The sequence below is a fragment of the Triturus cristatus genome, chromosome 3_2, assembly GCF_964204655.1.
Source record: "Triturus cristatus chromosome 3_2, aTriCri1.1, whole genome shotgun sequence".
In the NCBI taxonomy this organism is placed as follows: Eukaryota; Metazoa; Chordata; class Amphibia; order Caudata; family Salamandridae; genus Triturus; species Triturus cristatus.
Genome location: NC_140584.1, coordinates 338,341,380 through 339,494,812, shown reverse-complemented (window position 1 = coordinate 339,494,812; position 1,153,433 = coordinate 338,341,380).

Below are 1,153,433 nucleotides of genomic sequence, written 5' to 3'. Positions count from 1 at the left end.
TCCACATGCTGCTGATGGCCCCCAGATAGATCCACTCCAAGGCAAGACAGACCGTCCCCCTGGTCCAGGACACCAGCCGGCTCAAATACAGCACCGGCCTCTACAGAGGACAACAGCAAACATGCAGGAGAACTTATCCACATCCAGGGTGCATCCGCACACCTCATCTGCAACATCCCCCGCCCCAGCCACATCACCGTCCACCTGAGATAGGTACAATGGCTCACTGTGTGCTGCAGGATCACTTTCAGACTCCTCAACCACACTCAGGAGGCAGTCCACAACCCCTGACCCAAACCGACCTTGGACGTGTGTCATCCAACACCCCGTTGGCCCTACTCCATGCAGCCCACCTTGCCCTGGCCACCATTCATCACATCCACATGACCTCTGCATGCAGGAGATAGTTCTCCCACCTCGCAAAACAGACCTGGTACTCCCTCCCCGGGCACATCAACATGACCCATGACCTCTACACCTTCATGTAACTCTACCAAATTTGTCTGTCAGAGCAATATAGCAAGCCGCCCCTCAGCAGCTTGAGGTCATCACGGGTGAGTGTTCGGCTCCATGTCTGCATTTGGTGATACATTGTGAGCCATGTGTGTCCTCGACCCGACTCAGATCCAAGTGTATGGATGGCTGGAGTTAGTTCCACACACAGGCATACTTTAACATATCCCCACACGTAGGTTGTGGACTCATGCTAAATGACTGCAACATGACATTTCAATGATTAAATATTTAATTTTGGACTCTGGTGCGTGATTTGTGCACAGAAAAAGGGGAAATGCAGGGATCATAGAATCCAAAGTTCACAGGGGGAGATGGGATCCTTGGCATTTGAAGTCATCAGAGTCCAGCCCACAGTGTTTGGCATCATTGGTCAGACTGTGACCAGCAAGTCCATGTGGCAGATGATGTCAGTCAATGGGGTGATGCGGTAGCACATGAAGGCCAGGTGCCTGGACAGGTGACCTGGGAGATGTGGATGGTCCGCTGCCTCTCACGGTCTTGTCCGTGGACGACCCACCTTCCTCCGGGGACCCTCAGATGCAGGCCTTGATGATGCTTGGGACGCTCCGTCGGACGAATCCTCCTCCTCCTCCCTCCCTGTGGCTGGTGGTGGTCTTCGCCTGGTGGCACAGGGAGGGTTGCCCATGTTGTCGGCGATCCGACGGAGTGAATGGCTTATGTCCCTTTGCACCGCCAGGAGCTCAGCCAGTCTTGCCTCCATCCGTCCTTGGTGTTGGTGTTGACTGGCGTGTTGCTCGGTCACCACTACCTGGCTGATCTCCCTGGTGTCACGCCGGTATGCCTCCATGATGTTGCGGATGTGTGACATACCGGTCCCTTCAGCTGGCTGGTCAGGTTCTCGCCTCCGCCTGCCTCCACTCCCGCCACCCCTGCCCACACGAGCCGGGCCTGCCGTTGTGGGCACATCGGGTCGACGGGACCCCTGAGGGATGGCAGTGGCGGTGTTGTCTGCCTCCTCCTGGGTGCCCGCCGCACCTTGTCCCTCCTGGTCAGACTGGCTCTGTTCACTGCGGGCAGGGCTCCTGGGTGTCTCCTGTGATGTGGCAGGAATGGGGGTGGTGGTTGGCACAGATGTTCCTGAAGCAGGTGCTGCAGGGGCTTGGACACCAGAGGGTCCAGGTCGGTCGGGGTCATCCGCGGAGTGTTGAGAGGCGTCGCTGCTGGTGGGATCCGGTTCCTCCCGAGCCTGTGACTGTGATTCTTTCCCCCCATTGTTGGGGGGATGTTCATCACGTTGCCCTGTGTGTGAGAGAGAGACAATGTTAAAGCTGTTTAATGCAACATGCATGTTTCATACACATTCAAGTTGGCACAGTTCCTCCAGGTAGTTGTATGTGCCTATCATTCTCCTCAATGTTCACTTGTGTATGGGTATGTTGCGGGGGACAGATTGATATGTTCGCCTGATTCTTTGATATGTCCATTTGTGGCTTGGATGCTTCTTCGGCTAGGTATTGGTGTTGTTGTGTTACATGTCCATTGTGGCAGTGGGTAAATCCATTGCCTGTCCTGGTGGTGTGTGCTTGTGTAAGGGGTGTGTGTGACAGGATAGGACTTGCCTCATACACCAATCTTAGTTTTAAGCCCAGGGAACATTCGATACTTTCTACTCGACGTGCTGGCTATTGCACAATTTGTTGCCTATTAGCCGTTTTTGCTGAAAGTCAGTCGCTACGGAGTTCTAATGTCTCTGGCTATGAAGATGCCTGAAAACTAAGTGAATTTGACAAAAAGTTCCCCAGGAAACCTATGAATCCCCCCACCACTATGTGTGAGGAGAAAAAGGAAAAGCAGGGAGAAGAGAAAACAACAGTCTCACAATCAACAGCACCATCAAAAATTGATGTCCGTTCCAATGCCTCAAAGAAAAAAGTGCAGAAAAAATGAGGACGGCAGTGCCTCACGGACGTAACCCCCACGAGGTGTAAGCAGACAGGTACTCGTCCGTTACCTCACCTTCTCATCATCGGCAACTACCGTCCGAAGTGAAAATAAAAAGTGACACAACAGGTCTAGTATCTGTTCTAATACCTATTGTGAAGTGAACTAATGGTCTAAACTGTGTCTGTGTACAGGGAAAGAAAGGAAAGAAATGGGTGTCGACCCTAAGACTAGGGAGAATGAGTCTGATCAGGACCCAAAGTGCTCCCAGTTAAAACCGGGCAGTCCCACACTAGCTATATGAGACTTTTTATTCAATGCTGTGTGGCTGTCCCCTAAAAACCAACATGTTTCGTTGCCTGTATGGATTGGCGGCAACTTCTTCAGGGCTAGGGTCGACTAGCCTCTCTGCTTTGCTTGTTCTGATCAGTGTGATATCTGTCAGGACCTAGGGAAAACATAAAATAGACACATACAAATTCAGCTGAACACCCCAATTACTCACGTGCGGGGAAGACATACATTCAATCAGGCAATTTAGCAGTTTGCATTGATTCATTGCACTTGACATAATGCCTGCATCACTTCAACCACTTCAACCCTTGAGTTTCGCGGGGTCAGGTATGCTGTAAGTGAGCAACCTCTACGGTAAATATGACTGGTTGAAGTGATGCAGGCATTATGTCAAGTGCAATGAATCAATGCAAACTGCTAAATTGCCTGATTGAATGTTTCCAGTCCAGGGAGGACCTGGCTTGGCAGTTCGGGCTGGACTGTTCCCATGGGGCACAGGGTCAAGACTGATTTGCATATGGCTGGGTTCAAACTGGAATGGCATGGTGAGCAAAAAAACGTTGGATTTAGGCCCAGATCTCTGTACTGGGGTGAATGTATGACATTGTTCTGCATTCTGTCCATCAATTGTTGTTTTTGCATTTGTCACCCCGAGTGGGAAGGGTATGCTCAGACGTGAGTCCCTTGCTCTCCATGCCACTGGAATCAAGCTATCCTGGCTGACGAGGGCTGAAAGCCCGAAACCGGTCCTAGGATGCTTGTTTCCAGTCCAGGGAGGACCTGGCTTGGCAGTTCGGGCTGGACTGTTCCCATCGGGCACAGGGTCAAGACTGATTTGCATATGGCTGGGTTCAAACTGGAATGGCATGGTGAGCAAAAAAACGATGGATTTAGGCCCAGATCTCTGTACTGGGGTGAATGTATGACATTGTTCTGCATTCTGTCCATCAATTGTTGTTTTTGCATTTGTCACCCCGAGTGGGAAGGGTATGCTCAGACGTGAGTCCCTTGCTCTCCATGCCACTGGAATCAAGCTATCCTGGCTGACGAGGGCTGAAAGCCCGAAACCGGTCCTAGGATGCTTGTTTCCAGTCCAGGGAGGACCTGGCTTGGCAGTTCGGGCTGGACTGTTCCCATGGGGCACAGGGTCAAGACTGATTTGCATATGGCTGGGTTCAAACTGGAATGGCATGGTGAGCAAAAAAACGATGGATTTAGGCCCAGATCTCTGTACTGGGGTGAATGTATGACATTGTTCTGCATTCTGTCCATCAATTGTTGTTTTTGCATTTGTCACCCCGAGTGGGAAGGGTATGCTCAGACGTGAGTCCCTTGCTCTCCATGCCACTGGAATCAAGCTATCCTGGCTGACGAGGGCTGAAAGCCCGAAACCGGTCCTAGGATGCTTGTTTCCAGTCCAGGGAGGACCTGGCTTGGCAGTTCGGGCTGGACTGTTCCCATGGGGCACAGGGTCAAGACTGATTTGCATATGGCTGGGTTCAAACTGGAATGGCATGGTGAGCAAAAAAAGATGGATTTAGGCCCAGATCTCTGTACTGGGGTGAATGTATGACATTGTTCTGCATTCTGTCCATCAATTGTTGTTTTTGCATTTGTCACCCCGAGTGGGAAGGGTATGCTCAGACGTGAGTCCCTTGCTCTCCATGCCACTGGAATCAAGCTATCCTGGCTGACGAGGGCTGAAAGCCCGAAACCGGTCCTAGGATGCTTGTTTCCAGTCCAGGGAGGACCTGGCTTGGCAGTTCGGGCTGGACTGTTCCCATGGGGCACAGGGTCAAGACTGATTTGCATATGGCTGGGTTCAAACTGGAATGGCATGGTGAGCAAAAAAACGATGGATTTAGGCCCAGATCTCTGTACTGGGGTGAATGTATGACATTGTTCTGCATTCTGTCCATCAATTGTTGTTTTTGCATTTGCTTTCTCAATGGGGCATACACATGTTATTGGCATTTGCGTTGTTTGTGACTGTGGTTCTGGCGGGTGAGGGCTTGGGGGTAGTTGCGTGCATTAGGTGTAGTTGGGGTGTGGATGCCATTACCCCCATGTTATGTAAGTGGATTGTGTACTCACCAGGCTCTGGAAGTCCTTGGAGTCCATGTACTCCCACCGGCGGAAGCATGGCCATCACCTTCTCCTCCCAGGGATGGTAATGTACTGGTCTGCGGGGCGCGCCACCTTCAGTGATGTTAGTCTGGGCGTGCTCTTCATTCATTTTTCTCTTGACCGCCCTCCGCAGATCGTACCACCTGGCTTGGCATTCATTCCTGGTCCTTCTGATGGGTGCGACAGCAGTCACCCTCTCGACGATCCTCTGCCACAGGCGTTATTTTTCAGCTATGCTAGGCTGTCTGACCAATGTTCCAAAGAGCTGTGGCTCGACTCTGATGACTTCATTGACAAGGATGTCCAGCTCCTTCCTTGTGAACTTTGGATTCTTGTCGGTGGGCATGGTGTGGGGTGAGGGTGTGGATGGTTGTGGGTGTGTGGGTCTGAATGTGACGGTGTGTGTGAAGGTGTAGAGGGGGTATGTGTGAAGGGGTGTGTGTGTAGGTGTATATGTTTAGGTGGATGGGTGCAGTGGTTTGTGTGTGCTCTGTAGCAGTGGTGAGTCTGTTGCAATGGCTCATGGTTTGTGTGTGTGGGCCCTTTTTATTGGTCCAACTGTGGGTGGGGCTCAGTTTGAATTTTTGGTGGGTGTGTTATAAGGGGTGGTTGTGAGGTTGCCCCTCTGTTTCCCTGTTTGAATGTGTCCAGGTCAGTCCTTTTCCTTTTTTGTGCAGTGTCGACGTGTTTTGTGGTGTTGTGCGAGTCGTATAGGCCCTCCTTGTGATGTTTTACAGTGTCCGTGGTTGAGTACGGTACTGGGGTACGAGTCGTACAGCCACACACCCCCATGCGTTGTGTATGTACGGCGCGTACACAGACATTGCTATGTACGGTGTGTACACCCCATTGCTTCTGTACGGTGTGGGTGCGTAGACTGCCAGCGCGTATGTACGGTGCGTACCCCTAGCACGTAGGTATGCACCATACCCCCATAGCAAATGTACGGTGCATACCCGCAACATCGCGTACCCGCATCATCCACTGTACATACGCGATGTTGGGGGTACGCACCGTACATTCGCTATGGGGGTACGGTGCGTACATACGCGCTGGGGGTACGGTGCGTACCTACGTGCTGGGGGTATGCACCGTACATTCGCTCTGGGGGTATGGTGTGTACCTACGCACTGGGGGTACGCACCGTACATTCACACTGGGGGTACGGTGCATACAAACTTTGCTTCATAGCGGGAAAAGTCATTCCCCATGTACGGGACGTTTTCCGTACGAATCGTAGATTGTAACGCCGCTCCAGATCGTACTAGTACGGTCGGACTTCATTTTTACGATTTGTACGGAGAAGTGTCCGGGTCCGTCTCGTACTAATTTTCCCGCTACGATTCGTACGCATCTGGCCGATCCGTATGTACTTTTTCCCGTACGGATCGTACTTCACGGGTGGGACGTGACTTGTACGATTCGTACGGAAAAAAATACGGATACGAGTCGTACGGGAAAAAAATATACAGGATCGGAATCGGCCCCTTAGTTGTTAATCATGGTGGAAGAAATCATAAGAGTAGAGCCACAATTGTTGGGAGCCCAAGTCCAGCATACACCTCTCAGTAGGAGAAGGGAAATGTGGAACAGGATAGTGGACAGAGTAAATGCAGTGGGTATCACCCTGCACACAAAGGAGGAAATAAAGAAGAGGAGGAATGATCTGAGGAGGAAGGTGCATTCCCTGGGATCCAAGAAACACCTGGAGGCCCAGAAGACGTGCGGTGGTCCTTCCAGTGCCCCATTACAACTGTTTCCCTGGGAGGAGAATATCTTGTCCATCCTTCATTTTGAGTGCTTGACAGGAATACCTGGGGGAGTGGAGCACAGCAAAAGATATTAATGGCCATAAAAGCAGAGACTATAGATTGAAAAGCCAGGTCTTAAGGTTCCTCCTAAAGACTAACAGGGAAGAGCTAGTCTTTACATTGAGGGGTAGAGCATTCCATCATTTGTTTGTGCAGTATATGAAGCCTTTGCCCCCCCACAGCGATCTTCTGACCTTAGGCACTGTGGGGTTACCTGCTTAGGACGATCAAAGTGTTCTGGCAGTGGTGTATCTAGTTAGTTTATCTTTGAAATAAGCAGGGCCATTGCCGTGAAGAGCCTTTTGGTGATACACAGCACCTTGAAGTGTATCCTCTTATTAACTGGCAGCCAATGAAGCTCTGTCAAAGCCTTTTCCACTGAGCTGTGCCTAGGTATCCTTAGTAATATATGAGCTGCCGAATTATTTAAGATTTGCAGTTTACAAAGTAGTCGTTTCTGTATATTAATGTACAAACCATTACAATAATCTAGAGTAAGGACAGTTACCACAAGTTTCTTCAATTCCAAAGGAACATATGGTAAAACCTTTCTTAAAATTTTTAACGTAAGAAAGTCACGGAAGGTAATGGCTTTGACCTGTTTGTCAAACGACAGATGGTTGTAAAAAATTACTCCCAGATTTTTTACCTTAGCCAACGGTATTGGAAGAGAGCCCAGCTCCACCAGCCACCAATCTGGTGACCTAAACTAGGTATTATTTGCCAGCAATGCCACCTCTGTTTTATCTGAGTTCTGCTTCAGACAATTGCATGACATCCAGTCATTAACTTGTTGCATGCAATTTCTGAAGGCGTCCGCCGACTCTTTGTGGTTGCCCGTAACACAGACAATAATTTGTGTGTCATCAGCATAGCAAACAACTGAGAACCCAAGTTTCTTATCAGTGTAGCCAATGGGTCCACATAAAGATTAAACAGGGTTGGGCTCAACGATGAGCCCTGCTGAACCCCACGGCAGAGAGGATAGTAGTCTGAGCAGCATCCCCCAATCGAAACTGACTGCAATCTGCTTGTGAGAAAGGAGGGCAGTAGTGATAAAGCTGGGCCACAAATCCCGAAAGCTTCAACACCCTTGATCAAAATCTCATGATTCACTGTGTCGAACGCCGCCGACAGGTGAAGATGGATAAGCACTGCCGGGTTCCCCCCATCCAGCGAGGTCCTTAGTTCCTCTGTGGCAGTGATTAGGGCCAGTTCCGTACTATGGGGCTCATTAGGATGGTGGACGGACTTGAGTCCGTGCGCCATCCTGGTGTAAACAGGGACCTTCTGCCATGCATGCGGTGGTCCTGCACACCTGATCATGATGCAACCGCCACCATGGCGGTCGGATCTTGATAATTAACTTGGGCAGGTGCTGCTGAGAGCAGCACCTGCCGTGATGTCAATATGCCATGTTGTGCATTTCACAGCACTACGTGGCAGGCACCACACGGTGCCTGCCACGTAGTGCTGTGAAATGTCGGGGGTACCATGGGTACCACCCAAGTGCACCCTCACCTCCCCCAACACAAGGGGGACCGGCAACGGGCCCCGTCACTAATCCCCACTAGCCTTTCTATGGTGGCATAGCCACCATAGAAATGCCAGCTGTAGCCAGCATCATGATTAGGTGGACGGTGCGTGCAATGGGGACCGTCCGCCAGACAGTCTGAAAGATTGCGTTTGGCGGACTCCTGGCGGACGGTCTTTGCTTCCGCCACGGTCCGAGCGCCATTCCCTCCACCATCGTAATGTGGCAGGGGGAAAATCGCGGTACGATTGCAGAAGGACCGCCATTGCATGTCTGGCGGTGACGGGCCTTCCGCAATTGTAATAGGCCCCTATGTTGGGAGTGAAACCCATACTGTGAATGATCCAAAAGATCATTCAATTCCAGTTTTTTGCTGCCTTAATATTAAAATAGAAATAGGCAGATTTTTCCCTCAGAATCTGAGCCTTGTATTCTGCAATTTTTTTGCTAAATGATCTGACCATGTCAATGGTACAGCTTCTAAAAAGAAAAATGTGGGATTATCCATAAAAATTCCATCCAGATTATGACCCGCTGAAAGGAAGGCAGCCGTTGCCTTTTGACCTAGGCCCAGACTGCTCATCATATCTATCAGCTTGCAGGTTTCCCTATCTATGGAATTTCTAAATGAAAATTAAAGTCACCAAGTATTGTAAAATCATCAAACGCAAGCTCTTATTAGTGGTTTTCTTCATATCACCTGTTTTTAAAGCCTTCTTAGTTGCTTTCATCCTTTGTGCTTCAATGGAGAAGTCACAGTCATTACAAGACCATTCATTTTCCAAGACCAATAGGACTTTTTCCACCTTACATTTAACCTTACCCTCTTGATTCCAGGCCATGAGTACTTCTCATGAATACCTAGACCCCTAGACCTGGGGGCAGCAGGGTCTGCGCTGAGAACGGCTCGAGCACGGACGGGAGCAGATGGGCTTGCCACTGGCATGCACGCTGCACACCCGTGGCCTCATCCGTTTAAATACCCGAGGTGAAGTGATGTAGGAGGAGCGGCAAACCAGCGCCCTATCTCCTGCTCCTAAGAGTGAAAGGGGAAGAGAGGATGTTATGTCTGTCAACCTCCGCTCAAACTGGAACACCTGTGGCGGACAAGGAAGACATAGCAGTTCCAAAGTAAGTTCCCTTTCCCCCTTATTTCTCTAGTTCAACCGATAGTAAGTTAAAAATTAGGATTCACTAAATTCATTAAAAAGAAAATCTAAAATTGGGATCAATAAAACCACAATTCTGCCTTGAAATCCAACCGTTCAAAACGCTCGGTTTCAGGTAAGCTTATACTATCTGATGAAGTTAACCATTTGTCAAGTGTTGGGAAACAGAGATTGAAATGACTACAACTACCATAAGATCCTGTTTCTGCAACAGAAAACAAGATACAATAGTTATTTTGCCCATTCTCACTTGAATGACATGTTACAACTGATGTTCACTTCTTATGGACTTAACAATCTACATACAATGCTCTACTCAGAGACATTTCTGCGTACTTAGCTTAATGTTGTCCTGGTCTCCTCAACTGAAACTATTGATGGAATGAGTGACACCATACCAAGTGTGTACCTCAAATATATGTAATGCTTGAAGGTAACTCAGCTCATTAGAAATGGTAGGTGACCCATTTACTCTGCACTGCTCACATGATGAATAATGCTAAATACAAATTGTGTGTTTGCCTGTTTTGTACATACCTATGCCTTCGAGTTGTCAACTACACATATTACTTTTCCACTGTGTTGCCTTTAATATTTGGTAAATGTCTTGTTCCTTCTTTAATCCAAAATGCAACATAGCAGCACATCTAATGAGCTGCTCAATTCTAGTACATGCATTGAATGTCTCCAAATGCCTTGTTAACAAGTTCAATACCACAAAAATGTATCACAATAGTAATTTCTACCTATTTTGTTTTTCCTAGGTCTCTACTTACTGTGACACAAAACATTTGCATTTATATACCACATTTCCACCAATAACAATGTTCTCTATTTCACAACGGGTCAATCTGGCACAGCACCTCAGCAGAGCTTAAACACTGAACAGACTCCCACTCCACCCCTGGATAAAGCCCTCAGTGATGACAACACTCCTGGATATGTGGATGTGGATGATGGTCCTGGCAAATCTGGTCAGCCTGGGCGGACAGCAACAGTGAGTTTCACTGTGCCCACGTCAACATCTCCCACCCCAGCTGCAACCCCTGTGCCCCAACCTGTGTACCTAACATAGTCACTACCATCTTGTGCCCCCCAGTCCTGGATTCTGAGATGAGAATCCCCAGCCCAGTCACAGAGGAACCAGGACCCAGTGGGAGAGGACACACTGGGCCATGGGCACAGCCCATGGGGGTAGGGGCCGTAGGAGAGGCCACTGTGGTCATTCACAACCCAGACCACCATGGACCACATCTTCGGAGCCTATCTGGACTCCCAAAACGTGATCAGCCAGGTATTGAGGGAAATCCTGGCCCATTCTATTAGTTTGGCTGTGGCAGTGTCAATATTGAACTCAAAATAGTCTGCAGTGGCTTTACCCAGGGATGCACAGAAGGGCAGGTCATCAAGCGCTGTGGGTTGCAGTCGCCATGTGAGTATCGCAGGTAATGTATCACCCCATTGCTGCTGTAGGTTTTGTGGTATGAATGCGTACAGTCTAAATTATCCATGTGTTGAATAGTGGGGAGTGGATTGGCGTAACCAATAAAGCGGTCAATTCTAACATGTAGTTGTGTGGAGAGGAACAGAAAGAGTATACACATGTGTTTGTGTTGCGAACTCACCATATGTTAGCAAGCTGCCAGTGTAAAAGCCAGCCTGTGAGGTCCTGTGCATTAGATGTGGCTAGCATGTGCAACAGGGGAGGAAAGGAGCAATCCAGAGCTGCCAGAGGATCCCACTCCAACAGGATAACCTATTAGACAGAGTATGTAGGAATGAGGTCTGATCAGTATTAGGGGCATATGTTGCCCCTAAGAAGAAGCTTTGTCCATCTAAGCATCCGTGTAGTAGCACAAACGAGCTATTCAGATCTACTATAATGCCATCTGCCTTGAAGGGGAACCCTACAGTGTCTGTTCATACTCTATGCCAAGTGCGGTACACCCTGTGGGGACCATGTTGTTGTTACATGCAATGCAATGGAGGTTACCACATACATAAGTGATATAATGGGAGAATAAAAGAAGTAGCAGCAAGGCAGGTTGACTTGTATGCACATCAACAACAGTAATTCATATAAGGTCATCTGCAGTCTGAGGGGTGACCGCGGGGACATCGAGTCAGCACCATAGTGCCATGTGGTGGAGAAATCATTGTCGCTGAAGGACTTCACAGAAGTTGCATCTGGATTCCAGACGCTGTTCATGGTCACGTCTCATGGATGCCATATGCAGCACTTGCCGTTGTTCTAGGATCACCTGTTACAGATTTGGAGCAGAGCCAGGCTCAATCGAGGGGTTTTCCTTTCATCGGTGTCCATACTGATGACGTACCGCCGCACCACTAGGCTGCTCCATCGGACAGGGAATGGAAAGTGTTGCTATGAGGCCTGTGGACTACAGTTAGTCGCATACTTCTTCAGCGGAGTTGGAAAAATGCATGGATCCCTCTGCCGTTACACGGAGTTGTGCAGGTCACAGAAGCTAATAGCGTATTTTTAACTCTCGGAGGTGCCACTTAACAGCAAGAAAGGAGCTTCTCTGCCACTGCACCGCCATGGTGTAATCAGGAAAGATCATAATAGAAGCATTGTTCATTCTGTAGTTTACGTGCTGCACGCAAGATGGAGTCACAGTCCCTGTAGTTGAGTAGAAGAAATAAGAAAGGCCTGGCAGTGACCCCAGGCAATGGGAGACGGGCCGGCACACAATGAGCTTGCTTGATGGTAAAAACAAAACGGAGAGAGCTTCTGGAAGTAAGGTGCAGATTCATTTCTCAGTCTAAGCCACTACATCAAGGCCCTCCGCGCCCTCCGGTACACCCAAAAAGCATCTGTTATTTCATCTGGATCTGCCCTCAGAAATCCCCTACCCTGTTCTCCAGTGCGTGAACACGATCTAGCAGGCTCTGCAGGTGCAATGTTGAGTCATGCATTGTCGGTTAGAGATCAGCTATTGTGTGTTTATCATCACAGACTTTGTCTGTCAATTTGCAGTGATCTGCATGCAGTAAGGTGAAGTCTGTTGTGGCCTTCTCAAAGATACTTTCAAGTGATGAACGTATCTGTTTGTGGGTTGCTCCAATCTTCTCCACTGCCTGCAAAACAACATCTAGTTTAGTTCCCAAGGACATCTTCGATTCCGGAGGGACAGTTGGTGCTGGATCTCTTTGAAGCCGCTCCATAGTGGATGATTGTTTTGGCATCACTGGTTGCATGCCGGAACAGAGGCAACCCATGACCACTCAGTTTGTCTCACAGGGCGGTGGGAGCTCAGAGCAGTCCATGATCCCGCAGAAGTCCCTCGCCATGCCCACACATGAACCACAGAGCCGGCCGGTGGGAGTGCCGCTCCTGGAGACACCAGCAACCAGGAGAGTATAGGGGCGGCCCCAGCAAAATCGATTAGGGTCCATGTGCATGTGTTTGGGTGTGTTATGGAGCATTGCAGTATGAGCGATCCAGTGTGGCCTGAGGGCAGCGTGCCTAGCCGCAGCACATGGAAGGGGTTGTTGTTACCAGGGTCCATTTGCTTGCACCCATTGAGGCTATGGTGCCGCAGCACGAGTAGCCTCATACACTTGGATTTCAATGCCTATGGTGTGCAGAGTTGGAGTCCTCTCATGGCACTAGGTGTCCACTCCCCAGGCGCTGTGTTGCTTTTAGGGTTATGCTTGCTGACACCTTCCTAATCCTCACAGTGCCACAGCATGATAGCCCCAATGTCATGAGGATTCCTCAGCATATGGCAGCGAAAGGAGGGGCAGATAATGATGCCTCCTATGGCGTGTGGAGGCAGGTGGGCCCCAGCAGCTGGCGTTTCAATGATGATGTCTCCAGACCTCATGACAGATCGAGGAGCACTGCTAGAAAAAAGCAAGGGGGCACTTTGCAGCCAGGCCACAGATTCAGTGAGGGCTGCAGACTCAGCCACCTCACAAGGTCTCCAGCAGGCCGCAGCATAGAAGGCACTGGCCACCCGGGCAATCCACAGCAGCGCTCATGGCCCATGAGCATCCCTTTTCTAACGTTAACCCACCTCCAGGCCACAAGCAAACCTCCAGTTGTGGTGCAGACTCCAGAGGGAAGAGTCAATTCACACAGGTGTGGGAAGTCCAAGGCCCAATCCGGCAGCAGTCCCACAGTGTGGCTGCACCAATTCCCACTGCCAGCGCCCGGGTCGTGTCTCCTTAAGCTGTCTGTGGGGGGACGCAGGATCATCCTGAGATTTTATCCCCCTTCTAGGCCTACCTCAATGGTTTCTGAGCCCAGTCAGGCCGCAGATGGCCTCCTCATGCCTGGAGGCCCCACTGGCAGGAAGTCATGTAGGAAGTCAGGAAGGCGTGGGTCCTTCCTTGGTGGTAGAGGGCAGTGGCTGGGAGTGATGCAGGAAGGAGGGTGGACCAATAATGTCCCATACTGTGGCCCAACAAACCCCGCACAGTAGCAGGAAAAACCATTCAGTTCACCAGGGCTCCACAGCACTCCTACTCACCACCTCCCTGTCCCATGCAGTGGGCAACTCCCCTGGCAGCTACAGCTCTGGCTCCCCTCGTTGTCTCAGGTTGCCCTGTTGCAGCGGCAGCCACAGTATCATTCCTGCGTGACAAGGGGCATCAGTCAGGTCTTGATGGGATTCCAATTGCTGGCTCCAATCTGCTCAGCAGGGTCACCAGCGGATACAGGGCAACCCTAGGATTACAATAGTGTGCGTAATGACTATAAGTTAGATGTTATGTCCAGGATAAATGCCAGATAAAGGGGTGGCAGCGCGGAACTTCTCTAGGTTACATCCACCATCTTGACCCAGTTGGCCACGTCCCTCCCAAGTATCACATACCATGGTGGAATGTTTATGACAGTACCACAGTAAAACTGGCAAAATCCAACAATGCAGTTGAAGGGTGAGACAATTCCTTCCAAGGAACTCTAAGTCAGAGCCACCATACACTGTACCAATTTTTTAAAAAAAATTAAAGCAAGAACAAAGCTCCAGAGAATTAAGAATGGAACAATAACTAACCTAACTAAACCGAAAGTCTAAAAAAAAAATGCACATGTTAAAAAACAAAGTCCAACTCTTTGTCAACAATAAAGGCATAACCATACCTAAACTCCATAGCAATCCAAAAAACACCACCTAACGCTACCCTAAAGAATTCTGTAAACAACCAAACATTTTTTACTATTTATTAAGATTATATAAATAATTGTACTATTTAATCTTCTTTTCAAAAATAGGCATAACAAATGAATCAATATGATGAAATAGTTAAAATATACTCCAAATATAATTCACAATAAATAACATAACACAAAAAGTTCAATTACCTGTAAAAATGTAAACATGCGTTACTTAGGGCCTTATTATGAATTTCGTGGTCTCGGATCCGGCCGCCATTTCACCGCCCTGCTCTGAGACCACCAAAGCCATCAAAAAATGCTCACCAGAGTTTGACTTCTAAAGTCTCTGGCAGACAATTCTTTGATGGTCCCACTTCGGTGCCTTTGAAAACGGCACCACATTGGGAGCATCAAAGGCAGTTTCTGCAGAGTATGGGCTGGTAAGTCCATGCCCTGCAGCAACTAGGGGTGCATGCAGACAGAGAGGCACAACGTGTGCCCCCCATGGTGCAGAGGTATAAGGGGACCCTGTAGGATCCCGTTTGTTTTCTCACCGCAACACTTTTCATGGCCATTGCACCGCCAAGAAAAGTGAGGCAGTGAGGAAGCTCGTAATCTGCTTGCCAGGGCAGCAGCGCCCTCCGCCAAGCATAAAGCGACCTCAGGGCCGACACGCCACCACCAAGTATCTCTGATCCCTGGCAGTTAGGGTGGTCCCAGGGCTGGCCAACTGCTCTGGTCATAATAGGGCGGTTGGAAGACCGCCTCCACCGCGGCCCGTGAGTCTGTTGATTCGTGGGCCACCAGACTCATAATGAGGCCCTTACACTTTTGCAGCTGAAGAGATGAAACTCCAAGATAATCCAAAAGGCAAAAAAGAATCCATAATTAAAAAATAAAAAGCCCAACAGAAATGAAAAAATATTGAACAGAAAATTCCAAAGAAGGGATAACAATTCATTGAAACCATCTAAAACCCAAAAATTGAAATACCAAAAAAACTCCTGTAAAACCCAAAAAATTAAAGATATTAAAAATAACATTGGGTACAAAACAGTAACCAAAAGTATTTCCTTTTTAAAAAATGATCCAAAAAACAGTCTCCCCCTAATGAAAAACTGTGTAAGAAATTCAAACCCACCCACACAACAAATAAATCCCATAAACATAACAATTCAAAATACAATATGATCAAACACATCGAATCAATACATAATTAAGAAATACTAGAAACACTAGAAACCTAAAACTGCAATACAGTGAGGCCTTCCACACTTGATTGACAAAACAACAACACAACTCTAACACTAACCACACAAATTATCAAAAACCACCAACAAGAGCTAACTAAACTAATCCTACAACCGCTCCCCAAAACACAAATACCCGAAAATAATAAAAAAATAATCTTACCTGACCCAGAGAACAGGAACAAGGAGATACAACTGAAGGGAATGAGGAGGAACCTAAAATGACAAAGATAGCCTACAAAATTCATGAAGTGCAAAAAGGTCACTAAATAAACATAATAAAGACTCAAATCCCATAAGGAGCAATTTAAAATAAAAATACATAATTGTTTTGTGGTTTTGTTATAGAAAAATATAGTATTAGTTAAAAAATAAAAATGTTAAAAAATGAAATGTTCCAAAAATGCTAAAATATATTAAAAAGAACTTCAAAAACTAACAATAACTTACAGTACCATTTAATTGAATACAACTTTTATATCAAATATATTATATGCAATATATTGTACCTATAAAGGAAAGATGTATTATATGTGTAAAATTATTTTTGAACAATTTTATGTATTTAAAAAATAATAAAAATTTAAAATGTTCAACATATATTAGAAATGTATGAAATAATGAAAAAACTCCAAAAGAAATGTATATGTAAAAATGTTCATGTGAATAGAAGATGTATGATGAAAATGATCTGCAAATGTATATTACAATGCACATGAATATAAAATGTATAGAAAAAATATAATAATCCCGTGACCAAGGTCAAAGTAGTCTGACCGAAATGCGTAGGGCATGGCAAATAATGAATAAAACCGCCTGAATTACTTCGTAATACAAGTGAGTGCGTCTTTACTTCACTTTTAGGCGACAACCGATTAAAAAAATATAATAAGTACACAATTGTATATGTTACTAAAGTTAGTGCATATAAAAAATAAAACTTATTGAAAAAAACAGTGTGTTTTTATTGATTTTTTATTTGCTAGCCTAAAATATATGGAAAAACATATTATTGGAAAATGTACATTTACATGTAGGCACTCCCTTCTTTCACTTATAAAACTACAAACAGAAAAAATGAACAATGATTTAAAAAATATATATATATTTATCCCTAACTAAAGTTAAACACAGAAAATCAAGTGTTTAGTATTCCCACTCTATTTGAATCCACATTGACAAAAGCACTGGACTTTGAGGTGGGGGTAGCTTTACTATTCCCACTCCAATCAAACCCACATTGGGGAACCCATTTGACTTTGAGGGGGCTAGATATAATGATTCCACTTCAATCTAAGCCACGTTGGAGAAAAGATTGGACTATGAGTGCACATAGATTTACTATTAACACTCCAATCGCAGCCACATTGGGGAAAGTGTGGGATTTACTATTGCAACAACCCACTTAAGCCACATTTGTGAGAAGGTTGAACTTTGAGGTCACGATTTGTAATTCCCACTTCAATCTAAGCCACACTGGGGAAAGTGTTGGGCTGTGAGGGGGGTAGATTTCTTATTCCCACTCCCATCTAAGCCAGATTGGAGAACGTGTTGGACATTGCAAGGGGTATATTTACTACTCCCACTCCAATCTAAGATACATTGGAGAAAAGGTTGGACTTTGAAGGGGAACATTCACTACACCCATTCCAATCTCAACAACAAATATAAGATACTTAAAATGTATGAAATGTGTAAAAAGAAATCCATTTATTACAAAACATATTAATAAAAATACTCCACTAGAAAGAACCCAAAACATTAAAAAAGTACAATACTTAAACAAATGAGGATTTAATAGAAAACCATTTATAAATGCAACATTTTAGAGCAAATAAAGTATTTACACAAATAAATCAAATGTTTTTGTCAACTTACAAAACATAAAATACAAAATTTAATTAAAATATTCACTTTTCAAAATAAAACAAATGCAAAAATTACTAAACCATTTAATTTTAATGGAAGAAACAATAATTAACATTTCCTAAGATAAATACATAAGCAAATAATACAAACTATTAAACAGAAATATAAATACAAAAATAATACATCTTAAAATATTAATTAACAAATTCTTTAAGTATATAATGAAAAAATAAACAATAAGTAAAAAATATTGAAATCAAAAATTTTAACAATGTTTTAAAACATAGTCATTTGAAAACAAAGAATACATTGCGCTAAAACATTGTTTAAATACTCTCCAATTAATTCTCCAATAAACCAAACATTCCATTCCCAAAACACTTCAAAATTGACAACAATCTACAAAAAATATAACAATAAATACAAAATACATAAAAGATTAAAACATACATCACAAACAAATTACATAATTAAAAACACATTAGAAACAAAAACAGTAATCACCACACTATTCCCCTTTAACTCAAATATCCTGCTCCTAAAATGAAAAAACAATTTTTTGTTTACACAAAAGAAATAATATTTTTTTTGCATAAAGCATCAATACTCAATGCATTGACATTTTTAACAAAAATATTAAATAAGCACTTAAAAAATATATTATCATCTGCGATATTAAAGTTGGTGATATTTTTGACATTACAATATTATTGCAACAATATTCCTGTCCCATAGTATTGTTTATTCAATATTTTGGCAGAATGCCCTGAAAGTTAAAGGGGGGACATTTCAAGACTTTATTGCACCAATTGTAATTGTGACTCCGGTGCCAAAAGGTGTTCCGGCAGGGGCCACAATTTAAGGAGATACTGTTAGTCGAGGTCTATAAATTTTGTGACCTCAGTAGCCAACTCCACATGTTGTCAAGATCTCCCACCTGGAGCTACGTTTAATATCTTTAAAAATGTTGTGGTTTTTTTTCATGGCTAACAACCTGGGGGGTGGATTTTGGATGCATCATTGAAGGAAGGACACGTAGACCAGTTGCCACATAGATCAAAATACCGTTCATCATAATTCAATCTTGTTTCAGTTCCCGTACAGATGTTAGAGTGCTTTTCAGTATCAGTGCAAGGACATTCCATGAACACCATGCTGGAGAGTAAACAAAGGGCCCCTGCACCTCCTCTGCATGTGAATGCACACAAGGTGGCACTACATATGCTCCCGTGTGCATGCACACCAGTTCCTGCACAACATGGACTTTTCAGGCCGTGCAGGAACTGTTTTTGGCGTTCCCATTGCGGTGCCCATTTTCTGAGGCACCGCCCTGGGAATACCAAAAACCTTCTCACCAGAGAGGAGAAAACTGCAAATCTGGCGGATGGTCTGACCACAACTTTGGCAGGACGGAGCAGGTGCTGCACTGCCAAAGTCATAATCAAACCATAGTGGGGTTGTTCAGATGCCTAGAAATGGGCATTTCCTGTGTTATCTATATCAGTTCTTGTACTCAGTTGCTTGCTGAAGTTCAACTCAGTGTTTCACAGTATTCATGTAGCCTTTGTGATCTCTAGAGGCCCCAATTCTATTTCCCTAGTCGCTGTTGCATTCGGCGTGATGTCGTTTGGTTTACTTATTGAAGGGTGCCTAGAGAACCCTTTATTTGTGCCACGAAAGATAGCCTGGTGCTCCCTAATACTGCTGAAAAAAGCAACAATTTTTTGTGTAGAATCCCTGTTCTAGTCTCCATCAATGGATATTCCTCTGGGACGGAGTTTAGACCATCATTCGTTGGCTCACTGTGCCATGGCAAACAGTAGACCAACCATATGTGTATCATCCTAGGTCCTGCTTCAATAGGGACAGTCCATCTAGAATTGCTAGGTCATATCCTTCCAGCACCAGCATGGAAGCCAGATTGCCCCTGCCTGTGGCCCTTAAGAAACCTTTCCTCAGTGTCAGACACCCCTTCAATGAGTTTCTCCTTCTCTGTATGCAACAGGCGAACACAGAGATTTGTTGTGTATGGTCAATCAGTTTCGGAAGGCAAGGTGGTTAGGGGTTTCTTTGGGTTATTGGGTGGTGGGAGGGTGAAGAAATTGATAGTTGGATGGTGTGACTGCATGGGTTTTGTGAATGTTGGGTAAAAGATGTTTTGTCCCAGGGCATACAAACTTTAACAGACAATGAAACCCCATCACATAGGTGGACGTTTTGGAGGAGGAGCTGGACTTCCCTAGGAAAGTGTTACTTGTCACCTGATTACGGATGTGCCTGTGATGGCACTGGCATAAGTAGGTCCTGTTATCCTGTGTGAGGTAAATATAGAGTTACTGATATGCGTGTTCTTTGTATGATTAATTATTAGTTACTACACAACATGTTAGGAGTGTTGGTGCCGGAGGGAGTGGTTGAATTAATGTAGCTTTAGTGGGAAAAAAAATCAGATAGTCACGTGGTACGAGAATGCTCTTGCAAGAGAAGATTTTGCTGAAAAATTCTGTAACAATATTTTTTACTGGAATTTTCATACGCAGTCTAGTTTTTGCAAAAGTGACAAGATTTGCAAATTCGTGAAGTTCCGATCTTTGTCAGCTTCACAAAACTCCACCAGTAAAATTATATGCTCTAAACATCTCACTTCATATTCAATTCCGTTCTGATCCTGCCCCGTCCATAATCACCCCGCCTTGCCTTGCAAATCATAATGCCTGGCCTTCTCAATGTTTCAACACTTCATCGCCATATCTGATCCTACCCCCTCCCCAAGTGTTCCACTAAGTTTGGATTCAGATAATTTTCTTTTCATGAAATTCTTTACCTAAGAACAGTTTAAAGAATTCTTCAAGACAGCCTTCAAGTAACTCCCTGCACACTGGTGTCACCCTTTGAGACATGCAGTCACCTGTCAGAAGAATACTGGTCTGCTCCGTTCCCACCATCCAATTGGCAGATATTGTATGAATATATTATTTTGTTCCCTTCGACACAAATCATCATGACCGTATGCCATTTTGGATTAACCTGATTGAATTTAATGAATTTACTATGTGCCCTTTTTATCTTAGCCATGCTATATTGCTTCATGCTGATGCTCAGTAAATAAATAACTGCAAATGTTAAAATATGTGATTCAGTCAAACAAATTCTTCCTTACTTCCAAAGCCTTTATTCTCCATTAACTTTATTTTACTAAATATTATTTTACGAAAACTGCAAGCAATAGAAATAGTCATATGCAGATGTGATTTGGCTGGAAAACAATCATTATAAAAGGAAAATTACCAAAAATAGAAGACATGGACGAACAAAGCTATTTCACTCTAACTTGTGCCGAATTTTCTAATTTTAAGTACAATGCAGATTGTGTTATTCTTTCTGGGTGACAGATTGCTGCGGCACTATCTTATATCGAGATATTATCAATTATTTATTAATTTTTTATTATTCATTTATTAACTGGGAATTTCAGCAATCAAAAAGCACTCCCGGACATTTTCTAATAAAAGCATTTTAAATTTTGTGCATCGCCAATCTACAATTGTCTCTCGGTCTAAATACATTAATGCCCCATTATGATATGATAAGATACGACGGGTTACGGCTCATTTGTATTGAAATCTATGGGGATTCGGAAAGTCCTATAAATAGACCCATGCCTTTTGTATTACTGTTAATGAGATCATTAAGAAAGGAGGGATCAGGGTCGCGAAAAAATATATTTTGCTTTTTGAAATCCCCAAAGGCTGCCGTACAATGGATGCCATTCACTCGCAGCCATTAACAGTTTGGAATTGTTTATTATAGGATATCGAAAGAAAGCAAAGACATGCATTTGAAACCACAACATCCTCTATAAATGGAACTAGCGCGCGCAGCTTCCCCCGTGCAGCCCTGCTGATGCACTTTATTGCTCAACAGCCGACTATCTATTGAGTTAATTGTCAGACTACAGAATGAGGCCTAACACGTTCTTGAGATCAAAAGGTGAGTTAAGACGTGACGTTAAAAGACCTGCACGTCTGGTGAAATTAAAATGCATTATTGGTTACATCACTAAGTAGCTCATTAAACCTCATTAGGATGTAGTGGTCCTGTCAGAAGTCTGCCAGCATATGAAAATAAAATCATTCTTTCCATAAAGCAGAAACAAAATGATGCATATCCAAAAATACCAGCGCTGGGATCATCTTACTGTTTCCTATAACACATTTTTCTGAGCACAGCTACTCGTCCAGTTCAATTCATTTTTCATTTCTAATTTACAGTTGCCATTAAATGTAATTTTAAGTAGACTATTGCTCATACAAAGCTCACTGGTGTCCTTTTTAATTCGTATGCCCTGCTGGATCAAAGGTTCCTTTTTTCGTATTATACATTTAGAAAGAAATGTTTGGAACTGAAAATAAATGGTAAATGATTAAAATGTTCACTGATTCATTACAACAGCATCAATAAAACAATTATTTGTCAGGATTCGAGTCAGGAAATTATTGGACTATCTGAGGTCATGAGAGCCTTATTTTGTTTACTCCATGGTATAATAAATACTTGAAATAACAGGTGAATAATTTCCTTGAAATAAGGCACACTTTAATATATTTTGGTAAATGTGAACATCTAGAAATATTTGTCACGAAATGATAATTTAAATGTGTAATGTAAATGAGCGTTTTGTGCTTATGGATTTTATAGCTTGAATGAATGGAAAAGTTATTAAAAAAACTTTCAATAAATAAAGATAAATTGGAAAATCCCTGTAAACCATGTTGGTGCAAGAAACATGGTATATGTGGCCCGCTGACCCACTTTCCTTCGCCTCTACGCAGCTGGTTATTTTAGTCTGCGTGAATTTGTACACTATTTCTTGATAAAGGGATAACGTGTTTGAACAATGCAACTTGTTCGTTGGACGTAAATAGTTAAATTTGCCTGTGCATTGTTCTGGTTATCCTTTTTTCATAGTGCATGCACGTGCCAACCCCCACTCTATAGTCACACAGTACAGGGTTTGTTGAGTGGGTTGTGATATCTAGACAGGTTTAGGACCTTGTGCCACCACCTGGCATCAGTGTTCTCAAACCAAAACGGAAATGGTAAAGGTAGGCATGCTGCAACAGCAGCAACGACCGTCCTATGCCATGTGGCGCTATTTTCTGCTGCATCTCATATGCACACAGTGAGGAGTGAGAGGGCACCCAGCTTTTCAAGAGGCTTCAGTTCAACAGGACAAGGGCAGAAGAAGATGAGAAACAGTCCAGAAGAACCAAAGACGCAAAGGGAGACACGAAGAACAGAAGACTCAAATAGAGTGAGAAAGGGAAGCAAAAGAGGACAGAGGTAAATAAAAAGGGCTCATGAGAGCTAAAAAGAGGCAATGTTAGCATAAGACTGGGTGCAGAGCCGCAGTCACTCATTTGACCAGTGAGTGCCAAAGATCCAGACTAGAGTCCTGAGAATAATTTGCACATTACAATCAGTCTTTGGGGGATTGATTCTGCTTCTGGGATTCCTGATCAGCTCTTTTGTGGACAGGTGCTCTGAAGGCACTTACAGTCAGGGTTTTTTATTCACATTGCATATTTGAATCATCCCAGGGCTTTCTGAAAGCTGTCAGCTTTTTACGGTCACCTCATTGGCCTGGTATCACCGGGGGTGGGCAATATTTTCTTAGGTTCTAAGGCATCTTGATCTAGTATCTTGCTTTGCTGATTGAATGCACAGCTGTTTCCTGCATGAGGAACCATGGTGAATATCCTTGTGTGAGGCAATACAGAAGACTGACGAGCAGCAAAGACGCTGGTTGGGCACATGACGGGATGATACAGAGATGGTAAAGGGAGCTGGGAGGGAGCATGTTTGCTGCAGAACCATCACAATAGTGTTGGTTCATGATAAACAAGCTAGAACACACTGCTAGACCACTTGTATGATCTGGAGGGTTTGATCCCTGTGGGGCTGTCACCAGAAAGACCATGTCTAAACAATTGTATACACATAACACTAGATCACCAATTGCACCCATGATCCTGTGTGGCTGTCACTGTCAATTTCTATATTAAACATTTATGTAGGAATCTCATTAGACCACTCGGAGCAACCAGAGGTCATGGTCATTCTGTAGTACTCACCTCGATGTTGGGGCAGCACATTTAAATATAAATCATACTTTTACCACCAGTGGCAAAAAGAGGGCTAGGCGGACACTCTTGTACCTATCTGAACACATGGGTTTCGCAACTCAAGATGGCAATGCCATTGCACCACTGTGTAGCCAGCCACACATGGATCTCAGGGTCCGAAGTGGAAGTGACCTGTTCAGAAGGCTTTCTAGTCTGATATCCGTCTCCTGGCAATGACCTGTGTTATAGAGGCTCTCTTCTGCTCCCACTTTGGCCCACATTTACCATAGACTGTGCATGCTTTCATCCAAAACAACCAATTTAATGCTTCACATTCAGGCCTTTACAATGGTGAGTAAATTAATGAGGCTTATTCAACTAGTAGCTCGTGAGCTACTGGTAGCTCTCCAGCTACTTGGAAGTAGTTCTCTTGTGTGCACCCCAGCCTACTAAATTAGAAGCTTTTGCTTGGCTGAATTAATATATATATATCTATATCTCTCTCTCTCTCTCTATATATATATATATATATTCACAACAAAGCACCCTCGATTTGGACGTGCACTCGAAGCCAGATTAGTAAAGGCAAACAGGCATCCCAACCACGGAAAATCTTCTCCTTGTTCACAGGCATATCCTAGATAGGAATGCTCCGCAATTGTGCCATCTGGTTTCACCTCGGAGACTTGAGCAGTTCCGTGTCTCCATGGCCCCCTTTCCACAGTTCAAAGGGCAGTGCAAGTCCACGGCTGGATAGCCGAATGTATTTTCACAACAAAGCACCCTCGATTTGGACGTGCACTCGAAGCCAGATTAGTTAAGGCAAAGAGGCATCCCAACCATGGAAAATCTTCTCTGCCTTACGCGTTTCGGAGTCACACTCTCCTTGTTCACAGGCATATCAGTACGGGCGCAGTCGCATTTAAAAAGGCGCCATTACCAGCATGTTATTTGTTGCATTCCTTAATTGGCAACAGGTAAGTTCAATGAATATTGCATGCTGGGAACTGTAGTGTAAGTACATAACAGTTTTCCTTTAGTAAGTTATTCGGTGCCCTTTAAAATTATTCCCTTAGTAGGTACTGCGAAACATACACATTATGATATTAATTCCGGCCTCAGTGGGCCTCCTAGATAGGAATGCTCCGCAATTGTGCCATCTGGTTTCACCTCGGAGACTTGAGCAGTTCCGTGTCTCCATGGCCCCCTTTCCACAGTTCAAAGGGCGGTGCAAGTCCACGGCTGGATAGCCGAATGTATTTTCACAACAAAGCACCCTCGATTTGGACGTGCACTCGAAGCCAGATTAGATAAGGCAAAGAGGTATCCCAACCATGGAAAATCTTCTCTGCCTTACGCGTTTCGGAGTCACACTCTCCTTGTTCACAGGCATATCAGTACGGGCGCAGTCGCATTTAAAAAGGCGCCATTACCAGCATGTTATTTATTGCATTCCTTAATTGGCAACAGGTAAGTTCAATGAATATTGCATGCTGGCAACTGTAGTGTAAGTACATAACAGTTTTCCTTTAGTAAGTTATTCGGTGCCCTTTAAAATTATTCCCTTAGTAGGTGCTGCGCAACATACACATTATGATATTTAATTCCGGCCTCAGTGGGCCTCCTAGATATATATATATATTCTCCAACAAAACGCCCACAGCTTTGGAAGCGCACTCGGCAACAGGCGAACCATCCGGTTTTCACATCGTGCTCTCTTCCGCCTTCCAAAATAAGGTTTCACCGCCTGACGCGTTTCAATGCGTTCCAGCATCTTAATCATAGGCGCTTTAAATTACAACAGTCAGAGCTCATTGAGCATGCCATTTATATTTATTTAATTGCCCATAGTGGGCGTGACTCATTGGTTGGCATGCTGGGACATGTAGTCATGTTTCGAGCATTATTTCCCCTTAGTGGGTTGCTGTTCGTAATTTTTCATTAAAAGCATGTTTCTTCCTTGGTAGGATTCTGGTTGGCATAGAGAGTTCATCTGTTCTCGCCATGTTGCGCCGTGTTAGTCTCGGAATTGGTTTCCGAATCTCAGCCTCTCTGTTAATTCTCTAGAGATGGTGTGTCTTCCCACGGCAGGGCAGCCGTGCGATATTTTCTCCAACAAAACGCCCACAGCTTTGGAAGCGCACTCGGCAACAGGCGAACCATCCGGTTTTCACATCGTGCTCTCTTCCGCGTTCCAAAATAAGGTTTCACTGCCTGGCACGTTTCGATGCATTCCAGCATCTTAATCATAGGTGCTTTAAATTACAACAGTCAGAGCTCATTGCGCATGCCATTTATATTTATTTAATTGCCCATAGTGGGCGTGACTCATTGATTGGCATGCTGGGACATGTAGTCATGTTTCGAGCATTATTTCCCCTTAGTGGGTTGCTGTTCGTAATTTATCATTAAAAGCATGTTTCTTCCTTGGTAGGATTCTGGTTGGCATAGAGAGTTCATCTGTTCTCGCCATGTTGCGCCGTGTTAGTCTCGGAATTGGTTTCCGAATCTCAGCCTCTCTGTTAATTCTCTAGAGATGGTGCGTCTTCCCATGGCAGGGCAGTAGAGCGATATTTTCTCCAACAAAACGCCCACAGCTTTGGAAGCGCACTCGGCAACAGGCGAACCATCCGTTTTTCACATCGTGCTCTCTTCCGCCTTCCAAAATAAGGTTTCACCGCCTGACGCGTTTCGATGCATTCCAGCATCTTAATCATAGGCGCTTTAAATTACAACAGTCAGAGCTCATTGCGCATGCCATTTATATTTATTTAATTGCCCATAGTGGGCGTGACTCATTGGTTGGCATGCTGGGACATGTAGTCATGTTTCGAGCATTATTTCCCCTTAGTGGGTTGCTACATATTTGTCCACAGCGGTTCAAAAGTTCCGGTATTCTTGATGCTCAAAGGCAAAGGTGTTACCCTCGCGGTTGAACGAAACTGCTAAAATCTGCCACAATTTCTCCGCAACGAAGAAAATTAGGGTCGCACTCCAGCGATTGTCAATCAATATTTAATTTATTCTCCAGTCATTCTCGGTCCACAGACAAGGACCCAACCTTGTCCTTGTTTGTGGACCGAGAATGACTGGAGAATAAATTAAGTATTGATTGACAATCGCTGGAGTGCGACCCTAATTTTCTTCGTTGCGGAGAAATTGTGGTATATATATGTACCTATATATATATATCTATCTATCTATCTATCTTTATATATATATATATATATTCACTGAAAAAACCATAGGTTTCACACATGTTATAGTTAGCTGGAAATTTTACTGGTAAAAAACCAATGAAATTCCCCCGTTATAGTTACTGTAGGCAACTATAACTCACGCGACCGTAATCCTCTGCTGATGCTAATACTGTATTTAGACACTTATTTGCCCATGTCTTCTTCCATTAAATTTTAGCTATACATATATTGCAAATTTTTTTTTTTCATAAAGACACATATGTCATCAGCAGAGGATTACGGTCGCGTGAGTTATAGTTGCCTACAGTAACTATAACGGGGGAATTTCATTGGTTTTTTATCAGTAAAATTTCCAGCTAACTATAACATGTGTGAAACCTATGGTTTTTTCAGTGAATTAGCAAGGTTTTTTAAATGCTAATTCCTAACTATAACGTGTGTGAAACCTATGGTTTTTTCAGTGAATTTGTACGTTTTTTTAAATGCTAAGTTACTTTACGCCATTCGTGGCGTGCGCACCCACTTAACGCAGTTCGTTCCGTGCGCGCACGGTGCGCTTCGCGCACCGTGCGCGCACAGTGAGCACGAGGTGCGCTTCGCGCACCGCGCACCCACTTTACGCAGTTAGTGCCGTACACGCAAGGTGGGCACGTTACGCACCGTGCGCACATGGAGGACATATTATGCGCTTCCTTGTGATAGGTAATCTGTTAAATTTAATTTGTAAGTGATGACAATAATATGCCATGCACAGAGAGTGTGTTTTTTTTTAAAAATATTTTTTAGCGTAAGCGCACGGTACGCGTACGGTAAGCGTAATCGGCGAAATTTTCAAAAAATAAAAATTTACCATTTTTGGCCTTGGGGGATCTTTGAGGACTCAACTAACATGGCTATGTGCATGGGCGCTGTCTAAATAGCCCCTTTATATGTTTTTTGCCTTTGTTTACAGCCCCTCCCTCACAGTGCGAGAGAGAAAATGGCGGCCGCCGCTTCCTGGTTTCGACCGATTCGAATGTTTACTTAGATGTAACAGCCAATCAGAATCGCGCTCGCGCACGTCACCGTACGCGTACGGTAAGCGTACCGTAAGCGCACCGTAAGCTGGCTCAGATATATATATTGATTTAAAGGCTATTTTCTCAGAATCTACTGAACAGATTTACACCAAACCAACAAAAGGCACTTCCTTGACCTGAGGACTACCTCTCTGCCAAATTTCAAGTAATTCTGTTCAGCCGTTCGGGCTGTAGCTGTGTCTAAAGGTCCTATGGAAAAATGCATGGGAAAAACGTGTTTTGGGACCCCCCTTTTATCTCAGCCCCCGCTTGACGAATCCCCCCGAGACTTTCAGGGTAGGAGCGGAGCGTAGCGCCCCACCTATTTTTAAAAATTTGCGAGGATTCGTCCACCGGCGCCAAAGTTATTCAAAATAGAATGTTGAGGATTTCCTATGGAAACGTGGTCCTAACTATAACTACCTACTGGCGACCGCCAGTAGGTAATATATATATATATATATATATATATATTATCTACTGGCGGTCGCCAGTAGATAGTTATAGTTAGGACCGTGTTTCCATAGGAAATCCGCAATATTCTATTTGGAATAACTTTGGCGCCAGTTGACGAATCCTCGCAAAATTTTCAACATAGGTGGGGCGCTCTGCTCCGCTCCTACCCTGAAAGTCTCAGGGTGATTCGTCAAGCGGGGGCCGAGAAAAAAGGGGGGTCCCATGCATTTTTCCATAGGACCTTTAGTCGAAGGTACAGCCCGAACGGCTGAACAGAATTACTTGAAATTTGGCAGAGAGGTAGTTCTCAGGTCAGGGAAGTGCCTTTTGCAGGTCTGGTGTCAATCTGTTCAGTAGTTCCTGAGAAAATCAAAAGTAAAATCATATATATATGTGGGCGGAGCCTAACCACACATCTCATCCTGAGATCTGATTGGCTGTCAGCACTTCATCCAAGAAGTGTTGGCAGCCATCTTGGGACCAATATACATGATACCACCTCATTAAAAAGCATTGCAGTTAATAGAAGGTTTTAAGACTTTAGTTACATTATAAATCATTTGTTGATGGTACCATACTCATTTTAGGAATTGTGGTATGTTCTAAGGTGATTTCACCATGTGAATAAGCCTTCTGCTGGGATATCATGATTGAGAGAAAACTATTTTCTCATGCTTTTCCCACAGAGGTTTGGAATGTGATCTATAAGCTAAACGGAGAGCTTATTTTCTGTAAATTCACATTATCTTTCTCAGTCATGTGAGAATGAAGTCTGACATTCTCAGTAAAACATGTACATCCAACAAGGGCAGAGACTGTCAGTTGATTCCTTTGTGTTCTACTGCAGCTTCCCAGAGTGTTCCAAAGAACAACTAGAGCGCTAACAGTCCTACTTATGATAAACGTATGGCACACCTGAAGCCATCTTGCTTGGATTAAAGTGGTAACTCTTAAAACATTTAATTTAAAAAGGAACAAAATGAGGGGTTCATTTTTCCATAAAAAGTATGATTAGTGCTGCAGAAAGAAAAATTAGGGCACAATTTGAGTGACTTCTCAAATCCTCTTCTATTTCATAAAATAATTCTGACATGCAGACTGAAACATGCACTTTCAATACCAGCAGCAGTTTTCCCTGGTGAACAGTAGCTTTACTACAGTGATTTTATGAGCAAAAAGAGTGCTAACATTCTGAATTTATGGCAAATGTGTGACACATCTGAATGCCTTCTTGATGGAATCAAAGTACAAAAAATTAAAAGTATTTCCTACTGAGGAGACTGCAATAAATGAGGAAATTAGGAAACTTCATAACAAATAAGTCTCCCAAGATGGCCACCAGAGACAAAAGAGCCCAAATGTAGCCCAAATATCACCCAGATGTAGCCCAAGTATAGCCCAATGACAGAATGTCCCAGAGTGTTCTTAAAAACAACTAGAGCGCTTACTGTCTTCATTATGACAAAAATATGGCACACCTGAAGCCATCTTGATTGGAATAAACTGGTAACACTTAAAACATTTAATTTAAAAAGGAACACAATGAGGGGGTTCATTTTGCCATAGAAATTATGATTAATGCTGATGAAAGAAAATGAGGGCACATTTTGAGTGACTTCTCAAATCCTCTTCTATTTCATTAAAAAATTCTGACATGCAGACTGAAACATGCACTTTTAATACCAGGAGCAGACTTCCATGGTGAACAGTAGTTTTACTACAGTGATCTAATGAGCAACTAGAGTGCTAACATTCAGAATGTATGGCAAATGTGTGACATATCTGAATACCTTCATGATGGAATCAAAGTAAAAAACTGAAAGCATTTCCTACTGAGGAGACTGCAGTACATGAGGAAATTAGGAAACTTCATAACAAATAAATCTCCCAAGATGGCCACCGGAGACAAAAGAGCCCAAAATCACCCAGATGTAGCCCAAATATAGCCCAATGACAGAAGTGTGCAAAACACTTATTATTTTGTGTTTTTGCAGTGTTATATAGTGCAGACTTGTCAGGTATTGGAGTGCTTTACATGAGCATTGGTTACATTACACAAGAACAAATTCGTTTTGGTTGTAGACATGGGGAGACTAAGTGATTTGACCAGAATCACAGAATGTCGAGCTGAAGCAGAAACTCCAACCTGGTTCCCCAGTTGCAAAGTCTGCAGTTCTGGAAGTAACACCACATCCTCTCCCCTAAGTGCAACATTTAATCAAGTGGTCAACTGGATAAAAAAACATAAAGATAACAAATAATTTAAAAGTGCTTTGTCGCTATTTGAAAACTCAGAAAATATGTCCTTATTTTAGTCTTTTAGAGACCTAACCATAATTTTGATGCCAATAAGACGCTCTCATATATGTAATTTCTAAAAGAAATGCTCTAGGTATTACAGTTTTGATTACATCAAGATGACGTCAGGCGTTCCACACTTTTGTAATAAATATAGAATGTTAGCAATCTAGTTGTTCATTAGGATACTGTTGAGAGGCAGAGGCCAGGGGCACGGACTCTGAAAATTGAAGGCAGGTAGGAGGGTGCAAAGGCAACAATTTAACCACACTGAGCAGGCAGGAAGGGCCGTGGCAGCACAACTGACTGTGGAGGGCAGTGGAAAGGGGGGCAGGGGCAACAAACCAACAATACAGGACTTGCAAGAGAGGCTGTGGCAATGTAATAGACCATTGTGGGCAGAAGGAAGAGGCAATGGTAGTACAACCATACATGCCAACAGACCCGATTCAGCCAGGAAACGTCCAATGTTTTTAAGCTCAAATTGGCTTTATTTGATCTGTCTCCTGTCTACAATCTCCTCTTTTTCAATGTAACTCAAAGGGGAAAATCAATACCCCAGTTTTTTTTCAAAATCTCCTTCTTACCAAGTTCAAAATGTTCGCAAGTATGGTACATTGGATCATGGAAGGAAATGGGGTAGGGACATGGACTTGGATAACAGAGGACAGGAGGGACATGGAGAGGTGCACCAAACTGACCCTGCAGGGCAGGCATCAGGGTTTGCAGCAGCACAATACACCACACAGGGCATGCGGGACGGGAGTGCAGCACAACAATCCATAGAAAGCAAGAGGGAGGGGACAGGACCATGCACATGGACAACAGAGAACAGAGGGGCAAGAGGCAATGGTAGCTAGCTGACCATAATGGACAGACAGGAGAGAAAGCTGCAGCATAACAGACCATAAAGGGCAGGAGGGACGGATCAGGGGCATTACAATGGAACAGACAAGCCAGGAGGGAGGGAGTAGGGGTCTGCACATGTAAACAGAGGGCTGGGGGCAAGGGGGCAGGGCAGGAGCAGCAAGATAGCCATGGAGGTCAGGCAGGATGGGCACTAGAAGCAAGACACAGCATGAAGAGCAACAGTGAGACTGTGATGGAATACACACAGACCATGGAGGGAAGGTGGGAGGGGGTCAGGGGCAGCTAACTGACCACACAGGGAAGGTGGGAGGGGCTATGGCAGCACAGAAGACCATGCATGGAAAGTGGGAGGGTTAGTGGCAGCACAATGGTTATGATGGGCAAGAAGGAGGGTGCAGGGGCATGCACAAAGGACCATGGAGGATAGAAGGGAGGGTCAGGACCTGTGCACAGACAAGAAAGTTCAGGGGAAGGGGCCTCACAACAGATCGCACGGGGCAGGCAGGAGGAGCAGTTGCAGCACAACAGACCAGGGAGGGCAGAAGGGTGTGGCAGTACAATGGACCATGTAGGACAGGAGGAAGAGGATAGGGGCATGGCATGTGGACAGGCAGGGTGGAGGTGGCAGGGACAGGTTACAGTCATCTGACAATGCTAGGCAGCTGGGAGGGGAGTGGCAGCTCAACAGAACACTCAGAGTAGATAGGAGTGGCAGGTCCATGGAACATGGTGGGCAAAAAGGATGGAGCAGGGGCATGCACAAAGATATCGGAGGGCAGGGGGAAGGAGAATAGGGGCAGCAAGCTAAGCACAGAGTTTAAGCAGGAGGTCAATGATGGGGCATAGAATTGGGCAATGGAGGGCAGGAGGAGTGGACTGGTACATCATACTAAATTAAGGGCAGTGGCAGCACATCAGACCATGCATGGCAGGAGGGAGGAGGCTAGTCCATGGATTCACACAACAGAGGATAGGGAGGAGGGGGATGGGGCAGCAAGCTAACTGTTCAGAGAAGGCGGGTATTAGGAACCTTATTGTTTTTAAAACGTGTGTCTGTGCGAACTACTTAAAATATGATCAAGTATGCAGCATAATCTCACTTTTATTCAGGAAGAAGAGGACGTTTGTGACTGTGACTCCAGGCTCACTTGGCAGAAACACCCCCTGACCCTCCACCCCCTATCGCAAAATGTAATGCCCGTGAAAAGGGTAGGTGAACACAGTGTTATATAGAACCTAGTCCTGAGAGCACGATTGAAAATGAAAACTAGATATAGTGTATGGTTTAAACTATGCACCAAAAAGTGTGATATAAGATGAACCGGGCGTGAAATATAATATGCAATACATTGTGCGCAATGACAGATTCATTGGAGAGCGCGAGATAGCACAGGCACTAGCGCGTGCTATGCGATATGCGCCTTGGAGTGTAATATGCACAGGGCAGTGTTGTGTAACCTAACTAGTCTCTAAAGTTGTAATATAAAATATGTGCTGGGGAGTGTAACGTTGCATATGCACTGTGACAAAGATATGGATCCCAGATTGTAATATGTCTGGCATAGCACTGTGCGTTATAACATAGGCTTAGAGGAAGGCACGTTAGATGGGGCAATATAACCCGTGCGAAGACAAGTGTGGCATGACATATTCACGGGGTGGTGTTACAGTGAACATGGGCTAGAGAGTGTCATAGCATATGCACTAGCTGGTGGAATACAACACAGAGGTGTGTGGCACTCAGCAGGCAATGGTGGGTGTAACACAGCATTGGGCTCTGCCAGGAGCGCGCTGTGACTCTCAAGTGATGTTTGTCCCCTTTCCAGAGAGTAAAATAAAAAGTATTACACATCCGGCAGTGGATGTGTGTTTTATTAACCGTGAGGGGGGTTTCTTGCATAGCTTTGGTCGAATTTTTGTCGAATCCCCTTTGAATGGCTTGGTGTGCATGTGTATTAAATGTGCCCGTCAATAGTTACCCATGTTTGTATAAATAAACGACAAGGGTGTCTACCGGGATTAGGCACGGTAGGGCATCAGACATGTCAGAGCTTCACTAGTGGTGTAAATACATTCCACGTGGATTCATTGTATGCATAGTCGCCTTTTAATGAATATCACGCAAATCGTCATGGTGATAGGTACGTACGGTTTGTCCAGCATGTCCTAGGTGTGTCTATAAATATAGATTTTTTTAAAATAATAAAAAACAGTGGCCGGCCCTGTGGATTGGGGTCAAAAAAATATAATTAGGAGACAGGCCCTGGGGGATGGGGTCATCAGGGCCAATAAATTAGAATAAGAAGGGAAACCACACAGCCCCCCTTCTTAAAAAATTAAAATAAATAAAAGACTGGCATCGTGCCGGAGGCCACGCCCCCTCCTTGCAGCACTCTGCAAACGCGCCCCCTGGCGAGTTGTAAGTTGGGGAATTAATTCCTCTTCAATACTGAGGGTCCCTGAGGGCCAACTAGCCCAACAGGCATCTCCAGTATGCGCCAGGGAGCTGCGCTGCAGACAGGTGTTCTGAGGCCAAGCCCCTTTTTACACCTCTCTGCAACGCAGCTCTGTGGCGCTTACTGGAGGTACCTAGTGGTCTAGTTTGACCCTAGGGACCCTTAGGATTCAAGGGGACTTAATCTCTCAACTTAGAACAGCCACAGGGCGCGTTTACACAGTGGTGAAGGGAGGGGACGGGGCCTGAGGCACTATGGCACGTTTTAAATTGGGGATATAATTTCCCTTCAATACTGAGGGCCCCTGGGGGCTAACTAGCCCACCAAGTGCTTCCAGTAAGCGCCACTGAGCTGCATTGCAGAGAGGTGGTCCAGGCCGTGCCACTTGTTACACCTCTCTGCAACGCAGCTCTGTGGCACTTACTGGAGGTACCTAGTGGGCTAGTTGGACCCTAGGGACCCTCGGGATTCAAATGAACCTAATCTCCCAACTAAAAACGGACACAGGGCGTGTTTACACAGTGGTGAAGGGAGGGGACGGGGCCTGAGTTAACGTGTGCAAAAACACCCTGTGGCCTGTTTTAAGAGGTAGTTTTAATGCCCCTGACCTATTATATACTAGGGGCTTACGGAGGAGGTCATGCTAATCACAGGGGGACCCCAACGCATAATGTTCCCTAGTGTATGTAGGTGTTTTCACTGTATTCTAAGTGTCTTTTAACATAGCACTGGCTCTAGGACTGGTTAGTTAGACTCAGTTACCACCAGTATCCGTCTGAAAAAGTTGAGGGTACAGGATGATTTTGCAACAAGGCTTCTTTCTGCTCTTCTTTTTGTTCTTTCTGCACGTTATCCTTCTTCCTCCACTTTTCTTCGTCTTTGAGGACTTCTGTTGCTTCTTTCTGCACTTTTTTTTCTTTCTGTGCATTTTTTCTTCTTTCTTCACATGTCCTATCTCTGTAGGCATAGTTAGAAATTAGCATTTAAAAACCTTTGAAATTCACAGAAAAAACCATAGGTTTCAGGCACGTTATAGTTAGGAATTAGCATTTAAAAAACCTCAGAAATTCACTGAAAAAACATAGGTTTCAGGGGTGTTATAGTTAGCTGGACTTTTCACTTGTACAAAACCATTGAAATTCCCCCGTTATAGTTAGTTCAGCTAACTATAACTTGCGCGCCCGCAATACACTGCAGATGACGTCACATATTACATCACTCATGACATGGTCAGTGACATCACTCATGACATCACTGATGACATCTCAAATGACATCACTGATGACATCACTCATGACATCATCCTTGTGATAGAGTGGCAGACCTCCTCTCACCCTAATATAACCTTTGATACACACATTCAAAAATAGAGACTAAAATTTTCAAAACAATGGACATACCAATACCAGTTACAACAACCTCTTCAGTAATTCTAAGATCCACATACACATCCACTCATTCACCAACAGTCCTATACAGTCACTCATACATGTACTCACTCATCATATGTACTCATACACCTATACATCCTGTTACACAATGCCACTCATCCATAGAGTCACTCACACACATAGTCACTCATGCTAATAAAGAATCTAACATACGTTTACTTGCATATACAGTTATACACACACCACCACACTTACTTCTACGGAAACATACACATACTTAGTCTTTTAAACAATCACTTATAGAAACACATACTTATTCATACAGGAACTCTTTCAATCTCTCACTCTCACATATACTCACTTATGTACACCAATAGTCACATATACTAGTTTAAAACATATGTAGTTACTCATAAAGACACTATTGAGACAGTCATTCACTCACTAACACACCCATACACACACTCATCCACCCATACAGTCCTGCACACATGCTGTCTTCAACACATACAAACAGTGTGTCACTCATTCATGCACCTATGCACTACGTAATACCCCCCACTGAACCATGCAGACACTCAGACTGACTCAAAAAACCAACTAATAACCTATATAGACACCCATGTAGCTACTCACCAACCCATGCAGCCACTTATACACAAAGTGAGAGATTGATACAGATATTTACATATTTAAACATTACTCACTAAGCCATGTATTCACTATGATACACTTAGTCAGTTACACAATCAATTTTTCAAAAACAAATCATCCATTTAGACACTTATATACCCATTTATTCTTCCATCGACCTTGAGATATACATATATAAAACATATTTAATTTTCAGAAAAACACACATTCACTGGATGATGTCATCAGTGATGTCATCAGTGATGTCATTTGAGATGTCATCAGTGATGTCATGAGTGATGTCACTGACCATGGCATGAGTGATGTAATATGTGACGTCATCAGCAGTGCATTGCGGGCGCGCGAGTTATAGTTAGCTGAACTAACTATAACGGGGGAATTTCAATGGTTTTGTACAAGTGAAAAGTCCAGCTAACTATAACACCCCTGAAACCTATGGTTTTTTCTGTGAATATATATATATTCAATGAAAAAACCAAAGGTTTCACACATGTTATAGTTAGCTGGACATTTCACTCGTAAAAAACCAATGAAATTCCCCCGTTATAGTTAGTTCAGCTAACTATAACTCGCGCGCCCGCAATGCACTGCTGATGACGTCACATATTACATCACTCATGACATGGTCAGTGACATCACTCATGACATCACTGATGACATCTCAAATGACATCACTGATGACATCATCCAGTGAATGTGTGTGTTTCTGAAAATTAAATATGTTTTATATATGTATATCTCAAGGTCGATGGAAGAATAAATGGGTATATAAGTGTCTAAATGGATGATTTGTTTTTGAAAAATTGATTGTGTAACTGACTGATTAAGTGTATCATAGTGAATACATGGCTTAGTGAGTAATGTTTAAATATGTAAATATCTGTATCAGTCTCTCACTTTGTGTATAAGTGGCTGCATGGGTTGGTGAGTAGCTACATGAGTGTTTATATAGATTATTAGTTGGTTTTTTGAGTATCAGTATGAGTGTCTGAGTGTCTGTATGGTTCGGTGGGGGGTATTACGTAGTGCATAGGTGCATGAATGAATGACTCACTCTTTGTATGTGTTGAAGACAGCATGTGTGCAGGACTCTATGGGTGGATGAGTGAGTGTATGGGTGTGTTAGTGAGTGAATGACTGTCTCAATAGTGTCTTTATGAGTAACTACATATGTTTTAAACTAGTATATGTGACTATTGGTGTATATAAGCGAGTATATGTGAGAGTGAGAGATTGAAAGAGTTCCTGTATGAATAAGTATGTGTTTCTATAAGTGATTGTTTAAAAGACTAAGTATGTGTAAGTTTCCGTAGAAGTAAGTGTGGTGGTGTGTGTATAACTGTATATGCAAGTAAATGTATGTTTGATTCTTTTTTAGCATGAGTGACTATGTGTGTGAGTACCTCTATGGATGAGTGGCATTGTGTTACAGGATGTATAGGTGTATGAGTACATATGATGAGTGAGTACATTTATGAGTCACTGTATAGGACTGTTGGTGAATGAGTGGATGTGTATGTGGATCTTAGAATTACTGTATAGGTTGTTGTAACTGGTATTGGTATGTCCATTGTTTTTAAAATTTTAATTTCTATTTTTGAATGTGTGTATCAAAGGTTATATTAGGGGAAGAGGAGGTCTGCCACTGGATGTATGACGTTACAACGCACACTATTACAACGCATGCACTTACAACGCATTTTTTACAACGCATAATCCATTACAACGCTTGACATTACAACGCATGACATTACAACGCATTTTTAAAAAATACCTTTACAACGCATTGCCATTACAACGCATACTACCTTTACAACGCATACCATTACAACGCATTATATTAAATTACATTTAAGGTAAGTATTAGATAGTATAGGGGTAAAAATTACTATTCTAACTCCAGGGGGTGCAACAGTAGGGTAAGTGTTGGATAGTATAGGGGTAAAAATTACTATTCTAACTCCAGGGGGTGCAACAGTAGGGTAAGTGTTGGATAGTATAGGGGTAAAAATTACTATTCTAACTCCAGGGGGTGCAACAGTAGGGTAAGTGTTGGATAGTATAGGGGTAAAAATTACTATTCTAACTCCAGGGGGTGCAACAGTAGGGTAAGTGTTGGATAGTATAGGGGTAAAAATTACTATTCTAACTCCAGGGGGTGCAACAGTAGGGTAAGTGTTGGATAGTGTAGGGGTAAAAATTACTATTCTAACTCCAGGGGGTGCATCAGTAGGGTAAGTGTTGGATAGTATAGGGGTAAAAATTACTATTCTAACTCCAGGGGGTGCAACAGTAGGGTAAGTGTTGGATAGTATAGGGGTAAAAATTACTATTCTAACTCCAGGGGGTGCAACAGTAGGGTAAGTGTTGGATAGTATAGGGGTACAAATTACTATTCTAACTCCAGGGGGTGCATCAGTAGGGTAAGTGTTGGATAGTATAGGGGTAAAAATTACTATTCTAACTCCAGGGGGTGCATCAGTAGGGTAAGTGTTGGATAGTATAGGGGTAAAAATTACTATTCTAACTCCAGGGGGTGCATCAGTAGGGTAAGTGTTGGATAGTATAGGGGTAAAAATTACTATTCTAACTCCAGGGGGTGCAACAGTAGGGTAAGTGTTGGATAGTATAGGGGTAAAAATTACTATTCTAACTCCAGGGGGTGCAACAGTAGGGTAAGTGTTGGATAGTATAGGGGTAAAAATTACTATTCTAACTCCAGGGGGTGCATCAGTAGGGTAAGTGTTGGATAGTATAGGGGTAAAAATTACTATTCTAACTCCAGGGGGTGCAACAGTAGGGTAAGTGTTGGATACTGTAGTGTAATATAATGCGTTGTAATGGTATGCGTTGTAATGGTAGTATGCGTTGTAATGGAATGCGTTGTAAAGGTAGTTTTTAAAAATGCGTTGTAGTGTCATGCGTTGTAATGTCATGCGTTGTAATGGATTATGCGTTGTAAAAAATGCGTTGTAAAGGTAGTGCGTTGTAAAAGTTGCGTTGTAAAGGTTGTTCCCCCTGCCACTCTATCACAAGGATGATGTCATCAGTGATGTCATCAGTGATGTCATTTGAGATGTCATCAGTGATGTCATGAGTGATGTCACTGACCATGTCATGAGTGATGTAATATGTGACGTCATCAGCAGTGCATTGCGGGCGCGCGAGTTATAGTTAGCTGAACTAACTATAACGGGGGAATTTCATTGGTTTTTTACGAGTGAAATGTCCAGCTAACTATAACATGTGTGAAACCTTTGGTTTTTTCATTGAATTTCTAAGGTTTTTTAAATGCTAATTCCTAACTATAACGTGTGTGAAACCCATGGTTTTTTCAGTGAATTTGCAAGGTTTTTTAAATGCTAATTCCTAACTATAACGTGTGTGAAACCCATGGTTTTTTCAGTGAATTTGCAAGGTTTTTTAAATGCTAATTTTTTTTTTTTCTTCTATTTTTTTAAACATATTTTTATTTTCATTTTCTATCCTTTTTTAAAGACTATGGTTACATTTTTAAAATTCTATAATATGTTTTTTTTAATATATTTTATAAAATAAACAGGTAAAATTTATTAGCAATACATTTTTTCCTTTTTTTTTTATTTTTTTTTTAGTACGCGTGCCGTAAGCTTACGGTAAGCGTACGGTTTACGCAATGTCCGTAATTTATCTATGCTGTTTGCGTATAGTTACACAATTTGCGTAGCCGCGCGTACTCCGCGTGGGACGCGTACGCGTGTACGCTACACGCGCACGTTACGCGGAAGTGTCGGGGAGTGACTGTTATGCGCATGCGCGCAAGCGCGTGTCTTTTTTACGCGCATGCGTACTTTTGCCGTAAGCGTACCGTAAGCGTACGGTAGGTCATGTGATCATGAAACACAACTTTTGATTGGTTGAAACTACTTTCAGTTCTAGAACTCTCCTACACCACACCCATTCCCCTCATTTCTGCTTGTGATCCCTTAGGAGAAGGAGCTGGGTTGTCTTTGTGATACGATGGCAGAACAGCAGAGCCCTTCTGAGAGTGAGGCTAGCACTAGCAGCACTACCTTGAGGCAGAGAGCGAGGAAACAAAAGACCTCTTATGTATGGGATTATTTTACTTTTCCTGAAGGCCAGCAAAAGGTAAATGCACCCTTAGTAACTTGTAAGCTGTGTAAGCGTGTACTTTCAAGAGGTAATCCTGACAGGAAGTATTCCTTTGGGAATCATACCATGATGAGACACCTCAAGGATGTACACAGAAGGACACATGCTCGACTTACTGGAGGTAACCCTTCAGAAAGTCAACCAAGCACATCCACAGCAGCTCAGCCTGGACCATCATCTGCAGGGCCGAGTCCTTCTTCTGCAGGTCAGGTGAGCCCTTCATCTGTGGGGGGAGCATCTCCTTTTGCTGGCCCTCTGGAAATTAACCCTCGATTTCTGAGGGTTGATATTCGATGCGCCTCTTGTCATGATCTAATTTGTCATAGGGAGACCAGTGTTTCCCTAGTGAACAACAAAATAGATCAGCACACTTGTCGCAGAGACTAATTTTCCCAATCTTTCTTTCCTCTGTCCCTGCATGAACACAACGGCTCTTTTAAGAGCCAACCTTATCTTTCATCTTTTTTTTATATATGTTTTTAAAAACTTTTTTTATTTTATTTTTTACCGTACGCGTACGGTGCGCGTAATTTTTTTTTTTTTTTTTAAAAAACACTAAAAATCAATTATCACATTACAAGGTCCTTGAGAGACTACAATTAAAAACTGAAAATGTGATTGTGGAGAAGTGGAAAAAAGGGACCATGATATTTTTGACTTACCATACCCACTCAAAAAAATATTTATTCATTTAAATTTTTTTTTAATTGCATTAAAAATGGTTCTAGTTTTCGAAAATTATCTATCTCAATCATGACATCTCTGCCTGTAATTCCTATATGCACACAGAGTCATGTTTTCACATTAGTCACAAAACGAAATTTCTTTGCCAATTTGAAAGCACACTTACTGCTCTTTTTTTTTGGCAAGTGATAATCACTTTTACAGACTGACACATTATGAATCCACTTTTCAGATTTTTTAAAAAGCCCATGTCCAGACTGCTTTTTCAGACCACCACCATGTGTATCCTGGGTGACTGCCTACACTCCAGCAAGGGCAACCAGCCTTAGTGATGCTGAATGTATTTGCATTACAGACTGAAACCTCAAACCCCACTCGCTTGTAAATACTGTGCATGATTCTACATGGAAAGCAGCTGGGTGTGTGCTAAGAGTCTGCTTCTGCACCAAAAAATGGCTCCCCCTTTTTGCTACTAATGCAACTGTGAAATCACCAGAGCAAAACGCAATAAATCTCTGCCTGTAATTCCTATTTGCACACAGAGTCATGTTTTCACATTAGTCACAAAACGAAATTTCTTTGCCAATTTGAAAGCACACTTACTGCTCTTTTTTTTTGGCAAGTGATAATCACTTTTACAGACTGACACATTATGAATCCACTTTTCAGATTTTTTAAAAAGCCCATGTCCAGACTGCTTTTTCAGACCACCACCATGTGTATCCTGGGTGACTGCCTACATACCAGCAAGGGCAACCAGCCTTAGTGATGCTGAATGTATTTGCATTACAGACTGAAACCTCAAACCCCACTCGCTTGTGAATACTGTGCATGATTCCACATGGTAAGCAGCTGGGTGTGTGCTAAGAGTCTGCTTCTGCACCAAAAAATCGCTCCCCCTTTTTCCTACTAATGCAACTGTGAAATCACCAGAGCAAAACGCAATAAATCTCTGCCTGTAATTCCTATTTGCACACAGAGTCATGTTTTCACATTAGTCACAAAACGAAATTTCTTTGCCAATTTGAAAGCACACTTACTGCTCTTTTTTTTTGGCAAGTGATAATCACTTTTACAGACTGACACATTATGAATCCACTTTTCAGATTTTTTAAAAAGCCCATGTCCAGACTGCTTTTTCAGACCACCACCATGTGTAACCTGGGTGACTGCCTACATACCAGCAAGGGCAACCAGCCTTAGTGATGCTGAATGTATTTGCATTACAGACTGAAACCTCAAACCCCACTCGCTTGTGAATACTGTGCATGATTCTACATGGAAAGCAGCTGGGTGTGTGCTAAGAGTCTGCTTCTGCACCAAAAAATCGCTCCCCCTTTTTCCTACTAATGCAACTGTGAAATCACCAGAGCAAAACGCAATAAATCTCTGCCTGTAATTCCTATTTGCACACAGAATCATGTTTTCACATTAGTCACAAAACGTAATTTCTTTGCCAATTTGAAAGCACACTTACTGCTCTTTTTTTTTGGCAAGTGATAATCACTTTTACAGACTGACACATTATGAATCCACTTTTCAGATTTTTTAAAAAGCCCCTGTCCAGACTGCTTTTTCAGACCACCACCATGTGCATCCTGGGTGACTGCCTACACTCCAGCAAGGGCAACCAGCCTTAGTGATGCTGAATGTATTTGCATTACAGACTGAAACCTCAAACCCCACTCGCTTGTAAATACTGTGCATGATTCCACATAGTAAGCAGCTGGGTGTGTGCTAAGAGTCTGCTTCTGCACCAAAAAATCGCTCCCCCTATTTCCTACTAATGCAACTGTGAAATCACCAGAGCAAAACGCAATAAATCTCTGCCTGTAATTCCTATTTGCACACAGAGTCATGTTTTCACAATAGTCACAAAACGAAATTTCTTTGCCAATTTGAAAGCACACTTACTGCTCCTTTTTTTTGGCAAGTGATAATCACTTTTACAGACTGACACATTATGAATCCACTTTTCAGATTTTTTAAAAAGCCCATGTCCAGACTGCTTTTTCAGACCACCACCATGTGTAACCTGGGTGACTGCCTACATACCAGCAAGGGCAACCAGCCTTAGTGATGCTGAATGTATTTGCATTACAGACTGAAACCTCAAACCCCACTCGCTTGTGAATACTGTGCATGATTCTACATGGAAAGCAGCTGGGTGTGTGCTAAGAGTCTGCTTCTGCACCAAAAAATCGCTCCCCCTTTTTCCTACTAATGCAACTGTGAAATCACCAGAGCAAAACGCAATAAATCTCTGCCTGTAATTCCTATTTGCACACAGAGTCATGTTTTCACATTAGTCACAAAACGAAATTTCTTTGCCAATTTGAAAGCACACTTACTACTCTTTTTTTTGGCAAGTGATAAACACTTTTACAGTCTGTCACATTTCTAATCCACTTTTCAGATTCTTAAAAAAGCCCATGTCCAAACTGCTTTTTCAGACCAGCATCATTTGTAACCTGGGTGTCTGCCTACACTCCAGCAAGGGCAACCAGCCTTAGTGATGCTGAATGTATTTGCATTACTGAGTCCAACCTCAAACCCTTAAACTATTCTTTTTTTATACCAATACACCTTAATTTATCGTGAAAACATAGTCCATATTATTTTACATGTTCCTCACATTTAAATTTCTCCCAAAACAGAAAATAATAAACACAACTTCAACAAAAAGAATTACATTTCTATTACTCATTTCTTAATTTACCATATACATCTCCTCTCAAACTCTAAACTCACCTTTAAAATTAGTTAGTTGTGAAAGAAATGTGGCACTCAAACAGCAGATTATCAGAGCCAGGATCTCTGTTCTCTACACCTCTCTCCTCTCAGCAGAACCAGATAATGGCAAAGTTTCCCTCTATTTTTCCACACATATACATGTAAGTTTCAAATCTCAGTGCTTCCCCCTTTTTTCAAATGTAATCACACATTTCTATTGGTTGAAAACCCAACCCTTTTCCAAAAGTACCCTTCCCCCAACTTGACTTCTGCCTAGTACCCTTCCCCCAACTTGACTTCTGCCTGCTACCATAGCAACAGCTCATGGAACACTGCTGTGTGGAGTTAGGTCAGAAGTTCGCCAAACAATGTTTCAATTCCACAGAGCAAGAGTGCTTGACTTTTCAAACCTTACAGCAAATCCATAGTACTGTTCTTTGGTAACACATTTTTCTGTACCAATACAAAACATGCTTCTATAAATTTACACATACAGCCTAGTTTTTAGTGTAGAATGGTATGAAACAGCCAATCAGTTCTTTTTTTTATGAAAAAAATATGTATGCCTCCATTTCCAAACTGTCTTTCATTTCTTGTTACCATTCTACTGAATTACACCTCCTGAGTTCATCCAGTTCTCCTTTGAAGATGTTCACAGTGTGGATTGTAGGGCACAGCTATGTCTTCTGGAGTGAAAAGTTTGCAGAGAAAACAGGTATTGTGAGAGACCTTGCTTTGCCAAATGTAGACATTAAATGGATTGGTCAGAGAGGGTTAAAGTGGCACCAATTGATGCCATTGGTGAAATCCTTCATGCAAATCCAACACCCTGACCTCAAAATAGTGCACTGTGGTGGCAATGACCTAGGCACTTTGACTGGGGTAGGTCTGGAAATGCTTATGAAGGACACCTTTGCACAACTGTTTTCACTTTTCCCTAAAACTGCCTTTGTGTTTTCCAACATATGCCAAAGGCAAAAATGGAACTGGTCCAATCATTTCTGTCCGCAGATTGACAAAGCAAGAAAGCACGTCAACAAATCTGTTTCTGCTTTCCTCCGTGACTATGGTATGGGTTCCATTTACCACAACAACTTGCGTTATGACATGCAAGACATTTATAGAGGAGATGGTGTGCACTTCAATGATGAAGGGAACAGAGTCTTCCTCTTGAACCTTAGACTCTGCATCGGTACTTACTTGTAGGTACCACTAAAAAATAACTTCATAAACACAACGGCTCTTTTTAGAGGCCCCTAATATCTAAACTCTTAAATCTGCATTTCATTTCTTTTTTTTTTTTTTTTTGTTACCGTACGCTTACCGTACGCGTACCCCGTGATTTTTTTTAAAATCAATAAATGTTTTCTTTGTACTTTTCTGTCCTTCTTTGACCCCCTCACAAATGTAAGGGGGTCTGTAACTCTCCTCCTTGCCCCCTTTTCTTGTTATCACTCTTTTTTTTCTGAGTGAAACACACGAAATGGCGGCCGCCGCTTCCTGGTTTCGGCCGATTCTAATGTTTACTAAGATCTAAGAGCCAATCAGAATCGCGCTCGCGCACGCCACCGTACGCGTACGGTAAGCGTACCGTAAGCGTACCGTAAGCTGGCTCAGATATATATATTGATTTAAAGGCTATTTTCTCAGAATCTACTGAACAGATTTACACCAAACCTACAAAAGGCACTTCCTTGACCTGAGGACTACCTCTCTGCCAAATTTCTAGTAATTCTGTTCAGCCGTTCGGGCTGTAGCCCTGTCTAAAGGTCCTATGGAAAAATGCATGGGAAAAACGCGTTTTGGGACCCCCCTTTTATCTCAGCTCCCGCTTGACGAATCCCCCCGAGACTTTCAGGATAGGAGCGGAGCGTAGCGCCCCACCTATTTTGAGAAATTCGCGAGGATTCGTCGACTGGCGCCAAAGTTATTCAAAATAGAATGTTGCGGATTTCCTATGGAAACGTGGTCCTAACTATAACTACCTACTGGCGACCGCCAGTAGGTAATATATATAGATATATATACCAAAATTGAAAAAGGTGTATACAGAACAAAAATATGTGCATTTTCAGAACTCATAACCTGATGTTTGGAGAACAATGGTTGAAATTCTCAAAAATATATCAAGCTACTATTCGATTAATAAATCATATGGCATTGGGGAAAATTCTTACTAATATTATTACTGGTGCAGAGGCAATGCAGCTGTGGCTGTTATTATCCACGTAGAGGCTTTATATGTGGGCAAAGCATTACTGGCAAACGTGCTTGATGCACTGAGGCGACCACTGCTTGAAGAAGCCTGGTATAAGTGGATTTGAGGGTACATTCGGCCATGATAAACAGGAGGATTTGTGAACTAAGAAAAGGAAGTAAATAGGTAGAAAATATGTTGGAAGGAGACAAGAGAGATTTTTGGACCATCCTGATTGAGAAAGTGGGAGGACTGTCACACAGTGAAGGTCACTCTAGAAGAGTCAGAGAAAATGAGAGACTGAGGATTAATCTGATCAGACAGTGAGAGAAAAAGATGAAGAGAAAAGAACACTGGCTGCCAGGGAGGGCAAAAAGAGAAGATAATAAGGGGAAAGGAAGTAGAGAAGATCGAAGCCTGATGGCGTGTTGTGTGGGCAGAGGACATGGGAGGTAGGTTTAGAGCTCTGTTGCTACCTCCCACACCTCTGCTTCCAGTCAAAAATGTTGGTAGCCAATATCAGAGAACCAACACAATGCATTAGTGTGGTCGCATCAAGGATGTGTGAGGATTCGCCCTTTTCAGTGCGCATGCACTTCCTGTGCATAAAATCCATTACCCACCAAAACTGGGGAATTTGTATTTAGCTCCTACCTTAAGAAAAAGAGCTGCTCTGTTCAGCCTGGAAAATAGGACGCTTTACACCCTGGCTTGGTTGTTATGCTTTATATATATTGCTCAACATCCCCCTTGCTCACCCGCTCCTAGGGCTGCCACCTTTCCAAGAGAAAAATACTGGCCATTTGCTGTTGTTTTAAGAGTCTGTAAAGACCCTGATACGATACTAAGTAGGACTTTAAACACAATTGCATATATTCTTTCATAAAATGACTTTTCTGCCGCTGTTCACTTTAATTATTAGTGAAATGTGGTTAACACAGCTCTAGAAGACATTTAAAACGACTTTATATTTATATTTGCTGTTTGAAGTACGTAGTGATAAGGGCCAAAGATACCGGCATGAGGAGATTTTGCTTATTTTTCTACCGACGGGGACATTAAAAAGCTGGTGGTGCGGGTAGCAAACCGGCCAGAGAGCAGTCACACGGACAGTAGCTTTCTACAATATACTTCATCTGCCTTCCCTACTCCTCAAAGTAGAGTCATACAGCTCTAAAACCTCTCATTTTGGTTTCCCAGAACCCATTCCCAGGCCAGCAACTTCCACTGAATGCCTTCTGCGGTGATGAAAGATTTGGACTCTGAAGTTTTCTGGCCGAAGAGCTGCGTGAAATGTCTGGGCCATCACTGCTCTCCGTGAGCGTGCACCATACATTTTGAATGGTTTTTGCTTCCTCATTTTCTCCACTCCGGGTTCTTCTTATCAGACTTGCAGAAGTAGTAATCCATTAATTGCTAAAAGCTAAGCAGGAGCTTACAGCTAAAATGGACCAAAAACCAAGACCACTGAGATAAATTATGGATGTCAGCCATGCGGCCTTTTAACCAATGTAACCTAAAGTAAAACAATGCATTAACCCCTAAGCCCACAAGTATTTAAATGTTCCGGCAGGCTTGTCCACTTCCTGTTGTGAGGTACCCTGTGAATGACGTAAACATGGTCTGTAAATTTTCAACCCTGTGGGCCTCATTTGAATTGGCGTAAGGCAGAGCTGCAAGTCTTTTTGCTGCGCTGACCTACGCCACTTTGAAAGGGCTGGAATGCACCGTATTTACGAGATACAAGATTCAGTGGCAGAACAATAGCCCTCGCAGCCCCTGCGTTGCGGGGCCCAAGCTCAAGGGGGCCCCCTTCAGGACTGTGCATGGGCCCCTGGCCCGAGAGATCCTTACTGTGTCGGGAGTGTGGGGGCCCTCTCTATATAGCTTGAAGGGGGGCACCCTCAAGATTACAAGATTCCTGTCCTTTTTGCCAGCGGCAGCACACAATTTGGTTTGTAGCGCCAACTCGGGCACCGTTGCACCATGGTGCAAGGGTGGTTGTGTTGCTGGCAGGATTGCTTTTGTGCAGGAAGGGACACCTTCCTGCACAAAAACAATCCATGGAGGCATTTTCCTCTTTCTGTGTGTGCTGCAGACAGCAGCACAGATAGAAAACGAGGAGAAATAAAGATATTTCTCCTTGTTAGTGTACAGTTGTGGCATATTCCAAGATGTACAGATCCTTGTAAGTCTGGGAATGTGTCAAACCTCATGGGTGTTGTGTGGTAAAACACACCTCAATGCCCATGGAACGCCCCCTGATGCAGCATAAGGCAACACAGCGACTTGCACTGCATTGCCATATACCATATCAGTGAGGCCATGGAAAGCCATGCAAAAGATATGGGTCTGCACTCTGCGCCGCTGGAGCGCCATAAAAAGGGATGCACCGGCAGTGCAAATGGCTTGTAAATAAGCCCCTACATGCGGAACTGGTGCACTGAACTCTACATGTATCAAATTGCACCACTTATTTTCCCCCAGTACATTTCAGCAGTTTTAACCCAGCAAAATCTGTTAGAATGAAATTGCAGGATGAGGTGTTTACTGCAAATCTCAGAAATACCAATCCCTAAACAAATAGTTGTTTGCACATGGATCAGGATGTATACCCCTTTTTTCCCCTTCCTCCACACACAGCCCTGTAATCATGACCACCGGCTCTCACTTAAAGTCATGTTAAATGTGCAGCAAGTGGTCTACAGCACATTTAGCATCAATTTGCCCAATAGAAAAACAGTGCAATTACCTCATAGAAATGCAGTACCATCAATTTACCATATGGAAAAGCCATGCCCCTTAGCATTAGGAAAAAGTTGATTGTAACTCTGCAGCTTTAAATATGGAAAAACAGTCAAAACAATGTTTCCACGTGTTTTTCATTATTTAAAGCTAGATTTGTGGTAATACCGTAGTCACCGATTTGTGGGTTTACTGCAAATTTTCCAAAGGTCTCTAAATGAGGCTAATATTAGAAAGGATTCTCTTTATCCGACTCAATCATTATCACAGGACTTTCTGCTCCAGAAACAGTAAGCTGGGATCCTGCCATGCAAAGTGTTGTGCTAGTCACAGTTGTGCAACATTTGTTTTACGTAAATGTTTTTGGAAAGCGCAGTCCGAAAGTAATTCACTAAAATGATAAAGCTCCTTATTCGCAAGACTCTGAAAGCACTGTTCAACCTGCAGTGGCACTAACGAGCCCAAGAATTCAAAAACAAACAACTAAAGAGAGAGAGAAACAAGGAGGCAAGAGAAACTAACAAACTAAAGTATATAAGCTTTGGTTCAAAGATTTCCAACAAAATGGGAATTTCCTGTGAAAGTTTGTTCCATACCTTGTCTGCAATGTCTTAGAAGTGACATTCTCCGTTAGAGCTCAAACAAGAGGAACATATTACAGGCATTGAGAAGTACTCCTATGCCCATATTTAAGATCAGGTGCACTGTTCTTCTTTGCACCAAGGCACACCTTTAAATAAGTGCACCGGGCGCAAACTGGGACAGTGCTCCCTATTAAAATTAATGTGCTGCCCTCAGGGCTGCAGCGAACCCGTGCCTGCACTTTGGGCAGTTCATTCAGTGAAATACAAATTTTGCTCACAAGTCGCTCAAGGTTTCACAGTGCCGCCTTCCATTTTAAAGAGAGGAGAGACATCCCATAGTAGGCTGGTGCAGTAAGTGACTGCATCAGCCTGCAGCAGAATCTCTGGGGTGTGAATGGGACCCCCTTTCACCTCCCCAAAGTGCTGCCCAGAAGGGGCGCATGGACCGTGAGACACCTTTTTGTGACGCGCTGTCAGTGCACCTCCTAAGTGCATGTTTGCCTCTGTGCCTGCATCCATAATACGGTGTGGGCACAGAGGCAAAGCGATTCCCTCATTTGCATCAGGCCACGCCCCCATGCCAATGAAGAAACGCCCTCTGACGATAATGCTGGTGCTGCATGTGCACCCACACTGTCGGAGCTGCATAAGCATCTCTGACCCCTTTTGTAATGCCACAGTACCCCGGGGGCAATACATCCCGTGAAGGTATGACATGGCCAATAGAGTTGGAAGTAAATTGCAAGGGAACACACACAGCAGTCAATCAGAGAATGGTGGAAGGAGGTCTGCATGCCATTGGCAGAGATGTCCGCCTGCCTGGCGAAGACCTCTAAAGCTTTCGGTGCAGCCTCCAGTGTGGCAATTTCACTAGAGGCGGAGAACTTTTCCTAGCAAGTTTCAAGTTTGTTTTGTCTGGTCTGCAAAGATTTTTGTATTTCAATAACAAACTTTTCCGGCGTGTGGGGTTCTTTTCTCTGCATTTTATTTTGTTCGGGATTGCCAGACTTTTCGTTGCAGACAATATTTATTTTGGAGGGCCATCAAAAATGGGGCAGGCCTGTGGCAGAATGGATGTCAGTCCAAGATTTCTGACAGTAGAGGCAACTAGCCTCCCCCGGACTTAATATCAGCACCGAGTGTCACAAACCATTGATCTGCAGAGAGTAATGCACACATATTTTGAAGTTTCTTGACTTGAAAAGAAAATCTTGGCAATGGCTTTCACTTACAAGGCGATTTCCACATCAATAATCCACCCATGTTTTTGAGTTTGATAAACATTTGGAAAAATTCTCTAAGGGGACATGAGGCGGGAGGGTCTTCATTCAATGAAAAATTATTCTTTACATTTTGGTCTTGTTTAGCTGAAGATAATTGATGTGCATCCAGACCTGGGTCATTAGCAGGCAGTCTTGTAGACTGCATGCCAATTTCATTTGTACTTTCAATATACATTTTTGTGTCTTTGGTGACGGAGTATGTACTTGCCCTCACCCTGCTTAGACATACAAAAAGGATGTTTACAGGGAACCTTGTGTGTCCCAGTGTCAGTCGTGGTCTGCCCAAAGGAATAGAGGCTTGATTTCACCTGTTGGTGACACTTGAACAGTCAGGTTGGCACTGTAGAGCTAGCTGGTCTAACAGCTGACATATCCTGTGGGGGTGTCCGGAAGCGGTTGGGACACCAAGCCCCACATTGGGTGCCATGTTGTGTAGTTCCTAGGAATCCCCAGGACCTGCATGTTTTGGATGACCTAAACTGAGGGCTTGTTGTCCCAACCGCTTCCGGAAACCCCACAGGATATGTCAGCCATCAGACCAACCAGCTCTACAGTGCCACTACCACCCCCCTGTATTCTACAGTGGCGTAGGTAGTTTCTGGCAACCACTGAACATGACAACCCTGATTCCTCAGGGATTGTAGAAAACAGTACAGTATTTTTTGCTCAGTCACTCGTGCCTACTTAGTCTAAAAAAAGTACATAAGAGTGCAATCAGGACCTCTTCAACAAGTATTTATTGGTCCAGCGTTAGTCTTTTGTAAAACATATTTGCTGAGACAATCAAGAGACAGAAACATACAAAAGAGATTGCAAGTACCAATATAGTAAATAGTAGATACATTTCTACCATAGTGCTAATAAGATGAACATAAGCAGTTCAGATAAAAACGGTAGCACTTGCATATTCCTGAAGTGAGCCACTGTATCAAATGCTCAAATGCTACCAAATGTGCACCAACCAGCAACAGAGATGAATGCCCCCTAGTCGACCAATCCAGAGTGTCGCTCCAGAGACTCATCAGTGCTGTCTCTGCCCCTTGATTTGCAAAAAAAACTGACTGAAAGAGGGATAGACCATAGTGTTACTCCAGGACGCGCAAAGTCACACAAAGCTAGCTTTTCCATGATTTGGATCAGAACTGGTAGCACATGGACAGGTACCATTGATCTGGATCAAATGGACAAAGCAGCTAGCTTGCTCTTTTAAAAGCCAAACTGAAAGGGGTTCAACCAGCAAGATGGCTAGGTTACATTTTCGTCATTGGGCATGATTACCAAGTGGCACCAATTTACAAGAAAGATTTGCAAAGTGGGCATTTTATTAGAATGCAGGGAGTGGATAAATAATGTTTTGCCTAGAGCTCCAAACATCCTTGCACCATTCCTGTACCAGATTAGATACTGTACAATTATGGTAAGGTGATGAAACCTGCAGACAATTACCCCCTAACGGGCTACAGATAGACTGGGAGAAACCCCAAATGACATATACACAGACTACCAACAATGAACAGGAAGTTCAGACGGTCAAAGGGGGAGCAGAAGAAGATCATGAAGGAGATTTTGCATTTTTACATAATGATCTTTGTGTCTTTGTACATTGAATTTAGGTACTCATACAATTTAGAAACTAGGCCCTGTGGCCTTAGAAAACTCTCATTAAATGAAGTTGTCAAATATAACATCATTCTACCGATTGATGACTCTACGTATATCTTTTCCTATTACGTCCTACTTCTGGTTAAGTAGTTCAGTGGTTAATTTGTTAAAAAATAAGTGCCGGGCCCTCCTTAGGAGGCTACTGCAGTTTGCACCTAACATTGACACTGGACTTATGCAATTACTAACCATCACACTGTGACAAGTGTGGCAAATGAGACTGTTCAAGTCCACCAAGGCTTTAAGAATGGCTTGAGTGGCAGGTATTAGTTGTTTTTAATGTATATTGAATTAGTAAACAACAGTTTTTCTGCTCACCTTTAAATTACACAAACAGTGCCACCATGTGGCAGGTGTCATAAGTTCAGGTTCCGGCAATTAAGTGCTGGTGCTGGCAATTAACTGCCAGTACCGATCACTGGAAACCACAGGCACAAATTAAGCACAGATGTAGTTCCATTCAAAATCCTAAACCTTCTGATCAAAGTAATGTAATCCACTCAAAGCACTGCTTTACTAATAATGACATAGCTATACATCCTATCACAGGGTTTCGCTTTAATTGAATATTCCAAAGGTAAACAAAAGCACAGAAAAGTGCTACACATTAAATAAAAAATCACTCTACAGCTGTAGGCTTATTGTGTTCCAATAAACTGTGCGCCTACCCTTACCACGTGCCAGCAGTCTGAGGGTGAGACAGAAGTACTATGCTCGTCGGATGCAGCCATTATGCTTCCCCACTGTCACCCAGGGGCATGCCAGGTCATGTCAGAAACTTTTGTGGGGGCCAGGGCCAAAACATTTGCGGGGCCCAAGGTTTTAAGTAATACAAGACAAATGGACTGAGGGAAGTCTTTCAAAGGTGTTTGTGCTTAGAAGCATAACTAAGAATCATTTTCACGAGACATTGACTGTGTAATTAAGGGAGGTGGCTTAAAGCAGAGTACCCCCCGACGAGCCGTTTGGTGCCACTCTGCAAGCCTTCCATTATTGTACCCAGACATACCACACAGTAGCAGAAAAGTCCCTAAAACAAGCCAAACCTATTGGCTTTACCAATGCTTGTTAGCAGTATCAGATAAATGAGTCACACCAATAATTTTGTTGCGAATAATTAGAATTGAAAATGTTTAAATTCTGAACGTATTAGACTGTGAATTAAACATTACTAAGGCCAGTGCAGGGTCTGCGGTCCTCAAAGTCTCTTGTCACGCACCTTTTCACACCGCTTACCTCTACAGTCATTCTGTTACACACTATGTTCTACTTCTCACCACGTCTTTCTGAAATCTTCTATCCGCAATACTGCCACCTCATCTCTTTCCTGCTCAGTAGCCTCGTTTCACTCTTTTCTGTGTGGACTTTCTGCATCTCTTTCACTTTACCACCCCCACACACAGACACACACACACACACAACACACACAATCACCAGTAAGCACTGCATTTTCTTTCACTTTTGCCCTGCCAATATTTCCACAGCTGTGTACCTCCATCACACACTTTCGTATATACTCACAACCACAAGTGGCACATGTCAGCATTGTTCTGTGCACTCTTCAGAGGAGCTATGGGTTAATCTAATCACCATTATAACCCATTGTGAGGCACTGTGAGAAACTCACACTGCTTTCACCCTCAGCTCCAGGTTTCTCAAACACCCACACAAAACTTGACTTCACACTGACAGCTAGAGAAGACTCAGTTCACAGTACACACCATACAAGATGAATATACTGCACACAAAAAACAGAAACACAACATCCTGAGAAAAGCAAACGCTCTTAGGGAATGAAAGTTTAAGTAAAATATTTGAAATGTAATCAGGAATTTCAGTGCTGACATTAATTAACGTAATGGTTTTTACAGTTATTGCTCCGAAATTGATCAGTGTTTTTGCCAGCAAAGTTAGGAATACAAGGCCCAATATGGCACGATTCAAAGTCAGTTTTAATTACTGCCAAATCTGAGACCCGGGGGAGCCACTCCACATTAAGCGCCGATGGGGCTTCACTTTGGTTTTGTATTCAAGAAGTAGCTCGTAATCAAGAAAACATATGCTTAGATCAGAGAGAAAAGATAGGGCCCGATTCACAAAGGCAAAGTAAGAAGAAAGTCTAAATGTAGGACTTTTGGTATTCACAAAGGGTATTTACTACTCGTAAATGTCCTTTGTGAATTCCAAAAGTGGAACTTTACGACTTTCGGTATTCACAAAGGGCATTTACGAGTCTCACTTTACCTTTGTGAATAGGGCGCATAGTATTTGCACCACCGATTGGTGTTGCAACATTAGTTCCATCAAGGAGCAGCTTAGGCCTTCTGTTTAATTATTCAAAAAGATGTTGTAAAAGGAAAAGCAGGCCCTAAGAAGCATGTTGAGTGGAGTAAGGTGCCCTGGCTGTCCTCCTCTTGTGACGGGCGAGCTCAGCAGGAGGAAACACAGAACTCTGCAGCGCATGTGATGCAAGGGGGGCCCCCAGCCCTCCAAGGGGGCCCCAACCATTCAAGAGGACCCCATTCAGTCCAATGTCAATAAATATCTGTGAGATATGGGAGACTCTGGGTGCCCTCATCACAATCTGCAGGGGGGAGCATAATTTTGCATCACACCACTACTGCAAAAGGTTCAAATCTCTAACCCGCACAGGGAATAACAATTTGCTGTAGCTATCTCACAGGATATCTGACTGCAGAGAATGTAAAACTTGGCCCTGAGAGAAGTCAGAAAGCGTTGCCCACCTGCTAAGTTAAAAAATTGCCTATACCTCCTACAGATCCAAATATTATCTTACCACACCACCCAACTTTCATTTCTATAGCTTTGGCCCCATTTGCAATTTCAAACCATACTTGCCTTTTAAACCTTTAGAAAAATACCAACGTCTGTGCCTGTACACATATCTAAGGTGTATGGTTTTGTTTGGTAAGCGCCTTGAAGATTATATGCTTTGTTTCTATTTGTGCTGCATGCATGAAGTACATTTAGGCCCAGTTTATGATCTAAAGGCGTTTGAATCGGCCACAAATAGCACAAAAAAAATCCCACATGCAAAAACAAAATCAATGTAAAGGCAACATTTTTTAAATGATTGTAGCGCAGAGCGCAGCACTGCAATCAGTTGCCTAGAAAGGTTCTATGTGCCCTAATCCAAGCAAGACAAAATTGAGCATCCATTTGCGAGTTTCATAGTAAACAAGCGTTGGCAAACCAATAAGTCTGACTTTAGTGGCAAGAATTTTGGCTTTGTCAATGCTTGTTTTTGTTTGTCATGGTTTTTGCAAAACGTTATTGTTGAGGCGCTTGTGAGCCTTCATCCATCTAAAAGAATAACCTAAAAGCAAAAAAAAAAATTTCTTCTCAACAAGCAGACATTGACATTGAAATGGCGCTAAAGAGAAGTACTTTGTGGATGTTCTCCTCGTGAAAGGACAGAATTATGGTACTTATGATGACGTTAGCCAATGGCTGAAGTGGGTTGACCCACTGCCCCATGTTGTATGCTGTAGTTGGTGGAAGTAAACTTTAAATCACACAAAACCAGACCAGTGGATGAAGGTGGCTGACTAAAAGCCCTATAAATACGTAGCTTATGCATGTCATTTTAGTAAAATCAAAAGGTCATGGCTAACGCTGGAACAAAAACCTCAATACCTGGGGTTCTGTGGGCCCCGGTACCACTGCACCTACTGCACTATTGATAGCTACTCCCCTGACTGCACTGCTTTTAGTAGAAACCTTGCTTGAGCTAATGTTCCTCAGTGGAAGTGCTGCAGCCACGGGCTCTGCCTTCACAAGATTCCGTCTGCTGCGTCCTCGTGCCGCCAGCCATCTGGCTGCTGCGACCTTCATTCCATATGCGTCTCCCATTGGGTTTGGTCTTTCCCATGAAAGTGCCATTTTGACACCATTATTCCCAGTGGCCGCCTCTCTCGGAGTAGCCTGCCACTTGCACATCTGCTCATGTGCATGGATTTTTCAGTATATGATAGATGAATCTAAGGTAATTCGTAGGCTTTTAATTTGACTCTACGCGAGATAGGGAGGAGTAATGACACCATAGCACCACCCTTCAAGCTACATGAGCACTTAATATTCTTTTTTTTTTTTTTAACGTGAGTGGACTCAAATGCTACTCCAAACATGTTGATTTAGATTTGTGTAGGTTTGCTATTTTTTTTATTTTTTTGGGTGGGAGGACTGCTGCACCACACCACGTCTTTTTTTCTTAGCGATACCGCATTGGAACTCCAGAAATTTTAATTGATAGAAATGTAAGAGAAGAAATCTGAAGTACAATGACATTCCATATGTCTTTGTCTATAAATATAGGTATTTATACTTGGAAATACATTCATATTTTTATCTAGGTATCCTTAATAATAAAAGGTTCAATGGGCAATACAATTACACTTGGGACAGACTGCTACTCCTTAAACTGAAAGTCTAATAAGAACTCAGAGGCAGCATCTAGGGTTTAAGAAAGTAATAGTAGCTTGTGCTGCGCAAACACCTTAACTCACTTTGAATAATGCATTATGTCAGGTTGTGCATCATGTCAATGATAAATCAGAGTGAGATCTGATTTTCATTTAGCTCTATGTTGTGATTTTTTTTAAAGCCACTCCGAATTATTTTTTTTCAGTGGTAGTGTGCCTTTATTTTTAAATACCGTAGTCTGCATCAATTTTAATCTTAATTCTTAATGTAGTAAATGGGTTGGAGCATCTTTCTTCTCTCAAACCACCACCCAATGGTCTATCATGCAGTGCTTAATTTGTAAAACAATAAGTTCCATGGCCCATTGCCCCTGGCAGTGCTGCCAATGACAGTACCAACCCAACTTCTAACAATCACACTCCTACAAGTGTGACAGTTCATACTCTTCCAGGCCCCAAAGCCATAGGAATAGCTTGAGCGCAATGCAGTAGTCATCTGTAATATATTTTGAATTAATTAACAACAGTTGTTGGGCTCATCTCTAAATCAGACAACAGCGCCACCGTGTGGCAGACAGCCGTAAGTGCAGTTGTTGACAATTAAGTGATGGTGCTGGGCACCGGAAACCACAAGCACAATGTAAGCACTGCTATTGCGTAATTTATGGAAACGCAGCAGGACACAAGTCCTAAAAAAAGAAGTGGAGGTACTAACCAAGTTAGGCAGTAGGCAAGTGACATCATGGCCCGTGACATCACAATGCATGACGTCACAGCGTGTGACATCGCACATGGCATCACAGCAAGTGACCTCACTGGAAGTGACATCACAAACAAGGGACATTAGATATTAAGACCTCACACATATGTTTAGCAGGTCTATCATGAGTACAATTAAGCGCATTATGAGATTTCACAAATGAGATTTTGCGTCAGGCTGTACCAAAAAGTGGCAGAATTCTGATGCAAAATCTGTGCCTCAACTAATATATATATATTTTTAAACTCTGCCACAAGAAATTGGCAACATGGAAAAACATGACAGTATATATTTTCTACTTAATCGGTTGCAAAGTCTGCATTTTAAAATATCTTATTGGGTTAAGGCATCGGTTGCAAAGTCTGCATTTTAAAATATCTTATGGGGTTAAGGCACCTGCTGCAGAGATGTTTGTCTGCTGAGTAAATCTCAGGGAATAATAGTAATTGTAAGGTAACTCTGGAGGTTAGCACATTTGGTGAAGAGTCTATGTTTTGTCTAATCCCAGAATTGAATCAAAGTAGCATAGAGGGTTAATGTGTTTCCTGCAAAGCACATTGTGTGACATGCAGATGTCAGGTTTTTAATTTAAGTAGATAGGTAAGTACGTTACTGCTTTTAACACAGGGATCCTTTTGTTACTTGTAGTTCATAAATTGTAATCCTTTTAATATAGCACAGTGAGCTAGAAGAACATGGCTCACCTACACCTTGGAACACATTTTATACACTGATTTCCACACTTAAATGATTAGTTGGCAATTTATAATGCATCTGTTATGTAAAGCGGTCTGACACCATGCATTAGGATAAGTAGCACTATAAAAGAAATAAAATAATGGTATTTAAATTGTTATTTGCGCAAATACCGTGACAGACCAACACATCTGACATTCTTGCAGTGCAGGCATATCTCTTATATACAAGGGCTGAACAAAGTCAAAAGATTGCCTCTCTTAAGGACCTGTGAAGTGATAAAAAGCTGTTGCCTTTATTTTCCCTCCATTACATTTGCATCTGAGTGTGAGGCTCCAGACCACGCCAAGACAGCATCTGAGGTCAAGTAATCCAGATCCAAGTCCGAGAAATAATAATCCACATAGAGTTTAATGTGCAGTTACAAGTATTAAGTAAGAAGCTGCAAGAATGCCCCGGAGGCCTAGTTCAACTGGCGAACACTTTAATTACTAACAATATACTTTCTAATAAAAAATATCAGGTAAGACAATGAGAAATAGGTATATAAACTTACTGCCATGGCATAAATATATATATATGTTGAAAAGGCAATAATTATTTTCTTAATAATGTTGGTGTCTTTTGACAAACCTGCACAAAACGTTTCAAAAGAAAAGTTCATACATTTGAGTTCTGCATAACAAGCTCCATGTAGGTCTAGCATGGAGGTGGGGGCAAATATGTGGGTGTCCCAAAGGTAACTTTTCACATTTTAATTCCCATAGGAAACTTTACTCTCTGCCACGGAAAAAACACTGAACCGATTACTCTAAACTAGGCATGAAGTAGATATTTGAGCAAGGATGTGCTTTTGGTAGGTTTGGCGCAAATCCATTCAGTAGTTTAGTGGAAAGTAGCATTTTAGAAACTTTTCAGGTGAGTTTAAAAGTGTTAAAAAGTAAGAGATATCTGGATCGTTAGTCTCCAGATTGTTCACAAACCCAACTCATTTTGAAAAGTGTTGAGTCTTGTTTGCCCGAGATAGCTTCCTTTTTTTGTGTCTATTTCTGGTCTGCAAACCCAAAGCCATATCACTGAACCCAAGGATGTCTGGTTGCCATAAGAGAGCAAAGTTGCAGTAGCCATTACATGACCTTGATCTCGGATCACTTGTCCTGAAAAAAATAAATGAACGTGTCGGTGGTGGGAGATGGAAATCATTCTCTCACCCCTTTGCTTAGGTGGTGGAACACAAGGGGCCCTACTTTAGGTTAAAATAAAAAAAATTGTTGTGGTGTTCATGAACCCAGGGGTGGCTTCTCTGTAATGGCAGAGGAGCATCACCCCACTGCCCAGAGCCAGCAGATATAAATAAACTGACAATACCACAATGTTATTATCATTTTATTTATCACCGACTGAGCTGCGTAGTGAGTATGGGGCTGGTCAGGGCCTGGAATGGCAGAGAGTAGGCGCAGTGTGCACTTATAAGTGCGCATGCCAGTTTGGCTAGCTGTCTTTGGCCGTCCAAACAGAAATGTGCACTTATTTTTCTCCAACCCAGCTGTGTTGCACAGCCGGGTTGGAGAAAAAGCACAGGCTCCCAGGCACTGTCTGAGTGGTAAATGAGGATGCTCAGACCAACAGGTACGCCGCTCTCATACTAGGTATAGCATGAGAGCCGCATCTGGATTGGGTGGGGAGCCTGTGCTTTGAGGCCCATCCACTTCTGGGCATAATGAGAGGAGCAAAGAGGCTGCTGGCAGCATCAGTGGGAGCAGAGCGTCAGAAAAGTCTTTTTTATTTTATTTTATTTTATTCTCCAATCCCTCCCCCTCCCCTCCCCGCCCACACCCTACCACTTTAGATAGGTAGCAGCCACCACTGCATGGACCTACAGGAAAGGTTTGTGGACCCCATGGGCTCCTAGACCTCCTGCGGGGGGACATGGACCAAGTACTGAGCTCAAAGACCTGCAAGAGATCCAATAAGGCCTCGCAAACCTTGAACCAAAACAGTGGTCCGAAAACCCCCAAAAATACCCAAAAAAGTCAGGGTTTAGGCGCAAGATCGAATTGAAAGCTCCAGATGTCATTCCCGTATGGGGGCACATAGAGTATTTTGAAATGGACATCAAGTACAAAACCAAGACGATTCATGGGAAAGTGTATGTTCCTATGAAAGGGGGCAGTGTGATGAGCTGGCGGCATCAGAGGGATTTAGATGTTATATTGGGCCCCAACTCTCCAACACCTGTAATGCGTAGGGAACTGTATCTAAAGAAACTACGATTGTGTGCAGTTCAAGAGCTTGATATTGAGAGTGGTGGAGTGGACAATTGTATTGTCAAGTTTGTAGTGGAATTTTTGGAAGTGTTCAATGACAAGCTGGGGTTCCTGAAAGGGTATGTGCATGAAATCAATCTCAGGAAAGAGAGTATGCCTGTGGCTGCTAGGGTGCTTTCCATGCCTATCTCAATGAGGGAGTCTGTTGAGACTGAGATAAAGAGATTATGTGAAGAGGGAATAATAGAGGCAGTCGAAAGCTCAGAGTGGGTTGCCACTGATTGTAATGGCTTGCAAACATTAAGGAGATATCAAACTATGTGTTGGCCTGAGAGCCCTCAAAAAGTGTGCCATCAGTGGTCATTTCCCAAATATCATGGAGATGGTTTCTTTATTGCATGGAGCAAAATATTTTACCACTCTAGATCTAACGGTGGCTTATCATCAGATAAGATTGGATCAAGATTCCAAGGATCTTACTACCTTCATCACTCCATTTGGAATCTATATGCCTTTCGGTTTGGTGTCTCTAGCTGCTGTTTTTCTGTGTGTCATGTATCATCTGTTTAGAACTGTTCAGGGAGTCAAATGCTTCCAAGATGACATTTTATTCTACGGTGATTCCAGGGAAGTTCATGACGATAGAGTGAGGCAAGTGTTGAGCATATTGAAAGAGAGTGGATTCACTTTTAAGTTGAGTAAATGTGCGCTCGGGAAGACGGAAAATGAATATTTGGGACATGGTGTCAATGTAGAAGGAGTTTACCCAAAGAAAGAGTGGGTCATGAATGTGTTGAATTTGAATAGTACAGAAAACTGGATGAATTGTTGTCTTTCTTAGGCATGTTAGAGTTCCATGCAAAATGTATTCCCAATTTGGCTGCTAAGACACTAAATATGAGGTTGTTACTTAAGAAAGGAGCAGAATTCATCTGGAATAAGGAGTGTAAAAGGGAATTTCAAAATGTCAAAAAGAAACTAGGAAGCTCTGACAATTTGAGCTATTTTGAGCCTTCCAAAGAGTGTTTCATCATGACGGATGCTAGTATCAGGGGTCTTGGTGCAGCTCTTATCCAAAAGAAGTTTGGAGGAGATGAGTTGAGGCTGATTGCGTATATATCCAGGTCGTTAAGGGGTTCAGAAATGATATATTCGAACCACTAAAAGAGAGGCTCTGGGTGTATATTGGTTGGTCAGGAAGTTGAAGAATTTTGTGTGGAGTAAACAGTTTACTGTCTCTACTGACCACAAACCATTGGTAGAGGTTTTGATCATGAAAGGACTGGACAGGATATTGATGAGAATTTGTAAGTAGAGAGTTGGATTGCAGGACTTCAGCTATGAAGTGTGCTATTTTCCAGGTCCAAGGAACAAGGTTGAAGGCTTTCTTTCCAGATGGAGCTCTGTGGTTGAGGAAGCAAGTCAGAATTATGGGGAAGAAGTGAAAGTTTGCAGTGTCACAGGGGGAAGTATATCTCAGGAAGAATGGGTTGGGGTTGTTGCTGCTGATCCTATTTTGCAGCAGGTGTCAGATGCTATGCGTAATAGTTGGAGCTCTGATTTGAGGAAGAGTGCTGAGCTAAGAAGCTACTGGAAGATAATCAGGAAATTATCTGTGGAAGCAGATGCTATTTTGTGTGGCATGAGGCTTGTAGTGCCTGCACTATTGGAGAGAGAGGATCCTGAGTTTGGGTCATGAAGGAGACCACGGGATAAGTTAGATCAAGGCGAGAGCACAATTAAATTACTCGTGGCCTGGAATGGATTTAATGATAGAGAGGAAAATTAGAGAATGTCCATATTGTATGCAGAGTAACTAGGTGTACAAAATTAGGAATCCCCCAATGAGTTGTAGGGATTTTCCATCTAAACCATGGGAAGTGGCTACAGTTGATATTGTTGGACCTCTGCACTCGAGTGGGAATTCCCATTTTCTGCTGGTCTTGATTGATCAGTTTTCTTGTTGGGCAGAAATTGGTATTGTCAATAGTATTGAGGCCAAAAGAATTACAGATTTTTTTAGTGAAATCTTTAGTCATGAGAGTTTGCCTAACGAGGGTTTGCCTAATGCCAGTTTAACTGATGATGGTCCCCAATTTGTGTCAGCCGAAATGCAGGAATTCTTACAAAAAAAGGTATTAAACACAGGAAGTGTTCACTGTATCATCCGGAAGGGAATGGCACTATGGAAAAATTCAACAGAGCAATAAAAGAATGTGCACAGTTGTAAGTGAGTGCGGGAAGGAATTGGAAGGAAGGATTCAAGAAGTTCCTATATAAATACCAGTTTTATCCACATTCCTCTACAGGAGAAGTTCCTTTTGGATTGTTCAGAGCAAGAAATGGTAATACTGAGTTATCTGCTGGGTGGCTACACTGGGGGAAGAGTGGAAGTGTGTTGTGGGAATCACTTAAAAATGGAAGACGGAAGAAGTTGGGATCTTAATAGAGTGGTACTATACAAAGGATGGAGCAGGTTTGATGGGCTTAATGAAGAGTATTTGTAATTAGTTAGTTTCCTTTTATACATTTTTGTGTATAGGTAGGGATTTCTTTTTTTTTAGTTTGTATTGTTTTGTTGTAAGGAGGGAGGTGTGTGGTATTTAAGTATTAGATTTGCATATAAGGAAATTGGACTTTAAGGGCATTCTAGCCAAGCTATGACATATTGTATGTTCCATGGTCAGAGGCAGTTACAAATGGACTGGAGCTGCAGCCTGACCTATGGATGAGATGCTCCTCAAATAAAGAACCTACTTTCACCTTAAATGATCTATTTGCATTATTACAAAGACTCTTTGTGTATCAGTTACTTATAGAACAAATTATTGCTGCAACAGGTGCAACGGTCCTTTAATAGTACAAGCATAGATGTATCAAAGGTGGCAAAAACTTTTTTTTACATACAGCCTTCAAGACAGCGCAGGCACTGTTGGTTGCAAGACAGATTGTGGGCTTACCAAAAGCATGCAGGGACTTGGAGCATGCTCATTGCTTATCATTGGTTGGCTTTCCTGTCACTTTCATTTGTTTGCTTCTTGTTCAATGAGTTGCCTTGTCCAGCTTGTGTCTGTCCTTCCCCTGGGGCAATGCCCCTTTACTTGTGTTCTTACACTGCTCACTTTTAGACGCTTAGGGGTCCATTACGATGGTGTCTGCCCGCCACCGTAACGGTAAACGGGATGGCCCGCCAGAGGTGCGGCAGTCCCGCTGTGCCCATTAGGATGCGACCGCCACCCTGGCGGTCGCATCCTGCATATTTAACATTGTGGCGGGCGGTGCTTTGTGCAGCACCCGCCACAATGTCAAATTTGCATGTTGTGCATTGGCCTGCACAACGTGACAGGCACCGTGAGGGCCACCTTGTGCATGCCAATGAAGGGGGGCACGATAGGTACCCCCCAAGTGCAGCCCCCCACCCCCTGGGGGCCCGTAACGGGCCCCAACAGTGAATTCCCGCATGCCTTTCCATGGTGGAGTCTCCGCCATGGAAAGGCATCCAACTGCAGCCATTGTGTCCCGGAATCCGACCGGCGGAAAAGTGGCAGACGGTCTTTCCATCCACCACGGTGCCCCCGCCATAACATTATGGCGGGGGGGTGAACCAGGGACATTTGTCGGGCGGATCGCCAGCGCGGGCCAGCGGCGATCCGCCTGATATACTAATGACCCCCTTACTTTTTATTGGGTTAAGCACTCCACAAGAGTGCATGCGATTTCTAGCTGTCATCCTCGAGTACTTCTCTTGAGCTTCCCTTTACATGCTGTGTCGCGCTCTATCACTTTGTACTTCTCTCTGCCCCACCGTCATGATGGGCTTGCCATCGTATGCTTCTCCCCAAGTTATTTTCTCACTTATGTACTTCTTTCCCGCTCACTATGCATTTCCCTGTTCTGTCTGTTTGCTCCCCCACGCTCCACATTTCCCTCTATTGCTTGTTACTTCTCCTCCCCACCCTTGCCCTCTGTGTTGCTTCCGAACCTGCTTCACCACCAACACCAAACTCGAAGTTGCTTCCCCCACTTGTGCTCTCCTTTTCTCTCATACGTTGCTTCCAAATCCTCTGCCCCTTGCTGTTTTGCTTCCCCCCAACACGGCCCTCCATGTTATTTTCCCTCAACCGGCGTTTCAATAAAAGAATTGACTACATAATTTTGTAAGCGCGAACATGCATAGTGCATGTGCCTACAAAATAATGCGACCTCCACATTATAGTGCTTTTTTAAAGTTTATTATCTTTATCCATGCTGCACAGCATCTGGGATGCTGAACAGCATGGCAAAAATCACTGAAAAGGCCAATAGGTTCCAAAGGCAAGATGTATTGGATTTACCAGTGCTTGTTTTTTTTGTTTGTTTTTTTAAAAGGGCATGGTACACAGCCTCAGGTTTTGAATCAACGCTATTGTTAAATTTTCTTCCAAATGTATTGAAGAGATTCATCAACCACGTTGCTGTATACAGGCTATTGAAGAGATTTTTCATTAAATGTCAAAGTATGGTCAGATAACCGTAGTGAAATGGAATGTTTGAAATGCGGTGTCGACTTGTAAATAACGGTCAGAGACTTTAGTCCATATGGTGAGGTAAGGAAGCAGCAATTACGCCCCTGCTTGCAGTGGAATGAAGGCGCAGCCGGCACAGGTAAGAGAGGTGGGGTGTTGTGGGGGTGACAAGTCAACAGACGACGAGATGGATAAAAAAAAAACACTTACCTTGAGCGGGCGAGCGCAAGGTAGGTGGTTTTATTTATTTTTGTATTTAATTTTACCTATCCTGTCATCTGTCGACTTGTACCCCCACCCTGCCGCGCCACCGCCCCTCTGCCACACCGCTCTTACCTGTGCCAGCTGCGCTGGGTGGAATGGAATTACTGCTGTAGGCCAACATATTTGCCTGTTCCGGTGGGTTTGGGACTGCTCCAGAAGGCAGAAATCTTCCTACCATGGAGCACCTCGTTTTTGTTACTGTCAGACTCTGATATAGATAGGCAGATGAATTTCAGGCTTTTAAAGCTTGTTTTTATATGACAAACAATGGAAACATAATATAGAACAAAATAGTTATGAGGCGGATGGAGGGTAGTGACTGACAAAAAGATGGCAAAACAGTAAGTACAAGATGGGGAGGCGGTGAAAAGAGAGAAAACGAGAAATGGGGAGACACTTGGGGAACTGATGAAGAGACATATAGAAATGGATAAGAAAATAGATTTGGCGAGATGGCAAGCTGGCGAGACATAGAGACAAATGAAGAGACATTGAGACAGAGATGAAGAGACATTCATACCAGTAGTGGCCTGTAATATGTATTTGGGGTATGGCAGGCAAGCACACACACACACACTCTTTCACACGTGCACATACATACTCACACCCAACACACACACACACATGCACACATCCATTCACAGCATGCGCACAAGCACAAATACACAAACATTTAAACATACACACACGAATGGACCCACAATTAAATAAAAAAACGTACCTGGCTGCACTAGTGAACTCGGGTGACAGGAGGGATACCTCAGTGGATCCTGGAAGATTGGAACTGATGCATTCTCTCATTGGCTTACCTTGTTATGGATCAGCCAATGAGAGGAGGTGGCAGTCCCTTACTCATCACAGCGTGGGACTGGGTCAGAGAGACTGCTGACCTCACCCCACTCTGTGACAAAAATCACTGATGGACACTTGGCCTGGGCACTTCCGGGTTTAAAACTGTAGCTCCCAGGTCCGAGTCTGCCAGCGACAGTTCCCCTCATCATGAGTTGGAGGTTCATAGGATACTTTGCTGGGTTGCGGAGGTCACGCCCACTGCGCTGTGAAATCTTCAGCCCAGCAAAGTCTGTCTCAGGCCGCCTGACACCAGCCCATTTACCTCATTTACAGCACCTGGCTGCCTGACTCAACCATAAAGAGTGTCTGTCAGGCTAACCTCTACTCAGCCTGACAGACACTGTTCCTGCTTAGGAAAAGTTGGAGGGATGGGGCCCTTTTGCCCTTAACGACAGGCTGCTGCTGATATAGACAAAGACAAAGGCAGACAGAAAGATCGGGCAACAGAAAACCAGTGAGATAAACAGAAAGAGCAACACACCCACAATTTGTTCTGCCTATGTTCTTATGCCATAGCATTCAAAATTGTTAATTACATTTATACTGCCAACAGGAATCATTTCAAGACCAATATATGTTTACACAAATTGCATAACTTATTTAAAAAATGTCCAATAGCAAACAAAGGATTCAAACTTCTATTAAAAAGTCAGACAGTTTTTGGTATAAAATATATGGGGCCAGATGTATAAAGCTTTTTACTGCTCGCATATGTCCGATTCGCAGAATCAGGCCATTTATGACCAGAAAAAAGCATTTTCTGATGTACCAAACCGTATTTGCGATACGGTAACCTATTACTGAATCACAAATAGGGTTTGTGATTCGTATTAGGAAGGGGCGGGTTTAGGGCGTCCCTTCCTAAAACTGAATCACAGTGGCATGTAAGAATATTTTGCGTCGCATATGCAGTTGCAAAACATTCGCATTTTACCACCAAGTTCAAGTTGGTAGTAACCCTTTCCAAATGAGAAGGTGTCCCCAAGGAACCTCATCCTCTTTGTAAATGTTAGTACAAATTTTTTTTCAGAGTAGGCTGTGGTCCCAAGGACCACTGCCTACTCTTCATAAATGAAAACCTTTCATTTTTATTTTTGAATCACAGACGATTTTCATTTTTTTTAAAAAATTGCTTAATTGCAAAGCAATCACAGTCATTTTGGTTCTGCTGACCACAGCAGGCCATCATCTTGTGTTGTTAGCGATTCCCACTGGGGCAAAAATTGTGACCTACCTCATGAATATTAATGAGATAGGTCTATTGCGACCCCATTAGGAATTTCTAAATGTGTGACACACATTTGTGCATCGCCGTTTGCAATTTCCTAATTGTGAATCACTATATTTCGCAATTAGAAGCTCGCAAACAGGATTCTACATACATCTGGCCCATGCTGATTTTCTTCCAGGGTGAAGACAGAGTGTGATACATAGGCTGGAACACAGGCCTTTCCTGCAGCCCACAACTTGCCCTTCATGCCACAACCAGAAGAAGTCAAACACCAATTAATGTTCGGATACGTGTGGCCAGCCCAAGTGATGTAGAGCTGCTTATTTCTTTTTCCATTTTACATCATCTGTGGTTTTATGTTTTTCCAGCCCAGCTCTGGTCAGTGGTTTTGGGGGCATCAAGGTTCACTATTGTGGGTAACTTGCACTATTAGTTGTTGATGTAATTAACTTCGCTTTTTTTCAGCCTTGCCTGCGCTGAGACACAGAAAGCTGAGTACCAGACTGCTAATACAGGAACTTAATTTGTGAAACACAGATGGACTCATCTCACCTCTCAAAAATATTATTTTTGCATGGTAAATTTATATCTGCAAATTATTACTGTAATATATTCATATCAAGAACGACAGAAGACACTGTGCAAAAATGTTTATTGTGTTCTACTTAAGGAATCAATCAACTTGTATGTTGTTATATGTAGATCTGCTTAAAAACCCTAATAATATGTAAGCCATATGCAAATGCATATATCATTTTTTTGTCTGCCTTGGTACTCCACCAGATCTCACTTTCTGTTTGCATGTCATCCTGCCTGTCTGTCTGTCTGCTTGCCATCTGTCTATCCCTATGCATGCAAGCGAGTAAACCCTTTGGATCAATAGGGTAATTTGTGTTAGTCCCATGAAAAGAGTATAGCTAATAGGAAACTAGTTGCATTAAAACATTGATGGCACGAAAATTTGTCTTCACACAGAGTGATAAAGAAAAGCGTTCCAAGTCGTGTTGTAGGATTTGAATTTATGAGTTTTCATTTTACAAATTCAGGTGAATATTAATAAAGAAATGGTGCAGCTCGGCCCTGCAAGCAATTTAGCTGTGCTGAGCTGCGTCATTTAGAAAATGCAGGGATGTGCCGTATTAACAAGAATACAGTGCACCCCTGTTCTCTTCCCCGCGCTGGCGCTAAAAAAGCTGGTATTGCTGGTATAGGGGTACAGTGTGGGGAGTAAATTAATTTTACTTACTTAATAATTAGTTGTTAAATACTATTAGTTTTTTAATTGAAAATAAGTTTTAATTTTGCAATAAATAGTTTTACAGTATAATTTTAACTGTGGGTTGTGGGGTTATAGGGGTAAAGTGGTGGGAAGATAAATACATTTTATTGAGTTTTAATTTGTTTTTTAATTAATAATATTTCTTTAATTGGGCTAATTAAGGAAGTACATTTTTTAAAATTTAGATGTAGGTTGGAATTGAGTGGTGTTATAGGGTATGAAATAAATAAGTAAATTTATGTAATAATGAATGGGTTTTTTTCTAAATAATTTCTAATTAAACATTTATTTGTTTGGAAATTATTTTTTATTTTACTTAATCAAATATTTGTAGGTATTTTTCATATGTATTTCACGTTATAATATGTTATTTTTTTACATATTTATATATTTTTCAATGTATTTTGTTTTTTAAATATTTTTGTTGTTGTTAATATTTTGTTTTTTTTTAATTTTGAACTGACTGGAGTGAGAATATTAATTGTTACTCCTCTGCAATCCAACACTTTCCCTACTGTTGCACTCACTGGAGTGGGAATAGTAATTCTTACCACTCTGCTATCCAACACTTTCCCTACTGTTGCACTCACTGGAGTGGGAATAGTAATTTTTACCCCTCTGCTATCCAACATTTTCCCTACTGTTGCACTCACTGGAGTGGGAATTGCAATTTTTACACCTCCGCTATCCAACACTTTCTCTACTGTTGCACTCACTGGAGTGGGAAATTTAAGTTTGAAGATTTTTAAACAGTTTAATGTTTTAATTTATAATAGAATGGTTTTTTTTTTAACTAGATTTTATGGTATTGGTACATATATATACATACATTTATACATTTTTATATATTTAAAAAATTATAAAACAAAGTAAAATTAATTGATTTTTAAATGTTTCAAAGTAAACATATATATGAATTATTATGTATGTGTGTTTAACTTTTTTATGTTTATTTATTATACTTTTTTAAAATTTATATCAAATCTACTTTTTTATACTAATTTTATTATTTAACATATTTAATATTTATTATTTTATTTTATATACATATATAACATTTGATATTTTGTACAACTATAGTTTTTTACATCGATATTTCCCCCCCAATATTTTTGTACTTACCTGTTTAAGTATAGGGAGTCGATATTTTTTAATTCTATATTTTTTCATCAATATTCTTTACTTCTATATTTTTTACATCAATATTTTGTCAGTGAACCCTTTAGATGACATCCCTCCTTCAGCATCTAGGCAAAAGGTTCTAAAAGAAGAAAGGTGTCAGCAATGAAGTCTTCCTAAGAAGTCTCTTCACCATTAGATGGGTCAAGCAGCATAAAGCTACAGCAAAAATAGTAGGCCACCAGTCAGGGGCTCTCTGTCTGGAGGACAGAAGGGAATGGGGTAACTGTCCCACTCCTCTGTGCTTTTCTCTCCTGCTCACGTGAGTTACAACACACTTCATTTATAACATTTTCCACTGCAGTGAAGTTGTCCACGGGCTTCTCCATACATGCGCTTGGCAACAATTCCTGCTTGGTTCCTTCGCCTTTGCCCAAGTGAACGATGTCCTTCTCCACCATATCGGTTCCCACCAAGCCCTCTGTATATTCTTCCTTCCTTAACTCAAGAGAACAATAACCCTAGTCTTTTCCTACAGAAACCCCATCCACCTCCAAAGTAAAACATGAGAAAGAAACAACATTCTGCAAACTCATATTATTTAAACAATAGTTTAAAATGACAATTTCCACATGCTGCGAATTCAGGCCTATTACTTAGTTTAACATAACAATGCACCTTGTTATTTGTTATGATTCTTACATGATTGCTTAGCATGAGACCATGTTAACACGCCTAGTTTAACCACTTTATTTTCACATAAACACGTAAATGTGCATGAGATATCACATTACTATGAATGCTAGGTTAATATGAGTTACTCTGGTTTGTACATCTTCTCTACATTCTAGAAACAAACATTGGGCTTTACATTGAATCTGTTAATATTTCAGGCACTTACACCAACTGGGTACATTTATCCTAATCACCACAGTTAATGAATAATATTCAGGTGCCGACTACAATGATTATGCTGCACCCCTAACTGGTACCCAGATATGATACGAAACTTCATCTCTATCAGTCCCCCTACTGATGACGTTGAGTCATCACAACAATCATTTTATCCCAACGGATAAGCCTTTCAGTTGATTATCAGGATCTTCTACTGTAGTGGACTGATCTACAGATGTAGTTGCCATTCGTCTATGCCTAAACACCTCTATTCACTTCAGGTTATTGTAGTAGTTGTCCTGCAACTGCTCAGTTTTCCTGTCTCTTTCCCTCTGAGCACTTTCCCTTTCCCTCGCCTGGTTCCATCGATATGCCTTCACCATTCCAATCAAAACAATGATGCAAACGAAAACAATCAGTATTGGACATATAACCAAACAATCCACTCCCCACATTTTCAAACCACCTTCCAACTGTGCCAAATCCTTGTCCTATCTTGTCCCATACACCCTCAGAAGCTAGGTCCTTCAACTCATGATGTGACTCTGTAATGTTGCTAATATATCCCCGCTAATCCTTACTCCTGTCAGGTATATAGGTATCACACTATTGAACCTTCAGCATCCGACAGACTGTGAGTAAAACATTGGCTAAGGCTCTTATTGAGACCATCTTCTCATCTATAAGTAACAAAGATCTAGCATTGCTAATCGACAGCTTATCAACTATTGTTGACAGCCTTCTAATCTTGATTCCATTCAGCACCACACCTAAACCAAAGATATCCACTACAATCTCTCCGGTAGTCAATTCAGGGTTCTCTCTGCTCTTCAATACTTCCCCACACTCTTCTAAGTCTTCCACATGGAATATTTTCGGGAACACCACTACCAAGTAACAAGTACCATACCATTTGCTAGGCAATTGCACATACGCATTCTTTCAACACACAAACTACACACCTGGTATCATACGTGCAGATTCACGTGGAAACATTTTCCAAGGACCATGAACCAGAAATGTGTGATCACATTCACTCTCCCCCACAGCCAGGGAATTTTAACTACTCTCATCCTGAGTTATACAGAGCCTCGCTCGATGTTGCCAATGCAAGGTTATTGGTCCTGAACTCCCTTTAGAATTTTGATTTAACTCTTCCATAGTCCAATCAGGGTCCTTATTTTCTTTACTGTCTTTGCTAACTAGTATTCTATGCCTACCTTCTACCTGATCAATAAATTTCATCTCAACGTCAGTTAATGTACAAGTCAAATTGTGTCTGTGAGCGTAAGCAGTATCTAACATTGCGGTTGGTACAAAATAGTTCCCTATAATTTCTATCTTCTTTTGAGTATCATATTTATTCAGGTGCTTATATACGGGTATCTTTGAAAGTACTACATCATAATTGGAAAAGTAATACTCATAATGACCTTTCACATAAAACATACCAAGGAATAAACTACAACTAATGCCATAGGTCAAAGGGAGATGGTAATAGGTGACGCCTTCTTCTACTGACACTGGTAATTGCAAGCAAACATAGAAATCTCTAGCTTCCATGGTATCTAAATACTCATATAAAAGCTTAGCATTCTACTTTAGCTACTAATTATTTTTCTGATCCTAGAGTACCTTTTTTGAGACATCAGATGCAGATGTAATTTCTTCATGTGCACTAAGTCTGTGTACTTGCCTCAAAACTGACTCTATGGTTAGTACCACTAGAGACTTCTAACACTACGGTTATAAGTGTACCTATGATGCACTTGAGTCTATGATTTGGATTTCCGGAATCCATTCTAACTCAATTCAGACCTGATTCGAGTAGTGAAATAGCAGCCACAGAGTCTCTTTTCTCCTGCAGTCTCCACTCGTGCAAAGCAGCAAGGCGTAAAGTCTTTAAGCATGCTTGTAATAGTGTCCTTTTCTTCTTTAGCTTTCTTTACATTGTTTACAATTACTGTAGGACTGCCCTAGCCCTCTTTATTTTCTTCTAAATGTAATCTCTACATTTATTTTTCATCCCCTCAGGCCTAGGCAATCTTCTTCTTAGCTTAGCACAGTTCATAGACTTCCTTCGACATCCCTAATGAGATCTGAACCAAGTTCATGTATCACACGTTGTAATGAATCACCTTTGAGTGCAGCAAATTCAGCTGGAGATGGTTCTATACCAAAGTTCGGGAACACGAAGTCCTCTAGTATTAGAGTTCGCAGACCACTCAGCCTTGGCGGGAATGAAACAGCCAATGAAAGAAGAGCATTTACATTCATCCACAGAACCCACACCAGAACTTCAATTATCAGCAATGTGTTCTCGGTTCTTGATGCCCCAGGCATTTGCAGCCAAATTGGTCCACTCAGGAGACGAATACCTCCGACAGGTTAGTCTAACCCCCTTAGACCTCCTCGAGCTACGATCTTCAGATTCAGCTATACTTTGCTCAGATTCAGATGTTTCGCTTATTGGTGCGTGCTCTGTCTCTAATTTAATCCTTTTGTTCTTTCATAGTTCCACCTTGGTTGCCTTCCTGGAGCTGAGAGAATGCTTGTGTAGTGCTCCAGCCTTAGGAATGCCGGATTATAACAAAGTGTTTTCGCTCTTTTGCCATGGGAGAGAGGGTTGTGCACTTTGAGTACTCACCCAGTTAAACGACAGTGCCCGTAGATCAGTGGCCTATTTTTCTGCTCCATTAGATCCTTTAGTGTCTGCATTGCCCGGATGTCTCAAATCTGTTGCTGCAATAACACACTCGGGCAAATTTATTAAGTTTTTGACACAATGCACTCTGAGCTGCATTGTGTGAAAGGAGAGAGCATAACAGCCCCATATACACTAAGATATGGCACTATTTCTGTCTCACCCTGTACTGGAGCACTTTAGGCTGCATTGCACCATTGCATGATGGCAAATATAGATTTTGCAGTGTAAGGTTATTCTTCCAATATGCATATAGTACAGTGCAGCACACATGCAAAGTTAGAAATGTTTCGAGAAGATAAAACATGTCTTAAACCTTACACCTGCTTCGTGGAAGTGTTGCAATAGTTAGTCATGACCACCTTTTTCATTCAATAAGACTTTGCATCACAATCCTTGGGTGGCGACATGCGAACGTCCACATACCACCCATGGAATGCCACCTTGGCGCAGAGTAGCTAAAGGAGTAATTAACCAGTTTCCATCACTTTTGTGGCACAAACCCGGCACACAGTGTTAGAAATCTACCCCTTAGCTCCAAATGCATGCTGACTATGCCCGGACCTACATCTGTCTGAAGACCAGCACAGAGCATCAAGCGCACGTTGACATATTTAGTATAACTGTGCCTTCTGTTCTTTCTTGTGTTTTTTCATGAAACTACTTTAGGTGGATTTTTACATGAAAGATAACAGTAAATAAGTCCCAATTATGTTGTTCTCCTTGCTACCTACAATGGGAAGTCAGCCTGAACTTGCTATTTAAATTGATTTGTTAGCTATCCAACTGTCAACAAAGCGAGAAGAAGTCATGATTTGTGCACTTGGGAGATTGAATTCCTGTATCGCTGTCAGCTACATTAACCTACTTCCTGGATCTCAACTCCATTAATCCACTGCTCCCTGGCGTTATTAAATCAATATGGCTGCCATGTTGAGATACTTGAAATGTATTTCATTTTATCTGCCTGTTCAGGGTCTGTTGTAAATGTACAAGCTTGTTTTTGGAACTGTTTAGAAAACAATACAGCCATGGTGAAGGCATATTATTCTTTCTCTGGTAATATCCTTGAAAGATTACATACTGTATTCATCATCTTCAGAGAAAAGATTCTCACAATGTGATGTCTCACAATTGAATAAAATCTAACTGAAGATAGTGGCGATTGCTAATTTGAATAGACATGTAATCAATCACCTGAAACCACCCACTTAACAGATTTAAAATATAATTCTAAAAGTGAGGGCAGTGAAACATAGACTAATTTGGTGTTCCCAGTCTTTACATAATCTGTTTATGGCTATTTAGTTTTCGATAGTTCTTTAACAGACGTGTCATTGTTCACTGTAAAGCATTTTAAGCCTGATATTCAGAAGCATTTGCTCCTGCTTGTGCCCAGACGACATATGCAGTAAGTGGTGAAGTATCTGAAAATCCCAAACTTCTTTTAAATCTGGACTTTAGAAAATCTTTTGGTGAGCGGAATGTGAAATCTCTGAATCTCTTCTGGGATTTTTAAATGTTTTACTGTTTATTGCGAACAAAGTGGAACTCCTCAAATTCAGTAAAGCAGCCAGTGTGTCATAGGCCATAGTGCAAGAAAGGCTCTGGACTGCCTGGCTGCTGTTTGAATGATAAAATACAGCAATAATCAGGGTTCAGTAAAGGTGGGCGTGGCTTGAGCGACCAACATGGCGGACGTGCTTGGAGTGAGCTCTGCTGTAGCCACTGCCTATCTGCCTATTTTCCTGATGAGAGTTTGCAATCGCTGCACAATAACCTATCTCTCCCCTTCCCTACCTCCCCCACTGTCATGACAAGGACTTTGTGGCCGCTGAGGGGAAGCGGCGGTGGGCGGCATTGCGGCGTCTGTTGGTGCAGTGGTGGTCCGGGAAAGCTGTGAGGGACTGTGCCTACCCTGCGCTTGACTGACTGAATGCTGCGCTTGGGGTGGCCCTGGTTAAAGGTACCCTGCTGTGGCTCTGAGCCCCTGCCATCAGAATAACCCGGTGAGCCTGCGGCATGCCTGCACTATTACCAGGGGAGGATCGAGGTCTGGAAGGCTCGTAGCCCGCTGCGAGGGACTTTCCCCACCTTTGACTAAAAGGGAGGGGGCGACTGACTGTACCGGTGTTGCTGGAGGCCCGCACCGCTGCTCCTCTGATCTCCTGCGCTGGCCTTAAGCCCAGCTGCTGACTCACCTGAGCATCTTGCGGTGGGAAGAACTTGCATTGGTGACCGGAGTGCCACTACGGCTGCCTCCGACATGTGAGTCCACCCTCTCCAGACTTTGTTACCCCTTGTACTGAGTTATTGGGCCTGGATGCAACGGGTAGAAGGGGTGACACGTGACAGCAGGCATATGGTCTGTATGACTGTGCATAATATTCACATGAGCCAGCAGTGATCGCTCAACTTCACGGTGGTTTGGGGTGGCCTTCATCATGCATCCCACTGCTCACTAACCTGCTCTTCTCTGAGTGTCCTGAGACTGCCTGCCTGCTACTGGACCTGTGAGACTACTAGTGTTGCCATGCTTTTATGACCCGGTTGGCACTGGTAAGTGGGTAACATACCAGACTACCAACTTCCTATCTACTGTGCCATGGCTGTGGCCCTCACTGGACATTAGCTTTGTGGCAGCATCTGTGGGGGGCCCTCCCCGACTTTCACCGCTGCTGGTCCTGCTCCTCTCTGGTGAACTGCATTATTACTGACCTACTCCTGGGCATCTAGGCTGTTTGTGCTGCCACAATCCTGTTGTTCACCGGGCATTGACAAGCTGGCCCAAAGCAAGATCATCGTGGCTCATCACCATGGACCTCTGGAAGGGTCTACCATGGGCAACCTATGCACCACCACACAGGGTATGTCTTTGCGGCCCTCTGCTGTCTCTGATCACCCTCTTAGTGGCTATGACCCCAAAGGTGATTCCACTCCTTATGGATAATTTGGGGATAAGCTCGACTCAGTCCTGGTGGCAGTTGAGTGGATTGGGACCACTCTTCATTGGAAAGCAAAAAAGACAATATGACCACAGACCTCACGCTGCTTCATGTGGGTCGATGCAAGCTGATGGATAAGGTTCACTCCACTGAACAAACCCTCACGGACCTCCAGCTAAAACCTCAGAAGCTGGACTCGGCGATGCGCACAATAGCAGGGCGGGTGGAACTCCTGGAATGCTGCACTGAGGATGTGGTGGGCCGCTCGTGGCAGAATAATGTAAGAATGGTGGGCCTTCCGGAGGGAACAGAGGGGTCGGATGCTATTACTTATGTTGAACTCTGGAAGAGGAGGTTACTGCCACTGGAGGCATTTTCACAATTCTTCTCTGTGGAGCATGCTCATCGAGTACCTGCGAGATGTCTTCTCCTGGCCATTCCTGTTTGGGGTGGCCTTCATCATGCATTCCACTGCTCACTAACCTGCTCTTCTCTGAGTGTCCTGAGACTGCCTGCCTGCTACTGGACCTGTGAGACTACTAGTGTTGCCATGCTTTTATGACCCGGTTGGCACTGGTAAGTGGGTAACATACCAGACTACCAACTTCCTATCTACTGTGCCATGGCTGTGGCCCTCACTGGACATTAGCTTTGTGGCAGCAGCTGTGGGGGTCCCTGCCCGACTTTCATCGCTGCTGGTCCTGCTCCTCTCTGGTGAACTGCATTTTTACTGACCTACTCCTGGGCATCTAGGCTGTTTGTGCTGCCAGAATCCTGTTGTTCACCGGGCATTGACAAGCTGGCCCAAAGCAAGATCATCGTGGCTCATCACCATGGACCTCTGGAAGGGTCTACCATGGGCAACCTATGCACCACCACACAGGGTATGTCTTTGCGGCCCTCTGCTGTCTCTGATCACCCTCTTAGTGGCTATGACCCCAAAGGCGATTCCACTCCTTATGGATAATTTGGGGATAAGCTCGACTCAGTCCTGGTGGCAGTTGAGTGGATTGGGACCACTCTTCATTGGAAAGCAAAAAAGACAATATGACCACAGACCTCACGCTGCTTCATGTGGGTCGATGCAAGCTGATGGATAAGGTTCACTCCACTGAACAAACCCTCACGGACCTCCAGCTAAAACCTCAGAAGCTGGACTCGGCGATGCGCACAATAGCAGGGCGGGTGGAACTCCTGGAATGCTGCACTGAGGATGTGGAGGGCCGCTCGTGGCAGAATAATGTAAGAATGGTGGGCCTTCCGGAGGGAACAGAGGGGTCGGATGCTATTACTTATGTTGAACTCTGGAAGAGGAGGTTACTGCCACTGGAGGCATTTTCACAATTCTTCTCTATGGAGCATGCTCTTCGAGAACCTGCGAGACGTCTTCTCCTGTCTATTCCTGTTTTGTCTACTCCACTATTGGGACAGAGACTCCATTTTGAGTGAGACACGTAACTCCAAGAGATCACAGTTGACAATGCAAAAATCATGTTCTGCCCAGACTATACGGTGGTTGTGCAGAAACAGAGGAACTTCTTCTTGGCAGTCAAATGTCCCCTTAGGAAATTTTGGTATCTGTAATGCACTCCTGTTTCCGGTGCACCTTCGGGGTTTTGGGGGGCAAAATGTACTTTTTTGATTCCCCTGAAGATCCTTGGGACTGTCTGGAATCTGCGGGTCTTTCAACTGCAGACCGATCTGAATGACCCCCAGCACTGTCCCACACAATAGAAACACCTAGGCGATGTGGCCACTAGTCCCGCTCACAGCAGACCTCTGGTCCCAGGACTGCACCTGACTTGGAACAAGTCATTGAGGAGAGGGGCCGAGCACTGCAGATTGCTGCTGAGATTTATGAGGCTACACAGGGTTTGGACCCCGAAGATGACTCAGCCAAATCTATTAGTGATGATGCCCTTGCACGTGGCCCTCCAGGGCGGATTCAACTGTCCCGCCCCATGTGACACCGCAGACAGCTGAAGACATAATTTGATATTGGCATTGTCTAATTAACAATGCCCAATACTTTTCAATGCAGATGATTGCCACAGTTTGAAATTCCATCCCTTGTTCCATCTCTCCCATTTTTTTCATTGTGCTTGCATTGCAGATGTGTTGATTTTATTCTGCGGATACGCCGATTGGCTGGGTCTGCTTGGGATGCGACAACATCCTTCCTGTTTTAGTGGCGCACAGTTCTATGAGGTATTATCTGGTGGAGCTCTCACATGTTCATCCTTTAAACATGTAGGCATTCCCTCTCTGGCCCCCAAGACCCCTCTGCTGGTTTCCCAACTGATTAACTTTTGCCGATTTTGATTTTTCGGCTGTTTGGGGGAAAACATGTTGTCCCTCTGCTCTACCGGCATTTACAGTTCTTTGGTAATGTTTTTTTTTGTTATAGTCCACGTTTATTCCCAACCAGACCCTCCACCATATGCCCTGCTATCCACGCAAAATTCTATCCGCACTAACAGGCGTGTGCCAGATGACTGCTGGACACCCTTTTCCTCCATATATGACACAATATAACATACTCACATGGAAAGTGCGTGGTATGCATACTCCTTCATGCCATTAGTCCATCCATTCTTATTTAAACCGCCGTTCCACGCACATTGCATTGTTACAAGAGACTCATTAAACACAAGCCAAAGCCATTACACTGCAGAGATGTTGGTGCCGTCAGGTGTTCACCCCTGATTATTCCTCCTATGCTAGTGGCGTGCTGCTTTAAGTTAAGCCTGGAACCCCTTCTGTAGTTAAAGACAATATTTTGGATGCAGGGTGCTGCTAATTGGTGGTGAAGGGCCCCTTGATGACCGGTACATCCATATAGGTTCAATATATGCCCCCAACTCTGAGCAAACCACGTTTCTGTACACTCTATCAAATGCGCATGCTCGATGGAGTGGGATGCCATGGCTTATAGGGGGAGACTTTGACAGCGTTCTAAACACTACCCTTGATCGCTCCTTCCCCCACTGCTGCATACCGCTGCCACCTCTAACTCACAGGCCTTACATGACTGACTTCGACATTGGCAGCTTGTTGACATATGGGGTGTCCGCCACCCAGACACAAGGGTATATTCTATTTACTCCTATCTGCACCCACCATTTGCATGTCCGCATAGATAGGCTGGCTGACTCATCCTCCTTACTCCCTTATATTTTACACATAGATTACTTTAGTCACACACATTCCGATCACAACCCTCAGCATTCACAACTGCTGTGGTCAGCTAATCCACCTCCCATACCTACATGGCGTCTGCAGCTTGTGCTACTGGAGGATCCACCCTTCTCAGCCTCACTTGGTTCAGCAAATTACATAATATTTTGAACACAATGACAACACAGCAATCACTAAATTATTAGAATGGGATCCATTCAAAGTAGCGACACAGGACCCTGCCTGGGTACACAATGGAATATGCGACAGGTGCTCAATAGGAACATTTCTCGAATCAAGACTACGATACCTGACCAGGAAACCCGAGTGGTGCATAGCCCCAGCGCCACCCATTGATTGGCAGGCACAGCGTGAACACGCTTTGTTATTAGAAAGACAGCGTTGTTTTAATTATGCTGCCCATTCAGCCCTCACACATGCAGCGGCCAATAGATCTGCCTGACTCCTGGCATGGCTCATTCATCAGGACCAGCCTCAACATCCCATAGCAGCACTTCACTCTACCACAGGCATCCTCCGCTATACTCAATGCTACATATACGATGAGCTGACACATCACTATATAGGTCTATACCAGTCAGTCAGACAACTTTGACTCTTTTTTTCTCCACGCTATCGTTACACTGCATTATCCTAGACCAGCGAGCTGTGCTCAATAGTACTATCACATTAATTGAAATTCAAGGTGCAAATAGAACGCTAGCAACCGGCAAATCCAGAGGGTCCCAATAGATTACCTGTGAAGTCATACAAAACGTAGGCACCCAAGTAGGCCCCCATCTACTGCCAATGTTTGAGGCAGCCCTTTCCATATGAGGCCTCTCTGACTCCCTGTGTGAGGCCATTCACATCTCTCTTCCCAAGCCAGACAAAGAACCCTCCTTGCTGGGCTCATACAGACCACAGGAACTGCTAAATATAGATTATAAGGTACTAGCCAACATTCTTGCGGACCGTTTAGCACCCTTTGTTCCAGACATGGTTCACTCAGACCAGAATGGGTTTAACCCTGATCACAACACTTCGTTTGAGAATTCATCTGGCATTCGTCCAGATGTAGGGTGGCCCTGGTGAAACTCTGCTTACCTATAGACCAGAGCAGACTTGCAGTGCCGCATTACAAGCAGTACTAGGTAGCCTCTCAAAACCAATGAGTAGTTAAATGGCTGATGGGCCTGCTTTTGTCAGCCACATCCCTACTGGCCTGGGATTTGTCTACTGTTCTTTATCTGTTCCATTCCTGCACACGAACATGGCCACCCAACTCCTTGCCACTGGGAGTGGCCTATAGTTGCTATCACAGATGTCTCTGCCTCACAATCCCCTACACACCAGGGTTGGTTCTACTGGGGATGCCAAGGAGTGGCAGATACACCACAAATGAATTCAGCAAACAGGTGGGATGAAGGAAAATGTTTGGAGGAATGCCGCACCAAGAATGTCAGGTGTAACACTGAGGTAAACTAGTTTACAATATCTAGTCCAATCAGAAGGCTCTCCTCCAGTCTTTGCTGAATATCCTTGGGTAGCTTTATGAGGCCTTTCACATCTTTGAAGTATGAAAGGATCTTCTCGACCAGTGATCGAAGGAATTGGTCACTAAATTTGGATAGTGTTTCTAGAATAGTTTATTCCAGACACTATGGCTCATCGGGGTACTGGTGTCCTGTTATTGTGTATTTTTGGTCCAGTGTAAAATGCTGGAGTGATAGGATTATCTGCCGCTAAAAGTTCCTCTTCTAATTTGGATTTCCATTTGTTGGTCTCAGCTTCCTCAATTAGGTTATCGATCTCACCTCTCAGGGACTCTCCTTGGTTCTGGTCCATTCATTTTCATGTAGTTGCGTGGATCATTCAAGAGATGGAGGCATTCTACTCTATTGTCAGTTTGCTCTGTATGACTACAGCCCCACCTTTGACTGCTGGTTTACCATTTCTTCATAATTTTCAAGTGAACTGTTGGCTTCCTTTTCCTTTAAACTCATGTTTTGAAATGTACATATTTGTGAGATCTCTATGACCTGTAGGTCATTAATAAATGTCTGTTCAAAGGTCAGTAACTCTACAGGCACTGTGTGTCTAGATGGGTTGAAAGTGGATTTCTTCCTCAGGCCCTCTTGTTCTCTTTCTTGTCTGTAAAAAAGGGTTGTAGTTTCAGTTTGTGAAGAAACTTAGCAAGTTCCCATCGGATCTTGAACTTGTCAAATTTTCATACAAATGTGAACTTTTTTTGCAGTTTATAGCTCACATCATTGAGTGAAAACTTTTAAACGAGAGACACTAACTAAAATGGCGTATGACAATGACAACCGAAATAGTGGAATTGTCAGTGTGACCAGGCAAGACATAGGTGCATCTTTGGTGAACCTGTGCTCACTGTGCCACAGAACACATGCGATATGTAACTAATGAGGTCTAGGTAAGTTGGAACAGGTCTGGGGTTGCTTCTGTTCCTGGCCAGAAAGGACCTAGCTCGGTAGTTTGGACTGTACTGTTGCAATTGGAGCAGGATGTAGGCTGATTTGCATAAGGATGCTCTCTATCTGATCTCTGGTGTGGCATGGTGGGTGAACAATTAGGAACTGGAATGCGTACCAATAGATTGCCAGCGGCTGACACAAAACTGCAAGCATTCTACTCATCACCTTCGCATTTTCCTCAATTTCTCTCTTATCGATCTGCCAGGGACATATTCATGCCTACTCGATCGGAGAGAAAGAATCTATAACTCAATTCCCAGTAAAGTCAACCTATTGACCATGAAAATAAATGGAGAAGTATCTCCAGGAGGTATACTGCTTTGCCCGATTGTAACTGGCCTGGTGTTCCGAAACCTCAATTTTTCAGGTGCAAGAACACTGGGCCAGGTTTTACCATGTGCAAAATACAGTGGGCAAAATCGCATGAAGTTTGAACTGCTGAATCTATTATGCTATTCCGCATTCCTTTATGCCTTAATGCCTTTATGCATTGGGAACGCCGTCATTAGAACGAACGCGGCTTTAGCATGCATTCATTCATCACGCAAGTCGTCATAACGACTTGCCTCAGTGGGGTGCTGGATTTTAGAGTAGTTTAATTTACTATTCCAACTCCAGTCTGCGCAACAGCAGGGAAGGTATTGGACTTTAATTCCAACACTATTCCACCAATCTGCCCCCATAAAGCAAGTCGTGTAACGACTTGCGTGCAGAACGAATGCGTTCTAAAGACGCGTTCGTTCTGTTGCCGACACTGTGAAGGCCCTGCGTTTTTGGGGCATGGTCCTAAAGGATGTTTCCTGAGCTTCTAGTACAGCCCAGCTCTGGGTCTTCGTTCTTCTACTAACAGTTCCTTGCTACATGGAGGGACCACAGAATGCCTCCCCTAAAGCTGATATCGACCCAGCAAAGCCCACTCACCCCACATTTGCCAACTCATTTGACTGCAGAATAAAGGAGGTGCAAATAATGTGGTTATTGGAAGCATTAATCCCCACAGAAACGGTGAATACCATGCAGAATCTGACTTCAAAAACTGTATGCAAAAGTTTTTTCTCCATTCCATGGGGATTAAATTGCAATCTTATGGTATTAGTTGAGTTTTATCACATGGTACTTGTGTTTATGGGAGCAAACTTTACTCTCTGCCAATACTGTGCTGCTCATAATTTAGGCCATTATCTCTTCCAGCAGAAACAAAATCAACACATTATTTTTCAAGACCTGGAGACAATCTATTCTTACATTTCATGTAAGTGAATTTAGTAAGTCTCCTTGACTAAATTCCAAATTGGAATCGAATAACAATCTTTTCCACTTTACATGAGGCAAACATTTGACTGTAATTTCCTGGTATCAGACAGCGGCAGCTGCTGGCAATCTAATGTGAGGGGGTAGCGCGAAGAAATAAAAAAAAAAGACTTACCTTTTGCTGCTGACCACTGCAATCTTCTGCTCCCGTGCCACGCTTCACTGCTTATCAGCTCCCGCCACTGCAGTCCCCATGACCACAGGCTTCCAGACTCCCCACACAACCCCTGAGTTTCTTTCATGCTATTACTCCCAGCATGAGAGAAGTGCTGGGATTGGGTGGAGCGTGCCAGTTCACCTGTGTCACTGAGCACTGCTGATATCTCCAGGAAACAGCCTGGAGATATCCAAGTGCGCATGTCGGTTTGGCCGTTCTAAAATGGCCGGCGAAACTGGCATGTACACTTTCAGTGCCTATCACACCTCCTCCTCCTGCTGATGCTGCCTCATGGCTCCACACCACCCTAGACTACACATCTCTGGAAGTGAAAAATAAAATGGCAAAAAAATAATGTTATTGTCATTTTATTTTTCTTCTCTCTACTGTATTTCAGCAGTGGGGCGACGATCCTCCGCCATAGCGGAGGAGCCGCCCCGGTTCGCAGACATCCAGATTTGACTCCCTAAGCAGTGTGGCTATTGCATCTTGTTTTACGGCCAACAACACTGTGCCAAAAAATAACAGGTTAGTAGCAATTTAAATGTCTTCAAGTAAAGTAGCAAGGTTTGACTCTATTCTAAACTCTAAATGGGTCTAGAATATCGAATTTTACAATTTAATAAAAGTTATCAGTAGGGCAATTAAAAGCATCAGGGTGAATTGCACTATAGCAACTGATGTAGATTGACAGGACTACAACAAGGTGACCTCTGTGAATCACTAACAGACTGCAGAATTTCCTTGAGTTTCTAGTAAAAATGGATGCCTTTCAGCGATCTAACACGAAATACTGAGTTCCTCCAGCTTTAAGGGGGAGACTTTGCACTTCAACTTGCGTAGGTCCCCATGAAATCTATCCATGTTACACTGTTCCTTATTTTCCTCCAATGATTGGTTTGGTTGGAACAAAACCAACATGAAGCGAATGTACCCTTTACTACTCAGACTTTACTCCACATGGCACTTTCTTTACAACCCAGGTAAGTACCAGGCAGGTAAGAGATTCCATATGGGTTTTTACCTTTACCACGTATCTTTTACCATGCAGTACTTTACTCTGAAGGCAAAGGCGCAAGTAGAGGTAAAGGGGAAAGGTCGGGTTATTAAAGGGTTAGGGTAATTTTAAGATTTGACAGTGGGTATAGGTATAGGGGATACGGGTAAAAGGCATATGGGTTACTTTAGGGTTAAGGGGTGAGCTATGGTAAAAGGACATTAGGGTGATTTAGGGTTTAGGGGTGATGTCGTATTAAAGGGGTTATGGGTGAATTTAGGTCTAATGAGGTGGGTAGAGTTAAAAGGGCGATTTTACGGTTATGGAGTGAGCAGAGGTAAAGGGGTAAGGGTATTTTTGGAATTTTGTGGTAAGTAGAGGTTGAGGATGTATTAGGGTTATGGGGTGGGTAGAGATAAAGGGGTAAGGAAGGAATTACAATAAAGGACTGAGTAGAGGTAAAGGTGGTAAAGGATTTGTTACAGTTTGGGGCAGATAGAGGATTAAGGAGGGCCTAAAAGGGGCTGGGGCTACCTCAAAACAGATCCCCCAAAATAGGTGGCTTGTCAGACCTATACCACAATACAGCATGGGGTAAAGGCATGCATTGTTTAGTCTTGTGGGATATTGCAATACATTGTATAGATCAATGTCTTATAAAGTCCATGGATTTAAGCACGGTCCTCCAAAGTCGGTCCCGGAGGGCCGAGTCCATGCTATATTTTTTAATATCCCCATTTAGATAAATGTATTTATCTTAGAATCTGACATGGATCCGGCCCCTAGGACCAGCTTTGGAGAACACTAGAATAAAGGTATGCAGAGTAAAGATCTATGTTGTAATGTCTGATATTCATATGAAGATTACCTGCATCACTCGCATAGCCATTCAACTCCCACAACTCTCATAACTCCACGACTCACTTTCCATTTCTGGGGTTTCACTTGGGGAAGTCTCACATCCCACTGGGCATTCTCATGATGGGAAACAGAAAAAAAAATCTCAAGCAATCTGCAGTTTGGCCTTTAAAACAAAGAACTACCTGAGGATGCACTACTTGCATCTTCACCTCTCTCCTTTTTCCTTCCTCCAGAAGTTGAAGAATCTCCTATTTATCCCCAGGCTCCATCTATTCTCAAAGCATAATTAATCATACTGTTACGTATCCTTCCTTTGTATGCATAGGACTTCTTTACTCACATGGCTTAATCTACATTGGGGCAGAAGTCGGGGGTACATGCAGGAAGATGGCTTCCACCCACTACTTTCCCTGGGTGGGTGTTGTTCACCCTGCCAAGAAGTTGAGCCCCACTAAAATATCCCGAATTTGTCCTGGTGTTGATTTCAGACACTGAGACCCTTTCAGCAGCACATGCACTTTGTCTGCTTTCGTTCCAAGCAGCAATGAGCAGGTAGGGAGGGGGCTTTCTTATTTAAACTTTTAGCTCGCCTAGAACAAAGGGGGACGTTAAGGGGCCAGCAGGTGTCCTTTTGTTCTGGAAGCTATCATGGGAGCTATCTGGAGCCTCACACCTACATTTAATGGAGAGGAAACAAAGGCACACAACTTCACAGGTACTTAAGACAGGTATGGTTTTGATTTTGTTCAGTCCCTATATATAAGAGATGTGCGTGCACCGTAAGACTGTCAGATGTGTTGGCCTGCCCCAATATTTACACAAATGACAATTTAAATACCATTATTTTCTTTTATTTCTTATATAGCACTACTCATCCCAGTGTAGGGTGTCAGAGTGCTTTACATCACATGTAAATATTATACATTGAGTCACAAGTCCTTCATAGCTCACTGGACTGTATTAGGAGGATTACTATTTATGAACTGCAAGTAACAAAAGGATCATTGTGTACATAAAAGAAAAATGTACCATCTGCATGTTACATGATGTGCTTTGCAGGGAACATATTAGCCCTCTATGCTACTTGGATTCAAAACTGGGACTAGACAAAACACAGATCTCTCCAGCAAATGCGTTAACCTCCAGAGTTATCTTTCCATTAATATTATTTTATGATATTTACTAGCCACACAAAGATCTCTGCAGCAGGTGCCGTAACCCTGTAAGATTTTTTTTAAATGCAGACTTTGCAACCAATTAAGCAGAACAGATTTACTTCAGCATTTTTCCTTGCTGCCAATTAGTTTTTGGCAGTGTATTACATTGAGGTTGCGTCACTTTTTTGGCACTGCTCGACCCAAAATTTTACTTGTTAAATCTTGTAATGCGCTTAAATATACTTATGATAAAAACGCTAACCATATGTCTGAGGTGTTAAGATATGATATCACTTCTTGTGATTTCACTTCCTGTGAGGTCACGGGTTGTGGTGCCACTTCCTGAGATGTCACTTCCTGTGATGCCATGCACAATGTCACGCTCTGTGATGTCATGCTCCATAACATCAATTGCATACCGCCTAACTTGGTGTGTCCCATCACTTTTTTAGAACTTGTGCCCTGATCTTCATTATTCAAATCCTGGTAAAAGTTAACTAAATACACATACACAGTTGATGGCCACACACTCATAGTTTGTAGTCCTGATGAAGCAGATGTTGCAATCTATCTCTGCAGTATCCTATCCAATCCAAATAACAGACTCATATGTCCACCACTCAAATTAACTCATATTTCCTTATACTAATCCACCCCTAATTCTTTTTGGATTCGGGAGTAGAATGCTACTCGACGAAAGGTGCTTCGTCGCCTCATCAGGGGTAGTAAGCACTATACAAATACATTTAAAATTACAAGGTACGTAATTCGCATGCATTCAAATCAACATGCTCCCTGGTGTTTGGTTCACTGTCCCAAATGCCTCAATTATAATCTCACCCTATTCCTCCTGCGCGACCTCCCCAGCATTCCTGCCTTAATAGATGGAGAGACACATTTTTGATTCCCTCACAGACAAGGGCACTGACCTCCCAGCTGACAATCCCATCACAACTCCTTCGTGCTCCGTTAATGTTATGGATTCTTTCATTCCACCGAACTCAGAACAGATCTCGCATGTAATTAGATCAACAATATCCGGAGCACCCTCAGACCCATGCCCTCCTAAATTATTTCATCTTGCATCCGATAGCATTAGCATCAGCATACTCTTTAAAGAGATTATCAGCTCAGGCATCTTCCCAGATGCGTGGAAAAAGGTCTTAATTCTTCCTCTACTAAAAAAAACAATCTAGATCCCCGTGACCACAGCAACTATAGACCTCTCACAAGGATTCCTTTCCCAGCTAAGGTCTTGGAAAAAATTCTAAACTCCCAACTCACTGCCTTTGTGTCCTTAGAAGACCTGTTGGATTCCTCACAATATGGTTTCTGACAAGGGCACAGCACGGAGACTGCTTTGGTTATGGCAGCAGAGGAGCTCTGGACAATATTGGACACGGGTGCCAGGGCCGCCCTGATCCTTTTGGCTCTATCGGCGAATTTTGACACCGTGAACCATAACATTCTTATCAGAAGGCTCCTAGAGGTAGGAGTCAAGAATTCTGCTCTAAATTTGATCAAATCTTATCTGAAAAATAGGTCTCAATATGTTCAGATTGGTGACTCTTGCTCAGAGCAGTTCACACTTGCATGTGGGGTGCCGCAGGGCTCCTGACTGAGTCCCACCTTCTTCAATTTATATGTGACCCCCTTAGCTGACATCATCAGGCAATTTGGCTTCTCATTGGTTTCCTACGCTGACGACACTCAAATAGTGGTGTCCATCTCAAGTAACTCGGATGAAACCGCTGATCGTTTTAGCCAATGTGTGTCCTATGTAGACAAATGAATGCGTGCAAACTGCCTAAAGCTCAATGGAAGTAAAATAGAGGTTCTCCTGCTGGGATCTGACACCTCTTTTTGGTCACAGAACTGGTGGCCTCTGGGTATTGGAGCTCCTCCAGCCCCAGTTTATAAGGTAAAGAATCTGGGCATCATCTTTCATGACAGACTAACTTTCCAACATCCGATCAACAAGGTTGCCTCTCTGGTCTTTCTAACACTAAAGTAAATCCGGAAGGTGTGCGTCTTTATTAACCCTGAAGCAGTAAAAACACTGGTGATGACTTTAGCAATGGCCAGACTGGATTACGGAAATGCCCTATAGCTGGGCCTTCAGAAACAGCACATGCTCAAACTCCAGCGGGTGCAGAACGCAGCCGCCAGAATGTTGCTGGATATCCCCAAATTCCAGTCCATTTCCCAAGGATTAAAAAACCTCCACTGGCTTCCAGTAAAAAAGGAGGATAGAATTTAAATATTCATGTCTAGCGTACAAAGCTTTGCATGGAACAGGACCTGCGTTCCTGACACAACACTTCACCTGGTATCATCCATGCAGTAAACTCCGTTCAGCTCAGAGCAAACTCCTCCAGACACCCAAATTTAAGAAAGCTCGCTGGGGAGGAAGCAGCTTTATCCTGAACACAGTGAAAATGTGGAACACGCTTACATTAGATATTGAAAACTGCCCAACGCTACTTTCCTTTAGAAAATCAAGAAAAACGTGGCTATTCTCAAACTAGTTCTCACCTTTTTCCACTGAAATCTTGACAGATACCTCCGCGCAGCGCCTAGACGCCCTTGGGCATTGGAACGCTATATAAATGTCACAATCAAATCAAATCAAATCAGAGAGGCCGTGCTCAGCCCCTATTTATTTACCTTTTCTACTGGTCTACTTCATGATGCCCATCTGACCTGCCCACTTGATTGTTCCGAAGAGCACCGCGGACCATTATGGTACCTCCTTGTTGCTGCCCTGACCCTCTCTACCTAGTTGCCATGCCAACCCATGCATTCCTTCCGCGTGCAGCCCTGAACCCTAGCTATGACTTCCTTCCACAATAGGACTTGCTTGACACAGGATGACAGCATTTCTGCCGCGTCGCACTGACCAGCTTTGAATATAAGGTGTAACCGGCCGACCAGGGACAGAACACGTCAGCAGTAAGCACATGCAGCCACGCGCGCAAGCATGGGGCAGGGAAAAAGGAAGGAAAGATTTATAAACCTGTTAAAAACTTAAGAAGCAATTGAAAAGGGGCGTGGCGTACCGTTATCTGCCATCGCCGAGGACTTTTCAATACTCACAATTCGATGTGATATTTATTTCAGTTTATTACTCAAATGTCCTCCATTAGAAAGCATTTATGGGCGTTGTGCCCTACAATATTTTACCCAAGTTCATTTGCTGTCTTTACTCAGTATAATATATTTTATTGATCAGGGTGCATCTGTTTTCTAACTGTAGATTCGGTAACTAACTGTCATCGATTTCAATAGCACCGATCCATCGCTCTCTTTAGAACTGGAAGCCTTCAAAACATTAGTCAACGTATTTATCAATCTGGCTTTACAGATAATAAAACGGGCACCTTGCAAAATTTAGTATTCAACTCTTAAAGGTCTTAAAAGCATTTTTCACTTAGGGAAACCCTTAAGGGAGTCATTCTCTCTACATCAAGGGATGGATAAAGATGGAAAAATAATAGCATATCAATATTCTTGCAACTAAGCAGTATGAATCTTTTAAGAGTTAAAGTTGTTTGTGCTCTGCAACAAAAACAGGTCTGTGTTTCGTGGGACTGGTCCGTGGAAAGGGTTGCAAATATAAATATCGCTCATGACTTTCCGTGAAAAAAACACTCTTTCAGAAAGTTTGAAATATCTAGCACATGGATCCTCCAAAATGTATATGTTTTCTGATTTGTTAGCGCAAATGGCACATTTGTTCACTTTGCATAAACTCTGCTAATTGAATTAAAGATTATTGTGAAGATTATTCTGCTTGGTCGCACATACTACAGCCTGGCCGCTTTTTAATGTATTTGTTTACAAAGAAGAAAAGAACAGAGCTACATGGGAAACGCAATTTAAAACCCTCCATATATTTGATTTATTTATTTATTTTTAATTGTGATTTTGTATGGTGCGAATAAGGCCCAAACGGGCGTCAGAGCGCTTTACAGCACTGGCGCCTATGCGAGTTGCAAGATTTTCTTCCTTTTTCTGTCTGACATAACAGAAAAACACTTGGGTGCAAACAAAGACGACTAGTGAAAGGGAAAAAGGCACAGAGGAGCAGGGCTTTAAGTGGGCCGGGTCTGTCCGGGTCTGAGCACCGGCAGTTTTTTTGGGGGGCCCTCGAAACGGGTCTCTATCGGGCTCTATTTTCGTGGCTACTAAAGGTAGTCCGTTCTTTATTTTTTTTTTTTCGGACCCGTTTTGAGGGCCCAAAAAAAAAATGCCGGTGCTCAGACTCTGCCCACTGTTGCTGCACTGTTAGGTAACCTGCCCCGTCTCCCTTCGCCATCCTCCACTTTGCTGAACTTGTTGGGAACCTATCAGCTCAGTGGTCACGGCCTGACGTCACTACAGAAGGCCCCTCGGCGTGCACCTAGCTGCCTTGAATGAGTCTCCCCTCCTGCAACACAGATAAACACACGAGGCTCCGACTCTCCGAGGTGCCTTGCACGAGTGCCTTCCCCCGCACTTAAATGCCGTGGTGCAAGAAGGTTGGTATGAGGAACGTGTTTCGGAACCTAATTTCAATGTGCTGTGGTGCGTCTCGGTCCCGAAGGGTCTTGCACTGGAGCGAAGGTTGCACAGTGTGAACCTCTCTCGTGCATGCTGCTGCCAAGGTACATTCTTCCGCCCGGTTCTTAAACTCTTTTAAAAGTAGGCGCACCGCCACCAGGCGAGTAGGAGCCTGGCACTGTCATGGTTGGCATTCCATGCCCACGTTACTGTACGAGTCTCGCACACGGCCCCTCGTGGCTTGCAGCTTTCAGCTCATAGTTCCATGAAAACAACACGCTTCTAGATTGCTTTTCTTCGCCCTACCTGTAATGTTCGGCCCTGGGCTAAAACCCGTCCGTAGTCTTCCGTACACCCCCCTCGCCCCAGGGGCAGCCTCGAGGGTGGCCACCCTCCCCCATTGGCGCATCCTCCTTAAACTTCTGAAGTCAAAAGGAGGCTTGAACGAGCACATTTTTTGTAGGTCGGTTGGTAACTTGTACGTTTAATGGGATACAGGACGTTAAAGTGACAAGCGTTGTTAGCAACGTTTTCAAAGAATAACAGCCAGAAGTAGCCCCCTCGAGATGGTTTTCTCTTACTTACCTGCTACCATTTAAGGGAGAGTGTCTTTTGGCTATTCATTAATTAATATATGCGTGTTAATTTACAGTATACAGTGTATATAACATGTATCCGCAGAGTAAAGTACAAATAGCCTGCCGGGGTCCGAGGAACCTCGTATTTGCGCAAGACGTATACCGGCTGCGAAAGAGGCTTTGGGTAAGAATAAAAAAACATTAGCGGTACAACTTGGTCGAGAGAAACGCGACCGTAACGGTGGAGTTTATTTCTCCGACTTTTGAAAAATATACACATTTAGTCAAATGCAGTCGAAGTAGCGAATGGACAGACTTCCGGTCTCGGGGGGGGTTTGGAACAGCGACGCGGCGGCTTTTACAGTTTCAGTTGGGCCCTGCTGTGCCCGGGATGCGTTTTGGAAAAGGGAATGGGCGTGACGTCATTACAATGACTGGAACTATCATACCCCGTGCTAATAAAATATATATATATTTCTTACTATCATTATTATTATTTTAATGTATTTTTCTGGGGTTTTTTTCAAAACGTTGCATCGCGCATAATATACAGTGGGCGATAAAACACAAAATATGCGCAGGCCGCGGTGATTCTCGCCAGCTCTTCCTTGTTGGAAAATCCTAGATTCTTAGAGTTGGGCACCATGTGTGCAAACATTAAAAGGCCAGCGAGGTCAAAGCTACTCTTGGGTGTTTTTGTTTATGGTTTTTATGTGGGGCTGGTGAAAGCAACACCCCAACGCGTGTTTTTTAAAGTGTTTGGTATTTTTATGGGTTATACTTAATAAATATACCTTTTTGCCTATTTTATTATCCTTTGCTGGATGCGACTTCATGATTTTCTTAAGCACACAGTGCTAGTTATTTTGATTTAGACCACGCCCCTACTCGGATAGGCCACACCCCTTCAAGACATTAACCACGCCCCTTTTAGAGCACCCCCAGTTTTTTTTTCCCACTTAAAGCACTGCAGAGGAGAAAACCAAGGGGTACAGAAGGTGGCGAAGAGCTACACCAAAATAAAGGAACATCACCCCTAAAGAAACATAGGGCCATATTAGCAAAAAACTGCAAATTATTTTATCGCCAGCTATCACTGGAATATATCAGCGCCCTAACGCTGTATTAGCAACAATTAGCGCTATGGTGATATATATTCCAGCGATAGCGGGAGGGAAGGGCGAACATCGTGACGAAACCAGAGATGTTGCATGGGGAAGGGGGAAAACCTTGCTGATACGACCCTGTGGTTGTATTAGCATAATCCACCACCCATGTTAGGTATGGTTAAGTCAGGAAAATAGCAGGTGTTAAAAAAAACGGCGATGACCCCGGTTAGCGCGACTTTTCACGTCCCTAACCGGGGCCAGGGCCTCCTTGCTAATAGGAAATAGGCCTGCTAGCTGCTGTTTACCAGGTCTGTTGGTCGGGAACGCCTACTTTGCATGTCATTAGTGATAAATATCGCTGACATGCAAAGCGGCACCCAAACCGGTCGCTTTTGTCAGAAAGCTGTCTCTAACTGCTGTTAGCGACAGCTTGCTGATAGGGTGAAAGAATTATCGCCGCTTTAGCAGGAAAAGGTCCCGCTAAAGCGGCAATATTGCCCTTGCTAATATGCCCCATAGTATACTCATTTTTTTCATATCACTTCATAACATCTTCCCATCCCTTACAAAGTTCTTCAGTGTACCAGTCACCAGCGCAGGCGATGGGATGCTAGTACCATGGATTCATGAACTCAGCGTCACTGTTCTCGAGACAGCAACATGTTTATACCTTAAAATGTGAACTGCCATTTAATTCCAAGCCTTTTTCGATTATTTTTATTTTGTTTTTATGACACTCACAATCAAATAACTCTAAAGTACAATCAGAACATGCTCATGAAAAATCACAGAGGAGGATTTGAAAAGAAAGACAGTATGTGCAAGAGAGTGCAGAACTGGGCAAGACTTTCTCTTTTGTGTGGCTCTACCTTGCCTAAATGAGGTATGCAGCTAGGACATATTGAGCTCTCAGCTTTCTTAACTGAGTTTTCCTAACACCACCTAAGAGCTTCAGTGTTGAAGGCTTTAAAATAGAATAATTTTAAATCTAATTTCCGCTTTGCCTAAAAGACATGCATCAGACAAACTATCTGCCTCAGTTAAATTAAGTATTAGAATGGCATGGTCTTGGAATTGACATGCTTTGGCAGTATGTCATCATCAGTTTTATTTACCACTGATGATACAAAATGGCAAGAGTAGAAAACATCATTAGCTGATTTTTCCAGGGTTATGCCTAACTGGTGCATCAAGCAGTGATAGAAGGTTATGCTTTGTATTTGATGAAATGCAGATTACTGCCAGAGGTGAGCTGGTGGCGGTGGTGATTATCTATATCACATTACGTAACTGGAATGGATAGACGCCAAGTGCCTTGAACAGTACATGGGAGTGCCGAAACATTGGTAGTGGTTTAAGGGAGACTTTAAAAATATCGAATAATTTAAGTTTCAGACTAAGATCAGGACGGTTTATTTTAGAAAACTGATTACACATTGGGCTATATTTATTTAAATGACCGATATGTGTCTGAAGTTCTCATTTTCCATTTTAACATCTGAGTTTCGAAAGCATAGCCGATATATCTATTGTCTTTAACATACGCAGGTGTTGAGTACGAGTGCCCCAGTATTGGTGGGTTATATGTCTCGCCTGACAAATAATGATACGCTGGGTATCGTTATTTAATGGATGCAATAAATAACTCATAAAATATTTCGTTCCACAATAATGTTAAAAAAATTTTAAATTTGACTTTGAACCTTTGTAAATAAAAATACATATTTATGGATACAACCAATAAACAAATATTTTAGGGATTTTTGCTCTCTAATTACTCTCCACCCAATTGATGAATCACCACAAAACTTTCCTTTTTTTTTTTTTTTTAAATATTTTATTAGAGACTAACATGACACTGGTATCATCCATCAAAATAAAATATCATAAAGAAAGAAGAGATACAAGAACATGTATCATCTATATCATCAGTATCATGACTCTGTATTTTACAATTTTCAAACCCATACCCCCCCACAAGGCCCACCCAGCCACCCCAGAGAGGCTGTGAATTGGAGATAGATATGAAAAATCAATTAAACATTGAACCAATTTTCCCGATAGATTAATATCTGCAGAGCACAATATATACAATATATACAAGAAATATACACCAGTATCAATGTAGACTTAATTCAAACATCATGATTTGCACCATCCAGCCAATTCATTAAAGGTGCCCAAACTGATTCCCCATTTCTGCGGGCCCTTGGGCCTCTCTTTCTATAAACCAAAAGCTCCCATTTCCCAACATTTATAAATTTACTGAACCACTCATGTTCTGACGGAGGTGTGGGATCTAGCCAGACAGTTGCTAAACATAATCTGAGTGTAGCCATAGAGATAAAAAATAATTTCTGCTCTGACAACGTCATGTTCACATCGACTACTCCCAATATAATGACCTGAGATGATAATTGAAACGTACGATGAAACAATATCTCTAGCCGTTGTTTAACTTTGTTTAGCAGAGGAGTTAAAATAGGACAAGAGGAAAACATATGAATAATATCAACGGCGAACTCCCCACATCTGGGACAGTTAACTCCGGAGATCCCACCCCATTGATGTATACGCTGTGGAGTTATATACAAATTATGCCAGGTTTTAAAACATTGGACCTGGAGATTTGACGATAAAGTAGCAATATAACTAAGCCGTAATGACTCTTCGCAGACCTCCTGTCCGGCATGCCATCCAATATACCATCGACCAAAATGTTTATGTAAATCATCTTTTCTTTTTTCATTAATTATTTTATAGATTGAGGATATAGTAGAGTGCCCACCTATAAGAGCCTCCAATAATGGGAAAGAGATCCAACTAACAGTTTTCTGAGAAAAAAAGTCCCGGATCTGTAAAAACTTAAAAAAATGTTTATTATTAAGCTTAAATTTCTGTTTTAAATAGTCAAATGTCTTTACCCTCCACAAAACTTTCCAGACCTAAAGCATCTTCTAGATTTTATGATGATGGACTTTTTTGTGGTAAATTGTTAAGGAAGTGCAAAGATAAAAGTGGAGGGAGAGGGGGGGGGGGGGGCCAAAACACGTTTTTCCACCAATGCATTTTCCATATACTATTGTATTTGATGTAGTGAAAAACGGCTGAATTAATTTACATTAAATTTGGCATGATTATTCATATTATACAATATGGTATGCAGATGATCCTCTTGTGGGTACTGCAGGTATGTAGGGTGAGTAATAGTTAGTGTTAGTATTAGTTAGTGTTATCTGGTTGGCAAGCTGAAATGAGAGTGTAATGAGGTGTGCTACTTATAATAATTTGAAGGTGGTGGATAAATTGTAAATGAAAGGTAAAACAATAACTTTATAATTTTTAAAGTTTGTGTAGTTTAAGTTTGGTTTGTTTAGGAAATATAAAAAGGTTTTCTAACTATAACTAAGCTTTAACCTCTAACTGAAAATAATATATATATATTACCTTCTGACGACTAGTTAGGATGTAGTTTTCATAGGAAGAACGTTTTTTCATTTGCCAATAACTTTGTTTGACGAATCTTCGCAAAATGTTCAAAACTAGTTTGACTCTTACTTCAGCTGCTGTCTTGAAAATTTCGGGGTGATCCGTCAAGTTGGGGCCAACAATAAAGGGGGGTCCTTAAATGCTTTTTCTCCATCTTAATTTCCATAAGAAACATTAGACACGGCTACAGCCCGAACTGCTGAGAAATTTAAAGATTTTTCAGATATACAACTGAGGCCGCGGTGGATCCATGACCCCTCCCGATCTCATGCATGAGATCTGATTGCCTACCAACACTTCAAACCAGGTAGTGTTGGCAGCCATTTTTTGACTCAGTTGAACCGAGTCACAAGAAAAAAGATTAAAACAAAAGAAAAGGGGGCAGGGTAGAAACACCCTGACCCATAATGCCACAGGGACCCCCAAGACTAAAAAATAAATTAAAAAATGATAATTTCAGCGGGAGTCATGCTGGATCTGTGACTCCCACCGAAATGAAAAAAAAAGTGCAGGCTTTCGTGCTTAGTTAATTATAGGTCAGGTCTCAGGGGCATTTGAAAATATAGGAGAGGGGTGCAAGGGCCTCCCTCCTTGGACTGTTCAAAGCTCCAAGGCCCGCCACCTCCCCGGGGCAGTCACATAATTATATGCAGGGAGCCTCGAGGCTGCCCCGGGACTATCACCTCCCTGTGGCAGAGATTAAATAAAAAACTAATGTGGGGGAGGCCAGAGACCCCCCCAGCAGACCCGGGGACTGCCACCTCCCTGAGGGCACATACATTTGTTAAAAAAGAAATGTGGGGGAGGCCCTATGGCCTCCCCCGTTGCCCGGTGGACCGCCACCTCCCCTTGGTACAACAACACAACAATGAAGGGGCTCTGTTGCAGACACCCAGCCCCGGGAACCACCACTTCCCCGGGGCTTATTTAACATTGCTCTTGTTTGCTGAAAGCAGACTATGTCTGTTTCCCTGTCCGCTGTCAAGCAAGCAGGGAAACAGACATTGCTTTGGGATGCAGGGAGCTGCGTGTTAACAACTCCCTGGATCCCAAAGCAGTGCCAGCTCCTGCAGGAGGCAGGGAGCCGACAGAGACCGTGAGGGGCCTTTAGGCTCCCACCACAGTCCCCAAAGGAGAGGCCAGACCCCGGGGGATGGGGTTCCCAGGGTAGAAGTTGGCAGCTTGGCCTCCCTACCCATTTTTAAAGAAATAGATGTAAATGCCTGGCCGCCGGGGGTGGGGTCCCTGGGGCCGAAATTGTTTGTGTTGCCCCGCATTAAAAAATATATCAAAAAAAGAGCAGGCCCCAGGGGATGGTCTCCCCGGTGCCAAAGTTGGCCTTGAAGGGGGGGCCACACAACCCCATCCCTTTAAAAAAGAATATTAAAAAAAAGAAAGGCCAGGCCCCAGGGGATGGGCTCCCCAAGGCTTAAATCGGCCCAGGAGTGGGGCCACGGGCCCCCTCCTGTGTTTTTTTTTTTTTAATGGAGGCATGCCCCGGGGGATGGGGTCCCTGGGGCTGAAAATGACCCAGAAAAGGAGGACCACGCGGCCCCCCTTAAGTTATTAAAAAAAAAAAATTAAATGAAAAAATGAAAGGCCAGGTCCCTGGGGATGGGGTTACCAGGGTAGAAGTTGGCAGCTTGGCCTCCCTACCCATTTTTAAAGAAATAGATGTAAAGGCCTGGCCGCCGGGGGTGGGGTCCCTGGGGCCGAAATTGTTTGTGTTGCCCCCCATTAAAAAATATATCAAAAAAAGAGCAGGCCCCAGGGGATGGTCTCCCCGGTGCCAAAGTTGGCCTTGAAGGGGGGGCCACACAACCCCATCCCTTTAAAAAAGAATATTAAAAAAAAGAAAGGCCAGGCCCCAGGCGATGGGCTCCCCAAGGCTTAAATCGGCCCAGGAGTGGGGCCACGGGCCCCCTCCTGTGTTTTTTTTTTTTTTAATGGAGGCATGCCCTGGGGGATGGGGTCCCTGGGGCTGAAAATGACCCAGAAAAGGAGGACCACGCGGCCCCCCTTAAGTTATTAAAAAAAAAAAATTAAATGAAAAAATGAAAGGCCAGGTCCCTGGGGATGGGGTGCCCAGGGCCAAAATTGGGAGCACGACCCCCACCCCGTTTAAAAAAAAAAGATAAGAAGAAAATAATTAAAAAAGAAAAGTCAGGGACCGGGGGATGCGGTCCCCGGGCTTAACTCGACCCAGGAGGGGGGCACGCGGCCACCCTCCCTTTTTTTTCCAAAGTGGCAGGCCCCAAGGAATGGGGTCACCGGGCCCTATAAAAAATTCATGAAAAAATGATAGGCCGGGCCCTGGAGGATGGGGTTCCTGGGGCCCAAAAAAAAATTCATGAAAAAGTAATAGGCCGGGCGATGGATGGTGGGGTCCCTGGTGCCAAAATTGGCCCAGGAGGGGGGGCGCGTGGCACCCATCCCTTTAAAAAAAAAAAGAATTTAAAAACAGGACAGGCCCCGGGGAATGGGGTCCCTAGGGCCCAAAACTGGCCAGGGAAGAGGGGCCACAATACCCCCCTTCCTAAATACTAGAAGAAAATTCATTTTTTTTCCAAAGGGGCAGGCCCTGAGGAATGGGGCCACCGGGCCCCAAAAACATTTCATGAAAAAATGGTAAGCCGGGCCCTGGAGGATGGGGTCCCGGGGGCCAAAATTGGCCCAGGAGGGGGGCCGTGTTGCAAACCTCCATTTAAAAAAAAAAAAAAGAATTTAAAAACAGGACATGCCCCGGGGATGGGGTACCTAGGGCACAAAACTGATGAGGGAAGAGGGGCCACAAGACCCCCTTCCTAAAAAAAAAAGAAAAAAAACAGCAATTCCCCCTCACTGGTGAGGGTCCTTAGGGGCCAAAAAGGTCTTCTGTTATCTCCAGTAAGCCAACTGTGTGATTGCTGAAAGGTGGTTGGAGGTCATGCCCTCTTTCTCCACCACTCTTTAAACATGCCTCTCAGTGCACTGCTGGTGTGGGGGTGAGATCCCCTTGCCTCCTGAGGACCTCAGGACTAAAGTGAACTTCTTCCCCCAGCCAGGAGTGCACCAGGAGGCTCAGTTGCAGAGTGGTGGAGAAAGGGGGAGTGGCCTCTGACGATGTCTCAGCAATCCAGCTGTGTGGTTCTCACTGGAGGAAACAGGAGGGCCCCAAAGGATCCTCAAGAGCCAAGGGAACTTCAAACACCAACTAGTAGAGCACCAGGAGGTGCTTTTGCAGAGTGATGGAGAAAGGGGGGTGTGTCCACTACAAACCTCTTAGCAAACCTACCGTGTGGGACTTGCAGAAGGTCACAGGAGGGGTAGTTGATGCCCGAAGACCCTCAATAGCCAAACAGACTTCATTCCCCTACTAGTAGTGCTCATTTGCAGATTGGTGGAGAAAGGAGGTGTGGTGTCCTACCAGGTCTCAGCAATCCCACTGTGTGGGACTTACTGGCGGTAACAGGAGGGGTTAGTTGGCCTCCAAGGATGTCCTTAGCGGCCATCTACCTCTCCTGTTATCTCAAGTAAGTCCCACACAGTGGGATGGCTAAGAGGTCTTTGAAAGCCAAGCCCCTTTCTCTACTACTCTGTAAGTGAAGTCCACTTTACTCCTGAGGGACCTTGGGGGCCAAGAAACCCTCCTGGTACCTCCTTTAAGTGTTACACAGCAGGATTCCTGAAAGCTAGTTGGAGGCACAGCCCCCTTTCTCCACCACTCTGCTAATGTGGCTAGTAGTTAAAAAGTCATAGAAATTCTCTTAAAACACAAAGGTTACAGGGACGTTATAGTTAGGAATTAGCATTTAAAAAAACTCAGAAATTCACAGAAAAAAACAAAGGTTACAGGGATGTAATAGTTAGCAAATAGAATTAAAAAAGCCTTAGAAATTCATTGAAAAATCCAAAGGTTACACAGACGTTATATTTAGGGTCAGATTTCACTCGTACAAAGCCAATGAAATTCATCAGCTATAGTTACCTGAGCCAACTATAACTTACACCACCTCAATGCACTGCTTATGACCTCACTTTTTACATCACTCATGACATGGTTAGTGACATCACTAATAACATCACTGATGTAAGTATTTTAGTAAAACATTTCAGCTACCTCCGTAGCCTTTTTCGAGCTCAAAGTGACTGCCTCAGATCGACAACTTGAGGGAAGCACTACAATAGACATGAAAAACATACTACAAGCACAACCATGATTGCGTGCACCAAATATCCCTTCACAGAACTACATACATAACATAGTGTGATGTACTCATTGTGGTTCCAAAATTCATATATTTACATGCACAAAATGAATTAGAATAATATTTGATGATTAGGCATGCAAATAAAAAATAATGGACATGACAGTTTTGCCTAAATCATAGACATGAATAGCAGGTTACACATCTTTTCACATTTAACACTATAACAGTATTCAGAAATTATACATCATCTTACATTATTCTAGTGGTAAATATAAATTCATTTATAATACCGTACTGGAAAGATCAGGATGATGATGTCATCTCAAAGGAGCACTTGTGTAAAAAAATCTCAAACACACCTAATAACTAGCAGGCTAAAAAAGTTGCATTATTATATTTCAGTACCACACGTGTACTGTATATTTTATCAACCATATACACATCACCACAGCCTCACAATTATATACTAGTTTGTTTAACCAATGCTTCCAACCGTATACCTCAGTGGCAGTAACAGATACTCTGCAAACCATAGTGTGATACATAAATCAATCATAAACTTAAAAGAGAACACCCCAGTAGTGTCAGTAACAGTTTACTATACATAATTATAATTATACCCCATTAGACCTAAAATCGATCATTGCATTTCCACATGGATTAAATAAGTCCATATTGATGAAATGAACAATGAATCATATTTAATGAGAATTAGAATTTAAATCAATCAGTATAGATATCATGGCAAGTGCCTTAAAGTATCATGCTTATTACATCTTCCAATACATGCACTAAGGGCCTAAGTGGTGAAAGTGTAAATCTGTACCAGTACCTATGGTGAGTGTTTAAGCAAATACATATGTGAAAGTGAAATGTGTATTAAGATCAACCTTATTAGAAGCCTGATGAAAAGAATGACTTACATAGGATGAAGGAGAATCATGCCTGATCTCAGGCCATGGACCTAAATGACAATAAAACACATCTGTCCTATCTATCCTATGTGTACCACTAGTTCCTTGTCCCTATTTAATCCATAGGGATGTTTGCTATTCAGCTGTAGTATGTATATGGATTCTAAGATACTAAGTTGTTTTTCCCAATCTCCTCCTCATATTCTTTTTTAATCCTATCTATTCCAAAGTATATAAACAATTTAGGATTAATCTCATGTTTCACATAGAAGTGACGGGCAACTTTATACACATGATCATTATTCAAAATGGACCTCAGATGTTCGAGGACCCTCTTTTTCATGGGCATTTTAGTACTGCCTATGTATCTGAGGCCACAAGGGCACTCCAGTACATAGACCACATACTCCGTGGTACATGTGATGAACTTTCTGATCTTGTTTGTCTTATCTCCTGGGAGTTCATACTCATCTTTGTTTTTGCTAGTTTTATGGGCCTTGCAAGCTCCACAGTTATGGAAGCCTTTAGACGCTACCAAGGTGAATTTGTTAAGCTGCGTATAACTAGGTATAATGCTATTTCTAATAGCTTGTGGTTTCCTGTATGTAAGGGTCAGACGATCAGCTATTCCTTTGCCTATTATGCAATCTGCCATAAGTAGATCCCATTGTTTTGTCATTACCGCCCTGATCTTTCTCGATTTTTTATAAAAGGTCATGATGAACTTGGGAATACAGTCATCCATGCATTCTATCTTAGTTTTTTCTTGTCTACTTCACAACAGGACCTCCTTATGCTTTGGTCCCATGACTCTTTTTTGCGCTTGTTGCAGGATTCTATTAGGATTTCCTCATTTTTTAAATCTCTCTAGGATTATGTATAGTTCTTTTATATAATCCTGATCTTGGCTACAATTCCTATGGGCCTTTAGGAGCTCCCCATAGGGAATACGCCACTTAAGGTATCTAGGATGATGGCTTTGTGCATTTAGCACCACATTGCCAGCTGTAGGTAGCTTTTCTATGTAGTGTGGTCTTTAGTTTTATATCTTCTACATGTACTGAAATATCTAGGTAGTCTGCATATGTGTCACTGATGTTATAAGTAAATTGTAGGTTCAGAATATTGTACCCCAATTTGGTAAGGAATTCAACCACTAGTGATTTATCACCATCACATATCAGGAATAAATCGTCAATGTAACAAATCCATAATGGTATGTGTTGGGTGTACCTGTCATTCTTCTTCCCCCAAACCACCTAATCCTCCCACAAGCCAAAGAATAAATTTGCAAAGCTGGGGGCGTATCCGGTGCCCATCTGGAACAGCGATGAGCACCTGCTTAGCCCCCAGCTGTGCAATTGTTTTTCCTCCAATGCATTTTCCATAGACTTTTTAAACAGACATAGTGGCAAAATGGCTGAACCTATTTACATGTAATTTGGCAGGAATATAGATTATGGTGTGGAGAGGGTGCTTTTTGTTATTTGATATGAATTTGTTTAGTTGTTTCTAAGTAATAAGGGACAAAAACTTAGTGATATATTTTGCCGCCGTAGAGACGAAACACAACATTATTGGTTAATCAAAGTCCTTGCAAACTAAAAAGGCAGCCATATTGTTTAGACCACACTTTGTCTTTGTTATGTGTTTTAAAGTGAAATATAGTTAATTACACTTTTTTAATATATAGGCAGAAATGAGGCAGCTTAGCAAACTCTGTAGAATTAGGGAGAAAAAGTTTTATTGATTTATGTTTTTTTTTAAGTTTACAAAGTACTGTGGTACTCTCTTGAAAGTATCTATAAGGAGAGGAGCTGGCCTAACGGCTAGGTCGGTCGACCTCGAATCTGGGGAACCGGGTTCGAGTCTCGGCAATGACGCTGAACATCCTGTGATTCTGGGCAAATCACTTAATCTCCCCGTGCCTAACAAAAAAACCAAAAAAAGTGTCCTCATGTAACGTAACTGGTGCTATGTAAAGCGCTCTGATACCTGATTGGATTTGGGTCAAGTTCGCGCTATATAAAACTCTGCAAAAAAAAAAATAATAATCTAGAAAATACAGCAGTACTTATTAGAATGTAAAATTAACATTTATGATAACAGAAAATTAGACATATTATAGGGTGGTTCATAAAAGAGCCTTTGTTTTCTTTTTTATTAAAGATATACATATATATTTGTCAAGCCGGGTTTGAAGGCTTGAAATTAAAATATGGTTACAGCACATTGAAAAATGTACACCGTCAGGACAATATAGTGCTGTATTGCCAAATTTGACATTCCCTTGTTCACAGGTCTTTGAGTCTTTTGAAGCTTAGCAGCATTTGCAGTAGGCCACTTCCACGTTTGTCTCTGACAAATATTTGAGAACACAAAATGCATATTCGGAAACACAGACATTAAAATGGAAAATGTCTCCTTCCTCTCAATTTCCATCTAGATCTAATTAAGCGTCCAATATCGTCATTCCCCCCACAGTAGATAACCATAAAGTGCGGATGGTCACAATTACTAACAGAGGAAAGTAGAGGGAGTTACTGATTCCAATTCAAACCTCTTTCATCAATCCATGTTAGTTAAACTCCATTCAAACCTAAATCATTTTCAATACGTACTTTCTTTGCATGGTGTCTGACCCAAAAAAATGAAACTGTGCCCAACCAACCAAACCCTAACTACCTTGCACATACACTTGCATACAAGATTAAGAAACAGAGAGGCCAACAAACAAATATATAAAGAGTTGGATGACTGGACATTAGGAAACTATATCATACAATCATCTTGATTTTGAAAGCATGAGAATTGTTGCCTTAAATGCAATTTTGGCTACTAATGTAGCACGATACTACCAAAAAACAAAATTAGGTATGAAAATAAGCTAGTTTGAGGCAAGGGTATTTAACAAGCATTGGAAGCATTAGAAAGCCATTTTAAACACACATTTCTGGTCACATATAATGAAAACGAATAGAAAACGAGATAAAAATTTCAATTTAGAAGTAAAGCATTATGTTTTTGGTTAATAACACAGGTGGACTATAAACACAGACCAATACTTCTAAATACCACCAACAACCTTAGAGACTCTGTTGACTGTTGGAAAGATATAGAGGTCTAGTTCTTCTTCAGAGACATAACAGAGAAATTGAAAATTATACCTCATCACCTCCATTGCTATATTTCTACATAAAACAGGTAAATATCTATATGGATCTGTATGGCTGTTCTAGCATATAGTACTTATAAGTTGTAGTTAGATAATTCAGGAGATGTCATAAATGTGGCCTAGAATGGGTGATACCATTTGCAAAAATCTGCTTTAAGTATTGTCGTCTTCTATGCTTTCACACATATCAAATGACTTAGTTAAATATATTAACAATTAGACATGCACAACATCTATGTAAGCCTGGGCGGAGTTTGCGGAGTTCCAGTGCAAACAAAACTCTGCCGCAATACGCAGAGATCCGCAAGCAGCGGAGTGCGTTTTGAAAAATGACGTTTGTGGTGATTTTCAGTGCCAGGTGCTTGTCCGCACTGTGCAAACATCGCAAACGGCACCATGCACAGCGCAAGCGTGCGCTGCTTCATTTCTGCTGCTCGAGTAGATTTTTACTCGAGCAGCAGCTTTCTCAATGCGAACACATACACGACCACTCGCAATGAGAAATCTGACTTCCCACGTTGAGAAATCTCGCTGGGAGGTTGATCTTCCACGCTCACGCACGCCAACTTGATGGTGACGATCGCGAACTAGGAAAAATCTCACCGGGAAGTGGATTTTCCTCGCTCACGCTTGCCAACTTAACGTTGATTAACGCGAGCGAGGAAAAAACATCTGCTCCGAGCGGAGTTTTTCAGAACACCGTGTAGCGCAGACGTTGGAAAACTCTGCAAACTCCGCGAGAGGAGCGTAGTTCACTGCCCAGACTTACATCTATGGGGCATTTTCACAATACAATTGATTTGTTTTTCCACTAGTGTTACATGATGACTTCTTCTATGTGATCATCCTGAGCTATAAATGTTCTGAATGATGTCATAGTGTAACAGAAATTATAGTTTTGCCTGAAAACGCATAAAAGTGAAAACAATGATGGATTGACTTGGTATTATGTTTATTAAATACAATCAGATATCACTGTAGTAGTCTATTAACTTACCATCTATTAATAACCCACCATAAGGCACATATTTAACTTACCTTCCACTTACCATTTAGCTCTATATTAAATGTAATTCATTATTTCTGATACCTGAAAGCAATATGGTTAATATTAATGGAAGCTCTTTATCTTTTGAAACATTTTGCTAGTTATAAGAAGTAATTTATTTTCTTTTTTTATACTGGAATATTTTTTTTTAACAAGGTCAATGCAACCAAATAAAGCAATAGTCTCAACAGGAAAGAGGCAGACAACAATAAATAAATACATAAATAAGGCTATTTGGGTGGTAGGGAGGAAACTGGCAAGCTATGAAAAGATCAGGATAGATGATCATATTTCTCTCTCCTACAACAATAACAGTATGACAGAGGAGACAGTATGTTGCTGTACTGCTACATTGCGCTATTATATTGCAATTCTGCCTGAAAAAATGTATTGGCACCATGGTTCAAGGACCATTAAAGATAATGGGGTAAACCTTGTGTCCCTCAGAAGCTGGGTATGAGCAATATAATCTACAGTGAGTTCTGTTGAGTGGGAACAAATGCTTAGCAGAACTATTTACTAATGAACAGTATTTGTCCAAGATAACACTAGATGTCAAAGAACGGTCTAGTCATTATTCTAGACCGAATTAAAGATCAAAACATAGATCAATACACACCAGATGCAAAAGATCAGTCAGTTTCAAAAGTTGTATGTATTATTTAGTTCGTATATGGCTGCAACATACACAAATGGTAAAACAAACATAAAAAAAGAACGTGACTCTGGTGAAACAAATGACATAAAGTGCATAAGTGCTTATGAAAGATAACCAAAATATACATAAATTATATATATATGTATACATAAAGTAGGACCGTCCCTCTTCAGGTACATAAAGTTCTATCAATGCCATATGGACTGCCTTCTTCTTTGTAAAAGGGGTTAGGAGACTAGGGACATGAGCAAACAGAAGAAGCATTGACGTTTTGGCCCAGAAGGTATGCGTAATTAAATAAACGTCACAGAGCGTCTTCCTCAGGGCTTGAGTATGAAATGTGGACAGTGTATATAAAGAAGAAGGTAATTAAGAATGAGTGGGGTGTGTTAAGACTGATCTAAGACTTAAAAGGGAAAAGGAGAAATTAAGGAGACTCACCTATTCAAAATGACTCCTGCAAGTCTGGATGGAGTACGAGACCATGTGAGAGTGAAACATATCTCATGCAGAGAATATATCTCACTTAGCGGAGCCAGAATTACTGACATACAATTAGCAATTTGAGATGGCTACAATGAGCAAGGGAAAAGAAAATATGTAACAATGTAAGGCATGGGTTTGATTTAAATTAAATGAATTAGATTAAACACTCTCAATCACAGTCGTAAGGTGATGTACTTATGGGGCAATTTGATATTTAAGAGCTGGAATTACTTGACAACCAATTCGATCAATGATAGATCTAAAATGAGGATGAGAGAGAAACGGCTAATATTCTTGAAGGAGTAAAAATGAATAGTTCATAATTTTTAATAATGTAGGCCACCCTGTTGAGAGCCTGAAATGGTGGATACTGGAAAAGATATCCCACCATCCCAGGAGCGGTGACATTTCATCCATACTAAACAGGAGAAAGTGTAGGTGGATGCACATTCTTGACACAGTGGAACAGGGCCTTAATTAATTTGAGGAGATGAACAGACAAATGGGTCTGATTAACTATGCATAGGAGAATACGTTGATGTGTGTCTTACCTTCGATGTACTCATTGAAATAACGTCCATGGCAACATAGGTTATATAATGCTAGCTCCTGCACCTATATACAGCTTATATTTAGATTGCGTGCTGTTCCCTACAATGCCGAATTTGTCCCCTATCCTGATACAATTGTTCATTATTTAATACATGTAAGACACTTGGTCTACTGGATTTGATTCACCATCCATAATATGTAGCTTCCCTACCCAGTTGTTCTCTGTTCTCTCTCCATCATTAGGTACCACATCAGTTGTCACTTTGAATGTGCCTATTGGTCTAATGATATGCTGTTCCTGCATACTTAAGTGAAAGTAATATTGTTCGCCTCACTAAGTTTAAAATATTGTAATGTAATAAATATGGGCTTTTTCATTTATGTAATGCAATATGAGTGCGTTATTGAAATGTTATTGAAATAACGTTTATCGAAAGGTACTGTATTTAACATTTTGATTCATTGTTGATCCGTTTATACAATTTAGCATTCTTTGTTGTTTGTTTTTGCCCCATTTAACTTTATAACTGAATCGTTCCACACATAGCTGTTTCACTTTCTACATAAGGTTTTTGTTTCTATTATGATGAATTATTCAGGGCAAAAAAGAATATAGTGGACTTTAACACAATCACTTTAAATAAAAAACTTGATAAATTGGCGAAAGACATCTGAGCGTACAATAAGAAAGTGACTTATCCGTATCTATCAGAAGAATACTACTGACAAGACAACCAAGGTTACTACACCAATAGAGGCAGACCGGGATAGAGAATATGCGACACTGATAGGCCTACCACCAACACCAACAGCCGTTCATACAAACCCGCTCCAAGATTTCAAGATACAAATAGTGGTTCACCTTTTTTAGTGAACAACTCATGGATGCCACCGAGAGGTGGGGGTCAGGATCAGGGACCCAGAGGCTTGAACAGAGGAAGGAATACTCAGAGAGGGAATACGAGAGTCAGATTTTACCCACAGGAGAACCACTGAGAAATAAAGATCCGTATACAAACCTACTGGTGGTAGGCAGAAATCTGTCTATTACTCCTATTGAAAACCATGCACAGGGATCAGAGAATCAACTTTCTCGATCCCTCTAACACTCGGACCCCATAATAAAGATCTCGGATTACATGCTCAGTGAAGCCGAGAATAACATCTTGTCCAAGGGCCTCTCTTTTATCCCCAACACATTCAATGCAAAATTGGAATTACAACAGTTTTTTTAGGAAAATTCAACCCATCTCCTAACTCACATCAGGCTGCTACCAACTTTAGGCCAGCATCCACTTTCACTCCAGCTTTACATTTAGTGACTCATAAAATCCTGGCGTACGAACAAATTGTACTCAATGAAATTAGGGATCTACTAAATAACAGTAAATACATTAAATACAACATCACCAAGTTGGAAAGACAAGGTCTGGAATCATAAAAAAACAGCCATTGTAATCAAGGCAGCGGACACAGGGGTTGCAGTAGTTTCACAAAACACCCTTGATTATGTTGCTGAGATCAAAAAACAACTCGGAGCTGAGGAAAGTTACTTGAAGATCAACAGAAATCCTACTCAGGACATAGTCAATCTCTTTCAGAAACTGACACATAAAGGGTTAATGAAGGTTTTTTAAGTGAACCAGAGTATAATTTCCTGAATAAGAAGAATCCTAGAATACCTATAACCTGCACACTCCCCAGGAAGACCAATAGTTGCTGGTTGTGGTTCTATTTTGGAGCCTTTGAGTAAATTCATTGATACTTTTTTACAACTGTGGATGGTTGATACTAAATCATATGTGAGATACACCATGGACATTATCCAAATGGTTGAGGGTCAGCCCTTTGATTCCAAGACACAAATTTTAGTAACCCTTGATGTTCTGTCTCTCTATACCAGTATCCCACAAGATCAGGCACTTCAGGTAGTACTGGAATGCTTAGATAAAAAAACAAGTCCCGGTTGGGTCCCGACTGAATTCCTAGTAGAATTATTGGGGATTGCTTTGACAAAAAACGACTTTGTCTTTCAAAATGAATACTTCGAACAATGCAAAGGAGTCGCTATGGGAGCTGGGTTTGCTCCTAGTCTGGCTATTCTGTTCATGGATAAATACGAGGACAAGTACAAATATAATCTTGACAACCCTTTCCTAGACAACATCAAGATGTGGAATCGCTACATCGATGATGTTTTAATGATTTGGACCGGGAGTGAACTGAACCTGATCGATTTCATCTTCTTGTTGAATGGTAGGTCCCCAGATATAACATTCACTATGACCTATGACAAAGATACCATTTGTTTCCTGGATCTTTCCTTGAAGATAGAGGACTCTAAGATTTATACCACTCTCTTTAAACCCACAGAGCGCAACGTCTTACTCAGATACAACTCCCACCATCCTAGGAATTTACGAGATAATCTCCTGCATGGCCAGTTCCTAAGACTACGCTGCAATTGCTCACATAGACCAGATTTCTTTAACAAAACTGACACACTCATTTTGAGACTGAGAGAAAGAGGTTATCCGAAAAGTTTGTCGCATAGAGCAAAAAAAAAGAGCTTGGTATTGCTCATGAGAGACCCTATTGGAGGTGAAACCCAAGGAGAACACAATGAACAAATTGGTTTACGTAACCACATTTAACATCAGAAGTCACAACATTAAGAAAGTCACTACAAAATACTGAAACCTGGTTGCGTCTGAAATTGATATGACCGAAAAACCTCTGTTCACATACAAGAGGGGCAAAAATGTAAAGGACTACGTGGTCAGTTCCTTCTTTGAAACTCCTCGCGCTCCTGATATTAGAGTTCAATTGAGTCTCCCACCACTAGTGGGTCAGTTCAAATGTAGTCATTATAAAGTTTGTAAGCACACAATTGAAGGAAGTGTATTCACACATCTCGGACGCACCCACACACCACACCACACGAATTGCAATAGTTCTGAGGTGATCTATGTGATTAGCTGTCCATGTGATAAGGTATATGTTGGACAGACGAAACAGAAAGTGAAAACCAGGATTTTGCAACATTGCAGCAGGATTCGCTGCAAAGTACAGGGTGCCCCCTTGGTTGAACATTTTCATAATGCAGGCCACCCTGTTGAGAGTCTTAAGTGGTGGGTACTAGAGAAGATATCCCACCATCCCAGGGGCAGTGACATTTCATCCATACTAAACAGGAGAAAGTGTAGGTGGATGCACATTCTTGACACAGTGGAACATGGCCTTAATGAATTTGAGGAGACCAACCGACAAATGGGTCTGATTACCTATCCATAGGACACTACATTGATGTATGTCTTACCATCGCTGTAAGCATTAAAATAACATCCATGGCTAAATAGGTTATATAATGCTAGCTCTTGCAGCTATATAACATAACATAACATATTTAGATGGCTTGCTGTTCCCTACAATGCCGAATTTGTTCCCTATCACGATGCAATTGTTAATTCTTTAATACATGTAAGACACTTGGGGGTCTATTATGATGTTGGGCGGATCGCCACCGCTTGCATGGCAGTGGCGATCTGCCCGACATCATCCCCCGTCAGCCTCCCATTTCCCCCCCCCCGCCATGTTATGATGGCGGGGGGGTACCGCGGCGGACGGGAAGACCGTTGAATATGGCAGCGGTATCTGCTAGACACCGCCATCCATATTACCATGGGAGCGGGAAGCAGCCTTTCCACTGCGGCGTTGCCGCCAGGGAAAGGCATGCGGAGTTTGCAGTTGGGGGCCAGTTAGGGCCCCCAGGATGCAGGGGTTTGGGGGGGCAAATTGGGGGTACCTATGGTACCCCCCTGCAATGGCACAGACAAAGTGGCAGGCACCGCGCAGTGCCTGTCACCTTGTGCATTCCCCGCATTGTGGCGGGCGGTGCTGTGAGCACCGCCTGCCACGATGCTGGGAATAGAGGATGCAACCGCCACAGTGATGGTGGCATCCTAATTGCCGGTGCAGAACCGCCGTACCACTGGCAGCCGGTCCCAGCAACGCTAGGGTCCGCCTGCCATCCTAATAGGCCCCTTGGTCTATTGGATTTGATTCACCATCCATAATATGTAGCTTCCCTACCCGGTTGTTTGCTGTTCTCTCTCCATCATAAGGAACCACATCAGTTGTCACTTTGAATGTGCCTATTGTTCTAATGATATGCTGTTCCTGCATACTTTCGCAAAAGATATATCGTTGGCCTCACTAAGTTTACAATTTTGTAATGTAGTAAATATGGGACTTTTTTGTTTATGTAATGCAATACAAGGGTGTTAATGAAATGCTATTGCAATAACTTTTCTCGAAATGCACTGTATTTAATATTTTGATTAATCGTTGACCCCATTATGCAATTTACCATTCTTTGTTGTTTTTGCCCCATTTAACTTTATAACTGAATCGTTTCATAACTGAATCGTTTCACACATAGCTGTTTCTACAAAAGGTTTTTGTTTCTATTCTGATGTATTATTCAGTCACATATGCAAAAGCAATACTTGTCCAAGAATTGGTTCAGGCGATAGAAGTTTCCCATCTACAATATGTGTCATATGCACTAAGGCCTGGGACTGTCCATGGTAAAACCAAGACCGAAGGCCTGTTCTGTGACCTAGAGAGGTGCACCAAGCGTGCTCTCTTTGATTACATGGGGCCCCGGTCCATTTCCTCAGTTGTTGACATAGAGTGGTGATGGGTAGAATACCAACTTTTTAAGATTAATAGTCCAGAGTAGATATTTGTCCGGTTCTAGGATGGTGTGGCCTCATGCAAATAGTTCATACATATAAATCCAGGGCTGGTTAACGGCGTTACATGGCATGGGGCCAACGGCAAAAATACAATTATACCAACAAAAACAAAATACATAACTTAGCATTTAAAAACCATACAAATTCACTGAAAAAACCATAGGTTTCACACACGTTATAGTTAGGAATTAGCATTTAAAACACCTTGCAAATTCACTTAAAAAACCATAGGTTTCACACATGTTATAGTTAGCTGGACATTTCACTCGTGAAAAACCATTGAAATTCCCCTGTTATTGTTAGTGCAGGCAACTCTAACTCACGCGACCGCAATCCTCTGCTGATGACGTCAGATATTACATCACTGTATTTAGACACTTATTTACCCATGTCTTCTTCCATTAATTTTTAGCTATACATATATTACAAATATTTTTTTTTCAGAAAGACACATATGTCATCAGTGATGTAATATCTGACGTCATCAGCAGAGGATTGCGGTCGCGTGAGTTATAGTTGCCTGCACTAACTATAACGGGGGAATTTGAATGGTTTTTCACGAGTGAAATGTCCAGCTAACTATAACATGTGTGAAACCTATGGTTTTTTAAGTGAATTTGCAAGGTTTTTTAAATGCTAATTCCAAACTATAACGTGTGTGAAACCTATGGTTTTTTCAGTGAATTTGTACGTTTTTTTAAATGCTAAGTTATGTTTTTTTTTTTTTAAGGTTTTTCACCGTGCGCGTACCGTACGCGCACGGTGCGCTTCGCGCACCACGCGCCCACGTTACGCAGTTCGCGGAATTTTTCCGTTTCTACCGTACGCGCACGCTACGCGTACTCCGCGATTTTTCGCAAAAAAATTAAAGGAAATTTTGGCCCTTGGGGGTCCTTCTGGGACCCCCTGACAAAGGCTAGGGGGTCAGGAACTGTCCACCCTGCCCCCTTTTCACATTCTTCACCTTTGTTTTTCACCCCCTCAGACTGCGAGAGACAAAATGGCGGCCGACACTTCCTGGTTTCGACCGATTCGAATGTTTACTAAGATCTAACAACCAATCAGAATCGCGCTCGCGCACGGCAGCGTGCGCGTACGGTAAGTTTTACCGTACGCGCACGGTGCGCGCTTATAGATATATATATGCGTTTAAATGCTATTTTCTCAGGAAATACTGAACAGATTTACACCAGACCTGCAAAAGGCACATCCCTGACCTGAGGACTACCTCTCTGCCAAATTTCAAGTAATTCTGTTCAGCCGTTCGGGCTGTAGCTTGGACTAAAGGTCCTATGGAAAAATGCATGGGGAAAACGCGTTTTGGGACCCCCCCTTTTTCTCAGCCCCCGCTTGACAAATCCCCCCGAGACTTTCAGGGAAGGAGCGGAGCGCCCCACCTATTTTGAAAATTTTGCGAGGATTCGTCAATCGGCGCCAAAGTTATTCCAAATAGAATGTTGCGACCGCCAATAGATAATATATATATATATATATATGCCAGCAATGTGATCCTTAACCTTCCATGCGCTCCAAGGAACGGGTGCTCTGCGTAGGGGCCGGATCCTGGCCCAATTTCTTTTCAATTTTGCAACAAAGGACGCGGCACTCAAGACTTGACATTTAATCTTGTATCAACAGCTCAGCCCGACGTGTTTCAGCCTCTACTTGGCTTTTTTCACGGTAAGTGAGACATCATTCATTTCCACTATTTATCCCATTTTTTGCCTGAATATGGCATTCTGGGAATTGTAGTGTTCAAATTTATATTTGCAAAACAATTTAACGGCTAATCTTGCCCATTTGCCACTACTTTCAAAAACCATATATCATTGACATTCTACGTTCAGGAATATATTTCACGTAATTTCAACTTTCTCTGATTTTATGGTATAGTACCAATTAGTTACGCTTTTCTTTGTCCGTTACGTGTTTTTCTTGAACCAGAAAGCGCAAAACGTCCTCAAATAAAGCAAAACATAGATTGAGTCTACATTCACTGCATGTGCGGGTTGATCATAGAGCTTATGTTTAACTACATAAAACATTTAATGGGTATAGTACCCCTATCGATATCATTTATATCACTGTTTAAGCAATAGAAATCTTATGCGAAGCGACACTACTAATCAATATATGGATGTAAATTTCCTTAATCCAAATGTACAAAAAGTTCTTCATCAAAATTCATCTCTCTTGGGTTTTTTGTTTTTAATCGTATGATTAGCCGGGATTCTGTTTGCCGCAATTTTTTCATTCTGTTTCCTCCTCGTTCATCCGGAAGTATCATCCGTATCCCATAGTAGCTCATGGCTTTCCAGTTGCTGTTTTGGCAGGATGCCATATGTTTGGCTGTTGCACATGCCATGTCCTTATTTTTGACAGCTGTTATATGTTCCAATATCCGCTTTTTTAGCATGCACACTGTACTTCCAAAGTATTGCATGCCGCATTTACATTCAATCACATAAACCATATGGGTTGATGTGTATAGAATTCTTTGTTCAATTTGGATGATTGATCCATTTGGATCATTGATGTTGTTTTTGTTTACTCCAATCTTGCAGGCTTTGCAAACATTGCATTTTTTAAAACCTTTTTGTTGGATGTTTAGCCAATTTTTTCTTCCTTCTTCCGGCATTCTGAAATGACTAGAAACAAGTGTATCCTTAAGACAGTTGGTTCTTCTGTAGGTTATCAGTGGGCGTTCTCCCAACATCTTTCCAATCTCTGGATCGCTGGAGATTAGGTGCCAATACTTTTGAATTTTGGTTGCTAGTATGCCACTTTCCCTGCTATATGTTGTTATAAATCGTGGAGGCTCATTTTCTGTTTTCTTTTTGGAGTCTTTTGGTGTTAAGATTTCAGTTCTTGTTATTTTGTCAATTCTTTTTTTGCTTTTCTGTAGAATTCTTTCATTGTATCCTCTAGTTCTCAGTCTGGATATCGATTCCTGAATCTTATCCTCCGCGTCTGATTGTTTCGAGCAGTTGCGTTTCATCCGCGTGAATTCCCCATAGGGGATACTAGCCAGCAATGTTTTTGGGTGGAAACTTGTCCCATGTAGTATACTGTTCGTTGATGTTTTTTTACGAAATAGGGTTGAGTGAATTTGATTCTGTTCGATGTAGACCTTAGTGTCTAAGAAATCTATTTCTTGCTTGCTTATGCTGCATATGAATTCTAAACCAATATTGTTATTACACAATTTTAGGTAGTATTGATTGAATTCCTGTGTTGTGCCGTTCCAAATCAGGAAAAGGTCGTCGATGTAGCGTACCCATAGTATTATCTTCTCTAGATCTTCTTGGTTCACCACATCCCATGCTATGGTTTTTTCCCACCAGCCCATGGTGATATTCGCATAGTTTGGCGAAAAAGAAATTCCCATGGCTGTACCACAGCACTGTTTGAAAAGTTGCTGATTAAAGAGAAAAACATTGTTTGTCAGGCACATTTCAATCATGTGTAAGAGCATTCGGGTGTGTTGTAGCTCATTGATATTTCGTTGTTTTAAAAAATGTTCACATGCTTCAAGCCCTATTTCATGTCTAATTGAAGTATACAATGATACCACATCGATGGTGATCATTAGATATTCCTCATTCCAAGATATTCCATTAAGCATACGTAGAAAGTCACCAGTGTCTTTAATGTATGAGCTCATGTTCCTTGCTATGGGCGCCAGAAATTGATCCACATAACGTGAGACATTCTCATATAATGAGTCGCATGACGAGACTATTGGTCTCCCAGGTGGGTTGACTAAGGTTTTATGAATTTTGGGAAGGAAATAAATCGTAGGTGTTACAGGAAAATCCTTTGAGAGAAATTTGAGTTCATCCGCATTTAGTAAACCTTTCTTGTGCCAGTCTTGTAGCTTACTATCCAAATCCATCACCATTTTGTTCATTGGATTTTTCTCAATCCTGCAATAATTTGTAGTGTTGTTCAATTGTCGTAGTGCTTCACTGACATAGTTTTCAAGATCCATTATAACAATGTTACCCCCTTTGTCAGCGGGTTTTATTATTATTTTCTTGTCATTTAGTAGTGTACTGATTGCGTTTCTCTCTTTTGTTGTGAGATTTTCTCTATGATGCGTATTCCTTGTCTTTTGGATTTTCTCAAGTTCTTCAACAATTGCTTCAGAGAATAGATCAAATTTATTGCCGGGTGACAGTGTAGGGCAGAACTTGGATTTCTTTTTTAATCCACTGTCTATTCTTTTGTCAGTACTCAGATACATTTGTTCCAATAGTTGTGTTTCCGTTATTTCTATTCCAGGTTGGTTATACATGAGATCAAACATGTTTTGAAGATCAGAAAGTTCATCAATCTTCCACTCTGATTGATTTGTCGCAGGCTCTGCCGCTACTTCTGATGGCTTTGCGATGGATTTGCTAGCATGTATTTTGGCTAACTTAAGTTTACGTACATATTTGTATAGATCAATCCTGACTTGAGTCAGTTGAATTAAAAAAATATATATATATACACACCTTATTTGAGTTAAGGACAGCTGAGACTCTCCTCGATTACAATGCAGAATTGAATATTGAAACAAGTAAGGGAGTGTTCCATAGAGTACTCAAATCACTGCTGAAAGACCAGGGTTGGTGTCTGCATGACAACCAATCGCCCAGAGGTGAGGAGTACCACCACAAATCTGCCCAACTTGACAGAGAAGCTGAAGGTCTGCTTAGCACCTAGGAGCCTGCTGAGAGAGTGAAGGAATGTGCCTGTCTCTGCAAGTGGGGAGGTTGTCCAATAGGAGAAGTCCAGCCTTGTTCCTGGTGTGTGGAACACCCATGAGAAGCTGACTTCTATCTGGAGTTCAAACAGCACCGTCTGCGACTTATGTGGTCACACGATTTCCTGGTACAGTTTGTGTGGCGAACTGCATGAAGAGTACTTCCAGCTCAAGAACACTTTGTACTATCTTACGCATCTGCAATGTATCTTACTGCTGCTCACTAAATAACGTGCCAAAGAAAGTCACCATCATTGCTAAAGACAGAAGATGACTCCCTCACCCCAGAGGCTGCAACTAGTGGTACCACTGCTCACTGTGCAAAGAGGATCACTGCACCACTGTAGCAGGGAGCCTATCTCTTTGGCCCAGAGGCCACAAATGCCCATGACACAGCACCAACAACCAGGCCAGCGACGCTCTGCACCTAGTGGCCCCAGTGAGCAGTGAAGCCACTATCCGTGGTTCTGTGCCACTTCCGGGCACACAAGCGAGCTGACCAGAGTTGGCACAGACATAGCCAGTGCAAACAATTAATACAGGTCTGAAACAAAGTGACTGAGATTATTGTATATTGAACTGTAAAGTCTCACCTGCTTTCGAGGCATAGCAATACTGTTGGAACTTTTGGCCAAAGTTCCCTAAACCTTTTCCCTTCCCCCTAGACCTTTTTTCTGATATGGTGTTGCTAACTTAGGGGCCGATTCCGATACCGGCGGCAAAACGAACCGGCCGACACGGACCCGGACCGAATACCGACCGACATGGACCAGCGCCGTACGACCCGTGCAGTACGATGCAACGCGAGTGAATTACAACCGACGCGTACGGAATACAAGCCGTACGACCGAGCCGTCGGGAAAATAGTGATCCGGCCGGAAAACCGACACGAATTTTACCGACCGACACGGACCCGGAATGAACCTGACCGACCCATTCCTGCGATGTCCGATCCACGCAGTACGATGCAATGCGTGTAAAACCAGACCGACTCGCACGTAGACCAAGCCGCATGACCGGCATGCACAGAAAACCGGGCACACAAGCAATAGAGACCTTCGCGACCGACGCGTTTCAAACACAGAAGATAGGCAGCGTGAACGCGGCGGAGAAGCCCGCACGAGACAACATTAGTGTCGGTTTCCGGCACATGAACGTCTCCTTCATGCCTACAAAACCCAAAGGAAAAAAGACAAAAAATGGACCAAACAAGCAATGACAAAGCCAATAAATACCAAATAAAAAAACATGGGACAAAGACACACCCACAACTCCAACTATATAAAGGACTACAATCCCTACCATCATCCCTTGCAAACAGGAGACACAGCCAGCAGCAAACACCATTACACAGCAACCACAGACACACTCACAACTCACACATCACACAACCCACACACCATCAGCACCTCATCCAAAAGCACACAGACATACAGCCAGCAAAACCAACACCAAGCCACCCTCACTTGCACCCTCACACACACATCCCTCACCACCACCACCCATCACCATGCCCCCAAAGAAGAATCCAAAGTTCACAGATAGTGAGTTAGAAGTGCTGGTAGACGAGATCATCAGAGTAGAGCCACATTTGTTTGGTACATTGGTCCAAAGGACCCCCATGCCACAGAAAACAAAGATGTGGGCAAGGATTGTGGACGAGGTGAACGCTCAAGCACCAGCAAGGCGATAAAAAAGGACGATATCCAGAACAGGCCGTATGACGTGTGCAGGAGGGTCAAGAAACTCATCGAAAAAGATCATGCCCTGAGTCAGTGCACCGGCGGTGGCCCTCCTGCCAAACCAGTCTACTTCAGGACCTGGGAGGAGAAGGTGCGGGACATGCTACCACTAGAGAGCATCCATGGGCTAACAGACATGCCAGAGCCTGGTGAAAACACAAACAACATACCCAAGATTGTGTGGCAAGGGGACAGTGAAACCATACACCACAAGCAAAGCTACAGTAACCAATAGACAATCATCCCAAGATGTGTATGCCAGTCAGACAAACACAATACCTGCCATCTCATAGTGACTTGGAACTGTGTCATGACATGCACCAACCTTCAAACCAATAGAGCAAGCCAGTGGCACAAAGCTAAATAGACACTGCCAGACAGTTTGCCACCACAAACACACTACCTCACAGTGCAGCTGACTGACAGGAAGGAATTGTGGGGATGCAGGTGAAGTGAGTGTATGCAAAAGCATGATGGGGCCTGTAGTCACAGAGAATGCTCCCCCTCCTGATTGGCCCATCAAGACCTCACTGAAACATGCCCACATCACAGGGAGTGGAAAATGACTGACAAAATGGCTGACACTGGGTCCTGCTGTGGGAGCACAAGGCCCTGCTAGGGGTTGTGTGCAAATCAGAAGCAGGACACCACTGACTGACATCCTGAAAGACAACTTGCACGCCCTACAATGGAAGCACGTTTCATGATGGGAAGGAGGACTGACAGCCCTGACCATACTTACCAGCATGTGGAGACACACCCCACCTCAACACAAACTCCACACAACTCACTGGGTAGAATGCATTGACACACACCTCATTGAAATATCAGCAAAAGATACCCCATACTGGATGCTGCTGTGTGAAGCACAAGGGCTCTCTTTGGACTTGTAGCCAAATAAACACCAGGATTTCACAGTCAACCATCTTGCCATTGCTGTCACACCCCCTCACAGGGAAGCAGAGTCAAGAGGAAGGAATATGTGCATGCTGGGAAGGGGGGTGTAGCCAAGAGTATGATGGGAGTCAAACTCACAGACAATCTACACCCACCCACATGGCCCAGCAAGCTCACACTGAACCATACCCGCCTCACAGGGAGTGGGAAGGGACTGACAAGATGTCTGACAGACACTGGGCTCTGTTGTGTGAAGCACAAGGCCATGCTGGGAAATGGCCAACCACAAACACCAGGACTGCACAGTCAGCCATCTTACCATTGCTGTCACACCCCCTCACAGGGAAGCAGAGTCAAGAGGAAGGAAGTATGGGCATGCTGGGAAGGGGGGTGTAGCCAAGAGTATGTTGGGAGTCGCAGTCACAGACAATCTACACCCACCCACATGGCCCAGCCAGCTCACACTGAACCATGCTCACCTCACAGGGAGTGGGAATGGACTGACTAGATGTCTGACACTGGGATCTGTTGTGGGGAGCACAAGGCCATGCTGGGAACCGAGCACCAACAAACACCAGGACTGCACAGTCAGCCATCTTGCCATTGCTGTCACACCCCCTCACAGGGAAGCAGAGTCAAGAGGAAGGAAGTTGGGGCATGCTGGGAAGGGGGTTGTAGCCAAGAGTATGATGGGAGTCGCAGTCACAGACAATCTACACCCACCCACATGGCCCAGCAAGCTCACACTGAACCATACTCGCCTCACAGGGAGTGGGAAGGGACTGACAAGATGTTTGACACTGGGCTCTGTTGTGGGGAGCACAAGGTCATGCTGGGAAATGGCCAACAACACTATCAAACTCTGTCCGTGACAAGCTGGGAAAAAGCAGTGTACAGGCAGGCATCTGTTCGAAAAGTAGAAAATGTCATGTTTGTGAACCATCAATGCATGTAGAAACATAACTCACATCGTGTGTCTCTTCCAAACACAGGTGGTGCTGGGCACCCAGCACCAAATGATGAGGATTCCCCGGCCCAGACTCTGGCGGACACTGAGCTCTCTGGTCTGACTCTCTCTCTGTCCTCTTCGGATGATGACGACCAACCTGGCACCTCCGATGTGAGCCATCATGCAGCATATGCAGCATCAACATCTGCACCCCCTGTACCCACGCCTCCAGCATCTGGACACCAACAGGGCACCCCTGCCAACACGGACAGACCAAGGCCAATTAACACCCACAGCACAGGGACACAGGACCCCCAGGAAGCTACAGCAAACACCACCAGCAACACCACCCAAGGGGTCCCATTGTCACCTGTGCTTTCCGCCGCTGGTCCTGCCAGTGTGGATAGGGGTGCTAGGAGGGGTGGGAGGCAGAGGGCCTGCCTTGAAGAGGGGTCTGGATTGCATGATGACCCACACCTGGCAGGCATCATAGATGCGTACCAGGATAGCACTAGAGGATTTGGCCAGGTAGTGGGGATCCTCAAGGACATGCAACATGAGCAGGTCGCCCACCATGCCCGCATGGAGGCCAAGTGGGATGCCCTTACTGCGGTGCATCGGGACATACTCCAATGCCTCCGCCAGATCAACACCAACCTGTCCACACCTTCCTGTGTGGCCACAACATCTGTCGCAACACCATCTGCCAGTGCCACAGGGAGGGAGGAGGACTCTGGCGGAGAGTCCCCTGCACCGCAGAGGCCTGCACATGAGGATCCCCCCCGGAAGAAGAGGGGTCGTCCAAAGAAGGACATGTGAGAGGCAGATGTCCCAGCACATACCGCAGGGACTCTAAACCTGCTCTGGACAATGTTCTTCGTGCGCAACCCATTCACCTTGTCCAATCGCACACAACTCGCCCACATGACATGGAGGGTTCATGTTGGGCCAATGTAGCAGATGACTGTGGACTTTACTCTGGACACTTCATCTACCAGCACTTCCAACTCTAATGTGAACTTTGGATTCCAAAAACAATGTACAGCACCCAGCATCCTGTGCACTTCCCTCACACATGTTTGAAATTAAACTCACCAGTACACCATACTTGCCTCTGTTGTGATTCCAACTTGTCATGTTCAGGAAGATGTCGATCTGCTACACAACACAGTGCATGCCAAATACTGCAACAATGTGACCAACGTAAGGTGAGTCATGGTGATGTGACACATGTGAGGGAGACACACCACTATGGCACCACAACACATACTCACCATGGCCATGTTACTCATCCCACACAATGATGTTGACATGAAACACATTGGCATGCACAGACACAACACCAACCCCATTCAGTGGTAACAAGTCCACAGGTGAGGTAAGCAGATGTCACTCAGATGTGGGAAGACAGACAACGCACATAACAAAGTGTAGCACAGGTTCATTACATATCAGCAACACATTTATTCCACAATAGTTGCACGGTAATACTACGTAACAGTGGACACACGCTCACAAAGTGTTGGAGAATTGAAGTCCAGGGATGTGTGGTACATCAGTTGATGGCAATTGACAACTTCCACACTGGTGTTGGCTTCAGGGTGTTGGGGGTCAGTGTTGACCAAACAACAGGCAAAGTACCCTGGGAAGTACAGACATAAGACACAGTCAGAAGCACAGCAGAACAGGAGAGAAATGCAATACACAGGCACAAAACATGTCTCAAGAAACCTACACAAAAACAAGTTAGCAGTACTACCCAATTGTGAAGTACACACCACCTGAATGGACACATCACTGCACACATCCAGTCAAGTGGCACACAGTCACACTCAGACAGCAACAGAGCTGCCACAACACATTCCAGGCTACCTCCATACATTCAGATAACAACACTTGAAACTCACATTCAGCTGAAGAAGTTGTTGATGAGCTGTGAGCGGACGTCACCCTCATCCTCATCATCACTGGCATCTTGGCCCAGCCCGGGATCCTCCACAGGTGCCGGCGGTTGGTCATCGTCATCCTGGATGAGAGGCACCTCCTTCCGCACTGCCATGTTGTGTAGCATGCAGCATACAAGGTTTATTTGCACACCTTTTCAGGCTCATATGGGAGGGCCCCTCCGGTCTTGTCCAGGCAGCGAAAGCGGCTTTTAAGTAGGCCAAATGTCCGCTCAATCACCCTCCTGCTCTGACCACGTGCCTCATTGTAGCGCAGTTTGGCTGGTGTCACAGGGTTCCTGAGGGGTGTCAGCAACCACGGCATGTTGGGGTATCTGGAGTCACCTACACACACAAAAATGTACAAGTAGCTGAGTTTTGTAGGAGTGCGGAATACAACATTGACAAACACACACAATGAGAAACAGTCAGTACATACCGACAAGTCAGGCATCCTGAGCTGTCATCTGTGACATCAGAGTTGCAATGCGACTACTCCTTATAATGTAGGCATCGTGCGCAGAACCAGGGAACCGTGCACACGCATATGTGATAGACATGTCAACAAGACATACCACCAGAGCATTGATGGAGTGGTAGTGCTTCCTGTTCTGGTATGCCTGCTCATGTGCCTGTGGTGGTATCAGGACCACATGTGTCCCATCAATAGATCCAATGACGTTCGGCATCCTCCCCAGTGTATAAAAGGCATCCTTTATCTCCGGGAGTTCAGCTGGGCTAGGGAACTTGATGTAAAGGTCTAGGAAATGTAACATCCCCTCCAAGACATTGCGTAGCACTCGACTAAACATCGTTTGCGACATACCACCAGCAGTAGCCACAGTGTACTGGAAGGTACCAGTAGCAAAGAAGTGCAGGGCTGCCATCACCTTCACCTCTGGGGTCAGAGCTGAAGGGTATGTCCGGCCAGGAAGCAGATGTGGCGCCAACTGCTACGCCATCTCCTCAATCAGTGGCCTGGTGAAGTGGTACCGTCTGATGCAGTCGCGTTCCTACATGGTTGCAAGGTCTGGGAACGGTTGATGGACAGCTGGTGCCATGCAGTACAGAGATGCACAAAGGAAGATTGTCAGTTCATCCACCCATGTGGCCATGACCAGGCTCAATCGCACATGATAGATCATGACATTATACAATGTACTGAGGTGTGTGCTGTTATGCATGGACACATATGTCACCTACATGACCACCACCTCACATCTCAATTCCACATGTCCACATGAGTCCCATGTAGTGCAATGGCCAATCATCTGGCTGTGTCACCCAACTTATGTACTGCTGCAACGTTCCAAACACACACCACAGTGACTAGTGAGGCCTGATGTCTCCCAGGCATCACAGATCTTTGCCATGCAGAAACCCAGGGTCCCTGTATTGCCACATCGACACTGGCATGGACATAGCGTATCACGTACACACCACAAGGCAAGCGTAAGTCCCACAGGTAGTGGCCACTGTTGTTCCTGCCGGCCCTACATGTATGTCTCTTAGACACACACACACCATCAAGGTTGATGCATATACCACATGGATGTGGAGACTGGCACCCATTGGGCACATTTGATCAGACACATCTGATACACAACATGCACACAGACTGTGGGTGCACATCGGTATTGTGGCTACAGGTCTCACTGTGACATACATGCCATCACCCCCTGGACTCAGGGTGTATGTGACTCATGCCCATTACTGTACAATTGCACATCACAGTGGTAATGCGCACAACACACAAAGGATTCTGCCCCCATGTACATGTGCACAGCCTGGGAGTGGCTGCACCACCCAACAAACCATATGTGGCCCCCCTCAAACACCCAGGGAATGCAGCCTTACATGCCATGGGACACTGTGTGGCCAATGCTGTAGTGTGGTAGGTGTGCACAGGTGTCCCTGGCCAGTAAATGTGTGTTGCATCCGTAGAATAGTCACACCAATGAGGTCCGACGCGGGAGACAATGCGTACGCATTGCACGGTTCATGACCGAGCCGTGCGTACGCTTTGTCATTGAATGCAATGAGGTCCGACACGGGTGACAATGCATACGCATTGCACGGTTCAGGACCGAGCCGTGCGTATGCTTTGTTATTGAATGCAATGAGGTCCGACGCGGGTGACTATCATGCATACGCGTCGGGCAGGCATGGTCCGAGACAGGCGTACGCCTTGGCCATTGAATCATATGGAGACGGGTGCATGTGTATTTCCAAAATACACGTTGTACAGTCAGTTGGACGAGCCGGGCACACCCATTGGCTCCGGACTGTCATGGAGACGGATGCGGATTCAAAACTTGTACGAGTTGTGCACTGGAAAATCAGTCGGATGCCTACAACAATGTTGCAATTTCAAGTGTTTCATGAAGGTGAAGATTTGAACGATGCGGAAGGCGTGTACGTGTCTTACATTTAAATGGATTGGCCAGATTCATAGAATGCAACCGTGTTGGACCTATCACTTTAGACACATGGCACATATTCTGCCTCTGCAGCACAGATATAAGGCAAGGCTGGCTCCCAGGGAGCTCACTTGCCTGCACTACATGCTACTGGACCACATCCCTGCTACCACTGCTGCTGTCTCTGCATCCTCTGGCTCCTGCTATGGCACGTACTCTGGAGAGGGCCCCAGCCTTCACTGAGTAGGAGAACCAGGCCCTGCTGGACGGGCTCCTTCCACAGTACAGCAAGCTCTATGGGAAACCAGGGGAGCAGGTGAGTGTGCAGTCCATTGCCTTCCTAATTATGCATGTTGTCTGACTAGTAGTGTGTACACCAGTGGCAAGCATTCTCACTGACTACTTTCATGACCCAAAGTGTGTAGGTACATGTAATGAACAGGTGTCGTGCTGCTAAAGTGCATTGGTGCAAGCTTAAACTATCCAGGCATTGTTAACATGTCAGACATGCAGGTGATTTTTCCTTCCCCATGGTTGCACTACCTGTGTAACTCATTTCCCTTTGTGATGATGACATGTATATCCAAATGTTTGCTGCACAAATCTGGGGCATGTGTGTTAATGTACTTTTCACTTTGTCATCCTCACAGGTTGATGCCCACCAGAAGCAGGAGATCTGGCTGACCATCGCCCGGGCTGTTCGTTCGGTGGGGGTCTACAAGCACCGGATCCGCAACTGCCAGAAGAGATGGCAGGACCTTCAGGCGGGACCCGGAAGATAGCTAGAGTCCAGCTGAAGCTGTCACCTCTGCGCAGGAGGGGTAGACACCGGACCCTGACCCCCCACATGCTCCGGATACTGGTGGTGGTCTTCCCGCACCTGGATAGGCAGCTGAAGTCCAGACAGCAGCAGGAAGGGGGTAAGTTCATGCCTAATCTGTGTACTATGTCTGACATGCCAATTGCAGTCTTTTGGACTGGTCATACTTCCACATTACGTAGGTCTTGTAGTCCAAAACTTAGGTCCCTCAATTGTGTGATGCACCCTCCTCATCTGTTCCACAGGTGTGGCCTCTACAGTCTGTTGCTTGTGTCACGAGGGCACTGTGTCCCTGGAGTCAGCTATGCTTCATCTACCGGACAGCATCTGTTCCTGTGACTCTGGTGTGTGTTTCATGGGTGGGTCAATTGTTTACCCAATGCCTGAGATCTGACATGTGATCTGTGTGTGCCCTTGAGATGTGTTCCAATTGCTGGTCTGACTCACCACATGTGGCTGGGGTATTACAAACAAACCCATGCAGCAGGAGACCCCAATTTTGGGGCCTCAGGAGTATGTATATCAAGTATGTCACACTTGCTTAGCCACCTGACTACTGTCCAGGGCCAAACACTGTTTCATGTAGACCTGGCCAGTCATGGCTACTCAAGGGCATTTAGAAACACTCTGTAATCCCACTCCTGTGTATCAAATAACAGGTTGTGCTTAGTGACATGTGTCCTCAGGTGTCTGCCTCTGTGTCATTAGGGTGTGGCTTGTTATTACGTACAACTGGGGTGTCCATGATTCAGAGGGTCAGCATGACATCTGAGATGTGACTGTGAGAGACAAGACCTGTGTGACATATAGGTGTGTGATCATCTGACAGCGCACAATGGTGCATGCGACTGTGTCCTTCATGCAGCTGGGTTACATGCATGGCAGACTGTGATGTGTTAATTTACAGGGAGTTGTGTTTGCAAAGACTCATATGTCTGATTTGCATGACGTGGGGTCTTCTGGGTCCTGTATATGCTATTTGCAGGGGCTGGGCAAGTGCGCCGGTCATCTGCAGAGTTAGCTTTACCCCTGCACTAGGATTGTGAGTCAGTGCATATTGTTGTTGTCTGGATGCCCTGCCCCTGTGACAGGAGACAGTGTTGACTGACTTTCTGAGCATCCCAGTGCCATGGCGTTTAACTTGCTATGAGTGATCCTGCATTGTGTTCAAGTGTGCACCATGCATCCGATTGTGGCATTGCCCATCAGGTCATGAGAACATCATAGTGTTGCTGGCATGCATCACAAGCATGTGAAATGAGTCTCTGCCCATCCCTTCATCCGGACACCTGTACTGAGTCAGTAGCAAGAGATGTGCTGTGTGTATAGTGACATACTCCTACATGTTCACTTGCATGTCCAAATGAGGTGTGGGTGGTGCATGCCGGCACATTGGGGTGTTAGCATCCAACATGCAACAGACATATGTGTGAAAGTCAAGGAGAGATATGTGTGCCATGGTTGAGGTTGAGAAGGACAATTGGCTTATTCTAAACAGTGTTGGCACTTTGAGCTGTGATCAGCTGATGATGCCAGGACTTGCCCTGTGGTGTGTGCAGTCGGTGCAGGTGACTGATGTTGTTCTCTTACTTCCTATTCCTATCCAGATACATCCACGGCCACAGGAGTGAACAGCTCCACGGACCAGGAGGAGCCACAGAGCCTGACAGGGACAGAAGGAGAGGAGTCGGGGGACCCAGTGGCACGGAGGGCGAGTGGAGCCACACAGAGGAGTCTTCAGCACCATCACCCCTAGCTGAGGGCCACAGCAGCTCTGAGGATGACTCCCTTGTGGAGGCGAGTGTCAGCAGCCACCAAACCCCAGCTACTAAGGCTGTCCCCATCACCACCACCACCACCACCCTCCCATTGGCTCCCATCCCAGAGGTCCCTGTAGGCTCCTGTGTTCGTGAGCATGTCTCCTTTGTGACAGGCACCGCACACCCTGCCCCTGTGTCCCCTGCTGCCCTGAGTGAGGAGTCTGTGGACTTACTTAGAAAGATCCATGTAGGGAAGACGTCGATGCTGAAGGTCCTCCATGCGCACACAAGTCTGTTGACAAAACTGGTGTGGTTCATGGAGGGCATTTCCTCGGGCATGTCTGCTCTACAGTGGACCAATTAGTCCATGGCCTCCTCCCTGACGGCAGCAGTGTCCCTCCTCCAACAGTCCCGCACCCCTCCTACCCCTGCACCACCCACGATTCCTAGCAGCCTACCTGTCCCAAGCACACAAACACCCAAACCAAGGTCTAGACGTGCACCGAGGCAAGCGCAGGGGACTGATACCACACTCACAGGGGCTGGTTTGCAGACACACACACAGTCATCCACAACCACTCCGCAGTCCTCCGAGACCTCTCCCTCCCAGCCCCCTTCCCTTGCATCACCTGCAACCCCATCTCCCCAGAAGCTCTTCCTCTGTGACCTTGGCCTCTTCCCCACGACTCAGCAGATCCTGATTACTAGCGGAAGAGGAAGTCCCCACATACAGAGGGGAGTGCCCCTCACACCCGGACACCCTCCCCCAGGCACAGTCAGACTGAGACGCCCACCCGCAAGTCCCCCTAGAGCAGAAAGAGCAAGCCCCCCCACCACCACGCAGCTCCAAGGCAAAGTCTCTGTACCCCATCGCCCAGGCCACCACTCCAGAGGTTCCCCCGGCACTCCCTGCCTCTGGCTCCCCCACCCACAGATACACCATCCCCAAAATGCTAAGGCCATGCCCCCTACCACTTGCTCCTCCACACCTGGTCAGACGGTTAGTGCCACTGATGTGGGGACCGTGTCCCCCCCTGTCCTGCCGACCTCACCTGCCCCCATTCCGCTCCCATCGATGTAGGCACTGCAGTGGAGTCCACGACCACCCCGTCTGACTTGGGCACTGCAGTGGGGACCCAATCCACTCCATCTGACCTGCCCACTGGAGTTGTGCCGGCACCCACCCCATCTGACTTGTGCCCCACACTTGTGACAGCACCCACCACTTCAGTCAGCTCCACTGCAGTTGCAAGTGTCTCACCTGCATCCACCACCTCTTCACTGCCTCCTTCTGCTGTGCCCTGATCCTCTCCCTGCGGTGCCTGGCCTGCCCCCATGTATGCCCCTCCGAGGGGATGACCCCGGTCCTTAGCAGTGCAAGCAAGCAACGTGTGACAGTTGTCACTCTAATTGACTCCTTGGCATTTGGACATGGACTGGCGATTGGCCTTTTGTTTGAACGGACGTTTAACTTTTAATAAAGCTTTTTTCTTTATTTCTTTATTTATTTATTTAAACTTCTAATGCGCACAGCTACCCGCAGTGGGTTTCCCGGCGCTCAAGGAGCAGACTGAAGAGGGAAAAAATAGCACGCTGATTTTACTAGGCTATAAATTACTGCTGAAAAAGCCAAGTTTTAAGTCCCTTGCGAAAAAGAAAGAGGTTGGTTTCTGTCTTTAGGGTCACAGGAAGAGCATTCCAATACTTAGGACCCAAATAGGCAAAAGAACGACCTCCCATTTTTGCCAGCCTAAATCTGGGAACAGAAAAATCACCGTATACTGATGATCTAAGAGTTCGACTGGGTTTGTAGGCCTGGATAAGGCCCTGAAGATATTTTGGGGCTGAGCCGTGTTTGATTTTAAAGACGTGACACAGGGCTTTAAATTTAATTCCGTTTGGGATTTTTAGCCAATGAAGGTCGCGAAGTGCTGTGGAAGCAGATGTTCTCCTAGGAACATTGCAGAGCAGTCGGGCAGCAGCGTTCTGCACAACCTGAAGTTTTTTTATGGTTGTTAGGTCGGCTCCAAGATATAGGACGTTACCATAGTCCAGGCGGGAAACAACCAACGCCTGGACTACCGTTCTTCGGGTGGAAGGAAGTAACATCCACAAAATCTTCTGAAGCCATCGCAGGGTGGCAAAACAAATGGAGGCCACCTTTACAGCCTGCTGTCTCATTGTAAGTTTCTCATCAATGAGAAACCCGAGATTGCGAACTGCAGTTACAGGTTGCGGGGTAGGTCCCATATCATTAGACCAGTGGTGGGGACCCAAGAGATCCTTGTTCTTGCCTAGTATCACAACCTCGGTTTTGTCACCGTTAAGTTTAAAAAAGTTACTCTTCAGCCATTTTGAAACACGGGTCAGACCTTCTTTCAGAGCAGAGGTGTTGTTGCACTCTTTGTTAGAGAGAGAAAAAATGATCTGTGAGTCGTCGGCGTAGGAGTACAGTGTAAGACCGGCTTCTTCCACAATAGTAGCTAAGGGTCTTACATAAATGTTAAATAATAAGGGACTGAGTATCGATCCTTGGGGAACACCATACGCCGAGGGATAAGTTGTAGAAGAAGCAGAAGCAGAGAACACCTAGAAAGTGCGATCTTTTAAAAAAGAGGCTATCCAGCCTAGAGCTGCACCCTCTACTCCCAGGGACCGAAGAGTCGCAAGAAGGATGGGATGAGACACAGTGTCGAAAGCCGCACTAAGATCAAGAAGGATCAAGGCTGATGTTTCTCTGCGATCGACACGGTGTCGCAGACTCTCGGTAACTCCTAGGAGTGTGGTTTCAGTCGAATGATGCGCTCTAAAGCCTGATTGGGACGGATGTAAAAAGCCCGAGCTCTCCACAAGGTGTGTCAACTGTGTATTAATGTGCCTTTCCAGGATCTTTGATAGAATAGGGAGCAATGAAATTGGTCTGAAGTTGGACAGATTGGTGATAACCGCTCCAGCCTTTTTTAATAAAGGAATTATCATTGCATGCTTCCACTCCTGTGGAACATATGACTCAAGTAATGAAGAGTTGAGAAGTTGCAATAACACTTGACGTGGACTAAGTTCAAGTAGTTTTAAAATCTTGGCGGGTACCGGATCCCGTGGGGAACCAGATTTAATGCTATTTAGGCAATGGGAAAAAGAAGCCTCATCAAAGGGTAACCAGTTTGCAAGTTTCATCTTTGTAAGGAGTGAAACATCTGGAGTCAGGGTAGGTTCTGGCAGAGATGTATCATTAGATGTCGAAGGACTTAATGAGTCATAGATACGCTCTACTTTAGATATGAAAAAATTTGCTATAGAATTGCATTGAGCCTCTTCCAGTGCGGGAGGGGCTGGTACCATGTCTGCTCCAGTTAGATTCTTCACAACCGAAAAGAGAGTGCGAGGACAATTTTGGGCATTGATTACTGTGTTCGAAACATAGGCAGCTCTGGCCATTTTGCAATGATGATGGTAGTCCCTAAGGGCTTCCTTATAGGCTGTTTTACGGAATGCAGAGTAAGAACGTCAACATTTCCTCTCAAAAGTCTTACAGCTAGATTTCATACGTTTTAAATCATCAGAAAACCAAGGTGCAGGAGGTCGATGGGATGAAGAGTTTTTGAGTGTTAAGGGAAGAACTTCATCAATGGCAGAATTCAGCCATTTGAATACTTCGGAGTTTAATACAGATGTGGATGTGTTGGTATTAGGAAGAGTATTCAATAAACGTGCGTTAAGATCAATGATATTAAGTTTATGCCAATGACGTATAAGCACATCCTTATTGCTGGTGTTATTGTTTTGAAGTTCTGTCTGAGATAAGGCAAAGTGTACAGCATAATGGTCTGACCATTCCAAAGGACGGGCAGGAAAAGAACATTCAAAAGAAAGATTTGAAAGGACAGGGTCCAATAAGTGCCCAGCAGAATGTGTAGGCCCAGAATTGCATAATAGGATGTTTAAGGCTTCCAATTCGGATAAAAACAATTTGCTGACATTACATTGACCATCTTCCAGATGGAGATTCAGGTCGCCAAGAATGGAAAAATTGGCCGCTTTCAGAGAAAGAGGGGCAATAGTGTCTGCAAAGGAAGTTATCCGGGTGTTAGTGTTGCTGGGGGGACGATAAATCAGGAGACCAGACAGAGTGAACTGAGGGCTAATAGCAAGCTTGAAAAGTCCGGCTTCGCATCCAAACATAGGAAAAGCATCAAGAGTACATGAATAATTTGACTTGAAAATTATCGCAATGCCACCTCCTTTACCAGTGTCTCTGTCTTTTTTTACCAGTTTATAACCGTTGGGAATCGCTATGGCAATATCAGGCCCTGAACTAACCTGAAGCCAGGTTTCTGTGAGGAACAAGGCATCCGGATTTTCGTCTACTATAAAGTCATAAATGTTAATCTTATGTTTTGGAAGGGATCTACAGTTCACACTCCAAAAATGCAGTTTTGTAAGGGAGGAGGGAGTTTTAGCAGCCCTTGTTCTACCCCTCGGTTTACCCCGTTTATGTAATGCTTTCAGTTGATTACACCTTGACATTCGGCCCGTGATGAAGCCGCAGTGGGTGCATTTAAAATTATGAACTGGTAATACACAAGTAGTGCACTGTACGGGGGGGGGGGTGGTGGTTAAGCCGCTTTAACTCCTCACCTGTGTAGATGTTACTAGTACCATGATGGACAGGGATTGCAGGAAGCGGAACCGGGTCCAATGTCCCTAGGCCCGTCCTGGCGTGGACGGGCGTAGACGGGCCTGACTCTGGCGCGACTCCGGCGCGAGTCAGGCGCGCCCGCTGTGCGCGTTCGCTGCGCGAAGACATGGACGTCCCCTTTTATGCGCAACTAGAGCGCTGTCAATCCCACCCACACCCAAGATGGCCGCCGCTGTTCCGTGCCCAGGACCGGCTCCACAGCGTCAATGCTCGGCTGGGAGTGGCCCAGGGCAACGGGGAAGAGGTGGAGCGAAGTGGGCGATTAAAGCTTGAAAATCAAGCTAGATTGCAACCGAGTTGGAGTGAAGTAAATAAAGCGCTGATTTGGCAGTTTAAAAGCAGGTAAAAATCAGAGCAATGCCAAGCAACACAGCCTCCCGGCTTCCGCCTCAGGAGGTGCTCAAACAGTCATACATCCTGTGTATATGAACTTGATTTAGCTGTACATTATGTTGATGATGTTTAACATGCCCTTGCACCTGTAATGCTTGGTTTCCAATGTTGAATACTGATGTGTTGCTACGAGGTACTCCATGTGGTCCATGAGATATGTATCCTATTCTGGTGGGTATCCATGTCATCCTTTGCAGCTACCTGGGTGTGTCATGATCAACTATTTGTGGAAATCTCTGTGAACATTTCATTTTCATGGTCACATCTCTGGCTTGCACCCATGCACATATGATGTGCTTCCCATTGTCCAATTTGTCAATTCCACAAACTTTGTGATCATCACCACTGGACCTACAGGTGTGGGCATCATTGGTATAGGAGCAACTGGGTCCTCTGTGCAACTTGCTAGACATATGTTTTGAGTATGTGCAGATGACTTAGGGGAGACTCACGTACCCAGGCTGTTGTGACCAGAGCCTTCATTGTGTGGTAACTGATGGCTGACTGACCAAGTGTTCTGCAGACATGAGTGAGAGGTGCTGTGAATATGTTTGGCACAGTTGGACTTCCACAGGAGTTGGGTCCCCTCAAGTAAGTGTGTTGTCACGTGACATAGCCTGGGCCCATTGTGTGTTTTGTATCAGCATGTGTGTGTGTCCACATCCCTGATCAAACACAGGCAGTGTTCCCTTGATATGTTCCTGTTGTTGATGCTTGCTGAGTGGGACTGGGTTCATCCCACTACTTTGCCATGGGCTACCAGATGTGTGGGTGCATGACACACTACTGTTAATTGGTTTATCATCATTGGGATTTGTCAGTTCTGAGTGGTGATGATGTTGTCAGACACAGATGGGACACAGGCAGGGTTCCCCAAGGCACTTGTTTTTTTTTGCAAAATCATGTAGTTGTCCCTAGGTGGTACCTTTCAGGGATTGACACATTTGTATGTGTGTGTGACTGCTCCCACTTGTCTGGTTCATGGCTGCAATGTTGGCAGGTGTCAGCATGTGTGCCTTGTGGTTCTCCTTGGCTTCTGCATTGTCCTGGGACTGTGGCAGGGATTCTGAAGGTTAAGTGAGCTTTGAAGTCCTGGCCATGTACCGCATACTGTGCAGTATGCCGGTCATTCTCCAGGGTTGTAAACTGTCCTTGTGTGATGTGTCTGTGCACCTTAGTTCCTCCCAACATTCATGTGTTTGTCATGGGTGCATGTGCAATGTCATCTGTCCATGTGGGCTTCACAGATGCACATTGTTGCAGTTCAGGGTGTGTGGTGTTGAGGCTGGACTGATGTAAATGTTTGCATGGATGGTCCCCTATCTCCCGTTTGTCCATGGATGAGGGGCCATGCTGAGTGATTTGTGTTTGTGTATGTGTGATGTACATTTGTGGAACAGGACACATGTCTGGGTTTCCCAGTTTGTACGACATCTGCCTTTGTCATCACAGTGGAGTTGTCATGCATGCTTGTGTCACCCCAATGTCTGGTCCCTGGGGGTAGTGCTGTTGTGTGTCAGTCTCTTGCTCTGTTAGTTGGTGTTCATTCCAGCTTGTGTCACATGTGTCTTTTGTGCTCCCTCTCATCTCACAATGCCTGATTGCTCACTAAGGGTGTCCCAATGATGGTTTACTTTTGTATGGCACTGTGTCTACATCTGTGTCACTGTCGTTCAGCCCCCCTCATGTGTTGTGTAGTTGCCTGGGGATACTGTGACACACACACACACACATGCTGTGTCAGATGTGCAGTGTGAGGTTGCCTGTTTCTGTTTGTGCATCTGCATCAGTGCATTGGTATTGCTGTTGTGGGCCTCTGTCTGGATGCTGTTTCTGTGATTTTCCCTGCTGTCCCTGTGAGTCATATCACGTCATTGTGCACATTCATGCTGGTTGTTAGGTGCAATTGCTGGCATGGAATTTGAGTTTGTGAGCTGACACCTACAGTCTACACAGGTTGTTTTGATTAGTGGGTCTATTTTCGAGATGTGTGTATGCTTGGTGATGGTCACTTCTGCTCTTGTGTCATTGTACACTGTATGCATTGTCAGCCCCCATGTGTGGTGCTTGTCTGCACATGGCCGAGTGTGTTAGGTTTTCACTACACTGTTAGCCTCACCACTTCTCTGTGGGAATGGGACACAACTACTAGTTTGCCACAGAAGTGTTTAATGTGTTGGGAGCAGGGAACATACATTCGATTTGTTATTTGCAGCTTTGACCATGATGACACTTACCTTTTAGTCACTGTGATGAGGGGGAGTTTAGACCCCATCACCACAATGCTCAACATCTGCTGCAGTTTGGAAGACCACACTTAACTTCTGTTCTACTCAGTGAGGGGGTGTTCTTTTTGCATTGCCACAGTGCTATGGTGATGCTTGCCTTGTGCAGGGCACACTCATTTGTTGGTCACACATGTGCTGTTAGTTACATTGTATGTTCGAAGTCATAATCACTGTTGTGGGCATTTGTCACAGACCACACACTGTTGTCATGATGTTAGGGGGGATGTATTTTGCTGACATACCTAATGTTGGAGTATGATGGATGTGTGGCGCATCACCCATCCTATGAGTGGGGGTGGCAGGGGTGATGGGCAACAGGTCCCCTATGAGTGGGGGTGGCAGTAGTGATGGGCAACAGGTCCCCTATGAGTGGGGGTGGAAATAGTGATGGGCAACAGGTCCCCTATGAGTGGGGGTGGCAGTAGTGATGGGCAACAGGTCCTCTATGAGTGGGGGTGGCAGTAGTGATAGGAAACAGGTCCCCTATGAATGGGGTGGCAGTAGTGATGGGCAACAGGTTCCTTATGAGTGGGGTTGGCAGGGGTGATGGGCAACAGGTCCCCTATGAGTGGGGGTGGCAGTAGTGATGGGCAACAGGTCCCCTATGAGTGGGGGTGGCAGGGGTGATGGGCAACATTAGCCTTATGGCTGGGGGGGCAGGAGTGATGGGCAACAGGTCCCCTATGAGTGGGGGTGGCAGGGGTGATGGGCAACAGGTCCCGTAGGGGTGGGGGTGGTGGTAGTGCTGATCAACAGGTCCCCTAGGGGTGGGGTGGCAGTAGTGCTGGGCAACAGGTCCCCTATGAGTGGGGGTGGCAGTAGTGATGGGCAACAGGTCCCCTATGGATGGGGGTGGCAGGGGTGCTGAGGAACATAAGCCCTATGGGTGGGAGTGGTAGTGGTGCTGGCAATGCAACCCCTATGGTGGCCTGTTGTTAGTGGCCAGGATGTGGATCCCCTGTGTGTGTGTGCCATTTTGTAGGTATGTGTTGTTTGTTTATGTGGTAGGTGTCTGGCTTACCGCCTGCGCCGTCAGCGTCGGTTCCTGATCCGGTCATAGATGTAGAGTACTGGTATGACCTGCGCGATGGGATTCATGATGTGTTCGTGTCGTACACGCTGCTTGTTGCTCTGTCTCGTACCCGCTGTAAGCTGGTCTGTCTCGTAGCCGTGGCTTGAGTTGTGGTGCGAATCGTAGCTGATATTAACCCTGGGCGCGACACTACGCTTCGCACACGTAGTGTACGGAGAGCTGCCTGCTTCGCAGTTTTCGAAGTAGGCGAAGCAGGCAGCGCCTATGCACACGCGAGGGCGAAGCGTAGCTGCCTGCCGCCCACCACCCGCCTCCCGCCCGCCCTCCTTTTAAAAGATAACATACATTTATAATAAAGCAAATTAAAAGACACTTACCTGAAGCGCGGCATCTCCGGGGCTCCCTCTTCCTGGTTTCCAACTTTTCTGACAAATGCGCATGCGCGGACGCCCGCGCATGCACATCTCTCGCAAGAAATGCACATGCGCGGGCGTCCGCGCATGCGCATTTGTCAGAAAAGTTGGAAACCAGGAAGAGGGAGCCCCGGAGACGCCGCGCTTGAGGTAAGTGCCTTTTAATTTACTTTATTATAAATTTATGTTATCTTTTAAAAGGAGGGCGGGCGGGAGGCGGGTGGCGCGTAGTGGGGCTACGCGAAGCTCGTAGTGTGCGTAGATTTGGGCACACTACGTGCTGCTTCACGTAGCCCCACTACGCCCACTACGCCCACCCTTAGCTGATATGCTTGTTTTCTGGATGCTGTTACGTCCCGTACGTGGCGACCCGTCCGGCGCGTAGGAAGTACATATCGTACTTGTCAGGGCGGAAACGGCTATGGATACTGCTTCTGGGCGACTCGGTTCAGCGTTAGGAGTTACGGCTCGGAGGGAGAATGGAGCTTGAATCACAGCCTACGTGTCGGTCGTGTTTTTGGCAGTTATGCGCATCGTACTTCCTCTGCAGGAAGGACCGGCTACGGGTACGTGTCCGTCACATGGTACGGCTACGGACAGCTCGCCGAAAGCTGTCCGACCCGGTATCGGAATCGACCCCTTAGATGCAAAAATTAACCCAGGGAATGGCATTGCTTGTTTATTGCTTACACTTGTGCAATTGTTGCCTACTCACTACCCTCCCCTATCATAGACCTGGGGAACCGCATGGGTTGGGGAAGCTTGCACTATAGGTGGTGAGGGATTACCTCTGTTTGGGAGACTGAACCCTGTATTTACCGTTTTGACTTAGGTAGTGTTTCATTTTGCAGTGCCTTTATTGTATTTCTTCTTTTTCAAAGGCAAGTACAGGGCTAGACAGAGAACTAAGATGTCTTTTAGTTGCTTATGGAGTTCTGAGTACCTCCGCCCCTTCCCCCCACACACATTACGTCTCTGAGAAACATTTGTTGGCTTGCCCTCAATACCCGAGAGTCAAGTGTGGAAGGTATGCACTTTCACCACTTCACAAAGTCATAGGGCCTGATTCTGATGCGGTTAGGAAAGCATTCCCACCTAGGGCCTGATTCTGATGCGGTTAGGAAGGCCTCCTAATGGTATTTGCTCTTTCCAAATCAGATCGGGAACGTGTCTTACCGACCGAGGGCGCAATTATGATGTGGTTAGGAACATATGCTCCCATTGAAGTCAATGGGAGTCCAACCAAATCGTATCTGGAAGCATCAGGATGCATTGTGCTCCGCCGTTCGGACTCTCCCGATCTGAGTGGGTCGGAAACTATTTCCCAACCGATTTGGTCGAGAAGCTTTTCCAACTCGCATCAGAATCGGGCCCATAGTAGAACAGAATCAAAGACACCAGAGTAAACCCACCCCATCACCACACCACAGTTTTGCCCAGTAGCCTCAGTCTGCCAGGTGGCTCCCTGAACGGGGTGAGACAGGCTGTCTTTAAAAGTAAGTGTGAGGAGTACAGCGGGGTGTGGGTGGCAGTAGGTGGTAATGGGTAAGGCAGAAAACCAGGCATGCAAATGAAAATGTGGTGTGGTGAACACAGGCGGGCATGTGGGATCATTTTATCAAGGAAAAGACAGAGAGAGCAGGGATTGCAGTAGAGTGGAGCCCATCTGTCTCTCTGCTCACAGCAGTCCATGCTTGACACTCATTAATTCAAGTTGATTATGAAGGAAAATCTATAAGAGATTTTAACTCTCACTTAAATGAAACCTATACAAATATCCGGCATTGCATTGCATCTCCAAATACAGTTTTATACTCTATACAAGTTAACCTGATTACTGATGAGTAAGAGTTGTTTGATGAACTGTAGAGAGCTCAGGTAACAAGCGAAGACACTAATTGTCACATCCGCAGTCCTCTAATGCAGTTAACAGCAACAGTATCTCCTTTTCTAACATCCATCGGGCATATGAAAAGCTATATCTTAGTACAAATACATATCTGTAGATCACACACTTTTATGACGTGGAGTTAGTTTTGAGACAGATTATTTAAGTTCTTAGCAGCGAGGACCTAGGAGGCCTGTGAGGGCGATTCACAGAATTAAAACAAAAAGCAGACACTGTTAAACATGCACGTCTGTAATAATGATTGTACTTAATGCACTGCGCAGCGTACACAATCTCAATATTAGAAAATAGGGATTCTATGTTAATCCTGCATTACTATTTAATTCCATTTTCAATTTCAATTTTCAATTAAAAAAAAGTATTTATTGCGATTATTCATCTTAAAAGACAAAACAGTCAGTATATTAAAATTAGCTACAACCACATATATACCATACCAAGACCTAAAACTGGTTTACAAGTTTCTCAGTAAGGTTTAAAAAAAAAAATACCTATATTTACATATTAAAACAGTTCCTAATACAAGATTAAATATATCCCACGCACAAGACTTTGAACACATCATAATAAAACCATAAAAATACATAATTCCACGTGGTTCATTCGATACCTCAAGGGAAAATATCTTAGCTATTAGGGCCCCCCATTTTTCATCCGCAACACCCATGCCCAACTCAGGAACTTAGCTACTCCTATTACTGCGATCTCGTTGTGGCCAGATTTCAGCAGCCTCTTAGCGGCCATCGCAGAGCTAGTAACTAAGGACCGACATGCTGGTTTTAGCCACAAGCTACGAGGTTTGTGATAGACCGGACATACGAATAGGAGATGGTCAATATCTTCAGTATGATCCGGGCAAAATCGGCACTTATCACCAATTCCTGGTTGCCACTTACATGTATTTAATTCAATAAAACAATCTTCCAGTGACTGTCCTTTCTTTTAAAACCGCCTTGTGACAAACGCTACATTTGTGTGCACTTCTGAGCAACTTGTACATGGGCCATTCACTTGGGTAGGTAGAGGAAGGATATTTGAGATTGCCTACTTATTGACAACTGTGCGGGTATTCACGTCAGCAGCATTGTATCTCCCCAGTCACTCAACAGGCAACACCAGCTAGTTCTATTTATCGTTGAACTACAAATATGCAGATTTTAGTTCAAATGGACGATAATGTAGACAAGCTTAAGATCGTGGACTATAATTTCCTTCTAGATGAAGGTGGAGTCTATTTTAAACTATTTGACTTTATGAGTGTGTACATAACAGGTATTTACCTGATTTTTCAACACTAGAAAAAATGTAAAGCCCCATATTAAACCTTTGTAAGCAAAGAGTCCTGAGCATGCCCTGTGCGGGGACCAGAGGTAAATTTACTGAAGTTGTGCATGGTGGCTTTCCTGCTGAGTGGTGGCCATCATGGATGTTGGCCAGGTGAAGGTACACGGAGCATTGCATATCTATTTCGTAATGAGTCGTTAATTATTAATAGCAAATGCAGTGATAAGATAATTGTTTTGTGAAGAATTGTCACATTTTATGGCAATAACGACGATCAGAATAAGTTGATGAACACGCCGATCTGTTCAGTCAATTGAATGCTTAGAAAGCAGTCACTAATTCATAGTAAGTTCCCGTATTCCAAACTCAGTCTGAACCGAAGGTTTCAATGTTCTCTTATCTTAGCATCCCCCTAAATGCTAGAGGAGACATATTCCTTCTGACTCCCAACAAAGGCACTGATGCGTTTCCCTCTGTTTCCTCAATTAAGAGCGTTGCAGACCAGCAGGAGCATCTCACGCCAACATGCCCAGCTCCTGCTCCAACGGCCATTCATTGAGGGGCATAGAATATGCTCTTTGGGTTCACAGGTAAACTCATTAGGCCCCACAGAGCCTGTACGAATAATTTAAATGTCTAGCTCGGCAGTCATTATAGCACAATTGCATTTCCAACTCCTAAAGTTCGTCACCTTTGGCACCGGAACCCGAACAGGTATATTACGATAATGTCTGCAGTGTCGTCTGGAATGACAGAATGATTCACAAAAATGATATGTCCAATACAAATAATAAAGAACTATGGTGCTCATTACACAAAGGGCTGTATTGTTAATCGGTTGCTCTGCAACTCATTTCCAAAGTGTTAAATGTAGCCCAATGGCCATATCTGTTGTACCAGGATAAATCTAGCCTTATTATAACCTCGCGGTAAACTCATTACCGCTACTGAATAGGTTGTATTTGTTTCAATTCATTAAAATTGTTTCAAAGTTGTGCGCATTATAGCCTTATTCTTAGTTAATTACATTACTATATTTTATTCAAATAACAGAAACATTCCCATCTAAAAATGGTGGTAATCACCACCAAAAATCAAAAGAAGAGAGCATAGGATATTAAAACAGTGCCATCTCTAGAAGCGAATTTTAGGAGGCACCACAAATTAGACCACATATAAACTTGTGAGGCCGACTACAAAGGTCAATCGTGAATAGTGTGTATGTCAAATAAGGATGCCACCTGGAGACAAGCAGGCACCTGCCGACGTCTGTTCATATGTCAAGGGGAAAGCTGTACCCCCATAATCATCCACCAAAAAACAGTTAATGGCCTTGGTTATTTAAAAATAACCTCAATTACTAGAAATGTTCTATTCAGGTATGAACTGACTGATTTTTGATGGATATATATTGTTAGAACTGGGAATCTCTAGTTGGCACAGGTATGCACTGGCGACAAGCAGGGACTCTCAATTCTAAGTCAGAGTAAGGGGATCACCCTTTCAAATAACCCCTGCTCACCCTTTAGGTAGTGTGGCGCAAGCAGTCAAGACTATTCTCAGGGCGTAATAGGTTAAGCATTTGTGAACACATACAGTAATGCAATGACACACCACAAATGGACACCAGTCAAGGTATAAAAATAGGTTTCTTTATATAAGGCTTAGCACAAGACCAAAGTAACGAATAAAAATGACCACAGTATTATTTTAAAGTTCAATGTTCTTGTAAAAAGGCTTAAAATGCAAAAATAGGCTTCTTTTAGTCAATTCTGCTTCTTTTCAGGCTCTGTACGGTTCGTACCTGGATGTGTGACTCGTAGGCATCAAAAACAAGGAAAGTACGAGTCAAACAATCGTGGCGGACTCCGGGGTGCGTGACGTGCACGCTGCGGTGCGAACAGAACAAAGTACCTTAAGTTCGTGGGGTCCGCGACGGACAGTGCGAGACAAGTTGATGGGTCCGGGTCGTAGTTCGGCAGCGTATTCAGATGCTGGTTGGGTCGCGGCGTCGGGACGCGGCGTTGGTACGGGACCTTCAGGGATACGTGCGGATGGCCCGGATCAGCTTGCAGAGTCCGTGGTGTTCGGCGTTCGAGCCGTACCTTCGGTGCGGATAGGCGGCGACACTTCTCGGCACCGTACAGCGTACGGGGAGGATCAGCGTGATGCGGCTTCTCGGCTCTGAGTACGGCAGGGTGCAGTACGTTAGCAGCGTACGGACCGTACCTGTGGGACAGCGAAGCTTGGGTCCGGCGTACAGGGTTCGGCAGCCAGGGCTGTATAACTCGAATCAGCAGGGAAGGTTAGGTGCGATGCGGCCGGGAGGGATACGGTGCGTACTAATGCTTTTGGATCAGCGTAGACACACGGTGCCGGGCGGCAAAGACACGGCTTCGCGGCGGATGGGGTACGAGTCGTACTGGGGCCAAATCCAGCAGGAAACAAGCAAAAATTGTCCAGGCAACTCAATTTTGAAAGGCAGATGAGTCCAATGGTCCTGGGACTCAGTTCAGGGGGCAAGCTCTTCTTCCAAGCCCTTGGAGATTGTTGAAAAACAAAGTGCAAAGTCTCTTTCAGTCTTTTCCTCTCCTTTCTCAGCAAGGCACCAACTGCAGGCCAATCCCCCAGGTCAGGGAAAGTTACTCCTCCTTCAGCTTCTTCCAGGTCCTTCTAGTCAGGCAGAGTTTCTTCGTGGTTCAATCAGGATCTAAGCGCTCACCAGGCGCTAGAAACAAAGTCCTTGATAGATCAAGAAAACCGCAAAAATGCCCCACAAAGTCCATCAGGCATCCAGGGGCAGGGCCCAGGGAGGCAAGCCTTCCTCCTGGGCCCCAGCAGCAGCACGCCCCTGGTAGATTCGAGTCAGCGCAAGAACATTTTCATGGGGTCACAGCCCCTCTTTTATACACCAAATACTTTGTTCTCAAAGGTGCAGGGAAGGGGCGAACCAGATACAACTGGTTCCTGAGCACTTTGTTTTGCTCAGCCCCTCTCCCTATTCACAGAACAGGCCAGGGTCATCAGTCGCAACACAGGGGGCGGAGCCAGCATTGTGTGGGGAAAGCCCAGCCCTATTTATGTCCCAGGTGTACTCCTCCCACTCATCAACATGCAGCTCTCTCCACCCACCAAAGGGGCGGACCCACCCTGACTCCTGGAGCCAGGCACACCAGCTAATCACACGCCAGCCAGTCACTGCACATTTATGCCAGTGTCTAGAAGTGGCGCTTCTATACTAGCTACAGTAACGCCGCACACATCATTGCGCAGCATTCACTCTCACGAGTTTGCACATATTAAACTCGACCCTGCACTCCCCATGCATCACGAACTAGCACGGTCACTCAGATCCCCCATGCATTCCTATGGGAGGGCAGGTCAGTCTCATTCAACCACACAGAGCGCACGCGCTTTCCACTGGAACACAGTGTGAAAGCGCCTAGAGGCCTAAAACCACTAGTACAACACAGGAAAAAGGCTAGGATACTGCAAAAAGTTCTAGGGGTGAACTTGCCAGAAGGGCCAAGTCCAACACAACCCCCTTCCAGCCAAAATGCAGGGCAGACCAATCACCACCGTGATGGTCTTCCCTGCTTGGGGCGATAGAACACGGACGCAGGCCCGCACTGCAGGGACACTCTCCAGTTCTACGCCATTCTGAATCAACGTGGTTCCATCTGAAAAAAAAATAACCGAAGAAAAAACTCAGGCCCAACTAGGCTACCCCACTGGTACTACCTAGTGGTCCACGGCCAGGACCAGGCCCTAGGCCACCCAGATACCACTGGTCCTTGCCAAACCCAGAGTGGGGGGTAGTAACCCCTGGCATACAAGCCATTCTCCACTCTCCCTCTCAGTGTAGTTCCCAACTACCACTGATCCTTCAACCTAGGGTCCGCACCCTCAGGCTGACCAGAGGTCACGGACAAGAATGCCCCACCCTACCTCTACTTCTGGGGTTCCGCACCCTCCCAGGGAAGCACCCACCAGAACACAACTCTCCCACCAGTTCAGGACCTCTCTCTACCAACTGGTCTACCACCTGGGATCCACGGGGTCAGAGGCGAGGACTCCCTCCCTCTGCACCCCCTTCCACTGTAGAGCAGGGTCTCTTCACCTAAGATGAGCCTCCCCTGCCCTCAGGACTACAGCTGCCCTTACGTCCAGATCCGGAAACACTGACTACTGGCTCCCCAACCGAGGGACGTACCCTTTGGTCAGATGCCTGGCGAACCAGGACTTAACGAGGGTGACACATAACTAATGGGTCATGTGACAGTCTGCCTGGCGCTGATCTCACGACCTCCTGTCCATCTGACAGGGCGTGCAGACCCCCCAGGACAGAAGTGGCGACACCACGGTCACTCAGTTGCGACTCAGCCCTCCCGGCTAGTCCCTGACCTACTGGTTCCCACTGGGGAATCCCTCCCCCTCTCACCCTTCCCTCTGGACTTCCGCACCCTCCCAACTGGAGCGGTACCGCCAGGCACCAGGACTACTGGAGCTCTGATTACAGACACTCCACGTCCTCTAGACACTGGGAGATCCTCCTCAAATGACCTATTGGTACAGCCTAGGCCCCCGAACTGATGTTCCCTAAAGAAACCATCCAGGCCCTGAGGCTGGGTTTCGGGCACCTGGAGACACGCAGTCCCACCCACCCCTTCTCCGCAGAGACAGGACGTGAGCCCCTACACCGAGACCTAGCTGGGCTACTCTGAACCTTTTCCCCACGCTGGGCTGGAAGACACCTCAGCCACTCCTTTTGGAATCACTCCCCAATGCAAGCTCCCTATCCCAGAAAACTCACACCCAATCAACCAGCAAGCTCCTTATTTCAGAGAACTCACACCAAAGTATTCAGCAAGCTCCTTATTCAGAGAACTCACACCATTCATCCACACACACACCCCCAGACTGGTAAGACAGTTTCTACCGCCCCTGATTTCTCAACCTGACCACCACGTGACACAGGTACCATTACTCCGGGAACTAGGAATGGGACGTTCACATTCATCCAGCGCATTACACATTCATCCCCACCCCTCCCAAGACTGGTAAGACAGTTTCTACCGCCCCTGATTTCTCAACCTGACCACCACGTGACACAGGTACCATTACCCCGGGAACTGGGAATGGGAATACATGCACTGGACACACATCTGCTGCCACCACTGGATCCCACCCTTACTGGTGAATCCAGAAACACATTTCCATTTGAAGCTTTGCCATCTCCACTTCATGTACTCTTGCAGCAATCCTGTCGGCCATCTCCTCTGGCGACAGGCCTCTGCCAGGCACAGAAGCACCTTCTGGGGGTATCACCTCCAGCACATTCTCTGGGATCTTGGATTCATACCAGGCCTTTGTATACTGCTCCTTGTTTTTCAATCCAGTTTGGTTAATTCTGTACTTGGAGAGGTATCCTTTCAAGACTTCACTTGTGCACCTCATCAGTGCCTTCTCCTCCCAATCTATGTCATCAACCTCAGAGAATATAGAGGACGCCCTGCCTCCATTGACTGAGCTAGGCATGGTTTCTTAAAGTGGAGATTCTTCAGCGAAACAAAAATCAATACTGTGTTGCTGCGTTATCGGTCTGAACTCACTACGTGGTGTTCACTCAATCACTGTACATGAATCACAAATGCAAACTCAAATCCTCACCGCTGACCACCAATGTTAGAATTGGGAATCTCTAGTTGGCACAGGTATGCACTTGCGACAAGCAGGGACTCCCAATTCTAAGTCAGAGTAAGGGGATCACCCTTTCAAATAACTCCTGCTCACCCTTTAGGTAGTGTGGCACAAGCAGTCAAGACTATTCTCAGGGCGTCATAGGTTAAGCATTTGTGAACACATACAGTAATGCAATGACACACCACAAATGGACACCAGTCAAGGTTGTATAAAAATAGGTTTCTTTATATAAGGCTTAGCACAAGACCAGAGTAACGAATAAAAATGACCACAGTATTATTCTAAAGTTCAATGTTCTTGTAAAAAGGCTTAAAATGCAAAAATAGGCTTCTTTCAGTCAATTCTGCTTCTTTTCAGGCTCTGTACGGTTCGTACCTGGATGTGCGACTCGTTGGCATCAAAAACAAGGAAAGTACGAGTCAAACAATCGTGGCGGACTCCGGGGTCCATGACGTGCACGCTTCGGTACGAACAGAACAAAGTACCTTAAGTTCGTGGGGTCCGCGACGGACAGTGCGGGACAAGTTGATGGGTCCGGGTCGTAGTTCGGCAGCGTATTCAGATGCTGGTCGGGTCGCGGCGTCGGGATGCGGCGTTGGTACGAGACCTTCAGGGATACGTGCGGATGGCCCGGATCAGCTTGCAGAGTCCGTGGCGTTCGGCGTTCGAGCCGTACCTTCGGTGCGGATAGGCGGCGACACTTCTTGGTGCCGTACAGCGTACGGGGAGGATCAGCGTGATGCGGCTTCTCGGCTCTGAGTACGGCACGGTGCAGTATGTTAGCAGCGTACGGACCGTACCTGCGGGACAGCGAAGCTTGGGTCCAGCGTACAGGGTTCGGCAGCCAGGGCTGTACGACTCGAATCGGCGGGGAAGGTTAGGTGCGATGCGGCCGGGAGGGATACGGTGCGTACTAACGCTTTTGGATCAGCGTAGACACACGGTGCCGGGCGGCAAAGACACTGCTTCGCGGCGGATGGGGTACGAGTCGTACTGGGGCCAAATCCAGCGGGAAACAAGCAAAAATTGTCCAGGCAACTCAATTGTGGAAGGCAGATGAGTACAATGGTCCTGGGACTCAGTTCAGGGGGCAAGCTCTTCTTCCAAGCCCTTGGAGATTTTTGAAAAACAAAGTGCAAAGTCTCTTTCAGTCTTTTCCTCTCCTTTCTCAGCAAGGCACCAACTGCAGGCCAATCCCCCAGGTCAGGGAAAGTTACTCCTCCTTCAGTTTCTTCCAGGTCCTTCTAGTCAGGCAGAGTTTCTTCGTGGTTCAATCAGGATCTAAGCGCTCACCAGGCGCTAGAAACAAAGTCCTTGATAGATCAAGAAAACAGCAAAAAGGCCCCACAAAGTCCATCAGGCATCCAGGGGCTGGGCAGGGCCCAGGGAGGCAAGCCTCCCCTTGGGCCCCAGCAGCAGCACTCCCCTGGTAGATTCGAGTCAGCGCAAGAACATTTTCATGGGGTCACAGCCCCTCTTTTATACACCAAATCCTTTGTTCTCAAAGGTGCAGGGAAGGGGAGAACCAGATACAACTGGTTCCTGAGCACTTTGTTTTGCTCAGCCCCTCTCCCTATTCACAGAACAGGCCAGGGTCATCAGTTGCACCACAGGGGGCTGCGCCAGCATTGTGTGGGGAAAGCCCAGCCCTATTCATGTCCCAGGTGTACTCTTCCCACTCATCAACATGCAGCTCTCTCCACCCACCACTGGGGCAGACCCACCCTGACTCCTGGAGCCAGGCACACCAGCCAATCACACGCCAGACAGTCACTGCACATTTATGCCAGTGTCTAGAAGTGGCACTTCTATACTAGCTACAGTAACGCCGCACACATTATTGCGCAGCATTCACTCTCACGAGTTTGCAGATATCAAACTCGACCCTGCACTTCCCACGCATCACGAACTAGCACGGTCACTCAGATCCCCCATGCATTCCTATGGGAGGGCAGGTCAGTCTCATTCAACCACACAGAGCGCATGCGCTTTCCACTGGGACACAGTGTGAAAGCGCCTAGAGGCCTAAAACCACTAGTACAACACAGGAAAAAGGCTAGGATACTGCAAAAATTTCTAGGGGTGAACTTGCCAGAAGGGCCAAGTCCAACATATATACTGAAAGAAACAAAGGTTACAGGGACGTTATGGTTAGGCTCAGGTTTCACCTGTTCAAAACCAGTGAAATTCAGCTCGTGTCACCCACAATGCACTGCTTATGACCTCACATATTACTCATGGCATGGTCAGTGACATCACTGATGACATCTCAAATGGTATTTTCAGCGAATTTCTAAGTTTTTTTAAATTCCCTCTCCTAACTATAAGGTCCTGTAACCTTTGGTATTTCCAGTGCAAAAACAAATATGTTCCATGTCTATGACTGCACTTTTTTGCACTTTGAACTTTGCACCTGTCACTTTAAAAACAGCAAACTAAAGCTGCAGCGCTTGTCAAGTGATCAAGGCTTGCAAGAGCCGAAATGCGTAATGGCTGCACTCTAAATAAACAACTTTTTGCACTGATTTGGTGGTCCGTGCCCGTTTTGTAGGAGAAACTCGACTGGAAGCAACAGATAAAAAAATAAATTATATATATATATATATATATATATATATATATATATATATATATATATATATATATATATATATATATATATATTTATATATTAATATATACATATATATATATCCCGCTCCAGTTTCACCATAGCTTTCACACTCACAAGCGGGTGCTTGGTCGTGCGAGAGTGCACTTGTCTATGTATCACGCTCCAAATAGAACTTTGACAAGCACTCACAGGAGAAGAATATCCTTTTATTGGATTATTTATGTACACAAAACAGACGCGTTTCAGCAATGCGCCTTTATCAACATTGGCGGCCACCATTTTTTCTTTTTTTATGTTATTATACTCGATTACGTCATACTGACGAAATTAAAGATAGTCTTCATGTATATAGACAAACATCAGCATCATCGTGTAGCATAAAACATCATACCTTCTCCATATGTATGAAATGCTTCTTGTAATTTATGTCAACATTCTTAATTATTATTATTTCTTTTAATGTTCATCATTCAGTATTTCCATAATATAACCATTATTAGTCCCCCCTCACTGCTATCATGCTCACAGATAGGCAATATTTGGAAATTCGACCTGCTATCTTTCATCTTGTCCTGTATGGGCTTCTGTTCAAATATATATCCTAATTGATCTCACAGATATATTATCCTCTTTACTCAGGGCCTCAATACCTTACTATCTTTCCAACAGATGGGCATTTGCTACATGTTACATGTATGCAGTGACCTTCATCTATTTGATTTTCAAGGTGACTTCAGTCTTATATCAGCTTTCATAAGTGAACCTCACGTTCTTCGCTGCTATTCAAACCTATGGGTGTTTTTTTTTGTAAATCGATTATGCCTCTTGATTTCAATTTACAAAGCTTCAATTCCCTGTCTCCACCTCTCACTTCATGAGGTACGTGGTCAAGACAAAAGAATTTGAGCAGATTCCTATTGCATTGATGGTAAGTTTCAAAGTGTTTCGTCGGGTGAATGGTGCTCCCTACATATTTCAGTTGGCTAAAATTAATCTCTTCAAGTGCTTAAGGAAATTAAAACTCTACAAATACTTCAAATTGAAGGGTCCAGGAAAATTGAGAACGACACTGAGACAGGAACGGACACATATCGATAGCCTAACGGGAAACGATTTGGAAATCTAGCATTATTGGAAGAACTACAATCAAGTAATGGGTGCATGAGTGACTGTATGGATGAGTGAGTGGATGGGTATGTAGGTCTATGAATCGGTGAGTGGGTGTGAAAGTACTGGTCTGGGTGTGTGAGTGGTTGTGTGTGGTGAGTGAGTGTATGAAAGGTTTGGGTGTGAGTGGGTGCATCAGTGATTCTGTGGATGATGTCATCAGTGATGTCATTTGAGATGTAATCAGTGATGTCATCAGTGATGTTACTGACCATGTCACAAGTGATGTAATATGTGAGATCATAAGCAGTGCATTGCGGGGGTGCAAGTTATAGTTAGCTCAGCTTACTATAACTGCGGACTCTCACTGGTTTTGTATGAGTCAAACCTGAGCCCAACTATAACATCCCTATAACCTTTGGATTTTTCAATGAATTCCTAAGTTTAAAAAAAAATCAATTTCCTATTTATAACGTGCCTGTAAACTTTTTAGGTGAATTTCTATGGTTCTCCTAAGCATTAATGGCACTTGCAGAGTGGTGGAGAAAGGGGGCATGGCCTCTGAACTGTTCGCAGGAATCCAGCTTTGTAGGACTAACAAAAAGTACCTGGAGGGCTTCTTGGCCCCCAAGGTCTCTCAGCAGTCAAGAGGACTTCATTTCCCAACCAGAAGGTGCACCAGGAGACATGTTTACAGAGTGGTGGAGAAAGAGGACCGTGGCCTCTGAAGACCTCTTAGCAATCCAGCTGTGTGGACTTACTGAAAGTAACAGGAGAGGTTGTTCGCCCCCAAGGACCCTCAGCAGCCAAGCCACAGTGGGATTGCAGAGGGGTCTTTGGAGGCCATGCCCCCTTTTTCCACCACTCTGCAAACGCACCTCCTGGCACACTGCTGGCTAGGGGATGAAGTCCCCTTGGCTCCAGAAGGTCCTTGGGGGCCAACAAGCCCTCCTGTTGCCTCCAGTAAGGCCCACACAGCAGGATTGCTGAGAGGTCTTCGGAAGCTATTCCCCCTTTTTCCACCACTCTGCAAATGCACCTCCTGGCACACCGCTAGCTGTAGGATGAAGTCCCCTTGGCTCCAGAGGGTCCTTGGGGGCCAACAAGCCCTCGTGTTGCCTCCAGTAAGGCCACACAGCGGGACTGCTGAGAGGTCTTTGAAGGCCACACCCCCTTTTTCCACCATCTGGCTACACTACTGGCTGCCTAGGGCACCCAGTTTCACACATTGGGGACCGTAGGGGGAGCATGAAGGCCCCCACAGTCCCTGCCAGCTTCCTGCGTCCTGCAGGAGCCGGCATTGCTTTGGGACAGAGGGCGCTGCTAATATGCAGCGCCCTCAGTGAAAAAGCAATTCTGCTCTGCTTTCAACAAGCAAGAGCATTTTTAATGGTCTTACTTGTTGAAAGCGGAGCAGAGTTTGCTTTGGCTTGCTCCCGCCAAGCCATAGCAAACTGCAATGTCCCGGGGTGGGCACCCTGGGGCATTGCTGGAGCCATCCCTGGAGGCTTGCGTTGCCCGGGGTCATGTTGACTCCAGGAGGGGGCCAGCGCGGCCCCCCTCCATTACAGCATGCAGCCCTAGAAAGGTGGTGGTTCCAGGGGCTCCGGTGGGCCATACGCCCCCCCCCACTGTAATTGTACACATTTGCCCTGGGGAGATGGTGGTCCCTGGTGCGTGGGGACTGCCATGGGGCTCCCCGCATAATATAATTTAAAAATCCTGGGGAGGTGGTTTTCCCCGGGGTTAACTTAAACTCTAGGAGGGGGGCCCCATGCGCCCCTCTCCTTTATTTCTAACACGCCCCTGGGATTTGGCCCACCTGGGGGCTGCTTTCAAAAGATGAACAGGAGTCCGTACATATCTTTTTTTTTTGTAAGTTGCTGCAGATTCGAGGATCCTCCCGCGATCGCTGCAAATTTGGATTTTTTTAAATGAAGTGAAGTGCTCTTACAATAACAAAAATGAATATATGACGTTACAACGCATACCATTACAACGCATGCTTTTACATCACAGTTTTTACGCTGCAAATACCATTATAATATAGAAAAACAAAAATTAACACAGCCGACTGGTAGTGCGCACATCAATATCAAAGTCCCATATTAGTATGTATCCTGTGCCAAGCAACTCCGAGACCTGCTGTGTTTGGATCCCACTGGACAACCAGAGAAGATAGATGAGAAGAAGTGGAGGTGGCACCAGGTAACAGTCACGTGAGAAAGGATAAGTTCACTGGGTTACTTTATTCTCCTTCATGTAACATATAAAAACAGCCAACGCGTTTCGTTCCGTTTAAAGGAACTTCATCAGGGCTGTAACCAATACAAAACAACATATAAATAACAACATAAATATGAACATGGACATTTGATAATGACAGACATTCTAATTATAACACACATAGCACTAAATATTTAAAACATCATGCATTATGTGCATGGCCATATATAAAATCACATAATCCATGTAAACATAACTCATGAGCCACACAACATGGATGATTGTATCAATACACCGTTAAAAAAGGAATACGTTACAAAAATACATACTATTTATAATCATATGTAGGCATCATATCTTATGAATTTCAAGGAGAGCAAAAGGGGAAAAAAGGGGAGGGGGGAGTGGGAGAAAAAATGTGAAGCGGGAAGAGCAAAAACGGAAGTAGCGATGAAGAAAGAAGAGAGAGAGAAAAGGAATCTGGCCCTGAAAGGGTGGTATCAATTGTTATTAGCATAAATGCAAGAGGCACTCCCCAAATACGGTACACAAATATTGGGGATGATGAGGTAATATGTAATTTCTCAAAAAGCATGTATGAATAAAATGAATAGTATATATTTAAAGGTCAAATCTCACCAGAAAGTAATTCTGAAAGAAGCGTTCTGTGTCAGTATTCTCTGTAAATCTCCAAAGAAGTAGAAATAAAGGTTGTTTTCAGTCAATCTAAAACAAAAGTGGATAATGGTAAAAGGCCGAAATCTGACCATAAGACAATGTCACATGTTGTTAACGTAAAAGCACTGGGTATATGCGGTACACGATTTCATGTGAGAACAAAAAAGAGATAGTCTGTAGTTTCCTAATTGATAAAGTACATCAAGGAGCATGTATGTATAGATGTGATCTCACCAGAAATGTAATTCCGAAAAGACCCCTCTATGCGAACTTTCTCTGTACGATATCCAAAACAGTAAACATCAAGGTTGATGAAGTCAATCTAAAATAAAAGTTGATAATACCCATTATATAGAGGCCAGATGAGTTTGTGAAAAATACAACAATAATGATTATAAAGGAGAAACGCAAAAACGAGTCCATAGATTGGAGACCGATCAAGTATCAACACAATGTATGGCCTAGTACTGCAGACGATCCCTATCATTTGATGGCACGATAAGTGTCTGCATTAACTTCAAATTCAAATGGATAAATAGATTGTTACAAAGGGTTACTATCTATCGAAGTTAGAGTACCAGTTTGACATCTCGTTAGCAGATAAGCTCACAAAGAATATCAGTGCCAATAATAGTAACCGATATTATAGTTACCTACAATCCAATAGGCCGATAAGCCAAGGATGCCACAAACAAAAAAATATATATAAGAATAATCAAAGTGATTTTTCCTCAGAATTATGGCAATGAATATATAAAAACGGAGAATAACACTTCATTAGGTGTTTCTATTTCTATCGTCCCTATTGATATAAAATGACATTGGTTGAAAGGTTGCCGGTTCCTACCAGTACGAATACATAAGGAGATGTAAATCTTTAACAAAACCTCCGTGTTAAGGCATAATGAGAGACTTTCATTTTAGACTATGAGTCGTTTGAGTAACACAGTAGTGTGCGTATACAACTGCGACAACTCAACAAAAGGCACCGATGTTGTAAGATATCCATAAATATTGCCCAAAAAAAGTCATAAAGTTTAAAAAACGGTGACATGATAATCGGGGTTATAACATTGGAGACATGGAGCCCACTCGCGAGGATTCACTTACATATTGGCGGCGTTACGATAGACGCCTCACAATCCAAGATTCGGCACTCACAATCCAAGGAGGAAGCAACCGGAAATGTGTCCCAACTCGGTATTTATGCAAATTGCATAAATCAAAGAACCGTTTGACATGTGATGTCGGTTGAGTGATCAAACGGGGTTTCCAAGACTAAAATGAATGGCGTGTGACGTCAAAGGAAAAACACAGGTATATTGGAAGTATATAGACACGCTCACCGCCATCTTTGAATATATTTAAACTCGTGTTAAGGCAATTCGGACTATATTAAACAATTACAAAGAATAATGGTCGTTATTTTTTAAAAAGTCGAAAAACAATAAATAAATCCCCCACTTGAAAACGCATGTAATATTATGCACTATATGGGAAAACAGAAGATTTCATCATATAGTCAGTGTATTTGACAACATCGGCGGAGATATACGGCATACATCTATAATGCTGGTATCTCCTAAAAAGTTGTGTTTGAAAGGAGGCTATTTAAGATAAAGAATTCACAAATCCTAACCAATTAAAAGGTATAGTTAATCGAATTGAGTCAGACTGATATATCGAAAAGGATATCATGAGAGTGGTAACCAGCGCCATATTTCAGTGAACCAAAGGACCTATTGAGTTGAAGGCAAAATATTCCTTCCAAAGGAATATTATCGTTTCGAGATGTGATTCGTAAAGTCGAGGGGAACACTAACAATAATGGCCATGAAACGTTATTATAAGATATAAACAATAGTACGTTATTACTAACAGACATCAGAGTTTAAAATTGCACATGTATATATATCATGTCAACCTGGAAAACGGTCGTACGGCCCAAAAAATTTTTTCTTGGTGACAAAAACATTTCTATAGATTCAATAAATACCGGAAAGCGTCTTCCCATATGTATATGAGTTGACAGTCACCCGGTAAATGACAAATGACCAATGTGACATTATTCTTCCGTTTCCAAAGAAAAACAGTTGTCTCATATTTCTCAAGGGGAACACAATGGATTAATAGGGTTGGTTAGCACCCAGAAACTAACAGTTGATCTGTGTCATATTATTCTTCCAATTCCAAAGGATAGTTATCTCATATCCTACAGTATAGAACCGATGTCATTCCAAATCCAAAGAAAGGGGCTTCACATTTTTTCTCCCACTCCCCCCTCCCCTTTTGTTCCCCTTTTGCTCTCCTTGAAATTCATAAGATATGATGCCTACATATGATTATAAATAGTATGTATTTTTGTAACGTATTCCTTTTTTAACGGTGTATTGATACAATCATCCATGTTGTGTGGCTCATGAGTTATGTTTACATGGATTATGTGATTTTATATATGGCCATGCACATAATGCATGATGTTTTAAATGTTTAGTGCTATGTGTGTTATAATTAGAATGTCTGTCATTATCAAATGTCCATGTTCATATTTATGTTGTTATTTATATGTTGTTTTGTATTGGTTACAGCCCTGATGAAGTTCCTTTAAACGGAACGAAACGCGTTGGCTGTTTTTATATGTTACATGAAGGAGAATAAAGTAACCCAGTGAACTTATCCTTTCTCACGTGACTGTTGACTTCATACCTGGTGCCACCTCCACTTCTTCTCAAATACCATTATAATGCATGTTTTTACACCGCAAGCCATTACAACGCAAATTCATAGAGTTGTAATAAAAGTACCGTTATATCGCAAACCATTACCACGTATACTAATACAATGAATACCATTACAGCGCACAATGAGTCTGCAATATAAACTTTAAAAAATGTGGATAAATGTTTTTTCTCCATCCATACTCTTGAACAGAATGCAAGGGAAACAGGGGTTTTGGTTTGGGGAGTACATTAATACCCAGGTATTAATTGTAGTACTCGAGTATTAATTCAAATACCGAAATATTCAAATACATAGGCATTAATAATTTTTGTAATTTTCCAAAAATTGGTTTGACATTTTTTTTAAATAAAAAAAAGAATTTAAAGCATATATACAAACACCTTTTTAAAAGATACACTCTATAGTTTGTGTCATAAACAGAATGTACATACAAAACACAGAAATCAAAGATAAAGGGTGTCCTTCAACTATTTTCATTACAGCACTTGACCCATCATTTACTCAAAATGGCTGACATTCTGAAACGGAACATATAAACAGACATTTCACGCTACACATAATAAATATACATTCTGTCAAGTTCTGATTCACGAGAACAAATCTTTCCAAAACATATTTTCTTTAAAATTCTCATGTACCCCTAAAAAACGTATAAAAGAAGCCGTCCGCCATTTTGTGCTCATTGGTGCACTGACTTCCATGGTGACCACATGCAGCAGAAGTAGGACTAGACTTGACGAGACTTTCAAGTCGTACACTGCCATCTAATGACGGAAGTAAGTGCACATTTAACATAAAACACCTTCAGGATGAAAAAAAATATATGAAGTACCTAAATAATTTAAAAAAAATATTTACAGCACTTTAAAATTCAGCCCCAAGTCGAGTACACACATTCCAGAATCTATATTTCTGTTTAAAAGTAAGTGAATATCAAACAACGTTTTTTAGTTACGAAAGAAGCCCAAAAACGAAAATGAGAATATGATACATTTTTTATTGTTTAAATTACTACAAAAATTGAAGAAACACCAACAACAATTACAAATCAAAGAAATCAATCAATTGGCAAATCAGCTGTAAGAAAAACTTTATACATTTTCAAAATAAAATGGCAAGTAATAGTCTGTTGAAGAGGGCAACATTTTAAAGCAAAATCCACCAGGTTTTTGCCGTACGGAAAGTGCTGGTCAGTGGTGGGGAGCAAAATTAGTATCCTAACTCCACCAGGTGATTGACTCAGGGAAGGTGCTGGACAGTGGTGGGGGGCAAAATTACTATTCTAACTACGCCAAGAGAATGCCTCAGGGAAGGTGCTGGACAGTGGTGGGGGCCTAAATTACTATTCTAACTCCACTAGGTGATTGACTCAGGTACGGCGCTGGACAGTGGTGGGGAGCAAAATTACTATTCTAACTTCAGCAAGTCATTGCCTCTGGGGAGGTGCTGGACAGAGGTGGGGGGCGATATTGCTATTCTAACTCTACCAAGGGATTGCCTCAGGGAAGGTGCTGGACAGTGGTGGGGGCTAAATTGCTATTTTACCTCCACTAGGTGATTGACTCAGAGAAGGTGTGGGACAGTGGTGGGGGGGCAAAATTACTATTCTAACTCCGCCAAGTGATTGCCTCAGGGTAGGTGCTGGACAGTGGTGGGGGCTAAATTAGTATTCTAATGCCACCAAATGATTAACTCAGGGAAAGTGCTGGACAGTGGTGGGGGGCAAAATTACTATTCAAACTCCGCCAAGTGACTGCCTCAGGGAAGTAGCTGGACAGTGGTGTGGGGTAAAATTGCTATTCTAACTCTGCCAGGTGATTGCCTCAGGGAAGGTGCTGGACAGTAGTGGGGGCAAAATTACTATTTGAACTCCACCATGTGATTGTCTCAGGTAAGGTGCTGGACAGTGGTGGGGGGCTAAATTGCTATTCTAACTCCACCAAGTGATTGCCTCAGAGAAGATGCTGGGTAGTGGTGGGGGGATAAATTACTATTCTAACTCCACGAGGTGGTTGACTCAAGGAAGGTACTGGGCAGTGGTGGGGGGGGCAAAATTACTATTCTAACTCCGCTAAGTGATTGCCTCAGGGAAGGTGCTGGACAGTGGTAGTGGGCAAAATTAGTTTCTAACTCCACCAGGTTTTTGTCGTACGGAAAGTGCTGGTCAGTGGTGGGGAGCAAAATTACTATTCTAACTCCACCAGGTGATTGACTCAAGGAAAGTGCTGGTCAGTGGTGGAGGGGCAAAATAACTATTCTAACTCCGCCAAGTGATTGCCTCAGGGAAGGTGCTGGACAGTGGTGGGGGGCAAAATTACTATTCTAACTACGCCAAGAGAATGCCCCAGGGAAGGTGCTGGACAGTGGTGGGGGCCTAAATTACTATTCTAACACCACTAGGTGATTGACTCAGGTACGGTGCTGGACAGTGGTGGGGAGAAAAATTACTATTCTAACTTCAGCAAGTGATTGCCTCAGGGAAGGTGCTGTACAGTGGTGGGGGGCAAATTTACTATTTAAACTCTGCCAAGTGATTGCCTCTGGGAAGGTGCTGGACAGAGGTGGGGGGCGATATATCTATTCTAACTCTACCAAGTGATTTCCTCAGGGAAGGTGCTGGACAGTGGTGGGGGGCTAAATTGCTATTTTACCTCCACTAGGTGATTGACTCAGGGAAGGTGTGGGACAGTGGTGGGGGGGCAAAATTACTATTCTAACTCTGCCAAGTGATTGCCTCAGGGTAGGTGCTGGACAGTGGTGGGGGCTAAATTAGTATTCTAATGCCACCAAATGATTAACTCAGGGAAAGTGCTGGACAGTGGTGGGGGCAAAATTACTATTCAAACTCCGCCAAGTGATTGCCTCAGGGAAGTAGCTGGACAGTGGTGTGTGGTAAAATTGCTATTCTAACTCTGCCAGGTGATTGCCTCAGGGAAGGTGCTGGACAGTAGTGGGGGCAAAATTACTATTTAAACTCCACCATGTGATTGTCTCAGGTAAGATGCTGGATAGTGGTGGGGGGATAAATTACTATTCTAACTCCACGAGGTGGTTGACTCAAGGAAGGTACTGGACAGTGGTGGGGGTGGGGCAAAATTACTATTCTAACTCCGCTAAGTGATTGCCTCAGGGAAGGTGCTGGACAGTGGTGGGGGTGCAAAATTACTATTCTAACATGTAAAGTTGCTTGACCCTTGGAAAGTGTTGAAAGGTGATGATGTACAAAATGCAAGTAAACAAGAAATAACTTTAAAAGGTGCGTAAAATTACAAAAAAGACAATAAAAGCCTAATATTCTTTTTGCAGGTTTTGTTTTACAGCACTCAACTACAAAACACAACCACAAAACATAGAATGCATAATAAACAGCATGTTATTTCAAAATTCAATAGGCAATCAATAAACAATTAACCTACAATTTTTATTTCAGAGGATGCACTCAATAAAAAAATGTAAAAATTCTAAACCTTTTTAAAAATATTTTTGTTTTCAGACAAAAATCAAGATGGCAACTGGAAGACAAGCAACATACCTGAAATCCTGCAGAGGCAATAGGTTATTAAAGTACAGTGGCTATGTTTATTGTAAGGAGAGATTAACTGATCCCAGGTGTCATTGGAGGTGTGTGTAATATTACTCATCCCATTGCACAGGCAGAACGGATACTCTTGGTGACTCTGTTGAAAGGACCACGTAGCATAACCACTCTGCCTCTGCAATAAAGATTGAGGTGAGAGAAAACATAAATCAAATGAAAGAACTTGCATCCACCTCCAATGAACCCTGTGACTTAGTTTTGAGGGAGGTATCCCAAAACATTCCTATGTATGTAGCAAGTTGTATGCCCACAATCCCAAACTTAAGCAGAATTATACAGCGTAAAAAACAGGCAAGTAACCCCCTACATGTGACATCCCAAACATACTCTGATAGTACCATTCCTCTTGAACTAACTGTCACTGTTACTATTGAAACCTTTCTTTTGCATAATAACAAAACCCCTCAGAAAAGAATACTAATATTTAGCACAACCTGTAACCTCGTGAAATTAGAGACTAGTGATATTTGGATGATGGGTGACACTTTTAAATCTACTCACCATCCATTCACCCAAATATACACTGTTCATGCCTACATTAATAACATAGTAGTACCTTTAGTGTATAGTTTACGCCCTGATAAGCAAACCTCAATATACACTGAATTACGATCTTGATCGCGACGTTCCACTAACTTCAGTGGTAAAAGCTAAGGCCCATGCTTTGTTCCTCCAGATTGTGTAGATGAATACTACACATCTATTACTGAATCTGAATATTTTACTACAAACAATGAAAAATTGGCACCCCTTCTAAATTATTTTGAGGACACATGGATTGGCCACTTAAGCAGGTCAGGCCGCAGAAGGAAGCTACGATTTCATGTGGGGTGGTGGAACTGGTACAAACAATGCCATAGAGGGATGGCATAACTCCTTCAAAAAATTTATTGGAAAACCTCACTCAAACTTGTATAATGTTTGGGAAATTTTGAAGAAGGAGCAAAGTTTCCAAGACATGAGAATAGCGCAATCATTGACTGGTAGTCTAAACCCATGAATTTCAAAAAGAACAAAAGAAATGTCCGAGTGACTATTGGGTCAAATTCAACAATTTGCATTGATGGTCACTTCAGACTACCTAGACAATATTCCACACATCCTGCATTGCTAATCTACACTAACCCCTATTCAACCGTACTGGCCTGTTTTGAAAATCATTTTTACAAATTCATTTGGCATTTTTCAAAAATACATTTTCAATGTAAAATAAAAGTTGGGTTTCCTACCTCAAGTTGTTTTCTTTCTTTGGCTCTTGGAATCTCACATTTCACCAAGAGTCTTGTGCAGTCTGTAAATCCAGAGAAAGTAATCCAGAATCCATGTTGAAATCCAATACCCAAGTCAAACTTTTGAAAAAAGACCACATTTTGGCATAGCCATATTGTACAGCTAAATTAAAGCTGCAAACAACACTGTGTCCACCTAAACATAAACGCATCCCAAACAACAAATCCTGATAAAATAAAGTTTTGTGGCAAACTTTGCAACAAGAAATCCATTGATGCAATCCCCTATCCACAGTAATCTACCATATCACAAAAATCCATTCAGCAAATCTTTTCAAATGTTCCAAAGAATGATTCTGCCATCCATGCCATCTATCTAGATGAAAAAACGTGACTGTGCGATACTTTTTTTTTTAAACCCGATGCCTTAAAAATATTTTTCAATATTGCTTTCTTAACACTTTGGGGCCGATTCCGAACCGGGTCGGAAGGGCACCGAACGCTATCCGGCTGGAAAAACTACGAGCCGTACGCGTGTTTTCAGCTGTACGAGCGAGCAAGTACGATGCGAGCTATGTGAAATTCACCGACCGAGTCGTTTCCGGGTCCGAACCGCTCCGTACGTCTCGGTCGTAAGCTAACCGTGGCGTGCAATGGATGCGATTTACAACCGAGCCAGTACGATGCACGGAGTGTCCGGCTCGCAAAAAGTCCAGGTGGTTGCATTTGGGGGTCTGCGTCGGACCCCTGACACCCGCAGCCCTACGACTCGGACACAGGGGGAGACCCAAGGGTCCCCCCAACACAGGCATGTACGATGCAGATGGCACTGACGTGTACCCACTGTAGGGGGCGCCCTTAGCGAGATGTACCCTTTCAGTCAATGGGAGCCAATGTACGCGTCGTACAACCGGCTCCCATTGACTTCTATGGGAGTCGAACCAAACTGAGTCCAGCAGCATACGGCCGCATCGTACTCGCTTAGTCGGACTGCAGGACTCCGGCTCGGTCAGAAAACACTCCGGATCCGGCTCGGTCGGAGTGCTTTCCGACCCGGATCGGAATCGGCACCTTTGTTTTAAAAAAAAAAATAAAGCCTTCTTTAAAAGAAATTCTTAAACCAAAAGTGTCAAGAATGCAATCAACCTGACGTTGGCCTACAACTGCTACCTGCGTAGGAATGAAAATGTTGGTTAAAACATTCAAAGCATACAAAAAACTACTATCCTAGTTCTAACTACCTCCTTCCTCTCTCGTTACAATAAACTAAGCCACATACAAACAATTTTTTAACATTTTTAAATTGCCTTACCTGAGTGCAGCTCTTCCTTCCATACGATCTTGATCGCGACGCTCCACTAACTGTAGAAAGTTACGTACACCTGACGTCATCTGTATTAGTAAAAATGAAAAAAGGAATATTTCTCCCATTGATTTCAATATGAAACTGTGGGAATACCTACAATAAAAATGTAACTAAACATTTTAGAGTACAGTACAGTTGCAATGTGGATTTGTTTTTAAATATTAAAATTTGAAATGTATTTTTATATTTTTTTAACATTTAAATTTACTGTCTTATTTTTTTTAAAGAAATAAACTTTTTAAAAATGCATTTTGAGTTGCCTTTATTATTTAATATCTATATTTTATATTTGTAATAATCTTAAATGTATATCTACATTTAAGCTGACTTAAGCATGTTTGCATATTAATAAACATTTTATTAACTATTTTATTGCTTTTAATTCTTTAAATGTTATATTAAAATGTATTATAAATTAATTACAATGAATACCTGGGTATTAATACACTCCCCCACACATAATCCCTGATTCCCTTGCATCCCATCCCAGGGGATGAGTGTCAATCCCTTCTATTTTTTAATTAGTATTTATAATGTATTATTTTAGAAATTACTTTAAAAATTAATAATCAGGTATTAGTATAAACATCTGGGTATTAATACACTACCCCACCCAAAATCCATGTTTCCCTTGCATCTCGTGCCAGGGGTTAGTTGTCAAACCAACTTGAAAAATAATAAAAATATTTTCTTTAAAAAAATTAATTGTGTTATTTAATACACTTGCATTAAATTGAATACCTGGGTATTAATACACTCTCCCACCCATATCCCCTAGTACCCAAGCATCCAATCCAAGGGGATAAGTGTCAAACCCTTGTTTTTTTTTTTTTAATTTGTAAAAAAATACTAAATACTTTAAAACACATCTATTTTCAGTAAAATGTAATACTCAAGTATTAAAAGTAATACCTGAGTATTAATACACTAACCCATCCAAACTCCTCTTTCCCTAGCATCCCATCCCAGGGGATGGGTGTCAATCCCAATTATTTTTAATATTAAATGTAAAAAAAATTATAAAGTAGAAATTATTTTAAAAAGTTCTAATATTATTAATAATGTATACATAATTATTAAATGTAATACCTAGATATTAAAACTCTACCTCACATAAAACCCCTGTTACCCCAGCATCCCATCCTAGGGGATGAGTGTCAATCCCTCTTAAAAATAAATTAAAATATTTAAAAAAATAAATATACTTTGTTTTTAAACTCAACTACTTTTAAAGATTAATACCGAAGTATTCAAATTATTGCTTGGGTATTAAAACATCACCTAAACAAAAAATTAAATACTTCCAAAAAATATTTATGCAAATAAAAAACATACCTTAAAAATGCTTTGTAATGGCATGCGGTGTAAAGGCATGCGTTGTAATGGCACTTACAATGTGATGCCTGCGTTGCAAAGTCATTGCGATGTAATGCCTGCGTTGAATTGGATGTTTGCCTAAAAAACTGACTCATGATGGAAATGGGTCAGTTGATAATCAGCAAATGAAATTTGATCCTTTTGAGGCGAAAAGAGGGTATTTTCATATTCTAATCCAAAGACTGTATAACATCGAGTGCAGTGACAATGAAGGACATAATACACAGTTGAAAAGCATTATGGATATTGTGGTCCCTGAGTTATTAATTATATGAAAAATAAGTTCAGATAATGACTATTTGGATTCAAAGTTTTACAAATTTGAACTGATTTAAGAGAGTATCAAATTGTTTTTAAATTCACTGACTCTCATTAACTAAGTTCAACTGAACTATCAACTGACCCATTTCCATAATGAGTCTGGTTTTTACTGTGAGAGCACTTCATTTGCTAATATGGTCACTTCTTTACTGTTTATTTGTGCATATAAGAACAAGCAATTGATCATACTGTGACTGTATATGATTAAGATTCATGAGGAGTCGAAACACGTCATGCTGAACCTACTGCCATAATCAAAAGTCTGATCGGTTGGTGGTTGATAATGGTTATGGGATAAACAACTGAAAATGTTTGAAATTTCTCAGCACTGAGCTGAAAGTATAAAGACCACATCTCCCATAATGCCTGTTACCACATATAAGCAAGGAAGTTGATACTACTATAGACCACACCCAATTGAATAAAACAGAGGTCGAAACATGTTGTGGGGTTCTATCTGGAATGATGTTGATCAAATAAATTGATGTTGCCAAAGCCCCTAGGAGCACAGCGTCTTCTTTTGTGAAATAATATATACATAGCACTTATTTTCTTACAGTTGAAAACTATATATCTATATATATGTTACTGGCAGTCGCCAGTAGGTACTTATTGTCAGGATCTAGTTTCCATGGGAAAAGTGTTTTTTGACTTGTCTATATCTTTGGCTCTGTTCGACAAATCTTCATTCATTTTTTCCCCAAAAATATTCAAGGGGGGGTCTTGTTATGCATGCAAAGTTTTGGGATGATCTGTCAAGCTGGGGTCCAGACAAAGGGGGTCAAAAAAAGTATGTTTCACATGTTATTTCTCATAGGGATTTTAGACATGATTAAATCCCGAACCACTGGATGGAATTACACCAAATTTGGAAGAAAGCTAGCTTTTGGTCCAGAAATTGTGTTTTTTGTTATTTGGTTAAATAAATCTAGTAGTTTTAGACTTGTTAAAATAAATCCAAATTTGTATATATAGGGACTGGAAGGCTCCCTGAACCCGCCTGATCTCCAGCTGGTATCTGACTGGCTGCCAACACTTCAACCAGTGTTGAACTTCTACCTCCTGTTCCTCCTCTAGCATTCTTTTCCAGAGATGATTCACTTCTCATCTCGAAAACACCAAAGGGGCTCCAGCTCCTGATTCATAAATTTTTAGATTTCTGTACATCCAGGAGCTTGCAACTTAATGCTAATAAAACCAAGTACATGGCGTTTGGAATGGGTGCCACCAACAAATCTGTTATTAGAGCTGGTAGTGCAGTACTAGAGCGAGTTCATAACTTTGACTACTTGGGGTCAAATTGACAAATAAGTTTAGATGGGTAGCTCAAATCATGAAGAGCATGCTATTAATTGAACACAGATCTGGTGCCATTCAAAGGTTGTACAAAAAGATGAGCTCTCACCCGATATTGCCGGCACTGGTGGTTTACCACGTTAAAATGCAAAGTACTGCACTCTTTGGTGCTGAGATATGGGGTTTCACTGATACTCACCAATTGACTACCACAGAGAACAACTTCGCATGTCAGCTGGTCTTTTTGCACTTTTGTTTGACCTAGGCCCATAAAGAATCGCTGACTTGACTTCTTTGAAGCCTTTAATATACTGGGTCTGTCTTTGGTCCACACTTGAGCTTATTGATTATAGAGATTCCCTCAGGGAGCTAGTAAATATCACTAACGCTAAAGAGGCACCCTGGATAAAATGTGTTTGTGACTGGTTTCATAAACTGGGCTTGCTGAGATTGTGGGATGAGTCAAACTCCATTCGCAAAGCTTAGCTTGGCAGTTTGAAGCCTCACTATTGGGTGTACATTCACGAGCAATATGCAAACACTGGGGCTAAGAGTCATCTGACAAATTTGGAACTTAGGATTGTCCCCTGTTTTGAGCCATTCATGGATACAATTTCTCCGCCCTTAGCAAAAGCTCATATGTACACTTTTAGCTAGGTATTCTCCCGCTGACATCTTTCACAAGCAAATGGGAAAAATAATTGGCTCTTAGCTTGTTTCCAGCTTGTGGGTTGGATCTCGAGACTGAACTGCATGTTATGTTCATTTGTCAGGCGTATTTGGGTTCTCATAGTAAGTGGATACAACCAATTTGTTTGAACCTGGGGGTTCCCAGATGCTTAGTAGCACAGAGAATTCTGAAATGTTACACATCTCCATTAATTGTGTTTGCAGTCAATCCCTTTTAGGCTAAAGTTTGGCACAAGCTTAGCAAGATTTTATTACAAGCTGCTTCATAAATACTATTGTGCTTGTGTAAGATGTTTGACTCTTTGTAATACTTTTCACCAATGCAGTACTCTCTAGAACGAAGAAAGTGTTATTTATGTATGCGTTATGTATGCCTTTTTGTTGTATTCTTGTATCATGTTTTTTAATGTATGCAGGACTGGCACAATCGGATAAGGTGCTCTTAGATTGTAATTATAACAGATTTTATTATAATATGATGCATTTATTATTGGAGAGGTCGACACACCTACATAAGTTTTGTGATTGGGCAACATTTTCCTAAATCATGAGGTGTAATTGTTTCATTTTTATCTCATAAATGTATTTTATTGTTGTTTTTTATGTATACTTTGATGGTTTCTGGATAATCGCATTAGTGGTTTGTATATATATATGTGTGTGTGTGTGTGTTTTATGTGTGCAATATAAATATATATATATACTTATATACACACACACACACACACATATTATCTACTGGCGGTCGCCAGTAGATAGTTATAGTTAGGACTGTGTTTCCATAGGAAATCCGCAACATTCTATTTGGAATAACTTTGGCGCCGGTTGACGAATCCTCGCAAAATTTTCAAAATAGGTGGGGCGCTCCGCTCCGCTCCTACCCTGAAAGTCTCGGGGTGATTCGTCAAGCGGGGGCCGAGAAAAAAGGGGGGTCCCAAAACGCATTTTCCCCATGCATTTTTCCATAGGGACCTTTAGTCCAAGGTACAGCCCGAACGGCTGAACAGAATTACTTGAAATTTGGCAGAGAGGTAGTCCTCAGGTCAGGGAAGTGCCTTTTGCAGGTCTGGTGTCAATCTGTTCAGTAATTCCTGAGAAAATCAAAAGTAAAATCATATATATATGTGGGCGGAGCCTAACCACACATCTCATCCTGAGATCTGATTGGCTGTCAGCACTTCATCCAAGAAGTGTTGGCAGCCATCTTGGGACCAATATACATGATAGCACCTCATTAAAAAGCATTGCAGTTAATAGAAGGTTTTAAGACTTTAGTTACATTATAAATCATTTGTTGATGGTACCATACTCATTTTAGGAATTGTGGTATGTTCTAAGGTGATTTCACCATGTGAAAAAGCCTTCTGCTGGGATATCATGATTGAGAGAAAAATATTTTCTCATGCTTTTCCCACAGAGGTTTGGAAGGTGATCTATAAGCTAAACTGAGAGCATATTTTCTGTAAATTCACATTATCTTTCTCAGTCATGTGAGAATGAAGTCTGACATTCTCAGTAAAACATGTACATCCAACAAGGGCAGAGACTGTCAGTTGATTCCTTTGTGTTCTACTGCAGCTTCCCAGAGTGTTCCAAAGAACAACTAGAGCGCTAACAGTCCTACTTATGATAAACGTATGGCACACCTGAAGCCATCTTGCTTGGATTAAAGTGGTAACTCTTAAAACATTTAATTTAAAAAGGAACAAAATGAGGGGGTTCATTTTTCCATAAAAAGTATGATTAGTGCTGCAGAAAGAAAAATTAGGGCACATTTTGAGTGACTTCTCAAATCCTCTTCTATTTCATTAAAAAATTCTGACATGCAGACTGAAACATGCACTTTTAATACCAGCAGCAGTTTTCCCTGGTGAGCAGTAGCTTTACTACAGTGATCTAATGAGCAAAAAGAGTGCTAACATTCTTAATTTATGGCAAATGTGTGACACATCCGAATGCTTTCTTGATGGAATCAAAGTAAAAAACTGAAAGTATTTCCTACTGAGGAGACTGCAGTAAATGAGGAAATTAGGAAATTTCATAACAAATAAGTCTCCCAAGATGGCCACCAGAGACAAAAGAGCCCAAATGTAGCCCAAATATCACCCAGATGTAGCCCAAGTATAGCCCAATGACAGAATGTCCCAGAGTGTTCTTAAAAACAACTAGAGCGCTTACTGTCTTCATTATGACAAAAGTATGGCACACCTGAAGCCATCTTGATTGGAATAAACTGGTAACACTTAAAACATTTAATTTAAAAAGGAACACAATGAGGGGGTTCATTTTGCCATAGAAATTATGATTAATGCTGAAGAAAGAAAATGAGGGCACATTTTGAGTGACTTCTCAAATCCTCTTCTATTTCATTAAAAAATTCTGACATGCAGACTGAAACATGCACTTTTAATACCAGGAGCAGACTTCCATGGTGAACAGTAGTTTTACTACAGTGATCTAATGAGCAACTAGAGTGCTAACATTCAGAATTTATGGCAAATGTGTGACATATCTGAATACCTTCATGATGGAATCAAAGTAAAAAACTGAAAGCATTTCCTACTGAGGAGACTGCAGTACATGAGGAAATTAGGAAACTTCATAACAAATAAATCTCCCAAAATGGCCACCGGAGACAAAAGAGCCCAAAATCACCAAGATGTAGCCCAAATATAGCCCAATGACAGAAGTGTGCAAAACACTTATTATGTTGTGTTTTTTCAGTGTTATATAGTGCAGACTTATCAGGTATTGGAGTGCTTTACATGAGCATTGGTTACATCACACAAGAACAAATTCATTTTGGTTGTAGACATGGGGAGACTAAGTGATTTGACCAGAATCACAGAATGTCGAGCTGAAGCAGAAACTCCAACCTGGTCCCCAGTTGCAAAGTCTGCAGTTCTGGAAGTAACACCACATCCTCTCCCCTAAGTGCATTATTTAATCAAGTGGTCAACTGGATAAAAAAACATAAAGATAACAAATAATTTAAAAGTGCTTTGTCGCTATTTGAAAACTCAGAAAATATGTCCTTATTTTAGTCTTTTAGAGCACTAACCATAATTTTGATGCCAATACGACCCTCTCATATATGTAGTTTCTAAAGGAAATGCTCTAGGTATTACAGTTTTGATTACATCAAGATGACGTCAGGCGTTCCACACTTTTGTAATAAATATAGAATGTTAGCAATCTAGTTGTTCATTAGGATACTGTTGAGAGGCAGAGGCCAGGGGCACGGACTCTGAAAATTTAAGGCAGGTAGGAGGAAGCAAAGGCAACAATTTAACCACACTGAGCAGGCAGGAAGGGCCGTGGCAGCACAACAGACTATGGAGGGCAGTGGAAAGGGGGGCAGGGGCAACAAACCAACAATACAGGACTTGCAAGAGAGGCTGTGGCAATGTAATAGACCATTGTGGGCAGAAGGAAGAGGCAATGGTAGTACAACCACACATGCCAACAGACCCGATTCAGCCAGGAAACGTCCAATGTTTTTAAGCTCAAATGGGCTTTATTTGATCTGTCTCCTGTCTACAATCTCCTCTTTTTCAATGTAACTCAAAGGGGAAAATCAAAACCCCAGTTTTTTTTCAAAATCTCCCTCTTACCAAGTTCAAAATGTTCGCAAGTATGGTACATTGGATCATGGAGGGAAATGGGGTAGGGACATGGACTTGGATAACAGAAGACAGGAGGGACATGGAGAGGTGCACCAAACTGACCCTGCAGGGCAGGCATCAGGGTTTGCAGCAGCACAATACACCACACAGGGCATGCGAGACGGGAGTGCAGCACAACAATCCATAGAAAGCAAGAGGGAGGGGACAGGACCATGCACATGGACAACAGAGAACAGAGGGGCAAGAGGCAATGGTAGCTAGCTGACCATAATGGACAGACAGGAGAGAAAGCTGCAGCATAATAGACCATAAAGGGCAGGAGGGACGGATCAGGAGCATTACAATGGAACAGACAAGCCAGGAGGGAGGGAGTAGGGGTCTGCACATGTAAACAGAGGGCTGGGGGCAAGGAGGCAGGGCAGGAGCAGCAAGATAGCCATGGAGGTCAGGCAGGATGGGCACTAGAAGCAAGACACACCATGAAGAGCAACAGTGAGACTGTGATGGCATACACACAGACCATGGAGGGAAGGTGGGAGGGGGTCAGGGGCAGCTAACTGACCACACAGGGAAGGTGGGAGGGGCCATGGCAGCACAGAAGACCATGCATGGCAAGTGGGAGGGTTAGTGGCAGCACAATGGCTATGATGGGCAAGAAGGAGGGTGCAGGGGCATGCACAAAGGACCATGGAAGATAGAAGAAAGGGTCAGGACCTGGGCACAGACAAGAAAGTTCAGGGGAAGGGGCCTCACAACAGACCGCACGGGGCAGGCAGGAGGAGCAGTTGCAGCACAACAGACCAGGGAGGGCAGAAGGGTGTGGCAGTACAATGGACCATGTGGACAGGAGGAAGAGGATAGGGGCATGGCATGTGGACAGGCAGGGTGGAGGTGGCAGGGACAGGTTACAGTCATCTGACAATACTAGGCAGGTGGGAGGGGAGTGGCAGCTCAACAGAACACTCAGAGTAGATAGGAGTGGCAGGTCCATAGAACTTGGTGGACAAAAAGGATGGAGCAGGGGCATGCACAAAGACATCGGAGGGCAGGGGGAAGGAGAATAGGGGCAGCAAGCTAAGCACAGAGTTTAAGCAGGTGGTCAATGATGGGACATAGAATTGGGCAATGGAGGGCAGGAGGAGTGGACTGGTACATCATACTAAATTGAGGGCAGTGGCAGCACATCAGACCATGCATGGCAGGAGGGAGGAGGCTAGTCCATGGATTCACACAACAGAGGATAGGGAGGAGGGGGATGGGGCAGCAAGCTAACTGTTCAAAGAAGGCGGGTATTAGGAATTTTATTGTTTTTAAAACGTGTGTCTGTGCGAACTACTTAAAATATGAACAAGTATGCAGCATAATCTCACTTTTATTCAGGAAGAACAGGACGTTTGTGACTGTGACTACGGGCTCACGTGGCAGAAACACCCCCTGACCCTCCACCCCCTATCGCAAAATGTAATGCCCGTGAAAAGGGTAGGTGAACACAGTGTTATATAGAACATAGTCCTGAGAGCACGATTGAAAATGAAATCTAGATATAGTGTATGGTATAAACTATGCACCAAAAAGTGTGATATAAGATGAACCGGGCGTAAAATATAATATGCAATACATTGTGCGCAATGACAGATTCATTGGAGAGCGCGAGATAGCACAGGCACTAGCGCGTGCTATGCGATATGCGCCTTGGAGTGTAATATGCACAGGGCAGTGTTGTGTAACCTAACTAGTCTCTAAAGTTGTAATATAAAATATGTGCTGGGGAGTGTAACGTTGCATATGCACTGTGACAAAGATATGGATCCCAGATTGTAATATGTATGGCATAGCACTGTGCGTTATAACATAGGCATCGAGGAAGGCACGTTAGATGGGGCAATATAACCCGTGCAAAGACAAGTGTGGCATGACATATTCACGGGGTGGTGTTACAGTGCACATGGGCTAGAGAGTGTCATAGCATATGCACTAGCTAGTGGAATACAACACAGAGGTGTGTGGCACTCAGCAGGCAATGGTGGGTGTAACACAGCATTGGGCTCTGCCAGGAGCGCGCTGTGACTCTCAAGTGATGTTCGTCCCCTTTCCAGAGAGTAAAATAAAAAGTATTACACATCCGGCAGTGGATGTGTGTTTTATTAATCGTGAGGGGGGTTTCTTGCATAGTTTTGGTCGAATTTTTGTCGAATCCCCTTTGAATGGCTTGGTGTGCATGTGTATTAAATGTGCCCGTCAATAGCTACCCATGTTTGTATAAATAAACGACAAGGGTGTCTACCGGGATTAGGCACGGTAGGGCATCAGACATGTCAGAGCTTCACTAGTGGTGTAAATACATTCCACGTGGATTAATTGTATGCATAGTCGCCTTTTAATGAATATTACGCAAATCGTCATGGTGATAGGTACGTATGGTTTGTCCAGCATGTCCTAGGTGTGTCTATAAATATATATTTTTTAAAAATAATAAAAAACAGTGGCCGGCCCTGGGGATTGGGGTCAAAAAAATATAATTAGGAGACAGGCCCTGGGGGATGGGGTCATCAGGGCCAATAAATTAGAATGAGAAGGGGAACCACACAGCCCCCCTTCTTAAAAAATTAAAAATAAATAAAATACTGGCATCGTGCCGGAGGCGACGCCCCCTCCTTGCAGCACTTTGCAAACGCGCCCCCTGGTGAGTTGTAAGTTGGGGAATTAATTCCTCTTCAATACTGAGGGACCCTGAGGGCCAACTAGCCCAACAGGCATCTCCAGTATGCGCCAGGGAGCTGCGCTGCAGACAGGTGTTCTGAGGCAAAGCCCCTTTTTACACCTCTCTGCAACGCAGCTCTGTCGCGCTTACTGGAGGTACCTAGTGGTCTAGTTTGACCCTAGGGAGCCTTAGGATTCAAGGGGACTTAATCTCTCAACTTAGAACAGCCACAGGTCGCGTTTACACAGTGGTGAAGGGAGGGGACGGGGCCTGAGGTGACGTGTGCAAACACGCACTATGGCACGTTTTAAATTGGGGATATAATTTCCCTTCAATACTGAGGGCCCCTGGGGGCTAACTAGCCCACCAAGTGCTTCCAGTAAGCGCCACTGAGCTGCATTGCAGAGAGGTGGTCCAGGCCGTGCCACTTTTTACACCTCTCTGCAACGCAGCTCTGTGGCACTTACTGGAGATACCTAGTGGGCTAGTTGGACCCTAGGGACCCTCAGTATTCAAATGAACTTAATCTCCCAACTATAAACGGACACAGGGTGTGAAGGGAGGGGACGGGGCCTGAGTTAACGTGTGCAAAAACACCCTGTGGCCTGTTTTAAGAGGTAGTTTTAACCCCCTACCCTATTATATACTAGGGGCTTACAGAGGAGGTCATGCTAATCACAGGGGGACCCCAACGCATAATGTTCCCTAGTGTATGTAGGTGTTTTCACTGTATTCTAAGTGTCTTTTAACATAGCACTGGCTCTAGGACTGGTTAGTCAGACTCAGTTACCACCAGTATCTGTCTGAAAAAGTTGAGGGTACAGGATGATTTTGCAACAAGGCTTCTTTCTGCTCTTCTTTTTGTTTTTCTGCACGTTATCCTTCTTCCTGCACTTTTCTTCGTCTTTGAGGACTTCTGCTGCTTTTTTCTGCACTTCTTTTTTTTCTTTCTGTGTATTTTTTCTTCTTCACATGATCTATCTCTGTAGGCATAGTTAGAAATTAGCATTTAAAAAACCTTTGAAATTCACAGAAAAAACCATAGGTTCCAGGCACGTTATAGTTAGGAATTAGCATTTAAAAAACCTCAGAAATTCACTGAAAAAACCATAGGTTTCAGTGGTGTTATAGTTAGCTGGACTTTTCACTTGTACAAAACCATTGAAATTCCCCCGTTATAGTTAGTTCAGCTAACTATAACTCGCGCGCCCGCAGTGCACTGCTGATGACGTCACATATTACATCACTCATGACATGGTCAGTGACATCACTCATGACATCACTGATGACATCTCAAATGACATCACTGATGACATCACTGATGACATCATCCTTGTGATAGAGTGGCAGACCTCCTCTCACCCTAATATAACCTTTGATACACACATTCAAAAATAGAGACTACAATTTTCAAAACAATGGACATACCAATACCAGTTACAACAACCTCTTCAGTAATTCTAAGATCCACATACACATCCACTCATTCACCAACAGTCCTATACAGTCACTCATACATGTACTCACTCATCATATGTACTCATACACCTATACATCCTGTTACACAATGCCACTCATCCATAGAGTTACTCACACACATAGTCACTCATGCTAATAAAGAATCAAACATCCATTTACTTGCATATACAGTTATACACACACCACCACACTTACTTTTACGGAAACTTACACATACTTAGTCTTTTAAACAATCACTTATAGAAACACATATTTATTCATACAGGAACTCTTTCAATCTCTCACTCTCACATATACTCACTTATATACACCAATAGTCACATATACTAGTTTAAAACATATGTAGTTACTCATAAAGACACTATTGAGACAGTCATTCACTCACTAACACACCCATACACACACTCATCCACCCATACAGTCCTGCACACATGCTGTCTTCAACACATACAAACAGTGAGTCACTCATTCATGCAACTATGCACTACGTAATACCCCCCACCGAACCATGCAGACACCCAGACTGATACTCAAAAAACCAACTAATAACCTATATAGACACCCATGTAGCTACTCACCAACCCATGCAGCCACTTATACACAAAGTGAGAGACTGATACAGATATTTACATATTTAAACATTACTCACTAAGCCATGTATTCACTATGATACACTTAATCAGTCAGTTACACAATCAATTTTTCCAAAACAAATCATCCATTTAGACACTTATATACCCATTTATTCTTCCATCGACCTTGAGATATACATATATAAAACATATTTAATTTTCAGAAAAACACACATTCACTGGATGATGTCATCAGTGATGTCATCAGTGATGTCATTTGAGATGTCATCAGTGATGTCATGAGTGATGTCACTGACCATGTCATGAGTGATGTAATATGTGACGTCATCAGCAGTGCACTGCGGGCGCGCGAGTTATAGTTAGCTGAACTAACTATAACGGGGGAATTTCAATGGTTTTGTACAAGTGAAAAGTCCAGCTAACTATAACACCCCTGAAACCTATGGTTTTTTCAGTGAATTTCTGAGGTTTTTTTAAATGCTAATTCCTAACTATAACGTACCTGGAACCTATGTTTTTTTCTGTGAATATATATATATATATATATATACACACATATATACATACAACTAATGAAGATAGGAGCCAAGGCACACTACAAGGTTCTGATGTCAATTACTTACGGGACCTGTCTCTTGAGGAAACGGAGTCAGCTTCTACGATAGGTAATACACAACTTTTGGACATGGCACATGCCACATTGACGAAGGTAGTAACACCCAATTTAGAGCAAAATCTAAGTTGTCCCTCCTACTGTACACAATGGCATAGACGTATTTTCTGATTGTATGTTTTCTGATTTGATTGCCTATATGGTCTCCCCCGCAGTTCCGGGGACTGCCAACACCATACTGCTTTAAGCATTATTGAAAGCAGAGGGGGGTGCATGGACCCCGCTCACCGCAGCCCCAAGAACCTCCCTCTCCTCTGGGCATTCATTAGAATTCATTTACTAAAATGTATCCTGGGGTTGACCTGTTCAACCCCTATGCCCGGGGACAGCCACCTCCATAGGGCAGATGTATGAATGCGGGGGGGCCGCCACCTCCCCGGGGCTAAATGTAAAATTATTGTGGGAGGCTCTGCCCCCGCAGTCCTGGGAACTGCCAACTCCCCGGGACTACAGTGAAAAAAATGCGGGGCCAATTGGGCACCCCTCAGTCTGTTGGACCCCCACCTCCCTGGGGCAAATGTAAACAATCAAATACAAGGACCGCAACCCCCCACACTGCAGCCCTAGGAGCCACCACCTCCCCAGGGCTGTGTCCAGCAAAGGAGGGGGGCCGCTTGGCTCCCCATCCTGGAGCCATAGATGGGCCAGCTCCCGCAATGCCCCAGGGTGCCACACTCCTGGGACATTGCAGTGTGCTATGGCTTGACGGGAGCATTACCACTTCAGCCAATTCATAGAAAACTTTGCTCCGCTTTCAGCAAGCGAGAGCATTGAAAATGCTTTTGCTTGCTGAAAGCAGAGCAGAATTGCTTTCGGACAGAGGGAGCTGCATGTTCAGCTGATCCCTCTGTCCAAAAGCAATGCCTGCTCCTGCCGGAAGCAGGGAGCCGACAGGAACCTCGAAGGCTTGAGGCTCCCCCCGTGGTCCCCAACTGTAGAAAGTGGGTGCCCTGGGTTGGACCAGTACACCAACACTACAGGCTGGGCCACGGGGGATGGGGTCCCTGGGGCCCAAATTGACCCAGGGAAGGTGGGCCATGCACCCCCTTCAAAACACCAGTGACTCTCCAGAGGCCCCACCCCCGTTCTCCAGTACTCTGCAAATGCACTTCCTGATGAGCTGCTGGTTGAATGATGAAGTACCCTTGTCTCCAGAGGGTTCTTGGGATCCAACAAGCCCTTCTGTTATCTCCAGTAAGTCCCACACAGTGGGATTGCTGAGAGGTAGTTGGAGGCCATGCCCCCTTTTCCCACCACTCTGCAAACACATCTTCTGGTGCACTGCTAGTTGGGGGATGAAGTCCCCTTAAATACTGAGGGTCCTTGGGTGCCAATAATCCCTCCTTTTACCTCTAGTAAGGCCCAAATAGCGGGATTGCTGAGCGGGCTTTTGAGTCCATGTCTCCTTTCTCTACCACTCTGCAAAAGCACCTCCTAGCGCACTGCTGGTTGGGGAATGAAGTTCCCTTGACTGCTGAGGGTCCTTGGGGTCAACTACCCATCCTGTTACCTCCAGTAACTCCCACACAGCAGGATTGCTGAGAGGTTGCTGGAGGGCACGCCCCCTTTTTCCACCACTCTGCAAACCCATCTCCTGACTCACTGCTGGTTAGGGAATACACTCCCTTTGGATGTTGAGGGTCCTTGGGGCCAGCAACCCTTCTGTTACTTCAAGTAAGTCCCAGACAGCGGGATTGCAGAAAGCTGGTGGAGCCCCGCCCCTTTTTTCCACCACACTTCAAACACGACTACTAGTTAAAAAACATTTAAATTCACTGAAAAACCAAAGGTTACTGAGATGTTATAGTTTGGAATAAGCATTTATAAAAAAACCTTTGAAATTCATTGAAAAAGCCAAAGGTTACAGGGACGTTATATTTAGGCCAGGTTTCTCTAGTACAAAACCACTGAAATTCAGCAGTTACAGTTAGCTGAGCTAACTCACGCCCATGCAGTGCACTCCTTATGATCTTGCATATTACATTACTCATGACATAGCCAGTGACATCACTGATGACACCTCAAATGACATCACTGATGAGTGGCTGGGCACCAATGGTCTCCCCGGGTCACTCCCGGGGTTTACTCTCATTCCTGGGGAGTTTTGTTGGCATTTATTCTAAGGTAATTGCTCTTCATCCACTTACCAAAAGCAAGCATTCCTTTTTGAAAATTGCTATATCTTGCGTTGTGTTCTCGGAGAGGGAAAGAATCAGCTGGGTATCATAGGCATACCATACCAGCGCAATCCCAAATGATTTTTCCAACCTGAGCAAGTGGTTGGACGTAGATATTTAATAAGGTCTGGCTTAGGGAAGAGCCCTGGGGGACTCCATAGTGCAGGGATTGCTGGAGGCACACAAAAGGGGGAGAGTTAACTTGAAAAAAGTGCTAGCTCAGAAAGGAAGAAAACCAAGTCAGAGCTGACCCCCATGTTCCGATGTTATGTAAGTACTGTAGAAGTGTTTTATGTGATACTGTGTCAAATGCTGCTCTTAAGTCTAACAGAATTAAGGCTGTTGACCTGCACTCATCCAGAGAACTGTGGAGAGCCTCTATTACTGCTAATAGGGTGGATTTGTTGCTGTGGGCAGGTCAAAAGCAGTTTTGAGAGATGTTCAAGATTTGATGTTTTTCCAGAAACCCTGACAGGATGCTGTTGACATGTTTCTCCATTGCCTTGGCCAGAAAAGGTAGAAGGGACAGTAGTTTTTGGGTTTAGTGGGATCTCTGTGAGTATGGCACTGAGGTGGATGAAAGTGAAAGATTTATAGGGGGAAGGTTAGGAATAAGAAATTCTGAGGTTTTAATATGAGCTTGGTCTGCTGGGGTCATCCGGTGAGCCAGACAACACTTGGCTACAAAGGGCTTGTATAGAGGGCAAACCGAGGGGAGTAAGAGCACTCAGTGTTGCCTTAAGATTGATGTTCTCTGAAGTAACAGTGCGGTCTGACAGAGTGGACATGATATTAGTGGAGAAATTAGAGCAAATTTCCTCAATGTTGCTCATAAAATAGTCAGCTATATTGTTGCAGTGTTTGTTTGAGGCTTCCATAGGTTCAGCCGAGAGAGCTGGCAAGATTGTTGCTATTGCTGATTTTATTATAGAGGAATGGAGCCCCAGTCTTCATAATCAGTTTCTGGTAAGCTTTCACAGCTGACCTATACTGTGCTTTTGCGGTGGGATCGTACATTTTCCTCCAGGCTCACTCCAGGAGTTTTTTTGTAGTCATGAGGGACTTATTAAACCACAGGGCAGAATGTTCCCTTCATGTCTTAGGCCAGGAGGCCAAAACTCGTAGGTTGCATAGATTAGAAAGGCTGAGAACAAGAAGTTTGCATCTATGACTAGTGGGTATAGTTGCATGGCTGAAAGGTCAACCAGAAAGTCGTTAATTTCCCTCTCGTGAATCGCATCAAAGTAGATGTTAGGTTCACCAATGATATTAAAATTTGAATATTTAAGACTAGCGGGGATATAACGTTTATAAGTGTGTCTCCGAACAATTTAGAAGGACCTGGGGTGGTGTGTGGAGGTAGATAAGCAGCCCAGAGAAGGTGAAGTTGCTATTGAGCGATATATTAAACAGAGCGCTTTCACAATCTAGAATAGTGCACTGGGTTAGGCTGCAGCCTAGTGTGGCTTTATAAACTATGGCTATGCCGCCTCCCCTGCCGCTGACTCTATTACCGTGCTTAAGGCTATAAACAGGGGGGAGTGATAGAGCTGGTTCTGCTACCGTAAAGGGCCCGAGCCACGTTTCCATAAACAAAAATATCTCAGGGGAGGGGTCCTGAATAAAGTCTAAGATGTCAGCATGATAACAAACCAAAGATGCAACTGATGCTGAATATCTTACACATGGTGGAGCATGGTTGAGAGTAAGTGGTGACTGTAGTGGTAGCTCCAGGTGTGTTGGGTTTAAACCCACAGGACTTACTTTCAAAGGAGAACTCTACTGGTTTACACTGGTGCAGACAACTATTCTATTTGGCACGATTTAGACAATCTAGTTAGAGTGAGGAGTAAACAAGCCTGTTTGAGGATGGAGGGACTGTCTGGGCACGGATGGGCGCAGATTGGCTTTCCTTTGGCATGCCTTCAGTGCACCAGCGACACATCCGTGCATCGGAGCTCATTATATGGCTAGTGCCTAGATTGCAATTAGTAGAGTGGCATCAAGTAGACTGCTAACTCTAGCTGCTGTAGTGTCCTTAATTAGATGACCTACCGTGCTTACAGCCGATAGTGCACAGTGCAGTGAATTCAAGACCAGTTGATTAACTTTTAAATGTGTCATGTTAAAACAGTTGGAACATGCCCAGTCCACCCTCTCGATTTCCCAAGTCAGCTAAACAAAGTGACAGAAAACAGTATAAATTCAGTACAAATTCAACTAGCAGCATTTTAGTTAAGAAAGGTTTGATCTGTTTTGATGTCTATTCGATCTGTCAGTTGTGTAGAGGAGAATATTTCAAAGTACAGTGGCGTGGAGTATTGCAGGGTAGAGTATAGTAGTGCAGTGGCACAGAAATGCAGTTGTGCAGAGTAGAGTGGTGGCCGTGTTGATTGCATTGGCATAGAGTGGAGTTTTGCAGGGTAGAGTGAAGTGGTTCAGGTAAAGTGCAGTGGTATAGAGCATTGGCATAGAGTAGTGGCATAGAGTGAAGTGTTGAAGAGTGGAGCAGCATAGAGTGGAGAGGCACAGAGTGGAGTAGAGTGGCATAAAGTGCAGTGGTTTAGAGTATATTGTTAAAAAGTAGAGCAAAGTGGCGTAGAGTGGAGTTGTGCAAGGCAGAGTGGAGTGGTGCAGTGAAGAGTAGAGTGGTATAGAGTAGTAGCATAGAGGACATTGGCGTAGAGTGCAGTGTTGCAGAGTTGAGTGGGCAAGAGTGGAGTTGCACAGAGTGGAGTAGCCTAGATTGGAGAGGTTTAAAGTGCAGGGGCAAAGAGTGCAGTGGTGCATAGTAGAGTGGGGTAGAGTGCACTGGCATAGAGCACAATGGTGCAGAGTAGAGAGACAAAGAGTGAAGTAGTATAGAGTAGGGGTGGGCGGAATTTGCGAAATCCACTTTCGCAAATTATCGCGAAAATGTTAAAAATGATCGCAAACACGCCGAAATATCGCGAAGATGCGGAAGTTTTTTTCCTGCATGTTCGCGAGATTTTCTGCATGGTTACGGCTCGCCAACTTACCCTTTACGGTTGCTCGCGGGCGCGGACATCTTGTTTTCAGTTGTCTCGCGGTGCATGATCGCGAGAAGAAAGACATGATCGCGCGACGCATGACGTCACTGCGGGGGCGCGAACTGTCGCGAGACAGCGCAAATGGCTAAAAACAATACAACATCTCATGGAGAACGCGACCGGATCAAGAAGACTTGTCGGCGAACGCAGGGATTCAGGTAAGGCGATCGCGCGCGCGCGAATGTATTATTTTACAGCGCGAGTAAGAACCAAATTATCGCAAAGCTGCGGAATGTGGAAATTTTGACATTTTCGCACTTTCCGCGGAACTCGAAAATGTCAAATTATCACAATTTCCGTGAACGGAACGAAATTTTAGCCCAGGCCTAGTATAGAGTACAGTATCACAGAGTGCAGTAGTGCCCAGTAGATTAGAGTGGCATAGAGTGCCTTGGCATGGAGTACATTGGCTTACAGTGCAGTAGAGAGGCATAGAGTGATGCAGAGTAGAGTGCAGTGGCATAGAGTAAAGTGGCGCAGAGCAGAGTGACATAGAGTAGATCGGCATATAGTTCAGTGGCAGAGAGTGCAGTGCTGCAGAGTAGAGTGTTGTAGAGTGCATTGGCATAGAGTAGAGTGGTGCAGAGTAGAATACAATGGCGTACAGTCCAGTAGAGTGCCGGCAGAGTTCGCAGAGTTTTGTAACTCTGCTCTCCGCTTGGAGCACGGAGTTCAGCAAAAACTCTGCAATTCGCTGCATGCCAGAGTTTACCAGTGTACTCACCCCTTGACATAGGGTGAGGTCAAAGTTCAACCTCTTAGAATAGTACCCTCGTTCAGATCTGGAGAACGCACTGATTGTTCGACATGTCCTTGAAATATTACGTGGTTTGCTGTGCTCCATCTGATTAGGTATGCATTTTGCAATGTTAGTCTTATGATTGATTGTGCGAATTAAAATATCCTCCTATTGGAGTGTGAGTTGTCCATACACAAGAGACAGACACCACTTCATCACGGGTGGTTGAGAAATTTCAAATAGGACGAAAAGTCGCACTACGCCTGTATTGAGTAGTTTAGTTTCAGTCAGAGATTGAGAGCCATGCAACTCAACACATTCAATGCCCTAGAACACAGTAAGCATAGCCTTCTCTGACTTTTATGTCACCTCTTTGTCTTTGGATATGCTGCAGCCAATAGAGGCCAGGTGCCAAGCCCAAAGACATTTAGTATTGGTTAGTTATTGTTCAGTGGGCGGGTGGTATGTTCCACACCGCTCTGTAGTAGCTAGCTAGCTGGATGCTGCTGCCAGCAGTGGGTGTTCTGCTTGCCCCCCTCGGTGAGGTCTACATGCCTACCCTGTGAGGTGATGTGGTGCAGAGCCCTAGGGCCCTAGTACTGTATGTATTCTGGCCTGTGGGCGTTGTCCAACAGGAGACTCCATGGCCCGAACTGCAGCTGTGAGTGGGGTCTCCTTCGATGGAGGCTGGTGTGCCTAGAGCACCGGGTGGCCCGGTGAGCAGCCCTGGAAAAGAGCAAGGAGAGGAGATAAGCTGGTGCCTACTTTCCTCCCTGCAGGAGCTGCTGGTACTTACAGAGAGGAGCTGCAGCAGCAGTACTGGCTGGAAGACTTGGACAGGCTGGCCACAGTGGGTAAGTCAGGAAGGTCACTCCACCCTTATATTTCGCTTTGTTTGAAACAAACTAGAATTCTGTTCCACTAGTTCTGACAAAATGACTTTTTGACATTTCATTGTGCATTGCAAATGTGGCTTTACGAACTTTGAAAACTGGTCTGGGCTCTGAGCAGTGCAACACCTGCTGTGGAAATGCACTATTTGCAATGGGCGAGGCATGGGCTATTCAATCTAAAGCGAAGAAACCAATGTCTAATGTGTACCACAGTCGGCGGACCGGAATTCCGCTGTACGTGGAACTCTGTGGAATCTTGCTGAGTTTTTAAGTAATGCCGCAGAATTCCACAGAGTAAAACTCAGCGAGTTCCACCCACCCTTAGTGCAGAGTAGAGTGTGGTTGTATAGAGTGCAGTCATGCATTGTAGGGTATCACAGTGTTGTGTCGTAGAGTGTAGTGGCATAGCGTGCAGTGGTGTAGAGTGCAGTGGAGTACAGTGCAGTGGAGTAGAGTGCAGTGGCATAGAGAGGAGTAGCATAAAGTGCACTGTTGTAGAGTGAACTATCAAAGAGTTCAGTGGCATAGAGGACAGAGCAGCAGAGTGCACTTGTGTATAGTGGTGCAGAATAGAGTGGTGCAGAGAGCAGTGACGTAGATTACAGTGGTACAGAGTAGAATAGAGTGCTGTAAAGTGCAGTGCTGTAGAATGCAATGGTGTAGAGTGACGTAGCGTGCACTGACGTAGAGCGCAATGGCACAGAGTAGAATGTTGCACAGTATATTGGCACACAGTGACGTGGTGTAAAGTAGTTGCCTTAGGTGCAGTGGTGTAGGTTTTGAGTAAAGTGGTGTAGAGTGAATTGGCATAGAGTGCAGTGGCATAGAGTGGATTGACACAGATTGGAGTAGAGTGGTGTAGAGTGCAGTTTCATAGTAGAGTGAAGTGGCGTAGAGTGAAATGGTGTAGGTTAGAGTGGAGTGGTATAGGGCAGTGGCATAAGAGTGTTTTGCTGTAGACGGCGGTTTTGCAGAGTGGAGTGCCATAGAGTGGACTGGTGCAGAGCAGAGTGGCCTAGGCTGGAGTAGTGTAGAGTGCAGTGGCAGAGAACAGAGTGGCAAAGAGTGCAGTGGCGAAGAATGCAGTAGTAAAGAGTGCAGTTGTGCAGAGTAGAGTAGGGTGGAGTACACTGACATGGAGTAGAGTGGTGCAGAGCAGAGAGGCATAGAGTGAAGTAGTATAGAGTGCAGTGTCAGAGTGCATTGGTGAACAGTAGGTTAGAGTGGTGTAGTGTCATAGAGTGCAGTAAAGTGGCATAGAGTGGTGCAAAGTAGAGTGCAGTGGCATAAAGTAAAGTTATGCCGAGTAAAGTGGCATAGAGTACTGTGGCATTGAGTACAGTGGCATAGAGTTAAATGGCATAGAATTAAGTGACATAGAGTTCAGTGACAGAGAGTGCAGTGCTGCAGAGTAGAGTGTCATACAGTGGTGTAGAGTAGAGTGGTATAGAGTGCATTGGGGTAGAGTGCTGTGGCATAAAGTGGTGCCGAGTAAAGTGACATAGAGTGCGATGGTGTACAGTAGAGTGGCATAGAGTGCAGTGGCGTCTAGTGCAGTCTAGTGGTATAGAGTGCAGTGGAGTAGAGTGTATTGGTTTTGAGTAAAGCTGTGTAGTGCTCATTGGTGTAGAGTGCAGTGGCGTAGAGTGCAGCAATGTAGCATAGAGTGTGGCTTAGTGTGGAGTGGCATAGAGTGGAGTAGCACAGAGTGGAATAGAGTGGCATAAACTGCAGTGTTGTTTCAGGGTGGAGTGGAGTGATATAGAGTAGAGAGTCAAGAGAGCAGTAGTGCAAAGCAGATTAGAGTGTATTGGGAGTAGATTGCAGTGGCGTAAAGTGGAGCGATGCAGAGTATAGTGGTGTAGAATTCAGTAGCATAGAGTGGCATAAAGTAGAGTGGCAGAGAGTGCAGTGTTGCCGAGTATGCTGTCGTAGAGTGCAGTGGTGTATAGTAGAGTGGCGTGGAGTGCATTGGCGTAGAGTGCAGTGGCGCAGAGTAGAGTGGCGTAGAGAGCAAAGGCAAGGAGTACAGTGACGCAGAGTAGAACAGGGTGGTGCAGAGTGCAGTGACACAATGGAGTGGAGTGCAGTGGCATAGAGTATAGTGGCATAGAGTGCAGTGGTGCAGAGTAGATTAGTGTGGAGTGCTTTGGTTTTAAGTAAAGTGGTGTAGAGTGTATTGGTATTGAGTGCAGTGGTGTAGAGTGGTGCAGAACAGAGTTGAGTGGCCCTGAGTACAGTGGAACTAAGTGCAGTGGCATTGATTAGATTGTTTCAGAGTAGAGTGCAGTGTTGCAGTATAGATGTGAGAGGCATAGAGGGGATTGGCATAGACTGTACTGGCATAGAGTGGAGTGCTACAGAGTAGAGTGCACTGGCGTAGAATGCAGTGGCATAGAGTGAAGTGTTGCAAAGTAGGTTGACATAGAATGAAGTGGTGTGGAGTGGTGTATCACCACGATATATGGATAAATAATCCTACACACCTATCCTTAGAATGCAAAATACTACCTTCTGCGGGCTATATAGGTTACGGTTCCTTCACCTCTTTCTCACGGCCCCCAAAGTCGCTTTCCGGCAGCCTTTTTGTGTCAGACAGCCTACTCGGAAAGGCTGTTGGAAATCAACATCGTAATCGGTGGTCTGAAATACTGTTCATCGAGGTGCAAAATGAGGTTCCGACCTCCACGAATACTCCGAGAGCAAGTCGGAACCGATTCAGAATGACCGACCGGTTTATGTTCTGACCTCAAACATCGTAATCAGTGGGTCGGAATGTAAACCGATCAAGTCAGCTGGAAGGGTTCCAACACGGTGGAGGAGATTTCCGACTGTCGGGGGGACGCTTTCCGCCCCACATCATACTCGGCCCCTTAGTAACTATTAGGTACTATAAACTCTGACCCACTTGTATTTGCAACCGCGGCACTTGAAATCGAGACCTGCACTTTTACAGCGAATGCTTTGTCTCAGTTTGCAGCATCATTGCCTTCCTTAACTCTTACAGCAAAGATGGAAAGTAAAACCGAAAGCTGAAAGATGCTAAAAGAATCGTGAAAAGAACAAAAGCAAACAAAGACTGATGCAAAAGCAAAATACCAACAACTGGTAAAACTCGTACAAGACAGAAAACAACAGTCTGCCCTTGAAAACAAATATTGTTCAGAGCATAATCCTGCACATGGCATCTCTGAAGATGACATAAGTCACATGAAGGCGCTCATTCAGTTTTGGCCATGTGCCAAAAAGCTTATGCATCAAAGTGTTAGCGCACATACCTCCAGCTTGCAATACCACAAATCTCCAGACCTGTACAGACAAAGGCTGTTGTAGCTCAACATTGTTCATCAGAACATGTTGTTTAAATTCGCAATTTATTTATACTGCTGTTGTTAGCCGCAGAAGACATTGTTCCTTCTTCAATGAAAGTTAGACATGTTCCCATTTATTTCAGACATGACCTTTGATTTCTAGGGAAGAGTGTAAATTACATGTCGCCAGCATAAAATATTAAATTCAATTTATACTTAATTATTGATGTTATTATGTATTCTGTAATAATGGCATCAGAAAATCAACATCCCCATTAAATAGCTTGGCTGCATTAGATGCTGCTTGAGGTTAGAGATGAGCCTTTGTTGCTGTTTCGCTGGTGATTGATGGCCAAGGTAAGTCCACAAATAGTCTTCCAGAAATATTCAGTGTCTTTCTGTACCCATAAACCAAACACAAGATGCATTGAAGGCAACAGCTCATCGAGGGGGCAGGGAGCTACATGAGCAATGAGCAGCCTCTGCACTGAGGTCGGTTGATTAACATCACAACGAGCAAAAACCCAATGAATGTTAACAACAACTGAGTTGGTTTTGGGAGCACCGCAGTGGTTTTGTCCGCAATTGCAACAACAGCCTTGGTAATATTTATTTAATGTACTTCCTTTCATTTTTTTGGAGGGCTATTCTACTATGAAACATACACAATCGCACAGCTTCGTTGTCAAAATAGTATTATTAAATATCACTTATTAATTTTATATGCACTGGTGTTATTAACCTAAAACGCAATCGTGTTTGGGTACATGCAAACACCTGTTGGCTTGAATAATAGATCACAGAGTTGTTCATGTTTATAAACAATATAAGATTTGCTTTGGTGACCTGTAAGCACTTCAACTACATATTAAAATAGATATTGTATTGCATTGTATTGTAATTGTATTTATATAGCGCTTACTACCCCTGACGAGGCGTCGAAGCGCTTTTTTGGCTAGTAGCACGCTACCCCGGAACCCATAAAGGATTAGTGCTGACTTAGTATAGTGATATAGATATATAGTATATAGATATAGTTAAATTGGCACAATTGTGATCTGTGATACTAAGTCAGGGCTTTAATCAAAGTTCCAGAAAACACAACGGGCACAGCCAAGAACAGAATTCTATAAACCAGGATAAAAGAAAGCAGTGGCAAGGTAAGACACTTCTGCCATCGCTATATTCTTAAAATGTGTTTTGCTTATTCCTCTCCCGGATTATTCTGTAAATTCGGATAAAGTTTGAACATATCGGCGCAGTTAAGATGCCTCTCATCTGCGCCAATTTAACTATTTGTTTATTTTTTAGGTCTGGCTTAACAGAGCAGCGGTCTGCAAGATCCATTGAAACAATTATTAAACAAATACCTGTGGCTAGAACCCACAGAAGTATTAGTCCGCATCTCAACTCCCAAGTTATGGTTTTCGGTTTTTAGTGCACCATTCCACCTTATATTGACTTTTTGCATTGCAATGAAAGAGGGATTCATTTATATCTCAAATATACAATGAATCATTACATGGTAAATATAAGCCCAATTCGTTCACAAATAAATACATAGATAAATGGCAAAAGAATGAAAATTAAATACTCCTTTCTGTTACTAGCCAACCATAAGCATTAAATGAGACAATATAAAATGTTTAAAGCATTAAAATAAATACTTTGAATAACAACCGACTACACCTATCACAGACAAATAAGTGGAAGGGTATAGGATATATTAATTTACAAATCAAATAAATCCTCTCAACAATTGACTGCACCCAGAGTTTAAAAAATAGGCGCCAAGAAAACAAACATGTGCTAATACAAATGATGGTAAGAGACAGTATGTACGTTAATCTACTCTTCACGAGCCCTGCTCATACAAATAAAAGAAAGCAAAGAAATATTCCCTGCCCCAACAAATATATAAAATCCGTATTTGCATTGAGTTTAATTGAATGATCAAGAATCTAACCAATGATTCCACCCCAAAGATACATAAAGAAAAGGATTACAATAATAAAATAAAAATAATTAAATCAGCGAAGAAATATTTTATTATCAAATTACAATAAACACCACTGGCAGCAGTCTACAGATTTCTTCCAGGGAAAAACAGAAAGATAATAAAATCAATAACCCAAAGAATTGTTTACCTCCTAAACCAAAATATGAACACATGTAATAACGCATTTGCATAAAAATAAACCGATCATCCAATACAATGTAATTAACGAACTATATGTAAATAAAAATAAAAAAATTGTCTCAGTGTGTCAGAATGTAAAGCTTTGTAACTCTGGGATTCTGCACATTGTGGTGTAATATGGCAGATGTATTTGCTGTGTGGCAAACTGTGTCAGACTTGGAGCTGCTCTAAGGCTCTGTCTCTGTGTGGCACACTCGGTGTGTCAGATTCTGTGTTTATTTACTAGGTTATGTTGATAATTTTTTGAGAAATAAAACGTTTGTCATTTTATTTTGACAGCATATTAGTGTTCAATAAAGGACAAGGTGCTTTTCAGCGAACACTAATAGTCTACCTCCCAAAAGCTCACTGCGCATGTGTGGGGACTCTGTAGGTCACAGCCTTGTTCAGCCCTCCCTATTCCCGCAGAAGTGCTGTAGGACCATGGCTGAAAATGTTGGTCTTGCTTGTGGCATGCGTCTATGGAAGGAGATGAGGCTATCGTCTTTGCTGTGCCGCCACCTTTTGCCACCTTGTCAGAGGCTTGCGTGTAGTCAGTGCAGGCACTGAGTTGGCTGACCCGTCGACTGTCGGAGATAAAGTGGGAAAAAAACAGTCAGGAGAGGCATGGCGTGGAAACTTGTGCATTCAGAGGATGAGATTCTCCAGTCCCTCATATAGTTCTCTGCCCTCAGCAAGTTGGCAGATCTTCTCTGATTTCTGCAACGGAGGAATACAATAACATGATGGGTGGAATGCTTAATTTAATCTCAGCCACTTGTTATTACTCAGGGCCACACCCATGTCCATTGTGTTTTTTACCCATCGTGCCACCTCAGACAGGACCACCCATATACAAATCAGCCTTAGTCCTGCTCCAATAGGAACAGTCTAGGTTTAACTGCCAGGCCAGGTACCCCCTGAACAAGAACACACAGCGATGGCCCCTCCATTAGGGCGGAGGAGCGACGCAAAAACCACCACCCTCAAATAAAATGATTTTTCAACCCGTTTTATTATTGTTTTCGTTTAATCCCCCTGGACCCACCCCCAGGACTCTGACGAGTCTTGGGGCAGGTCCAAGGGGAAGACACTGCTGGTGGAGGAGTGGCGGGCACTGTTACAGTGCGCATGACGGTCTGGCTGGCTGTCTCAGGCCAGCCAAACCCTCATGCGCACTAAAGCTCTCTCCAGCCCCAGCTGTTGCTGGGGCTGGAGAGAGCAGGCACAGGCTCCCAGTCTGCCTGGGAGCGCAAGTTGACAGCGCTCAGTCCAATCCTTATGCTGCTTTCATGCAGCATCAGGATTGGCCACAGTGCTGTCCAGGAACCTGTGCCCAGAAGAAGACTGGAAAAGCGCAATACGGAAGCCCGGCGGCGTTCAGGTAAGTTATTTTATTTTATTTGAATTTTTTTGTTCCCAAACCCCCCCTCCCCACCTCCCTCCTCCGGCCTGCCCTGCCACTTTGGCAGGGGACTGGCCACTACTGCGAACACAAGTAACCCCACACCAGTTTTGCCCTGTTTGTGCCTCTTCAGTAGGGGCAGGTTAGTTCCAGTGGCACAGTGAGCAAAGGACCCATGTCCCGGCATACTTGTTACACTGAGAAATACAAAAATGTAATGGGTGACATGTTTGAATTAACCTCCGTCACTGGTAATTACTCAGGGCTGCCTCCCTGTCTATCTTTTTTTGCCCACCATGACTCCTCAAACAGGAACAAGCCTTATGCAAATCAACTTTGATCCAGTCCGAACTGCACAGGCCAGGTCCCCTCTGAACCAGAACACAAGGAACCCAAGACCAGTGGATGAGATTATTGACTGAGATTAATTCAATCATTCCATCCATTACATTGTTGTTTGTTGCCTTTGATACCCAAAGTGCAATCCGCATGTCCAGACGTGTGCTCCCTGCTCACTGTGCCATAGGGCTCAAGCTACGTGCTGCGAGTCATGCCAAGATATGACAAAAGCAATCTTTGGTTGCTTGTCGCCTCTTCTGGAGGAGTCCTCGTCTGGCAGTTTGGGATGGGCTGTTCCCAGGAAACATTGTATGGAGCCAGTGCCGCGTGATGTAGGTTTGATGCAGGTAATTAAATATCAGGCAGGCATTCCAAGGGATGTGTTTCACCTGTTCCAGCCATTCCCCATTGTTTGGCCATCAAATCCACCCCCAGGCATGACTCCCACAGGGGCTTCCTGTGCAATGTGCGGGCTGGGTCAGCAGCTTGCAGTGCCGTGCAGAGCACCATGATCTCTTGTCTGCCCATCCTGTGTGTGAGAATGGACTGTAACCCATGATGAAGCTGTGGTTCCTCCTGTCCTACCTTCCAGGTATTCCATACCACCAGGACCAATGCATGATATGCCATAAAAGATCGGACCCCAGGTCATAGAGGTCTTGTAGGTCCTGGAAAGAGTGTAAGGAACCCTCATCGTACAAGTCACCGTTTTGGGACATCCCCGCTTCTCGCCCGCAGAGTTGAATCAAGTGCCGACAGTAAGGCTTTCATCTCAGGCACACTCCACAGTCGCAGTTGCAGAGCATAAGGCATTGGCCCACACCCAGGTGGATGTATCATTCCAGCAAAACAGGTCGCCCAGCTCTACCCTAATAGCTCTACCCTCTGCCAGCAGATTTCCAGCCACTGCCTGGGCCACTGTAACTGCGCCACCGCAAAATAAAGCTTGAGGTCAGATGCCCCCAAGCCACCCTCTAATAGCAGCCTCTGAAGCAAGTGAATGGACACCCTTTTCTGACCGCCTCTCCATATCAGATATCAATCCCCTCAGCTCTCCAAAGAAGGATTTAGCAGGTAACACTGGTATTGCTGCAAAGAAGTGTACCAAATGCAGTAGAATGATCATCTTGGACGCCGGGTCCCAGCCCATTAGCCTTGTTCTGACCCATATGACGGATCGCCGCATGTATCTCCTCTATTTCGAGAGGTAGCTCCAGCTCCAGTACCTGGAGGTGTGTCGGGCAATGAAGGGTAACCTCCCGGATATCATCTTGAATGTGACCAGAAGGAAACCCTGTGGGGGGCGTACAACATATCATAATATTTGACAAAGACCTTTTTGATCTCTGCTTGGACATTTATAGTATGACCAGCAGTGCTGCGGATTGATCCTATGAGAGTTCTATGGATTGCTGATCTCAGTAACCATGCCAAGGTATGCCCTGGCTTGTCCCCATCAGCATGTTAGTGAGCCAGGGAAGCCTATAGTCTATATTATTCTGTTGTCTCTACTCATCGTGGTGTTGACGACAGAACTTCATCAACCGTGCCTAATTCACCATCACTGCAATCCTTAAGAGGGCCTCCAGATCTGATACACTGCAGAGTGGGGATAATCTTGCCCCCATGACCACCTTCATAGCGTCCTATTCTGTGTGCCCTAGCCCCGCAGAGCCCTTGTTCTCCTTGAAGTAATGAGTTAACTGTGTGCTGATGATATCCCTATAGACCGTGTCTAGAAGGGCTCTGTCTGTCCAAACCAAAGTGCGCTGCATCGTTCCCCAGTGAAGTTGCTCTGCGCCGTCTGCCCCTCGCGTCGCCGTCCAGGTCCGCACTGCCTGGAAAAAGGGTCCACTTCTCCAGCCCCAATCGATCTCCTCAGCGGCCAGCAGTATGATACTCACCCCCAGAAGGGGGGGTATCAGCAGTCCATGTCCTGTTCACAAGGCCGGCTCGGGTGTAGGCCAGGCATTGCGGTGGGGCCAGCAGGGTAAACGTTTGCTGCGTCAATTGTCTCTCCAGGGGCCAGTGGGAAACCCCAAAGCTGGCCTGCAGCTACAGGGGAGGGTCCCCTACCACGCTTGTGGAATTCATCCTCTTAGTCACTGGACAGCTATTAATTGGTCGAGACAAAAGTGGAGCCTTACAGAAAGCCGACTGCTCCGGGGGCCATCTTGGCCATGCCCCAGAAGCATATCTCTCGATGCGGACCCATTCTGTGGTGAACGCTCAAGCAGGACGCTATTAGGGGAAAAATACGTAGAGATGAGTTGGCTGATGCTCTAGTGAGGCTTATCTCAGGTACTAGCTATGAAATTCCCGGGTACATATTGACCATCTCTGTGCCAATCAAAATGCGGCATTTTGATTGTTTACATCTATTTGATTTAAAATATTTAGTAACAGTTTCTAGATATTTTGTGCCTCATTTAGAGTGTGGTGGATGAGTGACATCCACCAAAAAGTAATGGACGTCAGGCTCACCTTATCAAGAGAGTACTGATATGCATGGTACTCTAAATACTACAAACGGAGCATCTGCCATTTTTTGGTAGCTGTCCCACTCCACCAAACTCAAAATAACGCCATTCGCCATATAGCAACCAATGGTCTGTTCCATTAATGCCTGCTTTTTGCATAGCAAGTCTCACGCTTCTCAGATAAATCCCTCAGCTTGTATTTCTCCCACAACTTTCATAGACAGCATTAGTGTGCATGGATTCGTGCACAGTCTCTTAGAAAATTAGAGCTACTCACACGATTGTAGGAGAGAAACATTGTGTAAGCATTTTGCCAAGTATGCAGAGACGTTTTAAGGCATGGGCTAAGTGGGCTCTGGCCAAGGGCCCCAACCTTTCAGGGGTTCCCCTGATGCAGCCACCTCTGCAAAGAGTCTTGCCCTGTTGATCTTGAATAATTCTCAACAGATTGTTTTAAATACCTTTTCCTTTAATGCATTTTGAATGTGAGGGATGGGCGAGAGTCTAATACAGACATTCTGCAAACAAATGTGTTTATGTTTTATGCAACATACATAAAACGTTTCTTTGAAATCAAAAGAGGACCTCACTAATGAGTAGTAGGAGGGTGTCACAGATTATTTGCAGTAATATCAGTGAGCTGCTGCTGTGTTACAGTATTGAAAACACAAATCACTATTCCTCAATATTAATCACATCTAGAATTTAGACTACTGTGTCTGTGCACTACCAGTGACCTGTCCAAAGAAGGCATGAAAGAGCTGAAATTAGATCATAAATCCAAAGCTGTTCTGAAGAGGGGCCCCCAAAAATACGTTTGGCTCATGGCCCCCAAAATCCTTAAGATGTCCCTGCAAGCATGTCTGATTAAATGTGTGGTTTTCGAGGAAATGTAAAATACCAATATTCCTTTTAATTCATGAGGCAGAAAAAAATTAATTAAGTATGCTAAGAAAAATGCTGGACTCTGTATATTTCTATTTTTTTCAAGTCTTTACTCTGTAAAATAAAAAAATGTTTTTCACCAAGGATAGGAATGAAATTGAAATGATAACTATACTGTGGTCATTTATAGATACGTTTATGAATTTAGAAAAAGGATCGGTTATTTGGGGCCGGGCTTGTCAATCTACCAAATATTAACATCTGGTCAAGTTTTCTGGGTAGCAAAGAACAATTACAGTAATAACCTCTGATGGACTTCCTTATATGCGAATCTTCGTCACACATATTCATTTTGAATATCCTGCAACCACGTCTTAGATTTTACTGTTTGGTGACCCGAGTTCTATTTTATCTCGTGTCTCTTGAATGTGTTTTCCCTCTAAGTAATTGTGCTTTAAGCTTCCTGATGTAGCGTGAGATCTGTATGGGAGATATGGGCTGCCACTGACAATAGCCTAAACACTGCGTCATTCTATATGTTACAAATATTGTAAATGACTGAATATGACATGTCTGTTCCCTTGTGCACAGTGCGCCGTATAAGTTGTGACAAGCTGTCCCTTGGGTACAGTTACACATTAGGAGTTGTAAAATAAAGGGAGATATGACAGGGACATAATACATGGTGGACAGGAGGCCTCTGACGTTTTTTCCAGATGTCAGCCAGATACAATTTCGAAGAGAAAATTTGATTTTAAGCAACAAATTAAAACTTACGAGGTGAACGCACTTTTTTATGGTAACGTTTCGACTTTCCCCTGCAGGAACTAGTTATTGATTCCAAACTAGGCGTGTTCATTTTTTTCAATTCCTTATGTTCTCTGATAGTTTAAAAAAAAGGAGGAATACAGAAAATACTTTATTTCGCATTTAGATAAATTACATAGAAATACATAGATAAAAACAATTCATTACATAGAGAAGGCAGTTTTTAAAAGTACATTTGCAGTGCAAGTGAAAATGTAAAAGAGATGTTAAACTTCATATTAAAATAAAATCTCAAATGGTGCAGAACATAAGCGGCCTCAAAAGTAGTCAGTGATATCAGGAGGAAATATTTACAGATTTTAAAACATTACTAAGAACACCGATATTTAAAAAGCAAAGCGCAGCATGATCGTACTCAGAGAAGGCAGAATGACTGTGTTACATATGTGCAGGTACCATTGCATCTGTTTTTATGAACTTGCAATTAAATATATTAATAGCAAAAGAGATCAAGGGGCATATCAACAACAACCGGCGATAATTATCGCTGAGCGCACTTAGCGCTCGGATAATTATCGCCGGCTAGCGCCGATTTTTATCGCTGAGATAGCGTGCTATTAGCAACGCTTATCTCATCGGCAATAAAAATCCTAGCGCTAACTGGCTAACGTGAGATTATCGCTGGAAACCTAGCGATAATCTCACGTTAGCTAGTTGATAGGGACTCACAAACTTAGCCATGATATCCACCTTCCATAGGATATCATGGCTAAGTCAGTCCTGAAGCAGGTGTTAGGAAAGTAGCGATAACAGGTGTTATCGCTACTTTTCCTGACGCTATGCTTCATAGCGTGGGGCTTGATGATAGGAGAAATGTCGCTTAGCGACATTTCTCCTATCATGTCAGGTCAGGAACGCCCACTTTGCATCTCATTAGAGATGCAAAGCTAGGCATTAGAAATCCCCACACTAAAGCAAGGTTTCACGCATTAGCGTGACCTTGCTAATAAAGCGATAAAATTATCGCCGCTTTTCGGCCAAAAACGGCCGCGAAAGCGGCGATAATGTTTTATCGCCTCGTTGTAAATATGCCCCCAAGTAAGTTATGGGTTCCTATATATAGCAATACAAGGTCCAGACGATATACACGTTATCACAAAGTTCATTTATAGGTTCATAATCTACTAGCCAAACAGAGTCGGAGTACTAGCATGAGGTAAATTCCTTAAATTAGGGCTTGTGTCGCACTAGAAACCTTGCGGATTTTTTCAGCAGCCAACAGGAAAGAAGCCAATGCATAACATACATACGGGGTTTCTAGTTGGTATAGCATAAATAAAGCTAGCGCTGGGGAATGCAAGCTAAATTTTTTCAGAAGTGGAATAATATAATTTTTCCCCTCTGTTGCATAAAAAGGATCAAAATGTGCAAGATCGATTGATTCGACTTAACATCGCATGGGCAAAGGGGAAGGTGACGAGTTGAAAATAAATTCTTTGGATACCTCAACATTAATGGGATATAGTTTAATCAAAATCTAGTCAGAATCTATCGGTGCTGTGTATTCTCTACAACTGAGAGGTAAGAGCAGGCACCTTGGATTAACTTGGGTATCCCTTGATATCATTACAGATTTTTACCTTCTGCATCTTTCTCACCTGTCTGAAGCCCCTTTCTTATTAAAAATATCTTTTAATCTTGGTTTAGGAAAGCGTTCACAGAGGGTTGGTGTATCATAAAGATATGCTAGCCCTATTGATGTGAGCGTATGTCGGACGTAGGATATCCAGGGAATTTTATAAGCATAATCTGAATTCATGATGTCTTTTAAAATCCTTTGACTCAGATCTACAGTGCTCCTTTTCCACACTGACAGCCATAGCGATAACGGGGCCAGTTTGATAACATCACTAATGTAGGGCAAGCATGCTTCCTTATGTGCGTTGAATTTACTACATGCTAGCGGGACAGACAGTAGTCTTTTAACAAATTTGTCTTCTATGACTTGGAGTACCTCCACGTCCGTTGTCCCTCAAATTGCTGCCCTGTAAGTGGCAATAGATGTTGTTTTAGCCAGATATATTTTAATGATTTCATGTATTGGCTTACAGCCCAATTTTTTAGAGAATCTACAGATTGCGGCGATGCTTTTACCCATGTGATTTACTCTATTCTGTACCATCTCCTTCCCACTTAGTTTAAAGTCAAAAACAACGGCTAGGTAATTAAAACATTGAACTTGTTCTATTTTTTCCCCGGATAGATGACTGCCATAATAAAAGTTTTCTTTTTGTTTACATGGAGGTCCAAATCGATCATGAAGGTCGAGTATTCTACAATAAGATTTTGGCGGGCCATAGGAGTTCTTGCTAGCAAGACTGCATCATCTGCATATAGCAGGATTGGGAGGGGAGTCGACTGTACTCGAGGGGTATCTTTTGTTTTGTTAATCAATGCCTTGTTCAATTTATTCATATAGAGGGCGAACAAGAACAGGGCTAAGACACGCCTCTGTCTAACGCCCCTTTCAATTTGGAATGAGTTAGTACATTCGCCTTGCATCCCATAATGAACCATAGCAGTAGCACAGTATATAGCTCTCTTATAAAAATGATTATCGCGACCTCCACTCCCATTTCCTCCATGATGTTCCACAATTTTCTGTGTACCAAACAGTCGAAGGCCTTGGGCAAATCCATGAAGGCCATGTATAATTTACCATTTTTTACCATAGAATATGTTGCCGCTATTAATGTCAGGTTAAGGCGCTGATCTATAGTGCCACTGCCCTGCCTAAACCCGTACTGTAATTCGGCGAGAATCTTCTTGCCCGCTACCCATATTTCAAGCTTGTTTAGCAATAGTCTGCCCATGAAATTTAGCAGTACTATCTAGTAATTAAATGGGGCGATAGTTGGCTGGATTTAAGGCATCCCCTTTTTAATAAATTTGAATTATCACAGATTTATTACAAGAGGATAGGTGTCCAGAGTTGACTTTCAAATTAAAAACAACAGTTAATAAGGGGGACCATAATGGACTATTTGTATGAAAAATATCCATAGAGATCCATCAGGCTCTGCTGCTTTCAAGGTTGATGACTGAGACAGGGTGAACTGTATTTCCTCAAGGTCAAAAGAGAGGTAAGTTTTGACCTTGATATGAGGACGGACATCCGATGAGTGTGATTCAACTGACTTTTGGAAGATATCCTGGAAGTACCTTATCCATGATTCTTCATCTATGTGTACATCCAGCGAGGGCCCGGCCTTATCAGAAAGGATGAATTAATCACCTTCCAAAATGCTTTACTATCATGGAGAGAAGATCCTTTTTTTTCTTTCTTTTTTTAAAATTTGCAACAACCTTTATTGAGATCTTGCACGATACAGCGTAATAGACATCACTTCGTAATATGGAGAGAAGATGCTTGCTTTAAACTTTCCCACGCCTCGGATTTTAGCTGCTTCAGCCTATTTTCTCTAGCTAATTTGTAGAGGTTCCTCAAGGTGTGAACTTGATCTTTGTCTCTGTGTGGAGTCTTCTCAATGGTAGAATGTAAGGCTTGTTGCTAGGATGGAATGTTGCTCTTTAAAGTAAGAGTAGTTGATGCTGTGAAGCTGGAAGAGTAAGCTGGAGGTACTTGTACCTGAATACTAGCAATAAAGACAACCATCTTTACTTCTGTGTTGGAGTGGATCTTTACACTCTGGTTAAGGTTTTTAGAGTTTTTCAGAGGTTTGAGGAGTCTACTGAGCAGTTCTTATAAAGCCAGCGATGCTGGGGGGTATCTTTTACATGTATCGAACAAGTTAGTTGTACTCTAATATTTGTTAGGATGTTGCCAAATGCTTTGATAACCTGAATATTATTTGGCTGTGGATCTAAACACAGAAGAATGTCCTCATAGTTTGTCATTATCAGATTTGTGAGAAGCTTGGTCTCATCTTAAAATGAAGCCATTTTTTCTTGCTAAAATCGGTTTTGGTGCCATTTCTTTTTCTAGGTTCATTCCAGGATAAAGTGCATGAGAGTATGGCGTAATCACTAAATTCTGTGAATTTAACCTTCGTCTTTTTGATACTAGTTTAAAGGAAATCAGAGGTGATTATATAGTCGATCGTAGAACTACGTTCTTTACTTTGAAAGGTGGAAAATAATTGACCAGTATCTGGATCGACTTCATTACAGAGCTCAAGTTGCCATGTCATAAATAAGCTATTTAAGGCATTTCCCCGAGTGTTATGATTGAAGTGGGTGTTAGGATCTCCCTTATAGTCTACTATCCCACATATATTCTCTGCACTTCTTGGGCTTGCATTTGAATTAAAATCTCCAACCCAGATAAGTTGTAAAGGGTTTGGGTGATGCACAGCTAGGTCCTCTAAAGCGTTTACTAGATGCTCAACTACCACATCAGGGTTTATAAAATTATTGTTATAATAATTTATTAACATTAAGTCCCAAGTATCATAGCCTTTAATAACTAGGATGTGGAAGTAAGGAGAATTGTTTAGAAAATTGATAATTTTAAATGACACCTTGTTGGATATCAATGTGAGTGGGCCCTCCTTCGCCCTACCCCCTTTAAACGGTAATGCCAGTGTTTGAAAAGACCGATAGCCGTTTACATGAATTGTAATGATCTCCCAGTTTACTTGGGCACAGATAATCTGAAATTCTATCATAACTTTATGCCACACTTCATTGTTCTGTTTGCTATTATAGCCGGCTAAGTTCCATGAAAGTAAGGAATAGTTTAAGTTATTTTCACCGGAGATGGATTCCCTTGCATCATTATAGAGTAAGCCAGAAGGGTGTGTACCATTACGCCATCTATGCCCTGCCTCCCCATTTTTCCCTCTTAGTTAGGGGTGGGCGGAATTTGCGTAACCGCGTTACGCAAATCTCCGCAAAACGGAAAAAAATCTCCGCGAACACGCAGAAATTCCGCGAACACGCGGAATTGCTTGTTCGCAATACTTTTTTCCTGTTCGCGATCGCTGTTTGCGTGCTCGGGGTGAAAAATCTCGCGAACACGCATATTGAGAACGCGAACAAGCAAAAAATTTCGCGAAGTCGTGGAACGCAGATTTTTGGGCAATTTCGCGTTCTCCGCGGAACGCGAAATTGCCCAAATTCCGCAAATTCCGCGAACGGAACGGAATTTACCGCCCAGGCCTACTCTTAGTGCACTGTTTTCCTCACTCCCATTACACTCTTGCTGAGTTATTGACTGGCATCTCTGGGTGTCATTCTCGAGTCAACGCAAGCCTCCAGATTTGAACCTATTCAAAGTGAGAAGACCCACAGTTTCATTCATCAATGTCCTGCTACCGCCTGTGGGTGATTCCATAACATTGTTTTGTGCCTTGTCTCCTCGGGAACTATGCGGTTTATAGAAGAAACCCAACGGTATGGGAAAGATCTGGGTCACTACTGTTTGTGCTGCTGGTGGGTAGAATAGTAAGTCACACACGATCCGGGGGCTATCTGAGTTTAACACAATACAATCGCCCTCGTAAGCCTTTGAAGTTGGTCCTACCCAAGGGGTTCTCCTAGCCATGATGAGATGGTTCTGGTCTAGGTGCCCTGATCTAGTATGGTGAGTGAGCCAATGACTTGATTTGTCCATGAGCTCAATGGAGGATTCTGTTTGTGTTGTTCTTAATGTTGGAGCGTTTACCAACATTAGAACACAAGGGCAGGCGACAGGCAGGAAGTTGAGGGTTATATGGTTAGTTTCCTACTAATGCTGTGTGGTTTATCTCTGTAATTGATTGGAGGCAACTTTGTTTGTATCCCTTGGGGGGGGTCTAGATTTTACACTCCTGACCAAAGATCTTCTGGGAGCGGGTCTAACCTCATGCATGCCAGGGGATAAAGGACCTATAGCTACTTCTGCTAGGGGCCTTTCTAGTAGATCAGAGCCTCACCCGCGTGGCTGAGCCGTGTGGGTAGGATGTGTCTTTTCAAGATCTAGCCCTGTTGTGCACCCTTTATTTCCCCTGCCTTCCTGAGAATCTAAGGTTAGAAGCGTGGGAGGGCTATTTTGAGAATGTTTTAGTTGGGTATTGACAACTGTGTTTGACGGTGAGGATGACCCATTTTTTAATAGCTCTTGAATCTTGAGTTCTAAGTAATCCAACTGTAACAATATCCGATGTAGCAAAGAAGTTATCTTGTCAAAAAGATCCTCCGTGATGGAGATTGTCCACAATGTCTCAGAGGTATCTTTTTCAAAGTCTGTGTTAGACTGCGTTGGAGTAGACCTTCTTGGTTTCTTTGTTTTTGTAAGGACAGGTTCTTTTAAAGGACCTCTTTTCCTTTTGCCAGATGTAAGCATAGTATAGGGAATCTTGGTTTTGACGATTGAGAGGGGGCAGATGTATCAGGGGAAGGTGCCAATTGGAACAGGGTGTGAGCTAATGTCCTCTGGCAACCCCTGAATTGCTGGTTCAACATTTGCCCCATTAATAAGCGGCATCATTACATTACATGTGCAGCCCACCTCCCCCTAAGAAAGTCACCTTTCTGACAAAGCGATCTACTTTGAAATGACATTAGTGGCTTTGACTAGGAAAGAATCTAGAGTAGATATAGTTACCCCTGTTAAGTCTCAAGGGTTTGTCTTCTTTTTTCTCATGATGATCTTGGATCCGGTGTAGTCTTTCTTCAAGCTATCTGGTGCCAGGTGTTGGAGGGAGTGCTCAGACTCCTCCGGGCTCAAGCAGGCTTGGATGGGTGTGCCCTGGGAGCGTCCCACTCGCATCCCGTGCCGCGGGGCTGCGTCGCACTTTTAAGCACGGATGAGGGCCAAGAGGATCCTGGGACTGGTAGTCCCCAGCAGTGCAGCGATGACCAGCACTGCTCCCTCTTCCCAACAGCAACCCATGCGATGGCGGCTACTTCGGCCATGGGGCTGCATCGCGCTTTTAAGCGCATATGCGGGCCAAGAGGATCCTGGGACTGGTAGTCCCCAGTGGTGCAGCGATGACCAGCATGGCTCCCTCTTCCCAACAGTGACAGATGCGATGGCGGATAGGATGCGAGGAGGAATACATTGAATAGATCAAAATGTTCCAAATCCAAATTAAAGGTCCTATTCACAAAATAGTTTTCACACACAAATGTATTTTTCACTAAAGAAGTGTATAAATTAAACACATGCAAAATATCTGTACAGTAAACTTGTGCAGCACCAGAGTCCATGTGCAGAACCTATGCATGTGCAAACTGCTAGTGTGAAGTAAGTCCAACCAGTCAAATAACCTCTTCTATGTATGTAAAATGGGTATGTACAAAGTGTAAGTATTACATAGTGGTTTTCTGCCTGAGTCACAAAACGGAGCAAATGAATTACGCCTGCTTCCCTAGCCAGGAGGTGTCTTTATCTCAACACAAAGATGGAGTAAGTCAAAATTGAGATACAGAAAATGAAATAAACTAAGCTGCATACTTCTCTTTTTTTCCAACAGAGGATCTCACATCACACTCTGGGACATATTTACTAGGAAGTGGTGGATCGTGGCATTAGCCACCTTGGCTTAGTGCCGCGCTGATTATGTGCTGCCCCCAGGGCAGCCGCAAAGTGGCGCTGCTCTGGAAGCAGGTCACTAGTGAAAGGCAGAGCAACTGTTTGAAGCAGCCACTCCAACTTTCACTGTGTAGGTGAAAGAAGAATAGCTATCCCCCTGCAGGTAGGTGCAGTGAGTGACTTCACCCCCTGTGGGGGTCTATCTAGGGGATCCATGGGCCCTCTTTCCCTACTTGCAGGGGTCGCCCATGGGGTAGCACTGACTGAGGGTGGGACGCTTGCTAGGCTGGCTTGGGGTGATGGAGACCTAGCAATAGATTGCGGCTGGCTAGTTTGACATGAATGCATGATCATTTTCAGTTTTTTATGACACTGACACATCCTCCCATTTCCAATAATTAATGGAGTCTCAAAAGAACTCCGTGTGTCAGGCTTTGGTGAGAAAAAGGGCTTATGTTACACCTTATTATGTTGTTGTATGTTAGGTAGTGTTCTACGCTAGTTTATCGTGGTTTATATACCAAAAATATATCACAAATAACTGTGTAATATGGTCCAGTATTGCCATTGAAGTGTTTTGGTAACATCAAAAACTACGAAGTCGAAGGCTGAGTGATATATAAATGTCATCAGAATTATGAGATAATGATTTAGGATCATAATACAAATGTTGCCTGCTATGCAGTATTTATATTACATGTTTATTTTGGGGTAGTTAGCTTAAAATGTGGTATTTCACATAAGGAAATCTTTATTTAAAGCGGTAACTGAAATGCTTGAATATAGTGGTTGGCTAACTGCAGTAAGTAGCTCAGATTGTTGGATTTTTCAAAAACAATTACCCATTACACTCTTAAATGACACATTCTGTCTTTAGAGGCAAGAGATTGTTGAAGCTGTTCTCTTCAAGATGCAGCTAACAATGGGTAATGGTTGTAATTAGAATGTTTAGGTTTGCTTACCTTTCATGAATAGATTATAGATAAAACAATGGATAATGGTGAGGGCCAGTTGAATTATGCAATGTTGTGGCTGTGGCACTGACATTATAATTGTGCATTTACTGCACTTGCCACATAATTTGCAGCATAATTTGCAGATATCAACAAACCTGTTATTTCTAGCGCACATATAAATAATAATCTCAGAGATTATCCCAGAGATATGTGCCACATATTGCTGCTCAATTTGCTTTTTCTTGCTGCATAATTTAGAAACCCTGGCACATTTTAAGTCGTCCATTGCCACATAATCCTAGAGGTCCTGACAATGGTAAAGCTATATAAAGAGATTTGAGAGGCTGTCATATGATTATGAATTCCATATTTTACTGCAACCCATAAAATATTTTCACGGCTCACTATGAAGTACCAGTGTTTAATAATTCCATGTTGTGCACTAGAAACACTCAAACATGTAATCTTATGCTTTCCATTGATTTGCGGTTTATAAATTGTGTTGTTTTTCTGTTTCACATTTTTATGATGGTTCTCAGGTTGTGTTTTACGTTGTGTTCTCTTCCCTGTTGCATGAGGTGTGTGGAGAGGAGGGAACCCATTTCGGAGACATTTCATACATTCCTTAGGATGTTTCAGGGTGCAGTGTACATCGATACCAGTGTAACCGCCCTGAAGTGTGAACGTGTTTGCATCTCAACACAAGGCTGATAATTCCCAGAGTATAAATCATGTGCCAAACAGTGTATTCTGCAAATTGGAAATAATGGACAGTCTAAACTCTATCCAACAGAGTGTGTTATATGAGCTGTGACAAGCTGTTCAGATCCTATGGGAACATTTACCCAATTCGTGTAGTATACAGCCAAGAGAGCTATGCCAGAGATATAATGCGGCGCTGACAGCTGCCTCAAGGACTACTCGACAACAGAGCGCTGGAGTCTATCAGACTCTGATCAATAATGCAAAAAGTACTTTAAGGACCCATTTAGTCATGAAGCGGCAATTTGTCGTCGCCATCAGAAACCAGTCGAGGGAGCAGCTTTACATCTACCAGTTAACGAGTGAGTAGTGTGGCGTCACATGAGTATTGTCAGCTTCCAATCATCATTATCAATCACCCCTCCTCAGTAATAAACAGTGTCTAGAGCGGTTGCTACATTCATGAAATGTTACTTTAATGGGATCATTCCATTTTCAGACAATGGGGATGTTTTGTTTAATGCATGCCACTTTCAGCAAGAGTGCAGAAATATATTAAGAACTCTTGATATTTTATAACCTTAAATAAAGAAGACACCCCCTTCCTGCTTTCATTTTTTACTGCACGTCAGCCACATAAATACTTTCAGGTTTTGTTCGGGCAGTGAGAGGTATTTGGTGTTTTGGAAAGATTTGCGTGATTTGAATTATTTAAAGAATGCAAGAGGAATGAGAATTCAAAGTACAGGAGAACTATTTTGGATTATCTTGACTCCGGGCTCTTTTAAACTCTGTCTGCTATTTGAGAGCTTGCTCAGTAAGATCCTTGTTTCAAGACCATATTGTCATGATAATTTAGAGGTTTACTTTCTCTTAAGTTTTCAACTAGGCGCAAAGGATGTTATGGTAGTTTTCTAATCATGTCAGCGTCTGTGATTTTAAAAAATGGACTGTTGTACATTTGAATGGTTTTAAAGCTGTGGTTTGAGGGGACTTTTGGTGAGAAGGCAGACAACCTCTCCATGTGTGATAGTGATTGCATGGTTGCATATGAGCTGCTGTGCCCGGATGTGACTATGCGCATGTAGAGTCGTCCATCTGCTGGTGGTGGATCCTGCTTGGAATGCGAATTGCTCTGATGTTGACCAGATTGCTTTCAAAATACCATTTTGGGGTATATAGTAAGCCTGGGCATGAAATGCCACTCTGCTCATGGAGTTTGCAAAGTGTTTCCCACTCGGCGCTCCACGTAGTGTGCAGAGTTAAAAAAAACTCTGCAGGGCAGAGTTTTTTCCTCGGTTGTGCCTGCCAACATTAGGTTGGCGAGCTCAAGTGAGTAAAATCATACTCCAGACCACCCCAATGCAGGCGGTCGCAGATGACCGCTATTGCTCATGTTGAGAAACCTTCAGTTTGCATTGAAGAAGCAGCCGCTCAAGTCGACCATCTACTCGAGCCACAGAAAGAGGCAGCGTCCTCATGCGCTGTGTGTGGTGCAGTTCGTGCTGATTTTCCAGCACTCGACAAACACCCGGCGCTAAAAGTCAGCACAAACAGCGCAACCTAATGCACTCCACTGCTTATGGAACACCGCGTAGCACAGTGTAAATTTTTGGTCACTTGTGCTCGACAATGTTAAGATGGTGAGGAGAAGAAGGAGAATCTTACTCCAGACCGCCTCCTGGCGAGATTTTTCAAAGTAGTAGGTCGCGGAAGGCCGCTACTGCTCGCATTGAGAAACCTTCCGTTCACGTTGAGGAAGCTGCCGCTCGAGTAGATCTTCTTGAGCCACAGAAAGACGCATTGCGCTCTTGCGTTGCGCATGGTGCAGTTCGCACTGATTTTTCATGAACTCCTCCCAGGCCTTGTACACAAAATATAATAAATAAAATATTTTGATAATATCAATAACATGCTGGCAGTTTTAGGTCTTTAGAGAATGATTGACTACCCTACACCAATCAGCATTGAGGACAAACTTTGACAGATTGTAGCAATGTTGGTCCAAGGTTTGTTCTGTTAAAGCCACTGTAGAGTCAGGAGCTAGATTTAATTTTACACATTTTAAGCATCAGTGACAAGGGATATGGAAAAGGCGTTCACCAACATGAGCAAATGCAGACACTGCAGATCACTGAAGAGTACTGATGAGAAAAATGTTCATCTGATGCATTCAACCAATAACTCAAAATGTGCCTGAATTTCTCATGCACGGAGAATGTCAACAAACAATTCAATCTCTCATTGTACAAATACTTGTTCTACATCATGATCTCTAGGTCTAAGCAGTAATGTCAACATTTCTTTGCGATTTCTGCTAAACTTTATGATCGCGGAACCCCCAATTCTTTTCTTTGTTTTACCACAGACACTATGTAACTCCTCAACAAAAACAAACACTGGACCTTTTCCTTTGCTCAATGCAGTAAAACTATATAACTGGCAACTTGTCCAAACAAGTTATGCAGATTCCCGACATTCAAATTTCTGCCAGGGCCTCCCTATATTATACATCACAATCCCATTTCAGTATACCACGCAGTTCATTTCCATAATATCTGCTCTGTGGCCTGCTCTGTCGAAGTGATCACAACATAGAAACGAAGACCGCTTCCATGTAGATTCTTTGTGTTCAATTTTTGTGATGGCCCATGATGTATGGGCCTGGAAATATTGCTTGAATAGGAGACTATTACTACTCCTTGCAGTGTAGAACCCACCTTTATCATGTTTCTTCTCTGGAGTATGTACAAATTCAAGATCGTCGCAGACAGGATCAGGAATGATGCAGCGAGTGAGAGGAGCACAACATCAGTGGTGGAAGTCCTGGTTGGACATGGGCTGGTTCTGTCAATGCGCTTATGTAAAGTTCTGCTTTGACATTCAAAGAGACCGGAGTAAGACAAAAATGTGGGAATAGCCGAGTTAGCGTATGTTTTACCCCAGAACTCCAGTACAAGTGATGCACAAACTTTGCATCACTGCGCTGAGCTTGGAGCACTTGTTACCACAAATTAGAAGCTGCTTGTAAGAAAGTGAGAAAAAAAGACTTGGAGTAACAATTATGTTGCAGGTTATTCCTCCTTTTATCCATTCTAACCCTATATTTGAATATAATAATGTGATTACCACTTATGGCTATTGTGCCCAGGTTCTGCTGGGAACTCAGAATACGTTCCTCACTTCTTTTTCGAAAATTTGTAAGGAAAAGATAATCTCAAGTTTCAAAGAGTTCTGAATTTTTATATTTCATGGTTGTTACTGCTGGTGGGTTGGATTAGCCCAAGAGCATTGGGTCATAAATGCATTTGTTTGCACACAGGAGCAGGTGGGAAGACTGGACTAGCTGTTGGGTTTTCCCATATCATAGTGTCCAACAAATTTGGGAGTCCCTCGTTGATGCTCACTTAGGAAGTACGTGCTATAAACATGCGAGAATAGCACTAGCAAGTAACGTTTGTTCGCGTATCGTTCGATTGCGGCGGTTTACATATGGAATAACGGCATCATGCTTTAAGGTACGATACGGGACGAATAATTATTAGTGACAGATCAGGTTATTTTCCTCAATTCCTTAGTTGAATTCTGAACTGGCATTTGTATTTTTTATGTTTCAGGCTCTGGCGTTTAATCACTAACTAGCAAGGTAAGACACTTGAGTTTCTTTTACCATTGGAGCACGGTCGCTACGTTTAATTTCTGGTATATAACGACAGGCCTTTAAATCAAACGGTTTCTTTTTGCAGATATAATGACAGGTTGAAAGTGAAAGGTAAGGTTTGATGAGTAACCCTACGGTTGTGTGTTGTCTTTGAATTAAATTGTACGAACAGTTGTGTTTGGTCTCCTCATTAGTGATATTGATTACTGGTCTATTTCAGATCACTTGAAGAAATATATATATACGCAACCTAGAGCAAGGTATGATATTACCACACACAACTATACAATTACCTAAACACATTGGGTGCCATACATATAAAGGGTACGAACAGCACAGGTCAGCATGAGACCTCATATAACTTTATAAAATAAATAGGTAACCTTGAGTTCCCCCCGGTCATTCATTTAATTTGTTTATCCTATGTTTTTATTTACAGACTGACCCCTGAAGAAGGAACAGTGTTTGTTCCGAAATGCATTGGGCATAAGCATTAAACAAAGCATGATTTTGTACAAATATTGATGTTGTAATTAAGAAATGTACACAATGTGGGTTAATGCAAATAATTGACATTGTAAATATGTGCATTATACATTGTTTAAAAAAAAATTTTGATTCTGAAAAACTTCATCAGATTAAATGGAGGAATAGAACTCCAATGATAGTGAACTGAAAGTGTTTACAATTGTGGTATTATTACCAAGTGAACAGTGCGCAGCACAACCTAGTCTCAGATTGTTAAGATAACCACATTTATCTAAATATGCCAAAAATCTGGCATGGATGTGGCATTCCAGGACTGGAATTTGAGAACCCTGCTCTATGCCAACACAATGAAGGAGGGTATACCAGGATATCATGGTTATGCAGAAAGTGTGAAATCAAAGCAAGAAGGGATGGCATCAGTTGAGCAATTAGAGGTCAGTCTTGCATTTGAAACAGGAGGAATGTGTGATCACCACACAATTATCACCAATAGTACAGCAAAGGGAGTAAGGTAAAAAGAGAGAGAAAACCAATGACATAGAACTTCACACTCTTGGCTCCATAGAACAGAGGAAGGCATATTTGGTTTTGAGTGAAATGTTGGCAAAAAAGACTACTATCTTTTGGACAGACCGCTGTGCACGTAATGAACAGATAACAGCCATGCATCCAAACTGAAACGTTTGTCCAAAGCTGTAAGATTTATATTACCGATGCCTTATTGTGTTTCAAAGTGTATGTTTGTAGTAAACTGGGATTAGCAGTGCTTGATTTGAGCCGATGGTTGCCGATGGAGTTCTTCAGAACTCCGTGAGCTCTGTGGAGAGCGGTGGAGTGCGAAAAACTCTGCAAACTCCGCAAACGGAGTGGAGTTCACCGCCAAGGCTTAGCTGGTTCCTGCTATGTCCTGGTGTGCCCAACCATGGGACATAGCTGTTTGCTGCGGTTTGACCGGAGCTTTGCAGATCCCTCAAAGCCACAGCAAACGTCCTGCTTCCAGCAAGCGAGAGCTTCAAAAATGCTCTTGTTTGCTGGAAGTGGAGCAGAATTGCTTTCACACAGAGGGAGCTGCCTTTCCAGCAGCTCACTGTGTGTGAAAGCAATGCAGGCTCCTGCAGGAGGCGGGGAGCCATCAGGGATCACGAGGGCCTTCAGGCTACCCCCATGGTCCACAACAAAAGTCACTGGGTGCCCTGGGTGGGACCAGGGTACCCAGAATGGAGGCCTGGCCCCAAGGGATGGGGTCCCCGGGAAAAAAACAGCCCGGGACGGGGGCCAAATGACCCCTCCCATACTCTAAAAAAAATATATGTATAAAATGGCTGGGCCCCGGGGGATGGGTTTCCTGGTGCTGAAATCAGCCAAGGGAAGCCACACGGTCCTCCTTCCCTAATAAAACCAAAAAAGTAAAAAAGCCGGCCCAGGCCCTTCCCCCTTTCATCACTACTCTGCTAATGTGCCTCCTGGAGCACTTCTAGATGGGGGATGAAGTCCTGCTGACTACCTCTCCTGTTACCTCAAGTAAGTCCCACATAGTGAGATTGCTGACAGGTCATCGTAGGCCTAGCCCCTTTCTCCACCACTTTGCAAACATGACTTCTGGTGCACTACTGGTTCGGGGATGAAGTCCCCTTGGCTGCTGAGGGTCCTTGGGACCATAAACCCCTCTTGTTATCTCCAGTTAGTCCCACACAGTGGGATTACCGAGAGGTCTTCAGAGGCCACGTCGCCTTTCTCCACCACTCTGCAAAAACGCCTCTTGGCGCACTAGTGTTTGGAGGATGAAGTCCCCTTGGTTGCAGTGATATCACTGATGACATCTCAAATGACATGACTGATGACATCACTGATGACATGCACAGAACCACTCCCACTCCCACTCACACCCCCATACAACTTCTTGTATGCCCACTCACACACCCACACAACCACCTACATACCCATTCAGAGACCCATACCAGTGCTCACACACCCATTCACTCCTCCATAGAGTCACTCTCACACCAACTCACTCATACAGCTACTCACACAACCGCTCACTCACCTGGACACCCAGTCACAGAGGCACACACTCACCCATACAGCTACTCAAATACAGCTAAAAAGTATCCTAATGAACAAGTTCTTGCCTTAAATGAGCATAGACCGTCTACTTTCTCAAAGATCCTTACATCCCTCCTTTTGGCCTAACAGCTGTAAAGCGCAGGGTTGTATGTTATACCCTCTCAAGCATTGTTTGTTCTCTTCCGGGTACATTGTTATCATTTGATTTTGTTATTCTCTGTAACCCCCTCGTAATCTCCCCTCATTATATGTTCTTCCCTTCCATGATGTGAAGTGCTCTGATACCTTTCGAGGTTATGTTCGCGCTATACAAAATGTTATAAATAAATAAAAAATAAAATAAAAACTCACATACCCACTCATTTACCTACACAGTTACTCGCACACCCACTCACTCATACAGTCTCTCAACACAGCCACTCACTTAACCATACCAGTACTCACTCACACACCTACACAACCACTTACATACCCATTCACACATCCATACAGATACTTCTACATCCGCTCACTCACCTATACAGCCATTTACACAGACACTTACTCTCCAATACAGCCACTCACACACCAACTCACTCAACCAAACACCCACTCAAAAAGCCACTCATCCACCCATACAGGCACTTACACAGCCAGCCACTCAAAAAGCCACTCACACTGGCACTCACTCACTCATCCAGCCACTAACACACCCACTCACTCACCAATACAGCCACTCACACAGCATCTCACTCATCCACACAGCTACTCACACACCCACTTATACCACTATACAGCCACTCACCCACCCATACACACAAGGATACATGCAGTCACACAGCCACACACATAATATATGTTCAAAGTAATATCACTCAATAGTAGTGCACCTAGTATATTAATTTAACTTTTGTAGTAGGTGAGTATATATGTTTAACACCCATATAATATATGTTCAAAGTAGTATCGCTCAATATTAGTGCAACTAGTATATTAATTCAACTTTTGTAGTAGTTAAGTTTATATGTTTAACACCCTTAAACTCTTTAAAAAACGTGCACTCTTGTGCAAGTTTACAATTTTTTGATATTCACAAAGTAAGAGTTAATAGTAAGTTTGCAACTGTGATGACTCTGCAGCCGAGGCAGAGAATTCCCATATAAAAAGATAGGCCTATCCTATCTTTTTATGTGAAGTAGAACACACCCATCTTTATTATTGAAAATGTCTGACAGGGCCCGGTGATGGAATATCAGGGGGTCTGCCTGTCTTTATTAAGGAGTTCTGCTGGAGCTCTGTGTGGTTTACAGTTCTAAACTTCTCAAGATAGAATTACATTGGCCGTGCTGTGTTTAGGTGTCAGTAAGGGAATCTAATTGGTAGGTGTAAATCAATACGGATTTGTTTGTTGAGTCTCTGCACTGGAACAGCAGTAGATGATGTAGACCAGACTTGGGGTGGATTGGAAGAACTAGGTTTAAGCCCCAGTGGTAGAAGACAGGGCTGTCTATTGTTCTCACTGCTTGAATGACAGGAGATGCTGAAGGGCAGCATAGATCTGCAATGAGCGAACCGTTTGTGTGGTCCAGTACTGGAATAGCAAGGGGTTTTATCTGAGTTTGATACACTTGTATTGCTGGAGCTGTGTTTGGCTGTTAGGTCTAAAATAGATGGGAGTGTTTGTTGAGTCCTGACAGAGATAAAACTGTCTGGTCCTCTGTGCATGTCAACCTGTTGTGCAGTTGGAGGGTCTGTGTCTCCTTGTCACATGCCTGTTTATCCTTTCCCTTGAGTCAATGTCACTGTTGCTTCGCCATGTCTTCTAGTCAGAGTGATGGTATTTCCTTTCATCTCCCTGTCCTTCATCTGAAGAGTGGATCACCATGCATCAATCTCCACATCTCCTTGTCCTGGTGTTCTGTCTGCCTAATGGTGCACCCCTGTGCTGTTTTCCTCTTTATCAGCTATCCAATGTCAATGTCACTCTATGTTTGTGTCTGGCCGAGCCAGTGTTTACTCGTTTCCTTGTATCTCCTTGTTCTCTGCTGAAAAAATATCCTCTTCGTCCACCAATCTCTATATCACCCTCTTCCGTTTCCTACTGTAGCCTAGTCTCCATTGTCCATGTCTCTCTCTGGCAATGTCAACCCTGTCAGCATGTCTCCCCATGTTAATTGTTGCTCCATGACCCTGTCTCTTGGGTTACAGGTAGGGGTGGGCGAAGAATTAAGCTCTGCCTGCGAAGTTTGTGGACTTTTGCCCACTTTGCGCTCCGTGCGGACTTCCACAAAACTCCACAAAGTGATGCGGAGCAGAGTTTTTTCTCTTGTGCGGCTCGCAAGTGATAGTAAGCAAGCACTCACAAGGCAAAAATCCTGCTGGACCTCCTCTCGGTGGGATTTCTCAATGCAGGCAGTCACGGCAGGTTGCGACCACTCACTCTGAGAAATCTTCCACTTGCGATGAAACTGCCGCTCGAGTAGAATGTCCACTCAAGCAGCTGAAAGCAGCAGGCTTTAGGGTGTGATGCTGAGTGTCGTTTGTGCTGATTTTACAGCACGGGAAAAACTCCCGGCACTTAAAATCAGTGCGAGCAGCGCAACCTAACATACTCTGCCGCTTTCAAAACCCCGCAGAGCTTTTCTGTCACTTCGCAGAATTCTGCGGAGTAAAACTCCACGAACTCCACCCAGGCCTAGTTACAGGGCCAGCTCTAGGGCGGTGCGATCGGTGCCATTGCACTGGGCATTGACTTGGGGTGGGGGCGCCATGTTAAGTGTTCTAAAAACACCTGATACCACGTTCCTAGTCCCAGCAATAAAAATGTCTAGATAACTCATTTGATTAATGTTCTTCCTGGAGAGAAACCGGAGCTTTGTCTAAGAAATTTTGACTCATTGTGCAGAGGGTTAATATGCCTGCTGCAAAGAACGTGTCCCATTCATATCACAAAGTGCATATAATAAAAATTGGTCAATGGGTTACCGCTTTTGTCAGAGAGATCTTTTTGTTACTTGCAGTTTATAAGTTAAAATCTGAGTATATTAACTGTCATCAAAGAGCTGCATGCAAACTGCAAGGAATGTATTAGAGCTATGTGTTTTTTTGCCCAGTCTTTTGTTATCCTAATATTGCAAAAAGGGTTCATTTAGGTAGAAATAAACTCTTATTATTAAAGAAAACCCCTAACAATGGTGTTACATTTTTAATTCTGAATTTGCGTTTTTCCAGACTAAGAACTCAAAGTGTACTGCCTACCAGAATGGATGACATGTCACTCCTACACCTTGTAGGCCTTTGTCTTGTGTACCATTTCCTATACACTCATTTACAGATGTATGATTGTCTCTGTGCAATGTGTGTGGGATGTAAAATGTTCTGACATCATAAACTGGTATGAGTTGCGCTATAAAACTAAATTAATCTAAGAGACAGTGGTTATGGAGACTTGAGGGGCACTGTCAAATGGTGGTAGTGATGGAATCTGTGGTGGAGGTGGTCATTGGGGGGGCGCCAACAAACATTGTTGCACCGGGCGCCACAAGCGCTAAAGCCAGCCCTGCCTAGTTACATGTTTCCTTGGGACCTTATCTTCTTGTGTGTTTTGGTGTCAATGTGACCCGGAGTCAATATCTTCCCTTGTCCAGGTCTCTGTGTGTCAGTGTTTTCATTTTACCATGTTACCTGTTTCAGTATCTTCCAGTGTGCATGTCGCTTCATGTCAATCTCTCCTCATACATTTACCCTATACCCACATTCCTATGCGGGGAGGGGAGAGAGATGTTCAATGTGCATAGAGGATTTGCAGGATACTGTCTCCATATCCCATTTGTTGAACATTTAGATATCCTGCCACACTTATAATCGGGCCTGAGATCATTTCAGTGCCTTTTCCTCCTGGAAAAAGAACAAACTAAGAAGGTCCATATTTATGTTTTCTTCTTTCTGAGGAATATGTTCTGAACTGAGCTTAGGCTTGGTCATTAGGGTGGTAGGATACCTAAGTGTTCAACAAATCTCTCCTCATGACCATGTCTCTCTGTGACCTAGGACTCTCCATGTCAATATCTCCCGGTTACAATGTCTTCCCCTGCCCATGTCTCTGTGTCAGTTTCTCTCCCAAGCATTTTTCCCTATGTCCATGTCTCCCTGGTGGAGCTTTGCCTCTCAGTGTTAGAATAGGAGCTAGATTGGGTGCTGCCACCCAGAGTGAGATGCATAGGTAAAACTGTGTTTGAATCCTACTGCTTGGAGAGGTGATATGGGTCATGATTGGGGTGTCTTGGCAGAGCTGTATTTAAACTATTGTGTGCAAATAGGAGGGGGTAATGCAAACCATGATTGAGCTGAATTGGAAAAGTCATACACATGCGGGTGTGAGAACAGGAAGAGCGGGCTATGTGGAATTTCAATATTGAGTTGCATTGATCAAACTAGGAGCTGGTCTTGTATTGGTTTTATGAAGGGATCCGCAGGTTGTGCTGAATTTCAGAGCAGAGGTTCTTGAGACAGCTGTGTGTTGGCATCTGACTGGACTGAGATGTATTGTCTTATTAGTGGTTATCTCATTTTACAGCTCTTGTCATTGAGCAGGATATGTGACAGGGTCAGGAATGCCAGGCGGGTTCTCCTTGAAACCTCGCATTCAGGGCTCTTGTCACTTTGGGCTTCTGTAGTACCCAATTATCTGAGCACCCTTTAACCTTTTCTGCTTAGGACGACCAGGGCCCTCCTTCAGGTGATGTTGGAGAGTGAGCAGCCATATGTGGACTTAGCTTTGCCCATTTTGTGCATGCAAATTATCAGATCAGATTATTTGGTGAATGTGCAATCCCAGAGCAGAATGTGATTTGTATGCACATACCAGATCAGTACATTTTTCACATTAAAAAACGTACGTTTTGGGCCCTTGCCTGCCACAGATGCTTGGCCCAACCACACAAGTGAGGTACCATTTTTATCAGGAGACCTGAGGAAACATTGAGTGGTAGGAAATTAGTGTCAGCCCGGTGATTCCACAACTTACCCACACAGAAATGTGAGAAAAAAAGGATTATTTTAGCTAAATTTGAGGTTTGCAGGGGATTTTGGGTAGGAAAACGTTGAGGGATCTACACAAGTCACACCTCCCTAGACTCCTACGGGTGTCTAGATTTCAGAAATGTGTGGGTTTGGCAGGTTTCCCTAGACGGCCGCCGAGCCCGGGGCCAAAAACGTAGGTGACTCCCTTGCAAAACCAGGTCATTTTGAGATAGATAATTTTGATTTCTCCACAATACGTTTTGGGCCCTTCCCTACCATGGGTACTTGGCCCATCCAAACAAGTGAGGTACCATTTTTATCAGGAGATCTGGGGGAACACTGGGTAGTAGGAAAATTGCGTCAGCCTGGTGATCTCACAACTTTCCAACCCAGAAATGTGGGAAAAGTGTGATTTTTGGAGCTAAATTTGAGGTTAGCAGGCGATTCTGGGTAGGAAAACGTTGGAGTATCAACACAAGTCACACCTCTCTGACTCCCCTGGGTCTCTAGTTTTGAGAAATGTCTGGGTTTGGTAGGTTTTCCTAGATGGTTGCCGAGCCCAGGACCAAAAAAGCAGATGTCCCCTATCTATCACAAAATGACCTGGTTTTGAAAGGGGGCATCTCCGGTTTAGGTACAGGGTTCAGCGGCCATCTAGGGAAACCTACCAATCCCAGACATTTCTGAAAACTGGGATATACATGGGCATTTCCATGCACCACCCATGGTTTTTTATGCAAAACCCTATCTACTAACAACAGTAGACAGGGCTTTGCACCCTGTTGGACCGGGCCCTTTCTGCAGGGTCAACCTCAAATATTTTGCCTTCCTTCTCCCCTTTTTAGCTGAATTTATTTTGCTGGCTTTAGGACTCTAGACACTTTACCACTGCTAACCAGTGCTAAAGTGCTTTTGCTCTCTGCTTTAAATATAGTAAAATTGGTTTATCCAAAACTGGCATATTTATTTTACTTATAAGTCCCTATTTAAGTGCACTACATGTGCCCAGGGCCTGTAAATTAAGTGCTACTACTGCAGCACTGATGTGCCACCCACTTAAATACCCCTTTAAACGTGCCCCAGGCCTGCTACTGCATGGCCTGTGTGTACAGTTTTAAACTGCCATGTTGACCTGGCAAGTTAACCCTCTTGCGAGGCCCAAACCTTCCTTTTTAATACATATAAGTCACCCCTAAGGTAGGCCCTGGACAGCCCAATGGCAGGGTGAAGTTTATTTAAAAAGTAGGACATGCACTTTTAAGTTTTACATGTCCTGGTAGTTCTACTACTACAAGGCCTATCTCTCCTACAGGTTAACATTGCTATTAACTTATTACATCTTATAAGTGTAATTTCCAATTGGAAAGAGATGGGACCCCAAGTTGGGTGTCTCTAGAATCACAATTTAAAATCCTAACTTTAGGTGAAGTTAGATTTTAAATTGTAATTCTGAAAATGCCACTTTTAGAAAGTTGGCTTTTTCTTACTTTAGCCATTTGGTGCCTTCTGCCTGTGTCTGAGGTGTGTGACACCTGGGCTTTGTGTGTTACCTCCAGACAGCCACACTCAAATGGAGATTAACTGTGATTGATGGGCCATCCAAGTCCTGATGGGCCATCCAGGGCAGGATGGGGGAGGAGCTGACACTTTCACCTGAAAGGTCTGTGTCCTGTCCCCGCACAAAGGGATCCTTAACTCCCTGTAGTAAGTATGGAACCAGGGCTGGAAAGGAAGTCCCTATGTGCACTTCAAACCCCCTCTTTGAAGTCTCCTCTACTTCAAAGTCACAACTGGCTATAAAAACTTGACTTTTGACCCTACCAACTGAGTACATTTCTGGCCCTGTAGATACTCTACCACGAAGAAGGAACACTGTGCTGCTGAAGGACTGCCACTCTGCTGGACTGCTGATCTGGAAAAATTGTTTTTCTGCTGTGCTGACCTGCCTGGTGCCCTCCTTGCCTGGCTGAAACGGACTGGACCTACACGACTTGAGCCCAAAGGGACTACAAGGGCTTGTCTGCTTGCCTCCTTTTCTAAGTCTCAGAGACATCAAAGACTTCTCTTCCACCTACAGCAACATCTGTACCTTGCCTGCTGCCATTCTTACCCTGCCAAGTGGTGCCAATCCTGTCCTTGGCCCTTAGAAGTGGGTATAAAGTGCTGCAAGTACCAAAATCCACGCATCGATGATGTTGCTCCGGCTGTAACTGACACAACTGCCTCGATGCAACTCAGCTACTGCAAGACTGGGGAAATCACATCGCGTCTGGGCGCCTCATTGCCGCCAGCTCTCCACACGTCACCTACAGTCTACAGCTCAATGACAATGCATCCCCAAGTTGCGCGGCTCAACAATGACAAATCACCTATGAATCCTCTACTTTGATACCGACACATTGCCTCCTGATCCATGCATCTTGGCTCCATCAAGGGCCCAACCAGTGTACTTTTCGGTGGGACCAACGACGTTCCTGTATCCGACCTGTGCTCCATCGTGGTTGGCTTGAACTTTCAGATTTGACTCGGTCAAGAGCGACCAGATAGCCCTGGTTGGAGCTTTATACTTCTAAACACTATATTTCAAGATATTCTTTAAAAATTAATAACTCTGGTTCTACTAATTGCATTTTTGTCGTTTTGGTCTGGTTTTGCTCATTAATCAAGCTCTTTAGTTTCTAAATGGGTGTGGTATCTTTTTGCTTGGTGTTTTCACTGCTTTATGTCTTAAGTATTGTACAAATACTTTACACATTGCCTCTTCAGTTAACCCTGACTGCTCTGTACCAAGCTACCAGGGGGTAAGCACAGTTTAATTTAGGGTGTGTATCTGAATTACCCTGACTAGGATTGGGGTTCCTGCTTGGACAGGGTGCATACCCCTACCAAAAGACACACAATTGATGGACGGAATGCAGAACAAATCAAAACATTCTCCCCCAGTCTAGAGGTCTGGGTTATTTCCATCATTCTTTTGCTCACCATGCTACCCGGGTTTAGACCTGGCCATATGCAAATCAGTCTTGATCCTGTGCCTCATGGGAACAGTTCAGCCCAAACTGCCAAGCCAGGTCCTCCCTGGACCGGAAACAAGCATCCTAGGACCGGTTTTGGGGTTTCACCCCTCTTCAGCCAGGATAGCTTGGATCTAGTGGCACAGTGAGCAACCAGAAACCCAATTTCTAACATTGGTGTTCAGAGGTGAGAATAGGACTTGTGTTTGTTCAGTACCTTACAGTAATTTGGTGTACATTACCGATCCACACCTAAGACCAATTCAAATCAATTCTCATTGATTAGCAAATTATTTTTTTCTATTCTGCCTGATTACCATTTTTTCTTTTCCCCATGATTGCCATTTTAATTTTTTCTTAAAATCATGTCTCTAACTGGATGTTCTACATCTGCACATTCTACATCTCCTACACCTGCAAAATGGACTTTGAGCTGGCCAACCTGGAAGGTTACACTGTGGATCAGCTCAAGGAAAAGGAGTTGGGCTCCCTATAAAGAGCTCCTCCAGGAGGTTGGTGCTGCCAAAGTTGCTGAGGGCCTGGGCAGAAGCTTGTGCTGCTTTGGATGCAGGACCAGAGGAGGATGAGGAGCTGGATGAGGAGGAAGACTTGGACCAAGACTCACAGGAGAGTCTGAAACTGTCACCTGTGGAGTAGATTAACACATCAGAAGTGATGGTTCCATCCCAGGCAGGGAGCAGTGTGTCATCCAGAGGCCTGTCCCCAGAGGAGCTGGAGGGCAGGAGAGAAAGCTTAAGTTATAGCTTACTTAGCGTGAGAAGAAAGGAGGCTGGTCATGTAGGAAAAGCAAATGGCCCATGAGCTGAGCCTCAGGCAGCTGGACATTAACACTATGCAAGTGAAGCCCAGCAATAATGGTGGCAGCGTACCTGCAGTGTCCACTAGAGAAGGAAAGGTCTGCATCTCAAAGGATTTAGTACCCAGTTATGTGGTGGGGGAGGACATTGATAATTGGTTCTCAGCCTATGAGGTGGCTCTAAGGGTGTACACAGTGCCTGAGGAGTATTGGACGGGGTAGCCTGTTGAGGCACATGCCCACAGAGAGGGAGCGACATACTCCTAACATTAGAGTTAGATGCAATACACTCCCATTAAGGTCATACATATCCATACTTTTTGGTTGATCCCTGAGAGGTATAGACAGGTTTAGGCGCAGCCACACACTTTCCACACCGTCCTGGGTGAACTTCCTAGATTATTCCAGCAAGGCACTGAAGGGCTGGGTGAGGGACAGCAAGGTAGATGACACTGGGCTTTACAATCTAATTTTGAGGGAGCACATCTTTGATATGTTTTACAGAGCTGCGCCCATCCCTGGTAGATAGGAAGCTGACTGACCCCAGGAAGCTTGCTGAGGAGGCAGCCTTTTGGTTCAGCAGCAGAGTGTACAACAAGATACCTGAGAATATCCCCAAGAAGATTGGTTCAGGTTCCCTCCAGCAAAGTGAGGGGGAGGTCAACGGAGACCCAGCAACTAGTTTTTCCAAAACTGCCAGTCATTGCTTACCGCAGAGCTCCCAATTAATGATCTCTTATTGTGAGAGCAGAACTCAAGCAAGCTGTAACAAATGCAGGGGTTCATTGCTGTGACTCTAAAAGGTGCATCACTTGTGAATACCATTTACAAATATCATCAGTAACTAGTTCTGTTACGAGAATCACCTATGGAATAACACATCATCTTAAATGTCTCTCAACATGCATTTCTTATGTGATTCAGTGCCAACGTCAAAGCTATAAAAAACAATATGTATGCTGAACAGCGAATGACCGCCGCACATGATTCAGGAACCACAAATCAGCAATAATTAATAGGAAACTTGACCATCCTGTAGCCAATTATTTTAACCTTGTGTATCATTTACTATCAAATTTGAAGATTTTCCCTATGGAACATGTCTTAAAGGAAGAACTACTGGACTCCAGAGAAAACTTCAGGATGTACCATTTAAAATCACTGCATCCAAATGGACTTAACATCCCTGATAATACCACCTGATTACTGTATATCTCAAGAGATCTCAGGACTGCATTGAATCCAAATTCCAAATGGAATCTTCCCTCAAGATGCTTTTTGAAAAATACAGCAGTGACAACTGTGCAGCCACTGAGCAAACCATATTGTACTACCTAAGGAAGGCAGAAACCGAAACATTGAAGTGGAAATATATTTTTGTTCTTTGATTAGTCCATCTCAATTAATCAATCAATTCAAACTTTTTTCCAATACCAGAGATACCCATGAAAGGACAGGCATATACAATGAAATAAATAAAATAAAATAAGATAAGTAAAAACAATAAAACAGTTAAAACTTTGATTCCCCGGTGACCACATTCAAAGCGGTACTCCAATAATTACAACAGATCTAATTAGTGTTCATGATACCACAAGCTCTGACCGCCGCTCTCAGAAAAGCACCTACATGAACTAACACGTCATTATCCATTAGTTGAAAAAGAACATTTGAATCTTGTCTGAGATTATTAATGCATTGTTTCCTCATAAGGGGAATCAGAAAATGCCTAATATAAATTACATAAAATCCACAAAACAAATTTAAATGCCACATTGCTTAACCAGAATTCCCATCACAGGGGCATGGCAAGAGATCAAGATTAGAATTAAAACCCAATGGAAAAAATTATAAATATTTAATTGTGCCAGCTCAATAACGGAACAATGGGCTCTGTCCCAGTGCCCTGTTGTCCTGGTCATATATCTAACTATCTGGCCAAGTTATATAGATTCTATGTAAGCAGCAACACTTACTTTTTGTCTCTCAGTGACCTTCCTTTCTGTGGTGGCTAAATCGTACAAGGCCTGCTCTAACTGTCTTTTGGTGATGCTAAGATGCCTCTTGGGGTCAGAGAAGGACTGTTGCAAATTTACTGAGTGCAGACCAGAATTCAAGCTGGCAAGCCAGGGGATCTTAAGATCATTGTCACAGCTAAGGTAGTCTGTAATAATGTCTCTGGTAAGAGTCGCCTCCTTGTTTTTCCAGACGGCCAACCATAATAACGGTGGGCGAGCTCTAATGTGGTCTTCTATATATGGAATGCCCAATTCCCTGTTAGTATTTAAATGTAAGGATGAAATGGGTGCCTTTAAAGCTTTCTACAGAAACAGTTTTTTCAGTCTGAATAGTAATTCCATCTGTTTAAATCACTTCTTTCTTGGATGTTTAATTTTTCTGTGACTCATTTTATATGTATAGAAGATGAACAATGAGTCACATGAAACATCCAAGAAAGAAGTGCAAGTGTGGGTGATGTCATCAGTGATGTAATTTAAAATGTCATCAGTGATATCATCAGCAATGTCCCTGACCATGGCGTGAGTGATGTAATATGTGAGGTCATAGCTGTGAAAGTTATAGATAGCTCAGCTAACTATAACTGTTGAATGTCACTAGTTTTGTACGAATGAAATCCGAGCTTTACTATGATGTCCCTGTAACCTTTGATTTTTTCTGTGAATTTCTAAAACTTTTTAAATGCTAATTCCTAACTTTAATATCCCTGTAACCTTTGGTTTTTTTCAGTCAATTTCTATGTTTTTTTAAGCAGTACTCACGTTTGCAGTGTGGTGGAGAAAAGGGACTGGACATCCAACCAGCTCTCAGGAATCCCACTGTGTAGGATTTACATAAGGTACCAGGAGGGCTTCTTGGCCACCAAGGTCTCCCAGGAGTAAAGTGGACTTCATCCCCCAGCTAATAGTTTGTCAGGAGTAGCTTTTTCAGAGTGGTTGACAAAGGGAGGCATGACCTCCGAAGACCTCAGCAATCCTGCTGTGTGGGTCTTACTGGGGGTAACAGAAGGGCTAGTTGGCCCCCAAGGACATCCTCAGCAGCCAAGGGGACTTCATCCTGCAACTAGTACTGCTCCAGGAGGCATATTTTCATAGTGGTAGAGAAAGGGGGCGGGTCCACGAAGACCCCTCCGCAACCTCGCAGTGTGGGACTTACTGAAGGTAACAGGAGGGGCAGTTGGCCCACAACGACGTCCTTGGGGACCAACAACTCCTCCTGTTACATCCAGTAAGTACCACACAGCGCAATTTATTACAGGTGTTCAGAAGGCCACACCCCCTTTTTCCATCTCTTTGCAAATGGTTGGGAGATAAGGTCCCCTTGGCTCCAGATGGTCCTTGGGGGACAACAAGCCTTCCTGTTACCTCCACTGAGGCCCACAAAGCAGGATTGCTGAGACGTCTTCGGAGGCCATGGCCTCTTTCTACACCACTCTGCAAACGTGTCTCCTGGCGCCCTGCTGGTTGGGGGATGGAGTCACCTTGGCTCCAGAGGGTCCTTGGGGTCCAACAAGCCCTCCTGTTACCTCCAGCAAGGCCTACACATAGGATTGCTGATATATCTTCAAAGGCAACGCCCCCTTTCTCACCCACCCTGAAAACCTGTCTCTTAGTGCACTGCTGGTTGGAGGATGAAGTCACCTTGGCTCCAGAGGGTCCTTGGGGGCCAACAAGCCCTCCTGTTACCTCCAGTAAGACCCACAAAGATAGATTGCTGAGAGGTAGTCAGAGGCCAAGCCCCCTTTCTCCACCACTCTGCAAACATGCCTGCTGGCACATTGGTGGTGGGGGAAGAAGTCCACTTTAGTCCTAAGGCCCTCAAGAGCCAAGGGGGCTTAATCCCACAACCAGCAGTGCCCCATGAGGTACATTTGCAGAGTGGTGGAGATAGGGGATGTGTCCTGGCCTCCAGCAAGTTACCAGGCTTTTTCTTTTTTTGCTCCCCACCTCCTGCAAGAGCTGGCATTGCTTTCACACACAGGGAGCTGCTAAACATTCAGCTCCCAGTGTGAGAAAGCAATTCTTCTGTTTTCATGCTCGCTTGACAGAGGGCATGAAAACAGAAGAATGCTCCAGTTCCAGCAAGCAGGAGAATTTTCACTGCTCTCGTTTGCTGAAAGTGGAGAGTTTGCTGTGACTTGGCAGGAGCGGCTAAAGCTCCTGCCAAGCCCCAGCAAACATTTATGTCGCCGGCCCTGGGTGGTGGTGGTCCCCAGGGCCATCTATAGCTCCAGTAGGGGGGCCGTGCCAACCCCCCTCCTTTGATTTAGTAGGGCCTGCCACGAGGAGGTGGTGGTCCCTGGGGCCCGGAGAGAGGGGTTCGTGAGGCCCCCAATAACAAACAAATTAGCCCTGGGGAGGTGGTGATCCCAGTTCCATGGGGGTCCGCGAGGCCCCATGTTTCTTTTCAATTAGCCCCTGGGGCACAAGGTAGGGGGCACCTGCACACCCTCCTTACATTTCATTTGTGGCCGCACGCCCCTGGGACGTGGCCCACCCTTGCGCTAAGCAATAGAGAAGTGTGGGAGCCCGTGCGTTGCAGTCGTGGCTCCCGCTAAAATTGTTTTTAAAACAAAATGTTTTTTTGCCCTTGCCGGGACCCCCCAAGAGGTCCAGGGGATGAGGGTACTCTTACCCTGTCTCCTTCTCATATATATATATACACAAAACACCTTCGAAATAGAGAGCCTCCGACCCTGCAGGGCGGCTCCTGGCGTTGACAGGCACGGAGCATCTTCTACATAAATAATCACAGAAGAAGAACTGCCGAAGCCCAGTTCCTTGGAAAACATTACATTTATTTTCAGAAGGCATCCTGCTCTCATTCTCCTAACGCTTCAGCTCCACAATAAGCCTTCCTCACAGGTGAGGCAGTTTGTCATAAAGTGGCTCTGTGCTTCCTTTAAAAGCATGCCATCACGTGACTCCCCTGATGTATCAGCCTACATGTCCCATAGTGCACCACTGATGTTAAATCCATTTTCAATAACTGTGACATAGATTTTAATATGCCATAATTGGGTCTCCACTTACGCAGTTGTGGGATGTAAATTTCTTTGCTTCGCAGTGCACTGGTGCAATAAAAATTCACCTACTAGGAACACATTCACGTAAAATTACACCACAGTCTAACATGATAGACCGTAATACTTTAGGCACAGCCTTAGACAAAGTTGTCAAATTGTATCTTCAATAGCGCATTGTATCGCCAGTAGGTAGTTATAGTTAGGACCTAGTTTCCATAGGAAAAGCATTTTTTTAAGTACTTATAACTTTGGTGTCGTTTGACGAATCTTTATGAAATTTTCCCCAAAAATTCTTTTTTCAGATCAGCTCCTTTCTTGAAAGTTTGGGGGTGATCTGTCAAGGGGGGGCTGAGAAAAAACGGGGTCCCAAAATGTGTTTTCTCCATGCAATTTCCATAGAAAACTTTAGACAAGGCTACAGGTCAAACTGCAGAATGGAATTATGCCAAATTTGGCAGGGAGAAAGGTCTTGGTCCAGAAAGCATGCATTTTTTTAAATGGGGTAAATCCGTTCAGTACTTTTTGAGAAATATCAAATTTTGCAGATACCGCTATTTGAGAATTCTGACATCTGATTGGCTAAGGCGTTACGAGCACGAGCTTGCGGGTCATTGGCTGTGAACGGTTGAAACTAGGAAGTGTTGGTAGTCATTTTGTCTCTCAGTTGAAAGGAGTAGGGAAAAAAAGAGAAAACTTGTATAAGAGGGTATAGTAGGAACACTGTGGACTTAGTTTAAGCAGTCTGTACGGTGCAGAGGCAGGGAGTTTGAATGTTTCGTAAGCTGTGGAAATCACGTCCGCAGAACAACGGTGCATGGTATTGTGGCAAGGTTGCGTAGGCTCTGGAAAGCCTGTTGGGGAAACAATGCGCCGTATTACGGCAAGCAGTGTGTAGGGTGCACACACAGGTAGTGTGAATGTTGCGTAGGCCGTGGAAATCACGTCCGCAAAAAAACAATGCGCCGTATTGCGGCAATGTTCAGTAACCTGTGGAAATCATATCGGGAAAACAACAATGTGCCATATTGTGCCCTTCCTTTAATTTAATGCGCAGTAATGTTTACTTATAATGCGGTGTTCACTTTTATCACGGATAACGTCACTTTGTTTGAGGAAATGTAATATTATGTGGAAGGGCGTGTTCTGTCCCTGTGCGCGGAACAAAATTAACATTTAATTGGCTAAGGTGTTCCAACAACGAGCTTAATGTTCATTGGCTGCGAACCACTGAAAGTAGAAGTGTTGCCAGCCATTCCCTCCCCCTCTGCGGAGTAGCAAGGACATCTGATTGGCTCACATGTTCCAAGCAGGACCTTCCAGAGCTTAATGTTCATTGGCTGCGAACCAGTGAAAGTAGAAGTGCTGCCAGCCATTCCCTCCCCCTCTGCGGAGTAGCAGGGACATCTGATTGGCTGACGTGTTCCAAGTAGGACCTTCCCAAGCTTAATGTCCATTGGCTGTGAAGCATTAAAAGTAGAAGTGTTGGCAGCCATTCCCTCCCCCTCTGCGGAACACCATGGACATTTTATTGACTAAAGTGTTTCGAGTACAAGTTTGCTCCTTATTGGCTGGGAACGGTTCCCTGTTGTCAGCCATTTTGTGACGCACTTCAAAGGAGTACGGAAAAAAAAGTAGCAGAGGGGAGGGTAGGAACACTATTAACTCTGTACAGTGGTCACAAGTTGGTGGACAGGCACTGTGAAGGTAAAAATGTTTTTTTTATATATTTTAAGGGCCATTTATATAATTTGCGTGGGGCCTACAAATCACGGCGGGAAAATAACAGAGTGTGTTGTGGTCTTCTTTTTATTAAGTCAGCGGGTGGGATTCTTCCCAGGAGCACTATTTACTTATAATGTGGTGTTAACTTTTCTGACGGAGAGTGCTACATCTTTGGAGCAAATATTATAATATGGAGGAGGGGGTTGCAAAAACAAAGCGCACTGTTGCGGTCTTCATTTAACCCCTTCGCTGCGGCGGGAATTCCGCCGCAGCGCTGGGGAGGGTTTGGGGGCAGCGCGGTGGCGCTGTGCTCATGACGGAGCCACTCCGTCATGAGCCACGGTTGAGCTGTGCTCATGACGGAGTGGTTCCGTCATGACTCCGCCCACTGCGCTAATCGCCCGCACAGGCGGGGAATTAGCGCCGCGTGGGCGGAGCGGCCGCCAACGGCCGCGGCATGACGGAACCACTCCGTCATGAGCACACGGCGACCGTGGTTCATGACGGAGTGGTTCCGTCATGAGCAGGGGCGGGGTTAAATAAGGTTCTGAGTAGGCTACTTCTCAGGAGCAATGTTTACTTATAATGTATAGTTATAGTGCGGTGCTTACTTCTGTTGTGGGGAGTGCTACTTCCTTGCAGCAAAATAGTAGGTGTGGTTGTGCTGCAAAAATTTTCGTCTAGGTTTGAAACAGTTTTTATCAAGCAATCACAAATATACTTTCTTAGGAAAGTGTAGCTGTAAATATCAGAGGGGTGACAAATAAAAACGCGATTCATAAAATATCCTTTAAGCTTGGCCACACCCTCCCTTTTTTATCACCTATAGTTTGTAAAAGTGTTGCCCCACATTCTTGTTAATATAAGAGGGCATCAGTTACTTTTAGATAAAGTAGAAAAGAAGTGCTACAAGAAACACTCCCGCACTACATCATCTCAGGTCACAACAACAATAACAAGTAAAAAACAGGTAAACACAAATGACGTCATATTACATAGAAATGTACGCTTCATCAAAACATTAAATGAAGCACTATGTATACAATTTCTTTTTAGGAACTACTATTTTATAAAACATTAGCAGTGTTACAAACTGTGAGATAGTAAGTTATCAACGGAAATAACTGTAGTATATGATGTTAATTTCTCACACAGATAGATCTCCAACCCCTTTGAACTACTATAAAGTCACAGTATTAAAATATACAGGGTGAGGTTATAGTATTCCACAGGAGAACAAGAATAAGGACCACAACAAAAAAATCAAAATTTTGTACATCTTCTATTCTGTAGAACTCGGGATAGCTCTGTCGTAGTGCTTAGAGGTCGCTCACTGCTATGCTAACAGATCACGCACTCCTTTAAGAACATATAGGATAGTAGTATAATATACACTACTATTCCTATATATTCTATAGGAAGAAGGAGAATAGGAACCACAACAGAGAAAAAGAGAACTACCAAAATCTCATTCAGAAATGTAGGATTTATCAAAGGCTTTCACTAAGAAAGTATCTATGCAAACAATCTTTTTTTAAACTGCAATTTCGAAAAATATTCTCACTGTAAAAATATCTACTCCTGGCGCCGACAAATCTCCAACTCCTGCTGTCTGAAAATATGACACTGTACTACAATATAAAGAGTGTCACTGATGACAGACAAAAGGAAAAGGAAAATAAGTCATGAACACAAAACAAGATCAATACCGAAATATTTTCCAGTGGTGAATATGTTCAAAGCTTCTTTTCTCTGGAACTTCAAAATCTTTCGCCTTCGCGCCGATGGGTCATAAACTCCTCTGAGATCATAATGACTGTGAATATTACAATATACATACTCACACTATATGATCCCAGGGGGGAAACAGAGTAAGAACCAGAAGCTGCTGATGTTACTTATAAATCTTTAGTCTTCACGCCCACGGGTCACCAACACCTCTGAGGTCAAGTATAGTGCCAATATTATAATATACAAAGTCACACTATATGAGCTCAAAGGAGCCAGAAAAAGAACAGTGTTTGCTCTATTCTGTTTCTGAATACAAGCTGCTGATGTTACATATAAATGGCAAAAACAACCAATAACACTTTTTTCTAAATACAAATCTTTAAATATTCACAAATAGCTACGTATTATAAATATCTATCCTGTCTGTGAGCAAGGGCGGATGCCCGAAACACGTATGATTGGTGAAACTCTGCTTTAAATAAAGTAACAACAACTGTGCCTTACTTGGATCTGCGTGGTTTCCTTTTTTCGTGGATACGGATTCTTTGGAGACTACAAGTGTGGGATTATAAATATCTACTATGCCATAATCAAACAATTAACTCCATAATATCTTTTGTTTTTGCAAAAGAAGAATCCGACGCTAGAAAACGAAACCTGCATCACAGAATGGACACGCGTAAATAACTCGAAAAAACAAAACTAATGGATCAATGGGTGTGGTTTATATAATTTTTGGTTATTAAGTAGTCTATGGAAGGAACATGCGGCTCTGCCCATTTAGATCTCACGATTTACAGTTGGCATGTGCTCACGTTTTCACTGTTTAACTTGTGCACGTATTGGGGAAAGTTACAAAATGTGAAGTGGTAAAGGTTTCGATTTCGATCCTCATACGTATAAGCTCCTTAATATGTACATACGTTGGAGAGCTTAAAAACTGTTACCCGGCAAACCGTGTCATTTCCATTCTCGTGACTAAAATCATCTATTAATTGCCGTAATTCTAAATAGAAGACATAAAAAAATATCGTTCAGAACAGAAAAAAAAATATGTGCTAATATTTCTCATCACTATTGTTTTAGATTAAAAAAAATGCCAGCATTTGTAAAGCGTACAGCTACATCCAGAGAGGTGTCCCGGCACTGGGGGCGTCGGGGAGATTAAGCAAGGTATTGCCCACAGTGACATAGTGGTGGTCTAACGTGCAGCCAGAGCCGGGAATTGAACTGGGAACGCTGTTGTTCGAAGTCAGGTGTCATAGCTGCTGCGTCACACTTTTTCCAACCTTATACGTTAATTAGGGCTAATTAAGTTTTAAACATTGTTAAATTCGAACTTATAACAGACTACTGTTACAGTTAGATTTTCACTACAAAAAGTATGCACGTCTTTTTCAAATTTACTTAAAAACAATATAGGTTTCAGGGAAATTGCAGTTACAAATTAGCATTTATAAAACCTTTGAAATTCACTGAAAAAACCATAAGTTTTAAAATCGTTATAGTTAGAAATTAACATTCACTGAAAAAAACATAGGTTTCAGGGACGTTATAGTTAGTTTGACATTTCACTCATATAAAACCCGTTATAGTTAGTTGAGCCAAGTATAACTTGCTCGGCCGCAATGCACTGCTGATGACGTCACATATTACATCACTCATGACATACTCAGTGACATTCCTTAAGAACCATGAGGAGTATTTCTGTAATCTTGCAAAACTGGACACAATACCTGATTTATTGAAACTTGAGATGGTTTTGCTCTTTGTACAGCTTTCTCGATGGTGGCCATCAGTGTTTCCACCATGCCAGTAGCTTGTGGCCATATTGGTGTAATTCTGCTATGACGTATTCCTAAATAGTTCCTGAATTTTTATCCACCAGGTTGAAAAACTGTCTTCAAGGATAGGAAACACAGCTGACATTGAAGTTGATGATACTACTTTTAGAATCAGGAACGGAGAATACTCATCAATCAATGCTATCAAATAGAGCCCTGAATCTAGTGGTCCATAAAACTCTGCTGCCACACTAGACCACACAGCATCAGGTAATTTGGGTGTGTGTAATTCTTCTGTTACTCTTTGTTTTGTAGTGCATTGACATAAATTACATATTCCTACAATTTCCTCTACTTGACTATCCAGTCATGGAAATCAATTTTTTCCTCTCAATATGTTCTTTGTCGCTGATATACCTCTGTGGCTTTCATGTGCCAGATCAATTACTTGTCTTTGTTAGCTTCATGGAATTTTCAATCTATTCCTACTTAGAAGCACTCCAGAAGATGCTATTGATAGCTCTGAATATATAATCATAAATGCCAGGCTAATTTTTCTTTGCATTTGCTTAATACTGTGATGCAGCATTTATTAATCTTCCTTTGTTTTCAAATATCGTTTTTTTAAACTTCTTTGAGTGTTTAATCTTTCTAAATCATTTTAACTAGCTCTTTTTCTGTTATAATGCTTGGCACTCTAGACCTGATAATAAAACATACGTATTTGTCTGCCTCCGATTGATCTTTTATCTCTATTTCAATGGGATGCCTAGACAAATAATCTGCTGGATTAAATTCTTTTTTCAGCTTGTTAATGATCTTGAAATCATAATCCATCAGTCACATCCCCCATCTTTCAATACTTGGTGTCATTTACATTTTTGGGTTTCCATAAATAGAAGCAAGTGATTGATGATCTGTTATCATAACAAATGGCTTGCCATATACAAAATCATGATAATGTTCACAAGCCCAAACTACTGCAAGACTTTCTTTTCATAGTTGGGAGTATCTCCATTCAACATCTGAAAAGCTTTTACTGGCATGTGAATTCCCATACCGAGGAGTTTCCCTGCCAGATTTATGATGCACCAACATTGCATCAAGTTCCACAGGACTGGCATCCACCACTACCTCAGTGCACAAATGTGGATCAAAATACTTAAAATTGCCTACAAATAATATGTCATCTTTTATTTGTTTAAAAGCATTCTCACAGGCTTCATCCCAAATGAATTTTTGACCTTTCTTTGTTAATTCTCTGAGCTGTGTACTTAAAGTGCATTCTCTTTTATGTACCGCAAGCAGTAACTGGCCATTCCCAAAAAATGAACGCAGTTCAGACACATCTTTTGGAATAGCTATTGAATTTAAAGACAATATCATTCTTGGATCAGGTCTGATTCCATTTTGAGAGAATATATGACCATAAAATGTTAAGTCAGATTTGTTTATTTCACACTTTTCTAAGTAGAGGGTTAGACCTGGTCACACAAGTTGCCGGCATAAATAATTTAACACTTGATCATGTTCCACCTGCGTCTTTCCAAATATCAAAATATCATCACTATAGTTCATAAAATTCGTTACAGGTTTTATTATATTCATTATAGGTTCCTGAAAGATTTCAGCAGCTGAGCATATGCCAATATTCAATTTGTCCCTAAATAATCCTAAATGTGTCAAACATTTTGTTATATACTGAGACTGATCATCAATTTCTAACTGATGATATCCCTTATAGAGATCCAATTTCAAAAAGATAATCGCACCACTAATGCTACTTATCGAGTCATTTAAATGTGGTCCTAGATGCCTCTCTCTTTCAGTCGCTGCATTGGGCACTCACATATAGACACAAACTCTGATATCCTCTGTATCTTTTTTCAGAACTACCATAATTGGAGACAATCATGGTGTTGGCCCATAAACTGGCTCAATAATGTCTTGCTGAAGAAGCAAGTTTATCTCTTTTTCTACTTTTGTCTGTAAATGTATTAGAACTCTTCTGTGAATTTGCGCCACAGGTTTCACAGCCTCATTAATATGCATGAGAATTACTTTATCTTTCAGCTTTGCTAGTCCTGTAAAACATTGTGGATACTGCTTTAGAACAGGACGCTCTGTTGTGACATTACAAGTCATTGCTAGTAGAGCCATAACTTGAGCTATGACGTTGCTTAACAGACATGGGCCAGAAACTTCACCTTCCAACACATGTATCTCTTCTTTGATGGATTTTTCTCCATACTGCAGAATTCCCTCAAATTGTCTTAAACAGAAAACTGGACGTTTTGCTCCCCATTGTAAAACACTGACATGTGATGAACTTAGCGATGGGCGTTTTTCCATGTTCTGCTATTTAGTGACACACATTATAATGTACGTTGCTCCACTATTCAGCACAAAAGGAACTTTTGAGAGCTAATCATGATATCCACAGACGTTGTCTTTTTAATTTGATCTCTTCTCATCATGTTAATTTGTTTGAATTCACTGTCTTCAGAAACCTTTCTGATTGTTCAACCTCTTCATCCTCATAATCATGTTTAACACTTTATATTTGCCATAGATATTTAACATTACCTACTTTCTTTTTAGTCTCAGACATATTTTGTTTGTTACAGTTTTCCTTTTTACTCCCAGTTTATTTTTTATCTCTCTTGAACCTGCAGACACTTGTAATATGATTAAACCTTCCACATTCTCAGCACTGTTGACCTAGTGCCGGAGAAACTTTTATACATGGAAAATGCAATTCAACTCTATAATATGACCTCTTTTCTTTAATTTGCTCATCTGCTTTTTCTGTATTAATACCTTTTCTTGACATTTGTCACACTTGTTCTACAGTTTTCACTCTGCCTTCCTCCATATTGGTAGCATGCTTTGTGTTTGTGTCTCTGTTCGAGCCATGCATAAGATCAAATGTAAGTCATATGTTTTTTCTAATAACTTCTTCCTGAATTTTACAGAACAGCATCCTTGAATTGTCTTTAGCCTTATTGCTTCTTCAGTTAAACTTCTCAAATTTACAAAATGTGACCAGCTTCCTTATCCTTGGTACGTATTTGTTCATGGACTCATTTTGAAAATCTACACTAAAATGATTCCCTTCAAAATCCAAATTCCTTTACAGGTCAAACCTGTCATTCAGACATTTAATTAGCCCAATGTACATATTCTTCTCTTGTTCAGGAAACGTCACTATCAAATATTCTACATCATCACCTACCAAGAGTGCAGCTGGCAGGGAATGGGGTTTGCGTGACGGAGGGGTTGTGGCAAAAAAAATCAAAACTACCATTTGCCGGCTGCCGTCTTTCCTCAGCTTCGGTCCACACGCCCTCTTCTCAGCTTCGGCGGGAGCACGAAGCACAGAGGCTCCCTCCCCTAACCCAATCACAACGCTGCAATGCAGCATTGTGATTGGTCTGAACGCATTGGTTCGGTGCTCAGACGGGGACAGGGAGCCAAGGCATGTTTCCCACCAAACTGTGTAATGCAGCCTGGTGGGGAACATGCAAAGTGCCTATGACTGTTATTGCCGGCCCAAGATGGCCAACCAAGCAGTCATGTGCACCTAGAGTGTGCCACCACTCCTCCTCCTGCGACTCCAGCTCACCCTGCCCTAACCTAGCCCCATAGTGAAAAATAAAATGATAATAGCGTGGTTATTATCATTTTATTATTTTCTCCTTTTTCTCTTGCTCTGAGAGCAACACTCCTCAGCCTTAGCAGAGGATCCGCCCCTGCCTACCAAGTTGAGCAGCAGATCTTTTGCTCGCTCATCTGTGTGCTTGATGCAAGTAGCCGTTAAAAAATGCTCAAATCCTTCTTTGGCCTGGCGAGAGTAGGGTTGGGGGGGAAGGGGACGGTTTTCGTAAGATGTCAGCTGCCATGTTGGGAGTGGGGCAGCGCACGTTTTCGCGAAGTGTTTATGGGGGGGCGACAGGCACTCTGCATGTTGGGGGAGGCGGGCGGTTTTAGTCCCGCTTTGCAGGGAAGCAGGGAGGGAGGGGTAGTTTATTGGATTGAGTTGGTTGGGGGGTTGTTATTCACTGTTTTTTTGCAGCAGTCCTACTCAGTAACTTTTGTCAATGCATGGCACGGACTATTCACCTACTGATCCTTGGTCTCCTCTCCGTCGTCTGCAGGAAGGGCGGGGTGCGGAGGGTATTGTCACTAAGGGTGCTGGCTATGGGACCCCTATACAATGGTCACCCAGACCATTCCAACACGTTGCTATCGAGATCTAATGGCTATGGCTCAGAGACTTAGCCTAATGACCTGGAACGTTAATGGACTGGGCGATAAAATTAAACGGAGCATAGTGCAACACTACATACACCAACATCGTCTAAATGTGGTGCTGCTCCAAGAAACACATCTCATAGGCAACTCCTGTCAGGCCCTAGACCAGAAGGGGTATCGTATGATTGCGCACTCGGGCTTTACCTCGGGATCCAGAGGGGTGGGGATCCTCCTGAGAAAGGGCTGCCCCATGTGATTCACACAACTCACACTGAGCCTCAGGGTCGATACGTTGTTTGCTCAGGTAGTTGGGAAGGGAGGGCCCTAACCTTGCTCTCGGTATATGCGCCGCCGGGCCTTCAGCACCAGACTCTGGCGGACGTAGGGACAATCCTACTGACCCTTCCGAAGGGTGCGGTGGTTATGGGCGGCGATTTTAACCACAATGGACCGCACTCCACCCCGAGGGAACGATCCGCGGGGCTCACAACTGAGTAATTTCGCGGACGCATTAGGCTTGGTGGACATTTGGAGATGGTTGCACCCCCGCTTTACACTTTTCAATCTGGGTGCACGGCAGTCACTCACGGCTTGATTATTTACAAGCGCAATATATTCAATACTTCACTGATTCCTTGAGCTTAGCAAGGGGGATTTCCGATCACTCCCTGGTAAGATCTTTCTTTGGTGCCAGTACAATGCGACAACCTGGTCCCATTCGGATTCAGCCGTGGTTGCTGAAAATACCGCACATTAGAGACTCCTTGCGACAAGATACTGATTACTATTTTGATGAAAATACGGGGTCGGTGGCTTCGGCGGTAACGTTATGGGGCGCTTACGGGGCGGTCATCAAGGGAAGGGCGTTGTCCCTGATGGTGGGACACAAAACTGAACGTAGGTGACGGGTTTGCGAGCTGGAGGCGGAGATACTTCATCTCGAGCAGGGGACTTCACACACCCCTGCCAAAGAGGCTCAACACCTACTTGAAGTTAAGAGACGGGACTATAAACAATTGCTTGGTGAGGAGGCCAGTCGACGGTCCCTCGCCACCCGACACTGAATTTATGAGCTGGGAGAACGCACTGGTAAATTGTTGGCATGGCTGGAGCGGAAAGAATTGACTGCGCGCTGGGTGGGAGCGGTCAAAGGACCGGATGGGGTGTTGATCGCGGACCCTCAAAACATCGCCGAAGCGTTTGCGAAGTATTATGTACAAATATATACCCCGCCACAGAACTCACAGGCACGTTGGGCGGCAGACCTCCTGGCTACCATAGACATGCGGTGTCTCTCCCAGCAAGAACAAGAGACTCTGGAGTCAGATATCTCGCTAGAGGAAATTCAGACAGCCATCCGGTATATCCGCTCCGGAAAGGCCATGGGTCCCAACGGGATCCTGATCGAATTCATGAAGTCTATGGCTCTGACACTGGCACCCCACCTGCTAAACTTGTACAAGGAGTGCTATGAGACCGGCACCCTCCCGGCCGAAATCCGCGCTGCCACCATAGTGGTTATCCGCAAACCCGGCAAACCTGCGGATGAATGTGCATCGTACAGGCCCATCTCCCTGATCGCAGTGGAGGCCAAAATCCTGGCTAAGCTGCTGGCCAACCGACTGCTTCCATATCTCGCGGCCTTGATCCACCCGGACCAGTCGAGCTTCATGCCGGGCCGTAATACCGCACGTAATTTGCGTCGTGTTCACGGGGCCCTGGGTCGGGCGGCAACACTCCAAGAGGAAGCACTATTGCTTGCGCTCGATGCTAAGATGGCGTTCGATACGGTGGCATGGGAATATCTCTTCGCTGTGCTGGCCCGTGTGGGGTTGGGTCCTCGGTTGATTGGATGGATTCGACTACTATATACCTTGCCCACGGCTCATGTATCAGTCAATAACCACCGTTCGACCTCCTTCTCCCTCGGCCGTGGCACGAGACAGGGCTGTCCTCTGTCGCCGCTCCTTTTTGCCTTGGCACTTGAGCCACTTGCGGTCTGGATCCGGAATGACCCAGAAATCAGGAGCCTTAAATGGACAACAGATCATGAAGACCGCATCTCTCTATATGCAAATGATATTTTGTTGTATCTGGCCTCCCCTGCGCGTTCGATCCGTCGGGTACTACACATTTTTCATAAATTTGGGGCCCACTCTGGGTACCAGATCAACTGGTCCAAATCCCAGATGTATCCCCTCTGGGGTGACCCGCCGCTTAGCCCTAGGAGATGTAATATGCCGGCGGCGCTACAGGGTTTCCAATATCTGGCCATTTTCATAACATTGGACTCAGCATTATTCTACGAGCGAAACCTTGGGGGCCCCTTACAGCGGTTCAAATCCGACGTGATCCATTGGAACACACTGCCCCTTACACTCCTGGGCCGGGCAGCCCTTTTTAAGATGCTAGCCCTTCCCCGTTTTCTATATGCCCTTCAAAACATGCCTATCCCGATCCCAGAAGCCTATTTCTTAAAGATTGTTGTGGGGTACAGGGCCGCCGCGCATTGCAATACAAAAGGTGACTATGGGCTGGTATGACAGTGGGATTGGACTGCCGGACTTACGCCTTTATTACCAGGCAACACAACTGATCGCGGTCAACCAGTGGGTGTTCGGGTCTCATGATGACCCTAGCTTCCGAATGGACCGTTGGCTCATGGGGAAGGGAAGATATAACAGGGCATTGTACTCAAACCCGAAGAAACTAGGCTTGACTGGCCCCACGGCCAGAACGGTGGAAATTTGGCACCTGCTCCAGAGGCGAATGGGGGGGCGTGGGAGGTTGACTAAGGCCACTCCACTCTGGGAACCGGATTGTTTGGGACGGCTAAGCACCTGCGCGGGATTCGATAAGTGGGATCTTATTGCAATCTCTACGGTGGGGGACGTCTGGGTTAAAGGCAGGAAGGCGTCCTTCACAGAGCTTCAACTTAAGTACCAGCTTGCACCCTCTGAGCACTATCGCTATCTACAAATAAGCCATGCTATCGACTGCGCCCTGCCCGCTGAGACTCCTCTTCCAGACTATTCGCCTTTGGGAGACAGATTGTTACTAGATCCAATGGACCGCAGGGCTATTTCCTTAACGTACAAAAAGTTAATTAATAATCGCGCTGACATAATGCGGAAAGTACGGGCCAGGTGGGAAACGGAGGTGGGCGAAATGTCTGACGAGGACTGGGGGGAGGCGCTAGCCTCCCCTAGGGAGGTGGCGATACCGATGCGGCTCCTCCTGGTTCAGCTCAAAGTCCTGCACCGTGTGTATTTTGATGCAACCCTGTTGTGTAAATTAGGTAGGCGTCCAGATGAGCTCTGCCTTTGGAACTGTCATCATGTAGGTACATTTACACACATTTTGTGGGCCTGCCCCCCTATACAGCACTATTGGACAGAAGTCACTCGTCAGATGGCGCGGGCCGTCGGTGAGTCGGTTGCCCCCTCCCCTCAGCTATGCCTCCTAAATGTGTGGGATGATACGGACCTCACCCAAGCGGAGCAGGAGTGGGCGGCGTTCGGTTGGGTCATAGCTAAAAGGAATATTGCTCAGAAATGGGGAGTAGCCGCCGTGCCATCGCTGCGCGCATGGGCCAAGGATATGGCTTTATCGATGGTAGCGGAGAAAACGGTCTATAAGTGTCGAGGCTGCCCTAAAAAATGGGACCACAAATGGGGACGATGGAATAAATATCGGGGGGACATCTGCATTTCTCCCACAATTGAACTCCGACGAGAGAGACAGGCCATACTGGACAACTTGGGAGTAAGTGCGCTGACCTGAACTCTTGGAGAAACCTAGCCTAAATTGTATGTGTTGTGGCCTCTCTGGTCCTAAACTGTTCCGGGAACCACCTCGATAATGTTTCACTGCTTGTTTTGTTTCTGTGCCAAGTGCCCTTGATGTGGAGCTTGTCGTCTCCCATACCCTAACATGTATTTGGTCTAAGTCGGTGCTACATGAGTGTCTTGATTGCTGTACCTGCTGCGGTGTTTGCTGTTAATAAAATGTTACTTTAAAAAAAAAATGCTCACATCTTCTTTTCCATTTCTCCCACCTTTGTGCAATTTTTTCCTGATCAGATAAGAGAAATTGTAACGGCCTTCAGGAAATGATGCTTGAAACATTTCCTATACTTCCTTCATCATTATAAGTCGCTGTCTCTGTATTTATTGTAACTTCACTGTTTGTTTCTTCACTTCACCTTGTATTTGAGGAAACCCCCCCAAAAAAACAATGTGCGCTTTAAAATGTTAAACTCGACTCATTCTAACTTTAAAACAGATTTGTTGGGGATTAATGTTATGTTTGCATGTAGCTGACATTAAGATGAAGTTTTGTTGTTATTCAGGCTCAAACTAGATCTGCCTGCCTTTAAAATGGCCGTCGTGCCTTATTCCAATGATGACCTTTAACACCAAACGTGTTTCCAGTGCCGGTTGCGCTTGTATCAACAACACACAAATGTTGTTTCAGTTTATCATGCATACGTGTGCTGCAAGGGTAGCGTCTTTCAACAAAAGCAGGGTGCATGCGCACCACAAACTGTGTCCTGCTCGTAAATTTACTTGCGCTTTTTTGAAAACACAATGCCAATTACTCACTGCAGAGTAGAAGCAATTACTCACTGCGCCTCATCACCGCTCATCGGTCAGATTTCAGCCAGATTAAGCCTCAGCTCACAATTAGTAGTGCAGACACCAAAACTTAAAAAGTGCATGCAGCATGGATGTTTTACGCTAGTCTCCAGTGTGGTAACTAGAATGAAGGAGTCAAGACAGACGGCATGGCCTCTTCAGAAGTTCATTCAGGACAGCAGACACAGTGCTTGTCCCTCCAGCCTTATATCAAACTGCCCTGTATGCATTCCCTTTTCCACAACCTTTTAATAACCCTGGGTGGTAAAATCCGCTCCGCTCGTGGAATTTGTGGATTTTTGGCAATTCCGCGGAGAATGCGGAATTTCCGAAAATTCCGCGATCCGTGGTGTAGCGGAATTATTTCCTTGTTCGCGCATTAAAAATGCGTTTTCCCATGCACAATAGCGACTTACCGGGATCCCTGCATTCGCCGACGAGTTTTCCTATCCATTCGTGTGCGCCACAAGATTTTGGTAGCCGGCCGCGCTATCATATGAGAGTGTGCAATCGCAAACAAGCCATTTGCCGCGCCAACAGACACCGCAAGAGTGTGTGATCGTGAACACGTCATTCGGATGCGCCATTGGACATCCGGCAGCAGTTTGGTGAAGCTTGTGATGCTGAACACGCAAAATTTGCAATCTGTAGAAGAAAAATATCTCGAGCAGCATAAAACCTTCCCTAAAATGATGATTTGGATGAAAAAAAAAAACTCAGATTGACCTTTAGCTGTACTTTTTTGTGCAAGGAGTCCTTTATTTTTAAAACTTTTTTGGGGAGAGGAAGGAAGTGCCACAGATTCTCCAACTTCCTGTTCCTGCCCAGCAGGTTCCTCCCAGTGCTTTGTCCATCTCCTGTTCATTTTTCATTTGGAGTGGGAGCTGGAAGGATCAGTCTTTGTGTCTGCTGCATCATATATTGTTGGATTTGAGGACTTTTGGATTTGAGATTTTACAAGTAAGCTGGTGTTGTTGTTTGTTTGATTGGGGCATTGAAGTTGCTGCAACTACAGTTTTGGTACTTTTCAATCATCATTTAAAAAAAAAAAAAATGATTGTTGGTAGCCAGTAGGCCAAGAGCTAGTCATGGTGGGTGCATGATGAAACAACTGTTCCTTTGGTGTGTGTTGAATTTATTTTAAACATCATTTAGGGCATGGATGGCATTGGATTGAATTGAAAAATATGTTTTTTGGGGTATTTCACTCTTTTGGTGTGTGTTAAATAAATGCCTTTGTTGTGTGTGGTGTGTTGTGTTGTGTACCTTGCACACCTTGTTTAGCTCTGTGGATTTTCGTTTTTGCATTTTTGCATTAAAGCTGTGTTGTTTAGCATACCTCCTTTGCCTGGCTATTACAGGCCTGTTTCAGTTCATTGTTTTCCAGGCCTCCTGCTTGTTGCTTGTGACTGTGAGTGTCCATGTGGCTGGTGGCCATTTTGTGGTGGTAGTTATAAGTGTGTTGCTTTTGCCATATAGGGCCTAGGCCTGCATGTGTTTCCTTCCTAGGATTTCTTGTTGTTGTGGGCCTGGCCATGTGGCTGGCAGTCATTTTGAAGCCAGGCAGTGTGCTTTTGCCATAGGCCTGCATTGTCTGTCTTCGCTTTCTTGCTGTTGTTGTGGGCCTGTCCATGTGGCTGGTGGCCATTTTGAAGCCAGGCAGTGTGCTTTTGCCATAGGCCTGCAAGCTTGTGGCCTAGTCTGCCAACAGGCCTTTCATCCAGTAGGCTCAGAGGTAGTCATGGGTGTATGAAACAACTTTTTCTGTGTGTTCTGTTGAATTTATTTTAAACATCATTTAGGGCATGGATGGCTTTCGATTGAATTGCAAAATGTTTTTTTGGGGATAATTCCGTTTTTTGGTGTGTGTTAAATAAATGCCTTTGTTGTGTGCGGTGTGTTTGTTGTGTAACTTGCACACCTTGTTTAGCCCTGTGGATTTTTGTTTTTGCATTTTATTGCTTTAAAGCTGTCTTGTTTAACATGCCTCCTTTGCCTGGCTATTATAGGCCTGTTTCAGTTTATTGTTTTCCAGGCCTCCTACTTGTGACTGTGAGAGTGTCCTTGTGACTGGCGGCCATTTTGTGGTGGTACTTGAGTAGTGTGCTGCTTTTGCCATGTATACCTGCATGTCTTTCCTATGTTCCTCTTGGCTTACTGCTTCCATCCATCCCCTTTGCCAGCTGCAGCTTTTCGTTTTGTCCAAAAACTTTTTCGGCCTAGTGCAGGGCTTTAGTACGCGCTTGCACAGTAGCATTTTCACTCCTGTTAAGCACTTTTCCGCATTTGTTTTTCACTGCATACTGTTAATATTTGTTACTGAAGGTTCAATTAAGCACTTTACCGCATTCGTTTTTCACTGCACACTGTTAATATTTGTTGCTGAGAGTTCGATTCAAGCAGGTTTTATTTTGCGGAAACCAGTTTAAGGGAGATAAGGTAGTGAATATCTTTAAAAGCTCGGGACAAAGCACCCCAGGATAGCATCATGCAAACCACAGATGAATCAGGAAGAAGAGATTTTAATGCAACTTGGAATCATATTCTACGCATTGCATGAGTCTGAGTGCAGTAAGCAAATGGTGTCCATCAACTTCTCAGAATTATTGAACCTCTTCACACTCCAGGATGACATGTTCCTAGCCAGTAGTCTTTTTCGTCTTCTCCATTTAATCAAAAATGCCTACACATAGATGATGTATCCCAGATGTTTGAACGGTACCAGTTTCAGCCGGTACCAGGTTCAGCCTGATTTGATACTTGAGTAACCAGCATGTATGCTGGATACACAGAGCTTGAATAGCCTTCTGTTTCTCTGGCATTTCCTCAGTATGATGTGGGCTTAGTGGCGGCTATCAGAGCAGTAGGGACTACCTCTAGTGTTTCCTTCCTTTCTCTTCCCTCGTGAGGGTTCTCGTGAGAGTTCCCACGATGGAAGCCTAGAATCTTAGCGATGTAATAATAGGTTTTCCTTTGAATGTTCGTAAATGCTGCCGAGTCAGTTGGCAGTTGTACCTGTCCCTGGAGGCTCGCTGTTCCCTGTCTGGTCGAAGTTCTCCAATAAACTTTACGTTTATACTTGGTGTAGTCCGGATCTTCAACTATGCCCCATTGGCCCCATTCTGGCAAATGTCCACCTGCGGTATAGGGCTGTATTAGACATGTTCAGCAAGGAGAGCGAGAGAGAGAGAGAGAGAGAATGAGAATGAGAGAAAGTGCATGAGAGAGTGGGAGAGAGGGCAAGAGGGAGTGAGCGAAAGAGAAAAAGAGAGAGAAAGTTAGGTACAGAGAGAGAGCGAGAAAGAGAGAGAAAAAGAGAGGGGGTAGAGCCAGAGAGAGAGAGAGACAATAAGAGAGATAGAGAGAAAAAGAGAAAGAGAGAGAGTGAGGGATAGAGAGAGAGAGAGGGAGAGGTTGAGAGAAACAGAGAGCATGAGAGAAAAAGAGAGTGAGAGAGAGAGAGAGAGAAAGAGAGATGGACAAAGAAAGAGAGAGAGAGTAAGAGGGACAGCACGAGAGAGGGGAGGGTGTGAGCGATCGTGAGAGAGTGTGTGTGTGTGTGTGTTTTCCACCATGTAGCACTCAAGTCAGCCACATTACCACGTGTGCCTATGCCCCAGCTCACCTCACCCCACCCTACCTAGAAAAAAATCGAGCTGGGTGCAGCTTGAGACACTGGGCGAAGCACCAGAAACTCAGCCCTTCTTGCGTTAGGACTACTTTAATTAGGTCAGCATTGGAGGCTGAGGTCTTTAGCAATCATGAGGTAGTCATGTGGAGAGGTTAAGTTCTCCCGTGATAGAAGCATATGAGTTTGTGTAGAGTTTCTTTGTTGTAAAGAACTAAAAGATGATTACTAATGGAACCTGTTGTATAGGTGATTATATGGAATTTAAACAAGAGGGCAAAGCAGGAAGAATACAGAGGTCGACACAAAGTGCTATCAAGGGACATGCGAGGGAGGTGGTTGGAGATATGGGAATGCCTTTAGGATGAGCCAGCAAAGTAGCCGGCATTGTAGATGAGATTAGACTGTTTGCATGTGATACATTTGGTCTACAGTACAAGATAATATTTGACTAATGTAACTTCAACTGGAAGTGCGGCTGCCCATTGATACTGTACTACGTATTGAGTAGAGATTCTGCTAAGCTGCTCTAATGCTTTGGTACCTATATATGTTTTCAATACATTACTGTCATCTGTGATATGCACACGTACGTTTTATAGCATTGGATATTGTGACTCTTGTGATAGACACACATAAAGTGCACGCCATTGCTTAATGATTCCCGTCCGACTCCATGTGATATGTACACATGAGTATTATATGCCATTGGACTTCACCACCTTCTGTGATATGCACACATAAGGAATGCATAAGGATTGCATAATCAGGACTAGGAATCTTTTTAGATAGCCATTTGCTCTACAACTCACGCAAATAAATAAATAAATGAATTTAGAATGTGATATTCAGAAATGTAAGCAATTTAATGACTGATTCTAATGTTGCCTAAGATACTGATTTAGAGTGGTATTGTTTCTGATTAACGGATTTGAGTAATTTAAGAAAATGCCATTTGAACTGCCACCCACATTTCTTCAGTACACCTATATCTTTGTCAAGGTGGGAAGAGAAATGTATTTCGGAAAGAAAAATTATGGAAGCAGATAAGATGCCCATTAATCGACAGAATAACATGTTTCCTCACTGTTTGGGCTATTAGGGGTAAGTTGTGTTTAGGACTTTACCAAAAACGTTTCCCTAAGAAGGGCAAAAGGATATCAACAAATTTGATGAGGTTCTCATGAGTGTTGAAGGAAGATTTAAACCCATTGCAACCATTGCCTTGGATAGATGAACATTTTATAGATGGTGCCAAAGGCTAGAGGTATTCTTTGATGAGGTCTTGACAGCAATAGAGTCAGAGTCTGGGTGTGTTACACTTAAATTAGTGGAATCCTTTTAGAGACTGGAAGGACCATGTGCAGGAAAATATTGGGTTTATTGCATGGCACCAACAGCACCACTGACAAGGAGATGAATGTGTGTGTTCCTGTTTTTGGAGTGAGTGACTATGTCTGGAAATTGAAACTTTGTATAATTCATAAAACAGATTCCATGCCTCACATTTAGAAAGATGTCACGGAACGATGCACAGCACCCACAGTTGCTGTGCTGATTTGCTTGACAGGGCGACAGCAGGAAATCACCACATCTACAGAGATATGGCACTTTCCTGCTTTCTCCCTAGGATTGGCGCAGAATTATTGTAATTGTAATTATATTCATATATATGCTGCCTAATGGCAAACTGTGTGAGTCTAGCATAGGTTTTGTACTGAAAGGGTGCTCTTCCAGTACCTAATACTATGCGTAACCCTTCCAGTACATAATACTATGCTTAGACTAGCTTTCAAATATTTTATACTTTGGATGTGTGCTGTACACTGCAGCAAACATGCAAAGTGGGAAATGTTCGGAGAAATAAAATAATTTCTCCTTTTAACTCCTGCTTCAAAGTTGCCTTTTTTTTTATAGCTGTGTTAGAAATTGGGTTTCTGGTTCGCACAGGTATGCACCCGGTCCAAGCAGGAACGACAATAATAATCAGGGTAAGTCAGATGCACACCTGGTAGCTTGACACAGCATCTTTGTCTTGATCAAATGGTAGAGGGAAAAATAATGTTGACTAGTTCACTTCCCCTAGTAAATATGGTAAGTATCAATAGGAACTAGCTAATTTGTGGAATCTAGGCGTCCATGTTTGGAAGAAAACCCTTTTGTTTTTTATGAAGACCCTCACCCACCAACCACCAACCTAGTTGGTGGCATGCTTCATCATTGAGTCCCACCCAAGGAGCCAAGTGCACCCTGGGTGTGCTACGATGCCTGATTACAGCAGAACTGGTTTTGTGTAGTGAGAGTGAAGTGATGTGAATGAGTGAGAATTAAAAACTGTCCAATGGGTCCCTTGTGATTAACGGGTTTTAATGATGGGCCTTTGGCAGTGTTAAAAACAACATGGCGGATAGATGAGGAGGTAAAATTATGTCTACAATATCCTGATTTTAAAAGGTCAGGTCTACATGTTTCAGCCCGCTGCTATGCTTGCTGGCTTTCGTCAGGACCTATGTGTGAAGTGGATTAGTGATGGTCAGGTGTGTTTTCCTAGACCATAAGTTGTCCTGCACACGCTAACGTACTTTTAATGAAGGAGGATTTGTTCCTCAGATTACTCAAAATAATGAGAATTTCATTGTGAGCAACATGAATCCCGTGAGGGGGCTGGACCTGTAGTCACACATTCGTCGAGGTCACTGGCCCGCTCCTCCTGCCTGCTATGGCCTGCTACCGGGATTCCATCAGATGCACACCTGGTAGCTTGACACAGCACTCTGGCTTAACTTAAGAGGCAATGTGTAAAGTATTTGTGCCACACTTAATACAGTAAAGCAGTGAAAACACCACATAAAGAGATATCACACCTGGTTAGAAAAATAGAGCTTAATTTAATGAGCAAAACTTGACCAAAATGAGAAAAATCCAATAAGAACTGAAGTTATGAATTTGTTAAGAATATCTTGAAATTTTAATATCTCGAAATATAGTGCTTAAAAGCATAAAGCACCAACCGGGGATATCTGGACGTGCTTGACCAGGTCAAATGTGAAAGGTCAAACTGACTGTGATGGAGAGTGGGTCGCATACAGGCACCAAGTTTGTACTGTTGAAATGTTGGTTGCACCCACAATGGAGTGGAGATGCATGGTGCAGGAGATGATGCATCGGCAATGAAGTACAGGATTCATAGGCGATGAGTCACTGGCGAGCCATGCAACTCTGGATACATCGTCCTCGAGTTGCAGACTGTAGGCAATGCGTTGAGAGCTGTAGGCAACGAGCCACGCAGATGGCAGTGTGATGTTCTCAGTCATTGCGGTAGCGGCAATGTGTTGGCGTTGAGGGAGTCGGGTCGATTCCGACAGGTGCAACGCCGCTGATGTGTGGATTTTGGTAGATACAGCACTTCATACCCACTTCCAAGTGCCCAGGACCACCAGAGAGACTCCAAGGGATAGTATCTTGTAATCCAGCACCTGGTCTCTGCTACTGTGAGTTCTACCCTCCCAAGTGCTGCTACCCCAGTCCTGGACTCTTGGGAGTGGGACTGAAGGAGCTCTGCCAGCCCATCTGTGGAAACAACAGAACCGATGCATCTTCTCTGCTACACCGCCCAACCCTGAACAGAACTGATGCACTGTCTCTACTGCGTGGACTTTCCTGTCGCAATGACCTTCCATCACATGTTGATGCATGTTTTGGTCTTTTGCCAACCATTTACAATACCTTCATTAGAAAAAGAATAACATAATAAAACATACTTTTTAAACAATATACAGACTCCCTATTTTTTCAGGGAGTTACAAACGACACTCAAACATCCTTGAATGTACTTTCTCATGCAGAGTTTAGTATTTTATAAACATGTCATGTTAAATTAAGAATACTGCTTATCACAGTCTTGACCAGATACTGACTACTTCTCTATGAAATATTTTGTGCTAAAATAGACTCTGTCCATCAGAAACAATCCTTAATGTTACTTTGCTACCTGTTACAATATATGCAGACAGACTCAAGCTCACTTGGCAGTCATAACCTTGTCAGGTATGTTTCTAATCCTAAAAGTCAATCTAGGGCAGGGATTTTTTAGTTCTTTCACTATTACTTCCTGGATCTTAACGCCTTACAGCTTTTCCACTATAAGATGTAATTCACCTTTTCATTAGGAAGCGTGTGTCTTGTCATCAAATGATGAGGTGATGCCAGCAGTAACAGTTAAAGAATCCTAAAATCCCCGCAGTAATTTGTCTTCTATGACTAGAAAATATCTAACTAGGCTGTGTCCATGCAGTGAGATAGAGGATGCATGTGTACATTATAATAGCAAGAGAAGTGACTCAATAATTTATCCTGATGGAGATGTTGACCGTAAAATGATCTCAAAAATATCATTATTCTTTAACATCATTGCAAAAATATTGCAATGTCCCGAAACTCATAGGATATAATTTCACAGGCAAGAATATTGTTTTTTTTTATTTTCTTGATACTATCTGAATATTTAATCTTGTTTCATTTAATATTCTTGTATAAAATATCATATTGTGTTTTTTAAATGTTTTATTAGTTTGAGCTGTACCAGTTATTAATATTTTATTGCTCATTACTTTTAATCATTTGTTATATAGTTTAGTGATTATTTGGCATGATGGCATATTGAAAGAGTTATACATAGGTGCCAATTCGGATCCTGGAAAAATTTTCCCTGTACGACTCGTATCCGGTCTTTTTACCGTACAAATCGTACAAGTAGCGTACAAACTGCCAAGTACGATTCGTATGGGAAAAAGTCCATACGAATCGCATTGGGAAAATTTCCCCACATGTCCTCGGGTCGGAAAAAGTGTCCGAAACATCCTCGGACGATTTACCCGACGAATCGGAAACATGAAGTCCGACCACGCAAGTACGATCCGTCCCGTCCGTCCAATTTTACAACCATATGGAAAATACACCGTACGGACCAAACTGCAATAGCAACCATGGAGACATGTGCCCGCATACGCGCCGAACCCCCCCCAGACCCCGTGTATGTACGAGTTGAACCCCCACCCGTGTATGTACACCCGTGTATGTACGAGTCGAACCCCCACCCGTGTATGTACACCCGTGTATGTACGAGTCGAACCCCCACCCGTGTATGTACACCCGTGTATGTACGAGTCGAACCCCCACCCGTGTATGTACACCCGTGTATGTACGAGTCGTACCCCCACCCGTCAAACCCCCACCCGTGTATGTACACCCGTGTATGTACGAGTCGAACCCCCACCTGTGTATGTACACCCGTGTATGTACAAGTCGTACCCCCACCCGTGTATGTACGGTGCGTACCCCCATACATGGGTGGGGGTTCGACTCGTACATACACGGGTGTACATACACGGGTGGGGGTTCGACTCGTACATACACGGGTGTACATACACGGGTGGGGGTTCGACTCGTACATACACGGGTGTACATACACAAGTGGGGGTTTGACTCGTACATACACGGGTGTACATACACGGGTGGGGGTTCGACTCGTACATACACGGGTGTACATACACGGGTGGGGGTTTGACTCGTACATACACGGGTGTACATACACAGGTGGGGGTTCGACTCGTACATACACGGGTGTACATACATGGGTGGGGGTTCGACTCGTACATACACGGGTGTACATACACGGGTGGGGGTTCGACTCGTACATACATGGGTGTACATACACGGGTGGGGGTTCGACTCGTACATACACGGGTGTACATACACGGGTGGGGGTTCGGCGGGTGGCAGTTCGACTCGTACATACACGGGTGTACATACACAGGTGGGGGTTCGACTCGTACATACATGGGTGTACATACACGGGTGGGGGTTCGACTGTATATACACGGGTGTACATACACAGGTGGGGGTTTGACTCGTACATACACGGCTGTACATACACGGGTGGGGGTACGGCACGTACAACCGCGGGGTCTGGGGGGGGATCGGCGCGTACCGGGCCCCCAATTCCGCTCGCATCGCGCCGTACTTCGCTTTCCCGGCACTTTTTGGGTGCCGTAAAAATATTGCCGTCCAGACTGGTGTCGGTTCGAATCATACTTCCTTGTTCGTGAAACGGAGCCTGACTGCGTCCCGACGTCACGTCGGCGCTTTCCCGGATCACATTTGTATGTATATTTTCGTCGGTCGGTGTTTTTTACCATTCGTACGGAAATGGTGTTTCCGTGCGAATCGTACTTCCATGTTTGTAATGTTTTTTTACCGGGTACGAGTCGGACGGAGAAAACCCTCCGACCGACGGTTTGTACCCGGTATTTCCAGGATCGGAATCGGCACCAAAATGTTGTAGAATTATTGGTATGTTTTTTAATTTGTGGGTTAGTAGAGTGGGAAGTGTAGTATCATGTTGTTGTTTAATATTTAGTATATTGTTAATCGTTTCTTTAATTGGTTAATTGGGTTATTAACTATGTAAATTTATTAAGTCAATGGATAGTTCAAATTTTATTTTTGTGTATTTGTAATGTTTGTAACAAGTAAGGTAAATATAAATGGTTATTGCATAGTTTACATAAAAAAGCAATCCAACACAATACAGAACAGCAGCCAAATAGACACTACTGGTTGTAAAATGCAATCATGATCAATCATTGGAAAAAGTTCATGAAAAAAACGTTATAATATAACGTGAACGGGGTAATTAATTTCTGTTGGTCCCTAAGATGCAACCCATCAAAGAAAGAAATGTGGTTGTACACCCAATTAAATTATTACTGCTCCCAGCGAAACAATACATTGTTCCTACTTTGAGTGTTCTAATGCCCGCTTCTCGAAAAGAGGTTTCAGGTACTTGTTTCTCAAGTCCTGTAGAGAAGGACATGGACAGAGGATGCGGTCTATGGAGATGGAGGATCAGTTTCAAAAGTGGCTTTGTCTATTTTTATGCCCATACTTGTTCCATGAACCCTTAAACTGCAGCAGTGGGACACAAAGCATACAAATAAAACTTTTTTACCCACTGATTTAAGTTGGAACCAAGATACAGTTGCCTCCTGTTTGAGAATTTCCCATTGGTATAATGAGATGTCTTATTACAGCAGTGAAATTGCTCTCATATAATACAGTTCTCATGTTCCTTTCAATAAACAACGTTCTGGCCGTTTTAGTAATCTCTGCTAAAGTTTTTATTGTGGGCAATAATGAATTCCTAATAAGAGCTCCCACTTGGTTTCCTTGGTCACCACTTGGATGCTCTTCGATGTATTTCCAAATCTTCTCTGATGAGACCCTTTAAACTGGACAGTGGTAAGTTCTGACAATCACGAAAATAAAGTATTATTGTTATATAAGTTAAAACAGCTAGCTGAGTAAGACCAAATTCTAGTTTCATTAAGGCATGCAGTGTTGAAGATCTTAAATTAAACGTTTTCTGAATAATTTTAATAAATATGGAATTTAAGGCCTCCATCATTTGTTTGTTAAATGTTATTGCCCTGCATAAAAAACTGAACAATTTTTGACCGTTAACACTGTGTTTTTTGGCTTGTTAATAAATTGAAAAAGTTTTACTTAATTTTTAGATTTGTTGGTAAATTTTTGAACTTATAGAGGAGTAGAGTGGAAAGTGTATTATTTTATATTTTTTATGAATTTGCATTTTTTTGTCTGTAATATTTGTGTATTTTTTATATGGTATAAATGAATACTCTTAGGGCATATTCACAAGAACGTGTGCTAAAACACCACCAAAAAATGTTAACGCAACTTTACACATCGCAGCCTATCGCGGGAAAATAACCCAGTGTCAACGTAGAATTCACAACAAGGCGGCCCCATGCGATAGTTTGCCGAAACCGCCGCCAATGCCTGCGTTACAGCCACCTCGACGGAGATAAAAACACAAACTCCAACACGAAAAAACCTGCGATGGGCCAAAGCGCGATTAGGAAATCAGCGATAAGCAGCGCCAGGCCTGCAACACACACCTGGTAGGCGGGATAAATCACCATAAAAGTAGAAAAAACATCCAAATACAAACTGACCAACACCCAAGCACCATGGAGGCAGCCGGTGCAGTCGCAGAGGATGAGCGCAACCCCATAGGCACCCAGGGCGACCAGCCGGTGACCTCGGGGACAGGGAAGGGCAAGGACAAGAAGAAGAGGAAGACAAAGTTCAGTCCAAAGGCGAACAGGATCAGAGTCACGGAGGTGATGGAACATCATCAACAACTGTTCGTCACTACCAACGTGTCATTGGGCACCAAAAATGGAATATGGCGGGACACTGTGGACAAGGTGAATGCCATCGGAGAGCACAAGAAGACAATGGACGAGGTCAAGAGGCGATGGAATGACATGAAGTGAAAGACCAAGGAGAAACTCGCAGCCAACCAGAAGGCAGCAATGCAGACTGGAGGTGGGGGCACAACGTCACAGCTCGTACTGGATGACATGGAGGAGCTGGTGTTGACAGTCATCAGTGTGGATACTGTGGCCGCAGTCGGGGGACCGGACACTGTTCGACAGGACACACAACACAACCCCAACAGGGTGAGGGACCACCAGGTACTGTGGGGACGGGTGGAGATGGCACACATGCACAATCAAGCAGAGCACAGTGCACACCCTCAATGACTCTGGGTCATCGCCCAGATCTATAGACTGTCACAATGTACAATGCCATGCTGTCTGAACGTCAACATGTACCATGCGGCTACATACATGTGGACACTTTGCAATACACCATCTCCCCTTCACATTGCAGGGCCACCATCAACACCCCCTGCAGAGCAGTCCCAGGCACTCTTCACTGATGACAAGGAGGACAACTCCAGCATTGACACACAAGCCCTTCTAGACATCATTGACATCATCCGCGACTCACCTCCAGGATCAGTGCTGCCCAGCTGCATCGAGGAGACCCCACCCACCACCCAAACCACCCAGCAGGAGGCACCCACGGCCCCGGCAGTCTACCAAGACCCCCAGGAACAACACACGGCCTCCCAATGCCGTGTGCTGGAGGGCCATAGGGAGACGGCTGAGCAGGTGCGGGTGGGGTTCGACCTCATGGCTGCCAAACTGTACGCCATCCATGGGTGTCTAGGCCGGCTCCATGGTCTCCAACGAGCCCTGACTGACATCTCTGGAGTCATGACGCGGAGAGAAGAACACCTGTCTGCTCAGAGGGGCTCCAGTGATACCAGCATGAGCTGGCACACATGCGGAGGCTCATGGAGGAAATGGTGCAGATGTAGGGGAAAGGATGGCAGCCTCTGCTGCAGACCAGCGAAATGTAGCTGGGATCTACCATGCCCTGCAGATCCTCATCATGGCATTGCTGCCACAAGGCGTGGTGATGATGAATGCTGCTGCCTCCACACCATCCACATCTCCGCCCCCTAGTGTGCCATTGCCTCACAGTGCGGCAGACGTATCCACTCCGGCACCTGATGTGTCAGTGGCACACAGTGCCTCAGCTAGTACTGCAACACCCACAGGTGGGGCAGAGCACACATCCGGGGACAAGGATGTGGATGGGTTTGTGACCAGGAGGCACTAGCATTCATTTCCGCCACCTGACCTGTTTCTGCTTGGTGCCGCACATGGCCCCATGACCTTCCACTGACCCCCGAGACACTCCGATGCACTCACCTTGGACAGTGACATGGACTACCATATCCTGTTTGATGACCAATGACATGGCAACCAGACTGTGGACTGTACCCATCCTCTTCTGTAGTACTATTCATCCCCGGATGGACTCTGGCTGGCCCCCACGGGCCCATATTGTGTAGTGTGCATGGCATTTCCCTGTACTGCTCCAGCTGCAATTCTGCATTGGGTGTGCAATAAACATCCAGTAATGCACTGCTGTATTATGTCTTTCATCATTCATGTATGAATGTGTGGATAAATGTAGGGACAGTGATTTCCCTTGCGTCAATGATGCTCATCCTGTGGGATGCAAGTCAGAGGGTGCTACATTGCATATTATGTACCGGGTGCCGTGGACACTACAACAGCGACACACGCATCAGTCACTTCCATGTCCGGACATGGACTGAACCACGCCCAGAGCCCACGAGTCATTGTTGCAAGCCCTGCGCTGGTCAGGCAATGTGACTCTGCCAACATAAGTGGCCGACGACTTCACATTTCCCCCTGCCGGTGGTGACTGGATGACGGACGCTCCACGGTTCTCAATCATAAAGGGCCCCTGAGTTGTTGTAAATGTAAATGTAAATTGATACTTGTATAGCGCACTACTCACCCGCAAGCGTCTCAAGGCGCTTGTACGAATACCGCTGTGGAACCCATCCTGGCTTTCCCTGTGAGGCGTCCACTCCTGGGCACCCCCAAGGTGGAGGCCAGGCATCCTTAGTGTTGTGGGGGCCGTTGTGGAGATTAAGCAAGCTATTGCCCAGAGTTGCAGAGTGGGACTCCATGATTGGAATGGCACCGAGGCGAGAATTATCAGGTCCGTGGAATTTTTGAGCCCAAGACCCGCCGAGGCAGGGAATTGAACCCTGGTCCCGGGCTAGACCTCTGCATCAGGGTCTGCCGCTCTAATCATTGAGCCACACTTCGCACAGGGTTAGTGGCACCGAGGCCTTGCGGCCCTCACGGGCCTACCACCACGTGGCACTGACTGGGGTTGCACAGGGTTTGTGTCACCCAAAGCTTTGCGGCCGGCACAGGCACCCCGCCACGGGATGGTGACTTTGGGTGCACTGAGGTAGGGGCACCTTAAGTGCTGAGCGGGTGTGGAGCCTGCGATGTTTCCCCGCCCCAGCAGTCCGGACAGCTCAGGTTTTGTGTGCCCTGCTGGACCGTAGTGTAGGCCAGAGCCAGCGGGCAGCGCGTGCCTACCGCCACGTGGCGTCGCTTCAGGGATCACAGAGTTAGTGGCACCTATTGGGCTGAGTGGGTGTGCAGTCTGCAATTAGGCCGGGTGCACTGGTATGTCCTCTGCCATGGAGTAATCAAGACCCAGCACCAAACGTGAGACCTGGTGGCCTGCGGAGCGGGGCTGCATGATGTGGAGGGTGCTAAGTCTGCGGGCCCCGGGCTTGTGGCCTGCAGCGCACGTGGTGGAACCTCTTGTCTGCACGCCGGTGACGGAGGGTGAGCAGTGAGGCCTGGGTGTGCATGGGCGGGCATGCTTCGATGGGCGGCGGGAGGGGCTGGGATGCCTCAGCCTGGGTGTGCATGGGTGGGCATGCTCTGATGGGCGGTGGGAGGGGCTGGGATGCCTCTGCCTGGGTGTGCATGGGCGGGCAGGCAATGCTGTCTTGTTCAAATGTGTGTACTGTGCCAATCATGTATCTGGACTCTATTTCAGATAACGGGTCTGTCTCAGATGACTGACCTGGTGAACTGCAATACATACCGACAAGTGGTTGGAGACACACCGGTGGCAGCAGGTGAGCAGTGTGGCCTGGGTGCGCAGGGGCGGCACTCTCTCTCTCTCTCTCTCTCACCCTCTCTTCTTCTCTCTCTCTCCCACTCTCTTCTTCTCTCTCTCTCTCTCTCTCTCTCCCTCTCTCCCCCTCTCTTCTCTCTTTCTCTCCCCTCTCTTCTTCTCTCTCTCTCTCCTCCTCTCTTCTTCTCTCTCTCTCCCCCTCTTCTTCTCTCTCTCTCACACCCTCTCTTCTTCTCTCTCTCTCCCCCTCTCTTCTTATCTCTCTCTCTCCATTTCTTCCTCTCTCTCTCCTTCGCTCTCTGTCTGTCCTTTGATGTGCGCAGGACACACCTTCTCATCATGATTTTTGTCTTGCAGGCTGTGACCTACGGATTGTCCCGAGGGGAGCCGGCATGTGTCTTCATTTCATTTCAGTGTTCATTTTAATAAAGTTTCATTTGCTGCTTCGAAAGTGAATGTGTGATGCTCATTTTTGTGATGACACATGCATGTAACCAGTTGTCTTTGTGCGTCATCATGCGGATTATTTGTACATGTTTAGGCGTAGCTGATGTGGCATGTCTTTGGTCGGGGGGTGCCGGGGATGGGGGTTTTGGGGGTGGTGGCGGCGAGTGTTGTTGCCCTTTCGGCCCTCCGGGCTGCATGTTCAGTTGCCTGGGTGCATCTGTTTTTCTTCAGGTCTGGCTCTGGGCTTGGCTCCCTCTTGTGGTGCAGGCTGTGGTCCGACTTTGCACCAGCTCAGAGCAGGTGTTATTTTCCTGCTGCTAACGTGCCTTATCGCCTGTTTTGTGTTCTTATCGCAGTTCTGGCTGGTCGTTGTGAATGTTGTGGAGTGCTGTTGTCGCGGCTTTTGGCACGGGAACGCCAATTCTGCATCTCATTAGCGATAGTTGCGGGGGTCATCTGTTGCGATGTTTTTTGCGGCTGCTATCGTTGGTAAACTGGTGCTGTGGGATGTTAACACCAGCTTGTGATTGGGGCGATAAGTTTATCGCTACTTTGGCTGCGATAAAGTGCTGTTGATTCGGCGATAGATCCTTGTGAATATGCCCCTTAAGTTTTTGGGGGAGGGTTGAATTTGTATTTTTATATTTAGTGAGTTTGCACATTGCTTATGACTGAGATTTGTGAAAGTGAAATTTCTACAGTCCTAAAGTTTTTGAACTGCTGGTCAGGTTGGACTTGGAATAGAAAGAATCCCCCCTGCAAAGTTCAACACTTTCTTTACTGTTGCTCAGTTTGGAGTAGGAATATCAATTCAATGGCTTTATTCCATTATAAAAGCACAACCATAAAAGCACAAACACCTAAGATACATAAAATAGTCAAAACATATGGGTTTAAAAACTTGCAAGCATCAGTTACATAAAAAAGAAGCAAAACATGGAGATTATAAACCATCCATGAAAGTGCAGAGTGCAAAATACCAAGTAAGTGGTCAAGACCACACAGAACATGAACCAAACCATTGTTGATGCCAACCAACCCCCGTTGGTATCAACAATAAATAGCACATCAGCGGCTCAACAATGCAAGAATACAGTATATTGATAGAGAGGCTGAGTGCAGCAAACAGTCTAGCAATGCCTACATCAGTTAAAGGTCAAAGAACACATTCAAATCTTACAAAAATTGGAAAGGTTTAGCGGAGATTAATGGTCAACTAAAACAGTAATGAATGTCTGAGCCGTAGCGCATGCTTGTGAAAGGTGGTCACACTTGTGCAAACCTTGGGTGTAGGGAGCGACTTTAAGAATGAAAGCGAAGGGATAGGAGAGAGTGCGGTCCCCCTGAGGAGTGGAATTTATAACCTTATGTTTTAACAACAGTAAAACTCACAAAACAATACAATGTGTGCCAGAGTTTGCAAGGAGCGCTCGCTGCAAGGACAGACCAAGAATCTCTTCGGATCATACTGTCCTAAGGGGAAAGAAAGACGGCACCTAATCTGGCTCAACCTGAATCTGGTTAGGAGTACTTTATCCCAGACTTTAATGACCATTACTAAGTAGGGATCCATCCCGGGGGTGTTTTGTACCAACCGGCACTCTTCATTAGCGGGCTTCCTCAGATCAATCAAATCTCTTTCCTGGCTTCAGAATTCCTGAAAGGTAGATTTGAGCCAGTTTTCATCCCTGATGGTGATATCATCAGGCAGGGTAAAGAGATTAGGTTGTCCAAACTTATGGCTAATGTCCTTGATGCAACTGAGCCAGGGGATGCGAAGGCCCTTGTCATATGTGGTTTACAGAAAAATATCGATGTTAAAAATATCGAAGTAAAAAATATTGATGCAAAAATATATACAATGCAAAAACATACACTCCCCATACTTAAACAGGTAAGAACAAAAATTGCAAAAAAAGATATTGATGTAAAAAATATAGCTGTACAAAATATCGAATTTTATATATATAGATATCAAATAAAATAATAAATATTAAATATGTTAAATAATTAAATAATTAAAAAAAATAAAGTAGATTTAATATAAATTAAAAAATATATAAAAAATAAACTTAATATAAAAAGTTAAACACACATACATAATAATTCATATATATTTACTTTAAAACTATTAATAAACTATTATTTTTAATTTATTTTATCATTTTTTAATTATATAAAAATTTACAAATATATATATAAAATATAATTAAAAACATTCTATTATAAATTAAAACATTAAACTATTTAAAAATCTTTAAACTTAAATTTCCCATTCCAGTGAGTGCAACAGGAGGGAAAGTGTTGGATAGCGGAGTGGTAAAAATTACTATTCCCACTCCAGTGAGTGCAACAGTAGAGAAAGTGTTGAATAGCGGAGGGGTAAAAATTACTATTCCCACTCTAGTAAGTGAAACAGTAGAGAAAGTGTTGGATAGAGGCGGAATAAAATGTACTATTCCCACTCCAATAATTGTAAAAGTAGGGAAAGTGTTGGATAGCGGAGGGGTAAAAATTACTATTCCCACTCCAGTGAGTGTGGCAGCAGGGAAAGTGTTGGATTGCAGAGGTGTAACAATTAATATCTCACTCCAGTCAGTTCAAAATGAAAAAACAAATACAATTGTAACAACAATAAAAATATTTAAAACATAAACTAAATACAAAAACATATAAATATGTTAAAAATTCAAACCCAAATATATTTAATATTACATTTTTCAAACAAACATATTATAATGTTAAATAAATATAACAAATAACTACAAATAGTGTATTAAATAAAATAAAAAATAATTTCCAAACAAAAATATTTTTAATTAAAAATTATTTAGAAATAAAAACATTAATTATTTCATAAATTAACTTTTTTATTTCCTACCCTATAATACCACACAATTCACAACCCATAGCCAAATAAAAATAAAAATGTATTAAAATTAATTACACAATTAAAACGTATTTTCAATTAAAAAACTAATAGTATTTAACCACTAATTATAAAGTAAGTAAAATTAATTTACTCCCCACACTGTACCCCTACAACAATAGAACACACACGCAAAAAAATATAAACAAATACCCTAATTAAATATAAATTAATGAATATTAATGATCAATTAATTTTATTTAATTAAACAAAAATTACTTCCCACCCTTTTATTTATTTATTTATTTATTGCACTTGTAAAGCGCGCATCTACCCAACAGAATTTCCCGGCGCTGAGAGCATGTGGAGGCAAACAACCAAATTTAGGCAACAGGCAGAAAAGGAGCACACAGAGATCAAGCTGAGTCACTAAACAGAAACGTCTTTAAACCTCTACGAAAAGGTAACAAGGATTGGCAGTTCCTAAGCGCAATTGGAAGGGAATTCCAGAGCTTGAGGCCAAAACAGGCAAATGAGCGACCTCTCATATGGGCAAGTCGGAATCTTGGAACTGAAAACAGTGAGAGGCTGGAAGATCTCAACTGTCGAGATGGAACATAGGGTGTAACCAAACTTTGAATATAAGAACGGGCAAGGCCACATTTAGCACAAAACATATAACATAGGGCCTTGAAATCAATACGCTTGTTAACACCAAGCCAGTGAAGTTGATGGAGCGGAGGGGACGCAGAAGCATATCTATGCAGATGGAAAAGAAGGCGAGCAGTAGCATTTTGAATGACCTGTAAGCGATATATAGAGGCTTTGTCAGCCCCCAGGTACAGCACATTGCCGCAGTCTAGTCTGGACATTACCAAAGCCTGCAGGACCGTTCTCTGATCTGGGAGTGGAATTAGCCAGAGGATTTTTTGATGCACCTAAGAGTAGCAAAGAAAGATGCCACAACCCTGGAGACCTGAGGCTTGAGGGAGAGCTTTTTATCAATGATAAAACCCAGTTTTTTAACTTTGGGGACAGAGGCAGATAGCGGGCCCAAATTAACAGGCCAATGTTTAATTCCCCAAAGCTCCGGGTTATTACCCAGAATGAGCACCTCAGTTTTGGTGCTACTAAGCTTGAGAGCATTACTAGACAGCCACAAAGAGACATTCCTCAAGCAAGCTGCAACAAGGAAGGATCTTGGTGCTGGGTAGCAGAAAGGGAGAAAACAATCTGGGTATCGACGGCATATGAAAAAATAGTCAAACCCGACTTCTCAGCAATGTTGGCCAGAGGGCGAACATATATGTTGAAAAGTAATGGGCTCAAGATGGAACCTTTACCCCTATAAACCCCACAGCCCACACCTAAAATTAATTACACAAATTCCATATTTAATTTTCAATAAATTAATTAATATGAATTAAAAACGAATTAATAATTATTAAAACATAAATGACTTCCCACCCTTTACCCCTATAAACCCCACATCCCGCACCTAAAATTAATTACACAATTTCCTAAATTAATTTTCTATCAATTAATTAATATAAATTAAGAACTAATTGTTAATTAAATAACATTAAATTACTTCCCACCCTTTACCCCATCAACCCCATAACCCACACCTAAAAAAAATCACGGAATAACCATAATTAATTATCAATGAATTAGTTAATATGAATTAACAACTAATTATTAATTAATTAAACATAAATTACTTCCCACCCTTTACCCCTATGAACCCCAAAACCCACGCCTAGAATTAATAAAACAATTTCCAGAATTAATTGTCGATCAATTAATTAATATAAATTCACAAGTAATTATCAATTAATCAAAAATAAATTACTTCCCACCTATTACCCCTCTAAACCCGACAACCCACACCTATTTTTTTACACAATTACCATAATTAATTATTTATTAATTAATTAATATTAATTAACAACCAATAATAACAAATACATTACTTCCCACAATTAACACTATAAAATCTAAATTAAATAAATTAAATAAATTATTTATTATAATTAAATTACTTCCCGTCCAATTCCCCTATAAACCTGCAACCCGCTAAGTAAAATGCAAATTTAATTAAAATAAAATGTATAACTACTAAAAATTTAACGCATATATTAAAAAATATAAACAATACTTTTACAAAAAAACATACATCACATACATTTAAAATATATACTAAAATACATAACACTAATTAAAAAATCAATATTTTACACATCTATATTTTTGCAAACGATATTAATTACTTACCTTAAATTTGATATTCTTGACCTCGATATTCTTGCTGTCGATATTTCTAAATCACGATATTTCCAACTCAATATTTGTGTAAGTCAATATTTCCAACTTGATATTGTCTTAGCACCGTCATATGTGAGGCAGAACCTGATAACCACCTTATTCAGGTAGACCTCAGGGTTTCGCCAGATGGAACACCACAGCATCAGAGGGGCCAGGTTGACCTCATGGGCCACATGCGGTAGACTGAGTTCCTCGTGATTGGAGAAGGTGGGTGACCTAGGCAACCCACCAAGAATGCACCTCCATACTCTGTTTTCTCATTCTGAAGGTGTTTGACCATTTTATTTCCCCACAGTCCAAAGCCATAGATAAGGATGGGCCTGCACTTACTTTTATATATCTCAATGAGGGGAGCAACAGGTTTATTGTCTATTTTGGAAGCCAGGCTAAAAAGATATCCAATGGAATTACAAAACTGCAGGCGTTTCTGTTTCAGGCAATGAACCCAAGACCCTCCTAAGCCAAAAGTAATCCCCGAATATGGGAATTCATGAATTCTTCCTATGGGTGTACCCCGTAGTGCAAAACAGCGCGATATCGAGTTCTTTGGACCGCACAGCATGACAAACACTTTGGCAAGATTTGTGTTCAAACCCAGGCCCACCATGAAGTCAACAAACTAATCCAACATAAGCAAAAGGCTGTTGGGTGTTCTAGACATTAAGACAGCACCGTCAGTTTACAAGAAGACGGGAACACACTGGCTGTTCATAGTCGACAAGTCTCATCCCCTAGTGATTATGGCCATGCTCAGGTCCTTGATATACAAAAGAAGTAGGATTTGGGCCAAGACACAGCCCTGCCAAACACCTCAACCCAAGCCAAAGCTCTCAGTACTTTCACAATTTGACCCATATCGGACTGGGGCAATAAGGTCAAAATGGAGAGCACACAAGAATGACGCCAAACCAGGATTGAGCCCTAAGGACACCAACATTTCTGATAGTTTGAATTTGACCACTTTATCGAAAGCGCAGACCAGATCGTAAATCCAAGATAAAAGGGACCCCCTTTGGCCAAAGTGTATTTATTAATTAACAAATATAGATTTTGTCACTGCTCTTGAGTGCCCAAAACATGTCTGATACCACATTGGATGTCAGAAATGATATGGTTATCAGTGACCCACAAATTAATTCTGTTGAGAATAACCATGCCAAAGACTTTCACAGATGAATCCAAAAGGGATAGGGGCCTGTAACAGCAGCAAGAGGGAGCCCTACTCCCTTTTGTGAAGATGGGGACTATTATTGCTGAGTGCCATGACTTGGGCAAGCCAAATCTGAAGTCTGAATTAGCATAGTTAGTAAGGAAGGGTGCCCACAAATCCACCTCGAGTTTGTATAGATCCATAGGCACCCCACTTGGCTCATGGGCCTTGTGCACAGGGCTAGCACAAAATGCTTCAGCTTCTTCCTCTACTGAATATTCAATATCCAGTGAGAAGAAGTCCATGCAAACATCTATCTCCCGGCTAGCTGGATCAGGCGCTTGATAAACTTGTTTAAAGAGGCCCACCCAGGATTCAGCACTGATGTTGGCACATATGAGAATGGAATCAGTTTGTAATATTAATTCTAACTTCTCCAAAGCCCAACACTTTCCCAAGTGTTGCTCTTGGTGCAGTGGAAATAGTAAATCCGACCCCTCCAAAGTCCAACAGTTTACCTAGTGCCTGCCACCTAGTGCATGCAAATGTCGGGGGTATTATGGGTACCCCACAAGTGTAGCCACCCACCCCCACAAACCCCTGGGGGCCCGCAACGGGTCCCCAATGGTATTCTCTGCATGCCTTTCCATGGCGGAGTCTCCGCCATGGAAAGGCATGAGACCGCCATCATCGTAATATGGATTGCGGTGCCTGGAAGGCATCGCCACCATATTGCAGGTCTTTCCGCCCGGGAGGTAATCGGGTGGATTGACTACAGATGGAAAACTGGCGGAAGGTCTTTCCGTCTGCCTGGGTCCCCAACGCCATCGTAATATGGCAGGGGAAATGTTAGGCGGGCGGACGGGAATGGCGGGCGGGTCGCCACCACCATACGGGCGGTGGCGATACGCCTGCTATCCTAATAGACCCCATAGTGCTTTTATAAACTATAAATTATTGTTCTTTATTTTCCATTTAATTATTATATTTTCATTTAATAGGTCTATTTATGTTTATACTAATTTTGGTACATTTTTATTTTTTGTTCACATTCAATTTAAAGTCACATATTTTTATATTATTTTTAAGTTATTAAATGTATCTTTACTTTTTGTTTATTTTATTTATTTTTAAGTATAATATTCTTTAAAATGAGTTTATATTTTTGACTTGAGTCATGATTGTAAATACTTTTCAATATATATTTTTACCTATGTTATGTTGATATTTTTGTCCACTATATTTTTTACTAATGCTTTTGCACTTTACATAGTAAGAATGTAAGGTTAATATTTTGGCCGATATATTTCTGTCGCAATATTTTCGTTACACAATATTTTTAACCTCAATATTTTGACATAGAAGCCTGATGAATTGAGTCCATATGAGCACAAGTCATTTAATGAAGAGATAGTCGATGTCTGGCCCCAACTATAATATAAAGTGCTCTCATTTTAACATGAAGTGGTACATTGATGAAAACAATAACATAACACATCCAGAAAACAAAGTTGCTACCTCGCGAGCCCTAAGGGGTGATAGCATTGCAAATCCATATCTACTAAGATATGATGCTGCTGCTCTCTTGCCCACAACTGGCTCACAAACAGGCTGCCCGGTGCCACACACACAGCTTTACACTACGGAACGATTATGGTTGATTTAGGACCCAGTTGTTGCAGGTCAATTTCAGATCCAGTGCACGAGCTAGTATATTTTCAGTTTTCCTGCAATATTCCAGTCTTCGTGGTATATTAGCATGAAAGACAATTCAGGGAACACTAAGAAATCTGTGAAAGCGTGGGAAGTGAGCAATATTTTTAAGTGCGATTTATCTATTGTTTTCGAGAACTAAAAGTAGTACAAAATGTTGCAGCAAGTCACATTTGAGGAGTTGAAAACATCCCGAATAGAAACACTGAGCCATCAGGCAGTGCAGTGAGCCACGAATTCCGACCAATAAAATCAATTTCTTCAGAAACAGGCATGAGCTCTGTTACCTTTTCAGTTTGAACTCACTAACACTACATAACTCCTGTCATCTCATGAGCTCCGTGTATGTTTTCAGTATTTACCATGCTAATTTCCCTCTATCGTATTTTAGTAGATTCTTTTCTGTACTATTCTTATTGATCGTGAGTTCTCGCGTATAGGGTAGCCTCAAAGAAGTGGTCACCTTTCTTTTTCACAAAACCCACATCACTCCCCATTCACCGTGGTCTAGCTGTTGATGCATCTGACAAGCATGTGACAACAGTAGCGGTCCTTGGAGGGAGTTCGGTGGGGCAGTGAGGCGGGGCGGGGAAATGTAAACACCGGAATATGGATGAACGGAGGTAAGTACACATTTAAATAAATAAAACGAATTCCTTTGCGCGCGCTGCATCACAAAATGCGATGCAGCGCGCGCAACGAAATTCGTTTTATTAATTTAAATGTGTACCTACCTCCGTTCATCCATATTCCGGTGTTTACATTTCCCCACCCTGCCCCTCCCCCGCCCCGCCTCACTGCCCCACGGAACTCCCTCCATGGACCGCTACTGTTTAGCAGTATCCCATTCTATCTAATCCTTGGCCTATAACTCTTATGGGAAGGTTCCTGCATGCCAAAAACTCGGAACTCCATGCCGTGCAGGAACCGATGTGCATGCACACAGGGGGCACATGTTATGCCCCCTGTGTGCATCCACATATGCCTGAGGCACAGGGTGGCCCTGTAGGGCTCCTTTTGTTTCCTCTCCGCCAGGCTTTTCATGGCGGTGGAACCGCCATTAAAAGCCTGGCAGAGAGGAAGCTCGTAATATGCTTGGCAGGACTGTGGCGCGCCCGTAAAGCATATTGTGGCCTCTTACCACCATTCATACGTCAGGGAACAACAGTTACCTGGCAAGGCCGGCAGTCCTAGAGCGGTCCGACTGCCCAAGTCGTAATCGGGCAGTCGAACTTCCAGCATGGCTAGATCCGCCACCGCCTTGCCACCAAGAGTCTGGCGGTCTGTGGACTGCCAGACTCATAATAGGGCCCTAAGTGTAGTCATATACACTGCTTAACCACCACTGCACCCAAATATTGCAAATATCTTCCTCATTTTCTTCCTCTTTTGTTCCAGAAGAACTCTAAGAAAACACTGTGGTAGGGTTTGAGTAGGCAGTTCATCCACAAGCAGATAAAATGTGTTTATCAATCCTCTCCCAAAAAAGACTGCATGCAGGGCACATGGAGAATGTCTGCATTGTACTCCTTCCAGCTTGGACAAGACGAAGACATTTTGGCATAGATCTTACTTAGCTTTTGAAGTATTAAGCTGGTCCCGTGGAGGCTATTAAACTGTACTGATTAAAATCTAGGATTGCTCATTATGTTTTTGTAATTTGATCAGAGGTATTTCGACATATCATGCATCTCCGGCAATCAATCATCCATCTATTTTGTCTGACCTGTTTATTGGCTGAATTAAGATTTGTAGCGAATCTATTGACTTGCACTATTTCTAATATTTGAACAATTATCTGTGTGGGTTTCAGAGCTACAGCGAACTTCCCACATATCTCTCTGGAATAGACCAAGAGTTTCCTGGGCAAAAGCTCCAGCAGAAGTTCTAAAATGGTCATTTAGGTGGAGCTATCCACTGGGGTCTCACCCACCATCTCTCCATCTTTCGATTGACCTGGAAGACTATGCGTTATCAGCTTAAGCGGGGGTGCCACTGCAAAAGACTGAGGGGTATATTCACAAGAACGTGTGATAACTACTGCAAGAGTAGCCTAACGCAACTCTCAATATCGCAGTCTATCGCGGGAAGATTTCGCCATGCCAACCAAGTATTCACAACGCGGCGGTAGCATGCGATAGTCACCAGATAACGCATCAACTGTCAGCATAAAAATCAACGCCACGCCGCAAAAATGCAAAATGCAAACGCAAAAAATAATGCAATGAGGCCAATTGCGGTACAAAAAGTAGCGAAAACCTGCCACAGGCTTGCAAATCCCACGCGTCTGGTGGGAGAATGCACCATATAAACCACAGAAACAACACTCCAGAAACAAGCCAAAGCACGTAGCAACATAGATGCACCCTGACCCAGTGCAGAGGCCAACGCAAACCCCACAACCCCCACAGACCACCAGCAAGGAACAATGGGGATGGGGACGGCCGAGGAGAAGAGGAAGAGGAAGACGGGGTGCAGGCCGCAGTAAAACCAGATCAGCGTCACGGAGGAGACAGAACACTACCAGCAACTGACCCACAAGTCGACCACCTGGAATGCAGTTGGAGTGCCGAGGAGGCCAATCGAGGAGGCCAAGAGACGCTGCCATGATGTGACAACCTAAACCAGGCACAAACCTGCTGCCAACAGGAAGGCTGCAACGGCGACAGGAGGTGGCAGTCCTGCGCCACAGGAGGAGCTGGGGGAAACCGAGGCCACAGTCATCAGTGTGGATATGGTGCAAGGAGTAGGGAGTATGGACACAGCTCGAGAGGACCTGACACAACATCAACAGGGTGAGTAACAACCAGAGACTGGGGGGACAGGGGGAGATGGGCACAATGGCGCACATGCATAACGAGGTGTAACTACCCTGGATCATGTCCCTCATCTTCTTGGCACACTGCAGCACACACACATAGCAAGAACAGCACACCCACATTAACGACAACGTGGTACAATGCGCAAAGCCGACACAAATGGCTCCGCACATGCACAGAAACATGCCTCCTACATCTGACAGAGCAGGAAACCGTGAAATGGAAATGTACGCATACGACCTCACATCCGTCATGTAGTCCAAATGTACACTGTCCCGCAGCAGCAGTCAGCACCTCCCAAACAGTCACAATGGACATTGTCATATAGTCTGCATGTAACCCAGAACAATGCGCTAACATACATGTCAACACAATGTCAACATGCACCTCCCCTTCACATTCCAGAGGGGCACACAACACCTCCAGCAGAGCACAGAAGACAACACATCTGTGATGCCGGAGAGGACCACCACACCTTCGACACCGATGCCCTACAACAGCCCATGGACATCCCTCGCAACCCACCATCAGGACCCGGGCAGCCAAGCTATTTAGATGAGAACACAGAGCCTGCAACAGACTGCACAGCAGGAAGCACCCGCAAGCACAGCTGGCTCACGACACTTCACCCACCCACACATGGCACCCCAATGCCATGTGTCAGCACATCAAAAGGATGTGGCCCAACAGGTGTGGGTGGGGTCCGAACCCATGGAAGGCGAACTAGATCACATACGTTGGTGTCAATTACCCTTCAGGGACCACCTACACCCCACAAAGGTGACCCACACTGCCATGCAGGCTGCTATTGCGGGTAAACTGGTGCTGTGGGCTGTTAACACCAGCTTGTGAATGGAGCGGTCGATTTATCACAACTTTGGCTGCGATAAAGTGCCGTTAACTCGGAATTCGCTCCGTGTGAATATCCCCCTGAATTGTTTCCTGGTATTTCTCAACTTAATCTATGTCTCCCAGGTAGGGCAAGACTGAAGCAGATATTATTGAAAACTGCAAAATTAAAGTACAATGCCACAGCAATGGAGTGGGGGCAACGGTTGCTACAGAAGAAAACAATGATGGCAGAAAGAAAGACACATTATACAAATGACAAAGATCAAATTATTGTCGAGACAAATGAAGTGAGAGAGCGCAACCGAAGGACCTCAGACAGAATCCAAATAAGGAAATAAACAAAGAAAAAGGCAGCACGATGGACGGGAGGTACAAAGGCAATACGTAAAAAGGAAAGGAAAATAAAGGTATGAAGAAACGAGAAAGAAAGGAAAGTAAAACGAAGGATGTAAAGAAGGGCAGCAAGAAAATGAAGGAAGGACCCAAACCATTTTTAGCATGATCAGGATGGACAGAAGACAACAAGGAAAACGGAATTAAATGATGGAAAGCAAAAAGAGAAAGAATGAACGGAATGAATACAATAGAAGCAAGGATAGAAAGAAAGGGGAGGCAGGACAAGAGAGTTATAAAAAGAAAGGGAGGAACACGCAAACATTGTAAGAATGGGAACACAAAATAAAAGCAGGGAAAAAGGAAAAAGGAATATGAAGGACAGAAAACTAAAACGAAAGAGTTGAAATCAAAGATGACTGGACATTAGACAAGAAAGAAGGGATGAAAGGAGAATGGAAAGAAATAAAAAAGGAATAATGGAAAGAAAGCAGCACACAAATAAAAGAAGGATAAAGGAAAGAAAGTGAACATAAGAAAGAAAATTAATAAGCAATAATGCTAATTGTGTAATTTTTGGCCAATTTCTTTTAAAGTCATGCTGTGCAAAGCACCTTTTTGCACCATTCTTTGCAAATTTTCCGTGGAGGATATATTCTCACTGACCTTCACCGGAAAGGTCAGAATTGATTGCTGTGCTTAGTGATTTGGTGCCATACGGCTAAATGAGGGTTGCATTTATTTTCTGGCAAGTCATGAGTCTGAAGCCCGGCAAAGCCGACAAGGTCTTTCTCTTTCCTAGGTTGGTAAATTGAGCACTATAAGGTTGGTGAATAGTAACACCGGTTACCTACAGCACTTAGAAGTTTGGTACAAAACTTTATTGTCCCATCACTTTATCACTTATATTTATGTCGACCAGCACAAATATTGATTCCAGGGTATCAATTATCACTTTTCTATTCTACACATTGACATCCGTTTATTTTATATACATTATTAAGATATGTTGATGTGTCATTAAAAATAGCAAATCTATATTGTGCCAAAAGTTAAATTCTGTCGCATGCGTGGCCGGTCCTTTTCTTATTTAGGACCAACCCTGTGGAACCCTCTACCTGTCTTACTATGCAAGGAAGCCGTGTATGGTGTATTCCGAAAAAGATGGAAGACTTGGGTGCACATGCATCAACAAATCCAATAGCGATTCCTTAATAGCGATAAATAAGGAAACGTTATTAAGGAATCGCTTTTCAGGATGCATCAACAGATTCGGCAAAAATTAGCGATTCCTTAAAAATCGCTAATATTTACCGAATCAACAAAAGCGACTACAGCAAACACCGAAGTAGCTATTTGTGATATCGGTATTTCCGAAATCGCTAATACCGATTCCGGTAATAGCGAATTCGGTAATAGCGAAATCGGTAATTGCGATTTCGCAAAAAACGGGTCGCTCTGGGAACGGTCAAATGACATCACAACCAGGAAGTACAGCAGCCCCACCCTCATTCACTCGGCAGAGGAGCAAACAGGAGCAGGAACTGGAGACAGCCTGAGCCCAGTGATACACCACTGACAGGACTACCACCCTAACCAACCAGGATGGAGAAAGATGCACCAGCCAGCGCTGAATCTGCAAGAAAGAGAAAGAGCAAGTTCTCCGACCGGGAACTGGAACACCTGATCGAGGGGGTGAGCACCAAACACGATCGGCTGTTCGGGAAGCTGTCCCTAAAGGTGCCAGAGGCTGAAAAGCGTTGCATATGGCTGCGCATCAGAGAGAGGGTCAATGCGGTGGGTGTGACGCCCCGCAGCATCGACGATTTAAAAAAGAGGTGGTACGACCTCAGGAAGCGGGCAAAGGAGAGGATCGCTGAAAGGCTCCGGGAGGCTGCTAGATCAGGAGGGGGACCATCTACAGTGCCAGAAAACACTGTCCTGGAGGAGCTGGTAGAAGGGACCATCGAGCCAGAGGCCGTCGTGGGAGTCACACAGATGGACACCTCCGGCGCAGCCACAAGTGCCCAAGGTAAGATGCATGTCTGTGCCCATACTCAGCATTGCGTACAACCATTCCCAAGCCCCCAGCACGATCACAGTGTGCATGCAGAATTGCCCCACACATCTTCACTCATAACAATAGTGCATCATGGGAGTCGTAGTCATGTCATGCCGGTGTGCATGTACAGGGAGAAAAAATATACCTTAGTCAAGACATCTGTAGAAGCTAGTAATAGACTTTAATTCAGTGAATCATAGTAGGACATGTATGTAGTAAAATACACCTTAGTAGTAACAATCACACTAACCATGCACTGTTTCACACACAGATGCATCTCCTGGCGACTCCGACGACAGCGGCCGGCTTATCATATCAGAGACACCAGCCGATTCGGACGTCGATACTCCGGCAGAGCCGCATTCACCACCTCCACCGCCACCACCACCACCACCACCTGCTGATGCGCCAACTGCAACGAGACAGCGGAGATGCAGGTCACAAGTCCCACCCATGCGGGTGATGGATGCATGTCAGACACCTGCCACACCATCGGGCCAAAGTCCAGCATTCGTCCCACCGCCTGCAGCACCATCTGCACGTGTCCGACTCCCACTGCGCCGCAGGTCTCTGCACAGTACACCATATGTAGGCGAAGATGCAAGCTCCCCAAATGGTGGCATTGAAGAACAGATGCTGCGGGTCCAGCGCCTACAGGGGAGGCACATGACTACCATCAGCAGTCACATAGCGCGCCTAGCAAAAGAAATGCGCACCCTGACTGCGGCAGTGAGAGACATGACCACTGTGGTGGCAGAAGGTAATGGGAACCTGAGGGAGGACATACAGGAACTCACCCGTGCCATGAGAGCAGGGCATGACAGCGAGAGAATGAGGCACCGGCAGAACTTGCTCCGGTCCGCAGCCTCTACAAAGGCCATCACTAGGCTGTGCAACAGCACAGCTGTTTTGTCACGCCGCTCGGTGTCACTGCAGGTGGACCTAGGCCATTATTGTGGTGATGTTGCCAAGGCCCTAGGCCAGGTGACCGCTGCAGTGGAACACCTGCAGAGCGGCACTTTCAGTGCTAGCGCATTGGGAGGGGAGGACGGCAGTGAGGCTGCCTCAAGTGTGAGCAGTGTTTCCGTGGCAGAGGCCAGCACCAGAAGGCGCAGTTCGCGCTGCTCCACAGCCACAGGGACAGGCCGTGGTGAGGTAGAGGAGACACCTGAAAGGAGGCTGGGCGTTCGTGGCAAGCGCCACTAGACTGACTGAAGGCGATCCATGACCATGGTGGGGTAACCAGGGTCCTCTCCTATTTGACACTTGCACACCCGTGACTACAACGGGCATGTTTTGTTACACTTGTTTTGGGGAGCTCTTATTTTGTATCATGTCTGCCCGCACATGCCTCAGTGCTCCGGTGCATTAAACAGTAGCACCACAAATGCAATCGTCATGGTACATTCTTACCTGGATCAGAAATGATGTTGCGTGATGTATGTCTGCCTCCTTTGCCCCTCAGCTGTGTTAGGGACGTGTGCCTGTCGGTGTTGTGCGGGTGGTTGGTCATCCCGGTAGACGTCATTCCTGTCCACCTCTATGGGTATCCCCCTTCTGGTAGCGATGTTGTGCAGCATGGCACATACAGCTACAATCCTGCAGCAGGTGTCAGGTTTGTATTGCATGGCACCGCCAGTCTTGTGTAAGATTCTAAAGCGACTCTTCAGAACCCCAAAGGTCCTCTCTATTACATTCCTGGTGCTTATGTGGGCCGCGTTGTATCGTTGCTCCTGTGATGTTGCTGGATTGATGTAGGGGGTGAGTATATATTCCCGCAGGGCGTATGCACTGTCACCTAAAAGATGGAAGCAAAGGCTTAGCAACGTTGTTGTATATACATGTGTGGTGCTCATGTTTGGGAGAGATATGTATACGTACCAAGCAGAAGTCCCTCTCCAAATTCTCCGTTGAGTAGGCGCCTGTGGATGCCACTGTGACGGAATATGTAGGAGTCGTGTGTGCTCCCCGGAAATTGGGCCACTAGGTCCGTGATTATGTGCCTGGCATCGCACACAACCTGCACGTTGATTGAGTGGTATGACTTCCGGTTCCGGAATATGTACTCATTGGCAGAGGGTGGACAGATGGGGACATGCGTGCAGTCGATGCATCCAAGGACATGGGGGAAATGGGCCACCTGGTAGAATGCCTGTTTGTTGCGGTCCAACTGCCGTGGGGTTGTGGGGAAGCTGATGTGAGTGTGTATCATTGTCAGCATGGCATCTATGAATTTGTGGAAGAAGCGTGAGAGTGCGCTTTGCGATACGCCTCCGGCTACGGCGATGACCCCCTGGAAACTTCCTGAGGCCAGTAGGTGCAGGCTGCATAGGACCTGGACGTGCGCAGGAATTGCATTTGTCCGATGGGTCTGGTGCTGCAGTAGTGGTTCGAGGTCTGCAATTAGGCGCATGATCATGGCACGATTCAGTCGGTACTTGTCGTACACCTCATCCTCATTCTGTCCTAGCAATGTGATACGCACTCTGAAGACTCTCTCCTGGATCCTTCTCCTGCGCTGTCCTTCTGCATTGATTCGCATCCTCCTTGGTAGCACGTAGAGGGCTGCCATTTTGTGCAAGCCAACAGGGTCTCCAGGGCCACTTTTAAGGGCTCACTGATTGGTACCATCCGTGGCACATGTATATTTTTTTTACACATTTTTTTTTTTTGTTACTTTAACTCCAGGTTCTGATTCCCCTTAATCTGCTCATGCTAAAATAGCGATTTTTGGGATTTTCGCTATTTGCGATTTTTGATGCATTGAGTAGCGATTCGTTATTAGCCATTGGCACTTGCCGGTAGCTAATAGTGATTTCGGTGATAGCGAGTTCGGTATTTAGCGATTCTTTATTAGGCAGGTTGGTTATTAGCGATTCTTTGTTTTGCGGGTTGGTTATTAGCGATTCTTTATTTTTCCGGGTTCTTATTTTGTGATTCCTTATTTTATCCCGATTCGTGTTGATGCATTGGGATTCGGTTTTTGACACTCGCTAACGGCTGATTTTACCGATTCGGTATTTTACCGACTGGATTTTTGCTTGATGCATGTGCCAGTTGGTTGTTTAATCTCCAATTCCTTTTCTTTCGTTCATTACCTTTTCATTCCTACCAGGACGGCGCTGGGAAACCCCTTGGGGTAGCTATGCGCCCTACAAATTCAATTTAATAATTTAATTATTGATAATACCTACATATACTAACCTTAATGCTATTGTTGTAGTCTATATTCTAGAGTCGATATTTTTGTAGGCCAATATAAAAAACATCATATTTTAACACACGATTAAACCTTTAATTAAAAATGTTATTATGATATATATAAACAATATGCTGAAAGCGTTAGAATATTGTGCATTAAAATATTAACCCTCCCTGACACGTCTGAGAGCCATCTTTGGTGAAATGTGTAGCCACTAATGTGTGGTGCACTGTGTAATGATAGGAGTGTAGATTATAAGGTAGTCTTCAAATTAGTACAACGTAGCAGTATAAAGAATTACAAGAAATAATGCCTTTGTATTAGCATTACTACATCATTAGTATCAAATACCGGAGGGCCATAATGGTCGTTAATTGCCCCTTCCTCCATAATTAAGGCTTATCTTTGACTCAGACCCACAATTGTAGGGATACGGTTAGCAGCTTTTGTGGGCCATGGTGCTCATATATTATATCTGTAGGAATTGTTTGAACAGAAGGCAGGAGCACAGAGCACTGCATGATGCAAAGCCCCGAGGTTTGTGTGTGTTTTCAAATCATTTTCTTGCACCAAAAACCGACGTAGATGCTCTATTCACGTACTTGCCCCTCGGCTGATCTGCGCAGCCAGATACACTCTTTGGTATTTTTCAGAAGAATGCCACATTGATCAGGCCTTAAAAGTATCCGTCAGACAGGCCGGCACTCAGGGACGTAAAAGGCATTGAAACCGCAGGCCTGCGAATAAGCAATCAGGCGCATTACTGTTTATGGGATGGAGTCTGCTTTGTTCACTTAAAGCACTTTCCAGTTGTGACACTCGTGCCCATGACTCAGCCTGACCATTAATGCGCCGGCCTATAGACCAGATGTTTACTTTCTTAAATTCACAACAACACAGCGCTTAGTTGACCTGCTCTGTAAACTACACATTGCAGCGCAATTATGGGATTCTGTGGATGCTGGGTTTTCGACATAAAGTATCATTTTCTACATAATTTGAAAATTTAAAACAAAAATCATGTTCTCAAATAAATCAAAAGTTACTAAAAACACGGGAGGCAGAGTGTAAAAGTTAAGCAGTTACCTTCAGCTTGTTAACTGCTATTCTAAGGAACTAAGGAGGAACTGAAGAGGAATCAATCGCACCGAAATGGTACAACTGAGGAACTGAAAGTAAGGCTTTTGCCTTCAACCGGATACAAAGACTGTACATTTGAACATGGGTGAGAGAGGGTGTGGCTTAACGGCTAGAGCGGCTGACCTTGAAGCTGGGGATCCAGGCTCGAGTCTGGTGGGAGGCTCAAACATCCTGTGATTCTGGGCAAATCACTTAGGGCCTGATTACGATGTCGGTAGGAAAGCATCCGACCGCTATTTGGAGGGTTTCCAACCGACATGGAAGGTTTAAAGTCCGACAGCCGTATTTCAATGATGGCGGTCGGAGTTTAAACCGGCCGGGGGATGCGACACGGTTCCGAGCCCATCGGCCAGTCGGAATGGCCTCATAATCCCTTAAGGACGGCGTTTCTGCCATCAGGATTATGATGTTGGTTTCTGACAGCCTTCCCATAGCAGGTCCCTCTTCCCACCTGGTCCTCCGTATGAGGCACATGGTGCAGGGATTTTCAAAAACTCCCATTTCTCAATGGGAGCGTGTGCGTCGGGTGTCAAAGGGTGCTTGTGCTGCGGTCGCATCGTAATCAGGTGTGCGGAACCGCCAAACTATGGTTGGGTGATTCCCTCACTGAAACGGTGGTGGTCAACTCCGACTGACATCGAAATCAAGCCCTTAATCCCCCCCTCCTAGAAAATAAAAATGAATGCCTCCATCTGTAAAGCAACTGGTGCTCATGTAAAGCGCTCTGATACCTTCAAGTCAAGTTCGTGCAAAGTGTGATGCCGTATTTGTCAGGATGTTTTGTTTTGCTATTTATGCCAAAAAGATATTCACTGGACAGTGTTTTCAAGGCACCAGTTATTTAAAGCGAGACCTTTTTTTATCAGAAAACATATGTGGTCTGCAATGGCGTAATGTAAAAGGATGGCACCCATCCTGCAGAATGTAGAGAGGGGCCCCCTGAGAGTCCAATATCTGACAGAAATGCATAGGCCTTAGGCTAAATGGCGGACTCCTGAAGGATGTGGGTGCTCCTGTACTCCAAGGGCTGCAGTGGCCAATATTCCACTCCTAGTGGGCTGGCTATTAAACTGCCCAATTAGGAGCCTGGTGACCTTATTTTTAATTATCGGTCTGTCACTTGATTGAAAATCATGTAGTTCAGGAAAAATCTCTTAATTTCCCTTTCCCTAAAATTCTAATTTTGGATTGATTACATTGAAGGCAATTTCGTGCATAATGTGATGGTATATGTTAGAAAGTAGATTATTAGCAGTGGTAAATTTACATATACCACTGGCAATAATACCACTAACACAATAAAGGGCTAAAAATTGGTCTTAGAAAATTATTCCCATGCTCAACCCTTGGTAGCTTGACTGCGAGCAGGCAGGCTTAACTTTACAAACAGGTATGTAAAGCATTTAAAAACACCAATTCAGCACCTAATTAAGACACAACTCACAATAAAAATCCTACACCAATTATAAAAATAGTAAATATTTATATCTTTAAAATGACACCAAAATGAAAAACATTCAAAGTAGGGAACCAGAGATACGAATTTTTAAAGATTTTGCACTAAGTGGCACAGAGAAACCTATAGCGCCTATTGGAACATCTGGTTGCGCTAGACTGGGAAAAAGTAAAGGTTTCAGTCCGACCGCAATGGAGCCCTGCACAGCTTGCACTTGCAGTAGGTCTCAATCAAAGATGTTGCCTTCTGATTTAGAAACTTTACTGAAGCTTTTCTTCCCGGGGTCCCTCGAAGGTCTCAGTCAGTCTGGATTCGGTGAGGATTCGTCGGCTTACCTTGCAACAAGCTCCCCGTCAAATCTATGAAAGTCAGACCTCTGGGGCTTTCCTGAGGAATGAACCAGAGATCCAGGTCGGCTCACGGTTGAAGGTGGGCAGCTCACGGTTGGTCCCGGTCACCTTTTCTACATTGGGATGGAGATTTTCTTCCAAGGTTTCTTGATGCTCTTCACCAGGCCGTATTCAGTGAGTGTTCACCGGCTTGGGTTTCATCCAGCTCCTGGTCAAACTCTGGAAGTCGGACCTCCAGAGCTTTTCACCGGGACGAACCTGAAGGGCAGGCCGGCTCGCATTTGAGGGTCGGTGTATTGGATGGCCGGGTCAAATCGGTCCACTTGTGAAGCTTTTTTCCAAAGTTGCTCCAAACTTCATCAAACTTCGGGAACTTTTTATGAAGTTCCCTTGAGGGTCCCAAAGTCTGCATAACATACTCCAAGGGTCTGGATGCTCCAAGATGGTCCTTGAAAGTTTGGGACTTCAATTCCCACAATCCACTTGGACAAAACTCGTACAAATACACTGGTAGCACTCCAAGCTGGGGATTGTTGGTGGTGATAGTCCAGGTGAGCTCTGTTAACATGTAGCATGCAGGGAGTCCACTCTTTAGTCCTTATGAACAGGTTTGATACACAGGGCTGTAGTTCCAGATTGTGAAGCAGGCGCTGTCAGTCAGAGTGCAGGTGCAGGACCTGGTTGGGGCAAATCAAACTTCCAGCATGGACCCTTCTTCTTCTGTAGTTTCAAGCAGCAGATCTGAGAGGCACTGCCCCTTTCAGATACTTATTCAATGTTCTCTGGGGTCACACAGGAGGGAACTTCTGTCCAGTGAAGTGCAGGACAACACCCCAGAGCATTACCATTTCCTCCAATGTGTGGCACAATGGTCTCCCAGAAAGCACTATTTCTCCAAAATTCAATATGTCTTAAGTCCCAGAAGAGATACAAGAGCTAACTATGCTGGAGCAGAGTTTTCTGTTGAAAATCTATTGGGGTTTTAACCCCTTCCATGCTCATGACGGAACGATTCCGTCATGAGCATCGGTTGAGCTGTGCTCATGACGGAACCGTTCCGTCATGGCCCCGCCCGCGCTCAAACCCTTCAGCACCGCGGGGGAATCCGCGCAGCGCTGAAGGGGTTAAGCTCCGGTTTGTCTATGTGTCAAAAATTAAAAATATTAATCTGTAACGTTAATCATTTGTTTTGTGTAAGTGTTTTTACTAACCAATACGTATTAACAAGAGAAAACTATACGTGGGAAGCGTTCATGTGGCTAATTAATAATGTGCATGTTTTATTAAATAAATGTTGCTGGGTGCTGTTTATTTTAAAGCACAAAACGCTTTTGAATTGTCATGTATTAATGCTTTTCTGTGTTGCAAAGGCTAGATAATTACATACACATAAGGGTATTAGTGGGGTTAACACTGTTTAATCACTATGCTGTGGTAACGTTGTTTTTGTCTCTTTTAATTAAGATGGTACGTTTTGGCCTATTATAAAATGGCTGCCGTTTGCAGCCTGGGCTCGAGTAATAATTTGTGATGAGAAGGCCTTGCTGAACATGGTCGAGAGTCATCTGACCACAGTCTTCGCCTGGTTCGAAATTTTCCGTGAGGACCGCAGTTCTGGGCGAACATCCAGAACATCCGAGTAACCTTGGAGGACAAAGGAGCCATAATGAATGAACTGAATGGACTCTGAGATCATAATGTTGGTGCAGAGGAAATATGAACATGAGGGGATACTTTTGAAAGTTTAGTTCCGCCTTCCGTCTTTTTATTTTTGTGATTTTTCTGAGCGGAGATTTTCCAAATGTAGCGATGTTACATCCTTTCCTGCTCGCTCTGCTCAGCGGTTCAGCGGATATCTAAAACATTTTATGTTGCTTTCTTTTGTTAGAATTATTATAAATATTGTTAGCCTAGAGAGGGTTTTTGCCACTTTGCCACTTCTTCCCAAACCTGCGTTGGTGAGGATCTATGCTGTGAGGACGGCGACTCGGGAGACTTCTACTGAGAGACCTGTCCTGACTCATTCTGACATTTAGCTAGAATAGGTAATTATGAGAGAAATGATTTACTCTGATTGATTTTCTTTGACTAATTTTAGATAAAGTACCATAATTTTAATTACAGTGTCGGTGGTTATTTCTTGTCAATTATTGAGTACTCTATTTTGATTATTGTTGTATAGATTGTTTAGATCATGACTCAGGACAGTCACAATTAGGTCTTATCGACCTCAGTGTAGATGCAGGGTGTTTAGGAGTTTTTCTTTCCACAGGTTCAGTGATGGTAGAGTATTTGAGCGTATGTTAGTGAAATGGGCCCAAGCGTATGATGTGTGTGTGTGCGTGTATCTGTGAAATTACTCTATCCGTGGAAGTAGGGAGAATTTGTACACCCCAATCTGCACCAATTTCCTGGTAGCAGAGGATGGTTATTGATGATTGTCTTGATCTGATTAGATTGCTTGTACATTGGCTTATTGATTATTGATTATTAATTGATGTTGGTATATGTACTAATACTATATGTTGGAGTCCTCGTGTTGAGTTATATGTAGTGCTTCTGGAACTTGGGAGCTAGTAGCAGTTCCGTAGTAGGGCAGAGGGAAGTATATACTGCTCTCGGGAAAGACGGGATTGTAGGAAAAACGTGTGACAATTGTAGTTGCGCGTCACATTGTCTGGGTTCGGAATCAGTGACATTGTCGTATGTTACTATTAGATATATTTCTGGTATAAAAGGAGTGCGTATGATAGCGAAGGTTATCTGTGAAACTCTGGTCTTAAGTCCCAGGGATCCGTAAGGTTTACCGTTAAAGCTTATCGCGGGAGAAGTAATAGGTATTCTCTGAGCTTGTTTGAAGGACTGGGCAGAGGTAAGCTGCTTAGTTAACGTGTGTTATAATTCTGTAGTAGAGCAGATCATATGCTGTTCTCGGGAAAGGCAGGATTCTGTGTGTATGTACTAGATTTTCTTGTATGAATGTGCGTGAAGCATTTAGTTGATTGTAAAACTCTTTTGGATAAGTCCTAGAGGAAGCAGTTAATGAATGCATGATAGAAGGGCAGAGTAGAGGGATGTGCTACTGTGTCAACGGGATTCTTGTGAAATAGATTTTCTTTACTATTCTATGGTTAGCGAAGCAGACGATGGAGATGTTTATATGTTGTAACTAATAGATTTTGTAGAAATTTGACACGAAGTCTACTGAGAAATTTTGTAAAGGAGGGGTAGACGAGTGACAGGTGACAGGAGACAGAAGCGACTGCAGCGGCTGCTGACGTCATAGAGACCGCGCTCTGATTGGGTAGTGGATCAGGACAGTGCTCGCGCTAGGATTGGTGCGTTGGTGTGAGCCGCGCAAGGATTGGAAGAGGTATTCTAGTGACGTAGGCGCTCCAGGATTGGTGCGTTAGTGTGAGTTGCGCTGTTATTGGTTGAAAAATCGTATTGTGCAGTTGTAATACGGAAGGGATTAGAAAGTTTTGGTAAACGCTAAAATGTATTACCAAGAAGAGAAGAAGAAAAAATCTTTGTTCGGAAAGATAAAGCGCTGGTTTGACAAAGATAAAGATGTTAAAACAAGAGAGGGTGAATTGTTACCTCCAGCGAAAACACCTGCATCCTTCATGGCTGCGAGATATGGGTATCATACCTGTATATGGTTGGAGAATTGGGTTAGGTATACTAAGGAAGATGGTGTCCTAGCATTTCCGGAACATGGTTCATTTAATCTGGCCGTGTTGAGAAATTTACGGGAAAAGATGTTAGGTCTTGACCCAAGACCAAGGCCGACACAGTTTGAGGCTTTAGTGGAATGGGAAGAAGAAGTACATGAGCGAGAAAAACAGAGGTCTGGAGGAAATTACAGACACATGTTTGGAAGGAGACATGATCGTGAAACTCATAATGATCGAATGAAAAGATGGCGAGATGCTAGCATGTCAGAGGGATTATATCCTATGAGAACAGTTGAAGAGAGAGAAGAAAGGAAGGGAGCAGAAAGGGTTCCTGAGGCAGAAGTGAGAAGGTATGGAGTTAATGAGTATGAGGATGAGGTCTTGAATGACATGATTTACAAGAGACCACCTCCATATAGACCAGAACCAGAAGAAAGCACACCAGTTGTTTCTCCGATAAGAGATACATTGTGTATTATTGAGGCAGAAAATGTGACACCTGAGTCAAGAAGTGGTAATCCTTTCAGAGAGAGAGAGAATCGATGTGGTGACGAGAATACAAGAGAATTAGCCAGAACTACATCAGAGTTGACTGAAAAGATTAGAGAGCTAACAAAGAATCTGGAAGCTGTTACAGTACCTGTAACTATAGGTCCAGTTATGCCTGTTTTTGATAAGCAGAGGACAGGTGAAAATGGTTTGGTGATTCCATATGTTGGAAATAAGATAACAAGTTTTGGTGGTCCTTCAGGAGATTCAGGAACAAGGACAGAAAATAGTGATCTGAGACAATCCAGACATGACACATGTAGTGAGGGATTAGAGGTACAGTCTAATTCAAGAATGGATGCTAGTGAAGCTAGTTGTTCAGGGATGCCGATTTTAGAACCGCAGAAGAAAGTGGTTCCAGTGAGAAAAACTACTGAAATTACAGCTGAAGATTTGAATGATTGGATGAAAGTTCTTCAAAAGAGGGATAAAGATTCACAGGCAATTGATGTGGCTAGGTTACGTGTAGAATTAGAAGAGCTTGTTGCAGGGACAGTTCCTACAGAAATTCTAAAAAATCATCATGAAGGTGAGCTGTTGTTTATGTGTAAAAATATCACCTGGAGAGCAAGAAATACACATGACAGATTAAGAGCAGTAGCGAATGAACAGGGAATTGATATTGATAAAGTGAAAGCTTTGCAGAAGTCTTACAGGATGGATTTCACGGATAAAGACATTGAAAATCTGAATGGTGCTGGTAGAACAGGACAGATTAAAGAAATGGTCGCATTATTGCGAAAATGGTGTGATGTAGAGAAGTGGAAGGATAGGTGGTATAAGAAAAGAGAAGAATCAGGAGATGGAACTTATTCAGCATTTCCTGTGAGAGAAAAAGAGAAAGCATCCACTGTTGCTTATCCTATGAGAGAAATACCTGGAGGAGGATATGTACATGTTCCATGGACCAGACAGGATATTCTATCATTTACGAATGATTTCCCTCGACTGAGAGAAAAGCCCGTCGAGTGGTATAGGCAGGTAGACAGGTTTGTGAAATTGTCAAAAGTGCTGTGGATTGACCTGAATAGTCTGTTTGATATAATTGTTCCAGCAGACTTGTGGACTGAGTGTAAAATAGTTGTGAGTTGGCCTACTGAGGAATATCCAAGAGATCAGAGAACAGGAGCACCAGATCCAGAGGTAATGAGAAAGTATGAACAGGTGATGGTATACCTGAAGAGTAAGGTACCTCCAAAAGAGACAGACTGGGTTAAAATAGATCGAACACAACAGGAAGCAAAAGAAGCAGTTCATGCTTTTTACGAGAGGCTGATACTGGCTTTTAAACAATTCAGTGGAGATGAACACCTGGGTGACAAAGATTTGAGTCATTTTGTATACAGATTTGTATATGGCCTGAGACCTGAGATTAGTGAGAGAATTCGTGAACATACAGTGGACTGGCAGAGTAAGAAAATAGATGAGATTCTGAGACATGCGAAATATTTCAGTGATGAAATTGAAGCAAAACAGAGAAAGCTGAAAGAGAAAGCAATGTGGGCACAAGTGAAAGTTGCGGAAAGACAAGAAGCACAGTTGGTGGAACAGGCGAATAGTGCAGGAAATAATGCAGGGAATAGGCCCAGGTATGCAGGGAAAGGAAAGGGGAATCTTGAGGAAGCAAAAAAGAAATTCACATGTCACAACTGTGGCCAACTGGGACATTGGAGATCTGAATGTACCAATCCACCATTAGCGAATAATGAAGGTAAACCCTTGAATCAACAGGTGCAGAACGAAGGGAGTAATCGACAGCAGCAACAATCTTCTGTTGTGAGACAGCAGAGTCAAGAGCCAAAACCGCCCTTGCCGCAGAATAGAGGGTCACAAAAGTACAATCAGGATTCAGGATTCTACAATGATGAGCAGGTAAACAAACCAAGGCGTTCTAACCAGGTACAACAGTACTTGTTAAAGAATGAAGGGAGTGAGTCTGAAGGTGATTATTGACGGTGCCGAAGAGAGGAGGAAGAGTGCATACTTGGTGCAACTCTAGAAATAGACCAGGCAGGACCATTTGTAGATGGGAAAATAAATGAAGAAAGTGTTACTTTTCTAGTAGACACAGGTGCGACAAGATCAACTGTCAGGTCAACAGATATCAGAAATCTTCCTCTCTCGGATGAAGCAATCCAAGTAGTTGGTGTAGCCAATACACAAATCAGGACACGTCTTACTGAACCAGTAAGAGTACAAATAGGGAAATTTTCAGACATGCACAGGTTTATTGTATGTGACACTAGTCCAGTGAACTTGTTAGGTAGGGACTTGTTATGTAAAATGAACTGTACAATTTTTTGTACACCGGATGGAATAGCTTTTGAAACACCAGATGAGGATGTTTTGTACCGAATGACTCTAGGAAATAGAGAGAGTGAAATGGTTGGTGCATTTGCTGTATTTAATCCGGAGGATTTGCCTCAAGAGCTGAGAGATACAGTGAAAAGGACAGTTTGGGATTTTACTGGAGAGGATGTGGGATTGATGAATAATGTAGATCCTGTGAAAATTTCAGTGAAAGAGGGAATTACTTATCCTAACATTCCTCAGTACAAAATGACACCAGAAATAATTGAAGGAATAACTCCTATAATTGAGAAAATGATTCAGCAGGGAGTTCTGAGAGAACTACTGAGTAGCCCGTGTAACTCACCGATAATGGGGCTAAAGAAACCTAATGGGAAGTTCAGGATTGTACAAGATTTGAGAAAAGTTAACCAAATTGTAGTGGCATGTTGTCCTATTGTGCCAAATCCGTCGGTGATTTTGTATCAGATTCCACATGATGCTGAGTGGTACACAGTGATTGATTTGTGTCATGCTTTCTTTTCAATTCCATTGCATCATGACAGCCAGCCGATTTTTGCATTTAGATTTGGCCAGCGTATTTTAGCATGGTGTCGTATCCCACAGGGGTATACAGAGAGTCCTTCGATATTCAATCAGTTATTGAAAAAATCATTGGAGAGCTTGATTATGCCTGAAAACTCAGTACTAGTGCAGTATATTGATGACCTACTTGTGGCATCAAAGACACGTGAAGCTTGTGAAGTAGATACCAGAGCTTTACTGAATAATCTGGCAGATGGAGGGTTAAAGGTATCTCCAGCTAAATTGCAATTTTGCAAGAAAGAGGTGCATTATCTTGGACACAATATTGAGAAAGGTCTGAGAAAGGTGACTGATGACAGGATCAAAATCATCAGGGGAATGAAGGCCCCAAAGACCCAGAGGGAAGTGAGAATGTTCCTGGGTATGGTGGGTTATTGTCGTCAGTGGATAATTAATTTTTCTCTGATAGCAAAGCCACTGATTAAGCTGACAAAAAGTGAGATGACAGACCCATTGGAACTAGATGGAGAACAAATGGCAGCATTTGAGGAGCTGAAAAACAGAATGTGTGAAGCCCCTGCTTTGGGTATGCCAGACTATGAAAAAGAGTTTGAGTTGTACTGCAGTGAGAGAAATGGATGTGCACTTTCAGTGTGAATTCAGAAGCATGGATTACTGAGAAGGCCTATTGCGTACTTCTCATCGACACTTGACCCTGTAGCTGTAGGTTTACCAGGTTGTTTGAAATCTGTGGCTGCAACATGCAGAAGCCTGGAACAAAGTGAAGGAATCATAATGGGGTATCCTGTAAGGGTATTCGTACCTCATAATGTGGCAATTCTTTTGACAAGAAGCAGAACCCAGTACATGTCACATAGTCGGCTGACTAAATATGAGAAAGTCATTCTGGGAGCATCAAATGTGACTCTTGAAAGATGTGTGAATGTGAATCCAGCGACATTGTTGCCGGATATTGAAAATGTGGGTGTGAAGACAGAAGATGATCACAATTGTTTGGATGTGCTTGATTACTGTACAAAACCGAGACCAGACATAAGGGATCTTCCCTTGCTTGAGAGTGATCATGTGCTGTTTGTGGATGGTTCATGTCTAAGGAATGATGAGGGTGTGCTGTGTGCAGCATATGCAGTGTGCAAGGTTTCAGAGGTTATGGAAGCATCACCATTGAAAGGAGTGAAATCTGCACAGGTTGCTGAATTGGTGGCATTGACAAAAGCTTGCAAAATTGGAGAGAATCTGAGAGTGACTGTGATAACTGATAGTCAGTATGGATTTGGAGTTGTGCATGATTTTGGCCAGCTTTGGCTGCAGAGAAGTTTCTTGACGTCGAGTGGGACTCCAATAAAGAATGCTGAAGTGATTGGGAAATTACTTGAGGTGATACAGCTGCCTAAAGAATTAGCAGTTGTGAAATGTGCTGCTCATGGACAAGGAGATGATTTTGTGAAAGTTGGCAATAGATACGCAAATGACATCGCACAGTATTGTGCAAAGAATAGCCAATCAATTAATCGGGAACGAGAAGGTGAAATGTCTTTTTGTTCTGTGATGTTTACTAATGTCCTAGAGACGTGGGATGAAGTGAAACAGTTGCAGGATGAGGCAGGAAAGGAAGAAAAGGAAGACTGGATCAAGGCAGGTTGTGCCCCAAGAGAGACAGACCATGTTTGGGTCTATAGAGATGGCAGACCAGTCATGCCAAACTCTATGTTGTCGACAATGGCAAGGATGTATCATGGCCAGGGACATTTGGGAAGGGATGCGATGATCAGGTCTTTTAAACAGACTTGGTACAATGCAAAGTTCAGGACAATTGCAGAGAGCATCTGTCAAAGATGTTTGATTTGTCAGCAATTTAACACTGGGAAAAAGACAGTGGTGAGTCTGGGAACGATAGGCAGAGAAGGTGGTCCTTTCACGAGAATGCAGATTGATTTCATTGAAATGCCCCAGGTGAACAGACTGAGGTATGTTCTAGTGGTAGTCTGCTTGTTTTCAAGATGGGTGGAGGCCTATCCAACTAGGAGAAATGATGGAATAACAGTGGCAAAGTTACTGTTAAGAGAGTTGATTCCTAGGTACGGGTTTCCAGTAACGATTGAGTCTGATAGAGGTGGACACTTCTATAATGAGCTCATGAGTTTGATTTGTGAAGCATTAAGCATACAGCAGAAGCTACATTGTGCATACAGACCAGAGGCTTCTGGTGTTGTTGAGCAGATAAATGGCACAATCAAGAATAGGATTGGTAAGATGTGTTTAGCCACTGGAATGAAATGGCCTGATGTCTTGCCTCTAGTGCTAATGACTATTAGACCTACTCCAGATAGAACTACTGGTTTAAGTCCGCATGAAATCTTAATGGGACGTGCAATGCGACATGCATATGTGCCTGCAAATAAGTTGATGACAATAACTGATGACATGATTTTGGATTACTGTAAAGGCCTGGCTGACGCAGTTCATTCTGTGTTTCACCAGGTTGGAGAAGAAGCTACCACACTTGAGAAGAAGCAAGCTCATGATCTGAGTCCAGGGGACTGGGTGAGGATTAAAGTACACAGAAGAAGAAATTGCTTAGTTCCAAGGTGGGGAAGGCCGAGACAAGTTATTCTGACTACGACAACTGCAGTAAAGTGTGCTGGTGTGAAAAACTGGGTACATGCGAGTCATATTCTGAGAGTTCCAAACCCAAAAGATGGGACTGGTAAGGAGTATTTTGAAGAGTCAGATTCCAGTGATGATGAAGAAACGGAACCAGTAAAAGAGTCAGAGAAGACTTCAAGAGAACCATTGAAAGTCTTGGGAAAAAGATCAGATTCTGCAAAAGAGCCTGAAGTTCCGAAAAGCAGTGAAGGAAAAAGAAGAGAAAAGAGCAATTCCACAGAGACTACTCCTGAATCAGAAGAAGAGATTGAAGAACCACTTGAGATTGTACCTGAAGAAGCAGGGTCAGAAGAAGATAGAGAGGGACAGATTGCGGAAGACCCCCGAGGAGGTGTAGGGAATATTCCTAATAAGCTAGGTGAAGGGACAAGTAGACAGCAAGAAGATTGCGTGTCGGAGACCCGAGGAGGGAAAGAGTTAGGGAAGTCTCAAACAGTGGTGAAAAAGACTGTGGAGCGAAAGAAAACTGCTGAAGAACAAGAGGCATTTGAAACAGAATCGGATGAAAGTGAGAATGAGAAATCAGAGGGTCGAGTTCTGAGAAAGAGAACTTGGATTGGAGAGAGAAATAATACAGAAACAAGACCGAAGAAGGTTGTAAGAGTAGATCTTTGGCCTAACAATAGAATAAAGAGGCTGAGATATAGACTGATACGAGCGAATACCTCGAAAGCTGAACAAGTGAATGAGGTATCGAGTCAGAATCCAGTAAAAGGTGAAAAGAGAAAAGAGTCAAAAGAACAAGAACCAGAGGGGATCAAAAGAATCAGAAAACCTAAATAGAAGTATAGGTCGCCGGAATGGACGTATGTGGCACTGTCTGAAGGTGAAGAGGCAGAAAGTCAAGGAAATCCAGAGGAGACCGTACGAGAAGTGGTTGAGGAAGATACAGGTGAAATCCTGAAAGTAATCTTGACTGACATTGATGAAAAGTCGGATACTGAAGATATTGTTGGAGATCTACTACAATTTGATGTCGAAGAAGTTGAAGTGAAGAATGATGAGTATCCAAACTGAGTGAACAGAAGAAATCACTTGGAGAAAAGTGAAAAGAAGAAAACCTGAAAATTAATTGTTTGAAATAACTTAGAGTTCCAGAAACTCAAGTAGTGGAGTAGTAGAGGCTAAGCCAAAAGACACGGTCAAAGTAGTAAAATGGCTAACATAGAGAATAATCAAAGTAGATGTGCCTTCTTAAGAAGATGGTGTAAAATGTGCTGCTGCTGTACTGGATTATTAATGCTATTATGGGGTGTTTTAGCTTTATTAGTTACCTTTAGGGTTACATTAGACACTTTAGGAATACACACTGAGAATGTGACTATTGCAAAGAAAAGTTCACAAAAAGTAGTTCCGAGTAGAATTAGTAACACTTACGTACATAAAGATAGGTCAATTAATGATTTTTCTAGTAATGTTTTTTCAAAGCTGTTATACGAATATGTGAAGACAATGGAAGTTAGGGATTGCTACGCTTGTATGCAATTACCTGCATCCGTTTCAGAGGGTGTTACTTATCACCATTTACCAGCTACGTATGGAATTTCTTGTAGTGTATTAAGTAGTGTGTTTTATTTGTTAGAGAAAATAGATTATGAGATGTCTAACAAAGATAACATTTTTGGGCAATTGCCAATGAACAAAAAGCTGAATCCAGCTAAAGATGCTAATATTTTTGGTGAGATTTTTATTGAGAAAGAAGAATTAACATTAGATTACATTTTTAAGAACAATTTAACTTGCAGTCTGAAAGAAGAGGAGAAAGCTTTTCTAAACATGGTAGAGGAAAGGAGATTGAGCATGGATGAAAAGGCAGGGAAATATAAAGTGAGTGAGACAATTTGGGACATTGAGATGGGAAAAGAATTGAGAAATGGGGCTAGTCCAACTTGTCAACGTGTCATGATACATACTTCATTGCGACAGGATGGGGTTTCAAAGGTGGAGAAGATCAAATTTTCCCAGGAGTGTATTATGTTTGTGGGAACAAGGCTTATTATAGGTTGCCTGACCATTGGTATGGCACGTGTTATGTGGGCCTGGTCTTTCCAAAGATCTTTCATATAGATAGAATAGAAGATGTAGAACATATTAATTTACTAACGCGTTTTAAGAGAGAAACTTGGTCTGAAATAGTGGGTGACATTTTTGGAGCTTTAATTCCTGCAGTGGGAATTTCTTTGAATGCTTATGGAATTGGGAAACTGTCAACAGTGGTTGATCGCTTATCGACAAATACCGCTGGAGGGTTTCTTTTGGTGAATACGGAATTGATTGCCGTACGTGCCATGTCAATGCAAAATCGACTTGCCCTTGATATTCTATTAGCCAAGGAGGGTGGAGTCTGTGGAATGATGAAAGTTCAACATTGTTGCACTTACATTCCAGACGAAAGCAAAGACCTGAAGGTCTATACCAAAAATATTACTGATTTGCATGAAGAATTAGTACCACTTGAAGCTGAGAGTATTTGGACTAAATTAGCTAATAAAATAGTTGCTGTTAAGAGTTTTATTGCAAAAATAGGTAGTACTATTATAGGTAAGATATTGTTTCCTTTGACTTGTATAATTGTTGCTTTATTGATATTAAGATTGGTGTGTTTGTGTTGTAAAAACAGGGGAGGGAAAAAGAAATTAATCAAAAGAAATAATGAAAAGAGAAATAAAAGGTTGAAAAGAGAACCACAAGAAATAGAATTAGAAGAATTGAGGGAGAGTGTTTACTTGGAGACAAAGAGGGATGATGAAAGGGTGTCTGGTGTGTAGTGTTGTGTAAGGAGAAAAAGACATTTCCAAATTTCTCCTAAAATGGGACTAAATTTTTACTAATTTTTTTTTTGGGTTGTTTATTTGGTGATAAAATCACCAAAGGGGGGATTGCTGGAGCAGAGTTTTCTGTTGAAAATCTATTGGGGTTTTAAGCTCCGGTTTGTCTATGTGTCAAAAATTAAAAATATTAATCTGTAACGTTAATCATTTGTTTTGTGTAAGTGTTTTTACTAACCAATACGTATTAACAAGAGAAAACTATACGTGGGAAGCGTTCATGTGGCTAATTAATAATGTGCATGTTTTATTAAATAAATGTTGCTGGGTGCTGTTTATTTTAAAGCACAAAACGCTTTTGAATTGTCATGTATTAATGCTTTTCTGTGTTGCAAAGGCTAGATAATTACATACACATAAGGGTATTAGTGGGGTTAACACTGTTTAATCACTATGCTGTGGTAACGTTGTTTTTGTCTCTTTTAATTAAGATGGTACGTTTTGGCCTATTATAAAATGGCTGCCGTTTGCAGCCTGGGCTCGAGTAATAATTTGTGATGAGAAGGCCTTGCTGAACATGGTCGAGAGTCATCTGACCACAGTCTTCGCCTGGTTCGAAATTTTCCGTGAGGACAGCAGTTCTGGGCGAACATCCAGAACATCCGAGTAACCTTGGAGGACAAAGGAGCCATAATGAATGAACTTAATGGACTCTGAGATCATAATGTTGGTGCAGAGGAAATATGAACATGAGGGGATACTTTTGAAAGTTTAGTTCCGCCTTCCGTCTTTTTATTTTTGTGATTTTTCTGAGCGGAGATTTTCCAAATGTAGCGATGTTACATCCTTTCCTGCTCGCTCTGCTCAGCGGTTCAGCGGATATCTAAAACATTTTATGTTGCTTTCTTTTGTTAGAATTATTATAAATATTGTTAGCCTAGAGAGGGTTTTTGCCACTTTGCCACTTCTTCCCAAACCTGCGTTGGTGAGGATCTATGCTGTGAGGACGGCGACTCGGGAGACTTCTACTGAGAGACCTGTCCTGACTCATTCTGACATTTAGCTAGAATAGGTAATTATGAGAGAAATGATTTACTCTGATTGATTTTCTTTGACTAATTTTAGATAAAGTACCATAATTTTAATTACAGTGTCGGTGGTTATTTCTTGTCAATTATTGAGTACTCTATTTTGATTATTGTTGTATAGTATGTTAGTGAAATGGGCCCAAGCGTATGATGTGTGTGTGTGCGTGTATCTGTGAAATTACTCTATCCGTGGAAGTAGGGAGAATTTGTACACCCCAATCTGCACCAACTAAACCACCCTCCAGGATGGCTCTTCTCCACATTCTCTCTCCCCCTGGGGTCTGCAAATTCCTTCCTTAAGCCTGCCATCTGGCTGGGTTCAAAGAGCAGGAGTGCAAATGAAAATGGTTTCTCCTGTCTGTCTCCTCCTTCTATTTAAGATTATTTTTTACCACTCCTCCCCCTGGCTTTGGCATTCTTATGTAGCAGAACCTTCCTCCTCCTAGAAGGACTCCTACGCCTCAGGGCTACTTATCATCTCATGAAAGCAGCCTGGCTAATCCACTTAACTCTGACCAATCAGGACAGAACACTGGAAGGCTGAATTTTGGCCTCCAGACAAGAAAGTCTTATAACTTCTTGTCTGTACATTTTAGTATAAATTCAACAATGGTACATTGTTTGATTTATCAATCCCATTCTAGTAAGTCCTTGAATGATATTTTGTGATTCTCCTGGTTAGAATTATTAGTTAATAACTTCTTGCCATGTTAACCTATTTGGCTGGGGATCTGCAATGGGGAAAATTAACTAGGCAATTTCTCCAATATCATGGCTTTTAAAACATATTTTATAAGGACCTTGCCTGTATCTACAGAGCCCCTCATCTCTGGAAACCTGAGGGGAGACTTTAGGGGTTCTGAATATGCAAAAATATTGTAGATTCTCACTTCACAGTGCTCCTAGCACAAATTCGATTTTGGGGAGCACTTTACTACAATGTGGAAAGTGAAATGTGCAAATTCACTAAACCCAGGGCATATAAAACTTAATTTATAAAGGTCACCTTATAAATACTGACCCCCCCCCCCCACGCCACTGGGACACCATGGGGATACCCTCCGGGTAAATAATATGCCAAAATATTGTAGGTTATTAAGTTGTAAGTGCCCCAACCCCCAAAGTCGAGCTTGAGCACAATCTACATGTTAAAAGCACTCCTGAAACTCATGGCTGCTTTTAAACTGATCTCAGCCCTCAGCATTGTACACATGCCCTATTATAAACTAGGGACTTAAAGATAGTTTTAATACCCATGCCCTATTATGTACTAGGCCCTTATAGAGGAGGTCATGCCAATAAAAGTGGTACCCTAACTCATAGTGTACCCTAATGTATGTAGGTGTTTTCGCTGTATTCTATGTGTCTTCAGCATAGCACTGACCCTGGGCCTGGTTAAGCAGACCCCAAGGACAGTCAGAGTCAATTACCACCAGTACTAGTCAGCAAAAATAGGGGTGCCCTGGGCACAAGGATGACTTTGCAACAGTGTAACTGAAATGTATACAAGCCTAATTGATGTACACATCATTGTATTTTCTCTCAACACGCTCAATAATGTGCAGCACACTGGCCCTCCTTGGTTGCATTTGAGCTAATTAAATATCAATACATATATGTGTTATGTCTTTCCTGCTATAGTACTTAAAATCAAAATACCCTGTTGTTTGAACCCCTTTATTGGAATACTGGTCCCGCAGACCTCTCCTTGAGATGGCATTTAAAAACCCTAAAGAATTCTGCGAAACTGTTTCCAGATTCTTCAACAACAAACTAAGAGCAACATAGTTCTCCCTAGACCCAACTACCAACAGCCACGCAGAAGCTCAACTAATCAACAAATCTCCTTTAAAATGGTATACTTTCAAAGAAGTAACATAAGCTGATGCCATCTCAGTCATTTCCGCCCTCCACCGATACAACCACTTCTCTTACTCCATTCCATCAAAAATCATCAAAAGCATCACCAATGCCTACACTCCCCGCCTGATCAAAATGATAAATGACATGCTCACTCAAGGTATAGCCCCTGACAATCTTAAAATAGACCAAGTAACACCTCTGCTGAAAGAAATACCATGCTGACCCAGAAGACAACAATTTCTGACCCAGATCCAACCTGCCATTCATGCCAAAAGTTCTGGAAAGCTGCATGGAAAACACCTGAAAACCTGCATAGAAGAAAATAACCTACTTGACACCCACTAATCAGGATTCAGATCCAGATGCAGCATAGAACCTGCTACGCTGCAGATAATAAACAACGCGCTCACCATCTTAGACAAGGCGACTTATGCCTGTTGTTCCTACTAGATCTATCAGCGGAATTCAACCGTCAACCATACATCACATACAAATAACTAACGACTTATCAACATCCTTACCACTCACCCAAGGAGTTCCACAAGGTTCCAAACTTTCACACTCCCTCTTTAACCTTTACACAAATCCTCTAACCATTGTTTTGCAAAATGCATAAACATACCATTCCACTTGTATGCAGATGATATCCAGCTATACCTGAAGATCTCCTCCCAACAAGACAATAATAAGATGGGTGGTTCTGTACTAAAAGACCTGCAATCTTGAACAACCAAACACTACCCCAAATTCAACCGATAGAAAACAGAATTCCTCTTCATCTCTGCTCCCCAAAGCAACCCGAAAGTGAATCTTCAGATCCACATTAATAACTTAGCAAAGGGTAACCAGCATCAGATCAGTCTCCTTCTAACTGTTAAACCCTGCATCTCGAGGGAGGACTTAAAGACCATAGTCCAATCCCTAGTACTCTGTAAACTTGTCTATGGAAAGACCCTCTAAACTCCCAAAACTCACCTAACGCCACTAAGAGCTACATTGAACTGTACAGTGTGTCTAGCATCAGGAGCCAATAGGGGAGACGACATCACTACCCTTCTGGCCAACCTCAACTGGCTCCCAATCGAAGCCAGACACTTACTCAAACTAAACACAAGGAGATGATGGACGGAGAGCTGAAACTTTTCAGACACTCACCCCCAGTCACAGATCTGGGTTGAATCCTTCATAGTTCTTTTGCTCACTTCGCCACCCCACTTCAGACACAGCTATAGGCAAATCAGTCTTGACCCTGTGCCTCATGGGAACAGTCCAGCCTGAACTGCCAAACCATGTCTTCACTGGACCGGAAACAAGCATCCTGAGACCAGTTTCGGGCTAACAGCCCTCACCAACCAGGCTAGCTTGAATCCAGTGGCAAAGTGAGCAAGGGACCCACGTCTGGGCATACCCTACCAACTTAGGGCGAACAAAGAAAACACAAGGAAATAATAGACAGAGCGCTGAAACTTTTCAGACACTCACCCCCAGTCATAGACCTGGGTTGACGCCATCATCGTTCTTTATTTCACTTCGCCACCCCACTTCAGACACAGCTATATGCAAATCAGTCTTGACCCTGTGCCTCATGGGAACAGTCCATCCTGAACTGCAAAGCCAGGGCTTCCCTGGACCGGAAACAAGCATCCTGGGACCGGTTTCTGGGTAACACTCTTCATCAGCCAGGCTAGCTTGAATCCAGTGGCAAAGTGAGCAAGGGACCCACGTCTAGGCATACCCTGCCAACTTAGGGCATACAAAGCAAACACAAGGAGATGATGGACGGAGCGCTGAAACTTTTCAGACACTCACCCCAGTCATAGACCTGGGTTGAATCCATCATCGTTTTTTAGCTCACTTTGCCACCTCAGTTCAGACCCAGCTATATGCAAATCAGTCTTGACCCTGTGCCTCATGGGAACAGTCCAGTCCGAACTACCAAGCCATGTCTTCCCTGGACCGGAAACAAGCATCATGAGACCGGTTTCTGGGTAAAACCCTTCCTCAGCCACGCTAGCTTGAATCCGTGGCACATGTGACATATGTAATACTAGTCCCATTTGTTTACCTAGTGCCAAGGGGCCTTTTGCCTCATGACCTGTTGGACTTGGCCCTTTTTTCAGGGTCATCCATGAACTTTTTGCCTTCCTCCTAGCCTTTTTCTGACATGGTGTTGGTGGCTTTAGGACTCTGGGCACTTTAGCACTGCTGTCCAGTGTAAAGTGCATGTGCTCTCTATGGTAAAACGTGGTAAGATTGGTCTACACCGGTTTGGCATATTTAATTTACCTTTCAGTCCCCAGTAAAGTGTTATCTAATATACCCGAGCCAGTAAATTAAATTCAACTGGTGGGCTTGCTGCGCTGCTTGCGCCACCCACCAAAGTAGCCTTTCAAACCTATCTCAGGCCTCTGCCATTGCAGGGCATTTGCGCGCATTTTTCCTGCCGCTGTGACGTGGCACCTAAAGTGTGTGCCATGTCTGTGACCCCCCTTTTACTGCAACCCCTAAGGTAGACCCTAGCTAGCCCAATGGGCAGGGTGCATTGTAGGTAAAAGGTAGACCATGTACCTTAAGTGTGTGACATGTCCTGGTAGTGACAAACAGCCTTTTTGGTTTCTCACTGCTGTGAGGCTGCCCTCGCATTGGAATGCATTGAGGATTCCCTGATAAGTGATTCAGTGGTAATTCCTGATATGAGAGATGCAGCGTGGTCAAGTTTGGTATGTTTGGAATATTAATAAAAAAATGCTGCGCAATGGTGTGCGCAGATTTATTATCACTATTTTAGAAATCCCACTTTTAGAAGATAGCATTTCTGTGTGCTATGTACCTGCCTGCCTGATGTGTATTGCATGTCTGGCTCTGGAGTGACAGGGGCTGGTGAGGTGTGTGGCTCCAGGGAGGGCAGGGTGAGTCAGCACTAGGCTGAATAGGAGATCTGCATTTGGAGTAGAGGGAGGAGGAGTTCCCTGAATCTGTGCCTGCCTAGGTGAATGCTGGCTCCGCCCCCCTGCAGTGTGTCTGAGGACCGAGCCTTATCTGACAAAGGAGGGTGGAAGCCTGGTAAACAGAGTGATTCAACACCCCCACAACCAGTTGAGGCTGGTTCCCCCAAGCCCTGTGCCAGGGCAGACAAAGGGAAAAGGTTGTATAAATAATGGGGCTGTGACCCCATGTAAAGTGTGCTTCCTTGTGATTTGGAACTTGCTGCTGCTGGGCCCCAGGAAGAACCACCACGAGGGACTGCCTCCCTGCTGGATGGCCCTGTGAGCTGGCCTGCCTGAGCCCAGCCTTTCCCCTGGACCTTTGGAATTCAAGCGCCTCGTGAGCGCTTCACTGTCTGTCTGCTGCCCCAGGACGAGGGGAGCATTGGTGCACTGCAGCGCTAGACCGGCTGGAAGCTGCTGGGGTCGCCAGTACCAGGGTGGAGCAGTGCTGCCAGTTGTCTGGTGGTATCTGCTGGGGTGAGACCGGTCGATCACGGTTGGCTCTGTTTCTTGCCCTGGATGTGGGTTCATGGGCACCAGCGCATGCTGAGCGCTTCGCTTTTCATGGACCTAAGGCCGAAGTGGAAGCGTGTAGTGGGCGTTGTTCCCACGGTCCTTCGTAGTGCCAGCAAAGAGGGGCCCGGACGGAGACTTCGCTCCGTGATATCCTAAGCACAGGAAGTCAGGCTGAGACTTAGCCTGACTGTGGGCGGGTCTCCCGGAGTGGTGTGGAGAGCCTCGCGCGCTGCGGCAAGGCTGAGAATGGTGGCCTCCAACTTTGTCTGCAGAGTGTGTGGCGAGCACTCCAGCGTTTCATTTTCCTTTTATTCCTGAGCCCAGGTGGAAGGGCTCCCGCTCCGCTCATTCCGAGTGCGCCGGCTGGAAGTCAGGTGAAGAGAGCCTGGCCTGGGGCGTGGCCGGAGACAGGAAAATAGTGTGGAGGCTGGAGCACAAGTCAGGCAACCTTGTGCCTAGTTCCAGGCGGGGCTCCCGTTGTGACGAGGAAAGCCCCGCGTATGGCAGCCGGTTGTCCCACGTTGGAGGAGACCGAAGGAGCCGACAAAGAGCCCCGGTGTGTGGGGCTCACATTGGTCTTTTTGGTGCCACTGACTAATTCCAAAGCTGCACCGCAGGAGCGTGGGCAGCTGCACGTAGGGGCAATTTCGTTGTAGGAGTCCCGGAGTGGGGCTCTGAAGGCACTGTGGTGCCAAGCCTAATTTTACCTCAGCTGCACCACGACAGCATGGGTAGCTGCACTGTGGGGTCATTTCTTTTAGGTGACAAGGAAGGAGTGAGATACACACCCCACACGCCCCATTGCTTTAGCTGCCAAGGCAGCCAGAGGGCCCGTGAAATGTCCTAGCATTACGTCCTGACATTTGGGACAGAGGGCATTGGGCCCCAGAGGAAGGCCAGTTAGCCTTGGGTCATATTTGGTCATTTTTGTATTCTGGTGGGAGCGTAAAGAGGATGAATGCACTGTGTTAGGGTTACTGTGGTGCATTACTAATGTGAGATTGCATAATGTGTTTATGCTTATGATGTTTATGCATAATGTGTTTTATGCCTAATGTGATGCAGACATAAATCGTTTATGTTGCTAGTACTAATGCTGAGTACAGTATTCTGCCAGTAGTTACTGGTGGTGTTTTATATTTGCTACCTGTCCTTTGTGATGGTTCTGACAGTGGCCTGATAGGCCCTGTCATGTATATAATCCCCTGTAAATGATGACCTGGTGCCAGTTGGCACAGTGTATATGTGTGATTATATTTCTAATGTGTTTTGGATAATACAAAGGCTATTTTTTTTATATACGCAAAAACTAACAGGAGATGCAGAGTCTAAAAGAATAGCAAGCTACTAACTGCTGAGTAAGAAATACAGAAAAGTACAAAAAAAGTCCTTAGAGAAATCAGGATAACACCGGGCGGGAGTTAAGAGTTCATCAGCCCACCCTTACTGGCGGAGCATCGTCATCTGAAACTCTGTGGAATAAAGAGCTAAGTTCACAGTGGCAGGCCCGAAGGTACTGCTCAGTGCTCAGCCTGATTATTCCTACAAGAAAAATACTCCTGCCAGGGGTTATACTCAGAAGCTAAAGGGTGTAGTGCAGTGCTCAAATGTGAATGTGAATTTAAAAATGAATACTAAGGCAAAAAATATGTTTATTCAGGATTACCTAAGTTTCATATTTAAAAAAAACATAGTCTTAAGCAAAGATAGACTATTTCCTGGCTTGATTATAGTTTCAGATGACGATGCTCCGCCAGTAAGGGTGGGCTGATGAACTCTTAACTCCCGCCCGGTGTTATCCTGATTTCTCTAAGGACTTTTTTTGTACTTTTCTGTATTTCTTACGCAGCAGTTAGTAGCTTGCTATTCTTTTAGACTCTGCATCTCCTGTTAGTTTTTGCGCTTTTGATCTGAGGGTTTTGGAGTTGTAGGAGTCTTTAAACTTAATGTCCCTCTTGACCCCCTCTCAAATTGTTTTCTTTTATTTTTTTTATATAACCTTGTGTGGAGTTTCTTTTGTGGTGTGCCTATTGTGTTGCTGCTGTGTGTGTGTGTTGCTCAAACGCTTTACACATTGCCTCTGGGATAGGCCTGACTGCTCGTGCCAAGCTACCAAGGGGGTGAGCAGAAGTTATCTTCAGCGTGTAACACCCTTGCCCTGACTAGAGTGGTGGTTTCTGCCTGGCTTAGGCGCAAGCCCTAGCCAACCAGAAATCCCATTTCTTACATTAACTGTTCTGGGTGGACACCTTCTATAGTCACACTCTGATAGGTTTGTTAAGTCAGTTTTAACACAGAAAGGAGGGGAACAAAGAAATTAAAGAGAAAATAAGTAAGTAAATATGATGTCCCAAAGTTTGTGCTAAATGTACTTAAAGGACCTCCTCAAATTCTCACAGATCGTCGCAGCGTCTTCTACTCATCGTAAGTACTGAATCCTTTTTACATTGCATCAACTTTATGCCACCTTCTTCATTAAGGTAGAGCGCCCGCAACGATCCTACTGTGACCAAAAGAACAGCCACCTCGTAACATGGGCGCGGTATCTATGCTTTCTCATATTTAAAGAGAACCAGGCTACAAATAGTAACCAATCAGACTTGCCCACCCATTTCCGGCTTCGTTGTTTGTAACGCGTCCCACCTGGGACTGGGTGAGACAACAAAGGAATAGATTTTACTACAAGCAAATGATGACACAGTGTTCCGTCCCTGTCCATAATAGGACACAGGACTCCATAATCCGGAACACCCCGTCACACTCATTGTTCCATTGTTTAGGATTCGAGTGTGATGCAGAGGCCAAGAGACGTGGCAGCATAATTGAGGCATACTGCGGGCCAGGCATCATGGGGAATGTCATTTATTTCCTGGGATTTCAGTTGGAAGAGGCAAGGTGGCCAATGAAGGAGTCCTGTGCTTGCGGGGAATCATGGGGGCTGTTGTAGCCCTTGGTGAGGGCAGCTTTCTATATATACTCCCTCCTATTAAAGAGAGCCTGTGTGAATTGGAAACAGTTCTCATTAAATACGGAGTGGTGCTAGTCATTATTGCAAGGTTAAGCAGCCATTGGTAAGGTCCCTGCTGAGGGCCAAAAGGTGATCACCATATTTTATGAGCTCTGCAGACTGGGTGAGAATGTGGAGAGCACTTGTTGCTCAATAGGTAGAGAGTATACTTAGTCTAATTACCCAGGGCCCCCCATGGGATATCATCATTCAGTCCTATGGTGTCAGTCTGTAAGAGAAACACCCAGCGCTGTTCAAACTTCAACAGTGCCTTACTCATGTCTGCATATCTGCAATACAATTCATTTATCCCATACTTTTCATCAGCATTTTGTTGGTATTCAATAAGGTGTTTAGTCTGCTTTGTGTTGTCTCTCTTACACCTTATTGTGTTCCTGCGTTCTGTTATGAAAACACATACCTTCTTAGTAGTCATACCAATAAATAGGAGCTTTCAAGGACATATCAAGACAGATATGACATGAATGGAATTACATTTCTTCGTAAACTGACATATCCCACATTCACCCCATGGTGGATTGCCCATAGGGTTGGGGGTATTCCATAGTGTAATTTGGATCTCTGCCACTATTTTTGGGGGACGTGTGTGCACTGGTGCATCACGTAAATTCTGGCTCCTTTTAAAGGAGAACATAGGTTGTGCAATTTTCAAATTGCCAGAATTTGGGTATCACAATGTTTCTTAACCAGTTTTGTGAATGAACTTGAGATGGGAGTAAATGTCGTTACGCATATGGGTCTTGTTTCCCATGGTTTTTTGTAGGTGCCCAGCAGGGCATCCCTATCATTGTTAATGGCTCTTTTTCTTGCCCTTTTGATGGTTCTCACTGGGTAATTTTTCTCTCTAAGTTTTTTGCTTAGTATTTCAGCGTGTTCTCTGTACTTCCCAATTTCTGTACAGTTCCATCTGAGTATTAAGAATTGACCTATTGATAAGCCTTCTCTCAGTCCCAAGGGGTGGAATCCCTCAAAGCATAGAAGCCAGTTTTTATCCGTAGTTTTATAATACATCTCAGTCTTCAGGATCCCCCTATCATGGTATATTCGTAGATCCAAAAATGGTAATTCTACATCGCTCATGCTCATTGTGAATGTCAAAAAAGGGTCCAAACTGTTGACCCATTCATTAAACTCAATTGCTTCCTCTCTGGTGCCTCTCCGGATCAACAGGATATTGTTGATACGTCTTTTCAACAGTCTCATCTGCCTCAAGTATGGGTTCTCATCATAGTAGATATATTCGGTTTCAAAGTTATGCACATTTAAACATGCAAAACTGGGTGTACAGGTGCTCCCCATAAACGTTCCGTGCGTTTGTAAGAAGAAATCACCTTCATATTGAAAGCGTTCCAAGTGAGGATCACGTGTACAGAGTCATGGATAAACTCAGCAGGTGTCATTTTGTTTGCCACTCTAGAAGTCCGTAGATGCTCTATAACATCTAGTGTGGATTCTTGAGGACCATTTGTGTACAATGATTCCACATCCAGGATCAGTACAAGTTCCTTGTCTGATTCAAAAGTCATGCCATTTAGTTTGCTTAGTATGTCCTTAGTATCTTTCAGATACGAAGGCATCTGGGTTACTTCAGTTTTCAGAAAGAAATCACAAAATTGGGATAGTGGTTCTAGGGAGGAACCTAACCCTGATATGATTGGGCATTCGGGGGAGGGGTTGTTATTATAGACTTTAGGCAAAATATAGAAGTAACCCGAGTTCTTTCTCAGTGAGGTAAGACGCCTCCTTCTCAGTCACCTAGCCTTTTTTATAGGGCTCCTTTGATCATAACAGAGTTCTCATCCATAATGTCTGGGGTAGGGTCTCAATTCAATTTCTTATAATGTAGAGTAGTCCCTAGTGGTCTCAGGCAATCGGTGTGGTACATGTCTTTAGGCAACAAAACTATCCCACCCTCTTTATCTGCTGGTTTTATAATCACTGTGGTATCCTCTCTTAGTTTCCTCAAGGCCTTTTTTCCTGCCTTGCTGAAATTTTGAAAGATATCCTGCTTGTCTTGTTTTAACGAGTCTAGACCTACATTGATTGCTTGTTCAAAGGCTGACTTTCAGTAGTAACTGTTGAATGGTAGGTATAAAGGAGGATTTTTTTTATGGAGGTTGGTGTTGGTTTCCATATCTCTGCCATTGCCTAATGAAAATGAAATGAAAAAGGTATTTAGTAAAGCGCACTGCGACCAAGCGGCTTCCTGGCGCTAAATGCCGCTAGTGTAGAGAAAAAGACCTGTAACCTGATCTTTCGGAAGGATTCAGTCAATTCTATTTTTAGTTTGAAGGGATCGTTTTTCGGTGTAGGTACAAAACCTAAGCCCTTTTTAAGTACTTGTATTTGGGTCTCAGTCAATATCGTAGGGTTAGGTTGATAATGTTATCCGTTAGCTCCTGCGGGTCCCCGATTGGGGTTCTTTGGTATTTGTTTGTCTTTTTTCTGTCTCCGGCTCTTTCCAGGACACCCTGCAGTCCCTGTTTCTCCATCTTCCCTTCCTTCAGCCTCTTTCTAAAAAAGACAGAGGGTAAGGTGTTGGTTGCCACAGGAAGCCTTGTTGAGGTAGTGGAAACCCATATTGTGGCCATCCCCATTGTGGTGCATAAAAGTCCCCAGTGTTGTAGGCCCTCTTGGATCTAGGGGTTTGTCTATAGTTCCTCCTTACCCAGCCTCTTTTGATGGTATTATCCGAGGATCTATGTGAGGACCTATCTGACACTAATGAATTTCTACTCTTTTCTGATGTGAAGGAAGAGTCACTTTCTCTTCTGACGTATTCTTCTCTTGAAAACGCATATATTTTCTCATGTGAGAATTTGTCCAGGTCTTTTAAGAATGTATTTACCTTTGATTGTGTAAGATAGTCTTTAAATTCTGTTAGTCCCTTATTCACTTATTCCAGTTTCTTTTTGTAAACTGTGATGGAAAGCTGAGTTTTAAGTTTAAGTGCATTTTGTTGTGTTTTTATTTGGGTTACCAGGGCATCAAACAGTCTCTTGGCTGCTTTGATGATCAGACCTAGCCAGTCCTTGGTACACTTCCAGGCTATCAAGGACCAGTGTTTCCTGAATTCTTTGTCCTCAAAATAAATCCTAGGTTCATTTGTGACAATGAGGCCTCTTGCAGTGGCGTAATGAAACTTGAGGGGGCCCCCTGCAAGGTACATAGAGGGGCCCCTGCTTCAGATTTAATCCGAAGCTGTCTGGCCAGAGTACTGTGCTGAGGAGGCCCCCTGCAGCTCGGGCCCCCAGCACCGCGGGGACTGCAGGGACCTGTGTTACACCACTTGCCTCTTGGGACAGTGTTGTCTCTCAGGTACTGTCATTATCACTCCGTGGAACATAGCTTTGACTTGAGATTTCTTTAGTTCCAATAGTGAGTTTCAGTTATTCATTTTTGGCAAAGTTTGTGCCAGTGTTGGTTACCTCATAGGGGAGGGTGCTGCTAAAATTGATAAGATATCATCATCATCGAAGGTAAGGCCTTCTATTTATTATCTGGTCACTGGGGATTAAATGACTTAATAACCAATATTTTGAACGTGATTTCTCACAGCCGGCAGCTGTACAGAATACTATAAATACCAAAGGGAAAGAAAAGGCTAAACAACAATCCCACTCCAGCCTCTTGGTAAACACTCAAAACACAGAAATGGCGTGATGCCTTTTTGACATCCATAGGGAGTTGTCTCTCTAGCACTAGTTGTGTTTTCCTACCTACCTACCTACTGCTAGTATCCCTACAGTGAAAAAGGGCAATTCCAAGAATTGGACAAGCTAGGCTCACTCAGGGATTTTTTGACATGCTTCATCATTGGCCACCTCGTCCCACCCTGGCGAGATCGTACTACCAGGGCGGACTCAAACTCACAGGGGCTGAACTGAGGGAGTTCTTAGAAATTAATTTTTTTCTCTGGATAAAATACTTGGATCCAGTTTATGTCTAAAAAAAACTTAGGATATACCACAAATTATCCTTTATTCAGGTGGTACCCTAAGCTTAAATAAAAATGGCGTAAGGTAGTCTCAGACGATGTACATCGTTAGTTACTATGACCCTTACATACCTCTGGGTTGTTGTGCCAACATGTTTCTGCCCTTTTAATGGAGTCTAAAAGAGGTCTCAGGCATTAATCAGGGCTGAAGGTATGTATCCCTAGACTTTAATACTAATAGTGAATAATATACTGGCAAATATTAAGAGGACCTACCTCTCTTCAATCAATCCCCAGGGTTTAGTACCTATTCAAGGGAAGAAAGACAACACACATAGCAGTAGTGGTAGAGACAAAAATATAAACTTAGTTTATTGGTACACACAACAGTCTAATCGTATATTGCAGTGCGATATCATATAATGCAAATTGTCATTCTTATGCACATTAAAACAACATTAAAAACAATTGTGGCACGTGTGACATAAAACACGCTCACTCACTGCACACATGCAGAGGTGATGAAGACATGTGTGGGAGAAAGTACCATAGGTAAAACCAGTGATGATCAATATTCATTTGTTTACTTAGTGCCAGGGGGCCTTTTGCCACAGGTCTGTTCTGGGTGGGCACCTCCTATAGTCACTCTCTGATAGGTGTGTTAAGTCAGATTTAACAAAGGAAGGAGGGGAAGAAGAATATAAGGAGAAAATAAGTAAGTAAATATGATGTCCCGAAAGATGTGCTAAATGCACTTACAGGAATTATCAAATTCTCACAGATAGTCCCAGCATCTTCTACCCATCGTAGGTATTGCTTCCTTTTTACATTGCATCAACTTTATGCCACTTACATTGTCATGATAGAGCGCCCGCAACGATCCTACCGTGCCCAAAGGAACAGCCGTCTGGTAGCATCGGGTGGCAAGAATGTCAATGTGCATTTTACTATATCGCACTGCAATATAAGTTGATACTCTTGTGTGTCCTGATAAAGTAAGTGTACTTTTTTGTCCCTACCTCTATTGCTATGTGTTTGTCTTTCTTCCCTCGACTAGGTACTAGACCCTGGTGATTGATTGAAGAGAGGTAGGTCCTCTCAGTATTTATCACTGTACCCTTCGCTATAAACAATAAAGTCTAAGGATACATACCTTCAGCCTAATGAATGCCCGAGACCACTTTCAGGCTCTATTAGAAGGGCAGAAACATGTTGGCACAAAACTTCAGAGGTAAGTAAAGGTCATAGTAACCACGTACATCCTCTGAGACTACCTTATGGTATTTGTATTTAAGCTTAGGGTACCACCTGAATACAGGATGCTTTGTGGCGTACCCTAAACACATAAGCTGGATCCAAATAGTTTATCCACAGAAAAAAAACATTTCTAACAACTCCCTCCGGTCAGTCCCCCTGAGGTTGAATCATCCCGGCTAGTACAATCTCACTAGGGTGGGATGAGGTGGCAATGATGTAGCATGTCTCATTACATGAGTGAGCCCACCTCGCCCAATTCTTGGAATTGTCCTCTTTCCTGTAGAAATACTAGCACTAGGTAGATATGAAAACTCAACGATTGGTCTATATAAAACCATAAATAATTACATAAATAAATAAATCCCAGTTACACCAGCGGGCCAGGATGCAGTCCCAGCTTCCTCTCCATGGTATTAGATTCTCACCCAAAATAAGAGCGTATCCAGTGCTGCTCATCAGTCATTCAATGTCCCACCATTCATTGCAGCTGGACTGTGCACTGTAACCTGTGTCATTGGATGAGGCCTACAGGCTCACTCATTCAAAGTTCCGCTGCTGTGTATTTAACTCACTCCTTGGCCTACATCGATTTGGTATGGAGTACTGCGCAGCACATGAGTGGTGTCCCTGCCCTGCGTGTATGTATTTCTGGGAAGGGTGCAATACATGGATAATGCAGTACTGTGCGTGTGTGCATGTTAAATGCTTCTGCTGGGTGTATATGTACCTGTGAGTGGTACAATACATGAAGGATGTAGTACTGTGCAGTGCATGCGCTTTAAATCCATGTACTGGGTGTATGTGTGTCTCTGAGTGGTACAGTACATGAAGGATACAGTGCTGTGTAGTGTGTGTATGTAAAATGCATGTGCTGGGTGTATGTGTGGGTGTATGTGTGCCTGTAAGGGGTACAATACATAAAGGATTCTAGGTTCCATTTTGGGAGATGCATGGCTGCATAGAGAACAATGAGGAGAGGAAGTAGAGGAATGCGCTCAGACAGATTTGTGCATTGCTGCATTCCTGTAAGCTGGGCGGGACACACTGGAGAAGAGAGAGCCAGGCTCCCCCAGTATGCTTCAAAGGGTGCGCTTTGATTCAGAAGGGGCGTGGATACATGTCAGGAAGGAGTTGCAGGTGATAAGAAAACCATAAAAAGTGCGGCTGCGGCCCTGGTCTGTGTCTGACAGCCAAGTGTGAACTCTAGTCACTCCCATGGCCTGTGTTGTCTGGATATTGGCCTTGGAGTCACTCCTACTGTGACAGACTGCTTTCTAGAGGAAAAGCGGGTGGAGGAGTGGGCACTTCAAGAGGAAGAAGACCCCCAACATAAATTTCAATGGCTCGGACTCTAAATCACATTTGATACTTACAAATGGACTATATGAAGGGAGCTTGAGACCCCAAAATAGTAAACTGTCAAGCAGCCAGCCGGGAAGTGCAAGTAGAAGAAGCTGTGCAAGACTTCTGTCTGTGACCAAGAGTAGGGGACAAGGCCTGCTAGTCTCCTATCTGGGTGAGGGGACATCTCCCAGGGAATCCAAGACCACCTGTCATGGAGCCTGGAGCACCAGCACTTGCCTGGCTGCCATGACCAGTGTGGCCTGTAAGGAAGAGGAGAACATTGGTGGGAGCGAGGTCCAGTGGGGAATCCGATTGAGTGGACTCCCTTTGTGAGGCGTAAGCAGACGCCAGCTGCCGTGAAGTGAAATGTGCCTTTCTTCCTGGAGCCTAAGTGCAATGAGGGATTGGCGAATCTGTATGCCAGGAGGGGCTGCCATGGGCAGATTGCCGGGCTCAGTGGGCTGTAGAGTTTGCACCATGAAAATTGCCAGAGACCCTGTATGTCAGGAGGAGATTAGTGAAGAAATCTCCTGTGCTGATAGGGTCAAAGCTCATGTAGAGATATGGCGACCCTGTGACCCGGGGGGGGGGGGGGTGGGGGTCACTGGGCCCAGCAAAAAGTGTGATCTGAGCAGGATCGTCGCTGGAGTAGTGAGGCCGCTACGGAGAACCCTATGCACTGACATAGGACGAGGTGTCAGAATCCTTGCACTACTTCTCCCCCACCATTGGATGGAACAAAAATGTACCCAGCCATAAGGAGCTGCGAGGAGTCTCCAGTCACTGCATTTGCATGACTGCATTTGAGGAAATTGGAGACTGCTGAGCGCAGCCTACCTGGGCTACGTGCAGTGAACTCACTTAAACTAGCTGCTGCATGACCCTACAGGTGTGGGTAAAATTTATTTTGGGCCAGTCAGCCCTGGGGGGAATTGCTTGCTTGCTTACTAGGTTGCTCCTTGGAGCTATACATTTGGGACTTAAATGCAGATTTGGAGTGGACTCTTGAGACTTAGATTACTAGTGGGGCTTACGCTGGATGCTGCCTATATTGAATGGGAAATATCCACTATCACTTGCAAGAGGAAGTAGTGGGGCACAGGGAAATGCACACAAAACACTAGAACCCCGACCTCAGGGGTGTAGAGCGGCAGGCCTCGGCCTCAGTTAATTAGGGACAACTAATTAAAGGACACAGGAAACTGGTATGCGTTACTGGGCCGCTCAAAAGACCACGTGCGGTCTTGCCCACGTTTATTTATCCCCTCGGGACGAGCCCGCCCTGAGGGGTGTGTGGATGCGTGAATTAGCGCAACATAGTATAAGAGAGCCCGGGTGGCTCTCAACATCCCTTTCTTCTTTTAGTTAACTGTCCCCTCACACACCCCATCATGGGGAAGTATATACATAGTCTTTTAGTGTCTGACTGGGTGCAGGATTAGGGCGTAGTCCATATCGTTGACTCCTGGTGGAGAGGTCGGGGGACCTGTCCGGCGGGGTAACCCCAGAAGCCCCTGCACCGGGACCCCAATCAGTTAGTCTCTGATGGTCTCCTCCACCGGGGGCCGCCGGCTGTCTGCCTGGCAGAGGTGACACCCCCCCACCGGGAGACGCCGGTGCACTACTCTCCGACACAACCTCTGGTGACTCGAGCCCTTCGCCATCCGTGACGGCTTCTGGCACCACCTTGAAGCTTGACACATTTCTGGTGACGGTCTGGTGTCCTTTCCGTGTTGTGACCATGGTCCCTCGCACCTCAGTCACCATCCATACTTCAGGCTCGTAGGGAGTTCGGAACTTCCATCCGGGGTGCCGATCTTTGATGACCACTTGGTCCCCAATTCGGACCACGATGTCCTGGGCCCTACGGGCCTCGCTTGCCTTCCTGTTCGTGGCCTCCCTCCGCGCCTGAATGGCCACCCCGTCTCTTGCCACCGGGGCCCAGCCTGGATCCGCCGGAATGCTGTCTCGTGGGGCTCGCTTGAACAGGACGTGAGCAGGAGCACACTTGGTGGTGCTGTGGGGGGTCTGACGGTACACTCCTAGGAATTGATCTAGAGCTGCTTCCGGATCTTCCTCGTTGTCCACGGCGATCCGCAGCGCTCGATTGAGCGTTCTCATCAGCCGCTCCACTTCCCCATTGGCTTGAGGCCAGAGGGGGGTGATTTTCCAGTGTCGGTTCGCCAAAAGGGCCAGGTACTCCTGGAACTCCCGCCCCTGGAATGGGGGCCCGTTGTCCGACTTGACTTCTTCGGGCAACCCCATCATTGCGAATGTTCGGTCCAAAACCTTCCTGACATGCGGGAATGCAGTGGACGGTATCACCTCCACTATAGAGAACTTCGAGAAGGAATCGACCATGACCAGCATGTGCCTGCCATCCGGGAAGCTCCCGAAGTCGATGCTGAGATGGGTCCATGGCGTCTGACTCGCTTCTTCTGTGATCACTGGAGCTGCAGCCGGATCCCCTCCGGTGATCGTGCAAGCGTGGCACTGTCGGACCATTTCGTCCACTTGTGCATCCATCCCCGGGAACCACACATTGTCCCGCAGCCGGGCCTTAGTCTTGGCCATTCCTTGGTGGCCCACATGCGCAAGCGCCAAGATTTTCTGCTGGAGGCTTTCTGGGACTACAATGAGCCGTCCCCTCAGCACGACTCCTTCTCCCCCTATGCTGAGTTCACTCCTGACCTGCCACAGTTGCTGTCGAGCGTGACTGACCTCTGGGCGCAAGGCTCGAACCCCGTCTAGGAAACGGGCCCATCCATTGCTGTCTAGCGCCCGGCGGACGCGGGTGAGGGTAGGGTCTTCACGAGTGGCTTGACCGATCTCCTCCAGGGTCATGGCTTTCGGGCAGGATCCTTGCGATATCATGCTGACGAAGGCCTCTGTGTTGCACGTGTCTTCCGGTGTGGCAGCTGAGAGGGTTGATCGCGGATGCTGGGACAAGTAGTCCGCAGGATTGTGAGCCCCTGGCCGATAGATCACCTTGAACTTGTACGCCTGGAGCTGCACGGCCCAGCGTTCGATCCACGGTGGTGCCAGCCTCGACAACCCCATGAACAGGGGAAGTAACGGCTTGTGATCCGTCATGACGCTGAAGTCCTGTCCGCACAGGTACAGGTGGAAGTGCTGGCAGGCCCATTTGATGGCCAGCGCTTCTCTCTCTATATGGGCGTACCTCGTCTCAGTGTCGGTAAGCGCCTTGCTGGCGTACGCAACTGGCTTCCATACTTCGTGCCCATGTTCCTGCAGGAGAACAGCACCGAGGCCCCCCGGGCTGGCATCCACCACCAACTCTGTCTTCCTCCGGGGGTGGAAGTAGGCCATGATTGTCTTGTCGAGGAGCCCCTCTTTGATCTCTTGGAACGCCTTGTTGGCCTCCGGGGTCCACTCCCACGGGTGATCGTGGCGCGTGAGGGCACGTAGTGGTTCAGACATCGCAGCTAGCCTGGGGATGAACCGCCCACAATATGTAGCCATCCCAAGAAAGCTTCTTACCTCCGTGGGACTGCACGGGGTGGGTGCCGCTCGGATGGCCTCCGCCTTTCTCGGATCTACCAGCTACCCCTCTCGAGTGAACGTGTATCCAAAGAAGTCCACACTGTCTTGGTAGAACGAGCACTTCGCTTTGTGTAGCGTCAGCCCACACTCGGTCAGTCTCCGGAGTGTGGCCCACAGGTGTGCGTGATGCTCCTCCAGAGTGTTGGAGTAGACTAAAATGTCGTCGCTGAGGTTGATTACGCCCTGTAGACCGGACAAAGTCTCTCGGATGGCATTCTGGAACACCTCTGCCGCGGAGGACACACCAAAACTCAGCCACTTGTACCTCCGGAGGCCGACATGGGTCGAGAACGTGGTGATGTATCGACTGCTGGGATCTAGTTCTAGCTGGTGATAACCAGCGTTTAGGTCCAGCTTCGAAAACCATTTGGCCCTGTTGAGGTCCACCACAATGTCGTCCATCGTGGGGGTGATGTGCCGCTCCCTCTTCACTGCTGTGTTGGGCAGCCACATGTCCACACAGAGTCTGATGGCCCCTGGTTGCTTGGGCGCCACGACCAGCGGGGACACCCAGGGAGTGGGGCCGGAGACTTTCTCAATGACATCCAGCTCTTCGAGCTTCCGCAACTCCTCTTCCACTTGCGGGCGCAGGTTGAACGGCACCCTCCGATGTCTTAGGGCTACCGGTCGTACAGACGTGTCTATGTGCAGCTTGAACTTCTTGCCCTTCAGCTTTCCCAGGCCGGTGAAGAGCGTTGGGAACTCCTTGAGTATGTCCTCAGCATGGGAGTCGTGCACCTGGTTCGCAAAGAACACTAGCCCAAGGTCCTCCGCAGTATGACAGCTGAACAGTGTACCTTTCTTGCCTTCCGTGACATGGAACTGTGTCTGGGTCGAGTATCCCCCGCTGGCGATGGTGGCATTGATGACGCCATGGAGGGGAAGAGGGTCCGTCCCTCCGTATGTATAAATCCGCGCCTTGGACGGCGTCAAAGGGGGTCTCGGAGACAGACGGTCGTATTGGTCGGAGTCCATCACATTGACGGACGCCCCTCTGTCGATGAGTGCCTGGACTTCGGTGCCTCCTACTGAGACTGAGCACATGGGCGGCGGCCTCCGCCGGGAGCCTGTCCTGCTGACATATGAAACCACGAATACCTCGTCGTCCTCGTACATCGGGCTCGCGACTGTGGCTGACGATCCCCGCTTGGCAGCGGGTCTTCCTGCGAGATCTGGCGCACTTGCTATGGCGCGAACCTGGGTCTCAACGCCGGTTGTCGGAACCGCCCACCCCGGCATACTCTGGCGTAGTGATTCATTCTTCCACAACGGGAGCATGCCTTGCCTTTGGCCCCGCAGACTGCCGTCGCCGGGTGGTCGTCCCTGCAGTACCCACACGAACCCCCAGTCACAGGTGTGGGCGCTGGGCGAGGTGCGGCCGGCCGCCGTTGTATCGCCTCCACCTTTTCTTCTTTGATGGGGGTGCTCTTGACCTCCGGCCCTGCAGCCACGGGCGCGTGGAGGGCCACTTCCATTTCCTCTGACCGGGCATCGGATAGCTCGTGGGACCGTGCTAGTACTAGGATTTCATCTAGCGAGATCCCTGGCTGCCAGAGAATCAGCTTTCGTAAGAGTTTGGAGCGACAGCCCAATATGATCTGATCCCGTATCTCCACTCTCTGGTCTGTGAAGGGGCACGTGCTGGCCAGCCGGCGCAGCCGCACGTAAAACATGTTGACGGATTCGGCGTCGGTCTGCCACACCCTCCGGAACTTAAACTTTTCGAAATCCGGGTTCAGTTGAGGATCAAAATGTCTATTCAGCGCAGCCACCGCTGCGTCATAATCATCGTCGTTCCCAGTGTTGGGAAGCGTGTCAAACAAGTCATAGATTTCAGCCCCTCCATAATATATAAGTAGTGACTGCTTCACTGTCCCATCGGTTTCTCGGGTCCCTCTGAAGTAGTGGTTTAATCGCCCCACCCATGCCTTCCATCGCGGGGCGGCAGTAGCTGGGTCAGCGGTTTCGCTAAACGGTGGTAGGGGCGCCACTGTGTTGTGTGTGACCACCGGTGGCGGTGGTGGGTTGTTGCCGGCCCCTGCGTTGGACCCGCCAGCTTGAGGTGCACCAGCGCCTGCCGCCTGCCCAGAGGACATCTTGCGATTGTATTGTTGGGGCCTATGGGTTTTTGTTTTATTTCTTCCAGAGCTTGTTGACCCCGTGCGGTCACTTTCACTTGTTGCTGAGGCTTTGCCAAGGCTGTTTACGAAACTGCTGTGGGTATTGTGTTTGCCAACTTCCACTTGTTTTTGATGCTCTGCCAATGCTTGTTTATAACACCGCTGTGGGCATTGGATTTGCCAATGCTTGTTGCTCCTGGCTTCCTCCCCCTGCTCTTGGCTTTATATTTCCTCCTCCGGGCCTCAGTAGCTGCCCTACGCAGCAACGTGCACAGTTCAGGCAGGCAGGAGAGAGGGCAGCCATGTCGAGGCCCCCTCACACGGTCGGCCGAAGCACTCAAGGCCAGCACGAGGGATTCCCCCAGAGAGTCACAAGGTGGGGCCGGAGCAGAGCACCGATGAGGCGCCGGGGCAGCCACTCACCCCTGAAGAGCGCGCACAGCGCTGGGAGCTTCCGGAGCACGGAGCAGCATGCGGGTGGGCTCCGCGAACAGCAGGTCTCATCGGGAGGCGGTCCGCCTCGACCACCTCGCGGGTGGGCTCCGCAGTCGCCGGGATGAAAGCAGGTGAGCAGGGGGGCCGTCAGCAATGCGGGTGGGCTCCGCACGATCCCCGCGCTGGCTGACTGAAAACAGCACGCAAGGCACGACCGGCCTCGTCGCCAGTGTAGAGCGGCAGGCCTCAGCCTCAGTTAATTAGGGACAACTAATTAAAGGACACGGGAAACTGGTATGCGTTACTGGGCCGCTCAAAAGACCACGTGCGGTCTTGCCCACGTTTATTTATCCCCTCGGGACGAGCCCGCCCCGAGGGGTGTGTGGATGCGTGTATTAGCGCAACATAGTATAAGTGAGCCCGGGTGGCTCTCTACATCGGGGACTGGGTAGTGTTATTTGAATGTCCTATTAATTGTGTTAATAGCTGTAAAAGAAAATACTTCTTTGAATATTTGGCTGGACAATAATTTATTGCTGCTACTGTGCGTATTTTCGGTTGTGAGCCTGTGCTTACCACTTGTGTCCACCTATTCCCCCCCTCCCCTTCTCAAGGGAGCCTTGGACTGCTCAGACCATGCTATTCCTGAGAGTGAAGTGCTGAATGGGTGCTTGGCCCAGCTGTTCGGGATCCATAGAAGGTCGAGCTCCGAACATCAATGGTAAAAGGTGTCAGACCACACGGCTGGACCCAGTACCTACTGCTTTGTTCCGTTGCCCTCTGACATGAATACACTTGCATGTTTAGTAGATCCTGGAAAATGTCTTACCCTGAATAGAGTTTGCTGTACAAATAAGTCGAACACCTTCAAAGTATAATTCAGAAACATGTGCATGAATGCACAACACTCTTCTTGACACTTACTCCCCGGTGGTTAAGTTAAAGTGGTGCAAAAGTGAATAAAAGTGTAAGAATATGCCGGCTTCTCACAGGATATGTGCAGGATGCGTTTGGAGGAGCGTCCCAAGCTCAATAAAATATATACAGAGAGAAAAAAATAGAGCACAACAACTAACAACTTGTCTTCCCCTCCGAAATGCAGATATAACACACTAGAAGAGTTATGAAAACAGGCATAATTCAGTCTTACCTAGATATTATTCCTGGTTATGATGCTTTTATGGGCATATCTTTGGACAGGTGTAAATTTTGTGTGTAAAGAAAGAGAACATACATGACGATCCATAAAAGAAGTAAAGTGCTCACATACGTAGAAAAAAACAAGACGTGATAGTGACCATGGGGACCATTTTTATGAAAAGGTGGTGCAGTGCAGCGCAGTGCAGTGCAGCAAGTCACTCTGCTGCATCACTGGGAAAGGGCAGGATTGTGCCATATTTTAGGCTACACAGCACATTCCTGTCCTTTCCCCTGCACTGGCGCACATTGGGCCTAGCTCCAACGCAGACACCCTTGCGTTGAATGCAGGATTGCTTTTGTGCAGGCAGGACCACCTTCCTGCACAAAAACAATCCTGAGAGGGTTTTTTTCTCTTTCTGTGTGCGCTTCAGAATACAGCACACATAGAAAGAGGAAAAATGGAGGAGAAATAAAGATATTTCTCCTTGCTACTCCTCTCCTCAGGAGGTATATCTTTTTGGCGCATCCCTGGGTTTACAAGTTCTTTAACTCTGGGAATACATCAAAATCCTTGGACGTTATGTGGAAACGCCGACGGAACCCCCATGGAAATGCCTCCCTGGCGCAGAGTAGCAATGCAACGATTTGCAATGCGTTACATTACTCGAGATTTATGAAGCCACGCAGGGCCACGCAAGGTGGTCTGTCGGAAGAGCGACGCAAAGGGGCATCATAAATATGCGCTTCCGCGATCACCCACAGCTCCTGCTCCGGCTTCCAGGATAGTAGCCCATGCACTGCAGCTCCTTACCGGCCTTTGATTTATCAGCCTAGCAGGGTCAACCACACACTTCGCCGTGACCTTTGGCCCGGCGAGTCTGTACCAATGAACGGTTTCATTCATCACTCACCTCACTAATACATCTCAGGCCACGAATACCGGTTGAAATTAGCGGTCGCCATTGCTTGGGTTCTCTTGAAATCCTTTTCAAACCTCACAGTCGTCTCTGACTACAACCTTATTAACCTTCCCCTTTTGGCCCGGGTAATGGAACGGGCTGTGGTTCACCAGCTACGTTCGTGCAGTTCTGTTAGCAACCAGTATTTACAATTTGGTCTCAGACCACAGCAGAGTGCAGAAAATAAGCCAATAAGCATTAGAAATGACTCTTCCAGTGCTGAGCATCAACCAGGTGGAACTCTGCCTTCCTTTTTTCAAGTCACCGCAGCATCCTGCGGTAGGAACTCGTCCATAGCAATTGTGATGCCTAGGTGTGGAAAGTATTATGACGCCTTTATTGTTAAATGCAAATTAAGGTCCTAAAACATTGCCAGTCGTACAATGGCATCAATGGACCATCTGCGGGGCTCCATAATGCAGGAGGCAGCTTGCACTAGCTCATGTCTGCTGTGAGCACCGCCTAAAACAGAACCAACGACTAACCAGGAAAGCGAGGATAAGTGGTGGCATAATGGAAAGAGCTACTGACTTCTGAGCTGGCTCGAGCCTCAGGGTCTGATCAACATCCTGTGATTCTGGGCAAATAACTTAATCTCCCCGTGCATAAGTGAATGTGTCTCATGAAAAGCGCCAGTGTTGATTAAGTGCCGGCTCAAATTAAGCACTGCTATTGTGTGATAACTTCAAGACATCAGGCCATAAGTTCTTTAACTAAGACAGAGAAACGAAAGACGAGGCTGAGCGAAGAAGAAAGGTGCTGGGGGAGTCGAGAGATGAATGAAGCAGAGAGATATACATTGGGTTTTGAACTAATGACGTCTTTATTTGTGCAATGTGGAAACTGGCAGTGTTAATGGCGCAATGCATCTTTGCCCTCGTTATGTGAACATGAATGTAGAAAGACCCCACAGTTTCCTCAAGTTTTGGCCAAGGCTACTGGTCCTATGTCAGAAGGCGCCAGTTACCACTATGTTTTCCCCTGGTTTTTTTTTTTAGGGAAACCCCCTAAATCACTACAGTCGTAACAGGTTTAGATCAATGTTAATAGACTCAAATGCACTATTTACTACGCATGCCTTATGGTGTGGCCTGAATTTTTAAAATGGCATTGGGGAGATCCCCCAAGTTCCATGTACATTGGTCTTTAAATCCTATATTGTTTTACTGGTCAAATATAGGTTCACAAACTATTATATGTCAACCACTAACATTTAAGAGCAACAGTATGACGCAGTGAGTACGGCCTCTGTGCCACAGCCCAACAGGTCCATCTAGGATGGGATGAGCTGGACGTCCACATTGACAGGATGGAGTGGTGACGCTGGCTTGTCTAAGGCCTTTTTTATTTTAGCAATGATAAATGGAAACATATATTTATGACGTGATACGTAGCCCGCGTACTTACTGGGTAAATCTCTTGTTTGTATGATATTTGGCCGCCACAAAGGTCCTTGAATGAACACTTACCGTCAACACTCACCCCACGCTGAGTCTCTGCCTGCTCATCTCATGCACATCTGGCAAACCCCAGGCAGCCAGAGGTTCCCTAACTTCTCGGCAGGGTCGACCTGGCTTGTAGCCCAACCAGGCAGTGTCCAATGAGCTCCGTCATATTTGTAAATCAGGAGCACTGTGTTCCTAGCAGAGCCTGCGCTGTGTTCTGATTGGCCACAGCAGAGCGTACCACGTCGTCCTATCACCATGCAGCCTGTTGATGAGAGTCAGGTGTCTGTCCGGGCAATCCAGTCAAACCTTTGAGCTCTGCCTGGCTTGTTGTTCTCCGGCACCACCTGCATCAGCGTTTCAGGATAATACTCATCATCCTCTGCTCATCTCGTTTTTCTTTATGTGCATCACCAATGGGACTATATGAGGGTCCTGTTTTGTATATATATTTATATACATACAACAATATGTAAGGTATAGGAATACAATTTTCTTCCTATTGCCCTTCCTTTCCCGAGACGAAACGTGTCCTAAAGGATTATATAAACCTTTTTTGGATAATTTGCTTGCCTTCTAATTAGCCCTGACGAAGTTCCCGCTTGGAACGAAACGCGTTGGCTGTGTGCTGTTCGTGTTAAAACCATCGAAATAAAGAGAAAAACATTACGTTTTCTGCACTACTTGATCTTGTGTTTAATTTCAATGAGTGCACCTTCCACCTTTGGATTGACGTTTTGATTTGCTTTGCACCTTTGGACGACGGATGCAGGAAGTGTTTTTGCACCAATTTGTTGACTGTTAATAATACATGTGTTTTGGTTGAGCAGGACCTTGGTTCTGTTTTTTTTGTTTCTTAATCCAATGAGCTGGTCTGACGGATCAATGCGTGGGCTGTTTTTTTAAGCAATTCGTGAGCCTATTGTATGGCCAGGTGGGCCGGTTTTTACTGTTGATTTCCCTGATATTACAATAAACATTGCCTTCAGGAAACGTATATGCATGCAGTCTCCCATACCTTGCAAACTACCCATACAGCGTGTCTTTACAAGTTTAAAACAGGGCTAAATTGCAAATGTGGGCTACTTTTCTAGCTATTTGGTTCGCTAATGGAAGGCACTTTTATTTTGTGTCCTGGCCCATTTTTTGTCCCAGTCCGACAATGCTTTTCAAGTGCACTGTTTTTTTGGTTAGTGGCAGGCACAAAATGATGGGGCCCCCTTGCAGAATGTGATAAGGGCTCTCCACTCCAATATTTCAAAATTATACATAGACTATGGGCTGAAAAGAGGCCCAATAAAGGGTTGGGCGCCGCCTTAGGCGTTCGCCACCACCCTGCACTGCAAGGGCTGCAGCGGCCTGTGTTTCACCTGTGCCGTTTGTTGACAGTCGCGTGCCTCATTCTCACAGTGGCTCAGCGCAGTGTGCGAAGCCCTTTGAAGACATTCATTTTTCGCATAATATGTTGAAGCAAATAATTTTACTAAAATTAAAAAGTATAGATGTCCCAGGAATCATTTGCTAACGTGGAAAAAAGGTTACTCCATCCTAACACAAGCTGTAAAAATCTTGCTTGTATGCAACTCAAGGTAGAGTACTCTTAGTTTTTAACGAGGTAGCAACGGTTGAAAGGGAAGTTACTACACCAAATAATTTATAATAAAAAAGCCTCTGCTACATCTTTAGATATGCACTCATTCAATCCTGTTTTCTATCATATAAAACAGCGGTTGTATGACAGAAATAGCAAACTGCGAAAACCACAAAACGCAAAGTCAAAATGTAACATTCCATGCTCATCACAGGTGCTGAATCGCTAGCTCAGAGCACATATGAATTGGGGATCCCTTACTCATAACATATTGTTAATACAGTTGGCACCCAGGTGAAAAAAGCGCAAAATCTCTAAAGATTAAAAATAAGTGTAAATATACTTATTTCAATCAGGGTGTCAGCAACACGTGACACTTTGTCACCACTTTAGAGAGCTTCACAAACAGCCGTGCATAGTTGTGAGGATACTTGTGGGGCAATTTAAGATGTCAAGTGGGCTTAATATGGTTTATACACGTTTTAAGTACAGCTGGAAAGGCTGTTCAGATGGCCGAGTCAGAAGCTCTAAACCCTGGGTTTGCATTACTACTAACACGGGCCCTGTTAGCCCAGGGCCATGGAAGCTGCAACCGGGACAGGAAGTAAACGGCACTCCAAGGCCCAAATGTCATCATTTTTCATGGAAGGCTGCAACCAAATTTCGGCGTCCCCTCTGGACAAGGATCGTACTGAGTCTCAGAGACGTTTTAATGCGTGGGCAAAGTCAACAACTGGCCATGGCCCCACCTTCCTTGAGCCCCCCTAAAAAAGTAACCTTTCTCTCTAGCTCTCTTCTGTATATTTTCGTATCTCAACTTTTAATGTACAATTCTATATTGTTAGGCAACATAGGGCTTGAATTAGCAAAAATGGGTAATACAATTCAAAGTTGTCCCTAGTGAGAGCCCCCAAAATATTTCTTGCCCGGGCCCCCCTAAATCCTTAAGATGACACTGCTGAGTCACCATGAAAAGATATTGTGTGTGGTTATTATCCTGAGCGTGGGGCACAGTTGAGGTTACTAGGACCGAGACCCCGAGATGTGTTGAACTTGGCGTGACAGCCTCTCAGAGGTCAGAGACCCCAGCTCCTAATGGTGCTCTCCAGAGCAGGATGCGCAGGGTGCCATGGAGGACCATTAATCTCCTGCAGGTAGTTTCCTCTAAAATGACCACAAAGCCCAACTGCATAGGATAATGCTGTCTTGCCCTTCATAACTATTTAAGGAAGCCGATGAATATTTTATAAGGACAGCAAAATGAATAAACGCCTCCGAGAAGGATCAATGTGTTCCCTGCTCGCCCAGGGATGACGTGCTTTGTTAAATCTCCCACGGAGAATGTCTCCAAATATGAAAGATTTTTGCTGTGTTGTCCTTTTTGGTGCATTCTCCAGAATCACGTTTGTAGGATAATTCCTCATTTTAGGTTCATGAGAAAAACCATACTTATCTGTGGTGTACAACAGTTAAACCATGTGAAATCTAGGTAGGAGTAAGAACCAAATGCTGCTTGGGAGGAGGGGAGGCGTCTGGAGGAAGGGGTGACAGAGGTGACACTTCATGTGCTAATAGCATTATTGACCGCTCAGCTGGTCAATAACGCTAATCGCTGTTTCTTCCCCTCTTTGTGAACCTCTCTCTGCAGTTTTGGCCCATAGGTCAGACATGAGTCACTGTCACGCACCATCTTCATCTGCCCTCTGCTGCAGCTTGTAACCTAAAGACTGCTGTAAGGCTAGCGTTATAGACCTGCTCGGTGGATATGTTTGTTGTAATCCTCTCAGCCGTGCTCACTGAGTCCTCACACTAGACGTGTGTTCAGTTGCTGTTGTGTAGTCTGATACTGCCCACTATTGCTGGGTCTTCATTGCCGCCTGCAAGCTTCTGTAAAGGTCTCGCTCCATCTATCTTGACATATTAAATATATCATCTCACAGTGTCTCTATAGCAAACGTTTTTGCCATATGCAAATCTCTTAACAATGGGTAGTAAAATAGGGTCTTTCTACACAGCTTCTTGGCTGAGCTTAACAGATTTCAGTCGCTTGCTTATGTTATTTTTATGCTACGTTGTTTCAGCTTATAAAGTTCAGCATTCACCTATAAGAATCCTGGAACTAGGCGGGTCATATAAACAGCCATTTTACATCTCAAGTGAGAGTGAGTGCCTCCACGGATTTAATTTGCAGATAGGTCAGTGTTTTAGAATGTTCTAATGGGCGGGTGTTGTATTGTGTGATGCCTTCAGGGATTTATGCTCAGGTGGAAAGGTGCAACACAGAGGAAGAACTGACCACGCTTCGAGATTTTTGGAACATAGCAGCCTCCAGAAGCAGCACGTCAGAGACAACAAGGAATAGCTAGGGCCGATGATCATCAATTTTCTGATTGAGAAAGACTGGCCACTATTACATAAGACTAAGTAGAACTATGCAACTAATTTTAAACCTAGTCCTTCGCCTTAAAGGCAACAATTAAGACACCAACCATCTGTTGTCACATCATCCCTAAATGCAAGAAGCAACTGGGGACAAGCAGCAGAGGTGCATAGTCTCTGAGAGCATCCTATTCAGTAGCCTGGCTGGCCGACACATTTATATTGGAAAGCAGAAGTGCCACAGTGGCCCCCACTTCTAGGACATCAGACAGCTAATGAAACAGTTTCCTCAAAGACTGAAGATGGAAATCAGTGCATCTTATCAAAGATGGCTCCCAGATTACCGGTTGATCAGTCTAATTTGGGCACTGGGCTAGATGGATCAGCTGGCCAAGAGGCAGAGCCACAAAGGGGAGTTTCATTGCCCAGCACAAGCACCAGTGTTTTTTTAATCAAACTTGTTCTGAGTCTCCTTGCTCTCTTTATTGCTGACTTGCATCGCCTCCCTTAATTCATTACCTCCATCTGCTCCTTTTGTGAACAGATTAACAGATGTGTGCATGTCACCCACATACGCCGGCAGTTTACAACACTGGATCAATGGGATCAGCGGGCTCCAGTAAACATTAAAGTAGACTGCTGTCAATGCCCACCCTTGAGAGACATCACACGCTGGAGAACTCAAAGGAGATCTAGAACCTATAAGATCAACAACTGAAGACTAGCCTGAAAGAAAGGGATGGCAGAATGTCACTGGTCTTCCTCCAACTCTAACCTCTGCTTGAGGTTTGTTAAATACTGAAGGGCTATTCGTGGTGAATGCTGCAAAGAGATCCAAAAGCAGCATGGAGATGGTAGGGTCATTTAACAAAATGAACTCCCACAAATGTTGATGAAATTTGTTTCATTTAGGTAAATTACACAGTTGACAATGACATAAAAAATATAAGCAGCGCAAATGTCACCACCATGACCAGACCCATTCGTTTGGAATGAGCCATCAACAAGATAAAATACCTCAAAATAAGTGAGCAAAAATATTACCTGAGCTTTTTGTACGACAGAGTAGAGGAAGATCCACACAGGAAGGTAATTATTTAGACGACGAAAATGTACCTAGTTTATTTTGCCTTAAACATGCAAATGGCATTCATATGTATTCACCTAAATGAAAACTCAATTAAAAAAGGATACATTTGAATACTTTTGCCTGATGGTTGAAAGTTATATTTTCTCCATATTGTGAAGGTTTGTTCATCATATCTTTAAAAAAAATACTTTAGTTCCAGATTTGCTTCCATTAAAGAGTACATGGTTGAAGCATAGAAACAATATACAAACAAACTCTTTGAAAATGTTTCTAAAAATGAGCAAAGTGCTCCACAGTTACACTCTCTTGCCTAATATATGATTTACAGAGAATTGGTGATTAAGGGCGAGATATAAAAAAACATTTTACAGTAACAAATTATGTGATTCACAGGGCTTGAGAACACAAAAGGGCTTATAATAATGCACAAAAGCCCTTTTAAAAGTCAGAAAAAAATTGTTATGATTCAGAGAAAGGCTTTTTCAGCCCTTCATGAATGTAGTGCACCCCTAAAGTTCGTTCACTTCATAGGCATGCCTATGGGTGGGGTGATTGGGGATGGTGTTAAATCGTAAATGCATTAAGCATTGTGTCCCAAGATAGGAAACAAAGCAGCATATGAAAAATGTACAGTTAAGGACAGAATCAATAAATTAGTTTCAGGGCAGAATTAGAAATATGTAAAAATTTAAAACAAAAATAAAAAAAGTGCAATACAAAAATTAAGTGTTACTTCAAAGTCAGTGCCATGAAGGCTCTCAGTAATAGGACAATACAGGATAATAGGCCAAATAAAAATAAGTCTATATCCCAAATTTTCAACAAAATCAGTTAGAAATTAGACAGCATTCCTAGTAGCATTTTAAGGTCTCTGGCTCCCCCCAAAATCGTGGGTTTATCTAGGCAATTTCCCCATAGACAAGCATGGAATTTGCAGGTCCATCATGGTGAGCAAAAGAAATACATTTTCAACTAATCAGAAATACGACTTAGAACTGGCATACAGCTTTTCCACCTAAGCACTAACCACCACATGAATATTGTGAATGAATGCAATACCGCATGCTGGCAGAAGAGCCCTGGAGAAATGTTACAATACTGAGCCCATGCTAGATAGTCTTCATGGAGAACAGTGTCAATCAGAAATAAACAAACACAACTGAATCAGATCCTAAACCAACAGTAGCTTACAAAGGGTCATCAGAGCAAGGAAGGACTCACCACCCAGCAAGTAAGATCAGCCAAACTAACCCAATCAATCACCAAACGGATTTTAGATATTACAGCCAGATTTCTCGCATAGCCACCGAAAGTTGGATAACAAAAAGTGCACAATGGCCAGGAGGATCGACTATCTCTGGAGTGTTGTAAGCTATATGTTGCAATTTGATGTGTTGTTGTGATATGTTCTTTGATGTATTGCCTGTTGTTCAGAGGTCTTGTATAATGTTATGTTTGTTGTCTGATGTTGGGCTTATGCTATGTTGTGTGATATGGTGTTGCACAGTGCGTTGTCATGTGATGTTGTATTATGTGATGAGATGTTATGTGACATGGCATGCCATGCTTCATGGTGTGAAAGTGATATAAAATATGGGTATCATCAATACATATAAAAAAATTGAACTTGTGCAATCTCTGCAGAGAAGAGGGCGTGAATAGGAAGTGAAAGGTGGAACTCACACCCATTGGGAGCTGTTTGTAAGGAAGATTATCAACCACTTAAGGACCAAGTCCTACATTCCCATATTCACCAGACAGTGGCTCAAGATAGTGTGGTCAACAGTATTAAACGTTGACAAAAGGAAAAATTAATATGACAGCCCCTGCTTTATTACCATTAAGGGACTGTCTCAGCTCGTCAATGAGGGCAAGCAGAACAATCAGGATTGGCACATTTACTGCGATCATATTGTAGCCTACTTGAAATGGAAAAGGCAAATTGCTTAATATGGGAATGACTTCGGGTGACAGGTCACAATTATTCCTGGGTATTAGCACAGCAGGGAAGGTTGGAAACAAAGGGGTCAGAAGGGACAAAGAGGTCCAGAGAGTCCTTTTTCAAAAGAGTTGCAACAGACCTTCTGAAATCCATGAATACTTTTCTTTACAATAAAGGATTTTTAAGGAGGTGGTTGCAAGAAATTGTGTTATTAGTTGCAAGGAGTGGTAGCCCCACTCAATTAATAAACACAATCCTTGTCAAGGTGAACCACAAAGATCACTAAATAAATCTGTTAACCCTCTGGTGCCTTGGCACAAAGCAGTCAGGGTTAAGGTAGAGGCAATGCGTAAAGTATTGATGCAGCACTAAAACAGTAATACAGCGAAAACACATTAAAAAAAATAGCAATCCAATTGAGAAAAATAGAGCAAAATCATATAAATAAAATTACACAAAAACAAAAGAAAACCGATCAGTAGAACCGGAGTTATAAATATGAATTTTTAAATTTTCAGGTGAAGAGAGCACAAAAAGCACAAAACACCACTCAAGGTTATCTGATTGTGCCGGACTAGGAGAAAGTCAAGTTCTAGCTGACCTCAATGGAGCACGAGTCAGATAAAGGGATCAGGTCCGTCCAGGTGGAGGGTTTACTTTCTTAAAGTTCAATTCATGTGAGGAGCTCAGCTGGAGCTTCGCGTTGACGGGGGGCCACAAGTAGATCGTTGTCGCTGTGAAGGACAGGCTGTGGACAGGCTGTGATGGACAGCCTGAGTGGCGTAAAGTGGAGTATGTAACTAAAAGGAAAGGTACTGTAAAATTATGTGAAACATGTAAACGTTATATCTGAAAAATATGACATTTATTAACTAAATGTTAAATTTCTAGATGTATATATAAATAGTGTAAGTAATTGTAAGCTAATACATTTATAAAACGTATTTATACATTGCGCTGTGGTATATCACGCATGGTTCATGGTATACCATAGTACATGGGGCTTAGAACTGGTGATGTGATTGGTTAATGATTGTATTTACCAAAAGTAGAAATCGGCCACGTAGTTTTTATGACAATTTTGCATTATTGAACGATCAGCATTTCGCTAATTTCCCGGCTTAGGGTGATACATATCGTTAATTAGTAGGTTTTATTATTGTTAGCAAGCTATTACCACTTTTATGAAGTAGTAATAGGTTAAGGTTTTTGTTTCAAAAATTCTATATATCATAGACCTATGGATTTTTAAAAATATTATTCCTTAATACCTTTAAAAAAAATCTTGTTATTAATGAAGAAAAACAAAATACTCGTAATGAATAATAAAATAAAACAGTGGATGGAGAATATACAATCTTTTCGTGCTTACAGACCAACATATTCCGCATCTTGCCGCTTTTATAATTATATTTGTGACCACACGGCGTCAAGGTAGCCATCACTCTAGTAGAGGGGGAGGCCCTTTCAATGGTGCACACAACATCCCTCTGGCCCCCCAAGATCTTTATCCATTTTTGAGGGCACCCTCTCGCCTCATATATTACCCTCTCCATCTGAATGCACCAGTCAATATCAGTCACCCAATCCCGGAATTTGGGCGCCGTAGCTCCCTTCCAAGTTCTCGCAATATTACGTTTAGCTACCACATTTTCTAAGGTGACGCACGATCTTTCTTTTGCCGTCAAATCAGTGGCCTCCCATATGTTAAGAAGACAAAACCTGGGCGTGACTTCCATCGATTTCCCACAAATCTCCCACATTTTGGATGTCGCCTTCCCCCAATATAAGTGTACTTTCGGGTACTTTCGGGTAGTCCCACCACTGGTGTAGATACATCCCTTCCTGTTCCACAGCCTCTAGGGCATAAAGGGGAGTTCAATGCACCCATTTTGACCAACCTCACACTGGTATAATATACTCAATGCAGAATTTTAAGCTGTATTAATTTGAACCTGGACCAAATAGCCACCTCCCGAGGGGATGCCAGTGCCTCCTGCCATTCATCATCTTCTAAGTCACTCACATCCTCTGCCCAATTGTCTCAGGTTTTCTCCAGCGCATCTGGGGTATAATATCTTCCTGTAAATCAAGGATATTGCTTTGCCTTTGAGATAGTCATCAAGGAGTAGATCCTCCAATGTAAATGTAAATGTACAGATATTTATATAGCGCAAATCACCAACCGGTCTCTAAGCGCTTGCTTATGGAACCCGTCCTGGTATTCCCCTGTGAGATACCCCAGCAGGGCATCCACAAGGTGAAAGCCAGGCATCCCGCCGCGAGGAGCCATTGTGGAGATTAAGCAAGCTATTGCCCAGAGTCGCAGAGTGTGAACCCATGAATCGAGTATGCACTGGAGCGAGAATTATCGAGTCCATGGACAATATATGGACTCAAGACCCAGCCGAGCCGGGAATTGAACCCTGGTCCCGGGCTGACCTCTGCTTCCAGGTCTGCCTACTCTAACCAGTGAGCCACACTTCTCCACAATGACTAGGAGGCTGGTAGGTCTGTATCCTTGGGAATAGCCCTGTGTAGGCCATTCCTGACCTGTAGATATCTAAAGGTTTCCCCCACACTCAACTCATAATCTCTTTGGAGGGTACTAAAGGGGAATACCTTACCCCCCGCCCAGACGTCTCCAACCCTTGAGAGCCCAATCAAGTCCTATAAATCCAGCACATTATGCCAAAAGCCCCAGTTGACCCGTCTCCAGAAGGGGAGTGGCCTGCGTAATCTTGTTTTTCCATCCCAATTAGATATGGCTGCCTGCCAGAGTGTGACTGTAGTCGCCGTTGGAATATACTTTGGTCTATGTGTCTTTCCTCCATATAATGCCCCTTGATATGACCCTGATGTCATGTTATATCCATCCTATATGCAGGATCAGTTACCGGCCAGTGTACCCAATGATTGGTTACCACCAGCTGAGAGGCCCAGTAATAACTTTTGAGTGCAGAGAGGACAATTCCCCCATCAAACCAGCTCTTCGTAAGTTTTGGCAATGAGATACGAGGAGGGCCATTATTCCAAAGAAGGGACCGGACTTCTGACTCCACCGCCTGAAAGTATTGATTTGGGACAAGGTACAGTGTATTCTGTTGGGCATAAACGAATCTGAGCAGGGCCATCATTTTATATAGTGCGGCTCTTCCCAGCAACGTCAGTGGCAAGGTTTTCCAATGCTTCACATTGTCTGGTAGGTGACAGGGCGGAGGAGCCAAGTTGTGGTCATAAAATGCTACCGGGTCAGGCGTGACAAAAATTCCCAAGTATCGAAAGCCGTCAGTGACCACACTGGCTTCACAATTTGTGGGCGTAACAAAACCTCTTCTCGCGAGTATATATATGAGTGATTTATCCCAATTTATGGAGTATCCCAAATATTTTTGGAAAAGGGCAAATATATGTAGAATTCTATAGATAGAGTGGCGGGGTTTGGCCAATAGAGTAAAATATTCCTTAACAACTTTGCTCCCATTTGAGGAATGTCTGCACATTTTAGCAGAGTTCTTCCACCAGCTTAATTGTGGGAGTGGTAAAGGTTTTACTGGGCTGGCTGAAGAGTGTGTAAAGAAAAAAGGGGTGTCCCAAAACATGCCTAAATTGAGGTAACTTAATGTACATATTTAAAATGTGTGTTGCACGAAAAGCGGGGACATACTTTGTTTATACTTAGCAAGATTACAAAATATGGTGTGCACATGTTTATTTTTTGTAATGCAAGTACATTTTAAAGTATTAACAATTAGAAATATTTATTATTGCAGTATTTTTACAAAATGCTGCAGAATTTCACGGTAGTCCCACAGTACATAGTTGTTGCAAGTCATTAGCTGATCAGGTAATCATTGGCTTTACAAAAGTTAAAGGCAGACGTGTTGTTTTTGGGTACACTTTCCCGTTGTTGAACTTTACGCCTTCTGATGTAGATAAGTATTAGGTTTTTTTTTTGCTCCAACTAACACCCCTTTAGTAAAGTGGCAATAGGTAGAGCAAAATATTTGTATCTTTCCAAATTTAAAAAAAAAACTACAGAGTGTCGCTGGAGCACTGCGCTACTCCAAAAAATTGTTCCAAGATAAACATTTCTGTCTCTACAGTTTCGACATTTTCATACCACTGAACGGTAAAGTAGCGCATAAATTTCTAGTAATTACTGCACTGCTCTGCACACTTGTATGTGCATATTTAAATATGTAAAAAATTGAAAAAAACACTTTGGCACACTTTAGCACATTATATTATTAAAATACAGTGTCTTATACTGTATTGCCAATTTTATTTTTTGGTACCTCAGTACTCCCAATTTTTTTAAAGATATATATAAACATATAAATATTTTTCCCTACCTATTACCACTTTACTAACGGTAATAGGTATTGGAAAAATACCAAACCCATACTTACCTACATTGAATGGCGTAACACAGAACACAGGGAAACTCCAGCTGAAAATAAGATGACTGACATTTACTTTTTTAAAGGCAGACATTAGCGAGTCATCTAATGACTTGTCTTCACTATATACCTCAGAAGTACTGTTATACTACAGCAGCCGCAGATATAGTTAGATTAAAAACACTTAAAACAGCTAAAATGTCTTACCCTACTTACCTGCAGTACCCCAAAGAATCATCTGTGCACCATAATATATAATCTTTCCAAATTTCGTAAAAATCTTACTGACGGTTTACACGCTTCTCCAAATACAAACGTCTATGTAAAATGCATTGGATTTTACACCCATTTGGGATCCCCGTTTTTCTTGGCATCCCTATAACAAAACGCTGCAAAACTTTCAGGACTCCAGAAATGAAACAATGGGGGCAGAAGGTCTGCACATTTTTCAGACATTCGTCAAACGGGTGCACAGTTAATAAGGGACAAAAATCCACAAAATTCCTATCTCGGGTCACCCTAACTACAACTGTAGAGTGGCTACTGTGATAGACATTCTTTCAAAGGAAAAAAAGGAAAAAGAGAAGTGAACGCTTCAAAAGACGCTGAATCCCAACATAAAACTTCAAAAACTCAGACCATAAATAACATTTTGATGTCTGGAAATGGATTATAAGAAGGGGGTGTTGAGACCCCAAATGTTGTCATCTGTCAAGAAGCCAGAGTGGCTGTGTGGGAAGGGAAAGCTCTGTAAGACTTCTGCATGTAACCAGGACTGGGGGCCAAGGCCTGCTAATCTCTCTGCTGGGTGAAGTGACATCACCCAGAGAAACCAAGATTACCTGCCCTGTAGCACTAATGTCTGCATGTTAGCCAAGACCAGTGTGCCCTGAGAGGAAGAGGAAAACATTGGATGGAGAAAAGTCCAATGAGGAGCCCTACCGAGCGAACTTCCTGAGCAAGGTGTAAAGAGACCAGTGGTGTACCAATCGGGTCATTGCCTATGTGGAGGAACGGTCCGTCGACCCCCGTATGCCAGGAGAGGGCCGCCATGATCTAAGACCTGTGTGAAGCGCCATGCAAGAAGTTCCCGGCCCACACTGCTGCACCACGGTGACCCCATATGCCACTAACTTACTTACTTACTAAACTTACTGGACTAGGAGCATGCCCTTTGAGATCAACACCCTCATATGGAGGGGCCAACGTAGTGAAGGCTTTTGCAACAGAAGAGTCTGTGGCCAATTATTAGTAACGCAGCAACTTCATCTGAAATGAGGGGCTGCCGGCACCACTATTGCCACACGTTCAGAACGTAGCCCAGACAAGAGGATTACTGTCATGACCAGCAGGTCCAGTCAGCTAACTGAAACCTGACTGATTCCCTGAGGTTTACTAGGACACAGCCGAAGATGTCATACCTTTGCTGAAGCTCTAGTCTGGAGACAGAGAATCCCCCTCTCTTTTTAGGGGAGGAGTGACTTAAATCGTGTTTGCCGAGCAGGAGCAGCTTTGATCCCTGGACTAACTGGCAGCGCTGCTTGGAAGAGACAACGTGCGTCTGGTGGGTACTGCTGCATTAACTGCGTGCGGCCCATCTTTGGCGAACAGGATCTGGACTCTGCAGCACCCACGGAGAAGGCACTCGTTGCACCATTGAACACTCTCACACTGCTGAGCGGGTGAGACTGGAACTGAGCCTGTGGGGCCCTAGGGGACTCGGTGCTAATGGTGCTGCTGCATTATAGACACTTTTGACTAACAATTAAGGAATCAGAGGGAAAGTCTTGAGTACGGCCTACTAGTATGCAATTCCTGGATGAAACCACCAATCAATAGGGAATTACCCCGAACTCATTACATGGAAGAGGGTGGGGCAGGGATTTGCCTGATAATTACTAGAACCCCGACATCAAGGGGAGTGTGTTATTGCAGATGAGTATTGTTATTCCTTTGGATGTATAGAGTTCGAAATTAAATACTTTTTCTTATAAAAGTAAGTATTGGACTGGACACTGATATATTGTTCATGATGTGTGCACTTTGAGTTAGGAGTCATGTTCATTTATCTGTATCTACACTCCCTGCCCCTGAGGGAGCCTTTGACTACTCATCCACAGCTACCACTGACAGTCAAGTGCAGAAGGGGTACTTGGCCTAGTTGCTTAGCATCCATAGTAGGACAGGCCCCAGGACATCAGGAGTAAATGGCCTCAAAAATCAAAGTTGGGCCCAGTATCCCCATCTTGCCCCATGGCCCTCTGAAAGGGCTTATAACACTCTGTAAGCATCTTCATTTTCAGGTCCAACTCTTTTAGACTTACTTTATGGGCCAACATATGTTTCTTTTCCTCCAGAGTTAGCTTTCTCTCCTGCAAGGCCCTATTCTGTGCTAGAGCTCTCTCTGCCTCAGCCTTCCTCTCTGCTATGGCTCGCTCTGCCTCATTCCTTTTTTCTTCTCCAGGTAGTTCTAGCTGGGCCAGTTGCAGTTTAAACTCTCTTTCTGCTTTCCTGTCCTCAAACTCCTCAGAGTACAGGTTGTGGGAGGACATACTGCTCCCTTCCCTGGATCCAGCAGGGGACCTCACTCCTCTGGGTCTTCCTCTATCCTCTGGATCTGGGACCAGAGACAAGAGGTTCTCCTCTTCTTCTAGCTCTAGGACTGCTGCCAAGTTATCCCCCTCTTCCATTTCATTTCATCCTCCTCATCATAATCATCCTGCTCATGTGCTGCAGCTTGCAGCATGCGTCCTGCCGCAAAGGCTTGGAACGCTATCTGGGACCCAAACTTTGGTTAGCCCTTGGGCAGCATCAGTCCCCTATCCCTGCACAACTTCTTCAGCTCTACATACTGCAGCTGTCAAGGTTGTGAGATCGCACTGCATGCTTGCAAAGTCTTACAGGTGCACAAATGTGAGTCAGGGGTTACATTTAAAAAAAGGAAAAAATACTCAATCAAGGAGAATTTAAAAAGGGGGCAGAGCCAACCACCATGGCCTGGGGTTACTGACAGCTTCAGCTCTCCACCGCCCGCAATCCCCTGGCCACTTCTGTTCATCACGTCTGATCCCGCAGACACAGGAATGCTTCATAAGGATGTTTGACAGCTCTTGGGTGCCTCAGGTAGTGAGTCTGGGGCTGAGGATGGAGTTCCATGAGATGGACGGTCCCCCACTCCTGGAGACTCTTTCAGCTCACAAGATGGCGGTCCCTCTAATTCCTGCCGGCGGCTTTGTTGGGAGATCCCTGCCTCCTACCAGCAGTACCTGGGTGACCCCAGCTTTTCTGAATTGCCAGGATCGGCAGCTGAGACAAGATATGTGGGGACAAGGATAGACTCTTAACACACCCAAGATGGCGGCCCGGCTCTGATCGTGGCAACTGGCCCTTTCGTCTTGTGGGCATGGATTGACACTTTCCCACTATCACTGGCCAGGGGGGAACTGCTCGACGGAACGTGGTGGTCCAGTAGGGTTAGAATTCCTGCTTCAACTTGTGTCGTGGCTCCTGGGATTAATTTGGCGTTTTGCCTCTGTGTCCCACCTTGCCTCGAAGTGTTCTGTTGTTGGTTTTTGGTCCTGATTGACTTGGCAGCCATGCACGGATCGCGAGGCCACACTTCCAGTCTTGGGCATGATCTGTTGGTGCCTGGGAGGGAATTATGTGTATAACTGTGCTGTCCCTGATGGACCGGGACACGGGAGGAGTGCCTTACATTGCAGCTGGTGACTTGCTTCATGTCATACTGTGAGGAATATACTACTTGAAGGGGTTACTGGACCTGACCTCGACAGGATGTGTTTATGCCTTTCTACTTTGGAGGGCTAAAGGGACTGCCGTGCGACTCAGCCTGCCTCCCTTTTGGTCCCCATGGAAACATTTATGCTTTTGGTGTTTATAGGGGCCCCTAGTGATCATTGCTGGGGTAATCACTACTTTCCATTCTGTAGTTGGGCTGGCCTGGGGATCTATTTCTTTCTCTCCATACCTACGCCGTAGGTGGGTTTGAGGGCTGAACTGCTTCTGGGTCCTGCCGGTCGGTGCGCTGCCCCCAAACTGTTTTCTGAATTGTCTTGTGACTTTGGGCATGATTACACTCAGAGGGGTGCTCCTCCTGCTTTGCCTGGACCGTCATGAGGTGCATGCAAAGCTCCAAATAGTATGCGGCCACCTGTGCCCCCCAGAAGGGGATTTATTGATGCAAGTTCGAGGCACTCTTGGCTGCCATTGAATCTTCTGGTGAGCAATTGTAAGGCAAAACTGATTTGTTATCAGTGGAACTGGATCTCATCTGTGAATACTCGTAGAAACTGTTGGGAGGGTCCCTTTTCTGGAGAGCACCGTGCAGTCTCTGGCCCCAACTGTCCAATCTGCGAAGCAGTGCATCACAACTCTCGAGGCATAGACTCTGTGCCTGGCTGCGCAGCTGGAGAATCAGGAGGGTCGTGTGCATTGGAATAATGTTCGTATTGTTGGGCTGCATGAGAGGGTTGAGGAGGACTAGCTGCTGGCGTATGTAGAGGATTGCAGGAGGTGGTGGCCCTAGTGGGCCTATCCAAATTCTTTGCCTTAGAGCAATTAAATCATTCTCCAATGATGAAACGGCTCAAGCAATTAGGGCTCTACACTCGGGGAAGGCCCTGGGCCCCAATGGCATACCCATCGAGCTCTACAAGCTCAGACCCAATAAGATTGCCCCATACCTCTGCTAAATGTTTATGGATAGTAGGGAAAAGGGAATGCTCCCGGATGATCAAAGAGTAGCAACCATTGTAGTTATTCACAAGGAAAGAAAACCAAGAACCAGCTGTGCCTCTTATAGGCCGATATCCCTCCTCAACGCGGAACCCAAGATCCTCGCAAAACTTCTTGCAAATCGGTTAGTGAAAGTAATAGACAGCCTAGTACATCCTGATCAGTCAGGCTTTATGCCACATCGGAACACTGCCTTGAATCTGTGTAGGGTGCACGGGGTGTTGGGAAGAGCGGCCACTATCCAAGAGCCTGAAATACTGGTTTCCTTGGAGCCCACCATGGCGTTCGACATGATGGAATGGCCATATTTGTTTGCAGTACACGTCAAGATGGGATTTGGGCCTAACTTTATAGGTTGGGTCTGGCTATTATATTCAAAACCGATGGCTCAGGTGGTGGTGAACAATAGAAGTCAGCAGTATTTCAACTAAGCCGAGGGACACGCCAGGGGTGTCCCTTGTCCCTGCTCCTGTTAGCTCTAGCCCTGGAGCCCCTAGCTGCGTGGTTCCATAAAGACCTGGTCATTCATGGTCTGCGCTGGTCCCCTGACTGGTTAGGATTTCCCTATATGCAGACAACATTCTGTTATATCTGGCCTCCCTGAAAGCTTCCTTAGTGTGCGCATTGGATATCCTGGCAGTGTTTGGCAGGTACTCAGGTTTCACGATAAATTAAACCAAGTCCATCATTTATGTCCTTAATGGGGAGCCACCCGTCCCGCTGCAGAACTGCCCAATACAAACAACAGTAGAGGGCTTTAGATACCTTGGTATTTTCATCTCGCTGAATCAGTCACTCTGTTTTACCCGGAATCTCCTGCCACCAATACAAAGATTGAAACGCGACATAGGGAGCTGGAAGTCTTTGCCACTCTCATTGCTAGGCAAAGCTACTCTCTTTAAAATGATGGTGCTTCCCCGCTTCCTGTACGCCCTTCAGAACTCATTAGACCCAGATCCCAAATCATACTTCCAGGAAATCGAGAGCCTCCAGAGAGACCTATTGTGGGATAGGAAGCCCAGAATCGCTCTGACTAAACTCACCCTAAATTGGTACGACGGGGGCATCAGCCTCCCGGATATCAAAAAATACTATTGGGCGACCGAGCTAGCAGCCATAAACCAGGGGACCTATGGTCGTCTTGACGACCCGGGGTACGCCATGGATAGATGTTATTTTCCGGGAGGGGACTACAGTACAGCACTCTACACCCGACCTCGGAAATACTCCTTGACAGGACCAACCAATCACTCGGTTCAGATATGGCATGTTGTGAACAAGCATCTGGGCTGGGTCCGCAGGCTCACACTGGCAACTCACTTATGGAATTTTGAAAAACTGGGGAACTTGTGGAAGACGCAGGGATTTGATAAGTGGGATCGTATCGGGATCTCACAGATCAAGGATCTTTGGGTCAAAGATGAGATTATATCGTTTGCCTGCATCCACAGCAATATAGTTTGGCAGATACGGAATGCTTTAGATATCTCCAGATTCGCCATGCCCTCCAAATCCATCTCCTAAAGGGGTCTTCCCTCCCAGACGCCTCTCCCTTAGAAGATAGAGGATTAGACGGCCCTCTGCCTGAAAAGACCATCTCCCTGATCTATAGAAAACTAATCAATAGCATGGAAGACCCACTCCAGTCCCTTAAAGAGAAATGGATAAGTGATGGACTTGAGCTTGATGAGGAGGATTGGCAGGAGGTGGTTTCCTCCCTGAGGGAGGTGGCGATTCAGGCTATTTACATAATGGGACCGTGTCTAGTTCGTATGGGTACAGCAGAAATTGGGGAGTGTAGACATAAATGTGGGAAAGACGGCACCTTCATACATATCATATGGGAGTGTGACCAAATACAAACTTACTGGCGTGCTATACACCGCATCCTTAGTGAGGTACTTACACTTGAATTGTGTCCGGAGGCGCGCAGGTGCCTCCTAAATATATGGGAACCTACAGACCTCACTTTTTACACAAAACTCTGGGCAATACTGGCTATAATGGTAGCGAATAGAAATATCGCACAACACTGGGGGGCCCTTCAAACACCCGGAGTAGAATCATGGAAGGAAGATCTAGACTGGTGCATGTTCAGGGAAAAGTCAGTCTACATAGCCGGAGGGTGTCCCGGGAAATGGAACTGGGTTTGGGAGCCTTGGAACTCCTACCGAGGTGATATATGTACCCTGCCGACACACATGAGTGAAGATGAAGACATCCCGCCCCCCTAATTGGTCCACACTGTGTCCTATGGTTTGCAACTATGTAATCTGGAAACTAAAAAATACTCGAAATGTACTATGTCTCCTTAGCACGCTATGTGTGGTATGTTATGTCGACGATACTTTAATAAAAAGAATGATATAAAAAAAAATAGTGTCTTGTTATCCTTCTATTGGGGCACATCGTGACAACGAGTGGTGCTTTGGGAATTACACTTGCCGGTGCTGGAGGGTGGTTTGGTGGCCCCCGATTTGGAATTCTATTATCTAGCAGGCCAGCTGCAATGGGTTGCTTACTGGCAGACCTACTTATGGAATGCTGTAGGTACTCAAGAGAGTGGTTCCCAAAATTGGGAAATACTGACCAGGATAACGTTGAGGCCACTCCATGTGCATACTCTAAACTTGCTCATTAGAATAGCTCGCTATGTTTGTGCATGGGACCTTAGGAGACACATACCATGACACCTTATATATACACGAGCTCCCACTCCTGGTGGCTCAATGTTGAGAGCAATGAGGGGGTTGGTCTGGTGCCCATCGCTGGATGGAAGCCGGGTCGTGGTGCTGGGTGATATTTTTGTGGGGGGTGAATACTGTCCCTTCTTAACCCTCCAGGAGTCTTACGACCGCCCAGCAGTGCGTTTCACGTTGCTTGCTGATGTGTAGGATGCGTGAGTGGGGGAAACTCGGGAGCGGCAGAAGCACCGGAACATTATTGTCTTCACCTTCTTTTCCTCGTCACGGGGTGGAAAAAAATGGTCACTCCGTTGTATAGGCCCCTCCTGCTGGGGACCCTGTTAGAACTTGCGTTAGAACTTTTGGAGCTCCAGGTGCACTGGGACTAGGATTTTGGAACACTGCTGACTGAGCGTGGAGAAGCGTAGTGGAGTGCACCTCAAGGGTGTCCCACAATGCACGCTTCAAGCTTATTCAGTATTATTTTTTGCATCAGGCTTACCTTACCTCTTGGCGCCTACACACCATATTTCCTTTGGCCATGTCTGTGCGCCTGCATTGTGCTGTTGAGGATGCCGGCTTTCTGCATATGGGGTACATTTGCCCCTTGTTGTCGCCATCTTGGACATTGGTCCTTCAGGTGGTTCATCGGGCTACTGATCGGATATTCGCCCTTAGTCTCCAGCTGTGTCTCCTGCGTATTCAGGAGAGCGCTACAGCTCAGAAGGTTACAGATAGAATTCTAGACCCTGCCCTGATTCTTGCTCTTAGGAAGATAATGATGAGTTGGGGATCAGCTCGGGGTCTGGACATATATCGATGGGGGTTAGAGCTGGCGAAATGGGCGGACTATGAAAGGGAGGTCCTTTACCGGGAAGAGGCGAGAGGAATGTGGGAGTGCTGTGTTTCAATTTAGATGTCCATATATAGGTTTTCCTAAATCATGTCCTTATATAGGCACAATTTGCATTGCCCTTATTTAGGCATAGAATCCCAGTCCTTATATAGGCATTAGCCATGCTATCCAAATACAGGCATGGTCACCTACATCCGTCCATCCCAACGTCACAACGAGTTCTTAGAAACCAGACCCTTAAGCCTTTGGGACTTTCCCTAGCTAGGATTATTGATTTCTCCAAGAACTCATCTATTATGCATGAACTACTATTTCTTAGGGGTTCATTCATGACGTCTTCCTCTGCCCGACTTTACGTCAATGCTAACATTCCTAAGCCCTTTCCAGGTATAAATATACCTTCCCTTACCATGGCAAACCACGGCTCGGCTGCACAGCTCGATACGGCTCGCCAGGGCAAGTTCGGAAGGAATTCAAGTCCCGCCTGACGCACTGACCAGACGCTGTCATCCCTGCTCACAGAGAATCCAGCTTCCAGTGTTGTGACTCGCGGGGTGTTAGTGTTTGAGACCCGGAAAGAGATTCCCACCTCTCTCATTCTAAGGTATGGAGCTGACTAGAACCTAGAGGGACTCTTGGCATATGCAAAACTATAGCTTACCATACTATAGAATACAGCACCTACTTCTTACCTTGTACTACACTTAGGTCAGGTACACTGGGGTAGAACTATTTAGAAGCATCAGATGAGTATCCACTTTTTTAACCTATGTTATTTATGTATGTGTATATGAATATATGTCATAGCTAGAAGACAATGCTAGTGCAGTATTATTTCTTCTTACTGCTTACGCTGTACGTATTATATCTCGCATACAGTCTTGCGATTGTATCAGCTCATATCTCTTACACGAGAAACAAGACTGTTCAATAAATCCTTTTTATTGAAACGCCCGTTTATCTATTTCTGTGTAACTCTGAAGAAACTAAGCATGCACGATTGACTGAGTGAAACTGTTATCTGTTGTTTCCACGATTCTGAGACATGTTCCGATTCTAAAGGGAAACAAAGTTGTCATGTTTATGCGGTTGCCAGAAACTACTCCCTTCTTGTTTATTCAAGGAGTTTCTAGTGGCCTCTGAGTTAGCTGGCACACAAAGTAATTAAGTTTAATGTACTTGATAGAGGCATACTGACCTCTGTCCGATGCCACAACTATAGTGTATATTATTCCAATGCACAGAGCCTATAAGGGAGGTGGCGATTTTTCTTTCATGGTGCACAATAATGATGGCTTGGCCTTGGGTGAGTCATGAGGGGCATATTGTTGTGGATGATTTAGAATCTGTAGGTTCTTGACATGCTATGGATATGTTGGTCACTGTGCAGACTCGGGTCGATAACTGAGGTGGGGTGGCGCCTCTGTGGCAGGGTTTGACATGGACTGTGTGGGCATGTTGCAGTGCATTGCAGAGTAGATGGGCGTTCAGATGACTGTCAGATAGGGGGTGCATGGGCTTTGCAAAGGGGCTGGAACCTCCTATGGGCTTGTGTTCTTCTCTCTTGGAGGTTTGAGCTCCAGTTCTACTGGCCTTCAATTTATTAATGATATTGTCTCCCTGTGTACTGCCTACTGATTTTATTGAATTGTTTCCTTCTTTCTTTTTATTCTGTATGGTTTTGTCATATTGCAAAATTAATAAAAACAGCTTTAAAAAAAGGAGAATTGAAAAAGAAGTTAAATCTGACGGCAGATTATAATTACAGGTTTTTAGTTTTGCACAAATCACTGAATGGTACCGGAATGCAACATTGACAATCAATGTAAGAAATTGGATTATTAGTTGAGAGGGTAGAGGCCCCACTCAAATAATAAACACCATCCTTGCCAGGGTGAACCACAGCAGTCACTAAATTAACCTGTGCTTAGCATAATAGCAGTCAGGCTGAAAGTAGAGGCAATGTGTAAAGCATTTATGCAGCGCACATTAATAAATTAAAAACACAACGCAAGAAAAATGCCAAAAAAGATTTGAAAACTAGAAAAGTAATTTTCAATAAATAAAATGACGCCAAAATGATCAAACTCCACTCAGTAGAACTAGAGACATTTGGTTGTTTTACGTTTTAGGTGAAAATAGCAGCAAGAACCCCAAAGCATCACTCGCGGTTATCTGGTCATGCTAGATCAGGGGAAAGTCACAAGTTCAGGCCGATTGCAATGTGTATGGGATGGATACAGTGACCAGGTTAGTCCTGCCAAAGAATTGCCTTCTCAAGTCCTGAGAAAAGTGTGCCGTTCGCGTTGGCGGGGGATGTGAGGAGGAAGCTGTCTAGGCGAAGAGCAGATCGAGTGTCACTGACAGTAGTTGCTGTAGTACAAAGAGATGGACATTGCTGAAGCTTTGCTTTGGCTGATTGTTGTGCATAGTCAATGTTGGCATGAAGTGCAGGCCTCACTTTGCCGGTCACTGCAGAAGGTTGCTGTGGGTGCAAAGAGCAGGACTCTTTGGAGCTTCGTGTTGGTAGTGGGTGCGGTGGTATATTTTCCTTCTGAAGAGGTCACTTTGCGGTCATGCAGAGCCCTAAATTATTTTAGTTTCACCTTTTCCTTAGGAGAAGTACACACTGGTGCCAGCCAAGGATCCAGGACCTGTGGTCCTCTTGGGGATTAGGACTCACTCCAGCAGAGGCCAGCAGCATGGTTCAGACAAGTCCTGTTGGTGCTGCTCAGCTGGCCATTTACAGGGAGTCCTCCGGAAGCTTGTTGTGTCCCTGTAGCTCACACATGAGGTCAGGCAACTGACCCTTGGAGTCACACTGGGTAGCCTGGGTGCAAGGCCAGCAGGTCAAATCATTTCCTCAATCAGCAGGACAGTCCCTCTTCCTCAGAGTAGTTCTTCTTCTGATTCTTCCACAGGACCAGCAGTGTTCTCATGAAGAGTTCCAAATGTCCCACTTTTATAACTGGTGCCATCATTTGTGTGGGGTAATTCCCTGATCTACGCCCAAAACACAGTTTAGTCAATTCTTCGTCTTCCCCTAGTCCTCACTTCAAACTATTTAGGGTGACAAAAGCAATGGCGGGCCAGGTGTCAGGCTCTTTCGTTGTACTGTAGGCAGGGCCCTTTGAAGTGTAATCAGAGCAGGGTACAGCACATCCCCAGACATCCTGTCAGAAAGGACATCTCCCCTCACACCTAGGCTTATTCTGTCTCACTGTCTGGAAGCAATACACTACCCACAACAGCAGAGTCTTTCACAGTTATGAGACCCAGGACACTGGCAGAAAGGCACAGTTGGTTGTGACAAAAAAATGACAACTTTCCAAAAGTGGCATTTTCAAAACTCCAACTTAAAAATCGACTTTATCATTAAAAAGGATTACAATTCATTTGAGTGTAAACATAATTTCTCTATCTGCACATAATGTGAAATTAGTACTTATTAAATGTAGTAAGGCAACCAAGTGTTAGTCTATGGGAGAGGTAGTCTTACAGAAGTGAAAACGACTTTTCACTAATTGGACATGTAAAACTTAAACCCACATGGCCTACTTTTTAAATACCATGAACCCTGTCCTATGAACCTTTAGGGCCTACCTTAAGGGTGACTCAAAAATATTAAAAAGGAAGGTTTAGGCCTGGCAAAAGGTTGAACGTGACAGGTTAAAATGGCAGTTTAAAAGTAAACGACAGGCTGCAGTTGCAGGCCTGATTGGTTTTACAGAGCTGCTCTAGTGGGTGGGACAATGAGTGCTTGCAGCTCACTTGTAGCCTTTAATTTACAGGCCCTGATGCATGTAGTACCATTTGCCAGAGGCGTATAAGTAAATTAAATATCATGTGTAGGCCAATTTTACCATGTTTACTAAATCCCAAGCACTTTACCACTGGTTAGCAGGGAAAAAGTGAACGGAGTCCTAAAAGCCAACAAAACGGGTTTGGCAAAGGAAAGCAGAGGAAGGCAAACATCCGGGGTGACTCTGCAGAGAGTCCCAGATCCAACACCTGGGACTCCTCTGTACCAAAAGACTTTACGAGCTCTGGAGGTTCTCCCTAAAGCTCCTCCAAGCACAACAAGCTTAGAACATAAAACCGCAATCAGCGGTTTTCCCTTTCCAGCTCTCCAAGGGTGCATGATGGGAAGCTCACCTTCATGGTGTGTTCTTTGACCCCCATTACTACTGCAAACTAGGGATGCTGGAGCGTGGCTCCAGGGAACATTTCTAATCCCCTTCAGACTCCTGCCTCACGTGTTGGGGAAGCCCCGCTTCGATCTGACTTCCAGTTGGTCTCTCCTCTTTGTTTGTGCTGCTTTGATTCAACCTGCGACAGCCACTGAACCTGACCACGATCAATCCTGGCTGCAGCACGCCCTCTCAGCATGACCACTGAGGTGTGCATGGAAACAGGGAGGGCCAGGGAGAGCCACAAGAAAATATATTGTGGCCACAATGGTGCAGCTTCAAGCTGATCCACATCACAGTGGTTGCAAAGCAAAAGCTTTCAAGAGACTTAGGCATGGGCAGGTTTAGTAAGAGCCTGATTCCAACCTCACTAGTCTGATATTCACCAACATGGGCTGATCATTGAAAAAATATATGGCGAGAGTTCTAGGTCAAGGGCGATATTGAGAACACACTGTGAACATTGCCTGCTGTTTCAAAGGTAGCAGGCAGCACTACCATATTCCTCTTTGTTGTACTAGCTTGTGATTAAAGAATAAAGTAGTTTTACTTTAACTAAGATAAAGCACTTAATGAACACTGATTTATTAAGCATTAGTCTGTGTTGTATTGCGTTTTAGTCTCTAGCACACATCACATGCAGAAATAATGCTTTGACCACTCTACCTAGCTGAGGTTCAACTTCTAAATGGGTGTGCTGGTGCTCGGTATTGAGTATAATAGAAGGTAGGGCCGGCGACAGTAGACATAAATGGACTTGAATGATGCACAATGGCCCCTGAACTGGTTCCCACACACACATGAATGGGTATGTTTGAAGGAACTAATGAGCATCAAACAGTCTGAGCAATGCCAGGCATTTTGAAAAGACGCAATATTTGTATGCTGGATTTATGATTTTATATAGAAGGTAACCAGATTCACTGAGTTTTTTGCACACTCAAGTTTTTCACTTAAATGTCTAAAAATATCACCTGGAACCACAAATGACACATCCAGATTCATAAAATCAGGACTAGAGAGCATTTTTGGCCATCCTACAAACTGAACCCCAGGCTGCGTATTCTTCCATCCACTTCATGCCTCTTTTATCTCACTGTTGCAGGTTCCTGCTCTCTCCCTTTGTGGCGGTTTTCCATGTTTCTCCTCCTCCTTCGCTCTACTTTGCGGGATTTTCTCTCTAGAGAAATGTCCAAACAGGAAAAATAAGTGACAGTCCACAAGAATAAGTGCCAGTGGCCCTCACCGGCAACCACCAGCTCAAATTAAGCACTGAAAATTTCATTAAACATGCATGATTTTCAGTGGTTGCTCCTCCGGTGAAGAAGCGTCGCCCCACTGCTTTTCAGCAGTGTAAGGACAAACAAAATGATAATAACTCAATGTTATTATCATTTTATTTTTTCCTGTTACAGGTGCTGCATCTTTGCCACGCAGGGTGGGGCTGCTCTGCTAATGGAGCAGGGGAGGGGAGGAGAAGTTTTCACTAAGCCTGGGCGGAGTTCTGATACGCGAACTCCACGAAGTGCAAAATAAATTCTGTCATGCTATGCGGAGCTCCGCAAGTGGCGGAGTGCGTTGGATAAATGTTGTTTGCGGTGATTTTCAGTACCAGGTGCTTGTCTGCACTGTGCAATCGTCGCAAACGGCACCATGCACAGTGCAAGCGGGTGCTACTTCCTTTCTGCCACTTGAGTAGATTTTTACTCGAGCGGCAGCTTTCTCAACGCGAGTGGACAGTTTCTCAACGCGAGCAGTCATGAGCATACGCGAGCTCTCGCAATGAGAAATATGACCGCATGCATTGAGAAACACCACCGGGATATTGATTTTCCACGCTTGCATGATGTTGCCGATCATGAACAAGGGACAATGTCGCCGGGAGGTGGATTTTCCTTGCTTGCGCTCGCCAACTTGACATTGACGAACGAGAGAGAGGAAAAAATCTCTGCTCCGCTATGCGGAGCAGAGTTTTTCGGAACTCTGCAAGCTCTGCATAATGTGGAGTGCAGAAATCTCCGCAAACTCCGTGAGTGGAGTGGAGTTCACCGCCCAGACTTTGTTTTCACTTCCTAAGTGCGCATGAATGTGTGGCCGGCCGTCTCGGGCCCACTAAACATTAATGCGCACTGAGTATTTTCTCCACCCGTACTGCACTATAGCCGGGGTGGAAAATATGCCCAGACTCCCAGTCCCCATCTGGGCGCCGAACCCTGGCGCTCAACTCAATCACAACGCTGCATTGTGATTGGCTCAGACGAGCCTGGGAGCTTCCTGTTCCGTGTTCCGGCCGGAGGGTCGAGGAGAAGAGATCCGACCAGGAAGATGCGGCGAGGAGGACGTGGTGAGGAGGTAAGTTTAATTTTATTTTTTATTTAAATGGGAAGAGGGCAATATGTCTGCAAATCTGCAATTCTCAAATATGTCCAGGAGCACTCCAGCAGATTAAAGTAAATCCCCCAAAATTAATATATTTATTTAAAAAATCATAGGTGTGAGGCTATGGTCTGCAGTCACACTTGGTTTCTTTAAATTCTGGCCTGCAGAAAGTTTCTGGCAAACTCTTTTATGGATACCCAAAGTATCTGCTAAGGTTGGGTCCAGCAAGCGGTGAAGGACGTCTTGAAGCCTTTGCCTCATCCTTCATTAGTTCCCTCCTTTTCTACTTCAAAGTTTATACAAGGGAGGGCAACTTATTTTCTACTTTATAGTTTATGCAAGGGAGGGCAACAGTCTGGCAATTTTGTGCTTCAGAAAGAATTATGAAGTTCCCCAAATATGCCGAATTGAAGGAGTTACATTTCAATCCCTGCAACCGGATGTCCCAACTCGCATGAACAGGACATCAGGCGGCAGTCAGGTGCCAGCGGATAAACACAACTGAAGCAGTTTGGTCACGTCTTCGGCCTGTCCGTGACCCGGAAGTCTTTCCGTGGTGTTCGGAGAAATGCACCTGCTGAAGAGAAGGCAATGGCTGCCACTACAAGCATGGCAACAGAAAGTTTCAGCTGCATCACAAGGCTAAGTTCCAGCCTTTTTTTCAACTAAACTTCATACTTAGCACAGCTGGAAGGCTATTTTTAATTTTTTTTAAAAAGCTGCGGAAGGTGCGAGCTGACAGGCTCTGCAACTTCGCACAGCCCTAGTTTAAATCCAACTGTGTACTTTTCAGTTTAAACCAGACACACACTGTGGAACCTTAGCGCTCCCTTTCACTAAAGAGACAGGACACTATAAAAGCGAGCCCCCATTTGTCATGCGTTCAGTTTAAAAAATAAACATTTATAAATGGATTCTTGAATAGACGCACCGTCGGGCTAGTGCTATCAATAAACAAGTTATTCTATTGCAGGCTCTTTCGGTGGAGAAATGTTACATAATGTGATAAAAGTGAAAGATATTGCATTATGACTGCGACTGTAGATGGAGCCACCCGGTATGAGTTGCCCTGGCGCTTGGCCAGAAGGCTGTTTATTGCTTTCACTGGAGTATTTCCCCTGCTTGTAACATGACAGACTGTGTTGCTTCCCTGCTAATGACCGAGACTACAAACTCCTACACGATTTTAACACATCTTTTATCTTAAGTGAAATTTTAGTGTATTAATGAAGTGATCAGAACAGATCCATTGGTACATATTTCCTTTCCAACATTCTCATTTCAGAAGAAGACATTATTTCGGCTCCCGGAGGGTCTGGCTAAAAGGCTGTTCTGTCTGCCAGGCCAGCTCAATTTGCTTTTATGAATGAACTGTAAGTAGATAATCAATGCATGTGTCAGTCAGGTCAAGTAAACAAATGCACTTGATTCTATGAACTTTACTTACACGACGCGGCCTCTATCAAGAGGGTGTTTTCCGAGAATAGGCTTCAAGAAATCCTATCTTCTAAACAATTTTTTTTAGGCCTTGCCTAACAAGTTTTTCAATTTGATACTTTAATACTGATGAGATGTCAGTCTGTTTCACATCATATGAGAAAAATGTATCTCAATATTTTCAATTGTTCACTACATTTTGGTTTGATCACATAATCCTTCGTTGCACATCACCCATACTTCAGGAAGATGTGTGTGATTCAACATATAGTATAGTACAGTTATTCATTTGTAAAGAGCCATCGTTGCCAGTTTCTGGGTACTAGAAAATACCCTTTGGAAAAAGTTCAACATTTAAAGATTAACAGTTTAAGTGGAGATGTTAGCAGGCAGAGTTTTTGCTAGTGGTACGATTTCCACTTCTACCTACAGCACTGGTAGCCTTCAGTGAACTGACTGCACCATTCTGTTGAACTGATATGGAGAGACTGTTGTCAATAAACAATGTGTCATAAGTATCACTCCAAAAAAGAAGGATCATTGTGTTTCCTTCAATAAGCCAATGCCAGCTGCCTCACATCCAGGTAAGTGTGTGACTTACGCATGCTGTGATCTATGAGCTTTGGAAGATTTACAAAGCAAAGATTAATAAAGAGATATTAGACACTAGAATATGATCTTGAAACAATTTGCATACTTAATAAACAGGATGGGATATGGAGAGGATCTGAAGAGCTAAAAACTAATTTCCATCCTTTCAGAGAAGAACACTCCTCCATCTGAGCCAGTATCTTCTCTATGAAAAGGACATGAATATGGAAGTCAGAGCTGCGCCCATTACCCCCTGTTAGATTTGGCACCCTTGGCGTGGTTTCCCCTGACTTTTTGCCTCTGCCGTCTGAATTTTTTGACTATGTGATGAGTTTCGTTTTTGCCGTCTTAGATGCTTTGAACACTTTGCCACTGCTGATCAGTGTCAAAGTGCAGTGTTCCCCTGTGTAAACTGTAAATATGATTGGTTATCCATAAATGGCATATTTGATTTACTGGTAATTCCCTATTAAAGTGCACTGCGTGTGCCGGGCATGTAAATCAATTGCTACAAGTGGCCTGCAACACTGCTTGTGCCACCCACATGAGTAGCCCTGGAAATCTCTCTCAGACCTACCACTGTAGTGTCTGCACACACAGTTTGTAACTGCCACGGTGACCTGACAATTGCACCCACTTGCCAGCCCCCTACCCTTCCCTTTTCTTACATGGAAAGCACCCCTCAGGTAGGCCCAAGTTACCCCCCATGGGCAGGGTGCAGTGTACGTGAAAGGTAGGACATATGCTGGTGTGGTTTCCATGTCCTGATATTGAAATACTGCCAAGTTCGTCTTTCACTATTGAAAGGCTATCTGCCCCATAGGCTAACATGAGAGTTACTTTGTAACATCTGACAAGAATAACTTTCCATTGGTAGAAGATAGAGAAATGGAGTTTAGACTCTCTGAACTCAGAATTTAAAAACATATATTTTGGTAAAAATGTTTTTTAAATTGTGCATTTGAAAATGCCACTTTTAGAAAGTAGTAGTATAAGTAACAAGGGAACCCGGTAGAGGTAGCTAAGGACCACGGGTACAAACTTATTTTAGTTAACAAAAGTCCCTAGCTTAATTTAGTTAGGAAAAAAACAATTCTACATAGACTTCAATGAGACCTATGTGAGTTCCTCCTGTGTCCAGCCGGACCGAGGAGCATTTAATCTTAAATTTTCAAAGAATGTAAGTTAGAATAGTCAAGACTGATGAAACAAGGGCACAGTCCTGTACCGAGTTTTCAACAGAAGGAGGGAAGGAAGGTCAAGAAAAGGGAGGCAATTACAAATTAATAACAGGCAAACAAACTTTGGAGCGATCATGGGGGCTTACAATACATTAATCAACTTCAAGTAAGCTCTAGCCAATAGTATCCACGGTACATTTACGCAATAGATATAATGTGGAACTATTATAGTAAGTCGACGTGACGTTTCGATCCCCAGCTCCTAGTATAACGGGATCATCATCAGGACTAAAGAATTTGTCAAAAGAATGCCTTGTTAGATTATAACGCCTAAGGGAAGGGGGTTCGCGGTTCTAAGTATGCGCGACTTCAAGCTGGGGGTCGCGTAACTAGTTAGCATGGAGGAGTCTCGTTCGTTATCGGAATTAACCAGACAAATCGCTCCACCAACTAAGAACGGCCATGCACCACCACCCACAGAATCGAGAAAGAGCTATCAATCTGTCAATCCTTTCCGTGTCCGGGCCGGGTGAGGTTTCCCGTGTAGTTACGCGACCCCCAGCTTGAAGTCGCGCATACTTAGAACCGCGAACCCCCTTCCCTTAGGCGTTATAATCTAACAAGGCATTCTTTTGACAAATTCTTTAGTCCTGATGATGATCCCGTTATACTAGGAGCTAGGGATCGAAACGTCACGTCGACTTACTATAATAGTTCCACATTATATCTATTGCGTAAATGTACCGTGGATACTATTGGCTAGAGCTTACTTGAAGTTGATTAATGTATTGTAAGCCCCCATGATCGCTCCAAAGATTGTTTGCCTGTTATTAATTTGTAATTGCCTCCCTTTTCTTGACCTTCCTTCCCTCCTTCTGTTGAAAACTCGGTACAGGACTGTGCCCTTGTTTCATCAGTCTTGACTATTCTAACTTACATTCTTTGAAAATTTAAGATTAAATGCTCCTCGGTCCGGCTGGACACAGGAGGAACTCACATAGGTCTCATTGAAGTCTATGTAGAATTGTTTTTTTCCTAACTAAATTAAGCTAGGGACTTTTGTTAACTAAAATAATACTTTTAGAAAGTATGCATTAAAAAAAAAGAAAATATAGAGATTTATATCGCGCTAACTAGACCCGAATCAGGTATCAGAGCGCTTTACATGAGCACCAGTTTTGTTACAGAAGGACACATTCATTTCGGCTAGGCAGTGGGAGATAAAGTGATTTGCCCAAAATCACAGGATGTTGAGCGTCATTGCCGTAACTCAAACCCGGTTCCCCAGCTTTGAGGTCGACCGCTCTAGCCATAAGGCTACATCCTCTACCCAACATTTTCTAGTTCAATCGTTCTATGTGCCTCTGCCTGTTGTGTATTCACTGTCTGGTTTTGGAGTGACAGGGGCTGGGGGTGTGAATTTACTCTGGACTGTCCCAAAGGGAGGTGGAAGTGTGTCCTGCCTTCCTGGGTGACTCATAGTGGGCAGGATAGACCTGGGTGCATTTAGAGTAGTGGGAGGAGTTTCATTAGCACCTGAATAGGCTGTGTCTCTTTTGCACAATTCTGTCCCCTCCTCCTGTAGTGAAGCTGGGCTAAAGAGGGCAGAACTGGTTTGGATGGGGTGCAGAAACCCTTGCCACAAAGAGAAAATGTGATATAAATATTGGACCTTAAACCCCAGAGATTCGTATCACTTCTGGAGTCAAGAGGAATCAAGAGGAACCTCTGTCAAGGACAAGAGTTGTAAGGAGGAGTACTGCTCCTTTACTGTGTGTTGCTTTGCTGGGTTGAGCTGCAATTTGTGCTTCTGCCAAGGACAAGACTGGAGTTTGCTGTGAGCCTCCTTGAGAAGAATCTCCAAGGGCTTGTGTGTGCTGGCCTCCTGTTCTGAAGTCTCAGGGACACAAAGACTTCACCACCAACTTCCCTGAACTCTATTGCTGGGAGTTCTGACTTGCCAGGGGGTGCCTGTTCCAGTTCTGGGCCTCTGGAGGTTGTTTCTGCTACAAGAAGCTGTACCAACTTGACGAACCCTACAAAATCAATGCTGGGCTCTTCTAGCAGCCATTTCTCCGATGCAGCACCACCAAATGGAAATTCCCCACTCTGCTGCCATGTGGCCGAAAATCACACACAGCTCCTGCTCCAAGAAAATCGAGGCACGCATAGTCCTATGAACTGACTCCCCTGCAGGCCCTGTTGAACAGCTAATAGATTCAATGCACCACCGGTCAGCGGCTCCGAAAATTGACGCAACACCCATAGTGGCTGGATTTTCTCCTGTGTCGCACCTGAGTGGCAAGTTTTTCCGATGCAACACCTGCAGACCAGAATGGCCTGGGAAATTGATGCCTCACTTCCCCCTACAGTCTGGGCTAGATTAACAACTTCTCCTGTGTGCAGCAGAACTGTCGCATTGCCTCCCCAAGGACTCAGGAAGAGACGCATTGCTTCCCTCCTTCACTGCTCTTTGGACCTTGGAATTTTGACCCATGTGAGGTGCTTTGTGTAAGAGTTGCAGAAACATTTGAAAAGTCATACTTTGAGTTATGTATGTTGGATTTTTGTCTTGTTTGATTTAGATAAAGATACTTTATTTTTCTAAACTGGTGTGGTGTTTTTACTGTGTTACTGTGTGCTTGGGTACAAATACTTTGCACATTGACTGTGGGATAAGCCTGTCCGCTCGTGCCAAGCTACCAAGGGGGTGAGCTGGGGTTAACTAAAGTGTGTAATCCCCTTACCCTGACTGGAAAGAAGGGACCCTACTTGGACAAAAGTGCATGCCTATGCCAATTAGATACCCCCATTTCTAACACCCCTATTTGATCTTCTTGTTGTTTAAGCCATAGGGTCAAACATCAAAGTCTCAGCAGAATTAGAGCACCAACTTAGCTTTCATCCAATATGGGGAGCAGCTTCTCATTGACATCCCTGATGGTTCTTATCAGATCCTGACATGGCAAAACCAGATTGCTGATTTCTTAAGAGACTGTGTATTAAGGGTGTGCTGTTAAATTGGGAGAAGGAGAATAGTTATGTTACAGAGCGATAACTGGAATGCATCCTTCACTCAGTTTTGTTATAGAGCAATAGTTGAAAGGCATTTGCCACTCATTAATTGTACAGAGTAATAGTTAAAAGGCTCTCCTCATGCAGTTATTGTATAAAGCTATAGTTGAAAGGCTTTAGTCACTAAGTAATGGTAGAGGGCGATAGTTGAAAGGCATTCATCCCTCACTTATGGTATAGAGCAATAGCTGAAAGGTATTCCACACTATGTTATGATAGAGAGCGGTAGTTGAAAGAGATACCTCACTCAACAACGATATAAAGAGATGGCCGAACGGGATTCCTCACTCATTTATGGTAACAGAAATAGCTGAAAGGCATTTCTCACTCAATTATGGTATAAAGCAATAGTTGAAAGTCATTCCTCTCTCAGTTATGGTATAAGGCGAAAGTTGAAAGGCATTATTCGCTCCGTTATGGTACAGAGCAATAGTTGAACAGGATTTCTTCCTGAGATATGGTATAGAGCAACAGTTGAAAGGCATTCCTCACTCACTTATGGAAAAAAGCGATAGTTGAAAAGTATTGCATCCTGTTTTGATATAGAGCGATGGTTGAAAGTCATCGCTCACTCAGTTATGGTATAGAGCGATAGTTGAAAGGCATTCCTCAATCAGTTATGATATAGATCATTGCTTGAAAGGGATTACTCACTCAGTTATGGTATAGAGGGATAGATGAAAGGCATTCCTCACTCACTTATGTTAAGAGCGATAGTTGAAAGGCATTCCTCACTCAGTTATGATATAGATCATTGGTTGAAAGGGATTACTCACTCAGTAATGGTATAGAGTGATAGTTGAAAGACATTCCTCAGTCAGTTATGGAGGGTATAGAAAGATAGTTGAAAGGCATTTCTGAGACAGTTTTGGTATGGAACGATGGTTGAAAGGGATTCCTCACTCTATTGTGATATAGAATAGTTTAAAGGGATTTTTCCAATTAGCCACGGCTTTTAGACAGCGAAGTAATTATCAAGCTAAGCAAGTGAAACTAATTTCTTGAAAAAAATTATTGTTGCTAATGGTATGATACTGAAATATCGTCTGACAAAAATATAGTGTCCTAATTTTTTTTTACAAAGACATTACCCCCTTTGGAGATGGTAATAGAAAATCTACGCTGAATGGGATGATATTTTTGTAAATAATATTTAGGACACAATATTGGGGCCTATTCACAATGAAGTGGCAGAGTGTGACATTAGCCTTGTTGACTTAACGCTGTGCTCTGCCAGCCCTGTATTTCTCCCTGCGCTTGTGCTAATTGCAGCTGCCTTGCGCCAATGCAGGCGCTCTTGCACCATTGTGCAAGGGTGCCTGCGTTGCAGTGAAAGATTGTTTATGTGCAGGAAGGTGTCCCTTCCTGCATATCAGCAATCACCAATGGCGTTTTGTAACTTCTATGTGTGCTGCAGAATGCAGCGCACATAGAAGTTGCAACACGTTATTTTTTTAAAAGATTGTGTGCAGGAAGGGACACCTTCCTGCACATAAATAACAATCAATGGCATTTTGCTGTTTCTATGTGTGCTGCACAATGCAGCACAGATAGAAACAGCAAAAACGAGGAGAATTAAAGCCTTTCTCCTCGTTTCGCCAGGGAAGACCAGGTTTTTTTTTGGTCTTAATTTTGACGCTGCCCTATATTTACACCACCCTTGAAAATATGGGCCAGCGTCAAAATCAATGGGTGTTGCGGTGGAACACCCACAGGAACACCCTTTGCCCTCCCCGTTCACGCTAAATATAGCGTGAAAGTGTGCCATAGTTACAAGGCTGCGTTGAGACACATTAAGTGGCTTAATGCTGTCTTGTAAATAAGACGAATCCCGAATCGCCACCACCACGTCACTAAAAGTGATGTTTCTGTGGCGATAGGGGCTTGTAAATATGCCCCATTGGGTCATAACACTTTTGCTTACTATATCCTGACTTTCAGATCATATCAATTATTAATGAGCAACTCTATGAAAGTAGCAAACCCGCTTTTGAATACCCTCGCAGGCATATCTCAAAACAAATGCAATGCGCCTCCATTGTTAGGCTGTTCTCATGATTGTAAATACAACTGTGATGTAAGAATGGGTAAAAAGTCTATGGATTGATAACTTCCTTCTTACAGTGATGAAGAAGAATCGTGGAGATCAGCTATCACCGATTTCCTTTGCTGCGCTTCTTTAGGACTCACTGTGAATCATATTCTGCCTGCTCTACCAAAGGGCCCCTCGAAACACCGAGGGCCCATTACATGGTTCCAGGATTCTTGATTTTGAAGGTAACAGGAGTTACCAGATGAACTGGGATTAGACGATCCAAGGAAATTCTGTTGATCAGGAACAAAGTGCAGTTGGAGTCTCTAAGTGAAATGTATTCTGTGGGTAATGAGGAATAACCATGGGCATAGAGACTGGAATTGCCGATTCCCATGGCAATTCCTTATTTCTTAGGAGATCCTCAGGATCCAACTTTCAATCTGTGGTAATTCCCTCCCCAGGAATTGTGGGTACCCTGGGTATAGGTAACTCCAGGTGGAATTACCAGTTCAATTTTTGCAGGGACTTCCTAATGAGGCAGTGAGTGGTGTCACCAGTCATAATCTCCTGCTTCAGCAACTGTATGATGATTACACATGAGTCTGTGTTTTGTGTTTCTTAAATCAATGTGGGAAAGCTGTGACCCTATATAATTAGCTTGCTGAAGTGGTTAACTGGGCCAGAGTGTACTGTTTAATGTCAATTTCAGCACTTTAACATATCAACTGATTGACAGAATGTCAAGGCAGGAGCCTCAGAATCGATTGCTGGAGGCATCGATGATTAATCTACTTAACACTGATCTTGCCCAGTTTGTCCGCACCTCCTCGACGATGTGCTCCAAAAGCACTTAAAATCCCGGGTCAACCACGCTGTTAAAACCAGGAGCAGGGCTGGTGGGCAGATGTTCATGAGACAATGTGTGTATTTCTCCGTCTAACGTGGCCTGTGACGACAAAGGAAAACATGAATGAAAAAATGCATCTGTGCTGCGGAAGATGTTCGATCGTTTCGTATTCAATTATTTAATTTAAAGAAAAGAGTTTTTTGTATAGCGCTGCGTGCATTCTCCTAGTTGCTTTACTGCGCACCTTGCACCAATTCGTTGGGAGGAGATGTAGCTAGATTCATGGTGGCATGAAAAATGCTTTGATGAAGCAATAAAGTTATGATTAAAACACAATTAAGAATCTTCAAAACGGGAAATTTAGGGAAACGGAAAAGTTGACGTCTGATGAGTAAATAACCCATTAAAACTAATCCGAGTATGCAGAATTCCAGTGTGAAGAAATGCATTTCAACCTCCACCATCAATATTAACCCTATCTCCAATTCTATTTATTAACAGAACACTTTATTTCACACTAACCCTTTCCCACACAATACCGAATCCTTCCCTAACCCCTTCAGTCATAGATAGTTTTCTTTTACACCTTGGCCCCTTTATTTTTATTCAATACTACAATTAGAGGCACTTTGTTACTTTATCAAAGATAATATTTATTTTTTACATTCCTATGTAATGAAAGTTTAAAGTTCAACCTGTTGTCTTTTCTAGAACCCATCTTGCCAAAGCAACTTTCCAGCATCTGTTTTCCGACTTTTTTAATTATTCAAATTGTTTCATTAAAGCAAACACTATGCATATTATGTTATAGCTGCACCTTTTCAAATATATATCTCATCCACTTTGCGGTTGAAAAGGGAAAAGACAAAAAATTGAGAAATAATTTAAAGAAAAGAGAAAGAAACAACAGTAGGAAAAATCTATTAGTAACTTGCAAATAGTGGGACAATAATGTTATTACAATTCTTTACTCACAATAACATTATCAATCCCTTTTCCCAACTATAGTTTTCTCACAGAGCACGTTGGCTGCAAAATTCATGATTCAACAAGGTATTTCTGTTCACTGTTCATTATATTTTGGTCTTTTCAATACATTAAGAAAAATGAAATTCATTTTAATTACTTGTGGGTACTTAATATAAATCTATAAATAGCAGTTAAAGTATAAAGGCAAGGGTGCACCTTTTCACCATGTTGCATAATTTGAGACCCGTATTGCATTTTAGGAGAAGAAAAATCTTTTCAATAGGTTTTGGGGCTAGATGTACAAAGCCATTTTGCACATGCAAACCCTGCGATCTGCAAAATCATAGGGTTTTCATCCCCAAAATGACTTTTATGTATGTATTAAATTCACTTTTCAAGTCTTCTGACATGCGAAATGGATTTCGTGACCCATTTGAATCACTTTTAGGAAGCGGCATGAGAGGTGTGTCCCCACCTAACTGTGAATCGGTAAAGCATGTATCAATGGTTTGTGACTGCGAACTATTGATCAATTACTGAATCCTCAAAGGAGGTTGTAAGTGATTCACAAAGGGAAAGGTGTCCCTTGGAACACCTTTCCATCTCTGAATGGTGAAAGTTACCTCATGGGAGTGGGCAGTGAACCAATGGACCACTGCCTCCATGCCGCGCCCCCCCGGGGTTTTCCCACACTGAATTTTTTAAAGGAGCACAGGCCGCTTTTAAAAAATGTTTCAAGTTTTGGCTTGCAAACACATGATGGTGGTGTGCTGTTCCTTGCCAGCCTGTGTTTATAACCGATTACATGGGGTCACAGATAGAGACCTGCTTAAAAAATGTTCATTAGGCAGGTCATTTTGTGAACCCCTGTGACCTTAGATTTTGCAATGCAACACTAAAGTTCAGTGAGCAATTTGAGAGCACATCTCATGACCTGTCTCTTTAAACATCTGCCCCTTAGGGGGATATTCACAAGGTTCTATCGCCGAGTTAACGGCACTTTATCGCAGCCAAAGTTGTGATAAACTTATCGCCCCATTCACAAGTTGGTGTCAACAGCCCACAGCACCAGTTTACCCAAGATAGCAGCCGCAAAAAACATTGCCACAGATGACCCCCGCAACTATCGCTAATGAGATGCAGAGTAGGCGTTCCCGTGCAAAATGCTGCATCAACACCACTCCACAACTTTCACAAAGGTAAGCCAGAACTGCGATAAGAACACAAAACAGGCGATAAGGCGCGTTAGCAGCAGGAAAATAACACCTGCTCTGACCTTGTGCAAAGTCGGACCACAGCCTGCACCACAAAAGGGAGCACATCCCACAGCCACATCGGAAGGGCAACAGATGCCACGGAGCCACTGGTCATGCGGCCCGGACACCCAAGAGGGCCACAACACCCACCGCCACCACCCCAGGACCCCAACACCCACCCAGAACCCCCCCAGACCCCCACAGAGGCTGCGCAGACAAAGACAGCGGACCCCCAGGATAAGCACCAGCCTCACAGATCCAATACCTGACAATGTCATTGCCCACTACAGGCTCAAAAGGACAACCATCCTACGCATCCTGAACATCATCGCCCAACAGGCCGAGCACATGAGCCATCAATGACATGGCACCTCAGCCACACACTAGCCCAATGTGGGGAGAGGTGGGAACCAGGCATGTGTGAAGGAGGCAGGAGAACCATGATTGGGAAAGTACAAAATGCCAAGAGAGGCGGAGATGTGCAGGACAGACCACAGTATGCCGAACACACCCATATCCATGGCGACATACACCTCTGGTGTATGGAGTGTAGTGGACAGTGGACGCAACCATGTCACCCCAGCCAGCGGGGGAGTTTGCAGAAATGTTGCCTGTTACATCCCCCCCATAAGCGTGAGCGGAGTGGGATGGCCCGGCGGACGTTAGGCCAGCGTAGGGATGTGAATAAAAAGCACGTAGCCCTGGACGTGGTCCTCTTCCAGAAAGCCCAATGTCACTGCCAGGGTGGCGCCTCTCACCACACCACAAGGCTGACACCGTCCTTGTGAGCAGAGTTGCCTGCGATCTCAGACAATCACGGCCTCCACGACACAGACCCGCTTTACTCCTTTCTCGTTGACTTACTCTACTGCCAACTCTGGCCTACACCACGGTCAAGTAGGTCACACATTTGGAACTGAGTCTTGATTACACCATGGCAGTGAACATTATTTAAGGCAGAGTTCATTTCACGTTACTCCCTTCGATGTGGTGCCACCAAGTCTGTGCATAACATTGCAACCACACGTGTCTGTGGGCCTACGCGGACTACTGCCCTCGACCAACGCTGCACAAGAGTAGGTCACAGAATTGGAACTGAACATCGATTATTCAAAGGCAGAATACATATCATCGCACGTAAGACAAGGCGTAAGAGGATGATTTGTTGCAGTCCGGAGGGAATAGGATAATCGTTACGGAGGTGATCGAACACTACCGACAACTGCCCTGGTGTCACTAACTCTGTGCATCGCGAGCCAACGACAGGTGGGTGTGGGCCACTGTTGACCGCTGCCTCTGGCCTGCACTGCGGTCCAGTAGGTCACAGAGTCTTGATTTAGCGATGGCGGAGTTCGAATCAGTGTACAGGCATCATCGCAGACTGCATCCCCTCTCAGCACCGGTGCCACTAAGTCTGTTCCCCGACATTCATGGACACTCTCTGGTCGTATCTGGGTGCAGTCTGAGTCTATGGACTAGGGGCTAGTTTTCATCCTCATGTAGCTGGTACCGAATTGGTTGTGAAACCGAGGCTGTTGCTTTCCACTCCACCATTTGCTGCTTCCGGATAACATCATACCTTCTACATCATGCCCTGGAGGACACCTTCCTGTGTCCCCCTCAAGACTCAGCCACATTCCCCTTCGACATCGATGAGGACCCGCACACTGCACGTGGACCTACCTCAGTGCACCAAAGTCACTGTCCCGTGGCAGGGTGCCTGTGCCAGCCGCTGTGCATCCGGGGCACTAACTCTGTGCTGGTCAGGTCCGGGACCCCTTCTTCTGAGGTATTGGATGGCCTCTGAGGCAATGGCCTTCGGGTCATCAACACCATGTGTCTCTGGCCCTGCGCTGTCCGCTGCCCCTGGCCTCAACTGCGGTCCACCAGTGCTCACACACCAAATCGAGTCCTGATCGGCCCAGACGTCGCATCACCGCAGGAGGCACACACCACCACCGCCAGGACCACCTCCAACCGCCATCTGCCATAGTCGAAACGGTGGTCCTGACAGACTTACGGAGTTGCTCACACCTGTCGTGGATGCCATCATTAGACTGATACCCTGCTAGGCACTCCAGCTGCCACTGACCCAGTGCAACGCAAGCCATCGTTACTGATTGAGTTTTGTGCTGTGGAGAGGTTGCGCAGCAATGTCACCTCGAGCAGTGTGGGAGATCTGGGACATTGATGAGGGAAGATGATGCAGGTCTCAGACTCACACACCCCACTGCATCTGCATCAGGAATATCTTGAAGGGACACAATCCGAGACTTTTTCTTCACATGGGCGCGCTCAGCTGTAGTGCCCAGCCCTCAGTGCGCTGCAACTCACGGATACTTCTGTTTGCTCATTGTGTGCCCTCTGGACTTGCTGAGGCTACCTCCATGATGCTCCGCAGTTGTCCCTGTGATGCTGGTGTTGTCTGTTTACCTATTCATTGGGTTATCTGTTGTATTTGTTACCAGCACCAACAACTCCCTGAGGGCTGGCTTGCACACACCCCACACACATCCAACACAGGTGTCACTGTACATGTGGCCCTGCCATTAAAGGGGCTGGGCGCACATGCCCGTAGCCAGTTCAACATAATGGGGCCGATACCAATCCTGAAAAAAGGCTGTACAAATCGTTGTATGGAGCGTTTTTCCCGTACAACTCGTACCCGGTAAACTTTTCTTACAACCTAGGAAGTACGATTCGTACAGAAAGCCTCTTTCCATACAAATCGTACAAAAGACCATACAGCTAAAATAAACCAACGATTCTGATCCGGAACAGCTTGCACGCGACGTCTGTATGTATTTAAGCAGCGGTTTCCAGCCCAGCAAGTACGATTCGTCCCTACGGCACTCCATACGGCTCTTTTCTTACGGGAGCCAAAAACAGCTGTAAAAGCAGAGTCCCCAGGGGTACGAGTCGTACAGACATACACCCCAGTGCGTTGTGTATGTACGGTGCGTACCCCAACATCGCGTATGTACTGTCCGTACCCCAACATCGCGTACCCCAACATCGCTTACCCCAACATCGTGTATGTACTGTGCATACCCCCAACATCGCGTACCCCAACATCGCGTGCCCCATCGCATACCCCAACATCGTGTATGTACTGTGCATACCCCCAACATCGCGTACCCCAACATCGCATACCCCAACATCGCATACCCCAACATCGTGTATGTACTGTGCGTACCCCAAACATCGCATACCCCAACATCGTGTATGTACTGTGTGTACCCCCAACATCGCGTACCCCAACATCGCATACCCCAACATCGCATACCCCAACATCGTGTATGTACGCACCGTACATATGCGATGTTGGGGTACGCGGTGTTGGCGTATGCGATGTTGGGGTACGCGATGTTGGGGTACGCGATGTTGGGGGTACGCACAGTACATACGCGATGTTGGGGTACGCACCGTACATACACAACGCACAGGGGTGTTGAAGAAATTCGATTTTCAATCACAATCGAATTGAGCCCCCATTTTGTGTTGCCCTCACTCAGGCAGCACGACGAACGAAGTCTTTTCTGCTTTTCCTGCAATATCGTGTCAAAATAGCCTTGTGCCTCCGTTTACAAAGCTGGTGTTAGAGACTGGCCGAGTACACTAATCCCTGTCTGGTTTTTCTAATCCCTGTCTTAACTATCTGTTGGTTCACACTATTCTCTTCTGACTTTATCTTATCTTCTGGCCTTCGCTGTCCTCTGCTCGTATTCTCTCGTTTCACAACTGTCCTCCAAAACACACAAACGTATCTCGCCACCTGCAAGTCAGTTGCGGACACGTTAATACCTTAACCTGTGGGAGGGATGGCAAACACAGTTGGAGGAGAGGCTTCTTCGGGTTACTCGATACTTTTGTTTTCCACTTCTTTCTATTGGCTCTGACTTACTTCCAGACTATTCTTATTGATTTTTCATGTATTTCTTAGGTGTGTTCTTGGTTAATGTATATGTCACCTATGTACTATAAAAGATTGTGCGCCACGGAGTGAAGTGGCAGTCTCCTGAGAACATACCGTGTGTACTTCTAGGACAACTGTACTAACTGCAGCTAATAAAATCTGATCTTTTACGCCGACAGAGTGTCCCCGTGTCTCTGTTAGCTGAAGCAGGTGAACCCAGGAGATTAAGGCGTACCCTGCGCCGCCAGGCCCATAAAGTTTCTGGTTCTTCAGATGGCGCCCAACGTTGGGCGGCTTCAGAGGTAGTGGTTCTGCCTGAAGGTTGTGAGAAACCCCGCAAAAAAATTCTGGAGGAATCGCGAACCACGTCAAGCGACCCCTGTATGTCGAAACTGGTTCGAAGGTCTTTTGCAGCGTGGTTACTCCTTCCTGATGGCTACTGACGACTGCTGCCCTGACTGCTGCCCTGCCTTGGCCCTCTTTTTGGTGATGTATGGTAAAGCAAGATGATAGACGGGCCTCTGTTGGTGTAAGAAGACATCTTAGTTAAGTATTGGTGGGTCGCTCCCACATTTGGTTCTTTGGTTCTTTGGTTCTTTGGTTCTTTGGTTCTTAGGTTCTTTGGGTCTTTGATTCGGGTATTGCAATAACCGAAGCCGAGGGGTAAGTACATTTGTGCTGTGTTAATTGAGTTAACCCCCTTGATGTTTGTGAACAGTCCAGTGAAATAACGATGCCTGGTCTGACTAAGTTTAAGAAACTTTGTTGCTTTGGTTGTAATAGGGATTCCCGGCTGGAGGACTCTTGTCTGATTCCTTCGGTTGGAACTCCCACTTATGAGCTCTATTCTAAACATGGTGTTGGCCCCATTGCCTTTAACGAGACATGGATTCGATACACGAAGAATGATGGTGTTTTAAAATGGCCAGAAAATGGTAGTTTTGAGCCTGACATACTAGATAATTTGGAAACTATTTCATTAAAAAGAAAAGCCCGGCCGGCAATGTTTGACTCTTTCCGCCTTTGGCGTAAGGAAGCCAAACAGAGAAAAATTAAGCAAGAAAAACGAGATAGGAAAGCACAGGGTATGACAATTATACAGGCTGCCCAGCAATTTAAAGATGATGAAGTTAACAATACGATGGAAATTTCAGAGAGACAGCATCATATGGCGATAGATAAATGCTATCCGATGTTGCCAGCTTCCCCTTCTGATAGAAGAAAGGATTTAGAGGAAGATCTCTTGATGTCTCACCTATTGAGATTGCTTCCGCCCTATGTACAAGGTGCTAATGTACCCCCGTTGTTACAGCCTGTTCAGCCGCCAGTTGCGCCTCCGCTTGCTCCGGCTCTTCCACATTTGCCCCCTCAAGTATTGCCGCCTCTGCCAGCTTTGCCTTCGACTCCTTTTCCTTCATCTTCTTTGCCCTCTGTACCCCCGGTAATTACTGATTCCTCTTTAGTTAGTTCGCCTAATACCTTGTCCCCTATCCTTATGTCAAATTCTCCGTCTATGCGTAAACGACTCACAGATACGGTCTCTGGTCTTTTATCTCCTTTCTTTGAGGCGTTAAATGTGTCTCCGGCATTTTCTCGAAGACAGTCTCGTAGTCAGTTCCCAGCTTCCGAAGGACGAGAAAGTTTGGACTCTCTCGCTCGCAAATGGATTGAGAAGGGTCCTCAGTATAGTGTACCTGACATTATGCCTACCTTCTCACAGTGGAATGCACCTACGCAGAGATATGTTTTCAATGTTATGTGTGATACTCTCATTAAAAGTTGGGAGGATATGGACTTGGGTTCGGTTCCTCAGGGCCTGTTAGATATTCAGGCTAATTTTGATAAGGGACTCATTGTGGGTTCTAAGGTTGAGGATGCTGTAAAGACACTTGTTACCTTTAGAACTTTATTTACCTCACAGACTTTTCTTGACTCCAATCCCTCAGTTAGGTTGACACTGAAAAATTACCCAATGAGAGAGGTTCTTCCGTTATGGAGAGAAGAAGTTCCTGCAGCAGGTGCTAATCAAGCTATTCCTGCTCACTTCCAGCGAATATGGGTACATGTCCTCTGGAAAAGATCTGAAGTCTTGGCTCTTAAACAGTTTCTACCGGATCCCCGTAAGAACCCTGCAGGTTATTATAAAGAATTGTCACAGACTGTTGATACCTGTATTATGAATATAGCCGATATTGATATGTTGATGAGGAATGTAGTCCCACGAGCATTATGGGCTAGGATTCGTAAGGAGAATCATGCCCAAGAATTAGGTGGAGACTGGGAAGCTATAATTGCCGCAGATAGAGCCCAAGTGGGTGGTGCGAAGCCTGATGCTTTGATTTCAGAACTCCCTGGTAGGATTATTACATTAATGAAAACGATGATGCCTGCCTTGAGAGTTAACTGGGATAAACTAGCCGCGTGTAAACAGAAGAAAGATGAGAGTGTCTCCGATTTCTTCACTCGTTTTGAGGAGACATTCATTGATCACAGTGGTCAGGACATGACTACAGAGGGTGGACAGCGATTATTTGTAGATAAGTTCGTATTTAATTTGCTACCTGAGCTATCGCATAAGTTGAAAGACTCTGAAAGTTCATGGGCTGTTTCCTCTTCAGCCCAGATATTGGCTACTGCTCAATATTATGAAAATAGAGATAAAGAAGAAAGAGATAAGCAAGAGAAAAAGACTAAAGAATTGAAAACTAAGGTTCTCTTGCAACAGGCTTATACACCTCGTTATGCTCAGCCCCAGTTCCAACAGCCTCCACAGTTTCAGAGGGTTTATCAAAAGCCTGAGCCATATACTCCACGACCTTTGTTAGGTCCTAATCAATGTGCCTATTGTAGAGAGGAATGCCATTTTAAGAATAGTTGTCCGGTTTTATTACAGCGTAATGGGACACTATCTGCTCCACGAGGTCGTGGTGGCCTCCAGTCAGCAAACAGAGGTAGAGGTCGAGGTATGTTGACCCAAGAACAGCGTTCCCTTCCTCCTTCTAATTCCGTGAACTACTTTGATCAGCAAAACGTTCGGTCTACACAGTATTACAATGAGGATTGTTATGTTGATGGCGAGAATGAAAGTCTTCATGTTAACTAGGACAGCCATGGACAAAGTGAGGGAGTTGTGTCGATTCCAGTAGATCAGAATGGACCTTATGTTAATGTCACTACAATGGGTGTTTCAGAGCCATTTCTTTTAGATACTGGTGCGATGAGAAGTTCTATCATTCATTCAAAACTCCCTGGGGCACCTTTGTCTGGCTTAACGAATGTATCTGTAGGTTTTTCTGGCGCCCCAGTTCGTAATGCGATTTCTTGCCCTTTGCCTATTTCAATTGGCCCTTATGATTTAGAAGTTCCGCTTCTCTTAACGAATGGTTGCAGAAACTATTGGGCTTGGATCTCTTGAAAAGATTGCATGCAACGATATATTGTTCTCCTTCTGGTATATATCTTACTTTAGGACAGAAACTGACTTCTCCAATGTATTTGTCAAAAGATAAATTTCCACCTGAATTGCTCTCTCTTCCTACAACGCTTTGGGCCACGGGTCCAAATGATGTTGGTTGTCTTGAAATTCCACCTTATGTTGTTACTCTCAAACCCAATGCTGAATTGCCACGCGTTCCTCAATATAGAATTTACACTGAAGGTGAAAGAGCGCTTTTGGAAACCATTCATGATTTGATTCAGAAGGATGTGGTTGAGGAAACGAGAGGTAACATATGTAATAGCCCTATTCTTCCTGTTCTTAAACGCACTGATCCTTCTCAGTCTCCTGTTTATCGCTTTGTAATTGATCTTCGGGAGGTAAACAAAATTGTTGTACCACAGTTTCCTGTTGTCCCAGATATCACTGCGTTGTTGACGAAGATACCTTCTACAGCGGTTTAGTTTTCTGTTATCGATCTGAAAAATGCTTTCTTTAGTATTCCCATTGCCGAAGAGAGTAGGGATATTTTTGGCTTCTCTCTTGGAGGCCGAAGCTTCCGGTTCAAACGCGCACCTCAAGGCTATTGTGAAAGTCCCTCTATTTATAGTCAAGCTCTGAAATGTCATCTTGATGCTTTTTCCTTGCCGTCTGGTGCTGCTCTCATTCAGTACATGGACGACTTGTTAATCGCTGCTGATTCGGAGGATATATGTAAGAATGTGACGGTTGTATTGTTGCGACACTTATCCAATCTTAATCATAAGGTTTCACCTTCTAAGCTGCAATATGTTCACCGAGAGGTTACCTACTTGGGTCATCTCTTATCAAAAGAGGGAAGACGATTAACCCCAGAACGTATCCAAGCAATTGCGCAAATGTCTGTGCCATCCACACAAAGAGAGGTACGTGCCTTTCTGGGCATTACTTCCTATTGTAGGCAGTGGATCCCTAACTTCTCTCTGTTGGCCAAACCTTTGTTGGCACTCACCTTGAAAGATACGCCTCAGCCCCTTCCATGGACTGACGAATGTCAGAGGAGTTTTACTGACTTACGTGCTGCTCTGTGTTCCGCTCCTGTGCTAGGTACTCCTGATTACAGTAAGCCGTTTACGCTCTATGTTCATGAAAGAGAGGGTTGTGCGTTGTCAGTCTTAACACAGCGATTTGGAGATAAACAACGACCATGTGCCTATTTTTCGGCTACGTTAGATCCAGTAGCTAAAGCATTGCCTAGTTGTCTTAAAGCGACAGCAGCAGCAGCAATTTCTATTCGACAGTCTGCTGGAATGGTGCTAGATAACACTCTTATTGTTATGGTGCCACATGCAGTGGATACTTTGCTAAACAGAACAAAAACACAGCATCTTACGAGTGCTCGTTTGTCTGGATATGAGCTGACGCTCTTGGCTAGTCACGTGCATATCAAACGATGTAATACTTTAAATCCAGCTACTTTGTTGCCTCTTCCAGAAGAGAAAGGTGTTCAAGAACAACATGATTGTTTCTTCCGTACTGAGGAAGAGACAAAGGGTAGAATTGACTTAACAGATACGCCATTAGTGAATGCGGATGGAACGCTATGGGTAGATGGTTCTTGTTTTAGGCTTCCTAATGGAGAGACAACTTCAGCCTATGCTGTTGCTACCTTGCATACATTCGTGGAAACAGCACGCATCAGACATAATTCAGCTCAGGCAGCTGAACTGATAGCCTTAACCAGAGCGTGTGTGTTATCCAAAGGAAAAAGAGTGAACGTGTATACCGATAGCCAGTATGCTTTTGGTATGACATTCAATTTTGGACATTTGTGGAAAGAAAGGGGATTCCTTACTTCCCACGGCACTAAGATACAACATGGTCAGTTGGTGACTGACCTTCTTGAATCACTTGCTTTGCCTACCCAGATAGCAATTGTGAAGTGTAGCGCACATAAGAAGATTACTGACGATGTTGGTCGCGGGAATGCATTTGCGGATGAGGTAGCGAAAAAGACAGCCAGAGATGCTACAAGTCGCATTTAGGCCCTGCAAATTGGGTCAGAGAAAAAGGAATGTGTGAAGACACAACAGAAAGTGTGAAGTCAATTCAAGAAGAGGCTACAGAGAAAGAATTGAGAAAGTGGAAAGAAAGTACAGGAATGTTAGACGAGATGGGATGTTGGGTGGAATTGTCCGAGCACCAACGTTGGCTGTTACCAGACGCTTATGTACTACCTGTAGTTACTATGGCGCATGGTCCAGCCCACCTAAGTGTAAAAGGAATATGCAAGCTTCTGGCTCCGGTGTGGCAAAACGAAGGAATCCCAAAGTGTGCAGAAAATGTAGTGAAACATTGCATTATTTGTTTAATGTGCAATCCGGGAAAGGGAACCCCAACTCCAGCAGGTCATTTTGCTCCTCCGACCTATCCATTTGAGGTGTCGCAAATCGATTACATTCACATGGAACGATGCAACAATCTCAAATATGTTCTAGTGGTGGTATGTGCCTTTACCAGATGGATAGAGGCTTACCCCCTGAAAGACAATACTGCTTTATCTACAGCCAAAGTACTTCTATAGGAGTTTTCCCCTAGATTTGGTTTGCCGCACATTGTCTGGAGTGACAATGGGAGCGAATTTGTGGGCCAAGTCATGCAAAAAGTTTGTGCAGGTCTTGGTATAAAACAGAAGTTCCATGCGGCAAACCATCCACAGTCAGCGGGTCTAGTGGAATGCTACAATGGTACTTTAAAGCTTAAGCTTGCGAAAGTGCAGGCTAGTACAGGCCTTAGTTGGCCCGATGCCCTACCTTTGGCTCTTCTATCTACCAGAACGGCTGTGCATTCTCGTTTGGGACTTAGCCCTTATGAGATAGTTTTCGGACGCCCAGCTAATGTATGGGGAGTCCCTCGCCCTAAAAAGTACTCTGATATACCATACCCGATGTTGATAGATTATTTACACGACCTCACAACTAAATTATGTGTTCTCCGTCAACAGGTTCAGAGCGCTTTGCCAGAGGCCTCCACAGACTCAGGTCATTCCATCCAACCAGGTGACTGGGTTTGTGTGAAGAACTTCCAAAGGACGAAGAACTTGGAGCCTCGCTGGAGAGAACCCCGTCAGGTTCTCCTAACTACTCGTACAGCAGTAAAGGTTGAAGGAAAGAAGAACTGGATTCACGGCGTGCACTGCAAGAAGGTTCCTTTGCCTTTGCCCTTTGATCAGTGGGTCCGTAAGGGTATAAGTGACTCTGAAAGCGAGAAGGTTCCCCGATTAATACCTTTTAGTGATGCACGCTTGAATGGAACACTGTCAGAAAAAGAAAACGACGACATTCTCCAAGAAGCTGTACCACCACATTTTCGTCTGAATACCACAAATCCACGAACATTGTTTCAGGATCAGACTGTACCTGATAAGGCTCATTACGATTTAAGACCTAGATTGAAGAAGAAAACTTGAGATTCTTTCTTCCATGTAGTTTCTATCCCGGTTGCAGGGTCAAGGTAGGAGTCTTGGTTGTGACCTGAGTAGTGGCAATAGGCCTGCAGGACTTGCAGTGTCATAGGACGGCAGACAATCGTGACCAAGTGATTAAGGAAGATTGCCGTGAGCATCCATTTAGAAGATGGAGACTACATTAGGCGAAAGAAAGAGAAAGAACAAAATGAAAGACAATTATTGTAAAATAATATACAGTCGTTGTGGTATAACTTTATGTGTTTTTATAATTTAATTCATTTATCCAGTTATTACACCAACACCAATTAGTAATTAATACAGCCGATTGTTGGGTGTGTGGACTAATGCCTCATACCACAGAAAAAGGGATGCCATATTTAGTCCTTCCGTTCTCTTATGAAGGTTCTGCTTGGGCTTATTTTGTATTTTCTCTAACGCTTATCAAAGCCGATTTAAACAACCTGTCAGTTCTTATATTGGTGGATCAGATTTCAGTCATAGTTCATTAATAAAGGGAATGGTAGCTATGGCTAAAATCATGGAAAACAGTAAAATTTCTGTTGATGAGAGAAAAGCATATACTAATTGGAACGTCACTCATTATATCACTAGCCTTAGTGATAAGGTTAAACAGGGAAAATATCCACCAATTTGGACTGTACCTCATCAAGGCAATTTTTGTTTGCAAATAAATGGCCAGACTACTGACACCCAACAGAGAAAAAGCTTTTGTTCCCATACGTACATCCACTCATCTCAGAATTCGCCGCCATTAGTTCCATCTCAGGGCACGTATTTTATCTGTCACGATAGAACCTATACGTGGTTGCCAACTGATTTTTCTGGAACTTGCTATATAGCTTTTCTTCTTCCCCCTACATACACTGCTTCTTCAAATTTTCATAGAAACAGATATGGCAGAGGAATTATTGATTCCAAAGACACAGCAGGACAAGAGGGAGGAGACTTCCTAAAAGGATTTCTTCCTTTTTGGGGTCCTATGGCAAACAGCAGGAATATGAGACAACTGGTTCGTGTTGTAGAAACTACCATAGACATCACTGTAGGAGCTTTGAGTAATATTACAGCGGAACTACAGGCAGATCGTCTTATGACTTTGCAGAACCGAGTTGCCTTAGATGTTATTCTTGCAGATCGTGGTGGAGTCTGTAAATTGATCAAATCAAGTTGCTGTATTTATATACCTGATGATGCTCCGACAGTATACCAGGCCATCTCTAAATTACATATAATCTCCGAGTCGATTCATCAGGACGAAGGAGATCGTTATTGGGATGGTTTTGGGGACTACTGTCCAAATGGGGTTGGAAAGTGCTAACATTCCTTGGTATGGTTTTAGCCATCGTTTTCTCTTGTTGTCTTTGTATGCACTGTGGTCCCGCCATCTGCGACTCTTGTGCTACTGTGTACATCCCAAAACCCAAGACACAAAGAACAGAGAATATTAGAATGATGTTACAGCAACAGCTCGATGACCTCATGGCTATCGACATTGACTCAGATTAACGTGAGTCTATGTAGCTCGCCTGAGTTCTGGCAAAAGGAGGGTCTGAGGAAATTCGATTTTCAATCACGATCGAATTGAGCCCCCATTTTGTGCTCCGCCGCCATTTTGTGTTGCCCTCACTCAGGCAGCACGACGAACGAAGTCTTTTCTGCTTTTCCTGCAATATCGTGTCAAAATAGCCTTCTGCCTCTGTTTACAAAGCTGGTGTTAGACACTGGCCGAGTACTCTAATCCCTGTCTGGTTTTTCTAATCCCTCTCTTAACTATCTGTTGGTTCACACTATTCTCTTCTGACTTTATCTTATCTTCTGGCCTTCGCTGTCCTCTGCTCATATTCTCTCATTTCACAACTGTCCTCCAAAACACACAAACGTATCTCGCCACCTGCAAGTCAGTTGCGGACACGTTAATACCTTAACCTGTGGGAGGGATGGCAAACACAGTTGGAGGAGAGGCTTCTTCAGGTTACTCGATACTTTTGTTTTCCACTTCTTTCTATTGGCTCTGACTTACTTCCACACTATTCTTATTGGTTTTTCATGTATGTCTTAAGTGTGTTCTTGGTTAATGTATATGTCACCTATGTACTATAAAAGATTGTGCGCCACGGAGTGAAGTGGCAGTCTCCTGAGAACATACCATGTGTACTTCTAGGACAACTGTACTAGCTGCAGCTAATAAAATCTGATCTTTTACGCCAACAGAGTGTCCCCGTGTCTCTGTTAGCTGAAGCAGGTGAACCCAGGAGATTAAGGCGTACCCTGCGCCGCCAGGCCCATAAGGTTTCTGGTTCTTCACTCTATGCCTGTACGACTCGTACCCCTGTACGACTCGCACCCAGGGAACAACTTTTCCTGGGATACGAGTCATACAAAGTTCGCTTCGTAGCGGGTGATGGCATTCCCCATGTACGGGACGTTTTCTGTACAAATCGTAAATCGGAAAGCCGGTCCGGATCGTACTAGTATGGTTGGACTGCATTTTTACAATTTGTACGGAAAAGTGTCCGGGTCTGTCTGGTACAACTTTTCCCGATCCTTACAACATGTCGACGTTCGAATTTATGGTTCAGATAGCGGACCGTGTCAATGCAGTACAAGGATATTTGGCTGCCATATATTAATTTACACCAAGGATACCTAATATTTGACTTCAATAATTACCATACGTGAAGGAGCTTGTCTACACCTCTCTTAACCCCTTCGATGCTCATGACGGAATGGTTCCGTCATGAGCATCGGTGCCCCTGTGCTCATGACGGAACCATTCTGTCATGAGGCCAGGGGCACGAAATCCCTCTGCTGCAGACAGCAGAGGGATTTCTATTTATTGCCTTTGACCTTGGGAGCTGGGGAAGAGCTTCCCCAGCTCCCGAGGCCCCCTCCCTGGTTTCTGTGCAATGAAGATCAGCGCGCACGTCGCGCTGTCTTCATTGCATAGAAACCGAAACTGAAATGAGCCTTTGGGCTCATTTCAGTTCCACTTTGAATGTGCTCAGGGGGCTTTCTCAGCCCCCTGGGCACATAGAAAGACGGGAGAGGTATCATTGGAAAGTGGAGAATCTCCCCTTTCCAATGGTACCCCTCCCCAGTGGATCCCTGCTTGGGGATTGCCCCAGGAGGGCGATCCCCAAGCAGGGATCCACCCACTAGACACCAGGGAGGGGGGAGCGGCCCCTTAGGCAAGGGCTTTTGCTCCCCCAAAATATTTTTTCTGCCATTTAGTCTTTTTGCCCCCCCTGGGTGGCAGATGGGGGCAGTAGCCCCCAATCTGCCCCCGGGGGGGGCAAAAAGCCCACTAGACACCAGGGATTTATTTTTTGTTGTAAATTGGGGTGGGGGCTGCCCAATATGGGCATGCCCCCACCCACCCTCCGCAAAAATGACAGCCTTTCTGCCCCCCCTGGGGGGCAGATGGGGGCATTAGCCCCAAATCTGCCCCCCCGGGGGGCAGAAAGCCCACTATACGCCAGGGATTTATTCTTTCTTGTAAATTGGGGTGGGGGCTGCCCAATATGGGCATGCCCATGCCCCGACCCACCCTCCGCAAAAATGGCAGCCTTTCTGCCCCCAGATGGGGGCATTAGCCCCAAATCTGCCCCCCCCGGGGGGGGGAAAAAAGCCCAGTAGACACCAGAGATTTTTTAGGCAAATTTTAATTAGGGTGGGGACTTTCTGCCCCCCCCCTGGGGCAGGAGTGGGCTTTAGCTGCCAATCTGCCCCACCAGGGGGGCAAAAAGCCCACTAGATGCCAGGGATTTTTTTGGAGCAAATTTGTATTAGGGTGGAGGGTCCCAAAAAGGGCATGCCCATGCCCCTACCAAAATTACAGCCTTCCAGCCCCCCTGGGGAGCAGATGGGAAAGTAGCCCCCAGTCTACCACCCTGGGGGGCAAAACACCCACTAGACGCCAGGGATTTTTTGGGGCAAATTTTAATTAGGGTGGGGGCATTGGCATACCCGTTTCGGGCAGCCCCCACCCTAATTAAAATTTACCCCAAAAACTCCCTGGCGTCTAGTGGACTTTCTGCCTCCCCTGGGGGGCAGATAAGGGCGTCAGTCCCCAATCTGCCCTGTCAGGGGGGCAAAAAGCCCACTAGATGCCAGGGATTATTTTGGGGCAAATTTGAATTAGGGTGGGGGTTGCCTAAAATGGAAATGCTCAGGCCCCCACCCCCTCCCTGCAAAAATTACAGCCTTACTGCCCCCGTGGGGGACAGATGGGGCAGTAGCCCCCAATCTGCCCCCCCGGGTGGCAAAAAGCCCATTAGATGCCAGTGCAGTGATTTTTTTGGGCAAAATCTTATTAGGGTGGGGGCATTGGCATGCCCATTTTGGGTAGCCCCCACCCTAATTAAAATTTGCCCCAAAAACTCCCTGGCGTCTAGTGGATTTTCTACCTCCCCTGGGGGGCAGATTGGGGCATCAGCCCCCAATCTGCCCTGTTGGGGGGGGGGTAAAAAGCCCACTAGATGCCAGGGATTATTTTGGGACAAATTTTAATTAGGTTGGGGGTTGCCCAAAACTGACATACCCATGCCCCCACCCCCTCCCTGCAAAAGTTACAGCCTTCCTGCCCCCCGTGGGGGACAGATGGGGCAGTAGCCCCCAATCTGCCCCCCCTGGGGGGCAAAAAGCCCACTAGACGCCAGGGATTTTTCGGGGCAAATTTTAATTAGGGTGGGGGCATTGGCATGCCCGTTTTGGGCAACCCCCACCCTAATTAAAATGTACCCAAAAAACTCTCTGGTGCCTAGTGGACTTTCTGCCTCCCCTGGGGGGATGATGGGGGCATTAGCCCCCAATCTTTCCCACCGGGGGGCGGGGGGCAAAAAGCCCACTAGACGCCAGGGAGTGTTTTGGGGAAAATTTGAATTAGGGTGGGGGTTGCCCAAAACTGGCATGCCCATGCCCCCACCCCCTCCCCGAAAAAATTACAGCCTTCCTGCCCCCCCGGGTGACAGATGCGGCAGTAGTCCCCTATCTGCCCCTCCGGGGGGCAAACAGCCCACTAGACACCAGGGATTTCTTTAGGCAAATTTAAATTAGGGTGGGGGCATTGGCTTGCCCGTTTTGAACAGCCCCCAACCTAAGAAAAATTTGCCCAAAAACCTCCCTGGCATCTAATGGACTTTCTACCCCCCCCCCCCGGGCAGAAGTGGGCTTTAGCCGCCAATCTGCCCCACCGGGGGGGCAAAAAGCCCACTAGATGCCAGGGATTTTTTTGGGGCAAATTTGGATTAGGGTGGAGGGTCCCAAAAAGGGCATTCCCATGCCCCTACCAAAATTACAGCCTTCCTGTCCCCCTGGGGGGCAGATCAGACAGTAGCCCCCAGTCTACCACCCCGGGGGGCAAAACACCCACTAGACGCCAGGGATTTTTTGGGGCAAATTTTAATTAGGGTGGGGGCATTGGCATACCCGTTTCGGGCAGCCCCCACCCTAATTAAAATTTGCCCCAAGAACTCCCTGGCGTCTAGTGGACTATCTGCCTCCCAAGGCGGGGCAGATGGGGGCGTCAGCCCCCAATCTACCCTGCCAGTGGGGCAAAAAGCCCACTAGATGCCAGGGATTATTTTGGGGCAAATTTGAATTAGGGTGGGGGTTGCCTAAAACGGACATGCTCAGGCCCCCACCCCCTCCCTGCAAAAATTACAGCCTTTCTGCCCCCCGTGGGGGACAGATGGGGCAGTAGCCCCCAATCTGCCCCCCGGGGTGGCAAAAAGCCCATTAGATGCCAGGGATTATTTTGGGCAAAATTTAATTAGGGTGGGGGCATTGGCATGCCCGTTTTGAACAGCCCACACCCTAATTAAAATTTGCCCCAAAAACTCCCTGGCGTCTAGTGGATTTTCTACCTCCCCTGGGGGGCAGATTGGGGCATCAGCCCCCAATCTGCCCTGTTGGGGGGGTAAAAAGCCCACTAGACGCCAGGGATTATTTTGGGACAAATTTTAATTAGGTTGGGGGTTGCCCAAAACTGACATGCCCATGCCCCCACCCTCTACCTGCAAAAGTTACAGCCTTCCTGCCCCCCGTGGGGGACAGATGGGGCAGTAGCCCCCAATCTGCCCCCGGGGGCAAAAAGCCCACTAGACGCCAGGGATTTTTCGGGGCAAATTTTAATTAGGGTGGGAGCATTGGCATGCCCGTTTTGGGCAACCCCCACCCTAATTGAAATTTACCCAAAAAACTCTCTGGTGCCTAGTGGACTTTCTGCCTCCCCTGGGGGGCAGATGGGGGCATTAGCCCCCAATCTGCCCCACCGGGGGGGGCAAAAAGCCCACTAGACGCCAGGGAGTGTTTTGGGGAAAATTTGAATTAGGGTGGGGGTTGCCCAAAACTGGCATGCCCATGCCCCCACCCCCTCCCCGAAAAAATTACAGCCTTCCTGCCCCCCCGGGTGACAGATGGGGCAGTAGTCCCCTATCTGCCCCTCCGGGGGGCAAAAAGCCCACTAGACACCAGGGATTTCTTTAGGCAAATTTTAATTAGGGTGGGGGCATTGGCATGCCCGTTTTGAACAGCCCACACCCTAAATAAATTTGCCCCAAAAACTCCCTGGCGTCTAGTGGATTTTCTACCTCCCCTGGGGGGCAGATTGGGGCATCAGCCCCCAATCTGCCCTGTTGGGGGGGTAAAAAGCCCACTAGACGCCAGGGATTATTTTGGGACAAATTTTAATTAGGTTGGGGGTTGCCCAAAACTGACATGCCCATGCCCCCACCCCTCCCTGCAAAAGTTACAGCCTTCCTGCCCTCCGTGGGGGACAGATGGGGCAGTAGCCCCCAATCTGCCCCCCCTGGGGGGCAAAAAGCCCACTAGACGTCAGGGATTTTTCGGGGCAAATTTTAATTAGGGTGGGGGCATTGGCATGCCCGTTTTGGGCAACCCCCACCCTAATTAAAAGTTACCCAAAAAACTCTCTGGTGCCTAGTGGACTTTCTGCCTCCCCTGGGGGGCAGATGGGGCATTAGCCCCCAATCTGCCCCACCGGGGGGGGGCAAAAAGCCCACTAGACGCCAGGGAGTGTTTTGGGGAAAATTTGAATTAGGGTGGGGGTTGCCCAAAACTGGCATGCCCATGCCCCCACCCCCTCCCCGAAAAAATTACAGCCTTCCTGCCCCCCCGGGTGACAGATAGGGCAGTAGTCCCCTATCTGCCCCTCCGGGGGGCAAAAAGCCCACTAGACACCAGGGATTTCTTTAGGCAAATTTTAATTAGGGTGGGGGCATTGGCATGCCCGTTTTGAACAGCCCACACCCTAATTAAAATTTGCCCCAAAAACTCCCTGGCGTCTAGTGGATTTTCTACCTCCCCTTGGGGGCAGATTGGGGCATCAGCCCCCAATCTGCCCTGTTGGGGGGGTAAAAAGCCCACTAAACGCCAGGGATTATTTTGGGACAAATTTTAATTAGGTTGGGGGTTGCCCAAAACTGACATGCCCATGCCCCCACCCCCTCCCTGCAAAAGTTACAGCCTTCCTGCCCCCCGTGGAGGACAGATGGGGCAGTAGCCCCCAATCTGCCCCCCCTGGGGGGCAAAAAGCCCACTAGATGCCAGGGATTTTTCGGGGCAAATTTTAATTAGGGTGGGGGCATTGGCATGCCCGTTTTGGGCAACCCCCACCCTAATTAAAATTTACCCAAAAGACTCTCTGGTGCCTAGTGGACGTTCTGCCTCCCCTGGGGGGCAGATGGGGGCATTAGCCCCCAATCTGCCCCACCGGGGGGGGCAAAAAGCCCACTAGACGCCAGGGAGTGTTTTGGGGAAAATTTGAATTAGGGTGGGGGTTGCCCAAAACTGGCTACCCATGCCCCCACCCCCTCCCCGAAAAAATTACAGCCTTCCTGCCCCCCCCGGGTGACAGATGGGGCAGTAGTCCCCTATCTGCCCCTCCGGGGGGCAAAATGCCCACTAGACACCAGGGATTTCTTTAGGCAAATTTTAATTAGGGTGGGGGCATTGGCATGCCCGTTTTGAACAGCCCACACCCTAATTAAAATTTGCCCAAAAAAAACCCTGGCATCTAGTGGACCTTCTGCCCCCCGGGGGGGCTGATGGGGCAGTAGCCCTCAATCTGACCCCCTTGGGGGGCAAAAAGCCCACTAGACGCCAATGATTACGCTGGCTTTTTTATGTGTGGGGGTGGGGGCTGCCCAGAATGGGCATAACAATGCCCCCACCCCCCAAAAAATAGCCACTGTGTTTCTGCCCCCCTTGGGGGCATATCGGGGCAACACCATCCCCCCCGATGCCCCCCCGGGTGGCAGAAAGCCAACTGGGCACAGAGTTGTTTTTAGCAATATGCCTATCTGTGGATTTTGGGCCCTAGCGCAGCCGGCACATAGGGAAACCTACCAAACCCACACATTTCTGAAAACTAGACACCCGGGGGCTTCCAGGGAGGTATGGCTTGTGTGGATCCCCCAACATTTCCTTACCCAGAATCCCCTGCAAACCTCACTTTTAGCTGAAAAAATCACTTTTTTCACACATTTTGGTGTGGGAAAGTTGTGGCATCACCGGGCTCACACAAATTTTGCACCACCCAGCGTTCCCCCAGGTCTCCCGGTAAAAATAGTGCCTCACTTGTGTGGGAGGCCCAAGTACCCGCGGCAGGCAAGGGCCCAAAACGTAGTGAGGCGACATCAAAATGGCCTATCGCAAAACCACCTGGTTTTGCGATAGGGGGGTCATTTGGGTTTTTGGCCCGGTGCTCGGCGGTCATCTAGGGAAACCTACCAAACCCATACATTTCTGAAAACTAGACACCTGGCGGCTTCCAGGGAGGTATGGCTTGTGTGGATCCCCCATCGTTTCCTTACCCAGAATCCCCTGCAAACCTCAATTTTAGCTGAAAAAATCACTTTTTTCACACATTTTTGTGTGGGAAAGTTGTGGCATCACCGGGCTTACACAAATTTTGCACCACCCAGCGTTCCCCCAGGTCTCCCAGTAAAAATGGTGCCTCACTTGTGCGGGAGGCCCAAGTACCCGCGGCAGGCAAGGGCCCAAAACGTAGTGAGGCGACATCAAAATGGCCTATCGCAAAACCACATGGTTTTGCAAGGGGGGTCACTTGGGTTTTTGGCCCGTTGCTCGGTGGCCATCTAGGGAAACCTACCAAACCCATACATTTCTGAAAACTAGACACCCGGCGGCTTCCAGGGAGGTATGGCTTGTGTGGATCCCTCAACGTTTCCTTACCCAGAATCCTCTGCAAACCTCAATTTTAGGTGAAAAAATCACTTTTTTCACACATTTTTGTGTGGCAAAGTTGTGGCATCACCGGGCTTACACAAATTTTCCACCACTCAGCGTTCCCCCAGCTCTCCCGGTAAAAATGGTGCCTCAATTGTGTGGGAGGCCCAAGTACCCGCGGCAGGCAAGGGCCCAAAACATAGTGAGGCGACATCAAAATGGCCTATCGCAAAACCACCTGGTTTTGCAAGGGGGGTCACTTGGGTTTGTGGCCCGGTGCTCGGCGGCCATCTAGGGAAACCTACCAAACCCATACATTTCTGAAAACTAGACACCCGGCGGCTTCCAGGGAGGTATGGCTTGCGTGGATCCCCAACGTTTCCTTACCCAGAATCCCCTGCAAACCTCAATTTTAGCTGAAAAAATCTCTTTCTTCACACATTTTGGTGGGGGAAAGTTGTGGCATCATCGGGCTCACACAAATTTTGCACCACCCAGCATTCCCCCAGGTCTCCCGGTAAAAATGGTGCCTCACTTGTGTGGGAGGCCCAAGTACCCGCAGCAGGCAAGGGTACAAAACATAGTGAAGCGACATCAAAATGGCCTATCACAAAACCACCTGGTTTTGCAAGGGGGGTCACTTGGGTTTGTGGCCCGGTGCTCGGCGGCCAGCTAGGGAAACCTACCAAACCCATACATTTCTGAAAACTAGACACCCGGCGGCTTCCAGGGAGGTATGGCTTGTGTGGATCCCCCAACGTTTCCTTACCCAGAATCCCCTGCAAACCTCAATTTTAGCTGAAAAAATCTCTTTTTTCACACATTTTGGTGTGGGCAAGTTGTAGCATCACCGGGCTGACACAATTTTCCTACCACCCAGCGTTCCCCCGGGTCTCCCGATAAAAATGGTGCCTCACTCGTGTGGGAGGCCCAAGTACCCGCGACAGGCAAGGGTCCAAAACGTAGTGCGCCTCAACAGGCAAGGGTCCTAAACGTAGTGCGCCTCACCACGTTTTGGGCCCTTGCCTGTCGCGGGTACTTGGGCCTCCCACACGAGTGAGGCACCATTTTTATCGGCAGACCCGGGAGAATGCTGGGTGGTAGGAAATTTGTGTCAGCCCACTGATGCCACAACTTTCCCACACAAAAATGTGTGAAAAAGGTGAATTTTTTAGCTAAATTTGAGGTTTACAGGGCATTCTGGGTAAGGAAACGTTGGGGGATCCACGCAAGCCATACCTCCTTGGAAGCCGCCGGGTGTCTAGTTGTCAGAAATGTATGGGTTTGGTAGGTTTCCCTAGATGGCCGCCGAGCACCGGGCCAAAAACCCAAGTGACCGCCCTTGCAAAGCCAGGTGGTTTTGCGATAGGCCATTTTGATGTCGCCTCACTACGTTTTGGACCCTTGCCTACCACGGGTACTTGGGTCTCCCACACGAGTGAGGCACCATTTTTATCGGGAGACCCGGGGGAACGCTGGGTGGTAGGAAATTTGTGTCAGCCCTCTGATGCCACAACTTTCCCACACAAAATGTGTGAAAAAGGTGAATTTTTTAGCTAAATTTGAGGTTTGCAGGGCATTCTGGGTAAGGAAACGTTGGGGGATCCACGCAAGCCATACCTCCCTGGAAGCCGCCGGGTGTCTAGTTTTCAGAAATGTATGAGTTGGATAGGTTTCCCTAGATGGCCGCCGCGCACCGGGCCAAAAACCCAAGTGACCCCCCTTGCAAAACCAGGTGGTTTTGCGATAGGCCATTTTGATGTCGCCTCACTACGTTTTGGGCCCTTGCCTGCCGTGGGTACTTGGGCCTCCCACACAAGTGAGGCACCATTTTTACCGGGAGAGCTGGGGGAACGCTGGGTGGTGGTAAATTTGTGTGAGCCCGGTGATGTCACAACTTTCCCACACCAAAATATGTGAAAAAAGTGATTTTTTCAGCAAAAATTGAGGTTTGTAGGGGATTCTGGGTAAGGAAATGTTGAGGGATCCACGCAAGCCATACCTCCCTGGAAGCCGCCGGGTGTCTAGTTTTCAGAAATGCATGGGTTTGGTAGGTTTCCCTAGATGGCCGCCGAGCACCGGGCCAAAAATCCAAGTGACCCCCCTTGCAAAATCAGGTGGTTTTGCGATAGGCCATTTTGATGTCCTCTCACAATGTTTTGGGCCCTTGCCTGCCGCGGGTACTTGGGCCTCCCACACAAGTGAGGCACTATTTTTACTGGGAGACCTGGGGGAATGCTGGGTGGTGGTAAATTTGTGTGAGCCCAGTGATGCCACAACTTTCCCACACCAAAATGTGTGAAAAAAGTGATTTTTTCAGCTAAAATTGAGGTTTGCAGGGGATTCTGGATAAGGAAACGTTGGGGGATCCACGCAAGCCATACCTCCCTGGAAGACGCCGGGTGTCTAGTTTTCAGAAATGCATGGGTTTGGTAGGTTTCCCTGGATGGCCGCCGAGCACCGGGCCAAAAACCCAAGTGACCCCCCCTTGCAAAACCAGGTGGTTTTGTGATAGGCCATTTTGATGTCGCCTCACTACGTTTTGGGCCCTTGCCTGCCTTGGGTACTTGGGCCTCCCACACAAGTGAGGCACCATTTTTACCGGGGGAGCTGGAGGAACGCTGGGTGGTGGTAAATTTGTGTGAGCCCGGTGATGCCACAACTTTCCCTCACCAAAATGTGTGAAAAAAGTGATTTTTTCAGCTAAAATTGAGGTTTGCAGGGGATTCTGGGTAAGGAAACCTTGGGGGATCCATGCAAGCCATACCTCCCTGGAAGCCGCCGGGTGTCTAGGTTTCAGAAATGTGTGGGTTTGGTAGGTTTCCCTATGTGCCGGCAGAACTAGGGTTCAAAAACTACAGCTAGTCACTTTGCCAAAAAAGGGTCATTTTTCACTGCAAAATTGAGGTGTGGCCACGTTGCGTTTTGCGCCGTTTCCTGTCGCGGGCACTAGGCCGACCCGCACAAGTGAGGTACCATTTTTCTCGTAGGACTTTGGGGGACGCGGGGTGGGTGGAAATGTGTGGATCCACGCAGATTCCAGAACTTTCCATCACAGAAATGTGGGGAAAATGTGTTTTTTTTGTCAATTTTGTACGTTTGCAAGGGATTCTGGGTAACAGACCATGGTGGGAGGCACTCAAGTCACCCCATCCTGGATTCCCCTGGGTGTCTAGTTTTCAAAAATGTATAGGTTTGCTAGGTTTCCCTAGGTGCCGGCAGGGCTAGGGTTAAAAAACTACAGCTAGTCACTTTGCCAAAAAAGGGTCATTTTTCACTGCAAAATAGAGGTGTGACCACGTTGCGTTTTGCGCCGTTTCCTGTTGCGGGCACTAGGCCGACCCGCACAAGTGAGGTACCATTTTTCTTGTAGGACTTTGGAGAACGCGGGGTGGGTGTAAATTTGTGGATCCACGCAGATTCCGGAACTTTCCATCACAGAAATGTGGGGAAAATGTGTTTTTTTTGTCAATTTTTAACGTTTGCAAGGGATTCTGGGTAACAGACCATGGTGGGAGGCACTCAAGTCACCCCATCCTGGATTCCCCTGGGTGTCTAGGTTTCAGAAATGTATAGGTTTGCTAGGTTTCCCTAGGTGCCGGCAGGGCTAGGGTTCAAAAACTACAGCTAGTCACTTTGCCAAAAAAGGGTCATTTTTCACTGCAAAATTGAGGTGTGACCACGTTGCGTTTTGCGCCATTTCCTGCCGCGGGCACTAGTCCGACCGGCATAAGTGAGGTACCATTTGTCTTGTAGGACTTTGGGGAATGCGGGTTGGGTGGAAATTTGTGGATCCACGCAGATTCCAGAACTTTCCATCACAGAAATGTGGGGAAAATGTGTTTTTTGTGTCCATTTTTTTTGTTTGCAAGGGATTCTGGGTAACAGACCATGGTGGGAAGCACTCAAGTCACCCCATCCTGGATTCCCCTGGGTGTCTAGTTTTCAAAAATGTATAGGTTTGCTAGGTTTTCCCATGTGCCGGCAGGGCTAGGGTTAAAAAACTACAGCTAGTCACTTTGCCAAAAAAGGGTCATTTTTCACTGCAAAATTGAGGTGTGACCACGTTGCATTTTTGCGCCGTTTCCTGTCGCGGGCACTACGCCGAACTGCACAAGTGAGGTACAATTTTTCTCGTAGGACTTTGGGGAACGCGGGGTGGGTGGAAATTTGTGGCTCCACGCAGATTCCGGAACTTTCCATCATAGAAATGTGGGGAATATGTTTTTTTTGTCAATTATTTACGTTTGCAAGGGATTCTGGGTAACAAACCTTGGTGGGAGGCACTCAAGTCACCCCATCCTGGATTCTCCTGGGTGTCTAGTTTTCAAAAATGTATAGGTTTGCTAGGTTTCCCTAGGTGCCGGTAGGGCTAGGGTTAAAAAACTACAGCTAGTCACTTTGCCAAAAAAGGGTCATTTTTCACTGCAAAATTGAGGTGTGACCACGTTGCATTTTGAGCCGTTTCCTGTAGCGGGCACTAGGCCGACCCGCACAAGTGAGGTACCATTTTTCTAGTAGGACTTTGGGGAACGTGGGGTGGGTGGAAATTTGTGGATCCACGCAGATTCCAGAACTTTCCATCACAGAAATGTGGGGAAAATGTGTTTTTTTTGTCAATTTTTTACGTTTGCAAGGGATTCTGGGTAACAGACCATGGTAGGAGGCACTCAAGACACCCCATCCTGGATTCCCCTGGGTGTCTAGTTTCCAAAAATGTATAGGTTTGCTAGGTTTCCCTAGGTGCCGGCAGGGCTAGGGTTAAAAAACTACAGCTAGTCACTTTGCCAAAAAAGGGTCATTTTTCACTGCAAAATTGAGGTGTGACCACGTTGCGTTTTGCACCGTTTCCTGTCGCGGGCACTAGGCCGACCCGCACAATTGAGGTACCATTTTTCTCGTAGGACTTTGGGGAACGCGTTGTGGGTGGAAATTTGTGGATCCACGCAGATTCCGGAACTTTCCATCACAGGAATGTGGGGAAAATGTGTTTTTTTTTGTCAATTTTTTACGTTTGCAAGGGATTCTGGGTAACAGACTTTGGTGGGAGGCACTCAAGTCACCCCATCCTGGATTCCCCTGGGTGTCTAGTTTTCAAAAATGTATAGGTTTGCTAGGTTTCCCTAGGTGCCGGCAGGGCTAGGGTTAAAAAACTACAGCTAGTCACTTTGCCAAAAAAGGGTCATTTTTCACTGTAAAATTGAGGTGTGACCACGTTGCGTTTTGCGCCGTTTCCTGTCGCGGGCACTAGGTCGACCCGCACAAGTGAGGTACCATTTTTCTCGTAGGACTTTGGGGAACGCGGGGTGGGTGTAAATTTGTGGATCCACGCAGATTCCAGAACGTTCCATCACAGAAATGTGGGGAAAATGTGGTTTTTTTGTCAATTTGTTACGTTTGCAAGCGATTCTGGGTAACAGACCATGGTGGGAGGCACTCAATCACCCCATCCTGGATTCCCCTGGGCGTCTAGTTTTCAAAAATGTATAGGTTTGCTAGGTTTCCCTAGGTGCCGGCAGAGCTAGGGTTCAAAAACTACAGCTAGACTCTTCGCAAAAAATGTGTAAATTTTCAGTGTGAAAATGTGGTGTGTTCACCTTAGGTTTTGAGCCACTTCCTGTCGTGGGCACTATGCCTACCCACACAAGTGAGGTACCATTTTTATCGGGAGACTTAGGGTAGTTCAGATTTGTAAAGCAACTGTTATTACCAATTGATTTTTGATGCATTTCTCCCTTCCAAATGAAAGACATTGTGTAAAAAAAAAGTCATTTTGAAAAATGACCAATAATTGTCATGCAAGTATGAGTATTCCCAATTTCGAAAATGTGCAAATATGCACTGTTTCTAAACTCTGTAATTTGTTCCCATTTCAGAAATACATAGGTGTCTTTCATACCAATTTTTCCATGTATACATTTTCACACTATAATTGCTACATACCCGGAACTAAAAAAAAAACATTACAAAATGCTGCTCAGTTTTTTACTCTGGGTTCGTTGGACTCTTGGTGAACCTACAAGTCCTATATATCCCCACAACCAGGAAGGTCCAGCGGATGTAACGGTACATTGCTTTCTAAGAGATGTCATAATTAGAAGAAGTTACAGGTGAAAACGTTGACACAAAAGGCTGCTTTTTTCAACTAATTTTTTATTTTTCCTATATTTAACTGTTAGTTTCTATAAAGAAACCTTGATGGATCTACACAAATGACCCCTTGCTGAATTCAGAATTTTGTCTACGTTTCAAAAATGTATAGCTTTCCAAGATCCATTATTGCCTTTCTACCCATTTCTACCATTATCTGGAAGGAGGTTGAAAGCACAAAAAATTGCAAAAATAGGGTATGTCCCAGAAAAATGTCAAAACTGTGTAAAAAAAAGTTGGATTTCTGACAAAAATCTGTCATTCCCTAAAATCTGGAGAAATGGTGATTTCAGCCCCACAAACCCTTTTTTGATATCATTTGCAGAGAAAAACCCAGACGCTTTCATTTGCAGCCACTTTTCCCCATTTTTCACAAAAAAAACATAATTTTGCTGTATTTTGACTAAATTCTGGGAACCCTCTAGGAGAATCCACAAACCTTGGGTACCTTTAGAATCCGCATGATGTTGGAAGAAAAGGACGCAAATTTGGCGTGGATACCTAATGTGGTCAAAAAGTTACAGGGGCCTAAGCGCGCACTACCCCAAATAGCCCAAAAAAGGCTTAGCACAGGAGGGGAAAAGGCCTAGCAGCGAAGGGGTTAAGGACATTGAAGACTGTACCTTTTTATCGGCTACGATTTTAGTATTTGGCCCTGATGAAGTCCTGGGCGGATAGCCTTGAGGACGAAACACATGTTGGCTTGGCTTGATGGCATTAGCATGAAGAACTTGTACAGGAATAAGAGAAACATATGTACAAGAGTGAATTAAAGAAGAAGAAACGAATATAGAACGGACATTTTGGCTTTTACTTGTTTCACTGATATAAGAGCTGTCTTTGCTCGGTTTACCTCTTGTTAATAACGGTTTAGTGGGCTTTGCTCATACATTATGACGTAGGGTGATCGTCGTATGGTTGACCTTGAAGCAACAGTTCTAATAGAATACTTTATTGCTACCACGAATATCACCACTCTGCGCAAAGACTCCCAATCACCTTTTCTTTGTTTTTTTGGGACTTGTACGATTTGTATGGAAAAATTTACCGGTACGAGTCGGACGGGAAAAGAAAATACAGGATCGGAATCGGCCCCTATATGTATATATTTAATGTATTTATAAATTATATATATATTATGTATAATTTTTTTACATTTTCAACTATGTTTATTTTAATTATATGTATTATTTACTTTATTTTACATTATTTTTTTAACTGAAAAAAAAGATATTTTTAACAATGATATTTTTGACATTTTTTTTCTCCATATTTTTGTACTTACCATAATGGAGATAGGATATAGATATTCTTGACTTTGATATTCTTGCTGCGATATTGTTGTAGTTCAATATTCTGACCTTCGATATTCTGTCAGTGATCCACAGCGGATGCAGGCATGTCACCGCAAGCATCGGTTTTGAGCTTGGACATGTAGCTTTGTCATCACCCACTCAATTCGTAAGAGGAGTGGCCTGGGCCGTAGTACGCAGAGCCAACGTGGGTGTGTGACTGATATGTGTGTGCCCCTGGGCGTGACTGTGTACTGTGAATCTGCATCTGCATGTGTCTCTATTGCAGTGTGGGTCTCCTTTGTGGGGTGTAGGTGGTCCCTGAAGGGTAATAGACACCAATGTATGTGATCTAGATTGCATTCCATGGGTTCGGAGCCCACCCACACCTGTTGGGCCACCTCCTTTTGGCATGCTGACACATGGCATTGGGGTGCCACGTGTGGGTGGGTGAAGTGTTGTGAGCCAGCTGTGCTTGCGGGTGCTTCCTGCTGTGTGGTCAGTTGCAGGCTCTGTGTTCTCCTCTAAGTAGCTTGGCTGCCCGGGTCCTGGTGATGGGTTGCGTGGGATATCCATGGGCTGTTGTAGGGCGTCGGTGTCGAAGGTGTGGTGGTCCTCTCCGGCCTCACAGACGTGTTGTCTTCTGTGCTCTGCTGGAGGTGTTGTGTTCCCCTCTGCAATGTGAAGGGGAGATGCATGTTGACATTGTGCTGACATGTATGTTGGCGCATTGTACTGGTTTACATGTAGACTGTATGACAACATACATTGTGACTGTTTGGGAGGTGCTGGATTCTTCTGCGGGACAGTGTACATTTGGACTACATGATGAATGTGAGGTCGTACGCGTACTTTTCCATTTCCCAGTTTCCAGCTCTGTCAGATGTAGTAGGCATGTTTCTGTGCATGTGCGGAGGCAGTTGTGTCCTCTGTTCTGTGGTGTCGGCTTTGCGCATTGTACCACGTAGTCGTCAATGTGGGTGTGCTGTTCTTGCTATGTGTGTGTGCTGCAGTGTGCAAAGGGGATCATGGACATGATTCTGGGTGATTGTGGGTGTGCAGTTTGCTACACCTTGTTGTGCATGTGTGTCCTTGTGCCTTTCTCCCCCGTGCCCCCAGTCCCTGGTCGTTACTCACCATGTTGATGTTGTGTGAGGTCCTCTCGAGCTGTGTCCGTACTTCCTGCTCCTTGCACTGTCTCCACAATGGTGACTGTGGCCTGGGTTTCCTCCAGCTCCTCCTGTGGCGCAGGACTGCCACCTTCTGTCGCCTTTGCAGCCTTCCTGTTGGCAGTGGGTTTATGCCTGGTGTAGGTTGTCACATCATGCCAGCACCTCTTGGCCTTCTCGATTGGCCTCCTCGGCACTCCAACTGCATTCCAGGTGGTCTACTTGTGGGTCAGTTGATGGTAGTGTTCTATCACCTCCGTGACGCTGATCTTGTTTTGCTGCGGACTGCACCCTGTCTTTCTCTCCCTCTTCTCCTCTGCCGTCCCAGTCCCCGTTGTTGGTTGCTGGTGGTCTGTGGGGGTTGTGGAGTTCGCGTTGGCCTCTGCACTGGGTCAGGGTGCATCCATGTTGCTATGTGCAGTGGCTTTTTTCTGGTGTGTTGTTTCTGTGGTTTTTATGGTGCATTTTCCCGCCAGATGCATGGGATTTGCAGGCCTGTGGCTGGTTTTCGCTACTTTTTGTACCACGATTGGCCAGAACTGAGTGAACTATGAGTTGTGCTATAAAAAAATGAACGTCAGAGACAAGGGGCTATGGAGAGATGATGGGCACTGTTGGAGGGTGGTAGTGAGGGAATTCATGGTTTAAGAGGCCATTGGAGGACACCAAAAATATTTTTGCACCGGGCACCACCAGTGCTAAAGCTGGCCCAGCATCCGGAGGCTGAGGTAAGCAGGAGCTAGCCACCCAGGCTCAGGTGTGCTCTGTCACTTCCCTCAGCAATGACAGGAGTGTCAGCCATGGCTCTGTGTGGCCATGCCCATGTTATTTGGCGGGGGAGGGATAGCCCATTTCGGTGGATACATGGGACAAAAGGGGAATTGACATACCCCTTGCCTACAGGTAACCCCCAAATGAAAGAGGATTTACTTGCACAAAATACCTAGCTTAGAATAATGTCTCTCCTCCATGCCTCTGTGCCACTAATTTGAATAAAAAGCATAAACCAGCCGAAAAATTAGAACGAAGAATAATATTTACCGTTTAATATCAAAATTAACAGAAAGTAACCAGCAGTAGTGATTTAACTGAACAATGGATGACACGGGGTTTCCGTGAAACAGATAATGCTTTTCATTCTGATTGTGCTAGGTATAGTTAACAAACAAATGTTCCTTCACTTGAAGATACTCTTGACTCAATTTTTGTCAAATTCTTTTTTTAGGCCTTTTACCAATGCAATATGACGTGACAGGTGAATGACAACATAACATGTTTATCAGAATTGACAATGACATACGGCAACATGAGCACATCAATCCGGGGGTGAGTCAGCAGTGGAGGCGCGCAGGGTGGGGGCTAAGCCATATACATGCCACCGCTGGAAGAGGAAGAAATATATTCTTGACTTCATTGAGCACAATGTAACTCTCCCCACGTACATATCTTAAATATTCTTAATTAATTGTATATGGTTTAGGGGCGTTTAGATCAATAATTTGGTAGGCCAACATCATTTAATCTTCCAGTTGACTATGCGGTAGGGATGAGCAATACCTCTGGCAGGCAAAGCAGCTCCATTGAGCCGAATGCAGTAGTGATGTGGGGGATTAATAACTTTAATAACTTTAAGAAAATATTATTAATTTCCATTCTCTTTTACGGAGGTAGGTGCCCTTCTGGCAGCGGTAGGCACCTGGGTGTCAGTAATGGGGGAGCTAATGGCATGATTTTTAGAGGAAACTGTGCTTACCTTGGTGAGGATGAGCGACAAGATAAAGAGCCAATACTTCACCCAGCCTGGAACAGTCTCTTGTTCCTTTGCTCCTCACAGGCACGGCACCCGGGCCACCAGAGGCCCGTAATTTGTTTTCTCCAAACACTGGACGTATTATCTCTGGAGAAGACGGTTGGTTACCAAGAAGTATTTAGAGAAAGGGGTACAAGTAAGTCCGCTTCTCTGCAACAACTACACTAAATATAAGAAATAAAAAATATAGAGCTATTTTTTAAATACTTAAACTGTCGACAGGTGAACACAGTGTGGTTGCGGTAGCAATTTCGTGCACACCTGATCGTTCCTTTCACTATACACACGGTGCTAAGAGTATACATCGCTCAAGATACTACCTTCGTAGAGTAAGATTAATTTTTACAACAGGATGCCCAGTCTCTTGCAACGACATTCCAAAATTACCGATACCACCCCATGCATTCAAAATAATGTTTTAACGCGGATGTATTAGATTGCCCTGTCTAGAGCAAACAGGGAAACAATTTACTCTAGGGACACGAAATATTAATTCAAAATTTTGTTACCGTGTGGGTGTTACCACGTGGATGTTACCGCGTGGGTGTTACCATGTGGGTGTTACCGCGTGGGTGTTACCACGTGCGTGTTTATCGCGTTTTTGATGCTTACCGCATTGGTGTTTTACGGTGGGGGTGCTACCGCGTGGATGTTACCGCGTGACTGTTACTGGGTGTTGCCAAGTAGGTGTGACCGTGTAAGGATTAACACTTAAGTGTTCACAAGTGGTTGTTACTGTGTGATTGTTACCGTGTAGAGGCTGTTACCGCATGGAGGTGGTTGCAGTGATGTTACCACATGGGCGTTATTGGGTAGTACCACGTAGTTTTTACCGCATGGTTGACTGGGGGTGGTTACTACATATTATCTTGTCTATCGGTGTTACCACATGGGTGTTAACACGTGTTTCAGCGTGTGAGTTACCGTGGGGTGGTTACTACATATTATCATGTCTATCGGTGTTACCGCATGGGTGTTAACACGGGTTACAGCGTGTGTGTTACCGTGGGGTGGTTGCTACATATGATCATGTCTATCGTAGCACGACTGCATCGCATGATACGCTGGAGTAAGGCAGGAGGTCACTTAATCTCCCTGTGCCTAACAAATATGAATGTGTCCTCATATAATGCGATAGGGCTATGTTAAGTGCTCCCAACATTGGGGTCGATTCCGATCCTGTATTTTTTTTTTCCGTACGACTCGTATCCGTAATTTTTTCTGTACGAATCATACAAGTCTCGTCCGACCCGTGAAGTACGATTCGTACAGGAAAAATACATACGGATCGGCCTGATCCGTACGAATTGGATCGGGAAAAGTTGTACGAGACAGACCCGGACACTTTTCCGTACGAATCCTAAAAATACAGTCCGACCGTACAAGTGCGATCCGGACCGGCTTTCCGATTTACGAATCGTACGGAAAACGTCCCGTACACAGGGAATGACTTTACCCGCTACGAAGCGAACTTTGTACGACTCGTATCCCGTGACAAGCTGTTCCCGGGGTGCGAGTCGTACAGGGGTACGAGTCGTACAGGCCCCCCCATGCATATGAACGCACCTTACAACATTGCGTATGTACGGTGCGCACCCCAACATCGCGTATGTACGCACCTTACAAAACATCGCGTATGTACGGTGCGTACGCCAACATCGCGTATGTACGCACCTTACAACAACATCGCGCATGTACAGTGCGTACGCCAACATCGCGTATGTACTCATCTTACAACAACATCGCGTATGTATGGTGCGTACCCCAACATCGCGTATGTACGCACCTTACAACAACATCGCGTATGTACGGTGCGTACACCAACATCGCGTATGTATGCACCTTACAACAACATCGTGCATTTACGGTGCGTACGCCAACATCGCGTATGTACGCACCTTACAACAACATCGCGTATGTACGGTGCGTACCCCAATATCGCGTATGTACGCACCTTACAACAACATCGCGTATGTATGGTGCGTACCCCAACAGCGCGAATGTACACACTTTACAACAACATCGCGTATGTATGCACTGTATATAGGCAATGTAAAACAGCACAAGGAGGGTCTATTCGACTCGCACAACACCACAAAACACGTCTACAGTGCACAAAACATGGAAATTACTGACCTGGCCACATCCAAACAGGCAAACAGAGGGGCAAACTCACAACCACCCCTTATAACACACCCACCAAAAATTCAAACTGAGGCCCACCCACAAATGGACCAATAAAAAGGGCCCATACACACAAACCATGAGCCTTTGCAACAGACTCACTGCAGCTAGAGAGCACACACCAACAACTGCACCCATCCACCTTAACATATACACCTTCACAAAACCTCCTTCACACATACCCCCTCTTAACATTCAGACCCACAACTTCACATTCAGACCCACACACCCACAACCATCTACACCCTCACCCCACACCATGCCCACAGACAAGAATCCAAAGTTCACAAGGGAGGAGCTGGAGATCCTTGTCAATGAAGTCATCAGAGTCGAGCCACAGCTGTTTGGAACATTGGTCAGGCAGACCAGCATAGCCGAAAAATCACAGCTGTAGCAGAGGATCGTCGATAGGGTGAATGCTGTTGCACCCATCAGAATTGAATGCCAAGCCAGGTGGTATGATCTGCGGAGGTCAGTCAAGCGAAAAATGAATGACGACTACGCCCAGAGCAACATCACTAGAGGTGGTGGGCCCCGCAGACCAGTACATTTCCGTCCCTGGGAGGAGAAGGTGATGGCACTGCTTCCGCCGGTGGGAGTACATGGACTTCAAGGACTTCCAGAGCCTGGTGAGTACACAAACAACTTATGTAACATGGGGGTAATGGCATCCACACCCCAACTACACAAAATGCACGCAACTACCCCCAAACACTCACTGGCCAGAACCACAGTCAAAAACAACGCTAATGCTACTAACATGTGTATGCCCCGTTGAGAAAGCAAGGCCACGCTATGTCCCATGCTACACGAAGCACTAACCCAAGAAGGGATGTCCGGTATGCTGGGAGGGTGGGTGTCACAAAACGCATTGTTGAACTCCAAATCAGACACAATTGCCCCCATCCCATATGGCCCAGGTACATACCCACGCACCATGCTCAATGCACAGGGACTGTGAAAGTACTGACAAGATAGCTGACACTGGGCCCTGGTGTAGGCAGCACAAGGCCCTCCTGTGACCAGTGCAAACACAAACACCAAGACAACAAGGTCAGATGTCTAGGACAGGAACTCACACTCACTGTCATGGCAGCATGCTCCATGAGGGACAGCTACATCACCTGGGAGCCCCAGTGCCAAATCACACTACACCCACCAGCAGGCCCTGTCACACACACCCCTTACACAAGCAGACACCCCCGGGACAGGCAATGGATTTACCCACTGTCACAATGGACATGTAACACAACAAGACCAATACATAGCCGAAGAAGCATCCAAGCCAAAAATCAACAAGTCAAAGACTCAGGAACACATATCAATCTGTCCCCCGCAACATACCCATCCACAAGTGAACATTGAGGAGAATGCTAGGCACATACAACTACCTGGAGGAACAGTGCCAAATAGAATGTGTATGAAACATGGATGTTGCATGAAACAGCATTAACATTGTCTGTCTCTCACACACAGGGCAACGTGATGAATCTCCCCCCAACAATGGGGGTGAAGAATCACAGTCCCAGGCTCGGTAGGAACCTGATCCCACCGGCAGCGACGCCTCTCAACACTCCGAGGATGACCCCGACCGACCTGGACCCTCTGCTGTCCAAGCCCCTGCAGCACCTGGTTCAGGAACATCTGTGCCAACCACCACCCCCATTCCTGCCACATCCCAGGAGACACAGAGGAGCCCTGCCCGCAGTGAACAACTGAGCCAGTCTGACCAGGAGGGACACGCTCCGCCGGGCAACCAGGAGGAGGCAGACAACACCACCACTGCCATCCCTCAGGGGTCCCGTAGACCCGATGTGCCCACAACGGCAGGCCAGGATCGTCTGGGCAGGGGTTGTGGGAGTGGAGGCAGGCGGAGGCGAGAACCTAACCAGCCAGCTGAAGGGACCGGTATGTCACACATACACAACATCATGGAGGCATACCGGCATGACACCAGGGAGATCAGCCAAGTAGTGGGGACACTCACAGAGATAAAGGGGACCATCACAGAGATGAAGAACCAGCAGGCCGAGCAACACGCCAGTCAACAAGAACACCAAGGACGGATGGAGGCAAGACTGGCTGAGCTCCTAGCGGTGCAAAGGGACATAAGCCATTCACTCCGTCGGATCGCCGACAACATGGGTAACCCTGCCTTTGCCACCAGGCGAAGACCACCACCAGCCACATGGAGGGAGGAGGAGGAGGATTTGTCCAATGGAGTGTTCCAAGCATCGTCAAGGCCTGCATCTGAGGGTCCCCCGAGGAAGGTGGGTCGTCCACGGAAAAGACCGTGAGAGGCAGCGGGCCATCCACATCTCCCAGGTCACCTGGCCTGGCACCTGGCCTTCATTTGCAACAGCAACAGCATCACATTGACTGACATTCTCTGCCACATGGACTTGCTGGTCACAGTCTGACCAATGATGCCAAACACTGTGGTCTGGACTCTGCTGCTTTCAAATGCCAAGGATCCCAATTCCCCCTGGGAACTTTGGATTCTATGGTTCCTGTATTGCACCTTTTCTTTTGCACAAATCACACCCCAGACCTATAATAAAAAAAAAAATTAAATTTGATGTTGCAGTCATTTAGCATGAGTCCACAACATACGTGTGGGGATATGTCAAAGTATGCCTGAGTGTGGAACTAACTCCAGCCATCCATACACTGGGATCTGAGTCCGGTCGAGGACACACATGGGTCACAATGTATCATCAAATACAGACATGGAGCCCAATACTCACCCGTGATGCCTCAAGCTGCTGAGGGGGGGGGCTTTCAATACTACTTGGACAGACCAATTTGGAAGAGTATCATGAAGGCGTAGAGGTCATGGGTCATGTGGAGGTGCCCGGGGAGGGAGTCCCAGGTCTGTTTGGTGAGGTGGGAGAACTATCTCCTGCATGCAGTTGTTCTGTGGATGTGATGAATGGTGGCCAGGGCAAGGTTGGCTGCACGGAGTTGGGCCAACGGGGTGTTGGATGACAGACGTCCAAGGTCGGTTTTGGGTCTGGGATTGTGGATTGCCTCCTGAGTGTGGGTGAGGAGTCTGAAGGTGATCCTGTAGCAGACAGTGAGCCATTGTAGCTATCTCAGGTGGACGGTGATGTGGCTGGGGCGGGGGATGTTGAAGATGAGGTGTGCGGATGCACCATGGATGTGGACAAGTTCTCCTGGAGTTTGGCTGTTGTTCCTCCGTAGAGGGCGGTGCTGTAGTTGACCCGGCTGGTGTTGTGGACCTGGGGGACGGTCTGTCTTGCCTTGGAGTGGATCTACCTGTGGATCATTTGCAGCATGCGGAGGGTGTTGCAGCATGAGGTACAGATGGTGTTGAGTTGCATGGTGATTGTGAGCGATGAGTCCATGATGAACACCAGCTTGCGTGCATGGCCACTGGGTGCTGGTGCGGTGCCCAGCCGGTGGGACACAAGGAGTTGACCCAGCCGTAAGGGGACAATCCTCAGATGATGGCCTCAGTCCTGTCCAAATCCAGCCTCAGGTGGCTGATGTTCAGCCATTCGTCAACGGACCTCATGCCTTCTTGAAGGTTGGATCTGGCAATGGCTGGGTCTTTGGTGAGGGTGAGGAGCAGCTGGGTGTCAATGGCATACGAGATGATGATGAGGTTGTGTGCGCATGTGATGGTGGAGAGGGGGGTCATGGAGACATTGAAGATCGTCACGCTGAGAGATGAGCCCTGGGGCATGGGCCAGATGACCCGAATGTACTACATGCTGAAGGGTGGAGGCCGACTCCCTGGGCCTTGCTGGTGAGATACTTGGTGATTTAATCCTGGGCCCTCCTCTGGATACCAGTGTTGGAGATGTTTGAGCTGACAGTGTGGTAGCACATGGTGTAGAATGCCGTTGAGAGGTCAAGGGAGGTGGTCTCACCATTGTTGAGCAGGGCAAAGTTGTCGTTGGTGGTGACAATGATGACGGTTGCAGTGGTGTGATTACTGTGGAAGATGGTCTGGTGCCGGTTGCCTGGAGCTGTTTGCGTGGAGGAAGTTTGTCAGTTGCTCGTTGAGTGTCTTCTTGATGACATTTGCTGGGTAGGGAAGCAGGGTGATGTTCCAGGAGATCCTGCGGTATTGCCGTCCGTTGTTCAAGAAGGGCCTGGGTCTCTGCATGCCTCCAGCTCCCATGGAATGTGGCAAACTCAAAGGAGACATTCATGACGTGCTGGACGTGGGCTTCAAGGAAATCAGACTCAATTGCCCCCATCCCATATGGCCCAGGTACATACCCACGCACCATGCTCAATGCACAGGGACTGTGAAAGTACTGACAAGATAGCTGACACTGGGCCCTGGTGTAGGCAGCACAAGGCCTTCCTGTGACCAGTGCAAACACAAACACCAAGACAACAAGGTCAGATGTCTAGGACAGGAACTCACACTCACTGTCATGGCAGCATGCTCCATGGGGGACAGCTACATCTCCTGGGAGCCCCAGTGTCAAATCACACTACACCCACCAGCAGGCCCTGTCACACACACCCCTTACACAAGCTGACACCCCCGGGACAGGCAATGGATTTACCCACTGTCACAATGGACATGTAACACAACAAGACCAATACATAGCCGAAGAAGCATCCAAGCCAAAAATCAACAAGTCAAAGACTCAGGAAAACATATCAATCTGTCTCCCGCAACATACCCATCCACAAGTGAACATTGAGGAGAATGCTAGGCACATACAACTACCTGGAGGAACAGTGCCAAATAGAATGTGTATGAAACATGGATGTTGCATGAAACAGCATTAACATTGTCTGTCTCTCACACACAGGGCAACGTGATGAATCTCCCCCCAACAATGGGGGTGAAGAATCACAGTCCCAGGCTCGGTAGGAACCTGATCCCACCGGCAGCGACGCCTCTCAACACTCCGAGGATGACCCCGACCGACCTGGACCCTCTGCTGTCCAAGCCCCTGCAGCACCTGGTTCGGGAACATCTGTGCCAACCACCACCCCCATTCCTGCCACATCCCAGGAGACACCGAGGAGCCCTGCCCGCAGTGAACAACTGAGCCAGTCTGACCAGGAGGGACACGCTCCGCCGGGCAACCAGGAGGAGGCAGACAACACCACCACTGCCATCCCTCAGGGGTCCCGTAGACCCGATGTGCCCACAACGGCAGGCCAGGATCGTCTGGGCAGGGGTTGTGGGAGTGGAGGCAGGCGGAGGCGAGAACCTAACCAGCCAGCTGAAGGGACCGGTATGTCACACATACACAACATCATGGAGGCATACCGGCATGACACCAGGGAGATCAGCCAGGTAGTGGGGACACTCACAGAGATAAAGGGGACCATCACAGAGATGAAGAACCAGCAGGCCGAGCAACACGCCAGTCAACAAGAACACCAAGGACGGATGGAGGCAAGACTGGCTGAGCTCCTAGCGGTGCAAAGGGACATAAGCCATTCACTCCGTCGGATCGCCGACAACATGGGTAACCCTGCCTTTGCCACCAGGCGAAGACCACCACCAGCCACATGGAGGGAGGAGGAGGAGGATTTGTCCAATGGAGTGTTCCAAGCATCGTCAAGGCCTGCATCTGAGGGTCCCCCGAGGAAGGTGGGTCGTCCACGGAAAAGACCGTGAGAGGCAGCGGGCCATCCACATCTCCCAGGTCACCTGGCCTGGCACCTGGCCTTCATTTGCAACAGCAACAGCATCACATTGACTGACATTCTCTGCCACATGGACTTGCTGGTCACAGTCTGACCAATGATGCCAAACACTGTGGTCTGGACTCTGCTGCTTTCAAATGCCAAGGATCCCAATACCCCCTGGGAACTTTGGATTCTATGGTTCCTGTATTGCACCTTTTCTTTTGCACAAATCACACCCCAGACCTATAATAAAAAAAAAAATTAAATTTGATATTGCAGTCATTTAGCATGAGTCCACAACATACGTGTGGGGATATGTCAAAGTATGCCTGAGTGTGGAACTAACTCCAGCCATCCATACACTGGGATCTGAGTCCGGTCGAGGACACACATGGGTCTCAATGTATCATCAAATACAGACATGGAGCCCAATACTCACCCGTGATGCCTCAAGCTGCTGAGGGGGGGGCTTGCAATACTACTTGGACAGACCAATTTGGAAGAGTATCATGAAGGCATAGAGGTCATGGGTCATGTGGAGGTGCCCGGGGAGGGAGTCCCAGGTCTGTTTGGTGAGGTGGGAGAACTATCTCCTGCATGCAGTTGTTCTGTGGATGTGATGAATGGTGGCCAGGGCAAGGTTGGCTGCACGGAGTTGGGCCAACGGGGAGTTGGATGACAGACGTCCAAGGTCGGTTTTGGGTCTGGGATTGTGGACTGCCTCCTGAGTGTGGGTGAGGAGTCTGAAGGTGATCCTGTAGCAGACAGTGAGCCATTGTAGCTATCTCAGGTGGACGGTGATGTGGCTGGGGCGGGGGATGTTGAAGATGAGGTGTGCGGATGCACCATGGATGTGGACAAGTTCTCCTGGAGTTTGGCTGTTGTTCCTCCGTAGAGGGCGGTGCTGTAGTTGACCCGGCTGGTGTTGTGGACCTGGGGGACGGTCTGTCTTGCCTTGGAGTGGATCTACCTGTGGATCATTTGCAGCATGCGGAGGGTGTTGCAGCATGAGGTACAGATGGTGTTGAGTTGCATGGTGATTGTGAGCGATGAGTCCATGATGAACACCAGCTTGCGTGCATGGCCACTGGGTGCTGGTGCGGTGCCCAGCCGGTGGGACACAAGGAGTTGACCCAGCCGTAAGGGGACAATCCTCAGATGATGGCCTCAGTCCTGTCCAAATCCAGCCTCAGGTGGCTGATGTTCAGCCATTCGTCAACGGACCTCATGCCTTCTTGAAGGTTGGATCTGGCAATGGCTGGGTCTTTGGTGAGGGTGAGGAGCAGCTGGGTGTCAATGGCATACGAGATGATGATGAGGTTGTGTGCGCATGTGATGGTGGAGAGGGGGGTCATGGAGACATTGAAGATCGTCACGCTGAGAGATGAGCCCTGGGGCATGGGCCAGATGACCCGAATGTACTACATGCTGAAGGGTGGAGGCCGACTCCCTGGGCCTTGCTGGTGAGATACTTGGTGATTTAATCCTGGGCCCTCCTCTGGATACCAGTGTTGGAGATGTTTGAGCTGACAGTGTGGTAGCACATGGTGTAGAATGCCGTTGAGAGGTCAAGGGAGGTGGTCTCACCATTGTTGAGCAGGGCAAAGTTGTCGTTGGTGGTGACAATGATGACGGTTGCAGTGGTGTGATTACTGTGGAAGATGGTCTGGTGCCGGTTGCCTGGAGCTGTTTGCGTGGAGGAAGTTTGTCAGTTGCTCGTTGAGTGTCTTCTTGATGACATTTGCTGGGTAGGGAAGCAGGGTGATGTTCCAGGAGATCCTGCGGTACTGCCGTCCGTTGTTCAAGAAGGGCCTGGGTCTCTGCATGCCTCCAGCTCCCATGGAATGTGGCAAACTCAAAGGAGACATTCATGACGTGCTGGACGTGGGCTTCAAGGAAATCAGACACAATTGCCCCCATCCCATATGGCCCAGGTACATACCCACGCACCATGCTCAATGCACAGGGACTGTGAAAGTGCTGACAAGATAGCTGACACTGGGCCCTGGTGTAGGCAGCACAAGGCCTTCCTGTGACCAGTGCAAACACAAACACCAAGACAACAAGGTCAGATGTCTAGGACAGGAACTCACACTCACTGTCATGGCAGCATGCTCCATGGGGGACAGCTACATCTCCTGGGAGCCCCAGTGTCAAATCACACTACACCCACCAGCAGGCCCTGTCACACACACCCCTTACACAAGCAGACACCCCCGGGACAGGCAATGGATTTACCCACTGTCACAATGGACATGTAACACAACAAGACCAATACATAGCCGAAGAAGCATCCAAGCCAAAAATCAACAAGTCAAAGACTCAGGAAAACATATCAATCTGTCTCCCGCAACATACCCATCCACAAGTGAACATTGAGGAGAATGCTAGGCACATACAACTACCTGGAGGAACAGTGCCAAATAGAATGTGTATGAAACATGGATGTTGCATGAAACAGCATTAACATTGTCTGTCTCTCACACACAGGGCAACGTGATGAATCTCCCCCCAACAATGGGGGTGAAGAATCACAGTCCCAGGCTCGGTAGGAACCTGATCCCACCGGCAGCGACGCCTCTCAACACTTCGAGGATGACCCCGACCGACCTGGACCCTCTGCTGTCCAAGCCCCTGCAGCACCTGGTTCGGGAACATCTGTGCCAACCACCACCCCCATTCCTGCCACATCCCAGGAGACACCGAGGAGCCCTGCCCGCAGTGAACAACTGAGCCAGTCTGACCAGGAGGGACACGCTCCGCCGGGCAACCAGGAGGAGGCAGACAACACCACCACTGCCATCCCTCAGGGGTCCCGTAGACCCGATGTGCCCACAACGGCAGGCCAGGATCGTCTGGGCAGGGGTTGTGGGAGTGGAGGCAGGCGGAGGCGAGAACCTAACCAGCCAGCTGAAGGGACCGGTATGTCACACATACACAACATCATGGAGGCATACCGGCATGACACCAGGGAGATCAGCCAGGTAGTGGGGACACTCACAGAGATAAAGGGGACCATCACAGAGATGAAGAACCAGCAGGCCGAGCAACACGCCAGTCAACAAGAACACCAAGGACGGATGGAGGCAAGACTGGCTGAGCTCCTAGCGGTGCAAAGGGACATAAGCCATTCACTCCGTCGGATCGCCGACAACATGGGTAACCCTGCCTTTGCCACCAGGCGAAGACCACCACCAGCCACATGGAGGGAGGAGGAGGAGGATTTGTCCAATGGAGTGTTCCAAGCATCGTCAAGGCCTGCATCTGAGGGTCCCCCGAGGAAGGTGGGTCGTCCACGGAAAAGACCGTGAGAGGCAGCGGGCCATCCACATCTCCCAGGTCACCTGGCCTGGCACCTGGCCTTCATTTTCAACAGCAACAGCATCGCATTGACTGACATTCTCTGCCACATGGACTTGCTGGTCACAGTCTGACCAATGATGCCAAACACTGTGGTCTGGACTCTGCTGCTTTCAAATGCCAAGGATCCCAATTCCCCCTGGGAACTTTGGATTCTATGGTTCCTGTATTGCACCTTTTCTTTTGCACAAATCACACCCCAGACCTATAATAAAAAAAAAAAAAAAAATTTGATGTTGCAGTCATTTAGCATGAGTCCACAACATACGTGTGGGGATATGTCAAAGTATGCCTGAGTGTGGAACTAACTCCAGCCATCCATACACTGGGATCTGAGTCCGGTCGAGGACACACATGGGTCTCAATGTATCATCAAATACAGACATGGAGCCCAATACTCACCCGTGATGCCTCAAGCTGCTGAGGGGGGGGCTTGCAATACTACTTGGACAGACCAATTTGGAAGAGTATCATGAAGGCATAGAGGTCATGGGTCATGTGGAGGTGCCCGGGGAGGGAGTCCCAGGTCTGTTTGGTGAGGTGGGAGAACTATCTCCTGCATGCAGTTGTTCTGTGGATGTGATGAATGGTGGCCAGGGCAAGGTTGGCTGCACGGAGTTGGGCCAACGGGGAGTTGGATGACAGACGTCCAAGGTCGGTTTTGGGTCTGGGATTGTGGACTGCCTCCTGAGTGTGGGTGAGGAGTCTGAAGGTGATCCTGTAGCAGACAGTGAGCCATTGTAGCTATCTCAGGTGGACGGTGATGTGGCTGGGGCGGGGGATGTTGAAGATGAGGTGTGCGGATGCACCATGGATGTGGACAAGTTCTCCTGGAGTTTGGCTGTTGTTCCTCCGTAGAGGGCGGTGCTGTAGTTGACCCGGCTGGTGTTGTGGACCTGGGGGACGGTCTGTCTTGCCTTGGAGTGGATCTACCTGTGGATCATTTGCAGCATGCGGAGGGTGTTGCATCATGAGGTCCAGATGGTGTTGAGTTGCATGGTGATTGTGAGCGATGAGTCCATGATGAACACCAGCTTGCGTGCATGGCCACTGGGTGCTGGTGCGGTGCCCAGCCGGTGGGACACAAGGAGTTGACCCAGCCGTAAGGGGACAATCCTCAGATGATGGCCTCAGTCCTGTCCAAATCCAGCCTCAGGTGGCTGATGTTCAGCCATTCGTCAACGGACCTCATGCCTTCTTGAAGGTTGGATCTTTGGTGAGGGTGAGGAGCAGCTGGGTGTCAATGGCATACGAGATGATGATGAGGTCGTGTGCGCATGTGATGGTGGAGAGGGGGGTCATGGAGACATTGAAAATCGTCACGCTGAGAGATGAGCCCTGGCGCATGGGCCAGATGACCCGAATGTACTACATGCTGAAGGGTGGAGGCCGACTCCCTGGGCCTTGCTGGTGAGATACTTGGTGATTTAATCCTGGGCCCTCCTCTGGATACCAGTGTTGGAGATGTTTGAGCTGACAGTGTGGTAGCACATGGTGTAGAATGCCGTTGAGAGGTCAAGGGGGGTGGTCTCACCATTGTTGAGCAGGGCAAAGTTGTCGTTGGTGGTGACAATGATGACGGTTGCAGTGGTGTGATTATTGTGGAAGATGGTCTGGTGCCGGTTGCCTGGAGCTGTTTGCGTGGAGGAAGTTTGTCAGTTGCTCGTTGAGTGTCTTCTTGATGACATTTGCTGGGTAGGGAAGCAGGGTGATGTTCCAGGAGATCCTGCGGTACTGCCGTCCATTGTTTAAGAAGGGCCTGGGTCTCTGCATGCCTCCAGCTCCCATGGAATGTGGCAAACTCAAAGGAGACATTCATGACGTGCTGGACGTGGGCTTCAAGGATGGGGAATGATGTGGTTGAGATGTTGTGTGGGAAGGGGCCTGATGGAGAGCCAGAGTGGATGGTGTACATGAGCCAGATTGTGTCTTTGCTGCTGACGGAAGTCCAGAACCTGAGGGGGCTTTGTCCCACAGATAATAGTGCTGTCTGCCTCTGTGTGCCAAGGCTGTCGTGTATGTCCATGAGCTTGCAGTGGTAGAAAGTTGCAAGGGATTTGCTCTGCCTTGCAAGGGTGGGGTGTCTTTTGGATGGAGAGCTGCTGTCAGTTCACTCACAATGCTGATGAGCTCCTTGATGTCGTGTGTTTTGGTACCTCGGCCCTATCTGAAGGATCTCCACTTTTCCTTGCAGATGATATGGTGATGGCTGTGTGTGGCGTTTTCCAGGGCTGTAAGGTAACTAATGGTTCTTTCTGTTGCAAGGTTTGCACAAGAGTCCGGCTAGATCTGTATGAGTCCAGTAGGTCTGCCTTGTCCCAGGTGGCTTAACTGTTGTTGTGCTTCACAGGAAAGTCCGTCAATGTGGCAAGATTGTTGGATCAGTTGCTGATCCAGTGTGTGAGGTTGCAGGGTATGGCGGTGGTGTTGGTTTGAGTGTCCCACACAGCTTGTCTGTGGTGACTTACATCAAGCATCATTGGGGGATCGGTAGCGGGGTGTAGGGCAGTGTGTTGCTTGTCGGAGACGTGGATGCAAATGTTGATGGACCAGTGATGGATGGTGGTGTGGTTCTCCTCCAGCCAGAAGTAACTGGCCCCCAGTTACATGTAGCCTGTGGAGGTCAAGGCATGCGTGCAGATGTACGTGTTGATGGCTTAACGGAATTGTGGATGTAGGCATGGAGATCTGTAGATGAGTGTTACTCTGAGTGTTGCCAGGGGGTTGGTGCGAAACCGGATTTGTGACTCTGAGGATGTACTTGTGAATAAATTGCAATTCACCCTCTGGGATTGTTGATGCCGTCCCTGCGGGTGATCTTGTATCCGTCTGAGATTGGAAGGAAGAAGTTGTGTGCTGAGGATGCTTTTATCCAGGTTACTGTCATGAAGGTGATGTGTGGGGCTGTTGTGTTGAGGAGGTAACAGAGTCCAATGGCGTGCTGGTGGACGGAGCGGGTGTGGAGTAGGAGGCACATGACCTGGTTGTTCTGACAGGGTCTGGTAGGCGGGGCAGCGCTGTGTAGGCAGTTGGAGTTGCACACTCAGCATGCGAAGGTGTCATGTGTGCACTTAGGGGTTGCCTGATAGCAGGCGGTTGATTGTCTGGTGGACATTGCTTGGAGGGTGGCTGCAGCATGAGCCTGTTGTGTGACGTGGGTCATGCAAGGACCAGAGGGTCGTGCACTGTGCATGTTGCAGGCGCTGACGCATCTTGGAGGCGTGTGGGTTGCAGAATCAGGGCACTCGGTGGGGTGGTGCCGCAAGGGAGGCAGCAGCAGGTGGAAGGGGTGAGAAACTAGGCAAAAAGTAGCACACAAAGACAAGGAGGTCAGAAAGGCACAGTGCAACAGGTGTATGTAAAGGAAGGAGTGTCAGGTTACTCATGGGTCCCTCCGAGAAAATGGATAAACAATCACCAAAAATGACGGCCACAGGATCAGGCAACAAAATGCCGAGCTGCGCACAGGAGACACACTGTCAGCAGGCATTGATGTCCCGTTGTGGGGAGTAACCTGCACAAATACATACACAGCCAGGTACTTCATGCACAATAGAGATTATTAGCCATGAAGAACTGCATGCATGTTGCCGAAGTACACATACACTCATATGCTCAATCTTTGACAATTATGCCATAGATGACGCATGCAAAGTGGCAAGAGATCTGCAGTGACAGAGATGAGGCACTTTGGATTGTGTTGAACACCTTTATTACACAAACTCACACAAAGGGAAATGTATCCATATGAACAGACTCACAGGTCAGTTGACATAACATGTGGGACATACGCTGGCCCCCCCCTTCACAACACGGATGTTGTACATCCCAATGAACTGGCACACAAGTTAAGGGGATGAGACAAACACATCCTGCTGCACACGGAGAGGCTGCAATTCCGCAAAGAGCCTGTTGTTGTGATGTCCCACACTATGTTCACCCGTAGCATCCGCAATGTTTCAGAGGCAAGGTTTACACACATTGATGCCTTCATCAGACTCCACAGTCTACTACAGATGACTGTCAAGAAGGGTGACTATCATGTCATGGGAGTGATGCTACATGTTATATGCTCCATGGTGAGAAGACATGTATGCATGGTACCTCAACATGCACAGAAGCAGTCCCCACACATTCTCAACCCGTACCACCACCAAAAAGCCTTGCTGCAATCCTTACCCAAACTGACATTTCCACATGTCCGTGCATGGAACGCTGATTCAGCACACGTTGCACTCCTCATGAGGAATAGCAGGAGGACAAAGATGACACGAGCAGACAACAGGCGCCTGTCTTGTCAAGGCACCGGAGTCGGATCTTCAGGAGGCCAAACGTCCTCTCAATCACTCACCTGGTCTGCCCGTGTGCATTGTTGTACCGGTGATCTGCAGCTGTTCTTGGGTTGCAGAGAGGTGTCAGTAGCCATGGCATGTTGGGATATCCAGAGTCCCCTACATGGAAACATCATGTAAATAAGTGGGTCAGGAGATGCCGTAAGAGCCAAAGATACTGCAACACACAGGACAAACAGAGTATACCAACCAACAAGACATGCTTGTTCGTTGTGCAGCAGCAGCATCATTTGTGGCACCCTGCTACGCCTCATGATGTAGGCATTGTGTGCTGATCCTGGAAAAAAGTGCACAGACATGGGAAATCAGCATGTTAGCAAGACACACCACAAGGGCATTTATTGAGTGGTAATGTTTTCGTTTGCGATAGCCTTGCTCCTGTGCCTGTGGTGGTATCAAAGCCACATGTGTCCCATCAATAGACCCAATGACATGGGGCATCCCTCCCAGGGCATAGAAATCACCCTTGACATCTGTTAACTCCCCAGGAGTAGGAAATTTGATGAATTCATCAAGGTGCTCCAACATGGCTGCCAAAACATCACACAGGACATGGCTGAACATTGTCTGTGACATCTCACCAACATCAACTATGGTCAATTGAAACGTACCTGTGGCAAAAAAAGTAGGGCTACCATCGCCTTCATCTTGGGGGTCAGCGCAGTAGGATACCTGTGACGCGGTTGGAGGTGTGGTGCCAGCTTGTTCGTCAAGTCCTCAATCAACTGTCGAGTGAATCTGTGACGTCGGATGCAGGCACGTTCCCTCATGGCAGCCAAGTCTGGAATTGGTCTTGGGACAGGCGGTGCCCTGCAGGACATTGTTTGGAATAATGAAGATTGAGAGTCTGCCAACATCAATGTCAATGAATATAGCACATGCTAAACTGCTACTAAACATCAGGTAACTATGGAGTCTGGTCTGTACAATACATCTAGGACACATATGCAAGCTTGCTGGCACTCCTATGAAAAGCCAGATACACCTGTTGATTGTCAAGTCTACATGACATGTCCTGAAATGAGCTGGGTGCCAGTCTGAGGGAACAGCCAGAGATATCACCGGAGTGACACACATCCACATAGCTGCATTGGAAGGATGTCATCTCATCCAGACAGCTGACTGCAAGGCACATGCACAGGTCACATGGAATGTCAAATGGACATATGAAACACATTGCGATGAAGGGGTACACGTGACAAAAAAAAAAAACAGCCATTGAGACGACGCAGACATGTATGCCCGGGAAAATATGATGTCCGATGCACACAGACCCTGAAGCCTTGGAAATCCACATGTGGCATGGTGTGCATAGATGTGTGCCATGCCCATCTCCACACGGACCCATGTTGGATGCACCAACAGCAGATGTAGTGTACGGAACACTAACAGCAAGCTCATGGGAACACATGACACACACCTGACATTGTCATATAGGGGCACGCTGATCGTGACATGTCATTTGATAGAGTGTCCCTGTCCCTGGCATCAGGAGACAGGTGCGGGTGGTGATGACTGTGCCATCCCACTGCTGCTGTGCATGACACAGTTGGACTACAGACACACATGTGGCAAGTGGCAAGGTGATGTGTGCCACATAGTGCCCCATCACACAAGACATGTGTACACAGGTCATCACACATCAATTGTGCAACTAGATGAGATGAACTGTGCAATATCACTGGCTGACACACCTAGGGCCTGCACATGAAAGTATGCAATGACAAGTACTTGACGGACATCCTTGTGCGACTCGTAGCCCTCCATTCCTGGCGTGTGTACGCCTCGTATCACTATTGTACTGGTGCTGTTGGGGTATGTGTGAAACGCACTGTACCCCACATTCATTGCGTGTGAATGCATCGTATCACTATTCTACTGGTGCCGTAGGGGTACGTGTGAAACGCACCATACCCACGCATTTATTGCGTGTGTACGGTCCGTATCACTGTTCTACTGGTGCCGTACGGGTACATGTGAAACGCACCGTACCCACGCATTCATTGCGTATGTACGGTCCGTATCACTATTCTACTGGTGCCGTACGGGTACGTGTGAAACGCACCGTACCCACGCATTCATTGCGTGTGTATGCATCGTATCACTGTTCTACTGGTGCCGTACGGGTACGTGTGAAATGCACCGTACCCACGCATTCATTGCGTGTGTACTGTCCGTATCACTATTCTACTGGTGCTGTACAGGTACGTGTGAAACGCACCATACCCACGCATTCATTGCGTGTGTACACATCGTATCACTGTTCTACTGGTGCCATACTGGTACATGTGAAACGCACCGTACCCACGCATTCATTGCGTGTGTACGGTCCGTATCACTATTCTACTGGTGCCGTAGGGGTACGTGTGCAACGCACCGTACACGTCCACTTCCGTTGTTGCGATACGCAGTGGTTGCTGGACACGCCCCCCCAAGTGACCAGACCCTGGTGGTAATGTATGGGCTCCATATTATAGGTTTGGATTTGGGTATGGGGTATGTTTCCTGCACCTCACCCCCACCCTGGCCCCTGGGTGTTGTTCTCACCTTCTGCGGCGTGTGCGTAGGGTCCGGTGTACCAGGTCGTAGGCTAAGAGGACCGGGATGACACGTACGATGGGGTTCATGGCGTGTACGATGTGTACCGGGGCTCCGTTGCGTAGCGGTTCGCGTAGGACTCTGCTTTTCCGGCTGTGTTTGGCTCCCGTAAGAAAAGAGCCGTACGGAGTGCCGTAGGGACGAATCGTACTTGCTGGGCCGGAAACCGCTGCTTAAATACGTCCAGACGTCGCGTACAAGCTGTTCCGGATCGGAATCGTTGTTTTTTTTTTACCCGTACGGTCTTTTGTACGATTCGTATGGAAAAAGGCTTTCTGTACGAATCGTACTTCCTAGGTTGTAAGAAAAGTTTACCGGGTACGAGTCGTACGGAGAAAACGCTCCGTACAACGATTCGTACAGCCTTTTTCCAGGATCGGAATCGGCCCCATAATGTCTTATTTCAACTATGCTAATTTTTCAAAAACGCTCCTAGTTCCTCAGTTTCGGGTAAGCCAGCCCTTGAAATGAGCCGACACACTCTTATACTATTCGTAACGCCGAGAGTAACTAATAACAAAAATATGGAAATTAGAATTTCACCCGGCTGGACGGCTGTTATAAATCACTGGTTATAATGCATAGCATACTGAGGTTCCAATATATGAGATGCCATTTCGTGGCCAAGTGTCTGAATGTGATTTAATGAGGATATGTTTGCTGGTCAAATAATAAGGTACAAGGTAGCAGTCAGAAGGCACACTGTGCGATTCGACGCAGATCTTGTGATCTGGCCCCAGTTTGCATTGGGCGCGAGTGGACTTCAGCCTGTCATTTGCCAGATTTCAATGTTCAGCAGCTAACACAACTGGTGCTACGCTAAGCGCTCTCATTTGAAACTCTGATTTCAATGTTCCGCAGGTAATGCAACTGGTACTATGCTAAGTGCTCTCATTTGAAAGTGCGATGACAATGTTCCTCATGTAATGAAACTGGTACTTTGCTTAGAGCTCTCAAAGTCTCTCTGAAAATCTGATTTCAATGTTCTTTATAATACAACTGGATATGCTAGGCGCTCTTAATTGGTTTGATTTCAATGTTCCTCACTTAATGGAACTGGTGCGATGCAAGGGGCTCTCATTGATAGTCTGATTTCACTGTTCCTCAGGTAAATGCAATTGCTGCTATGCTAGGCGCTCGTAATTGGTAATATGATTTTCAGTGTTCCTCACTTAATACAAATGGTGCTATGCCATGCGCTCTCATTGAAAGTCACATGCAATGTTCCTTATGTAATGGAACTGAGGCTATGCTAAGCGGTCAGAATTGAAAGTCTGATTTCAATTTTCCTCAGGTAAATCCAACTGGTGCTATGCTAGGCGCTCTTAATTGGTAATATGATTTTCAATGTTCCTCACTTAAATGCAGACGGCGCTATGCTAGGCGCTCTCATTGAAAGTCACATGCAATGTTCCCTATGCAGGCTATGCTAAGCGGTCAGAATTGAAAATCTGATTTCAATGTTCCTCAGGTAAATGCAACTGGTGCTATGCTAGGCTCTCTTAATTGGTAATATGATTTTCAATGTTCTTCACTTAATGCAAATGGCACGATGCTAGGCGCTCTCATTGAAAGTCACATGCAATGTTCCTTATGTAATGGAACTGAGGCTATGCTAAGCGGTCAGAATTGAAAGTCTGATTTCAATTTTCCTCGGGTAAATGCAACTGGTGCTATGCTAGGCGCTCTTAATTGGTAATATGATTTTCAATGTTCCTCACTTAATGCAAATGGCTGTATGCTATGCTAGAGCAAAACGCGCCACCGCAATGTCATAATAACCCCGGATATCACTGCCGGCGGCCCGTAATTACACCAACCCCTTAAGGGTTCACCTCGCGCTGCTGAGCCTCATGAACCAAGGTATTGTCAAACAAGGAAGGGGAAATCCCATATCGCCGGGGGTGATATCCGGGGTTATTATGAAATTGCTGTGGTGCGTTTTGCTCAGTCGCCTCGACCGCAGAGAGCACACATACGGGGCTCTGTGTCAGCTCTCCTCGGTGCACTTATCTGTGTGCCGATTCGCACTGTGCCTTTGTACGCCAACCCGCTATGCATGTACCCATCTTGTTACAGCCCTTCCCTATACCCCATACAAAGGGACAAACCACTCCCCTACTTGAACACCCTTGATTGACAAGGCCACACTGAATCTCGGGCTATTGCAACAGGTGGAGCATTAATATTTTCCCTGCTGTGACGCCTGTTTGTGTTACATTTTAACTCTCCTTTCTTCTACCCCCCACCTCGTACCCACAGGGAACTAATCTTTACAGTGTCTACACCTGCTGGAATACGTAGATGAGACAGTATGACTCTAATGGAGTGAGTTGTCAATTTACTACTACTCGATGTGTTTTACACCATTGCCACACATGTCTGTCACAGCACCTCAACATGAAGCATGCTTTCTTCACTGGTCAAGTGCTGCACAGGCTTGTTTTTTTTAACCACATGAGTAGTACATTATTGATGCTGTTACTTCTCTTTGTTTTTATTACAGGTTGTCCTTCTAGAGTGACAGGTACTATTTTTAGGGTACTGTTTGTGGTCTCACACTGACACATTTGACCACTCTTGATAGTCTAGAATAACTTGATATTGGTCCTGAAGAATTGCCGTCCAATATACAGTTGGCAAGAAACATGTTGACCTTTTGAACGCGGTACCCTGTGATTAAATGATAATAATGTTCAATTAATGCTTTTTGCTGCTTTTGTGGGCGGGCGGGTGGGCGGGGCTGCTCTGCTTTCGGAGCAGGGCAGGGTAGGAGTGGGTTGCCCACTCCTAAGTGCCCAATGACTGTTTGGTCAGCCCTCTTGGGCTTCCCAAACCACTCATGCGCACTTTCCCCGTTCTCCATGCAGCGCATTACAGCCTGCATTGAGAGCAAGCCCAGGGTCCCATTCCCTGGTTGAGCGTCCAACCAGGACACTCAAAACCCATCACAACGCTGCATTGCAGCATTCTGATTGGTCAGGGGAGCCTGGGTGCCTACCAATTGATTGGTCAGTTGGGCCTAACTGTGCTCCCGTCCGAGACGGAGAAGAGCAGGAACAGAGATGCAGGACCCGGCGCAAAGGTACGTTTATTTTATTTTTTTGACATTTAAAAAAATATATATAAGTGCAACCCCTGTGTGACCTCCCCACACACACACGACCCGCGACCTGCCCGCCCCACCACCAGCGAGCAAGGCTGGCTGCAGCTGCTACTACCCCGAGTGCCCACCCACCGGCCTATCCGCGGGTGTAGTAGCAGTAACTAAAAACATGACCACTCACTTTGCCGCTCTATTTTGAAGCCACATAGTCATTGCTTTTGTTTGAAACTTGCCATGGCTCAACGCATTCTCTTTTCCCCCTCCGTCTGTCCGCACAGTGCATGAGGGCGCAGAGAAACGTTATGTGTGTGTCACCAACTCGGTCCTGGACAAAGCAATCTAAGACCTGCATGTTTTTTATTTAGCTAGCAATGAGTTATCTGCCTAATTACTGGAAAGCATCGTGTTTTGCAATGATTTACTCTTCTTTTCCCTTCGCTGTTGCTTTCTTTGGACAAAGTCCATGTCAATATTTCTGAACTCTCTCATCATAGTGTCAAGCTGCATAAAAAGTAAGCTTAAATACTGTTCCACTTTAATACTGTTCCACTTTTGCACGTGGACGTCAGTGTTCACATTTTACATAAAGTGTTTCATGATGCATCCATTCGCTGGTGATACATTTCTTGAAGGATTACATTTTTAACAGGCTAGTGTTTGTTTTGTCTGTGGGCTTTAGGGTTTGTTTTTATCATAATATGAGTAATAAGGAAAATAAAAAGTGGAACAAACATTGAAGGACTTAGGGTCTCAGTTCAATTTGGGAAATGGTTACCCCTTCATCCCCGTCAAGCAGCCTTACGTTTGTCAGGCTTCCACACTTTGCTTGCTTGCTGAATTTCAGAACCATTTTGAAATGTCACCAGCCACCCCTGTACAGATGCCTCCAAATACATTTTGGATTTCCGTGTCCGACCTTCATAAAGGTTCAGTGCTGAAGGACCCAAGGGTTACTGACGGTTGTATGACTTTACAACGCATTCCGTTGTAACGCATGCCTTTACCACGCATGCGTTACAACGCGAATGCCATCACCACGCATATCCTTTACCATGAAAATGCCTTTTACACGCACACTTTTACAATGATTTTCGTTGTTAAATTATGCATGTTAATGGCATTTTCATGTTAAAGGATATCACACTAAAAATGTACCCTTTAAATTCACCCCTGTGCGACACCACACTCTCATTCCCCCTTACCTCTCCTCTCCTCGATCTTCCTTGGTGACTTACACGTCGTTAAGAGGAAGCGGAAGTGTCCTTCCGTTTCTCCTAACGACGCCGATTGCCTCCACATCTCTTTCTTTAAATGACGGAAACAGGTGCGGGTTTTTTTATATTTTATTTTGGGGGGTGCCCCCAAAGCCCCCTTTTTTAATCCCATGCTTCTTTTTGGAGGGGGGAGACCCCCCAATCCCCCCCCCTTTTTTTTCTTTTAACTTTAGCACACATGCCTTTACTACGAATCTCGTAGTAAAGGTATAAGTGGTAAAGGCTTTCGTTGTAACCACGCATGCATTGTAATGCATGCTTGGTTATGGTCATGTGTGGAAACGGCCGCGTTGTAGTGGCCTTTTCCCGTTACTGACACGTTAGGCAAGGAGCATGTGGATATTGATGCTGCAGTTGTGTGGAGCATAGTCTGGCTAGGAATAAGAAACCCATAAATGTTTTACAGATAAGAGTAGTCCAATGGCCAATGGCAATGCTGAGGTTACCCACACCCAATAACAGCAATATTAACAATGTGCTACAGAAACGTCTGGATCTGGCAACTGCACAGCACGTGGGAGATGGGTTGGTGAAGCAGTTTCACACACACCATAAAGTTTAGTAAGTTAGGTCCTAACATTTGTGAAATTGGCAAACATGAAGTTTCACAACTTTATACACCTCTAGTGACTACATAATTCATCAGATTCCTACCATCCTTTATCCACTCCTATCTGGCTTCCATCCATCTCCACCTCTTCAGCGGGGGAAAAGAGTCAAAGTCAACCAGCACTTGCTTCCCAATCTTCAAAATGTTCTTGCCACCTTTCTTGGTTAAGTCTTGATCGATATTTCCTCGCCCCCCCCCCCCTTCTCTCTCTCAGAGTCTGGTAAAAACTCTCTGCACTTGTTTTCACACTCCTGGTCATTTCCAAATAACAGAAGTGGGTGCAGATACGTTTGTGACCCTTTCCATAATATCCAATGTTCAGGTGTACATTGTGCGAAGTGAATGGAGCATTACCAAATTTGCTAATGTGCATGGGTAGAGAGGGCTTCTGTTGATGCAATAACATCCCGCCCCTACAATGTCTCTAAAGAGGGGGCAACAAGCATGCCTTTCCCCCTCAAAACTCCAGATTTGCCTGCTGTGACAGACATGTAAGTGGGTTATTGCTCCAGCACTACCTTCAGGGCATTCAATTGTCTCACAGAGTTAGCAAATGCTCTGCAATAAGTGATTTATTATGTTGCCAGGTCCAGATCTCAGTCTGCTCTAGGTACACCCATTGAGACTGGGCACCAGTGCAATCCTAAATCTTGTCTCCAGTTACAAAACACAGCCTCTGGTCTCATGTGATTACATGTCATGGTTTGTGAAGATAGGGCCCGCTGCCAAGAAGGAACTCTGTTTCACTTCATTACTAACCCCAACCCTCGATGTTCCTATTTCCCAAGAGGTATTGCATTTATGTTCTTTGAGTACAGCCTTTACCCTAGGCCATTTTTTAGGTAAATTGTTGCACTATGGCATCCTTTTGTAGGAATGTGTATTCGTTTCGGAGGGCTGCTCCCTGAAGTAGCCTTGGTATAGCACTAATCATTTTGCCGAATTGGCTATGTGTGACTCGGTCTAGAAAAGTAGGTATCAGATGAACAAGCATTCAGACATTAACGATGCAAAGGAGACAGACAGAATGAATGTAGATGATTCTCTGAGTTTGATGCTGGAAAACTCTGTAATAAAAAAGGGAATGGGAGCAAATACAAATGTACGACATAACCCCAAATGGAACTGAAAGAGCCTAAACCTGTGCTTTCTTTACTAATGGAAACCCTGCCTTTGCTTCAGAAATAAAGAACTACATTTGAAAGGTGACACACACATTTCTGTGCCACAGAGTGAAAACATGAGCTCTTGAAATTCACAGACTTCAGCCAGACACTTTAATTGAGCAATTTATGTAACCCATGTGCAAGTAATTCATAGTTTGATTTAAATGTGTTTAGTTAGATGTTGTTCTCACTATGAAAATGTGACTCTAACTTGTGAAAATTGTTAAATATGCATTAATAGAAAATAACTTGCATTTGAATTAGCACAACATTTTATAATGTAGAAAACAGAACCAGCTGTGATTTAGCTTGGTCTGTTAGTTTCTGTCACCTTAAAGATAAGCAAAGGAATGTTTTTCTCTGGGTGGGAAGAGAACAGTGGCATGATTTACAGCTGTGACCTTGGTCTGAGCTTTATCTCTGTAGTTGCTGGAAATGTTGTACAAAGCCTCATTTAATTCTTTGCTTTAGTGAGAACAGAAAATCACCTATTTCAAAAGTGCATTTCCAAGTTTAATGTTTCTTGCTTAGTTAAAAAAAGGTTCTATTGCAGTTCATGTTATGTGTGTAGTTAGAAATAAAATGTCTCTTTTAAAAGGAAGGTTAGATGAAATTGCATTAAATAAGATTCAGAATGTACCATGGGAAGGATCTTTGCCTGTCTGGGAGATGACGTATGAAATCTGCAGATGGGTGGAGGCATCCTTTTGGAGAATGCTGGATTACAGTTGGAGGAAGAGAAAGTCACACCACATCCTTTGTAACATTATTATTTTATAAGCGCATTCCTAGTTAGGAGTTTGAGAGAGCAGAGGGGGAGAGAGCTGAGAGAAGAAGAGGAGACAGGACGCCTTCCGGAACACAGGCAGGAAGACTTTTAGAGCCCTTTGAGAGAGACAGACAGACAGAGATTTAGAGACGCAAAGCTGCAGAGGAGTTTCAGACTCCGACGCAGAAATGAAGGATAGGGCAGAAGTGATTTATAGATGCAGTGAAGGAGAGGGCAGACCTTTGATGGAGAGCAGAACGTAGGCAGACGTAGGCAGATTAGATGTAGGTTTAGTTCCATTCTGAATTTTGCTTTGACTCATTGGCTTTGCCAAGGCTTATTTGCTCTATTCTTTGTTTCCCTTCATGGGAGATTCTGCAAATGTTAATTATTGATTGGCTTATGCTAACTCACTCTTGCTTCTGGAACTTTTCAGGAGTTCTGACTGACATCTTTTGAGCCCCATTGTCTTAGAATAGGGATTATTTCCTTTATGGAACGCGCTGTTTGCAAATTATGATGCTTTGTGCTAACCTAATTTTTCTGTTATCAATTCTGTAAACTGATTGATACCTGACTACTGAATGAGGAGTTGAGATTCTTAAATTTTGATTGGAAAATAAATCCCTTTAAAACTGCTCATAAATTTCATTATTGGCTAAAATGTTTATTTGCATTTTATGAATTGCTCATGTTTATGTAGAAGCTCCCTGGTCATAAACGGTGGCAAAGATCCATTTAGCGGCAATCAGGGTAACGGTAATCAGAGGTAATGGTGTCACATTTCCTAGATTTTCCAAAGCGAGATTACCGTGGAATTACCGCTGCAACAGAATTTAGGAAATGGTAGTTCATTTGTATTGAATTGGGAAGCCACTTCTAGGAATGGCAGCACCTTCATGAGGCATGGAATGGAATAAACCCAATAACTAAAATGATCAAGGCATAATTTACCAAATTTGTGGCTACCAAATTTCAACTTGCCCCACACGAAGGGCAATATTTCTTCGCAAATCGTTGCCATGTGCCCTTCTGGAGAAAAATGATCTGTGGCTGCAGGATCGCCATGCAATGCTGGCATGGCAGACCTATCATTACTTATGATATGGCTAAGTAAACACACCCATAGGGTCCATCTTGAGAAAGAACGTTACTAATAACTCCACTTGCCACAATTTTTCTTCCAGCACATAGGGAACATTTTAGGAGTTTCCCCGGCCGGTGCCACCTGCATTTCCTGCATAGTACCCTAAATTAGCAGGGTCCTTCCATGCCATTTCTGCCAGTGGTGTGTCTGCAGAGAAGGTGTTCTGCACTAGACCCATTATCTACCCCTGCACTCTGAAAGAAGGGGGGGCGGCAGAAGTTGATGTTTTGAAGATTTTTTTTGTGGTTGTTTTGTTCCTACCAAACTCTAAATGAGAAAATATATTTTTTGATAGAGATCCTTGAAATGGAAACATATCTATTCAACATCACCTCTAGAAAAATGGAAAAGATATGACCACGGCTCTCCCAAGAATACAGGGAATCAGGAAAACGAGTCAAAGAAGAGAGGAGTAGAGAGATGACATAGAGCAAGAACTAGGGGCTGCTTTAATAGTTAGTGAATGGAGTAATCTCTGCTGGCCTGGCGGAGGACTTAAAGTCTGCTAGGCCAAAGCTATTTTACCAGCCAAATTTAGAAATGACTGCCAAGCTTTGGCAGGAAAAGCCGACATGGCAGTTCCTATCAATGCTGTTTACAGTTTGGTGTAGGGCATCGTCATCATGCCAGAGCCCTGCACCAAATTGTTTCATTTTAAAAAGAAAATCCCAAAGTGGGATTTTCTTTTTCAAAATATGAAAGAAAATGCTCCCCAGGGGAGGGGAAGGCCTCCCAAGATGGCCACCAGGAAGTAGCTTTCAGTGCTTCCATCCTGGCCCATCTAAATCCTGCAGCATCTTTCAATGCAGTTGCTCCTGGGGCCGCAAAATTGGCCAATGTTGCTGCGGGGACCCTGGCGGATGACCTACTGGATGGTGGGGAGGCGTGAATGCCCAGCGTCTGTGGGGACCACCTGCGGCCTTGCGGTGGCAAATTCGGGCTCGGCAACAAGACACTATCTGATCAGCCCAAGCTGTGCCAGAGTGCCCTGCGGCCATGACTCCTCACAGTGAAGGTGTGGCCAGCTACTGGAGCACCACGGAGGGGAGCAGCAGCTACTTCTGGAGGTAAGGAGTAGGAGAGGCATGGCGGTGATACAAGGCACGGCCCAGAGGTTGGAGGCGGCATTCCTGATGCAGCCTGAGCCTTGGGGAGCGACAGTAACTGAAGTACCTGAGGGGTGCAGCCGGCATCTGTGTGGGCCCTAACGGCTGGCCTGCTGTGAAGTGGGGCAGACAGCAACCTGAGTCCCCCTCTGTTGAGCTCCGGCAGAGAGTCTGTTGAAGTTGAGCCGGACAAGGCCTGTCCCTCCTGTGCCTCTCCCCGCAAGTAAATTGACTGGAGAATACCGGGAAACAAAGTGCCTTGAAGCGGCATGGCAGTGGTGGTCAAGTGGGGGGAGCTTCCCGCTCCCTCCCGGACATTGGCTGTGGCAGGCACTAATGGGGCCTGCTGGGTTACAACACCTGACTATATAGAGCACTGCAGTATGGTAACCCGACAAGGTCAAGAGACTTCCGGGAGAATGGTACATTGTGCCTTTCACTCTAACGCCTTCCAGGGGTTAGTCTGATCTATAACCGATCCCCCCGCTGGCGACCAGGAGTTTGACTAAGGGTGTCAACTGCCTGTGCCTGACACGTGGAAGGAGGCCAGTATGAGAATGCCAACAGGTAGTGCCATGCTGAGAAGCCCTGAGAATCACCCATGAGGAACTAGCGGGGGTGGTTTCTAGACTAGCAGAGTGGGGTTCACATTGTTGGGTCCTGGCTGCACCCCTCTGGGTGAGGAGGAGCTGATGGGAAAAGATAGACCACAGCGCGGTACCCAGCAGATCAAGATGGACCAGTTCACGGCCCCAGGAGTGGGTTGGGGGGCTCACCAACAGATTGGGGAGCCTGCAGGGCTCACCAACAGATTGGGGAGCCTGCAGGAGCCTCGGGCCTCATCAGTGCTCAGATATTAGCCGCTATTTAGGCTGTAGCACTGGATGTCAACCGACCGGATATGGGTCGACCTCTGTAAGATTGAGGAGCAGTCGCTGGCTACTGAGCAAGATGTGAGTAATCTTCAGGAGTTAGTTGCTGCCTTACGGGTTGAACTGACCTCTCAGCCTGGACCGTCGCACTGGAGAGCAAGGCAGAGGATGCGGAGGGAGGATCCAGGTTCTGTAACCTCCAGTTTATTGTGTGGATGGAAAGACCCCAGATCTTTTTCTTGAGCGCTGAGTTACATTGACGATCCTGTCTGCTAAGCTGTCCTCCCGTTTTGTGATAGAGAGGGCACATTGCACCCTGGATCCAAGGGCGCCTGCGGGGGGTGCCTCCAAGCATAATTATTGCAAAAATCCTCAACTACAGGGACAGAGATGCCATCCTGCAGGCGGTCTGACAGGCTGGGGATCCTGCCTTCGAGAATCATGTGATTCGCATTTTTCCAGAGTACACACAACAGATGCAGCAAATGTGACTGACATTTGTGGGAGTAAAGCTAAAGCTGAAAGCAATGGGACTGTGTTACATGCCACTCTACCTGGCAACATTGAAAATAACCCATGGTGACTGCACACATTTCTTCCCTGCACCAGAGGCATTATGGGATTGGCTGGGGATATCAGGTGATGGCCGGATCCCAATGTGGGTCCTCCATAGCACGACCCTGGACCACACTGCATGCTGCTCAGGACTGATGGGTAGATGCAGGTAGCGGGGCAGGTGGTCTTTAGGTCCTCCCCTCGGTGGTGGTCTGTCAGGATGGCATGTTGGATCTGGAGAGACAGCAGTTAGAGAGAGAGTAGGCGAGGGTGCTGGTGGAAGCGGTGACCACCATCTACTGTGATGAGAGTAGAGCCAATGTGGTAGGGTAGGCCCCAGTACAGGGGGAGCCCAGACATAGAGATGACTCGGGGGACAATGGTATCCTTCTGCACTGGTTGAACACTGTGTTGACATTTCCTGAGTGGTCAGCCTCCTAAATTGTACTTGTGGGAGCAGAGCCTGGAGGTCTGCTGGGAGCCCATCTTGCATTGGTTGGTGGATTCGCTAGTGTGTTCTGTGCGAAGTATCACAGTGGTTGTGTAGCCAAGCAGCATGCACTGAGTAGATGGGCAGGGCAGGGCCACTCTCTCGGCTGGTTTGTGTGACTGTTTTTTGGGTGTGTACCAAGGGGTGGGTTCAAGTTTTGGTGCTATGGGACCATGGGACATTGTTTGGGTAGTGCGTGTGTGTGTTGAGTGTGCTGGCTGGCATAGGCTTGGGGTTCGCTGCGCTATGAGACTGCTGCTTCTGTGGCTAGCATTGGGAAAAGCTCCCCCTATAGAAGTCCAAAGATCGCGACCTGGGTACAAGCTCAGGACTGTGCCAGACCTTTTTTATGGCATGTAGGAGTGAGGATTTGTTAAAGGGGTGGGAATGTTTGGGGGGGTACGAGTTGTTTCTTCATGTGTTTACCTGGAGGGTGGGGTGGGCTGCTATGTTAAAGTTTGGTGTACATCAGCAGCACTGTGACCATTGTTATCGTGACAGTCTGGGGCTATGCGGGTTGGGTGGGGACGGGAGGTGAGTTTTGGGGGGATCGGTTGCGGATGGACTGAGGCATCATGGTTGCACACATTAGACTGGTGACTTGGAATGTTCGTGAACTCAACTCATACGTTAAACAATACAGAATACAGACATATCTTCGTAGGCAGGGCATACACATCACTATGCTGCAAGAGACGCATTTGATGGAGGGTGAGGTACAGAAAGTACATAGGAAGTTGAGAGGGCAACTGTACTCCGTCACACAATCTAACTATGCTCGGGGAAAATTTGATCTGAGTTGCCCCGCAGGTCCCCTTCCAGGTCCGTGGCTTTAAGTCTAACATTGAAGGGAGGTACCTCTTACTGTATGGCCTTTTGGATGGTGCGTAAGATTGTCTTTTGAATGTGTGCGCGCCTAACATCGAAGATGGGGGGCTTTTATCTCGAGCTAGATGGAGAGCTGCTGCCTTATGTTGGGATCCCACTCCTATGGGCTGGCAATTTTAATTGTCTTCTAAATGGGCGGCTGGATAGACATCCTCCTTGGACCCACACAAAGCCGGATATGTCGGCTGCACTGATGGCCAAAATTGAGCAAGTGTAATGTATGGTTATCTGGCTCAAGACACATGCGAGAGTTTGGGAGTTTACCTGCTATGCACTGACACATGAAGCACATAGCCACCTTAATAGGTTTCCGGTGTCAGGGAGCTGACTGACATGGTGTCAGATGTTCATATTCTGGGTAGATTCCTCTCAGACCATGCACTGCTGCTTCTGGAGTGGGGAGTGTGTGGAACCTGGCCTATGGTACCCTTGTGGCGCCTGCACCCAGAGATACTGGGAGACATCTGGTTTCACAAGGCTGCATTGCCTGGTCTGGTGTGAATGCTGCCAATGGTTGCACAAGGAGGGGGATGAATCTGGGAGACTACTTGCTTGGCTGCTTAAGAAAGAACACCCACCCCCCCTTGATTCTGTCACTGAGACACAGGTATCGAACCGTTTCCAGGATGCAGATGTGCATTAACTCTCTCTTAGGGAAACATCTGGTGATGGTGTACAGTGACAAGGCGCGTCACTGGCTGGCAGATGCTGGACATTTCCTAGATGGTCTGGTGCCTCTCAGTCTTATGTTGGTGCAGGAGAGGGAGCTGTAGGAGAAGCTCTGCGTGGAGGAACTGAAGGGGCAGTTTAAGATATGGTGCGTTGCAGGTTGCTGGGCCCAGACAGTGGAATATTACCAAGCATTTTATGAACTATTGATTCCCCTCCATTTGGAAACTCTCCAGGTGGCAAAATAGTGAGGTGTGCTGCTACAGTCCATGAGGGAGGCCCTGATTGTCATGTTCCCTAAGCCAGATAGGGACTCGACAGACCCTGGTTACTACAGACATCTGTGTTGGGGTTGACACAAAGATCCTAGCAAAAGTTCTTGTGATTAGATTGCGGGAGTGGTGTTCCACCTGGTCCATGAGGATCAGTGTGGTTTTATGCCTGGCAGGGGGATGCAGAGGAACCTGAGAAGACTGCCCCATGTACTACACCTTGTGGCTGATACGTACCTGGAGGCCACATTAGTAGCATTGGACATTGAAAAAGCATTTGACATGCTCAACTGGAACTATCACTGGGAGGTGCTGAGGAGGATGTGACTGGAGACAGTATTTCTGTCCTGGGGGCAGCTGCTCTGTACCCAACCTGTTGCTCGTGTTTGAAATTGGACATGGTCTCTGATTGCCTGACCATAGAGAGAGGTAAGAGAAAGGGATGCCCTCTATCACCACTCTTCTTCGCCCTGGCAATGAATCCCTTAGCGATTAGGCTGCACTGGGATATGGCGGAGTGGGATATTGAGGTCGGGTGGAAACACTCATGTTGTCTCATTTTATGCAGATGACATGCTGGTCTCGGTCACTCGCCCGGAGAGGTCAGTGAGAGCGTTGTTGAAGATCATGGCTGAATTTGGTGGGGTGTTGGGCTTACATGTCAACAAGCAGAAAACAGTGCTTTTCCCACTCATAGCGTTGGTGAGTAAGGACCCTGCCGATCTCCCGGTGACAGAGCTCCAGTGGGAGTGGGATAAGTTCTGATATCTGGAGATACAGGTGCCACATTCTTTGGGGATCTGCTACCGTCTTAATATGGGTAGGATGCTTGAGAACCTCAAAGCATCTATCTGCTTCTGGAAACTATTGCCAGTGTTTGTGATCGACACGGTGGCCTTGAGCAAAATGGTGATGTTGTCTTGATGCTTGTACCTCCTGCAAAACTCCCTATGTATCATTCAGAGATCCATGTTCCCAAATTGAATAGTCTCCTAGTGTCCCTAGTGCGGGCTGGCAAGAGGAGCAGAGTGAAACTGGAGGTACTGAAGTTGGAGGATTGGGACTACCGGACCTGCAAATTTATTATCTTGCCAAATTGCTTCAATGCGCAGCGCAGTGGTGCGTGGATGGGCTAAATGGGGGAAAAACCTTCGATGGTTGTGGTTAGTGTGCACTGATGAGCAGGCAGAACGAGACCTGGAGCTATGGGGAGCCATGCTGGGAAGTCTGGCTTCTATGGAGCCACTGGGATGATGCACCCACTGTCACCCCAGACCTGGATATGGGTGTCCTCGATTTTGGTAAGATAGTCAGGAGGGCCTCTGGCACAGGATAGGATGGTACATGTAGTTGAGGGGCCTGGGGGAGGACATTGACACGCAGACGCAGGGCGGGAGTGCTGCTGAGCGGCCGTCCCTTTTCCAGGTGGGGGGACAACCACGAGCGTGGGTGTATGTAGCTGATTGTGTTAGGTGTTGTCGGCTGGGCCCTCCTCCACCTACCTGGGGCAGCCTGGGGGCTTGAGAAAATCGCACTGTCACAGATTGTCCACTATTGCTGCTTAGAAATATAGAATTTGCATGGTTAGTTTTGGCAACCGTAGGGGAGGGGATGTGGTCCGTCGGCTAGACTGCCGACTTTGGTGCTGGAAACCAGGGTTTGAGCCTCGGGGTCGCGTCCACATCGTGTGATTCTGGGCAAATCACTTAATCTCCCTGTGCCTGAATGTGTAATGTAATTGCAGTGCTCATCTAAAGCGCTCCAATACCTTCGGGTCGAGTTCGCGCTATATAAATATGCCAAAAAAAAAAAAAAACTCAGTTGATGTCAGAGCAGATGCGATTGAAGACTCGGTCGATACTGAGCTGAATGCTAAGGAGACAGTAGGATGAAGCTTGACAGCAGTAACAGGAGAAGGGAAGATGTCGGTCCCCTGTGGTTGATGAGGAGCAGTATCCTCCCCTGTAAGGGGTGTCCCTCGCCTGTTAACATTGTATGGGTCAATGTTGGTTAAGCTATGAACTGTCTATTATACTGTAAGAAATCTCAATAATGACGTTTAACAAAACAAAATCCTCCCCACCATGGGAGTCCTCTCCCATGGCAAAAGGAAAATGTTTTAGTTTTCACTGACCCTTACTGCCAGGGTTTTCCTGGTGGTGACGGGCAATGAAAACTGACCTCTAATTCCATCCATCTAATTTAGATTGGCTGAATTTGAGGTCTCCCTCCGAGGCCCTTACTTCACTCTCTATCGGAGGGATTAAATCACGGTGGACACAGTGAAATCTCCACCGTGAATAATCCTAAGGCCCTCCTGACTCTAAATTTGGTGGGGGGACCATTATCTTGGCGGTACACATACATTGTCACCTTTGCAATGGAGCATCTATGCCTCCAACATATAAATCGGGCCCTAAGTCAATAAAACCTATAACTCATTTGTGTTCTCATGTATGATAATAACTAATTGAATAATCAATTATATATATAGTAAATAGGACATGTAATAGATTATTGGATTTAACCTACAATGATCAAATGATTTGTTTGCCTTTGATCTTTTCAAAACATGTTCACGAAAACACTTCTGTGAGGTTCTTTTTTTTTTTACTTATTTCACAAATGGTTCAACTTCACAGCTGACAAGGACCAAGCCCCACCCCCTTTTTATAAAATTTTTGCTACCAGAGAATAATAACTGGCTCCTAAATCTAACCATAAATAGATACTGAAAGTAAGCTGATCCTCAGTGCAGCAGAAAACATAAGAGCATTGCAGATCAACAGAGAATAGCTACAGAGCAGAATAAAAGAACTGCAGCAGAGACTCGAGTAGATACCCAAGAAGAAGTTGTAATCAAAAGCTAGTATCTGGGCAAGCTCTGGTGTCAAACAAAAAGCTCTTTATTTATTAGTTATATGAATCCTGAGGACAGAGGTGCCCAACGAGGAGCAGAACAGTGTCCATACTCATCCTTATCGACTGGCTTTCTCACACTCAGGGATACCAACCAGCAATATTTCTTGTGACATTATCTCACATAGATGAAGGCGGCTCAAATGGAAACACATACAGATGAGTGCTATCACATCTTGCAGTTCCATAAGGTCAAGCGATGAAACAGGCTCCTTTCATTCTGGAAAACAAAAAAAGTGAGGAAAAACCAATCCCTTTATGGCGATGACCACTTGGATGTGCCAGACCAGACCAAACCAGAGATCACAAATATCACAAGAGGTACAGGTCACAACTATATATTCCTGTACAGTGAACCACCCATGGACACAATAATCCTCTTAGACCACAATCACAGAACCATGAGCCACTCAGTTCACACGGAGAACGATCACCAAAGTCCATACTCAACCGAATTGTGCTGGGCATCTCCTGCACATGTAGAAAGGGTCTGTCTTAAAAAACAAATATTACTCTCCATTGAGGCTATCCCCTATAGCGTAAATGAAATATTTTCCCACAGCCCAGATTCAACGCATCTCTTAATTCCCTTAACCTTTCAATCCACACGTAACCATCTTCCTTGGTATGACAGGTAAATCAATGAAATGGTATCTCACACTCAATACGTCTCCCAAGATATTATGTGAAATAAAAAAAATGGTAACTAACAAACTACCTATGACGCAAGGAATGTATGATGACAATTGAAAAGCAATGGGTCAGCACTGAATCTTGAAAGCAAGCACAATACATTGTCATGTCCAACATTGAAATCATCAGTAAATCCATGAAGTATGTTATGATTTGGCCCAATATTGTATGTTCTGTGCATTAGAATGCATTGATGCAAGACAAGTGATGTACCTGTGGGCTGCCTCCCCTGGGTGTGTCTAGCCTCTAAGGTTGTAGGCTCATCCATAGAGACAAGGAGAAGTCAGTTGTTAGACCTGAAATCACTGGTGTGCTTTTCCCCCAAACCTTCTGCCTTCTCTTCTCCTCTTTTGATTACATTTAATTTTTTCTGTTAACCTTAGGACTCTGTACACTTTACCACTGCTAACCAGTGTTAAAGTTTGTGCTCAGTCCTCTAAACATGGTAAAACTGGCCTACACCCAATTGGAACATATCATTTACTTGTAAGACCCTAGTAAAGTGGTAACACGTGTCCAAAGCCTGTAAATTAAATGCTACTATAAGGCCTGCAGCGCTTATTGTGCCACCCACTTAAGTATCCTTTTTAAACATCTCTCAGGCCTGCCATTGCAGTCAGTGTGCAGTTTTAAACTGTCATTTCATCCTGGTGAAATAAACTTTTTGCGAGGCCTAAACCTTCAATTTTCTATACGTATAATTTGTCCCTGCAGTAGGCCCTTAACAGCCCGGATGGCAGGGGCAATTGTATTTAAAATGTTGTTCATGTACTTTTAGATTTTACATGTCCTGTTAGAGAAAAAATGTATTTGTTTTTCCCTGCTGTGAGGCATACCTCTCATATAGGATAACACTGGGTTGCCATATTCGATTTAAGAAGTGCTAACCTTTGATTGGGAACAGGTAGAAAAGTCAAATGTGTCTAAAAAGAATTGCGATTTAAATTCCTCTTTAATGGTAAAGTCAGATTTTAAATCACAATTCTGAAAATTCCACTTTTAGAAAGTTCTGTCACAACGGGGTGTGATCCTGTTATGGGCGTAGGGGGCTGGGATCAATTATTATTATTGAAAATACGGGTACGCCCTATACCATTGATCCTAGGATTCTTCAACAGAGATACGCCATTCAATTGTATCTCTTATTGTCAGTAATGACCTCTATGCATTTTTACACTTTGTCCTTGAGCATTCAGCTACTGCATGTCTATTGTTAGAGTCAATTTGTTCACCCAGTGTATAACTCAGAGTAAAGAGGAGACAAGTCATTTAAAAGATGTGTTTATCATTTCATGTCATTATTTTTACTTCAAAACATCAGCCATATTACTTCTAATTGTATGCTGCAGACAAATAATATACACTTTCTATTAATCCTTATAGAGACAAAAAACACATGAAAAACATATATTCACAAACCATAAAATTATTACACAAACACATTACATTTATATGCGTTTTCCACATCTCGTCACAACATATGTGTGTTTGTGAAGAAAGTGTCCTACAGTATAACCTTATGTGGGTTACATGTTCTAGATCTGTGGGGACATATTTTGACCCTCAATTAGGATACAAACCGACATGTGACTTCATGTGCATGCCCCAGCTATGTTTTTAGAACTGGTCTTCCGTTTAGGTATTACTCCATGGCCATGTTATGGAGCTCGTGAAGCACCTCTTTCATTTATGAAGCACTCTTGAAGAACACTATTTCAAATTACAAATGTATTATTGAGGTGTCTCGCTGGGTAAGAGGCACTTTAATACTCAAAATATCAGGCATTAAAAAGAAAAAGGAAGTGTTTGACATTATTTTAAACTCTATTTGCCCCTTTGAAATGACTGCTGTTTTGAGAACAATTTCTGTGGTATAACATGAATTTGCATGAATAATCAAGCTGTTGGGACGGGAATGTCCCAAGCATGGTAGCTGGCCTTGACATCATCCTAATTTCAGCATGTACTGAGGGCTAGGTTGACCCTTGTTAAGAGAGGTCATGGACTTGTCCTGTGATTTGGAAGGGTGCACCAAGCATGTTTTAATTGGGGATAGGGAACTACTGTTCCTTTCATGGGTTTCGTATAGAACATGGTGGCAGCATACTGTGTTTTAGTCTCATTAGTTTGACTGGACCTTTTTATCTGGGTCACTGGAGTGGAGACATACTGCTCCATATCTATGCACTTGCTCAGTTCCTTGCGCTAACATTCAGAGTGTGTGTTCAGTGTGTTGTGTGTGTGGCTAGTGGGGAACATACATGGCATCTGTGAGTGAACCAGAGAAATGGAGGCCAGTAGATTCATTGTAGATTCCCTTGACCATGCACAAGGCGGACGGTGAGGACTGTGCACCCAGACAGTGCATTTCATACAAACCTGCAGCTGAAGTGAGGTGACCTAGACACTGAAGTGTGGGAAGTAGAGACAGGGCTCCTTTAGGTACTCCATGAGGCCTTTTGGATAGCAAGGAGCTGCTGAGTCTTCCTCAACACTGCCATTTAGTGGATGTGAGGGGTGAGTCGTGAGACTGCAGTCTCTATTGGGAAAGGTAAGGAAGTCTTTAGGTGGGCCTGCCCTTTTGTCTTTCTCTGATTACTCCTGCAGTCAGGTGCAAAAACCTCACCCTCTGTGAGTCTGCGGTGGGTGTTGCAGGATGAGACTAACCTGCTGTGAGTAGCATTAGGCAGTGTCTAGAGATTACCCTGTAAAAGACATTTGATAGAAGAACAACCACAGATTCTTTCTATAGTTTGAGACAGTGGATCCACATCTCTGTTGTGAAAGTTACAGTAGCAGCAGCTACCAATTGGCACAGGGGCGGGTGAAAATGAAAAAAAAGGAACACTAACCTGGGACGGTCGGCCGCTGCCTCTCTGTCTTCTTCTTTCTGTCTCTGCCGGCAGCAAGAAGCAACATGAAGCATCCGGGTTCCTAGGCTCCCCATAGTCAATCACAATGCTGCAGTGCAGCTTTGAGATTGGTCTGAGCGCTGAACCACTGAGCTCAGACGGGGACTGGGAGGCTTTGAATGTTCCTCACCAGGCTGTGTAAAGCAAGCCTGGTGGGGAAGATGCAAAGTGTACTAGACTGTTTGGCCGGCCTGAGAGGGCCAAGAGGGCCGACCAAGCAGTCATGCAAACTTAAGGAGTGAAAACCACTTCTCTCCCTCCTCTGGCCAGCCCTGCCCAACCCTGAGAGCCACTGACTTCAATAGGAAAAATAAAGTGATAATAACAATACATTATTATAATTTAATTTTTCCTTTTTAGCAGTGGGTCGATGATCCTCTGCCTTGGTGGAGGAGCCACCACTGGGAAGTTATGTACAAAAGTGGGACTAAAACCATTACACTTTGTTCCTGTTCGAAGTCCTCTATGACCAAAGAAGGGAGTATACCATGGAATATTCACATGGCTGTTGTGAAACCAGGATTGGCGTCTGCCTGACAGCCATTCTCCCAGAGGTGAGGTCTGGATCTCTTGCTGGAGGAACTGTGCAGCCTGCCTGCTAAGAGAAGGAAGGTGGCTGTCTGGCCCTACAGGCAGAGATACTGTCCAGGAAGGAGTAACATACAGCCCATCCCAGGTGGATGTGGTGTGCACACAGGAAGCAGAAGCACACCAAACAAGAGTTACCCCAGATGATCCTGCTGTGTGAGCCCATACCTCCACCAAGATTCTCCCTTTTATTCCTGGGGGGAACTGCAACCCTGTGATTGCGTGGTTGCTGGAAGACCAGTTGCGGTTGTAATTACGTGACCAATAGAGGCCTGTGCGGGGCCTCATCTTTCAAATTGCTGGAGGGACAAGCGGGGGGGATGCATCTGCTAATGTGTTGAAGGCCCATGCAGGCGACATCTACTGAAGGCTCAGTCAGGGGCTCCTCCTGCTGAACAGTCTGCCCAGACGTAGGCCCAAACAGCTGATTGCAGAGGGAACCCCAGGACAGCACCTACCTAATGCCTGGTCAGGATCACATTTTCAGGACTGTCAATTGTCTGGTGAATGTCTGCACTGGTCACAGAGTAGCCACTCCATCCAGGTAGCCGTAACTGTAAAAGAAAGGCTGGATGGGCACGCAGCCCTGCATCCAGCATGGAGGAATTTTGCCAAGATTGTGCGCCATGCTTACTTGAATATTTACTGGAGTATTTCACCAAAGTTCACAAGCTCATCAGTTCAATGGCTCAAGGGAGCATTTACCATAATGCTAAGGGACGAACTGTGCTGTGAGGTGAAGCAGTGTGCTCCTACCCCTTTCTGTTTGAAAAGGCTCCCTTGAGCCATTGCGCTAACGAGTTTGTGGAGATGCACCTGTGCGCCTGTGAGAGGTACTGAGACCTGAAAGAATTGAGGTAGCTTGCACAGCAACCCTCGTTAAATGTGTTTTTATCTCTACTGATGACGGATGATATCCAGAAACACTTGTCTAGAGATTTACAGCACTAACCTGCACCAACTTTGGTGAAATACTACAGTAAATATTCAAGTGAGCATGTACCATGAACTACATTTACCATATTGCTAAGGGGCGACCTGTGCTGGGAGGTGAAGCAGTGTGCTCCCACTCCTTTCTATTTACTTTATTTAGTCTGTTGATTGGTTGCTGAAATCTGAGCTCAAGCACTCCCATATTACCTCCATGAGAAGACTATGGCTCCTCTCACAGACCATTCTAAGAATGAAGTGTAGAAGGGATTGTATTTGACCCAGTTTGCAGAGTCATAATAGGATGGACCCCGAAACATCAGTGGCAAATGACCTCAAACCCCTTCTGTTGAGGGTTAGTAACCCTTGACTGCCTCGTTGCCCCAGTAACATGGTCTGTCACAATCAAAACATGTTCATGACAACAAATCTATCAGTGTTTCCTTCTAGTTTCAATTCCATTCAAATATGTCAGAATTTTCTTTAATGCTATAGACAATCAATCAATCAATCAGAGTACTTGTAAAGGGCGCTACTTACCCGTGAGGGTCCCAAGGCGCTGAGGGGTGGGGGGGCGTCGGGATTGCCGCTACTGCTCGAAGAGCCAGGTCTTGAGGAGTCTTCTGAAGGCGAGTAGTTCTTGGGTCTGTCGTAGGTGGGTTGGGAGGGTGTTCCAGGTTTTGGCGGCGAGGTAAGAGAAGGATCTGCCGCCGGCGGTCATACGTTGGATGCGGGGGACATCTGCGAGGGCGAGGTTGGCGGAGCGGAGCTGGCGGGTGGGGGTGTAGAAGCTGAGTCTGCTGTTCAGGTAGGCTGGTCCGGCGTTGTGGAGTGCTTTGTGTGCGTGGGTGAGGAGCTTGAAGGTGATCCTCTTGTCGATGGAGAGCCAGTGCAGGTCTCTCAGGACGGGGGTGATGTGGCTGCGGCTGGGGCGTTGACGATCAGTCGGGCGGAGGCGTTTTGGATGCGTTGTAGCCGCCATTGGTGTTTGGCTGGGATTTCTGCGTAGAGTGCGTTGCCGTAGTCCAGTCTGCTGCTGACGAGGGCCTGTGTCACTGTTCTTCTTGTTTCGGTCGGGATCCATTTGTAGAACCGGCGGAGCATGTGTAGAGTGTTGTAGCAGGAGGAGGAGACGGCGTTGACTTACTTGGACATGGAGAGGGAGGAGTCGAGGATGAATCCTAGGTTGCGTGCGTGGTCGGTTGGTATCGGTGCTGTCCCCAGGGCGGTCGGCCACCAGGAGTCGTCCCAGGCTGAGGGGGTGGGTCCGAGGATGAGGACCTCCGTCTTGTCCGAGTTCAGTTTCAGATGGCTGCTCCTCATCCAGTCGGCGATGGCCTTCATGCCCTCGAGAATGTTGGTTTTGGCGGTGTGAGGGTCCTTGGTGAGGGAGAGGATGAGCTGGGTGTCGTCGGCGTAGGAGATGATGTTGAGGTTGTGGTTGCGGGCCACTTGTGCGAGGGGGGCCATGTAGATGTTGAACAGCGTCGGGCTGAGGGATGAGCCCTGGCGGACGCCGCAGATGATGTCGGTGGCTTCTGACCGGAAAGGTGGGAGGAGGACGCTCTGTGTTCTGCCGGAGAGGAAGGACGTGGTCCAGTCAAGGGCCTTCTCTTGGATTCCGGCTTCTTGGAGGCGTCTGTAGGGTGCGGTGGCAGACCATGTCGAATGCGGATGACAGGTCCAGGAGGATGAGGTCTGATGTTTCGCCGTTGTCCAGTTGGCGTCTGATGTCGTCTGTGGCGGCGATGAGGGCTGTCTCGGTGCTGTGGTTACGTCTCAATCCGGATTGGGACGGGTCCAGGATGTTGTTATCTTCGAGGTGGCGGGTCAGTTGAATGTTGACGATTTTCTCGATGACCTTTGCAGGGAACGGGAGCAGGGAGATGGGTCGGAAGTTCTTGAGGTCCGTGGGGTCCGCCTTCGGCTTTTTGAGGAGGGCGTTGATTTCAGCGTGCTTCCAGCTTTCCGGAAATGTCTCTTTTTCAAAGGAGATGTTGATGACCTTCCGTAGTTGGGGTGCGATGGCCGCGTCTGCTTTGTTGAATACGTGGTGTGGGCATGGGTCTGACGGAGATCCTGAGTGGATGGAGTTCATGATCTTGCGTGTCTCGTCGTCGTTAGTGTTGGCCCAGGAGGTCAGGCGGTTGGCGTTGTTGGTAATCGCGGGGCGGGAGGAGTCGTGCATCGTTGGTGCGGTCGTGGAGTTGAAGCTGTCATGGATGTGAGCGATCTTGCGGTGGAAGAAGATGGCCAGTGAGTCGCACAGTTCTTGTGAGGGCGGGATGTCGTTGGCGCTGGCGTTGGGATTGGAGAGTTCTTTCACGATGCGGAAGAGCTCTTTGCTGTCGTGTGCGTTGTTATCCAGGCGGACTTTGAAGGAGGATCTCTTGGCAAGTCTGATGAGGTGGTGATGTCGGCGGGTGGCGTCCTTGTGGGCTGCGTGGTTTTCTGGCGTTCGTTTGTGGAGCCATTTCTTCTCCAGCTTACGGCAGGTGCGTTTGGAGGTCAGGAGCTCGTCGGTGAACCAGGTGGCTCTCCTGCTGGCGTGGCTGTTGGATAGTCTCTTGAGTGGGGCGAGGGTGTTGGCGCAGTTGTCGATCCACTGTCTGAGGTTGCGGGCTGCGGCGTCGGGGCAGGTGGGGTTGATAGGTGGGTTCTGGGCGAGGGTGGTGGTCAGTTGGTCTTCGGTGACTTTGTTCCAGCAGCGACGCGGCAGCTGTTGGGTGCGATGGTGCGTGGTTGGTTTTTTGAAGGTGAAGTGGATGCAGCAGTGGTCGGTCCAGTGGGGTTCGGAGGTGTGGTCGAAGGCGAAGTGGGTGCTTGTGGAGAAGACGGCATCCAGCGTGTGGCCTGCGGCGTGGGTGGGTGCGGTGACGAGTTGTCTGAGGCCGAGGTTGGCGAGGTTTTCGTTCAGAGTGGCAGAGTTGGCGTCGTTGTTGTTCTCGAGGTGGAAATTCAGGTCCCCGAGGAGGATGTAGTCTGTGGAGGCGAGTGCGTGGGTGCTGGCGAGGTCGGCGATGGTGTCGCTGAACTGTGCTCGTGGTCCGGGGGGTGTGTAGATGAGGGTTCCTCTGAGGGTGGTTTTGGGATCGGTGTGGATCCAGAAGTGCAGGTGTTCGGCGGTGTTGAGGGTGTCGTCTGTGTGGGTGGTGACCTTGAGGGTGGACTTGTAGACAATGGCTATTCCTCCTCCGATTCCATTGGCGCGGTCCCTGCGGGTGATCTTGTAGCCGTCCGGGATGGCTATGGCGATGTCGGGTGCCGAGGAGTCGTTCCACCAGGTCTCGGTGAGGAAGGCCACGTCTGGGGCGAAGGTGTCAAGCAGGTCCCAGAGCTCGACGGCGTGTTTGCATGCGGAGCGGGTGTTGAGTAGAATGCAGCGGAGGTGGTTGGGTCCAGTTCTTGGAGGTTTGGTGGGTCTGTCGCAGGTGAAGCTGCAGGTGCGGCAGGAGAAGGGTCCGTGGGTCCGTTTCGGGGCGGCCTGGAAGCAGGTGTTGTGTCGGCTGGCGTTGAGTGCGTGGAGGGAGTCGGCGTCGTATCTGAGTCTGGCGTCGTGGCGAGCGTGGGGTCCAGGGGTTCTGGCGCTGGGCGTGGTCCAGGCGCGGACGGGCGAACCAGAGCGGCACTCAGGGGGGCAGCACAGTGGCTGGGGAGCGACCTAGCAGGGCAAGGTACGCTCTCCTCACCGCCGCGCGGCCTCCATAAGAGGGGCTGAGGGAGGGAGGGGCAGCTGGGAGGCGGGAGCGGGGTGGCGAATGGGATGCTCAGGGGCGGGGCCGCAGGAGAGCAGCGGCGGGAACCAGGCAGCGAGGGAAGGGGGGCGGGGAAAAAAAAACAGCGAGAATCGGCGGGAATCGGCGATCGGGCGAGCAGGGAGTGGGAGTCAGGATCAGGTAGCGGGCAAACCAGAGCGGCACTCAGGGGGGCAGCGCAGTGGCTGGGGAGCGACCTAGCAGGGCAAATGCCATTCCCCGATCCATCAAGTACAGGAAATAAACCAGCTAATTAATACCAGAATAAAAAATCAAATAACTGGAAAAAGGCCAGTTATTCTCTGTAATGTGTTGAACCACATGCAGTATATTTTAAAAAGATTTTGATCTGTTTTAGCTCGGAAGTCGAAACACATTTTTGGTTAAAATCTGAAAACTATGCAGCAGAGAGTGGACGATGTGCGAAGTTAATATTTTTTAGTTGAAAAACGCCATGGCCTTACATTTAACATTTTCCAGTGGCCATTGTACACTTTCATACAATTCGTACCTGTATCGTCTGTCTTCTATGTGCACTCTACCTGCTGGGCACATGAGAGTCACAGATTAACTCAATACGCTATGCGGAAGTATTGTAAATGCCATTAAAACTATTAAGTCACTGAACATATCATCTTAATAACAATAAAAGACTTACATTATTTGCTTGTCATTTCTTTTTTTTCTTTGAATAAAAAAAAATACATTTATTTGATCATAAGTAAGAAACAAAATCCTCAAGATCATTTTATGCACCTGACAATAAAAATCTATGTCTATTTTTTTCGCTGCTGGTGTGAAGATTATTTAATTTTCCTCATTTAATATATTATTACTTGATTAACAACAATTCTTGGACATTATATTTATTCTGGGTCATATATGTGCTATTATTACCAGCCCATACCACCCTTTAAGAGTACTGTTCGTTCGATCTTGCTACCACCAGTATGCCCAAGGTTAAAATGCAGGTACATTGGCAATTCAGTGAACTCGTATTGGCGCCTTGTTCCCTGTTCCAAAGACATTGGCAGTACCTTCTAGGACACCTAAATGCCTTTGAGTCACCAGGCCCTGTAGAATCAGTCAGCAAAATGCAAAAATCGAAATTGTGGAACTATTGCAAATTCATGTAACACACATTTTGCATAGTAATAACTTTTATAAATCAATGTACATGTGCAATTGAGATTTTAACAAATAAATCTTAATCCAATAATAATCTTTCTTAAAAAATAATTTCTTTACAAAAAAAATGAAGTGACACATATAAAAGTGAAGAAAGTGTATTCTCTTTTGTTATTCTTAAAAATACGGCAAAAATAGGGCCATATGAGCTCAGTCAATGGTTTTCTCCATTCTCTATCACACAACTGAAAACAAATTGCAAATGGATTTGTTCATTTTTATTTGCACCAGTTTTATATTTGTGTATTATACTCCCAGTAGTTTTGATGCATGCATAGGGACCAATAAAATAACAAGTTATTATACAACAAGCCAACAATCACAGTAATGCAAAGCCTTGTACAAGTTCTCAAGAAACAGCAAATCCATGTCAAATGGGGAACAACATGTGTTCTTTGTTCTAAGGCAGACATGGCACAAACTGATTTCACACTACATTTCCTGTTTATATATTAAAATTAAATGTTATCCACTTTTCAACTGAGAAAGATTGGGCAATGTTTGAGGCAAATTCAGCTTGTTTCATTTTTCAAAACATAATTGCCCAAAAACAGACCATATTATGATGCTTTAAAAATGTTTGATCATAAACTAAGTTATATTTATTAAAATCCCTGTTTCATGCTAAAAAAATGTATAAGCCATTTTTTCTATACATTTGGGAATGGTCCACAATTTATTTACTCAAAAGGACCTGTTGTGAATAGTTTTCTGTAGTATGTATTATGCACAATTTAATTTCTACCGTACACTAGGAGCAAAACGGTGCACAATTGTTCTGTCATGTTTTTGTAGTTGATTTTCACTACCCATATTGCTACTACTTCACTTGTTTAACTGTCAACCAAAGGTGTAGTGTGTAGACTTTTCTTTTGAGACAGAAGACCAAGATGTTCATACCTTGGATGGAAAGGCGAACTCGTTGAAGGACGGGGAAATATTATAGGCCCTATTCTTCAAGCCAATTGCTTATTTAAATTGAAATTAGGTAGGTAAACAACCCACATTCAAAAATGTGCATTTACACTCTTATATACCCACAGATAAAGCTACACCATGCTGGTGTAATTTTATGCTGGAGTAAAATTCCCTCATGAATGATGATGAAGAATGATGTCCATTTCAGTTCGAGGATGCTTTGAAACGTAGGAGAACACCTACAGCCTTGTTAAATTCTGGGTATTTGTAAACTTTTGCAAAGCACATTGCCACCGTGGATATGGTAAAAATCCTTATCCCTGGTTGAAATGGTGATGGGACATACCAAAAGGTTTTGTGTGTCTCCATGAAGGGAGTTTTTTAATATATATTTTCAACATGGAGGAAAAAAGAAAAATGTTCAAGTGCAAATGCACTTTTTAAAATGAATTTACACATGTGTAAGAGAACTCATTCTACTACTAGTTTGCAGAAATGCCTACTCAAGCGCATAATCTCGGAAAGCTGTGGCTGTTGCAACTTCACTGAAATATTTATGAAATTTAACATGAGTTCTAACAAAATAATAATTTCACTCTAAAAATGTAGAACTACAGGTGTAAATGTACCATTTATTTGTATTTTTTGTTTTTACAATTGGGCTTTATAGGCATGATTACAAGTGGGCTGTTAAATTTCTATTCCTGAGCAAGCACGTGTTTCCGCAGGGACTAACTACCCTTATGATGTTTATCACTAGGCGAGATAAAGTTTGCATCCTCTTACGTTTCTGGAATTAAAAGATCTGGTTATGCAGATTTTGGTGCGGTAACCCCCAACATCTGTATGTTAATCCTCAAATGCTGAAATAAGTGATAATTTTCTCACCTGAGTGTCGGGAATAAAATAATATCGCAGCCAACTTATAATCAGCCCTATATATTTAGCACTTCTGAAAAAATATGGACTGAACCTCTGCCGAATCCAAAGGTATTTGGAAATAACCAGTTGGCGCAATTTACAATTTCACCACGTGCACACACTGATTTTCTGCATGCTAGGCTTGCTGAATATTTAATGTGCAGCAATTAAAGTGTGTTTTCAAAGTATAGGGTAACTGGAGAGGCTAAAACAAGGGTTACAATAAAGCAATAATTGGACTGAAAAGGCAAACATTGCGGCAACTAAAATGCCTATTTTTGGTCACACTATACTTTCCCCTTTCAGTAAAACCTGTGCTGCATCTGGAGAAGCAGTAAATCACGTGACCGTTTCCTCGCGCGGAGGCATATGGAGCACACTTTGCATGTCTGAGGCTGTTTGAATGGAAATATGTTGTAACCCGAGTCTCGGGCATTAGGAATCGAAATGTTGAAAAGCGGTCCCACTGCACGCCGTGTTTTGTCATCAGTTATCCATTAGTGTCACTCTTTAGAAGGATTCCATCAATATTTGAAATACGCCGCCCCAGTGACCTATTGGGGGGCTAATCATTATTGCATGTCATGTTACTGCTTCACACTTAAACAGGCTATGTTCGAAGAATGTCTGCTCTTAGAATAATGCATGCTAGGCTAAATAAAGCGGATCTCTCTCTGTGCATCTAACTTCCTGCACTGCAGGGGGCCTATTTACCAAGGTATTTTGGAGACTGTAACATAGTACTCCAGTAGAACTCTTTTACATGCTCTTAAATACCTATGCGAGTTGGCCCTAAAACATCTGAATTGGGAATAGAATGAAAATATTCAGAGAATATTCATATACAATTATTGCACTTTGCTCATTAATAGGGAGCTGTATGTTTCAGGGTTGATTCACAAAGCCACTTAAGGGCACATAAAATAGTACTCATGTATTCCTAATTGAAATTCTTATAAATGTCTTTGTAAATTGACCCCCAGGTATTTTGTGAAATGAACCACCTCAGCAGTGGCGCCACTGCCAAACTAAAGTAGTAGGCCGGTGCGGGAGGGGTGTTGGGGAATAAAAGTGAAATAAAATGGCATACTTGCCACTCCCGCTGATGCTGCCAGCCACATCGTTGCTTCTCTTGTCCTGGCAGTCGATGGGCCATAATGCACAGGCTCCCCACCCAATCAAGATGCTGCTCTCATGCTATACCTAGCATGAGAGAAGCGACGGGATTGGCCTAAGCAGACCGGTCTGGCGCTCGCTCAGACACAGGGAGCCTGTGCCTTTTTTTTTCCACCTGACTGTGCAACACAGCTGGGATGGAGAAACATAAGTACACATGTCGGTGTGGCAGCCCTAAGACAGCCAGCCAAACCGACATGCACAGTTAAAGTGCCCACCAGTCCTCCTCCCTGCCATGCCAGACCCCGCCTCACCCTAGACTCCATCGGCTTTGCAGCTCAGACAGTGCTAAAATTATAATAACATTGTTTTATTATCATTTTATTTATCATCTGCTGGCTCTAAGCAGTGGGGCGATGCTCCTCCGCCATTTCTGAGGAGCCGCCCTTGTATCTCAGGGCATCCTGTAAATGGATTTCCTGAAGCAGAAAACAAAGTTGAATTAGTTGTGAAGTATAGTGCAGTTAATTGCAGGCCAGTAGCCAGGGGCAGATGTTTTGGAGGGTCTGGCCGAAAAGGAAAACTACAGCATAAAGGGGCCTCAGGGTGGACAGTGGTGTGACCCCCACCCCAGCAGCAGCGGCCAGTCCATTGGGGCTGAGGAGCCACCCCCCGACCTTTTGCCCCTCACGAACAGTGTCTGTGAGGCTGAACAAAGGTGAGCCTGACATATACTGTTCTTTTTCAGGTCAAACAGCCAGGAGCCAGACATACGCTAAATGCACAGGCTCCTAGCTGCCTGAGCTGAACTTTGCTGGGCTGGAGAAGTCACAGCTCCTGTGGGCGTGACCTCCTCAGCTCAGCAAAGGTTCCTGAGGCCCTCCCCTCAGTGACGAGGGGTGGCGTCACTGATTGCCTCGCACCTGGCACTTCAGTTTTAAGCCCTGAAGCTCCCAGTGGCGAGTGTGAATCCGTGACACTTCATCACAGAGTGGGGTGGGTTACGGTCAGCAGTCTCACTGACTCCATCCCATTCTTTGATGATGTTGGGACTGCTGCCTTCCCTCATTGGCTGACCTCAAGCTCAGCCAATGAGGGAAGGCAGCAGTCCCAAGCCTCCTGGGACCTCCAAGGCAGAGCTGCAGGTAAATGAGTGTGGTTTTTTTAATGTTTGGTGTGTGCATCCATGCGTGCAGGTATGTATGAATGTTTGGTAATGAGTGTTGTGAATGGATGTGTTTGTGCGTGTGTGTGCATGCATGTGAATGCAAGGCTGTGAGTGAGTATGTGTGTGTGTGTGTGTGTGTGTGTGTCTCATCTGCCCCCCTCCCTCCTAAACTTACAGGCCGCCACTGGGCATACAGGTGATAAACATGGAGAACTTTGTAAAGTTGGCCCTAGAGGGAATAGCTAATAAACTTGCCCATCTCAAAACAGTCATAACTAATGCTTTGCAGCTTTTAGGGAGGCAGTCTCTTATCTCATGTGTACATACGCAAAGTCTTGGTGAAGTTGCGACGGAAATTACAAATGTTTTGGCAATGGTGACTCTGTAGGAGCTAATACAACGAAAGTACAACAGAGACCTAATCAGCCAGAGACTTGGTCTAAGCAAGGATATTCATCTGGAGGAAGTAATCGAAGTACAACAAAGAGTGAAGCATTTAGTAAAACCTCCCTCCCACTTTTATTGGCAGAGGAGGCAATAGTAAAATCGATCACATTCTTGCCTCAGCAAATTATAGGACCTTACCTTCTAATTTTAAACAGGGGGAAAATTGTGTCAGTGATCATAACCCGATAGCCATTACTTTACATATAAGTCTTAAATCATCAAAAGAGATGTGCAGAATATTGAATTTTGCACCAGTAGGGCAGAATGGCACTAAAATTCAGTGGACTGGAGTTGACCCTTTTAGGTTCACTACAGATGTAATTACTAACAGTAAGAGTTTATGTTTTACCTGCCTTGATTTCGAGGCTGAATATGAGCAGAATATAAAGGCACATGAATGATCACATTTTAACTCTACTAGTCAACTATGTATTAGGCAAACTAAATGTAAAGGACAATGAAAGAAGTGTTGGTTTAATCAAACATGCACTTGTGGTGACCTCTCCAAGTCACTCCATCGTTACCCCAGGGATGTTTCTGCTATCCAGGGATGTAGAACTAGGTATAAAAAGGATGTATCTCCTAGGAAAAAAGAGCTACAAGAGGAGGCTTGGGCTAATCTAATCCAGGCCTCAGAGACTAAGGATAAAATCATATTTTGGAAAACAATGAATGCCCCCTTTCTCAATAATAACTCTGCTCCAAATCTTAATTGCTCCATCCCGGCAGTTGTATGGGTGGATCATTGTACTTCAATGTTTACCTCATCAGAAATGTTAGATGTCGAAGCTGAGGCACCTTTGTTCTACCTTTAGCCCCTATTGGTTTTACCTTAGAGGAGGTAACTAGAGCACGGGATAAACATCCAATGGGAAAGGCTCCTGGCCCTGATGGTGTCCCCATGAACACTTACAAGTGCCTTCCCTCTTCATGGGTGCCTTTGTTAACCAAGGTCAGAATCAATATTTATTCCAATCTGTTAGAAGGGTTAAAAAAATTACCCAAAGTGTTATCTACCAATATCATTGATCAATTCCTCAGCAAAAATACTAGGAGTGGTTATTCTAGAGAGAACGAAACAGGGGGCTGTAGATAATAATATTCTGACCAGTGCACATTTTGGACTTTGGAGAGGGTTGAAAACCGTAGAAGTAATCCAACCTGAATCTCCTGGCGGGGAAGTACAAAAGGTCAAAGGAAAGAAGCCTGTATAAGTGTTTCATGGATCTCAGCTGCCCTTTTGACTTTGTAAACAATTACAAACTGTGGAAGTGCATGGATCTATTGGGTGCACCTGAGGACATAATCTACCTTTCAACTCATATGTATAATACATTATCGTCTAGGGTTCGTTTCGGGCCACTAGGGGAACTAACTCATTCATTTAGGATTGGAAGAGGGGTGAGGCAGGGATGCGTCCTTGTACTATTTCTCTTCTCTCTTTATATAAATGGTACAGATGTAAAATTGCAATCATTTGATATCGATACTCCCAGAGTTGACCAAAGGCCTGTACCGATACTTTTGGATGCAGACAATGCAGTCTTATTATCTCTAACTCCTATAGGCTTGCAAAGTCTTATGAATACCTTTCCAGAGTATACAGAGAAGTTAGACATAAGGATTAATAAATACATTTAAATTACTATGAGTTGTGGTAAATGTAGATTAAAGACCCGTCCCTTATATATTATGGGGGCAGGATCAATAGTACCCAGAGCTTCATCTATTTAGGTCTGCACCTTTTCTGCAATGATAGCTGGAATCATGAAAAGGAAATCTGTTGCAATACCAGGCTGAGAAACAATGAAGGGATATTTAGGTTTGCAGCCAAATTAGGTACTAAGCCCATTTAAGAAATGCTGACTGTCTATGGTGCAATAGCAGTCGCCGCAGTAATGTACGGTGCAGGTATATGGGGTGGGGGAGAACAACGCATCATTACAAAGGCAAGAGAATACATTTTTGCGACTTCTTGCAGTCCCACATTCAATCACAGAGACTGTTATTCACATGGAATTAGGACTCCCTTTCTTAAACGATATATTATATACAAAACCTCTGCTACTCTGGTATTGAATTTAGTCCAAAACTAAGACGCAGTTTACTAAAGCAGTTCTTAAAGATTGCTTAGTGATGGATAATGTGCTTAAAATACCTTGGAAAGCACATATTACAGATATTTTAAAGGGATTGATAATCCAGATGGGGACCTTTGGAAGACTCCGGGAAAAATTGTATAGTTCTCAAAATGTAAATTAAAATATTTCTCCAATGGTTTGAGTAGACACAAAAGTTATTTTAGAGACCATAATAAAATTACTTAAGTGAGCTATTTGTCAACTTACAAGTACTTAGATACACAACCTTATTTGAGTCTGGTCTCTAATGTGCACCATAGGTATATTTTAACTTGATTCTATCTAGGTATTATCCACTATTTGGTTGCATTCCCTAAAACGGGTTGTTGGGGTCTCAAAGAGTTCATATGCCCCTGTGACAAGAGATCCACTCAGTCAGCATTGCACTTAGCACTTTTCTGAAAATGTTAATCTGTTTATAGAAAACAATTTTTAATAACAATATTTTTAAAAGAGAAGTTGTTGTATTGATAGGCATTTTTGTATCTGATATATTTAAATGATGTGAATGTATGCAATGCTGTTGTCAGGTTTTCATCTATGCTATATAGTTGAAAACAAAAGCATGACACATTTGGAATTGGGATGTTTTAGGGAGTAGTAACCCCTGTATTTTTTTCTGTGATGAAATGCTGCTTTACAGGTGTTTAGCTTGGATAACTTCATTCTTCTTGTATGTATATATGATATGAATGGCAGTTTATTTGTGATGTAATGCGGCTTTAGATGAATTCAAAGCTGGATCATTTTATTTTGCTTTTATGTATATATGATATTGTACTTTTATGGTTTATCATGCTTTTAAACAGAATGAAGATGAAAGTGACTGGTGGCCTTGAACATCTGGGCAGCACCCTATCCTCCGCCTTAGAACCCTCCATGAGCTTGGTCTCCTTGACATATTCATTTGCCCAAATTTTTTTGGGGGGGACTCACCAGGAGGTGACCACCTAGTGTGTCTGTACACCGATATAGGGCAGTTTTATCTCACTCTCATTTTCCCATCTAGCCTCATCCTTGATCCGACCATCCTCACCCGTCTTTCTTTCAACCTGCGGTGCATTCTTTCCTTCTCTGGGGTCCCTGTCAATAACCCCTTCATACTCTCCTTCACACCCCTTCCCAACGGTCTTACATCTCTTAATCATGCCAATGCCTGTCTTTATCTGTCCCCATAGCTGCTTCTTTCGTCTGTTCTTCCATTGAGTCAACTCTGGGGCAAAAATCTGTCCCACTATTGCGACCATAATCTCTGCATGTCTAAAAATCTCCTCTCAGTCAAACATTCTGCAGTCATTCCCCCAGCCACACTCACACCTCTGTGGCCCCCTCTCTGTAGACTGGCTGTACCCCAAGGCTTCTCACCAATCCCCCTAAACTCACGTTCCAGTCCCCCCCCAACTCCTTCTCTGGCTATCTGGTCACCTGGGCCGTTTGTGACTGTCCATCTCCCAGTTTCCATTCTTCCAGTTGTCACTTTCCCCTGGATACTTTTTGTTCATCTCCTCCTGTGACCTTGTCACCAGCATATTTCCATCCGGTTGAGTCTGCCCTGTGCTGCCTCCTGTAGATATGCTTCATGTCACTTACATCATCTGGTGTCCTCTGGCATCCGGCGCCCTATCCTTGGCATTGTCACTGTCCGAGCTTCCCACCTCTTCAGGGTCTGACTCCCTCTTATCCTTTTCACTACCCTTGTAGATCTTTCCCTTGCCGACCCACTGTGGTCTGTGAACCGCCGACACTATCAAATTGGGAACAGCCATGGGCTCCACTGGCCTGTCAGCCTTCCCACGATTGTCACTCTCGTTCCCAGGGTCCCATATTTCTTTTCCTGTGCTTTCACCTTCCCCTTCCTCCATTAAACTGTTTCTGACCACTGCATCTTCTGGCAACTTCCGGGTTGCCACTCTCTGCCAGCATGCCTCTGGTCCGTGGTCGGGGACAGTCACACCAGAAGGTCTACCCCCAAAGGATTGAGATGCTGGATGGAAGCCCACGCCTCACTGATCCCTGAACATCTTGTTTCACTATTGCAGCCAGTCCAGACTGTAGCCACGACTGGGAGAGTCCCCCTGCACCTGCAGGTCTTTGCTCCATCCCTCTGTTCCTGCCAGTATCCTCTGCCCATGGAACAATGCAGCCCCCCGTCGCTTCCCTGCACTCTTCCACCCTCACTCTCGTTGGTCTTATAGTAACCTGCCTTCACTGCTGCGTCCTGCTGGTGCACCCTTGGCACATCTGCTGCCCTCCCATCTGTGGATGCCTTCGGACCTTCCATTAGGGACATGTTGTTTGGGGGGTGGGGCAACCTAGCCTCTTTCATTGCCCACCTGGCAAACCTCCGCCATGCACAATGGGAGATGCTCCCTACAGTTGGGTCACCTGAACTTCTGCCTGTCTCCGAGTATACTTCAGCTACCGCTACCTGCTCTGGATGCCTTGATGGTGTTTCTCTTGGTGGCCTGAACTGGCCTGTTGTCCGTCCTGTCGTTGAAACCTTCTCTTGTGATGGCCCCTTCTCAACCTGTGCCCTATCATGCTGTGTGGGTCTGCGCCCGGTCTCAAGGATTGCTCTGCTATTGTTCATGGCTCCAAGGCTCCCACCCCTCTTTAGGAGGGAGCCACAAGCAATAACTGCTGCCCCCCAGTCCGACTAATGCAGCCCTCTGTGGCCTGCCCATTGCATGACCGCTGGTACGTTGGATTTAAGGCAGAGGACAACCTGCCAGCTGCTCTGAGCAGCTCAGTTTGCGTGCTCCACATCCTCCCAGGATGGAGCTCTTTCCTCCGACATGTTTCACTTGCGGCACCGCAGGGAAAAAAGCTCCTGCAAGCTCTTGCAGCATGATGACGTCCTACACCGGGCTTGTTTGCACCTGCGGAATTGTGTTTCTCCCCCGCCCCCCCCCCCCTAATTCTCTTAGGCGTTGAGGGCACGACCTGCCTCTCCCCCGTGACCCGCCTTAGTGTACTTATGTCCACGTTTGAAAACATCTGTGAGAGTTCCTAGCACCCTGGAGTTGGAGATCATTTGGATTTAAAGGAAAAGGAGGGAATATTTTGAAACTAAGTGCCCTGCACATGCTGGCAGACAGTATAGCGTCTCAAACCGCCAGTCACAGCTATGATAGCCACCTGTGACTCAGGCTTATAGCTCAGAGAGAGGAGCTTTAACAACTAGTATGGCCCTTCGAAGAGGGCCCTACCAGTAGAGTGTCAGAGGGCCACAACTAGCTGTAATAAATCATCTGCCCCCAAAATGCCTGTCGTTCATTTTTTTTCAGTTAGATGTAGAATATTTTGCTCCCAATGCGTAGAATGTTCTAAAACATTATTACTCCTCTGCTCCAAGATATACTGGTCATCAAGCAACCCCCCCCCCCCCCACCCCTTGTTCTTGTTCCTCTCCTGCGATGTGGCTTTAATGAACTATATAGGCCTTGGCAATGGGCTATATTGTTATATTCATTTTACCCTGTATGAAGATGTTGGAAAATTCCCAGCTGCTTCCAAAACCATATCTCTTTATCTGTGATGCAGATTTTAGGCGTCACTGTATCTACTTTAAACATATTTTAATCTCTAAGATCCGGGATGTTCTAAGTTAAATATAAATTACAGGTATTCTCATGCTTACCATTCATGCAGTGAGCACTTTAAAACAAAACCTCAGATGGAAATATCTGGCAAAGTTTTAATCCTCCGTACTTAGTCATGGTTGTATGTCAGAATGCATTAGTCAAAATATCATCTAACAAAAAGTGGTTCCTAAATATAATTTACAACAAAAAATATCATATCACTGAGTAAGCAAATTGTTTCGAAGTACATCATTTTATTCCAGGCAAGAACAGAGTTTGTACTCTCATTGTTAAATATTTTATCGTTCAATGGTACATTCTATAGATCTGTGGGTCCTGTGTCTGGCCAGAGCGTAGCCACTGCTCAACACTCTATTGGCTTGCACACCACATGCAAAATTACTAACAACATATTCTAAGAAACAGGCTTGGCATTTGGTTCTGTGCTTCCTGTGGTGGCACTGCCCCTGCAAACCCGACCACATGATTGTCTGAAAGTTCAAAAGTTGTATTAATAAGTCCAATGGACCAATATGTTTGTAAATTATTTTTTGGACGCAAATTTTGTCAGATGATATTCTGGTACTATACCATTAGAACTCAAAGACAAAATTCAGTATGCTTTGCTCCTCAAAAGGAATGTATTTGTCAGTGAGCATTAAAGCAAAAAGATAAAATGAGAAACTTTGTGGGGCCCACAGTCTTTATACAGCTGAGAAAGTTGTGTAGCTCTGCCCTGTCCCATGAACAGTGGAGGCTGGTAATTAGAGCATAGGAGGACGGGGTGCCACTCACACACATTCACACTCATTCACGCCTATGCATTCAAATGCACACACACCCATTCACATCACGCAGCCGCATACACTCATACATTTCTACATACACACACACACATGCACGCAAGTATCAAACATTAAATAATAATGTAACACTTACCTCCTGCAGTGTCTCATGGAAGGAAGCCTTTGTGTTTCCAGGAAGGTTTGGACTGCTGCATCCTCTCATTGGCTGACCTTAGGCAATGAGAGGAGGCGGCGTCTCTACCTCGTCAGAAAGTGAGATGTGGTCAGTTAGATTGTTGACCCCACCCCACTTTGTGGTGATCTGTCACTGATAGACACTCGGCCCTGGGCCCTTCAGTGCCTAAAACTGAAGCACCCAAGTCCGAGACTATCTCTGATGCTCCTCCTTGTCTTGAAGGTGAGGACTTCAAGGCACTTTGCTGGGCTGAGGAGGTCACACCCACTAGGCTGTGACATCTTCAGTCCGTAAGCTCAGCTCAGGCAGCAATGTGCCTGCACATTTAGCACATCTCTAGCTCCTGGCTGCCAGACCTAAAAAAAGTGTCTGTCAGGCTGACCTTTCTTCAGCCTGACAGATACTCTTCACATTAGGGTAAAAAACTTGGGGGTAGGCCCCGCTGCCCTTAAAGAGGGGCACTGCTGCCATTGAATGGTTGATAAAGTTATGCCACTCTGTCCTGGTTTGATGTTTTTAGCTTGCCCTGTGTTTATTCACCAGTTAACACAACAATCTGATTCCAGAAGAGGTGCTCCATAATATATGATGATGTTTGCCAGCACAGCACAAATCATTCATGGGCACATAGTGCACCAATAGCACACCCAAACCATAGTCAATTGCATCCACAACCTCCACCTAGCAAGACATGGACGACTGATGGATGGGAGAATCTGAAACTAGAGCCTTTTATACCTGCGCCACTAATGAGGAAATTACATAAAACTTCTCCACCGCAAAATGCATACAGTCCCCCCAACTGAGGTCTTTACTTCCCATCCTTAATATGTTTGCATTGGAATATTTGTGGCGTGTTACAAGAGTGTTGTGTGCCTGGGATACTAAATGCAGGGTGAATGGTACCCTATGGAGGACACACTGGGTGTCCCCCCTTCATGTTTTTTCTTCTTTCTTGTGGATCTGACCTGAAAGCTGTCATACCTGGAGCTTGCCTACAGGGACACTGTAGAGGTCTGGCCAGCTGGAGGAATATGAATACAGATACTGGTAGGCATCACCCCCCACCCCACCTTTAAGCACATCAGCCCCTCCTCCTACATTGTGCTGTGGCTAAAACCTGGGACACTGACTGGCTGTGTTCTTTTGCATTGTGTCTACACATGTACAATGACAATTGAAGGTAAGTATGCTCTTGGAAAGCTCTCTGTTTAAGTAACTGCACGTGCTGTGTATAAATAGAGGTATATGCAAGTACATATGAAGCACCCAACCAAATTCTATGATATTGCTAAGGTCAGCCATCTGGTCTGGCTGGTTCAATAACAAGGAACACTTACGAAAGAGCTCCAACAGGTTGTGGTACCAGAATATTGCTGTCAGTTTATTGTCTGACATAAATACTGTCTCTTAGGTATTGTCCTCAAAAGTATTACCATATTGGTATTAAATATGTAAAATGTACACCTATTGGGATGATACTTTTGTAAATCTCAACTCAACTCAGACAAGACCGAAGTCCTTATCCTGGGGCCCAACACCTTCACTTGGGAAGATTCCTAGTGGTCCGCTGCGCTAGGAACACCCCCCACACCCACAGACCACGCAAGAAACCTAACCATCATACTGGACTCCTCATTCACTATGAACCACCAGATCAATGCCGTCTCATCATCATGCTTCCAAACTCTTTGCCTACTTCGAAAGACCTTCAGATGGATCCCCACTGAGGCCAGAAAGACGGTCGCCCACGCACTCATCAGCACCAGACTCGACTACGGCAATTCACTCTACTAAGGCGTCACCCAGAAACTCATCAGGAAACTACAGAATGTTCAAAACGCCACAGCCAGACTGTTCTTCCCATCCCCCACCGCAGCCACCTCTTCAAACACCTGCAAGAACTCCACTGGCCCCCAGTCAACAAAAGAGTCACCTTCAAGCTCCTCACACATGCCTACAAAGCCCTCCACAGTGCCGTGCAAGCATACCTGAACCACCTCTTCTCATTCAACATACACACCAGACACCTCTGCTCTGATCAACTGGCCCGTGCCATCACCCCTCAGATCTGTGAGACCAGAACTTGAGGAACATCCTTTTCCTACCTCCCCGCCAAAACCTGGAACACCCTGACTCTCCATCGCAGGCTATCCCCGTCGCTCACCCAATTCAGGAAGAACCTCCAGACCTGGCTCTTCAGCTGAACCTCAGCACCCAGTCGGATCTGCAGCCCCCCCATCGCCCTGAGACTCTCACGGGTGAGTAGTCCTGCTTAACAAATACTGATTGATTGATTGATTGATTGATTGATTGATTGATTGATTGATTGTAAAGGATATTTAGGACACAATACTTATGTCAGACTATATTTCTGTAGATCATACTCTGACACACAAACCATCTGATAGGGTTTGGTACGAATAGACACTAATATGTGCAAAGTGCCACTCATGTGACTGGAGACAACAGTGTTTATTTAGTCGATGCTAATCCACATAGCTAGACCTATGGGCACCAACATTTCCAGAAATCCGGAGAGAACGCTAAAACCCTAAGAAATACACATGTTCCTGATCAGAAAACTGTTGACAAGTTTAAAGAAAACTTTGGTTTTGATTGGTTCTAGTTTCCTGTCAGTGCCCCTTAAGCAAGATACTTACTTTTTTCATGACTCCAGTAATTGTACCTCACCTGGATCTCAGAAGAAGACTCCATGCACAAGCCCAGAAGGACATTTAGGAGCAACAGGACTCTCTAGCATCCAATAATTTGTAGCACATTTTCTTGAATTTCTTTTAGACCCTAACTCTTAATTTCAGACCTCTAAGTGTTGAGCTTGTAGTCCAGTATGTGTTCACAGTTCTATCTGTACTCTGAATATTTGAAATGTTTATCATTGCCTGATAGTTTTGAGATGGAAATCCTTGACATTTTGACACAAGTTGGCTACTTTGGGCTTCAGGACCTGGGCCATCTCTGGCCCCAGCAGTCACACTTTGTAGAACTCAACTATTGTCCACCAAATCTGTGTCCACATTGTGAATAACGAACAATAAATTACATCGATTCCCTTTAACTCAACACCAAGATTTTGTGAACTGGTGCAATGACACCCTCAAAACACCACCATTGACTTATTTATAATTTTAAAAAATTTGGGGAAACCCCGGACTACCCTAATTTTTAATTAGCTTTACCATCCTAACCTATACCCTTACCCACCCCTAAACCCTAAAAACACCCTTACCATCCAGTTCCCCTATCCATCCCTAATCCCTAAAAACACCTTTACCACCCTTTGCCCCCTAAACCCTAAAAATAAAATACCCTTACCACCTAATACCCCTACCCACTTCTAAAGCCTAAAAACTCCATTACCACCCAATACCCTACCCAACTCTAAACCCTAAATATATAAATAAATATCTATCTATCTATCTATAGACATAAATATATATATATATATATATATATATATATATATAAAAATATATCTGTATATATATATATATTTCCACTAAAACAGCAAAGGTTAAAATAACGCTATAGTTAGGTGTGATAAAAAGATCTGTTTCTGTTTAAATTAAAAATGTAGAAATTCACTGGAAATAAACAAAGGTTAAAGCAAAATTATTGTATAAATATGTCAGTGACAACATTAACGTTTTGAACACAGAAATTCACCCGGCATAGTTAACAGAGCTAACTGCTACTTGCAGCCCCGCTTCTGACCTCACATATTTTATCATTCATAACATGTTCTATCTCATAAATTATGAAATCACTGATGACATCTCAAATGACATCATTGATGATATCACTGATGACATCATCCAATTAGAGTGTTAGTTTGTTTTATAGTTTACATAGTGGCAGGTAACTACGGGGTCGATTCACAGAGCTAATCTGAGACAAAATCCTAAACTTTCAACTTTTGGTATTCACAGAAGGCATTTAGTAGTAGCAAAGTTAGGATTTTCTCTTAAGTTTGACTTAAGTTTGACTTAAGACAGACTTAAGACAGACTTAAGACAGACTTAAGACAAACTTAAGACAAATTTAGGACAGGCTTAAGAGAGGCTTAAGACAGACTTAAGACAGACTTAAGACCGACAAGACAAAATCCTAACTTTACTACTACTAAATGCCTTCTGTGAATACCAAAAGTAGTAAGTTTAGGATTTTGTCTCCGATTACTTCTGTGAATCGGGCCCTACCATATTACTTTTGTACCTAATTTTGAACAGCGTTTGTCCAGCTAATGGATGTAAGTGTTTACAAAACGCATGTGCTCCTAATGCATCATAGATATCTGGAGGTATTGTACACTTTATACCTTTTTGTATTGAAGAGCAACTGCGTGCAGATGACAGTTGACGGCTTGTGTTAAGTATGTTTCACACAAGTTTTTTGTCCTCCAGAAAAAGTTTCTAACAGGGCAAATATGCTATGTAGTAGATACAAAGGGCTCTATTCACACAGGTAAAATGAGACCAAAAGTCTACGTTAAGGCCAAAAGTCTAACTTTACTTCCATCGGTATTCACAAAGGTAAGTTACGAGTAGTATCTTTATAACTGCAGAGGTTCCGTACTTGGCAAATCATGTTAACTTATGCTACAGGCACAAACTGGTATGAAAATATGACCAGAGGGGGTCCCATTAACTATATTATGATCAACAACCCATAGATAGTTCACATAAAATCCATCAATAGTCTCACAGCTATTTATGCAGCTTCCTCCGAGCAGAAGCAATATCTTGTTCTGTTTCGGGCAGGGAGACAGATCTCAAGTCTGCTCAAGATGGAAGGAGCATTTTTAAAGTATCTTCCCCCCCCCCCCTCCTCCGCACTGGCAGCAAACTTTGTGTTTGCCCCTGTTTGGCAGGAGATTTAAAAATACTCCTGCCAGGCGATAGCAAACACAAGTTTTCCTGCCCACATCAGCACCATCAAGTGAGTTTTCCTTCCTGCCCCAGCAAGTGAGTCCCCAGGCCATTAAAAGCTCAGGGAGGAGGGCAGCTTGGCCCCCTCTCCCATTGAATTTAAATTACAGCACTCGGGTATGGGGTCCCAGGGCCTTTTAAAGGTTTGCGAAGAGGGGCCTTGTGGCCCTCCTACCATTAAAAAATACATTGAGCCCCCGGGGATGGGGTCCCCTGGGTCAAAAACAGCGCAGGGTGGTGGACTGAGCACTTGCCTTCCCATAACAATTAAGTTGGGCCCCAGAGGATGGGGTCCCTGTGGCCAAACACAGCTCAGGAAGGGGGGCTGCGCAGCCCCCCTCCTCTTAAATAATAAACCCAGCCCCGGGGGGATCGCCCTACTCATGCACCCTTCACGTATAGTTAAGAAAAATGGTGGATGCCTATATTTGTTGTTGTTTTTGCTGCGATCGTATGGGTGTCCAGACGGGATGCAGGGCGCGCAACAATTTTTTTTTTCCGGTACTTACCTGAAATCGGCCGTATGCCGCATTTTACAACCCCCCACCCTGCCCCTCCCCCGCCCTACGTCACCGCCCCGGTAGCATGCCCTACACGGGCCGTGCCTGGAATTACACCAACTTTAGCAGAAACGTAGACTTGGTTATGCTGATCATGCTTTCAGTTATTTGGTGTAAAATCCATTCACTAGTTTGTGAGAAATTAAAGGACATCCACATTTTTCTAATCTATGATTGTGGCTGATTTGTGAATAATAAAGATCTTGTGCAGAGATCTGCAGATCTCTGATTGGCTGCCAACACGGCAGTGTCTGCAGCCATCTTGGGACTCGGGTTCACCCAAGTCCCACAAAAAAACACAAAAAAAAGTCAAGGGGGCTGGGTAGGGATACCCTGACCCCCCTAAAGTGGGTAACCCCACCAGGTCATTAAAGCATTTAAAAATATATATTTGTAGCAAAATCTTGAAATTCGCAGCAAAATAAAAAAAAGTGAGGGCTCCCACTCTTGTTTTGAAAGGGGCTCCCAGGTGAGCCAGGTTCCAGGGGCATTTTAATAAAAAAGTTGGGGGACCAAAACCTCCCTGGTGCTTTATTTAAAATAATGGAGGTGGGCCGCGCGACCCCCTCCATGGGCTCGAATGAACCACGGGGATCACCAACTCCCTGGGGCTTTATTAAATGAATGGAGAGGGCAATCCCCCCTCCTGGGTCATTTCAAGCTCCGGGGACCACCACCTCCCTGGGGCTAATACAATATTGCAATAATAATGTGGGGGCTGCATAGACACCCCGTGCCCCGGGGGACACCACCTCCCTGGGGCTAAAATGATTAAATAATATAGGGGCATCCACCTGGACCCACCCATGCCACTGAGACCACCACCTCCCTGGGGCTAATGTAACAACAGTGCGGAGGCCTCATGCACACCCGGCGCCCCAGAGACCACCACATCCCCTGGGCCAAAAACAGATTTTGAAGTGGGATGGGGTTCTCACGACCACCCTATCCCGGAGCCATGTATGGCCCTGGGGACTGCCACCCCCAAAAGAAGGCTCCTGCTATGTCATGGGGTGCCCACCCCCGGGACATAGCTGTTTGCTTTTATATGGCGGGAGCTAACAGTTCTCATTAAGCAAAAGCAAACACTTCAGTTCAAGCTGGCAGGAGTGGTCGAAGTGCTCCAGCTCACTGGAAGCGGAGGTTTCATCTCTTTCCCTGCCCACAGACATGTGGGCAGGGAAAGTGATGAAATTGTTGCTCCTGTATGCAGGGAGCTGCATTTCCAGCAGTTCCCTGCGAGCAGCAGCAATGCTGGCTCCTGCAGGAGGCAGGGAGCTGGCTGGGGCCTGGGGGCCTTGAGGCTCCCCCGTGGTCCACATCATGCAAACTGGGTGCCCTGGCTGGGACCAGGGAATCCTGAGACACATGGCCAGGCCCCAGGGGATGAGGTCCCTTGGACCAAAATCGACCCAGGGAGGAGGGCCATATGCCCCCCCTCCCCCATTGAATAATGACCGGGCCCTTCGGGATGGTATCACTGGGCTAAAATCGTCCTGTTGAGGGGGGCTGCGCACTCCCCTCCCCCATTATATTTGTGCCGGACCCTGGGGGACAGGGTCCCCAAGGCTGAAATCGGCCCGGGGAGGGGGGGCATGCATCCTGTCCTCCCCCATTTGTTCAGCAATAAACATAAACTCAGACTAAACTTTGCCACAAAGCTATTTTAACATACCCATCTCAAGGAAACTTCAAAAGTAGAAAAGGAAACATATTCCTGTGTCGAGAGAGAACCTGCACTGAGCAGTTTTGACTGAAGGCTGTAGCAATTACTCCACCACTCATCCAATGTAGCTCCTAGATCATCTAACTGACCTTTCAGTTTGACTCTCCTATAATCCTGCACAGTTCTACCTTTGTTGGTAGTTAGTATCCTATTCTTTGGTATGAGTAATGTCAATACTACACATGAAGTGTAAGGAGATTTCCTCGGATTTCATTTGTCTGCTCGAAAAGGAAAATCAGGGTGTGGTTAGACAGACGGATCCATATGTTATTTCTTTTTTTACTTTTAAGTTGGGGTCTTGTTGAAAGGGATTGTAGAGTCGATCACAGACATAGAAATCTGATGCTAACACCTGCTGCGCTTTTGGGACACTTTAGTTAAACAGCCATCAGTGTACTAATACGCCCACTAACAGAATCACTCGGACACTCTCACAGCCACTCACAGCCCCATTCAGATGCTCATGCACTCACTCACTGACCCAATCAGATATGTACACCTACTCACAGACCCACTCAGACACTCATGCACCCACTTACAGAATCACTGAGACTCTCTAACACCTACTCACAGACCTACTCAGAGACTCACACACTGACTCACAGACTCACACACCCACTCACAGACCCACTCACAGATGCAAACACCCACTCAGACACTCATGCACTCACTCGCAAACTGACTCTCACACACACGGAGCCACTCGCAAATCCATTCAGACACTCTCACACCCACTCACAGACCCACTCAGATACACACTCAGACACTCATGCCCCAACTCACAGACCCACTCACACACTCACTCACACCCCACTGAGACACTCATGTACTCACTCACACACTCACTCTCAAAGGTTACAGGTTACGGTTAGGAAAAAAAAACCTTCAAAATTCACTTAAAAAACCAAAGGTTTAAGGGATTTTATAGTTAGAATGGAATTTTAAAAACCCATAGAAATTCACTGAAACAAAAGGTTACAGGGACGTTATAGTTAAGAAATATAATTTAAAAAACCTTAGAAATTCCCTGAAAAAAACACAGGTTACAGGGACATTAAAGTTAGGGTTAGGTTTCACTCATACAAAACCAGTGGATTTCAACAGTTATACTTAGTTGAGCTGACTATAACTTACTCCTCACAATGCACTGCATGTGACCTAACATAATACATCACTCATGACATGGTCAGTGGCATCACTGATTACATCACTGATGACATCTCAAATGACATCACTGATGTTTCCTGACAATTTTGGTGGCAGGTTCTTGATGCAGCGGAATATGAGGACATCTCCAGCAAACAAAGAAACACTTACTTCATTTAGTTAAGAGGAAAGACCTTTGTTTGTTGGAGATTTACCTCTTTGTAGTCTTGTTGTCTTCTCTATAAGAGGATTCACGCTGCCACTTATTCCTGGATAAAGATGCACCTGGAACAATCACATTGCCAAAACGCACGCAAGTTCACTGGTGATATTTCCTCGTGCTCAATTATGCAGCTGTAGTGCAGAATACGTACTGGACATTTACCCAAAGAGGTAGCACGTAGTAATTAACCAGTAGAAAGTACTCCACTTTGGTTGATATTATGTGCAAAACTGTGGACTCTTGTTGGATACAAGGGCAGGTGAGGTTCCTTTGAAGCTGAGTCACTTACATAGCTACTGACACACCCACACAGATACTTAGATATCTAATTACTCACACAGCCACTCACAGACCCACTCAGAGACACACACACTCACTCACAGACCCACTCAGAGACCAATGCAACCACTCACAAACCCACTCAGTCACTCATGCCCTCACTCACAGAATGACTCTCACAATCATGGAGGCACTTGCAAACCCACTCCGACACTCTCAAACCCACTCTCAGACCCACTGAGATACTCATTTAGACACTCATGCACCCACTCACACACCCACTCACACACTCACGTGCCCACTCACAGGCCCACTCAAACACTCACTCACCCATTGAGACAATCACACACTCACTTGCATACCCAATGAGATACTCATGCACTCACTCACACACTCACTCTCAATGGTTACAGGTTACGGTTAAGAAATAAAACAAAAGATCCTTAGAAATTCACTTAAAAAACAAAGGTTACAGGGACGTTATAGATAGGAAACAACATTTTAAAAAAAACCTTAGAAATTCATCGAAAAAACTAAGATTACAGGGACATTAAAGTTAGGCTCATATTTCACTCATACAACACCACAGAAATTCAGCAGTTATAGTTACCTGAGCTAACTATAACTTACACTCCCGCAATGCACTGCTTATGACCTCACATATTTCATCACTCATGACATGGTCAGTGATATCACTGATGACATCTCAAATGATATCAGTGATGACATCATCCAGAGAACCACTCACACACCCACTCACACCCCACACACCCTTTCAAGCAACCACTGACCTACCCATAAACCACTCACAGACCCACTTACTCATCCAAAAAGCAACTCACACACCCACTCTCCCACACAAAGCCCCTTACACAGCCACTCACTTACCAATACACCTACTCACACAGTGACCCGCTCTTTCATACACTCACTCACACAGCCACTCACTACCCTATACAGCTACTCCCACACCCACATATTCACCCATGCAGCCACTCACACAACCACTTACATATTCGTTCACACATCCATACAAGTACTCACATTCCTACTCACTAACCTATACGGCCACTAATACAGACACTGACTGTGCAATACAGCTACTCACATACCCACTCACTTACCCACACACCAACTGAAACTGCCATTCACTCACCCATACACCCACTTGCACACTTAGTCACTCACCCATAGATCCACTCACACAGCTAATGAGTACTGATACAGCCACTCACACACCCACTCACAGGCCAATATAGCCACTCACATACCACTCGCCCACCTATACAGGTTCTCACACACCCATTCACTCACCAATACAACCACTCACACTGGCACTCACTCACTCACTCACTTATGCAGCCACTCACACACCCACTTATTCACCCATACAGCCACTCACACACCCATTCACCCACTGATATACCCACTCACTCAACAATACAGCCACTCAGTCACCCATACAGCAACTCACACTCACCTATTCACCCATATGGTTACTCATACAGCCACTTATTAAACCATACAGCCACTCACACACCCACTTATCGACCAATACAGGCACTCAGCCACTCACTCACCCATACACCCACTTACACACCCAGTCACTCACCCATAGAGTCACTCACACAGTCACTGAGTCACTGATACAGCCACTTACACACCCACACACAGACCCATACAGCCACTCATGCACCCATTCACCCACTGATATACCCACTCACACACCCACTTACTCACCAATACAGCCACTCACACAGCCACTCAGTCACCCATACAGCCCCTCATATTCACTTATTCACCCATACGGTTACTCACACAGCCACGTATTCTACAATTCAGCTACTCACACACCCACATATTGACCAATACAGGCACTAAAACACCCACTCGCATACCCATACAGCCACTCATACATGCATACAGTCACACAGTCATTCACATAATATATGTTAGAAATAGTATCACTCATTAGTAGTACACAAACTATACTAATTTGACTTTAGTGGTACCTTGGTATATATTTTTTTAAGCTCGTTAACTTTTAAAAAAGCACTTTCAATCACTGGATGATTGAGAGTGTTTGTTCAGAAGTTCCATGTTATTTATTATTTTGTAGTGCCTTACCTATAATGCCCTGTTGTTGTGTTTCAGTTTTGTCACAGCCACAGAGGATGCTAGTCGTTTTCTTCCTTTCTTTTTGCTTCCTTATTTGAACTATTGTGATTTACTTTTTCTAAATATAAAGATTGAATATTTATAAAGTTCTAACTGGATATGTAAATTATTAATTGTAATTACTTGTGTCATGCAGCAGTTGAGTACCAACCCTCTACCACATCCTATAGGGAGGAAGCATCCATAGGAGGCCTTGTGATTAGTACCTTTCTGGGTGGAATATCACCTGCTACTTAAAACATGTATAAAAGGAATAGAAAGGACAGCATTGAAGTATGTTTATTTGCAGCTCTCTTTAAGTGCATTCCAGTAGAACAGGAATGTATTTTCAATTTACCGAGCACTCTAAACCAGAAAGCCAGCTTTGAGATCGACTTCAACTACATGATTAGCAGAAGGTGCAATCAATTTACACACTATGAGTGTTTTTTTTCATAGAGCGCAACACATATTTATTCTGCATAGTCTATATGTTTCTCAGAACGAGTAAAAGCCAAGGATATATTTGTCAGCTGAGACAAGAGCAATGTACAACCATAAGGAATGGTAAAGCATCAGAATGTTGAGAGCTGCATTGAAATCAATGGAGTGGCAGATGCCCTTCTGGTCCCACATTCCAATGTCGGGAGTGACCCACCGAGGGCCAATAATGTCTGATAAAGACCTTCTGTGGCCTTATTTTAATCTTTGTTTACCAGTCTATCACTGGTCTATCATTTTAGAAAATGGTATCCCTATTTGGTGGAATGTTGTAATGAATCGTAGCCTTTATGCCTCGGGCTATATCAGTCCTTCTTCCTTCGCCTGCAGCTTAGTCATATAACTCAGCAGAAGACTTTTAACAACTGTTATAGCCCTCGGCAGCAGAAATCATTCTATAGAACACCCCAAAAGTACAGTGAAACGATTTTTTAACCGTCCACCTAATTTCTCTATTCGGTCGCAGAACACTTTGATGATTTACAATTTCATTATAAGGTAGGGAAGAAATAATGCTTCCCCATGTGCAATATCTTCTCTGTAAATATTTCTTAAAATATAAACTATAGTGCAGAACACCTAGCACTTTTCAACATGTTCATAATGTAGCAGTCAAATGAAAGCCCTTAGTTTAATGAATATCGTTTACAAAATGCATATAAAACTAGGCACCATGATGCCAAAATCTGAAAGACACTGGCGATGGAAGTGATATGTTAACATAAACGGTGGCTGCAGACAATCGTGTGGTCGTGTTTGCAGGGGCAGTGCCACCACAGGAAGCACAGAACCAAATGCCAAGCCAGCTGTTTCTAAGAATATGTTGTTTGTAATGTTGCATGTGGTCTGCAGGCCAGTAAATGAGTCTTGAGCAGTGGCTACGCTCTGGCCAGACCCAGGACCCACAGATCTATAGAATGCAGCATTGGACGATTAAATATTTGACCATGAACGCACAAACTCTGTTCTTGCCTGGAATAAAGTGATGCGCTTTAGAGCAATAAATTCACATAATGGCCTGACCAATGTCGCTCCAGGTCACATATTGATTATTTAAGCAACCAGAAATGATGTCTGCGTACGCAAGTCGATACAAAAATATTTAAAGCTACAGAAAACCAGAAACTCTGAAAGAGTTGAATGCTCTCTCTATTGTTTCAGCAATTTTTCAATGAATCTAGATTTGTTACTGTTTACTTTAATAAGCATTCTAGGGGTCATTCTGATAACTCCCGGTCCCCCAAGTTAAGCATCTTGAGCCAAATGCGCGGGTCGACAGCAAGGAGGAAGTGTAATTACCTCAGTTATAGCGCCTTCTAGAATATTCATTAATACCATTATTGCAAAAGCCCTGTGAGCGGCTGCAGTTTTGAAAACACCTTTAAAAATGTGATTGGAAAAAAGAGCTGTATAAGCACAACTGGAAAGCAACAGACATTCATTTGTTACATCATGAGTGCCTTAAGAAGAACTGAAGAAAAGCAGCAGCTTAAAAATGGCGGGACTCACATTTTAATTGGCTGGTGGAACATTGTGACAAGACATGCATCAGAGTTGTGGAAAGCACACCTGTTTTTACACGATCCGGCGAAAGTTCAATTACGCTGGCGTGATTTATGGGAAATTACGCCATTGCAGCTCATTGCAAAATTACACTGCCTTCATAGAAAAATTATAACAGTGGAGTGAGGGAACCAATTAAAAGACTGTAAAGCTAGCGGTTATCATTCGAAGTACTTGTGTTTTTGCCACTATTTTATACCCAGTGGCATAACAAAAGTTGAGGGGGACTCCCTGCAAAATACATGGAGGGGTCCCTCCACGATCCAAGCCCAGTTTGGAGCTCTCTGGCCAGGGACTTGCCCGGGACACTGGAGTTCATGGCCACCCGCACCGCGGGGGCTACTGTTGCGCCTCTGTTTTGACCATGAAATGCATTCAAGCGAGGACGCATTCAACGCTAAAATATAGCTCTAAATGCCTCACTTGTGAATTGCACAATTACATGAAAGCTAATTGTGATAACTTCACACACCTGCATTTGTTACCAGGTACAACCTTCACTATGAACTTTCTGGATTGCTACTCCACAGAGACAGTGTTATTATATATGTTAGGCAACTGCAAGTCGTATTGTGAAGTGAATGAATTATATTTCCCCATCCCTGCTTCAGTCATTTGTTTAGTATAATCCGAAAGGCAACACACAGCACTCTAACTAAATTTGTTTTTGGGAATCTCCTTTTGTAATACTACTTTTCTTCCCATGTTTATAGGGTTTTCTAACTTTCTGGGTTTCTGGATAGGTAACAATGCTCAAGAAATGCTTAGCCTTGAAGTAGAAGAGGTTAGCAGAGCTCAGGCTGCAATATGCCCATTCAAACAATCAATCAACCATGGCTTATATAGCGCAGCTACTCACTCGTGAGGGTCTCAAGGCGCTAAGGGAGGGGGCTGCTGATCCGTCTGGGCACTGGGGTTCAGTCGAAGAGCCAGGCCTTGAGATCCTTTCTGTACTGGGTCAGCAACAGGGCTTGCCTAAGGTGGCGAGGCAGGGTGTTACAGGTTTTGGCAGTGGGGTAGGAGAAGGATCTTCCTCCGGTCCTGATCTTGAGGATCCGTGGGACGGTGGCTAGGGCCAGTTGGGCGGAGCAGAGGTGTCTGGAGGGTATGTGGAATGTAAGGTGGTGGTTCAGATATGCTGATCCTGCACCGTGGAGGGCTTTGTAGGTGTGTGTGAGGAGCTTGAAAGTGACTCTTTTGTTGACTGGGAGCCAGTGGAGTTCTCGTAGGTGTTCAGTCATGTGGTTGCAGATGGGGATGTTGAGGACTATTGTAGACAGCACCACAAACTGCCTAAAGAGGCCACCAAATACAACAAATTGCCTCGAAAATGACCCTGATGCCAGGTTAAAAGAAAAAACCCAAGTGGCATAACATAATTTTTGGGATTCAAAAAATGCATGTACCAGAGCTCCAAGCCAGGTATGCACACTAATGCCCATGACTTGGTAAACTGAGAGACGCTCTGGTCAATTATCCCCTTAAAAGAGATGTCCATACTCTGTTATAGGTGTATCCCAGTAATCTGGTGATGTATGAGCAGTCCCTCATATATCTGTTTCAACAGTCAGTTCAATGCAAACCAGACATGCACTACAAAAAAGACTGGAAGTACACCCCCCAAAAAATACGAGGTTTCAGTTCTAGTAGCAGCGATCACACATAGGCCATGGCCAGCAAACTCATATCGGCAGTGGTGAGGTCAAATCCAGACATAACTACATCTGGTGTTGCATGGATGGAAATGGATCTGTCAAGTTCTGCGGCCACACCACCACCATTTTCACATAGTCTGTTGACAAGAGTTATTTCAGCACAAGTGCCGGGCCTCTCATATGCCACAGTTCCTCAACCGATAAATCAGAATGTTGGGGAGACCATGTTGAAAGCTGACAACAGATTGAGGACAACCCAAATACAAGTTCCACCTGGATCCAGAATGCCTTGGATATCGTGTAGCTCAGGGACAATCACCAATTCCATTCCATAAGCTGGCCAGAATTCGAACTGAAGGGAATCAAGTTACTCTGAGTGCTGGACATTTACTGTATCATCTGTGATTTTTCATGGAAATGGTAAAAGGGAGATGGGTCTGATCATTAGATCCACTGATGGTTTCTTCAGCAAAGACTTAGCTAATGCTTTTTTAAGACACAAGGAAATAAGGCCTCTGCTGCCAGTGAATGCAAAGTGCAGAAGAAAGTGAAGTAATAGACTATGCCACAAGCGTTTTAGTTTCATTGGACTAGGTTCAAGTGGGAGCTCAGATTTAGTGAAGGTAATTTAAAAAAAAATGTAAAATCAGGGCTTAAGGGGTGAAAATCAGTCAATGATGGGAAGGCTCAAAGGACTCAGAAGATACTAGGGCAGAATTCATATTAGTATGGTTGAAAGAGGCTTGGATATTTTACATTTCATTATAGACGAACAGCGAAAGATCTTCACCCAAATGTTCAGATCTAGCAATATTGATGATGCCAATGTCGACACTATGAAGTTAGAAAGTTTGTTGGACATTTTAAATTATAAATATATAAATGTTTCAAGCAGTCATTTTGTGAGTTGAAAAGGATAATTTATGCCCAAACTGTTTGTATTCGTTCTGTTTCAAACTGGGGGAGTTAGGATGGGAGAAATGTATGAGAAATGCAATATGATTAAAGGCATCAGATACCTAGCTACAGAAACCCCCCTTGTCAGGTGATAATTGCATGGTCTATTCAAGGTATTAGAATCCTGGTTGGACTAGAAGAGATATGACAACAGAAGATAATTGAGCAATAGTATGCTATGTGCAAGGAGGTGGCCTGGTTATCTCCTGATTCCTATGGCTGCGCATGGCTCTGGAGGGTTCTTAACATAAGGCATTAAACATATCTTTACAAAGAATAGTTAGCTAGGAGGGAAATATATTAGTTTCATCAAGAGTACTAAAAAGTAACCAGATTTTTTTGTTGTTGTTACAACATACACATGCAATGTAAAATAAATAAAAACAATTGTCCTGAAGCAATCAACAGCATTTCAGTTGGAGAAATCTGTATGCCCTCTATAAAGAAAGAACCAAAAATTCATGCATGATAGCAACAACATTAAGAACTTCAGGCAGAGTATGGGTCAAGTGAGCAGCTCTCCAAATCCTTGAGATGGTAGATGCTCAGACTCCAGCACCACTTGGGCTGTCTGTCTGCATTATTTTGGGATTCCTGTAAGTCTGGAGGGTATTTGTTTTCAGCAGTGTGCTGATCAATATGGCAGGAGCACTTTCAGCAAAAAGTAATGCGACTGGGCTGTCATGTCTTAATGGCCCAATTAATGTTGATTTTGTTTTTCAGAAACAATCATCCAAACCAGGGATCAGTTTTCTAATAAAAAAGTTTTGAAATGCCCTGAGGCTCAGGTAGTTTTTCCCAGTGCTTGGGGGTCACTGCATGTTCTTCATGTGCAGTAACACCATGCCTATCATGGTGATTGCCAACTAGACAAAGCAGTTTCTGATGGCACTACCCTAAATATGGTTGGCTTTCCAACACTGAGGTATTGAAGTCCTTTCATGTTCCTCTGGAGACAGGTAATCAACAGCAGTGGCAGCTGTGACTCAGTGGTGGAAAACCAATCAATTCTCCCACACCTAAATAAAGCGAGAAAACCAAGAGTGTGGTAAAACAGGAAATCTACCAATTTGTAGAAGAAATCCCGTTCCACAATACTCCCAATGGCCCTGTCAGTAACAAAAACTCTTCATCCAGGGTTCATTAGCCCACAGTGGGAATGTCACAAATTGTGATAAAGCGAAATTGGAATTATTTCATATTAATGTACAAAACAATTACAATTAAAACATAACATACATTGCCCTGAGCAGAGTTCTAACACTGCTCCTATAGAATGTAGGCATTAAATACATCAAGTTCATTTTGATGTAGTAGATGCTGTGAAATTTCCACCAAGAGCTGGAGGATATCAAAAATTATTATGTCAACTAGTAGCTTAGTGAGTGATCACACTTAACATAGGCATCACTAGAATGTTCAATGCCTTTATAGACCTGACCTGATTCATTTCAGACCCGCCATCTTAAAAAGTTTACTCAATGAAATCATACATTTACCTTCTTTATGTACTGATTGTCCAACTTTTATGCTTAGCTCTAAATTCTTCATTAAGTCTGGTTTATAGATTTATGATTAACCCTTTGGTGCAATTTAGCCTTTAGTTCTGTTTGTTTCTTGAAATTTTAAAAAGCATACATTGTAACAGAGGCTTGCACATGCATCCGAAATAAAGCTGAATTATTAACTTTGTCATACTTGACTTATTTGAGAATCTTACAAGTTATCTGATCTTTCACAGCTTTTTCTACTATGTAAGTTTGTATTCTGGGATGTAGGATTTGACATCACAATCACTAAAAGGAATGTTGGGCCTGAAGACCAGTCGTCATCTGTTACAAGACGTTTCATGAAATGTAAGGTATTTTTGCATAAAATTTATTTTCAAGGCAAGAAATTGTGAAATTTCCATCTAAAGGTGGACGCCCTGAAAAATGTACTGGAAAAGTGTGAGGGTTTTTGGGTGGGGAACCGTGGCACTACTACTGCTAGTGAACTCAATGAATTTCAGGCAAGTACTGTTTCACATGAGACTCTTGTTCTACTTTTTTTAATAAGCGTTCATTTATGTTGTTATGTAATCATTATGTTTTCACATATTTTTTCACATATTCCATTTAGTTCTGTATTCATTTTTCATAATGGTTTGCTTAATGTATCTATGCTTATGATTTGGTCCAATACGGCTCTTAGCTCTGATGGAGTTATTTTTCATGTTAAATGTTTTGCATTTTATTGATACTAACACGTAGACACAAAACTGTATCAACTATGTATTATTCACGATTAGATTGATCATAGCTAATGTACTCCTGTGTTTGAAAATGGCTTGCATCTGGTTGCCATCTTGTTTCAAATCAGAAATGCAGATAATGCCAGAACAAGTGAAGGAAATGTTATTCCCAGAAGCGATCAAAGTATAAAACAGCCAACACGTGTTTCGCCCCCTACATTGGCCTGTTTGGCCTGGGGCTTCCTCAGGGCGTGGCGTGTTCCTGTTCTTAATCGAGTTATCGAGTCCTAGAGAATCCTCTCAGTTTATAAATCGTACTTGTGCAAGAAAGAGTGTGGTCAATTTAGTTTGCTAAGGTCTTCTCCAATGTATGGGGCAAAACACATGTTGGCGTTTTTTTTACTTTGGTCGCTTCTGGGATCTTTGACCCATCTCTGTTCTGTGTGACTCTAAACCTTAACAGATCCAAGCTTTGAAACCAAACTACTGAAGGAATAAAACAAAATTATTTCCATGATCAAAAAATAAAATTTCTTTCAATTGTCTGGCATTATCTGAATTTCTGTACCAGTAATGGGGAAGAGGTGTCCCATTTCCAAGGACAAGTGACTCATAAATGATTTGTTCTATTACCGCAGGATTGCTAAAGATCCGTATCATTTACCCCCTTCTACTCTGATCATTGTTTCATATCAGGTGTGTACCTTTAATTTCTAGGAGAAGCTGAATCCACATGTACATATGTGATATGCCTTTGTTTTCTTTCTCATGTGAAGTGATTTTGATTCACGTAATAACTGCACAATGTGTTAAATAGTTCTTACGGTGCACCAGCAGAGTACAGACAGGTCCAATGTATATTGTTATGTTGCAGATAATTGTAAGTTTGAAGGTCGCTTTGAGAAGCTTCATTGTGTAGGAGCTTGAGAAAATAATTTGCTTAGATTATTTCTGTGTACCTATAACTGATTGAAGTGTTTTAGGAGAACCATGTGTAGGTGGATCAAATGTCACAAATGTGTGATTTAAGCTAACACAACATATACTCAGAATTTTTCAAACCCTTTCCCAAAACGAGTAAATGTTATACTAATTTGCCCTTTCCTTATCACTTTGATTGATATGAACTTCATAATTACTAAATGCATTAATTTATTGATTATGATTGATACTAATTTCATGATTTGGGATTTGCAAACCTTTTAATCTTCAATAAATCTTTATAGTTTTGAAAACTTTACCACTCTCTGTTTTCCTTGTGGAGCCTAATGTGCTTCATGTATTTAAATGTAGTGGTTTTAGACTTGCCTTAGTAGTAGATTTTGATTCATTGGATAGCACTAAATGGCTACCCATTTGCACTAAGAAAAGTGCTACATTCACTCTATTTGCTTGTTTCTTGAGATCTTTAGCAATGCATGAGGTAACGGGAGTCATATATGCTGAACTTAAAGCTGAGTAATTGACATTAAAATATATTGGCAATACTCTAATTACTTTGAGATAATTATGATTTGTCTGGTACCCCGCATTTGTTTGTTCAATCAAAAGTAGGTATTTTGATATGTAGATCACGAAATGCAAAATACCAAGTAGCATAATGCACAAAAGGAAGTAACTATTTTGAAGTGAGGACTTTTGTGACAACTAAGTTTCATGACAAGTTTTGAATGCCTTATCAATCAGCCCTTTACAATTGTGCTACTTTAATTATAATAATTTAGATTATTATTGTAAATATTTTAGTTTTAAAATTACTCAACCTCTGAAATTGTTTTCAAATTTCCCAGTATTTTCAAAATAAGGCACGACATATGTAAATTTATAGAGAAATGGAGAAAGTAAATCTAAAATTTAAAAATGGATGTTTTCTTCCAATTTTTTTTTCCTTAAAAAAATACATCAGATTTGTAAAACCTATGTCTTTCTCTTATGGACCTCAAAGCAAGATGTTGTCCTTGTGTAAAAGTTGTACTGGCCAGAGGTGTATTTTTCTATTTGTTCTGATAGTTGACACAAACAATATTATGGTAACAGAATATCAAGGACAGATTATTATAGCACAACATATCTAAAGGTAAGTGCATATAGGGAAGTGTAGATTTATTTTTCTAACTCCAAATCTATGTACTTTGAAGATATAAGTACCACAAAGGTAAATACATGTGGAGTTAAATATAGAAAATCTAGACTTACTTACCTGTTGATATTTTGTTTATATATGTTTTCCTCAATATTCAGTCCCACCGATATTGTGGGTTTGATATTCACGGGGTATACCGTTTTTTCTCTTTTACTACTGGATTTCCATTACTCAAACACTTTGCTCCTGAACTTGACAATAATAGCTATCTCGAAATGCATTGAGGCATGAATAATCATTTTTAGAAGTCTACGCTATTTCGAGAAATCGTCAACCTTACAGAAATACTCCACCACCATTCTACAAGGTATTTATGATGACCTGTCACTTTAAGGAGACATTTTTTTTTAACAGTGTATTATTTATTCCTAGTGAACGCAATATAGAACTTGTATACTTGACACTTTTAAAAATAAAAACACGCTTTTTTGACTAGTATTAGAAATAGTGTTAAATAACTCCAAATTAAAATACTATATTTTCCTATATAATGTTCTTGCAATGTTTTTCGCAGTCTATCTTTGTGTCACATGTCAGCATCTTTGCTGGTGATGCGGGTAAACAACGATCTAATTGGCTGCCACTCGAATCTGGATTGAACTTTGCTTTCCTACATCTCCTAAAGATACAAAAAGCCGAGTTATCTCTGAGTCATCATCTATGCCCTTTCAGCCACAAATAATTGTGAAAGTCTGTAGCAACTTCTTTCAGATTTCAAACATTATTAAAATATTTCCTCCCTCTGCACATTACTACTGAGCAGCCGGAGCGAGTAATGCATTTTCTCTTTTTTTAATTTACCTGAATTCCTGTTGGACTGACTCCAACTTGTTCAATCCTCTGTGGTCACCTAGTGTGTGGAATGGAAATCTTGCCCATATGTCACTGGACATTAAGACCTTTCATTGGTTCACAAAATTGCCTGTTTCAATGATTTCTTGTTTGAAGGATTTGTCATCATAAAAGTGCTCAAAAGCGCGAACACGTCGTTTTTCACCCTTCCTATGAGCTCATCCCGCGGGAGAAGATACACTTCTTAGCCCAGACAACACTGGAGCACACTTCTCTTCGAGTTCTTTCTTACTACATGTGTGCCTATGTTTGATTGCATGCTTCAAGCACATTTGTTTTAAGTTATTGTGTTTTTAAGTCATCATGCCAAGAGACAGAAGCGGCTGAGAATGCTCGTTAGGTATAATCAGTAGGCCAATAAGATAATGATAAGTAGATGCTTCCTCAGTCTAAGATGATGCCCTTATTCAAGAACAATCAGTCTGAAGCAACTACTGGTCATTTGCTCCAAAGTCATCTTCAGCAACTTCTGCTACATCACAGTCAGCATAATACTAAAAACCCATGGGAGTCGAAGAGAAACTAGATTGGGAAGAGCCACACCATCCGGGGCCTCCTTAGTCTATTGGTGCATGCTATACTGTCAGGATCCTCAGAAAAATAGTTTCTAGTTCCCTTGTGTCTCGACAGAACCTGCTGGAGTGACAATGGTTTCACCTGCCCATACAAAGTATCTTGGGGCATATTATCAAGAACGGCGTTACAAATTATCGCCGGTTTAGCGGCAGAAAATGGCTTTTATTGGAATTCCCCACGGCATATTAGCGAGCCCATGAAAGCAGCGATAATTTTAACGCGGTGCTTGATAATATACCCCCTTCTTTGTTCACACTCGCAAGCGTAGCAAAAACAGGTGGAATCTTGGGGGAGAAGGCGAATTGTCTCTGGGAAATTATGTAGGCACTGACAGAGGTGCCAGGAGTCGCCAAGGTGACGGGCATGCCATGCTCAGCCTCCTACTGCACCACATTGCTGTGAGCCTCTTGAGGCTTGTAGTGGTCCCGTATGGTTCCATCATAGCTATATGGTGCTGCATAAGTCAAACATCATCATATTCCTTGATTCAATTAAAACGAGTTAACCATAAAGGAAGCAAACATAACAAAAACAAATATAGAAAACAAAGACACTCTATAAAAATATAAAATGATTGCACCAGTTAAAGACAATAATAAAATCAGTCACCCAAGGAACGCCTCAATTTAACAGCACTGATTAAAAAGCAAGCAACTATGTAGCTAGAAAATTCATCACATAGCAATTGTAAAAACAACAAGGCAGGGCGAACTTGAAAAAAGCCCCGTCCCTTTAAAAGCAGAATGATAAAATATTTCCTGAGTTTATCATAATACCCACAGAACACGACAAAGTGCAAAATGTGTTTCGGAAATTCATGGTTGCAGCCTCAGGGATCTAAATTTTGAGCATCTTCACACACTTTTAGGAATATTAAACACCAGTGGAATAAATGTAACCTAAATCGTGCAAGCGAAAAACGATGGTTATTATTGGTTACAAACGTGAGATATGATTCCATTCTTGGGGCAGTTTTTAACATGGCATACCCCCGAAATGTGGTTTTAACACTTCCATCCCTTCCCTGTCAGATATTTTCTGCGTTCAGTGTTTTTTTAACCCAGGTCAAGTCATGTTTACCAAATGCCCCTGGGTTATCAAACAGGTGACGCCTCCCCAAATGGACAAAAGACACTTTGACATACTTTGTCCAAGGATTGCGCTGTGCTTTATCAAGGGAGAGACGATCCAACAAGATCTCACTGCTGAGTTGTGTTTCTGCCCTAAACCACACTGGTACACACCGCAGGAGAGGGCAAAGAGCAACAACATCAGAGGTAACTAGCACCCAGCATAGCATGCGCTATCTGTAGGATAGACCACAGCGCGATACACTTAAAAAGGGACTAAAAAATTGGCTCACAATGATCTGCAGTTGTGCAACACCGCTTTATCCCCAAATATCACTGCTGTGGGTAACTTTAGATACATTTTCAATAATGCAAAACGTTTCCTCCCCAACCTAGATGCCAAGCCTATGACTCCTGTAATTGCCATCAATAGTACATTACTTTTTACACTTCCAATTCATACCAGGGTCAAACAGGATTCCCAAATAGGAAAAAGCACAGTAGCGGCTCGTGGAGGGAGTGCTGCGGGGCGGTGGAGAGGGGCGGGGGAGGGGCATGGTGGGGGGTAGTAAACTCCGGCTCACGGCCGACCGGAGTAATGTAAGTAATTAAATAAATAAATCAAACGAATTTCATTGCATGCGCTGAAACGCATTTGCCGTTTCAGCACGCGTAATGAAATTCGTTTTATTTATTTATTTACTTACATCTTATCATATGCTGACGATACTCTGCTTATGGTTACACTATCTCAAAGCCCAGAACACACTGCTCACCAATTCTCCCAATGCATGGAGGAGGTAACAGCATGGATGGCAGATCACTGCCTAAAACCCAATGGCAGTAAAACAGAGGTGATGATAGTGGGAGGGGCACCATCTATTTGGACATCTGCATGGTGGCCTGAGATTCTTGGCCAACTCCAAACCCCTAAAGCAGAAGTCAAAAACCTTGGAGTATGGCTTGACTCCAACCTGAATTATGAGATTCAAATCCGAAAAGTAACAGGTAAATGCTTTGGAACGCTGAAAATCTTGAGGAAGGTCCTTGACCTGCTACCAGTCAATGTCAGAAAAACCATGGTACATGCAGTGGTCATTTCTCAGATTGACTACGCCAATATTCTTTACTTAGGTGCATCTAAAAAAAAGCTAATGAAGATGAAATCAATTCAAAACGCAGCTGCCTGCCTAGTGCTGAATCTCCCAAAAAGATCATCTACTACAAAGGCTTTAGCCAACCTGCACTGGCTACCTGTGGAAAAAAGGATATTGTTCAAGGCAGTGTTCTTTAGTCACTATCCTGGCAAATAAAGGTCCAAGATACCTACAAACCATGATAACATCCTACACACCCAGCAGGAACCTAAGATCCGAAGGAAAGGCACTAGTAAATGTACCTAGAATAAGGAAGGCCATGATGGGTGGCAGATCGCTTAGATACCTATCTGCGAAACACTGGAACTCATTACCGGTTGATATAAGAACAGAGCCATGTGAAGCTGCCTTTAGGAAAAGGCCGAAAACATGGCTTTTCCCACCAGTAAATTAGAATAGACACCTGAGACATGCTAGCTGTGTCATACCTACTTATCTCTTGTCATCTGAGAATCTGCTATCAGCGCTGGGACACACCGGCGGTGTAACCATGCGCTCTATAAATGGAAAAATAAGTAAGGTTTGACTTCCATAGACATAAGTATACGGCATAATTTGGAACGGTGGACTCTGTTGAAGGCAATCAAACATAACAGTGTCAAGCAATAATGCTTAATCACAAATATACTTTTCCTCAGATGAGGCTTTAGTGCATGATGTAGAGTTCTGAAGCTTCATCGCAGAAACATTTTTTTTGGAGCATCTAAGACTCAGACCCAAGAATATTTAGTAAGAATTGCAGAATCTCAGCCCCATTAATAATAAAAGGGCAGAATATTTCTGTCTTTAATTCCTACTAAATGCCTGTGATGCAGGAATGGAGGCCTGCGAGGGATGGAAAGCCTCCTTCCCTGCATTTGCAGTCACAAAATGCCAACATACCAGGCCCGCCTTCTACAAGGATAGGTGCTAAAATATTTAAAAAAGCTTTGCATCATCGAGATAGATATTGGAGGCACATGCAGTGGAACCCATAACTACTGTCTGCTTTCCACTATGTCGACATGTCACATTCGCAAAGGGTAAGATGTCCATCACTAACAACTTCTACTTTGTGAATGTTTGACACTTCCTCTGAAGTATCCATGCCATTTTCAAGGAAGGGTAATGCCCCTTTCACAACCTCTGTCCTTGCAAACTGCAAGGAGCCACTCTGTGTACATTGTGAGTAACATATTCATTAGTGACTTCTAATGTAATTTTAGTACAGTACAAATGTGTCCAAAAGCCTGCAACTTGGACTACTGAAGTACAATAATACATCAGGCCTAGAGTCTTTTTGTGTGAATGTTCTGTTTAAGTGATAGCACATCAGGCTAGGAGTCTTTTTGTGTGAAGATTCAGTTACAGTGATGATGGAATGTCCACCAGTCATTTAGCACTACATCAAAATAGCCTAAACATCAATCCATATGGGAGAAGACTACTTTCAAGTTTTTTGAGTGGTTTAGGCCATCCTGCACTTGAGAGACTTACCTTGAGAATTAATACTAACTCAATCAGTATCCACAAGTGTCACCTTTGATGGGTGTGGACCTGTCAGTGAGGACATAGGTTGTAAAATCACTTGCAGGCCATTTGATCCCACGCCCGGTATCATATATGGTTCTCAAACATTTCCCAATCCTCTCTCACTCTCAGTCTGCATACAAGCCTCTGTTTGCATATCAGAATATCAAACACAGCCATAATATCGATGACAGAAATATTGTGCTACAAAAATATAATAGCAAAAATAAAAAGACCAACATAACAATAAGGTATGTATAAATAGGTAGACATAGGTAGATATAGATTTTCTACTCTTAACTCCACATCTATATACCTTCATGATACATATATCATATAATATATATATTATATATATAATTACTTCATTGATATGGGGTATTTTGAGTTTGTTCGACTTTATTTTTTCTACACTATTTTTATAGCATAATATTGAAATTCAAGACTGTTGCACTGACCAAAGGCTTGTTAAAGCAACCTTCCTTTCCCTTTTGTTCCCTTCTCTCCTCTGCCTTCTCTCTTCTGTTCATCCTTAGTGCTTGGAAGCAGCTTTGGAGTAGCAACTAGTTAGATCTAACATCATGGATCCATCTTTAGTTCCCTTTTGTAGCCTCCTCCCTTCATTTGTCCACTCCTTCTAGTTCGTATATCCTTTGTGCTTTGAAGGAGCTTCAGAGTAGGATTGGCGCTATCCAATCATTGAACATGACATGACTTCTGATAAGACTTGAAAAATAAATATCCCGATGTTCAAAAATTAAGGAAAATTGGTACACCCGTCAACAAGCCATTAAGTCTAAAACGACATGTATTATATTTCAGATTAATCGATAAAAACTGTGGATAAAGACAATTGGAAGTCAATCATGCAACGAATGGCAATGTGAATGCATGACATCACAATTCAAATTATGGCAGCATCTTCTCCCAAGCTGAGTTATTGCTATCTGGCCTTTCTTCAGAGAGGAAGACTTGAGTTTAGATAGAGGTGGGCGAGCCAACAAATTAACAGGTAGAGCTGAACCAGAGCTGAGCCAAGGGTCTGACTTGGCTCTTAGAGCCCATGCATGAGCCAAGCCCAGAAATTGTTTGCCATGTCAATCATACAACAAACATCATGCAAAATATGATAATGTCTCTTCTTTTTTTTTTTAAATCTCTTTATTGTCAGTTTCATTTAATGCAAGCAGGGAACAGCGATTGTATAACTAAAGCAAAAAAAACAGAACACATAATATATTAACACAATATACATGATTGTTAACGAAAATAAAAGGCGTCCAGGCACATGATAGATAAATAAACATCTTAATTCGTAATTTCATTAATCCAGTTCTCTAAAGGCGCCCAGAGTTGTACACCCATCATTCTCCTTTTCCTGCCTTTAGCCCTGTATATAGCCCTTTCCAAATTATATTTAGCTAGTAAGCGTGCTCTCCAAGAAGAAAAAGAGGGAGGGTCTGGGTTCACCCAAGCTTGAGTAATGCATGCCCTCCAAGTTGCCATAGAAATAAAGAGAAAGTTAGTCTGACCTTCGGATAGATCGAGAGACGATACGCCTATTAGCACTAGTTCTCCTGACAAAACAATTGTTTGACCTATCAATATTTTAAGAAAAGTTTGAATTTCAGACAGTACAGAGGACAGTCGAGGGCACGCAAAAAAACATGTGAAGTGCATCTGCTGCAAAAAGTCCGCATCTGTTACATGAGGTACCAACAGTAGTACCCCATTTACTAATTTTGGAGGGTGAATAATATAAATCAAATAAAGCCATATAATGCTGTGTACGGGCTCTCCCAGTTATTAATATAGTGTTGGCCAAAACTATGGATTCATGAATTTTAATATTAGCAATGCCCAATTTTTCATTCCATCTGTTTTGATATAACAGAATATCATCTGGGAGTGAGGCCAAGAGTAAATTATAGTATGAACCAATCTTTTTTTTGGTAAAAAGACTATCAATAAGTGGGATCCTCCTTAACCGAGATCGATCTTGCGGATGAAGAGTATTAAAAAAGCTATGTATCTGGACATATTTAAAATAATCATTGCGGTTTAAGTTATATTTGCTCACTAATGAAGAAAAGGGAATTAGGTGACCATCCTGCCAAAGATCGTCTATGCAACTAATGCCTAAGTTACGCCACCGAGTCATTACTACATCCTGAAAAGTTGCTGGGAAAATACTAGATGATTTAAATGGAGTATACACCAAGAATTTATCAATGCCCATTTGTCTTTTAATTAAGCGCCAAGCACCAAACGCAGCGCTCAAAATCTTAAACTTGGTTTTTTTGAAGTAGCTACACTCTATAATTCTCAAAAAGCTTCCTTGGCATTCTGTACCCATTGCAAATTCGTAGATTGATGTTGAATGACTAGCTGGAATGCGTATTCTGGGCCCAATTATCAGTGGTGAGATAAACTGTAAGACTGCAGCCAAGTAATAGTAAAGAAAATGAGGGATTCCCCAGCCTCCTCTTGATTTAAGAAGAATCTTTTTTGAATGACCTACAATGCCCTCTATACCCCCAAAGAAATCTAGCAGACATTCTTTCCAGCTGTTGAAAAAAAGTCGAGGGGAACGCTAATGGCATTGCCCTAAAGATGTATAAAAATTTAGGTAGGATCATCATTTTTAGAACGCTGCATCTACCAAATAGAGATAAATGAAGATGATCAATGCGTTCTAGAGATGAGTTCACTTTTTTCAGTACTGGAGTCAGGTTAAGTTCTGGAATAGCAGCAACTGGTGATGTAATTTTTATGCCCAAATAAGTGGCCACTGGAACTATATTTAGTTGTGATGGAGGATTCAGACCGACAAACAAAATTTGTGTTTTTTGTATATTTAGCCTATAGCCAGAAAAGTTGCCAAATTGGGATGCAAGATCTTGAATTATTGGTATTGCCCCCTTAATATCCGTTGTCAGTACTACTATGTTGTCTGCATAGGCTAAAGCTCTATATGTCGTAGCAGCCACTTGAACTGGTTTTATATCCTCTGCGTTATTCAATCTATTTAAAAAAATATCAATATATAAAGCAAAAAGAAGAGGTGAGGCGGGGCAACCCTGTCGAGTCCCACGATGGATGTTAAAGGGAAGAGATTTCTTCCCACCAATGCTAATACAGGAAAAAGGGGCAACGTAAAGTGCTTTTAAAGCCGTAACCATTTTAGGACCAAAGCCCTTGCGGGTAAGAAGATCCCAGAGATATGGCCATGCCACCCTGTCGAATGCCTTTTCGGCATCCAACAGGGTGATTCCCAAATCTGTGTTTGAACCATGGGCCCAGTCCATTAAGGCAATCACTCGTCTGACATGGTCAGTAGTATCTCGGTTAGGAATGAACCCATGCTGCAGATGCGAAACAATTGTAGTGATAACCCCAGAGAGGCGGGAGGATAATATTTTTGAGTAAATTTTACTGTCTGCATTTAAAAGAGATATGGGCCTGTATGAGGCCGGTTGTAGAGGTGGTTTCTCCTTTTTAAGGAAGGCCATGATAATTGATTCACTCCAAGAAGGGGGGGTTGTCCCTTTCTGTGCTTCCAAGCATATGAAAAGTAACGCCTGTTTTAAAACATGCTGAAAAGTTCTGTAGAACTCAAGAGGAATTCTATCTGGTCCCATGGCCTTACCCGCTGGTAGAGAAAGAATGGCTGTTTCTATCTCATCCCAAGTGATATCTTTGTCTAGTAAGACCGTCTGTATGGATGATAACCTAAGGATGTTATTATTAGCAGTAAAGTTTAAGAACGAGTCCGATGTATACGATATCGCCTCCTCCTTATATAAATTCTGGTAGAACAGACGAAAAACTTCCAAAATTTTATCAGGGTGATCATGGACTTGGCCGAATTCATCCTGTATTTTATTTATAGTGTTAAGGATTTCTTTTTGCCGGATTTGTTTTGCCAGAATATGTCCTGACCTCTCACCCAGCTCATATACCTGTGCCCTGAAAGCAGCAAGTTGTTCTGCAAGTTTGGAAGCAAAATTCTCATATAGCCTAGACTTGAATATGGCTAAAGCAGCTTTGATCTTCTCAGTACCTAAAGAATTCTTAATGGCTACAGCTAGTTTTGTCTCACATTCTAGTACTGCGTTATAATAAGTCGTTAATTTGCGCTGGTACTTTCTTTGCTTATTGATTGAAAAAGAGAGAGTCTCCCCTCTCACCCCTGAATTAAAAGCATCCCATACCATCTGAATGGACGTTGATCCCATATTGAGCTCAAAAAAATCCTTAATCCATTTTTCCATATGCTCAATATAAAATGGATATGCTAAAAGCCTCCATTCAAATGTCCATGTCGTTACTTTACCCAGCAATCCAGAACCTATTTTAATCTCTATTACAATAGGATTATGATCCGAGATTATTTTTGGAAAAATCTCATACTTACAATCAGATATTAAAATAGAAGATATGAGAAAATAATCCAAACGAACAAATTTTTGGTGGGGTGCTGAGAAGAAAGTGTAGCCTGAAAGAAAATTTCTTTTTACAAAGCCTAAATCCTGAAGGCCCAATTCAGAGACCAAGCTACATAATGCCTTAAACATCTTTTGTTTATACCCTGTATACGACAAATCATGAAGAATATCAAAGTCTGCCTCCAAATGAATATTTAAATCGCCGCAGAGGATAAGGGTGGATGGCCAGTCTGCAAGTTCTACACTTAAAAAATTAAGCAAGTCAGGATCATCTGTATTTGAGCCATAGATAGAACAAAGAGTCCACGAGGTACAATCTATTAAGATTTTGGCTATTGCCCACCGACCATACTGATCGGTCTTGATCCGTTTCAGGATAGCCTGATTTCTTCTGCTAAGAATAGCCACCCCCTTAGTAGTGGTACCTTGATTAGTGCAGCCAATTACATGCATACCCAAATCAGCCAACCAAGCTCTGTTATTCAATTTAAGGTGGGTTTCCTGTATGCAAAGAAAATCTAACCTCATACTCTGAATTATTTGTGCACATATTCCCCTTTTCTTTTTATTATTAAGGCCACAGACGTTCCAGGAACATACTCTGATGCTAGACATCACAACAAGTTAATCCATGTCTGAACAATAGATCACATACTGTCATATAATGTAAATTAAATGTTAGAAATACTGAGCAGTGAAAAAATAAAAATAAATACAAATGTCCTTCATAGTCATAATGTCTCTTCAAGGCTCAAAAAAGTGTATTTCTTTAACATGTGGAAGCTTTGACTTTAATATGTTACAGTAAAGCACTGTACGGAGATGTACATATTTAAAGTAATCGTTTTAAAGTCATTTCTGCCCCCAGCTTTGCAACAGTGGCATTACATTGTATATGGCCCAGATTCTTAGAGATATAGCAACATTGTGGTCTATTAAATCAAGCTAAATAGGCTTTTTGTACAGCTGGTGTCCTGAATAGAGGTATTTGTAAGTGCTTTCTTGTGCCATAATGAAGAAAAAGGAGAAACAGTGGATTAAAATCTTTCCCTGAGAGCACAGTTTGGTTAAGCGGGCTAGCAACAATTAATCCAGGTTTTCTGGTTTCACTTTGTACAAATCAGCCACTAAATGGGTATCTATGTGTCTCTCCTTTTTACCACACATGGTACTGCCTTATTTTTACCTCTTTGTGCTGGAGGATAGAGCAACGGCGGCAGGCATGAAACCTGGCTTGTTATGCACTCTAGGTGCCAACTGGACCCCGAGCTGAGCCAGAGCCGGCTTCAGGCTCGAACTTGGCTCGAGCTGTCCATGGCTTGCCCACCTTAAAGTTTAGAGGTCATCTTCAATGTTTTAAATGGTTGAATGGACACTTGGAGAATAATCTAGTCGAGTAGATTCTCACATTTCTAACATGCAGCACTACAAAAATGAAATGATACCAAACGACAATGCTACCTTCCTTGCATTTGGAGCAGCAACTTGCTGCTTTTAAGAACAAGCATCTCAGGAATCTCATGGTTCGTACTCTGGTAATTTTATTATTTTCTGGGGGTTTAATTCATTTGCTTCATCCTTTTCAATGCTTGTGGGTCTCTGCAGATGTCCTGCAAAAAATCATAATACTGGCAAAGAATAAAAACGAACGTTCTAATGCAGGTTGCCATGTGTCAGCTCAGGAAATGGTGTGTGTAATCTATACTGGCGACGCCGTACAGAGAACTCAACACACGGTTATTAGGAGCAGAAGGAGGCTTTCATCTACAGCCAACTCATGTCTGTTCCACTTCCTACTGTATACTATAAAAAAAGAACTCGCTCCTATCTGGGTATAATTTGTGTGGGGCTCATCAGCTGCTGGAATGTTTTTATTGTTTATTTTGCTGCATTTGAGTAGGGTGAATGTAAGAAATAGGGTTATTGGTTGTGCAGGATGTGAGCCCTGCTCAAGTAATAGGTTCACAACTGTCTTCTTACTGGGAAACAAGCACCCCATTGCACTTGACTCTCTCAGGGTAGCAAGGGAGAGCAGTCCAAGATCTACTCAGGGAAGGTGGTGTGGGCTAGTAATCTACATTCACTGGTATTCAATAACACTCAATAAATTATTGTCAAGTCAGTGCTTTTTCTTTGGAAAAGTAAAAGTACATTTATCACGCGTGCACACACACACATACACACACACACACTACTAAACACTACGCAATAAATTACAAACATATACATCAATATCTTTGGTGATATTCTGAAATCCCATTTGACCCCTATTGGGTCATGACCTCCAATTTCACAATGATCCCCCCATCTATACCAGAAAGAACATCACAATATAATGGGGTGCCTTGTTAGATAAAGCAGGCTTATTGACTTTGTCAAGGAGGTCACTGCATCAATATATATGCGAAGACAATTGGCTTTGTCAAGGGGTCACCACATCAAGATATACAGCAAGCCTATTGGTTTTGTAAAGGGTTCACCACATTATAAGAATAATAATCACCAGTTAGGATTCAGCATTAAAACCAACCGAACCCCAAAGCACATTCAAAGGTATTCATTATTACTAAAAGTCATTGCAATGCTCACCAACACTCATTGTCAGCAAACTATTTTGAATTAAGAATTTCAAATCAAAATGACATGGCTCTGAGTTTTTCTTTTACTATACTCAGGCCACATAAGATGCAGCTGTAGGACCAACCGCTGGGTTTTCATGCACCCCTGGGCGGAAGAGCAAAACCTCCAGCAGTGGGAGTGCTTAAAATATGTTGAAAATTCTCTTCCGGACATGCTTCCTGTAACCTGGAAGACACAAGATTACATCCTTAAATGAATCATAGGGGAATGCTGCACTTCCTGCTACACCACAATGTTATAAAAGTACATTGGGGGTACCCCTGCCCATCTTGGGGCACTATAAACCAGGAATCTATTCAAATTAGCTTCTCTCAAGTGATTATGGGACACTCAAGGTGGGAGTGTGAATATTTTATTAGCAGCTTGAGCTTCTCTGTGTGGTTCATTTTTGCTTTTTTTTTGCTAGGGTACCCCTGTCCCCCCAGGGGTACCTGCACCATCAATTAATGGTGGGAGAAAACGAGGGAGTGGCAAGGCTCCTGCACCCCTACTGGGCAATAGTATTCCTGCTTCCCCACCCGCGCTGGTCTCCTGAGGTCAGGGTAGCACAAGGCTCCTTCTGCCCCCAAGCACGCAAGCAGCACAGCTGAGCAGCTGTGTAGTGTGGTGGCTCCTGGTTCCCTACGCCCTTCAGTTTCTACCTCGTGAGTCAGGTGTTCCAGGGATGAGGTCCTGGGACCCAGTATTACCACACCCGGCCTGGAGGATGAAGTGCCCAGGCCGATAAGGAGTCTGGGGAGGGAGCCCCACATACCCCCCTTGTTAAGCAAAGTAAATAATTAAACCTGCGCTTACCCCAGGGCACTGGCCCACCCCAGGAGTAAATTAGAGAGTAACGTCGGAGCCAAATGCACTCAATTTTTAGTTTAGGTACGTCTAAAAGGGCAATTTTCAAGGGTGCATTTCTCCTTTCCCCTTGGGCCTATTTCCTTGATCTTGGGATTATTTTGCTCCTGGTGGCAAGCTCTAGGCTCCTGTGGCATTTCCAACAGGCTGCCTGTCCTCAAAAGGGGAACACTTTGAGGGGAGCTGGTTTCACTGACTCCCTACGTCATCCTACTCCTCTCCTGCTCTCCCCAGGTACCATAGCCTACTGACCATCTTGTAGGGCACCCAGGGTGGTAGTGGAGTCCAGGTCTTCCCCCAATTGGTCCTCAGGGAACATAAGAGGGCTAGTACCACTGGCCCTAGACACACCCAGCTAGTCCTGTGGGTCAGCTGAAGACAGAGTCCTTACTCCATCAGGGATTTAAGTGACTTGTGCTTCCAGATGTCCATGATTCTTGTGTCTTTACCATCAAGGGTCCTGCTCTCAGTCTCTTAGGATGCCACTTCATCCCTCCACCCCTGTCCCAAATCTCCTGCACAGCATTCCCGGAAATCAAATAGGGATCAAATAGGGCAGAACCCTTCTTCCCCTGGTCAGAGTTCCTGTTCCCATCCAGTGGTATGGCTATGATAATGGTCAAAGCCCTCCTTGCGGTCACTTCAAACCAGTTCTGGGAAGCTTCACCCTCCCAATGATTTTGAGGCGAGTGGTTTAGGAAGACAGAAGAAAGCCAGGCCTATGTGTAAACTACATCTGTCAGTAACAGGGGAGGCATCCTTTGAAGCTCAGGAAGGGGCTGGGCACAGCCCACAGGCTATCCTGCTTAAGGAAGAAAAACACTTCTTCAAACCCAAGCCCTTTGTTCGCTCACTGGGAGAAACCCACAACTCACCACTTTTTGAAAGTATATGTTGCTTTATACTTAGACAAAGTTTGATTTTGCCATTAAATTGGATTTGGATAATTATAAAAGTGAGTCCTTCAATTACTTCCCTAGCTGTTACCAATCCAATGTTAGCATTTATTAAATGTAGCAAAGTAGCCCAATGTTTCCCTATGGAAACAACCAGCCTTGCTACAGTGAAAATAGCTTTTGGGGATATTTCACTGCAAGGTGGTTAGACCTGGCCCTTTTTACAGATCTATCCCCAAACTTTCTGCCTTCCTCCTCCTATTTTCCGGACTTCTTTTTGTTGGCTTTAGGACTTTTGGCACTTTAATACTGCTAACCAGTTCTAATATGCATGTGCTCTCTCCTCTAAACATTGTATGATTGGTTTACACCTATTTGGCATATTTGATTTACTTGCAAGTCTCTTGTACAGTGGTATACCATATACCCAGGGTCTGTAAGTGTAATGCTACTAGTGGCCCTACAGTACTGGTTGTGCCACCCATAGACGCAGCCATTCAAACTTGTCTCAGGTCTGCCACTGCAGGGCCTGCATGTGCAGTTCATTACCACTTTGACTTGACATTTTAAAATTCTTGCCAAGCTCTCCTTTTATTACACATAGGTCACCCTTAAGGTAGGCCATAGGCATCCCTATGGGCAGGGTACTGTGTAATTAAAAGATAGGGCATGTACCTTTGTTGTGTAGCATGTCCTGGTAGTGAAAAAGAGTCTATTTTATTTCTCTCTGCTGCAAAGCCTACTTCTCTCATAGACTAGCATTGGGAATTCCCTTATATATATTTAATTGGTAATTCCTGATCTGACAGGAGTGGTGTTGTCATGTTTGGTATATTTATTTTCGAAATGCCACTTTTAGAAAATGAGCATTTCTCTTTGCTTATGACTGTGCTTTGCAGTCTGAATCCAATCCACATCTAGGCCCTCTGGGACCGACCAAACCAGTCATTTGCACTCTGCCCTTCTACATGCAGGCTACAATGCAGCATACATGGAGAACATGGCTGACCCATTAGCCCCTGGCTGAGCGGCATCCCAACCAATCACAGCGTTGTGATTGGCTTAGGGGTGGGACTGGGAGACTGGCTGCCTACTTCCTGTTCCTGCCAGAGGCAGGAGAGCAGGAGAGAAGCAGAGAAAACACGGGACCCGGCCCGCGGATAGATAAGTTGAATTTTTCTCATTTATTAAATTCTCCCCCCCACGTGAACCCCGCGTGAAATCCCTGTGTGACCAACTGCCCCCCACCCGCAAGTCATGCCAGACGCGACTGGATTTCATCTGCATTCATCTGCATACTAATGGTCTTCCTGGGCTGGGAGAAGGAGAGGGTGTTCACACTTTACATTTGTATAGTTTGTGTCCTGCCCTCACACAAAGGCTGATTTACCTTCTACTGATGTCTGAAGTAAGGACTGGGTTGAAAGGGATTCCTGTGCACTTCTAAGGTTTCTTGTGAAGTCACCTCCTACATCAAAGACATTTAGGAGGAAGTACATGGGCTCTGACCCCATGTTCGGTGAAGCACTTTGGGTTCTGAAACTGAACCTCTGTCAGAAGGACTGCTGGGCTGCATAAAGGAATCAACTTGACAGCTTTTCTGCTTGTTGCCCTGCTGCCTACTGCTCCCTGACTCTGGTCCAATAAGACACTGTGTGGACTTGTAACCAGATGCTGCTGGCTCTATAATTTCCCCATTGCCAAGAGGGCTGTTGTGCCGCTAGGAAAACCGCCATTTGGGCTGTCCTGCCGCTTGCCTAACATGCATTACATTAATGTTTTAAAGTTAAAGTTTTTACTTTAAAACAATAATGTAATATATGTTGGCAATTTAATGTAATCTTGCACCGCGTGTATGCCCCCACCACCCATTTACTGGCCACTACTGTTGGTAGGTAGCAGCCGCCCCTGATAGTGGCCCCCGCACAGCACACAGTTTAAAATTAACACTGATGAATGAAGTGAACAAGCCTAATCTATGCGTCACTGCCAATAAAAGGGTGTGATGGAGCGGGTAGTACAACATTTTGTATACCCCCCCATTCTGCATGTTCATACTAATTAGAATAATCTATTAATTATAATACTAATAATGGGTTTGTGTGAAGTTTAACCAACATTACTAATGTACGAAACATACGTGGGATTTGAATTTTGCATAGCTAAAATAATTTGTAATTAACATATGTACGCATACTAATACTAGAAAAATAAAATATTGCATGATATATGTTGCTTATGTGACGTTATCGTATGTTGCACCAGATGACATCAATGGGTGAATATGAACGCTTTAAATGTCGCCATATGCTAGATAATTACAAGCACATAGGGGAATTAGTGAGGGTTTAACATTTTATTAGTTATTTCTATGTTTTAATTACTTTTTGTGTTTGTTTCGTTTAAGTTGTCCTTTGGGCCTAAAAATCAAGACGGCCGCCTGACATGCTCGACGAGATGGCCACCATTCCACGAGGTTTCAGACAAAGTGCGCCTGGGCCAACCCCATGTACCAGTGGCCTCGACATGACCCTAGACTTGATGTGCTCAAGCAAGGTCACGACGGGATGCCTGCCAAGTGTTTCGACAAAAGACTTTTATATAAACCGGATGGAACATTTAGGATGACCTAACCTCCCGAATTGTGTGAAACCTCACCAGACAATCCCAAACAACCAATGGGATGAGCCCAAATTCTCTAAATTGTATCCATTAGACCTTATTTCTATTATAAAAAGAGACGTTAGACTTAGAGGACAAGTTGTTGTTGTGTTTTTTTGCGTTGATTGCGTGTTTCCTTTGCTGACGGAGACGACGGTGACTCTACGTGACAGCTGCGTTCCTGAATCTTTGACAGACTGAATTGCTGCCCTAATTCTTGATGATCTAAAGACTTCCAAAAATCTATGGGCACTGATAGATACTTGCACGTCTCTGGTCCTTGACCCGATCTTTGGGACCGTAGCGTGCTGACGACTAAATTTGATGACTTAGAGGACGACCGATAGCCAGAATAGGTAAATATGGTGTTCTGTGATTTGCGTAATGATTAATAAATTTACTAGATGGAACTAAAATTCTTGCATTATTTAGATAAACAAAAATATTGATTAACATGAAAATGTGTTTGGTCATTTATTGAAAGGGAGTAGATCAGGATCTTTGATTATGCTTTAGCTGGACTAAATCATCAAAATCAAATCAACTAATTGATCCATTGATCACGTGGGAGGAGTATCTTAATGTTTAGGTTTATGATGTGTAGTGATAAAGGTATTAGTGTATAGAAGTGTAAATAATGTTCTCTCTATAGGTTATAAGGTATTCCTTTCATGTCAGCGCTTGGAACACTCATCTCTCCTGTAAGTGCAGACCAGTGAGAAGCGAGGTGTGAATGTTGGTGTTATGGGCCCCACCAATGATTGTAGGAGTAAATGTGTTACTGTGATATTTGGTCTGTGACGAAGGGAGTATGTTAGGTACGGGGTTTTGTCCTGATTCCCGTTACCCAGGTTTCCGCGCTGCATCAGTTGCCTTGTTTAATCAAAGTACAGTGATTAGGAGGCTTTCTACTGTTACTTAGTGAATATCCATCTATTCAGGGCTTTCCGCTGTAGGCCCGCACTGCCACATGAGCGACCAAAAAGAATATTATTCCCGCTGGAACTCGTCATGCTTTTGAACCATGCAGTCGCCTATGTGTCTGGTCACTGCTTTAGAATGAGCAGTGAACCCAGTTGTGGCTGATTCTTTAGCACCAAATTGAATTTGAGACATATTTGTTGCGGTAAACAGCCCTTACAACGAATCCGTCATCCCGCATGTTGTTACAACGCGGTCGTTACAATGACCGCATTGTAACACAGCATACCATTACCCTGCAAGGCGTTACAACGACTTACGGAGGGGAAGAAGGTGTTGGATTTAAAATCCAACACCTTCCCTACTGTCCGCACAGACTGGATTTGGAATTGTAAATTATACTATCCTAACATCCAGCGCCCCCCTCCGCAAGTCGTTGTTACGACTTGTGGGGTAATGGTGTGCGTTGTTACAATGCGGTCGTTGTAACAACCTCGTTGTAACAGCATGCGGGGTGACGGCAAGCAGAATTGTTGCACACGTACTTTCAGGGTCTTAAATTCCTGCAAGAATCTCTGTATGGAATTCTCAACTAGACCTGTGTGAACATTGTGTTAAACCAATGCAATCTCATCTTACTCCCAAAATGTTGTGTTATGAAAAGCGGGAGACAGTTTTAATACTGCACTTGATGTTTTTGCATGCAGGAAATGGTCAAAGTAGAAAATGTCTTGCTGAGAAACATTTTCTCCTCAAACAAGACAATTTCTCCCCAAACCACTCCACTGCAGATATCCTATGTGATTTTTCAGTGCAAGGTATTTCCTCATGAAGGAAAGTGTTTTGCAGCGCCAGCAAAATATATACTTCGCACAGTATGCAGAACTTTATTAAAGTCATGCACGTTTAAAAAACAAATTTACATTTAATACGGCACGTAATTGAACCCTTGCAGCAATGTTTTAACCATTTAAGCATATCTTCTAAGATCTAAATAATAATTAAGAAATGTATTTATTGGGAAATAATTATGAAAAACCCATTAAGAAAAGGTATTTTACAATGCACCGACGAATATGAAGAAACTATTACGAAGAATATCAGTATTTAAAAAAATCCTCAACAATTATCCTAACTCTAACCTTACACTTACTTAAACCCTATTGCAAACATATCATTGGCACACTTTCAGGGAGGGCAAAGAATGGTGGGTGTTAATCAGCATACCATCTTTCTAAGCTGACATGACCTCTCATTGATGGAACCCATGGCTGTTTAGTCTACTTTAAAGGAATGTCTGCCTCACCATGCAACATGCAATTTACCAACAGTGCTTCAGAAAGCAGTCATTAGCCCAAATCACTCCATGAAAGACCTGCAAATTGAAAACACCCCATTCCCCCGCATCTTCTTTTGAAGAATTCCCCCCAGTTTATTTGCCTCTGGGTTCAATCTATTTTTTCTTTAATCTTTCTGGGTACACTAAGGGTCCGATTACGAGTCTGGTGGTCCAAGGGCCGACAGACCCATGGTGGCACAGCGTGGCGGTTTTGTGACCACCAGTTTACGACCCTAGCGATTGTGCTGCATTGGGACCACCGACTCCGCCACAGAACCACCATTCCCTGGTGGTGGTGCGGTGGTCCAGAGTCATCTATAAGCATATTACAACTTTTATCACTGCCACTGATTTCATGGAGGTCTTTCCTCAGTGGCGGTGAAGAAAAAAAGGGGGATCTACAGGGTCCCCTTCTGCCTCACGACTTGTGTATGCACACAGGAGGGCACAACATGTGCCCCCATGTGTGCATGCACAGAATTTCCAGCATGACATAGACTTTCCAGTCCATGCCATGCTGGAACTTCCTTTGATGTTTCCTTTGTGGTGCCTAATTTACAGGCACCACCGTGGGAACGGCAAAGGAAATACCCGTCAATGATAAAAAAAAGTGATTATATGGCAGGCGGTCCTCACGCAGGTTTGTTGGAGCAGTGGCCTGGCGGTTCCGCCGCCGCACCGTCAAGCTCGTAATCGAACCCAAAAGTAACTTGTGGGAGGATGGTAAGGAAGATTTTGGCATCTGGGCAGCTTTTACCCTTTAATCTGGACACACTGTCAACATCTGCATGTGTAATGTTGGTCGAATTGGTCAGAAAAGTGAGACACTCTGCTGAGTTTCCTGGACATCCGTAAAAGCATTAATTGGCTTTTTTGATATGATTCATTATATTCCTATTATATATGTGTTTGCATGTGATATGTTTTCTAGCAAATCACCAGGCGTTTATCTGACTAGCTGGGCGATTCTCTGATTTCTAGCATTGCTTCATAACCAGTCTTGAAACATCTTTCAAAGTATGACCTACTTTAAGCATGTCAGGAGGGATGCTCTGTTATGACGACACCCAGGGCAACGCGGCAGGGTGGACAGCCGACCCCATGTCACCTGGAGCACCTTTAATAGTCCTATTTGTTAGGACTTGCAGGTCCATATTCATTTGAAAAACAGGACTATGTTATAATTACTACAATGACTGTGAACCGCACTGGTAGCACATTAGATGAATCCTCAGGCTATTGAGAGTCGAACTTTGACCTCAATCATTTCCCTCAGGCCTGCATGCCTAAAGTTACTTAAAATAGGGCATTCATGGAAGTAATGCACTACAGCCCCGCTATTGGCATGCTGATGCTTGAGCGCACCTGGGCCAATGCGCATGCTCACTGAGAGAGAGAGAGAGAGAGAGAGGGAGAGACAGACAGACAGGCAGACACAAAATCCTACTCCAGGCAACCCAAAGTGCCTCCCATATAACATGAAATCATTAAAATGATTTATTCATTAGATTTGTGTTTCAGGCTTAAAAAATACTACGTGTGGAAAAAGTAAAGTCGGAGGCGACTGCCCTGCACAGATCTCCGTGTAAACCACTTCTGTCACTGACTACATCAATAGATAAAGGAAAGGCCATTTAGCATAATTGGGACTGCATGATAAAGAGCATAATTTAATAAAATTAGGATCGCTGTTTTAGGGTTGGACCATTTAGATGAAACCCAAAGCCTGCGCTGCAGTAATTTAGCAGCAGGTTAATTGATTTTATCCATTCCCTCTTTCTCATTTTCAATAGAATAACAAGTTAACCAGGTTAATTTCTGTTAAGCACATTACTCAGGTACTTTTCCTCTCCACCCAAATGATTATGTGTCTGAACTGAAGGATTGTAATTGCTGCAGAGGAAGACATGCATTATGCTTCAGGATTTAAAGAGGTATTGCCCAAAGAAAATATTCATATTTCCTGGAGCCTCAGACATGTGTTCTTACTGTCTGTATAATCAGGTATCCCACAACAAGAAGTCCTGGGACTCAAAAGGCGCTTTCTATTCATACTTTTAATTTGATTATTTTCAAATACTTGATAAAACGCATGGCTTTGTTTAAAGAAATACTCAAAGGTTTATTTATGTGTGCAAGAGAGGATGCACTTGTGTTTAGATAGGGCTGTTTGGAGTTATCCACTGAGGCGAAAGATCATTTCAGTTGTACTTTTAAAAACTCTTTGGTATCTATGGCCATGAAATCCGTGAGTGGCAAAATAAATATTATCTCTCCTTAGATCTCCTAAAGTTGACAAACATATCCATGATGGATGCCCTTCATAGAGTTAGCAAAAGACACACAATTGATGGAAGGAATGCAGAACAAATTAAAACATTCACCCCCAGTCAAGAGATCTGGGTTAAATCCAGAATTCTTTTGCTCACCATGACACCCCAGTTTAGATCTGGCCATATGCAAATCAGTCTTGACCCTGTGCCTCATGGGAACAGTCCAGCCCGAACTGCCAAGCCAGGTCCTCCCTGGATGGGAAACAAGCAGCCTAGGACTGGTTTCAGGATTTGAGCCCTTATCAGCCAGGATAGCTTGAATCCAGTGGCACAGTGAGCCCGGGACCCATGTCTGGGCATACCTGGCGCACTTAGGGCGAGAAAGCAAAAGACACACAATTGATGTTAGAGTGAGCATCTGCACAATCCTGCCTCATCCCGTCCACACCTTCATACAAAACAAGGCCTGGACAAGGGAAAAAGATGGTGGTAAGGCTGTCACGTCATAGGGGATAGGGGATAGGGATCAAGTTGGACACGAACCCAGAAGATATAGATACGGGTGCCGCATGTGGAGATATGGGCACAGGGAGGCGCAGGAAGAGGGTAGGACACATACACCAGCGATATGCTGAGAAGACACCGGGGAGACAAAGAAACTGTGAGACAACGAAAGAAAAGGGTGAGTATTTGATCCAAGCAACCACTATTAACTGTGGAAAGTGCCTCATGAACAGGGGTGGCCCCTCCACGTGGGCGAAGGAGCATGCAGCCTACATAGAGAAAATGGCCTTCCCATAGATGCCTGTGGGGTCGGCATCATAGCCAATCACAACATTGCCTTTACAGCGTTGTGATTGGCTTAGGGGAGGGGAGGAAGGCTGCCTGAGAGAGGAGGGAGGAGAAGCGACGCAGGACCACAGGAGATGGTAAGTTTAATTTTTTTTAAATTAAATTAAACCCTCCCCCTCTCGGCACGAACCCCTCCCTGCGCGACCACTTCCCTGTGCGACCACCTCCCCCACCCGCTAATCATGCCCGCCGCAACTGTACATGAATGTTATAATCATTAATTCATACACACACTAGGAAACATTGGAGGGCATAGGGGGATTCAGATTCTGGGAGACACATAGTAGATGACAGTCAGACAAGAACATGATCAGACGCAGGAAGATATCGACACGGGGAGGCGGTGGTTAAAATGGGGATGAGATGGCCACTCCAACTGAGGAAGAAAAGGACATGGAATCAAACCAGAGCATCTTTGATATTTAAGAAACCTTGCATCCAGGTACAATAGCACACCCCAGAAAGTCTACACCGATATAATACCATTGCAATGATGTGGGAGTTCACTATACAAATGCAAAATAACCCAAAGTGATAGTTTCATATTTTTGTGGCATCTATGGGCCAGATGTAGGTGGCTAAATACCGGTCGGTAAGGCCGAAATTCGGTAAATTTCAGCGTTACCGACCGGTATTTAGCCATTCCCAATGTAGGTAAGGAATCGATAAATAAGGAATCGGTAAATAAGGAATCGGTAAATACCGATTCCTTGTTGCTCTTGCATTTAAGGAATCGGTAATACTGATTCCTTAAATGCAATGTAGGAAGCACATTAAAGAGTGCTTTTGAGCCTCAAGAAATCGGTAATTACCACCAACTACAAGTTGGTGGTAATTACCGATTTTCTTTAAAAAATCACTTTTTTGTTCTTTGTTAAGTGCCATGTGGCACACATTCATGCCCTTAGTATATGCGCCACACGTGCACACATGCACATTTCAGGGGTGCAACAGTATGTCCTTTGGACACCCTGGCACCCTTGAAAGTGCTCCCGCTATTAGCGATTCGGTAATACCGAATCGCTAATAGTGAATGTCTTCACATTTATTCCTATGGGCCTCCAAGCCCTTAGAAATGAATGGGTAGGTATTCCTTATTACCGAATCTCTTTTACCAATTCGGTAATAAGGAATATTAAGGATTCAGTATTTTTTACCGAATCTTTACCTACATAGGAAATACCGATTTCTTAATAGCGAATCGGTAAAATTTGCTATTAAGAAATCGGAATTTAAGATTTACCTACACCTGGCCCTATATTCTCAGTGTCATGTAATTTTTATAACATTTCACACTGTGAATGAATTTTCCAGCTTTTAGTTACCACACCCTTTATATGTATAATTAGTGTCATTATTGAACCATTTGATCATGTCAAACTTTCTCCACTTATTAAGAATACATTTGTTCTACCCCACCCTAGCGGCCTACCAGAGAAACACCCGGTGCCCGCTATGGCCGGGGGCTTCAGTCAGGCCTTTCAGTTTCCGCATACTGTACTGCTATGATAGGAATGTCATCCTGTGACACACCTTGCGCCCAGGACACCCTGATTTACCAGACTGCACCAAGATAGTGCAGCAGCAACGCAAATCATTCATGGAAGTGAAGAGGAAATTACAAGACCTTCACATCTGCCACATACTACTGTATCCTGCCAAACCTAAGATTATATACCAAGCCCAAACTTTCTTCTTCGACTCTCCGAGGTAGCCTTTTAGTGGACTGATGAGAGGAACTCCATGGAGCTGTGTACACCATCCACGCTGCTTGCAAACTCGCCACTGGGGAAGCAGACTCAGATTTCCCTGTGGCGATTTTGAAACCCCGGTCAAACTAGGAGACGTTCACACTCCCCGTGGAGAAACTGATGGGGCAACACTGGCGCGCTGCATGAGAATGCAAACCATGCAGTAGTTACCTCGAAACCGTGGACGGAGGAGATTGACAACAAACTACCACAGACTTCAGTAACATGATTCCCTTGTGGAAACAGAGCAGCAGGATGTGGAACTGCTTTCTCCCGAACTTTAACTACGGACTACCTAGAAGTGGTAATGGAGGTGGATGGCGGTGAAGCCATGAGAGGACCACTTCAACCCCCCTCCCGCGCCCTGCGCCGCTTCGCACCTTGATGGCATTGTTTCCCCCGCTGGAGGTCTATTGCTGGTCCTGAACAGTTAGGATGGGATCCAGTTGGAGCAGGGTGGTGGTGTCGTCCGGTTGGCTCAGGCATTATCCTACCCCCTGACAGATGCTTCACAACACAAAGTCGGGGGGAAGCAATTTCGTCTTTGCTCCCCACAAAGGAGGTCAAGAAATTGTGAAGCAATGTTGCCAGCAGGGGTGATCAGCAGCAGTTTGAGCTTGAGTTGGGAATTTTGTGTCGAGCTGCTTGCTCCCCATTGGCCATATCCTTCAGGCATAGTCTCCCCTGCACTTGTGACCAGATGAGATTGAGCTCTAAAGAGGGACAAATGTGGACAAACTTTGTGAAATCATAGCTCTGCTCATGTGAGGAAGGAGGGAGGCAGTGTCAGATGCTTCTGATGTCACTGATGACTAGTGTTCATCTGACATCCTCCTGTTCGGCAGTCAGACCACAGTTTTACTTTCGTGGAATTCAGCAAACTCAGGGGTTACAATAGAATAGCATACAAACAATCTACTAGAGAAACATGTGGGAAGGAGAGTAATGAAGTGCACAAGGCAACTGGGTTGTCAACACAGATTTATTCAAGTATAAGGTAAATAGGGGATCATCATTGAACAGCAGCAACCAGCAACCGTTTACCAGCCCAACAACGTAGGAGGGTGAGAGGAGCAAGCAATAACACGGATAAGCAAGAATGAAGGTTGGGAGGGGGCAAGCAACAATGGAGGCAGGCAACAGAGGGATAAGCTACAATGGAATAAGCAACAACATGCAACAGGAGCGTGGGAGGAGGCAAGCAACAACGCAGGACAGGAGGGAACAAGTAAATAAAGTGGGGCAGAGGGGCAGAGGACAAGGAACACCATGGGAGGGAGGGATGGAGACAGTTTGAAAACAAATGAACTCTTATGGAGTGCTGCTGCTAAAAGAAAAAAGTAACTCCGGAAGCACGAGCAGTGGAAGGACATTTTGCAAAGAAGCAGTACTTGGGCCACGCTACGGGGAGATCAACCACACAATATCGTGGTAAACAATATCACTGACAAAAACATTCTGTCAAAAATATCTTTTAGCACAATTTCATGCTCCTATACCTAAAATGGTAAGTACAAAAATTTTGGAAAAAATATACTTGACACTAATATTGTCCAGAAACAGAGACAAACATTGATTTTTCAATATAAATAGAGTTTAAAGTGGTAATGTTAAATATTTATTATATACATTTAATATAATGTAAATTAAATATACTATACTAATATTGAATACTATATATATAAATAAATACTTATATAAACACACAAACACAAATATGTGTTCATATATATTTTTTATATATATAAAGTATAGTGTAACATAAGTAATAAAAACATTTCTTTCACATTATATTAATTTTACATTTATTACTATGAAAATATATAAAATATAATTAACACAAATATTTATTTTACATTATATTAATTTTTTATTATTGTTTATTTATTAATGTGAAAATATATGTATAGAAATCCGTAGTAATACATTTAAAATATGAATACAGTTACTATAACGTAAAACATGTTTTATTAATTATATTATATATATATATATTATATATATATATATATATATATATATATATATATATATATATATGTATATATATATATATATATATATATATATATATATATATATATATATATATATATATATATATATATTTACACATACACAATAAAACCCTAAAAATATAAATAACTCAATAAGTAAAAATATATTAATTAATGTAGACAAAATATCAAATATTGCAAAATCAAAAACGCATTTACAAAAAATACTATAAACATTAAAATAAATGAAAAATAAAAACAAATAATATAAAATATCAAAAAAACAATTAATGCACTAAAATGTAATCAACCATTATTATAAAAACTAGTAGAGTCTATTAATATTAAAGATATATGATTCCCACTCATGCAACAGTAATTTCGAAGGGGTTAGATTTAGAATTCCCACTCCAAACAACACAACAGTAGGGAAAGTGTTAAACTTCGGAGGTGGTACATTTACTTTTCTCACGCCAAACAGGGCAACAGTAGGGAAAGCAATGGATTTCAGAGAAGTAAAAGTTACTATTCCTACTCCAGTCAGTGCAACAGTAGGGAAGGTGTTGGAAAATGGATACATATAATGAAAATAAATCAGAATAACATAAATTATATAATAAATATCAATCATATAATTAAATCACATTTATTAAATAATTCTTAATTATTTGTTACCTAATTAACCTCCCACCCTATTCCATATAAACCCATCAACACCCGATGGTACTATAAATTGCTATTAAAGATGAATAAAACATTTAAATCACTTGAAGTTACAAGTTATATTTTAAAAACAATATAATTTACATAAACTATAGTAACACATACAATTCATATATCAACTAAAACACATTAATAGAATCAAAATATGAATATTTTCAGCTCTATGTTATTGAAAACAATATATAAAAAACAACATTTACAATGATATTACTTACCTCAAAAAAATGATATGTCAACGATATGTGTGCATTACGATATTAGTGTGTCACAACATTTAATTTCCGATGTCTTCTAATATTTTTAAAATTATATTTTGTCCAAACACCCTCCAAGGAAGGGACAGACACACCAGGAGGAATTGAAGCCTGCATGAGCTGACCAAAGAGAAGCAACGAAATGAGAGTGACAATGAAGCCAACCAATGGTATGCAATGGGCGGGCATTAAGCCCCCTATAACTGAACAAAGGGGCAGATTTACAAGAACTGACACATCTCTGCATATTAGCAGAGATGCGTCAGTTAATTTGCGTCACGTAAAAAAACCATGCACCACCATGTATGCGTCGCATTTACAATGCGGTGCACTGTGCCGCAAGGATGGACAGATGCATGACGCATCTATTGACGTAAAGGCAACGCATTGCTGGAGTTGTGTCGCAAGCACGACACAACTCCAGCAATGCTTCAGACTGCCTATTTCCATTATGCTGCGTCACTTCTTACGCCTGCTTCAAGCAGGCGTAAGGTTTTGATGCCGTGGCATCGTAAAAGTGACTCAGTGAAATCTTGTAGATTTCACGGCGTCACTTTTATGAGGCTTTCTTGCATCGGAACGCCCACCCTGCATACAATATACCTAACACAGGTATAATGTGACGCAGGGCTTTACAACGTGACGCATCTCCATAGATGCGTCATGTTGTAAATGTGGCGCAATGTGGCGCAATGTTTACGACACTGCTGCGTCAAAAAAGTGACACACCAGCAGCGTAAAAGTGTCGCAAGGGGCTTGTAAATCTGTCCCAAAATGTCCCACAAGGGACAGCGCATGCTCTTTCTCAGGCTAGACCTACACATTCTCAAAAATTAATAAATAGGCATAAGTTATGTTATACCTAATTTATATAGCGCACGTACACCGGATTGGTTTCTTGGTGCTGCTCGGGAGGTGCAGGGTGATATGTTATTCAAGTGTTTACTCGTATGCCTGTTTAAAGAGCCATGTTTTTTGGAGTTTGCGGAAGGTCATGAGATCTGTGCAGGATCTAATCTCTAGGGGCATAGAGTTCCAGTATCTTGGGCCCAGTGTGGAGAACCTGGTTCCGCCAAAGCGTTTTTGTTTAAAGGACGGTGTTGTAAGGAGGTGCATGTGGGCGGATCTCAGGTTACGGGTTGGATTATATCTGTTAATCAAGCTGTTGATGAATTTGGGGTTTATGCCATTCAAAGATTTAAAGATGATGCATCCCATCTTGAAGGCGCCTCTCTGAGATATAGGGAGCCAGTGTAGTTTCTTCAGGAGGGGGAGGCGTGTTGGCATCTGTTTTCCTGCAGAATCAGCCTGGCCGATGGTTCCGTATCAATTGGAGACGGTGGATGAGATAGGCCGGGATGCCAAAGTATAAGGAGTTAGCATAGCCAATATGTGAGATCACCATGGCGAGGACTGCCTGCAGTTTTGCTTCCTGAGTTAGGAACCTGCTGATTTTCTTTATTTTCCTTAATTTGAAGGAGCAGGTAGAAATTACAGATCCTATTTGGGTTTTCATGGTGAGGTCGTTATTGACTATGACTCCCAGGGTTCTGGCGTGTTTGGATGGAGTCGGGGGTTGTCCCAGTTCTTTAGGCCAAAATTGGGAGCTCCAGGGGTTAAGTAGGCCTCCCGTGAGGATCAGTTCTGTTTTATCTGGGTTTAGTTTCAGTTGGTTGCTGTTCATCCAATCACGGATGAATAGCATTGTCAACTGGCATTCGTGGATGGAGGCCGGGAAGTCATTGATAGGGAGTACCAATTGGAAATCATCCGCATAGTTGAAGGTTTGAATGTTCCTTTCTTTTAGTGCGTGGATCAGGGGGAGGAGGTATAGGTTGAATAAGTGAGGGGAAAGTGAGGATCCCTGGGGGACTCCACAGGTAGTTTTAATCATAGGAGTCGTGAAGCCGCCAAGGTGGACTGCCTGAGATCGGTTTGTTAGGAAGGATCTGGTCCATTCGAGGGCTGTTCCTTGGATACCCGCATCCCTGACACGGTCGATCAAGATGTTATGGTCGACCATGTCAAAGGCAGAGGAGAGATCCAATAGCACCAGGGCTTGGTGGAGGCCTTTGTCTGCCTTTTCTCTCAGAGTATCCAATACTGATAATATCACTGATTCTGTTGAGTAAGCTGGGCGGAAACCTGCTTGATGTGCATCCAGGTATTCAGATTGCTCCAAAAAGGCGGATAGGCTTTTGGCTACATGGGCTTTGAGCAGTTTGGCCAGATAGGGGAGCAGTGAGATCGGTCGGTAGTTTGTTAGGGTTTTTGGGTCTGCTCCTGGCTTTTTTAGGAGGGGGATGATAATGGCCTCCTTAAAGGATTCCGGTACGTTTTCCTGGAACATTGACTCATTTAGAAGGGTCACGGCTGGGCTAGGGCAAGCGGTGAATGCTTCACTTAGGATCCAGGGGGGACAACGGTCCCTAGGAGATCCAGATTTAACTTTTTCCAGAAGGTCTGAAAGTATTTCTTGATTTATTATTGGAAATTGTTCCAACCTGTGTGAGTTCTTAGGTTGTATGGGACATGCACATGCAGGACTCGGACAGCTGGGGATACTTGTTTTAATGGTTTTGATTTTTTCAATGAAGAAATTATTTAAGGAGTCGCATAAGGGTTGAGAGGGGATGGATTTTAATGTTACTCTATCAGGGTTGGATAGTTCATTAATGCTTGAAAAAAAATCTTTTGAGCGGTTTGTGGAGTTGATGATTTTGGACGAGAAGTATTCGGCTTTGGTAGCCAATATTGCCTTTTTATAAGTTCCAAGTACTTCTAGGTAAGGGCTTTTGTCATCAGGTAAGTATTTATTTCTCCACTTCCTTTCTGCTTGATGCAGTGCAAGTTTTAATTTCTTTAACTCAGGAGAAAACCATCTCTGGGCTTCGTGGCGGCGTGCTCGGTGTAATTTCTTGAGGGGGGCATGTTTATTGCTCGCTGTCATCAGCCAGTCTAAAATGTCTTTCTCGCTTTGATCAATAGAGGGTAGGATAATGGGAATAGTATTGGTTAGTGACTCCAGAAATTGACCTTTATCGATAGTGTTCCAGCTCCTGCGTGATCCAAGATCATATGGTACTGTTTTAAAATGGATAGCGATATTTATATAGAATTTAATAAAATAGTGGTCAGACCATATACAGGGGGTGACTTCTAGATTGGTTAAAGTCAGGTTACTAGACCATACCTGGTCATGTGTGTGCCCTTTAGTGTGCCCTTTAATGTGTGTAGCAGTGGAGATATGCTGACTGAGGTTGAGCCCTATCAGTAGGTCCGTTAGTTCGACTGAGTCAGGTCCACCTGCTGAGTCGTTGGCCCAGTAGTTGAAGTCACCGACCATCAGTACTTTAGCATGATTTGTTACAAGGTGTGTCATTTGTTCGCTCAGGGATTTTGGGAACTGTGGCATGTTCTGTGGTGGTCTGTAGAGTAGCACACAGACCAGAGGGGTGAGATCAGATTCTAATGTAAGTACTAGGTTGTCTACTTGAGGTATGTCTAGGGGAGTGAGTGCCGTAAATTTGAGATTTGGTGGACGGTTGGCTTGAAGGATGTAAAACTCGTTAGGTAGTGCTGCTAGGATGAGGGGGCGGAGTCCTGTGTTAACCAGGTCTCAGTTAATAATAAAATATCTGATTTCTCTGACATCAGCAGGTTGTGTATGTCTAGTTGGTGTTTGGTCAGGGAGCGGGTGTTTAAATAGACAATCGAGAAAGCCTTTTCCTTGTTCGTAGCCTGAAGATCAGTATGTTTCATAGGGCCCGATGTAGGTGGCCCAAATACCAGTCGGTAATACCGAAATTCGGTAGATTTCTGCCTTACCGACCTGTATATAGCTATTCCCAATGTAGGAAAGGAATCGGTAATAAGGAATCGGTAAATACCGATTCCTTATTACCAATTTCTAATTTACCGATTCGGATTTACCGAACACCCAAAAAAACGAATCAGTAAATAAGAAACTGTAAAAACGGTAAAAGAAATGTAGAGAAATTCGGTAATACAGATTTTCCTAAAATTCGGTATTTAGGAGTCCGTAATTACCACTGATTGTAAGCAGGTGGTAATCAGCTGCTGTATTTAAACAGTCCAAAAATGCAACAGTGTGATCACTATGGCGTCCCTCTATGTGATAGCAAGGCAGCTACAGCTACAGGCAGCAGGAGTGAGGATCTGGAGACGGGAGGTGCGCGTTTACAGACAGCGCATCACACTCTTCCAACTGACTTAGGCAGAGATCCATGAAAGGTACAGGCTACACCCCCAAACCATCCTAGACCTGATAAGGGACCTGCACCCACTCCTGGTGCATCTAACACCAAGGGCACACACTATACTACCACATGTGCAGGTGCTCTGTAGTCTACACCTACTTGCATCTGGCAGTTACCAGGGGGTGATAGCTGCGGTAGGTGGGGTGTCACAGAGTTGCCTGTCCTGTTTCTTTAACAATTTTCTGGATGCCATGATGCAGAGAATGCATCACTACAATGTGGCGCACAAATCAACACGCAAAGTTGTGGAGCGCACGTTTGAACTATTGAAAAGCAGGTTCCGCTGCCTCCACAAAAGCAGAGGTGCACGTCAGTACACACCCATCATCTGCTGCAAGATCATCGCAACTTGTGCTATGCTGCATAACCTTGCCACTAAGAAAGGTATAGAAGTTGAATTAACTGACTCTGAGGACGATGATGATGATTTTGCACAGCCAGAGCCCAACGCAGCAGGAGTGGCGCCAGCACCAGATGGGAGACAAAGTCGGGTTGAGATCACACGCAACTATTTCTGAGTAAGTAAGGAGACACAGCCAGTTGTTGCATTTGAATGACCTAGTTTAATATATTGGCACTACGCCACTACACAAAGGGCTCAACATGGCAGTCCTATTTGTAACCACCCTACGAGGATGTCTTGGGTTAAGTCACCCAGTTAAGTAGACAAAGTGTGGCTTGCATTAACGCCTGCAGCCACGCACCACACTGCTGGATTCCCTTAGCAGACTGTTGTCACTGGGAATCGATCCAGTGCCAGCCCCATGACGTCTGCTGCTCCTCCTGGTCTCAGTTGCAGGGGGCGTTATACTGCTGCGACTTGTCCTCTCCATACTGTCCCCCATATCACCTGCACCAGTATTGGAGCCTGAGTAGTTAGGAGCACTTAAAGTGAAGTTGTAACTTCAACAAGCCCCCTTGAAACATCACAGCTGCAGTGTGCCAGCCCTTCCTGCATGGCCACGGAGTGCCTGCAGAGCAGAGAAGTGGCTGTTGAGAGGCAGTTCACCATCTTTGTATGATTCTCCATCTTCTGCCTCTCCCTGCGCCGTGCCATCCTGTCCTCATCAAGCTTGCTGCACAGCAGCATCACTGACTGGGACATGTCCCTCATGCCCTCTGCCATTTCCTTCATGCCCTCAGCCAGCGTCTTGTTCATTGAGCAGATGCCCTTCTCTATGTTCTGCATGTTTGCATTCACTTGTCTCATCTGCCGCTGTACTGATAGGATTGCTTTCTCTTGCAGGGACTGAACCTTTACCATGTTCGCCTCCAGCCCTGCAAACACACCATGCTCCTCACCCTCCAAAGGTGGACTGGGTTCCCTAGCCCTGTGGCGTCTGGCACCTGTGTGTGATCGCTCTGTGGCGAACTGCAATCCTGCATTATTGCCATCCACTGGCACTGTTGACTGTGCGCCACCTCTGCTATCTTCCAAGGACAACTCCATCTCTTGGAATCTGGCAACTGCATGCCTCCTGAGTCTTGTTACTGCCGGTGGTGACGCTGCTGCTGGCAGTGGTGTTGGTGCTGGCAGTGGTGGTGATGCTGTCTGTGGTGGTGGTGCTGGCAGTGGTGGTGATGCTGGCAGTGGTGGTGATGCCAGGGGTGGTGATGCCAGTGGTGGTGGTGTGGTGTGCCCTGCAGTTGCAATGGCCTCCTCCGATCTTTCCCTCCGGGGTGCCCTTCCTGCCTTGTCAGGTGCAGACCTGCACGATGTCTCGCCTGTAGACACAAGTAGTACATCAGCTCACTAGTCTGGCAGGAATACTTACAAATAATACATTTTCATTTCTGCCAATCTATCTTTCTGTCCTCTGCTTGCTTATCACTGATGTGTGTCACATGCCTTTGTGTTCAGTGGGATGACTGTCATGATAGGTGTTACACTGACTACATCTCCCATTATGCATTGCTGGTGTTTAGTAAAACCTGTACTGGAGTGGGATTCACACTGCCTCATTGGGGAATGGGGTTAGGGAGTGGGGGGCGCAGCTTGGTGTGCATGCTTCTTACCTTGTTTGTTGGCAGCTCTGGCTGAGCTGTCTGCATCCCCGATTCCGCTGATGCTGTCAGGCTCAATGGTGGACTCCACCAGCTGTTCCAGTGCAGTCAGTGCAGGTGCCCTGTTTCTTCCTCCTCCTGTCAGGCTGGCTTGTTTTTTGCTCGCAGCCATCTTCTTCTTTGTGAGACTCCTGACAACGTACCACCTTTTTTTTAGTTCGTCAATTTCACGGGGGGTCACTCCTACCGCATTCACCTGTGCATGGATTCCAAGCCATATTTTCCACTTCTCTGATTCTGGCACTTGCAAGGACTGTTTCCCAAACAGCTTTGTGTGATGTTTAACCACCTCCTCAATCAGGATCTGCAGCTCCCTTTCGCTAAATTTTACCTTTCTTTTACTTTCTGCACCTTCATCTCCTTGTTGGTCATTATGCAGTGTTTTTAAGGGAAAGTTCCTACTGTTGCTCCTGTGTTCTCCTCTGCACTCCCTGCCTCTCCAGAAGGTTCTGATTCAATGCACCTGCATGGGTGTGGCCACTTCCTGGTTGGGAGGTGGGGTGGATGCACATGATTGGCTGATTCCTCAATTGCTGCTATTTTGAAATACCGATTCGGTATTTACCGAATCGGTAATACAGATTCGGTAATACCGATCGGTATTAAGGATTCGGTATTGTTTTTTCCGAATTTTACCGATTCGGTAAAAAATACCGATCTTTTACCTACATCAGAAATACCGAATTCTTAATACCGATTCGGTAAAATTCAGTATTAAGAATTCGGTATTTCACTTTTACCTACATATGGCCCTAAGTGTATGTGGAATGGTTGAATTCGGGGTAGGAAGATCTTATTTCCATTATCCCGTTCCTGCTTAACCTAGCATGCGTGAGGCGATTGACCGCTAGCTCATTGGAGTGGAGCATTTTTAGTTCAGCCGTAGAGTAAGTTGTAATTTGGGCATAATGACTTGCCCCCTGCCCCGGACGGCCGCGGACGGGTGCAGACGGACTTGCCTTTGGCGTGCCTTAGGCGCCCCATCGGCGCGCCCGCTGCGCTCGTCCGCTGCACTCCCACGCTGCTACCCACATTAGTAGCCGTAGTCAGCCTTGGCTTCTCCCCCCTCTTCTCTGATTGGCGCTCAGTAGTGGCGTGTCTACCAGGAAGTGAGTCAGGCCTGTGTTGCGGTAAGATTTAGCGCTGCGATTCAATTTGTTAAAGCAATTTTAAAAAGTGCATCAGTTGTTCAATTAGTGTTCAATTCAGTACAATTTTTAAAAGCAAACAGCAGCGCAAGTGGCGGTTATCACAGGCAGCGGCACCTTTCCCAAGTGATTGCTCCCTCACTGTTACTAGCATTAGTAGCTGTAGTCAGCCTTGGCTCCACCCCCCTCTTCTATGATTGGCGCTCAGTAGTGGCGTGTCTACCAGGAAGTGAGTCGGGCCAGTGTTGCGGTAAGATTTAGCACTGTCATTCAATTTGTGAAAACAATTTTAAAAAGTGCAGCAGTTGTTCAATTAGTGCTCAATTCAGTACAATTTTAAAAGCAAACAGCAGTGTAAGTGGCGGTTATCACAGGCAGCGGCACCTTTCCCAAGTAAAGTAAAGAGATGTCTCATCCGCTGCACTGGACCTGGGTCCGGAAGCACAGCTGCATACAGGAAGGCACCATTCAGTTGACCTGTAACTGAAGCTGACATAGTGGTAAGACGCAAACCAGAAGCCAAAGGTAGCAGGTTGACATCAAAGCACAGAAGCAAGGCATAGTTTAGAAGGTCTGGAGCGAACCGCAGGGAAACCTTTGTGCTGGGGAAAAGAAACAGAATGGTAAATTCTGCTAGGAGAATTTAGCAAGGTGCACATTCAAACAGTGACTGTTGAGTATTCAATTGTTCTAAATCCCCTTTTTTGCAAGTAAAACTGCACTTCATAAGGACGCGTTATTCAAACCCTATGAAAATTGGGTGACCAACCTCTGATCAAAATCGCACTCTACACCCTATTATACTTTTTCATTTAAAAGGAAAATGCCTCTTTCCATGCTTTCGAATAATAATACATTTATCAATCTGTGGGTGTGAAGGTAATGCCAGTGACATATGTGTTCTGTATGAGGGAAGAATGACGTTTACCAAACTAACAACAAGTTTTTCAAATCCAATATTTTCTCCCATATTCTTTGCAGTGCGATCAACGAACCGCAATGCGTCAGTTCCACTTACAGGGCCTTCCCAATGAAAAATATCAACAATCTTTTATTCCTGATTAAATCATTCTGGTTTTACTCAGACACAATTATATCAAAGCAACTCTAGACATTCTTTCTGCTACCAGTCATAATTTATGTAGGAAGCCGCATGGGATGTGTTTCATGCTGCCTGCACGAGACTAATCCGAAAATTGTGCCACAGGTTAATGGGAAAGATCCTCGTTCATCTCATTTAAACCAGATCTGGTTCCAGGTTTACACATTTCACTTAAAAAATAATCTACTGTTGAATTAGGTACCAAACACTGGGGCATATTATCAAGACAGGCGATAAAATTATCGCCGCTTTAGCGGCAGAAAACTGCCGCTAGAACGGCAATAATGGGCTTGATAATATGCTCTATGGAATTCCAATTGAAGCCCATGTTAGATGTGTAGGAGATCTAACCTGAGCTTCAATTGGAATTCCATAGAGCATATTATCAAGCCCATTATCGCCGTTCTAGCGGCAGTTTTCTGCCGCTAAAGCGGCGATAATTTTATCGCCTGTCTTGATAATATGCCCCATTGTACCTCAGATAGGTATGTCAGTGTTTTTAAAAAAAAAATCTGATAGCCGTTTGTTGAGTGGACCCACCTGTCCAATCTGTGAAGGTTCTGTGGCATAGACACATGCATGCTTTAGACAGTGATATGAACTATTGGGCCATCAAAGATATTGAAGGCGCACAAAACCTATTAAATCCTGCCCCAACACGAGTCTTGATGGATCAGGAGCGGTGTAGTACCTAGACAGACTTTGGTGCTCCCCGTTGGACTCGTCTCTATTCACCACATTCAAAGGTGGCAGCTTCAATTAACAGAAATATAAAACAAGTCAGGTCCTACAATAATGACAGAATGTGAAGTCTCAAGCTCAAAGGCTATACTTTAGAATTTTCCGCTTGCAGAATCAAAGCAGTCAAATTAAATTAGTCTATATATATCAGAGCGTAATGTACAGAACCAATCAAGAACCCAGTAAAGTTCAGCTCATCAAATGCAGATTATAAAATGAAAAATAAATACAGCATAGATGAACCGTCTAAGATAAGGGAAAGGGGCTCTCTTCACGTCAATAAATCTCACGTTTATAGGGTTGTATACAAAGGATTGCATACATTCAGTGCAGCAGTGCATGGTGCACAGCCTCTGAAACAATCAGAATATAGTAAAAGAGAAGAAACATTACAACTAAATAATTTTGACAGTTTTCTCACAATGAAGTTTCTCACGATCAATTGTCTACACATGGAACAGAAATGTTACATTATATGATTCTCCCTGGGACAGCTAGGTTTAACCTACAATGTGTATACTTTATTCAGAACAGTCTGCGAAGGTCTTCGCCCTTCACTGTGGGGCACGTTTAATTTCCTATTCCAGTGAGCCATGACATTGCAAGTCTATTCACTTAGTACAATGAAACGTCACAGTCAAATATGACTTCTAGGCAAAAAAGACAAACATGACAGTGCAAAACAAATATCACTTTCAAGCGAAACTCACATGTAAACAAAGACCATCTCTTCTCTTCCCCACTCCCTTTATAAGGATCATTGCTGCTCTTTCGGAGGACCCGGTGGGGTGATGGGAGGGAGGGGGGAGAGGAGAATAAGAACTTCAAAATGGCCTCCTGTCCTACACGCATACCAGGCCAGGGGAGCTGCTGCCAGGTTGCCCATAAACTGACACGGTTTTGCCACACCCAGGTGTTATGACAGAAAAAGGGGGTTGAGGGGGAAAGGTCTGAGGAAGCAGTTGATTTGTTTATTTTTGTCCCTAGGGTGCTGCCTTTGCTACCTTTTAAACTAAGGTTGGAGACTTGCAACCTGTATGTCTATATACATGTCCATGAGCCTTTGCAATCAAGTGGCATTATATTGTGTTCACATTCTTGAACAGCTGTGCATCTCAGCCTTAATGAGGGGGAATCATAAGGTCTGGGTGATCTAGTTTTGCCTAAACAGCTAATTTTCTGAACTCATGCTCATGAGTTTAGTGAACTATTTAACGACATGTTTTCCTATTGATATTTTACACTGACCAGGATTCACCGTTTCTTCAAAGATAATAATATTCAAGGTTTGTGAAGAAAAACCACAGGAACAATGATCCTTTGTGCAGAGCTTTATTGGTTAAGATAATAAAAATATTACAACTATTTTCTGCAGAAAGCAGTTGTTCTGAGCACAGTCGTGGTCAAGGTTTTTTTGTCGAACTAGGCACAGGGAGGTAGTGTAAGCCCTCCCCTCGCTCTTATAGTTGATGCCATCCAAGGAGAACCCACAACTTTCCTTGCACAATAAATGACCGAGATTACAACTATTTAGAGTTTAATTGATGAAAGGTATCTGCCAAAAAAAGGCGATGTCCTGTCTGCACAATACCTTTTGGATGATGTCCGGAACTACCAATTTTCAAAAAACCCTCTTTGGCTATTTTATGTTATGTCCCACAGGGATATGAAGATTTTATTACGTGCAAATTATGGAATTAAATAGGCAGGGACATATTAAGGCATGGGCAAAGGGGCAATTTCCAGGACCCCTGCCTTCCAAGCGGCCAGAAAGGGAAATTGATTTGTCTCTTTAGATCGCCTCTATTTATCTTCATCAACCTCTTCCCTTCGGCCAACCTCTACTGAAGACTCTGCTCCTCTACCCGGTGTCTAAAGGATTTCGGTCCCCAGCCAAAACATTATTTAGCTATTTTTGTGGGACACCATTTCTGATAATTTAAAGTCTAATTCAATATTATTTGATGTCTTGCAGACTTGAATAACCGGAAAATGTGTTATGTTATGTCATGTTATGTTATTTCTGCTTGGTATAGCGCAACAATCATACCCAGAGGTATATTTTGGTTTTGAGACAACACAGAAACATCACAACAGCTAGAACAACAAACTCTTCAAATTTGTTTTAAACTTGGCAAAGTCTGAACAGCAGCGCAGATGGTACAGAAGTTGGTTCCAGGTTGAAGGGGCGAGAAAGGGGAAAGCTCTACCATCCAATCTAGTGCCGCGACATCAAGGAACATCGCTTGATCTAAGTGTTCTCGCAGGGTGGTATTAAATCCGTTTGTTCTTTAGATAGGAGGGGGCACCACCCATCAAAGACTTGTGGTTAAGGCAGTTAGGAAAAGACACACAATTGATGGACAGAATGCAGAACAAATCAAAACATTCACCCCCAGTCAAGAGATCTGGGTTAAATCCATTATTCTTTTGCTCACCATGTCACCCCAGTTTAGACCTGGCCATATGCAAATCAGTCTTGACCCTGTGCCTCATGGGAACAGTCCAGCCCGAACTGCTGAGCCAGGTCCTCCCTGGACAGGAAACAAGCATCTTAGGACCTGTTTCAGGGTTTCACTCCTCTTCAGCCGGGATAGCTTGATTCCAGTGGCACAGTGAGCCCAGGACCCACGTCTGGGCATACCTGGCACACTTAGGGCGAGAAAGCAAAAGACACACAATTGATGGACGGAATGCAGAACAAATCAAAACATTCACCCCCAGTGAAGAGATCTGGGTTAAATCCATCATTCTTTTGCTCACCATGCCACTCCAGTTTAGACCTGGCCATATGCAAATCAGTCTTGACCCTGTGCCTCATGGGAACAGTCAAGCCCGAACTGGCAAGCCAGGTCCTCCCTGGACCGTAAACAAGCATCCTAGGACCAGTTTCGGGGTTTCACCCCTCTTCAGCCAGGATAGCTTGATTCCAGTGGCACAGTGAGCTCAGAACCCACGTCTGGGCATAAATAGCGCACTTAGGGCGAGATAGCAAAAGACACACAATTGATGGACGGAATGCAGAACAAATCAAAACATTCACCCCCAGTCAAGGGATCTGGGTTAAATCCATCATTCACAGGGTCAAGACTGATTTGCATATGGCTGGGTTCAAACTGGAACGGCATGGTGAGCAAAAAAACGATGGATTTAGGCCCTGATCTCTGTACTGGGGTGAATGTATGACATTGTTCTGCATTCTGTCCATCACTGTTGTTTTTGCATTTAACACCCCGAGTGGGAAGGATATGCCCAGACGTGGGTCCTGTGCTCTCCATGCCACTGGAATCAAGCTATCCTGGCTGAAGAGGGGTGAAACCCCGAAACCGGTCATAGGATGCTAGTTTCCAGTCCAGGGAGGACCTGGCTTGGCAGTTCGGGCTGGACTGTACCCATGAGGCACAGGGTCAAGACTGATTTGCATATGGCTGGGTTCAAACTGGAACGGCATGGTGAGCAAAAATATTATGGATTTAGGCCCAGGTCTCTGTACTGTGGTGAATGTATGACATTGTTCTGCATTCTGTCCATCACTGTTGTTTTTGCATTTGTCACCCGAGTGGGAAGGGTATGCCCAGACGTGGGTCGCCTGCTCTTCATGCGACTGGAATCTAGCTATCCTGGCTGAAGAGGGGTTTAACCCCGAAACCGGCCATAGGATGCTTGTATCCAGTCCAGGGAGGACCTGGCTTGGCAGTTCGGGCTGGACTGTGCCCATGAGGCATAGGGTCAAGACTGATTTGCATATGGCTGAGTTCAAACTGGAACGGTATGGTGAGAAAAAAACGATGGATTTAGGCCCAGATCTCTGTACTGGGTGAATGTATGACATTGTTCTGCATTCTGTCCATCACTGTTGTTTTTGCATTTGTCACCCCGAGTGGGAAGGGTATGCCCAGACGTGGTTCCCGTGCTCTCCATGCCACTGGAATCAAGCTATCCTGGTCGAAGGGGGTGAAACCCCGAAACTGGTCCTAGGAAGCTTGTTTCCAGTCCAAGGAGGACCTGGCTTGGCAGTTCGGACCGGACTGTACCCATGAGGCACAGGGTCAAGACGGATTTGCATATGGTTTGGTCCAAACAGGAACGGCATGTTGAGCAAAAAAACAATGGATTTAGGCCCAGATCTCTGCACTGGGGTGAATATATGACATCGTTTTGCATTCTGTCCATCACTGTTGTTTTTGCATTTGTCACCCCAAGTGGGAAGGGTATGCCCAGACGTGGGTCCCGTACTCTCCATGCCACTGGAATCAATCTATTCTGGCTGAAGAGGGGTGAAACCCTGAAACCGGTCCTAGGATGCTTGTTTCCATTCCAGGGAGCACCTGGCATGGCAATTCGGGCTGGACTGTACCCATGAGGCACAGGGTGAAGTCTGATTTGCATATGGCTGGGTTCAAACTATAACGGCATGGTGAGCAAAAAAACGATGGATTTAGGCCCAGATCTCTGTACTGGGGTGAATGTATGACATTGTCCTGCATTCTGTCCATCACTGTTGTTTTTGTGTGAAGACAATAAGGGCCAGATGTACGACCCTAGTAAATTGCGACCCGCAATTTTCGCTCAATTGCGAGTCGTAAATTGCGAGTCGCAATTTATTATGTACACAGTGTCAGAGACACTGATTGCGATTCCCAATGGGATTGCAAAATGCAAGGCTCATTAATAATAATGAGGCACTCGCATTTTGCGACCCCATTGGGAATGGCTGGTCCTCCAAGGGATGGTGGCCTGCTGGGCTCAGCAGACCACCATGTCTGGGACTGCTTTTAAATAAAGCAGCTTTTTTTTTTTTTTAAATGGAGCCTGTTTTCCTTAAAGAAAAACAGGATGCATTTAAAAAAATAAAAATGAAACTTTATTGTTTCATTTTTTTAAGGGCAGGCAGTGGTCCCTTCATTCATACATGGCTCATGAGTTGTTATTAGGAAGGGAACGCCCCTTTCTAATAGCGAGTCGCAAAACCTATTTTGCGAGTCGCAAATTATTTAGCGACTTGCAAATTAGGTTTTGTACATGGGCCCAAGGTTTTTAGCGTGAGCAAACAGGTCTAAAACTCATTTGCGCACGCTAAAAACCATCTTACATCTGGACCTAGGTCTTGAAAACGATGCACATTTTGATCGGAAGCCAAGGATCTCAGATAGGGACATACCGGAACCTGTTGGCAGACTGCGGACCAGGAGAGCGGCCGTATTCTGCACTACCTGGAGTTTGGCCAAAAAGGTGTCATTAGTGGCCATAAGCAAAGTGTTACCATAGTCAAGACGACTTATAACCAGGACCTGGACCAAGATTTTCCTTGCAGCAGCTGGTATCCAGGCAAAGACTTTCCGTGATTGCCGGAATATAAGGAATTGAACTGAACTGAATGGGCACCACTTGTTTGCATGATTGAGATTGACCCTTACCCTCAACGCCGTGCTTGTGCCCAGGCACACCTGTCAGACGCTGCATAGCAGGAGTAGAAAGGGAGTCAGGGGGAGGTTCTGCCCCACTGCTTGAATGCGGCATGTAGGAAGAAGAAGAAAAAGACCCGACAATATGGGATACATGCCAGTCAGCTGGTCTGTCCAATTTCCATGCTGGTCACGCTTGAATGATCTTCATTTCTCTCCCATCGCAAACTGACAGTAACCGCTTTGTATCAATGCTACCGACTCACCTTATCCGTTTCCATTCCCTCTCAACTCCTGCTAGCCATCACTCTGCCCAGCATGCTCGTGGAGGTGAGCTTGTTCGAGTATACCATAGGGCAGCAGAGGAGAGGTGTTGCGGAGCTGCGGAGCAACAGTGAGAGTTGAGCTGTCCTGAGCTGCACTGTCCTTGTCTTGTGCTTTTGTGCTTTCGCACCTCGGAGGCTGAGGCTGTTAAGGCTGCAAACTGCTGTGCCACCATACCAATCAATCATCACACCAACGCACCATCGTACTTTCGTACCATCATGTCTTCTGTGTGGGGGGAGGAGGTAAGTGGTATTGCTGGAAGACAAAGTCGTGTACCCACACTGTGGTATTGCTGTGTTGCACTCCTGTTCTACTTCATGTCTTCTAATCTCTCACATATGACGTACTAACCTGTTGCTGCATTTATTGTCTGCTTGGCTATTATTGTTATCTTAAAGCCCCTCGGTCCTCTGCTAGACTGCTTCAGCTTAACCAGACTGGGATAGACTATATCCTCAGTGTACCATTGTGTTAGGCTGGTGGCTGTATGGGCAGCACTATATGGGCAGTGCTCTGTTGTCCCTGATTAAAAACTAAATAAATCACAAAACAAGTCGGTAGTTCCTCCTGCAACTCTCCTAGAAATGCAACTGGTAGTGTGCGGTGTGTTGATGACAATGAAAACACGGAAGTCTGCCCACTCCACTGAAGTCTGCTCACTACTCACCCATTTGGCACGAGACATGGGTAAGAAAAAGGGGGCCAGTCGAAGGGACTGTACCACTAATAAACCACGAAGTGGCACCACCGTGGACTCTTTCCTGGTATGGGCAGTGAGTGTTGAGGCTAAGGATATCAATGTGGCATAAAGGTGATTATCTCTTGGTCTAGAGTGGGGTGCAGTCACTGGTGGTGCCCTCGCAAGGAACTGCGCGGACTGTCTATTTCCATCTACGTCTGTTTCCCCGCTGGTCAAATAAAGGGCACTGCAGATGGAGGGGCATGAGGTCAGTAACACAGGCGAACCAGTTATAACAGAAGGGTCTTCATCCCTGGAGGATAACGTGACAAAATCAACTAGTGAGGTCGGGGTTAGAAGGAAGAGGAAAGCAAGACTAGGGCCAATAACTGGCCACTCCAAAAAGCAGAGGACCACCGTTCATCCATTTACTCGCAGCAGCAAACTAACAGGTCCAAGCTCGATGCAGGTTGAGTCAGCACCAGCTCCTGTTGCTAGCAGGAAAGAAAGGGAAACAATCCCGGGCTGGGATAGTGTCCTGGATCAAGTAAAATCTGTGGTGAGATCTGCCATTGCCCCTCTTCTGGATAAGCTCCATGCTATGCAAGGGTCACTGAGGGACTCGTCATCCAAAATTTAGTCTGTTAGCACTCCCAGCTCTCCAAGACCACATGGGCAAGTGTGGCCCATTGCCGTAAATAGTGAAAACTCAGTCACCAACACCGTCACCAATCAAGCAGATCAGATTTCCCAGCTGTCCCAGTTGCCTGTTGCTCCACCTGTTCCAAATGTAAATCCATTTTCATCAACCACAATGCCTGAGTTCCCATTTGTAATTTGCAGGGGCCCTGATGGTAGAGAGAAACCGGCCCAAGAAGAGGCTAATAGAGGCGGCTGGCAGTTTCCACAGGACTGGGTGACACACTTCCACCAGTGTCGGTCTCTGCCTAAACTTGATCCATCCCCAGATTGCTGCCCTTACGTAGCAGTTTTTGTCAGGGCACCATCGCTCTCCAGGATAGAGAGGAGACTCACTGGGAACTGAAGAACAGAGTGTGCCACTGGCTAACGCGGAATACCAAATTTGTCATTTCAGAGTATGATGATATCCTATTAGTAAGGAGAGTTGGATGGATCGGTCATTCCTCAAAAACCATTGAAGGCCATTGACTGTGTGATAATAAACTCCAGATATCCAGGCTTGATTAAAACTGGATGCAGACTGGGTGAATCAGATGTTGTAATCAGTACTGTTTCGCACAGGGTTCCAGTAAGTTGAGTAGAGCAAGTTTAGTGAGGCTACAACCCAGCGCTGCAGGAGATTATGCTATCCCAGCTAGTAACAGATTTACACTGCAATGTGGTTTGGACAATAATGATTGACTCTCTTCTAAAACTGTAAGAGATATGGCTAGGGGCTCAGCAGATGTTACAGAAGTAAGAGTATGCCCTGATGCCCATAAAGGAAATGATGGTGCCATTTCTACAGGAGTTATCCAAAGCAACCAAAGTACCAAAGTTACTGGTCCATATACAACAGGTACTATAGAACCTACTGTGCCCCCCCTCACTCTCCCTTATCTTCATCACTTGTTGATTTAGCCAGGGCTGTCCCCAAAGAGATTATTCCATCAATAAGGCTCATATCTTGGAATGTAGCTGGACTGACATCTATATTAGAACTGAAAAAGCACAATCCCTATACTCTGACACAATGGTACCACACTTAAGACTCTAACACACATCAATGTAAAAAGACATTACATTTTCATGGCATTTATTAAAAAAGTATACATATAATTCATAAAATCAATACTAACATTACATATGCTTAAAAACACCAGACATAACAAATACACATTATTATATGATCCACAGAACTGTTATGAGCCCGCATAACAGAAAAAGATTGTGAAGACAATACACTTTGTCATTGATTACGCATCCTATCGGGTCATGTAACTACTGTGGTTGGTGATATATATGCACCCTTATATCTACTCGCAGTCAACCACAGTTCTCCCTTGGATTGCGTTATTTTAGATGCGTCGACGCGTTTCGATGGTTCTTCTTGTTAATCCATCTTTATCAAGACTTGTAATAGGCTTTGGGTCTTCCTCAATTTTACGGGGACTGACTGCGTATTGTTTAAATTCGTCCTGATATTGGTACTTATTTTCGAAGCCGTAGGTACATGGCATATCCCATTCAATACTTCTCGCCTCTTAATGGAGTCGTCAATTTCAACCAAGGTGACGGAGGTCCAAGTTACTCCTCCTATGTTCTCGTCACCTCTTAATGGAGTCGTCAATTTCAACCAAGGTGACGGAGGTCCAAGTTACTCCTCCTATGTTCTCGTCACCTTGGGGAATCAAACCGTCGGCTTCGTACGTGGAAGTGTTACTCAATTCTGACATCTATCTGTCAATATCTGACATCTATATTAGTCATTCCGGAGTGGTGTGATTTTATTGACCAGTATGATGTTTGTCTTTTCTAAGAGACTTGGCCTCTGCAGCGTCTCTACCGAAGAGGATATGTGAATTATTACAAGGCAGCCGTATCCAAAAGTGTCAGGCAGGCTTTCGGGAGGTCTAACTCAATGGGTGAAAACCACCATCTCAGGTTGGAGAAGGATATAGTGGACTCCCCCAACATCACATGCATTAGCCGTGCTGCTCCCTTCTATGTGACATTCTATATATGTGTGTGTATATATTGCGCCGCCCACATGGGCGGGACTTGTAATTGAATAAAATAGATGTTCCATACTCACCTGCTTCGTCATTCATTGTGCCAGTGATCAAGAGCTTCCTTACAGCTCGAAACACGTATGGCAGTGCTGAAAGGCTTGAAGACATGCTGATACCCTTCCACCTGTGGGATCGAGTGCAGTAACCCCTGCGTGAGTGGCAAATCCTAAAGGGCAACTTTTGTGGAGAGAATTAATGCGGCCAGTCCGGTCGCGGATTTGCCCCGCCGCTGATCTAGCGGATCTGGAGTGCTCTTGCTTGCGAACATTCTCAAGAACGCGGGGGCCTGAGCCACGGAGAGATTGGGGGAGTAATCAGTGATGCCTTCGAGACCTTCCACCCAACCGGGTTCATATTTTCAAACTTTGTTTGTGGAAGCAGCGCACTTGCGTTAAGGAATTTTTCAAGTCTGTGGGCATACGAGGGAAACTACAGTATCCAGAATGCCCGATTGCGACGCCCACATGAATATATATATTGCATACCGCTGACCCATCAGGAATAAGCTGGAATCTACTGTTGTAGATTGTCTGAATGAGCATTTAGCCTTACTTCCAGCTTCAGGAAGGAAAATAGTAGGGGGCAATTTTAAGTGCCAGTTCAAGCCAATAAGGTGGGAAAGCCTTCCTCTGACAGCACAAATGGAGACGCTATCTGGTCTATACCGGAATTCAAAATTCCCTCCATCAAGAAATGGTCACCTTTAGAAGTCCAAATAAATCTCCTTACACTAAACCAGGGGCTTTGTGCTTGTAACTGCAGGTCAGTCTCAAATAATACAGGCAACCACACATTTAATAGGGTGAACCAGACCAGCCTAAATGATTATATAATGTTGGACGTCAAGCCACGGTAGTCATATTACGATGGGACAGTGACCACAATGCCCTGACCGGCATGCTAACTTTGCCCATTACTATACAACATAACACCCCAGGGGAGCCCTTCAATAGGGGGCTGATAGTCACTAGTAATAGTCACAGAGTCAAATGGAGTACATTAAAACGTTCTCAGGAGTCTATTAGTGAGATCTATAGGAGGGTTGCCTCAGGTATGGAGGGCATGTTAACACTGATTTGTGTGGGGAGTGCCCCTGATTCACATGGGGCGATAATTGAGACCCAGAGACGTTTGGACATGAATCTGAGAAGCTTTTTCTAGTCAAAACAGGGTGCTTTTTTTAAAGGAAGCAACCTAAATCCTGGTTTAAAAAAGTGTGTAGGAAAATAAGTCGGCTCTGATCCTTGCGATCAGGCTGAGTAACAGACCATTGATTCAGGCCACCAGACGGTGTTATAAGTTAGCAGTATTGAGGGATACAAATGAATGGGAGCAGGGAATATGGGAGGCCCTCCTAGATGCTGCCAAAAAGAAAGACCACTGTTCGTTCTGGAACTTGGTGGCAACAGGTAGCAGGGATGGGTGCAGCACTATTGAAAATAATATTGCATCAAGAGATTATGTGACACACTTCTCTAGTTTGTAAATGCAGAAGGGAGATCAGCAAGATAATACGGGGAGACAGTTGGGTCTTGGGGAAATCTGCTACTCGCAAATCACCCGAGGTAAGATGGTGACGAATGCAAAGATGTCTCCCCAGGGTCTATCATCTATGCACAAGAAGAGGTTTCCAAGGATATTTCAGTGGAAGAAATAATCTTGGCAATTAGGGGTGTAGTTCCCAATACAGCCCCAGGGCCAGACAAAATCCTTGGTGACTTATTCCTGAGTGAGGAAACTCTTTGGAGTGCTTACTTTGCAGTGTTGTTTTCAGCAATTCTGAAGGGGGCACCTATTCCACACACTTGGGCAGGGCCAAAATAATCTCCATTTTTAAAAAGGGCTCATGCGACCTGCCTGCGAACTATCGACGAGTAAGTCTTATAGAAAGTACAAAAAAACTTTTAAGCAAGGTGATCCTGTGTAGATTACATAATTGGCTAGCTGACAATGAGATTTTGACACACCTGCAACCAGGCTTTAGAGAGTCCACAAGTATAATTGATCAAGTGTTTCGTTTGCAAATGTTGAACTGGAAGACAGTACAATGGAAGTGGGGGTGACTTTACATGTTGTTCGCTCTGCTATTGATTTGGTTCCAAAATCTTTGCTTAGCAGGTTCTCTCTGAGATGGGGGGTCCAAGATATTTGTTAGACATCATAGTTAGGCTGCACTATAACAACTCTGTGCAGGCTACACAAAGTAGTGCACGTGACTGACCCCTTCCCCATAACCAGCGGAGTCAGACAGGGGTGCGTGTTGGCCCCCGCGCTGTTTACACTCTATATCAATGGCCTTGTCAAATTCCTGAATCAGTGTAATAACCATGTGCCCCTGCCCTCATGTTTGCTGATGACATTTAACTGGTCTCTAAAACCCCCATGGGACTCCAGAAGCTGTTGGACTAGTTTGATTGTTTCCTGCAAATTAGGGGACTGAAGATCAATGTGAGTAAAACGAAGTACATGGTCCTGAATCCTAGGCACTTGACCAGGACTCATCTCACTCTAGCAGGGGCTCCACTGGAACGCGTGCATACATTTGGGAATCTAGGTTTCACTCTGACTGAACACCTGAGGGGGCAAGCTCACATAATACAGTGACGATTAAAAAACGGTGGAAGTAGTGGGTGGTATCTTATAGAGGACGCACAGCTCACAGTTTTGACGCATCCTGCCAGCAATATGGATCTATAAACGTAAGGCTTTTGGAACAGATGCCTATGTTGCTGCACTACAGGGGCATCTGGGCGCAACCTCATTGGCAATGGTGGAAAATCGCTTCATGCATCAGCTGATGGGTGTACCTGTAAGCACTCCTCTGCTTCCACTTAGGGTTGGACTTTGGGGTTAGAGACCTTTTGACAAACTTGCATTGCGCCTTTTACTTTACTGGAAGATGATCTGTGCTAACCCGGAGTTGCCAGCCTATCGACAAGGGCTAAAGGAAATAGTTTTACAAGTGGACTCTTGTAGAATTCCATGGCTTAAGCATGTGAGTGGTACACTGTCAGAGATTGGTCTCAGTGGTCTATGGAGTGCCGCAGGTCACGCTGGGGCCATTTTCGAATCATTTATCAAGACTACATATTGGCAACATAGAGATAATCGCTCACACATATAGTCGAGTAATGGATCTTTAACAAATGCCTTTTTTACAGTTTAGGACTCCTTCAACATGACGGATGGTAGAAAAGAAGCGCCACATATCGCAGAGATATGATACTTCATGGAAAATGCCTGATCAAATTTGAGTCCTAGATTTTTGGCAGTCAGTTTGGGGAAGGGGCTGCCCCAAGTTCAGGAGGCCACCACTCAGGTGACCAAAGATCCTAGGCTTTGCAATAAAATTGAAAGCTGTCTGAACAGGGTGCACCAAAAAGGGTTCTACTTCGGGCCCCAGACATCTTTAACCTGACACTGGAAATAGAGAGGAGACATACCAGGCTTTTCATTTCCAGTGTACTCCATGACCTGTTGAAATAAGGTTTTCATTTTTGGCTAAATCAGTTTATCAGTAAAGTAGGGATGGGCAAATTTGAGAAACTTTACCTAGTCGAAGTTCGTAAAGATTTTTCAAAAACAAATAAAATCAGTCATCTTCACACAGTTGCCAACATATTTTATTTTAATGAAGTAAGTTACAAAATCTGCTATCAGAGTCCAAATCGTTTTTCAGCCATTCTGTCAACTTATAAGTATAGCGCAGTAGTTGAACAAGAAGTTGATGTACGATAGATATTTATCCTGCCATTTATCTATGTTGTGACTTTATATTTATGCATCATGAGTTAGACTCCAACGGGTGTCAGAGTGCTTTACTAAGGAATGGATTCAATACAAAAGCAGTATTAGATTTGTTACATTACCCTATCTTAAGTTCAGGCAGACACTCAAACAAGAAAGGCAGATTCCTCTCTCAGGATCTGATAGCCAATCAAAGCCAATAACCGGCCTAAAGTTGGCGTCCTGACATGTAGTCGACCCCTTTGTTAGGAGGAAACAGGCCATCGCCTTGAAATCTCAGCCAATCTTCCACAAGCTCACTTGCTGTCTATGTAGTCAGGGTTGAGAAAATTCATGCAGAGGTTCCAACAAAGTTGTATCCTGGTAGCATAAGAGTTCCACGCCAATATATGGCATATACTTTCTGCTTCCATTGCTGGTCAAGGAATTGGAAGGAGCCAAAAAAGACTCTAAGGAGAGGCAAAAATCTTTATAGGATCATGCTGAACAGAGGAAAGAGTGGTGTATATGCTGGAGTTGAAAAACTGAACTAATAAGCAGCCATTTATCCCTCTGAAATGACCGCTGTATTTTAGAGCATTCCTCATCTGAGTGTGCCTTCTTATCATCTAGCACTGCTTATCTCATTCTTAGCCCAGGCCACTTAGATTCAAGTTTTAAGTTACAGGCAAGTTATGACACTAAGGCCCTAATCACAATGCTGGGCATACTCAAGTATGCCACACACCGTTGCGGAATGGGAACCGACTGACCTCAGGTCGGCAGATCCAACTGCAACCACACAGAGTGTGGTCAGAAATATCCATTTGTCTATGGGAGCTTGTGCGGCAGGCAGTAAACGCCCGCAGCATAAGTTCCCTTAGAAAAATTTATGTTTCCAAACATCCCTGCATTGTGTGGCAGGCACCATGGGGTTCCTGGCAAAAGGTGCAAGAATGTTTATGGGGGTGCTATAGGTGCCCGCCATGGCCAAATGCAGAGTGCCAGGGGGCAACAGGCCCTGCTAGGGGCCCCCAAAGTCAGTTTCCGACAGCCATTCCATGTCGGAATGGACGACATGGATTGGCTGATGGAAACCAACATCATAATCCTGCCGGCAGAAACCTCATCCTGAATGGATTATGGGGCTTTTCTGACTGGCCAATAGGCTCCTTGAACCCATCAGAACTGTGTCGGATTCCCCAGCTGGTTCAAACTCCGACCACGTCATCATAATACGGTGACAGTTGGATTTTAAACCTAAAATGTCGTTCAGAAGCACAGAGCACATGATAAATGGGAGTGTTAAACCCCTCGGAATAGGGAATAGCGTATTGAATTTCACATGGGAGCTACAGATCTATGGTTATTCCCCATTCTGAGCAGTCTAACTCGCAATAGGTGGAATTCTATGTAGAGATACAGCAGATATTGATAATTGCAGCCGCTGGGAATCTCCACATGCAATTCTGCCTAACTCATAATCAGGGCCTTAGGGGCTTATTTACAAACCCCTTGTGCTGCAGGTGCGTCACTTTTAATATGGGAAAAAGTTACGTACTCTTGGTGCAATGGGCTTGTAAATAAGCCCCTCAGTGTTTAAGCAGGAATGTAATAGATTTAAGATTAGCCGTGACTCCCCAATGTCTCTGGTGTTCATTTACGCTCTACAAATTGGCAAATACAAAATACTAAAATGGCAAGGATACTAAAATGCAACTTTTGACCAACAAAGACATCAAAGGCTTGATTCCCCCCACCCCGCCTTTAGGTCCTCAAAGGCCTCCTATTATTCATGGCTGTAGGACAAAGGGAATGGAGTGTACATCAGAGAGAGTAACCATGTCTCTCAGAGCCCTGTTCATGATCTGCTTTTGCTGCTATGTTTATCAACCCGGAGATCAGGGATAGAGGGTGAAAGCCGCTGCTACCCCTGGCGACCCCTCATTGAAGTCCATGGGCAGGGCTAGAAGCACATCATTCTGCTAGCTTTTTTTGCTCTTAAAGTGAAAGGACGACTCTTCCTTTTACAACTGATTTCCCCTCACCATATTATGTGGAGACATTGGAGCATGACAAAGAGCTGCTAATTTGTCCCACATCATGTGAGACCCCGTCAATGAGTCCTAGCTTTTTATCTAATAGCACTTTGCATCCGTGGGCATGTGATCTTTTTACATTTTAGGCGCGTTCCTCTAAATTCCTGTACATACAGTGATGTTGGTTCAAAAGGCTGCAGGGGTTACTTAAGGCATGGGAACACAGAGCAGCCATGCCTGTGGTCCCAATAACACTTGATACGGTGGTAACCTTCCCTTTATTTGAAGATTAAAACTCCTGCTACACCTACGTAGTACAGATCCCAATAATGTTGTCCAGGAGCACTATTCATCAATAGAAAAAAAAAATACAAAAATACACACAATGTAACTCAAAAATACAGAATAGATAATAAAAAAATACACAAAAGTAACACAACCTAACAAAAAATAGACAGCAACGGATCGAGGATTATACATGTTGCGTTTTTTTATGTTCACAGACTCTTACTGATGAAGAATTCAGTTTTGGGCCAGATGGCATATCAGTAGTGTGATCCAACAGTTTATCCTCCATCCAACACAGAGCTTCCTGTACAGTGAAGCCAAACCCTTGTGTAGACTTTGGTAAACCTGCCTAGATGAAGTTTCCAAAAATCAGCCCTGGATGAAACCAAGTCTTCGAACACCGAGCTCGAAGTCTTAGCAAGGAGCGAAGGGTTTCATTGAACCTATTAAGCAGGGTGAACATTGATACCACAAAGTACATGTACAAGTAGTTTCATAGAACGTTCTGGATCCGAAAAGTGCAAGACGTTTTCAGAAGTAGCTAGAGGAGATATATCACCTCGGCAGACAGTTCTTTCATTCATGGTTCCTACGCAAACATCTTTGTGCATTTTACTTTGACTGAGTGTCTCAGTTTTTTCAACAGAGGAAAAATGCCAGAGGTGTAGCCAAAGGCCTCCTTGTCAACAGAGCTCAAGTTTCCATTGAGAGGAAATTAGAGGTATGCAGAGAAAAGCTGCTTCTTAGACTCTTGACTGGGGCTGCGTCATTGGCACAGAGTATTGACAGCCAGCCTTGGAGTCCTGGACACTAACTTCTCTGTAAGATTAGACATCAGTTAAAAGGTCAGTGCATCTACAGGGTGGCTGTCCGGTGTTCCTTTGTGGCCGGACAGTCTTGAAATATAGCTCTTGCCCTGTAAAGGGAAGCTTGTTTGTGTTTATGAAGGAGACTAAGAAAAGAGAGCGCACTATGTAGCAGTTTATGGGAGAATTGGGCCCTGGCATTTGTGCACGCATTGAACACCCACTCTCGTGATACAGCCACCGACATCCAATGGGTCCAAATCTGTGGGCCAGGAAAGGAAGATCAGGGAATATTTAACAAAATGGGGACCCACTAATTCATTTGGCAACTTGCAGATATATTTCTTTTTTTGGCAGACAAATACAGGTTTGAATTGGATTTTCTGTGTAAGTGAAGAATAAAGAATCTCCCAGCGAGGAGTAGTTCACTACTGTTCAGAGAGCTCACCTCGCAGTGCAATTGTCCAGATGCTCTTATTAAATACATCGAGGTTGTTGTGAGTCTGAGGCAATCTCGACTTATCCAAGGTTCAACCAATAACTATCCTTGGAAAGACGATGGGCTGTATGTATTTTGGCTGTTCACCTCCATTCAGCTTTTCCCCAGGGGACTTGGGTTTTACTGGATTCGCCTCGATCCAGTTAATGAGAGCTCCTTTACTCCTCCCAACTGAAGAAGGATATGAGTACTCATGGAGTTTAGTAAGTCAACCCCATCAGCGGCACAAAAAGGGCACACCTAAAACTTGTTGGAAATCATTAATGACACACAATTGATGGACGGAATGCAGAACAAATCAAAACATTCACCCCCAGTCAAGAGATCTGGGTTAAATCCATAATTATTTTGCTCACCATGCCACCCCAGTTTAGACCTGGCCATATGCAAATATGTCTTGACCCTGTGCCTCGTGGGAACAGTCCAGCCCGAACTGCCAAGCCAGGTCCTTCCTGGACTGGAAACAAGCTTCCTAGGACTGGTTTTGGGGTTTCACCCCTCTTCAGACAGAATAGCTTGATTCCAGTGGCACAGTGAGCCCGGGACCCACGTCTGGGCATACCTGGCGCGCTTAGGGCGAGAAAGCAAAAGACACACAATTGGCATGGGGAGCAAAAAAACGATGTACTGGGGTGAATGTATGACATTGTTCTGCATTCTGTCCATCAACTGTTCTTTTTGGAAACAATTAATGAGGCGCTAGTATGACAGAAGAAGGGAAACCAGACATCTGGAGCAAATGTGATGGCTGCCACCAGTCAAAGTCTTGTCAAGATCAAGGATGCTCTTACACAATGGAGGCAGCAGTTCTCCAGTCACGATTCCTGGTAACATCATCTCAGCTAAACTCCTGGGGATTTTTTTTTAAAGAAGCTCCAAGGACAGGTGAAACAAATATGTATTCCCATCTCTATTAGAGCTCAACACTCTCTCCTCTTATTTTATTTGTTATCATAGAAGATTGACCCTCGCTCTCTCTGGCAGTTGTTGCAATTGAATTAAGAATAAAGATTTCATGTCCACCTGCAGGTTTACCTCTGTTCCCCTTTAAAGAACAGGCGGGGTGCTGCCTGCAGTACTAAAGACAGAGTGGCTGTTAAACAGCCGCTCCACCTTTCACCAACGCGCTACCCCCAAGCCGCAAGTTCGTGTCTACTTTGGGGTCACCCCGAACCCGTTCCCAGGATGTTTGTTTCCAGTCCAGGGAAGCCCTGGCTTGGCAGTTCAGGCTGGACTTTTGAGGCACAGGGTTAAGACTGATTTGCATATATCTGGGCCTGAACTGGGGTGGCGAAGTGAGCTAAAGAACGATGATGGATTCAACCCAGATCTGTGACTGGGGGTGAGTGTCTGAAAAGTTTTAGCTTTCCGTTCATCATCTCCTTGTGTTTGCTTACTTTGGGGTCACAGCATCTATTGTAATATGGCTCTCTGTTCCTGCTTGTGCATGGTCAACCTGTTGAAGGTGCACCAAGGTGCAAACAATGAGAGTGCACATTATCTGAAATACAGCCCCCACTGTTCATGGGACAAATCAGCATCAAGATAAAACCAAGATTGCAAATCACTTCATCGACACCGAACAATAGCCTGGTATGTCTGGCATGGCAGATGGCTGCAGCTTGAGCACATCATTTCTGGTATTCAAGAGCTCAGTTTTCGCAGGGTTCAACTTCAAGAAATTGGTGGCTATCCACAGACATACCACTGTAAAAGCATGCCCTACTATGGAATACGGAGGAATGTAAGCAGTAGCAGATTGCCTTCGTTTTTACGATTTGATAAGGAGCTGAGTATCATCACCATACATGTGGAATTACTTGTCAAGCTTGTATAACAAAGATGCAAGTGGAGCCATATAGATGTTAAATAAAAGAGGTGATGATATAGACCCTGTGGAACTCCACAAGACACCAACCTCAGCTCTAATGCATAAGGAGTGCTGCGGCAACAAATGATGGATAGAATGCTGAATGAATCAACCATTCACCCCCAGTCAAGAGATCTTGGTTACATCCATTGTTCTTTTGCTCACTACGCCACCCCAGTTTGGACCCAGCCATATGCAAATCAGTCGACCCAGATCCTCATGGGAACAGCCCGAACTGCCAAGCTAGGTCCTCAATGGACCGAAAACAAACATCCTGGGACTGGTCTCGGGGTAACACCCCTCAGCAGCCAGACTAGCTTGAGTCCAGTAGCACAGCAAGCAAGAAAACATGTCTGGGAATACCCATCCCACTTAGGGTAAAAAGTGCTGTGGCAACTAATGCATAAGGAGGCAAGGAAACAGGGCCAGATGTATAAAGCAGGTCTTGAATCAAAAACTCTCCGATTCGGAGTTTGTGACTAAAAGGTTTCTTTTAGAAATGTACTAAATCCATTTTAAGGAATCCATAACTTTTTACTGTCTCCTAAAATGAGTATAAAATGGATAATAAATCACTATTTGAAAGGGGCATGTTGTAGGTCCCTTCCAAATAGGAATCCTATTCATGTGCATCAGTAGATTAGGACTGGAATAGAGGTTGTAAACCATTTAAAAGTTGCAGACCCATACTTGGGGTGGTAAACCATTCGTAAAAGAGAAGGGATTCCTTGGGGACTGTTAAAAAAAAAGTTTGTTTGGCAGTAGGTAGTGGTCCACGGGCCGCTGCACACTGTAAAACAAACAAACAAAATGTATTTTTCTTTTTAAACACACAACCCACTGTCCTTTAATGAAAACAGGCAGTTTTTTTCAGAAAAATTGTTTACTTTATTGAAATGCAATCACAAACATGGTGATCTGCGGAATCCAGCAAGTCACCATCCCTGTGATTGCATTTGACCATACTGAGTTTCAATTTGCAACCTACCACATCAATATTCAAGAAGTAGGTCGGATTCAAACTCACTGTGATTTGAATTTTAAGAACCCACCTATTAGTCCATAGATTAGTTTGCGACCAGTATTTTGTGGCCAGATTATTATTATGATTGTTATTATTATTATTATTATGAAGGGATTTTCTAAATGTCAGGAGGTCATCAAGCGCAATTCTATAGGTAGAGAGTTCCACAACTGTGCAGACCGCACTGAAAAACTACAGCTGCCTAGTCACAATCTCTTCGCTTGATGCACAATAAGTAAGTTAGCATTGGCAGAGCATATTGGACGGGAACGTCTTTAACGATGGAATCTTGGTTGTAAAAAATGAGGACCAGACCATTGTAAAGCTCTGCGTACTATATACAAAGCATTAAATGTAATCCTTTTGCAGACAGAAAGCCAATGCAATTTATCCAGTGCTGCCTAAAGAAGAGTGACTACGGACCAAAGCAAGCTTGGCAGCAGCCATTTGGATCCGACTCATTCGCTTGACGAGACAGTCAGGCGCTTCTAACATTAAATTATCATTATTATTATTATCAGCACTTATATACTACAACTAACACCCTACAGGTACCCTGGCGTTGTGATACGAATGCATTACAGTAGTTCAGATGACTCACAATAAGATACTTGACCACCTGCGGTTGATGGTTAAAGGGGAGAAATGGTAAGAATTTGGGTAGCGTTCTTAACAGATAAAGACACATGCAAGAGAGTTTGTTCACTTAAGTCGAAAGGGACACATCGGCATCCACATAAACACCCAGGCAATGAACCACTGGGGAGGAAACCAGAGTAGAGTTGGTAGGTAGATGCCACAAACTGGCCTGTAAAGGAAGCAGTGGATTCCAAATGGAGACGTAGAGAATTTCGGGGCATATTAACAAGGGCCAGCCATAATTATCGCTGGCCCCACATAGCGGTAGAAATATTATCTCCGCCTATCGCTGAAAATGATCACCATGATAACGCTATATTAACAATACACAGCGCTATGGCGATAATATTTCAGCGATAGAGGTGTTTACCATGGAACATCGCTGGTTTTCCAGTGATGTTCCATGGAAAACAGCGATAACATTACTGATACAACGCTGTGGTCGTATCAGCATAATCCACCTACCATTATTAGTATGCCTTAGTCTGGAACTTAACAGACGTTAAAATCCAGCGTTAAGGTAGCGTGATTTTTTTTATCGCTGCACCTCCTTGTTAATATCACGAAGCTGCCTTCGCGATATTTTCATGTGTTGTTTTCACAGCCACGCCTTCTTTGCATCTCATTAGCGATGCGAGGCGAGGCTGTGAAAAAAAGGGCTCTACATCAAAGAAACACGCGCTAGCGTGTCCTTGATGATATTGCGATATAATTATCGCCGCTTATCGCCCGAAAATGGACGCTAAAGCGGCGATAATTATATCGCCAGCCCTTGCTAATATGCCCCTTCCATTTTATCCTCATTGAATTTAAGTGAATTTAGACCTAGCCAGCAGGACATGTCCCTAAGAAAGTTATGAAAGTAGACGAGCGGCAAACAACAGGATTGATCTACTGATCTACTGACAAAATAATTTGAATGTCATTGGAGTAACTGAACTATATTACGGCACAATCGATTAATCCAAATGCTTTTAAGAAAATCAACAAAGAGCCCTCTTTCTTAATTAATTTTGTCTTTTTGAAAGGCACTTGTAAATATCTACAGACATTTTACATGGGGAGTTTTACATTCATTTACCAGACATTACGTCTAAGAACAATTTAGTTTAGGACAAGACATGTATAGACAAAAAACATTACATGACGTAATTAATTATACATTTGAAAAGGAATTAAAGAAGAAACATACAGGAAGAAAGATACACAGTTATGTGTCCAGTGTCCTACACTGTCAGATTTATGGGGCATTTATCACTGTAGCCCTCATGCTTGTAGTCTGCAACAGTACTACTTGGCCCCATTCTATTGGTGGTCAGAGCTTAGACTTGTGTTCGGATGGGATCTTTCATTTTGTGAACTTTGATGCACAATTTAATGAGCAGATGTTGCACTTAATGATCACCCTTGGCCCTGTTTATAATTGCGCCGACGCGTTTCGACCTTCAAGGTGGGCCTATGATGTATTTCAGGAAAGGTTTTCTTCATGAACTGTCGGCCAGGCACGAGAACGCGTAGGAAATCTGACTCCCACTTGAGGAATTGAATACAACAAACTAAGGTAAATGGTTATACCGAGATTTACCCAATACGTTTCCACATGCATGCAAAAACTGCTCGGGCTCCCCGTGGGACTTTAGATTTCCAAGAACGTAGTCCGATAACTGTACCGTAAGATAAATGCTTCAATAACCATAGACGCGTACACGATTGAATGGTTGCATGATACATGAACAGCTAACATAAAAACAAGGTACGAAGATAAATGTCATAGCCACAAAAGTTTGCATGCATGCTTGCACTAATGACGAGGACTTCATCATTGCACAGGAGCATGGGCTCATGCCCTTAAACACAAGTATGTTAGAAATTTACTTAGAGCGCATAGATGCTCATGCACAGAAGTCTCTTATGTCCCGCGGCTACTTTTATACCGAATGCAGATATAAAAACTGTTTTTTTAAATGCACATTGCATGATGGGGTTTCCACAAGGTACGTACTAAGTACACAAAGTGAACACAGTGCCGATGTTGGTGTTTATGGGATTCACACACCATTCACATGTACCCATTTCAGAGTTAATAAGGTGTTCTTGTTATTCACAACAGGACCCCGATTGAATTCACCGCCAAATAAATGTGTAACCACTACACAAGCTAGACATGAAGGCATCCTTGGGACCCTTAGCAGGACAATCCCAAGAATCCTACAGAAGTTTTCCATTTACGAATAAACCTGAAGGTATGCTCACTCCCCCGCTCCCATAAAAATGTTTTTAGAACTCAGTCAGCACTCTCTCTCTGAATTAAAATAAACAATCATACTTCATGTGAACCCCCCTCAGGGCCACACGACGAAATAGGAGGTGTTCTCCAAGGAGTCTGACATACCCTTTGACAAAGCTGACAGGAATCAGTTACCTTCACGGTACGTCTCCCACTTTTGACTTGAATTGAAATGTGGAATCTCTTCCACACATGGTTGCGATTGGGGAACATACGGACCATATTTAATTAGTAATTGTTTGGTTTTTAATATTTACACAGTCTCCACAAAGTTCACAGCCCTGAAGAAGACCTTCCCTGAAATACATCATAGGGCCACCTTGAAGGTCAAAATGCGTTGGCGCACTTATAAATGGGCCAAGTGCGATCATTGAGTGCAACATCTGCTCATTAAATTGTGCATCACGGTTAACGAAATGAAAGATCCCATCCGTTAAATTAATGTAAAACTCCCCATGTAAAATGTCTGTAAATGTTTACAAGTATCCTTTTTAAAAAAACAAAATGAATTAAGAAAGAGACTCTTTGTTGATTTTCTTAAAAGCATTTGGATTAGTCGATTGTAGCGTAATACAGTTCAGTGTACACGATTGCACAACTCATTAAGTAAAAACTTGATGAATCATGGATGCTTGAAGAAACAATAATTCAGTTTCTTCAACAGAGAAATTATTTGATTGATGGTCTTGGAGGTATCTCTTTATGACAAAATTTGTACTGATCCCAGCTGCCAAAGTCCCCAACTTTATCACTTCCCTTTACGATACATGAGCCAAACGAAAGCCACACTGTGCCGAATGACGTAGATTATGATCTTTGACAAAACTTAAAAGAAGCTCGTTGATGTGCTTTTTTAAACTTTACCCTAGAAAGGAGGCAATGAAATAGGTCAAAATGGCTAAAGACTGAGGGGTCAGCTAAAGGATTTTTCAAAAGAGGATCCACCATCACTTCTTCCAGTCAGATGGCACTACACCAGTAAATAGTAAAAGATTACAAACATATTGTTGGGGAGGCATTAGGTTATTTGATTCCAGTTTCCAAAAGTTGAGGGACAGAGGATCTAAGGGTGAGACTGAGGATAAAGAATTGGCCAGGCTAAAAAACTTGTTTGCATTCAGAGCAGCCGCGGCCCGTGGAGGGAGTTCCGTGGGGCGGTAAGGCGGGGCGGGGGAGGGGCAGGGTGGGTTGTTCTAAAAACCGGAATATGGATAATTACAGGTAAGTAAACAATTAAATAAATTAAACGAATTTCGTAGCGCACGCTGCATCGCAAATGTCCATCTCAATTCTCTGTTGAATGGGGTCAGACTTTAAAATCTAAATTAACTTGATTAACATGGACGGTGAGACTCATAACTTTATTTGCAACTTTTTCCTCAAAATAAAGTGTGAGTGAGTCACACCACTGTTCGCAATGTTCAACTGTAATGGAGGTGCAAAATGGTTTTGCTAGAGACTGGAGTACAGAAAAAAGTTGCTTAGAGATGTCCAATGCATTGAGTATTGTACAAGTAATGCAGCACTACTTTTAAAAATAAAAGTCAATGCAAAGTGGACTTTAGTGGTAGGGGCACTTAAAAAGTGATAATCTACCATATTTTGTATATTCAGATGTCCCAAGCTCTCTCCTTGGTGTCCCAGGGTGGGAGGGGGGTCATTTAATTAAAAGGAGGGCACTTATTAAAGATGTTTTATACATTTCGCTTTCCCCATTGTAGTGCCTCCCAAAATGACTTTGGTTCTATGAGCACAGTGAAGTGTGGATCTACATTAGTTTTGCATATTCAGAACCTCCACGGTATCTCCTAGGAGTCCCAGGGCTGAGGGCTCATGCAACTATAAGCCGGTTCCTAATAAAAAATGTTTTATGTGCCTTGGTGTTTGAGAAATTGCACATTTCATTTTCCCCATTGTAGATCACCAGCCACATAGGATAACATTGCAATAGGTTATGAATTCATAAATATTGCTATGATTTAAAGAAATATTATTCAAGGATTTAGGAGAATAATATTGATAAATCCAACAATATGCTATTGTTGAATTTATCCTAAAATATACAGAAAAGAAGTTATAAGACTTTCTTGTATGTAAGGCAAAATTCAGCCTTCCTGTGGTCTTCCTTGATTGGTCAGAGTTAACAGGATTAGTCAGGCTGCATTCATGAAGTGATAAGTCACCCAACCAGGGAGAGGCTATCTGGTTGAGAGAGCTCTGCTACATAGGAATGCCAGAGCAGGGGGGAAGGGTTATAAAGCATTAAGCTTCAAAGGGGAATAAGAAAAGCAGGGAATGCCAGGTCCATCTACCCCTATCCCCACTGACCCAGCCAGATGGGAGGCTTAAAGATGGAATTTGCAGATGTAAGGGGCTGGAAAGCTATGGAAATGAGCCATACTGAGAGTTGGTTTAGTTAGCTCGTCATGATCTGCTGAGATTTCAGCCATGTTGAAGTTTGGAGGAAGTGGTTATGCTCTGGGGTGTTGCCTTGCACCTCATTGGACAGGAGTGCTCACCTGCTTGACCTCAGAGAACACTGAATAAATATGTGAGAGGTGCAGAGCCTCTCAGATCTGCTGCTTGAAACTAAGAGAAGAAGAAGGATTGTCAAGCTGGAAACTTGATGTGCACCATCAGGCCCTGCATTCTGTCTGACTGTGCCTGCTGTATTATCTGGAACTACAGCCCTGCAGACATATCTTGCTTCAAAAGGATTAAAGAGTGGACTCCCTGCAAGCTACAGGTTAACAAAGCTCACCTAGACCATCACCACCAAGAATCCCCTTTCTGGAGTGTGTCCAGTCAATTTCTAAGGGTGTTGTCCATGTGCATTGTGGGAATTGTCACCTCAACCTTTCAAGGATCATCTTGGTGCGTCCAGACCCTTGGATTGTGTCTTGGACACTTTGGACCCTCAAGAGGAACTTCAGGGAGAACTTTGGAAAATAGCTCCATAAGGGGACCGACTCAACCGAGAGATCCAAGCCGGCCACCTTCAACTACAAGGCGGTCTGGCTGGCTGGTTCGTACCGCTGAAAAGCTCTGGAGGTCCGACTTCCAGAGTTTGACTGGGAGCTCCCTAAAACGCAAGCCGCCGAACCCTCACCGTATCAGGACTGTTGAAGAGCATCGAGGGACCCCGGTGGAAAATACCCCAGAAAAGTTTATAAGTCTGAAGGTAAAATGTTGATTAGATTTTCCCACTCAGTGTGTCCGTGCAGGGCTCCATCGCGGTCGACCTGAAAGTTTAATTTGTTCCAGTAATGCGCAACCAGATGTCTCAGATTGGCACTATAGTTTTCTAAGTGCTAGAAAGTGTTATATCTTTAATAATTCAAATCTCTGTTTCCCTACATTGGATGTTTGTCACTTCATTATAATTTTAAAGATAAAAATATTTCCTAGTTTTATAAATTAGTTTTGGATTTTTATTGGGTGTTGTGCCTTAATCATTTACTGAATTGGTGTTTTTAAACGCTTTACATACATGTCTCCTAAGTTAAGCCTGCCTGCTTGCAGTCAAGCTACCCGGAGTTTAACATGGGAATAATTTACTGAGACCTGTACTGACCCTTAGACTGTGTTAGTTGTATTATTGCCATTGGCAGATGCATATTTACTGCTACTAATAACCCACTTTCCAACACTAGCCCGTCAGCTCTATGAGATTGAGAAGGGAAGTGCACATTTTTTAATCCTAACGGACAAGAGCAGAGTCATTAGAGGTCCAGGTTTCTGCTATAAAAAGCAAGTCAGGCATTTCAGAGTTGAGCATATCATGGATCTCTGTGACGTTCTTGACCAAGGATCTATCATTTATTAAGGCACTCAAATTGTAATGGAGGAAAGCCCATGTTATGCATCCCATTGTGGATGGAGAGAGGGCAAGCCTTAATATTATGTAAAGTATCTGTTGACATTTCCTCATGGGAATAGTCAAATTGGCCTCATTACACACTAACAGAGAAATGACTGTACAGTGGCGGGACCCAAACACTACAACCCAACACATATTAATTCTGCTGATTAATACCTTATAAGTCACTAGGAAGAAGAGCTGTTTAGCAGGGAGGAATAGGCAGCCAAACAGGCAGCATGACTGGTGCTGTGCACAGCTGGTCGAACCCGGGCGCAGCCAGGCTTGCCCTCAGTGCCGCACAACTGGTCTCCTTAAATAATGAGGCTAAAGTTGTGTCATAAGACTAGAGTGCCGACCAAAATGGTGGTTAAAATTGTGCTAGTCTAAGGCAAAAAGGGCGTTGAAAAGGTCAAAACTAATTAGATGGCAGAAAGCACAAGCTGCACTAAAGTGCAAGAGCAAAAAGGTTGAAAACTAATACTGCAAATTCTAAAAAAGCAAATATTTTTTAAAAACGGTTCACAGTTCTACAAATACAATTGCAAATTCAATTTCATCAAAATTCCCCACCAACAGTGTCCGAATCCTATTTGAATTCAAAACAGCGACACTGATGGTCTCCATAAATAGTGAGACTGAAGCTGTGTCATAGAGACTAGAACTTCAACAAAAATGGCGGTATAATATGTGCTAGACCATGAAAAATGACGTAGAAAAAGTAAAACTATTTAGATGGCAGAAAGCACAAGCAGCACTAAGGTGCAAGTGCAAAAAGGGTAAAAACTGATACTGCAAAGACTAAAAAACAATGCTGAAAGTACAATTTCAAATGCAATTTCATCAAATTTCAAGAAAGTCCCACACCAACACTGTCTGAATGCTATTATGAATGCAGATACTTGTACATCTGGCCCTCAAGTTTATAACAACACAGAAAGGAAAAATTCAAACCAATGAACTTTCAGCAAATCACAGTGTGTTCCTTTATCTCTTCAGCACTATAGAATGGTGCATGGGATCGAACACTGTGGAGATAGTTTAATGGGACTGTGTCATCCACATCTCATCTATCCACTCGGCACCTTAAATCACAGAGAACAGAGAGCATCACCAACTCTGTGCATGGCCAGGTATTTAGCTATTTGTCATTATTAAAATTAAATAAAATAATAATCCATGAAAACAGCCCTGTACCTCAGTTCATTGTACTGCCAGAGGCACAATTAAAAAAAAAGTTAAAACAGTGATGTGTGGCATTAGTCATCATAAGTCCAAACCTTACATATGCATATGATGTTACTTCATTGTGAGGTTCCGTGTGAATGGTGTTCGGCTTTGGCACCATCTTTAAAGTAACCTTGTTTAAAGATTAACTAAATCACAGGCTTAAACATCGTGTAACCGAAAGGGTGCCATATTGTAGTAGTGACATCGTAATTCCTAGTAATCAGACACAGTATAATGTATACTCAGTTACTACAATCAACATCTTAATATTTTGAATACAGTCCACAGCACTCGTACTTAGAATTATCAGAGAATACCCATCCATAAAAACATCCCTATACCTCATTTCACCACGCTGTTGAAAACACCAAAACTTGAATATATTACTATGTAACAGACAACATCATAATTCCAGAATCTTAACATATGTATATGGAAATCGCAGAAAATGACCAATACTCATATAACTGCAGATATCCTCACATCAATCCTATACTACTTACACATAAGACACATAAGTAAATTTAGGCTTGAGGGAGAAGGTTAATAGCCCAGTTATTGCATCACTCACATTAAAAGCTACTTTAATTTAAGTTCATAGTCAATATTTAAACCACTTTCTACTGCCCCAATCTCAAAATCCACATGGCCTCTATGCAGTGTAATTGAAGTGCTCTTATGCCACTTATAGGATCAACTCAACTACATGCCATAGAAGTTGAAATCAACATGTTGTTTCTTTTTATCACAAGCCAAAATATGTGCTGAAATTGGGTAACTCATATCACCCTGTTTTATGGCTCTCGGATGTTCAGAGATTCTTTCACGTGATGCTCTCATTGTACAGCCTACATATATGTTATCACAAGCACAAACTAACAGCTATACCGCCTATTTCGATTGACAATATTATTTGTCTTTATGTTATACTTAGGACTGTCACTCTAAGAATAGTTCTTAATCATATTCAATGCATATGTGCACATATTTCATCATTCACATTTATGAAAAAAAATCATTATTAGCCATCTTCCAGAAATTAAGGTACTAGGTCAAGTCTTGGATAGCTTGGGCTTATAATGTTCTAAATTGTTTTCTCTCTCCTGTATGCAATGCTTGGGTGTTTTGATGTGTATTTCTTAATCGCCTCATCATTCCTAAGAATCAACCAATGTTTATTGAGTACTCAAACCACTACCGTAAGTGATAATGACCTGATTACTCTTTGAAGTTTGTTAGACTCTGTTCTCTTTAAGTGTACCTTAAGAAATTGGTGGCTATCCACAGACATACCGCTGTAAAAGCATGACCTACTATGGAATACGGAGGAATGTAAGCAGTAGCAGATTGCCTTCGTTTTTACGATTTGATAAGGAGCTGAGTATCATCACCATACATGTGGAATTACTTGTCAAGCTTGTATAACAAAGATGCAAGTGGAGCCATATAGATGTTAAATAAAAGAGGTGATGATATAGACCCTGTGGAACTCCACAAGACACCAACCTCAGCTCTAATGCATAAGGAGTGCTGCGGCAACAAATGATGGATAGAATGCTGAATGAATCAACCATTCACCCCCAGTCAAGAGATCTTGGTTACATCCATTGTTCTTTTGCTCACTACGCCACCCCAGTTTGGACCCAGCCATATGCAAATCAGTCGACCCAGATCCTCATGGGAACAGCCCGAACTGCCAAGCTAGGTCCTCAATGGACCGAAAACAAACATCCTGGGACTGGTCTCGGGGTAACACCCCTCAGCAGCCAGACTAGCTTGAGTCCAGTAGCACAGCAAGCAAGAAAACATGTCTGGGAATACCCATCCCACTTAGGGTAAAAAGTGCTGTGGCAACTAATGCATAAGGAGGCAAGGAAACAGGGCCAGATGTATAAAGCAGGTCTTGAATCAAAAACTCTCCGATTCGGAGTTTGTGACTAAAAGGTTTCTTTTAGAAATGTACTAAATCCATTTTAAGGAATCCATAACTTTTTACTGTCTCCTAAAATGAGTATAAAATGGATAATAAATCACTATTTGAAAGGGGCATGTTGTAGGTCCCTTCCAAATAGGAATCCTATTCATGTGCATCAGTAGATTAGGACTGGAATAGAGGTTGTAAACCATTTAAAAGTTGCAGACCCATACTTGGGGTGGTAAACCATTCGTAAAAGAGAAGGGATTCCTTGGGGACTGTTAAAAAAAAAGTTTGTTTGGCAGTAGGTAGTGGTCCACGGGCCGCTGCACACTGTAAAACAAACAAACAAAATGTATTTTTCTTTTTAAACACACAACCCACTGTCCTTTAATGAAAACAGGCAGTTTTTTTCAGAAAAATTGTTTACTTTATTGAAATGCAATCACAAACATGGTGATCTGCGGAATCCAGCAAGTCACCATCCCTGTGATTGCATTTGACCATACTGAGTTTCAATTTGCAACCTACCACATCAATATTCAAGAAGTAGGTCGGATTCAAACTCACTGTGATTTGAATTTTAAGAACCCACCTATTAGTCCATAGATTAGTTTGCGACCAGTATTTTGTGGCCAGATTATTATTATGATTGTTATTATTATTATTATTATGAAGGGATTTTCTAAATGTCAGGAGGTCATCAAGCGCAATTCTATAGGTAGAGAGTTCCACAACTGTGCAGACCGCACTGAAAAACTACAGCTGCCTAGTCACAATCTCTTCACTTGATGCACAATAAGTAAGTTAGCATTGGCAGAGCATATTGGACGGGAACGTCTTTAACGATGGAATCTTGGTTGTAAAAAATGAGGACCAGACCATTGTAAAGCTCTGCGTACTATATACAAAGCATTAAATGTAATCCTTTTGCAGACAGAAAGCCAATGCAATTTATCCAGTGCTGCCTAAAGAAGAGTGACTACGGACCAAAGCAAGCTTGGCAGCAGCCATTTGGATCCGACTCATTCGCTTGACGAGACAGTCAGGCGCTTCTAACATTAAATTATCATTATTATTATTATCAGCACTTATATACTACAACTAACACCCTACAGGTACCCTGGCGTTGTGATACGAATGCATTACAGTAGTTCAGATGACTCACAATAAGATACTTGACCACCTGCGGTTGATGGTTAAAGGGGAGAAATGGTAAGAATTTGGGTAGCGTTCTTAACAGATAAAGACACATGCAAGAGAGTTTGTTCACTTAAGTCGAAAGGGACACATCGGCATCCACATAAACACCCAGGCAATGAACCACTGGGGAGGAAACCAGAGTAGAGTTGGTAGGTAGATGCCACAAACTGGCCTGTAAAGGAAGCAGTGGATTCCAAATGGAGACGTAGAGAATTTCGGGGCATATTAACAAGGGCCAGCCATAATTATCGCTGGCCCCACATAGCGGTAGAAATATTATCTCCGCCTATCGCTGAAAATGATCACCATGATAACGCTATATTAACAATACACAGCGCTATGGCGATAATATTTCAGCGATAGAGGTGTTTACCATGGAACATCGCTGGTTTTCCAGTGATGTTCCATGGAAAACAGCGATAACATTACTGATACGACGCTGTGGTCGTATCAGCATAATCCACCTACCATTATTAGTATGCCTTAGTCTGGAACTTAACAGACGTTAAAATCCAGCGTTAAGGTAGCGTGATTTTTTTTATCGCTGCACCTCCTTGTTAATATCACGAAGCTGCCTTCGCGATATTTTCATGTGTTGTTTTCACAGCCACGCCTTCTTTGCATCTCATTAGCGATGCGAGGCGAGGCTGTGAAAAAAAGGGCTCTACATCAAAGAAACACGCGCTAGCGTGTCCTTGATGATATTGCGATATAATTATCGCCGCTTATCGCCCGAAAATGGACGCTAAAGCGGCGATAATTATATCGCCAGCCCTTGCTAATATGCCCCTTCCATTTTATCCCCATTGAATTTAAGTGAATTTAGACCTAGCCAGCAGGACATGTCCCTAAGAAAGTTATGAAAGTAGACGAGCGGCAAACAACAGGATTGATCTACTGATCTACTGACAAAATAATTTGAATGTCATTGGAGTAACTGAACTATATTACGGCACAATCGATTAATCCAAATGCTTTTAAGAAAATCAACAAAGAGCCCTCTTTCTTAATTAATTTTGTCTTTTTGAAAGGCACTTGTAAATATCTACAGACATTTTACATGGGGAGTTTTACATTCATTTACCAGACATTACGTCTAAGAACAATTTAGTTTAGGACAAGACATGTATAGACAAAAAACATTACATGACATAATTAATTATACATTTGAAAAGGAATTAAAGAAGAAACATACAGGAAGAAAGATACACAGTTATGTGTCCAGTGTCCTACACTGTCAGATTTATGGGGCATTTATCACTGTAGCCCTCATGCTTGTAGTCTGCAACAGTACTACTTGGCCCCATTCTATTGGTGGTCAGAGCTTAGACTTGTGTTCGGATGGGATCTTTCATTTTGTGAACTTTGATGCACAATTTAATGAGCAGATGTTGCACTTAATGATCACCCTTGGCCCTGTTTATAATTGCGCCGACGCGTTTCGACCTTCAAGGTGGGCCTATGATGTATTTCAGGAAAGGTTTTCTTCATGAACTGTCGGCCAGGCACGAGAACGCGTAGGAAATCTGACTCCCACTTGAGGAATTGAATACAACAAACTAAGGTAAATGGTTATACCGAGATTTACCCAATACGTTTCCACATGCATGCAAAAACTGCTCGGGCTCCCCGTGGGACTTTAGATTTCCAAGAACGTAGTCCGATAACTGTACCGTAAGATAAATGCTTCAATAACCATAGACGCGTACACGATTGAATGGTTGCATGATACATGAACAGCTAACATAAAAACAAGGTACGAAGATAAATGTCATAGCCACAAAAGTTTGCATGCATGCTTGCACTAATGACGAGGACTTCATCATTGCACAGGAGCATGGGCTCATGCCCTTAAACACAAGTATGTTAGAAATTTACTTAGAGCGCATAGATGCTCATGCACAGAAGTCTCTTATGTCCCGCGGCTACTTTTATACCGAATGCAGATATAAAAACTGTTTTTTTAAATGCACATTGCATGATGGGGTTTCCACAAGGTACGTACTAAGTACACAAAGTGAACACAGTGCCGATGTTGGTGTTTATGGGATTCACACACCATTCACATGTACCCATTTCAGAGTTAATAAGGTGTTCTTGTTATTCACAACAGGACCCCGATTGAACTCACCGCCAAATAAATGTGTAACCACTACACAAGCTAGACATGAAGGCATCCTTGGGACCCTTAGCAGGACAATCCCAAGAATCCTACAGAAGTTTTCCATTTACGAATAAACCTGAAGGTATGCTCACTCCCCCGCTCCCATAAAAATGTTTTTAGAACTCAGTCAGCACTCTCTCTCTGAATTAAAATAAACAATCATACTTCATGTGAACCCCCCTCAGGGCCACACGACGAAATAGGAGGTGTTCTCCAAGGAGTCTGACATACCCTTTGACAAAACTGACAGGAATCAGTTACCTTCACGGTACGTCTCCCACTTTTGACTTGAATTGAAATGTGGAATCTCTTCCACACATGGTTGCGATTGGGGAACATACGGACCATATTTAATTAGTAATTGTTTGGTTTTTAATATTTACACAGTCTCCACAAAGTTCACAGCCCTGAAGAAGACCTTCCCTGAAATACATCATAGGGCCACCTTGAAGGTCAAAATGCGTTGGCGCACTTATAAATGGGCCAAGTGCGATCATTGAGTGCAACATCTGCTCATTAAATTGTGCATCACGGTTAACGAAATGAAAGATCCCATCCGTTAAATTAATGTAAAACTCCCCATGTAAAATGTCTGTAAATGTTTACAAGTATCCTTTTTAAAAAAACAAAATGAATTAAGAAAGAGACTCTTTGTTGATTTTCTTAAAAGCATTTGGATTAGTCGATTGTAGCGTAATACAGTTCAGTGTACACGATTGCACAACTCATTAAGTAAAAACTTGATGAATCATGGATGCTTGAAGAAACAATAATTCAGTTTCTTCAACAGAGAAATTATTTGATTGATGGTCTTGGAGGTATCTCTTTATGACAAAATTTGTACTGATCCCAGCTGCCAAAGTCCCCAACTTTATCACTTCCCTTTACGATACATGAGCCAAACGAAAGCCACACTGTGCCGAATGACGTAGATTATGATCTTTGACAAAACTTAAAAGAAGCTCGTTGATGTGCTTTTTTAAACTTTACCCTAGAAAGGAGGCAATGAAATAGGTCAAAATGGCTAAAGACTGAGGGGTTAGCTAAAGGATTTTTCAAAAGAGGATCCACCATCACTTCTTCCAGTCAGATGGCACTACACCAGTAAATAGTAAAAGATTACAAACATATTGTTGGGGAGGCATTAGGTTATTTGATTCCAGTTTCCAAAAGTTGAGGGACAGAGGATCTAAGGGTGAGACTGAGGATAAAGAATTGGCCAGGCTAAAAAACTTGTTTGCATTCAGAGCAGCCGCGGCCCGTGGAGGGAGTTCCGTGGGGCGGTAAGGCGGGGCGGGGGAGGGGCAGGGTGGGTTGTTCTAAAAACCGGAATATGGATAATTACAGGTAAGTAAACAATTAAATAAATTAAACGAATTTCGTAGCGCACGCTGCATCGCAAATGTCCATCTCAATTCTCTGTTGAATGGGGTCAGACTTTAAAATCTAAATTAACTTGATTAACATGGACGGTGAGACTCATAACTTTATTTGCAACTTTTTCCTCAAAATAAAGTGTGAGTGAGTCACACCACTGTTCGCAATGTTCAACTGTAATGGAGGTGCAAAATGGTTTTGCTAGAGACTGGAGTACAGAAAAAAGTTGCTTAGAGATGTCCAATGCATTGAGTATTGTACAAGTAATGCAGCACTACTTTTAAAAATAAAAGTCAATGCAAAGTGGACTTTAGTGGTAGGGGCACTTAAAAAGTGATAATCTACCATATTTTGCATATTCAGATGTCCCAAGCTCTCTCCTTGGTGTCCCAGGGTGGGAGGGGGGTCATTTAATTAAAAGGAGGGCACTTATTAAAGATGTTTTATACATTTCGCTTTCCCCATTGTAGTGCCTCCCAAAATGACTTTGGTTCTATGAGCACAGTGAAGTGTGGATCTACATTAGTTTTGCATATTCAGAACCTCCACGGTATCTCCTAGGAGTCCCAGGGCTGAGGGCTCATGCAACTATAAGCCGGTTCCTAATAAAAAAGGTTTTATGTGCCTTGGTGTTTGAGAAATTGCACATTTCATTTTCCCCATTGTAGATCACCAGCCACATAGGATAACATTGCAATAGGTTATGAATTCATAAATATTGCTATGATTTAAAGAAATATTATTCAAGGATTTAGGAGAATAATATTGATAAATCCAACAATATGCTATTGTTGAATTTATCCTAAAATATACAGAAAAGAAGTTATAAGACTTTCTTGTATGTAAGGCAAAATTCAGCCTTCCTGTGGTCTTCCTTGATTGGTCAGAGTTAACAGGATTAGTCAGGCTGCATTCATGAAGTGATAAGTCACCCAACCAGGGAGAGGCTATCTGGTTGAGAGAGCTCTGCTACATAGGAATGCCAGAGCAGGGGGGAAGGGTTATAAAGCATTAAGCTTCAAAGGGGAATAAGAAAAGCAGGGAATGCCAGGTCCATCTACCCCCATCCCCACTGACCCAGCCAGATGGGAGGCTTAAAGATGGAATTTGCAAATGTAAGGGGCTGGAGAGCTATGGAAATGAGCCATACTGAGAGTTGGTTTAGTTAGCTCGTCATGATCTGCTGAGATTTCAGCCATGTTGAAGTTTGGAGAAAGTGGTTATGCTCTGGGGTGTTGCCTTGCACCTCATTGGACAGGAGTGCTCACCTGCTTGACCTCAGAGAACACTGAATAAATATGTGAGAGGTGCAGAGCCTCTCAGATCTGCTGCTTGAAACTAAGAGAAGAAGAAGGATTGTCAAGCTGGAAACTTGATGTGCACCATCAGGCCCTGCATTCTGTCTGACTGTGCCTGCTGTATTATCTGGAACTACAGCCCTGCAGACATATCTTGCTTCAAAAGGATTAAAGAGTGGACTCCCTGCAAGCTACAGGTTAACAAAGCTCACCTAGACCATCACCACCAAGAATCCCCTTTCTGGAGTGTGTCCAGTCAATTTCTAAGGGTGTTGTCCATGTGCATTGTGGGAATTGTCACCTCAACCTTTCAAGGATCATCTTGGCGCGTCCAGACCCTTGGATTGTGTCTTGGACACTTTGGACCCTCAAGAGGAACTTCAGGGAGAACTTTGGAAAATAGCTCCATAAGGGGACCGACTCAACCGAGAGATCCAAGCCGGCCACCTTCAACTACAAGGCGGTCTGGCTGGCTGGTTCGTACCGCTGAAAAGCTCTGGAGGTCCGACTTCCAGAGTTTGACTGGGAGCTCCCTAAAACGCAAGCCGGCGAACCCTCACCGTATCAGGACTGTTGAAGAGCATCGAGGGACCCCGGTGGAAAATACCCCAGAAAAGTTTATAAGTCTGAAGGTAAAATGTTGATTAGATTTTCCCACTCAGTGTGTCCGTGCAGGGCTCCATCGCGGTCGACCTGAAAGTTTAATTTGTTCCAGTAATGCGCAACCAGATGTCTCAGATTGGCACTATAGTTTTCTAAGTGCTAGAAAGTGTTATATCTTTAATAATTCAAATCTCTGTTTCCCTACATTGGATATTTGTCAATTCATTATAATTTTAAAGATAAAAATATTTCCTAGTTTTATAAATTAGTTTTGGATTTTTATTGGGTGTTGTGCCTTAATCATTTACTGAATTGGTGTTTTTAAACGCTTTACATACATGTCTCCTAAGTTAAGCCTGCCTGCTTGCAGTCAAGCTACCCGGAGTTTAACATGGGAATAATTTACTGAGACCTGTACTGACCCTTAGACTGTGTTAGTTGTATTATTGCCATTGGCAGATGCATATTTACTGCTACTAATAACCCACTTTCCAACACTAGCCCGTCAGCTCTATGAGATTGAGAAGGGAAGTGCACATTTTTTAATCCTAACGGACAAGAGCAGAGTCATTAGAGGTCCAGGTTTCTGCTATAAAAATCAAGTCAGGCATTTCAGAGTTGAGCATATCATGGATCTCTGTGACGTTCTTGACCAAGGATCTATCATTTATTAAGGCACTCAAATTGTAATGGAGGAAAGCCCATGTTATGCATCCCATTGTGGATGGAGAGAGGGCAAGCCTTAATATTATGTAAAGTATCTGTTGACATTTCCTCATGGGAATAGTCAAATTGGCCTCATTACACACTAACAGAGAAATGACTGTACAGTGGCGGGACCCAAACACTACAACCCAACACATATTAATTCTGCTGATTAATACCTTATAAGTCACTAGGAAGAAGAGCTGTTTAGCAGGGAGGAATAGGCAGCCAAACAGGCAGCATGACTGGTGCTGTGCACAGCTGGTCGAACCCGGGCGCAGCCAGGCTTGCCCTCAGTGCCGCACAACTGGTCTCCTTAAATAATGAGGCTAAAGTTGTGTCATAAGACTAGAGTGCCGACCAAAATGGTGGTTAAAATTGTGCTAGTCTAAGGCAAAAAGGGCGTTGAAAAGGTCAAAACTAATTAGATGGCAGAAAGCACAAGCTGCACTAAAGTGCAAGAGCAAAAAGGTTGAAAACTAATACTGCAAATTCTAAAAAAGCAAATCTTTTTTAAAAACGGTTCACAGTTCTACAAATACAATTGCAAATTAAATTTCATCAAAATTCCCCACCAACAGTGTCCGAATCCTATTTGAATTCAAAACAGCGACACTGATGGTCTCCATAAATAGTGAGACTGAAGCTGTGTCATAGAGACTAGAACTTCAACAAAAATGGCGGTATAATATGTGCTAGACCATGAAAAATGCCGTAGAAAAAGTAAAACTATTTAGATGGCAGAAAGCACAAGCAGCACTAAGGTGCAAGTGCAAAAAGGGTAAAAACTGATACTGCAAAGACTAAAAAACAATGCTGAAAGTACAATTTCAAATGCAATTTCATCAAATTTCAAGAAAGTCCCACACCAACACTGTCTGAATGCTATTATGAATGCAGATACTTGTACATCTGGCCCTCAAGTTTATAACAACACAGAAAGGAAAAATTCAAACCAATGAACTTTCAGCAAATCACAGTGTGTTCCTTTATCTCTTCAGCACTATAGAATGGTGCATGGGATCGAACACTGTGGAGATAGTTTAATGGGACTGTGTCATCCACATCTCATCTATCCACTCTGCACCTTAAATCACAGAGAACAGAGAGCATCACCAACTCTGTGCATGGCCAGGTATTTAGCTATTTGTCATTATTAAAATTAAATAAAATAATAATCCATGAAAACAGCCCTGTACCTCAGTTCATTGTACTGCCAGAGGCACAATTAAAAAAAAAGTTAAAACAGTGATGTGTGGCATTAGTCATCATAAGTCCAAACCTTACATATGCATATGATGTTACTTCATTGTGAGGTTCCGTGTGAATGGTGTTCGGCTTTGGCACCATCTTTAAAGTAACCTTGTTTAAAGATTAACTAAATCACAGGCTTAAACATCGTGTAACCGAAAGGGTGCCATATTGTAGTAGTGACATCGTAATTCCTAGTAATCAGACACAGTATAATGTATACTCAGTTACTACAATCAACATCTTAATATTTTGAATACAGTCCACAGCACTCGTACTTAGAATTATCAGAGAATACCCATCCATAAAAACATCCCTATACCTCATTTCATCACGCTGTTGAAAACACCAAAACTTGAATATATTACTATGTAACAGACAACATCATAATTCCAGAATCTTAACATATGTATATGGAAATCGCAGAAAATGACCAATACTCATATAACTGCAGATATCCTCACATCGATCCTATACTACTTACACATAAGACACATAAGTAAATTTAGGCTTGAGGGAGAAGGTTAATAGCCCAGTTATTGCATCACTCACATTAAAAGCTACTTTAATTTAAGTTCATAGTCAATATTTAAACCACTTTCTACTGCCCCAATCTCAAAATCCACATGGCCTCTATGCAGTGTAATTGAAGTGCTCTTATGCCACTTATAGGATCAACTCAACTACATGCCATAGAAGTTGAAATCAACATGTTGTTTCTTTTTATCACAAGCCAAAATATGTGCTGAAATTGGGTAACTCATATCACCCTGTTTTATGGCTCTCGGATGTTCAGAGATTCTTTCACGTGATGCTCTCATTGTACAGCCTACATATATGTTATCACAAGCACAAACTAACAGCTATACCGCCTATTTCGATTGACAATATTATTTGTCTTTATGTTATACTTAGGACTGTCACTCTAAGAATAGTTCTTAATCATATTCAATGCATATGTGCACATATTTCATCATTCACATTTATGAAAAAAAATCATTATTAGCCATCTTCCAGAAATTAAGGTACAGGTCAAGTCTTGGATAGCTTGGGCTTATAATGTTCTAAATTGTTTTCTCTCTCCTGTATGCAATGCTTGGGTGTTTTGATGTGTATTTCTTAATCGCCTCATCATTCCTAAGAATCAACCAATGTTTATTGAGTACTCAAACCACTACCGTAAGTGATAATGACCTGATTACTCTTTGAAGTTTGTTAGACTCTGTTCTCTTTAAGTGTACCTTAATAATTCAGAAGCCAAAATCATTTGCTAGCTTTTTCAAGAGTCTGCTAGTTATAGCCTCTATTCTGAAACCACTGCTTAATGTCCTGTAAGTTGGCTAAGAATTCACTACCTGAACTACAGTTTTGTCCAGCTCTAATCATTTCTCCAAAGAGGATTGCCCTAATTTGAGAATATGGATGCAAGCGAATCACATGTAGAATTGAATTGCAAGATGTCTTCTTTTGATACATCTTACTCTGCATTATACCTTTCTCAATCCGTAGTTCGATATATCCAAATATGTTGTTTTCTCATTGTATGACATTGTAGACAACATATTTTTGTCATTACTATTGAGGTAAGTAAAGATATCTGGTAGTTGATTTTAATTGTCAGTCCAAATCATTATGACATAATCTATAAATCTACCCCAATAGTGAATCTTGTCATTCCAAGGTCTGCCACCTGAACCTCGGATTTTATCCTTCTCATACCTACCCATAATGAGGTTTGCATACGAGGGAGCAAATCTGGAGCCCATTGCAGTTCTTGTGTCTGTCTGTACCAATGACTATTAAACAAAAATACATCGTTTTTCAATATGATTTTTAGCATATCGGTTAGCATTCCTGTATGTTCAAAGTCGTCAGCTGGTCTCCTGTTCAGAAACAAAGTCAATACTTCTGCTAATGTTGATAGATTCAGTGATGGCATTGGTATAGTTCTTTGCTGTGGTTGATGTTATGAGTTGTGCTGAGTGTTGCATAGATGGACTTAAGTAGCGTGAGGTTATTAAGTATTCGGTTTTTCTTCCATTTTCTCTCCTTTCTGTGAATAAAACATTTAGAGTACAGGGTGCAGAAAGTTTCAGTTTGCACTTGTGTATTTAAGTTGCAGGGTGCATGTGAACATGGTTTATAGGACAATCATTGAGCTCATTTAGAAGGATATTGACATTCGACGTGGAGTTGGCAAAGTGAGAGATGGTTCAGACTTCTTAAGTTTATTAATACTGAAGTCATTGAAGAATATGCAGTTCTGTATTGCTCCTGATTTCTTAGTTGAATGCAAGGTGGTGGGTCCAGTCCGGGCTATAAGTGGTTTGCAATAAATTGTTGGTGATGCTGAGTAAATACAATGGAGGATATGCCCTTTGGAGCGTTTTGGTTGGAAAATGTGCTGTGCAATGTTGTGTTTTTTAATGAGGTTGCATGGGGTGCATCATGTTTAGTTTTAGCCTGCATTCTCTGGCAACTTGAAATACCTCTTCTCCTTTCCCCCACAGTTCTCTGTATTGCTAGCTCACTCTACTTCTCAACCTAACTTTAAAACATTACTAATCTCTCTACCTTTCTTTTTCTACCAAACTAATGCTGCCTTTCTTGACAAGTCTATCTATATCTCTATTGTCCATCTATTTTACCTCCCTCACTACACCATTTTCTGTACTTCTCTTTCCTTTGCCGGTTTCCCATCCCCTTCTTTTTCTTCTACCCAGCAAATTCGAAGGTCAGGACACTGTCTAGCCAGAGATGTATACACAAAGGCCCTGATTTCAAAGGTACCAGTAATGGGTGAAGTATATACTGCAGATGGTAAATACCAAACTGTGGAGTGTGGTATTTACTCAGTATGGTACATACTTACAATTCCAGGTTTTGCACTGTTAAATTTGAAATCTTATGCAGAATTTGGTGCTGTCTTCACCAAATTCCATAGGTATTAGAATATACCACATTGTTTTCACCCATTAAATACCGGTATGTTAGACCTGTTGAAAAAACAAGGGAACAATGGTTGGGGTGTGGTAATTAACACGTTACTTGGAATGCCAATCCCTATGAAAACAGGAATTTTTGCTGATCCACTTAGAATCGGGAAAGTAGAAGGAGGAGAAGAAGGACAAGGCAGATGGAGATAATTAAAGAGGATAAGGATTAGGGGTGGGTGGAATTTGCGGAATTGCCTTCCGCAAAATTCCGCGAAATGGCAAGAAATCTCCGCGAACATGCGGAATTTCGCGTGCTCACGGAGATTTTGCTGCACCGTATGTGAAATTACTAAACACAAGTTTACACAACCATAACAAACATTTTAGCCAGACCTAGAAGTGTAGAGTCACCAGGATCTATGAACATCTGGATCTATGATCACCCATTGTGTGTATTTAGTAGTTTTGCGGATGTTTTTTTTGTTTTTATCACCGAAGTCCAATAGAAGGAGAGGCAGACCTGTAAAGGGCACCAAATTAATTTAGGACCCAGGATGAGAAGAACTGTATAGTTGACAGGCTGGGTTAGAAAGATTTACAAATATGAGCAAACTGAATTTTTCACCGCATCGAAAGTCCCCGCAGTCTCTTGAGTAAGCTGTCCATCATAGTGGGGAAATGGCGGAAAGAGGTTGCATACCGCTAGTGTGTGTGGGGTGGGGCCGAATGGGCGGGCTTCTTTGAGAGTTCACATGCCTCTTGAAAGCACTGGACAGTGTAGACTGCCAGCAGAGCTCTGTGCTTGCCTCCTCCTGGGTACCAGCCTCTTCCCTGATGGAGTGAGTGCTGGCTCTTCCACCATCCCTCCGAGCTGCACATGGAGCCCCCAGTAACCCCCTGACTCTGCACTCCCCTTCCGGCCCCACAGCTGCACAGCTCCAGCCAACCCCTCGGACCCCTGCCTGGACGGATTCACCTATCCCACCTCCCCTGCCTGGTCCTGCCTTTGCTCAGCCGGGTTGCCTGGATCGAGGAGAAACCTCGCCCTCTGCCTGCAGTGGATGCAAGATGAAGGTAAGGCTGGGGGTCCTCCCCCCGGCAGAGGTAGCGTTGCATCGAGAAATCGCCATGGAGACGGTGTGATGAGGGGGAGGGCACCGCCGGGGCTGAACCTTGCTGCTTCCCGACAGTGTCAATGGGTGTTCGTGTTTTACACGCTGCCTCCTTTCAGGGCCCTGGTCTATATGTGCAGCCTCGTTTATTGCAGGTGGAAGTGAAAAGAGCAGCTGCGCTCTGTGCACGAGGATCGTTCCAGGTTTCTGAGATGGGAACATCCCTGCAGAGGGCTGATTGCCTATAGCTAGGCCAACTTCCTTGGCGTGCTCCTGTCACTCCAACACTGGCACCAGGAACTGCAGGGAGCTCACTGTAGGGAATTTTGGAGTACTGACTCTGGGACCATTAGGAAAGAGAGGTGTGCAGGCTCTTGCTGGTAACTTCGGGCTTCATACACTCAAGTGTTAGGAGGAGGGCGTGGTGACTGTGTTTATGTACATCCAGGAGTCTCTAGGCCAGCAGAACACAACTGTGCCAGTTCTGGGCTTTACCTTTCCAACGTGGTGCATTCTGGGACTCAATGGTAGTCTTTCTTTGCTTCCTGTTGATGTTTAATTTAATTTTTGTGACAGGAGCATCGTGCCAGAATTAATCCTGCCCTGATATTTATTTCGCAAGAAGATGCCACAGTTTTGTGCCATACCTGTACTCAACTGGAGTACTTTCTACTGCCCTCATGCCCCCGAATTCCGTTCCGCTGCGGATCGCGGAGGTTTCGACATTTTCGCGTTCCACGCGGAAATGCCTAATTTCGCAAGTTCCGCAAGCGGAACGGAATTTGCCGCTCACCCCTAATAAGGATAACTTATCAGATTTCACCTGAATGAAATGATGAAATTCAGGTGTATGCGAAATTTCCATTAGACATTGCATAAAATTTGTGGAATTGCACAAGATTTCAAGCGTTCAAACCTTTGCACAACAATTCCTTGAAGCTACTGCTAGAACAGAAAATTTGTAGTGGAGCAGATAATGTCTTGTGGTAGGTATTTTTTCTCTGGCATAACTTTTAAACTTGAAGCATACCATCTTAAGTTTTTAAACAAGGCGTCACCAAGTTAACTATTGCATAAGCTTGTGTAATTTCGCAAAAAGTCACAAATGGTCCTAAAAATATCACGACATTTACCATTTTGCACACTCTTGGTTAAAATCATCACAGCAAGAATGCCAGTTGTGAAGGGAGATTTATTTTCATATACAGATAAGACAAATAAAGACACAATTTCAAGTGATACTTGACATTGTTTGATTTGAATCTTAAGCACGAGTTTACTAAACATGTACCGTGACTTTCCTAAAAGGAAAAAAACATGATACATATTGACTGATGAGATGGTATTGACTCCAAAACATCATATGACCATAATTTTATGGACAAAATATTATGACTACAAAAATGTTCAGAAGCAAATATTAAGGCTACGGATATTGATTTTTTTAAAATGATAATATTGATATTTTAACAGTGGCATTAATATGTCACAGAGAAGTGTAAATGTGATTAATGTTTTCATAATAGTATAATTTTGCATACATTTGTTTTTGGTTGAAGTTTGCTGGGGGTTTGCTCAATTTAAAATGTATGTAATTTAATATTACTTGATCATGTTTAAATGCTATTTAATTTATTGCAAATTTATGTTTGATTATTTTTTAATTATCTTTTGAATTTGGCTTCATTTGTTTGGGTTGTGAGGTGTCCTGGGGAATTTAGTTGGTAGTGTTATTACTGACATATTGATTGTTCTTAAGTGATGTTTTTATTATTTATAATAGTTTTTTTAAAGTTATTATGTGTTGACTTGTTTCATTATTTTGAAATTATGTTACATATTTATTTTTTATTTCATTTAAACTTTTGTGGTTTATTAGGGGCTTGGAGTGCTGTGTGTTGAATTAAATCTATATCTAATTGATAATTATGGATGATTATATTATTTATGTGTTTTGTTCATTATATTCCATTTGTAAAGTTGTTAAATATTTTTTATACTTATTTTGTAATGATTTTGGGGTAGATCGTATTCCATAAAAGGCATGTTAATAAATATTAAATGTTTAATTATAATTGGATTTTTTTAATATGAATTGATTGATGTATGTATATTTTAAACAATAAATACAAATTGAGGTTCAATAATTATTTATAAGAAATATCTACAAATAAGTTGTTTACCTTTGTAGATAATTTTGAGATTAGATTATTATTTATTATATTTTGTAGGTAAATCATGTTTAGCTGTATGATTAACATTACAATATTAATATGTACATTTCTAAAAATAAAAATAAAAAATAATACTGAGATTCATGGTTAGAAAATTATATTTGTTAATTGTTCATTTGTATGCCTCCCCCAAATGTAAGCAATTTTCACAGTTTTTGTGGGATTGGTATTAGAAAAGGAAATCCGCTGCCCTGCCCACCCCCATTCCCCAAAAACATTCATTTTCACCAATGTTTCTGAGACTGGAATTTGACCTTCCTCAATATCTGCACTTTGCACAGTGAAGTTTGCAGTGAAATTTCAATTGTAAATCTCCCCTCCCCTCAAAATAAATTATACACACTTTGCTCAATGTTTATGGGACTGGAGTTAGCATAGCAAATTGGCCTTAGCACAAAATAAATGCACTTTTCCCAATGTTGGTAGGTTTGGTCTTAGAATAGCAAATCAGCCCCCCCCCCCCACCTCCGCCACATCAAAATATATACACATCCACCAATGTTTGTGGGGTGGAGTTATGCATGTTCTCCCACATCAAATTAGAAGTGAGTTTTAAGTTTGCAGAGTTGTAATTAGTAAAAAATCTTTAGATTTGTTAGTTTTATTTCACATAGCTTCTTGTAGTTCTTTGATGTTTTAACTTTTTGCATACTTTAGTAATTTATTACATAAAGTAATAAATTAAATTATATACGGATATATGTGTGTATGTATATATATATATATATATATATATATATATATATATACATATATATCCAAAATCCAAGGAGGGTCTTACTGAGATCAGTCCCTTGGTCAGGTGGCACGTGGTGGTGCCGGTAAACCCAAACTGGCCGTCAATATCCAAATCGAAAAGTCAGTAAATCATGCACTCTCAGGGGTCCAAATATCGATACCATAAGTTTATGGTTTCGATATTTGGACCCCTGAGAGTGCGTGATTACTGACTTTTCGATTTCTACATATATATACATAGATATATAGATATCTATCTATCTATCTATCTATCTATCTATCTATCTATCTATCTATATTTATATATATATATATATATGTGTGTGTGTGTGTGCCAAAAGTTGATCCCTCTCACAGCGTGCTCACGACCAATGCTCTGGAAAACAATTAGCAGACAAGTGCTCGCATGCAAAAAAATCATAGAGCGCTTCAAAAGTATCCACTTTGCTACCCTTCACCCCAAAGGGCATAACCCGGTATTGGTAGTGCCCCTCTGGTGTGGGGAAAGCTGACCTTTCTTTGGCCCCATCAGTTAAGGTGATCTGCCAGTATCCAGACGTCAAATCAAACGTGCTGAGGTACCGTGCAGCCCCCAACCGATCAATGAGCTCATCAGCTCTGGGAATGGGGTGCGTGTCAGTCCTGGTGACTGAATTGAGCCCTCGGTAGTCCACACAGAACCGAAGTTCGGGTGTGGCACCAGGCGCGGCAGCCTTTGGGACCAAGACCACTGGGCTGGCCCAAGGACTGTTAGATGACTCAGTCCACTCAGTGACACCAGGAACCATGGAAAACAAATAGGAGAATTGTCCCAACAGTTGGCGACAATCTTACTGCTGATCAGGGGTCAGTATGGTAGAGAGGCTGACACCATCCACTGACCCATCTTGCTCAGTTACAGACAGGAGGTCTGGAAGAGGCTCGGTCTCCTCCTCCATTCCATCATCTGTCGCTAGGAGTATGCCCACTTTGGACCTTTCTAAGTGGGGCTTCAGGCGGTTAACATGCAGGACCCGCAAGGGGTTCCTTGGAGACCGCAAGTTCACCAGGTATGTGACATCACTTTTGACTTCTGTGGCACCTCACGGTAACCAAAATGAAGGTATGGCTAGAGGAAGTCCCACTTACACCTCATAGGTTCCTCAAGACCCATAAACATACCTTTGAGGGTCCGGATGAATCTCTCAACCAGCCCATTACCTTGGGGGTGGTAAGGAGTGGTGAACTTGTATGTAACACCTCACTCCAGTGACTTCATATAATGAGATATGAAGTTTGTGTCACGGTCTGACACCACCTCTCTGGGGAACCCCACATGGGAGAAAATCCACATCAGTGCACGTCCCACCACGGGGGCCGTCACTGTCTTGAGCGTGATGGCTTCCGGGTACCGGGTAGCATGGTCCAACACGACTAGGATAAACCTGTTGCCCATGGCTGTCTTGGAGTCCAGTGGCCCCACAATGTCAATGCCCACCCGTTCAAAGGGGGTACTGACTACAGGGAAAGGTTGGAGTGGGGCATTTTGCTTCCTTCCACTTTTCCCACTTCCCTGGCAAGTTTAACATGTCCTCCAATGAGTGTCTGAACTCGTCCACATCTGGGGCCAATAAAAGTGGGTGACAAGCCTTTCAAAGGTCTTGTCCTGCTCCAGATGTCCAGCTAAAGGCACATCATGAGCCAACCCCAGTAGGAAGGCTCTCAAGTGCTGGGGTACCACCAGCGCATGGGCTAACTCAGGCTCAGCAACCTTAGGCTCGCTATACAGGAAGTCGTTCTCCCAGTAGATCCAATGTGATCCAGACTGATCACCTGCTGCCTGGTTTGTGGCATGTTGCCGCAAACCCTTAAGAGAAGGGCAATTCCTCTGCTCCGCACAAAATTCCTCCCTGGAGGGTCCTCCTTCTTGCTGCCAATGGGTCAGCTCAGGCAGGCCCCCCAGTTCAGCAACTTGCTCCCCTGTAGGTTCCAGGGCATCCCCCTCAAGGTATGCCTCCTCCTGGACGGTGGGAACAATGGGGGCTGGATTCCTGCCCCCCTACCTCTTCTCTTTAAAGCAGGTTCCTGGGCCATACTTTCAGGCTCCAGGATCTCCTGAACACCCTTACTGGCTGCCATAGACCGAGTGGTCACACACACCCACTCAGGCAGACCCAACATCTCCAAATCAGACTTCTTCTCCACCTTAGCCCAAGGGGAGCTCTCTAAATCATTGCCCAACAGACAATCCACAGGCATGGCTGGCCTCACAGCAACTTGGAGAGTACCTGAGACCCCCCCACTCAAAGGGAACTTGAGCCACCTCACACTGGCTCTGCAAGTTGAGAATGCATGAGGGATAACCTGCTCCTTGGACACCAACCGGCAATTGACAGCTGTCACACTAGCCCCGGTGTCCCTCAGATACTCCACCCTATGGCCATTGATGGTCATCCACTGCCTGTATTTCTTAGTGTTCTCAAAGTCTCCTAAAGAGACAAGGGACATTTCTGCTGGACCCCACCCACCTTGGGCACCCATCTCCTCCCGTCCCAGGGCTACACTCGCCATCCTACGGGGTGGTGCACGTGGTGGTGCTTTGAAATCCTTCATGGGACACTGTGCATCATACCAACGGTGGCCCACTTGACCACACGTGAAGCACTTGTAGGGGCCCCTCTGAACAGGTTTACCTGTCGGGTCCTCTTGCTTCTTCTCAGGGAAAGGCTGGGAACCCTTTCCTTGGTTCCCTTGGGAATAACTTTGGGCCCTTTCTGAAACTCCCTCAGTTTACCCCTGTCCCCCCACTCTTCTGCTGGGGACCCTGCCCACCTATGGCGGAGTTTCGCACATGACCCTTGTGGACCCTGTTACTGACCCAGCGGTCCGCCTCCTCAGCAAGCTTCCTAGGGTAAGTTAACTTGCTAACAATAAGGTGCTGACGTAGCTCTTGGAAACAATTAGCAGACAAGTGCTCGCATGCAAACAAATCATAGAGCGCTTCAAAAGTATCCACTTTGCTACCCTTCACCCCAAAGGGCATAACCCGGTATTGGTAGTGCCCCTCTGGTGTGGGGAATGCTGACCTTTATTTGGCCCCATCAGTTAAGGTGATCTGCCAGTATCCAGACGTCAAATCAAACGTGCTGAGGTACCGTGCAGCCCCCAACCGATCAATGAGCTCATCAGCTCTGGGAATGGGGTGTGTGTCAGTCCTGGTGACTGAATCGAGCCCTCGGTAGTCCACACAGAACCGAAGTTCGGGTGTGGCACCAGGCGCGGCAGCCTTTGGGACCAAGACCACTGGGCTGGCCCACGGACTGTTAGAGGACTCAGTCCACTCAGTGACACCAGGAACCATGGAAAACAAATAAGAGAATTGTCCCAACAGTTGGCGACAATCTTACTGCTGATCAGGGGTCAGTATGGTAGAGAGGCTGACACCATCCACTGACCCATCTTGCTCAGTTACAGACAGGAGGTCTGGAAGAGGCTCGGTCTCCTCCTCCATTCCATCATCTGTCGCTAGGAGCATGCCCACTTCGGACCTTTCTAAGTGGGGCTTCAGGCGGTTAACATGCAGGACCCGCAAGGGGTTCCTTGGAGACCGCAAGTTCACCAGGTAGGTGACATCACTTTTGCGCTCCACCACCTCAAATGGTCCGGTCCAACTGTCCTGGAGCGCACAATGCTCCACAGGGGCCATGACCTAAACTTTCTGTCCAGGTTGAAGCTCAATCAGAGTGGCATTCTGATCATACCACCACTTCATTTCCTCCTGGCTGGCTTCCAGATTCGCTTGAGAGAGCTGTCTGAATTGCTGACTCTGGTTCATGAGAGATTGCTCCCAGCCTTCCTTGACCAGACTCAAAGGTCCTCTTACTGGGTGTCCATACAGCAGTTCAAAGGGACTGAACCCTAGGGACTTCTGTGGCACCTCACGGTAACCAAAATGAAGGTATGGCTAGAGGAAGTCCCACTTACGCCTCATAGGTTCCTCAAGACCCATAAACATGCCTTTGAGGGTCCGGTTGAATCTCTCAACCAGCCCATTACCTTGGGGGTGGTATGGAGTGGTGAACTTGTATGTAACACGGCACTCCTGCCACAGTGACTTCATATAATTAGATATGAAGTTTGTGTCACGGTCTGACACCACCTCTCTGGGGAATCCCACACAGGAGAAAATCCACATCAGTGCACGTCCCACCACGGGGGCCGTCACTGTCCTGAGCGTGATGGCTTCCGGATACCGGGTAGCATGGTCCACCACGACTAGGATAAACCTATTGCCCATGGCTGTCTTGGAGTCCAGTGGCCCCACAATGTCAATGCCCACCCGTTCAAAGGGGGTACTGACTACACGGAAAGGTTGGAGAGGAGCATTTTGCTTCCTTCCACTTTTCCCACTTGCCTGGAAAGTTTAACATGTCCTCCAATGAGTGTCTGAACTCGTCCGCATCTGGGGCCAATAAAAGTGGGTGACAAGCCTTTCAAAGGTCTTGTCCTGCCCCAGATGTCCAGCTAAAGGCACATCATGAGCCAACCCCAGTAGGAAGGCTCTCAAGTGCTGGGGTACCACCAGCGCATGGGCTGACCCAGGCTCAGGAACCTTAAGCTCGCTATACAGGAAGTCGTTCTCCCAGTAGATCCAATGTGATCCAGACTGATCACCTGCTGCCTGGTTTGTGGCATGTTGCCGCAAACCCTTAAAAGAAGGGCAATTCCTCTGCTCCGCACAAAATTCCTCCCTGGAGGGTCCTCCTTCTTGCTGCCAATGGGTCAGCTGAGGCAGGCCCCCCAGTTCAGCAACTTGCTCCCCTGTAGGTTCCAGGCCTTCCCCCTCAAGGTATGCTTCCTCCTGGACGGTGGGAACAATGGGGGCTGGATTCCTGCCCCCCTACCTCTTCTCTTTAAAGCAGGTTCCTGGGCCATACTTTCAGGCTCCAGGATCTCCTGAACACCCTTACTGGCTGCCATAGACCGAGTGGTCACACACACCCACTCAGGCAGACCCAACATCTCCAAATGAGACTTCTTCTCCACCTTAGCCCAAGGGGAGCTCTCTAAATCATTGCCCAACAGACAATCCACAGGCATGGCTGGCCTCACTGCAACTTGGAGAGTACCTGAGACCCCCCCCACTCAAAGTGAACTTGAGCCACCTCACACTGGCTCTTCAAGTTGAGAATGCATGAGGGATAACCTGCTCCTTGGACACCAACCGGCAATTGACAGCTGTCACACTAGCCCCGGTGTCCCTCAGATACTCCACCCTATGGCCATTGATGGTCATCCACTGCCTGTATTTCTTAGTGTTCTCAAAGTCTCCTAAAGAGACAAGGGACATTTCTGCTGGACCCCCCCCCCCACCTTGGGCACCCATCTCCTCCTGTCCCAGGGCTACACTCGCCATCCTACGGGGTGGTGCACGTGGTGGTGCTTTGAAATCCTTCATGGGACACTGTGCATCATACCAACGGTGGCCCACTTGACCACACGTGAAGCACTTGTAGGGGCCCCTCTGAACAGGTTTACCTGTCGGGTCCTCTTGCTTCTTCTCAGGGAAAGGCTGGGAACCCTTTCCTTGGTTCCCTTGGGAATAACTTTGGGCCCTTTCTGAAACTCCCTCAGTTTACCCCTGTCCCCCCACTCTTCTGCTGGGGACCCTGCCCACCTATGGCAGAGTTTCCCACATGCCTCTTGTGGACCCTGTTACTGTCCCAGCGGTCCGCCTCCTCAGCAAGCTTCCTAGGGTAAGTTAACTTGCTAACAATAAGGTGCTGACGTAGCTCTTGGAAACAATTAGCAGACAAGTGCTCCCATGCAAACAAATCATAGAGTGCTTCAAAAGTATCCACTTTGCTACCCTTCAATCAACCATCCATAGCTCTGCAAAAGAAAGATACATATTCTACCCAAGTGGTTGCCTCCAGCTTCTTACAATTCCTGAATCTCTGTCTATAGAGCTCTGGGCTCCCACCTATACCTTGTCATCAGGGCTTCCTTCATGTGGGCATAAGACATCCTCACTGGGTAAGTCTAGCAAAGTATCCCTCCCTTCACTCACAAAGCAGCCCCACAACCCAGCTCCCCAATCCTTCTCAGGGACCCAGTGGGTCAACATTGCTATCTCATAGGCTGCAAACCACTGCCCAATATCTTCATGCTTATGGAAATCTTTGATGACATCCTTGGGGATGTATACCCTGCCTTCTGAAGGCACAGATGGTGCGCTGCCACCAAAGGGGTTGATCTCTAAGCCCATTGCCTTGATCTCTAACTCCCTCAACATCCTGTCATGCTCCATTCTCATTCTCTCTCCAAGTACAACCTGTTATTCTCCATTTCCCTTTGACCCTCCAACTTGAGCTTGGCCATCTCCAGTTTGTGCACCCTGTTTCTCTTCCTGTCTACCAGCTCTCTGGGGGACAGGTCTTTGGAAGAGATGCTACTGCCAGGTGGGGACGGTACTCCTCCCCTGCCTGGAAACACTGGTCTATCAAGTTGCACATCTGCATCCCCAGCTGCCTCCACCACCAGCTATGGGGTATTTATTGCTTCTACCCAGGCCCATAGCACCTTTTGGTAGTCATCCTTTTTGGAAATGCCTGGGGTAGCAACTTTCAATTTTCTGCAGAGTTGTTTGAGCTGTTTCAAATTGCAGGTTTCCAACCTCTCTTCCTCAAAATCTAGATCCATAGATGCAACAGATGCTGGTCTACTCATGGCAGTAAGAGTTGGCAGTTCTCAGGGAAAATAACAGTCCAAGGAAAAGAAATTCTTCCAAAAAGTATGTGGTCGCTTTTGGTCTGCACTCACTAGTAGTGTACACCAATCACTGTATATGAGTAACAAATGCAAGTCCAAATCCTCACCGCTGACCACCAATGTTAGAACTGGGGGTCTCTAGTTGGCAGAGGTAGGTACCATTGACCAAATAGAGGGCCTTGCTTCTAAGTCAGGGAAAGGGGATTACACTACTGGATAATCCCTGCTCACCCCCTTGGTAGCTTGGCACGAGCAGACAGGCTTTTCTCAGAGGCAGTGTGTAAAGCATTTGTGGACACATACAGTAATACAGTGAAAACACTACAAATGGACACTACACAGGTTGTATAAAAATAAGCATTCTTTATATAGACTTAACACAAGACTACAAACGACAAAAATCCACAATACTGTTCTCAAAATAGACTTAAAGATGGTAGAAGTCACTTAGTTCAAGTTGATTATAAATGCGACACAGTTCTCACAAAAGTACCTGGATGCGTAACGCAAAACAAAAAAAAGTTTGCAGGGATGGAGATGCGTTGGTTCCTTACTTCGGGGGAGACGATGCGTCGCGCCTCAACGCTTGCGCAGAGTAGGGCATACATCTTGGTCTTTACCGGAGAGGAGGTGATGCGTTGATTCTCGTTCTGCGTTCCGGTTACAATGCTACAAGAAGGCGCCTTGATGCGATGCGACAATCCGGTGTGATGCGATAAGATGGTGCCCTTGATGCGATGAGGTGAAGACGATGCGTGCATGCCCGGCAGCCGTGCGCCAAACTCTGTAATTTTGGAGCCACGACAGGCCCTGCGACACGCTTCTCCGGTGATGCAACGGTGAACTCTGCGACGGCAACACGCTTCTCCGGTTATGCGTCGAGTAACAGCTTTGACGAAGGCGCGCTTCTCTGGTGATGCGGCACGACCTCTGTGGCGGCAACACGGTTCCCTAGCGATACAACGGCAACAGCTGCGACTGCTACACACTTCTTCTCATTGAGTCGTGCTTCCAGCTCCCAGTGACATGCAGGCTTCTGCAGACAGAATTCCCAGCAACGAAATTCAGAGGGGAGCTGGTGGTGAAGTCTTTTGTCCCTGAGACTTCACCAGGAGGCAAGCATAAGTTCAAGCCCTTGGAGTAATATTCTGCAAGATGATGAAAGTTCTTTGAAAGTTCCTTCTCCTCTCCTTGGCACTGAAGACACCACTGGTAGGCCAACCCAGCAACACAGCACACTGGCAGGGGGGCAGTCCAACTCCTACAGCTTCCTTGGTTCTTCTCCTTGGCAGAGGTTTGTCTTGTTGTTCCAGAAGTGATCTAAAGTCTTGGGGTCTGGGTCCCCATATTTATACTACTAAATCCTTTCTCCTCTGAAGCCAGAGGGGCTTGTACCTAGTCCAAACCAGTTATGTGCAGTCCTGGAGCACTTTGTTTACAGGACTCCTTCTTTCCTTTGGCAGGGTGGGCCAGGGACATCAGACGCACCTCAGGAGGTGGAGCCAGCTTTGTGGAAGGCAGGCATAGCCCCATTCAGACCCAGGTGCGACTCCTCCCACCACTCTACATGCAAATAAGTCTATTCAGCTCTGTGCTGACTCACCCTGTCTCCTGGAATCCCCCAGCCCCTGTCACTCACAAAACCAGACACACAATACACAAGCTAGCAGAGGCAGGTTGGATGGTTAGGTAAGAAAATACCTACTTTCCAGAAGTGGCATTTTCAAACACAGAATGTTAAAACCAACTTCACTAAAATATGTATTTTATCATTCTGAGTTCAGGCATACTAAACTTGAATTTCTACCATTTTCCCTGGGTCAGTTAGGATTATAAGGTGTTATGATCAAACTACCCATTCTGGCCTATGGGGACTGTTAGCTTTGCAATAGTAAAAAAACGAAAATGGCTGTAATTCACTATTAGGACATGCCACACACACCAGGGCATGTCCTACCTTATACTTGCAATGCACCCTGCCCCTGGGCCTACCTTAGGGTGTCTGATATGAAGAAAAGGGAAGGTTTAGGGACTGGTGAGTGGGTGCACTTACCAAGTCAGTATGGCAGTACTACACTGCACACAGGCTCTGCAATGGCAGGTCTGAGACACACTTTGCAGGCTGCTTTTGTGGGTGGGACAATCAGTGCTGAAAGCCCACCAGCAGCATTTGATTTACAGCCCTGGGCACACATGGTGCACTGTACTAGGGTCTGACAAGTAAATCAAATAACCCAATCATGGAGTCACCAATCAATACATCAAGTTAACATAGGGAGCACTTGCACTGTGGCACTGAATAGCAGTGGCACAGTGCCCAAAGCATCTAGATCAGCAAAACATATCAAAAACAGAGGAGGCAATCAGAAAAAATGGAAGGGAGACTCACGCCAATGGTACCAGGTCTAACTCGTGTCCCCTCCAGCTGAAATGTGGGGAGAACTACCCTTCCCCTTGGGAGTTCTCTTCACCAAGGCAGAAAAATCTGGACAGACCAACAGCATTTGTGTGTTCTGTACCAGGGCGGTGTTCCACCGTAAAGTCCATTCCCTATAGAGAAATGGACCACCTCAACAACTTTGGGATCTCACCCATCACCTGCATCAACCATCTGAGTGGCATGTGGTCTGTCTGAGCCCGGAAATGAGTCCCAAACAGGTATGGTCTCAACTTCTTCAGTGTCGAGTCCACATCAGATGCCTCACGCTCAATTGCACTCCAACTCTGTTCCCGTAGAAGTAACCTTCTACTGATTAAGGCTACACGTTAGTCTAGGCCCTACTCATTAATCTGTGATAGAACAGCCCCCACACCACGCTCTGAAGCTTCTGAACAATGAATTCCTTTGAGAAGTTGGGCGCCTGAAGCACGGGTGCTGTGCACATGGCAGACTTCAGGGCGTCAAAAGCCTTCTGACTGGTGTCAGTCCAGTTCACTTTCTTGGGCTGCTTCCCGGAAGTCAGCTCAGTCAAGGGTGCAACAATGTTGCCATACCCCTTGACAAACCTCCTGTAGTACCCCATGATTCCTAAAAAGGATCTCACCTGTGCCTGAGTCTTTGGGGGTTCTCATGCCAGGATGGTATCAATCTTCAGTTGTAGGGGCGCCACCTGGCCCCTCCCTACCTGGTGCACCAAGTACACCACGGAACCCTGCACGATCTGGCACTTACTCACCTTGATCATGAGGCCCGCCTTTCGCAGTGCCATCAACACTTCCCAGAGGTAGCGCAGATGTTCTTCCCAATTGGCACTGAACACTGCGATGTCATCCAGGTAGGCGGCACTGAAATCCTCCAGTCCAGCCAACACCTGGTTGACCAACCTCAGAAAGGTGGCAGGGGCATTCTTCATCCCAAAGGGCATAACCCAGAATTGGTAGTGCCCATCTGGTGTGGGAAATGCTGACCTCTCTTTGGCCCCATCAGTTAAGGTGATCTGCCAGTATCCAGACGTCAAATCAAACGTGCTGAGGTACCGTGCAGCCTCTAACCGATCAATAAGCTCATCAGCTCTGGGAATGGGGTGCACATCAGTCCTGGTGACTGAATTGAGCCCTCGGTAGTCCGCACAGAACCGAAGATCGGGTGTGGCACCTGGCGCGGCAGCCTTTGGGACCAAGACCACTGGGCTGGCCCAAGGACTGTTAGAGGACTCAATCACCCGTAAGGCAAACATCTTGGAGACTTCCTCCTTGATGTAAGCTCTAACCCTGTCAAATACTCTGTAAGCTTTGTGCTTCACAGGAGGACTGTCACCAGTGTCCACATCAGTGACACCAGGAACCAGGGAAAACAAATCAGCAAATTGTCGCAACAGTTGGCAGCAATCTTACTGCTGATCAGGGGTCAGTGTGGCAGAGAGGCTGACACCATCCACTGACCCATCTTGCTCGACTGCAGACGGGAGGTCAGGAAGAGGCTCGGTCTCCTCCTCCATTCCATCATCTGTCGCTAGGAGCATGCCCACTTCGGATCATTCTAAGTGGGGCTTCAGGCGGTTAACAGGCAGGACCCGCAAGGGGTTCCTTGGAGACCGCAAGTTCACCAGGTAGGTGACATCACTTTTGCGCTCCACCACCTCAAATGGTCTGGTCCACCTGTCCTGGAGCGCACAAGTCTCTACAGGGGCCATGACCTAAACTTTCAGTCCAGGTTAAAGCTCAATCAGAGTGGCATTCTGATCGTACCACCACTTCATTTCCTCCTGGCTGGCTTCCAGATTCGCCTGAAAGAGCTGTCTGAATTGCTGACTCTGGTTCCTGAAGGCCAGCATGTATCTGTATACATCCTGGGGAGGTTTCCTGAGAGATTGCTCCCAGCCTTCCTTGACCAGACTCAAAGGTCCTCTTACCTGGTGTCCATACAGCAGTTCAAAGGGACTGAGCACTAGGGACTTCTGTAGCACCTCACAGTACACAAATTGAAGGCATGGCAAGAGGACGTCCCACTTACGCCTCATAGGTTATTCAAGACCCATAATCATGCATTTGAGGGTCCGGTTGAATCTCTCAACCAGGCCATTACCTTGGGTGTGGCAAGGAGTGGTGAACTTGAATGTAACACCGCTCTCCTGCCACAGGGACTTCATAGCATTAGAAATGAAGTTTGTATCACGGTCTGACACCACCTCTCTGGGCAACCCCACATGGGAGAAAATCCCAATCAGTGCACGTCCCACCACGGGGGCCATCACTGTCCTGAGCGGGATGGCTTCCAGGTACCGGGTAGCGTGGTCCACCGTGACCAGGATAAACCTGTTGCCCATGGCTGTCTTGGGGTCCAGTGGCCCCACAATGTCAATGCCCACCCGTTCAAAGGGGGTACTGACAACAGGCAAAGGTTGGAGAGGAGCATTTTGCTTCCTTCTACTTTTCCCACTTACCTGGCAAGTTTGACATGTCCTCCAATGAGTGTCTGAACTCGTCCGCATCTAGGGCCAATAAAAGTGGGTGAAAAGCCTTTCAAAGGTCTTGTCCTGCCCCAGATGTCCAGCTAAAGGCACACCATGAGACAACCCCAGTAGGAAGGCTCTCAAATGCTGGGGTACCATCAGTGCATTGGCTCACCCAGGCTCAACAGACCTTAGGCTCGCTCTTACAGGAGGTCGTTCTCCCAGTAGATTGTTGGACCCGGCCTCGTGGCGTGTCGCATTCAGACCCGTAGCGACACCAGGCTACCCCCTACACCCCACACTACACTGACTAGCGTAGCCTCCCCGACCCAGAACCCGGGGTTACCCCTGTCCTCCCCTCTATCTTCCCGAAACCAGGCACCCTTCCCATTCCCTCAGCCTCGCGGCCTCCAGTACCCGGCCCAGCACCCCCGATGGCCGCCTTGACCCAAGCGCAACCCCGGCCTAGTCGCGCCATGCCGGCTGGGGGGAGAGAGAGCTCCTGGTGAGCAGGAGAGGGAGGAGTAGTTTTCATTCACACCTGGCCTCCTCCCAAGAGATGGTTTCGATCGCCCTCCGGCCACCCTGAGGGCTGGCTCCACGCCTGCTGCGTGTCTGGGATCCCTCCCGACCCCGCTTTGAAAGGATCAAAGGGCCGCGTGGCAGGAACCCCCAACAAGCGACCCCCAGGCGCTCAGACCCCTGCCCGTGAGGACTCCGGACATCAAAGAGGAGTCGACCTATAACAAGGGGCGCCCTGGGACCCTCGGCAGTTGAATCCTGGAACGAACGAGCCCTGCTGATGTGGTCGCGGCTGAAGAACATCCCCACAACATCCTATGGAACTCTTGGAACCTTGGTGAACCCTGCAGATAGCGTCGCGGCTCTACCTGCCAGAGACGGACTTCTGCCTAACGACACCCGAGCCCTGCTGACGTGGTCGCGGCTCACCTTGCACCCTAGAGAACTCTGAGCCCTGCTGAGTGACTCGCGGCTCCTGGAAGATTGTCCGACCTCAGACACCCGGACTTGAGTCCTGCAGAGCGGACACACACTCAAGAGACATTCCGGTCCGGCTGGACCCCAAAGATCATCTCGTATCCCCCGGCTCAAGGATTGAGAGCTGTGCGCCGGATACGATTCCGCATTGACCCAGATCCTAAGACTGTCCCGCTACCCCTACCCCAACCGAGACTTTGTGAGCCCTTGCTCTACTTGTACATATTCCTGCGGATCATAAAGATCCTGATATAGCTAGATAAAGCATACGTATTCCAGAATCTACGGTGTGGTGTCTCTGTATTGCCTGGTGCTGAAGCAGCGTGTACGATCCTGAGTGTGAGACCCAGTCCTGAAGGGGGTCTCCGACCAGTGCTCGGCTATTTCTTCCAGAAGGGTGGGCGCAGGGTGGTCAAGCACACATTCTGTCCTCCCCTGGGGCTAGCCCTTCGAACACTGGTGGCAAGCGACGGGATCCGAGCCTGCAATCTAGAGTTCGTAACGAACGGCTGACGCACTACCGTGCAAAGACGACAGAAGAAGCCACCATGAGCACCACAGAAACCGACGCGAGCGCTACGTTTTGTGTACATCGGTTAGAAGAATATACACACAAGGAGCTGAAACAATTTTGCAAACAATGGAAGATCGCTACTACTGGTCTAAACACCAAGGAAGACATGCAACAAGCCCTGAAAGCCTGGGTGGAGTCCGGGGCCTCCCTTCCCCGACTGGACGAACTCGGTGAGGAGACAGAGCGGCCGGACGAGCGCAGAAGCTTCCCGGGAACAAGCAATAACCCCCAAGCGCAAGGCAACGCAGCGGGTGGGGGCTGGTCCCCGGAAGACGCCACAGACAGAGAACGGGACCGAAATGGCCAAACTGAAAATAGAGGGTGAGATAAGGCTAGCCGAAAAAAAGCTAGAACAACTTCGAGTACAAGGAGAGCTAGAGGAAAAGAAGTTACAACAGGAACACGAGGAAAAGAAACTTCGGCTGGAGCACGAGCGCAGCTTGAAGGAAATAGAGTTCAGAGCACGGAGCGAGGGAGCTCGATCCTCGGGGGGCCAAGAACCCGCACCCCTGGGGGAACCGAAAGTCCACATCCCTAAGGATGTGGTCAAAGAGTACTATCGGAATGATGACCTTCAGCAGTGGTTCAAAGCCTACGAGGTAGCTATGACCTCCCACCGCGTTCCACAGAAAGACTGGGGGGCCTGGTTGTGGGAGCGATTCCTTAGCGAAGGGCGAGACACCCTCCTCGACCTGCCGGCCTCTATGCAAACATCCTACAGCCACATGAAGGAGGCCCTCCTCACGAAGTACGGCCTCACCCCCGAAATGTATCGGCAGCGGTTCCGGGACTGCCGAAAGATCCCAGGCACCACCTGGGTGGAATACGTAAACTTTTACAGCCGAGCGCTGGAAGGGTGGATCAAGGGCAGCAAGGTCACCACCTTCGAAGAATTGACCGACCTCATTGCCTGGGAACACTTGTCCACCAACTGTTTCATAGAACTACGCCAGCACCTGCTGGACAGCAAACTCACCCACCCGAGGAAGCTGGCCGTCGAAGCAGATCACTGGGTGAACACCCGGGTCCCCCGGAACCCCGTAGGTGACTACACCCGCAGCCAGCAAGGACCTCCCCATCAGAGAGGGGGGGGGAATCAAGGGCGACCGAGGGAGTTCCCATCCGGGCCCCCGCGTAGCCCCCCGAGGAACCCACCCCCGGGGGTCCCAGCTCCTCCGCCAGGCAGTGCCACCACACCAGGCCGACAAGGGCCCCGGGTGAATATCACATGTTTCCGCTGTCAATGACTAGGGCATTACGCCAGCGACCCTCAGTGCCCCATGACCCAGAAACCCCCCACGGCAACTCCCCCAGCCCGACACATGGCCACCGTGACCCTAGGGGAGGAGTTTGAGTACCCCGAGGGATGGGAACCTGCATCCATGGCCCTAGTCTCTCTAGGAGATCGAGATATGATTCCCGGGGCCCCCCTACCCGCAAACACCAAGAAGTACCGCCAGATTGTAAAGGTGCACGGCCACCCGGTGGAGGCCCTTCGCGACACCGGGGCGAGCATCACTGGTGTCCTCAGCCACTTAGTCCAAGCGGACCAGATCATCCCCAATGTCTTTTGCCCTGTGATAGCTTCCGACAACACTGAGAGTCTGTGTAAGGTGGCCCTGGTACCATTCGAATGGGGGGGAGTAACCGGAACCTTGCGGGTGGCTGTCCGAACCGCACAACCCGTGGACTGCCTCCTAGGAAATGACCTGGAAAGTTCCCCCTGGAGACAGGTCGAGCGCAAGACCCACCTCGGGATGATGGGTCTACCAGAATGGGTGTGCGCAACCACCCGATCCATGACGGCCCAACTACCCCCCCGCGGGGGAGTCGAGGACGAAGCCCCCAGCACCCCCTCCGTGGCCCAACCCGGAGATGATCCTGTTGAACCTCACACCCTATCCCCAGGAGACGAGCCCCCCACCGACGACGGGTCCGTTCAGCCCGACCACGCACTGATCACGGAGTTAGGTGATCTGCCCGAGTTGGCCCAGTGGCGCCACGATGGGGGCCCCTCCCGAGAGGAGTTCTGGCGAGAACAAGCAACCTGTCCTTCCCTGGTCGGACCCCGGCAGCAGGCCGCCGCCCAAGCCGCGGGCGAGCAAATGGGAACCCACTTATTGTATTGGGAGAATGACCTCCTGTATAGCGAACAGCGGGCTGCCGAGCTAGGGTCAGCCTGGGTCCTGGTGGTACCCCTACGCTTCCGAGACTTCCTCCTGGGCTTGGCCCATGATGTACCCCTGGCCGGCCACTTGGGCCACGACAAGACCTACCATCGCCTAGTAACGCACTTTTATTGGCCAAAAATGCGAGCCCACATACAGGCCCACTGCAAGTCCTGCCCCACGTGCCAAGCCAGTGGTAAAAGTGGAGTTAAGCGCAAGGCCCCCCTCCAACCCTTCCCAGTCGTCAGTACCCCCTTTGAGCGGGTCGGAATTTACATCGTGGGGCCCCTGGACCCCAAGACCGCCCAGGGTCACCGCTTTATCTTCGTCCTAGTGGACCATGCCACACGATACCCGGAGGCCATCCCCCTCCGCACCGTCACTGCCCCCGTGGTGGGCCGGGCCTTAATGGGGATCTTCTCCCGGGTAGGGTTCCCCCGAGAGGTCGTGAGTGTAGGAGAGTAGGGTCTGCAATCCTATGATCACCCAGATTTTTGCTTTTGCTTCATTGGTTTACGACTTTCTCCGGCTGTGGGCCTGCCAATCAGACCCACAGCCTAGCTGTTCTCTCTCGAAATTAACACACATGTACATTAGGTGCATCCACTAATTGGAACTGGGCCGCCTTGTCAGTCCCTGTCTTAGCATACCACAGGTATCCAGGGCATCGGTGTACCCAGGGCCTACCAGGGGCTGAAGCATGTATTATGCCACCCCCGGAATGGCCGCCCAAATCTGACACAACTGGCTGCACGACAGCTGGGGCCACGTGGTGTAATCACCCGTTGCTGTAGGTGTAGTATTCCTACACCTAAACCCTAAAATGGACACATGGATTCCTATCAGTCACTCCTATAGCAGGCCTTAACAATCCTGAAGGCAGAGTGCAGGGAATCATGTGGGACGGTGCTCTGGCGCGAGCTGAGCCCGTCGACGGCTTGCGGAACCAAGTCCTAATAGCCGTTCCATGGTGACGCGGGCCAACTACTTTTAATGCATTATAATCCTTGCGGTTATTTGCTAACTTTGGCATCGCATCACCTATACATGTCGAGTAAGGTGTCATACGAATGGGAATACGAACCCCTCGCCAGTCCTGGTGACGGGGTTAGCATTCCCCCCTTTTAGAGGGACACGACATGGAAGTAACCTTGAACCCCGGTTAAAGTTGACTCAAGCCTCAGCATCACAAAATGGATGCTGCCACCAGACACAAGTCTGACCTCCTGCTGCTGGGAGACCTTCCAGCGAAGGGAGCTTGGACAAAGGGTTTCCTGTCGAGGGCGGTGTTAGCGCCATCCCAGACAGGGTTTGTGTATCCCAGGTAGGCAGGGCTGAAAGGAAGGTGATTGCCAGTGGCACCCCGGTGCTCACTGTGCATAGCCCGGCTCAAACCAGTTTCGGGGGCACACCAGCCCCTGAGCTGGCGCGAAGCCGGACAAAGGATAGGGGTGTAACCACCCCCCTCCTGGCTCCACCCATAGGTAGAACCTAGTCACGGGCCAGCCCTTTTTCTTAGAATAAAGGTAGGAGCGAGTCCCCTTCCCAATTTGGATAATCAGATAATCGGATAACTCCGAATCACGAACTACTTTCCACGAAAGGAACTCTTGACTATTTCTGAAGACTCTCCCTTGTGGCTAAGGAGTAGCCACCCTGCACCAGCAGGCACCATCTAAGCGCTTGCGGTTTGCTGTAAGTCTCTCCTACGGATCAAGACTGCCCAGCTCGACGAGACCCGAGTTCCCTGCCATCTCTGACCTTTTACCTCCCTCATCAGCTCAGCTGAGAGTCGTAGGTGTGACGAGACCTGCGGGACCGGCTATCTTCAGAACCTGCACGACGCTTATCTAGCACGCCCACCGAGGGACCCTCGAGTGAGTGCACCTAGGGTTGAGAAGCCCTAACCCTGAGCAGCTCCAGCATCGAAGTCTGCCTCCCCAGCATCCCCGAGATCTGCGTGGGGGCCCTTCCGCTCCTTGTTGTTCACCGCGTTGTTCGACCACTTGCCGACCGGCTTGTGGCCCTCTTCACGACGCACCACGATTGTTTCATCACTAGTCTGGTTGCTCCAGACTGGCTCTTGCTCCCCTTCAACAGAGGAGTACCACGGACCCTCCTGGTCCACTCCCGACGCCATCTTGACTCCCCCGCTTGGGTTGCCACTGCCAAGATCCGCTGCCCCTGCCTGGGCCCAGCATCATCGACAGCAGACACCTTCGTGGGACAGCTCGCCCTCCATCCTGGTCGCCGCCGCGCCTCCTGGTCCGAGGAACAGCCGAGTCCGACGTCACCCACTCACCTGGTCGAGGTGACTTCAGCCGGTACCCTCCTGGTACCCACACGATCGCTAGCTAGCGGTTGAGAACTGAGTCCCCTCTGCTTTCAGGTTTTCCTTCACCACCGATCCAGGCTTGGATCGCTCTGAACATCGTCACTGGTCGCCTGCCAGCAACTTCTTCTTTCAGGCTCCTGAGACTACACGAGGACTCCCGACATCTTGCCGAACTTCACGCAGCCGCAGCCTCCGGGCTAGGTAACTCGAGCATCTCGGTGCTCCATCGCAGGTTCGCTCTACAAGTGTCCAGTTCCTTTTTCGTTTAGTCCCACTGATCGGATCACTCCGGAATCAGTACCTCCAGACTCTAACCATTCGCATTTCACTGTTAGTGTAGATGGTTTCTCGTGCCCCTCGGGCATTTGTGTAAATTGTGCAACTGAAGTATTTTCCTAAGAGTTTTGTAGTGTGCTTAGCTCCCTGACTCATAAAGAGCCAGGGTAGTCTTGTTATAAATAAATATCCTTTTATTTTCATGACAACTTGTGTGGTGTCCTTTCACTTGGTGTTCAAGGGGTATATGTGATGGTAAACAGCTGGCTTAACACGCCCTCTAGAGTTTAGCCTAAGACTGCTCGTATCCACGCTACTAGGATAGCTGGTCTAAAAGGTTGACTTACAACCAATCATCAATAAGGGTCGTTTGGAATGATACACAGTGATCACTAGAATAGTGAGCACTACATATCAGGCCAACTTCTCACATTGGTGAGCAGCGGTTGAGATTTGAGCTTGCTGTTGTTTTACCACACACGTATCCTAAGAATATCGCAGTGAAAGATCACATAAGTACCCAGGTACATATAACTTAACTTAGAATACTCCAAGTTCTACTGAACCGGCTGTTGTAGTGTAACAGGGCTTAGCACACCCTGACTACAACTCCTAGCGAGGGATCAGTAGGTAAACCCATAGTGTAGGTAGGTGCAACACTTACACCTCACTAGAAAAGCATGTCGATCCACGGAGAGTCTTCGCAGACTCCCTTAGTGGTCAGTGACCCTCCACAGGTCGTGTCACGATATGCAACTCTTAGCTTCAAGGAGATGCGACAACTGTGTGCCTCCAGGAAGCTAAACCAGGGTTCTAACCCTACCATCGCAATACTGATAGGTCTCTTAGAGGCGTACGATGCTAGGAGGTCCTCTAACCCAGGTCCCCCCAGTGCAGATGGGAACATGCCTCCCTTAGAGGGAACCCTCGGTGACCCAGACCTCGACCTCCACACAGAGGAGGAGGACGAGGACGAGTTATCGGGAGACGAGGCAGACAAAGGTCCAGTGGTAGTCGGCAGGCTTACAAGGACCAACTTAAGCAGGCATGAGAATGGAACTGGGGGAGCCCCGGGCCCACGCTCAAGCAGGCTTAACCTTGGGAACGGACGAGCTAGGTCTCTCTCCAGAGGCTCTGGCAGATCGGTTCATACACATGTCTCTCAGGCACCTTCTCAGAGAGGAATGACTTCCCCTCAGAGGAGGGAGCATGAAGCGAAGATGCGGGAGGTCAATCTGAGGATCGAGCGGGAAGAACTTGCCCTCGCCAAAGAAAGACTTGCCTTAGCCCGAGAGCAGAAATTAAGTGGGTTAGATCCCACTGGTGGCAGCATTCTCAATAGAGAGAAAGACAGGGGTATAGACACTAGACACCTGAGTAAAATAGTGCCCCCCTTTAAACAAGGGGACGACATCCACAAGTGGATAACTGCCTTGGAGAGGGCCTGCACTGTCCAGTGCGTCCCCCCAAGTCAGTGGGCAGCTATACTGTGGCTTTCCTTTGAAGGTAAAGGAAGGGACAAGCTCCTCACTACAAGAGCTGAGGATGCTAACAACTACCAAGTCCTGAAGAACACACTGATTGATGGGTTCGGCTTAACCACGGAACAGTACCGGGTGCTGTTCCGGGACACCCAGAAAATTCAGTCTCAGGATTGGGCTGACTTTGTCGATTGTGCCACTAAGGCTTTGGAAGGCTGGTTGCTGGGTAGCAAGGTTACTGATTACACAGGATTGTACAATCTTATCATGCGAGAACAGATTTTAAACAACTGTCAGAACCAATTGTTGCATCAGCACCTTGTCGACTCGGATCTGACCTCTCCCCAAGAATTGGGAAAGAAGGCAGACAGATGGGTCAGAACAAGGGTCAAGCAGAACCAGAATCAGAACCAGGGTGGTCAGAAGAAAGCAGACCAAAAGGGTAACAAGAACGAACAAAATGACCAGAAGTCTTCGACAGGTCCCCAACAAACCAAAGAGGGTGGGGGTCAGGCTTCACAGAAGAAGAAGACTCAAGAAGGCCAGTCAAAAAGGTGGTGCCAATACTGTAAAAGTAAGACTCACTGGTTTAGTGAGTGCACCAAGAAAGGAGGGCAAACTCCTACCACTGCAGCCCCTAAGGCACCTGCGCCCCCTAGTACAGTCAGCAGTGGTAGTGCGCCTCCCAAGGCATTAGTTGGGTTAACCTTGGGAACCGAGGGGAGTGACGACTTAGTCGGCACGCTCACTCAGGCCGTCCTTGTCTGTACAGGGGATATGGATATGTCCCCTGATGCCAGTCCCAATACTTTGGGCAAATACAGGCAGACACCTTTGATAAATGGAAAAGTGGCTCAGGCCTACAGGGACACGTGTGCCAGTGTCACCATGGTGACGCCTAACTTCGTGGACCCTGGACAGATCATGCTAGGTACCAGTTACCTAGTGACCAATGCCAGCAACGTCACTACCAATCACAGTATGGCAGTTGTTGATTTCTCCTGGGGAGGGGTAAGTGGCCCGAAAAAGGTTGTGGTTAGTTCAGACCTCCCCGTAGAATGTCTGTTGGGCAATGATTTGGAAACGTCACAATGGTCAGAAGTGGAGCAGAGGACTCACATGGAAATGTTAGGTTTGCCAGCACATGTCCTTGCTGTGACCAGGTCACAGGCCAAAAGATGCCCCACTGAACAGGTGCTGGATCCTGGAAGAACGGACCAGACACCTTCCAAGAAAAGGAGCAGTAAGGGTAAGGCTTCGCCTTCCCCCTTGCCCCAGGTCGTGGATCAAGTCTCCGAGGAGGCTGACCTTAAAGAACTGAGGGAAACTGAGCTGCAAGAGCTTGAACCTGGTCAGGTTGAGTTTCTGGGCTCAGGGGGACCCTCCAGGGAAGACCTGGGGAAGGCACAGTTAGACTGCCCCTCACTTGAACCCCTCAGACAGCAGGCCGCTGCTGAGGCTGCAGGGAACGCCACAGGTACCCACAAAGTGTACTGGGACGATGGACTCCTGTACTCTGAGGCAAGAGACCCCAAACCTGGTGCGACCAGGAGGCTGGTCATCCCCTTGTCTCTGAGAGGTTTCCTTCTCACCTTGGCCCACGAGATTCCCCTTGCAGGTCACTTAGGCCAGAATAAGACTTGGGACAGAATTGTTCCACACTTTCACTGGCCCCACATGTCCGAAGATACGAAGGAGTTTTGCCGCTCCTGTGTCACTTGCCAAGCCAGTGGTAAGTCAGGTGGCACGACAAAGGCCCCCCTCATACCACTACCAGTGGTGGGGGTACCCTTTGAACGAGTGGGGATCGACATTGTCGGACCAATGGAACCCCAGACAGCATCAGGGCACAAGTTTATACTGGTGGTGGTGGACCACGCCACCAGGTATCCTGAAGCTATTCCCCTTAGGACCACTACAGCACCTGTGGTGGCACGGGCCCTACTTGGAGTGTTCTCCAGAGTGGGCTTTCCTAAGGAGGTCGTCTCAGACAGAGGTGCGAACTTCATGTCGGGATATCTGACTGCTATGTGGAAGGAATGTGGTGTCAACTACAAGTTCACCACACCCTATCACCCACAATGCAATGGGCTGGTTGAGCGATTCAACCGGACCCTAAAAGGGATGATTCACGGACTACCTGAAAAGCTTCGGCGGAGATGGGATGTCCTGATACCCTGCCTCTTGTTCGCCTACAGAGAGGTCCCACAGAAGGGGGTTGGCTACAGCCCTTTTGAGCTTCTGTTCGGACATCCTGTAAGGGGACCCCTTTGTTTGGTAAAGGAAGGATGGGAGAGACCTCTCAGAAAGCCGGCATCAAACATTGTGGACTATGTGCTCGGTCTCCGCTCGCGGATGGCGGAGTACATGGAAAAGGCGTCTAAAAACCTTGAGGCGAGCCAAGAATTACAGAAAGCGTGGCACGACCAAAAGGCTGTCCTAACTGTGTATCAGCCTGGACAGAAGGTGTGGGTGCTGGAGCCAGTGGCCCCAGCAGCACTCAAAGACAAATGGTCTGGGCCCCACACGATCATTGAGCAAAAGGGAGAGGTCACCTACCTGGTAGACCTGGGAACTCCCCGGAGCCCCCACAGGGTGCTCCATGTAAACAGGCTCAAGGCATATGTCGACAGGGAGGGCATGGGCTTGCTCATGGCCACAGATGAGGGACAGGAGGAGGAGAGTGACCCTCTCCCAGACCTGCTCTCTCAGAACCCTGACGATGGATCAGTAGATGGTGTTGTCTTTTGTGGCAGCCTCTCTGGACATCAACAAGAGGATTGTAAACAGGTTCTTCAATCCTTTCGACATATGTTCTCTCTGACACCCAGTCAGACCAAGTGGTGTACCCACGAGGTCGACACTGGGGACAGTCTGCCCGTAAAGAGTAAAATCTATCGGCAACCTGATCATGTCAGAGACTGCATCAAGACAGAGGTGCAGAAAATGTTGGAGCTGGGAGTCATTGAACCCTCGGACAGCCCCTGGGCTAGTCCCGTAGTGCTCGTGCCGAAACCTCACACCCAGGGCGGTAAGAAAGAGATGAGGTTTTGCGTGGACTACAGAGGTCTCAATGCGGTCACTAAGACCGACGCCCACCCGATACCAAGAGCAGACGAACTTATCGACCGGTTGGCCTCGGCCAACTACTTAAGTACGTTTGACCTGACAGCTGGGTATTGGCAAATCAGGTTAGCTGAGGAGGCCAAGCCCAAAACAGCATTTTCTACCCCGGGTGGGCATTATCAGTTCGTGGTAATGCCCTTTGGTTTGAAAAATGCACCTGCCACCTTCCAAAGGCTGGTGAATCGAGTTCTCACTGGGTTGGACGACTTCTGTGCGGCGTATCTGGACGATATCGCTGTCTTTAGCTCCACCTGGGAGGATCACCTGGTCCACCTGAGGAAAGTGTTAGAGGCCCTGCAGAAGGCAGGCCTCACTATCAAGGCCACCAAGTGCCAGATAGGGCAGACACAGGTTGTATACCTGGGCCACCTTGTAGGTGGAGGCCAGGTTCAACCATTGGAGAGCAAAATACAGGCCATCCAGGACTGGGCTCCTCCAACCACCCAGACTCAGGTTCGAGCTTTCTTGGGCCTGACTGGTTATTACCGGAAATTTGTCAGAAATTATGGATCCATTGTGACCCCGCTAAACGACCTGACAAGTAAAAAGATGCCAAAAAAAGATCAGTGGACAGCAAGCTGTCAGAAGGCATTCGATGACCTAAAGCGGGCCATGTGCACAGCACCTATCCTAAAGAGTCCAGACTACTCCAAACCATTCATTGTCCAAACAGACGCTTCGGAGCTGGGTGTGGGAGCTGTTCTATCGCAGCTGAATTTTGATGGTCATGACCAGCCCATAGCTTTTATTAGCAGGAGGCTGACCCCCAGAGAGAAGAATTGGTCAGCTATTGAGAGGGAGGCCTTTGCTGTGGTTTGGGCCCTGAAGAAGTTGAGGCCATACTTGTTTGGCACTCACTTCAAGATTCAGACCGACCATAAGCCCCTCTTGTGGCTAAATCAAATGAAGGGTGAAAACCCCAAACTACTTAGGTGGTCCATTTCCCTACAGGGGATGGACTTCACAGTGGAGCATAGACCTGGCACTGATCATGGCAATGCAGATGGGCTCTCCAGGTATTTCCACTTAGAGCAAGAAGACTCACCTGGTCAAGGTTAGCTTATTGTCCCAAAGTTTGGGGGGGGGTCATGTAGGAGAGTAGGGTCTGCAATCCTATGATCACCCAGATTTTTGCTTTTGCTTCATTGGTTTACGACTTTCTCCGGCTGTGGGCCTGCCAATCAGACCCACAGCCTAGCTGTTCTCTCTCGAAATTAACACACATGTACATTAGGTGCATCCACTAATTGGAACTGGGCCGCCTTGTCAGTCCCTGTCTTAGCATACCACAGGTATCCAGGGCATCGGTGTACCCAGGGCCTACCAGGGGCTGAAGCATGTATTATGCCACCCCCGGAATGGCCGCCCAAATCTGACACAACTGGCTGCACGACAGCTGGGGCCACGTGGTGTAATCACCCGTTGCTGTAGGTGTAGTATTCCTACACCTAAACCCTAAAATGGACACATGGATTCCTATCAGTCACTCCTATAGCAGGCCTTAACAATCCTGAAGGCAGAGTGCAGGGAATCATGTGGGACGGTGCTCTGGCGCGAGCTGAGCCCGTCGACGGCTTGCGGAACCAAGTCCTAATAGCCGTTCCATGGTGACGCGGGCCAACTACTTTTAATGCATTATAATCCTTGCGGTTATTTGCTAACTTTGGCATCGCATCACCTATACATGTCGAGTAAGGTGTCATACGAATGGGAATACGAACCCCTCGCCAGTCCTGGTGACGGGGTTAGCATTCCCCCCTTTTAGAGGGACACGACATGGAAGTAACCTTGAACCCCCGGTTAAAGTTGACTCAAGCCTCAGCATCACAAAATGGATGCTGCCACCAGACACAAGTCTGACCTCCTGCTGCTGGGAGACCTTCCAGCGAAGGGAGCTTGGACAAAGGGTTTCCTGTCGAGGGCGGTGTTAGCGCCATCCCAGACAGGGTTTGTGTATCCCAGGTAGGCAGGGCTGAAAGGAAGGTGATTGCCAGTGGCACCCCGGTGCTCACTGTGCATAGCCCGGCTCAAACCAGTTTCGGGGGCACACCAGCCCCTGAGCTGGCGCGAAGCCGGACAAAGGATAGGGGTGTAACCACCCCCCTCCTGGCTCCACCCATAGGTAGAACCTAGTCACGGGCCAGCCCTTTTTCTTAGAATAAAGGTAGGAGCGAGTCCCCTTCCCAATTTGGATAATCAGATAATCGGATAACTCCGAATCACGAACTACTTTCCACGAAAGGAACTCTTGACTATTTCTGAAGACTCTCCCTTGTGGCTAAGGAGTAGCCACCCTGCACCAGCAGGCACCATCTAAGCGCTTGCGGTTTGCTGTAAGTCTCTCCTACGGATCAAGACTGCCCAGCTCGACGAGACCCGAGTTCCCTGCCATCTCTGACCTTTTACCTCCCTCATCAGCTCAGCTGAGAGTCGTAGGTGTGACGAGACCTGCGGGACCGGCTATCTTCAGAACCTGCACGACGCTTATCTAGCACGCCCACCGAGGGACCCTCGAGTGAGTGCACCTAGGGTTGAGAAGCCCTAACCCTGAGCAGCTCCAGCATCGAAGTCTGCCTCCCCAGCATCCCCGAGATCTGCGTGGGGGCCCTTCCGCTCCTTGTTGTTCACCGCGTTGTTCGACCACTTGCCGACCGGCTTGTGGCCCTCTTCACGACGCACCACGATTGTTTCATCACTAGTCTGGTTGCTCCAGACTGGCTCTTGCTCCCCTTCAACAGAGGAGTACCACGGACCCTCCTGGTCCACTCCCGACGCCATCTTGACTCCCCCGCTTGGGTTGCCACTGCCAAGATCCGCTGCCCCTGCCTGGGCCCAGCATCATCGACAGCAGACACCTTCGTGGGACAGCTCGCCCTCCATCCTGGTCGCCGCCGCGCCTCCTGGTCCGAGGAACAGCCGAGTCCGATGTCACCCACTCACCTGGTCGAGGTGACTTCAGCCGGTACCCTCCTGGTACCCACACGATCGCTGGCTAGCGGTTGAGAACTGAGTCCCCTCTGCTTTCAGGTTTTCCTTCACCACCGATCCAGGCTTGGATCGCTCTGAACATCGTCACTGGTCGCCTGCCAGCAACTTCTTCTTTCAGGCTCCTGAGACTACACGAGGACTCCCGACATCTTGCCGAACTTCACGCAGCCGCAGCCTCCGGGCTAGGTAACTCGAGCATCTCGGTGCTCCATCGCAGGTTCGCTCTACAAGTGTCCAGTTCCTTTTTCGTTTAGTCCCACTGATCGGATCACTCCGGAATCAGTACCTCCAGACTCTAACCATTCGCATTTCACTGTTAGTGTAGATGGTTTCTCGTGCCCCTCGGGCATTTGTGTAAATTGTGCAACTGAAGTATTTTCCTAAGAGTTTTGTAGTGTGCTTAGCTCCCTGACTCATAAAGAGCCAGGGTAGTCTTGTTATAAATAAATATCCTTTTATTTTCATGACAACTTGTGTGGTGTCCTTTCACTTGGTGTTCAAGGGGTATATGTGATGGTAAACAGCTGGCTTAACACGCCCTCTAGAGTTTAGCCTAAGACTGCTCGTATCCACGCTACTAGGATAGCTGGTCTAAAAGGTTGACTTACAACCAATCATCAATAAGGGTCGTTTGGAATGATACACAGTGATCACTAGAATAGTGAGCACTACATATCAGGCCAACTTCTCACAGTGAGCGACCGAGGTACCAATTTTATCTCCAAATATATGAGATCCCTGTGGCAACAGTGTGGAGTCTCGTATAAATTCACGGCCCCTTACCATCCCCAAGGCAATGGTCTAGTGGAGCGGTTTAACAGGACTCTGAAGGGAATGATCATGGGACTCGAGGAGCCCCTGCGGCGTAAGTGGGACGTCCTCCTCCCCTGCCTCCTGTTCGCCTACCGGGAAGTCCCCCAGAAGTCCTTGGGGTTCAGCCCATTTGAGCTGCTGTATGGGCACCCAGTCCGAGGCCCCCTTCGCTTGGTCAAAGAGGGATGGGAGACGGCACCCTGGAACCCCCCACAGGACGTGTTCCGGTACCTGTTGACCGTCAGGAACCAAACTCGGAAGTTCCGCGAACTGGCCGAGGCCAACCTCGAGGCGAGCCAGGAAGAAATGAAGCGCTGGTACGACCAGAACGCCACGCTGGTCGAGTTCCAGCCCGGGCAGCAGGTCTGGGTGATGGCCCCCGTGAAGCCGTGCGCCCTCCAAGACAAATGGACCGGGCCCTTCAAGGTGATCGAACGAAAAAGTCAGGTGACCTACGTGGTGGACGTCCAGTCCCCTCGGAACCCCCTTCGGGTCCTCCACGTGAACCGCCTCAAGCCTCACTTCGTGCGGACGGAGTTGAGCTTGCTCCTGGCCACAGACGACGGGGTGGAAGAGGAAACAGAGCCTCTTCCTGACCTCCTGCGGGCCAAGGAAAAAGACGGCTCCGTAGAAGGAGTGATCCTCGCCCCCTCCTTCTCACCCCGACAACGCGAGTACTGCCGCCGGCTCTTGGGCCAGTTCTCCGACCTGTTCTCCCTCGTCCCCAAGGTCACCGACTGGTGCGTCCACGACGTGGACACAGGAAACAGCCCACCGGTACGGCACCGAGCCTACCGCGTCCCCGACCGAGTCCGGGCCTGCATCCAGGCGGAAGTATCGAAGATGCTATCTCTCGGGGTGATCGAGCCCACAGACAGTCCTTGGGCCAACCCCGTGGTACTGGTCCCGAAAGCAGCTGCCCCTGGTGTTGCCCCTGAACTACGGTTCTGCGTGGACTACCAGGGGCTCAATGCGGTCACCCGCACAGACGCTCACCCTCTCCCCCGCGCAGATGAGCTCATTGACCGCCTTGGGTCTGCTCAGTTTCTCAGCACCTTCGATTTGACCTGCGGATACTGGCAGATTGCACTCACGGAGGGCGCCAAGGAGCGGTCCGCCTTCTCCACCCCGGATGGGCACTATCACTTCCGAGTGATGCCATTCGGGATGAAAAATGCCCCGGCCACCTTTCAGCGACTGGTGAATAGGGTCCTGGCCGTGCTGGAAGAATTCAGCGCCGCCTATCTGGACGATATTGCGGTATTCAGTTCCGAATGGGGTGAGCACCTCCAGCACCTCCGGAGGGTCTTGGGGGCCCTGCGCCAAGCCGGCCTCACAGTGAAGGCCAGCAAATGCCAGATTGGGCAAGGATCGGTGGTCTACCTGGGGCACCAGGTCGGCAGCGGGCAGGTCGCCCCTCTCCAACCTAAGATTGACGCCATCCTGGCCTGGGAGCCACCAACCACCCAAACCGAAGTCCGAGCCTTCCTGGGCCTCACTGGTTACTACCGGAGGTTCATTCAAGGTTACGGCAGCCTCGTAGGACCTCTCACAGAGCTCCCGTCCAAAAGACAACCTAAAAAGTTACAGTGGACCCCTGCCTGCCAGGAGGCGTTTGACGCCCTGAAACTCGCCATGTGTACAGCCCCTGTGCTCCAAGCCCCCGATTACTCCAAAGAGTTCGTGGTCCAAACGGATGCTTCCGAACATGGCATCGGAGCCGTCCTCTCCCAGCTAAATGAGAAGGTCGTAGATCAGCCCGTGGCCTTCATTAGCCGAAGGTTACTGCCCCAAGAGCAACGATGGAGCACCATTGAACGCGAGGCGTTCGCCGTAGTCTGGGCCCTAAAGAAACTGCGACCCTACCTCTTCGGAACCCTCTTCCGAGTCCAGACGGATCATCGACCCTTGCGGTGGCTCATGCAAATGAGGGGGGAGAACCCTAAATTGCTACGATGGTCCATCTCCCTCCAGGGGATGGACTTCACAGTTGAGCATCGCCCTGGCAACGTCCACGCCAACGCTGACGGCCTCTCCAGGTTCTTCCGCCTCAGCGAAGAGAACCCCCAAGAAGATGGGTAGTTCTCTCTGGCCTTCAGCTGGGGGACACGTGTTGGACCCAGCCTCGTGGCGTGGCCCATTCAGGCCCGTAGCGACACCAGGCTACCCCTTACACCCCACACTACACTGACTAGCGTAGCCTCCCCGACCCAGAACCCGGGGTTACCCCTGTCCTCCCCTCCATCTTCCCGACACCAGGCACCCTTTCCAATCCCTCGGCCTCGCGGCCTCCAGTACCCGGCCCAGCACCCCCGATGGCCGCCTTGATCCAAGCGCAACCCCGGCCTAGTTGCGCCATGCCGGCTGGGGGGAGAGAGAGCTCCTGGTGAGCAGGAGAGGGAGGAGTAGTTTTCATTCACACCTGGCCTCCTCCCAAGAGATGGTTTCGATCGCCCTCCGGCCACCCTGAGGGCTGGCTCCACGCCTGCTGCGTGTCTGGGATCCCTCCTGACCCCGCTTTGAAAGGATCAAAGGGCCGCGTGGCAGGAACCCCCAACAAGTGACCCCCAGGCGCTCAGACCCCTGCCCGTGAGGACTCCGGACATCAAAGAGGAGTCGACCTATAACAAGGGGCGCCCTGGTACCCTCGGCAGTTGAATCCTGGAACGAACGAGCCCTGCTGACGTGGTCGAGGCTGAAGAACATCCCCACAACATCCTACAGAACTCTTGGAACCTTGGTGAGCCCTGCAGACAGCGTCGCGGCTCTACCTGGCAGAGACTGACTTCTGCCTAACGACAACCGAGCCCTGCTGACGTGGTCGCGGCTCACCTTGCACCCTAGAAAACTCTGAGCCCTGCTGAGTGACTCGCGGCTCCTGGAAAATTGTCCAACCTCCGACACCCGGACCGAGTCCTGCAGAGCGGACACACACTCAAGAGACATTCCGGTCGGGCTGGACCCCAAAGATCATCTCGTATCCCCCGGCTCGAGGATTGAGAGCTGTGCGCCGGATACGCTTCCGCATTGACCCAGATCCTAAGACTGTCCCGCTACCCTACCCCAAACGAGACTTTGTGAGCCCTTGCTCTACTTGTACATATTCCTGCGGATCATAAAGATCCTGATAATGCTAGATAAAGCATACGTATTCCAGAATCTACGGTGTGGTGTCTCTGTGTTGCCTGGTGCTGAAGCAGCGTGTACGATCCTGAGTGTGAGACCCAGTCCTGAAGGGGGTCTCCGACCAGTGCTCGGCTATTTCTCCCGGAAGGGTGGGCGCAGGGTGGTCAAGCACACATTCTGTCCTCCCCTGGGGCTAGCCCTTCCAACATAGATCCAATGTGATCCAGACTGATCACCTGCTTCCTGGTTTGTGGCATGTCGCCGCAAACCCTTAAGAGAAGGGCAATTCCTCTGCTCCGCACAAAATTCCTCCCTGGAGGGTCCTACTTCTTGCTGCCAATGTGTCAGCTCAGGCAGACCCCCCAGTTCAGCAACTTGCTCCCCTGTAGGTTCCAGGGCATCCCCCTCAAGGTCTGCCTCCTCCTGGACGGTGGGAGCAATGGGGGCTGGTTTTCTGCCCACCTACCTCTTCTCTTTAAAGCAGGTTCCTGGGCCATACTTTCAGGCTCCAGGGTCTCCTGAACACCCTTACTGGCTGCCATAGATCGACGGTCACACACGCCCACTCAGACAGACCCAACATCCCCAAATGAGACTTCTTCTCCACCTTAACCCAAGGGGAGCTCTCTAAATCATTGCCCAGCAGACAATCCACAGGCATGGCTGGCCTCACAGCAACCTGGAGAGTATCTGAGACCCCTCCCCACTCAAAGAGAACTTGAGCCACCTCACACTGGCTCTGCGAGTTGTCCACGGCAACTACAGGGAGGAATGCATGAGGGATAACCTGCTCCTTGGACACCAACCGGCAATTGACAACTGTCACACTAGCCCCGGTGTCCCTTAGAGCCTCCACCCTATGGCCATTGATGGTCACCCACTGCCTGTATTTCTTAGTGTTATCAGGCAGCTAGTTCTTAGGGGCCATCTCAAAGTCTCCTAGAGAGACAAGGGACATTTCTGCTGGACCCCACCCACCTTGGGCACCCATCTCCATCCCTCCCAGGGCTACACTCACCATCTGACTGGGTGGTACACGTGGGGGGCTTTGGAATCCTTCATGGGACACCGTGCATCATACCAACGGTGGCCCACTTGACCACATGTGAAGCACTTGTAGGGGCCCCTCTGAACAGGTTTACCTGTCGGGCCTCTTGCTTCTTCTCAGTGAAAGGCTGGGAACCCTTCCCTTGGTTCCCTTGGGAATACCTTTAGGGCCCTTTCTGAAACTCCCTCTGTTTACCCTTGTCCCCCCCCACTCTTCTGCTGGGGACCCTGCCCACCTATGGCGGAGTCTCCCACATGACCCTTGTGGACCCTGGTACTGACCCAGCGGTCCGCCTCCTCAGCAATCTTCCTAGGGTAAGTTAACTTGCTAACAATAAGGTGCTGGTGTAGCTCTGGAAACAATTAATAGACAAGTGCTCTCATGTAAACAAATCAAAGAGCGCTTCAAAAGTATCCACTTTGCTACCCTTCACTCAACCATCCATAGCTCTGCAAAAGAAAGATACATATTCTACCCAAGTGGTTGCCTCCAGCTTCTTACAATTCCTGAATCTCTGTCTATACAGTTCTGGGGTCAAACCATACCTTGTCATCAGGGCTTCCTTCATGTGAGCATAAGACATCCTATTGTCACTGGGTAGGTCTAGCAAAGTATCCCTCCCTTCACTCACAAAGCGGCCCCACAACCCAGCTGCCCAATCCTTCTCAGGGACCCGGTGGGCCAACATTGCTATCTCATAGGCTGCAAACCACTGCCCAATATCTTCATGCTTATGGAAATATTTGATGACATCCTTGGGGATATATACCCTGCCTTCTGAAGGCACAGATGGTGTGCTGGCACCAGAGGGGTGGATCTCTAAGCCCTTTGCCTTGATCTCTAACTCCCTCAACATCCTGTCATGCTCCATTCTCATTCTCTCTCCAAGGACAACCTGTTATTCTCTTTTTCCCTTTGACCCTCCATCTTGAGCTTGGCCATCTCCAGCTTGTGCACCCTGTTTCTCTTCCTGTCTTCCATCTCTCTGAGGGACAGGTCTTTGGAAGAGACGCTACTGCCAGGTGGGGACGGTACACTTCTCCTGGCTGGAAACACTTGCCTATCCAGTTGCCCATCTGCATCCCCAGCTGGCTCCACCACCAGCTCAGGGGCATTTCTTGCTTCTACCCAGGCCCTCAGCGCCTTTTGGTAGTCATCATTTTTGGAAATGCCTGGGGTAGCAACTTTCAATTTTCTGCAGAGTTGTTTGAGCTGTTTCAAATTGTAGACTTCCAACCTCTCTTCCTCAAAATCTAGATCCATAGATGCAACAGATACTGGTCTGCTCATGGCAGTAAGAGTTGGCAGTTCTCAGGGAAAATAACAGTCCAAGGAAAAGAAATTCTACAAAAAAGTATGTGGTCGCGTTTGGTGTGCACTCACTAGTAGTGTACACCAATCACTGTATATGAGTCACAAATGCAAGTCCAAATCCTCACCGTTGACCACCAATGTTAGAACTGGGGGTCTCTAGTTGGCTGGGGTAGGTACCTTTGACAAAATAGAGACCCTTGCTTCTAAGTCAGGGAAAGGGGATAACACTACTGGATAATCCCTGCTCACCCCCTTGGTAGCTTGGCACAAGTAGACAGGCTTTTCTCAGAGGCAGCGTGTAAAGCATTTGTGAACACATAGAGTAATACAGTGAAAACACTACAAATGGACACTACACAGGGTGTATAAAAATAAGTGTTAGAAATGGGATTTCTGGCTGGCTAAGGTGTGCGCCAAAGCCAGGCAGAAACCACCACGGAGGCAAGCCTTCGCCTGGGCCCCAGCAGCAGCACGCCCCTGGTAGTTTCAAGTCCAAAAACAAGAACATTTTCATGGGGTCACAGGGGAGAACCAGATACAACTGGTTCAGGAGCACTTTGTTTTGCTCAGCTCCCCTCTCTATTCACAGGATAGGCCAGGGACATCAGACGCTCCACAGGAGGTGAAGCCAGCATTGTGAGGGGAAGGCCCAGCCCCATTCAGGTCCCAGGTGCAACTCCTCCCTCCCATCTACATGCAGATCTCTCCATTCACCACCGGGCAGATTCACCCTGGCTCCTGGAATTCCCTAGCCCTCTCAGCTCCTGTCAATCACAAGCTAGACAGGCAATTCACATCACACGGCACACCGACATGCCAACTTCTAGAAGTGGCACTTCTCCACCAGTCACAATAAATCTGTGCACACCATTGCGCAGCATTTATTCTCACGAGTTCGCACATACCAAACTCGCCCCTGCACTCCTCTCACATCAGGAACTACCATGGACACACATATCCCCCATGCATTCCTATGGGAGGGCAGGCCAGTCTCACTAAATGTAACACAGAGCGCACGCACTTTACACTGAGGCCTAAAACTACTAACACTACATAGAGAAAAAGGCCAGGATAAATGCAAAAAATTTAGGGGTGAACCTGCCAAAAGGGCCAGGTCCAACAATAAGCATTCTTTATATAGACTTAACACAAGACCACAAACGACAAAAATCCACAATACTGTACTCAAAATAGACTTAAAGATGGTAGAAGTCACTTTGTTCAAGTTGATGATAAATGCGACACAGTTCTCACAAAAGTACCTGGATGCGTCACGCAAAACAAACAAAAGGTTCGCAGGGACGGAGATGCGTCAGGTCCTTACTTCGGAGGAGACGATGCGTCGCGCCTCAATGCTTGCGCAGTGTAGGGCATGCGTCTTTGTCCTTACCGGAGGAGGTGATGTGTTGATTCTCGTTCTGCATTCCGGTTACGATGCGACAAGATGGCGCCTCGATGCAATGCGACAATCCGTTGTGATGCGATAAGATGGCGCCCTTGGTGCTACGAGGTCAAGACGATGCGTGCACGCCCGGAGGCCGTGCGCCAAACTCTGTAACTTTTGAGCCGTAACAGTCCCTGCGACACGCTTCTCCGGTGATGCAACGGCAACCTCTGCGGCGGCAACACGCTTCTCCGGTGATGCGTCGAGTAACAGCTTTGACGAAGGCACGCTTCTCTGGTGATGCGGCGGCGACCTCTGCGGCTGTGACACGGTTCCCTGGCGATGCGACGGCAACAGCTGCGACTGCAACACACTTCTTCTCGTTGAGTCGCGCTCCCAGCGACACACAGGCTTCTGCAGACAGAATTCCCAGCAAGGAAATTCAGAGGGGAGCTGGTGGTGAAGTCTTTTGTCCCTGAGACTTCAGCAGGAGGCAAGCACAAGTTCAAACCCTTGTAGTAATATTCTGCAAGATGATGAAAGTTCTTTCTCCTCTCCTTGGCACTGAAGACACCACTGTAGGCCAACCCAGCAACACAGCACACTGGCAGGGGGGCAGTCCAACTCCTACAGCTTCCTTGGTTCTTCTCCTTGGCAGTGGTTTGTCTTGTTGTCCCAGAAATGATCTTAAGTCTTGGGGTCTGGGTCCCCATATTTATACTACTAAATCCTTGGGCCTACCTTAGGGGTGTCTGATATGAAGAAAAGGGAAGGTTTAGGGACTAAAGTTTCCCAACTAAAAAAAACAGTGAGCTGCAATGTGGAGATGTGAGATGACAATGGTTCGAGGTGGACTGCTTCCATGAGGAGCAGGGTCAGTACTGATTTGCATTAGGTGGGCCTGTCTCTAGAGTAACACGGTGAGTAAAAACAATGGGTTTGAATGCTACTGGTTAGGCTATTTGGAAGCATTCATTCCATCGCCGTTTGGGTATTTGATTGCCAGTACTGGGCCAGGAAACCTTAAACTGGCACATCTTTCCAAGCCTACTTCTGCCTATTTTTGTGAACTTCAAAAACTAGTAAATTTGCACCCATTCAAGAAATACTTCTATGGGTGTAGATACATATTTAGAGGTATGCCAGTCACTATATATTTAAATTTGCATTCCAAAAAATGAACAAATTAAATGATCTTAGTGAAATGAAAAGACAAGAAAAATTGACACAGACATAGGAGACCTGACTCAGATAAACAATCTCAACTACCAAGCCAAGAATGCATAGCTGGATGTCACACCCCAACCTGCCCCCTGAAGCTACGGACCTGGACCTGGTAGTTCTCCCGAGAACCCATTCAGTGCTTTAAATGGAAAAAAATAAGTGCAGGTACTCACACAAAAAAAGTAGTGGATTGGGGGCGGAGTTTGGGGCGGGGCAAGGGGGCGGGCTCTGTTTTCCAATAAATGGCACACTGACGAATCAGTACTAGTGCTGCAGTTTTTTTATTTAAAGTATGAATGCATTGATGTAATCTGGAGGGCCGGGATTTTGTTTCATGCAAATCCCTCTCATTTAAATTGTTGATGGGTGAAGATTAGCACGCGATAAAAACAATGGGCATACTAACAAGCTGTGCCCCTGAACAATGTGGCCCACGTTCGCGCCAATCAGGTTTTTTTGTCACCTTCAGACCCTCTCTAAAAGGGACCCTGCAGCAATACTCGATCTTTCACTCCATAGATGCACACGCAGCTCTGTGTTCTACTGAAGGCGAGCTGCTCTGCTGGAGCTTTTGAACCAGCGCAGCCCACGCTTCAGCTTGGTTTGAAAGGCGCTTTAACCCATTGTAGGCCGTGCAGAAAGACCTGCCAAGGATGGAGCGCAGCACCAACCGCATCAAAAACAGGCCATTATGAGTACCGGTACTCTCCTTTCCCGAGGAAAGGTCCAGGTACTCAAGGGGAGAAAATATGTAAGGGCTGATAATCTGTACCGGTGAGTACCGGCCCATTTAAAGCACTGCTATGATCATATACCACACAATTGCCTGCAGTCCCTGTTCTCGGATCACTTATTTTAAATGTATTTTCACTGCACACACTCTTCTTTGTCTCTCACATCAGGGCATGTGGGCAGGGCTCCATGTTTCTAGTCCTCACCTTTTGTAAATCACTTTATCAAGTGACTAGCAGTCTCATGTACCAAGCCTAAGTTGCGACTAGAGGCCAGCGCAATAGCAAATTAATAGGGAGAGCCTATCCAGATCCGAGCCAAAGGTTTTGCTTTGCTCTAAGAGTCCATGCAGGACCCAAACCATGAAAATGTTTCACAAATATATTGTGCAATATAAACATGCCAAAAAGTGTATTTCTTTAACATGTAGAAGCGTTTCACCTTTGTACATCAGATTGCACCACTGCATTGACAATCATTAATTAAAAGTGGCACAGAGATAGTAGACCCGAGTCAGGGTCCCTTGACTCAACTACCACGCCAAGAATGCCTCTATTGGGGGGGTGGGGGGGGGGGGGGTTGTAACACTACCTCCCTCCTTCCGCCACCCCCCCAAATAAAAGCATTCTTGGACTGGTAGCTGAGTCCCCCCCTCCCCCACCGAAACTACACCCATGATGACATAACATATTCGGAACCCACACATAGCCTTATTGCGGTATTGCACTGGGACTCTTTGTATGCTGTTACAGGGATTGCACCTTGTCCATGTAGCTGACGTTCACTGGGGCCATTGGTGTCTTTGTTCGTTCCAAACACATGACGTAAAATGGGGCACAGGGGTATTCTTTGGAAGTAAAAATCTGGAAAGACTGCCAAATACGGAGAAAAGAGCATCAGTAGTGCTCTCAGATCCATTAAAATCTATTATGAATGTTTAATGAAAGACTCCAACTGCATTATAATGTAACGTATTAACCTTGAAAAGTGTTTCACAGTTGAAGCCGGGCTCCCTGGACATAAAAGGTATTTAAGCTGAGCAATAGCGCCACTTAGCGATCGATAGGCTCAATTCAAAATGAAACTATTTTGTTCCATGCTTTAGCAGGCACACGCACATTTGGAATAGTGAGATATGACGGCTTCTACCCTTGTCTTGCCGTTTGGCAGGCACCTCGGGCATTTCCCTTGTTTCCTCTGGCCTCCCGGTTCAGTGAGGAAGTAGCACTAACTGAAAATGCATAGATAGGTCTGTTTACTTTCTGTTGTCTCTACTTCTGTCTTTTGCCTAGACCCGTGGCGCTAAATAAGAGGCTATTGGGGGCATATTATCAAGATAGGCGATAAAATTATCAGCGCTTTAGCGGCAGAAATAATGGGCTTGATAATAGGCCCGTGAGAATTCCCATAGAAGCTCATGTTCTGGTGTCAACATGGGCTTCTATTGGAATTCTCTGCGGCATATTATTACGCCCATTTTCTGCCGCTAAAGCGGTGATAATTTTAACGCCGTGCTTGATAATATGCCCCCAAATTGCTAGAGGTGTAGTCTGTGCTAAGAGATGGCAGCAGGATAATCCCAGAGTCGGCACATCCATTAAACATTTGTTACGTCTCCCATTTCATGAAAAACTCTAAAACATGTGCTCAGATAGCCTCCAGGTGTCCTCGGCGTGGCTCGAAGGACAAGGAGTAAGATTAAACCCAAACTAAGGTTACCAGATGATTCGATGTCCATCAGGGGCACCATGTTCCAGTCGTGGGATTTCCTTTAACAAGCTAACGCATTATGGGATTTGTAGTCTTTTTTTCATTTCAACTAATCCGATTGAAGTAACATGCTGGAAAACAATGATTTGAATAAAAGCCCCATAAATGGAACATGGTCTCTACGATGAGATGGAGTTTTCACTTACTCGTAACCAAAACGCAGGAATCCTACTTATGAATTTGGCACCTTCAGCCAGTCCGGTGTTTTTAGCCAGTAGCAAAGGAATTGTCGCAGGAATTTTTTAAAATCATTTTTATACATCTACAAGTCCAATAGTTGCTTGGCCCACGGGCCCCTTTCTCATAAAATAAGAACGGCACCAGAAACAGAGCTTTTTTATTTTTTAAAGACACATATCAATAATACATAATGGTGTATAAAGACATTTGAATTTATTAAGGGACGTCTCAGCGCTGGAGACTTAAATGAGCTCGCTACCAGAAGTGGATATAAATAGCCAGATCTTTCATATTTGCGAAAAGCCTTGGAGTTAAACACAGCTCACCTACTTTCTTTCATTGACATATGCCTTTTAATTTCCATGGACTCACATACGCATGCGTCAGAGATTCTCCAGCACCAGCAACCATTATGCCTGAAACTTAACGTGGCTTAACGCTGCCTTTTAAATAAGGCCCCCATTCACGCTAATCTTAGCGTGAAAGGGGCGGGCAATGGGTGTTGCTGTGGGCATTCCACCGCAACACCCATTGATTTTGATGCTGCCCCCTATTTTACAAGGGCAGCGTAAATAGGAGGCAGCGCCCACATTATTCTCGTAAATATGGGACAGCCCTGCGTTTCTGAAGTGGCAGAGTGAGGCGTTAGGCCAGGAAGGCTAACGCTTCTCTCTGTCACTTCCCTTGTAAATATGCCCCATGGTTTTTCAAATTACTTGTGGAAAAAACATTGTTATGTTTCTCTACCCCACCTTTATACGCCCTTTCTATTTATTAGGACATTTGAACCCTGATTACAGTTGAAGCGTAGGTAAGTATTTACCACACCTCAGATTACCTCAGATTACCTTCATGTCCATGTTTTTTACTTGGAAATGAGAGTGCTCTGCAAATCAATATAACATCATATAACCTATGGAAAGTCTATGAAAAAACTAAAAAGTGACCTCAAATGAGAGAATGTGTGTACATCTCAAAATGCAACTGTAGGAAAGGTCACTTGAGAACTTAAGGCAGCTTTGCAAACTAAAGAGAATGTGCTGTACTGTGCTGTGTTAAAAAAGGAAGGGATGAAGGATGGAGTACATGAAAGAAGGCAGCAACAAATGTAAGCAGGAAGGGGAGTACTGGAGTGAGGAAATAGATCAGTAATGGATGAAAGAAGGAGATAATAAGAAAAGAATATGAAAGGAAGAAATTAAGGGATAGAGGGAGAAATTAAGTGAACAATGTGTGATAGATGAATAGAAAGAAGAAAGGAAAAAAGGAAGAAAAGCAAAAAAGCAGAAGGAAGGGTTGAGGATAAGACAGGAAGAAATTAAAGAAGGGATGAAGGAAGGTACAGAAAAAACAAAAGTGAGGAACGAATGGAGGAAGAAGGCTGAGGAATGAATGAGGATGTAAGGAAGAAAGAATGGAAAGAAGAAAGGAGGCGTAGCTGGAGAGGCTGATGAAGAAAAAACGGAAAGGAAAAAAGATGAGATGAAGGAAAATAAGGAGGTCAGGGGAATGAAAGGTAATGGGTCAAGGAAGGGACACAGGGAATAATAACAGTATAATATTGCAAAAAATTTGAAAACAAAAGATTAAAATGCTTTTCTATGTCTTTAGAACACCGTGTATACTTGTACAGCACATATTCACCAGAGGGACCTTGATACCAAATAAAAAAGGTTATTCAACTCAATGGCACTACATGTATCACCCTCAGAAAGATGAAAGACTGAGTGGCCACACCAAGATTTAAATGTATGACCCTGAGATCACACACAGATTCCTGGAGTGGACATGAAGAGATATGTGTAGGAAAGAAAAACATTAAAGGGAAAGTGAGGAAGGACGAGAAGTCCGAAGGCAACGACAGAGTCAAAGATACAAAGGTAGATATAGAATGTGAAGAGAAATGGGAGAAGCAGTGCAAGATTGGAAAGGAACATAATGAGAATGAAAAGTGGAAAGAGGAGAAAGGCAAGGGGAGAACAGCAGACAAAGGGGAGCGCATAAAAGGAGAGTGGAAGGGAAAGATGAGAAAGTGAAAAGCAGTTAATGAGGGGAGGCGGAGAAACGAGGACATAGTGCAGAAAGTGACGAACTGCAGATGTAGGGCAGAAATTGGGAGACAAGGGAAGGAGTGAGGTGTGAAGGGAAGGCAGATACTGAGGGAGAGCAGCAAAAGAGTAGAACTCTGCTTTATTAAATATACAGTAAATAATTATGTAAAGTTAAGGGGTGACAGGGCTGTATCATTCTTGGCCTGTCTGATCATTGCATAGCTGTGCTGTCCAAGACATACAAGAGCGATTCTTTAACTGTGTTAAGGTTTTATGTCATTAAAAGATGTTTTGTGCCATCACAATAGGTATTCCTAATAAAAGATAATACAGTGTCAGTTTTACCTTCTGGATTAGGCCTTGATGGAGAACCGGGCTCTCATGCTTCAAAGAAAGAGTTTTATTTTACAATCAGGCTGTGAGACACAAAATGCCACTGCCACCTATTTCAAAATGAAGTAAGACATTCAACTCCATTCAGAGACGTTTCCACACTGCCTTTTGGACTAATAAAGAACAAAATTCAACTGACTCTGCCCGATGTTGTTGAGACAAACCTCTACCCCAATGGAGTGCCACATTTGCTGCACTTTCCAGGGTTGCCACCTGACGGTTTTCTAATGGCACCAATGGTATTTAATATCCTGGTCGGTACAAAAATAAGCAGGATGTACTAAAGTTTGTATTCTAAGCTCATATCTGTATGTACTTCAACAAGCAAATATAACTAGAAAGCACTTTTGAAGAGTTGAGCGCTGAGTTAAGTATCCTTGACTAATAAGTAATAAAAGACACGAGTCAAGTTACAAATTAATACATACAATTTTGTTTAAAGTCCTATTCAGTATCTCATCTGGGTCTTTGCAGACTCTTAAAATAACAAATGGTCGGTATTTTACTTTTGTAGATGTAGCTAGCAACTCACATGTTCGAAAGAAAGTTCCCCCATCTATGCAATCAAATTCACAGGTGGTTATTTCTACCTCTCCATGACAAAAGACACAATTTTTAAAGCTCACAGAGGAGAAGCTGAGTCCTGCACCCACCTCTCTCACATAAAGCACTACGTTTAAGGGATGCATATCAAAGAATGGCGGTTCCGCCTTTGAAACAAAGTGCAACAGTGATGGAGAAATCAAAGTGCAAGGAGGCGGCAAAAATCACATCAGCCTAACTGTGCCACAGCCTAGATTCTTCATTGGTATGGCAATTCAAATGCTGTCAAGGTTCACATGTGGGGTGAAGACCAACCCTAACTAACACCTCAAGTTAAAAGTCTATTGTGTCGAAAGAAGAGATTGCTTTCTGTGCAAGTGATCTAAAGTCTTGCAGAATATAGACGTTTTTAAGAACGAAGCCTGCACGTTCCTCTTTTATGGTACAGTGAAACAAGTCGTTGTAATGTTTACCCTTTGCATTTATGTTTTTTTGTTTACCAAAACAGACAAACGGTTTAGTGGCTCTAGCCCTGTGATGCTTAAGAGAGACCATATGGCATGTTCACCTACTCATTAGGTGTATATTTTACATTTTGCCTGTTTTCCCCCTTGGCAAGAGCAGAATGTAAGGATGAGCCATTGTTTTTTTCACGACCTGCACACACCGCATAGACTAGACTCATCTGTCCCTACAAGACCGTCACCTTACAAAGTATTTCTGCAGGCACTGATAGTTGTATCTTTTTAAGACTTTTTTTTTTTGTTCTCTAACATGTATACACCACAGATGCACACAGTTGATCACCAGAGGAGAGTCGCGCCTTCAGCAGCAGGGACCGGGTCCGGGATGCCCTATATTTGCAGACTGAACTGGTGAGAGTCACATTACCAGAGCCACAGGCTGCATATTTCGAAGTAGCGTACATTTGACCTTGCATTACTTGCTTCACAGTAACTTCACACACTACTTCTAGCAAGTTACATAATCAATACTTACTGCCTTTGAGTTTGAAATTACTCTGTGGCCGGCCTGCTGCACGACGCGGTGCTTGCGTCTTCTGTGGCAGATTAGGCTGCGGCTGCGCAGCATGCTGGGGTGGGCGGGCCCACAGGTGAAAACAAAGTGGGGACAGACTTGCCTGCACCTGAGGGGTGATTACCCACCCGATTCATGTGTTCCGCACAGAGAGGCTGTGCCCTGTGCTGGGTCATGTCTTCTCTCAGTGCAGCAATGGCAAAGCCAGGTCTGAGCACGGTTCTGCACGCTGCCTTCACAGCAGCGTCAGCGGTGCTGCTGTCCCGGCCTTAGGGATCATTGGCATTATTGCCCCCACCATGCCACCGGACAGGCAGTGGCCACACTGTCATCTTGGGAAAGCTTTCCGGAGCTCGCACGGCGCAGGACAAGCTTAAGCAACCAACAGCTACCCACCGGATGTTTCCTGTGCACTCAATGCCCACACTTGCGTGGCGTGGACCCAGCACCTGTCCTGAGCCACAGTTGTGGGGAAAGAAAGTTCCAGAAAAACACTCTTGTCGCAGCAGACCTGGGTGATCACTTGGCCGGGCTAACCAGGCGTGGTTTAACAACGGACTATCTGCTGTTTGTAGCATTTCAGGGCCTGGGCTGGGCTTTTCAAGTTCTACAAAAATAAAGAACTGGGACATTTAAACAGTGTCCATTTTGAAATATTCAGCTGTTCACCAGGGAGACCCGAGTGAATTTAAGTAACCCAATCTCTTGTAAGGACCCGGCCCTGAGAAATAAATGCCGGTGCTAAGCACCGGAAAGCACCAGCACAAATAAAGCACTGGTTTGTATCGATCCAAAGATGAAAAATGTTGTTAAGAAGAAAAAACATACCTCAGGTTATGTTGAACTTTCAGACCTTGTAGTGATATATGGCTTTCAAATGTGTGCCCAAGCTTTTCAATGAAGAAATGGTGAAAGCAGTGTCTGATGCTTTTTTACATTGCTGAGCAGACGCAGTAGAACCAGGTGTTGACCCTTTTTTACATCTAATGATCAAGACCCATTTTGTTTCAGTTAAAGACATTGTAAAAAACACGTTTAAAAACTCACAATTCTTATTCCAACTCTTTTCTTGCACTAGATGAAAAGTAGTTGTAATACCAGTCCTACGTTATTTGGAGCAAGATGTTTGTCACAGATTCTTAATACAGTACTGCCACCAACCTGCCCTCCTGCTTTACAAAACACAGGTTTCAAAAGTTGTACTAACTTTGACTTTTCAACCATTCAAATTATTCCAAGCTGATTACTTAAATCTAACAATTTCTGACATTTCACTTTGAGCAATTACTTTTTTTTTTTTTTCCAAGTTATGTTTATTAAATTTTTACAGCTTACAATCGGGGATAGTACCATCACATGATCCCGCGCAGGGGAACAGAAAACGTCAGCATGACCATAACAGTTGAATGATTTGCCTTAATCAACACAAAACCAGCTCCTTTTCTCGGTAGGTAGGCCGACTGGAGAACACAGTTTATAAACATAATGGAGCTTAAAAAGAGTCTTTGCAGAGGTACGAAGCAAACAGGCAGGTCTGTAGAAAGTTTAACTTCCTTCTGCGATGGCAACCTCCCCAAGTTGCGCAAGTGGAATGCCAAACATAGCGTAAAGAAACATAAGGAAAAGAAAGAAAAAGAAAAAAGCATGTACTGGTGTCTCCCAACGTGGGATAATAGCAGTATAAGATCAAAAGGAAAACCCCTACCCCCCAATGCTCACCCGCCACCCTACCCATGGTGGCGGCAAATCACAAACATTTGAGATGGTATGCGACACATGACTCTAATCAAAATTGAAAGAGGTGGAGGCTTCTTATGGAAGAGGGCCTCTGGAAAGGAAGGAGACAAGGGGTCCCCACTTAAACTCAAAATCCTTATAGTTATCTCTAAAAATATCAGCCATACGCTCTAAGCTAAGCAATCTCCAGAGGCGGGAGTGCCAGAGGGAAACAGCAGGAGCCTCCCTCCGCTTCCAAGCGGCTGCCAGGGTGACTTTAGCTGCTCCAATACAAAGCCACATAATCATTTTATCGGCCCGTGTCTGATGTTCTAGGGAGGCATCATAAAGCCCTAGAAGCACTCCCGCCATGGTAGTGGGGATGGGGTAACCCAGCATATCTTTGACATGCGCCAGGATTTCTTCCCAAAAGGGGCGGATAGTCGGGCAGTCCCACCAAATATGTTGGAAGTCCCCAAGCAAACCACACCCTCTCCAACATCTATCTGAGGTGGCGGGGAAGATCTGCCGGAGTTTGGCTCGGTGCAAATACCAGTCCATGATAGTCTTCAGGTGCGCCTCCCTGAGTTCTGTAGAATGATTGAATCGCGCAATGTCGGACCAAAGATGCATCCATTCCTCGTCAGAGATAGGACGGTGGATTAAGTCCTCCCACATAGACATATATCTGGGGCGTGGGGATGAAGCTGTTTTAAGAAGGAAGCGATATATGAACGAGATCACCCCTTTCATACTAGTAGTCTTGGTGAGATAAGCCTCAAATTTCGTGAGGGGCAGAGTAGCATTGTCCCGCACTTGAGGAGAGAGGGCCCAATGCATCAATTATGTATAATGGTATCGTTCCGTATTCTCTAGTTTATAGTCTCGCTTGCACTGATCAAGAGTGAGTGGGTCAAAGTTATGGAACAAGTGTGTTAGAGCCAAGCTGCCTCCCTTTCTCCAGGCATCAAAAGGTCCCTCATGTTGGGCAGGAGTGAATGCTGGATTAAAATGGATCGGAGTAAACGGGGACGGAAACGTGGTCCACCTATCGTCGCCTGAGACCGAATCCCATATTTTAAGAGTGGTGCGTGTAGGGGTGCTAATGTACGTGTTCCGGGGTCTATCCTGCAGCGCGCGCCACACAAGGTCCCAGATGGTTCGCCCCGTCACACTGCAGTCCATATGAAGCCAGTGTTTCTCGGAGTCCTGTTGGGACCATTCAGTTAGGGCTCTCAGCTGCGCTGCTTTGTAATATAAGAGGATGTCCGGTAGGCCCACGCCGCCATCAGAGCGGGAGCGACGCAGCAGAGAGTAAGAGAAGCGTGCTCGACCTCCCTGCCAGATAAAACGCAGGATCATGGACTTCACTTTGCGGAAGAAATCGCGCTCCAATTCGATGGGTAAGGCTTGAAATAGGTAGAGCAGTTTGGGCAAGAGAGTCATTTTGATCGCATGAATGTGGCCTAGCCAAGACAAGAAAAGAGGCTTCCATTTCGTGAGTTCTGTTTGAATACGTGCTAGAATGGGAGGGAAGTTGGCAGCATATAGCCCCCCAATTTTCGGCGTCAGATGAACCCCCAGGTATTGAATGGAGGAGGTAGCCCAGGACAGCGGGGTGAGAGATTGAAGCCGGAGAACCTCTGTGGGTGAGAGGGTAAGATTGAGTATATATGATTTGTCTAAGTTTGTTTTGAACCCTGACACTAGCTCAAAACGCTCAAGTTCCCCCTGCAAGGGCGGTAGGGACGACGCCGGTTCTGACAGGGATAAATGGACATCGTCTGCGAACAACGATATCTTATGGTATTCTCCTGTAAATGTTATTCCCTGGATGGCAGGGTTATTCCTGATCGCTAGAGCCAAGGGTTCAATGCTGAGCACAAAAAGTAAGGGTGAGAGGGGACATCCCTGGCGAGTGCCTCTCGATTGGAAAAAGGTAGAAGAGTGTACCCCATTAATCACTACTCTAGAGCGGGGGAGACGGTAGTTAGCTCTTATCATGTTGAGAAATTTAGGCGCAAAACCGAATGCCCCAAGCATGCAAAATAGGAAACCCCAGTCCACCTGATCGAAGGCCTTCTCGGCGTCCAGGCCCACCAAGTCTGCAGGGATCTGACGCTTATTGGCCTTTTCAATCAAGTGCATGATTCTACGGGTATTATCGTGCGTCTGACGCCCTTTGATAAAGCCCGACTGATCTGGGTGAATAAGGGCGGGCATGAAGTCATTTAGGCGTTTGGCGATAATCGAAGAATACAGTTTAGCATCAAGATTAAGTAAGGCAATCGGCCTATAGGAGGAGCAAAGCTGGGGGTCCTTCTCCGATTTGGGAATCACGGAGATCACGGCTTCAGACATGGTGCCGGAAGCTGAACCTTCTTCCGCCATTTTGTTGAAAAGGCGGACAAGATAGGGAGAAACATCGGGGGCAAATGTTTTGTAGAAGAGAGCCGTATAGCCATCCGGCCCTGGGGCTTTGTGAGATTTCAGGCTGTGAGTAGCCCTGGTGACATCCTCTAAGGTGATAGGAGCAGTGAGTAAATCATTCCATAAAGCCGACACGTGGGGCAGAGACAGCGACTTGAGGTATTCCTGCTGAGCGTCCGCGTCCAAGGAATCCCCAGACTATAAGGTCCCATAAAAAGTCCCAAATAGCTCCGCCTTGTCCCCGTCCCTATGAGTAAGTTCCCCCGAGGGATCCAAAATGCCGCCTATGTATTCTTCTCCCGTTTGCCTTTCAATTGTCTGGCAAGGTGTTTTCCAATTTTATTGCCCTGGGTGTATGATAGGTGCCGTAGCTTAAGAAGTGTGAATTCTGCCCTGTTATTGTAAATGGCCTTGAGTTTACCTCGGAGGGCCGTAAGGCCGCGTAGCGTTTGCCTTGTGGGGTTGGCCTTGTGAGTACGTTCAAGAGCCGTCAGTTCAGTCTCTAGTAGTTCACTCTCGTGGGCGCGCTGCTTATTCAGTGCCGCGTTGAGAGCTATACACTCCCCTCGAATAACAGCCTTCAATGTATCCCAGGTAATAAACTCCGAAGTGTCTACTGGCCTATTAGTGTCGAAGAATGCCGTGATGGCGTTTCTGATTTTGGAACAGGATTCCTTATCACGCGTAAGCGACGGAGGGAAATACCACCTGGGAGTGGTCGGGGCAGCCCCTAGCCAATTGAGGCAAACCGAGAACAGGCTGTGATCAGATATCGAGAGGGGAAAGATCTTGGCATCCTGTAATACACCTTGCAGAGACTGGCTAACAAAGATGTAGTCCAACCGGGAGTATGTACGGTGGACATGTGAATAAAACGTATAATCTCGTGATTGTGGGAAAAGAGCGCGCCAAGTATCAAGGAGGCCCAGATCATGCATGCATAGTTGTGTCTCCCCGGAGAAGGAACCCAGGCCTGCCCGTTGAGCGTAGGAACTGTCCAGCTCTTTTTGCCATGTTAAATTAAAATCGCCCATAAGAACCAGCGGTCCCTCTGCAAAATCCCCAGAAATGTGTTTAGAAAAACCGTCTGACCGGTATTGGGGGCGTATAACGCCGCAAAAGTGCAGACTTTCCCTCTAATGCGACCTTTAGTCATAACCCAACGCCCTTCTCTATCGCTCTGAACCCCCAATGGTTGAAAATGTGTAGAAGAGCGAAACATGATGGCCACCCCTCGATGTTTCGTGTGGGCCGAGGACTTATAAATTAGGGGAAAGAGTTTGTGTCTGAGACGTGAATCGTCAGCCCTAGCTAGATGTGTCTCTTGCAGGGCCACGATGTCGAGGTGATGGTCAGTAATATATTTCCATACCTTGTGACGCTTTTGGGGTGAGTTGAGACCCCTAACATTCCAAGTTCCAATTGAGATCGGCATCACATCACATAAAGAAAACTACATCCCTTCCCCAGCCTGAATATTCCCAACGCACCTCCACCCCAAGCCGCCCCACTGAAGAAGCAGAAGATCAGAGCCCACTGGCTGTGCCTTCCAGAAAGCGTGGAAGACCCCCTTAAACCATGTGTTCTGCTCGATTTTCCTGGCCTTATTGTGTTAACAAGTGATTGAATGTGACTTCAGTCTCTTACCATTCAAGCCTAAGGGTTAGAGTAGTGAATGAAGCCTATTTACTAGGCACTTTGACATGATTCAGTGCTCTTCCCCATAGATCAGGGCTTGCACACATAGCCTAGGGGATAGATTCGTTAGTATTAGGGATAACCTGTCCTGTAGTGAGGGTATTTCATGGAGCTGTGCTGAATTCAGGCCTGGTAGGCCTCAAACGGGAGAGACTCCATCTTTCTTTCTGCTTCGGCAGCTTGGGATGCTTCTAGGCCAAGAGTTATGTTTTAGTTATGAGGTGTTATTCGCTTGGAGAGAACCGGTTCAGGCCGGCCCTTATCGAAGGATTGTATTTTTCTTCATGCCGAAGACACTACATCAGGCCGGCCGGCTGGGAACGTGTCCTTGGTACGGGGAGGTACAAGAATTTGGTGGGCGGCAGGTTACGGGCCGGAATTTTCCATGAGGAAATGCACCTCTATATTAGTGAAAGTCTGAGGCAGTTACATGTTCAGTCCGTAGGCGGCATCTAGCCGTTAGCAGTAAAGCTACTACTTATTCCAGGGAAGACAGACGCCATCTTGAAGGCGGAGAAGAACCGAGAGACAGATGCTTTCCTAGCAGAATAGCCAGAGAGGAGAGAGTAGCCGATAAGGAAGAGGTCCCAGTGACTCGAAGAAGGGTGATTCCAGGCGAGCCGAGACACAGACGAGAAGGGAACCTAGATGACCACTGAGTGCAGGCTACATACTACTAAGGTGATGTCGACCCTTTCTTATTAGAGTGTACAACTTAATCTTTCACTTTTCTTTGCAGGTTATGTGTTATATCGTAATGTTATGTGATTGTGTATGTAATGAGTAATAAAGTATCCAGTTTGTAGTGAACCAACATGTGCTGCGTGTTCTTGTATAAGAGGGTAGCCTATTCTTCTAGTCAGCTGCGGCTACATGAACAGATGTTAACCCTGATCAGGTAAGTGGTAACTGAATAGGGGAAAGAGGAGCCCCTCGAACCTGAGAACAGGCTATGCCCGAACTGGCAATCCTTGTGTGATCTGATGAATAGTGAGACTGATTCCCTTTTTGTATGTTATGGTGACCATAGGATGAACTGTCGTATGAGACTGCCGTCTGGCTAGAGAGGTCTGGGTTCGTATGGGACCGCGAGGCCGCCACTTGTGATACTGTCGTATGGGCAGAGAGGTCTGGATTCGTAGGGGATCGCGAGGCCGCCGATTGTGCTGATACTGTCGTATGGGCAGAGAGGTCTGGGTTCGTATGGGACCGCGAGGCCGCCACTTGTGATACTGTCGTATGGGCAGAGAGGTCTGGATTCGTAGGGGATCGCGAGGCCGCCGATTGTGCTGATACTGTCGTATGGGCAGAGAGGTCTGGGTTCGTATGGGACCGCGAGGCCGCCACTTGTGATACTGTCGTATGGGCAGAGAGGTCTGGATTCGTAGGGGATCGCGAGGCCGCCGATTGTGCTGATACTGTCGTATGGGCAGAGAGGTCTGGGTTCGTATGGGACCGCGAGGCCGCCACTTGTGATACTGTCGTATGGGCAGAGAGGTCTGGATTCGTAGGGGATCGCGAGGCCGCCGATTGTGCTGATACTGTCGTATGGGCAGAGAGGTCTGGGTTCGTATGGGACCGCGAGGCCGCCACTTGTGATACTGTCGTATGGGCAGAGAGGTCTGGATTCGTAGGGGATCGCGAGGCCGCCGATTGTGCTGATACTGTCGTATGGGCAGAGAGGTCTGGGTTCGTATGGGACCGCGAGGCCGCCACTTGTGATACTGTCGTATGGGCAGAAAGGTCTGGATCCGTATGGGATCGCGAGGCCGCCGATTGTGAGATCTTGGTATGCATAGTAGGAATCCCCTGTCCTTAGGTGATAGATATATGTGGTTGTAGGATTGTAAATAGGTTCTAGGGAGGGGGTAACGTTCTGGCTGGGTTAGTGAGGCCCTGATGAGCGGGTTCTATCTGATCCGAAAACCCAAGCAGAACACCATGTTAGAAAGCCGCCACCACCACCCACCCCCACCCCCCCACATCCTCCTAAGAAAGAATGAACAAGGAAAAACATAATAATAATTCGCACGTAACTGATGGTCCCTTCATGGAGCCAAGACGGCCCCTCTGAGACCATGGGGGACAACAGGTCCGAGGACCCAGTCCACGCCCGCCACGGCGGGGAAGTTAACCAAAGGCAAATATAAGCGGCTCTCAGGAAGGCCACAGAAACAGAAAGGCCAGACTTAACGTTAGCCCATTCCTAGACAAACGCACTAAGAAGGCAACCACAGTGGAAAACAGAACAATCATCAACAGTGTGTGTTGGACCTAGGTCCGGGGGGTAGCTTGGCTCAGGTCAACAGACTTACATCTCCATTTGGCCTCTCGTGCTTCCATCCTACTCAGTCCGCAATCCTGCGCAGCGCCATCCAAAAATAAAGACACTACACCAAATAAACTTTGAAGATTACTCCCAGATTTTATCTTATTAAAATCAGACGTTCACTTTGACATTACAATATAACTTTCCATTTTGTTCTCCTTGGACCGTTCCCCTTATTCTTAAAACACAACTGGCCCTTACAGATCAACATTAAGTCTGACTTGGCATGAATTCCTCATAGTATGAACATGTCATGGGAACTCACTTAGCACAAATTCATCATAGCACGAACAGTTCATTCCATATAACTGGGCATAAATCCCTCCTAGTACAGGCATGACATTAGGAATATCCTAGCAGAAATTTCTCATTGTACACGCCTAACATTGAGAGTATTTTAGTATGAGTTCAATACAGTAAGAACATGTCATTAGGGACTTCTTGGCGTAAACCCGACATAGCACGAGCATTTCAGTCAATTTAGCTTGGCCTGAAGTCATCCTAAAACGAGCAGGACATTTACCCGCCTTAATAGAGACACAGCCACGGGGCTTTATCCCCTTTGTGAGGAGAGCAGCCTGACGTATAACTTCCAGCTCATACAGTCGGAGGGGGGGGGGGTTCCTTGTGGGGTTTAAGTGATGGCCTTATGGTTTCCCCCTCCCCTCACACGCTCGGCGGCGTCAAGGCCCTCTATGTCCCACTCCTCCCGGTGTCACCTCAGGCACTCGCGGCCCAGTCTCAGTCTTTCCCGGGGAGGGGCGGATGCGGGGGCTGCCTCCGGAGGAAGGGGAGACTTCTCGGTAGCCCTCCCGTGCTGATGACTCTCCGCCCCCCTCCCCGGGACCTTTACCTGATTTCTTCGGCCCTCCGGGGCCCTTGCGCCGATCACACCGATGCCCGGAAGTTCCTGAAGCCGCTTCACTCCCGCTAGAGCGGCACAGCTCGCGGGGAGGGATGATGAGAGTTAGCGGAGGCGGGCCAAGGGCGGAGGAGGCAGGACGAGGGCGGGGGCGAGGCCTATGACACGGCCGGCGCCCCCGTCACGTGATGGGAAGAACTTTCCTAGACCCTGCTTCAGTCACCAGTGCCTTACGGAGGGGATTCTCCACAGCTGATGCGAGGGCCGCGACCGACGCGGTCAGCTCCCCCAGACAATTGCAGCTCCTCCGGGCAGCGGCGGTGAGTTTGGGGCAATTTGCAATCTTCCTGATAACCCGCTGACAGGAATCTGGCAATCGGGGAGTCAATCAGAGGTAGAGGGCAGCATTCGGGAAGGAGGAGTGTTGGCAGGACACGGTGCCGTTCCTCTCACGCACCAGGGCTAGAGCTGATTGGACCCTCAGGCCAAGGGCACACACGCTATCCGCAGCATCGTTAACGGGGCAATCCCAGGCGCCAGCGGAGCTGTCAGACACTAGCCCCCCTGCAATGGACCTTTCTCAGAACGAAGGGATTAAGGATGCGCTCCGCCTCAAGTCCTCCAGAGATACTGGGATGACTGAACCCACTGGCAGCTTTCAGGGACCGGTCAACAGATGGGGGGGGTATCACTGGCAAGGGAAACACCGCAGGCCTAGAGACCTGTCACTCCCTGACTAGCGCAACCACCTCCCACTCAGGTGCCTTACTCCTGGCTAACTGGCTGCTCTGCCCTGCTCTTCTCTTCTCTAAAATGGCCGCCCCCCTGTCACCTCTATTTATCACCTTGGGCCTGACTTGCCAGAGGGGCCCAGAAGGTTCCGGAACCTCCCATGGCAGTCAAGGTCCAGGTACTGAGGTGACAGTTGGTGCCACCATTTTATGAGGCACACCTTCCTCATCTATTGTCCTCAGAGGAGCACCTTGCGCCTTTCCCTCAAGTGATGAGGAAAAGGTGCCCAGAACCTCTACATCAGCACCTAAAAAGTTTGATAGACAGAAAAAATTGAGAAGGGGACAAGGGACAAAAATAATAAAATGAGGAGGGAAGTGCCAAAGGGCTGACAGGTCTAACACGCGTCCCCCCCAGCTGAAAGTGGGGAGAGCTACCCAACCCCTTGGGAGTCCTCTTCACTAAGGCGGAAATACCTAGAGAGACCGTCAGCATTGGCGTGGTCCACTCCTGGGCGATGTTCCACCCTAAAGTCCATCCCCTGTAGGGAAATGGACCACCTCAACAGCTTGGGATTCTCGCCCCTCATTTGCATCAGCCACCTGAGGGGCCGGTGGTCGGTCTGAACCAGGAAGTGCGAGCCAAACAGGTATGGCCGCAGCTTCTTCAGGGCCCACACCACCGCAAAAGCCTCCCTCTCAATTGCACTCCACCTCTGTTCCCGGGGGAGTAGTCTCCTAGATAGGAAAACCACCGGTTGGTCTAGACCCTCGTCATTGAGTTGCGACAGCACTGCCCCAATACCGTGCTCCGATGCGTCTGTCTGGACAATGAACTCCTTGGCAAAGTCAGGGGCCCTGAGAACAGGTGCCGCACACATGGCCTTTTTCAAGGTGTCAAAAGTGTGTTGACATCCCTCGGTCCAGATTACCCGTCGAGGGTGCTTTTTGGAAGTGAGCTCAGTCAAGGGGGCCACGATGGTACCGTATCCCTTGACAAAGCGTCGGTAGTAACCAGTGAGGCCCAAGAAGGCCCGAACCTCTGTCTGAGTCTTGGGGGGTTCCCAGGCCATGATGGTTTCGATCTTGGCCTGGAGGGGTTGCACCTGGCCCCGACCCACCAAGTGACCGAGGTACACTACCGACCCCTGCCCGATCTGGCACTTACTGGCTTTGATCGTCAGACCTGCCTGCTGCAGAGCCTGAAGAACAGCCTGAAGGTGACACAAATGGTCCTCCCAGCTGCGGCTGAAGACAGCGATGTCATCCAGGTACGCAACTGAAAAGGCTTCCATTCCAGAGAGGACCTGGTTCACCAATCGCTGGAACGTAGCAGGGGCGTTCTTGAGCCCGAACGGCATCACACAGAACTGGTAGTGACCCTCGGTTGTGGAGAAGGCTGACCTTTCCTTGGCTCCATCCGTCAGGGAAATCTGCCAGTACCCGGATGTGAGGTCAAAGGTACTGAGATATTGGGCAGCTCCCAACCGGTCAATGAGCTCATCCGCCCTCGGGATAGGATGAGCATCTGTCTTTGTCACTGAATTCAGTCCCCTATAATCCACACAGAACCGGAGTTCTGGGGTAGTGCCCGGTGGGGCAGCTTTGGGTACCAGTACCACCGGACTGGACCAGGGACTACTTGAAGGCTCAATCACTCCTAGCTCTAGCATCTTGGTAACTTCCTCATGGATGCTAGCCTTCAACTTATCCGACAGTCGGTAGGACTTGGACTTCACAGGTGGGCTGTCCCCTGTGTCCACGTCATGGGTACACAGATGAGTCCTTCCCGGGATAAGGGAGAACAAGGAAGCAAACTGCTCCAGTACCTGGCGACAGTCCTTCCGTTGTTCAGGAGTTAGCGACGGTGAAAGGATCACTCCCTCCACCGATCCATCCTTCTCTTGGGACGCAAACAGATCAGGAAGAGGTTCACTTTCCTCTTCCTCTGACCCATCAGTCACCATCATTAACGTGACCTCGGGTCTCTCTTGGTGAGGCTTGAGGCGATTGACATGGAGCACCCGATGGGGCTGCCTGGGGGTCTTAAGATCTACCACGTAGGTAACCTTGCCCTTTTTCTCAACCACCTCAAAGGGGCCTGACCAGCGATCCTGGAGGGCGCTAAGCTCTCCAGGTTCCATCACCCACACCTTCTGGCCAGGCTCCAGCTCCACCGGGTGAGCGTTTCGGTCATACCATTCCTTCATGACCGTTTGGCTGGCTTCTAGGTTTTCAGAAGCTTTCTTCCACAACCTAGCCATTTGGCTACGAAAGGCCAGCATGTAACTCACCACATCTGGGGGAAGTTTTCTGGGAGTCTTTTCCCATCCATCCTTCACCAGACTGAGGGGTCCACGCACGGGGTGCCCGTACAACAGCTCGAAGGGGCTGAAGCCCACTCCCTTCTGTGGTACCTCCCTGTACGAAAACAGCAAACAAGGTAGGAGGACGTCCCATTTCCTCCGCAGGCTCTCGGGCAGACTCCGGATCATGCCCTTTAAGGTTTTGTTAAACCTTTCCACCAGACCATTAGTCTGGGGGTGATAAGGAGTGGAGAACCGGTAGGTAACTCCACACTCTTTCCACATGGCCCGCATGTAGGCCGACATGAAGTTGGTACCTCTGTCCGACACCACTTCCTTGGGGAATCCCATCCGGGTAAAAATTCCCATAAGGGCCCGTGCCACCGCAGGTGCAGTAATGGTCCTCAGAGGGATAGCCTCTGGGTACCGTGTGGCATGATCCACCAGAACCAGGATAAACCTGTGACCGGCAGACGTTGGTGGATCCAATGGCCCGACAATGTCGATGCCCACCCTTTCAAAGGGGGTACCAACGACAGGCAGTGGTTCCAGGGGAGCTTTCAGCTTCACCCCTGTCTTCCCACTAGCTTGGCAGGTTACACACGTCCTACAAAAAGTATCGGACGTAATCCTCATCTGAGGCCAGTAAAAATGAGGGACAAGTCGAGCAAAGGTCTTGTCTTGTCCCAAGTGTCCTGCCAAGGGTATTTCGTGAGCCACTCCTAATAGGAAGGCTCGGTAACGCTGGGGAACTACCAAGGCCCGGGATGAACCATGCACCGGAGCCTTGGGTTCGCTATACAGGAGTCCATCTTCCCAATATATGTGGAAGTTCCCCGAGTCGTTACCCGCTGCCTGGGCTTCGGCCTGCCGCCGTAAACCCTCAAGGGTAGGGCACTCCTTCTGGGCCCGACAAAACTCTTCCCTAGTAGGTCCTCCCTCCACCTGCCAGTCTGCAGGGGTAGGTAAGCCCTCCAGGGACGTTACATCCCCCTCCGTAGACTCCGGGACCACTTCAGTTGCCCCATCCACCTTTGGGGGGTCAGATGCCGGGGCAGGCTTCCCCCGTCCCCGTCTACCCTTTCCGGCAGCTGGTTGGGCCTTTGTCCCAGGCTCCAACCTCTGTGAATCCCCTCTTCGGGTAGTCACGGACCGAGTGTGGGCACACGTCCACTCAGGGGTCCCCAACATTTCCATGTGGGCCCTGAACTCAACCTCCTTCCATGCCGAGTGTTCAAGGTCGTTTCCCAACAGGCAGTCGACCGGCATGGCAGGGCTAATCGCAACTCGTAGAGGACCCGCCACCCCTCCCCACTCAAAGGGAACCTGGGCCACCGGATAGTGACCCTCTAGGTTGTCAGCCATCACAACAGGGTGGACTACATTGGGGACCACCTGCTCCGGGGGCACCAGCTGACTCCTTACCATAGTCATGCTGGCTCCTGTGTCCCTCAGAGCCTCCACCCTCTGGGCATTGATGGTGACCCATTGCCTGTACTTAGTAGTATTCGAGGGCATCTGGGTCTTAGGAACCATCTCACAATCCCCTAAGGACACTAAGGTTAGCCCTGCCCACTCACCTCCCTTATCTAGGGGTAATTCCTCCCCGAGCACTACACTCGCCAACCCAGGGGTCTTTCCTCCAATGGGAGGGTGTGGTCTCTTGGGACACTTAGCACCCCCCTTATAGTGCCCAACCTCACCACACTCATAACATCGGACAACCCTAGGCTGCTGACCACGGTCAGGATAAGGGGGTTTGTGGGGGCCAACCTTAGGAGGGAACCCTACTCCCTTCCCTGGTGAACTCTTTTGGGGGCCTTTAGAGAACTCCCTCTTTTTGTCTCCCCCCTCTTTCTTCTGGGGGGCGCCCTGTCCAGCCCCTTGGGAATTCCCTCCAGTCCCTTTTGAGGATACCCGGGTACTCACCCAGATATCCGCCTCCTCTGCAAGCTTCCTGGGATTAGTTAGCTTGCTGTCTACCAGGTGCTGACGCAGCTCCGGAAAACTTTTCTCGAGGTGGTGCTCCTTTAAAATTAAATTGTACAGTCCCTCATAGTCCTTGACATCACTGCCCTGCACCCAGCCCTCTAAGGCCTTCCTAGCATAGTCCAAGAAGTCCACCCAATTCTGGGTGGACAACTTCTGACTGCCCCGAAACCTCTGCCTGAATTTTTCAGGGGTCAGCCCAAATTTCCTCACTAGGGCTACCTTCATAACGGGTTACCTGGTCTGGTCTGGCTGTTCTAGCGCTAACAAGGCATCCCTCCCCACTGGAGGCATATACCTATACAGGCCACCCCCCCACTGAGCTTCGGGGACCCCATGGGCTCTTAAAGAAACCTCATAGGCAGCCAGCCATTTTACAATGTCATCCCCTATACCATAGCTAGCAACTACATCTTTGGGCAGGTAGGGCCTGGATTCTCTCGGGCTCTCTCTCGGTATGCTGCCACCATTAGGACTGCTGGGGGTTCCAAGTTGAAGGGCTTTGAGCTCTAACTCTTTTAAGTGAAGCTCATGGAGGAACCTCCTCTCCTCCCTCTCCTTTTCCAACCGGGCCAGATCCATTCTAAGCTGCCTCTCTTCCCTTCGGTCTGCTAGGTCAGCAGAGGACAAGCTCCCCCCTGAGGCGCTACTTCCCACCCTTGATGGGGCCCTGGACCCAACGTCCATATTACCGCTCCCAGGGGGAAGAAGGACTTCCGGTTCTTCTAGGAGATCTAGTCCCGGTTCTTCCTCCCGTTTCCCGCTAGGGTGGGCCATAACCCAGGCTCTTAAGCTTGCTTGGAGCTCTGTTTTCTTCGCCCCCTGCTTAAAGAATACCTCCCGTCCCTGGCAGAATTCCTTCAATTGGGCCACTGTATACTCCTCCAGCCTACCCAATTCGAATTCCATCCTACCAGATGGGACCCCACACAGTCAACAAGAACTTTACTCTTGAAAGGTAATATACACAGGACAATTTTAAAAACCTCCAATTAGGAAAACACTCTGGAGAAAACTCCAGCCAAAACAATCCAGTGTAGGTGGTGATGCACGCAAAACTGCTACCAAGCGGATGCAAGCACTGAATAAGGATCCCACCGCTGAGCACCAATTTGTTGGACCTAGGTCCGGGGGGTAGCTTGGCTCAGGTCAACAGACTTACATCTCCATTTGGCCTCTCGTGCTTCCATCCTACTCAGTCCGCAATCCTGCGCAGCGCCATCCAAAAATAAAGACACTACACCAAATAAACTTTGAAGATTACTCCCAGATTTTATCTTATTAAAATCAGACGTTCACTTTGACATTACAATATAACTTTCCATTTTGTTCTCCTTGGACCGTTCCCCTTATTCTTAAAACACAACTGGCCCTTACAGATCAACATTAAGTCTGACTTGGCATGAATTCCTCATAGTATGAACATATCATGGGAACTCACTTAGCACAAATTCATCATAGCACGAACAGTTCATTCCATATAACTGGGCATAAATCCCTCCTAGTACAGGCATGACATTAGGAATATCCTAGCATAAATTTCTCATTGTACACGCCTAACATTGAGAGTATTTTAGTATGAGTTCAATACAGTAAGAACATGTCATTAGGGACTTCTTGGCGTAAACCCGACATAGCACGAGCATTTCAGTCAATTTAGCTTGGCCTGAAGTCATCCTAAAACGAGCAGGACATTTACCCGCCTTAATAGAGACACAGCCACGGGGCTTTATCCCCTTTGTGAGGAGAGCAGCCTGACGTATAACTTCCAGCTCATACAGTCGGAGGGGGGGGGTTCCTTGTGGGGTTTAAGTGATGGCCTTATGGTTTCCCCCTCCCCTCACACGCTCGGCGGCGTCAAGGCCCTCTATGTCCCACTCCTCCCGGTGTCACCTCAGGCACTCGCGGCCCAGTCTCAGTCTTTCCCGGGGAGGGGCGGATGCGGGGGCTGCCTCCGGAGGAAGGGGAGACTTCTCGGTAGCCCTGCCGCGCTGATGACTCTCCGCCCCCTCCCCGGGACCTTTACCTGATTTCTTCGGCCCTCCGGGGCCCTTGCACCGATCACACCGATGCCCGGAAGGTCCTGAAGCCGCTTCACTCCCGCTAGAGCGGCACAGCTCGCGGGGAGGGATGATGAGAGTTAGCGGAGGCGGGCCAAGGGCGGAGGAGGCAGGACGAGGGCGGGGGCGAGGCCTATGACACGGCCGGCGCCCCCGTCACGTGATGGGAAGAACTTTCCTAGACCCTGCTTCAGTCACCGGTGCCTTACGGAGGGGATTCTCCACAGCTGATGCGAGGGCCGCGACCGGCGCGGTCAGCTCCCCCAGACAATTGCAGCTCCTCCGGGCAGCGGCGGTGAGTTTGGGGCAATTTGCAATCTTCCTGATAACCCGCTGACAGGAATCTGGCAATCGGGTAGTCAATCAGAGGTAGAGGGCAGCACTCGGGAAGGAGGAGTGTTGGCAGGACACGGTGCCGTTCCTCTCACGCACCAGGGCTAGAGCTGATTGGACCCTCAGGCCAAGGGCACACACGCTATCCGCAGCATCGTTAACGGGGCAATCCCAGGCGCCAGCGGAGCTGTCAGACACTAGCCCCCCTGCAATGGACCTTTCTCAGAGCGAAGGGATTAAGGATGCGCTCCGCCTCAAGTCCTCCAGAGATACTGGGATGACTGAACCCACTGGCAGCTTTCAGGGACCGGTCAACAGATAGGGGGGGGTATCACTGGCAAGGGAAACACCGCAGGCCTAGAGACCTGTCACTCCCTGACTAGCGCAACCCCCTCCCCACTCAGGTGCCTTACTCCTGGCTAACTGGCTGCTCTGCCCTGCTCTTCTCTTCTCTAAAATGGCCGCCCCCCTGTCACCTCTATTTATCACCTTGGGCCTGACTTGCCAGAGGGGCCCAGAAGGTTCCGGAACCTCCCATGGCAGTCAAGGTCCAGGTACTGAGGTGACAGTTGGTGCCACCATTTTATGAGGCACACCTTCCTCATCTATTTTCCTCAGAGGAGCACCTTGCGCCTTTCCCTCAAGTGATGAGGAAAAGGTGCCCAGAACCTCTACATCAGCACCTAAAAAGTTTGATAGACAGAAAAAATTGAGAAGGGGACAAGGGACAAAAATAATAAAATGAGGAGGGAACTGCCAAAGGGCTGACAGGTCTAACAGTGTGGCTCACAGAAGGTATCCGAAAGCTAGCAATAATACACCCTGGCTTGACTAGACCACGGTACTAGTATCAAAAGGAAACACCATCAGTCTTACTTATGAAGTCTGCAGCGTCCATGACCCCATCTCCTCGATAGGAGGGATCTGCAGGTCCAGTGGCAGAGGCCACAGCAGGGTGCAGGGCTCCCCCGGCAGGAGCCGGCCCCCGCCGTGTATCAGCGGAGGCTCCTAGGGGCCTCAGCCAAGTCCGCAAGCAGGCCAGGAGACGAGTTGTATAGCCCCCGGGGCCTCCAGCAGACGATCAGCGCCTCACACTGCGGGACCAGGCAGAAGATGAAGAAGCTCCTCGGGTGGGTCCGGTACGTGAGCCCTGGACGTTGGCATCCCCTCCAGAGGGAATGCCTAGCAAATCCAAGCCGTCCTGAAGGTCGGTAATATGGCATCGATTATTCTGAATTTCAAAACTGAGCCCAAAAGAATACGTCCATCTATATCTGATCTTTTCGTCCCGCAATTTAGTGGTAATAGGTCTGAGCAGTTGTCGCCGAGCCAACGTCGCTGGAGTGACATCTTGGTAGATGGTGCAAGTATGGTCTTGGAATGCGATGGACTCCCTAGTCCTGGCTGCCTGGAGCATAGCCCCCTTGACCCTGTAGGAGTGGAATTTGGCCAGGACGTCGCGCGGCCGTTTCTTCTCTCCCTGTTGTAGAGGCCCCACCCGATGAACTCTGTCCAGTTTTATTTTGAGAGTCTGTGGAGACACGATTTCCGAGAAGAGACCTACCACAAAAGCCTCTAGATCAGGCCCCTCAGCGCCCTCCTCCAGGTCCCTAATGCGTATGTACTCCCTCCGAGCCCTATTCTCGAGGTCCTCTGCCTGCAACTGCGATTGATGAAGCTGCTCCTTAAGGAAGGTGACATCGTCCCGTAGGCCGGTGGAGAGCTGCTCCTGTTCCTGGTGGTGGGCTTCGAGGTCCAGGACTCTGGTACCGACTGAGTCCACATCCCGTTGTAGGGAGGACAGACGCTCGGTCAGGTCTGCTCGTAGCTGGTCAATGCAAGTTTTGATGTCGTGTCCAATGTCTTTGCGTAATTTAGATTGGAAGTCTTTAAACATAGTTAGCAGATCGGCTTTCGTAAGCGCCATCTCAGCAGAGCCTGCGTCTCCCCGCAGCAAAGAGCGCTTTTCTGCGGTCGAAAAGAAATCGGAGACCTTGTTTGAAGTCTTGACCGTTGTCTTCTTACGCGGCATAGGGCAAAACTATCAGAGTCGTGCTGGTGTAGGCAGCGCTGAGTGCACCAACTTCAGACTGGTAAGTGATTGTAAGCGACGGCAATAGGATTGACTGCCTTGCCACAAGGCCTCGCACCCTAACGCCTGTGGGGTGCACCTCTCAGGAGCTCAGTCAGAAAACTCTCGGGAATATACACGTGGCCCCGTCAGTGGGTGAAATTGTGAGGTTCAAAAGAGTATCAGGGCCCATCGGACATACCTGACGCGGTGCTCCCGCGACGAACCACAGCAGTGGGGGCAGTAAGATGCTAGCTGGTGAGGAGCAGGGTCCCCAGCCGTGAGGACTGCGTACTGAAAGCGCTGGCGGTTTGCGCGATGAAGAGGGGCTGCGTAGGCTTGATAGTGCTGATCAGCGGTGAATGACAGGCCCCGTCCCCTCAGGCCTCACCCAGAGAGGCCCCCCAATGCCCAGCAGAACGATGATTCTGGGCTTGACGCTCAAAGGGGCCATCTCAGGCAAAGCGGACAGTCGGCGCCGGGCCGCCAGTCAGGAGTGTGAAAGACCGCCACAAAACAGCGCGCTGCCGCCATCTTAAAGTCAGGCACTCATGGAGAGACAACAGCCGACCGTTGCGACAAAGCGCCGGTACCACCGCTGGTGCCCCCAGGCCATCCCATGCTCGCCGCGCAGTCCGATGATCACCAGGGGTCCTCACAGCCGCCGTAGGTCCGCGCAGGGCTCCGGTCGCCGTTACGTACCCGCCGCCATGATGATCCGGCGTGCCCCTCACTGTCCTGACGGCGGAGGCAGACAGAGCTAATCCAGCGATGAGCAGCGCTCGCCGACACCCGCCGCCGCTGCCATACTGTGCCACACGCCCGCAGCCTTCAGTTGCGATGAACGCGAGTTGTCGCAGCCGCTGCTATCCCCGTCAAGGCGGCGCGTGAGCCGTGAGCCGAGACGGATTAGGTCCGGTCGGCCATCTTGCCCGGCCACGCCCCCCTGAGCAATTACTTTTGACTAAGATGTGTTCAAACTAAAGACCTGATACTGCATGACTGAGCAACAATTTTATCTAAGTGACGTGTCGACTGTCATACATATGCAAATTGAACTAGTGACAGACTATCTTTATTAAACTGTCACTATGGTAACATCCACCAAATGTGAGCGAGTTGACAGATATGAGTTTTTTATCCTGCATGTTGCCAAATATTATTTTCATTATTATCTAATTGGTGTTAGAAAATTGAGCACTGGTGTATCTTGTTGTAATACTTCCAGTCCATAAAGCCTATAGCACACTGTCACAATCATATGATGATGTCATCAGTGATCTGGTGGTTAATTATGTCATTTGAGATGTCATCAGTGATGTCATCAATGAGGTGATGTAATGAGTGATGTAATATGTGAGGTCATAAGCAGTGCATAATAGGGCACAAGTTGTAGTTAGTTCAGTAAACTATGACTGGCGAATTTCAGTGGTTTTACATTTTTTAAAAGTTAGATATTTTCTCATTTAATTTAATCAATTTAACACTTGTGTTTTTTCCAGTTTATTTCTGTTTTTTTTATCATATTCTAAGACCATACGCCCGATAATATCTTATTACCATGCATGAGTATAATATCACTTTAATCTCTGTTTTTTTCAGTACATTTCAGTAAATTTCTGTCTTTTTTCATCTCATTGTAAGATGGGTATATGTCCATTTACCCGGGGTGACCTGCACCCATAACCTGCGGACACCTAACCCCCTTCAGGGGGCCAACCCACCACTGTGTATGGCCTACGGCCACCAGGCCTTGCACCCAACCCCCCGATGGTGCCCAACACCCCTCTGCACACGGCCTAAAGCCATGAGTGCTGTGGGGTTGGGGCACAGTCTGGCCTGTGGCCAACCCCATGAAGGCCCCTAACCCCATCCTCCCACTTGGGGTTAGATACTTGGCCTGGACGCACAGCTGGCTGTCATGTAACAATATAAAGGGTGTCATTTTAAGTAAAGCAGACCTACTGACTTTGTCAAAGGGTCAGAACACCAAAATATAAAAAGTGGGCCTATTGCTTTTATCAAGGGATTAGGACTCCAACATGAATATGTCATTGAGACTTCCTTATAACATTTTTAACGCCACAAAACGCAGACATATAAGCCACCACAAGATGTCCCTGTGCTCCAGCTGAAGAGCATAGAGCCTAAGCTTTTTTTTTTATACCACTTACGTGGGAGGAAAGCTGTGTTCCCTGTCCAGGAGAGTGTGCTTCCAGCACTCTCCTGGTTAGAGAACCACAGGGGATGGGGTCCCCAAGACATGGCAGGGAGGGAGGCCCCCATGCATGCCAGCCCCCCCCCCCAAAAAATAACACTGTCCCTGGGAGATGGAGTCCCCAGAGCCTCTTTGAGGCTTGTGGATGGGGGGTTGTGTACCCCCTACCCATTATTGAAATACCGTCCCTAAGGGATCGGGCCCGAGGCCTCATGCAGGCTCAGGGAGGAGGGCTGCATGCCCCTCCCCAAGATGATTGTATGGCCTCAGGATATGGAGCTTAATTAAAAAAGCTGCTGAACAGATTTACACTAAAGTACTAAAAGCATGCTTTCTGGACAATCATGTAGCTTTCTGCCAATTTTGGTGTAATTCCATTCAGCCATTTTGGCTGTGTTTAATTTTCCTGTGAAAAAATATGAATGGGGAAAATACATGTTTTAACTTCCCCATTTTCTCAGCCCCCACTTGATGCATCATCCCAAAACTTTCCAGGAAGCTGTGGTGTATGAACTTTATTTTTGGAAAGTTTCTTGAAGATTTGTTAAACGGTGCCAAAGTTATTAGCAAACCAAAAAATCCTTTTCATATGATAACCAGGTCCTAACTACCCACAGTGACAACCAACACACACATATGTCTGTGTGTAAATTTACACTTGCCACTACAGCCTTCAGTCATGGACTGTGCCCAACACCTCGCCACCGCACGTGGCTGGCTATGTCAAGTAACAACATGAAGGGTGTCATTTTAAGTTAGGCAGAACTTCTGGCTTTGTCAAAGGCTTAAAATACCAAAATACCAAAATAATAGTGGCTGGGTGTATTGGCTTTATCAAGGACTCAGCACATAACATGTATAAGGCAGACCTATTGGCCTTGTGGAAAAATTACCAATAACCTTAATCAAATGTATATTTCATAAATTCACACATTGCAATGCTGAATAAAAGTAATTGTAATAACATATTTTCAATTAATTATTTTTAAACAAAACATTAACATGTCTTTAAGTTTAGTTTTTTTTGAACATTTTGAAGAGCACATAGTGCTGCCATGAAACAAACCACTAGAGGGTCCTGCACACCAGCCGAAGAGCATAAAGCTCCAACTCAGATTGCTTTAAAAAACATATGGTAAGGTCTCCTGGGGTCATGGAATTAATGACTTGGGAGACTTACTATTTCTTTCAATGTTGCTGGGAATTTGTTGCACTCTCTGCAGCCCCCCACATTAAAGAATTGGTTGGTGGTGCCCCTGCCTGTCCCAGGGGCACCACCAGCAAGAAAATATGCAATGTAAAACCCCCCTAGGGCATTATGGGGTGCTCCTTGCTGGGGCAGTGAATAACAAATGAGCGCTTCCTGAAGCTTACGATTTATTCATTTATTTCTATTTTTGGGATTCTCCGATGCCCATCCGAGGCACCCATGGCAAGGCTACTCATTGGGGGCCCCCACAGCCGATGATGGTTCCGCAGCCACCACTGTGGCGGGAGTCAACCATTTAAAAAAAATTGTTCAGTGCGTGTCCTGTGTACCCACATAACCCAATGTTGTGTTCTCTGCCCAAGAGAGTGTGGGCAGGGTATACCCGCACTCTTCTGGGCAGAGAACTACAGTGTACCTAGGATGAAGAACCCAAGGCCAGTGTATGGCCAGGGAGTGTAGCCCAACTCCTCCCTCCCACCAAGCAAAAAATACTGGCCCTTGGACTTCAAAGAGGCTCGGAGAGCGGGACTGCACTACCCCTCCCCTTGCCCATCCCAAGTGGTTGAAGTTCAAAGCGGGCGTGGGACCAGCATTTTTTCTTTCGGAACCACTCATCCTCCTCGTATCCACAGTGCAGAGAGGAAAACAAATTGGCCTGAGAGGGGCTACCTCTGGGTCCCCCCACTAGATCTAGAGGGGTAGGTGAACTATATATTTTTTCATCTTTTTATGACAAGACAGAGGACTGAGTACCTGTGTCTTAAAATGGCTGCCACCGCATCTTTCTTGATGTGCTGGCAGCCAATCAGATCAAATCTTTTCATATATTTGATCCACAAATTCTCTGCTGTGTGTTATATACAATTATTATCCTAATTTCTGAAAAACTACAGAACTAATTTACAAGAATTCACATAAAGCATACTTTCTGAACCAAAATCTAGCTTTCTGTCAATTTTGGTGTAATTCCGTTCAGTCATTTTGATGTAGCGCTGTCTAATTTTTCTTATGGAAAATGAATGCTCAAAACACATATTGGGACTGCCTCTTCTTTTCTGAGCCTCGGCTTGAAAGTTCAACCTGAAACTTTCCAGGTAGAAGCTGAGTTAGATGAGACTTTTTTTGTGTGGAAAGTTTCATAAAGATTATTCAAACGGCACCAAAGGTATAACCCAAAAATTGTATTTCCTATGGAAAAGTTGTCCTAACTATAACTACCCAGTGATGATCACCATCAACCGGAATATCCATCTATCTATCTATCTATCTATCTATCTATCTATCTATCTATCTATCTATCTATCTATCTATCTATCTATCTATCTATCTATCTATCTATCTATCTATCTATCTATCTATCTATCTATCTATCTATCTATCTATCTATCTATCTATCTATCTATCTATCTATCTATATAGAAGATGGATAAATAGCTAGATAGGATAGATAGATAGATAGATAGATAGATAGATAGATAGATAGATAGATAGATAGATAGATAGATAGATAGATAGATAGATAGATAGATAGATAGATAGATAGATAGATAGATAGATAGATAGATAGATAGATAGATAGATAGATAGATAGACCGACAGATACAAAATATATTATATATTATATATATATATAACCTACTAGTGGTCACCAGTAGGTAGCTATAGTTACAAACATGTTTTTGTAGAAAAAGCATTTTTTGACTTGCCTATATCTTTGGCATCGGATGTTTTGCATGGAAAGTTGTGGGGTGATCTGTCAAGCGGAGGCTGAGATTAAGGGGGGGGGGGGCAAAAAACATGCGTTTCCTATGGTAATTCCCATAGGATTTTTAAGAAACACAAATCAAGCCTGAACTGCTGAACGGAATTACACCAAGCAAAGCAACATTTTGCTATAATGGCATAAATCCATTTGGCAGTTTTGAAAATATTGAGGAAAATCAAAATTTGTTGATACAGGGACGCTGAGGATCCAACAGTCCTTGTGCTCAAATCTGATTGCTGCCAATAGTTCAAACCAGGATGTGTTGGCAGCCATCTTGGGACTCTGCTTGAGCCTAGTCCCACAAAAAAGTTTGAAAAAATCCACCAGGGCAAAAAAAAGCATTTAAAAAAAAAGAAATGGGCGGGAGCCAGCTGGAGCCATGGCTCATGCCAAACAATAATTAAAATAAGAAGTGGGTACTCCTGCACTTATTTTCTAATAGACCCCTGGGTGAGTTAGGCCTGAGGTCATTTGCAAATATATGGAATAGAGGGTACATGGGGCCACCCTTCTAGCTCTTATAAAAGCCCTGGGGATTGCCACCTCCTCGAGCACTGGTTATATTGTATTTGGGAGGTGACCATGTGGCACCCCCCTGCACTGGAGACTTCCACCTCCCAAGGGCATATGTCAAATGAATGCTTAGGGGCCCACGCGTTCTGCCCCGCAGCCCCGGGGCACTTAAAGTCATGTATGTGGGTGGGCCCACTGGGGCCGTCCGCGCCATGGTGACAACCACCTCCCCCTGGCTAAACTTCAAATTAATGCAATGGGAGACTGTACAACCTCCCCCCGCAGCCCCAGGTACCGCCACCTCCCCTGGGCTATATATAGCATTAATGGTGGGGTGCCCATACTGCTTTCCCCCAGCCCCTGGGACTGTAGATAATAGTAATGTGAGGGGGCCTATATGACCTACCCCTACTCCGCAGGGACTGCCACCTCCCCAGGGCTATATATAAAAGTCATGTGAGGGGGCCAGCTCACCCCCCACAGCCACCTTTCTGGAGAAATGTAAAAAGATAAGGGGAGCACATGGCCCCACGCAGCCCTGGGAACTGCCGCCTACCTGGGGCTGAAAGAAATTAATGTAGGGGCTGTCCAATGCAGAAACCCGGCCCTGGGGACCACCACCTCCACTGGGCGTCACGGAGCTTTAATCGCTCCTGCCAAGCCATGGTCAAACAGTCTGCTTCCAGCAAGCGAGAGCAGTGAAAATGCTCTCGCTTGGTGAAAGTAGAGCATTTGTCTGTTTCTCTGACCGCTGTCAAGTGAGCAGGGAAACAGACAAATTGCTTTCAGACATAGGGAACTGCATGTTTAGATGCTCCCTGTGTCTGAAAGCAATGCTGGCTCCCGCAGGAAGCATGAAGCTAGCAGGGACCGTGGGGGCCTTCAGGCTCCCTCTGCGATCCCAATAGAGACTGGGTGCCCTGGGGTCACCCAGAACAAATGGCCATGCCCCAGTAGATGGGGATCCCGGGGCAGAAATCAACCCGGGGAGCCCCCCCTGCCCAGACTACTATTGGCCCCGGGGACTCCATCCCCGGTGGCCCAGCCTTTTTTTAAAATTCATTTTTATTGGGGTGGGCATGTGGCCTTCCTTCCCAGGCCCCTCTCCCCTAAAAAAAGGCCAGAAACCATACTTTTGTCCCACTATTGAGGTAGTATATAATTACATTGGCTGTCTAGTTAAATCATCAATCGATGAAGTCAGGTTTTTCCTCCCTTTTCACCAGGATTTTAATTGGCACTTCTTATTCATCAGTGATCCCCACTACACGTAGATTTCAAATGTGTTTCATGGTTGATAAAGAGTGGCCCTGTAAACATGTTGTGACTCTATACAAATAATGACTGTCCCAAAAGAGGTTGCTCAATTCTTGAACATACGTGAATCTAGTTCCCACAGATCTAGAAAAATTTACACGGATATAGTAAGCCCACAAGAGGGCGTGATTTTGAATAATAAGGGACTATCCCAAACTGTTGAAATTGTGGTACTAAATGTGTATATATTCCATTCATGATGATTTAACTAGACAGCCAATGTCATTATATACTACCTCAATAGTGGGACAAAAGTCATGATTAACTCTTTTTAATGCACCACTGAATTTGGGGTGTTCATAATCACACTAGACTAAAATTATCATGGAAGCAACAAAGGGTCAAATCAAATCGAAAAACCAAAAAGACAAACACATATGTTGACAAATTCATGTTATTTTATACACTTTAATTGGTGGTAATATTCACATTTAGGTGGGTTTTGAATAAACACACTACATGAACCACAATGCAAAGTGATGCACGAAAGGAAGTGATGTAAACATTCCTTGATTGCATATAATGCTGGTTGAAATGCCGCACTTTGTTTTACCGGTGACCCGTTACCCGTGACCAAGGTCTTTGAGAGACCGAAAAGCGCTGGGCTATGTTGAATTGTCATAAAATGCTGCCGCCAGAAAATAAAGAACTGGAGATCACCTATATCCGTGAGTGTGTGTGGAATTGTTTCCATTTGAAAAAAAGGCTATGATATTACGATATATATATATATATATATATATATATATATATATATATATATATATATATATATATATATATAATATATATATACATATATGTATATATATATATATTCACTGAAAAAAACATAGGTTTCAGGGGTGTTATAGTTAGCTGGACTTTTCACTTGTACAAAACCATTGAAATTCCCCCGTTATAGTTAGTTCAGCTAACTATAACTCGCGCGCCCGCAATGCACTGCTGATGACGTCACATATTACATCACTCATGACATGGTCAGTGACATCACTCATGACATAACAGTGTGGTCAGTTAGCTGCCCCTGACCCCCTCCCACCTTCCCTCCATGGTCTGTGTGTATGCCATCACAGTCTCACTGTTGCTCTTCATGGTGTGTCTTGCTTCTAGTGCCCATCCTGCCTGACCTCCATGGCTATCTTGCTGCTCCTGCCCTGCCCCCTTGCCCCCAGCCCTCTGTTTACATGTGCAGACCCCTACTCCCTCCCTCCTCGCTTGTCTGTTCCATTGTAATGCCCCTGATCCGTCCCTCCTGCCCTTTATGGTCTGTTATGCTGCAGCTTTCTCCCCTGTCTGTACATTATGGTCAGCTAGCTACCATTTCCTCTTGCCCCTCTGTTCTCTGTTGTCCATGTGCATGGTCCTGTCCCCTCCCTCTTGCTTTCTATGGATTGTTGTGCTGCACTTCCGTCCCGCATGCCCTGTGTGCTGTATTGTGCTGCTGCAAACCCTGATGCCTGCCCTGCAGGGTCAGTTTGGTGCACCTCTCCATGTCCCTCCAGTCCTCTGTTATCCAAGTCCATGTCCCTACCCCATTTCCTTCCAATGTACCATACTTGCGAACATTTTGAGCTTGGTAAGAGGGAGATTTTGAAAAAAAACTGGGGTATTGATTTTACCCCTTGAGTTACATTGAAAAAGAGGAGATTGTAGACAGGAGACAGATCAAATAAAGCCCATTTGAGCTTAAAAACATTGGACGTTTCCTGGCTGAATCGGGTCTGTTGGCATGTATGGTTGTACTACCATTGCCTCTTCCTTCTGCCCACAATGGTCTATTACATTGCCACAGCCTCTCTTGCAAGTCCTGTATTGTTGGTTTGTTGCCCCTGCCCCCTTTCCACTGCCCTCCATAGTCTGTTGTGCTGCCACGGCCCTTCCTGCCTGCTCAGTGTGGTTAAATTGTTGCCTTTGCACCCTCCTACCTGCCTTCAATTTTCAGACTCCGTGCCCCTGGCGTCTGCCTCTCAACAGTATCCTAATGAACAACTAGATTGCTAACATTCTATATTTATTACAAAAGTGTGGAACGCCTGACGTCATCTCGATGTAATCAAAACTGTAATACCTAGAGCATTTCCTTTAGAAATTACATATATGAGAGGGTCTTATTGGCATCAAAATTATGGTTAGTGCTCTAAAAGACTAAAATAAGGACATATTTTCTGAGTTTTCAAATAGCGACAAAGCACTTTTAAATTATTTGTTATCTTTATGTTTTTTTATCCAGTTGACCACTTGATTAAATGTTGCACTTAGGGGAGAGGATGTGGCGTTACTTCCAGAACTGCAGACTTTGCAACTGGGGAACCAGGTTGGAGTTTCTGCTTCAGCTCGACATTCTGTGATTCTGGTCAAATCACTTAGTCTCCCCATGTCTACAACCAAAATGAATTTGTTCTTGTGTGATGTAACCAATGCTCATGTAAAGCACTCCAATACCTGACAAGTCTGCACTATATAACACTGCAAAAACACAAAATAATAAGTGTTTTGCACACTTCTGTCATTGGGCTATATTTGGGCTACATCTGGGTGATTTTGGGCTACATTTGGGCTCTTTTGTCTCCGGTGGCCATCTTGGGAGATTTATTTGTTATGAAGTTTCCTAATTTCCTCATGTACTGCAGTCTCCTCAGTAGGAAATGCTTTCAGTTTTTTACTTTGATTCCATCAGGAAGGTATTCAGATATGTCACACATTTGCCATAAATTCTGAAAGTTAGCACTCTAGTTGCTCATTAGATCACTGTAGTAAAACTACTGTTCACCATGGAAGTCTGCTCCTGGTATTAAAAGTGCATGTTTCAGTCTGCATGTCAGAATTTTTTAATGAAATAGAAGAGGATTTGAGAAGTCACTCAAAATGTGCCCTCATTTTCTTTCTTCAGCATTAATCATAATTTCTATGGCAAAATGAACCCCCTCATTGTGTTCCTTTTTAAATTAAATGTTTTAAGTGTTACCAGTTTATTCCACTCAAGATGGCTTCAGGTGTGCCATACTTTTGTCATAATGAAGAAAGTAAGCGCTCTAGTTGTTTTTAAGAACACTCTGGGACATTCTGTCATTGGGCTATACTTTGGCTACATCTGGGTGATATTTGGGCTACATTTGGGCTCTTTTGTCTCTGGTGGCCATCTTGGGAGACTTATTTGTTATGAAGTTTCCTAATTTCCTCATTTACTGCAGTCTCCTCAGTAGGAAATACTTTCAGTTTTTTACTTTGATTCCATCAAGAAGGCATTCAGATGTGTCACACATTTGCCATAAATTCAGAATGTTAGCACTCTTTTTGCTCATTAGATCACTGTAGTAAAGCTACTGCTCACCAGGGAAAACTGCTGCTGGTATTGAAAGTGCATGTTTCAGTCTGCATGTCAGAATTTTTTACTGAAATAGAAGAGGATTTGAGAAGTCACTCAAAATGTGCCCTAATTTTTCTTTCTGCAGCATTAATCATACTTTTTATGGAAAAATGAACCCCCTCATTTTGTTCCTTTTTAAATTAAATGTTTTAAGAGTTACCACTTTAATCCAAGCAAGATGGCTTCAGGTGTGCCATACGTTTATCATAAGTAGGACTGTTAGCGCTCTAGTTATTCTTTGGAACACTCTGGGAAGCTGCAGTAGAACACAAAGGAATCAACTGACAGTCTCTGCCCTTGTTGGATGTACATGTTTTACTGAGAATGTCAGACTTCATTCTCACATGACTGAGAAAGATAATGTGAATTTACAGAAAATAAGCTCTCAGTTTAGCTTATAGATCACCTTCTGTGGGAAAAGCATGAGAACATATTTTTCTCTCAATCATGATATCCCAGCAGAAGGCTTTTTCACTTGGTGAAATCACCTTAGAACATACCACAATTCCTAAAATGAGTATGGTACCATCAACAAATGATTTATAATGTAACTAAAGTCTTAAAACCTTCTATTAACTGCATTGCTTTTTAATGAGGTGCTATCATGTATATTGGTCCCAAGATGGCTGCCAACACTTCTTGGATGAAGTGCTGACAGCCAATCAGATCTCAGGATGAGATGTGTGGTTAGGCTCCGCCCACATATATATATGATTTTACTTTTGATTTTCTCAGGAACTACTGAACAGATTGACACCAGACCTGCAAAAGGCACTCCCCTGAGCTGAGGACTACCTCTCTGCCAAATTTCAAGTAATTCTGTTCAGCCGTTCAAGCTGTACCTTGAACTAAAGGTCCCTACGGAAAATTGCATGGGGAAAACGCGTTTTGGGACCCCCCTTTTTTCTCAGCCCCCGCTTGACGAATCCCCCCGAGACTTTCAGGGTAGGAGCGGAGCGGAGCGCCCCACATATTTTGAAAATTTCGCGAGGATTCGTCAACCGGCGCCAAAGTTATTCCAAATAGAATGTTGCGGATTTCCTATGGAAACACGGTCCTGACTATAACTATCTACTGGCGACCGCCAGTAGATAATATATTTATATACATATATATGCCAGAGACGTTCGTGCAGTGAACGGGAGGGACACAGCAGGGAGTTCAGGAGCGAAATTTATTTACACTGAAAAGCCGTGGCAAGAAGCGTTTCGAACAATGTCTTCCTCAGATGCCGGCTTCAACAAGACCCTCCCACCAGTTCATTGATATAGTCCCAGTCGCTCCGCCATTGGTGGCCATCCAGGTGAGCTGAACCATAGTTACAAACAGACTAGTAGTTGCGTAGGCAAACTACAAGTCCCAGTATGCACCTCTCATCGTACACCAGGTAAGTCACGTAGTTCAGCTGCTTGCTTGTGTCCCATTGGGGTTCTGGAAGTGTTAGAGGAACGCTGTTTTGAACTGTGGTCGAACCTTGCTAGCAAAAATTCAATTTCTCTCCCGGGTCCCCAGATACCCGCAACCACAAAACACCATGAAAAACATATATATATTTTCCAACACCAATGTTTCCAAACAAGAAACAGAAGGCTGCGCACTCGGGCTCGATATGCTTAAATTAGTTTATTCCAGGTCACTCCAGGAATCAGGAAGCTAAAACATGCGTTCCGGCCACCTGGTCGTCGTCAGTCGTATATATACATATATATATATATATATTCACTGAAAAAACCATAGGTTTTACAGATGTTATAGTTAGGAATTAGCATTTAAAAAACCTTTGAAATCACTCACTTATACAGTCAGTCACACACCTACTAAATAATCCCTTCAGGCACTTGTAAATCCATTCATTCTTCAATACACCTTGGCATAGATATGTATGAAAAATATTTAAACTTTACAGAAACACACATTCACTGGATGATGCATTGCGGGCGTGCGAGTTATAGTTAGCTCAACTAACTATAATGGGGGAATTTCTATGGTTTTATGAGTCAAATGTCCAACTAACTATAACGCCCCTGACACCAATGGTTTTTTAGTGAATTTAAAAGGTTTGTTAAATGCTAATTCCTAACTATAACATGTGTAAAACCAATGGTTTTTTCAGTGAATTTCAACGTTTTTTTAAATGTTAATTTCATATTGAAACCTATATTTTGTCTATTTTTTTTGTTGTAATATTTTGGAACTCTATTATCCTTTTTTTTTACTTTAAAAATGATGTAATGTTTTCTATCTTCCCCAAAAAATATGTATATCTTTTTTTTGTTGTTGAGAAAACTGGAGTCCTGTACCGGTAGTGTACCAAGTTCCATCGGCACGCGAATCCTATCCGTCATATTGCTAAACTAGTAAATGATGCGCATTTCGTATCCGACGGGTTCGTTGCACCGCGTCCCGCGTAACATAATAAATGTATGAGGTCGCGCCAGCTGCTGCTTTGGTATGCGACGGGTACGCAATACCAAGCCACGCGTTACGTCATGTATGTATGGGGTGGCGCCCGCTGCGCGTTGCGTATGCAACGAGTGCACGCTGCCAGGCCCTGTGTTATGGTGTTATGGTGTCGCGCCGGGTACGCCATTCCATCATTTTTTTTATATGTCTCAAAACTATATCTAAATAAGTTTAAAGTGTATATGAGAGCAAGCGATAATCTAAAATATTTTAAACATTTATATATTTCTAACTGTAATAAACTTATATTATGGTAAATATATTTTCTAAAAATCATGTTGGGTGCGGCCTCCTTGCGTGCTCGGTGCGAAATTGCCATATGACCTTAAAAAAAAGCATTTGATTGGTTCATAACATTTCCCATTGTAACAGTTGGAGGACCCCATCCATTTTAGTCATTCTCTCTACAGCGTTTGATGAGATACACCTCTTCTGCTTAGAGAGTCTTTTGGAAAAGTTTTTTGCTGTGTACACATGTCTTATACTACACACAACATGCAACGATCATCTTAATCAATATTCATGGTCTGTACAGTAGCCTTCCACGTGTGATGGCCATGCATCTGAAACGTTACATCAAAAAACAAATGTGTGTTACATGATGCCCCTGGTGTGTTTGTGTGTGCATTATTGTGCTGCCTTTCAGCCTGGGTATTGGTGGCTCGAAGGGGTATCATCAGCCACGGGCAGAGTGCACATCCTAGATCACATGTGACAAACAGTAAAGAGTAATGTGTAAATTTGTGTTGCAGTATGCTCTGTTGTTAGGCTTTACCAGTATAGTAGTGCGTCATATGTGAGACTTTCAGATTCATGTTTGACATGCATTGCTTGACTGTAATGAGTGTTATCACTGTGTATGACGTAGCCTCACTGCTGATCCTCCCTCCATCCAAGCACATTCACATGTGTGAGCTTTGCGATAGCAACCCTTTCAATAATACCGCACACCATTGACATGCGTGTCTGCGCATATCCACAAGCTTAACAACAACATGTGATGTTGGCCATTCAATGCTTTCGGACAGCATCTCATTAGCGATAGTTGCCGCCCTCCCGGTACATGCTACATTATTGTAAATTGAGGATTGTGCGAAGTCAAAACTGCAACAGGGACACACACATAAGTACACTTCCTGGCCAGGCAGGAACTGAACAATGCCCAGGTCCCTGGAATAATTATTCACACCCCTACGCTGGCCTGGCCTGCACAAGCCCAGCCCAGTTTGCATACGTATAAATAGAATAATGACCACGCCACATGTCCCAGTTCTTCCACACTGCCTCAGGTGATATGGCCGCATCCACCTCGCATATCACAATGCGCAATAAAAAAAAGGGATCCATGAGGTGTACACCATCCTCACAATCAGAACTTGATTTGAATTGCGAACCCTGCTGGCCATCATGTTTGGACACACAACAATGACAGCAGGTGAGCAGTGGGGCCTGGGTGCACAGGGGTTGCAATTGAGCGCGGTGCTGCGGAAGGGGTGGGGTGCATCCGCCTGGGTGTGCAGGTGAGAACAAGCGATGTTGCCGTGCATAATGATGTGATCTCTGACATCATTCAGTCACATCTCTGTCTCATTTTAAGGAACTGCTGGACCATACTGTAGGCCTGAGCCAGCAGGCAGCACTGCCCTACAGACACATGGCATTGGCTTTTGGGGCACTGTAGTGAGCTGATTACTAAGTGTACATGCACACAGGCTTGCGCCACTGCACGCACGCGCACATTATGCTTCTAGCATGCGCTCTGTTCCTTTGTATGTGAACGTTGTTATAACATATTATTATTTTTACCTTGTGTATTCTTGTACACTCCAACTCCTCTTTGAACCACGATTACCACTAACAGTTGGTAGATCGTACTTCAAGAAGGAAGGATACACTCAACTGGTGTTCTCTATTAAGCTTGAAATAAACCTTCATTTACCTCAGGACGTTTCCAGCATTATATTATTTCTCCCTTTCCATACACTCAGTTGGTTGCGCCAAAATGGGCGGAGCAGGTGCTCAGCCCGTGATGATGCCCTGGGCATTCTGACGCCTTCCATCGTGGTATCAAGACACCGTCCCCGACCCCTGAGAGAGGCACCCCGGAGTCGGAGCTCGCACCAGCACGTCGTTGGACACACCGGTGGTGGCAGGTGAGCAGTGAAGCATCAGTGCGCAGGAGCTGCAATTGAGCACAGTGTGGGGGAAGGGACTGGCGTGCAGCAGCCTGGGTGCACAGGTGCAGGCAAGTGATGTTGCCGTAGATAATAATATAATCTCTAGCCTCATTCACATCTCTGTTTCATTTTAAGGACTTGCTGGACTGCACTCTTTCTCGCGGACCCCAGCATCCCAGACACACGGGTGTCGGAAGGTGAACAGTGAGGGCTGGGAGCAGTAGGCCGACGCTCAGTCTCCTCCTCCCTCTGTTCTTTTGACTCTCCCTCCCCTTCTCCCTTCCACCCACTCGCTCTCTGTCCCATTCACACTTTCTTCCTTTCATTCTGACTACCTTGCTTTCTCTCTTGGACATGGCACACATACTTATGTTTCTTTTTTGTCTCGCAGGTTTTGTACTCTGCTTCCGGAGGAGTCCCACCCACTTATTTTATGTTATACTGTTGGTTCTTCGAATAAAGGTTATTTTTGCCAATAAATAAGTGAGTGTATGGGTCTTCTTTTTCTGACAACACTTGTCTGTAGTTTATTGTAAAAATAGGCGATTGGTAGGAGGTTATGAGGGAAAACATTTGTAATTTTGCGGTGCACCTACCAAATATAAACCAACAGACTATTACATAAATGAAGCCTGGGTAATTCTACAACTGCAAGGGTTCTATGAGTGTGTCACTTTATAACACCATGAGTACTGCCCGTGTGATAGGAAAAATAGGCACTCCCTAAAGTAATTTAAGGTCCTAGAGGAGGGAGTAGAGAAGAACAAAGAGGAAAATAAACCTCTAACCTGACCTTTTTAATTTTTTACTTGACCCAACCGGGTTCGGAGTTACCAAACAACCTACTGCATGTAGTACATTAACATGAAAAAGGTTAAGTGTTTTTTAGAAAATATTATATTATCAAACTTTATCTTTTTATAAGCGTTTTTTGTTTTGTGCAACTTCAGATACATAAAAAAAGATTTTTTTCAATTATCATAGCACATCTAATATTACAATTTTCTCATCATTTCTTTTTTATGAGTGTTTGTAACATTGAATTCACAGAGGACATCCCATAGACATCAAAAACATGTATAACTAAAAATACTAACTGTTATCAATCATTCGAAACTGCTGTCATACTCACACATGCTTAGATTCATACAATACCATTACAGAACATACTGTCTAAAATGGAAGAAGGACCCTAGAATGGATCTCAAAAGTGTTACCAGGCGGACTTTTACATTCAGTTCACAACACCGTCTGACATGGGAGATACAAGTCTCCCAGACCACTTTTCAGGAAACAATTCGCGACCAAAAATTGTTGACGATACAATTAAAAACATACACGGGATGTCTTCAAATAGTACACGTACACACTTGTCTTACTAGAGGAGTTCTTTATTGCCTCCAGAAGAGGTAAATTTTCTCCTGTATTTGGTCGAAGTCGGTATATTTAGGATAGTTGTCAGGCTGCAGTGTGATTACAGAACCAATAAGGCACTGCCTAGGGCCACCGAGGCTTCAGGGACTGGCGAAGCCCACCCTGCATATTTAAGCAAAGCCCAGGAGAGTGGCCTCGAAGCTCCCCGAGCAATTAGTAAACAATACTGGCGGTGGCGATCCCCTAGGCTGCGAAACGTCTCTGTGCCCTCCCGTGCCTAATTTACATATGAGATTAAGGTCCCCAGAGCTGCAGAGACCCCACAATATAATAATGGCTCTGGAACATTATCCACCAGGGGGCTCATTTAAATGAACGGGTGAGACCCCGCTTCATTTTTTCCCTCCATTTTTACCATACAGATCCGCTTTATTGAAGCGATACGAGGTTTTCCTCCTCTCGCTTCAATGAGGCAAACAAGGATTTGCCATCACAGGGTGGAAGCCATGCTCCCGCCCTGTAATTAACAAAACAAAAGTGCTGCCAATGCTGCATTGGTTTACAAAAACCCTTTTGACAATGAACTGAATAAAACAGCTTCACTTTCAACCACTTTTTCCGTTGATTTTAATAAAAAATTAAATTCAGTACTAAATTAACTCATTAGTTAGCACGGTTTCATTAAGACAAATAGAACATTTCAACAAAATAGTGGAAAAACAGTACATCATGAATATTTACATTACATAGACATAGGAACACGACACTACCACTAACATACTGAGATCGATCACACAACCACACAAACACACTAATCAATCATACTGTAAGACACTTCATAGTGACATTCAGTGACAGTTTTGGAAGAGGGCTATCGACAAATGGTATTTGACACAGTTGTAATGGTTGAAAAATGTAGAATTAGGTTGTTAAATGTATGATTAGCCCAAAGCGAAGAAGAGGTCTACGCGTTTCGAATCCCTCAAGTTGTGGGGATTCTCATCAGGACCAAACGCTCTCTGTCATTGAGTGACAGCAAAGGAGAGACTGTGGAAAATCAACCTTTAAAAGAAACTTGTCAGCCTAACGTAGTGTATCCATCGTGTATCTGTCAACTGGCGTGAGGGTTTGCGGGGGAACAACTTAGTCCAGAAAAAAGTCTCAACAAGTTTGGATGAAGGAGTGTTCTTACTTCGAAATGTTGTGGGTAAAACTCTTCCGATGCTCTTAATGAGGTTTTACGGGAAACCCTCGATCCATGCGTGTTGCGCCATTGCAGATGAACTTCATCTGCAATGGCGCAACACGCACTAGTTCGCTAGTGAACAAGCCTGCAGGTCAGGCGAAACGCGTCTAGCTTTTTCAGCTGGCAATAAAGAACTTTCTGCACAGACACGGCGTCGATTGCTTTTCTAAAGTTTGGAGAATATTTGTGACCGCGTTTGGGAGGTCTCTTCTTCGACGCGCCCTTTGTTCTGGAGGTAGCGGGTGTTCCCATCCACCTGTGGATCATATATATATATATATATATATATATTCACTGAAAAAACCATAGGTTTCACACATGTTATAGTTAGCGGAAATTTTACTGATAAAAAACCAGTGAAATTCCCCCGTTATAGTTAGCGCAGGCAACTATAACTCACGCGACCGCAATCCTCTGCTGATGCTAATACTGTATTTAGACACTTATTTGCCCATGTCTTCTTCCATACATTTTTAGCTATACATATATTACAAATATTTTTTTTTCATAAAGACACATATGTCATCAGCAGAAGATTGCAGTCGCGTGAGTTATAGTTGCCTGCGCTAACTATAACGGGGGAATTTCACTGGTTTTTTATCAGTAAAATTTCCGCTAACTATAACATGTGTGAAACCTATGGTTTTTTCAGTGAATTTGCAAGGTTTTTTAAATGCTAAGTTTTTTTCCCTTATAATAAGCCCTGTACATTTGGTGGCCTTCGGCCACCAAAAGCACAGGGGGTGGGGTAAGTGTGGATAGTGTTTTTTTTATTTTTATTTTTTTACCGTACGCTTACGGTAAGCGTACGGTAAGCGTACCCCGCGAAATTGCCGAAAAAAAAATAAAACCGTTTTTGCACTTGGGGGATGTTTGGGGACTCCCTCAACATGACTATGTGGGAGGGAGTTGTCAAAACAGCCCCTTTACATGTTTTTGGGCTTGATATTTTAAAAATCACTCTCAGTGCGAGAGACAAAATGGCGGCCGCCGCTTCCTGGTTTCGGCCGATTCGAATGTTTACTAAGATCTAAGAGCCAATCAGAATCGCGCTCGCGCACGCCACCGTACGCTTACCGTAAGCGTACGGTAAGCGTACCGTAAGCTGGCTCAGATATATATATTGATTTAAAGGCTATTTTCTCAGAATCTACTGAACAGATTTACACCAAACCTACAAAAGGCACTTCCTTGACCTAGGGACTACCTCTCTGCCAAATTTTGAGTAATTCTGTTCAGCCGTTCGGGCTGTAGCTCGTTCTAAAGGTCCTATGGAAAAATGCATGGGAAAAACGCGTTTTGGGACCCCCCTTTTATCTCAGCCCCCGCTAGACGGATCCCCCCGAGACTTTCAGGGTAGGAGCGGAACGTAGCGCCCCACCTATTTTGAAAAATTTGCGAGGATTCGTCGACCGGCGCCAAAGTTATTCAAAATAGAATGTTGAGGTTTTCCTATGGAAACGTGGTCCTAACTATAACTACCTACTGGCTATCGCCAGTAGGTAATATATATATATATATATATATTCACTGAAAAAAACATAGGTTTTAGGAACGTTATAGTTAGTTGGACATTTCACTTACATAGTCATTTGAGATGTCATCAGTGATGTCATCAGTGATGTCACTGACCATGTCATGAATGATGTAATATGTGACGTCATCAGCAGTGCAATGCGGGGGGGCGAGTTATAGTTAGCTCAGCTAACTGTAACAGGGGAATTTCTATGGTTTACTATGAGTAAAATGTCCAACTAGCTATAACGTCCCTGAAACCTATGGTTATTTCTGTGAATTTCTAAGGTTTTTCAAATGCTAATTCCTAACTATAACGTCTGTAAAACCTATGGTTTTTTCCGTGAATTTCGAAGGTTTTTTAAATGTTAATTTCATATTTTAATATTTATAAAACCTTTCAATTTTTTTAAATAATATTTTCGAACTCTATAAACCTTTTTTTAACTTTAAAAATGATGTAATGTTTTATATCTTCCAAAAAATACTCTATATAATTTTTGTTTTTTCTGAGAAAACTAGAGTCCCGTACCGGTAGTCTACCAAGCTCCATCAGCACACGAATCCTATCCGCCATATTGAAATGATGCGCATTTCGTATCCGACGAGTTTGAGGCACCACGTGAGAACATATACGTATGAGGTCGTGCCAGCTGCTACTTTGGTATGCGACGGGTACGCAATACCAAGCTGTGCGTTACGCCATGTACGTATGGGGTCGCGCCCGCTGCGCGTTGCGACGACTGCACGCTGCCAGGCCCTGTGTTACATCATAGACGAATGGTGCCCCGCCGGGTATGCCATTCCCTTATTTTTTTTGTATGTCTCAAAACTATATCTACATAACGTTAAAGTGTATATGAAAGCAAGCGATAATCTAAAATATTTTAAACATTTGTATATTTCTAACTGTAATAAACATATATTATGGTAATATTTTCTCAAAATCGCGGCCTCCTTGTGCTCTCGCTGCGCGATTCCTATGTGACCTTAAAGAAAAGCATTTAATTGGTTCATAGCATTTCACAATGTAACAGTTGGAGGACCCCACCCATTTTCGCCATTCTCTCTACAGCGTTTGATGAGAGACTCCTCTTCTACTTACAGAGCTTTTTTGAAAACTTTTTGCTATGTACACATATCTGACAGTACACACAACATGCAACCATCATCTTCATAAATATTCATGCTCTGTAAAGCAGCCTTCCACCTGTGTTAGCCATGCATCTAAAAGCTACATAACAGAACTTTTCCCCACTGCCAGAGGTAACATGGTTGCATACGCTGTCCATAGCACAATGTAATGTGGAACGGCCCAGGGGCAGTATCATGCATAGATAATGAACACACGGACACAGATAGATAGTGGAAATGGGTACGGGCACGTGCGCTCGACTCCTTTTTATTATCAGGGTCACATATCCAGTGACGTCTGTGCAGGATGCGTGTGTGGTGAGTTTAAACCAGACCTTCAGGGAATGGTTGCTGCTAGCATCAACTACAACAGTAATCATTGGATCACACACAGAGATTCAATAATAAAAGGGTCAATAGTTTGTGCTCCAGTAAGGTCGCAACAGTAGATGTAAAATAATACAGAAAAGATTCTATCGTAAAAGAACCATAACTTGTGGTATACTGAGATACAGGGGGTAGATCTGAAATAATACACAAAAAGATTGTATCATAAAGGGTCCTGCAGTTCTAGTGCACTCAGATAGCCACATCAAAAGCATTCAGCATGTGCACAGCCAGCGATGAAGCGTGCTGCGAGCAGGCCGTTCGAGCAGCAATGTCTGTTGCCATCAACACTGCATTATCTGCAATAGCGACTCGATCTCAATAGTGAACACTGCTCTCTGCAGTGTAGGCCAGGGAGAGCGGTCAGCAAAGACCCACAGCTACGTAAGGTGGACTTGAGCTATACAGTTTGTCGTACGCGAAGCAAGAAAAAGCGTGTGCGGAGCCTGCGATAACACGTATGCATGATATGGACAGAGCACACTGCAGCAATGTCTTTTCCTACAGGATTGCGTCATCTACAATACCGGCTCGATCTGAATTGTGAACACTGCTGTCTGCAGTGTAAATTGAAGGCATTAGTCACACAGGCATCCATTAATACTTTTTCTCACTTCCTCTTCCCAAAATACAACAACATAAATTACAGAAAACTCTGCAATAAATAAATCAAAATAATTTGAATTGAGATTTCTACTGTCCACAGTGTAGACTATTCAGTGTTCCTTTGAACTTGCAAGATGAATTTCACCATTGTACTAAACATATAACTCATCTAAAAAAAATTCTTCAAGCAAATATACTAAAAGAATATTCTGTATATTTCAAAATGTTGTAGTTAGTTGCCTACTGAATTCTGTAATTAAACAATCACAATTCGATCTGAATTGTGAGCCCTGCTGACCGCAGTGTAAGCCAGAGGCAGTAGTCATTAACTCCTCACAGCCACGTGCCGTTGGATTCGGATGCACGGAGTTGGTTGCACCTGGTCGGAGGGGGTACACAGAAATCATCACAGACTTTAACTTCTGACATCCTCTATCATATCATCAAGACCCCGTTTCACTGTTCGGACCTTCTGTACCGCGGTGTAGTCCTCCGACTACAGTCAACCAAGCCCAATAATCATGTGCAGCAGGTAACTACGGAAGCACAGACACTGACTGATGCACCTCAACGGAAACAGTTCTGTGAAAAGCAATCAGCAGTTAACATCGGACACCGTCAATTGTGGGATCAAGACACCATTCCACTGTTAGGACCTAGAGTTGATTGCAACTGTTCGAAGGGAGTACCTTCATCTCCACTCTGAGACGAAGTTCTAACATCGTCCATTGTGGTATCAAGACACCGTTCCACTGTTGGGACCTAGAGTTGGTTGCACCTGGTGGAAGGGAGTACCTTCATCTCCACTCTGAGATGCAGCTCTAACATAGTCCATTGTGGGATCAAGACACAGTTCCACTGTTGGGACCTAAAGTTGGTAGCACCTGGTCGAAGGGAGTAACTTTATCTCCACTATCAGATGCAGTTCTTACATCATCCATTGTGGGATGAAGACCCCGTTTCACTGTTCGGACCTGCTGTTCCGCGGTGTACTCCAGCCACTACAGTCAGCCAAGCCCAATAATCATGTGCAGCAATTACCTACGGAAGCACAGAGTCTGATGCACGTGAACAGAAGGAGTTCTGTGAAAACCCACTAGCAAGTAATATCGGACATCGTCCATTCTGGAATCAATACACCGTTCCACTATTGTGACCTACAGTTGGTTGCACCTGCTCCAAGAGAGTACCTTCATCTCCACTCTTAGATGCAGTTCTCACATCGTCTATTGTGGGATCAAGACACCGTTCCACTGTTGGTACCTGTTTGACTACTGTGTTAGTAGTATACAGAGCACTCCACGCTGCTGGGCCTCAAACTGAACGCTGTGTGCCTGTGTCGCGGTAGCCAGTGTTGATCTGAGGAACCTTCCGACCTCGCAGACCTCACCCCAGGAGCTTCCGCCGGCACGTGGTGGGCCCTCTTTCACATAATGCAGTAGCGAAAGTTGAACTGTGGGGCATATGTGCATCGCAGCGGCCACGACGGTTTCTGAGTAACAGCAGGCTGAGAGCATCATTCACGCAGCCACCTTCACTCACGAGGGCAACCTTGTGGCAGGCAGTGTAAGCTGTGCAGACCTGGCAGACACGTTCGCCATTCCGGAAGAGAACCACACCCAGAGAAACGTGCCTTTTATTCATACCCCTACGCTAGCCTTGCGTACGCCGAGCCAGCCCACTACGCTAAAGATTTGGGGTGAGGGGAAGGGCACGTACGTGCTATGTTTTCGAAATCTTCCCCACTGACTGTACTATTATGGTTCCGTCCACTATCTACTTCACTCAATAGACCATCAGTGTATGTTCACATGTACATGTGTGTGCTCTGCATACTCAAGTCTATCCAGCACATCCCCCTCAACAATTTGCATTGTATAATTTTATAATCGAGAATCACTTGCCACCTTCACACATACTTTGCTCCCATCTCTCCCCGCATTCTGCATTGTGTGAAAGAGGTGCTCTGCCATGTTTGGTTTGTGCACATGGCTAGCCACAGTTCCCACAGTACGTAGTGTCGTTGTGTGTGATAGGTGTACATGTTGTTTGTCATGTTGTATGCGATTATATAAGGTAGCGCGTTTATTTATGAGCAGTGGTTTCTTCCATTTACATATCACTGTCTTAAAGAGCATACAGAAGGTTTTTTCACAGGTGCAAACTGTGACCACAATGCCAGTCATTCATTACTATGCAAGAATTTCCAACTGCACAACACTTCTAAGCTTACAGCCCCCAATCTTGCCTGCTTTCTTGAAAGCACGCCAACTCCCACAATCACACCAACATTCACACAGCTTTCTAACGGCAGTTATCTGCTTCTCAATAACATGCACTCCTACGGAATGTGAGGTGGCATACCGTATGTCCTTACTGTTTGAAACCGAGTAACTTCTTGTAGCAATGTCTAATCCCACCCACACAAACTAACTCCCAAAATTCAACTTGGCCTTGAATCCCTACTTTGCATACAGATTTCATCAAACTAACCAAATTAAAGCGCTTTTCTTCACAACAGAAGTGTCCCTCACTTCTGCAAAAGAAATTTATCGCCTGCAGATTGCACGAACTTCCAGTAAAATACACTCCCTTTTAAATTCGAACCTCCCATTACACTTTGTGAATTGTTACCCAATTTTCAACACATCTCACACTAAAGGTCTGGCACACTTTTTTAATATGGTCTCCTCCGGCCTTCTCACAGCCTTTCAAACTGTTTTTCGTATAATACCACACTTCATTTATTCGATCATCTCTGGAATAACAGGAACAGTGCCCAAAATTCTCGCTCTCTTTGCGGCCATCCTACTACTATTTGTGCTTGTAAACATTGACTGCGATCTCTGTGGTAACAAGCATCTCCGACAGAATACGCCTCTACGCGAAGCTACATCAATACCGTGAAAAAATTGAACAACTTTTCGGCTGCCTGCCTCTATCTATTATCGGAGCCAGCTACAACATGACATTTATTTACACATATACAATCTGCATGCAACAATCTTTCTATTGCAAAACTTGCCCATTTAACTGGCGAATGGCTGTATGCCTTGCCAACATCCCAACAATCGCTCCTGATATCAAGCAGGTAATGGAGTATCTTGAAATCCATGAACTCGTTTGTTCAGGCAGTAGAGCAATGGCGGATGCAACGCAAAAAGGTATCGTGGCGGAATGGGATTTCTGCGCAGTCGCGAAAGATCTACTGCAACGTATGTCCTTTGACAACATCGCAGATTGCCTGCCAATTCAAATTGCCGTTCCAACATGCGAGGAACATTACTGTCCCTTCGAAGATATGAATTGGATCGCTTTGCTTTTCTCACACGATGGCAACAATGACCTCTTGGAACATTACGCATCTCAAGCCGCTGAAGAACTTCTGGACTGCAATCTCCAAGACTTGTAAGAAATTCACGTTCTTCTTGGATTGATTTTTACCAACTTTTTTAAATTTTTCCTTTCAATTTTTTTAATACACTTCAATTGAGCTATTTTCATATAATAACTTTCTAAGTATGCTCAGGCATTTGAACTCTGTTTTCATTATTGCCCCTTACGTTTCCAGTCTAACAAGGGATGGGTGATGTATGGCCTATCCAAATACGCTATTTACTTCCTAAATTAGCCTAAACCCGACATCCATTTTGAAAACATCTCTATTCTTTGTGCACACGTCTCTCTGCCTGCCTGTTATCCACGAAACCCTTTCACATACATTTACTCTTCCTCAGCCTCTACTCACGAGCTGGCGATCAACATCAAAAAACACGACATTGTTTAGGAACTGGTTGGCACAGTGTGCTAATCGTATCCTACCTTTATTTCCTTTTTTTTCACTATAGATTTGAGTCATTCATGTCTAATAGCTATTGTTTATGTCACATGGAACTATTACATGTAATGTGGAATTCACTAATGCAGCAGCTTCAGATTTGAATATGACAGAATAGTTTGGAGTTTGCCTCAGCTCGGTGCCTTGGCTCTTTGCACAAGAATTTTTTTTTGAAAGAGCTGAAGACAATAATGTATGGTTTGACGAGAAGGGTACCTAATGTGCTTCTCAGAAGCACAATTTTGTGTTCCTCCTCAAAGTTCACATGTGACTAGAACTATTACCAATTTTGACAGGCACCAGATTGAATCTACCGTACAAGAGATTGCTGACTGTTCTACTGTTGATAATTTTGTGTTACAACAAAGGAGTACCGAAGAAGTTTGATGATTACACTTTGCAATTTTTTTTTGTTTATTTTCTTAAAGGATACATTTGCTAATCCTAGCCTACCTTTATTTTCATTATAGAATTTCGAGTCATTCCAGTGTAATAGGTATTGCTTATGTCACGTGGAACTGTAACATGTAACGTGGAATTCACTGATGCACGAGCTTACATTTGAATACAGCAGAGCCAGTTGGAATTTGCCTCAACTGAATGCCTTACCTCTTGCACTAGTGAACCCATTTATGGCACTTAAATAAAGACACTCTTTATGTAACTTTCAGACTCCATCGCTTTATTACACACAGCCACTTTCTTAGACACACCTGATTTCACCATTTCTCTTCTGTGGCATTGCAACATTCTGCATTATATTCTTCACGATTATTGCTTTATTCCTCCTTCCTATTACACACACCCACTTTCTTAGACCCACCTGATTTCACCATTGCTCTTCTGTAGCATTGCAACATTCTGCATTATATTCTTCACGATTATTTCTTTATTCCTGCTTCCTAAAACACTGCATTCGAGTTTTCAGAAAGTAGAGGTGAGTAGTTCGCTTCCCACTCCCTGTATCGTATAAACGCATACTAACACTACTTACACAGAAATGCTAAAGCGGCCAGTATCCTCCAACACCCACACACATCACTATACAGCAATCAACTCACGGCTTACGCTCACAGCTTCATCCCTGAGTCTTCAGACCAGTACCAGTGAGTAGTTTGCTTCCCACTCCCGCTATAATCTAAACACATACCAACACCACCTGCACAGCTATCCTACAGCGGCCAGTATGCTACAGCGCCCAGACCACATCAATTAACACCACTCAGCTCTTTCACACCGGTAGGAATAAATACTTCAGCACATCAGTTTACAGCACTCAGCTCACGGTTTAGGCGCACGCTTTCATCTCCGAGTGTAGAGGCACCTCACCTCAGCACCCTCTCACTCTCTGGAAAACAGCGCTTTCACAATGGTAGGACTAAATACTTTGCTTCACACTCTCTGTATAGCACACCCTAAACACCCAACAGACGTTACAGTGCTCCTACCCCCCCTTCCTCCTTTTTTCCCCCTTACTAGTTTCAACGGAATCACAAAATGGTGGTCAACACTTCCTAATTGCACCCGCTCGCACCGCTCACAGCCAATAAGCAGCAAGCTCGTGCTCGTAACGCCTCAGCCAATCAGATGGCAGAATTCCCAAATATCAATATCTGTAAATTTCAATATTTCTCAAAAACTACTGAGTGGATTTACACCAAATAAACAAAAGCATGCTTTCTAGACCAAGACCCTTCTCCCTGCCAAATTTGGGGTAATTCCGTTCACCCCTACGACCTATAGCATTGTCTAAAGTTTCCTACAGGAATTAACATGGAGAAAACACGTTTTGGGACCCCCCTTTTTTCTCGGCCCCCCGTTGATGGATCACCCCCACATCGGAGCTGATATGACCACAGAATTAGTTTGGAAACTTTCATGAAGATTCATCAAACGACGCCAAAGTTATAAGCAAAACAAAAAATTTTCTTCCTATGGAAACTTGGTCCTAACTATAACTACCTACTGGCAACCGCCAGTGGGTAATATTTATATATATATATATATATATATATATATATATATATATATATATATATACACACACATACATATATATGTACTATTAATTAAAACTGTCACTGATTATACAAATACCTAACCACCAAATAGTTACTATAACTTTAAGAATAGCAGGTGTCGACCCGATCCGTGCAGAAGTCCTTCCATAGTGTTCACTAATTACTTGAATATTTAAACAAATGTACTAAACCACGCAGTGTTACCGCATGATTAAGACCGGAAGGTGTCGAAACGCGTAGCGGAGGTTGTTTTATCCATGGACACATTCAAATAAAAGAATATTGAAGTAATACTGGCTGGTGGGCTCGAGTGCTGTTCCGAAGGTGGAGAGCGTGTCGTTTGGAATATATATACATATATATATATACATATGTGTATATATATATATATATATATATATATTAACTCCGTTCTGCTCCTCCAACAGACGTACTCAGACACATCATGTATGCTTGTGAAATATTTAATTGCAGGAAACAACGCGTTTCAGCTTGCGCCTTGATCACGTTTCAAAATTGCAACGAAACAGTGACTGAATTTAACGAATGCCTAACATAGCGGTAAAGAAGGGGGTGGCGATGGACGGAGCATCAGAACCAATCAAACACTCACACCCAGTCAACAGATCTGGGTTTGATCCATCACCGTTCTTTAGCCCACTCTGCCACCCCAGTTCAGACATGGCCATATGCAAATCAGTCTGACCCTGTGCCTCATGGGAACAGTCCAGCCCGAACTGCCAAGCCATGCCTTCCCTGGACCGGAAACAAGCTTCCTAGGACCGGTTTCTGGCATTTCAGCCGTCTTCAGCCAGGCTTGCTTGAATCGATTGGCAAAGTGAGCAAGGGACTCACGTCTGAGCATACCCTGCCAACTTATGGCGAACAAAGCGGTACAGAAGGGGGTGGCGATGGACGGAGCATCAGAACCAATCAAACACTCACACCCAGTCAACAGATCTGGGTTTGATCCATCACCGTTCTTTAGCCCACTCTGCCACCCCAGTTCAGACATGGCCATATGCAAATCAGTCTGACCCTGTGCCTCATGGGAACAGGCCAGCCCGAACTGCCAAGCCATGCCTTCCCTGGACCGGAAACAAGCTTCCTAGGACCGGTTTCTGGCATTTCAGACGTCTTCAGCCAGGCTTGCTTGAATCGAGTGGCAAAGTGAGCAAGGGACTCACGTCTGAGCATACCCTGCCATCTTATGGCGAACAAAGCGGTACAGAAGGGGGTGGCGATGGACGGAGCATCAGAACCAATCAAACACTCACACCCAGTCAACAGATCTGGGTTTGATCCATCACCGTTCTTTAGCCCACTCTGCCGCCCCAGTTCAGACATGGCCATATGCAAATCAGTCTGACCCTGTGCCTCATGGGAACAGTCCAGCCCGAACTGCCAAGCCATGCCTTCCCTGGACCGGAAACAAGCTTCCCAGGACCGGTTTCATACATTTTAGCCGTCTTCAGCCAGCCTTGCTTGAATCGAGTGGCAAAGTGAGCAAGGGACTCACGTCTGAGCATACACTGCCAACTTATGGTGAACAAAGCGGTACAGAAGGGGGTGGCGATGGACGGAGCATCAGAACCAATCAAACACTCACACCCAGTCAAAAGATCTGGGTTTGATCCATCACCGTTCTTTAGCCCACTCTGCCACCCCAGTTCAGACATGGCCATATGCAAATCAGTCTGACCCTGTGCCTCATGGGAACAGTCCAGCCCGAACTGCCAAGCCATGCCTTCCCTGGACCGGAAACAAGCTTCCTAGGACCAGTTTCTGGCATTTCAGCCGTCTTCAGCCAGGCTTGCTTGAATCGAGTGGCAAAGTGAGCAAGGGACTCACGTCTGAGCATACCCTGCCAACTTATGGCGAACAAAGCGGTACAGAAGGGGGTGGCGATGGACGGAGCATCAGAACCAATCAAACACTCACACCCAGTCAACAGATCTGGGTTTGATCCATCACCGTTCTTTAGCCCACTCTGCCACCCCAGCTCAGACATGGCCATATGCAAATCAGTATGACCCTGTGCCTCATGGGAACAGTCCAGCCCGAACTGCCAAGACATGCCTTCCCTGGACCGGAAACAAGCTTCCTAGGACCGGTTTCTGGCATTTCAGCCGTCTTCAGCCAGGCTTGCTTGAATCGAGTGGCAAAGTGAGCAAGGGACTCACGTCTGAGCATACCCTGCCAACTTATGGCGAACAAAGCGGTACAGAAGGGGGTGGCGATGGACGGAGCATCAGAACCAATCAAACACTCACACCCAGTCAACAGATCTGGGTTTGATCCATCACTGTTCTTTAGCCCACTCTGCCACCCCAGTTCAGACATGGCCATATGCAAATCAGTCTGACCCTGTGCCTCATGGGAACAGTCCAGCCCGAACTGCCAAGCCATGCCTTCCCTGGACCGGAAACAAGCTTCCTAGGACCGGTTTCTGGCATTTCAGCCGTCTTCAGCCAGGCTTGCTTGAATCGAGTGGCAAAGTGAGCAAGGGACTCACGTCTGAGCATACCCTGCCAACTTATGGCGAACAAAGCGGTACAGAAGGGGGTGGCGATGGACGGAGCATCAGAACCAATCAAACACTCACACCCAGTCAACAGATCTGGGTTTGATCCATCACCGTTCTTTAGCCCACTCTGCCGCCCCAGTTCAGACATGGCCATATGCAAATCAGTATGACCCTGTGCCTCATGGGAACAGTCCAGCCCGAACTGCCAAGACATGCCTTCCCTGGACCGGAAACAAGCTTCCTAGGACCGGTTTCTGGCATTTCAGCCGTCTTCAGCCAGGCTTGCTTGAATCGAGTGGCAAAGTGAGCAAGGGACTCACGTCTGAGCATACCCTGCCAACTTATGGCGAACAAAGCGGTACAGAAGGGGGTGGCGATGGACGGAGCATCAGAACCAATCAAACACTCACACCCAGTCAACAGATCTGGGTTTGATCCATCACTGTTCTTTAGCCCACTCTGCCACCCCAGTTCAGACATGGCCATATGCAAATCAGTCTGACCCTGTGCCTCATGGGAACAGTCCAGCCCGAACTGCCAAGCCATGCCTTCCCTGCACCGGAAACAAGCTTCCTAGGACCGGTTTCTGGCATTTCAGCCGTCTTCAGCCAGGCTTGCTTGAATCGAGTGGCAAAGTGAGAAAGGGACTCATGTCTGAGCATACCCTGCCAACTTATGGCGAACAAAGCGGTACAGAAGGGGGTGGCGATGGACGGAGCATCAGAACCAATCAAACACTCACACCCAGTCAACAGATCTGGGTTTGATCCATCACCGTTCTTTAGCAAACTCTGCCACCCCAGTTCAGACATGGCCATATGCAAATCAGTCTGACCCTGTGCCTCATGGGAACAGTCCAGCCCTAACTGCCAAGCCATGCCTTCCCTGGACCGGAAACAAGCTTCCTAGGACCGGTTTCTGGCATTTCAGCCGTCTTCAGCCAGGCTTGCTTGAATTGAGTGGCAAAGTGAGCAAGAGACTCACGTCTGAGCATACCCTGCCAACTTATGGCGAACAAAGCGGTACAGAAGGGGGTGGCGATGGACGGAGCATCAGAACCAATCAAACACTCACACCCAGTCAACAGATCTGGGTTTGATCCATCACCGTTCTTTAGCCCACTCTGCCGCCCCAGTTCAGACATGGCCATATGCAAATCAGTCTGACCCTGTGCCTCATGGGAACAGTCCAGCCCGAACGCCAAGCCATGCCTTCCCTGGACCGGAAACAAGCTTCCTAGGACCGGTTTCTGGCATTTCAGCCGTCTTCAGCCAGGCTTGCTTGAATCGAGTGGCAAAGTGAGCAAGGGACTCACGTCTGAGCATACCCTGCCAACTTATGGCAAACAAAGCGGTACAGAAGGGGGTGGCGATGGACGGAGCATCAGAACCAATCAAACACTCACACCCAGTCAACAGATCTGGGTTTGATCCATCACTGTTCTTTAGCCCACTCTGCCACCCCAGTTCAGACATGGCCATATGCAAATCAGTCTGAGCCTGTGCCTCATGGGAACAGTCCAGCCCGAACTGCCAAGCCATGCCTTCCCTGGACCGGAAACAAGCTTCCTAGGACCAGTTTCTGGCATTTCAGCCGTCTTCAGCCAGGCTTGCTTGAATCGAGTGGCAAAGTGAGCAAGGGACTCACGTCTGAGCATACCCTGCCAACTTATGGCGAACAAAGCGGTACAGAAGGGGGTGGCGATGGACGGAGCATCAGAACCAATCAAACACTCACACCCAGTCAACAGATCTGGGTTTGATCCATCACCGTTCTTTAGCCCACTCTGCCACCCCAGTTCAGACATGGCCATATGCAAATCAGTCTGACCCTGTGCCTCATGGGAACAGTCCAGCCCGAACTGCCAAGCCATGCCTTCCCTGGACCGGAAACAAGCTTCCTAGGACCAGTTTCTGTCATTTCAGCCGTCTTCAGCCAGGCTTGCTTGAATCGAGTGGCAAAGTGAGCAAGGGACTCAAGTCTGAGCATACCCTGCCAACTTATGGCGAACAAAGCGGTACAGAAGGGGGTGGCGATGGACGGAGCATCAGAACCAATCAAACACTCACACCCAGTCAACAGATCTGGGTTTGATCCATCACCATTCTTTAGCCCACTCTGCCACCCCAGTTCAGACATGGCCATATGCAAATCAGTATGACCCTGTGCCTCATGGGAACAGTCCAGCCCGAACTGCCAAGACATGCCTTCCCTGGACCGGAAACAAGCTTCCTAGGACCGGTTTCTGGCATTTCAGCCGTCTTCAGCCAGGCTTGCTTGAATCGAGTGGCAAAGTGAGCAAGGGACTCACGTCTGAGCATACCCTGCCAACTTATGGCGAACAAAGCGGTACAGAAGGGGGTGGCGATGGACGGAGCATCAGAACCAATCAAACACTCACACCCAGTCAACAGATCTGGGTTTGATCCATCACCGTTCTTTAGCCCACTCTGCCACCCCAGTTCAGACATGGCCATATGCAAATCAGTCTGACCCTGTGCCTCATGGGAACAGGCCAGCCCGAACTGCCAAGCCATGCCTTCCCTGGACCGGAAACAAGCTTCCTAGGACCGGTTTCTGGCATTTCAGACGTCTTCAGCCAGGCTTGCTTGAATCGAGTGGCAAAGTGAGCAAGGGACTCACGTCTGAGCATACCCTGCCAACTTATGGCGAACAAAGCGGTACAGAAGGGGGTGGCGATGGACGGAGCATCAGAACCAATCAAACACTCACACCCAGTCAACAGATCTGGGTTTGATCCATCACCGTTCTTTAGCCCACTCTGCCGCCCCAGTTCAGACATGGCCATATGCAAATCAGTCTGACCCTGTGCCTCATGGGAACAGTCCAGCCCGAACTGCCAAGCCATGCCTTCCCTGGACCGGAAACAAGCTTCCCAGGACCGGTTTCATACATTTTAGCCGTCTTCAGCCAGCCTTGCTTGAATCGAGTGGCAAAGTGAGCAAGGGACTCACGTCTGAGCATACACTGCCAACTTATGGTAAACAAAGCGGTACAGAACGGGGTGGCGATGGACGGAGCATCAGAACCAATCAAACACTCACACCCAGTCAAAAGATCTGGGTTTGATCCATCACCGTTCTTTAGCCCACTCTGCCACCCCATTCAGACATGGCCATATGCAAATCAGTCTGACCCTGTGCCTCATGGGAACAGTCCAGCCCGAACTGCCAAGCCATGCCTTCCCTGGACCGGAAACAAGCTTCCTAGGACCAGTTTCTGGCATTTCAGCCGTCTTCAGCCAGGCTTGCTTGAATCGAGTGGCAAAGTGAGCAAGGGACTCACGTCTGAGCATACCCTGCCAACTTATGGCGAACAAAGCGGTACAGAAGGGGGTGGCGATGGACGGAGCATCAGAACCAATCAAACACTCACACCCAGTCAACAGATCTGGGTTTCATCCATCACCGTTCTTTAGCCCACTCTGCCACCCCAGCTCAGACATGGCCATATGCAAATCAGTATGACCCTGTGCCTCATGGGAACAGTCCAGCCCGAACTGCCAAGACATGCCTTCCCTGGACCGGAAACAAGCTTCCTAGGACCGGTTTCTGGCATTTCAGCCGTCTTCAGCCAGGCTTGCTTGAATCGAGTGGCAAAGTGAGCAAGGGACTCACGTCTGAGCATACCCTGCCAACTTATGGCGAACAAAGCGGTACAGAAGGGGGTGGCGATGGACGGAGCATCAGAACCAATCAAACACTCACACCCAGTCAACAGATCTGGGTTTGATCCATCACTGTTCTTTAGCCCACTCTGCCACCCCAGTTCAGACATGGCCATATGCAAATCAGTCTGACCCTGTGCCTCATGGGAACAGTCCAGCCCGAACTGCCAAGCCATGCCTTCCCTGGACCGGAAACAAGCTTCCTAGGACCGGTTTCTGGCATTTCAGCCGTCTTCAGCCAGGCTTGCTTGAATCGAGTGGCAAAGTGAGCAAGGGACTCACGTCTGAGCATACCCTGCCAACTTATGGCGAACAAAGCGGTACAGAAGGGGGTGGCGATGGACCGAGCATCAGAACCAATCAAACACTCACACCCAGTCAACAGATCTGGGTTTGATCCATCACCGTTCTTTAGCCCACTCTGCCGCCCCAGTTCAGACATGGCCATATGCAAATCAGTATGACCCTGTGCCTCATGGGAACAGTCCAGCCCGAACTGCCAAGACATGCCTTCCCTGGACCGGAAACAAGCTTCCTAGGACCGGTTTCTGGCATTTCAGCCGTCTTCAGCCAGGCTTGCTTGAATCGAGTGGCAAAGTGAGCAAGGGACTCACGTCTGAGCATACCCTGCCAACTTATGGCGAACAAAGCGGTACAGAAGGGGGTGGCGATGGACGGAGCATCAGAACCAATCAAACACTCACACCCAGTCAACAGATCTGGGTTTGATCCATCACCGTTCTTTAGCCCACTCTGCCACCCCAGTTCAGACATGGCCATATGCAAATCAGTCTGACCCTGTGCCTCATGGGAACAGTCCAGCCCGAACTGCCAAGCCATGCCTTCCCTGGACCGGAAACAAGCTTCCTAGGACCAGTTTCTGTCATTTCAGCCGTCTTCAGCCAGGCTTGCTTGAATCGAGTGGCAAAGTGAGCAAGGGACTCAAGTCTGAGCATACCCTGCCAACTTATGGCGAACAAAGCGGTACAGAAGGGGGTGGCGATGGACGGAGCATCAGAACCAATCAAACACTCACACCCAGTCAACAGATCTGGGTTTGATCCATCACCATTCTTTAGCCCACTCTGCCACCCCAGTTCAGACATGGCCATATGCAAATCAGTATGACCCTGTGCCTCATGGGAACAGTCCAGCCCGAACTGCCAAGACATGCCTTCCCTGGACCGGAAACAAGCTTCCTAGGACCGGTTTCTGGCATTTCAGCCGTCTTCAGCCAGGCTTGCTTGAATCGAGTGGCAAAGTGAGCAAGGGACTCACGTCTGAGCATACCCTGCCAACTTATGGCGAACAAAGCGGTACAGAAGGGGGTGGCGATGGACGGAGCATCAGAACCAATCAAACACTCACACCCAGTCAACAGATCTGGGTTTGATCCATCACCGTTCTTTAGCCCACTCTGCCACCCCAGTTCAGACATGGCCATATGCAAATCAGTCTGACCCTGTGCCTCATGGGAACAGGCCAGCCCGAACTGCCAAGCCATGCCTTCCCTGGACCGGAAACAAGCTTCCTAGGACCGGTTTCTGGCATTTCAGACGTCTTCAGCCAGGCTTGCTTGAATCGAGTGGCAAAGTGAGCAAGGGACTCACGTCTGAGCATACCCTGCCAACTTATGGCGAACAAAGCGGTACAGAAGGGGGTGGCGATGGACGGAGCATCAGAACCAATCAAACACTCACACCCAGTCAACAGATCTGGGTTTGATCCATCACCGTTCTTTAGCCCACTCTGCCGCCCCAGTTCAGACATGGCCATATGCAAATCAGTCTGACCCTGTGCCTCATGGGAACAGTCCAGCCCGAACTGCCAAGCCATGCCTTCCCTGGACCGGAAACAAGCTTCCCAGGACCGGTTTCATACATTTTAGCCGTCTTCAGCCAGCCTTGCTTGAATCGAGTGGCAAAGTGAGCAAGGGACTCACGTCTGAGCATACACTGCCAACTTATGGTGAACAAAGCGGTACAGAACGGGGTGGCGATGGACGGAGCATCAGAACCAATCAAACACTCACACCCAGTCAAAAGATCTGGGTTTGATCCATCACCGTTCTTTAGCCCACTCTGCCACCCCAGTTCAGACATGGCCATATGCAAATCAGTCTGACCCTGTGCCTCATGGGAACAGTCCAGCCCTAACTGCCAAGCCATGCCTTCCCTGGACCGGAAACAAGCTTCCTAGGACCGGTTTCTGGCATTTCAGCCGTCTTCAGCCAGGCTTGCTTGAATTGAGTGGCAAAGTGAGCAAGAGACTCACGTCTGAGCATACCCTGCCAACTTATGGCGAACAAAGCGGTACAGAAGGGGGTGGCGATGGACGGAGCATCAGAACCAATCAAACACTCACACCCAGTCAACAGATCTGGGTTTGATCCATCACCGTTCTTTAGCCCACTCTGCCGCCCCAGTTCAGACATGGCCATATGCAAATCAGTCTGACCCTGTGCCTCATGGGAACAGTCCAGCCCGAACGCCAAGCCATGCCTTCCCTGGACCGGAAACAAGCTTCCTAGGACCGGTTTCTGGCATTTCAGCCGTCTTCAGCCAGGCTTGCTTGAATCGAGTGGCAAAGTGAGCAAGGGACTCACGTCTGAGCATACCCTGCCAACTTATGGCAAACAAAGCGGTACAGAAGGGGGTGGCGATGGACGGAGCATCAGAACCAATCAAACACTCACACCCAGTCAACAGATCTGGGTTTGATCCATCACTGTTCTTTAGCCCACTCTGCCACCCCAGTTCAGACATGGCCATATGCAAATCAGTCTGAGCCTGTGCCTCATGGGAACAGTCCAGCCCGAACTGCCAAGCCATGCCTTCCCTGGACCGGAAACAAGCTTCCTAGGACCAGTTTCTGGCATTTCAGCCGTCTTCAGCCAGGCTTGCTTGAATCGAGTGGCAAAGTGAGCAAGGGACTCACGTCTGAGCATACCCTGCCAACTTATGGCGAACAAAGCGGTACAGAAGGGGGTGGCGATGGACGGAGCATCAGAACCAATCAAACACTCACACCCAGTCAACAGATCTGGGTTTGATCCATCACCGTTCTTTAGCCCACTCTGCCACCCCAGTTCAGACATGGCCATATGCAAATCAGTCTGACCCTGTGCCTCATGGGAACAGTCCAGCCCGAACTGCCAAGCCATGCCTTCCCTGGACCGGAAACAAGCTTCCTAGGACCAGTTTCTGTCATTTCAGCCGTCTTCAGCCAGGCTTGCTTGAATCGAGTGGCAAAGTGAGCAAGGGACTCAAGTCTGAGCATACCCTGCCAACTTATGGCGAACAAAGCGGTACAGAAGGGGGTGGCGATGGACGGAGCATCAGAACCAATCAAACACTCACACCCAGTCAACAGATCTGGGTTTGATCCATCACCATTCTTTAGCCCACTCTGCCACCCCAGTTCAGACATGGCCATATGCAAATCAGTATGACCCTGTGCCTCATGGGAACAGTCCAGCCCGAACTGCCAAGACATGCCTTCCCTGGACCGGAAACAAGCTTCCTAGGACCGGTTTCTGGCATTTCAGCCGTCTTCAGCCAGGCTTGCTTGAATCGAGTGGCAAAGTGAGCAAGGGACTCACGTCTGAGCATACCCTGCCAACTTATGGCGAACAAAGCGGTACAGAAGGGGGTGGCGATGGACGGAGCATCAGAACCAATCAAACACTCACACCCAGTCAACAGATCTGGGTTTGATCCATCACCGTTCTTTAGCCCACTCTGCCACCCCAGTTCAGACATGGCCATATGCAAATCAGTCTGACCCTGTGCCTCATGGGAACAGGCCAGCCCGAACTGCCAAGCCATGCCTTCCCTGGACCGGAAACAAGCTTCCTAGGACCGGTTTCTGGCATTTCAGACGTCTTCAGCCAGGCTTGCTTGAATCGAGTGGCAAAGTGAGCAAGGGACTCACGTCTGAGCATACCCTGCCAACTTATGGCGAACAAAGCGGTACAGAAGGGGGTGGCGATGGACGGAGCATCAGAACCAATCAAACACTCACACCCAGTCAACAGATCTGGGTTTGATCCATCACCGTTCTTTAGCCCACTCTGCCGCCCCAGTTCAGACATGGCCATATGCAAATCAGTCTGACCCTGTGCCTCATGGGAACAGTCCAGCCCGAACTGCCAAGCCATGCCTTCCCTGGACCGGAAACAAGCTTCCCAGGACCGGTTTCATACATTTTAGCCGTCTTCAGCCAGCCTTGCTTGAATCGAGTGGCAAAGTGAGCAAGGGACTCACGTCTGAGCATACACTGCCAACTTATGGTAAACAAAGCGGTACAGAACGGGGTGGCGATGGACGGAGCATCAGAACCAATCAAACACTCACACCCAGTCAAAAGATCTGGGTTTGATCCATCACCGTTCTTTAGCCCACTCTGCCACCCCATTCAGACATGGCCATATGCAAATCAGTCTGACCCTGTGCCTCATGGGAACAGTCCAGCCCGAACTGCCAAGCCATGCCTTCCCTGGACCGGAAACAAGCTTCCTAGGACCAGTTTCTGGCATTTCAGCCGTCTTCAGCCAGGCTTGCTTGAATCGAGTGGCAAAGTGAGCAAGGGACTCACGTCTGAGCATACCCTGCCAACTTATGGCGAACAAAGCGGTACAGAAGGGGGTGGCGATGGACGGAGCATCAGAACCAATCAAACACTCACACCCAGTCAACAGATCTGGGTTTCATCCATCACCGTTCTTTAGCCCACTCTGCCACCCCAGCTCAGACATGGCCATATGCAAATCAGTATGACCCTGTGCCTCATGGGAACAGTCCAGCCCGAACTGCCAAGACATGCCTTCCCTGGACCGGAAACAAGCTTCCTAGGACCGGTTTCTGGCATTTCAGCCGTCTTCAGCCAGGCTTGCTTGAATCGAGTGGCAAAGTGAGCAAGGGACTCACGTCTGAGCATACCCTGCCAACTTATGGCGAACAAAGCGGTACAGAAGGGGGTGGCGATGGACGGAGCATCAGAACCAATCAAACACTCACACCCAGTCAACAGATCTGGGTTTGATCCATCACTGTTCTTTAGCCCACTCTGCCACCCCAGTTCAGACATGGCCATATGCAAATCAGTCTGACCCTGTGCCTCATGGGAACAGTCCAGCCCGAACTGCCAAGCCATGCCTTCCCTGGACCGGAAACAAGCTTCCTAGGACCGGTTTCTGGCATTTCAGCCGTCTTCAGCCAGGCTTGCTTGAATCGAGTGGCAAAGTGAGCAAGGGACTCACGTCTGAGCATACCCTGCCAACTTATGGCGAACAAAGCGGTACAGAAGGGGGTGGCGATGGACCGAGCATCAGAACCAATCAAACACTCACACCCAGTCAACAGATCTGGGTTTGATCCATCACCGTTCTTTAGCCCACTCTGCCGCCCCAGTTCAGACATGGCCATATGCAAATCAGTATGACCCTGTGCCTCATGGGAACAGTCCAGCCCGAACTGCCAAGACATGCCTTCCCTGGACCGGAAACAAGCTTCCTAGGACCGGTTTCTGGCATTTCAGCCGTCTTCAGCCAGGCTTGCTTGAATCGAGTGGCAAAGTGAGCAAGGGACTCACGTCTGAGCATACCCTGCCAACTTATGGCGAACAAAGCGGTACAGAAGGGGGTGGCGATGGACGGAGCATCAGAACCAATCAAACACTCACACCCAGTCAACAGATCTGGGTTTGATCCATCACCGTTCTTTAGCCCACTCTGCCACCCCAGTTCAGACATGGCCATATGCAAATCAGTCTGACCCTGTGCCTCATGGGAACAGTCCAGCCCGAACTGCCAAGCCATGCCTTCCCTGGACCGGAAACAAGCTTCCTAGGACCAGTTTCTGTCATTTCAGCCGTCTTCAGCCAGGCTTGCTTGAATCGAGTGGCAAAGTGAGCAAGGGACTCAAGTCTGAGCATACCCTGCCAACTTATGGCGAACAAAGCGGTACAGAAGGGGGTGGCGATGGACGGAGCATCAGAACCAATCAAACACTCACACCCAGTCAACAGATCTGGGTTTGATCCATCACCATTCTTTAGCCCACTCTGCCACCCCAGTTCAGACATGGCCATATGCAAATCAGTATGACCCTGTGCCTCATGGGAACAGTCCAGCCCGAACTGCCAAGACATGCCTTCCCTGGACCGGAAACAAGCTTCCTAGGACCGGTTTCTGGCATTTCAGCCGTCTTCAGCCAGGCTTGCTTGAATCGAGTGGCAAAGTGAGCAAGGGACTCACGTCTGAGCATACCCTGCCAACTTATGGCGAACAAAGCGGTACAGAAGGGGGTGGCGATGGACGGAGCATCAGAACCAATCAAACACTCACACCCAGTCAACAGATCTGGGTTTGATCCATCACCGTTCTTTAGCCCACTCTGCCACCCCAGTTCAGACATGGCCATATGCAAATCAGTCTGACCCTGTGCCTCATGGGAACAGGCCAGCCCGAACTGCCAAGCCATGCCTTCCCTGGACCGGAAACAAGCTTCCTAGGACCGGTTTCTGGCATTTCAGACGTCTTCAGCCAGGCTTGCTTGAATCGAGTGGCAAAGTGAGCAAGGGACTCACGTCTGAGCATACCCTGCCAACTTATGGCGAACAAAGCGGTACAGAAGGGGGTGGCGATGGACGGAGCATCAGAACCAATCAAACACTCACACCCAGTCAACAGATCTGGGTTTGATCCATCACCGTTCTTTAGCCCACTCTGCCGCCCCAGTTCAGACATGGCCATATGCAAATCAGTCTGACCCTGTGCCTCATGGGAACAGTCCAGCCCGAACTGCCAAGCCATGCCTTCCCTGGACCGGAAACAAGCTTCCCAGGACCGGTTTCATACATTTTAGCCGTCTTCAGCCAGCCTTGCTTGAATCGAGTGGCAAAGTGAGCAAGGGACTCACGTCTGAGCATACACTGCCAACTTATGGTGAACAAAGCGGTACAGAACGGGGTGGCGATGGACGGAGCATCAGAACCAATCAAACACTCACACCCAGTCAAAAGATCTGGGTTTGATCCATCACCGTTCTTTAGCCCACTCTGCCACCCCAGTTCAGACATGGCCATATGCAAATCAGTCTGACCCTGTGCCTCATGGGAACAGTCCAGCCCGAACTGCCAAGCCATGCCTTCCCTGGACCGGAAACAAGCTTCCTAGGACCAGTTTCTGGCATTTCAGCCGTCTTCAGCCAGGCTTGCTTGAATCGAGTGGCAAAGTGAGCAAGGGACTCACGTCTGAGCATACCCTGCCAACTTATGGCGAACAAAGCGGTACAGAAGGGGGTGGCGATGGACGGAGCATCAGAACCAATCAAACACTCACACCCAGTCAACAGATCTGGGTTTGATCCATCACCGTTCTTTAGCCCACTCTGCCACCCCAGCTCAGACATGGCCATATGCAAATCAGTATGACCCTGTGCCTCATGGGAACAGTCCAGCCCGAACTGCCAAGACATGCCTTCCCTGGACCGGAAACAAGCTTCCTAGGACCGGTTTCTGGCATTTCAGCCGTCTTCAGCCAGGCTTGCTTGAATCGAGTGGCAAAGTGAGCAAGGGACTCACGTCTGAGCATACCCTGCCAACTTATGGCGAACAAAGCGGTACAGAAGGGGGTGGCGATGGACGGAGCATCAGAACCAATCAAACACTCACACCCAGTCAACAGATCTGGGTTTGATCCATCACTGTTCTTTAGCCCACTCTGCCACCCCAGTTCAGACATGGCCATATGCAAATCAGTCTGACCCTGTGCCTCATGGGAACAGTCCAGCCCGAACTGCCAAGCCATGCCTTCCCTGGACCGGAAACAAGCTTCCTAGGACCGGTTTCTGGCATTTCAGCCGTCTTCAGCCAGGCTTGCTTGAATCGAGTGGCAAAGTGAGCAAGGGACTCACGTCTGAGCATACCCTGCCAACTTATGGCGAACAAAGCGGTACAGAAGGGGGTGGCGATGGACCGAGCATCAGAACCAATCAAACACTCACACCCAGTCAACAGATCTGGGTTTGATCCATCACCGTTCTTTAGCCCACTCTGCCGCCCCAGTTCAGACATGGCCATATGCAAATCAGTATGACCCTGTGCCTCATGGGAACAGTCCAGCCCGAACTGCCAAGACATGCCTTCCCTGGACCGGAAACAAGCTTCCTAGGACCGGTTTCTGGCATTTCAGCCGTCTTCAGCCAGGCTTGCTTGAATCGAGTGGCAAAGTGAGCAAGGGACTCACGTCTGAGCATACCCTGCCAACTTATGGCGAACAAAGCGGTACAGAAGGGGGTGGCGATGGACGGAGCATCAGAACCAATCAAACACTCACACCCAGTCAACAGATCTGGGTTTGATCCATCACTGTTCTTTAGCCCACTCTGCCACCCCAGTTCAGACATGACCATATGCAAATCAGTCTGACCCTGTGCCTCATGGGAACAGTCCAGCCCGAACTGCCAAGCCATGCCTTCCCTGCACCGGAAACAAGCTTCCTAGGACCGGTTTCTGGCATTTCAGCCGTCTTCAGCCAGGCTTGCTTGAATCGAGTGGCAAAGTGAGAAAGGGACTCATGTCTGAGCATACCCTGCCAACTTATGGCGAACAAAGCGGTACAGAAGGGGGTGGCGATGGACGGAGCATCAGAACCAATCAAACACTCACACCCAGTCAACAGATCTGGGTTTTATCCATCACCGTTCTTTAGCAAACTCTGCCACCCCAGTTCAGACATGGCCATATGCAAATCAGTCTGACCCTGTGCCTCATGGGAACAGTCCAGCCCTAACTGCCAAGCCATGCCTTCCCTGGACCGGAAACAAGCTTCCTAGGACCGGTTTCTGGCATTTCAGCCGTCTTCAGCCAGGCTTGCTTGAATTGAGTGGCAAAGTGAGCAAGAGACTCACGTCTGAGCATACCCTGCCAACTTATGGCGAACAAAGCGGTACAGAAGGGGGTGGCGATGGACGGAGCATCAGAACCAATCAAACACTCACACCCAGTCAACAGATCTGGGTTTGATCCAACACCGTTCTTTAGCCCACTCTGCCACCCCAGTTCAGACATGGCCATATGCAAATCAGTCTGACCCTGTGCCTCATGGGAACAGTCCAGCCCGAACTGCCAAGCCATGCCTTCCCTGGACCGGAAACAAGCTTCCTAGGACCGGTTTCTGGCATTTCAGCCGTTTTCAGCCAGGCTTGCTTGAATCGAGTGGCAAAGTGAGCAAGGGACTCACGTCTGAGCATACCCTGCCAACTTATGGCGAACAAAGCGGTACAGAAGGGGGTGGCGATGGACGGAGCATCAGAACCAATCAAACACTCACACCCAGTCAACAGATCTGGGTTTGATCCATCACCGTTCTTTAGCCCACTCTGCCGCCCCAGTTCAGACATGGCCATATGCAAATCAGTCTGACCCTGTGCCTCATGGGAACAGTCCAGCCCGAACGCCAAGCCATGCCTTCCCTGGACCGGAAACAAGCTTCCTAGGACCGGTTTCTGGCATTTCAGCCGTCTTCAGCCAGGCTTGCTTGAATCGAGTGGCAAAGTGAGCAAGGGACTCACGTCTGAGCATACCCTGCCAACTTATGGCAAACAAAGCGGTACAGAAGGGGGTGGCGATGGACGGAGCATCAGAACCAATCAAACACTCACACCCAGTCAACAGATCTGGGTTTGATCCATCACCGTTCTTTAGCCCACTCTGCCACCCCAGTTCAGACATGGCCATATGCAAATCAGTCTGACCCTGTGCCTCATGGGAACAGGCCAGCCCGAACTGCCAAGCCATGCCTTCCCTGGACCGAAAACAAGCTTCCTAGGACCGGTTTCTGGCATTTCAGACGTCTTCAGCCAGGCTTGCTTGAATCGAGTGGCAAAGTGAGCAAGGGACTCACGTCTGAGCATACCCTGCCAACTTATGGCGAACAAAGCGGTACAGAAGGGGGTGGCGATGGACGGAGCATCAGAACCAATCAAACACTCACACCCAGTCAACAGACCTGGGTTTGATTCATCACCATTCTTTAGCCCACTCTGCCACCCCAGTTCAGACATGGCCATATGCAAATCAGTCTGACCCTGTGCCTCATGGGAACAGTCCAGCCCGAACTGCCAAGCCATGCCTTCCCTGGACCGGAAACAAGCTTCCTAGGACCAGTTTCTGGCATTTCAGCCGTCTTCAGCCAGGCTTGCTTGAATCGAGTGGCAAAGTGAGCAAGGGACTCACGTCTGAGCATACCCTGCCAACTTATGGCGAACAAAGCGGTACAGAAGGGGGTGGCGATGGACGGAGCATCAGAACCAATCAAACACTCACACCCAGTCAACAGATCTGGGTTTGATCCATCACCGTTCTTTAGCCCACTCTGCCACCCCAGTTCAGACATGGCCATATGCAAATCAGTCTGACCCTGTGCCTCATGGGAACAGTCCAGCCCGAACTGCCAAGCCATGCCTTCCCTGGACCGGAAACAAGCTTCCTAGGACCAGTTTCTGTCATTTCAGCCGTCTTCAGCCAGGCTTGCTTGAATCGAGTGGCAAAGTGAGCAAGGGACTCAAGTCTGAGCATACCCTGCCAACTTATGGCGAACAAAGCGGTACAGAAGGGGGTGGCGATGGACGGAGCATCAGAACCAATCAAACACTCACACCCAGTCAACAGATCTGGGTTTGATCCATCACCATTCTTTAGCCCACTCTGCCACCCCAGTTCAGACATGGCCATATGCAAATCAGTATGACCCTGTGCCTCATGGGAACAGTCCAGCCCGAACTGCCAAGACATGCCTTCCCTGGACCGGAAACAAGCTTCCTAGGACCGGTTTCTGGCATTTCAGCCGTCTTCAGCCAGGCTTGCTTGAATCGAGTGGCAAAGTGAGCAAGGGACTCACGTCTGAGCATACCCTGCCAACTTATGGCGAACAAAGCGGTACAGAAGGGGGTGGCGATGGACGGAGCATCAGAACCAATCAAACACTCACACCCAGTCAACAGATCTGGGTTTGATGCATCACTGTTCTTTAGCCCACTCTGCCACCCCAGTTCAGACATGGCCATATGCAAATCAGTCTGACCCTGTGCCTCATGGGAACAGTCCAGCCCGAACTGCCAAGCCATGCCTTCCCTGGACCGGAAACAAGCTTCCTATGACCGGTTTCTGGCATTTCAGCCGTCTTCAGCCAGGCTTGCTTGAATCGAGTGGCAAAGTGAGCAAGGGACTCACGTCTGAGCATACCCTGCCAACTTATGGCGAACAAAGCGGTACAGAAGGGAGTGGCGATGGACGGAGCATCAGAACCAATCAAACACTCACACCCAGTCAACAGATCTGGGTTTGATCCATCACCGTTCTTTAGCCCACTCTGCCGCCCCAGTTCAGACATGGCCATATGCAAATCAGTCTGACCCTGTGCCTCATGGGAACAGTCCAGCCCGAACTGCCAAGCCATGCCTTCCCTGGACCGGAAACAAGCTTCCCAGGACCGGTTTCTGGCATTTCAGCCGTCTTCAGCCAGGCTTGCTTGAATCGAGTGGCAAAGTGAGCAAGGGACTCACGTCTGAGCATACACTGCCAACTTATGGCGAACAAAGCGGTACAGAAGGGGGTGGCGATGGACGGAGCATCAGAACCAATCAAACACTCACACCCAGTCAAAAGATCTGGGTTTGATCCATCACCGTTCTTTAGCCCACTCTGCCACCCCAGTTCAGACATGGCCATATGCAAATCAGTCTGACCCTGTGCCTCATGGGAACAGTCCAGCCCTAACTGCCAAGCCATGCCTTCCCTGGACTGGAAACAAGCTTCCTAGGACCGGTTTCTGGCATTTCAGCCGTCTTCAGCCAGGCTTGCTTGAATTGAGTGGCAAAGTGAGCAAGAGACTCACGTCTGAGCATACCCTGCCAACTTATGGAGAACAAAGCGGTACAGAAGGGGGTGGCGATGGACGGAGCATCAGAACCAATCAAACACTCACACCCAGTCAACAGATCTGGGTTTGATCCAACACCGTTCTTTAGCCCACTCTGCCGCCCCAGTTCAGACATGGCCATATGCAAATCAGTCTGACCCTGTGCCTCATGGGAACAGTCCAGCCCGAACTGCCAAGCCATGCCTTCCCTGGACCGGAAACAAGCTTCCTAGGACCAGTTTCTGGCATTTCAGCCGTCTTCAGCCAGGCTTGCTTGAATCGAGTGGCAAAGTGAGCAAGGGACTCACGTCTGAGCATACCCTGCCAACTTATGGCGAACAAAGCGGTACAGAAGGGGGTGGGGATGGACGGAGCATCAGAACCAATCAAACACTCACACCCAGTCAACAGATCTGGGTTTGATCCATCACCGTTCTTTAGCCCACTCTGCCACCCCAGTTCAGACATGGCCATATGCAAATCAGTCTGACCCTGTGCCTCATGGGAACAGTCCAGCCCGAACTGCCAAGCCATGCCTTCCCTGGACCAGAAACAAGCTTCCTAGGACCGGTTTCTGGCATTTCAGCCGTCTTCAGCCAGGCTTGCTTGAATCGAGTGGCAAAGTGAGCAAGGGACTCACGTCTGAGCATACCCTGCCAACTTATGGCAAACAAAGCGGTACAGAAGGGGGTGGCGATGGACAGAGCATCAGAACCAATCAAACACTCACACCCAGTCAACAGATCTGGGTTTGATCCATCACTGTTCTTTAGCCCACTCTGCCACCCCAGTTCAGACATGGCCATATGCAAATCAGTCTGACCCTGTGCCTCATGGGAACAGTCCAGCCCGAACTGCCAAGCCATGCCTTCCCTGGACCGGAAACAAGCTTCCTAGGACCGGTTTCTGGCATTTCAGCCGTCTTCAGCCAGGCTTGCTTGATTCGAGTGGCAAAGTGAGCAAGGGACTCACGTCTGAGCATACCCTGCCAACTTATGGCGAACAAAGCGGTGCAGAAGGGAGTGGCGATGGACGGAGCATCAGAACCAATCAAACACTCACACCCAGTCAACAGATCTGGGTTTGATCCATCACCGTTCTTTAGCCCACTCTGCCGCCCCAGTTCAGACATGGCCATATGCAAATCAGTCTGACCCTGTGCCTCATGGGAACAGTCCAGCCCGAACTGCCAAGCCATGCCTTCCCTGGACCGGAAACATGCTTCCCAGGACCGGTTTCTGGCATTTCAGCCGTCTTCAGCCAGGCTTGCTTGAATCGAGTGGCAAAGTGAGCAAGGGACTCACGTCTGAGCATACCCTGCCAACTTATGGCGAACAAAGCGGTACAGAAGGGGGTGGCGATGGACGGAGCATCAGAACCAATCAAACACTCACACCCAGTCAACAGACCTGGGTTTGATTCATCACCATTCTTTAGCCCACTCTGCCACCCCAGTTCAGACATGGCCATATGCAAATCAGTCTGACCCTGTGCCTCATGGGAACAGTCCAACCCGAACTGCCAAGCCATGCCTTCCCTGGACCGGAAACAAGCTTCCTAGGACCAGTTTCTGGCATTTCAGCCGTCTTCAGCCAGGCTTGCTTGAATCGAGTGGCAAAGTGAGCAAGGGACTCACGTCTGAGCATACCCTGCCAACTTATGGCGAACAAAGCGGTACAGAAGGGGGTGGCGATGGACGGAGCATCAGAACCAATCAAACACTCACACCCAGTCAACAGATCTGGGTTTGATCCATCACCGTTCTTTAGCCCACTCTGCCACCCCAGCTCAGACATGGCCATATGCAAATCAGTATGACCCTGTGCCTCATGGGAACAGTCCAGCCCTAACTGCGAAGCCATGCCTTCCCTGGACCGGAAACAAGCTTCCTAGGACCGGTTTCTGGCATTTCAGCCGTCTTCAGCCAGGCTTGCTTGAATTGAGTGGCAAAGTGAGCAAGAGACTCACGTCTGAGCATACCCTGCCAACTTATGGCGAACAAAGCGGTACAGAAGGGGGTGGCGATGGACGGAGCATCAGAACCAATCAAACACGCACACCCAGTCAACAGATCTGGGTTTGATCCAACACCGTTCTTTAGCCCACTCTGCCACCCCAGTTCAGACATGGCCATATGCAAATCAGTCTGACCCTGTGCCTCATGGGAACAGTCCAGCCCGAACTGCCAAGCCATGCCTTCCCTGGACCGGAAACAAGCTTCCTAGGACCGGTTTCTGGCATTTCAGCCGTCTTCAGCCAGGCTTGCTTGAATCGAGTGGCAAAGTGAGCAAGGGACTCACGTCTGAGCATACCCTGCCAACTTATGGCGAACAAAGCGGTACAGAAGGGGGTGGCGATGGACAGAGCATCAGAACCAATCAAACACTCACACCCAGTCAACAGACCTGGGTTTGATTCATCACCATTCTTTAGCCCACTCTGCCACCCCAGTTCAGACATGGCCATATGCAAATCAGTCTGACCCTGTGCCTCATGGGAACAGTCCAGCCCGAACTGCCAAGCCATGCCTTCCCTGGACCGGAAACAAGCTTCCTAGGACCGGTTTCTGGCATTTCAGCCGTCTTCAGCCAGGCTTGCTTGAATCGAGTGGCAAAGTAAGCAAGGGACTCACGTCTGAGCATACCCTGCCAACTTATGGCGAACAAAGCGGTACAGAAGGGGGTGGCGATGGACGGAGCATCAGAACCAATCAAACACTCACACCCAGTCAACAGATCTGGGTTTGATCCATCACCGTTCTTTAGCCCACTCTGCCGCCCCAGTTCAGACATGGCCATATGCAAATCAGTCTGACCCTGTGCCTCATGGGAACAGTCCAGCCCGAACGCCAAGCCATGCCTTCCCTGGACCGGAAACAAGCTTCCTAGGACCGGTTTCTGGCATTTCAGCCGTCTTCAGCCAGGCTTGCTTGAATCGAGTGGCAAAGTGAGCAAGGGACTCACGTCTGAGCATACCCTGCCAACTTATGGCAAACAAAGCGGTACAGAAGGGGGTGGCGATGGACGGAGCATCAGAACCAATCAAACACTCACACCCAGTCAACAGATCTGGGTTTGATCCATCACCGTTCTTTAGCCCACTCTGCCACCCCAGTTCAGACATGGCCATATGCAAATCAGTCTGACCCTCTGCCTCATGGGAACAGGCCAGCCCGAACTGCCAAGCCATGCCTTCCCTGGACCGAAAACAAGCTTCCTAGGACCGGTTTCTGGCATTTCAGACGTCTTCAGCCAGGCTTGCTTGAATCGAGTGGCAAAGTGAGCAAGGGACTCACGTCTGAGCATACCCTGCCAACTTATGGCGAACAAAGCGGTACAGAAGGGGGTGGCGATGGACGGAGCATCAGAACCAATCAAACACTCACACCCAGTCAACAGACCTGGGTTTGATTCATCACCATTCTTTAGCCCACTCTGCCACCCCAGTTCAGACATGGCCATATGCAAATCAGTCTGACCCTGTGCCTCATGGGAACAGTCCAGCCCGAACTGCCAAGCCATGCCTTCCCTGGACCGGAAACAAGCTTCCTAGGACCAGTTTCTGGTATTTCAGCCGTCTTCAGCCAGGCTTGCTTGAATCGAGTGGCAAAGTGAGCAAGGGACTCACGTCTGAGCATACCCTGCCAACTTATGGCGAACAAAGCGGTACAGAAGGGGGTGGCGGTGGACGGAGCATCAGAACCAATCAAACACTCACACCCAGTCAACAGATCTGGGTTTGATCCATCACCGTTCTTTAGCCCACTCTGCCACCCCAGTTCAGACATGGCCATATGCAAATCAGTCTGACCCTGTGCCTCATGGGAACAGTCCAGCCCGAACTGCCAAGCCATGCCTTCCCTGGACCGGAAACAAGCTTCCTAGGACCAGTTTCTGTCATTTCAGCCGTCTTCAGCCAGGCTTGCTTGAATCGAGTGGCAAAGTGAGCAAGGGACTCACGTCTGAGCATACCCTGCCAACTTATGGCGAACAAAGCGGTACAGAAGGGGGTGGCGATGGACGGAGCATCAGAACCAATCAAACACTCACACCCAGTCAACAGATCTGGGTTTGATCCATCACCATTCTTTAGCCCACTCTGCCACCCCAGTTCAGACATGGCCATATGCAAATCAGTATGACCCTGTGCCTCATGGGAACAGTCCAGCCCGAACTGCCAAGACATGCCTTCCCTGGACCGGAAACAAGCTTCCTAGGACCGGTTTCTGGCATTTCAGCCGTCTTCAGCCAGGCTTGCTTGAATCGAGTGGCAAAGTGAGCAAGGGACTCACGTCTGAGCATACCCTGCCAACTTATGGCGAACAAAGGGGTACAGAAGGGGGTGGCGATGGATGGAGCATCAGAACCAATCAAACACTCACACCCAGTCAACAGATCTGGGTTTGATCCATCACTGTTCTTTAGCCCACTCTGCCGCCCCAGTTCAGACATGGCCATATGCAAATCAGTCTGACCCTGTGCCTCATGGGAACAGTCCAGCCCGAACGCCAAGCCATGCCTTCCCTGGACCGGAAACAAGCTTCCTAGGACCGGTTTCTGGCATTTCAGCCGTCTTCAGCCAGGCTTGCTTGAATCGAGTGGCAAAGTGAGCAAGGGACTCACGTCTGAGCATACCCTGCCAACTTATGGCAAACAAAGCGGTACAGAAGGGGGTGGCGATGGACGGAGCATCAGAACCAATCAAACACTCACACCCAGTCAACAGATCTGGGTTTGATCCATCACCGTTCTTTAGCCCACTCTGCCACCCCAGTTCAGACATGGCCATATGCAAATCAGTCTGACCCTGTGCCTCATGGGAACAGTCCAGCCCGAACTGCCAAGCCATGCCTTCCCTGGACCGGAAACAAGCTTCCTAGGACCAGTTTCTGGCATTTCAGCCGTCTTCAGCCAGGCTTGCTTGAATCGAGTGGCAAAGTGAGCAAGGGACTCACGTCTGAGCATACCCTGCCAACTTATGGCGAACAAAGCGGTACAGAAGGGGGTGGCGATGGACGGAGCATCAGAACCAATCAAACACTCACACCCAGTCAACAGATCTGGGTTTGATCCATCACTGTTCTTTAGCCCACTCTGCCACCCCAGTTCAGACATGGCCATATGCAAATCAGTCTGACCCTGTGCCTCATGGGAACAGTCCAGCCCGAACTGCCAAGCCATGCCTTCCCTGGACCGGAAACAAGCTTCCTAGGACCGGTTTCTGGCATTTCAGCCGTCTTCAGCCAGGCTTGCTTGAATCGAGTGGCAAAGTGAGCAAGGGACTCACGTCTGAGCATACCCTGCCAACTTATGGCGAACAAAGCGGTACAGAAGGGGGTGGCGATGGACGGAGCATCAGAACCAATCAAACACTCACACCCAGTCAACAGATCTGGGTTTGATCCATCACCGTTCTTTAGCCCACTCTGCCGCCCCAGTTCAGACATGGCCATATGCAATTCAGTCTGACCCTGTGCCTCATGGGAACAGTCCAGCCCGAACGCCAAGCCATGCCTTCCCTGGACCGGAAACAAGCTTCCTAGGACCGGTTTCTGGCATTTCAGCCGTCTTCAGCCAGGCTTGCTTGAATCGAGTGGCAAAGTGAGCAAGGGACTCACGTCTGAGCATACCCTGCCAACTTATGGCAAACAAAGCGGTACAGAAGGGGGTGGCGATGGACGGAGCATCAGAACCAATCAAACACTCACACCCAGTCAACAGATCTGGGTTTGATCCATCACCGTTCTTTAGCCCACTCTGCCGCCCCAGTTCAGACATGGCCATATGCAAATCAGTCTGACCCTGTGCCTCATGGCAACAGTCCAGCCCGAACTGCCAAGCCATGCCTTCCCTGGACCGGAAACAAGCTTCCTAGGACCGGTTTCTGGCATTTCAGCCGTCTTCAGCCAGGCTTGCTTGAATCGAGTGGCAAAGTGAGCAAGGGACTCACGTCTGAGCATACCCTGCCAACTTATGGCGAACAAAGCGGTACAGAAGGGGGTGGCGATGGACGGAGCATCAGAACCAATCAAACACTCACACCCAGTCAACAGACCTGGGTTTGATCCATCACCATTCTTTAGCCCACTCTGCCACCCCAGTTCAGACATGGCCATATGCAAATCAGTCTGACCCTGTGCCTCATGGGAACAGTCCAGCCCGAACTGCCAAGCCATGCCTTCCCTGGACCGGAAACAAGCTTCCTAGGACCAGTTTCTGGCATTTCAGCCGTCTTCAGCCAGGCTTGCTTGAATCGAGTGGCAAAGTGAGCAAGGGACTCACGTCTGAGCATACCCTGCCAACTTATGGCGAACAAAGCGGTACAGAAGGGGGTGGGGATGGACGGAGCATCAGAACCAATCAAACACTCACACCCAGTCAACAGATCTGGGTTTGATCCATCACCGTTCTTTAGCCCACTCTGCCACCCCAGTTCAGACATGGCCATATGCAAATCAGTCTGACCCTGTGCCTCATGGGAACAGTCCAGCCCGAACTGCCAAGCCATGCCTTCCCTGGACCAGAAACAAGCTTCCTAGGACCGGTTTCTGGCATTTCAGCCGTCTTCAGCCAGGCTTGCTTGAATCGAGTGGCAAAGTGAGCAAGGGACTCACGTCTGAGCATACCCTGCCAACTTATGGCGAACAAAGCGGTACAGAAGGGGGTGGCGATGGACAGAGCATCAGAACCAATCAAACACTCACACCCAGTCAACAGATCTGGGTTTGATCCATCACTGTTCTTTAGCCCACTCTGCCACCCCAGTTCAGACATGGCCATATGCAAATCAGTCTGACCCTGTGCCTCATGGGAACAGTCCAGCCCGAACTGCCAAGCCATGCCTTCCCTGGACCGGAAACAAGCTTCCTAGGACCGGTTTCTGGCATTTCAGCCGTCTTCAGCCAGGCTTGCTTGATTCGATTGGCAAAGTGAGCAAGGGACTCACGTCTGAGCATACCCTGCCAACTTATGGCGAACAAAGCGGTGCAGAAGGGAGTGGCGATGGACGGAGCATCAGAACCAATCAAACACTCACACCCAGTCAACAGATCTGGGTTTGATCCATCACCGTTCTTTAGCCCACTCTGCCGCCCCAGTTCAGACATGGCCATATGCAAATCAGTCTGACCCTGTGCCTCATGGGAACAGTCCAGCCCGAACTGCCAAGCCATGCCTTCCCTGGACCGGAAACATGCTTCCCAGGACCGGTTTCTGGCATTTCAGCCGTCTTCAGCCAGGCTTGCTTGAATCGAGTGGCAAAGTGAGCAAGGGACTCACGTCTGAGCATACCCTGCCAACTTATGGTGAACAAAGCGATACAGAAGGGGGTGGTGATGGACGGAGCATCAGAACCAATCAAACACTCACACACAGTCAACAGATCTGGGTTTGATCCATCACCGTTCTTTAGCCCACTCTGCCACCCCAGTTCAGACATGGCCATATGCAAATCGGTCTGACCCTGTGCCTCATGGGAACAGGCCAGCCCGAACTGCCAAGCCATGCCTTCCCTGGACCGTAAACAAGCTTCCTAGGACCGGTTTCTGGTATTTCAGACGTCTTCAGCCAGGCTTGCTTGAATCGAGTGGCAAAGTGAGCAAGGGACTCACGTCTGAGCATACCCTGCCAACTTATGGCGAACAAAGCGGTACAGAAGGGGGTGGCGATGGACGGAGCATCAGAACCAATCAAACACTCACACCCAGTCAACAGACCTGGGTTTGATTCATCACCATTCTTTAGCCCACTCTGCCACCCCAGTTCAGACATGGCCATATGCAAATCAGTCTGACCCTGTGCCTCATGGGAACAGTCCAGCCCGAACTGCCAAGCCATGCCTTCCCTGGACCGGAAACAAGCTTCCTAGGACCAGTTTCTGGCATTTCAGCCGTCTTCAGCCAGGCTTGCTTGAATCGAGTGGCAAAGTGAGCAAGGGACTCACGTCTGAGCATACCCTGCCAACTTATGGCGAACAAAGCGGTACAGAAGGGGGTGGCGATGGACGGAGCATCAGAACCAATCAAACACTCACACCCAGTCAACAGATCTGGGTTTGATCCATCACCGTTCTTTAGCCCACTCTGCCACCCCAGCTCAGACATGGCCATATGCAAATCAGTATGACCCTGTGCCTCATGGGAACAGTCCAGCCCTAACTGCGAAGCCATGCCTTCCCTGGACCGGAAACAAGCTTCCTAGGACCGGTTTCTGGCATTTCAGCCGTCTTCAGCCAGGCTTGCTTGAATTGAGTGGCAAAGTGAGCAAGAGACTCACGTCTGAGCATACCCTGCCAACTTATGGCGAACAAAGCGGTACAGAAGGGGGTGGCGATGGACGGAGCATCAGAACCAATCAAACACGCACACCCAGTCAACAGATCTGGGTTTGATCCAACACCGTTCTTTAGCCCACTCTGCCACCCCAGTTCAGACATGGCCATATGCAAATCAGTCTGACCCTGTGCCTCATGGGAACAGTCCAGCCCGAACTGCCAAGCCATGCCTTCCCTGGACCGGAAACAAGCTTCCTAGGACCGGTTTCTGGCATTTCAGCCGTCTTCAGCCAGGCTTGCTTGAATCGAGTGGCAAAGTGAGCAAGGGACTCACGTCTGAGCATACCCTGCCAACTTATGGCGAACAAAGCGGTACAGAAGGGGGTGGCGATGGACGGAGCATCAGAACCAATCAAACACTCACACCCAGTCAACAGACCTGGGTTTGATTCATCACCATTCTTTAGCCCACTCTGCCACCCCAGTTCAGACATGGCCATATGCAAATCAGTCTGACCCTGTGCCTCATGGGAACAGTCCAGCCCGAACTGCCAAGCCATGCCTTCCCTGGACCGGAAACAAGCTTCCTAGGACCGGTTTCTGGCATTTCAGCCGTCTTCAGCCAGGCTTGCTTGAATCGAGTGGCAAAGTGAGCAAGGGACTCACGTCTGAGCATACCCTGCCAACTTATGGCGAACAAAGCGGTACAGAAGGGGGTGGCGATGGACGGAGCATCAGAACCAATCAAACACTCACACCCAGTCAACAGATCTGGGTTTGATCCATCACCGTTCTTTAGCCCACTCTGCCGCCCCAGTTCAGACATGGCCATATGCAAATCAGTCTGACCCTGTGCCTCATGGGAACAGTCCAGCCCGAACGCCAAGCCATGCCTTCCCTGGACCGGAAACAAGCTTCCTAGGACCGGTTTCTGGCATTTCAGCCGTCTTCAGCCAGGCTTGCTTGAATCGAGTGGCAAAGTGAGCAAGGGACTCACGTCTGAGCATACCCTGCCAACTTATGGCAAACAAAGCGGTACAGAAGGGGGTGGCGATGGACGGAGCATCAGAACCAATCAAACACTCACACCCAGTCAACAGATCTGGGTTTGATCCATCACCGTTCTTTAGCCCGCTCTGCCACCCCAGGTCAGACATGGCCATATGCAAATCAGTCTGACCCTGTGCCTCATGGGAACAGGCCAGCCCGAACTGCCAAGCCATGCCTTCCCTGGACCGAAAACAAGCTTCCTAGGACCGGTTTCTGGCATTTCAGACGTCTTCAGCCAGGCTTGCTTGAATCGAGTGGCAAAGTGAGCAAGGGACTCACGTCTGAGCATACCCTGCCAACTTATGGCGAACAAAGCGGTACAGAAGGGGGTGGCGATGGACGGAGCATCAGAACCAATCAAACACTCACACCCAGTCAACAGACCTGGGTTTGATTCATCACCATTCTTTAGCCCACTCTGCCACCCCAGTTCAGACATGGCCATATGCAAATCAGTCTGACCCTGTGCCTCATGGGAACAGTCCAGCCCGAACTGCCAAGCCATGCCTTCCCTGGACCGGAAACAAGCTTCCTAGGACCAGTTTCTGGTATTTCAGCCGTCTTCAGCCAGGCTTGCTTGAATCGAGTGGCAAAGTGAGCAAGGGACTCACGTCTGAGCATACCCTGCCAACTTATGGCGAACAAAGCGGTACAGAAGGGGGTGGCGGTGGACGGAGCATCAGAACCAATCAAACACTCACACCCAGTCAACAGATCTGGGTTTGATCCATCACCGTTCTTTAGCCCACTCTGCCACCCCAGTTCAGACATGGCCATATGCAAATCAGTCTGACCCTGTGCCTCATGGGAACAGTCCAGCCCGAACTGCCAAGCCATGCCTTCCCTGGACCGGAAACAAGCTTCCTAGGACCAGTTTCTGTTATTTCAGCCGTCTTCAGCCAGGCTTGCTTGAATCGAGTGGCAAAGTGAGCAAGGGACTCACGTCTGAGCATACCCTGCCAACTTATGGCGAACAAAGCGGTACAGAAGGGGGTGGCGATGGACGGAGCATCAGAACCAATCAAACACTCACACCCAGTCAACAGATCTGGGTTTGATCGTTCACCATTCTTTAGCCCACTCTGCCACCCCAGTTCAGACATGGCCATATGCAAATCAGTATGACCCTGTGCCTCATGGGAACAGTTCAGCCCGAACTGCCAAGACATGCCTTCCCTGGACCGGAAACAAGCTTCCTAGGACCGGTTTCTGGCATTTCAGCCGTCTTCAGCCAGGCTTGCTTGAATCGAGTGGCAAAGTGAGCAAGGGACTCACGTCTGAGCATACCCTGCCAACTTATGGCGAACAAAGCGGTACAGAAGGGGGTGGCGATGGATGGAGCATCAGAACCAATCAAACACTCACACCCAGTCAACAGATCTGGGTTTGATCCATCACTGTTCTTTAGCCCACTCTGCCGCCCCAGTTCAGACATGGCCATATGCAAATCAGTCTGACCCTGTGCCTCATGGGAACAGTCCAGCCCGAACGCCAAGCCATGCCTTCCCTGGACCGGAAACAAGCTTCCTAGGACCGGTTTCTGGCATTTCAGCCGTCTTCAGCCAGGCTTGCTTGAATCGAGTGGCAAAGTGAGCAAGGGACTCACGTCTGAGCATACCCTGCCAACTTATGGCAAACAAAGCGGTACAGAAGGGGGTGGCGATGGACGGAGCATCAGAACCAATCAAACACTCACACCCAGTCAACAGATCTGGGTTTGATCCATCACCGTTCTTTAGCCCACTCTGCCACCCCAGTTCAGACATGGCCATATGCAAATCAGTCTGACCCTGTGCCTCATGGGAACAGGCCAGCCCGAACTGCCAAGCCATGCCTTCCCTGGACCGAAAACAAGCTTCCTAGGACCGGTTTCTGGCATTTCAGACGTCTTCAGCCAGGCTTGCTTGAATCGAGTGGCAAAGTGAGCAAGGGACTCACGTCTGAGCATACCCTGCCAACTTATGGCGAACAAAGCGGTACAGAAGGGGGTGGCGATGGACGGAGCATCAGAACCAATCAAACACTCACACCCAGTCAACAGACCTGGGTTTGATTCATCACCATTCTTTAGCCCACTCTGCCACCCCAGTTCAGACATGGCCATATGCAAATCAGTCTGACCCTGTGCCTCATGGGAACAGTCCAGCCCGAACTGCCAAGCCACGCCTTCCCTGGACCGGAAACAAGCTTCCTAGGACCAGTTTCTGGCATTTCAGCGTCTTCAGCCAGGCTTGCTTGAATCGAGTGGCAAAGTGAGCAAGGGACTCACGTCTGAGCATACCCTGCCAACTTATGGCGAACAAAGCGGTACAGAAGGGGGTGGCGATGGACGGAGCATCAGAACCAATCAAACACTCACACCCAGTCAACAGATCTGGGTTTGATCCATCACCGTTCTTTAGCCCACTCTGCCACCCCAGTTCAGACATGGCCATATGCAAATCAGTCTGACCCTGTGCCTCATGGGAACAGTCCAGCCCGAACTGCCAAGCCATGCCTTCCCTGGACCGGAAACAAGCTTCCTAGGACCAGTTTCTGTCATTTCAGCCGTCTTCAGCCAGGCTTGCTTGAATCGAGTGGCAAAGTGAGCAAGGGACTCACGTCTGAGCATACCCTGCCAACTTATGGCGAACAAAGCGGTACAGAAGGGGGTGGCGATGGACGGAGCATCAGAACCAATCAAACACTCACACCCAGTCAACAGATCTGGGTTTGATCCATCACCATTCTTTAGCCCACTCTGCCACCCCAGTTCAGACATGGCCATATGCAAATCAGTATGACCCTGTGCCTCATGGGAACAGTCCAGCCCGAACTGCCAAGACATGCCTTCCCTGGACCGGAAACAAGCTTCCTAGGACCGGTTTCTGGCATTTCAGCCGTCTTCAGCCAGGCTTGCTTGAATCGAGTGGCAAAGTGAGCAAGGGACTCACGTCTGAGCATACCCTGCCAACTTATGGCGAACAAAGCGGTACAGAAGGGGGTGGCGATGGACGGAGCATCAGAACCAATCAAACACTCACACCCAGTCAACAGATCTGGGTTTGATCCATCGTTGTTCTTTAGCCCACTCTGCCACCCCAGTTCAGACATGGCCATATGCAAATCAGTCTGACCCTGTGCCTCATGGGAACAGTCCAGCCCGAACTGCCAAGCCATGCCTTCCCTGGACCGGAAACAAGCTTCCTAGGACCGGTTTCTGGCATTTCAGCCGTCTTCAGCCAGGCTTGCTTGAATCGAGTGGCAAAGTGAGCAAGGGACTCACGTCTGAGCATACCCTGCCAACTTATGGCGAACAAAGCGGTACAGAAGGGGGTGGCGATGGACGGAGCATCAGAACCAATCAAACACTCACACCCAGTCAACAGATCTGGGTTTGATCCATCACCGTTCTTTAGCCCACTCTGCCGCCCCAGTTCAGACATGGCCATATGCAAATCAGTCTGACCCTGTGCCTCATGGGAACAGTCCAGCCCGAACGCCAAGCCATGCCTTCCCTGGACCGGAAACAAGCTTCCTAGGACCGGTTTCTGGCATTTCAGCCGTCTTCAGCCAGGCTTGCTTGAATCGAGTGGCAAAGTGAGCAAGGGACTCACGTCTGAGCATACCCTGCCAACTTATGGCAAACAAAGCGGTACAGAAGGGGGTGGCGATGGACGGAGCATCAGAACCAATCAAACACTCACACCCAGTCAACAGATCTGGGTTTGATCCATCACCGTTCTTTAGCCCACTCTGCCACCCCAGTTCAGACATGGCCATATGCAAATCAGTCTGACCCTGTGCCTCATGGGAACAGGCCAGCCCGAACTGCCAAGCCATGCCTTCCCTGGACCGAAAACAAGCTTCCTAGGACCGGTTTCTGGCATTTCAGACGTCTTCAGCCAGGCTTGCTTGAATCGAGTGGCAAAGTGAGCAAGAGACTCACGTCTGAGCATACCCTGCCAACTTATGGCGAACAAAGCGGTACAGAAGGGGGTGGCGGTGGACGGAGCATCAGAACCAATCCAACACTCACACCCAGTCAACAGATCTGGGTTTGATCCATCACCGTTCTTTAGCCCACTCTGCCACCCCAGTTCAGACATGGCCATATGCAAATCAGTCTGACCCTGTGCCTCATGGGAACAGTCCAGCCCGAACTGCCAAGCCATGCCTTCCCTGGACCAGAAACAAGCTTCCTAGGACCAGTTTCTGTCATTTCAGCCGTCTTCAGCCAGGCTTGCTTGAATCGAGTGGCAAAGTGAGCAAGGGACTCACGTCTGAGCATACCCTGCCAACTTATGGCGAACAAAGCGGTACAGAAGGGGGTGGCGATGGACGGAGCATCAGAACCAATCAAACACTCACACCCAGTCAACAGATCTGGGTTTGATCCATCACCATTCTTTAGCCCACTCTGCCACCCCAGTTCAGACATGGCCATATGCAAATCAGTATGACCCTGTGCCTCATGGGAACAGTCCAGCCTGAACTGCCAAGACATGCCTTCCCTGGACCGGAAACAAGCTTCCTAGGACCGGTTTCTGGCATTTCAGCCGTCTTCAGCCAGGCTTGCTTGAATCGAGTGGCAAAGTGAGCAAGGGACTCACGTCTGAGCATACCCTGCCAACTTATGGCGAACAAAGCGGTACAGAAGGGGGTGGCGATGGACGGAGCATCAGAACCAATCAAACACTCACACCCAGTCAACAGATCTGGGTTTGATCCATCACTGTTCTTTAGCCCACTCTGCCGCCCCAGTTCAGACATGGCCATATGCAAATCAGTCTGACCCTGTGCCTCATGGGAACAGTCCAGCCCGAACGCCAAGCCATGCCTTCCCTGGACCGGAAACAAGCTTCCTAGGACCGGTTTCTGGCATTTCAGCCGTCTTCAGCCAGGCTTGCTTGAATCGAGTGGCAAAGTGAGCAAGGGACTCACGTCTGAGCATACCCTGCCAACTTATGGCAAACAAAGCGGTACAGAAGGGGGTGGCGATGGACGGAGCATCAGAACCAATCAAACACTCACACCCAGTCAACAGATCTGGGTTTGATCCATCACCGTTCTTTAGCCCACTCTGCCACCCCAGTTCAGACATGGCCATATGCAAATCAGTCTGACCCTGTGCCTCATGGGAACAGGCCAGCCCGAACTGCCAAGCCATGCCTTCCCTGGACCGAAAACAAGCTTCCTAGGACCGGTTTCTGGCATTTCAGACGTCTTCAGCCAGGCTTGCTTGAATCGAGTGGCAAAGTGAGCAAGGGACTCACGTCTGAGCATACCCTGCCAACTTATGGCGAACAAAGCGGTACAGAAGGGGGTGGCGATGGACGGAGCATCAGAACCAATCAAACACTCACACCCAGTCAACAGACCTGGGTTTGATTCATCACCATTCTTTAGCCCACTCTGCCACCCCAGTTCAGACATGGCCATATGCAAATCAGTCTGACCCTGTGCCTCATGGGAACAGTCCAGCCCGAACTGCCAAGCCATGCCTTCCCTGGACCGGAAACAAGCTTCCTAGGACCAGTTTCTGGCATTTCAGCCGTCTTCAGCCAGGCTTGCTTGAATCGAGTGGCAAAGTGAGCAAGGGACTCACGTCTGAGCATACTCTGCCAACTTATGGCGAACAAAGCGGTACAGAAGGGGGTGGCGATGGACGGAGCATCAGAACCAATCAAACACTCACACCCAGTCAACAGATCTGGGTTTGATCCATCACCATTCTTTAGCCCACTCTGCCACCCCAGTTCAGACATGGCCATATGCAAATCAGTATGACCCTGTGCCTCATGGGAACAGTCCAGCCCGAACTGCCAAGACATGCCTTCCCTGGACCAGAAACAAGCTTCCTAGGACCGGTTTCTGGCATTTCAGCCGTCTTCAGCCAGGCTTGCTTGAATCGAGTGGCAAAGTGAGCAAGGGACTCACGTCTGAGCATACCCTGCCAACTTATGGCGAACAAAGCGGTACAGAAGGGGGTGGCGATGGACGGAGCATCAGAACCAATCAAACACTCACACCCAGTCAACAGATCTGGGTTCGATCCATCACTGTTCTTTAGCCCACTCTGCCACCCCAGTTCAGACATGGCCATATGCAAATCAGTCTGACCCTGTGCCTCATGGGAACAGTCCAGCCCGAACTGCCAAGCCATGCCTTCCCTGGACCGGAAACAAGCTTCCTAGGACCGGTTTCTGGCATTTCAGCCGTCTTCAGCCAGGCTTGCTTGAATCGAGTGGCAAAGTGAGCAAGGGACTCACGTCTGAGCATACCCTGCCAACTTATGGCGAACAAAGCGGTACAGAAGGGAGTGGCGATGGACGGAGCATCAGAACCAATCAAACACTCACACCCAGTCAACAGATCTGGGTTTGATCCATCACCGTTCTTTAGCCCACTCTGCCGCCCCAGTTCAGACATGGCCATATGCAAATCAGTCTGACCCTGTGCCTCATGGGAACAGTCCAGCCCGAACTGCCAAGCCATGCCTTCCCTGGACCGGAAACAAGCTTCCCAGGACCGGTTTCTGGCATTTCAGCCGTCTTCAGCCAGGCTTGCTTGAATCGAGTGGCAAAGTGAGCAAGGGACTCACGTCTGAGCATACACTGCCAACTTATGGCGAACAAAGCGGTACAGAAGGGGGTGGCGATGGACGGAGCATCAGAACCAATCAAACACTCACACCCAGTCAAAAGATCTGGGTTTGATCCATCACCGTTCTTTAGCCCACTCTGCCACCCCAGTTCAGACATGGCCATATGCAAATCAGTCTGACCCTGTGCCTCATGGGAACAGTCCAGCCCTAACTGCCAAGCCATGCCCTCCCTGGACTGGAAACAAGCTTCCTAGGACCGGTTTCTGGCATTTCAGCCGTCTTCAGCCAGGCTTGCTTGAATTGAGTGGCAAAGTGAGCAAGAGACTCACGTCTGAGCATACCCTGCCAACTTATGTCGAACAAAGCGGTACAGAAGGGGGTGGCGATGGACGGAGCATCAGAACCAATCAAACACTCACACCCAGTCAACAGATCTAGGTTTGATCCAACACCGTTCTTTAGCCCACTCTGCCACCCCAGTTCAGACATGGCCATATGCAAATCAGTCTGACCCTGTGCCTCATGGGAACAGTCCAGCCCGAACTGCCAAGCCATGCCTTCCCTGGACCGGAAACAAGCTTCCTAGGACCGGTTTCTGGCATTTCAGCCGTTTTCAGCCAGGCTTGCTTGAATCGAGTGGCAAAGTGAGCAAGGGACTCACGTCTGAGCATACCCTGCCAACTTATGGCAAACAAAGCGGTACAGAAGGGGGTGGCGATGGACGGAGCATCAGAACCAATCAAACACTCACACCCAGTCAACAGATCTGGGTTTGATCCATCACCGTTCTTTAGCCCACTCTGCCGCCCCAGTTCAGACATGGCCATGTGCAAATCAGTCTGACCCTGTGCCTCATGGCAACAGTCCAGCCCGAACTGCCAAGCCATGCCTTCCCTGGACCGGAAACAAGCTTCCTAGGACCGGTTTCTGGCATTTCAGCCGTCTTCAGCCAGGCTTGCTTGAATTGAGTGGCAAAGTGAGCAAGAGACTCACGTCTGAGCATACCCTGCCAACTTATGGCGAACAAAGCGGTACAGAAGGGGGTGGCGATGGACGGAGCATCAGAACCAATCAAACACGCACACCCAGTCAACAGATCTGGGTTTGATCCAACACCGTTCTTTAGCCCACTCTGCCACCCCAGTTCAGACATGGCCATATGCAAATCAGTCTGACCCTGTGCCTCATGGGAACAGTCCAGCCCGAACTGCCAAGCCATGCCTTCCCTGGACCGGAAACAAGCTTCCTAGGACCGGTTTCTGGCATTTCAGCCGTCTTCAGCCAGGCTTGCTTGAATCGAGTGGCAAAGTGAGCAAGGGACTCACGTCTGAGCATACCCTGCCAACTTATGGCGAACAAAGCGGTACAGAAGGGGGTGGCGATGGACGGAGCATCAGAACCAATCAAACACTCACACCCAGTCAACAGACCTGGGTTTGATTCATCACCATTCTTTAGCCCACTCTGCCACCCCAGTTCAGACATGGCCATATGCAAATCAGTCTGACCCTGTGCCTCATGGGAACAGTCCAGCCCGAACTGCCAAGCCATGCCTTCCCTGGACCGGAAACAAGCTTCCTAGGACCGGTTTCTGGCATTTCAGCCGTCTTCAGCCAGGCTTGCTTGAATCGAGTGGCAAAGTGAGCAAGGGACTCACGTCTGAGCATACCCTGCCAACTTATGGCGAACAAAGCGGTACAGAAGGGGGTGGCGATGGACGGAGCATCAGAACCAATCAAACACTCACACCCAGTCAACAGATCTGGGTTTGATCCATCACCGTTCTTTAGCCCACTCTGCCGCCCCAGTTCAGACATGGCCATGTGCAAATCAGTCTGACCCTGTGCCTCATGGCAACAGTCCAGCCCGAACTGCCAAGCCATGCCTTCCCTGGACCGGAAACAAGCTTCCTAGGACCGGTTTCTGGCATTTCAGCCGTCTTCAGCCAGGCTTGCTTGAATTGAGTGGCAAAGTGAGCAAGAGACTCACGTCTGAGCATACCCTGCCAACTTATGGCGAACAAAGCGGTACAGAAGGGGGTGGCGATGGACGGAGCATCAGAACCAATCAAACACGCACACCCAGTCAACAGATCTGGGTTTGATCCAACACCGTTCTTTAGCCCACTCTGCCACCCCAGTTCAGACATGGCCATATGCAAATCAGTCTGACCCTGTGCCTCATGGGAACAGTCCAGCCCGAACTGCCAAGCCATGCCTTCCCTGGACCGGAAACAAGCTTCCTAGGACCGGTTTCTGGCATTTCAGCCGTCTTCAGCCAGGCTTGCTTGAATCGAGTGGCAAAGTGAGCAAGGGACTCACGTCTGAGCATACCCTGCCAACTTATGGCGAACAAAGCGGTACAGAAGGGGGTGGCGATGGACGGAGCATCAGAACCAATCAAACACTCACACCCAGTCAACAGACCTGGGTTTGATTCATCACCATTCTTTAGCCCACTCTGCCACCCCAGTTCAGACATGGCCATATGCAAATCAGTCTGACCCTGTGCCTCATGGGAACAGTCCAGCCCGAACTGCCAAGCCATGCCTTCCCTGGACCGGAAACAAGCTTCCTAGGACCGGTTTCTGGCATTTCAGCCGTCTTCAGCCAGGCTTGCTTGAATCGAGTGGCAAAGTGAGCAAGGGACTCACGTCTGAGCATACCCTGCCAACTTATGGCGAACAAAGCGGTACAGAAGGGGGTGGCGATGGACGGAGCATCAGAACCAATCAAACACTCACACCCAGTCAACAGATCTGGGTTTGATCCATCACCGTTCTTTAGCCCACTCTGCCGCCCCAGTTCAGACATGGCCATATGCAAATCAGTCTGACCCTGTGCCTCATGGGAACAGTCCAGCCCGAACGCCAAGCCATGCCTTCCCTGGACCGGAAACAAGCTTCCTAGGACCGGTTTCTGGCATTTCAGCCGTCTTCAGCCAGGCTTGCTTGAATCGAGTGGCAAAGTGAGCAAGGGACTCACGTCTGAGCATACCCTGCCAACTTATGGCAAACAAAGCGGTACAGAAGGGGGTGGCGATGGACGGAGCATCAGAACCAATCAAACACTCACACCCAGTCAACAGATCTGGGTTTGATCCATCACCGTTCTTTAGCCCGCTCTGCCACCCCAGTTCAGACATGGCCATATGCAAATCAGTCTGACCCTGTGCCTCATGGGAACAGGACAGCCCGAACTGCCAAGCCATGCCTTCCCTGGACCGAAAACAAGCTTCCTAGGACCGGTTTCTGGCATTTCAGACGTCTTCAGCCAGGCTTGCTTGAATCGAGTGGCAAAGTGAGCAAGGGACTCACGTCTGAGCATACCCTGCCAACTTATGGCGAACAAAGCGGTACAGAAGGGGGTGGCGATGGACGGAGCATCAGAACCAATCAAACACTCACACCGAGTCAACAGACCTGGGTTTGATTCATCACCATTCTTTAGCCCACTCTGCCACCCCAGTTCAGACATGGCCATATGCAAATCAGTCTGACCCTGTGCCTCATGGGAACAGTCCAGCCCGAACTGCCAAGCCATGCCTTCCCTGGACCGGAAACAAGCTTCCTAGGACCAGTTTCTGGTATTTCAGCCGTCTTCAGCCAGGCTTGCTTGAATCGAGTGGCAAAGTGAGCAAGGGACTCACGTCTGAGCATACCCTGCCAACTTATGGTGAACAAAGCGGTACAGAAGGGGGTGGTGGTGGACGGAGCATCAGAACCAATCAAACACTCACACCCAGTCAACAGATCTGGGTTTGATCCATCACCGTTCTTTAGCCCACTCTGCCACCCCAGTTCAGACATGGCCATATGCAAATCAGTCTGACCCTGTGCCTCATGGGAACAGTCCAGCCCGAACTGCCAAGCCATGCCTTCCCTGGACCGGAAACAAGCTTCCTAGGACCAGTTTCTGTCATTTCAGCCGTCTTCAGCCAGGCTTGCTTGAATCGAGTGGCAAAGTGAGCAAGGGACTCACGTCTGAGCATACCCTGCCAACTTATGGCGAACAAAGCGGTACAGAAGGGGGTGGCGATGGACGGAGCATCAGAACCAATCAAACACTCACACCCAGTCAACAGATCTGGGTTTGATCGTTCACCATTCTTTAGCCCACTCTGCCACCCCAGTTCAGACATGGCCATATGCAAATCAGTATGACCCTGTGCCTCATAGGAACAGTCCAGCCCGAACTGCCAAGACATGCCTTCCCTGGACCGGAAACAAGCTTCCTAGGACCGGTTTCTGGCATTTCAGCCGTCTTCAGCCAGGCTTGCTTGAATCGAGTGGCAAAGTGAGCAAGGGACTCACGTCTGAGCATACCCTGCCAACTTATGGCGAACAAAGCGGTACAGAAGGGGGTGGCGATGGATGGAGCATCAGAACCAATCAAACACTCACACCCAGTCAACAGATCTGGGTTTGATCCATCACTGTTCTTTAGCCCACTCTGCCGCCCCAGTTCAGACATGGCCATATGCAAATCAGTCTGACCCTGTGCCTCATGGGAACAGTCCAGCCCGAACGCCAAGCCATGCCTTCCCTGGACCGGAAACAAGCTTCCTAGGACCGGTTTCTGGCATTTCAGCCGTCTTCAGCCAGGCTTGCTTGAATCGAGTGGCAAAGTGAGCAAGGGACTCACGTCTGAGCATACCCTGCCAACTTATGGCAAACAAAGCGGTACAGAAGGGGGTGGCGATGGACGGAGCATCAGAACCAATCAAACACTCACACCCAGTCAACAGATCTGGGTTTGATCCATCACCGTTCTTTAGCCCACTCTGCCACCCCAGTTCAGACATGGCCATATGCAAATCAGTCTGACCCTGTGCCTCATGGGAACAGGCCAGCCCGAACTGCCAAGCCATGCCTTCCCTGGACCGAAAACAAGCTTCCTAGGACCGGTTTCTGGCATTTCAGACGTCTTCAGCCAGGCTTGCTTGAATCGAGTGGCAAAGTGAGCAAGGGACTCACGTCTGAGCATACCCTGCCAACTTATGGCGAACAAAGCGGTACAGAAGGGGGTGGCGATGGACGGAGCATCAGAACCAATCAAACACTCACACCCAGTCAACAGACCTGGGTTTGATTCATCACCATTCTTTAGCCCACTCTGCCACCCCAGTTCAGACATGGCCATATGCAAATCAGTCTGACCCTGTGCCTCATGGGAACAGTCCAGCCCGAACTGCCAAGCCATGCCTTCCCTGGACCGGAAACAAGCTTCCTAGGACCAGTTTCTGGCATTTCAGCGTCTTCAGCCAGGCTTGCTTGAATCGAGTGGCAAAGTGAGCAAGGGACTCACGTCTGAGCATACCCTGCCAACTTATGGCGAACAAAGCGGTACAGAAGGGGGTGGCGATGGACGGAGCATCAGAACCAATCAAACACTCACACCCAGTCAACAGATCTGGGTTTGATCCATCACCGTTCTTTAGCCCACTCTGCCACCCCAGTTCAGACATGGCCATATGCAAATCAGTCTGACCCTGTGCCTCATGGGAACAGTCCAGCCCGAACTGCCAAGCCATGCCTTCCCTGGACCGGAAACAAGCTTCCTAGGACCAGTTTCTGTCATTTCAGCCGTCTTCAGCCAGGCTTGCTTGAATCGAGTGGCAAAGTGAGCAAGGGACTCACGTCTGAGCATACCCTGCCAACTTATGGCGAACAAAGCGGTACAGAAGGGGGTGGCGATGGACGGAGCATCAGAACCAATCAAACACTCACACCCAGTCAACAGATCTGGGTTTGATCCATCACCATTCTTTAGCCCACTCTGCCACCCCAGTTCAGACATGGCCATATGCAAATCAGTATGACCCTGTGCCTCATGGGAACAGTCCAGCCCGAACTGCCAAGACATGCCTTCCCTGGACCGGAAACAAGCTTCCTAGGACCGGTTTCTGGCATTTCAGCCGTCTTCAGCCAGGCTTGCTTGAATCGAGTGGCAAAGTGAGCAAGGGACTCACGTCTGAGCATACCCTGCCAACTTATGGCGAACAAAGCGGTACAGAAGGGGGTGGCGATGGACGGAGCATCAGAACCAATCAAACACTCACACCCAGTCAACAGATCTGGGTTTGATCCATCACTGTTCTTTAGCCCACTCTGCCACCCCAGTTCAGACATGGCCATATGCAAATCAGTCTGACCCTGTGCCTCATGGGAACAGTCCAGCCCGAACTGCCAAGCCATGCCTTCCCTGGACCGGAAACAAGCTTCCTAGGACCGGTTTCTGGCATTTCAGCCGTCTTCAGCCAGGCTTGCTTGAATCGAGTGGCAAAGTGAGCAAGGGACTCACGTCTGAGCATACCCTGCCAACTTATGGCGAACAAAGCGGTACAGAAGAGGGTGGCGATGGACGGAGCATCAGAACCAATCAAACACTCACACCCAGTCAACAGATCTGGGTTTGATCCATCACCGTTCTTTAGCCCACTCTGCCGCCCCAGTTCAGACATGGCCATATGCAAATCAGTCTGACCCTGTGCCTCATGGGAACAGTCCAGCCCGAACGCCAAGCCATGCCTTCCCTGGACCGGAAACAAGCTTCCTAGGACCGGTTTCTGGCATTTCAGCCGTCTTCAGCCAGGCTTGCTTGAATCGAGTGGCAAAGTGAGCAAGGGACTCACGTCTGAGCATACCCTGCCAACTTATGGCAAACAAAGCGGTACAGAAGGGGGTGGCGATGGACGGAGCATCAGAACCAATCAAACACTCACACCGAGTCAACAGACCTGGGTTTGATTCATCACCATTCTTTAGCCCACTCTGCCACCCCAGTTCAGACATGGCCATATGCAAATCAGTCTGACCCTGTGCCTCATGGGAACAGTCCAGCCCGAACTGCCAAGCCATGCCTTCCCTGGACCGGAAACAAGCTTCCTAGGACCAGTTTCTGGTATTTCAGCCGTCTTCAGCCAGGCTTGCTTGAATCGAGTGGCAAAGTGAGCAAGGGACTCACGTCTGAGCATACCCTGCCAACTTATGGCGAACAAAGCGGTACAGAAGGGGGTGGCGGTGGACGGAGCATCAGAACCAATCAAACACTCACACCCAGTCAACAGATCTGGGTTTGATCCATCACCGTTCTTTAGCCCACTCTGCCACCCCAGTTCAGACATGGCCATATGCAAATCAGTCTGACCCTGTGCCTCATGGGAACAGTCCAGCCCGAACTGCCAAGCCATGCCTTCCCTGGACCGGAAACAAGCTTCCTAGGACCAGTTTCTGTCATTTCAGCCGTCTTCAGCCAGGCTTGCTTGAATCGAGTGGCAAAGTGAGCAAGGGACTCACGTCTGAGCATACCCTGCCAACTTATGGCGAACAAAGCGGTACAGAAGGGGGTGGCGATGGACGGAGCATCAGAACCAATCAAACACTCACACCCAGTCAACAGATCTGGGTTTGATCGTTCACCATTCTTTAGCCCACTCTGCCACCCCAGTTCAGACATGGCCATATGCAAATCAGTATGACCCTGTGCCTCATGGGAACAGTCCAGCCCGAACTGCCAAGACATGCCTTCCCTGGACCGGAAACAAGCTTCCTAGGACCGGTTTCTGGCATTTCAGCCGTCTTCAGCCAGGCTTGCTTGAATCGAGTGGCAAAGTGAGCAAGGGACTCACGTCTGAGCATACCCTGCCAACTTATGGCGAACAAAGCGGTACAGAAGGGGGTGGCGATGGATGGAGCATCAGAACCAATCAAACACTCACACCCAGTCAACAGATCTGGGTTTGATCCATCACTGTTCTTTAGCCCACTCTGCCGCCCCAGTTCAGACATGGCCATATGCAAATCAGTCTGACCCTGTGCCTCATGGGAACAGTCCAGCCCGAACGCCAAGCCATGCCTTCCCTGGACCGGAAACAAGCTTCCTAGGACCGGTTTCTGGCATTTCAGCCGTCTTCAGCCAGGCTTGCTTGAATCGAGTGGCAAAGTGAGCAAGGGACTCACGTCTGAGCATACCCTGCCAACTTATGGCAAACAAAGCGGTACAGAAGGGGGTGGCGATGGACGGAGCATCAGAACCAATCAAACACTCACACCCAGTCAACAGATCTGGGTTTGATCCATCACCGTTCTTTAGCCCACTCTGCCACCCCAGTTCAGACATGGCCATATGCAAATCAGTCTGACCCTGTGCCTCATGGGAACAGGCCAGCCCGAACTGCCAAGCCATGCCTTCCCTGGAGCGAAAACAAGCTTCCTAGGACCGGTTTCTGGCATTTCAGACGTCTTCAGCCAGGCTTGCTTGAATCGAGTGGCAAAGTGAGCAAGGGACTCACGTCTGAGCATACCCTGCCAACTTATGGCGAACAAAGCGGTACAGAAGGGGGTGGCGATGGACGGAGCATCAGAACCAATCAAACACTCACACCCAGTCAACAGACCTGGGTTTGATTCATCACCATTCTTTAGCCCACTCTGCCACCCCAGTTCAGACATGGCCATATGCAAATCAGTCTGACCCTGTGCCTCATGGGAACAGTCCAGCCCGAACTGCCAAGCCATGCCTTCCCTGGACCGGAAACAAGCTTCCTAGGACCAGTTTCTGGCATTTCAGCGTCTTCAGCCAGGCTTGCTTGAATCGAGTGGCAAAGTGAGCAAGGGACTCACGTCTGAGCATACCCTGCCAACTTATGGCGAACAAAGCGGTACAGAAGGGGGTGGCGATGGACGGAGCATCAGAACCAATCAAACACTCACACCCAGTCAACAGATCTGGGTTTGATCCATCACCGTTCTTTAGCCCACTCTGCCACCCCAGTTCAGACATGGCCATATGCAAATCAGTCTGACCCTGTGCCTCATGGGAACAGTCCAGCCCGAACTGCCAAGCCATGCCTTCCCTGGACCGGAAACAAGCTTCCTAGGACCAGTTTCTGTCATTTCAGCCGTCTTCAGCCAGGCTTGCTTGAATCGAGTGGCAAAGTGAGCAAGGGACTCACGTCTGAGCATACCCTGCCAACTTATGGCGAACAAAGCGGTACAGAAGGGGGTGGCGATGGACGGAGCATCAGAACCAATCAAACACTCACACCCAGTCAACAGATCTGGGTTTGATCCATCACCATTCTTTAGCCCACTCTGCCACCCCAGTTCAGACATGGCCATATGCAAATCAGTATGACCCTGTGCCTCATGGGAACAGTCCAGCCCGAACTGCCAAGACATGCCTTCCCTGGACCGGAAACAAGCTTCCTAGGACCGGTTTCTGGCATTTCAGCCGTCTTCAGCCAGGCTTGCTTGAATCGAGTGGCAAAGTGAGCAAGGGACTCACGTCTGAGCATACCCTGCCAACTTATGGCGAACAAAGCGGTACAGAAGGGGGTGGCGATGGACGGAGCATCAGAACCAATCAAACACTCACACCCAGTCAACAGATCTGGGTTTGATCCATCACCGTTCTTTAGCCCACTCTGCCGCCCCAGTTCAGACATGGCCATATGCAAATCAGTCTGACCCTGTGCCTCATGGGAACAGTCCAGCCCGAAAGCCAAGCCATGCCTTCCCTGGACCGGAAACAAGCTTCCTAGGACCGGTTTCTGGCATTTCAGCCGTCTTCAGCCAGGCTTGCTTGAATCGAGTGGCAAAGTGAGCAAGGGACTCACGTCTGAGCATACCCTGCCAACTTATGGCAAACAAAGCGGTACAGAAGGGGGTGGCGATGGACGGAGCATCAGAACCAATCAAACACTCACACCCAGTCAACAGATCTGGGTTTGATCCATCACCGTTCTTTAGCCCACTCTGCCACCCCAGTTCAGACATGGCCATATGCAAATCAGTCTGACCCTGTGCCTCATGGGAACAGGCCAGCCCGAACTGCCAAGCCATGCCTTCCCTGGACCGAAAACAAGCTTCCTAGGACCGGTTTCTGGCATTTCAGACGTCTTCAGCCAGGCTTGCTTGAATCGAGTAGCAAAGTGAGCAAGGGACTCACGTCTGAGCATACCCTGCCAACTTATGGCGAACAAAGCGGTACAGAAGGGGGTGGCGGTGGACGGAGCATCAGAACCAATCAAACACTCACACCCAGTCAACAGATCTGGGTTTGATCCATCACCGTTCTTTAGCCCACTCTGCCACCCCAGTTCAGACATGGCCATATGCAAATCAGTCTGACCCTGTGCCTCATGGGAACAGTCCAGCCCGAACTGCCAAGCCATGCCTTCCCTGGACCGGAAACAAGCTTCCTAGGACCAGTTTCTGTCATTTCAGCCGTCTTCAGCCAGGCTTGCTTGAATCGAGTGGCAAAGTGAGCAAGGGACTCACGTCTGAGCATACCCTGCCAACTTATGGCGAACAAAGCGGTACAGAAGGGGGTGGCGATGGACGGAGCATCAGAACCAATCAAACACTCACACCCAGTCAACAGATCTGGGTTTGATCCATCACCATTCTTTAGCCCACTCTGCCACCCCAGTTCAGACATGGCCATATGCAAATCAGTATGACCCTGTGCCTCATGGGAACAGTCCAGCCTGAACTGCCAAGACATGCCTTCCCTGGACCGGAAACAAGCTTCCTAGGACCGGTTTCTGGCATTTCAGCCGTCTTCAGCCAGGCTTGCTTGAATCGAGTGGCAAAGTGAGCAAGGGACTCACGTCTGAGCATACCCTGCCAACTTATGGCGAACAAAGCGGTACAGAAGGGGGTGGCGATGGACGGAGCATCAGAACCAATCAAACACTCACACGCAGTCAACAGATCTGGGTTTGATCCATCACTGTTCTTTAGCCCACTCTGCCGCCCCAGTTCAGACATGGCCATATGCAAATCAGTCTGACCCTGTGCCTCATGGGAACAGTCCAGCCCGAACGCCAAGCCATGCCTTCCCTGGACCGGAAACAAGCTTCCTAGGACCGGTTTCTGGCATTTCAGCCGTCTTCAGCCAGGCTTGCTTGAATCGAGTGGCAAAGTGAGCAAGGGACTCACGTCTGAGCATACCCTGCCAACTTATGGCAAACAAAGCGGTACAGAAGGGGGTGGCGATGGACGGAGCATCAGAACCAATCAAACACTCACACCCAGTCAACAGATCTGGGTTTGATCCATCACCGTTCTTTAGCCCACTCTGCCACCCCAGTTCAGACATGGCCATATGCAAATCAGTCTGACCCTGTGCCTCATGGGAACAGGCCAGCCCGAACTGCCAAGCCATGCCTTCCCTGGACCGAAAACAAGCTTCCTAGGACCGGTTTCTGGCATTTCAGACGTCTTCAGCCAGGCTTGCTTGAATCGAGTGGCAAAGTGAGCAAGGGACTCACGTCTGAGCATACCCTGCCAACTTATGGCGAACAAAGCGGTACAGAAGGGGGTGGCGATGGACGGAGCATCAGAACCAATCAAACACTCACACCCAGTCAACAGACCTGGGTTTGATTCATCACCATTCTTTAGCCCACTCTGCCACCCCAGTTCAGACATGGCCATATGCAAATCAGTCTGACCCTGTGCCTCATGGGAACAGTCCAGCCCGAACTGCCAAGCCATGCCTTCCCTGGACCGGAAACAAGCTTCCTAGGACCAGTTTCTGGCATTTCAGCCGTCTTCAGCCAGGCTTGCTTGAATCGAGTGGCAAAGTGAGCAAGGGACTCACGTCTGAGCATACCCTGCCAACTTATGGCGAACAAAGCGGTACAGAAGGGGGTGGCGATGGACGGAGCATCAGAACCAATCAAACACTCACACCCAGTCAACAGATCTGGGTTTGATCCATCACCGTTCTTTAGCCCACTCTGCCACCCCAGTTCAGACATGGCCATATGCAAATCAGTCTGACCCTGTGCCTCATGGGAACAGTCCAGCCCGAACTGCCAAGCCATGCCTTCCCTGGACCGGAAACAATCTTCCTAGGACCAGTTTCTGTCATTTCAGCCGTCTTCAGCCAGGCTTGCTTGAATCGAGTGGCAAAGTGAGCAAGGGACTCACGTCTGAGCATACCCTGCCAACTTATGGTGAACAAAGCGGTACAGAAGGGGGTGGCGATGGACGGAGCATCAGAACCAATCAAACACTCACACCCAGTCAACAGATCTGGGTTTGATCCATCACCATTCTTTAGCCCACTCTGCCACCCCAGTTCAGACATGGCCATATGCAAATCAGTATGACCCTGTGCCTCATGGGAACAGTCCAGCCCGAACTGCCAAGACATGCCTTCCCTGGACCAGAAACAAGCTTCCTAGGACCGGTTTCTGGCATTTCAGCCGTCTTCAGCCAGGCTTGCTTGAATCGAGTGGCAAAGTGAGCAAGGGACTCACGTCTGAGCATACCCTGCCAACTTATGGCGAACAAAGCGGTACAGAAGGGGGTGGCGATGGACGGAGCATCAGAACCAATCAAACACTCACACCCAGTCAACAGATCTGGGTTCGATCCATCACTGTTCTTTAGCCCACTCTGCCACCCCAGTTCAGACATGGCCATATGCAAATCAGTCTGACCCTGTGCCTCATGGGAACAGTCCAGCCCGAACTGTCAAGCCATGCCTTCCCTGGACCGGAAACAAGCTTCCTAGGACCGGTTTCTGGCATTTCAGCCGTCTTCAGCCAGGCTTGCTTGAATCGAGTGGCAAAGTGAGCAAGGGACTCACGTCTGAGCATACACTGCCAACTTATGGCGAACAAAGCGGTACAGAAGGGGGTGGCGATGGACGGAGCATCAGAACCAATCAAACACTCACACCCAGTCAAAAGATCTGGGTTTGATCCATCACCGTTCTTTAGCCCACTCTGCCACCCCAGTTCAGACATGGCCATATGCAAATCAGTCTGACCCTGTGCCTCATGGGAACAGTCCAGCCCTAACTGCCAAGCCATGCCCTCCCTGGACTGGAAACAAGCTTCCTAGGACCGGTTTCTGGCATTTCAGCCGTCTTCAGCCAGGCTTGCTTGAATTGAGTGGCAAAGTGAGCAAGAGACTCACGTCTGAGCATACCCTGCCAACTTATGTCGAACAAAGCGGTACAGAAGGGGGTGGCGATGGACGGAGCATCAGAACCAATCAAACACTCACACCCAGTCAACAGATCTAGGTTTGATCCAACACCGTTCTTTAGCCCACTCTGCCACCCCAGTTCAGACATGGCCATATGCAAATCAGTCTGACCCTGTGCCTCATGGGAACAGTCCAGCCCGAACTGCCAAGCCATGCCTTCCCTGGACCGGAAACAAGCTTCCTAGGACCGGTTTCTGGCATTTCAGCCGTTTTCAGCCAGGCTTGCTTGAATCGAGTGGCAAAGTGAGCAAGGGACTCACGTCTGAGCATACCCTGCCAACTTATGGCAAACAAAGCGGTACAGAAGGGGGTGGCGATGGACGGAGCATCAGAACCAATCAAACACTCACACCCAGTCAACAGATCTGGGTTTGATCCATCACCGTTCTTTAGCCCACTCTGCCGCCCCAGTTCAGACATGGCCATGTGCAAATCAGTCTGACCCTGTGCCTCATGGCAACAGTCCAGCCCGAACTGCCAAGCCATGCCTTCCCTGGACCGGAAACAAGCTTCCTAGGACCGGTTTCTGGCATTTCAGCCGTCTTCAGCCAGGCTTGCTTGAATTGAGTGGCAAAGTGAGCAAGAGACTCACGTCTGAGCATACCCTGCCAACTTATGGCGAACAAAGCGGTACAGAAGGGGGTGGCGATGGACGGAGCATCAGAACCAATCAAACACGCACACCCAGTCAACAGATCTGGGTTTGATCCAACACCGTTCTTTAGCCCACTCTGCCACCCCAGTTCAGACATGGCCATATGCAAATCAGTCTGACCCTGTGCCTCATGGGAACAGTCCAGCCCGAACTGCCAAGCCATGCCTTCCCTGGACCGGAAACAAGCTTCCTAGGACCGGTTTCTGGCATTTCAGCCGTCTTCAGCCAGGCTTGCTTGAATCGAGTGGCAAAGTGAGCAAGGGACTCACGTCTGAGCATACCCTGCCAACTTATGGCGAACAAAGCGGTACAGAAGGGGGTGGCGATGGACGGAGCATCAGAACCAATCAAACACTCACACCCAGTCAACAGACCTGGGTTTGATTCATCACCATTCTTTAGCCCACTCTGCCACCCCAGTTCAGACATGGCCATATGCAAATCAGTCTGACCCTGTGCCTCATGGGAACAGTCCAGCCCGAACTGCCAAGCCATGCCTTCCCTGGACCGGAAACAAGCTTCCTAGGACCGGTTTCTGGCATTTCAGCCGTCTTCAGCCAGGCTTGCTTGAATCGAGTGGCAAAGTGAGCAAGGGACTCACGTCTGAGCATACCCTGCCAACTTATGGCGAACAAAGCGGTACAGAAGGGGGTGGCGATGGACGGAGCATCAGAACCAATCAAACACTCACACCCAGTCAACAGATCTGGGTTTGATCCATCACCGTTCTTTAGCCCACTCTGCCGCCCCAGTTCAGACATGGCCATGTGCAAATCAGTCTGACCCTGTGCCTCATGGCAACAGTCCAGCCCGAACTGCCAAGCCATGCCTTCCCTGGACCGGAAACAAGCTTCCTAGGACCGGTTTCTGGCATTTCAGCCGTCTTCAGCCAGGCTTGCTTGAATCGAGTGGCAAAGTGAGCAAGGGACTCACGTCTGAGCATACCCTGCCAACTTATGGCGAACAAAGCGGTACAGAAGGGGGTGGCGATGGACGGAGCATCAGAACCAATCAAACACTCACACCCAGTCAACAGACCTGGGTTTGATTCATCACCATTCTTTAGCCCACTCTGCCACCCCAGTTCAGACATGGCCATATGCAAATCAGTCTGACCCTGTGCCTCATGGGAACAGTCCAGCCCGAACTGCCAAGCCATGCCTTCCCTGGACCGGAAACAAGCTTCCTAGGACCGGTTTCTGGCATTTCAGCCGTCTTCAGCCAGGCTTGCTTGAATCGAGTGGCAAAGTGAGCAAGGGACTCACGTCTGAGCATACCCTGCCAACTTATGGCGAACAAAGCGGTACAGAAGGGGGTGGCGATGGACGGAGCATCAGAACCAATCAAACACTCACACCCAGTCAACAGATCTGGGTTTGATCCATCACCGTTCTTTAGCCCACTCTGCCGCCCCAGTTCAGACATGGCCATATGCAAATCAGTCTGACCCTGTGCCTCATGGGAACAGTCCAGCCCGAACGCCAAGCCATGCCTTCCCTGGACCGGAAACAAGCTTCCTAGGACCGGTTTCTGGCATTTCAGCCGTCTTCAGCCAGGCTTGCTTGAATCGAGTGGCAAAGTGAGCAAGGGACTCACGTCTGAGCATACCCTGCCAACTTATGGCAAACAAAGCGGTACAGAAGGGGGTGGCGATGGACGGAGCATCAGAACCAATCAAACACTCACACCCAGTCAACAGATCTGGGTTTGATCCATCACCGTTCTTTAGCCCGCTCTGCCACCCCAGTTCAGACATGGCCATATGCAAATCAGTCTGACCCTGTGCCTCATGGGAACAGGACAGCCCGAACTGCCAAGCCATGCCTTCCCTGGACCGAAAACAAGCTTCCTAGGACCGGTTTCTGGCATTTCAGACGTCTTCAGCCAGGCTTGCTTGAATCGAGTGGCAAAGTGAGCAAGGGACTCACGTCTGAGCATACCCTGCCAACTTATGGCGAACAAAGCGGTACAGAAGGGGGTGGCGATGGACGGAGCATCAGAACCAATCAAACACTCACACCGAGTCAACAGACCTGGGTTTGATTCATCACCATTCTTTAGCCCACTCTGCCACCCCAGTTCAGACATGGCCATATGCAAATCAGTCTGACCCTGTGCCTCATGGGAACAGTCCAGCCCGAACTGCCAAGCCATGCCTTCCCTGGACCGGAAACAAGCTTCCTAGGACCAGTTTCTGGTATTTCAGCCGTCTTCAGCCAGGCTTGCTTGAATCGAGTGGCAAAGTGAGCAAGGGACTCACGTCTGAGCATACCCTGCCAACTTATGGTGAACAAAGCGGTACAGAAGGGGGTGGTGGTGGACGGAGCATCAGAACCAATCAAACACTCACACCCAGTCAACAGATCTGGGTTTGATCCATCACCGTTCTTTAGCCCACTCTGCCACCCCAGTTCAGACATGGCCATATGCAAATCAGTCTGACCCTGTGCCTCATGGGAACAGTCCAGCCCGAACTGCCAAGCCATGCCTTCCCTGGACCGGAAACAAGCTTCCTAGGACCAGTTTCTGTCATTTCAGCCGTCTTCAGCCAGGCTTGCTTGAATCGAGTGGCAAAGTGAGCAAGGGACTCACGTCTGAGCATACCCTGCCAACTTATGGCGAACAAAGCGGTACAGAAGGGGGTGGCGATGGACGGAGCATCAGAACCAATCAAACACTCACACCCAGTCAACAGATCTGGGTTTGATCGTTCACCATTCTTTAGCCCACTCTGCCACCCCAGTTCAGACATGGCCATATGCAAATCAGTATGACCCTGTGCCTCATGGGAACAGTCCAGCCCGAACTGCCAAGACATGCCTTCCCTGGACCGGAAACAAGCTTCCTAGGACCGGTTTCTGGCATTTCAGCCGTCTTCAGCCAGGCTTGCTTGAATCGAGTGGCAAAGTGAGCAAGGGACTCACGTCTGAGCATACCCTGCCAACTTATGGCGAACAAAGCGGTACAGAAGGGGGTGGCGATGGATGGAGCATCAGAACCAATCAAACACTCACACCCAGTCAACAGATCTGGGTTTGATCCATCACTGTTCTTTAGCCCACTCTGCCGCCCCAGTTCAGACATGGCCATATGCAAATCAGTCTGACCCTGTGCCTCATGGGAACAGTCCAGCCCGAACGCCAAGCCATGCCTTCCCTGGACCGGAAACAAGCTTCCTAGGACCGGTTTCTGGCATTTCAGCCGTCTTCAGCCAGGCTTGCTTGAATCGAGTGGCAAAGTGAGCAAGGGACTCACGTCTGAGCATACCCTGCCAACTTATGGCAAACAAAGCGGTACAGAAGGGGGTGGCGATGGACGGAGCATCAGAACCAATCAAACACTCACACCCAGTCAACAGATCTGGGTTTGATCCATCACCGTTCTTTAGCCCACTCTGCCACCCCAGTTCAGACATGGCCATATGCAAATCAGTCTGACCCTGTGCCTCATGGGAACAGGCCAGCCCGAACTGCCAAGCCATGCCTTCCCTGGACCGAAAACAAGCTTCCTAGGACCGGTTTCTGGCATTTCAGACGTCTTCAGCCAGGCTTGCTTGAATCGAGTGGCAAAGTGAGCAAGGGACTCACGTCTGAGCATACCCTGCCAACTTATGGCGAACAAAGCGGTACAGAAGGGGGTGGCGATGGACGGAGCATCAGAACCAATCAAACACTCACACCCAGTCAACAGACCTGGGTTTGATTCATCACCATTCTTTAGCCCACTCTGCCACCCCAGTTCAGACATGGCCATATGCAAATCAGTCTGACCCTGTGCCTCATGGGAACAGTCCAGCCCGAACTGCCAAGCCATGCCTTCCCTGGACCGGAAACAAGCTTCCTAGGACCAGTTTCTGGCATTTCAGCGTCTTTAGCCAGGCTTGCTTGAATCGAGTGGCAAAGTGAGCAAGGGACTCACGTCTGAGCATACCCTGCCAACTTATGGCGAACAAAGCGGTACAGAAGGGGGTGGCGATGGACGGAGCATCAGAACCAATCAAACACTCACACCCAGTCAACAGATCTGGGTTTGATCCATCACCGTTCTTTAGCCCACTCTGCCACCCCAGTTCAGACATGGCCATATGCAAATCAGTCTGACCCTGTGCCTCATGGGAACAGTCCAGCCCGAACTGCCAAGCCATGCCTTCCCTGGACCGGAAACAAGCTTCCTAGGACCAGTTTCTGTCATTTCAGCCGTCTTCAGCCAGGCTTGCTTGAATCGAGTGGCAAAGTGAGCAAGGGACTCACGTCTGAGCATACCCTGCCAACTTATGGCGAACAAAGCGGTACAGAAGGGGGTGGCGATGGACGGAGCATCAGAACCAATCAAACACTCACACCCAGTCAACAGATCTGGGTTTGATCCATCACCATTCTTTAGCCCACTCTGCCACCCCAGTTCAGACATGGCCATATGCAAATCAGTATGACCCTGTGCCTCATGGGAACAGTCCAGCCCGAACTGCCAAGACATGCCTTCCCTGGACCGGAAACAAGCTTCCTAGGACCGGTTTCTGGCATTTCAGCCGTCTTCAGCCAGGCTTGCTTGAATCGAGTGGCAAAGTGAGCAAGGGACTCACGTCTGAGCATACCCTGCCAACTTATGGCGAACAAAGCGGTACAGAAGGGGGTGGCGATGGACGGAGCATCAGAACCAATCAAACACTCACACCCAGTCAACAGATCTGGGTTTGATCCATCACTGTTCTTTAGCCCACTCTGCCACCCCAGTTCAGACATGGCCATATGCAAATCAGTCTGACCCTGTGCCTCATGGGAACAGTCCAGCCCGAACTGCCAAGCCATGCCTTCCCTGGACCGGAAACAAGCTTCCTAGGACCGGTTTCTGGCATTTCAGCCGTCTTCAGCCAGGCTTGCTTGAATCGAGTGGCAAAGTGAGCAAGGGACTCACGTCTGAGCATACCCTGCCAACTTATGGCGAACAAAGCGGTACAGAAGAGGGTGGCGATGGACGGAGCATCAGAACCAATCAAACACTCACACCCAGTCAACAGATCTGGGTTTGATCCATCACCGTTCTTTAGCCCACTCTGCCGCCCCAGTTCAGACATGGCCATATGCAAATCAGTCTGACCCTGTGCCTCATGGGAACAGTCCAGCCCGAACGCCAAGCCATGCCTTCCCTGGACCGGAAACAAGCTTCCTAGGACCGGTTTCTGGCATTTCAGCCGTCTTCAGCCAGGCTTGCTTGAATCGAGTGGCAAAGTGAGCAAGGGACTCACGTCTGAGCATACCCTGCCAACTTATGGCAAACAAAGCGGTACAGAAGGGGGTGGCGATGGACGGAGCATCAGAACCAATCAAACACTCACACCGAGTCAACAGACCTGGGTTTGATTCATCACCATTCTTTAGCCCACTCTGCCACCCCAGTTCAGACATGGCCATATGCAAATCAGTCTGACCCTGTGCCTCATGGGAACAGTCCAGCCCGAACTGCCAAGCCATGCCTTCCCTGGACCGGAAACAAGCTTCCTAGGACCAGTTTCTGGTATTTCAGCCGTCTTCAGCCAGGCTTGCTTGAATCGAGTGGCAAAGTGAGCAAGGGACTCACGTCTGAGCATACCCTGCCAACTTATGGCGAACAAAGCGGTACAGAAGGGGGTGGCGGTGGACGGAGCATCAGAACCAATCAAACACTCACACCCAGTCAACAGATCTGGGTTTGATCCATCACCGTTCTTTAGCCCACTCTGCCACCCCAGTTCAGACATGGCCATATGCAAATCAGTCTGACCCTGTGCCTCATGGGAACAGTCCAGCCCGAACTGCCAAGCCATGCCTTCCCTGGACCGGAAACAAGCTTCCTAGGACCAGTTTCTGTCATTTCAGCCGTCTTCAGCCAGGCTTGCTTGAATCGAGTGGCAAAGTGAGCAAGGGACTCACGTCTGAGCATACCCTGCCAACTTATGGCGAACAAAGCGGTACAGAAGGGGGTGGCGATGGACGGAGCATCAGAACCAATCAAACACTCACACCCAGTCAACAGATCTGGGTTTGATCGTTCACCATTCTTTAGCCCACTCTGCCACCCCAGTTCAGACATGGCCATATGCAAATCAGTATGACCCTGTGCCTCATGGGAACAGTCCAGCCCGAACTGCCAAGACATGCCTTCCCTGGACCGGAAACAAGCTTCCTAGGACCGGTTTCTGGCATTTCAGCCGTCTTCAGCCAGGCTTGCTTGAATCGAGTGGCAAAGTGAGCAAGGGACTCACGTCTGAGCATACCCTGCCAACTTATGGCGAACAAAGCGGTACAGAAGGGGGTGGCGATGGATGGAGCATCAGAACCAATCAAACACTCACACCCAGTCAACAGATCTGGGTTTGATCCATCACTGTTCTTTAGCCCACTCTGCCGCCCCAGTTCAGACATGGCCATATGCAAATCAGTCTGACCCTGTGCCTCATGGGAACAGTCCAGCCCGAACGCCAAGCCATGCCTTCCCTGGACCGGAAACAAGCTTCCTAGGACCGGTTTCTGGCATTTCAGCCGTCTTCAGCCAGGCTTGCTTGAATCGAGTGGCAAAGTGAGCAAGGGACTCACGTCTGAGCATACCCTGCCAACTTATGGCAAACAAAGCGGTACAGAAGGGGGTGGCGATGGACGGAGCATCAGAACCAATCAAACACTCACACCCAGTCAACAGATCTGGGTTTGATCCATCACCGTTCTTTAGCCCACTCTGCCACCCCAGTTCAGACATGGCCATATGCAAATCAGTCTGACCCTGTGCCTCATGGGAACAGGCCAGCCCGAACTGCCAAGCCATGCCTTCCCTGGAGCGAAAACAAGCTTCCTAGGACCGGTTTCTGGCATTTCAGACGTCTTCAGCCAGGCTTGCTTGAATCGAGTGGCAAAGTGAGCAAGGGACTCACGTCTGAGCATACCCTGCCAACTTATGGCGAACAAAGCGGTACAGAAGGGGGTGGCGATGGACGGAGCATCAGAACCAATCAAACACTCACACCCAGTCAACAGACCTGGGTTTGATTCATCACCATTCTTTAGCCCACTCTGCCACCCCAGTTCAGACATGGCCATATGCAAATCAGTCTGACCCTGTGCCTCATGGGAACAGTCCAGCCCGAACTGCCAAGCCATGCCTTCCCTGGACCGGAAACAAGCTTCCTAGGACCAGTTTCTGGCATTTCAGCGTCTTCAGCCAGGCTTGCTTGAATCGAGTGGCAAAGTGAGCAAGGGACTCACGTCTGAGCATACCCTGCCAACTTATGGCGAACAAAGCGGTACAGAAGGGGGTGGCGATGGACGGAGCATCAGAACCAATCAAACACTCACACCCAGTCAACAGATCTGGGTTTGATCCATCACCGTTCTTTAGCCCACTCTGCCACCCCAGTTCAGACATGGCCATATGCAAATCAGTCTGACCCTGTGCCTCATGGGAACAGTCCAGCCCGAACTGCCAAGCCATGCCTTCCCTGGACCGGAAACAAGCTTCCTAGGACCAGTTTCTGTCATTTCAGCCGTCTTCAGCCAGGCTTGCTTGAATCGAGTGGCAAAGTGAGCAAGGGACTCACGTCTGAGCATACCCTGCCAACTTATGGCGAACAAAGCGGTACAGAAGGGGGTGGCGATGGACGGAGCATCAGAACCAATCAAACACTCACACCCAGTCAACAGATCTGGGTTTGATCCATCACCATTCTTTAGCCCACTCTGCCACCCCAGTTCAGACATGGCCATATGCAAATCAGTATGACCCTGTGCCTCATGGGAACAGTCCAGCCCGAACTGCCAAGACATGCCTTCCCTGGACCGGAAACAAGCTTCCTAGGACCGGTTTCTGGCATTTCAGCCGTCTTCAGCCAGGCTTGCTTGAATCGAGTGGCAAAGTGAGCAAGGGACTCACGTCTGAGCATACCCTGCCAACTTATGGCGAACAAAGCGGTACAGAAGGGGGTGGCGATGGACGGAGCATCAGAACCAATCAAACACTCACACCCAGTCAACAGATCTGGGTTTGATCCATCACTGTTCTTTAGCCCACTCTGCCACCCCAGTTCAGACATGGCCATATGCAAATCAGTCTGACCCTGTGCCTCATGGGAACAGTCCAGCCCGAACTGCCAAGCCATGCCTTCCCTGGACCGGAAACAAGCTTCCTAGGACCGGTTTCTGGCATTTCAGCCGTCTTCAGCCAGGCTTGCTTGAATCGAGTGGCAAAGTGAGCAAGGGACTCACGTCTGAGCATACCCTGCCAACTTATGGCGAACAAAGCGGTACAGAAGGGGGTGGCGATGGACGGAGCATCAGAACCAATCAAACACTCACACCCAGTCAACAGATCTGGGTTTGATCCATCACCGTTCTTTAGCCCACTCTGCCGCCCCAGTTCAGACATGGCCATATGCAAATCAGTCTGACCCTGTGCCTCATGGGAACAGTCCAGCCCGAAAGCCAAGCCATGCCTTCCCTGGACCGGAAACAAGCTTCCTAGGACCGGTTTCTGGCATTTCAGCCGTCTTCAGCCAGGCTTGCTTGAATCGAGTGGCAAAGTGAGCAAGGGACTCACGTCTGAGCATACCCTGCCAACTTATGGCAAACAAAGCGGTACAGAAGGGGGTGGCGATGGACGGAGCATCAGAACCAATCAAACACTCACACCCAGTCAACAGATCTGGGTTTGATCCATCACCGTTCTTTAGCCCACTCTGCCACCCCAGTTCAGACATGGCCATATGCAAATCAGTCTGACCCTGTGCCTCATGGGAACAGGCCAGCCCGAACTGCCAAGCCATGCCTTCCCTGGACCGAAAACAAGCTTCCTAGGACCGGTTTCTGGCATTTCAGACGTCTTCAGCCAGGCTTGCTTGAATCGAGTAGCAAAGTGAGCAAGGGACTCACGTCTGAGCATACCCTGCCAACTTATGGCGAACAAAGCGGTACAGAAGGGGGTGGCGGTGGACGGAGCATCAGAACCAATCAAACACTCACACCCAGTCAACAGATCTGGGTTTGATCCATCACCGTTCTTTAGCCCACTCTGCCACCCCAGTTCAGACATGGCCATATGCAAATCAGTCTGACCCTGTGCCTCATGGGAACAGTCCAGCCCGAACTGCCAAGCCATGCCTTCCCTGGACCGGAAACAAGCTTCCTAGGACCAGTTTCTGTCATTTCAGCCGTCTTCAGCCAGGCTTGCTTGAATCGAGTGGCAAAGTGAGCAAGGGACTCACGTCTGAGCATACCCTGCCAACTTATGGCGAACAAAGCGGTACAGAAGGGGGTGGCGATGGACGGAGCATCAGAACCAATCAAACACTCACACCCAGTCAACAGATCTGGGTTTGATCCATCACCATTCTTTAGCCCACTCTGCCACCCCAGTTCAGACATGGCCATATGCAAATCAGTATGACCCTGTGCCTCATGGGAACAGTCCAGCCTGAACTGCCAAGACATGCCTTCCCTGGACCGGAAACAAGCTTCCTAGGACCGGTTTCTGGCATTTCAGCCGTCTTCAGCCAGGCTTGCTTGAATCGAGTGGCAAAGTGAGCAAGGGACTCACGTCTGAGCATACCCTGCCAACTTATGGTGAACAAAGCGGTACAGAAGGGGGTGGCGATGGACGGAGCATCAGAACCAATCAAACACTCACACGCAGTCAACAGATCTGGGTTTGATCCATCACTGTTCTTTAGCCCACTCTGCCGCCCCAGTTCAGACATGGCCATATGCAAATCAGTCTGACCCTGTGCCTCATGGGAACAGTCCAGCCCGAACGCCAAGCCATGCCTTCCCTGGACCGGAAACAAGCTTCCTAGGACCGGTTTCTGGCATTTCAGCCGTCTTCAGCCAGGCTTGCTTGAATCGAGTGGCAAAGTGAGCAAGGGACTCACGTCTGAGCATACCCTGCCAACTTATGGCAAACAAAGCGGTACAGAAGGGGGTGGCGATGGACGGAGCATCAGAACCAATCAAACACTCACACCCAGTCAACAGATCTGGGTTTGATCCATCACCGTTCTTTAGCCCACTCTGCCACCCCAGTTCAGACATGGCCATATGCAAATCAGTCTGACCCTGTGCCTCATGGGAACAGGCCAGCCCGAACTGCCAAGCCATGCCTTCCCTGGACCGAAAACAAGCTTCCTAGGACCGGTTTCTGGCATTTCAGACGTCTTCAGCCAGGCTTGCTTGAATCGAGTGGCAAAGTGAGCAAGGGACTCACGTCTGAGCATACCCTGCCAACTTATGGCGAACAAAGCGGTACAGAAGGGGGTGGCGATGGACGGAGCATCAGAACCAATCAAACACTCACACCCAGTCAACAGACCTGGGTTTGATTCATCACCATTCTTTAGCCCACTCTGCCACCCCAGTTCAGACATGGCCATATGCAAATCAGTCTGACCCTGTGCCTCATGGGAACAGTCCAGCCCGAACTGCCAAGCCATGCCTTCCCTGGACCGGAAACAAGCTTCCTAGGACCAGTTTCTGGCATTTCAGCCGTCTTCAGCCAGGCTTGCTTGAATCGAGTGGCAAAGTGAGCAAGGGACTCACGTCTGAGCATACCCTGCCAACTTATGGCGAACAAAGCGGTACAGAAGGGGGTGGCGATGGACGGAGCATCAGAACCAATCAAACACTCACACCCAGTCAACAGATCTGGGTTTGATCCATCACCGTTCTTTAGCCCACTCTGCCACCCCAGTTCAGACATGGCCATATGCAAATCAGTCTGACCCTGTGCCTCATGGGAACAGTCCAGCCCGAACTGCCAAGCCATGCCTTCCCTGGACCGGAAACAATCTTCCTAGGACCAGTTTCTGTCATTTCAGCCGTCTTCAGCCAGGCTTGCTTGAATCGAGTGGCAAAGTGAGCAAGGGACTCACGTCTGAGCATACCCTGCCAACTTATGGTGAACAAAGCGGTACAGAAGGGGGTGGCGATGGACGGAGCATCAGAACCAATCAAACACTCACACCCAGTCAACAGATCTGGGTTTGATCCATCACCATTCTTTAGCCCACTCTGCCACCCCAGTTCAGACATGGCCATATGCAAATCAGTATGACCCTGTGCCTCATGGGAACAGTCCAGCCCGAACTGCCAAGACATGCCTTCCCTGGACCAGAAACAAGCTTCCTAGGACCGGTTTCTGGCATTTCAGCCGTCTTCAGCCAGGCTTGCTTGAATCGAGTGGCAAAGTGAGCAAGGGACTCACGTCTGAGCATACCCTGCCAACTTATGGCGAACAAAGCGGTACAGAAGGGGGTGGCGATGGACGGAGCATCAGAACCAATCAAACACTCACACCCAGTCAACAGATCTGGGTTCGATCCATCACTGTTCTTTAGCCCACTCTGCCACCCCAGTTCAGACATGGCCATATGCAAATCAGTCTGACCCTGTGCCTCATGGGAACAGTCCAGCCCGAACTGTCAAGCCATGCCTTCCCTGGACCGGAAACAAGCTTCCTAGGACCGGTTTCTGGCATTTCAGCCGTCTTCAGCCAGGCTTGCTTGAATCGAGTGGCAAAGTGAGCAAGGGACTCACGTCTGAGCATACCCTGCCAACTTATGGCGAACAAAGCGGTACAGAAGGGAGTGGCGATGGACGGAGCATCAGAACCAATCAAACACTCACACCCAGTCAACAGATCTGGGTTTGATCCATCACCGTTCTTTAGCCCACTCTGCCGCCCCAGTTCAGACATGGCCATATGCAAATCAGTCTGACCCTGTGCCTCATGGGAACAGTCCAGCCCGAACTGCCAAGCCATGCCTTCCCTGGACCGGAAACAAGCTTCCCAGGACCGGTTTCTGGCATTTCAGCCGTCTTCAGCCAGGCTTGCTTGAATCGAGTGGCAAAGTGAGCAAGGGACTCACGTCTGAGCATACACTGCCAACTTATGGCGAACAAAGCGGTACAGAAGGGGGTGGCGATGGACGGAGCATCAGAACCAATCAAACACTCACACCCAGTCAAAAGATCTGGGTTTGATCCATCACCGTTCTTTAGCCCACTCTGCCACCCCAGTTCAGACATGGCCATATGCAAATCAGTCTGACCCTGTGCCTCATGGGAACAGTCCAGCCCTAACTGCCAAGCCATGCCCTCCCTGGACTGGAAACAAGCTTCCTAGGACCGGTTTCTGGCATTTCAGCCGTCTTCAGCCAGGCTTGCTTGAATTGAGTGGCAAAGTGAGCAAGAGACTCATGTCTGAGCATACCCTGCCAACTTATGTCGAACAAAGCGGTACAGAAGGGGGTGGCGATGGACGGAGCATCAGAACCAATCAAACACTCACACCCAGTCAACAGATCTAGGTTTGATCCAACACCGTTCTTTAGCCCACTCTGCCACCCCAGTTCAGACATGGCCATATGCAAATCAGTCTGACCCTGTGCCTCATGGGAACAGTCCAGCCCGAACTGCCAAGCCATGCCTTCCCTGGACCGGAAACAAGCTTCCTAGGACCGGTTTCTGGCATTTCAGCCGTTTTCAGCCAGGCTTGCTTGAATCGAGTGGCAAAGTGAGCAAGGGACTCACGTCTGAGCATACCCTGCCAACTTATGGCAAACAAAGCGGTACAGAAGGGGGTGGCGATGGACGGAGCATCAGAACCAATCAAACACTCACACCCAGTCAACAGATCTGGGTTTGATCCATCACCGTTCTTTAGCCCACTCTGCCGCCCCAGTTCAGACATGGCCATGTGCAAATCAGTCTGACCCTGTGCCTCATGGCAACAGTCCAGCCCGAACTGCCAAGCCATGCCTTCCCTGGACCGGAAACAAGCTTCCTAGGACCGGTTTCTGGCATTTCAGCCGTCTTCAGCCAGGCTTGCTTGAATCGAGTGGCAAAGTGAGCAAGGGACTCACGTCTGAGCATACCCTGCCAACTTATGGCGAACAAAGCGGTACAGAAGGGGGTGGCGATGGACGGAGCATCAGAACCAATCAAACACTCACACCCAGTCAACAGACCTGGGTTTTATTCATCACCATTCTTTAGCCCACTCTGCCACCCCAGTTCAGACATGGCCATATGCAAATCAGTCTGACCCTGTGCCTCATGGGAACAGTCCAGCCCGAACTGCCAAGCCATGCCTTCCCTGGACCGGAAACAAGCTTCCTAGGACCAGTTTCTGGCATTTCAGCCGTCTTCAGCCAGGCTTGCTTGAATCGAGTGGCAAAGTGAGCAAGGGACTCACGTCTGAGCATACCCTGCCAACTTATGGCGAACAAAGCGGTACAGAAGGGGGTGGCGATGGACGGAGCATCAGAACCAATCAAACACTCACACCCAGTCAACAGATCTGGGTTTGATCCATCACCGTTCTTTAGCCCACTCTGCCACCCCAGTTCAGACATGGCCATATGCAAATCAGTCTGACCCTGGGCCTCATGGGAACAGTCCAGCCCGAACTGCCAAGCCATGCCTTCCCTGGACCAGAAACAAGCTTCCTAGGACCGGTTTCTGGCATTTCAGCCGTCTTCAGCCAGGCTTGCTTGAATCGAGTGGCAAAGTGAGCAAGGGACTCACGTCTGAGCATACACTGCCAACTTATGGCGAACAAAGCGGTACAGAAGGGGGTGGCGATGGACGGAGCATCAGAACCAATCAAACACTCACACCCAGTCAAAAGATCTGGGTTTGATCCATCACCGTTCTTTAGCCCACTCTGCCACCCCAGTTCAGACATGGCCATATGCAAATCAGTCTGACCCTGTGCCTCATGGGAACAGTCCAGCCCGAACTGCCAAGCCATGCCTTCCCTGGACCGGAAACAAGCTTCCTAGGACCAGTTTCTGTCATTTCAGCCGTCTTCAGCCAGGCTTGCTTGAATCGAGTGGCAAAGTGAGCAAGGGACTCACGTCTGAGCATACCCTGCCAACTTATGGCGAACAAAGCGGTACAGAAGGGGGTGGCGATGGACGGAGCCTCAGAACCAATCAAACACTCACACCCAGTCAACAGATCTGGGTTTGATCCATCACCATTCGTTAGCCCACTCTGCCACCCCAGTTCAGACATGGCCATATGCAAATCAGTATGACCCTGTGCCTCATGGGAACAGTCCAGCCCGAACTGCCAAGACATGCCTTCCCTGGACCGGAAACAAGCTTCCTAGGACCGGTTTCTGGCATTTCAGCCGTCTTCAGCCAGGCTTGCTTGAATCGAGTGGCAAAGTGAGCAAGGGACTCACGTCTGAGCATACCCTGCCAACTTATGGCGAACAAAGCGGTACAGAAGGGGGTGGCGATGGACGGAGCATCAGAACCAATCAAACACTCACACCCAGTCAACAGATCTGGGTTTGATCCATCACTGTTCTTTAGCCCACTCTGCCGCCCCAGTTCAGACATGGCCATATGCAAATCAGTCTGACCCTGTGCCTCATGGGAACAGTCCAGCCCGAACGCCAAGCCATGCCTTCCCTGGACCGGAAACAAGCTTCCTAGGACCGGTTTCTGGCATTTCAGCCGTCTTCAGCCAGGCTTGCTTGAATCGAGTGGCAAAGTGAGCAAGGGACTCACGTCTGAGCATACCCTGCCAACTTATGGCAAACAAAGCGGTACAGAAGGGGGTGGCGATGGACGGAGCATCAGAACCAATCAAACACTCACACCCAGTCAACAGATCTGGGTTTGATCCATCACCGTTCTTTAGCCCACTCTGCCACCCCAGTTCAGACATGGCCATATGCAAATCAGTCTGACCCTGTGCCTCATGGGAACAGGCCAGCCCGAACTGCCAAGCCATGCCTTCCCTGGACCGGAAACAAGCTTCCTAGGACCAGTTTCTGTCATTTCAGCCGTCTTCAGCCAGGCTTGCTTGAATCGAGTGGCAAAGTGAGCAAGGGACTCACGTCTGAGCATACCCTGCCAACTTATGGCGAACAAAACGGTACAGAAGGGGGTGGCGATGGACGGAGCATCAGAACCAATCAAACACTCACACCCAGTCAACAGATCTGGGTTTGATCCATCACCATTCTTTAGCCCACTCTGCCACCCCAGTTCAGACATGGCCATATGCAAATCAGTATGACCCTGTGCCTCATGGGAACAGTCCAGCCCGAACTGCCAAGACATGCCTTCCCTGGACCGGAAACAAGCTTCCTAGGACCGGTTTCTGGCATTTCAGCCGTCTTCAGCCAGGCTTGCTTGAATCGAGTGGCAAAGTGAGCAAGGGACTCACGTCTGAGCATACCCTGCCAACTTATGGCGAACAAAGCGGTACAGAAGGGGGTGGCGATGGACGGAGCATCAGAACCAATCAAACACTCACACCCAGTCAACAGATCTGGGTTTGATCCATCACTGTTCTTTAGCCCACTCTGCCACCCCAGTTCAGACATGGCCATATGCAAATCAGTCTGACCCTGTGCCTCATGGGAACAGTCCAGCCCGAACTGCCAAGCCATGCCTTCCCTGGACCGGAAACAAGCTTCCTAGGACCGGTTTCTGGCATTTCAGCCGTCTTCAGCCAGGCTTGCTTGAATCGAGTGGCAAAGTGAGCAAGGGACTCACGTCTGAGCATACCCTGCCAACTTATGGCGAACAAAGCGGTACAGAAGGGAGTGGCGATGGACGGAGCATCAGAACCAATCAAACACTCACACCCAGTCAACAGATCTGGGTTTGATCCATCACCGTTCTTTAGCCCACTCTGCCGCCCCAGTTCAGACATGGCCATATGCAAATCAGTCTGACCCTGTGCCTCATGGGAACAGTCCAGCCCGAACTGCCAAGCCATGCCTTCCCTGGACCGGAAACAAGCTTCCCAGGACCGGTTTCTGGCATTTCAGCCGTCTTCAGCCAGGCTTGCTTGAATCGAGTGGCAAAGTGAGCAAGGGACTCACGTCTGAGCATACACTGCCAACTTATGGCGAACAAAGCGGTACAGAAGGGGGTGGCGATGGACGGAGCATCAGAACCAATCAAACACTCACACCCAGTCAAAAGATCTGGGTTTGATCCATCACCGTTCTTTAGCCCACTCTGCCACCCCAGTTCAGACATGGCCATATGCAAATCAGTCTGACCCTGTGCCTCATGGGAACAGTCCAGCCCTAACTGCCAAGCCATGCCTTCCCTGGACTGGAAACAAGCTTCCTAGGACCGGTTTCTGGCATTTCAGCCGTCTTCAGCCAGGCTTGCTTGTATTGAGTGGCAAAGTGAGCAAGAGACTCACGTCTGAGCATACCCTGCCAACTTATGGCGAACAAAGCGGTACAGAAGGGGGTGGCGATGGACGGAGCATCAGAACCAATCAAACACTCACACCCAGTCAACAGATCTGGGTTTGATCCATCACCGTTCTTTAGCCCACTCTGCCACCCCAGTTCAGACATGGCCATATGCAAATCAGTCTGACCCTGTGCCTCATGGGAACAGTCCAGCCCGAACTGCCAAGCCATGCCTTCCCTGGACCAGAAACAAGCTTCCTAGGACCGGTTTCTGGCATTTCAGCCGTCTTCAGCCAGGCTTGCTTGAATCGAGTGGCAAAGTGAGCAAGGGACTCACGTCTGAGCATACCCTGCCAACTTATGGCGAACAAAGCGGTACAGAAGGGGGTGGCGATGGACAGAGCATCAGAACCAATCAAACACTCACACCCAGTCAACAGATCTGGGTTTGATCCATCACTGTTCTTTAGCCCACTCTGCCACCCCAGTTCAGACATGGCCATATGCAAATCAGTCTGACCCTGTGCCTCATGGGAACAGTCCAGCCCGAACTGCCAAGCCATGCCTTCCCTGGACCGGAAACAAGCTTCCTAGGACCAGTTTCTGTCATTTCAGCCGTCTTCAGCCAGGCTTGCTTGAATCGAGTGGCAAAGTGAGCAAGGGACTCACGTCTGAGCATACCCTGCCAACTTATGGCGAACAAAGCGGTACAGAAGGGGGTGGCGATGGACGGAGCCTCAGAACCAATCAAACACTCACACCCAGTCAACAGATCTGGGTTTGATCCATCACTGTTCTTTAGCCCACTCTGCCGCCCCAGTTCAGACATGGCCATATGCAAATCAGTCTGACCCTGTGCCTCATGGGAACAGTCCAGCCCGAACGCCAAGACATGCCTTCCCTGGACCGGAAACAAGCTTCCTAGGACCGGTTTCTGGCATTTCAGCCGTCTTCAGCCAGGCTTGCTTGAATCGAGTGGCAAAGTGAGCAAGGGACTCACGTCTGAGCATACCCTGCCAACTTATGGCAAACAAAGCGGTACAGAAGGGGGTGGCGATGGACGGAGCATCAGAACCAATCAAACACTCACACCCAGTCAACAGATCTGGGTTTGATCCATCACCGTTCTTTAGCCCACTCTGCCACCCCAGTTCAGACATGGCCATATGCAAATCAGTCTGACCCTGTGCCTCATGGGAACAGGCCAGCCCGAACTGCCAAGCCATGCCTTCCCTGGACCGAAAACAAGCTTCCTAGGACCGGTTTCTGGCATTTCAGACGTCTTCAGCCAGGCTTGCTTGAATCGAGTGGCAAAGTGAGCAAGGGACTCACGTCTGAGCATACCCTGCCAACTTATGGCGAACAAAGCGGTACAGAAGGGGGTGGCGATGGACGGAGCATCAGAACCAATCAAACACTCACACCCAGTCAACAGACCTGGGTTTAATTCATCACCATTCTTTAGCCCACTCTGCCACCACAGTTCAGACATGGCCATATGCAAATCAGTCTGACCCTGTGCCTCATGGGAACAGTCCAGCCCGAACTGCCAAGCCATGCCTTCCCTGGACCGGAAACAAGCTTCCTAGGACTAGTTTCTGGCATTTCAGCCGTCTTCAGCCAGGCTTGCTTGAATCGAGTGGCAAAGTGAGCAAGGGACTCACGTCTGAGCATACCCTGCCAACTTATGGCGAACAAAGGGGTACAGAAGGGGGTGGCGATGGACGGAGCATCAGAACCAATCAAACACTCACACCCAGTCAACAGATCTGGGTTTGATCCATCACCGTTCTTTAGCCCACTCTGCCACCCCAGTTCAGACATGGCCATATGCAAATCAGTCTGACCCTGTGCCTCATGGGAACAGTCCAGCCCGAACTGCCAAGCCATGCCTTCCCTGGACCGGAAACAAGCTTCCTAGGACCAGTTTCTGTCATTTCAGCCGTCTTCAGCCAGGCTTGCTTGAATCGAGTGGCAAAGTGAGCAAGGGACTCACGTCTGAGCATACCCTGCAAACTTATGGCGAACAAAGCGGTACAGAAGGGGGTGGCGATGGACGGAGCATCAGAACCAATCAAACACTCACACCCAGTCAACAGATCTGGGTTTGATCCATCACCATTCTTTAGCCCACTCTGCCACCCCAGTTCAGACATGGCCATATGCAAATCAGTATGACCCTGTGCCTCATGGGAACAGTCCAGCCCGAACTGCCAAGACATGCCTTCCCTGGACCGGAAACAAGCTTCCTAGGACCGGTTTCTGGCATTTCAGCCGTCTTCAGCCAGGCTTGCTTGAATCGAGTGGCAAAGTGAGCAAGGGACTTACGTCTGAGCATACCCAGCCAACTTATGGCGAACAAAGCGGTACAGAAGGGGGTGGCGATGGACGGAGCATCAGAACCAATCAAACACTCACACCCAGTCAACAGATCTGGGTTTGATCCATCACTGTTCTTTAGCCCACTCTGCCACCCCAGTTCAGACATGGCCATATGCAAATCAGTCTGACCCTGTGCCTCATGGGAACAGTCCAGCCCGAACTGCCAAGCCATGCCTTCCCTGGACCGGAAACAAGCTTCCTAGGACCGGTTTCTGGCATTTCAGCCGTCTTCAGCCAGGCTTGCTTGAATCGAGTGGCAAAGTGAGCAAGGGACTCACGTCTGAGCATACCCTGCCAACTTATGGCGAACAAAGCGGTACAGAAGGGAGTGGCGATGGACGGAGCATCAGAACCAATCAAACACTCACACCCAGTCAACAGATCTGGGTTTGATCCATCACCGTTCTTTAGCCCACTCTGCCGCCCCAGTTCAGACATGGCCATATGCAAATCAGTCTGACCCTGTGCCTCATGGGAACAGTCCAGCCCGAACTGCCAAGCCATGCCTTCCCTGGACCGGAAACAAGCTTCCCAGGACCGGTTTCTGGCATTTCAGCCGTCTTCAGCCAGGCTTGCTTGAATCGAGTGGCAAAGTGAGCAAGGGACTCACGTCTGAGCATACACTGCCAACTTATGGCAAACAAAGCGGTACAGAAGGGGGTGGCGATGGACGGAGCATCAGAACCAATCAAACACTCACACCCAGTCAAAAGATCTGGGTTTGATCCATCACCGTTCTTTAGCCCACTCTGCCACCCCAGTTCAGACATGGCCATATGCAAATCAGTCTGACCCTGTGCCTCATGGGAACAGTCCAGCCCTAACTGCCAAGCCATGCCTTCCCTGGACTGGAAACAAGCTTCCTAGGACCGGTTTCTGGCATTTCAGCCGTCTTCAGCCAGGCTTGCTTGAATTGAGTGGCAAAGTGAGCAAGAGACTCACGTCTGAGCATACCCTGCCAACTTATGGCGAACAAAGCGGTACAGAAGGGGGTGGCGATGGACGGAGCATCAGAACCAATCAAACACTCACACCCAGTCAACAGATCTGGGTTTGATCCAACACCGTTCTTTAGCCCACTCTGCCACCCCAGTTCAGACATGGCCATATGCAAATCAGTCTGACCCTGTGCCTCATGGGAACAGTCCAGCCCGAACTGCCAAGCCATGCCTTCCCTGGACCGGAAACAAGCTTCCTAGGACCGGTTTCTGGCATTTCAGCCGTTTTCAGCCAGGCTTGCTTGAATCGAGTGGCAAAGTGAGCAAGGGACTCACGTCTGAGCATACCCTGCCAACTTATGGCAAACAAAGCGGTACAGAAGGGGGTGGCGATGGACGGAGCATCAGAACCAATCAAACAGTCACACCCAGTCAACAGATCTGGGTTTGATCCATCACTGTTCTTTAGCCCACTCTGCCGCCCCAGTTCAGACATGGCCATATGCAAATCAGTCTGACCCTGTGCCTCATGGCAACAGTCCAGCCCGAACTGCCAAGCCATGCCTTCCCTGGACCGGAAACAAGCTTCCTAGGACCGGTTTCTGGCATTTCAGCCGTCTTCAGCCAGGCTTGCTTGAATCGAGTGGCAAAGTGAGCAAGGGACTCACGTCTGAGCATACCCTGCCAACTTATGGCGAACAAAGCGGTACAGAAGGGGGTGGCGATGGACGGAGCATCAGAACCAATCAAACACTCACACCCAGTCAACAGACCTGGGTTTTATTCATCACCATTCTTTAGCCCACTCTGCCACCCCAGTTCAGACATGGCCATATGCAAATCAGTCTGACCCTGTGCCTCATGGGAACAGTCCAGCCCGAAACTGCCAAGCCATGCCTTCCCTGGACCAGAAACAAGCTTCCTAGGACCAGTTTCTGGCATTTCAGCCGTCTTCAGCCAGGCTTGCTTGAATCGAGGGGCAAAGTGAGCAAGGGACTCACGTCTGAGCATACCCTGCCAACTTATGGTGAACAAAGCGGTACAGAAGGGGGTGGCGATGGACGGAGCATCAGAACCAATCAAACACTCACACCCAGTCAACAGATCTGGGTTTGATCCATCACCGTTCTTTAGCCCACTCTGCCACCCCAGTTCAGACATGGCCATATGCAAATCAGTCTGACCCTGTGCCTCATGGGAACAGTCCAGCCCGAACTGCCAAGCCATGCCTTCCCTGGACCAGAAACAAGCTTCCTAGGACCGGTTTCTGGCATTTCAGCCGTCTTCAGCCAGGCTTGCTTGAATCGAGTGGCAAAGTGAGCAAGGGACTCACGTCTGAGCATACCCTGCCAACTTATGGCGAACAAAGCGGTACAGAAGGGGGTGGCGATGGACAGAGCATCAGAACCAATCAAACACTCACACCCAGTCAACAGATCTGGGTTTGATCCATCACTGTTCTTTAGCCCACTCTGCCACCCCAGTTCAGACATGGCCATATGCAAATCAGTCTGACCCTGTGCCTCATGGGAACAGTCCAGCCCGAACTGCCAAGACATGCCTTCCCTGGACCGGAAACAAGCTTCCTAGGACCGGTTTCTGGCATTTCAGCCGTCTTCAGCCAGGCTTGCTTGATTCGAGTGGCAAAGTGAGCAAGGGACTCACGTCTGAGCATCCCCTGCCAACTTATGGCGAACAAAGCGGTACAGAAGGGAGTGGCGATGGACGGAGCATCAGAACCAATCAAACACTCACACCCAGTCAACAGATCTGGGTTTGATCCATCACCGTTCTTTAGCCCACTCTGCCGCCCCAGTTCAGACATGGCCATATGCAAATCAGTCTGACCCTGTGCCTCATGGGAACAGTCCAGCCCGAACTGCCAAGCCATGCCTTCCCTGGACCGGAAACATGCTTCCCAGGACCGGTTTCTGGCATTTCAGCCGTCTTCAGCCAGGCTTGCTTGAATCGAGTGGCAAAGTGAGCAAGGGACTCACGTCTGAGCATACCCTGCCAACTTATGGCGAACAAAGCGGTACAGAAGGGGGTGGTGATGGACGGAGCATCAGAACCAATCAAACACTCACACCCAGTCAACAGATCTGGGTTTGATCCATCACCGTTCTTTAGCCCACTCTGCCACCCCAGTTCAGACATGGCCATATGCAAATCAGTCTGACCCTGTGCCTCATGGGAACAGGCCAGCCCGAACTGCCAAGCCATGCCTTCCCTGGACCGGAAACAAGCTTCCTAGGACCGGTTTCTGGCATTTCAGACGTCTTCAGCCAGGCTTGCTTGAATCGAGTGGCAAAGTGAGCAAGGGACTCACGTCTGAGCATCCCCTGCCAACTTATGGCGAACAAAGCGGTACAGAAGGGGGTGGCGATGGACGGAGCATCAGAACCAATCAAACACTCACACCCAGTCAACAGACCTGGGTTTGATTCATCACCATTCTTTAGCCCACTCTGCCACCCCAGTTCAGACATGGCCATATGCAAATCAGTCTGACCCTGTGCCTCATGGGAACAGTCCAGCCCGAACTGCCAAGCCATGCCTTCCCTGGACCGGAAACAAGCTTCCTAGGACCAGTTTCTGGCATTTCAGCCGTCTTCAGCCAGGCTTGCTTGAATCGAGTGGCAAAGTGAGCAAGGGACTCACGTCTGAGCCTACCCTGCCAACTTATGGCGAACAAAGCGGTACAGAAGGGGGTGGCGATGGACGGAGCATCAGAACCAATCAAACACTCACACCCAGTCAACAGATCTGGGTTTGATCCATCACCGTTCTTTAGCCCACTCTGCCGCCCCAGTTCAGACATGGCCATATGCAAATCAGTCTGACCCTGTGCCTCATGGGAACAGTCCAGCCCGAACTGCCAAGCCATGCCTTCCCTGGACCGGAAACAAGCTTCCTAGGACCAGTTTCTGTCATTTCAGCCGTCTTCAGCCAGGCTTGCTTGAATCGAGTGGCAAAGTGAGCAAGGGACTCGCGTCTGAGCATACCCTGCCAACTTATGGCGAACAAAGCGGTACAGAAGGGGGTGGCGATGGACGGAGCATCAGAACTAATCAAACACTCACACCCAGTCAACAGATCTGGGTTTGATCCATCACCATTCTTTAGCCCACTCTGCCACCCCAGTTCAGACATGGCCATATGCAAATCAGTATGACCCTGTGCCTCATGGGAACAGTCCAGCCCGAACTGCCAAGACATGCCTTCCCTGGACCGGAAACAAGCTTCCTAGGACCGGTTTCTGGCATTTCAGCCGTCTTCAGCCAGGCTTGCTTGAATCGAGTGGCAAAGTGAGCAAGGGACTCACGTCTGAGCATACCCTGCCAACTTATGGCGAACAAAGCGGTACAGAAGGGGGTGGCGATGGACGGAGCATTAGAACCAATCAAACACTCACACCCAGTCAACAGATCTGGGTTTGATCCATCACTGTTCTTTAGCCCACTCTGCCACCCCAGTTCAGACATGGCCATATGCAAATCAGTCTGACCCTGTGCCTCATGGGAACAGTCCAGCCCGAACTGCCAAGCCATGCCTTCCCTGGACCGGAAACAAGCTTCCTAGGACCGGTTTCTGGCATTTCAGCCGTCTTCAGCCAGGCTTGCTTGATTCGAGTGGCAAAGTGAGCAAGGGACTCACGTCTGAGCATCCCCTGCCAACTTATGGCGAACAAAGCGGTACAGAAGGGAGTGGCGATGGACGGAGCATCAGAACCAATCAAACACTCACACCCAGTCAACAGATCTGGGTTTGATCCATCACCGTTCTTTAGCCCACTCTGCCGCCCCAGTTCAGACATGGCCATATGCAAATCAGTCTGACCCTGTGCCTCATGGGAACAGTCCAGCCCGAACTGCCAAGCCATGCCTTCCCTGGACCGGAAACATGCTTCCCAGGACCGGTTTCTGGCATTTCAGCTGTCTTCAGCCAGGCTTGCTTGAATCGAGTGGCAAAGTGAGCAAGGGACTCACGTCTGAGCATACCCTGCCAACTTATGGCGAACAAAGCGGTACAGAAGGGGGTGGTGATGGACGGAGCATCAGAACCAATCAAACACTCACACCCAGTCAACAGATCTGGGTTTGATCCATCACCGTTCTTTAGCCCACTCTGCCACCCCAGTTCAGACATGGCCATATGCAAATCAGTCTGACCCTGTGCCTCATGGGAACAGGCCAGCCCGAACTGCCAAGCCATGCCTTCCCTGGACCGGAAACAAGCTTCCTAGGACCGGTTTCTGGCATTTCAGACGTCTTCAGCCAGGCTTGCTTGAATCGAGTGGCAAAGTGAGCAAGGGACTCACGTCTGAGCATACCCTGCCAACTTATGGCGAACAAAGCGGTACAGAAGGGGGTGGCGATGGACGGAGCATCAGAACCAATCAAACACTCACACCCAGTCAACAGACCTGGGTTTGATTCATCACCATTCTTTAGCCCACTCTGCCACCCCAGTTCAGACATGGCCATATGCAAATCAGTCTGACCCTGTGCCTCATGGGAACAGTCCAGCCCGAACTGCCAAGCCATGCCTTCCCTGGACCGGAAACAAGCTTCCTAGGACCAGTTTCTGGCATTTCAGCCGTCTTCAGCCAGGCTTGCTTGAATCGAGTGGCAAAGTGAGCAAGGGACTCACGTCTGAGCATACCCTGCCAACTTATGGCGAACAAAGCGGTACAGAAGGGGGTGGCGATGGACGGAGCATCAGAACCAATCAAACACTCACACCCAGTCAACAGATCTGGGTTTGATCCATCACCGTTCTTTAGCCCACTCTGCCGCCCCAGTTCAGACATGGCCATATGCAAATCAGTCTGACCCTGTGCCTCATGGGAACAGTCCAGCCCGAACGCCAAGCCATGCCTTCCCTGGACCAGAAACAAGCTTCCTAGGACCGGTTTCTGGCATTTCAGCCGTCTTCAGCCAGGCTTGCTTGAATCGAGTGGCAAAGTGAGCAAGGGACTCACGTCTGAGCATACCCTGCCAACTTATGGCAAACAAAGCGGTACAGAAGGGGGTGGCGATGGACGGAGCATCAGAACCAATCAAACACTCACACCCAGTCAACAGATCTGGGTTTGATCCATCACCGTTCTTTAACCCACTCTGCCACCCCAGTTCAGACATGGCCATATGCAAATCAGTCTGACCCTGTGCCTCATGGGAACAGGCCAGCCCGAACTGCCAAGCCATGCCTTCCCTGGACCGAAAACAAGCTTCCTAGGACCGGTTTCTGGCATTTCAGACGTCTTCAGCCAGGCTTGCTTGAATCAAGTGGCAAAGTGAGCAAGGGACTCACGTCTGAGCATACCCTGCCAACTTATGGCGAACAAAGCGGTACAGAAGGGGGTGGCGATGGACGGAGCATCAGAACCAATCAAACACTCACACCCAGTCAACAGACCTGGGTTTGATTCATCACCATTCTTTAGCCCACTCTGCCACCCCAGTTCAGACATGGCCATATGCAAATCAGTCTGACCCTGTGCCTCATGGGAGCAGTCCAGCCCGAACTGCCAAGCCATGCCTTCCCTGGACCGGAAACAAGCTTCCTAGGACCAGTTTCTGGCATTTCAGCCGTCTTCAGCCAGGCTTGCTTGAATCGAGTGGCAAAGTGAGCAAGGGACTCACGTCTGAGCATACCCTGCCAACTTATGGCGAACAAAGCGGTACAGAAGGGGGTGGCGATGGACGGAGCATCAGAACCAATCAAACACTCACACCCAGTCAACAGATCTGGGTTTGATCCATCACCGTTCTTTAGCCCACTCTGCCACCCCAGTTCAGACATGGCCATATGCAAATCAGTCTGACCCTGTGCCTCATGGGAACAGTCCAGCCCGAACTGCCAAGCCATGCCTTCCCTGGACCGGAAACAAGCTTCCTAGGACCAGTTTCTGTCATTTCAGCCGTCTTCAGCCAGGCTTGCTTGAATCGAGTGGCAAAGTGAGCAAGGGACTCACGTCTGAGCATACCCTGCCAACTTATGGCGAACAAAGCGGTACAGAAGGGGGTGGCGATGGACGGAGCATCAGAACTAATCAAACACTCACACCCAGTCAACAGATCTGGGTTTGATCCATCACCATTCTTTAGCCCACTCTGCCACCCCAGTTCAGACATGGCCATATGCAAATCAGTATGACCCTGTGCCTCATGGGAACAGTCCAGCCCGAACTGCCAAGACATGCCTTCCCTGGACCGGAAACAAGCTTCCTAGGACCGGTTTCTGGCATTTCAGCCGTCTTCAGCCAGGCTTGCTTGAATCGAGTGGCAAAGTGAGCAAGGGACTCACGTCTGAGCATACCCTGCCAACTTATGGCGAACAAAGCGGTACAGAAGGGGGTGGCGATGGACGGAGCATTAGAACCAATCAAACACTCACACCCAGTCAACAGATCTGGGTTTGATCCATCACTGTTCTTTAGCCCACTCTGCCACCCCAGTTCAGACATGGCCATATGCAAATCAGTCTGACCCTGTGCCTCATGGGAACAGTCCAGCCCGAACTGCCAAGCCATGCCTTCCCTGGACCGGAAACAAGCTTCCTAGGACCGGTTTCTGGCATTTCAGCCGTCTTCAGCCAGGCTTGCTTGAATCGAGTGGCAAAGTGAGCAAGGGACTCACGTCTGAGCATACCCTGCCAACTTATGGCGAACAAAGCGGTACAGAAGGGAGTGGCGATGGACGGAGCATCAGAACCAATCAAACACTCACACCCAGTCAACAGATCTGGGTTTGATCCATCACCGTTCTTTAGCCCACTCTGCCGCCCCAGTTCAGACATGGCCATATGCAAATCAGTCTGACCCTGTGCCTCATGGGAACAGTCCAGCCCGAACTGCCAAGCCATGCCTTCCCTGGACCGGAAACAAGCTTCCCAGGACCGGTTTCTGGCATTTCAGCCGTCTTCAGCCAGGCTTGCTTGAATCGAGTGGCAAAGTGAGCAAGAGACTCACGTCTGAGCATACCCTGCCAACTTATGGCGAACAAAGCGGTACAGAAGGGGGTGGCGATGGACGGAGCATCAGAACCAATGAAACACTCACACCCAGTCAACAGATCTGGGTTTGATCCAACACCGTTCTTTAGCCCACTCTGCCACCCCAGTTCAGACATGGCCATATGCAAATCAGTCTGACCCTGTGCCTCATGGGAACAGTCCAGCCCGAACTGCCAAGCCATGCCTTCCCTGGACCGGAAACAAGCTTCCTAGGACCGGTTTCTGGCATTTCAGCCGTTTTCAGCCAGGCTTGCATGAATCGAGTGGCAAAGTGAGCAAGGGACTCACGTCTGAGCATACCCTGCCAACTTATGGCGAACAAAGCGGTACAGAAGGGGGTGGCGATGGACGGAGCATCAGAACCAATCAAACACTCACACCCAGTCAACAGATCTGGGTTTGATCCATCACCGTTCTTTAGCCCACTCTGCCGCCCCAGTTCAGACATGGCCATATGCAAATCAGTCTGACCCTGTGCCTCATGGCAACAGTCCAGCCCGAACTGCCAAGCCATGCCTTCCCTGGACCGGAAACAAGCTTCCTAGGACCGGTTTCTGGCATTTCAGCCGTCTTCAGCCAGGCTTGCTTGAATCGAGTGGCAAAGTGAGCAAGGGACTCACGTCTGAGCATACCCTGCCAACTTATGGCGAACAAAGCGGTACAGAAGGGGGTGGCGATGGACGGAGCATCAGAACCAATCAAACACTCACACCCAGTCAACAGATCTGGGTTTGATCCATCACCGTTCTTTAGCCCACTCTGCCACCCCAGTTCAGACATGGCCATATGCAAATCAGTCTGACCCTGTGCCTCATGGGAACAAGCCAGCCCGAACTGCCAAGCCATGCCTTCCCTGGACCGGAAACAAGCTTCCTAGGACCGGTTTCTGGCATTTCAGACGTCTTCAGCCAGGCTTGCTTGAATCGAGTGGCAAAGTGAGCAAGGGACTCACGTCTGAGCATACCCTGCCAACTTATGGCGAACAAAGCGGTACAGAAGGGGGTGGCGATGGACGGAGCATCAGAACCAATCAAACACTCACACCCAGTCAACAGACCTGGGTTTGATTCATCACCATTCTTTAGCCCACTCTGCCACCCCAGTTCAGACATGGCCATATGCAAATCACTCTGACCCTGTGCCTCATGGGAACAGTCCAGCCCGAACTGCCAAGCCATGCCTTCCCTGGACCGGAAACAAGCTTCCTAGGACCAGTTTCTGGCATTTCAGCCGTCTTCAGCCAGGCTTGCTTGAATCGAGTGGCAAAGTGAGCAAGGGACTCACGTCTGAGCATACCCTGCCAACTTATGGCGAACAAAGCGGTACAGAAGGGGGTGGATATGGACGGAGCATCAGAACCAATCAAACACTCACACCCAGTCAACAGATCTGGGTTTGATCCATCACCGTTCTTTAGCCCACTCTGCCACCCCAGTTCAGACATGGCCATATGCAAATCAGTCTGACCCTGTGCCTCATGGGAACAGTCCAGCCCGAACTGCCAAGCCATGCCTTCCCTGGACCAGAAACAAGCTTCCTAGGACCGGTTTCTGGCATTTCAGCCGTCTTCAGCCAGGCTTGCTTGAATCGAGTGGCAAAGTGAGCAAGGGACTCACGTCTGAGCATACCCTGCCAACTTATGGCGAACAAAGCGGTACAGAAGGGGGTGGCGATGGACAGAGCATCAGAACCAATCAAACACTCACACCCAGTCAACAGATCTGGGTTTGATCCATCACTGTTCTTTAGCCCACTCTGCCACCCCAGTTCAGACATGGCCATATGCAAATCAGTCTGACCCTGTGCCTCATGGGAACAGTCCAGCCCGAACTGCCAAGCCATGCCTTCCCTGGACCGGAAACAAGCTTCCTAGGACCAGTTTCTGTGATTTCAGCCGTCTTCAGCCAGGCTTGCTTGAATCGAGTGGCAAAGTGAGCAAGGGACTCACGTCTGAGCATACCCTGCCAACTTATGGCGAACAAAGCGGTACAGAAGGGGGTGGCGATGGACGGAGCATCAGAACCAATCAAACACTCACACCCAGTCAACAGATCTGGGTTTGATCCATCACCATTCTTTAGCCCACTCTGCCACCCCAGTTCAGACATGGCCATATGCAAATCAGTATGACCCTGTGCCTCATGGGAACAGTCCAGCCCGAACTGCCAAGACATGCCTTCCCTGGACCGGAAACAAGCTTCCTAGGACCGGTTTCTGGCATTTCAGCCGTCTTCAGCCAGGCTTGCTTGAATCGAGTGGCAAAGTGAGCAAGGGACTCACGTCTGAGCATACCCTGCCAACTTATGGCGAACAAAGCGGTACAGAAGGGGGTGGCGATGGACGGAGCATCAGAACCAATCAAACACTCACACCCAGTCAACAGATCTGGGTTTGATCCATCACTGTTCTTTAGCCCACTCTGCCACCCCAGTTCAGACATGGCCATATGCAAATCAGTCTGACCCTGTGCCTCATGGGAACAGTCCAGCCCGAACTGCCAAGCCATGCCTACCCTGGACCGGAAACAAGCTTCCTAGGACCGGTTTCTGGCATTTCAGCCGTCTTCAGCCAGGCTTGCTTGAATCGAGTGGCAAAGTGAGCAAGGGACTCACGTCTGAGCATACCCTGCCAACTTATGGCGAACAAAGCGGTACAGAAGGGGGTGGCGATGGACGGAGCATCAGAACCAATCAAACACTCACACCCAGTCAACAGATCTGGGTTTGATCCATCACCGTTCTTTAGCCCACTCTGCCACCCCAGTTCAGACATGGCCATATGCAAATCAGTCTGACCCTGTGCCTCATGGGAACAAGCCAGCCCGAACTGCCAAGCCATGCCTTCCCTGGACCGGAAACAAGCTTCCTAGGACCGGTTTCTGGCATTTCAGACATCTTCAGCCAGGCTTGCTTGAATCGAGTGGCAAAGTGAGCAAGGGACTCACGTCTGAGCATACCCTGCCAACTTATGGCGAACAAAGCGGTACAGAAGGGGGTGGCGATGGACGGAGCATCAGAACCAATCAAACACTCACACCCAGTCAACAGACCTGGGTTTGATTCATCACCATTCTTTAGCCCACTCTGCCACCCCAGTTCAGACATGGCCATATGCAAATCACTCTGACCCTGTGCCTCATGGGAACAGTCCAGCCCGAACTGCCAAGCCATGCCTTCCCTGGACCGGAAACAAGCTTCCTAGGACCAGTTTCTGGCATTTCAGCCGTCTTCAGCCAGGCTTGCTTGAATCGAGTGGCAAAGTGAGCAAGGGACTCACGTCTGAGCATACCCTGCCAACTTATGGCGAACAAAGCGGTACAGAAGGGGGTGGCGGTGGACGGAGCATCAGAACCAATCAAACACTCACACCCAGTCAACAGATCTGGGTTTGATCCATCACCGTTCTTTAGCCCACTCTGCCACCCCAGTTCAGACATGGCCATATGCAAATCAGTCTGACCCTGTGCCTCATGGGAACAGTCCAGCCCGAACTGCCAAGCCATGCCTTCCCTGGACCGGAAACAAGCTTCCTAGGACCAGTTTCTGTCATTTCAGCCGTCTTCAGCCAGGCTTGCTTGAATCGAGTGGCAAAGTGAGCAAGGGACTCACGTCTGAGCATACCCTGCCAACTTATGGCGAACAAAGCGGTACAGAAGGGGGTGGCGATGGACGGAGCATCAGAACCAATCAAACACTCACACCCAGTCAACAGATCTGGGTTTGATCGTTCACCATTCTTTAGCCCACTCTGCCACCCCAGTTCAGACATGGCCATGTGCAAATCAGTATGACCCTGTGCCTCATGGGAACAGTCCAGCCCGAACTGCCAAGACATGCCTTCCCTGGACCGGAAACAAGCTTCCTAGGACCGGTTTCTGGCATTTCAGCCGTCTTCAGCCAGGCTTGCTTGAATCGAGTGGCAAAGTGAGCAAGGGACTCACGTCTGAGCATACCCTGCCAACTTATGGCGAACAAAGCGGTACAGAAGGGGGTGGCGATGGATGGAGCATCAGAACCAATCAAACACTCACACCCAGTCAACAGATCTGGGTTTGTTCCATCACTGTTCTTTAGCCCACTCTGCCGCCCCAGTTCAGACATGGCCATATGCAAATCAGTCTGACCCTGTGCCTCATGGGAACAGTCCAGCCCGAACGCCAAGCCATGCCTTCCCTGGACCGGAAACAAGCTTCCTAGGACCGGTTTCTGGCATTTCAGCCGTCTTCAGCCAGGCTTGCTTGAATCGAGTGGCAAAGTGAGCAAGGGACTCACGTCTGAGCATACCCTGCCAACTTATGGCAAACAAAGCGGTACAGAAGGGGGTGGCGATGGACGGAGCATCAGAACCAATCAAACACTCACACCCAGTCAACAGATCTGGGTTTGATCCATCACCGTTCTTTAGCCCACTCTGCCACCCCAGTTCAGAGATGGCCATATGCAAATCAGTCTGACCCTGTGCCTCATGGGAACAGGCCAGCCCGAACTGCCAAGCCATGCCTTCCCTGGACCGAAAACAAGCTTCCTAGGACCGGTTTCTGGCATTTCAGACGTCTTCAGCCAGGCTTGCTTGAATCGAGTGGCAAAGTGAGCAAGGGACTCACGTCTGAGCATACACTGCCAACTTATGGCGAACAAAGCGGTACAGAAGGGGGTGGCGATGGACGGAGCATCAGAACCAATCAAACACTCACACCCAGTCAACAGACCTGGGTTTGATTCATCACCATTCTTTAGCCCACTCTGCCACCCCAGTTCAGACATGGCCATATGCAAATCAGTCTGACCCTGTGCCTCATGGGAACAGTCCAGCCCGAACTGCCAAGCCATGCCTTCCCTGGACCGGAAACAAGCTTCCTAGGACCAGTTTCTGTCATTTCAGCCGTCTTCAGCCAGGCTTGCTTGAATCGAGTGGCAAAGTGAGCAAGGGACTCACGTCTGAGCATACCCTGCCAACTTGTGGCGAACAAAGCGGTACAGAAGGGGGTGGCGATGGATGGAGCATCAGAACCAATCAAACACTCACACCCAGTCAACAGATCTGGGTTTGATCCATCACCATTCTTTAGCCCACTCTGCCACCCCAGTTCAGACATGGCCATATGCAAATCAGTATGACCCTGTGCCTCATGGGAACAGTCCAGCCCGAACTGCCAAGACATGCCTTCCCTGGACCGGAAACAAGCTTCCTAGGACCGGTTTCTGGCATTTCAGCCGTCTTCAGCCAGGCTTGCTTGAATCGAGTGGCAAAGTGAGCAAGGGACTCACGTCTGAGCATACCCTGCCAACTTATGGCGAACAAGGCGGTACAGAAGGGGGTGGCGATGGACGGAGCATCAGAACCAATCAAACACTCACACCCAGTCAACAGATCTGGGTTTGATCCATCACTGTTCTTTAGCCCACTCTGCCACCCCAGTTCAGACATGGCCATATGCAAATCAGTCTGACCCTGTGCCTCATGGGAACAGTCCAGCCCGAACTGCCAAGCCATGCCTTCCCTGGACCGGAAACAAGCTTCCTAGGACCGGTTTCTGGCATTTCAGCCGTCTTCAGCCAGGCTTGCTTGAATCGAGTGGCAAAGTGAGCAAGGGACTCACGTCTGAGCATACCCTGCCAACTTATGGCGAACAAAGCGGTACAGAAGGGGGTGGCGATGGACGGAGCATCAGAACCAATCAAACACTCACACCCAGTCAACAGATCTGGGTTTGATCCATCACCGTTCTTTAGCCCACTCTGCCGCCCCAGTTCAGACATGGCCATATGCAAATCAGTCTGACCCTGTGCCTCATGGGAACAGTCCAGCCCGAACGCCAAGCCATGCCTTCCCTGGACCGGAAACAAGCTTCCTAGGACCGGTTTCTGGCATTTCAGCCGTCTTCAGCCAGGCTTGCTTGAATCGAGTGGCAAAGTGAGCAAGGGACTCACGTCTGAGCATACCCTGCCAACTTATGGCAAACAAAGCGGTACAGAAGGGGGTGGCGATGGACGGAGCATCAGAACCAATCAAACACTCACACCCAGTCAACAGATCTGGGTTTGATCCATCACCGTTCTTTAGCCCACTCTGCCACCCCAGTTCAGACATGGCCATATGCAAATCAGTCTGACCCTGTGCCTCATGGGAACAGGCCAGCCCGAACTGCCAAGCCATGCCTTCCCTGGACCGAAAACAAGCTTCCTAGGACCGGTTTCTGGCATTTCAGACGTCTTCAGCCAGGCTTGCTTGAATCGAGTGGCAAAGTGAGCAAGGGACTCACGTCTGAGCATACCCTGCCAACTTATGGCGAACAAAGCGGTACAGAAGGGGGTGGCGATGGACGGAGCATCAGAACCAATCAAACACTCACACCCAGTCAACAGACCTGGGTTTGATTCATCACCATTCTTTAGCCCACTCTGCCACCCCAGTTCAGACATGGCCATATGCAAATCAGTCTGACCCTGTGCCTCATGGGAACAGTCCAGCCCGAACTGCCAAGCCATGCCTTCCCTGGACCGGAAACAAGCTTCCTAGGACCAGTTTCTGGTATTTCAGCCGTCTTCAGCCAGGCTTGCTTGAATCGAGTGGCAAAGTGAGCAAGGGACTCACGTCTGAGCATACCCTGCCAACTTATGGCGAACAAAGCGGTACAGAAGGGGGTGGCGGTGGACGGAGCATCAGAACCAATCAAACACTCACACCCAGTCAACAGATCTGGGTTTGATCCATCACCGTTCTTTAGCCCACTCTGCCACCCCAGTTCAGACATGGCCATATGCAAATCAGTCTGACCCTGTGCCTCATGGGAACAGTCCAGCCCGAACTGCCAAGCCATGCCTTCCCTGGACCGGAAACAAGCTTCCTAGGACCAGTTTCTGTCATTTCAGCCGTCTTCAGCCAGGCTTGCTTGAATCGAGTGGCAAAGTGAGCAAGGGACTCACGTCTGAGCATACCCTGCCAACTTATGGCGAACAAAGCGGTACAGAAGGGGGTGGCGATGGACGGAGCATCAGAACCAATCAAACACTCACACCCAGTCAACAGATCTGGGTTTGATCCATCACCATTCTTTAGCCCACTCTGCCACCCCAGTTCAGACATGGCCATATGCAAATCAGTATGACCCTGTGCCTCATGGGAACAGTCCAGCCTGAACTGCCAAGACATGCCTTCCCTGGACCGGAAACAAGCTTCCTAGGACCGGTTTCTGGCATTTCAGCCGTCTTCAGCCAGGCTTGCTTGAATCGAGTGGCAAAGTGAGCAAGGGACTCATGTCTGAGCATACCCTGCCAACTTATGGCGAACAAAGCGGTACAGAAGGGGGTGGCGATGGACGGAGCATCAGAACCAATCAAACACTCACACCCAGTCAACAGATCTGGGTTTGATCCATCACTGTTCTTTAGCCCACTCTGCCGCCCCAGTTCAGACATGGCCATATGCAAATCAGTCTGACCCTGTGCCTCATGGGAACAGTCCAGCCCGAACGCCAAGCCATGCCTTCCCTGGACCGGAAACAAGCTTCCTAGGACCGGTTTCTGGCATTTCAGCCGTCTTCAGCCAGGCTTGCTTGAATCGAGTGGCAAAGTGAGCAAGGGACTCACGTCTGAGCATACCCTGCCAACTTATGGCGAACAAAGCGGTACAGAAGGGGGTGGCGATGGACGGAGCATCAGAACCAATCAAACACTCACACCCAGTCAACAGATCTGGGTTTGATCCATCACCGTTCTTTAGCCCAGTCTGCCACCCCAGTTCAGACATGGCCATATGCAAATCAGTCTGACCCTGTGCCTCATGGGAACAGTCCAGCCCGAACTGCCAAGCCATGCCTTCCCTGGACCGGAAACAAGCTTCCTAGGACCAGTTTCTGTCATTTCAGCCGTCTTCAGCCAGGCTTGCTTGAATCGAGTGGCAAAGTGAGCAAGGGACTCACGTCTGAGCATACCCTGCCAACTTATGGTGAACAAAGCGGTACAGAAGGGGGTGGCGATGGACGGAGCATCAGAACCAATCAAACACTCACACCCAGTCAACAGATCTGGGTTTGATCCATCACCATTCTTTAGCCCACTCTGCCACCCCAGTTCAGACATGGCCATATGCAAATCAGTATGACCCTGTGCCTCATGGGAACAGTCCAGCCCGAACTGCCAAGACATGCCTTCCCTGGACCAGAAACAAGCTTCCTAGGACCGGTTTCTGGCATTTCAGCCGTCTTCAGCCAGGCTTGCTTGAATCGAGTGGCAAAGTGAGCAAGGGACTCACGTCTGAGCATACCCTGCCAACTTATGGCGAACAAAGCGGTACAGAAGGGGGTGGCGATGGACGGAGCATCAGAACCAATCAAACACTCACACCCAGTCAACAGATCTGGGTTCGATCCATCACTGTTCTTTAGCCCACTCTGCCACCCCAGTTCAGACATGGCCATATGCAAATCAGTCTGACCCTGTGCCTCATGGGAACAGTCCAGCCCGAACTGCCAAGCCATGCCTTCCCTGGACCGGAAACAAGCTTCCTAGGACCGGTTTCTGGCATTTCAGCCGTCTTCAGCCAGGCTTGCTTGAATCGAGTGGCAAAGTGAGCAAGGGACTCACGTCTGAGCATACACTGCCAACTTATGGCGAACAAAGCGGTACAGAAGGGGGTGGCGATGGACGGACAGCAGAACCAATCAAACACTCACACCCAGTCAAAAGATCTGGGTTTGATCCATCACCGTTCTTTAGCCCACTCTGCCACCCCAGTTCAGACATGGCCATATGCAAATCAGTCTGACCCTGTGCCTCATGGGAACAGTCCAGCCCTAACTGCCAAGCCATGCCTTCCCTGGACTGGAAACAAGCTTCCTAGTACCGGTTTCTGGCATTTCAGCCGTCTTCAGCCAGGCTTGCTTGAATTGAGTGGCAAAGTGAGCAAGAGACTCACGTCTGAGCATACCCTGCCAACTTATGTCGAACAAAGCGGTACAGAAGGGGGTGGCGATGGACGGAGCATCAGAACCAATCAAACACTCACACCCAGTCAACAGATCTAGGTTTGATCCAACACCGTTCTTTAGCCCACTCTGCCACCCCAGTTCAGACATGGCCATATGCAAATCAGTCTGACCCTGTGCCTCATGGGAACAGTCCAGCCCGAACTGCCAAGCCATGCCTTCCCTGGACCGGAAACAAGCTTCCTAGGACCGGTTTCTGGCATTTCAGCCGTTTTCAGCCAGGCTTGCTTGAATCGAGTGGCAAAGTGAGCAAGGGACTCACGTCTGAGCATACCCTGCCAACTTATGGCAAACAAAGCGGTACAGAAGGGGGTGGCGATGGACGGAGCATCAGAACCAATCAAACACTCACACCCAGTCAACAGATCTGGGTTTGATCCATCACCGTTCTTTAGCCCACTCTGCCGCCCCAGTTCAGACATGGCAATGTGCAAATCAGTCTGACCCTGTGCCTCATGGCAACAGTCCAGCCCGAACTGCCAAGCCATGCCTTCCCTGGACCGGAAACAAGCTTCCTAGGACCGGTTTCTGGCATTTCAGCCGTCTTCAGCCAGGCTTGCTTGAATCGAGTGGCAAAGTGAGCAAGGGACTCACGTCTGAGCATACCCTGCCAACTTATGGCGAAGAAAGCGGTACAGAAGGGGGTGGCGATGGACGGAGCATCAGAACCAATCAAACACTCACACCCAGTCAACAGACCTGGGTTTTATTCATCACCATTCTTTAGCCCACTCTGCCACCCCAGTTCAGACATGGCCATATGCAAATCAGTCTGACCCTGTGCCTCATGGGAACAGTCCAGCCCGAACTGCCAAGCCATGCCTTCCCTGGACCGGAAACAAGCTTCCTAGGACCAGTTTCTGGCATTTCAGCCGTCTTCAGCCAGGCTTGCTTGAATCGAGTGGCAAAGTGAGCAAGGGACTCACGTCTGAGCATACCCTGCCAACTTATGGCGAACAAAGCGGTACAGAAGGGGGTGGCGATGGACGGAGCATCAGAACCAATCAAACACTCACACCCAGTCAACAGATCTGGGTTTGATCCATCACCGTTCTTTAGCCCACTCTGCCACCCCAGTTCAGACATGGCCATATGCAAATCAGTCTGACCCTGTGCCTCATGGGAACAGTCCAGCCCGAACTGCCAAGCCATGCCTTCCCTGGACCAGAAACAAGCTTCCTAGGACCGGTTTCTGGCATTTCAGCCGTCTTCAGCCAGGCTTGCTTGAATCGAGTGGCAAAGTGAGCAAGGGACTCACGTCTGAGCATACCCTGCCAACTTATGGCAAACAAAGCGGTACAGAAGGGGGCGGCGATGGACGGAGCATCAGAACCAATCAAACACTCACACCCAGTCAACAGATCTGGGTTTGATCCATCACCGTTCTTTAGCCCACTCTGCCACCCCAGTTCAGACATGGCCATATGCAAATCAGTCTGACCCTGTGCCTCATGGGAACAGGCCAGCCCGAACTGCCAAGCCATGCCTTCCCTGGACCGAAAACAAGCTTCCTAGGACCGGTTTCTGGCATTTCAGACGTCTTCAGCCAGGCTTGCTTGAATCAAGTGGCAAAGTGAGCAAGGGACTCACGTCTGAGCATACCCTGCCAACTTATGGCGAACAAAGCGGTACAGAAGGGGGTGGCGATGGACGGAGCATCAGAACCAATCAAACACTCACACCCAGTCAACAGACCTGGGTTTGATTCATCACCATTCTTTAGCCCACTCTGCCACCCCAGTTCAGACATGGCCATATGCAAATCAGTCTGACCCTGTGCCTCATGGGAACAGTCCAGCCCGAACTGCCAAGCCATGCCTTCCCTGGACCGGAAACAAGCTTCCTAGGACCAGTTTCTGGCATTTCAGCCGTCTTCAGCCAGGCTTGCTTGAATCGAGTGGCAAAGTGAGCAAGGGACTCACATCTGAGCATACCCTGCCAACTTATGGCGAACAAAGCGGTACAGAAGGGGGTGGCGATGGACGGAGCATCAGAACCAATCAAACACTCACACCCAGTCAACAGATCTGGGTTTGATCCATCACCGTTCTTTAGCCCACTCTGCCACCCCAGTTCAGACATGGCCATATGCAAATCAGTCTGACCCTGTGCCTCATGGGAACAGTCCAGCCCGAACTGCCAAGCCATGCCTTCCCTGGACCGGAAACAAGCTTCCTAGGACCAGTTTCTGTCATTTCAGCCGTCTTCAGCCAGGCTTGCTTGAATCGAGTGGCAAAGTGAGCAAGGGACTCACGTCTGAGCATACCCTGCCAACTTATGGCGAACAAAGCGGTACAGAAGGGGGTGGCGATGGACGGAGCATCAGAACTAATCAAACACTCACACCCAGTCAACAGATCTGGGTTTGATCCATCACCATTCTTTAGCCCACTCTGCCACCCCAGTTCAGACATGGCCATATGCAAATCAGTATGACCCTGTGCCTCATGGGAACAGTCCAGCCCGAACTGCCAAGACATGCCTTCCCTGGACCGGAAACAAGCTTCCTAGGACCGGTTTCTGGCATTTCAGCCGTCTTCAGCCAGGCTTGCTTGAATCGAGTGGCAAAGTGAGCAAGGGACTCACGTCTGAGCATACCCTGCCAACTTATGGCGAACAAAGCGGTACAGAAGGGGGTGGCGATGGACGGAGCATTAGAACCAATCAAACACTCACACCCAGTCAACAGATCTGGGTTTGATCCATCACTGTTCTTTAGCCCACTCTGCCACCCCAGTTCAGACATGGCCATATGCAAATCAGTCTGACCCTGTGCCTCATGGGAACAGTCCAGCCCGAACTGCCAAGCCATGCCTTCCCTGGACCGGAAACAAGCTTCCTAGGACCGGTTTCTGGCATTTCAGCCGTCTTCAGCCAGGCTTGCTTGAATCGAGTGGCAAAGTGAGCAAGGGACTCACGTCTGAGCATACCCTGCCAACTTATGGCGAACAAAGCGGTACAGAAGGGAGTGGCGATGGACGGAGCATCAGAACCAATCAAACACTCACACCCAGTCAACAGATCTGGGTTTGATCCATCACCGTTCTTTAGCCCACTCTGCCGCCCCAGTTCAGACATGGCCATATGCAAATCAGTCTGACCCTGTGCCTCATGGGAACAGTCCAGCCCGAACTGCCAAGCCATGCCTTCCCTGGACCGGAAACAAGCTTCCCAGGACCGGTTTCTGGCATTTCAGCCGTCTTCAGCCAGGCTTGCTTGAATCGAGTGGCAAAGTGAGCAAGGGACTCACGTCTGAGCATACACTGCCAACTTATGGCGAACAAAGCGGTACAGAAGGGGGTGGCGATGGACGGAGCATCAGAACCAATCAAACACTCACACCCAGTCAAAAGATCTGGGTTTGATCCATCACCGTTCTTTAGCCCACTCTGCCACCCCAGTTCAGACATGGCCATATGCAAATCAGTCTGACCCTGTGCCTCATGGGAACAGTCCAGCCCTAACTGCCAAGCCATGCCTTCCCTGGACTGGAAACAAGCTTCCTAGGACCGGTTTCTGGCATTTCAGCCGTCTTCAGCCAGGCTTGCTTGAATTGAGTGGCAAAGTGAGCAAGAGACTCACGTCTGAGCATACCCTGCCAACTTATGGCGAACAAAGCGGTACAGAAGGGGGTGGCGATGGACGGAGCATCAGAACCAATGAAACACTCACACCCAGTCAACAGATCTGGGTTTGATCCAACACCGTTCTTTAGCCCACTCTGCCACCCCAGTTCAGACATGGCCATATGCAAATCAGTCTGACCCTGTGCCTCATGGGAACAGTCCAGCCCGAACTGCCAAGCCATGCCTTCCCTGGACCGGAAACAAGCTTCCTAGGACCGGTTTCTGGCATTTCAGCCGTTTTCAGCCAGGCTTGCTTGAATCGAGTGGCAAAGTGAGCAAGGGACTCACGTCTGAGCATACCCTGCCGACTTATGGCGAACAAAGCGGTACAGAAGGGGGTGGCGATGGACGGAGCATCAGAACCAATCAAACACTCACACCCAGTCAACAGATCTGGGTTTGATCCATCACCGTTCTTTAGCCCACTCTGCCGCCCCAGTTCAGACATGGCCATATGCAAATCAGTCTGACCCTGTGCCTCATGGCAACAGTCCAGCCCGAACTGCCAAGCCATGCCTTCCCTGGACCGGAAACAAGCTTCCTAGGACCGGTTTCTGGCATTTCAGCCGTCTTCAGCCAGGCTTGCTTGAATCGAGTGGCAAAGTGAGCAAGGGACTCACGTCTGAGCATACCCTGCCAACTTATGGCGAACAAAGCGGTACAGAAGGGGGTGGCGATGGACGGAGCATCAGAACCAATCAAACACTCACACCCAGTGAACAGATCTGGGTTTGATCCATCACCGTTCTTTAGCCCACTCTGCCACCCCAGTTCAGACATGGCCATATGCAAATCAGTCTGACCCTGTGCCTCATGGGAACAAGCCAGCCCGAACTGCCAAGCCATGCCTTCCCTGGACCGGAAACAAGCTTCCTAGGACCGGTTTCTGGCATTTCAGACGTCTTCAGCCAGGCTTGCTTGAATCGAGTGGCAAAGTGAGCAAGGGACTCACGTCTGAGCATACCCTGCCAACTTATGGCGAACAAAGCGGTACAGAAGGGGGTGGCGATGGACGGAGCATCAGAACCAATCAAACACTCACACCCAGTCAACAGACCTGGGTTTGATTCATCACCATTCTTTAGCCCACTCTGCCACCCCAGTTCAGACATGGCCATATGCAAATCACTCTGACCCTGTGCCTCATGGGAACAGTCCAGCCCGAACTGCCAAGCCATGCCTTCCCTGGACCGGAAACAAGCTTCCTAGGACCAGTTTCTGGCATTTCAGCCGTCTTCAGCCAGGCTTGCTTGAATCGAGTGGCAAAGTGAGCAAGGGACTCACGTCTGAGCATACCCTGCCAACTTATGGCGAACAAAGCGGTACAGAAGGGGGTGGATATGGACGGAGCATCAGAACCAATCAAACACTCACACCCAGTCAACAGATCTGGGTTTGATCCATCACCGTTCTTTAGCCCACTCTGCCACCCCAGTTCAGACATGGCCATATGCAAATCAGTCTGACCCTGTGCCTCATGGGAACAGTCCAGCCCGAACTGCCAAGCCATGCCTTCCCTGGACCAGAAACAAGCTTCCTAGGACCGGTTTCTGGCATTTCAGCCGTCTTCAGCCAGGCTTGCTTGAATCGAGTGGCAAAGTGAGCAAGGGACTCACGTCTGAGCATACCCTGCCAACTTATGGCGAACAAAGCGGTACAGAAGGGGGTGGCGATGGACAGAGCATCAGAACCAATCAAACACTCACACCCAGTCAACAGATCTGGGTTTGATCCATCACTGTTCTTTAGCCCACTCTGCCACCCCAGTTCAGACATGGCCATATGCAAATCAGTCTGACCCTGTGCCTCATGGGAACAGTCCAGCCCGAACTGCCAAGCCATGCCTTCCCTGGACCGGAAACAAGCTTCCTAGGACCAGTTTCTGTCATTTCAGCCGTCTTCAGCCAGGCTTGCTTGAATCGAGTGGCAAAGTGAGCAAGGGACTCACGTCTGAGCATACCCTGCCAACTTATGGCGAACAAAGCGGTACAGAAGGGGGTGGCGATGGACGGAGCATCAGAACCAATCAAACACTCACACCCAGTCAACAGATCTGGGTTTGATCCATCACCATTCTTTAGCCCACTCTGCCACCCCAGTTCAGACATGGCCATATGCAAATCAGTATGACCCTGTGCCTCATGGGAACAGTCCAGCCCGAACTGCCAAGACATGCCTTCCCTGGACCGGAAACAAGCTTCCTAGGACCGGTTTCTGGCATTTCAGCCGTCTTCAGCCAGGCTTGCTTGAATCGAGTGGCAAAGTGAGCAAGGGACTCACGTCTGAGCATACCCTGCCAACTTATGGCGAACAAAGCGGTACAGAAGGGGGTGGCGATGGACGGAGCATCAGAACCAATCAAACACTCACACCCAGTCAACAGATCTGGGTTTGATCCATCACTGTTCTTTAGCCCACTCTGCCACCCCAGTTCAGACATGGCCATATGCAAATCAGTCTGACCCTGTGCCTCATGGCAACAGTCCAGCCCGAACTGCCAAGCCATGCCTTCCCTGGACCGAAAACAAGCTTCCTAGGACCGGTTTCTGGCATTTCAGCCGTCTTCAGCCAGGCTTGCTTGAATCGAGTGGCAAAGTGAGCAAGGGACTCACGTCTGAGCATACCCTGCCAACTTATGGCGAACAAAGCGGTACAGAAGGGGGTGGCGATGGACGGAGCATCAGAACCAATCAAACACTCACACCCAGTCAACAGATCTGGGTTTGATCCATCACCGTTCTTTAGCCCACTCTGCCACCCCAGTTCAGACATGGCCATATGCAAATCAGTCTGACCCTGTGCCTCATGGGAACAAGCCAGCCCGAACTGCCAAGCCATGCCTTCCCTGGACCGGAAACAAGCTTCCTAGGACCGGTTTCTGGCATTTCAGACGTCTTCAGCCAGGCTTGCTTGAATCGAGTGGCAAAGTGAGCAAGGGACTCACGTCTGAGCATACCCTGCCAACTTATGGCGAACAAAGCGGTACAGAAGGGGGTGGCGATGGACGGAGCATCAGAACCAATCAAACACTCACACCCAGTCAACAGACCTGGGTTTGATTCATCACCATTCTTTAGCCCACTCTGCCACCCCAGTTCAGACATGGCCATATGCAAATCACTCTGACCCTGTGCCTCATGGGAACAGTCCAGCCCGAACTGCCAAGCCATGCCTTCCCTGGACCGGAAACAAGCTTCCTAGGACCAGTTTCTGGCATTTCAGCCGTCTTCAGCCAGGCTTGCTTGAATCGAGTGGCAAAGTGAGCAAGGGACTCACGTCTGAGCATACCCTGCCAACTTATGGCGAACAAAGCGGTACAGAAGGGGGTGGATATGGACGGAGCATCAGAACCAATCAAACACTCACACCCAGTCAACAGATCTGGGTTTGATCCATCACCGTTCTTTAGCCCACTCTGCCACCCCAGTTCAGACATGGCCATATGCAAATCAGTCTGACCCTGTGCCTCATGGGAACAGTCCAGCCCGAACTGCCAAGCCATGCCTTCCCTGGACCAGAAACAAGCTTCCTAGGACCGGTTTCTGGCATTTCAGCCGTCTTCAGCCAGGCTTGCTTGAATCGAGTGGCAAAGTGAGCAAGGGACTCACGTCTGAGCATACCCTGCCAACTTATGGCGAACAAAGCGGTACAGAAGGGGGTGGCGATGGACAGAGCATCAGAACCAATCAAACACTCACACCCAGTCAACAGATCTGGGTTTGATCCATCACTGTTCTTTAGCCCACTCTGCCACCCCAGTTCAGACATGGCCATATGCAAATCAGTCTGACCCTGTGCCTCATGGGAACAGTCCAGCCCGAACTGCCAAGCCATGCCTTCCCTGGACCGGAAACAAGCTTCCTAGGACCAGTTTCTGTCATTTCAGCCGTCTTCAGCCAGGCTTGCTTGAATCGAGTGGCAAAGTGAGCAAGGGACTCACGTCTGAGCATACCCTGCCAACTTATGGCGAACAAAGCGGTACAGAAGGGGGTGGCGATGGACGGAGCATCAGAACCAATCAAACACTCACACCCAGTCAACAGATCTGGGTTTGATCCATCACCATTCTTTAGCCCACTCTGCCACCCCAGTTCAGACATGGCCATATGCAAATCAGTATGACCCTGTGCCTCATGGGAACAGTCCAGCCCGAACTGCCAAGACATGCCTTCCCTGGACCGGAAACAAGCTTCCTAGGACCGGTTTCTGGCATTTCAGCCGTCTTCAGCCAGGCTTGCTTGAATCGAGTGGCAAAGTGAGCAAGGGACTCACGTCTGAGCATACCCTGCCAACTTATGGCGAACAAAGCGGTACAGAAGGGGGTGGCGATGGACGGAGCATCAGAACCAATCAAACACTCACACCCAGTCAACAGATCTGGGTTTGATCCATCACTGTTCTTTAGCCCACTCTGCCACCCCAGTTCAGACATGGCCATATGCAAATCAGTCTGACCCTGTGCCTCATGGGAACAGTCCAGCCCGAACTGCCAAGCCATGCCTACCCTGGACCGGAAACAAGCTTCCTAGGACCGGTTTCTGGCATTTCAGCCGTCTTCAGCCAGGCTTGCTTGAATCGAGTGGCAAAGTGAGCAAGGGACTCACGTCTGAGCATACCCTGCCAACTTATGGCGAACAAAGCGGTACAGAAGGGGGTGGCGATGGACGGAGCATCAGAACCAATCAAACACTCACACCCAGTCAACAGATCTGGGTTTGATCCATCACCGTTCTTTAGCCCACTCTGCCACCCCAGTTCAGACATGGCCATATGCAAATCAGTCTGACCCTGTGCCTCATGGGAACAAGCCAGCCCGAACTGCCAAGCCATGCCTTCCCTGGACCGGAAACAAGCTTCCTAGGACCGGTTTCTGGCATTTCAGATGTCTTCAGCCAGGCTTGCTTGAATCGAGTGGCAAAGTGAGCAAGGGACTCACGTCTGAGCATACCCTGCCAACTTATGGCGAACAAAGCGGTACAGAAGGGGGTGGCGATGGACGGAGCATCAGAACCAATCAAACACTCACACCCAGTCAACAGACCTGGGTTTGATTCATCACCATTCTTTAGCCCACTCTGCCACCCCAGTTCAGACATGGCCATATGCAAATCACTCTGACCCTGTGCCTCATGGGAACAGTCCAGCCCGAACTGCCAAGCCATGCCTTCCCTGGACCGGAAACAAGCTTCCTAGGACCAGTTTCTGGCATTTCAGCCGTCTTCAGCCAGGCTTGCTTGAATCGAGTGGCAAAGTGAGCAAGGGACTCACGTCTGAGCATACCCTGCCAACTTATGGCGAACAAAGCGGTACAGAAGGGGGTGGCGGTGGACGGAGCATCAGAACCAATCAAACACTCACACCCAGTCAACAGATCTGGGTTTGATCCATCACCGTTCTTTAGCCCACTCTGCCACCCCAGTTCAGACATGGCCATATGCAAATCAGTCTGACCCTGTGCCTCATGGGAACAGTCCAGCCCGAACTGCCAAGCCATGCCTTCCCTGGACCGGAAACAAGCTCCCTAGGACCAGTTTCTGTCATTTCAGCCGTCTTCAGCCAGGCTTGCTTGAATCGAGTGGCAAAGTGAGCAAGGGACTCACGTCTGAGCATACCCTGCCAACTTATGGCGAACAAAGCGGTACAGAAGGGGGTGGCGATGGACGGAGCATCAGAACCAATCAAACACTCACACCCAGTCAACAGATCTGGGTTTGATCGTTCACCATTCTTTAGCCCACTCTGCCACCCCAGTTCAGACATGGCCATGTGCAAATCAGTATGACCCTGTGCCTCATGGGAACAGTCCAGCCCGAACTGCCAAGACATGCCTTCCCTGGACCGGAAACAAGCTTCCTAGGACCGGTTTCTGGCATTTCAGCCGTCTTCAGCCAGGCTTGCTTGAATCGAGTGGCAAAGTGAGCAAGGGACTCACGTCTGAGCATACCCTGCCAACTTATGGCGAACAAAGCGGTACAGAAGGGGGTGGCGATGGATGGAGCATCAGAACCAATCAAACACTCACACCCAGTCAACAGATCTGGGTTTGATCCATCACTGTTCTTTAGCCCACTCTGCCGCCCCAGTTCAGACATGGCCATATGCAAATCAGTCTGACCCTGTGCCTCATGGGAACAGTCCAGCCCGAACGCCAAGCCATGCCTTCCCTGGACCGGAAACAAGCTTCCTAGGACCGGTTTCTGGCATTTCAGCCGTCTTCAGCCAGGCTTGCTTGAATCGAGTGGCAAAGTGAGCAAGGGACTCACGTCTGAGCATACCCTGCCAACTTATGGCAAACAAAGCGGTACAGAAGGGGGTGGCGATGGACGGAGCATCAGAACCAATCAAACACTCACACCCAGTCAACAGATCTGGGTTTGATCCATCACCGTTCTTTAGCCCACTCTGCCACCCCAGTTCAGAGATGGCCATATGCAAATCAGTCTGACCCTGTGCCTCATGGGAACAGGCCAGCCCGAACTGCCAAGCCATGCCTTCCCTGGACCGAAAACAAGCTTCCTAGGACCGGTTTCTGGCATTTCAGACGTCTTCAGCCAGGCTTGCTTGAATCGAGTGGCAAAGTGAGCAAGGGACTCACGTCTGAGCATACACTGCCAACTTATGGCGAACAAAGCGGTACAGAAGGGGGTGGCGATGGACGGAGCATCAGAACCAATCAAACACTCACACCCAGTCAACAGACCTGGGTTTGATTCATCACCATTCTTTAGCCCACTCTGCCACCCCAGTTCAGACATGGCCATATGCAAATCAGTCTGACCCTGTGCCTCATGGGAACAGTCCAGCCCGAACTGCCAAGCCATGCCTTCCCTGGACCGGAAACAAGCTTCCTAGGACCAGTTTCTGGCATTTCAGCGTCTTCAGCCAGGCTTGCTTGAATCGAGTGGCAAAGTGAGCAAGGGACTCACGTCTGAGCATACCCTGCCAACTTATGGCGAACAAAGCGGTACAGAAGGGGGTGGCGATGGACGGAGCATCAGAACCAATCAAACACTCACACCCAGTCAACAGATCTGGGTTTGATCCATCACCGTTCTTTAGCCCACTCTGCCACCCCAGTTCAGACATGGCCATATGCAAATCAGTCTGACCCTGTGCCTCATGGGAACAGTCCAGCCCGAACTGCCAAGCCATGCCTTCCCTGGACCGGAAACAAGCTTCCTAGGACCAGTTTCTTTCATTTCAGCCGTCTTCAGCCAGGCTTGCTTGAATCGAGTGGCAAAGTGAGCAAGGGACTCACGTCTGAGCATACCCTGCCAACTTGTGGCGAACAAAGCGGTACAGAAGGGGGTGGCGATGGACGGAGCATCAGAACCAATCAAACACTCACACCCAGTCAACAGATCTGGGTTTGATCCATCACCATTCTTTAGCCCACTCTGCCACCCCAGTTCAGACATGGCCACATGCAAATCAGTATGACCCTGTGCCTCATGGGAACAGTCCAGCCCGAACTGCCAAGACATGCCTTCCCTGGACCGGAAACAAGCTTCCTAGGACCGGTTTCTGGCATTTCAGCCGTCTTCAGCCAGGCTTGCTTGAATCGAGTGGCAAAGTGAGCAAGGGACTCACGTCTGAGCATACCCTGCCAACTTATGGCGAACAAAGCGGTACAGAAGGGGGTGGCGATGGACGGAGCATCAGAACCAATCAAACACTCACACCCAGTCAACAGATCTGGGTTTGATCCATCACTGTTCTTTAGCCCACTCTGCCACCCCAGTTCAGACATGGCCATATGCAAATCAGTCTGACCCTGTGCCTCATGGGAACAGTCCAGCCCGAACTGCCAAGCCATGCCTTCCCTGGACCGGAAACAAGCTTCCTAGGACCGGTTTCTGGCATTTCAGCCGTCTTCAGCCAGGCTTGCTTGAATCGAGTGGCAAAGTGAGCAAGGGACTCACGTCTGAGCATACCCTGCCAACTTATGGCGAACAAAGCGGTACAGAAGGGGGTGGCGATGGACGGAGCATCAGAACCAATCAAACACTCACACCCAGTCAACAGATCTGGGTTTGATCCATCACCGTTCTTTAGCCCACTCTGCCGCCCCAGTTCAGACATGGCCATATGCAAATCAGTCTGACCCTGTGCCTCATGGGAACAGTCCAGCCCGAACGCCAAGCCATGCCTTCCCTGGACCGGAAACAAGCTTCCTAGGACCGGTTTCTGGCATTTCAGCCGTCTTCAGCCAGGCTTGCTTGAATCGAGTGGCAAAGTGAGCAAGGGACTCACGTCTGAGCATACCCTGCCAACTTATGGCAAACAAAGCGGTACAGAAGGGGGTGGCGATGGACGGAGCATCAGAACCAATCAAACACTCACACCCAGTCAACAGATCTGGGTTTGATCCATCACCGTTCTTTAGCCCACTCTGCCACCCCAGTTCAGACATGGCCATATGCAAATCAGTCTGACCCTGTGCCTCATGGGAACAGGCCAGCCCGAACTGCCAAGCCATGCCTTCCCTGGACCGAAAACAAGCTTCCTAGGACCGGTTTCTGGCATTTCAGACGTCTTCAGCCAGGCTTGCTTGAATCGAGTGGCAAAGTGAGCAAGGGACTCACGTCTGAGCATACCCTGCCAACTTATGGCGAACAAAGCGGTACAGAAGGGGGTGGCGATGGACGGAGCATCAGAACCAATCAAACACTCACACCCAGTCAACAGACCTGGGTTTGATTCATCACCATTCTTTAGCCCACTCTGCCACCCCAGTTCAGACATGGCCATATGCAAATCAGTCTGACCCTGTGCCTCATGGGAACAGTCCAGCCCGAACTGCCAAGCCATGCCTTCCCTGGACCGGAAACAAGCTTCCTAGGACCAGTTTCTGGTATTTCAGCCGTCTTCAGCCAGGCTTGCTTGAATCGAGTGGCAAAGTGAGCAAGGGACTCACGTCTGAGCATACCCTGCCAACTTATGGCGAACAAAGCGGTACAGAAGGGGGTGGCGGTGGACGGAGCATCAGAACCAATCAAACACTCACACCCAGTCAACAGATCTGGGTTTGATCCATCACCGTTCTTTAGCCCACTCTGCCACCCCAGTTCAGACATGGCCATATGCAAATCAGTCTGACCCTGTGCCTCATGGGAACAGTCCAGCCCGAACTGCCAAGCCATGCCTTCCCTGGACCGGAAACAAGCTTCCTAGGACCAGTTTCTGTCATTTCAGCCGTCTTCAGCCAGGCTTGCTTGAATCGAGTGGCAAAGTGAGCAAGGGACTCACGTCTGAGCATACCCTGCCAACTTATGGCGAACAAAGCGGTACAGAAGGGGGTGGCGATGGACGGAGCATCAGAACCAATCAAACACTCACACCCAGTCAACAGATCTGGGTTTGATCCATCACCATTCTTTAGCCCACTCTGCCACCCCAGTTCAGACATGGCCATATGCAAATCAGTATGACCCTGTGCCTCATGGGAACAGTCCAGCCTGAACTGCCAAGACATGCCTTCCCTGGACCGGAAACAAGCTTCCTAGGACCGGTTTCTGGCATTTCAGCCGTCTTCAGCCAGGCTTGCTTGAATCGAGTGGCAAAGTGAGCAAGGGACTCATGTCTGAGCATACCCTGCCAACTTATGGCGAACAAAGCGGTACAGAAGGGGGTGGCGATGGACGGAGCATCAGAACCAATCAAACACTCACACCCAGTCAACAGATCTGGGTTTGATCCATCACTGTTCTTTAGCCCACTCTGCCGCCCCAGTTCAGACATGGCCATATGCAAATCAGTCTGACCCTGTGCCTCATGGGAACAGTCCAGCCCGAACGCCAAGCCATGCCTTCCCTGGACCGGAAACAAGCTTCCTAGGACCGGTTTCTGGCATTTCAGCCGTCTTCAGCCAGGCTTGCTTGAATCGAGTGGCAAAGTGAGCAAGGGACTCACGTCTGAGCATACCCTGCCAACTTATGGCAAACAAAGCGGTACAGAAGGGGGTGGCGATGGACGGAGCATCAGAACCAATCAAACACTCACACCCAGTCAACAGATCTGGGTTTGATCCATCACCGTTCTTTAGCCCACTCTGCCACCCCAGTTCAGACATGGCCATATGCAAATCAGTCTGACCCTGTGCCTCATGGGAACAGGCCAGCCCGAACTGCCAAGCCATGCCTTCCCTGGACCGAAAACAAGCTTCCTAGGACAGGTTTCTGGCATTTCAGACGTCTTCAGCCAGGCTTGCTTGAATCGAGTGGCAAAGTGAGCAAGGGACTCACGTCTGAGCATACCCTGCCAACTTATGGCGAACAAAGCGGTACAGAAGGGGGTGGCGATGGACGGAGCATCAGAACCAATCAAACACTCACACCCAGTCAACAGACCTGGGTTTGATTCATCACCATTCTTTAGCCCACTCTGCCACCCCAGTTCAGACATGGCCATATGCAAATCAGTCTGACCCTGTGCCTCATGGGAACAGTCCAGCCCGAACTGCCAAGCCATGCCTTCCCTGGACCGGAAACAAGCTTCCTAGGACCAGTTTCTGTCATTTCAGCCGTCTTCAGCCAGGCTTGCTTGAATCGAGTGGCAAAGTGAGCAAGGGACTCACGTCTGAGCATACCTTGCCAACTTATGGTGAACAAAGCGGTACAGAAGGGGGTGGCGATGGACGGAGCATCAGAACCAATCAAACACTCACACCCAGTCAACAGATCTGGGTTTGATCCATCACCATTCTTTAGCCCACTCTGCCACCCCAGTTCAGACATGGCCATATGCAAATCAGTATGACCCTGTGCCTCATGGGAACAGTCCAGCCCGAACTGCCAAGACATGCCTTCCCTGGACCAGAAACAAGCTTCCTAGGACCGGTTTCTGGCATTTCAGCCGTCTTCAGCCAGGCTTGCTTGAATCGAGTGGCAAAGTGAGCAAGGGACTCACGTCTGAGCATACCCTGCCAACTTATGGCGAACAAAGCGGTACAGAAGGGGGTGGCGATGGACGGAGCATCAGAACCAATCAAACACTCACACCCAGTCAACAGATCTGGGTTCGATCCATCACTGTTCTTTAGCCCACTCTGCCACCCCAGTTCAGACATGGCCATATGCAAATCAGTCTGACCCTGTGCCTCATGGGAACAGTCCAGCCCGAACTGCCAAGCCATGCCTTCCCTGGACCGGAAACAAGCTTCCTAGGACCGGTTTCTGGCATTTCAGCCGTCTTCAGCCAGGCTTGCTTGAATCGAGTGGCAAAGTGAGCAAGGGACTCACGTCTGAGCATACCCTGCCAACTTATGGCGAACAAAGCGGTACAGAAGGGAGTGGCGATGGACGGAGCATCAGAACCAATCAAACACTCACACCCAGTCAACAGATCTGGGTTTGATCCATCACCGTTCTTTAGCTCACTCTGCCGCCCCAGTTCAGACATGGCCATATGCAAATCAGTCTGACCCTGTGCCTCATGGGAACAGTCCAGCCCGAACTGCCAAGCCATGCCTTCCCTGGACCGGAAACAAGCTTCCCAGGACCGGTTTCTGGCATTTCAGCCGTCTTCAGCCAGGCTTGCTTGAATCGAGTGGCAAAGTGAGCAAGGGACTCACGTCTGAGCATACACTGCCAACTTATGGCGAACAAAGCGGTACAGAAGGGGGTGGCGATGGACGGACAGCAGAACCAATCAAACACTCACACCCAGTCAAAAGATCTGGGTTTGATCCATCACCGTTCTTTAGCCCACTCTGCCACCCCAGTTCAGACATGGCCATATGCAAATCAGTCTGACCCTGTGCCTCATGGGAACAGTCCAGCCCTAACTGCCAAGCCATGCCTTCCCTGGGTTGGAAACAAGCTTCCTAGTACCGGTTTCTGGCATTTCAGCCGTCTTCAGCCAGGCTTGCTTGAATTGAGTGGCAAAGTGAGCAAGAGACTCACGTCTGAGCATACCCTGCCAACTTATGTCGAACAAAGCGGTACAGAAGGGGGTGGCGATGGACGGAGCATCAGAACCAATCAAACACTCACACCCAGTCAACAGATCTAGGTTTGATCCAACACCGTTCTTTAGCCCACTCTGCCACCCCAGTTCAGACATGGCCATATGCAAATCAGTCTGACCCTGTGCCTCATGGGAACAGTCCAGCCCGAACTGCCAAGCCATGCCTTCCCTGGACCGGAAACAAGCTTCCTAGGACCGGTTTCTGGCATTTCAGCCGTTTTCAGCCAGGCTTGCTTGAATCGAGTGGCAAAGTGAGCAAGGGACTCACGTCTGAGCATACCCTGCCAACTTATGGCAAACAAAGCGGTACAGAAGGGGGTGGCGATGGACGGAGCATCAGAACCAATCAAACACTCACACCCAGTCAACAGATCTGGGTTTGATCCATCACCGTTCTTTAGCCCACTCTGCCGCCCCAGTTCAGACATGGCCATGTGCAAATCAGTCTGACCCTGTGCCTCATGGCAACAGTCCAGCCCGAACTGCCAAGCCATGCCTTCCCTGGACCGGAAACAAGCTTCCTAGGACCGGTTTCTGGCATTTCAGCCGTCTTCAGCCAGGCTTGCTTGAATCGAGTGGCAAAGTGAGCAAGGGACTCACGTCTGAGCATACCCTGCCAACTTATGGCGAAGAAAGCGGTACAGAAGGGGGTGGCGATGGACGGAGCATCAGAACCAATCAAACACTCACACCCAGTCAACAGACCTGGGTTTTATTCATCACCATTCTTTAGCCCACTCTGCCACCCCAGTTCAGACATGGCCATATGCAAATCAGTCTGACCCTGTGCCTCATGGGAACAGTCCAGCCCGAACTGCCAAGCCATGCCTTCCCTGGACCGGAAACAAGCTTCCTAGGACCAGTTTCTGGCATTTCAGCCGTCTTCAGCCAGGCTTGCTTGAATCGAGTGGCAAAGTGAGCAAGGGACTCACGTCTGAGCATACCCTGCCAACTTATGGCAAACAAAGCGGTACAGAAGGGGGTGGCGATGGACGGAGCATCAGAACCAATCAAACACTCACACCCAGTCAACAGATCTGGGTTTGATCCATCACCGTTCTTTAGCCCACTCTGCCACCCCAGTTCAGACATGGCCATATGCAAATCAGTCTGACCCTGTGCCTCATGGGAACAGTCCAGCCCGAACTGCCAAGCCATGCCTTCCCTGGACCAGAAACAAGCTTCCTAGGACCGGTTTCTGGCATTTCAGCCGTCTTCAGCCAGGCTTGCTTGAATCGAGTGGCAAAGTGAGCAAGGGACTCACGTCTGAGCATACCCTGCCAACTTATGGCGAACAAAGCGGTACAGAAGGGGGTGGCGATGGACAGAGCATCAGAACCAATCAAACACTCACACCCAGTCAACAGATCTGGGTTTGATCCATCACTGTTCTTTAGCCCACTCTGCCACCCCAGTTCAGACATGGCCATATGCAAATCAGTCTGACCCTGTGCCTCATGGGAACAGTCCAGCACGAACTGCCAAGCCATGCCTTCCCTGGACCGGAAACAAGCTTCCTAGGACCAGTTTCTGTCATTTCAGCCGTCTTCAGCCAGGCTTGCTTGAATCGAGTGGCAAAGTGAGCAAGGGACTCATGTCTGAGCATACCCTGCCAACTTATGGCGAACAAAGCGGTACAGAAGGGGGTGGCGATGGACGGAGCCTCAGAACCAATCAAACACTCACACCCAGTCAACAGATCTGGGTTTGATCCATCACCATTCGTTAGCCCACTCTGCCACCCCAGTTCAGACATGGCCATATGCAAATCAGTATGACCCTGTGCCTCATGTGAACAGTCCAGCCCGAACTGCCAAGACATGCCTTCCCTGGACCGGAAACAAGCTTCCTAGGACCGGTTTCTGGCATTTCAGCCGTCTTCAGCCAGGCTTGCTTGAATCGAGTGGCAAAGTGAGCAAGGGACTCACGTCTGAGCATACCCTGCCAACTTATGGCGAACAAAGCGGTACAGAAGGGGGTGGCGATGGACGGAGCATCAGAACCAATCAAACACTCACACCCAGTCAACAGATCTGGGTTTGATCCATCACTGTTCTTTAGCCCACTCTGCCGCCCCAGTTCAGACATGGCCATATGCAAATCAGTCTGACCCTGTGCCTCATGGGAACAGTCCAGCCCGAACGCCAAGCCATGCCTTACCTGGACCGGAAACAAGCTTCCTAGGACCGGTTTCTGGCATTTCAGCCGTCTTCAGCCAGGCTTGCTTGAATCGAGTGGCAAAGTGAGCAAGGGACTCACATGTGAGCATACCCTGCCAACTTATGGCAAACAAAGCGGTACAGAAGGGGGTGGCGATGGACGGAGCATCAGAACCAATCAAACACTCATACCCAGTCAACAGATCTGGGTTTGATCCATCACCGTTCTTTAGCCCACTCTGCCACCCCAGTTCAGACATGGCCATATGCAAATCAGTCTGACCCTGTGCCTCATGGGAACAGGCCAGCCCGAACTGCCAAGCCATGCCTTCCCTGGACCGAAAACAAGCTTCCTAGGACCGGTTTCTGGCATTTCAGACGTCTTCAGCCAGGCTTGCTTGAATCGAGTGGCAAAGTGAGCAAGGGACTCACGTCTGAGCATACCCTGCCAACTTATGGCGAACAAAGCGGTACAGAAGGGGGTGGCGATGGACGGAGCATCAGAACCAATCAAACACTCACACCCAGTCAACAGACCTGGGTTTGATTCATCACCATTCTTTAGCCCACTCTGCCACCACAGTTCAGACATGGCTATATGCAAATCAGTCTGACCCTGTGCCTCATGGGAACAGTCCAGCCCGAACTGCCAAGCCATGCCTTCCCTGGACCGGAAACAAGCTTCCTAGGACCAGTTTCTGGCATTTCAGCCGTCTTCAGCCAGGCTTGCTTGAATCGAGTGGCAAAGTGAGCAAGGGACTCACGTCTGAGCATACCCTGCCAACTTATGGCGAACAAAGGGGTACAGAAGGGGGTGGCGATGGACGGAGCATCAGAACCAATCAAACACTCACACCCAGTCAACAGATCTGGGTTTGATCCATCACCGTTCTTTAGCCCACTCTGCCACCCCAGTTCAGACATGGCCATATGCAAATCAGTCTGACCCTGTGCCTCATGGGAACAGTCCAGCCCGAACTGCCAAGCCATGCCTTCCCTGGACCGGAAACAAGCTTCCTAGGACCAGTTTCTGTCATTTCAGCCGTCTTCAGCCAGGCTTGCTTGAATCGAGTGGCAAAGTGAGCAAGGGACTCACGTCTGAGCATACCCTGCCAACTTATGGCGAACAAAGCGGTACAGAAGGGGGTGGCGATGGACGGAGCATCAGAACCAATCAAACACTCACACCCAGTCAACAGATCTGGGTTTGATCCATCACCATTCTTTAGCCCACTCTGCCACCCCAGTTCAGACATGGCCATATGCAAATCAGTATGACCCTGTGCCTCATGGGAACAGTCCAGCCCGAACTGCCAAGACATGCCTTCCCTGGACCGGAAACAAGCTTCCTAGGACCGGTTTCTGGCATTTCAGCCGTCTTCAGCCAGGCTTGCTTGAATCGAGTGGCAAAGTGAGCAAGGGACTCACGTCTGAGCATACCCTGCCAACTTATGGCGAACAAAGCGGTACAGAAGGGGGTGGCGATGGACAGAGCATCAGAACCAATCAAACACTCACACCCAGTCAACAGATCTGGGTTTGATCCATCACTGTTCTTTAGCCCACTCTGCCACCCCAGTTCAGACATGGCCATATGCAAATCAGTCTGACCCTGTGCCTCATGGGAACAGTCCAGCCCGAACTGCCAAGCCATGCCTTCCCTGGACCGGAAACAAGCTTCCTAGGACCGGTTTCTGGCATTTCAGCCGTCTTCAGCCAGGCTTGCTTGAATCGAGTGGCAAAGTGAGCAAGGGACTCACGTCTGAGCATACCCTGCCAACTTATGGCGAACAAAGCGGTACAGAAGGGAGTGGCGATGGACGGAGCATCAGAACCAATCAAACACTCACACCCAGTCAACAGATCTGGGTTTGATCCATCACCGTTCTTTAGCCCACTCTGCCGCCCCAGTTCAGACATGGCCATATGCAAATCAGTCTGACCCTGTGCCTCATGGCAACAGTCCAGCCCGAACTGCCAAGCCATGCCTTCCCTGGACCGGAAACAAGCTTCCTAGGACCGGTTTCTGGCATTTCAGCCGTCTTCAGCCAGGCTTGCTTGAATCGAGTGGCAAAGTGAGCAAGGGACTCACGTCTGAGCATACCCTGCCAACTTATGGCGAACAAAGCGGTACAGAAGGGGGTGGCGATGGACGGAGCATCAGAACCAATCAAACACTCACACCCAGTCAACAGACCTGGGTTTTATTCATCACCATTCTTTAGCCCACTCTGCCACCCCAGTTCAGACATGGCCATATGCAAATCAGTCTGACCCTGTGCCTCATGGGAACAGTCCAGCCCGAACTGCCAAGCCATGCCTTCCCTGGACCAGAAACAAGCTTCCTAGGACCAGTTTCTGGCATTTCAGCCGTCTTCAGCCAGGCTTGCTTGAATCGAGGGGCAAAGTGAGCAAGGGACTCACGTCTGAGCATACCCTGCCAACTTATGGCGAACAAAGCGGTACAGAAGGGGGTGGCGATGGACGGAGCATCAGAACCAATCAAACACTCACACCCAGTCAACAGATCTGGGTTTGATCCATCACCGTTCTTTAGCCCACTCTGCCACCCCAGTTCAGACATGGCCATATGCAAATCAGTCTGACCCTGTGCCTCATGGGAACAGTCCAGCCCGAACTGCCAAGCCATGCCTTCCCTGGACCAGAAACAAGCTTCCTAGGACCGGTTTCTGGCATTTCAGCCGTCTTCAGCCAGGCTTGCTTGAATCGAGTGGCAAAGTGAGCAAGGGACTCACGTCTGAGCATACCCTGCCAACTTATGGCGAACAAAGCGGTACAGAAGGGGGTGGCGATGGACAGAGCATCAGAACCAATCAAACACTCACACCCAGTCAACAGATCTGGGTTTGATCCATCACTGTTCTTTAGCCCACTCTGCCACCCCAGTTCAGACATGGCCATATGCAAATCAGTCTGACCCTGTGCCTCATGGGAACAGTCCAGCCCGAACTGCCAAGCCATGCCTTCCCTGGACCGGAAACAAGCTTCCTAGGACCGGTTTCTGGCATTTCAGACGTCTTCAGCCAGGCTTGCTTGATTCGAGTGGCAAAGTGAGCAAGGGACTCACGTCTGAGCATCCCCTGCCAACTTATGGCGAACAAAGCGGTACAGAAGGGAGTGGCGATGGACGGAGCATCAGAACCAATCAAACACTCACACCCAGTCAACAGATCTGGGTTTGATCCATCACCGTTCTTTAGCCCACTCTGCCGCCCCAGTTCAGACATGGCCATATGCAAATCAGTCTGACCCTGTGCCTCATGGGAACAGTCCAGCCCGAACTGCCAAGCCATGCCTTCCCTGGACCGGAAACATGCTTCCCAGGACCGGTTTCTGGCATTTCAGCCGTCTTCAGCCAGGCTTGCTTGAATCGAGTGGCAAAGTGAGCAAGGGACTCACGTCTGAGCATACCCTGCCAACTTATGGCGAACAAAGCGGTACAGAAGGGGGTGGTGATGGACGGAGCATCAGAACCAATCAAACACTCACACCCAGTCAACAGATCTGGGTTTGATCCATCACCGTTCTTTAGCCCACTCTGCCACCCCAGTTCAGACATGGCCATATGCAAATCAGTCTGACCCTGTGCCTCATGGGAACAGGCCAGCCCGAACTGCCAAGCCATGCCTTCCCTGGACCGGAAACAAGCTTCCTAGGACCGGTTTCTGGCATTTCAGACGTCTTCAGCCAGGCTTGCTTGAATCGAGTGGCAAAGTGAGCAAGGGACTCACGTCTGAGCATACCCTGCCAACTTATGGCGAACAAAGCGGTACAGAAGGGGGTGGCGATGGACGGAGCATCAGAACCAATCAAACACTCACACCCAGTCAACAGACCTGGGTTTGATTCATCACCATTCTTTAGCCCACTCTGCCACCCCAGTTCAGACATGGCCATATGCAAATCAGTCTGACCCTGTGCCTCATGGGAACAGTCCAGCCCGAACTGCCAAGCCATGCCTTCCCTGGACCGGAAACAAGCTTCCTAGGACCAGTTTCTGGCATTTCAGCCGTCTTCAGCCAGGCTTGCTTGAATCGAGTGGCAAAGTGAGCAAGGGACTCACGTCTGAGCATACCCTGCCAACTTATGGCGAACAAAGCGGTACAGAAGGGGGTGGCGATGGACGGAGCATCAGAACCAATCAAACACTCACACCCAGTCAACAGATCTGGGTTTGATCCATCACCGTTCTTTAGCCCACTCTGCCGCCCCAGTTCAGACATGGCCATATGCAAATCAGTCTGACCCTGTGCCTCATGGGAACAGTCCAGCCCGAACGCCAAGCCATGCCTTCCCTGGACCAGAAACAAGCTTCCTAGGACCGGTTTCTCGCATTTCAGCCGTCTTCAGCCAGGCTTGCTTGAATCGAGTGGCAAAGTGAGCAAGGGACTCACGTCTGAGCATACCCTGCCAACTTATGGCAAACAAAGCGGTACAGAAGGGGGTGGCGATGGACGGAGCATCAGAACCAATCAAACACTCACACCCAGTCAACAGATCTGGGTTTGATCCATCACCGTTCTTTAGCCCACTCTGCCACCCCAGTTCAGACATGGCCATATGCAAATCAGTCTGACCCTGTGCCTCATGGGAACAGGCCAGCCCGAACTGCCAAGCCATGCCTTCCCTGGACCGAAAACAAGCTTCCTAGGACCGGTTTCTGGCATTTCAGACGTCTTCAGCCAGGCTTGCTTGAATCGAGTGGCAAAGTGAGCAAGGGACTCACGTCTGAGCATACCCTGCCAACTTATGGCGAACAAAGCGGTACAGAAGGGGGTGGCGATGGACGGAGCATCAGAACCAATCAAACACTCACACCCAGTCAACAGACCTGGGTTTGATTCATCACCATTCTTTAGCCCACTCTGCCACCCCAGTTCAGACATGGCCATATGCAAATCAGTCTGACCCTGTGCCTCATGGGAACAGTCCAGCCCGAAATGCCAAGCCATGCCTTCCCTGGACCGGAAACAAGCTTCCTAGGACCAGTTTCTGGCATTTCAGCCGTCTTCAGCCAGGCTTGCTTGAATCGAGTGGCAAAGTGAGCAAGGGACTCACGTCTGAGCATACCCTGCCAACTTATGGCGAACAAAGCGGTACAGAAGGGGGTGGCGATGGACGGAGCATCAGAACCAATCAAACACTCACACCCAGTCAACAGATCTGGGTTTGATCCATCACCGTTCTTTAGCCCACTCTGCCACCCCAGTTCAGACATGGCCATATGCAAATCAGTCTGACCCTGTGCCTCATGGGAACAGTCCAGCCCGAACTGCCAAGCCATGCCTTCCCTGGACCGGAAACAAGCTTTCTAGGACCAGTTTCTGTCATTTCAGCCGTCTTCAGCCAGGCTTGCTTGAATCGAGTGGCAAAGTGAGCAAGGGACTCACGTCTGAGCATACCCTGCCAACTTATGGCGAACAAAGCGGTACAGAAGGGGGTGGCGATGGACGGAGCATCAGAACTAATCAAACACTCACACCCAGTCAACAGATCTGGGTTTGATCCATCACCATTCTTTAGCCCACTCTGCCACCCCAGTTCAGACATGGCCATATGCAAATCAGTATGACCCTGTGCCTCATGGGAACAGTCCAGCCCGAACTGCCAAGACATGCCTTCCCTGGACCGGAAACAAGCTTCCTAGGACCGGTTTCTGGCATTTCAGCCGTCTTCAGCCAGGCTTGCTTGAATCGAGTGGCAAAGTGAGCAAGGGACTCACGTCTGAGCATACCCTGCCAACTTATGGCGAACAAAGCGGTACAGAAGGGGGTGGCGATGGACGGAGCATTAGAACCAATCAAACACTCACACCCAGTCAACAGATCTGGGTTTGATCCATCACTGTTCTTTAGCCCACTCTGCCACCCCAGTTCAGACATGGCCATATGCAAATCAGTCTGACCCTGTGCCTCATGGGAACAGTCCAGCCCGAACTGCCAAGCCATGCCTTCCCTGGACCGGAAACAAGCTTCCTAGGACCGGTTTCTGGCATTTCAGCCGTCTTCAGCCAGGCTTGCTTGAATCGAGTGGCAAAGTGAGCAAGGGACTCACGTCTGAGCATACCCTGCCAACTTATGGCGAACAAAGCGGTACAGAAGGGAGTGGCGATGGACGGAGCATCAGAACCAATCAAACACTCACACCCAGTCAACAGATCTGGGTTTGATCCATCACCGTTCTTTAGCCCACTCTGCCGCCCCAGTTCAGACATGGCCATATGCAAATCAGTCTGACCCTGTGCCTCATGGGAACAGTCCAGCCCGAACTGCCAAGCCATGCCTTCCCTGGACCGGAAACAAGCTTCCCAGGACCGGTTTCTGGCATTTCAGCCGTCTTCAGCCAGGCTTGCTTGAATCGAGTGGCAAAGTGAGCAAGGGACTCACGTCTGAGCATACACTGCCAACTTATGGCGAACAAAGCGGTACAGAAGGGGGTGGCGATGGACGGAGCATCAGAACCAATCAAACACTCACACCCAGTCAAAAGATCTGGGTTTGATCCATCACCGTTCTTTAGCCCACTCTGCCACCCCAGTTCAGACATGGCCATATGCAAATCAGTCTGACCCTGTGCCTCATGGGAACAGTCCAGCCCTAACTGCCAAGCCATGCCTTCCCTGGACTGGAAACAAGCTTCCTAGGACCGGTTTCTGGCATTTCAGCTGTCTTCAGCCAGGCTTGCTTGAATTGAGTGGCAAAGTGAGCAAGAGACTCACGTCTGAGCATACCCTGCCAACTTATGGCGAACAAAGCGGTACAGAAGGGGGTGGCGATGGACGGAGCATCAGAACCAATCAAACACTCACACCCAGTCAACAGATCTGGGTTTGATCCAACACCGTTCTTTAGCCCACTCTGCCACCCCAATTCAGACATGGCCATATGCAAATCAGTCTGACCCTGTGCCTCATGGGAACAGTCCAGCCCGAACTGCCAAGCCATGCCTTCCCTGGACCGGAAACAAGCTTCCTAGGACCGGTTTCTGGCATTTCAGCCGTTTTCAGCCAGGCTTGCTTGAATCGAGTGGCAAAGTGAGCAAGGGACTCACGTCTGAGCATACCCTGCCAACTTATGGCGAACAAAGCGGTACAGAAGGGGGTGGCGATGGACGGAGCATCAGAACCAATCAAACACTCACACCCAGTCAACAGATCTGGGTTTGATCCATCACCGTTCTTTAGCCCACTCTGCCGCCCCAGTTCAGACATGGCCATATGCAAATCAGTCTGACCCTGTGCCTCATGGCAACAGTCCAGCCCGAACTGCCAAGCCATGCCTTCCCTGGACCGGAAACAAGCTTCCTAGGACCGGTTTCTGGCATTTCAGCCGTCTTCAGCCAGGCTTGCTTGAATCGAGTGGCAAAGTGAGCAAGGGACTCACGTCTGAGCATACCCTGCCAACTTATGGCGAACAAAGCGGTACAGAAGGGGGTGGCGATGGACGGAGCATCAGAACCAATCAAACACTCACACCCAGTCAACAGACCTGGGTTTGATTCATCACCATTCTTTAGCCCACTCTGCCACCCCAGTTCAGACATGGCCATATGCAAATCACTCTGACCCTGTGCCTCATGGGAACAGTCCAGCCCGAACTGCCAAGCCATGCCTTCCCTGGACCGGAAACAAGCTTCCTAGGACCAGTTTCTGGCATTTCAGCCGTCTTCAGCCAGGCTTGCTTGAATCGAGTGGCAAAGTGAGCAAGGGACTCACGTCTGAGCATACCCTGCCAACTTATGGCGAACAAAGCGGTACAGAAGGGGGTGGCGATGGACGGAGCATCAGAACCAATCAAACACTCACACCCAGTCAACAGATCTGGGTTTGATCCATCACCGTTCTTTAGCCGAACTGCCCCCCCAGTTCAGACATGGCCATATGCAAATCAGTCTGACCCTGTGCCTCATGGGAACAGTCCAGCCCGAACTGCCAAGCCATGCCTTCCCTGGACCAGAAACAAGCTTCCTAGGACCGGTTTCTGGCATTTCAGCCGTCTTCAGCCAGGCTTGCTTGAATCGAGTGGCAAAGTGAGCAAGGGACTCACGTCTGAGCATACCCTGCCAACTTATGGCGAACAAAGCGGTACAGAAGGGGGTGGCGATGGACAGAGCATCAGAACCAATCAAACACTCACACCCAGTCAACAGATCTGGGTTTGATCCATCACTGTTCTTTAGCCCACTCTGCCACCCCAGTTCAGACATGGCCATATGCAAATCAGTCTGACCCTGTGCCTCATGGGAACAGTCCAGCCCGAACTGCCAAGCCATGCCTTCCCTGGACCGGAAACAAGCTTCCTAGGACCAGTTTCTGTCATTTCAGCCGTCTTCAGCCAGGCTTGCTTGAATCGAGTGGCAAAGTGAGCAAGGGACTCACGTCTGAGCATACCCTGCCAACTTATGGCGAACAAAGCGGTACAGAAGGGGGTGGCGATGGACGGAGCATCAGAACCAATCAAACACTCACACCCAGTCAACAGATCTGGGTTTGATCCATCACCATTCTTTAGCCCACTCTGCCACCCCAGTTCAGACAAGGCCATATGCAAATCAGTATGACCCTGTGCCTCATGGGAACAGTCCAGCCCGAACTGCCAAGACATGCCTTCCCTGGACCGGAAACAAGCTTCCTAGGACCGGTTTCTGGCATTTCAGCCGTCTTCAGCCAGGCTTGCTTGAATCGAGTGGCAAAGTGAGCAAGGGACTCACGTCTGAGCATACCCTGCCAACTTATGGCGAACAAAGCGGTACAGAAGGGGGTGGCGATGGACGGAGCATCAGAACCAATCAAACACTCACACCCAGTCAACAGATCTGGGTTTGATCCATCACTGTTCTTTAGCCCACTCTGCCACCCCAGTTCAGACATGGCCATATGCAAATCAGTCTGACCCTGTGCCTCATGGGAACAGTCCAGCCCGAACTGCCAAGCCATGCCTACCCTGGACCGGAAACAAGCTTCCTAGGACCGGTTTCTGGCATTTCAGCCATCTTCAGCCAGGCTTGCTTGAATCGAGTGGCAAAGTGAGCAAGGGACTCACGTCTGAGCATACCCTGTCAACTTATGGCAAACAAAGCGGTACAGAAGGGGGTGGCGATGGACGGAGCATCAGAACCAATCAAACACTCACACCCAGTCAACAGATCTGGGTTTGATCCATCACCGTTCTTTAGCCCACTCTGCCACCCCAGTTCAGACATGGCCATATGCAAATCAGTCTGACCCTGTGCCTCATGGGAACAAGCCAGCCCGAACTGCCAAGCCATGCCTTCCCTGGACCGGAAACAAGCTTCCTAGGACCGGTTTCTGGCATTTCAGACGTCTTCAGCCAGGCTTGCTTGAATCGAGTGGCAAAGTGAGCAAGGGACTCACGTCTGAGCATACCCTGCCAACTTATGGCGAACAAAGCGGTACAGAAGGGGGTGGCGATGGACGGAGCATCAGAACCAATCAAACACTCACACCCAGTCAACAGACCTGGGTTTGATTCATCACCATTCTTTAGCCCACTCTGCCACCCCAGTTCAGACATGGCCATATGCAAATCACTCTGACCCTGTGCCTCATGGGAACAGTCCAGCCCGAACTGCCAAGCCATGCCTTCCCTGGACCGGAAACAAGCTTCCTAGGACCAGTTTCTGGCATTTCAGCCGTCTTCAGCCAGGCTTGCTTGAATCGAGTGGCAAAGTGAGCAAGGGATTCACGTCTGAGCATACCCTGCCAACTTATGGCGAACAAAGCGGTACAGAAGGGGGTGGCGATGGACGGAGCATCAGAACCAATCAAACACTCACACCCAGTCAACAGATCTGGGTTTGATCCATCACCGTTCTTTAGCCCACTCTGCCACCCCAGTTCAGACATGGCCATATGCAAATCAGTCTGACCCTGTGCCTCATGGGAACAGGCCAGCCCGAACTGCCAAGCCATGCCTTCCCTGGACCGAAAACAAGCTTCCTAGGACCGGTTTCTGGCATTTCAGACGTCTTCAGCCAGGCTTGCTTGAATCGAGTGGCAAAGTGAGCAAGGGACTCACGTCTGAGCATACCCTGCCAACTTATGGCGAACAAAGCGGTACAGAAGGGGGTGGCGATGGACGGAGCATCAGAACCAATCAAACACTCACACCCAGTCAACAGACCTGGGTTTGATTCATCACCATTCTTTAGCCCACTCTGCCACCCCAGTTCAGACATGGCCATATGCAAATCAGTCTGACCCTGTGCCTCATGGGAACAGTCCAGCCCGAAATGCCAAGCCATGCCTTCCCTGGACCGGAAACAAGCTTCCTAGGACCAGTTTCTGGCATTTCAGCCGTCTTCAGCCAGGCTTGCTTGAATCGAGTGGCAAAGTGAGCAAGGGACTCACGTCTGAGCATACCCTGCCAACTTATGGCGAACAAAGCGGTACAGAAGGGGGTGGCGATGGACGGAGCATCAGAACCAATCAAACACTCACACCCAGTCAACAGATCTGGGTTTGATCCATCACCGTTCTTTAGCCCACTCTGCCACCCCAGTTCAGACATGGCCATATGCAAATCAGTCTGACCCTGTGCCTCATGGGAACAGTCCAGCCCGAACTGCCAAGCCATGCCTTCCCTGGACCGGAAACAAGCTTTCTAGGACCAGTTTCTGTCATTTCAGCCGTCTTCAGCCAGGCTTGCTTGAATCGAGTGGCAAAGTGAGCAAGGGACTCACGTCTGAGCATACCCTGCCAACTTATGGCGAACAAAGCGGTACAGAAGGGGGTGGCGATGGACGGAGCATCAGAACTAATCAAACACTCACACCCAGTCAACAGATCTGGGTTTGATCCATCACCATTCTTTAGCCCACTCTGCCACCCCAGTTCAGACATGGCCATATGCAAATCAGTATGACCCTGTGCCTCATGGGAACAGTCCAGCCCGAACTGCCAAGACATGCCTTCCCTGGACCGGAAACAAGCTTCCTAGGACCGGTTTCTGGCATTTCAGCCGTCTTCAGCCAGGCTTGCTTGAATCGAGTGGCAAAGTGAGCAAGGGACTCACGTCTGAGCATACCCTGCCAACTTATGGCGAACAAAGCGGTACAGAAGGGGGTGGCGATGGACGGAGCATTAGAACCAATCAAACACTCACACCCAGTCAACAGATCTGGGTTTGATCCATCACTGTTCTTTAGCCCACTCTGCCACCCCAGTTCAGACATGGCCATATGCAAATCAGTCTGACCCTGTGCCTCATGGGAACAGTCCAGCCCGAACTGCCAAGCCATGCCTTCCCTGGACCGGAAACAAGCTTCCTAGGACCGGTTTCTGGCATTTCAGCCGTCTTCAGCCAGGCTTGCTTGAATCGAGTGGCAAAGTGAGCAAGGGACTCACGTCTGAGCATACCCTGCCAACTTATGGCGAACAAAGCGGTACAGAAGGGAGTGGCGATGGACGGAGCATCAGAACCAATCAAACACTCACACCCAGTCAACAGATCTGGGTTTGATCCATCACCGTTCTTTAGCCCACTCTGCCGCCCCAGTTCAGACATGGCCATATGCAAATCAGTCTGACCCTGTGCCTCATGGGAACAGTCCAGCCCGAACTGCCAAGCCATGCCTTCCCTGGACCGGAAACAAGCTTCCCAGGACCGGTTTCTGGCATTTCAGCCGTCTTCAGCCAGGCTTGCTTGAATCGAGTGGCAAAGTGAGCAAGGGACTCACGTCTGAGCATACACTGCCAACTTATGGCGAACAAAGCGGTACAGAAGGGGGTGGCGATGGACGGAGCATCAGAACCAATCAAACACTCACACCCAGTCAAAAGATCTGGGTTTGATCCATCACCGTTCTTTAGCCCACTCTGCCACCCCAGTTCAGACATGGCCATATGCAAATCAGTCTGACCCTGTGCCTCATGGGAACAGTCCAGCCCTAACTGCCAAGCCATGCCTTCCCTGGACTGGAAACAAGCTTCCTAGGACCGGTTTCTGGCATTTCAGCTGTCTTCAGCCAGGCTTGCTTGAATTGAGTGGCAAAGTGAGCAAGAGACTCACGTCTGAGCATACCCTGCCAACTTATGGCGAACAAAGCGGTACAGAAGGGGGTGGCGATGGACGGAGCATCAGAACCAATCAAACACTCACACCCAGTCAACAGATCTGGGTTTGATCCAACACCGTTCTTTAGCCCACTCTGCCACCCCAATTCAGACATGGCCATATGCAAATCAGTCTGACCCTGTGCCTCATGGGAACAGTCCAGCCCGAACTGCCAAGCCATGCCTTCCCTGGACCGGAAACAAGCTTCCTAGGACCGGTTTCTGGCATTTCAGCCGTTTTCAGCCAGGCTTGCTTGAATCGAGTGGCAAAGTGAGCAAGGGACTCACGTCTGAGCATACCCTGCCAACTTATGGCGAACAAAGCGGTACAGAAGGGGGTGGCGATGGACGGAGCATCAGAACCAATCAAACACTCACACCCAGTCAACAGATCTGGGTTTGATCCATCACCGTTCTTTAGCCCACTCTGCCGCCCCAGTTCAGACATGGCCATATGCAAATCAGTCTGACCCTGTGCCTCATGGCAACAGTCCAGCCCGAACTGCCAAGCCATGCCTTCCCTGGACCGGAAACAAGCTTCCTAGGACCGGTTTCTGGCATTTCAGCCGTCTTCAGCCAGGCTTGCTTGAATCGAGTGGCAAAGTGAGCAAGGGACTCACGTCTGAGCATACCCTGCCAACTTATGGCGAACAAAGCGGTACAGAAGGGGGTGGCGATGGACGGAGCATCAGAACCAATCAAACACTCACACCCAGTCAACAGACCTGGGTTTGATTCATCACCATTCTTTAGCCCACTCTGCCACCCCAGTTCAGACATGGCCATATGCAAATCACTCTGACCCTGTGCCTCATGGGAACAGTCCAGCCCGAACTGCCAAGCCATGCCTTCCCTGGACCGGAAACAAGCTTCCTAGGACCAGTTTCTGGCATTTCAGCCGTCTTCAGCCAGGCTTGCTTGAATCGAGTGGCAAAGTGAGCAAGGGACTCACGTCTGAGCATACCCTGCCAACTTATGGCGAACAAAGCGGTACAGAAGGGGGTGGCGATGGACGGAGCATCAGAACCAATCAAACACTCACACCCAGTCAACAGATCTGGGTTTGATCCATCACCGTTCTTTAGCCGAACTGCCCCCCCAGTTCAGACATGGCCATATGCAAATCAGTCTGACCCTGTGCCTCATGGGAACAGTCCAGCCCGAACTGCCAAGCCATGCCTTCCCTGGACCAGAAACAAGCTTCCTAGGACCGGTTTCTGGCATTTCAGCCGTCTTCAGCCAGGCTTGCTTGAATCGAGTGGCAAAGTGAGCAAGGGACTCACGTCTGAGCATACCCTGCCAACTTATGGCGAACAAAGCGGTACAGAAGGGGGTGGCGATGGACAGAGCATCAGAACCAATCAAACACTCACACCCAGTCAACAGATCTGGGTTTGATCCATCACTGTTCTTTAGCCCACTCTGCCACCCCAGTTCAGACATGGCCATATGCAAATCAGTCTGACCCTGTGCCTCATGGGAACAGTCCAGCCCGAACTGCCAAGCCATGCCTTCCCTGGACCGGAAACAAGCTTCCTAGGACCAGTTTCTGTCATTTCAGCCGTCTTCAGCCAGGCTTGCTTGAATCGAGTGGCAAAGTGAGCAAGGGACTCACGTCTGAGCATACCCTGCCAACTTATGGCGAACAAAGCGGTACAGAAGGGGGTGGCGATGGACGGAGCATCAGAACCAATCAAACACTCACACCCAGTCAACAGATCTGGGTTTGATCCATCACCATTCTTTAGCCCACTCTGCCACCCCAGTTCAGACAAGGCCATATGCAAATCAGTATGACCCTGTGCCTCATGGGAACAGTCCAGCCCGAACTGCCAAGACATGCCTTCCCTGGACCGGAAACAAGCTTCCTAGGACCGGTTTCTGGCATTTCAGCCGTCTTCAGCCAGGCTTGCTTGAATCGAGTGGCAAAGTGAGCAAGGGACTCACGTCTGAGCATACCCTGCCAACTTATGGCGAACAAAGCGGTACAGAAGGGGGTGGCGATGGACGGAGCATCAGAACCAATCAAACACTCACACCCAGTCAACAGATCTGGGTTTGATCCATCACTGTTCTTTAGCCCACTCTGCCACCCCAGTTCAGACATGGCCATATGCAAATCAGTCTGACCCTGTGCCTCATGGGAACAGTCCAGCCCGAACTGCCAAGCCATGCCTACCCTGGACCGGAAACAAGCTTCCTAGGACCGGTTTCTGGCATTTCAGCCATCTTCAGCCAGGCTTGCTTGAATCGAGTGGCAAAGTGAGCAAGGGACTCACGTCTGAGCATACCCTGTCAACTTATGGCAAACAAAGCGGTACAGAAGGGGGTGGCGATGGACGGAGCATCAGAACCAATCAAACACTCACACCCAGTCAACAGATCTGGGTTTGATCCATCACCGTTCTTTAGCCCACTCTGCCACCCCAGTTCAGACATGGCCATATGCAAATCAGTCTGACCCTGTGCCTCATGGGAACAAGCCAGCCCGAACTGCCAAGCCATGCCTTCCCTGGACCGGAAACAAGCTTCCTAGGACCGGTTTCTGGCATTTCAGACGTCTTCAGCCAGGCTTGCTTGAATCGAGTGGCAAAGTGAGCAAGGGACTCACGTCTGAGCATACCCTGCCAACTTATGGCGAACAAAGCGGTACAGAAGGGGGTGGCGATGGACGGAGCATCAGAACCAATCAAACACTCACACCCAGTCAACAGACCTGGGTTTGATTCATCACCATTCTTTAGCCCACTCTGCCACCCCAGTTCAGACATGGCCATATGCAAATCACTCTGACCCTGTGCCTCATGGGAACAGTCCAGCCCGAACTGCCAAGCCATGCCTTCCCTGGACCGGAAACAAGCTTCCTAGGACCAGTTTCTGGCATTTCAGCCGTCTTCAGCCAGGCTTGCTTGAATCGAGTGGCAAAGTGAGCAAGGGATTCACGTCTGAGCATACCCTGCCAACTTATGGCGAACAAAGCGGTACAGAAGGGGGTGGCGATGGACGGAGCATCAGAACCAATCAAACACTCACACCCAGTCAACAGATCTGGGTTTGATCCATCACCGTTCTTTAGCCCACTCTGCCACCCCAGTTCAGACATGGCCATATGCAAATCAGTCTGACCCTGTGCCTCCTGGGAACAGTCCAGCCCGAACTGCCAAGCCATGCCTTCCCTGGACCAGAAACAAGCTTCCTAGGACCGGTTTCTGGCATTTCAGCCGTCTTCAGCCAGGCTTGCTTGAATCGAGTGGCAAAGTGAGCAAGGGACTCACGTCTGAGCATACCCTGCCAACTTATGGCGAACAAAGCGGTACAGAAGGGGGTGGCGATGGACAGAGCATCAGAACCAATCAAACACTCACACCCAGTCAACAGATCTGGGTTTGATCCATCACTGTTCTTTAGCCCACTCTGCCACCCCAGTTCAGACATGGCCATATGCAAATCAGTCTGACCCTGTGCCTCATGGGAACAGTCCAGCCCGAACTGCCAAGCCATGCCTTCCCTGGACCGGAAACAAGCTTCCTAGGACCAGTTTCTGTCATTTCAGCCGTCTTCAGCCAGGCTTGCTTGAATCGAGTGGCAAAGTGAGCAAGGGACTCACGTCTGTGCATACCCTGCCAACTTATGGCGAACAAAGCGGTACAGAAGGGGGTGGCGATGGACGGAGCATCAGAACCAATCAAACACTCACACCCAGTCAACAGATCTGGGTTTGATCCATCACCATTCTTTAGCCCACTCTGCCACCCCAGTTCAGACATGGCCATATGCAAATCAGTATGACCCTGTGCCTCATGGGAACAGTCCAGCCCGAACTGCCAAGACATGCCTTCCCTGGACCGGAAACAAGCTTCCTAGGACCGGTTTCTGGCATTTCAGCCGTCTTCAGCCAGGCTTGCTTGAATCGAGTGGCAAAGTGAGCAAGGGACTCACGTCTGAGCATACCCTGCCAACTTATGGCGAACAAAGCGGTACAGAAGGGGGTGGCGATGGACGGAGCATCAGAACCAATCAAACACTCACACCCAGTCAACAGATCTGGGTTTGATCCATCACTGTTCTTTAGCCCACTCTGCCACCCCAGTTCAGACATGGCCATATGCAAATCAGTCTGACCCTGTGCCTCATGGGAACAGTCCAGCCCGAACTGCCAAGCCATGCCTACCCTGGACCGGAAACAAGCTTCCTAGGACCGGTTTCTGGCATTTCAGCCGTCTTCAGCCAGGCTTGCTTGAATCGAGTGGCAAAGTGAGCAAGGGACTCACGTCTGAGCATACCCTGCCAACTTATGGCGAACAAAGCGGTACAGAAGGGAGTGGCGATGGACGGAGCATCAGAACCAATCAAACACTCACACCCAGTCAACAGATCTGGGTTTGATCCATCACCGTTCTTTAGCCCACTCTGCCGCCCCAGTTCAGACATGGCCATATGCAAATCAGTCTGACCCTGTGCCTCATGGGAACAGTCCAGCCCGAACTGCCAAGCCATGCCTTCCCTGGACCGGAAACAAGCTTCCCAGGACCGGTTTCTGGCATTTCAGCCGTCTTCAGCCAGGCTTGCTTGAATCGAGTGGCAAAGTGAGCAAGGGACTCACGTCTGAGCATACACTGCCAACTTATGGCGAACAAAGCGGTACAGAAGGGGGTGGCGATGGACGGAGCATCAGAACCAATCAAACACTCACACCTAGTCAAAAGATCTGGGTTTGATCCATCACCGTTCTTTAGCCCACTCTGCCACCCCAGTTCAGACATGGCCATATGCAAATCAGTCTGACCCTGTGCCTCATGGGAACAGTCCAGCCCTAACTGCCAAGCCATGCCTTCCCTGGACTGGAAACAAGCTTCCTAGGACCGGTTTCTGGCATTTCAGACGTCTTCAGCCAGGCTTGCTTGAATCGAGTGGCAAAGTGAGCAAGGGACTCACGTCTGAGCATACCCTGCCAACTTATGGCGAACAAAGCGGTACAGAAGGGGGTGGCGATGGACGGAGCATTAGAACCAATCAAACACTCACACCCAGTCAACAGATCTGGGTTTGATCCATCACTGTTCTTTAGCCCACTCTGCCACCCCAGTTCAGACATGGCCATATGCAAATCAGTCTGACCCTGTGCCTCATAGGAACATGTGAGAAGTTGGCCTGATATGTAGTGCTCACTATTCTAGTGATCACTGTGTATCATTCCAAACGACCCTTATTGATGATTGGTTGTAAGTCAACCTTTTAGACCAGCTATCCTAGTAGCGTGGATACGAGCAGTCTTAGGCTAAACTCTAGAGGGCGTGTTAAGCCAGCTGTTTACCATCACATATACCCCTTGAACACCAAGTGAAAGGACACCACACAAGTTGTTATGAAAATAAAAGGATATTTATTTATGACAAGACTACCCTGGCTCTTTATGAGTCAGGGAGCTAAGCACACTACAAAACTCTTAGGAAAATACTTCAGTTGCACAATTTACACAAATGCCCGAGGGGCACGAGAAACCATCTACACTAACAGTGAAATGCGAATGGTTAGAGTCTGGAGATACTGATTCCGGAGTGATCCGATCAGTGGGACTAAACGAAAAAGGAACTGGACACTTGTAGAGCGAACCTGCGATGGAGCACCGAGATGCTCGAGTTACCTAGCCCGGAGGCTGCGGCTGCGTGAAGTTCGTCAAGATGTCGGGAGTCCTCGTGTAGTCTCAGGAGCCTGAAAGAAGAAGTTGCTGGCAGGCGACCAGTGACGATGTTCAGAGTGATCCAAGCCTGGATCGGTGATGAAGGAAAACCTGAAAGCAGAGGGGACTCAGTTCTCAACCGCTAGCCAGCGATCGTGTGGGTACCAGGAGGGTACCGGCTGAAGTCACCTCGACCCGGTGAGTGGGTGACGTCGGACTCGGCTGTTCCTCGGACCAGGAGGCGCGGCGGCGACCAGGATGGAGGGCGAGCTGTCCCACGAAGGTGTCTGCTGTCGATGATGCTGGGCCCAGGAAGGGGCAGCGGATCTTGGCAGTGGCCACCCAAGCGGGGGAGTCAAGATGGCGTCGGGAGTGGACCAGGAGGGTCCGTGGTACTCCTCTGTTGAAGGGGAGCAAGAGCCAGTCTGGAGCAACCAGACTCGTGATGAAACAATCATGGTGCGTCGTGAAGAGGGCCACAAGCCGGTCGGCAAGTGGTCGAACAACGCGGTGAACAGCAAGGAGCGGAAGGGCCCCCACGCAGATCTCGTGAATGCTGGGGAGACAGACTTCGATGCTGGAGCTGCTCAGGGTTAGGGCTTCTCAAACCCTAGGTGCACTCACTCGAGGGTCCCTCGGTGGGCGTGCTAGATAAGCGTCGTGCAGGTTCTGAAGATAGCCGGTCCCGCAGGTCTCGTCACACCTACGACTCTCAGCTGAGCTGATGAGGGAGGTAAAAGGTCAGAGATGGCAGGGAACTCGGGTCTCGTCGAGCTGGGCAGTCTTGATCCGTAGGAGAGACTTACAGCAAACCGCAAGCGCTTAGTTGGTGCCTGCTGGTGCAGGGTGGCTACTCCTTAGCCACAAGGGAGAGTCTTCAGAAATAGTCAAGAGTTCCTTTCGTGGAAAGTGATTCGTGATTCGGAGTTATCCGATTATCTGATTATCCAATTTGGGAAGGGGACTCGCTCCTACCTTTATTCTAAGAGAAAGGGGCTGGCCCGTGACTAGGTTCTACCTATGGGTGGAGCCAGGAGGGGGGTGGTTACACCCCTATCCTTTGTCCGGCTTCGCGCCAGCTCAGGGGCTGGTGTGCCCCCGAAACTGGTTTGAGCCGGGCTATGCACAGTGAGCACCGGGGTGCCACTTGCAGTCACCTTCCTTTCAGCCCTGCCTACCTGGGATACACAAACCCTGTCTGGGACGGTGCTAACACCGCCCTCGACAGGAAACCCTTTGTCCAAGCTCCCCTTGCTGGAAGGTCCCCCAGCAGCAGGAGGTCAGACTTGTGTCTGGTGGCAGCATCCATTTTGTGATGCTGAGGCTTGAGTCAATTTTAACCGGGGTTCAAGGTTACTTCCATGTCGTGCCCCTCTAAAAGGGGAGAATGCTAACCCCGTCACCAGGACTGGCGAGGGGTTCGTATTCCCATTCGTATGACACCTTACTCGACATGTATAGGTGATGCGATGCCAAAGTTAGCAGATAACCGCGAGGATTATAATGCCTTAAAAGTAGTTGGCCCGCGTCACCATGGAACGGCTATTAGGGTTTGGTTCCGCAAGCCGTCGACGGGCTCAGCTCGTGCCAGAGCACCGTCCCACATGATTCCCTGCACTCTGCCTTCAGGATTGATAAGGCCTGCTATAGGAGTGACTGATAGGAATCCATGTGTCCATTTTTAGGGTTTAGGTGTAGGAATACTACACCTACAGCAACGGGTGATTACACCACGTGGCCCCAGCTGTCGTGCAGCCAGTTGTGTCAGATTTGGGCGGCCATTCCAGGGGGGGCATAATACATGCTTCAGCCCCTGGTAGGCCCTGGGTACACCGATGCCCTGGATACCTGTGGTATGCTGAGACAGGGTCTGACAAGGTGGCCCAGTTCCAATTAGTGGATGCACCTAACGTACATGTGTGTTAATTTCGAGAGAGAACAGCTAGGCTGTGGGTCTGATTGGCAGGCCCACAGCCGGAGAAAGTCGTAAACCAATGAAGCAAAAGCAAAAAAATCTGGGTGATCATAGGATTGCAGACCCTACTCTCCTACATGACCCCCCCCCAAACTTTGGGACAATAAGCTAACCTTGACCAGGTGAGTCTTCTTGCTCTAAGTGGAAATACCTGGAGAGCCCATCTGCATTGCCATGATCAGTGCCAGGTCTATGCTCCACTGTGAAGTCCATCCCCTGTAGGGAAATGGACCACCTAAGTAGTTTGGGGTTTTCACCCTTCATTTGATTTAGCCACAAGAGGGGCTTATGGTCGGTCTGAATCTTGAAGTGAGTGCCAAACAAGTATGGCCTCAACTTCTTCAGGGCCCAAACCACAGCAAAGGCCTCCCTCTCAATAGCTGACCAATTCTTCTCTCTGGGGGTCAGCCTCCTGCTAATAAAAGCTATGGGCTGGTCATGACCATCAAAATTCAGTTGCGATAGAACAGCTCCCACACCCAGCTCCGAAGCGTCTGTCTGGACAATGAATGGTTTGGAGTAGTCTGGACTCTTTAGGATAGGTGCTGTGCACATGGCCCGCTTTAGGTCATCGAACGCCTTCTGACAGCTTGCTGTCCACTGAACTTTTTTTGGCATCTTTTTACTTGTCAGGTCGTTTAGCGGGGTCACAATGGATCCATAATTTCTGACAAATTTCCGGTAATAACCAGTCAGGCCCAAGAAAGCTCGAACCTGAGTCTGGGTGGTTGGAGGAGCCCAGTCCTGGATGGCCTGTATTTTGCTCTCCAATGGTTGAACCTGGCCTCCACCTACAAGGTGGCCCAGGTATACAACCTGTGTCTGCCCTATCTGGCACTTGGTGGCCTTGATAGTGAGGCCTGCCTTCTGCAGGGTCTCTAACACTTTCCTCAGGTGGACCAGGTGATCCTCCCAGGTGGAGCTAAAGACAGCGATATCGTCCAGATACGCCGCACAGAAGTCGTCCAACCCAGTGAGAACTCGATTCACCAGCCTTTGGAAGGTGGCAGGTGCATTTTTCAAACCAAAGGGCATTACCACGAACTGATAATGCCCACCCGGGGTAGAAAATGCTGTTTTGGGCTTGGCCTCCTCAGCTAACCTGATTTGCCAATACCCAGCTGTCAGGTCAAACGTACTTAAGTAGTTGGCCGAGGCCAACCGGTCGATAAGTTCGTCTGCTCTTGGTATCGGGTGGGCGTCGGTCTTAGTGACCGCATTGAGACCTCTGTAGTCCACGCAAAACCTCATCTCTTTCTTACCGCCCTGGGTGTGAGGTTTCGGCACGAGCACTACGGGACTAGCCCAGGGGCTGTCCGAGGGTTCAATGACTCCCAGCTCCAACATTTTCTGCACCTCTGTCTTGATGCAGTCTCTGACATGATCAGGTTGCCGATAGATTTTACTCTTTACGGGCAGACTGTCCCCAGTGTCGACCTCGTGGGTACACCACTTGGTCTGACTGGGTGTCAGAGAGAACATATGTCGAAAGGATTGAAGAACCTGTTTACAATCCTCTTGTTGATGTCCAGAGAGGCTGCCACAAAAGACAACACCATCTACTGATCCATCGTCAGGGTTCTGAGAGAGCAGGTCCGGGAGAGGGTCACTCTCCTCCTCCTGTCCCTCATCTGTGGCCATGAGCAAGCCCATGCCCTCCCTGTCGACATATGCCTTGAGCCTGTTTACGTGGAGCACCCTGTGGGGGCTCCGGGGAGTTCCCAGGTCTACCAGGTAGGTGACCTCTCCCTTTTGCTCAATGATCGTGTGGGGCCCAGACCATTTGTCTTTGAGTGCTGCTGGGGCCACTGGCTCCAGCACCCACACCTTCTGTCCAGGCTGATACACAGTCAGGACAGCCTTTTGGTCGTGCCAAGCTTTCTGTAATTCTTGGCTCGCCTCAAGGTTTTTAGACGCCTTTTCCATGTACTCCGCCATCCGCGAGCGGAGACCGAGCACATAGTCCACAATGTTTGATGCCGGCTTTCTGAGAGGTCTCTCCCATCCTTCCTTTACCAAACAAAGGGGTCCCCTTACAGGATGTCCGAACAGAAGCTCAAAAGGGCTGTAGCCAACCCCCTTCTGCGGGACCTCTCTGTAGGCGAACAAGAGGCAGGGTATCAGGACATCCCATCTCCGCCGAAGCTTTTCAGGTAGTCCGTGAATCATCCCTTTTAGGGTCCGGTTGAATCTCTCAACCAGCCCATTGCATTGTGGGTGATAGGGTGTGGTGAACTTGTAGTTGACACCACATTCCTTCCACATAGCAGTCAGATATCCCGACATGAAGTTTGCACCTCTGTCTGAGACGACCTCCTTAGGGAAGCCCACTCTGGAGAACACTCCAAGTAGGGCCCGTGCCACCACAGGTGCCGTAGTGGTCCTAAGGGGAATAGCTTCAGGATACCTGGTGGCGTGGTCCACCACCACCAGTATAAACTTGTGCCCTGATGCTGTCTGGGGTTCCATTGGTCCGACAATGTCGATCCCCACTCGTTCAAAGGGTACCCCCACCACTGGTAGTGGTATGAGGGGGGCCTTTGTCGTGCCACCTGACTTACCACTGGCTTGGCAAGTGACACAGGAGCGGCAAAACTCCTTCGTATCTTCGGACATGTGGGGCCAGTGAAAGTGTGGAACAATTCTGTCCCAAGTCTTATTCTGGCCTAAGTGACCTGCAAGGGGAATCTCGTGGGCCAAGGTGAGAAGGAAACCTCTCAGAGACAAGGGGATGACCAGCCTCCTGGTCGCACCAGGTTTGGGGTCTCTTGCCTCAGAGTACAGGAGTCCATCGTCCCAGTACACTTTGTGGGTACCCGTGGCGTTCCCTGCAGCCTCAGCAGCGGCCTGCTGTCTGAGGGGTTCAAGTGAGGGGCAGTCTAACTGTGCCTTCCCCAGGTCTTCCCTGGAGGGTCCCCCTGAGCCCAGAAACTCAACCTGACCAGGTTCAAGCTCTTGCGGCTCAGTTTCCCTCAGTTCTTTAAGGTCAGCCTCCTCGGAGACTTGATCCACGACCTGGGGCAAGGGGGAAGGCGAAGCCTTACCCTTACTGCTCCTTTTCTTGGAAGGTGTCTGGTCCGTTCTTCCAGGATCCAGCACCTGTTCAGTGGGGCATCTTTTGGCCTGTGACCTGGTCACAGCAAGGACATGTGCTGGCAAGCCTAACATCTCCATGTGAGTCCTCTGCTCCACTTCTGACCATTGTGACGTTTCCAAATCATTGCCCAACAGACATTCTACGGGGAGGTCTGAACTAACCACAACCTTTTTCGGGCCACTTACCCCTCCCCAGGAGAAATCAACAACTGCCATACTGTGATTGGTAGTGACGTTGCTGGCATTGGTCACTAGGTAACTGGTACCTAGCATGATCTGTCCAGGGTCCACGAAGTTAGGCGTCACCATGGTGACACTGGCACACGTGTCCCTGTAGGCCTGGGCCACTCTTCCATTTATCAAAGGTGTCTGTCTGTATTTGCCCAAAGTATTGGGACTGGCATCAGGGGACATATCCATATCCCCTGTACAGACAAGGACGGCCTGAGTGAGCGTGCCGACTAAGTCGTCACTCCCCTCGGTTCCCAAGGTTAACCCAACTAATGCCTTGGGAGGCGCACTACCACTGCTGACTGTACTAGGGGGCGCAGGTGCCTTAGGGGCTGCAGTGGTAGGAGTTTGCCCTCCTTTCTTGGTGCACTCACTAAACCAGTGAGTCTTACTTTTACAGTATTGGCACCACCTTTTGGACTGGCCTTCTTGAGTCTTCTTCTTCTGTGAAGCCTGACCCCCACCCTCTTTGGTTTGTTGGGGACCTGTCGAAGACTTCTGGTCATTTTGTTCGTTCTTGTTACCCTTTTGGTCTGCTTTCTTCTGACCACCCTGGTTCTGATTCTGGTTCTGCTTGACCCTTGTTCTGACCCATCTGTCTGCCTTCTTTCCCAATTCTTGGGGAGAGGTCAGATCCGAGTCGACAAGGTGCTGATGCAACAATTGGTTCTGACAGTTGTTTAAAATCTGTTCTCGCATGATAAGATTGTACAATCCTGTGTAATCAGTAACCTTGCTACCCAGCAACCAGCCTTCCAAAGCCTTAGTGGCACAATCGACAAAGTCAGCCCAATCCTGAGACGGAATTTTCTGGGTGTCTCGGAACAGCACCCGGTACTGTTCCGTGGTTAAGCCGAACCCATCAATCAGTGTGTTCTTCAGGACTTGGTAGTTGTTAGCATCCTCAGCTCTTGTAGTGAGGAGCTTGTCCCTTCCTTTACCTTCAAAGGAAAGCCACAGTATAGCTGCCCACTGACTTGGGGGGACGCACTGGACAGTGCAGGCCCTCTCCAAGGCAGTTATCCACTTGTGGATGTCGTCCCCTTGTTTAAAGGGGGGCACTATTTTACTCAGGTGTCTAGTGTCTATACCCCTGTCTTTCTCTCTATTGAGAACGCTGCCACCAGTGGGATCTAACCCACGTAATTTCTGCTCTCGGGCTAAGGCAAGTCTTTCTTTGGCGAGGGCAAGTTCTTCCCGCTCGATCCTCAGATTGACCTCCCGCATCTTCGCTTCATGCTCCCTCCTCTGAGGGGAAGTCATTCCTCTCTGAGAAGGTGCCTGAGAGACATGTGTATGAACCGATCTGCCAGAGCCTCTGGAGAGAGACCTAGCTCGTCCGTTCCCAAGGTTAAGCCTGCTTGAGCGTGGGCCCGGGGCTCCCCCAGTTCCATTCTCATGCCTGCTTAAGTTGGTCCTTGTAAGCCTGCCGACTACCACTGGACCTTTGTCTGCCTCGTCTCCCGATAACTCGTCCTCGTCCTCCTCCTCTGTGTGGAGGTCGAGGTCTGGGTCACCGAGGGTTCCCTCTAAGGGAGGCATGTTCCCATCTGCACTGGGGGGACCTGGGTTAGAGGACCTCCTAGCATCGTACGCCTCTAAGAGACCTATCAGTATTGCGATGGTAGGGTTAGAACCCTGGTTTAGCTTCCTGGAGGCACACAGTTGTCTCATCTCCTTGAAGCTAAGAGTTGCATACCGTGACACGACCTGTGGAGGGTCACTGACCACTAGGGGAGTCCCTGCAGACTCTCCGTGGACCGACATGCTTTTCTAGTGAGGTGTAAGTGTTGCACCTACCTACACTATGGGTTTACCTACTGATCCCTTGCTAAGAGTTGTAGTCAGGGTGTGCTAAGCCCTGTTACACTACAACAGCCGGTTCAGTAGAACTCGGAGTATTCTAAGTTAAGTTATATGTACCTGGGTACTTATGTGATCTTTCACTGCGATATTCTTAGGATACGTGTGTGGTAAAACAACAGCAAGCTCAAATCCCAACCGCTGCTCACCAATGTGAGAAGTTGGCCTGATATGTAGTGCTCACTATTCTAGTGATCACTGTGTATCATTCCAAACGACCCTTATTGATGATTGGTTGTAAGTCAACCTTTTAGACCAGCTATCCTAGTAGCGTGGATACGAGCAGTCTTAGGCTAAACTCTAGAGGGCGTGTTAAGCCAGCTGTTTACCATCACATATACCCCTTGAACACCAAGTGAAAGGACACCACACAAGTTGTTATGAAAATAAAAGGATATTTATTTATGACAAGACTACCCTGGCTCTTTATGAGTCAGGGAGCTAAGCACACTACAAAACTCTTAGGAAAATACTTCAGTTGCACAATTTACACAAATGCCCGAGGGGCACGAGAAACCATCTACACTAACAGTGAAATGCGAATGGTTAGAGTCTGGAGATACTGATTCCGGAGTGATCCGATCAGTGGGACTAAACGAAAAAGGAACTGGACACTTGTAGAGCGAACCTGCGATGGAGCACCGAGATGCTCGAGTTACCTAGCCCGGAGGCTGCGGCTGCGTGAAGTTCGTCAAGATGTCGGGAGTCCTCGTGTAGTCTCAGGAGCCTGAAAGAAGAAGTTGCTGGCAGGCGACCAGTGACGATGTTCAGAGTGATCCAAGCCTGGATCGGTGATGAAGGAAAACCTGAAAGCAGAGGGGACTCAGTTCTCAACCGCTAGCCAGCGATCGTGTGGGTACCAGGAGGGTACCGGCTGAAGTCACCTCGACCCGGTGAGTGGGTGACGTCGGACTCGGCTGTTCCTCGGACCAGGAGGCGCGGCGGCGACCAGGATGGAGGGCGAGCTGTCCCACGAAGGTGTCTGCTGTCGATGATGCTGGGCCCAGGAAGGGGCAGCGGATCTTGGCAGTGGCCACCCAAGCGGGGGAGTCAAGATGGCGTCGGGAGTGGACCAGGAGGGTCCGTGGTACTCCTCTGTTGAAGGGGAGCAAGAGCCAGTCTGGAGCAACCAGACTCGTGATGAAACAATCATGGTGCGTCGTGAAGAGGGCCACAAGCCGGTCGGCAAGTGGTCGAACAACGCGGTGAACAGCAAGGAGCGGAAGGGCCCCCACGCAGATCTCGTGAATGCTGGGGAGACAGACTTCGATGCTGGAGCTGCTCAGGGTTAGGGCTTCTCAAACCCTAGGTGCACTCACTCGAGGGTCCCTCGGTGGGCGTGCTAGATAAGCGTCGTGCAGGTTCTGAAGATAGCCGGTCCCGCAGGTCTCGTCACACCTACGACTCTCAGCTGAGCTGATGAGGGAGGTAAAAGGTCAGAGATGGCAGGGAACTCGGGTCTCGTCGAGCTGGGCAGTCTTGATCCGTAGGAGAGACTTACAGCAAACCGCAAGCGCTTAGTTGGTGCCTGCTGGTGCAGGGTGGCTACTCCTTAGCCACAAGGGAGAGTCTTCAGAAATAGTCAAGAGTTCCTTTCGTGGAAAGTGATTCGTGATTCGGAGTTATCCGATTATCTGATTATCCAATTTGGGAAGGGGACTCGCTCCTACCTTTATTCTAAGAGAAAGGGGCTGGCCCGTGACTAGGTTCTACCTATGGGTGGAGCCAGGAGGGGGGTGGTTACACCCCTATCCTTTGTCCGGCTTCGCGCCAGCTCAGGGGCTGGTGTGCCCCCGAAACTGGTTTGAGCCGGGCTATGCACAGTGAGCACCGGGGTGCCACTTGCAGTCACCTTCCTTTCAGCCCTGCCTACCTGGGATACACAAACCCTGTCTGGGACGGTGCTAACACCGCCCTCGACAGGAAACCCTTTGTCCAAGCTCCCCTTGCTGGAAGGTCCCCCAGCAGCAGGAGGTCAGACTTGTGTCTGGTGGCAGCATCCATTTTGTGATGCTGAGGCTTGAGTCAATTTTAACCGGGGTTCAAGGTTACTTCCATGTCGTGCCCCTCTAAAAGGGGGGAATGCTAACCCCGTCACCAGGACTGGCGAGGGGTTCGTATTCCCATTCGTATGACACCTTACTCGACATGTATAGGTGATGCGATGCCAAAGTTAGCAGATAACCGCGAGGATTATAATGCCTTAAAAGTAGTTGGCCCGCGTCACCATGGAACGGCTATTAGGGTTTGGTTCCGCAAGCCGTCGACGGGCTCAGCTCGCGCCAGAGCACCGTCCCACATGATTCCCTGCACTCTGCCTTCAGGATTGATAAGGCCTGCTATAGGAGTGACTGATAGGAATCCATGTGTCCATTTTTAGGGTTTAGGTGTAGGAATACTACACCTACAGCAACGGGTGATTACACCACGTGGCCCCAGCTGTCGTGCAGCCAGTTGTGTCAGATTTGGGCGGCCATTCCAGGGGGGGCATAATACATGCTTCAGCCCCTGGTAGGCCCTGGGTACACCGATGCCCTGGATACCTGTGGTATGCTGAGACAGGGACTGACAAGGTGGCCCAGTTCCAATTAGTGGATGCACCTAACGTACATGTGTGTTAATTTCGAGAGAGAACAGCTAGGCTGTGGGTCTGATTGGCAGGCCCACAGCCGGAGAAAGTCGTAAACCAATGAAGCAAAAGCAAAAAAATCTGGGTGATCATAGGATTGAAGACCCTACTCTCCTACAGAACAGTCCAGCCCGAACTGCCAAGCCATGCCTTCCCTGGACCGGAAACAAGCTTCCTAGGACCGGTTTCTGGCATTTCAGCCGTCTTCAGCCAGGCTTGCTTGAATCGAGTGGCAAAGTGAGCAAGGGACTCACGTCTGAGCATACCCTGCCAACTTATGGCGAACAAAGCGGTACAGAAGGGAGTGGCGATGGACGGAGCATCAGAACCAATCAAACACTCACACCCAGTCAACAGATCTGGGTTTGATCCATCACCGTTCTTTAGCCCACTCTGCCGCCCCAGTTCAGACATGGCCATATGCAAATCAGTCTGACCCTGTGCCTCATGGGAACAGTCCAGCCCGAACTGCCAAGCCATGCCTTCCCTGGACCGGAAACAAGCTTCCCAAGACCGGTTTCTGGCATTTCAGCCGTCTTCAGCCAGGCTTGCTTGAATCGAGTGGCAAAGTGAGCAAGGGACTCACGTCTGAGCATACACTGCCAACTTATGGCGAACAAAGCGGTACAGAAGGGGGTGGCGATGGACGGAGCATCAGAACCAATCAAACACTCACACCCAGTCAAAAGATCTGGGTTTGATCCATCACCGTTCTTTAGCCCACTCTGCCACCCCAGTTCAGACATGGCCATATGCAAATCAGTCTGACCCTGTGCCTCATGGGAACAGTCCAGCCCTAACTGCCAAGCCATGCCTTCCCTGGACTGGAAACAAGCTTCCTAGGACCGGTTTCTGGCATTTCAGCCGTCTTCAGCCAGGCTTGCTTGAATTGAGTGGCAAAGTGAGCAAGAGACTCACGTCTGAGCATACCCTGCCAACTTATGGCGAACAAAGCGGTACAGAAGGGGGTGGCGATGGACGGAGCATCAGAACCAATCAAACACTCACACCCAGTCAACAGATCTGGGTTTGATCCAACACCGTTCTTTAGCCCACTCTGCCACCCCAATTCAGACATGGCCATATGCAAATCAGTCTGACCCTGTGCCTCATGGGAACAGTCCAGCCCGAACTGCCAAGCCATGCCTTCCCTGGACCGGAAACAAGCTTCCTAGGACCGGTTTCTGGCATTTCAGCCGTTTTCAGCCAGGCTTGCTTGAATCGAGTGGCAAAGTGAGCAAGGGACTCACGTCTGAGCATACCCTGCCAACTTATGGCGAACAAAGCGGTACAGAAGGGGGTGGCGATGGACGGAGCATCAGAACCAATCAAACACTCACACCCAGTCAACAGATCTGGGTTTGATCCATCACCGTTCTTTAGCCCACTCTGCCGCCCCAGTTCAGACATGGCCATATGCAAATCAGTCTGACCCTGTGCCTCATGGCAACAGTCCAGCCCGAACTGCCAAGCCATGCCTTCCCTGGACCGGAAACAAGCTTCCTAGGACCGGTTTCTGGCATTTCAGCCGTCTTCAGCCAGGCTTGCTTGAATCGAGTGGCAAAGTGAGCAAGGGACTCACGTCTGAGCATACCCTGCCAACTTATGGCGAACAAAGCGGTACAGAAGGGGGTGGCGATGGACGGAGCATCAGAACCAATCAAACACTCACACCCAGTCAACAGATCTGGGTTTGATCCATCACCGTTCTTTAGCCCACTCTGCCACCCCAGTTCAGACATGGCCATATGCAAATCAGTCTGACCCTGTGCCTCATGGGAACAAGCCAGCCCGAACTGCCAAGCCATGCCTTCCCTGGACCGGAAACAAGCTTCCTAGGACCGGTTTCTGGCATTTCAGACGTCTTCAGCCAGGCTTGCTTGAATCGAGTGGCAAAGTGAGCAAGGGACTCACGTCTGAGCATACCCTGCCAACTTATGGCGAACAAAGCGGTACAGAAGGGGGTGGCGATGGACGGAGCATCAGAACCAATCAAACACTCACACCCAGTCAACAGACCTGGGTTTGATTCATCACCATTCTTTAGCCCACTCTGCCACCCCAGTTCAGACATGGCCATATGCAAATCACTCTGACCCTGTGCCTCATGGGAACAGTCCAGCCCGAACTGCCAAGCCATGCCTTCCCTGGACCGGAAACAAGCTTCCTAGGACCAGTTTCTGGCATTTCAGCCGTCTTCAGCCAGGCTTGCTTGAATCGAGTGGCAAAGTGAGCAAGGGACTCACGTCTGAGCATACCCTGCCAACTTATGGCGAACAAAGCGGTACAGAAGGGGGTGGCGATGGACGGAGCATCAGAACCAATCAAACACTCACACCCAGTCAACAGATCTGGGTTTGATCCATCACCGTTCTTTAGCCGAACTGCCCCCCCAGTTCAGACATGGCCATATGCAAATCAGTCTGACCCTGTGCCTCATGGGAACAGTCCAGCCCGAACTGCCAAGCCATGCCTTCCCTGGACCAGAAACAAGCTTCCTAGGACCGGTTTCTGGCATTTCAGCCGTCTTCAGCCAGGCTTGCTTGAATCGAGTGGCAAAGTGAGCAAGGGACTCACGTCTGAGCATACCCTGCCAACTTATGGCGAACAAAGCGGTACAGAAGGGGGTGGCGATGGACAGAGCATCAGAACCAATCAAACACTCACACCCAGTCAACAGATCTGGGTTTGATCCATCACTGTTCTTTAGCCCACTCTGCCACCCCAGTTCAGACATGGCCATATGCAAATCAGTCTGACCCTGTGCCTCATGGGAACAGTCCAGCCCGAACTGCCAAGCCATGCCTTCCCTGGACCGGAAACAAGCTTCCTAGGACCAGTTTCTGTCATTTCAGCCGTCTTCAGCCAGGCTTGCTTGAATCGAGTGGCAAAGTGAGCAAGGGACTCACGTCTGAGCATACCCTGCCAACTTATGGCGAACAAAGCGGTACAGAAGGGGGTGGCGATGGACGGAGCATCAGAACCAATCAAACACTCACACCCAGTCAACAGATCTGGGTTTGATCCATCACCATTCTTTAGCCCACTCTGCCACCCCAGTTCAGACATGGCCATATGCAAATCAGTATGACCCTGTGCCTCATGGGAACAGTCCAGCCCGAACTGCCAAGACATGCCTTCCCTGGACCGGAAACAAGCTTCCTAGGACCGGTTTCTGGCATTTCAGCCGTCTTCAGCCAGGCTTGCTTGAATCGAGTGGCAAAGTGAGCAAGGGACTCACGTCTGAGCATACCCTGCCAACTTATGGCGAACAAAGCGGTACAGAAGGGGGTGGCGATGGACGGAGCATCAGAACCAATCAAACACTCACACCCAGTCAACAGATCTGGGTTTGATCCATCACTGTTCTTTAGCCCACTCTGCCACCCCAGTTCAGACATGGCCATATGCAAATCAGTCTGACCCTGTGCCTCATGGGAACAGTCCAGCCCGAACTGCCAAGCCATGCCTACCCTGGACCGGAAACAAGCTTCCTAGGACCGGTTTCTGGCATTTCAGCCGTCTTCAGCCAGGCTTGCTTGAATCGAGTGGCAAAGTGAGCAAGGGACTCACGTCTGAGCATACCCTGCCAACTTATGGCAAACAAAGCGGTACAGAAGGGGGTGGCGATGGACGGAGCATCAGAACCAATCAAACACTCACACCCAGTCAACAGATCTGGGTTTGATCCATCACCGTTCTTTAGCCCACTCTGCCACCCCAGTTCAGACATGGCCATATGCAAATCAGTCTGACCCTGTGCCTCATGGGAACAAGCCAGCCCGAACTGCCAAGCCATGCCTTCCCTGGACCGGAAACAAGCTTCCTAGGACCGGTTTCTGGCATTTCAGACGTCTTCAGCCAGGCTTGCTTGAATCGAGTGGCAAAGTGAGCAAGGGACTCACGTCTGAGCATACCCTGCCAACTTATGGCGAACAAAGCGGTACAGAAGGGGGTGGCGATGGACGGAGCATCAGAACCAATCAAACACTCACACCCAGTCAACAGACCTGGGTTTGATTCATCACCATTCTTTAGCCCACTCTGCCACCCCAGTTCAGACATGGCCATATGCAAATCACTCTGACCCTGTGCCTCATGGGAACAGTCCAGCCCGAACTGCCAAGCCATGCCTTCCCTGGACCGGAAACAAGCTTCCTAGGACCAGTTTCTGGCATTTCAGCCGTCTTCAGCCAGGCTTGCTTGAATCGAGTGGCAAAGTGAGCAAGGGACTCACGTCTGAGCATACCCTGCCAACTTATGGCGAACAAAGCGGTACAGAAGGGGGTGGCGATGGACGGAGCATCAGTACCAATCAAACACTCACACCCAGTCAACAGATCTGGGTTTGATCCATCACCGTTCTTTAGCCCACTCTGCCACCCCAGTTCAGACATGGCCATATGCAAATCAGTCTGACCCTGTGCCTCCTGGGAACAGTCCAGCCCGAACTGCCAAGCCATGCCTTCCCTGGACCAGAAACAAGCTTCCTAGGACCGGTTTCTGGCATTTCAGCCGTCTTCAGCCAGGCTTGCTTGAATCGAGTGGCAAAGTGAGCAAGGGACTCACGTCTGAGCATACCCTGCCAACTTATGGCGAACAAAGCGGTACAGAAGGGGGTGGCGATGGACAGAGCATCAGAACCAATCAAACACTCACACCCAGTCAACAGATCTGGGTTTGATCCATCACTGTTCTTTAGCCCACTCTGCCACCCCAGTTCAGACATGGCCATATGCAAATCAGTCTGACCCTGTGCCTCATGGGAACAGTCCAGCCCGAACTGCCAAGCCATGCCTTCCCTGGACCGGAAACAAGCTTCCTAGGACCAGTTTCTGTCATTTCAGCCGTCTTCAGCCAGGCTTGCTTGAATCGAGTGGCAAAGTGAGCAAGGGACTCACGTCTGAGCATACCCTGCCAACATATGGCGAACAAAGCGGTACAGAAGGGGGTGGCGATGGACGGAGCATCAGAACCAATCAAACACTCACACCCAGTCAACAGATCTGGGTTTGATCCATCACCATTCTTTAGCCCACTCTGCCACCCCAGTTCAGACATGGCCATATGCAAATCAGTATGACCCTGTGCCTCATGGGAACAGTCCAGCCCGAACTGCCAAGACATGCCTTCCCTGGACCGGAAACAAGCTTCCTAGGACCGGTTTCTGGCATTTCAGCCGTCTTCAGCCAGGCTTGCTTGAATCGAGTGGCAAAGTGAGCAAGGGACTCACGTCTGAGCATACCCTGCCAACTTATGGCGAACAAAGCGGTACAGAAGGGGGTGGCGATGGACGGAGCATCAGAACCAATCAAACACTCACACCCAGTCAACAGATCTGGGTTTGATCCATCACTGTTCTTTAGCCCACTCTGCCACCCCAGTTCAGACATGGCCATATGCAAATCAGTCTGACCCTGTGCCTCATGGGAACAGTCCAGCCCGAACTGCCAAGCCATGCCTACCCTGGACCGGAAACAAGCTTCCTAGGACCGGTTTCTGGCATTTCAGCCGTCTTCAGCCAGGCTTGCTTGAATCGAGTGGCAAAGTGAGCAAGGGACTCACGTCTGAGCATACCCTGCCAACTTATGGCGAACAAAGCGGTACAGAAGGGAGTGGCGATGGACGGAGCATCAGAACCAATCAAACACTCACACCCAGTCAACAGATCTGGGTTTGATCCATCACCGTTCTTTAGCCCACTCTGCCGCCCCAGTTCAGACATGGCCATATGCAAATCAGTCTGACCCTGTGCCTCATGGGAACAGTCCAGCCCGAACTGCCAAGCCATGCCTTCCCTGGACCGGAAACAAGCTTCCCAGGACCGGTTTCTGGCATTTCAGCCGTCTTCAGCCAGGCTTGCTTGAATCGAGTGGCAAAGTGAGCAAGGGACTCACGTCTGAGCATACACTGCCAACTTATGGCGAACAAAGCGGTACAGAAGGGGGTGGCGATGGACGGAGCATCAGAACCAATCAAACACTCACACCTAGTCAAAAGATCTGGGTTTGATCCATCACCGTTCTTTAGCCCACTCTGCCACCCCAGTTCAGACATGGCCATATGCAAATCAGTCTGACCCTGTGCCTCATGGGAACAGTCCAGCCCTAACTGCCAAGCCATGCCTTCCCTGGACTGGAAACAAGCTTCCTAGGACCGGTTTCTGGCATTTCAGCCGTCTTCAGCCAGGCTTGCTTGAATTGAGTGGCAAAGTGAGCAAGAGACTCACGTCTGAGCATACCCTGCCAACTTATGGCGAACAAAGCGGTACAGAAGGGGGTGGCGATGCACGGAGCATCAGAACCAATCAAACACTCACACCCAGTCAACAGATCTGGGTTTGATCCAACACCGTTCTTTAGCCCACTCTGCCACCCCAGTTCAGACATGGCCATATGCAAATCAGTCTGACCTTGTGCCTCATGGGAACAGTCCAGCCCGAACTGCCAAGCCATGCCTTCCCTGGACCGGAAACAAGCTTCCTAGGACCGGTTTCTGGCATTTCAGCCGTTTTCAGCCAGGCTTGCTTGAATCGAGTGGCAAAGTGAGCAAGGGACTCACGTCTGAGCATACCCTGCCAACTTATGGCGAACAAAGCGGTACAGAAGGGGGTGGCGATGGACGGAGCATCAGAACCAATCAAACACTCACACCCAGTCAACAGATCTGGGTTTGATCCATCACCGTTCTTTAGCCCACTCTGCCGCCCCAGTTCAGACATGGCCATATGCAAATCAGTCTGACCCTGTGCCTCATGGCAACAGTCCAGCCCGAACTGCCAAGCCATGCCTTCCCTGGACCGGAAACAAGCTTCCTAGGACCGGTTTCTGGCATTTCAGCCGTCTTCAGCCAGGCTTGCTTGAATCGAGTGGCAAAGTGAGCAAGGGACTCACGTCTGAGCATACCCTGCCAACTTATGGCGAACAAAGCGGTACAGAAGGGGGTGGCGATGGACGGAGCATCAGAACCAATCAAACACTCACACCCAGTCAACAGATCTGGGTTTGATCCATCACCGTTCTTTAGCCCACTCTGCCACCCCAGTTCAGACATGGCCATATGCAAATCAGTCTGACCCTGTGCCTCATGGGAACAAGCCAGCCCGAACTGCCAAGCCATGCCTTCCCTGGACCGGAAACAAGCTTCCTAGGACCGGTTTCTGGCATTTCAGACGTCTTCAGCCAGGCTTGCTTGAATCGAGTGGCAAAGTGAGCAAGGGACTCACGTCTGAGCATACCCTGCCAACTTATGGCGAACAAAGCGGTACAGAAGGGGGTGGCGATGGACGGAGCATCAGAACCAATCAAACACTCACACTGAGTCAAAAGACCTGGGTTTGATTCATCACCATTCTTTAGCCCACTCTGCCACCCCAGTTCAGACATGGCCATATGCAAATCACTCTGACCCTGTGCCTCATAGGAAACAGTCCAGCCCGAATTGCCAAGCCATGCCTTCCCTGGACCGGAAACAAGCTTCCTAGGACCAGTTTCTGGCATTTCAGCCGTCTTCAGCCAGGCTTGCTTGAATCGAGTGGCAAAGTGAGCAAGGGACTCACGTCTGAGCATACCCTGCCAACTTATGGCGAACAAAGCGGTACAGAAGGGGGTGGCGATGGACGGAGCATCAGAACCAATCAAACACTCACACCCAGTCAACAGATCTGGGTTTGATCCATCACCGTTCTTTAGCCCACTCTGCCACCCCAGCTCAGACATGGCCATATGCAAATCAGTATGACCCTGTGCCTCATGGGAACAGTCCAGCCCTAACTGCCAAGCCATGCCTTCCCTGGACCGGAAACAAGCTTCCTAGGACCGGTTTCTGGCATTTCAGCCGTCTTCAGCCAGGCTTGCTTGAATTGAGTGGCAAAGTGAGCAAGAGACTCACGTCTGAGCATACCCTGCCAACTTATGGCGAACAAAGCGGTACAGAAGGGGGTGGCGATGGACGGAGCATCAGAACCAATCAAACACTCACACCCAGTCAACAGATCTGGGTTTGATCCAACACCGTTCTTTAGCCCACTCTGCCACCCCAGTTCAGACATGGCCATATGCAAATCAGTCTGACCCTGTGCCTCATGGGAACAGTCCAGCCCGAACTGCCAAGCCATGCCTTCCCTGGACCGGAAACAAGCTTCCTAGGACCGGTTTCTGGCATTTCAGCCGTCTTCAGCCAGGCTTGCTTGAATCGAGTGGCAAAGTGAGCAAGGGACTCACGTCTGAGCATACCCTGCCAACTTATGGCGAACAAAGCGGTACAGAAGGGAGTGGCGATGGACGGAGCATCAGAACCAATCAATTACTCACACCCAGTCAACAGATCTGGGTTTGATCCATCACCGTTCTTTAGCCCACTCTGCCGCCCCAGTTCCGACATGGCCATATGCAAATCAGTCTGACCCTGTGCCTCATGGGAACAGTCCAGCCCGAACTGCCAAGCCATGCCTTCCCTGGACCGGAAACAAGCTTCCCAGGACCGGTTTCTGGCATTTCAGCCGTCTTCAGCCAGGCTTGCTTGAATCGAGTGGCAAAGTGAGCAAGGGACTCACGTCTGAGCATACACTGCCAACTTATGGCGAACAAAGCGGTACAGAAGGGGGTGGCGATGGACGGAGCATCAGAACCAATCAAACACTCACACCTAGTCAAAAGATCTGGGTTTGATCCATCACCGTTCTTTAGCCCACTCTGCCACCCCAGTTCAGACATGGCCATATGCAAATCAGTCTGACCCTGTGCCTCATGGGAACAGTCCAGCCCTAACTGCCAAGCCATGCCTTCCCTGGACTGGAAACAAGCTTCCTAGGACCGGTTTCTGCCATTTCAGCCGTCTTCAGCCAGGCTTGCTTGAATTGAGTGGCAAAGTGAGCAAGAGACTCACGTCTGAGCATACCCTGCCAACTTATGGCGAACAAAGCGGTACAGAAGGGGGTGGCGATGCACGGAGCATCAGAACCAATCAAACACTCACACCCAGTCAACAGATCTGGGTTTGATCCAACACCGTTCTTTAGCCCACTCTGCCACCCCAGTTCAGACATGGCCATATGCAAATCAGTCTGACCTTGTGCCTCATGGGAACAGTCCAGCCCGAACTGCCAAGCCATGCCTTCCCTGGACCGGAAACAAGCTTCCTAGGACCGGTTTCTGGCATTTCAGCCGTTTTCAGCCAGGCTTGCTTGAATCGAGTGGCAAAGTGAGCAAGGGACTCACGTCTGAGCATACCCTGCCAACTTATGGCGAACAAAGCGGTACAGAAGGGGGTGGCGATGGACGGAGCATCAGAACCAATCAAACACTCACACCCAGTCAACAGATCTGGGTTTGATCCATCACCGTTCTTTAGCCCACTCTGCCGCCCCAGTTCAGACATGGCCATATGCAAATCAGTCTGACCCTGTGCCTCATGGCAACAGTCCAGCCCGAACTGCCAAGCCATGCCTTCCCTGGACCGGAAACAAGCTTCCTAGGACCGGTTTCTGGCATTTCAGCCGTCTTCAGCCAGGCTTGCTTGAATCGAGTGGCAAAGTGAGCAAGGGACTCACGTCTGAGCATACCCTGCCAACTTATGGCGAACAAAGCGGTACAGAAGGGGGTGGCGATGGACGGAGCATCAGAACCAATCAAACACTCACACCCAGTCAACAGATCTGGGTTTGATCCATCACCGTTCTTTAGCCCACTCTGCCACCCCAGTTCAGACATGGCCATATGCAAATCAGTCTGACCCTGTGCCTCATGGGAACAAGCCAGCCCGAACTGCCAAGCCATGCCTTCCCTGGACCGGAAACAAGCTTCCTAGGACCGGTTTCTGGCATTTCAGACGTCTTCAGCCAGGCTTGCTTGAATCGAGTGGCAAAGTGAGCAAGGGACTCACGTCTGAGCATACCCTGCCAACTTATGGCGAACAAAGCGGTACAGAAGGGGGTGGCGATGGACGGAGCATCAGAACCAATCAAACACTCACACTGAGTCAAAAGACCTGGGTTTGATTCATCACCATTCTTTAGCCCACTCTGCCACCCCAGTTCAGACATGGCCATATGCAAATCACTCTGACCCTGTGCCTCATGGGAACAGTCCAGCCCGAATTGCCAAGCCATGCCTTCCCTGGACCGGAAACAAGCTTCCTAGGACCAGTTTCTGGCATTTCAGCCGTCTTCAGCCAGGCTTGCTTGAATCGAGTGGCAAAGTGAGCAAGGGACTCACGTCTGAGCATACCCTGCCAACTTATGGCGAACAAAGCGGTACAGAAGGGGGTGGCGATGGACGGAGCATCAGAACCAATCAAACACTCACACCCAGTCAACAGATCTGGGTTTGATCCATCACCGTTCTTTAGCCCACTCTGCCACCCCAGCTCATACATGGCCATATGCAAATCAGTATGACCCTGTGCCTCATGGGAACAGTCCAGCCCTAACTGCCAAGCCATGCCTTCCCTGGACCGGAAACAAGCTTCCTAGGACCGGTTTCTGGCATTTCACCCGTCTTCAGCCAGGCTTGCTTGAATTGAGTGGCAAAGTGAGCAAGAGACTCACGTCTGAGCATACCCTGCCAACTTATGGCGAACAAAGCGGTACAGAAGGGGGTGGCGATGGACGGAGCATCAGAACCAATCAAACACTCACACCCAGTCAACAGATCTGGGTTTGATCCAACACCGTTCTTTAGCCCACTCTGCCACCCCAGTTCAGACATGGCCATATGCAAATCAGTCTGACCCTGTGCCTCATGGGAACAGTCCAGCCCGAACTGCCAAGCCATGCCTTCCCTGGACCGGAAACAAGCTTCCTAGGACCGGTTTCTGGCATTTCAGCCGTCTTCAGCCAGGCTTGCTTGAATCGAGTGGCAAAGTGAGCAAGGGACTCACGTCTGAGCATACCCTGCCAACTTATGGCGAACAAAGGGGTACAGAAGGGGGTGGCGATGGACGGAGCATCAGAACCAATCAAACACTCACACCCAGTCAACAGACCTGGGTTTGATTCATCACCATTCTTTAGCCCACTCTGCCACCCCAGTTCAGACATGGCCATATGCAAATCAGTCTGACCCTGTGCCTCATGGGAACAGTCCAGCCCGAACTGCCAAGCCATGCCTTCCCTGGACCGGAAACAAGCTTCCTAGGACCGGTTTCTGGCATTTCAGCCGTCTTCAGCCAGGCTTGCTTGAATCGAGTGGCAAAGTGAGCAAGGGACTCACGTCTGAGCATACCCTGCCAACTTATGGCGAACAAAGCGGTACAGAAGGGAGTGGCGATGGACGGAGCATCAGAACCAATCAATTACTCACACCCAGTCAACAGATCTGGGTTTGATCCATCACCGTTCTTTAGCCCACTCTGCCGCCCCAGTTCCGACATGGCCATATGCAAATCAGTCTGACCCTGTGCCTCATGGGAACAGTCCAGCCCGAACTGCCAAGCCATGCCTTCCCTGGACCGGAAACAAGCTTCCCAGGACCGGTTTCTGGCATTTCAGCCGTCTTCAGCCAGGCTTGCTTGAATCGAGTGGCAAAGTGAGCAAGGGACTCACGTTTGAGCATACCCTGCCAACTTATGGCGAACAAAGCGGTACAGAAGGGGGTGGCGATGGACGGAGCATCAGAACCAATCAAACACTCACACCCAGTCAACAGATCTGGGTTTGATCCATCACCGTTCTTTAGCCCACTCTGCCACCCCAGTTCAGACATGGTCATATGCAAATCAGTCTGACCCTGTGCCTCATGGGAACAGTCCAGCCCTAACTGCCAAGCCATGCCTTCCCTGGACCGGAAACAAGCTTCCTAGGACCGGTTTCTGGCATTTCAGCCGTCTTCAGCCAGGCTTGCTTGAATTGAGTGGCAAAGTGAGCAAGAGACTCACGTCTGAGCATACCCTGCCAACTTATGGCGAACAAAGCGGTACAGAAGGGGGTGGCGATGGACGGAGCATCAGAACCAATCAAACACTCACACCCAGTCAACAGATCTGGGTTTGATCCAACACCGTTCTTTAGCCCACTCTGCCACCCCAGTTCAGACATGGCCATATGCAAATCAGTCTGACCCTGTGCCTCATGGGAACAGTCCAGCCCGAACTGCCAAGCCATGCCTTCCCTGGACCGGAAACAAGCTTCCTAGGACCGGTTTCTGGCATTTCAGCCGTCTTCAGCCAGGCTTGCTTGAATCGAGTGGCAAAGTGAGCAAGGGACTCACGTCTGAGCATACCCTGCCAACTTATGGCGAACAAAGCGGTACAGAAGGGGGTGGCGATGGACGGAGCATCAGAACCAATCAAACACTCACACCCAGTCAACAGATCTGGGTTTGATCCATCACCATTCTTTAGCCCACTCTGCCACCCCAGTTCAGACATGGCCATATGCAAATCAGTATGACCCTGTGCCTCATGGGAACAGTCCAGCCCGAACTGCCAAGACATGCCTTCCCTGGACCGGAAACAAGCTTCCTAGGACCGGTTTCTGGCATTTCAGCCGTCTTTAGCCAGGCTTGCTTGAATCGAGTGGCAAAGTGAGCAAGGGACTCACATCTGAGCATACCCTGCCAACTTATGGCGAACAAAGCGGTACAGAAGGGGGTGGCGATGGACGGAGCATCAGAACCAATCAAACACTCACACCCAGTCAACAGATCTGGGTTTGATCCATCACTGTTCTTTAGCCCACTCTGCCACCCCAGTTCAGACATGGCCATATGCAAATCAGTCTGACCCTGTGCCTCATGGGAACAGTCCAGCCCGAACTGCCAAGCCATGCCTTCCCTGGACCGGAAACAAGCTTCCCAGGACCGGTTTCTGACATTTCAGCCGTCTTCAGCCAGGCTTGCTTGAATCGAGTGGCAAAGTGAGCAAGGGACTCACGTCTGAGCATACCCTGCCAACTTATGGCGAACAAAGCGGTACAGAAGGGGGTGGCGATGGACGGAGCATCAGAACCAATCAAACACTCACACCCAGTCAAAAGATCTGGGTTTGATCCATCACCGTTCTTTAGCCCACTCTGCCACCCCAGTTCAGACATGGCCATATGCAAATCAGTCTGACCCTGTGCCTCATGGGAACAGTCCAGCCCTAACTGCCAAGCCATGCCTTCCCTGGACTGGAAACAAGCTTCCTAGGACCGGTTTCTGGCATTTCAGCTGTCTTCAGCCAGGCTTGCTTGAATTGAGTGGCAAAGTGAGCAAGAGACTCACGTCTGAGCATACCCTGCCAACTTATGGCGAACAAAGCGGTACAGAAGGGGATGGCGATGGACGGAGCATCAGAACCAATCAAACACTCACACCCAGTCAACAGATCTGGGTTTGATCCAACACCGTTCTTTAGCCCACTCTGCCACCCCAGTTCAGACATGGCCATATGCAAATCAGTCTGACCCTGTGCCTCATGGGAACAGTCCAGCCCGAACTGCCAAGCCATGCCTTCCCTGGACCGGAAACAAGCTTCCTAGGACCGGTTTCTGGCATTTCAGCCGTTTTCAGCCAGGCTTGCTTGAATCGAGTGGCAAAGTGAGCAAGGGACTCACGTCTGAGCATACCCTGCCAACTTATGGCGAACAAAGCGGTACAGAAGGGGGTGGCGATGGACGGAGCATCAGAACCAATCAAACACTCACACCCAGTCAACAGATCTGGGTTTGATCCATCACCATTCTTTAGCCCACTCTGCCACCCCAGTTCAGACATGGCCATATGCAAATCAGTATGACCCTGTGCCTCATGGGAACAGTCCAGCCCGAACTGCCAAGACATGCCTTCCCTGGACCGGAAACAAGCTTCCTAGGACCGGTTTCTGGCATTTCAGCCGTCTTTAGCCAGGCTTGCTTGAATCGAGTGGCAAAGTGAGCAAGGGACTCACATCTGAGCATACCCTGCCAACTTATGGCGAACAAAGCGGTACAGAAGGGGGTGGCGATGGACGGAGCATCAGAACCAATCAAACACTCACACCCAGTCAACAGATCTGGGTTTGATCCATCACTGTTCTTTAGCCCACTCTGCCACCCCAGTTCAGACATGGCCATATGCAAATCAGTCTGACCCTGTGCCTCATGGGAACAGTCCAGCCCGAACTGCCAAGCCATGCCTTCCCTGGACCGGAAACAAGCTTCCCAGGACCGGTTTCTGACATTTCAGCCGTCTTCAGCCAGGCTTGCTTGAATCGAGTGGCAAAGTGAGCAAGGGACTCACGTCTGAGCATACCCTGCCAACTTATGGCGAACAAAGCGGTACAGAAGGGGGTGGCGATGGACGGAGCATCAGAACCAATCAAACACTCACACCCAGTCAAAAGATCTGGGTTTGATCCATCACCGTTCTTTAGCCCACTCTGCCACCCCAGTTCAGACATGGCCATATGCAAATCAGTCTGACCCTGTGCCTCATGGGAACAGTCCAGCCCTAACTGCCAAGCCATGCCTTCCCTGGACTGGAAACAAGCTTCCTAGGACCGGTTTCTGGCATTTCAGCTGTCTTCAGCCAGGCTTGCTTGAATTGAGTGGCAAAGTGAGCAAGAGACTCACGTCTGAGCATACCCTGCCAACTTATGGCGAACAAAGCGGTACAGAAGGGGATGGCGATGGACGGAGCATCAGAACCAATCAAACACTCACACCCAGTCAACAGATCTGGGTTTGATCCAACACCGTTCTTTAGCCCACTCTGCCACCCCAGTTCAGACATGGCCATATGCAAATCAGTCTGACCCTGTGCCTCATGGGAACAGTCCAGCCCGAACTGCCAAGCCATGCCTTCCCTGGACCGGAAACAAGCTTCCTAGGACCGGTTTCTGGCATTTCAGCCGTTTTCAGCCAGGCTTGCTTGAATCGAGTGGCAAAGTGAGCAAGGGACTCACGTCTGAGCATACCCTGCCAACTTATGGCGAACAAAGCGGTACAGAAGGGGGTGGCGATGGACGGAGCATCAGAACCAATCAAACACTCACACCCAGTCAACAGATCTGGGTTTGATCCATCACCGTTCTTTAGCCCACTCTGCCGCCCCAGTTCAGACATGGCCATATGCAAATCAGTCTGACCCTGTGCCTCATGGCAACAGTCCAGCCCGAACTGCCAAGCCATGCCTTCCCTGGACCGGAAACAAGCTTCCTAGGACCGGTTTCTGGCATTTCAGCCGTCTTCAGCCAGGCTTGCTTGAATCGAGTGGCAAAGTGAGCAAGGGACTCACGTCTGAGCATACCCTGCCAACTTATGGCGAACAAAGCGGTACAGAAGGGGGTGGCGATGGACGGAGCATCAGAACCAATCAAACACTCACACCCAGTCAACAGATCTGGGTTTGATCCATCACCGTTCTTTAGCCCACTCTGCCACCCCAGTTCAGACATGGCCATATGCAAATCAGTCTGACCCTGTGCCTCATGGGAACAAGCCAGCCCGAACTGCCAAGCCATGCCTTCCCTGGACCGGAAACAAGCTTCCTAGGACCGGTTTCTGGCATTTCAGACGTCTTCAGCCAGGCTTGCTTGAATCGAGTGGCAAAGTGAGCAAGGGACTCACGTCTGAGCATACCCTGCCAACTTATGGCGAACAAAGCGGTACAGAAGGGGGTGGCGATGGACGGAGCATCAGAACCAATCAAACACTCACACCAAGTCAACAGACCTGGGTTTGATTCATCACCATTCTTCAGCCCACTCTGCCACCCCAGTTCAGACATGGCCATATGCAAATCACTCTGACCCTGTGCCTCATGGGAACAGTCCAGCCCGAACTGCCAAGCCATGCCTTCCCTGGACCGGAAACAAGCTTCCTAGGACCAGTTTCTGGCATTTCAGCCGTCTTCAGCCAGGCTTGCTTGAATCGAGTGGCAAAGTGAGCAAGGGACTCACGTCTGAGCATACCCTGCCAACTTATGGCGAACAAAGCGGTACAGAAGGGGGTGGCGATGGACGGAGCATCAGAACCAATCAAACACTCACACCCAGTCAACAGATCTGGGTTTGATCCATCACCGTTCTTTAGCCCACTCTGCCACCCCAGTTCAGACATGGCCATATGCAAATCAGTCTGACCCTGTGCCTCATGGGAACAGTCCAGCCCGAACTGCCAAGCCATGCCTTCCCTGGACCAGAAACAAGCTTCCTAGGACCGGTTTCTGGCATTTCAGCCGTCTTCAGCCAGGCTTGCTTGATTCGAGTGGCAAAGTGAGCAAGGGACTCACGTCTGAGCATACCCTGCCAACTTATGGCGAACAAAGCGGTACAGAAGGGGGTGGCGATGGACAGAGCATCAGAACCAATAAAACACACACACCCAGTCAACAGATCTGGGTTTGATCCATCACTGTTCTTTAGCCCACTCTGCCACCCCAGTTCAGACATGGCCATATGCAAATCAGTCTGACCCTGTGCCTCATGGGAACAGACCAGCCCCAACTGCCAAGCCATGCCTTCCCTGGACCGGAAACAAGCTTCCTAGGACCGGTTTCTGGCATTTCAGCCGTCTTCAGCCAGGCTTGCTTGATTCGGGTGGCAAAGTGAGCAAGGGACTCACGTCTGAGCATACCCTGCCAACTTATGGCGAACAAAGCGGTACAGAAGGGAGTGGCGATGGACGGAGCATCAGAACCAATCAAACACTCACACCCAGTCAACAGATCTGGGTTTGATCCATCACCGTTCTTTAGCCCACTCTGCCGCCCCAGTTCAGACATGGCCATATGCAAATCAGTCTGACCCTGTGCCTCATGGGAACAGTCCAGCCCGAACTGCCAAGCCATGCCTTCCCTGGACCAGAAACAAGCTTCCTAGGACCGGTTTCTGGCATTTCAGCCGTCTTCAGCCAGGCTTGCTTGAATCGAGTGGCAAAGTGAGCAAGGGACTCACGTCTGAGCATACCCTGCCAACTTATGGCGAACAAAGCGGTACAGAAGGGGGTGGCGATGGACAGAGCATCAGAACCAATCAAACACTCACACCCAGTCAACAGATCTGGGTTTGATCCATCACTGTTCTTTAGCCCACTCTGCCACCCCAGTTCAGACATGGCCATATGCAAATCAGTCTGACCCTGTGCCTCATGGGAACAGGCCAGCCCGAACTGCCAAGCCATGCCTTCCCTGGACCGGAAACAAGCTTCCTAGGACCGGTTTCTGGCATTTCAGACGTCTTCAGCCAGGCTTGCTTGAATCGAGTGGCAAAGTGAGCAAGGGACTCACGTCTGAGCATACCCTGCCAACTTATGGCGAACAAAGCGGTACAGAAGGGGGTGGCGATGGACGGAGCATCAGAACCAATCAAACACTCACACCCAGTCAACAGACCTGGGTTTGATTCATCACCATTCTTTAGCTCACTCTGCCACCCCAGTTCAGACATGGCCATATGCAAATCATTCTGACCCTGTGCCTCATGGGAACAGTCCAGCCCGAACTGCCAAGCCATGCCTTCCCTGGACCGGAAACAAGCTTCCCAGGACCGGTTTCTGGCATTTCAGCCGTCTTCAGCCAGGCTTGCTTGAATTGAGTGGCAAAGTGAGCAAGAGACTCACGTCTGAGCATACCCTGCCAAATTATGGCGAACAAAGCGGTACAGAAGGGGGTGGCGATGGACGGAGCATCAGAACCAATCAAACACTCACACCCAGTCAACAGATCTGGGTTTGATCCAACACCGTTCTTTAGCCCACTCTGCCACCCCAGTTCAGACATGGCCATATGCAAATCAGTCTGACCCTGTGCCTCATTGGAACAGTCCAGCCCGAACTGCCAAGCCATGCCTTCCCTGGACCGGAAACAAGCTTCCTAGGACCGGTTTCTGCCATTTCAGCCGTCTTCAGCCAGGCTTGCTTGAATCGAGTGGCAAAGTGAGCAAGGGACTCACGTCTGAGCATACCCTGCCAATTTATGGCGAACAAAGCGGTACAGAAGGGGGTGGCGATGGACGGAGCATCAGAGCCAATCAAACACTCACACCCAGTCAACAGACCTGGGTTTGATTCATCACCATTCTTTAGCCCACTCTGCCACCCCAGTTCAGACATGGCCATATGCAAATCAGTCTGACCCTGTGCCTCATGGGAACAGTCCAGCCCGAACTGCCAAGCCATGCCTTCCCTGGACCGGAAACAAGCTTCCTAGGACCGGTTTCTGGCATTTCAGCCGTCTTCAGCCAGGCTTACTTGAATCGAGTGGCAAAGTGAGCAAGGGACTCACGTCTGAGCATACCCTGCCAACTTATGGCGAACAAAGCGGTACAGAAGGGAGTGGCGATGGACGGAGCATCAGAACCAATCAATTACTCACACCCAGTCAACAGATCTGGGTTTGATCCATCACCGTTCTTTAGCCCACTCTGCCGCCCCAGTTCCGACATGGCCATATGCAAATCAGTCTGACCCTGTGCCTCATGGGAACAGTCCAGCCCGAACTGCCAAGCCATGCCTTCCCTGGACCGGAAACAAGCTTCCCAGGACCGGTTTCTGGCATTTCAGCCGTCTTCAGCCAGGCTTGCTTGAATCGAGTGGCAAAGTGAGCAAGGGACTCACGTTTGAGCATACCCTGCCAACTTATGGCGAACAAAGCGGTACAGAAGGGGGTGGCGATGGACGGAGCATCAGAACCAATCAAACACTCACACCCAGTCAACAGATCTGGGTTTGATCCATCACCGTTCTTTAGCCCACTCTGCCACCCCAGTTCAGACATGGCCATATGCAAATCAGTCTGACCCTGTGCCTCATGGGAACAGTCCAGCCCTAACTGCCAAGCCATGCCTTCCCTGGACCGGAAACAAGCTTCCTAGGACCGGTTTCTGGCATTTCAGCCGTCTTCAGCCAGGCTTGCTTGAATTGAGTGGCAAAGTGAGCAAGAGACTCACGTCTGAGCATACCCTGCCAACTTATGGCGAACAAAGCGGTACAGAAGGGGGTGGCGATGGACGGAGCATCAGAACCAATCAAACACTCACACCCAGTCAACAGATCTGGGTTTGATCCAACACCGTTCTTTAGCCCACTCTGCCACCCCAGTTCAGACATGGCCATATGCAAATCAGTATGACCCTGTGCCTCATGGGAACAGTCCAGCCCGAACTGCCAAGCCATGCCTTCCCTGGACCGGAAACAAGCTTCCTAGGACCGGTTTCTGGCATTTCAGCCGTCTTCAGCCAGGCTTGCTTGAATCGAGTGGCAAAGTGAGCAAGGGACTCACGTCTGAGCATACCCTGCCAACTTGGCGAACAAAGCGGTACAGAAGGGGGTGGCGATGGACGGAGCATCAGAACCAATCAAACACTCACACCCAGTCAACAGACCTGGGTTTGATTTATCACCATTCTTTAGCCCACTCTGCCACCCCAGTTCAGACATGGCCATATGCAAATCAGTTTGACCCTGTGCCTCATGGGAACAGTCCAGCCCGAACTGCCAAGCCATGCCTTCCCTGGACCGGAAACAAGCTTCCTAGGACCGGTTTCTGGCATTTCAGCCGTCTTCAGCCAGGCTTGCTTGAATCGAGTGGAAAAGTGAGCAAGGGACTCACGTCTGAGCATACCCTGCCAACTTATAGCGAACAAAGCGGTACAGTAGGGACTGGCAATGGACGGAGCATCAGAACCAATCAATTACTCACACCCAGTCAACAGATCTGGGTTTGATCCATCACCGTTCTTTAGCCCACTCTGCCGCCCCAGTTCAGACATGGCCATATGCAAATCAGTCTGACCCTGTGCCTCATGGGAAGAGTCCAGCCCGAACTGCCAAGCCATGCCTTCCCTGGACCGGAAACAAGCTTCCCAGGACCGGTTTCTGGCATTTCAGCCGTCTTCAGCCAGGCTTGCTTGAATCGAGTGGCAAAGTGAGCAAGGGACTCACGTTTGAGCATACCCTGCCAACTTATGGCGAACAAAGCGGTACAGAAGGGGGTGGCGATGGACGGAGCATCAGAACCAATCAAATACTCACACCCAGTCAACAGATCTGGGTTTGATCCATCACCGTTCTTTAGCCCACTCTGCCACCCCAGTTCAGACATGGCCATATGCAAATCAGTCTGACCCTGTGCCTCATGGGAACAGTCCAGCCCTAACTGCCAAGCCATGCCTTCCCTGGACCGGAAACAAGCTTCCTAGGACCGGTTTCTGGCATTTCAGCCGTCTTCAGCCAGGCTTGCTTGAATTGAGTGGCAAAGTGAGCAAGAGACTCACGTCTGAGCATACCCTGCCAACTTATGGCGAACAAAGCGGTACAGAAGGGGGTGGCGATGGACGGAGCTTCAGAACCAATCAAACACTCACACCCAGTCAACAGATCTGGGTTTGATCCAACACCGTTCTTTAGCCCACTCTGCCACCCCAGTTCAGACATGGCCATATGCAAATCAGTCTGACCCTGTGCCTCATGGGAACAGTCCAGCCCGAACTGCCAAGCCATGCCTTCCCTGGACCGGAAACAAGCTTCCTAGGACCGGTTTCTGGCATTTCAGCCGTTTTCAGCCAGGCTTGCTTGAATCGAGTGGCAAAGTGAGCAAGGGACTCCCGTCTGAGCATACCCTGCCAACTTATGGTGAACAAAGCGGTACAGAAGGGGGTGGCGATGGACGGAGCATCAGAACCAATCAAACACTCACACCCAGTCAACAGATCTGGGTTTGATCCATCACCGTTCTTTAGCCCACTCTGCCGCCCCAGTTCAGACATGGCCATATGCAAATCAGTCTGACCCTGTGCCTCATGGGAACAGTCCAGCCCGAACTGCCAAGCCATGCCTTCCCTGGACCGGAAACAAGCTTCCTAGGACCGGTTTCTGACATTTCAGCCGTCTTCAGCCAGGCTTGCTTGAATCGAGTGGCAAAGTGAGCAAGGGACTCACGTCTGAGCATACCCTGCCAACTTATGGCGAACAAAGCGGTACAGAAGGGGGTGGCGATGGACGGAGCATCAGAACCAATCAAACACTCACACCCAGTCAACAGATCTGGGTTTGATCCATCACCGTTCTTTAGCCCACTCTGCCACCCCAGTTCAGACATGGCCATATGCAAATCAGTCTGACCCTGTGCCTCATGGGAACAGGCCAGCCCGAACTGCCAAGCCATGCCTTCCCTGGACCGGAACCAAGCTTCCTAGGACCGGTTTCTGGCATTTCAGACGTCTTCAGCCAGGCTTGCTTGAATCGAGTGGCAAAGTGAGCAAGGGACTCACGTCTGAGCATACCCTGCCAACTTATGGCGAACAAAGCGGTACAGAAGGGGGTGGCGATGGACGGAGCATCAGACCAATCAAACACTCACACCCAGTCAACAGACCTGGGTTTGATTCATCACCATTCTTTAGCCCACTCTGCCACCCCAGTTCAGACATGGCCATATGCAAATCAGTCTGACCCTGTGCCTCATGGGAACAGTCCAGCCCGAACTGCCAAGCCATGCCTTCCCTGGACCGGAAACAAGCTTCCTAGGACCAGTTTCTGGCATTTCAGCCGTCTTCAGCCAGGCTTGCTTGAATCGAGTGGCAAAGTGAGCAAGGGACTCACGTCTGAGCATACCCTGCCAACTTATGGCGAACAAAGGGGTACAGAAGGGGGTGGCGATGGACGGAGCATCAGAACCAATTAAACACTCACACCCAGTCAACAGATCTGGGTTTGATCCATCACCGTTCTTTAGCCCACTCTGCCACCCCAGTTCAGACATGGCCATATGCAAATCAGTCTGACCCTGTGCCTCATGGGAACAGTCCAGCCCGAACTGCCAAGCCATGCCTTCCCTGGACCGGAAACAAGCTTCCTAGGACCGGTTTCTGGCATTTCAGCCGTCTTCAGCCAGGCTTGCTTGAATCGAGTGGCAAAGTGAGCAAGGGACTCACGTCTGAGCATACCCTGCCAACTTATGGCGAACAAAGCGGTACAGAAGGGGGTGGCGATGGACGGAGCATCAGAACCAATCAAACACTCACACCCAGTCAACAGATCTGGGTTTGATCCATCACCGTTCTTTAGCCCACTCTGCCGCCCCAGTTCAGACATGGCCATATGCAAATCAGTCTGACCCTGTGCCTCATGTGAACAGTCCAGCCCGAACTGCCAAGCCATGCCTTCCCTGGACCGGAAACAAGCTTCCCAGGACCGGTTTCTGGCATTTCAGCCGTCTTCAGCCAGGCTTGCTTGAATCGAGTGGCAAAGTGAGCAAGGGACTCACGTCTGAGCATACCCTGCCAACTTATGGCGAACAAAGCGGTACAGAAGGGGATGGCGATGGACGGAGCATCAGAACCAATGAAACACTCACACCCAGTCAACAGATCTGGGTTTGATCCATCACCGTTCTTTAGCCCACTCTGCCACCCCAGTTCAGACATGGCCATATGCAAATCAGTCTGACCCTGTGCCTCATGGGAACAGTCCAGCCCTAACTGCCAAGCCATGCCTTCCCTGGACCGGAAACAAGCTTCCTAGGACCGGTTTCTGGCATTTCAGCCGTCTTCAGCCAGGCTTGCTTGAATTGAGTGGCAAAGTGAGCAAGAGACTCACGTCTGAGCATACCCTGCCAACTAATGGCGAACAAAGCGGTACAGAAGGGGGTGGCGATGGACGGAGCATCAGAACCAATCAAACACTCACACCCAGTCAACAGATCTGGGTTTGATCCAACACCGTTCTTTAGCCCACTCTGCCACCCCAGTTCAGACATGGCCATATGCAAATCAGTCTGACCCTGTGCCTCATGGGAACAGTCCAGCCCGAACTGCCAAGCCATGCCTTCCCTGGACCGGAAACAAGCTTCCTAGGACCGGTTTCTGGCATTTCAGCCGTTTTCAGCCAGGCTTGCTTGAATCGAGTGGCAAAGTGAGCAAGGGACTCACGTCTGAGCATACCCTGCCAACTTATGGCGAACAAAGCGGTACAGAAGGGGGTGGCGATGGACGGAGCATCAGAACCAGTCAAACACTCACACCCAGTCAACAGATCTGGGTTTGATCCATCACTGTTCTTTAGCCCACTCTGCCACCCCAGTTCAGACATGGCCATATGCAAATCAGTCTGACCCTGTGCCTCATGGGAACAGTCCAGCCCGAACTGCCAAGCCATGCCTTCCCTGGACCGGAAACAAGCTTCCTAGGACCGGTTTCTGGCATTTCAGCCGTCTTCAGCCAGGCTTGCTTGAATCGAGTGGCAAAGTGAGCAAGGGACTCACGTCTGAGCATACCCTGCCAACTTATGGCGAACAAAGCGGTACAGAAGGGAGTGGCGATGGACGGAGCATCAGAACCAATCAAACACTCACACCCAGTCAACAGATCTGGGTTTGATCCATCACCGTTCTTTAGCCCACTCTGCCGCCCCAGTTCAGACATGGCCATATGCAAATCAGTCTGACCCTGTGCCTCATGGGAACAGTCCAGCCCGAACTGCCAAGCCATGCCTTCCCTGGACCGGAAACAAGCTTCCCAGGACCGGTTTCTGGCATTTCAGCCGTCTTCAGCCAGGCTTGCTTGAATCGAGTGGCAAAGTGAGCAAGGGACTCACGTCTGAGCATACCCTGCCAACTTATGGCGAACAAAGCGGTACAGAAGGGGGTGGCGATGGACGGAGCATCAGAACCAATCAAACACTCACACCCAGTCAACAGATCTGGGTTTGATCCATCACCGTTCTTTAGCCCACTCTGCCACCCCAGTTCAGACATGGCCATATGCAAATCAGTCTGACCCTGTGCCTCTTGGGAACAGTCCAGCCCTAACTGCCAAGCCATGCCTTCCCTGGACCGGAAACAAGCTTCCTAGGACCGGTTTCTGGCATTTCAGCCGTCTTCAGCCAGGCTTGCTTGAATTGAGTGGCAAAGTGAGCAAGAGACTCACGTCTGAGCATACCCTGCCAACTTATGGCGAACAAAGCGGTACAGAAGGGGGTGGCGATGGACGGAGCATCAGAACCAATCAAACACTCACACCCAGTCAACAGATCTGGGTTTGATCCAACACCGTTCTTTAGCCCACTCTGCCACCCCAGTTCAGACATGGCCATATGCAAATCAGTCTGACCCTGTGCCTCATGGGAACAGTCCAGCCCGAACTGCCAAGCCATGCCTTCCCTGGACCGGAAACAAGCTTCCTAGGACCGGTTTCTGGCATTTCAGCCGTTTTCAGCCAGGCTTGCTTGAATCGAGTGGCAAAGTGAGCAAGGGACTCACGTCTGAGCATACCCTGCCAACTTATGGCGAACAAAGCGGTACAGAAGGGGGTGGCGATGGACGGAGCATCAGAACCAATCAAACACTCACACCCAGTCAACAGATCTGGGTTTGATCCATCACCGTTCTTTAGCCCACTCTGCCGCCCCAGTTCAGACATGGCCATATGCAAATCAGTCTGACCCTGTGCCTCATGGGAACAGTCCAGCCCGAACTGCCAAGCCATGCCTTCCCTGGACCGGAAACAAGCTTCCTAGGACCGGTTTCTGGCATTTCAGCCGTTTTCAGCCAGGCTTGCTTGAATCGAGTGGCAAAGTGAGCAAGGGACTCACGTCTGAGCATACCCTGCCAACTTATGGCGAACAAAGCGGTACAGAAGGGGGTGGCGATGGACGGAGCATCAGAACCAATCAAACACTCACACCCAGTCAACAGATCTGGGTTTGATCCATCACCGTTCTTTATCCCACTCTGCCGCCCCAGTTCAGACATGGCCATATGCAAATCAGTCTGACCCTGTGCCTCATGGGAACAGTCCAGCCCGAACTGCCAAGCCATGCCTTCCCTGGACCGGAAACAAGCTTCCTAGGACCGGTTTCTGACATTTCAGCCGTCTTCAGCCAGGCTTGCTTGAATCGAGTGGCAAAGTGAGCAAGGGACTCACGTCTGAGCATACCCTGCCAACTTATGGCGAACAAAGCGGTACAGAAGGGGGTGGCGATGGACGGAGCATCAGAACCAATCAAACACTCACACCCAGTCAACAGATCTGGGTTTGATCCATCACCGTTCTTTAGCCCACTCTGCCACCCCAGTTCAGACATGGCCATATGCAAATCAGTCTGACCCTGTGCCTCATGGGAACAGGCCAGCCCGAACTGCCAAGCCATGCCTTCCCTGGACCGGAACCAAGCTTCCTAGGACCGGTTTCTGGCATTTCAGACGTCTTCAGCCAGGCTTGCTTGAATCGAGTGGCAAAGTGAGCAAGGGACTCACGTCTGAGCATACCCTGCCAACTTATGGCGAACAAAGCGGTACAGAAGGGGGTGGCGATGGACGGAGCATCAGACCAATCAAACACTCACACCCAGTCAACAGACCTGGGTTTGATTCATCACCATTCTTTAGCCCACTCTGCCACCCCAGTTCAGACATGGCCATATGCAAATCAGTCTGACCCTGTGCCTCATGGGAACAGTCCAGCCCGAACTGCCAAGCCATGCCTTCCCTGGACCGGAAACAAGCTTCCTAGGACCAGTTTCTGGCATTTCAGCCGTCTTCAGCCAGGCTTGCTTGAATCGAGTGGCAAAGTGAGCAAGGGACTCACGTCTGAGCATACCCTGCCAACTTATAGCGAACAAAGGGGTACAGAAGGGGGTGGCGATGGACGGAGCATCAGAACCAATCAAACACTCACACACAGTCAACAGATCTGGGTTTGATCCATCACCGTTCTTTAGCCCACTCTGCCACCCCAGTTCAGACATGGCCATATGCAAATCAGTCTGACCCTGTGCCTCATGGGAACCTTCCAGCCCGAACTGCCAAGCCATGCCTTCCGTGGACCGGAAACAAGCTTCCTAGGACCGGTTTCTGGCATTTCAGCCGTCTTCAGCCAGGCTTGCTTGAATCGAGTGGCAAAGTGAGCAAGGGACTCACGTCTGAGCATACCCTGCCAACTTATGGCGAACAAAGCGGTACAGAAGGGGGTGGCGATGGACGGAGCATCAGAACCAATCAAACACTCACACCCAGTCAACAGATCTGGGTTTGATCCATCACTGTTCTTTAGCCCACTCTGCCACCCCAGTTCAGACATGGCCATATGCAAATCAGTCTGACCCTGTGCCTCATGGGAACAGTCCAGCCCGAACTGCCAAGCCATGCCTTCCCTGGACCGGAAACAAGCTTCCTAGGACCGGTTTCTGGCATTTCAGCTGTCTTCAGCCAGGCTTGCTTGAATCGAGTGGCAAAGTGAGCAAGGGACTCACGTCTGAGCATACCCTGCCAACTTATGGCGAACAAAGCGGTACAGAAGGGAGTGGCGATGGACGGAGCATCAGAACCAATCAAACACTCACACCCAGTCAACAGATCTGGGTTTGATCCATCACCGTTCTTTAGCCCACTCTGCCGCCCCAGTTCAGACATGGCCATATGCAAATCAGTCTGACCCTGTGCCTCATGTGAACAGTCCAGCCCGAACTGCCAAGCCATGCCTTCCCTGGACCGGAAACAAGCTTCCCAGGACCGGTTTCTGGCATTTCAGCCGTCTTCAGCCAGGCTTGCTTGAATCGAGTGGCAAAGTGAGCAAGGGACTCACGTCTGAGCATACCCTGCCAACTTATGGCGAACAAAGCGGTACAGAAGGGGGTGGCGATGGACGGAGCATCAGAACCAATCAAACACTCACACCCAGTCAACAGATCTGGGTTTGATCCATCACCGTTCTTTAGCCCACTCTGCCACCCCAGTTCAGACATGGCCATATGCAAATCAGTCTGACCCTGTGCCTCATGGGAACAGTCCAGCCCTAACTGCCAAGCCATGCCTTCCCTGGACCGGAAACAAGCTTCCTAGGACCGGTTTCTGGCATTTCAGCCGTCTTCAGCCAGGCTTGCTTGAATTGAGTGGCAAAGTGAGCAAAAGACTCACGTCTGAGCATACCCTGCCAACTTATGGCGAACAAAGCGGTACAGAAGGGGGTGGCGATGGACGGAGCATCAGAACCAATCAAACACTCACACCCAGTCAACAGATCTGGGTTTGATCCAACACCGTTCTTTAGCCCACTCTGCCACCCCAGTTCAGACATGGCCATATGCAAATCAGTCTGACCCTGTGCCTCATGGGAACAGTCCAGCCCGAACTGCCAAGCCATGCCTTCCCTGGACCGGAAACAAGCTTCCTAGGACCGGTTTCTGGCATTTCAGCCGTTTTCAGCCAGGCTTGCTTGAATTGAGTGGCAAAGTGAGCAAGGGACTCACGTCTGAGCATACCCTGCCAACTTATGGCGAACAAAGCGGTACAGAAGGGGGTGGCGATGGACGGAGCATCAGAACCAGTCAAACACTCACACCCAGTCAACAGATCTGGGTTTGATCCATCACTGTTCTTTAGCCCACTCTGCCACCCCAGTTCAGACATGGCCATATGCAAATCAGTCTGACCCTGTGCCTCATGGGAACAGTCCAGCCCGAACTGCCAAGCCATGCCTTCCCTGGACCGGAAACAAGCTTCCTAGGACCGGTTTCTGGCATTTCAGCCGTCTTCAGCCAGGCTTGCTTGAATCGAGTGGCAAAGTGAGCAAGGGACTCACGTCTGAGCATACCCTGCCAACTTCTGGCGAACAAAGCGGTACAGAAGGGAGTGGCGATGGACGGAGCATCAGAACCAATCAAACACTCACACCCAGTCAACAGATCTGGGTTTGATCCATCACCGTTCTTTAGCCCACTCTGCCGCCCCAGTTCAGACATGGCCATATGCAAATCAGTCTGACCCTGTGCCTCATGGGAACAGTCCAGCCCGAACTGCCAAGCCATGCCTTCCCTGGACCGGAAACAAGCTTCCCAGGACCGGTTTCTGGCATTTCAGCCGTCTTCAGCCAGGCTTGCTTGAATCGAGTGGCAAAGTGAGCAAGGGACTCACGTCTGAGCATACCCTGCCAACTTATGGCGAACAAAGCGGTACAGAAGGGGGTGGCGATGGACGGAGCATCAGAACCAATCAAACACTCACACCCAGTCAACAGATCTGGGTTTGATCCATCACCGTTCTTTAGCCCACTCTGCCACCGCAGTTCAGACATGGCCATATGCAAATCAGTCTGACCCTGTGCCTCATGGGAACAGTCCAGCCCTAACTGCCAAGCCATGCCTTCCCTGGACCGGAAACAAGCTTCCTAGGACCGGTTTCTGGCATTTCAGCCGTCTTCAGCCAGGCTTGCTTGAATTGAGTGGCAAAGTGAGCAAGAGACTCACGTCTGAGCATACCCTGCCAACTTATGGCGAACAAAGCGGTACAGAAGGGGGTGGCGATGGACGGAGCATCAGAACCAATCAAACACTCACACCCAGTCAACAGATCTGGGTTTGATCCAACACCGTTCTTTAGCCCACTCTGCCACCCCAGTTCAGACATGGCCATATGCAAATCAGTCTGACCCTGTGCCTCATGGGAACAGTCCAGCCCGAACTGCCAAGCCATGCCTTCCCTGGACCGGAAACAAGCTTCCTATTACCGGTTTCTGGCATTTCAGCCGTTTTCAGCCAGGCTTGCTTGAATCGAGTGGCAAAGTGAGCAAGGGACTCACGTCTGAGCATACCCTGCCAACTTATGGCGAACAAAGCGGTACAGAAGGGGGTGGCGATGGACGGAGCATCAGAACCAATCAAACACTCACACCCAGTCAACAGATCTGGGTTTGATCCATCACCGTTCTTTAGCCCACTCTGCCGCCCCAGTTCAGACATGGCCATATGCAAATCAGTCTGACCCTGTGCCTCATGGGAACAGTCCAGCCCGAACTGCCAAGCCATGCCTTCCCTGGACCGGAAACAAGCTTCCTAGGACCGGTTTCTGGCATTTCAGCCGTCTTCAGCCAGGCTTGCTTGAATCGAGTGGCAAAGTGAGCAAGGGACTCACGTCTGAGCATACCCTGCCAACTTATGGCGAACAAAGCGGTACAGAAGGGGGTGGCGATGGACGGAGCATCAGAACCAATCAAACACTCACACCCAGTCAACAGATCTGGGTTTGATCCATCACCATTCTTTAGCCCACTCTGCCACCCCAGTTCAGACATGGCCATATGCAAATCAGTATGACCCTGTGCCTCATGGGAACAGTCCAGCCCGAACTGCCAAGACATGCCTTCCCTGGACCGGAAACAAGCTTCCTAGGACCGGTTTCTGGCATTTCAGCCGTCTTCAGCCAGGCTTGCTTGAATCGAGTGGCAAAGTGAGCAAGGGACTCACGTCTGAGCATACCCTGCCAACTTATGGCGAACAAAGCGGTACAGAAGGGGGTGGCGATGGACGGAGCATCAGAACCAATCAAACACTCACACCCAGTCAACAGATCTGGGTTTGATCCATCACTGTTCTTTAGCCCACTCTGCCACCCCAGTTCAGACATGGCCATATGCAAATCAGTCTGACCCTGTGCCTCATGGGAACAGTCCAGCCCGAACTGCCAAGCCATGCCTTCCCTGGACCGGAAACAAGCTTCCTAGGACCGGTTTCTGGCATTTCAGCCGTCTTCAGCCAGGCTTGCTTGAATCGAGTGGCAAAGTGAGCAAGGGACTCACGTCTGAGCATACCCTGCCAACTTATGGCGAACAAAGCGGTACAGAAGGGGGTGGCGATGGACGGAGCATCAGAACCAATCAAACACTCACACCCAGTCAACAGACCTGGGTTTGATTCATCACCATTCTTTAGCCCACTCTGCCACCCCAGTTCAGACATGGCCATATGCAAATCAGTCTGACCCTGTGCCTCATGGGAACAGTCCAGCCCGAACTGCCAAGCCATGCCTTCCCTGGACCGGAAACAAGCTTCCTAGGACCGGTTTCTGGCATTTCAGCCGTCTTCAGCCAGGCTTGCTTGAATCGAGTGGCAAAGTGAGCAAGGGACTCACGTCTGAGCATACCCTGCCAACTTATGGCGAACAAAGCGGTACAGAAGGGAGTGGCGATGGACGGAGCATCAGAACCAATCAATTACTCACACCCAGTCAACAGATCTGGGTTTGATCTATCACCGTTCTTTAGCCCACTCTGCCGCCCCAGTTCCGACATGGCCATATGCAAATCAGTCTGACCCTGTGCCTCATGGGAACAGTCCAGCCCGAACTGCCAAGCCATGCCTTCCCTGGACCGGAAACAAGCTTCCCAGGACCGGTTTCTGGCATTTCAGCCGTCTTCAGCCAGGCTTGCTTGAATCGAGTGGCAAAGTGAGCAAGGGACTCACGTTTGAGCATACCCTGCCAACTTATGGCGAACAAAGCGGTACAGAAGGGGGTGGCGATGGACGGAGCATCAGAACCAATCAAATACTCACACCCAGTCAACAGATCTGGGTTTGATCCATCACCGTTCTTTAGCCCACTCTGCCACCCCAGTTCAGACATGGCCATATGCAAATCAGTCTGACCCTGTGCCTCATGGGAACAGTCCAGCCCTAACTGCCAAGCCATGCCTTCCCTGGACCGGAAACAAGCTTCCTAGGACCAGTTTCTGGCATTTCACCCGTCTTCAGCCAGGCTTGCTTGAATCGAGTGGCAAAGTGAGCAAGGGACTCACGTCTGAGCATACCCTGCCAACTTATGGCGAACAAAGCGGTACAGAAGGGGGTGGCGATGGACGGAGCATCAGAACCAATCAAACACTCACACCCAGTCAACAGATCTGGGTTTGATCCATCACCGTTCTTTAGCCCACTCTGCCACCCCAGTTCAGACATGGCCATATGCAAATCAGTCTGACCCTGTGCCTCATGGGAACAGGCCAGCCCGAACTGCCAAGCCATGCCTTCCCTGGACCGGAACCAAGCTTCCTAGGACCGGTTTCTGGCATTTCAGACGTCTTCAGCCAGGCTTGCTTGAATCGAGTGGCAAAGTGAGCAAGGGACTCACGTCTGAGCATACCCTGCCAACTTATGGCGAACAAAGCGGTACAGAAGGGGGTGGCGATGGACGGAGCATCAGACCAATCAAACACTCACACCCAGTCAACAGACCTGGGTTTGATTCATCACCATTCTTTAGCCCACTCTGCCACCCCAGTTCAGACATGGCCATATGCAAATCAGTCTGACCCTGTGCCTCATGGGAACAGTCCAGCCCGAACTGCCAAGCCATGCCTTCCCTGGACCGGAAACAAGCTTCCTAGGACCAGTTTCTGGCATTTCAGCCGTCTTCAGCCAGGCTTGCTTGAATCGAGTGGCAAAGTGAGCAAGGGACTCACGTCTGAGCATACCCTGCCAACTTATGGCGAACAAAGGGGTACAGAAGGGGGTGGCGATGGACGGAGCATCAGAACCAATCAAACACTCACACCCAGTCAACAGATCTGGGTTTGATCCATCACCGTTCTTTAGCCCACTCTGCCACCCCAGTTCAGACATGGCCATATGCAAATCAGTCTGAGCCTGTGCCTCATGGGAACAGTCCAGCCCGAACTGCCAAGCCATGCCTTCCCTGGACCGGAAACAAGCTTCCTAGGACCGGTTTCTGGCATTTCAGCCGTCTTCAGCCAGGCTTGCTTGAATCGAGTGGCAAAGTGAGCAAGGGACTCACGTCTGAGCATACCCTGCCAACTTATGGCGAACAAAGCGGTACAGAAGGGGGTGGCGATGGACGGAGCATCAGAACCAATCAAACACTCACACCCAGTCAACAGATCTGGGTTTGATCCATCACTGTTCTTTAGCCCACTCTGCCACCCCAGTTCAGACATGGCCATATGCAAATCAGTCTGACCCTGTGCCTCATGGGAACAGTCCAGCCCGAACTGCCAAGCCATGCGTTCCCTGGACCGGAAACAAGCTTCCTAGGACCGGTTTCTGGCATTTCAGCCGTCTTCAGCCAGGCTTGCTTGAATCGAGTGGCAAAGTGAGCAAGGGACTCACGTCTGAGCATACCCTGCCAACTTATGGCGAACAAAGCGGTACAGAAGGGAGTGGCGATGGACGGAGCATCAGAACCAATCAAACACTCACACCCAGTCAACAGATCTGGGTTTGATCCATCACCGTTCTTTAGCCCACTCTGCCGCCCCAGTTCAGACATGGCCATATGCAAATCAGTCTGACCCTGTGCCTCATGGGAACAGTCCAGCCCGAACTGCCAAGCCATGCCTTCCCTGGACCGGAAACAAGCTTCCCAGGACCGGTTTCTGGCATTTCAGCCGTCTTCAGCCAGGCTTGCTTGAATCGAGTGGCAAAGTGAGCAAGGGACTCACGTCTGAGCATACCCTGCCAACTTATGGCGAACAAAGCGGTACAGAAGGGGGTGGCGATGGACGGAGCATCAGAACCAATCAAACACTCACACCCAGTCAACAGATCTGGGTTTGATCCATCACCGTTCTTTAGCCCACTCTGCCACCCCAGTTCAGACATGGCCATATGCAAATCAGTCTGACCCTGTGCCTCATGGGAACAGTCCAGCCCTAACTGCCAAGCCATGCCTTCCCTGGACCGGAAACAAGCTTCCTAGGACCGGTTTCTGGCATTTCAGCCGTCTTCAGCCAGGCTTGCTTGAATTGAGTGGCAAAGTGAGCAAGAGACTCACGTCTGAGCATACCCTGCCAACTTATGGCGAACAAAGCGGTACAGAAGGGGGTGGCGATGGACGGAGCATCAGAACCAATCAAACACTCACACCCAGTCAACAGATCTGGGTTTGATCCAACACCGTTCTTTAGCCCACTCTGCCACCCCAGTTCAGACATGGCCATATGCAAATCAGTCTGACCCTTTGTGTGCTCATGGGAACAGTCCAGCCCGAACTGCCAAGCCATGCCTTCCCTGGACCGGAAACAAGCTTCCTAGGACCGGTTTCTGGCATTTCAGCCGTTTTCAGCCAGGCTTGCTTGAATCGAGTGGCAAAGTGAGCAAGGGACTCACGTCTGAGCATACCCTGCCAACTTATGGCGAACAAAGCGGTACAGAAGGGGGTGGCGATGGACGGAGCATCAGAACCAATCAAACACTCACACCCAGTCAACAGATCTGGGTTTGATCCATTACCGTTCTTTAGCCCACTCTGCCGCCCCAGTTCAGACATGGCCATATGCAAATCAGTCTGACCCTGTGCCTCATGGGAACAGTCCAGCCCGAACTGCCAAGCCATGCCTTCCCTGGACCGGAAACAAGCTTCCTAGGACCGGTTTCTGGCATTTCAGCCGTCTTCAGCCAGGCTTGCTTGAATCGAGTGGAAAAGTGAGCAAGGGACTCACGTCTGAGCATAACCCTGCCAACTTATGGCGAACAAAGCAGTACAGAAGGGGGTGGCGATGGACGGAGCATCAGAACCAATCAAACACTCACACCCAGTCAACAGATCTGGGTTTGATCCATCACCGTTCTTTAGCCCACTCTGCCACCCCAGTTCAGACATGGCCATATGCAAATCAGTCTGACCCTGTGCCTCATGGGAACAGTCCAGCCCGAACTGCCAAGCCATGCCTTCCCTGGACCAGAAACAAGCTTCCTAGGACCAGTTTCTGTCATTTCAGCCGTCTTCAGCCAGGCTTGCTTGAATCGAGTGGCAAAGTGAGCAAGGGACTCACGTCTGAGCATACCCTGCCAACTTATGGCGAACAAAGCGGTACAGAAGGGGGTGGCGATGGACGGAGCATCAGAACCAATCAAACACTCACACCCAGTCAACAGATCTGGGTTTGATCCATCACCATTCTTTAGCCCACTCTGCCACCCCAGTTCAGACATGGCCATATGCAAATCAGTATGACCCTGTGCCTCATGGGAACAGTCCAGCCCGAACTGCCAAGACATGCCTTCCCTGGACCGGAACCAAGCTTCCTAGGACCGGTTTCTGGCATTTCAGCCGTCTTCAGCCAGGCTTGCTTGAATCGAGTGGCAAAGTGAGCAAGGGACTCACGTCTGAGCATACCCTGCCAACTTATGGCGAACAAAGCGGTACAGAAGGGAGTGGCGATGGACGGAGCATCAGAACCAATCAAACACTCACACCCAGTCAACAGATCTGGGTTTGATCCATCACCGTTCTTTAGCCCACTCTGCCGCCCCAGTTCAGACATGGCCATATGCAAATCAGTCTGACCCTGTGCCTCATGGGAACAGTCCAGCCCGAACTGCCAAGCCATGCCTTCCCTGGACCGGAAACAAGCTTCCCAGGACCGGTTTCTGGCATTTCAGCCGTCTTCAGCCAGGCTTGCTTGAATCGAGTGGCAAAGTGAGCAAGGGACTCACGTCTGAGCATACACTGCCAACTTATGGCGAACAAAGCGGTACAGAAGGGGGTGGCGATGGACGGAGCATCAGAACCAATCAAACACTCACACCCAGTCAAAAGGTCTGGGTTTGATCCATCACCGTTCTTTAGCCCACTCTGCCACCCCAGTTCAGACATGGCCATATGCAAATCAGTCTGACCCTGTGCCTCATGGGAACAGTCCAGCCCTAACTGCCAAGCCATGCCTTCCCTGGACTGGAAACAAGCTTCCTAGGACCGGTTTCTGGCATTTCAGCCGTCTTCAGCCAGGCTTGCTTGAATTGAGTGGCAAAGTGAGCAAGAGACTCACGTCTGAGCATACCCTGCCAACTTATGGCGAACAAAGCGGTACAGAAGGGGGTGGCGATGGACGGAGCATCAGAACCAATCAAACACTCACACCCAGTCAACAGATCTGGGTTTGATCCAACACCGTTCTTTAGCCCACTCTGCCACCCCAGTTCAGACATGGCCATATGCAAATCAGTCTGACCCTGTGCCTCATGGGAACAGTCCAGCCCGAACTGCCAAACCATGCCTTCCCTGGACCGGAAACAAGCTTCCTAGGACCGGTTTCTGGCATTTCAGCCGTTTTCAGCCAGGCTTGCTTGAATCGAGTGGCAAAGTGAGCAAGGGACTCACGTCTGAGCATACCCTGCCAACTTATGGCAAACAAAGCGGTACAGAAGGGGGTGGCGATGGACGGAGCATCAGAACCAATCAAACACTCACACCCAGTCAACAGATCTGGGTTTGATCCATCACCGTTCTTTAGCCCACTCTGCCGCCCCAGTTCAGACATGGCCATATGCAAATCAGTCTGACCCTGTGCCTCATGGCAACAGTCCAGCCCGAACTGCCAAGCCATGCCTTCCCTGGACCGGAAACAAGCTTCCTAGGACCGGTTTCTGGCATTTCAGCCGTCTTCAGCCAGGCTTGCTTGAATCGAGTGGCAAAGTGAGCAAGGGACTCACGTCTGAGCATACCCTGCCAACTTATGGCGAACAAAGCGGTACAGAAGGGGGTGGCGATGGACGGAGCATCAGAACCAATCAAACACTCACACCCAGTCAACAGATCTGGGTTTGATCCATCACCGTTCTTTAGCCCACTCTGCCACCCCAGTTCAGACATGGCCATATGCAAATCAGTCTGACCCTGTGCCTCATGGGAACAAGCCAGCCCGAACTGTCAAGCCATGCCTTCCCTGGACCGGAAACAAGCTTCCTAGGACCGGTTTCTGGCATTTCAGACGTCTTCAGCCAGGCTTGCTTGAATCGAGTGGCAAAGTGAGCAAGGGACTCACGTCTGAGCATACCCTGCCAACTTATGGCGAACAAAGCGGTACAGAAGGGGGTGGCGATGGACGGAGCATCAGAACCAATCAAACACTCACACCCAGTCAACAGACCTGGGTTTGATTCATCACCATTCTTTAGCCCACTCTGCCACCCCAGTTCAGACATGGCCATATGCAAATCAGTCTGACCCTGTGCCTCATGGGAACAGTCCAGCCCGAACTGCCAAGCCATGCCTTCCCTGGACCGGAAACAAGCTTCCTAGGACCAGTTTCTGGCATTTCAGCCGTCTTCAGCCAGGCTTGCTTGAATCGAGTGGCAAAGCGAGCAAGGGACTCACGTCTGAGCATACCCTGCCAACTTATGGTGAACAAAGCGGTACAGAAGGGGGTGGTGATGGACGGAGCATCAGAACCAATCAAACACTCACACCCAGTCAACAGATCTGGGTTTGATCCATCACCGTTCTTTAGCCCACTCTGCCACCCCAGTTCAGACATGGCCATATGCAAATCAGTCTGACCCTGTGCCTCATGGGAACAGTCCAGCCCGAACTGCCAAGCCATGCCTTCCCTGGACCAGAAACAAGCTTCCTAGGACCGGTTTCTGGCATTTCAGCCGTCTTCAGCCAGGCTTGCTTGAATCGAGTGGCAAAGTGAGCAAGGGACTCACGTCTGAGCATACCCTGCCAACTTATGGCGAACAAAGCGGTACAGAAGGGGGTGGCGATGGACAGAGCATCAGAACCAATCAAACACTCACACCCAGTCAACAGATCTGGGTTTGATCCATCACTGTTCTTTAGCCCACTCTGCCACCCCAGTTCAGACATGGCCATATGCAAATCAGTCTGACCCTGTGCCTCATGGGAACAGTCCAGCCCGAACTGCCAAGCCATGCCTTCCCTGGACCGGAAACAAGCTTCCTAGGACCGGTTTCTGGCATTTCAGCCGTTTTCAGCCAGGCTTGCTTGAATCGAGTGGCAAAGTGAGCAAGGGACTCACGTCTGAGCATACCCTGCCAACTTATGGCGAACAAAGCGGTACAGAAGGGGGTGGCGATGGACGGAGCATCAGAACCAATCAAACACTCACACCCAGTCAACAGATCTGGGTTTGATCCATCACCGTTCTTTAGCCCACTCTGCCGCCCCAGTTCAGACATGGCCATATGCAAATCAGTCTGACCCTGTGCCTCATGGGAACAGTCCAGCCCGAACTGCCAAGCCATGCCTTCCCTGGACCGGAAACAAGCTTCCTAGGACCGGTTTCTGGCATTTCAGCCGTCTTCAGCCAGGCTTGCTTGAATCGAGTGGAAAAGTGAGCAAGGGACTCACGTCTGAGCATAACCCTGCCAACTTATGGCGAACAAAGCAGTACAGAAGGGGGTGGCGATGGACGGAGCATCAGAACCAATCAAACACTCACACCCAGTCAACAGATCTGGGTTTGATCCATCACCGTTCTTTATCCCACTCTGCCACCCCAGTTCAGACATGGCCATATGCAAATCAGTCTGACCCTGTGCCTCATGGGAACAGTCCAGCCCGAACTGCCAAGCCATGCCTTCCCTGGACCAGAAACAAGCTTCCTAGGACCAGTTTCTGTCATTTCAGCCGTCTTCAGCCAGGCTTGCTTGAATCGAGTGGCAAAGTGAGCAAGGGACTCACGTCTGAGCATACCCTGCCAACTTATGGCGAACAAAGCGGTACAGAAGGGGGTGGCGATGGACGGAGCATCAGAACCAATCAAACACTCACACCCAGTCAACAGATCTGGGTTTGATCCATCACCATTCTTTAGCCCACTCTGCCACCCCAGTTCAGACATGGCCATATGCAAATCAGTATGACCCTGTGCCTCATGGGAACAGTCCAGCACGAACTGCCAAGACATGCCTTCCCTGGACCGGAAACAAGCTTCCTAGGACCGGTTTCTGGCATTTCAGCCGTCTTCAGCCAGGCTTGCTTGAATCGAGTGGCAAAGTGAGCAAGGGACTCACGTCTGAGCATACCCTGCCAACTTATGGCGAACAAAGCGGTACAGAAGGGGGTGGCGATGGACGGAGCATCAGAACCAATCAAACACTCACACCCAGTCAACAGACCTGGGTTTGATTCATCACCATTCTTTAGCCCACTCTGCCACCCCAGTTCAGACATGGCCATATGCAAATCAGTCTGACCCTGTGCCTCATGGGAACAGTCCAGCCCGAACTGCCAAGCCATGCCTTCCCTGGACCGGAAACAAGCTTCCTAGGACCGGTTTCTGGCATTTCAGCCGTCTTCAGCCAGGCTTGCTTGAATCGAGTGGCAAAGTGAGCAAGGGACTCACGTCTGAGCATACCCTGCCAACTTATGGCGAACAAAGCGGTACAGAAGGGAGTGGCGATGGACAGAGCATCAGAACCAATCAAACACTCACACCCAGTCAACAGATCTGGGTTTGATCCATCACTGTTCTTTAGCCCACTCTGCCACCCCAGTTCAGACATGGCCATATGCAAATCAGTCTGACCCTGTGCCTCATGGGAACAGTCCAGCCCGAACTGCCAAGCCATGCCTTCCCTGGACCGGAAACAAGCTTCCTAGGACCGGTTTCTGGCATTTCAGCCGTCTTCAGCCAGGCTTGCTTGATTCGAGTGGCAAAGTGAGCAAGGGACTCACGTCTGAGCATACCCTGCCAACTTATGGCGAACAAAGCGGTACAGAAGGGAGTGGCGATGGACGGAGCATCAGAACCAATCAAACACTCACACCCAGTCAACAGATCTAGGTTTGATCCATCACCGTTCTTTAGCCCACTCTGCCGCCCCAGTTCAGACATGGCCATATGCAAATCAGTCTGACCCTGTGCCTCATGGGAACAGTCCAGCCCGAACTGCCAAGCCATGCCTTCCCTGGACCGGAAACATGCTTCCCAGGACCGGTTTCTGGCATTTCAGCCGTCTTCAGCCAGGCTTGCTTGAATCGAGTGTCAAAGTGAGCAAGGGACTCACGTCTGAGCATACCCTGCCAACTTATGGCGAACAAAGCGGTACAGAAGGGGGTGGCGATGGACGGAGCATCAGAACCAATCCAACACTCACACCCAGTCAACAGATCTGGGTTTGATCCATCACCGTTCTTTATCCCACTCTGCCACCCCAGTTCAGACATGGCCATATGCAAATCAGTCTGACCCTGTGCCTCATGGAAACAGGCCAGCCCGAACTGCCAAGCCATGCCTTCCCTGGACCGGAAACAAGCTTCCTAGGACCGGTTTCTGGCATTTCAGACGTCTTCAGCCAGGCTTGCTTGAATCGAGTGGCAAAGTGAGCAAGGGACTCACGTCTGAGCATACCCTGCCAACTTATGGTGAACAAAGCGGTACAGAAGGGGGTGGCGATGGACGGAGCATCAGAACCAATCAAACACTCACACCCAGTCAACAGATCTGGGTTTGATCCATCACCGTTCTTTAGCCCACTCTGCCACCCCAGCTAAGACATGGCCATATGCAAATCAGTATGACCCTGTGCCTCATGGGAACAGTCCAGCCCTAACTGCCAAGCCATGCCTTCCCTGGACCGGAAACAAGCTTCCTAGGACCGGTTTCTGGCATTTCAGCCGTCTTCAGCCAGGCTTGCTTGAATTGAGTGGCAAAGTGAGCAAGAGACTCACGTCTGAGCATACCCTGCCAACTTATGGCGAACAAAGCGGTACAGAAGGGGGTGGCGATGGACGGAGCATCAGAACCAATCAAACACTCACACCCAGTCAACAGATCTGGGTTTGATCCAACACCGTTCTTTAGCCCACTCTGCCACCCCAGTTCAGACATGGCCATATGCAAATCAGTCTGACCCTGTGCCTCATGGGAACAGTCCAGCCCGAACTGCCAAGCCATGCCTTCCCTGGACCGGAAACAAGCTTCCTAGGACCGGTTTCTGGCATTTCAGCCGTCTTCAGCCAGGCTTGCTTGAATCGAGTGGCAAAGTGAGCAAGGGACTCACGTCTGAGCATACCCTGCCAACTTATGGCGAACAAAGCGGTACAGAAGGGGGTGGCGATGGACGGAGCATCAGAACCAATCAAACACTCACACCCAGTCAACAGACCTGGGTTTGATTCATCACCATTCTTTAGCCCACTCTGCCACCCCAGTTCAGACATGGCCATATGCAAATCAGTCTGACCCTGTGCCTCATGGGAACAGTCCAGCCCGAACTGCCAAGCCATGCCTTCCCTGGACCGGAAACAAGCTTCCTAGGACCGGTTTCTGGCATTTCAGCCGTCTTCAGCCAGGCTTGCTTGAATCGAGTGGCAAAGTGAGCAAGGGACTCACGTCTGAGCATACCCTGCCAACTTATGGCGAACAAAGCGGTACAGAAGGGAGTGGCGATGGACGGAGCATCAGAACCAATCAATTACTCACACCCAGTCAACAGATCTGGGTTTGATCCATCACCGTTCTTTAGCCCACTCTGCCGCCCCAGTTCCGACATGGCCATATGCAAATCAGTCTGACCCTGTGCCTCATGGGAACAGTCCAGCCCGAACTGCCAAGCCATGCCTTCCCTGGACCGGAAACAAGCTTCCCAGGACCGGTTTCTGGCATTTCAGCCGTCTTCAGCCAGGCTTGCTTGAATCGAGTGGCAAAGTGAGCAAGGGACTCACGTTTGAGCATACCCTGCCAACTTATGGCGAACAAAGCGGTACAGAAGGGGGTGGCGATGGACGGAGCATCAGAACCAATCAAACACTCACACCCAGTCAACAGATCTGGGTTTGATCCATCACCGTTCTTTAGCCCACTCTGCCACCCCAGTTCAGACATGGCCATATGCAAATCAGTCTGACCCTGTGCCTCATGGGAACAGTCCAGCCCTAACTGCCAAGCCATGCCTTCCCTGGACCGGAAACAAGCTTCCTAGGACCGGTTTCTGGCATTTCAGCCGTCTTCAGCCAGGCTTGCTTGAATTGAGTTGCAAAGTGAGCAAGAGACTCACGTCTGAGCATACCCTGCCAACTTATGGCGAACAAAGCGGTACAGAAGGGGGTGGCGATGGACGGAGCATCAGAACCAATCAAACACTCACACCCAGTCAACAGATCTGGGTTTGATCCAACACCGTTCTTTAGCCCACTCTGCCACCCCAGTTCAGACATGGCCATATGCAAATCAGTCTGACCCTGTGCCTCATGGGAACAGTCCAGCCCGAACTGCCAAGCCATGCCTTCCCTGGACCGGAAACAAGCTTCCTAGGACCGGTTTCTGGCATTTCAGCCGTCTTCAGCCAGGCTTGCTTGAATCGAGTGGCAAAGTGAGCAAGGGACTCACGTCTGAGCATACCCTGCCAACTTATGGCGAACAAAGCGTTACAGAAGGGGGTGGCGATGGACGGAGCATCAGAACCAATCAAACACTCACACCCAGTCAACAGACCTGGGTTTGATTCATCACCATTCTTTAGCCCACTCTGCCACCCCAGTTCAGACATGGCCATATGCAAATCAGTCTGACCCTGTGCCTCATGGGAACAGTCCAGCCCGAACTGCCAAGCCATGCCTTCCCTGGACCGGAAACAAGCTTCCCAGGACCGGTTTCTGGCATTTCAGCCGTCTTCAGCCAGGCTTGCTTGAATCGAGTGGCAAAGTGAGCAAGGGACTCACGTCTGAGCATACCCTGCCAACTTATAGCGAACAAAGCGGTACAGAAGGGAGTGGCGATGGACGGAGCATCAGAACCAATCAATTACTCACACCCAGTCAACAGATCTGGGTTTGATCCATCACCGTTCTTTAGCCCACTCTGCCGCCCCAGTTCAGACATGGCCATATGCAAATTAGTCTGACCCTGTGCCTCATGGGAACAGTCCAGCCCGAACTGCCAAGCCATGCCTTCCCTGGACCGGAAACAAGCTTCCCAGGACCGGTTTCTGGCATTTCAGCCGTCTTCGGCCAGGCTTGCTTGAATCGAGTGGCAAAGTGAGCAAGGGACTCACGTTTGAGCATACCCTGCCAACTTATGGCGAACAAAGCGGTACAGAAGGGGGTGGCGATGGACGGAGCATCAGAACCAATCAAATACTCACACCCAGTCAACAGATCTGGGTTTGATCCATCACCGTTCTTTAGCCCACTCTGCCACCCCAGTTCAGACATGGCCATATGCAAATCAGTCTGACCCTGTGCCTCATGGGAACAGTCCAGCCCTAACTGCCAAGCCATGCCTTCCCTGGACCGGAAACAAGCTTCCTAGGACCGGTTTCTGGAATTTCAGCCGTCTTCAGCCAGGCTTGCTTGAATTGAGTGGCAAAGTGAGCAAGAGACTCACGTCTGAGCATACCCTGCCAACTTATGGCGAACAAAGCGGTACAGAAGGGGGTGGCGATGGACGGAGCATCAGAACCAATCAAACACTCACACCCAGTCAACAGATCTGGGTTTGATCCAACGCCGTTCTTTAGCCCACTCTGCCACCCCAGTTCAGACATGGCCATATGCAAATCAGTCTGACCCTGTGCCTCATGGGAACAGTCCAGCCCGAACTGCCAAGCCATGCCTTCCCTGGACCGGAAACAAGCTTCCTAGGACCGGTTTCTGGCATTTCAGCCGTCTTCAGCCAGGCTTGCTTGAATCGAGTGGCAAAGTGAGCAAGGGACTCACGTCTGAGCATACCCTGCCAACTTATGGCGAACAAAGCGGTACAGAAGGGGTTGGCGATGGACGGAGCATCAGAACCAATCAAACACTCACACCCAGTCAACAGACCTGGGTTTGATTCATCACCATTCTTTAGCCCACTCTGCCACCCCAGTTCAGACATGGCCATATGCAAATCAGTCTGACCCTGTGCCTCATGGGAACAGTCCAGCCCGAACTGCCAAGCCATGCCTTCCCTGGACCGGAAACAAGCTTCCTAGGACCGGTTTCTGGCATTTCAGCCGTCTTCAGCCAGGCTTGCTTGAATCGAGTGGCAAAGTGAGCCAGGGACTCACGTCTGAGCATACCCTGCCAACTTATGGCGAACAAAGCGGTACAGAAGGGGGTGGCGATGGACGGAGCATCAGAACCAATCAAACACTCACACCCAGTCAACAGATCTGGGTTTGATCCAACACCGTTCTTTAGCCCACTCTGCCACCCCAGTTCAGACATGGCCATATGCAAATCAGTCTGACCCTGTGCCTCATGGGAACAGTCCAGCCCGAACTGCCAAGCCATGCCTTCCCTGGACCGGAAACAAGCTTCCTAGGACCGGTTTCTGGCATTTCAGCCGTCTTCAGCCAGGCTTGCTTGAATCGAGTGGCAAAGTGAGCAAGGGACTCACGTCTGAGCATACCCTGCCAACTTATGGCGAACAAAGCGTTACAGAAGGGGGTGGCGATGGACGGAGCATCAGAACCAATCAAACACTCACACCCAGTCAACAGACCTGGGTTTGATTCATCACCATTCTTTAGCCCACTCTGCCACCCCAGTTCAGACATGGCCATATGCAAATCAGTCTGACCCTGTGCCTCATGGGAACAGTCCAGCCCGAACTGCCAAGCCATGCCTTCCCTGGACCGGAAACAAGCTTCCCAGGACCGGTTTCTGGCATTTCAGCCGTCTTCAGCCAGGCTTGCTTGAATCGAGTGGCAAAGTGAGCAAGGGACTCACGTCTGAGCATACCCTGCCAACTTATAGCGAACAAAGCGGTACAGAAGGGAGTGGCGATGGACGGAGCATCAGAACCAATCAATTACTCACACCCAGTCAACAGATCTGGGTTTGATCCATCACCGTTCTTTAGCCCACTCTGCCGCCCCAGTTCAGACATGGCCATATGCAAATTAGTCTGACCCTGTGCCTCATGGGAACAGTCCAGCCCGAACTGCCAAGCCATGCCTTCCCTGGACCGGAAACAAGCTTCCCAGGACCGGTTTCTGGCATTTCAGCCGTCTTCGGCCAGGCTTGCTTGAATCGAGTGGCAAAGTGAGCAAGGGACTCACGTTTGAGCATACCCTGCCAACTTATGGCGAACAAAGCGGTACAGAAGGGGGTGGCGATGGACGGAGCATCAGAACCAATCAAATACTCACACCCAGTCAACAGATCTGGGTTTGATCCATCACCGTTCTTTAGCCCACTCTGCCACCCCAGTTCAGACATGGCCATATGCAAATCAGTCTGACCCTGTGCCTCATGGGAACAGTCCAGCCCTAACTGCCAAGCCATGCCTTCCCTGGACCGGAAACAAGCTTCCTAGGACCGGTTTCTGGAATTTCAGCCGTCTTCAGCCAGGCTTGCTTGAATTGAGTGGCAAAGTGAGCAAGAGACTCACGTCTGAGCATACCCTGCCAACTTATGGCGAACAAAGCGGTACAGAAGGGGGTGGCGATGGACGGAGCATCAGAACCAATCAAACACTCACACCCAGTCAACAGATCTGGGTTTGATCCAACGCCGTTCTTTAGCCCACTCTGCCACCCCAGTTCAGACATGGCCATATGCAAATCAGTCTGACCCTGTGCCTCATGGGAACAGTCCAGCCCGAACTGCCAAGCCATGCCTTCCCTGGACCGGAAACAAGCTTCCTAGGACCGGTTTCTGGCATTTCAGCCGTCTTCAGCCAGGCTTGCTTGAATCGAGTGGCAAAGTGAGCAAGGGACTCACGTCTGAGCATACCCTGCCAACTTATGGCGAACAAAGCGGTACAGAAGGGGGTGGCGATGGACGGAGCATCAGAACCAATCAAACACTCACACCCAGTCAACAGACCTGGGTTTGATTCATCACCATTCTTTAGCCCACTCTGCCACCCCAGTTCAGACATGGCCATATGCAAATCAGTCTGACCCTGTGCCTCATGGGAACAGTCCAGCCCGAACTGCCAAGCCATGCCTTCCCTGGACCGGAAACAAGCTTCCTAGGACCGGTTTCTGGCATTTCAGCCGTCTTCAGCCAGGCTTGCTTGAATCGAGTGGCAAAGTGAGCCAGGGACTCACGTCTGAGCATACCCTGCCAACTTATAGCGAACAAAGCGGTACAGAAGGGAGTGGCGATGGACGGAGCATCAGAACCAATCAATTACTCACACCCAGTCAACAGATCTGGGTTTGATCCATCACCGTTCTTTAGCCCACTCTGCCACCCCAGTTCAGACATGGCCATATGCAAATCAGTCTGACCCTGTGCCTCATGGGAACAGTCCAGCCCGAACTGCCAAGCCATGCCTTCCCTGGACCGGAAACAAGCTTCCCAGGACCGGTTTCTGGCATTTCAGCCGTCTTCAGGCAGGCTTGCTTGAATTGAGTGGCAAAGTGAGCAAGAGACTCACGTCTGAGCATACCCTGCCAACTTATGGCGAACAAAGCGGTACAGAAGGGGGTGGCGATGGACGGAGCATCATAACCAATCAAACACTCACACCCAGTCAACAGATCTGGGTTTGATCCATCACCGTTCTTTAGCCCACTCTGCCGCCCCAGTTCAGACATGGCCATATGCAAATCAGTCTGACCCTGTGCCTCATGGGAACAGTCCAGCCCGAACTGCCAAGCCATGCCTTCCCTGGACCGGAAACAAGCTTCCTAGGACCGGTTTCTGACATTTCAGCCGTCTTCAGCCAGGCTTGCTTGAATCGAGTGGCAAAGTGAGCAAGGGACTCACGTCTGAGCATACCCTGCCAACTTATGGCGAACAAAGCGGTACAGAAGGGGGTGGCGATGGACGGAGCATCAGAACCAATCAAACACTCACACCCAGTCAACAGATCTGGGTTTGATCCATCACCGTTCTTTAGCCCACTCTGCCACCCCAGTTCAGACATGGCCATATGCAAATCAGTCTGACCCTGTGCCTCATGGGAACAGGCCAGCCCGAACTGCCAAGCCATGCCTTCCCTGGACCGGAACCAAGCTTCCTAGGACCGGTTTCTGGCATTTCAGACGTCTTCAGCCAGGCTTGCTTGAATCGAGTGGCAAAGTGAGCAAGGGACTCACGTCTGAGCATACCCTGCCAACTTATGGCGAACAAAGCGGTACAGAAGGGGGTGGCGATGGACGGAGCATCAGACCAATCAAACACTCACACCCAGTCAACAGACCTGGGTTTGATTCATCACCATTCTTTAGCCCACTCTGCCACCCCAGTTCAGACCTGGCCATATGCAAATCAGTCTGACCCTGTGCCTCATGGGAACAGTCCAGCCCGAACTGCCAAGCCATGCCTTCCCTGGACCGGAAACAAGCTTCCTAGGACCAGTTTCTGGCATTTCAGCCGTCTTCAGCCAGGCTTGCTTGAATCGAGTGGCAAAGTGAGCAAGGGACTCACGTCTGAGCATACCCTGCCAACTTATGGCGAACAAAGGGGTACAGAAGTGGGTGGCGATGGACGGAGCATCAGAACCAATCAAACACTCACACCCAGTCAACAGATCTGGGTTTGATCCATCACCGTTCTTTAGCCCACTCTGCCACCCCAGTTCAGACATGGCCATATGCAAATCAGTCTGACCCTGTGCCTCATGGGAACAGTCCAGCCCGAACTGCCAAGCCATGCCTTCCCTGGACCGGAAACAAGCTTCCTAGGACCGGTTTCTGGCATTTCAGCCGTCTTCAGCCAGGCTTGCTTGAATCGAGTGGCAAAGTGAGCAAGGGACTCACGTCTGAGCATACCCTGCCAACTTATGGCGAACAAAGCGGTACAGAAGGGGGTGGCGATGGACAGAGCATCAGAACCAATCAAACACTCACACCCAGTCAACAGATCTGGGTTTGATCCATCACTGTTCTTTAGCCCACTCTGCCACCCCAGTTCAGACATGGCCATATGCAAATCAGTCTGACCCTGTGCCTCATGGGAACAGTCCAGCCCGAACTGCCAAGCCATGCCTTCCCTGGACCGGAAACAAGCTTCCTAGGACCGGTTTCTGGCATTTCAGCCGTCTTCAGCCAGGCTTGCTTGAATCGAGTGGCAAAGTGAGCAAGGGACTCACGTCTGAGCATACCCTGCCAACTTATGGCGAACAAAGCGGTACAGAAGGGAGCGTCGATGGACGGAGCATCAGAACCAATCAAACACTCACACCCAGTCAACAGATCTGGGTTTGATCTATCACCGTTCTTTAGCCCACTCTGCCGCCCCAGTTCAGACATGGCCATATGCAAATCAGTCTGACCCTGTGCCTCATGGGAACAGTCCAGCCCGAACTGCCAAGCCATGCCTTCCCTGGACCGGAAACAAGCTTCCCAGGACCGGTTTCTGGCATTTCAGCCGTCTTCAGGCAGGCTTGCTTGAATCGAGTGGCAAAGTGAGCAAGGGACTCACGTCTGAGCATACCCTGCCAACTTATGGCGAACAAAGCGGTACAGAAGGGTGTGGCGATGGACGGAGCATCAGAACCAATCAAACACTCACACCCAGTCAACAGATCTGGGTTTGATCCATCACCGTTCTTTAGCCCACTCTGCCACCCCAGTTCAGACATGGCCATATGCAAATCAGTCTGACCCTGTGCCTCATGGGAACAGTCCAGCCCTAACTGCCAAGCCATGCCTTCCCTGGACCGGAAACAAGCTTCCTAGGACCGGTTTCTGGCATTTCAGCCGTCTTCAGCCAGGCTTGCTTGAATTGAGTGGCAAAGTGAGCAAGAGACTCACGTCTGAGCATACCCTGCCAACTTATGGCGAACAAAGCGGTACAGAAGGGGGTGGCGATGGACAGAGCATCAGAACCAATCAAACACTCACACCCAGTCAACAGATCTGGGTTTGATTCAACACCGTTCTTTAGCCCACTCTGCCACCCCAGTTCAGACATGGCCATATGCAAATCAGTCTGACCCTGTGCCTCATGGGAACAGTCCAGCCCGAACTGCCAAGCCATGCCTTTCCTGGACCGGAAACAAGCTTCCTAGGACCGGTTTCTGGCATTTCAGCCGTTTTCAGCCAGGCTTGCTTGAATCGAGTGGCAAAGTGAGCAAGGGACTCACGTCTGAGCATACCCTGCCAACTTATGGCAAACAAAGCGGTACAGAAGGGGGTGGCGATGGACGGAGCGTCAGAACCAATCAAACACTCACACCCAGTCAACAGATCTGGGTTTGATCCATCACCGTTCTTTAGCCCACTCTGCCGCCCCAGTTCAGACATGGCCATATGCAAATCAGTCTGACCCTGTGCCTCATGGGAACAGTCCAGCCCGAACTGCCAAGCCATGCCTTCCCTGGACCGGAAACAAGCTTCTTAGGACCGTTTTCTGGCATTTCAGCCGTCTTCAGCCAGGCTTGCTTGAATCGAGTGGCAAAGTGAGCAAGGGACTCACGTCTGAGCATACCCTGCCAACTTATGGCGAACAAAGCGGTACAGAAGGGGGGGGGCGATGGACGGAGCATCAGAACCAATCAAACACTCACACCCAGTCAACAGATCTGGGTTTGATCCATCACCGTTCTTTAGCCCACTCTGCCACCCCAGTTCAGACATGGCCATATGCAAATCAGTCTGACCCTGTGCCTCATGGGAACAGTCCAGCCCGAACTGCCAAGCCATGCCTTCCCTGGACCAGAAACAAGCTTCCTAGGACCGGTTTCTGGCATTTCAGCCGTCTTCAGCCAGGCTTGCTTGAATCGAGTGGCAAACTGAGCAAGGGACTCACGTCTGAGCATACCCTGCCAACTTATGGCGAACAAAGCGGTACAGAATGCCTAACATAGACATAGGACTAACACCACAATAGTATAGCATGCTCTTGAAAACTGGCATCCATTTTGGAAGTTCTTAATCCACTGAATATATATACAAATGTTATCACATTTATCATGAAATCAGATAATTACAAAAATAAATTATACCTCACATTAATAATACATGTAAGAGCATTTAAAAACAATATTTGCAGTATTTGATTATCGCAAAACTGTTTACCCGTTTTTCAATCTTTGTGTTTACTCTAAAATACTCACCAGTGCGTTATCGCTTGGAACGTGATTTAAGCTTATTGGCGGGCGATATATCTGTCAATCTACCAACAAGTATCGTATCAGCAAAGACAGTTTAGTTTAGGAGCATTACGTATAGCGATTAACTATACAAACATGAAGAAGTTAGTGGTGATCCTGCCCACAGGGGCGTTATTGTCAGAATTACATATCATAATGTTTGGATATGTTAGAATTAATGATTTCAGCATTGAGATAAACTGTCTTTGCTGATACGATACTGTTGGTAGATTGACAGATATATCGCCTGCCAAAAAGCTTAAATCATGTTCCAAGCGATATCGCACTGGCGAGTAAACACAAAGATTTAAAAACGGGTAAACATTTTTGCGATAATCAAATACTGCAAATATTGTTTTTAAATGCTCTTACATGTATTATTAATGTGAGGTATAATTTATTTTTGTAAATATTTGATTTCATAATAAATGTGATGAAATTTGTATATATATTCAGTGGATTAAGAACTTCCAAAATGGACGCCAGTTTTCGAGAGGATGCTACACTATTGTGGTGTTAGTCCTATGTCTATGTCAGGCATTGGTTAAATTCAGTCACTGTTTCGTTGCAATTTGGAAATGTGACCAAGGCGCAAGCTGAAACGCGTTGTTTCCTGCAATTAAATATTTCACAAGCATACATGATGTGTCCGAGTACGTCTGTTGGAGGAGCAGAATGGAGTTAATATATTTATCGGGCTTCCGGTAGCCCTAACTCTGACCGACCGTGATCAGCCAGGCACATCCCGTAACCGGAGTTGGTGTAAAAAAAAACATATATATATATATATAAATTCACTTAAAAAACCATAGGTTTCACACATGTTATAGTTAGCTGGACATTTCCCTCGTAAAAACCCAATGAAATTCCCCCGTTAGTTAGTGCAGGCAACTATAACTCACGCGACCGCAATCCTCTGCTGATGACGTCAGATATTACATCACTGTATTTAGACACCTATTTACCCATGTCTTCTTCCATTAATCTTTAGCTATACATATATTACAAATATTTATTATTCAGAATGACACATATGTAATCAGTGATGTAATATCTGACGTCATCAGCAGAGGATTGCGGTCGCGTGAGTTATAGTTGCCTGCACTAACTATAACGGGGGAATTTCATTGGTTTTTTACGAGGGAAATGTCCAGCTAACTATAACATGTGTGAAACCTATGGTTTTTTAAGTGAATTTGCAAGGTTTTTTAAATGCTAATTCCTAACTATAACGTGTGTGAAACCTATGGTTTTTTAAGTGAATTTGTATGGTTTTTTAAATGCTAAGTTATGTATTTATTAATATATTTTTTTTCAGGTTTTTCACCGTGCGCGCACCGTGCGTGCACGGTGCGCTTCTCGGACCGTGCGCGCGCTGTGGGCACTCGGTGCGCCACGCTTTTTCGTCAGAAAAATAAATGTTTTTTTCACCCTTGGGGGTCCTTCAGTGACCCCTTGACAAAGGCTAGGGGGTCAGGAACTGTCCACCCTTCCCCCTTTTCACGTTCTCCACCTTTGTTTTTCACTGCCTCAGACTGCGAGAGACAAAATGGCGGCCGCCACTTCCTGATTTTGACCGATTCGAATGTTTACTGACATCTAACAACCAATCAGAATTGCGCTCGCGCACGTCACCGTACGCGCACGGTGCGCGCTTATAGATATATATGTACTTTTAACTTAAATTTTCCCAGGAACTACTGAACAGATTGACTCCAGATATTCAAAAGGCACATCCCTGACCTGAGGACTACCTCTCTGCCAAATTTCAAGTAATTCTGTTCAGCCGTTCGGGCTGTACCTTGGACTAAAGGTCCCTATGGAAAAATGCATGGGGAAAACGCGTTTTGGGACCCCCCTTTCTTCTGGCCCCCCGCTTGACTAATCACCCCGAGACTTTCAGGGTAGGAGCGGAGCGGAGGGCCCCACCTATTTTGAAAAATTTGCGAGGATTCGTCAACCGGCGCCAAAGTTATTCAAAATAGAATTTTCAGATTTCCTATCGAAACACGGTCCTAACTATAACTATCTACTGGCGACCGCCAGTAGATAATATATATATATATATATATATATGTATATATATAATAAGGTTTGTACCACTTATAATTGCAATCGTTGTGGAAAACAGATTTTTGCACAGTGATTGCAGTATAAGGGGCCACTTGTAATCAGGCCTTTTTAAAACTGTTCTTAATTTTTAGCAGGATCTTAGTTATCCTGTTTGCAGGGGGAGTATCTCGTCTGCCTTTTCTTGAGCTCTGCAAAGATCTCCTGCATTTGTTCCTTAGAATATTAATGACTTTAGAAGCATCCAGATTCATCTGCCCCGGATATTAATTGTCCCACCTTCAAACAGCCACTTTTCCGATTCTAACACTTTATCTGAATATTTCTTACCTCGTACTGTGAAAGCTGTTATTTCCGATTTATGTATCATTAAGACTGACTCACCACTCGAATCCTGTCCAGCTACCGAGCCTAAAAAAACTCATCTATTGTGGCACCCCATATATCTCTATAAACCTAATGATGACCCCAAAGTCAGGCCTAGCTATTGATCTCTTCTTGCTTCTACGAACTGCAGTCAAAAGTCTGAAAAAGTGATACATTTATAACATCCTAGTCTTTCATATAACTTCACTTGTTTTATCTAGCTCATGGTATCTTGACTGTCCTGCTAGCAGGACAAATTGTATATTTGGTTGGTGGCGGTGTCAAGGCTCTGATTGCTTTGAATCTGCTTATGGCACCTCAAAGTACAGTGTGTCTCAAGGATGCACAGTCCGCTGCTTGGACATTTCGCCTAATATGCTATGACCTTTTTTAGGTCAAAGTCTACCAGCTGTCTGGTTGCAAAGACCTATTGGAGACATGTCAAAAGCTGACCTAGGAATGCAATCAGTCCGTTGCTTGCCACTCACAGTTGTTTGCTGTCTGTTATTTGATTAAGCCCCTCCAGCATGTTGTTGTGCCTCCCATGGAGCATAGCCTGTCCCACATCTCTAATAGACTTATTTTATTACTGCACAAGTACTTTCTTTTCGGGAACTCATTTTTTCTTTCTGGTGAAGCACTCCATGAAGCACATATGTTTTCCACCAGTCTCCCCTGCATGTTACATTTGTTTGTCTCCGATTTCTTTTGTCATTGCTAATGTTTGTTTGTCTCTCCCTTACCCTAGTTGGGAAACTAAGAGGTTGACACTGGTCATATCCAGACGAGCACTTGAAAGAGTCCCCGGGCCAGTTAACCTTGGTTTCCTGTTGATTTGCACTAGTTGAGTCGTTGCAGGGAATTCTTTCATTGCTGTTTGTTTAGCTTCCAGTCTCCTTGTCTCCCCTGATTGGCATTTGTGTGCATGTTCATGAGTGTCTGGCAGACCAACGAGTGACTGCCTGACTGTGTGCTTCACAATTAAGTATAGGACTATTAACACAACATGACTGGATTCTCCTTTATTCGAGATGTGTCTGGACTTCAGTTTCTAGGGCCTTATTGGTGAAATAATGTGGCTTTTTTTGTTCTTCTCTTCTGCAAATAAATACCTGTAGAGAAGATCCAGCACACTCAAAAATCTCCATTGAGTCAACAAGGTGACCTAAAGTTACCCAGCCCAAAGGATAGGCAAAGCATTATGAATATTAACGCTTAGCTCTATAAACAGTATTTGCAACACATGTGCCTCTTTAACAACACCCATAACTATTGTGCTGTTACAGCACAACCATTTTCTAGAAGCTAATACTGTCTTTTCCCAATATGTCTTTGACAATAAGTATTCAACCTAACCTTCAAAAAAATGTAATAAGACTCACATTTGGGAATTGTTGTTTTGTAGGTCGGGGTTCAAACCTCTAGAACTTCACTATTGAATTAATAAAATGAAAAAAAGAAAAACACCTTTATAAAAACAAATAAATTAGCTTAAAAACAACACTTGAAAGTCTGAGTTTATTGAATACAACTTAAATCTAGATATAGTACCTTCCTCATACATATATTCCTTCCATGTACATATGTATCTTTATATTTGTTACTTTACCCCTAATTCAGCATCTCCAATACACTACCCTATTCCTCACCCTTTACCTCTCTCCATATATCCTCTGCTCCCATCTGTGATGCATCCCAAACCCCATTCTACTACTGTGATCACCAAAATATCCCTTTCTAGACTCTTCCCTCCTGTACTGTTCCTTGCATCATCTCAACCCTCTTTTACTATATAGATCTTCCAAACAAGCCTTTCTAAACCCTTTCCTCAGGTATCCCTTCTATACTCATCCGATAACTCCTCTTTCTCCTTAATCCACTTCTAGACACTCTTACCCCCTCCATGTCTCCTTTACTCATCCCAAACCTGCTCCTACTGCTATGATCTCCAAATAAACACTTTATAGACCCCTCCCTCTGCTATCCCTCCACCATCCTTTCCAATCCAACTAACAGACTCAAATGTCCACCGCTCAAACTAATTTCATATTAACCCATATTAATTCACCAGTAATCCTTTTTGGGTTCCAGAGTAACATGCTAATTTACGAAAAGTGCTTCAACGCCTCATCAAGGGTAGTAAGAGCTACATAAATGCAATTACAATTAATAGCCACATTTTAAAGCAAAGCACATTGTAAGGGAAGGAAAAAACATCTATTCTAAAATGTGCCTTTCTTTTGTAGCACATTGATGATATACAGCTGGTTTAACAAAACATATAATTAAAGAAAATGAAGAGAACTATGGAACATTGCAACTTTTAGCTGCTAGGGTTCTACATTTACAATGTTTATTCTCTTGGACTGGGGAGAATTCATTGCTAGATGCATCCATCAAGAATGGGCCTGTAAGGCTGAGCTTGTCAGGTGTGATGAATAATGCTATGAAAGCAGCACTGTCGGCGATGCAGCGAGCTCAAGGTGAGAGGGTTTTTTTGTGTGTTTTTTTCACAATTCCATCATTTGTCACTTTTATCCCCCCAATATCCTATCCGCCCCTCGCCGCCGCACCGTGCTTACCTGCACAGGCCACCACTGCATACACATACATATAACTTAAATTAGAACAGATTAAGAACATTTTTAAAAGTAATACTTCTATTGTAGGGTAGCTTAAAAATAGAGACAAAGACAGACTCCTCTTAGCAATGTTAAAACAGCACTTTACTGTCGCTGCAGGAACAGTGACAATCCCCGCAGAGGTAAACAGCCAGTCTCAATTGTCATACGACTTGTACCTCATCAGTAAAACTGTGCGTTTGTTGGACAACATAAACGCTGGGATAGTGTGAGTGTGATTCACCACACCCCCTCAGGAGATATAGGCCTATAGTCCTGCTAGTTCACAGTGCACCATTTGCATCCCTAACCTCACAGGGTAACAAATGTGTGTGCAACCTCAGAACATGACAACCCTGACTCACCAAGGAAATCATGGTAAAAGATCTAGAACCTTTTCATTTGGACTCGCATTCATACCCAAAGGAATTTGAAATAAATATTTATTGAAGCAGTGAGATTCTTGAGTAAAATTGAGTACCAATGCACTTTCAAGGTGCAAGAGTGTCAAAGGGACACCCTGTTGCACCCCTGAAATTGATCTGTGCATATATTTTGCGCACACACATGCCCTAAGGGCATGTGTGTGCGCAACATGAAACTTTGAAAAATGCACTTTTCAAAGGTTTTGCAAATTACCATGAAGTTCAACTTCATGGTAATTTGCGACTCCTATTAGCAAAATCGCCAATTTTTTTACTTTAATGCATTTAAGGAATCTCAATTTGCGATTCCTTAAATGCAATTGCAATTTAAGTAATCGCAATTTAGAGATTACTTAAATTGCGATTTTTGCATTTGGGCTGATGCATCCCAAATGCAGAAATACCGGTCGCAAAGGGGCAGATTCTGTTTGCGACTGGTTTTTCTTTTGATACATGTGCCTGTTTGTGTGTTCTTGGCTAATTCAATCTCCTGCTCCTATTGTCTAATCAGATTTCAATCTATTGATAACACAGAATATATGCTGGTGTGCCTGTGTGCAAAGGCCATAAATTCCTTCAAGCTTGCTAAACCCAAGTTTCATTTAACTATGACAGTTCATCAAGTGAACTCTTCACCTCTTTCCCATCAGCATGAGTTTTTGGCCTGCACTGCTCTTTCACCACATATAGCTGTGTGACTGCTGTTGTCTGCTGTTGTGCCGTGTTTTCATATTTCCTTCCTTTTGTAACTTTCACCCCTCTAGTTGATATTTCAGTTACTGATTCTAAACCTTGGTCTACACTTGGCACTAAGTTATGTGTTGCCCTGAGCATCTACTACATGTGTTGCTGTCCTAACTGGAAACATCTCTCCCACCTTTGTACAAATCATTTTACAACGTGCTAAAACTAATTGAATAGTACAATACACAACTTGTAGGACCACAATAGCTGGCAACAAGGCTCGCAACAGTCCCGACATCCAGGATGGTAGAAAAGAAAAACATCTGGTAAACAATTATCTGGGGCACCTCTCTCATCTAACATTTTCTTCTGTACATTATACAAAGTTCGTATGGCCTCTAACTAAGTTCCATTTTCTGCATCATTTGCTGGGACATACGTACAGCAAGCAGTTCCTATCTTGGCACATACCCCTCCTTGCATGGCCGTCATAAGGTCAAGTACATAACGGTGCAGCATTATCATCATTCTCATAGCACAAGATGGCATTAAATCCATCTTTTGCAGTGTTGATGGTCTTGAGAAGCTCCAATTGAGTCATCTGCAGCCATTGAGCTGTTGCCTTAGCCTGAACAAACAATAGAATGCTATCAATGAACTGCTGTGCTTCATTAAACAACTGATGGTCTTGAGGAAAATCATGCCATACTACTCTGCAGTTGTCTTTCGTCGATGATGATGTAATGAAGCCTTTGCACAGCTCATGGGGTTTTCATGTAAACTTGATAAGTTAACTTGAGGAATTTCCAACACTGGGGCATGCAAGGTGACCAAGATGCAGAGTCCTCCCTAGTTCTGTGGTAACTGGGTATACAGTAGTTCTTCACACTGCCAATATTAGTCCATGAGGTTAGAGGTGCCTCCCTGCAAGATGGTGTTAGCTATTGTGGTGCTATAGTTGACACTGTGTCCTATATTAATGGTGTCATTTCGTCTTAGACACAAAGAAACAGAGTTTAGTCTTATGACTGTCTGAGGACTCACTATACTATCTACCCTAGTGTAATGTGCAACATTATTATCCCATATCCATGCACACTTTCTTACTGCACCCTAGCATCAGTGCCATTCCATAAAGACATATCCCTACAGGAAAATTCAATATCAGAATGCTATGGATCATGGGCAATAACTGATCCAGTAACTCTAAATCCAGGCCTATAAACACAATCTGGGGGTAAAATATTTTCTAAATAACTATTACACTCAGTAGGCTGGTGTGTTACTCCTAACATCTCTAAATCTCAGACTATATGTATTTATTCTGGAGGCGTAGGATGACCTGTTTTCTTCATGCGTTCTGTCTCATCCTTAATTTCCTGTCTACCTATAAGGATACATAAAACATCTGCTGAAGAGTCATATTTTGTGGAATTGACTAGAGAACATGCTACTTTGACATGTGTTAGTTGCACTTGGGCCTTAATTCTATACAAGTAGAGGTACAATATACATAGAGCTATCTTTAGCTGAATGTAGCCTATATGATCCTGTAGCATGAGGAATTAGAGAGCAGACAAAATATGATTCATTGGTGCTTTCCTAACCTATATTTGACATAAGCTGTTACCATATATGATCTGATAATCTAGTATGAACACTATTGGACACATTAGCAAGGATAGAAAGTTCTCTTTGTAGGTGTGTGAGGTTAGAACTAGAAGACATGTTGCAATGGAAGAGCAACAATAAAAAAGATAGTATTAAGAGACAAAAAAATAAAAATACATTATTTATATTCTGTTATTCCAAAACATTGTCCAAGGGAAGAGGTTGAGGGGGGTATTTTTACAATGACAATCTTCTTTCCCCCTCTTGTTCCATTTACATTGTTGATGATGCTTGGCATGATGCTGAATTCAGATGAATATCGGTGGATCCAAGGTTTCCTGCCATCCTCCTTGAGGGCAGAGGGGGTCACGATGGTCACTGTAAAAAGTCTGTCGAATCTGGGCTGTTTCCATTTCCAGACGATATTGTGAACAAAGATGGCATCGCATTTTTGCACAACTTGGAGGTGGACGTCAGTGGTGGGACACTTCTCCTTCCCTTTGGTTACCTGTTTAGAAATAAACTTTGCAACTTTGATTAAATCACAGAGGTAAACATGCATTTCATAGTTTAAGATTTCTGCTGTGCTTTCTTCCTGTACCTTATTTCTTGTGGCATGTAATTGTACATTCATGGGTCTCACTGTTACTATGTGATGGGGTGTCAGGTGATGATCGGATCCAAGCGTATTCCCAAGGGAAAAGAGTGCCAGTGGTAGGCAATACAACCACTTCTTATGCAACGTGGCACATAGATCGCTGATCTTATTCTTTAGCACACCGTTTAAGCACTCAACCATTTCATTGCTTTGGGGATGGTAAACAGAGAATAGTTTATGTTTTATCCCTAACATTGTCATAAGATGTTGAAGAATGTGTGCCGTTGTCAGATCCTATTCCTTCAGGAACTCCCCAGCGTGGAATCACCTCACTAATCAGAAAGATAACAGCTGACTTAGCATCACAACAGATGCACGGTCCTGGGTATGGACATCATCTCCCCGCATGCCATCGCGTCCACCAACTACATCCTACTGGGAGACCTCAACTTCCACCTCGACAACCAATTGGACCCCAGCACGACATCCCTCCTGGACAACCTCCACAACATCGGACTCTGCCAGATCGTAACCGAACCCACGCACTCAGCAGGACACACCCTCGACCCCCTCTTCACAACAGGAATCTCCATCACCTTCAGCCACACCACCGAACTCCCATGGACTGACCATCGATGCGTCCACTTCACCTTCAGAACACCCACCATCCACAGACACCAGCACCTGCTCCCACAAAGAAATTGGACCAGAATCACCGATGACCAGCTAACCTCATCACTCAGCAACTCCACCCTAACCATCGCGGGGAAAAACAACGCCAACACCACAGCCCGAACCATGCTCAGATGGACCTCCAACAGCGCCAACACCATAGCCCCGCTAAAGAAAACCAACAATAGCCACGCCAAGAAAGCTAGATGGTTCACCACCGAAATTTGAGAGTCCAGACGCACTTGCCGCTGCCTCGAAAAGGCCTGGAGTAACACCAAATCCACAGAAGCCCACAACAACTTCAGAGCCGCCACCAACACCCACCACCAACTCATCAGAAAAACGAGAAAAAAAGCGATTGAAGACAGAATCTCCACTCATGCACACAACAGCAAAGAACTCTTCAACATCATCAAGGAGTTCGCCCAACCCACCAGTGAGTTCACTGACATCCCTCCCTCACAAGACCTCTGCGACAAACTCAGCACCTTTTTCCACCACAAAATCAAGAGCATCTACGACAACTTCGATGAAGACAACCAACACACTGAACCCTCACCAACCACCCCTGACACCCTGAAGCCAGCGATCGACAACTGGACAGCCCTCACCACCGAAGACACACTGAAGACGATGAAGTCAATCCACACTGGGCCCCCACGGACCCCTGCCCCCACCACATTTTCAACAGAGCCACCGACACCATCGCACCCATGCTCTGCCACACCATCACCGGCTCCCTGGCAACCGCCTCGTTCCCTGACGACTGGAAACACGCTGAGATCAACCCCCTCCTGAAGAAACCCTTGGCGGACTCCACTGACCTAAAAAATTACAGACCCATCTCCCTGCTCCCGTTCCCAGTGAAAGTCATCGAGAAAACCAACAACAGCCAACTCGCCACATTCATCGAGGAGCACAACATGCTCGACTCCTCCCAATCCAGCTTCGGAAAAAAACAGAGTACGGAAACCGCCCTCCTCGCCGCAACAGATGACATCCATACCTTACTGGATAAAGGAGAAACAGCAGCCCTCATTCTCCTCGACCTCTCAGCGGCGTTCGACACAGTCTCTCACAGCACCCTAATATGCAGACTTAACGACGCAGGGATCCAAGACAAGGCCCTTGACTGGTTCCACTCCTTCCTCTCTGGCAGAATGCAGTGGGTCAGACTCCCCCCTTTCCTCTCGGACCCTACACATATCAACTGCGGAGTCCCCCAGGGGTCCTCCCTCAGCCCTACGCTCTTCAACGTCTACATGGCTCCGCTCGCCCCCATCGTCAGAACCTATAGACTCAACATTGTGTCATACTCAGACGACACCCAACTCATCCTATCGCTATTCCATGAACCCAACACCGCCAGACACAACATTTGAGAAGGCATGGAAGCCTTCGCCAAATGGATGAAAAACAGCTGCCTACAACTAAACACCAACAAAACAGAAGTACTCATCATAGGCCCAAACCCAGACGCCCGGAACGACACCTGGTGGCCCCCACCCTCGGAAGCCCGCCCACCCCCTCGGACCACGCACGCAACCTGGGAATCATCCTGGACTCAGAGCTCAAAATGGACCGCCAGATCAACTCTATCTTGTCCTCCTGCTTCCACACCCTCCGCCTCCTACATAAGATGTTCAAATGGATCCCCCTCGAACACAGAAAGACCGTCACTCACGCCCTGGTCACCAGCAGGCTCGACTACGGCAACGCACTCTATGCCGGAATAAACAAAAAACTAATCCGCAAGCTACATAACATACAAAATGCCGCCGCAAGACTTGGCCTCTACCTGCCAATACACTGCCACATCTCCCAGCACCTGCGCACACTCCACTGGCTCCCCATCGAAGCTAGAGTCACCTTTAAGATGCTCACCCACGCTCACAAGGCCCTCCACGACACCGAACCAGCATACCTGAACAGCTGACTCAAATTCCACACACCCCAAAGGACCCTGCAATCAGCCCAGCTCTCCTACACCGTGGTCCCCCGCACCAGAAAGACCAGATCGGGAGGCCGCTCCTTCTCCTTCCGCACGGCCAGAGCCTGGAACGACCTTTCGCTCCACCTCAGACAGATAATATCGCTCCCCATCTTCGCAAGAAACCTCAAAACCTGGCTCTTTGACAGACCCCCTCCTTGATGGACTGGATCCTGCGAACCCCCCCCCACACCCCAAGGCCTTGAGACCCTTACGGGTGAGTAGTCGCACTTAACAAACACCTGATTTGATTTGATTTGATTTGACGGTCCTGCTTCACTCTATCAGGAAAAGGGCAAACTGCAACTGTAAGATACCCATAGTTGTTGCCTCTATCTAGCATGTCTATGAAGTCAATATGGAGAGCTTTAAAAGGACCTTGTGTTTGTGGGATAGTAGAATCTATAGACAATTTCACAGACAATGATATCTTGAAGTATGAGCTGGTATGCAACTGATCAAGAGCTATCATAAGTAAAGCCTTAGGCATTACTGATTTACCCGTAGATATTTGTCTATATATTAGATCATCCCCTGACTGGGAGCATTTTCCAGCCTCCCATAACTGTTTCTCAAGTGCTAGAGCAGCCTCCTGCAACTCTCAAAGATGTAAGCGCACTGTCTCAGCATAAAGAGGCGTGACATTATCTATGGTAGGGTTAGATTCAGGTTTAGATGGTGAGGCAGTCTGAGCCACCAAAACAGGGACATGTTGTGAACACGATGGCACAGGTGGGAGTGTGTGTTTAGCCGCATCTTTAGCTGCCCAATCTGCTGGTGCATTACCCCGAGAAACAAAGTCCTGTCCATTTGTATGTGCCCCACATTTCACAGCTGCCACTGCCTGCGGTAATGCAAGTGTCTCTATTAAAGCCTCGAGGAGATTCCTATGCATAGCAGGACTTACGTCTAACTTAAGGAAACCTCTCCTGCTCCATCTCATAATGCTTGAATGTACAATGGTAGTCACATAAGCTGAATCTGAATAGATCATGATGACTTTTCCTGCTCCTTGCTTGAGAGCCACTATCAAGGCTATCAATTCTGCTGCTTGTGGCAGAATGACATTCAGGTAGCGTTAACTGCTCTTCTATGTGAAGTGTGTCTGAAGAAACATGCTGTTGTGCTCTGACTACTGCTGCACCTGTATGTCTCACTCCTATATCCTGGTCAATAGTAGAAAAACCATTAACAAAATAAACAATGCTACCTGGTGTAGAGTCCTCTGTTGCTTGACTAGTTTCATTAGGGAGGTAAGTTTCACATTCATGTGCATCATCCTCAGAATCTAATATAAGATGAGCAAGGAATGTTGCAGGATTTAATGTATGACATTTCACAACCTTCAAAGATGGTAGTGACAGTATTACCTTATATCCTGACACTCTCTGTGTAGTCAGAGCAGTCTTAGCTTTCTGAATGGAAGCAAACACTGCATGCTCTGCATAGAGAATCAAAGGTGCCCCCATGACAATGAGGGTGCTCTTCTGCATTACAAACGCTGCAGTGGCAAGAGCTTGCTAGCAAGGATAATGTCCTCTCATCACTCAATCCAACAGTCCACTAACATATGCAATGGGTTTGTGGCCAAAAGGATGTTTCTGTGTAAGGACAGCTGTCATCACTTGACCATTGCAATGAGAAAAGTGATAAAACTCTTTAGAATAATCAGGAGTTCGCAAAACTGGAGCATTTGTTATCTCAACTTTCAGCTTCTGAAACGTTTTGCTTTCTAATGTAAGATCAGGTTGCTCCTGTATCTATTAGGAATGCATGCCTCTTGTTATTGATAGCTACCATCACAGTGGGTTCATCATCAAGTCTGGACACATGGAAATACTCTGTGGGTACCTTCATTGCATGTATTTTCTCACATAATTTGTCTAGAGAGGATTTCTTTCACTCACAATCACACCTCTTTGTCCACTTTGAGGTGGAACCACCATTGGGGGTGCTTGGTAACTCTTCTGTGGCAGCACTTGTTTTGCTTTAGGCCTAGGTGGAGTTTGCAGTGTTCTGCTATGCCAAACTTCACGAAGTGACATAACAACTCTGCTGCGCTCTGCGGAGTCCACGACGCAGCGGAGTGAGGTAAGTTGTGCTTATGTTTTTTAGCACAGTCTGTTTGTCCCATGCTGTAAAATCAGCGTGAACACAACCACACCCAGAGCAAGAGGGCACAGCTAATTTCTGTCACTTGAGTAGCTGTTTTACTCGAGCTGTAGCTTCCTCCATCCTCCTACCGCAACCATCCGCGTTGAGAAAATCTCGCAGGGAGGTGACGAGTCACGAGAGGGGAAAAACTACTCTACACACTGCTAATCAGAGCCTTTCTTAACTCCGTGTTCTATATGTATTGGGAAAAACTCTGCAAACTCCAAGAGTGGAGCAGAGTTTACTGCCCTGGTCTATTTTGCTTGAGGCATTACTGATTGGTGCACATTTTGTGGTGGTGTCTGTGGTGCATATAATATTTGTGGGTTTGCCTGTGGCTGTTCTGCTGTATTTCCTGGCTGATTGTAAACTCCTATCCTTCCATTGTGTTCATCACATCTCATAGTTCTGCAGTCTCTAATAAAATGTCCATATATGTGACAATAATGACATACTTGATCCATGCGTTGTGGACCTAACCGGCCTCTTCCTGTTCCTCCTCGTCCTCCTCTACTATTTCCTTGTGCCCTTACACTGTCCTGCTGTTGTTGGTACTGTTGTTGGATGGTTCCTGGGACCGATCCCCCAGACATTGTAGTCATCTGAGTGGTGGCTGCAACTACAGTTCCTTCCACTGCTCCATTTTTCGTCAAATTTTGCTGCACCAACTTAGCTGCTGCTTTCTCCGTCACTTCCTGCTTGTTTCTCTCTTTCTCCTACTTCTTCATACAAAAATGGATTATATGCACCTGTGCCTTTGCCCAGGGCTTGACTTCCAATACCACAATATTACCAAGGTTATCCTGTAGATCAGAGGGTAACCCTTTTGTCACAACGTTGTAAAAGAACAAAGCATTTCTTCCTGTTACTTCCCAACCATGACCTACTTTTTGGGTCCACTTTTCTTTCATCCTATTAAGAAAGTGAGCGGGATCCTCATTTAGCTGCACTTATTGAGCCATGAGAGTCCCAGTGTCTGGCCTGTCTGGATACATTTTCCTTAGCTGATCCCAAACTACTGTCCTCACTAAGTGAAATGGAAATCCATCATATCCAGCCCTGGGCGTAGTGGGCGTAGTGAGGCTATGTGAAGCATTACGGAGTGGGGGAAAATCTATGCCCACCCGCACACTTCGCGTAGCCCCACTACGCGAGCTACCCGCCTCCCTCCCGCCCTCATTTTACAATTACTTATAAACAATACATAAAGAAAATTACTTACCTGAGCTGCTGCGTCCCGGGGCTCCATCTTGCTGCTTCCTGGATAGCTTCTTCCTCACGAATGCGCATGCGCGGGCGCCCCCGCATGCACATTCGTGAGGAAGAAGCTATCCAGGAAGCAGCAAGATGGAGCCCCAGGACGCGGCAGCTCAGGTAAGTAATTTTCTTTAAGTAATGTTTATAAGTAATTGTAAAATGAGGGCGGGAGGGAGGCGGGCGGCGGACAACTCTGCTCCGCCGCGGGGTGTGCGTAGTCTGCCCCTGCTACACCTACTTTGCGAAGCGCGAAGTGGGCAGTACTACGCACACTCCGCGGGCGGAGCGGAGCACTGCGCCCACCCTTAATCATATCTAGTCTCAGTGAGGATAGCATTTCTCACTTCAGTTTTCTCAAAAACAGTGTCTGTTTCATCTCCTATAAGAGAGCTATGTTTCCTACTGACAAAGTGATACCTGCAATTTGCTTTTCAAAAGGTCTAATCTATTTCAATGCTCCCTCTGTAAGCATGGGTGACAGGTTCTCCTTGTCCATTTGTGGCCAAGGAACATAATGGAGTGCCCCAGGTTCCTTGCATCTCAAGGGCATCTGATACACAAGACAGGCAGAAATTGGGGATTGTGCTGTCTGGCACATTTTTGCCACACACGCAAACAATCATTGATGGCGTTTTTCTCCTTCTATGTGTGCTACTTGTTGCGCCACTTTAATGACTACCCTGGGAAGGAATTAAAATCTGATGCATTCCCAGGTTTAATAAACCTTGTAAATCAGGTAATGTGTCAGAATCCATGGGTCATGGGTGTTGTTTGAGGAACACCCACAGCAACAGCCATAGAACGCCCCTTTCAAGCAGATTAATGCATGACAGGGGACCATATTTACAAGGTCATTAAATGCCACGCAAGATCGCTTTGCGTGGCCTTGTAAACATACGTCAGCATTGTAAGTCACCGGAGTGTCAAAAAAAGTGATGCTCCGTGGCGCATGGGCCTTGTAAATATGCTCCAAATAATTTTCTACTTTTGAATGCATGTGTATTTGGGTTAAATACATGTGCTTTTGCGTGTGTGCTTCATCATTGTGCTCCTAAGACCTCGTATCAGAATCTGAAAACACAGAATACAAGCCAATGTGCCTGTGTGCTAAGGCCATAAATTCCTTCAAGCTTGCTAAATCAAGCTTTCTAAATGTGAGTTTTCATTTAACTATGACCTTATAGCTCATCAAGTGAACTCACTTCCTTCTCATCAGTTTTTGGCCTGCACTGCTCTTTCACCATGTATAGCTGTGCAATGCTCTCTGCTGCTGTCTGCTGTTGCGCTGTGTCTTCATCTTTCCTTCCTTCCATAACACCTCTATATAATATACTTTTAGAAATGTACTGAACATGTTGCTATATATGAAACAGAACAAATTATGATCATTTTTTAAAGTTAATACTTACATTTACTTGATAAACTATCAGACCGTATGTGAGACACAGAAAAGTACAACCTATGTCTTCGCATAGCCCTTCTGGTCATAAGGCACAGTCAACACGTGCTTCGTTTTACTAGACTTCCTCAGGGCTTAGGAATACTGAGGAGGTATCTGATTAAGAAACTGATAGTAAAAGAGCCAACTCATATAAATTCAGTTGTAATATTATTTCTAAATTAAATATTTTTTTAACATTTGAAAGTTTTATTTATCGATTACAAACAGAAGTTAAATATTGTTATTGAATTGAAGAATAAGTTTCATTTCAATATAACTTTTAACATTATATATATCTATAATGTTATATATACATATGCATACATATATGAATATATATATGTATACATATATATATATATATAGAGAGAGAGATTGATATAGATATTGATATAAATAATTCAATTTGAAATATTTGTATTTCTTTCACCTTGTTTGCTATGAGGTATTGTTTGAATTTTCTGTCACCATTATTTTCTATGGGAGTGTGTTAGAGTACCTGTTAGTGGCCTTTTGTAGCGCTGAACTTACTAAAAGACTTGGCTGGAATACATTGACAACTGTTTTGGGTCCTTTTAGGCTGTAGTAGCATAAGAAGTGTAATTTGTGAACAACAATGTGCTAAGATACAGTAAGTAATCGCTTCACCAGGTGGGTTCCGTAAGTTTATTCAAGTTGTAAAGGGGGTGGAATGGCGCCAACCTGCAGCCAACAGAGACTTGCCAGTTATAACCGCCACGCAACAAATTCAACAGCTACCACATTCTACTTACATCTTCCAATTGGGTGTTTGAATTTGCATATCCCTCCCTAAACCCTTCCTTACCCCTCCCTAAGCCCTTCTTTAGTCCTCTCTAATCCCCTCCCATTTAGTAGTATTCCCCAAGCTCCTCGCATATTTACTACTAAAAAGAATACGTAGATGTGTGAAGATCTCCGAACATGTGGTAGAGATCTTCACATAGAAAAGATAAGCGAGGTGGAGGTCTCCTCCCATAGGTGTGTGAACAGTGGGCCCGATTCACAGAACTAACTTAAGACAAAATCCTAAACTTACTACCATTTTGGTATTCACAGAAGGCACTTACTCATTTGGTATTCACAGAAGGCACTTACTCATTTCGGTATTCACAGAAGTTAGGAGTCCTAACTTTAGGACTCCTAAATGCCTTCTGTGAATACCGAAAGTCTTAAAATTAGGATTTTTCTCACTTTAGTAGTAGTATAGTTAGGACTCCTAACTTTAGGACTCCTAAATGCCTTCTGTGAATACCGAAAGCCTTAAAATTAGGATTTTTCTCAGTTTAGTAGTAGTAAAGTTAGGAGTCCTAACTTTAGGACTCCTAAACTGAGAAAAATCCTAATTTTAAGACTTTCGGTATTCACAGAAGGCATTTAGGAGTCCTAAAATTAGGACTCCTAACTTCTGTGAATACCCAAGTGAGTAAGTGTCTTCTGTGAACACCAAAATGAATAAGTGCCTTCTGTGAATACGAAAATGGTAGTAAGTTTAGCATTTTGTCTTAAGTTAGTTCTGTGAATCGGGCCCAGTATGTTGTAGTACATGAGTAATACTACTGTAGTACTATTAAGCGTATGACAAAATGCACAGTGTGAGTAGACCCCAATATCTGCAACACATCATAGCATACCGAGTCAGACCCTGGATTCGATGGAACCATGCAGAAAGTCACTGCACAGACAATTCTGTCATAAGATTACATCACTGGGAGACCGCGCACCGTAAAAATGCCAGTGATGCAACATAATATTGAACGAACTAAGGCTCCACGTAGGGTTTGCCAATTCATATTACATATTGGTGCATGACTTAAACAACGTAAATTCCTTTGCTTCTCCCATCCCCCACTATATGCTAAGTTGTGCTACTTTAAATATTGAAATGCCACTGATATGAATTTATATCCAGCACTTGCTATGCCGCTGAGCAATGCGGAGATAGCATTGTCTGGCGTGTTACATTAAGTACCAATATAAAATCAACGAGTTTACGAGCAGCTGTCTGCGGCAATCAGCGTCCGCTTCCTTTCACATGTGGATGAGCTTGGAAGCGCCTGACATTTCCCAGAAATACGTCCCAGCTTTTTCGTTCATAGAAGGATAGGATTCCGCCCGAGGAGACCGCGCGAATCCCCGGCATCCAACCTGCTCCAGTATTCCCCCTGGGTAAATACTATCATATTGTAATTCATCACTTCTGTCACTAATACCTGGAGGAAGGCTGTCAGGGGGATATTTCGGATGGATTTTCTAACAGGCTACGCAGCGTCGACTCTATTGAGACGGCCATGTTGGGAGTTCTAAGGATGAGTGAGTTCCCGGCAATGTTGAGAGTGGAACGACATCTAATATCCCAGAGGGAATCAAATGGTCTCGGAGCGGTACCCTCTTCAGTGAGCCCCTGTGATGTGGTGTAATTAACCACTCCCTGTGTATTTGCTTGTAATAATAATCTGAAACTGTCTGTGACTATAGGCCCTCCAGAAATGAAAGGTTTGGTAACAAAAAAACCTGGTGCCATGATGTAAAGCGGCAAGGTGAACATTTATTTTACGAGAGGGAAGGAGGAAACAGATTGTTAAAACGTTGCAAATAGCACACTATTTGTTGACAGAAACTGCGTTCGTGAAACACGTTAAAACAAGTTTTTTTTTTTTTTTAAATGAGGCATATTGTTTTGCATTATTTTTTGCTACTTGCAGAATAAGACATGGAGGAAGGGAGAGAGGTACATGCAATATGCAATAGGCTCTTTTTAGACTGAATGGCCCGATTCACAAAACTGTTTGCACAGGTAAATTGAATGTACATTCCAAAAATTGCTTCTTTGAGAGTGCATACTTAGGTTTTGCATTCACAAACCTTGAAATTGCACTTCTATTTATTTGTGTGGAGAAATATCACAAAATGTTTGAAAGTATGTAAATTTGTAAATCTGATCCCATCGGAGGCCAGTAGGCATTCGAGAATGGGGGATAAGCTGGACAATGTATGCACACTCATAAATGTATAGAATGGAAATGTTCAGAGATGTTTTCCTCTCAAACAAGCCAGGAGTACATCTATTTTTAGGGTGGGAATGAGAAGAAAACAATCCCTTAATTGGTGGTGGTGTGGGAGAAGAGGTTTCTCCTCAGGGAAAAGTTGTATCCACATGGAAGAAAAATTAAATGTTATTGAGTGCATTTACACTTGCCTGGGATTTTTGCATGAGCAAATATGAAATTCTACATTTGCACTTGCAAAAACCGAATTACCAAAAAGATTCCAGGAATACTCGTAGTAATAGTGTGGCTATGGCAGCCTCATTGAATTAATCTTGGCCGCCTTTGTAAATTCCAGAAATTAAAAAAACTATGCTCAAAAGTAGGTTTAGAACTACAAGTGTAAAGTTTCAAATGTATTTGACGATCAGGCCTACAGTGGCGTAACAAGGTCAGGTGGTACCCGGTGCGGAAAATTTCTTGTCACCCCCCTTTAAGAAACACTGCTCTAATACAACTCACAGTGATGGAGCCAGCAGATTGCCTTCATGCAAGATGCACAGAGCGCGACGACGCAAAGCAGGAAAGATGTACCCTATTCTACGCCCACTGATCACGAGTCAAGTGCCATGATTTACGCGAAGGGAATTTCTTATGAATTAAATTTGTAACTTAATTTCGCTATTTTGCTTAACGTACAAATACAAACAAATAACATGCATCAAAACATTTACATTACTTACCAGGCTCAATATCATAGAGAAGAGGATGATCACAATCAATCAATGAACTAAAAAATGTAACAAAAATTAATTCAGCACGGCACTTATAAGCTTCAGTAATAATGCACAACTAACTCAACAGAATGACGTGGGATGAGTGACCGGCAGGGCAGTGGATAGGATTGGTTGCGGGTTAAGTGATGATGAGTCACCGGTTGTTTACGTCTCGCTCGAGTACAAACTGCAGAGACAGACTTCGGCAGAAAGAAACACCCCTCCCCTTCCTTATCCATACGCTCTCCACTACACAGTGTCGAGTTCAACGGTAGCGGATAGGATACATAGCTGCCAAGGTTTTGGATTACTATGTGTGACATTTCCATAATTTCAGTGTAACTATGAGTGACATTTCAATGACTATGAGTGACATTTTATCGCAAGCAAAATCAAGCAATGAAGACGAGGGAAACAGTCTCTCTCCACCCAGCTCTCTCCCATCACTCGTTGTCTGTGGTATTACTCCTTTCTCTCTACTCATTTCACCCTCTTCCTGTTGTCCGTACTTCCTCCTGTTGCACCGCTTTTACACTTGTCTCTCTCTCTCTGACTCCTGGTCATATTTAGCACTACTGCCTCTTGTAGTCTGAAGGACTCTTATTTAATGTTTACTTTCTAAATTGCTCTTTATCCTGTGTAACACCTTATTATAGTTCTAACTTATTAACCTACATGATGTTACATTTTGGGACTATTGATACTACTGGCTAAAAGTATGAAAAGACGACACAGCCACTTGCCAGCTATGACAACTGAAGTAGCTTAGCTGGTTTGTGTGAGAGGCTGGCTGAGCTCTTTCCTGTAAGGTGCAACTGTGGCAAAACATGCCTCACATGAGCATACAGAAGTCTGTTCTCTCTAGTTCGGAAAGAATGGTTTACAGTGCAGCTTGTCTAAGCTTTTGCAGTGTGACCCGTGTATGACTGCTGAATGCTCTTCCAATCACTAATAGCTTACTTAACGTGGATTCTGTGCCTTCAGTGGTGGGTATTGTATCATGCAACACTCCCATACTCTCATTTATATTGCACGGTCTACGTGTCACTGAGCAACGAGCTCAGGACCTCGAGCTGTGCAAATGAAAGCCCCTCTTACCTTTCCGTCACCATGACCCGCCCCTTGTAGCTATTCTCATCGGGAGCCAGAGACTGCCCCGGTGCTGATCTGGGCCCAAGACTCTGACCCGGTACACTTACCTGTCCGAAGGGCACCGAGGCCTTCTGGGGTGGCAGTGCAAGCAACATATGCATACGAAAGACACACAGAACAGACAGCGCATCAAAAGTGGCAGAGGCGAGTAAACTTCATTCCCAGTCCCATAAAGTAGAGCAGAATTAACAGCGGCAGTGAAATCTTCACAAAGAGGCCCAGCAAAGGGAATGGCGTTGCAAGCCTCGTTTTCATACAGAGCTACTGAGAAATTAGCAGTCCAAGTGTCTCTAAGAATGCAGAGAAATTATGAGTCATAAAAAGGTCCGATAAGACTCTGCTCACCTGCTGGCACCATCGAGCCTCGAAAAAAAAAAACTGTTGCTGTTACGCAACATCAGGATCTTATGGCCAGAACACCCTTGCTAGGATTCTCATGCTTTTGTTGTCTCCCGCTGTATTCCCAACCCAGTGGGCCATACTTAAGCGACTGCCAAACTTCCCCTTACCAACACACACTCCACTGGTGTCGCAGTGACAAATCTCATGGTGCAGGACAGGTTTCACAAAGCACGCAAGTGCATAATGGTAGTAACAAATCACTGCGCTAACAAATAAAATGACGTCCAATCAGAGTTAATCAACCAGTCTCATCATAACTTTCAAGAACATCAATTGGCTGCTGAGTTCCCTTGAACTACATGTGTATAGGTAGCCTCACAAAAAAAATAGGGAGCTGATACTTTAGATCTCAAAAAGAGGTAACATACACGCTCAATCAACTTTTAAAATAAGCTGATGTGCGTGACAATATTTTTGCTTGCGGTAATGCGGTATTTTGACTTAAAATGCGTTAGTATAACGCGAGATGTGTGACACTTGGCAGGGCTGAGGACTGGTTGCGGGTTGAGTGATGATGAGTCATTGTTTACGTCTCGCTCAAGTACAAACTGCAAAGACAGACTTCGGCAGAAAGAAACACCCCCTCCCCTTTCTTATCCATACACTCTCCACTACACAGTGTCGAGTTCAGCCGCGTTTAGTTGCGTTTGTTGACTGAACTAAAACATTTCAATACATGTTGACTTGTTGAGGTTAATTAATTGTCAAAGTTATTAAACTTGTTTTAAATAATATTATTTTTTAAAAAAAACATGTTGTGAGCCCCAAAATGTTTTATATATTTTAAAAACACATATTTTTGCCATTTTATCACCCTCTTCAGTGATGACACCCGAGGTGGCCGGCACTCACCGCACCCCACTTCCTACGCCCCTGCAGGCCTAATGTGTGACGCTTTCATCAGCAGTTTATGAGGACATAGAAAATCATGATTTTAACAAAATTCATGTGAAGCCCAACTCTATGCACAAGAAAGGGCAGGGGCTCTTCAAGGTGCCCCCCCCCCCCCACACACACACACACTCTCCCCCACGACGTAGGGGGACACCCATAGCCTTGTGCCTCTGTGAGCACTCACATACCTCTGCAAGGTTGTATTTTATAATGTGTGTAGTGCCAGGACAGGTAGTTTAGGCCTTAAAACTGTATGTCTTTGGTAAATTGAGGCACTAGTAAAATGTGTTTTCATACCATGAACCCAAGCTCTTAACTTTTTCTAAGATTTTGCTTGAGAGTTCTAAAGAACAAATGTGAGCATCTTCCATTAAGAAACTGAGTGATAACTTACTTCGACCTCCAGTGCCATGATTATATATCCAGAATGACCTCGATAAATTAATACAATGCAGAATGTGGATAATTGGTATGAAAAATGAAATGCTTTTTCCTACAGATGCACAATTATTTAATGGTCGTAAAATTATAGCTTGCGTGTGTTGTTCCCTTTTCTACCTAGCAAAATAAATAAATGAAAACATTCGTGTGGGTATTTCTTGGTATTTGGTGTCCTCCTGTGGCCCTATCACCTTATGGATCTGTTGAGAGCGGCCTAAATCTAGCACTAACCTTTTTGTTGGCCATTTATTGTAGCTGAGCGCTCTCTTGTGGCCATTGTGGCAACACCCTCCGGATCTGTCGAAAGGCGCCTTAATCGAGCACTAGCAATGGCGCTGCACTGGGGTCAGTTTTGCTCCGGTCTGCAGAACAAATCCTGCCTCAGTCTCTTGAGAGAGAGTTACAACGGGGCAAGAGCAGAATATTTTGTCATCTCACCAGAGTAGGTTAGTGGGAATGTGTGTAAAAATATCATAGCCTTAATATCGACTACTAGAATATTATGAAGGTAAGTATATGTTGCTAAATATAGATTTTTTTTTTTTGCCTCCACATACCTACCTGTACACTGAATATATACACACATATTTTCAAGGCACATATAGGCGGAGGTACGCATTGTAAATTCATACATACTTATCAGTACTTATTTATTTATACTTATCTTAGCCAATAATTTTGGACGATATTTTTGTACACAGCATATTTTGACATACAACCCCTTATTTGTGAGGGGCGTGTTTGTTTGAGAAACAAAAAACAGCTTGCATGAGAGAATGGACTCCGATAAGGCAACTTGTGAGCAAGTCTTGGGATTCAGGATGGTCTAAGGTAAAATGTAGGCCCATTTGTTTTGTGCACCTCGCTTAGTGATTCACATATTGTCGCGCTGACACTGAAGGGAACTACCTTGAGTGCAGATAATGCTCCTTGTAAAAGAGTAAAATACAGTCACTCAAAGTGAATTCAGCCAGTGGCTGGAGTGGACTGGTCCAGGCTGGAATTGATGGAAGGATAATGTGAATGCCACAACAGCAGTCCAGTGCTTGATCAGAGCAGATCAAAAGCCCTCTAATTAAGTATATTATACATATAATTTTAGTAAAATCAAAATGTCTCGGCTAACCCTAGACCAAAAATAGGGACCTGACATATGTATAGGTGACTGGGAAAAAACTGCATTTTGTGGTGTCACTTTGACCTGTGGCTGGGCTGTGCCAACTTTGAGGGATATGAACTCAATTATGGTTATGTTTCTTTGATCTCTTTCTCTCTCACACATCTGCCTCTTCTCTTCTGCAGACCTTGCTGTGCCTATTCTACTTCAATTAACCCTAGGGAGCTAAATAAAGTGACGGAGGAGCCATTAGCAGCCCTCAAACTTCAAAAATTGCCCTTCCATGGCTCTGTCTCCCAGGGAAAATGCCCATTGGGATAAATGGCCAGTCGGACCTTGATAAACTCCAGATTAGCAAGGCACTCTGCTGCAGCAGCCTCAAGGCACACAACTAAGATGAGTTGGGGAAGATGAGTACACACAAGAGGAGGAATGATCCACATGAATTATTTCTCAAATACCTCTGTGAAACACAATCTGTGGAAAGCATAGAAAGTGTCTGTGTTTCGAAGGTAAGGAACAATGGACCCTAGCTTAAGAAGCTTCCAAATTCACAGTATCTGCCCTGACCCAGATATAAGTAAGTGGAGGGCATAAAAAATAATCTCCTCCCGTGCAGGTCCACCCACCTCCTATATGAGGCTTCAGGATAGTCAACGGACCCTATGTGCAAGGGGGGGGGGGTGGGGGGGTTGGAAGAAAGAGAGAGAGAAAGGGATGCTTTTTTCAGCAGGTTGTGGGAAGACCTCACCTAGACTTGGAAGACCCGACGGTAATGGCAGAGTAGTTGAGAGGCTGCGACTTCCTTACCAAAAGGTAAAGCTCACAGTAAGTAAGTAACATCCAGGATGTATGCACATTAAACGGGACAAGCAATTGATGGATTTCACATACCGGTGCGGAATGCATGTAGGCAGTGAGGAGCCCCAAGGCAAACCAAACACCCAACCCAAGAACCGAATAAGATGGTTGTGTAGCATCAGTATGAAGAAGTCTACAAGAAGAGAAGCAAAGCATTGGCAGCACAAACAAATCTCAATGTCCAAAGGCAATAGGGAACCAGTGAATCAAGGGCGCAGAAAAAGAACAAAGGTTTTGGCACAGAAGTTTGGTTTTGGGTTTTCATGGAAACTTCTTGTGAAAAGCAGAAACAAACCGTGGTCTGTGAACAAAGGATGCATGCTACCAACTCTTTGTCTGTCACACCATACCACTATCATGCCTCCAACTACTACAATTGTCCCCTATTTCACCTTGAATAAATGATCTCCTCTACTTTTATATGAAGGAGCTACATTGAGTAAAGTAGGCGGCGGTGTTGGGATGATGTGGGGCATGGCTTTCTTAAAGCAAGATGCAATGAAAACAGCGTGCACTTTTCAATGATGACAAAGCTTCAATGCAGCTGACCGTATCAATTTCGATTGAGGTACCGAGAAAGATGGCCGCTTCTTAGAGTGGCTCCGGTAACCCGTCTATCCAATGCCCCATCAATCCCGCTACTTATCCGTCTTTCATGGCGGGCGATTTATCCTCATCTCCCACTCACCCTGCTGATGCCAACGTTAGGTTTCTTTGCCAGTGAGCTTTGTCTACGAACCTGAACCATGCAGCGGCCTAATCCGGGTAGCAATCTGTTGTGTCCTGCTGGACACAGTCTAGTGTTTCTGCCAGCCACTCCCCCGAGGGCTGGCCCACACACACACCCCCTCACCCATCCAACACGGACGTCACCAGTCAGGTGACCCCGCTAATAAAAGGGCCGGAGTGCACGTGCTCGAGGCGAGTTTACAGTACCAGATACGCTGTGTCTGTGTCGTCCTTTCTCTGACATGTGGGCCTAAGGCCCAGAACATAACACTGGCGACGAGGGTGGGATTTGCCCGCGTGTGCAGCCGCCGTTTTGTGAAGGGGATGTGTGCGGCCCGTGTTAAAGGCACCCCCTGCTGATGGTGAAGACATCGTCGGAAGACCCGCGGGGCATGTGAAGATCCCTGGGGTGAAGAAGATAAAACGGGAGCCCACCCCGCATGAGAGGAGCCTGCTGCCCATTCCTCCGGAGATGTCATGCCCTGTGAGGGCAGAAGTTAACGCGCGCTAGGCCGGAGTGAGGAGATGCCGGCCGCCGCCACAGACTGCCATGAGGCCGAGTGACGCCCGACCAGTAGGTGAGCGAGCCACTGTGGGGTTGAAAACAGAGAGAAGTGGCATGTCTCCGCCACCGGTTTGCTGAGGCCCCATCTGAAGCGGGAGCCCACACTGATTCAGGGGGAGATACTGTCCGAATGACGGCAGTGGCAGGAAAATCACGGGAGCAGGAACAAGGAAAATGCACGGTGCCTGCCCCGGCAGCCCTCATGGAACTGAATAACTGAGGAAACGGGCTGCCGGCGGGCGTTTACAAACAGTGAGGCAAGGCCGGAGGTGGGCGAGAGAAATGGCCCGCAAATGTAGCAGGGGCAGAGTTCACAAAATGACTGTGTGCGGCCAGCGCGAAAAGAATGAAATAAATGGAGAAAGCATTGGACTTGATATAAGTGTCCCTCTCCAGCGCCACTGAAAGTGTATCTGGCGACGCAGCCCCAAAAGAAAGAGGAGAGAAGACACTCACCACGGGGTTGGGGGAAGTCCTCCTTCGAAGTACAGCTATCGGCATGTGTCACAGGAGGCAGCCGTCAGGAGAGCAAGTGTGGTGAGCCAGAGACTGTGGGAGTCCGAGAGCAATCCTAAAAGGGGCTGGTGAGGAAAAGAGGTGTGAAGGTCCCAGCGCTCCACAATGCTGATACCTCACGCTGCACAACAGGGTGCAAATAAGACTGGTGCTCGGGCCTCGGCCCAGAAGAACAAAGCCTGCAGCGTTGCGAAGCTGCAGAGGCTACAGAACTTTCGACGGTAGTTCAAACAGTGCAATCTAGTGGCCAGTTACAGCATCGCAGTCAGCAGATAAACAGTAAAGAGGACTGTCTGTCATAGTCCATGACCGATGCCAGTGGTGAGGCACCCATTTTCCCCTGAAAAGAAGAAGTGTAGCAAAAAGCTGCAACACGGAGTAAGGAAACCACAGGGAAGGATCTCTAAATCTGAATTTGCAGGAACAAAGTGAGCAATGTGAGGAACCTGGAAGGAAAAGATTGCAACCCGATGTCACTACACAGTAAAGACTGCCAAGACACACAGAGACTGCAAAGGGAGAAGCAGCCCGCCTGTTTTGTCTTTGAAAAAAAAAACTGTGAAAGGGGAGGATGCCAGCCCTACCGAGAATATTTCCATTCCTGACACGGCCCCGCTAAGAACTCCTGACCCACAGCTGTCCTAGACCAAAACAGCATGTAGTAGCCAAGCAGCAAAGTGCAAAGGCAGAAAGCCCACGAAAAGGCGCAAGGAGAACTTGCTCGGTGCACATGCCCCATAGTAGTTTTCTGACCCCACTGCAAGGAAGAGGTGCAAGAACCCCAGGAGCCAGCAAGCAGCTCGATATCAAGGGCCACAGAAGGTATGCAAGACTGCACCAGAGAAGAGAGAGAGAAGCCCATGAAGACACGGCACACAGGAGAGACCGCCAGGCCAGTGGAGAGAAGAAAAGACCGCCAGGCCGGTGGAGAGAAGAGACCCCTGGCCGGTGGAGAGAAGAAGAGACCCCCCAGGCGGGTGGAGAGAGTGAGAGACCCCCCCAGGCTGGTGGAGAGAGAAGAAGAGACCCCCAGGCCGGTGGAGAGAAGAAGAGACCCCCAGGCCGGTGGAGAGAAGAAGAGACCCCAGGCCGGTGGAGAGAGAAGAGACCCCAGGCCGGTGGAGAGAGAAGAGGCCCCCCAGGCGGGTGGAGAGAGTGAGAGACCCCCAGGCCGGTGGAGAGAGTAAGAAACCCCCCAGGCTGGTGGAGAGAGAAGAAGAGACCCCCAGGCCGGTGGAGAGAAGAAGAGACCCCCAGGCCGGTGGAGAGAGAAGAGACCCCCAGGCCGGTGGAGAGAGTAAGAAACCCCCCAGGCTAGTGGAGAGAGAAGAAGAGACCCCCAGGCCGGTGGAGAGAAGAAGAGACCCCCAGGCCGGTGGAGAGAGAAGAGACCCCAGGCCGGTGGAGAGAGAAGAGACCCCAGGCCGGTGGAGAGAGAAGAGGCCCCAAGCCGGTGGAGAGAGAAGAGTCCCCCAGGCCGGTAGAGAGAGAGAGACCCCCGACCAGGAGGGAGAGAGACACCCTGATGCCACTACCAATGCCTTCAGTCAGAGAATTACCTACCCTGGAAAGCTGAAAGTGTAGTGAACCGAGAGAAGAAGCCACACAACAGTGACAAGCTCTAATGAGAAATGTGAGCATTGCACGCCAACTTGCGGTGAATGGTCCCATCGCAGTAAAGAGGACCTGGCTGATATTTCTCAGAAAAGAGATAGACAAGTATACACACTATTTGTGGCAAGTGACCACCACAGCAAGGAAAGCAAGTATACAGCGCCACTGCTGTCAGAGCAGAGGCAAGGAAAAGAGGAGACGGAAGGGCGATTACCCGCCATCTGCAAAACACCGAGGAGATTCCCAGAAGGGAGAGGGGCCCCGTGTTGCCCAAAAGCAGGAGGAAGAGAGATCGTAATCGCCTCACCTGCACCAACGTCGCCCAGCAGTGGGCCAGAGATTATTCAGGGAATGCCCCCAATACTGCTTTAAGACTTTGGTGTGCAACAGTCCGTTGCAGGCAGGAGGAGAGTCCAGCACTCCGAGTGGCGCGTCACCACTACTGACGCAAGAAAAGGGAGATATTTACCCCCTACAGCAACCTGAAATCACAGAAGCATGCCTACTCCCACTACCGTCCCTGAAGTTGGCGGACGCACCTGAGAAGACGCCCAGCTTTTTCTGACCGGACCAGACCGGTGAGTGGTTTGTGATGGGAGAAGATGCGAAGCCCAGAGAACACGACTGGAGTGAGCAGTAGATCCCTACAAGTTTGCGTGGTGTTCTCGCCACATCTTCAGAAAAGCTACGTAGTGGAGAAATATAGGACGGTAACGGTCCTATTACAAGAAAAGCAGACGACAACTGGCGCGCAGTGGAGGTCAACAAAGGGACGCCGTTCACCAGAGTGCACCTTCTAACACACGCCAGCCACTGGGGTGCGGGGACGTCATTTTTCTCAGTGACCGTCAGCCACCTGTCGCCGGCTGCGTAAAGAAAAGGGCATCCCTGTTCTACTTACACAAATACCAAATCAGAAGAGCTGCACCAAGTGTCCGACGAGTATCATGACTGCAAAGATTCGCCAGTCATCCCTACTCACTGCCAGCTATTACCAGATGTGGTGCGAGTCGTCTCATGGCATCCACTCCATCATCTGTCATGTGCATCACTGCCATCCTTGGAGCATCAAGAACAATAACTGGAGTCCCACACCATTTGCCAGAACCAGCGACGATCCGAAAATACAGTGACCATCTGCTGAACCAGCGCATGTCCTGATCCTGGTAGCGAGAGCATATTTCTGGCCAAGACACATCCACCCCTGAAGTTTGCACGAGTGACGAGGCGGTGGCTCCAGAGTCAGAGCCCATATGCAGTCCCGGGGCAACTCATCCAAGGGGCCTCCCAGAGCGTGAGAGATGGACTTTACTGTGCCCCACCAATGGATTCCAGGAAGTAGCCAGGCCATCCAACCGAGAATTTCAACAGGTCACAGAATGCCAAGACTGTCTTCAAAGGATCAAGCGAAACAATCGTCCGGTGTGTTACAGTGGACTCATCTATACGCTCCTGATGCACCCATGTTTGAACAAAAGGACACGAATTGCATCACAGCAAGAGTACGCTGGACCGATGAACATCACGTAGGTGGACCATCCCTCAACTGAAGCGAAGCTGAAAGGTCCGGATATCATCATCACCGTGTTCGTCCCCAGATATACCTGGTTAAAGTATGGACATGTGCCAAGACGTCCGGGTGCTCCCAGCTGCACCTGTCCACCGCTGTCCTGCGAGCTACATCTCTGAACTGTGAGACTTCTTTTATTTTAGTTGTTTTCTCATTCCTTCCCATAGGTTGAACTTTTGTTTGTTGTTTTTCGTTTTATTAAAATTTGGGAGGAATGTTGTGTCCTGCTGGACACAGTCTAGTGTTTCTGCCAGCCACTCCCCCGAGGGCTGGCCCACACACACACCCCCTCACCCATCCAACACGGACGTCACCAGTCAGGTGACCCCGCTAATAAAAGGGCCGGAGTGCACGTGCTCGAGGCGAGTTTACAGTACCAGATACGCTGTGTCTGTGTCGTCCTTTCTCTGACATGTGGGCCTAAGGCCCAGAACATAACACAATCCTCGGCCTAAATTTACTGCTGCCCGGGTGCTGGCGTGACGGAGAAGGAGTTGCTTAGGGCTCTAGTAAGATGGCCATGACACTCCTGAGAACTGCATGGGCTTGTGGCACTTAGACCCCAGAGTGAAGAGGAGTGCCACGTCAGTGCCTCGCCCTTCGTGATGCTCTGGGGTCTCTGACCTGCAGCTGCAAAGAACATCCTGATCGGGTCCTTTGGCCTTAACAGCTGCTCAGCTATCCTCCATGCTCTCCCAAATTGAAGGTCAGTTGTGTGGTGCATAGTGAGGCCTGGGGTGGCCATTATAATCAGAGAGACCTATAATCTGAGACCCAGTGACGGGTGTCTTGCATGCCGCCCCCCCCCCTCCCCCTGCCACGAATTCTACACGCCCCTGTGCTTATGTCCTGTAGAGGGATTCTACAGGGGTGAAGAACTATCTGCCCATCGGGGCTTGTGGTGGTACAGGAGACTGCAGGAAATCTGACAGGCCTCCGGGCACTCTTAATTCGACCCTGGGCAGGCAGCGGTGAGAACTGCTGGAGGCCCTTCCCCCTTATCCTCCCCACACCAGGCCTTGTGGCGACCAAGTGAGGCACTCACCGGGCCCCACTTAATGATGGGGCAAGGGACCTCATGGCACACAGCAAACCACATTGGATGGATTCACACTCCCCAAGGGAGGCATGCCAGCTCTGGCCGCTTCGGCGCCCCTGGACAATGAGTCACTATCACTGCACGACATCATGGCAGCTATTCGGGGGTACAATCCTGCTATCCTCCAGACAGCCCACAGCGCCCCTCCGCTCAAGTATGAAAATGCCACCATCCCTTTTTTCCCAGACTTTACTGCTGTAGCTTTCTTGAAGTGAAAAAATTACTTAAAGACTGGGAGATTAAGTACTCCATGATCTTCCCAGTGACACCCCGAGTTGTGAATGAAGGCAACAGCTTGGTGTTTTTCAACCCAGAGAAAACATGGGGCTGGCTGGGGGGCTGGAGAATGCTGGCAAGGCCCCACCCGCAGACATGAGCTGGTGGCCGGGGTGGAGCAGCGGAGGTATTGCGATAGCAAGAAGGTGTCGGCCATCACCAGCAAGAACACGTTTTCCATAACGACCCGAGGGAGTGATCACTCAACTCGTTGTAGTTTCATATTGATCAGACCCGGACTTGTATAGCCGGAATAATGCATACCGGTTGGCTGCTGGTAAATGAACCAATGCCCAATGACTGTCACCGAATGATTTAGCCTAATATGTTATTCTCTGGTATTGTTGGTAACACTTCTCCTTTTGTCTGATGGGGGATGGATGGTGAACACCTCGCGTCTGACCATAATCTTCTCCAGGTTACACGTGTTGGATCAGGGCGACAGGCACTCTGCAGAGTTGAGGGGTGGGTGCGTTCAAGCCCGCCATGCAGGAAGGGAGGGATATTTGTGGGTGGGTATATATTCATTTTTTATTGTTTTTCACATTTCATTCTTAGTAGCACACTGCCACGAATGGAGCGTGACTCTCCCGGGGGAAGCTCTGTCTCCTCTTGACTCAGTACCTCATTCCTACCAGTCATGGCCACCAAACTACCCCCTCCTCATTGTAAGATGCTCTCCTGGATCGTAAATGGCTGGGGATAAAATTAAAAGAGGAGTGGTACTCCATTACATCAAAAGACATACCCCAGATGTTGTGCTCCTCCAGGAGAATCATCTTCATGGAAACTCTAGTTGCACCCTAAATAGATGGGGATACTGAATGGTGACACACAGGGTACAGGTCCAGCTCGAGAGGATTGGGCATCCTACTATGCAAATCTCTACCACTCACCATAGAGAGCACATGGCCAGACACACACGGTAGATATGTTACTCTCTCTGGCCACTGGGAGGGTATCAATATCCTCTTGGTATTTGTTTTCCCAAGATTGCATGAATGGCTGTTCTTAGACCTGGGAGCTCTTCTGCTCTGCCAACCAGATAGTGGGCTGATTATAGGCAGTGATTTTAACCCGGCCCTAGATGACTGTAGGGGCCTTTGGCCCCCAAAGAGGATGCATATGAGGCAAACCAAATCAGAAGTGCAATTTAGGAAACTACTAAAGACTAGACAGTTTGAAAATCATCTGCAGGACAGTGTCATGGGTTTTTAGCCAGCCCTGGAAAGCCCTTGTGGGTAGCCATGTGCTTTATAATTCTGAAACTAGAATAGAATAGAATAGAATAGAATAGAATAGAATAGACCTTCTGATAGAGCACTTGCTGACCTCCTATTGGCTTTGGGACTGTTAGACACCTGGTGCTTCCGTAAGCCTGCGACCTAACACTGTACTTTTCACTTAGGGGCGCACGGCAGCCTATCATGCATTGACTACATTCTCACTTTGGCATCGCAGCTTCTGTGCTTTGTGGAGGTCCAACACTTGACGAGGAGTATTTTTGACCATTCTCTTGTGTGGGCGGTGTACAGACAGCCTCCTAGCCACGTCCACAATATAATATTGCTAAATCCTTGGTACGTCACAGTACCCCGCGTTCATGAGGGCCTCTGTGAGGCCACGGAGTGCTAATTTGCTGAGAACAAGGGCTCTGTGACCTTTGCATGGGCCTTACGGGAGGTGTATAAGACAGTCATAAAGGGTCAGAGCCTTTCTGTAATGGTGGGACATAAAAAAAGAAAAGAGGGCGCCCAAGAAGGGAGAGTCAAAATCTAGAGAACAAACGAATAGACTCAGACCTCACGAATCGTGACAACATTCAACACGATCTCAGTTTAAAAAAATGAGTATAGGGACACCGCAGAGGAGGAAGCGAAGGCCAGCTTTTGCTCCACTCAATGACACCTCTATGAAGTGGGAGATAGGGCAGGGAAACTCCTAGCATGTTTACACAACAAAGAAAAGATAAATAGATGGGTCCCTAGCATACTAAAGGACTAAGGAGATCGAGTTGACACCCAACAGGGAATAGACGACGCCTTTGCGGCCTATTACACCCATCTCTACTGTCTGACATTTACGGCCTCCGCCAAGCAGTCTTGTGAGCTGTTGACAGATAGTCCATTACCAGGGCTGGCACCAGCAGACAGGGCCGTCTTGGAGTAAGAACTCACTGAGAACAAAATTGTCCAAGCAATCTAACCCCGAGTAGGGCTTTAGACCCTAACTGGCTGCCAATCGAACACTATAAGCTCACGGCCCCTATGGTAGCACTGCATTTGCTTCAAATGTTTAAGAAAAGCTGGGACTTGGGCCTTTTGCCCCGAGACCAGAGAGTAGCTAACATCATTGTGATACACTAAGAGGGAAAACCTCTCGAAGACTGTACCTCACATAGGCATATCTCACTGGGAAATATTTAAGTGAAAATCTAACCGAAATTGCTGGCCACCATCTGTTCCAGGAGATAACACCACTAATTCATCCTGACCAATCCAGCTTATGTCCGAGCACGACACCTCACTTCACCTGCACTACCTACATGGCGTCCTGGGATGTACTGGGAGGCTGCGGTAGGATGCCCTCATGATATTGTTTGACGAGCTATGGCCTCAACACCATTGAGTGGCCATACATTTTCGAGACCTTGGCCAAGCTGGGCATTTCAGCAGTGGGGCAGAACACAACAGCTGCCCACTCTCTGTACTCATATTTGCCTTAGCCCTGGAGCCCCTTGCAGCTTTGATAAGGCAGCACCCCCTAATCCAAGGACTAAAATGGATGGAGGACTGGGAGGACCACATCTCCCTTTACGCGGACAACATCTTATTATATATATCCGACCCAGCCCCCACCCTTGATAGAGTAATGCACATCCGGACTTTACTCTGCCAGTACTCAGGGTACACCATTAAGTGGGATAAATCTCTCATTTACCTCCTTCACGGAGAAGCCCCACGATTGCCCAAGACTGCATGGCTAAACTCGCTGCTGGGGGATTCCGATGTCTAGGGATTTACATTACAGCAGATCCAGAAATGTTCTTCCTTAGAAACCTGGAGCTACCTCTGACACACCTCCGAGGAGACACCCAACATTGAATGACCCTGCCCTTGTCCCTTTTGGGGAAAGCTGCCCTGTTTAAAATTATGGCACTGCCCCACTTTCTATACTCGCTTCATAACTAACCCTACCTGGACCCTCCCTCCTATTTTCAGGTCATTGATAAGGAAATCTGCATGCTACTTTGGGATGGGGGGCCTGTCACAATACCCTAAAAAATATGGACAAGGGGATGGTACGATGGCGGCATCACTCTCCACGACATACAAAAGTCCTGCTGGGCAGCCCAGCTTATCCCAATTAATCAGTGGGCCTACCCACTAGAGGAGGAACCAGCTTGTCATCTGGACAGGTTAGCCATGCACCCAGGGGGTTACCTCAGGGAATTGTATGGCACTTCATGCCCCAAAACCTTTTGAATCACTACAGCAACTACATTCTTTCTCTGGCATTTGGTGCTTCAAGCCTTAGGCAGAGAAGAAAAAATGCAATGGCTACCCCCCTCTGGGACAACAAACAGCTCAGGATGCTGGGAAAGCAACAGGGATTTAAAAAATGGGACGTCAATGGTTTCTCCAAAGTGGGCGATGAATGGAAACAGGGAAAGGTCATTCCATTCATGGAGCTCCAAAAAGAATATCAAATGGCACCCACAGAGGCATATGTGTACCTGCAAATCCATCACGCGCTTTAGGAGGCGGTGCCAAGAGGGGAGTAGCTCCCTGAATCCTCCCCATTGGAGGATTGGCTCCTTGACAAATACATGTCTAAGAAAGCAATTTCCCTCACATATCGCAAATCGGCCCGATACCCTGGTTAGGCTACGAGAGAAGTGGGAGAAAGATCTAGATGGGATAGAGATAATGAATGGCTGGAGGCATTGGCATCTCCATGTGAAGTGGCTACTAGAGCCAGGGTCCTCCTTGTATGGTTAACAATCTTACATCTCAGCTGTTTTGCATGTACCACCATGGCATGGATGGATAGGGTGTCAACCTGAATGTGTCACCATGGTTGCACCCAAGAGTGGATGGTTTTCCATAAGATATGGAATTGCCCTGCTAGTCAACACTACTGGAGCTCTGTGATTGCATGCTTAAATGAGGTATGCGGGGGCAATGAGTAGGCCTCTGCAAAGTGGTTTCTACTTTACACCTGGGAGGCCACGGATCTCCCCCGCATGGACCAAATTCACATGACAGTGGGGTTGATAGTGGCGAGGGCCACCCAGGTGCCCTGTCTGAGAGCCTGGAAAAAAGACACAGATTGGTGCATGTTGGCAGAAATGGCTGTCTATGCAGGAAGGGTCTGCCCTAAAAATTGGGCCAAAATATGGGGGATGTGGAATCACTTCCGATGTGGTATTTGTTCTTTGACCACTCCTACTGACTCTGATGTTCTTCGCTTGGTGCAGCCTACTGGCGATGGGCTCTGATGTCTTGCTGCAGAGTCAGTGTGGAGGGAATGCAAGAGTTTCAGGGCTTATTGTATTTCAGTGGATACTTGATTGTGCTGTGATGCTACTATGGTTGTGATTCAGTGTTGATGTTTTATTGCTTTTTTCTGAAATAAAAAGATTTATAAAAAAAAAAATCTTGTGAATGAGAATGGGCCCACATACCTTAATGCAAATCTAGGGTGATGGTATTGGATAGGTAAAGAGTGAAAGGCAAACTCCTCTACTCCTTTTAAAACAACTGGGCTTGGACTACGATATTGGTCCGCTAAGGTCTTATATTTAGCTTTCCTAAATATCAGATGGGTAAGGGAAGATTTATGGATCTTACTAATGTCTTCGAGAAGTGATTGCACAGAGGGAACAGTACAGGTTGAGAAGATGGGAATCCAAATGCCAGGTTGAATGCCTGAGGAACAGAAGAAAGGGGACTATCATAAGGAGCTATGAAACACATTGTTAAACGAAAACCCTGATTGGGGATTCACCAAACTCACTAATGTAGGTGATACATGAGAAAGCAGAACAGATATTGTTCTAGTATTTGATTGTGTTTTTCTGTCTGTCCGTCTGTCTGTAGGTGATCGCTAGTAGATAAATAGTGCATGACTACTACTCTTTATAATAGAGCTGTCCAGAATTTAGCTAAAATCTGGGAAAATCTGTGATGATAATGTATGGTAACTCATGAAGGCAGACAACTTCCTTTAGAAACATTGCTGGGAAAACAGAAATTGCAGGAATATATTGAAGTGGAATAAAATATTATGGGCTATATGTAGGTAATTTGTATTTACCGATTCCTAAATACCGAATTTTATCTATTTGGTATTTAAGAATCGGTAAATAGAATGTAGGTAAAAAATCGGTAAATTTTACCGATTCGCTAATATTCGTTATTACCGATTCGGTATTTACCGAATCGGTAATAAGGAATACCTTCCCATTCATTCCTATGGGCCTGGAGGCCCATAGGAATGAATGGGAAGCCATTCACAATTACCGATTCGGTAAATACCGAATCGGTAATAGGGGGAGCATATTCAAGGGTGGCAGGGTGTCACATTGACACCCTGTTGCACCCCTGAATCGTGCATGTGTGCACATGTGGCACACATACATGCCCTAAGGGCATGTATGTCTGCCACATGGCACTTTTAAAAAAGCACAAAATTGCTTTTGAAAAGGTATTTGGTATTTACCACCAACTTGTAATTGTTGGTAAATAACTAATCCTTAAACCAAAAAGGCACTCACTTGAGTGCTCCCTTCATAGGATTTAAGTATTCGGTAATTTACAGATTCGGTATTTTACCGATTTCTTAAAATGCTGAATCGGTAAATTACGAATTCTTCAATCCAGCCTCCTACATCTCAAAAGGCTAAATACCAGTCGGTAACGGGAAATTTGCCGATTTTTGGCCGTTACCGACCGGTATTAGCCCACCTACATATGGCCCTTAGGGCCATATGTAGGTAGCTAAATACCAGTCGGTAACGGCCGAAAATCAGTAATTTCCCCGTTACCGACCGGTATTTAGCCCTTTCTAATGTAGGAGGCAGGTTTTAAGGATTCGGTAATTTACCGATTCCTTATTTTATGGAATCGGTAAAATACCGAATCCTTAAAAGCTATGTAGGAGGCACTCAAGTGAGTGCATTTTTGCATTCAGGATTCGTTATTTACCACCAACTACAAGTTGGTGGTAAATACCGAATACCTTTAAAAAAGCAATAATTTGCTTTTTTCAAGGTGCCATGTGGCAAACATACATGCCCTTAGGGCATGTATGTCTACCACATGTGCACAAATGCACGATTCAGGGGTGCAACAGGGTGTCAATGTGACACCCTGCCACCCTTGAATATGCTCCCCCTATTACCGATTCGGTATTTACCGAATCGGTAATAGTGAATGGCTTCCCATTTATTCCTATGGGCCTTCAGGCCCAAAGGAATGAATGGGAAGGTGATTCCTTATTACCGAATCGGTATTACCGATTCGGTAATAACGAATATTACCGATTCGGTATTTTTTACCGAATTTTTAGCTACATATGAAATACCGATTCCTAAATACCAATTCGGTCAAATTCGGTATTTAGGAATCGGTATTTCATATTTACCTACATCGGGCCCTTAATGAGGTAATCTACAACTAGTAGCAACATTGCAATATACAGATATGTTAGTGCACACACTCAATACTAAAGCATAGTAGCAACTTATTAGGATTCAACATAAAAATTCTGGAGCTCCTTCTCGTTTGTGTGTATCTTCCTTTATTCTTAGATCTTCCAATCCCAACGCGTTTCGTCGCTTAGGTGGTCAACCGTGCGACTTCCTCAGGGCTGGAAGCAATAGATAACTTCCATTGTAATATATATATTACACATATAATGAAACAGATTCACATAAGTATGTATTAATTGGAGATGAGCCCCTGTAGAGCCTTATGCCTAAGGACTTCATATCTTACACATACATAAATACTTCCGTAAAATAAAATAAATAAAAGAAGAACATATAAGGAAACACCACTTGGGTGTGTGACTACACCAATTAAGTCACTTCAGTGATCCTAAACTTATAACATGTCCAAATATACGGAGACAAAGTATCCATTGAATAAAGTATTCTCATTGTTTAGTTTCACATCTCCAAGGTATAGTGATTATGAATCCATAACACCTATACATACCAGCATGCCACCATAGTGTACCAATGTAAGTCACCTAATGATATTGGCTGTTAAATACCTTAAAGTTTCAATCGTCGATATTAGATCTGAAATTAACCAAAAGTAACACCAGGGTAAGTTGCGGAACGCATGAGGCAAAATATCTCAACACGCTGTGATAATTTTTTCATTTTTTCTTTGGCGGAAAAGAGCATTAATTATCATACCTTATATTATCCTAGCAGAATTATATTTCAAATTCAGCAAGGGAGCCTCCAACTTTGCGGTGAATATATTGTTCGTACCCGCCTAAGCCAGTTCTGTCAGTGCGTCGTGTCCAATCGCCCTGCGGGTGTGAAATATACATCGTATGTAGAAGTCTAATATCTACACATTTTTTTAAACTGAGTTAGCTCATGCCACTCTAGGCATCAGTAATCACATTTACCCACTAAGCGTATATCACGCTCTTACCTCGATTAGTATCGTTCGGTCGTTGTATTTCTGGCCGCAATATATCTCAATGTATCAGTAGTGGTAACGATAGTGGTAACGAAGTAGTTCATGTCCCTCGAGTGCCGGGTTCTATAGATGAGTAACAGTAGCAGTAAGATACTATCCCATAAGATTATAGTTAAGATTTAAATATTGCCTTACGACTCTCATTTGAAACATACCTGTCAGTTCTCAGCCATATTCCGTCAGTGATAGAGCGGCGGCATGGTACTGTTCAGGTCAGCGTTAAATACAGACAGTGGAAATCGACGATGCCTTACTTACGTTGGCGTTCTCAGTAAGCGCCATAGAGATGACGCCTGATCCTATTACCTCAGTACTAAATGAGCGCCATCTTTAGATGGGAAGATATCCCAAGTAACCCCAAAGTATCTATTCCACATATTAGGTAAGGAAACAATTCCAAATTAATCAGATATCTTAAAGTTAGCTATCAAGTGTTATATGTACAATAACCAATACTAGCGTACCATAAATTGTGTATACACAATCCGCTATCTACATCGTCCTGTTCAAGGCAAAATTAGGTTCATTCTAATTCAGCTCCATTCCTAAGTGAACAAAACGATATAATCAACTTTATTTACTACAAAGTTAAAATCTAAATCTGTAGATGATTTGCCTTGCTCCAAAAAGCAGCAGCCTAAGGGTTCAACAGATCTCAGTATCTTAATCTCCTAAAATATATTGGAGTTCATGATCAAAATTAAGACCATTTTCCACGGCCCGCAAGCGCATGATCCACCTCGCCTCATGCCTTCGCAACTGAAGTTCCCTGTTGCCTCCACGTTGGTCCAGACAGATATGCTCAATACCGAAAAAATCAAAACTTTTTGTTTGGCCTTGTGCCCTGCAATTATGTACATGTTCTGCTATCGGATATCTTATATCATTATTTTTCACAGCCCTCATATGCTCACTTATGCGATCATTGAGAGCCCTGATTGTACTGCCTATATATATTTTACTGCATTTACAGACAATGATATAGATAACATATTTAGTGCAGCAGTTAATGTTAGTTAGTATATTGTAAGTTTTCCCATTATTATCAGAAAAGCACTTCGTTTTATCTCTGGCATATCTGCACACACCACAATGTCCACATCTGTAAAAGCCTTTTGCTAGTGTCGTTAACCAGGTATCTTGTTTTTTTACTCGGGGGTAACTAGGACTTAACAGTGTGCCTAATGTTTTGCCCCTTCGGTATGTGATTTGAGGTATCTCAGTTATACAATCTCTTAGTGTGTTATCTGCTCGTAAGATGTGCCAATGCTTATTCAAACTCTTCCGAAGGGACGCATTAAGTGGTGTATAATTAGTTATCATCCGTAACGGATAGTAGCAACATTGATTTCCCCTGTCATTTAGCTAAATCTAGGATGAAATTCAAGGAGGTTTTTGACAATGGTTGGTGTGGTATTGGCAGTAGCTGCAATAACCCTACTGGCTTATTTCAAGGTATCTTAATTGAAGCACAGATTGAACACTACTAGACATATTTCTTTATTTCTTGTTTCATGGCCAGCCACCATCATAGACAAATTATGAATTCTAGTGTCTTGCACATTCCAGGTTGCCCTTCTTTTTTGGAGAAATATGCCCCCACTTACTGGTCTGGTTCTGTAAAATCTTTCTCAAGGATAAACACATTCTCATGGTGCTGCCGTAGTTGTTTTAAAAAAAAAAATCTCTTTACTGAAGCAAAGCTCATCATACAGGGCAGGACAAAGAGATGACAGAGAGAATCACAACAGCGTGTATAATATTTGATGCCATGGACATATTCCTCATTTGAGCCATTCCCATCAGGTTTGGTACACGATTTGCATTGCCTGGGCCAACAATTGTATGGTATACAATTTGGATAGCATGCACACTTTAATATAATCACCCATCTTCAGTTATTTCCTCCAAACAGGATTCCAGTCCAACTCCCCTAAGTCCGTCTAGACCACCCATATCTTATCCCATTTTCTGGGGCAACCACAGCTCATATGTATCACCTTTTCTGCCCTCTGACACCAATCAAAGTTGGATTCCCAGCCCAGAACACTTATAGAGGGGTTGGTTCTCCCCATTTCCTTGTGATGTTGTGTTTTGAAACCCCGGCCGCTATTGCCAACCATATTTTGTGGTGGCTGGGCCAGTTTTCCTCTCCTTCTACAATTAGGAGCAACCATTTAGCATCTAAAGGCAACTGCAAATATGTGAGCCAGGACATCACCCAAGCCTCACCCCGCCAAAACCCATGTACCTCTGGGCAATCCCATAGGATATGAAAGAAGATTCCCTCCCGTATGCAGGCTTTTGTACATAATGGTGTATCGGCTTTCCTGATTTTATCTAGGAAGGTCCGTGAATAATATGCACTATGTAGGATCTTGAGTTGGACCAAACTAAACTGGACTCGCATTGCTATTTAACGCGGCCCTCTAGCCAGTTATCATCATCAAGGTCTTTCAAGTCATCTGTCCAGGGTTATCTCAGGGCTCCAAATAAGTCGGAAAGTTATTGATTATCTTCAGGTAAATAGTGGAGATACCTTTCTCGAGTATGGTCTCAGTGAGTAAGTGGCCCTCTAAAGGCGGAGTGTCTGGCAAGTCGTCACCCTCAAGAATATGCACCCACACCGCATCTACTTGTTGAAGATATCGGTAGCGTTCAGTTTCCACCATCTCGTATTCTGTTGGAGAACCTTTGAACTCTATCAACGACCAATTTCTCCACACATCAAAGCCTATTGTCGCCCATAGAGAGAACCCTGTAAGTGTACCCACCTCTCGTAGCAGGTCACTATGCCACAGAGGGGTTAGAGCTGTTAGATTGTGTCTCTAACCAAGGCAACCCAGCATCTCCCACCAGATTCAGAGAATCACACTCGTGTGTGATGGCAATCGCTTTTCGAATCACTTACAATAGAGAATTGCCTCAAGTCCCCCACTCCCCATCACCTCTCTGTCTACTCGGTAGGCCAGTTGCTGTCTGTCAGAAAAACTCATTTGATGAACACCAAAAGTTGTGATGCCCAATAGTATTTTTTAACATGAGGGATTGTGAGCCCTCCATCATATACTATACACAGGAGCAGAAAGAGTTCATGATATAATGTATGGAAGTAGGGTGTATTCTGCAGCACATATAGAAGGCGGGAAGGGTCATCCTTTTGTAGAGCACGGCCCAGCCCATTAGTGTCAGTGGCAAGGTGCACCAAAGGTCCACATCATTATGATGTCGTTCCAGCTGGGTAGATCAATTTCTATGAACAAATATTTGAGTTGAGGGGGTGATGTAGATCCCAAGGTACTAAAAGCCCTCGGTCACCAATGGGGCTGCGCACTCAGGAGGGAGCCATGGCAACAGCCCAACAGGGGCAAAATGATGGATTTGGACCACTTTATACGGTAACCAGAATAACCACAAAGAGATCAAAGATGTTTAATATCCAGGCCACTGAAAAGTAGGTTCTTATATTGTACAGGAGGACACATTTGGTGTATAGTGAGATACGTTTCTCACATCCGCCAGTGGCTCTGATGCTCCGCACCAGCGGATGCCGTTGAATCCAGGCCACAAGGGATTCCAGCACAAGGGCAAAGATCATGGGCGATAGAGGACATCCTTGCCGGGTCCCCTTCCTCAATTCAAAACCTGCCAGATGTCGTACCATTGACCTGTACCCTGGCTATGGGGCCCTGATAAAGGAGCTTCACCCACCCACAGAACTTTGGACCAAAGCCAAATATGCCCAAGACTGTGAACAGATAAGGCCACTCGATACTGTTGAACTACATTGTGGAATCTAGAGCCATAGTAGCGCCTGTTCTGCACCCGACTTGTTGTATCATGTCGAGCACGCCAAAGAGTCTTCTCAAATTAAGGTGAGTACTATGGTGTGGCATAAATCCAGATTGATCCTGGTGTATAATAGTAGTAATGACCCCACTCAGACTCATCACCAGGACATAAGCCTACACCTTGGCTTCTACATTAAATAGGGATATGGGTCTGTAGGACCCGCAGTTGGTATTGGGTTTCCCCTTTTTTATATGTGACGACAATCGTGGCCATACACTGGTCATCTGGCAGCTGGCCCTGGGTCAGTGCAGTTTGAAACATAGGCAGCATGGGGGCAGTCCCCTTGTTCTCTAACCCCTTAAACAGCTCTATGGAGCCTGCTCCAATTCCACCTCGCTAACGGTTGACACCCCCATGCCGCAGATATAATCAGACAACAAATGTATCCCCCTGAGTATCAAGATGCCAATCGTGAAACATCCTGCTACGCAAATTTTCTCCCTGCATCCAGGGCGCAAGTGGACGCAATTAGGTACCTATTCAAAGCTGCCCACTATTGCTCGCGCCCCTGTCCTAACTGGCAAAACTTCGAAAGACTCACAACTCTTCAATAATTGGATAACTTCAATAAGCGATGAGTTAGCCCCACTGGAACAACCTAATAAGAAAGTGAAAACCAAAACCCACAAAGCCCCTTGGTATTCGCCCGCCCTAGCTCAACTACATGTTATGTTATGTTCTCTGGAATTTGTAGAGCGCGCGGCTACTCCAAAGAGTGTCCCGGCGCTACGAAAAGACCACCAACAACTGACAAACAAATGCCCCCAGCCACAGTGCAAGAAAAACCTATAGCTGGAAAAGCCACGTCTTCAAATTCCACCTAAAAGTCAGAAGGTCCATCTCCTATGTAAGCAACTGGAACATCAGTGGAGAAGAGCCTATGACCCAGCACACCAAAAAACATTTAAAATAAGTAGGAGACAATACCACACACACATTAAATTAGCTAAAAAAGAGTACTACTCAAATCAAATCAAATCAAAATCAGCTTTATTCGGTGCAACAAATACCACCATAAATGCATACTAATCAAAATACATTCCTACATTATATCATAATCCAAATGTAAGCGATTTAACAATTTTTAAAATCATTAAATAAAATTTATAAAATAAGACAGATACTAGTACATGGGGAAAATCTAAAGTGCAGAGTGCAAAATGCCATTATTTGAAAGTCAATTGTACACTTCAGACTTATCAAGTTAAAAAAAAATACATATATAACATATAAAGTGCTTATGCATGAAAGTGCATTAAGATACATAAAGTGCAAATGCCACCTCCTGAATCAGAGCAAAGAAATAGGGCTAAGATAATTCATCCTGATTTTTATATAGCAATACATCCAAATGTGAATAGTCTTTTCTTTTCCTAATTTCGAGTTGTACAAAAAGAGAGACAGCATTAATGATTTTCACATTTTCCAGACTACATATAGAGTTAAAAGCATGTTTGTAGTTAAAAATTCAGATAGATAAAAAAGGGGTTTTAAAACTGATTTCCAGATGTCTTTATAAAAACTACAAAAAAGAGTAAAATGCAACGTGGATTGTTTAGATTTTCCATCACATGGACATTTTGGTAATTTTTGATACCATTATCCGTGGCAATTAAAAATCTCAACTTCAGATCTTTTTTACTAATCTCCTGTATAAGTATAGGATTCTTCCTATCAATATCAACTTCACTTCACAATAGTTTTGGAGACTAAAAATGTACACCAGCCAAGGTATTTTCCTACTGTGGTCATGGGTTAAACAATCCATAATTAATTCTTTTGTAAATTTATTTTCATCTTTAGCCCAAATTCCATGCCAGAAAGTGAGACCAGCTGATTTTATGGAGTCACTTATGTACAGGACTAAGAGTTCTTTGTGTACTATGTAATTTGCTGTTGCACTTGGGACTGCCAACAATCTTTTTAAGAACTTGTTTTCTAAAATTTGTAGGGGGGGGCGATGTTAGCTCTCCCCCAAATTGCAGCCCCATAGCAAACCACTCCTATTAAAAAGCATACCCAATTAAGAAAAAGTTGAGACTCTATTAATAACAACCCCACCAACGTGATGTTGTTTGTTCTTAGGCCTATTTCTCCCACATGTCATGACAAATGTTTTCTTCAAATTTATTGTAAGGTCTTTTTCATTCATGAACACTGCGAAATTCTCTTTTATGCTTTGCAGGCCATTTGCTGTCCTTGATATTAGGACAGCATCACCAGCATAAAATAATACTGCCATGGGGCATGTCCCAACTTTCGGGGCATCCACAGTTAAGTTTTGTAAAAAGGTGTCAACATTATTAGTATAGAGGGAGAAAAGGAGGGCCGCTAACACACAACCCTGTCTGATGCCACATGCGACCCTAAAACCAGGTGTGCATTCCCCGTTTTTCCAAACCGTACCCTGGATGTTAAAAAGGTATAGATTTGGGATAGATATATGTGTGAAAGTGGCTTTGTATATACTGTTCCCAAATAGGTACAGGGTGTACAGAGTCCTCAGTCCCCAGAGGTTTGGCAGAGGCTAAAGTTAGATATAACCTTACTCTCTAAAGTGGTAGCTTGGTCGAGCAGTAAGGCAATATCAGACGACAGTGTAAAGCATTTGTTGCACACACTCAGCCAGCAAATGGTCTCACACACTCAATAACTGAACTTTAGGCCAATGGTTTATATATAAAAAATATATGCTTGTTTTATTTTAGAACCAACAATAGGTATTAAAATATACTTTCTTAGAATGAGATGCTTTATATAAATACTTTTGCAATATGCAATTGACTTTTGTAGAAAGTTACAAGTGGTTGTAATAGGCAACACAATTTTAAACACAATAATGCATTGAGTTCAATGGAAGTTTCAAGTTATTTGCAACAGATTACTTTTAGGATTACTTTTGGAATTCCAGGACTGGATCCTAGAGTCAGTCCTGTGTGAGTACTTAGAATCAAGTGATAAAAGTCGACTTAATTACTGTGATGATTTTTAGACAATATTTTGCTATCTTAAAAGTTGACACTTAGAAAATATTTCAGAGAAAACAGTCAATGATTCCCTATGGAAGGAAATTCAAGTTGCAGGTATAGTATGTTCTCGTTACTTTTGTAATCCAGTACTGGGTACCTAGACTCAGTACTGGGACCTTTATCCAAAACAGGTAAGAATTTACGTTTTCAGAAGATATACGATTTTTAAAGAATATTTAAAGTTTGCAGAAATTGACACAGAAGAAATTTCACAGAAAAACAGTCAATGGTTTCCTATGGGAGAAAATTGGGTTACTGGTAAGTACAGTTATAAGTCAGTGCTGGGCACCAAGATCCAGCACTGGGAGCTCACCTAATAGCAGGTGAGTATTTTCATTTTCGTTACTCAGCTGATTTTTGGTGAATATTTTAAGATATGAAAAGGCCACGCAGCTGTGGGAGCTGGGCTCCTGGTCACTTACTCAGGGCAAGTGAGGAAGTAGGTAGGTGTAGAGATTGCACTGCCAGGGCCACTCGGGCGGCTGAGTGCAGGGTGCTTATGAGCCTTCGGGCGCTCAATTGATTTCAATGGGAAATCTCCGGTTTAGAAAAAGACTGCAAGCTCGGGGATGAAGATTCTTCAGGTGCCACCACCACTTCAAGAGGTAAGTTGGGTAGTTGGAGGATAGGTAAGTTCCCCGGGATTGGGCACAGGGGGACACGGGGCGCCGGGTGCAGGGGTGCCTTTTGGTGTTGGGAAATCTTACCCTCTGTTGATCACGGTTGGGGGGGCACCTGGTTCTTAGGCTACAGGCTTCTTCAGGAGTGTCGAGGGAGGTCCTTGGGTGCCGGACTCAGGGTCACAGTCGCCATGGGGTCGTCCTTGTGGTCTTTGCTCACTCCGGCACAGGCCAGGCTTGGCTGGCGCAAAGTGTGCTGGGTTCGCGGTTCCGGGCTGCTGCCAGGGATTAGAAGTAGATTTTGAGTAGAGCCTCTACTCATGGGAGTCCCAGGGGCTTAGAGTCAAAAGGTAGCCAGGTCCTCCGGGGTTTGTGAGGTTGCTGGCCACAAGAAATGTCGGGTTGGAGCAGGAACAGGTTCGAGGGTCGACAGGCCGGTAGGGCTTGGGCCAAAGCAGTTGATGTCTTCCTCTTCTTAGAACCTGCAGGGCAGGTCTTCTTTCTTCTAGCTCTTCTTCGGATTTCGGAATTTGGAATCTGGGGAAGGAAGGTTCAGGGTGTCCCTAAATACTAGATTTAGGGGCGTTACAGGTAGGTGAAGGGCAGGGACCAATGGGTCCCTGTCCTGGGGTGGGTACACCCCCTATCCTGGCTCTCTCCTGTGGGAGGGGGGCAGTAGCCTAATCCTGATTGGGCAGGACTCCCCATCTTCAAGATGGTGAGAGCCCAGGGATGTGCTTCACCTCGCCTCCCCCACCTGAGGGGTGGGGTTGGCAGGCTGGCACATCCCCTGTCCTTATTTGGGGTTTCCAGCCAAGCTTCTCGCCAGAGTGGGGGGTTGCAGTGGCCTGGGGAAGCTCACAGAGGCAGCATGCCTTTGAAGCTTCCCCCTGCCCATCCTGGGGGAGGAGATTTAGCACCTCGCCCAGGATGTGCATTGTTGCCGACCCAGGAGAGCAGGGGCTCTCCTACCCAGGGGTCCAGCAACATGTCTGCTGTGTGGCAGCCTAGGCAGCCTCAGAACAGACGTGGATTGTAGGTTAGCTTTCAGGGGGCCTCTCTAATATGCCCTCTGTGGTGCTTGGTACATTAAATCCCACACTGGCATCAGTGTGTATTTAATGTGCTGAGCAGTTTGATACCAAACTTCTCAGTCTTCAGTGTTGCCATTATGGTGCTGTGGAGTTTGTGTTTGACAAGCTCCCAGCACCATGTACTCTTAAATGGCAGCACTGCACTTACAGGGCCCAGGAATGGACCTGGGTACTGTAGGGGCACAGGGCTCCTGCCTCTGTGCCCACACCACTGGCATATGGCACCCAGCTAGAGGGGTGGCTGATGTATGCCAGGGCAGTGTAGGTTGTGGGCATGGCACACAGGGATGTGTGCCATGTCGTCTCTCTGTTTTGTCTTGTACCCAGACACTCAGCCTGCCATGGCAGTGTGTGTGTGTTAGGGTACAGGGCCTCTAAGGGTGGCACAATGAGTGCTGCAGCCCTTAGAGGCCTTTCCTGGTCACATGGCCCTGGGTACCTAGGGTACCACTTACCAGGGGCTGACATGTGGCCAGGGTTTGCCAATTTGGTTTTGAGGTTTTTGTTTAGGGAAGAAACATAAGCTCTGGGCACCTGATTGGCAGGAGTCCAGGGCACACTCAGTCAAAGTACATTCAGCAATTCAGCAAAAAGTGGGGGCCTACCATGCAAGAAAGATGGCACTTTCTCACAATATATAATTATATCGATAGGGGCTCCTAGCGCTTTAAATGTTTCCCATAATTTACTATGATTGACTAGGTCGAAAGCACTAATAAGGTCAACAAAACAGAGATGTAGCACTCCTTCCTTCGCTAGGGTATATTTCCCTATTAGTAATTCTAAGTTTAAGCATTGTTCTACCGTCCCAATACCTCGTCTGAAACCATACTGGGCATCAGTTAGAATTTTTTTCTCACTAGGCCAGTTTTCGAGTATTTCCAGCATGATTCGGCCCATTAATTTGGACGTGGAATCAAGAAGAGATATTGGCCGGTAGCAGTTTGCCTTCCCTCTATCCCCTTTTTTAAAAATTGGTACAATGATACTTTCAACCCAAGTTGCGGGTAAAATGACCCCAAGGGTAGCGTTGAAAACGTACAATAAAATTGGTATCCAGAAGTCAGTTTTATACTTGAAAACATCGATGGGTACCCCGTCCGAGCCTGCGGCTTTTCCATTTGCACTTTTCCGCACGGCTATTTCAATCTCTTCTGACGTTACAGGTAGTGATTGGACGGGTTCCACCAATACAAAATCTCCTTTTTTACTCTTACTTGTTTTTATAGCATCTGGGTTAAAAATACCCTCAAAATGTGATATCCAGTCTTCCGGAGGTACCGCAATATCAATATTTACTCCTGAATTCTCTATAAAGAAAGGGTGATTAATTGTTTTCCAAGAGAGAATCGAATCTTTCATTTCTGCAGTCTGTATTAATTTCTCCCAGGCGCCCTCACGGATCTCCCTTTTCCTTTCTTTCAGGGTATTTTTATAGGTTCTCCTCAACGTACTAATCCTTGCACTATCTCTTGGCTTTTGTTTAAGGGCCAATTTCAGATCCCCATTCAGTTTGGAGCATTGATGGTTAAACCATCTGGGATAAGGATCGCGTGTCTTCTTTCTCCTTTTAGTTGTTAAATCACCGGCAATTTCAGTTGTAATTTTACAAAAAGCTGTTACAATCACCGTATTCGTAGAAGCGCTATCCAAACAAATATCCAGGTCTTTTTGTTTTTTCCATTTAAGATTTTCCATGAATGAGGTTGGGTTCACACCCGACCATTTAATTGAAACTCCATTTATCCCCTGTGTGGTAATATCGTTATCAGCGGCCTTTCCTAATTCTTTTTGATTCAGGTTTAGTCTCAATGACACTGTTAGGGAATGGTGGTCACTACCGTGGCTGATATTAACCCGCACTTTTACAACCAATTCACTTCAATTTGCTGATACGATGATATGATCTATATTTGAAGATGAACTTGCTCCTACAAAAGTTTGTATATTTATTTCCCCATCCTCTGTTGTGGGATCCAAAGTTACAAGGTCATATTTATGAACAGCATTATTAATAGTTTCTCCATACAGATCATGTGAAAAATGGAGAATCCTGTCGCCAAATCTATCACAATATCCACAAGGTTCTCCAATTTCAAAAACACATTTGGCACAGTTAAAATCACCCACCCAAACTAAAACATAGTCTCCTCCTACTCCCTCCAGAAAGTGGTCCAGGTCATTTTCTAGTTGGTTAATGATCTTGCTCTTTGACTTGTCAAAAATGTTATTATAAAAATTAATAATAATAATGACCTGCTTCCCTACAGAATAAAAATACAAAAGCTGATAATGTTGTGGTGATATTAACGTTTTCTTTAAAATCAATGGCGATGTAACTGCAATCAGTATGGCTAAACCACCCTTTGCTCGTCCCATCCTAGATGGGCTGGCATTTGTACAGACAGTTTGATACCCATTTACAAGAAAAGGCTCGGTACACCAAGTTTCTTGGATTAGAACTAATGTGTGCCCTTCTAGTGTTTTCAGCCAACCTTCATCACTGACCTTATTTTTGATCCCCGCTACATTCCATGTCATGATATTTAGGGTCTCACTTGAAGGTATACTGGGTCCCAATTTCCTCGGATTACTAATGGGGGGTATTCAGTATTACCTATCATGGGCATAGCCAGATCATCTTTCTTGGATTGTGCTATTAAATCAACTGTCTGAGCTGAAGCAATTAAATCGACATTTTCTAAATGTGTTTTTCGGCTACATGAGATACATCCTTATAGTTAATCGAGATCAATTCAGAAACATCTTCCTCTAATTGTGGGGTCAATTCAACTTCTGCTACACTGCAATTACTAGTGGAGTTCATTTTCGTCTGCTCATTCTCTACCATGGCCTTTCTTTGTCAATCTATTTCACTGCATCTTCTCAGTGGAGCATATCTGTTGTACAGTGAGATATATTCTAATGGGTGATGACTCAGGTTTATATGGTTATTGCTATAACTTGGCCTGTAAAAATATCCCAAAGGGACAGCCTTTATACGATCACTATTTTCAAAACTGTACCCGTTGTGATTATTCAAAAAGACATTCAGCAATTTACCCACAAGATTACTGTTACGAAAGTTTACTACCACACAATCACCCCTACATGATTTTCTTGACTTGCCCACCCAATTTACTCTCCTTATCATAATATTAGATTGCTGTAAAATGTTCGCCCCGAAGTTAGTATTTACAGAGATCCAATGAACCACTTAGTTCTTTAATGACTCATATGTTTCCTTCAGATTTTCAGCTAGTCTGGGGACATTATTTAAGATAATGACGTACGGAGTTGCCTGTGGTGGAAGATTTAGTGATCCCTCGGTGGAATTATCACATTGCATATATATATCTGTCTCTGCCGATAGCGGATCGCCCTTGTAGGATGGTGGATATCATGGGAGATTTCATTTTTATGTGGCCTTATTTGTTGTACAGTTTGTGGTATGAAGCCATCCTTTAGAGTCACAGCAGCAATAGTCTGATTTGGAATTACAGTGCTGCTACTTACGGAGCCTGTATTTTCAATTGCACTGTCCATTATATTATGAACTGGCTTGGTGGAAGTGGTTGCATTGGTCTTAAGTTTAGATGGTAATATTTCAGTAACTATGTCTGTTAGAAAAGCCATGTCCTTCTGTATCAGTTTAATTTCTGACATTAAGCGTCTTTCGATGCTATCCAGTTTCCCATGTAATTTCTTGAATAGTATCTCGAGATCATGCGGTTTTTGATTAGTAAGGCCGCAAACCCCTCTGTTCACCCCTGGGTTGTTTCCGCCCTTTTTTGATTTTGGTTTAGCTTTGGTGCTAGTTAATTGCTTTTCCACAGGACGTTTAAAATTTCACCAAGGTTGTTTCTTCTTTTTTGCCGGGGGGGGGGGGGGGGAGGGGGGGGGGATATCGAGATCGTATCATCTGTCAACACTGAAATCTCCATGGGTGCAAACAATACACATGGGTACGTTTTATGGGCATTTTCATCCGTGGTTGTGATTACAGCAGGTGACTCTAGCTTCATTCCCACCATCTAATACAGATTCTTTTAGGGCAGCATCAAGTGCTGATTTTGTTGCTGCTATTTGCTCCTCTACGTGGACAATTTCACTGTTAATGAGGCCCACAGCGTTCTTCAAATATTTGGTAATGGGCACGCTCTTTGTGGACAATTTCCCCCCTTTTGTTGGCAACTTCTTTTTGCCCATAATTTGACTGTGTGCAACTCTTTAATACGTGGATTTGAGAAAGAAGCTGAATAAACTAAGTAAATGTAGATTTCTCTTACCACAATGGCGTTTTGTTTTCGGAACTTCTAAGGGGGGTGGCCCTGCCCTGCCTCGACCTCTGTTTAAAGGCCTCCCCAGGCCCTGTCTTGGCGTCAGCGGTGCGCGCGCCGCTAGTGGTGCTAGGAAACGTAGTCTGCTAGCCGGGGATCTGGCGTCAGCAACCCGGTGATCCAGCAAAGCGAGGGCAGCAGGTTTGACAGGTGAAGTGGCAGGCAAAATGTTTTGAAAAGACTTCCGCGCTACGGGAGCCCTGGGTGCTGTTTAAATGCCTCCCCAGGCGCTGTCTTTGCGTCAGTGGCGTGCGCGCCGCTAGTGGTGCTGGGAAACGTAGTCCGCTAGCCGGGGATACAGCGTCAGCGACTGGGTGATCCAGCAAAGCGAGGGCAGCAGGTTTGTCAGGCGAAGTGGCAGGCAAAATGTTTTGAAAAGACTCCTGCGCTGCGGGATCCCATGGCGCTGTTTAAAGGCCTCCCCAGGCGCTGTCTTGGCATCAGCGGCGTGCGCCACACTAGTGGTGCTGGGAAACGTACTCCCTAGCCGGGGATTCGGCATCAGCAACCCGGTGATCCAGCAAAGCGAGGGCAGCAGGTTTGTCAGGCTAAGTGGCAGGCAACATTTTTGAAAAGACTACTTTAACAAAATACTCGAGGCACACCAAGATCAAAAAACCATCTTCTCAATTATAAAGTCTTTCACCAACCCCAAAACACTGAGTAGAGAAATTCCTCCATCTCAGACCTTATGTGATCAGATTTCGATCTTCTTCGAGGAAAAAATTCAGAACATTCAAAAAGACTTCACCAAAATCCCTACGCAAAACTTGGACTTTGATTTAGAGCCCGACCCCACTAGCATCAGCCCCTCTCTCCAAGTCTTTGACACAATCTCACTTGAGCAGACACATGGAGCAATAGCTGCCAATAAATCAGGTTCTCCTCTTGATGCTTGCCCTCCCATGAACCTTCACCAAATCATAAACATTGTTAACCTGATGATTAACCAGATAGTCTACTCCTCGTAAACTACAGGCATAGTCCAAGATGAATGGAAATTGGCCATAGTAAAACCACTGAAAAAACACCAAAATATAGACTCATCTAATCTTTCTAATCTCCGTCCAATATCACTGTTACCTATATTGGGTAAAATCACAGAGAGATTAGTTAACAGAAAACTGTCTAACTTCCTTGAAACCACCAGGATCCTTCACTTCAATTAGATTTCCGTCCTAAGTATTCAACAAAATCTGCACTTTTGGAAATATTGGACACACTAAAATCTATGGCTGACAAAGGCAGGAAGACAATCTTGATTTTACTCGAACTGTCTGCTGCATTTGATACAATCTCACATGGCATTCTCCTTGCACAGCTAAAGTCTAGTGACATCTCAAACACCGTATTGGCCTGGATTTGATCCTTTCTTACCAATCATAGGCAAGCAGTGGCTCTTGGAACATTCCTCTCTGCCGAACATCCAATCACATCAGGAGTACCACAGGTCTCATCTCTCAGCCCTCTGGTATTCAATATATACATGGCCCCTCTCATCTTCTTGATATCCTCTTTTGATATTGAAGTAACGTCCTACACAGACGACACACAATTGTTCATATCCCTGGATAAAGATTCCACCAAGGCTGGACTCAATTTCAAACTATGCCTAACAAAGGTCATCCAGTGGCTGAAGCTCAACCATCTCAGGTGCAATACAGATAAAAACAAGATCCTCCTGATAGGAAAGGACAATCCCTTCCAGCAAGTGTGTGGTGGCCGAAGATGCAACTGAACCCCCAAATACTGTCGAAGTAGCAAAGAACTTGGGAGTGCAATTCGACACCTCACTTTCCTTCCGACTGCATGCCTTGATGGTGGCAGGGACTTGTTTTAATATAATCAAGACACTAAAAAAATTCTTCGACTTTATTCCTCTCTCTGCAAGGAAGACAGTTGTAGTGGCACTTATCCTTTCACATCTAGATTACTACAATAGCCTATTAGCAGGAGCAAATAAACAAACACTAAAGAGATTACAAGTGGTACAACACGCGGCGGCTTGTCTAGTTCTAAAAGTACCACGCAGGTCCTCCGCATCAGCAGCTCTTACAACCCTCAATTGGCTAGTGCTGCACAAGAAAATCTTATTCAAGATACTCTTAATCACAGTCAGAGCATCCTTAAATTTAGGCCCAACGTATCTCTCAGCTGCATTCACACCCTACACCATGGCCTGGACTCTCAGATCCTCATCGGCAAACCTCCTCAAACCCCCCTGTTTCAGGTATAAAACCAAGGGAGGAAAAACTGTAGCCACACTAGGAACCAAAGCTTGGAATCTCATGCCAACACATCTGAGGTTGCTGAAAACAGAAACACAGTTCAGGAAGGCTCTGAAGACCTGGATCTTTGGATCTTCAGACAAACTCTGCCTATCCCTCATATAGGGTCCCCCCCTGTCCTCCTTGACTTCCTTCCGCCCAGCGCCAGGATGCTCCTGCCAGAGTGACAGCCCACGCTTTATAAATGCCTACTCAAATTCTATGGGTAGGGCATTGGGCCCATCCGCCTTGCCAGACTGTAGGCTCCGAATGTCTGTTGCCAGCTCATCCACCGTCAAATCCGCTTCCAAGGCCTCTACTGCAGCAACTGCATGTGTGTGCAAGGAGATTTCTCTCTCCTCACAGTCAGGACCCATCCTAGAACTTGAGGGGGTTTTAAATACCTCATAGTAAGTTGTGAATGTGTCAGCTAACGCCTCGTCTGTTGTTTGAAGAGTTCCTTCCCTTATCGGACTCCCAGTACCCACGAGTGGTCTCTGTTTCTCTTTTCAAGCCTTGCGAGTAGTTTAGTGGCCGTGTCTCCCACATCATACTGCCAGCGCTGCATTGCCAGTACATAGGAGCATGCCACATTTTCTGCTAAGATCCTCAGGCCTTGTTGACGAAGACGCAAATTGCAATGCAAGTCTGTCCCTCCCTCGGACACCACCATAGCCTCAATGGTCTGTATATCTCTTTCTATGGCCTCACACACTTTTTTTGTGTCCTTTTTTCTACCTATGAGAGCCTGGGCCCGAATAACCGCCTTGCACGCCTCCCACTGAACACTGGTGGAAGTCACTGTACCCTGTTTTTCCTGGAAATAAAGTTCTGCACATGTGTTTAGTTTGTCCTTTATTTGCCCGTAATGGAGAAACCAAGGGTCCAAACTAGGATACAATGAGGAGTCCTGCAGTGGCCCCGTCAGACAAACTGCCACCGGTGAGTGATCAGAGAACTCCATGCATAGTGCATTTGCTGCCTAAAAAGCCCCCACCTGGTTACGGTGCGTGAAGAGATGATCAAGCCAGGAGAATTAGCCATATGTGGCAGAGAAATATGTGTATTGATTAGGGGTGGGCAGAGCTCGCGGAGTTGACCTACACGGAATTCTGCTGAATGGCAAATAAACTCTGGACTTCCGTGAGTGTGTGGAGTTGCTCCACTCGCCCAGCCCTAGTCTGACTGTCTAATCATGTATGTCCACAACTCAGTAGCTGAACATCTGGACATTTGTAATGTCTTCTTTGCATACATTAATGTATCCCGTATTTTGTCTTGTTCCGTTAGTGCGTCACCCTCACAGTCTGTATTTTTGTATGCCTCTTTTCTCATCTCCCAAGCGCCTAAAATCCAGCACTGTGCTCCTTCCTTCTGACACTGGCCCCTTACCACAGCCAGGCTTGAAGGCATACTGCACATCATTTATATTTGTCCAGGGGAAGACGTGTGTTTGCACACACTTGAGCACTATGCTTCTGAATGAGCATTACTGTGCTGCATCTCGTTCAATCGTTGAAACCGAGAGCCCTGTTTAACTACGCTGTTGTATGGCTCCTTTGTCCTGAGCAAACCTGCACCACACAGCAACCCTTTTGCTACCAGTCCTCAGTCCCAACAAAAGTCATCTGGCCGAACCCATTACACAAGGTAATTGAGGAGACATAATGCTAATAAGTCTCTGAGAGTGAGAGGGGCACAAGCGTGCTGTTATCCTGACAGTGGGTGAAGCTGAGCTCTGTGGGTGCGAGGGCCGCTGCAATGCATGGCATCATTTGCCCCGGTGAGCAATGGGTGCCACTGTTGAGTGTCCCTCACACAGGTTACTGGCAGCATGTGAACAGCCCCACACCTGATGCTGCTGGTTCCACAACGCTAATCATTTATAGCCTAAGTGCCCACCCAAATTATCATAAACGCAATATGAAACTCAGGAGTTCTTGTCCATTTTGTCCATAAGGGCAGAGAGGGGTAATTCATGCACAACACAGCAAGGCTACTAACCCCTCAGAACCCCAGCTGCATATGTCAGACAGTTACCTGCCTCCTTCTGCTCGCTGCTGCCTGGATCAGTCCACACCACCTTCCAGGCTGCGATTGGAAGAATGTGAGCGCCCAATGCACAGGTGGGAGGGACAGGCTGGGCAGCCATAGACATTGAAAGAGGACAGCAGTGATGCACGTTGCCATGCTGGAATGCCGCTGCCCGCGTCCCACGCAGGGGGACATCAGCAGGGCAGCCTTCTAGTGGCCGCCCGTCGGAGCCTCCCTCCCCCCCTGCTCCGCCTCGCTAATGAGGCCGCGCCTCGGGGAGGGGAGGCCCCCCCAATGGGTTTGTCGTGGGGAGGCGTGCCCTATGGTGGGCGAGGCTAGACCCCCTTTTTAGGCGCCTCACCCCCCCCAGATCTTCCTCTGCTTCCTGCGCCGCTCCTCCTGGCCACGCGTATTATTTGCCGTCCGTACCACGCGGTTGCGATCGGGGCCCTCCAGCGTCGTCGTGCTTTTGTACACCAACAAACAACGGTGAGTCTTGCAAACCCCCTCCCACCCCGGCCCTGTCCCTGGGCATGACCAGGTTGACGGGGCCCTGTGGCTCGGATGGCCACGGGTGGGGGGGCGCAAGTGGGGTCCCGCGCCTCCGAGGGACAATGCGGCGGGGTTATAGGCCTTTGGTGTGGTGCTATTCCGGCGCTGCAGGCCGCAGGGCGGCCAAGAATGAGGGTTGGGCGGTTTGTTGCGAGGGGGCACCGCCCGGCTGCGCTGGCCACGTCGGCCGCGTGCGGTCGCTTGGGTCGCTCGACCGGGTGTCTGGGGAGGTCGATTAACGACACAGCCGTCCCTTCGCGCCAAAACCCAGTCCAGCTACCCCCCCACCCCCCATCCCGTAACCCCCTCCCAACCGGCCATCCTATGACGGGAAGAGGTGTCGCGCCGCGGCCATGGCGGCTGACTCCCGCGTCTGGGGATCACGGTTCGTCCCCGGATCCGGCGGAAGATTAACCCAGCACTGTGTGGCCCAGGGTAATCGTTGGCATAGAGGGCCCTCCTCATGGGTGTGTGTTCGCGTTTCCGGCTTATAACGGCGGTAGTGATCCCCGTTGAGCAGTTCCTCCCAGAGCCGCAGGGCGGGTACATTCGACAAAGGATACACTCACCTAGCATTTTCTCTCCCGTTTCCCTTCATAAGGAGGGGATGTGGTCCGTCGGCTCCGCTGCCGCCTCTGGTGCTGGAAACCGGGGTTCGAGCCTCGGGGTCGCTTCCACATCCTGTGATCCTGGGCAGATCGCTTCACTTCCCGCGCCCGCGACAGAATATGTAATGTAAACACGGTGCTTAGATGCCATCTTGTGTTCAAATCCACCGCTGCTCAGCTGCGCACGTCTCTTGCTCGTCCTGGTTGGGTCCTCGCTTAATAGCGATTGGCTGCTTTCGGATCGCTTCACTTCCCGCGCCTGAATATGTAATGTAAATACGGTGCTCATAGTTGCGATCTTGTTTTCGAATCCACCGCTTCTCAGCTGCGCACGCCCTTGCTCGTCACGGTTGGGTCCTTGCTTACCAGTGATTGGCTGCTTTCAATATCTATGAACCATTTCGTGATGGGTGGGGTTAACGCGTCACTTCACTGCGGGGACTTCACTGGTGGTTTATTGTTGGCGGGCCCGTGGGCGCGCCTCGACGGGTAGGAGCAGGGGCCCTGCGCGATGGGGACTGGTGCCGGGGGCGGGGGATCTCATCAGGACCGGGGTTCGGAAAGGAGCTGGAGACGCTGTCGGGGGTGGCGGGGGGGGAGGGGTCATACCTGGCCCTGCCTCAAGCCCGAACACAGTGTGAGCGCGAGACGTGGCAGCGCGCCCAGTGCCGGTAAGCGTGAGCAGCATACGGTGCTCCCATTGTGCCCCCATGCCTCCTGGTCTAATTCGCGCGATCTAGCAGTGCACGCCAAGCCCCCCCCTCCCGCCCCCCCCAGTGCCGTGTGTGCAGTTTGAATGCGGCGCACACGCTGTGCGCTCCGATACCTCCAGCATGTCAAGCCCCGCGGTCCCGCGATGGGTACGTTAGATGCGGCGCGGACGCTACGCGATCCGGTATTTTCGAGTCAAAATTGTGCCATGTGGACAGGCAGCAGGTTGTGTGGGCTGCCCTGGGGCTGTACGAATTTGGCAGGAATTGCATTGTTCCCGTGCCTGCTGTGAGGGGTGGATGCCAAGTTTCATACAGAGGGCGTATTTCTTGCATGTGGGTCAGCGGGTTGCTGCGTTTCAAAGAGGCATCCTTCTGTACTTGCAGGTTAGGATACAGACTATGTTGCGGAAGGGTTCAATTTAGATAGCGACTAGGTTGCTATGTTGCTTAGGGGTAAAATTCAGTCCCGCAACTGATTCCACCGTGCTAACGCCGTTTCTCTCCCCCCCCTACAGATCGCCAGGGGGACAGCCCGCAGACGATAGGAGCAAGGGACCGTGGGAAAAGCGCGAAGGGGGACGAGTGCAAGCTGTGATCGCAAAGGTCGAGCACCGCACCATGGAGGATATCGGGACACCGGGTCCACTTTTCTCCCAGGAGACGTCGATCGATGAGACGCAGCCGAGCGCACCGCAGGACGGGATGTGGGCGGAATTTATGGCGATCGCTCGTGAGAAGGGCCCAGCGTGGGTTCAGGGTTTTCTCGAGGCCCGCAGGCAGGACGACTCAGGCGTGGTTGTCGCATCCCCCCCAGCCGAGGGCATCCCCGGCCCTTCGGGGGCGGAGCCCTGGAGGTCCACTCGGGTACGCAAGCCCACAACAAAAGACATGCCTGAGGCCCCGCCTACAAAGAAACGGCAAGCGGCTGCACCACGTAACACCGTACCGGCCGTTGTAACACCGGTGGTGCATGACTTTGCCACTGGCATCTCGGACATGGCGCAAATGGGCAAGGCCATGGACCACATGCTTAGCCTTATGACTGTATTCCAGAGCCACTTGGACGCTTTATCTGCCCCGCCACAGGTGACCCCAGCGGCAGTGCCCGCGGCAGCCCAAGCCCCCGTGCTCCAAGTTTGGGCTGGACAGAACGCAGCCACGGAATCGCGTAATGGTGAGCCTGGGGGGCCTCCGGGGCTGTCACTCACAGGGAATGCTAGTCCCATCGCAATTACTGCAGCGGTTGCACCCACGGTTTGTGCGCTGGTGTCCTCACCCCCCCACCTGCAAATGGTCCGGCCACCACCAACGTTGCTCCCGAGCCTATGCCCGCTGTGGCCCCAGGTTCTGCTTTCCCAGTAGGGGAGGGCACTGGGCAGGTTCCCAGACCCCTTGTTACTCAGGCACCATTGGCATCCGGCCGCTGCTCCCTGGCGTGGTTGGTACCGCAGGCCGCAAAAGAAGGGATATGGAGGCGGGAGTACATAGATATCCTGACACTACTTATGCACGGGTCGGCAGGGGTGGACACCAGAAAGATGGGGCGTAAGGAAGAGGAAAGAGTCAGATATCAGAGCTGGCCTGACAAGACAGTTGAGAACTGGACGTCAGCATTTAACATATTGGCGGCAGTGGTGGTCCAGAAATTTCCAGAACAGAGTGAGGCTCTCATGCAATATGCCAGCACGATTCAGGAAGAGGCGAGGCTCTCTGGGGGGTTGGGCTGGTTCTATTATGACCAAGACTTCCGGAAGAGAATGGCCATATGCCCGGACCTGGGGTGGGATCAGAAGGAGATCCAACTTTGGGTACAACACATGTGCCGGCCCACCCAGGATAGGAAGGATCAGTCGTATAAAGGGCAAGGGGAGTCAGATGACAGGAGAAAGGATCAGCTTCCCAGGCGCCCCTTTAAGCAGTCATTTCGGGGGGGCAGGGGGCGAGGGCAGAGGCAGGGCTCCAAGCGCTTCAACTCAGGCACATGTAGGCTTTACAACGGGGGCAACTGCACTTGGGGAAGGTCATGCAAATTCGCACACAGCTGCAGCAAGTGCGGTGCACAACACCCTGCGAACACCTGCACCTCCAGCCAGGGCGCGCCCCAGCCTACCCCACCCAACAGGACAGACACGCAACGCCAATGAGACCACAAGGGACGGACCACCCCCCGCGCAAGTGGGCCCCACCAACCCCCCTGCGCCCCTGGGCCCCCAAGGGCCCATCCCCCATCATCATGGATAATTTCATCCCGCTCGTCAGGCGATATCCATTGGTGCAGGACAAGGCCCTGCTAGCGGGTGGGTTCCTCGATGGTTTTAAGATTCCATACAAGGGGCCACTTAAGTCCAGGGACGCACTGAACCTGAAGTCAGCCAGGGACCTGCCCGGGGTGGTAGCACAAAAAATACGAAAGGAGTTGTCAGCAGGGAGGGTGGCGGGGCCATTCAACAGCCCTCCCCTGGATCATTTCTTGGTTTCACCGCTGGGGGTGGTACCGAAGAAACAGCAGGGCGCCTATCGCTTGATCCACCACCTATCGTACCCCGAGCGGAATTCCGTGAACCACTCGCTGGATGAGGGGATATGTTCTGTGTCATACTGCTCCCTGGATATGGCCATTGACATGATACGTAGAGTGGGGAAAGGGGCGTGGCTGGCTAAGGCGGACATTGAGTCCGCATTCCGCCGGTTCACCCAGAAAGCCAGCACCTGCTAGGTTTCAAGTGGGCGGGCCAGTTCTTCTATGATTGCTGCATGCCAATGGGTTGCGCAGTCTCCTGTGCGTACTTCGAAGCCTTCAGCTCGTTCCTTCAGTGGGTCTTGGGGGACCTCCATGGGATCACGCAGGTGACCCACTACCTAGATGATTTTTTGTTTTTTGGCCCGGCTGGGACAGACGAGTGTGCGGCAGGGCTGAGGCGCTTTGAGGAGGTGGCAGAGTTCCTAGGAGTTCCCCTTGCCCCAGGTAAGACCGAGGGGCCGGCGCAGGTCCTGACCTTTTTGGGTGTGGAGCTGGACACGGTTAAAGGTGAATCGAGGCTTCCCGCTGAGAAGGTTCAGGGCTTGTTGCAGGACATCCAGGCGCTGCTGGGCAAGGACAAAGCGACCCTAGGGGCTGTCCAGAGCTTGGTGGGCAAGTTGAACTTCGCAGCTAGGGTGATACCAGCGGGCAGGGTATTCTCGAGGAGGCTGGCGGGGGCCACGGCAAATGTACTACAGAAGCACCATTTTGTAAGGTTGACTGCAGGCTTGAAAGCGGATCTAGCAATGTGGGCAGAATTCCTCATTGGTACGGTGATTTGGAGGGCCCCGTGGATAGCCAGCCAGGAGCTTTGCCTGTTCTCAGATGCGTCTGGTAGGGAAGGTTTTGGCGTGATCCTGGGCGAAGAGTGGTGCGCAATGAGGTGGCCAAATGCATGGCGTAAAAAGAAGGTAACAAACAACATTGCAGTGTTGGAACTCTTTCCCATCCTTGTAGCGCTGCACTTATGGCGGGCCACACTAAGCGACATGAAGGTAGTTTTCTGGTCAGACAACATGGCGGTGGTGCACGCCATCAACGGTCTTACCGCCTCGTGCCGGCTAGTTTTAAGTCTGCTGAGGGAGTTAGTGAAGGCAGGGCTGCGCAGCAACATTGAGTTTAGGGCGCGGCACATCGCGGGTGTCAAGAATGTGGCAGCTGACGCTCTTTCTCGCTTTCAGTGGCTCCGGTTTCGAGAGGCATGACTGCGGGCAAGGGCGGAGATGACACCATTCCCAGACCCCCTTTGGCGCCTGCTTCGGTGGGGGAACGACTGAGGAAGATGGGGGAGAGGTCCCTGGCGCCGGCGACACAGAAGAAGTACGGCTCCCAGTTAGCGACATTAAGAGCAGTAGTGGAGGTGCAGGGTGGTCTAGCCTCGGGGAGCGAGGATCAGGTAGAGACCTTCGTGGTGTGGGCCAAGGAGAACGGCAAAAGCCACTCTTGGACATGTGGTCACCTGGCAGCCGTGCGCCACGATGCCAAGCTAGATGGGGGTGCCGACCCAACGGGGTCTTTCAAGATCAGGGAGGCCCTGAAGGGCTGGGCCAGGGAGGAGATTAGACAACCGGACACCAGGGCGCCCATTGAATTCATTGACCTGCAGCGCCTCCTAGACGCAGTACCCCTGGTTACCTTCTCCCTGTTCGAAGCGAGGCTCTTTTCAACGGCATTCAGCCTGGCCTTTTTCGGGGCCTTTAGGGTTAGCGAACTGGTGGCGAAATCCAAGGTTGACCTGTCTGTATCACTGGAACTCCGCATTCGCAAATCCAAGACAGACCAGGCGGGGAGGGGAAAGACAGTAGTCCTACAAGCACTGGGGGACAAAAGGTATTGCCCGGTCCACACTGTCAGAGAATACCTGGCCTTGCGCCCAGCGGTCCCGGGGCCCTTCCTGATTCATGCGGATGGGGCCCCCCTCACCAGGTTTCAGTTTGATCACATTCTGGGGGCCGCCCTTGAAAAGGGGGTTTTATCCGGGAGTGGGCGCAGATTCTCCTCCCACTCTTTCCGAATTGGCGCCGCCACCTCTGCTGCCAAAGCCGGCATGGGCCCAGAGGGCGTGAAGGGTGTGGGGCGCTGGGAATCCGACTGTTTTAAGAGATATGTCCGACCGTGATGCCGCATGTACATTTCTGAGTTTCCCATACTGAGTGTTCCATAGCGTATGAACATATCCGAGTGTCCTTTATGAGTGTTCTACAGCGGGTATACCCCGAGAAATTTTGTGTGCAAATAAATATACTACTGCCTAAAAGTTGCTTCATTTGGCAGGTCACCAGGTATGGTTGATGGGACACTCCTACATCACAAGGTTGGAACGCTGGGCAGCGCACAGGAATTGGTCGCAGAGTTTTGTTAACACACAGTTTGTGTGGTTGGGCTTCCCGGGGATGAAATGGAGTGAAGCACGGGGCTCAATTGAACAGCGTTTGGCGGCTGGGGGGGTACAGCCGTCGGTCATCATCTTGCACCTTGGGGGAAACGACCTTGTTTCCAGGGGAAGGAGGGCCCTGCTTCTGTCCATGCAAACGGACCTGCCAGCCATCAGCCAGGCACTGGGTTCATGCGAACTGTGGTGGTCGGAGATCGTCCCCCGCAAGACTTGTAGGGGGGCCAGGTCTCCGGCAGCAGTAGATCGGTCACGCAGAAGGGTCAATAGGTCCATGCAAAAATTCATGGAGCGCAGGTGCATGGGCTTCATCAGACATGCATTGATCCAGGAGAAGGTGGAGGGGTTCTATGAGCCAGATGGGGTACACCTGTCTAGGGTAGGGATGGACATGTTCTTGCTGGACGTGCAAGAGGCGCTCGCAAGGGCAGGGCATCAGTAGCAGCAATGGAGGGAAGGGGGGGCTCTGGCAGCGACGGGAGCCTCCCCAGAGCTGTGGCGGAGTTACAGGGCGATCTGGAGGCAGAAGGGTACAGTAAGGGTACCTCTGCGACAGGCGGTACAGTAAGGGTACCCCTGTCCGGCACAGTAAGGGTGCCCGAGCCAAGGTCCGGGAGCCGAAGGAGGTTCTGGGAAGACCGCGACGGCGCCCCGTTAGTCCTTCGGGCGGTTGGGGGGCCTGACCAACCGGGGGTGTGCCACAACACGCTTCGACTGACCACCTTGTTCCATGCCAAGCAACCCTTATGATGTGGTTGTAAGTCAACCTTTTCGGACTAGCTGCCCTAGTGGTAGTGTAGGCTAAGCAGTCTTTGAGGCTAAACTCGTTAAAGCGTGTTAAGCAGGCTGTTTTACCAAATGCAACCCCCCTTTATACCAATGAAAGGACACCACACAGATATATATTGAAAATATATATGTATTTATTTCTCAAAGTATCCCCTAGACTCTTTATGAGCACGGGAGCACAAATCGTTAAACAAGACAATGTAATAATATACAGAAGTTGCACTTTATATGGATGGGCCCTGGTGGCCACTCAAACCATATACTAAAATAGTGGTATAAGTACCACGAACAGGAAAGTGAGAAGGCCTAGGGCCTCTAGAATCGCTGGGCCTACAAGGAGCTAACTTCAGTTAGTGACCAGGAGGTCCACGGGTCGCGTGTGCAGTGAGGAAAGTTACACGCGGGCTCCCATAGGTTTCCAATGGGTGCGTAAAAGTTACAAAGTTACTGCAGAAAGGGTCTTCTGGGTAGACTACGATCTTAAGATTTGAAACACAGACACTAGAGATGATTCTCTACACTTGGGCACCGGAGTGCCAGTTTTACCTCACCCACAGGAAGCGGGTGCATAGGTCTCGAAGTGCGTCGGGTTTCTTCTATCGATTCAATGGAGCCTGTCGGCAAAGATGCTGCAGGTGGTCGGTCCAGAAGAGATGCGGTGGATCCAAGAGTGGATCGGAGTTGTAGAAGACCTGAAAGCAGAGGGGACAGTGTTCACAGTCACTAGCCAGTGACCGGCGTGGCACCAGGTAGGTACCAGGTGATGTCGGGTGCAAACAGGTGGTGAAGGGTAGCTTGTCTCCGCAGCCACGTGGTCCCTGAGGGTCGACGACGTCCAGGAGTCGGTTCACGAGCTGTCCCACGCAGGCTCTCGCTGTCGGCGGTGTCGGCGACTCAAAAGAAGCAAACAAGCCTTGGCAAAGGCAGGAGTCGTGGAAAGAGAGGAAAGCTGATTGTTCTGACCAGCAAGGTCAGAGGGGCTGCTCTTTTGGAGAGCAGCTAGGGCCAGTCTGGAGCAACCAGACCAGTGTCGTTGATTTTAGGTTTTGTCGCCAAAATGGCCACTAGCCAACGGGCCAGGAACCGGGCAGGCGCGTCGAGATGCAAAGTGCAGAGGGGCCCCACGCAGATCGTGGAGATGCTGGAGGGCTCACCTTTGGTGCAGATGCTGCTCGATGGTTGGGCTTCTCAGGACCCAAAGCACAACTCGGAGGGAGCCTCTGTCGCTGCGCTTGCAGCTTGTCGTCGGTCTTTCAAGATGGCTGGCTCCACGTGTCTCGGTGCCTCCACGGGTTCCTTCTTCTCAGGGACTGTGGATCGGGCGGTGAGTGGTCTGGAGGTCCAGGTCTTGTCGGGCTCTGGGCTCGGGCTCCGGCAGGAGGCGGCGGCAAAGCAGACATTCAATAGCTGGTTGGTGCTTGCGTTAGCAAGATGGTCATTCCCTGACCATAGGGGGAGATTTCCTTCAGTCCTCTGTGCAGCAGAGCGTCAAAGTTCCCGTCTTCTTCTTGTAGTTAAGTTGATTCCAGGATGTCTGAAGTCTTAGGACACAGCTCCTACCTTTAAGCGGATTCTAGGGGCCGGACTACCTGCTAGGTCCCTCCCTAAGGGTGGGACCAGGAAGGGGGGTGGTTACACCCCCAATCCTTTGTCCAGCTCGCCCCAGGTCCGGGGCTGGTGTGCCCCAGGACCGGATTGAACTGACATATGCACCGAGGCTCCTTGTGAGCCTCAGGCATGTCTGGTTTCTTTCAAGCCCTACCTGACCAATACACAAAATCCTGTCTGGGGTGGTGCTCGCACCTCCCCTGGCAGGAAACCCTTTGTCCACACCTCCCAAGCTGGAAGGACTCCCAGCAGCAGGAGGGCAGACTTGTGTCTGTGGTGGCAGCATCCATTTTGTGGAGCTGAGGCTATGTCTGATTTTACCCGGGTTTCAGGTACTGTACATGTCGTGTCCCTCTAGAAGGGTGGAATGCTAACCCCGTCGCCAGAATTGGCGAGGGGTTAGTATTCCAATTCGTATGACACCTTACACGACATGTTTTGATAAAGCCAAACCAAAGATAGCATTTAACCGCGAGGTTCATAATACACTTAAGAGTATATGGTATGACGATATCTGGAAACAGTAGAAGGAAGTTGTTCCGACCACTGCAGACAGGCTCAGCTCATGCCAGAGCACCATCTCACATGGAACCAAGCACTCTGCCTTCAGGATTGTCAAGGCCTGCCATAGGAGTGACTTATAGGTTAACATGTGTCCCATTTAAGGTTAGGTATAGGTATACTACACCTAAGTAAGAGGTGGTTACACCAACTTACCCCAGCTGAGTGATCAGCCAGTTGTGTCAAATTTGTTAGGCCAGGCCAGGGGTGGCACAATACATGCTTCAGCCCCTGGTGGCCTTAGATACACCAATGCCCTGGGTACCTAGTGTACACTGGTACAGGGGCTCACAGGGTGATCCACTTCCAATTGGTTATGCACCTAGGGTGCATAGTGTCAATTTAGTTAGAGAGAACAGCAGGCTGGGGGGTCTGATTAGCAGGCCCACAGCCTCAATATGTCAAAAACCAGTGAAGCAAAAAGCAAAAATTTGGGGTGACCATAGGATAGCAGACCCTACTCTCCTACAAGGAGACTGCAGTAAATGAGGAAATTAGGAAACTTCATAACAACTAAATCTCCTAAAATGTCCACCAGAGACAAAAGAGCCCAAATGTAGCCAAAATATCACCCAGATGTAGCCCAAATGTAGCCCAATGACAGATGTGTGCAAAACACTTATTTTTTGTGTATTTGCAGTTTTATATAGTGCAGACTTGTCAGGTATTGGAGTGCTTTACATGAACATTGGTTACATCACACAAGATCAAATTCATTTTGGTTGTAGACATGGGGATATTAAGTGATTTGACCAGAATCACAGAATGTTGAGCTGAAGCAGAAACTCCAACCTGGTTCCCCAGTTGCAAAGTCTGCAGCTCTGGAAGTACCACCACACCCTCTCCACTTGGATGCAACATTTAATCAAGTGGTCAACTGGATAAAAAAACTAAGATTACCAATAATTTAAAAGTTCTTTGTCGCTATTTGAAAACTCAGAAAATATGTCCTCATTTTAGTTTTTTAGAGCACTAACCATAATTTTGATGCAAATAAGACCCTCTCATATATCTAATTTCTAAAGGAAATGCTCTAGGCATTACAGTTTTGATTACATCAAGATGACGTCAGGCATTCCACACTTTTGTAATAAATATAGAATGTTAGCAATCTAGTTGTTCATTGGGATACTGTTGAGAGGCAGAGGCCAGGGGCACGGATTCTGAAAATTGAAGGCAGGTAGGAGAGTGCAAAGGCAACAATTTGACCACACTAGGCAGGCAGGAAGGGCAGTGGCAGCACAGCAGACTATGGAGGGCAGTGGAAAGGGGGGCAGGGGCAACAAACCAACAATACAGGACTGGCAAGAGAGGCTGTGGCAATATAATAGACCATTGTGGGCAGAAGGAAGAGGCAATGGTCATACAACCATACATGCCAACAGACCCGTTTCAGCCAGGAAACGTCCAATGTTTTTAAGCTCAAATGGGCTTTACTTGATCTGTTTCCTGTCTACAATCTTCTCTTTTTCAATGTAACTCAAAGGGGAAAAACAATACCCCAGTTTTATTTCAAAATCTCCCTCTTACCAAGTTCAAAATGTTCGCAAGTATGGTACATTGGATCATGGTAGGCAGGAGGAATTGGGGTAGGGACATGGACTCGGATAACAGAGGACAGGAGGGACATTGAGAGGTGCACCAAACTGACCCTACAGGGCAGGCATCAGGGTTTGTAGCAGCACAATACACCACACAGGGCATGCGGGACGGGAGTGCAGCACAACAATCCATAGAAAGCAATAGGGAGGGGACAGGACCATGCACATGGACAACAGACAACAGAGGGGAAAGAGGCAATGGTAGCTAGCTGACCATAATGGACAGACAGGAGAGAAAGCTGCAGCATAACAGACCATAAAGGGCAGGAGGGACGGAGCAGGGGCATTACAATGGAACCGACAAGCCAGGAGGGAGGGAATAGGGGTCTGCACATGGAAACAGACGGCTGGGGGCAAGGGGGCAGGGCAGGAGCAGCAAGATGACCATGAAGGTCAGACAGGATGGGCACTAGAAACAAGACACACCATGGAGAGCAACAGTGAGACTATGATGGCATACACACAGACCATGGAGGGAAGGTGGGAGGGGGTCAGGAGCAGCTAGCTGACCACACAGGGAAGGTGGGAGGGGCCATGGCAGCACAGAAGACCATGCATGGCAAGCGGGAGGGTTAGTGGCAGCACAATGGCTATGATGGGCAAGAAGGAGGGTGCAGGGGCATGCACAAAGGCCCATGGAGGATAGAAGGGAGGGTCAGAACCTGGGCACAGACAAGAGAGTTCAGGGGAAGGGGCCTCACAACAGACCGCGCGGGGCAGGCAGGAGGAGCAGTTGCAGCACAACAGACCAGGGAGGGCAGAAGGGTGTGGCAGTAAAATGGACCATGGAGGACAGGAGGAAGGGGATAGGGGCATGGCATGTGGACAGGCAGGGTGGAGGTGGCAGGGACAGGTTACAGTCATCTGACAATGCTAGGCAGGTGGTAGGGGAGTGGCAGCTCAACAGAACACTCAGAGTAGATAGGAGTGGCAGGTCCATGGAACATGGTGGTCAAAAAGGATGGAGCAGGGGCATGCACAAAGACATCGGAGGGCAGGGGGAAGGAGCATAGGGGCAGCAAGCAAAGCACAGAGGCTAAGCAGGAGGTCAATGATGGGCCATAAAATTGGGCAATGGAGGCCAGGATGAGTGGACTGGTACATCATGCTAAATGCAGGGCAGTGGCAGCACATCAGACCATGCATGGCAGGAGGGAGGAGGCTAGTACAAGGATTCAGACAACAGAGGATAGGGAGGAGGTGGATGGGGCAGCAAGCTAACTGTTCATAGAAGGTGGCTATTAGGAACTTTATTGTTTTTAAAATGTGTGTCTGTGCGAACTACTTAAAATATGAACAAGTATGCAGCATAATCTCACTGTTATTCAGGAAGAAGAGGACGTTTGGAACTGTGACTCCGGGCTCACTTGGCAGAAACATCCCCTGACCCTCCACCCCCCATCGCAAAATGTAATGCCCGTGAAAAGGGTAGGTGGACGCAGTGTTATATAGAACATAGTCCTGAGAGCACGATTGAAAATGAAAACTAGATATAGTATGTGGTATAAACTATGCACCAAAAAGTGTGATATAAGACGAACCGGGCGTGAAATATAATATGCAATACATTGTGCGCAATGACAGATTCATTGGAGAGCGCGAGATAGCACAGGCACTAGCGCTTGCTATGTGATATGCGCCTTGGAGTGTAATATGCACAGGGCAGTGTTGTGTAACCTAAGTAGTCTCTAAAGTTGTAATATAAAATATGTGCTGGGTAGTGTAACATTGCATATGCACTGTGACAAAGATATGGATCCCAGATTGTAATATGTATGGCATAGCGCTGTGCTTTATAACATAGGCATCGAGGAAGGCACGTTAGATGGGGCAATATAACCTGTGCTAAGGCAAGTGTGGCATGACATATTCACGGGGTGGTGTTACAGTGCACATGGGCTAAAGAGTGTCATAGCATACGCACTAGCTGGTGGAATACAACACAGAGGTGTGTGGCACTCGGCGGGCACTGGTGGGTGTAACACAGCATTGGGCTCAGCCAGGAGCACGCTGTGACTCTCAAGTGAGGTTTGTCTCCTTTCCAGAGAGTAAAATAAAAAGTATTACACATCCGGCGGTGGATGTGTGTTTTATTAACCGTGAGGGGGTTTCTTGCATAGTTTGGTCGAATTTTTGTCGAATCCCCTTTGAATGGCTTGGTGTGCATGTGTATTAAATGTGCCCGCCAATAGCTACCCATGTTTGTATAAATAAACGACAAGGGTGTCTACTTGGAGAGTACCCACCAGCGGGGGCGCCGGGATTAGGCACGGTAGGGTGTCAGACATGTCAGAGCTTCACTAGCGGTGTGAATATATTCTACGTGGATTCATTGTATGCATAGTCGCCTTTTAATGAATATCACGCAAATCGTCATGGTGATAGGTACATACGGTTTGTCCAGCATGTCCTAGGTGTTTCTATAAATATATATATATTTTTTTAAATAAAAAACAAAGGCCTGCCCCGGAGGATGGGGTCCCCGGAGGGGGGCAACACAGCCCCCCTTCTAAAGAATACATTTTTTTTAAAAAGGCCATGACCTGGGGTTTGGGGTCCCCGGGGCCGATTAAGGCCTTGGGAGGGCCAAATTAATTTTTTTCAACAAAAAAAATTAGGGTGCAGGCCCTGGGGGATAGGGTCCCCAGGGCTAATAATTTAGAAAAAGAAAGGGGGCCACACAGCCCTCCTTCTTAAAAATAAATAAATAAAAGACCGGGATTGCGCCGGAGGCCACGCCCCCTCCTTGCAGCACTCTGCAAACGCGCCCCCTGGCCAGTTGTAAGTTGAGGAATTAATTCCCCTTCAATACTGAGGGTCCCTGAGGGCCAACTAGCCCAACAGGTATCTCCAGTATGCGCCAGGGAGCTGCGTTGCAGACAGGTGTTCTGAGGCCATGCCCCTTTTTACACCTCCATGCAACGCAGCTCTGTGGCGCTTACTGGAGGTACCTAGTGGGCTAGTTTGACCCTAGGGACCCTTAGGATTCAAGGGGACTTAATCTCTCAACTCAGAACGCCCACAGGCCCTGTGGCACGTTTTTAAGTTGGGGAAATAATTTCCCTTCAATCCTGAGGGACCCTGGGGTTCAACTAGCCCACCAGGTGCTTCCAGTAAGCACCACTGCTCTGCGTTGCAGAGAGGTGGTGCAGGCCGTGCCACTTTTTACACCTCTCTGCAACGCAGCTCTGTGGCGCTTACTGGAGGTACCTAGTGGTCTAGTTGGACCCTAGGGACCCTCAGGATTCAAGGGGACTTAATCTCCCAACTTAAAACGGCTACAGGGCGTGTTTACACAGTGGGGAAGGGAGGGGACGGGGCATGAGGTGACGTGTTCAAACACGCCCTGTGGTGCGTTTTAAGAGGTAGTTTTAATCCCCTGCCCTATTATATACTAGGGGCTTACAGAGGAGGTCATGCCAATCACAGGGGGACCCCAACACATAGTGTGCCCTAGTGTATGTAGGTGTTTTCACTGTATTCTGAGTGTCTTTTAACATAGCACTGGCTCTAGGACTGGTTAGTCAGACTCAGTTACCACCAGTATCCGTCTGAAAAAGTTGAGGGTACAGGATGATTTTGCAACAAGGCTTGTTTCTGCTCTTCTGTTTGTTCTTTCTGCACGTTATACTTCTTCCTGCACTTTTCTTCGTCTTTGAGACTTCTGTTGCTTCTTTCTGCATTTCTTTTTTTTCTTTCTGTGCGTTTTTCCTTCTTTCTTAACATGTCCTATCTCTGTAGGCATAGCTAGAAATTTGCATTTAAAAAACCTTTGAAATTCACTGAAAAAACCATAGGTTTCAGGGGCGTTATAGTTAGCTGGACTTGTCACTCGTACAAAACCATAGAAATTTCCCCGTTATAGTTAGTTCAGCTAACTATAACTCGCGCGCCCGCAATGCACTGCTGATGACGTCACATATTACATCACTCATGACATGGTCAGTGACATCACTCATGACATCACTCATGACATCACTGATGACATCATCCTTGTGATAGAGTGACAGACCTCCTCTCCCCCTAATATAACCTTTGATCCACACATTCAAAAATAGAAATTAAAATGTTCAAAACAATGGACATACCAATACCAGTTACAACAACCTATTCAGTAATTGTAAGATCCACATCCACATCCACTCATTCACCAACAGTCCTATACAGTCACTCATACATGTACTCACTCATCATATGTACTCATACACCTATACATCCTGTTACACAATGCCACTCATCCATAAAGTTACCCACACATATAGTCCCTCATGCTAATAAAGAATCAAACATCTGTTTACCTGCATATACAGTTATACACACACCACCACACTTACTTCTACAGAAACTTACACATACTTAGTCTTTTTAACAATCACTTATAGAAACGCATACTTATTCATACAGGAACTCTTTCAATCTCTCACTCTCACATATACTCACTTATATACACCAATAGGGATGTATGACGTTACAACGCATGCTATTACAACGCATACCTTTACAACGCATTTTTTACAACGCTAGTACTACTACAACGCATTACTTTACAACGAATTCTCTTACAACGCAAAACCTATTAAAATACTGAAAAGTGCTGTTACAACGAAATATATTACAACGCATACCATTACAACGCGATTTTTTTTTTTTTTTAAATAAAAGTACAATAAAATCTGGCACGGGATGCAGGGAAATTAGGGGTTTTAGGGTGGGGAAGTGTATTAAAACGTGGAGAAAAACTGTACGTAAATCGACTGAAATGCATTACCAAATTAATACTCGAGTATCAAAATTAATACTCGAGTATTAAAATTAATACTCAAAATTCCCCATAAAATTCCGTTTTCACACATTTCTAAGTTTTTAAAAAATAACGAAAATATAAATAACAGTACAAACACATTTTTAACATGATTAGATCGCAAATTAAGTAAACCAACTAAAACATAACACACATAAACATAGGCGCCATTTTAACCATCTCACTTGTAAAACTTGTCCTACCACAGTTTCTATGTAAACAATACCAAAAGACATGTTCCAAAATGGATGCCAAAACGGAGCAAATGATTGAAAACAATATTTGTTAAAAAGCATTTTTAAATTATCATTTTCCACAGTAAAACAAAGCATTAAAAAAACTCAACGAACGCAGTTTTTTAAAAAATTAATAGTGACACAGAGTAAAACTTATAAATACATGGAAGACACCATTTTGCTTTCAGTTGATTATCAACTAGCAGAGAGAGCAGACGTGATAAGCTGACCCTCTGTCACCTGCACTGCGACCTCCTCAGAGAGAGCACGAAATTCACTCGTGAAAGCATAACAACACAACATCTACTAGTAAGTCATTATTATATTTTTAAACGTTGGTTTTGAGGAAAATATATTTTCATAACCCCAAAAAAATTTAATTTAAATTATTAATAATAACTTTACAAATGTACTGTTTCCAATATATTATCACTAAAATTAAACACAAACTTAAAACAAGTATTTTATTTTCAAAAAGCAGAACATCGGAAGATTTTGAGATTCCACAATAGCTGAACCTATTTGGGCATCCCCACCACTTTAAAGACTGACAAACACAATTGTTAAGGTAAATGTTATTTATGTGTAATGGTTTTACTTGTAAAATTTATTTGTAAAAATTACCTACAATCATGTATGGCAAAGGTGTTTTTTTTTTAAAACTCAATCTCACCACATAATAAACGTAAAATTACCATGATGCTGGAGTAACAATTACTAATAAGACTTCAGTTAGGTACCACATCTGAAAAAGCGTTTCATATTACTAGAGCAACTATTTCTATTCTAAGTCCATGAATGTTCAGCATTTTAGTAATTTAGTAATAGTATCGAAATTACCTTTTATGTTTTTTTGGAAAAATGCTTCAAATGTGTAGTATGTTTACTTTCACCAATTGTTACTCATACTCCTTTTTCATATCTCTAATGGTTTATATATTGTATTTTTTTCCTAACCAACGTTGGCAAAGGAACAATTTTTTTTTTTTTTTTTTCTCCAGTGAACATCTGTTCCCTAAAAAAACTTTAACCTCCTGCAAGCATTAGCTTAAAGGCACGAAAACAAAAAACAACTGGAAAAGGTATGTTACCTTTTCCATATTATTATTACTATACATTATTAATCCTTCCTTTTGCAATTATACCTCCTCTAACGTACCAAATTAGAAAAGTAATGGATAGTTTAGAGAAACAATATACTATTTCTACTCTAGGAAGGTGCAACATTAGGGATATTTTTGTGTAGTGTAGGGGTACATATCTCTATTTCAACTGCAGTAAGGTGCATTGATTAGGACAGTGTCATGTAGTAATAGTTATATTGTATGTCAGTATTATTTTAAAGATACTCAGATTTAACATTTCAAACCACCGTTAATTATTTATTTATCCTCTTTTTTTTTACAAAGATAACAATTTTGAATCGCAACTGAAATCTTGAGCCATCAAAGCAAATCATCTTTAGCCACCTCATCCAGAAAAGCAAGTTCAACAAAACAAGGTATTTATTTACAGCATGGTTTCTTAACCTTCAAAATATTAGACTAACTATCAAATTGCTAAAGTTTTCCCAAAAAAACCAATACAATTATGGTTACATTTCCACATTTCAGAATTTTATTTCATGACTAAAGGATGGTGTAGCATTACGGAAAGTGTTATGTGCTGCAACTTATATCAAATGTGCAATTTTTGTAGAAAAATTTCTAAAAACGCATTTCTCAACATCGTTCTGTTTTCTCATTTTTTTCTTATATCACTTTTCCAGACACTTATTTTTCCATTCGACAACAAATCACCTCTTAAGTGTCTACTCCAGCCTACACACCAATCCCACTGAACAAGAGTCAGCAAGAAAAGCAAATTCGAAAGAAAAAGGTATTTTTAACCAACATTCTAAGGTGCAGCAGTTTTAAAAATGTACCATGCTGTAGGGGTAACAATTTACTATTCTAACTCCAGGAAGGTGCAGCAGTAGGGAAAGTGTTGGATAGTGTAGGGGTAACAATTTACTATTCTAACTCCAGGAAGGTGCATCAGTAGGGAATGTGTTGGATGGTGTTGGGGTAACAATTTACTATTCTAACTCCAGGAAGGTGCAGCAGTAGAGAAAATGTTGGATAGTGAAGGGGTGCAATTTACTATTCTAACTCCAGGAAGGTGCATCAGTAGGGAAAGTGTTGGATAGTGTAGGGGTATCAATTTACTATTCTAACTCCAGGAAGGTGCATCAGTAGGGAATGTGTTGGATGGTGTTGGGGTAACAATTTACTATTCTAACTCCAGGAAGGTGCAGCAGTAGGGAAAGTGTTGGATGGTGAAGGGGTGCAATTTACTATTCTAACTCCAGGAAGGTGCATCAGTAGGGAAAGTGTTGGATAGTGTAGGGGTATCAATTTACTATTCTAACTCCAGGAAGGTGCAGCAGTAGGGAAAGTGTTGGATAGTGTAGGGGTAACAATTTACTATTCTAACTCCAGGAAGGTGCATAAGTAGGGAATGTGTTGGATGGTGTTGGGGTAACAATTTACTATTCTAAATCCAGGAAGGTGCAGCAGTAGAGAAAATGTTGGATAGTGAAGGGGTGCAATTTACTATTCTAACTCCAGGAAGGTGCATCAGTAGGGAAAGTGTTGGATAGTGTAGGGGTATCAATTTACTATTCTAACTCCAGGAAGGTGCATCAGTAGGGAATGTGTTGGATGGTGTTGGGGTAACAATTTACTATTCTAACTCCAGGAAGGTGCAGCAGTAGGGAAAGTGTTGGATGGTGAAGGGGTGCAATTTACTATTCTAACTCCAGGAAGGTGCATCAGTAGGGAAAGTGTTGGATAGTGTAGGGGTATCAATTTACTATTCTAACTCCAGGAAGGTGCAGCAGTAGGGAAAGTGTTGGATAGTGTAGGGGTAACAATTTACTATTCTAACTCCAGGAAGGTGCATAAGTAGGGAATGTGTTGGATGGTGTTGGGGTAACAATTTACTATTCTAACTCCAGGAAGGTGCAGCAGTAGAGAAAATGTTGGATAGTGAAGGGGTGCAATTTACTATTCTAACTCCAGGAAGGTGCATCAGTAGGGAAAGTGTTGGTTACTGTAGGGGTATCAATTTACTATTCTAACTCCAGGAAGGTGCAGCAGTAGGGAAAGTGTTGGATGGTGAAGGGGTGCAATTTACTATTCTAACTCCAGGAAGGTGCATCAGTAGGGAAAGTGTTGGATAGTGTAGGGGTAACAATTTACTATTCTAACTCCAGGAAGGTGCATCAGTAGGGAAAGTGTTGGATGGTGTTGGGGTGCAATTTACTATTCTAACTCCAGGAAGGTGCAGCAGTAGGGAAAGTGTTGGATGGTGTAGGGGTGCAATTTACTATTCTAACTCCAGGAAGGTGCAGCAGTAGGGAAAGTGTTGGATGGTGAAGGGGTGCAATTTACTATTCTAACTCCAGGAAGGTGCATCAGTAGGGAAAGTGTTGGATAGTGTAGGGGTAACAATTTACTATTCTAACTCCAGGAAGGTGCAGCAGTAGGGAAAGTGTTGGATGGTGAAGGGGTGCAATTTACTATTCTAACTCCAGGAAGGTGCATCAGTAGGGAAAGTGTTGGTTACTGTAGGGGTATCAATTTACTATTCTAACTCCAGGAAGGTGCAGCAGTAGGGAAAGTGTTGGATGGTGAAGGGGTGCAATTTACTATTCTAACTCCAGGAAGGTGCATCAGTAGGGAAAGTGTTGGATAATGTAGGGGTAACAATTTACTATTCTAACTCCAGGAAGGTGCAGCAGTAGGGAAAGTGTTGGATGGTGAAGGGGTGCAATTTACTATTCTAACTCCAGGAAGGTGCATCAGTAGGGAAAGTGTTGGTTACTGTAGGGGTATCAATTTACTATTCTAACTCCAGGAAGGTGCAGCAGTAGGGAAAGTGTTGGATGGTGAAGGGGTGCAATTTACTATTCTAACTCCAGGAAGGTGCATCAGTAGGGAAAGTGTTGGATAATGTAGGGGTAACAATTTACTATTCTAACTCCAGGAAGGTGCATCAGTAGGGAAAGTGTTGGATGGTGTTGGGGTGCAATTTACTATTCTAACTCCAGGAAGGTGCAGCAGTAGGGAAAGTGTTGGATGGTGTAGGGGTGCAATTTACTATTCTAACTCCAGGAAGGTGCAGCAGTAGGGAAAGTGTTGGATGGTGAAGGGGTGCAATTTACTATTCTAACTCCAGGAAGGTGCATCAGTAGGGAAAGTGTTGGATAGTGTAGGGGTAACAATTTACTATTCTAACTCCAGGAAGGTGCAGCAGTAGGGAAAGTGTTGGATGGTGAAGGGGTGCAATTTACTATTCTAACTCCAGGAAGGTGCATCAGTAGGGAAAGTGTTGGTTACTGTAGGGGTATCAATTTACTATTCTAACTCCAGGAAGGTGCAGCAGTAGGGTAAGTGTTGGATGGTGAAGGGGTGCAATTTACTATTCTAACTCCAGGAAGGTGCATCAGTAGGGAAAGTGTTGGATAGTGTAGGGGTATCAATTTACTATTGTAACTCCAGGAAGGTGCAGCAGTAGGGACATTAATGGATGGTGTAAATGTTATGTTTTAAGAAAATTTTAAATTTTTTCAGGCTAATTTTTTTGTCTTTTCTCCTTTTTTTCAGATAATGTCTAGCCTGGGAGCTGCCAACTTTATTAAATCGAGGAAGGGCAAAAATTTGTTAAACCATGGTGGATACATATATAGTAAGGAAAGAATAAGTTTAACTAGAAATCATTGGAGGTGCGTGCAATACTACACTACCCATTGCAGTGGCAGAGCGGTTACTGTTGATAATTTGGTTGTGAAAACCACAGAACATAACCACTCTGCCTCTGCAATGGATGTAGAAATCAGAGAGACAATAAATGAGATGAAAGCTATTGCAAGCACCTCCAATGATTCTACAGGATCAATTTTAAGAGAGGTTGCACAGCATGTCCCCAGTCATGTTGCTAGTAACATGCCTATAATACCCAATTTGAGAAGAATTATTCAGAGACAAAAGCAGGCAAGTAACATTCAATTGTCTACACCACATACTTTCTCTGACATTAGAATTCCTCATGATCTTTCTATTTCTTTTTCTGATGAACCTTTCCTTCTGCATGACAACGAAAACCCTCAGAAACGTATTCTAATTTTTAGTACCCCACGTAACCTTGCTAAGTTAGAAAGTAGTGAAATTTGGATGATGGATGGGACGTTTAAAAGTACACCCCATCCTTTCACTCAAATTTACACTATACATGCTAAAATTAACAATAGTGTAATTCCCTTAGTGTATAGTTTGCTACCTGATAAGACTTCTGCAACATACACTGAACTTTTATCAGTGATTAAAAGTAAAACATCTGCAAGTCCTCGAAAAATAATTATTGATTTCGAATTGAGCATGATCAATGTGATCACTAAAACGTACACGGATACCCAAATTCAGGGATGTTTTTTCCATTTTTCGCAGGCATTTTGGCGTAAATTACAGAAAACATCCCTAGTTGCAGAATATTCTCGGGATAGCAAACTACAATTTGAACTAAAAAAATTAACTGCACTTTGTTTTGTTCCTCCCGATAGTGTGGACGAGTACTACACTGCAATTATAGAATCTGTTTATTATACGAGTAACGAAGAAAAATTGGCACCCATTCTAAATTATTTTGAGGACACATGGATTGGACACCTAAGCAGATCGGGTCGCAGTAGGAAGCCACGATTCCATGTGGAGTGGTGGAACTGCTACACGAGTTGTTTAGAGGGAGAAGCCAAAACAAACAATGCCATTGAGGGATGGCATAACTCCTTCAATCATACAATTGGTAAACCACATCCTAACTTCTACTCATTTTTGGAAACTTTGAAGAAGGAGCAAAGTTTCCAAGAAATGAGAATAGCACAAACACTCGCAGGTAGTCTAAACCCACGAGTAACAGTCAAAACAAGGGAAATGTCTGAGAGACTATTGGCAATTCTACAACAATTTTCGTTGTGTGTGGCTATAGACTACCTGGAAAATCTTTCTAACATTCTTTCTTTTTAAAACAATGAATTTACTTACTTTCCTGCTTTGCTTTAAATTTTTCTAATTTTAAAAATTCAATTGGCATACCAAGATATTTTCTAAAAATTTCTTCAAACAAACAAGTCGGGTTTTTTTTTTAAAAAAAACTAATCTTCATTTCCACCAAAAAATACCAATGTTTACAAATTTACTGTCTCATAGTATTTGAACAATTTTTCTTTATCGGAACTCCATTAATAAAATTTCCGAAAAATTCCAATTTAATTACCGTCATAACCAATCACCAAATCTCAAACAGATGTAGAATATAGAAATCAAACCATATTCCGAAATGCACTTTGCAGCTGAATCATCATTTTTATAACAATCTTGAATTTTCAAAATTTGTAAGTACGCACATTTTTTGTACTTTGAAATGAAGATCGACAGTACGTTTTTTACTTCGTAAATAAACAAATCAACTGTCTGAACAGTAACTTTTAATTTTTAAAGAGTTACATACTTTTTATAACTAAATAAATAACTTTCAGCGACCCGACATAGGCATGCATTAATGACATTAATGTGGACATGTTTAACAACATTAAAGACATCAATTAGTTTTCCCGCAACCTCCCCTTATTCTTTCCTGACTATATATGTATCCCTTTTAAAGGTTTAATCTATAATATCAAATGAAAATATTTCCTACCTGGACGCAGATCAGCTTCCTGCTGCTTCCTCCTCCGATGCTCTGCAAAATGGCGTATTACGTCGACGCTCACGTCCTTACGTCATCGCGTGCATCTCAATTTATAGCGGACTACTTTTTTAAAATAATCTGTAAATAAATGTTTATATATGTAAGTAAAATATTTATATTTTGTTATAAAAATGTTACTTACATTGCAAAATTTAATAAAAATATGCTTATTTTTTTCATGAATTTTCAATAAATTAAAAATGTGAAAACAATAACTGTTTGCTGTCATCATTTTAAAAATAGTTATTTAAACTCTAAAATTATAATTAAATAAATGTAAATTTACTAAATATGTTCCTTACCTCGACTCTATTGTCTTTTCCCTTCAAAACTTTCTCTTTCTTCACTTTCTGAACCTTCTTTTCTTGTTCCGCGGGTTGTATATTCTGAGGCTGCCAAAATAAATAAAGGACAAACACGCTCATATACTTCAATGGAAAAGCGTGGGAATCTTTTTTAAAAAGTAAGTAATTAATTTTTTTACAATTTTCAAACTATTATTATTTGTAAATTGGTTAATTTATTACTCTTTTAATCTTTAAAGTATTATTTTTTGATTTAATAAAAATTTAATTTATCTTAATTTTAAAATAATTAAACCAAAAATACTCTTCCATTTCTTAAATAATAAAGTTCATTTTTTTTGGAACTTATAAATACTCTAGTATTTTCATATGTGATGATTTAAATTTTAGATAAACACTCTTGTAATATTTTATAAAATACTCTAGTATTAAAATTTAGTTACTCACTCATATTTATTTAAAGTAAAATATTAACTACTCTTTAAATTTATAATACTTCTAAATTATTTAATTATTTTAAAAAATACTCACTAATCACTGTAATATATTTAATATTAAAATTAAAGAAACTCATTCAATATAGAGAAATACTAAAGTATTAAATTAAGTAATTATTAAGTATCAAGTTTTAATATTTAAAAACTCTAGTAGTAATTTAACTATCCAACAAAACATTCCTACTAGACAAAATAGCCAAGTATAAATATTAAAATACTCAACTATTAATTTAACAGCTATCCAACCAAACATTTCTACTAGACAAAATACTCAAGTATTAATATTTTGATAAACTACTCACTTTTTTCAAATTACAATTGCTTTATTAAAAATAATTAAAATACTCAAGTATTAATTTAACAGCTATCCAACCAAACATTTACAAAATACTCAAGTATTAATATTTTGATAAACTACTCACTTTTTTCAAATTACAATTGCTTTATTAAAAATAATTAAAATACTCAAGTATTAATTTAACAGCTATCCAACCAAACATTTCTACTAGACAAAATACTCAAGTATTAATATTTTGAAAAACTACTCACTTTTTTCAAATTACAATTGCTTTATTAAAAATAATTAAACAAGATAAATATATATTTTAATGGAAACACCAAGAAAAAAAAATGCGTTGTAATAGTATATGCGTTGTAAAAGTACTTACCATATAACATCTTGCGTTGTAAATGCATGCATTGTAAATGCATGCGTTGTAAAGGCATTTTCAAATAATGCGTTGTAAAGGTATATGCGTTGTAAAAGTACTTACCATATAATGGCACGCGTTGTAAAAGCATGCGTTGTAAACGTTTTTGCGTTGTAAAAAATGCGTTGTAATAGCATAGCGTTGTAAAAGTTGCGTTGTAAAGGTGGTTCCCCACCAATAGGCACATATACTAGTTTAAAACATATGTAGTTACTCATAGAGACACTATTGAGACAGTCATTCACTCACTAACACACCCATGCACACACTCATCCACCCATACAGTCCTGCACACATGCTGTCTTTAACACATACAAACAGTGAGTCACTCATTCATGCACCTATGCACTACGTAATACCCCCACCGGACCATACAGACATCAGACACTTATACTGATACTCAAAAAACCAACTACTAACCTATATAGACACTCATGTAGCTACTCACCAACCCTTGCAGCCACTTATACACAAAGTGAGAGACTGATACAGATATTTACATATTTAAACATTACTCACTAAGCCATGTATTCACTAAAATACACTTAATCAGTCAGTTATACAATCAATTTTTCAAAAACAAATCATCCATTTAGACACTTATATACCCATTTATTCTTCCATCGACCTTGAGAGATACATATATAAAACATCTGTAATTTTCAGAACAACACACATTCACTGGATGATGTCATCAGTGATGTCATTTGAGATGTCATCAATGATGTCATGAGTGATGTCACTGACCATGTCATGAGTGATGTAATATGTGACGTCATCAGCAGTGCATTGCGGGCGCGCGAGTTATAGTTAGCTGAACTAACTATAAAGGGGGAATTTCTATAGTTTTGTACGAGTGAAAAGTCCAGCTAACTATAACGCCCCTGAAACCTATGGTTTTTTTAGTGAATATATATATATACATACATATATATAAATGCATATGCATATATGTGCATATGTGTGCGTGTAGAGAGAGGTAGAGAGATGTAGAGAGGTAGAGGTGTAGAGGTAGAGACGTAGAGGTAGAGAGGTAGAGGTAGAGAGGTAGAGGTAGAGAGGTAGAGAGTAGTAGAGAGAGAGGTAGAGAAAGGTAGAGAGGTAGAGAGTAGAGGATGAGTAATAGAGAGTAGAGAGTAGAGAGAGAGTAGTAGAGAGTAGTAGAGAGAGTAGCAGAGAGTGAGTAGGAGAGAGTAGTAGAGTGAGTAGGAGAGAGTGAGTAGTAGAGAGTAGTAGAGAGTGAGAAGTAGAGAGTAGTAGAGAGCAGTAGAGAGTGAGTAGTAGAGGGAGTAGTAGAGAGTAGTAGAGAGTGAGTAGTAGAGAGTAGTAGAGAGTGAGTAGTGGAGACTGAGTAGCAGAGAGAGAGTAGTAGAGAATGAGTAGTAGAGAATGAGTAGTAGAGTGAGTAGTCGAGAGTAGTAGAGAGTAGTAGAGAGTGAGTAGTAGAGAGTAGTAGAGAGTGAGTAGTAGAGAGTGAGTAGTAGAGAGAGAGTAGTAGAGAGTGAGTAGTAGAGAGTAGTAGAGAGTGAGTAGTAGAGAGTAGTAGAGAGAGTAGTAGAGAGTGAGTAGTAGAGAGTAGTAGAGAGTGAGTAGTAGAGAGTGAGTAGTAGAGAGTGAGTAGTAGAGAGAGAGTAGTAGAGAGTGAGTAGTAGAGAGTAGTAGAGAGTGAGTAGTAGAGAGTGATTAGTAGAGAGTAGTGGAGTAGTAGAGAGTGAGTAGTAGAGAGTGAGTAGTAGAGAGTAGTAGAGAGTGAGTAGTAGAGTGAGTAGTAGGGAGTAGTAAAGAGTGAGTAGTAGAGTGAGTAGTAGAGTGCGTAGTAGGGAGCAAGTAGTAGAGAGTGTGTAGTAGAGAGAGAGTAGTAGAAAGTGAGTAGTAGAGAGTGAGTAGTAGAGAGAGAGAGTAGTAGAGAGTAGTAGAGAGTAGTAGAGAAAGTATCAGAGAGTGAGTAGTAGAGAGTAGTAGAGTGAGTAGTAGAGAGTGAGTAGTAGAGAGTGAGTAGTAGAGAGTAGTAGAGTAGTAGAGAGTCAGTAGTAGAGAGTAGTAGAGTAGTAGAGAGTGAGTAGTAGAGAGTGAGTAGTAGAGAGTAGTAGAGTGAGTAGTAGAGACGGAGTAGTAGAGAGAGAGTAGTAGAGAGTAGTAGAGAGTGAGTAGTAGAGTAGTAGAGAGTGAGTGGTAGAGAGTAGTAGAGAGTGAGTAGTAGAGAGTGAGTAGTAGAGAGTAGTAGTAGAGAGTAGTAGAGTAGTAGAGAGTAGTAAAAAGTGAGTAGTAGAGAGTGAGTAGTAGAAAGTAGTAGCGAGTGAGTAGTAGAGAGTGAGTAGTTTAATTTAAAAGGAACACAATGAGGAGATTCATTTTGCCATAGAAATTATAATTAGTGAGGAAAAAAGAAAAATTAGGGCACATTTTGAGTGACTTCTCAAATCCTCTTCTATTTCATTAAAAAATTCTGACATGCAGACTGAAACATGCACTTTCAATACCAGCAGCAGACTTCCCTGGTGAGCAGTAGGTTTACTACAGTGATCTAATGAGCAACTAGAGTGCTACCATTCAAAATTTATGGAAAATGTGTGACACATCTGAATGCCTTCTTGATGGAATCAAAGTAAACAAGCATTGAAAATGCAATAGGTCTCGCCCTCGTTTAAGTTAAATCAATTCTGTTTGTAATTAGGTGGCTTTTTAGCTTTGATTGTATTTGAGTTTTTCAAACTTTCATGTACATACCATGCATAAGTATGCATATATGTATATGTATATGTTTGCATGAATTTATATTTATATAGATATGCAGATTATATTTATATGTTTATATATGTATATTATCTTCTGGCGGTCGCCAGTAGATAGTTATAGTTAGGACCGTGTTTCCATAGGAAATCCGCAACATTCTATTTGGAATAACTTTGGCGCCGGTTGCCGAATCCTCGCGAAATTTTCAAAATAGGTGGGGCGCTCCGCTCCGTTCCTACCCTGAAAGTCTCGGGGAGATTCGTCAAGCGGGGGCTGAGAAAAAAGGGGGGTCCCAAAACTCGTTTTCCCCATGCAATTTTCCATAGGGACCTTTAGTCCAAGGTACAGCCCGAACGGCTGAACAGAATTACTTGAAATTTGGCAAAGAGGTAGTCTTCAGGTCAGGCATGTGCCTTTTGCATATATGGTGTCAATCTGTTCAGTAGTTCCTGAGAAAATCAAAAGTAAAATCACAGACATATCTGGGCGGAGCCTAACCACACATCTCATCGTGAGATCTGATTGGCTGTCAGTCCTTCATCCAAGAAGTGTTGGCAGCCATCTTGGGACCAATATACATGATAGCACCTCATTAAAAAGCATTGCAGTTAATAGAAGGTTTTAAGACTTTAGTTACATTATAAATCATTTGTTGATGGTACCATACTCATTTTAGGAATTGTGGTGTGTTCTAAGGTGATTTTACCATGTAAAAAAGCCTTCTGCTGTGATATCACGAACCATGTTTGAGAGAAAACTATTTTCTCATACTTTTCCCACAGAGGTTTGGAAGGTGATCTATAAGCTAAACTGAGAGCATATTTTCTGTAAATTCACATTATCTTTCTCGGTCATGTAAGAATGAAGTCTGGCATTCTCAGTAAAACATGTACATCCAACAAGGGCAGAGACTGTCAGTTGATTCCTTTGTGTTCTACTGCAGCTTCCCAGAGTGCTCTAAAGAACAACTAGAGCGCTAACAGTCTTACTTATGACAAAAGTATGGCACACCTGAAGCCATCTTGATTGGAATAAAGTGGTAACACTTAAAACATTTAATTTACAAAGGAACAAAATGAGGGGGTTCATTTTGCCATATAAATTATGATTAGTGCTGCAGAAAGAAAAACTAGGGCACATTTTGACTTCTGAAATCCTCTTTTATTTCATAAAAACATTCTGACATGCAGACTGAAACATGCACTTTGAATACCAGCAGCAGACTTGCCTGGTGAGCAGTAGCTTTACTACAGTGATCTAATGAGCAACTAGAGTGCTAACATTCAGAATTTATGGAAAATGTGTGACACATCTGAATGCCTTCTTGATGGAATCAAAGTAAAAAACTGAAAGTATTTCCTACTGAGGAGACTGCAGTAAATGAGGAAATTAGGAAACTTCATAACAAATAAATCTCCCAAGATGGCCACCAGAGAAAAAAGAGCCCAAATGTTGCCCAAATATCACCCAGATGTAGCCCAAGTATAGCCCAATGAGAGAATGTCCCAGAGTGTTCTTAAGAACAACTAGAGTGCTTACTGTCTTACTTATGACAAAAGTATGGCACACCTGAAGCCATCTTGATTGGAATAAACTGGTAACACTTAAAACATTTAATTTAAAAAGGAACACAATGAGGGGGTTCATTTTGCCATAGAAATTATGATTAGTGCTGAAGAAAGAAAAATTAGGGCACATTTTGAGTGACTTCTCAAATCCTCTTCTATTTCATTAAAAAATTCTGATATGCAGACTGAAACATGCACTTCTCATACTAGCAGCAGACTTCCGTGGTGAGCAGTAGCTTTACTACAGTGATCTAATGAGCAACTAGAGTGCTAACATTCAGAATTTATGGCAAATGTGTGACATATCTGAATACCTTCTTGATGGAATCAAAGTAAAAAACTGAAAGCATTTCCTACTGAGGAGACTGCAGTAAATGAGGAAATTAGGAAACTTCATAACAAATAAATCTCCTAAAATGGCCACCAGAGACAAAAGAGCCCAAATGTAGCCCAAATATCACCCAGAGGTATCCCAAATGTAGCCCAATGACAGAAGTGTGCAAAACACTTATTTTTTTTGTATTTGCAGTTTTATATAGTGCAGACTTGTCAGGTATTGGAGTGCTTTACATGAACATTGGTTACATCACACAAGATCAAATTCATTTTGGTTGTAGACATGGGGAGATTAAGTGATTTGACCAGAATCACAGAATGTTGAGCTGAAGCAGAAACTCCAACCTGGTTCCCCAGTTGCAAAGTCTGCAGCTCTGGAAGTAACACCACACCCTCTCCCCTTGGATGCAACATTTAATCAAGTGGTCAATTGGATAAAAAAAACTAAGATTACAAATAATTTAAAAGTTCTTTGTCGCTATTTGAAAACTCAGAAAATATGTCCTCATTTTAGTTTTTTAAAGCACTAACCATAATTTTGATGCGAATAAGACCCTCTCATATATGTAATTTCTAAAGGAAATGCTCTAGGCATTACAGTTTTGATTACATCAAGATGACGTCAGGCATTCCACACTTTTGTAATAAATATAGAATGTTAGCAATCTAGTTGTTCATTGGGATACTGTTGAGAGGCAGAGGCCAGGGGCACGGATTCTGAAAATTGAAGGCAGGTAGGAGAGTGCAGAGGCAACAATTTGACCACACTAGGCAGGCAGGAAGGGCAGTGGCAGCACAACAGACTATGGAGGGCAGTGGAAAGGGGGGCAGGGGCAACAAACCAACAATACAGGACTGGCAAGAGAGGCTGTGGCAATATAATAGACCATTGTGGGCAGAGGGAAGAGACAGTGGTCATACAACCATACATGCCAACAGACCCGTTTCAGCCAGGAAACGTCAAATGTTTTTAAGCTCAAATGGGCTTTACTTGATCTGTTTCCTGTCTACAATCTTCTCTTTTTCAATGTAACTCAAAGGGGAAAATCAATACCCCAGTTTTATTTCAAAATCTCCCTCTTACCAAGTTCAAAATGTTCGCAAGTATGGTACATTGGATCATGGTAGGCAGGAGGAATTGGGGTAGGGACATGGACTCGGATAACAGAGGACAGGAGGGACATTGAGAGGTGCACCAAACTGACCCTACAAGGCAGGCATCAGGGTTTGCAGCAGCACAATACACAACACAGGGCATGCGGGACGGGAGTGCAGCACAACAATCCATAGAAAGCAATAGGGAGGGGACAGGACCATGCACATGGACAACAGACAACAGAGGGGAAAGAGGCAATGGTAGCTAGCTGACCATAATGGACAGACAGGAGAGAAAGCTGCAGCATAACAGACCATAAAGGGCAGGAGGGACGGATCAGGGGCATTACAATGGAACCGACAAGCCAGGAGGGAGGGAATAGGGGTCTGCACATGGAAACAGAGGGCTGGGGGCAAGGGGGCAGGGCAGGAGCAGCAAGATGACCATGGAGGTCAGGCAGGATGTGCACTAGAAACAAGACACACCATGGAGAGCAACAGTGAGACTATGATGGCATACACACAGACCATGGAGGGAAGGTGGGAGGGGGTCAGGAGCAGCTAGCTGACCACACAGGGAAGGTGGGAGGGGCCATGGCAGCACAGAAGACCATGCATGGCAAGCGGGAGGGTTAGTGGCAGCACAATGGCTATGATGGGCAAGAAGGAGGGTGCAGGGGCATGCACAAAGGCCCATGGAGGATAGAAGGGAGGGTCAGGACCTGGGCACAGACAAGAGAGTTCAGGGGAAGGGGCCTCACAACAGACCGCGCGGGGCAGGCAGGAGGAGCAGTTGCAGCACAACAGACCAGGGAGGGCAGAAGGGTGTGGCAGTAAAATGGACCATGGAGGACAGGAGGAAGGGGATAGGGGCATGGCATGTGGACAGGCAGGGTGGAGGTGACAGGTACAGGTTACAGTCATCTGACAATGCTAGGCAGGTGGTAGGGGAGTGGCAGCTCAACAGAACACTCAGAGTAGATAGGAGTGGCAGGTCCATGGAACATGGTGGTCAAAAAGGATGGAGCAGGGGCATGCACAAAGACATCGGAGAGCAGGGGGAAGGAGAATAGGGGCAGCAAGCAAATCACAGAGACTAAGCAGGAGGTCAATGATGGGCCATAGAATTGGGCAATGGAGGGCAGGATGAGTGGACTGGTACATCATGCTAAATGCAGGGCAGTGGCAGCACATCAGACCATGCATGGCAGGAGGGAGGAGGCTAGTCCAAGGATTCAGACAACAGAGGATAGGGAGGAGGTGGATGGGGCAGCAAGCTAACTGTTCATAGAAGGTGGGTATTAGGAACTTTATTGTTTTTAAAATGTGTGTCTGTGCGAACTACTTAAAATATGAACAAGTATGCAGCATAATCTCACTTTTATTCAGGAAGAAGAGGACGTTTGGGACTGTGACTCCGGGCTCACTTGGCAGAAACATCCCCTGACCCTCCACCCTCCATCGCAAAATGTAATGCCCGTGAAAAGGGTAGGTGGACGCAGTGTTATATAGAACATAGTCCTGAGAGCACGATTGAAAATGAAAACTAGATATAGTATATGGTATAAACTATGCACCAAAAAGTGTGATATAAGATGAACCGGGGTGTGAAATATAATATGCAATACATTGTGCGCAATGACAGATTCATTGGAGAGCGCGAGATAGCACAGGCACTAGCGCTTGCTATGTGATATGCGCCTTGGAGTGTAATATGCACAGGGCAGTGTTGTGTAACCTAAGTAGTCTCTAAAGTTGTAATATACAATATGTGCTGGGTAGTGTAACATTGCATATGCACTGTGACAAAGATATGGATTCCAGATTGTAATATGTATGGCATAGCGCTGTGCTTTATAACATAGGCATCGAGGAAGGCACGTTAGATGGGGCAATATAACCCGTGCGAAGGCAAGTGTTGCATGACATATTCACGGGGTGGTGTTACAGTGCACATGGGCTAAAGAGTGTCATAGCATACGCACTAGCTGGTGGAATACAACACAGAGGTGTGTGGCACTCGGCGGGCACTGGTGGGTGTAACACAGCATTGGGCTCAGCCAGGAGCACGCTGTGACTCTCAAGTGAGGTTTGTCTCCTTTCCAGAGAGTAAAATAAAAAGTATTACACATCCGGCGGTGGATGTGTGTTTTATTAACCGTGAGGGGGTTTCTTGCATAGTTTGGTCGAATTTTTGTTGAATCCCCTTTGAATGGCTTGGTGTGCATGTGTATTAAATGTGCCCATCAATAGCTACCCATGTTTGTATAAATAAACGACAAGGGTGTCTACTTGGAGAGTACCCACCAGCGGGGGCGCCGGGATTAGGCACGGTAGGGTGTCAGACATGTCAGAGCTTCACTAGCGGTGTGAATATATTCTACGTGGATTCATTGTATGCATAGTCACCTTTTAATGAATATCATGCAAATCGTCATGGTGATAGGTACATACGGTTTGTCCAGCATGTCCTAGGTGTTTCTATAAATATATATATTTTTTTAAAAATAAAAAACAAAGGCCGGCCCTGGGGGATGGGGTCCCCGGGGCCATAAGTGGCCTGAGGAGGGGTGCAACACAGCCCCCCTCCTAAAGAATAAAATAAAATAAAAAGGCCATGACCTGGTGGTTGGGGTCCCCGGGGCCGATTAAGGCCTTGGGAGGGCCAAATTAATTTTTCTCAACAAAAAAAATGAGGGTGCAGGCCCTGGGGGATGGGGTCCCCAGGGCTAAAAAATTAGAAAAAGAAAGGGGGCCACACAGCCCTCCTTCTTAAAAATAAATAAATAAAAGTCCGGCATCGCGCCGGAGGCCACGCCCCCTCCTTGCAGCACTCTGCAAACGCGCCCCCTGGCCAGTTGTAAGTTGAGGAATTAATTCCCCTTTAATTCTGAGGGTCCCTGAGGGCCAACTAGCCCAACAGGTATCTCCAGTATGCGCCAGGGAGCTGCATTGCAGACAGGTGTTCTGAAGCCACGCCCCTTTTTACACCTCCATGCAACACAGCTCTGTGGCGCTTACTGAAGGTCCCTAGTGGGCTAGTTTGACCCTAGGGACCCTTAGGATTCAAGGGGACTTAATCTCTCAACTCAGAACGCCCACAGGCCCTGTGGCGTGTTTTTATGTTGGGGAAATAATTTCCCTTCAATCCTGAGGGACCCTGGGGTCCAACTAGCCCACCAGGTGCTTCCAGTAAGCACCACTGCTCTGCGTTGCAGAGAGGTGGTGCAGGCCGTGCCACTTTTTACACCTCTCTGCAACGCAGCTCTGTGGCGCTTACTGGAGGTACCTAGTGGTCTAGTTGGACCCTAGGGACCCTCAGGATGCAAGGGTACTTAATCTCCCAACTTAAAACGGCTACAGGGCGTGTTTACACAGTGGGGAAGGGAGGGGACGGGGCATGAGGTGACGTGTTCAAACACGCCCTGTGGTGCGTTTTAAGAGGTAGTTTAATCCCCTGCCCTATTATATACTAGGGGCTTACAGAGGAGCTCATGCTAATCACAGGGGGATCCCAACACATAGTGTGCCCTAGTGTATGTAGGTGTTTTCACTGTATTCTGAGTGTCTTTTAACATAGCACTGGCTCTAGGACTGGTTAGTCAGACTCAGTTACCACCAGTATCCGTCTGAAAAAGTTGAGGGTACAGGATGATTTTGCAAAAAGGCTTGTTTCTGCTCTTCTGTTTGTTCTTTCTGCATGTTATACTTCTTTCTGCACTTTTCTTCGTCTTTGAGGACTTCTGTTGCTTCTTTCTGCATTTCCTTTTTTTCTTTCTGTGCGTTTTTCCTTCTTTCTTCACATGTCCTATCTCTGTAGGCATAGCTAGAAATTAGCATTTAAAAAACCTTTGAAATTCACTGAAAAAACATAGGTTTCAGGCACGTTATAGCTAGGAATTAGCATTTAAAAAACCTTAGAAATTCACTGAAAAAACCATAGGTTTCAGGGGCGTTATAGTTAGCTGGACTTTTCACTCGTACAAAACCATAGAAATTCCCCCGTTATAGTTAGTTCAGCTAACTATAACTCGCGCGCCCGCAATGCACTGCTGATGACGTCACATATTACATCACTCATGACATGGTCAGTGACATCACTCATGACATCACTGATGACATCACTGATGACATCATCCTTATGATAGAGTGGCAGACCTCCTCTCCCCCTAATATAACCTTTGATACACACATTCAAAAATAGAAATTAAAATTTTCAAAACAATGGACATACCAATACCAGTTACAACAACCTATTCAGTAATTGTAAGATCCACATCCACTCATTCACCAACAGTCCTATACAGTCACTCATACATGTACTCACTCATCATATGTACTCATACACCTATACATCCTGTTACACAACGCCACTCATCCATAAAGTTACTCACACACATAGTCACTCATGCTAATAAAGAATCAAACATCTGTTTACCTGCATATACAGTTATACACACACCACCACACTTACTTCTACAGAAACTTACACATACTTAGTCTTTTTAACAATCACTTATAGAAACACATACTTATTCATACAGGAACTCTTTCAATCTCTCACTCTCACATATACTCACTTATATACACCAATAGTCACATATACTAGTTTAAAACATATGTAGTTACTCATAGAGACAGTATTGAGACAGTCATTCACTTACTAACACACCCATGCACACACTCATCCACCCATACAGTCCTGCACACATGCTGTCTTCAACACATACAAACAGTGAGTCACTCATTCATGCACCTATGCACTACGTAATACCCCCCACCGAACCATACAGACCTCAGACACTTATACTGATACTCAAAAAACCAACTAATAACCTATATAGACACTCATGTAGCTACTCACCAACCCATGCAGCCACTTATACACAAAGTGAGAGACTGATACAGATATTTACATATTTAAACATTACTCACTGAGCCATGTATTCACTAAGATACACTTAATCAGTCAGTTATACAATCAATTTTTCAAAAACAAATCATCCATTTAGACACTTATATACCCATTTATTCTTCCATCGACCTTGAGATATACATATATAAAACATATGTAATTTTCAGAAAAACACACATTCACTGGATGATGTCATCAGTGATGTCATCAGTGATGTCATTTGAGATGTCATCAGTGATGTCATGAGTGATGTCACTGACCATGTCATGAGTGATGTAATATGTGACGTCATCAGCAGTGCATTGCGGGCGCGCGAGTTATAGTTAGCCGAACTAACTATTACGGGGGAATTTCTATGGTTTTGTACGAGTGAAAAGTCCAGCTAACTATAACGCCCCTGAAACGCATGTTTTTTTCAGTGAATATATATATAGATATATATACACATACATATATATAAATGCATATGCATATATATGCATATATATGCGCATATGTGTGCATGTACAGAGAGGTAGAGAGGTAGAGGCGTATAGGTAGAGGTGTAGAGGTAGAGAGGTAGAGGTAGAAAGGTAGAGAGTAGAGAGCGAGTAATAGAGAGTAGAGAGTGAGTAGTAGAGAGTAGTATAGAATAGTAGAGAAAGTATCAGAGAGTGAGTAGTAGAGAGTAGTAGAGTGAGTAGTAGAGAGTGAGTAGTAGAGAGTAGTAGAGAGTGAGTAGTAGAGTGAGTAGTAGAAAGTAGTAGAGAGTAGTAGAGAGTAGTAGTGAGTGAGTAGTAGAGAGTGAGTAGGAGAGAGTAGTAGAGAGTGAGTAGCAGAGTGAGTAGTAGAGAGTAGTAGAGAGAGAGTAGTAGAGAGTGAGTAGTAGAGAGTAGTAGAGAGTGAGTAGTAGAGAGTGGTAGAGAGAGTAGTAGAGAGTGAGTAGTAGAGAGTAGTAGAGAGTGAGTAGTAGAGAGTAGTAGAGAGTGAGTAGTAGAGAGTGAGTAGTAGAGAGAGAGTAGTAGAGAGAGAGTAGTAGAGAGTAGTAGAGTAGTAGAGCGTGAGTAGTAGAGAGTGAGTAGTAGAGAGTAGTGGAGTAGTAGAGAGTGAGTAGTAGAGAGTAGTAGAGAGTGAGTATTAGAATGAGTACTAGAGAGTAGTGGAGAGCGAGTAGCAGAGAGCAAGTAGTAGAGAGTGTGTAGTAGAGAGTGAATAGTAGAGAGTGAGTAGTAGAGAGAGTAGTAGAGAGTGAGAAGTAGAGAGAGTAGTAGAGTAGTAGAGAGTGAGTAGTAGAGTGAGTAGTAGAGAGTAGTTGAGAGCCAATAGTAGAGAATCAGTAGTGGAGAGTGAACAGTAGAGAGTAGTAGAGAGTGAGTAGTACAGAGTGAGTAGTACAGAGTGAGTAGTAGGGAGTAGTACAGAGTGAGTAGTAGAGAGTAGTAGAGTGAGTAGTAGAGAGTGAGTAGTAGAGAGAGAGTAGTAGAGAGTGAGTAGTAGAGTAGTAGAGAGTGAGTGGTAGAGAGTTGGAGAGAGTAGTAGAGTGAGTAGTAGAGAATAGTAGAGAGTGAGTAGTAGAGCGAGTAGTAGAGAGTAGTAGAGTAGTAGAGAGTGAGTAGCAGAGAGAGTAGTAGAGAGTAGTAGAGAGTGATTAGTAGAGAGTGAGTAGTAGAGAGTGAGTAGTGGAGAGTGAGTAGTAGAGAGCGAGTAGTAGAGAGTGAGTAGTAGAGAGTGAATAGTAGAGAGTGAGTAGTAGAGAGAGAGTAGTAGAGACTGAGTAGTAGAGAGTAGTAGAGTGAGTAGTAGAGAGTGAGTAGTAGAGAGTAGTAGAGAGAGTAGTAGAGAGTGAGTAGTAGAGAGAGAGTAGTAGAGTAGTAGAGAGTGAGTGCTAGAGAGCAGCAGAGAGTAGTAGAGTGAGTAGTAGAGAGTAGTAGAGAGTGAGTAGTAGAGAGTGAATAGTAGAGAGTAGTAGTAGAGAGTAGTAGAGAGAGAGAGTAGTAGAGAGTGTAGTAGAGAGTGAGTAGTAGAGAGTAGTAGCGAGTGAGTAGTAGAGAGTGAGTAGTAGAGTAGTAGAGAGTGAGTGGTAGAGAGTAGTAGAAAGTAGTAGAGTGAGTAGTAGAGAGTGAGTAGTAGAGAGTGAATAGTAGAGAGTAGTAGAGAGTGAGTAGTAGAGAGTAGTAGAGCGTGAGTAGTAGAGAGTGAGTAGTAGAGAGTGAGTAGTAGAGAGTAGTAGCGAGTGAGTAGTAGAGAGTGAGTAGTAGAGTAGTAGAGAGTGAGTAGTTGAGAGTGAGTAGTAGAGAGTGAGTAGTAGAGAGTAGTAGAGAGTGAGTGGTAGAGAGTGAGTAGTAGAGAGAGAGTAGTAGAGAGTCAGTAGTAGAGTAGTAGAGAGTAGTCAGTCAGTGTCAGTCAATGTCAGTCAGTCAGTGTCAGTCAGTCTGTCAGTGTCAGTCAATCAGTGTCAGTCAGTGTCAGTCAATCAGTGTCAGTCAGTCAGTGTCAGTCAATCAGTGTCAGTCAGTGTCAATGAGTGTCAGTCAGTGTCAGTCAGTCAGTGTCAGTCAGTCAGTGTCAGTCAGTCAGTGTCAGCTAGAGCAGCTCTGCTGACCTGGTTCTCTGGCTCTAAAGCAGCTCTGCTGACCTGGTTCTCTCTCTCTAAAGCCGCTCTGCTGACCTGGTTTCTCTGGCTCTACAGCAGGTCTGCTGACCTGGTTCTCTGGCTCTAGAGCAGCTCTGCTGACCTAGTTCTTATGCTACAGAGCAGCTCTGCTGATCTAGTTCTCTGGCTCTACAGCAGCTCTCTAGACCTGGTTCTCAGGCTCTAAAGCAGCTCCGTTGACCCAGTTCTATGGCTCTGAAGCAGTTCTGACATGGTTCTCTGGCTCTATAGAAGCTCTGCTGACCTGGTTCTCTCCCTCTAAAGCAGCTCTACTGACCTGGTTTCTCTGGCTCTGCAGCAGCTCTGCTGACCTGGTTCTCTGGCTCTAGAGCAGCTCTGTTGACCTGGTTCTTAGGCTCTAGAGCAGCTCTACTGACCTGGTTCTCTGACTCTAAAGCAGCTCTGCTGACCTGGTTCTATGGCTCTAAAGCAGCTCTGCTGATTTGGTTCTCTGGCTCTAGAGTAGCTCTGCTGACCTGGTTCTCTGGCTCTAAAGCAGCTCTGCTAACCTGGTTCTCTGGCTCTAAAGCAGCTCTGCTGGCCTGGTTGTCTGGCTCTAAAGCAGCTCTGCTGACCTGGTTCTCTCCCTCTAAAGCAGCTCTGCTGGCCTGGTTTCTCTGGCTCTACAGCAGCTCTGCTGACCTGGTTCTCTGACTCTAGAGCAGCTCTGCTGACCTAGTTCTCTGGCTCTACAGCAGCTCTGCTGACCTGGTTTTCTGCACTCACGACGCACGCACCCGACTTCGCGAAAATATATTTAAAAATAATATAAGTTTCTTATAAGTACAAATATATTATTTTGATGAATATCGTACATAATCTCTTGCCTTAATCAGACCCCCCAGGATATAGCGGCATGGATTCGCAAATTTAGCGGCACAAATATGGAAATTTAGCGGCACAAATATGGAAATTTAGCGGCATTTTTGCGGCACTTTATTTTACTCATAATGATTCATTTTCAGCCTTAAATCATTGGAAACTCTTTTAGCAGAGTATTCCACTTTGAATAGGGAACCTGGAATATGGAACAGAGGAAGCAGCCCACAGGTGAAGGCTGTTATCCTTTGGAAATGCAATTCTCCATTTGCTTTAGTATAGCAGTTATCACACCTTTTGACACATTGCGGGACCGGTGTTTTTCAATCTGCAGATTATGCAGATGGTGGATTTTGTGGCAAATTCATAACTATGCGAAATTCGCAGCGGCCGCACAGTCGCATAATTCCAGTGGCACTGACTATAAGTCCCAGAATTCAATTGTAAAAAAACCTGGAACTGGAGCATCACACATGGACCTGGGAAACCTGACAGGATTGATGGTGGCAAACTAGCTAATTTACTGCGCAAGCTATGTTTTTGTCAATAACACTTTGTAATATGTTCATTATGTAAAAACCAAAACGATTTTTTCCCCGTTTTCAACTCTTGCTCTTTCTCATTGCCTTTGTTTCCTTCACCCTTTAATCTTTCTCACGTTTTGATGTTGTTTTCCCTTGTAGCTTACTATTTTAACCCTGCCATTGTTTCCATTCGCTTTGTCTTCCACAGCAAAAATCTATCAACAGGAACTGACTGATATGTCCCCTGCTTTCGGGCTTCTCACTCGCATAATTTAATACTGTGCCCTACCATTCTATGTCCAGGCCTCTCTTAACTGCCAGGAATCTCTGTCGAGTGCCTCCCCAGTTACATCCCGAACTGTTTGAAACCCTAAACCTGTGGTTCCTAGATTCAGAATGGGCAGGGTCCGGTGATATTTTATTCAACAGAAAGAACATTAGCCGAGTCTCATTCACCTGTGGTTTTGCGCAAGATTTTAAGGAACACAATAGTACTGAAGACACAGCAACTACAACAGTCCTTCAAAACACTGGAAAATAAAAATAGTAGGTCACATTTGAGAGTAAGGTCAATGTGCCCCATATCATGCTAGACGTGAAGGCTAGGTAGTTATGAGAACGATATTTAGACACTGCCTCATCTGCAGAGAAAGAGGATCAGAGTGTGACAGGAGTGTGTGTGTGGAGATGACCACTTTCCACATTAATTATTGTTCAATTACTACTTCCTGCTGTTCAATTTATTGGCTTATTCATATTTTTTAGGTGGGAAGGTTTTGGAGTGTTGCCCCATACCGAAAGAAACGGTGGTCTTGTGTAATCCCTTTTCTTCTGCCGTTTTACAAAAGTGCCGATTTCGCGGGCACTTTTGTAAAAATCGCGTCATTTTTACAAAAGTGCCGATTTCGCGAGCACTTTTGTAAAAATCGCGGCATTTTTACAAAAGTGCCGATTTCGCGGCAAGCCGCGAAATCGCGAAATCGCGAAATCCTGGAGGGTCTGCTTAATATGTATATTAAAGACACATACTTATCATTTTGGAACCTAAATTTTTTTTGCGGGAGTCGTGCACCCAGCGCGCCCCAGCACGTATATGATGTCACGCGGGACCCGCAAGCGCGCAAACATCTCGTACCGTAATGCACATGTGTCGCGAATGCGCGGGAGCAGGAGTCGCAGACTGGTCGCATACCAATCGCGCATATCACGTGATATTAAATGTATATGATGTAACTGAAAAACACTCAGCCGTCGCACACCATACGCGGATCCTTCATGACTTTTCTAAAATGGCGGCTAGAATGCGCACACCCACCCTGATGTGTACACTTTGAGTGCCCGACTGCAAAAAAAAATTTAATTTTTTTTTTAAAGAAAATGATCTAAATATATTAAAATAAAAAATGAAAACAAGAAAATTAATCAATATTTCAGTTTTAATTAAAAAATGTTTTTTTTGCAATTTTCAGAAAAATATATAATGTTATTTAATGAATAAAATATTTATAAATAAGCAGTTAAAAAACTTTAGAAAATCAGTACAAAAAAATAGATATAACTATAATCACACTTAAAAGTTAGCATTTAAAAAACCTTTGAAATTCACTGAAAAAAAACATAGGTTTCAGAGACGTTATAGTTAGAAATTAGCATTTAAAAAACCTTAGAAATTCACAGAAAAAAACATAGGTTTCAGGGGTGTTATAGTTAGCTGCCCATTTCACTCGTACAAAACCATAGAAATTCCTCCGTTATAGTTAGTTCTGCTAACTATAACTCACGCGCCCGCAATGGACTGCTGATGATGTCACATATTGCATCATTCATGACATGGTCAGTGACATCAGTGATGACATCACTGATGACATCTCAAACGACATCACTGATGACATCATCCACTTGACAATCCGATACACCACATCATACACTAGTATAACCTTTCATCACTCACTGTAAAATACAGAGTACCATATTTGAAACCATTGACACACCAATACCAGTTACTACATACACACTCACTGATTCCTAAGTCTACACACACAACTACCCATTCAACAACAGAATCATCCATACATGCAGTCATTAATTAATAGAACACTATCAAATACACTTATACACATATATAGACATTGACACATCAGCAGTCATCTTAGTCGGTTATGCAGTCATCCTACTCACTCATTAAAAAAATGTATCGCACTTAAATTTACTCACTTACACAATTATCCAACGACATTTATTCAAACACATAGTAACTCATTGTTAATATGTTAAAAAAGCACCATTACAATTATACACTCATTCATATATTTACTCTCACAATCACTGACTCTTACACAAACTTATTTATATACACCAACTCTCACATACAATGCCTTTTATTTTTTTACTTTGTTGAAGATGTACAACTAAAACATATATTCGCTCACCAACACACAAATACATACACTCAGTCACCCAAACAACTGTTTCCACATGCACTCTTAAACCCATACACCTAGTCAATCAACCATTCACACATCTATGCATAGAGTTACACACACCCCATCCAACCACACACAAACTCAGTGTCCCATACAAATACTCACCCAACTAATCAATAACTAATATACACACTCATGTAGTTAGTGACCAACTGAGGCAGCATGTTATACAACAACAGAGACAGTGCTGCACACATTCACATAGTTTAGTTACTAATCCATGTATTAAGTGAGACACTTTTAATTACTCACTTAAAAAGACAGTCAGACAGCTACTAAATCCTCCATCCAGACAGTTATATATCCACTCAATCTTCAATACAGATTGGTATATATATAATACATATTTAAATTTCAAACTAAACCACATTCAGTGGATGATGTCATCAGTGATGTCATCAGTGATGTCTTTTGAGATGTCATCAGTGATGTCATCAGTGATGTCACTGACCATGTCATGAATGATGCAATATGTGACATCATCAGCAGTGCATTGCGGGCGCGTGAGTTATAGTTAGCAGAACTAACTATAACGGAGGAATTTCTATGGTTTTGTACGAGTGAAATGGGCAGCTAACTATAACACCCCTGAAACCTATAGATAGATAGATAGATAGATAGATAGATAGATAGATAGATAGATAGATAGATAGATAGATAGATAGATAGATAGATAGATAGATAGATAGATAGATAGATAGATAGATAGATAGATAGATAGATAGATAGATAGATAGATAGATAGATAGATAGATAGATAGATAGATAGATAGATAGATAGATAGATAGATAGATAGAGGTATGAATGATGAAAAACCCAAAGGTTTAAGATTAATTATACTTAGGAATACAGTTTAATGTTCCTATCCAAAACAACTTAGACTACACAAACCTTAGAAATTCTAAATTTAGAGTTAGAACTTAAAGTTATAATTTCTGTCCCATCCAAAACGTATTATAACTCATGAACCTCTCTATACACTGTTGTGAACTCACTAGGCATCGTAATGAACTATACCATGGCCATCTACCATGAACAGTGTTCTCATATGTTGTTTGACATAGCACGAGTGTTGTTATAAATGCTATGATTTAACATGTTATAACTATAAGTAGTGTCATATGAAAGGGTATTTAAGCAGTGCATGGGGAAGGCGCAAGTTATAGTTCATTTACTCTGCCTAGTTAGTTCACAACACTGTGGATGTACCTCCACCATAACCCACTGCATTTGACCGTTCAGTTGCTCCTTCGACTTCTTCTACTACATCTGCCCCTCTACCACAACCCGCTGCATCTGTCTCGCCACTGCTTCTGGTACCGCGGTGTCAATCGATAAGTTGTGGTAGAATAGAAAAATTATAGAGCAGTATGGTAGTGCTGCAAAATACTGCCTCCTCTGCCATACTTTCATTGTTGCCAGAGAGAGATATGATCATACACTCAGAGCTAGTCATGGCCGACTGTCCCCCCCCAAACAGCCTTAGACTTTTTTTTATTTATTCTACTCCTGTCTCCTGTGAGACAATTGTGTTCTTTGGTATTGTTGATGTTCTGGAAAAAAAAACTTTAAAAAAAATCATAAATAATAGAAGAAGAAAAATGTTCTTGTCAGAACTCATCAAATATTTCAAAAGATAAAGAGCTTGTATCAATATTAACCAGATTTGTTTCAGGTATCATAAATACAGCATTGTAATTATTATAGAGATAAAAGGTAAGTGTAAGGTAAATTAAACATGTGCCTTATGGTGCCTTCATACTAGATGGAAAGTCTATAATAGACTACTCCAGTATTTTCTGATTATATTTAGAGTGCCGTACAATGTTGTGAAGTGGAGTGTCATAAAGTGGAGTGTTGTAGAGTGGAATGTTGTCAAGTGGAGTACCGTTGAGTGGAGTGTCGTAGAGTGGCATAGAGGGGAGTACAGTAATGTAGAGTGGAGTTGTATAGAGTGGAGTAGAGCAGAGAGAGTGGTGTAGAGTATAGTGGAGGGGCTTAGTGGCGTAGAGTGGAGTGGCATGTCATAGACTGAAGTAGTGTGTCGAAGAGTGGATTGGTGTGTCATAGATTGGAGTGTCATTGAGTGGAGTGTTATCGAGTAGAGTATCATAGAGTGGCACAAAGTGGAGTAGAGTGTTGTAGAGCGGAGTGCTGTAGAGTGGATTAGAGTGTCATCAAATGGAGTGTTGTCGAGTGGAGTGGCATTTAGTGGAGTTGAGTAGAATGGTGTAGAGTGTTATGGCATAGAGTGAGTGGCGTAGAATGAACTGATGTATTGTGGAGTGGCATGTCGTAGAGTACTGTGGAGTGGCATAGAGTGAAGTGGCAGAGGGGCATAGAGTGGAGTAGTGTGTTGTAGAGTGGAGTGGCGTAGAGTGGAGTAGAATGTCATAGGAGGTGGTAGAGTGGAGTAGCATAGAGTGGCGTATAGTGTAATGACATAGAGTGCGTAGGCTGGAGTAGTGGAGTGAACTAGAGCAGAGTGGAGTAGTGTGCCATGTAGTAGAGTGAGTAAAGTGGGGTGGAGTGGCCTACAGGGAGTTGCGTAGAGTGTCATAGTGTGGCACAGAGTGGAGTAGAGTGGCATAGAGTGGAGTAGAGTAGAGGAGCGTAGAGCAGAGTACAGTGGAGTAGGGGGTGTTAGAAGGGGGCAGAATGGAGTGGTGTGTCATAGAGTAGAGTGGAGTGGCACATTACTGAGTAGAGTGGACTTTCACAGAGTTGCATGACATAGAGTGTCATGCCACTCTGTTGTTGGGCATAGAGTTGAGGGGCATAGAGTTGAATGCCATTGAGTGGAGTGGCACCTTGTAGAGTTAAGTGGAGTGTTGTGTAGTGGAGTGGTCTGTGGTAGAGTGGCATGTCACAGTGAAATGGGATGTCGTACAGTTGAGTGGAGTGGCAATCTTAGAGTGTCGTATAGAGTGGCATACAGTAGAGGGGCATAGAGTGGAGCAGAGTATTGCAGAGAGGAGTGGCATACACTAGTTTGGCGTGTCGTACAGTAGAGTGAGGTGGCAGGCGTATCAAAGAGTGGCGTGGTATAGAGTGTCTTAGAGTGGAGGGGTGCACAGTGGAGTGGCTTACAGTGGCATGTCATGGAGTGGTGTGTTGTGTCGTTGATTTGAGTGGCATAGAGTGGAGTGGCGTATAATACACTGGAGTGGAGTCAAGTATCGTAGAATGGAGTGCAGTTTCATAGAGAGGAGTGGCATGTAGTGGAGTTGTGTGGCATGTCATAGAGTATATTCGAGTGGCATACAGTGAGTGACATGTCGTACAGTAGAATGATGTAGCACAGCACTCTACTCGACAGAGCAGAATCGACCACCCTGATCCTGCTTGAGTTCTCCTCACCCTTCAAAAATGTTTCCCACAACGCACACATCAAACGACTGTACCAGATCAGAATCAAAGATAATGCTCTTAGATGGATGGCATCATTCCTCATGGGCACAACCAGAGAATCCGTCTCCCTCTCTTCACCTCACAACCCAACCACACCATCTGCGGCGTCCCTAAAGGTTCATCCCTCAGTCCAACCTTCTTCAGCATCTATATGACGCCATTAGTGGACATTATCAGAACCCGCAACATCAATATAATTGCCTTTGCCAATGACACCCACCTCGTCCTCTCGCTCTCTGCTAACTCCGCCTCTACAAAATCCAACTTCCACAACTGCATGAAGAATGTCTACGCCTGGAGGAAGGAAGGCTGCCTGAAGCTCAACACAGACAAAGCTGAAGTGGCGATTTTTGGCAGCCACACCTCCCTCTGGAATGACACCTGGTGGCCAATGGCTACTCGGACCCACCCCCACACCAAAAGACCAAGCCCGCAACCTCAGCATTATCCTAGACAGCAAACTCAATGAAGCAACAGGTCAACGCCATCTCCTCAGCCTGCTTCTATACTCTGCATGCTCAGCAGAATCTTTAAGTGGCTCCCCATTAGCACCAGAAAAACTGTTGCGCAGGCCCTAATCACCAGCCACCTGGACTATGGCAGCACACTTTATACAGGCACCTCAAGTGAACCCATGAGAAGACTCCAGATGATACAGAACACAGCAGCCAGACTGATCTTCAACCTGTTAAAAAGGACCCATATCACCCAGCACCTCGGAAACCTCCACTGGCTCCCCATCCAGAAAAGATGGAATTTCAAACTTCTGACCCGCGCCTACAAAGTCCTCTATGACCAAGGACCTGCAGACATGAACCACCGCCTTAACCTCCTCCAATCATCCAGAAACCTCTGCTCCCCCACCTCATCCTCGCACAGACACCACTCTTCCGCCAATGCCACGCCGGAGGACACTCCTTCTCCTACCTCACTCCCAAGTCCTGGATCGCCCTCCCCGTACACCTCCGAACATCACCCTCACTGACAAACTTCAGGCAAAAGCTCAAGACTAAGTCCGGGCAGTGAACTCCGCTCGCGGAGTTTGCAGAGTTTTCCACACTCCGCCCTACGTGGAGCTCACGGAGTTCCAAAAAAAGCATAGCGGAGCGGACTTTTTTCCTTGCTCTCGCTCATCAGCATCAAGTTGTCAAGCACTACCGGTGAGATTTTTCCTCATTCGTGCTTGTCAACGTTAAGTTGGCAAGCAAGCGAGGGAAATCAACCTCACTCGCGAGTGGTCAGCATTCTCAATGCAAGTGGCCGCATATGTTTGTGACCTTTTGCTTTGATAAACCGTCTATTTGCTGCCGCTCAAGTAGAAAATCTACTCAAGCGGCAGAAAGGAAGCAGGCACGTTCGCAATAATTTCACAGCGCGGACAAACACCCGGCACTGAAAATTACCGCAAACATAATTTTTTCTAACTCACTACACCGCTTGCGGAGTTCTGTGTAGTGCAGCGGAGCTTTTTTTTCACTTTGAACTCTGCAAACTCCTCCCCGTCTTACTCACGACCTGGTTCTTTGACTAAAACCCACTGCCCAGTGCCTGGATACCCTCACGGGTGATGAACCGCACTATACAAGTACTGTATGATTGATATGATGGATTGATTGATTGATAAAGTGGCATGTCATAGAGTGTCTCAGAGTGGAGAGGTGTAGAGTGGAGAGGAGTAGAGTATAGTGGCATGTCATAGAGTGGGGTGGCATATCGTAGAGTTGAGTGGCCTTTCGTAGAGTGAAGTGGCATTTCGTTGAGGGGACTGGCATGAAAAGTCAAAGAGTGGAGTGTTGTACAGTGTAGTGCCATGTCGTAGAGTTGACTAGTGTGTTGTAGAGTGTAGCAACGTACAGTGGAGTGTCCTGTCCTAGAGTCGAGTGCAGTGGTTTCTCATAAAGTGGCATGTCTTAGATTGGAGCACAGTGGCATAGAGTGGAGCGGCATTTTGTAGAATGGAGAGGTCTGTCAGAGAGTGGAGTGGCATGTCGAAAACTGTAGGGACTTGGAGTGCCATACAGTGGAGTGGAGTGTGGTATAGAGGAGTGAGGTGTAGTACAGTGAAATAGCATGTTATAGAGTGAAGTTGAGTGGCGGAGAGTTGAGTAGACTGTCTTGGAGTAGAGGGATGTAGAGTGGAGTGGAGTGGTGTGTAATTGAGTAAAGTGGCATGTCATAGTGTGGAGTGGTGTGTCGTAGAGTGGAGTGGTGTGACATAGAGTGGAGTGGTGTGGGGTGCCATTGTGTAGAGTGGAGTGACATACAGTGGAGTGGCATGTCAATAAATAGCATGTCGTAGAGTGTCTTAGAGTAGGGGCATAGAGTGGAGTGGTGTATATTGCAGTGGCATGTTGTAGAGCAGAGTGGAATTTTGAACAGAGGAGTGGTGTGCCAGACAGTGGATTGGCATGTCTTAAAGTAGAGTGGAGAGGCATGTCATAGAATGGCGTGTCGTAGATATTCTTAGAAAGCAAAGGCATACAGTGGAGTGGCGCAGGGTAGAGTGGCATGTTGTCCAGTGGAGTGGTCTGTCACAAAGTGGAGTGGAGTAGCATGACATAGAGTGGAGTGGCATGCAGTATAGTTCAGTGGCGTAGAGTGGAGTTTCATAGAGTGGAGGGCAGTGTCATAGAGTGGAGTGGCATGTTGTACAGTAGAGTGAACTAGTGTACCATAGAGTAGCATGTTGTATAGTGTCTTAGAGAGGAGGGGCATAGAGTGAAGTGGAGTAGAGTGCAGTGGCATGTCGTAGACTGGAGTGGAAAGTCATAGAGTGGAGTAACCTGTTGTAGAGTAAAGTGGGGTGTCATAGAGTGGACTAGCAATGAGAGTCATAGAGTGGAGTGTTGTACAGTGGTGTGTCATGTTGTAGAGTGAAGTAGCATGTCATAGAGCAGAGTGTAGTGATGTACAGTGGAGTGGCCTGTCACAGAGTGGACTGATGTATTGTAGAGTGCCTTCGAGTGGAGGGGCATAGAGTAGAGTGGCATAGAGGAGAGTGCCATTTTGTACTGTGAGTGTGGTAGAGTGGAGTTGCTGTCGTACAGGGAAGTGGAGTGTCATAGAGTGGAGTGAAGTGGAGTGGAGTGCAGTGGCGTAGAGTAGGAGTGGGCGGAATTTGTGAAATTCACTTTCGCAAACTATCACGAAAATGTTAAAAATCTCCGCAAACACACGGAAATATCGCGAAGACGCGAAAGTTTTTTTCCCGCCCGTTCGCGGTATTTTCTGCATGATCGCGGCTCGCCAACTTACCCATGCTGTTGCTCAATGGCGCGGCCATCTTGTTATAACTTGTCCCGCCCGCTCGCGTTCGATATAACATGCCCGCGTCCTCATGCTCTCGCTCGCGGTGGAGAATGACGTGTTCGAGATCTCAATCATCTCATACTCTCGCGGTGCATGATCGCGAGAAGAAAGACGAATGACGTGATCGCGTGACAAATGACGTTAATGCGAGCGCGAACTGTCACGAGACAGCGCAAATGGCTACCAACAATCCAACATCTCGTGGAGAACGCGACCGGATCGTGAAAACTTGTCGGCGAGCGCGGGGATTCAGGTAAGGCGATCGAGCACACGCGAGAATGTATTTTTTTACAGAGTGAGCAAGAAAAAAAATTTCCGGTAAGATGCGGATTGCGGAAATTTTGACATTTTCACGCTCTCCGCGGAACGCGAAAATGTCAAATTATCACAACGGAATTTTCGCCCAGGCCTAGCGTAGAGTGGAGTAGAGTGTCTTGGAGTGGGAGGACGTAGAGGGAAGTGGTGTGTCTTTGAGTGAGGTGGCGTGTCATAGTGTGCGTTAGCATGTCATAGAGTGGAGTGGTGTGCCATAGAGTGGAGTGGTGTGGAGTGTCTTAGTGTTTAGTGAAGTGGCGCAAAGGGTAGTGGTATGTCATTGAGTGGAGTGAAGTCCATTGTTATAGAGTGGTGTCTTGTAGAGTGTCTTAGAGAGGAGGGGCATAGAGTGGAGTCGCATAGAGTGGAGTGGCATTTCATAGACTGGACTAGAAAGGCATGTCATGCACTGGCATGGCATGTCATAGAGTAGAGTGGCATGTCATAGAGTGGAGTTGCGTGCCATGGAGTCATGGAGTGGCATGTCATAGAATGTCTTAGGGTGGAGTGGCATACAGTGGAGTGGGTTGCTGTAGAGTGGAGTGGCGTGTCGTACAGTAAAGTGGCATATCATAGGTAGAGTGGAGTGGCGTATAGCGCGATGGTGTGTCACAGAGTGCAGTGGAGTGGCATGTCATAGAGTGTCTTAGAGTGGGGGTCATACACTTAGATTGCCACTAGCTTGGGGCCTCCAGTTCCTGCTTGTTCCAGACTGTTCCAGTGATATCACAGCTGCCAGGGTTTTCCTGCTGGGGTTTTCCTACTGGGGTTTTCCTACTCAACCTTCTGTCTACATACAGAAGCCCCTCTCACCCCAGGATCTACTTAAAGCAGGCCGCAGCATGACCACATTAATAGGCACCTGGACACCTAGCTTTCCATTTGCCTGTGGCCCCCAGTTTCTGCTTGTTCCAGACTGATCCAGTGACACCGCAGCTGCCTGGGGTTTCCCGCTGTAGTTTTCCCAAATGGGTTTTCCCACTCACCCCAGGACCTACTTAATGCAGGCTGCAGTGTGCCCACTCTGTGGACTTTTGCAGCGGGCATGTTGCTGATGCACCGAAGGTGCACCAAAGGCAAGTCCATCTGCATCAATTCGTGCCTGGATACACCATTGCCGAACTCTACACCCTTTCCCCAAAATGCCGCAACAAAAACTGCCACTGCACCAACCCACACTCCACGATAAGATCTTTCACCTGCACTCATTGTCAATTCACCTGCCACTGCACACACACCAGCCCGCTGACCAGCCCCACCCCAAACACACCATAGATAGCACCTTAAAAAAAACACCAACGCGCACGTGCCCTTCTCAACACGTGCTCACTATACAAGAATTCCACTGAATTATGGGACCTCATCACCACTCTCACACCCGACATCTTCTTCCTCACTGAGACCTGGCTGAACCCCACATCCGCCCCAGACATTGTCACAGCAATCCCCGACGGATATAAAGTCACTCACCAGGACCACACCAACAAGTCGGAAGGAGGACCAGCCATCATCCATAAAGAGACCATACAGTGTACCACCAACAACACCACCACCCTCACCAGACATCTCAACTTCAAGCGTCACAAAGATGACAAGACAGCAATCAAAGGCACCCTTGCAATTTGACCCCCAGGCCCATGCTCCAGCTTCTGAAACACCATCGCAAACTTCATTGCACCCCTAGCCTTAGATTCTATGGACTACATCTTCCTCAATGATCTAAATTTCCACATCAATGACCCCAACAACAAAAACACCACACACTTCCTCGACAGTATTAGGAGCCTAGGATTAACCCAGATCATCCTGACCCTACACACACCGCAGGGCACACACTGGACCCAATTTACATCTCCAGAAACCACGTCAAAATGGGAGTTTCTTGATTCTACTTCTGGTCTTAGGATTCAGTACAGCTGCAGAAGACACCCTTCATATGAAATGCTGTATAGTCAAGAATTACAAGAAACCATGTGTTAAATAGAGGTATTCTGAAGGAACGCTTATTACCTGTGTATATACTCCCCAGGTAAAAATTACTTACACAGCAGCCTAGCAGAAACCTCAGGATGGTCGACCTCTATCCAAGCATAAATACACACATGGTTGTCTATGCACTGAATGAGACCTCTATGCATGTAGGCTCTATACCAGAACAAGATACAAGAAAAGGGAATTAGTTAAACACTCAATGTCTCGTTTTCAATGCTGCCACGAAAACCTATCTTACCAAATCGTGAGCCCAGTCGCTGTTACGTTCACAGCAAGTCCTTGCAAAGCGCAAAGCCCCTGAAAACACACTTAAAAGTCACAGCGTTCCGATACTGGGGAGCGGAAGGAGCCCGGAAGCTGTTACAGTCACAGCGAGAGGGCTTCCTTTTGGCCAAGAGTTAATCCAGCAGAAAACCAAGTCTCGAGCGTAAGGGGAGCGCTCCAGCGCTACAGTCCCATACGCATCCTCCTGAATACCTGGGGGATTCCTGACGGCCGTTGACGGTTCTAGTTCGTGGCCGTGGAAATCAGCGTTAGGAAACAAACGGGACCGCAAGGCAGGGAATGTCGAGGAAACACAGGAGCTCCAGCGGGGAACACCATCCGCTCTAAACTGGAATGGCATAGTGAGCAAAAAACGATGGATTTAGGCCCAGATCTCTGTATTGGAGTGAATGTATGACATTGTTCTGCATTCTGTCCATCAATTGTTGTTTTTGCATTTGTCACCCTGAGTGGGACGGGTATGCCCAGATGAGGGTCCCGTGCTCTCCATGTCACTGTACTCAAGCTATCCTGGCTGAAGAGAGGTGAAACCCCGAAACCGGTCCTAGGATGCTTGTTTCCAGCCCAGGGAGGACCTGGCCTGGCAGTTTGGGCTGGACTGTTCCTATTGGCCGCGTGGTCAAGACTGATTTGCATATGGCTGCGTCCAAACTGGAATGGCATGGTGAGCAAAAAAACTATGGATTTAGGCCCAGATCTCTGTGCTGGGGTGAATGTATGATATTGTTTGGCATTCTGTCCATCAATTGTTGTTTTTGCATTTGTCACCCCGAGTGGAACGGGTATGCCCAGACATGGGTCAGGTGCTCTCCATTCCACTGGACTCGAGCTATCCTGGCTGAAGAGGGGTGAAACCCCTAAACCGGTCCTAGGATGCTTTTTTCCAGTCCAGGGAGGACCTGGCCTGGCAGTTTGGGCTGGACTGTTCCCATGGGCGCAGGGTCAAGACTGATTTGCATATGGCTGGGTCCAAACTGGAATGGCATGGTGAGCAAAAGAACGATGGATTTAGGCCCAGATCTCTGTACTGGGGTGAATGTATGACATTGTTCTGCATTCACTCCATCAATTGTTGTTTTTGCATTTGTCAGCCCAAGTGGGACGGGTATGCCCAGATGTGGGTCCCGTGCTCTCCATGCCACTGGACTCAAGCTATCCTGGCTGAAGAGGGGTGAAACCCCAAAACCGATCTGAGGATGCATGTTTCAGGTTCAGGGAGGACCTGGCCTGGCAGTTCGGGCTGGACTGTTCCCATTGGGCGCAGGGTCAAGACTTATTTGCATATGGCTGGGTCCAAACTGGAATGGCATGGTGAGCAAAAAAATGATGGATTTAGGCCCAGATCTCTGTACTGGGGTGAATGTATGACATCGTTCTGCATTCTGTCCATCAATTGTTGTTTTTGCATTTGTCACCCCGAGTGGGATGGGTATGCCCAGACGTGGGTCCCGTGCTCTCCATGCCACTGGACTCAAGCTATCCTGGCTGAAGAGGGGTGAAACCCCGAAACCAGTCCTAGGATGCTTGTTTCCAGTCTAGGGAGGACCTGGCCTGGCAGTTCGGGCTGGACTGTTCCCATTGGGCGCAGGGTCAAGACTGATTTGCATATGGCTGGGTCCACACTGGAATGGCATGGTGAGCAAAAAAACGATGGATTTAGGCCCTGATCTCTGTACTGGGGTGAATGTATGACATTGTTCTGCATTCTGTCCATTAATTGATTTAGCATTCAACATCATCATATCCCACAGTCTGAACCTATGTAGACAACACCTAACTCATCCTCTCACTCACAGATGACCACACCACCACCAGAACCAACTTTCACAGATGCATAACAAAACATTGCTGACCGGGTGAAGAACAACTGCCTGCAGATGAACACAGACAAGACAGAAGTACTGATCTTTGGCCACATCATCAACACATGGAAGGACTCCTGGTGACCCTCAGACCTAGGAGCTGCACCCACTCCCTCAGACAACACCAGAAACCTCAGAATCATTAATGACAGCATGTTCACCATGAAATTACAGATCAACACCATCTCTAATGCCTGCTTCCTCACTCTGCGATTGCTACGTAAGATCTTCAAGTGGCTATCCCTACATATGAGGCACACCATGACACAGGGCCTCCTTACCAGCGGATTGGACAATGGCGACACCCTCTATGTAGGAACCGCCGCACACCTCCTACAGAGACTTCAGACCATACATGACACCACAGCCAGACTCATCCTCAGCCTTCCTAGACCAACCCATATCTCACCCCACTTCAGGTAACTTCACTGGCTGCCTGTACAGAAGAGATGCCAATTCAAGCTTTTGACCCACGCACACAAGGCTCTGCACAACAAAGGACCCACATACATTAACCACCGCCTGAACTTCCACCAACCATTGAGAAGATTGTGCTCCGCCTCCTTTTCTCTTGCCCATACTCCCCAGATCTTCCAAAGCAGAAGTGGAGGACTCTCCTTCTCCCATATCACAGCAAAGACCTGGAACAGCCTCCCCATGCACCTCTGCACAATCACCTCAGTTCCGGAATTCCGAATGGCCCTCAAGACCTGGTTGTTCGAATAAGCCTTCTGGACCTGCAAGCCCTTGGATACCCTATCACGTGATTAGCCATACTGTATGAATAAAAATAAATTTTAAAAATGAAGATGTAGTGGCATGTTGTAGAGCAGAGTGACATTTCATTCAGTGGAGTGTTGTTTCAGACAGTGGAGTGGCATGTCATAGAGTACAATGGAGTGGTGTGTTGTAAAGGGTTTTAGAGTGGAAATGTGTGGACTGGAGTGGTCTAGAGTAGAGGGGAATGCTGTAGAGTGGAATGGCCTGTAATAGTGAAGTGGCATGTTGCAGAGTGGAGTGGCGTGTTGTAGAGTGGAGTTGCAAACAGTGGAGTGACATGCCATACAGTAGAGTGACATAGTGTGTCATAGAGTGGTGTGTCATAAAGTGTCTTAGATTGGAGGGCATAGAGCGGAGTAGAGCCATTGAGTGGAATGGAGTCCTGTACAGTGCAATGGCTTGGACTAGTGTTTCATAAACTGGGGTGCAGTGTCATAGACTGGAGTTTTGTGTCTTAGAGTGGAGTGGCATGTCGTAGAGTAGAGTGCAGTGGCATACAGTGGAGTGGCATGTCATACAGTAGAGTGATGCAGCGTATCATAGAGTGGCGTGCCATAGAATGTCTTTTGGAAAGGGCCTCTTTTTGCTGGGTTAGCCACCACTTTTTGCCTGATGCCTGATGCGATTTCGAACTGTAAGTGCACTGGGACCCTGCTAACCAGGTTCCTAGTGCCAGATCTCTTTCCCCAAAACTGTACCACGATTGCCATAACTACAGTCACCCCTATAAGCCCCTAGTAAATGGTACCCCTGGTACCTAGGGCATGGAAACTGAAGAGGGTCCTCTGCGGCTGCAGCACTGATTGTGCCACCCAAGGCTCCTCACCAAGGCTATGCACTCTGCCACTGCAGGCTGCGTGTTTTGATGCAGAGAATCAGAATAGTTGACAATACACACATCCGAATTCAGCGGCGAGGGTAGGTGAGCCTGCACACAATCTCTGGATTTCCGGACACTAACTGTTGGTGTCCCTTTTATTCCACCGGAAATTGATGAGGCCATACTATTTAGGCCCTTAGGTTCTGTGACATCAGTGGGACATTGCCCACTGTATTACGATGTGGGAGGTAGGTTTTCCCCTCTCATTTTGTGTAGATAGCATTTGATACCCTGGTCCTGATGAATTGCCCATGATCTTACTGACAACAGAGGCAAGAAACATGTCGACCGAATGAGAGTAGGACGTAGGCATCTAGGCACTTAACCCCTAGCTTTACGCCACTCTATTGACTTTTAATCAGGCAATTTACCTACCAGAATAAATAAAATTCAAGGAATAATTGACCTGTTTTAACTCACTTACACTACATCTACACTACTGGGCCCCTCACCCCCACTGCACCAAACGGCAGGGACAAAAGATCTCCGACAAAGAGCCCCATTTATGGGAGCCCGTCAGGCATTGCAGCGCCGGCCCGGTGAGGAGCAAGCCCAGATGATGAAGCATGACACCTAGCTTGCTGGGTGTGTGAGGGCTCCAGTTCCGAAGAGGGGTCTCCCCCTCTCACTTTGAATAATAGGAATCACTTATTGAACCTACATATCGAACCTAGTACTCGCTGACCTTATATGTCTCCTCACCCTTAGGAACTTCATACCCATCTTTCTACACACAGCCATGTGTGCCATGCCTCCTATGCACTGCATAAGGTGTAGGTAAGCCACCCTTCTTCAGGCCTTAAACCGTAAGGCAGGGTGCACTATATGCTATGTGTGGGCCTATCTGCATGAGCAGATAGACCTCAACAATGTCCAGCCTACTCTGTGATGTTGTAAGTAAACAGGTAAGCCATAAAGAGTACATGGGCTGGATACTCGTCAACACAAGTTTCCTAGATCCATGATGGCTTCACTGATTTCTAATGTGTTTGGTACCAAACATCTTGTCTTAATAAATCTACACTTATGCCAGTGTTGGATTTATTATTAAATTCGGAAAGGAGACCCTTTTAGAGTGTCCACTGAAACCTGACCAAACACTAGTGGGGTCTCTGGATGGTTTTCACCAGCCTGCCACCATCAGACATATTTCTGACCTCAAGGGGTGAGAGCCAGCGCTCTTGGTGGAATGGCATGTTGTAAAGTGGAGTGGCCTGTCATACAGTGAAGTGACAGGGAGTGTTGTTCAGTTGAGTGGAGTGGTTTGTCGAAGAGTTGAGTGGCATAGAGTGTTGTACAGTGGAGTAGAGTGGCGTGACGTACAGGGTGTGGTATGTCTTAGAGTACAGTGGAGTCATGTGTAGTGGAGAGGTGTATAGTGGAATGGTGTATAGTGGAGTGGCATGTCATTGAATACACTGGAGTGGAATGTCATAGAGTGACATGTCTTAGAGTGGGTGGTGTAGAGTGGAGTGGCATAGAGTGGTGTGTCTTAGAATAGAGGGGCATTGAGTAGCGTGTCCTAGAGTGGAAGGGCATGGAGTGTCATACAGTGAAGTGAGTGGAGTGAAGTATCAGACAATGAAATGGAGTGTCCTACAAAGGCATAGAGTGGAGTGACGTATAGTGGAGGGACCTATCATAGAGTGGAGTGCAGCGGCATTGTATAGAGTGGCATGTTGTAGAGTGGCGTAGAGTGGAGTGGCATGTCGTAGAATGGAGTGCCTTGTGGTAGAGTGGAGTGGTGTGTCACAGAATAGAGTGGTGTGTCGAGAGAGGAGTGGAATGGAGTTGTGTGGTGTGGCGTGTCACAGAGTGGAGTGGAGTGGTGTGAAGTGGAGTAGTGTGGAGCGTACTGGAGTGGCATAGAGTTGAGTGGTGTGGAGTGCAGTAGTGTGTCGTAGAGTAGAGTGGAGTGGCATTTCATAGAGTGGCGTGTCAGAGACTATCTTAGAGTGGAGAAGCATAGAGCGGAAGGTTGTAGAGTGGAAAGGGATGTTGTAGAGGGGAGTGGTGTGTCGTAGAGTGGAGTGTCTTGTTGGAGAGTGAAGTGACACAACGCAGAGTAGAGTTGAATGGCGTACATTGGAGTGCCATGGCATGACATAGAGTGGCATGTCGTAAAGTGTCTTGGAGTGAAGTAGCGTGAACTGGAGTGGTGTAGAATGCAGTGGCATGTTGTAGAGGGGAGTGGAGTGGCATGTCGTACAGTGGACTGGCATGTCATGGTGTGGAGTGTTGTGCAATAGAGGGGAGTGGAGTGTCAAACTGTGGAGTGGAGTGTCATAGAGTAGAGTGCCATGCTGTAGAGTGGAGTCTAGTGGCGTGTAGTAAAGTGGAATAGAGTAGAGAGGCATAGAGTGGAGTAAAGTGTTGTAGAGTGGAGTAAAGTGTCATTGAGTAGAGTAGAGTAAAGTGTAATAGAGTGGAGTGTCAGAGAGTATCTTACAGTGGAGGAGTGGAGAGTGGAGGGGTTACAGTGGAGTGGCAAGTTTGTAGAGTGGAGTGCCATGTCGTAGAGTTGAGTGACATGTCATATATTGGAGTGGTGTTTCATAGAGTGGAGTGGCATGGAGTGGAGTGGCATGTTGTAGAGTGGAGTGGTGTGTAGTAGATTAGCATGGAATGATGTAGAATAGAGTGGTATGTCGTGGAAAAGAGTGGAGTGGCATGTCATAGACTGGCATGTTGTCAAGTATCTTAGAGTGGAAAGGCGTAGAGTGGAGTGGCATAGAGTGCAATGGCATGTTGTAAAGTGGAGTGGCGTGTCATACAGTGAAGTGGCAGGGAGTGTCGTTCAGTTCAGTGGAGTGGTTTGTCATAGAGTTGAGTTGCATAGAGTGTTGTACAGTGGAGCAGAGTGGCATGACATACAGGGAGTGGTATGTCTTAGAGTACAGTGGAGTCATGTGTAGTGGAGAGGTGTATAGTGGAATGGCGTATAGTGGACAGGCATGTCATAGAATACACTGTAGTGGAATTTCATAGAGTGGCATGTGGAGTGGAGTAGAGTAGAGTGGCATGCTGGAGTGAAGTGGTGTGTTATAGAGGGGAGTGGCGTGTTGTAAAGTGCAGTGGCATGGTGTGGAATGGAGTGGAGTGCCACAAAGTGGAATGGAGTGTTGTAGAGCTACGCAGTGACCTATGTAAGTTAGAATTCGCTGTGCCATTTTCTTGTCAGGCGCTGTTTTAAGCTGGGCGAAACTGGTCTCGTACTATTCCGAGAAATGCTCCCCTCTGAGTTTCGTTTCTTCATTTAGGTTTTGTTTCAGTAATGAGTGCACTGTTCATATTAGCGCATACCTTTCACACTAGATAGAGGCCCTCTCCCACTTGTCTGGTGGCAGGCTTTGGTTGAAACGACCTTGGACAATGTTACTATGTGTAAGATATGACCGCTGAAATCGTTGTTTCTGTATTCCACTGTTTAGCTGTACCTGCCTGGAAAATTCCACTGTGGGCATGTCTTTTTCTGGCTATGAAATGTACATAATGTATCTTTATGCTTGTCAATTTCAGTTTCATCTGCGGCACTCCCAGCGATTGGGCAGATGGGGCTCTGCTCTGAGTGTACATGAATAAACAGTAATTGGTTTGTATTCTTTACTGTGTGACCAACTCATCATTTAGTACGGAAGGCTGAGAGGTGGTCATTAGTGACCCGGGTGGCCCTAAACGGGTTACTTCCTTCAGTTGGCGCCCAAACTGGGACTCCTTCAGGTGATTGGTCCATCCCCTTGCCGTAGATGGGGGAGGGCGAGGACATCGTCGGGTCAGACCCACAGCTCAGGGATCCCTGCAAGAAGAGTGTCTGTTACTCACAACTGCTCCTTCTGTCCTATTGGACCGTACCTCACCCAGTGGTCATCCCGACTGGAGTCCTGAACAGCGAAACCCTTGAATTTGACCGTTTGGTCTGAAGAATCGGCAGTGGAGAACCGGTTTGAGTGTGAAGATAGGAGGTTTTGGTTGCACATTGAAAAGTCTTATTTGATCAAAGCGGAAAATGATGCTTTTGTAGAGGAGCTGTTAGATACTCAACCCTGCCTCCTTATGTCTTGCAGAAGATGTATCCCACTGTTCTTTAACAGTCACAGCTGCTTGTTTCATCTGCTTTGGTTGTTCCTGTATCTACGGCTGTAATTTCGACAGCTTTGTGATGGTGCCCCCCGCTCCTTCTTTGTCCTCACCATCTTTGATGACTGTGACCTCTAGTACATCTACTGTTCCAACTCCTGTGTCCTCTGTCCTTTCTCCACGGTGCAAACACTAGCCACAGTTTTACCTACTACCTCTGTCATTTCTCCTATAGCTATTCATCCTCTGACATTTTGGATGCTACAACCCCAGTATGAGGGTTTGAGGACAGGGACTGGGAGAAAATTAGGGAGCGAGTGGGTCCATTGGTGCACTCTGGAGTAGGTGAGGATGAGAAGGATGTGTTAGCAAGACAGGCTATGAAGTGGGCTAGTAATCCGGATTTATGACTAGGCCTGGGCAGCAAATTCCGTTTTGCTCTCGGAATTTGCGGAATTTGGGTAATTTTGCATTTTACGGAGAATGCAGAATTGCCAAAAATTCTGTCACCCGCGGCCTCGCGGAATTTTTTGCTTGTTTGTGCTTCCAAAATGCATGTTCGCGAGATATCTCTCCCCGAGCGTGCAAACAGTGTTCGCGAACAAGAAAAAAGCATCGCGAAGGGGCGGAACAAGCAATTCCGCATGTTCGCGGAACACTTGCGTGCTCGCTGAGATTTTTTACCATTTCGCGGAGCTTAGCGTAGCGCAACTACGCAAATTCTGCCCACCCCTATTTATGACACGGAGGGTATTTGGCAAGTTACGTGTGAGTTTGTACCTTTTCTACAGCAGCACGTTCTCCAACATATGTCCACTACATTGATTGGTCTTTGGTGCACACACGTTGAAATGGAGGTCCCACAAGTGTTATTTGATATTAAGGACTGCGTCTATGTAGGTGATTTAGCCCCAAGACAGGTACTTGCAAATATTTCCACTATAGTTTCCTACAGAGCTCGATTGTATGATAAATGTCTCACTAAAGTTACTCAGTTCCCTATGTGTGAAGTTCATCCAATATATCATCCAGAAATACCTGAGTTGACGGATCAGCACAGTACGGTCACTAGATGGGCCATGGCTGTTCGCTTTCAGGAGCAATGGGTTTATACTATATGGAAAAGGAGTGAGGATTTAGCCCTTAAGGCTACGTAGCCTGATCCTAGGCAAAATCCTACAGCTTATTATAAGCAATTGACAGAGGCTGCCCCTTCTACTGTAATGACTCTTGCTGATATTGAAATGTTTTTGGTCTTCTTGTTCCGGTTGATATTTGGAGACAGGTCCATCCTCTAGATCATGTTGCAGAATTGGGTGGTACATGGGATGTGATTAAAGGATGGGATCAGGAAAGGAAGGCGGGTGATAAACCCTGCGCTGAGATACTTGCTTTGCCTGGGCATATTATTATGTACATGCACACTCTTATACCACCTAAGAAGGTAAGCTGGGACAGATTGACAACTTGTAGACAGAAGAAGGATGAGAGTGTGTCTGATTTCATTACTCGGTTTGAAGATATGTTTTTGGATCATAGTGGGCAAAGAGGGAGGAGTCTGTTTGTTTGTTGACAGGTTTGTTACTAATCTTTTTGTTGAAATAATTACTCCTTTGCAGGCGTCTGAGAGTACTTGGTCTACGTCTTCTCCCTCTGTTATTTTGAATATGGCTCAATAGTATGAACACCGAGATCAGGAGGTAAGGGATAAAACTGATAAAAAACATAAGGATTTAAAGACAAAGGTGTTGTTGCAGCAAGCATTTAGGTGAAAGAATAGAGGATGTGGAGGTTCTTCTTGACAGCTGCCATGTACTAGGCAGCCTTCAACAATGCCTTTGGGGCAGAATCAGTGTGTATATTCTAAGGAGGAAGGACATTGATGAAGCCAGTGCCCTGTGCTTTTATAGAAAGTTGCGTCCCTCAGAGGAAGAGGTTCAGGTGGTAGGGGACCTGGGACTGATAGAAATCAGACTGCTGCGATTTCTGTGGGCCGTTCTGAGGATAATTATTTTGATGACACAAGAGATGGACAGTATTATCATGACAATTATGACATGGATGAGGTAGCAGGTATGTCTTATAGTTAGGACAGCCAGGGCAGGGACAGAGTGAGGGACCAGTTCCGATTCCTGAAGATCAGCGTGGTTCTTATGTCACAGCGGATTTGCAAGGCTCAACTAAGGAATTTTTGGTGGATACAGGTACGACAAAGAGTTCTGTTTCACAACATATGGTCCCCGGGGCGGCTCTATCTGGCCATAATAATGTTTGGGTATGTTTTTCAGGTGTACTGGTTGTAAGCCCCATTTCACAACCCCTTGCATTGACTGTCTGTCCTTTCACTGTTGAATCTCCGTTCTTGCTAACATCTAATTGTGTTGAAAATTTCATGGGTTTGGATCTGTTGAAGAAACTCCAAGCTACTATTTATTGTTTCCTTGCAGGTGTTTATATGACTATGAGTTTGGATGTGAGTACTAGACAGTGTTTGTTTCAGGATGCACCCCTTCCAGCTGAATTTTCTCAGGTACCACCCACACAATGGGCACAGGTGATACAGATGTGGGTCTGTTACATATACAACCAGTTTCTATACAAGTTAAACATAATGCTATTTTACCCTGCATTCCTCAGTATTAGATACTGCAAGCAGGTGAACGGGCTCTTCAGATTATTCAAGATTTGATACGAAAAGGAGTAGTTGAGGAAACGTCCGCTAACATTTGTAATAGTTCTATTCTTATTGGTCCTTAAGAGGACACCATCGGGTTCCCCTGATGTTGTTGATGATGTTTACCGTTTTGTAATTGATTTGCGAGAGGTTAATAAAAAATTTAGTTCCGCAGTTTCCAGTGCTTTCTGATATCACTACGCTCTTAATGATGATTCCATCTACTGCTAAGTTCTTTTCTGTCATTGATCTGAAAAATGAATTTTTTAGTATTCCTATCCATCCAGACAGCAGGTATTTGTTTGGATTTACACTGGCTGGTAGAAGCTTTAGATTCTGTTGCGCTCCTCAGGGCTATACGGAGAGTCCTAGTATTTATAGTCAGGCATTAAAAAGTAAGTTGGATTCATTATCACTTCCTCCAGGTAATGTATTGGTGCAGTATGTTGATCTGCTAATTGCTTCTGATATGGAACAGGGTTTCAAAGACAGTATAGTGAAATTGTTATTGCATTTGGCACATCATGGTCATAAGGTCTCTCTTTCCAAATTTCAGTATTGTGAACAGGAGGTTACCTATTTAGGTCACCTACTGTCAAAGGAGGGTGGAGATTGACCCCTGAGCGTATCAGTACTATTGTTAAAATGCCCATTTCACAAACCCAAAAAGATGCACGTGCCTTTATAGGTATTACTTCCTACTATAGGCAGTGGATTCCAAATTACTCGCCACTAGTCAAACCTTTGCTTGCATTAACAATGAAAGCAGTGCATGAGCCTGTCCCTTGGACGCCCGAATTTCAGCAGTGTTTTGAGTAATTCAAAACTGCACTTTGTTCAGCTCCAGTACTTGGCACACTGAATTATAACAAACCGTTATTGCTCTATGACCACAAGATGTATGGCTGCACACTTTCTGTCCTAACACAAATGTTTGGGTATAAGCAGAGCCCTTGCGCTTACTTTTCTGCTGTGCTTGATCTTGTCGCACGAGCCCTTCCGAGCTGTCTGAGAGTGGTTGCGGCTGTGGCCACTTCGATCAGACAGTCGGTTGGACTCATACTTGATACTGACCTCACAGTTATGGTACCCTATGCTGTGGATACACTTTTGAATAAGGCAAAGACGCAGCACCTCACCAGTGCACGTCTTACTGGCTATGAACTGACATTGTTTGCTAAACACATTACGATTATGAGAAGTGCCACTCTGAACCCAGCCACGTTACTACCCCTCCCTTCTGGGAACGATGCAGTTGACAAACATGACTATATTTTCCAGACGGAAGAAGAGACAAAAGGACAGGTAGACCTGACTGATGTTACCATATCTGACTCTCAAGGGGAACTATATGTCGATGGGTCTTGTTTTAAATTACCAGATGGCATCACAAGTCCCTTATCAGTCATCTCAAGCTGCCGAGCTTGCTGCCCTTATTCGAGCTTGTGAGTTGAGTGAAGGGTTGGTTGCCAATATTTATACTGACAGCCAGTACGCATTTGGGGTTGCGCATAACTTTGGGTGCTTTGGGCAGAGAGAGGGTTTCTTACCTCCCATGGTACCAAGATTTAACATGGGCACCTTATATTGCGGCTTCTGTCTGCCTTAACGCTCCCCAAGAAATTGCCAATAATCAAGTGCAGTGCCCATAGAAAGGTTACAGATGATGTGGGTAGAGGAAATGCTTTTGCAGATCAGGTAGCTAAGGAAACTGCCTGAAGTAAAATGAAATGCATGTTTGTTGCAGGTCCAGATATGTGGGTTCTTGAGGTTGTTATGTTTGAAAATACCCTTTAGAGTGTAAAGGAGATACAAAGTGAAGCCACAATAGAGAAATTAGCGAGATGGCAGGAGATTACAGCACAGTTGAATGAGGAAGGGTGTTGGATTGATAAATCGGTGCAACAGAAATGGCTGTTGCTTGATGCATATGTTTTTCCCGTAGTCACTATGGCACATGGTCCAGATCATATTGGTGCAAAAGGCATTTGTAAATTGTTAGCCCCTGTGTGGCATAATGATAACATCTCTAAAATGGTGCGCATTTGGTGAAATACTGCATGGTCTGCATAATCCAGGAAAGGGTACCCCTACACAACCTGGTAATTTTGCACCACCCACTTTTCTTTTGAAGTCCTCCAAATGGACTACATTGAATTTGAGAGATGCAATAATCTTAAGTATGTTTTGGTGGTTGTATGTGCATTCAGTAAATGTGTTGAGGCCTACCCCATTAAAGATAATATGGCCATTATGACTGCGAAGGTACTCCTTGAAGAGTATTTTCCTCGTTTCGGCTTGCCCCGAGTTATCTGGAGTGACAAGGGAAGTCATTTTAATGGAAAAGTGATTACATTGATTTGTGAAGGGTTGCACATTCGGCAGAAATTTCATGATGCCAATCACCCCCAGTCAGCTGGCCTTGGTGAGAAGTACAATGGCACTCTCAAACTGAAGTTGGCAAAAATCCAAGCGACAACAGGGTTAAATTGGCCAGATGCTCTACCATTAGCTCTTTTTTCAACCAGAACAACAGCCCATTCTAGAACAGGATTGTCACCTTATGAGGTCATGTTTGGACGCCCGGCAAATGTGTGGGGCGTCCCACATCCTAGTAAATATTCTGCTATTGAGGACCCTGTGTTGCTTGATTACCTTGGCCAGTTAACAGAAAGTTTACGTTCTATTCACCAATAGGTGCGAGAGCCCCTACCTTCTGTACTAGAGGGGCCCGGCCACGACATTCAACCTGGAGATTTTGTTCTCCTTCCCAACTTTCAGCAGGAGAAGAAAAACTTGGAGCCACACTGCAAGGGTCCTGAGCAGGTTTTGTTGGTGACACGAACGGTTGTAAAGGTTGCTGGTCGAAAGAGCTGGGTCCACGCCACTCACTGTAGGAGGATTCCTTTGTTGTTGCCATATGACCAATAGATCAAGGAGGGCTTGGGTGACGCTGAGTGTGAGCAGGTGCCCAGGTTTGTCCATTTCAGCGATGCCCAGTTGACCTAGACGCAGACCGATAAGGAGAACAATGATGTTTTAAATGAGGCTGTTCCCCAGAAATTCAAGCTACTCAGGAGCCTATGTTTGTTGATCACACTGTGCCTGAGGCTACCAGGTACAATTTGAGCCCTCAGCTGAGGGACATTGAGTCCAAGGAGAAGAAAGATTAGGAATGGACTGCGCAAGATTGGTAGTACTTAATTCAGTACCAACGGAATTAATCAAAATTACTGGAGAAATGTTGTGTCTACTTTGCCTTTGTTGTTTGGGCATTAGCCAGGGAGAACAGAAATATACCTCAAATCTATACCACCTTTATCAACGTGGGATAAAAGAGCTTAGAACAAAGCAAGCTCCACTGTCAATGCTCAAGAGCACAAACTTATCGATGGACAATAGGAGCCTGTACCGGTGTGGCTCTGAGGGACACTGGGAACACATATATATACGGAGGGCGTATACAGGCTTCTATGGACCGAGACCGGAGCACGGATTCATAAACGTGACTGCCTTTGAAGAAGAGGGATGATCCTCGAAACGCTTCGCATATACCCTGGAATAAAAGGCTTGCCACCGTGGTCTGTTTTCGAGTGCGCTCAATCGTGGGGGAATGGCAAAAGGAGCTTACATATATATATATATATATATATTCAGTGAAAAAAACATAGGTTTCACACATGTTATAGTTAGGGATTAGCATTTAAAAAACCTTGCAAATTCAGTGAAAAAACCATAGGTTTCACACACATTATAGTTAGCTGGACATTTCACTCGTAAAAAACCAATGAAATTTTCCCGTTATAGTTAGTTAAGCTAACTATAACTCGCGCGCCCGCAATGCACTGCTGATGACGTCACATATTACATCACTCATGACATGGTCAGTGACATCACTCATGACATCACTGATGACATCTCAAATGACATCACTGATGACATCACTGATGACATCATCCAGTGAATGTGTGTTTTTCTGAAAATTAAATATATTTTATATATGTATATCTCAAGGTCGATGGAAGAATAAATGGGTATATAAGTGTCTAAATGGATGATTTGTTTTTGAAAAATTGATTGTGTAACTGACTGATTAAATGTATCTTAGTGAATACATGGCTTAGTGAGTAATGTTTAAATATGTAAATATCTGTATCAGTCTCTCACTTTGTGTATAAGTGGCTGCATGGGTTGGTGAGTAGCTACATGAGTGTCTATATAGGTTATTAGTTGGTTTTTTGAGTATCAGTGTCTATATGGTTCGGTGGGGGGTATTACGTAGTGCATAGGTGCATGAATGAGTGACTCACTGTTTGTATGTGTTGAAGACAGCATATGTGCAGGACTGTATGGGTGGAAGAGTGTGTGTATGGGTGTGTTAGTGAGTGAATGGCTGTCTCAATAGTGTCTTTATGAGTAACTACATATGTTTTAAACTAGTATATGTGACTATTGGTGTATAAAAGTGAGTATATGTGAGAGTGAGAGATTGCAAGAGTTCCTGTATGAATAAGTATGTGTTTCTATAAGTGATTGTTTAAAAGACTAAGTATGTGTAAGTTTCTGTAGAAGTAAGTGTGGTGGTGTGTGTATAACTGTATATGCAAGTAAATGTATGTTTCTTTCTTTTTTTCATGAGTGACTATGTGTGTCAGTAACTCTGTGGATGAGTGGCATTGTGTAACAGGATGTATTGGTGTATGAGTACATATGATGTGTGAGTACAGGAATGAGTGACTGTACAGGACTGTTGGTGAATGAGTGGATGTTTATGTGGTTCTTAGAATTATTGAAGAGGTTGTTGTAATTGGTATTGGTATGTCCATTTTTTTGAAAATTTCAGTCTCTATTTTTGAATGTGTGTATCAAAGGTTATATTAGGGTGAGAGGAGATCTGCCACTCCATCACATGGATGATGTCATCAGTGATGTCATCAGTGATGTCATTTGAGATGTCATCATGTCATGAGTGATGTCACTGACCATGTCATGAGTGATGTAATATGTGACGTCATCAGCAGTGCATTGCGGGCGCGCGAGTTATAGTTAGCTTAACTAACTATAACGGGAAAATTTCATTGGTTTTTTACGAGTGAAATGTCCAGCTAACTATAACGTGTGTGAAACCTATGGTTTTTTCACTGAATTTGCAAGGTTTTTTAAATGCTAATCCCTAACTATAACATGTGTGAAACCTATGGTTTTTTCACTGAATTTGCAAGGTTTTTTAAATGCTAATCCCTAAATATAACATGTGTGAAATCTATGGTTTTTTCAGTGAATTTGCAAGGTTTTTTAAATGCTAATCCCTAACTATAACATGTGTGAAACCTATGGTTTTTTCAGTGAATTTGCAAGGTTTTTTAAATGCTAATTTCTAACTATAACGTGTGTGAAACCCATGGTTTTTTCAGTGAATTTGTATGTTTTTTTAAATGCTAATTCTTACCTATAACACATGTGATTCCCATATTTTTTTTTATTGATTTTGTATGATTTTTTTATTATAAATTCTTATCTTAAATGTGTTTTTTTTTTAAAAAAAACAAGTTTTTTAAAAACTTTTTATTCTCTTAAAACACTATGTTTTAAAAAAAAAAAATATGCAATATATCAAGTTTTCTCTTTTTTTTTTTACCAAACAGGTAAGATATATTAGTATAACATAGAAAAGATATTTTTTTTTTTTTTTTTTTTAGTGCGCGTACGGTAAGCGTACGGTAAGCGTACGGTTTACGCAATTTTTGTAATTTATCTACTCTGTTTGCCTATAGTTACGCAATTTGCGTAGCCGCGCGTACTGTGCGTGGGGCGCGTAGGCGTGTACGCTACACGCGCACGTTACGCGGAAGTGTTGTAGAGTGACTGCTTTGCGCATGCGCGCGAGCGCGTGTCTTTTTTACGCGCATGCGCACTTTTACCGTAAGCGCACCGTAAGCGCACCGTAAGCGTAACGTAAGCGTAACGTACGCGCACGGTGGGTCATGTGATCATGAAACACAACTTTTGATTGGTTGAAACTACTTTCAGTTCTAGAACTCTCCTACACCACACCCATTCCCCTCATTTCTGCTTGTGATCCCTTAGGAGAAGGAGCTGACTTGTCTTTGTGATACGATGGCAGAACAGCACTCTTCTGCTGAGAGTGAGGCTAGCAGCACCACCATCAGGCAGAGAAGGAGGAAACAGAAGGGCTCTTTCATATGGGAGTATTTCAGTTTTCCAGAGGGTGAGAAAAAAGTAAATGCTGCCTTAGTGACTTGTAAGCTTTGTGGCCGTGTACTTTCAAGAGGGAATCCCAACAAGAAGTATTCCTTCGGGAATCACACCATGTTGAGACACCTTGAGGATGTGCATCCTAGGACACATGCACGACATACTAGGGGCAACCCTTCAGTAAGTCGAGCAAGCACATCCACAGCAGCTCAGCCGAGTCCTTCTTCGGAAGCTCAGCAGAGCCCTTCATCTGTGGGGGCACATTCACCTTTTTCTGAACCTCTGGAAATGAACCCTCGGTTTGGTAGGGTTACTATGCAGTGTTCATTTTGCCATGATCTAATTGTTCATAGGGAGACCAGTGTTTCCCTCATTAACAACAGAATAGATCAGCACAAATGTCCAACCAGCTAATGTTCCCATACTTCCTTTCCTCTGTCCCTGCATGAACACAACGGCTCTTTTAAGAGCCAACCTTACCACTCAACTTTTTTTTATTTTTTCTTTAAAACTTTTTTTTTTTTTTTACCGTACGCGTACGGTAAGCGTATTTTTTTTTTTTTTTTAAAACACTAAAAATCAATTACCACATCTCAAGATCCTTGAGGAATTAATAACTAAATACTAAAAATCTTTTTGAGATAAAGTGGAAGAAAGGGACCATCTAATTTCTCACTTACCTGACCCACCCAACAATTTAATTTTTAATTAAAATGTAATTGAAATTACTTGAAAAAATGGTTGGTTTTTTTTGAAAATTTTCTTTCACAATCTGAAAAAAAAGAAAAAAGTATTAATATTTAATAAATCAATATATTACACAGTACACGTATTTACATGTTTTTCCCCAAAAAATTTTTGCCTTTTTTTTGCTGTTTTCAGAATATATTGCATTTCACTATAAATTGTGAAAGCAATTGCATTCATCATTTAACAGCGGGCAAAAAAAAAATAACAATCTCAAAGATTGTATAAAAAAAGCCCAGAATCTCTTTTAACTTAAACATAACATTATAGAAATGCATAATATTCTAAAAAAATATCATCTAATATCAATACTTATTTCTTTAAAATACCGTCTGACATTTTTGTTTCAGAAGTATAATCACAAAAATATATCTCAAATAACTCCACAATACATCTGGTTCCATTTCCTTTAGGCCAAATAGTAATTTTAAAATTCTTTTTTGATTAAATTTCCAATGGTAATCCAATAAAATTCTAAAGTTTAAATTGTACAGATCTCACCGATTCTCTGTAACATTTTGGTTTCCGAAAGATTAATTAATAATTAAATAAGTCCACAATACAATTGTTTACTTTTCCTCATGGCCAAATAGTAATTTTAAAAATCTTTTTTGAATAAATTTCCAATGGCAATCCAATAACATTCCAAAATTTAAATTGTGCAGATGTTACCGATTTTGTCTAAATTTTTGGTTTTCCAAAGTTTCATTAAAAATTTAAAAAGTCCACATTACAATTGGTTACCTTTCCATTAGGCCAAATGATAATTTGAAAAATCATTTTTTTTGAAAATTCCAATGGTAATCCAATAAAATGGTAAAATTGTTTTGTACACATCTTGCCAAGTCTCTCTAAAATTTAGGTTTCAGGAAGATTAGATAGGAATTTGCTAAATCAAAAGGCAAACGTTGCTTGAAAATCAATTGGGAATCATTACACAGTGTCCAGCCTTTTTCACATTTAAGATAAACTGTGTAATGTCCAGAAGTAACAGTAGGTCCTTCATGGAAAATTATTGCAACTGTTACAAAAGTTTTTCCTGAAATTGATAATTGCTGTCCTGTAAACTTCTTTATTAAAGTATCCAATTTTGAACCATCAGCTTTACATCGTTGCATCATTAAAATTACATATTGTCCGTATTCCTTTAAAAGTAACGTTGAAAACATTTCAGATTGACACTCACTGCATTCCATGTTATGATTAGCATCTTTAACTAATTTAGCAAAAGTGACTGTTTTACTTTCTGGCAATGTTAAATAAATAAACCTTTCAGAATCAACATTAGAGCCACATGTATTATAACAGTTTTCACAACTATGTTCCCATTTATAAGAGAGACCAAACAAATTTTCAATGGGAACCCCTTCTTCTTCCAGTACCTGAAGAAAAAACATCAAGAATTCCTGTGCGTCTTGCTGTATGTTTTGAGAAAACTGTGTTCGTCCTGAACATACATCTAAAAGTTTTCTAATTTCAGTAGCACTTTCTATTTGAGTTTTATCATTACTCAGCTTTTGAAAAAGGAGACTCAACTCAGAACAGAATCTTTTTCTCTGATTTACTATTATCTGCTCTTGCACACTTTCCAGATAAAATGCAACATTCAGCACTACATTAGCGTAGCAGTTGACACCAGAGCTATTTTCAAAATGACATCCTACAACCTCTTCTTCATTTTCCTTGTTCTTTTTGCTTGCAATTACATCACTCCTCTTTTTTTTCCTCCTCTCTACATCTTCATTACAGATATTCTCATTTCTCCTTTTACGAGAAACTACACGTTTCTCCAACACAGGATACTGACCTAAATGAGGAGCATAGGTTCTTCTTAATCTATTATACTCCTTTACACAATTTGTATCAGCACTAACTTTTGAGTCATCAAAGTCTATCATGAATAAACCAGATAATGTTTTCACTCGTGACAAAGCTATATAAGCCATACCTTCTTTGAACACAGTTGAACCAATGTTCACAAAAGCACAATCTACAGTCAATCCTTGAGACTTGTGAATAGTTACAGCATATGCTAGAGAAAACGGAAACTGCTTCCTACGTACATATAAGTCTTTCACAAGCATGAAACAAACTGAACAACGACAAATGTCTTTAACTTCTTCTATCTGATCAAATTTTATTTTTAAACATTCAATTCCATCTTTTTTCTGATAATTAATAAAACCCACAACTCTTCCCATAGCTCCATTAACTAAACCTTTTTCAACATCCAAATTTCTCCTTAAAAATACTCTACAGTTCATGCAAACATATAGATTTTTTTCTAATCCAGCTGTTTTGGAAATGTTCTTCTCTAGTGAATCCAATTTATTTTTCAGTGTGCCTGTTAATGTGATAGTAATTCTTCCATCCTCAATTTTGTCCACTGCTTCCAATTTCCTGATATCTTCCTTTTCCAATTTTAAAAGCTCCTCATTGAATATTGAGCATTCCCGTAGAGTTGGCATTAAGCAGATGACACTTTTCTTTTCTGCAATGTTCTTGTATATCTTCTCTGCAACTATTTCTTCCTTTGGAAATAAATTATGTAGCAGCCGACTCTGTAATGCTTTTTTGCCAACTTCTGTGAGTAGTCCAATCCTGATATCTTTCAGAATACTTCCATATTCTTCATCGTTTGCTTGCCTCATATTAGTAGTAAGTTCCTTGTACTCAAAGAAGGACCAAATATTTGCATTACCGATGCTTCCCAATGACTTCTTTGTGTCTTCATGTGTCACAGTATTAAACACTGGTTGTCCTTTAACTGGAGTAAGCTGTAGAAGATCCCCAAAAACTATGACATGTTTTCCACCAAATAACACGTCATAGTCTGTCCTTAGAATTTGCTGCATTCTTAAATGCACAAAGGCAAGCATTAAGTTTGATACCATGCTCACCTCATCAATAATGAGAACTTGCATCTTCTTCAATACTCTTGAAACTTCCAAGCATGCTTCTCCAGTTAGCTTGTTGTATTGTATTTTGTTCTCATGCTCCACTGGTAACATTAGCAAACGATGTAAAGTGATTCCTTTTATGTTATATGCTGCTAACCCAGTTGGAGCAGTAACCACACAAGACAAAGTAGAATCCGTTTTTTGCTGTAGGTAGCTTCTGATGACTTTTATAAGGAAACTTTTTCCAGTTCCAGCTTGTCCGCTTACATACATCCTGATTGGATGAAATGATGTGCATGAGCACTCTTTTTTTTCATGTAGAAATCCGTGATCAATTTTGTTTCTGATCTCTTCATAAATTTGTTGCTGCTCTTCGTTCAGTTGTCTTTCCAAATTTTGTAAGTCTATAAATTCTTCTTGAGCTTGATTCATAGCCGTTTCCACTTCATTCATGGCTATTGATGCTTCATTTTCAACGATTGGTTGTCCTAGGGGATCTTGACTGAGTGTTCCTGAACTTTGGCTGTCCTGAGAACTGTCTCTAGCTACTTCTGCTGCAATTGTAGTTTCCTGTTCAATTTCTTCATTTAACATTTGCAGATAAGTTGTGAATGTATTGCATTGTATGCTGTCTTTGCAAGCATTAAAGGAATCTTCATAGCTTTGAAATTCTCCCAGTAGTTCGTCCTCTGAACGCCATGGTTTAAACAGCTGTAAAAGAGCCAAGTAGTAAAATTCCTTTTTGTCAGTAGTGTTGCAACTCAGCTTCCGGTGATTTATCAAACTTCCTTTTGTTTGCTTCACCAAACATCCTTCCTCACCAATGACTTTATATTTTCCATTTTTGATGTCTTCTGCGGCTTTCCGTGAATAAATGTAGTTCTGCAGCACTTCATAGAGACACATGTTCTCCAGATGTTGACTTCTCTTGGGATAATATGTGTCCAACATGTTTGATTTCAAAATATCTGTACTTTCTGGGTCATTCTCGGCCAAATATTCAATTTCTCCAACAGATTTCAGTACCCAATTTCTCATTGCTGCAAGGCCTAAACTTGCCCAAATTATTCTTCGTGATTTCGAGTAGAGACTTGCAGAAGATAACCTATCTGAACATTCGTAGGATCCAATTTCTCGATGCGATAACATCTTTAAACTGAAACTGTACAGCTTCTTACTGACAGTCTTCTCGTGAGAAATCTCTTCCCACATTTCTTTCAATTCAGTTTTTTCTGATTTAGTAATGTAAGACGTTACGTATCGAGCAACAGCAATGGAATTGTCAGCTACATACTGTATATCCATGTTAGCATTCCACATGGATAAAATGACTGGGTTGTAGTCATTTATATTTTTTGATTCTTCTTTTCTTTTTAGGTTGTAGGTATTCTTAGGTGATTTTCTTGTGATAGTATGTCTCACAGATGACATAAAACTGTTTACTCTTCCATTTGAAAGAACAGGTCTAGGAAATCCAAATCGACATTTAGTGTAGTATTTTTCTTTGCTCTTGTATTTCCGTCGACAGTATTTTCCACACCGATGACTTTGGAAACGTAAAACTTGCTCCTTTAACTTTTTCTCTTCTGTGCTTTTTGGTATAGCACATGTTGCATATTCTTCAATGTAAGATAACACTGCTTCATCAGCATCTGTTTCAAACTTTGGGGCATCCTTGATCCACAACAGCATATGAATATGAGGAGCACCTCTTGCCTGGTACTCTTTTCTCCAAAAGAAATCCACTACTTCTCCGTGAGGTGGATTTTTTTTATTGCAGATGAAGGACATCATAGCCTCAAATCTATGATTGAAATATCTGCAAACATTTACCGGATCCAATGAGCACAGTTCTCCTGCTGTCTTGTATTCGATGTTTTTAATGTTTGAATTTGCCTCTCGTAGAAAATCCAGTAAATCATCCCAAGCGTACTCAGCACAGCTTAGGGTAAGGAACCATGTTGGTGTTCCTAAATTCCGTAACATGCATTTTAATTCACCATGGCGTCGGTACCAATATTCATTTGTCCCACGCTGACAAGCCATCAGATTAATCAGTTGTGTTTCCACATGATCATCTCGGTGCTGCACTTTCTCCATAAAATCCTTAGCAGACACATTTTGTAAATGTACTCCACTTTTTAAAATGTGATTTACTGCATAAGACAGTGCAGACAAGTCGCTTTCAAATAAAAGATGGAACAAATAAGGAATACTTTGTCGAAATCTGGGATCTTCAGCATATAGTCTTGTAGTCCGATACTCAGAAGCTGGAATCTGTTCTGGACGTTCATCGTATCGTCCTCCTTTTCCTTTAGGAAACAGCTGGGGAAAACATCGAGCTTCCAAGCTCTCCTCCCATACACTCACGGGAGTTCCTTTTGCTTTCTTCATCTGAAACAGATCAATATTGTCTCCCATAACTTCTTTTGAATGAAGAGGATGTATGCTAAAATGTTGATAAATTTCTTCTTCCTTTGACTTGTCCACTTTTTCAATTTGTCCAGTTGATGTTTCTGTGTCTTCTTGTAAATCTTCTTCTTCTTCTTCTATATAAATTGATTCATACCATTTGTTATTCCTTTTCAAATACAAATTTGCTCTTTGTACTTTCCGTACATCTACCAGCTCCTGCCAAATCTTCTTATTCTTTGTAGGTACACCATTAACCAGAATAACTAATGGTTCAGTTTCCAAAGTATCCGCATCAATAGTTTCCATATTTTTTTTCAAATCCAAGGGCAAATACACCACTCTACCTTTTAAACCTCTCAGTAAATCTGAAGGAGGTAATTTACCAGTTTTGGGCTCCATACGTACTATGGTCTGGAACGGATGAACACATTGAATAAGTATAGACTCATATGTATTTAATTCAGAAAGTTCAGCAGGAATAGCATCCAATTCTAAATTATTATGTACAGCTCTGGTCGGCATTCTATTTTCCTCTAACTTGTTGTAACAGTATTTACAAATACGCTGATCTTCACCCAATTCAAAACAATTTTCTAGAAATATATATGTGGCAAAATCTTTCCACTTATAATTATCTTCATTTTCACTCTTTCTGTAGAGATCAACATTCCTAGTTTGTTTTCTATAATGAGTTCTGCGGCAACAAATACAAGTAATATTTGGTCTTTCATTAGAGATTTTTTCAAATTTTGTTATGTGATCATTAAATGTCTTACTTACAGAGGGTTCTACATTCTCTTCCACTTCTTCCTCATTTACTGTGTCCTTTTCTGCACTGTTTTGTTCAGGACCAAAGTAACAAAACTGAATTTCATCAACAACCTTCTCTACATCTGATACCGATCCACGGAACAGAGCCCTATTCAATTCATCTAACTTTATTGCTGGACTTTTAGCAAAATACAACCGTCTCACAAACTTTCTCATTTCAGTATGATGAACAGCCAGCATCCTAAAATGATGGAAAACACTATTACACACTTTTCTAGATAGACAAGCCAGAGAATGACCCTGCAAACCAGTATTCTCTCTGACTCTGCATGGATCTAGACTTTGAAGCACCTTAATCTTCTGTTTTACACTTTTTTTACTATATTCTCTTAGAAACTCACGAAATTTATCAATAGATTCCTGACGCACAGTGCAAATACTACTACAATTCCAAGTGTACACTGGGGCTTTAGGACGTCTCCCCATAGCCTCATCCACCATCACTTGTACCTCATCTCTTGGAACCATTATCTCCTTCTCCATTATGCAACCATTTTTCACTTCGTAAGCACGACCTCTGGTGTCAACTGCATGCAGCAAACTATTACTTTGAAAATAACTCTCTTCATTAAAAAAAGGTTCACTACTTGAACTATGCATCCATTTTCCTAAAAACACTTTACAAAAGTTTGTTCTGTTCACTACTCTTTTCCTTTTGCTTTGTGATTTCAGTACATTAACCATTTTATCTAATGTACGCATCCTATTCAAAATTAAAATGAATAGTTTCCTTTTTAATTCTAATGCCTTTGCTGCAATGGCTTCAATTTCTTTTTTTCTCTTGTAATATTTTGCCTTTTGCTTATATTTCTTCACATCCTTTATCAAATTGGACATAACTCTTCTCTGAAACATTTTTCTACGTATCTCTTTAAACGCTGTTTTTCTGTTTAAGTTAATCTTTGTTGTTGCAGAAGGTATATTTGCATTAACTAAATTCTCAATTTTTTCCTGTTTTTTTCTATTGAAAACATTCTTTCCAGTACAGACATTTTGTACATTTTTCCTTTTTTTGAAGATGTTCTTTAAAAAATCTTTTGTTTGCTTACCAGAAGATTTGTTCTTTTTCCCAACATGAGCATCTCCAACTAACTTAGGTCCTCCAGTTGTCTTCAAATATAGGTTTTTTTTGTGGTCTTTCTTTAGTCTGGATTTTGTAGGCATCTTAAATTTTGTTCACTGCTCTTCAGCAATACCTGAAAAAACTAAAAAAAATCCTTTATTTTATTTAAATATATTACTACATTTTTTATGATCTTTTCAAATCTTAAAATACTATGTACCCCTTTCGTACAAGTGAAAATCACAATAACACCATCACAAATTAAATATCTAAAAACAATTCCTGTGTGCACACAGAGTCATGGTTTGAAATTAGGCAGAAAACGAAATTTCTTTGCCAATTGCAAAGCATACTTTCTACTACTTTTTTGGCAAGTGATAAGTACTTTTACAGTCTGACACATTTTGAATCCACTTTTCAGATTATAAAAACAGCACATGTCCAAACAGCTTTTTCAGACCAGCAACATGTGTAACCTGGTTGTGTGCTAAGAGTCTGCTTCTGCATACAAAAATAAAACCCCCTTTCCATCTATTGCAAATGTAAAATCACCAGAGCAATACCAAACACCTTTCTGAGACCAGCAACATGTGTAACCTGGGTGACTGACTACACTCCAGCAAGGGCAACCAGCCTTACTGATGCTGAATGTATTTGCATTACTGACTGAAACCTCAAACCCCACTCGGTTGTGAATACTGTGCATGATTCCACAGGATAACCAATGGCTGTGTGCTAAGAGTCTGCTTCTGCATACAAAAAAATGGCTCCCCCTTTCCATCTAATACAAATGTAAAATCACCAGAGCAATACGCAATAAATCTCTGCCTGTAATTCCTATTTACACACAGACTCATGTTTTCACATTAGTCACAAAACGAAATTTCTTTGCCAATTTGAAAGCACACTTACTACTCTTTTTTTTGGCAAGTGATAAACACTTTTACAGACTGACACATTATGAATCCACTTTTCAGATTCTGATAAAAGCACATGTCCAAACTGCTTTTTCAGACCAGCACCATGTGTAACCTGGGTGACTGACTACACTCCAGCAAGGGCAACCAGCCTTATTGATGCTGAATGTATTTGCATTACTGACTGAAACCTCAAACCCCACTCGGTTGTAAATACTATGCATGATTCCACAGGATAACCAGCTGGCTGTGTGCTAAGAGTCTGCTTCTGCATACAAAAAAATGGCTCCCCCTTTCCATCTAATACAAATGTAAAATCACCAGAGCAATACGCAATAAATCTCTGCCTGTAATTCCTATTTGCACACAGAGTCATGTTTTCACAATAGTCACAAAACGAAATTTCTTTGCCAATTTGAAAGCACACTTACTAGTCTTTTTTTTGGCAAGTGATAAACACTTTTACAGACTGACACATTATGAATCCACTTTTCAGATTCTGATAAAAGCACATGTCCAAACTGCTTTTTCAGACCAGCACCATGTGTAACCTGGGTGACTGACTACACTCCAGCAAGGGCAACCAGCCTTAGTGATGCTGAATGTATTTGCATTACTGACTGAAACCTCAAACCCCACTCGGTTGTGAATACTGTGCATGATTCAACGGGATAAGCAGCTGGCTGTGTGTTAAGAGTCTGCTTCTGCATACAAAAAAATGGCTCCCCCTTTACATCTAATGCAAATGTAAAATCACCAGAGCAATACGCAATAAATCTCTGCCTGTAATTCCTATTTACACACAGAGTCATGTTTTCACATTAGTCACAAAACGAAATTTCTTTGCCAATTTGAAAGCACACTTACTACTCTTTTTTTTGGCAAGTGATAAACACTTTTACAGACTGACACATTATGAATCCACTTTTCAGATTCTGATAAAAGAACATGTCCAAACTGCTTTTTCAGACCAGCACCATGTGTAACCTGGGTGACTGACTACACTCCAGCAAGGGCAACCAGCCTTAGTGATGCTGAATGTATTTGCATTACTGACTGAAACCTCAAACCCCACTCGGTTGTGAATACTGTGCATCATTCCACAGGATAAGCAGCAGGCTGTGTGTTAAGAGTCTGCTTCTGCATACAAAAAAATGGCTCCCCCTTTCCATCTAATACAAATGTAAAATCACCAGAGCAATACGCAATAAATCTCTGCCTGTAATTCCTATTTGCACACAGAGTCATGTTTTCACAATAGTCACAAAACGAAATTTCTTTGCCAATGTGAAAGCACACTTACTACTCTTTTTTTTGGCAAGTGATAAACACTTTTACAGACTGACACATTATGAATCCACTTTTCAGATTCTGATAAAAGCACATGTCCAAACTGCTTTTTCAGACCAGCACCATGTGTAACCTGGGTGACTGACTACACTCCAGCAAGGGCAACCAGCCTTAGTGATGCTGAATGTATTTGCATTACTGACTGAAACCTCTAACCCCACTCGGTTGTGAATACTGTGCATGATTCAACGGGATAAGCAGCTGGCTGTGTGTTAAGAGTCTGCTTCTGCATACAAAAAAATGGCTCCCCCTTTACATCTAATGCAAATGTAAAATCACCAGAGCAATACGCAATAAATCTCTGCCTGTAATTCCTATTTACACACAGAGTCATGTTTTCACATTAGTCACAAAACGAAATTTCTTTGCCAATTTGAAAGCACACTTACTACTCTTTTTTTTGGCAAGTGATAAACACTTTTACAGACTGACACATTATGAATCCACTTTTCAGATTCTGATAAAAGCACATGTCCAAACTGCTTTTTCAGACCAGCACCATGTGTAACCTGGGTGACTGACTACACTCCAGCAAGGGCAACCAGCCTTAGTGATGCTGAATGTATTTGCATTACTGACTGAAACCTCAAACCCCACTCGGTTGTGAATACTGTGCATGATTCCACAGGATAAGCAGCTGGCTGTGTGTTAAGAGTCTGCTTCTGCATACAAAAAAATGGCTCCCCCTTTCCATCTAATACAAATGTAAAATCACCAGAGCAATACGCAATAAATCTCTGCCTGTAATTCCTATTTGCACACAGAGTCATGTTTTCACAATAGTCACAAAACGAAATTTCTTTGCCAATTTGAAAGCACACTTACTACTCTTTTTTTTGGCAAGTGATAAACACTTTTACAGACTGACACATTATGAATCCACTTTTCAGATTCTGATAAAAGCACATGTCCAAACTGCTTTTTCAGACCAGCACCATGTGTAACCTGGGTGACTGACTACACTCCAGCAAGGGCAACCAGCCTTAGTGATGCTGAATGTATTTGCATTACTGACTGAAACCTCAAACCCCACTCGGTTGTGAATACTGTGCATGATTCCACAGGATAAGCAGCTGGCTGTGTGCTAAGAGTCTGCTTCTGCATACAAAAAAATGGCTCCCCCTTTACATCTAATGCAAATGTAAAATCACCAGAGCAATACGCAATAAATCTCTGCCTGTAATTCCTATTTACACACAGAGTCATGTTTTCACATTAGTCACAAAACGAAATTTCTTTGCCAATTTGAAAGCACACTTACTACTCTTTTTTTTGCTAAGTGATAAACACTTTTACAGACTGAAACATTATGAATCCACTTTTCAGATTCTGATAAAAGCACATGTCCAAACTGCTTTTTCAGACCAGCACCATGTGTAACCTGGGTGACTGACTACACTCCAGCAAGGGCAACCAGCCTTATTGATGCTGAATGTATTTGCATTACTGACTGAAACCTCAAACCCCACTCGGTTGTAAATACTATGCATGATTCCACAGGATAACCAGCTGGCTGTGTGCTAAGAGTCTGCTTCTGCATACAAAAAAATGGCTCCCCCTTTCCATCTAATACAAATGTAAAATCACCAGAGCAATACGCAATAAATCTCTGCCTGTAATTCCTATTTGCACACAGAGTCATGTTTTCACAATAGTCACAAAACGAAATTTCTTTGCCAATTTGAAAGCACACTTACTAGTCTTTTTTTTGGCAAGTGATAAACACTTTTACAGACTGACACATTATGAATCCACTTTTCAGATTCTGATAAAAGCACATGTCCAAACTGCTTTTTCAGACCAGCACCATGTGTAACCTGGGTGACTGACTACACTCCAGCAAGGGCAACCAGCCTTAGTGATGCTGAATGTATTTGCATTACTGACTGAAACCTCAAACCCCACTCGGTTGTGAATACTGTGCATGATTCAACGGGATAAGCAGCTGGCTGTGTGTTAAGAGTCTGCTTCTGCATACAAAAAAATGGCTCCCCCTTTACATCTAATGCAAATGTAAAATCACCAGAGCAATACGCAATAAATCTCTGCCTGTAATTCCTATTTACACACAGAGTCATGTTTTCACATTAGTCACAAAACGAAATTTCTTTGCCAATTTGAAAGCACACTTACTACTCTTTTTTTTGGCAAGTGATAAACACTTTTACAGACTGACACATTATGAATCCACTTTTCAGATTCTGATAAAAGAACATGTCCAAACTGCTTTTTCAGACCAGCACCATGTGTAACCTGGGTGACTGACTACACTCCAGCAAGGGCAACCAGCCTTAGTGATGCTGAATGTATTTGCATTACTGACTGAAACCTCAAACCCCACTCGGTTGTGAATACTGTGCATCATTCCACAGGATAAGCAGCAGGCTGTGTGTTAAGAGTCTGCTTCTGCATACAAAAAAATGGCTCCCCCTTTCCATCTAATACAAATGTAAAATCACCAGAGCAATACGCAATAAATCTCTGCCTGTAATTCCTATTTGCACACAGAGTCATGTTTTCACAATAGTCACAAAACGAAATTTCTTTGCCAATGTGAAAGCACACTTACTACTCTTTTTTTTGGCAAGTGATAAACACTTTTACAGACTGACACATTATGAATCCACTTTTCAGATTCTGATAAAAGCACATGTCCAAACTGCTTTTTCAGACCAGCACCATGTGTAACCTGGGTGACTGACTACACTCCAGCAAGGGCAACCAGCCTTAGTGATGCTGAATGTATTTGCATTACTGACTGAAACCTCAAACCCCACTCGGTTGTGAATACTGTGCATGATTCAACGGGATAAGCAGCTGGCTGTGTGTTAAGAGTCTGCTTCTGCATACAAAAAAATGGCTCCCCCTTTACATCTAATGCAAATGTAAAATCACCAGAGCAATACGCAATAAATCTCTGCCTGTAATTCCTATTTACACACAGAGTCATGTTTTCACATTAGTCACAAAACGAAATTTCTTTGCCAATTTGAAAGCACACTTACTACTCTTTTTTTTGGCAAGTGATAAACACTTTTACAGACTGACACATTATGAATCCACTTTTCAGATTCTGATAAAAGCACATGTCCAAACTGCTTTTTCAGACCAGCACCATGTGTAACCTGGGTGACTGACTACACTCCAGCAAGGGCAACCAGCCTTAGTGATGCTGAATGTATTTGCATTACTGACTGAAACCTCAAACCCCACTCGGTTGTGAATACTGTGCATGATTCCACAGGATAAGCAGCTGGCTGTGTGTTAAGAGTCTGCTTCTGCATACAAAAAAATGGCTCCCCCTTTCCATCTAATACAAATGTAAAATCACCAGAGCAATACGCAATAAATCTCTGCCTGTAATTCCTATTTGCACACAGAGTCATGTTTTCACAATAGTCACAAAACGAAATTTCTTTGCCAATTTGAAAGCACACTTACTACTCTTTTTTTTGGCAAGTGATAAACACTTTTACAGACTGACACATTATGAATCCACTTTTCAGATTCTGATAAAAGCACATGTCCAAACTGCTTTTTCAGACCAGCACCATGTGTAACCTGGGTGACTGACTACACTCCAGCAAGGGCAACCAGCCTTAGTGATGCTGAATGTATTTGCATTACTGACTGAAACCTCAAACCCCACTCGGTTGTGAATACTGTGCATGATTCCACAGGATAAGCAGCTGGCTGTGTGCTAAGAGTCTGCTTCTGCATACAAAAAAATGGCTCCCCCTTTACATCTAATGCAAATGTAAAATCACCAGAGCAATACGCAATAAATCTCTGCCTGTAATTCCTATTTACACACAGAGTCATGTTTTCACATTAGTCACAAAACGAAATTTCTTTGCCAATTTGAAAGCACACTTACTACTCTTTTTTTTGCTAAGTGATAAACACTTTTACAGACTGAAACATTATGAATCCACTTTTCAGATTCTGATAAAAGAACATGTCCAAACTGCTTTTTCAGACCAGCACCATGTGTAACCTGGGTGACTGACTACACTCCAGCAAGGGCAACCAGCCTTAGTGATGCTGAATGTATTTGCATTACTGACTGAAACCACAAACCCCACTCGGTTGTGAATACTGTGCATGATTCCACAGGATAAGCAGCAGGCTGTGTGTTAAGAGTCTGCTTCTGCATACAAAAAAATGGCTCCCCCTTTCCATCTAATACAAATGTAAAATCACCAGAGCAATACGCAATAAATCTCTGCCTGTAATTCCTATTTGCACACAGAGTCATGTTTTCACAATAGTCACAAAACGAAATTTGTTTGCCAATTTGAAAGCACACTTACTACTCTTTTTTTTGGCAAGTGATAAACACTTTTACAGACTGACACATTATGAATCCACTTTTCAGATTCTGATAAAAGCACATGTCCAAACTGCTTTTTCAGACCAGCACCATGTGTAACCTGGGTGACTGACTACACTCCAGCAAGGGCAACCAGCCTTAGTGATGCTGAATGTATTTGCATTACTGACTGAAACCTCAAACCCCACTCGGTTGTGAATACTGTGCATGATTCCACAGGATAAGCAGCTGGCTGTGTGCTAAGAGTCTGCTTCTGCATACAAAAAAATGGCTCCCCCTTTACATCTAATGCAAATGTAAAATCACCAGAGCAATACGCAATAAATCTCTGCCTGTAATTCCTATTTACACACAGAGTCATGTTTTCACATTAGTCACAAAACGAAATTTCTTTGCCAATTTGAAAGCACACTTACTACTCTTTTTTTTGGCAAGTGATAAACACCTTTACAGACTGACACATTATGAATCCACTTTTCAGATTCTGATAAAAGCACATGTCCAAACTGCTTTTTCAGACCAGCACCATGTGTAACCTGGGTGACTGACTACACTCCAGCAAGGGCAACCAGCCTTAGTGATGCTGAATGTATTTGCATTACTGACTGAAACCTTAAACCCCACTCGGTTGTGAATACTGTGCATGATTCCACAGGATAACCAGCTGGCTGTGTGCTAAGAGTCTGCTTCTGCATAAAAAAAAACCTCCCCCTTTCCATCTAATGCAAATGTAAAATCACCAGAGCAATACCCAACAGCTTTCTGAGACCAGCAACATGTGTAACCTGGGTGACTCACTACACTCCAGCAAGGGCAACCAGCCTCACTGATGCTGAATGTATTTGCATTACTGAGTGCAACCTCAAACCCTTAAAGTATTCCTTATTTTTACCAGTACACCTTAAATTTTCGTGAAAACTAGTCCATATTATTTTACATGTTCCTCACATTTAAATTTCTCCCAAAACAGAAAATAATAAACACAACTTCAACAAAAGGAATTCCAATTCTATTATTCATTTCTTAATTTACCATATACATCCCCTCTCAAACTCTAAACTCACCTTTAAAATTAGTTAATTGTAAAAGAAATGTGGCACTCAAACAGCAGATTATCAGAGCCAGGATCTCTGTTCTCTACACCTCTCTCCTCTCAGCAGAACCAGATAATGGCAAAGTTTCCCTCTATTTTTCCACACATATACATGTAAGTTTCAAATCTCAGTGCTTCCCCCTTTTTTTCAAATGTAATCACACATTTCTATTGGTTGAAAACCAACCCTTTTCCAAAAGTACCCTTCCCCCAACTTGACTTCTGCCTAGTACCCTTCCCCTAACTTGACTTCTGCCTGCTACCATAGCAACAGCTCTTGAAACACTGCTGTGTAGAGTCAGGTCAGAAGTTCACCAAACAATGTTTCATTTCCAAAGAGCAGGAGTGCTTGACTTTTCAAACCTAACAGCAAATCCATAGTACTGTTCTTTGGTAACACATTTTTCTGTACCAATACAAAACATGCTTCTATAAATTTACACATACAGCCTAGTTTTTATTCTAGAATGGTATGAAACAGCCAATCAGTTTAAAAAAAAAAAAAAAAATATGTATGCCTCCATTTCCAAACTGTCTTTCATTTCTTTTTACCATTCTACTGAATTACACCTCCTGAGTGCATCCAGTTCTCCTTTGAAGATGTTCACAGTGTGGATTGTAGGGCACAGCTATGTCTTCTGGAGTGAAAAGTATGCAGAGAAAACAGGTATGGTGAGAGACCTTGCTTTGCCAAATGTAGACATTAAATGGATTGGTCAGAGAGGGTTAAAGTGGCACCAATTGATGCCATTGGTGAAATCCTTCATGCAAATCCAACACCCTGACCTCATAATAGTGCACTGTGGTGGCAATGACCTAGGCACTTTGACTGGGGTAGGTCTGGAAATGCTTATGAAGGAGACCTTTGCACAACTGTTTTCACTTTTCCCTAAAACTGCCTTTGCGTATTCTAACATATGCCAAAGGCAAAAATGGAACTGGTCCAATCATTTCTGTCCACAGATTGACAAAGCAAGAAAGCACGTCAACAAATCTGTTTCTGCTTTCCTCCGAGACTATGGTATGGGTTCCATTTACCACAACAACTTGCGTTACGACATGCAAGACATTTATAGAGGAGATGGTGTGCACTTCAATGATGAAGGGAACAGAGTCTTCCTCTTGAACCTTAGACTCTGCATCGGTACTTACTTGTAGGTACCACTAAAAAATCACTTCATAAACACAACGGCTCTTTTTAGAGCCCCCTAATATCTAAACACTTAAATCTGCATTTCATTTCATTTTTTTATTTTTTTTTCTACCGTACGCGTACAGTTAGCTTACCGTACGCGTAACCCGCGATTTTTTTAAAAATTAATAAATGTTTTTTTTGTACTTTTCTGTCCTTCTTTGACCCCCTTTCAAATGTTAGGGGGTCTGAAACTCTCTTCCTTGCCCCCTTTTCAAGTTATCACCTTTCTTTTTCTGAGTGAAACACACGAAATGGCGGCCGCCGCTTCCTGGTTTCGACCGATTCGAATGTTTACTAAGATCTAACAGCCAATCAGAATCGCGCTCGCGCACGTCACCGTACGCGTACGGTAAGCGCACCGTAAGCGCACGGTAAGCGCACCGTAAGCTGTCACAGATATATATATTGATTTAAATGCTATTTTCTCAGAATCTACTGAACAGATTTACACCAAACCTACAAAAGGCACTTCCTTGACCTGAGGACTACCTCTCTGCCAAATTTCAAGTAATTCTGTTCAGCCGTTCGGGCTGTAGCTGTGTCTAAAGGTCCTATGGAAAAATGCATGGGAAAAACGCGTTTTGGGACCCCCCTTTTATCTCAGCCCCCGCTTGACGAATCCCCCCGAGACTTTCAGGGTAGGAGCGGAGCATAGCGCCCCACCTATTTTGAAAAATTCGCGAGGATTCGTCGACCGGCGCCAAAGTTATTCAAAATAGAATGTTGCGGATTTCCTATGGAAACGTGGTCCTAACTATAACTACCTACTGGCGACCGCCAGTAGGTAATATATATATATATATTCAGTGAAAAAACCATAGGTTTCACACACGTTATAGTTAGCTGGACATTTCACTCGTAAAACACCAATGAAATTTTCCCGTTATAGTTAGTTAAGCTAACTATAACTCGCGCGCCCGCAATGCACTGCTGATGACGTCACATATTACATCACTCATGACATGGTCAGTGACATCACTCATGACATCACTGATGACATCTCAAATGACATCACTGATGACATCACTGATGACATCATCCAGTGAATGTGTGTTTTTCTGAAAATTAAATATGTTTTATATATGTATATCTCAAGGTTGATGGAAGAATAAATGGGTATATAAGTGTCTAAATGGATGATTTGTTTTTGAAAAATTGATTGTGTAACTGACTGATTAAGTGTATCTTAGTGAATACATGGCTTAGTGAGTAATGTTTAAATATGTAAATATCTGTATCAGTCTCTCACTTTGTGTATAAGTGGCTGCATGGGTTGGTGAGTAGCTACATGAGTGTCTATATAGGTTATTAGTTGTTTTTTTGAGTATCAGTGTCTATATAGTTCGGTGGGGGGTATTACGTAGTGCATAGGTGCATGAATGAGTGACTCACTGTTTGTATGTGTTGAAGACAGCATATGTGCAGGACTGTATGGGTGGAAGAGTGTGTGTATGGGTGTGTTAGTGAGTGAATGGCTGTCTCAATAGTGTCTTTATGAGTAACTACATATGTTTTAAACTAGTATATGTGACTATTGGTGTATATAAGTGAGTATATGTGAGAGTGAGAGATTGAAAGAGTTCCTGTATGAATAAGTATGTGTTTCTATGAGTGATTGTTTAAAGGACTAAGTATGTGTAAGTTTCTGTAGAAGTAAGTGTGGTGGTGTGTGTATAACTGTATATGCAAGTAAATGTATGTTTCTTTCTTTTTTTCATGAGTGACTATGTGTGTCAGTAACTCTGTGGATGAGTGGCATTGTGTAACAGGATGTATTGGTGTATGAGTACATATGATGTGTGAGTACACGAATGAGTGACTGTACAGGACTGTTGGTGAATGAGTGGATGTTTATGTGGTTCTTAGAATTATTGAAGAGGTTGTTGTAATTGGTATTGGTATGTCCATTTTTTTGAAAATTTCAGTCTCTATTTTTGAATGTGTGTATCAAAGGTTATATTAGGGTGAGAGGAGATCCGCCACTCCATCACATGGATGATGTCATCAGTGATGTCATCAGTGATGTCATTTGAGATGTCATCAGTGATGTCATGAGTGATGTCACTGACCATGTCATGAGTGATGTAATATGTGACGTCATCAGCAGTGCATTGCGGGCGCGCGAGTTATAGTTAGCTTAACTAACTATAACGGGAACATTTCATTGGTTTTTTACGAGTGAAATGTCCAGCTAACTATAACGTGTGTGAAACCTATGGTTTTTTCACTGAATTTGCAAGGTTTTTTAAATGCTAATCCCTAACTATAACATGTGTGAAACCTATGGTTTTTTCACTGAATTTGCAAGGTTTTTTAAATGCTAATCCCTAACTATAACATGTGTGAAACCTATGGTTTTTTCAGTGAATTTGCAAGGTTTTTTAAATGCTAATTCCTAACTATAACATGTGTGAAACCTATGGTTTTTTCAGTGAATTTGCAAGGTTTTTTAAATGCTAATTTCTAACTATAACGTGTGTGAAACCCATGGTTTTTTCAGTGAATTTGTATGGTTTTTTAAATGCTAATTCTTACCTATAACATATGTGATTCCCATATTTTTTTTTATTGATTTTGTATGATTTTTTTATTATAAATTCTTATCTTAAATGTGTTTTTTTTAAAAAAAAAAAACAAGTTTTTTGTAAACTTTTTATTCTCTTAAAACACTATGTTTTAAAAAAAAAAAAATATGCAATATATCAAGTTTTCTCTTTTTCTTTTTACCAAACAGGTAAGATATATTAGTATAACATAGAAAAGATTTTTTTTTTTTTTAGTGCGCGTACGGTAAGCGTACGGTAAGCGTACGGTTTACGCAATGTTTGTAATTTATCTACTCTGTTTGCGTATAGTGACGCAATTTGCGTAGCCGCGCGTACTGTGCGTGGGGCGCGTAGGCGTGTACGCTACACGCGCACGTTACGCGGAAGTGTTGTAGAGTGACTGTTTTGCGCATGCGCGCGAGCGCGTGTCTTTTTTACGCGCATGCGCACTTTTACCGTAAGCGCACCGTAAGCGCACCGTAAGCGTAACGTAAGCGTAACGTACGCGCACGGTGGGTCATGTGATCATGAAACACAACTTTTGATTGGTTGAAACTACTTTCAGTTCTAGAACTCTCCTACACCACACCCATTCCCCTCATTTCTGCTTGTGATCCCTTAGGAGAAGGAGCTGACTTGTCTTTGTGATACGATGGCAGAACAGCACTCTTCTGCTGAGAGTGAGGCTAGCAGCACCACCATCAGGCAGAGAAGGAGGAAACAGAAGGGCTCTTTCATATGGGAGTATTTCAGTTTTCCAGAGGGTGAGAAAAAAGTCAATGCTGCCTTAGTGACTTGTAAGCTTTGTGGCCGTGTACTTTCAAGAGGGAATCCCAACAAGAAGTATTCCTTCGGGAATCACACCATGTTGAGACACCTTGAGGATGTGCATCCTAGGACACATGCACGACATACTAGGGGCAACCCTTCAGTAAGTCGAGCAAGCACATCCACAGCAGCTCAGCCGAGTCCTTCTTCGGAAGCTCAGCAGAGCCCTTCATCTGTGGGGGCACATTCACCTTTTTCTGAACCTCTGGAAATGAACCCTCGGTTTGGTAGGGTTACTATGCGGTGTTCATTTTGCTATGATCTAATTGTTCATAGGGAGACCAGTGTTTCCCTCATTAACAACAGAATAGATCAGCACAAATGTCCAACCAGCTAATGTTCCCATACTTCCTTTCCTCTGTCCCTGCATGAACACAACGGCTCTTTTAAGAGCCAACCTTACCTCTCAACTTTTTTTATTTTTTCTTTAAAACTTTTTTTTTTTTTTTACCGTACGCGTACGGTAAGCGTATTTTTTTTTTTTTTTTTAAAAACACTAAAAATCAATTACCACATCTCAAGATCCTTGAGGAATTAATAACTAAATACTAAAAATCTTTTTGAGATAAAGTGGAAGAAAGGGACCATCTAATTTCTCACTTACCTGACCCACCCAACAATTTAATTTTTAATTAAAATGTAATTGAAATTACTTGAAAAAATGGTTGGTTTTTTTTGAAAATTTTCTTTCACAATCTGAAAAAAAAGAAAAAAGTATTAATATTTAATAAATCAATATATTACACAGTACACGTATTTACATGTTTTTCCCCCAAAACTTTTTGCCTTTTTTTTGCTGTTTTCAGAATATATTGCATTTCACTATAAATTGTGAAAGCAATTGCATTCATCATTTAACAGCGGGCAAAAAAAAATAACAAACTCAAAGATTGTATAAAAAAAGCCCAGAATCTCTTTTAACTTAAACATAACATTATAGAAATGCATAATATTCTAAAAAAATATCATCTAATATCAATACTTATTTCTTTAAAATACCGTCTGACATTTTTGTTTCAGAAGTATAATCACAAAAATATATCTCAAATAACTCCACAATACATCTGGTTCCATTTCCTTTAGGCCAAATAGTAATTTTAAAATTCTTTTTGGATTAAATTTCCAATGGTAATCCAATAAAATTCTAAAGTTTAAATTGTACAGATCTCACCGATTCTCTGTAACATTTTGGTTTCCGAAAGATTAATTAATAATTAAATAAGTCCACAATACAATTGTTTACTTTTCCTCATGGCCAAATAGTAATTTTAAAAATCTTTTTTGAATAAATTTCCAATGGCAATCCAATAACATTACAAAATTTAAATTGTGCAGATGTTACCGATTTTGTCTAAATATTTGGTTTTCCAAAGTTTCATTAAAAATTTAAAAAGTCCACATTACAATTGGTTACCTTTCCATTAGGCCAAATGATAATTTGAAAAATCATTTTTTTTGAAAATTCCAATGGGAATCCAATAAAATGGTAAAATTGTTTTGTACACATCTTGCCAAGTCTCTCTAAAATTTAGGTTTCAGGAAGATTAGATAGGAATTTGCTAAATCAAAAGGCAAACGTTGCTTGAAAATCAATTGGGAATCATTACACAGTGTCCAGCCTTTTTCACATTTAAGATAAACTGTGTAATGTCCAGAAGTAACAGTAGGTCCTTCATGGAAAATTATTGCAACTGTTACAAAAGTTTTTCCTGAAATTGATAATTGCTGTCCTGTAAACTTCTTTATTAAAGTATCCAATTTTGAACCATCAGCTTTACATCGTTGCATCATTAAAATTACATATTGTCCGTATTCCTTTAAAAGTAACGTTGAAAACATTTCAGATTGACACTCACTGCATTCCATGTTATGATTAGCATCTTTAACTAATTTAGCAAAAGTGACTGTTTTACTTTCTGGCAATGTTAAATAAATAAACCTTTCAGAATCAACATTAGAGCCACATGTATTATAACAGTTTTCACAACTATGTTCTCATTTATAAGAGAGACCAAACAAATTTTCAATGGGAACCCCTTCTTCTTCCAGTACCTGAAGAAAAAACATCAAGAATTCCTGTGCGTCTTGCTGTACATTTTGAGAAAACTGTGTTCGTCCTGAACATACATCTAAAAGTTTTCTAATTTCAGTAGCACTTTCTATTTGAGTTTTATCATTACTCAGCTTTTGAAAAAGGAGACTCAACTCAGAACAGAATCTTTTTCTCTGATTTACTATTATCTGCTCTTGCACACTTTCCAGATAAAATGCAACATTCAGCACTACATTAGCGTAGCAGTTGACACCAGAGCTATTTTCAAAATGACATCCTACAACCTCTTCTTCATTTTCCTTTTTCTTTTTGCTTGCAATTACATCACTCCTCTTTTTTTTCCTCCTCTCTACATCTTCATTACAGATATTCTCATTTCTCCTTTTACGAGAAACTACACGTTTCTCCAACACAGGATACTGACCTAAATGAGGAGCATAGGTTCTTCTTAATCTATTATACTCCTTTACACAATTTGTATCAGCACTAACTTTTGAGTCATCAAAGTCTATCATGAATAAACCAGATAATGTTTTCACTCGTGACAAAGCTACATAAGCCATACCTTCTTTGAACACAGTTGAACCAATGTTCACAAAAGCACAATCTACAGTCAATCCTTGAGACTTGTGAATAGTTACAGCATATGCTAGAGAAAACGGAAACTGCTTCCTACGTACATATAAGTCTTTCACAAGCATGAAACGAACTGAACAACGACAAATGTCTTTAACTTCTTCTATCTGATCAAATTTTATTTTTAAACATTCAATTCCATCTTTTTTCTGATAATTAATAAAACCCACAACTCTTCCCATAGTTCCATTAACTAAACCTTTTTCAACATCCAAATTTCTCCTTAAAAATACTCTACAGTTCATGCAAACATATAGATTTTTTTCTAATCCAGCTGTTTTGGAAATGTTCTTCTCTAGTGAATCCAATTTATTTTTCAGTGTGCCTGTTAATGTGATAGTAATTCTTCCATCCTCAATTTTGTCCACTGCTTCCAATTTCCTGATATCTTCCTTTTCCAATTTTAAAAGCTCCTCATTGAATATTGAGCATTCACGTAGAGTTGGCATTAAGCAGATGACACTTTTCTTTTCTGCAATGTTCTTGTATATCTTCTCTGCAACTATTGCTTCCTTTGGAAATAAATTATGTAGCAGCCGACTCTATAATGCTTTTTTGCCAACTTCTGTGAGTAGTCCAATCCTGATATCTTTCAGAATACTTCTATATTCTTCATCGTTTGCTTGCCTCATATTAGTAGTAAGTTCCTTGTACTCAAAGAAGGACCAAATATTTGCATTACCGATGCTTCCCAATGACTTCTTTGTGTCTTCATGTGTCACAGTATTAAACACTGGTTGTCCTTTAACTGGAGTAAGCTGTAGAAGATCCCCAAAAACTATGACATGTTTTCCACCAAATAACACGTCATAGTCTGTCCTTAGAATTTGCTGCATTCTTAAATGCACAAAGGCAAGCATTAAGTTTGATACCATGCTCAGCTCATCAATAATGAGAACTTGCATCTTCTTCAACACTCTTGAAACTTCCAAGCATGCTTCTCCAGTTAGCTTGTTGTATTGTATTTTGTTCTCATGCTCCACTGGTAACATTAGCAAACGATGTAAAGTGATTCCTTTTATGTTATATGATGCTAACCCAGTTGGAGCAGTAACCACACAAGACAAAGTAGAATCCGTTTTTTGCTGTAGGTAGCTTCTGATGACTTTTATAAGGAAACTTTTTCCAGTTCCAGCTTGTCCGCTTACATACATCCTGATTGGATGAAATGATGTGCATGAGCACTCTTTTTTTTCATGTAGAAATCCGTGATCAATTTTGTTTCTGATCTCTTCATAAATTTGTTGCTGCTCTTCGTTCAGTTGTCTTTCCAAATTTTGTAAGTCTATAAATTCTTCTTGAGCTTGATTCATAGCCGTTTCCACTTCATTCATGGCTATTGATGCTTCATTTTCAACGATTGGTTGTCCTAGGGGATCTTGACTGAGTGTTCCTGAACTTTGGCTGTCCTGAGAACTGTCTCTAGCTACTTCTGCTGCAATTGTAGTTTCCTGTTCAATTTCTTCATTTAACATTTGCAGATAAGTTGTGAATGTATTGCATTGTATGCTGTCTTTGCAAGCATTAAAGGAATCTTCATAGCTTTGAAATTCTCCCAGTAGTTCGTCCTCTGAACGCCATGGTTTAAACAGCTGTAAAAGAGCCAAGTAGTAAAATTCCTTTTTGTCAGTAGTGTCGCAACTCAGCTTCCGGTGATTTATCAAACTTCCTTTTGTTTGCTTCACCAAACATCCTTCCTCACCAATGACTTTATATTTTCCATTTTTGATGTCTTCTGCGGCTTTCCGTGAATAAATGTAGTTCTGCAGCACTTCATAGAGACACATGTTCTCCAGATGTTGACTTCTCTTGGGATAATATGTGTCCAACATGTTTGATTTCAAAATATCTGTACTTTCTGGGTCATTCTCGGCCAAATATTCAATTTCTCCAACAGATTTCAGTACCCGATTTCTCATTGCTGCAAGGCCTAAACTTGCCCAAATTATTCTTCGTGATTTCGAGTAGAGACTTGCAGAAGATAACCTATCTGAACATTCGTAGGATCCAATTTCTCGATGCGATAACATCTTTAAACTGAAACTGTACAGCTTCTTACTGACAGTCTTCTCGTGAGAAATCTCTTCCCACATTTCTTTCAATTCAGTTTTTTCTGATTTAGTAATGTAAGACGTTACGTATCGAGCAACAGCAATGGAATTGTCAGCTACATACTGTATATCCATGTTAGCATTCCACATGGATAAAATGACTGGGTTGTAGTCATTTATATTTTTTGATTCTTCTTTTCTTTTTAGGTTGTAGGTATTCTTAGGTGATTTTCTTGTGATAGTATGTCTCACAGATGACATAAAACTGTTTACTCTTCCATTTGAAAGAACAGGTCTAGGAAATCCAAATCGACATTTAGTGTAGTATTTTTCTTTGCTCTTGTATTTCCGTCGACAGTATTTTCCACACCGATGACTTTGGAAACGTAAAACTTGCTCCTTTAACTTTTTCTCTTCTGTGCTTTTTGGTATAGCACATGTTGCATATTCTTCAATGTAAGATAACACTGCTTCATCAGCATCTGTTCCAAACTTTGGGGCATCCTTGATCCACAACAGCATATGAATATGAGGAGCACCTCTTGCCTGGTACTCTTTTCTCCAAAAGAAATCCACTACTTCTCTGAGAGGTGGATTTTTTTTATTGCAGATGAAGGACATCATAGCCTCAAATCTATGATTGAAATATCTGCAAACATTTACCGGATCCAATGAGCACAGTTCTCCTGCTGTCTTGTATTCGATGTTTTTAATGTTTGAATTTGCCTCTCGTAGAAAATCCAGTAAATCATCCCAAGCGTACTCAGCACAGCTTAGGGTAAGGAACCATGTTGGTGTTCCTAAATTCCGTAACATGCATTTTAATTCACCATGGCGTCGGTACCAATATTCATTTGTCCCACGCTGACAAGCCATCAGATTAATCAGTTGTGTTTCCAAATGATCATCTCGGTGCTGCACTTTCTCCATAAAATCCTTAGCAGACACATTTTGTAAATGTACTCCACTTTTTAAAATGTGATTTACTGCATAAGACAGTGCAGACAAGTCGCTTTCAAATAAAAGATGGAACAAATAAGGAATACTTTGTCGAAATCTGGGATCTTCAGCATATAGTCTTGTAGTCCTATACTCAGAAGCTGGAATCTGTTCTGGACGTTCATCGTATCGTCCTCCTTTTCCTTTAGGAAACAGCTGGGGAAAACATCGAGCTTCCAAGCTCTCCTCCCATACACTCACGGGAGTTCCTTTTGCTTTCTTCATCTGAAACAGATCAATATTGTCTCCCATAACTTCTTTTGAATGAAGAGGATGTATGCTAAAATGTTCATAAATTTCTTCTTCCTTTGACTTGTCCACTTTTTCAATTTGTCCAGTTGATGTTTCTGTGTCTTCTTGTAAATCTTCTTCTTCTTCTTCTATATAAATTGATTCATACCATTTGTTATTCCTTTTCAAATACAAATTTGCTCTTTGTACTTTCCGTACATCTACCAGCTCCTGCCAAATCTTCTTATTCTTTGTAGGTACACCATTAACCAGAATAACTAATGGTTCAGTTTCCAAAGTATCCGCATCAATAGTTTCCATATTTTTTTTCAAATCCAAGGGCAAATACACCACTCTACCTTTTAAACCTCTCAGTAAATCTGAAGGAGGTAATTTACCAGTTTTGGGCTCCATACGTACTATGGTCTGGAACGGATGAACACATTGAATAAGTATAGACTCATATGTATTTAATTCAGAAAGTTCAGCAGGAATAGCATCCAATTCTAAATTATTATGTACAGCTCTGGTCGGCATTCTATTTTCCTCTAACTTGTTGTAACAGTATTTACAAATACGCTGATCTTCACCCAATTCAAAACAATTTTCTAGAAATATATATGTGGCAAAATCTTTCCACTTATAATTATCTTCATTTTCACTCTTTCTGTAGAGATCAACATTCCTAGTTTGTTTTCTATAATGAGTTCTGCGGCAACAAATACAAGTAATATTTGGTCTTTCATTAGAGATTTTTTCAAATTTTGTTATGTGATCATTAAATGTCTTACTTACAGAGGGTTCTACATTCTCTTCCACTTCTTCCTCATTTACTGTGTCCTTTTCTGCACTGTTTTGTTCAGGACCACAGTAACAAAACTGAATTTCATCAACAACCTTCTCTACATCTGATACCGATCCACGGAACAGAGCCCTATTCAATTCATCTAACTTTATTGCTGGACTTTTAGCAAAATACAACCGTCTCACAAACTTTCTCATTTCAGTATGATGAACAGCCAGCATCCTAAAATGATGGAAAACACTATTACACACTTTTCTAGATAGACAAGCCAGAGAATGACCCTGCAAACCAGTATTCTCTCTGACTCTGCATGGATCTAGACTTTGAAGCACCTTAATCTTCTGTTTTACACTTTTTTTACTATATTCTCTTAGAAACTCACGAAATTTATCAATAGATTCCTGACGCACAGTGCAAATACTACTACAATTCCAAGTGTACACTGGGGCTTTAGGACGTCTCCCCATAGCCTCATCCGCCATCACTTGTACCTCATCTCTTGGAACCATTATCTCCTTCTCCATTATGCAACCATTTTTCACTTCGTAAGCACGACCTCTGGTGTCAACTGCATGCAGCAAACTATTACTTTGAAAATAACTCTCTTCATTAAAAAAAGGTTCACTACTTGAACTATGCATCCATTTTCCTAAAAACACTTTACAAAAGTTTGTTCTGTTCACTACTCTTTTCCTTTTGCTTTGTGATTTCAGTACATTAACCATTTTATCTAATGTACGCATCCTATTCAAAATTAAAATGAATAGTTTCCTTTTTAATTCTAATGCCTTTGCTGCAATGGCTTCAATTTCTTTTTTTCTCTTGTAATATTTTGCCTTTTGCTTATATTTCTTCACATCCTTTATCAAATTGGACATAACTCTTCTCTGAAACATTTTTCTACGTATCTCTTTAAACGCTGTTTTTCTGTTTAAGTTAATCTTTGTTGTTGCAGAAGGTATATTTGCATTAACTAAATTCTCAATTTTTTCCTGTTTTTTTCTATTGAAAACATTCTTTCCAGTACAGACATTTTGTACATTTTTCCTTTTTTTGAAGATGTTCTTTAAAAAATCTTTTGTTTGCTTACCAGAAGATTTGTTCTTTTTCCCAACATGAGCATCTCCAACTAACTTAGGTCCTCCAGTTGTCTTCAAATATAGGTTTTTTTTGTGGTCTTTCTTTAGTCTGGATTTTGTAGGCATCTTAAATTTTGTTCACTGCTCTTCAGCAATACCTGAAAAAACTAAAAAAAATTCCTTTATTTTATTTAAATATATTACTACATTTTTTATGATCTTTTCAAATCTTAAAATACTATGTACCCCTTTCCTACAAGTGAAAATCACAATAACACCATCACAAATTAAATATCTAAAAACAATTCCTGTGTGCACACAGAGTCATGGTTTGAAATTAGGCAGAAAACGAAATTTCTTTGCCAATTGCAAAGCATACTTTCTACTACTTTTTTGGCAAGTGATAAGTACTTTTACAGTCTGACACATTTTGAATCCACTTTTCAGATTATGAAAACAGCACATGTCCAAACAGCTTTTTCAGACCAGCAACATGTGTAACCTGGGTGACTGACTACACTCCAGCAAGGGCAACCAGCCTTAGTGATGCTGAATGTATTTGCATTACTGATTAAAACCTCAAACCCCACTCAGTTGTGAATACTGTGCTTGATTCCACAGGATAAGCAGCTGGTTGTGTGCTAAGAGTCTGCTTCTGCATACAAAAATAAAACCCCCTTTCCATCTATTGCAAATGTAAAATCACCAGAGCAATACCAAACACCTTTCTGAGACCAGTAACATGTGTAACCTGGGTGACTGACTACACTCCAGCAAGGGCAACCAGCCTTACTGATGCTGAATGTATTTGCATTACTGACTGAAACCTCAAACCCCACTCGGTTGTGAATACTGTGCATGATTCCACAGGATAACCAATGGCTGTGTGCTAAGAGTCTGCTTCTGCATACAAAAAAATGGCTCCCCCTTTCCATCTAATACAAATGTAAAATCACCAGAGCAATACGCAATAAATCTCTGCCTGTAATTCCTATTTACACACAGACTCATGTTTTCACATTAGTCACAAAACGAAATTTCTTTGCCAATTTGAAAGCACACTTACTACTCTTTTTTTTGGCAAGTGATAAACACTTTTACAGACTGACACATTATGAATCCACTTTTCAGATTCTGATAAAAGCACATGTCCAAACTGCTTTTTCAGACCAGCACCATGTGTAACCTGGGTGACTGACTACACTCCAGCAAGGGCAACCAGCCTTATTGATGCTGAATGTATTTGCATTACTGACTGAAACCTCAAACCCCACTCGGTTGTAAATACTATGCATGATTCCACAGGATAACCAGCTGGCTGTGTGCTAAGAGTCTGCTTCGTCATACAAAAAAATGGCTCCCCCTTTCCATCTAATACAAATGTAAAATCACCAGAGCAATACGCAATAAATCTCTGCCTGTAATTCCTATTTGCACACAGAGTCATGTTTTCACAATAGTCACAAAACGAAATTTCTTTGCCAATTTGAAAGCACACTTACTAGTCTTTTTTTTGGCAAGTGATAAACACTTTTACAGACTGACACATTATGAATCCACTTTTCAGATTCTGATAAAAGCACATGTCCAAACTGCTTTTTCAGACCAGCACCATGTGTAACCTGGGTGACTGACTACACTCCAGCAAGGGCAACCAGCCTTAGTGATGCTGAATGTATTTGCATTACTGACTGAAACCTCAAACCCCACTCGGTTGTGAATACTGTGCATGATTCAACGGGATAAGCAGCTGGCTGTGTGTTAAGAGTCTGCTTCTGCATACAAAAAAATGGCTCCCCCTTTACATCTAATGCAAATGTAAAATCACCAGAGCAATACGCAATAAATCTCTGCCTGTAATTCCTATTTACACACAGAGTCATGTTTTCACATTAGTCACAAAACGAAATTTCTTTGCCAATTTGAAAGCACACTTACTACTCTTTTTTTTGGCAAGTGATAAACACTTTTACAGACTGACACATTATGAATCCACTTTTCAGATTCTGATAAAAGCACATGTCCAAACTGCTTTTTCAGACCAGCACCATGTGTAACCTGGGTGACTGACTACACTCCAGCAAGGGCAACCAGCCTTAGTGATGCTGAATGTATTTGCATTACTGACTGAAACCTCAAACCCCACTCGGTTGTGAATACTGTGCATGATTCCACAGGATAAGCAGCTGGCTGTGTGTTAAGAGTCTGCTTCTGCATACAAAAAAATGGCTCCCCCTTTCCATCTAATACAAATGTAAAATCACCAGAGCAATACGCAATAAATCTCTGCCTGTAATTCCTATTTGCACACAGAGTCATGTTTTCACAATAGTCACAAAACGAAATTTCTTTGCCAATTTGAAAGCACACTTACTACTCTTTTTTTTGGCAAGTGATAAACACTTTTACAGACTGACACATTATGAATCCACTTTTCAGATTCTGATAAAAGCACATGTCCAAACTGCTTTTTCAGACCAGCACCATGTGTAACCTGGGTGACTGACTACACTCCAGCAAGGGCAACCAGCCTTAGTGATGCTGAATGTATTTGCATTACTGACTGAAACCTCAAACCCCACTCGGTTGTGAATACTGTGCATGATTCCACAGGATAAGCAGCTGGCTGTGTGCTAAGAGTCTGCTTCTGCATACAAAAAAATGGCTCCCCCTTTACATCTAATGCAAATGTAAAATCACCAGAGCAATACGCAATAAATCTCTGCCTGTAATTCCTATTTACACACAGAGTCATGTTTTCACATTAGTCACAAAACGAAATTTCTTTGCCAATTTGAAAGCACATTTACTACTCTTTTTTTTGGCAAGTGATAAACACTTTTACAGACTGACACATTATGAATCCACTTTTCAGATTCTGATAAAAGAACATGTCCAAACTGCTTTTTCAGACCAGCACCATGTGTAACCTGGGTGACTGACTACACTCCAGCAAGGGCAACCAGCCTTAGTGATGCTGAATGTATTTGCATTACTGACTGAAACCTCAAACCCCACTCGGTTGTGAATACTGTGCATGATTCCACAGGATAAGCAGCAGGCTGTGTGTTAAGAGTCTGCTTCTGCATACAAAAAAATGGCTCCCCCTTTCCATCTAATACAAATGTAAAATCACCAGAGCAATACGCAATAAATCTCTGCCTGTAATTCCTATTTGCACACAGAGTCATGTTTTCACAATAGTCACAAAACGAAATTTCTTTGCCAATTTGAAAGCACACTTACTACTCTTTTTTTTGGCAAGTGATAAACACTTTTACAGACTGACACATTATGAATCCACTTTTCAGATTCTGATAAAAGCACATGTCCAAACTGCTTTTTCAGACCAGCACCATGTGTAACCTGGGTGACTGACTACACTCAAGCAAGGGCAACCAGCCTTAGTGATGCTGAATGTATTTGCATTACTGACTGAAACCTCAAACCCCACTCGGTTGTGAATACTGTGCATGATTCCACAGGATAAGCAGCTGGCTGTGTGCTAAGAGTCTGCTTCTGCATACAAAAAAATGGCTCCCCCTTTACATCTAATGCAAATGTAAAATCACCAGAGCAATACGCAATAAATCTCTGCCTGTAATTCCTATTTACACACAGAGTCATGTTTTCACATTAGTCACAAAACGAAATTTCTTTGCCAATTTGAAAGCACACTTACTACTCTTTTTTTTGGCAAGTGATAAACACTTTTACAGACTGACACATTATGAATCCACTTTTCAGATTCTGATAAAAGCACATGTCCAAACTGCTTTTTCAGACCAGCACCATGTGTAACCTGGGTGACTGACTACACTCCAGCAAGGGCAACCAGCCTTAGTGATGCTGAATGTATTTGCATTACTGACTGAAACCTTAAACCCCACTCGGTTGTGAATACTGTGCATGATTCCACAGGATAAGCAGCTGGCTGTGTGCTAAGAGTCTGCTTCTGCATAAAAAAAAACCTCCCCCTTTCCATCTAATGCAAATGTAAAATCACCAGAGCAATACCCAACAGCTTTCTGAGACCAGCAACATGTGTAACCTGGGTGACTCACTACACTCCAGCAAGGGCAACCAGCCTCACTGATGCTGAATGTATTTGCATTACTGAGTGCAACCTCAAACCCTTAAAGTATTCCTTATTTTTACCAGTACACCTTAAATTTTCGTGAAAACTAGTCCATATTATTTTACATGTTCCTCACATTTAAATTTCTCCCAAAACAGAAAATAATAAACACAACTTCAACAAAAGGAATTCCAATTCTATTATTCATTTCTTAATTTACCATATACATCCCCTCTCAAACTCTAAACTCACCTTTAAAATTAGTTAATTGTAAAAGAAATGTGGCACTCAAACAGCAGATTATCAGAGCCAGGATCTCTGTTCTCTACACCTCTCTCCTCTCAGCAGAACCAGATAATGGCAAAGTTTCCCTCTATTTTTCCACACATATACATGTAAGTTTCAAATCTCAGTGCTTCCCCCTTTTTTTCAAATGTAATCACACATTTCTATTGGTTGAAAACCAACCCTTTTCCAAAAGTACCCTTCCCCCAACTTGACTTCTGCCTAGTACCCTTCCCCCAACTTGACTTCTGCCTGCTACCATAGCAACAGCTCTTGAAACACTGCTGTGTAGAGTCAGGTCAGAAGTTCACCAAACAATGTTTCATTTCCAAAGAGCAGGAGTGCTTGACTTTTCAAACCTAACAGCAAATCCATAGTACTGTTCTTTGGTAACACATTTTTCTGTACCAATACAAAACATGCTTCTATAAATTTACACATACAGCCTAGTTTTTATTCTAGAATGGTATGAAACAGCCAATCAGTTTAAAAAAAAAAAAAAAAAAATATGTATGCCTCCATTTCCAAACTGTCTTTCATTTCTTTTTACCATTCTACTGAATTACACCTCCTGAGTGCATCCAGTTCTCCTTTGAAGATGTTCACAGTGTGGATTGTAGGGCACAGCTATGTCTTCTGGAGTGAAAAGTATGCAGAGAAAACAGGTATGGTGAGAGACCTTGCTTTGCCAAATGTAGACATTAAATGGATTGGTCAGAGAGGGTTAAAGTGGCACCAATTGATGCCATTGGTGAAATCCTTCATGCAAATCCAACACCCTGACCTCATAATAGTGCACTGTGGTGGCAATGACCTAGGCACTTTGACTGGGGTAGGTCTGGAAATGCTTATGAAGGAGACCTTTGCACAACTGTTTTCACTTTTCCCTAAAACTGCCTTTGCGTATTCTAACATATGCCAAAGGCAAAAATGGAACTGGTCCAATCATTTCTGTCCACAGATTGACAAAGCAAGAAAGCACGTCAACAAATCTGTTTCTGCTTTCCTCCGAGACTATGGTATGGGTTCCATTTACCACAACAACTTGCGTTACGACATGCAAGACATTTATAGAGGAGATGGTGTGCACTTCAATGATGAAGGGAACAGAGTCTTCCTCTTGAACCTTAGACTCTGCATCGGTACTTACTTGTAGGTACCACTAAAAAATCACTTCATAAACACAACGGCTCTTTTTAGAGCCCCCTAATATCTAAACACTTAAATCTGCATTTCATTTCATTTTTTTATTTTTTTTTCTACCGTACGCGTACAGTTAGCTTACCGTACGCGTAACCCGCGATTTTTTTAAAAATTAATAAATGTTTTTTTTGTACTTTTCTGTCCTTCTTTGACCCCCTTTCAAATGTTAGGGGGTCTGAAACTCTTTTCCTTGCCCCCTTTTCAAGTTATCACCTTTCTTTTTCTGAGTGAAACACACGAAATGGCGGCCGCCGCTTCCTGGTTTCGACCGATTCGAATGATTACTAAGATCTAACAGCCAATCAGAATCGCGCTCGCGCACGTCACCGTACGCGTACGGTAAGCGCACCGTAAGCGCACGGTAAGCGCACCGTAAGCTGTCACAGATATATATATTGATTTAAATGCTATTTTCTCAGAATCTACTGAACAGATTTACACCAAACCTACAAAAGGCACTTCCTTGACCTGAGGACTACCTCTCTGCCAAATTTCAAGTAATTCTGTTCAGCCGTTCGGGCTGTAGCTGTGTCTAAAGGTCCTATGGAAAAATGCATGGGAAAAACGCGTTTTGGGACCCCCCTTTTATCTCAGCCCCCGCTTGACGAATCCCCCCGAGACTTTCAGGGTAGGAGCGGAGCGTAGCGCCCCACCTATTTTGAAAAATTCGCGAGGATTCGTCGACCGGCGCCAAAGTTATTCAAAATAGAATGTTGCGGATTTCCTATGGAAACGTGGTCCTAACTATAACTACCTACTGGCGACCGCCAGTAGGTAATATATATATATATATTCAGTGAAAAAACCATAGGTTTCACACACGTTATAGTTAGCTGGACATTTCACTCGTAAAACACCAATGAAATTTTCCCGTTATAGTTAGTTAAGCTAACTATAACTCGCGCGCCCGCAATGCACTGCTGATGACGTCACATATTACATCACTCATGACATGGTCAGTGACATCACTCATGACATCACTGATGACATCTCAAATGACATCACTGATGACATCACTGATGACATCATCCAGTGAATGTGTGTTTTTCTGAAAATTAAATATGTTTTATATATGTATATCTCAAGGTTGATGGAAGAATAAATGGGTATATAAGTGTCTAAATGGATGATTTGTTTTTGAAAAATTGATTGTGTAGCTGACTGATTAAGTGTATCTTAGTGAATACATGGCTTAGTGAGTAATGTTTAAATATGTAAATATCTGTATCAGTCTCTCACTTTGTGTATAAGTGGCTGCATGGGTTGGTGAGTAGCTACATGAGTGTCTATATAGGTTATTAGTTGTTTTTTTGAGTATCAGTGTCTATATAGTTCGGTGGGGGGTATTACGTAGTGCATAGGTGCATGAATGAGTGACTCACTGTTTGTATGTGTTGAAGACAGCATATGTGCAGGACTGTATGGGTGGAAGAGTGTGTGTATGGGTGTGTTAGTGAGTGAATGGCTGTCTCAATAGTGTCTTTATGAGTAACTACATATGTTTTAAACTAGTATATGTGACTATTGGTGTATATAAGTGAGTATATGTGAGAGTGAGAGATTGAAAGAGTTCCTGTATGAATAAGTATGTGTTTCTATAAGTGATTGTTTAAAGGACTAAGTATGTGTAAGTTTCTGTAGAAGTAAGTGTGGTGGTTTGTGTATAACTGTATATGCAAGTAAATGTATGTTTCTTTCTTTTTTTCATGAGTGACTATGTGTGTCAGTAACTCTGTGGATGAGTGGCATTGTGTAACAGGATGTATTGGTGTATGAGTACATATGATGTGTGAGTACACGAATGAGTGACTGTACAGGACTGTTGGTGAATGAGTGGATGTTTATGTGGTTCTTAGAATTATTGAAGAGGTTGTTGTAATTGGTATTGGTATGTCCATTTTTTTGAAAATTTCAGTCTCTATTTTTGAATGTGTGTATCAAAGGTTATATTAGGGTGAGAGGAGATCCGCCACTCCATCACATGGATGATGTCATCAGTGATGTCATCAGTGATGTCATTTGAGATGTCATCAGTGATGTCATGAGTGATGTCACTGACCATGTCATGAGTGATGTAATATGTGACGTCATCAGCAGTGCATTGCGGGCGCGCGAGTTATAGTTAGCTTAACTAACTATAACGGGAAAATTTCATTGGTTTTTTACGAGTGAAATGTCCAGCTAACTATAACGTGTGTGAAACCTATGGTTTTTTCACTGAATTTGCAAGGTTTTTTAAATGCTAATCCCTAACTATAACATGTGTGAAACCTATGGTTTTTTCACTGAATTTGCAAGGTTTTTTAAATGCTAATCCCTAACTATAACATGTGTGAAACCTATGGTTTTTTCAGTGAATTTGCAAGGTTTTTTAAATGCTAATTCCTAACTATAACATGTGTGAAACCTATGGTTTTTTCAGTGAATTTGCAAGGTTTTTTAAATGCTAATTTCTAACTATAACGTGTGTGAAACCCATGGTTTTTTCAGTGAATTTGTATGGTTTTTTAAATGCTAATTCTTACCTATAACATATGTGATTCCCATATTTTTTTTTTATTGATTTTGTATGATTTTTTTATTATAAATTCTTATCTTAAATGTGTTTTTTTAAAAAAAAAAAAACAAGTTTTTAGTAAACTTTTTATTCTCTTAAAACACTATGTTTTAAAAAAAAAAAAATATGCAATATATCAAGTTTTCTCTTTTTCTTTTTACCAAACAGGTAAGATATATTAGTATAACATAGAAAAGATTTTTTTTTTTTTTAGTGCGCGTACGGTAAGCGTACGGTAAGCGTACGGTTTACGCAATGTTTGTAATTTATCTACTCTGTTTGCGTATAGTGACGCAATTTGCGTAGCCGCGCGTACTGTGCGTGGGGCGCGTAGGCGTGTACGCTACACGCGCACGTTACGCGGAAGTGTTGTAGAGTGACTGTTTTGCGCATGCGCGCGAGCGCGTGTCTTTTTTACGCGCATGCGCACTTTTACCGTAAGCGCACCGTAAGCGCACCGTAAGCGTAACGTAAGCGTAACGTACGCGCACGGTGGGTCATGTGATCATGAAACACAACTTTTGATTGGTTGAAACTACTTTCAGTTCTAGAACTCTCCTACACCACACCCATTCCCCTCATTTCTGCGTGTGATCCCTTAGGAGAAGGAGCTGACTTGTCTTTGTGATACGATGGCAGAACAGCACTCTTCTGCTGAGAGTGAGGCTAGCAGCACCACCATCAGGCAGAGAAGGAGGAAACAGAAGGGCTCTTTCATATGGGAGTATTTCAGTTTTCCAGAGGGTGAGAAAAAAGTCAATGCTGCCTTAGTGACTTGTAAGCTTTGTGGCCGTGTACTTTCAAGAGGGAATCCCAACAAGAAGTATTCCTTCGGGAATCACACCATGTTGAGACACCTTGAGGATGTGCATCCTAGGACACATGCACGACATACTAGGGGCAACCCTTCAGTAAGTCGAGCAAGCACATCCACAGCAGCTCAGCCGAGTCCTTCTTCGGAAGCTCAGCAGAGCCCTTCATCTGTGGGGGCACATTCACCTTTTTCTGAACCTCTGGAAATGAACCCTCGGTTTGGTAGGGTTACTATGCGGTGTTCATTTTGCTATGATCTAATTGTTCATAGGGAGACCAGTGTTTCCCTCATTAACAACAGAATAGATCAGCACAAATGTCCAACCAGCTAATGTTCCCATACTTCCTTTCCTCTGTCCCTGCATGAACACAACGGCTCTTTTAAGAGCCAACCTTACCTCTCAACTTTTTTTATTTTTTCTTTAAAACTTTTTTTTTTTTTTTTTACCGTAAGCGTATTTTTTTTTTTTTTTTAAAAACACTAAAAATCAATTACCACATCTCAAGATCCTTGAGGAATTAATAACTAAATACTAAAAATCTTTTTGAGATAAAGTGGAAGAAAGGGACCATCTAATTTCTCACTTACCTGACCCACCCAACAATTTAATTTTTAATTAAAATGTAATTGAAATTACTTGAAAAAATGGTTGGTTTTTTTTGAAAATTTTCTTTCACAATCTGAAAAAAAAGAAAAAAGTATTAATATTTAATAAATCAATATATTACACAGTACACGTATTTACATGTTTTTCCCCAAAAAATGTTTGCCTTTTTTTTGCTGTTTTCAGAATATATTGCATTTCACTATAAATTGTGAAAGCAATTGCATTCATCATTTAACAGCGGGCAAAAAAAAAATAACAAACTCAAAGATTGTATAAAAAAAGCCCAGAATCTCTTTTAACTTAAACATAACATTATAGAAATGCATAATATTCTAAAAAAATATCATCTAATATCAATACTTATTTCTTTAAAATACCGTCTGACATTTTTGTTTCAGAAGTATAATCACAAAAATATATCTCAAATAACTCCACAATACATCTGGTTCCATTTCCTTTAGGCCAAATAGTAATTTTAAAATTCTTTTTTGATTAAATTTCCAATGGTAATCCAATAAAATTCTAAAGTTTAAATTGTACAGATCTCACCGATTCTCTGTAACATTTTGGTTTCCGAAAGATTAATTAATAATTAAATAAGTCCACAATACAATTGTTTACTTTTCCTCATGGCCAAATAGTAATTTTAAAAATCTTTTTTGAATAAATTTCCAATGGCAATCCAATAACATTACAAAATTTAAATTGTGCAGATGTTACCGATTTTGTCTAAATATTTGGTTTTCCAAAGTTTCATTAAAAATTTAAAAAGTCCACATTACAATTGGTTACCTTTCCATTAGGCCAAATGATAATTTGAAAAATCATTTTTTTTGAAAATTCCAATGGTAATCCAATAAAATGGTAAAATTGTTTTGTACACATCTTGCCAAGTCTCTCTAAAATTTAGGTTTCAGGAAGATTAGATAGGAATTTGCTAAATCAAAAGGCAAACGTTGCTTGAAAATCAATTGGGAATCATTACACAGTGTCCAGCCTTTTTCACATTTAAGATAAACTGTGTAATGTCCAGAAGTAACAGTAGGTCCTTCATGGAAAATTATTGCAACTGTTACAAAAGTTTTTCCTGAAATTGATAATTGCTGTCCTGTAAACTTCTTTATTAAAGTATCCAATTTTGAACCATCAGCTTTACATCGTTGCATCATTAAAATTACATATTGTCCGTATTCCTTTAAAAGTAACGTTGAAAACATTTCAGATTGACACTCACTGCATTCCATGTTATGATTAGCATCTTTAACTAATTTAGCAAAAGTGACTGTTTTACTTTCTGGCAATGTTAAATAAATAAACCTTTCAGAATCAACATTAGAGCCACATGTATTATAACAGTTTTCACAACTATGTTCTCATTTATAAGAGAGACCAAACAAATTTTCAATGGGAACCCCTTCTTCTTCCAGTACCTGAAGAAAAAACATCAAGAATTCCTGTGCGTCTTGCTGTACATTTTGAGAAAACTGTGTTCGTCCTGAACATACATCTAAAAGTTTTCTAATTTCAGTAGCACTTTCTATTTGAGTTTTATCATTACTCAGCTTTTGAAAAAGGAGACTCAACTCAGAACAGAATCTTTTTCTCTGATTTACTATTATCTGCTCTTGCACACTTTCCAGATAAAATGCAACATTCAGCACTACATTAGCGTAGCAGTTGACACCAGAGCTATTTTCAAAATGACATCCTACAACCTCTTCTTCATTTTCCTTTTTCTTTTTGCTTGCAATTACATCACTCCTCTTTTTTTTCCTCCTCTCTACATCTTCATTACAGATATTCTCATTTCTCCTTTTACGAGAAACTACACGTTTCTCCAACACAGGATACTGACCTAAATGAGGAGCATAGGTTCTTCTTAATCTATTATACTCCTTTACACAATTTGTATCAGCACTAACTTTTGAGTCATCAAAGTCTATCATGAATAAACCAGATAATGTTTTCACTCGTGACAAAGCTACATAAGCCATACCTTCTTTGAACACAGTTGAACCAATGTTCACAAAAGCACAATCTACAGTCAATCCTTGAGACTTGTGAATAGTTACAGCATATGCTAGAGAAAACGGAAACTGCTTCCTACGTACATATAAGTCTTTCACAAGCATGAAACGAACTGAACAACGACAAATGTCTTTAACTTCTTCTATCTGATCAAATTTTATTTTTAAACATTCAATTCCATCTTTTTTCTGATAATTAATAAAACCCACAACTCTTCCCATAGCTCCATTAACTAAACCTTTTTCAACATCCAAATTTCTCCTTAAAAATACTCTACAGTTCATGCAAACATATAGATTTTTTTCTAATCCAGCTGTTTTGGAAATGTTCTTCTCTAGTGAATCCAATTTATTTTTCAGTGTGCCTGTTAATGTGATAGTAATTCTTCCATCCTCAATTTTGTCCACTGCTTCCAATTTCCTGATATCTTCCTTTTCCAATTTTAAAAGCTCCTCATTGAATATTGAGCATTCACGTAGAGTTGGCATTAAGCAGATGACACTTTTCTTTTCTGCAATGTTCTTGTATATCTTCTCTGCAACTATTGCTTCCTTTGGAAATAAATTATGTAGCAGCCGACTCTGTAATGCTTTTTTGCCAACTTCTGTGAGTAGTCCAATCCTGATATCTTTCAGAATACTTCTATATTATTCATCGTTTGCTTGCCTCATATTAGTAGTAAGTTCCTTGTACTCAAAGAAGGACCAAATATTTGCATTACCGATGCTTCCCAATGACTTCTTTGTGTCTTCATGTGTCACAGTATTAAACACTGGTTGTCCTTTAACTGGAGTAAGCTGTAGAAGATCCCCAAAAACTATGACATGTTTTCCACCAAATAACACGTCATAGTCTGTCCTTAGAATTTGCTGCATTCTTAAATGCACAAAGGCAAGCATTAAGTTTGATACCATGCTCAGCTCATCAATAATGAGAACTTGCATCTTCTTCAACACTCTTGAAACTTCCAAGCATGCTTCTCCAGTTAGCTTGTTGTATTGTATTTTGTTCTCATGCTCCACTGGTAACATTAGCAAACGATGTAAAGTGATTCCTTTTATGTTATATGCTGCTAACCCAGTTGGAGCAGTAACCACACAAGACAAAGTAGAATCCGTTTTTTGCTGTAGGTAGCTTCTGATGACTTTTATAAGGAAACTTTTTCCAGTTCCAGCTTGTCCGCTTACATACATCCTGATTGGATGAAATGATGTGCATGAGCACTCTTTTTTTTCATGTAGAAATCCGTGATCAATTTTGTTTCTGATCTCTTCATAAATTTGTTGCTGCTCTTCGTTCAGTTGTCTTTCCAAATTTTGTAAGTCTATAAATTCTTCTTGAGCTTGATTCATAGCCGTTTCCACTTCATTCATGGCTATTGATGCTTCATTTTCAACGATTGGTTGTCCTAGGGGATCTTGACTGAGTGTTCCTGAACTTTGGCTGTCCTGAGAACTGTCTCTAGCTGCTTCTGCTGCAATTGTAGTTTCCTGTTCAATTTCTTCATTTAACATTTGCAGATAAGTTGTGAATGTATTGCATTGTATGCTGTCTTTGCAAGCATTAAAGGAATCTTCATAGCTTTGAAATTCTCCCAGTAGTTCGTCCTCTGAACGCCATGGTTTAAACAGCTGTAAAAGAGCCAAGTAGTAAAATTCCTTTTTGTCAGTAGTGTCGCAACTCAGCTTCCGGTGATTTATCAAACTTCCTTTTGTTTGCTTCACCAAACATCCTTCCTCACCAATGACTTTATATTTTCCATTTTTGATGTCTTCTGCGGCTTTCCGTGAATAAATGTAGTTCTGCAGCACTTCATAGAGACTCATGTTCTCCAGATGTTGACTTCTCTTGGGATAATATGTGTCCAACATGTTTGATTTCAAAATATCTGTACTTTCTGGGTCATTCTCGGCCAAATATTCAATTTCTCCAACAGATTTCAGTACCCGATTTCTCATTGCTGCAAGGCCTAAACTTGCCCAAATTATTCTTCGTGATTTCGAGTAGAGACTTGCAGAAGATAACCTATCTGAACATTCGTAGGATCCAATTTCTCGATGCGATAACATCTTTAAACTGAAACTGTACAGCTTCTTACTGACAGTCTTCTCGTGAGAAATCTCTTCCCACATTTCTTTCAATTCAGTTTTTTCTGATTTAGTAATGTAAGACGTTACGTATCGAGCAACAGCAATGGAATTGTCAGCTACGTACTGTATATCCATGTTAGCATTCCACATGGATAAAATGACTGGGTTGTAGTCATTTATATTTTTTGATTCTTCTTTTCTTTTTAGGTTGTAGGTATTCTTAGGTGATTTTCTTGTGATAGTATGTCTCACAGATGACATAAAACTGTTTACTCTTCCATTTGAAAGAACAGGTCTAGGAAATCCAAATCGACATTTAGTGTAGTATTTTTCTTTGCTCTTGTATTTCCGTCGACAGTATTTTCCACACCGATGACTTTGGAAACGTAAAACTTGCTCCTTTAACTTTTTCTCTTCTGTGCTTTTTGGTATAGCACATGTTGCATATTCTTCAATGTAAGATAACACTGCTTCATCAGCATCTGTTCCAAACTTTGGGGCATCCTTGATCCACAACAGCATATGAATATGAGGAGCACCTCTTGCCTGGTACTCTTTTCTCCAAAAGAAATCCACTACTTCTCTGAGAGGTGGATTTTTTTTATTGCAGATGAAGGACATCATAGCCTCAAATCTATGATTGAAATATCTGCAAACATTTACCGGATCCAATGAGCACAGTTCTCCTGCTGTCTTGTATTCGATGTTTTTAATGTTTGAATTTGCCTCTCGTAGAAAATCCAGTAAATCATCCCAAGCGTACTCAGCACAGCTTAGGGTAAGGAACCATGTTGGTGTTCCTAAATTCCGTAACATGCATTTTAATTCACCATGGCGTCGGTACCAATATTCATTTGTCCCACGCTGACAAGCCATCAGATTAATCAGTTGTGTTTCCAAATGATCATCTCGGTGCTGCACTTTCTCCATAAAATCCTTAGCAGACACATTTTGTAAATGTACTCCACTTTTTAAAATGTGATTTACTGCATAAGACAGTGCAGACAAGTCGCTTTCAAATAAAAGATGGAACAAATAAGGAATACTTTGTCGAAATCTGGGATCTTCAGCATATAGTCTTGTAGTCCTATACTCAGAAGCTGGAATCTGTTCTGGACGTTCATCGTATCGTCCTCCTTTTCCTTTAGGAAACAGCTGGGGAAAACATCGAGCTTCCAAGCTCTCCTCCCATACACTCACGGGAGTTCCTTTTGCTTTCTTCATCTGAAACAGATCAATATTGTCTCCCATAACTTCTTTTGAATGAAGAGGATGTATGCTAAAATGTTCATAAATTTCTTCTTCCTTTGACTTGTCCACTTTTTCAATTTGTCCAGTTGATGTTTCTGTGTCTTCTTGTAAATCTTCTTCTTCTTCTTCTATATAAATTGATTCATACCATTTGTTATTCCTTTTCAAATACAAATTTGCTCTTTGTACTTTCCGTACATCTACCAGCTCCTGCCAAATCTTCTTATTCTTTGTAGGTACACCATTAACCAGAATAACTAATGGTTCAGTTTCCAAAGTATCCGCATCAATAGTTTCCATATTTTTTTTCAAATCCAAGGGCAAATACACCACTCTACCTTTTAAACCTCTCAGTAAATCTGAAGGAGGTAATTTACCAGTTTTGGGCTCCATACGTACTATGGTCTGGAACGGATGAACACATTGAATAAGTATAGACTCATATGTATTTAATTCAGAAAGTTCAGCAGGAATAGCATCCAATTCTAAATTATTATGTACAGCTCTGGTCGGCATTCTATTTTCCTCTAACTTGTTGTAACAGTATTTACAAATACGCTGATCTTCACCCAATTCAAAACAATTTTCTAGAAATATATATGTGGCAAAATCTTTCCACTTATAATTATCTTCATTTTCACTCTTTCTGTAGAGATCAACATTCCTAGTTTGTTTTCTATAATGAGTTCTGCGGCAACAAATACAAGTAATATTTGGTCTTTCATTAGAGATTTTTTCAAATTTTGTTATGTGATCATTAAATGTCTTACTTACAGAGGGTTCTACATTCTCTTCCACTTCTTCCTCATTTACTGTGTCCTTTTCTGCACTGTTTTGTTCAGGACCAAAGTAACAAAACTGAATTTCATCAACAACCTTCTCTACATCTGATACCGATCCACGGAACAGAGCCCTATTCAATTCATCTAACTTTATTGCTGGACTTTTAGCAAAATACAACCGTCTCACAAACTTTCTCATTTCAGTATGATGAACAGCCAGCATCCTAAAATGATGGAAACACTATTACACACTTTTCTAGATAGACAAGCCAGAGAATGACCCTGCAAACCAGTATTCTCTCTGACTCTGCATGGATCTAGACTTTGAAGCACCTTAATCTTCTGTTTTACACTTTTTTTTACTATATTCTCTTAGAAACTCACAAAATTTATCAATAGATTCCTGACGCACAGTGCAAATACTACTACAATTCCAAGTGTACACTGGGGCTTTAGGACATCTCCCCATAGCCTCATCCGCCATCACTTGTACCTCATCTCTTGGAACCATTATCTCCTTCTCCATTATGCAACCATTTTTCACTTCGTAAGCACGACCTCTGGTGTCAACTGCATGCAGCAAACTATTACTTTGAAAATAACTCTCTTCATTAAAAAAAGGTTCACTACTTGAACTATGCATTCATTTTCCTAAAAACACTTTACAAAAGTTTGTTCTGTTCACTACTCTTTTCCTTTTGCTTTGTGATTTCAGTACATTAACCATTTTATCTAATGTACGCATCCTATTCAAAATTAAAATGAATAGTTTCCTTTTTAATTCTAATGCCTTTGCTGCAATGGCTTCAATTTCTTTTTTTCTCTTGTAATATTTTGCCTTTTGCTTATATTTCTTCACATCCTTTATCAAATTGGACATAACTCTTCTCTGAAACATTTTTCTATGTATCTCTTTAAACGCTGTTTTTCTGTTTAAGTTAATCTTTGTTGTTGCAGAAGGTATATTTGCATTAACTAAATTCTCAATTTTTTCCTGTTTTGTTCTATTGAAAACATTCTTTCCAGTACAGACATTTTGTACATTTTTCCTTTTTTTGAAGATGTTCTTTAAAAAATCTTTTGTTTGCTTACCAGAAGATTTGTTCTTTTTCCCAACATGAGCATCTCCAACTAACTTAGGTCCTCCAGTTGTCTTCAAATATAGGTTTTTTTTGTGGTCTTTCTTTAGTCTGGATTTTGTAGGCATCTTAAATTTTGTTCACTGCTCTTCAGCAATACATGAAAAAAACTAAAAAAAAATTCCTTTATTTTATTTAAATATATTACTACATTTTTTATGATCTTTTCAAATCTTAAAATACTATGTACCCCTTTCCTACAAGTGAAAATCACAATAACACCATCACAAATTAAATATCTAAAAACAATTCCTGTGTGCACACAGAGTCATGGTTTGAAATTAGGCAGAAAACGAAATTTCTTTGCCAATTGCAAAGCATACTTTCTACTACTTTTTTGGCAAGTGATAAGTACTTTTACAGTCTGACACATTTTGAATCCACTTTTCAGATTATGAAAACAGCACATGTCCAAACAGCTTTTTCAGACCAGCAACATGTGTAACCTGGGTGACTGACTACACTCCAGCAAGGGCAACCAGCCTTATTGATGCTGAATGTATTTGCATTACTGACTGAAACCTCAAACCCCACTCGGTTGTAAATACTATGCATGATTCCACAGGATAACCAGCTGGCTGTGTGCTAAGAGTCTGCTTCTGCATACAAAAAAATGGCTCCCCCTTTCCATCTAATACAAATGTAAAATCACCAGAGCAATACGCAATAAATCTCTGCCTGTAATTCCTATTTGCACACAGAGTCATGTTTTCACAATAGTCACAAAACGAAATTTCTTTGCCAATTTGAAAGCACACTTACTAGTCTTTTTTTTGGCAAGTGATAAACACTTTTACAGACTGACACATTATGAATCCACTTTTCAGATTCTGATAAAAGCACATGTCCAAACTGCTTTTTCAGACCAGCACCATGTGTAACCTGGGTGACTGACTACACTCCAGCAAGGGCAACCAGCCTTAGTGATGCTGAATGTATTTGCATTACTGATTAAAACCTCAAACCCCACTCGGTTGGGAATACTGTGCTTGATTCCACAGGATAAGCACCTGGTTGTGTGCTAAGAGTCTGCTTCTGCATAAAAAAATAACACCCCCTTTCCATCTATTGCAAATGTAAAATCACCAGAGCAATACCAAACACCTTTCTGAGACCAGCAACATGTGTAACCTGGGTGACTGACTACACTCCAGCAAGGGCAACCAGCCTTACTGATGCTGAATGTATTTGCATTACTGACTGAAACCTCACACCCCACTCGGTTGTGAATACTGTCCATGATTCCACAGGATAACCAGCTGGCTGTGTGCTAAGAGTCTGCTTCTGCATACAAAAAAATGGCTCCCCCTTTCCATCTAATACAAATGTAAAATCACCAGAGCAATACGCAATAAATCTCTGCCTGTAATTCCTATTTACACACAGAGTCATGTTTTCACATTAGTCACAAAACGAAATTTCTTTGCCAATTTGAAAGCACACTTACTACTCTTTTTTTTGGCACGTGATAAACACTTTTAAAGACTGACACATTATGAATCCACTTTTCAGATTCTGAAAAAAGCACATGTCCAAACTGCTTTTTCAGACCAGCACCATGTGTAACCTGGGTGACTGACTACACTCCAGCAAGGGCAACCAGCCTTAGTGATGCTGAATGTATTTGCATTACTGACTGAAACCTCAAACCCCACTCGGTTGTAAATACTATGCATGATTCCACAGGATAACCAGCTGGCTGTGTGCTAAGACTCTGCTTCTGCATACAAAAAAATGGCTCCCCCTTTCCATCTAATACAAATGTAAAATCACCAGAGCAATACGCAATAAATCTCTGCCTGTAATTCCTATTTGCACACAGAGTCATGTTTTCACAATAGTCACAAAACGAAATTTCTTTGCCAATTTGAAAGCACACTTACTACTCTTTTTTTTGGCAAGTGATAAACACTTTTACAGACTGACACATTGTGAATCCACTTTTCAGATTCTGATAAAAGCACATGTCCAAACTGCTTTTTCAGACCAGCACCATGTGTAACCTGAGTGACTGACTACACTCCAGCAAGGGCAACCAGCCTTAGTGATGCTGAATGTATTTGCATTACTGACTGAAACCTCAAACCCCACTCGGTTGTGAATACTGTGCATGATTCCACAGGATAAGCAGCTGGCTGTGTGTTAAGAGTCTGCTTCTGCATACAAAAAAATGGCTCCCCCTTTACATCTAATGCAAATGTAAAATCACCAGAGCAATACGCAATAAATCTCTGCCTGTAATTCCTATTTACACACAGAGTCATGTTTTCACATTAGTCACAAAACGAAATTTCTTTGCCAATTTGAAAGCACACTTACTACTCTTTTTTTTGGCAAGTGATAAACACTTTTACAGACTGACACATTATGAATCCACTTTTCAGATTCTGATAAAAGCACATGTCCAAACTGCTTTTTCAGACCAGCACCATGTGTAACCTGGGTGACTGACTACACTCCAGCAAGGGCAACCAGCCTTAGTGATGCTGAATGTATTTGCATTACTGACTGAAACCTCAAACCCCACTCGGTTGTGAATACTGTGCATGATTCCACAGGATAAGCAGCTGGCTGTGTGTTAAGAGTCTGCTTCTGCATACAAAAAAATGGCTCCCCCTTTCCATCTAATACAAATGTAAAATCACCAGAGCAATACGCAATAAATCTCTGCCTGTAATTCCTATTTGCACACAGAGTCATGTTTTCACAATAGTCACAAAACGAAATTTCTTTGCCAATTTGAAAGCACACTTACTACTCTTTTTTTTGGCAAGTGATAAACACTTTTACAGACTGACACATTATGAATCCACTTTTCAGATTCTGATAAAAGCACATGTCCAAACTGCTTTTTCAGACCAGCACCATGTGTAACCTGGGTGACTGACTACACTCCAGCAAGGGCAACCAGCCTTAGTGATGCTAAATGTATTTGCATTACTGACTGAAACCTCAAACCCCACTCGGTTGTGAATACTGTGCATGATTCCACAGGATAAGCAGCTGGCTGTGTGCTAAGAGTCTGCTTCTGCATACAAAAAAATGGCTCCCCCTTTACATCTAATGCAAATGTAAAATCACCAGAGCAATACGCAATAAATCTCTGCCTGTAATTCCTATTTACACACAGAGTCATGTTTTCACATTAGTCACAAAACGAAATTTCTTTGCCAATTTGAAAGCACACTTACTACTCTTTTTTTGGCAAGTGATAAACACTTTTACAGACTGACACATTATGAATCCACTTTTCAGATTCTGATAAAAGCACATGTCCAAACTGCTTTTTCAGACCAGCACCATGTGTAACCTGGGTGACTGACTACACTCCAGCAAGGGCAACCAGCCTTAGTGATGCTGAATGTATTTGCATTACTGACTGAAACCTCAAACCCCACTCGGTTGTGAATACTGTGCATGATTCCACAGGATAAGCAGCTGGCTGTGTGTTAAGAGTCTGCTTCTGCATACAAAAAAATGGCTCCCCCTTTCCATCTAATACAAATGTAAAATCACCAGAGCAATACGCAATAAATCTCTGCCTGTAATTCCTATTTGCACACAGAGTCATGTTTTCACAATAGTCACAAAACGAAATTTCTTTGCCAATTTGAAAGCATACTTACTACTCTTTTTTTTGGCAAGTGATAAACACTTTTACAGACTGACACATTATGAATCCACTTTTCAGATTCTGATAAAAGCACATGTCCAAACTGCTTTTTCAGACCAGCACCATGTGTAACCTGGGTGACTGACTACACTCCAGCAAGGGCAACCAGCCTTAGTGATGCTGAATGTATTTGCATTACTGACTGAAACCTCAAACCCCACTCGGTTGTGAATACTGTGCATGATTCCACAGGATAAGCAGCTGGCTGTGTGCTAAGAGTCTGCTTCTGCATACAAAAAAATGGCTCCCCCTTTACATCTAATGCAAATGTAAAATCACCAGAGCAATACGCAATACATCTCTGCCTGTAATTCCTATTTACACACAGAGTCATGTTTTCACATTAGTCACAAAACGAAATTTCTTTGCCAATTTGAAAGCACACTTACTACTCTTTTTTTTGGCAAGTGATAAACACTTTTACAGACTGACACATTATGAATCCACTTTTCAGATTCTGATAAAAGCACATGTCCAAACTGCTTTTTCAGACCAGCACCATGTGTAACCTGGGTGACTGACTACACTCCAGCAAGGGCAACCAGCCTTAGTGATGCTGAATGTATTTGCATTACTGACTGAAACCTCAAACCCGACTCGGTTGTGAATACTGTGCATGATTCCACCGGATAAGCAGCTGGCTGTGTGCTAAGAGTCTGCTTCTGCATACAAAAAAATGGCTCCCCCTTTACATCTAATGCAAATGTAAAATCACCAGAGCAATACGCAATAAATCTCTGCCTGTAATTCCTATTTACACACAGAGTCATGTTTTCACATTAGTCACAAAACGAAATTTCTTTGCCAATTTGAAAGCACACTTACTACTCTTTTTTTTGGCAAGTGATAAACACTTTTACAGACTGACACATTATGAATCCACTTTTCAGATTCTGATAAAAGCACATGTCCAAACTGCTTTTTCAGACTAGCACCATGTGTAACCTGGGTGACTGACTACACTCCAGCAAGGGCAACCAGCCTTAGTGATGCTGAATGTATTTGCATTACTGACTGAAACCTCAAACCCCACTCGGTTGTGAATACTGTGCATGATTCCACAGGATAACCAGCTGGCTGTGTGCTAAGAGTCTGCTTCTGCATAAAAAAAACCTCCCCCTTTCCATCTAATGCAAATGTAAAATCACCAGAGCAATACCAAACAGCTTTCTGAGACCAGCAACATGTGTAACCTGGGTGACTCACTACACTCCAGCAAGGGCAACCAGCCTCACTGATGCTGAATGTATTTGCATTACTGAGTGCAACCTCAAACCCTTAAAGTATTCCTTATTTTTACCAGTACACCTTAAATTTTCGTGAAAACATAGTCCATATTATTTTACATGTTCCTCACATTTAAATTTCTCCCAAAACAGAAAATAATAAACACAACTTCAACAAAAGGAATTCCAATTCTATTATTCATTTCTTAATTTACCATATACATCCCCTCTCAAACTCTAAACTCACCTTTAAAATTAGTTAATTGTAAAAGAAATGTGGCACTCAAACAGCAGATTATCAGAGCCAGGATCTCTGTTCTCTACACCTCTCTCCTCTCAGCAGAACCAGATAATGGCAAAGTTTCCCTCTATTTTTCCACACATATACATGTAAGTTTCAAATCTCAGTGCTTCCCCCTTTTTTCAAATGTAATCACACATTTCTATTGGTTGAAAACCAACCCTTTTCCAAAAGTACCCTTCCCCCAACTTGACTTCTGCCTAGTACCCTTCCCCCAACTTGACTTCTGCCTGCTACCATAGCAACAGCTCTTGAAACACTGCTGTGTAGAGTCAGGTCAGAAGTTCACCAAACAATGTTTCATTTCCAAAGAGCAGGAGTGCTTGACTTTTCAAACCTAACAGCAAATCCATAGTACTGTTCTTTGGTAACACATTTTTCTGTACCAATACAAAACATGCTTCTATAAATTTACACATACAGCCTAGTTTTTATTCTAGAATGGTATGAAACAGCCAATCAGTTTAAAAAAAAAAAAATAATATGTATGCCTCCATTTACAAACTGTCTTTCATTTCTTTTTACCATTCTACTGAATTACACCTCCTGAGTGCATCCAGTTCTCCTTTGAAGATGTTCACAGTGTGGATTGTAGGGCACAGCTATGTCTTCTGGAGTGAAAAGTATGCAGAGAAAACAGGTATGGTGAGAGACCTTGCTTTGCCAAATGTAGACATTAAATGGATTGGTCAGAGAGGGTTAAAGTGGCACCAATTGATGCCATTGGTGAAATCCTTCATGCAAATCCAACACCCTGACCTCATAATAGTGCACTGTGGTGGCAATGACCTAGGCACTTTGACTGGGGTAGGTCTGGAAATGCTTATGAAGGAGACCTTTGCACAACTGTTTTCACTTTTCCCTAAAACTGCCTTTGCGTATTCTAACATATGCCAAAGGCAAAAATGGAACTGGTCCAATCATTTCTGTCCACAGATTGACAAAGCAAGAAAGTACGTCAACAAATCTGTTTCTGCTTTCCTCCGAGACTATGGTATGGGTTCCATTTACCACAACAACTTGCGTTACGACATGCAAGACATTTATAGAGGAGATGGTGTGCACTTCAATGATGAAGGGAACAGAGTCTTCCTCTTGAACCTTAGACTCTGCATCGGTACTTACTTGTAGGTACCACTAAAAAATCACTTCATAAACACAACGGCTCTTTTTAGAGCCCCCTAATATCTAAACACTTAAATCTGCATTTCATTTCATTTTTTTATTTTTTTTTCTACCGTACGCGTACGGTTAGCTTACCGTACGCGTACCCCGCGATTTTTTTAAAAATTATTAAATGTTTTTTTTGTACTTTTCTGTCCTTCTTTGACCCCCTTTCAAATGTTAGGGGGTCTGAAACTCTCTTCCTTGCCCCCTTTTCAAGTTATCACCTTTCTTTTTCTGAGTGAAACACACGAAATGGCGGCCGCCGCTTCCTGGTTTCGACCGATTCGAATGTTTACTAAGATCTAACAGCCAATCAGAATCGCGCTCGCGCACGTCACCGTACGCGTACGGTAAGCGCACCGTAAGCGCACGGTAAGCGCACCGTAAGCTGTCACAGATATATATATTGATTTAAATGCTATTTTCTCAGAATCTACTGAACAGATTTACACCAAACCTACAAAAGGCACTTCCTTGACCTGAGGACTACCTCTCTGCCAAATTTCAAGTAATTCTGTTCAGCCGTTCGGTCTGTAGCTGTGTCTAAAGGTCCTATGGAAAAATGCATGGGAAAAACGCGTTTTGGGACCCCCCTTTTATCTCAGCCCCCGCTTGACGAATCCCCCCGAGACTTTCAGGGTAGGAGCGGAGCGTAGCGCCCCACCTATTTTGAAAAATTCGCGAGGATTCGTCGACCGGCGCCAAAGTTATTCAAAATAGAATGTTGCGGATTTCCTATGGAAACGTGGTCCTAACTATAACTACCTACTGGCGACCGCCAGTAGGTAATATATATATATATATTCAGTGAAAAAACCATAGGTTTCACACACTTTATAGTTAGCTGGACATTTCACTCGTAAAACACCAATGAAATTTTCCCGTTATAGTTAGTTAAGCTAACTATAACTCGCGCGCCCGCAATGCACTGCTGATGACGTCACATATTACATCACTCATGACATGGTCAGTGACATCACTCATGACATCACTGATGACATCTCAAATGACATCACTGATGACATCACTGATGACATCATCCAGTGAATGTGTGTTTTTCTGAAAATTAAATATGTTTTATATATGTATATCTCAAGGTCGATGGAAGAATAAATGGGTATATAAGTGTCTAAATGGATGATTTGTTTTTGAAAAATTGATTGTGTAACTGACTGATTAAGTGTATCTTAGTGAATACATGGCTTAGTGAGTAATGTTTAAATATGTAAATATCTGTATCAGTCTCTCACTTTGTGTATAAGTGTCTGCATGGGTTGGTGAGTAGCTACATGAGTGTCTATATAGGTTATTAGTTGTTTTTTTGAGTATCAGTGTCTATATGGTTCGGTGGGGGGTATTACGTAGTGCATAGGTGCATGAATGAGTGACTCACTGTTTGTATGTGTTGAAGACAGCATATGTGCAGGACTGTATGGGTGGAAGAGTGTGTGTATGGGTGTGTTAGTGAGTGAATGGCTGTCTCAATAGTGTCTTTATGAGTAACTACATATGTTTTAAACTAGTATATGTGACTATTGGTGTATATAAGTGAGTATATGTGAGAGTGAGAGATTGAAAGAGTTCCTGTATGAATAAGTATGTGTTTCTATAAGTGATTGTTTAAAGGACTAAGTATGTGTAAGTTTCTGTAGAAGTAAGTGTGGTGGTGTGTGTATAACTGTATATGCAAGTAAATGTATGTTTCTTTCTTTTTTTCATGAGTGACTATGTGTGTCAGTAACTCTGTGGATGAGTGGCATTGTGTAACAGGATGTATTGGTGTATGAGTACATATGATGTGTGAGTACACGAATGAGTGACTGTACAGGACTGTTGGTGAATGAGTGGATGTTTATGTGGTTCTTAGAATTATTGAAGAGGTTGTTGTAATTGGTATTGGTATGTCCATTTTTTTGAAAATTTCAGTCTCTATTTTTGAATGTGTGTATCAAAGGTTATATTAGGGTGAGAGGAGATCCGCCACTCCATCACATGGATGATGTCCTCAGTGATGTCATCAGTGATGTCATTTGAGATGTCATCAGTGATGTCATGAGTGATGTCACTGACCATGTCATGAGTGATGTAATATGTGACGTCATCAGCAGTGCATTGCGGGCGCGCGAGTTATAGTTAGCTTAACTAACTATAACGGGAAAATTTCATTGGTTTTTTACGATTGAAATGTCCAGCTAACTATAACGTGTGTGAAACCTATGGTTTTTTCACTGAATTTGCAAGGTTTTTTAAATGCTAATCCCTAACTATAACATGTGTGAAACCTATGGTTTTTTCACTGAATTTGCAAGGTTTTTTAAATGCTAATCCCTAACTATAACATGTGTGAAACCTATGGTTTTTTCAGTGAATTTGCAAGGTTTTTTAAATGCTAATTCCTAACTATAACATGTGTGAAACCTATGGTTTTTTCAGTGAATTTGCAAGGTTTTTTAAATGCTAATTTCTAACTATAACGTGTGTGAAACCCATGGTTTTTTCAGTGAATTTGTATGGTTTTTTAAATGCTAATTCTTACCTATAACATATGTGATTCCCATATTTTTTTTTATTGATTTTGTATGATTTTTTTATTATAAATTCTTATCTTAAATGTGTTTTTTTTTTTTAAAAAAAAACAAGTTTTTTTTAAACTTTTTATTCTCTTAAAACACTATGTTTTAAAAAAAAAAAATATGCAATATATCAAGTTTTCTCTTTTTTTTTTTACCAAACAGGTAAGATATATTAGTATAACATAGAAAAGATTTTTTTTTTTTTTTTTTTTTTTTTTTAGTGCGCGTACGGTAAGCGTACGGTAAGCGTACGGTTTACGCAATGTTTGTAATTTATCTACTCTGTTTGCGTATAGTGACGCAATTTGCGTAGCCGTGCGTACTGTGCGTGGGGCGCGTAGGCGTGTACGCTACACGCGTACGTTACGCGGAAGTGTTGTAGAGTGACTGATTTGCGCATGCGCGCGAGCGCGTGTCTTTTTTACGCGCATGCGCACTTTTACCGTAAGCGCACCATAAGCGCACCGTAAGCGTAACGTACGCGCACGGTGGGTCATGTGATCATGAAACACAACTTTTGATTGGTTGAAACTACTTTCAGTTCTAGAACTCTCCTACACCACACCCATTCCCCTCATTTCTGCTTGTGATCCCTTAGGAGAAGGAGCTGACTTGTCTTTGTGATACGATGGCAGAACAGCACTCTTCTGCTGAGAGTGAGGCTAGCAGCACCACCATCAGGCAGAGAAGGAGGAAACAGAAGGGCTCTTTCATATGGGAGTATTTCAGTTTTCCAGAGGGTGAGAAAAAAGTCAATGCTGCCTTAGTGACTTGTAAGCTTTGTGGCCGTGTACTTTCAAGAGGGAATCCCAACAAGAAGTATTCCTTCGGGAATCACACCATGTTGAGACACCTTGAGGATGTGCATCCTAGGACACATGCACGACATACTAGGGGCAACCCTTCAGTAAGTCGAGCAAGCACATCCACAGCAGCTCAGCCGAGTCCTTCTTCGGAAGCTCAGCAGAGCCCTTCATCTGTGGGGGCACATTCACCTTTTTCTGAACCTCTGGAAATGAACCCTCGGTTTGGTAGGGTTACTATGCGGTGTTCATTTTGCTATGATCTAATTGTTCATAGGGAGACCAGTGTTTCCCTCATTAACAACAGAATAGATCAGCACAAATGTCCAACCAGCTAATGTTCCCATACTTCCTTTCCTCTGTCCCTGCATGAACACAACGGCTCTTTTAAGAGCCAACCTTACCTCTCAACTTTTTTTATTTTTTCTTTAAAACTTTTTTTTTTTTTTTTTACCGTAAGCGTATTTTTTTTTTTTTTTTTAAAAACACTAAAAATCAATTACCACATCTCAAGATCCTTGAGGAATTAATAACTAAATACCAAAAATCTTTTTGAGATAAAGTGGAAGAAAGGGACCATCTAATTTCTCACTTACCTGACCCACCCAACAATTTAATTTTTAATTAAAATGTAATTGAAATTACTTGAAAAAATGGTTGGTTTTTTTTGAAAATTTTCTTTCACAATCTGAAAAAAAAGAAAAAAGTATTAATATTTAATAAATCAATATATTACACAGTACACGTATTTACATGTTTTTCCCCAAAAAATGTTTGCCTTTTTTTTGCTGTTTTCAGAATTTATTGCATTTCACTATAGATTGTGAAAGCAATTGCATTCATCATTTAACAGCGGGCAAAAAAAAAATAACAATCTCAAAGATTGTATAAAAAAAGCCCAGAATCTCTTTTAACTTAAACATAACATTATAGAAATGCATAATATTCTAAAAAAATATCATCTAATATCAATACTTATTTCTTTAAAATACCGTCTGACATTTTTGTTTCAGAAGTATAATCACAAAAATATATCTCAAATAACTCCACAATACATCTGGTTCCATTTCCTTTAGGCCAAATAGTAATTTTAAAATTCTTTTTTGATTAAATTTCCAATGGTAATCCAATAAAATTCTAAAGTTTAAATTGTACAGATCTCACCGATTCTCTGTAACATTTTGGTTTCCGAAAGATTAATTAATAATTAAATAAGTCCACAATACAATTGTTTACTTTTCCTCATGGCCAAATAGTAATTTTAAAAATCTTTTTTGAATAAATTTCCAATGGCAATCCAATAACATTACAAAATTTAAATTGTGCAGATGTTACCGATTTTGTCTAAATATTTGGTTTTCCAAAGTTTCATTAAAAATTTAAAAAGTCCACATTACAATTGGTTACCTTTCCATTAGGCCAAATGATAATTTGAAAAATCATTTTTTTTTAAAATTCCAATGGTAATCCAATAAAATGGTAAAATTGTTTTGTACACATCTTGCCAAGTCTCTCTAAAATTTAGCTTTCAGGAAGATTAGATAGGAATTTGCTAAATCAAAAGGCAAACGTTGCTTGAAAATCAATTGGGAATCATTACACAGTGTCCAGCCTTTTTCACATTTAAGATAAACTGTGTAATGTCCAGAAGTAACAGTAGGTCCTTCATGGAAAATTATTGCAACTGTTACAAAAGTTTTTCCTGAAATTGATAATTGCTGTCCTGTAAACTTCTTTATTAAAGTATCCAATTTTGAACCATCAGCTTTACATCGTTGCATCATTAAAATTACATATTGTCCGTATTCCTTTAAAAGTAACGTTGAAAACATTTCAGATTGACACTCACTGCATTCCATGTTATGATTAGCATCTTTAACTAATTTAGCAAAAGTGACTGTTTTACTTTCTGGCAATGTTAAATAAATAAACCTTTCAGAATCAACATTAGAGCCACATGTATTATAACAGTTTTCACAACTATGTTCTCATTTATAAGAGAGACCAAACAAATTTTCAATGGGAACCCCTTCTTCTTCCAGTACCTGAAGAAAAAACATCAAGAATTCCTGTGCGTCTTGCTGTACATTTTGAGAAAACGGTGTTCGTCCTGAACATACATCTAAAAGTTTTCTAATTTCAGTAGCACTTTCTATTTGAGTTTTATCATTACTCAGCTTTTGAAAAAGGAGACTCAACTCAGAACAGAATCTTTTTCTCTGATTTACTATTATCTGCTCTTGCACACTTTCCAGATAAAATGCAACATTCAGCACTACATTAGCGTAGCAGTTGACACCAGAGCTATTTTCAAAATGACATCCTACAACCTCTTCTTCATTTTCCTTTTTCTTTTTGCTTGCAATTACATCACTCCTCTTTTTTTTCCTCCTCTCTACATCTTCATTACAGATATTCTCATTTCTCCTTTTATGAGAAACTACACGTTTCTCCAACACAGGATACTGACCTAAATGAGGAGCATAGGTTCTTCTTAATCTATTATACTCCTTTACACAATTTGTATCAGCACTAACTTTTGAGTCATCAAAGTCTATCATGAATAAACCAGATAATGTTTTCACTCGTGACAAAGCTACATAAGCCATACCTTCTTTGAACACAGTTGAACCAATGTTCACAAAAGCACAATCTACAGTCAATCCTTGAGACTTGTGAATAGTTACAGCATATGCTAGAGAAAACGGAAACTGCTTCCTACGTACATATAAGTCTTTCACAAGCATGAAACGAACTGAACAACGACAAATGTCTTTAACTTCTTCTATCTGATCAAATTTTATTTTTAAACATTCAATTCCATCTTTTTTCTGATAATTAATAAAACCCACAACTCTTCCCATAGCTCCATTAACTAAACCTTTTTCAACATCCAAATTTCTCCTTAAAAATACTCTACAGTTCATGCAAACATATAGATTTTTTTCTAATCCAGCTGTTTTGGAAATGTTCTTCTCTAGTGAATCCAATTTATTTTTCAGTGTGCCTGTTAATGTGATAGTAATTCTTCCATCCTCAATTTTGTCCACTGCTTCCAATTTCCTGATATCTTCCTTTTCCAATTTTAAAAGCTCCTCATTGAATATTGAGCATTCACGTAGAGTTGGCATTAAGCAGATGACACTTTTCTTTTCTGCAATGTTCTTGTATATCTTCTCTGCAACTATTTCTTCCTTTGGAAATAAATTATGTAGCAGCCGACTCTGTAATGCTTTTTTGCCAACTTCTGTGAGTAGTCCAATCCTGATATCTTTCAGAATACTTCCATATTCTTTATCGTTTGCTTGCCTCATATTAGTAGTAAGTTCCTTGTACTCAAAGAAGGACCAAATATTTGCATTACCGATGCTTCCCAATGACTTCTTTGTGTCTTCATGTGTCACAGTATTAAACACTGGTTGTCCTTTAACTGGAGTAAGCTGTAGAAGATCCCCAAAAACTATGACATGTTTTCCACCAAATAACACGTCATAGTCTGTCCTTAGAATTTGCTGCATTCTTAAATGCACAAAGGCAAGCATTAAGTTTGATACCATGCTCACCTCATCAATAATGAGAACTTGCATCTTCTTCAATACTCTTGAAACTTCCAAGCATGCTTCTCCAGTTAGCTTGTTGTATTGTATTTTGTTCTCATGCTCCACTGGTAACATTAGCAAACGATGTAAAGTGATTCCTTTTATGTTATATGCTGCTAACCCAGTTGGAGCAGTAACCACACAAGACAAAGTAGAATCCGTTTTTTGCTGTAGGTAGCTTCTGATGACTTTTATAAGGAAACTTTTTCCAGTTCCAGCTTGTCCGCTTACATACATCCTGATTGGATGAAATGATGTGCATGAGCACTCTTTTTTTTCATGTAGCAATCCGTGATCAATTTTGTTTCTGATCTCTTCATAAATTTGTTGCTGCTCTTCGTTCAGTTGTCTTTCCAAATTTTGTAAGTCTATAAATTCTTCTTGAGCTTGATTCATAGCCGTTTCCACTTCATTCATGGCTATTGATGCTTCATTTTCAACGATTGGTTGTCCTAGGGGATCTTGACTGAGTGTTCCTGAACTTTGGCTGTCCTGAGAACTTTCTCTAGCTACTTCTGCTGCAATTGTAGTTTCCTGTTCAATTTCTTCATTTAACATTTGCAGATAAGTTGTGAATGTATTGCATTGTATGCTGTCTTTGCAAGCATTAAAGGAATCTTCATAGCTTTGAAATTCTCCCAGTAGTTCGTCCTCTGAACGCCATGGTTTAAACAGCTGTAAAAGAGCCAAGTAGTAAAATTCCTTTTTGTCAGTAGTGTCGCAACTCAGCTTCCGGTGATTTATCAAACTTCCTTTTGTTTGCTTCACCAAACATCCTTCCTCACCAATGACTTTATATTTTCCATTTTTGATGTCTTCTGCGGCTTTCCGTGAATAAATGTAGTTCTGCAGCACTTCATAGAGACACATGTTCTCCAGATGTTGACTTCTCTTGGGATAATATGTGTCCAACATGTTTGATTTCAAAATATCTGTACTTTCTGGGTCATTCTCGGCCAAATATTCAATTTCTCCAACAGATTTCAGTACCCGATTTCTCATTGCTGCAAGGCCTAAACTTGCCCAAATTAATTTTCGTGATTTCGAGTAGAGACTTGCAGAAGATAACCTATCTGAACATTCGTAGGATCCAATTTCTCGATGCGATAACATCTTTAAACTGAAACTGTACAGCTTCTTACTGACAGTCTTCTCGTGAGAAATCTCTTCCCACATTTCTTTCAATTCAGTTTTTTCTGATTTAGTAATGTAAGACGTTACGTATCGAGCAACAGCAATGGAATTGTCAGCTACATACTGTATATCCATGTTAGCATTCCACATGGATAAAATGACTGGGTTGTAGTCATTTATATTTTTTGATTCTTCTTTTCTTTTTAGGTTGTAGGTATTCTTAGGTGATTTTCTTGTGATAGTATGTCTCACAGATGACATAAAACTGTTTACTCTTCCATTTGAAAGAACAGGTCTAGGAAATCCAAATCGACATTTAGTGTAGTATTTTTCTTTGCTCTTGTATTTCCGTCGACAGTATTTCCACACCGATGACTTTGGAAACGTAAAACTTGCTCCTTTAACTTTTTCTCTTCTGTGCTTTTTGGTATAGCACATGTTGCATATTCTTCAATGTAAGATAACACTGCTTCATCAGCATCTGTTCCAAACTTTGGGGCATCCTTGATCCACAACAGCATATGAATATGAGGAGCACCTCTTGCCTGGTACTCTTTTCTCCAAAAGAAATCCACTACTTCTCCGAGAGGTGGATTTTTTTTATTGCAGATGAAGGACATCATAGCCTCAAATCTATGATTGAAATATCTGCAAACATTTACCGGATCCAATGAGCACAGTTCTCCTGCTGTCTTGTATTCGATGTTTTTAATGTTTGAATTTGCCTCTCGTAGAAAATCCAGTAAATCATCCCAAGCGTACTCAGCACAGCTTAGGGTAAGGAACCATGTTGGTGTTCCTAAATTCCGTAACATGCATTTTAATTCACCATGGCGTCGGTACCAATATTCATTTGTCCCACGCTGACAAGCCATCAGATTAATCAGTTGTGTTTCCAAATGATCATCTCGGTGCTGCACTTTCTCCATAAAATCCTTAGCAGACACATTTTGTAAATGTACTCCACTTTTTAAAATGTGATTTACTGCATAAGACAGTGCAGACAAGTCGCTTTCAAATAAAAGATGGAACAAATAAGGAATACTTTGTCGAAATCTGGGATCTTCAGCATATAGTCTTGTAGTCCGATACTCAGAAGCTGGAATCTGTTCTGGACGTTCATCGTATCGTCCTCCTTTTCCTTTAGGAAACAGCTGGGGAAAACATCGAGCTTCCAAGCTCTCCTCCCATACACTCACGGGAGTTCCTTTTGCTTTCTTCATCTGAAACAGATCAATATTGTCTCCCATAACTTCTTTTGAATGAAGAGGATGTATGCTAAAATGTTGATAAATTTCTTCTTCCTTTGACTTGTCCACTTTTTCAATTTGTCCAGTTGATGTTTCTGTGTCTTCTTGTAAATCTTCTTCTTCTTCTTCTATATAAATTGATTCATACCATTTGTTATTCCTTTTCAAATACAAATTTGCTCTTTGTACTTTCCGTACATCTACCAGCTCCTGCCAAATCTTCTTATTCTTTGTAGGTACACCATTAACCAGAATAACTAATGGTTCAGTTTCCAAAGTATCCGCATCAATAGTTTCCATATTTTTTTTCAAATCCAAGGGCAAATACACCACTCTACCTTTTAAACCTCTCAGTAAATCTGAAGGAGGTAATTTACCAGTTTTGGGCTCCATACGTACTATGGTCTGGAACGGATGAACACATTGAATAAGTATAGACTCATATGTATTTAATTCAGAAAGTTCAGCAGGAATAGCATCCAATTCTAAATTATTATGTACAGCTCTGGTCGGCATTCTATTTTCCTCTAACTTGTTGTAACAGTATTTACAAATACGCTGATCTTCACCCAATTCAAAACAATTTTCTAGAAATATATATGTGGCAAAATCTTTCCACTTATAATTATCTTCATTTTCACTCTTTCTGTAGAGATCAACATTCCTAGTTTGTTTTCTATAATGAGTTCTGCGGCAACAAATACAAGTAATATTTGGTCTTTCATTAGAGATTTTTTCAAATTTTGTTATGTGATCATTAAATGTCTTACTTACAGAGGGTTCTACATTCTCTTCCACTTCTTCCTCATTTACTGTGTCCTTTTCTGCACTGTTTTGTTCAGGACCAAAGTAACAAAACTGAATTTCATCAACAACCTTCTCTACATCTGATACCGATCCACGGAACAGAGCCCTATTCAATTCATCTAACTTTATTGCTGGACTTTTAGCAAAATACAACCGTCTCACAAACTTTCTCATTTCAGTATGATGAACAGCCAGCATCCTAAAATGATGGAAAACACTATTACACACTTTTCTAGATAGACAAGCCAGAGAATGACCCTGCAAACCAGTATTCTCTCTGACTCTGCATGGATCTAGACTTTGAAGCACCTTAATCTTCTGTTTTACACTTTTTTTACTATATTCTCTTAGAAACTCACGAAATTTATCAATAGATTCCTGACGCACAGTGCAAATACTACTACAATTCCAAGTGTACACTGGGGCTTTAGGACGTCTCCCCATAGCCTCATCCGCCATCACTTGTACCTCATCTCTTGGAACCATTATCTCCTTCTCCATTATGCAACCATTTTTCACTTCGTAAGCACGACCTCTGGTGTCAACTGCATGCAGCAAACTATTACTTTGAAAATAACTCTCTTCATTAAAAAAAGGTTCACTACTTGAACTATGCATCCATTTTCCTAAAAACACTTTACAAAAGATTGTTCTGTTCACTACTCTTTTCCTTTTGCTTTGGGATTTCAGTACATTAACCATTTTATCTAATGTACGCATCCTATTCAAAATTAAAATGAATAGTTTCCTTTTTAATTCTAATGCCTTTGCTGCAATGGCTTCAATTTCTTTTTTTCTCTTGTAATATTTTGCCTTTTGCTTATATTTCTTCACATCCTTTATCAAATTGGACATAACTCTTCTCTGAAACATTTTTCTACGTATCTCTTTAAACGCTGTTTTTCTGTTTAAGTTAATCTTTGTTGTTGCAGAAGGTATATTTGCATTAACTAAATTCTCAATTTTTTCCTGTTTTTTTCTATTGAAAACATTCTTTCCAGTACAGACATTTTGTACATTTTTCCTTTTTTTGAAGATGTTCTTTAAAAAATCTTTTGTTTGCTTACCAGAAGATTTGTTCTTTTTCCCAACATGAGCATCTCCAACTAACTTAGGTCCTCCAGTTGTCTTCAAATATAGGTTTTTTTTGTGGTCTTTCTTTAGTCTGGATTTTGTAGGCATCTTAAATTTTGTTCACTGCTCTTCAGCAATACCTGAAAAAACTAAAAAAAATTCCTTTATTTTATTTAAATATATTACTACATTTTTTATGATCTTTTCAAATCTTAAAATACTATGTACCCCTTTCCTACAAGTGAACATCACAATAACACCATCACAAATTAAATATCTAAAAACAATTCCTGTGTGCACACAGAGTCATGGTTTGAAATTAGGCAGAAAACGAAATTTCTTTGCCAATTGCAAAGCATACTTTCTACTACTTTTTTGGCAAGTGATAAGTACTTTTACAGTCTGACACATTTTGAATCCACTTTTCAGATTATGAAAACAGCACATGTCCAAACAGCTTTTTCAGACCAGCAACATGTGTAACCTGGGTGACTGACTACACTCCAGCAAGGGCAACCAGCCTTAGTGATGCTGAATGTATTTGCATTACTGATTAAAACCTCAAACCCCACTCGGTTGTGAATACTGTGCTTGATTCCACAGGATAAGCAGCTGGTTGTGTGCTAAGAGTCTGCTTCTGCATAAAAAAATAACACCCCCTTTCCATCTATTGCAAATGTAAAATCACCAGAGCAATACCAAACACCTTTCTGAGACCAGCAACATGTGTAACCTGGGTGACTGACTACACTCCAGCAAGGGCAACCAGCCTTACTGATGCTGAATGTATTTGCATTACTGACTGAAACCTCAAACCCCACTCGGTTGTGAATACTGTGCATGATTCCACAGGATAACCAGCTGGCTGTTTTCTAAGAGTCTGCTTCTGCATACAAAAAAATGGCTCCCCCTTTCCATCTAATACAAATGTAAAATCACCAGAGCAATACGCAATAAATCTCTGCCTGTAATTCCTATTTACACACAGACTCATGTTTTCACATTAGTCACAAAACGAAATTTCTTTGCCAATTTGAAAGCACACTTACTACTCTTTTTTTTGGCAAGTGATAAACACTTTTACAGACTGACACATTATGAATCCACTTTTCAGATTCTGATAAAAGCACATGTCCAAACTGCTTTTTCAGACCAGCACCATGTGTAACCTGGGTGACTGACTACACTCCAGCAAGGGCAACCAGCCTTAGTGATGCTGAATGTATTTGCATTACTGACTGAAACCTCAAACCCCACTCGGTTGTAAATACTATGCATGATTCCACAGGATAACCAGCTGGCTGTGTGCTAAGAGTCTGCTTCTGCATACAAAAAAATGGCTCCCCCTTTCCATCTAATACAAATGTAAAATCACCAGAGCAATACGCAATAAATCTCTGCCTGTAATTCCTATTTGCACACAGAGTCATGTTTTCACAATAGTCACAAAACGAAATTTCTTTGCCAATTTGAAAGCACACTTACTAGTCTTTTTTTTGGCAAGTGATAAACACTTTTACAGACTGACACATTATGAATCCACTTTTCAGATTCTGATAAAAGCACATGTCCAAACTGCTTTTTCAGACCAGCACCATGTGTAACCTGGGTGACTGACTACACTCCAGCAAGGGCAACCAGCCTTAGTGATGCTGAATGTATTTGCATTACTGACTGAAACCTCAAACCCCACTCGGTTGTGAATACTGTGCATGATTCCACAGGATAAGCAGCTGGCTGTGTGTTAAGAGTCTGCTTCTGCATACAAAGAAATGGCTCCCCCTTTACATCTAATGCAAATGTAAAATCACCAGAGCAATACGCAATAAATCTCTGCCTGTAATTCCTATTTGCACACAGAGTCATGTTTTCACAATAGTCACAAAACGAAATTTCTTTGCCAATTTGAAAGCACACTTACTACTCTTTTTTTTGGCAAGTGATAAACACTTTTACAGACTGACACATTATGAATCCACTTTTCAGATTCTGATAAAAGCACATGTCCAAACTGCTTTTTCAGACCAGCACCATGTGTAACCTGGGTGACTGACTACACTCCAGCAAGGGCAACCAGCCTTAGTGATGCTGAATGTATTTGCATTACTGACTGAAACCTCAAACCCCACTCGGTTGTGAATACTGTGCATGATTCCACAGGATAAGCAGCTGGCTGTGTGCTAAGAGTCTGCTTCTGCATACAAAAAAATGGCTCCCCCTTTACATCTAATGCAAATGTAAAATCACCAGAGCAATACGCAATAAATCTCTGCCTGTAATTCCTATTTACACACAGAGTCATGTTTTCACATTAGTCACAAAACGAAATTTCTTTGCCAATTTGAAAGCACACTTACTACTCTTTTTTTTGGCAAGTGATAAACACTTTTACAGACTGACATATTATGAATCCACTTTTCAGATTCTGATAAAAGCACATGTCCAAACTGCTTTTTCAGACCAGCACCATGTGTAACCTGGGTGACTGACTACACTCCAGCAAGGGCAACCAGCCTTAGGGATGCTGAATGTATTTGCATTACTGACTGAAACCTCAAACCCCACTCGGTTGTGAATACTGTGCATGATTCCACAGGATAAGCAGCTGGCTGTGTGCTAAGAGTCTGCTTCTGCATACAAAAAAATGGCTCCCCCTTTACATCTAATGCAAATGTAAAATCACCAGAGCAATACGCAATAAATCTCTGCCTGTAATTCCTATTTACACACAGAGTCATGTTTTCACATTAGTCACAAAACGAAATTTCTTTGCCAATTTGAAAGCACACTTACTACTCTTTTTTTTGGCAAGTGATAAACACTTATACAGACTGACATATTATGAATCCACTTTTCAGATTCTGATAAAAGCACATGTCCAAACTGCTTTTTCAGACCAGCACCATGTGTAACCTGGGTGACTGACTACACTCCAGCAAGGGCAACCAGCCTTAGTGATGCTGAATGTATTTGCATTACTGACTGAAACCTCAAACCCTACTCGGTTGTGAATACTGTGCATGATTCCACAGGATAAGCAGCAGGCTGTGTGTTAAGAGTCTGCTTCTGCATACAAAAAAATGGCTCCCCCTTTCCATCTAATACAAATGTAAAATCACCAGAGCAATACGCAATAAATCTCTGCCTGTAATTCCTATTTACACACAGAGTCATGTTTTCACATTAGTCACAAAACGAAATTTCTTTGCCAATTTGAAAGCACACTTACTACTCTTTTTTTTGGCAAGTGATAAACACTTTTACAGACTGACACATTATGAATCCACTTTTCAGATTCTGATAAAAGCACATGTCCAAACTGCTTTTTCAGACCAGCACCATGTGTAACCTGGGTGACTGACTACACTCCAGCAAGGGCAACCAGCCTTAGTGATGCTGAATGTATTTGCATTACTGACTGAAACCTCAAACCCCACTCGGTTGTGAATACTGTGCATGATTCCACAGGATAAGCAGCTGGCTGTGTGCTAAGAGTCTGCTTCTGCATACAAAAAAATGGCTCCCCCTTTACATCTAATGCAAATGTAAAATCACCAGAGCAATACGCAATAAATCTCTGCCTGTAATTCCTATTTACACACAGAGTCATGTTTTCACATTAGTCACAAAACGAAATATCTTTGCCAATTTGAAAGCACACTTACTACTCTTTTTTTTGGCAAGTGATAAACACTTTTACAGACTGACACATTATGAATCCACTTTTCAGATTCTGATAAAAGCACATGTCCAAACTGCTTTTTCAGACCAGCACCATGTGTAACCTGGGTGACTGACTACACTCCAGCAAGGGCAACCAGCCTTAGTGATGCTGAATGTATTTGCATTACTGACTGAAACCTCAAACCCCACTCGGTTGTGAATACTGTGCATGATTCCACAGGATAACCAGCTGGCTGTGTGCTAAGAGTCTGCTTCTGCATAAAAAAAACCTCCCCCTTTCCATCTAATGCAAATGTAAAATCACCAGAGCAATACCCAACAGCTTTCTGAGACCAGCAACATGTGTAACCTGGGTGACTCACTACACTCCAGCAAGGGCAACCAGCCTCACTGATGCTGAATGTATTTGCATTACTGAGTGCAACCTCAAACCCTTAAAGTATTCCTTATTTTTACCAGTACACCTTAAATTTTCGTGAAAACATAGTCCATATTATTTTACATGTTCCTCACATTTAAATTTCTCCCAAAACAGAAAATAATAAACACAACTTCAACAAAAGGAATTCCAATTCTATTATTCATTTCTTAATTTACCATATACATCCCCTCTCAAACTCTAAACTCACCTTTAAAATTAGTTAATTGTAAAAGAAATGTGGCACTCAAACAGCAGATTATCAGAGCCAGGATCTCTGTTCTCTACACCTCTCTCCTCTCAGCAGAACCAGATAATGGCAAAGTGTCCCTCTATTTTTCCACACATATACATGTAAGTTTCAAATCTCAGTGCTTCCCCCTTTTTTTCAAATGTAATCACACATTTCTATTGGTTGAAAACCAACCCTTTTCCAAAAGTACCCTTCCCCCAACTTGACTTCTGCCTAGTACCCTTCCCCCAACTTGACTTCTGCCTGCTACCATAGCAACAGCTCTTGAAACACTGCTGTGTAGAGTCAGGTCAGAAGTTCACCAAACAATGTTTCATTTCCAAAGAGCAGGAGTGCTTGACTTTTCAAACCTAACAGCAAATCCATAGTACTGTTCTTTGGTAACACATTTTTCTGTACCAATACAAAACATGCTTCTATAAATTTACACATACAGCCTAGTTTTTATTCTAGAATGGTATGAAACAGCCAATCAGTTTTAAAAAAAAAAAAAAATATGTATGCCTCCATTTCCAAACTGTCTTTCATTTCTTTTTACCATTCTACTGAATTACACCTCCTGAGTGCATCCAGTTCTCCTTTGAAGATGTTCACAGTGTGGATTGTAGGGCACAGCTATGTCTTCTGGAGTGAAAAGTATGCAGAGAAAACAGGTATGGTGAGAGACCTTGCTTTGCCAAATGTAGACATTAAATAGATTGGTCAGAGAGGGTTAAAGTGGCACCAATTGATGCCATTGGTGAAATCCTTCATGCAAATCCAACACCCTGACCTCATAATAGTGCACTGTGGTGGCAATGACCTAGGCACTTTGACTGGGGTAGGTCTGGAAATGCTTATGAAGGAGACCTTTGCACAACTGTTTTCACTTTTCCCTAAAACTGCCTTTGCGTATTCTAACATATGCCAAAGGCAAAAATGGAACTGGTCCAATCATTTCTGTCCACAGATTGACAAAGCAAGAAAGCACGTCAACAAATCTGTTTCTGCTTTCCTCCGAGACTATGGTATGGGTTCCATTTACCACAACAACTTGCGTTACGACATGCAAGACATTTATAGAGGAGATGGTGTGCACTTCAATGATGAAGGGAACAGAGTCTTCCTCTTGAACCTTAGACTCTGCATCGGTACTTACTTGTAGGTACCACTAAAAAATCACTTCATAAACACAACGGCTCTTTTTAGAGCCCCCTAATATCTAAACACTTAAATCTGCATTTCATTTCATTTTTTTATTTTTTTTTCTACCGTACGCGTACAGTTAGCTTACCGTACGCGTAACCCGCGATTTTTTAAAAAATTAATCAATGTTTTTTTTGTACTTTTCTGTCCTTCTTTGACCCCCTTTCAAATGTTAGGGGGTCTGAAACTCTCTTCCTTGCCCCCATTTCAAGTTATCACCTTTCTTTTTCTGAGTGAAACACACGAAATGGCGGCCGCCGCTTCCTGGTTTCGACCGATTCGAATGTTTACTAAGATCTAACAGCCAATCAGAATCGCGCTCGCGCACGTCACCGTACGCGTACGGTAAGCGCACCGTAAGCGCACGGTAAGCGCACCGTAAGCTGTCACAGATATATATATTGATTTAAATGCTATTTTCTCAGAATCTACTGAACAGATTTACACCAAACCTACAAAAGGCACTTCCTTGACCTGAGGACTACCTCTCTGCCAAATTTCAAGTAATTCTGTTCAGCCGTTCGGGCTGTAGCTGTGTCTAAAGGTCCTATGGAAAAATGCATGGGAAAAACGCGTTTTGGGACCCCCCTTTTATCTCAGCCCCCGCTTGACGAATCCCCCCGAGACTTTAAGGGTAGGAGCGGAGCGTAGCGCCCCACCTATTTTGAAAAATTCGCGAGGATTCGTCGACCGGCGCCAAAGTTATTCAAAATAGAATGTTGCGGATTTCCTATGGAAACGTGGTCCTAACTATAACTACCTACTGGCGACCGCCAGTAGGTAATATATATATATATATATTCAGTGAAAAAACCATAGGTTTCACGCACGTTATAGTTAGCTGGACATTTCACTCGTAAAACACCAATGAAATTTTCCCGTTATAGTTAGTTAAGCTAACTATAACTCGCGCGCCCGCAATGCACTGCTGATGACGTCACATATTACATCACTCATGACATGGTCAGTGACATCACTCATGACATCACTGATGACATCTCAAATGACATCACTGATGACATCACTGATGACATCATCCAGTGAATGTGTGTTTTTCTGAAAATTAAATATGTTTTATATATGTATATCTCAAGGTCGATGGAAGAATAAATGGGTATATAAGTGTCTAAATGGATGATTTGTTTTTGAAAAATTGATTGTGTAACTGACTGATTAAGTGTATCTTAGTGAATACATGGCTTAGTGAGTAATGTTTAAATATGTAAATATCTGTATCAGTCTCTCACTTTGTGTATAAGTGGCTGCATGGGTTGGTGAGTAGCTACATGAGTGTCTATATAGGTTATTAGTTGTTTTTTTGAGTATCAGTGTCTATATGGTTCGGTGGGGGGTATTACGTAGTGCATAGGTGCATGAATGAGTGACTCACTGTTTGTATGTGTTGAAGACAGCATATGTGCAGGACTGTATGGGTGGAAGAGTGTGTGTATGGGTGTGTTAGTGAGTGAATGGCTGTCTCAATAGTGTCTTTATGAGTAACTACATATGTTTTAAACTAGTATATGTGACTATTGGTGTATATAAGTGAGTATATGTGAGAGTGAGAGATTGAAAGAGTTCCTGTATGAATAAGTATGTGTTTCTATAAGTGATTGTTTAAAGGACTAAGTATGTGTAAGTTTCTGTAGAAGTAAGTGTGGTGGTGTGTGTATAACTGTATATGCAAGTAAATGTATGTTTCTTTCTTTTTTTCATGAGTGACTATGTGTGTCAGTAACTCTGTGGATGAGTGGCATTGTGTAACAGGATGTATTGGTGTATGAGTACATATGATGTGTGAGTACACGAATGAGTGACTGTACAGGACTGTTGGTGAATGAGTGGATGTTTATGTGGTTCTTAGAATTATTGAAGAGGTTGTTGTAATTGGTATTGGTATGTCCATTTTTTTGAAAATTTCAGTCTCTATTTTTGAATGTGTGTATCAAAGGTTATATTAGGGTGAGAGGAGATCCGCCACTCCATCACATGGATGATGTCATCAGTGATGTCATCAGTGATGTCATTTGAGATGTCATCAGTGATGTCATGAGTGATGTCACTGACCATGTCATGAGTGATGGAATATGTGACGTCATCAGCAGTGCATTGCGGGCGCGCGAGTTATAGTTAGCTTAACTAACTATAACGGGAACATTTCTTTGGTTTTTTACGAGTGAAATGTCCAGCTAACTATAACGTGTGTGAAACCTATGGTTTTTTCACTGAATTTGCAAGGTTTTTTAAATGTTAATCCCTAACTATAACATGTGTGAAACCTATGGTTTTTTCACTGAATTTGCAAGGTTTTTTAAATGCTAATCCCTAACTATAACATGTGTGAAACCTATGGTTTTTTCAGTGAATTTGCAAGGTTTTTTAAATGCTAATTCCTAACTATAACATGTGTGAAACCTATGGTTTTTTCAGTGAATTTGCAAGGTTTTTTAAATGCTAATTTCTAACTATAACGTGTGTGAAACCCATGGTTTTTTCAGTGAATTTGTATGGTTTTTTAAATGCTAATTCTTACCTATAACATATGTGATTCCCATATTTTTTTTTATTGATTTTGTATGATTTTTTTATTATAAATTCTTATCTTAAATGTGTTTTTTTAAAAAAAAATAACAAGTTTTTTTAAAACTTTTTATTCTCTTAAAACACTGTTTTTAAAAAAAAAAAATATGCAATATATCAAGTTTTCTCTTTTTTTTTTTACCAAACAGGTAAGATATATTAGTATAACATAGAAAAGATTTTATTTTTTTTTTTTTTTTTTTTTTTTAGTGCGCGTACGGTAAGCGTACAGTAAGCGTACGGTTTACGCAATGTTTGTAATTTATCTACTCTTTTTGCGTATAGTGACGCAATTTGCGTAGCCTCGCGTACTGTGCGTGGGGCGCGTAGGCGTGTACGCTACACGCGCACGTTACACGGAAGTGTTGTAGAGTGACTGTTTTGCGCATGCGCGCAAGCGCGTGTCTTTTTTACGCGCATGCGCACTTTTACCGTAAGCGCACCGTAAGCGCACCGTAAGCGTAACGTAAGCGTAACGTACGCGCACGGTGGGTCATGTGATCATGAAACACAACTTGTGATTGGTTGAAACTACTTTCAGTTCTAGAACTCTCCTACACCACACCCATTCCCCTCATTTCTGCTTGTGATCCCTTAGGAGAAGGAGCTGACTTGTCTTTGTGATACGATGGCAGAACAGCACTCTTCTGCTGAGAGTGAGGCTAGCAGCACCACCATCAGGCAGAGAAGGAGGAAACAGAAGGGCTCTTTCATATGGGAGTATTTCAGTTTTCCAGAGGGTGAGAAAAAAGTCAATGCTGCCTTAGTGACTTGTAAGCTTTGTGGCCGTGTACTTTCAAGAGGGAATCCCAACAAGAAGTATTCCTTCGGGAATCACACCATGTTGAGACACCTTGAGGATGTGCATCCTAGGACACATGCACGACATACTAGGGGCAACCCTTCAGTAAGTCGAGCAAGCACATCCACAGCAGCTCAGCCGAGTCCTTCTTCGGAAGCTCAGCAGAGCCCTTCATCTGTGGGGGCACATTCACCTTTTTCTGAACCTCTGGAAATGAACCCTCGGTTTGGTAGGGTTACTATGCGGTGTTCATTTTGCTATGATCTAATTGTTCATAGGGAGACCAGTGTTTCCCTCATTAACAACAGAATAGATCAGCACAAATGTCCAACCAGCTAATGTTCCCATACTTCCTTTCCTCTGTCCCTGCATGAACACAACGGCTCTTTTAAGAGCCAACTTTACCTCTCAACTTTTTTTATTTTTTCTTTAAAACTTTTTTTTTTTTTTTTACCGTAAGCGTATTTTTTTTTTTTTTTTTTTTTTTAAACACTAAAAATCAATTACCACATCTCAAGATCCTTGAGGAATTAATAACTAAATACTAAAAATCTTTTTGAGATAAAGTGGAAGAAAGGGACCATCTAATTTCTCACTTACCTGACCCACCCAACAATTTAATTTTTAATTAAAATGTAATTGAAATTACTTGAAAAAAATGGTTGGTTTTTTTTGAAAATTTTCTTTCACAATCTGAAAAAAAAGAAAAAAGTATTAATATTTAATAAATCAATATATTACACAGTACACGTATTTACATGTTTTTCCCCAAAAAATGTTTGCCTTTTTTTTGCTGTTTTCAGAATATATTGCATTTCACTATAAATTGTGAAAGCAATTGCATTCATCATTTAACAGCGGGCAAAAAAAAAATAACAATCTCAAAGATTGTATAAAAAAAGCCCAGAATCTCTTTTAACTTAAACATAACATTATAGAAATGCATAATATTCTAAAAAAATATCATCTAATATCAATACTTATTTCTTTAAAATACCGTCTGACATTTTTGTTTCAGAAGTATAATCACAAAAATATATCTCAAATAACTCCACAATACATCTGGTTCCATTTCCTTTAGGCCAAATAGTAATTTTAAAATTCTTTTTTGATTAAATTTCCAATGGTAATCCAATAAAATTCTAAAGTTTAAATTGTACAGATCTCACCGATTCTCTGTAACATTTTGGTTTCCGAAAGATTAATTAATAATTAAATAAGTCCACAATACAATTGTTTACTTTTCCTCATGGCCAAATAGTAATTTTAAAAATCTTTTTTGAATAAATTTCCAATGGCAATCCAATAACATTACAAAATTTAAATTGTGCAGATGTTACCGATTTTGTCTAAATATTTGGTTTTCCAAAGTTTCATTAAAAATTTAAAAAGTCCACATTACAATTGGTTACCTTTCCATTAGGCCAAATGATAATTTGAAAAATCATTTTTTTTGAAAATTCCAATGGTAATCCAATAAAATGGTAAAATTGTTTTGTACACATCTTGCCAAGTCTCTCTAAAATTTAGGTTTCAGGAAGATTAGATAGGAATTTGCTAAATCAAAAGGCAAACGTTGCTTGAAAATCAATTGGGAATCATTACACAGTGTCCAGCCTTTTTCACATTTAAGATAAACTGTGTAATGTCCAGAAGTAACAGTAGGTCCTTCATGGAAAATTATTGCAACTGTTACAAAAGTTTTTCCTGAAATTGATAATTGCTGTCCTGTAAACTTCTTTATTAAAGTATCCAATTTTGAACCATCAGCTTTACATCGTTGCATCATTAAAATTACATATTGTCCGTATTCCTTTAAAAGTAACGTTGAAAACATTTCAGATTGACACTCACTGCATTCCATGTTATGATTAGCATCTTTAACTAATTTAGCAAAAGTGACTGTTTTACTTTCTGGCAATGTTAAATAAATAAACCTTTCAGAATCAACATTAGAGCCACATGTATTATAACAGTTTTCACAACTATGTTCTCATTTATAAGAGAGACCAAACAAATTTTCAATGGGAACCCCTTCTTCTTCCAGTACCTGAAGAAAAAACATCAAGAATTCCTGTGCGTCTTGCTGTACATTTTGAGAAAACTGTGTTCGTCCTGAACATACATCTAAAAGTTTTCTAATTTCAGTAGCACTTTCTATTTGAGTTTTATCATTACTCAGCTTTTGAAAAAGGAGACTCAACTCAGAACAGAATCTTTTTCTCTGATTTACTATTATCTGCTCTTGCACACTTTCCAGATAAAATGCAACATTCAGCACTACATTAGCGTAGCAGTTGACACCAGAGCTATTTTCAAAATGACATCCTACAACCTCTTCTTCATTTTCCTTTTTCTTTTTGCTTGCAATTACATCACTCCTCTTTTTTTTCCTCCTCTCTACATCTTCATTACAGAAATTCTCATTTCTCCTTTTACGAGAAACTACACGTTTCTCCAACACAGGATACTGACCTAAATGAGGAGCATAGGTTCTTCTTAATCTATTATACTCCTTTACACAATTTGTATCAGCACTAACTTTTGAGTCATCAAAGTCTATCATGAATAAACCAGATAATGTTTTCACTCGTGACAAAGCTACATAAGCCATACCTTCTTTGAACACAGTTGAACCAATGTTCACAAAAGCACAATCTACAGTCAATCCTTGAGACTTGTGAATAGTTACAGCATATGCTAGAGAAAACGGAAACTGCTTCCTACGTACATATAAGTCTTTCACAAGCATGAAACGAACTGAACAACGACAAATGTCTTTAACTTCTTCTATCTGATCAAATTTTATTTTTAAACATTCAATTCCATCTTTTTTCTGATAATTAATAAAACCCACAACTCTTCCCATAGCTCCATTAACTAAACCTTTTTCAACATCCAAATTTCTCCTTAAAAATACTCTACAGTTCATGCAAACATATAGATTTTTTTCTAATCCAGCTGTTTTGGAAATGTTCTTCTCTAGTGAATCCAATTTATTTTTCAGTGTGCCTGTTAATGTGATAGTAATTCTTCCATCCTCAATTTTGTCCACTGCTTCCAATTTCCTGATATCTTCCTTTTCCAATTTTAAAAGCTCCTCATTGAATATTGAGCATTCACGTAGAGTTGGCATTAAGCAGATGACACTTTTCTTTTCTGCAATGTTCTTGTATATCTTCTCTGCAACTATTTCTTCCTTTGGAAATAAATTATGTAGCAGCCGACTCTGTAATGCTTTTTTGCCAACTTCTGTGAGTAGTCCAATCCTGATATCTTTCAGAATACTTCCATATTCTTCATCGTTTGCTTGCCTCATATTAGTAGTAAGTTCCTTGTACTCAAAGAAGGACCAAATATTTGCATTACCGATGCTTCCCAATGACTTCTTTGTGTCTTCATGTGTCACAGTATTAAACACTGGTTGTCCTTTAACTGGAGTAAGCTGTAGAAGATCCCCAAAAACTATGACATGTTTTCCACTAAATAACACGTCATAGTCTGTCCTTAGAATTTGCTGCATTCTTAAATGCACAAAGGCAAGGATTAAGTTTGATACCATGCTCAGCTCATCAATAATGAGAACTTGCATCTTCTTCAATACTCTTGAAACTTCCAATCATGCTTCTCCAGTTAGCTTGTTGTATTGTATTTTGTTCTCATGCTCCACTGGTAACATTAGCAAACGATGTAAAGTGATTCCTTTTATGTTATATGATGCTAACCCAGTTGGAGCAGTAACCACACAAGACAAAGTAGAATCCGTTTTTTGCTGTAGGTAGCTTCTGATGACTTTTATAAGGAAACTTTTTCCAGTTCCAGCTTGTCCGCTTACATACATCCTGATTGGATGAAATGATGTGCATGAGCACTCTTTTTTTTCATGTAGAAATCCGTGATCAATTTTGTTTCTGATCTCTTCATAAATTTGTTGCTGCTCTTCGTTCAGTTGTCTTTCCAAATTTTGTAAGTCTATAAATTCTTCTTGAGCTTGATACATAGCCGTTTCCACTTCATTCATGGCTATTGATGCTTCATTTTCAACGATTGGTTGTCCTAGGGGATCTTGACTGAGTGTTCCTGAACTTTGGCTGTCCTGAGAACTGTCTCTAGCTACTATAAATTGTGAAAGCAATTGCATTCATCATTTAACAGCGGGCAAAAAAAAAATAACAATCTCAAAGATTGTATAAAAAAAGCCCAGAATCTCTTTTAACTTAAACATAACATTATAGAAATGCATAATATTCTAAAAAAATATCATCTAATATCAATACTTATTTCTTTAAAATACCATCTGACATTTTTGTTTCAGAAGTATAATCACAAAAATATATCTCAAATAACTCCACAATACATCTGGTTCCATTTCCTTTAGGCCAAATAGTAATTTTAAAATTCTTTTTTGATTAAATTTCCAATGGTAATCCAATAAAATTCTAAAGTTTAAATTGTACAGATCTCACCGATTCTCTGTAACATTTTGGTTTCCGAAAGATTAATTAATAATTAAATAAGTCCACAATACAATTGTTTACTTTTCCTCATGGCCAAATAGTAATTTTAAAAATCTTTTTTGAATAAATTTCCAATGGCAATCCAATAACATTACAAAATTTAAATTGTGCAGATGTTACCGATTTTGTCTAAATATTTGGTTTTCCAAAGTTTCATTAAAAATTTAAAAAGTCCACATTACAATTGGTTACCTTTCCATTAGGCCAAATGATAATTTGAAAAATCATTTTTTTTGAAAATTCCAATGGTAATCCAATAAAATGGTAAAATTGTTTTGTACACATCTTGCCAAGTCTCTCTAAAATTTAGGTTTCAGGAAGATTAGATAGGAATTTGCTAAATCAAAAGGCAAACGTTGCTTGAAAATCAATTGGGAATCATTACACAGTGTCCAGCCTTTTTCACATTTAAGATAAACTGTGTAATGTCCAGAAGTAACAGTAGGTCCTTCATGGAAAATTATTGCAACTGTTACAAAAGTTTTTCCTGAAATTGATAATTGCTGTCCTGTAAACTTCTTTATTAAAGTATCCAATTTTGAACCATCAGCTTTACATCGTTGCATCATTAAAATTACATATTGTCCGTATTCCTTTAAAAGTAACGTTGAAAACATTTCAGATTGACACTCACTGCATTCCATGTTATGATTAGCATCTTTAACTAATTTAGCAAAAGTGACTGTTTTACTTTCTGGCAATGTTAAATAAATAAACCTTTCAGAATCAACATTAGAGCCACATGTATTATAACAGTTTTCACAACTATGTTCTCATTTATAAGAGAGACCAAACAAATTTTCAATGGGAACCCCTTCTTCTTCCAGTACCTGAAGAAAAAACATCAAGAATTCCTGTGCGTCTTGCTGTACATTTTGAGAAAACTGTGTTCGTCCTGAACATACATCTAAAAGTTTTCTAATTTCAGTAGCACTTTCTATTTGAGTTTTATCATTACTCAGCTTTTGAAAAAGGAGACTCAACTCAGAACAGAATCTTTTTCTCTGATTTACTATTATCTGCTCTTGCACACTTTCCAGATAAAATGCAACATTCAGCACTACATTAGCGTAGCAGTTGACACCAGAGCTATTTTCAAAATGACATCCTACAACCTCTTCTTCATTTTCCTTTTTCTTTTTGCTTGCAATTACATCACTCCTCTTTTTTTTCCTCCTCTCTACATCTTCATTACAGAAATTCTCATTTCTCCTTTTACGAGAAACTACACGTTTCTCCAACACAGGATACTGACCTAAATGAGGAGCATAGGTTCTTCTTAATCTATTATACTCCTTTACACAATTTGTATCAGCACTAACTTTTGAGTCATCAAAGTCTATCATGAATAAACCAGATAATGTTTTCACTCGTGACAAAGCTACATAAGCCATACCTTCTTTGAACACAGTTGAACCAATGTTCACAAAAGCACAATCTACAGTCAATCCTTGAGACTTGTGAATAGTTACAGCATATGCTAGAGAAAACGGAAACTGCTTCCTACGTACATATAAGTCTTTCACAAGCATGAAACGAACTGAACAACGACAAATGTCTTTAACTTCTTCTATCTGATCAAATTTTATTTTTAAACATTCAATTCCATCTTTTTTCTGATAATTAATAAAACCCACAACTCTTCCCATAGCTCCATTAACTAAACCTTTTTCAACATCCAAATTTCTCCTTAAAAATACTCTACAGTTCATGCAAACATATAGATTTTTTTCTAATCCAGCTGTTTTGGAAATGTTCTTCTCTAGTGAATCCAATTTATTTTTCAGTGTGCCTGTTAATGTGATAGTAATTCTTCCATCCTCAATTTTGTCCACTGCTTCCAATTTCCTGATATCTTCCTTTTCCAATTTTAAAAGCTCCTCATTGAATATTGAGCATTCACGTAGAGTTGGCATTAAGCAGATGACACTTTTCTTTTCTGCAATGTTCTTGTATATCTTCTCTGCAACTATTTCTTCCTTTGGAAATAAATTATGTAGCAGCCGACTCTGTAATGCTTTTTTGCCAACTTCTGTGAGTAGTCCAATCCTGATATCTTTCAGAATACTTCCATATTCTTCATCGTTTGCTTGCCTCATATTAGTAGTAAGTTCCTTGTACTCAAAGAAGGACCAAATATTTGCATTACCGATGCTTCCCAATGACTTCTTTGTGTCTTCATGTGTCACAGTATTAAACACTGGTTGTCCTTTAACTGGAGTAAGCTGTAGAAGATCCCCAAAAACTATGACATGTTTTCCACCAAATAACACGTCATAGTCTGTCCTTAGAATTTGCTGCATTCTTAAATGCACAAAGGCAAGGATTAAGTTTGATACCATGCTCAGCTCATCAATAATGAGAACTTGCATCTTCTTCAATACTCTTGAAACTTCCAATCATGCTTCTCCAGTTAGCTTGTTGTATTGTATTTTGTTCTCATGCTCCACTGGTAACATTAGCAAACGATGTAAAGTGATTCCTTTTATGTTATATGATGCTAACCCAGTTGGAGCAGTAACCACACAAGACAAAGTAGAATCCGTTTTTTGCTGTAGGTAGCTTCTGATGACTTTTATAAGGAAACTTTTTCCAGTTCCAGCTTGTCCGCTTACATACATCCTGATTGGATGAAATGATGTGCATGAGCACTCTTTTTTTTCATGTAGAAATCCGTGATCAATTTTGTTTCTGATCTCTTCATAAATTTGTTGCTGCTCTTCGTTCAGTTGTCTTTCCAAATTTTGTAAGTCTATAAATTCTTCTTGAGCTTGATTCATAGCCGTTTCCACTTCATTCATGGCTATTGATGCTTCATTTTCAACGATTGGTTGTCCTAGGGGATCTTGACTGAGTGTTCCTGAACTTTGGCTGTCCTGAGAACTGTCTCTAGCTACTATAAATTGTGAAAGCAATTGCATTCATCATTTAACAGCGGGCAAAAAAAAATAACAATCTCAAAGATTGTATAAAAAAAGCCCAGAATCTCTTTTAACTTAAACATAACATTATAGAAATGCATAATATTCTAAAAAAATATCATCTAATATCAATACTTATTTCTTTAAAATACCGTCTGACATTTTTGTTTCAGAAGTATAATCACAAAAATATATCTCAAATAACTCCACAATACATCTGGTTCCATTTCCTTTAGGCCAAATAGTAATTTTAAAATTCTTTTTTGATTAAATTTCCAATGGTAATCCAATAAAATTCTAAAGTTTAAATTGTACAGATCTCACCGATTCTCTGTAACATTTTGGTTTCCGAAAGATTAATTAATAATTAAATAAGTCCACAATACAATTGTTTACTTTTCCTCATGGCCAAATAGTAATTTTAAAAATCTTTTTTGAATAAATTTCCAATGGCAATCCAATAACATTACAAAATTTAAATTGTGCAGATGTTACCGATTTTGTCTAAATATTTGGTTTTCCAAAGTTTCATTAAAAATTTAAAAAGTCCACATTACAATTGGTTACCTTTCCATTAGGCCAAATGATAATTTGAAAAATCATTTTTTTTGAAAATTCCAATGGTAATCCAATAAAATGGTAAAATTGTTTTGTACACATCTTGCCAAGTCTCTCTAAAATTTAGGTTTCAGGAAGATTAGATAGGAATTTGCTAAATCAAAAGGCAAACGTTGCTTGAAAATCAATTGGGAATCATTACACAGTGTCCAGCCTTTTTCACATTTAAGATAAACTGTGTAATGTCCAGAAGTAACAGTAGGTCCTTCATGGAAAATTATTGCAACTGTTACAAAAGTTTTTCCTGAAATTGATAATTGCTGTCCTGTAAACTTCTTTATTAAAGTATCCAATTTTGAACCATCAGCTTTACATCGTTGCATCATTAAAATTACATATTGTCCGTATTCCTTTAAAAGTAACGTTGAAAACATTTCAGATTGACACTCACTGCATTCCATGTTATGATTAGCATCTTTAACTAATTTAGCAAAAGTGACTGTTTTACTTTCTGGCAATGTTAAATAAATAAACCTTTCAGAATCAACATTAGAGCCACATGTATTATAACAGTTTTCACAACTATGTTCTCATTTATAAGAGAGACCAAACAAATTTTCAATGGGAACCCCTTCTTCTTCCAGTACCTGAAGAAAAAACATCAAGAATTCCTGTGCGTCTTGCTGTACATTTTGAGAAAACTGTGTTCGTCCTGAACATACATCTAAAAGTTTTCTAATTTCAGTAGCACTTTCTATTTGAGTTTTATCATTACTCAGCTTTTGAAAAAGGAGACTCAACTCAGAACAGAATCTTTTTCTCTGATTTACTATTATCTGCTCTTGCACACTTTCCAGATAAAATGCAACATTCAGCACTACATTAGCGTAGCAGTTGACACCAGAGCTATTTTCAAAATGACATCCTACAACCTCTTCTTCATTTTCCTTTTTCTTTTTGCTTGCAATTACATCACTCCTCTTTTTTTTCCTCCTCTCTACATCTTCATTACAGAAATTCTCATTTCTCCTTTTACGAGAAACTACACGTTTCTCCAACACAGGATACTGACCTAAATGAGGAGCATAGGTTCTTCTTAATCTATTATACTCCTTTACACAATTTGTATCAGCACTAACTTTTGAGTCATCAAAGTCTATCATGAATAAACCAGATAATGTTTTCACTCGTGACAAAGCTACATAAGCCATACCTTCTTTGAACACAGTTGAACCAATGTTCACAAAAGCACAATCTACAGTCAATCCTTGAGACTTGTGAATAGTTACAGCATATGCTAGAGAAAACGGAAACTGCTTCCTACGTACATATAAGTCTTTCACAAGCATGAAACGAACTGAACAACGACAAATGTCTTTAACTTCTTCTATCTGATCAAATTTTATTTTTAAACATTCAATTCCATCTTTTTTCTGATAATTAATAAAACCCACAACTCTTCCCATAGCTCCATTAACTAAACCTTTTTCAACATCCAAATTTATCCTTAAAAATACTCTACAGTTCATGCAAACATATAGATTTTTTTCTAATCCAGCTGTTTTGGAAATGTTCTTCTCTAGTGAATCCAATTTATTTTTCAGTGTGCCTGTTAATGTGATAGTAATTCTTCCATCCTCAATTTTGTCCACTGCTTCCAATTTCCTGATATCTTCCTTTTCCAATTTTAAAAGCTCCTCATTGAATATTGAGCATTCACGTAGAGTTGGCATTAAGCAGATGACACTTTTCTTTTCTGCAATGTTCTTGTATATCTTCTCTGCAACTATTTCTTCCTTTGGAAATAAATTATGTAGCAGCCGACTCTGTAATGCTTTTTTGCCAACTTCTGTGAGTAGTCCAATCCTGATATCTTTCAGAATACTTCCATATTCTTCATCGTTTGCTTGCCTCATATTAGTAGTAAGTTCCTTGTACTCAAAGAAGGACCAAATATTTGCATTACCGATGCTTCCCAATGACTTCTTTGTGTCTTCATGTGTCACAGTATTAAACACTGGTTGTCCTTTAACTGGAGTAAGCTGTAGAAGATCCCCAAAAACTATGACATGTTTTCCACCAAATAACACGTCATAGTCTGTCCTTAGAATTTGCTGCATTCTTAAATGCACAAAGGCAAGGATTAAGTTTGATACCATGCTCAGCTCATCAATAATGAGAACTTGCATCTTCTTCAATACTCTTGAAACTTCCAATCATGCTTCTCCAGTTAGCTTGTTGTATTGTATTTTGTTCTCATGCTCCACTGGTAACATTAGCAAACGATGTAAAGTGATTCCTTTTATGTTATATGATGCTAACCCAGTTGGAGCAGTAACCACACAAGACAAAGTAGAATCCGTTTTTTGCTGTAGGTAGCTTCTGATGACTTTTATAAGGAAACTTTTTCCAGTTCCAGCTTGTCCGCTTACATACATCCTGATTGGATGAAATGATGTGCATGAGCACTCTTTTTTTTCATGTAGAAATCCGTGATCAATTTTGTTTCTGATCTCTTCATAAATTTGTTGCTGCTCTTCGTTCAGTTGTCTTTCCAAATTTTGTAAGTCTATAAATTCTTCTTGAGCTTGATTTATAGCCGTTTCCACTTCATTCATGGCTATTGATGCTTCATTTTCAACGATTGGTTGTCCTAGGGGATCTTGACTGAGTGTTCCTGAACTTTGGCTGTCCTGAGAACTGTCTCTAGCTACTATAAATTGTGAAAGCAATTGCATTCATCATTTAACAGCGGGCAAAAAAAAAATAACAATCTCAAAGATTGTATAAAAAAAGCCCAGAATCTCTTTTAACTTAAACATAACATTATAGAAATGCATAATATTCTAAAAAAATATCATCTAATATCAATACTTATTTCTTTAAAATACCGTCTGACATTTTTGTTTCAGAAGTATAATCACAAAAATATATCTCAAATAACTCCACAATACATCTGGTTCCATTTCCTTTAGGCCAAATAGTAATTTTAAAATTCTTTTTTGATTAAATTTCCAATGGTAATCCAATAAAATTCTAAAGTTTAAATTGTACAGATCTCACCGATTCTCTGTAACATTTTGGTTTCCGAAAGATTAATTAATAATTAAATAAGTCCACAATACAATTGTTTACTTTTCCTCATGGCCAAATAGTAATTTTAAAAATCTTTTTTGAATAAATTTCCAATGGCAATCCAATAACATTACAAAATTTAAATTGTGCAGATGTTACCGATTTTGTCTAAATATTTGGTTTTCCAAAGTTTCATTAAAAATTTAAAAAGTCCACATTACAATTGGTTACCTTTCCATTAGGCCAAATGATAATTTGAAAAATCATTTTTTTTGAAAATTCCAATGGTAATCCAATAAAATGGTAAAATTGTTTTGTACACATCTTGCCAAGTCTCTCTAAAATTTAGGTTTCAGGAAGATTAGATAGGAATTTGCTAAATCAAAAGGCAAACGTTGCTTGAAAATCAATTGGGAATCATTACACAGTGTCCAGCCTTTTTCACATTTAAGATAAACTGTGTAATGTCCAGAAGTAACAGTAGGTCCTTCATGGAAAATTATTGCAACTGTTACAAAAGTTTTTCCTGAAATTGATAATTGCTGTCCTGTAAACTTCTTTATTAAAGTATCCAATTTTGAACCATCAGCTTTACATCGTTGCATCATTAAAATTACATATTGTCCGTATTCCTTTAAAAGTAACGTTGAAAACATTTCAGATTGACACTCACTGCATTCCATGTTATGATTAGCATCTTTAACTAATTTAGCAAAAGTGACTGTTTTACTTTCTGGCAATGTTAAATAAATAAACCTTTCAGAATCAACATTAGAGCCACATGTATTATAACAGTTTTCACAACTATGTTCTCATTTATAAGAGAGACCAAACAAATTTTCAATGGGAACCCCTTCTTCTTCCAGTACCTGAAGAAAAAACATCAAGAATTCCTGTGCGTCTTGCTGTACATTTTGAGAAAACTGTGTTCGTCCTGAACATACATCTAAAAGTTTTCTAATTTCAGTAGCACTTTCTATTTGAGTTTTATCATTACTCAGCTTTTGAAAAAGGAGACTCAACTCAGAACAGAATCTTTTTCTCTGATTTACTATTATCTGCTCTTGCACACTTTCCAGATAAAATGCAACATTCAGCACTACATTAGCGTAGCAGTTGACACCAGAGCTATTTTCAAAATGACATCCTACAACCTCTTCTTCATTTTCCTTTTTCTTTTTGCTTGCAATTACATCACTCCTCTTTTTTTTCCTCCTCTCTACATCTTCATTACAGAAATTCTCATTTCTCCTTTTACGAGAAACTACACGTTTCTCCAACACAGGATACTGACCTAAATGAGGAGCATAGGTTCTTCTTAATCTATTATACTCCTTTACACAATTTGTATCAGCACTAACTTTTGAGTCATCAAAGTCTATCATGAATAAACCAGATAATGTTTTCACTCGTGACAAAGCTACATAAGCCATACCTTCTTTGAACACAGTTGAACCAATGTTCACAAAAGCACAATCTACAGTCAATCCTTGAGACTTGTGAATAGTTACAGCATATGCTAGAGAAAACGGAAACTGCTTCCTACGTACATATAAGTCTTTCACAAGCATGAAACGAACTGAACAACGACAAATGTCTTTAACTTCTTCTATCTGATCAAATTTTATTTTTAAACATTCAATTCCATCTTTTTTCTGATAATTAATAAAACCCACAACTCTTCCCATAGCTCCATTAACTAAACCTTTTTCAACATCCAAATTTATCCTTAAAAATACTCTACAGTTCATGCAAACATATAGATTTTTTTCTAATCCAGCTGTTTTGGAAATGTTCTTCTCTAGTGAATCCAATTTATTTTTCAGTGTGCCTGTTAATGTGATAGTAATTCTTCCATCCTCAATTTTGTCCACTGCTTCCAATTTCCTGATATCTTCCTTTTCCAATTTTAAAAGCTCCTCATTGAATATTGAGCATTCACGTAGAGTTGGCATTAAGCAGATGACACTTTTCTTTTCTGCAATGTTCTTGTATATCTTCTCTGCAACTATTTCTTCCTTTGGAAATAAATTATGTAGCAGCCGACTCTGTAATGCTTTTTTGCCAACTTCTGTGAGTAGTCCAATCCTGATATCTTTCAGAATACTTCCATATTCTTCATCGTTTGCTTGCCTCATATTAGTAGTAAGTTCCTTGTACTCAAAGAAGGACCAAATATTTGCATTACCGATGCTTCCCAATGACTTCTTTGTGTCTTCATGTGTCACAGTATTAAACACTGGTTGTCCTTTAACTGGAGTAAGCTGTAGAAGATCCCCAAAAACTATGACATGTTTTCCACCAAATAACACGTCATAGTCTGTCCTTAGAATTTGCTGCATTCTTAAATGCACAAAGGCAAGGATTAAGTTTGATACCATGCTCAGCTCATCAATAATGAAAACTTGCATCTTCTTCAATACTCTTGAAACTTCCAAGCATGCTTCTCCAGTTAGCTTGTTGTATTGTATTTTGTTCTCATGCTCCACTGGTAACATTAGCAAACGATGTAAAGTGATTCCTTTTATGTTATATGCTGCTAACCCAGTTGGAGCAGTAACCACACAAGACAAAGTAGAATCCGTTTTTTGCTGTAGGTAGCTTCTGATGACTTTTATAAGGAAACTTTTTCCAGTTCCAGCTTGTCCGCTTACATACATCCTGATTGGATGAAATGATGTGCATGAGCACTCTTTTTTTTCATGTAGAAATCCGTGATCAATTTTGTTTCTGATCTCTTCATAAATTTGTTGCTGCTCTTCGTTCAGTTGTCTTTCCAAATTTTGTAAGTCTATAAATTCTTCTTGAGCTTGATTCATAGCCGTTTCCACTTCATTCATGGCTATTGATGCTTCATTTTCAACGATTGGTTGTCCTAGGGGATCTTGACTGAGTGTTCCTGAACTTTGGCTGTCCTGAGAACTGTCTCTAGCTACTTCTGCTGCAATTGTAGTTTCCTGTTCAATTTCTTCATTTAACATTTGCAGATAAGTTGTGAATGTATTGCATTGTATGCTGTCTTTGCAAGCATTAAAGGAATCTTCATAGCTTTGAAATTCTCCCAGTAGTTCGTCCTCTGAACGCCATGGTTTAAACAGCTGTAAAAGAGCCAAGTAGTAAAATTCCTTTTTGTCAGTAGTGTCGCAACTCAGCTTCCGGTGATTTATCAAACTTCCTTTTGTTTGCTTCACCAAACATCCTTCCTCACCAATGACTTTATATTTTCCATTTTTGATGTCTTCTGCGGCTTTCCGTGAATAAATGTAGTTCTGCAGCACTTCATAGAGACACATGTTCTCCAGATGTTGACTTCTCTTGGGATAATATGTGTCCAACATGTTTGATTTCAAAATATCTGTACTTTCTGGGTCATTCTCGGCCAAATATTCAATTTCTCCAACAGATTTCAGTACCCGATTTCTCATTGCTGCAAGGCCTAAACTTGCCCAAATTATTCTTCGTGATTTCGAGTAGAGACTTGCAGAAGATAACCTATCTGAACATTCGTAGGATCCAATTTCTCGATGCGATAACATCTTTAAACTGAAACTGTACAGCTTCTTACTGACAGTCTTCTCGTGAGAAATCTCTTCCCACATTTCTTTCAATTCAGTTTTTTCTGATTTAGTAATGTAAGACGTTACGTATCGAGCAACAGCAATGGAATTGTCAGATACATACTGTATATCCATGTTAGCATTCCACATGGATAAAATGACTGGGTTGTAGTCATTTATATTTTTTGATTCTTCTTTTCTTTTTAGGTTGTAGGTATTCTTAGGTGATTTTCTTGTGATAGTATGTCTCACAGATGACATAAAACTGTTTACTCTTCCATTTGAAAGAACAGGTCTAGGAAATCCAAATCGACATTTAGTGTAGTATTTTTCTTTGCTCTTGTATTTCCGTCGACAGTATTTTCCACACCGATGACTTTGGAAACGTAAAACTTGCTCCTTTAACTTTTTCTCTTCTGTGCTTTTTGGTATAGCACATGTTGCATATTCTTCAATGTAAGATAACACTGCTTCATCAGCATCTGTTCCAAACTTTGGGGCATCCTTGATCCACAACAGCATATGAATATGAGGAGCGCCTCTTGCCTGGTACTCTTTTCTCCAAAAGAAATCCACTACTTCTCCGAGAGGTGGATTTTTTTTATTGCAGATGAAGGACATCATAGCCTCAAATCTATGATTGAAATATCTGCAAACATTTACCGGATCCAATGAGCACAGTTCTCCTGCTGTCTTGTATTCGATGTTTTTAATGTTTGAATTTGCCTCTCGTAGAAAATCCAGTAAATCATCCCAAGCGTACTCAGCACAGCTTAGGGTAAGGAACCATGATGGTGTTCCTAAATTCCGTAACATGCATTTTAATTCACCATGGCATCGGTACCAATATTCATTTGTCCCACGCTGACAAGCCATCAGATTAATCAGTTGTGTTTCCAAATGATCATCTCGGTGCTGCACTTTCTCCATAAAATCCTTAGCAGACACATTTTGTAAATGTACTCCACTTTTTAAAATGTGATTTACTGCATAAGACAGTGCAGACAAGTCGCTTTCAAATAAAAGATGGAACAAATAAGGAATACTTTGTCGAAATCTGGGATCTTCAGCATATAGTCTTGTAGTCCGATACTCAGAAGCTGGAATCTGTTCTGGACGTTCATCGTATCGTCCTCCTTTTCCTTTAGGAAACAGCTGGGGAAAACATCGAGCTTCCAAGCTCTCCTCCCATACACTCACGGGAGTTCCTTTTGCTTTCTTCATCTGAAACAGATCAATATTGTCTCCCATAACTTCTTTTGAATGAAGAGGATGTATGCTAAAATGTTCATAAATTTCTTCTTCCTTTGACTTGTCCACTTTTTCAATTTGTCCAGTTGATGTTTCTGTGTCTTCTTGTAAATCTTCTTCTTCTTCTTCTATATAAATTGATTCATACCATTTGTTATTCCTTTTCAAATACAAATTTGCTCTTTGTACTTTCCGTACATCTACCAGCTCCTGCCAAATCTTCTTATTCTTTGTAGGTACACCATTAACCAGAATAACTAATGGTTCAGTTTCCAAAGTATCCGCATCAATAGTTTCCATATTTTTTTTCAAATCCAAGGGCAAATACACCACTCTACCTTTTAAACCTCTCAGTAAATCTGAAGGAGGTAATTTACCAGTTTTGGGCTCCATACGTACTATGGTCTGGAACGGATGAACACATTGAATAAGTATAGACTCATATGTATTTAATTCAGAAAGTTCAGCAGGAATAGCATCCAATTCTAAATTATTATGTACAGCTCTGGTCGGCATTCTATTTTCCTCTAACTTGTTGTAACAGTATTTACAAATACGCTGATCTTCACCCAATTCAAAACAATTTTCTAGAAATATATATGTGGCAAACTCTTTCCACTTATAATTATCTTCATTTTCACTCTTTCTGTAGAGATCAACATTCCTAGTTTGTTTTCTATAATGAGTTCTGCGGCAACAAATACAAGTAATATTTGGTCTTTCATTAGAGATTTTTTCAAATTTTGTTATGTGATCATTAAATGTCTTACTTACAGAGGGTTCTACATTCTCTTCCACTTCTTCCTTATTTACTGTGTCCTTTTCTGCACTGTTTTGTTCAGGACCAAAGTTACAAAACTGAATTTCATCAACAACCTTCTCTACATCTGATACCGATCCACGGAACAGAGCCCTATTCAATTCATCTAACTTTATTGCTGGACTTTTAGCAAAATACAACCGTCTCACAAACTTTCTCATTTCAGTATGATGAACAGCCAGCATCCTAAAATGATGGAAAACACTATTACACACTTTTCTAGATAGACAAGCCAGAGAATGACCCTGCAAACCAGTATTCTCTCTGACTCTGCATGGATCTAGACTTTGAAGCACCTTAATCTTCTGTTTTACACTTTTTTTTACTATATTCTCTTAGAAACTCACGAAATTTATCAATAGATTCCTGACGCACAGTGCAAATACTACTACAATTCCAAGTGTACACTGGGGCTTTAGGACATCTCCCCATAGCCTCATCCGCCATCACATGTACCTCATCTCTTGGAACCATTATCTCCTTCTCCATTATGCAACCATTTTTCACTTCGTAAGCACGACCTCTGGTGTCAACTGCATGCAGCAAACTATTACTTTGAAAATAACTCTCTTCATTAAAAAAAGGTTCACTACTTGAACTATGCATCCATTTTCCTAAAAACACTTTACAAAAGTTTGTTCTGTTCACTACTCTTTTCCTTTTGCTTTGTGATTTCAGTACATTAACCATTTTATCTAATGTACGCATCCTATTCAAAATTAAAATGAATAGTTTCCTTTTTAATTCTAATGCCTTTGCTGCAATGGCTTCAATTTCTTTTTTTCTCTTGTAATATTTTGACTTTTGCTTATATTTCTTCACATCCTTTATCAAATTGGACATAACTCTTCTCTGAAACATTTTTCTATGTATCTCTTTAAACGCTGTTTTTCTGTTTAAGTTAATCTTTGTTGTTGCAGAAGGTATATTTGCATTAACTAAATTCTCAATTTGTTCCTGTTTTTTTCTATTGAAAACATTCTTTCCAGTACAGACATTTTGTACATTTTTCCTTTTTTTGAAGATGTTCTTTAAAAAATCTTTTGTTTGCTTTCCAGAAGATTTGTTCTTTTTCCCAACATGAGCATCTCCAACTAACTTAGGTCCTCCAGTTGTCTTCAAATATAGGTTTTTTTTGTGGTCTTTCTTTAGTCTGGATTTTGTAGGCATCTTAAATTTTGTTCACTGCTCTTCAGCAATACATGAAAAAAACTAAAAAAAAATTCCTTAATTTTATTTAAATATATTACTACATTTTTTATGATCTTTTCAAATCTTAAAATACTATGTACCCCTTTCCTACAAGTGAAAATCACAATAACACCATCACAAATTAAATATCTAAAAACAATTCCTGTGTGCACACAGAGTCATGGTTTGAAATTAGGCAGAAAACGAAATTTCTTTGCCAATTGCAAAGCATACTTTCTACTACTTTTTTGGCAAGTGATAAGTACTTTTACAGTCTGACACATTTTGAATCCACTTTTCAGATTATGAAAACAGCACATGTCCAAACAGCTTTTTCAGACCAGCAACATGTGTAACCTGGGTGACTGACTACACTCCAGCAAGGGCAACCAGCCTTAGTGATGCTGAATGTATTTGCATTACTGATTAAAACCTCAAACCCCACTCGGTTGTGAATACTGTGCTTGATTCCACAGGATAAGCAGCTGGTTGTGTGCTAAGAGTCTGCTTCTGCATAAAAAAATAACACCCCCTTTCCATCTATTGCAAATGTAAAATCACCAGAGCAATACCAAACACCTTTCTGAGACCAGCAACATGTGTAACCTGGGTGACTGACTACACTCCAGCAAGGGCAACCAGCCTTACTGATGCTGAATGTATTTGCATTACTGACTGAAACCTCACACCCCACTCGGTTGTGAATACTGTGCATGATTCCACAGGATAACCAGCTGGCTGTGTGCTAAGAGTCTGCTTCTGCATACAAAAAAATGGCTCCCCCTTTCCATCTAATACAAATGTAAAATCACCAGAGCAATACGCAATAAATCTCTGCCTGTAATTCCTATTTACACACAGAGTCATGTTTTCACATTAGTCACAAAACGAAATTTCTTTGCCAATTTGAAAGCACACTTACTACTCTTTTTTTTGGCACGTGATAAACACTTTTACAGACTGACACATTATGAATCCACTTTTCAGATTCTGAAAAAAGCACATGTCCAAACTGCTTTTTCAGACCAGCACCATGTGTAACCTGGGTGACTGACTACACTCCAGCAAGGGCAACCAGCCTTAGTGATGCTGAATGTATTTGCATTACTGACTGAAACCTCAAACCCCACTCGGTTGTAAATACTATGCATGATTCCACAGGATAACCAGCTGGCTGTGTGCTAAGAGTCTGCTTCTGCATACAAAAAAATGGCTCCCCCTTTCCATCTAATACAAATGTAAAATCACCAGAGCAATACGCAATAAATCTCTGCCTGTAATTCCTATTTGCACACAGAGTCATGTTTTCACAATAGTCACAAAACGAAATTTCTTTGCCAATTTGAAAGCACACTTACTACTCTTTTTTTTGGCAAGTGATAAACACTTTTACAGACTGACACATTATGAATCCACTTTTCAGATTCTGATAAAAGCACATGTCCAAACTGCTTTTTCAGACCAGCACCATGTGTAACCTGGGTGACTGACTACACTCCAGCAAGGGCAACCAGCCTTAGTGATGCTGAATGTATTTGCATTACTGACTGAAACCTCAAACCCCACTCGGTTGTGAATACTGTGCATGATTCCACAGGATAAGCAGCTGGCTGTGTGTTAAGAGTCTGCTTCTGCATACAAAAAAATGGCTCCCCCTTTACATCTAATGCAAATGTAAAATCACCAGAGCAATACGCAATAAATCTCTGCCTGTAATTCCTATTTACACACAGAGTCATGTTTTCACATTAGTCACAAAACGAAATTTCTTTGCCAATTTGAAAGCACACTTACTACTCTTTTTTTTGGCAAGTGATAAACACTTTTACAGACTGACACATTATGAATCCACTTTTCAGATTCTGATAAAAGCACATGTCCAAACTGCTTTTTCAGACCAGCACCATGTGTAACCTGGGTGACTGACTACACTCCAGCAAGGGCAACCAGCCTTAGTGATGCTGAATGTATTTGCATTACTGACTGAAACCTCAAACCCCACTCGGTTGTGAATACTGTGCATGATTCCACAGGATAAGCAGCTGGCTGTGTGTTAAGAGTCTGCTTCTGCATACAAAAAAATGGCTCCCCCTTTCCATCTAATACAAATGTAAAATCACCAGAGCAATACGCAATAAATCTCTGCCTGTAATTCCTATTTGCACACAGAGTCATGTTTTCACAATAGTCACAAAACGAAATTTCTTTGCCAATTTGAAAGCACACTTACTACTCTTTTTTTTGGCAAGTGATAAACACTTTTACAGACTGACACATTATGAATCCACTTTTCAGATTCTGATAAAAGCACATGTCCAAACTGCTTTTTCAGACCAGTACCATGTGTAACCTGGGTGACTGACTACACTCCAGCAAGGGCAACCAGCCTTAGTGATGCTGAATGTATTTGCATTACTGACTGAAACCTCAAACCCCACTCGGTTGTGAATACTGTGCATGATTCCAAAGGATAAGCAGCTGGCTGTGTGCTAAGAGTCTGCTTCTGCATACAAAAAAATGGCTCTCCCTTTACATCTAATGCAAATGTAAAATCACCAGAGCAATACGCAATAAATCTCTGCCTGTAATTCCTATTTACACACAGAGTCATGTTTTCACATTAGTCACAAAACGAAATTTCTTTGCCAATTTGAAAGCACACTTACTACTCTTTTTTTTGGCAAGTGATAAACACTTTTACAGACTGACACATTATGAATCCACTTTTCAGATTCTGATAAAAGCACATGTCCAAACTGCTTTTTCAGACCAGCACCATGTGTAACCTGGGTGACTGACTACACTCCAGCAAGGGCAACCAGCCTTAGTGATGCTGAATGTATTTGCATTACTGACTGAAACCTCAAACCCCACTCGGTTGTGAATACTGTGCATGATTCCACAGGATAAGCAGCTGGCTGTGTGTTAAGAGTCTGCTTCTGCATACAAAAAAATGGCTCCCCCTTTCCATCTAATACAAATGTAAAATCACCAGAGCAATACGCAATAAATCTCTGCCTGTAATTCCTATTTGCACACAGAGTCATGTTTTCACAATAGTCACAAAACGAAATTTCTTTGCCAATTTGAAAGCATACTTACTACTCTTTTTTTTGGCAAGTGATAAACACTTTTACAGACTGACACATTATGAATCCACTTTTCAGATTCTGATAAAAGCACATGTCCAAACTGCTTTTTCAGACCAGCACCATGTGTAACCTGGGTGACTGACTACACTCCAGCAAGGGCAACCAGCCTTAGTGATGCTGAATGTATTTGCATTACTGACTGAAACCTCAAACCCCACTCGGTTGTGAATACTGTGCATGATTCCACAGGATAAGCAGCTGGCTGTGTGCTAAGAGTCTGCTTCTGCATACAAAAAAATGGCTCCCCCTTTACATCTAATGCAAATGTAAAATCACCAGAGCAATACGCAATAAATCTCTGCCTGTAATTCCTATTTACACACAGAGTCATGTTTTCACATTAGTCACAAAACGAAATTTCTTTGCCAATTTGAAAGCACACTTACTACTCTTTTTTTTGGCAAGTGATAAACACTTTTACAGACTGACACATTATGAATCCACTTTTCAGATTCTGATAAAAGCACATGTCCAAACTGCTTTTTCAGACCAGCACCATGTGTAACCTGGGTGACTGACTACACTCCAGCAAGGGCAACCAGCCTTAGTGATGCTGAATGTATTTGCATTACTGACTGAAACCTCAAACCCCACTCGGTTGTGAATACTGTGCATGATTCCACAGGATAAGCAGCTGGCTGTGTGCTAAGAGTCTGCTTCTGCATACAAAAAAATGGCTCCCCCTTTACATCTAATGCAAATGTAAAATCACCAGAGCAATACGCAATAAATCTCTGCCTGTAATTCCTATTTACACACAGAGTCATGTTTTCACATTAGTCACAAAACGAAATTTCTTTGCCAATTTGAAAGCACACTTACTACTCTTTTTTTTGGCAAGTGATAAACACTTTTACAGACTGACACATTATGAATCCACTTTTCAGATTCTGATAAAAGCACATGTCCAAACTGCTTTTTCAGACCAGCACCATGTGTAACCTGGGTGACTGACTACACTCCAGCAAGGGCAACCAGCCTTAGTGATGCTGAATGTATTTGCATTACTGACTGAAACCTCAAACCCCACTCGGTTGTGAATACTGTGCATGATTCCACAGGATAACCAGCTGGCTGTGTGCTAAGAGTCTGCTTCTGCATAAAAAAAACCTCCCCCTTTCCATCTAATGCAAATGTAAAATCACCAGAGCAATACCAAACAGCTTTCTGAGACCAGCAACATGTGTAACCTGGGTGACTCACTACACTCCAGCAAGGGCAACCAGCCTCACTGATGCTGAATGTATTTGCATTACTGAGTGCAACCTCAAACCCTTAAAGTATTCCTTATTTTTACCAGTACACCTTAAATTTTCGTGAAAACATAGTCCATATTATTTTACATGTTCCTCACATTTAAATTTCTCCCAAAACAGAAAATAATAAACACAACTTCAACAAAAGGAATTCCAATTCTATTATTCATTTCTTAATTTACCATATACATCCCCTCTCAAACTCTAAACTCACCTTTAAAATTAGTTAATTGTAAAAGAAATGTGGCACTCAAACAGCAGATTATCAGAGCCAGGATCTCTGTTCTCTACACCTCTCTCCTCTCAGCAGAACCAGATAATGGCAAAGTTTCCCTCTATTTTTCCACACATATACATGTAAGTTTCAAATCTCAGTGCTTCCCCCTTTTTTCAAATGTAATCACACATTTCTATTGGTTGAAAACCAACCCTTTTCCAAAAGTACCCTTCCCCCAACTTGACTTCTGCCTAGTACCCTTCCCCCAACTTGACTTCTGCCTGCTACCATAGCAACAGCTCTTGAAACACTGCTGTGTAGAGTCAGGTCAGAAGTTCACCAAACAATGTTTCATTTCCAAAGAGCAGGAGTGCTTGACTTTTCAAACCTAACAGCAAATCCATAGTACTGTTCTTTGGTAACACATTTTTCTGTACCAATACAAAACATGCTTCTATAAATTTACACATACAGCCTAGTTTTTATTCTAGAATGGTATGAAACAGCCAATCAGTTTAAAAAAAAAAATATATATATGTATGCCTCCATTTACAAACTGTCTTTCATTTCTTTTTACCATTCTACTGAATTACACCTCCTGAGTGCATCCAGTTCTCCTTTGAAGATGTTCACAGTGTGGATTGTAGGGCACAGCTATGTCTTCTGGAGTGAAAAGTATGCAGAGAAAACAGGTATGGTGAGAGACCTTGCTTTGCCAAATGTAGACATTAAATGGATTGGTCAGAGAGGGTTAAAGTGGCACCAATTGATGCCATTGGTGAAATCCTTCATGCAAATCCAACACCCTGACCTCATAATAGTGCACTGTGGTGGCAATGACCTAGGCACTTTGACTGGGGTAGGTCTGGAAATGCTTATGAAGGAGACCTTTGCACAACTGTTTTCACTTTTCCCTAAAACTGCCTTTGCGTATTCTAACATATGCCAAAGGCAAAAATGGAACTGGTCCAATCATTTCTGTCCACAGATTGACAAAGCAAGAAAGCACGTCAACAAATCTGTTTCTGCTTTCCTCCGAGACTATGGTATGGGTTCCATTTACCACAACAACTTGCGTTACGACATGCAAGACATTTATAGAGGAGATGGTGTGCACTTCAATGATGAAGGGAACAGAGTCTTCCTCTTGAACCTTAGACTCTGCATCGGTACTTACTTGTAGGTACCACTAAAAAATCACTTCATAAACACAACGGCTCTTTTTAGAGCCCCCTAATATCTAAACACTTAAATCTGCATTTCATTTCATTTTTTTATTTTTTTTTCTACCGTACGCGTACGGTTAGCTTACCGTACGCGTACCCCGCGATTTTTTTAAAAATTATTAAATGTTTTTTTTTTACTTTTCTGTCCTTCTTTGACCCCCTTTCAAATGTTAGGGGGTCTGAAACTCTCTTCCTTGCCCCCTTTTCAAGTTATCACCTTACTTTTTCTGAGTGAAACACACGAAATGGCGGCCGCCGCTTCCTGGTTTCGACCGATTCGAATGTTTACTAAGATCTAACAGCCAATCAGAATCGCGCTCGCGCACGTCACCGTACGCGTACGGTAAGCGCACCGTAAGCGCACGGTAAGCGCACCGTAAGCTGTCATAGATATATATATTGATTTAAATGCTATTTTCTCAGAATCTACTGAACAGATTTACACCAAACCTACAAAAGGCACTTCCTTGACCTGAGGACTACCTCTCTGCCAAATTTCAAGTAATTCTGTTCAGCCGTTCGGTCTGTAGCTGTGTCTAAAGGTCCTATGGAAAAATGCATGGGAAAAATGCGTTTTGGGACCCCCCTTTTATCTCAGCCCCCGCTTGACGAATCCCCCCGAGACTTTCAGGGTAGGAGCGGAGCGTAGCGCCCCACCTATTTTGAAAAATTCGCGAGGATTCGTCGACCGGCGCCAAAGTTATTCAAAATAGAATGTTGCGGATTTCCTATGGAAACGTGGTCCTAACTATAACTACCTACTGGCGACCGCCAGTAGGTAATATATATATATATATATTCACTGAAAAAAACATAGGTTTCAGGCACGTTATAGTTAGAAATTAGCATTTAAAAAAACTTTGAAATTCACTGAAAAAACCATAGGTTTGAGGCATGTTATAGTTAGAAATTAGCATTTAAAAAACCTTAGAAATTCACTAAAAAAACCATAGGTTTCAGGGGCCTTATAGTTAGTTGGACATTTCACTCGTACAAAACCTGTGAAATTCCCCCGTTATAGTTAGTTCAGCTAACTATAACTCGTGCCACCGCAATGCACTGCTGATGACGTCACATATTACATCACTCATGACATGGTTAGTGACATCACTGATGACATCACTGATGACATCTCAAATGACAAAAGGGCATGGCCTGGACCACCTCTCTGCAACGCAGGCCTGTGGCACTTACTCGAGGTACCTGGTGGCCTAGTTGGCCCCCAGGGTCCCTCAGGATTGAAGGGGACTTAATTCCCCAACTTAAAACGCGCCACAGGGCGTGTTTGCATACGTCACCTCTGGCCCAGCCCCCTCCCTTTACCACTGTGCAAAGGCAACCTGTGGCACGTTTTAAGTTGGGGGATTAAGTCCCCTTGAATCCTCAGAGTCCCTGGGTCCAACTAGCCCACCACATACCTCCAGTAAACACCACAAAGCTGCATTGCAGAGAGGTGGTCCAAGGCCATGCCCCATTTTACACCTCTCTGCAATGCAACTCTGTGGCACTTACTGGACGTACCTGGTGTGTTAGTCGGCCCCCAGGGACCCTCAGGATTCAAGGGGACTTAATTCCCCAACTTAAAACGTGCCCCCTCCCTGCACCACTGCGCAAACACATCCCCTGGTGCGTTGTAAATTCGGGGATTAAGTCCCCTTGAGTCCTGAGGGTACATGTATGTATGTATGTATGTATGTATGGGATTTATAATGCGCAGGAATCACCCCCGTAGAGGTATCTCCGCGCTAGCATAGAAAACAGAGCAGGCTGACATGGCTTTACAGAGCTCAGATCTTAAATAATTCCGTCTTCAGGAGTTTTCTGAAATGCATCAAGCCAGAACATTTCCGAAGAACCTCTGGCAGGGAGTTACATTGTTTGGAGGCCAGGAAGGCAACTGTTTTGCCTCCAGTTCGCCTTTTATTAAAACGAGGAACCACCAGAAAACCTCTATTTTCTGACCTCAAATTCCGGTTCGGGCGATACAACTTAAACTTATCCACCATATAGCTAGGACATTTACCAAAGACTGCATTGTGGGCAAAGCAACAGAGCTTAAACTTAATTCGCTGGCGAATAGGAAGCCAATGAAGTGACTTCAAAAGTGGCCCGGCGGTGGTACGTGGAGATTTACTAAGAACTAAGCGTGCGGCCACGTTTTGGACAACCTGTAGTCTACTTAAGAGAGCCTCATTTGCAGATGCCAACAAAGCATTACAGTAGTCAAGGCGACCGATTATCAGAGCCTGAACTAAAGTTTTGCGTATTGTCAGAGGCAGACAAATGAACACTCTACGCAGCATACTCAGAATGCGATAACAGGTCCCAGCAGTGGTCATAACTTGATCTTTCATTGACAGCCGTATGTCTAACTGAACTCCTAAATTTTTTTGCCACCAGAGTAGGAGATGGAGCAGGGCCCAACACTGTCGGCCACCATCCAGGTGCCCATGAGGTGAGTGCAGGACCAAACAACAAGATTTCAGTTTTAGCCGCATTTAGCTGCAAGAAGTGGTCCGTCATCCATTCTGCAATGGCAGTCATGACTTCCGCAAAACGTTGGTCCACTAACTCCCTATCTTTATCAAAAGATAGGAGTAGTTGAGTGTCGTCTGCATAAGAAAATGGCTCAAAGCCAAACTTTCGAATAGTTTTGGCAAGGGGGGCCACATAAATATTGACCAAGGTTGGGCTTAGACATGAGCCCTGGGGCACCCCCTTTCTGAGCTTCATAGTACGTGAGCGAAATGGGCCTAGATTAACAGTTTGCGTACGCTGGTCCAAAAAACTCATAAGCCATTTGAGCGCCACCTCCTGCAGACCGATCGCTTTTAACCGAGATATCAGTTATTGATGACAAACCGTGTCAAAAGCTGCGGTCAAGTCTAATGAGACCAGCATTACTCCTTTATTCTCATCTAAGGCCATTTTAATATAATCTGTAACTCCGATAAGGGTTGTCTCTGTAGAGTGATTAGATCGAAATCCGGACTGTGACGGATCAAGAACGCCATTGATTTCCAGATATTCCGTTAGTTGTGTCTTAACATTGCTCTCTACCATTTTGCCCATTAAAGGAAGAAGTGAAATGGGACGGTAGTTGGAGAGCACATCATTCGCCACCTGATCTTTCTTCTTGATGGGAATTATTTGGGCTGCCTTCCAATCTAAAGGCACACTGCCTTCATGTAATGATGAGTTCAAAATCTCAGCAATGGGAGCGGCCAAAGATGAAGCTAAAAGAGCGAATTTATGTGCGGGCATAATATCCAAGGGCGATCCAGATTTCGCCTTTTTTAGCATAGCTTCAACTTGTGCATTGTCCAAAGATCCAAATTGTTTTAACCCATCTCCTGGGTCCGATCGCAGAACTGAGTCTGAGTTAACCAAAGACCCTTGATCCCTCCCCAAAGGGAATTGTTTGTAGATCAAGGTGATTTTATCATCAAAATATGACGCAAGGTTATCACATAGCCCCTGCGAGTGGTCGATCACCTGCATACCTGCCTTCGGGTGAGTAAGGGTTTTAAGAATTTTATAGAGATCTTTCGATGTATTGCCTGCCTGCTCCAATTTGGATATAAAATGAGCTTTACGTGCCTTTTTTATATTTTTATGGTAACTGGTAAGGGCCAATTTAAAATTTAATTTGTCAGCCTCTAACTGGGATTTGCGCCAAGACCTTTCCCTATATTTGCATCTGGACTTCTCACAGCACAATACTTCAGTGTACCATTCTTCATTTTTCTTTTTCCTCCTGGTAATACCAGGATGGTTTGATCTAGGTGCCAAAATATCAAACACCTCGCTTAATGAAGAGTTAAACATCTTAAGTTTAGTAGAGCTGTCCATGTACTCCCTAAACCTAGGGGGAGTGTAGATTTTATTGAAAGATTCCAGTGATCTTCGGCCATTGTCTTTGTGGAACTATCGCGGCATGTTCCATCAATAAAGATCTAGACTTACTAAAAATTTTAAAAGGGATCATAAAATGATCTGACCATAGTAATGGATGGGTGGGATCGGCAACAATATGATGAGATGTAGAAAAAATGGCATCAATTGTGTGACCCGCTGAATGTGTGGGCCCAGAATTAATTTTATTAAGGCCTAAGGAGGCCATGTCAGTTAAAAAAGTCGACGCCTCTAAATTTTCCTTGTCCTCACAGTGGACATTAAAATCTCCAAGTAGCAAAAATTGCGTTGATGCAATTATATAAGGACTAATTTTTTCCATTATTTTTCCATTGAAGTCTTTTAGTGGCCCCGGAGGGCGTTAAACAAGAGCGCCTCTAATAGTATCTTGGGGTGTAATCTCAATTTTAAATATACACATTTCCATTGAGTGATCTTGAAAAGAATCAATCTGAGTTATTTTTATCGCCTCATTATAAATAATTGCCACCCCCCCTCCTCTTTTTCCTACTCTGTCTACTCTGAGGATACGATAACCATGTGGCAAAGCAAGGGCAATATCTGGCATAGACCGAGGTTTAAGCCATGTTTCAGTAACAAAGCCAAAATCAAGCGTGGCCGGGCTCAGTAAATCCCAAATTTCAGTAGTATGTTTAGGTAAGCACCGCACATTTGTCAGAAACCCTTTCCAGGAACCAGCCAGTTTAGGAGGATGAGGCTTTTCGCAGTTCTTAACAATTACATCTTTATCTACTGCATCAATAGAACATGAGAAAAGACAGTATGGGCAAGAGAAAGGACCTTCCAGATTTTCTGCGCCATGGGCGCGAGGACAGGGTGCTAAAGCTTGTCTCACCTGGAACAACTGTACAGACGTAAAGTAAAGCCGAGGGGTATTAGCATTCAGCACCCCCACAGAAATTCTGGCATCTGGCATCGTCCTGGCGTGGACGGGCTTGCCTTAAGCACGACCTCGGTGCGCCATCGGCGAGCTCGCTGCGCGCGTCCGCTGCGCGCCCGTGTAGGCATCCGATTTAAATACCCCACCGGAACTGCCAGTCCAGGGGGAGGAGCCACGTCCCTCCACACGATCGGCACCAAAAGCCGCGGTGGGCCAGGGAGCGGTAAACAGTGCACAACAAACAAATATCAGGTAAAATCTTTCTCCCAGCGTTATCCCCCCTTCACCAATCCCAAGTTTCCAGAATATTCGTTTTCCTTAATTTAAAAAACCAGATTTAAAATTAATGTACACTTTGTTCAGCCTGTCGGTGTGCTATGCTCTATAAGCACGTTTTAAGTTGGGAAATTAATTCCTCTTCAATCCTGAGGGTCCCTGGGAGCCAACTAGCCCACCACTTACCTACAGTAAGCGCCACAGAGCTACGTTGCAGAGTGGTGTATAAAGGGGCATGGCCTGGGCCACCTCTCTGCAACGAAGCACGGTGGCGCTTACCTGGAGGTAAGAAGGGGGGCTGTGTGGCCCCCCTTCCTTTTCTATTTTATGGGCCCTTGGGAACCCATCCCCCAGGGCCTGACCCCCATTAAAAAAAATATATAAATATTACGGGAAGGGGGCCACGTGGGCCCCCCTCCCGTGGCCAATTCCGGCCCCGGGGACCCCATCCCCCGGGGACTTTATTTATTTATTTATTATTTTTTTGTTCTTTGGGAGGGGGACCGAGTGGCCCCTCCTCCCGGGCCACTTCTGGCCCCAGGGACCCCATCCCCCGGGGCCTGGCCATTGCTTTTTTGTTTTGTTTTTCCGGAGGGGGGCCGTGTGGCCCCCCTCCTCAGGCCAAATATGGCCCCGGGGACCCCATCCCCAGGGGCCTGGCCTCTGCTTTTTTTTATGCACAGGGGAGGGGGGCCATGTGGCCCCCCTCCAGGGCCATTCCTAGCCCCGGGGACCTCATCCCCCGGGGCTGGCCCTCTCCTTTGGGGACCGTGGGGGGAGCCCCAATGCCCCCACGGTCCCTGCCGGCTACCCACGTCCTGCGGGAGCCGGCATTGCTTTTCCATATGGGGAGCTGCTAACATGTAGCTCCCCATGTGGAAAAGCAATCTGCTTTGCTTCATTGAAGCGAGAGCAGGTTTCCATGCTCTCACTTAGGTGAAGTAAAGCGGTTTGCAATGACAGGACGGGAGCCGCAAAGCTCCCGCCCTGTCATTGCAAACAGCAGTGTCCCGAGGGTGGGCACCGCAGAACACTGCAGGAGCCGGCCCTGGGGGATGGCGGTCCCCAGGGCCATCCCTGGCTCCAGGAGGGGGGCCGCTCGGCCGCCTCTCCCACTTAATGCAAAGCCCCGGGGGGTGGTGGTCCGCGGTGCTCAGGGGTCCGTAACGGACCCCCTAATTTGAATAATTAGTGACCCCGGGGAGGTGGCGGTCCCCGGGGCATGTGGAGGCGGCTCATCCCCCCACACAGGTTTATTTTATTTTTTTAAAAGCCCCGGGCGGTGGCGGTCCCTGGGGCGTGTGGGGGGGGCTCATCCCTCCCACACAGGTTTATTTTATTTTTTATAAAAAGCCCCAGGCGGCCCCCGGGGCTGTGGGGGCCATGAGCCCCCACAAACAATTAATGAAGGCCCCGGGGGGGGAATTAGCATGATGCTTCTGATCGGGAGGGTGCGCGGATCCACCGCAGCCATAGATATCACTATACTTATTTCTTAATTTCTCAAAAACTACTAAATGGATTTACACCATTTTTGAAAAGGATGCTTTCCGAGCCAAGCAGTACCTTTTTGCCAAATTTGGTGTAATGCCGTTCAGCAGTTTTTGCTATAACTGTGTCTAAACTTTCCTATGGAAAATTGATTTTTCGACCTCTATTTTTAGATTTTCTCAGGAACTACTGAATGGATTTACACCATTTTAAAAAAGGTCTCTTTCTGAGCCAAGGGCTACCTTTTTGCAAAATTTGGTGTAATTCCGTTCAGCAGTTCGGGCTGTAGTCTGTTCCAAAATTTCCTATGGGAAATAACATGGAAATACACGTTTTGGGACCCCCCTTTTTTCTTGGCCCCTGCTTGACGAATCACCCCCAAACTTTCAGAATAGGAGCTGACCGGAGTGCCCCACCAGTGTTAAAAATTTCACGTAGATTCGTCATCCGGCGCCAAAGTTATTGGGAAAAGAATGTTACGAATTTCCTATGGATAATAGGTCCTAACTATAACTACGTACTGGCGACCACCAGTAGGGAATATATATATATGTCGCATCGACATCTACAAATATATTAGGAAGCTGAAATTACAAAAATTCTTCACTATTAAAGAGGGCAATACCACCGTAGTCCTGCCTGATAATGCAAGTACTTCGACCATCAGCAACCAGCCCAATCTTGCAGTATCTGATGCTTCCATTATGCTCACTATCAGCGAACTTAATAATGAAAATCATGTTACCGACGTCCCTACCATGAGTCAATTCTCCACACAAGAAAGACTTGGCATACACAATCTGACAGAATCTAGTGCTGGACTTAGTCCTTTCAAGGCTAAATCTAAATTTTATCCGATGATGCCTAAGGACGCCATAGACATTTTTCACGAACGCTTAACGGAGGACATCAAGAAACTATATCATCGAACTAATCACAACAAAACCAGACTTAAACACCACAATTTGCAATATGAGAATCTTGTTCGTAAATTAAGGGACAGAAAGGACATTGTCATTTCTATGTCAGACAAGGGTGGCAATGTGGTCATCTGGCCGAAGGAACAATACATAAAAGAGGCCCAGACACAATTGTCCAATACTGAGTGCTATTCCAAAACCACACTAAGTGAATATCATAAAGCTAAAGACACGATTAAGAAAGATCTCATGAACTGGAAACGACAGGGTCTTATTTCCAGTCAAGAAATGAATGTTATGCTTAATGACTTTCCCATCATTCCCACCTTGTATCTGATACCAAAGGTACATAAACAAATTAATCCCCCGCCTGGCAGACCGATCATTTCGGCGATAGGAGGAATGAGTGAGCATATCACCGAATATGTTGACTATTTTTTACAACCTTTTGTACAAGGACTGCCATCCTACATTAGAGACACGGGTGATTTTTTAAACAAAATTCAAAACATCAAATGGGAAGATGATTTGTTATTAGTGGTTATGGATATTGAGTCTTTATACACCAGCATTGACCATCACGCTGGTTTGTCAGCTATTAAGCATTATTTGGACAATAGACCCCTTGGCATGTATAACCACAACATTATGCTTCTAGAGATGGTCAAATGGTGTCTCTTTAACAATTTCTTCATGTTTGAGAATTCAGTATACCGTCAGACAAGGGGTGTAGCCATGGGGGCTTGCTTCTCTCCCAGGTACGCATGCTTACATGTGGGCTGGTGGGAGGAGCAGACCCTCCATGGCATTTTGGCTAGAGTGGCGGATAGACAAGTGATGCGTTGGCTTAGATATATAGACGATGTTTTTTTCATTTGGAAAGGTGATCGTGAGAGTGCTTTATTGTTTATTAATGAACTGAATAACAACACATGCAATCTTAAATTCACTGCATCAATCAGCGCCTCTGAGGTTCCCTTTCTAGATACTATGATTTACATTCAGGATGGTCGTCTTGCATCTACACTTTTTAGAAAGCCTATAGCAGGGAACGCCACCCTACATGCAACTAGCTCTCACCCCAGCCATCTGATTAGAAGCATCCCCTACGGGGAGCTTCTTAGGCTGAAACGAATCTGCAGCACTGATGAGGAATTTGTTAAATGCTCTGAACAGGCATTATCCAGATTCAGAGAAAGGGGATACAAAAACAACATCCTTAAACAAGCCCAGGTGAAGGTGGCTCTGAAATCCCGAGAAGACCTTCTATCCCCTAAGACAAATGTTGTTACACCTGTGACCAATAATTCTCAAGAAAGCAATACACCCCGTCTTATCATTACATACAATAAACAGCACAACCAGCTCAGGAGGATTGTTAATCGTAACTGGCCAATACTGAAAACAGACGCAGTGCTGACCCCCAGATTACCATCCACTCCTACCATTACTTTTAGACGGGCAGTTTCGATGAGAAACCAGCTGGTGTCTAAAAATGCTGAAACCATTACCAAAACAAATTGGTTGCAAAGAAAAGGTTTCTTCAAATGCACTTCGTGCAGGGCATGTAAGTTTGGAGTGAATACCTTGCAGTATAACACTCCTTTCAGTCCCACTCCAATACAAATTAGGGGGCATTACACTTGCCGCACGGACTTTGCAGTGTATGTCTTAACTTGCACCTGCGGTCTCAAATACGTAGGTAGCACCAAATTACAAGTTCATGCACGCATTTTACAGCACCTCAGGGCCATCGTAAATAATGATTCCACCTATCCTGTGGCCCGTCACTTCAGAGCTGTTCATGACAATGACCTTACCTGTCTCTCTTACTATGTAATTGATGCAATACCGAAATTAAAACAAGGGGGTAATAGAGAGCGTATGCTTAGACAACTGGAAACACGAGTAATCATTGAGCTCGATACCAAAACACCTTTCGGGCTCAACACAACGGAAGATATGCACAACTTTCTATAAAAGTCTAGTGACAATGATAGTAAAAATATTATCTTGTTGTGCCTCTTTTCATATTTACCCTGTGTCGATGCATAGGTCTCTACCTCCTTGCCTTAAACCATATGCTTAGGTGGTTTTGGGTCTAATGGTGCATGTTACGAAATATTAGCAATTCTATACTCTGTGATTATCTATCAAGATTTGTTATATAAGATGCTGCTTCACTTCATGAAAATAACTGAGAGAAAATAACACACCCACTTCACTACATCATTCCAATATCCTAATTTTAGGTAATATTGAGATCCTATCGGTATGTATTACTTGATGTATGAGTTTTACAAATAGTTTTATATTCGATATATTTATTGCGGATTTGCACAATGTCTTGAATTGCACTTTTGCACTTTAGTACTTTATTTATTGCACCTTTAGGCACTATTGCACTTTACGTAAAATGTTTATACATATTAAATTACTAAATTATATACAAAAAAATATATATAATGTGTTTTAAAAAAATATCATATTAAAAATAGCTATTACTCATGTCGATAGGAAATATCAGTGCACATTCGGAGAGGACTGTTATGACTTAAATTCATTCAACATTTGATATTACTGCGTTTTGGATTTTATCCAGATTACACTTGTGGAGTAGTGTCAGAATACATTGCTGACTATATCTGCACGTATATCTACTATTCTTCTATTGTGTATGATTTATATCTCACACTAGATCTATCTTGAATTGCCCATGTATAACATATGATCTCATTTTAACACAGATGATGAAAAATTTATGTATATATATATTTTTTTATGTGTTCCGAGTTTACTACAACAATATGTATTTAAACTTTGTATATAGTGTTTTACTCGGTATACTGGGCCATACTTACATTTGACTATGTTTGCAATCGAATTACGTGCATTTATTAAGAGTCTGTTTTTCCGCAGGAAGTTGTATATGTAATACGATAGTATGTCTTCTATTTCCTCTCCACCATGTGACAGGTGTGTTTGCCTTTTTAAATCGCGTCATACGCAAAGTTTGTCCCATGTGATCAAGCCACTCCGGTGGCGAAACGCGTCATGACAGAAGGGAGACTCTTATACTTTTTGAAATAAAGAGTGTTCACCGACGAAGAGGAGTTTGTGTATTCTTGTTTGCGCAAAACTGAGGAATACTGCGTGCCTATATATATATATATATATATATATATATATTACCTACTGGCGGTCGCCAGTAGGTAGTTATAGTTAGGACCACGTTTCCATAGGAAAACCTCAACATTCTATTTTGAATAACTTTGGCGCCGGTCGACGAATCCTCGCGAATTTCTCAAAATAGGTGGGGCGCTACGCTCCGCTCCTACCCTGAAAGTCTCGGGGGGATCCGTCAAGCGGGGGCTGAGATAAAAGGGGGGTCCCAAAACGCGTTTTTCCCATGCATTTTTCCATAGGACCTTTAGAACGAGCTACAGCCCGAACGGCTGAACAGAATTACTCAAAATTTGGCAGAGAGGTAGTCCCTAGGTCAAGGAAGTGCCTTTTGTAGGTTTGGTGTAAATCTGTTCAGTAGATTCTGAGAAAATAGCCTTTAAATCAATATATATATCTGAGCCCGCTTACGGTACGCTTACCGTACGCTTACGGTAAGCGTACGGTGGCGTGCGCGAGCGCGATTCTGATTGGCTCTTAGATCTTAGTAAACATTCGAATCGGCCGAAACCAGGAAGCGGCGGCCGCCATTTTCTGTGTTTCACTCTGAAAAAAAAAGAGTGAAAACAAGAAAAGGGGGCAATGAGGAGAGTTACAGACCCCCTTACATTTGTGAGGGGGTCAAAGAAGGACTGTAAAGTACAAAACAAACATTTATTGATTTTTAAAAAAAATCACGGGGTACGCGTACGGTAAGCTTACGGTAAGCGTACGGAAGAAACATGGCGTGCGCGAAGGAGATTCTGATTGGCCCATAGATCTTAGTAAACATTCGAATCGGCCGAAACCAGGAAGCGGCGGCCGCCATTTTGTGTGTTTCACTCAGAAAAAAAACAGAGAAAACAAGGAAAGGGGGCAATGAGGAGAGTTACAGACCCCCTAACATTTGTAAGGGGGTCAAAGAAGGATAGAAAAGTACAAAAAAAACATTTATTGATTTTAAAAAAAATCACGGGGTACGCGTACCGTAAGCTTACGGTAAGCGTACGGTAAAAAAAATAAAAATAAATAAATGAAAAGCAGATTTAAGAGTTTAGAAATTAGGGAGCTCTAAAAAGAGCTGTTGTGTTTATGAAGTCATTTTTTTAGTGGTACCTACAAGTAAGTACCGATGCAGAGTCTAAGGTTCAAGAGGAAGACTCTGTTCCCTTCATCATTGAAGTGCACACCATCTCCTCTATAAATGTCTTGCATGTCATAACGCAAGTTGTTGTGGTAAATGGCACCCATACCATAGTCACGGAGGAAAGCAGAAACAGATTTGTTGACGTGCTTTCTTGCTTTGTCAATCTGCGGACAGAAATGATTGGACCAGTTCCATTTTTGCCTTTGGCATATGTTGGAAAACACAAAGGCAGTTTTAGGGAAAAGTGTAAACAGTTGTGCAAAGGTGTCCTTCATAAGCATTTCCAGACCTACCCCAGTCAAAGTGCCTAGGTCATTGCCACCACAGTGCACTATTATGAGGTCAGGGTGTTGGATTTGAATGAAGGATTTCACCAATGGCATCAATTGGTGCCACTTTAACCCTCTCTGACCAATCCATTTAATGTCTACATTTGGCAAAGCAAGGTCTCTCACCATACCTGTTTTCTCTGCAAACTTTTCACTCCAGAAGACATAGCTGTGCCCTACAATCCACACTGTGAACATCTTCAAAGGAGAACTGGATGCATTCAGGAGGTGTCTTTCAGTAGAATGGCAATATGAAAAGAAAGACAGTTTGGAAATGGAGGCATACATATTTTTTTCAAAACAAAAAGAACTGATTGGCTGTTTCATACCATTCTAGAATAAAAACTAGGCTGTATGTGTAAATTAATAGAAGCATGTTTTGTATTGGTACAGAAAAATGTGTAACCAAAGAACAGTACTATGGATTTGCTGTAAGGTTTGAAAAGTCAAGCACTCTTGCTCTGTGGAATTGAAACATTGTGTGTCGAACTTCTGACCTAACTCTACACAGCAGTGTTCCATGAGCTGTTGCTATGGTAGCAGGCAGAAGTCAAGTTGGGGGAAGGGTACTAGGCAGAAGTCAAGTTGGGGGAAGGGTACTTTTGGAAAAGGGTTGGTTTTCAACCAATAGAAATGTGTGATTACATTTGAAAAAAAGGGGGAAGGACTGAGATTTGAAACTTACATGTATATGTGTGGAAAAATAGAGGGAAAGTTTGCCATTATCTGGTTCTGCTGAGAGGAGAGAGGTGAACACAACAGAGATCCTGGCTCTGATAATCTGCTGTTTGAGTGTCACATTTCTTTCACAACTAACTAATTTTAAAGGTGAGTTTACAGTTTGAGAGGGGATGTATGTGGTAACTTAAGAAATGAATAATAGAAATGGGAATTGTTTTTGTTGTAGCTACACATGGTGGTTTCATAATGTGTCAGTCTGTAAAAGTGATTTACACTTGCCCCGAAAAAAAAAAGAGCAGTAAGTGTGCTTTCAAATTGGCAAAGAAATTTCGTTTTGGGACTAATGTGAAAACATGACTCTGTGTGCATAGAAGAATTATAGGCAGAGATTTATTGCGTCTTGCTCTGGTGATTTCACAGTTGCATTAGATGGAAAGGGGGAGCGAATTTTTGGGGGAAGAAGCAGAGTCTTAGCACACACCCATGTGCTTGCCATGTATAGTCATGCACAGTATTTAGAAGCGAGTGGGGTTTTCAGGTTTAAGTCTGTAATGCAAATACATTCAGCATCACTAAGGCTGGTTGCCCTTGCTGGAGTGTAGGCAGTCACAGAGAATACACATGGTGGTGGTCTGAAAAAACAGCTTGGACATGTGCATTTAAATAAATCAAAAAAAGTGGTTTTATAATGTGTCAGTCTGTAAAAGTGATTTCCAATTGTAAAAAGTGATTTTCACTTGGCCCGAAAAAAAAAGAGCAGTAAGTGTGCTTTCAAAATGGCAAAGAAATTTCGTTTTGGGACTAATGTGAAAACATGACTCTGTGTGCATAGAGGAATTATAGGCAGAGATTTATTGCGTCTTGCTCTGGTGATTTCACAGTTGCATTAGATGGAAAGGGTGAGCGAATTTTTGGGGGAAGAAGCAGAGTCTTAGCACACACTCATGTGCTTGCCATGTATAGTCACGCACAGTATTTAGAAGCGAGTGGGGTTTTCAGGTTTAAGTCTGTAATGCAAATACATTCAGCATCACTAAGGCTGGTTGCCCTTGCTGGAGTGTAGGCAGTCACAGAGAATACACATGGTGGTGGTCTGAAAAAACAGCTTGGACATGTGCATTTAAATAAATCAAAAAAAGTGGTTTCATAATGTGTCAGTCTGTAAAAGTGATTTCCAATTGTAAAAAGTGATTTTCACTTGGCCCGAAAAAAAAAGAGCAGTAAGTGTGCTTTCAAAATGGCAAAGAAATTTCGTTTTGGGACTAATGTGAAAACATGACTCTGTGTGCATAGAGGAATTATAGGCAGAGATTTATTGCGTCTTGCTCTGGTGATTTCACAGTTGCATTAGATGGAAAGGGGGGCGAATTTTTGGGGGAAGAAGCAGAGTCTTAGCACACACCCATGTGCTTGCCATGTATAGTCATGCACAGTATTTAGAAGCGAGTGGGGTTTTCAGGTTTAAGTCTGTAATGCAAATACATTCAGCATCACTAAGGCTGGTTGCCCTTGCTGGAGTGTAGGCAGTCACAGAGAATACACATGGTGGTGGTCTGAAAAAACAGCTTGGACATGTGCAATTAAATAAATTTAAAAAAAAGGTTTCATAATGTGTCAGTCTGTAAAAGTGATTTTCACTTGCCCCGAAAAAAAAAAGAGCAGTAAGTGTGCTTTAAAAATGGCAAAGAAATTTCGTTTTGGGACTAATGTGAAAACATGACTCTGTGTGCATAGAGGAATTATAGGCAGAGATTTATTGCGTCTTGCTCTGGTGATTTCACAGTTGCATTAGATGGAAAGGGGGAGCGAATTTTTTGGGGAAGAAGCAGAGTCTTAGCACACACCCATGTGCTTGCCATGTATAGTCATGCACAGTATTTAGAAGCGAGTGGGGTTTTAAGGTTTAAGTCTGTAATGCAAATACATTCAGCATCACTAAGGCTGGTTGCCCTTGCTGGAGTGTAGGCAGTCACAGAGAATACACATGGTGGTGGTCTGAAAAAACAGCTTGGACATGTGCATTTAAATAAATCAAAAAAAGTGGTTTCATAATGTGTCAGTCTGTAAAAGTGATTTCCAATTGTAAAAAGTGATTTTCACTTGCCCCGAAAAAAAAAAGAGCAGTAAGTGTGCTTTAAAAATGGCAAAGAAATTTCGTTTTGGGACTAATGTGAAAAAATGACTCTGTGTGCATAGAGGAATTATAGGCAGAGATTTATTGCGTCTTGCTCTGGTGATTTCACAGTTGCATTAGATGGAAAGGGGGAGCGAATTTTTGGGGGAAGAAGCAGAGTCTTAGCACACACCCATGTGCTTGCCATGTATAGTCATGCACAGTATTTAGAAGCGAGTGGGGTTTTCAGGTTTAAGTCTGTAATGCAAATACATTCAGTATCACTAAGGCTGGTTGCCCTTGCTGGAGTGTAGGCAGTCACAGAGAATACACATGGTGGTGGTCTGAAAAAACAGCTTGGACATGTGCATTTAAATAAATCAAAAAAAGTGGTTTTATAATGTGTCAGTCTGTAAAAGTGATTTCCAATTGTAAAAAGTGATTTTCACTTGGCCCGAAAAAAAAGAGCAGTAAGTGTGCTTTCAAAATGGCAAAGAAATTTCGTTTTGGGACTAATGTGAAAAAATGACTCTGTGTGTATAGAGGAATTATAGGCAGAGATTTATTGCGTCTTGCTCTGGTGATTTCACAGTTGCATTAGATGGAAAGGGGGAGCGAATTTTTTGGGGAAGAAGCAGAGTCTTAGCACACACCCATGTGCTTGCCATGTATAGTCATGCACAGTATTTACAAGCGAGTGGGGTTTTTAGGTTTAAGTCTGTAATGCAAATACATTCAGCATCACTAAGGCTGGTTGCCCTTGCTGGAGTGTAGGCAGTCACCGCGAATACACATGGTGGTGGTCTGAAAAAAACAGCTTGGACAAGTGCAATTAAATAAATTAAAAAAAAAGGTTTCATAATGTGTCAGTCTGTAAAAGTGATTTTCACTTGCCCCGAAAAAAAAAAGAGCAGTAAGTGTGCTTTAAAAATGGCAAAGAAATTTCGTTTTGGGACTAATGTGAAAACATGACTCTGTGTGCATAGAGGAATTATAGGCAGAGATTTATTGCGTCTTGCTCTGGTGATTTCACAGTTGCATTAGATGGAAAGGGGGAGTGAATTTTTGGGGGAAGAAGCAGAGTCTTAGCACACACCCATGTGCTTGCCGTGTATAGTCATGCACAGTATTTAGAAGCGAGTGGGGTTTTCAGGTTTCAGTCTGTAATGCAAATACATTGAGCTTCACTAAGGCTGGTTGCCCTTGCTGGAGTGTAGCACTCTGGACATGGGCTTTTTAAAAAATCTGAAAAGTGGTTTCATAATGTGACAGTTTGTAAAAGAGATTTTCACTTGCCCAAAAAAAAGAGCAGTTTGTGTGCATTCAAATTGGCAAAGAAATTTTGTTTTGTGACTATTGTGAAAAGAAATGTAGTAATATATTTAAATACAATAAAGGATTTTTTTTTAGTTTTTTTCAGGTATTGCTGAAGAACAGTGAACAAAATTTAAGATGCCTACAAAATCTCGAGTTCAAAAAACGCTAAAAAAAAAACTATATTTGAAGACAACTGGAGGACCAAAGTTAGTAGAAGATGCTCATGTTGGGAAAAAGAAAAAATCTTCTGGTAAGCAGAAAAAAGAATTTCTTAAAAAAATATTCAAAACAAAGAAAAATGTACAAAATGTCTGTCCAGGGATGAATGTAACAAAACGAAGAGAACAGCAAAAAATTGAGAATTTAGTTAATGCAAATATACCTTCTGCAACTGAAAAGTTTTACATAAACAGAAAAACAGCGTTTAAAGAGATACGTAGAAAAATGTTTCAGAGAAGAGTTATGTCCAATTTGATAAAGGATGTGAAGAAATATAAGCAAAAGGCAAAATATTACAAGAGAAAAAAAGAAATTGAAGCCATTGCAGCAAAAGCATTAGAATTAAAAAGGAAACTATTCATATTAATTTTGAATAGGATGCGTACATTAGATAAAATGGTTAATGTACTGAAATCACAAAGCAAAAGCAAAAGAGTAGTGAACAGAACAAACTTTTGTAAAGTGTTTTTAGGAAAGTGGATGCATAGTTCAAGTAGTGAACCTTTTTTTAATGAAGAGAGCTATTTTCAAAGTAATAGTTTGCTGCATGCAGTTGACACCAGAGGTCGTTCATACGAAGTAAAAAATGGTTGCATAATGGAGAAGGAGATAATGGTTCCAAGAGATGAGGTACAAGTGATGGCAGATGAGGCAATGGGGAGACGTCCTAAAGCCCCAGTGTACACTTGGAATTGTAGTAGTATTTGCACTGTGCGTCAGGAATCTATTGACAGATTTCGAGAGTTTCTAAGAGAATATAGTAAAAAAAGTGTAAAACAGAAGATTAAGGTGCTTCAAAGTCTGGATCCATGCAGAGTGAGAGAGAATACTGGTTTGCAGGGTCATTCTCTGGCTTGTCTATCTAGAGAAGTGTGCAATAGTGTTTTCCATCATTTTAGGATGCTGGCTGTTCATCATACTGAAATGAGAAAGTTTGTGAGACGGTTGTATTTTGCCAAAAGTCCAGCAATAAAGTTAAATGAATTGAATAGGGCTCTGTTCCGAGGAACGGTATCAGATGTAGAGAAGGTTGTTGATGAAATTCAGTTTTGTTACTTTGGTCCTGAACAAAACAGTGCAGAGAAGGACACAGTAAATGAGGAAGAAGTGGAAGAGAATGTAGAACCTTCTGTAAGTAAGACATTTAATGATCACATAACAAAATTTGCAATAGTCTCTAATGAAAGACCAAATGTTACTTGTATTTGTTGCCGCAGAACTCATTATAGAAAACAAACTAGGAATGTTGATCTCTACAGAAAGAGTGAAAATGAAGATAATTATAAGTGGATGGATTTTGCCACATATATATTTCTTGAAAATTGTTTTGAATTGGGTGAAGATCAGCGTATTTGTAAATACTGTTACAACAAGTTAGAGGAAAATAGAATGCCGACCAGAGCTGTACATAATAATTTAGAATTGGATGCTATTCCTGCTGAACTTTCTGAATTAAATACATATGAGTCTATACTCATTCAATGTGTTCATCCGTTCCAGACCATAGTACGTATGGAGCCCAAAACTGGTAAATTACCTCCTTCAGATTTACTGAGAGGTTTAAAAGGTAGAGTGGTGTATTTGCCCTTGGATTTGAAAAAAAATATGGAAACTATTGATGCGGATACTTTGGAAACTGAACCATTAATTATTCTGGTTAATGGTGTACCTACAAAGAATAAGAAGATTTGGCAGGAGCTGGTAGATGTGCGGAAAGTACAAAGAGCAAATTTGTATTTGAAAAAAAATAACAAATGGTATGAATCAATTTATATAGAAGAAGAAGAAGAAGACGAAGATTTTCAAGAAGACACAGAAACACCAACTGGACAAATTGAAAAAGTGGACAAGACAAAGGAAGAAGAAATTTATGAACATTTTAGCATACATCCTCTTCATTCGAAAGAAGTTATGGGAGACAATATTGATCTCTTTCAGATGAAGAAAGCAAAAGGAACTCCCGTGAGTGTATGGGAGGAGAGCTTGGAAGCTCGATGTTTTCCCCAGCTGTTTCCTACGGGAAAAGGAGGACGATACGATGAACGTCCAGAACAGATTCCAGCTTCAGAGTATCGGACTACAAGACTATATGCTGAAGATCCCAGATTTCGACAAAGTATTCCTTATTTGTTTCATCTTTTATTTGAAAGCGACTTGTCTGCACTGTCTTATGCAGTAAATCACATTTTAAAAAGTGGAGTACATTTACAAAATGTGTCTGCTAAGGATTTTATGGAGAAAGTGCAGCACCGAGATGATCATTTGGAAACACAACTGATCAATCTGATGGCTTGTCAGCGTGGGACAAATGAATATTGGTACCGACGCCATGGTGAACTAAAATGCATGTTACGCAATTTAGGAACACCAACATGGTTCCTTACCCTAAGCTGTGCCGAGTACGCTTGGGATGATTTACTGGATTTTCTACGAGAGGCCAATTCAAACATTAAAAACATCGAATACAAGACAGCAGGAGAACTGTGCTCATTGGATCCGGTTAATGTTTGCAGATATTTCAATCATAGATTTGAGGCTATGATGTCCTTCATCTGCAATAAAAAAAATCCACCCCTTGGAGAAGTAGTGGATTTCTTTTGGAGAAAAGAGTACCAGGCAAGAGGTGCTCCTCATATTCATATGCTGTTGTGGATCAAGGATGCCCCAAAGTTTGGAACAGATACTGATGAAGCAGTGTTATCTTACATTGAAGAATATGCAACATGTGGTATACCAAAAAGCACAGAAGAGAACAAGTTAAAGGAGCAAGTTTTACGTTTCCAAAGTCATCGGTGTGGAAAATACTGTCGACGGAAATACAAGAGCAAAGAAAAATACTACACTAAATGTCGATTTGGATTTCCTAGACCTGTTCTTTCAAATGGAAGAGTAAACAGTTTTATGTCAGCTGTGAGACATACTATCACAAGAAAATCACCTAAGAATACCTACAACCTTAAAAGAAAAGAAGAATCAAAAAATATAAATGACTACAACCCAGTCATTTTATCCATGTGGAACGCTAACATGGATATACAGTATGTAGCTGACAATTCCATTGCTGTTGCACGATATGTAACGTCTTACATTACGAAATCAGAAAAAACAGAATTGAAGGAAATGTGGGAAGAGATTTCTCACGAGAAGACTGTCAGTAAGAAGCTGTACAGTTTCAGTTTGAAGATGTTATCGCATCGAGAAATTGGATCCTACGAATGTTCAGATAGGTTATCTTCTGCAAGTCTCTACTCGAAGTCAAGAAGAATAATTTGGGCAAGTTTAGGCCTTGCAGCAATGAGAAATCGGGTACTGAAATCTGTTGGAGAAATAGAATATTTGGCCGAGAATGACCCAGAAAGTACAGATATATTGAAAACAAACATGTTGGACACATATTATCCCAAGAGAAGTCATCATCTGGAGAACATGTGTCTCTATGAAGTGTTGCAGAACTACATTTATTCACGGAAAGCTGCAGAAGACATTAATAATGGAAAATATAAAGTTGTTGGTGAAGAAGGATGTTTGGTGAAGCAAACCAAAGGAAGTTTGATAAATCACCGGAAGCTGAGTTGCGACACTACCGACAAGAAAGAATTTTACTACTTGGCTCTTTTACAGTTGTTTAAACCATGGCGTACAGAGGATGAACTACTGGGAGAATTTCAAAGCTATGAGGATTCATTTAATGCTTGCAAAGACAGCATACAATGCAATACATTCACAACTTATCTGCAAATGTTAAATGAAGAAATTGAACAGGAAACTACAATTGCAGCAGAAATAGCTAGAGACAGTTCTCAGGACAGCCAAAGTTCAGGAACACACAGTCAAGATTCCCTAGGACAACCAATCGTTGAAAATGAAGCATCAATAGCCATGAATGAAGTGGAAACAGCTATGAATCAAGCTCAAGAAGAATTTATAGACTTAGAAAATTTGGAAAGACAACTGAATCAAGAGCAGCAACAAATTTATGAAGAGATCAAAAACAAAATTGATCACGGATTTCTACATGTAAAAAAAGAGTGCTCATGCACATCATTTCATCCAATCAGGATGTATGTAAGCGGACAAGCTGGCACTGGAAAAAGTTTCCTAATTAAAGTCATCAGAAGCTACCTAAAGCAAAAAACGGATTCTACTTTGTCTTGTGTGGTTACTGCTCCAACTGGGTTAGCAGCATATAACATAAAAGGAATCACCTTACATCGTTTGCTAATGTTACCAGTGGAGCATGAGAACAAAATACAATTCAACAAGCTAACTGGAGAAGCATCCTTGGAAGTTTCACGAGTATTGAAGAAGATGCAAGTTCTCATTATTGATGAGGTGAGCATGGTATCAAACTTAATGCTTGCCTTTGTGCATTTAAGAATGCAGCAAATTTTGAAGACAGACTATGACGTGTTATTTGGTGGAAAACACGTCATAGTTTTTGGAGATCTTTTGCAACTTACTCCAGTTAAAGGACAACCAGTGTTTAATACTGTGACACATGAAGACACGAAGAAGTCATTGGGAAGTATCGGTAATACAAATATTTGGTCCTTCTTTGAGTACAAGGAACTTACAACTAATATGAGGCAAGCAGACGATGAAGAATATGGAAGTATTCTGAAAGATATCAGGATTGGACTACTCACAGAAGCTGGCAAAAAAGCATTACAGACTCGGCTGCTACATAATTTATTTCCAAAGGAAGAAATAGTTGCAGAGAAGATATACAAGAACATTGCAGAAAACAAAAGTGTCATCTGCTTAATGCCTACTCTACGTGAATGCTCAATATTCAATGAGGAGCTTTTGAAATTGGAAAAGGAAGAGATCAGGAAATTGGAAGCAGTGGACAAAATTGAGGATGGAAGAATTACTGTCACAGTAACAGGCAAACTGAAAAATAAATTGGACTCACTAGAGAAGAACATCTCCAAAACAGCTGGATTAGAAAAAAATCTATATGTTTGCATGAACTGTAGAGTGTTTTTAAGGAGAAATTTGGATGTTGAGAAAGGTTTAGTTAATGGAGCGATGGGAAGAGTTGTGGGTTTTATTAATTATCAGAAAAAAGAAGGAATTGAATGTTTAAAAATAAAATTTGATCAGATAGATGAAGTTAAAGATATTTGTCGTTGTACAGTTCGTTTTATGCTTGTGAAAGACTTATATGTACGTAGGAAGCAGTTTCCGTTTTCTCTAGCATATGCTGTAACTATTCACAAGTCTCAAGGATTGACTGTAGATTGTGCATTTGTGAACATTGGTTCAACTGTGTTCAAAGAAGGTATGGCATATGTTGCTTTGTCACGAGTCAAAACATTATCAGGTTTATTCATGATAGACTTTGAAGAATCAAAAGTTAGTGCTGATACAAATTGTGTAAAGGAGTATAATAGATTAAGAAGAAGCTATGCTCCTCATTTAGGTCAGTATCCTGTGTTGGAGAAACGTGTAGTTTCTCGTAAAAGAAAAAATGAGAATATCTGTAGTGAAGATGTAGAGAAGAGGAAAAAAAAGAGGAGTGATGTAATTGCAAGCAAAAAGAAAAAGGAAAATGAAGAACAGGTTGTAGGATGTCATTTTGAAAATAGCTCTGGTGTCAACTGCTACGCAAATGTAGTGCTGAATGTTGCATTTTATCTGGAAAGTTTGCAAGAGCAGATAATAGTAAATCAGGGAAAAAGATTCTGTTCAGAGCTGAGTCTCCTTTTTCAAAAGTTGAGTAAAGATAAAACTCAAATAGAAAGTGCTACTGACATTAGAAAACTTTTAGATGTATGTTCAGAACGAACACAGTTTTCTCAAAATGAACAGCAAGATGCACATGAATTTTTGATGTATTTTCTTCAGGTAGTGGAAGAAGAAGGAGTTCCCATTGACATTTTTTTTGGTCTCTCTTATAAATGGGAACATAGTTGTGATAATTGTTATAATATATGTGGCTCTATTGTTGATAATGAAAGGTTTATTTATTTGACATTGCCAGAGAGTAAAACAGTCACTTTTGCAAAATTAGTTAAAGATGCTAATCATAGCATGAAATGTGGTGAGTGTAATTCTGACATGTTTTCAACATTAATTTTAAAGGAATACGGACAGTATGTAATTTTAATGATGCAACGATGTAGAGCTGATGGTTCAAAATTGGATACTTTAATAAAGAAGTTTACAGGACAGCAATTATCAATTTCAGGAAAAACTTTTGTAACTGTTGCAATAATTTTCCATGATGGACCTACTGTTACTTCTGGACATTACACAGTTTATCTAAAATGTGAAAAAGGCTGGACACTGTGTAATGATTCCCAATTGATTTTCAAACAACGTTTGCCTTTTGATTTAGCAAATTCCTATCTAATCTTCCTGAAACCTAAATTTTAGAGAGACTTGGCAAGATCTGGACAAAATAATTTTACCATTTTACTGGATTACCATTGCAATTTTGTAAAAAAAAGATTTTTAAAATTATCATTTGGCCTAATGGAAAGATAACCAATTGTAATGTGGACTTTTTTAATTGTTAATGCAATTTTGAAAAACCAATAATTTAGAGATTATCGGTAACTTCTGCACATTTTAAATTTTGGAATGTTATTGGACTGCCATTGGAAATTTTTTCAAAAATGATTTAAAAAATTACTATTTGGCCATGTGGAAAAGTAACCAATTCTATTGTGGACTAAATAAATTATTCAAAAAATTTTCAGAACCAAAATGTTACAGAGAATCGGTGAGATCTGGACAAGTAACCAATTCTATTGTGGACTAAATAAATTATTCACAAAATTTTCAGAACCAAAATGTTACAGAGAATCGGTGAGATCTGGACAAATTAAACTTTAGAATTTTATTGGATTTCCGTTGGAAATTTATTCCAAAAAAAAAAAAAAATTACTATTTGGCCTAAAGGAAATGAAATCAGATGTATTTTGGAGTTATTTGAGATATAATATTGTGATTATAGTTCTGAAACAAACATATCAGACGGTATTTTAAAGAAATAAGTATTGGTATTAGATGATATTTTTTTACAATATTATGCATTTCTATAATGTTAAGTTTAATTAAAAAAAGAATCAGGGCTTTTTTAATACAATCTTTGTGATTGGTATTTTTTTTTGCCCGCTGTAAAATGATGAATGCAATTGCTTTCACAATTTATAGTGAAATGCAATATATTCTGAAAACAGCAAAAATAAGGCAAAAAGATTTTTTGGTAAAAAATGTAAATATGTGTACTGTATTATAAAATGTTTAAAAAATATTAATACTTTTTTCTTTTTTTCCAGATAGATATAGAAAATTTTCGAAAACTACAAACATTTTTAAAACTATTTCTTAAAAAAAGAAATGAATAAATATTTTTTCAGTGAGTATGGTAAGTCAATAATAATAATTGTAGTCTCTCAAGGACAATGTAATGTGATAAATGATTTTTAGTGTTTTTTTAAAAAAATAAAAAAAAAGTACGCGCACCGTACGCGTACGGTAAAAAAAAATAAAAAAAAGTTTTTAAAAACATATGTAAAAAAAAGATGAAAGATAAGGTTGGCTCTTAAAAGAACCGTTGTGTTCATGCAGGGACAGAGGAAAGGAAGCATGGGAAAATTATTCAAAGCGACAAATGTGCTGATCTATTTTGTTGTTCACTAGGGAAACACTGGTCTCCCTATGGCAAATTAGATCTTTACAAAATGTGCAATGAATATCAACCTTCCGAAATTGAGGGTTCATTTCCAGAGGGCCAGCAAAAGGAGATTCTCCCCCCACAGATGAAGGGCTCACCTGACCTGCAGAAGAAGGAGTAAGCCCTGCAGGTGATGGTCCAGGCTGAGCTGCTGTGGATGTACTGGCTCGTCTTTCTGAAGAGTTACCTCCAAAAAGATGACCATGTGTCCTTCTGTGTACATCCTGGAGGTGTCTCTTCATGGTGTGATTCCCAAAGGAATACTTCCTGTTAGGATTACCTCTAGAAAGTACACGCTGACACAGCTTGCAAGTAACTAAGGGTGCATTCACCTTTTGCTGGCCTTCTGGAAAAGTAAAATAATCCCAAACATAAGAAGGCTTTTGTTTCCTCGATCTCTGCCTCAAGACAGTGCTGCTAGTGCTAGCCTCACTCTCAGAAGAGCTCTGCTGTTCTGCCATCGTATCCCAAAGACAAACCAGCTCCTTCTCCCAAGGGATCACAAGCAGAAATGAGGGGAATGGGTGTGGTGTAGGAGAGTTCTAGAACTGAAAGTAGTTTCAACCAATCAAAAGTTGTGTTTCAAGATCACATGACCTACCGTACGCTTACGGTACGCTTACGGTACGCTTACGGCAAAAAGTACGCGTGCGCGTAAAAAAGACACGCGCTTGCGCGCATGCGCATAACAGTCATTTCCCGGCACTTCCGCGTAACGTGCGCGTGTGGCGTAAGCGCGCACGCGTCCCACGCGCAGTACGCGCGGCTACGCAAAGTGCGTAACTATACGCAAGCAGCGTAGATAGATTACGGACGTTGCGTAAACCATACGCTTACCGTGAGCTTACGGTACGCGTACCAAAAAAAAATAAAAAAAAAAAAAAAAAGACCTGGAAATAAATTTTACATGTTTATTTTAAAAAATATATTAAAAAAAAATATTTAAGGATTTTAAAAATTAAAGCATAGTCTTTATAAAAGGTAAGTAAATTAAATTAAAAATATGTTTGAAAAAATTGAAGAATAAAAAAAAAATTAGCATTTAAAAAACCTTGCAAATTCACTGAAAAAACCATGGGTTTCACACACGTTATAGTTAGGAATTAGCATTTAAAAAACCTTTGAAATTCAGTGAAAAAACCATAGGTTTCACACACGTTATAGTTAGGAATTAGCATTTAAAAAACCTTAGAAATTCAGTGAAAAAACCATAGGTTTCACACATGTTATAGTTAGCTGGACATTTTACTCGTAAAAAACCAATGAAATTGCCCCGTTATAGTTAGTTCAGCTAACTATAACTCGCGCGCCCGCAATGCACTGCTGATGACGTCACATATTACATCACTCATGACATGGTCAGTGACATCACTCATGACATCACTGATGACATCTCAAATGACATCACTGATGACATCACTGATGACATCATCCTTGTGATAGAGTGGCAGACCTCCTCTTCCCCTAATATAACCTTTGACACACACATTCAAAAATAGAAACTACAATGTTCAAAACAATGGACATACCAATACCAGATAAAACAACCTTTTCAGTAATTCTAAGATCCACATACACATCCACTCATTCACCAACAGTCCAATTCAGTCACTCATACATGTACTCACTCATCATATGTACTCATACACCTATACATCCTGTTACACAATGCCACTCATCCATAGAGTTACTCACACACATAGTCACTCATGCTAACAAAGAATCAAACATACATTTACTTGCATATACAGTTATACACACACCCCCACACTTACTTCTACGGAAACTTACACATACTTAGTCTTTTAAACAATCACTTATAGAAACACATACTTATTCATACAAGAACTCTTTCAATCTCTCACTCTCACATATACTCACATATATACACCAATAGTCACATATACTAGTTTAAAACATATGTAGTTACTCATAAAGACACTATTGAGACAGTCATTCACTCAATAACACATCCATGCACACACTCATCCACCCATACAGTCCTGCACACATGCTGTGTTCAACACATGCAAACAGTGAGTCACTCATTCATACACCTATGCACTACGTAATACCCCCCACCGAACCATGCAGACACTCAGACTGATACTCAAAAAACCAACTAATAACCTATATAGACACCCATGTATCTACTCACCAACCCATGCAGCCACTTATACACAAAGTGAGAGACTGATACAGATATATACATATTTAAACATTACTCACTAAAACATGTATTCACTATGATACACTTAATCAGTCAGTTAAACAATCAATTTTTCAAAAACAAATCATCCATTTAGACACTTATATACCCATTTATTCTTCCATTGACCTTGAGATATACATATATAAAACATATTTAATTTTCAGAAAAACCCACATTCACTGGATGATGTCATCAGTGATGTCATCAGTGATGTCATTTGAGATGTCATCAGTGATGTCATGAGTGATGTCACTGACCATGTCATGAGTGATGTAATATGTGACGTCATCAGCAGTGCATTGCGGGCGCGCGAGTTATAGTTAGCTGAACTAACTATAACGGGGCAATTTCATTGGTTTTTTACAAGTAAAATGTCCAGCTAACTATAACATGTGTGAAACCTATGGTTTTTTCACTGAATTTCTAAGGTTTTTTAAATGCTAATTCCTAACTATAACGTGTGTGAAACCTATGGTTTTTTCACTGAATTTCAAAGGTTTTTTAAATGCTAATTCCTAACTATAACGTGTGTGAAACCCATGGTTTTTTCAGTGAATATAAATATATATATATATATATATATATGCGGACACAAAGTTTCACCATTGTCGTCGCAACCACACGTCCTGGGTGCCTTCTGTACGTGGTGGTGAACCGCGTTATACAGTATTTCACCGTCAGAGCCACATTATGTGTCGGCCAACACAAACAGGAGCACACACGCCAAAATCCGTGAAAATGCGTATTTATATCATTGAGGATCCCCCCCTCAGCGCTGACAGACGTGTTTCGCCGCTCTGGCTTCCTCAATGAAATAAATACACATTTTCACGGATTTTGCCGTGTGTGCTCCTGTTTGTGTCGGCCGACACATAATGTGGCTCTGACGGTGAAATTATATATATATATATATATATATCACAGCTCCAAAGTCCACTTGCAGGCAATATGTGCAGTCTTTCTGGCTGGTGCAACTCTGTGGAAGTGGGTCCACATTTAAATTCACGCTCACGTTTCCAAAAGAAAACACGCTGCACTCACGGGACCCCTTAGAAGATTCTTTAATTACAAGGACGCGTTTCGGTGTTCTGCCTTCATCTGCTTGTTTAAACACAGCGCAACCTGTCCTGCTGGTTATTTGAACAGGTAGAAGTTATTTCATTGGTTCTTGCTGCTAGGCATCAAAGAGGGACTCATTTCCTCCTGAGATGTATTGTGGGATTGGAAGTCCAAGGGTGTTCGGGGGGTGGGGGAGAGTTGATCATCGCATTCCCACCGGCATCCACATAGACATGTCCCCCACGAGCACGATGTTTCACAGTACTGGGTAAATATTTACCATCCCACTCTGATGCACAGTTCAGTTTCCAAGAATCATGATGTGTCGCGCTGTTTTCAAAGTCTCCTCGGGGGGGCCCCTCGTCATACCCCAGGGTTCCGAAGCACTCGGCGCAGGAGCAGGTCAAATGGTTAAAGCAATTTATTTCGCAACCTCCACCAACGCGTTTCAGCCCTAGGCTTTTCTCACGGTTAGTGAGTCCTTTGTCTCTTTCCTCTATTTATACCCACTGCTGCCTTTCTGCTGCATTGTGGGATTTGTAGTAAAACAATACTAATGTGCTCAAATTACATAGAATAAAAGAACAAATAGTACAGTTAGGCTTTTCATTTAAGTTTCTCCTGCTGATATATATTGACGTCAGCAGGTAGATCTAGTATTAAGCATGTAAGTACGTTACTTGTTAGTCCTGTACACACAAGTGGTGTTTGTGTATGTGCGTTCAGCTTGAAATAAATTGCTTTAAACACAGTTCCTGAGTGCCACGTCCTTTGTTTTGAACCTAATATATATATATATATATAAATATATATATATATATATATATATTCACTGAAAAAACCATAGGTTTCAGGCCCGTTATAGTTATCAATTAGCATTTAAAAAACCTTAGAAATTCACAGAAAAAACCATAGGTTTCAGGGGCGTTATAGTTAGCTGGACATTTCCCTCATACAAAACCCTAGAAATTCCCCTGTTATAGTTAGTTCAGCTAACTATAACTCGCGCTTCCGCAATGCACTGCTGATGACGTCACATATTACATCACTCATGACATGGTCAGTGACATCACTGATGACATCTCAAATGACATCACTGATGACATCACTGATGACGTCATCCATGTGACAAATTAGTGCACCTTCTCACACCCTAATATAACCTTTGATACACTGACTCAAAATTTCAAATGGCCATTTTGATAACCATAGATACTCCTAAACCAATAACTACACACCCACTCATTGACTTTTAGGTCTACATACATGTCCACTCACTCACCTGTACAGTCACTCTTACTTACAGTCACTCTGTGCATTTATACACCTATATAGACACTCACACACCGCCAATCATCCATTGAGGTACTGACACATCTAGTCAGTCATGCAAATAATTAATCACAGTCCAATTTACTCACCTATACAGTTAAACACACTCAAGTTCACTTACTCATAAAAATACTAACAAATTATGTGTCTTCCTGCAGAAAAACAAACAGCACATGACACAGATATCCTTGCACTATGGCGCATACAGCCACTCCCAAAATCACACACTCTCACATATAGATAGTTATATTCTCTTACACACATATACACTGCCTTTCACATAAGTAGTTACTGACACATGTACAACTGAGATATACATTCAATCACTAACACACCCTTACATACAGTCACCCAACCATACAGTCCATCACAGATGCACTCTTAAAACCATGCACCCACTGATTCACCCACTCACACATCTAGTCACAGAGTCACACACACCCTACCCACACAAACACTCAGGCACCCATACAGATACTCAGACAACCAATCAATAACCCATATAGACACTCATATAGCTATTCACAAAACCATGCAGCCACTTATACACCAACACACAGACACATACAGACATTCACACAGTTTAGTCACTAGTCTGCAGTAAGATACATTTAATGACTCACTTATAGAGTCAGTTACGCACCTAGAAAATCAGCCATTCACACACTTGTACACCCACTTATTCTTCAACAGGCCTTTCCCTATATATATTAAACATATTAAAACTGTTCAAAAACACATACTCAATGGATGATGTCATCAGTGATGTCATCAGCGATGTAATTTGAGATGTCATCAGTGATGTCATCAGTGATGTCACTAACCATTTCATGAGTGATGTAATATGTGACGTTATCAGCAGTGCATTGCAGGGGCGCGAGTTATAGTTAGCTGAACTAACTATAACAGGGGAATTTCTAGGGTTTTGTACGAGGGAAATGTCCAGCTAACTATAACGCCCCTGAAACCTATGGTTTTTTCAGTGAATTTCTAAGGTTTTTTAAATGCTAATTCCTAACTATAACGTGCCTGAAACGTATGTTTTTTTCAGTGAATTTCAAAGGTTTTTTAAATGCCAATTCCTAACTATAACTTATCTCTAAAGATATCATGAAAAGCATTTTTTTTTAAAAGTAGGGTGCACATTAGTTTTGTGGAAAAGCATCTTTGTGATTGGTTAAGAAAAAACAGTTTTAACGTGGAGTACATATCATAGGATAAAATTTGCTCAGCTCAACCACACCTGCTACTTGCATTTGGAAGGCACTGTTCGAACTTAAAACAATCGTGAACTTTTAACCTGCACGTGTCGTTAAATGTTCAAGAAAATGTTGCAAAAAAATATCGTTAAGTTTTAAAAAATTGATGAACTTTTAACCTGCACGTGTTGTAGAATGTTCTAGAAAGTGTGTTGATAGAATACGTTGCACTTTTGACTTCTATGTGTTTTTCAATATTTAAAAAACGGTTCATATGGAAAATTAAAAAGAAAGCAATAGAGGAGTTTTGAAACCTAAAAAAATCAAGGAACTATTCTAATTTATTCTTTACATGTATTTATGTGTGAAGCAACACAATTATAGACACAACAGCACTAGGAAGAGGAAGAAGCAGGGAGTGGGGGAGAGGGGGTGATGGGCAGAATGGCACACATGCACAATTAAACAACACACATATAGACTAACAATGGCCTAAATGAAACACACCAACAAGGAGCACAAGTCACACAACCCGCCAACATCACACCACTGAACGAGCATAGAAGTGAACACCACGCTGCATTCATACAGGATGTGTACAAAGGCCAGTTGTTGGTGTTGTGGGATGTCTGCGACCGTGGTCATCATGGATGAGATGCCCAGCATGTGGCACATGGTCGAGTTCACTGTGTGTTATGTTGCCAAACGGCTGCTCCTCCCTCCCATGAGCCCCCACACTTTTGTACGGTGCGCTGTTGTATCTCGTGCACTCGTACGGCACACCATTGTAATGCCTATTTGCGCATGTCCTGCTACATTCCAACTACACCATCATAGTGCCGTTTGGAGGTGGTGCATGCCACTTTACAACATCGACTGCTGCGGCTCTTGTAGCAGGCCACACCAGAACACAGAGACACACTTACCGCACTTACTGTACACGGACATGTACGAGACACCCCATTCCCCTTGCCAGATAGGCACACCCCTGCACTGACCTGTGAACCCCAGACCAGCACACGCCAGTTGTGCATGCAGGAGGATGCGTGCGTAGGTACACGTCCAGGTTCACTGCCAACGCTGAGGTGACAGCACACTGTGATGTTGCAGGGCTCGTGCCTATCATGCTAAGACAATGACCACAGAGACACACTTGCTAAGATGTGGGTTTGGGGGGCATTGACGGTCCTGGAGTTGTTGAGATGAGTCTTCTGGCCCTCATGGGTATCCCTGTATCATGCTCATTGACTCTATGGCACCTGTGGGTGTTCTGGTGTGGCTCTTGGCTGTGTTCCCTTTCATGGTGCAGGTAGTTGTCCTGCTTAACACCAGCAGAAAGCAGGTGTAGAATCCCTGGTGCTAACGTGTCTTATCGCCAGAATTTGTTTCGCATTGCAATTGGTGTGAAAGTTGTGATGTGATTTTTTTCGTGTGCAGAACAATATACGAACTGAGCAGTGTATCTCGTCAAGATCCAGCACCTGACGCACTATTCCCAATCAATATAAATACAATGAGATTTCTTAATAGATTTTGTGTGTACATTGTAAGTGCAGCCATTACCTCAGTGCAATTCAATACAGGATTTTAGTATTTAGAATAAATCGGAAAGGTGCACCTCGTGTCTTTTTGCACGGGAACGGCTAGTCTCCATTTCATTATCAGCACTTTAACGGAAGTAAAGTTGAGATAAATCTAACACCCTATTCAGAAGTTGGTGCAAACTGCAGATATCACCAGTATTCCAGCGATAAGTGCCCCAAAATTTAACACCATGGTGGACTCCATCAAATAACAGTAATAAGAACAAGAAAGAGTCACACAGCAGTTAAGAGAACAACCAAAAACGTTATTAATTTTTTTTTCAAACTTTATTTTTTATAATCATAAATATGTAAACGATAAACTATTTTCAAACTTTATTTTTTTATTAACATATATATGAACGATAAACTAATAAACAAAATGTAACAACAATAATACAAAACAACAAGGCGGAACACTCCTGTGGGGACCATGGATGTCGACGACAGACCTGGAAAATCAGAAAGATTGTTAAAAAAAAAACAACATGCTATTGTCAACAAAATACCACAAGAAACAAATCACAGATATATAAAATGCTTACAGCTAACAAAATTTTATAAGTTTAACTTACAAAAACTGTAAATGTTGCCGCTTTAAAATATTTACCGAATCTGAGGATTTTTTTTTGCAGAAGGCACCACGCCCACAACGTTCTTTTTCAGTGGTGAGGAAATGTTTTACTTTTCCCAAGGGGCAAACAAAGACTAATGCCACTTTGATCACGTGCAAGATTTGCAAAAGAGTTCTGTCACGAGGGGATCCTAACAAAAAATACTAGTATGGCACAGCAAGTATGATGAAACACCCAAGGACCCTTCATCCGAACAATCTTGCACGAGAAGAGTGCAAACAGATGAGAAACACTCCTATTCTGTATCTGTAAAAAAGAATCACAAATAAATGTATATTAATAACTTTCAAAATTATACTATTCCATTACTGTACAATCACATTTTATATAAATACTGACTAAGAAACTATGTCCCTGAACCACAAGTGTGACGATGGTTAAAACACTACATGCATAGTGCATACTACTTTGAAGCAGTTCATGTCCTAAAGCCTACCTCACTAAAACTCTACATGCTAACGGACTAAATGATTACAGTACTATAAGGAGACACACTGGGTGAGTGACAGGGTGTTTGCTAGAAGAGTATGAATGCTAACTAGGGAATTGAAGGTGTGAAAGACAACTGTGTAGGTGATTAGAGGACTGCATCCATACTGCATAGGCATTTAAAGCAGTCCATGTGCTAAGGCCTGGCTCACTGCATGACTACTTGGGTACTGACTGAATGATTAGAGTACAGCAAGGAGAGTGCCTAGGTGAATTTATAAGTGCTAGGCTTTTCGCACAGGGAATGGATTAGTACTTAGTACTGAATGGGTCACTAAAGGAGTGCAAAGGCAGTGACAAGATGTTTGCTGGAGTGTATGGATACTGACTAGGAAATTGAAAGTGTGAAAGACAAGTGTCTAGGTGGTTAGAAGACTGCATGCATTGTGGATAGGGGTTTGAAGCAGTCCATGTGCTAAGGCCTGGCTCAGTGCATGAATACTTACGCACTGACTGAATGATTAGAGTACTGCAAAGAGAGTGTCTTGGTGAATTTATGAGTGTTTGGGTTTTGGCACAGTGAATGGATTAGTACATGATGCTGAATAGGTCTCTAGAAGACTGCAAAGGGAGGGACAGGGTGTTTCCTGGAAGTGTATGGATACTGACTAGGGAATTGAAGGTGTGAAAGACAAGTGTGTAGTATGTTAGAACACTACATGCATACTGCATAGACATTTGAAGCAATCTATTTGGTACTTAGAAACTAAATAATCAGACTACTTCTAGGACAGTGCTTAGGTAAAACGTTTAAATTTTCAGTTCTGCCACAGTGAACAGAATAGTACATGGTACTCCACCTTAGTATCAAACCCTGACTCATTTTATCAATGCATAAGCAAAGACTAGCTTCTAATGCCACTAAAACTTGACAACATGACAGGTTTTAAAAGAGTTATCTGCTAATAAAAAATACACGATGTTACCAAATGCTTCTCTCACAGTGCTTCCCAAATGCACACAGACTCACAGTGTGATTCTAGACAACAACCACTATACCTAGGAGTTTACCAAAAATCATTCACTACTGTGGAAGTGGTAAGGGAACTGCACACAATCTTCATATTTCAGGACTGCACTTTTGTGTCAAAGCCTGAATCATTTAATCAAAGCATAAGCAAAGACTGGCTTCTAATGCTACTAAAACTTGACAACATGACCGGTTTTAAAACAGTTATCTGTCAGCAAATACACGATGTTACCAAATGCTTCTCTCACAATCCTTCCCCAAATGCACACAGACTCATAGTGTGATTTTAGACAAGCAACACTATCCTAGGAGTTTACCAAAACTCATTCACTAGTCTGGAAGAGTTAATGGTACTGCACACAATCTACATATTTAAGTACAGCACATCAGTGTCAAAGCATGACTCATTTAATCAACGCATAAGCAAAGACTGGATTCTAATGTTACTAAAACTTCACAACATGACAGGTTTTAAAACAGTTATCTGTCAGCAAATACATGATGTTACCAAATGCTTCTCTCACAGTGATCCCAAATACACACTAACTCACAGTGTGATTCTAGACAAGCACCACTATCCCTAGGAGTTTACCAAAACTCATTCACTACAGTGCAAGTGGTAAGGGAACTGCACACAATCTACATATTTCACGACTGCAATTTACTGTCAATGCCTGCCTCATTTAATGAAAGCATAAGCCATAACTGTCTTCTAATGCTACTAAAACTTGACAACATGACATGCTTTAAAACAGTTATCTGTCAGCAAATACACGATGTTACCAAACACTTCTCTCACAGTGGTTCCCAAATGCACACAGACTCACAGTGTGATTCTAGACAAACAACACTATCCCTAGCAGCTTACCAAAACTCATTCACTACAGTGGAAGTGGTAAGGGAACTGCACACAATCTACATATTTCACGACTGCACTTTAGTGTCAATGCCTGGCTCATTTAATCAACGCATAAGCAATGACTGGCTTCTAATGCTACTAAAACTTGACAACATAACAGGTTTTAAAATAGTTATCTGTCAGCAAATACACGATGTTACCAAATGCTTCTCTCACAGTGGTTCCCAAATGCACACAGACTCACAGTGTGATTCCAGACAACAACCACTATACCTAGGAGTTTACCAAAAATCATTCACTACTGTGGAAGTGGTAAGGGAACTGCACACAATCTTCATATTTCAGGACTGCACTTTTGTGTCAAAGCCTGACTCATTTAATCAAAGCATAAGCAAAGACTGGCTTCTAATGCTACTAAAACTTGACAACATGACCGGTTTTAAAATAGTTATCTGTCAGCAAACACACGATGTTACCAAATGCTTCTCTCACAATCCTTACCCAAATGCACACAGACTCACAGTGTGATTTTGCACAAGCAACATTATCCTAGGAGTTTACCAAAACTCATTCACTAGTCTGGAAGAGTTCATGGTACTGCCCACAATCTACATATTTAAGTACAGCACATCAGTGTCAAAGCATGACTCATTTAATCAACGCATAAGCAAAGACTGGATTCTAATGCTACTAAAACTTCACAACATGACAGGTTTTAAAAAAGTTATCTGTCAGCAAATACATGATGTCACCAAATGCTTCTCTCACATTGATCCCAAATACACACTAACTCACACTGTGATTCTAGACAAGCACCACTATCCCTAGGAGTTTACCAAAACTCATTCACTACAGTGCAAGTGGTAAGGGAACTACACACAATCTACATATTTCAGGACTGCACTTTTCTGTCAAAGCCTGACTCATTTAATCAAATCATAAGCCATAACTGTCTTCTAATGCTACTAAAACTTCACAACATAACAAGTTAAAACAGTTATCTGTCAGCAAATACACGATGTTACCAAATGCTTCTCTCACAGTGGTTCCCAAATGCACACAGACTCACTATGTGATTCTAGACAAACAACACTATCCCTTGCACTATACCAAAACACATTTCTTCATCTAGAAGTAGTACTACATTTTAGAATAGAAACATAACATAACTCATTTCACAAATTCATAAACAATGACTGGTTTCTAATTCTACCAAAATATAAAAACAGCACAGTTATCTGTCTGCAAACACATGAAAAACACAAATGCTTATTACAGAATGGTTTCTACATGCACACACACTGTCAATAAGATTGTAGAGAAAAAAAGTACTCCCTACACTTTAGCAGGAGAAATACATTAGTCTGATTAAAATCAAAATAGTCTACATACATCCCCTCACAATTAAATAACTCATCTTTCAAGTTCTTTTGTAGATTAAGAAGTATATCAGTCACTCACCATATTTTCTTTTACAGAATCTCTGCACTGTGCACCTCTCAGCAAAAACAAAGGATGGAAAAGTTTCCCTTTAATTTTCCACACATATACATGTAAACATCAAATCACGATCCTTCACACATAAACTCAAAAGCAAACACACATTTCTATTGGTTAAACATTTCAACCCTTTCCAACTGAAATACATTTCAACCCTTCCCCCAATCTGCCTTCTGCCTGTTACCATAGAAACAGGTCATGGAACACTGCACTGAGCTCACAGGTCACAAGTTCAGCACACAATGTTACTAAACAAGACAGGAAGTGTGCTTGACTTTTCAACATATCAGCTTATCATATATAATGTTCCTTACAATCTGTTTTTGTTAACCAATAAGAATCATACCTTTAAAAAACAGAAATATACAACCTACCTTTCAGTGTAGAAAGTAGTCATACAACCAATGATTTCTTCTCTTTTTAAAAAAAACATTGCCGTGGATCCGCACACCCAACTCGTGAGAATCCGTGCACCCAACTCGATAGGATGCGCGCACCGTGCGCGTATTTCGCAGTTTTTTTTTATTTAAAAAGGGGGCCCCAGGGGATCCTTCTGGGACCCCCTAACCACCTCTAGAGGGTCAGAGTATTTCCACTCTGCCCCCTTTCCACTCTGCCCCGTTTACATGTTTTACACACTTATTCCACTTGCTTCTTCAGCCTCGCTTCTACTGAGGCAGAAAATGGCAGCCAACAGTTCCTGGTTTCGAATGTAGAGAGACACTCGACAGCCAATTAGCATTCAGCGTGCGATCGGGAGGGTGCGCGCTCAGTTCGGGGAGGGTGCGCTTATGGTGCGTGTACGGTCCGCGGATCCTCCGCGGCGATAGATATTTATGTACTTTTAACTCTAATTTTCTCAGGAACTACTGAACGGATTCACACCATATATGCAAAAGGCACAAGTCCGAACTGAGGACTACCTCTTTGCCAAATTTGGTGTCATTCCATTCAGCGGTTCGGGCTGTAGCTGCGACAACAGATCCTATGGGAAATTGCATGGGGAAAACACGTTTTGGGACCCCCCTCTTTTCACTGCCCCCGCTTGACGAATCACCACGAAACTTTCAGGGTAGGAGCGGAGCGGAGCTGGCCAAACGTTTGGAAAATTTCACGAGGATTCATCAACCGGCGCCAGACTTATTGGGAATAGAATGTTGCAGATTTCCTATGGAAAATAGGTCCTAACTATAACTACCTACTGGCGACCGCCAGTAGGTAATATATATATATATATATATATTTATCTCCAATTTTTCGGTATCGACGAAAGAAGGTGCTTGAGCCCAAATCCATTACACGCAAGTGATTTATTGCAGCATGTGGCAAGTCAAACGTCCGACTCGTTTCGGTGCAGCCGCACCTTGGTCATGGGTCAAAGGACCGGTTGTGAAAGTGAAATACATATAGTGCACTTACAACAAAAATAAATGTAGGACTACATATCCCAAATGCTCTAATACAGAGATCAAACTGGCATCCATTTTCTAATGATGAAAGTCCCATACATATTCACCTATTATTCAAGGATTGCTCAGTATATAATAAACAAAAAAAACAAATCTTGTGTGTTAACATTTAAAAATAATGTGTTGCCAAATCATCACTAGCTGTTTAGCTGATCAATATTCCAACTGTTATGATTTTCTTTCCGCCCCAGTGGGCAAACGTCCTCACAATAATTTTACTGTGTTTCCACAATTCTGCCCCAGTGGGCCGTCATTAAAAGGACTGGAAATCCCCATTCCACAATCAGATAACATACATATGGCACCCACATCTGGTTCCCCAGCTGGCTTACATATCAGCCTACATTAATACACGTTTAATTCTTGTTATGCAGTCTTCGTAATCCCTTGTTGGATATTTACAGATCTCATTATTCTCCTCAAAGCAAGCGGATATCTTCGTCTTCTACAGAAAAATTAATAAAATAGTGCTATCAATACAGTTTTATACATATTAAAAACAAAATGGCTTATGACAATTCATTTATCCTAGATGGACCATATACATATATTCTTTGCTACTTTACAATTCATTATGCATCCCTTTGGTAGAAAGGTTGCTGAAGAAGAGCAACCAATGGTTCTTGTTGCAAAGTATAATATGATGTGGACAGGGAAAAACAAAATAATATGTGTTGTTCTTTTGCTTTTGCTAATAGTAATACTGTGTGGGGTGTCCTGGGTTCTGGAGGACGCTAACAGTGTGCCTTATGAGGTCATTTCCCTGAGACGAAATAAAAGAACTGCCCGAGCAATGTGTTTCTAGATACACATAGGAGGTTCTTTGGCGAAGGGTCCACTTGTTATCCCACTCAATCTGTTACCAGCTTGTGGACTGCATATCCATTGTCACTTGTGAATTATACATATACTCGGCCACCTGATTTTACCAAGGTAAACAGAGGGTTTGGTTTTGGTTACCCGGGGCCATGTCTATACTAACCCTGGGCGGAGTTTGCTGAGTTGCACTACGCGGTACTCTGCGAAGTCACAAAAAAACTCTATTGCACTACGCGGAGCTCCGCAAGTGATGGAGTTCCATAGAAAAATGCTGTTCGCAGTGATTGCACAATGCCGGATGCTTGTCACTGCAAATGGCACCTTGCACAGCATAAGCGGTCCCTTCATTCCTTTTCTGGGGCTCACGTAGATTTTTACTCGAGCGGCAGCTTTCTCAACACGTGCAGGCAGGTTCTCAATACGAGTGGTCGTGAGCATACGCGATCACTCGCAATGAGAAACCTGACTCCCCGCGTTGAGAAATCTCACTGGAAGGTTTGTTTTCCACGCTCGCGCTCGCCAACTTTATGTTGATGATCTCAAACGAGGAAAAATCTCGCCGGGAGGTGGATTTTCCTCGCTCACGCTCACCAACTTGACATTGGTGAACACGAGTGAGGAATAAAACTTGGCTCCTCTGTGCGAAGCGGAGTTTTTCAAAACTCCGTGAGCTCCGTGTAACGCGAAGTGCGGAAAACTCCGCAAACTCCGGAAGCGGAGCAGAGTTCACCGCCCAGGATTAGTCTATACCAAAAAAAACCATCGGGAGTTGGTTATCCATGTTGTGATAACAATACATATTGTGATAATTTTTATATAGAAGAACAGAAAATAACATTGGTGGGGTGGCACTACAAGGAACTGGCGGTCCCTCGGGAGGCCGGTTATTGTCCTGCCTGTTGTCCCATTGCGAACAGTACGGATACTTCATTGTATATCAATTGTTATGGAATAGCATCGTACAAACACACGTTCCTTCTAGTGAATAAAGATGAATTCCAGGTATGCTGCAGTAGATTATGAGGGGCCGATTTATGCACACCCAGGTTTTTTTCTTTTTGTTCAATGGAACATACTCCAATGTTTATAATGGTATGGAAGATATAGCCCGTGGAATGGTACTACCCTTGGGCGTGCCCTGTAAACATGCTAAACCAAAAACAAGATGGGTTAAAAGAACATTGACCAAAGAGTTCTACGAGGGTGTGACAGATATAAAGGTCAATAACTACAGCAATGGTATCAATTTTGGATACATCCTTTCTTCTATTTTTACATTGGGTGGTACTTCTATGGCCAGAGGTGAAAAGGCCAGAGAATATTTTGGATGTAAGCTACAAATTCTCTCTAATACTACATGACATTACCACTCAGTTGGAGAGTATGTGGATATATTCGGAACAGACAAGATATGTAGTGGACTTTATTCTGGCTAAGAGTGGTGGCGTATGCGCGGTAGTTGGTGATCAGTGTGTGGTCGGGATAAAGAATACAGAAAAGAATATTACCAAACACATTCTAGATATTCTTTAAATAGTCAAGGGAATGGAGAGCAGGAATTGGAGTTGGTCCCTTTTTGGCAATTAGGGTTGGATCCTTGAAAAGGTGATTTATATTTTTGTAGTATTGATGCTCTGCTTTATACTAGTTCAGTGCCTCCCTTTTTGTTGTTCTTTTTGTACCAATGTTGTCACTCCTAAAAAGAAAATACCCATTCATTATACAAATGCCGCTATAATGCTTCAGAAAGATATTGATGACCTCATGAATATCGATGAGGGAATATTTGAGAATTCATCCCTCCTTGCTGTGTTAATATCTGATGCAGATGATATGGAATGCTCATCATTGCATACGACAATGCTATTTTTAGGTCAAGCCCTGAGTCAGCGTGCAAGTGCTGCTCTGGGGTTGATCTGTGGTAGTTGATTATGTGAGGGAAGCCCCGCCCCCTCCCCCGCCCACTTTTTCATTGGCTTGTGTCTTTGTCCTTTATAAATGCTGCCTTCCGAATGGTTTATTGGCTGCTAGTCCATCCTTATGAAGGCCATGTCGGCATTTGTATCCTTCCATGGTTACTGGCCCCTTTACTTTGTGTTTCCTGAGCGCAATTTTCTTCCCGTGTCCCTCCTCCTGCTGTCCGTGTCTTTTCTCCCGCCCCCACTCTCGTTATTTGTGCCTTCTCGCACCGGCCCCACCCTCCCACCTGCACTCCCATTTGCAATGCAATAGGTCTCGCGTAAATGCGAGTCAATTGCATTGCAAATGCTTGTTTATTCCGTGAGAAGATTTTACGTAGACTTATTGAAGATAACGTAAAGCAATAAACACATTATTCAGTGCAGTACCGCATAGTTTCACTGGATCGCGCTAGAAGTTCATAAAGCAGAAGATCAGCGTGTGGGCGGCAGGACGAGTTGAAAGTCGGTGTGGATTTAAAAAAAGGTAAGTGCTCAACATGCCTTTGTACAGTCTACAGAATGAAACTCTTCTGTGTGTCTACAGTAACCCTCACCTTTATATCACGGATAAGGAATTCTCCTGACCAGAAACATAAACAATGGGCAGTTTATGCTTCTGCCAAGCTTGTGTTTAATTACACCCTTAAAGCAAAGGCCATTTTGGCTCAGTATTCATCACGAAGCTCTTCATTCAGTCTTTGTAGTGTATCGCTGTAAACCATTAATTATTTTACCTTCCTGGCGTATTAGAAGCCCTGCTTTTAAATTTAGAGCACACTGAACATTATTAAAACATTTTTTCAGATAATGCTGATTTATTTATTCTTTGTGTTTATCTGAACCACTGAACAAACATCAAGTCTAGCTAAGTAGCGTTTTATAAAATAGTATTGATTTGAGACAAGGTCTCCGCATTCCCCCTCTTATCTCTGCTGTGAAGCTGTTCGTAGGCAGGCTTCCCAGAGCGCTAAGTTTGATGTCATAGCCTCAGGTGTAGGGGCAGACCGCAGACACAACAGGAAGACTGGGGCCCGTAGGGCCTGCGGGGTTGGTTGTTCGATGAAGTAAGGAGGTTAGCAGATACCAATCCCCCTCCCCCAGTGTGTCACCCTCAAAGACAGGTGCGTTGGCAGTGCTTTAAATGACTCGGTGCCAAGTTATTATTTTGAGAGGGAGAGTACCTGCACTTCTCAGCAGAAGTGCAATCGTTTTAATTGGAGAGTACTGGCACTTTACAGAAGCAAGTAGTTACTCTGGTATAGGTTACTCGCACTTCTATTTTTTCATTTCAAACACCAGTTGAGAGGCATAAGTATGTAAAGATCATTACACATTTGCAAAGTGTTTCAACTTACAATAGAGAGGGCAACTTCCCACTATGGAAAATATCATGTCGTATTCGGAGTTGCTTCCGTCTACGTCCTGGCCCTCTGACATTTGGGGTCCTCTGACGCGGTACCTCGCAGCATGTAGCGAACAGCGATCGCATTCTGCTTCTGCTTGATATGGTCTGGGACTACCGAATTTCCCCCTCCCCCTACGTGTAAACCACATTTCTAATGAGGGACATGAGAAGGTAATTACTTTTTGGAGGCGGGGGTCGTATAACCCCCGGCCGTATTTATTAAAATATGAAAACAAAATTTAAATTTTGAAATAAACAATATTTACACAATTATACGCAGAAACATAACACAACATTTGATTACAATTCATATGCACAGATATCAGATGGCTAACCTTAAACTATCTCTAATACATAGTTTTTCTATCCGAATCTAACATCTGGACATAATCATACATTAATTACTTTCTGCGTATCCTATTTGGGCAAGGTCGCTAACCGGTGTCAGATCCTTATCAATTAGCCACGCCCTCCCGTAGGAGTTGCGCATGCGCAGAGGGCCCGCTTACCGAGAGGGTACTTCCCCCCCCGGTTGCCCCCATACGTTCCCTGAACTTCATTCCAATTTGGGGGGTCTTGCACTCTGCGCCATTTAATGACGTCCATACCAGTGCGGGGTGGCCAACCAGCCTAAAGAAAGCGTGACTCCTCTCTTTCCCCGCACCCATCCATCCAACCGGATGTACCGCCCCTGGAGTTCTAGGAGAGACCCCTTGTCCCTCCTCCTGGGCGACCCCATCCGTGAATGGCGCCGCCCCCTAAGGACCTTAAATTTACTGCTCACCAATCATGACCTTACCGCCTGACCAAGGAATAGCAATAAATACGACGATAGATGACCTGTAAACGGGAAAAAACCTAAGGAACAAAAAACAAAACCGCACCGTCACATTCATTACCCAATGACCATATTGCAACTGGGGATGGTGGGTGGGCAAACAAATAGTTAGCAGCCTCCCAGGGGCTGCGTCCGGATGCCTGAGAGCGCGGGACCAAGAGACCACGTCCCGCGCTCCCCGGCCTTTTATCCTAATACTGGGGGCAGGCCAGTTCTAACTGGCCTGTCCCCAGCCGCCCCCTTGACCCGGATGCACCTTAATTGCTTCCGGGACAAGGGTTCCCTGCGGCCACCCAATGCTGGCCGCGACGCGCCCACCGCGTCACACTGACGCGGTAGACGCGCCGGGCGAACAGGCGAGGGGGGGAGGGGGTCGGTGCCCCGCCATATCTGCGGCGGGGCCGATACCGGCACCCGCCTTTCTCTATGGTCTGGGACTACCGAATTTCCCCCTCCCCCTGCACGTAAACCACATTTCTAATGAGGGACATGAGAAGGTAATTACTTTTTGGAGGCGGGGGTCGTACAACCCCCGGCCGTATTTATTAAAATATGAAAACAAAATTACAATTTTGAAATAAACAATATTTACACAATTATACGCAGAAACACAACACAACATTTGATTACAATTCATATGCACAGATATCAGATGGCTAACCTTAAACTATCTCTAATACATAGTTTTTCTATCCGAATCTAACATCTGGACATAATCATACATTACTTACTTTCTGCGTATCCTATTTGGGCCTACGGCAAGGTCACTAACCGGTGTCAGATCCTTATCAATTAGCCACGCCCTCCCGTAGGAGTTGCGCATGCGCAGAGGGCCCGCTTACCGAGAGGGTACTTCCCCCCCGGTTGCCCCCATACGTTCCCTGAACTCCATTCCAATTTGGGGGGTCTTGCACTCTGCGCCATTTAATGACGTCCATACCAGTGCGGGGTCGCCAACCAGCCTAAAGAAAGCGTGACTCCCCTCTTTCCCCGCACCCATCCATCCAACTGGATGTACCGCCCCTGGAGTTCTAGGAGAGACCCCTTGTCCCTCCTCCTGGGCGACCCCATCCGTGAATGGCGCCGCCCCCTAAGGACCTTAAATTTACTGCTCACCAGTCATGACCTTACCGCCACAGGCCAGCATAGTTGAACGACTATCTGGCCCCCCCCATCCTAAAACTCAGAAAGATCATGCCCCTGCCTCAATTCCCTGACCAAGCTTATTAAAAAACATTTTTAACACTATTTCATCACCTAACCTAGTCGAGTGGACCCCGACTTCTATGAAGCACAGTTCCCCTGACACCCCATGTGACCAGACTATGCTGCAGCCCTGGCACTCCTGCGCTAACCAGCCAACCTTGTAGATTACCTCCTCCAGCAAGACCCTTCTGCCTAGTGGTATCAAGTCGTTCCCCCACTAACTATAAGAACTATTGTGGCGAAGGACTGTGTCTCTTCAGAAGATCAGTCATTAAAAAAACCCTAAACTGACTGAGGCCAAGGAAAGATACTTGGAAACCACCCTGCTCTCAGCTCTGTCTGTATAGTCTGCAGGTGTAAAAAACGCTAGCTAGCCTCCTCCCTACTGGAATCTATGCAATCCATGCCGAGGTGTATCTCGGCATAGACGTGTCACTTTCCCACTCCCATGCGAAGTATTCCCACTGTTCTATCCAGGCGTAGGGTCCGCAACCCCCTTCCTAGTGTACGATAACACAAATACCAGGACTGACTGAATCAGACAAAATTGACATACCGTCAGGGAGCCACTAAATGGTCTTGATTGAACGCATCGCGATGCAACTCGTTGCAACCCACACCCCTAGTATTATTAGCATCATGCTCTAAACCGTCAGAGTTAACCGGCCACTCACATACCCCGGTACTCATTACCGATGTGATTATACAATTGTGATACTAACCCAGTAGTGTCCCACAGGCTCCCAAAGAGTTCCCATAAGCATACCATGGGCCTCATGAACCATTGAAACCGAACCAATATGCTCTCAGATAGGTTCTGTGTTGGCTGCTGCCCCTACTACGGAGCATCCCAACACGCACAGTGACCAATTTAATGCCAAGGGGTGTTGAGGAATAGTTTCGTACCCTGTCACTCCCCATTTGCAGGATGATAATGCTACGGGGCTGAATTCATCATAGGGAATGAACCTGCCGTTTTGGAGCCCTACACCGTGAACTATCTGCATCCGAGCACAATGTTCTGGGATAGGCTCTGTGCCAGCCTATCCCCCTACACGGAGCATCCCAACACTGCTCGATGTCCGCACTGAAAGGCGCCTGCGTGCACATGCACCGTAATGGCAGTTAACCGTTCCATGACACAGGAATTAATGTGTCGCATCTGCCCCTAATACTTGTGTTTTATACCATCGGTAAAGGTATACACCTACAAGGCAGCGAACTGCCACCATAACACGAATGGCAACAATAAATGGGTGACAACCATACCCTCCCACTATAATGCATGAGCAGCTCTGAAGGTATACACCTGCCAGGCAGACGTACTGCTGACTTACCACAAATGGCAACAACAAATGAGTGACAACTATACATTCTAACTATGAAACATATGGAGCACTGTCTCAGGCTAGCACCGCATGAACCACTGGGTTGATCACCCATCCCACTTGATGCCGCCGCTTGCCACTCACGTTCCGGATCCACCAGTCCCCTTGATTGTCCACCTCTTGTAGTCATAGCGGTGTGTAGCACTTCCAGGCATCAGGCGTGGATCCAGGCATACATAAATGAAAATCAAAGATCAATGATTAGTGCCTTATGCTGTGAGGTGCCCAACAACAATTTTTTAAGTCAGCGCTACATCGCCCCCTTTTACCCACACCCCCAGGCTTTTAAAGTGCATCGATACTATTTTTTGGCCCGCCGGACCCATCATTCGTACACCAAAAGGATGCGTTGATACTGCCGACACTACACCCCTCTCTCGGTGTGACACCGCCAAGTCCCATAATCTGCCGGCCGCCGGGTGCATTGATACTGAGTGGGTCTGACAACATAGGTCCCCAAGTACCCCAAATGTGAACCAGCTCCAGAGAGCGGGTCCAGCGCCACACAACCCAAGAATAACCTGCTTATTTTACAAGTCCAATGCACCCCAGTAATGTGCGACCCCACACATACATTACACTGTGTAAGTGCACGGGCAATGGTGCATATATACAACATGACAAGCCCCAGGCATATAATGCCGCCGTGTAAACGCACTAGGGGAGCGACGGTACCATGTGATACCATACGACGTACAAATAACAAGTGCACAAGCACATGAATGCAGAGATACCGTGTGATACAATACATCATTGTGCCTGCATGTATGCGCATAAATGTGTTCCCTGAACTCCAGTGTACAGACACTGAGCAGACATCGGAATACAGTGCCTACGTGTATAATTGGACCGACGCAGAGGCGCCATGTGACTTAACGCCCTCCTGCAGCTTACTTCCCCTGCACATAGCGCCTAGGGCTTCTTGACCCAGACCCCTCCTTCCTATGTACCCCCACACCGCACACACGGATACCCTTGACGGTGTGACAACAAGGCCTATACATGTTGAGAATTTACTTAAGGGACCCTCCCCTCAGGCCAATGCCTAGTGGGCCGAACCTCATATCATTTAAAGGCATCGGTTAACATGCTGAGCCTAACTCACGAACTAAGAAATGTCGCACAATGTGCAACCCTGTAGTCTACCATAAAGGTACCTTAAATGTAAAGGAGTGAAGGTTTGTACCAACCTGGCAATTCACCAACTGTTTGAGCAGATCCTACAGTGATAGGTCTGACACACAGTGTTAAAAAAGGGGGGCCTACCCCGGCGGGTGGAAATGCTGGTGGTACAGGCTCACCAGCAATACTTGGCTTACAGGCCATGGCCCACACCTCTCGTATTCCTAAAAATATTCTTCAGTAGACCTGGTACATTCACCCTAGGACGCTTTCATAGGCATTATTGCCCGCTTTGCATGAACAAAACACTGACTCCTATTCTACTGTTCCAATCCCTGCCTACTTCATTTTTTCCTTACCTATAGCCAATCCCCTAACACGGCTTCCTACAGTGTTACCTAATGAATTTGTAATGCAGGCCAAGGCATTGCTTTCAGCCATCTAATGAATCTCCAAACAGTTTGGAATTGGCCCAAATGTAAATGCTGACTCTAAGGCACTAAGTACTGACTTGCATATACCACCCGTATGTGTTCCCAATTGATCCGAAGCCTGGTAATGTTGTAAACTAAAAAACGGCGGTCAACATCAGCCGCCTTCTTCAACTGTATTCACCTGCAGGTGAGACCTACTCAATCCGGGAACCTTTGCCATGGGCATCAACCGCAATTGTTAATCAGACTCACAAATGCATCACCTCCGGATCATTGTAAGTAGACTCCTTTGAGACTGTCCTGCCAGTCTCAACGCACAAAGAACCTTGAAAACGGACAATACAACTTAAAATGACGCTTAGAATAACGCCAGATGCACTACCTCAGGGACACTAGATTCAGACTTACAATAGGGAGAGCCCTGCATAGCACTGGTAACAACACACTGAGGTAACATTGGAATCACCCAAAAGGAGAGTGCCTGCCATGAGCAATACTTGAGGAGTTACGTACACATTTTTCAATTGAGACCGCCTAGCTTAGCACCCGCTGCATAACATAGCACAACATAGTGCTATGTAGTAGACAAAACCTACAAAACCGGACCGTCTTTGTCAAGAGCGTATAACCGCACCCTCAAATTTACACGCAGATCATTAAAGTACCTCAATTTAAAACATTTTTTGGCAATGCCTCTAGATAAGAGGCCGATTTGTTAGTATGTCAGCACTTCATCATACAACTAACAGATTGTGTCCCGCAAGGGGACATAAGACGTGAGTGTTAATTAACCTGTGAGACCTTGTGTAAGACAGGAAATGATATGGTTCGATTTCAATGTTAAAAACGCGAAATCGCCACAAAGGTATCGGGACGCATTACATATGTGTTGCATCCTCTATCATGAAACCCTGCTTCCTGAAACATGCATTGTTCAGTACACAAGTACAACTGGTTACCACATGAAAAAACGCTCCGGGACTTACTCATTAATAATTCTTTGACTTTTGTGACCTTCACCAGCCTATGATCTATGGCCTACTTCTACTTCCTTATTTGCAAAGCTGTCAAGAGCGCTTTTAAAATTGTCTAAAGTCCGCCAAAATACAAAAATGCGCAATAACCATTGTGTCGGTGTGGCTCATAGATAGAGCAAAAGGATTCTGAATGTGGTGCATTGCTGGGGTAGGCAGCGTCTGTGTGTCAACGCTGCGTCAAGGCACTTGTAAAAACGAAACCAAAAGTGCCATGGCCCCACGTGGATGTGAACTAGTGTATGCACAGTGCAAATACTGTCACGCGTTGGCTTAGCTTAGAACCTTCTGCTTAACATGAAAGATCGTGACTCACGTGGTGGTACAAGGGGTGAAATGCCCAAGTGGGTTATAGCACCAACCAAAATGCACAAAAAAACAATACCCCAAAAAGGAACCTTGAGATGTCAAAATTGTTCACAGTGCAACAACACAATTTTGGGCAATGTCCTAACACACCCCACCACAGGCAAAGACATAATTCTTCGACATACCAGCGATTGCAATACCTCTAACGTAGTATATGCCATCAAGTCCCCCTATGGCAAAATGTATGTGGGTAAGACGGAACGCAAAATTAAAGTACGCCTCACAGAACATAAAAGCCGCATCAGAACCAAGAATGTAAACTCCCCATTGGCCAAACATTGGAACGAAGTTAATCACTCTATATCCCAACTTAGGTTCCAGATTATAGAACACATATCACCGCAACATGGAGTAAACAATCACCTTAAACTATTACAACGTGAGGTTTACTGGATAAAATATCTAGACACAATGCTCCCAAGAGGTTTGAATGATAGGTTAGATATGTCGTGTTTTATTTAACATCCAGATTACCATACTTTTGTCGCATTCTTCTGAGACTCCTCACATTACATCCTCTGGGATCCTGCCTATCCCTTACACTCACCAACATTATCATTGCATATATATCTTACACAAATATGTCCTTCCCTGATTATTTTCACTCTACATCAACACCCTCCACCGTGTCTTGTACCGGGGAGACCCCTCTTATCACCTTAGCAATTATCATCGGTCAGTATTCTCTCTTTCTCTATATATAGTCCCCCCTTCTATCATTTTACAGTTTCCTTATTGCGTTGATCCTTTCTCCAGCATTCACTCTATACTTTTGTCCTCCTGATTTTCATTTATGTATTTCCGAGTCTTCCATTCATTTCATTTTTTTTGTTTATCAGTTCGGTATTGCACATTATCTAAATCTGGTTTTTTCACCGAGATCTATCGTGTTATTTTTTTCAGTATCTCTCACTACAAACCACTCGGTTCATTCCCTCGTTCGATTCTCCACTCTCCGTAATACTTTACATATATGTACCACGTGTTTCTCATAGACTCATGCACCGTGCAACTGCTTCTCTCACTGTTCCAGCATGGCGTCCCTTTGGACACTACGCTGTTATTGTAGTACCAGTCCGTCTACTCTGTTTACAGTCCGGACTCACTTCCGGGTTACCGCGTACCTTTTAATGTGAAACATCTTCCCGCATTTCACACGCTTCCCTTCAGCGGTGCACTGCGGTTTTTCTTGCTATTTTCTCGTCTTAAGGTAAGGATTGGATGGCGCTTGTTATCCCACGATTCGATTCTCACACATTTTTCCCATAATTTCCCCTGCTCATTTCTTCCGTTTTTGCTCCACAGAACTTGATCTACCTCTCTACACTGAGGTAAGATACAGCAGTTTGTATCTTTTTTTACCACATCATTTGGTATATTTTATGCACACTTTGCATGGTCAGACTCAGTCATTTAAGAGCCCTACATTCCGTTTTGTTCTTTCCTCCTTTCAGCAATTAGCGTTTTTCACCCTTTCAGGTAAGCGTGGGATTTTCTTTCCCTTGTCACACCAAACCCTCTTGTAAATCACACGTTGCATGCCCATTTGACGTTCCTTCTTTTGTTTTCCCTAGTGCACCTTACAGAACTATCACACAGGTAATACATATTTCATCAGTTTCTCCACCATCATAAACATGAGATTGAGCCCTTTACCCTACATTTATTCGCATCTGTTAGTTTCTGTTTCAGATTGGCCCCGATGAAGGAACCGGCTGGTTCCGAAATGCATTGGGCATTTGTATAAATGTTGTCATAAATCTGTTAATGAGATACACTATTGTTTACATGTTCATGAAAGCACAATGAACAGCAATTATTGTGAATTTTCAATTTGTTAAACTTTATTGACAAGCATTATTGTAATAATGTTATATTGTACATATTTACTTGCTTATGCAAAAAAGAGTCAGTTGTAACTTTGTCAAATAAAAGTACAACTTATCTAAAGGATTGATAGTGTCGGTTCAGACACTTTGTGAACAGTGCGCAGTTATATACAGGCTCTCACCCTGTCACTAATTCGGTTTCATTGGTAGAAGGGGACAAACTTCTACATAACTGCAGCACCACGCAGTATATTCTCAGTTTAAATAAGAAAATCAGATTATCAAGGAGTGCTCTCCTGGCTTCATAACTTTCAAGTGGGTTTGAATGGCACAACTTAAGCAATACACCAACTAAACGATAATACATGGGCAAGTACAAAAACGAGAAACCCAAGGCATGACATGGGCAGGTCCTCTACAGTGCCAATGTATAAAATTCAATCAGTATACAGTTAAACTGCAGCCTGGGAAGTTGTGTATGGGGCTAGATATTACTGCATTTATCTGCATTGTCACTGAAAACTTGAACTAACCATCAACCAATGCTTTTGTGTTTAGCAACATAAGGGCTTCCCTGCAGGTGGTATGGTGTATGCACAAAGCAGAGTCCTTTGGTACCAGTCGGCCCTCTATTGAGCAGAGCCTCCACAGACCTCTCGTACTGTTCATCCCAGAGCTTTCTCTCTTGCCCCTGTGAAGTGCTACAGCGATGCACGCAGGGAAAGGGAATTTTAAACAAAATAGTTAGCAGCCTCCCAGGGGCTGCGTCCGGATGCCTGAGAGCGCGGGACCAAGAGACCGCGTCCCGCGCTCCCCGGCCTTTTATCCTAATACTGGGGGCAGGCCAGTTCTAACTGGCCTGTCCCCAGCCGCCCCTTGACCCGGATGCACCTTAATTGCTTCCGGGCCAAGGGTTCCCTGCCGCCACCCAATCCCGGCGCGCGACGCGCCCACCGCGTCACACTGACGCGGTAGACGCGCCGGGCGAACAGGCGAGGGGGGGAGGGGGTCGGTGCCCCGCCATATCTGCGGCGGGGCCGATACCGGCACCCGCCTTTCTCGGAGCGTAGTTTCTGCTGCTGGCCTTGGCTGGGGGGGAGGCGCTAAGTACAGGCCTTTGGGGGATTGAGCACAGGGGCGTGAAGGATGGTCGTCTGCGACGCCACCCTCGCATATTATACCGCTGCACTACCTCGGCGAGCCACGCGAGAATTCCACATGCCTCTGAGGGGTAGGGCGACTGGGTGCCTTTGGGGATATATTGTTTGCTGAATGTGATCACGGGGGGGTCTGCTGGGGGGAGTACGGCCTATGTCGAAATGTTTGGGGATGGGGAACGGCGTTGGGAGGACAGTGATGTGTAGGAACATGAGGTTGGCCGATGTATGCGATTCCACGGTAAATGTTATTCTTATGCTGCAGCCCTGTATGGACAAGTATGGTGTAATGTTGATTTCTGACGTGAAATTTACAAATAAAGAGTAAAAAAAAAAACTTCCCTTGGTTTACCTCCTTCCTCTGCTCGTCCGCAATGCAGGACTATATCTTACATATGCAGCCTGCAGTGCACCATGGACATGGCTTTTTTTTTCTGGAAACGGCAGCCATAGTAAAGTAATTAGGGCCCGATTCACAGAACTAACTTAAGACAAAATCCTAAACTTACTACCATTTTGGTATTCACAGAAGGCACTTACTCATTTTGGTATTCACAGAAGACACTTACTCATTTCGGTATTCACAGAAGTTAGTAGTCCTAACTTTAGGACTCCTAAATGCCTTCTGTGAATACCGAAAGTCTTAAAATTAGGACTCCTAACTTTACTACTACTAAACTGAGAAAAATCCTAATTTTAAGGCTTTCGGTAGTCACAGAAGGCATTTAGGAGTCCTAAAGTTAGGAGTCCTAACTTTACTACCACTAAATTGAGAAAAATCCTAATTTTAAGAATTTCGGTATTTACAGAAGGCATTTAGGAGTCCTAAAGTTAGGAGTCCTAACTATGCTACTACTAAACTGAGAAAAATCCTAATTTTAAGGCTTTCGGTATTCACAGAAGGCATTTAGGAGTCCTAACTTTACTACTACTAAATTGAGAAAAATCCTAATTTTAAGAATTTCGGTATTTACAGAAGGCATTTAGGAGTCCTAAAGTTAGGAGTCCTAACTATGCTACTACTAAATTGAGAAAAATCCTAATTTTAAGACTTTCGGTACTCAAAGAAGGCATTTAGGAGTCCTAAAGTTAGGAGTCCCAACTATACTACTACTAAACTGAGAAAAATCCTAACTTTAAAACTTTCGGTATTCACAGAAGGCATTTAGGAGTCCTAAACTTAGGACTACTAACTTCTGTGAATACCGAAATGAGTAAGTGTCTTCTGTGAATACCAAAATGAGTAAGTGCCTTCTGTGAATACCAAAATGGTAGTAAGTTTAGGATTTTGTCTTAAGTTAGTTCTGTGAATCGGGCCCTTAGACTTTGCTTCGTTTCCTTTTAAAGTACAAGGATAGCAAGGGATTTACATGTATGACTGGTGAAACAAAACAAAGTGAGGAATGTTAAAATTACGTCGTTGACAAGCTGCTTGGTTGAAATTGAAACTTTTGGCTTCTGGAGAGGTATGTGAGGCTGGCTTTGCACCGTCCATCTTTGTTGAATGCTGAAATTCCTAAACTCTAATCTGTTTTTAAAACCTTGTTGTGTTAGGAAGGCAGCCAATAATTACTGCATCTGAGACCATATGCTGCTAACACAGTTTTATTTACGCTGTTATTTTAACAACATTATATGCTGGTCATGATCTCATGTAACCCGTTCACCCTCAGGGAAGCAGAAAGAAATATGCATAACGATTAGCATCATGGAACACATGTGTAGGATTTAACTACATGGCATCTTGTGTTTTTTCTAACCCATGCTAGAACACAGTATATTGCCGATAATAGTTAAATCTTTACTTGATATGGGGACATGCTCTCTATTTCGAAGGAAAGGTGCCTTTTGTGCACATTAGACTGTCACTAACTGTCCCTACCTGTACACGTAGGTGTATATATTGCATATTATTGAATTATCTGCCCTTTGGACATAACAAATAGGCCAGTATGTGAAACTGTTGTCCCATATAATAATACTGTCTAGTGGCGGGCCAACAACTTAACATAGTTTATTAGTCCACGGGAAGCAAGCACCTTCTCTACTGTAAGCACGTGCTGAACGTCTCCAGAGAACCCCAACGGATTACAATACAACGCATTAAAGGGTCCCCATCCATGAACAGATCTCTACTGATCTGGTGCTTCAGAGACAGCCTGAACAGCATAAAGCAAGGTTCATGCACTGCTCAAATAAATGGGCTTATGTAAATTCAGTGACATCTTACAGCGGGAGGTGTGTTCAATCTGTCATCTTATTATTTCAAGCATAATTTACCCCTAACGCTGATTCTTCAGGCTGTTCAATACTCCACTGATGCAGTCGCACACAGAATGTTATGAATGTTATAGTGCTGTTGACTTGCTTCAAGGCACGTGTCTTTCTGTCTGTGCATTAAAAAGCCTCAGAAAATGTCCATACATGTTTTGTGAGGCAACATGTATTCCTGAACCAGACTGCATGACCCAGTGTGTAATAATTGTACAGCTCTCCAATCCCCTGCGGCACCCCATAGGTCTCCCCATGAAGCCACTGTTAAATGCGTCGGTTGATAGCTCCCATTAGTTTTCATGCAGTCTGACACAGTGCTCCATTCAGAAGTCGAGTCCTTCTTGCCCCCAGCTGCTTCTGGGCACATGACTCAGCATCAGCACAGCACCACCTCAGCACAGCACTGACCCAGCATCACTCAGCTCCACCTGAGCACCATTGCAGCACCACCACTACAGCATCACTCAGCACCACCCATGTATCACTTAGCACCACCTGAGCACCAGTGCAGCACCACCACTACAGCATCACTCAGCACCACCTATGTATCACTCAGCATCACCTCCGCACCCGCATTAGCCAATAGCTCTGGCTAAACATTTATAAGGTCCCAAAGGCGAGACCTATTGGCTATGCCAATGCTTGTTTACTCTGTTATTGCTTGATATTTAGTTCTTGCTACTCCTGTAGAAAATGTTTTAGCTCATGCTAAAAGGAGGGTCTGTTAGATAGACCTGAAATTGCTTGAGCAGTGCCCCATGTAAGTTAGCATTCGATGTGCCATTTTCTTGTCAGGTGCCATTTTAGGCTGTTCGAAACTGATCTCGTGCAGTTCCGAGAAATGCTCCCCTCTGAGTTTTGTTTCTTCACTTAGTTTTAGTTTCAGTAATGAGTGCACTGTTCATATTACCGCATACCTTTCCCACTAGATAGAGACCCTCTCCTACTTGTCTGGTGGCGGGCTCCAGATGGAACGACCTTGGACTATGTTACTATGTGTAAGATATGAGCGCTGAAACCGTTTCTTCTGTATTCCGTTGTTTAGGTGTACCTGCCTGAAATATTCCACTGTTGGCGTGTCTTTGCCCGGCTATGAAATGTACATAATGTATCTTTATGCTTGTTGATTTCAGTTCCCTCTGCAGCACTCCTAGCTACCGGGCAGATGGGGCTCCGTTCTGAGTGTTTATGAATAAACAGTCATTGGTTTGTATTCTCTACTGTCTGACCGACACTTCATTTAGTACCGAAGGCTGAGAGGTGGTCATTAGTGACCCAGGTGGCCCTAAGTGTCGTAGAGTGGAGTAGCGTGTCGTAGAGTGGAGTAGTGTGTTGTAGAGTGAAGTGACATACACTGGAGTGACCTATCATAGAGTGGAGTGCAGTTTCATGTCATAGAGTGGCGTGCCATAGAGTGTCTTAGAAGTGTGGAGGGGCAAAGAGTGGAGTGGTTTAGAATGAAGTGGCATGTTGTAGAGTGGAGTGGCCTGTCATAGATTGGAGGGGCATTTAGTCTCGTAGAGTGGAGTGGAATGGAGTGGAGTGAAGCACTATGTAGTAGAGTAGAGTGAAATGGCGTACACTGAAGTGGCCTTTCGTAGAGTGAAGTGCAGTGACGTGCCATACAGTGGCATGTCATAGAGTGTCTTGGAAGAGTGTAGGGGCACACAGTGGAGTGGTGTAGATTGGAATGGCCTGTCATAGAGTGTAGTGGTCTGTCGTAGAGTGGAGTGCTGTGTGGTAGAATGGAGTGGTGTTCATAGAGTGGAGGGGCATGGACTGGAGTGGAGTGGAAAGGAGTGGTTTACAGTGGAATAGAGTGGCAACAATTGGAGTGGTATAGATTGGAGTAGAGTGATGTAGAGTTGAATGCAATAGAGTGGAGTACTGAGGAATATAGTGGAGTGGAGAGTCATTAAGTTGTAAGTTCTAAAGTGTGTTAGACTGGAGAGGCTTAGAGTGGAGTGGTGTGTCATTGAGTGGATGGCCTGTTTTAGAATTGAATGAAGTAGGATGGGGTGGAGTGGTGTGGAGTGGCGTGTCATAGAGTAGCATGACACAGATTGTGATATTGTGGAGGGGCATAAAGTGAAGTGGCCTGTAGTGGAGTGGTGTTTCATAGAGAGTGGAGTAAAGTGGCATGGAGTGGCATATAGGGAGTTGCATAGAGTGTTGAAGAGTGGTATAGAGTGCAGCAGTGTCATAAAGTGGCATAGAGTGGAATAGAGTGTCATAGAGTGGAGGAGCATAGAGCATTTCAGAGTGGAGTAGAGGGTTGTAGAGTAGTGTAGAATTGAGTGGCATGCCAATGAGTAGAGCTGAGTACAGTGTCACAGAGAAGAATGGAGTGGCGTCTCATGGAGTGGTGTGGTATAGAGTGCCTTAGAGTGGAGGAGCAAAGAGTTGAGAGGTATTGACTTGAGTGGCATGTCGTAGAGTGAAATGGAGTGGAGTGACAATTGGTAGAGCTGAGTGGTGTGTCATAGAGTGGAATGGCATGTCATAGAGTGGAGTTGTGTGTTGTAAAGAAGAGTAGAGTGGCATAGAGTGGATGGGCATAGAGTGAAGTAGAGTGTTGTAGAGTGGAGTGGAGTGGAGTGGTGTGTCATAAAGCAGCCTGACAAAGGTCATCCTAGAGGTTAGAGTAGAGGGGCATAGAGTTGAGTGGTGTTGAGTGAAGTGGAGTGTCATAGAGAGGAGTGGTGTGTCATAAAGTGACAGTTTGGAACCAGACATATGTAAATCATTCTTGACCCTGTTCCTTGTGGGAACAGGCTAGACCGAATTGCCAAGCCTCGTCGTAAACTGGGGTGGCATGGTGAGCAAAAGAACGATGGATTTAGCCCAGATCTCTTGACTGGGTGTGAATGTATGATTTATTCAGCATTCCATCCATCATTTGTTTGCATAGCACTTTTCACTCTAAGTGGGATGGGTATGCCCAGACGTGGGTCCCTTGCTCACTGTGCCACTGGATTCAAGCTAGCCTGGCTCATGAAGGGTAATACCCAGAAACCGGCCCCAGGATGCCTGTTTACGGTCCAGGAAAGACCTGGCTTGGCAGTTCGGTCTGGACTGTTCCCATGAGGCACAGGGTCAAGACTGATTTGCATATGGCTAGGTCAAAACTGGGGTGGCATGGTCCACAAATGAACGATGGATTTAACCAAGATCTCTTGACTGAGGGTGAATGTATGATTTATTCAGCATTCCGTCCATCATTTGTTTGCGAAGCACTTGTCACCCTAAGTGGGATGGATATGCCCAGACGTGGGTCACTTGCTCACCTCACCATTGGATTCGAGCTAGCCTGGCTGATAAAGGGTGATGCCCTGAAACCTGCCCCAGGATGCTTGTTTCTGGTTCAGGAAGGATCAGGTTTGGCAGTTCGGGCTGGACTGTTCCCACAAGGAACAGGGTCAAGACTGATTTGCATATGGCTGGGTACAAACTGGGTCCAAACTGGGGTGGTGTGGTGAGCAAAAGAATGATGGATGTAACCCAGATCCTTGTGACTGGAGGTGAATGTTTGCCTTGTCCAGCATTCCGTCCATCAATTGTTTCTTTCGCATATGTTGCCCTAATTGGGATGGATATGCCCAGATGTGGGTCCCGTGCTCACTACACCACAGAATTTGAGCTAGCCTGGCTGATGAAGGGTGATGCCCTGAAACCAGTCCCAGGATGTGGTGAGCAAAAGAATGATGGAGTTAACCCAGATCATTGTGACTGGGGTTGAATGTTTGCATTGTCCAGCATTCCGTCCATCAATTGTTTCTTGCTAAACCATCCTGTGTGCCTCTGCTGGGTTGTAGATTGACGGTCTGGCTTTAGAGTGACAGGGGTTGGGGATATGTATTCACAGTAGACAGCCACTGGAGGGGTTGAGGTGTGCCTGGCCCTTCCTGGATGACTCAGAACTGAGGTGAATAGACCTTGGCTCCATTTAGAGTAGTGGGAGGAGTTTCACTAGCACCTGAATAGGTATGGTCTGCATTTAGAGTGGTGGGAGGAGATTTCCCTTGCACCTGAATAGGCCCTGTCTCCCTTGCACAATGCTGTCTCCACCTCCTGCCAGGAAGCTGTGCCAGAGAGGACAGAACTGGTTTGGACTGAGCTGCGAGACTTTTGCCACAAGAGAACAAAGGAAAATGTGGTATTAATATTGGGGCAACTGGCACCGAGCCGCTGCTTGCAACGCGACCTGTGGGCACCGCACTATGCACCGCCTTGCTTCACTCCACCACCCTGGTCTCAGAGACTATGTCGCTGCCCACTGGACTCGATACGCGTGACTGCACCGTGGTTTGAGGGCACAGTTCGTAAGTCACATGATGCGCCGCTGCTTCCCAAAGTGCAGTCCGGGCTGACTGACGCCAGCTCTCATCAAATGGCACTGTCGATTGCACCATGACCTGTCAGCACCACAACAAGCACCGCCTCACTTCGCACTGAAGCCCTGGTCTCACCGATGCTGCTGGATGACCATCAATGAGCCGCTGCCTGTACTGTGACCTGAGGGCACAGCACACCGCTGTGCTTCACATCGCAACATTGACAGTTGCCGCGACTAGCCCATACCAACGCTATCGGCTACAACCTAAGGTACTGTTTATGAGTCTGCAGACACTAACGGCAGGCCGCACGGACGCAGTCAGCTGAAACTGTTGGATTCTGTTGCTTTCAGCACCGCGGTAGAACCGGACAGAGTTACTGACTTCAAGGAACTACATTTTAAAGTCATTTGTGCAAAGTGCATATGTTGAATTACTGTATGTTGGCTTTTTATCATTTTGGTCTTGTTTGCACAGATACATTTTGGTTATTTTTCTAAAACTGGTGTGGTGTTCTTTTATAGTGTTTTCACTGCATTTCTGTGTGTTTTTTTTTATATATCTTTAATAACCTTTTAAACAGACAAACTCTACTGATATAGGCATGCACCAAAACATTGGTATATCATACTGAGTGTTCACCTTTGGATTACCGTAGGCCGTAGCCCAAGTACAATAGCAGTAATATACAATTTATTCGGGTGCCTCCTCCCCCTGAACCTTCCATATAATGCCTCAATCGCGAACAATTCTATGGATCCCTGCCATGGCCCACGCCCCCAGGCTTCTGCGCTATGGATCAACTACCCTACCTGCCCTCCCACCCCCTTCCCCCAACAGAACTTCCCTCTTCCCCCCAACCATGTCTGATATATAATCCCTTATGGCATACCCTGATGGGCCTAACCCCTCCACTTCTTTTACCCCCCTCCAGTAGAACCCTGCTACCCTGCGTGTCTCATCCCTTCGTTATTATCTGGCTCCCGTCCTGAGTGCACGCTCCCCCCATTACCTCATTGTCTGCTCTGTCTGTACGTCCATTTACCAACTCAACCACCATTGCCCTCCAGGCCTGTACATCAGCCTCTAGTTTCTCATTGCATCTGGTCTGCTGTATTCTGATCACCTCGGTAGCCGTCCACTTCTGTACATCCCTCACCCACTGTAACATACTGGGTGGACGGTGACCCATCCATGATATGGCAATCCGCCTCTTTGCAAGCACCAGCCCTAAAAGGACTAGCTTTCGACTAAGATTCTTTTTCTTGGGTCTAGTCAACAATCCTAGCAGTACCACCTAGATCTCTCCTGCTATCTCCCAGCCTGTTTCTCCCTCAGTGCCTCTAGAACTGACGCCCAGTATCCCTGCAAGCCAGGGAATGTCCAGGCCATGTGTAAGAATGCAGCCTCCGCTTCCCCACACAAGGACACTGCCCCAACCACTCCAGGTAAATCTTGCGTAACATCTTGGGGGTCAAATATGTTTGGTGGGCATAATTAAATTGAATAAATTTAAACTGCGTATTTGCACTTACTTGTTTGACCCCTTCATCGGTCTTGACCCAGTCCCCGTCAGTAAAAGTATCCCCTGTCAGCGTCTCCCACTTCGCTTGAATCAGCAACCCCCCATTCACTCGATCATCCCGGATCGCCCGGTATAAATGTGAAATCAGCCTACTGCCTTTAGCCAGAATTAGCAAAGTCTGTAGCGTCTGGTAGACTGAGGGTTTGTCCAGGAACGTTGGCCAAAGGTCCCTCACCACCTATGCAATCTTTCATATCGTAAGAATTGCCCTGAACCCAGCCCAAACATCTCCCGAGCCTGGTCCCGTGAGTTGTATCGCGCATTATCATAAAGGTCGCCCATGGTCTGGCAACCCCCTCCTGACCTTTCCGCACTAACATTGATGTGGCAATCTGCCGGAATGGACCACCCACAGGGGCATGTCCGGTGCATACGGAGCCCTCTTTAGTACTTTTCGGACCGCCGTTCCCACATCTCTGCCACATGTCGCACTATGTAGGAGCATGTCGGAGGCACCCCTGCCCCCATCATAAGTAACTTGTGTAGCTCCTTTTCTCCTAAAGACCCTGCCAGCAACGTCTTTTGCCAGTTGTCGTCCTCATCTAACCAATGCACTGTGTGCTGGAGCTGTGCGGCAATATAGTAATATTCCAAGCATGGAACCTCTAACCCCCCAGCCTGCAATGTTCATTGCATAGTGGCCAGACTAACTCGTTTGCATTTGAACCCCCATAGCAAGTTTACGAGAAGCTTGTCCAGTTCTATAAAAAAGGATCAGGGGTTCCAATAGAAGGAGTGCTGCATTGCATACAAGCACCGAGGCAGGACCACCATTTTTGTCAGCGCTATTCTCCCCATGAGAGATAATGGCAACTCCCGCCAGAAACGTACTGAGCCTCTCAAACCCTCCCTTACCCTGCTGATTTTCTGCGCCAGAAATTGCTCAGAGGTATCTGCTAGCCAGACCCCCAAATAGCGTGGTGCGGATCAAACCCATGGAAGACCCACCTCTGGTAATTCTTCGTCTACGTGGAAGGCCAATCAACCCAACGGAACCGCAAGCCCGACACACTCCAAAACTCCTCCAAAGCACACAACAGCACCGCCACTACTGCTTCCGGGTCCCTGACGTACACCACTGTGTCGTCCGCATACATGGACACCACATGGTTAGATTCTCCAACCCTGATCCTGAACGGTGCCATCCTTGTTCGGAGATCTGCCGCCAGTGGCTCCATCTTCACAGCAAAAAGTAATGGCGATACTGGGCACCCCTACCTGGTCCCCCTATGCATTCGGAAGGCCCGAGACACTAACCGCCCCACTCTAATCCTAGCACATGGCTTTGACTACAGCAGCTGCACACATTGTAAAAACCGGCCTCCCACTCCCATTGCCCGCAGAACCTCCCAAAGATATGACCACCCACCAGAGTCAAACGCTTGTTCGATTTCAAGAAGTACCAATGCTTATTCCTCATGCTGGAGCACGGACGAGTGCCATACATGAGACAAGCATCTGAGGTTCATGGCTGTGCTACATTGAGGAATAAAACCTGCCTGATCAGAGTGAACGAGCCTTCGCAGGTATGGTTGCAAACGCGTGGCCATGATCCTGCTAAGGATCTTAATGTTGAGGTTAAGCAGTGGTATGGACCTATATGACCCTGGAAGTTGATCATCCCTGTCAGCCTTAGGAAGCATCACTACCACTGCCTCATTCATGGAGGGCTGGAGTGCCCGCACCTGAAAGGCTTTGTTGTATACCTCAAGAAGGTAGTCCGCCAAGACATGCGCGAATTGCTTATAGAATTCGGCCGGCAGGCCATCACTACCGGGACTCATGGCTGATTTCAGAGAATTGATCCCTCCCAGGGTTTCCTCCTTCGGGAGTGGCATGTCCAGCATTTCCCCGATCTCAGCCTCCAAACAGGGGAGCCCCAGAGCATTAAGGAAATCCCCCCGGTCCTCCCATGTTGGGGCCTGGCGCCTCGCGTATACTCCAGCCATATGGACTGCCAGGGTATCTAGAATGCCATGTTGGCTGTATATCGTATGTCCGTCCGCAGTCCTCATCTGCACTATAGCCGAGGGCAGTGTCTAATTATGGATCAACCTTGCCAGCAGTGCTCTGGAGCGATCTCCTTCTGCATGCAGACGCTGCCAGTATGCGGTGTAAAGAAACTTCTCCAGGCAGCACAATGCCGCCAGAAACTCCTCCCGCATCTCCCGCCACTCCGTCCAGCGGTGAGGCTCTGACAGCAACACCTCTTCTAATTTCACCAGTTGTCCCTCAGCGGTCTGCACATCCCTTTCCAGCTGCTTCCGGATGCCATAAGTTGTGCTAAGGCAAACCCGCCCGAACAACCACCTTCATTGCTTCCCATTCCATGCCCCATGACGTCGCTGAGCCCCAATTAATCCTAAAATAAGACGTAAGTTCCTCCTCTAGCTTCCCGACGAAGGGCGGATCCGTAAGCACCTCCGCCTGGAGCCGCCATGTAGGGATGGCTGCTCTGGGTCTGGCCATGTTCAGCATCACCAGCATTGGGGAGTAGTCCGAGATATGCCTCGGAAGGTAAGTTACCTCCCCCACCCTGGGCATCAAAGTCTGCGATACCAAAAACGGATCCAGCCTACTGTATGTGTTGGATGCCAGGGTGTAACAGGAGAATACCCGCGATGCTGGTTGCCGGGTCCACCATACATCAAGCAGGCCCATCTCCCTCATCACATCAATCAGAGCCCCAGTCATGCCTGGCTTGGTATTCGCGCGGGGAGGCTTGCAGTCCAATGTCCCATCCAGGACACAGTTAACCTCCCCTAGGAATATAACTTCTCCCCCCAGGTATGGGGTCACTACCTTCATTACTTCATAGAAAAAGGGGGGTGCATCTACAGTAGGGGCATACACATTTATTAGGCATACTTCCTGACCATCCTGCCTCCAATGTAATTCTACGTAATGTCCCTCAGGATCTAGCGCATGATGTAAATGTTGGAAAGGGTTCCCAGGAGCTACCCAGATCAGTGCCCCATGCAAATCCAGAGAACGAGGTGGCATAAATCTGTCTGCACAACCTGCGTCTAATGAATGGCAGCATCTCCCCCAAACATGTGTCTCCTACAACCCCGCTATCGCTATTGTATATCTCCTTAAGAATGAATGTACCCTTTTCCGTTTCTCTAGTGAGGCCATTCCCCGTATGTTCCATGTGAGTAGCTTCATCAGGGAGGGAACCAAAAGCCCATACATCTGGCGGCCCGATTCCATTCTCACCCCACCAGGACAATCTCGAACTGATCGTTCTGTGGTAAGTTTCGACCCAGGCATGGATCCCCCCTTCGTCCCCAACGACCGAAAACAACAACTACAACAGAGCAAACATCCTGAACCCCCCCTCCCACTGGGCAGTGTGACAATACCTTACCCCCGCTATCATAGCGAGCAGTTATATCTCCCACCCTACACAACCCCCTCAGGTTCACCCAAGAAAAAACTAGGATTCCTCCCAACGTCCTCCCCCCTGCAACCCAGAGCATGCCCTATAGGGACACACTCCGACTCTGTTTGATCATCAGTGCCACGCAAGTGACTGCTATCGCACCGGGTGCGAGGACTTGGCCTCTAGCTCCCGGGAGAGGATCCAGCCGCTGGTGAGGGGTGTGTCCAACTCCCCCGCGGCCTACATATATATTTTATCCTCACCCCAAACTTAGAACGTGCATCATATAACTTTTAATATCACAAGTGGAAGATACAGGCACTTATCTGCGTATCCAGTGTCGCAGCCATCGTCCTCATTCCCCACCAAATATTCAGTCAACATTTGTATCCGGTATGACCTCCGATGAGGTTAGAATTGAGTCCTGCGACCCCTCCACCACCTGCAAAGTTCCATCAGCACACACCTGAACCCTCCCAGAATATCTGGTGTCCTGTAGTCCCATTCCTTCGGACATTCATTGTCGTAGTCCATTCCGGTCTAATGACATTGTACGCTGTCAGACTGTGTCTGCGTCCTCTTCCGGAGCTCCCGGTCTCCCGTGCTGTCCATCCATTCGGAGGCCTCCTCTGCCGATCCAAAAAAACGAGTCTTACCCTTGCCCTTGTGCTCCATCCGGAGCTCGGCCGGATACAGAAGACTGTATTTCAACCGTGCTTCCCTCCTGCGCCGTTTTACAGCTAGAAAAGTATGTAGTTGGTCCTGCACCCTCTGGGTATAGTCAGGAAAAATAGCAATATGATGCCTCCCAAATTGTAGGTTGGGCTTGGTGCAGGTAAACTGTAGGAGGTAGTCTCGGTCCCGATAGTTAAAGAAGCGGGCTATAATGGCCTGAGGGGGAACCAATGCCCTGTGGGCCCTTTCAATGTTGAAAAATGTGGGTGCTTACCAGGAGCCAGGATTGTTTTTATCCAGTCTTCCAAGAACATATCAGCAGACGGCCCTTCCGCCCGCTGAGGAAACCCCACGAACCTCAGATTATTCCTTCAGGAGCGCCCCTCAAGGTCCTCAGCAAGCTCATCCAACCTAATCGTCTTCCTCTGGAGGTCAATAACTGTGGTCCGTATAGCCTTTACCTCTGCTTGAAGAGCATCCACATTCTGCTCCGCAGATGTGACCCTGTCCGAGACCTTACGCAGGTCACGTCGCAAAAGGCCACCGTGTCAATTCTGGTCACCATCTCATTCCTGGTCATCTGCACAGCCGCCAGTATGTCTCTCAGTGAGGGAACTCGCGAATCCTCCCCCGGTGCCCCCGTCATCATCGCCCTCCTCTCGCAAGTCTTTGTGCTGTAGCCCCTGGGGAAGAGGCTGTGCATAATTCCAAATTTTATTTGTTTGCGCCTTAGCCCTCTTATCCTTCCCCATGGTGGTGCCAATCAGTCACCTCCACCACTCCAACCGATGCAAACGCACCCTGGGGTCCACTCCGTCGTCCTTGTTCCACCTCGAGGACCCGACTCCCGAGATCTTGGGCAATCACAGTCAGTGGGGCCCCACCATGTTCAGCACCGGCCGCCGGTCACTCAGGCCACATGTCTGTTGCACGATTCCACCAAGGCTGCTCACCAGCACCAGGATCCACTGCGGGCACCTCAGCTCCACTACCAGTATAATCCAGCAACCTCAACAGAGTTCAACTGTAGCGTGCACTGGCTTCCCACCGCCTCCCAGGTACCTGCCTAACAAATGTAGGCCACGAGCATTCACCCTGCATATTTCTGGCGGCCTCTCCCCTCTGTGCCACTAGGAGTGATTCCACCACTCTGTCGCTGCAGGTCTGTGCACCTCCCAGCCTCCACAAGTCTGTCCCGGCTACCGTACTCCACAGGGGTCCCCCTGTACAGCACATTCCAGCTGCCAATGTCCTCCGAGTGCGCCTGTGTCTACAGCCTGCCCGGCTCACAGGTAGTCACCCAACTCCCCTGGCAGGTTATGCCGCAGCACCCCGCAAAGCTCCGGCGGCCGGTCGCACAGGCCCTACCGTCATCCAAGAGTCCTTATGCCCACACCCGACCTGCGGGACAAGCCCAGATCCCAGGTCGGTGCATTTACTGCCTCCGCTGCTGACCTGTTCAACTGCAGATCCGGGGTCCGGTCGAAGAAACCGTTCGCTCCTGGTCCCCGGCGTGCCAGACAGCAAGCGCCTCTTAGACCAAGATGGTGGATCTGCTCTCAGGCTGCCTTTCGTTCTCATCGCCTAAACATCCACTGACTCACTGCCTCACAGCTCCAACCATCCCAGGGAGCTCGCCGGGTGTTCAGGATTATGGGGCAAGGCCGATGCCTGACTCAGCAGTGCAGGATAGTGCCGGATTTATGCTGAGGTAGGACGGAGTACAACGCTGCATGTCCTACTCGGCCATCTTGCTGGCCACGCCCCACTATTACTGTGTGTTATGTGCAAATGCTTTACACATTGCCTCTGAGATAAGCCTGACTGCTCATGCCAAGTTACCATGGGGTAAGTAGGGGTTCTTTTAGAAGTGTATCCCCCTCATCCTGACTAGAAGGAAGGGTCCATATTTAGACAAAGGTGCAAACCATTGCCAACTAGAGACCCCATTTCTAACAGTCATAAATTGGAGTGCCTGTCATAGAGTGGAGCCGAGTGTCATAGAGCGTTGTACAGTGGAGAACAGCGGTATAGAGTGGAGGGGCATAGAGTGAACTAGAGTGTTGTAGAGTGGAGTAGCACTGAGTGGTGAGGTGTGTCATAGAGTAGAGTGGAGTAGTGAGGCGTGTCATAAAGTGGTATGTCAGAAACTGTCTTAGGGTGAAGGGGCATAGAGTGGAGTGGCTTAGATTTAAGTGGCATGTTGTAGAGTGGAGTGCCTTGTCATAGAGCGAAGTTGCATGCAGTACAATACAGTGGAGTGGCGTACCAAGGCATACAGTGGAGTGGTGTGTCATAGGGAGAATAGAGTGGAGTTGCATATACTGGAGTGATATGTCGAAGAGCACAGTGGTGTGGCATGTCTTAGAGTGGCATGTTGTAGAGTGTCTAAAAGCGAGGCGTAGAGTGCAGTCCCTTAGAGTGTAGTGGCATATCATAGAGCAGAGTAGCATTTTGTACAGTGGAGTGGCATGTTGGACAGTGGAGTGGAGTGAAGGGGCATGTCATACAGTAGAGTGAAGTGCCATGTCATGCAGTGGAGTAGCATGATGTTTAGCGGAGTGGAGGGTTATGGAGTGTCTTAGAGTGGAGTGGAGTGTCGTACAGTGGAGTTGCATGTCGTAGAGTGGACAACTGTGTCACAGAGTAGAGTGGAGTGATGTACTGTGAAGTGGCATGTCATGGAAAGGAGTGAAGCAGTATGTTGTATAGTGGACTTGCATGTCATACAGTAGAGTGACAAGTCATAGAGTGGAGCAGTGTGCAGTGTTATAGAGTAGAGTGGAGTGGAGTGTTCTAGAGTCAAGTGGCTCTCCACAGAGTGGAGTGGCATGTTATAGAGTGGAGTGGCATATTGTAGAGTGGAGTGGAGAGCCATGGAATGTTGTAGAGCAGCGTAGAGTTGAGGGGCATGGAGTGGAGCAAAGTGTTGTAGAGTGCAGTGGTGTAAGTGGAGTGGTGTGTGAGAGTGTTTATGGTGAGGTGTGTCATAGAGTAGAGTGGAGTAGTGAGGCGTGTCATAAAGTGGTATGTCAGAAACTGTCTTAGGGTGAAGGGGCATAGAGTGGAGTGGCTTAGATTTAAGTGGCATGTTGTAGAGTGGAGTGCCTTGTCACAGAGCGAAGTTGCATGCAGTGCAATACAGTGGAGTGGCGTACCATGGCATACAGTGGAGTGGTGTGTCATAGGGAGAATAGAGTGGAGTTGCATATACTGGAGTGATATGTCGAAGAGCACAGTGGTGTGGCATGTCATAGAGTGGCATGTTGTAGAGTGTCTTAAAGTGGAGGCGTAGAGTGCAGTCCCTTGGAGAGTAGTGGCATATCATAGAGCAGAGTAGCATTTTGTACAGTGGAGTGGCATGTTGGACAGTGGAGTGGAGTGAAGGGGCATGTCATACAGTAGAGTGAAGTGCCATGTCATGCAGTGGAGTAGCATCATGTTTAGCGGAGTGGAGGGGTATGGAGTGTCTTAGAGTGGAGTGGAGTGTCGTACAGTGGAGTTGCATGTCGTAGAGTGGAGAACTGTGTCACGGAGTAGAGTGGAGTGATGTACTGTGAAGTGGCATGTCATGGAAAGGAGTGAAGCAGTGTGTTGTATAGTGGACTTGCATGTCATACAGTAGAGTGACAAGTCATAGAGTGGAGCAGTGTGCAGTGTTATAGAGTAGAGAGGAGTGGAGTGTTCTAGAGTCAAGTGGCTCTCCACAGAGTGGAGTGGCATGTTATAGAGTGGAGTGGCATATTGTAGAGTGGAGTGGAGAGCCATGGAATGTTGTAGAGGAGCGTAGAGTTGAGGGGCATGGAGTGGAGCAAAGTGTTGTAGAGTGCAGTGGTGTAAGTGGAGTGGTGTGTGAGAGTGTTTTAGAGTGGAGGGAGGTACAGTAGAGTGACATACAGTGGAGTGGAGTGGAGTGGAGTGGAGTGTCCTACTGTGGAGTGGTGTATTGTAGAGTAAAGTGGCATGTCATAGAGTGGTATGTAATAGAGTGTCTTAGAGTGGAGGGGCCTAGAGTGGATTGGCAAGTGGTATAATGGAGTAGCATGTCATAGAGTGGAGTTGCATGTTGTAAAGTGGAGTGGATTGGCATGCGGTATAATGGAGTAGCTTGTCATAGAGTGGAATTGCATGTTGTAAAGTGGAGTGAAGTGGCGTGTTGTAGAGTGGAGCACAGTGACGTATAGTGAAGGGGCACAGAGTGGACTAGACTGTTGTAGAGTGGAATATCATAGAATGGAGTGGAGTGGCATATTCTTAAGTAGAGTGGAGTGCATGTCATAGAGTGGCATATTTTAAACTGTCTTAGAGTGGAGTTGTGTAGAGTGGAGTTGCGTAGAGTGGAGTGGAGTGGAGTGGCATGGCGTAGAGGAGAGTTGCATGCAGTGTAATACATTGGAGTGGAGTAGAGTGGAGTGGAGTGGTGTATCGTACAGTGGAATGGCATGTTATAGTTAGAGTAGTGTGGAGTGGCATATAGTGAACTGGTGTGTCATAGAGTACAGTAGAGTGGCTTGTCATAGAGTGGCTTAGAGTGGGGAGCATAGAGTGGAGCAGCGTAGAGTGTAGCATTAGTGGTGTATCGGACAGTGGAGTGGCATATCACATAGTAGGGTGGAGTACTGTGTCATAGAGGAACATGTATATTGTGTCAGTGTGGAAAGGCATAGAATGGAGTGGCGTAGAGCAGAGTGGTATGTTGGAGAGTGAGGTAGCCAGTCACAGAGTGGAGTAAAGTGGCGTGTCTTAGAGTGGAGTGGGATGTCATACACAACTGTGGAGTGGAGTGTCATAGATTGGAGAGCACTGTCATAGAGTGGAGTGGTGTATCATAGAGTGGAGTGGCGTGTCGTAGAGTAGTTGATTGCGTACAGTGGAGTGGCATGTCGTACAGTAGGGTGAAATAGCTTGTCACCTCTTAGAGGGGAGTGGCATACAGTGGAGTGGAGTGGCCTGTCGTAGAGTGGAGCGGCGCTCATAGAGTGAAGGGGCGTGGAGTGTCATACAGTGGATTGGAGTGTGGTAGATTGGAGTGACATGTCTTACAGTAGAGTGACGTGTCATAGAATCGAGTTACAATTCATGGAGTGGAGTAGAGTGGAGTGGAGTGTAATGGAGTGGAGTGGCACAGAGTGGAGTGGCATAGACATAGAGGGGCCGATTCCGATTCCGATTCCGGCCGCAAAACGAACCGACCGACATGGACCCGGACCGAATACCGACCGACACGGACCAGCGGCGTACGACCCGTGCAGTACGATGCAACGCGTGTGAATTATAACCGACACGTACGGAATACAAGCCGTACGACCGAGCCGTAGGGCAAATAGTGATCCGGCCGGAAAACCGACACGATTTTCACCGACCGACACGAACCCGGAATGAACCCGACCAACCCGTACCCCCGATGTACGATTAGCGCAGTACGATGCAATGCGTGTAAACTCAGACCGACTCGCACGGAGACCAAGCCGCACGACCAACACGCACAGACAACCGGGCACACAAGCAATAGAGACCGTCACGACCGACGCGTACCAAACACAGAAGACAGGCAGTGTGAACGAGGCGGAGAAGCCCGCACGAGACAACAGCAGCGTCCGTTTCTGTCACATGAACGTCTCCTTCATGCCTACAAAACACAAAGGAAAAAAGACAAAAAAAGGACCAAACAAGCAATGACAAAGCCAATAAATACCAAAGAAAAAAACATGGGACAAAGACACACCCACAACTCCAACTATATAAAGGACTACAATCACTACCATCATCCCTTGCAAACAGGAGACACAGCCAGCAGCAAACACCAGTACACAGCAACCACAGACACACTCACAACTCACCCATCACACAACTAACACACCATCAGCACCTCATACAAAAGCACACACACATACACACAGCAAAACCAACACAACCCACCATCACTTGCACCCTCACACACACATCACTCACCACCACCACCCATCACCATGCCTCCAAAGAAGAATCCAAAGTTCACAGATAGTGAGTTAGAAGTGCTGGTAGATGAGATCATCAGAGTAGAGCCACATTTGTTTGGTACCTTGGTTCAAAGGACCCCCATCTCACAGAAAACCAAGATGTGGGCGAGGATTGTGGACAAGGTGAACGCACAAGCACCAGCAAGGCGCACAAAGGACGACATCCAGAACAGGTGGTATGACGTGCGCAGGAGGGTCAAGAAACTCATCGAAAAAGATCACGCCCTGAGTCAATGCATTGGCGGTGGCCCTCCTGCCAAACCAGTCTACTTCAGGACCTGGGAGGAGAAGGTGCGGGACATCCCACCACCAGAGAGCGTCCATGGCCTAACAGACATCCCAGAGCCTCATGAGTACACAAACAACATACCCAAGATTGTGTGGCAAGGGGACAGTGAAACCATGCACCGCAAGCAAAGCTACACTAACCAATAGATAATCAGCCCAAGATGTGTATGCCAGTCACACAAACACAATACCTGCCATCTCAGAGTGACTGGGAACTGTGTCATGACATGCACCAACCTACAAACAAATAGAGCAAGCCAGTGGCACTATGCCAAATACACCCTGCCAGACAGTTTGCCACCACAAACACACCACCTCACAGTGCAGCTGACTGTCATGAAGAAATAGTGGGGATGCAGATGAAGTGAGTGTATCCAAAAGCATGATGGGGCCTGTTGTCACAGATAATGCACACCCTCCTGATTGGTCCATCAAGACCTCTCAGAAACATGCCCACATCACAGGGAGTGGAAAATTACTGACAAGATGGCTGACACTGGGTCCTGCTGTGGGGAGCACAAGGCCCTGCTAGGGGTTGTGTGCAAATCAGAAGCAGGACACCACTGACTGACATCCTGAAAGACAACTTGCAGGCCCTACAATGGAAGCACGTTTCATGATGGGAAGGAGGACTGACAGCCCTGACTATACTAATCAGCATGGGGAGACACCCCCCCTCAACACAAACTCCACACAACTCACCGGGTACAATGCATTGACACACACCTCATTGAAATATCAGCAAAAGATACCCCGTACTGGGTGCTGCTGTGTGAAGCACAGGGGATCACTTGGGACTTGTAGCCAAGCAAACACCAGGATTTCACAGTCAGCCATCTTACCATTGCTGTCACACCCCTCTCAGGGAAGCAGAGTCAAGAGGGAGGAAGTATGGGCATGCTGGGAAGGGAAGTGTAGCCAAGAGTATGATGGGACTCGTAGTCACACACAACCTACACCCACCCACATGGCCCAGCAAGATCAAACTGAACCATACTCGCCTCAGAGGGAGTGGGAAGGGACTGACAAGATGTCTGACCCTGGGCTCTGTTGTGGGGAGCACAAGGCCATGCTGGGAAATGGCCAACCACAAACATCAGCACTACACAGTCAGCCATCTTGCCATTGCTGTCACACCCCCTCAGAGGGAAGCAGAGTCAAGAGGGAGGAAGTATGGGCATGCTGGGAAAGAGGGTGTAGCCAAGAGTATGATGGGAGTCGCAGTCACAGACAACCTACACCCACCCACATGGCCAAGCAAAAACAAACTGAACCATACTCGCCTCACAGGGAGTGGGAAGGGACTGACAAGATGTCTGACCCTGGGCTCTGTTCTGGGGAGCACAAGGCCATGCTGGGAAATGGCCAACAACAAACATCAGGACTACACAGTCAGCCATCTTGCCATTGCTGTCACACCCCCTCACAGGGAAGCAGAGTCAAGAAGGAGGAAGTATGGGCATGCTAGGAAGGAGGGTGTAGCCAAGAGTATGATGGGAGTCGCAGTCACAGACAACCTACACCCACCCACATGGCCCAGCAAGATCAAACTGAACCATACTCGCCTCACAGGGAGTGGGAAGGGACTGACATGATGTCTGACCCTGGGCTCTGTTGTGGGGAGCACAAGGCCATGCTGGAAAATGGCCAAGAACAATAGCAAGCTCTGTCTGTGACAAGCTGGGAAAAAGCAGTGTACAGGCAGGCATCTGTTTGAAAAGCATAAAATGTCATGTTTGTGAAACAACGATGCATGTAGAAACATAAATCACATTGTGTGTCTCTTCCAAACACAGGTGGTGCTGGGAACCCAGCACCAAATGACGAGGATACCCAGGCCCAGACTCTGGTGGATACTAAGCTCTCTGGTCTGACTCTCTCACTGTCCTCTTCGGATGACGATGACCAACCTGGCCCCTCTGGTGTGAGCCATCATGCAGCGCCAGCAGCATCAACATCTGCCCCCCTGTACCCATGCTTCCAGCATCTGGACACCGACAGGGCACCCCCGCCAACACGGACAGACCAAGGACAATCAACACCCACAGCACAGGGGCACAGGAACCCCGGAAGCTACAGCCAACACCACCAGCAACACCACCCAAGGGGTCCCAGTGTCACCTATGCGTACCGCCGCTGGTCCTGCCCGTGTGGAGAGGGGTGCTGGGAGGGGTGGGAGGCACAGGGCGTGCCTTGCAGAGCGGTCTGGACTGCATGATGACCCCCAACTGGCACGCATCTTAGATGCGTACCAGGATAGCACCGGAGGATTTGGGCAGGTAGTGGGGATCCTCAAGGACATGCAACATGAGCAGGTCGCCCACCATGCCCGCATAGAGGCCAAGTGGGATGACATCACTGCGGTGCATCGGGACATACTACAATGCCTCCGCCAGATCAACACCAACCTGTTCACACACCCCTGTGTGCCCACAACATCTGTTGCAACACCATCTGCCAGCGCCACAGGAAGGGAGGAGGACTCTGGCGGAGAGTCCCCTGCACCGCAGAGGCCTGGACATGAGGGTCCCCCTCCCGGAAGAAGAGGGGTCGTCCGAAGAAGGACATGTGAGAGGCAGATGTCCCAGCACATCCCCCAGGGCCTCCAAACCTGTTCTGGACAATGTTCTTTGTGCGCAACCCGTTCACCTTGTCCAATCGCACACAACTCGCCCACATGACATGGAGGGTTCATGTTGGGCCAATGTATCAGATGACTGTGGACTTTACTCTGGACATTTCATCTACCAGCACTTCCAACTCCAATGTGAACTTTGGATTCCCAAACCACTGTACAGCACCCACCCTCCTGTGCACTTCCCTCACACATGTTTGTAAATAAACTCACCAGTACACCATACTTGCCTCTGTTGTGATTCCAACTTGTAATGTTCAGGGAGATGTCGATCTGCCACACAACACAGTGCATGCCAAATACTTCAACAATGTGACCAACGTAAGGTGAGTCATGGGGATGTGACACATGTGAGGGACACACACCACTATGGCAACACAAAACATACTCACCATGGCCATGTTACTCATCACACAAAATGATGTTGACCTGAAACAAATTGGCATGCACAGACACAACACCAAGCCCAGTCAGTGGTAACAAGTCCACAGGTGAGGTAAGCAGATGTCACTCAGATGTGGGAAGACAGACAACACACATCACAAAGTGTAGCATAGGTTCATTACACATCAGCAACACGTTTATTCCACACTAGTTGCACTGTAATTCTACGTAACAGTGGACACACGCTCCCAATGTGTTGGAGAATGGAAGTCCAGGGATGTGTGTACATCAGTTGATGGGAATTGTCAACTTCCACACTGGTGTTGGCTTCTGGGTGTTGGGGGTCAGTGTTGACCACACAACAGGCATAGTACCCTGGGAAGGACAGACAAGATACAGTCAAAAGCACAGAAGAACAGGAGAGAAATGCAATACACATGCACAAAACATGTTGCAAAACACCTACACAAACACTAGTTAGCAGTACTACCCTATTGTGGAGTACACACCACCTGAATGGACACATCACAGCACGCATCCAGTCAAGTGGCACACAGACACACTCAGACAGCAACAGAGCTGGCTTAACACATTCCAGGCTACCTGCATACATTCACATAACAAACCTGTAAACTCACATTCAGGTGAAGAAGTTGTTGATGAGCTGGGAGCGGACGTCACCATCATCTTCCTCATCACTGGCATCTTGGCCCAGGCCGGGATCCTCCACAGGTGCCCGAGGTTGGTCGTCGTCATCGTCATCCTGGATGAGAGGCACGTTTCATGATGGGAAGGAGGACTGACAGCCCTGACCATACTAATCAGCATGGGGAGACACCCCCCCCTCAACACAAACTCCACACAACTCACCGGGTACAATGCATTGACGCCATGTTGTGCAGCATGCAGCAGACAAGGATTATTTTTGCAGGCTCATATGGGAGGGCCCCTCCGGTCTTGTCCAGGCAGCGAAAGCGGCTTTTCAGGAGGCCAAATGTCCGCTCAATCACCCTCCTGCTCCGACCATGTGCCTCATTGTAGCGCAGCTCGGCTGGTGTCACAGGGTTCCTGAGGGGTGTCAGCAACCACGGCATGTTGGGGTATCCGGAGTCACCTACACACACAAAAATGAACAAGTAGCTGAGTTTTGTAGGAGTGTGGAATACAACAGTGACAAACACACACAATGAGAAACAGTCAGTACACACCGACAGGCCAGGCATGCTGAGCTGGCATCTGTGACATCAGCGTTGCAATGCGACTACTCCTCATAATGTAGGCATCGTGCGCCGAACCAGGGAACCGTGCACACACATGTGTGATCGACATGTCAGCAAGACAGACCACCAGATCATTGAGTGCTTCCTGTTCCGGTATGCCTGCTCATGTGCCTGTGGTGGTATCAGGGCAACATGTGTCCCATCAATAGATCCGATGACGTTCGGCATCCTCCCCAGTGTATAAAAGGCATCCTTTATTTCAGGGCATTCAGCTGGGCTCAGGAACTTGATATACAGGTCGAGGAATTGCAACATCCCCTCCAAGACATCTCGTAGCACCCGACTAAACATCGTTTGCGACATACCAGCAGCAGTAGCCACAGTGTACTGGAAGGTGCCGGTGACAAAGAAGTGCAGGGCTGCCATCACCTTCACCTCTGGGGTCAGTGCTGTGGGGTATGTCCGGCCAGGTAGCAGATGTGGCGACAGCTGCTCCGCCAACTCCTCAATCAGTGGCCTGGTGAAGTGGTACCATCTGATGCAGTCGCGTTCCCGCATTGTTGCAAGGTCTGGGTATGGCCGATGGACAGCTGGTGCCCTGCAGTACAGAGATGCACAAAGGAAGATTGTCAGTTCATCCACCCATGTGGACATGACCACGATCAATATCACATGCTAGATCATGACATTACACAATGTACTGAGGTGTGTACTGTTGGACATGGACACATATGTCACCTACAAGACCACCACCTCACATCTCAATTCCACATTTCCACATGAGTCCCATGTAGTGCAATGGCCAATCATCTGGCTGTGTCACCAAACCTATGTGCTTGTGCATTGTTAAAAAAACACACCACAGTGACAATTGATGTCTCCCAGGCATCACAGATCTTTGCCATGCAGAAACCCAGGCTTCCTGTATTGCCACACCAACACAGCAATGGACATGGCGTAGCACGTACACACCACAAGGCAAGCGTAAGTCCCACAGGTAGTGGCCACTGTTGTTTCTGCCGGCCCTACATGTACGTCTCTTAGACACACACCCCATCAAGGTTGATGCATATACCACATGGATGTGGAGACTGTCACCCATTGGTAACATTTGATCAGACACATCTGAAACACAACATGCACACAGACTCTGGGTGCACATCAGTATTGTGGCTACAGGTCTCACTGTGACGCACATGCCATCACCCCCAGGACTCAGGGTGTATGTGACATGTCCTAAACATATCCAACCTGACACTGTGGCCTTGACTCATGCCCATTACTGTCCAATTGCACATCACAGTGGTAATGTGCACAACACACAAAGGATTCTGCCCCCATGCACACATGCACAGCCTGGGAGTGGCTGCACAAAGTGCCAGCCAAAAAAACAGCTGAGGCCCCCCCAAACACCCAGGGAATGCAGCCTTACATGCGATGGAACACTGTGTGGCCAATGCTGTAGTGTGGCAAGTGTGCACAGGTGTCCATGGCCAGTATATGTGTGTGGCATCCGTATAATAGTCACACTAATGAGGTCCGACGCGGGTGACAATGTGTACGCACTGCACGGGTCATGTCCGAGCCGTGCGTACGCTTTGTCATTGAATGCAATGTGGTCCGTCACGGGTGACAATGAGTACGCATTGCACGGGTCATGTCTGAGCCATGCGTACGCTTTGTCATTGAATGCAATGAGGTCCGACGCGGGTGACAATGTGTATGCATTGCACGGGTCATGTCCGAGCCGTGCGTACGCTTTGTCATTGAATGCAATGAGGTCCGACGTCGGTGACAATGCGTACGCATTGCACGGGTCATGTCCGAGCCGTGCGTACGCTTTGTCATTGAATTTAATGAGGTCCGACGCGGGTGACTATCATACATACGCGTCGGACAGGCATGGTCCGAGACAGGCGTATGCCTTGGCCATTGAATCGTATGTAGACAGGTGCATGTGTATATTCAAAATACGCATTGTACAGTCCGTTGAACGAGCCGGGCGCACACATTGGCTCTGGACTGTAATGGAGACGGATGCGGATTCAAAACTTGTACGAGTTGTGCACTGCAAATTCAGTTGGATGCCTACAACAATGTTGCAATTTCAAGTGTTCCATAAAGGTGAAGGTTTGAACAATGCGGAAGGCGTGTACGAGTCGTACTTTTAAATGGATTGGCCAGATTCATAAAATGCAACCGTGTTGGACCTATCACTTGGGACACATGGCACAGATTCTGCCTCTGCAGCACAGATATAAGGCTGGCTGGCCCCCAGGGAGCTCACTTGCCTGCACTACATGCTACTGGACCACATCCCTGCTACCACTGCTGCTGTCTATGCAACCTTTGGCTCCTGTTATGGCACGTACTCTGGAGAGGGCCCCAGCCTTCACTGAGGAGGAGAACCAGGCCCTGCTGGACGGGCTCCTTCCAGAGTACAGAAAGCTCTATGGGAAACCAGGGGAGCAGGTGAGTGTGCAGTCCACTGCCTTCCTAATTATGCATGTTGTCTGACTAGCAGAACTAGCAGTGTGCACACCAGTGGCAAGCATTCTCAATGACTACTTTCATCCCCCAAAGTGTGTAGGTACATGCAATGAACAGTTTTCCTGCTGCTAAAGAGCATTATTGCAAGCTTAAACTATCCAGGCATTGTTAACATGTCAGACATGCATGTGCTTTTGCAATCCCCATGTTTGCACTACCTGTGTAATTTATTTCCCTTTGTGATGATGACATGTCTATCCTATGTGTGCTGCAGCAATCTGGGGCATGTGTGTTCATGTACTTTTCACTTTGTCCTCCTCACAGGTTGATGCCCACCAGAAGCAGGAGATCTGGCTGACCATCGCCCGGGTTGTTCGTTCTGTGGGGGTCTACAAGCGCCGGATCCGCAACTGCCAGAAGAGGTGGCAGGACCTTCGGGGCTGGACCCGGATGATAGCTAGAGTCCAGCTGAAGCTGGCACCTCCATGCAGGAGGGGTGGACACCGGACCATGAGTCCCCATATGCTCCGTATCCTGGCGGTGGTCTTCCCGGACCTGGATAGGCAGCTGAAGGCCAGACAGCAGCAGGAAGGGGGTGAGTCCATGTCTGATCTGTGTACTATATCTGACATGCAAATAGCAGTCTTTTGTCCTGGTCACACTTCCACATTACGTAGGTCTTGTAGTGCCAAACTCAGGTCCCTCATTTGTGTGATGCACCCTCCTCATCTGTTCCACAGGTGTGGCCCCTACGATCTGTTGCTTGTGTCACTAGGGCACTATGTCCCTGCAGTCAGCTGAACTTCAGGTCGCGGTTAGCATCAGTTCCCGTGAATCTGTTGTGTGTTTCATGGGTGGGTCAATTGTTTACACAATGCCTGAGATCTGACATGTGATCTGTGTGTGCCCTTGAGATGTGTACCAATTGCTGGTCTGACTCACAACATGTGGCTGGGGTAATCCAAACAAACCCATGCAGCAGGGGACTCCAATTTTTGGGCCTCAAGAGTATGTATAGCAAGTATGTCACACTTGCTTAGCCACCTGACTACTGTCCAGGGCCAAACACTGTTTCACTTAGTCCTGGCCAGTCATGCCCCCTCAAGGGCATTTAGAAACACTCTGTAATCCCACTCCTGTGTATGAAATTGCAGGTTGTGCTCAGTGACATGTGCCCTCAGGTGTCTGCCTCTGTGTCATTAGGGTGTGGCTTGTTGCTACGTACAACTGGGGTGTCCATGATTCAGAGGGTCAGCATGACCTCTGCAATGTGACTGTGAGAGACAAGACCTGTGTGACATATAGGTGTGTGATCGTTGGAGCCCTTGAAAGCCCATTTACACTGGAAGCTCCTTGCTCAGCTGCGCAGTTCAACCCTCTCTGGTTGGTATCATCCCTTGTTGGAGTATTTATAATTCGCCTCGGGGGCATAGGTTTAGAAAAGAGGGGGTACTGCTTAGGGCTCAATTGATTCTCGACACCAACTATGGTCCCAACAATAGTGGCGGTATTGTCCATACTATCCAATTTGTCCTCTTTGTTATTTACCTCAATTCTCTCTATTCCTTCAATTCCTTCAACTCTGTCTCCAACTATCAATCCACTCAATTCCGCCGATAGTTCAGATAGTGACTCTGCATCTACTGCCTCGTCATCCTCCTCCTCGAAATCTTCCTCCCCCATTAGCTTATTTGAAATACGATGCTTATTTTGTCTGTATTTTTCCGCTGCTCTAAGTTTTTGGGCGTTTCTTTGTTGCCCCCTTCTGGTGGTTTTTTTCTCACCTTTGCAGGCAGGTACTGGTGTGGCCGATGGAGATTTTAGGAGTTCTCTCACCAAGTCTGTTTTAACCTGTCTGCCTCTGGCTCTCGCTGCCATGACTGCGGAGGGGCATTATAATAGGCAGCAACAATTATAGGAAAGTAGGAGGTCTACAAAAAAAAAAAGTGACTGAAATACTGAAATACTTCGTGGTTTCTCTTCCTCTCCTTGAGTATAGGAAATAGACAAAAGATTCCAATCCGCAAGCGATGTCAAGGCGCCAGGAGTTTTAAGCATACCGAAGAGCCATCGTGCTTACAAGGAACTACTAGAACAAAAAGCAGCTCCACAAACAGCTCCACTCATCCAAGTCGATGCATGGTTAGAGAACAATCGTGGAAAACAGAGTCGTCGAGGACCGTGGGCTATCAATCTGGCCCTTCAAAATGGCAGCAGAAGTAGTCCGTAGACTGAAAGACCCCTCACCTCAGCTGTTCAGTGCTGGATATCAGCGCTAACACAAGCGGCTCATTCGGTTTGCTCAGCTGCGGCTCCTCTCCTCTGCTGTCCTGGCTGTCCTGGCTATCGATAATAGATAATAGAGGCTGAGTTAATAGAGCTGTCATTGGTAATACCAAATGCTTCTCCGCTTCACTCTATTGTTCTACCATCTCTTCCACAGAACCAGTCTTCTCCAACTTGCCTCTCGTCTTCAATCGAGGGTGTGTCTCAACTCCATCAGACCCAGCATAGCCCCGTAGAGACTGTAAAGGTGGCGCAAGTTGTGGGGAAAGTACTATGTGTAAACTCTGTTTCCTCATCACCTCTCACTAACCTGCCAGTGCCAGACTCAGGTCAAGGATTAGGTCCATTACTGACCCAAGAAGAGGCAGCAAGTTTACTTCCTAATGCCAAAAAAACAAATTCGGTTGAAGAGATGCTGGTAATAATACTTCGTGAGATAAGGGATTTTAAAATCTCCCAAGCTGATGAGATATCACAACTTCATGAAAGGCTTACAAAAATAGAGGAGCATTTTGGAAACCTTCCTTTAAGGGTCTTGGAAGCTGAAGCTCGTATCTCGACCTTAGAGGATTCTTTAACTATAATTCAGAAAGACCTTTGTGTGGCAAATAAGGAGAAATCCAAACTAGCGGAAAAATTGCAAGAATTAGAAAACTACAATAGACGATCCAATCTACGCCTAGTGGGCATTCCAGAAGGCATGGAAGATACGGACATGGTAAAATGGACAGAGTCCCTTTTTAAAAAAGCTATCCCCGAGTTACAAGGAGACTTAACAATTACCAGAGCACACAGAGTTCCTACATACAAACCTAATAACCTAAAATACTCTCGTACAATATTACTTAATTTCTCAGATTATAGGGTGAAAGAGAGAATCCTCAATACAGCCTTCTCAAGAAGAACATTTAATGCTGATGAAGTAAAAAAAAATCGCATTTTTTCTGACATGTCAGCAGCATCTGCCCATAGACGCAGAGACTTTGTTAAGATGATTGACTCCTTTAAGGCTAAGGGTACCCAAGCTATGATCATCCAGCAGTCTAAATTGAAGGTGTTAGCAAAAGGGAGATTTTTTATTTTTACAGATTTACAAGAAGCTCAGTCATTTTTGGAATGTCTGTGATTTAAATCGGGTGATGGATAATTAACTATTTTTTTTTTTTCTCCTTGAGAAAGTAAGGGGCGGCCGGATGACGGTACAGGAAGCGCATAAGGATGCAAAAAAATGGCATCCATACAGAAGAAAAGTGAACAGAGGGGGACGGAAGTGGGTCACGGGGGGTTACCTTCCACTCTAGGGGATTGGGGGGGTGGGTTGGTGAAGGGGGTGTTGAAGAGAGAAAAAAAGAGAGTTCATATGATAAGAAGTTATTTGATCAGTTAGGAGTACAACTACTGGGGAGAAAAATCCATTGTTAGCAGTAGCCTGTTTTTTGCTAATTAAATTTAAGCTTATCAAATTCTTTCTCTCACATGGAAAGGTGCCTCCAGATTTGAGTCGGGGGGTTCCTCTACAAGTGACGACTGGATTAGGGCTTAAATTCCCGATAGTTTGTTTATACTTGGAAAGAATTATAAGAATTATAAAATTTGAGCTTAATGCTATTTGCACTCTTATTTCTGATTCTGCACGACTTTGCACGATTTTGCACAGCTGCTTAAAAAGGAGGTTTTAGACATATGTTGCACATTTTTTGCATTTTTAATTCAGTTTTCTATAACTAGTTGCTGTTTTTGGAATGACGGTCGGTGTATTTTCCACAAAGGTTGTTTATATGTATACATTTGCACTTTACTGTTTGCGCATTTCTGCACTAGAGATTGGTCATTTTCTAAAGTACCTGAATGTGTTTTTTTTTTTCTTTTTTTTGAGTATTAATGAGAAATAGGATGAAGTTTGTGTCCTTTAATACAAATGGTCTGAATAATGTTCGTGAGAAAAATGCTATAGAATGTTGGTTAAGAACTCTCAGCCCCGATATTATTTTCCTCCAAGAGACCCACCACAGAACCTCTGTACAATCTGATAATATCTTAAAGGGTTGGGCGGATCACAGGATTTCATCAGTAGCAGGATTAGCACAGAGGGGGGTGTGCATCTTAATAGGAAAACACATAGGCTTTCTTTTGGAAGGGTCACTTACTGACCCTAGCGGAAGATGGGCATTTGCCTATGGTAAATTAAATCATGTAAATATAATATTAGCTACAATATATGCACCAGTGATAGATGACCCGCATCCAATTTTGCAGTTGAAACAAGCTCTGGCGGGTATTTCCGGGCAAATAATATGGGGGGGGGGATTTTAACTTTTTACAGAATCCTTTAATTGACTCATCTAAAAAAGATCGGCGCCAGAATAAACCCCAAGTCGCCATCGCCCTACAGAGTTGTAAATCGGATCTGGATGTTATCGATCACTGGCGTTCTTCTAATACCCTCAAGCGTCAATATTCCTGTTATTCTGCAAAATATGATTCTGCATCTAGGATAGATTTTTTTCTTTCTTCATATGGGCTAGAAGTTTACAAATGCGATCATCTACCGAATGCTTTTTCTGATCACGGTGCACTTTGTATGGAATTAATAATAGGAAAGCAAGAATTGGCGTCAACTAGAAGATGGTATTTTAATAAATTAAACCTTTCAGATTCACATTGGTGTTCAGACATTCAGGTAGAGATTGACGAGTTTTTCATGTGGAATAGAGGGTCTGCTCCAATTAACATGATTTGGGATGCATTTAAGGCTACTTTAAGGGGAACAATCACTTCCAAAGAAATACCGAAGCAGAGGGCAAAAAGAGAGGAGAAAATTATGATACAGACAAATCTGGTACATGCGAACCAGGAGCATTACAGGTTAAGATATTTAGCCTCGGCACAAAAAGTAGCAGAAGCAAAGAAAATGATGAAGGAATTTTATTATGATCTGGCTGACACAAACAGTAACCTCTATGCACAGAAACTCTACGAAGAAAGCGAATACACAGGAAAACTGTTGGCGTGGCAAGCCACAGAAAATCAAACCCGCAACATGATAGATCAACTTTTTGATCCAGTCACCAAAGTCAAAGTGAAAAACTCAGTATCCATAGGGGAGCTGTTTTTAAAACACTATGAGGGCCTCTATCAAACAAATATAAGTATAGGTGCTGCAACAGAAACTATTGGGGAATTTTTAGAGGCGCTCCAAATAACTAAATTACATCATGAGGAGAAAAAGTTGCTGGTCGAGGAGTTTACAAAGGCTGAATTAGATGAGGTTATTCACTCTCTCCCCTGTGGCAAGGCTACTTGTGATGATGGGCTCCCTGCGGAATTTTTAAAAAAATGTGAGTTTACCCTTCTCAATGAGTTTTTAACTTTAGCAAATTATATATTGCAAGGAGGGCAACCTTCGGACTCTTTTCACACTGCGGTAGTGGTTAGCATCCTAAAAAAGGGAATGGACAAGGAGAAAACGAACTCTTACAGACCTATTAGTCTGTTAAACACAGATTATAAAATTTTCACGAAACTTTTAGCGAATCGATTGAATAAAATAGTAGGGTCTCTTATAGACCCTGACCAATGCGGGTTTATAGCAGGAAGGCATCTTAACACGAATACAACAGTTTTATTGGAGGCATTGGATTATTTTAAGATCAATGATAGCACAAATCTGGTTTTTAGACGCCGAAAAGGCATTTGACCTGGTGTCATGGAACTGTCTTTTTGCGATTTTGCACAGTTTCAATTTCCCGATCAATTTTATCTCCCTCCTGAAACAACTTTATGAGAACTCTAGAGCACAGATTATTATTAATAGCATAAATGTTGGAACTTGTCTAGTTAATAGGGGTACACGGCAAGGTTGCCCTTTATCGCCAATTTTATTTGCTTTATTTATTGAGCCTTTGCCGATTGCTATTAGGGGGATATCGATCGATACAGTACCTATAGTTGGAATGACAAATATAAAATTATACGCGGATGATATCGCTCTTTTTTTAAATCCAAAGTCCACAACTCAAGTATCAATTTTTTTAAAAAAATCTGACTTTCAATTATTAGGAGGATACAGGATAAATGTTAAAAAAACGGAAATCATTTTAGGCAATTGCACTGTAGACACTTTATTGCCAGAATTTAGGCAGATCTATAATACTGATCCAAAGAGATACTTGGGAATTTTTATCTCTGAAAATTTGGAAGATTTATATTCGTTAAATTATATACCTCTGTTAAAAAGGGTTGGTCTACAATTAGAGTGCTGGAATCAATTGCCACTATCAATAATGGGGCGCGTCGCTTTAATTCGGATGTCTATTATACCTCTATTTAATTTTCTTTTTAGTGCAGCCCCTTGTGCAGTTCAGATTTCATTTTTTTTTTAAATCGATGCTATGTTCTCTTCTTTTCTTTGGGCAAAAAAATACTACGAGATTAGCGCTTAGCATTTTACACTTTCCGTCCACACAAGGAGGGTTGTCCCTCCAAAATATTAGAGAATATTATCACATTACTTTCGCACATCACAGTTTTAGGTTTCTTTTCACAGAAGATCACGAGGCAGACAATTTCTTCATGAGGAAAATGCTGTTAGAATCTAAAATTATTGATCCCGTAAGAATTACGAAAGATTCAAAGAAGGTCCGTTATAAGTCTCTCCAGTGGCTACTTAAGCAGAAAACCCAATTTATGAAATACCATAATATTTCTAGTATAAGTAAGTCAGCGAGTTTAGTTAATTTCAATATAGGGGTTGCGGGTTCTCTGGATAAAAATATTCTGAGTCTCTGGAAAGAGAACGGTTTCGAGAAAATTGAGGACTTTCTACTAGGTAATAGATGGAAATCCTGGGAGGAAATCAAGGGGAGATCCACCATTCAAACACTATATTGAAATGGTCCTTTTTCTCTCTCCATGCCGTGTTTAATGAGGTAGATATGGATAAGCTATTTCATAAAAGCGATATAACAGAAGAGTTGAAAAATCCTACGCAAAGAAAGATTAGTTTTTGGATAAAAAAATTAAAAGCTGATAATTCAGCGGAATTGTATAATAAAGTCAGAGACAGATGGAAAAAGAGGGAAGATATTGAAATCGATAGACCAACGTGGAACAAAGTCAATAAATTTAATAAATCTATTTTTCGAGGCTCTAACTTTACACGTATGCAATTTTATAGTAAGTGGCTAATCTACAGAACACCCTCATTTCTACATGGTATATATCCCCATGTTATGGATAAGTGTTTCCGCTGTGAAGAAAAAGGTACATGGAAACACATAATCTGGGAGTGCCCTAAAATACAGGAGCTCTGGAAGGAGATAGGGATATATCTCAGTAATATCATTAAAGCCACTATTACTTTTGATGAACTAACTTCAGTTCTTGGTTGTTCCTCGACCTCTACTCCTAACGATGAGGCCTTATTTATTGCATCTCTGATAGCAAAATCGCTCATTTTGCAGTTTTGGAAATCAGAGAAAGTACCAACCTTACAAGCATGGAAGGCAAAATCATCCAAAATCCAGAGAAGGGAAAGAAAATATGCGTTGAGATCAGGGGCGCTGAGGAAATATGATAAATATTGGAGTATGTTCGAATGTTAGATTTCCTCTGCTGGATAATGATTTTAACGGTTTTTTCTCTTCGATTGTTAATTGACTGCACCATGCACATTGCACTTTATGAATATATATATTTTTTTAATTGTTTGATTTTGAATATATATATTTAACTGTAGTTAGCCTTAGCTGATCATGACATGAATTGTATTTTGCACTTTCCTAACTTTATTGCTAGGGGGGAAAACATATTTGATACGTTATGTAATGTTTATTTCTGTCTATGAACTCTCAATAAAAAAATAATTAAAAAAATATATATATAGGTGTGTGATCATCTGACAGCGCACAATGGTGTATGCAACTTTGTCCTTCACGCAGCTGGGTTACATGCTTGGCAGACTGTGATGTGTTAATGTACAGGGATTACTGTTTGCTGCGACTCATATGTCTGATTTGCATGATGTGGGGTCTTCTGGGTCCTGGATATGTTGTTTGCATGGGATGGGCAAGTGCGCCGGTCATCTGCTGAGTTTGCTTTACCCCAGAGCTAGGATTGTGAGTCAGTGCATATTGTTGTTGTCTGGATGCCCTGCCCCTGTGACAGGAGACAGTGTTGACTGACTTTCAGGGCATCCCAGTGCCATGGCATTTAACTCGCTATGAGTGAGCCTGCGTTGTGTTCAAGTGTGCACCATGCACCACATTGTGGCATTGCCCATCAGGACAGGAGTACATCATAGTGTGTGTTGCTGGCATGCATCACAAGCATGTGGAATGAGTCTCTGCCCATCCCTTCATCCGGACACCTGTACTGAGTCAGTAGCAAGAGATGTGCTGTGTGTATAGTGACATACTCCTACATGTTCACTTGCATGTACAACTAATGTGTGGGTGGTGCATGTTGGCACATTGGGGTGTTAGCATCCAACATGCAACGAGATATGTGTGAAAGTCAAGGAGGGATATGTGTGCCATCTTTGATGTTGAGAATGACAATTGTCTTATCCTAAACCGTGTTGGCACTTTGAGCTGTGTTCAGCTGATGATGCCAGGGCTTGCCCTGTGATGTGATGTACTCATTGTGGTGTGTGCAGTCGGTGCAGGTGAATGATGTTGTTCTCTTACTTCCTATTCCTATCCAGATACATCCACGGCCACAGGAGGGGACAGCTCCACGACCAGGAGGAGCCACAGAGCCTTACAGGGACAGAAGGAGAGGAGTCGGCTGGACCCAGTGGCACGGAGGGCGAGTGGAGCCACACAGAGGAGTCGTCAGCACCACCCCCCCAGCTGAGGGCCACAGCAGCTCTGAGGATGACTCCCTTGTGGAGGCGGGTGTCAGCAGCCACCAAATCCCAGCTAGTGAGGCTGCCCCCGCCACCGCCACCACCACCACCACCCTCCCATCGGCTCCCATCCCAGAGGTCCCTATGGGCTCCTGTGTTCGTGAGCATGTCTCCTTTGTGCCAGGCACCACACCCCCTGCCCCAGTGTCCCCTGCTGCCCTGAGTGAGGAGTCTGTGGACTTACTTCGACAGATCCATGTAGGGCAGACGTCGATGCTGGAGGTCCTCCATGCACACACAGGTCTGTTGACACAACTGGTGTCATTCATGGAGGTCATTTCCTCAGGCATATCTGCCCTACAGAGGACCAATCAGTCTGTGGCCTCCTCCCTGACGGCAGCAGTGTCCCTCCTCCAACAGTCCCGCACCCCTCCTACCACTGCTCTACCCACGATTCCTAGCACCCTACCTGTCCCAAGCACAGAAACCCCCAAACCAAGGTCTAGACGTGCATACAAGCAAGCGCAGGGGACTGATTCCACACTCACAGGGGCTGGTTTGCTGGCACACACACAGTCATCCACAACCACTCCGCAGTCCTCCGAGACCTCTCCCTCCCAGCCCCCTTTCCTTGCCTCACCTGTAACCCCATCCCCCCAGAAGCTCTTCCTCTGTGACCTTGGCCTCTTCCCCACCAACCCTGCAGATCCTGATTACAAGGGGAAGAGGAAGTACCCACACACAGAAGGGAGTGCCCCTCACACCCGAACACCCTACCCCAGGCGCAGTCAGACAGAGACGCCCACCCGCAAGTCCCCCCGGCGCCAGAAGAGCAAGACCTCCCCAGCCACCACGCAGTTCCAAGGCAAAGTCTCCATCCTCAATCCTCCAGGCCACCACTCCAGAGGTTCCCCTGTCACTCCCTGCCCCGGGTTCCCTCACACACAGATACACCATCCCCAAAATGCTAAGGCCATCCCCCCCTAGCACTTGCTCCTCCACACCTGGTCAGACAGTTGGTGCCACTGATGTGGGGACCGTGTCCCCCCCCGCCCTGCCGACCTCACCTGTCCCCCATTCCGCTCCCATGGATGTAGGCACTGCTTTGGAGTCCACGACCACCCCGTCCGACTTGGGCACTGCAGTGGTGAGCCAATCCACTCCATCTGACCTGCCCACTGGAGTTGTGCTGGCACCCACCCATTCTGACTTGTGCCCCACAGTTGTGACAGCACCCACCACTTCAGTCAGCTCCACTGCAGTTGCAAGTGTCTCGCCTGCATCCACCACCTCTTCACTGCCTCCTTCTGCTGCACCCTGATCCTGTCCCTGCGGTTCCTGGCCTGCCCCCATGTATGCCCCTCCGAGGGGATGACCCCGGTCCTTAGCGGTGCAGGCAAGCAAAGTGTGACAGTTGTCACTCTACTTCACTCCTTGGCATTTGGACATGGACTGGCCATTGGCCTTTTGTTTGCACAGATGTTTAGATTTTCATATACTGAATTTGTCACTCTAGTTCACTCCTTGGCATTTGGACATGGACTGGCCATTGGTCTTTTGTTAGAACAGACGTTTCACTTTTAATATGCTGAATAAAGCTTTTTTCTTTATACCTGTGAACTTGATTTAGCTGTACATTATGTTGATGTTGTTTTACAATGTTTAATACTGATGTGTTGATGTGAGGTACTCCCTGTGGTCCATGAGATATATATCCTATTCTGGTGGGTATCCATGTCATCCTTTGCAGCTACCTGGGTGTGTCAGGATCAACTATTTGTGTACATCTCTCTATGAGCATTTCATTTGCATGGTCACATCTGTGGCTTGCACCCCTGCACATATGATGTGCTTTCCATTGTCCAATTTGTCACTTCCACATACTTTGTGCTCATCAACACTGGATCTACAGGTGTGGGCATCATTGTAATAGGAGCAACTGGGACCTCTGTGCAACTTGCTAGACATATGTTTTGGGTATGTGCAGATGACTTAGGGGAGACTCACGTACCCAGGTTGTTGTGACCAGAGCCTTCATTGTGTGGTAACTGATGGCTGACTGACCAAGTGTTCTGCAGACATGAGTGGGACTTGCGGTGAATATGTTTGGCACAGCTGGGCTCCCACAGGAGTTGGGTCCCCTCAAGTAAGTGTGTTGTCCAGTGACATGGCCTGGGCCCATGGTGTGTGTTGTATGAGCATGTGTGGGTGTCCACATCCCTGTTCATACACAGACAGTGTTCCCTTGATATGTTCCTGCTGTTGATGCTTGCTGAGTGGTACTGGGTTCATCCCACTACTTTTCCAATGGGCTACCAGATGTGTGGGTGCATGACACACTACTGTTAATTGGTGTATCACCATTGGGATTTGACAGTTCTGAGTGGTGATGATGTTGTCAGACACAGATGGGACACAATCAGGGTTCCTCAAGGCACCTGTTTATTTGCTAAATCATGTAGTTGTCCCTAGGTGGTAGTTTTCAGTGATTGAGACATTTGTATGTGTGTGTGACTGCTCCCACTTGTCGGGTTAATGGCTGCGATGCTGGCAGGTGTCAGCATGTGTGTCTTGTGTTTCTCCTTGGCATCTGCATTGTCCTGGGACTGTGGCAGGGATTCTGAAGGTTACATGAGCTTTGAGGTCATGGCCATGTACCGCATACTGTGCAGTATGTCTGTCATTCTCCAGAGTTGTGAACTGTCCTTGTGTGATGTGTGTGTGCACCTTAGTTCCTCCCACCATTACTGTGTTTGTAATGGGTGCATGTACAATGTCACCTGTCCATGTGGGCTTCACAGATACACATTGTTGCAGTTCAGGGTGTGTGGTGTTGAGGGTGGACTGATGTGAATGTTTGCATAGGTGGCCCCCTAGCTTCCGTTTGTCCATGGGTGAGGGGCCATGCTGAGTGATTTGTGTTTGTGTATGTGTGATGTACGTTTGTGGCACAGGACAGATGTCTGGGTTTCCCAGTTTGTACGACATCTGCCTTTGTCATCACAGTGGAGGTGTCATGCATGCTTGTGTCACCCCAATGTCTGTTCCCTGGGGGTAGTGGTGTTGTGTGTCAGTCTCTTGCTGTGTTAGTTGGTGTTCATTCCAGATTGTGTCACATGTGTCTGTTGTGCACCCTCTCATCTCCCAATGCCTGATTGCCCACTGAGGGTGTCCCAATGATGGTTTACTTATGTATGGCACTGTGTCCACATCTGTGTCACTGTGGTTCAGCCCCCCTCATGTGTTGTGTAGTTGCCTGTGGATACTGTGACACACACACACACATGTTGTGTCCGATGTGCAGTGCGAGTTTGCCTGTTTGTGTTTGTGCATCTGCACCAGTGCATTGGTATTGCTGTTGTGGGCCTTTGTCTGGATGCTGTTTCTGTGATTTTGCATGCTGTCCCCGTGAGTCATTTCACATCATTGTGCACATTCATCCTGGTTGTTGGGTGCGATTGCTGGCATGGAATGTGAGTTTGGGATCTGACACCTACAGTCTACACATGTTGTTTTGATTGGTGTGTCTATTTTCGAGATGTGTGCATGCTTGGTGATGGTCACTTCTGCTGTTGTGTCATTGTACGCTGTATGCATTGTCAGCCCCCATGGGTGGTGCTTGTTTGCACATGGCCGAGAGTGTGTCATGTTTTCACAGCACTGTTAGCCTCACCACATCTCTGTGTGTATGGGACACAACCACTAGTTTGCCCCAGAAGTGTTTGATGTGTTGGGAGCAGGGATCATACATGCTGTTTATTATTTGCAGCTTTGACCATGATGACACTTACCTTTTGGTCACTGTGATGAGGGGGGTTTAGTCCCCATCACCACAATGCTCACCATCTGCTGCATTTTGGGAGCCCCCACTTAACTTCTGTTCTACACAGTGAGAGGGTGTTCTTTTTACATTGCCACAGTGCTATGGTGATGCTTGCCTTGTGTACGTCACACTCATGTGTTGGTCACACATTGTATGCTCGTAGCCATAATCACTGTTGTGGGCATTTGTCACAGACTACACACTGTTGTCATGATGTTAGGGGGATGTATTTTGCAGACATGGAGTATGCTGGATGTGTTGTGCATCACCCATCCTATGGCTGGGGGTGGCTGTAGTGGTGGGCAACATAAGCCCTATGGCTGGGGGTGTCAGTAATGATAGGCAACATAAGCCCTATGGCTGGGGTGATGGGCAACATCAGCCATATGGGTGTCTGTGGCAGTAGTGATGGGCTACAGGTCCACTATGGGTGGGGGTGGCTGTAGTGATGGGCAACATAAGCCCTATGGCTGGGGGTGTCAGTAGTGATGGGCATCATAAGCCCTATGGCTGGGGGTGGCAGGGGTGATGGGCAACATCAGCCCTATGGGTGTGGGTGGCAGTAGTTATGGGCAACAGGTCCACTATGGGTGGGGGTGGCTGTAGTGATGGGCAACATAAGCCCTATGGCTGGGGGTGTCAGTAGTGATGGGCAACAGGTCCCCTGTGAGTGGGGGTGGCAGTGGTGATGGGCAACATCAGCCATATGGGTGTGGGTGGCAGTAGTGATGGGCAACAGGTCCACTATGGGTGGGGGTGGCTGTAGTGATGGGCAACATAAGCCGTATGGGTGTGGGCGGCAGTAGTGATGGGCAACAGGTCCACTATGGGTGGGGGTGGCTGTAGTGATGGGCAACATAAGTAAGCCCGGGCGTAGTGCTCCGCTCCGCCCACGGAGTGTACGTAGCGCTGCCTGCTTCGCGGTTTACGAAGTAGGCGTAGCAGGCAGCGCTACGCACACACCACTGCGAAGCAGAGCTGCCCGCCACCCACCGCCCACCCTCATTTTAAAAGAATTTAAAAGTAAGAGAAAATGCCTTACCTGTGGTGCGGCGTCCCGGGGCTCCCTCTTCCTGGTTGACGGCAACTTCTTCTTACAAATGCATTTCTCGTGAGTAGGCGGGAGGTAGGCGGTGCGTAGTGGGGCTATGCGGAGCGCGCTAGTGTGCGTAGATTTGGCCACACTATGCGATGCTCCACGTAGTCCCACTACGCCCACTACGCCCAGGGTTAAACATAAGCCCTATGGCTGGGGGTGGCAGCAGTGATGGGCAACATAGACTATATGGGTGTGGGTGGCAGTAGTGATGGGCAACAGGTCCACTATGGGTGGGAGTGTTAGTGGTGCTGGCCATGCAACCCCTATGGTGGGCTGTTGTTAGTGGCCAGGATGTGGATCCCCTGTGTGTGTGTGCCATTTTACGGGCACGTGTCATTTGTTTGTGTTGTAGGTGTCTGACTTACCGCCTGCGCCATCAGCGTCGGTCCCTGAGCCGGTCATAGATGTAGAGTACTGGTATGACCTGAGCGATGGGATTCATGATGTGTTTGTGTCGTACACGCTACTTGTTGCTCCACCTCGTACCCGCTGCAAGCTGGTCCGTCTCGTAACCGTGGATTGAGTTGTGGTGCGAATCGTAGCTGATATGCTTGTTTTCCGGATGCTGTGACGTGCCATACATGACGACCCGTCTGGCGCGTAGGAAGTACGCATCGTAGTTGTCATGCCGGAAACTGCTATGGATACTGCTTCCAGGCGACTCGGTTCATCTTTAGGAGTTACGGCTCGGACGGAGAATGGGGCTTGATTCACAGCCTACGCGTCGGTCGTATTTTTGGCACTTATGCGCATCGTACTTACTCTACAGGACGGACCGGCTCTGGGTGCGTGACGGTCACACGGTAAGGCTACGGACAGCTGTCCGACCGGCTATCGGAATCGGCCCCAGAGTAGAGTGGTGTAGAGTGGAGTAGAGTGGAGTAGAGTGGCATGGAGTGTCTTTGTGACTCTCTAGCTCTAGAGATTTTGCTGAGTCCTGTGGTTCAAATAAAGGAGCGGCTCCACACCTAAACTTGGGAACTACTCAGAGTTCCCTACTTCCTTTTTTGCATAATTTATGCATCACTCTAAACGTTAAAGGGTATTGTCTTGACTTATTCTGGGTGCTCCCTTTTGTCTAGGAGAGAGAGAGACAGAGAGAATGTATAACGGGTCCAATATTGCGTAGAGGGGTTCTTTTGACATTATAAACCATAAGACCTAAGGCCGAGTGGGTGGTAAATGTCACCAGAACCCCAAGATGGCACTATTGACCATATAACACATATTGCACTTTATATAATGTTATTTTACATGTTTCTTTGGGGTAATTTATCTATTCTATCAATCTATCTATCTATCTATCTATCTATCTATCTATCTATCTATCTATCTATCTATCTATCTATCTATCTATCTATCTATCTATCTATCTATCTACCTATCTATCTCTCTCTCTCTCTCTCTCGCTCTCTCTCTCTATATATATATATATATATATATATATATATATATATATATATATATATATATATATATATATATATATAACCTACTGGCAGTCGCCAGTAGGTAGTTACAGTTATGACCTAGTTTCCATAGGAAAAGCGTTTTTTATTTTCCCAATAACTTTGGCGCCGGATGACGAATCTTCGCGAAATTTTCAAAACTCATGGGGTGCTCCGGTCAGCTCCTATCCTGAAAGTTTCGGGGTGATTCGGTAAGTGGGGGCCGAGAAAAAAGGGCAGTCCCAATGTTATTTTCCATAGGAAACTTTAGACACGGCTACAGCCCGAATTGCTGAACGGAACTACACCAAATTTGGCAAAAAGGTAGCCCTTGGTTCAGAAAGAGCCCTTTTTGTTAAATGGTGTAAATTAGGGGTGGGTGGAATTACCGGAAGTGCCTTTCGCCAAATATCGCGAAACGGCACAAAATCTCCGCGATCTCGCGATATTTCGCGTGATCGCGGAGATTAGTGCTTCCGGTTGGGTGCCCTCGAGTCAGCTGTCCGTCATAGTGGGGGAAAGGGCGGGAAGACGCTGCCCACCGCTGGTGTGTGTGGCGGGGCTTCCATGCAGTTCACATGCCGCTTGTTTAAAGGGCCAGAGACCGATCAGAGCAGCAGACGAGGAGACAGAACCTCCTGGTGTCAGGAACTACACGGGGATTGCGCTCGAAAAAGTCGTGGATGCACAGAGCTCCATCGAGGATCACAGCTAATTTTTGACGGGAGATAACTGGACTCGGAGTACTTTCAACTGGCTAATCAGTAAGTGCTACCTCGTTGGGTAAATGTATAGTGCTTTTCCTACACTACAACTGCGTAAAGGGCCAGAAGAGTTGTCTACAGTGACCATGTGTGTCTTTAACGTTGCCACGGCGCCGACGGGCCCCGGGGTTCCGTGAGTCAGCTGTCCATCATAGTGGGGGAAAGGGTGGGAAGACGATGCCCACCGCTGGTGTGTGTGGCGGGGCTTCCATGCAGTTCACATGCTGCTTTTTTATAAAGGGGCAGAGACCGTTCAGAGCAGCAGATGAGCAGACAGAACCTCCTGGCATCAGGAGTTACACAGGGTTGAGCTCGAGAAAGTCGTGGATGCACAGAGCTCCATCGAGGATCACAGCTAATTTTTGACGGTAGATGTGGGGAGAAAAGCCCACCTGCCCAGCCTCGACCTAGCTACTCCCGAATGTTTTGTGCTGATTAATGCGTTACTGAATTTGAGCTCCTACTCGGGCACCTGCTTTATTTATATCTGTAAGTGCTTCCTGTTGAGGTTTAATTTTTGTGACAGGAGCATCGTGCCAGAATGAATTCTGTCCTACATATGTCCGTTCCGGTCGCGGATCGCGGAAGTTTTGACATTTTCGCGTTACGCGCGGAACGCGAAAATGTCGAAATGTCGCAATTTCAGCAAGCGGAACGGAAATCTCGCCCACCCCTAGTGTAAATCCGTTCAGTAGTTCCTGAGAAAATTTTAAAAAAGTGGTTGGAACATCAATTTCCCATAGGAAACATTATACACGGCTACAGCCCGAACTGCTGAACGGAATTACACCAAATTTGGCAAAAAGGTAGTCCTTGTTTGAGAAAGAACTCTTTTTGTTAAATGGTGTAAATCTGTTCAGTAATTGCTGAGAAAATCAAAAAATAAAAGTTTTGATATCTATGGCCGCGGTGGATCCGCGGACCCTCCCGACCACGAGCTTTATTCTAATTGGCTGTCAACACTCCAAATCAGGAAGTGTTGGTAGCCATCTTGTGCCTCAGGAACCGAGGCACAATAAAACCAAAAAACTAAAGGTGAAAAATAACAAAAGGGGGCAGGGTAGACACACCCTGACCTCCTAGGCCTGCTCAGGGGGCCCCTGGCCAATTTTTTTTTAAAAATAATCGGAAAAATTTGCACTGGGTGTACAAATGCATGGGTAGTGACAGAGGGATTTCTGGAGTGCATGGGTACAACCTGGGAAATTGGAGGAGTGAATCAGTACTGTGTAGGTGGTTAGAGGTCTGCATGGGTAGTGCACAGGGGATTATAGCAGTGCATGTGTTAGTGCCTGGGTGTAGGAGAGTAGGATCTGCTTCACATGGATACCCACATTTTTTGCTGGTGTTTCACTGTTTTTCGACCTTAATGTGGCTATAGCCCTGCTAATCAGGACCCCAGCCTAGCTGCTTCCTCTCTAAAATGGTTTCCATGTACATTAGGTACATCTCTAATTGGAATATGGAGGGCCTTATAAGTCCCTAGTATATGGTATACTATGCACCCAGTGCATAGGTACCTACCAGGGGCTGAAGCATGTATTATGCCACCCCTGGGAAGCACTCCAAAATGACACCACAGGTCTGCTACTGCAGCCTGGGTAAGGTGGTACTTGCACCCCTTACTGTGGTATAGGCTACCTATATCACTACCATTGCACACACATATAACACCTATAAGTCACTCCTATGGCAGGCCTTCACAATCCTGAAGGCAGAGTGCTTGGTTTTTATGTGAGAGGGTGCCCCTGCATGAGCAGAGCCCCTCTGCAGCATTCAGAGTACCTCCTCAGATGCTTTTTGTGGTGCAGCCTGACCATATACTCTTAAGTGCATTATAACCTCGCTGTAAATGCTAACTTCGGACTGGCCGCACAGAAACATGTCGTGTTTGGTGTCAAACACTTTGGAATACTACCCCACCAGTTCTGGCAGCGGGGGTAGCATTCCACCCTTCTAGAGGGAGAGACATGTACCCACTGGTCTAACCGGTAAAGACTTTCTAGAGCCCTGGCATCACAAAATGGATGCCACTGCCACAGACACGGGTCTGGCCTCCTGCTGCTGACCGAAACTCCGGCAGGGGAGGCCTGGACAATAGGTTTTCTGTCACAGGGAGGTGTAACCACCTCCCCAGACAGGCAGATGTGTATTGGGGCTGGGCGGGAGCACTCTCTGGTGCTTTGAAGTCCTGCACTGGGGGCACACTTGGTGTCCCTGTGCATAGTCCAGTTCAAACCGGTTGCAGGGGCTACCTGCCCCTGCTCTGGCGTGAAACTGGATAAAGGAAATGGGTGTAACCACCCCTCTTTCCAAACCCTCCCATAGGTGGTTCGCCAGAGCATGTCCAACCCCCTATCTTAGTATAAGTATAGGAACCCAATCCTTGAGACTTTAGATTATCCTGGACGAAACTCTGCAACATATATCCTGGACTTTTGACTTTCTATTTCTACTAGAAGACTGAAGAAATCTCCCTTGGGGTCAAGGAATGACTCCCCTGCTTGGCAGGCACCAAAGAAGCAACTGCCCGGTCTGCAACTCTGAAGCTCCCGCCGGACGCTGAAGTCTTTGCATCACCAGAGGTGGATTTCCAGACTTCCCCGAGGCTACCCTGATTCCACAGCAAAGCTGAGGCCCGTGGCTATCGTGGGTGATGTGGAACCATGACCCCTGGACACCGTGAACTTTTGCCAATACATCATCTTCCTGGTCTTCCTCAAAGTTGTGCTTTGGGCTCTGAGTAGCTCTAGCCTTGTGCACCAACTGCACCAAAGATCTCTGGCCTCCACTCCACGAGTGACCCGTAGGCCAGTTTCCAGTGCAATTGCTCGAGGCTCCTTCGCGATCGCTAGCCCGTTAGCTAGTGGTCCCCACGAAGGCAGCTCCTTTTCTGCTTGGGCTTTCCTGGTTGCTCCAGATGTGCCCTGACTTACCCTCACTGGATGAGTCCCCCAGACCTTGCGGATCTACACCGACATCTTTCTTCTATTTCCACTTGACTTGCCATTGCCAAGGCTTGTTGGGTCCATTCTGGTCGCCGACTCCGCAGCACTCGACAGACTTCATGGGACAGCTCGAATCCAGCTCCTTGTCATCGTCGACACCTCCTGGACCTCGTGGCTGAAGAGTCAAGACACCCGTCAACTCACCTGAAGCACCCGACATCTGTGGGCATTGGACTATCGTGCCCCTGGTCACTGGTAAGTGACCCAGACTCGGTCCCCTCTGCTTTCAGGTTCCTTCCCTCCTCGATCCAGGCTTGGATCTCTTCGGACACTTCTCCTCTTCACAGCAGCAGCACTTCTTTGCCAGCCTTCATTGAAAACGACACGCGACCCGACACCAAAAGACACCTATGCACCCGGCTTCCCTGGGTGAGGTAACACGAGTACTCCGGTGCTCCTATGGATATTGGCCCTAGACACCTCTAAGTCCAAAAGGATTTGCTTGTAGTCGTCCTCTAAGTGTCCTTAACTTGTAATTTTCCAACCACGACTTTCCCCATAGAAGTTAACGGCAATTCGCGCCTGTGTTCTAACACTGCACGTGTCCCCCGTGGGTCCCCTACGTCACTACCTTAGGTGGTTCCTTGGTGCCCAAGCATTTCTAAAGGCTCTAGGCCTTGTGTCTAGTTCAGTCGTGGTTCTTATACCACTTTATTGGTATATGGTTTGGTACGCCCCTAGGGCCCAAACGTGTATTTGTGCTTTTACTGTTGAATATAGACCTGTAACTTAAGTACTTCGAACTCCAGCCTCATAAATAGACTAGAAGGGTGTGTTTTATCTTAAATACATATATTTTGAATATACACCTGGTGTGGTTGTCCTTTTATTTGGTCATTCAAGAGATTATAGACTGGTAAAACCAGCTGCTTTACATTCCTTCAAGGCTTAGCCTGAAGGCTGCTCTCCATAGCTACCACTAGGATAGCTTTCAAAAAAGGTTGTCTTTAACCTATCACCATAAGGGGTTGTTTGGACTGGTACAGGGTGCCCACTTTAATTAGTGGACAGCATATACCAGGCCAACTTCTCACATTGGTGTGCAGCGTGTGGGATTCCAGCTTGCTATTGTTTTACCAGATAATCTCAAATGAATTGATCAACTGAAAACCACTAAAGGTACCTTAGGTACATATAATATTAAGCTTAGTATACAGTAAGTTCTACTGAACTTAGAGTTGTGTGTCAAGGGCTTAGCATACCCTTTCTACAACTCAAGAGAGTTTAGCAGGCCACACTAGTGTAGGTAGTGCAATACACCACACCACACTAGTAATAACTAATCAGCCAGGAACCAGTGGGTCCCTGCCAAAAGCCAGTGGGCTTCTCCCCTATAAGTATGAGGATCTCACCTTTGCTCACCTTAGGGCCTTATGTTCTATTAGGAAGCTGAAGGCAGGCAAAAGCCCAACCACCCAGCATCTCTTGGAGATACTCAGGCTGGATGATCTCTCAGGGCCTAGTGGGCCTGAAGGGGTAGGCAGAGTGGGTGGGGCAGCAGTTGAGGGTGGATCTAGGGATGGAACTCCCCCTGACCCAACTTCTGCCGCTGACCAGACTGATGACAATGATCAGGATCTGTACAACCCAGCTCCACTGGATGAGGATGATGAGGAAGAGCACAATGCTCCCCTCTGTGTCCCTCCAGGAAGAGTTGAAGGTAGGGTTAGAAGGGATAGATCTCTCTCAAGGGAGTCTGTCCATTCTACCTCATCTGTAGGGGCCTCTATTTCTTCTCACAGAGGGAGGGAAACCTCCCAGGAGAGGAGAGAGAGACTGCTGAAGTATGAGCAAGCTCAGCTTCACCTCAGAAAACAGCAGATGGCCCTAGATAAGGAAGCCCTAGAGCTCTACAGAGCTAGAAAAAAGGAGGGACTAGAGTCCCTTGGTGGCAGCAACTTCCCTAGAGATAGGGAGAGTTCTGATGACGCTAGAAACCTAAGATTGTCCCTCTCTACCAGCGTGGGGATGACATCCACAAATGGATAACTGCCTTGGAGAGGGCCTGTAAAATACAGAGAGTCCCCCAAGGGCAGTGGGCAGCAATCGTATGGCTCTCCTTTGCAGACAAAGGTAGAGATAAGCTCCGCACTGTAAGAGAAGATGATGCTGATGATTACCAGGTCTTAAAAAGTGTACTGATAGATGGGTTTGGCCTAACCACTGAACAATACAGGTTAAAGTTCAGGGATACCCAAAAGGCACAAAATCAAGACTGGGTGGACTTTATTGACTGTTCTGCTAAGGCTCTGGAAGGTTGGTTATTGGGCAATAAGGTGTGTGACTTCACAGGATTGTACAATCTGATAATGAGGGAGCAGATTCTTAATAACTGTCAAAATCAGCTGTTGCACCAGTACCTGGTAGACTCTGATCTGACCTCTCCCCAAGAATTGAGAAGAAGGCAGACAAATGGGTCAGAACCAGGGTGAGGCAGAAGGTACAGAACCAAGGTGGTGACCCTAAGAATCAAGATTCTAAGAACTCTGACAAGGGTGGGGAGAAGGGTAAAGACCAGAAGTCTTCACAAGGGCCCCAAAAATCTTCTTCAGGTGGGGATTCACAGTCTAACAAAGGGAAAAGCCAAAAGAAACCATGGTGCAAAGTCTGTAAGCAAAAGACACACTGGACCAGTGATTGCACCAAGTCCAAAGAGAATAATCCAGCCCCCCCCCCCATGCCCCTAAGGCACCTACTCCCCCTAGTGCTGTTACAATTGGTGGTGGGAGTACACAAGCCAAGGGTTTAGTAGGGTTGACCCTGGGTACTGGGTTGGGGTCTGGCCTAGTCAGAGAAACCACTCAGGCTGTTCTTGTCTGTGATGGGGGCATGGATATGACCGCCTGTGTGGGTCCCAGTAACTTGGGCAAGTACAGGCAACAGCCTTTGATAAATGGAAAAGAGGCTTTGGCAGTCAGGGAGACAGTAGCAAGTGTCTCTATGGGGACAAAAGATCTTGTGGATCCTGGGCAGATTATACTTGGTGAAATGTACCAAGTGACCAATGCTAGCAACGTCAGAACAGACCATTCTCTGGCAGTTGTTAACTTCTCCTGGGGAGGGGTAACTGGCCTTAAGAAGGTTGCGGTGAGTGCAAAGCTACCAGTCGAATGCTTGCTTGGCAATGATCTAGAGACTTCAGCTTGGGCAGAAGTAGAGCTCAGACTCATGCAGAAATGCTGGGCATCCCTGCAGATGTGTTTGCTGTGACCAGGTCACAGGCCAAAATGTCTGAAACTGAACAGGCCTTGGATTCAAGAACAAGGGACCAAGTGCCATCCAAGAGAAGAAGCAGAAGGGTTAAGGCAGAGCCTTCCCCCTGACTCAGAAGGAGGATCAGTCTCTTGAGGGAGATGATCACAGTCCTGAAGAAGGAACTGTCCCAGAGGAGCTTTAGCCTGATCAGATTGAGTTCTTCCAGGGCAGATCTGAGCCGGGAGCAACAGAACTGCCCCTCTCTTGAACCCCTCAGACAGCAAGCTGCTGCTGAGGCTGCTGGGAATGCTAGTGGTCCCCATAAGGTGTATTGGGATAATGGACTCCTGTATTCAGAGTGTAGAGACCCCAAGCCTGGTGCCACCAGGAGGTTGGTTATACCTCTGAAGTTCAGGGGCTTCCTATTGACCCTAGCCCATGATATCCCTTTAGCAGGTCACCTGGGCCAGAACAATACTTGGGACAGACTTGTCCCTCACTTTCACTGGCCCCACATGTCTGAAGACACAAAGGAGTTTTGTCACTCCTGTGTGACCTGCCAAGCCAGTGGCAAAGCAGGTGGCACTACAAAGGCCCCCCTGATACCACTACCTGTGGTGGGGATGCCCTTTGAAAGGGTAGGGATTGACATTGTTGGTCCCATGGATCCCCAAACAGCATCTGGGCACAGATTTATCCTGGTGGTAGTGGATCATGCTACCAGGTACCCAGAATCTATTCCCCTTAGGACCACTACAGCACCTGTGGTGGCAAGAGCCCTGTTGGGAATTTTCTCAAGAGTGGGTTTTCCTAAGGAGGTAGTATCAGACAGAAAAACAAACGTTATGTCTGGTTAATTAAGAGCAATGTGGAAGGAGTGTGGGGTGACTTACAAGTTCACCACACCTTATCACCCACAATGCAATGGTTTGGTTGAAAGGTTCAACAAAACCTTAAAGGGCATGATTAAAGGGCTCCCAGAAAAGCTCAGGCGGAGATGGGACATTCTCTTGCCCTGCCTTTTGTTTGCATACAGGGAGGTGCCCCAAAAGGGGGTTGGCTACAGCCCCTTTGAACTTTTGTTTGGTCACCCTGTCAGGGGTCCATTGTGTTTGGTGAAGGAAGGATGGGAGCTACCTCTCAAGCCCCCAAAGTAAGACATAGTGGACTATGTACTTGGTCTCCGCTCCAGATGGCTGAGTACATGAAAAAGGCAACTAAAAACCTTGAGGCTAGCCAGGAACTGCAAAAAGCCTGGCATGACCAAAAGGCTGTACTGACTGTTTACCAGCCAGGACAGAAAGTGTGGGTGTTGGAGCCTGTGGCCCCAGCAGCTCTCCAAGACAAGTGGAGTGGACCCCACACTATTGTTGAACAGAAGGGAGAGGTTACTTACTTAGTAAACTTAGGAACTCCCAGGAGTCCCCACAGGGTTCTCCATGTCAACAGGCTAAAGCCATATGTAGACAGGGCTGACATGGGCTTGTTCATGGCTACTGATGAGGGACAGGAGGAAGAGAGTGACCCACTCCCTGACCTCCTCTCACAGAACCCTGATGATGGGTCAGTTGATGGTTTGGCCTTGGCAGGCAGCCTCACTGCCCAGCAGCAAACTGATTGCAGACAGGTGCTCAATCAGTTCAGAAACATGTTTTCTCTGACTCCAAGTCAGACTACCTGGTGCACTCATGAAGTGGACACTGGGGACAGTCTGCCTATTAAAAATAAGATTTATAGGCAACATGGCCATGTCAGGGACTGTATCAGGACAGAAGTCCAGAAAATGTTGGATTTGGGAGTATTCGAACCCTCAGATAGCCCTTGGGCTAGTCCAGTGGTCCTTGTGCCAAAACCTTACACCAGTGGTGGGAAAAGAGAGATGAGGTTTTGTGTGGGCTACAGGGGTCTCAATGCAGTCACTAGGACTGATGCCCATCAAATTCCAAGGGCAGATGAACTTATAGATACTTTGGCCTCAGCCAAGTACCTTAGCACATTTGACTTGACAGCTGGCTACTGGCAGATCAGACTAGCTGATGATGCAAAGCCAAAAACAACATTTTCGACCCCAAGTGGGCATTACCAATTTGTGGTGATGCCCTTTGGATTGAAGAATGCACCTGCCACTTTCCAAAGGTTGGTGAATGCAGTTCTCACAGGTCTGGAAGCCTACAGTGCAGCTTATCTAGATGATATTGCTGTCTTTAGCTCCACCTGAGAGGATCACCTGGTCCACCTAGGGAATGTTTTGGAGGCCCTGCAAAAGTCAGGCCTCACTATCAAGGCCACCAAGTGCCAGATAGGGCAGAGGCAGGTTGTGTACCTGGGCCACCTTGTAGGTGGAGGCCAGGTTCAACCACTGCAGAGCAAAATCCAGACCATCATGGATTGGGTTGCTCCAACCACCCAGACTCATGTGAGAGCCTTCTTAGGCCTGACTGGGTACGATAGGAGATTTGTCAAGGGGTATGGATCAATAGTGACACCCCTGAATGACTTGACTTCTAAGAAAATGCCCAAGAAGGTTCAGTGGACAGCTAGCTGTCAAAAGGCATTTGATGACCTGAAGCAGGCCATGTGCACTGCTCCCATTCTACAGAGTCCTGATTACTCCAAGAAGTTCATTGTCCAAACAGATGCATCTGAATTTGGGGTAGGGGCTGTACTGCCACAATTGAATGATGAAGGTCAGGATCAGCCAGTAGTTTTCATAAGCAGAAGGCTGACCCCTAGAGAGAAACATTGGTCAGCCATTGAGAGGGAGGCCTTTGGTGTGGTTTAGGCTCTGAAGAAGTTGAGGCCATACTTGTTTGGTACTCACTCAGACAGACCATAAGCCCCTCCTTTGGCTAATAAATGAAGGGTGAGAACCCCAAACTGCTTAGGTGGTCCATTTCCCTACAGGGGATGGACTTTACAGTGGAACATAGACCTGGGAGTAACCATGCCACTGCAGATGGACTCTCTAGGTATTTCCACTTAGAACATGAAGACTCAACCGGTCAAGGTTAGTTTAATGTCCCAGCGTTTGGGGGGGTTGTGTATGAGAGTAGGATCTGCTTCACATGGGTACCCCCACTTTTTGCTGGTGTTTCACTGTTTTTGACCTTAGTCTGGCTTTGGCCCTGCTAATCAGGACCCCAGCCTAGCTGCTTCCTATCTAAAATGGTTTCCATGTACATTAGGTACATTTCTAATTGGATCCTGGAGGGCCTTATAGGTCCCTAGTATATGGTATACTATGTACCCAGGGCATAGGTACCTCAGAGGCCTACCAGGGGCTGAAGCATGTATTATGGCACCCCTGGGAAGCACTCCAAAATGACACCACAGGTCTGCTACTGCAGCCTGGGTAAGGTGGTGCATGCACCCCTTACTGTGGTATAGGCTACCTATATCACTACCATTGCACACACATATAAAACCTATAAGTCACTCCTATGGCAGGCCTTCACAATCCTGAAGGCAGAGTGCTTGGTTTTTATGTGAGAGGGTGCCCCTGCATGAGCAGAGCCCCTCTGCAGTATTTGGAGTACCTCCTCTGATGCTGTTTGTAGTGCAGCCTGACCATATACTCTTAAGTGCATTATAACCTCGCGGTAAATGCTAACTTTGGACTGGCCGCACGGAAACATGTTGTGTTTGGTGTCAAACACTTTGGAATACTACCCCCCGCCAGTTCTGGCGGCGGGGGTAGCATTCCACCCTTCTAGAGGGAGAGACATGTACCCACTGGTCTAACCGGTAAAGACTTTCTAGAGCCCTGGCATCACAAAATGGAAGCCACTGCCATAGACACGGGTCTGGCCTCCTGCTGCTGACTGAAACTCCGGCAGGGGAGGCCTGGACAATAGGTTTCCTGTCACAGGGAGGTGTAACCACCTCCCCAGACAGGCAGATGTGTATTGGGGCTGGGTGGGAGCACTCTCTGGTGCTTTGAAGTCCTGCACTGGGGGCACACTTGGTGTCCCTGTGCATAGTCCAGTTCAAACCGGTTGCAGGGGCTACCTGCCCCTGCTCTGGTGTGAAACTGGACAAAGGAAATGGGTGTAACCACCCCTCTTTCCAAACCCTCCCATAGGTGGGTCCCCAGAGTATGTCCAACCCCCTATCTTAGTATAAGTATAGGAACCCAGTCCTTGAAACTTTAGATTACCCCGGACGAAACTCTGCAATATATATCTTGGACCTTCAACTTTCTATTTCGACTAGAAAACTGAAGAAATCTCCCTTGGGGTCAAGGAGTGACTCCCCCGCTTGGCAGGCACCAAAGAAGCAACTGTCCGGTCTGCAACTCTGAAGCTCCCGCTGGACGCCGAAGTCTTTGCATCACCAGAGGTGGATTTCTAGACTTCCCCGAGGCTACCCTGAGTCCACAGCAAAGCTGAGGCCCATGACTATTGTGGGTGATTTGGAACCGTGACCCCTAGACACCATGAACTTTTGTCGGTACATCATCTTCCTGGTCTTCCACAAAGTTGTGCTTTGGGCTCTCAGTAGCCGTAGCCTTGAGCACTGACTGCACCGAAGATCCGTGGCCTCCACTCCACGAGTGATCAGTGGGCCAGTTTCCAGTGCGATTGCTCAAGGCTCCTTTGCGATCGCTAGCCCATTGGCTAGTGGGTCCCCATGAAGGCAACTCCTTTTCTGCTTGGGCTTTCCAGGTTACTCCAGACTTGCCCTGACTTACCCTCACTGGATGAGTCCCCCAGACCTTGCGAGTCTGCACCGACGTCTTTCTTCTATTTCCACTTGACTTGCTGTTGCCAAGGCTTGTTGGGTCCATTCTGGTCGCCGACACTGCAGCACTCGACAGACTTTGTGGAGCAGCTTGAATCCAGCTCCTGGTTGTCATCAACGCCTACTGGACCTCATGGTTGAAGAGTCAAGACACCTGTCAACTCACCTGAATCACCCGACATCTGTGGGCATTGGACTATCATGCCCCTGCTCACTGGTAAGTGACCCAGACTCTGTCCCCTCTGCTTTCAGGTTCCTTCCATCCTCAATCCAGGCTTGGATCCCTTTGGACACTTCTCCTCTTCACGGCCGCAGCACTTCTCTGCCAGCCTCCATTGAAAACGACACCGGGACCCGACACCTATGCTTCCCTGGGTGAGGTAACACAAGTACTCCGGTGCTCCCGTGGGTGTTGGCCCTAGACACCTCGAAGTCCAAAAGGGTTTGCTTGTAGTCATCCTCTAAGTGTCCTTAACTTGTAATTTTCCAACCGCGACTTTCCCCATAGAAGTTAACGGCGATTCGCGCCTGTGTTCTAACACTGCACGTATCCCCCGTGGGTCACCTACGTCATTACCTTGGGTGGTTCCTTGGGGCCCAAGTACTTCTAAAGGCTCTAGGCCTTGTGTCTAGTTCAGTCGTGGTTCTTATACCACTTTATTGGTATATGGTTTGGTACGCCCCTAGGGCCCAAGTGTGTATGTGTGCTTTTACTGTTGAATACTGACTTGTAACTTAAGTACTTCGAACTCCAGCCTCATAAATAGACTAGAAGGGTGTGTTTTATCTTAAATACATATATTTTGAATATATACCTGGTGTGGTTGTCCTTTCATTTGGTCATTCAAGAGATTATAGACTGGTAAAACAAGCTGCTTTACATTCCTTCAAGACTTAGCCTGAAGGCTGATCTCCATAGCTACCACTAGGATAGCTTTCAATAAAGGTTGTCTTTAACCTATCACCATAAGGGGCTGTTTGGACTGGTACAGGGTGCCAACTTTAATTAGTGGACAGCATATACCAGGCCAACTTCTCACACTGTGTCACTCCATGAATACATGGGAACTGACTAGAAGATTAGAGTACTGCAAGGAGAGTGCATAGTGAATTTATAAGTGGCTGGGTTTTGGCGGAGTGATTGGCTAAGTACATTGTGCGCGCTGGGTGATTGGAGGAGTGCATGGGTAGTGACAGGGCAATGGCTGGACTGCATGGGTACTGCTCAGGGTATTGTAGCAGTGCATGAGTTAGTGCATGGGTCATTCCATGAGTGCATGCGTAGTGGCTGGATGATTAGAGTGCTGCAAGGAGAGTGCATGGTGAATTTATAAGTGCTTGGGTTTTGGTGGAGTGATTGCATAAGTACACACATATCCCATCAGGCCCCGCCCCCTCCCTTCACCACTGTGCAAACACGCCCCCTGGCGGGTTTTAATTTTGGGGGATTAATTCCCCTTGAATCCTGAGGGTCCCTGGGTGCCAACTAGCCCACCATGTACCTCCAGTAAGCACCACAGAGCTGCGTTGCGGAGAGGTGGTCCGAGGCCACGCCCCTTTTTACACCTCTCTGCAACTCAACTCTGTGGCACTTACTGGACGTATCTGGTGGGCTAGTTGGGCCCCAGGGACCCTCAGGATTCAAGGGGACTTAATTCCCCAACTTAAAACATGCCACAGGGCGCGTTTGCACACTTATCACATCAGGCCACGCCCCCTCCCTGCACCACTGTGCAAACGCACCCCCTGGTGCATTGTAAATTGGTAGATTAAGTCCCCTTGAGTCCTGAGGGTCCCTGGGGGCTAACCAGCCCACCGCTTACCTCCAGTAAGCACCAAAGAGTTGCGTTGCAGAGTGGTGTAAAAAGGGTCATGGCCTTGGATCACCTCTTTGCAAGGCAGCTCCCTGGTGCTTACCTGGTGGGCTAATTGGCCCCCAGAGACCCTCAGGATTCAAGGGGACTTAATCCCCCAACTTGAATCGGGCCACGGGGAGCGTTTGCACATTGAGGCAGGGAGGGGGCCAGCCTGATGTGACAAGTGTGCAAACGCACCCTGTGGCATGTTTTAAGTTGGGGAATTAAGGCTTTATAATTTATTGCGGGGGCTTTCGCCCCCCCCACCCGCAGCCCCAGGGACCGCCAACTCCCTGGTGCTTCATTTCAATAAGGGTGAGGCCCCCCAAGCTCCGGGGACTGACAACTCCCAGTGGCTGCAATAAATAATTGTGTGGGGGGGCTCGAGCCCACCCACACTGCCCCGGGGACTACCACCTCCCCAGGGCACTCTGTATGTAAATATGGGGGTCCGTTACGGACCCCTGGGCCCTGGGGACCACAACCTCCCAGGGTTTTAAATAGTTGGGAGGGGGCCGTGTGGCCCCCCTCGGAGCCCTTGATGGCCGTGGCTGCCGCCACCCCCCAGGGCCGGCTCCTGCAATGTCCCGGGGTGCCCACGCCCTGGACATTGCTGTTTGCTATGGCAGGGCGGGAGCATGGCTCACGGCCTGCCATAGCAAACTCTGCTTTGCTTCATTGAAGTGAGAGCAGGAAAACCTGCTCTCGCTTCAAAGTAGCAAAGCAGGATTGCTTTTGCACAAGAGGTGCTGCATGTCAGCAGCTCCCCTTCTGCAAAAGCAATGCCGGCAGGACCATGGAGGCATAGGGGCTCCCCCCACGGTCCCCAACGGAGAGGCCAGGCCCCTGTACCTCTCTTGCCGCACCTCTGTTACTTCTTTCTGCACTTCTCTTGCTTCTTTCTGCACCTCTGTTGTTTCTATCCACACCCCTCTTGCCTCGGTCTGCCTACCTGTTCCCTCTATCTGTACCGCTTTTGCCTGTTTCGGCAACTCTTTTGCCTCTTCCTAAAGGCCGCTTGCCTCCTTCTGCACCTCACTGGCCTGTTTCTGCAACTCTCTTGCCTCTTTCTGCATTTCTCTTGCCTGTTTCTGCACCTCTCTTGCCTCTTTCTGAACTGCTCTTGCCTCTTTCATATGTTGGAGGCGGTATCACGGTGCAAGCCGGCGACCGTCTCAGAAGAAAGTAAGCATGGGAGGACATTATTTGCATAGGACAGCCCTCTTCTCAGTCTCATTATTATGCTGCAGTTGCCATGAAGTGTTACTAGAGGGCAGCAGTATGAACAAAAGAGCACGCTGAGGCTTTTCTTCTGCTTGCTAACATGATTTTTGTTCATGGTGCTCTTGCAGGGCCTATGGAGTGAAGAACTGTGATGACTGAGTGAATGAGGAATGGCTGGCCTGCATTTGTGGTGAAGGGGGAATATTTGGAAGGTAAACAGCAAGATGAAAGTGTCAAAGCATATATGTTTGCTGAGTGATTGAGTCTGTGTGTCACTAGTCTCTTTGAAGGGACATGTGAGAAAGGAACAGCAGCACCATAGTCCTCAGATGGGAGAGGATGCACAGATGAATATTTCCCTCAAACACAAATACTTACAGCACCTCAAAGCTGACAAGTGCGATATGATGTTCTGCAATTGTAAGGATTTGCCATATTTAGTGTATAAATATGCATGGTTAGTGAGGTTTTTCCCAGAATGTCAGTAGCGCACCCTTTGTGAGCATCCTTTGGCTGGGAAATGTCAGGCACTCCTTTGGGGGTATGAGGCCAAGAAAAACTTTGGGAAGTTTGCTCCAGTCATATGTAGGATGGAAAGATAGTGGGGAAACGTTACAGAGGGAGCCAGACTGCACAAAATGTGGTCACGGTTGGACAGAAATCTTTAGCAGGGACTTTTGACCAACCCCAATTTGGGACCAGGACCACGATATCTCTTTATCTCCGACACTTTTTTTGACCACTGGATACCACCATCCCATTACCCCTCAAATTTTCCCTCCTGGTACCCCAGCTTTGGTAATGTATCAACCATGTTTCAATCATTTGAGTGACCACAAACACCCTTCCTATGTGCCTTCCATTTATATTCAGTCAGTAACCCTGCTGCTCCTGTCGCTGTTCAATCTCAAGTGACAGTTGGATGCACATTGCTGGGGCATACAGGCATTTACCGCTCTGTACAGCCCCTCTAAGAACACCCAGACTATACTTCTTAAAATGATAAATACATGTTTTGCCTAACAGTAAGGCCAGGCCTTCCGTCTGTAGTTCATACCCAATGAAAGGAGGAAAAAATAAATTGAAGAGCATGCCAAAATTCTCTACAGACACTGCCAATCCTCACCCTTCTGCCTGTTTTCATGCCAGGGTTATTCTCTATGACCCACCCAACCAATTGCCAACAGTAGCCTCTCCCTGCCTCATTCGTATGCTCCAATGCCTCCTTTATTTAGCAAATGTTAGTGCTCTCAGATTTCATACCGCGATTCGCTGTAGCGTCTGTTTTCAATAGAAATGTCCTATGGGTACCTATACCATGCTGCAGGGCGGCGGGGCTGATGCTGGCAGTAAAAGTTTGGGGCGCCCCAGCTGCAAAAATACCACCACATGCTCCTTGTTGTACATTTCAATACCATAACCACAGCAGGATTGTATGGTGCCACCAGTTGGTTGGTAATAGAAACTGTCAAAAAGCTTTTTGCCCCCCTGTTACCCCTATCCATTTGTGGTGCACCCTATAAGGGAGGAGGGGAGCAATAAAAACTATAGGTAGCTAACCCCTCAAATTACCTGGAAGCCATGCCATTCTGTATACCTCATCGCCCTTCATATTGCACCCAAGCATCTTTTAATACTGCTCCTCCAAATTTTGACTGCCTTCCCCTCCCAAATCAGAGACTTGCTGAGTGCCTCAGGATCCTCCTCCATCTATGACACCTTCTTAGTCCCTCTGACCCTACCCAGCCTTGTTCTCCCCTACACCTATTACCTTGCTCTCTGATCCCACCCGATCAGGATCGTCCCCACACCTGTTCCTTTTCTTTCACCTGTCTCTGTCACACAACACCTATTTTACTTACAAGCCACTCTGCAATACTCATTCACTAGGCATGATTCCACACTTACGCAATGAACAGACACATTTTACTTACCAATTGGCCTGACAGGCCCACTTCTTACTTACCTCTGCTGTGCCACCATCAGTCACCTGGTGTCATACCCAGGATTTGAACCGTGGTTTTCTGGCTGGTAGTCAGGAACTTACCCACTGGATCACACTGGTTTCCATATCAGTAGCCTATCAAATCGTCCTTATGTCATGGTCATCCTTTTCATTTGCAATGGGAGCCTTAGGGAATGACATCAGGGCCTTTAGGTTGCTTGTAGTTACTACTGCAATGTTCGAGACCACCAAGGAGCTCTAGCTCAAAGGTAAGTCTTGTACCTTTGGTGGCACAGGCCCTCACAGGGTTGGGTTTGAATCTTGCCAATGCTGTTAAAGTATTGACAGGTGCTAAATTTTCAAACAGTAAATGTATTTTTATTTGCTACGTTTATTTTTACTTGGAAACAGAGGAGAAAAGTGGCCACTTTTTTTTGGGCACGTGTGCCCTAAAATTACAAATCTTTTCCCTCATGACCTTCCACCAACTGCCCTATTTCTCAAGTGGTTGCAATAGGGACAAGGCCTTATCTTACATTATAAAAGTCTTCATTCTTTGTCCTTTAAATTTGGTGTATTGTAGAGTGCAACTGTGGTATTCAGGGTTATAACTGAGCAGAAGAATGCGAGGAAGGTGCTACAGTGATTGTAAAATAGGTTGGATGATGGTGATTTTTCATTTTGGTGTGAGCCACTCTCTCAAATCAGGGGTTTGGTGCCAGTGAGCTTGGATAGGAATAAAGGTCAAGTATAAGCTCATGGGTAATGAACTGATGGGTCAAGTTTGAGGCAAGCGAGAGTCGATTTAGTAGGTGCAATAAGAAGCTAGAAAGATTGTTTTCTTTAAGAGGCAGATAAGGGCAGAGTCAAGCCTTTGCTCCAGAAGGTCTGCATCATGCCTGCTGCAGGAGTTGAAGGAATGGACCTCCACAGCAGAGCACTGTGCTGCATTGCGCTGGGCCTGGCCTGGCACTGGGGATTTAAACACCCCCTCCTTCCTTTCAAGAACGCTCATGAAGAACGCCCACCAACGGCCATGTTCTGTATACAGGATGACTGCAGGCAATTTGGGACCCTGCTAAATGAGGGTAATGTCCCCATGTGCTGCCTTCGAGTGGCAAAATCCTTAGCATAAGGTAGGTAGGGTTTTTTAAAATTTGGCTGAATACCGTATGTTGGAGGCGGTATCACGGCGCTAGCCAGCGACCGTCTCAGAAGAAAGTAAGCATGGGAGTGAAGAAATAAAAACCTTCTAAGCTGTAATATCTAGAAAACATTTTTATTAACCTCACATGAGGGAGATTGCTCACACAGTACCCTCAGGCCACTGTAGGTGGCATTCTAAGGAGTACAGAGAACAGGGGCCTTATATATGCATAGGTTACATAGTCATATCTTAAACAACAAGGGAACCCAAAGGTAATGGACCAGGGACCTTGGGAGTTAATTGTTCTAGACAACAATGGTCCCTAGAAGGAAGAATGTATTTATTTATTTTTAGAGCGAAATGAATATAGACTCAGTCGTTACTATATTGGCTTGAATTGCCCAGCCGGGCAGAGGCCTAATATTGACTTTTAAACAATTTTAAAAACAATTAGTACAAACAGTACATAAAGTGGGACACAAGCCTGTGTCCTACTTAGCCATGAGGTACAAGAGAGAGCAGTGAACAACAGGAGGCTCAGGCAATGCTAACTGGTTTATTACACATGAGTATACACAGAATTGTGAGGAACAAATCGCAAAAAACACCTTTACAAAGAAATAAATAGCAGTTTTTCGTATAAGGTGTATCAAGGTGTCAACGGCGTTTCGAACCGTGGAGAGAATGAGCGGTTCATCATCAGGACATAAGGTACATGCCTGTTAGGTAGAGCCTATTAGCCTGAAGGGAAAGTGTGGAAGGAAAATACAACAAGGAGGCAATTAGGGTATATATGCTTAGATGTCAAGAAGTTAAAAGACAACGCGTTTTAAACTCAGGAAGGTGTGGATTGAAGAACGGTGAGTGGTAGTGAGTTGCGTAGTTAAGGAGCGGTACTGGAAGTGATAGGGTACGTTGTATAGTGGATTAGGAATATGCGTGTGACCTATCAAGGTGGCTAATTAGGCCAAAAGTGTACAGTGCTGATGCGAGCAATAACGGCAAATAGGAACCAAGCTGGGGAAGATGTGAATAGGATCAGTTAGATGCTGCGAACATGTAGAATGAGCATATTTAAGGTAAAGGTGTCAGCGGAGAATAACCGGTGTGCGCATTTCAAAGTAGGGACGCAATAAAAATAAAAGGATGTGAGCCGCTAGAAAGTTAGAAAGGACATGGCAATTATAAATATGCGAATCGTGATCATTTGTGTTGAGCCCGCATGAGTCGTGCACACAACCGGCAGAAACCTTAGACGTGGATCTAGTCAAAAGGTATCACAAAGATCTTATAATTGTGGGTCAATTTGTTCTAATACATGATAGTTAAACATTAAAACATAGAAACCGGTTAAAAAAACATACAGTTGATGGAGTGAAACTATAATATAGGCAGCACGAGCGATTTCTAAAAATAAGAAGGTCTTGTCATAGGACCACAATTTACTGGCAATTTGAAGCGGGAATTACGAACCACATCATAATGCATTACATGAATGAAACATTCAGAATTATGCAACCCACGGAAGCGTAATTAATAGAGCGAGGTTTGTGGGGGGGGCGGTGGTAAGAAATCTTGTGCCAGAGTTGTGACTTGTGTGGGTAAATTACATACCTAAACGGTTTGGGTTAGGGAACAGAAGGTGCTTCTGGAGCGCTGCTGAATTGGCGGCGATTGGGGGTGAGAGCGCTGCTACAATGGCGGCGTCTAGGAGTAAAAAGAATTGGTTAGACCCATGCGGTGTCGTGGGTAGGGCCGAAGTAAGCCAAGGTAGGCACTCACCAGTAGAATTCTTCGGGAGTACCCGGTAAAGGATAGGTACAATTATGTATCTTGGACGGCTCGATCGCCTGGAAGAAGGGGGAAAAAGGTTAAGGTACTGGCAAGGAGTGGAAGCGTGCGTGTTATCCCGTTGGAGTCTAGGACTTATGATTAGAAGCTGTGGCTCGATGGCGGAATCAGTCGGACGTGTATACGTACCGAGTCATGCATTCAATGTTGAGTTATATGGAGGCGGGGCAGGAGTGTTGATTGGATGTTATGGGTCAGGTGGGATGTGGGGGAAATAGAGGAAGGACTAAGGATGGACTGAAGGTGGCATGGAGGTGGTGACATCTTGGAATGGGCTGTGGGTGGCTAGTAAACAATAACAGAGAGACAGGAAATTCAATATATTTTACAGAAAATATTTTACAGAACCCAATTTTAGGAGTTTATAATAGAGACATTTTTAAATCAATGATGTCCAGTCCTCAAGGGGATTCAGTCCAGTGTTGAGGCTGTCAGTTCTAAGTATCCATTTCAATTCTTCTTTGTTCCGAAGTTTGGCAATGTCCCCCCCTCTAGGGGGTAGTTTGACCAATGTGATAATAGTCCAGCGAATGTCATTTTCTGAGTGTCCATTTAGTTCAAAATGTTCTACCAGAGGTGCGTTGGCTGTTTTGCACCTGATTCTGCTCCGATGTTGGGAGATACCTAGACGGATTTTTTGCGTCGTCTGTCCGATGTATATTTTGTCACAAGGGCAAAGAATTGCGTACACCACATTGCAAGTATTACAATTTGTAAACATACTCGATTCACTTTTTATATCTTTAAATACAAATTCTTTGCCTTCTATGGTAAAATCACAGACCACACAGTTACCACATTTGGAGTGTCCTTTAAGCGGTGTAAGGGCCCATAGATCATTAAGGGTATTGGAGCTTTTTTTGTTGCTGGGTAGTGCTGCGCGAACAAGGTGGTCTTTGATGTTCTCGCTTTTCTTAAAAGCAAACATTGGGTGTTCTAAATTTAGTGTGCCTGCATTTAGGACAGACCAGTTGCGTAATATGGTTTTGCGTATTGCATTTGAGACTGGAGAGAAGGTGGTTACGCATACCAAGCTTTCTGAGTTGGATTTAGTTTTGGGCTCTAATAGGACCTCTCGGGGACAATACCATGCTCTTTTCATTGCATTTTTGACCAATCTACGTGGGTATCCTCTACTGGCTAGTTTAGCACAGAGTGTTTTTGCTTCATGGAAATAGTCAGTTTTAAGGGAACAGTTTCTCCTAATAAGAAGGAACTGCGAGAAGGGAAGAGAATCTCTCAATGCACGGGGGTGATTGCTATCATAGCTCAGCAAGGTGTTGTGTTCCGTGGGTTTTCGGAATAACCCAGTGATAAGAAAGCCATCATTGTGTTTAATGTTGAGGTCAAGGAAGGAAATAGAGTTCCTATCATGAGTTAAGGTGAATTTCAGGCCCCCACAGTTGTTATTGAGCCAGTGGAGAAATGAAGTAAGTGTGGTCTCACTCTCCTGCCATATCATAAAAATGTCATCTATGTAGCGTTTACATTTTCCTATGCATGAGCTGTATGGGTTTGTTACTGAGAGGATATGGTTTGTTTCTAATGAGTCCATATAAAGAATAGCCGGATTAGGGGCAAAAATATCCCCCCATTGATGTGCCTTTCACTTGTTGGTAGAATTGGTCTTCAAATAAAAATACATTTCTTGTTAGGCAGACCTCTAGGAGCTGAAGTATAAAAACAGTGGGGACTGTGTTCGGTCGAGGTCTTTTGTTGAGGATGGACTCCATGACTAGAAGGGAGTCCCTCTGTGGTATATTGGTATACAGGGACTCGACGTCCAATGTACACAAAATTTCACAAGAAGGATCAAAAGGATTGTTCTCTATGAAATTAATCATTGACATACTGTCCCTGATAAAACATTGTGTGAGTGGGACAAAGTCCTTGATAAAGTAGTTGACATACTGTCCTAAAGGTCCCAAAATGGACCCGCAACCAGAGACAATTGGTCGGCAGGGAGGGTTAACCAGTTGTTTATGTACCTTAGGTAAGGTGTAGATGACAGGTGTGCGAGGGGATTTGGTGTTAAGGAATTGGTACTCGTGTTTGCTAAGAAAACCCTGTTGTAGACCATCATCGGTAATTTGTTTTATTAGGGTTTGTATTTTCTGGAGTTACAATCAGAATTACTTCTATTTTTCGCAAAATAAGACTACATAGCTACTTCTTGCTGAATCCTAGTCCTACTAAAACATTTAACACACCATTCAGACCTCCTTCAACCTTTTCAGCTTTTGCCAACATGATCCCGAGTGAAATCATCACATTTGATGAATTGGTCCTCAAAGAAGTATCGCGGTTAGCGGATACACACCACTACATCCCATATAATATCCCTATGGGTGAAAAAACAGCCATATCAACCCTACGTGAAAATAGTAGCCTAGTTATTAAACCTGCTGACAAGGGTGGTGGCATTGTGCTTCAGACAACCAATCAATACAAAGAGGAGCTTAACCGTCAACTTTCCAACACAGATCACTACTGTAGGCTCCCTACAAACCCAACGAAAGAGATACAAACCCTAATAAAACAAATTACCGATGATGGTCTACAACAGGGTTTTATTAGCAAACACGAGTACCAATTCCTTAAAAACAAATCCCCTCGCACACTTGTCATCTGCACCTTACCTAAGGTACATAAACAACTGGTTAACCCTCCCGACCGCCCAATTGTCTCTGGTTGCGGGTCCATTTTGGGACCTTTAGGACAGTTTGTCAACTACTTTATCAAGGACTTTGTCCCACTCACACAATGTTTTATCAGGGACAGTATGTCAATGATTAATTTCATAGAGAACAATCCTTTTGATCCTTCCTGTGAAATTTTGTGTACATTGGATGTCGTGTCCCGGTAACCCAATATACCACAGAGGGACTCCCTTCTAGTCATGGAGTCCATCCTCAACAAAAGACCTCGACCGAACACAGTCCCCACTGTTTTTATACTTCAGCTCCTAGAGGTCTGCCTAACAAGAAATTTCTTTTTATTTGAAGACCAATTCTACCAACAAGTGAAAGGCACATCAATGGGGGCTATTTTTGCCCCTAATCTGGCTATTCTTTATATGGACTCATTAGAAACAAACCATATCCTCTCAGTAACAAACCCATTCAGCTCATGCATAGGAAAATGTAAACGCTACATAGATGACATTTTTATGATATGGCAGGAGAGTGAGACCACACTTACTTCATTTCTCCACTGGCTCAATAACAACTGTGGGGGCCTGAAATTCACCTTAACTCATGATAGGAACTCTATTTCCTTCCTTGACCTCAACATTAAACACAATGATGGCTTTCTTATCACTGGGTTATTCCGAAAACCCACGGAACGCAACACCTTGCTGAGCTATGATAGCAATCACCCCCGTGCATTGAGAGATTCTCTTCCCTTCTCGCAGTTCCTTCTTATTAGGAGAAACTGTTCCCTTAAAACTGACTATTTCCATGAAGCAAAAACACTCTGTGCTAAACTAGCCAGTAGAGGATACCCACGTAGATTGGTCAAAAATGCAATGAAAAGAGCATGGTATTGTCCCCGAGAGGTCCTATTAGAGCCCAAAACTAAATCCAACTCAGAAAGCTTGGTATGCGTAACCACCTTCTCTCCAGTCTCAAATGCAATACGCAAAACCATATTACGCAAATTGGTCTGTCCAAAATGCCGGCATACTAAATTTAGAACACCCAATGTTTGCTTTTAAGAAAAGCAAGAACATCAAAGACCACCTTGTTCGCGCAGCACTACCCAGCAACAAAAAAAGCTCCAATACCCTTAATGATCTATGGGCCCTTGCACCGCTTAAAGGACACTCCAAATGTGGTAACTGTGTGGTCTGTGATTTCACCATAGAAGGCAAAGAATTTGAATTTAAAGATATAAAAAGTGAATTGAGTATGTTTACAAATTGTAATACTTGCAATGTGGTGTACGCAATTCTTTGCCCTTGTGACAAAATATACATCGGACAGACCACACAAAAAATCAGTCTACGTATCTCCCAACATCGGAGCAGAATCAGGTGCAAAACAGCCAACGCACCTCTGGTAGAACATTTTGAACTAAATGGACACTCAGAAAATGACATTCGCTGGACTATTATCACAGTGGTCAAACTACCCCCTAGAGGGGGGGACATTGCCAAACTTCTGAACAAAGAACAATTGAAATGGATACTTAGAACTGACAGCCTCAACACTGGACTGAATCACCTTGAGGACTGGACATCATTGATTTAAAAATGTCTTTATTATAAACTCCTAAAATTGGGTTCTGTAAAATATTTTCTGTAAAATATATTGAATTTCCTGTCTCTCTGTTATTGTTTACTAGCCACCCACAGTCCATTCCAAGATGTCACCACCTCCATGCCACCTTCACTCCATCCTCCATTTCCATCAATCCCCTTACCTTAGTCCTTCCTCTATTTCTCCCACATCCCACCTGACCCATAACATCCAATCAACACTCCTGCCCCGCCTCCATATAACTCAACATTGAATGCATGACTCGGGACGTATACACGTCCGACTGATTCCGCCATCGAGCCACAGCTTCTAATCGGTAAGTCCTAGACTCCAACGGGATAACACGCACGCTTCCACTCCTTGCCAGTACCTTAACCTTTTTCCTCCTTCTTCCAGGCGATCGAGCCGTCCAAGATACATAGTTGTACCTATCCTTTACCGGGTACTCCCGAAGAATTCTACTGGTGAGTGCCTACCTTGGCTTACTTCGGCCCTACCCACGACACCGCATGGGTCTAACCAATTCTTTTCACTCCTAGACGCCGCCATTGTAGCAGCGCTCTCACCCCCAATCGCCGCCAATTCAGCAGCGCTCCAGAAGCACCTTCTGTTCCCTAACCCAAACCGTTTAGGTATGTAATTTACCCGCACAAGTCACAACTCTGGCACAAGATTTCTTACCACCGCCCCCCCACAAACCTCCCTCTATTAATTACGCTTCCGTGAGTTGCATAATTCTGAATGTTTCATTAATGTAAAGCATTATGATGTGGTTCGTAATTCCCGCTTCAAATTGCCAGTAAATTGTGGTCCTATGACAAGACCTTCTTGTTTTTAGAAATCGCTCGTGCTGCCTATATTATAGTTTCACTCCATCAACTGTATGTTTTTTTAACCGGTTTCTATGTTTTAATGTTTAACTATCATGTATTAGAACAAATTGACCCACAATTATAAGATCTTTGTGATACCTTCTGACTAGATCCACGTCTAAGGTTTCTGCAGGTTGTGTGCACGACTCATGCGGGCTCAACACAAATGATCACGATTCGCATATTTATAATTGGCATGTCCTTTCTAACTTTCTAGCGGCTCACTTCCTTTTATTCTCATTGCATCCCTACTTTGTAATGCGCACACCGGTTATTCTCCGCTGACACCTTAACCTTAAATATGCTCATTCTACGTGTTCGTAGCATCTAACTGATCCTATTCACATTTTCCCCAGCATGGTTCCTATTTGCCGTTATTGCTTGCATCAGCACTGTACGCTTTTGGCCTAATTAGCCACCTTGATAGGTCACACCATATCCCTAATCCACTATACCACGTACCCTATCACTTCCAGTACCGCTCCTTAGCTATGCAACTCACTACCACTCACCGTTCTTCAATCCACACCTTCCTGAGTTTAAAACCACGTTGTCTTTTAACTTCTTGACATCTAAGCATGTATACCCTAATTGCCTCCTTGTTGTATTTTCCTTCCACACTTTCCCTTCAGGCTAATAGGCTCTAACTAACAGGCATGTACCTTATGTCCTGATGATGAACCGCTCATTCTCTCCACGGTGTGAAACGCCGTCGACACCTTGATACACCTTATACGAAAAACTGCTATTTATTTCTTTGTAAAGGTGTTTTTTGCGATATGTTCCTCACATTTCTGTGTATACTCATGTGTAACAAACCAATTAGCATTGCCTGAGCCTCCTGTTGTTCACCGCTCTCTCTTGTACCTCATGGCTAAGTAGGACACAGGCTTGTGTCCCACTTTATGTACTGTTTGTACTAATTGTTTTTAAAATTGTTTAAAAGTAAATATTAGACCTCCTCCCGGCGGGGCAAGTCAAGCCAATATAGTAACGACTGAGTCTATATTCATTTCGCTCTCAAAAATTCTTCCTTCTAGTGACCATTGTTGTCTAGAATAGGTTACATGGTCAGCATAAAACTAGGGGTGGCCGGCAAATTCCGTTCCGCACGCGGAAATTGCGAAATTTCGGCATTTTTGCGTTCCGCGCGGGACGTGAAAATGTCGAAAATTCCGCGGCGGAACAGAATGTGCCGCCCACCCCTTCATAAAATGCACATGATTAAACTGCTGTACTCGCTTTGCTATAGACAGAGAGAATCACATGCTTCGGGCAAAGCCCTGCAGGGTCTTAGAAGACATTATCGAATTTACCTTGCATTCAAAGATGTCCCGCATTCTCTTGCCTAATGTCGGGCGATGTCACACAATGCCTTATTGTTCTCAGATGTGCGGCACAGCAAACCTATATGGAATTCAAATGCAAGATTTTGATTCTCTGTAGCAGGGAACGCCAAGGCCGTCTCTGCAATCTTAAGGAAACGGTGTTAGCTTCATTTCTCAGTAATTAGGTTTTAAGAGTCGACTATGGTAAACGGGCCGCAAATAGCAGCATGCCATTCAAATTCAAATGTAGTACAAACAATTAAAAGTGTTTCTTTCCTTACTTTACATTTATGTCATTCAAATGCACGTTGTTCTACAAAAAAAACACAATGGTTTGTAGGTGCAAGCATCGAAAGGCGTTGTAGAAATCTTGATAAGTTGCAAAATGTCCTGTTTGGTAGAAGCTCGTTCAAAGCCCACAGATCATGTGTAGCGGTTTGTAGTCCATTTAATTTCAAAGCCTTAAAGAAAGTAGTCTTTCAGCAGTGAGTTTCTTAAAGACCCCGCTAACTAGTGTGCTTGGAGACAAACTACCACAGGGACCCCAAGGTTATAAAGGCCTATCCGGCTGAGCTGCTCTCAAAACAAGGGTTCCGTTTTCTGCACACTCGCACGTTGACAAGGGACACGATGCCTGTACCTTTTTCAAACATTTTATTTTCATCCTACAGCCTGGCCCCCGCTCCTCCCTTCCTGGTCCGAATTGGGCACAATTCTCAGATGTGCTCTGACGCGTGCGGTTGGGTGGTGGTGAGTGTGAGAACACGTGCATGTCGGAAATGCATCTTCTTTCAGGCGCTTGTTGGTTTCCAGGCCTTCCTTCCTGGTTAACTCCGGAGAGAGACCCGTGAGCCCATCAGAGGTCAAGAATCCATTGTTTTTCAGTAATTTTGCAAGTCAAGTAAAATAGAACTGAACAGTCGGTGGGCACAAAGGGAGGACACAGTGGACGTGTGTGACGATGCAGAAGTACTGGGACACCATTGCAAACTCAGACACACTACGTGCTCACTTACCAATCCTCCGATTATTTCACATCAGTGGACGTGGCAACACATGTTTTGAATGTGACATTTATTTGATTCAGCCATCCACTGTGCTTAGCAGGGGGCTATGGGTATCACTTCTTGCACTAGCAGGTGAAGGCACTTTTGAAGGACAGATGCCCAAGGACCCCACTCCTCGCTGCAGATCCGGGTCCCCTAACAGCTCGAGTTTCTGGGTAAAGTTGATGGGTTTCAAAATAATTTTACTGGACCCAGTTACAAGTAAAAAGATGCGCATTGATAACGTTCTAGCTCATTGAAATTGTATGATGATATCGAGTTTGTCATGTGACCACCTCCATACCCCTGCAGGTTAACGAAGATGGCTGATGCGTTTTGCAGGAGTGCATTGCAAGTTGCACGCAGAATAAATAAAGCAAGACACGGTGACCAGGTTGGTTTTATTCTCACGCAAACACAGTAGCGCCACTTTACAGGCGATACTTTCGACGGGTGCAGCACAATCTCCGCGAGCACGCGAAATTTCGCGTTTTCACAGAGATTTCTTGCCGTTTCTTAGAAATTTGCGAAAGGCAACTTCGCAAATTCCGCCCACCCCTACATAAAACCAAGGGGAGGTCCAGGCACATAAAAGTATGCTTATTGACTAATATGGGTATACACAATTTGCTTTCTCAACAAAGTGGGAGGAGATATATTTCTCCTTACATTAGCAAGAAAAGCCCGACAGTTCTATACTAGGAGCAGGTGCATTCTATCAGCTAAACCTCTCTGAGCATGTGCAAGGCTCTGGAAGAGGGAGAAAGCACATGGCTAACTAAAATGTCTGCCAGGAACAAAATGGCTTTTAGCTCATGCTAACAGCAATTCCTGCCATCTTTGACAATCAGTCCTTTTAGCATGAGCTAAAGAAATCCCTATGATCTAGAAGGAACATAGAAAATATTTTGTACATCTATTCTCATAAATTCATCAATATTCTAATCCATTGCTAGGTGGGCATTTCTCATTCTAAATATTAAGCGGGCATATATAAAGTATACGCAGGAGTACAAAGGGAACAGAGCATTGGGTCATAATTAACACACAGGTAGCACGCGAGAGTAATGACTATTATTACAAACAGAACCATCAATATTTTTCAACCCTAAGCAGAAAGCAAATCCTAGAACCATCTAGTCCAATTCTATGTCAAAAAACATTTTCAAGAGACTTTTCCAGTGTTCCTTTTATGAGGGCTAGAGTATCAATCATTATAGTCAAGGAAAGGGCAAGGTAACATTTGTTAACTGCTCAGATGAACTTTTCTCTTACAGAATAAACATTATTCCTAATGCAATATCAAAGCAGTCAGACATATTATTACAAACACAATCCTGGCTGCAGGGGACCAGGAGGACCACACAGGGCCATGAGAATTGGGAAGAGGAGCCGCAAAGGGCTGCTCCTCCTCAAAAATGGGACGACTAAAGGGTACATTGCTAATAAAAAGAAGTCCTTGGGAAATTGAAGCCGCTGTACAACCAGCCAGAGGGGAGTCTTCTCCCTGTGTCCGTTTGAGCCGCACAGGCAGGCGGCTCTTGTTGTTCCCACGGGGGAGCTGCACAACTCGCAACTCAGGAATCACGGCCCAGTTTCAAGGGAAAAGTTTCTTCTTTCAGGATAAGGCAATTACCTTTCGGGGCAAATGCCCTCAGCGATCCTTTCCAGTGTCTCAGGCGGTGCACCAGTTTTCTTCACTTCAATCTAACAGGCACCAGAGTCATACCACCTGTACCCTAAACTCAAGTCCTTCCCTAACTCCTGTATTGCTCCTCTGGCACACTGCTCTTTCGTTGGGGTCACAGATTGTAACCAGTGTGCCCAGGTATCTCTTGATCAACAAACAAAGGGCAGACTTTACAGCCAGCATTCAGGGGCGTGATGCTGAAGTACCTGAAGCAACCCTTGTTTTAAAGGGGGTCCCCTCAAGCAAAAGCCTCCTTGACGTTCTTGTCGGTCTGTGACTCTCTCAGCTGTGCATCAAAACTGCATTCACAATTTCTCCATTCTGATTTGTGACCCCGTCTTTCTCCCAAGACAGTGGCAGGGGTACTCACTTCACATCCCAGTGCTTTCGGCCTTCTACCTTCACTGGGGTCCTAGTTGCCAGCAATGCCTGTGCTAGTTCCCTTTACCTTGGCTTCAAGCTGGACTGGTGCTGACTCCCCAGGCTGGATCTGATGTCCAGGCCCCTCTGGCAATGGTTGTAAGGCAGCAAATATCTTTTGGTGGACAGAACAAAAGGTCTTTAGACACGGCATACAAATAATCTATCAACAGAGAGGATAGTCTCAGAATACTTCCTAGTCATGGGGCGCCCCATATTTTGGCAAGGCATCCAAGAACGACTTCATCTATCTGAGAGTAAAAACCTGAACCTATTACACTACTTGAAGCAGCTAAGGAAGTCTGTGTTCATTTACTAAATTCTGAGGAAAAGATAAAAACAATACAGACATACTCCAAAACCTTACATTTGTGTATTCCTATATTATTCATCTGAAGAACCTCAAGAAAAAAAGGAAATGTTGTACACTTTTACTCATAAACCTTGCATTACTTGTACAGTACTGCAGACACTACTAAAATGATTTTTCTTTCATAAAGACACCTATATTGTACGGTTAGGACCATGCTCTCATTTTATAGGTGCAGCAGGAAAATCTAAAACTGCCAATTTAACAGGGATTCTTATTACATAAAGAACTAAAAAAAACTCAACGTCGTGGGTACATACATTTCTCCAGCAGAACATGTTGTAACAAACAAACTCCTATAAAACAATATTTTCCTTCAAAAATGTTTGCTGAGGATCACATGGGCGTCTTCCCTGACATTATAAACCTTATGCATTCTACTTTTCACGATGTGGACTATGCAACATAATTTTCAAAGTAAAAAATCCTATTCACCAGCTCTAATGGCTGTCAGCTCAATTACACAGACTAACTAATAAAAGACTAGCAATGCCCTTGCATAAACTGTATATAACATGAGAATAACATATAGTTTCCCCTTAAAGGTCAAATAAGGGAACAGCAATCTAGACTAGTCATCCTTTCATAATTTCATCAGACAGGATGGGCAGTAACATGGCGTATTTTTTTATTCATTTTATTAATTCTAACAATTTTACAACAGTATTACTGAATAGCCAATTAAATGTCTCTCGGCTGTTTCCTAGACAGCTTAGACAGGCTCAAAAGAGAGTGAGAAAAAGAGAGAAAAAACATAAATTTGCCTACCCTTAATTTGCAGAGGAGCTAACCTCCTTTCTCCATTTTGACAGTAGGAAACCTGAAACAGGTTTCACTTCTGTCAACACTATCAACCCCTTTTGGTTGCAGCTGGGCACGAACAAACTTGTAGGATGTAAATAGCGCATTGAGCTAGCCAGAACACATTAATAACCAACTACCAATTCCTTTAGAAATTGTACTAGTGTAACATAAAGGCGCATGAATGCAAACTAAATCCCATTGCCTCCTTATCTCAGCCCTTGCACAGTAATTTTTAAACTAAAAGCATTAGTGCCATATACATGGCAGAGGTATGCTCTAATCAGGGCCCATATATACCACTATGCTTCCCTCTGTTCATATGACTGCACAAAAACTTGCTTTTGCCAAAAATAGTAAGCAAAACATCTCTTTCTCTCCCTGTGCTGTCTTCTCGTCTTTCAGAATTTTTCAGAGGCTGAAGTGTCAAAGCAAACCTTGCCTGTAGCCCTGCTATGCTGCTAAATGCAGAACTCGACCTTTAACCCTTACCAGCTGTCCTATTTTTGTGCAAGGCTTTCCATGCGGCTTTTCCAATTCAAAGCAACTTATGGAGACTCACAGCTGAAAAGCAGTCGTATTCCCTTCCTGTTTGCCAGTAATTTAGAGGTAGGATAATAACTTCTGCTGGTTTCTTTATACTTATTTTCATTTGTGTGCAGTGTTTGGTGTGCTGTCTAGCAGTTTAGAAGTTAGCTGCTTGTTCTATACTTGTATGTGTGCATTACTGAAGCCTGAGATCAGTTTGAAAACTGCCCTGAGTGGCAGAACTGCTTTTAAACAGTACATTTTGCCCAAATTCGACTTTGGTGTTAGGGGCACTTACAAATGAATAACCTCCGATGTTTTGGCATATTAGTCATCCCCAGAGTGTCCCCTAGATATCCCAGGAATGGGGGATCAGAAATGTATAAGGTACACCCTTATAAAAATGAGTTTTGTATGCCTGGGTAAAGTGAAATTTTCCATTTTAGTTCCCCCATTGCGGTTAAGCGCTGCTTAAATTCAACTTTGATGCTAGGAGTTCACAGTATGATTATTAGGCATTATAGAGATTAAAAAACGAATTTAGTGGACATATCTTTAATCAAAATTCCTTTTTTTTTTTTTTTTAATAACACCAACCCATTTGATGGCTCCACATATGAAAAGCAAGCCTCATTCCTGTCCTATCATATTTAAACGCATTTATTTATATCCCTAAGCACAGAAGCCTTACATGAAATATGAAAAGTCTGCGCCACAGATATGCTTATGTAAAAAGCTTTATGAAAGGAAATCCTTTCTAATCTTTTCTCTGTTATCCAAAATAATGAAACTGTCTTTTGTAACTTTTAAAATCAGCAGTTTGTAATGCAGGCAATACTGTGTTTTGCACTAACTTAAAATCTAGTTGATTCAGGAGTTTCCTTGTGGCTTTGGACCAAGAATAGCCATGTATTATTGACACAGCTGTGCTCTTGACCAGCAGGCGTCACTTTACACACCTTTCAAGCCAGCACAAATCTATCGTTCTGTAATGTGGTATTTATTTCAGCAACAACCAATTCACTCTTCTGATGTGAATGCCTTTTTAACATTAATATATAAGGATAAATACTGTAACATTTTATATTGAGTCCTTGGTATGTAAAACACACAATTTAGTTTTTTTCCCTTCCTTTGTATGAGGCCTATTTTATTCCTATTGATTGTGAATTCTAATGTATCCTTAGCATTGTGGCAATTTGCACATCCAGACTTTGTTACTATTTTACTTTCAATGTGCTATTTAGCATATGTTACATAATTCATTTCTTGAATTTTTAAAATGTAATTTATTCTATGACATTTTTCATAACAGAATGATGACAAAAAAAACACATTGAGCTCATTCCAGACATTTTCAGAAGGGGGTCATACACTCAGAACACAAAATACAGCGCGCTTAAGGCTAGCCATTCTTACACAAAGAGCGCAATCACTACTCACTCACACAAGTACCACCAATGTCTAACCACATAGACATTTAAACACACAATTAACCCACAAATCAACACTTAGGACATATACAAAAGACAGCCCACAGACTGTACTTAAACCAAACCATTTGTTAATACTAATTGTAAGTCATATTTACAAGAAAAGCTCTCAAAAGTAGTTTAAAAGACTGCCCCAAAAATAGCCCAAAAGACTGTTCCATGTTCAAGAAGCCAAAATACACCAAATTTGCCAGTTTTGGCTGGCAGAACACTCAAAAAGCGCTCTGCATATCACCACTTATGAATGTTACTAAGTGCATAGACCAGGATCCTTTTTTATGTACATATTTAGTTCCTTGGGATGCCTAGTCACCAAGGAAGAAATATGTTTATATACCTAACCCTATCTAGGTATCCCCTCTAGGGGAGCCGCCTGATTCCATTCAAGATTCACATTGGTACCTCCAAGAAAGCAGCACATTCTTCGATGTGCGCTTGAAACAGGCATGCCAAAAATATTGTATTATTTACAATATTATACAGCAGTGGCAATTAACACAATATATGCCGTTACGAATTATTCAAAAGTTAGAGAAAAATCTCCTCATTACCTGCCCACATAAATTGCAATTCACATATATTTTCAAATTCCAAAGTCTTTGGCCAAGCAAAACAAATCACATGTCAACGACCTTACTAAGCACAAATCTCCAACATCTCACTGCCAAATTCTGAATGGCCTAACAGTCGTTTTTAGAATACTCACGCCAAAATGGTTCTCAGTCGGGAGCGGCAAACATTTGGAGAATAACATCAGAAAGACCAGAAATATACTGGGCTGCAGAGACAGAGAATCTCCGTGCGCAAGGTACCTCCTCAATAGATTCCTGTCCTGTCCTCCTCAGTAGATTCCTGTCAAGACCACTCCCTTGGATAGCCGCTTCTTCGATGAGGTCGATGTTTCGGGGGCCATTTGAAGAAATAAAAACCTTCTAAGGGGTTCACCGATACACCTGGCTCTTTAAACCAACAAAGAAGAGATTGGCACGGAAGCTGTAATATCAAGAAAACATTTTTATTAACCTCACATGAGGGAGATTGCGTCACACAGTACCCTCAGGCCACTGTAGGAGTCATTCTAAGGAGTACAGAGAACAGCGGCCTTATATATGCATAGGTTACATAGTCAGCATAAAACCAAGGGGAGGTCCTGGCACATACAAGCATGCGTATTGACTAATATGGGTATACAAAATTTGCTTGCTCAACAAAGTGGGAGGAGAGATATTTCTCCTTACATCAGCAAGAATAGCCTGACAGTTCTATACTAGGAGTAGGTGCATTCTATCAGCTAAACCTCTCTGAGCATGTGCAAGGCTCTGGAAGAGGGAGAAAGCACATGGCTAGCTAAAATAGCTGCCAGGAACAAAATGGCTTTTAGCTCATGCTAACAGCAATTCCTGCCATCTTTAACAGGAGGACATTATTTGCATAGGACAGCCCTCTTCCCAGTCCCATTATTATGCTGCAGTTGCCATGAAGTGCAACTAGAGGGCAGCAGTATGAACAAAAGAGCACACTGAGGCTTTTCTTCTGCTTGCTAACATGATTCTTGTTCATGGTGCTCTTGCAGGGCCTATGGAGTGAAGGACTGCGATGACTGAGTGAATGAGGAATGGCTGGCCTGTATTTGTGGTGAAGGGGGAATATTTGGAAGGTAAACAGCAAGATAAAAGTGTCAAAGCATATATGTTTGCTGAGTTATTGAGTCTGTGTGTCACTTGTCTCTTTCAAGGGACATGTGAGAAAGGAACAGCAGCACCATAGTCCTCAGATGGGAGAAGAAGCACAGATGAATATTTCCCTCAAATAAAAATACTTACAGCACCTCAAAGCTGACAAGTGCGATATTATGTTCTGCAATTGTAAGGAGTTGCCATGTTTGGTGCATAAATATGCATGGATAGTGAGGTTTTTCCCAGAATGTCAGTAGCGCACCCTTTGTGAGTATCCTTAGGCTGGGAAATGTCAGGCACTCCTTTGGGGGTATGAGGCCAAGAAAATCTTTGGGAAGTTTGCTCCAGTCATCTGTATGATGGAAAGATACTGGGGAATCATTACAGAGGGAGCCAGGGTGCACAAAATGTGGTCACGGTTGGACAGAAATCTTTATCAGGGACTTTTGACCACCCCCAATGTGGGACCAGGACCACGATACCTCTGTGTCTCCGACACTTTTTTTGACCTCTGGATACCGCCATACCATTACCCCTCAAATGTTCCCTTCTGGTACCCCAGCTTTGGTAGTGCATCAACCACGTTTCAATCATTTGAGTGACCACAAACAACCTTCCTATGTGCCTTCCATTTATATTCAGTCAGTAACCCTGCTGCTCCTGTCACTGTTCAATCTCAAGTGACAGTTGGATGCACATTGCTGGGGCATACAGGCATTAACTGCTCTGTACAGCCCCTCTCAGCACACCCAGACTATACTTCTTGAAATCATAAATACATGTTTTGCCTAACAGTAAGGCCAGGCCTTCCCTCTGTAGTTCATACCCAAGAAAAGGAGGAAAAAATAAATTGAAGAGCATGCCAAAATTCTCTACAGACACTGCCAATACTCACACTTCTGCCTATTTGCATGCCAGGGTTATTCTCTATGACCCACCCAACCAATTGCCAACAGTAGCCTTTCCCTGCCTCATTCGTATGCTCCAATGCCACCTTTAATTAGCAAATGTTAGTGTTCTCAGATTTCATACCGTGATTCGCTGTAGCGTCTGTTTTCAATAGAAATTTCCTACGGGTACCTATACCATGTTGCAGGGTGGGGGGGGACTGCTGCTGGCAGTTTAAGTTTGGGGTGCCCCATCTGCAAAAATACCACCACATGCTCCTTGTTGTACCTTTCAATACCATAACCCCAGCAGGATTGTATGGTGCCCCCTGTTGGTTGGTAATAGAAACTGTCAAAAAGCTTTTTGCCCCTATCTATTTTTGGTACACCCTATATGGGAGGAGGGGAGCAATAAAAACTATAGGTAGCTAACCTGAGAAAATAAAAATTAAAAGATCGCGTTCCCGGTTCTGTCCCCTTGCACACTTTCCTTTCTCTGCTGCTCCAAAACAATTCTACACAGCATCCATTTTAGATACAGCATCCATTTTAGAATTCACTTCAGCTTGCCCAGGATCAGCCAGTTCACGTATCTCCTCAGGTTGCACAAGTTCTTGGTCAGTTACACCCACACATTTTTGTGGTTAAGCCGATTCTGAAAAAGGGCCCACCAGCCTTCTCTTTTCAGAGAAAAAAGGCTTATCTAGTATCTCTTCGAAGCCAGCTGGCCTAGCATTCACTGAGGCCCGCAGATTGTCACATATTTCAGCTCCCTCCAAGGTTGTCTGTTCATAACCTACGCACCAGCTCCCCCACCCTCTGATAAACAAAAACCCAAGCTGTTTCCTTGAAAAGTACGTGTCTATCTGTGTTTTGCTTATGTGCCTTGAGAAATGCTAAATTGCAACATCTTTCTGCTACGAACTAGGAGGGCTCTTCCCGATGACTTGCAATATATTGTGAAATGTATAATGTGAAATGTATAAAAACTGTATTCAGTGAATAAAGTGTCAGACCACTCCTGAACCTGCTGAGGTGATGGAGCTCTCCCTTAACTCAAGTTAATGAATAAAGGCCCATTTAACTCTTACACCACGGACTCTTCAGTTCATTATTTCATTTATATTGATAATTTATAGAAATTCAGACCTGGTAATTAATTTATTTACCACATTAACTGGCGCCCGAACAGGGACGCTCCCCCTTCCCCACGCGCCGGAGATCTAGGTCCGGTCCTTGTCCCTTCCAGACCCCCCCGACGGACTCTCAAGTGCACAAGAAGCGGGGTATTCCTGCTGACTCCCTCGCGTTGAGGAGGAGACAGACTGAGACTGAACATCCACACGAGGCGGTGAGGAAGATTGGCGGAGCGTTCCAACCCAGAGCCCGACCAGTGAACTTGTCGAGTCCGAGGTTTCCAGAGTCCCGTTGTTCCTCAGTCCCCTGCGCAGCGCTCCAGTCCGATGACCAGGTCTTCAAGTTCTGCTTCTCGGTGAGTACTACTGGGAATGTATAAAGATGGGTTCTGTGACAGAACACAGTAAAGTTGCACTGATTCTTCAGTGTATAAAGATATCAAGTATATTGTTTTCGTAATTCTCACCTTTATAAGGCCTAGTTAAAACACCTTAAAATGCCTTTATTTTCCAAATTACGAGGATTAAGTACCAAGAAAAAGCTATTAGAACAGGCCGTTCCGGTCCCACCTAGAGATACACCTGGACATTTCATGTATACTAAACATGGTATAGAAGGGGTAATGTTTTTGGAACTGTGGTCAGATTATACAAAAGATCTAGAACACAGACTCAGGTGGCCCCCTACAGGTACATGGGACATGGAGTGTATTATGGCAGTAGAAGAACAGTTGTGGAAAAAGAAAGTAAGGCCTACACAAGAGAAGGCAATTGAATTATGGCGCAAGGAAGCGCATAGGAGGTATCAGAAGGAACAAACAAAAGTTGAAAAAAGTAGGAGAATGTCAGAACAGGCTAAAGAAAAGAATTTACAGGAGGAAGGCGAGAGAGTTATTACTGAACAACAAGAAAGAGAAAAAAATGCACTTTTTGAAGGGATTCATCCCGTTCTACCTACTGAAACAATGACCGAGGACACTGATCTGGAGAAAAAGATAGGAAAGGTAAAAATAACTCAAACAGAGGATTTCGTGTCCTCTTACTTAATAGAAAGTCCCCCGCCTTATGTGATTCAACAACAAGTCCTGCAATGAATACCGCCAGTACCGATGGGTGGCCAAGTGGCCACCGCCCCCCCACCAGAAGATGCTAAAGATGGGACAGAGAATAAAATTGACGTTCCTCTTTTGGAATGTCCCTATGATGAATACCCCGGGGTGGGTAGAATGGCCATAATATCTTATAGATTGAGACAGGAATTGGATGCAGTTTACGAATTAGTCCGGATGGGTCAAAATGAACAGGCCTTGTTAACAATGATAGCAAATAGAACAATAGTGACCAAACAGACCATGTTACAATTTGCGGTGACCTGTTTCTTAAGGATATTGGACTCCAGTAATGACAAGACGCCTAACCATTTGTTGGACCTAAGTGACTCACTTGAACGGTCCAAATTCACTAAACACAAAGAGCTAGATAAATTGGTAGTACGATTGATAACGGGCATCTATACTATCCATCAGGATAGGGAAGGACAGGAGAACGTCTCGGAAGAGACGAGTGAGGAAGAAGAGGAAGGGAGAACTACTGTCGTAGGACTGGCCCGTGGCCATCGCCGTCCCGGATTCCCTCCCCCTCACTGCTCAACTGAATGCAAAAATGCTAGAACGGATACCGTTTCCAATAAAATGTTCCAGTGCACTGTCCAGTCATTAGAGCGCTGGCTTGAGGACGACCCACCCTTCACCCCACATGAAAAAGAAATAGCACGTTCAGCCACTGATTGGATTGCCCAGCATCAACTTTATGACCCTGATATAATAGAACAGATCTTCCTCTTCCTCTCCCTGTCTGATCAAAGAATAGCGGGTATGTTCATGTTACAGCATTTGGCAACACTATATGAAAAAAGATGTCCCCCACCTAAGACAATATATCACTTTTTAAGGGATGAAGAATTCATTACTAAAGTTTTGGATCTGAGACAACGTTATGTACAGTTCGAAACTGAAATGTCCGGTATAAGCACTTATGACAAGGGACAATATCCCCTGCGAGAAGTACACCCAAGGGCAGGCGCAGAGGGCGTTTTTGAGCAGGTACACGTATACACCCCTCTTACCAAGTTAGAGATATTGGAAATTAAGAAGATAGTACCACCTCACGAAAAAGACCCCGCAGGATTCCATAAAGAAATAAGGGACATTCTGAGTCTAGGAAATTATACTTTCCCGGATATAAAAATATTACTCAAAGTGCTCCTTCCCGAGGGAATTTATGAAAAATTAATGGAAAAAGATTGGAACTTGGATGGGGGAACAGTTATAAATTGGACAGCATTAGAGAATGAAGACCAAGACCGCCTACCTGGGGAGGGATTAGGACCCCATATACGAGCATTCCCCGATCTCCTTATGCAAGTGTTACCCAAATTGCTGACAACGAAAAAGGAGGATTGGGACGCAATATCAGCGTGTAAGCAAAAGTTAGATGAAGAAATAGGAGATTATTTTGTAAGACTACAGAAATGTTTCGCCATTAACAGTGGCCTCTCCTCAGGCAGTGATGGATACCAACGTCTTTTTGTAGCAAAATTAGTAGAAAATGCCCTTCCCCAATAAAAAACAGATTCCAAAAAGTTGAGAGTACCTGGCAAGCAAATACCTCTCAACAAATGCTACAAATGCCGCAGTATCACCACAATAGAATTAAAGAAGAAGAAGAACAAGATAAAAGGCGTGTCAAGGACACCAAAATGAAAGCCCTGGTAGCCCAGACAACAACTGTATCCAATACAGGGAAAAATAACAAATCCACTGAAAAAGGGTCATGTAATTATTGCAAGAAACCTGGCCACTTCGTCAGGGAGTGTCCCGTATTAAAACATAATATAGCAACAGGAAAAACGCAAGCCCGTCCTTATGCCCCTCGAAACAATGAGGCCCCAGCCCCAGGGGCCCAGGCCCGACCCCCTACTAACGCCCCCGCACAAACTCAAATGTACCAGCGCAATGATGAAATATACCCGAATATCCTGAATACTCATGAAAGGGCCTAGAGAGAGAAAAAGACTTGCCCCTGATCCCTGTCACGGTGGACCAACGTGGCCCCTATGTACAAGCACACATTCTGGGGCAGGACAGAAAATTCCTCCTTGACACAGGGGCCAGTAGGACAACAATAAACCATGATGAGGTCCCAGGGATACCTCTCTCCGGCTCACATAGTATTTCCTTGGGTTTTTCGGGAAAAACAGTAATAAATAAGGTCTCCCAAAATGTTTCCATAGGAGTGAGTCCACTAACACGTACTACAGATCTAGTGTTAAGAAAGACCTGCCCCGAAAATCTATTAGGTATTAAAACACTGAAAGAACTGGGTGCCGTGATATGTTGCTCCCCAGAAGGTGTCAGGTTATTCCTGCGAGATTTCAAAGGTCATTTCCTGGAAAAGGAACTGGATGCCAGACTCAAAGTGATCCCGCAGACATTATGGGCGACTAGTCCTACAGACGTAGGCTGTATGGACATCACACCTCACAAGATTACACTAAAGGAAGGCGTGGTTTTGCCACGAATCAGACAGTATAAAATACCTCCGTAAGCTGAACTCGCATTACTGCAAATAATAAATGACCTGATTGAACACAAGGTAGTAGTAGAGACAGATTCCAATACTTGCAACTCACCTGTTCTTCCAGTTCTTAAAAGAACGGACCCAACTGCCGAACTTGTATATCGTTTGGTAGTGGACCTGCGAGAGTTAAACAAATGTGTAGTGCCACAATATCCTGTGGTACCTGACATAACATCGCTTTTGACAGCAATAGACCCCAAGGCTACCTTCTTCATTGTCATAGATCTGAAAAATGCTTTCTTCAGCATTCCTATTCATGAGGATAGCCAATATCTTTTTGGATTCTCATTAAATGGCAGAAGCTTCAGATTTACAAGAGCTCCTCAGGGCTATACAGAAAGTCCCAGTATCTACAGTCAAGCCCTGAAGAGGCAGTTGGACAGCATCCAGATGCCTATAAACACAACGATCATACAATATGTAGACGATATTCTCATAACAGGCCAGTCAGAAATAGAGTGCGAAAAAGCTTCTCTCCTGGTTTTACTATTCCTTGCAGACAAAGGACACAAAGTCTCCCCCTCTAAATTACAGTTCTGTGCACAGCAAGTGGCCTACCTTGGGCACTTGCTGTCCAAGGAGGGTAGACAACTCACACAGGAACGAATACAGTTAATCGCCACTATTCCACGTCCAACAACACAGAAAGAAGTACGTGCCTTCATTGGCTTAACATCATATTGTAGACAATGGATTCCTCAGTATGCCCATTTGACCAAACCATTGATACAACTGACCACTGTGGAGGCCGGTTTATCGGCATCTTTGCCATGGACAACTGAGCATACAGAGGCCTTTGAGCAACTAAAACAAGCACTTTGTCAGGCCCCAGTCCTGGCTACTCCAGATTACACCAAATCCTTCACACTATTTGTAACAGAACGACGCGGTACAGCACTCTCAGTCCTCACACAGGACCAAGCAGGAAGAAACAGGCCCTGTGCCTACTTTTCAAGTACATTAGACCCAGTCGCACAAGCCCTACCTGCCTGCCTAAAATCTGTAGCTGCCACAGCTTTAGCCATCAGACAAAGCGATGCCATTTTTCTAGGACACCCCCTGACAGTACTTGTACCACACGCGGTGGAACTCCTACTCAACAGAACACAAACACAACACCTTACAGTTGCACGATTAACGGGATATGACCTGACATTGTTCCAGCCACACATAGAGATAAGGAGGTGTAACACATTAACTCCTGCTACCTTGCTACCCAATGCCACAAATGATGAAGATACACATGACTGTATTAGAATGATAGAGATTGTCACCAAACCCAGACAAGACTTGACTGATGTCCCGCTATCAGATGTAGATGTTACGCTCTTTGTGGATGGGTCATGCATGCGGACGAGTACAGGAGAGTTAACGGCAGCTTGTGCCATAACCACTGATAGTAGAGTCATAGAAACAAACAGAATAGACACCCTTTCAGCCCAAGCTGCAGAATTAATCGCCCTCACACAGGCATGTAAGTGGGCGAAAAATTTTAAAGTAAACATTTACACAGATTCGCAGTATGCCTTTGGGGTGGTTCACAATTTTGGGACTCTATGGAAAGAAAGAGGTTTTCTGACCTCCCATGGAGCAAAGATACAACATGGACCTTTAATACAGGACCTGTTGGACGCCATATACCTACCGACGGCAGTAGCGATCTTGAAATGCAAAGCCCACACCAAAGTTACAGACGATGTTTCCAAAGGAAATGATCTTGCAGATCAAACTGCCAAACACACAGCCCAGACTGCAGCCATTTCCCATAAAATTCAACAAGACACAGTTCTGGTAGTAAGAGACCCTTCCAAAGACGTCATAGACATACAGGCCCATGCCACCCCAGAGGAAAAGAAAAAATGGACTGAAGCAGGAGGGACAGAGACTGAACAGGGGTGGGTGACAAAAGACAAAACAGTGTGGTTCCTACCTGATTCGATGGTACCCATAATCATAGAAACTACACATAGTCCAGCACACCTAGGTGAGAAAGGAATGTTAGATAGCTTACGACCATTATGGCACAACAAAAACTTGCGAGCTGCCTCAAAATACAAAGTCAGAACATGTATGATATGTTGTCAGTTCAACCCGGGGAAAGGGGTGTCTGTAGAACAAGGTGGATTTCACCCTCCTGAACATGCTTTTGAGGTCCTACAGATGGATTACATACAAATGGATAGATGTAGGGGACAGAAATACGTACTAGTGGTTGTATGTGCATTGACTAGATGGACAGAAGCCTATCCAGTACCAGATTACACAGCCGAAACAACAGCTAGACAATTGGTTAGGGAATTCTTTCCTCGATAGGGACTGCCACGAGTTATCTATTCTGACAATGGTCAACCTTTTTCCTCTAAACTAATGGAACAGGTATCATTGTTGTTAGGGTACACCTGGAAGTTCCACTGTGTCAGGCACCCACAGGCAGCAGGTCTAGTCGAAAGACACAACCAAACACAGAAGACAAAAATAGCAAAAAAATGCGCAGAAAAGGGTGTAGATGGGGTCACAGCCATGCCGGTAGCCCTTTTCTACATGAGAATGGTAGCACATTCAAGGACCGGTCTATCTCCTTATGAGGTAGTCTACGGCAGACCTCCTAACATGTGTGGCACACCTAGGCCTAAGTCTATCACGGATACTGACAGTAATATGTTGACAGATTATCTTGCCGCTATGATGTCTGCACTACGCTCTTGTCGTTGTCAAGAATTCCTGTCATGCGAGGGGAGGAAAACGGTAACCAGCGAAAACGGACTACATCTCCCAGGATGCTTAGCGGTTGAGAGGTTATGTAAACAGGAGAGCTGTTACATAACTCAAGGAAACACGCCCTTATGTAAACAGGAGAGCTGTTACATAACTCAAGGAAAACACGCCCTTATGTAAACAGGAGAGCTGTTACATAACTCAAGGAAAGCACGCCCTTATGTAAACAGGAGAGCTGTTACATAACTCAAGGAAAACACGCCCTTATGTAAACAGGAGAGCTGTTCCATAACTCAAGGAAAACATGCCCTATAAAGGGAGGAACCGGGAGGTACAACGCTGTCGGATATTGTGTTTACACCGACGTACCTGCTTCGTGAAGAGCAGTGTTCCGGAGTGGAGCTCCAGTAAGGCAAGAACGGAGGTAGGTCGAGTCGTTACTCCCTGGGCCGTGTCTTGCCCCATCGTCACCTGTGAAGGACCCGGAAGCTCTACCGGTCAACCATTGAGCTTCGCTTTTTGACTCGGCTGAGTCAAAGCGCAGTGGCGCTTTTGCTGGTTGGAGTCGTAACTCCCAGCCCGACCAGAGATACAGGGACTGCCAGCTGTAACGCACACCAGGAGGTGTTTGCCGCGTTACAGACTCGGAAGTCCACAGGATCGATCGAGCGGCTGCTCTCGGTTCAGTCTTCTTGGTTTTGATTGGGGTATCGGTGACGCATCACCAGGAGGTGACTCCGCGTCCCGGTGCAGTCTGAGGAGGAGGTTGAGCGGCTGCTCCCTTCAGGTAGAGACCCCGGCTGGGTGTTTCCCTGACTCCTTGATTCTCCCCAACACTCTTCGTGCCCCTCACAGCCTACCGATTGGTATTGTCGGCCATTTCATTTCTGCCCTCTGTTGGCATACGCCGGGACCGGCGTATATGCAGAGGACGGTTAGGACCACCCGTGCTGTGGGCTGGTAACGTACTTAGCCTGGAGGATTCCAGTGACTATAACTTTTGTTTCTTCTTTGTGTTATTTTTGCCTTCATTAAAATAACTAACCCTTCACAAGTGGTTGCGTCCTCATTATCGTGTCTGTTAAACGATCCCGAGACGTTCAGGGCGTTACAAAATATCCGACCTTAAATAACACTAACTGTCTCCCGGTCGATAACAGACATGCAACACTTGATGATGTGCTGGCTGCTTTAGCGACCGTGCAAGCTGAAGTGGCTGCCTCTAGGCAAGAAACAGCCGATGTAAAAGCCAGACTGGATGCTATCCAATTGGACCCGCTCACGCCCAGCACCTCCCTCACGAACCCGACCCCTGCGGTAGTAGTGGAAATGCCGGTAGCCATCCCCTTGGCAACACCAGAGAGGTACAGTGGGGATCCTAACACAGTGCAGGTATTCCTCACACAAGTGGCGCTACATTTAACGTGCAAATCAAGGGCGTTCCCCACGAGTCAGGCTCGTGTGGCTTTCCTTATTTCCTATTTGGCTGGAAACGCGGCACAATGGGCCGTACCTCTGGTAAGCAGGGACGACCCCATCTTATGTGATTGGGGTGCTTTTCGCGAGGAATTCCTGAAGGTGTTCGACAGAAGGGCTGACTCGTACACGGCGGACCGTGAAATGCTTGAGTTGAGACAGGGATCCAACGACCTGGTGCAGTATCTCAACGCGTTCCGAAGGCTGGTTGCGGAAACCAAGTGGCCTGTTGCTAAACAGACGGCGCTCTTCTATCAAGGGCTGTGTGATGAGCTCAAGGACGCCGTGGCTCATATTGACCCTCAACCCAAGACATGTGAGGGCCTTATCAACCTGGTATTACGGCTGGAACATAGGCTAAGTGAAAGAAAGGGGGATCATGGGAGAAAAGGAAAATCCCTTCCATCCTATGTGACGGTGGGAAGTCCTGAAACTTCCACCGCATCCAAGGGAGAACCCATGACATCGGCGCAATACGAGCGAGCCTCACAGCCACGGAGAAAGAGTCACGCCGTAAACAAGGATTGTGCCTATATTGTGGCAAAAAAGGCCACTACGTACGTGAATGCCCTGCCAAACCGAAGACGTCACGTTATCGGGCCAACCGGTCGGTAACAGCCGTGGTGGACATACCGGCGGAAAACTAGAGGACTCCCAGACCAAAGAAGGGGCATCTCGGAGTCACTCATCCATCCCTTCACTTTCCAACTCGGTCACTAAGGGACAACGACACCTGTTTCTCACGGTGCACGTGGGAGTGCATGACCAGTGGATACCCGTTGTGGCCATGGTGGATTCAGGGGCCACTGGCATGTTTATGGACCACAACGAGGCATGCAGGCTAGGGCTAGTGCTTCTTCCCAAAGCTGTACCCGAAGACGTCTATGCTGTAGACGGAAGGCGATTGGTGATGGGGCCCATCGGGCAGCACACGGGGGTCCTTCCGATGAGATATGGGAGGAACCATTTGGAACAAATCGATTTTAACATCATCCGAGCGCCCCAATATGGCGTCATATTGGGATTGCCGTGGCTACAGAAACACAACCCCTCTGTGGATTGGCCAACACATCGCCTCGAAATGACGTCACCGTATTGCATCCTGCATTGTGGAATAAGAACGGAATCCCTTGACGCAGATGAGAGCGGGAGTCAGACGGTGGCTACAGCGGCAGAAAAAGATGTGGCTCTCCCCCAGGCTTATCACAGTTTTGAGGATGTATTTGATGAGGTGAAGGCGGAAGTGCTACCACCACATAGACAGTTTGACTGCCAGATCGACCTGGTGCCAGGGGCCAGCGTTCCCAGCGGCAGGCTGTATGCCCTGACGGAGCCTGAAAACATGCATCTCCGGGGGTACCTGGATAAACTCCTCAAGCTAGGATTCATCCGCCCGTCCAAGTCTCCGGCCGCCTCGCCACTCTTCTTCATCCCGAAGGCTAACGGGGAGCTGAGAGCCTGTGTGGACTTTAGGGCATTGAATGCGATAACCATAAAAAATCGGTACCCCTTGCCTCTCATCAGTGTACTTCTGGAACAGGTCAAGAAAGCTCGTATCTACACCAAGTTGGATTTGAAAGGGGCATACCATCTGGTGCGCATGAGGGACGGAGACGAGTGGAAGACCGCCTTTAAGACCAGGTTTGGCCTTTTTGAGTACCTCGTCATGCCGTTCGGACTGTGCAACGCCCCGGCAGCCTTTCAGTACTTTTTGAATGAGGTATTCAGAGAGGAGTTGGATATCTATGTGGTCGTATATATCGACGACATCCTCATCTATTCGTCCAGTGAGGAGGAGCACGTACA